At 46.1% G+C, this 1,127,835-nt stretch overlaps 17 protein-coding genes, 8 long non-coding RNA genes, 7 other non-coding genes and 9 pseudogenes across 150 annotated transcripts in view, besides 91 other annotated features; 21 read left to right on the top strand and 20 right to left on the bottom strand.

Moving 5' to 3' along the window:
• The window catches only part of MTSS2 (MTSS I-BAR domain containing 2), a 24,850-nt gene extending 14,427 nt beyond the window's left edge, over positions 1 to 10,423 (top strand). For 6 of the 16 annotated variants that reach the window (XM_047434891.1, XM_011523454.4, XM_017023879.3 and 3 more), the window contains 5 exons: positions 5,231 to 5,287; positions 6,087 to 6,161; positions 6,531 to 6,707; positions 6,864 to 7,029; positions 7,178 to 10,423. In XM_047434891.1, coding sequence (XP_047290847.1) covers positions 5,231 to 5,287; positions 6,087 to 6,161; positions 6,531 to 6,707; positions 6,864 to 7,029; positions 7,178 to 7,950 — 1,248 coding nt within the window. In that variant the 3' untranslated portion in view covers positions 7,951 to 10,423. Of the gene's footprint in view, positions 1 to 2,580; positions 4,349 to 5,014; positions 5,288 to 6,086; positions 6,162 to 6,530; positions 6,708 to 6,863; positions 7,030 to 7,177 lie in introns of those variants that run through there. The other 10 variants (XM_005256236.6, XM_047434890.1, XM_017023881.3 and 7 more) reach the window with 5 other exon arrangements.
• On the bottom strand, positions 10,945 to 91,728 carry IL34 (interleukin 34). Of its 13 annotated transcripts, none has more exons than XM_047433649.1 (8): positions 91,578 to 91,728; positions 74,575 to 74,660; positions 24,652 to 25,079; positions 16,956 to 17,089; positions 14,948 to 15,025; positions 14,506 to 14,667; positions 11,874 to 12,009; positions 10,945 to 11,630 (listed from the first exon to the last, which is right to left on the bottom strand). In XM_047433649.1, exons 3-8 carry the CDS (start codon positions 24,677 to 24,679, stop codon positions 11,440 to 11,442), a joined length of 729 nt encoding a protein of 242 aa, XP_047289605.1. In that variant the 5' UTR covers positions 24,680 to 25,079; positions 74,575 to 74,660; positions 91,578 to 91,728; the 3' UTR covers positions 10,945 to 11,439. The 13 variants fall into 13 exon arrangements, with proteins under 13 accessions (XP_047289605.1, XP_047289606.1, XP_047289604.1 ...); XM_047433650.1 differs by lacking the exon at positions 91,578 to 91,728 and adding an exon at positions 81,227 to 81,298; XM_047433648.1 differs by lacking the exons at positions 74,575 to 74,660; positions 91,578 to 91,728 and adding exons at positions 58,395 to 58,513; positions 81,227 to 81,298.
• Positions 21,336 to 21,836: an enhancer, noted in NCBI's record as "H3K4me1 hESC enhancer chr16:70683694-70684194 (GRCh37/hg19 assembly coordinates)". NCBI's record gives its function as "activates a minimal SCP1, AML or CMV promoter by ChIP-STARR-seq in naive H9 embryonic stem cells {active_cell/tissue: H9 hESC(naive)}" and the evidence as "EXISTENCE:reporter gene assay evidence [ECO:0000049][PMID:30033119]".
• Positions 49,052 to 49,599: an enhancer, noted in NCBI's record as "OCT4-NANOG-H3K27ac hESC enhancer chr16:70655931-70656478 (GRCh37/hg19 assembly coordinates)". NCBI's record gives its function as "activates a minimal SCP1, AML or CMV promoter by ChIP-STARR-seq in naive and primed H9 embryonic stem cells {active_cell/tissue: H9 hESC(naive and primed)}" and the evidence as "EXISTENCE:reporter gene assay evidence [ECO:0000049][PMID:30033119]".
• Positions 49,600 to 50,147: an enhancer, noted in NCBI's record as "OCT4-NANOG-H3K27ac-H3K4me1 hESC enhancer chr16:70655383-70655930 (GRCh37/hg19 assembly coordinates)". NCBI's record gives its function as "activates a minimal SCP1, AML or CMV promoter by ChIP-STARR-seq in naive and primed H9 embryonic stem cells {active_cell/tissue: H9 hESC(naive and primed)}" and the evidence as "EXISTENCE:reporter gene assay evidence [ECO:0000049][PMID:30033119]".
• Positions 91,214 to 91,719: an enhancer, noted in NCBI's record as "H3K4me1 hESC enhancer chr16:70613811-70614316 (GRCh37/hg19 assembly coordinates)". NCBI's record gives its function as "activates a minimal SCP1, AML or CMV promoter by ChIP-STARR-seq in primed H9 embryonic stem cells {active_cell/tissue: H9 hESC(primed)}" and the evidence as "EXISTENCE:reporter gene assay evidence [ECO:0000049][PMID:30033119]".
• Positions 91,720 to 92,225: an enhancer, noted in NCBI's record as "H3K4me1 hESC enhancer chr16:70613305-70613810 (GRCh37/hg19 assembly coordinates)". NCBI's record gives its function as "activates a minimal SCP1, AML or CMV promoter by ChIP-STARR-seq in primed H9 embryonic stem cells {active_cell/tissue: H9 hESC(primed)}" and the evidence as "EXISTENCE:reporter gene assay evidence [ECO:0000049][PMID:30033119]".
• On the bottom strand, positions 93,959 to 147,811 carry SF3B3 (splicing factor 3b subunit 3). The gene is made up of 26 exons (NM_012426.5): positions 147,699 to 147,811; positions 144,901 to 145,040; positions 142,428 to 142,754; positions 140,710 to 140,882; positions 139,007 to 139,148; positions 136,207 to 136,319; positions 133,167 to 133,304; positions 132,420 to 132,523; positions 129,793 to 129,958; positions 127,094 to 127,189; positions 123,185 to 123,257; positions 117,030 to 117,181; positions 116,421 to 116,576; positions 115,293 to 115,448; positions 114,598 to 114,741; positions 111,036 to 111,158; positions 109,843 to 109,997; positions 107,577 to 107,751; positions 106,357 to 106,562; positions 106,103 to 106,259; positions 104,091 to 104,216; positions 103,132 to 103,344; positions 102,486 to 102,584; positions 101,478 to 101,621; positions 100,428 to 100,532; positions 93,959 to 99,954 (listed from the first exon to the last, which is right to left on the bottom strand). Exons 2-26 carry the CDS (start codon positions 144,968 to 144,970, stop codon positions 99,814 to 99,816), a joined length of 3,654 nt encoding a protein of 1,217 aa, NP_036558.3. The 5' UTR covers positions 144,971 to 145,040; positions 147,699 to 147,811; the 3' UTR covers positions 93,959 to 99,813.
• Positions 95,886 to 95,955: an enhancer, noted in NCBI's record as "active region_11067". NCBI's record gives its function as "activates an Ori minimal core promoter by ATAC-STARR-seq in GM12878 lymphoblastoid cells {active_cell/tissue: GM12878}" and the evidence as "EXISTENCE:reporter gene assay evidence [ECO:0000049][PMID:35858748]".
• SNORD111 (small nucleolar RNA, C/D box 111) lies at positions 133,529 to 133,622 on the bottom strand. Its single transcript, NR_003079.1, has one exon. It is a non-coding gene; the product is annotated as a small nucleolar RNA, C/D box 111 (small nucleolar RNA).
• SNORD111B (small nucleolar RNA, C/D box 111B) lies at positions 142,028 to 142,128 on the bottom strand. The gene has a single exon (NR_037420.1). It is a non-coding gene; the product is annotated as a small nucleolar RNA, C/D box 111B (small nucleolar RNA).
• Positions 146,530 to 147,267: an enhancer, noted in NCBI's record as "H3K27ac hESC enhancer chr16:70558263-70559000 (GRCh37/hg19 assembly coordinates)". NCBI's record gives its function as "activates a minimal SCP1, AML or CMV promoter by ChIP-STARR-seq in naive H9 embryonic stem cells {active_cell/tissue: H9 hESC(naive)}" and the evidence as "EXISTENCE:reporter gene assay evidence [ECO:0000049][PMID:30033119]".
• COG4 (component of oligomeric golgi complex 4) lies at positions 148,073 to 191,060 on the top strand. 4 transcript variants are annotated; one of them, NM_001365426.1, is made up of 20 exons: positions 148,073 to 148,254; positions 151,896 to 151,978; positions 153,887 to 154,001; positions 155,587 to 155,759; positions 157,118 to 157,292; positions 159,195 to 159,388; positions 161,606 to 161,711; positions 162,239 to 162,396; positions 163,163 to 163,221; positions 170,536 to 170,669; positions 173,572 to 173,690; positions 174,240 to 174,406; positions 175,196 to 175,361; positions 181,235 to 181,297; positions 187,658 to 187,774; positions 188,806 to 188,898; positions 189,452 to 189,535; positions 189,762 to 189,863; positions 190,140 to 190,268; positions 190,483 to 191,060. In NM_001365426.1, the coding sequence occupies exons 5-20, from the start codon at positions 157,175 to 157,177 to the stop codon at positions 190,615 to 190,617; spliced, it is 1,944 nt and encodes a 647-aa protein (NP_001352355.1). In that variant the 5' UTR covers positions 148,073 to 148,254; positions 151,896 to 151,978; positions 153,887 to 154,001; positions 155,587 to 155,759; positions 157,118 to 157,174; the 3' UTR covers positions 190,618 to 191,060. The 4 variants fall into 4 exon arrangements, 3 of the variants coding, with proteins under 3 accessions (NP_001352355.1, NP_056201.2, NP_001182068.2); NR_158212.1 differs by lacking the exon at positions 155,587 to 155,759 and having other exon boundaries at positions 175,248 to 175,361; NM_015386.3 differs by lacking the exon at positions 155,587 to 155,759 and having other exon boundaries at positions 190,483 to 191,056.
• Positions 148,301 to 148,440: an enhancer, noted in NCBI's record as "active region_11066". NCBI's record gives its function as "activates an Ori minimal core promoter by ATAC-STARR-seq in GM12878 lymphoblastoid cells {active_cell/tissue: GM12878}" and the evidence as "EXISTENCE:reporter gene assay evidence [ECO:0000049][PMID:35858748]".
• Positions 191,353 to 217,032, bottom strand: FCSK (fucose kinase). The gene is made up of 24 exons (NM_145059.3): positions 216,997 to 217,032; positions 208,355 to 208,458; positions 207,853 to 208,004; positions 206,451 to 206,501; positions 205,370 to 205,495; positions 204,673 to 204,745; positions 204,156 to 204,253; positions 203,661 to 203,741; positions 202,659 to 202,778; positions 202,304 to 202,475; positions 201,201 to 201,313; positions 200,555 to 200,656; positions 200,275 to 200,445; positions 199,022 to 199,086; positions 198,274 to 198,644; positions 197,288 to 197,498; positions 196,933 to 197,099; positions 196,616 to 196,837; positions 196,134 to 196,277; positions 195,860 to 195,979; positions 193,168 to 193,355; positions 192,977 to 193,076; positions 192,224 to 192,447; positions 191,353 to 192,048 (listed from the first exon to the last, which is right to left on the bottom strand). Exons 2-24 carry the CDS (start codon positions 208,434 to 208,436, stop codon positions 191,947 to 191,949), a joined length of 3,255 nt encoding a protein of 1,084 aa, NP_659496.2. The 5' UTR covers positions 208,437 to 208,458; positions 216,997 to 217,032; the 3' UTR covers positions 191,353 to 191,946.
• Positions 192,427 to 192,721: a silencer, noted in NCBI's record as "tiled region #8991; K562 Repressive non-DNase unmatched - State 17:Gen3'". NCBI's record gives its function as "represses a minimal TATA promoter and a strong SV40 promoter by Sharpr-MPRA in K562 cells {active_cell/tissue: K562}" and the evidence as "EXISTENCE:reporter gene assay evidence [ECO:0000049][PMID:27701403]".
• Positions 194,353 to 194,522: an enhancer, noted in NCBI's record as "active region_11065". NCBI's record gives its function as "activates an Ori minimal core promoter by ATAC-STARR-seq in GM12878 lymphoblastoid cells {active_cell/tissue: GM12878}" and the evidence as "EXISTENCE:reporter gene assay evidence [ECO:0000049][PMID:35858748]".
• Positions 194,663 to 194,932: an enhancer, noted in NCBI's record as "active region_11064". NCBI's record gives its function as "activates an Ori minimal core promoter by ATAC-STARR-seq in GM12878 lymphoblastoid cells {active_cell/tissue: GM12878}" and the evidence as "EXISTENCE:reporter gene assay evidence [ECO:0000049][PMID:35858748]".
• Positions 199,862 to 200,797: an enhancer, noted in NCBI's record as "H3K4me1 hESC enhancer chr16:70504733-70505668 (GRCh37/hg19 assembly coordinates)". NCBI's record gives its function as "activates a minimal SCP1, AML or CMV promoter by ChIP-STARR-seq in naive H9 embryonic stem cells {active_cell/tissue: H9 hESC(naive)}" and the evidence as "EXISTENCE:reporter gene assay evidence [ECO:0000049][PMID:30033119]".
• Positions 204,210 to 204,709: an enhancer, noted in NCBI's record as "H3K27ac hESC enhancer chr16:70500821-70501320 (GRCh37/hg19 assembly coordinates)". NCBI's record gives its function as "activates a minimal SCP1, AML or CMV promoter by ChIP-STARR-seq in primed H9 embryonic stem cells {active_cell/tissue: H9 hESC(primed)}" and the evidence as "EXISTENCE:reporter gene assay evidence [ECO:0000049][PMID:30033119]".
• Positions 204,710 to 205,211: an enhancer, noted in NCBI's record as "H3K27ac hESC enhancer chr16:70500319-70500820 (GRCh37/hg19 assembly coordinates)". NCBI's record gives its function as "activates a minimal SCP1, AML or CMV promoter by ChIP-STARR-seq in primed H9 embryonic stem cells {active_cell/tissue: H9 hESC(primed)}" and the evidence as "EXISTENCE:reporter gene assay evidence [ECO:0000049][PMID:30033119]".
• A 58-nt stretch (positions 217,033 to 217,090) lies between the features above and the next one.
• On the top strand, positions 217,091 to 218,590 carry LOC124903708 (uncharacterized). Its single transcript, XR_007065104.1, has 2 exons — positions 217,091 to 217,309; positions 218,160 to 218,590. It is a non-coding gene; the product is annotated as an uncharacterized LOC124903708 (long non-coding RNA).
• On the top strand, positions 226,228 to 226,329 carry RNU6-23P (RNA, U6 small nuclear 23, pseudogene; annotated as a pseudogene).
• RPS27P26 (ribosomal protein S27 pseudogene 26) lies at positions 226,715 to 226,953 on the top strand (annotated as a pseudogene).
• Positions 232,376 to 232,555: a silencer, noted in NCBI's record as "silent region_7673". NCBI's record gives its function as "represses an Ori minimal core promoter by ATAC-STARR-seq in GM12878 lymphoblastoid cells {active_cell/tissue: GM12878}" and the evidence as "EXISTENCE:reporter gene assay evidence [ECO:0000049][PMID:35858748]".
• On the top strand, positions 232,527 to 295,650 carry ST3GAL2 (ST3 beta-galactoside alpha-2,3-sialyltransferase 2). The gene is made up of 7 exons (NM_006927.4): positions 232,527 to 232,678; positions 272,094 to 273,435; positions 276,452 to 276,645; positions 283,081 to 283,260; positions 288,392 to 288,437; positions 288,703 to 288,822; positions 289,765 to 295,650. The coding sequence occupies exons 2-7, from the start codon at positions 273,097 to 273,099 to the stop codon at positions 289,936 to 289,938; spliced, it is 1,053 nt and encodes a 350-aa protein (NP_008858.1). The 5' UTR covers positions 232,527 to 232,678; positions 272,094 to 273,096; the 3' UTR covers positions 289,939 to 295,650.
• Positions 232,656 to 232,855: a silencer, noted in NCBI's record as "silent region_7672". NCBI's record gives its function as "represses an Ori minimal core promoter by ATAC-STARR-seq in GM12878 lymphoblastoid cells {active_cell/tissue: GM12878}" and the evidence as "EXISTENCE:reporter gene assay evidence [ECO:0000049][PMID:35858748]".
• Positions 234,396 to 234,575: an enhancer, noted in NCBI's record as "active region_11063". NCBI's record gives its function as "activates an Ori minimal core promoter by ATAC-STARR-seq in GM12878 lymphoblastoid cells {active_cell/tissue: GM12878}" and the evidence as "EXISTENCE:reporter gene assay evidence [ECO:0000049][PMID:35858748]".
• Positions 237,537 to 238,097: an enhancer, noted in NCBI's record as "H3K27ac-H3K4me1 hESC enhancer chr16:70467433-70467993 (GRCh37/hg19 assembly coordinates)". NCBI's record gives its function as "activates a minimal SCP1, AML or CMV promoter by ChIP-STARR-seq in primed H9 embryonic stem cells {active_cell/tissue: H9 hESC(primed)}" and the evidence as "EXISTENCE:reporter gene assay evidence [ECO:0000049][PMID:30033119]".
• Positions 240,302 to 240,993: an enhancer, noted in NCBI's record as "NANOG-H3K27ac-H3K4me1 hESC enhancer chr16:70464537-70465228 (GRCh37/hg19 assembly coordinates)". NCBI's record gives its function as "activates a minimal SCP1, AML or CMV promoter by ChIP-STARR-seq in naive H9 embryonic stem cells {active_cell/tissue: H9 hESC(naive)}" and the evidence as "EXISTENCE:reporter gene assay evidence [ECO:0000049][PMID:30033119]".
• Positions 240,831 to 240,940: an enhancer, noted in NCBI's record as "active region_11062". NCBI's record gives its function as "activates an Ori minimal core promoter by ATAC-STARR-seq in GM12878 lymphoblastoid cells {active_cell/tissue: GM12878}" and the evidence as "EXISTENCE:reporter gene assay evidence [ECO:0000049][PMID:35858748]".
• Positions 242,171 to 242,260: an enhancer, noted in NCBI's record as "active region_11061". NCBI's record gives its function as "activates an Ori minimal core promoter by ATAC-STARR-seq in GM12878 lymphoblastoid cells {active_cell/tissue: GM12878}" and the evidence as "EXISTENCE:reporter gene assay evidence [ECO:0000049][PMID:35858748]".
• Positions 242,378 to 243,067: an enhancer, noted in NCBI's record as "NANOG-H3K27ac-H3K4me1 hESC enhancer chr16:70462463-70463152 (GRCh37/hg19 assembly coordinates)". NCBI's record gives its function as "activates a minimal SCP1, AML or CMV promoter by ChIP-STARR-seq in naive H9 embryonic stem cells {active_cell/tissue: H9 hESC(naive)}" and the evidence as "EXISTENCE:reporter gene assay evidence [ECO:0000049][PMID:30033119]".
• Positions 243,068 to 243,759: an enhancer, noted in NCBI's record as "H3K27ac-H3K4me1 hESC enhancer chr16:70461771-70462462 (GRCh37/hg19 assembly coordinates)". NCBI's record gives its function as "activates a minimal SCP1, AML or CMV promoter by ChIP-STARR-seq in naive H9 embryonic stem cells {active_cell/tissue: H9 hESC(naive)}" and the evidence as "EXISTENCE:reporter gene assay evidence [ECO:0000049][PMID:30033119]".
• Positions 243,231 to 243,490: an enhancer, noted in NCBI's record as "active region_11060". NCBI's record gives its function as "activates an Ori minimal core promoter by ATAC-STARR-seq in GM12878 lymphoblastoid cells {active_cell/tissue: GM12878}" and the evidence as "EXISTENCE:reporter gene assay evidence [ECO:0000049][PMID:35858748]".
• LOC124903707 (uncharacterized) lies at positions 244,717 to 254,214 on the bottom strand. Of its 4 annotated transcripts, none has more exons than XR_007065102.1 (3): positions 251,334 to 254,214; positions 250,762 to 250,891; positions 244,717 to 244,754 (listed from the first exon to the last, which is right to left on the bottom strand). It is a non-coding gene; the product is annotated as an uncharacterized LOC124903707 (long non-coding RNA). The 4 variants fall into 4 exon arrangements; XR_007065100.1 differs by having other exon boundaries at positions 251,704 to 254,214; XR_007065101.1 differs by having other exon boundaries at positions 250,762 to 251,855; positions 253,944 to 254,214.
• Positions 246,052 to 246,877: an enhancer, noted in NCBI's record as "H3K27ac hESC enhancer chr16:70458653-70459478 (GRCh37/hg19 assembly coordinates)". NCBI's record gives its function as "activates a minimal SCP1, AML or CMV promoter by ChIP-STARR-seq in primed H9 embryonic stem cells {active_cell/tissue: H9 hESC(primed)}" and the evidence as "EXISTENCE:reporter gene assay evidence [ECO:0000049][PMID:30033119]".
• Positions 250,005 to 250,054: an enhancer, noted in NCBI's record as "active region_11059". NCBI's record gives its function as "activates an Ori minimal core promoter by ATAC-STARR-seq in GM12878 lymphoblastoid cells {active_cell/tissue: GM12878}" and the evidence as "EXISTENCE:reporter gene assay evidence [ECO:0000049][PMID:35858748]".
• Positions 252,007 to 252,126: an enhancer, noted in NCBI's record as "active region_11058". NCBI's record gives its function as "activates an Ori minimal core promoter by ATAC-STARR-seq in GM12878 lymphoblastoid cells {active_cell/tissue: GM12878}" and the evidence as "EXISTENCE:reporter gene assay evidence [ECO:0000049][PMID:35858748]".
• Positions 254,468 to 254,657: an enhancer, noted in NCBI's record as "active region_11057". NCBI's record gives its function as "activates an Ori minimal core promoter by ATAC-STARR-seq in GM12878 lymphoblastoid cells {active_cell/tissue: GM12878}" and the evidence as "EXISTENCE:reporter gene assay evidence [ECO:0000049][PMID:35858748]".
• Positions 266,796 to 266,965: an enhancer, noted in NCBI's record as "active region_11056". NCBI's record gives its function as "activates an Ori minimal core promoter by ATAC-STARR-seq in GM12878 lymphoblastoid cells {active_cell/tissue: GM12878}" and the evidence as "EXISTENCE:reporter gene assay evidence [ECO:0000049][PMID:35858748]".
• Positions 283,705 to 284,389: an enhancer, noted in NCBI's record as "H3K27ac hESC enhancer chr16:70421141-70421825 (GRCh37/hg19 assembly coordinates)". NCBI's record gives its function as "activates a minimal SCP1, AML or CMV promoter by ChIP-STARR-seq in naive H9 embryonic stem cells {active_cell/tissue: H9 hESC(naive)}" and the evidence as "EXISTENCE:reporter gene assay evidence [ECO:0000049][PMID:30033119]".
• Positions 290,106 to 290,165: an enhancer, noted in NCBI's record as "active region_11055". NCBI's record gives its function as "activates an Ori minimal core promoter by ATAC-STARR-seq in GM12878 lymphoblastoid cells {active_cell/tissue: GM12878}" and the evidence as "EXISTENCE:reporter gene assay evidence [ECO:0000049][PMID:35858748]".
• Positions 290,196 to 290,365: an enhancer, noted in NCBI's record as "active region_11054". NCBI's record gives its function as "activates an Ori minimal core promoter by ATAC-STARR-seq in GM12878 lymphoblastoid cells {active_cell/tissue: GM12878}" and the evidence as "EXISTENCE:reporter gene assay evidence [ECO:0000049][PMID:35858748]".
• Positions 295,651 to 298,243: 2,593 nt separating the features above from the next.
• On the bottom strand, positions 298,244 to 324,724 carry DDX19A (DEAD-box helicase 19A). 6 transcript variants are annotated; one of them, NM_001320525.2, is made up of 13 exons: positions 324,579 to 324,724; positions 321,022 to 321,070; positions 316,092 to 316,142; positions 315,380 to 315,515; positions 314,721 to 314,781; positions 310,117 to 310,209; positions 306,982 to 307,084; positions 306,496 to 306,610; positions 305,365 to 305,542; positions 304,766 to 305,003; positions 301,242 to 301,404; positions 300,064 to 300,255; positions 298,244 to 299,702 (listed from the first exon to the last, which is right to left on the bottom strand). In NM_001320525.2, exons 5-13 carry the CDS (start codon positions 314,741 to 314,743, stop codon positions 299,641 to 299,643), a joined length of 1,167 nt encoding a protein of 388 aa, NP_001307454.1. In that variant the 5' UTR covers positions 314,744 to 314,781; positions 315,380 to 315,515; positions 316,092 to 316,142; positions 321,022 to 321,070; positions 324,579 to 324,724; the 3' UTR covers positions 298,244 to 299,640. The 6 variants fall into 6 exon arrangements, 5 of the variants coding, with proteins under 5 accessions (NP_001307454.1, NP_001307455.1, NP_060802.1 ...); NM_001320526.2 differs by lacking the exon at positions 314,721 to 314,781 and having other exon boundaries at positions 309,991 to 310,209; NM_018332.5 differs by lacking the exon at positions 314,721 to 314,781.
• Positions 324,480 to 324,969: an enhancer, noted in NCBI's record as "active region_11053". NCBI's record gives its function as "activates an Ori minimal core promoter by ATAC-STARR-seq in GM12878 lymphoblastoid cells {active_cell/tissue: GM12878}" and the evidence as "EXISTENCE:reporter gene assay evidence [ECO:0000049][PMID:35858748]".
• Positions 324,480 to 325,105: a biological region, named in NCBI's record as "H3K27ac hESC enhancer GRCh37_chr16:70380425-70381042".
• Positions 324,488 to 325,105: an enhancer, noted in NCBI's record as "H3K27ac hESC enhancer chr16:70380425-70381042 (GRCh37/hg19 assembly coordinates)". NCBI's record gives its function as "activates a minimal SCP1, AML or CMV promoter by ChIP-STARR-seq in primed H9 embryonic stem cells {active_cell/tissue: H9 hESC(primed)}" and the evidence as "EXISTENCE:reporter gene assay evidence [ECO:0000049][PMID:30033119]".
• On the top strand, positions 324,880 to 355,987 carry DDX19A-DT (DDX19A divergent transcript). Its single transcript, NR_039997.1, has 5 exons — positions 324,880 to 325,428; positions 329,528 to 329,687; positions 337,667 to 337,807; positions 354,254 to 354,371; positions 355,485 to 355,987. It is a non-coding gene; the product is annotated as a DDX19A divergent transcript (long non-coding RNA).
• Positions 325,106 to 325,724: an enhancer, noted in NCBI's record as "H3K27ac hESC enhancer chr16:70379806-70380424 (GRCh37/hg19 assembly coordinates)". NCBI's record gives its function as "activates a minimal SCP1, AML or CMV promoter by ChIP-STARR-seq in primed H9 embryonic stem cells {active_cell/tissue: H9 hESC(primed)}" and the evidence as "EXISTENCE:reporter gene assay evidence [ECO:0000049][PMID:30033119]".
• Positions 336,322 to 381,860, bottom strand: DDX19B (DEAD-box helicase 19B). 8 transcript variants are annotated; one of them, NM_007242.7, is made up of 12 exons: positions 372,273 to 372,441; positions 358,970 to 359,018; positions 356,672 to 356,725; positions 355,523 to 355,658; positions 354,039 to 354,131; positions 346,940 to 347,042; positions 345,939 to 346,053; positions 342,158 to 342,335; positions 341,559 to 341,796; positions 339,743 to 339,905; positions 338,468 to 338,659; positions 336,322 to 338,106 (listed from the first exon to the last, which is right to left on the bottom strand). In NM_007242.7, exons 1-12 carry the CDS (start codon positions 372,327 to 372,329, stop codon positions 338,045 to 338,047), a joined length of 1,440 nt encoding a protein of 479 aa, NP_009173.1. In that variant the 5' UTR covers positions 372,330 to 372,441; the 3' UTR covers positions 336,322 to 338,044. The 8 variants fall into 8 exon arrangements, with proteins under 8 accessions (NP_009173.1, NP_001350867.1, NP_001244102.1 ...); NM_001363938.1 differs by lacking the exon at positions 372,273 to 372,441 and adding an exon at positions 376,710 to 376,850 and having other exon boundaries at positions 336,347 to 338,106; NM_001257173.2 differs by lacking the exons at positions 358,970 to 359,018; positions 372,273 to 372,441 and adding an exon at positions 376,561 to 376,850 and having other exon boundaries at positions 336,347 to 338,106.
• Positions 337,848 to 339,047: an enhancer, noted in NCBI's record as "MED14-independent group 3 enhancer chr16:70366483-70367682 (GRCh37/hg19 assembly coordinates)". NCBI's record gives its function as "activates an origin of replication core promoter dependent on BRD2, BRD4, P300/CBP and CDK7 cofactors, and independent of MED14, by STARR-seq in HCT116 cells {active_cell/tissue: HCT116}" and the evidence as "EXISTENCE:reporter gene assay evidence [ECO:0000049][PMID:35650434]".
• Positions 372,327 to 372,621: an enhancer, noted in NCBI's record as "tiled region #7868; HepG2 Activating DNase unmatched - State 1:Tss, and K562 Activating non-DNase unmatched - State 1:Tss". NCBI's record gives its function as "activates a minimal TATA promoter and a strong SV40 promoter by Sharpr-MPRA in HepG2 and K562 cells {active_cell/tissue: HepG2 | K562}" and the evidence as "EXISTENCE:reporter gene assay evidence [ECO:0000049][PMID:27701403]".
• Positions 372,366 to 372,595: an enhancer, noted in NCBI's record as "active region_11052". NCBI's record gives its function as "activates an Ori minimal core promoter by ATAC-STARR-seq in GM12878 lymphoblastoid cells {active_cell/tissue: GM12878}" and the evidence as "EXISTENCE:reporter gene assay evidence [ECO:0000049][PMID:35858748]".
• AARS1 (alanyl-tRNA synthetase 1) lies at positions 382,121 to 419,329 on the top strand. 2 transcript variants are annotated; one of them, NM_001605.3, is made up of 21 exons: positions 382,121 to 382,206; positions 388,843 to 389,007; positions 394,473 to 394,661; positions 394,996 to 395,141; positions 399,655 to 399,846; positions 401,287 to 401,431; positions 401,864 to 402,009; positions 403,248 to 403,356; positions 403,818 to 403,968; positions 405,965 to 406,089; positions 406,525 to 406,669; positions 409,103 to 409,281; positions 410,470 to 410,583; positions 412,441 to 412,647; positions 413,410 to 413,594; positions 415,791 to 415,899; positions 416,893 to 417,006; positions 417,589 to 417,708; positions 417,827 to 417,913; positions 418,246 to 418,359; positions 418,721 to 419,329. In NM_001605.3, the coding sequence occupies exons 2-21, from the start codon at positions 388,864 to 388,866 to the stop codon at positions 418,904 to 418,906; spliced, it is 2,907 nt and encodes a 968-aa protein (NP_001596.2). In that variant the 5' UTR covers positions 382,121 to 382,206; positions 388,843 to 388,863; the 3' UTR covers positions 418,907 to 419,329. The 2 variants fall into 2 exon arrangements, with proteins under 2 accessions (NP_001596.2, XP_047289622.1); XM_047433666.1 differs by lacking the exons at positions 413,410 to 413,594; positions 417,589 to 417,708; positions 417,827 to 417,913; positions 418,246 to 418,359; positions 418,721 to 419,329.
• Positions 382,776 to 382,905: a silencer, noted in NCBI's record as "silent region_7671". NCBI's record gives its function as "represses an Ori minimal core promoter by ATAC-STARR-seq in GM12878 lymphoblastoid cells {active_cell/tissue: GM12878}" and the evidence as "EXISTENCE:reporter gene assay evidence [ECO:0000049][PMID:35858748]".
• Positions 387,508 to 387,706: a silencer, noted in NCBI's record as "fragment chr16:70317824-70318022 (GRCh37/hg19 assembly coordinates)". NCBI's record gives its function as "represses an EF-1alpha promoter that drives an FKBP-Casp9 reporter gene in an ReSE screen in K562 erythroleukemia cells {active_cell/tissue: K562}" and the evidence as "EXISTENCE:reporter gene assay evidence [ECO:0000049][PMID:32094911]".
• RN7SL279P (RNA, 7SL, cytoplasmic 279, pseudogene) lies at positions 395,275 to 395,558 on the bottom strand (annotated as a pseudogene).
• Positions 411,055 to 411,297: a silencer, noted in NCBI's record as "fragment chr16:70294233-70294475 (GRCh37/hg19 assembly coordinates)". NCBI's record gives its function as "represses an EF-1alpha promoter that drives an FKBP-Casp9 reporter gene in an ReSE screen in K562 erythroleukemia cells {active_cell/tissue: K562}" and the evidence as "EXISTENCE:reporter gene assay evidence [ECO:0000049][PMID:32094911]".
• Positions 418,146 to 418,646: an enhancer, noted in NCBI's record as "H3K4me1 hESC enhancer chr16:70286884-70287384 (GRCh37/hg19 assembly coordinates)". NCBI's record gives its function as "activates a minimal SCP1, AML or CMV promoter by ChIP-STARR-seq in primed H9 embryonic stem cells {active_cell/tissue: H9 hESC(primed)}" and the evidence as "EXISTENCE:reporter gene assay evidence [ECO:0000049][PMID:30033119]".
• Positions 419,281 to 419,470: an enhancer, noted in NCBI's record as "active region_11051". NCBI's record gives its function as "activates an Ori minimal core promoter by ATAC-STARR-seq in GM12878 lymphoblastoid cells {active_cell/tissue: GM12878}" and the evidence as "EXISTENCE:reporter gene assay evidence [ECO:0000049][PMID:35858748]".
• Positions 419,511 to 419,560: an enhancer, noted in NCBI's record as "active region_11050". NCBI's record gives its function as "activates an Ori minimal core promoter by ATAC-STARR-seq in GM12878 lymphoblastoid cells {active_cell/tissue: GM12878}" and the evidence as "EXISTENCE:reporter gene assay evidence [ECO:0000049][PMID:35858748]".
• Positions 419,687 to 424,849, top strand: EXOSC6 (exosome component 6). Its single transcript, NM_058219.3, has one exon. It carries the CDS (start codon positions 419,727 to 419,729, stop codon positions 420,543 to 420,545), a length of 819 nt encoding a protein of 272 aa, NP_478126.1. The 5' UTR covers positions 419,687 to 419,726; the 3' UTR covers positions 420,546 to 424,849.
• Positions 419,941 to 420,030: a silencer, noted in NCBI's record as "silent region_7670". NCBI's record gives its function as "represses an Ori minimal core promoter by ATAC-STARR-seq in GM12878 lymphoblastoid cells {active_cell/tissue: GM12878}" and the evidence as "EXISTENCE:reporter gene assay evidence [ECO:0000049][PMID:35858748]".
• Positions 420,161 to 420,480: a silencer, noted in NCBI's record as "silent region_7669". NCBI's record gives its function as "represses an Ori minimal core promoter by ATAC-STARR-seq in GM12878 lymphoblastoid cells {active_cell/tissue: GM12878}" and the evidence as "EXISTENCE:reporter gene assay evidence [ECO:0000049][PMID:35858748]".
• A 160-nt stretch (positions 424,850 to 425,009) lies between the features above and the next one.
• On the top strand, positions 425,010 to 452,046 carry SMG1P7 (SMG1 pseudogene 7; annotated as a pseudogene). Of its 2 annotated transcripts, NR_171688.1 has the most exons (21): positions 425,010 to 425,089; positions 426,011 to 426,108; positions 427,828 to 428,000; positions 430,367 to 430,591; positions 436,184 to 436,314; positions 436,469 to 436,630; positions 437,335 to 437,453; positions 437,925 to 438,012; positions 438,102 to 438,203; positions 438,823 to 438,963; positions 439,516 to 439,715; positions 440,104 to 440,190; positions 440,469 to 440,633; positions 441,735 to 441,889; positions 444,367 to 444,509; positions 444,654 to 444,857; positions 446,516 to 446,771; positions 449,147 to 449,256; positions 450,226 to 450,373; positions 450,747 to 450,906; positions 451,636 to 451,816. The product of NR_171688.1 is annotated as an SMG1 pseudogene 7, transcript variant 2 (transcript). The 2 variants fall into 2 exon arrangements; NR_033959.1 differs by lacking the exons at positions 425,010 to 425,089; positions 426,011 to 426,108; positions 427,828 to 428,000; ... (11 more) ...; positions 444,367 to 444,509; positions 444,654 to 444,857 and adding an exon at positions 451,832 to 452,046 and having other exon boundaries at positions 445,594 to 446,771; positions 451,636 to 451,715.
• LOC124903795 (small nucleolar RNA U13) lies at positions 438,545 to 438,648 on the top strand. Its single transcript, XR_007065240.1, has one exon. It is a non-coding gene; the product is annotated as a small nucleolar RNA U13 (small nucleolar RNA).
• Positions 467,250 to 467,415: a silencer, noted in NCBI's record as "fragment chr16:70238115-70238280 (GRCh37/hg19 assembly coordinates)". NCBI's record gives its function as "represses an EF-1alpha promoter that drives an FKBP-Casp9 reporter gene in an ReSE screen in K562 erythroleukemia cells {active_cell/tissue: K562}" and the evidence as "EXISTENCE:reporter gene assay evidence [ECO:0000049][PMID:32094911]".
• Positions 482,375 to 483,305, bottom strand: LOC105371328 (uncharacterized). Its single transcript, NR_135173.1, has 2 exons — positions 483,254 to 483,305; positions 482,375 to 482,785 (listed from the first exon to the last, which is right to left on the bottom strand). It is a non-coding gene; the product is annotated as an uncharacterized LOC105371328 (long non-coding RNA).
• Positions 483,340 to 484,269: an enhancer, noted in NCBI's record as "H3K27ac-H3K4me1 hESC enhancer chr16:70221261-70222190 (GRCh37/hg19 assembly coordinates)". NCBI's record gives its function as "activates a minimal SCP1, AML or CMV promoter by ChIP-STARR-seq in primed H9 embryonic stem cells {active_cell/tissue: H9 hESC(primed)}" and the evidence as "EXISTENCE:reporter gene assay evidence [ECO:0000049][PMID:30033119]".
• On the bottom strand, positions 484,732 to 497,840 carry CLEC18C (C-type lectin domain family 18 member C). Of its 3 annotated transcripts, NM_173619.4 has the most exons (13): positions 497,676 to 497,840; positions 497,225 to 497,454; positions 496,589 to 496,680; positions 494,147 to 494,386; positions 489,680 to 489,777; positions 489,138 to 489,259; positions 488,873 to 488,980; positions 488,254 to 488,346; positions 487,768 to 487,874; positions 487,004 to 487,133; positions 486,635 to 486,731; positions 485,651 to 485,742; positions 484,732 to 485,144 (listed from the first exon to the last, which is right to left on the bottom strand). In NM_173619.4, exons 2-13 carry the CDS (start codon positions 497,346 to 497,348, stop codon positions 485,107 to 485,109), a joined length of 1,341 nt encoding a protein of 446 aa, NP_775890.2. In that variant the 5' UTR covers positions 497,349 to 497,454; positions 497,676 to 497,840; the 3' UTR covers positions 484,732 to 485,106. The 3 variants fall into 3 exon arrangements, with proteins under 3 accessions (NP_775890.2, XP_047289947.1, XP_047289948.1); XM_047433991.1 differs by lacking the exons at positions 484,732 to 485,144; positions 487,004 to 487,133; positions 497,676 to 497,840 and adding an exon at positions 486,837 to 486,940 and having other exon boundaries at positions 485,654 to 485,742; positions 494,132 to 494,386; positions 497,225 to 497,634; XM_047433992.1 differs by lacking the exons at positions 484,732 to 485,144; positions 485,651 to 485,742; positions 487,768 to 487,874; positions 497,676 to 497,840 and having other exon boundaries at positions 486,639 to 486,731; positions 494,132 to 494,386; positions 497,225 to 497,636.
• A 338-nt stretch (positions 497,841 to 498,178) lies between these two features.
• On the top strand, positions 498,179 to 515,287 carry LOC400541 (uncharacterized). The gene is made up of 3 exons (NR_126007.1): positions 498,179 to 498,499; positions 512,738 to 512,822; positions 515,123 to 515,287. It is a non-coding gene; the product is annotated as an uncharacterized LOC400541 (long non-coding RNA).
• Positions 504,400 to 504,899: an enhancer, noted in NCBI's record as "H3K27ac hESC enhancer chr16:70200631-70201130 (GRCh37/hg19 assembly coordinates)". NCBI's record gives its function as "activates a minimal SCP1, AML or CMV promoter by ChIP-STARR-seq in naive and primed H9 embryonic stem cells {active_cell/tissue: H9 hESC(naive and primed)}" and the evidence as "EXISTENCE:reporter gene assay evidence [ECO:0000049][PMID:30033119]".
• On the bottom strand, positions 508,200 to 558,001 carry PDPR (pyruvate dehydrogenase phosphatase regulatory subunit). Of its 20 annotated transcripts, none has more exons than NM_001322117.1 (19): positions 557,187 to 558,001; positions 556,697 to 556,757; positions 550,908 to 551,166; positions 544,234 to 544,367; positions 542,762 to 542,843; positions 542,505 to 542,668; positions 541,083 to 541,204; positions 540,208 to 540,325; positions 539,327 to 539,476; positions 535,241 to 535,433; positions 532,604 to 532,728; positions 529,238 to 529,393; positions 528,941 to 529,074; positions 527,969 to 528,117; positions 527,094 to 527,206; positions 525,399 to 525,493; positions 523,074 to 523,163; positions 518,054 to 518,236; positions 509,090 to 515,152 (listed from the first exon to the last, which is right to left on the bottom strand). In NM_001322117.1, the coding sequence occupies exons 3-19, from the start codon at positions 551,132 to 551,134 to the stop codon at positions 514,748 to 514,750; spliced, it is 2,640 nt and encodes an 879-aa protein (NP_001309046.1). In that variant the 5' UTR covers positions 551,135 to 551,166; positions 556,697 to 556,757; positions 557,187 to 558,001; the 3' UTR covers positions 509,090 to 514,747. The 20 variants fall into 20 exon arrangements, 19 of the variants coding, with proteins under 19 accessions (XP_016878877.1, NP_001309046.1, XP_047290258.1 ...); XM_047434302.1 differs by having other exon boundaries at positions 554,552 to 556,806; positions 557,187 to 557,295; NM_017990.5 differs by having other exon boundaries at positions 556,697 to 556,806; positions 557,187 to 557,295.
• Positions 555,819 to 556,761: an enhancer, noted in NCBI's record as "H3K27ac-H3K4me1 hESC enhancer chr16:70148769-70149711 (GRCh37/hg19 assembly coordinates)". NCBI's record gives its function as "activates a minimal SCP1, AML or CMV promoter by ChIP-STARR-seq in naive H9 embryonic stem cells {active_cell/tissue: H9 hESC(naive)}" and the evidence as "EXISTENCE:reporter gene assay evidence [ECO:0000049][PMID:30033119]".
• Positions 557,282 to 557,331: an enhancer, noted in NCBI's record as "active region_11049". NCBI's record gives its function as "activates an Ori minimal core promoter by ATAC-STARR-seq in GM12878 lymphoblastoid cells {active_cell/tissue: GM12878}" and the evidence as "EXISTENCE:reporter gene assay evidence [ECO:0000049][PMID:35858748]".
• Positions 584,121 to 584,342: a silencer, noted in NCBI's record as "fragment chr16:70121188-70121409 (GRCh37/hg19 assembly coordinates)". NCBI's record gives its function as "represses an EF-1alpha promoter that drives an FKBP-Casp9 reporter gene in an ReSE screen in K562 erythroleukemia cells {active_cell/tissue: K562}" and the evidence as "EXISTENCE:reporter gene assay evidence [ECO:0000049][PMID:32094911]".
• Positions 591,966 to 592,544, top strand: RPS10P24 (ribosomal protein S10 pseudogene 24; annotated as a pseudogene).
• LOC124903706 (uncharacterized) lies at positions 601,699 to 605,355 on the bottom strand. The gene is made up of 2 exons (XR_007065099.1): positions 605,137 to 605,355; positions 601,699 to 602,572 (listed from the first exon to the last, which is right to left on the bottom strand). It is a non-coding gene; the product is annotated as an uncharacterized LOC124903706 (long non-coding RNA).
• Positions 605,192 to 605,805: an enhancer, noted in NCBI's record as "H3K27ac hESC enhancer chr16:70099725-70100338 (GRCh37/hg19 assembly coordinates)". NCBI's record gives its function as "activates a minimal SCP1, AML or CMV promoter by ChIP-STARR-seq in naive H9 embryonic stem cells {active_cell/tissue: H9 hESC(naive)}" and the evidence as "EXISTENCE:reporter gene assay evidence [ECO:0000049][PMID:30033119]".
• Positions 605,192 to 605,892: a biological region, named in NCBI's record as "H3K27ac hESC enhancer GRCh37_chr16:70099725-70100338".
• Positions 605,573 to 605,892: a silencer, noted in NCBI's record as "silent region_7668". NCBI's record gives its function as "represses an Ori minimal core promoter by ATAC-STARR-seq in GM12878 lymphoblastoid cells {active_cell/tissue: GM12878}" and the evidence as "EXISTENCE:reporter gene assay evidence [ECO:0000049][PMID:35858748]".
• On the top strand, positions 605,679 to 660,625 carry PDXDC2P (pyridoxal dependent decarboxylase domain containing 2, pseudogene; annotated as a pseudogene).
• PDXDC2P-NPIPB14P (PDXDC2P-NPIPB14P readthrough, transcribed pseudogene) lies at positions 605,679 to 695,330 on the top strand (annotated as a pseudogene). The gene is made up of 26 exons (NR_003610.1): positions 605,679 to 605,871; positions 628,624 to 628,697; positions 629,211 to 629,276; positions 632,642 to 632,722; positions 635,049 to 635,195; positions 637,267 to 637,456; positions 639,659 to 639,727; positions 640,561 to 640,639; positions 646,957 to 647,041; positions 647,949 to 647,997; positions 648,150 to 648,248; positions 649,678 to 649,803; positions 653,530 to 653,580; positions 657,460 to 657,523; positions 659,698 to 659,786; positions 660,771 to 660,876; positions 675,159 to 675,237; positions 675,401 to 675,558; positions 680,944 to 681,030; positions 681,419 to 681,671; positions 685,118 to 685,246; positions 688,870 to 688,969; positions 689,133 to 689,277; positions 693,515 to 693,550; positions 693,624 to 694,816; positions 694,895 to 695,330. The product of NR_003610.1 is annotated as a PDXDC2P-NPIPB14P readthrough, transcribed pseudogene (transcript).
• Positions 606,533 to 606,752: an enhancer, noted in NCBI's record as "active region_11048". NCBI's record gives its function as "activates an Ori minimal core promoter by ATAC-STARR-seq in GM12878 lymphoblastoid cells {active_cell/tissue: GM12878}" and the evidence as "EXISTENCE:reporter gene assay evidence [ECO:0000049][PMID:35858748]".
• Positions 618,774 to 619,727: an enhancer, noted in NCBI's record as "NANOG-H3K27ac-H3K4me1 hESC enhancer chr16:70085803-70086756 (GRCh37/hg19 assembly coordinates)". NCBI's record gives its function as "activates a minimal SCP1, AML or CMV promoter by ChIP-STARR-seq in naive H9 embryonic stem cells {active_cell/tissue: H9 hESC(naive)}" and the evidence as "EXISTENCE:reporter gene assay evidence [ECO:0000049][PMID:30033119]".
• MIR1972-2 (microRNA 1972-2) lies at positions 641,205 to 641,281 on the bottom strand. The gene has a single exon (NR_036265.1). It is a non-coding gene; the product is annotated as a microRNA 1972-2 (primary transcript).
• On the top strand, positions 675,439 to 695,239 carry NPIPB14P (nuclear pore complex interacting protein family member B14, pseudogene; annotated as a pseudogene).
• Positions 686,114 to 686,314: a silencer, noted in NCBI's record as "peak2633 fragment used in MPRA reporter construct". NCBI's record gives its function as "represses an SCP1 promoter by STARR-seq MPRAs in K562 erythroleukemia cells {active_cell/tissue: K562}" and the evidence as "EXISTENCE:reporter gene assay evidence [ECO:0000049][PMID:32103011]".
• Positions 698,661 to 699,161: an enhancer, noted in NCBI's record as "H3K27ac hESC enhancer chr16:70006369-70006869 (GRCh37/hg19 assembly coordinates)". NCBI's record gives its function as "activates a minimal SCP1, AML or CMV promoter by ChIP-STARR-seq in primed H9 embryonic stem cells {active_cell/tissue: H9 hESC(primed)}" and the evidence as "EXISTENCE:reporter gene assay evidence [ECO:0000049][PMID:30033119]".
• On the bottom strand, positions 705,004 to 728,108 carry CLEC18A (C-type lectin domain family 18 member A). 13 transcript variants are annotated; one of them, XM_047434062.1, is made up of 15 exons: positions 727,657 to 728,108; positions 724,229 to 724,364; positions 723,119 to 723,218; positions 720,137 to 720,366; positions 719,501 to 719,592; positions 717,054 to 717,293; positions 712,588 to 712,685; positions 712,046 to 712,167; positions 711,781 to 711,888; positions 711,162 to 711,254; positions 710,676 to 710,782; positions 709,912 to 710,041; positions 709,543 to 709,639; positions 708,560 to 708,651; positions 707,641 to 708,053 (listed from the first exon to the last, which is right to left on the bottom strand). In XM_047434062.1, exons 4-15 carry the CDS (start codon positions 720,258 to 720,260, stop codon positions 708,016 to 708,018), a joined length of 1,341 nt encoding a protein of 446 aa, XP_047290018.1. In that variant the 5' UTR covers positions 720,261 to 720,366; positions 723,119 to 723,218; positions 724,229 to 724,364; positions 727,657 to 728,108; the 3' UTR covers positions 707,641 to 708,015. The 13 variants fall into 13 exon arrangements, with proteins under 13 accessions (XP_047290015.1, XP_047290016.1, XP_047290014.1 ...); XM_047434059.1 differs by lacking the exons at positions 707,641 to 708,053; positions 727,657 to 728,108 and adding an exon at positions 705,004 to 705,698 and having other exon boundaries at positions 724,229 to 724,787; XM_047434060.1 differs by lacking the exons at positions 707,641 to 708,053; positions 724,229 to 724,364; positions 727,657 to 728,108 and adding an exon at positions 705,004 to 705,698 and having other exon boundaries at positions 723,119 to 723,397.
• Positions 718,520 to 719,133: an enhancer, noted in NCBI's record as "H3K27ac-H3K4me1 hESC enhancer chr16:69986397-69987010 (GRCh37/hg19 assembly coordinates)". NCBI's record gives its function as "activates a minimal SCP1, AML or CMV promoter by ChIP-STARR-seq in naive H9 embryonic stem cells {active_cell/tissue: H9 hESC(naive)}" and the evidence as "EXISTENCE:reporter gene assay evidence [ECO:0000049][PMID:30033119]".
• Positions 720,360 to 720,972: an enhancer, noted in NCBI's record as "H3K4me1 hESC enhancer chr16:69984558-69985170 (GRCh37/hg19 assembly coordinates)". NCBI's record gives its function as "activates a minimal SCP1, AML or CMV promoter by ChIP-STARR-seq in naive H9 embryonic stem cells {active_cell/tissue: H9 hESC(naive)}" and the evidence as "EXISTENCE:reporter gene assay evidence [ECO:0000049][PMID:30033119]".
• Positions 720,973 to 721,586: an enhancer, noted in NCBI's record as "H3K4me1 hESC enhancer chr16:69983944-69984557 (GRCh37/hg19 assembly coordinates)". NCBI's record gives its function as "activates a minimal SCP1, AML or CMV promoter by ChIP-STARR-seq in naive H9 embryonic stem cells {active_cell/tissue: H9 hESC(naive)}" and the evidence as "EXISTENCE:reporter gene assay evidence [ECO:0000049][PMID:30033119]".
• A 1,779-nt stretch (positions 728,109 to 729,887) lies between the features above and the next one.
• On the bottom strand, positions 729,888 to 909,295 carry WWP2 (WW domain containing E3 ubiquitin protein ligase 2). 16 transcript variants are annotated; one of them, XM_047433523.1, is made up of 27 exons: positions 896,839 to 896,933; positions 896,500 to 896,548; positions 895,386 to 895,438; positions 888,475 to 888,595; positions 884,547 to 884,631; positions 872,798 to 872,945; positions 872,332 to 872,453; positions 831,364 to 831,501; positions 829,507 to 829,603; positions 799,696 to 799,823; positions 783,378 to 783,588; positions 762,777 to 762,866; positions 753,744 to 753,918; positions 746,143 to 746,197; positions 742,098 to 742,179; positions 741,369 to 741,497; positions 740,400 to 740,475; positions 740,047 to 740,118; positions 739,737 to 739,825; positions 737,498 to 737,657; positions 735,641 to 735,774; positions 735,175 to 735,315; positions 734,389 to 734,509; positions 733,975 to 734,079; positions 732,504 to 732,600; positions 732,214 to 732,286; positions 729,888 to 731,786 (listed from the first exon to the last, which is right to left on the bottom strand). In XM_047433523.1, the coding sequence occupies exons 5-27, from the start codon at positions 884,614 to 884,616 to the stop codon at positions 731,687 to 731,689; spliced, it is 2,613 nt and encodes an 870-aa protein (XP_047289479.1). In that variant the 5' UTR covers positions 884,617 to 884,631; positions 888,475 to 888,595; positions 895,386 to 895,438; positions 896,500 to 896,548; positions 896,839 to 896,933; the 3' UTR covers positions 729,888 to 731,686. The 16 variants fall into 16 exon arrangements, with proteins under 16 accessions (XP_047289479.1, XP_016878368.1, XP_016878370.1 ...); XM_017022879.2 differs by lacking the exons at positions 896,500 to 896,548; positions 896,839 to 896,933 and adding an exon at positions 909,236 to 909,295; XM_017022881.2 differs by lacking the exons at positions 896,500 to 896,548; positions 896,839 to 896,933 and adding an exon at positions 909,236 to 909,295 and having other exon boundaries at positions 888,475 to 888,571.
• Positions 737,775 to 737,965: a silencer, noted in NCBI's record as "fragment chr16:69967565-69967755 (GRCh37/hg19 assembly coordinates)". NCBI's record gives its function as "represses an EF-1alpha promoter that drives an FKBP-Casp9 reporter gene in an ReSE screen in HepG2 liver carcinoma cells {active_cell/tissue: HepG2}" and the evidence as "EXISTENCE:reporter gene assay evidence [ECO:0000049][PMID:32094911]".
• MIR140 (microRNA 140) lies at positions 738,447 to 738,546 on the bottom strand. Its single transcript, NR_029681.1, has one exon. It is a non-coding gene; the product is annotated as a microRNA 140 (primary transcript).
• Positions 741,167 to 741,324: a silencer, noted in NCBI's record as "fragment chr16:69964206-69964363 (GRCh37/hg19 assembly coordinates)". NCBI's record gives its function as "represses an EF-1alpha promoter that drives an FKBP-Casp9 reporter gene in an ReSE screen in phorbol 12-myristate 13-acetate-treated (for megakaryocytic differentiation) K562 erythroleukemia cells {active_cell/tissue: K562(+PMA)}" and the evidence as "EXISTENCE:reporter gene assay evidence [ECO:0000049][PMID:32094911]".
• Positions 753,347 to 754,546: an enhancer, noted in NCBI's record as "MED14-independent group 3 enhancer chr16:69950984-69952183 (GRCh37/hg19 assembly coordinates)". NCBI's record gives its function as "activates an origin of replication core promoter dependent on BRD2, BRD4, P300/CBP and CDK7 cofactors, and independent of MED14, by STARR-seq in HCT116 cells {active_cell/tissue: HCT116}" and the evidence as "EXISTENCE:reporter gene assay evidence [ECO:0000049][PMID:35650434]".
• Positions 780,456 to 780,979: an enhancer, noted in NCBI's record as "NANOG-H3K27ac hESC enhancer chr16:69924551-69925074 (GRCh37/hg19 assembly coordinates)". NCBI's record gives its function as "activates a minimal SCP1, AML or CMV promoter by ChIP-STARR-seq in primed H9 embryonic stem cells {active_cell/tissue: H9 hESC(primed)}" and the evidence as "EXISTENCE:reporter gene assay evidence [ECO:0000049][PMID:30033119]".
• Positions 847,257 to 847,326: an enhancer, noted in NCBI's record as "active region_11047". NCBI's record gives its function as "activates an Ori minimal core promoter by ATAC-STARR-seq in GM12878 lymphoblastoid cells {active_cell/tissue: GM12878}" and the evidence as "EXISTENCE:reporter gene assay evidence [ECO:0000049][PMID:35858748]".
• Positions 847,337 to 847,436: an enhancer, noted in NCBI's record as "active region_11046". NCBI's record gives its function as "activates an Ori minimal core promoter by ATAC-STARR-seq in GM12878 lymphoblastoid cells {active_cell/tissue: GM12878}" and the evidence as "EXISTENCE:reporter gene assay evidence [ECO:0000049][PMID:35858748]".
• Positions 898,144 to 898,343: an enhancer, noted in NCBI's record as "active region_11045". NCBI's record gives its function as "activates an Ori minimal core promoter by ATAC-STARR-seq in GM12878 lymphoblastoid cells {active_cell/tissue: GM12878}" and the evidence as "EXISTENCE:reporter gene assay evidence [ECO:0000049][PMID:35858748]".
• Positions 908,819 to 908,868: a silencer, noted in NCBI's record as "silent region_7667". NCBI's record gives its function as "represses an Ori minimal core promoter by ATAC-STARR-seq in GM12878 lymphoblastoid cells {active_cell/tissue: GM12878}" and the evidence as "EXISTENCE:reporter gene assay evidence [ECO:0000049][PMID:35858748]".
• Positions 908,889 to 909,048: a silencer, noted in NCBI's record as "silent region_7666". NCBI's record gives its function as "represses an Ori minimal core promoter by ATAC-STARR-seq in GM12878 lymphoblastoid cells {active_cell/tissue: GM12878}" and the evidence as "EXISTENCE:reporter gene assay evidence [ECO:0000049][PMID:35858748]".
• Positions 908,889 to 909,490: a biological region, named in NCBI's record as "H3K27ac hESC enhancer GRCh37_chr16:69796040-69796618".
• Positions 908,912 to 909,490: an enhancer, noted in NCBI's record as "H3K27ac hESC enhancer chr16:69796040-69796618 (GRCh37/hg19 assembly coordinates)". NCBI's record gives its function as "activates a minimal SCP1, AML or CMV promoter by ChIP-STARR-seq in naive H9 embryonic stem cells {active_cell/tissue: H9 hESC(naive)}" and the evidence as "EXISTENCE:reporter gene assay evidence [ECO:0000049][PMID:30033119]".
• Positions 909,069 to 909,208: a silencer, noted in NCBI's record as "silent region_7665". NCBI's record gives its function as "represses an Ori minimal core promoter by ATAC-STARR-seq in GM12878 lymphoblastoid cells {active_cell/tissue: GM12878}" and the evidence as "EXISTENCE:reporter gene assay evidence [ECO:0000049][PMID:35858748]".
• NONOP1 (non-POU domain containing, octamer-binding pseudogene 1) lies at positions 913,557 to 916,211 on the top strand (annotated as a pseudogene).
• Positions 916,409 to 917,031: an enhancer, noted in NCBI's record as "H3K27ac hESC enhancer chr16:69788499-69789121 (GRCh37/hg19 assembly coordinates)". NCBI's record gives its function as "activates a minimal SCP1, AML or CMV promoter by ChIP-STARR-seq in primed H9 embryonic stem cells {active_cell/tissue: H9 hESC(primed)}" and the evidence as "EXISTENCE:reporter gene assay evidence [ECO:0000049][PMID:30033119]".
• NOB1 (NIN1 (RPN12) binding protein 1 homolog) lies at positions 916,701 to 929,756 on the top strand. Of its 2 annotated transcripts, NM_014062.3 has the most exons (9): positions 916,701 to 916,779; positions 916,901 to 917,033; positions 919,256 to 919,386; positions 921,997 to 922,068; positions 922,289 to 922,414; positions 922,509 to 922,709; positions 923,298 to 923,395; positions 926,610 to 926,754; positions 929,026 to 929,756. In NM_014062.3, the coding sequence occupies exons 1-9, from the start codon at positions 916,717 to 916,719 to the stop codon at positions 929,293 to 929,295; spliced, it is 1,239 nt and encodes a 412-aa protein (NP_054781.1). In that variant the 5' UTR covers positions 916,701 to 916,716; the 3' UTR covers positions 929,296 to 929,756. The 2 variants fall into 2 exon arrangements, 1 of the variants encoding a protein (NP_054781.1); NR_074074.2 differs by lacking the exon at positions 919,256 to 919,386.
• Positions 917,032 to 917,655: an enhancer, noted in NCBI's record as "H3K27ac hESC enhancer chr16:69787875-69788498 (GRCh37/hg19 assembly coordinates)". NCBI's record gives its function as "activates a minimal SCP1, AML or CMV promoter by ChIP-STARR-seq in primed H9 embryonic stem cells {active_cell/tissue: H9 hESC(primed)}" and the evidence as "EXISTENCE:reporter gene assay evidence [ECO:0000049][PMID:30033119]".
• Positions 927,709 to 944,900, bottom strand: NQO1-DT (NQO1 divergent transcript). Its single transcript, NR_186363.1, has 2 exons — positions 944,452 to 944,900; positions 927,709 to 929,492 (listed from the first exon to the last, which is right to left on the bottom strand). It is a non-coding gene; the product is annotated as an NQO1 divergent transcript (long non-coding RNA).
• Positions 943,598 to 944,591: an enhancer, noted in NCBI's record as "NANOG-H3K27ac-H3K4me1 hESC enhancer chr16:69760939-69761932 (GRCh37/hg19 assembly coordinates)". NCBI's record gives its function as "activates a minimal SCP1, AML or CMV promoter by ChIP-STARR-seq in naive and primed H9 embryonic stem cells {active_cell/tissue: H9 hESC(naive and primed)}" and the evidence as "EXISTENCE:reporter gene assay evidence [ECO:0000049][PMID:30033119]".
• Positions 943,598 to 945,584: a biological region, named in NCBI's record as "BRD4-independent group 4 enhancer GRCh37_chr16:69760025-69761224".
• Positions 944,306 to 945,505: an enhancer, noted in NCBI's record as "BRD4-independent group 4 enhancer chr16:69760025-69761224 (GRCh37/hg19 assembly coordinates)". NCBI's record gives its function as "activates an origin of replication core promoter dependent on BRD2, P300/CBP, MED14 and CDK7 cofactors, and independent of BRD4, by STARR-seq in HCT116 cells {active_cell/tissue: HCT116}" and the evidence as "EXISTENCE:reporter gene assay evidence [ECO:0000049][PMID:35650434]".
• Positions 944,592 to 945,584: an enhancer, noted in NCBI's record as "NANOG-H3K27ac-H3K4me1 hESC enhancer chr16:69759946-69760938 (GRCh37/hg19 assembly coordinates)". NCBI's record gives its function as "activates a minimal SCP1, AML or CMV promoter by ChIP-STARR-seq in naive and primed H9 embryonic stem cells {active_cell/tissue: H9 hESC(naive and primed)}" and the evidence as "EXISTENCE:reporter gene assay evidence [ECO:0000049][PMID:30033119]".
• Positions 944,800 to 945,059: an enhancer, noted in NCBI's record as "active region_11044". NCBI's record gives its function as "activates an Ori minimal core promoter by ATAC-STARR-seq in GM12878 lymphoblastoid cells {active_cell/tissue: GM12878}" and the evidence as "EXISTENCE:reporter gene assay evidence [ECO:0000049][PMID:35858748]".
• NQO1 (NAD(P)H quinone dehydrogenase 1) lies at positions 945,067 to 962,226 on the top strand. 4 transcript variants are annotated; one of them, NM_000903.3, is made up of 6 exons: positions 945,067 to 945,194; positions 953,093 to 953,257; positions 953,374 to 953,504; positions 956,550 to 956,663; positions 958,498 to 958,599; positions 960,346 to 962,226. In NM_000903.3, exons 1-6 carry the CDS (start codon positions 945,188 to 945,190, stop codon positions 960,649 to 960,651), a joined length of 825 nt encoding a protein of 274 aa, NP_000894.1. In that variant the 5' UTR covers positions 945,067 to 945,187; the 3' UTR covers positions 960,652 to 962,226. The 4 variants fall into 4 exon arrangements, with proteins under 4 accessions (NP_000894.1, NP_001020605.1, NP_001020604.1 ...); NM_001025434.2 differs by lacking the exon at positions 956,550 to 956,663; NM_001025433.2 differs by lacking the exon at positions 958,498 to 958,599.
• Positions 951,798 to 951,979: a silencer, noted in NCBI's record as "fragment chr16:69753551-69753732 (GRCh37/hg19 assembly coordinates)". NCBI's record gives its function as "represses an EF-1alpha promoter that drives an FKBP-Casp9 reporter gene in an ReSE screen in K562 erythroleukemia cells {active_cell/tissue: K562}" and the evidence as "EXISTENCE:reporter gene assay evidence [ECO:0000049][PMID:32094911]".
• Positions 961,044 to 961,753, bottom strand: NQO1-AS1 (NQO1 antisense RNA 1). Its single transcript, NR_198990.1, has 2 exons — positions 961,526 to 961,753; positions 961,044 to 961,390 (listed from the first exon to the last, which is right to left on the bottom strand). It is a non-coding gene; the product is annotated as an NQO1 antisense RNA 1 (long non-coding RNA).
• SNORD13H (small nucleolar RNA, C/D box 13H) lies at positions 962,952 to 963,055 on the top strand. The gene has a single exon (NR_145753.1). It is a non-coding gene; the product is annotated as a small nucleolar RNA, C/D box 13H (small nucleolar RNA).
• NFAT5 (nuclear factor of activated T cells 5) lies at positions 966,973 to 1,105,661 on the bottom strand. Of its 18 annotated transcripts, NM_138714.4 has the most exons (16): positions 1,105,253 to 1,105,661; positions 1,103,079 to 1,103,132; positions 1,045,099 to 1,045,224; positions 1,025,049 to 1,025,110; positions 1,024,041 to 1,024,599; positions 1,018,199 to 1,018,391; positions 1,015,828 to 1,016,018; positions 1,011,728 to 1,011,900; positions 1,001,516 to 1,001,650; positions 1,001,339 to 1,001,391; positions 994,292 to 994,424; positions 986,657 to 986,740; positions 980,539 to 980,687; positions 977,388 to 979,878; positions 976,248 to 976,491; positions 966,973 to 975,267 (listed from the first exon to the last, which is right to left on the bottom strand). In NM_138714.4, the coding sequence occupies exons 5-15, from the start codon at positions 1,024,568 to 1,024,570 to the stop codon at positions 976,256 to 976,258; spliced, it is 4,368 nt and encodes a 1,455-aa protein (NP_619728.2). In that variant the 5' UTR covers positions 1,024,571 to 1,024,599; positions 1,025,049 to 1,025,110; positions 1,045,099 to 1,045,224; positions 1,103,079 to 1,103,132; positions 1,105,253 to 1,105,661; the 3' UTR covers positions 966,973 to 975,267; positions 976,248 to 976,255. The 18 variants fall into 18 exon arrangements, 17 of the variants coding, with proteins under 17 accessions (NP_619728.2, NP_619727.2, NP_001106649.1 ...); XR_007064848.1 differs by lacking the exon at positions 1,025,049 to 1,025,110 and having other exon boundaries at positions 976,248 to 976,534; NM_138713.4 differs by lacking the exon at positions 1,025,049 to 1,025,110.
• Positions 984,374 to 984,574: a silencer, noted in NCBI's record as "peak2631 fragment used in MPRA reporter construct". NCBI's record gives its function as "represses an SCP1 promoter by STARR-seq MPRAs in K562 erythroleukemia cells {active_cell/tissue: K562}" and the evidence as "EXISTENCE:reporter gene assay evidence [ECO:0000049][PMID:32103011]".
• Positions 1,058,025 to 1,058,184: an enhancer, noted in NCBI's record as "active region_11043". NCBI's record gives its function as "activates an Ori minimal core promoter by ATAC-STARR-seq in GM12878 lymphoblastoid cells {active_cell/tissue: GM12878}" and the evidence as "EXISTENCE:reporter gene assay evidence [ECO:0000049][PMID:35858748]".
• Positions 1,104,866 to 1,105,175: a silencer, noted in NCBI's record as "silent region_7664". NCBI's record gives its function as "represses an Ori minimal core promoter by ATAC-STARR-seq in GM12878 lymphoblastoid cells {active_cell/tissue: GM12878}" and the evidence as "EXISTENCE:reporter gene assay evidence [ECO:0000049][PMID:35858748]".
• Positions 1,105,196 to 1,105,465: a silencer, noted in NCBI's record as "silent region_7663". NCBI's record gives its function as "represses an Ori minimal core promoter by ATAC-STARR-seq in GM12878 lymphoblastoid cells {active_cell/tissue: GM12878}" and the evidence as "EXISTENCE:reporter gene assay evidence [ECO:0000049][PMID:35858748]".
• Positions 1,105,656 to 1,106,035: a silencer, noted in NCBI's record as "silent region_7662". NCBI's record gives its function as "represses an Ori minimal core promoter by ATAC-STARR-seq in GM12878 lymphoblastoid cells {active_cell/tissue: GM12878}" and the evidence as "EXISTENCE:reporter gene assay evidence [ECO:0000049][PMID:35858748]".
• MIR1538 (microRNA 1538) lies at positions 1,105,759 to 1,105,819 on the top strand. Its single transcript, NR_031719.1, has one exon. It is a non-coding gene; the product is annotated as a microRNA 1538 (primary transcript).
• Positions 1,105,760 to 1,105,936: a silencer, noted in NCBI's record as "fragment chr16:69599594-69599770 (GRCh37/hg19 assembly coordinates)". NCBI's record gives its function as "represses an EF-1alpha promoter that drives an FKBP-Casp9 reporter gene in an ReSE screen in K562 erythroleukemia cells {active_cell/tissue: K562}" and the evidence as "EXISTENCE:reporter gene assay evidence [ECO:0000049][PMID:32094911]".
• Positions 1,106,697 to 1,107,593: an enhancer, noted in NCBI's record as "H3K27ac-H3K4me1 hESC enhancer chr16:69597937-69598833 (GRCh37/hg19 assembly coordinates)". NCBI's record gives its function as "activates a minimal SCP1, AML or CMV promoter by ChIP-STARR-seq in primed H9 embryonic stem cells {active_cell/tissue: H9 hESC(primed)}" and the evidence as "EXISTENCE:reporter gene assay evidence [ECO:0000049][PMID:30033119]".
• Positions 1,107,155 to 1,107,294: an enhancer, noted in NCBI's record as "active region_11042". NCBI's record gives its function as "activates an Ori minimal core promoter by ATAC-STARR-seq in GM12878 lymphoblastoid cells {active_cell/tissue: GM12878}" and the evidence as "EXISTENCE:reporter gene assay evidence [ECO:0000049][PMID:35858748]".

Here is a 1,127,835-nt window from a genome sequence, read left to right as displayed (position 1 = left end):
TCCACTGATGATTCTTGCTTGTTAAAATAGGTGACTTTCTATTTCTGTCATTTCTCCTACATTTATTAATTGAGATTCTACCATAAAAAGATCTGTCCCTTCTCCCCCATTTATTTATATATTCAATTTTTAATTTATATCAATATGGACTCATAAATATTTCTTTTATTCTATGGGTTATAACCCATCACCATTGAGTCTTTCAGGAACTTTTTTTTTTTTTTTGACACAGACTCTCGCTCCATTGCCCAGGCTGGAGTGCAATGGTGCGATCTTGGCTACTGCAACCTCTGCCTCCCAGGTTCAAGCCATTCCCCTGCCTCAGCCTCCTAAGTAGCTGGGATTACAGGCACACACCACCACACCCAGCTAATTTTTGTATTTTTAGCAGAGGCGGGGTTTTGCCATGTTGGATCACTCCTAATCTCAAGTGATCCGCCTGTGCCAGCCTCCCAAGTGCTGGGATTACAGGCATGACCTGCCACACCTGCCCAAGGAACTTTTTTATTGAGGTATTCTAAACACACCGAGAACAAGAACGTAAGCAGGATAACCACCACTCCTGAAGCCAGCAGTGCTCTGTTAAGTCACTACACACCCAAGGGTAACTGCTATCCTGACTACTTTTGACTTTTTTTTTTTTTTTTTTTTTTTTTTGAGACAGGGTCTCACTCTGTCACCCAGGCTGGAGTGCAGTGGCACAATCCTTGCTCAGTGCAGTCTCAAACTCCTGGGTTCAAGCAATCTTCCTGCCTCAGCCTCCCAATTAGCTGGGACTACGAGTGTGCAGTATCATGCCTGGCTAATTTTTATATTTTTTCTTTTATAGAGATGGGGGTCTCACTATGTTTCCTAGGCTGGTCTCGAACTCCTACCTTCAAGCAATCCTTCCTCTTCAGCTTCCCAAATCACTGGGATTTCAGGCATGGCCTAGTTTTGCCCTTTTTATCCTTTCTACATGTATATATGGAATCATATAGTATGTATCCTTTATGTCTGGCTTCTTTTTGCTCAGTTATGTTTATGAGATTCAGCCATGTTTTAGGTGGAAATATAGATCATGCTCATTGCTATATGGCATTCTATTGTGTGAATATGTAATTTAACCATTTTGATGGACATTTGCATAGTTTCCAGTTTTTTGGCTATGATGTTGCTAATAGTGCTGCTGTGAACATTCTAGTATGCAGTTCTGTGGGGCACATTCCTAGGAGCAGAATTGCAAAGTCATGGGATATGCACATCTTCAGATTTGATAGGTACTACCAGACAGTAAGCCAAGTGCTCATACCAATTTACCCTCCTGTTAGCAAGATTAGGACAGTGTTTTGTTTTGTGTCGTTTTGTTTTGTTTTTGAGACAGAGTCTCACTCTGTTGCCCAGGCTGGAGTGCAGTGGTGCAATTTCAGCTCACTGCAACCTCCATCCTTGGGATTCGAGTGATTGTCCTGCCTCAGACTCCCGAGTAGCTGGGATTACAGGCGCATGCCACCACACCTGGCTAATTTTTGTATTTTTAGTAGAGATGGGGTTTTGCCATGTTGGCCAGGCAGGTCTCAAACTCCTGACCTCAGGCAGTCCACCCCCCTCAGCCTCCCAAAGTACTGGGATTACAGGCATGAGCCACCACACCTGGCCAAGATTATGACAGTTCATTGCTGTTCCACATCCTCACCAGCGCTTGGCATTTTATATTGATTTCATTTTAGCCATTCTAGTGGGTGCAGAGTAATAGTAGTTCCCTGTATATTTTGTTTGCATTTCTCTAATGCTAATGAGATTGAACACCTTTTCATACTTTTTTTTTTATGAGACAGAGTCTCACTCTGTTGCCCAGGCTGGAGTGCAGTGGCATGATCTCAGCTCACTGCAACCTCCGCCTCCCGGGCTCAGGCAATTCTCCTGCCTCAGCCTCCCGAGTAGCTGGGATTACAGGCGTGTGCCACCACACCTGGGCTAATTTTTGTATTTTTAGTAGAGACGGGGTTTCACCATGTTGGCCAGGCTGGTCTTGAACTCATGACCTCAGGTAATCCGCCCGCCTTGGCCTCCCAAAGTGCTGGGATTACAGGCATGAGCCACCATGCCCAGCTTTCATACTTTTTTATAAGAGATAGGGTCTTGCTATGTTGCCCAGGCTGGCCTCATACTCTTGGGCTCAAGCAATCCTCCTACCTCAGCCTCCTGAATAGCTGAGACTACAGATGTGTGCCATTGAACCCAGCTACCTTTTCATACCTTTAAAGACCGTTAGAATATTCCCTTTCATGAAGGACCTTTTTAAATCGTTTGCCCATTTTTCTACTGGATTATCTGTCTTCTTCTTACCAATTTATAGAACTTTTTAGTATTGCAGATAAAGTTCCTCATCGGATATCTTCTCTCCTTCTATTGGGTACCTTTTTATTGTCTTAATGGGGGTCTTTTAATGACCAGAAGTTCTTAGTTTTAAAATAGTCCAGTTTATCCATTTTTAAATTGTTAGTGCTATTTGTGTCCTGCTTGAGAGATTTTTGCCTACTGCAAGGTCACAAAGATGTTTTCCTCTAAAAGCCTTTTGGTTTTGCCCTTTTGTTTTAGATCTGCAGCTCATCTGGAATTGAGTGTGTGGTGTGTGTGTGGTGTGAGGTAGGGGTCCTTTTTTTCATATGGATATCCAATTGACCCAGAACAGTGTATTGAAAAAAAAAATCTGTCTTAGTCAATTTGGACTGCCGTAACAAAATACCATAACCTGGGTGGCTTAGACTACAGAAATGTAGCGCTCACAGTTCTGGAGGCTGGAAGGCCAGGATCAAGACACCAGCAGATTCGGTGTCTGGTGAGGACCCACTTTGTGGTTCATAGATGTCACCTTCTTGCTGTGTCCTCAGTGGTGGAAGGGGCAAACTAGCTCCCTTAAACCTCTTTTTATAAGATCCCTAAAACCTTTAATGAGGGCTCCACCCTAATGATCTAATCACCTCTCAATACCTTATCTTGGGGGTTAAGATTTGAACAGAGGAATTTGGGGGAGACATAGACATTTGGAGCATAGCATCTTCTTTTCCTCAGTGCACAGCAGTGCTGCCTTCATCATCAGTCAGGTGTCTGTAGGTGTGTGGCTATTTCTGGACTTGGCACTCTGTCCTACTTGTTGATTTCTCTGCCTTATACCAATGCCACACCATCTTAATTATTGTAACCATCTTAATTATTTATAAAAAGTCTTTTTTTTTTTTGATACAGTCTCACTCTGTCCCCCAGGCTGGAGTGCAGAGGTACAGTATTGGCTCACTGCAACCTCTGTCCCCAGGCTTAAGCAATTCTCATGCCTCAGCCTCCTGAGTAGCTGGGATTACATGTGCACCACCACAGCCAGCTAATTTTTTGTATTTTTTGTATTGGGGTTTTGTCATGTTGGCCAGGCTGGTCTCAAACTCCTACTCTCAAGCAATCCACCCACCTCAGCCTCCCAAATTGCTGGGATTATAGGCATTAGCCACTGCACCCAGCCAGACTTTATAGAAAATCTTGATATCTGGTCATGGAAGTCCCCTAGCTTGGTTATTTTTTTTTGGTACCGCTTTGTCTATTTTCGGCCCTTTCCATTTCCATGTAACTTTTAGGATCAGCTTGTCAGTTCCTACCAAAAGGAAAAAAAAAAAAAACTCCTGGGATTTGAATGGAATTGCAGATATCCCTCTGTTTGTTTAGGCTTTACTGCCTCTCAGTAATGTTTTGTAGAGGTTTTTGGTTTTTTGGTTTTTTTTCTGAGGCAGAGTCTCACTCTGTCACCCAGGCTGGAGTGCAGTGGCGCGATCTCAGCTCATTGCAACCTCAGCCTCCTGGGTTCAAGCTATTCTCGTGCCTCAGCCTCCCGAGTAGCTGGAATTATAGACATGTACCACCACGCCGGGCTAATTTTTGTATTTTTAGTAGAGACAGTGTTTCACCATGTTGGCCAGGCTGGTCTCAAACTTGTGGCCTCATGTGATCCTCCCGTCTTGGCCTCCCAAAGTGCTGGGAGTATAGGTGTGAGCCACCATGCCCAGCTTGTTCTGTAGTTTTTGTGTAAAGATCTTGCATATCTGTCATTGGAATTTTTTCCCTAGGTATTTAGTGTTTATTGATGTTATCGTAAATTACACTGATGTTTTAGGGTGGTTTTGTTTTTTTGTTTTGTGTTGTTTTCCTGTTAGCTGCTGGTATTTAGAAATGTGATTGATCTTTTTCGGATTTTGTTCTAATAATCTTGTTAAAGGGTTAACCCCTTACTAATTCTAATAATTTGTAGATTCTTTCTTAATATTCTACATATACTATTATGTTACTTGTAAATAGTGATTTTTTTTTTTTTTTTTTTTTTGAGACAGAGTCTTGCTCTGTCACGCACACTGGAGTTCAGGAGTTCAGTGGTGTGATCACAGCTCACTGCAGCCTTGAATTCCTAGGCTCAAGATATCCTCCTGCCTCAGCTTCCTGTGTAGCTGGGACCACAGGCATGTGCCACCACACCTGGCTAACTTTAATTTTTTGTAGAGTCAGGGGTCTCACTATGTTAGGCTGGTCTTGAACTCCTGGGCTCAAGTGATCCTTATGCATCAGCCTCCCAAAGTGCTGGGATTACAGGTGTGAGCCACCACACTTGGCCTTCTTTCTTTTCTTTCCAATCCATTTGTTTTTTATTTCTTTTCCTTGCTTTATTGCACTGGCTAAGATTTCCAGTGCTGAATAGGAGTGATGACAGTGGGCATCCTTGTCTTTCTCCCAACCTCAGAGGGAAAAGTATCAATGCATTTGTAGATATTCTTTATCAGATTAGCTTCCTTTCTAGCAGCTTGTGTCTTTGTATTGTTTTTCATGAGCAAGTGTTGAACTTTTTCACTGAGTTTTCCAAATACTTTTTCCATTGAGTTTTTTTACTTTAACCGTCATATTGCCAAAAGTCTGCATTTGTTATTTCCTCCAAATCCTCACAGGTGGTGCCTGGTTTCCTTTTATTTTGGTGATCTTGGTTCATTCGAATCTGCAGGAAATCTGGGGATCTAAATCCAGAATGATTCAGAGAGCTGGAGGAAGGGGGCTGCCCTGGCTTAACTTGGCTCATTCCCAGGCCAACACCTCACCGTGATCCACGTCCCCACTGCTGTGCTGAAGCTGGCGTCTGCCCCAGGGAACCCTGCCGGTCACACATGCTCAGGATTTCATGGGCCTGTGTCTACCCTGCTTTTTTCTTTATTCTTTGTAGTTGTTTAGGAGTGGGGGGCCTCGCAGAACACCTAGTCCAGCCCACTGCCCAGAGCAGGTGTGTCCCTTTCATACTTCAGTCCACTTTAAAACAGCCTTCCCCCACCCCCTTCTATGGTAGCAGTTCTCCTCGGGGTCTCCATGGACACCCTGTGCCCCAAGCCGATGGCCCCACCCAGCAGCATCAGCACAGCTGCCCCCCTTCTCCGCAGAGCAGGCTCTCCTTTACGGGACTCTCCTCTTCCCTCCCACCTGATGCGCATCAGCAGCCACGGGCCTGGCCCTTGAATCTTGTCTAACTGCACTCGCTGCCTGGTGGCCTCATCCCACCCCAAGACCACTGCACTGATGGCTCCAACCCCAACTTCTCCCTGCACTCAGCTTATGAATACGACGGCCCTCATTGCATCCATGCAGAGACCTCAGAGGCAGCTCAGCTCAGTGCTCAGCGTGGCACTCGGGGCTTCACACTTCCCCCGTGTCCTGTCTGAGAAAACTGTGACACCATCAACCCAACTGCTCAGACCAAACACCCAGCTGCCGCCCTTAGTATCTCTTTTTCCCCTCGGTGGCCATATCCAGGCCGTCAGCAGTGAGTCCTGTGGTCAGTCTTCAAAATGCGCAGGGCTGGGCTGTCAGGTGGGTCAGCGTTCACCGTGTGCACTCTGGGCTGCTGTGTGCTGCTGCAGACACTCAGCGGCCGTGGCCCTGGGGTAGGGGGGGTGGGTGCTGGGCAAGGCGCTGAATTGAACCGCCCCCCTGCATGCCAGCTCTGTGACCAAAACTGTTCTCTCCTCTCCTCCTTGCTGCCTGCCGGCCCCTCTGTCTGCAACCGCCTGCTGGCCTCTGCATGGCAGAAGTCCTCCAGCTCTGCATCTTCCGAGGCCTCGGAAACCTGCCAGTCCGTTAGCGAGTGCAGCTCCCCCACCTCGGTCAGTGCTCCCAGCCCGGCCCCAGGACAGTCACCAGCTGCCCCTCCCATCCATGCCCTCCCCACCTGGTGCCATTACTGCACAAAGGGCCTGGGTTCAGCCAGGGGTGCGTGCACACAGCACCTGTCCCCAAGAGACAAGCCACCTGGCCATTTCCTACAGTCACTGCCCACACAGCCACATCTTACCCCTGGGCCTGGTGGGACTGAGGGGCCACAGTCACACTCCATGCTCTGCCCTTGGCTGTGATTGCGAACCAGAGACCCCCTGATAGCCCTGGACACCCTGAGCCTCAGCCACAGTGACGGGCCCCCGGGCCATAGGTGGTAGGGCCAGTGGTCCCCCTGACCTGCCACACCCTCCCTGCAGGACTGGTCCAAGGTCGGCTCCCATGAGCAGCCCTCAGGCGCCACTCTGCAGCGGAGGAAGGACCGAGTGGAGCTCCTGCGAGACACAGAGCCAGGCCCTGCCAGTGGGGGCACCCTGGGCCCCAGCGGGGAAGAGGCACCGCGACCCCGGATGTCCCCTGCCACCATCGCAGCCAAGGTAGGCTGGCCAGGGCCCCCCTTCACGCCCAGGTCAGTCCCAGGAGGCCCAGCCAGTGGCCTCAGGGCCGGCTCCAACCACCTGGCAGGGCTGCCTGGAATTTGGGCAGAGGGGATTGGGGGCGCAAGGCTTCAGCCTGCACTTTCCCACCCTCAGCACGGTGAGGAGGTGTCCCCCGCCGCCAGTGACCTGGCCATGGTGCTGACGCGGGGCCTGAGCCTGGAGCACCAGAAGAGCAGCCGGGACTCGCTGCAGTACTCCAGCGGCTACAGCACGCAGACCACCACGCCCTCCTGCTCTGAGGACACCATCCCCTCCCAAGGCAGGCCCGCGGGGCTGGGGTGGGACCAGGGACAGCTGGGACTTAGCCATCCAGGAGGGCCCCGTCCTTCCCCCTCTGTGCTCACCCTGGTGGGCTGGGGGCAAGGGGCCACCTGGGCCCTGGGCCTCACTGTGTCCCGTGCCCCCAGGCTCCGACTACGACTGCTACTCCGTGAATGGGGATGCGGACAGCGAGGGCCCGCCCGAGTTTGACAAGTCATCCACCATCCCGCGCAACAGCAACATCGCCCAGAACTACCGCCGCCTGATCCAGACCAAGCGCCCAGCCTCCACTGCTGGGCTGCCCACCGCGGGGCTGCCCACGGCCACTGGCCTGCCCTCGGGCGCACCCCCCGGCGTGGCCACCATCCGCCGCACACCCTCCACCAAGCCCACCGTGCGCCGCGCCCTGTCCAGCGCTGGCCCCATCCCCATCCGGCCGCCCATCGTCCCTGTGAAGACGCCCACGGTGCCTGACTCCCCCGGCTACATGGGGCCCACACGGGCGGGCAGTGAGGAGTGCGTCTTCTATACCGACGAGACCGCCTCACCCCTGGCACCGGACCTCGCCAAGGCCTCCCCAAAGAGGCTCAGCCTGCCCAACACAGCCTGGGGCAGCCCATCCCCAGAGGCAGCCGGGTACCCCGGGGCAGGGGCCGAGGACGAGCAGCAGCAGCTGGCGGCCAACCGGCACAGCCTGGTGGAGAAGCTGGGGGAGCTGGTGGCGGGTGCCCACGCACTGGGTGAGGGCCAGTTCCCCTTCCCCACTGCTCTGTCGGCCACCCCCACGGAGGAGACGCCCACCCCACCCCCAGCCGCCACCAGCGACCCCCCGGCCGAAGACATGCTGGTGGCCATCCGGCGTGGGGTCCGGCTCCGCAGGACCGTCACCAACGACAGGTCGGCGCCCCGCATCTTATGATGGCGCCACCCTCCCCATCCTCTCAGGCCCCAGTGCGAGCAGGTGGCCTGGTCTGTGAGCCGCAGGCACTCAGAGCAAAGGCCCAGCCAGGAGAGAGGACAGAGCCAGGGCAGAGGCCATGCCACTTTATGGAAAGACACCTCACTTGGATTCCAGCATTTAAACAGGAAGTGACTTCTTAGCAAGCCTGGCCAGGACGGAGCCTGCAGGCCTGGGCCTGGTTCGGGGTCTGTTTTATGCTCTTCGGTCCCTCCTCTTCCTCCTCTGGGGCCCTGCCTCTTCCCTACCCATAAGCACCAGAGCCAGGGCCGCTGCCCATGACAGAGGGGCCAGGCTGGCCTCCCTTTCACCATCCCGGCCTCTCCCAGGGCTGGTCCTGCCTCAGCTCCTCCTGGAATGCTGGCCCCCCTCTCCCCTGCCTGAGCCCCCTCCTCCCCTCTTGCCTTCTCTCTGCCTCTCCCAGGCCCCTCTCCCTCCAGGAGGCGGGGCGGCTGTGGAGGGGCCAGGTGCACGCTGGGCTGGATGTCTGCTGGGGGCTGGGGGCCAGGGCGGCAGGTTGGAGTTGGGCGGCCAGGCCCCCCGTGTGGGAAGGGAGTTCCAGGGCCCACGCCAAGTCTCAGGGAGGAAACCAGGGGCTGCTTGGGGGGGGGGGTCTTGGGGGCCCTGTGGTGGCTCCCACCCCTCGCCTCCCCCACCCCGTGAGGCTGGCTGGAGGGGGCCAGAGCAGCTCTTTGGAAACTAGGGCAGCAGGGTTAGGAGGCCGGAGGCCCTGGGGTCACCGGCCAGCCACACAGGCACCGTTTTCAGATGTCCACTTCTCATTGGGTACATCAATCTTTTAACTTTGGGGGTCACAGTTTTAGCCACCTTTCGGGGGGTGACTGGAGCAGTAGGAGGTGTGGGGTCATTTTATGAATATAATAAAATGGAGCTGACTGTGGACGAGGACTAAGTGTGGGGGAGAGGGGACGATACAGGGTGTGTGTCTGGGAGTGCCTGGGGGACAGGGACCCCCCGGTGGTCCTATGGCAGGATGAGAAGGGAGGGACTTGGCTCCCCCAGAGCCCGGTGGAAGCTACTGTTCTCTCCAGTGTCTCGAGCGTAGCCAAAATAAGGTTGGGAGGCTCCCGGCCTGTCTGCTGTGGTCTGAGCTGGCTGCAAGCCCAGGTGGGGGAGCGAGTCTGGGAAGATTGGCTTTGACTCTCTGTTGCCGGAGGAGATGCCATCCCAGCACGGCCCCCACTGTAGTCCAGGCTCGTGGTGGCAGCGGGGGCAAGGGGAGGGGCAAGGCTGCCCCCACCCCACGCACCAAGTCACGCCAAGTCTCAGCAGGTAAAAGCACGTGAGCCTAGGGCGAGCGGAGGGAGTCCTGGTGGCCCCGCAGGTCAGGAGGGAAAGCAGGGCTCAGAGGGCATCGTGGCCCCAGGGCAGGGTCCTACCTGGGGGTCAGGAGCACCTTGGTCTTGATGATTGATTGATTGATTGATAGAATGGAGCTGGGTCTGAGCCTCCCAGGCTTGAGCTCCTGGGAGTTCTTGTGCGGTGAGCTGGGCAGCTCCTGGGTAGGTCCGGGCACCAAGCAGGCCCTGATGTGGACAGAGTCCCATCAGAGGGAGCTGATGAAGAATGGTCCCTGTAAGTAAGTCACTAGGTTCAACAACTGCCTGGCCGAGCACTCAGCCCGTGGAGCTCAGGCCAACACCAGAGCCCCGGTTTTAGGGGCCAGGAGAGCAGGTGACCAATTATTTGGGGAGTCTTGGGTAGAATTTCCGCCACACATTCTCCCCAGGGCTGCAGGGGTCTTCCGAGGCAGGGCGGTGGAGCAGGATTCAGGATGTGGTGGGAATAGAGTGAGGGGCAGTGGGTGGGCAGACCTGGGCGTCAGAGGTCCTGATGGGAAAGGAGGCAGGGGCTACCCAGAGAGGGGGGCTCGTGTGGCACAGCCCCCACCGACTCCGCCGTCCCCCTCCCCTGTGAGCCCCGGGGGCTGTACATACTCTACTCCATCCCCTTGTCCATCCCTGAGACCACCCCCGCCGCCCTTGCGTCGACTTAGCAACCACCTCATAGGCCCACCCACCTCGGGATCCGAGCCAACCATCCCACATCACAAACTTTGGTTTGGGGGACTTTACGTTCGTTTAATTTCTCATTTTGTACGGAGAAATATTCTTTTCAAAAGCGTCTTTTGACTGAAGTAACTTTCCTGGTGCTGTTGTTAACTCGTTCCTTTTTTTAATTTATTCCCCCACCCCAGGCAGCCCTCCTGGTTCCTACTCACCCTCCCCCCCTCCCCCACCCTCCGTCCCATCTGAACCATTTGTTTCTTTTCTTTCCGTCAGATTTTGGAAAAATTCTCCTCTCCTCCCCGCCCCCTCCACACCATCCTCCCCGATTTAAATATAGTCACTGCTACAAGTAACAGATGCACTGTGAAGATTCCAGTATTAATAAAGGTGTACTGTAATTAACACCCCTGCCTCTGCCTGGCTGCTTCCTACCCCATCCCCACACCTCACCTTTCCCACCCCAGATCCCAGCTGCAGGGGGACAGGCTGGGGGTTCCCAGAGGATCTCAGATCTCAATGTAGGTGCCAGGGCCAGACCTGGGTCTCTGAAATGTCCCATATGTGTCCCTGCTAGGGGCTGCCTGGGGGCAGCCAGATGGAGGGAGGGAGGGAGAGAGGGAGGGAGGGAGAGAGGGAGGGAGGGAGGGAGGATGGCAAGGGTCAAAGCCAAGGTATCAGCCCAACACCGCCTCCCCCAACCCAGGCTTGCAGAGGCCCCTGGGCTGGGCTGGGCTGGGCTGGGCTGGGCTGGGCTGGGCTGGGCTGGGCCGGAACTCCATCCCTGGCATCCCTCTCATTCCACATCCCTTGGGCAGGCTCCATCCACTCCAAATCCGCATCCTCAGCCCTGCCCCCCTCCACTTCCTGCACTTGGCCACCTCCCATCCCCGCCAGGTTCACCCCTGAAGATGCAAAGCAAAGCAAACCAAAGGAAGTGGGGTGTTTAATAGAAAAAAGAAACTGGAAGAGCATCCACTATGGCAAGATGTGGCACTTGGCACCGCCCTCTGCCCCCAGCTCCCCAGTCTGCCAGGCTGGGGGGTCATAGAATGGCCACGCCGTGCTGGCTGTCTCCCCTGCAACCCACAGCTGTGCCCTCACTGCTGCGGGCCACAGGAGGCTCAGTACCCCCTTTAGGCGGGGGGACAGTGAGGGCAGCACCAGGAGAAGCCAGGAGCTGTGTCCCCATCCACCTTCAGGTCCCCAGGTCCCCTCCGCTCCAGGTGAGGCCATGACAGCTATGGAAGGCAGGAAGCTGAGCCCTGCTGTGGCACAGAATCCCCCTCAAAGGAAAAACACCCTTCCCAGGGGTCCTCTCCCAAGGGGGGCTCCCACCACCACCCCTTGAAGTCTCAGACCCAGTTGAACTCCTGTGGGAGCTGGTCTGGCTGCCCCTATCCGCAGTCACCATCCAGGGTGCTCAGGGCAAGAGGCCCTCGCCCTGTGCCCTGACCGGCCTCACCGAGCCCGTGGAGTGAGGCGGGGAGCTGGGGGACCACGGGGGCGGAGGGTACAGCTGGGTGGCCGCATACTGCAATGAGGGCTCTGGGCTGCAAGACTGAGGACTTGGCACCTCACAGTCCTGCCAGTTTAGGACGGAGCTTTGTTTACCTGCAAGAGATAGGGGAAAAAAAAAAAGACTGCAGCAGTGTTCAAGACCACCCTCCCCACTAAGCCAAGCCGCATGTGCTTGTCCCCCACTCTACCCAGGGCCCATCCTGGCTTCCAGAAATGGCTTGTAGCCCCGGGGAGCAGAGGATATGCCCGGGAGGACGCCAGCTCTGCCAGCTGGCCTGGGTGGGCCCAGATGCCTGGCCTCCCACCCCCAGGCGCCATCCCCTGAGAGCTCCTTACAGCAGGAGCAGTACAGCAGCTCCATGACCCGGAAGCAGTTGTCCAGCAGGGCTTTGGGCCGCACCAGCTTCAGGTTTGGCCCTGGGGCATTCAAGAGGGACAACACGGATTCCACCTTGGGGCTGACCTCCACATCCTGGAAAGGAGGAAACAGTCAGGAGCGGTGGCGAGATGGGGCCGCACCCCAGGAGAGCCGTGAGGGCTGTCCAGTCACCTGGAGCTGCCCAAACCCCGGAAGAAGGACCAGACTTCCTGTGACCATGAGCCTGGATAGCTATTTCTCACCATCTTCTTCCTGTGGGCATGGGGAGGGTCCCAGATGCCACCACTCACCCATGTACAACTCAGAGGCTTCGCTTTTCCATCCTTGAAAAATGAGTAAAGGGCGTAGACCAGGACAGTGAGGAAAGTGGGGCAAACTGCACCCAGGCACGGCCACCCACCACTGCGTGAGGACCCCCTGACCTGGGGAAAACTGTCCCTCAAGAAGCAGACATCTCCATCAACTCCAAGGAACAAGAGAAGGTCCTCACAGAGACACTGAGGCTTAAGTCACATACACAGGGCAGGGTGTCCAGCTTCAAGCTGGGGTGCTTTCTCTCCACGATATGCAACAACAGGGTCATGTGGGGTGCACCGTGGCACCAAGGGAATCAAGTCCCTGAACAGGAGGTCAGGGCCACTGTAGAAAGCATCATGGGAAACGTGGGGGGTGATCTTCTGGAAGGGGGTGACAACAAGGCAACATGTCCTGGGCCAAATTGTCCCTCTCCTCCCCCAAAAAGCTGTCTTGGTCCTACCCCTTGGTACCCGTGAATGTGACCCTATTTGGAAATAGGTTCTTTGCAGAGGTAATTAAGTTCAGGATCTTAGAAGGACATCATCCTGGATTTCAGGTAGGCCCTAAATCCAATGCCTGATGTCCTTGTAAGAGAAAGGTGACAGACATGGAAACAGGGCAGAAGGCCATGAAAAGACTGAGACGGCCAGGAATGGTGGTTCAACCTGTAATCCCAGCACTTTGGGAGGCTGAGGGAGGCATATCACTTGAGGCCAGGAGTTCAAGACCAGCCTAACCAACATGGCAGAACCCCGTCTCTACTAAAAATACAGGTGTGGTGGCAGGCATCTATAATCCCAGCTACTTGGGAGGCTGAGGCAGGAGAATTGCTTGAACCTGGGAGACGGAGGTTGCAGTGAGCCAAGATTGCCCCACTGCAATGCACCTGGGCGACACAGTGAGACTCCGCCTCAAAAAAACAAAAAAAGCCACCACAGAGGCCAGGCAGGATGTAATCCCAGTCCTGTAATCCCAGGACTTTGGGAGGCTGAGGCAGAAAGATCACTTGAGGCCAGGGGTTCAAGACCAGCCTGGGCAACATAGCGAGACCCCCATCTCTAAAACAATAAAAAAGAAATAAAATGAAATAAACAGGAAAAAGAGCCACCAAGCAGATCAAGGAGTCTCCTGACTTTGTAGGAATTGACAGCCTCCCCACCAGTCTGGTTCCAGGAAAGCTCCAGGCAGCTGCAAAACAGGTGCTAGTCCCTAAGCCCTTTCACCGTCGGAAGCTCACAGTTGGCCTGGGATGTTCTCCCGACAAGCTGGGCCTTGTCAGCAGCTGGCTGGGCAGGGCAGCAGGTGGATCCCAGGGACAGGTGTGCACCAGAGTCCTGAGGAGGTCTGGTGGAGACGGGGAGAGGTCCCACCGCACACACGGCCTGCATGGGTCATCTCGCCACCTTCCTTTTTTACTACAACTCAGGCATTTTAGAGGATAATATCCCTGAGGCCTCAGATCAATTTCTCTGAGCGGGTCAGGGATGGGGGACCTCTTTTTTTAATTAACTAAAGTCCATAATTTACATTAGGGCTCACACTCTCTGTTGTACAGTTCTGTGGGTTGTGACAAATGCATGATGTCATGTATACAACATGAATGCATTATACAGCATAGTTTTTTGTTTTTTGTTTTGAGATGGAGTTTTTCGTTCTTGTTGCCCAAGCTGGAGTGCAATGGTGCAATCTCAGCTCACTGCAACCTCTGCCTCCCAGGTTCAAGCGATTCTCCTGCCTCAGCCTCCTGAGTAGCTGGGATAACAGGTGCCCACCACCAGGACTGGCTTATTTTTGTATTTTTAGTAGAGACGGGGTTTCACCATTTGGCCAGGCTGGTCTCAAACTCCTGACCTCGGCCTCCCAAAGTGCTGGGATTACAGGCATGAGCCGCCGCGCCCGGCCTGCAGCATGTTTTACTGCCCTAAACATTCCCTGTGCTCCATCCATTCTTCCCCTCTCCCCCTACCCCACCTCCAGGACCCTCGTGTTGCAGAAACAAAGAGGGTACGATGACTTGCCCAGGATCCAGAGGGAGAGAGGCAGAGCCTAGAACAGAGTCTCAGAGGCATCGCCTGCACCCCGAGCCCGGCTCTCATGACCACCACGGCTGCCTCTTCCTTCCACAGGCCTCTTTTCCTGCACCCCTCCCCCACTTCTCCCACGTCCCTCTGCTTGTGCCCATCTTTCCGTGTATTCACCCTTTCCCTCACTAGCCTTTGGCCACACCTCACACACATGTACACACGTGTGCACACACACACACCCCACCTGCCACTCCTCCACACAACTCACCGTGAGGCCCTGCTGGACATTCAGCAGCAGCGTCTCCACCTCCTGCAGGTACTTCCAGGATGGGTGGCCCTCGAGCAGCACGTCCTGCACCGACTCAGTGGCACTGAGGCTCACCAAGACCCACAGATACCGCAGCTCCCGCTCGCTCACCTGGGCCCTCTGCTGCGGAAACAGGGAAGTCACTGCAACTCGGGAGACATGGGCCTCTGGGCTCTGACCACTCCCTCACCAGGGACTTGCCCCTGCATAGGGAGCAGACGCGGGCCGTCCGCTGTGGACAGTGGACAAACATGTGCCTGGGCCAAGGGCCAGCCTGCTCTCGGGGCTGAGGAGAGGCCCCAGGCCAGCAGCACCACCTGCCAGTCCCAGCGCGCCTCTGAGGCTGGGGCCCACCGGATGTCGCAGGAGGCAGGGTCCCCCCAGCCCAGGAAGGGATTCTCACCAGCCTGGTGACGTTGGCGATTCTGAACACCCCCTCGTAAGGCACACTGATCTTGTAGTTGATGGGGAAGTAGTGTTTCTGGAGAGGCACAAGAACAAACTATGAGGCCAGAAGTAGAAATGACCAGCAGGCTCCCCAACCTCCCAAATGATGTTTTTTTTAACAGTTAGTCTCACTCTGTCACCCAGTATGGAGTGCAGGGGCAGCATCATGGCTCACGGAAGCCTTGACCTCCCAGGCTCAAGCAATCCTTCCACCTCAGCCTCCCAAGTAGGTGGGACTACAGGTGTGTGCCACCACGCCCAGATGATTTTTTTATTTTTTGTAGAGATGGGGTTTCTTCTTGTTGCCCAGGCTGGTCTTGAATCCCGGGCTCAAGCCCCTCAAAGTGCTGGGGTTATAGGTATGAGCCACCATGCCCGGCCTCCAGATGAATTTTGATGTAGGAGGAGAGAACTCAGGGCCCAGACCTTTGACGGCAGAGGTGGTCCTGTGCAGAGAGGTGTGCCTGGCTCCCAGCTGGGATAAAAACACTTCACTTTCCTCTGGGACTCAGGGTGGGTGAAACAAAATACACAGTTCCTGTTAAGGCAGAAATTTCAGGCTCAAGAGTGAGGACACGTTACTTCAAGAAAAACATGTTATTTTGTGGGTGAGAATGTTCTAAAACCTATGATGGTGATGGTTGCACAACTCTGTGAACTAAAAACTCTTTGAGTTGTGCACTTTAAATGAGTAAATTATGTCTTTTATATATAAATATGTAAATTATATCTCAGTAAAGCTGTTAAAATAAAAAAGACACAAGCCAGGTGCAGTGGCTCACGCCTGTAATCCCAGCACCTTGGGAGGCTGAGGAGAGACAGTCACTTGAGCACAGGAGTTTAAGTTTACACTGAGCTATGATCCCGCCACTACACTTCAGCCTGGACAACAGAGTGACACCCTGTCTCTAAAAATTAAATTAATTAATTTAAAAAGATACATTGGTCAGGCATGGTGGCTCACACCTATAATCCCAGCACTTTGGGAGGCCAAGGTGGGCATATTGCTTGAGCCCAGGAGTTCAAGACCACCCTGGGCAACATGGTGAACCCCTGTCTCTACTCAAAAAAAAAGTTTTAATTAGCTGGGCATGGTGGTGCATGCCTGTAGTCCCAGCTACTTGGGAGGCTGAGGTGGGAGGATCATTTGAGCCTTGGAGGTGGAGGTTGCAGTGAGCTGAAATTATCCACTGCACTCCAGCCTGGGCAACAGAGCAAGACCCTGTCTCAAAAGAAAAGAAAAGGATTTTTAGGAAAAGTTAAAAAATTAAAAAGAAAAAAAAAGGGCCGGGCGCAGTGGCTCACGCCTGTAATCCCAGCACTTTGGGAGGCTGAGGCAGGCGGATCACGAGGTCAAGAGATGGAGACCATCCTGACTAACATGGTGAAACCCCGTCTCTACTAAAATTGCAAAAATTAGCTGGGCATGGTGGCGCGCACCTGTAGTCCCAGCTACTCGGGAGGCTGAGGCAGGAGAATCACTGGAACCGGGGAGGTGGAGGTTGCAGTGAGCCAAGATTGAGCCACTGCACTCCAGCCTGGTGACAGACCAAGACTCCGTCTCAAAAAAAAAAAAAGATACATAGAGCCACACAGACATCTCCACTCTGCAAAAAGAACCAAATATTCCGATTTCTAGGTCTTTAGCTCCCTGGCTAATAAGTGCCTGGGGTTTGTCAAAGAGCTCCAGGTGTCCATTCCTGAGTCATATGGTGACTGCCATCATGGAGGTGGGATTAAAGTGAGATCGAGGAGGAGGGGTGGAGGCCCCAGGAGATGGCAGGAGGAGGGTCAGTAAGTGCAGACCAGGTGCATGGGTAGGTTTCGGAGAAAGGCAGAGAAACAGGCCATGGTCGGCTCAGGGCTGACACAGGTCCTAAGAAGGGCTCTGAATGTCCAGAGGCCTATGCCAGGTGAACCCCGGGACGCGGGGACAGGGACACAGCTGGTGCCCACGTGGTTACCATGTACTGAAGTCGGCTCCTGTACTGCAGCTTGTCCCGCAGAAAACCCGTGACAGTGCACTCCTCATTCTGCGTCAAGGGCCACATCTCCAAAGGCTCATTCCCCAAGGCCACGCCAAGGAAGATCCCAAGATCTGTGGACCACACCCGACAAGAGCACATGAGCACCCTCCATCTCATCCACGCCGTCCACAACACGCAAAGCCGAGCACAACCATCATCCATTTGCATAGGAGACAAGCACCAATGGGAAAGGTGTGGTGGGGGGCACGGGATCTGGAATGCTTTCCCTGGGGTCTGGCTCCAGAACAGCAAGGTCAGGCAGGCACTAGCAGTGCAGAGAGTCCACACCCACCCCATGCCGGCCACTGGAGCCCCCCAGGAGGCACGCCTCAGGGTCGACGTCTGGTCTCCCCGCTTCTGTCGCTCCGTGGGGCAGGCACAACCTCCCGCCCAGAACAGCCTCTGCCCCTGGTGTCCGGGTGATATGTTTTCAAAGCTCGTTGCTGGGTTTTCCAGCCCGGCATTCAGGAGATCGAATCATCCTGGATTCTGGTTTCAACTTGATAAAATGACTCTTCAGTCACCCACGCCCCACACCACTTTCCTTCCTGCTCTATCTGATCTTAGTGTCCCTCCCAGCTAACTATGCCAGCGGGTCTGTAGCGCCTTCCAGTCTGGTCATTCTAGGACGTTAAGCAGATCTCATACTTGGCTGCCTCTCTTCCTGCAACAAACGAGCCGCTGAAACATTACCATCCTTTGCCACTGGGGGTCACTGTGACTCCAAAAACAGCCTATACGATTTCCATGTGACTGAACAGAAAAAAAGGAGAGAATTCGCAACAAATATGAATAAAGGTTAAGTCCATCAGAGCAGAAAGAATAAAACAGAAGTAGGCCAGCAACTACCCAAAATATCAGACTCACTAACTAGATAAATAAATTCACATTAAAACAATCAGATATAATTTTTCTTTTTCTTTTTTTTGGTCACCCTGGCTGGAGTGCAGTAGTGGGATCATGGCTCATTGCATCCTAGAACTCCCAGACTCAAGCGATCCTTCTGCCTCAGCCTCCAGAGTAGCTAGGACTACAGTTGCATGCTACTACGCCTGCTAATTTTTGTATTTTTTGTAGAGACCTGGTATCGCCATGTTGGCCAGACTTGCCTCGAACTCCTGAGCTCAAGCAATTCTCCTGCCTCAGCCTCCCAAAGTGCTGGGATTATAGGTGTGAGCCACTGTGCCTGGCCCATTTTATTCAAATGAAAAAGTTTTTGTGTTTGTGGTTTTGGGTTGTTGGGGCTTTTTTTTTTTTTTTTTGAGACAGGGTTTTGCTATGTTGCCCAGGCTTGTCTGAAACTCCTAGTGTCAAGCGGTCCTTCCATCGTGGCCTCCTGAGTAGCTGGGATGAGAGGCATGTGCCACTACACCCAGCTTCCCAGCTTTTTCTTTTTTAGACAGAATCTTTCTCTGTCACCCAGGCTAGAGTACAGTGGCACAATCTCAGCTCACCGTAACCTCCACCTCCCAGGCTCAAGCAATTCTCGTGCCTCAGGCCTCAGCCTCCCAAGTAGCTGGGATTACAAGCAGGGGCTACTACACCCGGCCAATATTTTGTATTTTTAGTAGAGATGGGGTTTCACCATGTTGGCCAGGCTGTTCTCAAACTCCTGACCTCAAGTTGATCTCCCTGCCTCTGCCTCCCAAAGTGCTGGATTTACAGGCACGAGCCACCATGCCCGGTCATACACCCAGCTCATTTCGTTTTAACAATTACTACTTGATGTTGGCCAAGTAGTGAGACAAGTGCTGTCCTGGAAAGCAATTTAGCAATTTCTGTTATTAATCGATTTAGTAGTATCCGCACCCTTCAAACCACTAAGCCTTAAAAATGTCTATACTCTTTCACCCAGTAAATACACTTCTAGGAATAAATTGGAAGAAAAGCAAAAAAGATATAACCAATAAATTATGAACAAAGATGTACAGAGCAGCATTTATTTTATAACAGTGAAAATCTGGAAATGGCCTAGACGTTCCATAATAATGCATGTAGCCAATAAAAATCACATTGTCAAAGATGTGGCTGTGCTATGAGAACAATTAGATATGCTTAGTGAAGCTTAAAAACAGCATGACTCAACACTATCTGTGTTCATAGCATGACTACCAAATCTCTATGGGAGATTTTTTCATGTTTTTCTTTTCAAATAGGGTCTTGCTCTGTCGCCCAGGCAGACAGGTGCAGTGGCACCATCATTGTTCACTGCAATCTCAAACTCCTGGGTTCAAGCAATCCTCCTGCCTCAGCCTCCCAGTAACTGGTACTACAGGTGCCACCACCACACCCAGCTAATTTTTTTTTTAATTTTTTGTAGAGAGGAGGTCTTGCTGTTTTGCCCAGGCTGGTTTTGAACTCCTATGCTCAAGTGATGCTCCCACCTTGGCCTCCAAAAGTGCTGGGATTACAGGCATGAGCCACCACACCTGGCCTTGGCCTTGCAGGACATTTATTTTTATTTTTATTTATTTTTTTTTTGAGACGGAGTCCCGCTCTGTCACCCAGGCTGGAGTGCCGTGGCGCAATCTTGGCTCACTGCAACCTCCGCTTCCTGGGCTCATGCCATTCTCCTGCCTCAGCCTCCCGAGTAGCTGGGATTACAAGGTGTGCGCCACCACATCCAGCTAAATTTTTTTGTATTTTTAGTACAGACGGGGTTTCACCAGGTTGGCCAGGCTGCTCTTGAACTGCTGACCTCGTGATCCACCCACCTCAGCCTCCCAAAGTGCTGGGATTACAGGCATAAGCCACCGCACCCACCCAGGACATTTTTTATGTTCTATAATCCATATGTATTATTGTTACAGACAAAAGCAATAACCATCCTCTTTTTTTTTTTTTTTACAAAAGCAGTCAGGCAGGCTGAGTCACCTCCCTGAGCCACCCCCAGCTATGAGCAGGAATTACTGATTGGATTTTCCCCACTCCCCAGCATCTTGGAAGACTTTGTCCTTGCAGCCCCTCTGGTCTGGGCCACACCACCCATTTGCTACCTCCCCACTGCCTTCTCCAAACCTGCCCTGCTCAGGCCTCCTGCCTCGCCTTTGTCCCTGCAGGACCTCCCACCAGGAGTGCCCTTGCTCAGCTCAGAGCCTCAGGTCTCCTCAAGCCCTGTACCCCATATAGCCCCACATTTTTTGCTAAGTTGCAAGTCTGCAATCTATCTTGCACTTCCTCTCTCCCTCTTCCCCTGTGCCTGATACAGTATTGGGTGAGAAGAACAGATAAACATGAACTGAACCAGTGTTTGGCCCTTTAACATCTGCTTACTTTCTGTCCTAAGTCCTGAACCCCTCAGCTTAGCATCTACTCTTGCAGGTCAAGATCATCCCTGCCTCCTGGGCTCATGCTTTGCCCTGCGCTAGGTACCCTCTCACAACACAGACCTCTTTCAAAGCCTCCCAGAGACTCTTCTCTCCCCCCCATCACCACGCCAGGGTCTCCCCTTTCTGCATCAGCCCCCATCGGTCTCTGTCTCCAGCACCACCTTCCCCATTCACTCATGACCTGGGATTACAGGTGCGCGCCACCACATCCGGCTAATTTTTTTTGTATTTTTAGTAGAGACGGCGTTTCACCAGGTTGGCCAGGCTGGTCTTGAACTCCTGACCTCGTGATCCACTCACCTCGGCTTCCCAAAGTGCTGGGATTACAGGCGTGAGCCTGTGTGTGAATCCATAACGCAGTTAAACACTGCACAGCCCAGCGTGCTGAGAACTTCACATGTGCATTTGGGGATTCGCCTCAAGCAGTAGAAATGGGAGCAGACATTGTCATCCCTTGCAGAGCTCGTTAAGGCACAGGTTGTCCTGCCTGCCCCAGAGTCTCTGCTCAACCAGTCTAGGATGCAGAGAGTCTACCTTTCTAACAAGGTCCCAGGTAAAGCTGTGGCTGGGGGTCTGGAACCACAGACCTAGAGCAACAGTTGCAAGCTGGTGTCCCGAGAGCCACCTCTGGTCCACAAGGATTTCACACAACAATTCAAAATTTCAGCTTTTCTTTAAAAAAATCAGTACCTCTGTCCACACTGGGTCTTTTTTCCTGTGTGGCCATCACCATTGGCCGTCTACTTCACCTCCCAACCCTACAGCACCTGCCCTTCTCTGTGTCCCGTTCTGGGGCCCTGGGGACCCGGCAGCTGTGGCCTCAAGGCAGGGACTGTGCCTTGGAGTGACACTGAGCCTCCCAGCCTGACACGGTGGGCACACAGCTGCCCTGGAAACCCTGTCCACAGATGATCTGCCTCTCCCCCAACTGGGCAGCCTTCCTCTGAGTGCAGCCCAAACATCATTGCTAAGGGCAAGTTTCTTTTTTTGCTGCCTCCACCCACCCAGAGAAACAGGTTAACAAACAGGGACCAGGCAGGGACAGCACAGCCCCAACCTCAAGGCCACTGTCCCCCACATGCTCTGCACACCAGGAACCCCACAGCCAGTGCCACCCCTGACCTTGGTCAGGAGACCCACCCTGCCCTTGTCTTAGCCCAGAGGTAAGAACCCACAACACAGGCTGGGCACGGAGGCTCACACCTGTAATCCCAGCACTTTGGAAGGCCGAGGTGGGCGGATCACCTGAGGTCAGGAGTTCAAGACCAGTCTGGCCAACATGGTGAAACCCCATCGCTACTAAAAATACAAAAATTAGCCAGGCGCAGTGGCAGGTGCCTGTAGTCCCAGCTACTCGGGAGGCTGAGACACAAGAATCATCTGAACCCAAGAGGCAGAGGATGCAGTGAGCTGAGATCGTGCCGCAGCACTCCAGCCTGGGTGACAGAGTGAGACTCCGTCTCAAAAAATAAAAATAAAAATAAAATAATAAAACAACCTGCAAGACAGAGAGGAGGCTTAAGAAAGATCTGTGTGAGTACGGTACTCCCTTCCTGGTTCCCTGGCCCTGGGTTGACCCTATGTGCAGTGACAAGTGAGGCTTGTCACCCCCAGCCCCGGGGACCAAATCTGAACCTGTGCAGTGGGTTAAATAGCATCTCCTCCAAATCCACATTCACCCGAACCCGAGTGTGACCTTGTTTGGAAATGGGGTCTTTGTGAAGTAGGAGGTAGGACCGACTCCAGAGGCAGAGCCCTGACACTGGACCAAACTGAGGACTAGTGAAAACAGGGGTGGACGGGGCAGAAGCAGCATTCCAAAAGACATGCTCAGCAGTGTGCCATGTCAGTTTACCATTGCCATGGCAACGCCTGGGAGTTACCACCGCTTTCCATAGCAATGACCCAATGTCCCAAAAGTTACTACCCCTTCCCTAGAAATGTCTGCATAAACTGCCCCTTAATCTGCATGCAATTAAAGGTGGGTATAAATATGACTGCAAAAGGCCCCGAGCTGCTCCTCAGTACGCTTCCTCTGGCACAGCCCTGCTCTGCAGGAGCTGGCACAGAGCTATAACATCTCTTCAGTAAAGCTGTTTTCTTCTACCACCAGCTTGCCTTGAATTCTCTCCTAGGGAAAGCCAAGAACCCTCGCAGGCTAAGCCCCCTTGGGGGCTCGCCTGTCCTGTGCCACTTACAGGCATTATTAAATGAAGGATGTCAAGATTAGGCCATCCTGGATTTAGGCAGTTCCCTAAATCCAGTGACTAGTGTCCTAGGAAGAAGAGGAGAGGACATAGAGACACACAAAGGGAAAGGCCACGCAAAGACAAAGGGAGATCTGAGTGACTAGGCCACAAGCCAAGGAAGCCAGGAGCCACCAGGAGCTGGAAGAGGCAAGGGAGGCTCCTTCTCGGCACCTTTAGAGGGAACGCAGCCCTGCAGGCACCCTGATCTCACACTTCCGGTCTCCAGAACTGTGAGACGACACATTCCTGTTGCTCTAAGCCACCCGAAGCTTTCTAATTGGTTATGGCAGCCCAACTTCCTCAGCACCCCAGCCCCTGGGCACCAGCCCCCACCTCAATCTGCTGCTCTCCCTCTCCCTCATCCCCCAGCCAGTCTTTGCCTGGTCCTAAGACCCACCCCTCCTGGAGCTTTTTCCCCTCTCCCTTGCTTTTCTTTCTCTCTTTTTCTTTTCTCCTTTTTTTTTTTTTTTTTTTTTTTAAAGACAGGGTCTCACCCTGTTGCCCAGGCTGCAGTGCAGTGATGCGATCCTTGCTACTGCAGCCTCAACCTCCTGGGCTCAAGTGATCCTCCCACCTCAGCCTCCTGAGTAGCTGGGATTACAGATGTATGCCACCACACCTGGCTAATTTTCCTTTTTTTAGAGATGGAGTCTCGCTATGCTGCCCAGCCTGGTTTCAAACTCCTGGCCTCAAGCCGTCCTCCTGCCTTGGCCTCCCACAGTGCTGGGATCACGGGCGTGAGCCACCAGCCCAGCATCCCTTGCCTTTCATTCGCACCTCCACCTCCAGAATGACCCTCATTCCCTCCTGCACAGACGGTGACAGCAGTAACTCCTACAAACACCACCAGACTGATCTTCAAGAGCAGAGGAACTCCCAATCACGATTCCACCCCCGCCGGGCTCTCAAATCCTCCAGGGCTGCCTGCTATGGGGAGGGAGGCACACTTTGCTTGGCTCTCAAGGCCTCAGCCAGCCGGGTCCAAACCAGCTCCCAGCCTGGCCTCACCATCCCACCGCCAAACCTTTGCTCACACTGGCCCCTCTTCCTGGAACATGGGCCTCATGACCCCAGGTCTACCTGTGTGACCACCACCCCACCTTCTAGACCATTTCCAGTAGCCCCTCCCCCATGCTGCACCCCTGCTTCTCATGACCTAGGGGTTTCCAGAACATTGGGTCCAGCTGGGTCCTTCCACCCATCCTTAATGTCCCAACCCTTTGTTGTATATTTCCACAAGGGCCAGGGTGGACCCAACTCTTCTTTCAATCCCTCGCAGGCTCATACCCCAAACCTCCAACAGTTCCTGAGCACTCAACCCTGTGCCAGGCGTTGGAGACAGAGGCACGAGACAGCAAGGTCCTTGTTGTCATGGCAGTGACTCTGCAGTGGGCACGTGGGAGGCACCGGAAAAATGTGTTGAATTTGAGTCAATTGAACTGGATCTTGGAGACTGAGGGGATCTTGGTCTGGCCTCCCAGCCAGCAGGCATAAGAGGCTTCCAGATCCTTTTTTTCCTTTCTGTCCTCATTTCAACTTATTTTTCTTTTTACCAACAGTGTTATCTTTCTGCTTTTTAATTCTGTTCTGTTATGGAGGGAGGGTTGGAGGGGAACAGGCTGCCTTCTCCAGGCATCTGGCTGCTCTTCTGCCGTGGGTCTTGGGTCCCTAGACACTTTCACCAGCCCCTGCCCCCCTCCACCGGCCATACCCAGGACTGGGCCGCTGCTGCCCGCCCGGGGCTCCCCAACACCCACAAGCCTGGAAAGGTGAGATGCTGCCACCTACCCCCAGTGCCTGCCCCGACCTAAGACCACCCTGAGGACCATGCCCACCCAGCCAGAACTGCCCACCCAGCTTGCCCGTCGGAGCCCGAAGTGAGCGGCAGACAGGGCAGACGGCGGCCGTGGGAATCTCAGAGGGTGTCTGCAGTCCGGCTGGGAAGCATCGCAACTTCTCACCAGCAAGAATGCCCTGGTTGCTATGGTTACGGCAGATCCTGGATCTAGGCCAAGGCCTCCCAATGCAGGTCCCTAGGGACCCCCCAGTACTCACAGCGCAGCCAGGTGAAGCCCCGGGGCATGGTGGTGTTCCTCGTCCCCCTGAGAGCTCAGGCGCCGTCCCCAGCAGTGTGTCCACAGAGGCCTAAGCACGGCCTACATGGCCTCGGGGCAGCAGAGGTGGTCACTCAGTCAGGGAAGGGCTGGCCCTGGAGGAGTGGCTGGGCTGCGGGAGTGAGCAGGTGCCCCAAGGGCAGCAGCTGCCCTTATCTGCCCGGCAGCGTGGAGGACAGCCGGGGGGCGGTGGCCGCAAGTCCCATGGCAGCCCAGAAGCAGGTCTGAGCCGGTGGCTTGGGGGTCTTTCGGGGTCTTCCTTTCCAAGGAGCAGGAGGAGAGAGTCCCTGGCAGGCCCCTCGGAATCTGGGGCTGGGTGACGCTTTCTCTGATTTCTCCGACTGCAGCTGCTCAGTGTGAAATCTGGCTCTAGGAAGAGAAAGGAGGAGAGAAACTGATTATGTAAGAGCAGCGCTGCCACTCAGCCATCAGCCACAGCGCACACCGCACCCACGGCCTGCACAGGACCACCCGGCCCTGGCAGCTGGACACGGCTCACGTGAGAAATGACTTCAGGATGTCCGAACGGCCCTGGCCCATGAGTGAGTTATGATGACACCAGCTGGCAGCCTGGGGCCTGAACAAAAGCAGGACCAAGGAATGAACAGGTGGTTTGAGTTCACACATCGAGAGCCATGGTAGAGTCCATGAATGACTCAGGCTAAAGGACAGGTTAAAAAAGCAGACGAGCTCCCACTCCGAAAACAAGCCGGACGCAATGGCTCATGCTTGTAATCCCAGCACTTTGGGAGGCCAAGGTGGGAGGATTGCGTGAGCCCAGGAGTTCGAGACCAGCCTGGTCAGCATAGTAAGACCTCAGTTCTATTAATAAAAAAAAAATTAAGAAAAAAAAAATTTTTTTGAGACGGAGTCTCAGACTCTGTCATCCAGGCTGTAGTGCAGTGGCGTGATTTTGGCTCACTGCAGCCTCCACCTCCAGGGTTCAAGCAATTCTCCTGCTTCAGCCTCCCAAGTAGCTGGGATTACAGATGTGCACTACCATGCCTGGCTAATTTTTGTATTTTTAGTAGAGATGGGGTTTCACCATGTTGGCCAGGCTAGTCTCAAACTCCTGGACTCAAGTGATCTGCTGTCTTGGCCTCCCAAAGTGCTGGGATTACAGGCGTGAGCCACCGCACCCGGCCAGGACTAAGGTCTTTACATTCACTGAATCTCTCACAACAATCTCATGGAAGTGCAAAATCTCAGTTTATCAATGAGGAAACTGAGGCCCAGAAAGGTTAAGACACTTGTCCAAGGTCATACGGCTTGTAAGAAGTGTGACAGGAATTCAAACCCTGTGGGCTGGTGGCTGCTCCCAAAATTCGACAACCACACAGGGCTCAGCGTGTGTGCGTGGTCCTCCCATCTGCCCCTCTGGACTCTGCAAGGTCTGGACCATTGTGTCTGCTCTGCAGATCAGGCTGGAATTCCGTCTCTGATTTAGTTCTCTTCCATCCCCTCGCCTCCTCCCTGTCTCCCCTCTGGTGGGGGAAAATGGCTACAGAGTGACACCATCGGGGGAGAGCAGGTATGACTTGGGCATCTTCTTCATTGTGTGATCCATGGTGTCACCAAAGAATGCTGGCCCTTACCCTAAGAGGTGCCCAGCAGGCAGGCAGGGCCTTATAGAGAGAACACGGGTTGTTCAAGTTAATCCCTTATGCAGTCACCCTGAATCTCAGCCCCAGTCGCTGCCTGCTGCTGCTCCTCTTTTCCTTGTCCTTCCTCCTTTTCCTCCTTCCTCTTCCTCCTTCTCTTCCTCCTCCTCCTTCCTCGTCTTCCTCCTTCCTCCCTCTTCTTCCTCCTCTTTCCCCCTCCTCCTTCCTACTCTTCCCTCTTCCTTTCTCCTTCCTTCTCTTCCTCCTTCCTCGTCCTCCTTCCTTTTTCCTTCTCCTCCTTCCTCCTCTTCCTCTTCTTCCTCCTTCCTCCTACTCCCTTTCTCTTCCTCCTTCCTCCTCCTCTTCCTCCTTCCTCCTCTTCCTCCTTCCTCCTCCTTCTCCTCCCTCCTCTTCCTCCTTCCTCTTCCACCTCCTTCCTCTTCCTACTTCCTCCTCTTCCTCCTCTTCCCTCCTTCCTCTTCCTCCTTCCTCCTCCCTTCCTCCTTTTCATTCCTCCTCCCTCCTCCTTTTCCTCCCTCCTCCCTCCTCCTTTTCCTCCCTCCTCCCTCCTCCTCTTCCTCTTCCCCCTCCCCCTCCTCCTCCCCCTCCTCCTCCTCCTCACCCTGGCAATTCCCCTGCTGTTACAGCATCACTACAAACACTAACGTATCTAGAACATTTAGTTGTCATTAGTTTGGGGATTTTTTTCAGGTTTATTGAGGGCTAATTTACATATACTACATTTTACCCTTTTCAGTATACATTTCTAAAAGTTTTTAGCACATTTATAGAGCTGTGTAATTACTATAATAATCAAGATACAAAACATTTCCATCTACCCAAAAAATTCATTCCTTTATAGTGGAAGTTGTCTAAACAAACTGAAACAAGGTAGAATAGTATAACAGACCCCCATATAGCAGTTACTCAGATTCAAAAATTGTCAATCTGGCTGGGTGCAGTGTCTCACACCTGTAATCCCAGCACTTTGGGAGGCCGAGGCGGGTGAATCAGTTGAGGCAGAATAAACTCCAAGGAGAAGGGGAAAAAACAACTTCAAATACCAATAGAAAAACAAAAAAGTTATTTCCACAGAGTTGTCCATAAAAGGTCAGGACTTTGAGACCAGCCTGGCCAACATGGTGAAACCCTGTCTCTACTAAAAATACAAAAATTAGCCAGGTGTGGTGGTGCATGCCTGTAATCCCAGCTACTCAGGAGGCTGAGGCAGCAGAATCACTGGAACCCAGGAGGCGGAGGTTGCAGTGAGCCAAGATTGCTCCACTGCCCTCCAGTCGGGGCAACAGAGCGAGATTCTGTCTCAAAACAAAAGAAAAAAATGATCACTCTTCTGTCATTCCAGCTTCACTCATCCCCCAATTTTTTTTTCCAGGAATATTTTAAAGCAAATCTCAAACATGCCATTTCACCAGCATGTAGGGATTTTTAAAATATATAATCACAATATTGTCATCACACAACCCTCAAATTAATAACTCTTTAATATGATTTCATATAGAATCCACGTTCAATTTTCCCTGGTTATTTTTTAAATCTCTGATGTGCATCTTAAGTCTTTTTTCTTTTTAAAAATCAATATATAATTTGCATGCCATAAAATTTACCATTTTAAAGTGTACAGGCTGCGTGTGATGGCTCACACTTGTAATCCCAGCACCTTGGGAGGCCAAGGCCGGGGGATCGCTTCAGCCCAGGGCTTTGAGACCAGCCCGGGCAACATAGTGAGAACCCGTATCTACCAACAAAAATTTTTTTAATTAGGTGGGTGTAGTGGCACGGGCCTGTGGTCCCAGCTACTTGGGAGGCTGAGATGGGAGGATCACTTGAGCCAGGGAGGTCAAGGCTGCAGTGAACCATGATCACGCCACTGCACTCCAGCATGGGTGACAAAGCAAGACCCTGTCTCAAAATAAATAAATAAAGTGTGCAACAGCCAGGTGCAGTGGCTCACTCCTGTCATCCCTGCAGTTTGGGAGGCCAAGGCAGGTGGATCACCTGAGGTCAGGGATTCGAGACCAGCCTGGCCAATATGGCAAAACCCTATCTCTACTAAACATACAAAAGATTAGCCAGGCACGGTGGTGCGCACCTGTAATCCCAGCTACTCAGGAGGCTGAGGCAGGAGAATCACTTGAACCCGGGAGGCAGAGGTTGCAGTGAGCCGAGGTAGTCCCACTGCACTCCAGCCTGGGTGACAGAGTGAGATCCGTCTCAAAAATAAATAAAAATAAATAAAAATAAATAATAAAGTGTACAACTTTGTGGGTTTTTAGTGTACTAAGTTGTGCAACAGTCACCATTATTTAATTACAGAACATTTTCATCACCCCCAAAATAAACTCTGAACTCATTAGCAGTCACCCCCTATTCCCTCTTCCTCCCAGCCCCTGGCAGCCACTAATATTCTTTCTGTCTCTATGGATTTGCCTATTCTGGACATTTCATATAAATGGGATTGATTATGCAATACGGGACCTTTCATGTCTGGCTTCTTTCACTTAGCATGTTTTCAGGGTTCATTCATTTTGTAGCATGTTATGAACTGAATGTTTGTGTCTCTCCAAAATACATGTGTTGAAGTTGTAACCCCTAATGTGGTGGTTCCTGGAGATGAGGCCTTGGGAGATAATTAGGTTTGGATGAGGTCACAAGGATGGGGTCCTTATGGTGGGATAATGCCTTTATAAGAAAAGAAATCAGGCCGGGCTCAGTGGCTCACGCCTGTAATCCCAGCACTTTGGGAGCCCAAGGCGGGAGGATCACAAGGTAAGGAGTTCAAGACAAGCCTGACCAACATGGTGAAACACCGTCTCCACTAAAAATACAAAAATTAGGCGGGCGCAGTGGCAGGTGCCTGTAATCCCAGCTACTCAGGAGGCTGAGGCAGGAGAATCGCTTGAACTCAGAGGGCAAAGTTTGCAGTGAGCCGAGATCATGCCACTGCACTCCAGCCTGGGTAACAGAGTGAGACTCCGTCTCAAAAAAAAAAAAAAAAAAAAAGACATCAGAGTACGCTCACTCTCTCTGTCTCTGTCTTTGTCTCTCTCTCTCTCTGTCTCTTCCCATACTCACACAAAGAACTGGTCATGTGAGTACATAGTGAGAAGGTGGCCATCTGCAACCCAAGGGAAGAGCCCTCACCGGAAATCAATCATGCTGGTGCCCTGATCTCAAAGTTCCAGCCCAGAGAATGGTGAGAAAACAGATTTCTGTTGTTTAAGCCACCCGGTCTATGGTATTTTTTTATGGAAGGCCAGGTAAACTAAGACACAGCATGTATCCGTACTTTACTCTTTTTATTGTCAAATAATGCTCCCTTGCATGAATATCCCACATTTTCTTTGTCCATTTCAGATTGTATTGTTTTCTGGCTTCCTCCAAAATAACTAATGAGGATTTTTAGTGTCATTTTGAAATTATTAATTTTGGCCAGGCGCAGTGGCTCATGCCTATAATTCCAACACTTTGGGAGGTTGCGGGGGGGTGGATTGCTTGAGCCCAGGAGTTCAAGACCAGCCTGGGCAACACAGCAAAACCCTGTCTCTACAAAAAATACAAAAATTAGCCGGACAAGGAGGCATGCACCTGTACTCCCAGCTGCTAGGGAGGCTAAGGTGGGAAGATCACTTGAATCTGGGGAGGTGGAGGCAGCAACAGGCCATGATCATGCCACTGCACTCCAGCCTTGGCAACAGAGTGAGATTCCATCTCAAAAAGTAAAAAAAAAAAGAAAGAAAGGCAGGAAGGAAGGAAGGAAGGGAGGGAGGGAGGAAGGGAGGGAGGGAGAGAGGGAGGGAAAGAATTTTTTTAATTTATGTATTTCAATCCATTGAAGTTACTTTAAAGTCAGGCTTATTGAGGTGTAATTGATGGACAGTGAAGCTCACCTTCTTTAAGTATACAGTGCCCTTGGTTGGTGAACTTTTGGGCTGTTTCCACCTTTTGGCCATTATGAATAATATGGCTATGAAAATCCATGTGCAAGTTTTTGTGTAGGCATAACATTTTCTTGTTGTTGTTTTGAGATGAAGTCTCGCTCTGTTGCCCAAGCTGGAGTGCAGTGGTGTGATCTCAGCTCACTGCAACCTCTGCCTCCCAGGTCCAAGTGATTCCCCTGCTTAGCCTCCCAAGCAGCTATGATTACAGGCGTGCACCACCACTTCCGGCTGATTTTTTTGTATGTTTAGTAGAGACAGGATTTCACCATGTTGGCCAGGCTGGTCTCAAATTTCTGACCTCAAGTGATCTGCCTGCCTCGGCCTCCCAACGTGCTGGGATTACAGGTGTGAGCCACCACGCCCAGGCAACACTTTCAATTCTCTTGAGTATATACCTAGGAGTATATACCTATATACCCTGTATGTACATTCAGCCTTTTCTGGAAAAAGCAAAACTCCAGGGACAGAAATTATATCGGTGACATCCCAAAATGGGGAGTGGGGAAGGGGATTGACTGAGAAGGGGCGCAGGGGAATTTTGGGAGGTGAAGGAAATGCTTTAAACCCTGAATGAAGCGTTGGTATATTATTTGTTGAAATTTATCCAACCGTATGCTTAAAGAGGATGAGCTTTACCATACATCAACTATACTGCAAAAGGCCTGACTTAAAAATAACTTTAATTGATTGAAATATATATATTTAAAAACTAACTTTTTTTTTTTTTTTTATTGAGACGGAGTCTTGCTCTGTCGCCCTGGCTGGAGTGCAGTGGCAAGATCTCGGCTCACTACAACCTCCACCTCCCGGGTTCAAGAGATTCTCCTGCCTCAGCGTCCCAAGTAGCTGGGATTACAGGCATGCACCACCACACCCGGCTAACTTTTGTATTTTTAGTAGAGACAGGGTTTCATCTTGTTGGCCAGGCTGCTCTTGATCTCCTGGCCTCATGTGATCCACCCACCTCGGCCTCCCAAAGTGCTGTGATTACAGTTGACACAAGGTAATATAGCAAGAGGCTGTCCCTACAAAAATAAAAAATACAAAATTAGCCGGGCATGGTGGTGTGCACCTGTAGTCCCAGGTACTCAGAAGGCTAAGGCAGGATGATTGCTTGAGCCCAGGAGGCCAAGGCTGCAGTGAGCCACGATGGCACCACTGCACTCCAGCCTGGGTGATAGAGTGAGACCCTGTCTCAAAGCAAAACAAAAGAAAACAAAACAAAAAGTCTAGCACATACAATTATGTACAGTACCTAATACTTGATCATGATAGTAAACTATTAAATTTATTCTTTCTAAAGTTTTTCTTTTAAAAAGTGTCCCTGGTCTACAGCCTAGAGTTTCCTGATTGCAGATCCATGGTCCACTTCAACATGTTCCTCTGTCTTTTTTTTTCGGAGACAGGGTCTCCCTTTGTCACCCAGGCTGGAGTGCAGAGGCGTAATCACAGGTCACTGAAGCCTCTACCTCTTGGGCTCAAGTGATCCTCTCACCTTAGCCTCCTGAGTAGCTCGGACTACAGGCATGCACCACCACACCTGGCTAATTTTTATTTTTAGTTTTTGTAGAGACAGGGTCTCACTATGTTGCTCAAGCTGCTCTCAAACTCCTGGGCTCAAGCAATCCTCGACCCCGGCCTCCCTAAGTGCTGGGATTAGAGGCGTGAGTCACCACGCCTGGACTCCTCTGTCTTGTCTTTCTGCATGTTTGCAGTGGGAACAGGGTCAAGCTCAAGCCCTTCGTCACGATACAAGCGGTGCTGTGTTCTTTCAACAGAAGGCACGTGACAACTGCACTCCACTCTTTGCTGATGTTGGCAGGCAATGCCACTTAATGCCTAGATCCATTAATTCACTGAGGGCTGCTAATTGTGATATTCTAATTCATCATCTCGCTTTCTGATCAAGCGTTTCCCCATGAGGCAAGCAGAGGCAGTAGCAGATCAACAGCTTTGCCAAGATGTCTGATATAAACGCAATATTGTGCTTTCCTCCTATTTCTGGCCTCTGCCTGAAATCAGACAGTCTCCAGGCCCGTGTAATTTGTTTTCAAATGCCTGCTTCTCAAACAAGATTGGCTGGGTTCTGGACGTGCATTTTCCCATTATGACCCAAAGACATCTGAATGAATTTGATCAAATACACTCCTGGATCCGGGCTGTACATTTCTGGTGGGTGCCACCTATCTGTGATCAATGTCACCACATCTGGAAAGCTCAGTGCCACACCATATCCCAAGGGCATCTCCCAAGCTGGAGTGTTCTCAGGTGAAATAAAACATGAAAATCCATGCCAGCTTTACAAGCCACAGAATCACCAAAACAGGGCAACGCCTTAGTCAGCATTTCCTAACTAAGAGCCAGGTGTCTACCACAACACCCCTGAACCAGATCTACCTACATGGAGATAGATTTCCCTGCATTCACTCACTTTTTTTACTTAAACCAGTTTATTTGTTTAAAAACAAACAAACTGGGCTGGTGCGGTGGCACACACCTGTAATTCCAGCATTTTCGGAGGCTGAGGCAAGAGGATCGCTTGAGCCCAGGAGTATGAGACCAGCCTGGGCAACATAGAGAGACCTAATCTCTACAAATAATTTTTTTTTAATTAGCTAGATGTGGTGGCATACCCACAGTCCCAGGTACTCAAGAGGCTTGACCCCGGGAGGTCCAAGCTGCAGTGAGCCGTGGCTGACACAGAAAGACCAGCCCGGGTGACAGAGAAAGGCCTTGTCTCAAAAAAATAATAAATAAGTATAAAATATCATGGGAAAGCATATGCAGATATTGGGAGGATAAGAAGCCACCAACCAGGGGACCAGAGAGAGAGTGGGGGGGTCAGAAGGCAGGAAAGTTTCCCCAGGGAAGGGGATGACTCCAGTTCTTTTCTTTTTTTCTTTTTTCTTTATTTTTTTTTTTGATAGGATCTTCACTCTGTTGCCTCAAACTCCTGGGCTCAAGATCCTTCTGCCTCGGTCTCCCAAGTTGCTGGGACTATAGGTGTGCACCACCATGCCTAGCTAAGTTTTACAGTTCTTTTGTAGAGACAAGGTCTTGCTAAGTTGCCCAGGCTGGTCTTGAACTCCCAGGCTCAAGTGGTCCTCCTACCTTGGCCTCCCAAAGTGCTGGGGTTACAGGCATGAGCCATCGCGCCCAGTCTGATTCCAGTTTTTAAACCTCCCAGAGAGCTCCCTCTGGTTGGAAGCAGGGCTAATTCAAAAGCAGCCCATGGCTTCTGGCAGAGTGCATGGGTCCACTTTTTACACTGATTTGTAGTATGGAGAAAGACCCAGAAATATACTCTAAAATAATTTTAAAGAAGACAACAAAGCTGAATGCCTGGGATATCCATTGCACTGCTGTTTACACTTGAAGCAAAAAACAAAACAAAACAAAACAAAAAAACCTGGAAACCACCTAAATGTCAAACCACAGAAAAGCAGTTAGCAAAATCTGAGAACTGGTATATACTGAGTGCTGACCATGTGCCGATTGCTTTAAATAGAGCATAGCAAAATAATTATACCTTTTTATCCTTGCAGCAACTATGAGAATCAAACCTCCCAGTCTCTGAAAAAAGTCAGATTCAAAGAAGACAGAGGAAAGAAGTCTCTTCAATCAACACTGGGGAAACTATCTGACATCCTTATATATGTATATAAAAAATTAAACTCAACCCTTATCTCATACCACATATAGAAATTAACTTGGCCAGGCGCGGTGGCTCACACCTGTGATCCCAGCATTTTGGGAGGTCGAGGGGGGGCAGATCATCTGAGGTCAGGAGTTTGAGACCTGCCTGGCCAACATGGTAAAACCCCGTCTCTACTAAAATATAAAATTAGCCGGGCCTGATGGTGTATGCCTGTAATCCCAGCTGGGGAGGCTGAGGCAGGAGAATTACTTGAACCCGAGAGGCAGAGGTTGCAGTGAGCTGAGATCACACCATTCCAGCCTGGGAAACAAGAAAATCATCTCAAAAAATAAATAATAAAAAGAAATTAACTTGACATGGACCATAGAATTAATTGTAAAACCTAAAACTTCTAGGACAAAATCTTGGTAACTTTGATTTGATTCTTATATATGACACCAAAAGCACAAACTGCTTTAAAAAATGGGGAAGGATCATCCATGCAAAGCTAGAGGCAAAAAGAAAAAATAAACTGAAAAAATTAAAAATGGGGAAGGGGCGGCCAGGCACGGCAGCTCACACCTGTAATCCCAGCACTTTGAGAGGCCGAGGCAGGCAGATCACGAGGTCAGGAGATCGAGACCATCCTGGCTAACACAGTAAAACCCCGTCTCTACTAAAAATACAAAAAATTAGCCTGTAGTCCCAGCTACTGGGGAGGCTGAGGCAGGAGAATGGCATGAACCTGGGAGGCGGAACTTGCAGTGAGCCGAGATTACGCCACTGTACTCCAACCTGGGCGACAGAACGAAACCCCGTCTCAAAAAAAAAATAAAATAAAATAGGGAAGGGGCAATAGGTGCTATTTAGAATCATGTTATGTTGTTATATTAGAGTATTCTTCTTCATTCTGTTTTGTTTTGTTTTTTGTTTTGTTTTGTTTTGTTTGTTTGAGACAGGGTTTCTCTCTGTTGCCAAGGCTGGAGTGCAGTGGCACAATCAGGCTCACTGCAGCCTCGAACTCCTGGGCTCAAGGCATCCTCCCACACTGCTAGGACCACAGGTACACTCAATCATGCCCAGCTAATTTTGTGTGTGTGTGTGTGTGTGTGTGTGTGTGTGTGTGTGTGTGTGACAGGGTTTGCTATGTTGTCCAGGCTGGTCTCAAGCTCCTGGTCTCAGCCTCCCCAAGTGCTGGGATTGTAGGCATGAGCCACGACACTATGTCAGAGTATTCATTTTTTACAGTTACTATCTATGTCAAGCAATGTGGATCTTCCATTTATGCTAGTGATACAAAGTTTCCTTTTTAAATAAATGTGGTTAAGTTTCTAGACTGTAAATGAACCAAAGGAAAACATGCAGGTATAAAATACAGACCCTGGGCCTGGCACAGTGGCTCACACCTGTAATCCCAGCACTTTGGGAGGCTGAGGCAGGGGGATCACTTGAGGCCAGGTGTTTGACACCAGCCTCAATATGGAGAAACTCTGTCTCTACTAAGAACACAAAAATTAGCTGGGCGTGGTGGCACACACCTGTAATCCCAGCTACTCAGGAGGCTGAGGCAAGAGAATTACTTGAACCTGGGAGGTGAAGGCTACATTGAGTTGAGATCATGCCACTGCACTCCAACCTGGGCAACAGAGCGAGACTGTCTCAAAAATAAAAATTAAAAAAAAAAAAAAAAGATACAGACCCTGAAGCTACACCTTTTGGGTTCAAACTCTGACTCCACCTTGCCTTGGGCAAGGTGAGGATCCTCTTTTGCCTCAGCCTCCCCATCTGTAAAATGGGCTTGATATGAGATTCTGACCTCAAAGGGCTATGTAAGGATTTACTGGATTTCTATATACAGAAAACTTAGAACATGAGCTGGCATACAGTACATGCTATCTTGGTATTTGCTATTGTTATAATTACTCACTCGTATTACTAATAGTAAAAAAATGGGTTTTGGAAAAACGTAGGCTTTTTCTTTTATATTTGAATCATTTCCCCTTTTGCTGTTGTTTTTGCACTATCAATAGAGGTCTGTGAGCAAAATACTTACTTGATTGTGAAAGAAGGCAAGAAAGAAACCCAGCGTGGGACCAGTCAATGGGACCCTTGAACACTGGAAACAGCTCCTGCTCAAGGAAGCTGCCGATGTTCTGCTGAAGGACTCCAGCTTCCGACCTCTGACCTCTGACCTCCAACCTCTGACCTGTGACTAGCAAGGGGACTCAAGAGCACAAGAACAGACTGTGGAGCATCCACACTGGTACTGGGACAGTAGACAAAGGGCCTCCAACAGGCCTTTGTGCTTCCTGAGAGCAGCAGGAGACAAAAGAAAACAAAGCAAAAACTAGCAGGGTAGGCTGCAGCAGCTGGAGGGTGTTTAGCTTGACAGCTCTGTGATGGAAACCTCTGCAGAGGGGTTATCCCCTCTATGGAGCAAAGAAAATATCTGTCGCCAAGAAAATCACTGTTTGAGTTCTCAGGATGCATGGTAATGGGGCCCTCCACGTTACCCTTGAGAGTATAAGCTGGGATTGTCATTTTGGAAGACTGGCGATTCTAACAAAGTTAAACACATACCTAGACTCTGACCCAGCAATCCCACTCCTAGAATTTAACCTAGAAAAATCAAACTCTATGGCCATAAGACGAATGACCAAGAATGCCTATTGCTGCTGTATTCATACTATGAATCATAGGCACTTCTAAAACTGAAAACCATCCAAATATCTGCCAACAGAAGACTGGACGTATGAACTGTGCCATAATCAGACAGTGGAATATTACTCTGAAATTAAAAGGAACTGCTGATCTGTGCAGCAACATGGATGAATCTCAAAAACATTATTTTGAGCAAAAGCAACCAGACACAAAAGCGTGCACACTACATAATTCCAGCTATTTGAATGCAAGAACAGGCCAATAAACTAATCTATGGTGATAGGTATCAGAACTGTGGCTATCCCAGGTGGCTGGTGGTGGTAAGGATCTGACTGGAAAGGGGCATTAGGGAACTTTGGAAATTTTTTTTTTTTTTTTTGATTCGGAATCTCGCTCTGTCGCCCAGGCTGGAGTTCAGTGACACGATCTCGGCTCACTGCAACCTCCGCCTCCTGGGTTCAAGGAATTCTCCTGCCTCAGCCTCCTGAGTACCTGGGATTATAGGCACGTGCCACCACACCCAGCTAATTTTTGTATTTTTAGTAGAGATGGGGTTTCACCTTGTTGGTCAGGCTGGTCTCGAACTCCTGACCTCAGGTGATCAGCCTGCCTTGGCCTCGCAAAGTGCTGGGATTACAGGCATGAGCCACTGCGCCCAGCCTGGAAATGTTCTATCTCTTCTTTGTTAGAGTGGTGGTCACATGGGTATATATAATTGTCAATAAAACATATCTGTACTGGGTTGAACAGTGCTGCCTGCCCCCAGTTCATATCTTACCTGGAATCTCAGAATATGACCTTGTTTGGAAACAGAGTATTTGCATACATCATTAGTCAAATTAGAGTGAGGTCATACCAGATTAGTAGGCCCAATACAATGACTGGTGTCCTGATAAGAAGAGAGAGATTGCAGGGCACGGTGGCTCACACCTGTAATCCCAGCATTTTGGGAGGCCGAGGCGGGCAGATCACTTGAGGTCAGGTGTTTGAGACTAGCCTGGCCAACATGGTGAAACCCCGTCTCTACTAAAAATACAAAAATTAGCTGGGCGTGGTGGTGCACGCCTGTAATTCCAGCTACTCCGGAGGCTGAGGCAGCAGAATCGCTTGAACCCAGGAGGCGGAGGTTGCAGTGAGCCAAGATCACGCCACCGCACTCCAGCCTGGGCGACAATGCGAGACTCTGTCTCAAAAAAAAAAAGAGAGAGACTCAGGGAGAAGACCACGTGATGATTGAGAAACTGCAGTGAGGTCCACAGGCCACACAGCACCAGGAATTGTACACCAGAACCTGGGAAGAGACAGGAAAAGATCCTCCCCTCAAGCCTTCACAGAGATCATGGGCTTGCCAACACCTTGATCTTGGATTTCTAGCCTCCAGATCTTTGACAGAATACATTTCTGTTGCTTTAAGCCACCAATTATGGTACTTTCTTACAGAAGCTCTGGGAAACTACTATACCACCCACCTGAACATTTAAGATTGTGTATTTTGGCCAGGCACAATGGTTCACACCTGGAATCCCAGCACTTTGGGAGGCCGAGGTTGGAGGATCATTTGAGGTCTGAAGTTTGAAACCAGACTGGGCAACATAGGGAGACCACGTCTCTAGAGAAAAAAATAATAATTTTTTTTAATTAGCCAGGCATGGTGGTGCTCACCTGTGGTCCCAGCTACTCAGGAGGCTGAGGCAGGTGGATCGCTTTAGCCTGGGAGGTCAAAGCTGCAGTGAGCCATGATCCTGTCACTGCACTCCAGCATGAGCAACAGAGTGAGACCCTGTCTTAAAAGAAAAAAAAAAATCAGTCTGGGCACTTGTAATCCCAGCACTTTGGGAAGCCAAGGAGGACAGATCACTTGAGCTCAGGAGTTTGAGACATGCCTGGGCAACATGGCGAAACCCTGTCTCTACTAAAAATACAAAAATTAGCCAGGCATGGTGGCATGCACCTGTGGTCTCAGCTGCTAAGGAGGCTAAGGTGGGAGGATCACTTGAGCCCAGGAGGTCGAGGCTGCAGTGAGCCATGGTTGTGCCTCTGCACCCCAGCATGGGTGACAGAGACGCTGTTTCAAAAAAAAATATGTCCTGATAAGACACATTTTAAGTAAGAATTTTATTTTAAGTAAGTTATACTCCAATTTTAACAATAGAAAATTGCTGGTTGGAAACAGCAAGCTGGTGACAAAGGCTCCAACCTGGCTCGTGCTTCATCAAATAAGACAAAACCCCCAAAAGAAGGCCAGCCCAATGCTACTCTGAATTCACCTTGAGAGGCAGTACTTGGCCACTGATCAGACAGATCCCTCCCCATAGCTCTCCCTTCTTGCTCATCTGTCACAAAAAAACTGTCCCTTCTGCCCACAGCAAAAATACCCCCTTCACTCTCTCAAACACAAACACCACATGGTCTCTGTGCAGCACCACCCCAGAGACCCACTTTGCAGATGCTCCATTGGAAAGCCACTGGCCCGCTTATAAGAGCACTCCCTTCCTTGGAGTTTAAGCCCTCAGGACCACCTGGTCAGGAGCCGAAAGCATTGGCCCAGCTCCTCTTCCCATTCATTCACAGATGTGTTCCCCAAAATGCCCACCTGAAGGAATCTTCAGCTCCATTCCTTTGGTTCCTATAGGCTAAACACCTACAAAAGGAGATTTTGTTTTTAACTTCATTATTTTGCTTCATGGTAGAAGCCTAGACCTTGAGAACAGGCCCGTCATTTGTCTAAGCACACCCTGCAGATATCTGCATGAGGATTAGGGTCAGCGAAGGTCAGAAATGGCCGCTGAATGCTAAGACCACCTGGCCCAATCCCTACAGCATGATCTCATCCCCACAGGCTCCTCCATATTCACTGGTGCTTACCATGTCCCAAGGAACTTTCAAGCATTAACTAATTGCCTCCCAACAAGGCTGGAGTTGGGAACTATTATCTTCTCTTTTTTTTTTTTTTTTTTGAGACAGGGTCTCACTCTATCACCCAGGCTGAAGTGCAGTGGCACGATCTCCACTCACTGCAGCCTTGACCTCCCCAGGCTCAGGTAATCCTCCTACCTCAGCCTCCCAAGTAGCTGGGATTACAGGTACACAACAGCACACTCAGCTAATTTTTTGTATTATAATTTTTTTTTTGTAGAGACAGGGTTTTGCCATGGTACCCAGGCTGGTCTTGAACTCCTGGGATCAATATTATTATCTTCTCTTACTGATGAGGAAATGAAGGACCAGAGGGATGAGGTAACTTGTCTGAGGTTACACACAACAGTAAGCTGCACAGCAGGGACCGTCTTAACCACTGGGCTATCCCGCCCAGTGTATACCTGCTTCTAGGGATTAAGTACCATATTCTCCAGTGACCAAGAACCTAAAGGTTTTTCTTTGTTACTGGCCAAAACTATTTTAACTTTTTTATTTTTCCACTCTTCTTGAGAAAAACTAGGGAAGTGAGTCCCAAGTTTAGTTTTATAACAGCCCAGAGACTCTAAAAGGTCATTGGGACATCCTCCAAAACATTATATAAACAAAGCTGAGTATAACAGGATAAAGATTCTTTGGTTTTGTTTTTAACATATTAAAAAAACATTTAATATGTTTTGTTTTGTTTTAAAAGTTAATAAAAACAAGAATAAATTGGAAAAGACTGTAGTTTTTTCTAACTCCATGGGAAAACCCAATTTCTATTCTCCCTGACAACAGAAAGGACTTTGAGCTGGGTTTCTCGAAGAGAATCAAACCAATAATTTACTGCAGGAAAGGAGACTTAGGCCTATGGGTACTGGCCCTGTCCATGTCCACAGACCATGTCCACAACAGTCCACAGTAGCTATTGGCTCAGTCAAAGGAGCTTCTCCAGCTGGGGGCACAAGACACTGGAAAAACCAAAGAGACTTTATTCCAAGAGTGCAAGGATGGTTCAATATAAGGAAACTTCTTAATATAACATAACACAGTCAGTCTTCTGCGTCCATGGATTTTGCATCTTCAGTTTCAACCAACCACAAATTGAAAATGTAGTTTAGGCTACCATATGATCCAGCAACTTCACTGCCAGGTATATACCCAAAAGAAAGGAAATCAGTATATTGAAGACATATCGGCACTCCCATGTTTATTGCAGCACTATTCACAATAGCCAAGATTTGGAAGCAAACTGAGTGCCCATCAGCAGATGAATAAAGAAAATGTGACCCGAGCTTGGTGGCTCACTCCTATAATCTCAACACTTTGGAAAACTGAGACCAGAGGATCACTTGAACCCAGGAGTTTGAGGCCAGCCTGGGCAACATGGCGAAACCCCGTCTCTACAAAAAAATATAAAAATTAGCCAGGCATGGTGGTGTGCCTGTAGTCACAGCTACTTGGGAAGCTGAGGTAGGAGGATCAATTGAGCCTGGGAGACTGAGGTTGCAGTGAGCCATGATTGCACTGATCATGCCTGGGTGACAGAATGAGACCCTACCTCAGAAAAAAAAAAGAAAAAAGAAAGAAGAGGAGAGGAGAGGGGAGGGGAGAGGAGGGGAAGGGAGGGGCCAGGCGCAGTGGTTCATTCCTGTAATCCCAGCACTTTGGGAGGCCGACGCTGGCAGATCACCTGAGGTCAGGAATTCGAGACCAGCCTGCCCAACATGGTGAAACCTCGTCTCTACTAAAAATACAAAACTTAGCCAGGCATGGTGGTGCACACCTGTAATCCCAGCTACTCGGGAGGTTGAGGCAGGAGAATCGCTGGGGAGGCAAATGTTGCAATAAGCAGAGATCACGTCAGTGCATTCCAGCCTGTGCGACAGAGAGACTCCATCTCCAAAAAAAATTAAAAAGAAAGAAGGAAAGAAAATGTAGAACATATACAGAATGGAGTACTATTCAGCCATTAAAAGAATGAGATCCTGTCATTTGTAACCACATGAGTTCATCATTATGTTAAGTGAAATAAGCCAGGCACAGAAAGATAAACATTACATATTTTCACTTGTATGTGGGTGCTAAAAATTAAAACAAACTCATGGAGATAGAGAGTAGAAGGACAGTTACCAGAGGCTGGAAGAATTGTTGCTGGGTGGGAGGAAGTGGAAATGATGGTTGGTTGGTACAAAAACATAGACAGAATGAATAAGAGCTAGTATTTGATAACACAACAGGGTGACTAGAGTCAATAATGTAATTGTACATTTTTTAATTACTGAAACAGTATAACTGAATCATAACACAAAAGATAAAAATGCTTGAGAAAATGGAGACCCCATGTACACTCATGTGATTATTAAGCATTGAATTCCCGTATCAAAATATCTCATGTACCCCATAAATATATATATCTACTATGTACGCACAAACATTTCAAATTAAAAAAAAAAAGAAAAAAATGTAGTGAGGTCTACAATGATTGTTTCTGTACTGAACATGTACAGACATTTTTCTTGTCATTACTCCCCAAACAATATAGTATAACAACTATTTATACAGTATCTACATTGTATTCGTTATTATAAGTAATTTAGAGATAATTTTAATTACACAGGAGGGTGTAAGTAGGTTATATGCAAATACTATGCCATTTTACATAAGGGACCTGAGCGTCCATGGATTTTGGTATCTTTGGGGGGTTCTGGAACCGGTTCCGCAAGTATACAAAAGGACAACTGTAGTAGGTTCTGGAGATCTGTAAATGTTAGATAAAAATCAGGAAAAGAAGGAATTGATGGATAATTACCTAACATGATAAAATACCTCAACCTCAGATAAAGGCCAGCATTTTGCATAACTTAGAATCACTAGAGGCATTCCCACTAAAGAAAGAAGCAATACAAGTATGCTCACTACCATTACACAGAAGGTAATAGCCAATGCAATTACATCAGCAAACAAAATTAGAGATACAAGAGTTAAATAGGAGGAGGTGAAGTTATTTCCACTTGTACATGAGATGATTATAAATCTAGAACATCCAAGAGAATCAACAAACTACTATAAACAATAGCCAGGGGCCAGGTACAGTGACTCATGCCTATAATCTCAGTGCTTTGGGAGGATCACTTGAGGCCAGGAGTTTGAGACCAGCCTGGGCAACATACCAAGACCCTGTCTATACATTAAAAATACAAAAGTTAGTTGGACACAATGGTACATGCTTGCTGTCCCAGCTCCTCGGGAGGCCGAGGTGGAAGGATCATTTGAACCCAGGAGTTCGAAGCTATAGTGAGCTGTGATTGAGCCACTGCACTTCAGCCTGGGCATACAGTAAGACCCTGTCTCAAAAAAAAAAAAAAAAAAAAGACCAGGTGTGATGGCTCATGCCTGTAATCCCAGGACTTTGGGAGGCCAAGGCGGGTGGATCAATTAAGGTCAGGAGTTCAAGACCAGCTTGGTCAACATGGTGAGACCCCATCTCTACTAAAAATACAAAAATTAGCCAGGCATGGTGGCGGGTGCCTGTAATCCCAGCTGCTTGGGAGGCTGAGGTAGGAGAATCGCTTGAACCCGCGAGCCGGAGATTGCAGTGAGCCAAGATCATACCATTGCATTCCAGCCTGGGCAACAGAGCAAGACTCTGTCTCAAAAAAAAAAATAAATAAATAAATAAATAAATAAAAACAAACCCACACACTAGCCAGTTAGAAAAGAGACCACTTACATAACAACAAAAAATGTAAAATACCTAGAAATAAACTTATCAAGAAATGTGCAAGATATATACTAAAAAACTGTAAACAATGCTAAAGGACACAGAAGAGTTAAACAAATGGAAAAAGATATACTGTGTTCTTGGATGGGAAGATTTAACATCATAAGTAGGTCCAATTCTCTGAAGTTAATGTATAAATTTAAAGCAATCCCAATGCATTTCACAAGACAGTATATTTAAATGGCCAATAAATATATAATAAGGTGCTCGACCACAATTAATTACCACTACACACACACCCTAGAGTGAATAAAATTAAAAAGACCAAAAAAATCCAAGTGTTGCAACAATGTAGAATAATTGGAATTCTCAGACATTTCTGGAAGGAAGGTAAATTGTCACATATCTACTTGGAGAACAGTTTGGCAGTATTTTCTGAAATTGAACGTGTGCATATCCCACAGCTTAGCAATTTCTTTCGTAAGTAAATATCCAACAGAAATCTGTATACATGGGCACCAAAAGCCATGTGTTACAATATTCATGGCATGTGGATAAATAAACCTCACAAATAAAATGTTGAGCAAAAGAAACCAGATACAAAAGAATACACGTGTTTAAAGTTTTTTAAAAAAACACAGCAAAACCAATCTGTGACAAGAAATAAGGGCCAGGCACACTGGCTCACACCTGCAACCCCACCACTTTGGGATCTGAAGTAGGCAGATCTCTTGAGCCCTGGAGCTCGAGACCAGCTTGGACAACATAGTGAGATCCCATCTCTACAAAAAAATAAAAAGATTAGCCAGGTATGGTGGCTTGTGCCTGTAGTCCCAGCTACTTGGGAGGACTGCTTGAGTCCAGGAGACAGAGGCTGCAGTGAGCCTAGATAGCACCACTGTGCTCTAGCCTGGGTAACAGAGAGAAAGCCTGTCTCAAAGAAAGAGAAAGAAAAAGAAGAGGGGAGGGAAGGGGGAGGAGGGGGAGGGGAGCGGAGGGGGAGGGGAGAGGAGGGATGCACCTTTGGAGGGAGGGAGGGATAGTGAGTGTTTGGGGATCTGGTGGGGGGCTTCTACACGCTGGTAATAGTTGCAAGGGTGTGTTCACTTTGTGATAGCTCATCAAGCTGTATACTTCCAATTTATTTACTTTGCTATATGTGTGTTATACTTCAGCTTTCCTGTGTGTTTGTGTAATTAGATATTAGATGTTAAAGTTCAAATGGAAAAAAATGAGCAAGAATAGCCTGAAAGAGCTCAACATATAAGGGGAAGAACATCCCTTTCATATATTAAAATATATTTTTTAGGGCCAGGCTTAGTGGCTCAGGCCTGTAATCCCAGCACTTTGGGAGGCTGAGGTGGAAGGATCCCCTGAGTCCAGAAGTTCAAGACCAGCCTGGGCAACATAGGGAGACCCTGTCTCTATAAGAAACATATATATTTTTAAATATTATCAACCTTAATAAACAAAACAGTGGGAACTTGAATGAACATGAACAGAAAGAGAAACTAATGGAAAAGAGTAGCAAGTTCTGAAATAGACTCAAATACATACAGAGAAAAGAGCTCATGATAAATGGCTTATGATAAAATAGCTTCTCAATTTAGCTGAAAAAAGTCATCTGGAAGAAAAAATAAAATTAGACCTACTCCTCAAAGCACACATCAGGATAAATTCCAAAAGGATCAAAATTTGAATATAAAATAATAGAAGAAAACATAGGAGACATCATGTTTTTGGCCGGGTGTGGTGGCTCACACCTGGAATCCCAGCACTTTGGGAGGCTGAGGTGGGCAGATCACCTGAGGTCAGGAGTTCCAGACCAGCCTGATCAACATGGTGAAACCCCATCTCCACTAAAAATACAAAATTAGCCGGGCGTGGTGGCGCATGCCTGTAATCCCAGCTACTCGGGAGGCTGAGGCAGGACAATCACTTGAACCTGGGAGGCAGAGGTTGCAGTGAGCCAGGATTGCACCATTCCATTCCAGCCTGGGCAACAAAAGCAAAACTCTGATTCAAAAAAACAAAAACAAAAACAAACAAACCCACACACATCGTGTTTTCTTAAAGTGGGAAGGTTTTGGTACCTATGATTAAACATTCAGAAACCATAAAAGACTGATAAATTTGACTCCATAGAAATAAAAACTTGTATATACTAAAACAAAAAATTAATAAAATAAAAGAGACACACTAAACTGAATGCAATTTATATCAAAGGCACAAAAGACTGATCTCACTAATATGTAAACAGCTCATAGAAATAAAAAAGAAAAAGCCAACAATGTAATTTTAAAAATAAGCAAAACAGGCTGACTCTCTTTTTGGACTCAGCCCACCTGCACCCAGGTGAAATAAACAGCCATGTTGGTCACACAAAGCCTGTGTGGTGGTCTCTTCTCATGGACGCGCATGAAATTCGGTGCCGTGACTCGGATCGGGGGACCTCCCTTGGGAGATCAATCCCCTGTCCTCCTGCTCTTTGCTCTGTGAGAAAGATCCACCTACCACCTCAGGTCCTTAGACAGACAAGCCCAAGAAACATCTCACCAATTTCAAATCCGGTAAGTGGCCACTTTTTACTCTCTTTTCCAATCTCCCTCACTATCCCTCAACCTCTTTCTCCTTTCAATCTTGGCGTCACACTTCAATCTCTCCCTTCTCTTAATTTCAATTCCTTTCATTTTCTGGGAGAGACAAAGCAGACACGTTTTATCGGTGGACCCAAAACTCCAGCGCCTGTCACGGACTGGGAAGGCAGCCTTCCCTTGGTGTTTAATCATTGCAGGGACACCTCTCTGATTATTCACCCACGTTTCAAAGGTGTCAGACCACGCAGGGATGCCTGCCTTGGTCCTTCACCCTTAGCAGCAAGTCCCGCTTTTCTGGGGGAGGGGCAAGTTCCCCAACTCCTTCTCTCCCTCTCTACCCCTTCTCTGCTTTTCTGGGGAAGGGGCAAGTACCCCTCAACCCCTTCTCCTTCGCCCTTAGCGGCAAGTCCCGCTTTTCTAGGGGGCAAGAACCCCCAATCCCTTATTTCCGCACCCCAACCTCTTATTTCTGTGCCCCAATCCCTTATTTCCATGCCCCGACCCCCCTTCCCACTTTTCTGGAGGGTAAGAACCCCCGAACCCCTTCCCTCCATATCTCTATGCTCTCTTTTCTCTGGGTTTGCCTCCTTCACTATGGGCAACCTTCCACCATCCATTCCTCCTTCTCCCTTAGCCTGACTTCTCACGAACTTAAAACCTCTTCAACTCACACCTGACCTAAAACCTAAACGCCTTATTTTCTTCTGCAATGCTGCTTGACCCCAATACAAACTCAACAGTAGTTCCAAATAGCCAAAAAATGGCACTTTGAATTTTTCCATCCTGCAAAATCTAAATAATTCTTGCTGTAAAATAGACAAATGGTCTGAGGTGCCTGATGTCCAGGCATTCTTTTACACATCAGTCCCTTCCTAGTCTCTGTGCCCAATGCAACTCGTACCAAATCTTCCTTCTTTCCCTCCCGCCTGTCCCCTCAGTCCCAACCCCAAGCGTCACTGAGTCTTTCTAATCTTCCTTTTCTACAGACCCATCTGACCTCTCCCCTCCTCTCCAGGCCAAGCTAGGTCCCAATTCTTCCTCAGCCTCCCCTCCTCCACCCTATAATCCTTTTATCACCTCCCCTCCTCACACCCTGTCTGGCTTATAGTTTCGTTCAGTGACTAGCCCTTCCCCACCTGTCCAGCAATTTATTCTTAAAAAGGTGGCTGAAGCTAAAGGCATAGTCAAGGTGAATGCTCCTTTTTCTTTATCCCAAATCAGATAGCGTTTAGGCTCTTTTTCATCAAATATAAAAATCCAGCCCAGTTCATGACTTGTTTGGCTGCAACCTTGAGACGCTTTACAGCCCTAGACCCTAAAAGGTCAAAAGGCCATCTTATTCTCAAAATACATTTTATTACCCAATGTGCTCCCGACATTAAATAAAATTCCAAAAATTGGAATCTGGCCCTCAAACCCCACAACAGGATTTAATTAACCTCACCTTCAAGGTGTACAGTAACAGAAAAAAAGTTGCAATTCCTTGCCTCCACTGTGAGACAAACCCCAGCCACATCTCCAGCACACAAGAACTTCCAAATGCCTGAACCACAGCAGCCAGGTATTCCTCCAGAACCTCCTTCCCCAGGAGCTTGCTACACGTGCCGGAAATCTGGCCACTGGGCCAAGGAATGCCGGCAGCCCGGGATTCCTCCTAAGCCGCGTCCCATCTGTGTGGGACCCCACTGAAAATCGGACTGTTCAACTCACCTGGCAGCCACTCCCAGAGCCCCTGGAACTCTGGCCCAAGGCTCTCTGACTGACTCCTTCTCGGCTTAGCGGCTGAAGACTGACGCTGCCTGATCACCTCGAAAGCCCCGTAGACCATCACAGACGCCGAGCTTCGAGTAACTCTCACAGTGGAAGGTAAGTCCGTCGCCTTAATCAATACGGAGGCTACCCACTCCACATTACCTTCTTTTCAAGGGCCTGTTTCCCTTGCCTCCATAACTGTTGTGAGTATTGACGGCCAGGCTTCTAAACCTCTTAGAACTCCCCAACTCTGGTGCCAACTTAGATGATACTCTTTTAAGCACTCCTTTTAGTTATCCCCACCTGCCCAGTTCCCTTATTAGGCCGAGACACTTTAACTAAATTATCTGCTTCCCTGACTATTCCTGGACTACAGCTACATCTCATTGCCACCCTTCTTCCCAATCCAAAGCCTCCTTTGCATCCTCCTCTTGTATTCCCCCACCTTAACCCACAAGTATAAGATACCTCTACTCCCTCCTTGGCGACTGATCATGCACCCCTTACCATCTCATTAAAACCTTATCACCCTTACCCTGTTCAATGCCAATATCCCATCCCACAGCATGCTTTGAAAGGATTAAAGCCTGTTATCACTCGCCTGCTACAGCATGGCCTTTTAAAGCCTATAAACTCTCCTTACAATTCCCCCATTTTGCCTGTCCTAAAACCAGACAAGCCTTACAAGTTAGTTCAGGATCTGTGCCTTATCAACCAAATTGTTTTGCCTATCCACCCTATGGTGTCAAACCCATATACTCTCCTATCCTCCATACCTCCCTCCACAATCCATTATTATGTTCTGGATCTCAAGCATGCTTTCTTTACTATTCCTTTGCTCCCATCATCCCAGCCTCTCTTCGCTTTCACTTGGACTGACCCTGACACCCATTAGGCTCAGCAAATTACCTGGGCTGTACTGCTGCAAGGCGTCACAGACAGCCCCCATTACTTCAATCAAGCCCAAATTTCATCCTCATCTGTTACCTATCTCAGCATAATTCTTCATAAAAACACAGGTGCTCCCCCTGCTGCTCGTGTCCGATTAATCCCCCAAACCTCAATCCCTTACAAAACAACTCCTTTTCTTCCTAGGTATGGTTAGTGTGGTCAGAATTCTTATACAAGAGCCAGGACCGCACCCTGTAGCCTTTCTGTCCAAACAATTTGACCTTAATGTTTTAGCCTAGCCCTCATGTCTGCATACAGCGGGTGCCGCTGCATTAATACTTTTAGAGGCCCTAAAAATCGCAAACTATGCTCAACTCACTCTCTACATTTCTCATAACTTCCAAAATCTATTTTCTTCCTCATACCTGAAGCATATACTTTCTGCTCCCCGGCTCCTTCAGCTGTACTCACTCTTTAAGTCCCACAATTACCATTGTTCCTGGCCCGGACTTCAATCTGGCCCCCCACATTATTCCTGATACCACACCTGACCCCCATGACTGTATCTCTCTGATCCACCTGACATTAACCCCATTTCCCCAAATTTCCTTCTTTCCTGTTCCTCACCCTGATCACGCTTGATTTATTGATGGCAGTTCCACCAGGCCTAATCGCCACACACCAGCAAAGGCAGGCTATGCTATAGTACAAGCCACTAGCCCGCCTCTCAGAACCTCTCATTTCCTTTCCATCGTGGAAATCTATCCTCAAGGAAATAACTTCTCGGTGTTCCATCTGCTGTTCTACTACTCCTCAGGGATTATTCAGGCCTCCTCCCTTCCCTACACATCAAGCTCAGGGATTTGCCCCCGCCCAGGACTGGCAAATTAGCTTTATTCAACATGCCCTGAGTCAGATAACTAAAATAACTTTTAGTCTAAATAGACACTTTCACTGAATAAGCAAAGACCTTTCCTACAGGGTCTGAGAAGGCCACCACAGTCATTTTTTCCCTTTTGTCAGACATAATTCCTCAGTTTAGCCTTCCCCCCTCTATACAGTCTGATAACAGACCAGCCTTTATTAGTCAAATCAGCCAAGCAGTTTTTCAGGCTCTTAGTATTCAGTGAAACCTGTCAGGCCTCTGAGCCCAAGCCAAGCCATCACATCCCCTGTGACTTGCACGTATATACGCCCAGATGGCCTGAAGTAACTGAAGAATCACAAAAGAAGTGAATATGCCCTGCCCCCCCTTAACTGATGACATTCCACCACAAAAGAAGTGTAAATGGCCGGTCCTTGCCTTAACTGATGACATTACCTTGTGAAAGTCCTTCTCCTGGCTCATCCTGGCTCAAAAACACCCCCACTGAGCACCTTGCGACCCCCACTCCTGCCCGCCAGAGAACAAACCCTCTTTGACTGTAATTTTCCTTTACCTACCCAAATCCTATAAAACGGCCCCACCCTTATCTCCCTTCACTGACTCTCTTTTCGGACTCAGCCTGCCTGCACCCAGGTGAAATAAACAGCCATGTTGCTCACACAAAGCCTGTTTGATGGTCTCTTCACACGGACGCGCATGAAATTTGGTGCCATGACTCGGATCGGGGGACCTCCCTTGGGAGATCAATCCCCTGTCCTCCTGTTCTTTGCTCCATGAGAAAGATCCACCTACGACCTCAGGTCCTCAGACCGACCAGCCCAAGGAATATCACCAATTTTAAATCAGGTAAGCGGCCCCTTCTTACTCTTCTCCAACCTCTCTCACTGTCCCTCAACCACTTTCTTCTTTCCACTCTTCAATCTCTCCCTTCTCTTAATTTCAATTCCTTTCATTTTCTGGGAGAGACGAAGGAGACATGTTTTATCCGTGGACCCAAAACTCCGGTGCCAGTCACGGACTGGGAAGGCAGCCTTCCCTTGGTGTTTAATCATTGCAGGGACGCCTCTCTGATTATACAGGCACGCTTCAAGGGTGTCAGACCATGCAGGGACGCCTGCCTTGGTCCTTCAACCTTAGCGGCAAGTCCTGCTTTCCTGGGGCAGGGGCAAGTACCCCTCAACCCCTTCTCCTTCACCCTTAGCGACAAGTCCCGCTTTCCTAGGGGGCAAGAACCCCCTAATTGCTTATTTCCACACCCAAACTCTTATCTCTGTGTCTCAATCCCTTATTTCCGTGCCCCAACCCCTTCTCTGCTTTTCTGGAGGGCAAGAACCCTCCACCCCTTCTCCGTGTCTCTACTCTTTTCTCTGGGCTTGCCTCCTTCACTATACGTAAGATTCCACATTCCATTCCTCCTTCTTCTCCCTTAGCCTGTGTTCTCAAAAACTTAAAACCTCTTCAACTCACACCTGACCTAAAACCTAAGTGCCTTTTCTTCTGCAATGCCCCTTGATCCCAATACAAACTCGACAGTAGTTCCAAATAGCCAGAAAATAGCACTTTGAATTTTTCCATCCTGCAAATCTAAATAATTCTTGTTGTAAAATACGCAGAAGGTCTGAGGTGCCTGACGTCCAGGCATTCTTTTACACATCAGTCCCTTCCTAGTCTCTGTGCCCAATGCAACTCGTACCAAATCTTCCTTCTTTCCCTCCCGCCTGTCCCCTCAGTCCCAACCCCAAGTGTCGCTGAGTCTTTCTAATCTTCCTTTTCTACAGACCCATCTGACCTCTCCCCTCCTCGCCAGGCTGAGCTAGGTCCCAATTCTTCCTCAGCCTCCGCTCCTCCACCCTATCTTTTTATCACCTCCCCTCCTCACACCTGGTGGGGCTTACAGTTTCGTTGCGTGACTAGCCCTCCCCCACCTGCCCAGCAATTCACTCTTAAAAAGGTGGCTGGAGCCAAAGGCATAGTCAAGGTGAATGCTCCTTTTTCTTTATCCCAAATCAGATAGCGTTTAGGCTCTTTTTCATCAAGTATAAAAATCCAGCCCAGTTCATGTCTTGTTTGGCTGCAACCTTGAGACGCTTTACAGCCCTAGACCCTAAAAGGTCAAAAGGCCATCTTATTCTCAAAATACATTTTATTACCCAATGTGCTCCCGACATTAAATAAAACTCCAAAAATTAAATTCCAGCCCTGAAACCCCACAACAGGATTTAATTAACCTCGCCTTCAAGGTGTACAATAATAGAAAAAAGTTGCAATTCCTTGCCTCCACTGTGAGACAAACCCCAGCCACATCTCCAGCACACAAGAACTTCCAAACTCCTGAACCGCAGCGGCCAGGCGTTCCTCCAGAACCTCCTCCCACAGGAGCTTGCTACATGTGCTGGAAATCTGGCCACTGGGCCAAGGAATGCCGGCAGCCCGGGATTCCTCCTAAGCCGCGTCCCATCTGTGTGGGACCCCACTGAAAATCGGACTGTTCAACTCACCTGGCAGCCACTCCCAGAGCCCCTGGAACTCTGGCCCAAGGCTCTCTGACTGACTCCTTCCCAGATCTTCTCGGCTTAGCGGCTGAAGACTGACACTGCCCGATCGCCTCGAAAGCCCTGTAGACCATCACAGACGCTGAGCTTCGAGTAACTCTCACAGTGGAAGGTAAGCCCTTTCCCTTCTTAATCAATACGGAGGCTACCCACTCCACATTACCTTCTTTTCAAGGGCCTGTTTCCCTTGCCTCCATAACTGTTGTGGGTATTGACGGCCAGGCTTCTAAACCTCTTAAAACTCCCCAACTCTGGTGCCAACTTAGGCAATACTCTTTTAAGCACTCCTTTTTAGTTATCCCCACCTGCCCAGTTCCCTTATTAGGCCGAGATACTCTAACTAAATTATCTGCTTCCCTGACTATTCCTGGACTACAGCTATATCTCATTGCCACCCTTCTTCCCAATCCAAAGCCTCCTTTGCGTCTCCTCTTGTATTCCCCCACCTTAACCCACAAGATACCTCTACTCCCTCCTTGGCGACCGATCATGCACCCCTTACCATCTCATTAAAACCTAATCACCCTTACCCCACTCAACGCCAATATCCCATCCCGCAGCACGCTTTAAAAAGATTAAAGCCTGTTATCACTCGTCTGCTACAGCATGGCCTTTTAAAGCCTATAAACTCCTTACAATTCCCCCATTTTACCTGTCCTAAAACCAGACAAGCCTTACAAGTTAGTTCAGGATCTATGCCTTATCAACCAAATTGTTTTGCCTATCCACCCCGTGGTGCCAAACCCATATACTCTCCTATCCTCAATACCTGCCTCTATAACCCATTATTCTGTTCTACATCTCAAACATGCTTTCTTTACTATTCCTTTGCACCGTTAATCCCAGCCTCTCTTCACTTTCACTTGGACTGACCCTGACCCCCATCAAGCTCAGCAAATTACCTAGGCTGTACTGCTGCAAAGCTTCACAGACAGCCCCCATTACTTCAATCAAGCCCAAATTTCTTCCTCATCTGTTACCTATCTCTGCATAATTCTCATAAAAACACACGTGATCTCCCTGTCCGACTGATCTCTCAAACCCCAGCACCTTCTACAAAACAATTCCTTTCCTCCCTAGGCATGGTTAGCGTGGTCAGAATTCTTACACAAGAGCCAGGACCACACCCTGTAACCTTTCTGTCCAAACAACTTGACCTTACTGTTTTAGCCTAGCCCTCATGTCTGCGTGCAGCGGCTGCCGCTGCATTAATACTTTTAGAGGCCCTCAAAATCACAAACTATGCTCAACTCACTCTCTACATTTCTCATAACTTCCAAAATCTATTTTCTTCCTCATACCTGACGCATATAATTTCTGCTTCCCGGCTCCTTCAGCTATACTCACTCTTTGTTGAGTCTCCCACAATTACCGTTGTTCCTGGCCCAGACTTCAATCCGGCCTCCCACATTATTCCTGATACCACACCTGACCCCCATGACTGTATCTCTCAGATCCACCTGACATTAACCCCATTTCCCCAAATTTCCTTCTTTCCTGTTCCTCACCCTGATCACGCTTGATTTATTGATGGAGGTTCCACCAGGCCTAATCACCACACACCAGCAAAGGCAGGCTATGCTATAGTACAAGCCACTAGCCCGCCTCCTAGAACCTCTCATTTCCTTTCCATTGTGGAAATCTATCCTCAAGGAAATAACTTCTCAGTGTTCCATCTGCTATTCTACTACTCCTCAGGGATTATTCAGGCCCCCTCCCTTCTCTACACATCAAGCTGGAGGATTTGCCCCACCCAGGACTGGCAAATTAGCTTTACTCAACATGCCCTGAGTCAGATAACTAAAATACCTCTTAGTCTAGGTAGATACTTTCACTGGATAGGTAGAGGCCTTTCCTACAGGGTCTGAGAAGGCCACCGCAGTCATTTCTTCCCTTCTGTCAGACATAATTCCTCAGTTTAGCCTTCCCACCTCTATACAGTCTGATAACAGACGAGCCTTTATTAGTCAAATCAGCCAAGCAGTTTTTCAGGCTCTTAGTATTCAGTGAAACCTTTATATCCCTTACGGTCCTCCGTCTTCAAGAAAAGTAGAATGGACTAAAGGTCTTTTAAAAACACACCTCACCAAGCTCAGCCACCAACTTAAAAAGGACTGGACAATACTTTTACCACTTTCCCTTCTCAGAATTCAGGCCTGTCTTCGGAATGCTACAGGGGGTACAGCCCATTTAAGCTCCTGTATAGACGCTCCTTTTTATTAGGCCCCAGTCTCATTCCAGACACCAGACCAACTTAGACTGTGCCCCAAAAAAACTTGTCATCCCTACTATCTTCTGTCTAGTCATACTCCTATTCTCCGTTCTCAACTACTCATACATGCCCTGCTCTTGTTTACACTGCCGGTTTACACAGTTTCTCCAAGCCATCACAGCTGATATCTCCTCGTGCTATCCCCAAACTGCCACTCTTAACTCTTGAAGTAAATAAATAATCTTTGCTGGCAGGACTATACTGAATCTCCTTAGGCACTCTCTAATCAGATGTCCTAGGTCTTCCCAATTCTTAGACCTTTTATACCGGTTTTTCTCCTTCTCTTATTCCATTTAGTTTTTCAATTCATACAAAATCATATCCAGGCCATCACCAATAATTCTACACAACAAATGTTTCTTCTAACAACCCCACAATATCACCCCTTACCACAAAATCTTCCTTCAGCTTAATCTCTCCCACTCTAGGTTCCCACGCCACCCCTAATCCTGCTTGAAGCAACCCTGAGAAACATCGCCCACTCTCTCTCCATACCACCCCCCAAAAATTTTCGCCGCCCCAGGACTTCAACACTATTTTGATTTTTCTTATTAATATAAGGCGGCAGGAATGTCAGGCCTCTGAGCCCAAGCCAAGCCATCGCATCCCCTGTGACTTGCACGTATACATCCAGATGGCCTGAAGTAACTGAAGATCCACAAAAGAAGTAAAAATAGCCTTAACTGATGACATTCCACCATTGTGATTTGTTCCTGCCCCACCTAACTGATCAATGTACTTTGTAATCTCCCCCACCCTTAAGCAGGTTGTTTGTAATTCTCCCCACCCTTGAGAATGTACTGTGTGAGATCCACCCCTGCCCGCAAAACATTGCTCTTAACTTCACCGCCTATCCCAAAACCTATAAGAACTAATGATAATCCAGCACGCTTTGCTGACTCTCTTTTCGGACTCAGCCCGCCTGCACCCAGGTGAAATAAACAGACATGTTGCTCACAAAAAAATAAATAAATAAAATAAGCAAAACAATATGAGTAAGACGGTCATAGAAAAATACATAGGCCTTAAACACATTATAAATTAAAATTTTTTCATAACAAATTTAAATTAAGACTACATTGAGTCACTGTTTTTCACCTATCAGATTGGTAAAAATCCAATGATATAAATCCAATTTAATGTGTTGGCAATGATGCGGGCAAACTAATTTTTCATCCAAAGCTGATGGAAGTGCAAATTGGTATTAACCTTATGGAGTGGAAATTGGCAATATCTCTCAAATCACAAATGCAGATACTTAGCAATGCCGTTTCTGGGAATTTATCCTGCATATACAGTATGCACCTGCAACAGGCCACGTGTATGAGATTTTTCATCTCATCAGCGTCTGTGATAGCAGATGGTATAACCTGCATGTTCACCACACAGTAGTATAGCATGATAGATTCAGTAAAACAAGCAAGACACTGAATGGTGTGTTTTCTATGTTGGAAGCTGTGTTCAGCAGAGGTGGCAAAGCTTTTATCTATAAATATCTGTGGAAGGAGTTTGAGGGGGGACGGATTTTTTTATTGAGACAGGATCTCAATCTGTCACCCACGCTGGAGTGCAGTGGTGCCATCTCAGCTTGCCACAACCTCCACTGCCTGGGCTCAAGAGATCCTCCCACCTCAGTCTTCCGAGTAGCTGAGACCACGGGTGTGCACCACCACACTCAGCTAATTTTTTGTATTTTTGGTAGAGATGGGATTTCACTGTGTTGCCCAGGCTGGTTTCAAACTCCTAAGCTCAAGTGATTTGCCCCACCTCAGACTCCCAAAGTGCTGAGATTACAGGCACGTGCCACTGCGCCTGGCACTTTCATCTACCTATATCTATATCTATATATTTGTATATGCTTGCATTTGCATAAAGTGAACATATTAGAATAATTCACACTAAAGCGTGAAAGATTGGCAACTCAGACACCTTTCAGAGACAGTGTATCTTTATTTTATTTATTTATTTATTTATTTATTTTGAGACGGAGTCTTGCTCTGTTGCCAGGCTGGAGTGCAGTGGCGCAATCTCGGCTTACTGCAACCTCCACCTCCCAGGTTCAAGCAATTCTCCTGCCTCAACCTCCTGAGTAGCTGGGACTACAGGTGAGCACCACCACGCCCAGCTAATTTTTGTACTTTTAGTAGAGACGGGGTTTCACCATGTTAGCCAGAATGGTTTCGATCTCTTGACCTCTTGATCCACCCACCTCGGCCTCCCAAAGTGCTGGGATTACAGGCGTGAGCCACCACACCTGGCCAGTGTATCTTTAAAAGAAGATGTTTGTTAACCCAAATAAGTCTAGAATTCGATGGACTTTTTGTCAGGGTAGTAAAATAAGTTGCAAAAATGCATACACCGTAAGTCCAGAGATTTGGGGGGTAACAGGGGAGCCATAGATCAGGAGTTTCTGTTTTCCTGAGGATCAGCTCTAATTAGATTAGACCCAATAAAATATAAACAGTTACCCGGTGAGGCCGGTTATGGGACAGGAGCAGGAAGAAAACTCTTTGCTATAGTTCTATTTTACATGATGTTGAAACCGTATGAGTTTATTCTCTAATCAAAATACTAAGCAGTAAAACAGAGGAGTTGCAGTTCATCAGCTCCTGAGCCTTGGGCAAGACCTACAAGATCTACCCCAGCTCCTGTTCCAACAGAGCCTCTGTCATTTATAATCAAGGAACAAATATTTACAAGAAGTTTTATCACCTGTAACAGCTCACTGACACTTGCCAGAAATGCTTTATGTGAATATTGCTATTGCAAGACACTGTGAGACACAAAGAGTGTAGGCAATTCACATAACTTCCCTTAAAACCCAGTTATCTCTTAGGCAGAGCAAAGATAAGGACAAACAACATCATGAAATTGCTGTGAAAGGCAAGTGTGTGCACATTTCTGAAAGCAGCACAAAAACAAAACAGGTTCCGTGTTCAGCAGCTGCACCACAGCTAAACCTCGGCTCCCATCACTGTTGAATCTGAGCTTCCATGCTTCTCAAACCTCAGCGGGCTTAAGAACCACCTGGAGAGGCTGTTAAAAAACACAGGCTCCAGGCCCCTCCCTCAGACATACAATTCAGTAGGTCAGGGGCCCATGAACTTGCATTTCCAGCATGCTTTGTCTCTCGGATGACACTGATGGGGTGGTGCAAGGACCACATTTGAGGAGTCTGCTCCAAAGAAGGGTTCCTCAAACTGTGCCATACAGACACATTACCTGGAATCTTGTTAAAATATAGACTCACTCAGAAAGTCTGGGGTAGGGCCTGGGATACTGCACTTCTTTTTTTTTTTTTTTGAGACAGGGTTTTGCTCCATTGCCCAGGCTGGAGTGCAGGGGCATGATCACAGCTCACAACAGCCTCAGACTCCTGGGTTCAAGCAGTCCTCCCACCTCAGCCTCCTGAGTAGCTGGGGCTACAGGCGTGCACCACCACGCCTGGATAATTTTTTTTTTTAAGAGACAAAGCCTTGTTGTATTGCCCAGGCTGGTCTCAAACTCCTGGCCTCAAGCAATCCTCCTGCCTCAGCCTCCCAGAGCACTGGGATTACAGGGGTGAGCCACCGTGCCTGGCTGGACTCTGCATTTCTTTCTTTTTTTTTTTCCTGAGACAGAGTCTCACTCTGTCACCCAGGCTGGAGTACAGTGGCGCAACCTCAGCTCACTGCAACCTCCACCTCCCAGGATCAAGCAATCCTCCTGCCTCAGCTTCCCAAGTAGCTGGGACTACAGGTGCACGCCACCATGCCTGGCTAATTTTTGTATTTTTAGTAGAGATAGGGTTTCACTGTGCTGGCCAGGCTGGTTTTGAGCTCCTGACCTCTGGTGATCCACCCACCGCAGCCTCCCAAAGTGTTGGGATTACAGGTGTGAGCCACCACTCCTGGCTGGACTCTGCATTTCTGACAAGCTCCCAGGTGCTGCAGATACCACTGGTCTGCAGACCACACTTTGAGTACCAAGGTTCCGGAATAGCCAACTCCAGTTGTTTCACAGATGAGGAAACTGCGCCTTGGAAAAGGTAAGTGACTTGCCAAGGGCACTTGTACAGTAAGGGTGGAGACCAGGTGAGGCCCCATCCAGTGTGGCCGCCATGCCTCAGGAAACCGCCCCGCTCCAACCCCATGTCCCCAGTCTACGCTACAAGCCTGCCTGAGCCAAGAAGGGATGCCAGCCCTTCAGAACATGGCATGGAAATTTACTAAATCATGCACAGTCCTTCACTCTCCGGAGAAATAAACCACTTACCAGGGAGATTAGTTCAAACCACCAGCCTCTGCAAAAATACACTTCTCACAAAATTATTTTTTCAGTTGCGTCACCTTCACTTCCAGTGACACCCCTTCGACCGGCCCTGCTGTGGGAACCTGAAGAAGACGACATGCATTTCTCAACAGATGTGGTCTGAGGCCGGGCACAGTGGCTCAGGCCTGTAATCCCAGCACTTTGGGAGGCCAAGGCAGGCAGATCATTTGAGGTCAGGAGTTCGAGACCAGCCTGGCCAACACAGTGAAGCCCCGCCTCTACTAAACATATAAAAATTAGCTGGGCGTGGTGATCCCAGCTACTTGGGAGGCTGAGGCAGGAGAATCGCTTTAACCGGGGAGGCAGAGGTTGCAGTGAGTTGAGATTGTACCACTGGACTCCACCCTGGGCAATAGAGTGAGACTCTGTCTCAAAACAAACAAAAAACATGTGTTCTAATTGGGAGAAGCAGAAATGGGGGTGGGGAAGCTGATCTTGGGGAAGCTGAGGAATCCCTCCTGAGCCCCAAAGGCTCCAGATTTACACTGTGTGCGTTTTTCCAACTCACTTTATACCTGTCAAAAAGTCCCTTCAATTAGAGATTGATGTGGGTTAACAAGCACTTTCTTTTCAGGATGCATTGCTTCTGGGAGGGTTCTGAGCTGACAATCTTTCACACTTTAGTGTGAATCATTCTAATACAGAGGTAAAGGGAGCAGAATTCAGGAAACTAAAGTCTCTGGAGTAATTACGGCAGAGTGGGCCTTACCTGAGATCCAGAGCTTCATCTGGGAGCACAGCCTTGGATGAACCACAGCTTGGGCCTTGGCCTCTGCACCGTATTCCAGCTTGGGCCTTGGCCTCTGCACCATACTCACCATTCACCAGCAGATCCCCCTAGCCCCCAGCCCCCAGCCCCCAGTGCTTTCAGGCTGTGAGTAGTTTGTGGGCCTGGCTCTGCCAATAACTTGCTATGTGACTTGAGGAAATCACACAGCTTTAGAGACTCTTAAAGCTGGAAGGAAAAGCCCCCAGGGGTCAGCTGGTTCCATGATCCCAGAACCCCGATTTCTAGACTACAGAACACACAGCCCCTATCGGCCTGTTGGAGGCTGGCTCTCCTGGAAGCAGAGCCTGAGACAGGCTTTGGGCTTCACATGATTAATGAAGGGAGGGAACCTCAAGACAGAAGGCTATCTTTTATTTTTACACAGGGTCTCACTGTATTGCCCAGGCTGGAGTGCAGAGGTGCAATCATGGCTCACTGCATCCTTGACCTCCTGGGCTCAGGCAATCCTCCAATCTCAAGCAATCCTCCTGCTCCTCCCGAAGAGCTGGGACCACAGGTGTTTGTCACCACATCCAGCTATTTATTTATTTATTTATTTATTTAAGACAGAGTCTTGCTCTGTCACCCAGGCTGCAGTGCAGTGGTGTGATCTCGGCTCACTGCAACCTCTGCCTCTTGGGTTCCAGCGATTCTCCTGTCTCAGCCTCCGGAGTAGCTGGGATTACAGGTGCCTGCCACCATGCCCAGCTAATTTTTGTATTTTTAGTAGAAACGGGGTTTCACCATGTTGGTCAGGCTGGTAACTTTTTTAAATTTTGTGTAGATATGGGGTCTTACCATGTTGCCCCAGGCTAGTCTCAAACCCCTGAGCTCAAGCGATCCACCTGCCTCAGCCTCCCAAAGAGCTGGGATTACAGGTGTGAGCCACTGCACCCAGCCCGAAGGCTGTTTTTAAATAGCACCACAGTGTTGTTCTATTTGAGGCAAAGAGGTCAGGCTTTTGCACCCCTAATTCAGTCAGTGGCCCCCCTGCAGGTGTAGAATGGTATAAACTCCCAGGTATCTCCAGCAAGGTGGCGGGGAGAAGGACACAAATCTGCCGTACCTGGCAGCCCCTCCCCCTTCACAGCAACTAGGAAGTGGATACAAGAGCGAGTTCAGGCAATCTGGGGGCACCAACCCTTCCTTCCAGTTCCAAGAGCCTCTCACATGTGTTTCAAAATACAAAGCCCCTGAGCACAGGAGTTCGAGACCAGCCTGGGCAACATGGAGAAACCCATCTCTACTAAAAACAGAAAAATTAGACAGGCGTGGTGGTGCGCACCTGTAGTCTCGGCTACTCAGGAGGCTGAGGCGGGAGGACTGCCTGAACCAGGGACATGGAGGTTGCAGTGAGCTGAGATTGTGCCAGGCCACTGTGCTCCGGCCTGGGCCACAGAGCAAGACCCTGTCTCAAACAACAACAAAAAGAAGAAAGAAAGAAGAAGCCCCCAAAATCACAAAGGATGGAAGGGGGGGAAAGAACGCAAGCAGTTTTTTCATTTCCAGAAGAATCTTGGAATCTGCCCTCAGAATCAACCCTAACTGCTCTCCGTGGCTTCCCGGCAGGCTTGAGGGGGCCCCTCCTTCCTCCTCACCCTAGCTTCACCCACTGTCCCGCACCGACGGCTACTCCCTGAGGACTTTGCCTTATCTCTTCCTGGAATATTCCACAAGAGATTTCTCCCCAGCTGGTTTCTTCTTGTCAGCTCAAACATCACCTCCGTAGAGATGCCTTCTCTGGCCACCAGGCCACCCCTGTCACTCCCTCTGCGGCACTTTCCACACAGCACTGGCCACTCGACATTATCCTAACTGCATTCAGTTGTGTGTTGTGTGTCGTTCTCCCCACAGGAATGACCACAGGGTCTGGGGACAGAGCCTGGTTCTGGTGTCATCATTGTGTCCTCAGGGCCTGGCACCTGCTTGACACATAGGAAACTCTATAACTTCTGGCAAATCATAGCTGAGTGAATGAACTGGACACATGGGCCAGATGCCAAAATTCCAGCAGAGAAGGAGAACTGGGTCAACTGAACACTCGGCACTCCCAGACGCTGGAGGAAAACAGGCACAAGACTAGGATGGGGATGAAGGAGAGAATCCACCAAGAGTTTTCTTGGCCCTTTGATTCCTCCCTCCTCTCCCAGATCCCTCTCTCAGCTCCTACCTTGGAAAAACGTTCACTTTTTTTTTTTTTTTTCTGAGATAGAGTCTCGCTCTTTCGCCCAGGCTGGAGTGGAGTGGCGCAATCTTGGCTCACTGCAACCTCCACCTCCCAGGTTCAAGTGATTCTCCTGCCTCAGCCTCCAGAGTGGCTGGGATTACAGGCGCCCGCCACCACACCTGGCTAATTTTTGTATTTTTAGTAGAGACGGTTTCGCCGTGTTGGCCAGGCTGGTCTCAAACTCCAGACCTCAGGTGATCCACCTGCCTTGGCCTCCCAAAGTGCTGGGATTACAGGCATGAGCCACCACGTCCAGCCTGACATTCACATTTTAAATGGTGCAAACCTCTCAAAACATCCAGAGGCATCTGGGTTCCAATTCTAGCTATAGATCTGAGTTTCTCTCTCCCCACTGGCACCTGCAAGAGGCACAGTGACCATGCCAGCCTCATGGGGTTGCTGAAAGCACTGGCCTCATGGGTAATATCACTCACTCAGGAACAGGCCTCTGCAAATTGAAACCAAGGCAGGATAAATCCCTACCCCTCAGAGCAGCCATACACCTCCAGGCTGTAGTCCCAGACAGTCTCTGCCTCAGTGCACCTGTCTCTGGGCACCTGTGAGATCCCCTAATATCCCCCAGCATTTCCCAGGTGCCAGGCGCTGTGCCATGCACTTGGTACGCACTTGCTTGTTGCTTGATCTGCACAGTGACATTAATTTATCCTGGAAGCCCCACACCTCCGGGTGTCATCATCTCCATTTTACAAACAGAAGACTAAGGCTGAGAGATTAAAAGCACTGGTCCCAGGACTTAACAGCTTGCGAGCTGTGGCATAAGATTCAAGAATCCCACTTTCAGGCCAAGCGTGGTGGCTCACACCTGTAATCCCAGCACTTTGGGAAGCAGAAGCGGGCAGATCACCTGAGGTCAGGAGTTCAAGACCATCCTGGCCAACATGGCGAAACCCCGTCTCTACTAAATATGCAAAAATTAGGTGGGCGTGGTGGCACACACCTGAAATCCCAGCTACATGGAAGGCTGAGGCAGGGAGAATTGCTTGAACCGGGGAGGCGGAGGTTGCAGTGAGCTGAGATCGCACCACTGCACTTCAGCCTGGGCGACGGAGCAAGATTCCATCTCAAAAAATAATAATAATAAATAAACATAATTTTTAAAAAATAAATAAAAATAAAAAATAAAAGAATTATGCTTTCCTCTCATGTATTTAAGTGGCTTGTCACCATCAGCTCATATCACATGGAAGGAAGGCATGATTACCCCCATTTTACAGAGAAGGGAAGCACAATTGGAACCAGGTCTGAGTGGCAACACCCGCCCCCACACCCCGCCTTCCTCGCTGCCTGAGCTTTCCCTGGGGCCAGCTCTGCTTCCCAGCTTCCCAGATGCAGAGACTGAGGCGTGAGGCTGAGGTGCAAGTCTGCACACTGAACCCATGATGAGCCCCAGGTGCCTCTCCAGGCAAGAGAGAGAGGCAGCAGAGCCTGCCCCACCTGAACCTGCTGTGGGAAGCAGTCGCCTGCACGGCCTTGGCCTAAGGCTCACCTGGGCTGACTCACCTGTGCTGCTCAGAGTTGGCGGCAGAGGCTATAGTGTCTGGAGGTCAGCCCTCTCCCCACCCTTGATCTGTGCCTCCTCCCTCCCTCTACCAGATGACCAGGCCCAAAACTGGGTTTTACTGGGGAACCAGACCCACCATGTGCTGGGGGCACCTAGATCCCTGTATCCTAATCTCCTAATCCCATATGCAATTTCAGGAACGAAAAATTAGTTTAATATTTGAAAATCAAGGCCGGTCGTGGTGGCTCAAGCCATAATCCCAGCACTTTGGGAGGCCAAGGCGGGTGGATCAGCTGAGGTCAGGAGTTCAAGACCAGCCTTGCCAACATGGTGAAACACTGACCCTACTAAAAATACAAAAATTAGCTGGGCATGGTGGTGCATGCCTGTAATCCCAGCTACAAATGAGGCTAAGGCAGGAGAATGGCTTAAACCCGGGAGTCAGAGGTTGCAGTGAGCCGAGAGCACACCACTGCCCTCCAGCCTGGGCAACAGAGCAAGACTCTATCTCAAAAAAAAAAAAAAAAAAAAGAAAAAAGAAAATCAATCATCATAATTCACCATGTTAACAAACTAAAAAAAGAAAAACCGGCCGGGCAAGGTGGCTCACGCCTGTAATCCCAGCACTTTGGGAAGCCGAGGCCGGCAGATCACCTAAGGTCAGGAGTTCGGGACCAGCCTGGCCAACATGGCAAAACCCCGTCTCTACTAAAAATACAAAAATTAGCCAGGCATGGTGACCCTCGCCTGTAATCCCAACAACTAGGGAGGCTGAGGCAGGAGGAAAATTGCTTGAACCCAGGAGGCAGAGGTTACAGTGAGCCGAGATCACGCCACTGCACTCCAGCCTAGGTAACAGAGCAAGACTCTGTCTCAAAAAATTAAAAATTAAAATTAAAAAAAAAAAGAAAAACCACATGGTCATCTCAGTGATGCAGAAAGCCTGTGACAAAATCCAACATTTATCCCCAATAAAAACACTCAGCCAATTATGCAGAGAAGGGAACTTCCTTAACCTGAAAAGGGGCATCTTCGAAAAATTATGGATACACAGTGAAAGACTTAGGCTTGCTCTCCAAGATCAAGATCAAGACAAGACAGTGATGTCCACTCTAATCCCTTCTATTCAGCTTTGTGCTGGAGATTCCAGCCAGTGCAATCAGGCCAGAAAAAGGGGGAGGGATGCATATTGGAAAGGAAGAAGTAAAACTATCTTTATTCCCAGATGATAGGATCATCTATATAGAAAATCCAGCCGGGTGCAGTGGCTCAATGCCTGTACTCCCAGCACTTTGGGAAGCCGAGGAGGGCGGATCACGAGGTCAGGACATCACGACCATCCTGGCTAACACAGTGAAACCCCGTCTCTACTAAAAAAATACAAAAAAATTAGCTGGGTGTGGTGGTGGGCACCTGTAGTCCCGGCTACTCGGGAGGCTGAGGCAGGAGAATAGCGTGAACCCAGGAGGTAGAGCTTGCAGTGAGCAGAGATCGAGCCACTGCACTCCAGCCTGGGCGACTGAGCGAGACTCTGTCTCAAAAAAAGAAAAGAAAAGAAAACAAAATCCTAAGGAATCCATAAAACTGTAAAGCTAGTAAATGAATTCAGCAAGGTTTCAGGACACCAGATCGACATAACAAAAATCAATTGTGTGTCTACAGACTAGCACCAAAAGCTGGAAACAACCTAAATGTCCATCAGCAGATGAATGGGTAAAAAAATTATAGTATGTCCATACAACAGAATACTACTCAGCAATAAAAAGAACTGTCTGGGCACGATGGCTTACACCTGTAACCCCACCACTTTAGGAGGCTGGGGCAGGAGGATCATCTGAGCCTAGGAGTTCAAAAACAGCCTGGGCAACATAGTGAGACCTTGCCTCTACAAAAAATACAAAAATTAGCCCGGCATGGTGGCACATACTTGTGGTTACAGCTACTCAGGAGGCTGAAGTGGAAGGATCAATTAAGCCCAGGAGGTTAAGGCTGCAGTGAGCCATGACTGAGCCACTGCAATCCAGCCTGGACAACAGAACGAGATCTTGTCTCAAAAAAAAAATCTAGAAAATCCAAACGAATCTAAAATGACAGAAGACAGATCAGTGGTTGTTTGGGGGTGGAGGGTGGTGGTTGGTTGAGGGTGGAGAGTCGGCAGGGAGGAACTGCATGAAGGTTTGAGGGAATTTGGGCAGTGATTAATAGGTTCACTATCTTGATTTATGATCTACATATTTATTTATTTTTATTTTTGTTTTTTGAGACAGAGTCTTGCTCTGTTGCCCAGGCTGGAGTGCAGTGGTGCGATCTCAGCTCACTGCAACCTCCACCTCCCAGGTTCAAGTGATTCTCGTGCCTCAGCCTCCCAAGTAGGTGGGACTACAGGCACCCACCACCACGCCTGGCTAATTTTTTGTATTTTTAGTAGAGACGGGGTTTCGCCATGTTGCCCAGGCTGGTCTCGAACTCCCAAGCTCAGGCAATCCATCTGTCTTGGCCTCCCAACGTGCTAGGATTACAGGCGTGAGCCACTGCGCCTGGCCAATATGCATATTTAAAAGTTATCAAGTATGCACTTTTGTGCAGTTTATTGCATGTAAATTTCTTCCTCTAAAACAGGACAAGATAGTGATGTCTGCCATCACTCCTTTTATTCAGCATTGTTAAAAAAAAAAAAAAAAAAAAAAACCAGGTGCGGTGGCTCACGCCTGTAATCCCAGCACTTTGGGATACCGAGGCAGGTGGATCACCTGAGGTCAGGAGGTTGAGACCAGCCTGGCCAACATGATGAAACCCCGTCTCTACTAAAAACACAAAAAATTAGGTGGGCGTGGTGACGGGCACCTGTAATCCCGGCTACTCAGGAGGCTGAGGCAGGAAAATCGCTTGAACCCGGGAGGCAGATGTTGCAGTGAGCCGAGATTGCGCTGCTGCACTCCGGTCTGGGCAACAAGAGTGAAACTCCATGAAAGAAAAAAAAGAAGAGAAGAGAAGAGAGAAGAGGTCTCATTGTAACAAATAATAATAATAAAAGAACTTCAATAAGCTGTTTTCTTAAATTGCTTATAAACTGAGGTATCTAGAAAAGGCTAATTCATAAAGGCAAAAAGCAGCATAGAGGTTACCAGGGCTGGGGAGAAGGGAAGAGGAGTTGTTTAATGGGTAGAGTTTCATTTGGGATGATGAAAAGTTCTGGAACTGGATAGCGATGATGATTACACAACACAGTGAATGCACTGATGTGACTGAATTGTACACTTAAAAATGGCTAAGCTAGTAAGTTTCATGTTTCATGTATGTATTTACCACAATAAAAAGTTATTTAAAAATTTGAATCACATAGAAGTGGACACTTGCATTTGATGAGAAGGAAGAGGGTCCTGGACTCTTCTCAACCTCCTGAGGGGCCTCTTGTCGTCAGAGACTCACAACAGCCTTTCTTCTCATAGGACAGACAGCCTTCCCCTCTCCCAGGTCAAGGCTCTCGGGATCCTTTGCTCCACAGACCCAGGATCTCCAGGGAGTCAGATCTCCACCTCTGCAGTCCCCACCTCTCTCCCTGATGACTGACTGGCCTCAGCCCCTTTGCACCTGCTGTTTCCAATAAGCAAAACACCCTTCTCCCTTCCCCCACCAGCCTAATCCTGGTTCTGAGAGGCCTTGCCTCCTCCCTCACCAGCAGCAGAACCACCCCTGACACACACAGACATGCACACACACAGACATGCACACACACACATGCACACACACATGCATGCACACAAACCCCCAGGCTCTCTGACTTTATCCCTTGAGCCACAGGAGGCTGCCAGCCTCTCCAAGGGGCTACCTTTCTGTGTCCCCAGGCCCTCGGTCCCCGCTCTTCCTTTAGCCTACTGGAAGTATCCTGCACGTCACTTTGTGCCTGGGCCCCAGGCCGGGAGCTCCTTATCGGACTTTGCCTAACTCCTTTCTGTCTCCTGACATTTTAAGTCCAATCTAGACCTGGCACGGCTGATCCACTGCCAGGGATTGGGCTGAACCAGTCCCTCTTTTGACTAACCCAGAAGTGTCCCTAGTGGAGAACAATGGGGAAAATGGAATTCTTGGTGAACAGAGCATCTTTGTTTCAAATGTGTTGGCAGACAGAGGATGGGCTGTGGGGACTTAGGCAGACACCCACAGGCTGCTGGATGCCTGGTTTTGGTTTCCCCTTCCTGACTTGGGACCTAGAGAGCAAATCATTTCCTTACTCCAGGCCTCACTTTACTCATCTGAAAAATGGAACTTGAGAAACTCCTCCTCAAATTCGATGGGGCCAGTGGTGTAGGGGAAATGGGTGTTTGCAGAGGTCCCCACTTGTGAGTACAGTCTTGGGCACACAAGCCCTGTTTGCAAAGGTTTGTTCCCAGGTTTGGCCTCACATTTTTTTATTTTGGGTTCAAGTCTTGCTCTTCAAAGGATGCTGGTGGAGGACATCCCTGCCCCTCCCAGGGCCTGGCTTACAGGCTTTGCTATTCTGGTTCATGGTTGGATTTGCTGTTATATCTTCCAAAGCGATGGGCAACTGTAATTAAATAATCAATCATTCATTCATAGTTTCACATATTTCTCCTTCACTGGAACAGCAGCCCCACTGAATTCCAGGCACCTCAGAGCTTCACTGCACTAATTAAAGCAATTAATGCAGGCAGGCACAGTCAAGGGCTGGCAAATCTTCTCTGCTAACATGTATCAACCAGGGAAAAAATTGTGGTATGTCCATACGATGGAATCTCCTCAGCAATAGAAAGAATCAGGCAGGTGCAGTGGTGCACACCTGCAATCACAGCCCTTTGGGAGGCTGAAGCAGGAGGACTGCTTGAGCCCAGGAGTTCAAGACCAGCCTGGGCAACATGATGAGAACCCGTCTCTACAGAAAAAATTTAAAAATTATCTGGGCACAGTGGTGCACACCTGTGTGTACTCCCAGTTGTTCAGGAGGCTGAGGTGGGAGAATCATCATCTGAGCCCAGGACATTGAGGCTACAGTGAGCCAAGATCATGCCACTGTATTCCAGCCTGGGTGACAGAGTGAGACCCTGACACTAAAAAATAAATAGGCCGGGCACGGTGACTCACACCTGTAACCCTAGCACTCTGGGAGGCTGAGGCGGGTGGATCACCTGAGGTCAGGAGTTCGAGACCAGCCTGACCAACGTGAGAAACCCCATCTCTACTAAAAATACAAAATTTACTGGGCGTGGTGGCCCATGGCTGTAGTCCCAGCTACTCAGGAGGCTGAGGCAGGAGAATCGCTTGAATCCGAGAGGTGGAGGTTGCGGTGAGCCGAGATCGCACCACTGCACTCTAGCCTGGGCAACAAGAGCGAAACTCCATTTCAAAAAAATAATAACAAATAAAAAATAAATAAATGGTATATTTATTATGTTGTATCTAAATTTGAACATGTTTTATAGTGTTTCTCTCCAAACTATCTAATCTTCCATCTGGCTGAGAAGAACTGTCTCTTACATTTCCTTGTTTTTGCATTGATTTTTTTGTCTTTTTTTTCTCCAGTGGAACTACAGCGCAGATGTCAGTCACGGGGCCCAGCTCCCTGGTGGCCACATAGGAGATGCTCACGGAAAAACTAATAGAATGAGAGAAAAACAGCCGGGGCTCCCACTCAGGGCTGGGGTTGGCGGGCCACAGAGATGGTGCTACCTCATTTCAGGGATGTTTGGGGGCCGTGAAACATGGACTCATGCTGGCGGTGGCCCCCAGGACAAAGCTAAGGCTACCTCCGCTGGAATAGAATAACTACAGGGAAAAAGATAAGAATAATAACAATAATAAAATCTGCTGGGCATGGTGCACACCTAGTGTCCTAGCCACATGGGAGACTGAAGCAGGAGGATCCCTTGAGCTCAGGAGTTCAAGATCAGCCTGGGCAACATAAGGAAATCTCATCTCTAAAAATTAAATAATTAGTTAATTAATAGTTAATGTTAGTCACTTTATGTCATTTAATCCTCCCTCCCTACTATGGCTACCACCCCTCGCCCAACACAAACACACACACACACACACACACACACACACACACACACACATCAATTCCAAAGCTAGGAATTCTCACTCTCATTTTAATTTATTTTATTTTTGAGGCAGGGTCTGGCTCTGTTGCCCAGGCCTGAGTGCAGTGGCATGATCGTGGCTCACTGCAGCCTCAACCTCCAGGGCTCAAGTGATCTTTCCACCTCAGCCTCCTGAGTAGCTGGGACCACAGGCATGAGCCACTGTTCCCGGCTCACCCTCATTTTAAAGATAAGGAAACCAAAGCTCAGAAAGTTTGGCAACTTTTCTTAAAGCCACGCAGCTGGCAAGTTGGGGAGCAAGTATGAAATCTAGATTGCTCTTGCTGTCACTCTACATCCCAGCAATGGTTTGAAAGCAAAGGAAGAGACCACATTCCCCCAGCCCAGCAATTCTGTGCAGCTCAAAAGCCTGATTGTGAGGCCAAAGGAGCCTGGCCTCCACGGCTCACTGCAACCATGAGGATCTGGCACTGGAGCAGGGAGACCTGAGTCCTGCAACTTCAGAGTCTCAACACAGGAGCTGCATGCCCTACCTTGAGCTTGTCAGGGCAGTCCACTCCAGCTGTAGCCCAGAGCTGCTGGGCCTGGAGAGGAGCAATTCAACTTCACCATGGATGGGTTTGCCATCTTTACCTCCTCAAAAGCTGGAAAGTGTGTGGCCCTTGCCCTTCGGTCTCCCTGAAGCCCTCTCTGTCTGGGCTCGGGCTGGGACTGGCAGCTCAGTGTCCTTGTCTCCGGCCAGGCAGCCAACTGGACAAAGGCATCCTTGGCTCTGCCAGGGCCATGAGAAGGCCCCTCCCAGGTAAGGGAAGATAGCCTTTCATTCCCTCTGTCCCCATCCCACCTGGGGCTGCTGGGAAACCCAGCAGGAGCTGGCTTCTGATTAAAAAGGGATTGGGGCCAGATGGCAGTGGCTCATGCCTATAATCTCAGTACTTGGGGAGGCCAAGACAGGCAAATCACTTGAGGTCAGGAGTTCAAGACCAGCCTGGGCAACATGGCAAAACCCCGTCTCTACTAAACATACAAAAAAATAGCCGGGCAGGGTGGTACCAGCTATTCATGAGGCTGAGGTGGGAGAATTGTTTGAGCCCAGGAGGCAGAGGTTGTACTGAGCTGAGATTGTGCCACTGAACTCCAGCCTGGGCAACAGAGCAAGACTTTGTCTCAAAAAAAGAAAAAGAAGGAATCAGGCTAGGCTTGGTGGGGCACACCTGTAATCCCAGCACTTTGGAAGGCCGAGGTGGGAGGATCCCTTGAGGCCAGGAGTTCAAGAACAGCCTGTGAAACATAGCAAGACCCTGTCTCTACAATTTTTTTTTATTATTTTTAAATAAATAAATAAAGAGTCAGTCTCTGAGGCAGCACATGCACAGAGGACAGGAGAATGGAGAGGAGGAATGCTGAATCCATGCAGAGTGATTCAGAAACTCTGGGCCCAGTAGGGCACCCTCACCTCCTTTCCCAGCACTCCCCCACTTCTCTCAGCATTCCTTATCTCTCCCAGTATTCTCCATCTCTGTCAGTATCCCTCACTTCTCCCAGCATCCCCTACTTCTCCCCTCATCCCCTACTTCTCCCAGCATCTCCCACGTCTCTTAGCATCCCCTACTTCTCCCAGCATCCCCTACTTCTCCCAGCATCCCCTACTCCTCCCAGCAGCCCTGCTTCTGCCAGCATCTTCTCATTTCTCCCAGCATCTCCTACTTCTCCCAGCATCCCCTACTTCTCCTAGCATCCCCTCATTTCTCCCGCATCCCCTGCTTCTCCTAGCATCTCCTCATTTCTCCCAGCATCCCCATCTCTCCCAGCATTCCCTGTTTCTCCCAAATACTTTTTTCCACGTCCAAGCCAGAAACAGCTACCAACATATTGTCATATCAACCAGTTACACCTCATTTCGTCAAGCCTAATGCACGACTGATTGTAAAATGCACATTATTTTATGCACCATTGAGAAAGATGTGGGGAAACTGCCAATTAAATTATGATACACCATTGATCCTAATTTCAGAGGGGATGCTAAGATAGGGGGAAGTTAGAATTAGTAGAATGTGGTAAGACTAAGAGCCCCACTGTGCATTTCATGTCTTGCTTGGGGCTTACAGAATAGTTCCATGTGCAGCGCTGTGTTCTGTCAATGTTTGGTAAGCAGGTGCCATGTGCCTAGCACCATCCTAGACATGGGATTCAGTTCTCTGCCTTTATGGAAATCATAGGGTAGTTGATGATCTTCAAGGCCAATCCAGAGAACATCTACAAAACAGTTCAAGGCTAATCTCTGTGGTGTGGACAATAAATGAAAGAGGTGATTGGAGAAGGGATGGATTAGAGTTGACCAAGGTGGTCAAGCAGGCTTTGTGGCAGGGGGTAGAGAGGGGTAGAGACTTACACTAGAGGCTGAAGGGTGGAAAATAGGAACGAGAGAAGACATGTGAAGAGAGAAGTGGGGATAAAGTGAACAAAGAATGGAGATGAAGCTCACATAGCAGACACTCAGGACATCAAGGAGAAAGTTGGGTTTGTCTGGGACAGAGAAGCCGTGTCAGGGTGTCAGGGGACTCTACATTGGACAGCCAGGACAAGGCCAGACTACAGAGGGACTTGGAAGCCAAGCAGGGTCAGGTGCCATGACTCATACCTGTAATCCCAGCACTTTGAGAAGCCGAGGTGGGAGCATCACTTGAGCCCAGGAACTTGAGACCAGCCTGGGCAACATAGGGAGACCCCATCTCTACAAAATTAAAAATTAAAAACCTGGCCAGGTGTAGTAGTGTGTGCTTATGGTTCTAGCTTCTTGGGAGGCTAAAGTAGGAGGATTGCTTGGGGCCAGGAGGTCGAAGCTTCAGTAAGCTGTGATCACACCACTATACTCTATCCTGGGCGACAAAGCAAGACCCTGTCTCCAAAAAAAAAAAAAAAGACCGGGTGCAGTGGTTCATTCCTGTAATCCCAGCACACTTTGGACTGCCGAGGCGGGCGATCACCTGAAGGTCAGGAGTTCGAGACCTGAGACCAACCTGGCCAACATGGCGAAACCCCGTCTCTACTAAAAAAAAAAAAAAAATACAAAAATTAACTGGGCGTGTTGGCACACGCCTGTAGTCACAGCTACTTTGGAGGATGAGGCAGGAGAATCGCTTGAACCCGGGAGGCAAAGGTTGCAGTGAGCCTAGATCTCACCATGAGAATTTGTTAAAGAAAGAAAGAGAGAGAGAAAGAAGAAAGAAAGAAAGAGAAAGAGAGAAAGAAAGAGAGAAAGAAAGAGAGAAAGAAAGAAAAGAAAGAAAGAAGGAAAGAAAGAAGAAAGAAAGAAAGAAAGAAAGAAAGAAACAGTTCTTGACATAACAGGTATAAGACAAAGTAATAAACCTAAGAAGGCCTATTTGCTCATTTCTGCTTGCCAGCAGAATTTCACAAAGCCCCTTGGCTCTCTGACAACGTGCGGCTCTCCAGAAAGATGCTTGAAGACAAAACAGGATAGAGCACTTGACCCCCACCATCTCTTGCCTGAGTCAGTATATTCCTTAAAACATGCATGACCCTAGCCTTGCCTTTTGCTGAACATGAGATAACATCTTACAAGGTTAGTGATAATGCCTCTAATCTATAACCGGATGGACTCTTACACTCAACCTTGATGTGATTCTACTTTAATGTAACTTCTGAGCAGGCCTGATGTGATTTTGCACCTTCTGAACCCCCACTGCCTATGCTTGAGCTATGAGCTGAAACACTGCCTTAGAGCAGTCTGACAGAACTGCTCCTGGACTGCAGGCATCCGTCTATCGTCCTCAGTAAAACTTCTGAATAAAACTAATTTTCATTCTTTAAAAGAATGATTTCTTTTTTTAATTTTATGGACAGAGTTTCACTCTGTCGCCCAGGCTGGAGTGCAGTGGTGCAATCTCGGCTCACTGGAGCCTCCGTGTCCTGGGTTCAAGCGATTCTCCTACATCAGCCTCCCAAGTAGCTGGGATTATAGGTATGCGCCACCATGCCTGGCTAATTTTTGTATTTTTAATAGAGTCGGGGTTTCACCATGTTGGCCAGGCTGGTCTCAAACTCTTGACCTCAGGTGATCCGCCAGCCTTGGCCTCCCAAAGTGCTGGGATTACAGGTGTGAGCCACTGCGCCCAGCCAAAAGATTGATTTTTTTTTTCTTTAGTTGACAGAAGCACCAGGAGCAGTGCAGGTTCTTGAGCAGGGGCGCGGCCTGAGGAAAACATTACTTTATGAAATACTAATATGCAAGGTGAACTGGAGGCAAAAGCTAGAGGCCAGGACACCAACCATTCCCTCAAGTCCTGTGATATAGGAAGGTGACCTCTAAGAGGTCGCTAATGGAGGATGGTGTGCCTGGAAGGGCCTGGCAGGAAGTTCTGGGGGGCAGACGGTTTGAGCCATGCCAAGATGGAGAAGCATCTCAGACCCTTTAAGGAACTGTCCCTTCAACCAGGCGCGGTGCCTTATGCCTGTAATACCAGCACTTTGGGAGGCTGAAGAGGGCAGATCACCTGAGGTCAGGAGTTTGAGATCAGCCTGGCCAACATGGCGAAACCCCGTCTCTACTAAAAATATAAAAAATTAGCTAGACATGGTGGCGGGCACCTGTAGTCCCAGCTACCAGCTACTTGGAGGGCTGAGGCAGGAGAATAGCTTGAACTCAGGAGGCAGAGGTTACAGTGAGCCAAGATCGCGCCATTGCACTCCAGCCTGGACGACAAGAGCAAAACTCCATCTCAAAAAAAAAGAACTGCATCTCCAGGGCCTGGGCCACCCAGGCATTTCCTGGCCTATTCTGGAGAGGGACAGCTATATAAAGAATCAGCTCCTTGACAACAAAATGGATACCATTTAATAGATGCAGGGGCTAAAAAACACACTGCTTACATTTGTATAGAGTGTACATCATCATGTAAGAAAACACATTCTGCCTTTAGGAATTAAACAGCTGCATTTTGTAAGAGATACATATGTTTGAAACATGTTCATTGACAAAATACTCCAGTCTTTCTGGATTAGTCCTTACTTGGCAATTTGTAACAAGAACTAAAAAACTGGGCTAGAGGCAGTGGCTCACACTTATAACCCCAGCACTTTTAACCCTAGCACTTTGGGAGACCAAGGCAGAAGGATCACTTGAGCCCAGGAGTTCGATAACAGCCTGGGCAACATGGAGAGACCCCATCTCTACGAAAAAATTAATACTTGGCCAGGCATGGTGGCATGTGCCAGTGGTCCCAGCTACATGGGAGGCTGAGGCAGGAGTATCGCTTAAGCCCAGGAGCTCAAGGCTACAGGGAGCCATGATCGTGCCACTGGACTACAGCCTGGACAACAGAGCAAGACACTGTCTCCAAAAAAAAAAAAAGCTAAAAAACTGGCTGAACTCTGTGAGGGGGTAACTTCACTTTAGGAGATGGGCCCCTAGGAAATAAGGAAGTCAGTAATGGCCCAAAGCAGTGTCACTTGGGAACTACCCCAGAGCACAACGGAGGAGAAGGGGCTCAGTTCACTAGGAGGGTTAAGCAGCAGGCACCCACCTGAGCTGCTCAAGTGATCCACATACAAACAGGTTGAGCTGGGGACGGCCTCTACTGAGCGTGCCTATACCCTGGGTGCTGGGACCCTGTGGAGGCAATGGAGTATTATGGGTACAAGTACAGGTCTGGCTTCAGAGTCCCATCCTCCTCTGTAAAATGGAAATGAGGCTGGTCGCGGTGGCTCATGCCTGTAATCCCAGCACTTTGGGAGGCCAAGGGAAATCACTTGAGACCAGAAGTTTGAGACCAGCATGGGCAACATAGCCAGACCTTGTCTCTACAAAAAACCAATTTTTTTAATAAAGAGGGAATGAAATTTGCAGTCAGTGGTAAGCTACCATTACTATAAGCATGACACACACAGGCAATAGTCGCTCTACCCCCACTGCAACTGGGCACAAATATTTTTGGCAGGGTGTGGGGGACGGGTACAGAGAGGCATATGCGTGGCTTCAGGGGCTCCAGTTTCTGAGGCAGTGGTGGGAAATGGGATGCCAGTGTGCCCAACGCCATGTGGAAGACAGTCACCTCCAGCCTGGGAGGAAGACGTGGGGAGAAGTTGATTTGGCCCAGATCTGCCACTCAGATGCCTGCTTTGCAGCAACTCACGCTCCCTGGCTCCATATCACAGCCTGTCATGACCACGGTCCTCTTTGTGCCTCTGGAGATGCCCTAGCCACCTTTCCGGGCAGTCTTAGTCTTGGCATAAATAAATGCTGCTATGGTCTGAATATCTGTGTCTCCCCCAAAATTCATCACCTCAAGGTGAAGGTATTAGAAGGTGAAGTCTTTGGAAGATGATGAGGTCGTGATGGTGGGCCTTTTGAATGGATTTAGTGCCCTTATAAAAGAGACCCCAGAGAGATCCCTCACCCCTCCTGCCTCTGAGGCTACAGGGAAAAGACAGCCGCCTAGGACAAGGGCCCACACCAGACACCAAATCTGTCAGCGCCTTGATCTTGGTCTTCCCAGGCTCTAGAACAATACACTTCTGTTGTTTACAAGCCTCCCAGTCTATACAACTTTCTTTTTTTTTTTTTTTGAGACGGGGTCTCGCTGTGTCGCCCATGCTGGAGTGCAGTGGCACAATCTCAGCTCACTACAACCTCTGCCTCCCAAGTTCCAGCAATTCTCCTGTCTCAGCCTCCTGAGTAGCTGAGACTACAGGTGCACACCACCACGCCCAGCTAATTTTTTATTTTTAGTAGAAATGGGGTTTCACCATGTTGGCCCAGCTGGTCTCGAACTCTTGACCTCAAGTAATCCATCTGTCTCGGCCTCCCAAAGTGCTGGGATTACAGGCATGAGCCACCACGCCCAGCCGGATTTTCTTATGGCAGCCCAAACAGACTAAGACAAATCCCATTTCTCCTGAGGTCAGCCAAACAAGGTTAGACTACTCCCCAGAAGAATGTTCCTACAAAATGAGAGAGGAGCCCTGGCGCAGTGGCTCATGTCTGTAATCCCAGCACTGTGGGAGGTTGAAGTGGGAGGATCACATGAGTCCAGGAGTTCAAGACCAGCCTGGGAAACAAAGTGAGAACCCATCACTATTAAAAATAAAAATTAGCAGGGCACAGTGGTGCACACCTGTGGTCCAGCTACACGAGAGGCTGAGGCAGGAGGATTAATTGAACCTAGGAGGTCAAGGCTGCAGTGAGTCATGTACTCCAGCCAGGGTGACAGAGTGAGATCCTGTCTCAGAAGAAGAAAAAGAAGGAGAAGGAATTAGAGGAGAAAGAAGAAGGAGAAGAAAACTAGAGAGGAAACAGAACTAAGAAATTGAAATGCAGGCCAGGCACGGTGGCTCACACCTGTAATCCCAGCACTTTGGGAGGCCGAGGTGGGCGGATCACCTGAGGTCAGGAGTTCCAGACCAGCCTGGCCAACATGGCAAAACCCCATCTCTACTAAAAATACCAGAAAAAAAATTAGTTGGGTGTGGTGGCGGGCGCCTGTTACCCCAGCTACTTGGGAGCCTGAGGCAGGAGAATTGCTTGAACCCTGGAGGCAGAGGTTGCAGTGAGCCGAGATCGCACCACTGCACTCCAGCCTGGGCGACAGAGGGAGACTCTGTCTCAGAAAAAAAAAAAAAAAGAGAGAGAGAGAGAGAGAGATAAATTGAAATGCAGCCACCTGGAAATATGAGGGTTTCCCAAGGCCTAGAATATTTGATATGAATCTGCCCAGAGTAGACTGGCAGCCTCCCAAAGCCTCCTCCTCACCTCCTCCTCATCTGTACCCACTGGCTTGGCAAGAAGCCCTCCCTTCCAAAACCTGTTTCCTCTGGCCTTGAGCAGTAGCAGCCCTGCCCCTAGATCTTGGCAGGACCAGTGTGTTCTGCTTGAGCTCTTGAAGAGGAAGAGAGTCCTCCCCAGAAAGTCCTCTTTGGGCCCTTGACCCTCCCTCAGAGATAATAAGACCTGCCAGGCAGAATTCTTGTGAGGATTAGATATTGAGCTTGAATTAGATTAGAGCTTGAATATACACATACAATCTTTGGAAGGACCCATAAGAACCAGGCATCAGTAACTGTCTTTGGATAGATGAATGGAGGCCTAGGGAATGAGAAGTAGAGGAAGCCACTTTTCACTATAAACCAATCTCTCTCTATTGAATGTTTTTACTGTATGCACATATTACCTATTTGAAATTGAAAGCACAATGCCATTTATATTAGCACCCTAAAAATAAAATTCTTCACTATAAATCTAACAAAATATGTACAAGATCTGTATGAGGAGTACTATACAACCCTGATGAAAGAAAGCAAAGATCTAAATAAATGGAGAGATATTCCATGTTCATGGATAGGATGATTCAATATTGTTAAGATGGTTGTTCTCCCCAACTTTGTAGATTCAATGCAACACAATAAAAATCCCAGAAAGTTATTTTGTAATATCTACAAGTTGATTCTAAAGTTTACACAGAGTAGCAAAAGACCTAGAAGGACAACACAAAAAAGAAGAATGGAATTAGAGAACTGACACTCCCTGACTTCAAGACTTACTTAAAGCTATAGCAATCAAGATAGTGTGGTATTGGTGAAAGAACAGACAAATAGATCAGTGGAACAATAGGGAACCAAGAATAGACTCACACAAATATAGTCAACTGATCTTTGACAAAGGAGCAAAGGCAATTCAATGGAAAAAGGATAGTCTTTCCAACAAATGGTGCTGGAATGATTGATCATCCACCTGCAAGAAAAAAATCTAGATATTGCCAGGTACACTAGCTCACACCTCTGATCCTAGTGCTCCAAGAAGCTAAAGCAGGAGGATTGCTTGAGGGCAGGAGTCTGAGATCAGGCTGGGCAACACAGCAAGACCCCATCACCACAAAAAAAGAAAAAATACAAAAAAAATAGCCCAGCATGGTGGCATGCACCTGTAGTCCCAGCTACTCGGGAGGCTGAGGTGGGAGGATCACTTGAGCCCAGAGTTCAAGACTGCTATGAGCCACAATCATGCCACTGCACTCCAGCCTTGACAACAGAGTGAGATCCTGTCTCAAAAAATAACAACAACAACAACAAACTAGGTACTAAGAAATCTTGATTCTAAGGTCTGACCTTAGACCTTAGACCTTTCACAAAAATTTATTCAAAATGAAACTTGAACCTAAACATAAAATGCAAAACTATAAAACTTCTAGAAGATAACATAGGAAGAAAATCTAGCTGATCTTGGGTTTGGTGATGTTTTTCTATATATCAAAAGCACGATCCTTGAAATAAAAAATTGACATTAGACTTTATTAAAATTAAAAGCTTCTGCTCTGCAAAAGACACTATTGCTAGGAAAAATGATAAAATATTTGCAAAAGACATATTGATAAAGACCTTGTATCTAAAATATACAAAGAACTCTTAAAACTCAACAATAAGAAAACAAACAACCCAGTTAAAAAATGGACAATAGGGCCAGGCGCAGTAGCTCATGCCTGTAATCCCAGCACTTTAGGGGGCTGACACAGGAGGATCGCCTGAGGCCAGCAGTTCGAGACCAGCCTGGCCAATATGGTGAAACCCCGTCTCTATTTATTAAAAAAAGAAAAAGAATAAAACTGTGTTTTTAAGAAAAATTTAAAAAATAGGGCCGGCACGGTGGCTCACGCCTGTAATCCCAGTACTTTGGGAGGCCGAGGCGGGCAGATCATTAAGTCAGGAGTTCAAGACCAGCCTGACCAACATGCTGAAACCCCGTCTCTACTAAAAATACAAAAATTAGCTGGGCATGGTGGCATGTGCCTGTAATCCCAGCTACTCAGGAGGCTGAGGCAGGAGAATCGCTTGCACCCAGGAGGCAGAGGCTGCAGTGAGCCCAGATCGCGCCACTGTACTCCAGCCTGGACGACAGAGTGAGACTCCATCTCAAAAAAAGAAAAAGAAAAAATAAACCAATAAATAAATAAATAAAACTGCTTTGTAAAAGTCTACTGATTTTTTTTAAGGAAGTTTAAAAGCTATTTTTAAAATAATTATTCAGCAACTGGTATAGGCTTTGCAGGCAGACAGCCCAGGATTCAAGTCTCAGAACCCTGAGCCTGCCAAGCTTCCTCCTCTGGGGATTACAGCCACACCTTCCAGGGTTGGGTTAAGGGTCCCAGAACCCACAGCAGCATGAGAGTCAAAAGTTATGTTGCTACCTGATTCTCATGGGCAGAGAGAGGAGGGGCCTTCTATTACACCTCAGGAGGCGGTCAGGGTGGGGTGCACTGGGGAGAAGAACGAGGGCGAGTAGAACAGGAGGCACCCGCTCCAGTGACATCATCCAACAAAGGTTTCCTGCCTGTGACAAGACACTGGAAAGTGCCTGGCCCCAGCCCAGCCTCAGCCGGGCCAGCAGGTCTGCTGGCCTTTATGCATTGTATGGCTTTAGTGGGGCCTGGGAAGCCAGGAGGAGGGCTATGGAGTGACCCAGTATGGTAGAGACAAGAATGAACCTGGAGCAGGTGGTGGGGGGAGTAGAAGGACCACCACCTCCCCGCCGCCCCCATGCCCCTTCCCACTGTGGAACCCTGGAGGAGACCCTAAGCAGCTTCTTCATCACTACCTAGTACTACCAGGGCCCCCACCCAGGACAGTGGTGAGAAGAGAAAGATCAAATGCACTTTGCTCCTCCAAGCAGCAAGGAGCACAAACACCACTGCCGTTGGCCCCAGCCTGGCCCCAGCCCAGCCCCAGCACCGAGCCTCAGGGCAACAGCAGGGGGAAGGGAGAAGCCAGGCTCCTAGGCATGACTTAACCTCTCTGATCCTCAGTTTCCTCATCTGCAGTATGGGAATATCAGCTGCACGTCACCAGCTGGGCCCTGTAAGAATCCGGGGAGATGGTGCCTGTATAGGGCTGAGCACCCTGCCTGGCACAGAGGTAAATGACAGCTCCCTGTGCCTCCATACAAGGTGACTGCCAGGCAAGCTAACAGGGGCAGGGTGGGAGGACGGTGAGGGCCATTCTTTTTTTTTTTTTTTTTTTAAGAGACAGGATCTCACTCCACTACTCAGGCTGGAGTACAATGGTGTGATCATGGCTAACTGAAGCCTCGACCTCCTGGGTTCATGCGATCCTCCCACCTCAGCCTCCTGAGTAGCTGGGACTACAGGTACGTGCCACCACGCCCGGCTAACTGGGTCATTCTGGATAAACTGCTGTCCCTGCCAGAGTCACCCTCTGTCCTAGCTATAAGCGTGGTGGTCATCCTGCCTCAGCTCTGGGGACAAAGGAGGGCACTGGATCACTGCCATCAGGAATGGTATTTATGGCCTATCAGGGGCCAGGTTGGAGTTGGACAGATTGAATCATGTGGACAAGGTCTTGGCACCCAGAGAGCTGAGTTGGAAAACACAGTTGCACAAAAGGCAAAATCAGCTCAACAGCTATGGGACAGACTTAGAGGCCTGCAAGAGAGTTATTAGGAGTGTCTCGTTGAATGGCAGGAGAAGGAAGGCACTGAGTGACACGGAGCCTGGCTCTCCCAGTCTCGCTTGGCATGGTCCCCACAGTGCTGTCCTGAGACCCCGGAGACCCGAGCAGGCTGGGGCCGGGGCCGGGTCTGACTGCACAGAGCAGCCAGCGCTGACAGTGTGAAGGCAGCCAGAGGGAGGGGCAGCGCACTGACGACGGGGAGGGCACAGCAGCTACATCTGTACTGTGGGGGTGGCAGGGCACCCCTGACCCCAGGAACTGACTGCCAGGGGCGGGGGCAGGGAGAGGCCAGCTTGCGGGGGGACGGGTTTGGGAGACTTCCACCCAGGATGGAGGGCTCAAGCCGGACTGCCTGGGTTCGAATCCCAGCAACGCCAGCTGCTGGCTAACCTTGGGCAGGTGACTTAACCTCTGAGCCTTGGTTCCCAGGTGTTGACAGCCCCTACCGCACAGGGCTATGGTGAGGATTTGAGATCAAGCCTGTTCAGCTTAACACAGCACCTGGCCCAGTGAAAACAGCACCAGCTACTTCCGCACTATTGGGCTAGACCTGGGACAAGCCTTCCCACCCGGCTGCCCCCTCCCTCTGACCCGAGCACCACCTTTACAAGGGTTTGTTATATACAATTTTTGTCTGGACTGGGTCCCATCAGAGAGGTGCACAGCGTCGGAGGTACACAGCCTTGGCTCCACCCCCACCTCGCACAGGCACCTCCTTACCTGCCTCCGCTAATGGGGAGCTCCCCAATCCACAAAGCAGCCTCTGTTCCTCATGCAGACATCTCTGATCATGAGTTCTCTAGCGTGAGCCCAAATCTCTTCCCTACAACTGCCCCTTAGTGGGAGTGATTTTTCTGCCAGGGACTTTCCAATGTCTGGAATCTGCCCATCCCACACATGCTAGGAATCCCCCAAGCAGGGCCCCATCACGGCTCCAGGAAGGATTCCCTGAACCCCAGCCCTCTCCCGCCGTGAGCAGCTTCTGCTGAATGGAGTAATGACTTCCACAGGGACACAGACGCCCCTCCCCTGGGTGGGTCTGTCCATCTCTCCAGCAACACCTCCCCGAAGGCAGAAAGCCTTGTATTCCCACAGACCTGAGGCTAATAACACAGTTCACATGCGTTGCCTCATCCTGTCCTCACGAACCCTGTAAAGGATCTACTATTTTTTCGTTTGTTTTTAAAAATCATGGTAAGGCCGGGTGCAGTGGCTCACGCCTGTAATCCCAACACTCTGGGAGGCCGAGGCAGGCGGATCATTTGAGGTCAGGAGTTCAAGACCAGCCTGGCCAACATGGTGAAACCCCATCTCTACTAAAAATACAAAAAATAGCTGGGCGTGGTGGCGGGCACCTGTAATCCCAGCTACTTGGGAGGCTGAGGCAAGAGAATCACTTGAACCCAGGAGGCTGAAGTTGCGGTGAACTGAGGTCATACCACTGGACTCCACCCTGGGTAACAAGAGCAAAACTCTGTCTCAAAAAAAAAAAAAAAAATCATGGTAAAAAAACACATAAGGTGAAATGTACCACATCTATAAAAAAGAATGAGATCATGTCTTTTATGGGAACATGGATGGAGCTGGAGGCCATTATCCTCAGCAAAGTAGCACAGAGCAGAAAACCAAATACTGCACTTTCTCACTTATAAGTGGGAGCTAAATGATGAGAACTCAGGGACACATAGAGGGGACAACAGACACTGGGGTCTATCTGAAGGTGGAGGGTGGGAGGAGGGAGAGGAACAGAAAAGATAACTATTGGGTACTGGGCTTAATTCCTGGGTGATGAAATACAACAAACCCCCATGAGTTTGCCTGTGTAACAAACCTGCACATGTACCCCCGAATCTAAAACAAAAGTTAAAAAAAAATTAACCATTTTAACCATTTTTTTCTTTTCTTATTATTATTTTTTGTGTGTGTGACAGAGTCTCACTATGTTCCCCAGACTGGAGTGCAATGGCGTGACCTTGGCTCACTGCAACCTCCACCTCCCGGGTTCAAGCGATTCTCCTGCCTCAGCCTCCTGAGTAGCTGGGATTACTGGTGCCCGCCACCACGCTCAGCTAGCATTTTTGCCACCGCTCTCAGCTAGCATTTTTTTCCCAGTGGCATTAAATACATTTATATTATTGTGTTACCATCACCACCATCCATTTCCAGAACTTTTCATCTTATAAAACCAAAACTTTATATCCATTCCTCCTTCCCCACCCCCAGCCCCTGGCAACCACCATAGAAACATTGTACTTTCTGTTTCTATGAACCTGGCTACTCTGGCTCCGTTACATAAGTAGAATCATACAGTATTTATCTTTTGTGCCTGGCTAATTTCACTTGATTTCCTCAAAGTTCATTCACGTTGTAGCATGTGTCAGAATTCCCTTCCTTTGTAAGGCTGAATCATACCACATTGTGTATATTTACGGCACATTTTGTTTTTCCATTCATCTGTTGATGAACACTTGAATTGCTTTTACCTTTTAGCTACGATTGATGCTGCTATGAACATGGGTGGGCAAATATCTCTTTGAGACTCTGCTTTTAGTTCTTTTTGGTATATATCCAGAAGTGGGATTGCTGGATTGTATGGTGATTCTATTTTTAATGTTTTTTTTTTTTGAAATGAAGTTTCACTCTTGTTGCCCAGGCTTGGAGTGAAATGGCGTGATCTCAGCTCAATGCAACCTCCACCTCCCAGGTTCAAGTGATTCTCCTGCCTCAGCCTCCCGAGTAACTGGGATTACAGACATGTGCCACCACGCCTGGCTAATTTTTGTATTTTTAGTAGATATGGGGTTTTGCCATGTTGGCCAGGCTGGTCTTGGGTCTTGAACTCCTGACCTTCAGGTGATCCACCCACCTCAGCCTCCCAAAGTGCTGGGATTACACGCATGAGCCACCGCACCCGGCCTCTACTTGTTAATTTTTTCAGGAACCACTAAACTAGTTTCCACAGCAGCTGCACCAGTTAAACTAGTTTCCACAGCAGCTGCACCAGTTAACATCCCCACCAACTGTGCTCAAGGTGCCAGTTCCTCCACATCCCACCAACACATATTGTTTTCTGTTTGTTTCTGAGACAGGGTCTCACTCTGTCACCCAGGCTAGAGTGCAGTGGCGCGACCTCTGCTCACTGAGACCTCCGCCTCCTGGGTTCAAGTGATTCTCATTCCTCAGCCTCCTGAGTAACTGGGACTACAGGCGTGTGCCACCACAGCCCGCTAATTTTTGTATTTTTAGTGGAGCCAGGATCTCACCCTGTTTGCCAGGCTGGTCTCAAACTCTTGGCCTCAAGTGATCTGCTCGCCTCGGCCTCCCAAAGTGCTGAGATTACAGGCATGAGCCGCTGCGCCCGGCTATTTTCTTTCTTTCTTTTTTTTTTTGATAGCAGCCATCCTGAAGGGTGTGGGGTAGTGTATTGTAGGCAGATTGTGTATTTTTCCCCATTTTAAGCTTAGGAAAGTAGGACTGGAGAGGCATGGTGACTCTGCCAAGGTCCTATAGGCGGCAGGTGGCAGAGCTGGGATTCAAACTCAGCACTGTCAGCGGGGCGCGGTGGCTCACACCTGTAATCCCAGCCCTTTGGGACGCCGAGGCGGGCGGATCATGAGGTCAGAAGATCAAGATCATCCTGGCTAAAACGGTGAAACCCCGTCTCTACTAAAAAAATATAAAAAATTAGCTGGGCGTGGTGGCGGGCGTCTGTAGTCCCAGCTACTCGGGAGGCTGAGGCAGGAGAATGGCGTGAACCCGGGAGGCGGAGCTTGCAGTGAGCTCAGATTGTGCCACTGCACTCCAGCCTGGGCAACAGAGTGAGACTCTGTCTCAAAAAAAAAAGCAAAACTCAGCGCTGTCTGCGGCTGTGTGGTGCTCTCAGCAGCCCCCATCCCCACAAATCCTCGCTGTGTCACTAGGGTGGCTCAGTGGCCACCCTAGGGCCTCCAGCATTGATCTCCACCCAGGGCCTGGCTAGGGAGGAGGCAGTGACTCCAAAGGAGACCACCCCTGAGAGTTGCAAGACTAACCCCAGCCCCTGGATCCCCCTGACCTACTTGACCCTGACACTAGCTAGCATTCTGGGAGGGGCCTCCATCTCACGCAGGCAGGAGCAGGGCCCCAGGGCTAGCTCGGCAGCCCCCAAATGAGCCCGCAACATCTTGGATTATCTTGCAGGAAAGCAGGGGGCCCTCCAGCAAGGTGACCAAACCAGGTGGCCGCCACAGGTGAATCAGGGCACAGCCCATCTGGGGTCACATCTCATCACTGCCACCTCCCGCCTGCGTGACCGTGGGCAAGCTGGGAGACTTCCCTGTACCTCGATTTCTTCATCTGTAAAATGGGGGAGACTCAGTTGCACCTTGCAAGGAGCTGTGAGCGTTCAGTGAGCAGCAGATGTGCAATGCCAGGCTGGAGGACAGGTCCAGGACGGTGCCTGCCATTTCTCTCTACCCCACATCTACCCCACGCCACTCTGCCCCTCACCACGGGAGGGGTTGGCAGAGCCTTAGGACTAAGGCTCCTCTGAGTGGTAACACATTTGTTTTTGTTTGGTTTGGTTTGAGGCTGGGTCTTGCTCTGTCACCCAGGCTGGAGTGCAGTGGCGCGAACACAGCTCACTGCAGCCTCAACCTCCAGGGCTCAAGCAATCCTCCCACCTCAGCCTCCCAAGTAGCTGGAACTACAGGCACACACACCACCAGTTATCTTTTGTATAGACGAAGTCTTTCCATGTTGCCCAGGCTGATCTCCAACTCCTGGACTCAAGTGATCCGTCTTGGCTTCCCAAAGTGCTGGATTACAGATGTGAGCCACCAGGCCAGGCCTTGAAGGGATTTTTGTACACCCATGTTTGTAGAAGCGTTATTCGCAATAGCTAAGAGATGGAAGCAACCCAAGTATCTGTTGACAGGTAAATAGATAAACAAAATATGGTGTATATACATACAATAGGGTTTCATTCAGTCTTAAAAACAAGGAGGCCAGGGCTGGGGGCGGTGGCTCATGCCTGTAATCCCAGCACTTTGGGAGGCCAAAGCAGGCAGATCACGAAGTCAGGAGATCGAGACCATCCTGGCTAACATGGTAAAACACTGTCTCTACTAAAAATACAAAAATTAGCCGGGCATGGTGGTGGGCGCCTGTAGTCCCAGCTACTTGGGAGGCTGAGGCAGGAGAATGGCGTGAACCTGGGAGGCGGAGCTTGCAGTGAGCCGAGATTGCGCCACTGCACTCCAGCCTGGGTGACAGAGTGAGACTCGGTCTCAAAAAAAAAAAAAACAAGGAGGCTGGATGCAGTGGCTCACGCCTGTAATCCCAGCACTTTGGGAGGCTGAAGTGGGAGGACTGCTTAAGCCCAGGAGTTCAAGACGAGCCTGTGCAACATAGGGAGACCCTGTCTCTAAAAAAAAAAAAATTTTTTTTTTTTTAAGACAGAGTCTCCCTCTGTCACCTAGGCTGGAGTACAGTGAGTGGCACAATCTCAGCTCACTGCAACATCTGCCTCCCGGATTCAAGCAATTTTCCTGCCTCAGCCTCCTGAGTAGCTGGGACTACAGGTGCGCACCACCAGGCCTGGCTAATTTTGTATTTTTAGTAGAGACAAGGTTTCATCATGTTGGCCAGGATGGTCTCAATCTCCTCGTAATCCATCTGCCTCGGCCTCCCAAAGTGCTGGGATTACAGGCGTGAGCCACCGCGCCCAGCCTCAAAAAAATTATTTTTTAATTGGCCAGGTATGGTAGCACTTGCCTGTGGTCTCAGCAACCTGAGAGGCTGAGGCGGGAGGATCGCTTGAGCCTGCAGTGAACCATGTTTGTGCCACTGCACTCAAGCCTGGATGACAGAGCAAGACTCCTTGAGGACATTATGCTAAGTGAAATGAGCCAGTCATAAAAAGACAAATATTGTATGATTATGATTCCACTTACATGAGGCACTTACAGCAGTGAAACTCATAGAGACAGACATCTGAAAGGTGGTGCCCAGAGGTTGGGGGTAGGGAAATGGGGAGTTTGGGGAGTCATTTAATAGAGAGTTTCTGTTTGGCAAGATGAAAAAAGTTCTGGAGATCTGTGGTACAACGTGGATTTTCTTAACCTTAAAAATAATTAAGATGGCCGGGCACAGTGGCTCACACCTGTAATCCCAGCACTTTGAGACACCAAAGCGGGCAGATTGCCTGAGGTCAGGAGTTCAAGACCAGCCTGGCCAACATGGTGAAACCCTGTCTCTACTAAAAATACAAAAATTAGCCGGGCGTGGTGGCAGGAGCCTGTAATCCCAGCCACTCCAGAGGCTGAGGCAGGAGAATCGCTTGAACCAAAGAGGCAGAGGTTGCAGTGAGCCAGGATCATGCCACTGGACTCTAGCTTCGCTGACAGACCAAGGCTCCATCTCAAAAAAAAAAAGAGAGAGAGAGAGAAAGCAGGAAGACAAGGAAACAGCAAAGTGCTGGCTCTTGGGAAAGAGGCAAGGGAATAATTGAGAAGATGCCTGGGTGACAAAGCCAAAGGGCAGCTGGGACTTGGTGGTGGAGTCCTGGCCAGAGTGTGGACTTTCTCATGCTGGGAAAGGCATGAGCACCCCAGAAAGCTCTGCAGCAGAGCGCTGACTTTTCCCAGTGGCTGCTGGGAAGTCCACATTGGAAGTCTTTGGCCTTTCCAATTCATCATTTTGACCTGAACCTTTCTAGCTATAGGCAAGTCTCGACCCATCCACATCCCCCAGTATGGAAAGGATGCCAAGGGGAAAGCCTGGCTGTTTTCCAGGCGTGCTGGGATGCACAGACGGAGCTGTCCAGGCAGCCCCTGGGAAGCTCAGGAAGCAGGTTCCCAGGCCAGTTGCAGCCCAGTTCCCAGGGGACACTGCCCCTTACTTATGAGACGTGGCCCTCACACGCAAGCATGCATGACAGCTGGAGCCCAGAACCACCCTAGGATCGTCCCACACCTGGAGGCCATAGTTCTCAGACTTCCATGGAGTCTCTCTCAAGGTCAAAGTGCCACACTGCCCATCTGGGACGAGATGTCTCTCCCTCCTACGGCTGGGTCAGGGAAGGCCACAGGACAGTATTGCCTTGGGGGCAGGGGAAGGGGAGCTGTGGCTTCCAGAAACATTGTACAGAACCCTGGAAGGAAAGAGCTGTAAGAAGCCTAATTGCCCTGGGCCAGGCACGGTGGTTCACGCTCGTAATCCCAGCACTTTGGGAGGTCGAGGTGGGTGGATCGCTTGAGATCAGGAGTTTGAGATCAGCCTGGCCAACATGGTGAAACCCCATCTCTACTAAAGATACAAAAATTAGCCAGGCGTGGTGGCGCACACCTGTAATTCCAGCTACTGGGGAGGCTGAGGCATGAAAATCATTGACCCCAAGAGGCAGAGGTTGCAGTGAGCCGAGATCACACCACTGCACTCCAGCCTGGGTGACAGAGTCCTCCTCTGAGGCAGGAGGAAAGATCTACATGCTCTGGTGGTGGGGCTGGGACCAGAACCCAGCACCCAGGGCCCCAACTCCCAGGCCAGGCTTCCCTGACCCAGGCCTGTCCTGAGAACCCCTCTCTTTGCAGTTATTTATTTTGAGCACAATTAGAGCCCCTGAGATGCAGGGGAAGGCTGGAGGCATACCAGGCCACCAACAACATCAGCTGCTAACACTCGCTTCGTCCCTCGAAGCCGCAAGAACAGGCATCTCAAAACCTGCTTAAATCTCATCATTGCCAGGTGCGGTGGCTCATGCCTGTAATCCCAGCACTTTGGAAGGCTGAGGCAGGTGAATCTGTTGAGGTCAGCAGCCTGGGCAACATGGAGAAGCCCCATCTCTACTAAAAATACAAAAGTTAGCCAGGCATGGTGGCGCGTGCCTGTAATCCCAGCTACTCAGGAGGCTGAGGCAGGAGAATCACTTGAACCCAGGAGGCAGAGTTTGCAGTGAGCTGAAATCGGGACACTGCACTTCAGCCTGGGTGACAGAGCAAGACTCCGTCTCAAAAAAGACAAACAACAACAACAAAAAACTCCTTGTCATTGAAATCAAATCCAAATTCTCACTTGATCTTCGAAGTTCTTCAAAATCGTATCCCTACCACCTCCCCTCATCTCATCTCCCACTCCGCCGCTCCCTACATCCAGCCCTGCAGGTCTCCCAAACATCTCTCCCTTCTCCAAACTCAACTCGGCTTCCAGGCCTGCTATGCCAGCTTCCTTCCAATCTCTGCCTAATCAATTGTTCCTCATCCTTAAGCATGGAGCCATTTCCCAAGCACCCAGGCTGACTGGGCCATTGTCTCTCCTGCTTCTGCAGCAGGGGGCAGTGTGCCTGTGTCAACAGCAGAGAGGCATCTTGTGCATGTCTCTCCCTGCTTCCCAGCACCAGGGCTGGCCAACCCAATCAGTGTTTGTTGTCTGAGAAAATGAACACATGGATTTTCTGCCTGTCCTTTATGGCTAATTCCAGTACCTTCCTGAAGGCTCTGGAGTGCAGCCTTGACTTCCACGGTAAGGGCTCCTTGGGGCCAACTGCTTTATCTGTGTGATCTCACGTAATTCTAGGCCACAGGTATTAACACATCCATTCTGCAAATGAGGAAACTGGGGGTCGGAGAGGTCCAGTCACTGCCCACATGTGGAAAGTGGTGTGGCCAGGACCGGAATCCAGCCCGACCAGCTCCAGAGCCTACGCTCCTTCTGCTGAGCCATGTGCGTAACCTACCCCGGTGACAGCGGGCTGGGGCTGGGCAGGTGAACCCACAGATGTTCCAGAAACTCTCCAGTCTGTCCAAGGATCCCTTAAACCTGCATGTCGAGGAGGGTGGCTGACAGATAAGAATGGTGGCATCCAGATGTGACAACAGAGGGGGATGAAAGCTTGGGGGTCCCCCAGAGGGAGGCCTGAGCCTGATGCTCCACCTGCCATCCTTGGGACAGACAGAGGCCTAGTCAAAATATCCTCAAACAGGCAATGAAGCCTTTCACTCTAGTTACGATGAAGCTGGGTAAGAATAGGCTCTGGGCCAAGAAGATGTACTTGACCTTATCAATTTTGCCTGGCTAGTTAAAGCCCCAGGCTTGGGGAAGAGGGGGCCTCCAGGGGTGCTTGTTAAGCACCAGACCTTATGCTAGATGCTTCACAAACAGGATCTCTGACTTCCAACATCCCTAAAAAGTTTTTGTTTGTTTTTGTTTTTGTTTTTTGTTTTTGTAGAGACAGGGTTTCACCATGTTTCCCAGGCTGGTCTCGAAATCCCAGGCTCAAGCAATCCACCCATCTCAGCCTCCCAAAGTGCTAGGCTTACAGACATGAGCCACCATGTCCGGCCCCTAACAAGTTTTATAACCTCTATTTTACACATGAACTAACTGAGGCACAATGAAGTTACGTGGTGGAAGTTCATGGTCAGGCAGCTACTGCATACAAACCCAGACTAGTCAGCCTTCTAAAGCCAAGCTCCTAACCACTGCGTTAGACTGTCTCTGTCCCCTTCCTGAGAAATCCCAGAGATCTCAAATCCCCTGCCCAGCCCATTCTGCCACCATGGCCCTGGAAATTAGTAAATTAGTCCCGTAATTCTCATGAGTGAGCTGACCCCACACATACCGTGAGCTGAGCTTCAAAAATGTTCTTGCCCTTGGCCCAGAGTATTCATTCTGGATGCAGAATACACTCCAAGGAAAAGGGGGGAAAAAACAATAACTTCAAATACCAAAAAAAAAAAAAAAGTTATTTCCACAGAGTTGTCCAGAAAAGTCGAATTATTCATTGCAAAACACCTAGAAGCAACTCAACTTCATCAGCGGACAGAGGCTGCCCGTCCAGGGATGGGTCTGTTAACTTGGTGAATACCACGTGGACCTTAAAACAACATCTAGTTAGTTGGTTTATGTGCATTTAAAAGTAAGTGCAAAGTTGGCCGGGCGTGGTGGCTCACGCCTGTAATCCCAGCACTTTGGGAGGCCGAGGTGGGTGGATCACTTGAGGTCAGGAGCTCGAGACCAGCCTGGCCAACATGGTGAAAGCCCGTCTCTACTAAAAATACAAAAATTAGCCAGGTGTGGTAGCGGGTGCCTGTAATCCCAGCTACTCAGGAGGCTGAGGCAGGAGAATCGCTTGAACCCAGGAGGCAGAGGATGCAGTGACCTGAGATGACGCCACTGCACTCCAGCCTGGTCGACACAGCAAGACTCCATCTCAAAAAAAAAAAAATGCAAAGTTTAAAAGCAGAACACTTCATTTTAATTTCAGAAATCCCACCTGCATGAGAAAGACTTACCTATGCTGTTGACTTTTTTGCCTCTTTCCTTTAAAGAACTTAAAATCAATTAATTTTTTTTTTTTTTTTGAGACATAGTCTCACTCTGTTACCCAGGCTGGAGTGCAGTGGTGTGATCTCGGCTCACTGCAACCTCCACCTCCTGGTTTCAAGTGTGTCTCCTGCCTCAGCCTCCCAAGTAGCTGGGATTACAGGCATGTACCACCACACCCGGCTAACTTTTGTATTTTTAGTAGAGACAGGGTTTCATCTTGTTGGCCAGGCTGGTCTCAAACTCCTGACCTCAAGTGATCCGCTCGCCTCCCAGAGTGCTGGGATTACAGATTACAGGCGTGAGCCACTGCGCCTGGCCAAGTCAATTAATTTTTGATAAAGTAATACATGCAAGTGATAATCCACACACACAGTACATTAAGGTCCAAAGACCTACGGCAATATATAGTGGAGCAGCGCCCCACGGCCCATGCCAACCATTTGAGAATGTAGGTTTGTCAATTGACTAAACTCTGAAGGGCACACACAGAGAAGTGACTTGCTTTATGGTTATGTGGATCGGCTTTTTCCTGCAAGGCTGATGAAGGCAAAGGTTAAAAATTGAAACCCAGAGCAGACAGTTCTGCTGAGATATACTTCTCTGAGGCATACTTCAGAGCATCTTGGCTGGGACTGTCTTTGTCAAGTCTAGCTCAGGTCCCTCTTCCTGGGATCAGTGAAGCAGCAGCAGAATCGGGGTGGGGAAGCCAGGCCGTCAGAGGCAGAGGAAAGCCAGGCATAGGAGAGAAAGCCTGCTGCCTTCTTACCTGTTCACGTGCCAAGACTCGGTCTCCTAGGATTTGCTGGTGGCCTTAAGGGGCTCCAGGACCCCAAGCAGGTGCCTAAGGGCCACGGGCAGTGGGTGCCAGGTTGGAGAGGCTGAGGCTGCCCCCAACCCACAGTCCAGGCTTCCCGTCTGATGAGAAGGGCGGGGAAAGCAGGCCACTGCAGCTCTGCTCAGGAACCGAAGCCAGCAGGGGCGGGGCAGGGCCACGTGGCCCCCGCCTGCCTTGGACTGTGAAGTAGGAGGGAGTCTTCAACCCAGAGGACCCGCCAGGGGACTGCTCTGACTGAGGGCGCCAGCCAGTTGACTACAAGAAGTCCCCCAAACCCAGGCCCTGGCTCCCAGGCAGCTTGGACTGTTCTAAGGGACTACCCCAGCTCCTCTCCAGAACACTCGGCCTAGACAAAAGCTTCGTCTCATAAAACTAAAAGCCAGGTGATGGGGAGTTGGGTGTAGTGTGTAGTGACATGAGCCTCAGGGGGCTGAGGCAGGAGACTCTCTTGAGGCCAAGAGTTCGAGGCTGCAGTGAGCTGCAACTGCACCTGTGAATAACCACTGTGCTCCAGCCTGGGCAATATAGCGAGATCCTGTCTCTAAAAAAACGAAACAAAACACAAAACTGAGTGATGTGGTGGTGACTGGAGTGTGTGTGTGTGTTTGTGTGTGTGTGTGGGACTGGGGGTCCATTAGGTGGAAGAAAAGGCCTTTCTCTGATACATCATCCCTGTTGAGCACCAATGAGTTACCCAGTCTACAGATGAAGAGACATGAGCTCCAAAAGGTGAATAATCTTTTTTTTAATTTTAATTATTTTTTGAGACGGAGTTTCACAGCAGGGACTACAGGCACGCTCCACCATGCCCAGCTAATTTTGCATTTTTAGTAGAGATGGGGTTTCACCATGTTGGCCAGGCTGGTCTTGAACTCCTGACCTCAGGTGATCCGCCCATGTCAGCCTCCCAAGTGCTGGGATTACAGGCATGACCCGGCATGCCTTGCCTTTTTTCTAGACAATGTCTCACTCTATTGCCCAGGCTAGAGAGCAGTGGCACAATCACAACCCACTGTGGTCTTGACCTCCTGGGCTCAATCGATCCTCCCACCTCAGCCTCCCAAGTAGCTGGGACCACTACACCCAGCTAATTATTTATTTATTTATTTATTTATTTTTTTGTAGATACAGACGTCTCCCTATGTTGCCCAGGCCGGTCTCAAACTGCTGGCCTCAAGGAATCCTCCTGCCTTAGCCTCCCAAAGTGCTGGGATTTCAGGCTTGAGCCACTGTGCCTGGCCTTGGGTAAGATTCCTCACCCCTTTTCTGGGGCTTGAGCCCAGGAGTTAGAGACCAGCCTGCGCAACATAGAAAGACCCCCATCTCTGCAAATAAATAAATAATTAAAAATTAGCCAGGCATCATGGTAGCTCATGCCTGTAGTTATAACTACTCGGGAGGCTGAGGCAGGAGGATCACTTGAGCCCTGGAGGTCGAGGCTGCACTAAGCTATGACCAAGCCACTGCACTCCAGCCTGGATGACAGAGCAAGACCCTGTCTCTTTTCTTAGAAAAAAAAAAAAAAAAAGAGAGATTGAGAGAGAGAGAGAGAGAATCTTACCTAAGATTCCCCAGCTGGTTACTGAGGTCTGACCCCAAAGCCAGGTTTTCCTGAGGGACACAGGACCTGTCCTGGTGTAACACGTGGCCTCAGACCCAGCACTTACGGGAGTTGAGGTCCTTTCCCTCAGCACCATCACCAAAGGTACAGCCATTCTCCCTTCACCTGGGTCAGAGTGGGCAACTGCAGGGGCATCTTCAATATCTCTGTCAAGTTTTCATAGCAGGCTTCCTGATTTTACTAGACTGCATTTGGATTCATTAGGGATGGGCCAGTGGGGGAGGATAGGAGAACGGCTGTGTTCAAAGCCTCAAACTATCCAAGAGGGGAGTCTGTAGTGTTTCACTGAATGTGAGCACAGAATCCTGGATTTAGGAACCCCTTATTAACACCCAGTCTTCCACAGCCAACCTAGTCTGGAGTGCTGACCTTGCTGGATGCGGTGGCTCACGCCTGTAATCCCAGCACTTTGGGAGGCCAAGGCAGGCGGATCACCTGAGATCAGGAGTTCGAGACCAGCCTGGCCAACATGGTGAAACCCCATCTCTACTAAAAATACAAAAATTAGCCGGGCGTGGTGGCAGGCGCCTGTAATCCCAGCTACTCGGGAGGCTGAGGCAGGAGAATTGCTTGAACCCAGCAGGCAGAGGTTGCAGTGAACCAAGATCACTGCACTCCACCCTGAGCGACAGAGTGAGACTCGGTCTCAAAAATAAAAAAACAAAAAAAAGAAGAAAAAGAAATGCCAACCTAGTGACAATAGTGCGCTTTATTCCGAGTGCCAATGCATGCCACAAGTAGTTGTTCATGAAATGTTTTCTCAATTGGATCGACAAAACTGGATTCCTGGTTTTGCCCTGAACTTGCAACAGGACAATAATGCCCACGCTGGAATGTTCCAGGCTAACTCCTCACCCGTCCCCAAGGCAGTGGCCACACAGGTCACACACACTCTCTGCAAGGCCCTGCTGGAAAACTCTGCCAAGGCGTTGATTCATCCGTTGGGCAGCTAGTGGGAGGGCAGAGTGGGTGGAGGTGATGGGGGCACAGCCACAGGATCTCACTGGGGCCTCACAGAAGCCTGAACACCGCACGGTGCCCTCTCTGGGGCCTCTTGGCTTGGAATGATGCCCCTTTCTTTCAAAGCATCACATATAGGACAGCAGGTCCCCCAGATCTCCCAGGGCCAGAGCCCCAGGTCAGCGGACAAGCCTCAGAACCCCTGAGCACTCAGTCATGTGCGTTTGTGCTACCATGACCCCAGGAGACCGGTTTTTGTTTTTTGGTGTTTTTGAGACAGGTTTCGTCCTGTCATCCAGGCTGGAGTGTAGTGGCGCAATCACAGCTCACTGCAGCCTCAAACTCATAGGCTGAAGTGATCCTCCTGTCTCAGCCCCCTAATTACTGGGACTACAAGTGTGCACCACCATGCCTGGCTAATTTTTGTATTTTTGGAGAGATGGGGTTTTGTCATGTTGCCCAGGCTGGTCTCAAACTCCTGGGCTCAAGGGATCCTCCTGCCTCAGCCTCTCAAAGTGCTGGGATTACAGGTGTGAGCCACCATGCCAGGCCCAGTAAATCAGTCTTATTCTACCAATTTACAGGCAGGAAACCAAGACTATGCTTAGAGGCTAGTGAGCCCAGGTCATCTGACTGTATACAGTGCTCTCTTCATGGACTTTGCTGCCTCTTGGCATTTGGCAGGTGGAATCTCGTTTCTGATTGCTTTATGAGGGCAGCATTGCCTTTCTCCAGTTACATCATCGACTCCCTAAAGCTGAGATTCCCCAGTGTGTCCTCATAACAGCTGGAGGCCCTAATAACCCACAGGAAATGGTAGTACTTCCCTTGACCATCACGTGTTACTAGCTTATACACATATACTCACGGCTCCAAATTAGTAACTTCTAAGCCTAAACGCTACCAAATGACCCAACTGAAAGCACCTCTCCTTTCATTATGAGACTGCAGTCAGAGAAGGGAGCAAGTTCTGCTGAGTGGACCTGGGAATTTAAAACTTGACTAGGCTCTGGAAGGCAGAGTGAGAGGTGGGAAACTGAAGGGGGCTTGCCTCTGGGCACCGCCAGAGATGCTGCATACGGGGGTGGGGTGGGGTAGGGTGGGGCTAACAGGGCCCCTCAGCTATTCCAGATGGGCTGGCCCAGCTCCTTTTCCAAATCTGAAACTTCCAAACCTGGTTTTCTTTGATATTTTTTTTCTTCATTTTGAACAAGCAGCAATGTTCATTGTCCATCACAGCTACTGATCATAACACTGGACTGTGAAGCAGACACATGCCCAGACATCACCAGCAGACTCTTTTTTTAAAAAAAAAAAAACAGGGCTTCACGCCCGGCTTTTTGAATTTTTTGTAGAGATGGGGTCTGTTTCCTAGGCTGGTCTTAAACTTCTGGGCTCAAGCAATCTGCCTGCCTCTGGCCGCCCAAAGTGCTGGGATTACCAGGCATGAACCACCGTGTGAATAATTGGGAGCAGACCCCAGGAATCTGTTCTGACAAATGAAGAGGGTTCTAATATCCCACTAGGATTATGAGCCACAACTACAGGTTTCCTACCATTTCCTGACCTAAAACCCCTGCTGCCCACTCCCCACCTCTTCATTTTTCAGACTTGGGACCTTCTGATTTTTCCTGAAGTCCCAAGGTTGTGGCTGAGGAAATCAGATGCAGGCTGCAGGCTCTTCTGAAACTGGTGGCAGGCCCTCTGGCAGACTCACCTCACCACCAACCTCACAGCGACAGAGACTGCCTGGTTATAAACTCTCCTCCAACCTCTGGGTGCAGAACAGAGCTGGGAGGTGGTGGTTCATGGTAGGTGCCCAGTAAACGTTTGTGGAAGAAATGAGCGTAGCAGCCTCTTCTAGTGGGTCAGCATGTCTCCTGATGGCTTAAACAGCTCCTGGCCAAGTGCAGTGGCTCACGCCTGTAATCCCAGCGCTTTGGGAGACCAAGGTGGGTGGATCACCTGAGGTCACGAGTTCGAAACCAGCCTGGCCAACATGGTGAAACCCCATCTCTACTAAAAATACAAAAATTAGCCAGGCATGGTGGTGCATGCCTGTAGTCCCAGCTACTTGGGAGGCTGAGGCAGGAGAATTGCTTGAACCCAGGAGGCGGAGGCTGTGGTGAGCCGAGATTGTGCCTCTGTACTCTAGCCTGGGCAACAGAGTAAGACTTCATCTCAAAAAAAAAAAAAAAAAAAAGAAAAAAAAGAAAAAGAAAAAGAAAAAAAAGAGAAACAACTCTTGGTTGTGCTGGTTCAGACTGGTGTGTAGCCTACACCTGCCCATTTCAGTTCACCTGAACTTCACAGGGTGTGTTGGGCTACCAGATCACTCAAATGTCAATCAACCATGGCCAAGCAGGTGTTTTAAGAGTCCCTATCTTGTCCTCGAGAGCCATCTATTCCTTTCCTCCGTTGTGACGTTTTTTGGACCAGGTTTGATTTCAGCAGCAGAGATGTTTCTTCTGAGCTCTACATATAGCCCTTGAAAATTAATTTTAAGGGTGTAATAAAATATTCACATACAATATTCCATATGCAAATGAGCAAGTGGATGACTCAAACACATGTCATTTTTACTTTGAATAGAAAACAGAATTTAGAGGCTGGGCATGGTGGCTCACGCCTGTAATCACAGCACTTTGGTAGGCTGAGCTAGGTGGACCACTTTAGGCCAGGAGTTCGAGACCACCCTGTCCAACATGGTAAAACCTTCTCTACTAAAAATACAAAAATTAGCTGGACGTGATGGCACATGCCTGTAGTTCCAGCTATTTGGGAAGCTAAGGAGGATCGCTTGAGCTCAGGAGATAGAGGTTGCAGTGGGCTGAGATCGCACCACAGCCCTCTAGCCTGGTCAAGAGAGAGAGATTCCATCTCTAATAAACAAACAAACAAAAAAACAAGAATTTATGACCAGGCGCAATGGCTCACACCTATAATCCCAGTGCTTTGGGAGGCCAAGGCAGGAAGATTTTTTGAGGTCAGGAGTTCGAGGCCAGCCTGGGCAACACAGGGAGACCCTGTCTCTACAAAAGTTTAAAAATTAGCTGAGTATGGTGGCACACATCTGTAGTCTCCCCTACTCTGGAGGCTGAGGTGGATTGCTCGAGCCCAGGAGTTCAAGCCTCAGTGAGCTATGATCACTCCACTGCACTCCCAGCTAGGCAAGAGAGAGAGACTGTCTCTAATAAAATTTTTTTTAAAAAATTAAAAAATAAAACAGAACTTAGGAATTAAAAAAAATTTGAAAGCCAGACTGATCCCATCTGAATGCCTTTCTGGCTTTCCTCTAACAAGCTCAAGAAAGGCAGCAGCGTGGGAACAGCACACATTCTGGGGACCAGCACTCTCCCTGTGAGACGAGCCTTTTCCAGCGCCGGCAGCTGTCTCACTAGCAATACATTTACACTAACCAAGAAAAGCAACATTCCAACTAGAACCCCCCTCCTCCAAAGGAATGCTATTCTTGGCAAGAGATCTTCCAAAGGAAACATCTGCAGAACCTCTGCCAGTAAGGTCAGGGGAAAGCTGAGGCAGCTAAAAACTTTTCAGTCCTAGGATCCAAGTCACAAGGGCTTAGCAATGGAACAGGATGGAAGCAAACCCAAGGGCAGATCCCTCTGTCTGAGTTCTGCAGCAGCCTCTGATGGGTTTTGCCAAAGCTGGAGAGAGGTCTCTATTTACCTGGTTGCTCAATCAAACCACAGGAGTCAATCAGGTCCCCTTAACAATTACACAGATGGGACTTGTCATTGAGTCACATCCAATCTAATTTTAAACTTTTGTAGGTCCTGCAGCAACAACTATGAAAATTCCTTTCCACATATTCAAGCCCAAATCCTTGTCCTAGCCCTTCCTCTTAACAGAGAACAAGCAAGCTGATGGGCAGACTTCCAGAGGAAGCTCGGTGGTGACAACTCCTGATTCCATAGATTAGGTTTTCCTTTCTTACATAACCCCCTACCTTCTGTACGGAGTGTATGTATTTTAGTCAAACTTGAGTTAGAAAAGAGGCGAGGAGCTGCTCAAGTATCTACGCTGAGTTCCTCAGATGACTGCATGTCAGTATCACACAATTTGATAGAATGGATTTAGGGCCACAGGAAAAAATGAGCCCTGAAATTAGGTTTTCAAAATCTAATTCAGAACTACTGTCTACTATGCAAATTCATGAGCTAAGTGAGAAAAAAACATGTTATTTAGGGATTCGATTCCTGGCAAAACCTGGGTCTCTCTTGACTGATCTAAAACCAAGTCATGATTCAAGAGATACTTAGTTCCAGGAGACAGTGTCACAGTGTCAGGAACCCTCTGTTCTGGGCTCTGAGAGGTTCAGATTGTATTCCACCATTCCTGATTCTAACCCAGTGCTCACCAGATCATTTGCTCAATTTAGATGGCTGAGCACATGCAGACGAAAGAAAGTTTTACATTTGTGAAGTATTGAGAACAGTGAGCTCACTTCTCCAGGTTCAAGGCGCAAGGACAGCCTGGAAGACGAGGGCTTCCCACACAACTAAACAGGAGGAATTCTCAGGGGTGGGCTGGAACATTTCTGGAACTGGGCCTCTTCCACCTAACAGGCTCTCATTATACCCTAAAGGCCCTCTGGAACCCACCTGAGATGGGTGCTGCAGACAGGCCCCACATATACACAGTTCTCAGGGGCAGGGCAGTATCTAGGTTCTTCTGTACTGACCCTTCCTATGGTCCTATGGAGCCAAAGATCGCTTTAGGTGCTGTATCAGTAAAAGGGGCATCTGTTAAGACTCCCCAGCTAGAATTCATGCTAAAATCCCCATACTAACATCCTCAGAGTAGAAGAGGAGGAAGAATCAGCCACCCTTCCTCAATACCCAGTGGGAAGAGGGGTGGGTATACACATGGTTATTGAGGTCATGTTTCATCAGCACAGCAAAAAGAACCAGGAAAAAACAAAGAAACCACCACAGACCTGGGGGTGGGGAGCCACAGAGTGCCGCAAGTCCAAGTCGGTATCTGGAAGGAAGGAGTCTACTCAGTTCTTCCTGCTCTAACTTGGGTTCAAACCTCCCACCTACATCCTCATCTCCAGAACAAGACACATGGATGCCAGTCACCTTAAAAACTAGGTTTCTATTTCTGGTTAGATTCTAGAGCAGTGGAACTCAGGAGTGATACTATACCCTACCCAGTCCCACCACAGCCTGCCTCCTTCCTCCCACAGAGATAACATTGTACAAAACTGTATTTACAAGAAAACCAATTAAAAATTAAGGGTGTGTGCAAAAGTAGACAGGAGAGTCAAGACATATCAATGCAGGGATGGCTTTGGGGAATGGGGGACTCAGGTTCTACACTGGAACCTGGGGTCATGTATCATGTACCAGGTGGGGAGAAGTGTAGCAAATCTCAGTGCCAATTTGAGGGGAAGCCAGTCATTCCAGGAGAAGAGCTGAGGGGAAAGAGCTGTTGACTTTCATAATGCAGTCTTAATTATCCAGTCACCCTCCTGCCACATGGCAGAAGCCAGGTGGCAGTGATGGTGGTGGGGGAAACAAAACACACAGTCTCTGGCAAGCCCCACCGGGAAAGGAGGGCTCAGAAGGCGTAGCGGGTCCGGATATCCTCGAGTTTCTTGGACACTTCGGGTGGGGTTCGGTCCAGTTCTTCAGAGACGTTCTTTTGTTTGTTGGGTTCCATGGAATTGAACTGCTCACAGAGGTCTCCATCAATCACATTCTAAGATATGGAGAAAGCAGAAAGAAAAAAAATGGTGAGATGCCCAAAGAAAATGGCACATGCTAAAGCAGCACTTGTAGGGAAAGCTGTTTTTATTTTTTAGTTTTTGAGACAGGGTCTCACCCTATCATCCGGGTTGCAGTGCAGTGGGATAATCTTAGCTCACTGCACTCTCAAAATCTGGGGCTCAGCCTCCCGATTGGCTGGGACCACAAATGTGTGCCACCACGCCCAGACCGGGAAAACTTTTTATTCTCCACTCGATACTTGAACCCCACTTGTAGATCCAGGAACACTATCTTAAGTTGACTCTTGGTACTCAGAGTTCAGATTGGCAGAAGCAGGTGAAGCCTTTGCTCTGGCTGTGGTCTGCCCTGAGGGGAGCACCCTCCCTGGTACTATTCCCATCAATCCACTCCCTGTGCTGCTCCTTTCTCAGATCTCCCTTTTCAGCTCAGATTCCCCCAACCTACCTTCACAGGGAAGTAGTAGGAGCGAAAGCTGAGGTGGTCCCGCCCACAGAGAGGGGGATGTTCAGACCGCAGGTGCATTTCCACATGCTGGAAGAAGTCATGGTCCTGGCAGAAGAAACAAAAAATCTGTCACTGAGAAGTGATTTCAACTAGTCTAGAGTTTCCACAAGCACAACGAACAGACAAGCCATTCATTTTTACTACACAAACACACGGGAAATATCTAATCACTTTCTGATAATCACAGGTTTTTCTGCTACAACACGATAGTTAAACCCCAAAAGGAGACCACATGTTGTCTGCAGTGCAAGAGAGAATGCCACACATAAAGAATGGTTTGTGAGGTCAGATTCCTGATCCCAGCTTCCTTGGCTGGAATAAAACATGCCAAACTCTGGCAAACCTAGAGTTGATTCCATATGGCAGTGTGTGCCCCAGGAGGGATCATCCCATCAATCCTGGCAATCCTAGTCTGTGGAGTCCAGTTCTAAAGCTCTGGGCTCAGGCTAACCTTGTAAACTCGCATCAGACTGAAGCAAACCCTGGGACACTATAAAAACAAACGGCCTGGCCGGGCGCGGGTGGCTCACGCCTGTAATCCCAGCACTTTGGGAGGCTGAGGCAGGCGGATCACAAGGTCAAGAGATCGAGACCACCCTGGCTAACACGGTGAAACCCCATCTCTATTAAAAATACAAAAAATTAGCCGGGCATGGTGGCGGGCGCCTGTATTCCCAGCTACTTGGGAGGCTGAGGCAGGAGAATGGCGTGAACCTGGGAGGTGGAGTTTGCAATGAGCTGAGATTGCGCCACTGCACTCCAGCCCGGGTAACAGTGAGACTCCGTCGCAAAAAAAAAAAAAAAAACCAAATGGCCTTCCCTGGGTGCGGGAGAATCAAGATTCCTATCTCCCCAAGTACTTCTGTCACTTTATAATTCCCAGAACATTATTAATTATATGTGGGGACAAATGAATTTGACCTCTTAGGTAGATCCAGCACCAAGAAACAACCTTAAAAGTCAAGGCCAGAGTAATGTGGGCGCTCTCACCTCATGGGACGTGAATGGCACAAGGATGCCAATTCCTCCAGACAAGGTGGTATAGACAAGTGATTCTGAGCCTCCAGGGATCAGCGTGGTCTTCTGCAAGGACAGCACCGTCTCCCCGACATGGTAGTTCATGATCACCTCTGCCTGTGAGTCACAAACAGACTAGTGACTGTGTGCACCCTCAGGAGCCTCCCTGGACTCCCAAGGGCAAGCAGTGCTCCCTAAGGCACATTTCATCATCTATTAACATCCAAAAATTATTATAGAGGCCAACGTGGGAGGATTGCTTGAGCCCAGGATTTCAAGACCAGCCTGGGCAACACAGTGAGGTCTCGTATACCCATACCCACAAAATCTGCCAGGTTTGGTGGCATGTACTATAGTCTCAGCTACTCAGGAGGCTGAGTGGGAAGGATCACTTGAGCCCAGGAGGTGGAAGCTGCAGTGATCTGTGATTGTACCACCACACTCCAGCCCGGGCGACTGAGTGAGACCTTGTCTCAAAAACAAACAATAAATCCAAAAATTATTAAACCCTACAAATATTTTAAAATTCTCACATTTACTTAAAGCTTAATGCCTCATAAAACATGCTAAAGTTACTGTTCATCATTTCTTACGATAAGAATCATTTTGTTAAATTTATCAAGCTTGCCATAAAAAAGGAAAACACAAAGAAAATTATAGAAAACAGCAATCACTAGGCTTGTCTTCTAAAATAGATTTGCCCGAAAGTCCAGAGATGCTCTATTAAAGCAGCACATGCCTACAGGAGAAAGTAAAGCCCAGGACACACCTCAGAGCAGAGGACTGGGAATGGACTCTCTCTAAGAAACTCGCTACTCTCCAAGGAGATTTTTTGCAGATTGGTAAGAAAGGACTGTGGACGGACAGCACTCAGCACAGTCGTGTGCACTATGAATAATTCACCAAAGGCAATTTCTTCAGTGAGGGCAACAGGAAAAGTGCTAAGCAGTGTTCTCCCTGGGGCCCATTCTGCAATCTTACCTTCTGGGAGGCCCCATTGAGCAAGCCACGGTCCCACAGGGCTTTGTTTCCTGTAGGATCCTCATCTACTTCATCATTGGTGTTAGGTGGGAGCCTCACCTACAAGGAAGTGACACAAGTCACACTGCTGGGGCCCGGACCTGCTCACCTGAGTCACCAAGCAACAGGTCTGGCCAGGTCTTTGCAAGTCAGCCACAGGGGCACTGCCTAGACAGAGGCCTGAGCCCACGTGTCCTGCACCTGCTCTGGTGGGCAGGAGCTGTGTCTGAGGAGCAAGAAACTCAAAAGAATCGACCCATGAGCAAGAGTTTAACACAGCTAAGGGTAAAACCAAAACCACACAACATAGATAACAGACATTCCAAAGTTCTTATAAAATGTAAAAAGAAATATTAGCCATTAGCTCAAACTAAACCTATCATTAAATCACGTTCAATAGGGAGGAGGGAGATAAACCACAGAGAAAAATCCAAAAGACTAGTAAGAAGGCTTAAAGAACAGATTGCTTGTAGAGTTAGCTTTAGTAGGATGGAATTTTATATCCATTTTTACTTCTCAGATTTGATTCCTCCTTGGCTTTACCCACAAGAAACTGAGCCAGCTTTCCTACACATCACTGTAACCCAAGTTAACAACATCAACTCACCACACATATGTTGCCAAACTTGTCTGCCCCAGCCACAGTGTCATAGTCCAGGAGGCTGGCTGTAGTGACCCATCGGGGGTAGGTATCATCAGCAAAGATGATAAGCTGGTTTTCATTACGCTTGTAGCGAACCCAGATGAAACTTTCTTGGACATCAGATACAATTACCCTATGTCCGATAGTCTGGATCCCAGAGATATAATTGGCAATATGCTGGGAAAAACAAAGACAATAGTGATGGTGGGTGTAATCTTGGGGTTCAGAACCCAAAGAAAGCCCAGCTTTCCGTATGACATACGTAGGGTCAGCAGAACAGCAAATACCAAAAACCAGCAGTTAGCAATGAATTCTAGGTGGGAAAAAAGAGCCAAATAGCTTTTAATATAGTGCAAATATATGCCTAACTCTCACATTTACTTTCCTTATAGAAGCTAGCAAGATAGAAAGCTGGTTCTTGTTTGGTAAGTCAAGAAATGAGATCCCTCTACTCCTGCTCCTCTCAAAACTCAAGGGCCGGTGCGGTGGCTCACGCCTGTAAACCCAGGACTTTGGGAGGCTAAGGCGGGTAGATCATGAGATCAGGAGTTAAGAGACTAGCCTGGCCAACATGGTAAAACCCTGTCTCTACTAAAGATACAAAAAATTTGCCAGGCGTGGTGGCGCGCATCTGTAATCCCAGCTACTTGGGAGGCTGAGGCAGGAGAATCGCTTGAACCCAGGAGGCGGAGGTTGCAGTGAGCCGAGATTGCGCCACTGCACTCCAGCCTGGGCAACAGGGCGAGACTCCGTCTCAAAAACCAAAAAACAAAAAAACAAGGGCATAATTCTGAAGCTGGAATTGGGGTAACACAACAAGTCCTAATAAAGATAAGATTTTAAAACTCAATGCCCACCACCCCACCAATGCCCCCACCCTTGACACATGAGCTAGATCTCAGCACCAATGCCAGCACACTTACCTTATTCTCACATTTTCGGAGTAACTTCTTCTTTCCCAGGTCATAGACACGCAACAGCTTCCCCACACCAATCAACACCCTCCCCTGGAATGGGGCAATAGCAGCAGGGACCTCTTCCACAGGAGTCTATAGAGGAAAAGCAGGTAATACAGCTATTATAAATGCCAGCCAGACACAGGCCTCACCTCTCTGCCCAGAAATGCCTACTTCCACAGGAGCCTATCATTAAGAAACACACCAGTGAGCTTATTTTGCTAATGAATCTGGGTGTTGGGGTGAACAAGTTCCGCATGCTGCATTCACTCAGTAGAGGGATCAATGCTGTAACTGACAAGAAGTTCTGGTACCAGACGACTGCTGTCCAGAGCTTGTGCTCTGTTTAACTGGTGTTATTTCAACAGTGAAGCCTTAGTAGCCAAGTGACTGTAATTTGTGGAGGGACAGGAAAGAAATGCTAGTGAAAAGTGACTTTTTTTTTTTTTTTTGAGACAGGGTCTCACTACTGCTCAGGCTGAAGGGCTGTGGCAGGCGCAATCATGGCTCACTATAGCCTGGACTTCCTGGGCTCAGGTGATCCTCCCACCTCAGACTCCCGAGTAGCTGGGACTACAGGCATGTGCCATCAAGCCTGACTAATTATCTGTATTTTTCGTAGAAACTGAGTTTCACCACATTGCCCAGGCTGGTCTCAAACTCTTGGGCTCAAGTGACCTGCTCGACTCAGACTCCCAAAATGCTGGGATTACAAGCGTGAGCCACTGCACCCAGCCTAGTGACATCTCAGTTGTAAAGGAGAGACAAATTTAATATGCAAAAGGGTCTATGAAGTATTTCTTAGAGGATACTCCCCTTATGGTAGGGTTGAAGGAATCCACATGCTGTCATTGTGGAGAAGAGAATATTCTTTTTATTTTAAAAATTATGGTAAAATAGTCATAACATAAAGTTTACCATCTTAATCCTTTTCTTTTTTTTGAGACAGAGTCTCGCTCTGTCACCCACGCTGGAGTGCAGTGGCGCAATCTCGGCTCACTGCAACCTCTGCCTCCTGGGTTCAAGTGATTCTCCTGCCTTAGCCTCTGGAATAGCTAGGGTTACAGGCGCCCACCACCATGCTTGGCTGATTTTTTATTTTTAATAGAGATGGGATTTCACCACGTTGACCAGACTGGTTTTGAACTCCTGAGCTCAGGTGACCCGCCCACCTCGGCCTTCCAAAGTGCTGGGATTACAGGCGTGAGACACCATGCCCAGCCAGTCATTTTTAAGTATACACTTCAGTGGCATTAAGCACATTTACTGTTGTGTAACTATCACCTCCAGAATTTTTTTCATCTTCCCAAACTGAAACTCTGTACCCATTAAACAGTAACTTCCCAGAGAATGCAGGTGGAAAAGAATATTAAATCTTTTTTTTTTTTTTGACAGTCTCACTCTTGTCACCCAGGCTAGAGTGCAATGGCGCAATCTCGGCTCACTGCAACCTCCGCCTCCCGGGTTCAAGCGATTCTCCTGTCTTAGCCTCCCGAGCAGCTGGGATTACAGGTGCGTGCCGCCATGCCTGGCTGATTTTTGTATTTTTAGTAGAGACAGGCTTTCACCATGTTGGCCGGGCTGGTCTCGAACTCCTGACCTCAGGTGATCTGCCTGCCTCGGCCTCCCAAAGTGCTGGGATTACAGGCATGAGCCACTGCGCCCAGCCAGAATATTAATTATTTAAACTGCTGAATTTTGGTCACAAATTGTTGCCTGCTTATTAAAACAGTAAGAAAGAGACCAATTGAATGTGCATCTATCTCCCCATTATGGATGGTTAGCACAAAGCCTTCCTGTGGAATGCACAGGCACAAGAACATCACTGCAGCTAGAAGGCCCCAGCATTTTCCATGTGCTGGTAAGAGAGAGATTGGAATCAAGGAGCTGGTCCCCAAAAGACCTGATCCATAACATAAGCAAAAGTGAGAGAATTCAATGGGACTTAAAATCTAGGAGAACCACTGGCAGATTCCTACCTTGTGCAAAAACTCCAGTTTTTCCCCATTGTTCACAAGCTTGTAAGTATAGACGAAGCCCCCTGCCACAGATCGGGGGTTTAGTATCAGGTCCTTGGCCACACCCACCAGCACATACCAGTCTTCACCAGTGTTGGAAAACCTGCACACAGCCACACTACACACAGAATAAGAAGCAAGAGTAAGGCCTTAGTCAAAACTCAGAGAGCTCCTGTTCCAGCCTGCCAAACCCTGGACTGTCCTGGGCTGCTTACCTAAAAGCTGCCTCATTCTGTTCCAGCTGGACAAGGTCCAGTGTGTTCCCTTGAATGGGATTCATCACTCGGATCACAGAGGCCCACTGCCCATTGCCAGCCTTGGGAGCTCCAAAGATGGATTCAGGGAGGTTTTCATTGAGGAATGCTGCTGCCATCTCTGCGGCCAGCTCCCGCTCATCCTCCCCTGCTGCTTCCACCATTTCCTAAACCCAAAAAAACGAGTAACTGAGTTGGCGTGCTCAGAGGTAGGGGCTGGCTGAGAAGAGGATAGGTAGCAAGAACACTCCAGGGGGTTCTCAATACATAAAGCAGCAAAGTCAGCCATCCCAGCCAGGATTTCCCGACATGACTATTAAAGGGAGAGGTGTACAGACTAGGGAAGACAGAAGATCAGAAAGGGAAATCCAGACATTGCTGGTTACATATTAGTAGAAAACACCAAAAATAACAATAGCTGTGACAAATATTGGACTAGTGGCTTGAGAAAAATGACAACGGAAACTCCACTTTTCTATCCAACCCATCTGATTTCCCTTACTAAAACTACTCTGTCTCCACTCTTTAAGGATGGATACAGTTCTACGTGGTTGTAGCTATTTGGTTTCTGCTAGGCAATGAGTTCTAGAAAGAGCTGGTGTTGTGGAGAACATGAAAGCTGTCTCTTTTGGGCCCAAATAAAGGAAATACAGTCTATTTTGGAAGCTCAAGGACGGGAGAATTCTGTTTCAGAGAGGGAACTTAATTGTGAATAAATGGAGGTCAGAGTATAGTCCTGGGTTACAAGAAAGGCTCTAAAATGAAGTACTTTGGGGCAAAGGCCTCTGCTTAAAAAAGCTGAAAAAAGCCTAGATCTTTAAAAACAAAGAATATACTAACAATTACAGGAGTTTAAACTTTTGATAGAGTCTCGTGTCCAGAGTGCCACTGGTATGCAGTGGCATGATCATGGCTCACTGCAGTCTTGAACTCCTGGGCTCAAGTGATCCTCCTGCCTCAGCCTCCCAAGTAGCTGGGACTACAGGAGTGCACCAACACACCAGGCTATCTTTTAAAATTTTTAATAGAGGTGCAGTTTTGCTATGTTGCCCAGGCTGGTCTCGAACTAGTGGCCTCAAGCAATCCTCCCACCTCAGCCTCCCAAAGTGCCGGGCAGTTTAAACTTTTCAACATAATTTCACACATCTTTTAATAGAACCCCTGAACGTTAGTCTCATTACCTCTGCCATCTGCTGCTTTCTCTGAGCTTTCGTGGCCTCAGTGTAGGCATTGTGGTCCGTTTCAATGATAATAAGGTTGTTACTCTCAGGGTGGATGACAAATTTCCTGGGTGTGTACTGCAGTGGGAAGGCTACTTGATTGAAGACAGCACCGAGCTTCTCTAATGCCAAAATCCTATGACAAAAAAGCAAGGCAGTTATTTAATACTCACTCGGACCCAGAAACTGGTGTTGAAATAGACTTTGAGCAGTCAGCAAACACGTCAATCCCTGGAGCTCTAACGTTGGCATTAGGCAACATTAAACAACAGCCTCCTACTCTAGAAAACTCTGCGATGCAGACACAGAGATCCAGGAAGGGCCTTCCCATTTGGCAACACCCTACCACAATTCACAGCAGTTCTAGTTCCTACCAATGAAACACAAACGATTGTCAAAAGTTTTTTTTTAATCACTCCAATGATAATAAAGAGCCCAATCCCAAATTTGTTGTGAAACACTGCAATTACCTAAACATATATGGTATTTGTAGTGACTGTGCTTCATAAAATAAAGTGGATACCTTTGTGAACAAAAATCACCTCAGTTCAGGAAAACTATGACAATGCAAGAGACAGCAAATAAGGGACCTACAAATTTCTGTCAAATGGGACAGAGATGTACACATAAGCCAAACTATGTGCAAAATGAGCAGAACCCAGGTACTCTGAAAAGTATAGTTACCCGATCTCTAATGATGGAGTTTTATTTGTAGTTTATTCTCTACATTAAAAAAGATAGGGGCTGCGTGTGGTGGCTCACGCCTGTAATCTCAGCACTTTGGGAGGCCAAAGCAGGCAGATCACCTAAGGCTAGGAGTTCAAGACAAGCCTGGGTAACATGGTGAAACACCAACTCTGTTGAAAATACCAAAAAAAAAGCCATGTATGGTGGCGCACGCCTGTAGTCCCAGCTACTTGGGAGGCTGAGGTGGGAGAATCTCTTGAGCCCAGGAGCTCAAGACCAGCCTGGGCACCAAGGTGAAATCCTGTCTCTATAAAATAGAACACAAAAATTAGCCAGGCATGATGGCATGCGCCTACAGTCCCACCAGGTACTTGGGAGGTTGAGGCAGAAATAGCTTGAGCCCAGGAAGTTGGGGCTGCAGTGAGCCATGATCACACCACTGCACTCCAACCTGTACAACAGAGTAAGACCTTGTCTCAAAAAAAAAACTTAAAAATAAAAATAATTAAATAAAAAAATAAACTGCCTGCCAAGAACTCTGCTTTTATGTCTCATAAGTCACCTTCCCTGATTTAGTTTTGGGGGGAAGTAAGTTCTGCTGCTAGGAAAGCCTAAAAATCTGTAGCGATTGTCTAAATCTATAGCAATTCAGGAGGTAGGGGCCACAGATGAGGCTACAACAAGGCTGGCTTAAAAGACAAGGGGAACACTGACAGGCAGGTATGTATGTGGGTGAAGCATTCTAGCACAGGTAGAGATTAAAAAAATATTAAGTGATGTAGAGCAGTGCAGGGAGATCAATTCTGCTGGAGCAGAAGATAAATACAAAGATGACGGAAAGAAAAAGGACAATGACCATGAAAAGACCCTGAAAGTTGTTGCAAAGAAATTTTGGGAGCTCATTTGATAAGCAATAGTGATTAATCTATCAAGAGGCCATAGTTTCATTATGAACAGCCAATAGTTATAACCAGGATGTGAACAACTTTGGTGGCTTAATTTTAAAAGCCCCCCAAAACCTGAGGAAGCCAAACTGACTGAATTATTTTAGGTTCTTTTCCATCTTGCAAAGAATATTACATACAGTGCTCAAACTTCACATCAATATTACCAGGAAGAACAGTTTTGTCAACTTGAAAAAGGTCTAAATAACTTATAGATAGGTTAACATTTAAGATTTAATACCGCAAATGACAAGACAGAGTAAGAAAGGTTATCAATGCAGTGATCCAATACTTGCTCTAAAACTAATCCAATGGCAATACCCTTTTGCTAGAAAACAAAAATCTGAAATCTCAGGAAGATTGGACTGTATTAAAGCTTGGCCTTGAAAATCTTAACAGAAGCTAAAACACCGAAACTTGGCTCTCAGGTACTAAAATGCTGAGCCAAATGAAGGTTTCAATTGCAACACACAAGCTTCATGGTGAAGTCGGCTCTCTGCCACCTCTTCACAGCCTCCTCCAACACTCTGGCAGAACCAGTCTGAGCCCTTGGCAGAAAGGCTTCCTGCTGAGCTTCAAACATGAGACTCACTCACCGTAGGGTGTTGGTGGAGATGGCCACAATGCCCTCGGGACACTGTTCCGAGGCAAAACCCGATGCAAATTCCAGTGTCTCGTAAGACAGTGGGGTGAGATGGAAGCGAGATTGGTAAGAATAGCTCAACCATGAGCGGCTTGACATGGCCAATACCTGAGGGGAAAAAAAAAACCCAGCTCCAATAAGGTTTGGGAAAAAATACAAATATGGTATAAGCTGACCAAAAGCCCTATCCCCAAATTTCAGTCTGCAGAGTATCCTAAGATATTCTAGAAATATAACAGGCTATCTTAAGAAAAAGAGGGCTAGAGAGAGGCACTATGGCTTAGCATATGTGAAAAGCATGGGCTACGAGCCATATGATCTAGACTCACCATTTCATCTCTCTAAGCCTGCTTCCACGTGTGTAAAATGAAAACAGTACCACAAGGCTGGACAGCTGCAAGAATTAAATGGAATGAAGGCCAGGTGCGGTGGCTCATGCCTGTAATCCCAGCACTTTGGGAGGCCACGGCAGGCGGATCACCTGAAGTCAGGAGTTCGAGGCCAACCTGGCCAACATAGTGAAACCTCATCTCTACTAAAAATACAAAAATTAGCTGGGCGTGGTGGCATGCGCCTGTAATCCCAGCTAATCGGGAGGCTGAGGAAAGACAATTGGTTGAACCCAGGAGGCGGAGGTTGCAGTGAGCCAAGCTTGCACCACTACATTCCAGCCTGGGCGACAGAGTGAGACTCCATCTCAAAAAAAAAAACAACAAAAAACAGAATTAAATGGAATCAATTAGCACAGTGCCCAGAAACACTAACATTCTTAACTACAAAGGACACAATGTTTCCCAGTCTCTTTCACATTAGGTAGTAAACGTGACACTGATCTAAGACTGGGATAAAACCTGAGAATTCTCATGGCTAGTGGTGTCCTAGAGGGGAGGTTTCCAGCCCTATTTGACCAGCCAGAGGGCTAAAGGGATCGATATCTCTACCCAGCTATAACCAAATCATGACATGGTGCGATGGAGCCCCAGTGAGGAAGCTCTAGGTTAGGAAAACTCAGGACTTCTCACATGAAGGAAACCAATCAAGATGGAGTGGCAAATTAGTGACAGTGAAGCTTACAGCAAAGATTGTTCTCAGATGGTGCCACTAAAATCCCAAAGATGTTGCCTGTCCCCAACCTTCATTACTTACTGCCTCCTGGCCTTGCATTCGGACTCGGAAGAGCTTCACAGGACGGGACCCCAGGTACCGAGTGCGAGTATCAGACAAATCCCCAGTGACAGGGTCCAAGACAGTCCTCAGCAGCACACCGTTCTAATCAAAAGGAGAGGAGCAGGTGAAGCCTGATGGAAGCTTATCAGCTATGATGGGAAAACCTCTCCCTTGGGTACTTCACATAAGAAATTAGAGCAGATAGAAAGAAATGACTTGGGTGTTTAAAAAAGATCCTAATAATCCGATAGCCATTCATTTCATTCTCTCAGTAAATCACTTAATCATCCAAAGTTATGGAGCATCTACTAAGTAAATACACACTTATTTTTCACTATATCTTCTTAATATTTCTTTTTACCAAGTATATTAAATCCTTCTTCACTACTGTATATTTCAAATAAATAATTAAATAACCACAAAGACCATGGTCCCTAAACAGCATTTCCTCTTAAAGGAACAAGGTTCCTAAAAGGAATGACTAGTTTGGGGCAGGGGCAAGAATGTTCCAGACACATGTGGGGATACTTTATTGTGCAACAAGGCAAGGAAACCCCTACAAATAGTGGGGTCATGTTAAAAGGACAAAAGAACTAACTTCAAATAGAAATTCCCACTTTTCTAGAATGAGTCAATTTACCACCCCCCCGCACCCCTCAAAAAAAAAGAAGCCAGGTGAGGTGGCTCACATCTGTAATCACAGCACTGTGGAAGCCAAGGAAGGACGACTGCTTGAGGCCAAGAGCTAAAGACCAACCTGGCCAACATAGCGAGACTCTGTCTCTGTTTAAAAAAAAAAAAAGGAGTTTTCAGCACAAATGTATAAAAATCCACAAGTTTATGATGTTACTCTATTTTTTTAAATTTTTATTTATTTATTTATTGAGACAGGTTCTCACTCTGTCACCCAGGCTGGAGTACAGTGCCACAATCTTGGCTCACTGCAGCCTCCACCTCCCAGGCTCAAGCAATCCTCCCACTTCAGCTTCCCAAGTAGCTGGGACTACAGGCATGAGCCACCATTCCCAACTATTTTTTGTATTTTTGGTGGAAATGAGGTTTCGCCATGTTGCCCAGGCTAGTCTCGAACTCCTGAGCTCAAGCAATCCACCCACCTCAGCCTCGCAAAGCGCTGGGATTACAGGTGTGAGCCACAGCACCTGACCAATGTTACTCTAAAAAACAGCAAAAAACCCACTTTACTGGGCCCCACTGAAAGGAGTGCTGTGGCCCTCACTCCTTACTCTGAAAACAGGTGAACAATGGGAAAAAAATTATTTATCCTTTTCCTGTATGAACCGTACTTATAGTAAGCAAAGAAATGATGCGAATTTTGTCTTTAGAATTCCAACTAATTAAATCCAAAAAGAAATAAATCATTTTCCAACCACTAATGAAAGAATGAACCTAGGCAATGTGTGTAATAGCTGTAAGTAAAGGGTTGACGGGAACTTTAACACAGATACAGACAAACATCCCAACATCACTGTGAGTGGGACAACCAGACACTACACTCCTCCTGACGTGATGCAACAGGAGTAAACAGCACCACCTATTAAGTATTCCTGTCCCCCTCCCCCAATAATTAAATCTGAATCTAACCAACTTCTTCTTCTGCAATATCCGATACTATAGCTACCCCAAGCCACATGTGGCTAGTCAGAACTGAGACAGGACCAGGCATGGTGTCTCACACCTGTAATCCCAGCCCTTTGGGAGGCCAAGGCGGGTGGATCGCTTGAGCTCAGGAGTTCAAGACCAGCCTGAGCAACATGGCAAAACCCCATCTCTACTAGAAACAAGAAAAATTAGCCGGGCGTAGTGGTGCACACCATAAACCCAGCTACTCAGGAGGCTGAGGCATGAGAATCGCTTGAACCCAGGAGGCAGAGGCTGCAGTGAGCTGAGATCACACCACTGCACTCCAGCCTGGGCAACAGAGCAAGACTCTGTGTCAAGGAAGAAATTTTTTTTAAATAAAGACAAATAAAATTTTAAAGAGAACTAAGACTGCTAAGTGTAAAGTGCCAATACCAGATTTCAGACTTGGTTTAAAAAAGAGAGAAAAAAAGGTGAAATAGCTCAGCAATTTTTATATTAACTACATGTTAGAATGATTTCAGATATACAGAGTTAATAAAACATTAAAACTGGCCAGGCACGGTGGTTCATGCCTGCATTCCCACCAGCACTTTTGGAGGCCAATGTAGGAGGACCACTTGAGGCCAGGAGTTCAAGACCAGTCTGAGCAACACAGCGAGACCCTATCTCTATTTTTTTTTAAAGAAAAAAAAAAAACATTAAAATTACTTTTTTCCTGTTCGTGGCTACTAGAAAATTTAAATTACACCTGTAGTTCACCTTACATTTCTAATGGATGGCATGGTCTAATTCTACCCACCAGCTTGATACAGAGGATACAGGAACTTGAACACATAAGGAATGACTTTATTAAGTCCAGAAGGTGGGAAATTCTACAAGACAAATGATCTGATCTTGTAATACTTCAAAATGGGGTAGAACAGTTTAAGAGACATAAAAAGAAAGATGAAGGAAATGGAAAAAGCGTAGACTGCTATGCTGAGGTCCTGAGCACAACCAACTATAAAGCCACATTGGGGGAAAGAAGAACAGGGAAAACTGGAACATGGTAATAAGGAACTATTGTTATATTTTGCTGAGCATGATAATACTAGTATCTTACAAAAACAGACATCTGTTGGAACTACATTATCAAGTATTTATAGATGAAATGATAGATCTTGGATTTGCTTTAAAATAGTCCAGGGAAAAGATAAAATAAGAACAGCAGAATGTTGCTGATAGCTGTTAAAACTAAAAAAGAAAAAAATAGACCGAAAACCCATGTGGCAGCCCATAAAAATCCAACAAAAGAAAAAAAACTAAAAAAATAACAACAACCCTCTCCCAAAAAAACTGGGTACATGGAAGTTCACTGTATTAGTCTCTCTAACTTCTGGCTATGTTTGAGATTTCTAAATTAGGAAGTAAAATTAAAAAGCAAAAAGTACCTGGGCTAGATTACTTAGATGTCTGAGTCAATAATCATTAAGGAAAATGAAAAGCATATGATCAAGAATCCTGACACTATCTTAGCGTTAAAGCACACCTTTTCTTCACGGCACAAAGAGCTCAGCAACTTTGACAACAGGGAACATTTAGGGGTCCTTTATTGCTAATGAAGCCAATTATGAACTGAGAGGTATTCATTGCTGCTTTTGAAACTAGTGAATAGTGGGAACTACAGTTGATCCTTCAGGAACCCATCCAGTTCTGACTTAGAGTAGCTATCAAACAGCATTTATCAGATGTGAAGACTCTTTATCAAAATATTTCTTTCTCAGCCTGATTTGTTCGAATTAAAGAGCTGAGAAAAGTGGAACCCAGAGTGACACTGTTCACTTTTCATAAGGTGAGGATCTGAAACCATGGGCAGAGAAAATCCCTGTTATCAAACAAAGGAGTGTGTGAAACGTACAGAAGGCCTAATGTCCACAATGTGGGCCTCTGGATCTCTTACCTGTAGCCCAATATTCAGGTATAGGAAGCCAATCGAGCCCCTCTCACCCAGCTCATCCTGCTTCTCAGTCCCACCCATTTCCACGATACACAAGGACTCAGGCTGGGCTGGGAGAGCCTGCATGCTTAGAGGTTGCAAACAGTCCTGAGAGGGAGAGAAAAATCATAAAAACACAGAAAATGACAATTTTAGGAAAAAAACATACCCAGAGAAATCTAATTCTAGGATTGAAAAAGTACTTCCTTATGCACAGAAAAAACCCGGGGAGTGAGTTCTAAGAGAGTACTGAGTTATTAGTTACACCCAATTTCAGAATAAGCTTCGGGAAGATCATGCTTTCCTCCTTTTGTCAAAGAAGATAATGGCAAAGGTAATTAAGCAAAGCACACCTCCTGAAAAGTCACCTAGGGTCCTGCAGCAAGTCAAATTTATGCAGTCTTGGTTGTTAACTTAAAAAAAGGAGTTGAGGCTTAAGCCAAAGAAACATTTCTGTAGTCTCAGATCATATCCTTAAACCACAGCAGGAAACTCCTGAAACACACTGCAATGACAAGAGAAGCAGCAGGTATGGATTCTGGGTTCTAACCCAGCTGATCTCAGAGATAGACATCAGGAGTGGATCTCAGAGATAGACATCAGGAGCCAGATGCTCAGGTTCCAACCAGATGATCCTTGAAGCTCAGAGTGTCACTCACTGAGGGATCCAGGGAGATGATTCTGACAGTGTTGTCCACAAGCCCCACAGCCAGGAAGCGAGACCGCTGCTCTCCAGGGGGTACATTGGCCAGACTCATGCACACCACATCTGCTGACATCTCCTTCCGTTCTGTGTACTCATTCAGCTGTCCTGACTACAGGAGGAAAGACACAGCAAGGTCAAAACTACAGAGGGATGGGTCTAGATGCTCCAATTCACCCCAAAACCCTGGATCCAGAGAATGAAGGAGGGCTGTTGTATTTTGTTCTGCTTCCTCTCACTCCTCTTACTATAGTAAATGACAAGAATTTATCTACCTGAGTTCTCAAGACTGAAGTTAACAGGCTCACAGCAAGCAAAATGAGTATCTTCCATCAATAAGAGAATGAACAGACCTTTGACAAGGTCAATGTGCCACAAATTTTCTGAGCCAACTTTGTTCTCAGGAAATGGAGACATATAAAACTGTCTGTGTTTTACAAGAATATTCTGGGTGAAGGGAATTCAAATATGGTTAAAGACAGAGAAATCTCAACCAAAGGTACAGGCAGGCTACAAATTTGGCCACACTAGAGACCTCCTGAGAGCAAGAGAATTAAGTGTACTGAACATCCTTCCATATAGAAGTTTTCTGAAATGGATTCAGACTGCAGAAATTAAATCTATGCCAAATATTTGTTGGAAAAGTAGAGAGTGAAATGCAGGAGGAGCAAGTGTTTCACTGCTAAGAGGGGATTTCATAACTCTACCTAGAATTAGACATCAAATTACCCCTTTTCCCCATCTCTGTAAGGGACCAAACTGGTTTGTGAACACTGTCACTCCAGCTCGCTTTTTTTTTTTTTTTTTTTTTTTGAGACGGAGTCTTGCTCTGTCGCCAGGCTGGAGTGCAGTGGTGCAATCTCAGCTCACCGCAACCTCTGCCTCCCGGGTTCAAGCAATTCTCCTGCCTCAGCCTCCTGAGTAGCTAGGACTACAAGGTGCATGCCAACACGCCCAGCTAATTTTTGTATTTTTAGTAGAGACAGGATTTCACCATACTATCATCTAAATGACTAGACTACAATGCCCATCTTTCCCTCTGGTCCCTACAATAAGTCCCACAGTGAATGATAAAATAACATACAGGATCCATCTCGAAATAGACCAGCTCTCCTCCTGTCAGGGCAATCACCACTTGTCGCTGGTTCACTGCACACTTCACAATTGTTTTCTTTCCAGGGGTCTTCCACTCATTGACTCTCTTGTCTGCTCGTATGTGCCGAATGCCATCTGGATAGACCTAGAGTCAGTAACAGAAAGAAACCTGACTTTAACAATTTGATTCATCACTCAGAATGACCCTCACATCTATCAGATCTGTCACTAAAATCAGACCTGGGGCCACTGCATTTGAGGCACCAGTTGAATCAAAGACAAAAGAGTTAGTAGGCCTCAGGCAAGGTCAACTTTTAAATAGTTCATGTTTTGCAGTGTCCACTTCAAAGAAGTTCAAAGCTTATTAACAAAACACTTATAAAGATCTTTATTAGAGATGAAAGCTGCAGTGATGTGGCTCTGTAACAGAAAAATGGCAAATACAGAGAGGGATATTATGTGCCCAAATCATATGTTCCCTACCCCTAAGGCTTGCTGGAAGGTGAGGGTGAAGAGACATGAACACAGCAGCCTGCATCACAATGAAGGCCAAGAAAGAACAAAGCAGGCCAAGTAGGTAAGCTCTGAGAACCCTCACCTGCACCAAGGCATCATCTCCTAATAAGGAGCAGGACAAGGTCGGGGTGGTCCCCAGGAACCCAGAGTCAGTCACTTCTTCTACAGTTTCTCCAATGGACAACACTAGGGTGGCATTCACGAAAGACACAATGATGTAGGCATCAAACTCATCTGAAAAAGAAAAGAAGGGAGTTGGTTAGATAAGAACTCATTAGAATTACAAAGCCAAATGAAACACTAAGAGTTCTCTTCAGAAACCTTCCAAGGCAGTTCTTCTATGTGTAGTTATTACACACATACACACATACACATGCACACAGAGCAAAATGATCCAGAAGAAAACTAGGGGTCAGAAGAGCCTACAGATATACTCTGCTTCCTCAATATTTTCTTGAGACATCTGCTAAAGAAGTGAGAGGACAAAGCAAGAGAATCGGAGACATGAGGACATTTTAAATACTACAATATTGATACATGAACATACTGAGCTAGAGCTTCATTTATTTGTGCCAGTTGTCAATCACACAACCCCTTCCTAAGAAGAGATACTCCTTCTAACTAGGAAAGACCCCTAACTTCTTCCAAAAGCAGCTTATGTAGAAATGAACACAAGCTCTAATGAATAAAATAGAGATTACTTAAGCCTCTGTGAGACTAACTCATTCTAGGGTTGGAAGCTGAGAATCCTAGTCCCAATGGGAATGATGTAAGAAAACTAGATAACCAGGAAATGGAGGGTGGGGGTTGTTTATATTGTTATTCTGTGACCTCTCTGGTTTTTCACTATTTAGAAACAGAACAATCCTGTGGTCATGAGCAATCCTATTAGAATTTGCTTTTTCTAATTAAATGTAGTTGAATAAACACTAATGAGTTTCTCAAGGAAGTCAGAGGACTTGAGGTATACCAGAAACCCTCAGTTTCTTCTACAGATCCCATAAAGGCCATCTATTTTCCATGTATCTCACCCTACAACATACAACAGCTTCTGCAAGTGTCCCCATCCAGTACGTTTGGCGTAAAGCTTGATAAATGTTGACTAAAGGCATGCTAATTTTTTAAAAGAGTTGAGATTTTCCTAGTTTACATTTGAATTTTTGTTTTAACACCCCCTTAACCAGAAATCAGGTTAAAAAAAAAGGACAGAACAAGACAAGGCACCACACAATGTAGTGGCTGACTCACTCCTAGCAGTAGCAGCTATAGGACCCGTCTGCCTAAGCACTTGTCAAGAGCTCAATGCCACAGGGCTGGTCCACCCACCCACCCACATGAAGGGCATACTTTTGGTTCTGATGACTTCAAATGAGGTTCAGCTAGATTAAGGTTACTAGATCAGTTCTGCAGAATCAGCATTCTTTACAGAAGCAGGGGTCAAATGAAGATGTATCATTCGACCAGGCATGATGGCTCATGCCTGTAATCCCAGCACTTTGGGAGGCCAAGGTGGGTAGATCACCTGAGATCAGGAGTTAGAAACCAGCCTGACCAACAGGGTGAAACCCCATCTCTACTAAAAAATAAATAAAATAAAATACAAAAATTAGCTGGGTGTGGTGGTGGGCGCCTGTAATTCCAACTACTCGGGAGGCTGAGCAGAATTGCCTGAACCCGGGAGGCGGAGGCCGCAGTGAGCCGAGATCGCCCCACTGCACTCCAATCTGGGTGACAGAATGAGACTGTCTCAAAACAAACAAAAAAGATGTATCATTGGCATGGCCTACAGTAGTGTTCTGCCCTATTAGCAGGACGTAAAATCAATTTAATGTGTTGCACAATAGGCACTTCATAACAGAAATAAATGTAATTTATGAAGTTGCTTCATATATAGTAGGATAATTACTGTTTTGTGAAACTTTTGTTTCAGTTAATATTGCATATATATGTACCTACTGTGGTGGCTGAAAAACAAGGATTAAAGATCTTTCCCAATGGGCATGCTCTAATGGTTAGACCAGGAATCCACAGAGTAAAGGTTCAATTTCCAAATCATAAGGAATAATACAGGACAAGAAGCTAGATACTTGGTTTTTGGTTATTTTGCTAGAACTGTCAACATATATCAAATGCTTTGGGAACGTCTTATAAGATGGCTTTGTAAGACTAAGCACTACTCACTATCATAAAACAAGTAAGGACATGGTTATCTCTGAAATGGATGTCTCAGTAGCTTTCAACAAAACCAAAATCCATCTCTACATAACACCAAGTTTGGAACCTTTACTCCAGTTCTCAGTTTTTGTACTGGAAATTTTTGTTGTGTAAAAATAACAGTTGTTTAATTTTAATATTATATGAATACAGTATCATTTCCCATGTTCTCATTACTGAAACCTAATAACCCTAAAAGCTGTGTCAAAGCAAATTAAAGCCAAACAACAAAAGGCTGTAACTGGCCAGGATTTCTGGTCTCAGATCTTCACCAAGGGGAAAAGGTGACCTTCCAAAAGACAGACCACACAACTTTTGACTTTCATGGGAGAGAATGGGGCAAAGAAGGGAGGAGGGGTGCCTTTCCTTCGACCAAGACTTCAGACTACTCAAACATAAGAGAATAAATGCTCAGTGAACTTAAATAGGGTCATACTTTTGCTAGACAATTCAACAAGTGGGAGAGCCAACGACATCTCAAAGCTGCTTTACATCACAGACTTCCTCAAAATAAACACTGCCCTGTGAATACCAAGCACATTGTAACTTCTACCCCTTCCTTCTACAGTGAAGAGGACTTGCAGCAGGTTAATTCTTATGTACTAGAGTGACTGCAGATTAAAAGTTGGAGTCCAAGCTGGGCACGGTGGTTCAAGCACTTTGGGAGGCTGGGGAGGGAGGATCATTTGAGTTCAGGAGCTCAAGACCAGCCTGGGCAACATAACAAGACCCCAATTCTATAAAAAATTTATTAGTTTTTTTTTGGAGAGAGTTTCGCTCTGGTTGCCCAGGCTGGAGTACAATGGCGCAATCTCAGCTCACTGCAACCTCCGCCTCCCAGGTTCAAGCGATTCTCCTGCCTCAGCCTCTCTAGTAGCTAGGATTACAGGCATGTGCCACCACACCCAGCTAATTTTACATTTTTAGTAGAGACAGGGTTTCTCCATATTGGTCAGGCTGGTCTCAAATTCCCAACCTCAGGTGATCCATCCACCTCAGCCTCCCAAAGTGTTGGCGTGAGCCACCGCGCCCAGCCCAAAACACTATTTTAAAAAAAACGCTGGAGTTCAGAACAAAGCCAAGCTTTAGTCAAGGTAAATGACTAGGAACTGTACCATCCACACTGCATTCTAAGGAATTCAAGTCTCATGTTAAAAAACAATAGTTCATACCTCAATGAAGAATCCATAAGGGTATGAGACTGTATCTTTAGGTCACAGTTCAACAGGGCTCCCATCTGTCTGAACACTGCTAAGGACCCCAGAGGAGGGAATGCTTTTTTCTTCTACTTGCCTTGCCTTAGGATTTAAGGCTCAACCAGCAGCTCACTCCAAAAGGTAAAGTGAGCGACCATCCAGATACCTGAAGCTCAAGTAACTCCCTCTCACTTCATAGACAAGGGTATCTGATACTTATCTTGCTTCAGCAAGTCCTGAATATACTCAAAAGCTTTCTCTCGGTCCTGATCTTTCAGTCAGTACACCTGGAATGTACAACTCTATGAGAGTATGAAGCTAAAGTTCTCTAGCTAGAGACTCTTTTAGCTTAGTAAAAGGCAAATTAACCATATATGACAAATTCTGTGGGAGGAAGTAGAGAGGCAGACTCCTGCCTCAGACCATCTGATGCACAGGCAGATGGTGTGCAGCACTATTATGCCCAGTGACATCCAACTGCAAAGTTACCCTCTGAAAGACACCATCAGGGCAGCCTCAATATTTTGTGCAGGTCCCTCTCCTTGGATAAACTATAAGACCCCACATCGACCCTAGCAGTTAGGTACACACCTGTGGTGATCAGCACCTTCACCAGCCACCTGTGGAAGAGAAAAAAAGGCTTGGTATTGGTAGTGTGCATCACCAAGTACCAGCCAAGGTTAGTATTTGCCTGGAAGACTGCTGCATGTGCAGGCAGAAGGAATGTTCACTCAATAGTAACTTCGGGTATCTGGAAAGTGAGTGAACCAACAGAACCCGACCTGTATTTATAGGTGACTCCCAAATTACAGTACCTAAAGAGTAAAATTTAGCAGGATATAGTCCTTTCCAAGACTTCTAACATTTAATAAAGGAGAAAAATGTTCAACTACAAGTTCCATAATGCAACAAACGGCCTATCACTAAGTTAGCAAATGCTGTCCCTCTAAAGAGCCTGCCCTGACCTTCAAACACATGCCCTCTCCTTTAACCCCTCCCAGCAATGTACCTGTGCCTTTCACCACATCACAACACACAACACTTTTGTATACTTGTCTTCTTTTTTTAGATGGCAAGTGCTCTGAGGCAGAGTCTATCTTAATCACTGAGTACATGGTGGGCACTCAAAAACTAAACTTATCCTGAAAGAAACCACCAAGACCCACAGAATCTCACTGCAGTTAATCAAAATGGGCATTCAACTGAGATTCAGAAGCCAGGATATTCTGTCCCCATTACCTAGACTGTGTCTTGAGACACTCAACCCCTATAACTTCCTGTCTTCTTCATAAAAGTGAGAGTTAACTTTTCTGTAAACCTAAATCTCTTTTCTTTTTCTTTTTTTGACATGGAGTCTCGCTCTGTCACCCAGGCTGGAGGGCAGTGGTGCAATCTCGGCTCACTGCAACCTCCGCCTCCCAGGTTCAAGTGATTCTCCTGCCTCAGCCCCTTAAGTAGCTGGGATTACAGGCCTGCACCACCACGCCCAGCTAATTTTTGTATTTTTAGTAGAGATGGGGTTTCACCATGTTGGCCAGACTGGTCTCAAACTCTGACCTCAGATGATCCGCCCACCTCGGCCTCCCAATATGCTGGGATTACAGGCATGAGCCACCGCACCTGGCCCTAAATCTGTTTTAAAATAAAAAGTTTATTTAAAAAGTTAAAAGAAAAAAAGAAAGAACACAATAGGTTATCTTAAAACGTGTTTCTAATTCAAACAGTCTAGGCAATGCTTTCAAGGGCCATGAATATCAACAAGCCACCAAGCCAAAGTAAAACACCAACACGGACCAACTTCTATGTAGATACTACACATAAAACCAGGTGCCTAATAATTATCTCTTCAGCTTATAAGCCTACCCATTTCCTATTCACAATTTTCCCTTTCTACTCAACTTGGATATGATTCAAATGCCTACAATGAAAATTAAATCCACAAAAATGAGTATTCTACTAATAGTAAGTTGTTTTCCTCCTACATGTCTCCCAACTCCTTCAATCTGTTTCATACAGGCAGAATATCTAAATATCAGGCAGAATTACAGCTGTTTTCTTGAAAAACCTGTCTGCTAGCAAGGATGATGTTACTCACCCATCCCACATTCCTGAGAGAACAAGAGAAAAACGTAGCTCCAATGTGAATCAAGGGAAAATGAGACTGAGCTTTCTTTCTATGAGGCTGCAATTCAATTGTCACAAGACTTTCCTGCTATTGCAGTAACTACTAGGCATTCTCCTATTACTTTCAAAGTTTTAGGATCAGGTGACCATTTATATCCAGGAGCTCAAACTCCCTTCTCCTTCCCCATCCCCGCTTTTCTACTCACACTAAAATTCGAATTCCACTCAATTCCACTCTGCTTTCCTTAAGCACTAGCAAGATTGACTAACAAGCTTTCCCAAATCTCTTAATTCCTAGAACACCACCTTCAATTTCACTGTGGTTTCAAAACAATTTAAAAGAATATAGTTGAAGAAGAATGAAAAAGCACAACTTTCCCTCATATCATACCTCTTACAGATGAAACCAGTACCTTTATGAATATAAAGTCAATACCACATTTGACAGCTCTATGATTCTGAAACCTTTATGTACTAAAATATAACAGCCAACCTATGTTCCCCCTTTCCCACCTGCACAAAAAGAAATGGTAGGTGAAGGCATCCTGAACGGAAGAGCCTCAAAAACAGTGTTGGGCCAGAAAGTTTCTGGTATATGGTGCTAAATGAAATGATACAGAAGTATTATGAACGCAGCCTTTCAAGCCTTCTATGTCAATGGCACCTAGATCCTCATTTTGACTATTGGGAAAAAGCTGCTTACCTTCAATGTGTCGACGCACTGTCCAGACAGCGTTGGGGTTACCAGGTAGCTCAGAAACAGCCATTTCTGACACCTGACAGGAGAAGAGGGAAGCCACAGATCCAGTGAGCATGCAACTCAGCTACCTGCTTACAATCACATCAAAAAATAAGGTCTCAAAGGCAGGGTTCACAACGTATGCTGTATTTAAAGGATGAAACCACCTAGTGAAAGAAGAATCTAAGAACCAAACAGGCTGGTTCTTAGTGGCAATCCCCATGACAGTCTTAAGCAAAAGTTACAGGATGTCTGAGAGGGTACAGTTGCTGCAGGCAAAACCATACCCCTTTCCTTCAAGTACAATATGCCTTGATCATCCTCAGAACAGCAGTAACCACTGGGAATCAATCAGGCCATCTAAATTAGCATCCCCTTTCTTTCCCCAGCTCCCATAAGGCCAAATCCCATGTGGACCAATTCAAATGCCACCTCCTTTAACAAAATTATTCCCTTATCCCCTTGGCTGGCAGTCACCTCTCCCTTCTATAAGCACTCATAGAAATCAGTCACCACCGGCTGGGCCCAGTGGCTCACACCTGAAATCCCAGCACTTTGGGATGCCGAGGCGGGTGGATTGCCTTAGGTCAGGAGTTCAAGACCAGCTGGCCAACACGGTGAAACCCGTCTCTGCAAAAATATAAAAATTAGCCAGGCATGATGGCGGGTGCCGTAATCCCAGCTACTCGGGAGGCTGAGGCGGGAGAATCGCTTGAACCCGGGAGGCGGAGGTTGCGGTGAGCTGAGATTGCATCATTGCACTCCAGCCTGGGTGACTGAGCGAGACTCCGTCTCCAAAAAAAAGAAAGAAATCAGTCACCACCTCTTAGGGTACTAACTGTTTTGTCTTTCTGATTAGATTTTTATGCTCCTTAAAGTCAAGAGTGAATGATTCTCTACATGTCCTATAGGTTCTCAAACATAAGAGTAAACAAAACATCTAAGCCAAATTCAAAATGATCTAGAGGGGAAAACTGGGTGTAGGTTATACAGGAACTCTCTGTACTGTCTTTGCAATTTTTTTATAAATTTAAAATCATTATAAAATTAAAATTATTGAATGTTTTTAAATGATCTAGAGACAATAAACTAGCCACTTATATATAACGTGTAACCCACATCTTATAGGAAGAATTCATGTATATTCACAGAAAGACTAGCCCTTTTCCTAGTTTACTGGTATAATTAGAAGGAAGACCTAAGAACTTCATCATCAATAAAATTCAACTGTCAACTATGCTATAGTCTATACCAAATGTAAAACTGTCAGTCACCCTGGCTCAATTGAGACCACAATCTAGTTAGACAACAAGGTGTAACAAATAGACATAAAGGAATAAAGCAACGTTCAACAATTTAAAAAAAAATTTTTTTTTTTTGAGACGGAGTCTCGCTCTGTCGCCCAGGCTCGAGTGCAATGGCGCGATCTTGGCTCACTGCAAGCTCCACCTCCCGGGTTCACGCCATTCTCCTGCCTCAGCCTCCTGAGTAGCTGGGACTACAGGCGCCCGCCACCACGCCTGGCTAATCTTTTTGTATTTTTAGTAGAGACGGGGTTTCACCGTGTTAGCCAAGATGGTCTCGATCTCCTGACCTCGTGATCTGCCCACCTCAGAAAATATTTTTATATATAACAAAGGTTTGTCTATAGATTTGAAGTGGGGAGAGAAGTAGCAGGAAACTAAAAAATGATTCTTGAGTCATTTATCTCTTACACTATACAAAAATTTTCTGTTAATGCACATATGCATTTTTTTAGAGACAGTATCACTCTTTTGCCCAAGCTGGAGTACAGTGGCGTGATCTCGGCTCACTGCAACCTCTACCTCCCAGTTCAAGCTATTCTCCTGCCTTAGTCTCCTGAGTAGCTGGGATTACAGACACCCACCACCACTCTCGGCTCATTTTTGTAGTTTTAGTAGAGAAGGGGTTTCACCATGTTGGCCAGGCTGGTCTCGAACTCCTGACCTTGGGTGATCCAGCTGCTTCAGCCTCCTAAAGTGCTGGAATTACAGGCGTGCGCCACCGTGCCCAGCCGCACATATGCATTTTTTGTGTAAAGCACTAGCTTTCATCATATGCTCACTAGGATCCAATGAGAAATAAGTAACTAACGAATCAAGAGCAATGGCTCTTGGCCAGGCGCGGTGGCTCACGCTTGTAATCACAACACTTTGGGAGGGTGAAGTGGGAGGCTCACTTGAGCCCAGGAGTTCAAGACCAGCCCTGGCAAAATAGCAAGACCCTGTCTCTACCAAAAATAAATAAATAAATTAGCCAAGCGTGATGGCGCACACCTGTAGTCCCAGCTACTCCAGAAGCTAAGGTGGGAGAATTGCTTGCTTGAGACTGGGCGTTGGAGGCTACAGTGAAGCAAAGTCTCACCACTGCACTCAAAAAAACAAAAACAAAAACAACAACAACAAAAAACCAAAAACCAGACCTATGGCTCTAAATTGGGTCTGAGTCATTGAAATTTTGGTGAACTGATGAATATATTTTGGCAGAGACAAAACATTTTCAAATTCCCTGAAACACCAATGTTAACAGCTAACATTTATCGAACACTTCATGCCATACCTTAAGCTAAGTGCTTTGTTTGTTATCAACTCATTTAATTCACATAATTCTTTATGGCAGGTACCATTATTAAGTCCATTTAACAGAAGAAACAAAAACTTAGTAATAGCTATTAAGTGGTAGAGCCAGAATTCAAAACCCAGATTATCTTGGGCGTGTTCCAATAAAAATTTACAGAAACAGGTAGCAGGCCTCTTGAGAGCTCAGATTGCCATTCCCAAGCGCTCAAAACAAACTGTTATAGGAAGCTTTTTATTTTATTCCTAACAAGTTCAAGTTCAGGGCCCTCACTAGAAAGCATTAACATTAGGACTACGATACACAGAGAATATGGGATTCAAGAAGATAACTTTTAGTGTCCACATTACCTAAAAAGTCCAGCAATAAAAGATTCACTAAATAAATTATGATCTACCCACTTTGGTGAAACATTGCAGAAACACTAAAAATTATGCTACTTGGCCAGGTGCGGTGGCTCACGGCTGTGATCCCAGCACTTTGGGAAGCCAAGGCAGGCAGATTGCTTGACCCCAGGAGGTCAAGACCAGCCAGGGAAACATGATAAGACTCTGTCTCTACAAAAAGTACAAAAATTAGCTGGGTGTTGTGGCACGTGCCTGCAGTCCCCAGTTATTCAGGAGGCTGAGGTGGGAGGATCACCTGATCCCAGGAAGGTCAAGGCTGCAGTGAGCCATGATGGAGCCACTGCACTCCAGCATGGGAGACAGAGTGGGACCCCATCTCAAAAATAAATGAATAAATAAATAAAAAGTATGCTATTTAGGAGTATATAGTAATAAGGAATAAATTTAATAAGATACAAAAATATATATAGCATTGATATAGTTGATTTAACTAAGACTAGATGTATACAGAGAGTGAAATGTTCCATATAGATTTCCTAGCCTCCATGTCATGACTAGTGACCATGTGGGCTATCATGCTAACAAGTTGAGGAATAGAAAAAAGCACAGGCTGGGCACAGTGGCTTACACCTGTAAGCAACACTTTGGGAGGCTGAGGCAGAATAATCACTTGAGCTCAAGAGGTCAAGGCTGCAGTGAGCCAAGATCATGTCATTGCACACCAGCCTGGGCAACACAGTGAGACCCTGTTTTGGAGACAAAAAGAAAGAAAATCTGAAGTATAAACTTCGGGGAAGTCAGGGAGAAAGAACATACTTTTTCACAGACACCTTAACTATGTCTTTGACAACATCAGAGTAAACCCATAAACTACTTTGTCAGTGCTTCCCTCCAAACCCTGCAGATTATCTAGAAATTGCAACCTTACCTCAAGTCCATGTCTTAGGACTCTCAGAGATGATCGGGGTCCCCTACCACAGGCCACATACAACTGTGGAGTATCTTCATTGGCCAGATCAGCTATCTGCACAGAGAAAAAGTTAGAGGAAAAAATGTCTCCAGTGCTGTTTTCAAACACAACTCTGATTCTCTAGTATCCCAGACATCCAGCTGCTTTCCAATACAATTATCTGCTGATCAATATGTGAAAAGAGGTGAATGATCTGTATTGTAGTTTTGACAAACTGGACAGTTCAAATGAAAATTCTTTACTCTCTCTGCAGAGCAATGGAGTCTACTGTAACACAGACGCACATGTGAGTACTGAGGGTATACAGCCATCACACCAGTCTCCTAAAAAAAATTAACACACCCATTTTAAGTGTATCATCTTATTATTTATAAAACCTCAGTAAAGCACATCTGTTTTCCACAACTTTAAAAAATATTTTGCTATTCTGATTCTATGCATATTTTCATATGCATTTAAAAATATCATTCATTAGCTGGGTATGGTGGCTTGTGTCTATAGTCCCAGCTACTGAGGAGGCGGAGGTGGGAAAATCGCTTCAGCCCAGGAGGCTGAGGCTACAGTGAGTCGTAACTGTGCCACTGCACTCTAGCCTGGGTAACAGAGTGAGACTCTTGTCTCAAAAAAAAATTAAAAAAAAAAACACAAAAAAACAGTAAAACATTATTCAGATCGGATCCAGATGCTTTGGCTAGCAAAAAGATCCATGGCAGAAAGAAATGTTAAGAAGCCCTGCTATACACACTTTAACTTCCCATTCATTTTATTTATTTTATTTTTTTTTAAGACAGAGTCTCACTCTGTCACCGAGGTTAGAGTACAGTGGCACTGTGTAAGCTCACTGCAACCTCCATCTCCTGGGTTCAAGCGATTCTCCTGCCTCGACCTCCCAAGTAGCTGGGATTACAAGCACCCACCACCATGCCCTGCTAGTTTTTTTATTTTTAGTAGAGACGGGGTTTCACCGTGTTGGCCAGGACAGTCTCAAATTCCTGACCTCAGGTCATCTACCCGCCTCGGCCTCCCAAAGTGCTGGGATTACAGGTGTAAGCCATCGTGACCGGCCTTTTTTTTTTCTTTTTTGAGACGGGGTTTCGCTCGTTACCCAGGCTGGAGTACAATGGTGTGATCTCAGCTCACCGCAACCTCTGCCTCCCAAGTTCAAGCGATTCTCTTGCCTCGGCCTCCTAAGTAGCTGCGATTACAGGCATGCGCCACCATGCCTGGCTAATTTTGTATTTCTTTTAGTAGAGACAGGGTTTCTCCATGTTGGTCAGGCTGGTCTCAAACTCCCAACCTCAGGTGATCTGCCCACCTCGGCCTCCCAAAGTGCTGGGATTACAAGCATGAGCCACCATGCCTGGCTAATTTTATTCTTGATGAATAAACTATTTACACACATTATTTATTCAAATTCCAATGAAGGTGAAAAAAATCACTAAAAATCAAATTAGAAATTAGTCACACTTGGCCGGGCGTGGTGGCTCACACCTATAATCCCAGCACTTTGGGAGACCAAGGCAGGCGGATCACGAGGTCAGAATATCGAGACCATCCTGGCTAGTTAACAGTGAAACCCTGTCTCTACTAAAAATACAAAAAATTAGCTGGGCATGGTGGCGGGCGCTTGTAGTCCCAGCTACTAGGGAGGCTAAGGCAGGAGAATGGCGTGAACCTGGGAGGCGGAACTTGCAGTGAGCCGAGATCACGCCACTGCACTCCAGCCTGGGCAACAGAGCGAGACTCCATCTCAAAAAAAAAAGAAAAAAAAAAGAAAAAAAAAGAAATTAGTCACATTTATTTTCTGTTGCCCTCAAGACTAATCGTTTCTCAGAAAGGAAGAACAAAGCAATTAATTTCAGATGGGTTTAATTAAACCTGTCTGAATGCTGACTTGTTTCCCCAGTACCCAGTGAACAAACTCCTCTCCCATCAGAAGTGTGATCAACTACACAGGTGGTCCCTAATGGTCACTCAAACCCTGACAATTGAGGATGCAGCAACATGATCAAATTCCTGGCTGTCACAACTGAGCACCAGCAATGAGAGACACAAACTCCATTCTGAGCCACTTCAGGTTCCTCCTTGAGAATGTGATTCAAAACTACCTGTTACCAACTGATCCCAATGTCTCAGAACTATTTTAAAGAGGAACTGTGGTAAAATTAAATAAATACAGCTATATGTAGACTGTTACATGACAAGAGGTCAACCACAGAATACTGTGGAGTATATGAATCCACTTATTTTAAAAAGAAAAAGATATAACACATAAACATATACATGATTGTAAATGCAGAGAAAACACCTAGAAGCAGTCACAAGAAGTTGTTAATACAAGCAATATGGCTCAATGGAGCGGACAGGTGAGAAGATTACGGGGAGGACTTTTACTTCTCACTTCTTGTATGGTCTGATTTTTTCCTCCCCTGCAAGCTGTACAGGAATATGATCTGCATTTTTACATTAAACGTGAGTTTTGTCATTATGGGAAAAAAAGCCCGAGGACTTATTAATGGTTTTTTGTGCTCAAACTTCTACCTCTAACTGCTTTACACACTGGCGAGTTCATGGAAATACTAATAAAGCTATTTCTTAGACTAGACCTCAGTTTAACTTTAGATCTATTGTGGAAGGGGCTGGAAAGGCCCACCAACCTGGCAAAACAGAATGGGAGAGAGGCTGTCCAACTCATCAACCAGCACAAGGTTTTTAAGTGGTCTTGGCTGAAAAAAGAATGTGTCTCCTTCTTCCAGAGGCATGGCTGATGAAAACTCAGGTTCTTCATCATCATCTCCAAGATGTGCAATTTGATATAAGTAACTGGGAAGAAGCAGAGGAGAGAAACTTTCGGTAACGAGTTCTCTGCCTGACGATAATGTCTGGCATCAACATAAAGCACAAGCTATTTGATTATATTAAGATACTATTGTTATTATTTTTAGGTGTTATCACTAAGTACGACAGCTAGGATTTGTTTCAAAACAATTCAGGGAAAAGATCTGGGAAGTGCAGTGAGTATTTTATTTATAGCACAAGCAACAAAGAAAATACAGATAAACTGGACTTTATCAAAATTTAAAACTTTTGTGCATCAAAGGAAGAAAGATGACAACCCACAAAATGAGAGAAAATATTTGCAAATCGTATTTCTGACAAGGGTCTAGTACCCAGAACACATAGAGAACTCAAAAATAAAAAGACAACTCTTAAAAAATGGGCAATGGGATTTGAATAGACATTTCTCCAAAGATACACAAATGGCCAATAAACACAAAAAGATGCTCAACATCACTCATCACCGGGGAAAGGCAAACCACAATGAGCTACCACTTCATACCACCACTGCATACTTAGCAGGATGGCTATAATCACAAACGTGGAAAACAAGTTGGCAAGGATGTGGAGAAACTGGAACCCTCATATACTGCTGTTGGGAATGTAAAATGGTGTGGCTGCTATGAGAAAGTTTGGTGGTTTCTCAAAAAGTTAAACACAGAATTACCATGACCCAGTAATTCCACTCCTACATATATACCCAAAAAAATTAAAAATGGGGAATCAAATAGGTATTAGCACAGCAACATCTACCACAGCATTGTTCCCAATAGTGAAAGGTAGAAACAATCCAAGTGTACATCAGCAGAATGGGTAAACAAAATGCAGTATGTACATACAATGAGTTATTCCGCCACAAAAAGGAACGAAGCTCTGATACAGGCTACCAAAACATGAATCTTTTTCTTTCTTTTTTTTTTTAAACATGAATTTTCTAAATATTATGCCAAGTAAAATGAGCTAGACACAAAGGGACAAATATCAGCCAGGCGCTATGGCTCAAGCCTGTAATCTCAGCACATTGGGAGACTGAGGCAGGTGGATTGCTTGGATTGCTTAAGTCCAGAAGTTTGAGACTTTACAAGAAATACATATATTAGCCAGGCATGCACCTTGCTAATAGTCCCAGCTACTTGGGAGGCTGAGATGGAAGGATCACCTTGAGCCTGGGAGGTCGAGGATGCAGTGAGCCGAGATTGCACCCCTGCACTCCAGCATCCTGGGAAACAGAGTAAGACTCTGTCTTAAACAAACAAACAACCAAAAAAAACCCCAAAAAGCTAAGAAGGCTCGGCTGGGCACGGTGGCACACGCCTGTAGTCCCAACACTTCGGGAAGGCCAAGGTGGATGGATCACTTGAGGTCAGGAGTTTGAGACCAGCTTGGCCAGCTGGTTTGAGACCAGCTCATTTTGTACTTTTAGTAGAGACAGGGTTTCTCCATGTTGGTCAGGCTGGTCTCGAACTCCCGACCTCAGGTGATCCGCCCGCCTCAACCTCCCAAAGTGCTTGGATTACAGGCGTGAGCCACCGCGCCTGGCCATTTCATCAAATAAATACTTATTGAAATATTTAAGTACTGCTGGGCGCAGTGGCTCACGCCTGTAATCCAACCACTTTGGGAGGTCGAGGCAGGCGATCACCTGAGGTCGGAAGTTCGAGACCAGCCTGACTAACATGGAGAAACCCTGTCTCTACTAAAAGTACAAAATGAGCTGGGCATAGTGACGCATGCCTGCAATCCCAGCAACTCAGGAGTCTGAGGCAGGAGAATTGCTTGAACCTGGGAGGCAGAGGTTGCGGTGAGCCGAGATCACACCATTGCACTCCAGTCTGGGCAACAAGGGCAAAACTCCACTTCAAAAAAAAAAAAAAATTTATTTGATGAAATATTCAGCAAAAAGCTCAGAAGAGACATCAAATCTAAAGATAGTTCTGGAGATACCTACAGAGGTACTGCCCGAAGCCACTAAAATAAAGGAAGGTAAGAAAAAGAAAGACTCTACAAGGATAGAACAAACTTCTTTTGAAAGAACTAACACATTCTTGTGAAAAGCTCCCTAAGCCTCAAAGCCGCACCTTCCTACTGCCAACTATTTTTTTTTTGAGAGAGAGTTTCGCTCTTGTTACCCAGGCTGGAGTGCAGTGGCGTGATCTCAGCTCACTGCAATCTCCACCTTCCAGATTCAAGTGATTCTCCTGCCTCAGCCTCCCCGGTAGCTGGGATTACAGGTGCCCGCCACCATGTCCAGCTAATTTTTGTATTTTAGGTAGAGATGGGGTTTCACCATGTTGGCCAGGCTGGTCTCCAACTCCTTACCTCAGGTGATTCACCCACCTCAGCCTCCCAAAGTGCTAGGATTATGGCCGTGAGCCACTGCACCCAGCTTCTGCTGCCAACTTTTATCCCAACCAGGGTGAACTAGGGTAACAGAAGGATTACTCACTGGTTTCCAAATTCTGATGCTACAAAAAGGAACCCTGTTTTAAGCACACACATGGCAGCAGCAACGGGTACAGTATCAAAATATTTGAGCCGGATCTCAGTAACCTGGTGAGAAAAGAAACATTCTGGTGTACAAACAAAGTGAAGTGAGCCCCGTATTATAAGACAGCACAGGCTGAGTAGCAAATAAAATACTGTATTTCATATCTGACCAGGGGTCAACAAACTCCGGCTCATGGGCCAGTCATGCCAATCATTACTGGCTGTGGCTGTCTTGTACTATAATGGCAGAGTTGAGTAATTGAGACGGAGACTACGTAGCTCACAAAAGCTGCAAGTATTTACTATGTGGCCTTTACAAAAAAATGTTTGCCAATTCCTGATCCAAACAGCTATCTAAGAAATTGCCCAACAACTCACAGAGCTCGTCCATAGGATAAAACAAGTAACAGATCATGTTTATTACCAGTTTTCAGCAGAAACAGAGACCTTTATCTTCTTCACACCAAAAATAATCACTATCTTCTTCACCTAAAAATAATCACTACAAGTGGCATTGCCGCTCTTATATTGTATGTAAGATTACTAGACCAAAAATCTGATAACCAGAGAGAAAATCTATACTCATATACCGGTTCCAAGGGCAACTACTTTCTAAGTTCTCATTTTTTTAACTTGTAAAGTATTACCTGTCTTGCCTATCTCATCTCATAGAGTAGCTATACTGGTCCATCCATGGTCTACTTACCATATCTTCATCTGTCTCCAAAGTGATCTTAAAGATATCTCCCTGCTCAGTTTGAGCCAAAAAGAAGAACATCGATTTGGTTTTATGGGTTGCAGAGCAGACAAAAATCATTCCTCTTTCAGGGTCATCCAGGTCATTCTAGCAAAGTCAAAAACACAATCAATGTCTTAGAAATGGGTACTTCTTAGTTCTGGAATTCAGCACTTTACCAATAGGGATTACAAATGACATTAAAGGCCTAAAGGCACAAGCTTTGATCCACAGTGTCCTGCCAGCCAGAGCACTGGAACCCCACAGCTCAAAATTCTAATATAAATATCTAATAAAATCTGGGTAACCAAAAGAGTCCCAATTCCACTCTACAGCCTGATCAGATTCATAAGGCAAAAACTGTGTCCAGAGAAAAATGTCAGAGAAGAGACATGAAATTTTTTAAAGAGTCATCATTTCAGGCTGTGAAACACTGCTCCATCCAAATTACCCTGTTCTACATCAAATGCCTGATTCCTAAAAGGCACCTCCTTAGGTATGACTTTGAATTTTTTTTCTTTTAAAGACAAGGTCTCACTATGTTGCCCAGACTGGTCTCTAACTCCTGGGCTCAAGGGATCCTCCCGCCTCAGCCTCTCAAGTAGCTGGGGATCAGAGGCACATCACTGCACCTGCCTTGCGTTTTTTAACGTTTCCAACAGTTTCTATTTCTCCCACCGAGTAAGCTCTGCTCTGCAAGAAGTTTTAGACTTTGTTATTGCAAAGCCAAATACAGTGCCTGGCACAGTTAGGTGCTCAATGTCTAATCAACTTAGTGACTTCCTATCCCTTAACAAGAAGAATTTAACTTGCCAAATTTCTTCTAAGGTTTTCTAAAATTGCTGGAATCTTACGTACTACATATTACATTAAATTAAATCCTAAAGTTCAACCCCAGAACAGATAAATATTTAACAGCAAATAAATAATCCAGGGGATTGAGGGGAGAGATGGCAGTAAATGATTCAAAGAATCCACACCAAAACCACCAGGTGAAAAGACGCCGGGGAAGAGGGATATTCACTAGTCTCAGGAAGAGGGATATTCATTAGTCTCAAAGATCACCATCAAATTCCATTATCAGTTACCAAAAAAGAAACAATACCGTTACAATGAAGACAATGGGCAGGCACCACCTTAACAAAGTGACCAATTTAATGTCTCAATCAGATAAACCAACATTATGTACACACAATGTGTGACATAGTGGAGAATATGTATCACTTATACATCACTCCCTATGTAGTAATTATATCAGAAATATTAAACTCAATATAATCATGAGGAAACAAACTATGGGACAGACTATAAGAGAATTAGCTGGCCAGGCGCAGTGGCTCACGCCTGTAATCCCAACACTTTGGGAGGCTGAGGCAGGCAGATCACAAGGTCACGAGTTCGATACCAGCCTGGCCAATATGGTGAGACCCCATCTCTACTAAAAATATAAAAATTAGCTGGGCATGGTAACAGGTGCCTGTAGTCCCAGCTACTTGGGAGGCTGAGATGGAAGGATCACTTGAGACTGGGAGGTCAAGGATGCAGTGAGCCAAGATTGCGCCACTGCACTCCAGCCTGGGCAACAGAGCAAGACACCATCTTAAAAAAAAAAAAAAAAAAAAAGAAAGAAAATTAGCCCAGACTGGCAGGGCACTTCATGCCTGTAACCCCAGCACCTTGGGAGGCCAAGGCAGGCAGATGACTTGAGGTCAGGAGTTTGGGACGAGAATGGCCAACATGGCAAACCCCGTCTCTATTAAAAATACAAAAAAGGCCGGGTGCGGTGGCTCACGCCTGTAATCCCAGCACTTTGGGAGGCCGAGGCGGGCAGATCACGAGGTCAGGAAATTGAGATCACGGTGAAACCCAATCTTTACTAAAAATACAAAAAAAAAAAAATTAGCCGGGCGTGGTGGTGGGCGCCTGTAGTCCCAGCTACCCGAGAGGCTGAGGCAGGAGAAATGGCGTGAACCCGGGAGGCGGAGCTTGCAGTGAGCCCAGATCGCACCACTACACTCTAGCCTGGGTGACAGAGCGAGACTCCGTCTCAAATAAATAAATAAATAAAATACAAAAAATAAAAATACAAAAAAAATTTAGCCAGGTGTGGCAGTGCATGCCTGTAATCCTGGCTACATGGGAGGCTGAGGTGGGAAAATCACTTGAACCCGGGGGGCAGAGGTTTCAGTGAGCCAAGATCACAACACTGCACTCCAGCATGGGCAACAGAGCAAGACTCCATCTCAAAAAAAAAAGAAAAAAAGGTGAGAGGGAAATATCCTGAACTAAGGGAGACTAAAGGCCAATTAATTACAAAGGAACTTTTTGGGATAATGAGAGAAATATGAATATAAACTATACATAAGGTAACTATACTACACAAAATGTTACAATTTCTTGGGTATGATATTGGCAATCTGGTAATGTAGGAAAATGTCCTTGTTCTCGGGAGCCATTATCTTAGAAGATTACTGGAGTGAGGCATCATAATGCCTGTAACTTCTTTTCAAATTGCTTAGCCTAGAAAGTATATGGATATATCATGAGAAAGAAAAAACAAATGTAGCAAAATATTAATAACGGATTAATCTAAAAGGCATGTGGGAATTCATTGTTCATTGTTTTTAAACTTTCTGTATGTTGGAATTTTCAAAATAAAAATGTTGGAAAAAAAAAAAAACCAAATAGAATAAAAGGCAACCTATCTCTAACAAATATGCCTGGTTTCTCCAAACTAGAAACATTCAGGAATTTCAAATTAATAATTGTCCACAGGTTCCTCTGAAATAGAAATTAGATTAGTTTTAATTCCCTTTCTAAGAGAATTTGTTTGGCTTTTACTAAAATATTTCACCAGCTTTATTAAAAACAACATTTACGTCCCTGCCCCAGGGTCACTGAATTTTTTTTTTAATTTACAAAAAAACTAAATTGGTAACAAACTAAGAGACTACACTGTAATCACAAAAATTAAACACAAATCTCTCTCTTCTTATATCAAAGATCTTACCCGCCTCCTGGGAATTGGACAGCGGATATCTGGCTGGTCACCAAAGTTCTTGTAAGTAATATAGTTTTCAGAGCAGATCAGTACTCCACTTGGACCATCTGACCCTCCTGGAACTGTGAGAGAAAATAAAACTTAGCAGTGACTTTGACTCAGACATGAATTTCTTCAGCTTTCAACTCCTCCTCTCTTTCAGCACAACTTGATGATGGTAATGTGCCTGATGCTAAGAAACATTTCATGTGTTTCTCCTCCCTTATGTTCATGGTAGATAAGGATGAAGCACAGTTTGTGTTTACATGGAAGGTTTGGTCTCAGCCTGGATAACGTATCCAAATGTTTACCTCCAAGCCCAAATGCAGTTCTCATCTTCAGACCCCATCTTCAGACCTATAATACATCAAATCACCTACTGGACATGGACCTTCCACCGGTATTTTTAAAATACAGTGTGTTCAGGCTGGGCATGGTGGCTCATGCCTGTAATCCCAGCACTTTGGGAGACCAAAGGCAGATCACCTGAGGTCAGGAGTTCGAGACCAGCCTGGCCAACACGGTGAAATCCCGTCTCTACTAAAACTACAAAAATTAGCCAGGCATGGTGGTGGGCGCCTGTAATCCCAGCTACTCGGGAGGCTGAGGCAGGAGAACTGCTTAAACCCAGGAGGTGGAGGTTGTAGTGAGCCAAGATCGTGCCACTGTGCTCTAGCCTGGGCAACAGTGCGAGATTCTGTCTCAAGAACGTAAATAAATAAAATAAAAATAAAATAAAGTAACAGCATGTTCATAAACAAACTCAAGTTCCTTCCCAACCCTGCTCCACCTCCTAGATTCTCCACCTTAGAGAATACTACCATCAACAGACCAAACCAGACACCTGAGTATAATCCTTCAATTCTCTCTCCTCCCAAAGCCCTATTGATTCTACCTCCTTAGCAGCTACCAGTATCTCTTAATGTCCTCATCAGTCTCCCCTCTTACAGTCTTAATATCCTCCATTTCATTAGCCAAAATGTAAGCAATTAATCTTTCTAAGGTTGTCAACCTATCAGATTATTTCCCTACTTAGAATCCTTCAGTAGCTTTCACCCCACCCCTACTCCTACCCCAGTCCCTTAATAATTAAATCATAATGAGCTTTTAATTATTTGAATGGACCATGTTATTTCTTGTATTTAGGCTTTTGTAAATGCTGTTCCCTTTGCCTACAACTGAAACTTCCTCTCCCACTCCAACTGCACCTAGCTAACTTCTAACTAGCCCTCAGATCTCAGCTTAGAGACTCCAGCAAGCTTTCTGTAACACATTCGTTTCCTTTCCCTGTTTAGGGAACCTCTTCTCTGTGCTGTCATGGCATTTGGCACAGTTTCTGGTAATTGTTTTGGTTATTTATCTGTATTCACCACCAGACTCAATCTTGCACAAAGGCGGCACCACGTCTAATTTTTCACCACTGAAGTCCCAAGATCCAGCAGACTGACTTAGCACATACTGACTGCAAAGGCTCAATAAAAATGTGTTGAAAGAATGAAAAAGCCCTTGTAAATGAAAGGTATGGTAATATGTTACAAGTAATGAGATGTGTGATCAAAAATTCATCTGCTTAACGTATTAACAAAGGTAAGTGCTGTCCTTTATTTTTATTCTCCAGTATCTTCCCCAAACAACATCTTATTTTAGACATCAGTTGAAGTGCAAATGATTCAAAATAGAACTAGATCAGTTTTCCCCAAGCCTGCTGAAATGCAGATGACCACAAATGTAGCTGTACTCATTTAGTCTTTTAATATAATCAATTAGTAACGTGTATTTTCCAATGGTGAACTGATTTCCAACCATGAAAATATTTTCCATTTTTTAGCTCCTCCAAAAACGTTACTTAGCTATGTGCATTTAAAACACTGAATCTGATTTGCTGGAATGTTAGCTTTTCCTATCTACAACCGTATGAACTAGCCTGCAAATTTTTTTTGTTACTGTCCATCCCTAGTTTTGATACTGTAGTCATACTAGACTCAGAGAGCGGCACAGTAGCATTTACTCTTTTTCTACTCTAGAGAAATCTGTTTTACTTTTTTTTTTAATATTTACTTTTTCATTGAGACAAGATCTCACCTTGTTTCCCAGGATGGTCTCAAACTCCTGAGATCAAGTGATGCTCCTGCCTCAGCCTCCTAAAGTGCTAGGGTTATAGGCGTGAGCCACCATGCCCAGCCGAGAAACTTGTTTTAAAACGGAATACATATATGTCCCTCAACAAGAAGATAAAAGCTTTCCTGAAAATCCTGGACCTCAATCTTTTGGGAGAGTGACTTTGGACTACTGCTTCAATTTCTCTAACGCTGGTCTATTGAAGTTCTTAATTTATTTTTGGATCAATCTGGTAATCGTCTTCAAAAATATTTCTATTTTGTTTAAGTTTTCAAATTCACAAGTTCCATCTTGTGGGGTCTGTCCATTTTGTTTGGCTTTTGAAAGAGTTAGGTTTGAATGAGAGGCAAAGACTGACTACAGCCAAACTGTCACAGCAACTAACAGTAATCAATATTCCAAGCTGACTGCTCCCTTCAACTTCTCTTCCCTGCCCTCAGTAGAATATGAGTTATTAAGGAGCTAGGCAGTCTTTATCCCCAACACTTTTTAAAATCACTCCACCACATGAACTTCTAACCTGTCCAAAAGATAAGGTATTCAGGTTCACAACAAATGGATTAATTCCCAAACCCTTTAAGTAAAACCTATTAGGTTTGGGCATAAAATGAACCAAGTAAAAGGGTACAAAGCAGCTCTGAAAGAAAAGTACCTGTAATAAGGAAGTTGCCGTGTTCCTCCAAAGGTTCACTGTATTTTCGGACCACATGATTTAAACCAAGGTCTAGCTCATAGAAAGTAAGTGTCTGCTGGGTATTAGCTGCTGCTTCCCCTGTTGGATCATTGTCTGCTTCCTACAGAGAATAGTGGCATAAAAACTAATCATCAGCATAAAATCGAAGATCTGGAAAGGACATCAGGACTCCAATTTACAAATGAGGAAACAGAAGTCCACAAATGTCTTCTTTTTTTTTTGGAGAGACAGGTTCTCACTATGTCACCCAGGCTGCAGTGCACAGAGGTATGATCTTTTTTTTTTTTTGAGACGGAGTTTTGCTCGTTGCCCAGGCTGGAGTGCAATGGCACGATCTCAGCTCACCACAACCTCCACCTCCCAGGTTCAAGTGATTCTCCTGCCTCAGCCTCCCGAGTTGCTGGGATTACAAGCATGTGCCACCACGCCTGGCTAATTTTGTATTTTTAGTAGAGATGGGGTTTCTCCATGTTGGTCAGGCTGGTCTCGAACTCCTGACCTCAGGTGATCTGCCCGCCTCGGCCTCCCAAACTTGGATTACAGGCGTGAGCCACTGTACACGACTGCAGTGGTACAATCTTATCTCACTGCAGCCTAGAATTCCTGGGCCTCAGGCTCCCAAGCAGCTAGGACTATAGGCACATGCCACCACACCTGGCTGACGCCAAATAGTTTGACAAAGTTTATGCTATAAGATAATGGCAGAGCTAGAACGAGAACTGCAATCTCCAAATTCTGGATCCAGGGAGCTCTCTACTAGAGGATACTGCCTTCCGTTAAAGGAAAACAATAGTATGTTCTGTGAAAAAATACCTTAAACATAGCTTCAAGTTTTTCATGAAGCTTTTCCCAATAAATATCTTGTTTCCATAGGGAGATTACTTAAATCAGAGAAAGACTATTAAATAGTTGCTTAACCTCTGAAGCATCCCAAAGAATTTCAGTAAGGCATTTGGAATATGAAGATCTGCTAGCAGGACAGAATTAAGATATGCATAAGGGGCTGGGCCTGGGTGAGGTGGCTCAGGCCTTATAATCCCAGCACTCTGGAAGGCTGAGGTGGGCCAATCACCTGGGGTCAGAAGACCAGCCTGGCCAACATAGTGAAACCCCATCTCTACTAAAAATACAAAAATTAGCTGGGCGTTGTGGCAGCACCTGTAGTCCCAGCTACTCAGGAGGCTGAGGCAGAGGTTGCAGCGAGCTGAGATTGTGCCACTGCACCCCAGCCTGGGCAACAGAGCAAGACTGTCTCAAAAAAAAGAAAAAAAGGTATGCACAAGGAAGAAAACGATCTTTTCGTTTTTTTTTGAGATGGAGTCTCACTCTGTCGCCCAGGCTGGAGTGCAGTGGCGAGATCTCGGCTCACTGCAAGCTCCACCTCCCGGGTTCACGCCATTCTCCTGCCTCAGCTTCCCGAGTAGCTGGACCACAGGCGCCCGCCACGATGCCCGGCTATTTTCTTTTTGTATTTTTAGTAGAGATGGGGTTTCACTGTGTTAGCCAGAATGGTCTCGATCTCCTGACCTCATGATCCGCCAGCCTTGCCTCCCAAAGTGCTGGGATTACAGGCGTGAGCCACCACGCCCGGCCGGAAAACAATCTTAAAAAAAAACACTGAGGTGACTGAAAGAAACGCAAAGAGACAGGGTCCCCATTACCTCATAATCCATTTCCAGACAAGCAAACATTGGATTTTCAAATCCGACATCTACTCCAACTACATGATACACTAAAGTGTTTGCTTTGTGGGCTTCCAGGGGAGATGAAATGGTAAGTCGGGCTGCAGCATCTCTGTTCAAAATATACACCAATTTCTGTTTCTCAATGGCACCTGTAGTTGAAGGAGATAAAACATACAAGATTCCCAGATAATGAGAAGAGAGACTTATAGAACAGCTAGAGTCACATCATGCTTTTCTTTTAATCATTATTAACAGCAGTAACTCTACAAGTATAAAAACTCAGGATTCTGTTTTCTATCATCAGAATAGCACTTTGGGAGGCTGAGGTGGGTGGATCACCTGAGGTCAGGAGTTCAAGACCAGCCTGACTAACACAGTAAAACCTTGTCTCTACTAAATACAAAAAATTAGCTAGGTGTGGTGGTGCATGCCTCTAATCCCAGCTACTTGGGAGGCTGGGGCAGGAGAATTGCTTGAACCTGAGACGCAAAGGTTGCAGTGAGCTGAGATCGCACCACTGCACTCCAGCCTGGGCAACAAGTGCGAAACTCTGCCTCATTTGAAAAAAAAAAAAAAAAAGAATAGACAATAGTGGAGCTGGGCACAGTGGCTCAAGTCTGTAATCCCAGCACTTTGGGAGGCCAAGACAGAAGGAAGGATTGCTTGAGCCCAGGAATTCAAGACCATCCTGGGCAGCATTGTGAGATCCCCATCTCTCTCTTATTTATTTATTTATTTATTTATTTATTTATTTATTTATTTATTTTTGAGATGCAGTCTCACTCTGTCGTCCGGGCTGGAGTGCAGTAGCGCTATCTCGGCTCACTGCAACCTTTGCCTCCCGGGTTCAAGCGATTCTCCTGCCCCAAGTAGCTGGGATTACAGGCACCCACCACCACACCCAGCTAATTTTTTGTATTTTTGGTAGAGACTGGGTTTCACCATGTTGGCCAGGCTGGTCTCAAACTCCTGACCTCAAGTGATCCTCCCACCTTGGCCTCCCAAAGTGCTGGGATTACAGGTGTGAGCCACCGCACCTGGCTGAGACCCCATCTCTTTTAAAGATAAATAGCCACCGTGCCCGGCTGAGACCCCCATCTCTTAAAAATAAATAAATAAATTTTTTTAAAGACAATGGCATCATTGTGGCCCCCTTCTTCCTAATACAGGTCTTAAATATCCCACTAACTAGTCAAAATTTTTTAATGAGTCCTACATTTAAGGATACTGAAAAACAGTAATTCATAAAATTATCATTAGCCTTATTCTCTGAAATAGATCTAACGATTTATGACTGCCCTCTAGAGGCCTGATCAGACACACAAAAATTTTCTTCAAGAATTTATCAGAGAAGAGACATGAATGTGAATCATCACTTCAGGCTGATGAAAGCAACGATATTCACTGTCTAATAACATAAGATCATTTCATTGTAGTCTTTTTGCCAAAGAAAAAGAAATTGAAAAACACCCATTTCCAACTAGATGGGAAGTAGAAAGGTGTGTTAAGATTTTTCCCATTGTTTTAAAAGAAAATGCAACTCTTTTAAAAAGGAAATGCAACTTTAAACCTAGAGTAAATCCAAACATGATGCCAAACCCACATAAGTAATTAATTGGCACTGGCACACCACCAAGAGCACAGCATTGTTATCCTAAACTAGGCATATACAGCAAGTAGAGTAAATCACTTACTAATCATAACGGCTCGCCCTTTGGGATCCACAGCTAAGAACTGGCCAGGAACGATGCGACGGCATCCACTCTTGCCAAAGGTTTCTTGGTGAATCTTCTCAAACATATTCTTAGATGGCTGGTATTCCAAAATAACAATTCGACCAGAGTCACTGCCAACTACAATGTAGTCTTTGGTGCCACCTGTCAGCCTAAAGGCCATGAGTGACCGGATAACACCGAATACTTCCACAGTGAGTAGGGTATGTACTTTGCCAGTGTTGGGGTCTGGGCGAAGCAGCTCCAAGATCTTCCCACGGGAAACAACAATTTCTTGTTGTTTGGTTCCTAGATCACCAAAAAATAAAGATCATAAACAACCAGAACCCAGCCTGGCCACCATGGTGAAACCCCGTCTCTACTAAAAATACAAAAATTAGCCAGGCGTGGTGGCACATGCCTGTAATCCCAGCTACTCGGGAGGCTAAGGCAGGAGAATCGCTTGAACCCAGGAGGTAGAGGTTGCTGTGAGCCAAGACTGTGCCACTGCACTCCGGCCTGGGCAACAGAGCAAAACTCCGTCTCAAAAAAAAATTAGTCAGGTGTGATGGCCTGTGCCTCTAGTCCCAGCTACGTGGGAGGACAGTTTGAACCCAGGAGTTCAGAGAATGTAGTGGGTTATAATCCTGCCATTGCACTCCATCCTGGGAAACGCAGCAAGATATCGTCTCTAAAAAAAAAAAAAAAAAAAAAAAAGGCCACGCACAGTGGCTCACACCTGTTATCCCAGCACTTTGGGAGGCTGAGGCAGGCAGATCACTTGAGGTCAGGAGTTTGAAACCAGCCTGGCCAACATGGTGGGATCCCATCTCTACTAAAAATACAAAAATTAGCCAGGTGTGGTGGCACGTGCCTATAATCCCAGCTACTCCAGAGGCTGACACAGGAGAATCGCTTGAACCTGGGAGACGGAGTTTGCAGTGAGCCGAGGTCGCACTACTGTACTCCAGCCTGGGCAACACAGCAAGACTACGTCTCAAAAAAAAAAAAAAAAAAAAGAAAACTTCTCCATCATTTTAGATAAAAAGGAAGACTGAATTGGAAAAGGAATTTGAAAGATAAAATTAGTATTAAAAATGTGCTTTCAGCAGGGCACAGTAGCTCATGCCTGTAATCCCAGCACTTTGGGAGGCTAAGGTGGGTGGATCACGAGGTCAGGAATTCGAGATCAGCCTGGCCAATATGGTGAAACCTCATCTCTACTAAAAATATGAAAAATTAGCCGGGCATGGTGGTGCACGCATGTAATCCCAGCTACTCAGGAGGCTGAGGCAGGAGAATCGCTTGAACCCAGGAGGCGGAGGTGGCAGTGAGCCAAGATCACACCACTGCGCTCCAGCCTGGGTGACAGAGCAGGACTCTGTTTCAAGGAAAAAACAAAAACAAAAACAAAACAAACAAAAAACAAAAACAAAACAAACAAAAAACAAAAACGTGCTTTCAAAAATTCTATCCAAACTCCAGCTGAGATTCATTGCATTACATAGTGAAGTCAGTCACAAATCTCCAAATTCCCATATACGTATTTCCTTAATCAAATGCAGCAAAGAATAACTAAATTACCCAAATGAAGACTCAAACCCGCAGGAAGAGCCATAATGAGGATCAGAGAAAATAACAACATGAAATATGAATGCTGTGTGGTCAGTTAGGCTGCCTCTCAGTACCACATTAAGTATTCAGTACCACATTAAGTATTCAGAGTTAAACCTCAACAAAATTATGTCTTACTCTACACAATCATGAACCTCCTGCATTACTTGGATTGACTCAAAAATGTTAAATCTGCAAATGGCAAGAAAAAGTTTTTATTTTATAAACATTAGTACCTCACTTTCAGTAACTTTGTATTTCCTAATCCAATATTTGAAATTTCACACAATTCAAACCTAGCCTTAATCCATCTTTACAAAAATATTCCCCACATGGTAAACGTAAGCAAATTATCTGTTTCTATGCAGACAGCACTCCCTACCTAAACTGCATTTTCCCTTTTCTCTCATACAAAAGTTCTATCTCTTCAAGCACCAAACCAAGGTCCAACCTTCCCTTTATTTAAATTACTCTCTGATAACCAGACAAACACCTTCAGACATTCTTTTTACCCAACCTGATGTCAAATTCAAGATCAAAGATCAGGTCTTACACATCTCAGTATGTCTTACAGCAATAGGCACACGACTTGGCACTAGGTAAGCAGCCAAGAAAAGTGTGCCCTGACAAGAATCATTACACAATTTGTGAACTAGGAAATGCATCTGAAATAGGTAACAGATAATGCACCAGAACTTAACACCTCATCTCATAATTTGAATTGTTTACATTTACCAACAACTGTTTTGTCATAAATGGAAAACATTTCCTGCACAAGAGACTAAGCAAGATATGTATTAATTCACTTAAAATTTCAAAAGATGGTAACGAGAGAACTTACCAGAAAAGTTTCCATGAATGGCAAAGCTGATGCCAGTGGCTCTCTGCAAGGTTAAGTTGTACAGAAACATGGCTGCAGGAAACCTGAGCCACCCAGACCTCCAGGCCTTGGTTACACCAACAGTACGGAGTCCAAGAAAGCTAAGAAAACAGAAAACAGAAAAATAGCTGGGAGACTATTACTTCAACAGACATTTCTGTATGGGAAATTCTGGATGAAGACAGCAGAACCAGCAGAGCAAGCCCTATTAAGAAACAACATATGTGACCGGGCGTGGTGGCTCACGAGGTCAGGAGTTCGAGACCAGCTTGGGCAACACAGTGAAACCCCGTCTCTACTAAAAATACAAAAATTAGCTGGGCATGGTGCTGTGCGCCTGTAGTCCCAGCTACTCGGGAGGCTGAGGCAGGAGAATCGCTTGAACCTGGGAGGCGGAGGTTGTGGTGAGCCAACATCATGCCACTGCACTCCAGGCTGGGCGACAGAATGAGACCTCATCTCAAAAAAAAAAATAAATAAATAAAAAGCACGGGACCTTGAGAAATCCAAGGTCATTAGTATAGAATTAACATACATATTTGATTTTATTGTTAAACGAGAAGAGAGAATTATGAGTAAACGTCCTCATAAATAACTTTCTGGGCTGAGCAAAAGCAGGGTGGCAAGATCAATGCTCCAGGCTAGAAATGGGTCCTGAGAGATATAAAATTTTCTACTTGAGACTAAGGTATATCTTTTTTTTTTCCTTTTTTTTTTTTTTTTTTTTTTTGAGGCGTCTCAATCTGTCGCCCAGGCTGGAGTGCAGTGGCGCCATCTTGGCTTACTGCAAGCTCCGCCTCCTGGGTTCACACCATTCTCCTGCCTCAGGCTCCCGAGTAGCTGGGACAACAGGCGCCCGCCACCACACCCGGCTAATTTTTTGTATTTTTAGTGGGGTTTCACCATGTTAGCCAGGATGGTCTCGATCTCCTGACTTCGTGATCCGCCCGCCTCCGCCTCCCAAAGTGCTAGGATTACAGGCGTTGAGCCACCGCGCCCAGCCCATAGACTAAGGTATATGTTTAACGTTCTAGGACCACAGTAAAACATGAACGAAAAGGACCGATGTTGAAAGACCAGGGAGTGGAGAAACAACAAAAAAAGCAAAAGAGAGGAAGCTAGGAGCTGCTTCTGAATCCCTGAACAGCTCCCCGCAAGTTACTTTTCATATTTTGTAGCTGATCAAAACAGTCTACTTTCCCCTTTCCTTATAACTGATACAATCCATTACAAACCTTTGGAATTCATTTTTTCCCAAATCTAGTTGGATTCAGGTTCTCCAGCGACACCTTAACTTTGGATCGTGGAGGAAGGTGCATTTCGGAGGATCAGTCCAGTACTAGAAAAACTATATACGAGGCCAGGCGCAGTGGTGGCTCACGCCTGTAATCCCAGCACTTTGGGAGGCCGAGGCAAATGGGTCACTTGAGGTCAGGAATTGAGACCAGCCTGGCCAACACAGTGAAAACCCCTCTACTAAAAATGCAAAAACTAGCCGGGCGCGGTGGCACACGCCTTTAATCTCAGCTACTCGGGAAGCTGAGGCGTGAGAATAGCTAGAACCAAGGAGGAGGAGGCTGCAGTAAGCCGAGATCAAGCCGCTGCGCTCCAGCCTGGGCGACAGCGAGACTTCGTCTCAAAAACAAAACAAACAAACAAAAAATACATACCAGATAAATTTGGTAAGCTTTAAAACTTCCCCCACGTCTGGGCCGGGCGCGGTGTCTCACACCTGTAATCCCAACACTTTGGGAGGCCAAGGCGGGTGGATCAAGGTCAGGAGATCGAGACCATCCTGGCTAACACAGTGAAACCCCGTCTCTACTAAAAATACAAAAAATTAGCTGGGCGCGGTGGCGGGCGCCTGTAGTTCCAGCTACTCGTGAGGCTGAGGCAGGAGAATGGCGTGAACCCGGAAAGCGGAGCTTGCAGTGAGCAGAGATCGCGCCACTGCACTCCAGCCTGGGCGACAAAGCGAGACACCGTCTCAAAAAAAGAAAAATTAGCCGGGCGTGGTGGCACGCGCCCGTAATCCCAGCTAGTCTACTCGGGAGGCTGAGGTAAGAGAATCGCTGGAACCCGGGAGGCAGAGATGGCAGTGAGCCGAGATCGCGCCACTGCTCTCCAGTCTGGGCGACAGACTGTGACTCCGTCACAAAAACAAAACAAAACAAAACAAAAAAAACTTCCCCCACGTCTGTTTACCATTATTACAAAAAGCTTGTATGATTGCTCACTGCATCTTCTCCATCCTCCAAGGAAACATCATCGCATTTAAACTCTGTCCTCCATTACGCAAACGAGAAAATAGAGGTTCAGAGGAGGAGACAAGTTGCCCAACTACCAAAATACAAATTCAAACCGGAGTCTTGGCTCTAAAGACTGTTTCCGTTATTTACGCTTTTAACACGCTCCATCTTTCTATCTTCCCCTCGGTGTACCATTTACTCTACCCAGAGGGAGACATCCATGCCTCCCGCTGCTTGTCACACCTCCCCCGTCTCAGAGTCCCCAGAAGTTAAAAGCAATCTCCACGAGCCCTATTTTGAGATAGAATATGTTCCCACACTGTGGATGGAAGCGAGAGATAACTGCAGGAAGCCGTTTTGGCGCCTCAACCATCCCTCGGTACCTCCTCCTGGTCCCCAGCCTCTCGGGCCTAGACTGCCCGTGACCCCCGCCAAAGTCTCGGGTCCCCCTTCCATATGGCCGGTCTCCGCCTCCCCGGGCCCGGGGAAGTCTCCAGGCTGTTTTTTTACCCTGCAGCGAGAAGGATGGTGTGGATATCCAACGGATGCTACCTCCCTTCAAAACTTAAGCCACCACCAACTCCAACATACTGGCGTCCGCCATTAGACCTCAAGACAGGGACATTCTGGTGGCGCGCGGCGGAAAAAGGCACCCAATCCGCGCCTGAAGAATATATATAATTTTTAAAAAATGCTTCCGTCTTGCTTCCACACGGCATTACAAATTATTTAAACATGCTTTATTGCTTTGCTTTTTCCAGGAGAATAGAAAATTAATACGTTTTTAGAAGTAGACTTTAAAAAAAAAAAACCATTAGAGTTCATTGGGCACTTCTGTGGGCAGCCCCAAATAGGCGCCAACGAAGAGGGGGCCTCGCGGGACCGGAAGTGCCGAATGGGGACCAAGATGGCGGACCTTGATTCGCCTCCGAAGCTGTCAGGGGTGCAGCAGCCGTCTGAGGGGGTGGGAGGTGGCCGCTGCTCCGAAATCTCCGCTGAGCTCATTCGCTCCCTGACAGAGCTGCAGGAGCTGGAGGCTGTATACGAACGGCTCTGCGGCGAGGAGGTGCGGGGTCGAGCCTCTTCTTTTTCATGGAGGATCTAGGGAGAGTGGGAGCCTTCAGTCGGGAAATCCGGGCTGTGGGAAACTCTCCTTGCTGGGGGATACAAAAAAGCGGGAAAACAAAGAAGCGGAAGCTAGTCGGGTATATGAGTAGTCCTGTCAACTCTTTTCACGCTGTCGGACGCGCCGAGCTTGTCTTCCCTGATACCTGGGCGATCTGCAGCCTCTCCTCCCTAGACCCCCGTTGATTTCCCTGATCCATGATCACCAGTTTCTCCACGGGAGTAAAGTTAGTCTGAGAGTATTTGCCAAATTGCTTGGTTCTCAAAATAATAAGCGCCCTTTTGCATTGGCTTAATTTACAAATTATGAAACGCTCTCATCCTGTTATTTAAGAGGGAAGCCTTTGCAGATTAACTTCTTGAAGCGTTTTAAGACTTCCTCTTGTGGGGAGTGATTTGGGGGTGTGATTTTAGCGTTTTGGTCAAATGCACATCTTTGTAGAGGTTTAGCTTTTAAGACTCAGACACAATTCTCTAATCTTGGACAAGTCACTTCATCTCTGGTACCCTTGATATTTTATCAAATGAGGGGTGTGGACTATTCTCCAATTCCTTTCAGTTCATAACGTTCTATTTCCTGCCTCCTTTAATTTTCAGTGGCAACTCGATGCTGTCAATTCACTTTCGAATGTCAGTTGGGTTCCTTGCTAGTCAAAAGAGATCTAAGCTCTAAGCTTGTCAGCTGTTTCCCAGACCAAACTTCTAGCAAAGTTGAGCACAAAAGGCAGTTTCAGCCTGAGGGAGAGGTGATCGTTGATATCTTTGAGTATTTTCAAGTATAAACTTGCACTAACTCTAGCAGTTTCTGATACGTTTTTCAGCAAGATGTGTGTGGTGTTTTTTGTTTTGTTTTGTTATTTTTAGAAACAGGGCCGCTCTCTGTTGCGCAGGCTGGAGTGCTGTTGTGCTGCAATCAGAATGGATGAAACCAGAGGCGCACACCACCGTGCCTGGCTAGTTTAGTGTGTGGGGCTTTTTTTGTCTGGCCTCAGCAAGATGTGTTTTAAAATTTAGTATCTTGCGGGGCGCGGTGGCTCACGCCTGCCATCCCAGCACTTTGGGAGGCCAAGACGGGAGGATCACCTGAGTCAGGAGTTCGAGACCAGCATGACCAAAATGGTGAAAACCATCACTACTAAAAATACAAAACTAGCCGGGTGTGGTGACGCATGCCTGTAATCCCAGCTACTCGGGAGGCTGAGGCAGGAGAATTGCTTGAACCTGGGAGGCGGAGGTTGCAGTGAACCAAGATAGCGCCATTACACTCTAGCCTGGGCAACAAGAGCAAAATTGTGTCTCTTAAAAAAAAAAAAAGCCTGGCGCGGTGGCTCACTCCTGTAACCCCAGCACTTTGGGAGGCTGAGGCAGATGGATCACGAGGTCAGGAAATCGAGACCATCCTGGCTAACACAGTGAAACCCCGTCTCTACTAAAAATACAAAAAATTAGCCGGGCGTGGTGGCGGGCGCCTGTAGTCCCAGCTACTCGGGAGGCTGAGGCAGGAGAATGGCGTGAACCAGGGAGAAGGAGCTTGCAGTGAGCCGAGATCGCACCACTGCACTCCAGCCTCGGCGACAGAGTGAGACTCTGTCTCAAAAAAAAAAAAAAAAAAAATTTAGTATCTTGACTTAACATTCCTAAGCTCGCATTCATTCAGTCATTTAATATGTTGGGTGGAAAATTATGGAAATCTTACAGACAAAATGATATAAGTACTGTATTTGTATTCCATGACTGTCAAGAGGACGTTTTCCTCTGGAACCTACAGAACGATTTTAATAAAAATGTATATGGCCGGGCTTGGTGTCTCATGCCTGTAATACCAGCAGTTTGGGAGGCCGAGGCGGGTGGATCACCCGAGGTCAGGAGTTCGAGACCAACCTGGCCAACGTGGCGAAACCATGTTAGTCTCTACTAAAAATGCAAAAGTTAGCCGGGTGTGATGGTGGGCGTCTATAATCCCAGCTAATTGGGAGGCAGAGGCATGAAAATCGCTTGAACCCCAGGGCAGGGAGGTTGCAGTGAGCCAAGATCAGGCCACTTCACTCCAGCCTGGGTGAAAGAGCGAAACTCGTCTCAAAAAAAAAAAAAAGTATAGCTGCCTGGGCACAAGTGGCTCATGCCTCTAATCGCAGTTCTTTGGGAGGCTGAGATGGGCAGATAGCTTGAGCTATAGTTGGAGACCAGCCTGGGCAATAGCAGATAGTTGGGGACCAGCCTGGGCAATATAGTGAGACCTCGTGGCTACAAAAAAATTAAACAGTGGACCAGGGTTGTGCACGCCTATAGTCACAGATATTTGGGGGGCTGGGGTAGGAAGAGCACTTGAGCCCCCGCAAAAAATAAAAATGTATGGTTAATTTTAATGGCTGTTGTTGAACTATATGCCACATACCATGTTAAGCACTTTGTGTGGTTTCCTGTTTGACTCATTCAACAGCCCAGTGAGATTGGTATTGCTATCCTAGTTTTACAGATGAAAAAACCGAAGCATAAAAATGTTACATAAATTGAGGTTGCACAATAAATGGCTTGAATGAGAGATAATTATATTTATAACCCCTGGCTACTGACTATGCACCAAGAAGAAAAATTTTGGTAACTGTCACTGGAAATTTCATTTCAGCAAGATGTGTGTGGTGTTTTTTGTTTAGGCATTGTATTTTCTTTTTTTTTTTTTTGAGACAGCGTTTCACTCTTGTTACCCAGGTTGGAGTGAAATGGCACGATCTCGGCTCACTGCAACCTCCACTTCCCGGGTTCAAGTGATTCTCCTACCTCAGCCTCCTGTGTAGCTGGGATTACAGGCCCCCGCCACCACACCCAGCTAATTTTGTTTTTTGTTTTTTGTTTTTGAGACGGAGTCTCACTTTGTTGCCCAAGCTGGAGTGCAGTGGCATGATCTCGGCTCACTGCAAGCTCCGCCCCCCCCCCCCCCCACCCCCCGGGTTCATGTCATTCTCCTGCCTCAGCCTCCTGAGCAGCTTGGGCTACAGGCGCCCGCCACCACACCCGGCTAATTTTTTGTATTTTTATATTTTTAGTAGAGACAGGGTTTCACCGTGTTATCCAGGATGGTTTCGATCTCCTGACCTCGTGATCCGCCTGCCTTGGCCTCCCAAAGTGCTGGGATTACCGACGTAAGCCGCCGCGCCCAGCCTAATTTTGTATTTTTAGTAGAGATGGGGTTTCACCATGTGGCCAGGCTGGTCATGAACTCCTGACCTCAGGTGATCCACCCACCTGGGCCTCCCAAAGAGCTGGGATTACTTTGGGATCCAGTGCTGGCCAGGCATTGTATTTTAAATGCCTTCCTGTATTAGGCACTATGCTAATGATACTGATTAAAAGTTTATTTCTTCCTATTATGGTGCTCATCTGCCAGGTGGAATAAGATATACGTAAGATAACAATCATGCAACATAAGTGCAAAATGAAGCATTGTTAAAGTCTAAGGAGAACATAGTGGAAGGAAAAAAGGACTTGGAAATGAGATTCACCCTTCAGCTAAGTGATTGGATTAGATAACTCTTAAGGTTCCTTCTGATCATTCTGCTGACAGGATGTTTCTCTGTGTTTCAGAAAGTGGTGGAGAGAGAGCTGGATGCTCTTTTGGAACAGCAAAACACCATTGAAAGTAAGATGGTCACTCTCCACCGAATGGGGTGAGTCTGTGCATCTCAGCAAGAGCTAATGTAAATTCCAACAGGGTCAATTGGACAAGTGACCATTTTTTAAACTTTCTGTTATAAACACCAGTTCAGCTTGAAATGTAAAGGGTATTATCTCAAGATAAAGTGAACACCTAAGGGTATTAGTTTGATGGTTTTCAAACAGTCCTTGGACCAGTTGTACCAGCATCACACCTTGTTAGAAATGCAAATCCTGGCCGGGCGCGGTGGCTCACGCCTGTAATCCCAGCACTTTGGGAGGCCGAGGCGGGCGGATCATGAGGTCAGGAGATCGAGACCATCCTGGCTAACAAGGTGAAACCCCGTCTCTACTAAAAATACAAAAAATTAGCCGGGCGCGGTGGCGGGCGCCTGTAGTCCCAGCTACTCGGGAGGCTGAGGCAGGAGAATGGCGTGAACCCGGGGAAGCGGAGCTTGCAATGAGCCGAGATTGCGCCACTGCAGTCCGCAGTCTGGCCTGGGCAACAGAGCGAGACTCCGTCTCAAAAAAAAAAAAAAAAAGAAATGCAAATCCTAGGGCCCCACTCCAAACTTACAAAATCAGAAAGTCTAGGGGTGGGGTCCAGGAAGATGTGTTTTGACAAGCCTACCAAGTGATTCTAATGCACAGCTCAAGTTTGAGAACCACCTTTTTTTTTTTTTTTGAGATGGAGCTTCGTTTTTGTCCCCCAGGCTGGAGTGCAGTGGCATGATCTCGGCTCACTGCAACCTCTGCCTCCCAGGTTCAAGCGATTCTCCTGCCTCAGCCTCTCGAGTAGCTGGGATTCCAGGCATGTGCCACCACGCCCAGCTAATTTTTGTATTTTTAGTAGAGACAGGGTTTCACCATGTTGGCCAGGCTGGTCTCAAACTCCTGACCTCAAGTGATCCGCCCGCCTGGCCTCCCAAAGTGTTAGTATTACAGGAGTAAGCCACCATGCCCGGCCGAGAACCACCATTTTTACAGACTGGGTATATTTGTTAGTCATAAAAATTGTTCCCTGGCTGCGTGTAGTGGCTCATGCTTGTAATTCCAGCACTGTGGGAGGCCTCATCTAGAGGATCACTTTTGACCCTGTCTCAAAAACAAAAAAATAAAAATAAATAAATAAATAAATTAGTTGGGCATGGTGGTGTGCGCCTGTAGTCTCAGCTACTCAGGAGGCTAAGACAGGAGGATCATTTGAGCCCAGAAGTTGGAAACTGCAGTGAGCTATGATCGTGCCACTGCATTCTAGCCTGAGTGGCAGAGTGAGAACCTGTCTCAAACAAAAACAAAAATTGTTCCTTGATCTCACCATCCTCTCACATGGTACTGGTTAGTGCATCTTATGCTCACTTAGCAATTGAGAGAATTTGTTCTCTAGTTCTTTGACTGTACCTATTTAGGTGTGTCTTTATTGGTTTTAGAAGTTAATTTTGGCCAGGCGCAGTAGCTCACGCCTATAATCCCAGCACTTTGGGAGGCTGAATCACAAGGTCAAGAGTTCAAGACCATCTCCTGGCCAACGTGGTGAAACCCCGTCTCTACTACAAATACAAAAATTATCTGGGCTTGGTGGCACGCGCCTGTAGTCCCAGCTACTCAGGAGGCTGAGGCAGGAGAATCGCTTGAACCCGGGAGGCGGAGGTTGCAGTGAGCTGAGATTGCGCCAGTGCACTCCAGCCTGGCGACAAAGCAAGACTCCGTCTCAAAAAAAAAAAAGAGTTAATTTTTTATCAGGTATAGGTCTGAGTTTACAGTCAAACGTTCTTGAGAAAAAGCTGAGTATAGAGCAAACTGAGCTAAGAGTTACAGGTAGGTATGAAAGAAGTAGAAGACATAGTGTCCATATGCAAAAAAAAGTTTCTGTCTCTTCTCTGCCCTATCGTTATGTGTATGCTAACAATGTATTTCTCCAGTCCTAATCTGCAGCTGATTGAGGGAGATGCAAAGCAGCTGGCTGGAATGATCACCTTTACCTGCAACCTGGCTGAGAATGTGTCCAGCAAAGTTCGTCAGCTTGACCTGGCCAAGGTAATACATCAAGCTTTTTTTTTTTTTTTTTTTTTTTTGAGACAGGGTCTTGCTCTGTCACCTAGGCTGGAGTACAGTGGTACAATGACAGCTCACTACAGCCCCAACTCCCTGGGCTCAAGCAATTCTCCCACCTCAGCCTCCTGAGGAGCTAGGACTACGGGCATCCACCACTATGCCCAGCTAGTTTTTGTATTTTTTGTAGAGATGGGGTTTTGCCATGTTCCCCGGGCTGGTCCTGAACTCCTGGGCTCAAGTTATCCTTCCACCTTTCGCCATGTTAGCCAGGCTGGCCTCAAACTCCTGACCTCAGGTGATCTGCCCGCCTCGGCCTCCCAACATGCTGGGATTACAGGTGTGAACCACCTTGCCTGGCCAATAGCTTCTTTACTGCCCTCTACTAACTACAACATCAAAATGTCTATGGGGCTTTGCGTGGTGACTAACACCTACAATCCCATCACTTTAGGAGGCCAGAACAGGAGGATTGCTTGAGCCCAGAAGTTCAAAACCAGCCTGGGCAACATGGGAAAACCCCATCTCTACAAAAAATACAAAAATTAGCTGGACATGGTGGTGCACACCTGTATCCCAGCACTTTGGGAGACTGAGGCAGGCTAATTGCTTGAGTCCAGGAGTTTGAGACCAGCCTAGGCAACATGGCGAAGCCGTGTCTCTACTAAAAAATACAAAAATTAGCCAGGTGTGGTAATGCACACCTGTAATTCCAGCTACTTGGGAGGCTAAGGCAGGAGGATCGCTTAACCCCAAGAGGCAGAGATTGCAGTGAGCCAAGGTCATGCCACTGTACTCCAGCCTGAGTTGCAGAGTGGAGTTGCAAATTAAAAATAAATAAATAAATAAGTTAATAAATACCAGCTTCTATTTAAAAAAAAAAGCTACCACATTAGAGATTAGAAGAGCACCATTCAATAGAAATCTAATGTGAGATAACAAAGCCAGACAAAAATATCACAGAAAACTTCAGACCAGTAGCTCTTATGAATATAGACATAAAGGTACTCAACAAGGCTGGGCGCGGTGGCTCACGCCTGTAGTCCCAGCACTTTGGGAGGCCAAGGCGGACAGATCACAAGGTCAGGAGATCGAGACCATCCTGGCTAACACCGTGAAACCCCATCTGTACTAAAAATACAAAAAATTAGCCAGTGGTGGTGACAGGCTCCTGTAGTCCCAGCTACTCAGGAGTCTGAGGCAGGAGAATAGCGTGAACCCAGAAGGCAGAGCTTACAGTGAGCCGAGATGGCGCCTCTGCACTCCAGCCTGGGCGACAGAGAGATTCTGTCTCAAAAAAAAAAAAAAATTTAACTCAACAAAACCCTAGTAAAGCAAGTCTAGCAATATATAAAGAGGATTATATACTATGACCAAGTGGAATTTATCCTAGGAACACAAGGTTGATTTAACATCTGAAAATCAATTAAAAGTAGTGGCCAAGACCGCAATTACTTTTGCACCATCCTAATAATACACCATATTAATAGAAAAAAGGACAAAAAACACATGATCACCTCATAGACTCAGAAGAAAACATTTAACAAAATTCAATATCCTTTCGTGGTAGAAACACTCAACAAATTTGGAATAGAGGGGAACTTCTCAGCCTGATAAAGAGCATCTGTGAAAAACCACAGCTGGCCAGGTGTGGTGGCTCATGCCTGCAATCCTAACACTTTGGGAGACCAAAGCAGTAGGATCTCTTGAGGCCAGAAGTTGGAGACCAAACCTTGGAACACAGTAAGACCCTGTCCTACAAAAATTTTTTAAAAAAACAACCCTCAGCTAATATCATACTTACTGGTGAAACGTGTGATTCTTTCCCCCTAAGATGAGGAACAAGACAAGGGTGTCTTCTCTTACTATGTCTCTAGAACAAGCAAGCATGTTTTATTTATTTATTGATTGATTGATTGATTGATTTTGAGACAGAGTCTCACTCTGTTGCCCAGGCTGGAGTGCAATGGCTTGATCTCAGCGTGTGCAACCTCCACCTCCTGGGTTCAAGCAATTCTCCTGTCTCAGCCTCCCGAGTAGCTGGGATTACAGGCATGCGCCACCAGGCCTGGCTAATTTTTGTATTTTTAGTAGAGATGGGGTTTCACCATGTTGGTCAGGCTGGTCTCAAACTCCTGACCTCGTGATCCACCCACCTCGGCTTCCGAAAGTGCTGGGATTACAGGCGTGAGCCACCACGCCTGGCGCAAGCATGTTCTAAAAAAACCTTAATAGTGAGTTGGTGGCTGTATGGTTCTATCCAGGGCAATTAGGTAAGAAAATGAAGTAGGCCAGGCGTGCTGGCTTACTCCTGTAATCTCAGCACTTTGGGAGGCCGAGGAGAATGAATTGCTTGAGCTCAAGAGTTCAGGGCCAGCCTGGGTTTGGGCAACATGGCAAAACCTTGTCTCTACAAAAATTACAAAAATTAGCAGGTTGTGGTTGTGTGCACATGTAATCCCAGGTATTTGGGAGGCTGAGGTGGGAGGATTGCTTGAACCCAGGAGGCAGAGGTTGCAGTGAGCCAAGATTGCACCACTGTACTCTAGCCTGGGCAACAGAGTGAGACTCTGTCTCAAGAAGAAAAAAAAAAAAAAAGTTGGGCTCTGTGACTCAGACCTGTAATCCCAGCACTTTGGGAAGCCAAGGCAGGCGGATAGCTTGAGCTCAGGAGTTTGAGACCAGCCTGGGAAACATTGATGAAACCCTGCCTCTACAAAAAATACAAAAACTAGCCAGGCATGGTGGCACATGCCTGTGATCCCAGCTAGTTGGGAGGCTGAGGTGGAGGATAGCTTAGGCCCAGGAGGCAGAGGTTACAGTGAGCCATGATTGCGCCACTGCACTCCAGCCTGGGTAACAGAGTGAGACTCTGTCTAAAAAAAAAGAGAGAATGATTTGATCACGTTATTAACATTGTATGATATCTGTCAATGGTCTTGATCATCATCAATAACAGTTGCGTTAACAGTAGTGGTGGTGTTTGTGAGATTGCTATTGACATATGGTTGATCAGATTCAGCTCCTGAATCTCCCTACCTTCTTGAGGGGTGTTTTTGAAAGAATAGGACATTGTTTGTAAGTACCAAATCTTTTTGCAGAACCGCCTCTATCAGGCCATTCAGAGAGCTGATGACATCTTGGACCTGAAGTTCTGCATGGATGGAGTTCAGACTGCTTTGAGGAGTGAAGATTATGAGCAGGCTGCAGCACATACTCATCGCTACTTGTGCCTGGACAAGTCGGTCATTGAGCTCAGCCGACAGGGCAAAGAGGGTCAGCATCCGAAACTGTTGGTTTTTAGTTTAGTTAAAATCATCTGTAATCTGAAGTAAGCAGACTCGACCAATAAAAACACATCAGTTTTTAGGAAGTTTTCTTTTTTCTTTTTCTTCTTTTTTTTTGAGACGGAGTCTTGCTCTTGTCAGGATAGGGTGCAGTGGTGCCATCTTGGCTTACTGCAACCTCCGCCTTCTGGGTTCAAGCGATTCTCCTGCCTCAGCCTCCTGAGTAGCTGGGACTACAGGTGCACACCACCACACCTCACTAATGTTTTTTGTATTTTTAGTAGAGATGGGGTTTCACCATGTGGACAGAGTGGTCTTGAACTCCTGATCTCTGGTGATCTGCCCGCCTTGGCCTCCCAAAGTGCTGGGATTACAGGTGTAAGCTACTGCGCCCAGCCAGGAAGTTTTCTTGTCTGGTAATAGGCCATACGTAGGTCCTGTACCATCCTGGGGCAGGCTTTGTTAAAGCAGTCTCCCCTATGTGTGGTTTCACTTTCTGCCATTTCAGTTACCTGCAGCTTCAGTTATTCATGGTCAACCTTAGTCCAAAAATATTAAGGAAAAATTCCAGAAATAAACATCTTACTAGTTTTAAATTGCTTGCTGTTCTAAGTAGTGTGATAAAATCTTGTACCACCCTGTCTGTCCCTTCATCACAAGAAGGGTAAGTACAGTACAGTAAGATATTTTAAGAGAGAGGCCACATTTGCATAACTTTATCATGGTATGTTGTTATATCTTATTATATATTATTGTTAATCTCTTACTATGTCTAATTTACAAATTAAACTTTATCGTAGGTATGTATGTATGGGAGAAAACATAGTATATTTAAGGTTCAGTACTGTCGATGGTTTCAGGCATCCATAACGGTCTTGGAATGGATCCCCTACAGATAAGAAGAGACTACTGTATTCCCATTTTATGGAAAAGGAAACTGAATCCAGATCTACTGATTCTCTGGCCAGCGGGTTCTTTGCACTTGGCCATATTGCCTACTCATAAAATGAAATTCTTAGCCTGATATTTTAGATCTTCCATGATCTTTACACACTCTGTTTTTCTAGACTTGTTTAATGTTATTCACTTATGCATCCACTCATTGTGCAAGTATTTCTCAAGCTCCTCCATATGCCAAGGAATATGCTACTTGGAATACTCTGCAAATATTCTTTTCATCTTTCTGCTTCTATTCATGTCTTTCATTCCCTTTGCCTGGAATGTTTGTTCTCCTGTGCAGGTATCAGAATCCTGCCCATCTTTGAGAGGTGGGATGTCACCTTCTCTAGGAAGCCTTTTCTGATTACTTTAACCAGAAATGTGACTTTTTGACACCTTTCTTTTTTTTGAGACGGAGTCTCACTCTTTTGCCGGCTGGAGTGCAGTGGCATGATCTTGGCTCACTGCAACCTCTGCCTCCCAGGTTCAAGGGATTCTTCTGCCTCAGCCTCCTGAGTAACTGGGACTACAGGCGCATGCCACCATGCCCAGCTAATTTTTCTATTTTTAGTAGAGGCAGGGTTTCACCATGTTGGCCAGGATGGTCTCAATCCCTTGACCTTGTGATTCAGCCATCTCGGCCTTCCAAAGTGCTGGGATTACAGGCATGAGCCACCGTGCCCGGACTTTGGCACCTTTCTTATGACACATCATGTACTGTATTTCATCATCTTGATTTGTGCACAAACTATCTCTTCTACCTGATCCTAACTTCTGTGATGGTAGGATCAGGGCTGATTCATCTTGTAATCATGCATATTACTAGCACAGCATCTTGCACATGGTAAGTGCTTAATACGTATTTGCTGGATGAATAGTATTACACAAAGTGGCATGGACCTGCCACAGTACTATTCTTTACTTGAATTTTCATTTTCTCCCTGTTGAGCAGGGAGCATGATTGATGCCAACCTGAAATTGCTGCAGGAAGCTGAGCAACGTCTCAAAGCCATTGTGGCAGAGAAGTTTGCCATTGCCACCAAGGAAGGTGATCTGCCCCAGGTGGAGCGCTTCTTCAAGATCTTCCCACTGCTGGGTTTGCATGAGGAGGGATTAAGAAAGTTCTCGGAGTACCTTTGCAAGCAGGTATGGACCCTGATTGCTTGGCAGGATAATTGTGTGGCTGTCTGCCTGCAGATTGGGGCACTGGATGGATCCAGTTTCTGTGGATACTTTCTCTCTTCTGGATATGACTCCCCTTCCTGCCCTTGCTGTGTAGCCATGCAGGACTGGATGCATGTGTTCATTCAACACACCTGTTGCCAGCCTACTGTGTACCAGGCATGGCCAAGACATCTGCCAGTGCACATTCATTTCCAACAGACCAGGCGAAAGCATGTGAAATTAAAATGCAAGTTCTCTGACAAGTTGAATCACTCTTTTTTTTTTTTTGAGATGGAGTTTCACTCTTGTTGCTCAGGCTGGAGTACAATGGCATGATGTCAGCTCACTGCAACCTCCACCTCCCTGGTTCAAGCTATTCTCCTGCCTCAGCCTCCCGAGTAGCTGGGATTACAGGCATATGCTACCACGCCCAGCTAATTTTGTATTTTTAGTAGAGACTGGGTTTCTCCATGTTGGTCAGGCTAGTCTCGAACTCCCAACGTCAGGTGATCCGCCCACCTCGGCCTCCCAAAGTGATGGGATTACAGGTGTGAGCCACCACGCCCAGTCTGAATCACTCTTAAAGCTCAAGCAATCCTCCTGCCTCAGCCTCCCAAGCAGTTGAGACTGCAGGCACATGCCACCATGCGTTGCAATTTTTTTTTTTTTTTATAGAAACGGTCTCACTGTGTTACCCAGGCTGGTCTCGAACTCCTGGCCTCAAGCAGTCCTCCCACCTCAGCCTCCCAAAGTCCTGGGACTACCACCCCACCTGGCCGTTTTTTAGCTATATGTCTGTGTGTGTCACTCCCCTCCCACAAAAAAATTATCAGACCATTATTATGCCGTTAAGAAAAATGATACCGTTCCCTAAGTGCTGACATATTTTATTCTGTAACATGTGGTTTGTTAAACGGCACAAAACAATATGTTGTCATTCCTGTTTAAAATGAGGGAGTTAGCAATCAAGATATATTTGTATAAGCAGAGGATTTCTTTTGGAAGGGTTAACAATGGTCACCTCTGAAGAAAATTGGGAAATTAAGAGACACAGGTTAGAAGAAGAACCACTTTTCACTGAATATTCCTTTGTTCCTTTGGAATGTTTAAGTGTGCATTTTACTCATTCTAAAAAGTTAATTAAAAACAAAATACAGGCCAGGCGCGGTGACTCACGCCTGTAATCCCAGCACTTTGGGAGGCTGAGGCGGGTGGATCACCTCAGATCAGAGGTTCAGGACCAGCCTGGCCAACATGGTGAAACCCTGTGTCTACTAAAAAATACAAAAATTAGCCGGGCATGTTGGCGGGTGCCTGTAAGCCCAACCACTCGGGAAGCTGAGACAGGAGAATCGCTTGAGCCGGGGAGGCAGAGGTTGCAGTGAGCCAAGATTGTGCCACTGCACTCCAGCCTGGGCGACCAGCGAAATTCCATTTCAAAAAAAAAAAAAAAGGAAACCTGCTCTATGGTACTTTTTTTATCAGTATACTTTGACATCTGGGACCTAGAAATGGCTTCTACCTTTAATCCAGTAAAAGTCCCTTCTGCAGTACCCAGGTTTTGTCGTGCTTGAGAAAGCACTGTTAATGATAACATGCCAGGCATAATGGCTCACGCCTGTAATTCCAACACTTTGGGATGCTGAGGCAAGAGGATTGCTTGAGGCCAGGAGTTCCAGACCAGTCTGGGCAACATAGCAGGACCCCATCTCTACAGAAATTTTTAAAAAATTAGCCGGGCATGGTGGCTCTCGCCTATAGTTCCAGCTACTCAGGAGGCTGAGGTGAGAGGATCACTTGAGTCCAGGAGTTCAAGGCCACAGTGAACTATGACTGTGGCTCCCTTGTACTCCAGCCTGAGCAACAGAGTGAGTTTCTGTCTTATTTTAAAAAATAATAGAAAGTTACCCTTTGAGAAGATTGTTGAAACTGGGGACTCTCTCCCTTGGCTAATGGCAGTCCATATTTTCCAAGAGAAGAAAATAATGGAAGAGGAGCTACACCATGCTCACTTTCCTTGTCCTGCCTGAGGCTCAGACTGTCCCTCAAGGGAGTTTCCTCTGTGCTGCCTGGGCTTCCAGACATCAAGGGAAATGTGAAAAAAAAGAAAGTCAATGGGAGGATTTTTGGAAAACTGAGATATACCTGGTATGAGGGTGACCTTTCTGAGGAATGTGTGTGGGTTTTCTCCTTTTTTAGGTGGCCAGTAAAGCTGAGGAGAATCTGCTCATGGTGCTGGGGACAGACATGAGTGATCGGAGAGCTGCAGTCATCTTTGCAGATACACTTACTCTTCTGTTTGAAGGTGAGCCTCTTTCTCCGCTCTAGAGAGACTGGAGACTGTATATGACACCTGCATCCTAGCCTTTCTTCTCACCCTTCTAGCCTGATGACTTTAATTTAATCATGTAGTTTATTGTGTATTAATTGATTGGAGAATTAAATAACTTCCAGATTCAGTGCCTGATTAGCAAAGATTAGAGTCTCTCCAGTGTTTTGATCCTACCTAACCCTCAAACCCCAAACTCTGTACGAATAAATTTAACCCTAAAATAAATTACTGGAAAGCGAGTGATGCTGATTTCCAAAGATGCTGCTGTAGAAAACAGTATCAATGTAACTTACCAAATGCCTGCTGGTGTACCAAGCACTGTACATATTTAACATATTTGCCTAGCAACCCCTAGCATTGACTAGGCCTATTTGTGTTCATTTTAGAAAGTGAAGCAGCCAAAAGGATTGAGCTAGACCTTCGGTTAGTCCTGGATGGGAGCAAGTTTATTTTGTAGGAAGAATACTTGGAATATAACCCTATTGCTTCCTCCCTTCTAGGGATTGCCCGCATTGTGGAGACCCACCAGCCAATAGTGGAGACCTATTATGGGCCAGGGAGACTCTATACCCTGATCAAATATCTGCAGGTGGAATGTGACAGACAGGTGGAGAAGGTGGTAGACAAGTTCATCAAGCAAAGGGACTACCACCAGCAGGTGAGCAGGGGAAGCTACAGGTAGGGTTTGGTAGCAGCTTTAGCGAGGAACACTGAGTAGAATAAATTGTAGGGTTTGAAAAAGTGAAAAAAAAGGTGCAGACAGGAGAAAAATAAATGCTAAGCGCACACTGGCCTGCATCTTGCCCATTGACAGCTTACTTTGGACTTGAGGTGTTGTCGAGATGATGATGGCCTCAGTTCAAGACCAAAACGGAAATAAAAAGAGCTTCCTGAAAAGAACACAGCAGAAGTAGTAAACCAGTTCTCTATCACAAAATGTGCAACAGTGCCCTCTAATGATATAATGACAATTCTATTTCTTGAGGTCCTATTAAGTGTCCAAGTAATTGTCTCCAATTTCCCCTTCATTCCTAAGATGTTAAAGATAACGTTTGCTTTTTCAGAACTTTGTTTTTTCCTTCTTTTGAGCAGAGAAAGTAAAAGTACGACATAGAAATAGGAGTGGCCTCATACAATTGTATTTCTAGAACTCCAGACTAGGAGACTATAAACAGTAGTCTATTGGAACACCATTAGCATGACTTTTAAGCACAGTAATAGAGGTGAGTATTATTAGCATCCAACCCAAAAACAAATCTTTGGCCTGTCATCCTGAAAGCCCACTGCTGGCTTGAAGGGAAGGTAAACCTGGTAAACAAACTAAATCTAAATGTTCTTGTATGCCAAAAGTTTGGAGTGACCAGCAAGAGGCCAATAGATGTGGGGGTGGGGAAGAATATTCTCATTCCTGTGGTATGTTGCAGTTCCGGCATGTTCAGAACAACCTGATGAGAAATTCTACAACAGAAAAAATCGAACCAAGGTAATAATCCTTCTCTCTTCTTCAGCCCACAGGAGTTTGAATTGGTAATCATGTAATATAATTCAGACTACTCTGTTACAATGTGGTCTATGTTTTTAAAATATTTTATCAATTACTCTTATTTTTCAGTGCAATGTATCATATGAACAAAAGTATATATAAATAAATTGTGTAATCAGTCATAATCAGCCGGGCGCGGTGGCTCACACCTGTAATCCCAGCACTTTGGGAGACCAAGGCAGGCGGATCACAAGGTCGGGAGTTCGAGACCAGCCTGGCCAATATGGTGAAACCCCGTCTCTACTAAAAATACAAAAATTAGCTGGGCATGGTGGTGCGTGCCTGTAGTCCCAGCTACTCGGGAGGCTGAGGCAGGAGAATCACTTCAACCCAGGAGGCGGAGGTTGCAGTGAGCCAAGATTGCACCACTGCACTCCAGCCTGGGTTACAGAGCGAGACTCTGTCTCAAAAAATAAATAAATAATAAATTATAATCAGTACAATCACGTGTCATTTAATGACTGGAATACTTTTTTTTTTTTTTGAGACAGAGTCTCACTCTGTCACCCACGCTGGAGTGCAGTAGCATTATCTTGGCTCACTACAGCCCCTGCCTCCCAGGTTCAAGCGATTCTCCTCCCTCAGCCTCCCAAGTAGCTGGAACTACAGGCGTGCACCACCATTCCCAGCTAATTTTTTATAATTTTAGTAGAGACAGGGTTTTGCCATGATGGCCAGGTTAGTCTCGAACTCCTGACCTTAAGTGATCCGCCCACCTCAGCCTCCCAAAATGCTGAGATTATAGGCATGAGCCACCATACCCTGCCAACAACTGGAGTACATTCTGAGAAATACATCATTAGACGATTTCCATTGTGTCAACATCGTAGGGTGTACTTAGCCTACTACACACCTAGGCTATATGATACAAACTATTACTCCTAGGGTATAAACCTGCATGGCATATTACTATACTGAATACCATAGACAATTATAACACGATGGTAAGTACTTGTATATCTAAACATATCTAAACATAGAAGAGGTACAGTATTATGTACTGTACCATAGAAACATAGAAAAGGTATAATATTATGGGAACCCTCTTGTGTATACCGATACAGTTTTTTTTTGTTGTTGTTTTGGGGTTTTTTTGCTTTTTTGAGATAGGGTCTTATTTTGTTGCCCAGGCCAGACTGCAGTACGGTGGTATGATCCTGGCTCACTGCAGCCTTGACCTTCTGGGCTCAAGCAATCCTCCCACCTCGGCCTCCCGAGTAGCTGGGACACATATCAGTAGCTGGTGTACACATATTGTACACCACCATGCTGGGCTAATTTTTGTATTTTTTGTAGAGACGAGGTTTTGCCATGTTGCCTAGGCTGGTCTCGAACTCCTGGGCTCAAGTGATCCTCTCACCTCCCAAAGTCTTCCCAAAGTGATGGGATTACAGGCATGAGCCACCATGCCCAGCCCAGCAGTTCATTTCTGACCAAAATATTCTTATGTAGCATGACTACACTTTTGAAGCCCCCAGAGTGACTCTCCTCTTCCCTTCCCACAAAGGTAACTACTATCCTAAAATTTTAAACTTTTACTTTTTTTTTTTAAATTAGAAACAGGGTCTCTGTTTCCCAGGCTGGAGTGAAGTGGTACAGTGACACAATCACAGCACACTGTAACCACCAACTCGTGGACTCAGGCGATCCTCCAGCCTCAGCCTCCCGAGTAGCTCCTGACTAGCTAGGATTACAGTCACCACTCCCAGCTAAATGTTTTTTTTTTTGTTTTTTTTTTTTTTTTTTTTTTTTGAGGCAGTCTCGCTCTGTTGCCCAGGCTGGAGTGCAGTGGCATGGTGTGATATCGACTCACCAAAACCTCCACCTGCTAGGTTTAGCGATTCTCCTGCCTCAGCCTCCCAAGTAGCTGGGACTGTAGGCAGGTGCCACCACGCTCGGTTAATTTTTTTGTATTTTTAGTAAAGATGAGGTTTTTTTTAATTTAGACGGAGTCTCGCTCTGTCACCCAGGCTGGAGTGCAGTGGCACGATCTCGGCTCCCTGCAAGCTCCGCCTCCTGGATTCACGCCATTCTCCTGCCTCAGCCTCCCGTGTAGCTGGGACTACAGTCGCCCACCACCATGCCCAGCTAATTTTTTTTTTTTGTATTTTTAGTAGAGACAGGGTTTTACTGTGTTAGCCAGGACGGACTCGATCTCCTGACCCTCATGATCCACCCACCTCAGCCTCCCAAAATGCTGGGATTACAGGCATGAGCCACCGCACCCGGCTGAGATGAGGTTTTGCCATTTTGGCCAGGCTGGTCTCAAACTCCTGACCTCAGGTGATCCACCCACCTCGGCCTCCCAAAGTGCTGGAATTACAGGCATGAGCCACCATACCCGGCCAATTTTTTAATTTTTGGTAGAGATGAGGGCTTGCTATGTTGCCCAGGATGGTCTTGAACCCCAGATCTCAAGTGATTCCCCCTGCCTCAGCCTCCCAAAGCACTGGAATTACAGGCATGAGCCCCTGTATCCAGCCAAACTTTTATTTATTTCATTTATTTTCTTTTTTTGAGACAGAGTCTCACTCTTTCGCCCAGGCTGAAGTGCAGTGGCGCTATCTCGGCTCACTGCAAGCTCCACCTCCCGGGTTCACGCCATTCTCCTGCCTCAGCCTCCTGAGTAGCTGGGACTACAGGCGTCTGCCACCACGCCCGGCTAATTTTTTGTATTTTTAGTAGAGACGGGGTTTCACCGTGTTAGCCAGGATGGTCTCGATCTCCTGACCTCATGATCTGCCCGCCTTCAGCCTCCCAAAGTGCTGGGATTACAGGTGTGAGCCACCGCACCCAGCCTACTTTTTTACAATAAAAATAACATGTGCTTCTTAGAAGAAAATCCAGTGGGTGCGGTGGCTCACGCCTGTAATCCTAGCACTTTGGGAGCCCAAGGCGGGTGGATCACGAGGTCAGGAAATCAAGACCATCCTGGCTAACACGGTGAAACCCTGTCTCTACTAAAAAAAAAATACAAAAAATTAGCTGGGTGTGTTGGCGGGTGCCTGTAGTCCCAGCTACTTGGGAGGCTGAGGCAGGAGAATGGCGTGAACCCGGGAGGTGGAGGTTGCAGTGAGCCAATATCGTGCCACTGCACTCCAGCCTGGGTGACAGAGCGAGACTCTGTCTCAAAAAAAAAAAAAAAAAAGAAAATCCAAACGTAAAATATATTCATTCAACCAAAGTTTTACTGAGTACACATGTGCCAGATACTAGTCCTTGATATGGCAACAAGCAAAGTGAGCAAGCAAACATAATTTTTTCTTCGTGGCATCTATGGTCTATAAAGTAGATAATAGCAATAGCTAATACATATGTAATGTCAACTGTATGCCAGACACTATTCTGAACACTTAACAAATATTAAATCATTTAATCCAAGGTTTCTTAACTTCTGCACTAACGGCATTTTGACTGGATTTTTTTTTTTTTTTTTTGAGACAGTCTTGCTCTGTCACCCAAGCTAGAGTACAGTGGCATGATCTCAGCTCACTGCAACCTACGCCTCCCGGGTTCAAGCAATTCTCCTGCCTCAACCTCCCAAGTAGCTGGGATTACAGGCGCCCCACCAGTGTGCCTGGCAAATTTTTGTATTTTTAGTAGAGATGGGGTTTCACCATCTTGGCCAGGCTGGTCTCAAACTCCTGACCTTGTGATCCACCCGCCTTGGCCTCCCAAGTGCTGGGATTACAGGAGTGAGCCACCATGCCCGGCCTCTTTTTTTTTTTTTTTTTTTAAATAGAATCTCACTCACTCCGTCACCCAGGCTGGAGTGCAGTGGCTCAATTTTGGCTCACTGCAATCTCCGCCTCCCAGGATCAAGCAGTTCTCGTGCCTCTGCCTCCTGAGTAGCTGAGCTTACAGGCACTCACCACTATGTCTGGCTAATTTTTATATTTTTAGTGGAGAGGGGGTTTCACCGTGTTGTCTAGGCAGGTCTTGAACTCCTAACCTCAGGTGATCTGCCCGCCTCAGCCTCCCAAAGTAGTGGGATTACAGTCGTGAACGACTGCACCCAGCCTTGACTGGATAATTTTTTGTTAGGTGGGGACTGTTCTACGCATTGTAAGATGGTTAGCAGCATCCCTGGCCTCTATCCACTAGATGCTAAAATACCCCAGGGGGGTATGGGTAGGGGAATGGGGGAGCTGGGAATAAAATCGCCCTCAGTAGAAAATCACTGATTTAATCCATAAACACTTTCCAGAGGAAGAAACTGAAGGCTGGAGAGGTCAGATGACTTGCCCAAGGTCATGCAGCTAGAAAATGGCGGTGAGAAATGGAATCCAAGCAGTCTGACTCTAGAGTGGATGCTGTCAGCCACTGTGATATACTGAGTGTAGGGTGCAGGACAGCATGTCATAAAGAGATGTAGCCTAGTATGGGAAAGTTGAAGAAATAATTCCTGAGGAAATGACCTTAGATCTGAGACCTTAAGAGTAAGTAGGAGTTGGCCGGGCGCGGTGGCTCACGCCTGTAATCCCAGCACTTTGGGAGGCCGAGGCGGGCGGATCACGAGGTCAGGAGATCGAGACCATCCTGGCTAACACGGTGAAACCCCGTCTCTACTAAAAATACAAAAAATTAGCCGGGCGTGGTGGTGGGCGCCTGTAGTCCCAGCTACTCGGGAGGCTGAGGCAGGAGAATGGCATGAACCCAAGAGGCGGAGCTTGCAGTGAGCCGGGATAGCGCCACTGCACTCCAGCCTGGGCGACAGAGTGAGACTCCGTCTCAAAAAAAAAAAAAAAAAGAGTAAGTAGGAGTTAAGATGTGAGGAGTATTCCAGATAGAGCAAGGAAAGCATGTGCAAAGGTCATGTGTATTTTAAAAACTGAAAGAAGGCCAGTGTAGCTGAAGTTCAAAGAGTAGAGGAGAGCCTGAAATGGTGGATATGGAGAGATCATTAGAGTCAGGCTGTTAAGAGTCTTGTATTCTGAGAGGTATGGAAACTATATGATATGACCAGATTTATGTTTGTAAAGATGTCTTGGGGTCAGGTGCCAAGGTGGCTCACACCTGTAGCCCCAGCACTTTGGGACGCAGAGGTGGGCAGATCACTTGAGCCCAGGAGTTTGAGACCAGCCTGGACAACATGGGGAAACCCCGTCTTTACCAAAAATACAAAAATTAGCCAGACATGGTGGCACATGTCTATAATCCCAGCTACTTGGGAGGCTGAGGTGGGAGGATTGCCTGATCCCAGGGAAGCTGAGCCTGCAGTGAGCTGTGATTGTGCCACTGTACTCCAGCCTGGGAGACAGACAGTGACCCTATCTCAAAACAAAAAAAGAAAGAAAGAAAAGACCTCTTGGACTTCAGTGTGCAAAGGAAGTTAATTTTTTTATATTATGTGAGGTAGGGGTTCAACTTGATTCTTTTTCATGTGGATCTCAGTTGTCCTAGCACAATTTGATGAAAAGACCCTTCGTTGTTTATTGAATTGTCCTAGCGCTCATTGAAAATCAGTCAACCATCTGGACTCACAGTTCTGTTCCATTAATCCATATATCTATTCATATGCCAGTACCACATAGTCTTGATTGCTGTGGCTTTGTAGTTAGTTTTGAAATTAGAAAGTGGGATTCCTCCAACTTTGTATTTTTCAAGATTATTTTGGCTATTCATCAGGATAAATGAATGGGTGTAGGGCAGTTTAATGGTATTTCCTAACATCCTGCCAGGGCTAAATTAGAGATTGGAGAGTTTTCTTTCACATGAGACACTGATAATTTTTTTTTTTTTTTAAGACGGAGTTTCACTCTTGTTGCCCAGGCTGGAGTGCAATGGCGTGATCTCAGCTCACTGCAACCTCCGCCTCTCGGGTTCAAGCGACTCTCCCGCCTCAGCCTCCCTAGTAGCTGGGATCACAGGCATGTGCCACCATGCCTGGCTAATTTTGTATTTTTAGTGGAGACGGGGTTTCTCCATGTTTTGGTTAGGTTAGGCTGGTCTCGAACTCCCGACCTCAGGTGATCCGCCCACCTCAGCCTCCCAAAGTGCTGGGATTACAGGCGTGAGCCACTGCGCCCGGCCTCTTTTTTTTTTTTTTTTTTTTTTTTTTTTTTGAGACGGAGTCTTGCTGTGTCTCCAGGCTGGAGTGCAGTGGCGCGATCTTGGCTCACTGCAACCTCCGCCTCCCGGGTTCAAGCGATTCTCCTGCCTTGGCCTCCCGAGTAGCTGGGACTACAGGCATGCGCCACCACACCCAGCTAATTTTTGTATTTTTAGTAGAAATGGGGTTTCACCATGTTGGCCGGGATGGTCTCAATCTCTTGACCTCATGATCCGCCCGCCTCAGCCTCCCAAAGTGTTGGGATTACAGGCGTGAGCCACCATGCCTGGTCATAGGTAATCTTTATTCAAACCACAAAAGAGGCCAGGCACTGTAGCTCATGCCTGTAATCCCAGCACTTCAAGAGGCCAAGGCAGGAGGATCACTTGAGGCCAGGAGTTCGAGACTGGCCTAGCCAACATGGCAAAATCCCAATTCTACTAAAGATACAAAAATCTGAAAAAAAAAAAAAAAATCTGCCAGGTGGGGTGGCACACTCCTGTAATCCCAGCTACTCATGTGGCCAAGGCATGAGACTCACTTCAACCTAGAGGCGGAGGTTGCAGTGAGCCAAGATTGCACCACTGCACTCCAGCCTGGGCAACAGAGCAAGACTCTGTCTCAAAAAGAAAAGAAAATAGGCCGGGCGCAGTGGCTCACACCTGTAATTCCAGCACTTTGGGAGGTTGAGGCGGGCGGATCACGAGGTCAGGAGATCGAGACCATCCTCGCTAATACAGTGAAACCCCGTCTCTACTAAAAATACAAAAAATTAGCCGGGCATGGTGGTGGGCACCTGTAGTCCCAGCTACTCAGGAGGCTGAGGCAGGAGAAATGGCGTGAACCCAGGAGGCGGAGCTTGCAGGGAGCTGAGATCGAGCCACTGCACTCCAGCCTGGGCAACAGAGCAAGACTCCATCTCAAAAAAAAAAGTAAAGAAAAGAAGACACATCTCCCAACCTTTTATTTAGGTCTGGCAGAATTTTAGGGAGTGAATGATTTAGGTGAAGCAGGTAAATGGAAAATGTGATTGACAGCTATCTCTGATTCTAATTGGGCCAGCAGAGCTAGGAGGGCCATCTGGCAGAGCTTTTCCTTATGGGCCCAGTGGGGAGGGGGAATTTGGGACTCTCTTTGCCCTGTAGCTCTTGTGTCTAAGGTAATCCATTGTCGTCCTATTCCTTCTGCTCCATGTGTCTCAGAGAACTGGACCCCATCCTGACTGAGGTCACCCTGATGAATGCCCGCAGTGAGCTATACTTACGCTTCCTCAAGAAGAGGATTAGCTCTGATTTTGAGGTGGGAGACTCCATGGCCTCAGAGGAAGTAAAGCAAGGTAAAAACGTTTCCCATATTTTTGGGGAGGGTTGAGGTATAATTGGCAGTGTTTCTTAATAGTTAAGCCACAAATCTCTTATTAAGGAAACAATTGGAACTTATTAGCCCCTGGTGGTCTGTAGGCAAATTGACTCCCAGGAAGAAATCTAAATTTACTGGATTTTAGAATTGGACTAGATCTTTGAGGCCATCTAATCACTTTACAGATGAGGACACTGGTGCCCTGTTTTAAATTTTATGGGATATAAATTATACTTCAATGAAGTGTTCTTTTTTTGTTTTTAAAGAGTACATAGGCCAGGTACGGTGGCTCACATCTGTAATCCCAGCACTTTGGGAGACTGAGGCGGGTGGATTACCGGAGGTCAGGAGTTCGAGACCAGCCTGACCAATATGGTGAAACCCCATCTCTATTAAAAATACAAAAATTAGCTGAGCGTGGTGCAATACACCTGCAGTCCCAGCTACTCGGGAGGTTGAGACGGGAGAATTGCTTGAACCCTGGGGGGCATAGGGCCAAGATCACGCCACTGCACTCCAGCCTGGGTGACAGAGCCAGACTCTGTCTCAAAAAAAAAAAAAAAAAAAAAGAGTATATAATGTACAGGAATCCTCTCATCCCTCTCAGTCTCCCAGTTCCCCCAGTCACAATTTTTCAAGGAATAATTGACATTGATAAGAAAGGGGGCTGGGTGCAGTGGCTCACACCTGTAATCCCAACACTTTGGGAGGCTGAGGCAGGAGAATCGCTTGAGCTCAAGAGTTCAAGACCAGTCTGGGCAACATGACAAGACCCTGTCACTATATTAAAAGATAAAAATTTTGACTGGGTATGGTGGCTCACGCATAATCCCAAAACTTTGGGAGGCCGAGGAGGAAGGATGCTTGAGCCCAGGAGTTTGAGACCAGCCTGGTCAACATAGTGAAACCCCATCTCTAAAAAATTAAATTAAATTAAATTAAATAATAAAAGATAAACATTTAAAAAAATTTTTAGGTCGGGCGCGGTGGCTCACGCCTGTAATCCCAGCACTTTGGGAGGCCGAGGCAGGCGGATCACAAGGTCAGGAGATCAAGACCGTCCTGGCTAACGTGGTGAAACTCCGTCTCTACTAAAAATACAAAAAAATTAGCCGGGCGTGGTGGCGGGTGTCTGCAGTCCCAGCTACTCTGGAGGCTGAGGCAGGAGAATGGCGTGAACCCGGGAGGCGGAGCTTGCAGTGAGCCAAGATCGCGCCACTGCACTCCAGCCTGGGCGACAAGCGAGACTCTGTCTCAAAAATAAATAAATTGTTTAAAAGGCATGCCAGAGTCCAATTTCATTTACAGATTGACTCGCTAGGTTTTTAAGATGACCATTTAATTCCTGCTGGCTACTAAAGTAAGAATTAAAGGAAAAAAATTTAAAAAAATAAAAATCCTGCTGGGCAAATATATGCAGGGTTCTTTGGGCTGGGACTTGAGACCCACCCAGCATCTGTGGCATTCTGCATGGCTTGTGCCAATAATATGTGGCAGGGGCATTACAGAATCAGTGTATAAAGGAAATTGTGTGCTCATTTGGAGTTCGCTTGTCAATGTCAGTGATGACTATCACTTGATCTTAGCCAAAAGACTGAAAAGCAATAATGATGACTATCACTATTCAGAGCTGTGCTGCCCAATACGTAGCCATTCATGAATTCAAATTCAAATTCAAATTTAATTACAATTAAATAAAATTTTAAATTCATCTTTCTCAGCTGGATTCTGAGAAAAAAAAATTTAATAAAAAAAAAAATATTCAGTTCCTAAGTTATGTTCATCACATTTCAAGTGCTCAATCGCTAACATGGCTAATGGCTACTATATCAGATAACAGATACGGAATATTTTCTCTTTTCTTGTTGTTTGTTTATTTTTTGTAGAGACAGAGTATTGCTGTGTTGCCCAGGCTGGTCTCAAAACTCCTGGACCCAAGCGATCCTCGCGCCTTGGCCTCCCAAAGTGCTGGGATTACAGGTGTGAGCCACCACACCTGACCAGAATATTTTCATTATCACAGAAATTCTACTGGACAGTACTGGTGTAGAGAATGAAATATTCTATATCCAATATATTTTTATCTTTGCCATGGAAACTTACATCTTTTGACTCCTATTAATTAATCCTAAGGGAATAATGGAAAAGGAGTAAAAAGTTTTTCATACAAAAGTATTCACTATAATCTCCAATTATTGTGATATTCTGTTATCTCCAGTAATGGCAAAACATTTGGAAATAACCAGGTGTCTAAAAATAGAGTGGTTATTTTCTCAATTTCACATGAAACAACATGAAAGTTAAAAATAAGGCCGGGCATGGTGGCTCACGCCTGTAATCCCAGCAATTTGGGAGGCTGAGGCAGGCGGATCACCTAAGGTCAGGAGTTCAAGACCAACCTCAACATGGAGAAACCCTGTCTCTACTAAAAATACAAAATTTGCCGGGCGTGGTGGTGCATGCCTGTAATCCCAGCTACTCGGGAGGCTGAGGCAGGAGAATTGTTTGAACCTGGGAGGCAGGGGTTGCGGTGAGCCAAGATCACGCCATTGCACTCCAGCCTGGGCAACAAGAGTGAAACTCCGTCTCAAAAAAAAAAAATAGTTAAAAATAAAAAAAGTAGTTTTTAAAATGTGGATTATGCACCTGATGAAATGCCACATAGTCATGAAAAATAAGGTAGGTGAAAACATGGAAAATATTTATGATATACTTTTTTAAAACAGAATTCAAAATTGCTATCTGTATCATGATTGTAACGATGTAAAATATGTACATATTTCAAAGAAAGACTATAAAGGAACCTGAAAAAATGAAAAAAGTTGCTCTGTTTCCCTTGGGGAAAAAAAATGAGTATTCCTTTCTTGGCTGTCCCCTAGAGCACCAGAAGTGTCTGGACAAACTCCTCAATAACTGCCTTTTGAGCTGTACCATGCAGGAGCTAATTGGCTTATATGTTACCATGGAGGAGTACTTCATGAGGGAGACTGTCAATAAGGTAGGACATAGGACGCATCTCTTGGAAATGGGGCTTCCGGTCCAAGAAGCCAGGCTGAGGGAAATGGCTGAGGCATGTCATATTTATTGGTCCTGCTTTGAGAATACTCTTGCATGCAGATTGAGTGGTACCACTTTGTATGTTTAGAGAGCATCTTTGGAGTCGTTGTGTTCTTTGTATACCCAGCTAGGACTTCCTTCCCAAGAATTAAAAAAGAACAGCTCAGCTCAGCTCTTCAGGGAGCCCACTTGTTCCCTACCTCCCTGAAGGTTTGTGGGTAAGGAGCCTCAGGGAAGTAGGGCCCCTGCAGATATCTTACACTCCCCAGGTAATGGATCTCTGCAGGGCTAAGGCCCGAAATATTTAATTTGTTCACCTAGTGATCAATAGGGAAGTAAGCTATTTTGACAAGGAGGATGCACGCCATGTTGGGAGAAACATGGACAAGGTACAGAAAAGGGAGCAGAGCTAGGGCCAGTGTACCCAGAATCATCTAGAACATGACATGCACAACTGGGACCCTCAGTGTTGGCTTTGCCTTTTGGGTAGGCTGTGGCTCTGGACACCTATGAGAAGGGCCAGCTGACATCCAGCATGGTGGATGATGTCTTCTACATTGTTAAGAAGTGCATTGGGCGGGCTCTGTCCAGCTCCAGCATTGACTGTCTCTGTGCCATGATCAACCTCGCCACCACAGAGCTGGAGTCTGACTTCAGGTACAGTTGACTCCCTTTCTCCTTTCTAGGCAGAAAGGCCCTTCCTGTTGATTCCTGAGGCCCATTTGTTTCTGCCCTTTGTCCTCATGATTCTAGTTAAGTTCTATACAGGACATCAGCTCCTATCCCTAAGATAGTATCCTTGGCTCCAGGAAGCTGTTGGTCAGCCATATATCTCATGGGCCAAATTTCTGTTCCCTGGACTAGACTGAAGGAGCTATGGGCCCTTAGACGTAGGAAAGAGAACAGGCAGTTCAGATGAATAATACCACCAATAGGTACCATTGCTACAGGCCCAGCACTATGCTAATCTCCTGCGCTTTTGAGGTCCTAATAACAACCCTATGAAGTAGGAACTGTTAGCTCTGTTTTATAGATGAAGAAACTGTGCTTTAGGGAGATTCCGTCCTCGTCAAAGATCCACCACTTAGGAGTCAGTGGTGGAATCCAGAACTGAGTGACTCAAAACCTGTTCTCAACTCCTACATGGTACTGCGTTCACTAAGCCGCACAGCTTTGTTGGGAGTGCAGTGGTGATGGCTAAAAGCCTCATGAACAGTAGAGATTGGCCAGTCTCCCCTGTATGTTCTTGTCACATCAGTGTCCTTGACGGGGTGCTGGTTACTTTCATACCCTGGCTCCTCAGGTCTCCTACAGTGGTCTTAAGGACTGGTTATTCCCCCTAAAAGAGCACCTTGTGCTGCTGGGTCAGAGTGGTGAAGACTGGCCCTTCTGTCCTGGTGGCCAAGTTGAGCACTGTCAATTCCTCTATGCAATCCTGCCCCCCAGGGATGTTCTGTGTAATAAGCTGCGGATGGGCTTTCCTGCCACCACCTTCCAGGACATCCAGCGCGGGGTGACAAGTGCCGTGAACATCATGCACAGCAGCCTCCAGCAAGGCAAATTTGACACAAAAGGCATCGAGAGTACTGACGAGGCGAAGATGTCCTTCCTGGTAGGTACCCCACAGCTCACGAGCTGGGTTGGTTTATCTCGAGAGGTTACGCTATCACTGCTAAGCCACAGTATAATTGGCCTCTAGCTAGAGACTTTTCCTCCAGTGTCTATATAGAAGGAAAATTCCTCCTTTAAGGGAATTTCCTCCCAGAAGGTTCTGAAACTATTTCTTACTCAGGGACATATTCTGAGTCACCTGAGCCACGATAGAGGCTGGGCTGTCCAGCTGTCACCTAGAATTCATTCCCCAGAGCACTGGCCAGCTGCTCAGGAGCCCACTGAGTGCCAAGCTTGGCTTGCATCTGCCACAGAACCAGCTCTACCATCTGTGCCAGACCACCAGACTGCTTCTCTGAGGAGAGGCCCGCAGCATGGGCAGGCGCCAGTCCTTCGGGCCTGCCATCACTGCTCTGCTAGTACATGTCTTAGGCTTTCAACTTCCTCTGGAAAGGAGGCTTTATTAAAGCCCTTTGCTACCCAGAATGACAGATGTGATAAAGCAGCAAGCCTTCCATTGTGTGACAGCTTGGAAAGGAGGAGCACAGAAGGATGAAAGGATTTGTACAAAGCAACAACCAGTTTGTGATGAGCCAGAAAGACCACAGATGAATCCTAAGCTCAAGATCAGGCCTCTCTGGCACACGCTGTCTTAGCACGCATGGGAGTAGCACAGTCCGAGGTCCATTCTGCTCCATCCCCCACATTGGCCGCACCCTGAGTCTTGACTCCTGAGGCTCAGAGCCTGAAAGAAACATCTAGTAGCATCTGTAGCCCACAAGTGGGGTTGGACGCAAAAATGTTCACATGCATTTTTGGGTCACAGGGTCCTTCCTTAGCTTTTATCAGATTCTTTTTTTTTTTTTTTTGAGATGGAGTCTTGCTCTTGTTCCCCAGGCTGGAGTGCAATGGCATGACCTTGGCTCACTGCAACCTCCGCCTCACAGGTTCAAGCGATTCTCCTGCTTTAGCCTCCCGAGTAGCTGGGATTACAGGCATGCGCCACCATACCTGGCTAATTTTTTTTTTTTTTTTTTTAGTAAAGACTGGGTTTTGCCATGTTGGCCAGGCTGGTCTCGAACTTCTGACCTCAAGTGATCCACCCGTCTTGGCCTCCCAAAGTGTTGGGATTACAGGCATGAGCTACCGTGCCTGGTTATCATATTCTTAAAAGGATCTGTGACCCCCAAAAGAGTTCAGAGCTGTTACTTGCAGAGAGAGAAGCCTAAACTTGCTAATATCTACCAAGCCCTGTGCAGAGGAACCCATAGTAACTAGTTATGAGACAGATCCAATGTGAAAGCTGTTTAGGCAGCCCCACTCTCTTCCTGTCATAGAAAATATTTGCCCTGTGTATGGTTTCTGTCAATCTAGGATATCATGGTTGCTGCCAAAAAAAGATCAGATCCAAAAAACTGTTGCCTGTGAAAGTTGTTACCTTTGGAGAACTTTGCCAAAATGCCCAGCAACCAGCATCACATCATGAACCAACTTAAATTTTTATTTTGTTTGTGATTTTTTTTACAGAACTTACTTTCATTTCTGTGCTCAGAAATAATCATTGGCTGCTTGCTGCCTACCACATCAAAGCTAGATGTCTTTGTTTAAGCCTCCTAACTCTAACCCATACCACCTTTCCAGTTCCGTTTTCCACCACTTGACTACATGTCTCCAAAACCGGCCAGTGCATATTCGCTCTGTGAGGACCTCCCATTAACACAGTTTCATTGTTTGAGGCCCCAGAAGATAAGACCAAAAAGAGAGGCGATGCTAAATGCTTGGTGACAGGTTTCTGGTTTTCCTGACACCAAGTATTTAAAATGTCATCACTCCCATTGCAGGGCCTATTTTTTATGTCACCTTGATTCATTTGGCTGTCTAGATGAATTCTCCAAATTTACTGACATCATGCACTGTGGGCAGGGAATAAACCCAGTGAATCCACGCTTACTAGGGCTGTCAGTACAGGGGAAACTTTGAAATCAATACCATTTGAACTCAAATCCAGAAGTCCTCATGACAGTTATTCTTGGTGCTCTTAAATGCCTTGGAAACACTTATGGCCTTCATCCTTCAGCTGTCAGGACAGGACAGTTATTTGGAAACTTGTGACATTAGAGGCCTCATGTTGTGGCATATTAAAGAAAGACCTTTAGGCTTATCTGTCCACAATCAGAGTGGCCTAAGCAGCACTGTCAGCATCATGACTTTCAGCACTGGCTGCAGGACACCGACAAGGGAAGCACTCTGGGCAAGATGAGAGGGACTTCCTAATCACAGCCCCTGGGGTTCTGAGATCCTCCTTTTACCCTGAAATCCTGAAGCTCCTGACTCATGTCTCGAAGACTGGCTCCTCCTTACCTCACCCCTGCCTTCCTCATCATGCCACCAGCAGACCAGTTTACAGGCAGTGGGATCCCCAGGCCCTCTATTTCCTCCCTCCCACGGCCTCTAGATGAGTATTCCTGAACCACAGCTGTGCTCATGTGGCATTCACCTGCTTTAAAAATCCTCAGTGCCAGCCCACTGTCCACAGGTCACAGGGCTAACTCTGCAGCAGAGCACCCAAGTCCCCGTCAGTCTCTGCCCCTCGCAGCTCTACCTCCTGCCACTTCCCTGCACGTGTCTGTGAACTGACTCTGCTATTTCTCAAATACCTTTTTGGGTTTTGTGCCATTCTGCACTTGCTTATATTATCCCCTTTCCAGAATATGTTCATTCACTCTCTTACTCATTGCACAAATATTTATTGAGAAACTTCTAAATATCAGGCACTGTTCTGGGTTCTAGAGCTACACTGCCCAACATGGTAGTCACCAGCCACAGGTGGCTATTGAAATTTACATTTAAATTAAAAATCCACTTCCTGAGTTGTACTAGCTATGCTTCAGGTGCTCAATAGCCACACATGGCTGAGGGCTACCATACCAGACAGTGCAGTTAGAATATTTCCATCAAGCAGAAAGGTAGACAGTGCTGTATAGAGACGCAGTGGTGAAGAAAACAGGCTAGATCCATGCAGACAAGAAATAGATAAACCAGAGAATGTCAGGAAATCCTAAGGACCATTAAGAAAATATCAAATAGGACAGTGAGCTGGAGAGAGGCTGCTGGGGGTGGAGAAATGTTCTCACCTTCATCTCCTGTCAGAATTATGTTCTACCCTTTTATGTTCAGCTCAGCTACCAACCCTGTCATGGAACCTTCCTTGAATGCCTTACACCGAAACAGTTTGTTCTTTCCTCTGAATGGCCAGAGCAATTAGTGCCTTAATAATTTTGCCCCATGCTACTTTTTTTTTTGGAGATGGAGTTTCGTTCTTGTTGCCCCAGCTGGGGTGCAATGGCGCGATCTTGGCTCACTGCAACCTCCGCCTCATAGGTTCAAGCGATTCTCCTGCCTCAGCCCCCCAAGTAGCTGGGATTACAGGCACCTGCCACCACACCCGACTAATTTTTGTATTTTTAGTAGAGACGGGGTTTTGCCATGTTGGCCAGGATGGTCTCGAACTCCTGACCTCAGGTGATCCACCCGTCTCAGCCTCCCAAAGTGCTGGGATTACAGGTGTGAGCCACCGTGCCCATGCTACCTTTTTTTTTTTTTTTGAGACGGAGTTTTGCTGTTGTTGCACAGGCTGGAGTGCAATGGCGCGATCTTGGCTCACTGCAACCTCTGCCCGCTGGGTTCAAGTGATTCTTCTGTCTCAGCCTCCCAAGTAGCTGGGATTACAGGCATGCACCACCACGCCCGGCTAATTTTGTATTTTTTTTAGTAGAGACGGGGTTTCTCCATGTTGGTCAGGCTAGTCCCGAACTCCCAACCTCAGGTGATCTGCCCGCATCGGCCTCCCAAACTGCTGTGATTACAGGCATGAGCCACTGCGCCTGGCCTCCATGCTACTTTTATCATTGGTATTTCTGCACCTAGTCTGTAAGACAGTCGTGTTATGAAAAAAGTCATCTTTGGACCAGAGTAGGGAGACCTGAATTCATTTTTTTAGTTTATTTGTTTATTATAAAGGATATTATATAGGATACAGATGAAGAGATGAATAGGGCAAATTATGGGGGAAGGGGTATGGAGCTTCCATGCCCTCCCCAGGTGGCCACTGTCCAGGAACCTCCACCTGTTTATCCATCTGGAAGCTCAGAGACCCGAATTCTAAGCCTGGCTCCAGCTTTGTGGCCTTGTCACTCTGAGTGTCTGTCCCTTTTCCTGCTTTATTATTCTTCCTGGCATTATATAATGCATTTGTTTACTATCTGGCTTCCCTTCTGGAATGTCAGCTCTGTGAGGAGTGGACCATGTCTTTTTTGTTAATTGCTTTCTCTCAGTGCCTAGAACTGTGCCTGGCACATCCAGGTGCTCAGTAAATATTTGCTGAATCAGTTGCTGTCAGACCTTCGTGAATCATTTTACTTTTTTTTTTTTTTTTTTTTTTTGAGACGTAGTTTTGTTCTTGTCACCGAGGCTAGAGTGCAGTGGCGTGATCTCAGCTCACTGCAACCTACGCCTCCCAAGTTCAAGCAATTCTCCTGCCTCAGCCTCCCGAGTAGCTGGGATTACAGGCACCCGCCACCACGCCTGGCTAATTTTTTGTATTTTTAGTAGAGACGGGGTTTCGCCATGTTGGGCAGGCTGGTCTCAAACTCCTGACCTCTTGATCCACCTGCTTCGGCCTCCCAAAGTGCTGGGATTACAGGCATGAGCTACCCTGCCCCAGCTTTTTTTTTTTTTTTTTTTTTTGAGACAGAGTCTTGCTCTGTCATACAGGCTGGAGTGCAGTGACACAATTTCAGCTCACTGCAACCTCTCATCTCCCAGGTTCAAGCGATTCTCCTGCCTCAGCCTCCTGGTAGCTGGGTCTACAGATGTGCACCACCACGCCTGGCTAATTTTTTTGTGTGTATTTTTATTAGAGACAGGGTTTCACCATGTTGGCCAGGCTGTTCTTGAACTCCTGACCTCAGGTGATCCACCCGCCTTGGCCTTCCAAAGTGCTGGGATTACAGGCGTGAGCCACCGTGCCTGGCCAAATCATTTTACCTTCTGAGGAGTCTCATTTCCTCCCGTGCACTGGGCTTGATAATACGTGTTCTATGGGGGTATTTAGCAGACTCCATGAGATAAAGAATGAGAAAATACCTCATAGGTGGCAGGCTCTCTGGAAGCTTTTCTTTAATGAATGTCAGGCTTTGTATCACTGACCTGGGGCTTGACCGTTTGGAGCCTCAGAACTTATCCTGGACCTGTATGCCTGAGTCATTTCTGCTCTGTAGGTAACACAGTACAAGAAGACCTGAAACCTCGCCGGGCGCAGTGGCTCACGCCTGTAATCCCAGCACTTTGGGAGGCCGAGGTGGGCAGATCATGAGGTCAGGAGATCAAGACCATCCTGGCTAACATGGTGAAACCCCGTCTCTACTAAAAATACAAAAAATTAGCCTGGCGTAGTGGCGGGCGCCTGTTGTCCCAGCTACTCGGGTGGCTGAGGCAGGAGAATGGCATGAACCCGGGAGGCAGAGCTTGCAGTCCAGCCTGGGTGACAGAGCCAGACTCCATCTCAAAAAAACAAAAAAACAAACAAAAAAAGAAGACCTGAAACCTGAGCTCACTACCTCTGAGGTCCTGATAGCTTTAGGCTCCCTGTCATCAGGCACAGAAGAAAGGGCGAGCCTGCTTCCCCATTCTGCCCAATCCAAGATCTGAGCGTCCTGCTCAGATGTAGCAGTGTGGGTTTTCATTAGCGCAAGTCTGAACTCCAGCCAGCCCTTCTCTGAGCTTCATGGAGCACAGCTGTCAGCCAGTCTGGCATTGGAGTGGGTGGCAGGCACAGTCAGCAGGAAGTCACGTTCTTCCTTCCTCATCTCCCAGGTGACTCTGAACAACGTGGAAGTCTGCAGTGAAAACATCTCCACTCTGAAGAAGACACTGGAGGTACGAGGGAAATTGCCTATCAGTGGTCAGCAGCCATCTTTTCCCATGTTGAGATAGAGCCCTATACAAACATCATGGTGAAGACACTTATCTTGGTGACATTGAGCCACACTTGAGGGGATTCTTTGGTGACTGACATGATAGCAAGGCATCCTTGGACCAGGGAGAAAAGCTCAGGAGTTGGAAGATCAGAATTCAAATTAGATCTTCCAGGCAAGGCACGGTGGCACATTCCTGTAATCCCAGCACTTTCGGAGGCCAAGGCGGGTGGATCACTTGAGGTCAGGAGTTCGAGACCAGCCTAGCCAACATGGCGAAACCCCATCTCTACTAAAAATACAAAAATTAGCTGGGCATGGTGGCAGACACCTGTAATCCCAGCTGCTTGGGAAACTGAGGCAGGAGAATCACTTGAACCCGGGAGGCAGAGGTTGCAGTGAGCTGAGATCGTGCCACTGCACTCCAGCCTGGGCGACAGAGCAGACTCTATCTCAAAATAACACACAAATTAGATCTTCCAGCACATAGTTGGCGTGTGACCTTGGACAAGTCCCTTAGCCCTCTGAGCCTCAGTCCTCTCATCTACGAAATGAGATGCATAGCTCCATCCAGCCCTAGCTTGTGTTTCTTGGGTAGCCTAATGAAAAAACAGGATTGAGGCCAAGTGGCTCATACCTGTAAGCTTAACATTTTGGGAGGCCAAGGCAGGAGGATTACTTGAGGCCAGGAGTTTGAGACCAGCCTGGGCAATGTGGTGAGACCTCATCTCTACAAAAAAAAAAAAAACTTTTTTTTTTTTTAAATCAGGATCAAGGCCAGGTGAGGTGGCTCATGCCTGTAATCCTAACACTTTGGGAGGCTGAGGCGGGTGGATCATGAGGTCAGGACTTCAAGACCAGCCTGGCCAAGATGGTGAAACCCCATCTCTACTAAAAATACAAAAAATGAGCCAGCCATGGTGGCAGGCGCCTGTAATCCCAGCTACTCGGGAGGCTGAGGCAGAGAACTGCTTGAACCTGGGAGGCAGAGGTTGCAGTGAGCCGAGATCACGCCACTGCACTCCAGCCTGGGCGACAGAGGGAGATTCTGTCTCAAAAAAAAAAAAAAAATCAGGATCAAAAGCACCTTATAAAAATGACAAATCCCTGTATAAATGTAGGAGATTAAGATAAGGTTTGCCTAATCCTATACAAAGCTAGTAGCTGTTATTTTTAGAGGAAGGAAGCAGAGTATAGTGGAAATTGCTTGGGCTTTGAAGCCAGATACCCCAAGTTCAAATCTTCACTTGACCACTGCCCAGCTGTGTGACCTTAGGCAAAAGTTCTGTAACCTCAGTCTTGTCATTCATAAAGCAGGGATAATGACCTCTGTGCCACATGACTGTTATGAGAGGAATGTGGTAATATGAACCACTTAGTACATGAGAGGCATGCAGTGGTACTTATTAGTTGTATTAACAGTTAAAAATAACAGTAGCTGGGCCGGGTGTGGTGGCTCATGCCTATAATCCCAGCACTTTGGGAGGCCGAGGCAGGTGGATCACCTGAGGTCAGGAATTCGAGACCGGTCTGGCCAACATGATGAAACCCTGTCTCTACTAAAAATACAAAAAAAATTAGCTGGGTGTGGTGGCATGTGCCCATAATCCCAGCTACTCGGGAGGCTGAGGCAGGAGAATTGTTTGAACCCCGGAGGTGGAGGTTGCAGTGAGCCGAGATTGCGTCACTGCACTCCAGCCTGGGCAACAAGAGCGAAACTCCATCTCAAAATAACAATAGCTGGGTGGCTCGTGCCTGTAGTCTCAGCTACTTGGGACCCTGAGTCAGGAGGATTGCTTGAGGCCAGGAGTTCGAGGCCAGCCTGGGCAACATAATGAGACCCCATCACTTAAAAAGCAATAATAGGCTGGGCGCAGTGGCTCACGCCTATAATCCCAGCACTTTGGGAGGCCAAGGCAGGTGGATCACAAGATCAGGCATTCAAGCCTGGCCAAGATGGTGAAGTCCTGTCTCTACTAAAAATACAAAAATTAGCTGGGCATGGTGGCGGGCGCCTGTAATACCAGCTACTCAGGAGGCTGAGGCAGGAGAATTGCTTGAACCCAGGAGGCGGAGGTTGCAGTGAGTCGAGATCACGCCACTTCACTCTAGCCTGGGCAACAGAGAAAGACTCCATCTCAAAAGAAAAAAAAAAGGTAAAAATAATAGCCAGGTGTGGTGGCTCACACCTATAACCCCAGCACTTTGGGATGCCAAGGCGGGAGGATTACCTGAGGTCAGGAGTTTGAGACCAGCCTGGCAAACATAGTGAAACCCCATCTCTACTAAAAATACAAAAATTAGCCGGTTGTGGTGGTGCACACCTGTAATCCTGGCTACTCAGGAAGCTGAGACAGGAGAATCGCTTGAACCTGGGAGGCAGAGGTTGCAGCAAGCCGAGATCGTGCACCTGCACTCCAGCCTAGGCAACAGAGTAAGACTCCGTCTCAAAAAAACATAAAAAAAAAAGTAAAAATAGTAAAAATAAATTTAAAATTAACAAAATAAAAATAACAGCATGGAGGGATCACTTTGTGAACTATTGGAAAATGAGGGGGGCCCAGTTCTTCCCCACTCCCAAACTCAGCCTCTGGGAAAGAAGTGAGGCCAGGGCCCTGCCTCCACAGTGAACACTTGTACAACATAACATAGTATCTGTCACATCGTATGTGTTCAACAAGTTGGCTGTCATCATTGTTGGTTTTTTTTTGAGACGGAGTCTCGCTCTGTCGCCCAGGCTAGAGTGCAATGGCGCGATCTCAGCTCACTGCAACTTCTGTGATTCTCCTGCCTCAGGCTCTGGAGTAGCTGGGATTATAAGCACCTGCCACCACGCCCAGCTAATTTTTGTATTTTTAGTAGGGATGGGGTTTTGCCATGTTGGCCAGGCTGGTCTCGAACTCCTGGCCTCAAGTGATCCACCCGCCTTGGCATCCCGAAGTGCTGGGATTACAGGCATGAACCACCTCGCCTGGCCTTGTCTTTTTTTTTTTTTATTTTTATTTTTTTATTTTTTGAGACCGATTCTCACTCTGTTGCCCAGGCTGTAGTGCAGTGGCATGATCTTGGCTCACTGCAACCTCTGCGATTCTCCTGCCTCAGCTTCCTAAGTTGCTGGGATTACAGGCACCTGACACCATGCCCAGCTGATTTTTGTATTTTTAGTAGAAACGAGGTTTCACCATGCTGTCTAGGCTGGTCTCAAATTCCCGACCTCAGGCGATCCGCCCACCTCAGCCTCCCATAGTGCTGGGATTACAGGTGTGAGCCACCATGCCTGACTTTTTTTTTTTTTTGAGATGAAGTTTCGCTCTTGTTGCCCAGGCTGGAGTGCAGTGGCGCAGTCTCGGCTTACTGCAACCTCCACCTCCCGGATTCAAGCGATTCTCCTGCCTCAGCTCCCAAGTAGCTGAGACTACAGGTGTGCGCCACCACACCTAGCTAATTTTTGTATTTTTTAGTAGAGACAGGGTTTCACCATTTTGGCCAGGATGGTCTTGATCTCTTCACCTCGTGATCTGCCCGCCTCGGCCTCCCAAAGTGCTGGGATTACAGGCGTGAGCCACGGCGCCCGGCCGACATCATTGTTTGTAAGTCATGGCACTTTAGACTATTTCTGACCTCATCCTTAACATGAGTCTGTTGGGTTTTGGAAGTAAAATTTGGGGAAATATTAGAAATTCATAAGTGAGCTGGTAGAATTAGCCAAGTAAAATAGCTGAAAAACCTATTCCCGTAAATCCCAGCTGCCCTTAGATTTGCATTTCACAGATGTTCTTTCTTAGCCCCATCAGCAGCCCTTTGAGATAGGCAGATCAGGTGGCATGACGTTCAGCTTACAGGGAAGGTTACAAGACTACTCAAAGACAGTAAGTGTCAGGAATACTGTGGGAGTGAAGGGCCTTTGTCTGCTAGGAGAGTCCCTCTTAGTTCTTCCACTCTGCTTCCCCTCTGGAGCCAAAACAGCATGAACTTTCTAAGAAGGCTACGAGCAATGCGGCAGCTCCTGGCAACCCAAAACATGAGTTTCAGGCAGTTCCCCCTGGAGAGGTCTCTACACCTACGCTGTAGTGTGGTGATTAGAAACAGGCATTCTGGGCTGGGCGCGGTGGCTCACGCCTGTAATCCTAGCACTTTGGGAGGCCAAGGCGGGCGGATCACAAGGTCAGGAGATCGAGACCATCCTGGCTAACACGGTGAAACCCCATCTCTACTAAAAATACAAAAAATTAGCAGAGCGTGGTGGTGGGCGCCTGTAGTCCCAGCTACTTGGGAGACTGAGGCAGGAGAATGGCGTGAACCCAGGAGGCGGAGCTTGCAGTGAACCGAGATCAAGCCACTGCACTCCAGCCTGGGTTATAGAGCAAGACTCCGTCTCAAAAGAAAAAAAAAAAGACAGGCATTCTGGGCCGTACACGGTGGTTCACGCCTGTAATCTCAGCACTTTGGGAGGCTCAGGCGGGCAGATCACCTGCAGTCAGGAGTTCAAGACCAGCCTGGCCAACATGGTGAAACCCCATCTCTACAAAAATACAATAATTAGCTGGGCATGATGGTGGGTGCCCGTAATCCCAGCTACTCCGGAGGCTGAGGTGGGAGAGTCACTTGAACCCGGGAGACAGAGGTTGCAGTCAGCCAAGATCATGTCGTTGCACTCCAGCCTGGGTGACACAGCAAGACTCTGTCTCAAAAAAAAAAAAAAAACAAAAAAAACAGGATTTTTGGAGTCAGAATACCTGGCCTAGAGTCCCAGCTCCATGATTTATCTATGTTAAAAGACAGGGTCTCTGCCAGGCGCGATGGCTCACACCTGTAAATCCAGCACTTTGGGAGGCTGAGGCGGGTGGATCACCTGAGGTCAGGAGTTCGAGACCAGCCTGGCCAACATGGTGAAACCCTGTCTCTACTAAAAATAGAAAAATTAGTTGGGTGTGGTGGCAGGCGCCTGTAGTCCCAGCTACTCGGGAGGCTGAGGCACGAGAATCGCTTGAACCCAGGAGGCGGAGGTTGCAGTGAGCCGAGATCATGCCACTGCACTCCAGCCAGGGCGACAGAGTGAGACTGTCTCAAAAAAAAAAAAAAAAAAGAGAGACAGGGTCTCACTTTGTTGCCCAGGCTGGTCTTGAACTCCTGGGCTCCAGCAATCCTCCTACCTTGGCCTCACAAAGTCCTAGGATTACAATAGTGAGCCACCATGCTCAGCCTTTCCTGACTTATTGCCATGGCTTTGAATAAATTATTAACTTCTGTGCCTCAGTTTTCTCATCTGTACAATGGGGATAATAATTTTACCTATTTCATAAAGGAGATACTTTTTTTTATGAAGGTCAAAGTAACTTACAATAGTTGTGGGGGTTTTTTGGTTTTCATTTTGTTTTGTTTTTAAGTAGAATAGGTACTTTGTTCTCACTCTGCTGCCCGGGCTGGAGTGCAGTGGCAGTCATAGCTCTCTGCAACCTTGAACCCTTGGGCTCAAGGGATCCTCTCGCCTCAGCCTCCTGAGTAGCTAGGGATGCAGGGGCGCACCACTACATCCAGCTAATTCTTTAATTTTCTGTGGAGACGGCTTCTCACTATGTTTCCCTGCTGTTCTTAAACTCTGGCCGCAAGTGGTCCTTGCACCTTGGCCTCCCAAAGTGCTAGAATTACCCGCATGAGCCACCTCGCCCAGCCTGGTACTTTAATAAAAGTGAAATGCTTAGAACAAAGCCAGGTATACAGTACGCCCTTAAACCTTAGCTATGATCTTGACCATCCCCTTTGGTAGCCATACCAAAATATTTAAGAAGCAGAAACTGACTTTTGTGGTTTTTTGGTAAATTTAAATAAAATTTAAGAAGAAGTAAATAAATATAAAAGGGGGGGAAAGGAGGAACTATAGCAATAATAGCTAGTGTCTCCTGTGCCAGGCATTGAGCTAGGCACGTTGTGCTTCATCTCATACATGAGGAGCAGGAATTGGTGTTCCCATTTTATAGACAGGAAAATTGAAGCTCAGAAACTTTAAATCATTTGCCCAAGGTCACTCAACTAATACATGACTGAGCCAGGACTTGAACCTAGGAATGTCTGACTCTAAAGACAGGAAAAACTTTCTGGTATTTCTGTTTCTTACTCACTTCCCCGACATTGGTACCCCCATATTACAGAGGGGGAAGTGGGAGCCAAGTGGATAACCACCAGGATAGAATCCAGGTTTTCTGAAACCCATCCGGGCTCTTGACAGGCCATAGCTGGCTGGAGGAGTAGAACTGGCTGGTGGCTCCTCACACTCCCATGGCCCACGCGTGCTCGGTGGTCTTACAGCAGTGTTCTCCCCTAGAGTGACTGCACCAAGCTCTTCAGCCAGGGCATTGGAGGGGAGCAGGCCCAGGCCAAGTTTGACAGCTGCCTTTCTGACTTGGCCGCCGTGTCCAACAAATTCCGAGACCTCTTGCAGGTAAGCCCCAGGTTCAACTGCTGACTGAATCCTGTGCCTGTGTGTTGCTCTGAGAAGATTGTTAGCTGGCTCATCGTGTGCAAGGAAGCCAGGAGGACGGGTGAGGGAGCAGCACGCAAGCCCTGGAGCCTGGAGTTGTGCAGGTCCCTTGAGACTAAAGGCCCTGTTGGTTTCTCAGCAGTGAAGTTGTCACACTGACAAGCCAACATCTGGTGCTCTAGACTTTGCACTTGGCCCCACAATGACAAGAGCTCTCAGAAGATGCTCAGAGGAAGTGGAGCCACATGGTTGTTCTGACCTAGCCGCAGGTGCTGCCTAACATTGAGCATTCTGAAATCTCTTGTGAGAGTTTATCAGAACAGTCTCAAGGCCTCATCGTTACCCTGGACCTGAATCAGCTGAGATCTGGAAAGGGGCATGTTCCTGGCTCCTCCTTTCATTAGCACTAGCTCTGTTATAACCTCCAACAGGGCCTGCAGAAAGCCTCAGGGCTGGAAGAACGCCCTGCAGTCAAGGGATGGGGAGAGGAGAGAGGGAAGGGATGGGGAGAGGAGAGGAGGATGGGGTGGGGAGAGGAGAGAAGGAAGGGATGGGGAGAGGAGAAGGGGATGCGGTGGGGAGAGGAGAGAGGGAAGGGGTGGGGAGATGAGAGGGATGGGGTGGGGAGAGGAGAGAGGGAAGGGGTGGGGAGAGGAGAGAGGGAAGGGGTGGGGAGACGAGAGAGGGATGTGGTGGGGAGAGGAGAGAGGGATGGGGTAGGGAGAAAAGAGGGATGGGGTGGGGAGAAGAGAGGGAAGGAGTGGGGAGAGGAGAGGGAAGGGGTGGGGAGAGGAGAGGGAAGGGGTAGGGAGAGGAGAGGGAAGGGGTGGGGAGAGGAGAGAAGGAAGAAATGGGGAGAGGAGAGAAGGAAGGGATGGGGAGAGGAGAGGAAAGGGATGGGGAGAGGATAGAGGGAAGGGATGGGGAGAAGAGAGAGGGAAGGGATGAGTCGTGCCTTCTGTGTCACATGTCTCCACCTTGTCCTTGTGCAGGAAGGGCTGACGGAGCTCAACAGCACAGCCATCAAGCCACAGGTGCAGCCTTGGATCAACAGCTTTTTCTCCGTCTCCCACAACATCGAGGAGGTTAGCCTGGCCACAGGCAGCCATCAAGCCCCGATGACCCCTCATCCCTAGCCCCAGCTAGAGGGAGCAGAGCCATCTGAACAGACTAGACCTTCCATGCTTCCCAGGCCCACTTCCCCCACCCTGACCCATGAAGACTAGGTTCCTCCCAGGAAACAGTTTGTCCCTAGTCAGAAGGGCTCAGAAAGACATGGAGTTTGCCTTGACCTAACTTATTCCCTTATTGGAGCTCTTTTTGCCCCGCCTATGATAGACTTAGAAGCGTTTTTTTCCTCCTGGCGTAGTGATTTCATTCCTGTAGAACAAGAGATCCAAGAAGGAATAAAATGCCAGGAACTTTACCATGTTATGTGGGCCACTGCTACAGCCCTGGGCTGTTTGCTGGTCAGTTTCTGCCAGCCTGGGTGTCTGAGCTGGTTTTAAACTAGATGAGTCAGAAGGCACAGGGAAGGAAGAATGTTTTACATTATTTTCTTAGAGGGATAGAGGTGGGTGGCAATGAATGGTACTTCTTATGAGGCCCATGGTGACCAGCCCTGCTTCCTGACAACAGGAAGAATTCAATGACTATGAGGCCAACGACCCTTGGGTACAACAGTTCATCCTTAACCTGGAGCAGCAAATGGCAGAGTTCAAGGTGAGCAGGGGCCCTAGGGATCCACTTAGGGAATTACCCACGTCAGCCCAAACCAGCAGCCTGCAGGGTCTCATCACATTCCTTCTGGGGACCCTGAAAGCCCTTCCAACCCTCACCTGTAGAAACTCCCCCGTGGCCTCACGCTACTATCCTCACCACCTAAGACTCCAGCATAGAGGCAGAGGAGTTAGGTGGGGCTCGGCTGATGTCAACCCTCTGTGTGCAGGCCAGCCTGTCCCCGGTCATCTACGACAGCCTAACCGGCCTCATGACTAGCCTTGTTGCCGTCGAGTTGGAGAAAGTGGTGCTGAAATCCACCTTTAACCGGGTAAGGTAAAGGGGTCATGGGTCTGCGGCTCTCGTTTCTCCTCTGAGGAAGACATGTCATGCCACCACCCCCAGGACTTGCATCCCCTCTGTCTGCTGCCCACAGGCCCTGCATGTCTGGGTCCAGTCCTGCTCTGGCTTCTGAAGCCGTAGAGCAAACAAACCACAGGGCACCACCTGAGGCCTGGCGGGCCTTGCCACCCAGCTCTGGGGGCAACTGGAGGCCAGTTCTGCTTGGCCAGGCCTAAGTAGTGACTGGGCTTGGGTTCTCCTGCAGCTGGGTGGTCTGCAGTTTGACAAGGAGCTGAGGTCGCTCATTGCCTACCTTACCACGGTGACCACCTGGACCATCCGAGACAAGTTTGCCCGGCTCTCCCAGATGGCCACCATCCTCAATCTGGAGCGGGTAGGTGGGGCACCCTTGGCCCAGCCAGGGAGGGGTGACTGAAAGAGGCAAAGATGGATCCCCGCCACTTCCCTCTAAACCATGTCTGCCAGCAGCCAGCTCTATAGGACACCTTCCCCTTCCCGGGTGCCCCTGCTCTGCCCCTGGTAGAGGCCAGAGCCCTCTTTCAGAATAACCCCACCTTGCTGACTGGTCTCTATGTCCTTCCCCACAGGTGACCGAGATCCTCGATTACTGGGGACCCAATTCCGGCCCATTGACGTGGCGCCTCACCCCTGCTGAAGTGCGCCAGGTGCTGGCCCTGCGGATAGACTTCCGCAGTGAAGATATCAAGAGGCTGCGCCTGTAGCTGCCTGGATGAGCACACCTGGCTCATCACACTTGCAGGCCTGTTCCCTAAGGGGCCCCAGCCAAGGAGCTGAGCGAGGCTGTCTGGCTTGGGGGAGATCTGACAGCCCAGACCTTTCTACGGCTGGCAGCAGAGAAACAAAGTCTGGACCCACTCCATGCTCTGCCCTCAGACCTGGCCAGGTGATGCTCTGGGGGCAGCATCTCCCCACCGAGAGAAGCGGGCTCCTAATGAGGTGGGAAAGCCACGGCAGGCAGCGAGCAGCCCAGGCCAGCTTTCTGCATGGATGGTCAGTCTCTTGCCCTCAAACACTACAGCAAACAAGCTACCCCTGCCAGTCCTAGACAACTTGGGTACATCTGGGGACCTAGCAGTTAGGCTTGACTTTGAGGAGAGGCTGTGATGTTTATGATCCCTGAATAAAGCTACTCCTTGGAGAGATGCCAGTGTGCTGTTACCAGGGAGGGCCAGATGCTATGGGGCAGGGCAGGTCTATCAGTTGCACTGAAATAGGAAGGTAAAACCCAAGACCTCAGCCTGCTCCCACACACAGTGCAGCACACAGCTGTGTCCGGGGCCCACATGATGGCAGGAGCCCCCATCCAGTCCCAGACCCTCGTGCCCCTCTTGGGCCCCCAGCACCACAAGCTGGATCACCCCAGGGCCAGTTCCCCATGGTGTAGAGAAGTGGGAACTGCTCCCAGCAGGAGCAAAAGTGACTTTACGAGGACCACCTGCAAGGACAGAGTGAATTTATTCCAAGAATGCCAGTCCTGAGAACCCACTTCCCACAGGCACCAGGTCACTTGGCACGCTCCGTAGTTTTGCTAGTTAAGGCCTGGGATGGCAGTGAATCACTGGGTCACTGCTACCAACTTGGCAAGGGACCGCCACCCTCACTCCCACGCTCACATGAGGGTTGAGTGTAAGTCTACAACTCTAAGCCATAGGGAATGCCTCAAAGGGCCTCTTCAGGGTTGGCCTTGCTAAGGGACTCCCAGCCATATGCCAAGGCTGGCTGTCAACCCTTTCCAGGGCCCTTGTGGAATGAGAAGGCCAGCCATAGGATTTGTAAAGGCCACGTGGGATACTAAGCTTGGGACCTTCCTATGTCCAGGAGGAACAGAGGCTACATCTAGGCCCCTGTCCACCAGGTCACAGTCCTGTCCCAGGCACTCTCTGCTTGCCCAGATCTTGCTCTGGTCAGCTTCCTTTGGGAGCAGATTCGCAGAGGTGGGTGGGGAGTAGGAGGTGGAGGTTCCCATGGGGCAAGGAAGGTGGGGGACACTGTAGCTCCAGGTTTTCTCCTGTTGCAGAGAGAAGCCAGCTTCATGGGAAAGGGCAACAGGTTGAGGCCTCGGTCCCCAGCAGCTTCAGGCTCAGGCCCTGAGTGTCCACTTCAACCAGGTGGATGCTGTAATTCCCAAGGCCCTGGACAAGACAGGAAGTATTTAGAAGGCTCTGGACAAATCTCAGGCCTTCTGGAGGCTGGACTGGGCCTGCAGGACCAGGGGGACTTACAGATATAGCCCCTGGTTAACTGGTGGGCCACAGTGAGGTCTCTTGCCCCCAGAGGTCTCTTTACCAACCCCAGCCCCATCAGTACCTCGGTCTTGGCCAGCACCGCCTCCAAGGCCTCCTTTTGCTGTGGCTCCTTGGTCAACAGATAGAGAAAGCCTCCACCGCCTGCCCCAGCCAGGCTCTGGCCATGCACGTGGGGGGCCAGGACATCCATCATACGCCGCACAGTCAGGGGCTCACAGCCTGGAGCCATGAGCTTCTTCTGCTCCCAGTACGAGGTCAGGCACTGGCCCAGCAGAGGCAGGCTTCCTGAGGTGGGGCAGAGGGGAGTGACGTGCCTGGGCCAAGATACTCAGCACCCATCTGGAGATTGCATGAAGTGCCAAGACGTGCTGCTGAGCCAGTGTCATGGTAAAGAAGCCGGATTCCAGTGCCGGCTGGAGCCAGGAGTAACCCACTTCCCAGGACTGCCTGAGGACCAATGTGCAGGAAGCAACCAACACCACACCCAGCATAGTCGGCATCTAGGGAGCTGTGAAGCCACACACTGGGGACCCTGCCCAGCTCAGACTTCCTTGGAACTCAGCCATGGGTTGAGTCCCTTCCCCTCTCTGCTTCCTGTTAGGGCTGGAGGGCCTTTCCCATGATGAAAATTTTGTCCTCAGATGTAGCTCTCCCCTAAATGTGAGACCCTGGAGAGGACAGACAGTAGGCTTCTGTTCCCAGAGGCCGAATATCTGGAGCTTGTGCCAAGCCTGCAGATGACCCTGGCCTCAAACCCACAAGTGACAGAATACTCGCTCCCAGTGCCCTGACCCCCCCAGAGGAAGCCCCTCACCTTGGCGGAAGCCTTCAGCACACTCCTCAGTTTGCCGTACCAGGCTGTGGGCATTCTGCACCACAGCAGGAAGTCGGGCATACCAGCTCCTCAGCACATCCTGCGGACGGGGCAGGAGAAGGGGTGGTGAGGACCCAGGCCCAGCTGGCAGGCCCCCTGCCTGCCTCCCTCATGCTGGGGCCAGAGCTCACCTGCAGCAGGTTCCGAGCCAGGCGGGTCTTGCCAGTGTACACCAAGAGCAGGTGGTCATTGAGCTTCTGGACAAAGCCCTCAGGCACCGTGACCTCTTCTACCTCCACCTTCAGTGGCAGCTGAGCCCGGGAGCGCCCCACCTTGATGCCAGGCATTAGGCCACCTACTTGGTCCTGCCAGCCACCTCCTGTGAGCCCAGGGACTGTCACTGTTGGAGTCTATCTGGCCCAGCTTCACTCTCCCAGCCTAGGCTCCCGGCCCTGCACCCCTTGCTGGGACCAGTGTGGAAAGATAGCTTCCCTCAACTCCACAGGACAGTGAGCTATGCAGCTTCTGTCCCCAGAACAATCCCAGCAAGGGAATGGGCTTCACTCTAGGGCAAAGCTTGGAATTCCCAAGGCCTGAGTTTTGTTTTAGACCTAATGTATAATTGGAATTGGGATAAACCACACTGAAGAATAAAGATTTTACACTATGGCCGGGCACGGTGGCACACGCCTGTAATCACAGCACTTTGGGAGGCTAAGGCGGGCAGATCATTTGAGGTCAGGAGTTTGAGACCAACCTGGCCAACATGGTGAAATCTAGTCTCTACCAAAAATACAAAAATTAGCCAGGCATGGTGGTGCATGCCCTGTAATCCCAGCTTCTAGGGAGGCTGAGGCAAAGGTTGCAGTGAGCTGAGATCGCACCACTGCACTCCAGCCTGGGTGACAATGTGAGACTCTGTCTCAAAAAATACATATTTTACACTGACCTCTGCCCCTCCTAGGGGAGTTTTAGTCAGAGGAGAGGCTGACAGATACCTTCCCTTTGGCCTGAGTCTCCCTGCACCGTCTTCTGACAGGTGGTTTATGTTGGAAGGAAGGTCATCAGGATCTGTTTTTCTCTTATCTAACTTACACATCTTTCCATCTTCAGTAATGAAAGGTATGTATCATTTTCCTCCTTGTAGCTGCATAAAAATAACAAAACTAGTCCGGGCATGGTGGCTCACGCTTGTAATCCCAGCACTTTGGGAGGCCAAGGCAGGCGGATCATGAGGTCAGGAGTTCAAGACGAGCCTGGCCAACACAGTGAAACCCCATCTCTACTAAAAATACAAAAAATTAGCTGGGCATGGTGGCAGGCACCTGTAATCCCAGCTACCTGGGAGGCTGAGGCAGGAGAATCTCTTGAACCCGGGAGGTAGAGGTTGCAGTGGGCTGAGATCGCACCACTGCACTCCAATCTGGGTGACAGAGCTAGACTCCATCTCAAAAATAAAAAAAAATTAAAAATAACAAAACTTGAGTTGCTTCTGGGACAGGCCCTTGATAGTTAGGGAAGGGCCTGCAAGGGTTTAAAGTATGAAATGCAAAAGACAGAAGCCATCTGGAACTTTGCAGCCAAAACCTGGTAGTTGCAAAGTGGCTAAGTCTTGAAATGTCAAGACTTAACTGTGCCCCTCTGCTTCAAAGCACTTGGCACAGTTTGTAATACACATGCACCTGAGTAGTTATTGATTAATGTCTGTCTCCAGGAGACCACAGGACTTTTGAGGGCAGGGACCCCATTTTTGCTCATTTTATCCCTGGGGCCCCACAGAGTGGGTTCTCAACAAATAGTTTTCCGTTGGCCAAATGTAGAACTTGAATGGTACACCTCAAAAGAAAACTGAAAATGCTTCCCCATCTGCTCCTTTTGCTAATGACTACCGATTATGGGATATGAGTCACTACAGTGAAATGTGAGGCTTGAGCTGCAGAGTGACAGAAAACACCACAGTCAGGCTTCAGTAGGCCTTTGCAGCAGTTTCTTTCCAGGGGTGTGCTGGAGACGGGACCTGACACCCTGAGGTGGACCTGAAACCAGACAAGCTGTAGCTGCTCTACACTGGCCATGGGTTCCAGGGGGCTCGGTGGCCAGGAGGAGTGAGAAGCCTGGCGCTGGTGACATTCATTAGATCATAGTCATTGTTGGGCTCTTGCTGTCCCACCATATGGCCAGGGGGTGGGGGCGGGGGCACAGGTGATCATATCTCAAGTAAGGGCACGATGCCAGGACAGGCGGAAGGTCCAAAGCAGCTCTGCCCAGCCCTACCCCAGCACAGCCCTGGAAAGGCACAGTCACGAAGCACAGCACCTGGTTCCAACAAGCATGAGAGGCACAGCACAGGCCGGGCGCGGTGGCTCACGCCTGTAATCCCAGCACTTTGGGAGGCCGAGGCGGGCGGATCACGAGGTCAGGAGATCGAGACCATCCTGGCTAACACGGTGAAACCCCGTCTCTACTAAAAATACAAAAAAATTAGCCGGGCGTGGTGGCAGGCGCCTGTAGTCCCAGCTACTCGGGAGGCTGAGGCAGGAGAATGGCGTGAACCCGGGAGGCAGAGCTTGCAGCGAGCTGAGATCGCACCACTGCACTCCAGCCTGGGCGACAGAGCAAGACTCCGTCTCAAAAAAAAAAAAAGGGCACAGCACAGAATCTGGCACTCAGTAGATGCTTGTGAAACGGCTCGTTGGGAGGTAGAACATTTCAGGTTGAAAACGACCAGAGAAGGTCAAAGTGACTAGAAGGAAAGTATTTCCAACAGCAGCACAGTCTTGTGGCTGTTGGCCAATCACATGCAAATCCAGGGGAGCCCCACTCCCCCCGCGGGCCCTTGGGAAAGTGTCAGTGACCTCCTCCAACTCCAGGGCAGTCACATACCAGTGGTGAGCACCTGCTCCAGGTGCAGCACTGCGTGGATCAGGGCTTCCGTGCCCACCACCCGGCCTGCGGCTCGCTGCAAGGCAGCCAGGGCAGTGCCTGCCAGGATGCTGCTGGTGCCTGCAGGGCGGAGAGGAGAGAGCAGACATGAAACACCTCCACCCTGCCCAGGCCTGCCTGACTCCGTCTAAGGGCAGAGGCCAGGAAGGGGGATCACAGGCAAGGCTGGAGGGCTGTAACAGTCGGTGGGTAGCAGGAGGCAGGGCCCGCTCACCCAGGCCAGAGCCGTGGGGCAGCTCAGACCAGGTGTGCAGCTCAAAGCCGCCCCCGAAGGTGCGGAGCAGCTGCTCACTCAGCTGGAGTTCCGAGTGGACATGCACGATCCCTGCACAGATGAAGGCCGCCTTCAGCAGGGCCCCTGCAGAAGGACAGGCATGAGAAAGGAATTCAGTCTCGATGGGCAGACGCAGGCACCCACCCACCCTGGACTTCCCAGCCCAGTGCGGGACTCATCCGGTGGGACAAAAGCCCAGCAGCAGTACTGGCCCCATCCCCAAGCCACAAAAGGGCCTCTGGGCTCCCAGACAGGGACACGTGTCATCTTTGCAGGTTGACTCCCAGCCCCTTCCTTCCCTTCAGGCTCCTCAGCCAGACTGGCTGGCCCTCAGGCCAGACCCCACTGGCCTGCAGTCTCTAGCTTCTGCCCCGAGCCCCCAGCTGGCCAGCCCCACCTGCAGAGGTCCCAGGGTGCCTGACCTGGGGCATGAGGCTGGCAGTAGTCCCGCAGGTCAGCCAGGCACCGGCACACTATCTTCACAGTCATCTCATCCTGCCGAGGCCCCACCGCCAGCCACAGCTCAGGCTCCGGGATGCGGCGTGCCCTGGCTCCGATGGGCCGGCGGCCGTCCACTCGCACAGCCAGGCCCAGCACAGCCCCGCCAAGCTCATAGGCAAGGGGTGGCGTGTCACTCCAGCCCCCTATGGCAGTGTGGCAAGACTCAAGCTGGTCACAGAAGCTGCCAGCCTGGCTCTGGGGCAGCTACCCTCAACCCCACCTGCCACAAGGGGCTCACCAGAGAAATCCACACGGGCCGGGCACTCAGCCACCACCCACTGCCCAGGTCCCGGCAGTTCCACCTGCTCTGTGGAGACAAAGTGCTGGGCTGACATCACAGCCTGGCGGATCAGGATCTGACCAGCCCCCTCATAGTGGCGGGCCGCTCGCACCAGCAAGGCTGGCCTGCCAAGAGAAGGGGGAGGGATGGTGGCATGCAGCCCCAAGCTGGGGGCAGATTGCCTGGCTTTGGGGACCTGACTGTCCCGGGGTACCCAAGGGAGCCCCACCTCTCTCTGGGTTTCCTCCATCAGGGTCCACTTCCCAGACAGCAAGGGGCTTATCCAAGGGATCTGACCTCCATTAGTACACACCTGCTTAGCCACTTGTCCCTCTCCTGGGCAAGCGCCTCCACGCCCGCTGCCAGGTCTCCACACTCCAGGTATGAGAAGGGCCGCATCCACTCAGGGTTGGCAGCTGGCCCGCTCCGCAAGCCCCCACGGCCCTCTGCCATGCAGCCCAGGACGTCCGCCACACAGGCCAGTGCCCGTGCCGCCACACCAGGGTCTCCTGCCCCAGCTGCAACTGAGGGACAAGGAGTTGGGGGTGGCAGGGGAGGAGGCCTGTCTTCAAAATCCTCTTTCACGAGAGGCTACTCAACAGTCCCTAAATGCGCCAGACCCCTCACACCTCCTGGCTTTTGCCCACAATGTATCTTTGACTGTAACTGCACTCCTGCTCTCTGCCTGGCAGAGATCATCTCGTCTTGCCAGTCCCAGCCCATAGGTGTCTCTTCACCCCCACCCAGGACACCCATAGTGGTGAAGAGCTCAGGCTCTGGGCTCAAACCACCTGGGCTCAGGTCTCAGCCTCACCACCAGCTAGCCGTGTGGCTCTGGGTGAGTGGCTTCAATACCATTCATGTCCACGGTCCCTGGGACCTTCCATGAGGTTCAGCCTAGGAGGCTAAGGCTGTGAGCCCCCGGAAGTGTGCTTGGGACCTCATGCAGAGATGACCATGTCCCCTGGGGGCTCTGTCCCCTCGCCACGCTCTGCACCCACATCCTGGCACCCAGTACAGAACACGCAGGGTTTGCCGATGTGCCTAGGACCTAGAGCTCAGCTGCCAGGCCTCAACCTCTGACCAAACCCCACTGACAAGGATGAACATGCCTCAACCTCAGACCAAACCCCATTGACAAGGATGAGGCCTTCCAGAATCCTAAAAGTAAACTCCAGCATGCCCCTTCCCTGCTTGAGCACCTCATGGTCCCCTAGTCCCCTCAGGGGATGGCCCAGAGGACAGGGAGGGCAGGTGCCCCTGGCCTGATTCTGCAGCACTACCAGCCTGCACACTCACCCTGGTCCAGCGTGGCCAGCAGGGGCCCGGGGCAGCCCTCGCGGACAGCAGCCCAGATCAGCGGGCGCAGGCTGAGGTCCTGCCGGGCCTCCAGCACGTGCCGCGCCTTATGCAGGGCCTGGCGGAAGAACAGGTCCCGGCGAGAGGCCAGCGTGGCAGCCCGATCCAGGCACGGCTGCAGCTGCTCCCAGGACAGGCGCCAGGAGGCCCGCCAGGCTCGCAGGGCCTCGCCCCCATCCTCCTGGTGGTCCAGCATCCACAGCAGGTCCTGGGGTCCCAGCTCCCTCGAGGGGTGGAGCACAGGAAAGAGGCGGGCGCTGGGAAGGCAGTACTCTGCGGGCAGCGTCTCAGGGTCCCACAGGTCCCAGGCTCTGATGTGGGGAGAAGGCACATTCCCAGGAGGGAAGCAAAAGCTCCAGTCTCTTCCCCAAGCCCTGAGCCGCCTGTCAGTTCATGGGGACAGGACAGACTCCTCCGAGGTAGCATAAGTGGGCAATTCAGGTCGGGGGCCAGGCTGCCTGGCATCCTTTCCCAGACCATTGAACAAGAAAGCCAAAGTCAGCACAGCCAGAGACTGGGAGCTGCCCGGGGGAAAGTACTGGAGAGAATCCGGCTGCCCAAAACCACCCAGGCCCCTGGATGGTAACACGGCCCGTGCTGCTCTGGGGCAGGGGAGGGACACACCTCAAAGAGCAGCAGCCACCCCAGCTGCCCAGGCCCACAGAGGCCCTAGGGGTGTCCACCTTACCGAACACCTGTCCTCTTGAAGAATTCACTCCAGGGCACGTTGAGATATGTGCCTGCCCCCTGTCTCTGGGGGAGAGGAAGAAGCAGTCAGGGCTGCAGGGGCCACAGGAAAGGGTTAGAGACACTCGGCCAGGGGGCCAGGAGCTGCTCAAGTGCTCACATGAGGGCAGGAAGACAGACAAAGAACATACTTGACCCACCCAGGCTGGAGTGCAGTGGTGTGGTCAGCTCACTGCAGGTATGAACTCCTGGCCTCCCACCTCGGCCTCCCAGAGTGTTGAGATTACAGGCATGAGCCACTACACCCAGCCATGGAGCAATTTCTGAAATTGTTTTCAGCCCTGCAGCCCCAACACTCCCGCCAAGGTGCCTGAAATCTGGAGCAGAACCCTGGGTTCCAGGCCCAGCCCACCACAACAGGCTGCAGCCCAAGGCGGGTTACCTCCCTCTCTGAATCCCAGTCTCTAGCCTGTCAAATAAGGATAAAAACCCCCACCCAGCCGTGCGCGGTGGCTCACACCTATAATCCCAGCACTTTGGGAGGCCGAGGCAGGCAGATCAGTTGAGGTCGGGAGATTGAGACCATCCTGGCTAACGCGGTGAAACCTCATCTCTACTAAAAAATACAAAAAAATTTGCCAGGCGTGGTGGTGGGCGCCTGTACTCCCAGCTACTCAGGAGGCTGAGGCAGGAAAATGGCGTGAACCCGGGAGGCAGAGCTTGCAGTGAGCCAAGATTGCGCCACTGCACTCCGGCCTGGGAGACAGAGTGAGTCTCAAAAAAAAAAAAAAAAACAACAACCCCACCCAACCAGACTAGCATGGCGAAACCCCATCTCTACTAAGCTGGGCGTGGTGGTGCACGCTGGTAGTCCCAGCTATTCGTGAGGCTGAGGCAGGAGAATCGCTTGAACCTGGGAGGCAGAGATTGCAGTGAGCTGAGATTGGGCCACTGCACTCCAGCCTTGGTGATAGAGCAAGACTCTATCTCCAGAAAAAAAACAAAATCCCCACCCAGCCCACCTGGCAGAGCAGATGCAAGGAGGGAGGTAAAGGCCTGTGGAGACTCTGCTGGTCTCACAGCCTATCTTCACCCTATCTCCTCCCTCATTCTCTCCTCCCTACATCCGACCCTCCTCACAGCCTGTCCCACGGGCCAGTGCTCAGAGAACCCCGCAGTGGGGTGGGGGCCAGGACTCCTTGGGCTCCCCAAAGCCTGAAGATGGGGGTGAGGGAATGCAGGGTGACTGCCTACCTCCCAGCTGTCCAGACGGCCAACGAGGGTGAAGGCGTGGCCCGGGGAGCCGTGTAGCCGCGTGTGGTGTCCCTGCAGGACAAGGTCACGCAGCTCCCGGCCATGCAGGGCCTTGGAGTGGGCTGTATCCAGGCCAGTCACCAAGCAGCCAGCGCCTATGTGAATGGGGCCCTGGTGGGGGACAGGGCAGGCATCCTGGGTGGGCAGGCACCCAACACCCCCCAACACATGCGGGATGCCAGCACCCTCGCCCCAATCTGCCCACACGCTCAGGCCTCACCTGCAGGTGGCAGTGCTGCAGGACGCTCCCAGGACCCAGCTGGACAGGGCCCTCCAGCAGGCAGCTGACCACAGAGCTCCCGGCCGCCAGAAGCTGCTGCTCCTGTGCAGCCAGGTAGGAGGAGCATGAGGGGGGTCGAGGCCCAGGGCTGCCCCAGCTCTCCTCCCAAGCCAAGCATCCAGGGGCAAAGCGTCCAGGCCTACTGCTCCCCTGCCCTGCAGCACCCTAGACTCCTCTCTGGACCTGCCTTGGCCCCAGCCTGAGACCTATTTCCATCCCACCTGTCCAACTACGCCCAACCTTGCCACCCTGGGGGCCACCTCTGAACCCTACCTGTCCCCTTCCTCAGCAGCACGGCACTGACCCAGGCCCACCACTGTCACCCCAGGCAGACCCCAAATAAAGGTCTCCTTTAGCTTCTCAATCAGGCAAGCTCAATGCAGAATCCTGAGTTGGCCACTTACTGGCTCTGTGGCCTTAGGCAAGTTACTTAGCCTCTCTGAGCCTCCAGCACTTCATGTGTAAACCAGGGTAACACCTGCACTCGGGTCATCTGTTCCAAGTGCCGGCTATTTTCTTCCCGGGAATCCACATCCCACCTGACCCCAGACAACCAGCAGGCACCGGAGGGGCAGGGAGGTCTCACCTCCACCTGGGAGTGCACAATCTGGGCCCCAGGAGCCCCGGGGAGTGTGAGGCTGAGCAGGAACTCACTGGCTGAGGAGGTCATGTAGCTGTAGCTGCCGCTGGAGACATAGGCTGTAAAGACATAAGTACTGAACCCAACCCCATGCCTGCTGCGACTCAGGGGCCAGGCTGCCTCCCAGCAGCAGAGACACATGGGGGCAGGTGTGGCCATGAGCCTGTTAGGGGAAGCTGAGTCAGGAACCTGCCCAAAGCCACACAACACAGCTAGAAAGTAGACAGGTTGGCCGGGCACAGTGGCTCACGCCTGTAATCCCAGCACTTTGGGAGGCCGAGGCAGGCAGATCACGAGGTCAGGAGTTCGAGACCAGCCTGACCAACATGGTGAAATCCCATCTTTACTAAAAATACAAAAATTAGCCAGGCATGGTGCCACGCACCTGTAATCCCAGCTACTCAGGCAGCTGAGGCAGGAGAATCGCTTGAACCTGAGACGCAGAGGTTGCAGTGAGCCGAAATTACGCCACTGCACTCCAGCCTGGGCAACAGAGCCATACTCTGTCTCAAAAAAAAAAAAAGAAAGCAGACAGGTTAGGGCCGGGCATGGTGGCTCATGCCTGTAAGCCCAGCACTTCGGGAGGCCAAGGCAGGCGGGTCACCTGAGGCCAGGAGTTCAAGACCAGCCTGACCAACTAAAAATAGAAAAATTAGCCAAGTGTGATGATGCATGGCTATTATCCCAGGTACGCAGGAGGCTGAGGCAGGAGAATTGCTTGAACCCAGGAGGCGGAGGTTGCAGTGAGCTGAGATCGCACCACCTCACTCTAGCCGGGGCGACAAAGAGAGAGTCCGTCTCAAAAAACAAAACAAACAAACAAAAAAAAACAGAAACAAAAGTGGACAGGCTGGGAGAGCCCAGGAATGAGACAAAAGGAAGACAAGAAGGGGAAGGAGGTAGCTCAGTGGGGGGCTCTGGCACAGGACAGGAGAACTGCCCAGTCCCTGTGCTGGGCTGCCTGGCCCAGCATGCAGTGAGCAGCTCCATTCTTGGGGTCCTCACTCCCATGGTCTCCCCACCCCAGGGAGCTGAGAGGCAGTACCCACCCATGGTAAGGGGCTGATCGCGAAGCTCCCTCCACAGCTGGGCCCGGGCGCTCTGCAGATAACCCGCTACATCTGCATCGCCTTGCCCCAACTCTGGGGGCCTCCCCACCAGGAAGTCCTCCCTGGTCACGTTCTCAGCCATGCAGTGGAGAATGTCAAAAAACAGAGACAGCTAGGGGAAGGGGAAGAAGCACAGCTATTGGCATGGCAGGGGTTCAGCCCCCAAGTTCTGAGGCTGAACCAGGGCAGTCCCGTCTGCGGAGACTCTGCCCCAGAGAGGGGAAGTGGCTGGCCTGAGGTCACACAGTGCCTCGCCCCCAAGCCAGGCCCCACCTAGCTGCCCTCCCCCAGTCACCTGGACAGGCCGGGCTCCGGAGTCCAAGCCTAGGTAGGTGCAGGCATCCAGGGGCGGGCTCACGTGGGTGGCTAGGAGGCGCTCGGCAGTCTCCACAGAGAAGAAGACAACCCCAGAGACCTGGAAGGGACCCCAAAAGGATCAGAGATGGAGGGCCCTGGACCAGGCCCTGGTACAAGTCAGGGAGGGCACATGCAGATGGGCCACATGAAGCTGAGTGCCATACCAGGCAGGGAGTGTCACCTTCTGACCACTCCAGCAGCCAGACTCCAGGCTTACTTGGGGTAGCTCCCACCAAGACACCTTCTGGGACACCCTCAACTGTCAGGCCTTCTCCTGAACCCAGTTCTCCACCCTCGCCATGGTCCACTCCCAGATCTCCATGCCTCTCCAATCCTTGCCCCTCATGATGGAAGCATTCCCGGAGTCTGGCTCTAGGCCTCCTCCCAACCGCACTCCCTAACTTGCTCACATTCTGGTTCTAGGCTTTCTTTTTTCGTTTGAGTTTTTGAGGTTTGCTTTGTTTTGTTTTACAGCGGGCAGGGGATTGATTCAGAGTCTCGCTCTGTCACCCTGGCTGAAGTGCAGTGGCACGATCTCTGCTCACCGCAACCTCCGCCTCCTGGGTTCAAGCGATTCTCGAGCCTCTACCTCTCAAGTAGTTGGGATTACAGGCACACACCACCATGCTCAGCTAATTGTTGTATTTAGTAGAGACAGGGTTTCACCACGTTGCCCAGACTGGTCTCGAACTCCTGACCTCAACTGATCCACCCGCCTCAGCCTCCTAAAGTGCTGGGATTACAGGCGTTAGCCACCGTGCCCGCCTGGTTCTAGGCTTTCTGGCTCAGGACAAGACCCTGAATTCCAAGGCTACCCTGTCCTCAGATTCTAGCTCTAGCTTGTCCTGGAGGCTTCTAGAAGGAATCGAAGGAAGTCAGACCCTCCCTCCCTGTCCCATAAGGTCCCCAAAGCCCCGCAACCTGGGCCCAGCAGCCATACCAGTGGCACCCGCCCATCAGGCCTGACACACCGCTGAATCTCTGCCTCAGTGCCCTGGTAGTAAATGTCCAAAACAAGGCCCTATGTGCAGGGAGAAACAGAATCAGCGGAGGGAGCAGGAAGGGATCTGGAAGGAGGCCACAGCCACAGGTGGCAGCAAGGGCATTCTCCAAAGGAAAGCTGAGGACGCAAGGCTGGCAGTTGCTGGCATTCTCAGGGGGGGCCTGAGATTTCTACTCCATGATGGCAGAGGGCAGGCTTTAAAGGTCTTTGCAGCCCTGAGCCTGGGCACAGAGACTGGACAGGCGGTCGGTGTGAAATGTATTTTTGGCGAGAGTAAGGGAGCACTGGTGCCACTGCCACGGAGGAAACTCCTTGGATTCAGGAACATGCGAGGAAATCCAGGATGAGAGGCTGCCCACTGACAGGGAGGAGGCTGCCCACTGACAGGAGGAAGGCTGCCCCAGCCGGCTCCACTGTCCCCAGGGGCACTACCTGGGGGTCAGTTAGGTAGACGCCATGATTCTGAGCGTAGGCCGGGCTCCCTGGGAGGGCGATCACTCTGGCTCCCCGGAAGCTGTCCCAGCTGATACCTGTGGGGTGGGGCAGTCAGGAGGCTCCCAGGGGCCTCCACCCAAGGCACGGATTTCCCCACCAGGTGGAAGCAAGAGCCCAGGGCTGCGGCACCTGGGCACCTCTAAAAGGGAAATACGGTTTCCAAGCCAAATGGACATTCGCCTGGGAGAATGACAACCCTCCTCTCCCAAAGTTCTTCCGCAGAGCCCTGTGGGACAGAAGGGGCAGGGCTGCTTCTGTCCATCCTATAGACAGACAGACTGAGGCACAGCAGGAGAAGCCCTGCCTCCACCAGGCTTCATTCTCCACACCCTCCAGCTTCCCGTCTAATAGGGCAGCGGGGCAGGCCCAGAGGCAGGGTGGGCAAGAAGGGCAGAGCTGGCTTCTTGCTGTGGCTGTGACGAAGGAAGGCAGTCCCAGGTAGTCTCAGGCTCACCAGGATTTGCAGGAACAGACAGCAGCATGTCGGTGCTGCAGACCCACACGCCTGGCGGGGAGCCCGGGCCCAGCTGTGGGGGGAAGGAGACAGAACACAGCTGGTGCCTGGCCCAGGCCTTCACCTGCCCCCTCCTTGCCCAAGGATACTGTGCTGTTGAAGTAACAAGGGCCTCCAAGACCTGGTCTGCCCCCACCCACTCTCTGACCTGGGTTTACAACTTTCCCCATGTGACCAAGACTAACTTATTTGTTGTTATTGCGACAGGGTCTCACTGTCACCCAGGCTGGAGTGCAGTAGTGCGATCGTAGCTCACTGCAGCCTCAAACTCCTGGGCTCAAGCGATCTTCCTGCCTCAGCCTCTTGAGTAGCTGGGACTACAAGTGCATGCCATCATGCCCAGGTAATTTTTTAAAAATTTTTTTGTAGAGATGGGGTCTTGCTGTGTTGCCCAGGCTGGTCATGAACTCTTGGCCTCAAGCGATCCTCCCACTTTGGCTTCTCAAAGTGCTGAAATTATAGGCATGAGCCACTGCCCCCAGACACAACTAACTTCTTGAAGCTCTTAACTAACATTAGGCACCCTCAAAACCATTCCTTCTCCCAGCTGAGCCAGCATAGATCATACCTGGGGGAACAGTGGGAGGGAAGTGGCTCTATCTGGGACGAGGCACCACGGGCCACCACCCAGCCTCACCCGATAGGTCATGATGTCCAGCAGGCAGTCCAGGTTGCAGACCAAGGCTTCCACGGGGGCCTCGGGGTTCTCCACGGGGAGGCAGGTGAAAGCCCTGCCACAGTCATCAAAGGGGAAGTCTCGACCCTGGAAGTCGGGGGACTGGTGAGGAAGCCTCAGTGCACAGAGCCCAAGGCCACCTCATCAGCTGTGCAGGCAGAAAGCCATCCAGTGGAGGGCTGATAAAAAATGTTCTCTTGATATTTTCTCCTACAATATATTTTTATATTATGCATTGCATTGCATTGCATTGCACTGCAATTTTTTAGACTAAGTCTTGCTCTGTTGCCCAGGCTGTAGTGCAGTAGTGCGATCTTGGCTCACTGCAACCTCCGCCTCCTGGGTTCAAGCAATTCTCATGCCTCAGCCTCCCAAGTAGCTGGGACTACAGGCATGCACCACCATGCCTGGCTAATTTTTTGTATTTTTAGTAAAGACAGAGTTTCACCATGCTGGCCAGGCTGATCTCAAACTCCTGACCTTGTGATCTGCCCGCCTCAACCTCCCAAAGCGCTGTGTGAGCCACTTTACAGATGTGAGCCACTGCGCCCAGCCTATAATTTTATTTTTTGAGAAAGGGTCACACAGGCTGGAGTGCAGTGGTGTAATCATAACTCACTGCAGCCTCAACCTCCCAGGCTCAAGTGATCCTCCCACCTCAGCCTCCTGAGTAGCTGGGACTACAGGTGTGCACCACCATGGCGGCTAATTTTTGTATTTCTTATAGAGATGAGGTTTCACCATGTTGCCCAGGCTGGTCTCGATCTCCTGGGCTCAAGCAATCCTCCCGCCTTGGCCTCCCAAAGTGCTGAGATTTACAGGCATGAGCCACTGCGCCCGGCCCTAGATGGACCTTTCAATCTAATATTCTGCTGGGAAAATATGTGGTATATATTTAGCCATTTCCCAATTTTTGGACATTTAGAATCTTTCAGATTTCATCTTGCACACACACAGTGGCAGAACACCCCTGAAGTCCTGCTCAACTCCACGAACTGGGATTCTGGCCTTCTGCTTGGCCCCTGCCCCAAAGTTCATTTACCATGTGCAGAATGAGGATCCAGGCCGAGTGCAGGACATCGGATGTGACCACCTGCAGGAGTGGGAAAGCCCTGTGAACAGAGGCCTCAGGCAGACGCCCTGGAGGATGGCACCCTCGAATCCAGAGAGAGACTCCAACACAAATCCACTCAGGTACCCAAGGGACAAAAGGCAAGGTCAAACCAATGGCCACAGGCAGACAAGGGGCAGCCCTGGTCCCTCCTGGATAAGGGATCCCAGGGCCCTCCACCTGGGCCACCTTCTTGCTGGCTGGTTTGTTGCTGTTGTTGTTGTTGTTTTGAGACAGGGTCTCACTCTGTCACCCAGTCTGGAGTGCAGTGGTATGATCCCAGCTCACTGCAGCCTTGGTCTCTTGGGCTCAAGCGAGCCTCCCACCTCAGCCTCTTAACTAGCTGGGACTACAGGTGTGCACTGCCACGCCTGGCTACCTCTTAAATTTTTTTTTTTTTTTTTTTTTGAGATGCAGTCTCGCTCTGTTGCCCAGAATGGAGTGCAATGGCATGATCTCAGCTCACTGCAATGGCATGATCTCAGCTCACTGCAATGGCATGATCTCAGCTCACTGCAACCTCCACCTCCTGGGTTCAAGCGACTCTCCTGCCTCAGCCTCCCGAGTAGCTGGGATTACAGGTGTGTGCAACCAGGCCCAGCTAATTTTTGTATTTTTAGTAGAGACGGGGTTTCATCACGTTGGTCAGGCTGGTCTCCAACTCCTGACCTCAGGTGATCCACCCACCTCGGCCTCCCAAAGTGCTGGGATTAAAGGCATGAGCCACCGCGCCCGGCCTCTGCTGTCTGTTTTGAAGGGGAGGTTACAGGCAACAAGAGTTGGGGGCTGGCTGGGTGACTTAGGGGAGTCAGCGCCATGGCAGCTACAGTGGTCCCCTCCCCTGCTGGTGCCATCTCCCTCTGCAGAGCATGTCCAAGTCTGTGCTCGCCCTCACTCTGCACACAAAGATGCTATGCAGACAAGGTGACCGGGTGAAGTGGCTGGTTGCATGGGAGACACGGGACCAGCAGGGATGCTGACTCACATGGCCTGCCCAAAGCAGGCAGCCGCAGCTCAGGTCCAGCGAACAGTTCGTTGCCATATGGGGATGACAGCCCAGGCTAGCAAGACCTTTGAATGTTTCAAGAGAAGCCAGAAAGCCTCACTTTGAGATATTGGCTACAACTCTCTAAAAACACTGCAAAAGCTGGCCCTGCCTTCTGCCCTCACTTGAACGGCAAGGCAGAGATGAGTCCGCCCAATTTACAGAAACAAAAACTGAGACCAATGCTGAGTTGGCCAAGGCGATGGAGCCAGAGGAGCTGGGGATCTCAGAAATGACCTGGTTCCAGCAGGGACACAGACCAGGGAGGTGGCCCTGGTGAGCACTCACAGTGAAGCCTGCCCGGGCACTCAGGTGTTCAGCAGCCACCAGCAGGGCGTTGAGGGTGGCTCCTCCGCTGCCCACACGCTTCTCTGGGTCCTCCACGGCCAGTAACAGCGTCCCAGCAGGGATCTGCTCCCGCTTCTGCCGCACTTCCAGTTCTAGGGTCAGAAGAGACACTGGGACCTGCCCCCCAGCTCTCTGCCCTGGCCCAAAGCACGTAAGCAAGCCTACTGATCATCAGTGTTTGATCTTCCTTGACTTAGCTTTCCATGTAGGAGGCCACTAGATCTTCACCCAACTTAGTGAGAGAAGTCATATTACTCCCATCTTACAGATGAGAAAACTAAGGCACAAGGAATGACATGCCACGTATGCTGTCACATGGCTAGGGAGAAGTGCAATCTGGGTTTGAACCCAGGTTGGCCTGGCACCTGGTGTTGGAGGGACATAGCCAGGAAGGGGAGGGAGGTTCTCCATTAGGGGCAAGGTGGGAAGGGGAGTCCCCTACCTCTCTGAAAGACCTGGACACTGTCCTTGTACTGGCAGGTCAGGATGATGACTGTCCAATCAACTCCCTTCGGCTGCTCCATTCTGGCCAAGCGGAGGGGCTTCCTGAGACAGCAATATGGGTAGATGTGACTATTTTTTAAACCATCATAACTAAAAGTAATTAATTTTATATACAATTCTATGATTTTAACATGTGTATAGATTCGTGTTGGTATCACCATCTACACTCAAAAAAACTTCCTCATGCAACCTCTCCTCCCCGCCTACGCCCTGACAACCACTGATTTGCTCTCTAAAGCTATAGTTTCATCAACTTAGAAAATGTCGGCCGGGTGCAGAGGCTCATGCCTGCAATCCTAGCACTTTGGGAGGCTGAGGTGGGGGGATCACCTGAGGTCAGGAGTTGGAGACCAGCCTGGCCAACATGGTGAAACCCCGTCTCTACTAAAAATACAAAAATTAGCCGGGTGTGGCGGGGCATGCCTGTAATCCCAGCTACTCGGGAGGCTGAAGCAGGAGAATCGCTTGAACCCAGGAGGCGGAGGCTGCAGTGGGCCAAGATCGCGCCACTGCACTCCAACCTGGGCGACAAAGGGAGACTCCGTCTCAAAAAAAATAAATAAATAAAAGAAAAAATGTCGAACAGGCCAGGTATAGTAGCTTACATCTGTAATTCCAGCACTTTGGGAGGCCGAGGTGGACAGATCACCTGAGGTCAGGAGTTCGAGACCAGCCTGGCCAACATGGCAAAACCTCTTCACTACTAAAAATACAAAAATTAGGCAGGCGTGGTGGCGTGTGCCTGTAGTTCCAGCTACTCAGGAAGCTAAGGTGGGAGGACTGCTTGAGCCTGGGAGATTATGGCTGTAGTGGGCTATGACTGTATCACTGCACTCCAGCCTGGGTCACAGAATAAGACCCTATCTCTAATTAATTAACTAAAATAAAATAAAGGCCAGGACAGGTGTAGTGGCTCACGTCTATAATCCCAGCACTTTGGAAGACCAAGGTGGGAGGACTGCTTGAGCCCAGGAGGTTAAGGCTGCAGTGAGCCATGATCACTCCACTGCACTCCAGCCTGGCTGACACAGCAAGACCCTCAAAACAAAACAAAACAAAAAAAAGTCAAATAAAATGGAATATAATCTTTTGAGATTAGCTTCTTTCATCCAACATGATGCCTCTGAGATGTATCCAAGTCATTGTACATATCTGTGGCCCAAGCCTTTTTTCGGAGGAGCAGTGATCCCTCGCATGGATGGGCCGCATCTGTTTCTCCATTTACCCACTGAAGAGCATCTGGGCCATCTCCAGTTTTTGGCAGATGTGAATAGTCCTGCTATGAACCTCCGGAGATAGGTTCGTGTGAACAGAAGATTTCATCTCCCCAGGTGGACACCAAGGCGGATGGCTGGGTCACGTGGTCAGCATGTCTGCTGACATTCCAAAATGTGGATGGGTGTGATTTCCCCAGGGAGTGTGCCCAGGAAGGAGGAAGGGAGGGCAGCAGGATGGGGTAAGAGTTGGGGCCACCCAAAGCAAGGGGGAAAGGAAGGCGAGAGCAAATGCCTAACCCCACCCCCCAGGCTCCTCAAGCTGATGGGGGTTCCCCGGAGAAGGGGGCAGCTGTGGGGAGCGCATATGCACTCAGAGCTGCAGGAGCAGGCACTTGGAGACCTCCCTTCCCAGGGGTCTCAGCCAGCCCAGCGGGGGCTGCAGCCCTACCTGCCCGCCATCTTCCTCCAGGGCACTCTCAGCAAGTAGGGGGAAAGCAAGGCCAAAGATTTGGCTTCACCCCCACCCCTGTCTCCCCCAACCTGCCAGCACTCCTGCCAGATGGAAAACCAATCTGACTCCTGAGCCCCTGGCCTCCCCGAGACCGAGTCCCCCAGGAGTACCCACACATTCACCTCTGGCAGGGCTCCCACTGCTGTCCCACAAAGCAGCACCCCCATTTCCTCCCTCCACCCCTCAAAACTCAGCATGGGAAAAGCCCATGCAAGTAAGCTGCTCACCACTGGCTGAGCTGCGCCCTGAGCACACATCTGGTGGTCAGCCCACACCCCAGCCAAAGTGACAGGAAACCTGAAGCTCAGCCACAGGCTATTCCAGTGCCAGGCTCTGCTGCCACCAGAAGAGAAGAGGCTGACAGGACACCACCACTCAGCAACACCCACGCCTTCAGGAAAAGCCTCTGTCAGAAATTGCTCCATTCCCTACTCAGCCCAGCAGGGAAATCCAGAGGGGAAATTCCAGCTAGAGATCCCAGCCAGGCACTTGAGGGTGAAGGCTCCTCCCAGGATGCCCACCAAGCCCTCCCTCCAACTTTGCCACCAATTTACTGTATGGCCGTAGGCACGTCTAACCCTCAGGTCAGCTGCAGCAGGGAGTGTAACTAACAGACGCCCCCAGCTGCTACGATCTGAATCTCCCACCTTGTTTACATGGAGGCCACGCTTTGAACGAACCTTCTCACAACCAGTGACTGAGCACAGCTGGGACACTGAAACAGACCTATTCCTGTGAAATTCCAGACTCCTCTGGCAGGCAGCTTAGAACTGCACTGCCACCTGGGCGCAGTGGCTCACATCTGTAATCCCAGCACTTTGGGAGGCCAAGGCGGGCAGATCACGAGGTCAGGAGTTTGAGACCAGCCTGGCCAATATGGTGAAACCCCGTCTCTAATAAAAATACAAAAATTAGCCAGATGTGGTGGCACGTGCCTGTAGTCCCAGCTACTCAGGAGGCTGAGTCAGAATAATCACTTGAACCCAGGAGGCAAAGGTTGCAGTGAGCCAAGATCACACCACTGCACTCCAGCCTGGGCGACAGAGCGAGATTCTGTCTCAAAAAAAAAGAAGTCCAGGCACGGTGGCTCACGCCTGTAATCCCAGCACTTTGGGAGGCCGAGGAGGGTGGATCACAAGGTCAGGAGATCGAGACCATCCTGGCTAATGCAGTGAAACCCCGTCTCTACTAAAAATACAAAAAATTAGCTGGGCGTGGTGGCGGGTGCCTGTAGTCCCAGCTACTCGGGAGGCTGAGGCAAGAGAATGGCATGAACCCGGGAGGCGGAGCTTGCAGTGAGCAGAGATCACGCCACTGCACTCCACTCCAGCCTGGGCGACAGAGCGAGACACCGTCTCAAAAAAAAAAAAAAAAAAAAGAGGCTAGACGTGGTTGGCGGCTCACGCCTATAATCCGAGCACTTTGGGAGACAGGGGCAGGACTGCCTGAGGTCAGGAGTTTGAGACCAGCCTGGCCAACATGGTGAAACCCCATCTCTACTAAAAATACAAAAATTAGCCAGATGTGGTGGTGGGCACCTGTAATTCCAGCTACTTGGGAGGCTGAGACAGGAGAATCACTTCAACCTGGGAGACAGAGATTGCAGTGAGCCGAGACCATACCATTGCACTCCAGCCTGGGCAAGAAGAGCAAAAATCTATCTCGAAAAAAAAAAAAGATGAAGAAACTGCTGGGTGTGGTGGCTCATGTCTATAATTCCAGCATTTTGGGAGGCCATGTCAGGAGGATCGCTTGAGCCCAAGAGTTAGAAACCAGCCTGGGCAACATACAGAGACCTGGACTCTACAAAAAAAAAAAAAAAAAAAGACGGAGAAATGAGGCACAGAGAGATGAAGTAACTTGCCAAAGCTAGCAAGTGGCAGAGTGAAGTTTGAAACTAAACTTTTTTTCCAGAGTATCTATTTTATTACCTTTTTTTCTTTCTGAGATGGAGTCTTACTGTATCCCCCAGGCTGGAGTGCAGTGGTACAATCTCAGCTCACTGTAATCTCCACCTCCTGGGTTCAAGCAATTCTCCCTGCCTCAGCCTCCCGAGTAGCTAGGATTACAGGCATGTGCCACCACGCCTGACTAATTTTTGTATTTTTAGTAAAGACAGGGTTTCACCATGTTGGCCAGGCTGGTCTCAAACTTTTGACCTCAGGTGATCCACCTGCCTCGGCTTCCCAAAATGCTGGGAATGAGCCACCATGCCCGGCCTCTTTTTTTATTGTCTTTTTTACTTTTTTTTTTTTTTTTAAAGACAGGGTCTCAATCTGTCACCCAGACTGGAGTGTAGTGGTGCAATCATAACTCACTGCAGCCTCGACCTCCCAGGCCCAAGCAATCCTGCTACCTCAGCCTCCTGTATAGCTGGGACCATAGGCACATGCCACCATGCCTAGCTAAGGTTTTCACTGTTTGTTTTCTTTTTAAGAGATTGGGTCTTGCCACATTGCCCAAGCTGGTCTCAAACTCCTGGACTCAAGCAATCCTCCTGCCTCAGCCTTTTTTTTTATTAATTTATTTTTAAATTTAATTAATTAATTTTTAAATTCATGCTCCCCACTACAGGGTCCACTTGCTTAACCACTACAATAAACCTACTTTGTAGAGCTGAAGTACAAAAGGAGGAAATATATGTAAAGCACTCAGTATGTATTATCTATTATAATTATGACAAAGCCTAAACAAATACAAGGGAGGGATGATTTTAGTAATAATAGCCACTAGGATGCCAGGCATGGTGGCTTATGCCTGTAATCCCAGCACTTTGGAAGGCCAAGGCAGGAAGATTACCTGAGGTCAGGAGTTCGAGACCAGCCTCGCCAACATGGTAAACCCTGTCTCTACTAAAAATACAAAAATTAGCCAGGCATGGTGGCAGGCACCTGTAATCCCAGTTACTCGGGAGGCTGAACCTGGGAGGTGGAGGTTGCAGTGAGCCAAGATCACGCCACTGCACTCCAGCCTGGGCGACAGAGTGAGATTCCGTCTCAAAAAAAATAAAATTAAAATTAATAGGCCGGGCATGGTGGCTCACGCCTATAATCTCAGCACTTTGGGAGGCCGAGGCGGGTGGATCACCTGAGGTCAGGAGTTTGAGACCAGCCTGGCCAGCATGGTGAAACCCCATCTCTACCAAAAATTCAAAAATTAGCCAGGCATGGTGGCGGGTGCCTGTAATCCCAGCTACTCAGGAGGCTGAGGCAGGAGAATCGCTTGAACCTGGGAAGCGGTGGTTGCAGTGAGCAGAGATTGTTCCACTGCACTCCAGCCTGGGTGACAGAGTGAGACTTTGTCTCAAAAAAAAAAAAAAGAAAGAAAGAAAGAAAAAAAATTAATAATAGCCACTAGGACTGAGCACTCTGGACCACAGTTAAGGTGCTGTGATTTTTTTTTTTTATCTTGACAACACCCTTAGACCCTGCAAGATAAGTATTATTATCTCCTATTATCTCCACTTCACAGAGGCCAGGAGACGCTATAGTCAAAGTTGCAACACACCTGGGTCTTTTGGATCCTTATTCAGGTGATAGTGATAATGATATCTGGTCCCAAGCAAAGGCACTGAAAGACAGCAAGAGGCCAGGTGCAGTGGTTCACACCTGTAATTCCAGCACTTTGGGAGGCCAAGACAGGCGGATGGCTTGAGCCCAGGAGTTTGAGACCAGCCTGAGCAACATGGCAAACCCCATCTCTACCAAAAAAAAAAAAACAAAAAACCACACACATACAAAAATTAGCCAGGCACAGTGAATGTGCCTATAGTCACAGCTACTCAGGAGGCTGAGGCGGAAGCATTGTTTCAGCCCTGGGGGCAGAGGTTGCAGTAAACTGGCACCAATACATTCCACCCTGGGTAACAAAGCCAGACCCTGTCTGAGGAAAAAAGAAAGAAAGAAAGAAAGAAAGAAACCCTTGAAATGGCCAGATGTGGTAGCTCACATCCGGAATCCCAGCACTTCGGGAGGCCAAAGTGGGCAGATCACTTGAGTTCAGGAGTTCAAGGCCAGCCTGGCCAACATGCCAAAACCCCATCTCTTTTAAAAGTACAAAAATTAGCCGGGTGTAGTGATGCGCGCTTGTAGTCCCAGCTACTCAGGAGGCTGAGGCAGGAGAATCACTTGAACCCAGGAGACGGAGGCTGCAGTGAGCCAAGATCACGCCACTGCACTCTAGCCTGGGCAACAGAGCGACTCTGTCTCAAGAAAAAAAAGAAATGCCCCAGAGAGTCCAATGGCCCAGAAGTTCTGAGCCCAGTCTTCATCTCAGCATAGTGATAGAGAGACATGGGCAGGTGACAGGTCATGGCCAGAGTGGGGAGAGTATCCCTTACTAATGACAGGGGCAGAGGAACAGTCCTGGGTTGCGTATCAGTCCCAAAAGGCTCTGTCCCCATCTCTACCTCTTCCTGCTTCCTGTAGGATCCTGAGCAAGTTACTTAATCTATTTTTTTTTTTAAGATGGAGTCTCGCTCTGTCACCCAGGCTGGAGTGCAGTGGCGCAATCTTGGCTCACTGCAACCTCCGCCTCCCAGGTTCAAGCCATTCTCCTGCCTCAGCCTCCCGAGTAACTGGGACTACAGGCGCGCACCACCATGCCTGGATAATTTTTTGTATTTTTAGTAGAGACGGGGTTTCACCATGCTGGCCAGGCTGGTCTCAAACTCCTGACCTTGGGATCCGCCTGCCTCGGCCTCCCAAAGTGCTGGGATTACAGGCGTGAGCCACCATGCCCAGCAGTTACTTAACCTCTCTAAGCCTCAGTTTCCTAATCTGAAATTTAAGGCCAAAGACATCAACCTCCCAGGACTGTTTTCAGCATGAAATACAATGTAAAGTATGTGGCACACACCAGTGGCTCAATGAATGATAATCCTTCCAGCCAGGCAAGGAAGCAGGAGAGTTTAACCTGTCCCTGAAGGAGGAAGGACTGGAAGCTCTCAAACATTCTCTGAGTTAAAGACTGTCCTGAAGAAGAAAAAAATCAGGGAAGGCCTCGGGAATCAAGCAAGGCTGAGGGACATCCCCTGAGAGATTAACAAAAAAGGTAAAATGATACAAGTAGCTAATACATATGGAGTGCTTTTTCAGGCACTATGGCAAAGGCACATCAGTGTCACTTCATATGACCCACCCAACAGTCCTAAGAATTGGTTCTTATCTCACTGAAGCTCTAGACAAGAAAACTGTAGTTTAAAAAGCAGAAACATAGCTATTAGGTTGGTGCAAAAGTAATTTTGGCTTTTGCCATTGCTTTAATAGCACAGGCAGGCTAGGCTTTTGTTTTGTTTTGTTTTGTTTTTGAGAAACAGGGTCCGGCTCTGTCACCAGAGGGCGGAACGCAGTGATGTGATCACAGCTCACTGCAGCCTCAAACTCCCGGGCTCCAGCGATCCTCCCATCCCAGCCTCCCAAGTAGCTGGGACTATGCATGAGTCCTGCTAGTTTTTTATTTTTTGTTGAGATGGGGCCTCCCTTTGTTGCCCAGGCTGACCTACAACTCCCGGACTCAAGTAATCCTCCCGCCTTGGCCTTCCTAAGTGTTGGGATTACAGGTGTAAGCCACCATGCCTGGCTTTTTTTTTTTTTGAGACAGTCTCCCTCTGTCGTCAGGCTGGAGTGCAATGGCGCGATCTCGGCTCACTGCAATCTCCGCCTCCCAGGTTAAAGTGATTCTCCTGCCTCAGCCTCCCAAGTAGCTGGGATTACAGACGTGCACCACCACGCCCAGCTAATTTTTGTATTATTAGTAGAGAGGGGGTTTTGCCATGTTGGCCACGCTGGTCTCAAACTCCTGACCATAGGTGATCTACCTGCTTCCGCCTCCCACAGTGCTGGGATTACAGGCGTGAGCCACCTCGCCCGGCCTTTTTTTTTTTTTTAATTAATAGTTTGCTGGAGTTACACAATCTCAAGAGGTCCTGAGAAAGTGTGCCCTAAGGCCCTAAGGTTCTTTTGTTGTTGTTGTTGTTGGTTTGTTTTGTTTTGTTTTTGAGACGTAGTCTCGCTCTGTCGCCCAGGGTGGAGTGCAGTGGCGTGATCTTGGCTCACTGCAACCTCCATCTCCTGAGTTCAAGCGATTCCCTCGCCTCAGCCTCCCAAGTAGCTGGGATTACAGGCATGAGCCTTGGCGCCCAGCCTCTACCCACTTTCAATACAGCCTCATCTGCTGAGATCAAGTTGAAATATTTTTTAGTGTCCTCAGCCCCACGCTGTCCAAGACTGGGATAGGGTTGGGGAGCCAGAGATAGAATAAAGTACTAAGAACTCTTCATATGAACCTTTTGAAGACAGGTGGGTCAGGGACTGCACATTTTAGAACTTTAAAGAGGAAAAAAAGGCTCACGGAGGACTCTGACTTGCTGCCTTCTAAATAACAGACCGAAAGAAGTTACTTGGGAGTAAAATCGTTTTGTAAATTACCCAAGAGCACATCATTGAGATTTGTGCATAATACTGAGCCCTGGCCGGGTAAACTGAGAGAGGAGAAGCGGCCTCAAAGTAAAATCAGAGCAGCGCCGGCATCCAGGGCCCCACCTGCCTCAGGGTGAGGATCCTCTGAGGCCCGCATCCCTCCCGGTCCCAGCTGCCAGCAGGTCCGGCCGCACCAGCCGGGTCGCGGGGCTCCCCTTGGAAGACCCAGGCCAAATGGACGCGGGAGCGTAGAAACACCTGTGGGCTCCCGGGGCACCGCAGAGCTCCCGGGGACTCTTCCCTGTCAGGACCCGGGCGGCCCGCGGGTCGACTCGGTGCTCCCAGTCAGGGAGGGTGCACCGGAAAGCTGAGGGGGCGCAAGGGGCGCAAGGGGCGCAAGGGGCGCTGCGGCGACCCTCGCGGACTGACGTACCTGCCGTCGCCCGGCGCTCGGCGGAGCGGGCTCTTTAACGCGAGGCTGCGCGACCCTCGCGGTGCACTCCGGGAAGTGTAGTTTCACCTCCGCGCCCCCCCAAGGCCGAGCCCCCGTCCGGCAAAAAACACGGTCGGAGCCACCGCATAGGCCAGCGTGGGTGGCCGGGGCAGCGCTTTCCTGAAGGGCAGCGGGGCTGCAATCCAGAAGGGAGATGGGAAGGGGGCCGCTCCAGGACCCACGAAACTACAACTCCCAGAGGACCGAAGCGCCTTAAAGACAGAGGCCCGTTTTCTGGGACTCCGGGATCCAGGTTAATAGGTTAATGTGTAGCTTTTTTGTTTGTTTTCTCGTTTGGGTTTTTTTTTTTTTTTTTTTTTAACACCTTCTGGACGGCACCAGGAGCTTCCGCTTTCCTCTGGAGAAAAATCCACTGATGGAGGAAAAAAAAAAATCACGCTTTGCCCAAGCGGAAGCAGCTGCCATTCGATTTGCAGTTGGAAAGGTTTGCGCTGGTTTCATCACGTGGATCCTTTGGGAAGAAACTTTCCAACTCCGTAATGGGGAGGGGATCTGCGGACCTTTTGGGAAAGTTGTGAATGGCAGCATTGATTGTCATAGATGACAATTGGAAATACTCTGAGTGTCTCTCTCTAGGTTACTATGTGAAAGGAAAATAAATCTCAGGACCCCAAAGTCACTAAGTCAAAGGGAAAAGTCAAGCTGAGAACTGCATCAGGGAAACCTACCTCCCATTTTATTCTTAAACAAGATAACTACAAAGATAAAAAAGCTAGATATGGCCTGGCCCTCACAACTTGCCCACTAGGAAATTCCTTGTGTGCCCCCAAATCTGTACCCTAAAACAGTTGTGTGGAATTTCAGTGACAATGTAAATTTATAGCTTATCTTCACAGGTGCTGGGCTTTGACAGCACTGAAAGTCATCTCTCAGCTCACCTGAGACAAATGCATATCTCATTGCTTCCTCTGCCCTATGTTTATTTTTTCTTATGTAAAAATGCATATTCACTGAGCTAGATGAATGCATAAGTGACTAGTCCTCTATCCCCCTCTAACATGTGAAAGGCTTATCAAAGACTCAGAAGAATGCAGCCATTTGCCTCTTACCTACCCATGCCTTTTAAAAATTTCCTCTTTCAGGCCAGGCACGGTGGCTCGCACCTGTAGTCCCAGCCCTTTGGTGAGGCCGAGGCGGGTGGATCATGAGGTCGGGAGTTGAAGACCAGCCTGGCCAATATGGTGAAACCCCGTCTACTAAAAATACAAAAATTAGCTGAGCGTGGTGGCGCGCACCTGTAGTCCCAGCAGCTTGGGAGGCTGAGGAAGGAGAATCGCTTGAACCCGGGAGGCAGAGGTTGCAGTGAGCTGAGATTGCACCACTGCACTCCAGCCTGGGCAACACAGTGAGGCCCTGTCTAAAAAAAAAAAAAAAATTCCTCTTTCCCCAATATCTGACCTTTCCCCTTTAAATATTGAAGCCCTCAAAATCATCTTTGGAGAAAGGTACAGACCTGTCTCCCAGGTGCACACATTCTTAACTTTGGCAAAATAAACTTGTAAATTGATTGAGACCAGTATCTGGTGCTTTTTGGTTTACAACTGGAAAACTAAACTAGGCACATCCATGCAAGACAGATGCTCTATATGTTCAGTAGGGAGTGATGTTCAGGACATCATGTTAAGGGAAAAGCAGCAAGTTGTAGAGCAATATGTATGGGAAGCCCCTCAAATAAAAAATAATGTTTATGGACAGATAGTGTGTGGATACACAGGAACAGGGCTGGAAGCGAACGCATGCTAGGGAGAGACTGCTAAGCATGGGGACAAGCGGGGAGAACTTGAGCTTTATCTGTATTGTTTGAATTTTTCTTACAAGAATGTACTTTCCAAATCTGTTGTTAATAAGGAGCCTAAAGCTGGGCACAGGTGCTCACGCCTGTAATCCCAACACTTTGGGAGGCCAAGGTGGGAGGATGGCTTGAGCTTGGGAGTTTGAGACCAGCCTGGGCAACATAGCAAGACCCCGTCTCTAAAATATATATAAATTAGGGCCGGACGAAGTGGCTCATGCCTGTAATCCCAGCACTCTGGGAGGCCAAGGCAGGCAGAAAACTCGGGGTCAGGAATTCAAGATGAGCCTGGCCAATTTTTTTGTTATTGTTGTTGTGAGACAGAGTCTCACTCTGTTGCCCAGGCTGGAGTACAGTGGTGTGATCTCGGCTCACTGCAACCTCCGCCTCCCAGGTTCAAGTGATTCTCTTGCCTCAGCCTCCTGAGTAGCTGGGATTACAAGCATGTGCCACCACGCCCAGCTAATTTTTGTATTTTTAGTAGAGACGGGGTTTCACCATGTTCAGGCTGGTCTCCAACTCCTGACCTCAGGTGATCCACCCACCTCGGCCTCCCAAAGCGTTGGGAGTACAAGCGTGAGCCACCGTGCCCAGTCAGTGGCCAATTTTTTTTTTTTTTTTTTTTTTGAGATGGAGTCTCACTCTGTCTCCCAGGCTGGAGTGCAGTAGCACCATTTCGGCTCACTGCAAGCTCTGCCTCCCAGGTTCATGACATTCTCCTGCCTCAGCCTCCTGAGTAGCTGGGACTACAGGCACCCGCCACCACGCCCAGCTAGTTTTTTGTACTTTTAGTGGAGACGGGGGTTTCACCGTGTTAGCCAGGATGGTCTTGATCTCCTGACCTCATGATGCACCCACCTCGGCCTCCCAAAGTGCTGGGATTACACGCATGAGCCACAGTGCCCGGCCGCCAATGGCCAATTTTTTAAATACAAAAATTAGCCAGGCGTGGTGGCAGGAGCCTGTAATTCAGTTATTCGGCAAGCTGAGTCAGGAGAGTCATTTGAAGCCAGGAGGCGGAAATTGCACTGAGCTGAGATCGTGCCACTGCACTCCAGCCTGGGTGACAGAGCGAGATTCTGTCTCAAAAAACAAATAAAATTTAAAAAAAAATAAATTTACAAAATAATGAGGCTGAGAGGCACTGAGGTCAGTCACAATGGAGATGGACCCTGCTCTAACTCTGTGTAACCATCTATAAAGTAAGTTAATAATAGTATCAAATATCTGAGATTGTTGTGAGGGTAGGATAAATGCTTGACTCCATAGTAAATACTCAAAAAGTATTAACCATTATGATTATCGTCATTATTCCCATCCTGCTCCATTAAAGCAGGATGTTTGGTTTGTTCACCATTGTATCCTCAGGCCTTAGAACAGTGCTGAGGACATGGTAGTGAGAGGTGACAGCGTGCTGGTAGTCCTCACAGCCCTCGTTCGCTCTCCGCGCCTCCTCTGCCTGGGCTCCCGCTTTGGCGGCACTTGAGGAGCCCTTCAGCCCACCGCTGCACTGCGGGAGCCCCTTTTTGGGCTGGCCAAGGCCGGAGCCGGCTCCCTCAGCTTGCAGGGAGGTGTGGAGGGAGAGGCGTGGGTGGGAACCGGGGCTGTGCGCGGTGCTTGCGGGCCAGTACGAGTTCCGGGTGGGTGTGGGCTTGGCGGGTCCGCACTCGGAGTAGCCGGCCGACCCTACCAGCCCCGGGCAATGAGGGGCTTAACACCCCGACCAGCGGCTGCAGAGGGTGTGCTGGGTCCCCCAGCAGTGCCGGCCCACTGGCGCTGCGCTCGATTTCTCGCCCGGCTTTAACTGCCTCCCCGCGGGGCAGGGCTCCGGACCTGCAGCCCGCCATGCCTGAGCCTCCCCAGCCACGCCGTGGGCTCCTGTGCCGCCAGAGCCTCCCCGACGAGCGCCGCTCCCTGCTCCACGGCGCCCAGTCCCATCGACCACCCAAGGGCTGAGGAGTGCGGGCGCAGGGCGCAGGACTGGCAAGCAGCTCCACCATGCAGCCCCAATGCGGGATCCACTGAGTGAAGCCAGCTGGGCTCCTGAGTCTGGTGGAGACGTGGAGAACCTTTATGTCCAGCTCAGGGATTGTAAATACACCAATGGGCACTCTGTATCTAGCTCAAGGTTTGTAAACACACCAATCAGCACCCTGTGTCTAGCTCAGCATTTGTGAGTGCACCAATCCACACTCTGTATCTAGCTACTCTGGTGGGGCCTTGGAGAACCTTTGTGTCGATACTCTGTATCTAACTAATCTGGTGGGGACGTGGAGAACCTTTGTGTCTAGCTCAGGGATTGTAAACACACCAATCAGCGCCCTGTCAAAACAGACCACTCAGCTCTACCAATCAACAGGATGTGGGTGGGGCCAGATAAGAGAATAAAAGCAGGTTGCGGAGCCAGCAGCGGCAACCTGCTAGGATCCCCTGTGGTATTGGGGAGGTCTTGTTATCTCGCTCTTGGCAATAAATCTTGCTGCTGCTTACTCTTTAGGTCCCCACTCCTTTTATGAGCTGTAACGCTCACCGCAAAGGTCTACAGCTTCTAGTCTTGACGCTAGCAAGACTAGGAGCCCACCGAGAGGAACCAACAACTCCCGACGCACTACCTTAAGAGCTGTAACTCTCACCGTGAAGGTCTGCAGCTTCACTCCTGAGCCAAGGAGACCACGAACCCACCAGAAGGAAGAAACTGAACACATCCGAACGTCAGAAGGAACAAACTCCAGACGCACCACCTTAAGAGCTGTAACACTCACGGCAAGGGTCCGTGGCTTCATTCTTGAAGTTAGTGAGACCAAGAACCCACCAATTCCGGACACAGTAGGTGGTTAAAAACAATTGATTGGCCAGGTGTGGTGGCCCACACCTATAATCCCAGCACTTTAGGAGGCCGAGGCAGGAAGATCACCTGAGGTCAGGAGTTCGAGACCAGCCTGGCCAACATGGTGAAATCCTCTCTCTACTAAAAATACAAAAATTAGTTGGGCATGGTGGTGGGTGCATGTAATCCCAGCTACTCAGGAGGCTGAGGCAGGAGAATCGCTGGAAGCCGGGAGGTGGAGGTTGCAGTGAGCTGGGATTGCACCACTGCACTCCAGCCTGAGCGACAGAGCGAGAGACTTTGTTTCAAAAAAAAAACCCAATTGGTTGAATGAATGAAGAGCAACCTTCTGCTCAGCTCTCGCCACCCACCTTCTCCTCACACTGTCTGCTTCCCTCAGTCTTCTCCCACTGGAGTCATTCTCCATCTACACTTGGCCCAGGTCTCATCCTCCTTCTCCCACTTCAATGCCTGCTGTTTCTTCTGTGAACCTAGGAGGCCTCCAGGGAGGTGATGAACTGCCTCTCACTGTTGCTGTTCTCAGCAATGCAGGTCCTGGGCTCTGCAGTGAAGTGGGAAGTAGGGATGCCTGCAACTGCGGGTTTGGTGGGGGCTCAAGAAAACAGTGTGCCCCCAAGGAGCTTAGAGGCCTTATGCTCCACCCTATACCTCCTAGGGCAGTATGGTTAGTAGAGGAGAGGTAGCTTCCAGGCTGCTCTGGCATCTCCTTGCCTGAGGAGCAAAGAAACTCAAGGAAGGTTTTTAGTAAAATGAAGCCCTCAGTGCAGCAGCAGACCCAAAAATCTGTACGTGGCCTCACCATCTGGGGTACACAGAGCCATTACACACACATACACACAAACTGTTATAAAATAAAGCACAGTCGGCCAGGCATGGTGGCTCATGCCTGTAATCCCAGCACTTTGAGAGGCTGAGGCGGTAGGATCACGAGGTCAGGAGTTCGAGACCAGCCTGGCCGACACGTAAAACCCATCTCTACTAAAAATACAAAAACTTAGCAGGGCATGGTGGTGGGCATCTATAATCCCAGCTACTCAGGAGGCTGAGGCAGGAGAATTGCTTGAAACCACGTGGTGGAGGTTGCAGTGAGCCGAGATCATGCCACTGCATTCCAGCTTTGGCAACAAGAGTGAAACTCCATCTCAAAAAAATAACAATAAAATAGAGCACAGTCGGACGGGCATGGTGGCTCATGCCTGTAATCCCAGTACTTTGGGAGGCCGAGGTGGGCATATCATTTGAGGTCAGGAGTTTGAGACCAGCCTGGCCAACATGGTGAAACCCTGTCTCTACTAAAAATACAAAAATTAGCTGGGCGTGCTGGCGCGTGCCTGTAATCCCAGCCACTCAGGAGGCTGAGGCAGGAGAATTGCTTGAATCCAGGAGGCAGGAGATGCAGTGAGTCAAGATCATGCCACTACACTCCAGCCTGGGTGACACAGCGAGACTCCATCTCAAAAAATAAAAAAGAACAGAGTCTAGTGATTAAATCCAAGGATTAAACTTAGACAAATCCGCTCAGCTGCCACGACTTTCTTTTTTTTTTCTTTTTCTTTTTTTCTCTCTTTTGAGACAGGGTCTCACTCTGTTGCCCAGTTTGGAGTGCAGTGGTGCAATCACGGCTCACAGCAGCCTCCAACCCCTGGGCTCAAGTGATCCTCCCAAGTAGCTGGGACTATAGGTGTGTGCAACCACACAGGGTCTTGCCATGTTGCCAAAGCTGGTCTCGAACAGCTGGGTTCAAGCAATCCTCCTGCCGTGGCTTCCCAAAGTACTGGGATTACAGGCATGAGCCACCACACTCAGCCCTTTAAAAACAATATTTTTTTTCTTATAGCATAGAGACTGGGTCTCACTACGTTGCTCAGGCTGGGTTTTTGTTTTTTTCTTGTTGTTGTTTTTTTATTTTATTTGAGATGGAGTCTCGCTCTGTCTCCCAGGCTGCAGTGCAGTGGCCCAATCTCGGCTCACTGCAGCCTCTGCCTCCCGGGTTCAAGTGATTCTCCTGCCTCAGCCTCCTGAGGATTACAGGCACATACCACCACACTTGGCTAATTTTTTTTTTTTTTGAGACAGAGTCTCACTCTGTCGCCCAGGCTGGAGTGCGGTGGCATGATCTTGGCTCACTGCAAGCTCCGCCTCCCGGGTTCATGCCATTCTCCTGCCTCAGCCTCCCGAGTAGCTGGGACTACAAGTGCCTGCCACCACGCCTGGCTAATTTTTTGTATTTTTAGTAGAGACGGGGTTTCACCGTGTTAGCCAGGATGGTCTCGATCTCCTGACCTCATGATCCGCCCGCCTCAGCCTCCCAAAGTGCTGGGATTACAGGCATGAGCCACCGCACCTGGCCAAACACATGGCTAATTTTTGTATTTTTAGTAGAGATGGGGTTTCATCATACTGGCCAGGCTGGCCTTGAACTCCTGAACTCAGGTGATTTGTCTGCTTCACCCTCCCAAAATTCTAGGATTATAGGCATGAGCCACCACTCTTGGCCTCCAGCCTGGTCTTGAACTCCTTGGCTCAAGCGATCCTCCCACCTTGGGCTCCAAAAGTGCTGGGATTACTGGTGTGAGCCACCACACCTGGCCTCTCATCACTTTCTAACCGTGCGAGCAAGCCACTCAACCTGTTTGAGCCCAACTTCCTTATCTGTGAGATTAAAATAGAATTTCCAAATTAGGTTGTTGGGAGGGTTTCATGAGCTAATGCACATAAAGGGTTTAGCGCAGTGCCTAATACAATGTAGGCATCCAAACTCCTTATTGTTAAACAAATGACCTACTGCCAGAATGTGAGGGTCCAGGTCTGGGAGGGAGGACTTTTTGGAGAAGGTGAAATCTTCAGGCCCCTGATGAGATGTGTGGCTGTTACTGGTAGCAGAAATTCCCTCTGGGAGCCAGAACTGCCCATAGGGATATTTTAGGTTGGGTGCCTAGATGCAGAGCCTGAGACAGGAATTCTTGTGTAAGCGACTTCCTAGGGGAGTGGGGAAAGCAGGATAGGGCAGGGAAAGAAACCAAGTAAAGATGTAAGTTCACCTAAATTTTGCCTCAATCTGATTGAACAGGGAGCTCTGGAGCATAAAATGCAATCCAGGCCAGGTGCAGTGGCTCACACCTGTAATCCCAGCATTTTGGGAGGCCGAGGCAGGCGGATCATCTGAGGGCAGGAGTTCCAGATCAGTCTGGCTGATATGGAGAAACCCCATCTCTACTTAAAATACAAAAAGTAGCCGAGCATGGTGGCATGTGCCTGTAATCCCAGCTACGTGGGAGGCTGAGGCAAAAGAATGGCTTGAACCTGGAGGGTGTACGATGCAGTGAGCTGAGATATCGCTACTGCACTTCAACCTGGGTGACAGAGCCAGACTCTGTATCCCCCCACCCCGCAAAAAAGCCAATTCCTTGGCACTGGAGGAAGAAAACTAAAAAAGAAAAAAAAAGGCCGGGCATGGTGTCTCCCATCTGTAATCCCAGAATTTTGGGATTAGGTGGCACAGATTTCCAGTTACACTAGCAGTGGATAAGAATGCCCCACACTCTTGCCAAGATAGTTATCAAGCTTTTTGATTGTTGCCAATCTGGTATGTGAAAAATGATATCTCAGTGTGGTGATTTTCATCTGCATTTGTTTTATTAAGAGTGATGTGGCTAGGTACAGTGGCTCACGCCTGTAATCCAAACACTTTGGGAGGCCAAGGCGGGCGGATCACGAGGTCAGGAGTTCGAGACCAGCTTGGCCAACATGGTGAAACCCCGTGTCTACTAAAAATACAAAAATTAGCTGGGCATGGTGGCAGGCACCTGTAATCCCAGCTACTCGGGAGGCTGAGGCAGGAGAATTGCTTGAACCTGGGAGGCGGAGGTTGCAGCGAGCCTAGATCACACCACTGCACTCCAGCCTGGGCAAAAGAGCAAGATTCTGTCCAAAAAAAAAAAAAAAAAAAGAAGGAGGAAGGACAACGAGAAGGAGAGGAAAGGGAAGGAGAAGGAGAAGGGTAAGGGGAAACTTGATGCTCCCTTTGCATCCCATTGAGGTACAGAGGGAAAAAAAAAAAAAAAGAAGAGTGATGCTCTGAGAAAATACCAAGTGTTAGGCTGGGTGCGGTGGCTCACGCCTGTAATCCCAGCACTTTGGGAGGCTGAGGCAGGGGGATCACCTGAGGTCAGGAGTTCAAGACCAGCCTGACCAACATGGAGAAACCCCGTCTCTACTAAAAATGCAAAAATTAGCAGAGCATGGTGGTGCATGCCTGTAATCCCAGCTACTCGGGAGGCTAAGGCAGGATAATCGCTTGAACCCAGGAGGTGGAGGTTGCGGTGAGCTGAGATCGTGCCATTGTACTCCAGCCGGGCAATAAGAGCGAAACTCTGTCTCAAATAAATAAATAAATAAGTGTTAGTGAAGGTGTGGAGAAATTGGAAGCCTGTCCACTGTTGGTGGGAGTGGAGAATGGTGCAGCAGATACGGGAAACAGTATGGTGCTCTTCAAAAAATTAACACTAGAGTGCTCGCTTCGGCAGCACATATTCTAAAATTGGAACGATACAGAGAAGATTAGTATGACCCCTGCGCAAGGATGACACGCAAATTCATGAAGCGTTCCATACTAAAAAAAAAAAAAAAAAATTGAAGGCCGGGCGCGGTGGCTCACACCTGTAATCCCAGCACTTTGGGAGGCCGAGGTAGGTGGACCACGAGGTCTGGAGTTCAAGACCAGCCTGACCAATATGGTGAAACCCCATCTCTACTAAAAATACAAAAATTAGCCGGGTGTGGTGGCATGTGCCTGTAATCCCAGCTACTCAGGAGGCTGAGGCAGGAGAATCGCTTGAACCCGGGAGATGGAAGTTGCAGTGAGCTGAGATTGCACCATTGCACTCCAGCCTGGGCAAAAGAGCAAGACTCCATCTCAAAAACAAAACAAAACAAAAAAAACACTAGAATTACTAGATCTGGACTGGACAGGCAGGGCTTGCGAAAGGATCAAGTCTTTGGCTACAGATTTATTACATCCGTCTTTGGAAGAGGAAAAGAAAAATCATAAAAGAAATGGCTAGTTCAAAGTCCAAATTCTTATTTTATGGTTGTAAAATGTTGAGATTGTCCCAAGATTACCATAGTTTTCAGCCATGCTCAGACAGTGGTTCTTTGTGTGGGTTGTTCAACAGTATCAGCCTACAGAAGGAAAGCCCAGACTCACAGAGGGTGTTCACTTAGAGGAAAGCAACACAAATGGAGTGATCCACACCACTTCCTGAATCTGTGTTATCTCACAGAAAGCCTTATCATAAGTCTAGCAATTCTAATTCATCTACCAAGATAATGTATTCATAATTATGTTTGATTTTGCAAAGTATACAATAGTGATCTATTTTGGTGTCCATTTTCCAATAAAGATTATGAGCAAAAAAAAAAATTACTATATGATCCAGCAATTTCACTTGATCTGTTGCCCAGGCTAGCGTGCAGTGGCACAATCATGGTTCACTGCAGCCTGGACCTCCCAGACTAAATTGATCCTCCTGCTTCAGCCTCACAAATAGCAGGGACTACAGGCATGCATCACCACGCCTGATTAGTTTTTACCCAGCCAAAAAATCATTTTATTATGGAAACTTCAAATATATTCAAAGATGAAAAATTGTTATAATTAATTAACCCAGAGAAACTACTCATCCCCTCTTTTTTTTTTTTTTTTTTTTGGAGATAGAGTCTCGTTCTGTTGCCCAGGCTGGAGTGCAGTGGTACGATCTCTGCTCACTGCAACCTCTGCCTCCTGGGTTCAAGCCATTCTCCTGCCTCAGCCTCCCAAGTAGCTGGGATTACAGCCATGTGACACTATGCCCGGCTAATTTTTGTATTTTTAGTAGAGACAGGGTTTCGCCTTGTTGGCCAGGCTGGTCTCAAACTCATGACCTCAAGTGATCTGCCTGCTTCGGCCTCCCAAAGTCCTGGGATTATGGGTGTGAGCCACCATGCGTGGCCTCATCTCTTCTATAATTATCAATTTAACCAACCTTGTTGTATCTATACCTATACCTCAAACCTGGATTATTTTGAAGCAAAAATTGAGAACAAGACCCTGTCTCGAAGAAAAAAAGAAAATAGACAACACAATTGAAAGCAGGAGCTCAAAGAGATATTTGTACACTCATGTTCATAGCAGTAGTATTTAAAGTAGCCAAGAGCTACAAACAACCCATCATTGACAGATGAATGAATAAAGAAAACGTGGTATGTACATATAATAGAGTATTATCCAGCTTTACAAAGGAAGGAAATTCTGACATATGCTACAATATGGATGAACCTTGTGGACATTATGCTAAGTAGAATATGCTGGTCACAAGAGGACAAGTACTGTATGATTGCACATTTCCTATTAGCTACTTGGTACATTTTCTTTTATTTTTTGAGAGACAAGGGTCTTGCTCTGTCATGCAGGCTGGAGTGCAGTGGCACAATCCAGCTACTCGGGAAGCTGAGGCAGGCTGTCGCACAAGCTGGGGTGCAGTGGTGCGATCTTGGCTCACGGCAACCTCTGCCCCCAGGGTTGAAGTGATTCTCCTGCCTCAGCCTCCCGAGTAGCTGGGATTACAGACACCCGCCACCATGTCCGGCTAACTTATGTATTTTTAGTAGGGAGAGGGTTTCACCATGTTGGCCAGGCTGGTCTCAAACTCCTGACCTTAAGTGATCTGCCTGCCTCAGCCTTCCAAAGTGCTAGGATTACAGGCATGAGCCTCCTTGCCCAGTCAAAAAAGACATTAAAAAAAAAAAAAAAAAAAGGCCCAGAGCAGTGGCTCATGCCTGTAATCCCAGCATTTTGGGAGGCTGAGGCTGGCGGATCACAAGGTCAACAGATAGAGACCATCCTGGTCAACGAGGTGAAACCCTGTCTCTACTAAAAATACAAAAATTAGCTGGGCATGGTGGTGCGTGCCAGTAGTTCCAGCTCGGGAGGCTGAGGTGGAAGGATCCCTTGAGCCCAGGAGTTCGAGGATGCAGTGAGCCATGATCACACCACTGCACTCCAGCCTGGGTGAGACAGCAAAACCTAGTCTCTAAAAAGAAAAAAAAAAGGTGGTAAGAACAGATTTTAATTTGTAATATACTATTGCAATAGGGAAGAGGGTCCAGCGTGAACTTGGCCCAACTTTGATTTGTACAGAAGTGACTGGGAATTTAAATTTATTTTTTAGAGATGGGGTCTTGTTACGCTGCCCAGGCTGGTCTCAAACTCCTGTCCTCATGTGATCCTGCCACTTCGGCCTCTAGAGTAGCTGGGATTACAGGCACAAGCCAGTGAGTCTGGCAAGATAACTTGTGTTTTTTGTTTGTTTTGTGACAGAGTCTTGCTCTGTTGCCCAGGCTGGAGTGCAGTGGTGCGATCTCAGCTCATTGCAACCTCAGCTCATTGCAACCTCTGCCTCCCAGGTTCAAGTGATTCTCCTGCGTCAGCCGCCCAAGCAGCTGGAACTACAGGCACCCACCACTGCACCTGGCTAATTTTTTGTATTTTTTGCATTTTTTTTTTTTTTGAGACGGAGTCTCGCTCTGTCGTCCAGGCTGGAGTGCAGTGGTGTGATCTCAGCTCACTGCAAGCTCCACCTCCCGAGTTCACACCATTCTCCTGCCTCAGCCTCCTGAGTAGCTGGGACTACAGGTGCCCGCCACCAGGCCCGACTAATTTTTTTTGTATTTTTAGTAGAGACAGGGTTTCACCGTGTTAGCCAGGATGGTCTCGATCTCCTGACCTCATGATCTGCCCGCCTTGGCCTCCCAAAGTGCTGGGATTACAGGCATGAGCCACTGCGCCCGGCCCTAATTTTTTGTATTTTTAGTAGAGATGGGCTTTCAACATGTTGGCCAGGCTGGTCTCGAACTCCTGACCTCAAGTGCTCCGCCTACCTCGGCCTTCCAAAATGCTGGGATTACACGTGTGAGCCACTGTTCCTGGCCTAGTTGTGTTTTAAAGTGGATGAAGGAGTAGGGAAGGTGGCAAGCAGGGGTTCGGTAGAGTCAGGGACATGAAAAATTGCAAAGGATTGGTCAATGTACAGCTCTGTCCACTAGCTGGCAATTATCAAAGTTAGGATTCTGTCCTCCCACAAAGAGGCCTTATCCTTCAGGATGACGACATTCAAGGAATGGCTTTCAGGTCCTTGAGAAAGACACTCTTGAGTTGTAGAAGATACTTACACATCTCAAAGGATCAGATAAGGAATTCACAATTGTGAGCCCTTTTTAGTAAATGCTCTGAGAAAGTGTAGTCAGAGCCTATGATTGGGTGTCGCCTGGAACAGTAAATTCTTTCGGCAGTGGTGCGCCTTCTCAGGCAGGCACTTTAAGGTGGGTTTGGGTCATCCCAGGATGTGACCTTGAGCTGTTAGAAACTATATTACTGTTTAAGTCTCTTTTTTTTTTTGAGACGGATTCTTGCTCTGTTGTCCAGGCTGGAGTGCAGTGGTGCAATCTCTGCTCACTGCAACCTCCACCTCCTGGGTTCAAGCAATTCTCTGCCTCAGCCTCCCCAGTAGCTAGGATTACAGGCGCCTGCCACCACGCCCCGCTAATTTTTTGTATTTTCAGTAGAGACGGAGTTTCACCATCTTGGCCAGGCTGGAAGAGTTCAGGCCACCCCTGAACTCCAGACCTTGTGATCCACCCGCCTCGGCCTCCCAAAGTGCTGGGATTACAGGCATGAGCCATGGCGCCCAGCCTTCTTTTCTTTTTTATAAAGAGAGACAGGGTTTTTCCACGTTGCCTAGGCTGGTCTCAAACTCCTAAGCTCAGACAATCTACATGCCTAGGCCTCCTAAAGTGCTGCGATTACAGGCGTGAGCCACTGTGACCCGCCTCTGTAGAAGCCTTTTAATGTGGAGGGAGGAGGGTGGGTAAAATCACTTGTGTTGAGAGTCTGCCGGTGTTTTGTTTGTTTGTTTGTTTGTTTGTTTGTTTTTGAGACGGAGTCTTGCTCTGCCGGCCAGGCTGGAGTGCAGTGGCGCGACGTTGGCTCACTGAAACCTCCATCCCCCCGGATTCAAGTGATTCTCCTGCCTCAGCCTCCTGAGTAGCTGGGATTACAGGCGCCTGCCACCATGCCCGGCTAATTTTTATATTTTTAGTAGAGACGGAGTTTCACCATCTTGGCCAGGCTGGTCTTGAACTCCTGACCTCATGATCCACCTGCCTCAGCCTCCCAAAGTGCTGGGATTACAGGTGTGAGCCACCACGCCTGGCCCTTTTTTGTTTAAGACAGAGTCTCACTCTGTTGCCCAGGCTGGAGTGCAATGGCATGATCTCAGCTCACTGTAACCTCCAACTCCCAGATTCAAGCAATTCTCGTGCCTCAGCCTCCCAAGTAGCTGGGATTACAGGCACGCACTACCACACCCAGCTAATTTTTGCATTTTTGGTAGAGACAGGGTTTTGCCATGTTGGTCAGGCTGGTCTTAACTCCTGGCCTCATGTGATCCACCTGCCTCAGCCTCCCAAAGTGCTGGGGTCGTGATGACATCACTGCACTCCAGCCTGGGCGACAGTGAGACCTTGAGCAAAAACAAAGAGCGTTCCTGTGCTAAAGGGGACTAGACTGGGACCCTGCCTTTCCGGGTTTGGCTCTTCAGGGCCATTATTAATTATCCCACACAAGGGCCATCCTTGAAAGAGGATACCGGTGTGTTAGCAGCAAACACCAACAGCAGAGGTTATCAGGTTATCAAGGTAGTAACCGGCAGCATGAGCAACACCTGGAGACGGGGTAGCAATGCCAATTCTGGGGCCTGCCCTAGAGCTAAAAGAACCAGAAGCTGAGGGTGGGGGCAGCAATCTGCGTTTAAACAAGCTGGCCAAGAGGATCCCATACACACCAAAAATTCAGAACCACTTCAGCCTCACTTCAGCCTGTTGGAGGGCGAAACTGCAGTCTACCTGGAGTTTCATAAAGGTTTTGAAATAGGTGCGGAAGTTAGGGAAAGGATGGGCTAATAAAAGACATGGCAAATATTTAAAATGCATTCACTTTACCCTCAACAGCAGGAAGCTACGGGCATCTAAGAGAGAGCCTGCAAGGGGGAGATGCCCCGGTGGATGAGGAACCAATAGACACTCTGCCCCCTTTTCCTCTTTTCCTAGGTGGGGAACACAAAGTCCAGCGAGGCCAAACCCCCGCTCGCACCGCTGATGGGGTCTCTCTCCCCTCAGGCCAGGGCGCAGCGGCCCCACCGCAGCTCGGGCTTTCAGAGCCCGGGCGTGAAGCCAAGCTGGCCTCAGGTCGCGGCTCTTTGAGAGCGCGAGTGGGAACAGTGCCCTCCGGCCGGGCTCGTCAGCAGCTGGCCACAGCAGCATCTGAGAGGCGTCCTCGGCTAGTGTGCACCTCCCTAGGAACCCACGTATCCAACCCGGCTCGGGGCCGTCTGCTCCAGCCGCTGGAGCCCGGCCTTCTGAGAATGAAGACTTCCCATCCCCCTCCGTCTCCCCTCCTGCACGGCGGACCCCCTGAGCCCTAGCGAAACTACAAAGCCCACAATCCCTGGGATGCGCGCGCTGTCTTCTGGGAGATGTAGTCCTGGATGCGGGGCGCCCCTAGCGACCCAGCGCCCGCTGGACTCCATATCCCAGCATGCCGGCGCGCGTGCGGGGGGCGGAGGGAGGGAGAGACGGGGAGGATGTGAATGGGGTGGGGGCAGTCGCCCCTGTCCCCCACCCTTCCCTTCAAGCCGGGCAGGGGTGGGGGGAGGGGCCGGGCTGAGGCGGCGGCGGCGGCGGCGCTCGGGGAGGGTTGGGCCAGGCAAGGGCGGGACTAGCCCACGGCGGGCGGACGAGAGAGCTGCGAGCTAACGGGTCCGGACGACGGCGGCGGCGGCGGCGGCGGCGGCGACGGCTTTCTGCGCGGGCGGCGGCGGCGGCCGGAGCGGCGAGCATGGCCCGCGCGGCGCCGGGCGCTGACTGAGGTGCGCGGGTGGGATGAGGGCGGGCGGGATGCAGAGCGCCCCGGGCCCCCGGCTGCCCAGACCTCCCCTGCGCGGGCAGCTGGCGCGGCCCAGCGGCCCAGACCGGCCCGTTCCAGCCCGGCAACTTCCCCCGGGTCGGGGCGCCGGGCTCCCTCGTGTGGGCGGGGGTCCGCGCGCGTTGGCCTCATTCCGGATCCCCGCCTTCTGCTTTGCACGTCCAGCCGCTCCCAGCCTCCCAGGGCTCCCGCTCCGCTCCTTTGCCGGCAGCCCCCAACCCCAACCCCAGCCCCAGCCCCAGCCCTCGGAAGAGCTCTCTGCCCTGGTCCCGACTTCCAGTCCACTCCCTAGTTCGTACCGCTAACCCTGGGTCTCCCGGCCTCTGCTCCACCTGGGAGACCCCGGCCCCACTCTTGGCCAGAGCCTGTCTGCCCCATCAGCTCCTCTTTCCTCTCTCCCCTGTGATCTTTCCCCTACCTGGCACTGCCCCCTAACCATCCTCAGTGGCCCAGTTCTCACGGCTCGACCTTCCTACTTTGGGGAAACTGAGGCACGGCTGAAGCCAGAAACTTGGCCAAAGCGCCAGTCCCGTGGAGGCTGGTCTGAACCTCGTCTCTCCTCTCTCCTGTTCCTTCTCTGCCTTGGAATGGAAGTCATTTCTTACCCCCAGTCATTCCCCTGTGACTGGACCAAACTTCCCACCCCCTGCTACAGCTCTGGGCTGAGCTCACTTGAGTCTCCCCTTAGCTTCCTGCCGCTCCTGTTGGCCTTCCCTCCTTCGCATAACCCACTCCGGGTTCCCTCTGCCTGTAGAGGAGTCAGCACCAATTGCTTGCTTGCTCAAGTTAGCCTTTCGATTTATCTTTTGCCAACTGCATCCATCTCCCGTCTCCCATCTTCCCTCTTGCTTTACAGCTGCGTAAAGGAGCGGAGGATTGAGTCAAAGGTGGTGTTGGAGAAAGGGGCTAGAGAGGTGCTGGGGGCAGGCAGGGACCTGGGGCCTCTTTTCAGTCAAAGCCTCCGGGGGAGTACAGGGCACTCTGGGACCTCTGGCCAGTAACACACTCCCGCCTCGTCTTTGGGACGGATGTTTGGAAGCTGGTTGGCCACCCCTTCCTTGCCTGGTGGGCTCTGAAGCCCTTCTCAGGTGGAAGGTATCGCTGGTTTTTAGAGAGATGGTGGCATAAGAGGAGTCTGGGAGACCACACCCCTAAGCTTCATCTTGCTTCTGCTGCTAACTTTGGAGGGGTTGCCCTTTCAGGGAGGGATGCCTGCTGGCTGCCCTGATCTCTCTGTGGAGGAAGGCACAGAGTATGTGGGCGGTGATCTCAAGTTTAGTCGTGGGACTCAGGATTTAGAGGGAACGAGGGCTCAGAGAGGTGGCACAGATTTGCCTGTATTATTCAGGTTTTTTGTTTTGTCCTCTTCAGATTTTTTTTTTTTTGCGGGGGGGGCAGAGGGGGATAGTCATCCATTCTACCCCAATCCCCAGTTTCCCAGTGGGTTGGGTGGAGGAAAGGAGGGACAGGAGGCTCTAGGAGTTATGTGGGTTCCTGAAGGAGCAATCTTGATCTGAACCAGATGGTTCACTGCTTCAGCAACCCCCTTCCCAGCCCTCCCCCTTGGCTGTGAATTGGATGCTTTTAACCTTGTAACTTGAGAATGGAGGAAGGGAGGCCAGGGGGCCAACTGTCTGTGTGGGTGTTTATGTCTGCCTCTGCACCCTTGCTTGCAAGTCTGGCAGGGGCCTGTGGGAGTGACCCTGCCTGGGAGCGCATTGTTGTGATGTGCTGTGGCACGCTGATGGCTCCTGGGAACTTTTGGAGTGCAAATCCCAGATAAAGCCAAGCTTCTGAGAGCCACTGGCTATGGCCTCAGGGGAGCATTTCTACTCCGGCCAAGCCTCAGGGTAAGGACCACTCTTCTCGAGAAGGCACCTGGGATTAAGGAGTCTGCAATACCAGGATTGGGGATTTGGGGAGGCTTGGTTTTTCCATGTCTTTTCATGGCAAAAGAAGACCTGAGGGGTAGGGCCTGGGGAGAGGGGTGGGAAATGGATTATTTTGCGTTGTCCTATACCACATCCTGCCTTATTTTGGCCATATTTGTATACTTCATTTTGGCTCTCATTAGACTGTGGATGCTCTTCAAATGTGTCCTCATTTTCTGAAATACCACCACCTGGCTTGGTCCTTAGCACCTAGTGGGTGTTCAGTAAATGAATTACAGCGGAAGGTCTCATGGTTACAGGTTTAGGGAAGGATTCTTCACATTTGACTGAGAGTCATAGTCTCCTGGAGAGCTGGTTAAGGCACAGATTGTGTGTGTGTGAGGGGACTCCAGAGTTTTATGGTTTAATCTTGGTGGAGCCTATATTTTGCATCTCTCTCCAGCTCCCTAGGGCTAACACTTTGAGAACCACTGGTTTGGGGTCATCACAATTTCTTGAGAGATTAATCCAAGCAGATGCGAAGTCTTTTTTTTTTTTTTTTTCTTTTTTTGAGACGAAGTCTCACTCTGTTGCCCAGGCTGGAGTGCAGTGGCATGATCTCGGCTCACTGCAGCCTCTGCCTCCAGGGTTCAAGCAATTCTCTTGTCTCGGCCTTGTTGGCCACCCCTTCCTGGGGTGACAGGAACCTAGGATTACAGGCATACGCCACGACACCCCGCTACTTTTTGTATTTTTAGTAGAGACGGGGTTTCACCATGTTTGCCAGACTGGTTTCGAACTCCTGACCTCAGGTGATCCGCCCGCCTTGGCCTCCCAAAGTGCTGGGATTACAGGCGTGAGTCACCGCTCCTGGCCAGATGTCTTTTTTTTTTTTTGAGATAGAGTCTTGCTCTGTCACCCAGGCTGGAGTGCAGTGGTGTGATCTCAGCTCACTGCAACCTCCGCCTCCCAGGTTCAGGCTATTCTCCTGCCTCAGCCTCCCAAGTAGCTGGGATTATAGGTATCTGCCACCATGCCCGGCTGATTTTTGTATTTGTAGTAGAGATGGGGTTTCTTCATGTTGGCCAGGCTGGTCTCGAACTCCTGACCTCAGGTGCTCCGCCCGCCTCAGCTTCCCACTGTTGGGATTAGAGGCGTGAGCTACTCCGCCCAGCTAGATGTAGTCTTTTTTATTTTATTTTATTTTATTTTATTTTATTTTATTTTGAGACGAGGTTTCCCTCTTGTTGCCCAGGCTGGAGTGCAATGGCGAGATCTCGGCTCACTGCAACCTCTGCCTCCCAGGTTCAAGCGATTCTCCTGTCTCAGCCTCTGGAATAGCTGGGATTACAGGCATGCACCACCATGCCCGGCTAATTTTTGTATTTTTTTAAAATTTATTTTATTTTTTATTTTATTTTTTGAGATAGAGTTTCACTCTTGTTGCCCAGGCTGGAATGCAATGGCACGATGTCGGCTCACCGCAACCTCCACCTCCCGGGTTCAAGTAATTCTCCTGACTCAGCCTCCCAAGTAGCTGGGATTACAGGCATGCGCCACCACGCCCATCTAATTTTTTTGTATTTTTAGTAGAGATGGAGTTTCTCCATGTTGGTCAGGCTGGTCTCAAACTCCTGACCTCAGGTGATCCGCCCGCTGGAGCCTCCGAAAGTGCTGGGATTACAGGCGTGAACCACTGCGCCCAGCCAGCTAGATGTAAAGTCTTAAGAGGGACTTTCTTCCACCTTACTTCCCCACCAGGCTGTTCTGGCAGCTGTACTGGTTTGGCTTTTCTTTCATTCTGATGTTGCCCAGGATTGGTAATGACTGGGGGGACACTGCCCCACGGTTATTTGAAGCAAGGCCCCACAACCAAGCAGGAAATTTAGGAGCCATGGCTTTGGAAAAGGGTGGCTGTGTGAAGATATCGAAGCAAATTGCTGAACCGGGCCCTCGTCTGGCCTGTGCCTGTTTCCCCAACCAAGTGGGTTGGGGTGCCTGCCAAGTAAAGTCCTGCCATGGCTGCACACTGGACAGGATACCTGGGAGTCTTTGAAATTTAGAAATGCAGGAGGCATCACTTACATTGTGCTTTGCAAAGCATTTTCCAACTGTTGTTTTACAGGTCAGTGGAACATTTATAAGGCAGATACAGACCCAGGTAGGGTTACTGAGGAACCCAGAGATACACTGTGGGTCACACAGTGGCCCTGGGACTCCTGATTCCAGTGCCAACGGAGTGGCTGCTAAACCAGTTGCTGCTAATAGCCTGAATTATGGCTGCTGTTCATTGAGTGCTTGCTGCCAGCCAGGCATGGTGCTAGATGCTCTCAGGTGTTAGTGAATCCTCACAGCAGCACTGCAAGGTGGGTGTTGTTGCCGCTGCTTTGTAGATGAAGAACTGAGACTTACAGAACTTACCAGATGTGCCCAAACAGACAGCAGGAGGATCTGGGGTTGAAACTCATGTCTTTCTGATGCACAGCCCCTGCTCTTAGTTCCTGCTCCTTGATGTGCTCAACAAACCTTAATTGTCCTTTGGGGTTGTCTGCCCCCAAAAGTCTGAATTTTTTTTTTTTTGTTTTTGAGATGGAGTCTCGTTCTGTTGCCAGGCTGGAGTACAGTGGTGTGATCTCGGCTCACTGCAACCTCTGACTCCTGGGTTCAAGCGACTCTCATGCCTCAGCCTCCCGAGTAGCTGGGATTACAGGCACGCACCACCACAGCCAGCTAATTTTTGTATTGTTACTAGAGACGGGGTTTTGCCATGTTGGCCAGGCTGGTCTCGAACTCCTGACCTCGTGATCCGCCTGCCTCGGCCTCCCAAACTGCTGGGACTATAGGTGTGAGACACTGTGCCTGGCCAAGTCTGAGTCTTTTTGAGCTGAGAACTGTGCTGAGTGTTGTGGAGGAGACAGTAATGTCCAAGTTGCTGTTCCTGGGAGGGGGATAAGACGAGTCCACCAATAGATCTACAGTGGAAATGTGGCCAGTTAAAGGAGGTCGAAGTCATCCCCATAGGGAGCTCAGAAAAGGCATTTGGGATGGGCCTCTAAGGGTAGGTTTCCAAGCAGTGCCTGTGGGCTGGAGGGGGTGTGCAGGCCAACAGGTACAAAGAAAGGCTATCACAAGGCACATTTAGGGAGTTGTCCCTTTTTTCTAGAGCATAGGGGATTTATTTAGAAAGTAGTAAGGAATCCTATTTGGTTGCAAGCAGCAACTTGGCTGCCTTTGGCAGGAAAGCATTTCCTTGGAAAGCTGTGGGAACTATAAAATCAGAGTGATGACTCAGGACCCAGGTCCCCTCCAGGGTCTTGGAGTGGGTGCAGCAGGAACCAAAGGCCAGTCTCTTCAGGGAACCGCTGTTGCCAGGATGCATCTGCTCCAGCTGTGCTCACTCATTTTGTCATCACTGCTTGGGATTCATATCTGAGGGAGGAAGTGTCTGGTTGGCCCAGCCTGGGCCGTGTTCCCTTGTTCCCTTCCTTGGCCAGGGAAGGGCTGGTGGCATGTTGGGCAGTTCCCTCGCAACCCTGCATCCAAAAGCAAAACTCTCCAGAAGGAGAGAAAATACACACTGCAAAAAATCTGTCCAGACAGGTGCTGGATAAGGACTTGAACTGACAGGTGGTGAAGCAGGGGGCTTTAGTCTGACTAGTTTCTGAGCAGACCGAGGGCAAACTGGCAGCAGGGTATGGCTGGGTCATAAGGGGACAGGGAGAGGAGGGAGGGAGGAGATGGAGAACTAGATAGAGTCCAATTGAGGTATGCAGGCCGGCACTTGGCAGTAGAAGTGGAAAAGAGGGGACGGAGTCTAGAGAGCTTGCAAAAGTAGCTGTCTTCAGAGCAGACACTGATGGGCTGGGGCTTGGAGTTTCAGTGCCTGGTGATGAGAGCTGGTTCCTTTACTGAAATGGGGCAGTCAGGAGGAGGAAGAGTTTAGGAGAAGGTGATGTGGCCTCGCTTTGGAGGAGCTGTGTGCTTATGCTGACCGCACACCCGGAATCCTGGTGAGCTTCCTGAGGTTGGGAGCCTTGCCCTGAGGCGGTGGGGCCGCCGAGCCCCAGAGGCTCTCTATGTGGTGGACACAGCTGGGGCTCTCTGCCAGCTGGGTGCTTTTGCATCTCTTCTGTTTCCACATGCAGCCCGGGATGGGCTTCTCCTCCTTCCCCTTCTGTGCTTTCAGTTCCTGTGTCCCAGCTTCCGTCCCACACACCTGAGTCCTTACCAACTAAAGGGCCTGGCCCTGCTTTCTGAGACCGAGTTTTCCTTCCTCTCTGCTCAGAGTGCTTGTTAATGATAAGTCCTCATTCAGCTATTAGGGTAGACATCTCCAAGTGACATGTCGCAAGAAGGGGGGTCTGAACTTTGCCTGCTATCTGGGGGAAATCAGGCTTTTTCCTCCAGTTATGCCATGCTCATCAGGGACCCCTGCCTATGTCCCTAACCAGCCATTTTAGCGTACTTCTTGTTGCTATTTATAAATCATTGTTGTAGTTACAACATATTGTCAGGCTTCCATGTTGCCGTTGTGGACCTTGTAGGGTTCCAGGGCACAGGCTGGGCTTTGGGCAATCCTAGCTTTCTAGCTGAGCCCTGGTGGTTTCCTGCTGCAGAAATGGGTGGGAGGGAGGGAACAGAGTTGTCTTGGGTGGAGGCAGGAGGAGCTATGCTGAAGGGTGCCTTATCCCTGCAGATTCTTAGAGCAGGTCATCTTCCTGGAGTGAAGAGGACTTTCCCTCAATTCAAATATGTTTGCTGTTTTACCAACTATTAATGCAGTGGATACTACCATGTACAATAAGGTGAACAAGGGCCAAGGTAAATCTAGAGGAAAAAATGTAATTTTTAAAAATTTTACCAATCATGCTAAATGGGGCCTCGCTGTGTCACCCAGGCTGGAATACAGTGGTGCTGTCATAGTTCACTGCAGCCTTGAACTCTTGGGCTCAAGTGGTCCTTCCACCTCAGCTTCCTGAGTAGCTGCAGCAACTACAGGTGTACACTACTTTGTGCCCAGCTAAGTTAAAAAAAAATATATATATATATATTTTTTTTAAGACGGAGTCTCGCTCTGTTGCCCAGGCTGGAGTGCAGTGGCGCCATCTCGGCTCACTGCAAGCTCTGCCTCCTGGGTTCATGCCATTCTCCTGCCTCAGCCTCCCGAGTAGCTGGGACTACAGGCACCCGCCACCACGCCTGGCTAATTTTCTTGTATTTTTAGTAGAGACGGGGTTTCACTGTATTAGCCAGGATGGTCTCGATCTCATGACCTCGTGATCTGCCCGCCTCGGCCTCCCAAAGTGCTGGGATTACAGAGGTGAGCCACTGCACCTGGCCAATTTTTTTTTTTTTTTTTAAAGAGATGGGAGTTTTGCTGTGTTTCCCAGGCTGGTCTTGAACTCCTGGCTTCAAGTGATCCTCCCACCTGGCTAAATTTTATTTGCATGTTGGTGATAATTAACACAACACACATAGTTCTGGTATCAGATGTTGAAAACAACCCAGCTTCTTCTTTCTGATGCTATTGGTTTCTAGGTGAAGGGGCCCGTCCTCCTGGGAGGTGGCATTGCGGGGCCCAGGGGCAGAGAGGGGACCCTGAGGTGTTGCGGCATGACCCAAGGACCTGCTCTGTCTTTTCTCTCTTGACTGAGCAGTCCTAGCCCTGCGGGCAGGCAGCAGCCCCCCAGCCTCAGCAGGTCAGCAGCCTTTGGAGGGAGAAAATTGGCAACAAATGTTAATAGCTAATTGGTCTACAGGGAACTACTTTGGTGTGGAAAAATCAACAAGATATTTGTGTGGCTAAAGGGAACTTAGAGGGACTAGGGCTGACAGTGAAGAGGGGAAGATGAGGAGAGGCACACGTCAGGAGATTGCCCCGCCCTGCCACCCCCACCTCTCCACCCCCTGCTGCCTGCCTCCCCCACGCCCCCTCCTTCCTGTCTTCTTTGCAGGCTTCCTTTTTGTTTGCAAGGGACATTAGTAGAATATGGAATCTCCCCTGCCCTGTAAGTCAGGTTTCCCCAACCTTTGTTCCTACCCAAGTTCAGTTAAACACAAAGCACCAGCGATTTGATGCAGGCAGTGAATTGGAACCTGAGTTTCAGGGGGAAGTGAAAGTTTCTGTGGGCCTGTGTGGAGTCCCTAGGCTACACAAGAAAAGATGGCAGCAACCAAAGGGAATGAGGCTGTGTGGGAAAGTAAAGGGAGAGGAGAGAACCCCGGCCTCCTCGGTTCCCACCTCTCTTGGGTGCTCTAGGGAGCAGTGTGAGTCCTGGGTTCGGGTTGCCAGACCACAAGGGAGTTTCTGGGGCCTGGCCCTCTCTCTGCTCCTTCCTGTCCCAAAGGGCTTAGTATTTCCCTGGATCCAGGCCTGTTTAGTGTTTGGCTGGTTTCTGGGGCCTCCAGCATGGCTCAGGGGAGACCCCAGGTCCATGGGTAGGAGGAGATGGTGAGGAGAGGAATGGGGATCCCATTCAGGCTCCCCTCGTGAAGGGGGCCAACACTGGTACTTCCTTAGACGGGAAGAGGCTGTGGCATGGGAAGCAGGTCAATAGTTTGTGTCAAGGAGGTGCAGCCCAAGATCACAGTGGTGGCTGTTTGATGAAGGATTTTCCTCAGTGCCTGAAAAGCAATTTACTCTTGTCCTTAAAGCAACAGTGGGTAGGCTTCTAGAATGAGTGTGAGTTTTCATCTCAAGTGGCAGTGCCCAGCTGTCTGCATACCTCAGCCCCTTCAGACCTGGCTGAGGTATTTTAGAGGGCATTGTCTTCCACCCATGCTGCCAGTCCTGGCAGTTCCTGCCCAGCCTGGATCCCTGGGCATACCCTGCCACTAATGCTGTGCAGACAAAGTGAGGCCTGCTGGCCCTCTGTTGGCAGCCCAGAGGCCCAGGTGGAGGCCTGGGCTGGCCGAGGGCCCAGGAGCATCAGGGCAGGTCTGTTTGGCTGTCCTCAAGGGAAAGCAGCTTGTTATTCTCAGGGGGCATGAGGGTGCAGCTGATTTTCACAGTCTAGGGCTTGGTCTGGTTGAATGCATATAGGATTCTTGCTGCCTTAGCTACCCACAGGGTTTTGGTGCTGTGTGACCCGGGGCAAGTCATTACCCCTCTCTAAGCCTGGGAGGCCAAGGCGGGCAGATCACCTGAGGTCAGGAGTTCAAGACCAGCCTGGCCAATATGGCAAAACCCTATCTCTACTAACAATACAAAAAATTAGCCGGGTGTGGTGGAGGGCGCCTGTAATCCCAGCTACTGGGGAGGCTGAGGCAGGAGAATCACTTGAACCTGGGAGGTGGAGGTTACAGTGAGCCGTGATCACCCCATTTCACTCCAGCCTGGGCAATAAGAGCGAAACTCTGTCTCAAAAAAAAAAAAAAAAAAAAGAATTTAAAGCCCTGCTCAGGGATTCACTCTTTTTTTTTTTTTTTTTTTTGAGACAGAGTCTTGCTCTGTTGCCCAGGCTGGAGTGCAGTGGCGCGATCTCGGCTCACTGCAAGCTCCGCCTCCCGGGTTCATGCCATTCTCCTGCCTCAGCCTGCTAGCTGGGACTACAGGCATCTGCCACTACGCCCGGCTAATTTTTTGTATTTTTAGTAGAGACGGTGTTTCACCGTGTTAGCCAGGATGGTCTCGATCTCCTGACCTCGTGATCTGCCCACCTCAGCCTCCCAAAGTGCTGGGATTACAGGCTTGAGCCACCTTACCCGGCCTCAGGGATTCATTCTTCAGCCATCTGGTCAACCTGATTGACAGAAGCCCGCCACAGCCTGAGTGGGGAGGTAGTACTGGGGGCCCAGGAGGCCATCATAAGGGCCAGATGTCTGTGGGAATTGGCTTGAACTTTCTCCTAACCTGTTTGGATGCGTTAAGCAGCAGCCAGCCTGCTCTGGCATCTCCCTGGACAACTCAGGCTCCTGCAGCTGAGGGGGCTGTGCTCAGTTCCCCTGCATCCAGTAGTTCCTCACCCCCACTTCCAACTCCTGCTCTGTCCTGGATTCAGGCAGAAAACTCCATCTGGTCTCTTTCCTCCCTTCTTACTCTGGCCACCATTTAGGCCCTGGGGTGACTGTTAATAGGATTCCCATTTTTTTATTTGCCAAGTTCTCCCCCACCCTTTTACATCCTGTGCTCTGCTCTAGCCAGGTTTTTCCCCAAAGCCAGGGTGGGAGGTGGAATCAGACTGATCTGGGAGGCGCTGGGTCAGCCGCACAGCCACGTGGCAGATCTGTGAGGAGTTGAGAACCCGCTTGGAAGGGGCTGGGTAGGATCTCACTGTAGAGAAGAGGAGGAAGGTAGTGAGGAAAAGGCCACACATACCAAGATACAAAGGCCTGAACTGAGAAGGCAGGGGACGTGTGGGGACCTTGAGAAGTCCAGTTTGAGCAGAGCATAAGGTTTCCTGGATTGTGTCCAAGAGGGAGGGATAGGATAGAGGGGTCTGGGGAGAGATGGGCCCCAAGCCCCACCCTAGCAGGGAGGAAGGGGCAGGCTTTCTGGCAGCCTCTGGCTGTCCTGGGCTGGTCACAAAGAATTGTGCTTACAGGAAGCGGGGGAGGGGTTGTTAATGGCAGTTTGTTCACAGGCTGCAAGGCTGCCAAAGGTCAGTCTGATAAGAGGGAAGAGATAGACTCCTTGAGTTTTGTAATCCCAGATAGCTGCCTTCTCTTAGCTGGCCCCACAGATACTGACAGTTGAGTTGGTGCTGCTGCCGCTCTGTCACCTCCTCCTGAAATACACAGCCCCTGGCTTCGGCCCAGCTGGGTTTCCCCTGCCTGGCCACCAGCTCCCTTTCCCATCTGCGGTCAGCTGTGCACTGGGGGAGGGGACAAACCTGGCAAGACTGAGCTCATTCTGAGCCTGACTCAGGAGTTTGAAGCCTCCCCAGGAGTGGTGCCAGGGCTGTGGACAGAGCAGTGACTTCCAGACCTTTCCGTTCCATTTTGGTGTCAGGGTTATCCTGCAGCCCAGCCAGCCAGACCTGGGGCCTTTGGGGAGTTCCGCCTTTACCCCAGAGCATTGGGAGGTCTGGCTGTTGTGATGAGAGGAATTAGAGATGGGGATCTAATGAGATTTGCTTATGTGAAGACCACTTTGGCTACCCTATGAAGAAGGAGTTGAAGGGGGTCCGTTTAGTAGATCTGGGGCTTAAGTGGTTAGGACTGCTGGAGGTGAAGAATGACATTTCCTTGGATGGAGTGATGGTTGTAGACAGAGCGAGAAATAGATCTGAGAGACATTTCAGTGGTAAAAATTAGTTGAGATTTGTAATAGATTGGCTGTGAGAGGTTGAGGAAGGAGGGCTCACATATGACTCTTACATTTCAGGCTTAGATGGATGGGGGTTCCTTTCCCAGAAATTGGGAATACAGAAAGAATACTGGGTTTGGCCAGGCGCAGTGGCTCACGCCTGTAATCCCAGCACTTTGGGAGGCTGAGGCGGGCGGATCACGAGGTCAGGAGATCGAGACCATCCTGGCTAACACGGTGAAACCCCATCTCTACTAAAAATACAAAAATTAGCCAGGCATGGTGGCGGGGGCCTGTAGTCCCAGCTACTTGGGAGGCTGAGGCAGGAGAATGGCTTGAACCCAGGAGGTGGAGGTTGCAGTGAGCCGAGATCGCACCACTGCACTCCAGCCTGGGCGACAGAGTGAGATTCAGTCTCAAAAAAAAAAAAAAAAAAGAAGACTGGGTTTGAGGGGCTTGAGGGGCTTGGATTATGCATGGGTTTGGTTTGGGGCAAGTTGAGTTTGAGATACTTTTTGGATACCTCTACTAAGGTATACTGTCTAAAGGATAGCATCCAGAAATTAGTGGGATAGATGGGTCTGGTGTTCAGGGGCGTGACTGTCACCATTTGAAAAGCCAGAGATGCTCAGGTATGGTGGCTTGTGTCTGTAATCTCAGCACTTTGGGATGCTGAGGTAAGAGGATTGCCTAAGCCCAGGAGTTCGAGACCAGCCTGGGAAACATAGGGAGACCATGTCGGTAAAAAGTATTTTAAAAAGTAGCTGGGAATGGTGGTACATACCTGTGGTCCCGGCTACTCGGGAGGCTGAGGTGGGAGGATTGCTGGAGCCTGGGAGGTCAAGACTGCAGTGAACCATTTTTGCGCCACTGCACTCCAGCCTGAGCGACAGAGCGAGACCCTTTGTCAAAAAAGAAAGAGAGAAAATCCAGAGATAATTCTTAAAGGTTGAAATACACTTTTGGGCCAGGCGCGGTGGCTCACGCCTATAATTCCAACACTTTGGGAGGCCGAGGTGGGTGGATCACCTGAGGTTGGGAGTTCAAGACCAGCCTGACCAACATGGAGAAACCCCGTCTCTACTAAAAATACAAAATTAGCCGGGATGGTGGTGCATGCCTGTAATCCCAGCTACTCAGGAGGCTGAGGCAGGAGAATCGCTTGAACCCGGGAGGCAGAGGTTGTGGTGAGCCGAGATTGCGCCATTGCACTCCAGTCTAGGCAACAAGAGTGAAACTCTGTCTCAAAAAAAAAAAAAGAAAAACACTTCTGAGGGCCGGGTGTGGTGGCTCACACCTGTAATCCCAGCACTTTGGGAGGCCGAGGCAGGCGGATTGCCTGAGGTCAGGAGTTCAAGACCAGCCTGGCCAATCTGGTGAAACCCCGTGTCTACGAAAAATATAAAGAATTAGCTGGGTGTGGTGGCATTCACCTCACCTGTGGTCCCAGCTACTCGGGAGGCTGAGGCAGGAGAATCGCTTGAACCTGGGAGGCGGAGGTTGCAGTGAGCCGAGATCGCGCCACTGCACTCCAGCCTGGGCGACAGAGTGAGATTCAGTCTCAAAAACAAAAAAAAAAAAAAAAAAAAAAAAGGCTTTGGCCCCCATAATGCATTGCAAGATGAGCAATGGAACGTAGGATCCTAACTTCCTGTTACGTTCTATATTGACGGTCATGTTCTTTTTTCCTGAGGACTTCAGCTGGTTCAAGGTATGGCTAGACAGCAAAAGGCATGGCACCCTCCCCTGCTGAGGCTTCCCTGTGGTTGGGGGACTCTGATGGTGGGCAGTGTTTACTCCAGGCCACCCCAGAAGGCCATGCAGTCAGGGCCTCCCTCACCATCCGCACGTCTGGGCAGTTCCCTGGCTGGAGAAGGACTTCAGTCCTGGCCAGAATTGAGCCACTGCCAGGAATCCCTGAACGTCAGTACCCGGACCACTTCTGCCCTTGTGGGCCTCTGAGCTGGGTCGATTTATCAAGGGTAGGGATTTTAGAGGCAGGTTCAGGGCAGCCCTTCTGCATCAGATGTCAAGTAAGTAGTTTTTTTTTTTGAGACAGAGTTTCGCTCTTGTTACCCACCCAGGCTGGAGTGAATGGAGCGGTCTCGGTTCACTGCAGCTTCCACCTCTCGGGTTCAAGCGATTCTCCTGTGTCAGCTTCCCGAGTAGCTGGATTACCATTTTACATTCTAACGTTCAATTTTTAACAAGGTAAATTAACAAATGGCAGTAGAACTATGGCAAAGCATGGTCTCCATGGGTCAAAATGGTACCTGGCACTACCTCAATATATCACTGTTTTTTTTTTGTCCTGAGACGGAGTCTCACTCTGTCACCCAGGCTGGAGTGCAGTGGCACGATCTCAGCTCACTGCAACCTCTGCCTCCTGGGTTCAAGCAATTCTCCTGCCTCAGCCTCCTGAGTAGCTGGAACTACAGGCGCACATCACCACGCCCAGCTAATTTTTGTATCTTTATCAGAGACAGGCTTTCACCATGGTGACCAGGCTGATCTTGAACTCCTGACCTCAGGTGATCTGTCCACCTCGGCCTCCTAAAGTGCTGGAATTACAGACGTGAGCTGCTGCGCCTGGCCTATCACTTTTTTTTTATGTTGCCCAGGCTGTACTTGAACTCTTGGGTTCAAGCAATCCTTCCACCTCAGCTTCCTAAGCAGTGGGGACTACAGGCGTGCATCACCATGCCCAGCTCAATACAAGACATCTTTATCATTAACAACAGGTCTTTGGGGAACCATCTCTCCCCAGCTGCCATCTCTGTGCCCTGTAACCCAGGCTTGGCCAATAAGGGCACCAAATGCACCCAGCCACAGTGCCTGGTCCAGGTTTGGACACAGACTCCATATCAGAGTGAACCCAGGACTCCAGCAGGCATCTTGAAAAGAGATGCTGAGACGAAGGAGGCCTGTGCCACGAGCAGGCACCTTCCATCATGTGGGAACCAAGAGTGGCATCATTTTCCCTGCATGTGGCCAGTCATACCCACAGGCATCTGAGTTAAAGGTTTCCCTTACATCAAAGGGCACTTCAAATTGGATTTTTAGCCACTGTAATTAAAGAAGTTCAAATGATACAGTCTTACACCATGTGCAACCATTTTCCATTTCATTGGCAAGAACTTTATTATTTATTTATTTATTTATTTAATTTTTTTGAGACAGAGTTTTGCTCTTATTGTCCAGGCTGGAGTGCCATGGCACAATCTCGGCTCACCGCGACCTCCACCTCCCGGGTTCAAGCAATTCTCCTGTCTCAGCCTCCCGAGTAGCTGGGATTACAGGCATGCACCACCACGCCTGGCTAATTTTGTATTTTTAGTAGAGACGGGGTTTCTCCATGTTGGTCAGGCTGGTCTCGAACTCCCAACCTCAGGTGATCCGCCTGCCTCGGCCTCCCAAAGTGCTGGGATTATAGGCATTAGCCATTGTGCCCAGCCAAGAACCTTATAAAGCTACTTACTTGGCAGGGCGCAGTGGCTCACACCTGTAATCCCAGCACTTTGGGAGGCCGAGGCAGGTGGATCACCTGAGGTCGGGAGTTCGAGACCAGTCTGACCAACATGGAGAAACCCCGTCTCTACTAAAAGTACAAAAAAAAAAAAATTAGCTGGGCGTCATGGCGCATGCCTGTGATCCCAGCTACTCAGGAGGCTGAGGCAGGAGAATGGCTTTTTTTGTTTTGTTTTGTTTTGTTTTTTTGAGACGAAGTCTCACTCTGTCACCCAGGCTGGAGTGCAGTGGCACGATCTTGGCTCACTGCCAGCTCTGCCTCCCGAGTTCATGCCATTTTCCCGCCTCAGCCTCCTGAGTAGCTGGGACTACAGGCGCTTGCCACCACGCCCGGCTAATTTTTTGTACTTTTAGTAGAGACGGGGTTTCACTGTGGTCTCTGTCTCCTGACCTCGTGATCTGCCCGCCTCAGCCTCCTAAAGTGCTGGGATTACAAGCGTGAGCCACTGCACCCGGCCAGGAGAATCGCTTTAACCCAGGAGGTGGAGGTTGTGGTGAGCCGAGATCACACCATTGCACTCCAGCCTGGGCAAAAAGAGCGAAACTCCATCTCAAAAAAAAAAAAAAAAAAATCATTGAGTCATTCCATTTACAGATCAGGAAGTGGAAGTTGAGAAATTTGCCCAAGATCCCCAAGCCAGGAGGTAGAAGAACTGAGGCAAGAACCCAGGTTGTCTGAATTGCAGGCAGGGGGCTTTTTCCAGTATGGAGTACTGACTTTTTTGTTTGTTTGTTTTGAGATGGAGTCTTTCTCTGTCACCCAGGTTGGAGTGCAGTAACTTGGTCTTGGCTCATTGCAGCCTCCGCCTCCCAGGTTCAAGCGATTCCCCTGCCTCAGCCTCCCCAGTAGCAGGGATGACAGGCATGTGCCACCACGCCCAGCTAATTTTTTGTATTTTTAGTAGAGACGGGATTTCACCATGTTGGCCAGGCTGGATTCAAACTCCTGACCTCAGGTGATCTTCCGGACGCAGCCTCCCAAAGTGCTGGGATTACAGGCGTGAGCCACCGCGCCCAGCCTAAAGTGTTGATTTTTATGGCAAATGGTCCCTTCCTCTTAATGGCCCGGGGGGAGATCTGTGTGATAGCTGGTGTTAGGAAAGGTCTGAGATGGAGACATTCAGTGACGTCAGCTTCCTGAATGCCCACCCTCCTGTGCTGTTTCTTGCTGGCACTGGGATGAGGACATGGCTCTGGTGTGGCTGTGTTTTCTCAATTCTGTTGAGGGATTTGGGGTGAGTCGTGCTCCCCCTCTGTCTCCTCCTTTGGAAGAGAATGCCCAGGACAGTGGTGCCAGTTTCAGGTACAGAAAAACAAAAATAGCGCTCTTTTGGACTCAGTTCTCTGTCACTTCCAGTTTGTGAGGGGACAGGTATTTGACTCAGCTTGGCAAAGCCAGGAATGGAGTGTTGTAGTAAGAGCTTAGCAGCGTGCTTTGGGCTTTGAGCCTCTGACTTAAGAGGAGACCTCAGTTCAGTCTTACACAGGCTTCTTACCTCAGGTGAGTCACTTTGCTGGGGTCTCTGGGCCAGAGGTCAAGGCTGCCCCTATGAGGGCTTTGGACTCTGAGGGTGTGGCGTTATGTGTGTATTAGCAAAATGCTGGTGTGCCTGGGAGCTTTGGGGCAATGCTCACCAGCTCCTGAGTTCTCGGGAGTGAAGTTTGGGACTGGATGCCTCTTGCATTCTGAGCCTCTCACTCCTGTGTCTTTCCTCTTGCCCTTCAGATGTTTGCTGACAGCCATTTCTCTCCCGAACTGTCTGCCAGCCCAGACTGACCTGTCTGCTTCTCCTGCTCAGCGCCCAGAGCACCCTGTCTGTTTATGCCTGGGGCCGGTTTTAACTGGTCCCCCAGTCCCATGTCACACACACCTGTTCCCTTTGGCTTAGCTGCAGTGTCACCTCTCGTCCCTGTTTCCTTCCTCTCTATGAGGCTGAAAGTCAATGTTACTTGGAGATACAGCACTCCACAGCCTACAGTCATTGCTCATTTAATCTTTGCAGGGAGTGCGTGAGGTCAGTAGGTAGGCATTATCGTGCTCATTTTACAAATGGAGGACCTGCAGCCCAGAGAGGTGTGATTTGCCCAAAGACACACAGCTGCTCTGCTATTGAGCACAGCCAGTCCTGGAATCAAGGTCCTCCAGCATTGGTCCATCATTCCCTGTGAAATGTTAGTGCAGGCTGGGCTTGGTGGCTCAGGCCCGTAATTCCAGCACTTTCGGGGGCTGAGACGGGAGGATTGGGGTCAGGAGTTCAAGACCAGCCTGGGCAGCATAGCAAGATCCTAGCTTTACAAAAACAAACAATAACAACAAACAAAATGGTAATTCATAGGCATGAGTTAACCACATATGGGGTGGGGATGCCCTAGCCTCACAATGGCCCTATGAGGGCTTTGGACTCTGAAAGCGAAGTCAGGTGCGGTGTTGTGTGTACCTGTGGTCCCAGCTGCTCAGGATGCTGAGGCTGAGGCAGGAGGCCAAGACTGCAGTGAGCCATGATCCTAGCACTGCACTCCAGCCTGGGCTGGAGTAAGACCTTGTCTCAAGGAGGGGTGGGGCTTGAAAGCGGGCCCTGGGCCCCACCTCCTCACATCCCCAGTCCCTGATAGCACCATCATGTGGGCGATGCCTGTGTAACCCCAAGCTGTATCATAAAGCTGGACAACAAAGACAGCTCCCTGGGGTCCACTGTAATGGACCAAGGTCTGTGCGTCCTTCCTTTCCACATCCCCCTAAAGTTGACAACAGTAGTACATGGCACGATGGATGTTGTCTTGGCAGGGAGCTTATAACTCAGCTTAGGCCAGATCCAGGAGGGCAGGTCAGTCCTTGAGGATGGGCAGCAGGGACCGAGGAGGGCCCTTGGCGTCCCCCAACCTTCGTTTTTCTCACCCCGGGGATAAGGCTCAGAGGCGGTGCCAGGGAAAGGCCCACTTTGGGCCTACTCACAGCAGCGATATTGCCACTTTCCAGAGGTGGTGAACTGATTCCCTAGCAACCAGGGGCCCTGCCTGAGTAGGTCACAGCATGTCATCGGCTCCTCAGGAAAGAGGAAGACTGCTCAGCTGGAGCTCGGGACCATGAAGGCAGGTGTGTGCTGGGCTCTCAGGCACTGTCCTCCCCAGCCCACCTCCCAGGGCTGAACCTTAGTGACAGGGAAAAGCAGGGTGCAGGACAGCGATGCTTCCCAAAGCCACCTGCAGGGTTGGTGCTGGAAGTTACCAGATGGCACCAGGCTGGCCGTGGGCTCACAATGACCTCTCTTCCTAGCTGGAACTTCCAGGGTCCCTGTTGGAAAGGAAGTGTCCAGAGGACACAGCAGCTGAGCAAGGGGCCCACCTCTGGTTCCCTCCATCTTTTACTCTGCATTTCTATACCTTCACTCTGGAGGGCTGGGTGGGAGGACATGGCTTCCTTTTAGTCTTCTGGTAGAAGCATGGATGCAAACACCTTCCTTGAGTTTCCATGAGCATAGCTGCCACAGGCTGACCTTTCCAAAAGACATTACTAAATATAAAAGGAGAACAAAAGAAAGCTAAAGATAGGGCGTGCAAAGAATAAAAACAGCCTGGCTCACAAAGAACAAGTTACTGGTTTGTTTCCAAAGCTTTCGGACCCTGCCCTGTTATTCCCCTTCCAGGAGATAACCACCTCCAAGGCCAGCAGACGTCTGCAGGCCCTTTCGCCAGGCTCTCTGGCCTCCTAGTGCTGGCTTGTCCACTGTCTAGGTTGTCTTGTAGGACCCATGCCACCAGGAATCCTCTCCAGACTACTTGACCACCCTGCAGTCAGATCTCTGTTCTGCCCTCTTCTCTACCCAGGGCTCTTGGCTGTGGTGGCGGAGGGAGGGATGCCTGTTTCCCTAGGTCTCCCAGGTGATTGGCACCTATGTGACTGGACCTTTTAGGAGTGCAGCCTTGTTCCATGTAGGCCTTGTAATATGACCTACCTCTTGCCATGCTGCTCAGGCCAGTTTAGCCCACGAACTGCCATACAAAAGGCTTTCTCCAACATTTGATCTTGGCAGAAACTATAGAAGTCTCCCCACCTGGTTCCATCCTCCCACTGGGCCACAAGAATAGAAACTGATAAGAAGTTGGCCTAGTTGATGGAAGTTTGAACCCGGGGACAGAGGTTGCAGTGAACCGAGATCATGCCATTTCACTCTAGCTTGGGTGAAAGAGCAAAACTTCATCTCAAAAAAAAAAAAAAAAAAAAGGGAAGGGGGGGGTCAAATGGTCAGTTGTGGTGTCCCTACCCCACTGATAACATAGGAGCCCTTTGGAGGGATTTGCCTGGTACAAAGTAGGCCTCCATACCTGCAGCCTGGACTGTTGCTGTCATCATATTGCCTGGCCCCAGTGGTTCTGGCGGACACCCCACCTTGGTAGCTTGGCTGGGCAGGAGGACTGAAAGATTACAGGCAGAGGTCATACCAGCCCGGTGGAGGAGGCGAGGTCCATGACTGGGGCTGATGATGAGAAAGAACCATGTTTTCACCTGTACCTTTGAGTGTGATGCCAGCACTAGCGAGGCGAGCGAGCTGCTCTGACCTCTGGCCGCCAGGCTGGGACAGGGAAGCCTCTGAGACCCGAGGCTGCTGCACCCAGGGCCTCATGTCCCAGAAGCTCTCACAGCATTCTCAGGGGCTTAGCTTGTCTTGTGTGTTGGAGCTTTGGGCTGAGCCTGTTTCAGTATGCCAGCCAGGTCACTGTGCCGCTGCCCTCTGGTTTGCAGAGGGCCTTTGTGCCTATGCAGTGACTCCACAGACTGTCTTGCAGCTTTCCTTTCCACTGAAGCAGTCACTTCCCCTGCTGCCGGGGCCCCTGTCTTATGGATTTGCAGTGCTCGTGGTTGGATTGTGACCTCTTTCCTGGTATTCTCTCCCCTATTCTCACATCCCTAACAGGATCTGGGGATAGATGGTGGATTTTTAAGTCCAGTCCTTCAACTCTGGGCCGCAAAGACTGTGGCCTGAAGTTCTGGAGCATATCTCCTCTTTCCTTTGGTATGCATGGGTGGGACTTGCAGGCACCCTAGCTTAGCCCCTTGCCATCAGCCCCTGCTGGGGTCTAGCAGGCCTGAGCCTTTTCCAGGGTGGCCAGCCTGCTGGAGCTTACAGTGGGGGAGGGTAGGACCCAGACCAGAGTCCCTCGCCATGGTCCAGCCTTGATGTTGACATCCAAGAGTTGGGAGAGGGGGAGGGAATGCCCTGCCCTCCCTGCCACTTTGTGCGACTCGCCCGGGTTGGGCCCTTTAGGAGAGCATTTGTGTCCCTGCCCTGGAGTCTCCTCTTCCTGCTGTGTGCCCTTGCTCGGGGTTGTTCCAGGAAGCCTCTGGTGTGGGGGGCTCTGTTGCCACCAGCTGATTTCCTGCCCCAGGTGCGTGGGTGGGGGAGGAGAGGGTTGAAGATTACCTGGAGAAATCGCCCGCTTTGCTTCCGTTTCACCCCTCTTCTAGGGAGGACAGCAGAGTGCACAGAGGTTCTCTTCTAATCCTCTCACCCCCAACCTGGTCCTCCACAACCAGGCTAGAGCGTATCTATGTATCTGGGGAAGCCAGGGCTTGGGGAGGAGTGGACTGACCCGTGTTCTGTGAAGGTCAAGGAGGGCCCACTTCGATGAGGATGAGTTTGGCAGGGAGCGTGGTCCTGCTCGCCGAGCGGGGCTGTAAGTGGAGGACTGCACCTGCCTTTTCCTCCTTGAAGCCCCAGCTCTGGCCTCAGCAGTAGTGCCCTGCTGGTGGTTAGTATTCCTGTCACCAGCTCCGCCTCCTTACAGAGGGAAAAGCCTCCAGTTGGGACCCTGGGATGCCAGTCTCTGAGGTCAGCTGCCCCTGATACCTTTGGAAGGGACAGCCCTCCTGGAGGAAGGATAGCTGTCAAAGCCAAGGAGCCCTGACTTTGTGGTAGGCTGGAGGGCTTGCAGGAAGTCCTCAAAACAGAGGAGCCCCATTGCTGTGCTCCTTGACAGAGCAGGAAGCTGGCCTGATTGTTTCCAGAGAGGACCCACCAGGCCGTAGGAAAAAGGGCTTGGCTAAGGGGTCAGTGAGGGCTCTTCCCAGTCTGGCTGCCACTGCCTGGTGTCGATCAATAACTGTGCAGAACACACGCATCTTGTGTTTTTCTCTTGTGATTCAAAGCATTCTCCAGACATGCAGACGAGTACAGAAGGAAAAAGAGGACCCTGACAGCTCCTCAGTGGCTCCTTATTATACATCTACGGTGTGACCAAGATCAGAATCATAAGCAGTGATGAGCAGCCAAGCTACCTGGCATTCTGAATCCTATCTTTAAAAGAAATCAGAGCGGACTGTCAGCACCTTAGTCCCTTCACCCCGGGAGGTAGTGTGGTCCAGTTTAATGGCCCCCTGGAGGCAGTCAGAGGGCAGCGTTGGGAGATGAACTTCTAACATTCCCCCCGCCCCCCCAGCCACGCCATGCCACCCCATACACTCCAGACCCTCTCTGGCTTCCCCTGGTCCACCGTTTATTCATCCCACTTCCCACTTCCTCCAGAAGTCTCCCCTGGAGACTTGGGTTCATCCCCCTCTCTCCTACCTTCAGGGTCTGCAACTCATCTTCTGCCTCTATTAATGTCTGAGGCTTTTGGCCTTGCAGAGAAACTCCTTATTATAATAGCTTTGTATTCTAGAATCTTGCTCCTGGCTTGTGGCTGTCTGGCCTCCAGCCTCAGGGAGCTGTTTAGAGCCAGCTCAGGTCAGGCCTCTGCTCTGCAGGGTGTGCTAAAGTGGGGGCTGGGGAAGGGGTTACGGCCGTGTCCCATAGGATGGACGCGCACCGTCCTCTGCTGGGTCTAGGGGCAAGGATCAACCAAGGTAGGGCTGGCCCTGAAACCGCAACCTTCCTGGAGGCCGGTGCCTGCTGGGAGTGGGGCCCCAGGGAGGAGAGTTCCTGTGGGAAGTGGGGGCTGGGAAGGTGGGGTGGGGCTGGGGCGCTGTGGAGCCAGAGTCAGTGCTGTGTGGGAGGGGTTTGTGCCTTCCTTGTGATGCCATGGGGCTCCTGCAGAGCTGTGACCCTCAATCTGCCCAACCCATGACCATAGCCATGGAGGTAGAGCTTTATGTGTGCCTTTATATAATCCTCATGGAACCCCTTCGAGATGGGTGCTATTCCCATTGCACAGATCAGGACCATGAGAGAAGTTACATGGTCAATAGCTGACAAGTGGCAAACCCACAATGTGAATCCAAGTTTTTCTACGCACTTTGTTCATCTGGAGATGCTTTGAGCCGAGGTGAACGGGTGAGTGATCTGGAAAGCCCCAGCTGGGAGGACTGCAGCTTGCGGTGCTTAGGGGAGTGAGCTGCAGGAGTTCCAGGTCAGCAGCCGTGCCAGGTGTTTGTTGCTGGGCCCTTAAGAGTAGCACACTCCCACTGTCCCTGCCGTCGTCCAGGCACCTGCTTCAGCTTTACACGCACACCCCTTTCCCACAGGCTCAGATTTGCTCAATTTGGTTTGTACCTGAGGTCTCATGTTTCTGGGTGGTCCAAGAGAAGTTAGAGAAAGCTCTCACTTCTAGAATGTCAGAGATGGAAAAGTGGGGGCAGAATATAATTATCACTTTCATATGCATACTTATATAATTCATAATAATGGTTTCAAAGCATTTTTTATAACCATCATTTCTTTTGATTTTTATAGCCCTGGGCTTATGTAGAGAGATGATACTCAGTTGGGCAAACATTTATTGATGCCTCCTATATGCAGGACAGTGCTAGGCGCTACAGTGGTACAGAGATGAGGAATTAAATAGCATTGTCTCTGTACCCTGAGAGTTCTTAGGGTTCTTTTAAGTGAGAGACACATACATGTCTTTTTAGTTTCAGTGTAGAATCTTAATAAATGTGGGCCAGTTCTGGCTTGGGATCCAAATTAGTTTGTAAACCTTAGAGAATAGGGTCTGATAAGAGATGAGGCTGGGGAGGCCTGGTTTGGGCATCTCTGAATGCTATTTATGTTAAGATCTTGACCTCGCTGCATGAATAAGGGCACCCCATCTCATGCTTTTGAAATACATTAGCAGCTGAAAGAAATAGGTAAAACTGGAAATCACAGTGGTGGTCAGCAGTAACCAACACTGCGATCATCCGGGAGGAAGAGAGTGGAGGTAGGATTGCTTCCTTTTGATTGTTAAAGAATCTTGGAAGCTGGGCTCGGTGGCTCACTCCTGTAATCACAGCACTTTGGGAGGCCGAGGTGGGTGGATCACTTGAAGTCAGGAATTGAAGACCAGCCTAGGCAACATGGTGAAACCCCATCTCTACTAAAAATACAAAAATTAGCTGGGCGTGGTGGCGCGTGCCTGTAGTCCCAGCTACTCAGGAGGCTGAGGCAGGAGAATCGCTTGAACCCGGGAGGCGGAGGTTGCGGTGAGCCAAGATCCCAAGATTGTGCCACTGCACTCCAGGCTGGGTGACTGAGACTCTGTTTCAGAAAAGAAAAAAAAAAAAAAAAAAAAGAATCTTGGAAGCTGGGCACGGTGGATCAACGCCTGTAATCCTAGCACTTTGGGAGGCCGAGGTGGGTAGATCACTTGAAGTCAGGAATTTGAGACCAGCCTAGCCAACATGGTGAAACCCCATCTCTACTAAAAATAGAAAAGTTAGCCAGGTGTGGTGGCACACTCCGGTAGTCCCAGCTACTCAGGAGGCTGAGGCAGGAGAATCGCTTGAACCCGGGAGATGGAGAGAGAGAGAAACACCCTGGGGTTGTTTGTCCGTTAACTTTACGAATATCTTCTCCTGACTGGCTTGCAATATATTATCTTGTGAAAATAGGAATTTACAAGAGGGTGTATCCCTCTTAGGTTTATCCGTTTCTTGTGACCTTCCCCGTGCCGCCCGGAGGGCTGTAATCTAGTAAGTTTGATGACTTGCTGTGGTGCCTAGATAAGGGTTCAGGAATGCAGCTGCAGAGTATTCACGGTAAGGGTCAGCTGCATTGTGGCGGGGGGGTGGTCCTGGGGCAGCTCATCCCTAACAGTCAGGAGTTTGAGACCAGCCTGACCAACATGGCGAAAGCCCATCTCTGCTAATAATAGAAAAATTGGCTGGGCGTGATGGCTCATGCCTGTAATCCCAGCACTTTGGGAGGCCGAGGCAGGTGGATCACGAGGTAAGGAGATCGAGACCATCCTGGCTAACACGGTGAAACCCCGTCTCTACTAAAAAATACAAAAAGTTAGCCAGGTTTGGTGGCGGACGCCTGTAGTCCCAGATACTCGGGAGGCTGACGCAGGAGAATGGCATGAACCCGGGAGGTGGAGCTTGCAGTGAGCCGAGATCGTGCCACTGCACTCCAGCCTGGGTGACAGAGTGAGACTCCGTCTCAAAAAAATAAATAAATAATAAATAAATAAATAAATAAATAATAATAGAAAAATTATCTGGGCGTGGTGGCAGGCGCCTGTAGTCCCAGCTACTTGGGAGGCTGAGTCAGGAGTATCACTTGAACCCAGGAGGCGGAGGTTGCAGTGAGCTGAGATCACACTACCGCACTACAGCCTGGATGACAGAGTGAGACTCTATCTCAAAAATAAACAAACAGAATCTTGGCCTGGAAATGAAAAGTAACCTGCTTGGCTGCTTGGTAACAGTCTAGACTAGAATTTGGCTCCTGAATCAATTGTTCCGATTTTCAGTGGAACTTCAGGCTGGGCCTGTGCTGGCAGACTGGGGACTTGAAGAGAGTCAGATGGGCCTTCCATCAGGGGTGTTTGTATGGCCAGTGTGCAGTTTTCACTAGTCAGGTGAAAGACTGAAATGGGCAAATGGTGTGGAAGAGACTGAAGGCCCGTGTTACCTGGGTCAGTGAAGGCCTGCCCAGGCCACATCTGAAAGATCCCGTTTGCATGTCTGCACGCCCTGCCCTATCCCTCTGTGGACTGGAATGAAGGTGGCAGTGGGAATGGGAGAGCAGTTTCAATTGGGCCTTTCTTCAGTTGACCCCAGGGTATCTCAGTCTCCTGCCCTCATTGTGTTGGCTAGAGTTCTATGAATCTTGTTAGAGATGGTTTGATACCTGTTCCCAAGAGATTAGTATTGGCAGGGATGCCCAGTTTCCTGGTATGAATAGTTAAATCCAATTCATCCAGTCAGGATGGCACTGTAAATTTATACTCTAAACACATAGCAGTAATACATAAAAAGATAAAATTCTAAAAATATATTCATGTACGCCTCCACTTTTCTACCCCCCACCACACTCAACATGATAAATATCCCTGTGGATGAGAAATAGACAAGAACACAAGGAAGAAAGCCAGGCTGAAGCTGCAGGCCTGCTGGTCTCTGAGTCTGGAAGCAGAAATTTGGGATAACAGAGCCATAAAGTGTTCCATTTGGAGCATGGAATTGAGCTAGGAAATTGCTTGAATCCACAGCTGGACAGTAGCCTGAGAAAAGTTGTTACCATTTCCTGGGGCTAAAGCTTTTATTTATTTATTTATTTATTTATTTATTTATTTATTTATTATTTTCTTTTTTGAGATGGAGTTTCGCTTTTGTTGCCCAGGCTGGAGTGCAATGGCATGATCTCTACTCACTGCAACCTCCGCTTCCTGGGCTCAAGCAATTCTCCTGCCTCAGCCTCCGGAGTAGCTGGGATCACAGGCATGCGCAACCACGCCTGGCTAATTTTTTTTTTTTTTTTTTTTTTTTTTGTATTTTTGATAGAGACGGGTTTCTCCATGTTGGTCAGGCTGGTCTCGAACTCCTGACCTCAGGTGATCTGGCTGCTTCGGCCTCCCAAAGTGCTGGGATTATAGGCGCGAGCCACCGCGCCCGGCCAGCTTTTTATTTTTTATAGAGACAGAGTCTCACTCTGTTGCCCAGGCTGGTGTGCAGTGGCATGATCATGGCTCAATGCAGCCTTGACTTCCCTGGTTCAAATGATCCTGCCCCCTCAGCTTCCCGAGTAGCTAGGGCTGTAGGCACTTGCCACCATGCCCAGCTAACTTTTTTTTTTTTTTTGAGACAGAGTTTCACTCTTGTTGCCCAGGCTGGAGTGCAGTGGCCCGATCTTAGCTCACTGCAACCTCCGCCTTCCAGGTTCAAGTGAGTCTCCTGTCTCAGCCTCCCGAGTAGCTAGGATTACAGGCATCCGCCACCATGCCCGGCTTATTTTTTGTATTATTAGTAGATACGGGGTTTCACCATGTTGGCCAGGCTGGTCGTGAACTCCTGACCTCAGCTGATCCACCTGCCTCCGCCTCCCAAAGTACTGGGATTACAGGTGTGTGCCACCGTGCCCAGCCTCAAGCCAACCTTTCGCCTTAGCGTCTTGACTTTCTGGGACCACAGGCATGCGCTACCACGCTTAATTTTTTTATTTTTTATTATAGAGACGCGGTTTTGCCATGTTGCCTAAGCTGGTCTCGAACTCCTGAGCTCAAGTGATCCGCCTGCTTAGGCCTCCAAAAATGCTGGGATTACAGGTATGAGCCACCATGCCCAGCCTAGAAATAATATTTAAAGAGATAATGGCTTGAAATTTCAGATTCGAAAAAACAGCATGAACATCAAACAGGATAAATAATATGTCACTAGATATAATACAGCCAAACTGCAGATAATAATATAACTTTATTTTGCTTTTTGAGGCCAGGTTGGGCGGCAGTGGCGTAATCACGGTTCACTGTGGCCTTGACCTGCCAGGCTCAGGTGATCCTCCCACCTCAGCCTCCTGAGTAGCTGGGCCTACAGAAACATGCCACCACGCCCGGCTAATTTTTGTATTTTTTGTAGAGATAGGGTGTTGTCGTGTTGCCCAGGTTGGTCTCAAACTCCTGGGCTCAAGCAACCTGCCCACCGTGGTCTCCCAAAGTGCTGGGATTACAGGCATGAGCTGCCATACCTGACCAGACCAAGAGAGTTAAAAACTACTGGAGGTAAGAAAGAATTCAAAGAATTGACAATTAGATCACAAATAATATCTTATCAACATTGGATGCCAGAAAACAACAGAAGAATGTCTTAGAGAAGCTCCTTGTCAACCTGGAATTCCATAGCCAGCTATCATTCAAGAATGAGGTAAAATAAAGGTATTTTTGGACAGGCTAAGACAGTTTTATCACCTACAGACCTTTGCTGAAAGAATGGTTACAGATGTACTTCAGTAAGAAGAAAAGTAAACCCCTGAAGAAAGAGCAGGTTGTTGGTGCCAACAGTGAGCACAGAAGTGGATGCATTATGTTGGTAAATTGAATTAACTATTTTTTTTTTTTTTTGAGACGGAGTTTCGCTCTTGTTGCCCAGGCTGGAGTGCAATGGGGTGATCTCGGCTCACCGCAACCTCTGCCTCCCGGGTTCAAGCGATTCTCCCACCTCACCCTCCTGAGTAGCTGGGATTACAGACATCCGCCACCACACCCAGCTAATTTTGTATTTTCAGTAGAGACGGGGTTTCTCCATGTTGGTCAGGCTGCTCTCGAACTCCCAACCTCAGGTGATCCGCCTGCCTCAGCCTCCTGAAGTGCTGGGATTACAGGTGTGAGCCACCGTGCCTGGCCTGAATTAACTATTAACAATATATTAGGATGCAAGTAGCAGAGTAACCCACAATGACTTAAACTGGAAAACACTGGATTAGTTTATAACAAGAAGTGTGGAGGTCAGTAGTTCCAGGGTTGGGGCAGTAGGTCACATAGGAACATGAAGGACCCTCGATCTTTCTACTCTGCCATACGAGGGTGCAAGATGTCTCTCATGGTCGTGAGATGGCTGCCATAGCTCCAGACATTATATCATCACCCTGTAACATCCCAGGCAGGAAGGCACAGAGATCCTAGGAGAAAGGAAGCTTTTTCTTCATGTGCTGCTGCTGCTTTTTTTTTTTTTATTTTTTATTGCAATCACTGTCATCCAGGCTGGAAGGTGTGATCTCCGCTCCGCCCACTTCAACTTCCACCTCGTGGGTTCAAGTGATTCTTGTGCCTTAGCCTCCTGAGTAGCTGGAAATACAAGCACTTGACCCCACGCCCAGCTAATTTTTGTATTTTTAGTAGAGATGGGGTTTCACCATGTTGCCCAGGCTGGTCTCGAACTCCTGACCTCAGGTGATCTGCCTGCCTCAGTCTCCCAAAGCGCTGGGATTACAGTTGTGAGCCACTGCGCCCGGCTGCTTATTTGGAAAGGAAAATCTTTCCAAGATGGCCCTAACACATACTCCCTTGGGTCTCATTGACCTGAGCTGGTCCATCCTCAAACCAATTCCTGGTGAAAAAGGGACAGGCTTGCTGTGGTTGGCGCTGGTTGGCTTTGGCCAGTCTTGCATCATCTGCCAGGACTGGGTCCTTAGCTGCCCAAACAAATCAGGATTCTGTTGGCAAGCGAAAAAGAGAGTGGCCGCTGGTAGACAGCCAACAGTGTCTGCTACAGACGGCAAAACACAGAGACAAAAAAAAAAAAAAAAAACAGGATCTAAATGGGCTTTTAATTTTTTTTTTTAAGAGAAAACTAGAATTGTTGACCACATTACCAAGGAAGAATAAGAATAGAGAATTTTATTGTTAAGCCACACCAAATTTCTGCCTTGTTAAGAGAATGGCATTACTGAAAAACTGAAGACTTCATCAAGAAAATGTACATAAGCTAACAATATAAGATTAATCACTAAAAAAAAAGTAATATAATTTCCAGACCAGGAGGGGGAAAAAAAGTGGTGAGGGTTGGCCGGGCGTGTTGGCTCTCGCCTGTAATCCCAGCACTTTGGGAGGCCGACGCAGGCAGATCACGAGGTCAGGAGATCAAGACCATCCTGGCTAACATGGTGAAGCCCTGTCTCTACTAAAAATACAAAAAAAAATTAGCCGGGCATGGTGGTGGGCACCTGTGGTCCCAGCTACGGGGGAGGCTGAGGCAGGAGAATGGCATAAACCTGGGAGGCAGAGCTTGCAGTGAGCCGAGATCAAGCCACTGCACTCCAGCCTGGGTGACAGGGTGAGACTCCGTCTCAAAAAAAAAAAAAAAAAAAAAAAAAAAAGGTGAGGGTGGAGATAATATGTCAACCCAAGTCAGGAAAAGAAAAAAAATACAGAAAAAATAGTAGACAAAATACTGAATAAGATAGTAACATAACTCCAAGTGAAATGGATTAAACTCATCTATTTGAAAACAACAACAGCATCAGGTGAAATAAAAAGCAAAGAAGTCTGAGGACTGAGCAAGGTGGCTCATATCTGCAATCTCAGCTCTTTGGGAGGCCACGTTGGGAGGATCATTTGAGAACAGGAGTTGGAGATCAGCCTGGGCAACATAGCAAGACATCATCTCTACAACAACAAAAAAAACAACAAAAGTAGTGCACACCTGTAGTCCCAGCTACTTGGGAGGCTGAGGCAGGAGTCTGAGAGTTCAAGTCCAGCCTGGGGAACATAGCAAGACCCTGTCTTTATGAAAAAAAAAAAAAAAAAAAAAATTTAGCCAGGTCTGGTGGCGTATGCCTATGGTCCTAGCTACTCGGGGGCCTGAGGTAGGATCATTTGAGCCCAGGTGGTCGAGTCTACAGTCAACTGTGATTGCGCCACCGGCATTCCAGTCTGGGCAGCAGAGTGAGATCCTGTCTCAAAAAGGGGGAAAAAGCCTGGGCGCAGTGGCTGACACCTGTAATCCCAACACTTTGGGAGGCGGAGGTGGGCGGAACACCTGAGGCTGGGAGTTCGAGACCAGCCTGGCCAACACGGTTAAACCCCATCTCGACTAAAAATACAAAATTAGCCAGGCATGGTGGCGCATGCCTGTAATCCCAGCTACTCAGGAGACCGAGGCAGGAAAATTGCTTGAACCTGGGAAGTGGAGGTTGCGGTGAGCCAAGATCACGCCATTGTACTCCAGTCTGGGCAATAAGAGCAAAACTCCGTCTCAAAAAAAAAAAGCCGCCAGAGGCGGGAAGCTAGCTAGAATGTGGAGAGACCTGGTCTTCCCCACACAGGTGGTTTGAACTTTTTTCATAAAATAGAGATGAGGTCTCACTCTGTTGCCCAGGCTCCAACCCCTGGACTGAAGCGATCATCCAGCCTCAGTCTCCCAAAGTGCTGGGATTATAGGTGTGAGCCACCACAACCAGCCGAGAACTGTTTTTCTAGACGTTACTTCATGCCTTAGTGTAGATAGGTACAGCAAGATACTGGATTTCCCCCTGCCCACTCCGACTCAAAACACAGTGGGGCTCCCTCCTGAGGTAGCAGGTGGTGGATCTGAAGGGACCCTTCACCCCAACTCCCCTGCCGCACCCTCTCCCCGTGCCTCAGGGCCCAGCTTCCTCCTCTTAGAGGCCGTTTCTTTATTTTTTCTTTCTTTTTTTTTTTTTTTTTTTTTTTTTTTTTTTTTTTTTGTTTCTTTGAGCTGTCTCCTACAGGAAGAGGCTGTTAGGGTGCAGCCTCGATCTTTGTCCAGAGAAGACTGACAGTTTATTTCTCTAGGACTTCATTGAAAGCCAAAGTTATGCTCTTGGTTTGAAGAAGTGTGTTAGCTCTTGCCTTCTGGGTTTCTGGCTACAAACTCTGGGCGGCATCAAGAGGTACCAGAGCTGAGATTTCAGATGGATATAAAGTCAAAGTTGGATGTCCTGCAGGAAGGGAGGGGCTGCCCGAGGGTTTGGTGCTGCGGAGTGGAAAGGGCCTGAGTCCCTAGGGTAGCACTGAGGGGTCTGTGCCAGAGGCTGATACCAGGGTGTTGCAGTGCGGGTGACTTCAGTTAACCAAGCAGGGTGGTGAAGCGGCCCATTCTCAGACAGGTCAAGGACAGGCCTCGCTGCTTTTGAGTTGTTGGGGAGGGAGGGGCTTTCGGTAACTGGCCACCTGCGCCCACCCCCACCCCTCCGCCCCAGCTCCTTCTGCCTGGTTTGGGTGCTGCCCCCCACCCAGGAGGCAGGGAGTGTTCTGGGTTGCTAGGCTGGCAGGGATCTGGGGCACAGCGAATGTTTTGATGGTTGTACCCCAGTTAGTGGAAGAGTGCTTTGGGAAGGCAGTGGGGGCTGTGGAAGGAGCTCTGGGCTTGAAGTCATCAGACCTGGCATGGCGTTAAAGCATCTTCACTTCCGCCTGGCTGACCTTGTTCAGCTGGTCCTGGGACTCCTGCGCATACTAAATGAGAGGCTATCCCCCGAAAATGCTCAGAGGTTCATAAAGCATCGGTCCATTGGAGCAGTAGGCTGTGGCTTCATGCCTTTAGAATGAGCTTTGGGACACGTCCTCAGGCTGTGTGTAAGTGGGTGGAGAGGGGCTTTATCTTTCGTCTTTCTCCTCTCCCTCCCAGAGGCAAGCAGCACCCATCCCCCCAGGCTCCGTGCCTTATTTTGACGTTTCTTTTCTCTGCATGCCAAGAAGGTTGTATTCAGCTGTGCTGGTCTGAGGTGGTGCTTATCCTGTGCTTCATTAGGTTAAGTCGTTGATGGCTGTCTCCTGGGATCTGACCGAGAATTGGCTCTAAAGCTGCTACAGCCTCCAAAACAGTCCCTGCTGTTCTCGTTTTGGGGCACTCTTTGCTTTGCTCCTCAATCAGGTGCTTTTGTTTTTTCCTTCCATTTACCTGCGTGCTGGTGAGGGTCTCCTTTGAGGTTCCTTGTACTGGGAGGTGGAAGTAGCCCTTCGGCTGCATCTCCTGAGGATGGAAGGCGGGGTCTTCAAGGCCCTTGCTGCCCCTGACCTCTGGATCCTGGCTGCCAGTTCCTCTGGACAGCCTCAGCAACTTGGACATGGACCAGCCATTCAGGGGACATTTATTGATAAATGGTCTCCCCAAATTTGCCAAATTTGTGACCACAAACTTCTTAGAAGACTGTAGTATTGGCACAGTGGCTCACACCTGTAATTCCAGCACCTGGGGAGGCCGAGGCAGGCGGATCACTTGAGGTCAGGAGTTTGAGACCAGCCTAGCCAACATGGCGAAACCTCATCTCTGTTGAAAATACAAAAATTAGCTGGGCGTGGTGGCACGGGCCTATAGTGCCAGCTGCTTGGGAGGCTGGGGCAGGAGAATTGCTTGAACCCAGGAGGTGGAGGTTGCAGTGAGCCAATATTGCGCCACTGCACTCCAGCCTGGGCAACCGAGTGAGACTCCATAAAAAAAAAAAAAAAGGCCATAGTGTTGTCTTGCCACCTCCTAAATTTCCCTAGTTACTCCCTTTCTCTTTTAGAAGACTATTTCACATCTGGTCTCTCTGTAAATCTCCAACCCCAACAATAAAGGGACACTCCTCACTGTCTGTGCCGCTTGCTCGGCTTTGCCACCTGTCCCACAGGTAGCCCCCCTCCAGGACGACACTCGATGCCATCATCTCGTGCTGCTCCCGGCCTTTGTTCCTCTGTTCACTTCTTTTTCCTGGATCATAAATTTCCCCTCTAATAATTCATTCCCATCAGTGTACACACATTCTAGACCATCTCTCAGCTGAATCCCATTCCACATTCCACTCTCTTACATCCCATTCCTTTTTTTTTTTTGAGACAGAGTCTCACTCTGTCACCCAGGCTGGAGTGCGGTGGCACGATCTTGGCTCACCGCAACCTCCACCTCCCAGGTTCAAGCGAGTCTCCTGCCTCAGCCTCCGAAGTAGCGGGATTACAGGCGCATGCCACCACACCCAGCTAATTTTTGTATTTTTAGTAGAGATGGGGTTTTGCCATGTTGGCCAAGCTGGTCTCAAACTCCTAACCTCAGGAGATCCGCCACCCTCGGCATCCCAAAGTGCTGGGATCACAGCTGTGAGCCACTGTGCCTGGCCCCCCACTCCAGCCCAGGCTGGAGTGCAGTGGCATAATCTCGGCTCATTGCAACCTCCACCTCCTGGGTTCAAGCATTTCTCCTGCCTCAGCCTCCCTAGTAGCTGGGACTACAGGTGCCTCTGCCACCACCCCCCGGCTAATTTTTGTTATTTTTAGTAGAGATGGGGTTTCACCATGTTGGCCCTGCCACCACCCACAGCTAAGTTTTGTTATTTTTAGTAGAGATGGGGTTTCACCATGTTGGCCAGGCCGATCTTGAACTCCTGACCCCAGGTGATCTGCCCACCTCGGCCTGCCAGAGTGCTGGGATTACAGGGGTGAGCCACCACGCCCAGCACCATTCTCTCTTTTTGTTGTAACACCTTTATTGAGCTATAATTCACACACCATGCAGTTCATCTCTTTGAAACATACAAGTCAGTGGCTTTTTTTTTTTTTGAGACGGAGTCCTGCTCTGTTGCCCAGGCCGGAGTGCAGTGGCATGATCTCGGCTCACTGCAAGCTCTGCCTCCCGGGTTCACGCCATTCTCCTGCCTCAGCCTCCTGAGTAGCTGGGACCACAGGCGCCCGCCACCATGCCTGGCTAATTTTTTTGTGTTTTTAGTAGAGACGGGGTTTCACCATGTTAGCCAGGATGGTCTTGATCTCCTGACCTCGTGATCCACCTGCCTCGGCCTCCCAAAGTGCTGGGATTACAGGCGTGAGCCACCGCGCCTGGCTGTCAGTGGCTTTTAACCTATTCACCACAAACAATTTTGGAACATCACCCCAGAAGAAAACTCCAACCCACTGGCAGTCATTCCCCATTCTTCTCTATCCTCCAGCCCCTGGCAACTGGTAATCTACTGTCTGTCTCTATGGATTTGCCTATTCTGTACATTTTACATAAATCATCTGGCATGGGGCCTTTTGTGCCTTATTCCTTTTTTTCCTTTTTTTTTTTTTTTTTTTTTTTTTTAAGACGGAGTCTCACTGTGTCACCCAGGCTGGAGTGCAGTGGCGCAATCTCGGCTCACTGCAAGCTCCGCCTCCCGGGTTCATGCCATTCTCCTGCCTCAGCCTTCCGAGTATCTGGTACTACAGGCTCCCGCCACCATGCCCGGCTAATTTTTTGTGTTTTTAGTAGAGATGGGGTTTCACCATGTTAACCAGGATGGTCTCGATCTCCTGACCTCGTGATCCGTCTGCCTCGGCCTCCCAAAGTGCTGGGATTACAGGCGTGAGCCACCGCACCAGGCTGTGCCTGGCTCCTTTCACTTAGCACAGGGTTTTCAAGTTCATCCATGCTGTAGCAGTGCCAGAACTTGATTCCTTTTTATATCTGAATAATACTCCCTTGTATGGATATACCACATTTTGTTTATTTATGTATTGGTTGATGGAACTTTGAGTTGTTTCCATGTTGGCACTCTTATGAATAATGCTGCTATAAATCATTTGTGTATGAGGTGTTTTTTTTTTTTTTTTGAGATGGAGTCTCACTCTGTCGCCAGGCTGGAGTGCAGTGGTGCGATCTCGGCTCACTGCAACCTCTGCCTCCCAAGTTCAAGCGATTCTCCTGCCTCAGCCTCCTGAGTAGCTGGGACTACAGGCGCACGCCAGCCATGCCCAGCTAATTTTTGTATTTTTAACAGAGATGGGGTTTCACCAAGTTGGCCAGATGGTCTTGATCTCTTGACCTCGTGATCTGCCCATCTTGGCCTCCCAAAGTGCTGGGATTACAGGTGTGAGCCACCGTGCCCGGCCATGTGTACAAGTTTTTATGTGAACCTAAGTTTTCATTTCTCTTGAGTATATACCTAGAAGTGGAATTGCTGAGTCATATATTATGGTGACTGTATATTTAATCTTTTGAGGAACTGCCAGACTGTTGCCCAAAGCGACTGCACCATTTCACATTCCCAATAGCAAAGTCTGAGGGTTCCAATGTCTCTGCGTCCTCACTAACACTGGTTATTATCTGTCTTGTTGGTTACAGCCACCCTGATGGGCAGGAAGTGGTATCTGATTGTGGTTTTGATTTGCATTTCCCTGATGATTAATGACGTTGAGCATCTTTTCCTGTGCTTGAGCCTCGCAATACCCCTGGATCAGTCATTGTGAAGGTCACCACTGCCCTCCATCCAGTGGTCAGTTCTCAGTCCTCGCCTTACTTTTTCAAACACTTGACACTGTTAATTCCTCCTTCATTCTCGAAACTTTCTTCTCTTGGCTTCCCAGATGCAGGGCTGTTTTTCCCCCTGCCTCATTGGCTGTTTCTTTCCTGGCTTCTCTTTCAGACAGCAGAGTACCCCAGGCTTTGTCCTGAGCCGCCTACTCTTGTCTGTGGTAGACCCTCCCTAGATCTTTTCTTCTGGTCCTGTAGTTTTAAGAATGAACTGTACTCTGATGACTCTCAGATATATCCCTCTAACTCTGACCTCACCCATGAGCTTCAAACAGGTGTGTTCAACTGCCTGTTTCCAACTGCATGTGGATGTCTAAAAAACTTTCTTTTTTTTTTCGAGTTGTGGTATCACTCTGTCACCCATCCTGGAGTGCCATGGCATGATCACGGCTCACTGCAACCTTGAACTCCTGGGCTCAAGTGATCCTTATGCCTAAGCCTCCTGAGTAGGTAGGACTGACTACAGGCACCTGCCACCATGCCCAGCTAATGTTTTTACTTTTTTGTTTGTTTGTTTGCTTGAGACAGTGTCTCACTCTGTCACCAGGCTGGAGTGCTGTGGTGCAATCTCAGCTCACACAACCTCTGACTCCCTGGTTCAAGCAATTCTCCTGCCTCAGCCTCCCGAGTAGCTGGGATTACAGGCACCCACCACCACGCCCAGCTAATATTTTGTATTTTTAGTAGAGATGGGGTTTCGCCATGTTGGCCAGGAAGGTCTCAATCTCCCGACCTCATGATCCGCCCGCCTCGGCCTCCCAAAGTGTTGGGATTACAGGCATGAGCCTTCATGCCCAACGTTTTTACTTTTTTGTGGAGATGGGGTCTTGCTGTGTTGCCCAGGCTGGTCTCAAACTCCTGACCTCAAGTGATCCTCCCGCCTTGGCCTCCCAAAATGTTGGGATTACAGACATGAGCCACCACAGCTGGCCTAAAAGACATCTTAAATTTAACCAGAACTTTTGTTTTTTCTCAGCCAAACCCATTAATTTTCTGTCTTTTCTGTATAGTGAATGACAGCCCCATCCACAAGGTTGCTCAGGCCACAGCCTCCATATCTCCCTGATTCCTGTCTTCCTCTTCCCACCCTGCTCCCCTCTTCCCTTCCCCATGGGCCCCCTCCTTGTACCCTCCAACTACCCTACTAGTTAAGCCCTTCAGAGTACATCCAGCCATTTCTCACCACCTCCACCACCTGGGATATTGCAACAGTTCCTTTCTGGTCTCCCTGCTAGTCTTACGCAACAGCCAGAGTAGTGCTTTAATAAAACATGTTTTAACCTAAAAGCATTTTAGATTTTACTACGAAATGCATCATAGACTCAAAGTAGTATATATCGTATTTGTGCTCTTTACAGAATAAACATAAGAAATACTCCATGGCTAGGCGCAGTGGCTCATGCCTGTAATCCCAGCACTTTGGGAGGCTGAGGCGGGTGGATCACCTGAGGTCAGGAGTTAAAGACCAGCCTGGCCAACATGGTGAAACCCCATCTCTACTAAAAATACAAAAAATTAGCTGGGTGTGGTGGCACATGCCTGTAATCCCAGCTACTCAGGAGGCTGAGACAGGAGAATCGTTTGAACCCAGGAGGCGGAGGCTGCAGTGAGCCAAGATCACGCCACTGCACTCCAGCCTGGTGACAGAGCAAGACTCCGTCTCAAAAGAAAAAAAAATACTTCTGTACCCACCACCTGGATTACAAGGTACCCAGTACTCCTGAAGCCTCTTCAGCCCTCCTTATTTCATCTACCTCTCTTCCCCCTCCAGAGGAATTCCCTGAATTTTGTGTTGTTTCCTTGATTTTCTCTATTATTATCTTTATAGAGAGGCATAGAAAATGTCTTGCTTAGCTTTGCGTATTTTTTAGCTTTTCATGGATTCATGCTGTGATCATTTATCCATGACTACTCTTTTTGCTCGATATAATGTTTTTTGGCCATATTCATCCCTGTTAATGTCTGAAACCGGAGTTCATTCATTTTACTATATGGTACAAAATGCACCACAATTTATCCATTCTTTTTTTTTTTTTTTTTTTTTTTTTGAGAAATAGTTTCGCTCTTGTTGCCCAGGCTAGAGTGCATTGGCACGATCTCCCACTCCTGGGTTCAAGCGATTCTCCTGCCTCAGCCTCCCAAGTAGGTGGGATTACAGGCATGTGCCACCATGCCCGGCTAATTTTGTATTTTTAGTAGAGATGGGGTTTCTTCACGTTGGTCAGGCTGGTCTCGAACTCCCAACCTCAGGTGATCCACCCGCCTCGGCCTCCGAAAGTGCTGGGATTACAGGTGTAAGCCACCATGCCTGGTCTTTTTTTTTTTTTTTTTTTTTTTGAGGCAGAGTTTTGCTCTTGTCGCCCAGGCTGGAGTACAATGGCGTGATCTTGGCGCACTGCAACCTCCGCCTCCTGGGTTCAAGTGATTCTCCTGCCTAAGCCTCCTGCATAGCTGGAATTATAGGTGGCCACCACAACGCCTGGCTGATTTTTTGTATTTTTAGTAGAGATGGGGTTTCACCATGTTGGCCAGGCTGGTCTTGAAATCCTGACCTCAGGTGATACACCCACCTCAGGCTCCCAAAGTGGTGGGATTATAGGCATGAGCCATTGGGCCTGCCTCCTCCGAGCTCTTTATATTGAGGTGTGCATGGGCTTAACAAAATGATCTGAGTAGCTGTGAAGGGGAGCAAGCCCATGACGTGGTGGGCAGCTGAGGGGCACAGGTAGAAATGAACTGTGAGAGGGTCATTGCCAGGTCATTTTTGGGATTTTTAGTGCATGTTTGGGGGCCTTTGATTTTTTTTTTAGCTCCTCCCCATGGCTCCATTTGCCCTCACCACAACAAGCTGAGCATCCTGTATTTGCAGTAACACCTGGACCTGGGGTTCCCAAAGCAAGGGCCTTTGCCAGATGCTCTACTTCTCTGCTCTTTCCTCTACTTCTCTGCTCTTTCCAGACATGTCAAAACCAGGGATTTTCCCCTCCCTAACAGGCAGTGCAGTTCCTTCGCGTGCCCCCTGCGTTGATCTAGAATCCCAAGGAGTTAATGACTTCCCTGATTGAGTTGCTTCCTTTGGAAGCCTCCTGTGCCAGCTCTGCCCAGCCCCCGCCTTCAGTGGCCACTGCGGGGCTGCCCAGCCAGAAACCAGGTCTCCCCAGGCAGGACCTCTCGCTCCCATCAGCTGCAAAGTCACTGTCTTCCAGGGCCACCTGCCTCATGACTGGCTCTCCTCAGGTCACAGGAAGCTGGGAGCGGGACCCTGAAAGAACTCGAGTTCTGTCCTTAGATGTTGGGCATGCAGCAGGCAAAGGGAGAATGAGAGGAGACAAGGACCTGGCTTCCCATCTACAGACTGTTCAGCCAAGGCCATGCCTAGAGTGGGATCTGCTAAATGGGCACAGCAGAACATTGGAAGAAGCACCTTTGAGCCAGTGCTGCTGGGGTCTCCGTGGATTAGAGCCAGGAGCCCTGATGAGGCCTGTGGGCGGGGCTTCACTTTCGACCCTGAGAAGCCAACTCCACATCTCCTTCCCTCTCACCCTTGAGCCGTGGGTAGTTCAGGGAGGCCACAGCCTTCTTTCTGTGCCATGGCCTATCCCAAAGTCACCTCCACTCACAACGTCGTGACCTTAGGTAAGTTCTTGTACTTTTGTGAACATCATTTCTCACCCAGAATAATGTCCTTACTGCAATATGCTCGTTCCATTCCCTGCTGGCTTTGTGGCCACAAATGGAGGGGCAGCTACGTTTCTTGAACACAGAGCCTGAGAGGCCTTGTATGCAGCTGCTGGAAGCAGCCAGGAGACCCCAAAAGTGGGCTGGAGACTTCAACAAGGACAGGGAACAGGGCTGCACTGAGAGGCCCAGGGGCTAGGTCAGCAGCACCGCTAGGCAGATTTGGAGGGGAGCTGGGGAGAGGCGAGGCAGCCAGCTTTGCAAGATTCCCACGGCACACAGCCAGTGCTCAGGGGTTCCCTTCTCAGCGTTCCTCTCACCTGGTGTGGCTCCCTCACGCTTGGCATGGATCTGAGCTCCTTTCCTTATGGCTGAGACCCAAACTGCCTACAAGTGGCCTTTTCTCCCTGTTCTTGCCTGCAAGGGCAGCATGGGGCCTCAGGCTGTCAGTGCTACCAGGGACGCTGGCATTCACTTTGTCCATAATGTACAGATGGATGTAGACAACTGCCCTCAGGGCTGTCCGGGGGCAGGACCAAGCCCAGCAACCACACCTCCTGACACAGCCAGGTTCTCCCCCAACGGCGGAGCTGACAGGACTGTTCATGGTTCATTGAGTGGACCCAGCAATACCTCATCGATAATCCACAGTCGAGAGAAGAGGGGCGGTCAGAGACCGGCCAGCCCTCCCTTCTGATTGGGAGAGGCCTCTGCAGGCACTGACAGGCTCCAGAGAGTGCTGTGGGGGGCAGTCAGTGTCCATAGTCCCCTGGAATCTTCTCTGGGCTGTTTTCTCTGACTTTTCACCTGAAATTAACTGTACATAGCTGGGCTAGGAACTCTCTAAATCTGAAAGCATGTGGCTTAGGGAAAATCACTTGACTCGTTTACCTTCTGGCTAAGAAGTGAAGACTCTGGGCTAATCTAGTCCTCCAGGCCCTGGAGTCCCACACAGTGATGCTATCTGTGCAGCTAGAGGGCAGAGCCCTTGGTCATGTCCACCCTCTGATTAAGTGGGCATCTCCTCTCCTGCTAGCTTTGGGGCTTGGGGTGGGGCTGGGACAAAGCCTGGTGCCCGTGTGATTCATCCGCACATTATTTCTCCTCTCTGCCATTCTAGGGTCGTGCTGCGGCAGCCTGGCGCCCGACATGTGAAGGGGAACCTGCCAGGGGATTACTGTGAGCTCACAGCAGGATAGGCTGGCCCCGGGGGAGTGGGGATGGGCAGAACCTGGGCCAGGAGTATTAGGAAGGAGACCTGGACCCTGGTAGGGAGCTCAGCACAAGCTCGCCTGACCCAGATGGTATTGGACACAGTGCCCCGCTGAACAGCAGCTGTTCCCAGCGCCAGAGGACCCCACAGCCACAGTAGGAGCTTTGCGACCCCTACGCAACTGCAGCTGGGGCTGGGGCCACCAGGAGAAGGGACCAGCACCTCAGATGGGAAGCAGAAGGGCAAGACCTACTGCGGAAAGGATCTCGATCTCTGCAGCGGAGTTTTCCCACACTCACAGAGCTTCCTGTTTTTGTCCTCTCAGGGTTGGGGTCTGGCTCCCCTCCTCTGGCAGAGGTTTTGGGCCAGGAGGTGGGACAACACTTGCATGGAACCCAAGTCCCCTGAAGCCCCTGTGCTCTCTGTTGTGATTGGAGTTCTAGGGCTTCCCCGCTGCCGGGAACGAGGGGCCGCCTCATTGTCTGCTCATGAACCACAAGGACCCCGACTGCTCCAGACTGGATTATTTCAAGCCGCCAAAGAGGGGGACCCCTAGAGCTGGCAGCCAGCAATCCCAAGGGACTAGAGGGCTGCAATGGACTGACCTCCCCCTCACCAGGGTGGCAGGAGAGGCAGAGCCTCTGTGGCCTAGCTAGTGACGGAGAGACCCGATGAAGCCCTAAGCAGGGGCCCCGCCTGACTCAGGGACAGGACAGCCACTCCTGCCAACGTGTGTTCTCCCTACATGAGGGAGGGCGTGGCAAGGGACCCCTGCCACTGTCCCCTGCTGCAGCACGTGCCCCTATGCCCTTTGCATGTGGTGCCAGAATAGGCAGGCTACGCCGTGGCTGGCCCCTCAGCGGGCTGGGAAAAGAGTGGCCACGGTGACCGTCACCCGCCTGCCGGCACCATGAAGTGCTCCCTGCGGGTGTGGTTCCTCTCCGTGGCCTTCCTGCTGGTGTTCATCATGTCCCTGCTCTTCACCTACTCGCACCACAGCATGGCCACGCTCCCCTACCTGGACTCAGGGGCCCTGGATGGGACGCACCGGGTGAAGCTGGTGCCCGGCTATGCCGGCCTGCAGCGCCTCAGCAAGGAGAGGCTCTCGGGCAAGAGCTGTGCCTGTCGCCGCTGCATGGGCGATGCCGGTGCCTCCGACTGGTTTGACAGCCACTTTGACGGTAACATTTCCCCCGTCTGGACCCGAGAGAACATGGATCTTCCACCGGACGTCCAGAGGTGGTGGATGGTAAGAGCTGCTGCTCCCTTCCAGGGATCTGTCCCCCAGTTTTAGAGCCACTCAGAGCCCCCTCTTGGATTTCTGGCCCCCAGAGCCTTGACAAAATGCCTGTTTGACCAAGCCATTTATAGGATCACAGATTACTGAAGGGCAGAGCAAGCACTGACCTGATGGAGGGGGCTAGTATTTTCTAGTGCCTGTAGGACCCGAGCATAGGCCAGAAATGCCTCCTGGACCAGGCAGGCAGCAGGGACACAGGGAGCAGGTGGCAGTGAGGAGTACAGCCATGGGGGGCCTGCCCCAGAGGAAGGAGGCAGCCGCCCCTCGGCCCCAGCAGTTGTTGCTGCACAAGGCTGGATCTGGGTTTTTTGTTTTTTTTTTAAGAAAACCTAGAAATCCAGATTTTAAAACTAAATATCCTAATTTATGAACATTGGCTCAAAATAATTGTTTTTTATTTGTTTGTTTGTTTTTTGAGATGGAGTCTCATTCTGTCGCCCAGGCTGGAGTGCAGTGGCACAGTGATGGCTCACTGTAACTTCTGCCTCCCAGGTTCAAGTGATTCTCCTGCCTCAGCCTCCCAAGTAGCTGGAATTATAGGCATGCACCACCCCTCTCAGCTAATTTTTTTGTATTTTTAGTACAGACGGGGTTTCACCATGTTGGCCAGGCTGATCTCAAACTCCTGACCTCAGATGATCTGCCCGCCTCAGCTTCCCAAAGTGCTGGGATTACAGGCGTGAGCCACCATGCCCAGCCAAAATAATTGTAAATACCATGAGAACAGAGCCCCTTTCTTGGTTCTTTACAACTGCTAGAAGACTTTTTACTGGGCTGGGATAAGAAAGCCTTGTAGGGAAGGCCGGTCATGGTGGCTCACGCCTGTAATCTCAGCACTTTGAGAGCACAGGGCGGACGGATCATGAGGTCAGGAGTTCGAGACCAGCCTGACCAACGTGGTGAAACCCCGTCTCTACTAAAAATGAAAAAAAATTAGCCAGGCATGGTGGTGCGTGCCTGTAATCCCAGCTACTCAGGAGGCTGAGGCAGGAGAATCGCTTGAACCTGGGAGGCGGAGGTTGCAGTGAGCCGAGATTGCACCATTGCACTCCAGCTGGGCAACAAAGTGAGACTCCGTCTCAAAAAAAAAAAAAAAAGAAAGAAAAGAAAGCCGTGCAGGGACTACTTAATCTATTTTATGAAATAATGTGTTGTCTGATTCTAGAGTTAAAAAAAAACAAGCAATGAAAAGAACCCTCAGGGGCTAAGGGAGGTGAAGGGGTGGGGCTGGGGGGGTCCTCCCTGTCTTTCCAGTCATCACTTTTCTGCTACTTTTAATTCCTTCTACCTTGCCCCAAGGCTCTGGAGTGTCACTCCCCAGGCTCTGCAGGCCATCTGGTTGCCACACATGTCATGGGTGGAGCCATGTCAGCACTGAGTCCCTGCAGGCTCCCAAGCTGCAAGGGATGAGCTCATGTGATCAGGCTTATCAGAATGATGTCACAGAACCTGCCTTCCAGCCTAGACTGTCAAGAGTGCCCGAGGACCAGGGTCTGCAGAGCTGGGGCCACTAGGAGCCCCGTGGGCTCTTACTGTGACAGCTTTTTTTTGATACAGGTTCTCACTGTCTTTGCAGTGGCACAGTCTTGGCTCACTGCATCCTTGATCCCCAAGGCTCGAGCGATCCTCCCACCTCAGCTTCAGAGTAGCTGGGACTACAGGCACGTGCCACCACGCCTGGCTAATTTTTATATAGGAATTCTCATCTTGGAGCCAAGCTCCCTCTACAGATCAATCTCCCATCCCCTGAGCAGGCCCTGCTCACCCACAAACCCATCAAGTTATGGCTCCATCCACATAATGTTTTATTTTATTTTTATGTGGGTTTTTTTTTTTTTTTTTGAGTAAAAATAATTCCAGCACTTTGAGTAAAAGTAATTTACTTTTGAGTAAAAGTAATCCCACCACCTTGGGAGGCCAAGGCGGTAGATCACCTGAGGTTGGGAGTTCGAGACCAGCCTGACCAACATGAAGAAACCCCATATCTACTAAAAATACAAAATTAGTAGGGTATGGTGAAGCATGCCTGTAATTGCAGCTACTCGGGAGGCTGAGGCAGGAGAATCCCTTGAACCCGGGAGGCGGAGGTTGCGGTGAGCCAAGATCGCGCCATTGCACTCCAGCCTGGGCGACAAGAGTGAAACTCTATCTCAAAAAAAAAAAAAAAAGAGTATTTCATTTTTCTTGTTTCATATGAAATCCTTATTTTCAGTGTGTCTTGAAAAATGGGAAACTTTGGCCCTTCTGGGCTCATGATCCCACGTGGCAGCAATTGGCTGAAGTTGCCTCTCTTTGCCGGGGCTCAGATCTGTTGGCTGTGGACCTTACCTGCCATGTCACTCCTGTGTGGCACTTGCTGGGCCTGTAAGCATCTGGTTGGTGCTGCCTCGTTTCATGGTCTTTGACCATTAGTTGGTTGGTACAGGTCTCGCTGGTAGGAGGGGACACCAGTTTTATTCCAGCCATTCTGGCTCTGAAAGAATTTATCAGCCTCTCTGCCCTTCCCTGGGGCTCAGGGAGTGGCTGGACTGTCACCCTGGACGTGGCTTCTGCAACCCCAGTCCTCAGCCTGAGTGCCAGGGGCGCCCCCTGTAGGCTGACCAGGAAGGATCCCCTGAAGGAGGCTGCTCTGCTCCGTGGCCCAGGCCTGCAGGTTCCCAGAGAATGTGTGAAAGGCACCTTGATCCCTGAGCCCCTTCTAGTGCATCAGAGCTAACTGTGACTAGCAGGGCACCCAATCTCTGGACATTGAGACTCACTCACAACCGGGGACTTTGCTGTTGTTGAGAGAGGGAGAGACCCTCACTGCCCAGAGGAAAGAACCCCTGTTCCCTGGCAGAGCCCTGGATAAAGAGGCCTGTGCCCAGACACAGGATAGTGAGGGCAGAGGAGGGGAGGCCGGGGCCCCTCCTTCTTCACACACCTCTCCCCTTCCTCGTTTCCCATCTTCCCCTCCCTTCCACAGATGCTGCAGCCCCAGTTCAAGTCACACAACACCAATGAGGTGCTGGAGAAGCTGTTCCAGATAGTGCCTGGCGAGAACCCCTACCGCTTCCGGGACCCCCACCAGTGCCGGCGCTGTGCCGTGGTGGGGAACTCGGGCAACCTGCGGGGCTCTGGCTATGGGCAGGACGTGGACGGGCACAACTTCATCATGAGGTGAGCCCCTGTGGAGCCCAAGGGTGGGCTCAGGATGGGCCTCCGGGAAGGGGACTGCCCTCCTCTGCCTTGTCTGGCAGGGTGCATGCTGCCAGCTACCGGTGTGCTGTGGGGCCCTGCCTCCCAGAGTCTTTCACAGCAGGCTTGGAGCTCTCTCCTTTACCTGTTTGGGGTGGATGGGGAGACAGAATCCCAAATCTAAGCTTTGCTTGAGGCCTGCACTCTGTTTCCAAGGCTCTGAATTCCTCTGGAAAGAGCTGACATTAGATTCCTGGCTGATTGTTTGGTGAAAAATCCCATCAGAGGCAGGGCATGGTGGTTCACACCTGTAATTCCAGCGCTTTGAGAGGCTGAGGTGGGAGGATCGCTTGAGCCCAGGAGTTAGAGACCAGCCTAGGTAACATGGCGAAACCCTGTGTCTACAAAAAATTTTTAAAGATTAGCTGGGCATTGTGGCGTGTCTGTATTTCCAGCTACTGGGGTGGCTGAGGCAGGAGGATTGCTTGAACCCAGGAGTTTGAGGCTACAGTGAGCTATGATTGCACCAGTTCACTCCAGCCTGGGCAATAGACTGAGACCCTGTCTCAAAAACAAAAATTCCCATCAGAAGCCGGCCCTGTCCTCCTCATCCCCTCAGCAGCTGGGCAAGGAGTGAGGGCCCCAAGCCCAGCTAGCATCCTGCTTCATAGCAGCAGGTGATTCTCGCTGGCAGATGCATAGAAGGCAGATGTTGTGGGTGCTGAAAGGAGCTGTTCGGTATTTGCTCTAGGGCTCATTCATTCCCAAGACCTCTATGCCCAGCCGTGAGGAAGGGAGAAGAGTTGGGAGGGCGTTCAGTCTTGACCGAGACTCTGCAATGAAGGCCTGGGCGTGAACAGGGAATAGGGGGCAGGCTCACGACCTGAACGTGGGCTGCTTGCTCTGCTCCAGAGCCTGCGTTTTCTGACATCCCCCCTTGACTTGGCTGGGGACAAGAAATGCCTCCTACCCGACTCCTTGGTAGAGGAAGAGCCTGAAGAACAGAGCTCCTGCCAATGCCCAGTTTTCACGCATCTCTTAGGATGAGCATTGCAGTTAAGACCAGGTTTCCCAGGAGGCAGAAGGAAGGGCTTTGTCTTAGAAACTGTTGCTGTCTCCATAGCAACACGAAGGCAGCAATATGTCTCGGAGGCATTCAGCATTCCATGTAAGACCTTCCTCATGTTGGGAAATGGTGCAAGTGGGAGGGTGAGCAGGTTGGAGTGGACCCTGTCCAGGACCCCGGAGCCACCTGAGGGTATCCATATCCTCCAACTGCTGATACCCCAATGGGAGGGAGATGGGATGGGAGCTGGTCTTAGAGGGGCCTCTCCCCTCCCCAGACACCATGGCCAGGTTGGGAATTGAGGCATCTGTCACTTCCATGCAGCTCTGCGCACTCGGGAAGCCCAGGACAATGCTCTTAGGTGCCCAAAGCACCTGCATCAAGTTTGAGCTTTCACTGGTCAGGCACCTCAGTGATGGTCAGGAAGCTCCTGGGTGGAAGCCCTGCAGGTCCAAAAGGACTGCCTCTAAGTCATCTGGCCGGTACTGTCAGGTGGGGCTGCAGAAAGAAATTTATAAGGCTGCACATGCTGTGGCTCATGCCTGTAATCCCAGCACTTTAGGAGGCTGAGGCAGGCAGATTACCTGAGGTCGGGAGTTCGAGACTAGCCTGGACAACATTGTGAAACCCTGTCTCTACTAAAAATACAAAAATTAGCTGGGCGTGGTGGTGGGTAACTATAATCCCAGCTACTCGGGAGGCTGAGGTTGCCTGAACCCAGGAGGCGGAGGTTGCAGTGAGCCAAGATCATGCCATTGCACTTCAGCCTGGGCAACAAGAGAGAAACTCTGTCTCAAAAAAAAAAAAAAAATTTATAGATGCTTCCTCACAGGGGCCAGGTAAGGAAGGGGGGTGGTATAGAGTGGACCCCAGAATCACTTTCTGGAAGGGGTGACCTGGGTAGTAATTGGCCGTCTGCTGGTCTGAGGAACTGGATGGCAGTGGATAAGCTGGGCTTGTTGGTGTGAGCCTGTAGTCCTAGCTAATTGGGAGGCTAAGGCAGGAGGATCGTTTGAGCCCAAGAGTTTGAGGCTGTGGTGAGCTATGATGGCACCACTGCACTCCAGCCTGGGCAACAGAGCAAGACCCTATCTCAAAAACAAAAACAACAGATGGCACTGGGGGTGACTCCAATTGTAGACATATCCAAGTTTGGAACCAATGGCCCTGGAAGCAAGACCCACTGGAGGGCTGAGCTGAGTTACAGCGAGATGATGGCCTGATCCACCTGTGCCCCACCCACCTCGCTGCCACTCACTCCTCCTATTTGTCCTCTGAGCCCTGTGGACCACTTCAAGTCCAGTTGAGCTGGTCTTGCCTCAGTTGGCCAGCAGATCCATCCACAACTCCAAGAACAGTGCCCGCTAGACAGTAGGCACGCCGCAGATACATGCAGGAGTGAAGGGGACTAGGCAGCCAACATCAGGTCCTAACCAGGGGGCACACACCCCACTTGCGCCCCTGTCCCTGAATACTTCTTTAGCTGCTGGAGGCAGCCAAGGACAGATAGATTTCTAGAATGCTGTGTTCCCGAGTGCCAGAGATGCAGCTCATCCTCCTCGTCCTGCTCTGGCCCCTTTCCAGGGCGTGGCTTCTCCAGGATGAATCAGAGCCTTGAAACAAAACCTTGTCCCTGTTAGAGTGCCATGTTCCTTCCCTTTCCCTTGGAGGCTGTGAAACATATTTTGGGACCTCTTGCTCCCTTCATTCCCAGATGTTTGGAAGCTGGTATCTGGCCAACCATGGGGAAATGAGGGAGGGCCAGGCTCTGCAGCATGGCCAGCCACAGGCGCTGGAGGCAGGGTGACCCTGGCTGACAGGTCCCATGGGGACTTCATGACAGCTCAGGCTGCCAAGTCAGTGCAGAAGACAGATGGTGGGTCTTCAGAAACCAGCCTGGGCTGGCTGCAGCCCTGTGCTCTGCAGGATCTCTTGGCCTCACCATCTCTGGTGAGATGAAGTTTGTTTCTTAGGTCAAGTGTACACCTTGGCTGGGCGCAGTGGCTCACGCCTGTAATCCCACTACATTGGGAGGCTGAGGCGAGAGAACTGATTGAGCCCAGGAGCTCGAAACCAGCTTGGGCAACATGGCAAAACCCCATCTCTATTTAAAAAAGGAGAAGAAAAAGAGCATACCTTGATCCTAGCTCCTGCCCCGCCCAGGCCCCGGCCAGCCTGTGTCACCAGCCCAATTCCTCTACCCCCTGCCTACCCCTGCCATACCCTGGGCAGCTGAGACACACTTCTGGCTCTGACATCCCCTGTTAAGGCTTCCTCTCCAACTGATCTGTTCCTCACAGGCCCCAGGGTGCTTGGCAGGAGGCAGATACAGACTGTGTCAGTGTGACCATAGGACACCAATACCTGCATGGGGAGTTTAGCAGCCCACAAGCTATTAAGAGTTATTCAGGGGTGGGAAGGATACTTCTTGGCTCTTCTAGGAGACAGGATCTCTAAACCCTAAAGACCGGGCTCAAAGGGGCAGTTCACTGAAGGACATGAATTTGGGAGAGGGAGGCTGGAAGTAGATCCCTGTTCTGGAGACAGAGCATGTTAGTTTCTCTGGAGGAAATTCTGGGCATCTGCTTGAAGCCAGCTAGAACGGAAGTGGTTAGGAACACAGAGGTTCTCTAGGTTTTGAGACCTCCCACCCCAAAGCACCCTCCAGACCCTCAAGGGAAGGGAAAATGAGAGGTAGGGGGCACAGTGATCCTGGACAGCACAGCCCATGGTCCTTCCCAGTCCCGTCCCTGAGGAAGACAGCTTGGGAGCCCCTGGAACACAGCAAGTCCTCACCCAGCCCAGCTAGCTGGTGCCAGCCACTCTAAGGACAGGGAATGTTTGTGCTGGTTTTACAGAACTGGCATAAAAAGCAAGGAGAGCCACCTAGAGACTGCGCTCCCTGCTTCCCTGGCTCCCTGTGTTCCTAGTGGAGGGCCAGGTTACGGTCACCCTGCTTTGGTAGTCATGATTCCACAAGGTGTGGTCCACGTGAGACAGGAATGTGCTTGTAAACAGTCATAACAGAAAAAAAAAGACCAACAGGTTTGTGTTTAAACCTGGTTCACCTGTTACGTAAGATGCATACTAAAAAGGGGAGCTTTGGTTTTTACTTGTCTTGTATTTTGCACAAATTGAAAGGAAGTGGAAGCCTTCTTGGCTTATTATAGCCACAGAGAAGGTTTCCAGACAGGAGCTACAGCAATGTCCCCTCTGTCCAGACAGCAGCAGGAGAGAGGGGACATTGCACATCACCAGAAAGATAGCAAGGGCAGACCGTCAGAACTTGGGGCATTTCTCTTGGCCTTGGAGTGGAAGGGCAGACAGGGTCTTAAAGCGGCAGACAGGAATAGGGTGGTAGTGGGTGGCAGGACAGAGGCTTCCATCCGGCCCAGGGCCTGAGGGAAGGCTTGAACTTCCTATCTTACTTTCACCATCTTATAGGAAGGAGGGCAGAACAGCCAAGTGAAGTGGAAGCTGCGGAAGGCTGTTCTTTATAAGTTGTTTCTTTAAAAAATTATAAAAGGCCAGGCCTGGTGTCATCTGCCTGTAGTTATGGCTACTCAGGAGGCTGAGGCAGGAGGGTTGCTTGAGTTCAGGAGATTGAGACCAGCCTGGACAACGCAGTGAGACCCCTATCTCTACAAAACAGAAAACAAAACAGGCGTGGTGATGCAGACCTGTGGTCCCAGCTACTCGGGAGGCTGAAGCTGGAGGATTGATTGAACCCAGGAGGTCGAGGCTGCAGTGAGCCATGATGGTGCCACTGCACTCCAGCCTGGGTGACAGAGTGAGACTTAAAAGACAAACAGGGCCGAGCGTGGTGGCTCACGCCTGTAATCCCAGCACTTTGGGAGACTGAGGTGGGCGGATCACGAGGTCAGGAGATCCAGACTATCCTGGCTAACACGGTGAAACCCTGTCTCTACTAAAAATGCAAACAATTAGCCGGGCGTGATGGCGGGCGCCTGTAGTCCCAGCTACTTGGGAGGCTGAGGCAGGAGAATGGCGTGAACCCAGGAGGCGGAGCTTCCAGTGAGCCGAGATTGTGACACTGCACTCCAGCCTGGGCGACAGAGCAAGACTCCGTCTCAAAAAACAAACAAACAAACAAAAAACCCAAACAAACAAAATGGCTGGGCTCGGTGGCTCACGCCTGTAATCCCAGCACTTTGGGAGGCCGAGGCCGGCGCATCACGAGGTCAGTAGATGGAGACCATCCTGGCTATCAGGGTGAAACCCCGTCTCTACTGAAAATACAAAAAATTAGCTGGACGTAGCGGCTAACGCCTGTAATCCCAGCTACTTGGGAGGCTGAGGCAGGAGAATCCCTTGAACCCAGGAGGTGGAGGTTGCAGTGAGGTGAGATTGCACCACTGGACTCCAGCCTGGGCGACAGGGCGATCCGTCTCAACCAAAAACTTAGCTGGGAATGCTGGCACATGTTGTAGTCCCGTCTACTGAGGAAGCTGAGGCAGGAGAATCGCTTGAACCTGGGAGGCGGAGGCGGGGATTGCAGTGAGCCGAGATAGCACCACTGCACTCCAGCCTGGGTGACAGAGTGAGACCTTGTCTCAAAACTAATAATAATTAAAAGTAAATAAATAAAAATGTATACAGTAAAAATGAGTTAAGCCCCCAATGTTAGTAACCTTTTTTTTTTTTTTTTTTTTTTTTTTTTTTTTTTTTTTTTTTGTAGAGATGGGGTTTCACCGTGGTCTCGATCTCCTGACCTCGTGATCCGCCCACCTCGGCCTCCCAAAGTGCTGGGATTACAGGTGTGAGCCACCGCGCCCGGCCAACCTTTTTTTTTTTTTTTTTTGGAGACAAGAGTCTTGTTCTGTCACCCAGGCTGGAGTGCGGTGGTGCGATGTCGGCTCACTGCAATCTCTGCCTCCAGGTTCAAACACATCACCTGCCTCAGTCTCCCAGGTTGCTGGGATTACAGGTACATGCCACCACGCCCAGCTAATTTTATATTTGTTTTTTTTTTTTTAGTAAAGATGGGGTTTTGCCATGTTGGCTAAGGCTGGTCTCGAACTCCTGACCTCAAAGCAGTCCATCCACCTTGGCCTCCCAAAGTGCCTGGATTACATGTGTGAGCCACCACACCTGGCCTGTTTGATTGATTCTGGTGTTACTATTGTAAATAATTCTGCAGTGAATATCCTCATACACATCTTTGCACACCTTTGTAACCATTTTTATAGGGCAGATTTCTAGCAATGGAATTGCTAGGTTGGAGTATACACCCGTTTGCATTTTTGATGGATGGCTTCGAACTGTCCTCTAAGAATCTTGTATCAGTTTCCATGGCAGTTGATTCTCATGTCACCCTCTTGTCCCTGCAGGATGAATCAGGCGCCAACCGTGGGCTTTGAGCAGGATGTTGGCAGCCGAACCACCCACCATTTCATGTACCCTGAGAGTGCCAAGAACCTGCCCGCCAACGTCAGCTTCGTGCTGGTGCCCTTCAAGGTCCTGGACCTTCTGTGGATCGCCAGCGCCTTGTCCACGGGGCAGATCCGATTGTGAGCTTCTTGCTGGCCTGGGTAGAATATGGGTGACAGGACCATCTTGGGCAGAGTCTTCTAGGGGCCAGATTGTAGGATTCCTTTCATTGAACATTTTGGCCAAGAGGGGCTGGTGAGAAGGGAGGGCCTAAGTTGGTGGGTGAGCTGAAGGCACAGCTTGCTCTGTGTCACCTCCTGTGTGGTGACACAGCATATTGATGGTGGAAAGATGAGGAAGGATCTGTTTTTTTGTTTGTTTTTTTTTTTTTTTGGAGACAGAATTTCGCTCTTGTTGCCCAGGCCGGGGTGCAATGGCGCGATCTTGGCTCACTGCAACATCCGCCTCCCGGGTTCAAGCGATTCTCTTGCCTCAGCCTCCTGAGTAGCTGGGATTATAGGGATGCACCACCACGCCCGGCTAATTTTGTATTTTAGTAGAGACAGGTTTCTTCATGTTGGTCAGGCTGATCTGGAACTCCTGACCTCAGATGATCCAGCTACCTCGGGCTCCCAAAGTGCTGGGATTATAGGTGTGAGCCACCGCACCCGGCCAGACCATCTGGTTTTGGTCTCCTTTCTGGGTGATGGCTCCTGACTGAGGGAGCTCTGCCTTCTGAGGACTTTCTTTGGGGGTAGTTGTCCCATCATAGCCGGGAACCATGGGAAATCTAGTTCACCAAGTATATTTTTTAACAGCTTTATCAAGATATGATTCATATCCCATACATCTCACCTATTTAATGTGTATAATCCAGTAACTTCTTATATATTCAGAGTTGTATAACCATGACTACAATTAATTTTAATTTTTTTTAATTTTATTTTTTTTTGAGATGGAGTCTCACTCTCTTACCCAGGTTGGAGTGCAGTGGCGCAATCTTGGCTCACTGAAACCTCTACCTCCCGAGTTTAAGAGATTCTCGTGCCTCAGCCTCCCGAGTAGCTGGGATTACAGGCACATGTCACCATGCCTGGCTAATTTTTGTATTTTTAGTAGAGACGGTGTTTTGCCATGCTGGCCAGGCTGGTCTCAAACTCCTGACATCAAGTGATCCACCTGCCTCAGGCTCCCATCGTGTTGAGATTACAGGCATGAGCCACCACATCCGGCCCACAATTAATTTCTTTTGAAACGGAGTCTCATTCCGTTGCCCAGACTGGAGTGCAGTGGCAGAATCTCAGCTCACTGTAACCTCCGCCTCCCAGGTTCAAGTGATTATCCTGCCTCGGCCTTCTGAGTAGCTGGGATCACAGGCATGTGTCACCACAGACCTGGCTAATTTTTGTATTTTTAGTAGAGATGGGGTTTCGCTATGTTGGCCAGGCTGGTCTCAAACTTCTGAGCTCAGATGATCTGCTCACCTTGGCCTCCCGAAGTGCTGGGATTATACGGCATGAGCCACCACACCCGGCCCCACAATTAATTTTAAAACATTTTCATGGCCGGGCACTGCGGCTCACGCATGTAATCCCAGCACCTTGGGAGGCCAAGGCGGGTGGATCACAAGGTCAGGAGTTAGAGACCAGCCTGGCCAACATGGTGAAACCTCATCTGTACTAAAAATAAAACAATTAGCTAGGCGTGGTGGCATGCGCCTGTAATCTCAGCTACTCAGGACGCTGAGACAGGAGAATCGCTTGAGCTCAGGAGGTGGAGGTTGCAGTGAGCCAAGACCACACCATTGCACTCTAGCCTGGGCAACAAGAGCAAAACTCTGTCTCAAAAAAAATAAAAAATAAAAATTTTTGGCCGGGCATGGTGGTTCATGCCTGTAATCCCAGCCCTTTGGGAGGCCGATGTGGGCGATCATGAGGTCAAGAGATCAAGACCATCCTGGCCAACATGGTGAAACCTTGTCTCTACTAAAAATACAAAAATTAGCTGGGTGTGGCCGGCCAGGCGTGGTGAGTCACGCCTGTAATCCTAGCACTTTGAGAGACCAGGCGGGCGGATCACAAGGTAAGGAGATGGAGACCATCCTGGCTAACACCGTGAAACCCCATCTCTACTAAAAAATAATAAAAAAAAATTAGCCGGCCGTGGTGGCAGGCACCTGTAGTCCCAGCTACTGGGGAGGCTGAGGCAGGAGAATGGCGTGAACCCGGGAGGCGGAGCTTGCAGTGAGCCGAGATCGCGCCACTGCACTCCAGCCTGGGTGACAGAGCGAGACTCCGTCTCAGGAAGAAAAAAAAAAAACTAGCTGGGTGTGGTGGCGCACGTCTGTAGTCCCAGCTACTTGGGAGGCTGAGGCAGGAGAATCGCTCGAACCTGGGAGGCAGAGGTTACAGTGAGACGAGATTGTGCCACTGCATTCAAGCCTGACGACAGAGATTCCGTCTCAAAAAAACAAAACAAAACAAAAAAAATTTTCATGTTCTGCCGGGTGCAGTGGCTCACACCTGTAATCCCAGCACTCTAGGAGGCCAAGGAGGGTAGATTGTTTGAGTCCAAGAGTTTGAGACCACCTTGGGCAACATGGCGAAACTCTGTCTCTGCAAAAAATACAAAAATTAGCCAGACATGGTGGCATGCTCCTGTAGTCCTAGCCACTCAAGGATGAGGTGGGAGGATCGGATCACTTGAACCCGGGAGGCAGAGGTTGCAGTGAGCTCAGATCGCGCCACTGCACTCCAGCCTGGGCAACAAAGCAGGGCTCTGCCTCAAAAAAAAAAAAAAAAAAAAAAAGAACCAAAAAAGGAACATTTTCATGTTCTAAGGGTCTTTAATCTAAAGATACCCCCGGATCCCTAAGCCATCACCCCCACTCCTCCCACCCCGAGCCCTAGGCAACCATTAATCTACTCTGTCTCACCATATATTTTTGTTGTGTGGTAAAATATACACAATATAACATTTGCCATTTTAACTATTTTTAAGTGTAAAGCTCAGTAACATTAAGTATATTCACATTATTGTATAGCCATCACCACTCTCCATTTCCAGAACGTTTTCATTATCCCAAATGGAAACTGTACACCTTAAACACTAACTCTCCATTCTCCCCTCAACCCCAGGTAACCTTATTCTACTTTCTGTCTCTATGATTTAACTATTCTTTTTTGTTTGTTTGTTTGTTTGTTTGTTTTTGGAGACAGAGTCTCACTCTGTCACCCAGGCTGGAGTGCAATGGCGCCTTCTCGGCTCACTGCAACCTGGGTTCAAGCGATTCTCCTGCCTCAGCCTCCCGAGTAGCTGAGACTACAGGCAAGCACCACCACGCCCAGCTGATTTTTTGTATTTTTAGTAGAGACGGGGTTTCACCGTGTTAGCTAGGATGGTCTCGATCTCCTGACCTTGTGATCTGCCCGCCTCAGCCTCCCAAAGTGCTGGGATTACAGGCAGGAGCCACCGCACCCGGCCTGTTTGTTTGTTTTTGAGCCTGAGTCTTGCTCTGTTGCCCAGCATGTAGTGCAATGGCATGATCTTGGCTCACTGCAACCTCTGCCTCCTGGGTTCAAGCGATTCTCGTGCCTCAGCCTCCCGAGTAGCTGGGACTACAGGCATGGGCCACCATACCCGGCTAATTTTTGTATTTTTAGTACAGATGGCCAGGCTGGTGTTGAACCCCTGACCTCAGGTGATCGGCCCAACTTGGCCTCTCAAAGTGCTGGGATTACAGGCATGAGCCACCACACCCAGCCTGATTTGACTATTGTGTTTTTTTTTTTTTTTTTTTTTGAGACAGAGTTTCGCTCTGTCGCCAGGCTGGAGTACAGTGTGGCACAATGTCGGCTCACTGCAACCTCAGACTCCCTGGTCCAAGCGATTCTCCTGCCTCAGTCTCCCAAGTAGCTGGGACTACAGGCGTGTGCCACCACACCCAGCTAATTTTTGTATTTTTAGTAGAGACAGGGTTTTACCATGTTGGCCAGGATGGTCTCCATCTCTTGACCTTGTGATCTGGCCCCCTCGGCCTCCCAAAGTGCTGGGATTACAGGCGTGAGCCACCGCACCCGGCCCTGATTTGACTATTCTTTATGCCTCATGTAAGTGGGATCATAACAGTATTTGTCCTTTTGTCTGACTTACTTTACTTAGCATAATGTCCTCATAGTTCATCCGTGTTGTAGCATGTGTCAGAATTTCCTGTGTTTTTTTTAAAGGCTGAATACTATGCCAATGTAGGGATATACCCATTTTGTTTATCCGTTTATCCTTCAAGGATGCTTGGTTTGTGTTCTACCTTTTGGGTATCATCACCATGTATTTTATAAACACAAAAGTAATGAGTTACAGTTTCCTGACTTAGGATGTTCATTATCTCATGTTTGGGAGACCTGAGGGCTAAAATGGATGCAGTAGAGTTGAAGTACCATAGACACTCAGAGAAGGGCATGTAGGTTACGGGGGCCGTGGCTGGCTACAGGGAGGTGTGGTCTGGGAAGCCTGAGGGGAGTGGATCGAGGGCAGGGGTGAGAGCAGAGACATGGTGGATTTGAGATGATTGCCACCTCTAATGGAGCAGAGAGCTAGGGGAGGAAGGTTGGGGCTGGTCTAGGGAAGGCCCCATCGCTTGCTGAAAACATTCCCATTTTATCTTGGATGCCATGGGGACCGTTGAAGGCTTTAGAGTAAGGCATGGCAATGATGAACAAGCCACGGGAGAGCAGTCCAGAAGCAGAGCAGTCTGGAAGTTGTGGGGCTGACATTGCTCAGGCCTGGCGTGGGGGGCATCCCTAGGTCCCATGGGGCCACCTGAAATGTTATCTTTTCTTCCTTTCCTTTCTCCTTTCCTTTCTCCTTTCCCTTCTTTTCCTTTCTCCTTTCCCTTCCTTCCCTTTCCCTTCCCCTCCCCACCCCTCTCCTTTCCTTTCCTTTCCTTTCCTTTTTTTTTTTGACAGTCTCACTCTGTCACCCAGGCTGGAGTGCAGTGGTGTGATCTCGGCGCACTGAAACCTCAGCCTCCCAAGTAGCTGGGATAACAGCTGTGCTCCACCACACCCAGCTAATTTTTGTTTTTTTAGTAGAGATGGGGTTTCACTATGTTGGTCAGGCTGGCCTCAAACTCCTGGCCTCAGGTGATCCGGCTGGCCTCGAACTCCTGGCCTCAGGTGATCCACCTGCCTCAGCCTCCCAAAGTGCTGGGATTACAGGTGTGAGCCACCGTGCCCAGCCTGAAATGTTATCTTTCTTTCTTTTTGCTTACAGCACCTACGCCCCAGTGAAGTCCTTCCTTCGAGTGGATAAAGAAAAGGTAAGCTCCCCACTTCTTCCCCACCTCAGTGGAAACAGTGCTGGCCCAGCCTGTGTGCCTGGTCCTGTAGCTCAGGTGTTCCATTTCCCCTGCAGAACCTCAGGGTCCCCATCTGCCGAGATGCCTGACCCTAGCAGGTGCCACACGATTCAGGAGACACAGACGCACAGGTCTCTGACAGGCATAGACAAGTAGAAGCTGCTCAGTCTAGCCTGAATCTCTGCCCCTAAACCCCTCATATACCTGTCATCCCTTCTCCTCCCAGGTCCAGATCTACAACCCAGCCTTCTTCAAGTATATCCACGACAGGTGGACAGAGCATCACGGGCGGTACCCTTCCACGGGGATGCTGGTGCTTTTCTTTGCCCTGCATGTGTGTGATGAGGTGGGTAGGCCCGTGGTGTGGGTGGTGGGAACCCATGGAACAGAGGAGTGCAGGCCTTCTCGGGTCTTAGCAGGCTAACAGAGGAATGTGCTTCTGTAGGCAGAATCCATGTGGCCTTGGTTTCCCCCATCTCTAGGCTGTAAAGTATAGATATGCCTTTCCCAAACGTTTCTGCTTTCATGATTCTACCAAATCCAAAATCTCTTCATTAAAAAGTTATTGGCCGTGCGCGGTGGCTGACGCCTGTAATCCCAGCACTTTGGGAAGCTGAGGCGGGCGGATTACTTGAGGTCAGGAGTTCAAGACCAGCCTGGCCAACATGGTGAAGCCCCATCTCTACTAAAAGTACAAAAAATTAGCCAGGCGTGTTGGGGCACGCCTGTAATCTTAGCTACTCGGGAGGCTGAGTCAGGAAAATCGCTTGAACCCAGGAGGCGTAGGTTGCAGTGAGCCGAGATAGCGGCATTGCACTCCAGCCTGGGCGACAGAATGAGACGCTGTCTTGAAAAAGAAAAGAAAAAAAAACATAAATAGAATGGAGAGTGTATGTAGTTGAATTTCAGCTGGACGACTGCCCCCACCAGCTCTGAGCCCCAGGCCTACTTCGTGTAAAAATGGAACTCAGTCGTTCAGAGAACCCGTTCCACCAGTGGCCAGGGCTGCCTTGCAATGAAGAGCAGGGCTGAGGCCCGGCAAGTGCTTCACTGAGTGGTGCTGATCAAAGTACTCCATTAAAAAAAAAAAAAAAAAAAAGGAGGAATTTGCAAGGGCTGCAAAGGGAAGGTGGTGTCCCCATGTGAGTCCATGTCCTTAGGCCAGGCCTGGGGGCTCCTGCATCTCCCCGGGGCCTCCCGTCCCCTCTCCTCCCTGTCATCCCGAGCCCGCCCCGCGCCATCCTCCAGGTCCCCGCCTGGGGTGACGCTCCGCTGCGCTTCCCCGCAGGTGAACGTGTACGGGTTCGGGGCCGACAGCCGGGGCAACTGGCACCACTACTGGGAGAACAACCGGTACGCGGGCGAGTTCCGGAAGACTGGCGTGCACGACGCGGACTTCGAGGCCCACATCATCGACATGCTGGCCAAGGCCAGCAAGATCGAAGTCTACCGGGGCAACTGAGCCGGGCCTCGCCGCGACCCTTCCGGCCCATCTATCGGGCACCGGGGCTCCGGCCCGGGACCCAGGACCAGCAACCCGCGACCAATCATGCTGCAGCCCAGGGGCGTCTGCTGTGCCCCGCCAATCACGAGACTGGGGGACCGGCCGGGCCTGGCACCAATCTGCGCTGCGGTCGGGCGGAGCTTCTGTTTCTCCCAGCCAATCATGTGACTCAAGGAAAACTTCCGGCGCTGTGTCCAGTCTCCTCCAATCAATGGCCTTCGGGGGCGGGCCAGCGGCCGCTCAATCCCCACTCCCTCATGCTTTGGGTTAGGGTTTTCTTTCACGCTTTCTGAGGAGGAGAGCATGGCGCGGGCCTCGGCGAAGCACTTCCGTCAGCCTCGGGCGGAGGATCGTCTTAGTAGCTGGCCAGACCTGGAGGAGAGCGGGCGGTCTTTGCGGGCCTCAGGAGATAGGTGGCCGCCCGGCCCCTTTCCCCGCCTGCCCGGATAGGTGCGTGCAGACCCACCAAAGAAAAGCGGTCGCTGCGGGACCCCCAGTCCCACCTCGGCCGCGCTGTGGGATGGCTGCGCCCCCAGGGCTTCCTGCGTCTCCAGGAAGCCGGGAGTGGCGCCCTCTGCGGGGTGGGGTGCTCCCGGGCCGAACTCCGGACAGGTGGAGGGGACAGGGCAGAGCTCGAGGAAGCCCTGTCCCCTTCAGTGCAAGGTGCTGTCACTCACGTGTGCCCTCGACCCTCCCGTTCACCCGCAGCCTTCTCAGCGCCTCTCCCTGGGCCGGAGGCCTCCTCACCAGCCTACCTGTTGCTCTGGAAAAAAATCCCGTCCCCCGACTCCGTCCCTACCCCCAGTCTTCGGCCGGCTCTGGCCCCTGGGGAGGGGGCTGCACGGCGGAAGGAGGCTGGCTATGGGCCCGGCTGCCCGCTGCATGTACCTCCTCCTCCACCCATCGCCTCTTGCCTGGGGGTAACTTTGCCTGGGGCTCATTCTTTGGTTAAGCTGAAGCTGCCGTGGGTGGCCAAACCGCAGATTCTTTGCAAATTCTGAGCTGGCAGAGCTCGCAGCCGGGAGCCGGCCGGGGAAGAGGAGACTTGCGCGCCGCAAGCCGCCTGCCTCCACCCTGCTCTCCATCTCCCGCTCTAGAAGGGCTGGGAAGCTCGCGGCCGGGGTTCCACCTGGAAGCTGCTTGCATGGCTGAACCCAGCTTAGGTCCCTGACGGGGCTGCTGGTGGAATTCTCCCCCTTCGAAGCTGGGGAGGTTTAGGAGGGGGAAGGCTTCTGTGAAGCTCTCAAACCACTAATAGAGCCCCCTCCCCAACAGTGACGGCGCAGATGCTCCCCCTTTTCTTAGTTGACACCACCAGGCAGCTTCCTGGCCGTTGGTAGGTTCCTGCAGCTGGCTGAGGGAACAGGGACCGGCAGGGGACTTTGTTAGGGGAGGGTTGGGATGGGCAGTGGGCCCCTGAAAGTTAATATATTGGAACCTAGCTCGAGTGTCGTTCTTTCCAATTCCGAAAGTAGAAAGAGTAAAAATAGGGGTGATTGGGGTGGGGTTAGTAGAATGCCTCTCTCAGGGCGCTCCCCCCTCCCCCACCGTTTTAGAGAGCTAGGCCTCAGCCAGTCTTGCCACTCCCATCTCAGTGCTTCCTGAAGAGGCTGTTTTGAGTGTTGATGAAAAGCAATGCAATTATGCCAAACAGTATTGAGCAGAATAATTTATTTCTTTTTTTTCTTTTGCTTTAAATCATGAATCCCGCCAGGTACGGTGGCTCACACCTGTCATCCCAGCACTTTGGGAGGCCAAGGCGGGCGGATTACTTAATACTTAAGGTCAGGAGTTCGAGACCAGCCTGGCCAATATGGTGAAACCTCGTCTCTACCAAAAAAAAAAAAAAATACAAAAATTAGCCAGGCGCAGTGGTGCGCACCTGTAATCCCAGCTACTTGGAAGGCTGAGGCAGGAGAATCCCTTGAACCGAGGAGGCGAAGGTTGCAGTGAGCCGAGATTGTGCCACTGCACTCCAGCCTGGGCGACAGAGCAAGACCCTGTCTCAAAAAAATTAAATCATGAATCCCCATCCTGGAAGAGGTAGGTCCCAGCATCCAGCCAGATTTTCTGCAATAGTAATTTAAACACACTTTTTTATTTCCTTCCCTTTCTGAATTAAAAGGAACAAAAAACTGTCTAGTCCTTCATTGTTCTGAAATGGGCATGATGGAAGAAGGCGGGTCTGGTAGGATAGCTGTGACTGATAATGGCTGAGAACGTTGGGGGATATGGGAGGGGCGAGATGACTCCCAGATACCCTCCCCCACCTATACAGGAGGCACCTCATTCCTGGACTCTGCGCTCCAAGACACTGAAATCTGAGCGGGTACAAGCATTTTGGTTAAAAATCAGCTCGTTGTCGCCTCTTGAGTTTCCTCCAGGAGAGGAGTTCATTGGAGAGGATTCCTGGTAGCAGCTCCTCGCAGTGGCTGTCCTGTAACCACTTTGGCCTCTGTCAACATGATGTCTCCAGGTATCCATCAGGCTCCGATACATTTGGGTGGCCACAGGCTGGGCTGTCCCCACCTCTCAGGGAAGTGCATCTAAGTCAGGTTTTCCCCTCTGGCACAGCCCTGCCTCCACAGCCCAATTTCCACCATGCCACAGGCAACCCGCATTTTTATTTATTTAATTTATTTATTTATTGAGACAGAGTCTTGTTCTGTTACCCAGGCTGGAGTGCAATGGCCCGATGTCGGCTCATCCCAACCTCCACCTCCTGGGTTCAAGCGATTCTTCTGCCTCAGGAGAGTAGGGAGTAGCTGGGATTACAGGCATGCACCACCACTCCCGGATAATTTTATATTTTTAGTAGAGACGGGTTTTCTCCATGTTGGTCAGGCTAGTCTTGAACTCCAGACCTCAGGTGATCTGCCCGCCTCGGCCTCCCAAAGTGCTGGGATTACAGGCGTGAGCCAGTGTGCCTGGCCGATTTTTTTTTTTTGAGACTGATTCTCACTCTCGCCCAGGCTGGAGTGCAGTGGTGGGATCTCGGCTCATTGCAAGCTCCGCCTCCCGGGTTCACGCCATTCTCCTGCCTCAGTCTCCCGAGTAGCTGAGACTACAGGTGACCGCCACGATGCCCGGCAGTTTTTTTGTATTTTTAGTAGAGACGGGGTTTCACTGTTAGCCAGGATGGTCTCCATCTCCTGACCTCGTGATCTCCCCGCCTCAGCCTCCCAAAGTGCTGGGATTACAGGCGTGAGCCACCGCGCCTGGCTTTTTTTTTTTTTTTTTTTTGAGATGGAGTCTTGCTCTGTCACCCAGGCTGGAGTGCAGTGGCGCGATCTTGGCTCACTGCAACCTCCGCCTCCCAAGTTCACCCACCTCAACCTCCCGAGTAGCTGGAATTACAGGGGTGTGCCACCACACCCAGCTAATTTTTGTATTTTTAGTAGAGACGGGGTTTCACCATGTTGGCCAGGCTGGTCTCGAACTCCTGACCACAGGTCATCCACCCCCTTTGGCCTCCCAATGTTTGACCACACCCAGCCCATAATAGATTTTTAAAACTCCTATAAATATCATTCTACTTCCCTTTATTGCTAAAATGGGAGCTTTTTCATCCAGTTTTTTGGGTGTGTTCCAAATATTTTGTTAAATTTCCCGTCTATTGCTGTTATTGTTTCCATTTATTTGCCCATGTGAGTTGATACCTTTTTCATTCCTTTCCCATAGCTTTAGTGACGTTGTGGGAAGGGAAGTTAGGTAAGTGATGTTTCATCTTGTACTTACTAGACACCTTTTTCTTCCTTGATTTCCTGAGTTCCCTGCCTCCACAGGTGTGTTTCACTCCTGGTTGCTTATATTTTTTTATTTTTGAGATGGAGTTTTGCTCTGTTGACCAGGCTGGAGTGCAGTGGCATGATCTCGGCTCACTGCAACCTGTGCCTCCTGGGTTCAAGCGATTCTCCTGCCTCAGCCACCCAAATAGCTGGGATTACAGATGCGCACCACCATGCCCAGCTAATTTTTGTATTTTTAGTAGAGACGGGGTTTCACCATGTTGGCCAGGCTGGTCTTGAACTCCTGACCTCGTGATCTGCCCACCTTGGCCTCCCAAGGTGCTGGCATTACAGGTGTGAGCCACCGTGCCCGGCCTCTGGTTGCTTATTTAACCCCTTTGTCACGATGGAGGCTTTTCTCTTTTTTTTTTTTTTTTTTCAGATGGAGTCTCTCTCCATTGCCCAGGCTGGAATGCAGTGGTGCTATGTCCGCTCACTGCAAGCTCCGCCTCCCGGGTTCACACCATTCTCCTGTCTCAGCCTCCTGAGTAGCTGGGATTACAGGCATGCACTACCACGCCCGGCTAATTTTGTATTTTTAGTAGAGACGGGGTTTCTCCATGTTGGTCAGGCTGGTCTTGAACTCCTGACGTCAGGTGATCCGCCTGCCTTGGCCTCCCAAATGGTAGGATTACAGGCGTGAGCCACCAGACCCTTTTTTTTTTTTTTTTTTTTTTTTTAAGAGACAGGGTCTCCTGTCGCCCAGACTGGTGCAGAGCTCACTGCAGCCTCAAAAACTCCTGGATTCAAGTGATCCTCCCACCTCAGCCTCCAGAGCAGCTAGAGCCTAGCTAAAAAATTTTTTAAAAACATTTTATGGCCAGGCACGGTGGCTCATGCCTATAATCCCAGCATTTTGGGAGGCTGAGGCAGGTGAATCACGAGGTCAGGAGTTCAAGACCAGCCTGGCCAAGATGGTGAAACCCCGTCTCTACTAAAAATACAAAAAATTGGCCAGGCTTAGTGGCAGACGGCTGTGATCCCAGCTACTCGGGAGACCGAGGCAGAGAATTGCTTGAACCTGGGAGGTGGAAGTTGTGGTGAGCCGAGATTGAGCCACTGCACTCCAGCCTGAGCGACAGAGTAAGACTCCGTCTCAAAAAAAAAAAAGTATTTTACCCATCCACAGGCAGCAGACAAGGAAGTACCTTCTGTGACTGTCTGGCAAGGTCAGAGGCATCAGGGAAGGTAAAATACTGAAACTATATTTTTAAAAATAAAAGTATTCCCTTTTGAGTGTGAATTAGGAATCAATGCCCCTTCTCACTACTTTTGTGAAAAAAATCACAGCTCCTGCAGCAAGTCTATGCCTGGGTAACAACCAACCCACAAAATCCAAGAGGAGGTCCCCCTCTCCCGCCTCTGTGAGGCTTGAGGAGCAGTATGTATCTGGGCCAGCCTGGTCCTCAGAGTGTGGAATTAACACCTTTCCTCTAGCAACTGTTTGTGCTGCTGAGAACAGCACAGACTCTCTGGCAGCCTGGTTCTCTCCAGAGGGAAGCCTGTGAAGCAGAAGAAACATATGGCATCTGCACTCAGGGCGCCCAGTTCCATCCGGCCTTGCTATAAAATGACTTTGCCTTTCCTTTTTTAAAATTACAAAAATAATTCAACCAATACATAAACATATGAAGTGAATCACGGAGGGCCTTCCTGCGATATCTTTTTTTGCCTACCATTTGTCATGGAATGGGTAAAGGGGACCACAGAGGGAAGAGACGCTGCCCCTTCGCAGGGCCATGGCAGTCCCCTGGGCTGCGTCTCCACGGTGCTTCCTGTGAAACGCTGTTACCACGGGCACCGCACTGGAGACCATGAAAGGGAAGAGTTTGACATCTCAGCTGTCTTTGCTATAAATAGAAATAAATAAACCTTAACTAAGGCTTGAGTACACTTAGGCCGGGCAAGGTGGCTCACACCTGTAACCCCAGCACTTTGGGAGGCCAAGGTGGGTGGGTCATGAGGTCAGGAGTTTGAGACCAGCCTGGTCAACATGGTGAAACCCTGTCTCCACTAAAAATACAAAAAATCAGCTGGGTGTGGTGGCAGGTGCCTGTAGTCCCAGCTACTCAAGAGGCTGAGGCAGGAGAATCACTTGAACTCAGGAGGCAGAGGTTGCAGTGAGTCGAGATCAAGCCACTGGAGTCCAGCCGGGGCAACAGAGCGAGACTCCATCTCAAAACAAAAAACAAAAAAAAATTTTTTTATCAGTCACCTTAACCAAATGATCAAGGTACATCACCAGTCTAATACTAATAAAAACTCTGTACATGATTGAATAAATTAATCAGTGGGGGAGAAGAGAGAATTCTCCCTTGCAGAGGAGTTGAATAATTAATGTAGGTAGCTACTCTGCCCTTAAGGAGAGCATGTAACTTCCTTGAGGTGTGGGCTGCATGTACATAATGACTTCCTTTCAAAGAGTAGGATACAGGCCAGGGCTCAGCACAGTGGCTCATGCCTGTAATCCCAGCACTTTGGGAGGCCAAGGTGGGCGGTTCGCTTGAGGTTGGGAGTTCAAGACCAGACTGACCAACATAGAGAAACCCCATCTCTACTAAAATACAAAATTAGCCCAGTGTGGTGGCAAATGCCTGTAATCCCACTTGGGAGGCTGACGCAGGAGAATCGCTTGAGCTGGAGAGGCAGAGGTTGCAGTAAGCCAAAACCGTACCATTGCACTCCAGCCCGGGCAACAAGAGCAAAATTCCATCTCAATAATAATAATAATAATGTAGTGAGACAAGAATGGGCAGCTCCCCAACAGAAAAGATTTTCTAAGAAACTTAATGTTTGCCAAGCCTCACTAAATCAAAATCAAACAATGACATAATCTGTTTTTGCCACTTAGACTGGCAAAGTTTTAAACATTGATAATACTGTTGGCAAGCACGTAATTTTTGTATCACAGTAACATAAATTGGTAAAAACCTTTGGCAAGTGTAAATGACAATGAATTAAAATTTTAAATGTCCCTACTCTTTGACCCAACAATTCTACTTCCAGGAATAATATCCTGAAGTGATTTTCACCAACGCTCAAAAATAAGAATAAGGTTGGGCATGATGGCTCATGCCTGTAATCCCAGCACTTTGGGAGGCCCAGGCGGGCAGATTACTTAAGCTCAGGAGTTCAAAACCAGCCTCGGTAACATGGTGAGACCCCATCTCTACAAAAAAAAATACAAAAATTAGCCGGGTGTGGTGGTGCAGGCCTGTAGTCCCATCTACTTGGAGGGGTGAGGCAGGAGGGTCACTTGAGACTGGGTCGAGGCTGCAGTGAACCGAGATCATCATGCCACTGTATTCCAGCCTGGGTGACAAAGTGAGAGCTGGTCTCAAAAAAAAAAAAAAGAGAACAAAGATGTTCAGTTTGGGTCAAGGGCTCATGCCTGTAATCCCAACTACTTAGGAGGTTGAGGTAGGAGGATCAATTTAGCCCAGGAGTTTGAGACTGGACTGGGCAACTTAGTGAGACCCCATCGCTACAAAAATAAATAAGCAATAAATCTTTTTTAAAAAGATGTTCAGGCCAGGCACAGTAGCTCACGCCTGTAATCCCAGCACTTTTGGAGACCGAGGTGGGCGGATCACGAGGTCAGGAGTTTGAGACTAGTCTGACCAACATGGTGAAACCCCGTCTCTACTAAAAATACGAAAATTAGCTGGGTGCGGTGGCATGTGCCTGTAATCCCAGCTACTCAGGAGGCTGAGGCAGGAGAATCGCTTGAACCCAGGAGGTGGAGGTTGCAGTGAGCTGAGATCACGCCACGGAATTCCAGCCTGGGCGACAGAGTGAGACTCCGTCTCAAAAAAAAAAAAAAAAAAATGTTCGGCCAGGCGTGATGGCACCCACCTATAATCCTAGCACTTTGGGAGGCCGACAGAGGTAGGCAGACCACTTGAGGTCAGTTCGAGACCAGCCTGGCCAACATGGCAAAACCCCATCTCTACAGAAAATATAAAGATTAGCTGGGCATGCTGGCATGTGCCTGTAATCCCAGCTACTTGGGAGGCTGAGGCAAGAGAACTGCTTGAAGCTGGGAGGCAGAGGTTGCAGTGGGCCGAGATCACGCCTCTGTACTCCGGGCCAGAGTGACACTCTGTCTCAAAAAAAGAAAAAAAAAATGTTCATTGTGGTACTGTGGATAACAGCCATGTACTAGAAATCCCCCATGCCTGTCACTAGAGGAACCAGGAGATAAATGCCGGGACAGCTACACGCAGAAAGGAAGGTGGATGGTGTTTCCAGGGCAAGGAAGATGTGTGTGTATTGGACATGTCAACATGTCTAACACATGCTGATCAGTGAAAGCAGGTTGCATAGTAGTGTGAACAGAATGTTCCTGTTTTTGTAAAAGAAAAATGGGTTTATGCAAATAAAAGGCAATATGGTAGAATATTCACCAAGCTGCCAGGAATCAGGATCCCAGAAGAGAAGGGATAGAGAGCACTCTCACTTTATATACACACACGCCTTTTTAAAATGAGTATATATTTGTCTAATAAGCAGAAAAATACAAATAAAAACAAATCATTAGTAGAGCGTTTCTCATAATTACTTTAAAATGTCTTAGCATAATGAATGGTGCATACGCTACAATTTATCCATCCTTATTTATTTATTGAGTCGGGGTCTCGCTCTGTTACCCAGGCTGGAGTGCAGTGGCGCCATTTCAGCTCACAGCAGCCTCTACCCAGGCTCAAGCGATCCTCCTACCTCAGCCTCCCGAGTAGCTGGGACTACAGGCGTGCGCCACCAGGCCCGGCTATATTTTTTTCTATTTTTGGTAGAGACGGGGTTTCATCATGTTGGCCAGGCTGGTCCCGAACGCCTGAGCTCAACCGATCCGCCCGCCTCAGCCTCCCAACGTGCTGGGATTATAGGCATGAGCCACCACGCCCGGCCTATCCATCCTTATTCATATTATGTAGGAATCAGAGCTCTCCATAATGTCCACTATTATAAATGAACAGCATAATTCCCTTGGTCATAACTTCCATTCCAAATTCTTGCTCAGCTCTCGGCCCCGTGTGACACCTGGGGGTAAGAACCAACTACGTATGCGCTCAGAAACTCACCTGGGGTCTCCTGGCTGCCGTGACTGAGTACCAGGGGCCTAGGCAGAGGGAGCAACCGAGAGAAGAGAAGGCAAGACCAGGCCCAGCCCCTTCATCGGCCCTCGCCAGATCACTCTCTCTCAAGGGGTCAGGATTCAGACTTTCGTGTTTCTCTCCAAATCTGAAGTTTACAAAAGTAGCCGAGCTGCTCATCAGGGATATGCAAGTCTGCTTTCTGCAGCAGAGAACAGAAGTGAAAGGGAGAAGGGATGAGCAAGAAAGTCTCTGGATTTCAGGAGAAGGAAGACAGCCCCAAGGGCAGGAGAAACACTTGTGAAGGGTCCATTGAAGAGACAGAGAGGGGGCAGCTCTGGCCTCTCTGCTGCCACTTCCCTCATTCGATGCACAGCGGTGGGGCTCACACCATTTTCCACTCAGCCTCTTCCGCACAACCTGCACATCTATCGTTTCTTCAGGGGCTGGAGCTGGTTCCACGATGCCTAGCCAAAATCAGGAGGGGGTCCTGGGGCCAGCGACTACCACTGTGACCAGATTATTATAAAGATGGGGGAATGTGGCTTTAAAAAAGTGGGGAAAGGACCCAATTTTCCAAAATGCAAATTTTTTCTTCTATTGCCCCCCATCATTTGCACCTATTTTTGTCAAGTCCAAACATAATTTGAAGTGAGGTAGGTAGTTTCTCTCTACTTCTGCCGTTGTCCTTGGGGTGATGTCGGGGCCTGTGCCCTAAATGCACTTGTCTCCTGTGCAGGGGCAGTGCCAGGGCTGGCATCAGTGGCTGGTGGAGCTTCTCAGTTGGCTATTTTCTCAATCTCGTCCAAATCATCTGTGTCCAATCTTTCTATCTTCTTATCTGGGGGAAAGATACACAAGTCTCTACCCTGCCCAGGAATGTGCCCCACCTCAGGCCACAGCAATCATTCATTCAGGCCCAAAGGCTCCGGGTGCCTAAGCAGGGGGCAGCAGGGCCCCTAGTCACTGACAGCAACAGTCAGAGCCCCACGCCCCGAAGCCCAGTCACAGGGGAGCTGTCCTTGGAGTCCCTGGGTCCTGAAGTCTCCAGGTGTGCTCCCTGAGAACTGCCATATGGTCAGAAAGGAGGGGAGTGTGCTAGGGACAGAGCCTCTCTTGGGGCTACAGAAGATCCTACCCCTTTCACCACCCCGCCCTACTTAGCAAAGGGCGCCAGGCACAGGACCCTCCCCGGGACTCACTAAAATGCTCCTGGATTCTGTTCAGGATGTTCATGCTGTGCTTGCTGTCCACCATGTTCACTGCCAGGCCCCTCTTGCCAAAGCGGCCCGTGCGCCCGATCCGGTGCAGGTAGGTCTCATTGTCAGGATTCCCGTCCTTGTCCACGGGAAGATCAAAGTTGATGACGACAGACACTTGTTCAACATCAATGCCTGCAGGAAGGAGAGTTGGAGGCTGAGAGGACTAAGGACAGGAGACAGAAATCACTGTCATCCATAGGTAGGTCAATGCGTACCAACTTTGGGATAGAGGGAAAGAATTTGGGACAGGCCAACTCTGGGTACAAGAGAGGGCACACATATAGGCAGGCAACAGAACCCAGAGGAAAAGAAGAGAACTTTGGCAAGTGCCAACAAAATCATGAGATCAGTCGGTAATCCTCTGGGAGACACAATGTTCTGGAGATGGGCGCCCCTGGAAGAGTAGGCTCCGTTCTCTACCAGTCAGATGCCTGTACATTTCCTTCCACCAAGTCAGGACTACTGGTTTCTGCGGGAGTTCCTTTTCTTTCTTTCTTTTTTTATTTTTGAGACGGAGTTTCGCTCTTGTTGCCCAGGCTGGAGTGCAATGGCGCGATCTCACTCACCGTAACCTCCACCTCCCGGGTTCAAGCGATTCTCCTGTCTCAGCCTCCTGAGTAGCTGGGATTACAGGCGCATGCCACCACGCCCGGCTAATTTTTGTATTTTTAGTAGAGATGGGGTTTCACCATATTGGTCAGGCTGGTCTCGAATTCCTGACCTCAGGTGATTCGCCCACCTCGGCCTCCCAAAGTGCTGGGATTACAGGCGTGAGCCACTGGGCCTGCCCTCTTCCTTTTTTTTTTTGGAGACAGAGTCTCACTCTGTCACCCAGGATGGAGTGCTATAGCACATTCTCGGCTCACTGCAACCTCTGTCTCCAGGGTTCAAGCAATTTTCCTGCCTTGGGATTGCAGGCATGAGCCACCGCACCTGGCATGTGTGAGTTCTTACCACCTCAGGGAAATCCAAACAGTCTCTCCTAGAAAGGAATAGTGTCACCAACCCCACCCATCTCCCTGAGACCATCCGACTTCCCTGTATACAAGGATTTCTGGCTCTAATTGGGCCTGGGACCCCGAGCCTGGCAGACCAGGTGGGACACGTCCTCTGCTCACCGCGGGCACACACGTTGGTGGTCACCAAAACCTTCTCTTTGCCCTCTCGGAAGCGCTCAATCACCGCAGCCCTCTGCTCCACCATCATCTCCCCACTCAGCAGAGCCACCTGGTGGCCTTCTTTTGAGAGCTCTGCTGCCAGCCAACTAGCTGTTTTGCGAGTCTGGAAGAAAAAAAACAATTGAGAAATGAAAGTATTTGAGTATATATTTTTTCTTTTTGAGACACAGTCTTGCTGTCACTCAGGGTGATCTAAAAAGTCCTGGGCTCAAGTCATTATCCTGCCTTGGCTTCCCAAAGGGCTGGGAGTACAGGTGTGAGGCACCACGCTCAGCTGAAGATATTTTTGATCTGGAAGACTGTACCTGAAACTTAGCAGCTAAAAGCTAAATTTCTTAAAATTGTAAACCCGATATAGTGCAACAGGAAGTAACAATGTCACCTGGCTTGTAATCTTACGAAAATATTTGTACCTGGCTGGGCATGGTGGCTCACACCTGTACTCCTAGCACTTTGGGAGGACGAGGCACGTGGATCGCTTGAACTCAGGAGTTCGAGACCAGCCTGGGGAACATGGCCAAACCTGTCTCTACAAAAAATTTAGCTAGGCATGGTGGTGTAGGCCTGTAAGTCCCAGCTACTTGAGGGAGCTGAGGCAGGAGAATCGCTTAAACCTGAGAGGTCGAGGCTGGTGAGCCAAGATTGCACCATTGCACTCCAGCCTGGGTGACGGAGCAAGACCTTGTCTCCAAAAAAAAAAAAAAAGAAGAAAAGAAAAAAAAAAGAAAATTTATACCACAAAAATATTTAACCTGGGGCAAGATACGGTGGCTCACGCCTATAACCACAGCAATTTGGGAGATCAAGTGAAGGATCACTTGAGCCTAGGAGTAAAAGACTACCCTGGGGGCCAGGCGCGGTGGCTCATGCCTGTAATCCCAGCACTTCGGGAGGCCGAGGTGGGCCGATCGCGAGGTCAGGAGTTCAACACAAGCCTGACCAACATGGTGAAACCCCGTCTCTGCTAAAAATACAAAAATTAGCTGGGCGTGGTGGCATGTGCATGTAATCTCAGCTACTCAGGAAGCCGAGGGAGGAGAATCGCTTGAACCCGGGAGGCAGAGGCTGCAGTGAGCCAAGATCATGCCATTGCACTCCAGCCTGGGCAAGAGGCGAGATTCCGTTTCAAAAAAAAAAAAAAAAAAAAAAAAACCAGATTGGCCGGGCACGGTGGTTCACGCCTGTAATCCCAGCACTTTGGGAGGCCGAGGCGGGCGGATCACCTGAGGTCAGAAGTTTGAGACTAGCCTGACTAATATGGAGAAACCCTGTCTCTACTAAAAATACAAAATTAGCCAGGTGTGGTGGCACATGCCTGTAATCCCAGCTACCCGGGAAGGCTGAGGCAGGAGAATTGCTAGAACCCGGGAGGCAGAGGTTGTGGTGAACCGAGATTGCACCACTGCACTCCAGCCTGGGCAACAAAAGCAAAACTACATCTCAAAAAGAAAAGACTACCCTGGATGCTTCAAGATGTCATTGTAATGAGAGGCAATAAAATAAAGGTGAGGAAATTCTTCTAGATTTAGGAGTCTTAAGAGACATGACAACTAAATGCAACAAGCAAAACTTGACTGGCTCTTGGATTTAACAAAACAAAAAGCAATAAAGATGAGCTGGGCACAGTGCCATGTGCCTGGAGTCCCACCTACTTGGGAGGTTGAGGTAGGAGAATTGCTTGAGCCCAGGAGTTTGAGTCCAGCCTGGGCAAGATAGTGAGACCGTCTAAAAAAAAAAAAAAAGAGTATTTTTTGGCGTCAGGCGCAGTGGCTCATGCCTGTAATCCCAGTACTTTGGGAGGCCATGGCAGTTGGATCACCTGTGGTCAGCAGTTCAAGACAAGCCTGGGCAACATGGTGAAACCCCCTGTACCAAAAATACAAAAATTAGCTGGGCATGATGGCGGGCGCTGGTAATCCCAGCTACTCTGGAGGCTGGGGCAGGAGAATTGCTTGAACCCAGGAGGCGGAGGTTGCAGTGAGCCTAGATCACACCATTGCACTCCAGCCTGGGTGACAGAGCTAGATAGACTCGGTCTCAAAAAAAAAAAGAATACTTTTGGCACAAGTGGAGATAGGAGAACGTGGATTATATTTGAGAGATATATTACTGTTATCACTGTATCATTGCATTGTATGTTTCCTTGTTTTGAGACAGAGTGTTGCTTTATGACCCATGCTAAGTGCAGTGGCGTGATCACAGCTGACTGCAGCCTCTAACTCCTGGGCTCAAGGGATCCTCCCACCTCAGTCTTCCGAGTAGCTGAGACTACAGGTGTGTGCCACCACATCCAGCTAATTTTTTTTAAGTGTTTTAGAAATGGGGTCTCCCGACGTTGCCCAGGCTGGTCTCAAACTCCTGGGCTGAAGCAATCCTTCTACCTTGGCCTCCAAAGGTGTTGGGATTACAGGCGTGAGCCACTAAGCCTGGCCTCTTTTTTTTTTTTTTTGAGACGGAGTCTCGCTCTCTCACCCAGGCTGGAGTGCAGGGGCACGATCTCAGCTCACTGCAATCTCCGCCTCCCAGCTTCAAGTGATTCTGTTGCCTCAGCCTCCCGAGTAGCTGGGATTACAGGCATGCACCACCACACCCAGTTAATTTTGTATTTTTAGTAGAGACGAGGTTTCTCCATGTTGGTCAGGCTGGTCTCCAACTCCCGACCTCAGGTGATCCGCCTGTCTCGGCCTGCCAAAGTGCTGGGATTACAGGCATGAGCCACCGTGCTCCGGTGTCTCTTTTATTCTAAAATCATTTTGACATTTTCTTCAGAGATCTTAAATATTTATTTTTTCTATTATCAATGAGATCTATGCTTCCATTTTCTAAGTATTTGTTGTTTGAGACTGGAAAACTATGTGTGTGAATGTTATGACTATCTTGTTGAACTTTTTTTTTTTTTGAGACGGAGTCTCTCTCTGTTGCCAGGCTGGAGTGCCGTGGTGTGATCTCGGCTCACTGCAAGCTCTGCCTCCCGGGTTCACACCATTCTCCTGCCTCAGCCTCCCGAGTAGCTGGGATTACAAGCGCCCGCCACCACGCCGCGCTAATTTTTTGTACTTTTAGTAGAGATGGGGTTTCACCGTGTTAGTCAGGATGGTCTCGATCTCCTGACCTCGTGATCCACCCATCTCGGCCTCCCAAAATGCTGGGATTACAGGCATGAGCCACCGTACCCGGCCATCTTGTTGAATTTTTTATTTTTCTTACAAATATGAGTTGATTCTCTTGGGTTGTGCAACAATACATCATCCACAAATAAGACATAAAGTTCAGGGGCTCTATCTTTAGGCTATGTATCCCTTGGGATACTACCATTACCCCCACTAAAGGAGAGCCTGTCTCTTACATCTTCAAAAAGCACTTCCCTTCTTTCCATGGCGCTCAGGGGCATCCAGTCCTCCTGAGCCCTGTGGGGAGCTGGCTGAGAGGGAGGGGCCAGGCCTGCCACTGCCGCTGCTACTCACATGGCAGAAGATCATGGCTTGAGCAATGGTGATGGCCCCGTAGAGGTTACACAAGGCCTGGAACTTCTCGTCTCTGCTGCTGCACAGGACATAGTACTGCTTGATGGTATCCAGGGTCTCTTCCTCACGCTTCAGTTTGATAACATTTGGGTCTGGGACCACTTTCTGGGCAAACTTCCACACAGAGTCTTCAAAGGTGGCGGAGAAAAGCAGCATCTGGCAGTTCCTGGGCAGCATCCTGCAAGGGAAGGCCCGGGTAGATGGCCCCAGGTGGCCCTGGGAAGCAACGGAAGCACAGCCTCCCCAGCTGGGAGGGTCTAGATGCCCAGGAAGGCTGATGGGGGAGGAGCATCTTGGGGAGGAGGAGCAGCAGGCCTGGGATGGGGACAAGGGTTGGGGAAGAGTCCCTAGGTCTCCTTTCTCAACCCAGGTTGGGAGGGACTGTGATCAGCGCTGACATGGAAATGGCCCGTCAAACAAATGCTGCTGAGAGTACGAGAGCCAAGACCCAGGCAGAAGCCAGAGGAGGCGTCTGAAGTGAAGGGAGAAGACACTGCAGATGGGGAGTCTGAGGAGTCCCCCACCCTCGAGATCCCTACCTCTGGATGCGGATGCTCTGATCTTGGTGGCCCTGAGTGGCTATCATGACATCAGCCTCATCCAGAACAAACACCTTGATTTTCTTGGGATCAATGAACTTGAGCTTGGAGCACCAGTCCAGCACGGTCCCAGGGGTGCCAATGACAATCTGCTCACTGATCTTCTGGCCTCTTTCCACTGTGGAGACCCAGGTGATTTTCATAGGTATTTCAAAGGCAAAGCCAGCTCTGGAAATCAAAGCCCTGCCCATCCTTCTAGGACTAGGAGAACAAGTTATTTCCAGATTTCAAAACACACATGAGTGTTCCCCTCAGTCTTGGTCTCTTCTGCTGTGAAGTGGGCAGAATGACACCTATCTCAGTGCACTGTGGTCAGGATCAAATCCCACACAGCAATCCTTCAATAAGCATCAGTTCCCTTCTTCTTCCTCCTATAATCCAACATCATCCAACTCTTTTTATGTTTATTTATTTATTTATTTTGAGACAGGGTCTCACTCTGTTGCCCAGACTAGAGTGCGGTGACACAGTCATGGCTCACTGCAGCTTTGACCACACAGGTTCAAGCGATCCTCCTGCCTCAGCCTCCCAAGTAGCTGGGACTACAAGCTGGCACTTCCACGCTTGGCTATTTTTTTTTTTTTATTTTTTGTCTTACTATGTTGCCCAGGCTGGTCTCGAACCATGTGCTCAAGCAGTCCTCCCACCCTGGCCTCCCAAAGGGCTGGGATTGCAGGTGTGAGCCACTGTACCTGGTTTTGCTTACTTTTAAAGAAAGGGAGCTGACCCCAACCTTCCATCCTCAGTCCTGTTAATCCCTCTTTGGTAGCAGGTCCCAGAACTCTGGACGCTAAATTCAAAACTCTACCTTCTGAGCGAAGAACTCTAGATATTAAGAACTCTGTGAGCCATGCGTGGATTTTTTTTTTTAATCAACCGAAAATCTTATTTTAAGACTGAAAAAGACTGTTAACAAATTAGCAGGTATTCAAATAGATTCAAATAGAGCAACACAGTTAGGCTCCAGGGTCAGACTGAATTAGAAAGTTGAATACGGTCATCGCATCTTCAAAATTCAAACGCCCAACCCCCTACCCTGCTCACTGTTCAGTTGTCGCCTGCCGTACTCACATTTATTGCCTCGAACGGCATAGGCAAGCTTCAGTTCTGGGTAAAATTTGCCCATCTGCTCAATCACTTTTCCTGTTTGAAGCGCCAGCTCATATGTTGGGGAGAGGCACAGACACTGACAGAAAAATCATAAAGGATGAGTTTAGGAGAGCCATTTGGTAACAGACCTGAAGGCACCCAGTATGCTGATGTTATTAGCACTTGAATAGCACAGGGAAGCATGTCCTCCCATCCAGGCCCACCTTTCAGCCATAGACTGAAGCCTGCAGCAGGTAGCCCTGGCTTGGCAGAGGCCTTTGCAAGCCATGGTCTAAGGCTGCTGCTTTCAAGCACATTCTCCCAGGTCAGGGCCTGGTGTAGGAACTTGCTCTGCCTGAGCCACAGCCTAAGGTGTCAGAAGCTTCAGACCTCTCGTTACTCCTCACCAGATGGCACTGCGCTCCCCAGGGCAGGCAACCTAGGACACCCAGCCCCGCAAGCCCTCACCTGGGGGTATCTGTCTGATGGCTCCACTCGGCTGAGCATGGCTAAGACAAAGGCAGCTGTTTTACCAGTGCCAGACTGAGACTGGGCAATCAGATTCTGTGGGCTGGATCAAGGAAGAACAGAAATGAAACTTAAATTGGTGAAACTCAGTAACATGTCAAAATGTTCTTTCTGAATGAAAGGCATATTTCCCCCTTCGTGCTTCTCTATATTACCCAGGTTTTCTCCATTGAGCACAAATTACTTTCATACATTTTTTTATACGCTGTTAAAAAGCTGCTTAAATTGTAAAATAAATGATTATTTTAAATGGGCTCACACCAAGAAATTCTCATTCTAGCCTCTAGCACAGCTAAAGGACCCCAGTTTTGCACCCCAAGGGGCACAGGGAAATCAAGTGTGCAGAGTAAGATCTGTGCCCAGACAAGACCCCAGCAATATTTTTGGCTGAGCCATGATGCATTCCCAGAATTTGGTTCCTTCTGTGTGTGCCTTTCCCCAGTTTTATGGACAAGATGCTAAGTCAGGTGGATGTTTTAGAGGGAACTTTTACATTCCATTTTATGGGACCCAGCATCATGGGAATAGGTGGCATGGTTGTCATTAAAAAAGATAAATATGGCTTACGCCTGTCATCCCAGCACTTTGGGAGGCCGAGGCAGGCGGATCACAAGATCAGGAGATCGAGACCACCCTGGCTAACACAATGAAACCCCGTCTCTACTAAAAATATAAAAAATTAGCCGGGCGTGGTGGCGGGTACCTGTAGTCTCAGCTACTGGGAAGGTTGAGGCAGGAGAATGGCATGAACCTGGGAGGCGGAGCTTGCAGTGAGCAGACGTTGCGCCACTGCATTCCAGCCTGGGCGACAGAGCGAGACTCCATCTCACAAAAAAATAAATAAATAAATAAATAAATAAACTAAGGTGGGCAGATCACTTGAGGTCAGGAGTTCGACACCAGCCTGGCCAACATGGTGAAACCCCACCTCCATTAAAAATACAAAAATTAGGCTGGGTGCGGTGGCTCACGCCTGTAATCCCAGCACTTTGGGAGGCTGAGCCAGGCAGATCACGAGGTCAGCAGTTCGAGACCAGCCTGGCCAACGTGGTAAAACCCCATCTCTACTAAAAATACAAAAATTAGCCAGGCATGGTGGCAGGCACCTGTAATCCCAGCTACTCGGGAAGCTGAGCCAGGAGAATCACTTGAACCCGGGAGGCGAAGGTTGCGGTGAGCTGAGACCGCGCCATTGCACTCCAGCCTGGGCAACAGAGCGAGACTTCATCCCAAAAACAAACGAACAGACAAAAAAATACAAAAATTAGCCAGGTGTGGTGGTGTGCGCCTGTAATCCTAGCTACTCAGGAGGCTGAGGCAGGAGAATCACTTGAACCTGGAAGGCAGAGGTTGAAATGAGCCAAGATTGCACCACTGCACTCCAGCCTGGGCGACAGAGGAGACTCCATCTCAAAAAAGAAAAAATGATAAATATGCCAGGTGCAGTAACACATGCCTATAATCCCAACACTTTGGGAGGCTGAGGCTGGAGAATCACTTGAGGCCAGGAGTTTGAGACCAGCCCTGGCAACATAGTGATACCCTGTCTCTACAAATTTTTTTTTTTTTTTTGAGACAGAGTCTTACTCTGTCGCCCAGGCTGGAGTGCAATGGTGTAATCTTGGCTCATTGCAACCTCTGTTTCCTGGGTTCAAGCGATCCTCCCACCTCAGCCTCCCTAGCAGCTGGGATTACAGGTGTGCGCCACCAAGCCCGGCTAATTTTTTTGTATTTTTTGTAGAGACGGGGTTTCACCATGTTGGCCAGGCTGGTCTCAAACTCCTGACCTCAAGTGATCCACCTGCCTCAGCTTCTCAAACTACAAAAAAGTTTTTTTAAAGTCAGCTGGGCATGGTGGCACATGCCTATAGTCCCAGCTACTCCGGAGGCTGAGGTGAGAGGATTAATTAAGCCCAGGAGGTCGAGGCTGCAGTGGGCTGTAATTGCACCACTGCACTCTAGATGGGGAAACAGAATGAGACCCTGTCTCAAAAGGAACTTAGTCTTGTCAGGGTGGGAGAAGGATGTGGAAGGAGGGGAATTCAGGGGCTTCAACTATCAACTGGACCTGCTTCCTTTCTTGGCAGGATAGGGCTACAGAGGTGTTCTTGGTATTGTTCTTTACACCTTTGTGTAGGTCTCAAAAATTTCCAAATAATATTTTGTTTGTTTTTGAATTTATTGCAACACCATTCACATCAAAATAATATTTTTTAAACCCAGTTTTTTTTTTTTTTTTTTTTTTGAGACAGAGTCTATGTTTCCCAGGCTAGAGTGCAGTGGCATGTCTCGGCTCACTGCAACCTCTGCCTCTGGGGTTCAAGCAATTCTCCTGCCTCAGCTACATGACCACAGGTACGTGCCACCATGCCAGGCTAATTGTTGTATTTTTAGTTTAGTTTTTTTTTTTTTTTGAGACAGGGTCTTGCTGTCACCAGGCTAGAGTACAGTGGCACCATCTCGGCTCACTGCAACCTCTGCCTCCCGGGTTCAAGCAATTCTCCTGCCTTAGCCTCCTGAGTAGCTGGGACTACAGGCACATGCCAACAGGCCTGGATATTTTTTTTTTTTTGATTTTAGTAAGACGGGGTTTCACCATGTTGCCCAGGCTGGTCTCGAATTACTGAGCTCAGGCAATCCGCCCACCTTGGCCTCCCAAAGTGCTAGGATTACAGGTTTGGGCCACCGTGCCCAGCTAATTTTGTATTTTTAGTAGAGACAGGGTTTTGCCATGTTGGCCAGGCTGGACTCAATCTCCTGACCTCAGGTGATCCGCCCGCCTCGGCCTCCCAAAGTGCTAGGATTACAGGAGTGAGCCACCATGCCCGGCCTTAAGCCCAGTTTTTAAGATAGCATGGAATAAAGCACTACCTTTCTCTATAAGTTTCTATTGTTAAGTGGGAAAGGCAGAAACTGTAGCTAACTCCATCCGATTCTCTCTGCACTTGCCTAAGCTGTATTCCTGAGGAAACACGTGGCCCCAAACAGCTCCTTCTGTTCTCAGGCACAAAAACGCAGTTTGGGGAAGATTGATCTAATCACACTGGGTGAGATGCGCTTCATCTGCATACTCACGGTTCAGCAAGCATCATGGGTAATGCGTTCTCTTGTATCTTGGAGGGTCGATTGAAGCCCATGGCATAGACTCCCTGGAGAAGCTGTGGTTTCCTAGGAAGCCAGGAAGACAGAGGATGGATGCCTAGAAGTTAGAATTGTTTTAGAGGCCTAGAATCTTATCTTTTTCTATAGAAAGGAATGATGCCTCCTACCTCTGTCAGACGTATTTTCCTATGCCTTAAAAAAACACTGTCAAAAACCAAACCAAATCAAACCAAGCTACCGCCCTTCCCTAAGGAATCTTAATCTGCAACTATTCTATAATTCATAAAATACAGAATGGTTTCTTTTCTTAGAGAAATTAATGCTTTCAGCAGACCCGCAAATCTGGCTGGCCTTGGAAGACAAGTGTTCCCTGGACACAGCAAGGGTGGTGGTTATTAATTCATAGCATTACATAAATTATAAAAGATATATCTAAAAACAGGTCAGGTACAGTGACTCATGCCTGTAATCTCAGCACTTTGGGAGGTCAAGGCAGGCCAACTGCTTGAGGCCAGAAGTTCGAGAACAGCCTGGGCAACATGGTGATACCTCGTCTCTACAAAAAAATACAAAAAATAGCTGGACACACCTGTAGTCCCAGTTACTCAAGAGGCTGAGGTGGGAGGCTCACTTGAGCTCAGGAGGTCAAGGCTGCAGTGATCTGTGACTGAGCCACTGCACTCCAACCAGGGTGACAGAGTGGGACTCTAAAGTAAATAATAAATGAAAATAAACACTATTTACTATACTGCTAAGATTTAGAAGTCCTTTTGTTCCATGTTCCTTCCAAAGCCAGCTATGCAAATACTCCAGACAATCAATAGGTAAGGAAATTGATGGGCTGGGCGTGGTAGCTCACGCCTGTAATCCCAGCACTTTGGGAGGCCTAGGTGGGACGACTGCTTGAGGAGTCCAGGCGTTCAAGACCGGCCTGGGCAACACAGTGAGACCCTGTCTCTAAAACAAAACAAAACAAAACAAAACAAAAAAGAAAAATGAGCTGGGCATGGTGGCATGCACCTGTAGTCCTAGCTACTTGGGAGATTGAGGCAGGAGGATTGCCTGAGGCTAAGAGTTAGAGACTATAGCGAGCCATGATTGCCCCGCTGCACTCTGGGCTGGGCAACAAGGCCAGGTCATCTCTTAAAAAAAAAAAAAAAAAGAAAGAAAGAAAGAAAAAAGAAAAAAAAAATTTTTTTTTTTGAGATGGAGTCTTGCTCTGTTGCTCAAGCTAGAGTGCAATAGCGTGATCTTGGCTCACTGCAACCTCTGCCTCCTGGGTTCAAGCGAGTCTCCTACCTCAGCCTTCTGAGGAGCTAGGATTACAGGCGCATACTGCCACACCTGGCTAATTTTTGTATTTTTAGTAGAAACAGGGTTTCGCCATGTTGGCCAGGCTGGTCTTGAACTCCTAATCTCAGGTGATCCACCTGCCTCGGCCTCCCAAAGTGCTAGGATTACAGGCGTGAGCTGTAGCGCCCGGCCATAAAAAAAGAAAATTGATGAAGCCAGTTTCTAGTAGCTGATATACAGTAAATAAAGGTGGTTCGATTAACCTACTAAACTTTACAAATGCTCAGATTCACTTAGGTCTAATCAAAATAAACAGACAAACACTAACTACTTCTTTCTGAGAGACGTTCTCACTCTGTCGCCCAGGCTGGAGTGCAGTTGTGTGAACTGGGCTCACTGCAACCGACACCTCCCAGGCCTCAAGAGATCCTCCCACCCTTGAGTAGCTGGGGCTGCAGGCACATGCCACCACACCCGGCTAATTTTTTTTTATTTTTTGTAGAGATAAGGTTTCACCATGTTGCCCAGGCTGGTCATGAACTTCTGAGCTCAAGAGATCCACTCACCTTAGCCTCCCAAACTGCTGGGATTACAGGCGTGAGCCACCGCACCTGGACACCAACTTCTTATGTAAACAGCTACACAAGAATTATCAATTTAAGTTGCTCTTACATTGCATTTACAATCAGCTCTCTGCTACCTCTAAATTGACAAGATGTTTAAGAAAAATCATACCAGATTGTTTCTAAAGAAAAGGCAACCCAACTGTTCTCTAAGCCTTCCTTGGAGTTTAGCAGGCTCTCTAAAAGGCAAATTCTCTGGCGTATGTTGGTTCTCAGACACAAAGAAATTTAAAAACATAATCTTTCATATCTTCCATTTGGGAGAAAATGCTGTGACACTCGGCAGCTTCTGACTTGGTTGCCAAGGAAACAAAGTCACTACCTTAATTGGGACTCAAATGATCCAACAGCTTCCACTGACTCAGTTTTCTTTGATTTTGCAGATTAACTCAAATATTTTAGGTACAAAGCAGACCAAGTACATTAGGTGATCTTGGTTTCATTCTTTGTTTCCTTTTCCTACCAACAACTAAATCAGAGAGAACCTGTCTTTTACAGAGGACAATTCATCAGTGGTTAAACTGAGAGCTCACGTCTTCTAAAGGGAAGAAATTTAAAAAGGCAGTTGATACTTGGAGGAGCAAACTGTCACTCTAAGGAAATCATACCACATGTCTAGCTGTCCTGATACAGCTTAAAAATAAAAGTGGAGATGACAGATTTGGTGAATAAAGTCCTTGACAGAGAAAACACATAGAAAAGCATAATTTCCGTTTGAGAAGGAGTTTCGCTTTTATCTCCCAGGCTGGAGTGCAACGAACGGCATGATCTCGGCTCACTGCAACCTCCGCCTCCTGGGTTCAAGCAATTCTCCTACCTCAGCCTCCTGAGTAGCCGGGACTACAAGCCATGTGCCATTACAGCCGGCTAATTTTTTTGTATTTTTAGTAGAGATGGGGTTTCATCATTTTGACCAGTCTGGTCTCGAACTCCTGACCTCAGACAATCCACCTGCCTTGACCTCCCAAAGTGCTGTGATTATAGGCGTGAGCCACCGTGCCCGACCTAAAGTATAACTGTTTAAAAATACATTTTTGGTCTGGCCTGGGCAACATGGTAAAACCTCATCCTATTAAAAAAAAAAAAAAAAAGTTATTGGGCCAGGTGCAGTGGCTCACACCTGTAATCCTAGCAATTTTGGAGGCTGAGGCAGGAGGACTCTTTGACCACAGGAGTTCAGGAGCAACCTGGCCAACACAGTGACACCACATCTCTATTTTTAAAAATAAAAAAATAAGGCTGGGTGCAGTGGCTCATGCCTGTAATCCCAGCAGCCTGGGAGGTTGAGGCGGGCAGATCGCTTGAGGCCAGGAGTTTGAGACCAGCCTGGCCAACATGATGAAACGCTGTCTCTACTAAAAATACCAAAATTAGCCAGGTGTGGTGGCTCAGGCCTGTAATCCCAGCTACGTGAGAGGCTGAGGAACGAGAATCGCTTGAACCCGGGAGGTAGAGGTTGCAGTGAGCCAAGATTGTGCCACTGCGCTCCAGCCTGGGCAACAGAGTGAGACAGTCTCAAAAGTAAATAAATAAATGAATAGAAATAAAAAATAAAAATAAAAAATTGTTCTTCAAGATTACTTAACAACTAGTTAGCTTTCTTGTTTTAAGTGTCTCTTTCTCAGTGGTAATAGCTGGAAGGAATGTGGCTTCAATTTGTCCATAGTGGCCATACTATAGATTTTGCTGAACTAAGGCAAAGAATCCATTGATTCCACCATATTCTTATTCATCAGCTACTTTCTATGATTGTGATCCTGGCAGGCAGCAAGAATAATAAGTAGGTCTTGTGTTCCTTGTAACATCCAGCACAGTGGCATGTATATAACACAATGATCCACACTTAATCCTCTATTAATTTACTGAAGTAAACCTAAAACGTAAGGCCGGGCACAGTGGGTCATGCCTGTAATCTCAGCACTTTGGGAGGCCGAGGCGGGCAGATCATGAGATCAGGAATTCGAGACCAGCCTGCCCAACATAGTGAAACCCTGTCTCTTCTAAAAATACAAAAATTAGCTGGGTGTTGTGGCACACGCCTGTAGTCCCAGCTAACTCGGGAGGCTAAGGCAGGAGAATCGCTTGGACCTGGGAGGTGGAGGTTGTGGTGAGCTGAGATCACGCCACTGCACTCTAGCCTGTGCAACAGAGCACGACTTGGTCTCAAAAAAAAAAAAAAAAAAAAAAAAAAAAAAAAAAAACAAACCAAAAACAGATTTGACAGATTTTTTAAAAAGCAGATAAACTGTAAGACTGTAAACCCTATAGTCTAAATATACATATATATATATATATATTTTTTTTTTTTTGAGAGAGAGTCTCGCTCTGTTGCCCAGGCTGGAGTGCAGTGGCACGAACTTGGCTTACTGCAACCTCCGCCTCACAGGTTCAAGTGATCTCCTGCCTCAGCCTCCGCCTCCTGAGTAGCTGAGATTACAGGCCTGTGATATCACACCTGGCTAAGTTTTGAGTTTTGTATTTTTAGTGGAGACAGGGTTTCACCATGTTGGTCAGGCTGGTCTTGAACTCCTGACCTTGTGATCTGCCTGCCTTGGCCTCCCAAAGTGCTGGGATTACAGGTGTGAGCCACTGTGCCTGGCCTTTTTTTTTTTTTTTTGTAAAAAAAAAACAAATAGCACATGTTCTCACTTAAGGGCTTACCTAATCAGAAATGTTCCTGACATCCAGAAATCACCTGTCAGCCAATATTTTATTGAAAGTTCTAAGAGTATAAGAGAAATAAGACTTTTAGCTATGATAAATCAATTTGAAGCATTAAAAAATTCCTACCAAGAGAACAGGATAGCCAAGGACACAAGGGTGGGAGATTAATACTGCAAATTTTTTCATACTTTTTGACTTTTGAATCATGTGACTTATTCATGTGACTTCTTTTCAAAGAAAAAAAATAGCCAGGCACGGTGGCTCACGCCTGTAATCCCAGCACCTTGAGAGGCCGAGGCAGGCAGATCACCTGAGGTCAGGAGTTCAAGACCAGCCTGGCCAACATGGTGAAACCCCGTCTCTACTAAAAATACAAAAAATTAGCTTGACATGGTGGTGGGCGCCTGTAATCCCAGCTACTTGGGAGGCTGAGGCAGGAGAATCGCTTGAACCCGGGAGGCAGAGGCTGCAGTGAGCTGAGATCACGCCATTGCACTCCAGGCTGGGCAACAGGAGCGAAACTCTGTCTCGAAAAAAAAAAGGAAAAAATACACTAAATTTTTAAAAGTAAAATTCTCACAAGAATCTCTCAGATGCTAAGTTTTATGTGGGGAGAGACTGGCAACGAAGAGCTGTTGAAAGGAGCGAATACTCACAGCCGAAGCTCTTCAAACGACTTCACCGAGTACAGAGGGGAGTTTGGATCCCGTTGCAGGACTTCCACTTGGTTTGTGTTATCAACAAGGTTGCTTCTGATCAGCTTGTTGAGTAAGGACTGGGCAGCTCTGTCCTCTGTCAGGAAGAAACCAGTAGATCTTCATACTCATCTGGCAAACCCCAGGCTTATGAAGCCACTCTTTCTCCCTCTCCACACTAGCACCTGGGCAGTCAAGCACGGCTGGAGAAAAACCATCACACTGATAGGTCTCTATTTATTTATTTTAGAGATGGGGTCTTGCTGTCACCCAGGCTGGAGTGCAGTGGAGCAATCAGAGCTCACTGTAGTCTAGAATTCCTGGGCTCTGGCAATCGTCCCACCTCAGCCTCCCAAGTAGCTGGGAGTACAGGTGTGTGCTACCACACCCAGCTCATTTTGAAATCTTTTGTAGAGATGGGGTCTCAGTATGTTGCCCAGGCTGGTCTTGAACTCCTGGCCCAAAGGAATCCTCCCACCTCGGCCTCCCAAAGTGCTGGGATTACAGGTGTGAGCTACCGCTTTCGGACTTGTTTTGTTCTCCTCCTCTCACTGACTATTCCTTCTCTGATTCCTCTCATCTCCTGGATCTTGTAGCTTGGAGTGCCCCTGGCTCCAGGAAGGCAAGCCCTGGGTCATACCGTCTCTTGCCAAGGGCATCCAAAAGTAGTTACCTTTCTCCTCTTCATCTGTTTTCTCGGCAGTGGTACTGGTTTTGATAATACCTACACAAGAAAACAATTGTCATAATTAGAAAGGCAAATATGAGAACCACCAAAAATGTGGGACAATATAAATAAATACACTGAAATTTATTTTATTTTTTTATTTTTCAGACGGAGTTTTCCTCTTGTAGCCCAAGGCTGGAGTGCAATGGCGCAACCTTGGCTCACTGCAACCTCCACCTCCTGGGTTCAAGCAATTCTCCCGCCTCAGCCGCCTGAGTAGCTGGGATTAGGCACGCACCACCATGCCTGGCTAATTTATGTAATTTTAGTAGAGACGGGGTTTCACCACGTTGGCCAGGATGGTCTTGAACTCCTGACCTCGATCAAGTGATCCGCCCACCTTGGCCTCCCAAAGTGCTGGGATTACAGGCGTGAGCCACAGCGTCCAGCCTGAAAAGTTATTTTAAGTAATCAAAATATAAATAGTTGGCATTTCTTTATGTTTAGTGAATTTTTATTTCTAGAAATTTTTTTTTTTTTGAGACAGGGTCTCCCTCTGTTGCCCAGGCTAAGGTGCAGTGGTGCAATCATAGCTCACTACAACCTCAACCTCCTGAGCTGAAGTGATCCTCCCACCCCAGGCTCCCACTTAGCTGGGACTACAGGTGCATGCCACCACATCCTCCTGCCTTAACCTCCTGAGTAGCTAGCACTACAGGCATGCACCACTATTCCCAGCTAATTTAAAACAAAAATATTTTCGTAGAGATGGAGTCTTGCCATGTTGCCCAGCCTGTTCTCAAATTCCTGGCCTCAAGTAATCCTCCTGCCTTGGCCTCCCAAAGCACTAGGATTACTGGCATGAACTACTATACCTGGTGAAAAATTTTAAATTTCTAGAAATTTTGACTAATTTCAGACAGATCAGAATATGTTACCTCTTACTAGCCCTACTTTAAAATACAGCCTTATTAGCAAACATAGTCTACCATTTTTTACCTATCAGATTGGCAAATTCTAAAAGTTTGACTATTAATTCTGTGATGAGATTGTAGGGAAACACTCTCATTCTTGCTGATGGAAATATTAATTGGTGGCTGGGCACAGCGGCTCATGCCTGTAATTCCAGCACTTTGGGAGGCTGAGGCGGGTGGATCACCTGAGGTCGGGAGTTTGAGACCAGCCTGACCAACATGGAGAAAACCTGTCTCTACTAAAAAATACAAAATTAGCTGGGTGTGGTGGCGCATGCCTGTAATCCCAGCTATTCGGGAAGGCTGAGGCAGGAGAATCGCTTGAACCTGGGAGGCGGAGGTTGCAGTGAGCTGAGATTACGCCATTGCACTCCAGCCTGGGCAACAAGAGCAAAGCTCCGTCTCAAAAAAAGAAAAAAAAAAACCCCAGAAATATTAATTGGTATAATACCTAAGGAAAAGACTTTGAAAATACTGACAAAAATTGCAAATGTCAGCCTGGGCAACATAGCAAGACCTAGTCTCTACTAAAAATTTAAAAAATTAGCCTATAATCCCAGCTATTCAGGAGGCTGAGGCAGGAGAACAGCTTGAGCCCAGGAGTTTGAGCCACTGCACTGCAGCCTGGGTGACAGAGCAAGAGCCTGTGTTTTTTTTTTTTTTTTTTGAGACAGAGTCTCACTCTGTTGCCCAGGATGAAGTGCAGTGGCACGATCTCGGCTCACTGCAACCTTTGCCCCCCAGGTTCAAGTGATTCCTCTGCCTCAGCCTCCCGAGTAGCTGGGACTACAGGCATGCACCACCATGCCCGGGCAATTTTTGTATTTTTAGTAGAGACAGGGTTTCACCATATTGGCCAGGCTGGTCTCAAACTCCCGACCTCAGGTGATCCACCCGCCTCAGCCTCCCAAAGTGCTGGAATTACAAGCATGAGCCGCTGTGCCCGGCCACCAATTAATATTTCCATCAGCAAGAATGAGAGTGTTTCCCTACAATCTCATCACAGAATTAATAGTCAAACTTTTAGAATTTGCCAATCTGATAGGGCTGACCTCATGATCTGCCCGCCTCGGCCTCCCAAAGTGCTGGGATTACAGGCATGAGCCACTGTGTCCAACCTACAAGATCACGTCTTAAAAAAAATTTTAAAAAAAGGCCAGGCGTGGTGGCTCGTGCCTGTAATCCTAGCACTTTGCGAGGCCAAGCGAGCGGATTGCCTGAGCTCAGAAGTTCAAGAGCAGTCTGGGTAATACGGTGAAACCCTGTCTCTACTAAATACAAAAAATTAGCTGGGCATGCAAGGCAGGCACCTGTAATCCCAGCTACTCGGGATGCAGAGACAGAAGAATTGCTTGAACCTGGCAGGCAGAGGTGGCAGTGAGCCCCCACTGTACTCCAGCCTGGGCAACAGAGAATCCATCTCAAAGAAAAAAAAAAAGAAAGAAAGAAAAAATCGCAAATGCATATACCTTTGACCTAGCAAATCCATTTTTGGGGAATTTATCCTACAGACACTTGCATACATGTAAAAAGAGCTAAGTTCATGGTTATTTCATGAAGCATTATTTATAATAGCAAAAGAATGGGACCACCCAAACATCTATGATTGCTTTAAAAATCATGGTATATCAGCCAGATGCGGTGGCTCAAGCCTGTAATCCCAGCACTTTGGGAGGCTGAGGTGGGCGGATCACCTGAGGTCAGGAGTTCGAGACCAGCCTGACCAAGATGGAGAAACCCCATCTCTACTAAAAAAACACAAAATTAGCCAGGCGTGGTGGCACATGCCTATAATCCCAGCTACTTGGAAGGCTGAAGCAGGAGAATCGCTTGAACCCCGGAGGTGGAGGTTGCGGTGAGCCGAGATCACATCATTGCACTCCAGCCTGGGCAACGAGTGAAACTTCATCTCAAAAAAAAAAAAAAAAAAAAATCGTGGTAGATCGACACAATGCAGTATCACATAATTATAAAACACAAGGAAGGGCCAGGCACAGTGGCTCACGCCTGTAATCCCAGCACTTTGGGAGGCCGAGGCGGGCAGATCATCAGGTCAGGAGTTCAAGACCAACCTGGCCAACATGGTGAAACCCCGTCTCCACTAAAAATACAAAAATTAGCTGGGCATGATGGCGGACACCTGTAATCCCAGCTATTCAGGAAGCCGAGGCAGGAGAATCGCTTGAACCCGGGAGGCGGAGGTTGGAGTGAGCCAAGATTGCACCACTGCACTCCAGCCTGGGTGACAGAGAAAGACTCTGCCTCAAAAAAAAAAAAAAAAAAAGACATGGATGAAACTGCATGTATTGATATGGAAAGTTTGCCAAGGGATACTGTTGAGTGAAAAAGTAAGTATACTGTATATATCACGCCACGTTTTGGTTGAGAGAGAGAATATGAGAATCTACACTTATATTTGCTTTGCATAAAGTCTTTGGAAGAATATTAAAAATCCATGAACAGTGGCTACTTATGGGATAGGATGGTGTTATGAGCTGAATTGTGTGTGGCCCGCTGACCTCAAACTCATATATTCAAGTCCTAACCAGTACCTCAGAATGTGACCTTATTTTGAAATAGGGTTGCTACAGCTGTAGTTAAGATGAGGTCACTAGGGTGGGCCCTAATCCTTGTACTTTATTATACTTTCTGAGTTTTGAACCCAGATTCACTTTTCAAAAAGTTAAAAAATTTACCTCATGCAGGATCTGGATTTTATTTAAAAAAATAAAATAAAATTGGCCGGGCGTGGTGGCTCACACCTGTAATCCCAGCACTTTGGGAGGCCAAGCGGGGTGGATCACGAGGTCAGGACATCGAGACCATCCTGGCTAACACGGTGAAACCCTATCTCTACTAAAAATACAAAAAAAAAATTAGCTGGGCATGGTGGCGGGCGCCTGTAGTCCCAGCTACTTGGGAGGCTGAGGCACAAGAATGGCGTGAACCTGGGAGGCGGAGCTTGCAGTAAGCCGAGATCACACCACTGCACTCCGGCCTGCGTGGCAGAGTGAGACTGTCTCAAAAAAAAATAAAAATAAATAAATAAATAATAAAATTAGGCCAAGTGCAGTGACTCATGCCTGTAATCCCAGCACTGTGGGAGGCTGAGGCAGGCAGATCGCTTGAGCTCAGGAGGTCAAGACCAGCCTGGGCAATATGACAAAGCCCCGCCTCTACTAAAAATATAAAAAATTAGCCAGGTGTGGTGGTGGATGCCTGTAGTCTCAGCTACCTGGGAGGCTGAGGTGGGAGGATCTCTTGAGCCTGGGTGGCAGAGGTTGCAGTGAGCCAAGATCACGCCACTCCACTCTAGCCTGCACGACAGAGTGAGACCCTGTCTCAAATAAAATTTTAAAAATCTAATATAAAAAATAAAAAATTTAGGCCGGGCACAGTGGCTCACACCTGTAATCCCAGCACTTTGGGAGGCTGAGGTGGGTGGATCACGAGGACAGGAGATCAAGACCATCCTGGCTAACACGGCGAAACCCTATCTCTACTAAAAATACAAAAAAAAAAAAACTAGCGCGTGGTGGCAAGCGCCTGTAGTCCCAGCTACTCGGGAGGCTGAGGCAGGAGAATGGTTATGAACCCAGGAGGCAGAGCTTGCAGTGAGCCAAGATTGTGCCACTGCACTCCAGCCTGGGCGACAGAGCGAGACTCCGTCTCAAAATAAATAAATAAATAAATAAATAAATAAATAAATAAATAAATAATTTGCCAAAATATTATCAAATGAACAGTAGCAGTACAATCCAATAGAGAGACTCTTAATTTTAAGAAGTCAAAGGATAAAATGTGGAAAATCGACATATCCCTTCAGTAACAAAATCTAATTCACTGGCTTGTAAACAGCTGAAGTTTACACGAAATGACAGCTCTTTGTACAATGCAGCTATGAGTGCAAAGCAGCGGCCCACATGGAACTCTTTTCTAGCTTGTAGTTACTAGTGACTCACCATTGGTATCTGCTTTGACTTTCTCTTCCTTGATCTGCAAATTGGTCATCTGAATAGAAATAAAAGAAAACAGAGTTAAGCAAAGGACCCAATAAAAGGAAGGTCCCTAAGAAAAGAAAAACTTTCTAGTAAAAGTCTAGTGTGAAACTTTCAGCACCAGTATTCAGGGAGTCGGTTTGTTCCCTCAAAGTAGAGTTGCTGAAAGTCTGTGTGAAACCATCATTTCAAATATCTTCAACAGCCTTAAAACAAGGGGAGGGGTGGACTAAATATAATGGTTGGGGGGAAAGTTTCAGAAAACCTCAACCTCTGCTCATCTCCCAACTCAAGTTCTTTCTATTTATTTATTTTCTGAGACAAGGTCTCACTCTGTCACCTAGGCTGGAGTACAGCAGCACGATCATGGCTCACTGCGGCCTCAACCTCCTGGGTTCTAGCGATCCTCCCACCTCAGCCTCCCTAGTAGCTGGGAACACAGGTGTGGACCACCATGCCTACTTGAACTCAAACTCGAACTCCTGGGCTCAAGCAATCCTCCCACCTTGGCCTCCCAAAGCACTGGGATTACAGGTGTGAGTCACTGCACCCAGCCTTCTGTCACTTTCATTGGTTATCTCTACACTAGAGAGCAGAACCACATGATAACCTAAGACCATGAATCATTTATTAAGTGAAGGTACACAAGTCTACATGGTGAAAAAAAAGGTCTTCTCCAACTATTAGGAAGCCTTTATTTATACCAGCCTTCTGATAAGCTGGATGCTTAGAACCAGATACCAAGTATGTTTAGGCCTATATTTGTGATATTCATGTCACAGCTAGGTTAGGATCACAGATTTCACAAGGTTTGAAACCAATTCTCAGTAACTCTTTCAGAGAAGATCTGATGCTAAACGCTAGATTTTAAACTCCAGAGTGCAAGGACCATGCCCTTGATAATGCTTTGTAATTTCTTTGTGGAAACTGCCAGTTTTATACCTCTGACCTGCTCCTTCTCCTGAACTCCAGTGCTGTATTTCCAAATGTCTGATGGCTACCGGGCAGAAGAGAACACAGCAGGCCTGACCGCTCTCCTTAGGAAAGCCTATTTGCAAGGCTGGCCCTTGGCTGTCACCTGCGAACTTGGACTTTGGGAAGGTTCCCATCATTCCTAGAACTGATAAGAGGGGGTCAGTCTGCCTCAACTCTTTTTAAAAACAGTTGCATGTAATTTATGCTAACCACCTGCATTCCTTCTGGAAGTCTGGAATTCTGGTACATGCTAGGCACAGGGTGACTATATGACAGCCCCCCAATAAAAGCCTCAAGTAGAGTCTCTAACAAGCTTCCCTGACACCACTTCATATGTGCTGTTACAATTTGCTACCGGAAGAATGAAGCACACTCTGTGGACTCCATTGGGAGATAACTTGGAAGTTTGCCTGGTTTCCTCTGGACTTAGCCCATGAGCCTTTTTCCTCCACTAATTTTGCTTTGTATCTTTTCACTATAATAAATCATAGTTGTGAGTACAACTACATACTGAGCCTGTGAGTTCTCCTAACAAATCGTCAAACCTGGCATCTCTTGGGGACTCCCACAACAGGTACTTACCAAGATGTTTCCTTATTTTAAATTCAGAACAGCCAAACCTGAACTCACCATTCCCTTTTTTCTTTTTTTGAAACAGGGTCTCACCGTCACCCATGCTGGAGTGCAGTGGTGTGATCACAGCTCACTGCAGCCTCAACCTCCCTAGGCTCAGGTGATCCTCCCACCTCAGCATCCTGAGTAACTGGGACTACAGGAGTGTACCACCACCCCGCCCAGCTAATTTTTTTTGTATTTTTGTAGAAATGGGGTTTCGCCATGTTGCCCACACTGGTCTTGAACTCCTGGGTTCAACTGATCTGCCTGTCTCAGTTTCCCAAAGTGCTAGGATTACAGGTGTGAGCCACTGTGCCCAGCCTTCACCTCTTTTTTTTTTTTTTTTTTTTTTTGAGACAGAGTCTCACTCAGTAGCCCAGGCTGGAGTGCAGTGGCGTAATTTTGGCTCACTGCAACCTCCACCTCCCAGGTTCAAGCAATTCTCATGCCTCAGCCTCCTGAGTAGCTGGTATTAACAGGGGACGACTACCACGCCTGGCTAACTTTTGTATTTTTAGTAGAGACAGGGTTTCACTATGTTGGCCAGGCTGGTATCAAACTCTTGACCTCGAGTGATCTGCCCGCCTCGGCCTCCCAAAGTGCTGGGATCACAGGTGGGTGCCATCATGCCCGGCTGCCTTCACCATTCTATCAAATCTGCCCTTCCTCCCACTTTCCTATTCCTGTTATTGGGACGTTAGTAGTACCAATAGGATCCAGGTTGAAAACAGAAACCTTTGGCTTTATCTCCCTTCTCTCCTTTATTATGTTAGCAAGTCCTACCCATTCTACCTTCATATCTTATACCCATCCCTTAATTTTCACTTCCACTGCCCAACATAGGCCCTCTATCTCGGGGCTATCAGAATAACTTCTACACTGATATTTCTATTAGCCATCACTTCTAACATATTCTGTTCTCTGTAGTTCAATAAATCCTTGCCAGCCTTGTCTAATTCTGTCAATAGCCCTCTCAAAAATCCCCATACCGGCTGGGCGCGGTGACTCACGGCTGTAATCCCAGCACTTTGGGAGGCCGAGGTGGGCGGATCACTTGAGGTCGGGAGTTCGAGACCAGCCTGACCAACATGGAGAAACCCCGTCTCTACAAAAAATACAAAATTAGCCGGGCGTGGTGGCGCATGCCTGTAATCCCAGCTACTCGGGAGACTGAGGCAGGAGAATCGCTTGAACCCGGGAGGCGGAGGTTGCGGTGAGCCGAGATGGCGCCATTGCACTCCAGCCTGGGCAACAAGAGCAAAACTCTGCCTCAAAAGAGAAACAACTACAACAAAAAAAAAGACAGTCCATTATCACTAAACAAACCTAAAGTTTAGGTCTTAGATATAAGAACAGAAAGCCACAGTGTATGCTGTAATTACATTCCAGTTGAATGAATATTCATTACTGAAAGAACAAGTACATGAAACCGTTACTTTACACATCAATGAAACAATTTGTAGTGCCTCCTTCCAACATCTGCAGTAGATTGAGGTATTAAATCCAAAAGTCAATCTGTTATTCTGCAAAGAGCTACAAACTACCAACCACGTTAAGCATGGATCTAAGAAATGTTAAATACAGAGTAGTACAGAAACATGCGAAGAACAGTCGCGTAATGAAAAAGAGAATCAGAATCTAAACTTGGCTTTCCTTATAATCGTCACCGAGGAGGTCAATAGAGGAATGACAGCATGCATAGTGGGGCGGATTTACCAAAGGATGAAGTCCTTAACCAGCCCAGATGGAGATAAAAAGCTCGACATTGGTCTCTTTAGCTCTAAGAGCAAATCAAGGGCAAGTGACTGCCCTAGCAAACTGCAGGAGCGCGTTGCCCAGGGGCCTCCCCAACCCGGGGAGCTCCCTGTGCTTTTGGGAGGTTTCGCTTGGGCCCCTGCTACGTCCTCCTCGCCAGGAGCTGAGCTACTGACCGACTTGACAGCCGCTTCCTGCTCGTCCACCGCCAGGGCCCACGAGTCGGTGGCCATAGTCCCGGACAAGGGAGACCCACTTGTGAAAATATGCGCTGCACCACGTCGCAACGCGGGCCCTAACCTCGCCACCGGCGCGAGAATGCACCTCACGCGGACCGGAAGCGGCGGTGAGCACAGGTGACGTCAGTTCCCACCCAGCGTGCGACATCATCATTCTGCGCGGCGCCAGGTCTCTCCTCGGGCCTCGCCTTTCCCTTCGTGCGCAAACCTCGCGCTTTTTGCTCACCCTTCCAGGACGCGGCCTCCTCGCTTCTTAAAATGTCTGAGCTCTACGAAGTGGAACTGTTAGCCCTCCGTTTATTGCCTTACTTCACACTGAAATAAGCCAACGTTTATTTTATTTTATTTATTTTATTATTTATTTTATTATTTTTTTTCGAGACGGAGTCTCGCTCTGTCCCAGGCTGGAGTGCCGTGGCGGGATCTCGACTCACTGCAACCTCCGCCTCCGTGTTCAAGCTATTCTACCTCAGCCTCCCGAGTAGCTGGGATTACAGGTGCCCGCCACCACGCCCGGCTAATTTTTGTATTTTTAGTAGAGATGGGGTTTCACCATGTTGGCCAGGCTGATCTCGAACTGCTGACCTTGTGATCCTCCCGCCTCAGCCTCCCAAAGTGTTGGGATTACAGGCGTGAGCCACCGCGCCCGGCCCCCAACGTTTCTTTTTAAGCCTGTCATATCTCACATTAAATGTGTAAGTCTCTGAACTGTAGGGCTTTGAACAAAGGAAAGTTCCATGAGAATACTATATGATGCCAATTTCTACTGTTAGGAACGCGATAACAGGTAAGAAAACAAAAACCAAAACGCAACAGAAGACCCGTAAACCCCATAATTCCACCATCCAATAAACACAACACACAATGCGTTTTTTCGTTTCTTTTTTGAGTCAGGGTCTCATTGTGTCGCCCAGGCTGGAATGCAGTGGTGTGATCTCGGCTCACTGCACCCTTGACCTCCCACCTCAGCCTCCCAGGTAGCTGGGCCCACAGGCCCGCACCACCACTCCTGGCTAGTTTTTAAACTTTTTGCAGAGACGGAAGTCTTCATTATATTGCTCAGGCTGCTTTTGATCTCCTGCTAACTCCAGAGATCCTCCTGCCTTGGCCTCTCAAAGTGTTGGGATTACAGGCATGAGCCACCACACCTGGCCATTATGTTGAAGGACCACCAAATACATAATGTATAATCTATTTATATGAGATTCAAGAATAGGACAAATAAAATCTATGCTGATAAAAACTAACAGAGCTTACCTGTGGAGAAGGATGTTTGGTCCAGACACAAGAGAACTTCCTGGGTGATAGAATTATTCTGTATCTTGATTGGGACCTGGTTACATAGATGTGTAAATTTGTTAAGTCATGCTACTTTGTATTTCTAAACTCATGGAACCATTATTTACAGATATCACCCAGGCTGGAGTGCAGTGGCCGGGTCTTGGCTCACTGCAACCTCTGCTTCCTGGATTCAAGCGGTTCTCCTGCCTCAGCCTCCCAAGTAGCTGGGATTACAGGCACACGCCACCACGCCCAGATAATGTTTGTATTTTTAGTAGAGATGGAGTTTCACCACGTTGGCTAGGCTGGCCTTGAACTCCTGAGCTCAAGGATCTGCCTGCCTGGGCCGCCCAAAGTGCTGGGATTACAGGTGTGAGCCACAGTGCTGACCTGCTTTTTCTTTTTTATAAGCAGTTCCCAAGGAAGAATAACTGTTTTTGTTTGTTTTTTGTGACAGGGTCTTGCTCTGTCACCTAGGCTGGAATGCAGTGGCACGTTCACAGCTCACTGCAGCCTTGATCTCCCAGACTCAAGTGATCCTCGCACCTCAGCTCCCCAGCAGCTGGGAATATAGCACTTCGCCACCACCCCTGGCTAATTTTTGTGTGAGAACTTGTGCATTTAAAATATCATGGTATATAAATTATACCTTTCAATAATGTTGATTAAAAATCAAAAAAAGGGCCGGGGGCGGTGGCTCACGCCTATAACCCTAGCACTTTGGGAGGCCAAGGCTGGTGGATCACCTGAGGTCAGGAGTTCGAGACCAGCCTGGCCAACATGGCGAAACCTCACCTCTACTAAAAATACAAAAATTAGGGCCGGGCGCAGTGGCTCATGCCTATAATCCCAGCACTTTGGGAGGCCAAGGCAGGTGGATCACCTGAGGTCAGGAGATCGAGACCAGCCTGGCTAACACAGTGAAACCCTGTCTCTACTAAAAATACAAAAACAAAATTAGCTGGGCGTGGTGGCGGGTGCCTATCGTCCCAGCTACTCGGGAGGCTGAGGCAGGAGAATGGTGTGAACCCAGGAGGCAGAGCTTGCAGTGAGCTGAGATCGCGCCACTGCACTCCAGCCTGGGCAACAGAGGGAGACCCGGTCTCAAAAAAAAAAAAAAAAAAAATTAGCCAGGTGTGGTGGGGTGCGCCTGTAATCCCAGCTACTCGGGAGAGGCTGAGGCAGGAGAATCGCTTGAACTCGGTAGGCGGAGGTTGCGGGAGCCAAGATTGCCCCACTGCACTCCAGCCTGGGTGACAGAGCAAGACTCTGTCTCAAAAAATAATAATAAAAAGGAATGAAATACATGCAATAACATGGATGAGAGATTTGACATCTCATCGCGTCTCGCTCTCTTGGCCAAGATCAAGTGGAGAGATTTGACATCTCATAGACATTATATTGCATGAAAGAACCCAGGTGCAAAAAGAGTACATATTGCATGATTCCATTCATATAAGCCCAAAACAGGTATATCTAATCTATAGAGATAGAAATCAGAACAGTGGTTGCCTGGGGATGAGATAGAGTGAGTAGGATTGACTGGGAAGGGGTACAAGGGAACTTCAGGGATGATGAAAATGCTCTGTATCTTTTTTTTTTTTTTTTTTTTTGAGACGGAGTCTTGCTCTATTTCCAAGGCTGGAGTGCAGTGGCGCAATCTCAGCTCATTGCAGCCTCCACCTCCCAAGTTCAAGCGATTCTCCTGTCTCAGCCTCCTGAGTAGCTGGGACTATAGGCGCCCGCTACCAGGCCTGGCTAATTTTTTGCATTTTTAGTAGACACAGGGTTTCACCACATTGGCCACATTGGTCTCAAACTCCTGACCTCAAGTGATCCGCCTGCCTCGGCCTCCCAAAGTGCTGGGATTACAGGCATGAGCCACCACACCAGCCAAAAATGCTCTATATCTTGATTGAAGCAGTGATTATACGTGTATACAATTATCAAAACTCATGAAATTTTATACCTACTATCTTTGCGTTGTACTCTATGTAAACTATAGGTAATAGACAAAGCCATGTAATGAAAAAAATCCAACTTAAAAAATACAAGTAGTAATAAATTTATTTGTACCATTAAAAAGGAGGGTGTGAGGATTTTGTTGTTGTTGTTGGGGGAGACAGGGTCTTGCTCTGTCACTCAAGCTGGAGTGCAGTGGCACAAACAGCTCACTGCAGCCTCAAATTCCCAGGCTCAAGCCATTCTCCCACCTTGGCCTCCCAAAGTGCTGGGATTACAGGTGTGAGCCACTGAGCCAGGCCCACTTCTGTTTTTTTTTTGTTGTTGTTGTTACAGAGACAGGGCCTTGCCCTGTCACCCAGGCTGGAGTACAATGATGTGATCATAGCTTACTGTAACTTCAAACTCCTGGCCTCAAGTGATCCTCCTGCCTTGGCCTCCCAAAAGCACTGGGATTATAGGTGTGAGCCACCACACCTGGTTCTTAACACACGTTAACAGGGCAGCTTTCTCTGCAGTACCCCCCTGCTGCCAGCTAGGAATTCAGTGGTGATTAAGTTAGATATACTCACTACCCTTACTGGACTTCAAATAGAAGTGAGGACATATGTTTAACCAAGAGTCCCAAAAGCAGCATGAGGCAAATACACCCTTGTGGTTAAGAGTGTGGGCCCTGGAGCCAGACTGGGCCAAATTACTAGACCTCTCTGTGCCTGCTTCTTTATCTGTAAAATAGGAATCAACACCTTTGTTGTAAGGAGTGAATGAGAGAATCTATGTAGACCTTCAGAGGTTGCCTAAGATAATGCTGATTCAGGAAGTACAGGGCACTATGGGAGATTGTGATGAAGGAACATGCCTGGCATGGTAGCTCACACCTGTAATCCTAGCACCTTGAGAGGCCAAGGTGGGGGCGGATCACCTGAGGTCAGGAGTTCGAGACCAGCCTGGCCAACATGGTGAAACCCCCGTCTCTACTAAAAATACATAAATTAGCCGGGTATGGTGGCAGGCGCCTGTAATCCCAGCTACTCGGGAGGCTGAGGCAGGAGAATCGTTTGAACCCAGGAGGCGGAGGTTGCAGTGAGTCGAGATCATGCTGCTACACTCTAGCCTGGGCGACAGCGAGACTCAGACTCAAAAAAAAAAAAAAAAAAAAACCCTTCCCGAAGAAGTGATTGTTACCTTGGGAACAGGAAGGATTAGGAAAAATGAGATGGAAGGGAAGGACTGAGTGAAGAGGAAAGAGTTCCGTTGAGAGCCCGGGACTCGCAGCCCAGTGATGGAAGAGCAGAGGCGGAACGAGGACTTTACTCACAAAGGGCGGGGGATGCTTCTGCTCACAAGTTGTTTGGGGGCAACTTGGTGGAGCAACAAGACTCCCCCTCCAGGCTCCTCTTCCCACACAGGGTGTCCAGGTCTCCAGAGCTCTTTGCGGGAGAAGGACTTAAGGGGACAAGACTGGCCACAGATGATTTGCCTCTGGGTGGAGGAGGGGAGTGTCCTCTGCAGCATCAGAGGACTCTATTTTTAGCCGCCTCTCTCTTCCCTCATGCCCATGTTAGCAGGACTCCTAGAGGTGAACACTTTTCACCTCACCCTTAAGTCCTGGCAGTTTCTTTGAATTTTTGTTTCTGCTTTAGAGTGCAGTGGGGGAGAAAATACCGTCCTCAAGATCTGAGAAACTGGAGAGGAAAAGTCACAGGACAACCAACTTCTCTATGACATAGCCCAGCATCTGAGGAAAGTCCTGCAATAGTGGAGGTGGAGCAGAGGGTATGAGCTGGGAAGCAAATGGAGCAGGTGAGTTAAGTAGGTGCCTGATCTGGAGGGCCTCACATGCCACTTAGGAAAAATGTAAATGAGTTGGGAGTCTTCAGCAGGAGTGGGGTAATCACACTCAAAGGTGGCAGAGATCTTACTGGCTGCTGTGAGACAAAGGAACTGCAGGAAAACCTCTGGGGGCATACGCACCTGCTAGGAAGCTAGTGTAGTAGACCAGATGACCACGGCAGTGCAGACCAGGGTGAATTCAGGAAGTATTAGATTGAGGCTACACAGGGTGGCTGACACGTGTAATCCCGGCACTTTGGGAGGCCAAGGCAGAAAGATCACTTGAGGCCAGGAGTTTGAGACCACCCTGGGCAACATAGTGAGACCCCTGTCTATAAAAAACTATAAAATTAAAAAACAAACTCCAAAGTATTAAATTTTTTTTTCAGACAGAGTCTTGCTCTGTCGCCCAGGCTGGAGTGCAGTGGTGCGATCTTGGCTCACTGCAACCTCCACCTCCCGGGTTCAAGCAATTCTTGTGCCTCAGCCCCCCGAGTAGCTGGGATTACAGGCATGCGCCATCATGCCCAGCTAATTTTTGTATTTTTCATAGAGATGGGGTTTCACTATGTTGGCCAGGCTGGTCTTGAGCCAGACTTCAGGTGATCCACCCGCCTTGGCCTTCCAAAGTGCTGGGATTATAGGCATGAGCCACTGCGCCCAGCCAAAATTATTAGATTGAGCCATATAAAAGTGCTGCTGCTTAGGCCAAAAATTGCCAAACTGTGGCAATTTCATTTGGTTTTACCAAATAGATGGTAGAATTATAGGCATGAAGGATGAAGGCTGGCCACAGATACTTCATAGCTTCCCCCACCAGGAGATGAGGTTTATTTCCCCACCAGTGGGATCTGGGCTGGCCCTGTAGTTAGCCTTCACCCAAAAATGTGAGAAAAGTGGCACTGGGAGAGTTCTGACCCCAGGCCTCAACAGACCTTGCAGCTTCTGCTCTTTCCTCTTAGAAAGAGCCCAGAGACCAGATCACAAGGTCAGGAGTTCAAGACCACCCTGACCAACATGATGAAACCCCGTCTCTACTAAAAATACAAAAAATAAAATAAAATAGCTGGGCATGGTGGTGGGCACCTGTAATCCCAGCTACTAGGGAGGCTGAGGCAGGAGAAACACTTGAACTGGGGAGGCGGAGGTTGCAGTGAGCCGAGATCGCGCCACTGCACTCCAGCCTGGGCGACAGAGCGAGACTCCGTCTGGAAAAAAAAAGAGAGAAGGAGCCCAGAGACCATCCACCATCCTGTGAAGACGAAAGTCACGTGGAGAGGCCTAGCAGCCATAGCTGAGTCCAGATACTAGCTGGGGGAAGACAGCTGCTTCAGCCAGCCTGGGAGAGACCAGCAGAGCTTTCCAGACAACTCAGAATTGTGAGAAAGGCTGTTGTCTTAAGCCATTGTTTTGGGGCAATTTGCAACACAGCAGTGGATAACTGATATAAAAGGACAGCAGGGCAGGGCAGGAAGATTCATGATGAACCCCAGGCTTCTGGCTTGAGTAACAGGCTATTGCAGTACCATCTTGTGAGGGGAAGTTAGAGGAAAAGCTGAGAGCAGAGCTTGGGTTTTTTGAGTGCTTGGTAGTGGCATATGTTCAATGTTGGACATGAGGACGGGACTCATAGAAGACACCCCAAGTGCAAGTGCCATGTGTGCTTTCGTTTTCATGACGCTGGAGCTCAAGGATCAGGTCTTGGTATAGATTTGGGTGTCACCAGCAGACAAATAAAGCCATAGGAATGAACAGTGTTGCCTCTGGCAGGGAAAGAGAACCCAGAATAGAGCCATGAGGAACAGGCCCATTTAGGAGGTGAATAAAGGAGAGGTCTGCCAAGAAGACTGAAGTGGTAGAGAGAAGACCAGGAAGCAAAGTGTGCGTCACTTTCCTCCCCAGAAGAGTGGCCAGAGAAAGAGACTGTTGATAGAGTTAAATGCTGCTGAGAAGGCAAATATAACAGGGATTAAAATGTAGCTTTTAAGCTGAGTGTGGTTGCATGCATCTGTAGCCACAGCTACTAGGGAGGCTGAGGCAGGAGGATCACTTGAGCTTGGAGTTCAAGGCTGCAGTAAGCTGTGACTATGCCACTGCACTCCAGCCTGGGCAACAAAGTGAGACCCCCCCCATCTAAAAAAAAAGTGGTTTTCAGATTTCGGACCTGTAAGTCATCAGTGTCTTTCATGAAGGCTATTTCAGGGGAGTGATGGAGCAAAAGTCAAGACTGCAGAGGGATGAGGAATGAGACTCTGCATACAAGCAACCTTACAAGACTTTCTGCCATTAGGAGACAGGCTGAAAGATGAGGAATAGAGGGTTGAATTGTAAAGAGCGGTCAAGTATGAACATGTTAAAATATCAATGAGAAAGAGCTGATGGGGTGGGAGAGGTAGCAAATATAAGGGGATAGTTGACAGAGCAAGTTCTTAAAAGCCAGGAGAGGGAAGTTGGTGGATTGGCAGAAAAATGTACATATTTACATATATATATATATATATATATATATATATATATTTTTTTTTTTTTTTTAAGGCAGGGTCTCATTTTGTTACCCAAGCTGGAGTGCAATGGTGCAGTCATGGCTTACTGCAGCCTCAAACTCCTGGGATCAAGTGATCCTCCTGCCTCAGCCTCCAAAGTAGCTGGGACTACAGGCATGAGCCACCATGCCTGGCTAATTTTTAATTTTTTTTTGTAAAGATGAGGTCTCCCTGTGTCGCCCAGGCTGGTGTCAGACTCCTGGGCTCAAGGGATCCTCCTGCCTTGGCCTCCCGAGGTTGCTGAGATTAGGTGTGAGTAATTTCACTCAGCTGAGAAATTTAGATAACAGGGATACATGTCTCATTGGAACAGGAGGGAGAGGGAAGGACCGGTGCTCATGGAGGAAGTTCTGGTGGCAGAAGGTTGAGGGAGTTTCTGTATGTTAGCCATTTTCTTAGAGTAAGGAGCTTATTTGCTGACACCTGAGGGGGATGATAGGGTTGGAATTATGAGGTGAGTGAAAGTCTTGAAATAGTCAGTGAAGTGTGGGGGAGTTAAGCAGAACGGTCCATGAGACTAGAGGTACTGCACCTTTTTCTGAAGTTGTCCCTTCCATTGATGTTAAATATAAAGTCAGAGTTTTTCGAAGGTAGGGAAAGTTAAAAAAAAATCAAATGAATAAAATATTTAATTTGTTCCTCTGGCATAATCCTACTTGCTATAGAAATTAACAAACCTGGCCAGGCATGGTGGCTCACACTTGTAATCCCAGCACTTTGGGAGGCCGAGGTGAGTTGCTCGCTTGAGGCCAGGAGTTCGAGACCGGTCTGGCCAACATGGTGAAACCCCGTCCCTACTAAAAATACAAAAATTAGCCGTGTATGGTGGCTCACGCCTATACACGGCAGGCGGATCACCTGAGGTCAGAAGTTCAAGACCTTGGCCAACATGGTGAAACCCCATCTCTACTAAAAATACAAAAATTACCCGGGCATGGTGGCACCTGTGGTCCAGTAACTCAGGAGGCTGAGGCACAAGAATTGCTTGAGCCTGGGAGGCAGAGGTTGCAGAGAGCTGAGATGGCGCCACTGCACTACAGCCTGGGCAACAGAGCAAGACTCCATCTCAACAACAAGAAAAATATAAAGTGCTTGACACCAAACTTGAGATATTTCAAGAAAACTTCAACCAGTATGACCATGAGCACCTCCACCACGCCGGTTCAGAATGACTGTAGAGCTCAGCCATGGGCAATCCCAATGCACAGAATGTTAAACTTTACAACATTAGTCTTGTTAAAACAAAAATACCCAAATACCAGCAATCAAAAACATGCTGCTGTTTCTCCTACCTTCTTTTTCAGGAGATGGGGTCTTGCTCTGTTGCCCAGGTTGGAGTGCAGTGGCATGGATCATGTCTCACTGCAGCCTCAACCCCCCAGGCTCAGGCGATCCTCCCACCTCAGTCTCCTGGGTAGCTGGGACTATAGGCATGCGTCAGCATACTTGGCTAATTTTTTTATAATTTTTTATTTTTTATAGATGGGGTCTCACTATGTTGCCCAGGCTGTTCTCAAACCCTTGGCCTCGAGCAGTCCATCTGCCCTAGCCTCTCAAAGTGCTGGGATTACAGGAGTGAGCCACTGTGCCTGGCTTAATTTTCTTTTTTAAACTTTTTAAGAAACAAGATATCGCTGTTTGCCCAGAATGATCTGGAACTCCTGGCTTCCAGTGATCCTCCTGCCTCAGCCTCCCAAGTAGCTGGGATTATAGGCGTGACACTCTGCACCCAGCTCTTTCCTTCTTATACTCATTAATGATTTCTTGGTAATATGAAAACTTCATAATTAAAGTTCAATTAACCTGAATTATTATTAATTAATCTTCATGTTAATCCTCAATTCAGGTTAATCTTCAATTAAAAGAATATATCAACAATTAGTTCTTATGCATACAGCCAATGAATGACACTCAAGAAAAATAATAAAATGCATTATTTATAGATAATGAATATATCCAGAATTTTCCATTGGGCCAAACATTCCTTTTCCCAAGTTTCTCTGTTCTAGAGCAGTTTATCATTTCTTTTTTCTTTTTTTTTTTTTGAGACGGAGTCTCACTCTGTCGCCCAGGCTGGAGTGCAGTGGCGAGATCTCGGCTCACTGCAACCTCTTGCCTCCCAGGTTCAAGCAACTCTCCTGCCTCAGCCTTCCTAGTAGCTGGGATTACAGGCATGCACCACCACACCCAGCTAATTTTTGTATTTTTAGTAGAGATAGAGTTTCACCATGTTGGCCAGGCTGGTCTCAAACTCCTGACCTCAGGTGATTCGCCCGCCTTGGCATCCCAAAGTGCTGGGATTACAGGCATGAGCCACTGCACCCAGTGTTTTTTTCTCTTTTTTTTGAGTCAGAGTCTTTCTTGCTCTGTCACCCAGGCTGGAGTGCAACGGCACAATCGTAACTCACTGCAGCCTTGAACTCCTGGGCTCAGGCAATCCGCCTGCCTCAGCCTCCCCAGTAGCTGGGACTCCAGGCATGAACTACTATGCCTGGCTAATTTAAAAAAAAATTATTTTGTGGAGACAAGGTCTCACTTTGTTACCTAGGCTGGTCTTGAACTCTTGGGCTCAAGCAGTCCTCCTGCCTCAGCCTCCCAAAGTGCTGGGATTACAGGCATGAGTCAACCCACCCAGCTATCATTTCATATATAGGTACTTACTAAAATCAGTAAAAGAATCCCTAGGGACCAAAGCTCACCAAGCTCAATGCAGATTTATATCACTGTTGGCTCTAGGCTACACAAGGTCACAGACGCAGCTATGGCCCTGGGAGCTAGGCACTGGCAGGAATGAATATGGAAGGAATAAGGAAGAAATATGAGCTGTAGTAACGCTGGGGTAACATTCCAGAACCATCCACAACAGTGGGACTTACCTTTTTAAAAGACATATAATCTTTTGGGAGTCTCCCCAGGAAAATATATTTTGTTGTTGTTGTTGTTGTTTGAGACGGAGTCTCGCTCTGTTGCCCAGGCTGGAGTGCAGTGGCGCGATCTCAGCTCACTGCAAGCTCCGCCTCCCGGGTTCTGGCCATTCTCCTGCCTGAGCCTCCCAAGTAGCTGGGAATACAGGCGCCTGCCACCACGCCCGGCTAATTTTTTGTATTTTTAGTAGAGACGGGGTTTCACTGTGTTAGCCAGGCTGGTCTTGATCTCCTGACCTCAGGTGATCTGCCCGCCTCAGCCTCCCAAAGTGCTGGGATTACAGGTGTGAGTCATTGAGCCGGGCCTTTTTGTTTTGTTTTGTTTTTTGAGACAGTTTTGCTCTCGTTGCCCAGGCTGGAGTGCAACAGCGCAATCTCAGCTCACCGCAACCTCCACCTCCCAGGTTCGGCCTTCCAAAGTAACTGGGATTATAGGCATGCACCACCAAGCCCAGCTAATTTTGTATTTTTAATAGAGATAGGGTTTCTTCATGTGGGTCAGGCTGGTCTCGAACTCCCGATCTCAGGTGATCCGCCCACCTAGGCCTACCAAAGTGCTGGTATTACAGGCATGAGCCACTGCACCCAGCCAGGAAAATACATTTAAACTCAAACTACTGTATATATACTTCGTAGACTCCATGAAACCCATCCAGTGAATTCTTAGAGGTCCAAGACCCCTGATTAATAACTGTTGGCTGGGCGCGGTGGCTCACGCCTGTAATCCTGGCACTTTGGGAGGCCAAGGTGGGTGGATCACTTGAGGTCAGGAGTTCAAGACCAGCCTGGCCAACATGGTGAAACCCCCATCTCTACTAAAAATACAAAAATTAGCTGGGTGCGGTGGCGTGCACCTGTAGTCCTAGGAGGCCGAGGCAGGAGAATCGCTTGAACCTGGGAGGCAGAGGTTACAGTGAGCCGAGGTCGTGCCACGGCACTCCAGCCTGGGCAACAGAGTGAGACTCCGTTTCCAAAAAAAAAAAAAAAGAACTGTTGACCTATACTTCTACCAGATTCCCATTCCTCCTGCTGTCAAAGAGTCTGCAGCACCCCGCTTCCCACTTTCCTTCTCACACTTGGGGCTACACCAGTAGAGAGGTTGTATGTGCTTGAGAAGGTGGGAGTCTGCTCTGCCTGTGGCCTACTAAAGAGTCTATACTTCTTTAATTATTGCCCTTGTTTTTAGTATTTCAGGGTTGGTCCACAGGACTCAGGGAAGGAGAAAAAAGTATAAAAATTTCTTTTCTTATTACAAGAATTCCAAGATGTGTCAGAGTTGACCAGAAGCATAGAGAAAACTACATAGTCGAGTACCCACCAGGGGAATGTGGTAGAATTGGCAGTCTGTTGGTCTCTTTGTAATGTCAGATTAAAGAAATCACCTGGAGGCTGACATTGGCCCCTTCCCTTCCCAGGAGGCAGATCTGGCCTAAATACGGAGATGCGTACAAAGAAGACCTAGGATCACAATCGTTCTTAGCCATCAAACTCTTCTTCCAGGTCCTAGAGAAAGTGGCCACTCTATACCAAAGCCAAAGAACTGCAGAGTACTCCTCTTGGTTGGGGTTTCATATTGCTCTTGCAATTCAGTTTCCTCTCATCTTTGCTGTCATTTCGTGGGTACCAACAGCCTTGGCCAGGTGTGAGAAGTGTCCATTACTATTGTTTGCTCTGACTATCTTGCGCAAAGATGCCAAGTAAGGCTGGAGCAAAGGCCTTGGTGATACTCTTGCCTTGGACAGATAAATGGTGGTAGTGTAGCTAGTCCCTCAGTTGCACCTGTTTGTATTCCAAAGGCAGTAAACACAGATGTTCAGAAGCCCTTTATAATCAAGATGTCAAATATCTGAAATTATTCCCCAGCTCTGACAAAACTTGCCTTCTGGGTGTGGAGACAAAACAAGAATTTGTGACTACTGCTGATCACATCTAGAACTGCCTTGAGGCTGGCCATGAAGACTTGAAACCACAATTTTCACTGAGGATCTAAACCTCAGATCACATTTGTTTGGGGCTACTGTGGGGTAAGGGGATATTAAGGATGTAAAAGGGATGTTGCAAATGCTCATGAGACCAGGTTTTGTGGCACGCTAGGGCCACCACTAATTCTCCATGATGACTTCTCCACAGGACTTGCTTAAGCACAGGCACAGGACCCACCAATAATCAGATGTGCACTCTACACAGACTGCACCCACCGAGAACAGGTCACAGTCCTGTGACACAAACCCATATACACAACCGAGAGGTTGGCATTTTGGTCCATGCTTATTTAACAAATTCCCTTCTGCTGTGGGCACTAGGACAGGGGGCTGGCAATACTCAGATGAGCTGTCCCACCCCCAAGTCCAAAGCAGCAGCTCTCAGGCCTCCTCTGCTGCCTCATGCCATTCCAAACATGATGGCTGGGCTTACACACCTATCTTACTGGAAGCCTCCCTCTCTGTGTTCCCTTTCCACCACTATTCCATTACTTCCACAGGAGCTGGAGGCTGCCCCATCCACTCCAAGCCAGAGAACAAGCAGAGGCTGCCACAGGAGATCCTGGGCAAGTAATCAGCCACAGCATCTAGATTAGCATGAAGGAAACACTGGCCAAATTAAAAGATGAAACTTCCAAAAGGTAAATCTCTGTGTATTCATGCCTAATCTTCCAAGGTTGTGTAAATAATTTTTTTCTACCATCCCCCATCATTTGCATACATTTTTGTCAAGTCCAAACATAATTTGAAGTGAGGTAGGTAGTTTCTCTCTACTTGTGCCGTTGTCCTTGGGGTGATGTCGGGGCCTGTGCCCTGAACGCACTTGTCTCCTGTGCAGGGGCAGTGCCAGGGCTGGCATCAGTGGCTGGTGGAGCTTCTCAGTTGGCTATTTTCTCAATCTCGTCCAAATCATCTGTGTCCAATCTTTCTATCTTCTTATCTGGGGGAAAGATACACAGGTCTCTACCCTGCCCAGGAATGTGCCCCATCTTGGGCCACAGCAATCATTCATTCAGCCCCAAAGGCTCCGGGTGCCTAAGCAGGGGGCAGCAGGGCCCCTAGTCACTGACAGCAACAGTCAGAGCCCCACGCCCCGAAGCCCAGTCACAGGGGAGCTGTTCTTGGAGTCCCTGGGTCCTGAAGTCTCCAGGTGTGCTCCCTGAGAACTGCCATATGGTCAGAAAGGAGGGGAGTGTGCTAGGGACAGAGCCTCTCTTGGGGCTACAGAAGATCCTACCCCTTTCACCACCCCGCCCTACTTAGCAAAGGGCGCCAGGCACAGGACCCTCCCCGGGACTCACTAAAATGCTCCTGGATTCTGTTCAGGATGTTCATGCTGTGCTTGCTGTCCACCATGTTCACTGCCAGGCCCCTCTTGCCAAAGCGGCCCGTGCGCCCGATCCGGTGCAGGTAGGTCTCATTGTCAGGATTCCCGTCCTTGTCCACGGGAAGATCAAAGTTGATGACGACAGACACTTGTTCAACATCAATGCCTGCAGGAAGGAGAGTTGGAGGCTGAGAGGACTAAGGACAGGAGGCAAATCAGTCATGTGGTCCATCCATACAATGGAGCATGACTCAGCATTAAGGGAACACGGCACTAAGAGACGTGCATGACATTGAGTGCAGGAAGCCAGATCTGAAAGGCCGTGCAGTATGAGATTCAGATGATGCCCCAAAGCAAAGCTACAGGCATAGATACCAAACTAGCACGGGTCAGGGGGTGGGGTGCAGGGAGAGGTGATGAATGAGTCCCTGAGAGTTGGAGACAGAGAGAAGTAAGGACAGGAGACAAAAATCACTGTTGTCCACAGGTAAGTCAATGCATACCAACTTCGGGTAAAGGGAAAGAATTTGGGGGGCCGAGTGCGGTGGCTCATACCGGTAATCCCAGCACTTTGGGAGGCCGAGGCAGGCAGATCATCTGAGGTCAAGAGTTCAAGACTAGCCTGGCCAACACTGCAAAACCCTATCTGTACTGAAAATACAAAAATTAGCTGGGCTTGGTGGCAGGCGCCTGTAATCCCAGCTACTCGGGAGGCTGAGGCGGGAGAATCACTTAAACCTGAGAGGCGGAGGTTACAGTGAGCTGAGATTGTGCCACTGCACTCCAGCCTGGGCCATTGAGCAAGACTCTGTCTCAAAAAAATAAATAAATACATTTGGGACAGGCCAACTCTGGGAATTGGGTACAAGAGAGGGCACATACAGGCATACAGCAGAACCTGGAGGAAAAGAACAAAACTTTGGCAGGTGCCAACAAAATTATGAAATCAGTCAGTAAGCCTCTGGGAGACACAATGTTCTGGAGATGGGCATCCCTGGAAGAGCAGGCTCTGTTCTCTACCAGTCAGATGCCTGTACATTTCCTTCCACCAAGTCAGGACTCCTGGCTTCTGTGGGAGTTCTTATCACCTGAGGGAAATCCAAACAGTCTCTCCTAGAAAGGAATAGTGTCACCAACCCCACCCATCTCCCTGAGACCATCCGACTTCCCTGTGTACAAGGATTTCTGGCTCTAACTGGGCCTGGGACCCCAAGCCTGGCAGACCAGGTGGGACACGTCCTCTGCTCACCGCGGGCACACACGTTGGTGGTCACCAAAACCTTCTCTTTGCCCTCTCGGAAGCGCTCAATCACTGCAGCCCTCTGTTCCACCATCATCTCCCCACTCAGCAGAGCCACCTGGTGGCCTTCTTTTGAGAGCTCTGCTGCCAGCCAACTAGCTGTTTTGCGAGTCTGTAGTGAAAAGAATTGTTTTTTATGAAGAGACCTGTTAAAAACAAAAGGAAGACAACTGCTAAAAAGTGGCTTGCCACGATTAAAATACATGAAGGCCCTGCTAAATCCAGTTAGGAGGTTAGGCTTAAAATTTCTCAATGAAGCATGGTAGTACACACCTGTAGTCCAAGCTACACACTTGAGCCCAAGTGTTCGAGGCTGGCCTGCACAACATGGCAAGAACCCATCTCAAAAAAAAATTTTTCTTTCAAATAGAATTTTAGTCATATGATTTTTTTCTTTTTAGATAAGTTATGTAACTGCTGTTACTTTTGTATCTAGGAAGAGTGTGGCTTTAGCCAAAGATCTTCATTCCTAAATAGTCTATGTTCTTGCCAGATATGGTGGCTCGTGCCTGTAGTCTTAGGCTTTGGGAGGCTGAGGCTGGAAGATTGCTTGAGGCCAGGAGTTTGAGACCAGCCTGGACAACATAGCAAGACCCCACCTCTACAAAAATAAAAATAAAAATTAGGCTGACATGCATGGGGCACATACCTGTAGCCCTAGTAACAAGAGCCAAGGCTGCAGTGAGCTATGACCATGCCACTGTATTCTGGCCTGAATGATAGAGCAAGACCTTATCTCAAAAACAAACAAACAACATATATATTTTAAAATTTTATTTTAAATTTAAATTTTTTGAGACAGGATCTCATTCTCTTGCCCACTCTGGAGTGCACAGTCACAGCTCACTGCAGTCTCAACCTCCTGGGCTCAATCAATCCTCCCATCTGAGCCTCCCAAGCAGCTGGGACCACAGGCATGCACCACCACGCCTGGCTAATTTTTAAAATTTTTGTAGAGATGGGGTCTTGCTATGTTGTGCAAGCTGGTCTTGAACTCCTGGGCTCAAGAAGATCCCCCCACCTCAGCCTCTCAAAAGGCTGGGATTACAGGCGTGAGCCACTGTGCCCAGCCATATATATATTTTTAATGATGAGGTCTCACTATGTTGCCCATGCTGGTCTGAACTCCTGGGCTCAAGCGATCCTCCAACCTCAGCCTCTTGAGTAGCTGGGACTACAGGTACTTGCCCAGCTTATACTCTTTTTTTGTTGTTGGTTTTTTGTTTGTTTGTTTGTTTTTGTATTGAGACAGAGTTTCGCTCTTGTTACCCAGGCTGGAGTGCAATGGAGCAATCACAGCTCACTGCAACCTCCACCTCCCGGGTTCAAGCGATTCTCCTGCTTCAGCCTCCTGAGTAGCTGGGATTACAGGTGCACACCACCACGCACGGCTAATTTTTTGTATTTTTAGTAGAGATGGGGTTTCACCATGTTGGCCAGGCTGGTCTTGGTCTCCTGACCTCAGGTGATCCACCCGCCTTGGCCTCCCAAAGTGCAGGGATTACAGGCATGAGCCACCGTGCCAGCCGCCCAGCTTATATTCTTAAAAATCTAAAAATTATTTCATTGGCTGTTACTTGGGGTTTTCTCCAAGTAATCACTAAGAAGTGGAATCAAAGTCTCCCTCTTACGACTCACTAAAACCTTAGGAGAACAAACCACTTCGTTTCTTCCCATGGCACCCAGGGGCATCCAGTCCTCCTGAGCCCTGTGGGGAGCTGGCTGAGAGGGAAGGGCCAGGCCTGCCACTGCCACTGCTACTCACATGGCAGAAGATCATGGCTTGAGCAATGGTGATGGCCCCGTAGAGGTTACACAAGGCCTGGAACTTCTCGTCTCTGCTGCTGCACAGGACATAGTACTGCTTGATGGTGTCCAGGGTCTCTTCCTCACGCTTCAGTTTGATAACGTTTGGGTCTGGGACCACTTTCTGGGCAAACTTCCACACAGAGTCTTCAAAGGTGGCGGAGAAAAGCAGCATCTGGCAGTTCCTGGGCAGCATCCTGCAAGGGAAGGCCCTGGTAGGTGGCCCCAGGTGGCCCCGGGAAGCGACAGAAGCACAGCCTTCCCAGCTGGGAGGGTCTAGATGCCCAGGAAGGCTGATGGGAGAGGAGCGTCTTGGGGAGGAGGAGCAGCAGGCCTGGGATGGGGACAGGGGTTGGGGGAGAGTCCCTAGGTCTCCTTTCTCAACCCAGGCTGGGAGGGACTGTGGCCAGCGCTGACACGGAAGTGGCCCGTCAAACAAATGCTGCTGAGAGTACGAGAGCCAAGACCCAGGCAGAAGCCAGAGGAGGCATCTGAAGTGAAGGGAGAAGACACTGCAGATGGGGAATCTGAGGAGTCCCCCACCCTCGAGATCCCTACCTCTGGATGCGGATGCTCTGATCTTGGTGGCCCTGAGTGGCTATCATGACATCAGCCTCATCCAGAACAAACACCTTGATTTTCTTGGGATCAATGAACTTGAGCTTGGAGCACCAGTCCAGCACAGTCCCAGGGGTGCCAATGACAATCTGCTCACTGATCTTCTGGCCTCTTTCCACTGTGGAGACCCCAAGATGTTTTCCATGTGTGGGTATTTCTTTCTTTCTTTTTTTTTTTTTTTTTTTTTGAGACAGAGTCTCACTCTGTTGCCCAGGCTGGAGTGCAATGGCATGATCTCGACTCACTGCAACCTCTGCCGCCCAGGTTCAAGCGATTCTCCTGCCTCAGCCTCCCAAGTATCTAGGATTACAGGCACCTGCCACTGCACCTGGCTAATTTTTTTTTTTTTTGTATTTTTAGTAGAGGTGGGTTTCACTCTCTTGGCCAGGCTGGTCTTGAACTCCTGACCTGGTGATCCACCTGCCTCGGCCTCCCAAAGTGCTGGGATTACAGGCATGAGCCACCGTGCCCGGCCTCCATGGGTATTTCAAAGGCAAAGCCAGCTCTTCTCTCTGAGAAATTCTAAACCTATTATATATTTTAATGCAAATGTTTTGCTGTTTGCATTAATATATTAAGGAAAGGTTAGGATATCACTATAGCATTTAATGGACATAAAAACAGACAAAAATGCTGAAAAGGTAATGGGTACAAAAATACAATTAAAATAAGTAAGATCTAGCATTTGATAGCACAATGTGGTGACTACAGTCAACAATATATTGTACATTTAAAAATAACTAAAAGGGCCGGGCACGGTGGCTCATGCCTGTAATCCCAGCATTTTGGAAGGCTGAGGCAGGCGGATCACCTGAGGTCAGGAGTTCGAGACCAGCCTGGCCAACATGGCGAAACCCCATCTCTACTAAAAATACAAAAATTAGCTGGGTGTGGTGGTGGGCTCATGTAATCTCAGCTATTTGGGAGGCTGGGGCAGGAGAATCGCTTGAACCCAGGAGGCGGAGGTTGCAGTGAGCCGAGATCGCGCCACTGCACTCCAGCCCGGAGACAGACTGAGACTCTGTCTCAAAAAAAAAAAAAAAAAAAAAATTCAGAATTCTCTACCCTTCTAATTCGAATACAAATTGCAAAATTTTAAATGATTATCTCCCAATAAGTTTCACTGTATTATTTACTTTTCAGAACTGGCCTCAAGTTGGCATTAGGACACTGTATGCAGACTTGATTTTCATAAGGTCACATTTGTTTCAGAGATCCATAAAACTCAACCAAACCTCTAACACTTTTTTTTTTTTGAGACAGAATCTCATTCTGTCGCCCAGGCTGGAGTACAGTGGTGCAATCTCGGCTCACTGCAACCTCCCCCTCCCGGGTTCAAGCAATTCTCCTGCCTCAGCCTCCTGAGTAGCTGGGATTACAGGTGTGCACCACCATGCCCAGCTAATATTTTTGTATTTTTAGTAGAGACTGGGTTTCATCATGTTGGTCAGGCTGGTCTCGAACTCCTAACCTTACAATGATCCACCCACCTTAGGCTCCCAAAGTGCTGAGATTACAGGTATGAGCCATCATGTCCGGCCAACAACACTTTTAAAATTACTTAAATAATATTAACTGTAAAACAAACTAGTGTAGAAAAAATTAGTAACAAAAAATAATTAACAGAATAAGCCCCAGAGTCAATAGCCATAAACATTCTGGGTTTTTATTCTGCTAATGAAGATAAATAAATTAGGCAATTAAACAAATTCAGTCCTGGCCTAGTGGCTCACACCTGTAATCCCATCACTTTGAGGGGACGAGGCAGGAGGATTGCTTGAGACTTGGAGTTCTAGACCAGCTTGGGCAACATAGCAAGACACTGTCTTTACAAAAAAAAAAAAAATTTGTTTGTTTTTTTTTGTTTGTTTTGTTTTGAGACAGAGTCTTGCTCTATCGCCCAGGCTGGAGTGCAGTGGCACGATCTTGGCTCACTGCAACCTCCACCTCCCGGGTTCAAGTGATTCTCCTGCCTCAGCCTCCTGAGTAGCTGGGACGACAGGCACATGCCACCACACCTGGCTAATTTTTCTATGTTTAGTAGAGATGGGGTTTCACCATGTTGGCCAGGATGGTCTCTATCTCCTGACCTCGTGATCCACCCACCTCGGCCTGCTAAAGTGCTGGGATTACAGGCATGAGCCACCATGTTTGGCCTACAAAAAAAATTTTTAGAAAATTAGCTGGGTGTGGCCAGGCACGGTGGCTCGTGCCTGGAGTCAGAACTCCAGCCTAGGTGACCTAGCGAAACTGTCTCAAAATAAAAAAAAGAAGGCGGCCAGGCGCAGTGGCTCACGCCTGTAATCCCAGCACTTTGGGAGGCCAAGGCGGGAGGATCACGAGGTCAGCAGATAGAGACCATCCTGGCTAACACAGTGAAACCCCGTCTCTACTAAAAATACAAAAAATTAGCTGGGCGTAGTGGTGGGCGCCTGTAGTCCCAGCTACTCAGGAGGCTGAGGCAGGAGAATGGTGTGAACCCCAGAGGCAGAGCTTGCAGTGAGCCAAGACTGTGCCACTGCTCTCCAGCCTGGGCGACAGGGCGAGACTCTCTCTCAAAAAAAAAAGAAAGAAGTCTGGGCACAGTGGCTCACACCTATAATCTCAGCACTTTGGGAGGCCGAGGCAGATGGATAACCTGAGGTCAAGAGTTTGAGACCAGCCTGGCCAACGTGGTGAAACCCCATCTGTACTAAAAATACAAAATTAGCCAGCCATGGTGGCAGGCACCTGTAATCCCAGCTACTTGGGAGTCTGAGGCAGGAGAATCACTTGAACCCGGAGGGCAGAGGTTGCAGTGAGCCAAGATCATGCCACTGTACTCCAGCCTGAGTGACAGAGCAAGACTCTGTTTCTAAAATAAATAAATAAAAATAAACAAATCTAGAATGTAGAATTTTTGTTTGTTTGTTTTTTGTTTGTTTGCTTGTTTTGAGACGGAGTCTCGCTCTGTCGCCCAGGCTCGAGTGCAGTGGCGCTATTTCAGCTCACTGCTAGCTCTGCCTCCCAGGTTCACACCATTCTCCTGCCTCAGCCTCGCAAGTAGCTGGGACTACAGGTGCCCGCCACCACGCCTGGCTAATTTTTTTGTATTTTTATTAGATACGGGGTTTCACCATGATAGCTAGGATGGTCTCAATCTCCTGATCTCGTGATCTGCTGCCCGCCTCGGCCTCCCAAAGGGCTGGGATTACAGGCGTGAGCCACCGCGCCCGGCCAGAATGTAGAATATTTGAAAAGCAACTAGTCTGGTCTGTGCAAAATGTTAAATATAATAGGGAGAGAAAAAGGTAGGGGTACAATTCTAGATTGAAAGAAACAAGTACAACAACCAAACGCAACGTATAAACGCTAACTTGATCTTGGTCGAAAAACCAAACAGCTATAAAGGAAGACTTTGGGAACAGCTGGGGAGGAATAAAAATGGACTGGTATTAGTTATTCTAGGAAATCTGTTAATTTTCCTGGTTGTGATAAAAGGGTATCCATAGGTATGGCAAAGAATGTCCTCATGAGGTGCATGTCTGCAGTTTACTTTCAAATGGTTTGACAAAAATGTATACATTTATGTAAAGCAAATATGGCAAAATGTTAAGTTTTTGAATCTAGCTGGAGAACATACATGTGTTTATTGTATTATTTCAACTATTGGGTGGGTTTTGAAATATTTCAAAATAAAAAGAATTAGGTTGATGATTTAGGACCAAATTCACATACTCACATTTATTGCCTCGAACAGCATAAGCTAGCTTCAGTTCAGGGTAAAATTTGCCCATTTGTTCAATCACTTTTCCTGTTTGGAGGGCGAGCTCATACGTTGGGGAGAGACATAGACACTGGCAGGAAAAGAATGCAGAGTGCAAATTCAAGACAATAGCTCTTTTGCAAAGGGGAATTACCATTAGTACTTAGCCACTCCTCCAGCTGAAGCTGAAGGAAAGAATATGTACATTAAAATGTACACCATTTGATTCTTTAAGCTACAGAGTCATAAGCTAGAATTCTTAGGGGTCAGAACTCTGGCTGGGTAAAGACACTTGAAAACAGATACTGGCCACTGCAATACAAAAACCCACCCATGAGCAAGGATCTAAAGTTCCAATTGGCATTAGCTTTCTTTTCGTTTACTCAGAAAGCTCTCAGAACTTTCTAATGGATGGCAGTTGCTGATGAAACAGGTTTTCCTGCAAGTAAAGGAGCCAAGCCTGTAAGAAGCATCCCAGAACTGGCACACCATGGAAAAAGGAAACAGGATTTTTATTGCCATTGGAAGATATCCCGTATTATTTGTGCTCAATTTAAGGAGTTTCAGTTTGTGTAAAAAGTAATGCATAGCTTGGCTTTTATTTTATTTTTTTGAGACAGAGTTTCGTTCTTTTTGCCCAGGCTGGAGTGCAATGGTGCGATCTCAGCTCACTGCAACCTCCGCCTCCCGGGTTCAAATGATTCTCTTGCCTCAGTTTCCCAAGTAGCTGGGATTACAGGCACATGCCACCAGGCCCAGCTAATTTTTTATTTTTAGTAGAGACAGGGTTTCACCATGTTGGCCAGGCTGGTCTAGAACTCCTGACCTCAGGTGATCCGCCCACCTCGGCCTCCCAAAGTGCTGGGATTACAGGCATGAGCCACTGCACCCAGCCCATAGCTTGTCTTTTAATCCATCAAATGGAAATCCCCTTCTATCTATGCATTAGTAGAAAACCTAAATTCATAAATCCTTACCTGGGGGTATTTGTTTGCAGGTTCTACTTGGCTAAGCATGGCCAGCACGAAGGCAGCTGTTTTACCAGTACCAGACTGAGATTGGGCAATTAAGTTCTGTGGGCTGCGCAAGAAACAAACTAGTTAGGAGCTTAAATCTCAACCTTTTAGTTAACAAAGTTTAAAAAAATGAGTATTAAAAATTCATTTATAGGAGACCTTGGATTATGTAGCAGAGTTACATATGCTAGCTTCACAAGAACAGGGCACTATAGAAATAAGATTTTCTGGTGGGATTTGAAGCACTCCACATCTTCTTCTTTTTTTTTTTTTTTTTTTTTTTTTTGAGATTAGGTCTCACTCTGTTGACCAGGCTGGAGTGCAGTGGCACAATCTTGGCTCACTGCAGCCTCAACCTCCTGGGCTCAAGTGATCCTCTTGCCTCAGCCTCCCAAAGTGCTGGGATTATAGGTGTGAGTCACTGCAGTTGGCCTACTGATTCTTAAAATGTGAGTCAGCTCACATTACTTCTCTGCCCAAAGACCTTCCAATAATTCCTCGTTTCATTCAGAGTACAAGTTGAAACCCTCATAATGGCATACAGGTCCTGCATGATCTGCTCCCCATTACACCTCAGCTCTCATTTCCTACTACTCTCTCTCCCTTACTTCGTTCCACCACAGGGCCCTAGTACTGCTCAGAGAACATGCCAGTCATGCTCTTGTCTTAGGGCTTCTGCCTTGGCTGTGCTCTGCTTGGGACAACTGTCCCCAGATAACATGCTAACTCCCTTCTCTCCTTCAAGTCTTTGCCCAGATATCTACTTCAGGAGATCCTACCTTAACCACTTGATTTAAAAGTGTAATCTACCTTGAAATGCCTAAAAAAAACAAGATGTAGGTTTTGGTAGCAGGGTAGGGGGTAAGAGTGGCAAGAACCAAGTCTTGCCTTGAAGGTGGCAAGAAGCAGCTCAAGAAGCAGGCAAGGCCAGGCGCGGTGGCTCATGCCTGCAATCCCAGAACTTTGGGAGGCCGAGGTGGGTGGATCATTCGAGGTCAGGAATTTGAGACCAGCCTGGCCAACATGGTAAAACCCTGACTCTACTAAAAATACAAAAATTAGCCAGGCATGGTGGTGGGCGCCTGTAGTCCCAGCTCCTTGGGAGGCTGAGGCAGGAGAATCGCTTGAACCCACGAGGCAGAGGTTGCAGTGAGCCGAGATCGCGCCACTGTACTCCAGCCTGGGTGATAGAGCGAGACTCAGTGTCAAAAAAAAAAAAAGAAAAAAGAAAAAAAGCAGGCAAGGTCAGGTGCAGTGGCTCATGCCTGCAATCTCAGCACTTCGGGAGGTTGAGGTGGGTGATTTCTTGAGCCTAGGAGTTTGAGACCAGCCTGGGCAAAATACCGAAACCCTTTCTCTACAAAAGATACAAACATTAGCTGGACATGGTGGTACATACCTGAAGTCCCAGCTACCTGGGAGGCTGACATGTGAGGATCTCTTGAGCCCAGGAGGTGGAGGGTGGAGGTTGCAGGCTGCAGTGAGCTGAGACTGCACCACTGTACTCCAGCCCTGGTGACAGAGCAAGACCCTGTCTCAAAAAAACAAAAAACAAAAAACGGAGCAGCCGCAGCAGGCCAAAGATATGGACGAGGAAAATGAGGTCTTCCGGCAGGGGAAAAAACAAACAAACAAACAGAAGAAACATGAACTAAAAGTGAAACCATGGGGAGGGCCCCCGGCCACAGGTGGAATTTTAAAATCTGGCAAAAGTAAGCTGTTCCTTATGGGGACTTTTTTTTTTTTTTTTTTTTTTTGCAACGGAGTTTCACTGTTGTCACCGAGCTGGAGTGCAAAGGCGCGATCTGAGCTCACTGCAGCCTCTGCCTCCCAGGTTCAAGCAATTCTTCTGCCCCAGCCTCCAGAGTAGCTGGGATTACAGATGCCTGCCACCACGTCTGGCTAATTTTTGTATTTTTAGTAGAGATGGGGTTTCACCATGTTGGCCAGGCTGGTGAACTGCTGACCTCAGGTGATCCACTTGCCTTGGGCCTCCCAAAGTGTTGGGATTACAGTCGTGAGCCACCACGCCCGGCCTTTTTTTTTTTTTTTTTTTTTTTGAGACAAGGTCTCACTTTGTCGCCCAGACTGGAGTGCAGTGGCACAATCTCAGTTCACTGCAACCGCCACTATGCGGATTCCAAGCAATTCCGGAGCCTCAGCCTCCTGAGTAGCTGGGACTGGTATGCACCACCATGCATGGCTATTTTTGTGTTTTTTTTGTAGAGATGGGTTTCGCCATGTTGGCCAGGCTGGTCTTGAACTCCTGACCTCAAGTGATCCGCCCACTTCAGCATTCCAGAGTCCTGGGATTACAGTTGTAAGCCACTGCGCCCAGCCGCCACACCGGTAACTCTTGATTCTATTTCTGTTTAAACATCTAGATTCCCTGTCAAAACATCTGTTGCCCCTTGTAGTTAGAATAAAGTGTTGTATATTTAATTTCTTTTTTAATTTTGCCCTTTAATACAGATGAGGTCTTACTGTGCTGCCCAGGCTGGTCTCAAACTCCTGGGCTCAAGCCATCTGCCTGCCTTGGCCTCCCAAATTGCTGGGATAACAGGCATGAGCCACTATGCCTGGCCAAAATTTATTATTAATTTTTTTTTTTTTTGAGACGGAATCTCACTCTGTCGCCCAGGCTGGAGTCCAATGGCGCGATCTCAGCTCACTGCAACCTCCGTCTCCCAGGTTCAAGCGATTCTTTTGCCTCAGCCTCCCGAGTAGCTGGGATTACAGGCACGTGCCACCATGCCCAGCTAATTTTTTGTATTTTTAGTAGAGATGGGGTTTCACCATGTTGGCCAGCCTGGTCTCGAACTCCTGACCTCAAATGATCTGCCTGCCTCGGCCTCCCAAAGGGCTGGGATTACAGGCGTGAGCCACCACGCCTGGCCAAAATTTATTTTTATTTGAAGTAAAAAATATATGTCATAAAATTTGCCCTTTTACCCACTTTTAAGTGTACTATTCAGTGGCATTAATGTTTGTAATTTATCACCTGTTATATTTTAATAAAAATGAATTAGCTATATTTCAAACTAGAACATAAGCTCCTTGTGGGCAGGAATTTTGGTCTGCGTTGTTGACTAATGTATCCAAGTGCCTAGCATAGTATCTGTTATATAACAGGCACTCAATAAATATTTGTTAATGATGAAAGGTAGTAGATAATTCTAGTAATAATGCTGGTCTCTTCTAATACTGTCAATCTAAAAATGAGCTTCTTGGCTAGGCCCAATGGCTCATGCCTGTAACCCTAGCACTTTGGGAAGGCAAGGTGGGAAGCGTGCTTGAGCGTAGGAGTTCAAGACAAGTCTGGGCAACAAAGTAAGACCCCATCTCCACCAAAAGAAAACCCCAAAACAAAACAAAAAAAAGCCTGAAGGCCGGGCGCAGTGGCTCACGCCTGTGATCCCAGCACTTTGGGAGGCTGAGGCAGGCGGATCACCTGAGGTTGGGAGTTCGAGACCAGCCTGATTAACATGGAGAAACCCCATCTCTACTAAAAATACAAAATTAGCCAGGCATGGTGGCACATGCCTGTAATCCCAGCTACTTGGGAGGTGGAGGCAGGAGAATCGCTTGAACCTGGAAGGCAGAGATTGCGGTGAACCGAGATCGCGCCATTGCACTCCAGCCTGGGCAACAAGAGCGAAACTCCGTCTCAAAAAAAAAAAAAAAAAAAGCCTAGTGTGGTGCCTCATACCTGTAATCCCAACACTTTGGGGGGTTTGAGACCAGCCTGGGCAACATAGCACAACTCTGTCTCTGATAAAAATATAAAAATTAGGCCGGGCACGATGGCTCACGCCTGTAATCTCAGCACTTTGGGAGGCCAAGGCGGCTGGATCACGAGGTCAGGAGTTCAAGACCAGCCTGGCCAACATGGTGAAACCCCATCTCTACTAAAAATACAAAAAAAAAATTAGCTGGGCATGGTGGAGCGTGCCTGTAATCCCAGCTACTCCGGAGGCTGAGGCAGGAGAATTACTTGATCCAGGACCTGGGAGGTGGTGGTTACAGTGAGCCAAGATCACGCCACTGCACTCCAGCCTGGGCTACAGAGCGAGACTCTGTCTCAAAAAAAAAAAAATTGTATAAAAATTAGCCAGGCATGGTGGCTTGCACCTGTGGCCCCCGCTACTTGGGTGGGAGGCCGAGGTGGGAGGATTGCTTACGCCCAGGAGGCAGAGGTTGCAGTGAGCCAAGATGGTGCCAGTGCACCTAGCCTGGATAACAGAGTGAGACCCTGTCTCAAAAAAAAAAAAAAAAAACTGGGGGAGGCCAAGGTGGGAGGATTGCTTGAGGCCACGAGATTAAGACCAGTCTGGGCAACATAGCAAGACCCCATCTCTATTAAATAAAGAAACTTAGCCAGGCATGGCAGCACGTGCCTGTAGTCCTAGCTACCTGGGAGGCTGAGGCAGGAGGATTGCTTATGTCCAGGTGCTCAGGGTGCAGTGAGCTATGACTACACTGCTGTACTCCTGCCTAGGTGACAGAGTGAGACCTTATCTCCCAGAAAAAAAAAAAGTTAGCATCTACAAAAATATTAGATCCACAAATATAAATGATCAATCAGTATGAAACCATGTAATAAATACTCCATTTATTTACCCTAAGCATGCTCAAAGTGCCAAGCTTAAAAAAAGACACTATCCATCTGGAGAAAATGTCACTGTTATGACACAGAACAAAAAACTTTGAGAAAGTACAGACCTAAAATATCTATTTTTATTTTTATTTATGATTTTTTGAGACAGGGTCTCACTCTTGCTCAGGCTGGAGGGCAGTGGCACAATCTTTGCTCACTGTAGCCTCAATCTTCTGGGCTCAGGTTATCCTCCTACTTCAGCCTCCCTAGTAGCTAGGACTACAGGCACATGCCACCATACTTGGCTACTTTTTTATATTTATAGTAGAGACAGGGTCTCACCATGTTGCCCAGGCTGGTCTCGAACTCCTGGGCTCAAGCGATCTGCCTGCCTCGGCCTCTCAAAGTATTGGGATTACAGGCATGAGCCACCACACTTGCCCTAAAATATCTATTTTTAGACAAAAAAAAAAAAGAGATTCAGAATTTAGCATTATATGCAGAATTGTATATAATCATATAAAATATAGGATCAATCTGTATTAAAATTCCATCATGCTCTAGAATCTTGTACTCAGAATGTGATCTGAAACCAGCAGCATCAGCATCACCTGCAAGCTTATTAGAAATGTTGACACTCAGTCCCCACTTAGACCTACTAAATTCAGACCCTGCATTTTAATAAATGTCTATGAGATTTGTATGCCTATGAAAGTGGGAGATGCCCTGCACCAGGAAACCACCTTAGTAACTGTATTATTCAGGTCTCCTAGAGCTGTTTGGCTTCTATTATATTTGACACAATAGCTTTTATATATCAATACAATGAAATCATGGTGCATATACGATATAAACTTATATTTACCAACATAGGAAGATGATCATATAATTAAAAAACACAGCATGTAAAACATTATTTATATGTCACCTTTTTTTGTTTGTTTGTTTGAGATGGAGTCTCGCTCTGTTGCCCAGGCTGGAGTGCAGTGGCGTGATCTCGGCTCACTGCAAGCTCCGCCTCCCAGGTTCATGCCATTCTCCTGCCTCAGCCTCCCATGTAGCTGGGACCACAGGCGCCCACCACCACGCCCAGCTAATTTTTTGTATTTTTAGTAGAGATGGGGTTTCACCGTGTTAGCCAGGATGGTCTCGATCTCCGGAGCTTGTGATCCACCTGGCTAGGCCTCCCAAAGTGCTGGGATTACAGGCATGAGCCACTGCTCCCGGCCATATGTCAACTTTTTTTTTTTTTTTTGAGATGGAGTTTTGCTTTTGTTGCCCAGGCTGGAGTGCAATGGCATGATCTCAGCTCACTGTAACCCCTGCCTCCCAGGTTCAACCGATTCTCCTGCCTCAGCCTCCCAAGTAGCTGGGTTTACAGGCGCCTGCCACCACACCAGCTAATTTTTTTTTTGTATTTTTAGTAGAGACAGGGTTTAGCCATGTTGGTCAGCCTGGTCTCAAACTCCTGACGTCAGGTGATCCACCTGCCTCGGCCTCCCAAAGTGCTGGGATTATAGGCATGAGCCACCACCCCGGTCATATATGTCAACTTTTTTAAAAGTTATATGTTTACATAGAGAAAAGTCTAGAAGTCTCCACTCCAAAATGTTAATAATGTGGGGAGAGGGAGATTACAGATGATTTTTTTTCTTTTCTTTTTTTTTTTTGCATTTTTGAGATGGAGTCTCACTCTGTTGCCCAGGCTGGAGTGCACTGGTGTGATCTCAGCTCCCTGTAGCCTCCACCTCCGGGGTTCAAGCGATTCTCGTGCCTCAGCTTCCCGAGTAGCTGGGACTACAGGAGCACACCATGACACCTGGCTAACTTTTGTATTTTTTTAGTAGAGTCGGGTTTCATCATGTTGGCCAGGCTGGTCTCGAACACTTGACCTCAAGAGATCCTCCTGCCTTGGCCTCCCAAAGTGTTGGGATTACAGGCATGAGCCACTGCACCTGGCCCCCTTGACTTTTTTTTTTTTTTTTTTGAGACAAAGTCTCGCTCTGTCACCCAGGCTGGAGTGCAGTGACATGATCTCGGCTCACTGCAACCTCTGCCTCCCGGGTTCAAGCAAATCTTGTGCCTCAGCCTCCTCTTTTTCTCTTTCGAGACAGGGTCTTTCTTTGTTGCCCAGAATGGAGTACAATGGTATGATCATGGTTCACTGCAACCTCAAACTCCTGGGCTCAAGTGATCCTCCTGCCTCAGCCTCCTGAGTAGCTGGGACTACAGCTGCATGCCACCATGCCTGGCCAAGTTTATAACGTTTTTTTTTTTGTTGAGACAGGGTCTTGCTACATCGCCCAGGCTGGTCTTGAACTCCTGGCCTGAAACGATCCTCCTGCCTTGCCTCTCAGGTTGCTGGGATTATAGGCATAAGCCACCTTGCTGGCCTGTGAAAATAATAATAGTTTTCAAAAATAGAAAATCTAAAATGAAATGGAGTTGTAATAGGACACATACGGCTCAGCAAGCATCAGTGGCAATGCGTTCTCTTGTATCTTGGATGGACGATTGAAACCCATGGCATAGACTCCTTGGAGAAGCTGTGGTTTCCTAGAAAAACAGTTAAAGATGAAAGTCACAGTCTCTTTGGTTGAGGAAAGCAGCAAAATATCTGGAGGATTTTTCTCTTTTACTGTTTACACATAGTTTTTTGTTTGTTTGTTTTTGAGCAGAGTCTCGATCTATTGCCCAGGCTGCAGTGCAAAGGTGCAGTCTCGGCTCACTGCAACATCCACCTTCCGGGTTCAAGCAATTCTCGTGCCTCAGCCTCGCGAATAGCTGGGATTACAGGTACATGGCACCATGCCCCGCTAATTTTTTTTTTTTTTTTTTTTTTTTGAGACAGAGTCTCGCTCTGTCACCCAGGCTGGAGTGCAGTGGCGCGATCTCGGCTCACTGCAACCTCCGTCTCCCAGGTTCACGCCATTCTCCTACCTCAACCTCCTGAGTACCTGGTACTACAGGCACCCGCCAACATGCCCTGCTAATTTTTTTTGTATTTTTAGTAGAGATGGGGTTTCACCATGTTAGCCAGGATGATCTCAATCTCTGGACCTCGTGATCTACCTGCCTCAGCCTCCCAAAGTCCTGGGATTACAGGCGTGAGCCACCGTGCCTGGACTAATTTTTGTATTTTCAGTAGAGACAGGGTTTCACCATGTTGGCCACGCTGGTCTTGAACTCCTGACCTCAAGTGGTCTGCCGGCCTTAGCCTCTCAAAGTGCTGGGATTACAGGCATGAGCCACTATGCCTGGCCTACACATAGTTTGTAATCAACAATAATTGAGCTGTGGTGAACTGAATACATGTTAGTACAGCTAAAGCTTTTATCCATCATCTGGAAATTTTACTAAATATCCCAAAGCATCTACAGTATTTATGTATATTTTTTAGATGGAGTCTGGTCTCGCTATGTTGCCCAGGCTGGTCTGCAACTCCTGGCCTCAAGTGATCCTCTCACCTTGGCCTCCAAAAGTGCTGGGATTACAGGTGTGCACTACGGCACCCAGCTAAATTCTTTTATAAAACTTGGTTAGCAGCTGGGTGCGGTGGCTCATGCCTGTAATCTCAGCGCTTTGGGAGGCCGAGGCAAGTGGATCATGAGTTCAGGAGATCAAGATCAGCCTGGCCAACATAGTGAAACCCCATCTCTACTACAAATACAAAAAGTAGCCAGGCGTGGTGGTGTGCACCTGTAATCTCAGCTACTTGGGAGGCTGAGGCAGGAGAATCACTCGAACCCAGGAGGCGGAGGTTGCAGTGAGCCGAGATCGCGCTACTGCACTCCAGCCTGGGCAACAGAGTGAGACTCTGTCTCGAAAAAAAAAAAAAAACTTGGTTAGCTAAAACTGCTCTGTTGTGGTCAAAAGATATCTATAACAGACCTAGGATCTCTATTTCAGTGCAAAGGGGAAGAGTCAGAAGGTGAATAAATACTCACAGCCGAAGCTCTTCAAAAGACTTCACCGAGTACAGAGGGGAGTTTGGATCCCGCTGCAGGACTTCCACTTGGTTTGTGTTATCAACAAGGTTGCTTCTGATCAGCTTGTTGAGTAAGGACTGGGCAGCTCTGTCCTCTGTCAGGAAAAAGAAAGCAAAGAATTTTAAAAAGTCCTTGAAACCTACCAGGCGTTTACTCTAATTCAACTGCCATTTGTATTTTAAATAATAATGTACTGAACATTCAAATTCAAGGTACGTCATAGTTTTGACTTATAAATTAAAATAGTTTTATTAAAGAAAAAAGTTATGATACATCACCCATTTAGGCCTCATATTCTTTTCCAGACTCTATTCTAACAGCCCTCTTTTCCTGCAGTTATCTATTCCTCCTATCCAGACCCACATATTTACTCCCCAATTTGTACTATATATAAACCTAAAGTAATTAATGTAGCAATCACAACAATAAAAAAAAAAACAGGAATTAACAAAGTCTGTACCTTAATATTGGACAAGTTGGTCTCGTCATCCATGTCAAATGTGTCAAAATAACATTAAGCTTAATTTTACTGGACAATAGAGATGCAACTGAAAATTTTTTATAATGCCCTATTCAACTGTTCAGTTGTTAAATGTAAAATTTCTCTAAACGTAAACCATTAGAACTCCTTCACCTACTGACTATTTATATTGAACTTTTTTTTTTTTTTTTTTTTGAGACAGAGTCTCGCTCTTTCGCCCAGGCTAGAGTGCAGTGGCTCGATCTCGGCTCATGGCAAGCTCTGCTTCCCGGGTTCATGCCATTCTTCTGCCTCAGCATCCCAAGTAGCTGGGACTACAGGCGTCTGCCACCATGCCCGGCTAATTTTTTTTTTTTTTTTTGTATTTTTAGTGGAGACGGGTTTTCACCGTGTTAGCCAGGATGGTCTCGATCTCCTGACCTCGTGATCTGCCCACCTCGGCCTCCCAAAGTGCTGGGATTACAGGTGTAAGCCACCGTGCCCGGCCCCTATATTGAACCTTTATGCTAGCACTGTATCGCCTATTAAAGTCAAGCCAAACTGGGTATAAAAATGAAGCCTCATAACAATCCACTTTCTTAGAATGTAGAAGCTTGTTATTATATAAAGCTCCACGGCTGTGTTACCTTTCTCTTCTTCATCTGTCTTCTCTGCATTGGCATTGGTCTTGACAACAGCACCTTTATAGACACAAAGTGGCCATCATTCAAAATCGCATCCCATACCCAACAGTTGAGACAATTCAAATTCTATGACACTAGAAGTTTTTGTAAAGGCCTGGGGAGCAAAAAATAAATGAGGAAACCGAGCCGCTGATAAAAACATTTTATTGTCCCTAAATAAACAAAGGTGTAAAACACTGTTGCTCACATATATATATATATAGATAGATATTTATTTTATTATTTATTTATTTTTGAGATGGAGTCTCGCTCTGTCGCCCAGGCTGGAGTGCAGTGGTGCGATCTCAACTCACTACAAGCTCTGCCTCCCAGGTTCACGCCATTCTCTTGCCTCAGCCTCCCGAGTAGCTGGGATTACAGGCACCCGCCACCACGCCCAGCTAATTTTTTTTGTATTTTTAGTAGAGACAGGGTTTCACCATGTTAGCCAGGCTGGTCTTGATCTCTTGACCTCGTGATCCGCCTGCCTTGGCCTCCCAAAGTGCTGGGATTACAGGCGTGAGCTACCGCGCCCGGCCTCTGTTGCTCATATTCTTTCCTATTCTAGGTCTCCTCTCCGTACCTCAAAACCTGTTATTTCCCTCATTGAATCAATACTTCTTAAATATTATAGAAAGATTAGAGCAATTAGTGATCAGAAACCACCTTGATGCTCAACAGAGGAATATCTATGCAAATCGTATTTTATCAATAGGTGAACACAATAATGCCATTAAAATTCATGTATATAACAAATGAGCAGTAAGACCAACAAAAAAAATTCATGCATATAAATTTTTTTTTTCTTTTTTTGAGATGCAGTCTCACTCTTACCCAGCCTGGAGTGCAGTGGTGCGATCTCAGCTCACTGCAACCTCTGCCTCCCAGGTTCAAGAGATTCCACTGTTTCAGTATCCTGAGTAGCTGGGATTACAGGGGTGCACCACCACACCTGGCAAATGTTTGTATTTTTAGTAGAGATGGGGTTTCACCATGTTAGTCAGGCTGGTTTCAAACTCCTGACCTCAGGTTATCCGCCAGCCTTGGCTTCCCAAAGTGCTGGGATTACAGGTGTGAGCCACCACACCCGGCCTATAAATTGATTAATATAAATTTATAGTCGAATGATACTGTGGTTATATAAAATCATACAAAAAAGATTTAAGTGAATTTTGAGAAAGGCAAATGTTACATTTCCTTCCTGTAATATTAAGTACATCAACAATAATTTAATGGAAATCTTAACTTTGGATAAATATGATTTCAGAATAATTAGGATAGGTAAACTGTCAGATTGCTCATACTTTGTCTATCTCATCCCAAATTGAGAACATTAAGAAAAAAATTAGTCTTTGTCAATGTAGTCCGATGGTTAGTAATTAGTCCCACTTAAGTAGCCTCATTCTTTGTTCCCCCCACACCCTTGCTATCAGTGTGCAATCCTCATTCTTGTATTAAAAACACTTTGAAACCAGGTGTAATATCTCACTCCTGTAATCCCAGCACTTTGGGAGGCTGAGGCGGGAGGACTGCTTGAGCCTAGGAGTTAGAAACCAACCTGGGCAACACAGGGAGTCCTCATCTCTATAAAAAAACAAAAATACCTGGGCACAGTGGCTCACACCTATAATCCCAGCACTTTGGGAGGCCAAGGCCGGTGGATCATGAGGTCAGGAGATTGAGACCATCCTGGCTAACACAGTGAAACCCCATCTCTACTAAAAATACAAAACATTAGCCAGGCGTGGTGGCAGGTGCCTGTAGTCCCAGCTACCCGGGAGGCTGAGGCAGGAGAATGGTGTGAAGCCGGGAGGTGGAGCTTACAGTGAGCCGAGATCGAGCCACTGCACTCCAGCCTGGGCAACAGAGCGAGACTCTGTCTCAAAAAAATAAAAAATAAAAAATAAAAATTAGTTGGGCGTAGTGGGTTGTGCCTGTAGTCCCAGCTACTCAGGAGGCTGAGGTGGAGGATCACTTGAGTCTGGGAGGTTGAGGCTCCAGTGAACCATGATTGAACCACTGCACTCCAGCCTGGGCAACAGAGCAAGACCCTGTCTCTTAAAAAGTAAACAGAAACAAAAAAATAAATAAAAACACTTTGGTCATACAATCCAGTTTGTTGATTTACAAATCAAATGGTACCAGTATCTGCCAATGCCCTGCCTGGTACAAATACAAATTTTTTTCCAGACAGTTGTTATGCCAAAACAAAAATACTGAAGGAAATCACATTTGTTTTCAAACTAGCTATTAGTTACTTACCATTGGTATCTGGTTTGATTTTCTCTTCCTTAAGATGCAAGTTGCTCAACTAAATGGAGAATATGGGGGAGGGGGAAAGTGTCAGGAAAAGCACTTAAAAAGATTTGGAATCAACAGAGCCTCCCTAATGAAGCTGGGGATAAAATAGCCATTCTCAAGGTATATTCATTAGGACCAATTCATTGGGTTGTTCCGTTTACTAAATGTCTGATGAGAATAAACAAAATTTCCCGTAAATACATCGGTGGAAAAAAATGCTCCAAATCTGTACCTTCTACTTAAAATTCTGTGAGAGAATTGTAATTTGTGAGTTTGCTTAATGCCCTGATTATAAACTTTCTCTCTTTGTAGAATATCATTAGAGTTGTCATTCTCTCATATTTCTTTTGTGTGTGGGGGGGAATCGCTGCATTCCAAATCATATTTCAAACAAGAGGAAATTTAAAGAGATTTTGAAAAATGCAGTCATACTTTGGAGAACACTGGGAAGGGAGGACTGTGATGAAAAGCATCTGTAAAGCCAGGTGCGGTGGCTCGCGCCTGTAATCCCAACACTTTGGGAGGCTCAGGCAGGCAGATCACGAGGTCAAGAGATCGAGACCATCCTGGCCAACATGGTGAAACCCCGTCTCTACCAAAAATACAAAAATTAGCTGGGCGTGGCGGTGCATGCCTGTAGTGCCAGCTACTTGGGAGGCTGAGGCAGGAGAATCGCTTGAACCCAGGAGGCGGAGGTTGCAGTGAGCCAAGATCACGCCACTACACCCCAGCCTGGCAACAGAGTGAAACTCCGTCTCACAAAAAAAAAAAGAAAAGAAAAGAAAAGAAAAGCATCTGTGGGTAGGAATCAGTCATACTGCAGGATACGTTAGAGCCGTAAGACCACAGTATGCTGATGTGCAGCCTCACATTCAAGTCACCTTTTGCTGGTGTCTGATACTGTAGTTGGGAACAGCCTGAAGCATTGTGGCACACTGTGTAATTAAAATACCCACTGGGCTGAAGTGGAAATAGAAAGGAAAGAGACATTTCAAAGAATAATTACTAAGACTTTGATCAAATACTGTATATTAGGGATATCCTAGCAGGTCTTATCTCCTCTATTAGAATGCAAATACCTTCCTGACAGGGCCTATTTCGTTTTCTACTGCTCCTTGAGGAGCAGGGCTACCCCACAGGAAATGTGCCCAGAGTAGCATATTTCTATTTTTGGCCTTTGGATGTAGTACAGAGCAAAGTAAGTGCTCTAGTCGTAAATTTTTTGTTTGTTTGTTTTTTGAGACAGAGTCTTGCTCTGTCACCTGGACTGGAGTGTAGGGGCGCGATCTCAGCTCACTGCAAGCTCTGCCTTCCGGGTTCACGCCATTCTACTGCCTCAGCCTCCCGAGCAGCTGAGACTACAGGCGCCCGCCACCACGCCCGGCTAATTTTTTGTATTTTCTTTTTTTTTAAGAGATGGGGTTTCACGGTGTTAGCCAGGATGGTCTTGATCTCCTGACCTCGTGATCCGCCTGCCTCAGCCTCCCAAAGTGCTGGGATTACAGATATGAGCTGCCACGCCCGGCCTTTCTAGTCGTACATTTTTATTAAAAACAAAACAAAACAAAAAAGCCTTTTTTTTTTTTTTGAGACAGAGTCTCGCTCTGTTGCCCAGGCTGGAGTGCAGTGGCCTGATCTCAGCTCACTGTAAGCTCCGCCTCCCGGGTTCATGCCATTCTCCTGCCTCAGCCTCCGGAGTAGCTGGGACTACAGGCGTCCGCTACCACCCCCAGCTAATTTTTTTGTATTTTTAGTAGAGGCAGGGTTTCATCATGTTAGCCAGGATGTTCTCAATCTCCTGACCTCGTGATCTCCCTGCCTCGGCCTCCCAAAGTGCTGGGATTACAGGCATGAGCCACCGCACCTGGCCAAAAAAGACTTTTTTAAAGGTCAGAAAGCATCTGTAAGTCTTGGACCCCAGCACAGGGATTAGATAGATGGAAAGTCTGGCGTGAGTAAGTAACCTTTCAAGCTAAAGCCAACCCTAATCATAAAATATCAAGCAGGGCCTAAGACATCATCTAGTAAAAAGAAAATGAAAATCACAACCTAATGGTTCTTTCTTTTTTTTCTGCAGACGAGGTCTCACTCTGTTGGCCAGGCTGGAGTGGTGCAGTGGCATGATCATGGCTCATTGAAGCCTCAACCTCCTAAGGCTCAGGCAATCCTCCTGCCTTAGCCTCCCAAGTAGCTGAGACTACAGGCACTCACCACCATGTCCAGCTAATTTTTTTTTTTTGAGGCGGAGTCTTGCTCTGTTGCCAGGATGGAGTGCAGTGGTGTTATCTCAGATCACTGCAACCTCCGCCTCCTGGGTTCAAACGATTCTCCTGCTTCAGCCTCCCAAGTAGCTGAGACTACAGGCATGCACCACCATGCCCAGCTAATTTTTGTATTTTTAATAGAGACAGGGTTTCACCACATTGGCCAGGATGGTCTCAATCTCTTGACCTCATGATCCGCCCACCTTGGCCTCCTAAAGTGCTGGGATTACAGGCATGAGCCACTGCGCCCAGCCTGCCCAGCTAATCTTTTATTGTAGAGTTGGGATCTTACTGTGTTGCTCAGGCTGGTCTTGAGCTCCTGGGCTCAAGCGATCCTCCTGCCTCAGCCTCCCAAAGTGCTAGAATTATAAGTGTGAACTACGCATTAGGCCGCATTTCTGTTGTCCCTCTAAGTCCAAGAACAGGCGAAAGGGGAAGGAGGGTAGAGAGGAGAGAACAAAAAAATGTTTTAATTGGTGGTTTGTTGAGAATGGAGGAGCCCCATTTCTATTTCTCTTTTTTTTTTTTTTTTTTTTTGAGACGGAGTCTTGCCCTGTCGCCCAGGCTAGAATGCAGTGGTACGATCTTGGCTCACTGCAACCTCCGCCTCCTGGGTTCAAGCAATTCTCCTACCCCAGCCTCCCAAGTAGCTGGGATTACAGGCGTGTGCAACTACGCACAGCTAATTTTTGAATTTTTAGTAGAGACGGGGTTTCACTATGTTGGTCAGGCTGGTCTCGAACTCTCGACCTCGTGATCCACCCGCCTCGGCCTCCCAAAGTGCTGGGATTACAGGCGTAAGCCACTGCACCCAGCCAGGAGCCCCATTTCTTTTTGTTTGTTTGTTTGTTTTGTTTTTTGAGATGGAGTCTCGCTCTGTCGCCCAGGCTGAAGTGCAGTGGCGTGATCTTGGCTCACTGCAAGCTCTGCCTCCCAGGTTCACGCCATTCTCCTGCCTCAGCCTCCGGAGTAGCTGGGACTACAGGCGCCTGCCACCATGCCCGACTAACTTTTTATATTTTTAGTAGAGACGGGGTTTCACCGTGTTAGCCAGGATGGTCTCGATCTCCTGACCTCGTGATCTGCCCGCCTCGGCCTCCCGAAGTGCTGGGATTACAGGCATAAGCCACCGCGCCCAGCCTCCCATTTCTATTCATGGAAATGGACAAGAAGTTTCTGGTCCCTTTCTGCTTTGGTGTTGGGAAAGAGGAAAAAGAAAGGGAACACATTAAAGAGATTAGAAAAAAGCAACTTAACAAAAAGGAAACCATTCAACTGGAGAAAGCCGACTGAAAAACAAACAAAAAAAAAAAGAAATCATTATAAAGCAGTAAAAATCCTTCACTAATTCTGAAGGATAAAGAATACACTAATGGGGGAGGGCAGTGGGGGACAGCATTAGGAAAAAGAGCTAATACATGTGGGGCTTAATACTTAGGTGATGGGTTGATAGGTGCAGCAAACCACCATGGTACATGTTTACCTATGTAACAAACATGCACATCCTGCACATGCACCCTAGAACTTTAAAAAAAAAAAAACAGCTGGGCACAGTGGCTCACACCTGTAATCCCAGCACTTTGGGAGGCTGAAATGGGAGGCTCCCTTGAGGCCAGGAGTTTGAGACAAGCCTGGGCAACATAGTGAGACTCCACCTCTATAAAGATTAAAAATAAAAATATTGACAGGGCATGGTGGCTTGTGACTTGAATCCCAGCACTTTTGGAGGCCGAGGAGGGAGGATCCTTGGAACTCATGGAGTTCGAGACAAGCCTGGGTAACATAGTGAGACCCCATCTCCTAAAAAATAAATAAATAGGCTGGGCATGGTGGCTCATTCCTGTAATCCCAGAGCTTTGGGAGGCTGAGGCAGGCTGATCACCTGAGGTCAGGAGTTCGAGACCAGCCTGACCAACATGGTAAAACCCTGTCTCTACTAAAAAAATATAAAAAAAATTAGCCAGGTGTGGTGGCGCAGGAGGCTGAGGCAGGAGAATCACTTGAACCTGGGAGTTGGAGGTTGCAGTGAGCCAAGATCACACCATTGCACTCCAGCTTGGGCAACAGAGTGAGACTCTGTCTTAAAAATAAATAAATAAATAGACCGGGTGTGGTGGCTCACGCCTGTAATCCCAGCACTTTGGGAGGCCGAGGCAGGTGGATCACCTGAGGTCAGGAGTTCGAGACCAGACTGGCCAACATGGTGAAAACCTGTCTCTACTAAAAATATAAAAACTAGCTGGGCATGGTGGTGGGTGCCTGTAATCCCAGCTACTCAGGAGGCTGAGGCAGGAGAATTACTTGAACCCAGGAGACAGAGGTTGCAGTGAGCCGACATGGTGCCACTGCACTCCAGCCTTGGCAGCAGAGTGAGACTCCGTCTCAAAATAAATAAATAAATAAAAATAAATACATAAATAAATAATAAATTTAAATAAATTTTAAAATAAAATAAATAAATATATTAGCTGGGCATGGTGGTATGTGCCCATAGTCCCAGCTACCAGGGAGGCTGAGGTGGGAGGATTGCTTGAGCCCAGGAGTTCCAGGTTACAGTGTGCTATGATCTTGCCACTGCATTCCAGCCTGGGTGACAGAATGAGACCCCATCTCTATTAAAAAAAATACACACATATATACACACACACACATATATACATACACACACACACACACACATATATATACATATGGCCAGATGTGATGGCTCACGCCTGTAATCCTAGTACTTTGGGAGGCCGAGATGGATGGATTGCCTGAGCTCAGGAGTTCGAGAGCACTGTGGGCAACATGATGAAACCCCATCTCTACTGAAATATGAAAAATTGGCTGGGCATGGTGGCACGTGCTTGTAATCCCACCTACTTAGGAAGCTGAGGCATGAGAATCGCTTAAACCCGGGAGGCAGAGGTTGCAGTGAGCCGAGATGGTGCCACTGCACTCCAGCCTGGGAGACAGTGCGAGACTCTTGTCTCCAAAAAATAAAAAATAAAAAAAGACATATTATTTCATAGACAATATTAATCTTAAAGATTAATGATGCAGCTGCTTTGGAAAACATCCTGGCACTTTCTCAAAAGTTAAATACAGAATTACTATATAATCCAGCAGTCCCACTTCTAGATATATACCCGAGTATTGAAACTATATGTCCACACAAAAACTTGTACATTAATCAAAAGCAGTATTATTCATAGTAGCTAAAAAGTAGAAATAATCCAAATGTCCAGAAATTGATAAGTGGATAAATAAAATGTGGTATATCCACACAATGGAATATTATTTGGCAACAATAAGGAATAAAGTACTGATACATGCTACAACTAATGAACCTTAGTTCATTATACTAAATAAAAGGAGCCAGTCACAAAGGATCACATACCGTATGTTCCCATTTATATGAAATGTTTAAAAGAGGCAAATCTAAAGAGACAGAAAGTAGATTAGTGATTGCCTAGAGCTGGGGAGTTTGTAGGGAAACAGGGAGTAACTGCTAATGTGTACAGAGTTTCCTTTTGGGGTGATGAAAATGTTCTAAAATTGACTGTGATATAAGCTACACACTTCTGAATACACCAACCATCAGTGAACTGTACACTTTAATCTCACCATAATGTCATAATAATAGGGTCTCAAGATTCTGTTTCATAAAATGCAGGAATTTGTTGTTGTAAGGTTAATAAAATGGCTAGTTTGGGCCTGCTAAAAACAGCAAGAGTTAATCATTTCATACCTGAGTTTTTATTATCACTGGATTCATTATTATGAGTTTCTGTTCTATCCAAAAGATAACTCTATGATGCAAACTCAAGCCAAAAAGAAAATGTCAAAGCTACCTACTCCTAACAAACCCTCTTAGGCACATTAATAGGTTAAAACAATGACAATTTAACCTGACCTGAATGGCCGGGTGCAGTGGCTCATGCCTATAATCCCAGCACTTTGGAAGGCCAAGGCAGGTGATAGCTTGAGCTCAGGAACTTGAGACTGCCCTGAGCAACATGGTGAAACCCTATGTCTACAAAACATACAAAAATTTGCCAGGTGTGGTGGTGCACACCTGTAGTCCCAGCTACTTGCAAGGCTGAGGTGGGAGGACTGCATGAGCCTGGGAGGTCAAGGGTGCAGTGAGCCATGTACACACCACTGCATTCCAGCCTGGGTGACAAAGTAAGACTCTATTTCAAAAACAACAACAACAACAAACAACAACAACAACAACAACAAAACTGACCTAACAAGAAGTTAGTTAAAATAGTCAAAACTCTCAGAACTAAAAAATAAAAAAAACAGGCCGGGTGCTGTGGGTCATGCCTGTAATCCCAGCACTTTGGGAGGCCGAGGCGGGCGGATCACGAGGTCAGAAGATCGAGACCATCCTGGCTAACACGGTGAAACCTCATCTCTACCAAAAAAATACAAAAAAATTAGCTGGGCATGGTGGTGGGCGCCTGTAGTCCCAGCTACTCGGGAAGCTGAGGCAGGAGAATGGCGTGAACCCAGGAGGTGGAGCTTGCAGTGAGCCGAGATTGCGCCACTGCACTCCAGCCTGGGCGACAGAGTGAGACTCTGTCTCAAAAAATAAATACATAAAAATTTAAAAAATAATAATTAAAAAAACAAAAAACCTCTCAGAACTACTTGAAACACATATTTATCTCTACGTTGACTAATGATGTGTTTTTTTTCTAAGTGTATATTGTGCCTTGAGATATTGGCTAATAAAAATATGAAGCCAGCACACACAAGCACAGGAAAGCATTATTTCATTTTTATCTCAGCCTTTATTACTTTTTTATTTGCTTTACAATGTACATAATATATTTAATAAAACAGTAAAGTATGCAATTTCTAAATAGATATTTACATATTGAGAGTGAATGATCAAAAGTTTCTTTGCAACAAATAACAAACTACACAGTTCATTTACTCAGTTAACAATGCCTGCCAGGTTAGGCATGAGAAATGCTCAAATGGATAAGGACCACAGTTAAGGGAGGGGATGCCATAATGAAAACAGAAGCATTAAGTGGAAGCAGGTATTCTGGGTCCTGAGACCTCCCTCACCCTTTCCTCCACCTAGATTCCAGAACACTGAGTCAGACCTCCACCATCTAGGCAGGAGTTTAGAGGATCCCTCTCTGCAAAATCTGGCCAGACCGGGAGGAAAGTTCTCAGGATGCTGACATAGACCACTAAAGATATATAGTTAAGGTCAGAATAGACAAGCCCCACTCATGTGTTTACAGCTTCCACTCAACTTTTTAGTCACTCACTCTTAAATATGAGTGGCCAAGCAAGGATTACAGACATCTGAGAAACAGTCATCACAAAAAAGTAGACACTGAAATATATGGATAAAACACGCCTCACATGAAACAGAGACTGAGCAGAGAGAAGAAGAAAAATATCCTCCAAATGATGAGGATATTATGACCATGAAAGCCGTACAGGGTATTGTCTGTAAAAAAGGAACAGTAAAGGAAGAAGAAAAAAGTTCCTGAAATTAAAAATAAGAAAGTAGAAGTGAAAATGAAATATACCAGACAGTACTTGAGAAAATCTCCCAGGAAATATAGAAAGAAAGAAAGAAAAAAAAAAGAGACAAAGATGAAAAACAGAAGAAAAAAGAAAACCAAAGGACTTTTAAACGAATGGTGCTGGAACAATTAAGACAGCTCTGGCCAGGAGTGGTGGTTCACGCCTGTAATCCCAGCACTTTGGGAGGCCAAGGCGGATGGATCACCTGAGGTCAGGGGTTTGAGACCAGCCTGGCCAACATGGTGAAACCCTGTCTCTACTAAAAATACCAAAAGTAGCCAGGCTTGGTGGCAGGCGCCTGTAATCCCAGCTACTCGGGGGACTAAGGCAGGAGAATCGCTTGAACCTGGGAGGTGGAGGTTGCAGTGAGCTGAGATCACGCCACTGCACTCCAACCTGGGGGACAAGAGCAAGACTTTGTCTCAAAAAAAAAAAAAAAAAGACATCTCTGTGAAAAAGATGAACAGATGAACCTCGGCCAGGCACGGTGGCTCACGCCTGTAATCAAGCACTTTGGGAGGCCGAGGCGGGCAGATCATGAGGTCAGCAGTTTGAGACCAGCCTGGCCAATATGGTGAAACCCTGTCTCTACTAAAAATACAAAAATTAGCTGGGCATAGTGGTGGGTGCCTGTAATCCCAGCTACTAGGGAAGCTGAGGCAGGAGAATTGCTTGAACCCCGGAGGCGAGGGGTTGCAGTGAGCTGAGATTGCGCCACTGCACTCCAGCCTGGGAGACAGAGCCAGACTCCGCCTCAAAAAAAAAAAGATGAACCTCAATGCATACCCCTTATTAGAAAAAATTTAACTCAAAATGGAAAATGGATTACAGACATAAATGTAAAATTTAAAACTATAAGACTTCTAGAGAACACAGGAGAAAATCTTTGTGGCCTTGGATAAGGTGTATATCTTGGAACACAAAAAGAACTAATCATCTAAAAATTGATAAATTAGGCCGGGCGCGGTGGCTCACGCCTGTAATCCCAGCACTTTGGGAGGCCGAGGTGGGCGGATCCCAAGATCGGGAGGTCGAGACCATCCTGGCTAACATGGTGAAACCCCATCTCTACTAAAAATACAAAAAAAAATTAGCCTGGCGTGGTGGTGGGCGCCTGTAGTCCCAGCTACTCGGGAGGCTGAGGCAGGAGAATGGCGTGAGCCTGAGAGGTGGAGCTTGCAGTGAGCCGAGATGGCACCACTGCACTCCAGCCCAGGCGACAGAGCAAGCCTCCGTCTCAAAAACAAACAAACAAACAAAAATTGATAAATTAGGTTAATCAAAGTTGAAAATGTCTATTATTTGAAAAGTACTGTTGAAAAAAGACAAGTTGTAGTTTGAGAGAATATATGCAAAACATATCCGATAAAGGACTTATCATGCCTGTAATCCATCTCAGCACTCTGGGAGGCCCAGGTGGGCGGATTGCTTGAACCCAGGTGTTCCAAGACCAGCCTGGGCAACATGGCAAAACCCTGTCTCTACAAAAAATACATACATTAGCCAGATGTGGTGGCGCATGCCTGTGGTCCCAGCTACTCTGGAGACAGGGTGGGAGAATCCCTTGAGCCCAGGAGGTGGAGGTTTCAGTGAGCCAAGATCATGCCACTGCACTCTAGCCTGACTCTAGTCTGGGTGACAGAGTGAGACCCTGTCTCAAAAAAAACAAAAACAAAAACAAAAAACAGAACTTCTATCCAGAATATATAAAGAAACTTCCCAACTAAAAACAAAAACAATCCTACTTTAAAAATGGGCAAAAGGTTTGAAAAGCCACTTCAAAGAAGTTACATACATGGCAAATAAGCACATGAAAAGATTGTCAACATCATTAGTCATTAGGGAGATATATAAGTTAAAACCACAATGAGACACCAGCATGTACCTATTAGAATGAAGGAAACTGACAATACTGTGCAGGGAAGGGTGTGGGGCAGTTGAAGCTCTCATCCATTGCTGTTGGAAAAGCAGAATGATACACTTTGGAAAATAGTTTGGCACATAACTTACAAAGTTAAACACATACGACATAACACAGTAAATCCTACTCTTTGATATTGACTTTACCCAAGAGAAATGCAAACATATGTCCATACAAAAATCTGTACCTTAATGTATAGAGTAGCTTTCTTCATATTGTCTCAGACTGAAAATTACTCAAGTGTCCATCAATAGAAGAATAAGCAAACTGTGTATATATATCCACAGTGGAATTCTACTCAGCAATAAAAAGGAATGAACTACTGATACATGCAACTTGGTTGAATTCTAAATGCATAATACTAAGTGGAAGAAGCCAGACTTTTCAAAAGGTTATATATTATATATATGATTCCATTTTATGACATGTTGGAAAAGGCAAAACTATAATGACAGAAAACATATCAGCAGCTGCCAGAGAAGGGTGAGGAGAGGGAGTGAACTACAAGAAGTTGTAGTTCTTTGTAGAGAGGGTTTATGTGTTGCCTGTGGTGGTAGTTACACAACTGTATGCTTTTGTCAAAATTCATAGAACTGTACACTAACAAAGTTTAATTTTACTCTGTGTAAATTATACCTCCATAAACCTGACTTTTAAAAAAATTAAAGGGCTGGCCAGGTGTGGTGGCTCACGCCTGTAATTCTAGGACTTTGGGAGGCTGAGGCATGCGGATCACTTGAGGTCAGGAGTTCAAGACCAGCCTGGCCAACATGGTGAAACCCCACCTCTACTAAAAATACAAAAAGTAGCCAGGCATGGTGGCACATGCCTGTAATCCCAGCTACTCGGGAGGCTGAGGCAGGAGAATCGCTTGAACTCAAGAAGCAGAGGTTGCAGTGAGCCAAGATCGTGCCATTGCACTCCAGCCTGGCGGACAAGAGCGAAACTTCATTTCAAAAAAAAAAAAAAAATTAAAGGGCCAGTCCAACAGATCCAACATTCATCTAATAAGAGTTCTGGGAAAAGCTATGCAGTGGTGCGCACCTGTAGTCCCAGCTACGAGGGAGGCTGAGGCAGGAGGATCACTTGAGCCCAGGAGTTCAAGGTTGTAGTACACTATGATTCTGCCTGTGAATAGCTACTGCACTCCAAATTGGGCAACATAGACAGACACTGTCTTAAAAAAAAAAAAAAAAGAGAGAGAGAGAAAGAAAGAGAGAAAGTGAGTTCTGGAAAAGAGGGAATTAAGAAAAAACAAAGAAGAAGAAATCAGCAATGAAATTATTCAGGAAAAGTTCTCATAACTGAAGAACAAGAGTTTTTCAGATTGAAAGTACCCACACCCAGGGGCCAGTAATATGGATGAAAATACACCCATACCAAGACATATTACCATAAATTTTCTGAATATTAAAGACAAACAGAAGATTCTCCAAGCTTAGAAAGGGGAAAACAAGTCACATCAAGAATCAGGATGGTCTCAAACATTTCAACAACAAATACAGAAATCTAGAAGGCAATGGAACAATACATTTAAAATTTGGCAGGAAAATAATTTTCAACCTACAATTCTATACCCAGCCAAACTATTATCCAAATTACAGGGCAAAGTTAGATTTTTTAAGACATGGAATATTCTTAAAGTAATTTACTTCCCGTACACCTCCAGAAAGCTGACAGATGGCTGCACTAAAATAAGGAATAAATCAAGAAAGATGGAAAAGTAGGGGTACAGAAAGGAAGGGATCCAAGAGATCCAAAAGACAAGAGAAAGGAGGAAGGAATCTGCAGAATGAGGCTGAAGGGAAATTTGCCCTGTTCCCTCTATTCCCCAATATGAACTGTGCTCTAAAGACAGGAGTAACTAGTCCAATTTGAAGCAGACTTAAAGGCCTAGGAGAAATGGAATTGATAGAATACTTGATGAGTCTAAGCATCCTGAGATAAACTTAGACAACTGGAAGACAGTTTGGGGTTGAATTGATAATTAAGAAAAAAAAATGAAGCATAAACATAAGGCAATTAAGAATTCCAAGTAAAATAAATTTTATAGAAAAGTAAAGGGCCAGGCAAAGTGGCTCAGGCCTATAATCCCAACACTTTGGGAGGCCGAGGTGGGAGGATGGCTTGAGCCCAGCAGGTCAAGACCAACCTGGGTAATATAGTGAGACCTCGTCTTCACAAAAAATTAAAAAGTTAGCTGCATATGTTGGCACATGCTTGTAGTCCCGGTTACTCAGGAAGCTGAGGTGGGAGGATCACTTGAGCCTGGGAAGGGGAGGTTGTAGTTGGCAAGAGATGGTGTCAATGCACTCCAGCCTGGGTGACAGGGCAAGACCCTCTCTCAAAAAATATATGTAAAGAAAGAAAGAAACAGAAAAAAGAGGCTGGATGCAGTGGCTCACACCTGTAATCCCAGCACTTTGGGAGGCTGAGGCAGGTGGATCACTTGCACGCTGGAGTTCGAGACCAGCCTGGGCAACATGGCAAGTCCCCATCTCTACAAAAAAAATACAAAAAGTAGTTGGGCATAGTGGCACATGACTACAGTCCCAGTTACTCAGGAGGCTGAGGTGGGAGGATGGCTTGAGCCTGGGAGGCAGAGACTGCAGTGAGCCAAGATCACTCCACTGCACCCTAGCCTGGGCAACAGAGTGTGACCCTGTCTCCAAAAAAAAAAAAGGAGTTGCCTCTGGGGAGGAAAAAAATTGGCGGGAACCGTTGTTTTTAAAATAACTTCACTCTTTAAACAATGTGTATATACAACTTATTTTTTATGAGCTATAAAAAATAAAAGACAAGGTTCTTATTCTTGAGGAAGTCATAGCAATAAGTACTAACAGAAGTAGGTTCAAAGCCTACTAGGATTTAAAGTGTTTCGGTGGGAGAAATTAATTCTACGCAGTAGTGTTTAACACATCTCTTGCTTACCATGTGTCAGGTCCAGAAAAAAAGAACAAAGTGAAGCCGATGAGGAAAGGATTTGCTGACTGCCACACCTACTGGGTCCATCATTTATCACTGAGGAAGCACACAAATATGAGCAAAGACATGGTCCCTGAGCCAAAGAAGCTCTGAATGTAGAGGTGGAGAATGACACCTAAAATAACTATTACAAACCGGGGCGGCCAGGAACAATGGCTCAGCCTGTAATCCTGGTGCTTTGAAAGGCCGAGGCAGGAAGATAGCTTGAGACCAGGAGTTCCAGACTAGCCTGGGCAACCTAGCAAGACCATGTCTCTATTTCAATTAAAAACAAACAAAACACAATCTAGGGTGATGGGTGCAATCTATGATTCTTCCTGGTTCCAGGAAGACAGACAGGCAGCTGAGCGCTTTACCGATAGGAGCACTCACCTGCGCTTACGTAACGCGGAGGCGGCTGCGTAAACAAAGCCAGCTCAGGGTCCAGGCTCCATCCCTATCCTCCCCGCCACCCCATCCAGCCTCTAATCAACCTGGGAAACATTCTTTCCCAGGGACCAAGTCTCCGACCAGAACTAGTCCCCTGACCCTTTTAGGGCTGAAGCCAACTCACCGACTCAGCCGCAGCTTCCTGCTCGTCCACCGCCAGGGCCCATGAGTCAGTGGCCATGGTCCCAGGCGCGGGTGGGACGCTCGTGCTGGTGGATTCGAGGGATGGCACGAGGGATCGTGGGCTCCGGGGGTTCGCGGCAGGCTCTGCTCCAGCCCCACTACAAGGCTGCAGACCGGAAGCGGCGCGCCACAGTGACGTCGGAGGCCACTCCTGTTTGGCCACCCTTTGCCCACTTGAGGCTGTCGATTCTGTTGCCCTCAGACCCGTACCCCTCAACCCCGGGCAGAGCAAGCTTTCCTATCAAGCTGAGGTAGTTATCTTAAAATGCCTAAGCTCTGGTTAACTTGGATCTCCAACCAAAGAACAAAATCAGATTCCCGCCCAACACAGTGGCAGAGTAGGCACTAATACAGATTGAACAGATTGAATATATCAAAACAGAAAACCATTACCAATAGTCACCAAAATGCAAAACAAGCACAGAGCTGTTTCCCTTTTCAGATTGGTAATTTAAAATGTCCAGATGTTGGCAATCAGCCCTGACAACCCATTTGGTTAAAAGTCCACTTGACCACTATGCAATCTTGTTAGGCATGTAACAAAACTGCACCTGCACTCATAAATTTGTACCCCAAGAGGAGGAATTGCAGCTCTCCTATGTAAGCGTTGTAGAATCAGGAGAATGTTAAAAAGGAAGAAAACAGACGGTGCGGTGGCTCATGCATGTAATCCCAGCACTTCTGGAGGCCGAGGCGGAAGGATCACTTGAGCCCAGGAGGTCTAGGCTGCAGTGAGCCATGACAGGGCCACTGCACTCCAGCCTGGGTGACAGAGCAAAACTCTGTCTAGGAAAAAAATAAATAAAATTAAAATAGTAAAATAATTAAATAGAGCTAGGTGTGGTGGCTCATGCCTGTAATCTCAGCACTTGGGTTTTTGTTTGTTTTTTGAGATTGAGTCTGGCTCTGTCGCCCAGGCTGGAGTGCAGTGGCACGATTTCGGCTCACTGCAACCTCCACCTCCTGGGTTCAAGAAATTCTCTTGCCTCAGCCTCCCAAGTAGCTGGGATTACAAGCATGCGCCACCATGCCCAGCTAGTTTTTCTATTTTTAATAGAGATGGTGTTTCACCATGTTGGCCAGGATGGTCTCAATCTCCTGACCTCGTGATCCGCCTGCCTTGGCCTCCCAAAGTGCTGGGATTACAGGCGTGAGCCACTGCACCCGGCCTTTTGTTTTTTTAAGATAGAGACAGATCTTGCTGTGTTGTCCTGGCTGGTCTCAAACTCCTGAGCTCAAGTGATCCTCCCACCTCCACCTCCCAAAGTGCCAGGATTGGCCAGGCACAGTAGCTCACATGTGTAATCCTAGCATTTTGGGAGGTGGAGGTGGGAGGATCGCTTGAATCCAGGAGTTTGAAAACAACAACATAGCGAGGCCTTATCCTTACACAAGAAAAATTTAAAAATTAGCCAGGTGTCGTCGCACATGCCTGCAGTTCCAGCTACTTGGGAGGCTGAGGTGGGAGGATCACTTGAGCCCAGGAGGTTGAGGCTGCAGTTAGCAGTGTTTGTGTCACTGCACTCTAGTCTGCGCAACAGAGTAAGACTCTGCCTCATAAACAAATAAATAAATAGGAAGAAATATCTTGGGCTTTTAGTAGTTGTAAAATAAGGATTAAATGAAAGAACTGCTTTCTCCTAACTAGAATCAAAGAAGCTTCTCTTCCCTTGTTACTTCCCTAGAAAGAAACTAGGCATTTTCCTACAATCTGAAAAAAATGAATCCCAACCTCTTTCATTTTGCCAATATTATACAACAATAAGTTAATTTCAAGCCATGAGGCCGGGCACAATGGCTCACACCTGTAATCCCAGCACTTTGGGAGGCCAAGGTGGGTGGATCACCTGAGGTCAGGATATCAAGACCAGCTTGGCCAACATGGTGAAACCCTATCTCTACTAAAAATACAAAAATTAGCCAAGCATGGTGGTGCACACCTGTAATCCCAGCTACTTGTAAGCCTGAGGCAGGAGAATCACTAGAACCCGGAAGGCAAAGGTTGCAGTGAGCCGAGATCATGCCATCACACTGCAGCCTGGGCGACGAGTGAAACTCTGTCTCAAAAAAAATAAATAAATAGACTGGGCACGGTGGCTTGCACCTGTAATCCCAGCACTTTGGGAGGCCAAAGCAGGTGGATCACGAGGTCAGGAGATTGAGACCATCCTGACCAACATGGTGAAACCCTGTCTCTACTAAAAATACAAAAATTAGCTGGGTGTGGTGGCATGCACCTGTAGTCCCAGCTACTTGGGAGGCTGAGGCAGGAGAATCGCTTGAACCCGGGAGGTGGAGGTTGCAGTGAGCCAAGATCATGCCACTGCACTCCAGCCTGGACGACAGAGCAAGACTCTGTCTCAAATAAATACATAAATAAAAACAAACAAACAAAAATCAAGCCATGGTGGGTTCTCTGTGGAATTTTACCAGTACTGTAAGAGTAAAAACGTTTTGAGAAAGGGTAAAGCAGTTCCAGAGAACATTCTACTTGCTATGATTATTTTTTCCTGCACTCTCACAGGGTTAACTGGAGAAGACGTTTTTGTTTTTTGTTTTTGACCTTACACATGAGGATGTGCTAAAAAGAAAAAGGCAAACACCACCTTGGTAGCCATGACCTACATCTCATCAATTCAGAAGCAACCCTGGGGATATTTTCCCAGATAAATTATATTGTTTCACAGGGCTAGAGGTTAATGAAATTTGCAAAACATTTTAATGAGGTTAAAAATTACATCGCCCAAGTTGCAGGACCGTATATAGTAGGTTCACTTGTACAAAACAAACAGGAACCCCCACCCCAAAAGCCCCCAAGCTCCCATATATGCTTTTATACACTATGGAAAATGCCTAAGAAGACCGGAGCAGTGGCCTGTGTCTGCAGTCCCAGCTACTCCTGAAGCTGAGGTTGGAGGATCGCCTGAGCTCAGAAGTTCGAAGCCAGCCTGGACAACATAGTGAAACCATCGCCTCTTAAAAAAAAAAAAAATGTGGCCAGGTGCGGTGGCTCACGCCTGTAATCCCAGCAGTTTGGGAGGCCAAGGTGGTGGATCACGAGGTCAGGAGTTCAAGATCAGCCTGGTCAAGATGGTGAAACTCTGTCTCTACTAAAAATACAAAAATCAGCTGAGCATGGTGGTGGGTGCCTGTAATCCCAGCTACTTGGGAGGCTGAGGCAGAGAATTGCTTGAACCCAGGAGGCAGAGGTTGCAGTGAGCTGAGATCATGCCACTGCACTCCAGCCTGGGCAACAGAGCGAGCCTCTGTCTCAAAAAAAAAAAAAAAAATGCTTAAGATACACACAAAACTGATAACCATGGCTGCCCCTGGTGAGGGCCTCTAGAAGGGTGGGGGTGGATTGAGTATGCTTTATCCTCTGAAATTATTTTCCATATGCATGGTTTTTTTTAAATTAGAGACAGGGTCTTGCTATGTTGCCCAGGCTGGAGTGCAGTGGCTATTCACAGGCACCATTACAGCACATACTATATCCTTGAACTCCTGAGTTCAAGAGGTTCACCTGCCTCTGCTTCCCAAGTAGCTGGGACTACAGGTGTGTGCAGCTGTGCTTGGCTCCATGTTTCCCTTTTAAAAATGTATTTCAGACAAACAAGAAAGGGTATAACAAATACTTAGATTCCCACCTCAAAACTTAATAAATAAAATTACTAAGGTCCAATTGATAATCTCCGTATACTCATCCCAGGAAGACAGCAGCTATGCCAAATTTGGTGTTTATCCTTCCCGTACACGATTTTAGCATGTGTTTTTTCTTCTACTAAATAAATATGCAAGCCTGGGCAACATAGGGAGACCCCGTCTCTACCAAAAAAAAAAAAAAATTTTTTTTAAGTAGCTGGGCGTGGTGGCGTGAGCCTGTAGTCCCAGCTACTCCTGAGGCTGAGGTGGGAGGATCACTTGATCCCAGGAGTTCAAGGCTGCAGTGAGTCGTGATCATGCCACTGCACTCCAGCCTGTCTCAAAACAAAACAAAAAACAAAAAAACTTAAAAATAGCATCGGGGTTTCAGACTCTCCTAAGTTCACCCCCAATACACCTGCGCTTTGTGAGACTCCGGCTAAGAAGGAACCTGGTTTCCAAAGCGGGCGTGGAAAGAAGAGTGTTCGGGGAATAAGAGCATCTGGATTGGAATTCAGCCTCCTGCATTTATTCCCACGTGAGCCTAGCCAGTCTCAGTTTCCCCTGAAATCACAGGAAGTACCCACCTCACAGATGGCGGATTCTAGATCACAAGGCTAAGACCTTGGGCCGAAGCCTCGAGAAATATTGTTATTCCTCTACCCAGGAGTAGGGGCGAGGAAGGCACCTAAACGTGGGAGGAAAGGGTCTGGCTTCTACCCTCGCAGATACTCACGTCGCCCACAGGCAGGGTGATGGGAAACCGCCGCAGGGCGCGATCTTGGACGCGCCCGGCAGCCCCAGCCATCGCGGCTGAGCATGGCAGTTACACTCCAACAACCGCTGCTCTTGGCACTGGCCAAGCCGGAGCCTCATTGGCTGAGGCCTGGAAATCCTGTCAGCCAATCAGCTGAGGGGACGGTACAGCGCTCGGGCACGCGCCCCAGGAACTCTGGGGGCCAAAGACAAGCGCAAGCCTCCCGCAGAGGGCTTTGTTTCCTGCTAAATGTCTGGCTTCCTGGTGAGACTGGGAACTCCATGAGGGCAGGGCAAGATCTTTAATCTTGATCCTCAGTGACTAACACATAGTGGTCACTCATTTGGTGAATCATGAGCCATTAGCATCTCCCCCCGTGGGTCAAACTTTTTAAAAATTTTGCATCTGAACAAATAGGTGCAGACGCACATCCTCTAATCTAGACCCTTGGTATTCCAAGTATAATCTCTCAGCAGCATAGATATCGCCTGAAGCCTGTTAAAAATGCAGGCTCTCGGCCGGGCACGGTGGCTCACGCCTGTAATCCCAGCACTTTGGGAGGCCGAGGCGGGTGGATCACGAGGTCAGGAGATCGAGGCCATTCTGGCTAACACTGTGAAACCCCGTCTCTACTAAAAATACAAAAAATTAGCTGGGCGTGGTAGCGGGCGCCTGTAGTCCCAGCTACTCGCAAGGCTGAGGCAGGAGAATGGCGTGAACCCGGGAGGCGGAGCTTGCAGTGTGCAGAGATCGCGCCACTGCACTCCAGCCTGGGCGACAGAGTGAGACTCCGTCTCAAAAAAAAAAAAAAAAAAAAAAAAAAATTCAGGCTCTCAGGCCCTACCCCAGACCTATTCAATTTAGCAATATTTTAAGATCCTAGGTGATTCCTTTAGCGTTTTATGGTCTGAAAAGTACATTAGACAAAAAAATTATAATATGCTCAATTGAAATATTCCTTTAGAGGTTCTTAAAAATTCAGCCTTGGCCGGGCGCGGTGGCTCACGCCTGTAATCCCAGCACTTTGGGAGGCCGAGGCGGGTGGATCATGAGGTCAGGAGATCGAGACCATCCTGGCTAACAAGGTGAAACCCCGTCTCTACTAAAAATACAAAAAATTAGCCGGGCACGGTGGCGGGCGCCTGTAGTCCCAGCTACTCGGGAGGCTGAGGCAGGAGAATGGCGTGAACCCAGGAAGCGGAGCTTGCAGTGAGCCGAGATTGCGCCACTGCAGTCCGCAGTCCGGCCTGGGCGACAGAGCGAGACTCCGTCTCAAAAAAAAAAAAAAAAAAAAAAAAATTCAGCCATCCCCATTTGACTTAGTACCAAATAAGCCAGCATTGTAAACCCATTTTATAGATGCTAAAAGTAGCTAAGATGCCATGGGAGAGTTAAGAGTCTAGCGCTACATCCTTCCAAAGCTATGTTAGTTTTTTTTTTTTTCCACTTGTTTCCATTTCTTTCTTTTTTTTTTCAATTGAGACACTGTCTCATTCTGCCACCCAGGCTGGAGTGCAGTGGCACGATCATGGCTTACTGCATCCTTTACTTCCCTGTCTCAAGCTATCCTCCCACCTCAGCCTCCTGAATAGCTGGGACTACAGATGCATGCCACCATGCCCAGCTAATTTTTGTATTTTTTTGTAGAGGTTGAGTTTTGTCATGTTGCTCAGGCTAGTCTCAAACTCCTGGGCTCAAGCCATCCACCCACCTCAGAATCCCAAAGTATGGTGATTAAAGGTATACGCCATCACGCCGGCCTGTTTCTGTTTGTTGTTTTTATTATTTTTTAAATTTAATTTAATTTAATTTTTTTGAGACAGAGTTTCCCTCTTGTCTCCCAGGCTGGAGTGCAGTGGCACAATCTTGAGTCACTGCAGCCTCTGCCTCAGCCTTCTGAGTAGCTGGGATTACAGGTGGCCGCCACCACACCCAGATAATTTTAGTATTTTTAGTAGAGATGGGGTTTCACCAGGTTGACCAGGCTGATTTTGAACTCCCAACCTCAGGTGATCTGCCCGCCTCGGCCTCCCAAAGTGTTGGGATTACAGGCATGAGCCACTGTGCCTGGCCTGTTGTTTCACTCTGCGGCCCAGGCTGGAGGGTAGTGGGGCAATCACAGCTGTTGTACTATTTCAGTTCTTTGGTTATCTTTCTCATGCCCCAAGATGGAGTTCAACAAATGTTCTACTGGAGAGCAAGCCATGTGCATATCGCTCACTCCCACCTACAGGCCTATTTGCTTAGCCTAGAGTAAATCAAGAACTTGCCAGTAGTTTCCTAAAATACATAATTTGCACATTGCATTAAGATAGCATTCTTTCTAGCATGTAGTTGACATCTACAAGAGAAAAATATCACAGAAAAATATCATTAGATAATTATATTAGAATGAGACTTTTGGGCCTCAATTACAATTTCTTTCTTTTTTTTGTTTTAAGAGACAAGGGGGCCGGACGCGATGGCTCACGCCTGAAATCCCAACACTTTGGGAGGCCAAGGCAGGCGAATCACCTGAGGTCGGGAGTTCAAGACCAGCCTGGCCAACATGGCGAAACCCTCATCTCTACTAGAAATAGAAGAAAAAAAAATAACTGGGCGTGGTGGTGGCGCCTGTAATCTCAGCTACTCGGGAGGCTGAGCCAGGAGGCAGATGTTGACATGAGCCGAGATCATGCCATTGCACTCCAGCCTGGGCAACAAGAGTGAAACTCTGCCTCAAAAAAAGGAAAAAAAAAGAGAGAGAGACAAGGGTCTTGCTTTGTTGCCCAGGCTGGAGTGCAGTCGCGAGATCTCAGCTCACTGAAGCCTTCAGCTTCTGGGCTCCAAGTGATTCTCCTTCCTCAGCCTCTTGAGCAGCTGGGACTACAGGCGAATGCCACCACGCCTAGCTAATTAAAAAGAATTTTTTTTTTTTAACAGAGTCTCACTATGTTGCCTAGGCTGGTTTCAAACACTTGGGCTCCATTGATCCTCCTGCCTTGGCCTCCCAAAGTGTTGGGATTACAGGTGTGAGTCTCTGTGCTGGCCTACAATCTCTCTTAATGGGTGAATAAAAAATTCTTATTTATTTATTTATTTATTTTGAGACAAAGTCTCGCTCTGCGGCCCAGGCTGGAGTGCAGTGGCCTGATCTCGGCTCACTGCTAGCTCCGCCTCCCGGGTTCACGCCATTCTCCTGCCTCAGCCTCCAGAGTAGCTGGGACTACAGGCGCCCGCCACCACGCCCGGCTACTTTTTTTGTATTTTTTAGTAGAGACGGGGTTTCGTCGTGTTAGCCAGGATGGTCTCAATCTCCTGACCTCATGATCTGCCTGCCTAGGCCTCCCAAAAGTGCTGGGATTACAGGCATGAGTCACCACGCTAGGCCAAAAAATTATTTTAATCTGTTTATAATTATTTTATTAATGAAGGTACTATCCTAGTAACAACTCTGGCAGCAGAACTAAATTATTGAGATTACAACCTGTATTATTTTATTCTGAAAGTACAATTCATACATACCTTTTGGCTTTCTATTTTAAGTGTGGTGGCTTAGAAGTCTGACTCATTTCCCAGATTGTTTAAGCTAAATATATGTTATTTAGGGCACTGTGGATCAGAATAAACACTTGTGTCTCCTGGTTTTGCCCTCAGCTGTGTTACTTAACCTCTCTCTCTGCCTTATTTTACTCTGTTAAAAGCAGATAGTAGTAGTAACTCATGATAAGGTTGTGAGGATTAAAAGCTTAGATTGGTGCCTGCTGTATACTAAGTGCTCAATAAATGGTAGGTTTGATGATTACTATTTGTGAGCAGCTATGAAGTGGGAAAGTAAATCAAATGATTTATGTTTTTACTGGCTTTTGGGCTTGACCTTCTTTTTGTGTAGGATGCTCTTTTTGCATAAAAAGTAGTATTTTTCTGTATTGTCTGTAACTTGAGTTATGACCAGCAGCACAATTTATTACCCGTGTATTTGGATATATCAGATGATGGAGGTAATAGTGCAGTGGTTAAGAGCATGGGCTTTGGAGTTAAATAGACACAGGTTTGGATCCTGTCTCCACAACTTACTATTGGGTGTGAACTTGTGCAAGGTAATTTCCTCATTTGTAAAAAGGGGACTCCAGCTGACCTCATACACAGTTTAAAAATCAAATGAAATAAGCATGTGAAATGTTTGATGCAATGCCTCACGTATAAATACATACATATTTTTCAGACAGGGCCTCGCTCTGTCGCCCAAGGAATGCAGTGTCACGATCAGGGCTCACTGCAGCCTCAACTTCCTAGGCTCAAGTGATCCTCCCACTTCAACCTCCCAAGTAGCTGGGACTACAAGCATGCGCCACTATGCCTGGCTAATTTTTATTTTTTATTTTTTTTTTTGAGACGGAGTCTTGCTCCGTAGCCAGGCTGGAGTGCAGTGGCGCCATCTCGGCTCACCGCAACTTCCGCCTCCCGAGGTCAAGGGATTCCCTTGCCTCAGCCTCCCGAGTGGCTGGGACTACAGATGCGCGCCCGGCTAATTTTGTGTTTTTAGTAGAGACGGGGTTTCACCATGTTGGCCAGGATGCTCTCGGTCTCCTGACCTCGTCATCCGTTGGCCTCAGCCTCCCAAAGTGCTAGGATTACAGGTGTGGGCCACCGCGCCCGGCCTTTTAAAAAATTTTTCGTAGAGACAGGGTCTAGTTATGTTGACCAGGCTGGTCTCCAACTCCTGGGTTCAGGTGATCTTCCCACCTTGGCCTCCCAAAGTGTTGCAATTATAGGCGTGAGCCACCGCACCTGGCATGTATATATGTATATGTATATATATATATTCACCCTCCTCCCCCAGGCCTATAAATATTAACTTTTTTTTTTCCAAAGGCAAATCGAGGACCAGATGCTGATCCAATCGTACCTGAACTACTGATGTTATTTCTTCCACACCAAATTCAAGGTCTCCCCCGGACAAGTGTAACCATGGGCACAATGTCAGACTCTTTGAGGGCTGTGTATCACTCAGCAACTAAAATAAACAACTATAGCAAGATATGTAACCTCTACCAAACACGTTACCGTCTCCCCTTTTTAACTATGTCAATTGTGGTGTTAGGACTTTGCCTATGGAAACCAAAATGTCGACCTCCGGGAGCCGGGGGCGGGGGGGGGCGGGGGGGGCGGGGGGGGGTCTAACTCGATCATGTGACGCACCCCATCCCACCTTTTCTCGCAGTTGCATCAGCCAAGTTAGAGCCGCCTTCCCAGGAATCCACTAATGAACGGATTCGTCCTCAGTTTGACTGGCATGTTGGTTGACCAATAATATCTCATGAGGTAAGGCGCGGCGGGGCACTTTCCGTCGGCGCGCTCTGATTGGACGGAGCGTGGCGGGTTGTGGTAGGTCGTGGTCTGAGGCCGGTACAGCTGCGCGTCTGCGGGAATAGGTGCAGCGGGCCCTTGGCGGGGGACTCTGAGGGAGGAGCTGGGGACGGCGACCCTAGGAGAGGTAGGCCGCCCTCGGAGAGCTCTGCGGTGCTAGGAGAGCGGCTGGGCCCGCAGACTGGGGGGAAAGCTCCGCAGCCGCAGTGGGCCCCAGGATCAGGCCCCGCGTGGCCTGGAGAAGCCCAGTCTGGGCTGGAGCGGGAGCTGGACAGTGTGGCCTTGCGTTCGCCCCCGGGAGCGCTGCGAGTGTCGCGGCCTCGGGTGGATTTGCTGAGCACCAATACCTCACGGTTGCCAACCTGGGGTTTTAGCTCCCTTGGTTTTAATCCCCTAGGGGCGGGTGGGGGCACGGGAGGAAGGATGGGCCAGCTGGGTGCAATCCTGCTGTAAGCCAGCCATTCCTTGATTTCTTAAAATTAACTAAACAGCTGATGCCGGTCCAGGCGCACCGAGACCGTCATCTTAAGCTGTTCTGTAAAACAGTTTGTATTTCTCGGTGTGCTTTGAAGCATGTGAGTTAATTCCGAACTTGGTGTTAAAGGATTAGTATACCTGATCACGAAATACGTATTTAGCAGCCACTGTACTAGATGCTGAGGATGTGCTGTAATAGCCCAGGGCCAGGCGCGGAGGCTCACGCCTGTAATCCCAGCGCTTTGGGAGGTCGAGGCGGGCGGATCACCTGAGGTCAGGGGTTCGAGACTAGCCTGGCCAACATGGTGAAACCCCGTCTTTACTAAAAATACAAAAATTAGCCGAGCGTGGCGGCGCGCGCCTGTACTCTCAGCCACTCCGGAGGCTGAGGCATGAGAATCGCTTGAACCCGGCAGGCGGAGGTTGCAGTGAGCTGAGATCACACCATTGCACTCCAGCCTGGGTGACAGAGGGAGACTCCGTTTCAAAAAAAAAAAAAAAAAAAGAGCCCAGAACAGTCGTTGCTGCTGGGATGGAACTGACAGCCTGATGGGGGAGGCGCACATTAAACAATCCATGAAGCGCGTATGGAAATTATGAAGGGAAACACTTGAGGCTGTGAGACAGTAAAAGAGGGGGAGCCTTATCAAGAAGGGGAAGGCGGCCGGGCGCGGTGGCTCACGCCTGTAATCCCAGCACTTGGGGAGGCCGAGGTGGGCAGATCACGAGGTCAGGAGATTGAGACCATCCTGGCTAACACGGTGAAACCCCATCTCTACCAAATATACAAAAATAGCCGGGCGTGGTGACTGGCGCCCGTAGTCCCAGTAGTCCCAGCTACTCGGGAGGCTGAGGCAGGAGAATGGCGTGAACCCGGGAGGCGGAGCTTGCAGTGAGCTGAGATCGCGCCACTGCACTCCAGCCTGCGCAACAGAGCGAGACTCCGTCTCAAAAAAAAAAAAAAAAAAAAAAGAAGAAGGGGAAGGCTGTCTTAAATAAGTGTCTTGGCCGGGCGCGGTAGCTCACCCCTGTAATCCCAGCACTTTGGGAGGCCGAGGCGGGCAGATCGCCTGAGGTCAGGAGGTCGAGACCAGCCTGACCAACATGGAGAAACCCCGTCTCTACTAAAAATACAAAATTAGCTAGGTGTGGTGGCACATGCCTGTATTCCCAGCTACTCAGGAGGCTGAGGCAGGAGAATCGCTTGAAGCCGGGAGGTGGAGATTGCGGTGAGCCGAGGTTGCGCACCATTGCACTCCAGCCTGGGCTACAAGAGCGAAACACCGTCTCAAAAAAAAGAAAAAGTGTCTTTACGTTTGTTGTTGTTTGAGTCAGGGTCTCACCCTGTTACCTAGGCTGGAATGTTTTGGTGTGACCATAGCTCACTGCAGCCTCAAACTTATGTGCTCAAGCGACCCTTTGGACTCAGCCTCCCGAGTAGCTGGGTCTGCAGGTGCACACCACCACACCTGGCCAATTAAAAAAAAAATTGACCTCCCAGGCTCAGGTGTTCCCATGTTGCCCAGGCTGGTCTTGAATTCCTGGCCTCAAGCAATCCTCCTGTTTCAGCCTCCCAAAGTGACAGAGCGAGACCTGTGTGTAAAGCCTGGGTGACAGAGCGAGACCTGCCTCAAAAAAAAAGTTGAAACAGGTCTCGCTTTGTCACCCAGGCTGGAGTGCAATGGCATGATCTCGGCTCGCTGCAGCCACCGCCTCCCAGGTTCAAGCAATTCTCCTGACTCAGCCTCCCAAGTAGCTGGGATTACAGGCGCCCGCTACCATGCCCAGCTAATTTTTTTTTTTTTTTTTTTTTTTTGAGACGGAGTCTCGCTCTGTCGCCCAGGCTGGAGTGCAGTGGCGCGATCTCGGCTCACTGCAAGCTCCGCCTCCCGGGTTCACGCCATTCTCCTGCCTCAGCCTCCCGAGTAGCTAGCTGGGACTACAGGCGCCCGCTACCACGCCCGGCTAATTTTTTGTATTTTTAGTAGAGACGGGGTTTCACCGTGTTAGCCAGGATGGTCTCGATCTCCTGACCTCGTGATCCGCCCGCCTCGGCCTCCCAAAGTGCTGGGATTACAGGCGTGAGCCACCGCGCCCGGCCTAATTTTTGTATTTTTAGTAGAGATGGGGTTTCACCATGTTGGCCAGGCTGTTCTCGAACTCCTGACCTCAGGTGATCCACCCGCCTCGGCCCCCCAAAGTGCTGGGATTACAGGCGTGAGCCACTGTACCCGGCTGAAAATTTTCTGTTGCCCAGGCTGGAGTGCAGTTGATCTTGGCTCATTGCAACCTCTGCCTCCCAGGTTCAAGCGATTCTCCTGCCTCAGCCTCCCAAGTAGCTGGGATTATAGGTGCGTGCCACCACACCCCGCTAATTTTTTGTTGTGTTGTATTTTTAGTAGAGACAGGGTTTCACCGTGTTAGCCAGGATGGTCTTGATCTCCTGACCTTGTGATCCACCCGCCTCGACCTCCCAAAGTACTGGGATTATAGGCGTGAGCCACCCTACCCGGCCTCAAAAATTTTTTTTAAATACAAAAAAATTAGTCGGGTTTGGTGGCACATGCCTGTAGTCCTAGCTACTCCGGAGGCTGAGGTGGGAGGAACACCTGAGCCTGGAAGGCCAAGTGATTGCACCATTGCCTGCGCTCCAGCCTGGGTGACAGAGAGGGAGACCCTGTCTCAAAAAAAAAAAAAAAAAAAAAAAATTCCTGTGGAGTGGCTGGAGCCACAGCGTGATTTAAGGCACCCAAGACCTTTACAGCTCCTGTTAGTAAGTGAAACCTGAGGTTCTGCCTTTGTGCTACCTCTGTATCCCATATAGCCCTCCAGTGAATAAATCAATGAGTTTATGTTGAATAAATATATTGAATTTATATCGAATAAATATAAATTTAGATTGAATAAATAAATGGGGGTAAACAAATGAATGTGGGGATACAGCTTTTAATAGTTTCAGCCTTCATAGACTCATAGTTAATATATTCAGTCCTTTTACACAATACTGCAGTTAATTCTGCATATGATAGTCTCCTCAGGAAGGACATAGGCTGTCATTCATTTTGATTCTTGGCACATAGTATGCATTCATTATGGTGAATTAGTAAGCAAAAATGGGAAATTCATGTGTCTTTTGGAAAGTAGCTGGAGTCAGGATCTCCTGTTCACTTTGTACATCTCTATTGTATTTTCCTCATAAGGAGAAAACTTTGGCTGGGCATGGTGGCTCATGCCATCCCAACACCTTGGGAGATTGAGGCCAGGAGTTCGAGACCAGCGTGGGCAGCATGGCAATACTCCATTTATAACAAAAACAGAAATTAGCTGGGCGCGGTGGCTCATGCCTGTAATCCTAGCACTTTGGGAGGCTGAGGCTGGCAGATCACCTGAGGTCAGGAGTTCGAGACCAGGCTGAGGAACATGGTGAAACCCTGTCTCTATTAAAAATACAAACATTAGCTGGGTGTGGTGGCACTTACCTGTAATCCAGGTTACCCAGGAGGCTGAGGCAGGAGAATTGCAGGAACTTGGGAGGTGGAAGCTGCAGTGAGCTGAGATTGCGCCACAGCGCTCCAGCCTGGGCGACAGAGTGAGACTCTGTCTCAAAAAAGAAAAAAAAAGAAATTAACTGGGCATGCTGGTGTGCAACTGTAGTCCCAGTTACTTGGGAGGCTGAGGCAGGAGGATTACTTGAGCCTCGGAGTTTAAGGCTGCTTAAGTGATTGTCCCACTGCACTCCAGTCTGGACAGAACCAGAAAAAAAGAAGAAAACTTTCAGCTAAACAACTTAAAAGTAATATTATCCATTCTGTTCCTTCAAGGTTTTCCTTTTTTTTTTTTTTTAGACGGAGTCTCCCTCAGCCACCCAGGCTGGAGTGCAGTGGCGCAATTTCGGCTTACTGCAACCACTATTTCCCAGGTTCAAGCGATTCTCCCATCTCAGCCTTCTGAGTAGCTGGGATTACAGGCACTCGCCATCATTCCCGGCTAATTTTTGTATTTTAGTAGAGATGGGGTTTCACCATATTGGCCAGGCTGGTCTTCAACTCCTGACCTCAGGTGATCCACCCACCTTGGCCTCCCAAAGTGCTGGGATTACAGGTGTGAGCCACCGCACGTGGCGTAACGTTTTCCATTTTATAGATTGCTTCCAAATACAGTATAGCTTTTGATCCTCACAACACCTCAGTTGAGTAGGCAGGGTAGATACTGCTTTTTTACAGAAAAGGAACTGAACTCAGGCAAAAGTGAATTAAGGTTACGGTTGGGTCTGGAATTCCAGAGACTTTTTGATAATAATGATAATATTGTGAATAAGATGGTTCTCATTTTTCTAGACACAGCAGTTTGTGGCACTACAGCACCATGCCAGTGATCAGCACTCTCACCAAAGCCTGTCACTTCTCCCCAGCCTACCTCTCAGGGAAATCGTAATATCTGTGAAAGAGCTGTTTTTGTTTTTGTTTGTTTGTTGACACAAGGTCTCTGTCGCCCAGGCTGGAGTGCAGTGGCATGATCTTGGCTCACTGCAAGCTCCGCCTCCTGGGTTCACGCCATTCTCCTGCCTCAGCTTTCCGAGTAACTGGGACTACAGGCGCCTGCCACCATGCCCGGATTATTTTTTGTATTTTTAGTAGAGACGGGGTTTCACCATGTTAGCCAAGATAGTCTTGATCTCCTGACCTCGTGATCCGCCTGCCTCGGCCTCTCAAAGTGCTGGGATTACAGGCGTGAGCCACCGCGCCCGGCCATTTTTGTTTTTTTTGAGACGGAGTCTTGCTCTGTCACCCAGGCTGGAGTGCAGTGGCGCGATCTCGGCTGACTGCAACCTCCACCTCCTGGGTTCGTGCCATTCTCCTGCCTCAGCCTTGTGAGTAGCTGGGACTACAGGCGCCTGCCACCACGCCCGGCTAATTTTTTGTATTTTTTTTCTAGTAGAGACAGAGTTTCACCATGTTAGCCAGGATGTTCTGGATCTCCTGACCTCGTGATCCACCCACCTGGCTAATTTTTTTACTATTTGTACTGACAAGATCTTGCTATGTTGCCCAGGGTGGTCTCAAACTCCAGGGCTCAAGCAATTCTGCCACCTCGGTCTCCCAAAGTGCTGGGATTACAGGCGTGAGCCACCGCGCCCAACTTGTGAAAGAGCTTTGAAGTCATAAAGTTTTTTCTCTCTCCACCAGTTCCCTTGTACTTTCACTTTCAGTAAGCTGTGCCTCCAAAGTGGGGCTACAGCATCCCCACTCCCTGGTAATCTAATGGCTGGAAGGCAGCCGTTTGCTGTTAGGGTTCTTGGGGGATGTAGGCTACATAGAGGTAGGTACATTCCTGCTACATACAGGTGGTCCCTTGTACAGATAGGCCCATCCCCAGGACTATTGCTGCTGACAGCCGCCTCACCATGACATCAGGCCAAACCTAGAGACCCTGACTTTGGGGCTAGTGGAACTTTGCAGTTCTAGGCGTGTACATTAACACAGAGCTGAAGGGATCTTTAGAGATAATCTCATATGGACCCCTCCTTTTTTTGGTGAAGTGACTCCCTCAGGACTTGAAGCTAGAACTCAAACCCCGGTCTCCTGAGCCTCTCTCCCTCTTCCCCAGTTGGACTAAACTGAGGGTTTTTCTCCCCCTTTTTTTCTTTTTTTTTTTCCTTCTTTTTTTGTTTTTTTGAGACGGAGTCTCTCTCTGTCGCCAGGCTGGAGTGCAGTGGTGTGGTCTTGGCTCACTGCAACCTCCACCTCCTGGGTTCAAGCGATTCTCCTGCCTCAGTCTCGCAAGTAGCTGGGATTACAGGCACGCACCACCATGCCCAGTTACTTTTTGTATTTTTAGTAGAGATGGGATTTCACCATGTTGGCCAGGCTGGTCTTGAACTCCTGACCTTGTGATCTGCCCACCTTGCCCTCCCAAAGTGTTGGGATTACAGGCGTGAGCCATCGTGCCTGGCTGTCCCTCTTTTTTTCTAATTCCTAGTCTCGGGCCTGACACAGAGCAGATGCTCGATACATATTTGTTTAATGAACAAACATCCAGCAGCAGTGTGCTTGGTGTGCTGGGGTGTTGAACCTCTTGAGGTTGGCATGGGAAGGAAGAACAGATGGGGCTGCTGTCTGCTGGTGATGATGATTTTAGCCTTGGACATTACAACATAGAGGTTTTAGGATCAAACAGCTCACCTGAGTCGTGCTTTGACTTGGCTTGAGAAGCCAGAAGTCTTGTGTAATGTGTACTTTGACTTTCAATTCCCTTAATTTTCCTTCATTTTTTTTTCTTTGATTAGTTCTTTGGGGTGACTTTCAAGATGGACTCTACTCTAACAGCAAGTGAAATCCGGCAGCGATTTATAGATTTCTTCAAGAGGAACGAGCATACGTATGTTCACTCGTCTGCCACCATCCCATTGGATGACCCCACTTTGCTCTTTGCCAATGCAGGCATGAACCAGGTAAGGGTTTTTCCTTTTTTCTTGGCTTTTGGTTCACATAAGAGGCAGCAGAGCCCAGATAAAAGCACAGCCCTGGGGTCAGACCGATTCTGGTTCTGTCACTCCCTGTGTGATCTTGTGAAACTTTATGTGATGGGCCTCAGTTTCTTTGCAAAATGAGGAATAATATTGCGGGCCTGTAGGTATTAGTGAGAAGCGAATAAGATAACACATACAAAATGTTTAGCACGGTATTTCGCACATAGTACGTAGGTACTCAAACATTAGCTTTTTTTTTTTTTTTTTTTTCCTGAGACGGAGTCTCGCTCTGTCATCCAGGCTGGAGTGCAGTGGTGCAATCTCGGCTCACTGCAAGTTCTGCCTTCTGGATTCACGCCATTCTCCTGCCCCAGCCTCCCGAGTAGCTGGGACTACAGGTGCCCGCCACCATGCCTGGCAAATTTTTTTGTATTATCATTATTTTTTTTTGAGACGGAGTCTTGCTCTGTCGCCCAGGCTGGAGTGCAGTGGCGTGATCTGTGCTCACTGCAAGCTCCGCCCCCCAGGTTCATGCCATTCTCCTGCCTCAGCCTCCCAAGTAGCTGGGACTACAGGTGCCCACCACCAAGTACAGCTAATTTTTTTGTATTTTTAGTAGAGATGGGGTTTCACCGTGTTAGCCAGGATGGTCTCAATCTCCTGACCTTGTGATCCATCCGCCTCGGCCTCTCAAAGCGCTGGGATTACAGGCATGAGCCACCACGCCCGGCCAGCTATTATTATTTTTTAGAGAGAGGGTCTCACTCTGTCACCCTTGCTGGAGTGCAGTGGCATGATCCTAGCATGCTGTAGCCTCAGACTCCTGGGCTTAAGTGATCCTCTTATGTCAGCCTTCCAAGTAGCTAGGACTACAGGCATGCTCTACCATGTCAGCTTTTAAAATTATTTTATTTATTTTTTAATTTATTTATTGTTTTGAGACAGAGTCTCGCTGTCGTCCAGACTGGAGTGCAGTGGCACGATCTTGGCTCACTGCAATCTCTGCCTCCCGAGTTCAAGCGATTCTCCTGCCTTGGCCTCCGAAGTAGCTGGAACTACAAGCGTGCGCCACCACACCTGGCTAATTGTTGTATTTTTAGTAGAGACGGGGTTTCACCATGTTGGCCAGGTTGTTCTCGAACTCCTGACCTCAGGTGATCCACCCACCTCAGCCTCCCAAAGTGCTGGGATTATAGACGTGAGCCACCTTGCCTGGCCTAAATTTATTTATTTATATGCAGAGATGGGGGTCTCACCAAGTTGTTCAGGCTGGTCTCGAGCTCATGGCCTCAAGTAATCCTCCTGCCTTAGCTGCCCAAAGTGGTGTGATTACAGGTGTGAGCTACCACGCCCAGCCCACCTAATGCCTTTCTTGAAATTATTGCCACCAGTGCCATTTTGGATCCATTGCTGAAGAAAATTTATTAGTTAGTACGGTTTATTTGGGGAAGTTGAATTAAAAATATATTTGAGGCTGGGCGCAGTGGCTCACACTTGTAATCCCAACACTCTGGGAGGCCGAGGCAGATAGGTCACTTGAATCCAGAAGTTCGAGACCAGCCTAGGCAACATGGTGAAACCCTGTCTCTTATTAAAAATACAAAAAATTAGCCAGGTGTGGTGGTGCATGCCTGTAGTCCCAGCTTCTGGGGAGGCTGAGGCGGGACGATTGCTTGAGCCTGGGAGGTCAAGGCTATGGTGATCCCTGATCATACCACTGCACTTCAGCCTGCACAACAGAGTGAGACCCTGTCTCAAAAAAGGAAAGAAAAGAAAAAGACATTTGAAAGGTTTATCGTGAGAGAAAAGGGTTAACTCTTAAAATGATGAAAGCATGACAAGTTTATAAAGGAGTTTAAGAGGAGTTTGTCAGCATGTCTGTGACACTAAACAGTACTTCCCAGGCTGGTCGTGGCTGAAGGGGGTTCAGGTTAGATGGTGCTCTCAGCGCTTTCCTGTGATGGTTCTCTTGGAGCCCTGCTCCCCCGGGGCATCTGCAGCCCTTAGGATGCTTCTCACTCTGGGATGAGTTGACATTTTCTTTTCTCTTAGGTGTCTTTTCTGGCATGGAAAGTTAGAAACAATGGGGACATATTCTGCCTCTTATAATATTAACTATAAAATTATGAAACATGGGGCACAGTGCGCCTGTAATTACATCTACTCAGGAGGCTGAGACGGGAGGATCACTTGATCCTGGAATTACAAACCAGCTTGGGCAACACAGTGAGACTGGTCTCCCAAAAAAATTATGCTACTTGGGAGGCTGAGGCAGGAGAATCGCTGGAACCTGGGAGGCAGAGGTTGCAGTGAGCCGAGATCACGCCACTGCACTCCAGCCTGGGCAACAGAGTGAGACTCCGTCTCAAAAAAGAGAAAATTATGGGCCAGGCACAGTGGTTCATGCCTGTAATTCCAGCATTTTGGGAGGCCAAAGTAAGAGGATTGCTTGAGCCCAAGAGTTGGAGAGGAGCCTGGGCAACATAGGAAGACCCTGTCTGAAAGGAAAAGAGAAAAATTAAAGAAAAATTAAAGCAAAAGAAAAATTGAAAAATTAGCTGGTGGTGGCTCACACCTGTAGTTCCAGCCTCTTGGGAGGCTGAGGTGGGAGTATTGCTTGAGCCCAGGAGTTGAGGTGAGCCGTGATCGTGCCACTGGACTCCAGGCAGGGTGACAGAGCAAGACCCTGTCTCAAAATGGAAAAAAAAGAAAAATATTTTCAGTTATGTGTGAGTCCTATGCATATACCTAGAATTGGAGGCATTAATTTTAGGTGGTCTCATTCAACGGGATAGGCTTTTGGAACACTGGAAAGCTACTGTTTCTATTCAGACATACCTGGGTGCAAGCTTTGTCACCTTCCACATGAGCCGCCTGAACAAGAACCAGGGAGTACAGTGTTTGTAAACTTTTCTTTTTTTTTTTTTTTTTGTTTTTTTTTGAGACAGAGTTTTGCTCTTGTTGCCCAGGCTGGAGTGCAATGGTGAAATCTCGGCTCACTGCAGCCTACGCCTCCTGGATTCAAGCGATTCTCCTGCTTCACCCTCCCGAGTGGCTAGGATTATAGGTGTCTGCCACCACACCTGGCTAATTTTTATATTTTTAGTAGAGACAGGGTTTCGCCACGTTGGCCAGGCTGGTCTGGAACTCCTGGCCTCAGGTGATCCGCACATCTCGGCCTCCCAAAGTGCTGGGATTACAGGTGTGAGCCACCGCACCTGGCCCTTTTTTTTTTTTTTTTTTTTTTTTTTGAGATGAAGTTTTGCCCTGTCACCCCAGCTGGAATTCAGTGACGCAATCTCAGCTCACTGCAACCTCTGCCTCCCAGGTTCAAGCAGTTCTCCTGCCTCAGCCTCCCAAGTAGCTGGGACTACAGGCACCCCCCCACCATGCCTGTCTAATTTTTATATTTTTAGTAGAGATGGGGTTTCACCATCTTAGCCAGGCTGGTCTCGAACTCCTGACCTTGTGATCTGCCTGGTTCGGCCCCACAAAGTGCTGGGATTACAGGCGTGAGCCACCACGCCCGGCCTTGTAAACATTTTCTTATTGACAGTAGCTGTCAGCCTGCATGCAGCACTTACTGTGTGCCAGGCGCTGCTCTGTGTCCTTCGCGTACAATAACTCATTTACGCCGAACTCTGTTGCCATCCCTACTGAGGCACTGAGATCTCAAGTCAGTTGTCCATGCTCACATAGTCGGTAAGTGCCAGTGTGGACTTGAACCCAGATAGTCACTTCCTTAACCTTTGTGCCATATTGCCTCTTGATCAGCAAATACCTTGCCTTTTTTTTTTCCCCCAATTTGAAATGATATTAGGCACCCAGCTAGGTGCCGAAGATACAGAGATGAGTGAGAGAGTGTTTGCTTTTAAGGAGTTTGTGATCTAATACGGGACTGTCCAGTAGAATTTTCTGCAGTGACAGAAATGTTCTCCTCAACATGGCAGCCGTCAGTCGTGTGATTATTGAGCTAGTGTGACTGAGGAACAGAATTTCTAATTTTTTTCTTTCTCTCTTGCTTTTTTTTTTTTTTGGAGACAGAGTCTCACTCTGTAGCCCAGGCTGGAGTAGAGTGGCACGATCTTGGCTCACTGCAACCTCTGCCTCCCGGGTTCAAGTGATTCTCTTGCCTCAGCCTCCTGAGTAGCTGGAATTACAGGCGTGCACCACCATGGCTGGCTAATTTTGCATTTTTAGTGGAGACAGGGTTTCTCCATGTTGGTCAGGCTGGTCTCGAACTCCCGACCTCAGGTGATCCGCCCACCTCAGCCTCCTGAAGTGCTGGGGATTACAGGCATGAGCCACTGCGCCCAGCTGAGAATTTCTAATTTTTAAAAATATTAATTACTAATTATTTAATTTTAGTTTTTTATTTTTATAAAAATAGAGAAGGGGTCTCCTTATGTTTCCCAGGCTGGTCTTGAACTCTGGGCTCGAAGGAATCCTCCCTTCTTGGCCTCCCAAAGTGGTGGGATTACAGGTGTGAGCCACCTTGCCCAGCCTAATTTTAATTCAGTTTTACATGGTCACAAGTGTCTAATGGTAAGACCTGGCGCAGTCATTCATGCCTGTAATCCCAGCACTTTAGGAGGCTGAGGCGGGCAAATCACTTGGGGTTAGGTGTTCGAGACCAGCCTGGCCAACATGACGAAACCCTGTCTCTACTAAAAATACAAAAATTAGCCAGGTGTACCTGTACGTGCCTGTAATCTCAGCTACTTGGGAGGCTGAGGCAAGAGAATCGCTTGAACCCGGGAGATGGAGGTTGCAGTGACCTGAGATTGTGCCACTGTACTCCAGCCTGGGCGACAGTGACCCATCTCAAAAAAAAAAAAAAAAAGTGTCTAGTGGCTACCAAATTGGATAGCAGTGAATTGAACAGATCTAGTGGGAAAAATAAAACAAAGTTAACAAATAACAATGATACATCAAAGCATGACCTGATACATCCTCAGAGCAAGGCCGTCCCAGCTAGACGACTGATACATCCAATCATTCATCAGTGTGCTGATATTATTCCCTTAATATGTGTCAGTTTTTTTTTCTTCTTCCTCACATTTACTGCCAAGTGAACATACCAATTTTCAGGATAAGTTCTTCCAGAAAGATGGTATAAGCCCTGAACTTCAGAGACTGGTGAAGAAGCCCACGTTTTACCACATCAACCTGTGGCTGTTAGATCTGGCAGGCCTTTCCCCTCTGCAGGTGGTGTCACTCGTGGTGGTGGGGACTGTTAGGGAGCTAGGTTCAAGGAGAAACTGCTCCATGAGAGGCTACCCTCTGCTTTGGCTCCACCAGGCCACCTGTTCTGACAAGTGTCTATATTCCAGGCATGTTAATCATGAACTGCACAGTTAGTGTGTGGTCGTCTCTTCCTGCTAGTGTGTGGCCACCTGACATCACTTGCACCCTTTAAAAGTTGAACTGCTGTCCTTCTCTTTTAGTTTAAACCCATTTTCCTGAACACAATTGACCCATCTCACCCCATGGCAAAGCTGAGCAGAGCTGCCAATACCCAGAAGTGCATCCGGGCTGGGGGCAAACATAATGACCTGGACGATGTGGGCAAGGATGTCTATCATCACACCTTCTTCGAGATGCTGGGCTCTTGGTCTTTTGGAGATTACTTTAAGGTAAGTTCAGAGCAGAAGAACCACTAGGGTTTTGAGGAAAATGGTCTTTTCCACACTGGGAACTGGGTTCTAATTTTGCATGTTTTAAAATATGAAATATCATCTAGGTGATTCAGGAATGAATGGCATTTATTAATTCTAAGACTTCCTGGAAGTAGTACCTATAATTTGGTGATTTCAGTATATATTTGGATTTCTTACATAAACTGATCTTGAATTTGAATTTAGAGTGAACATGTTGTGATTTTGTATCTGTGTTCCTAGCATCTGGTCTCATACTAAATAGATTTTGGTTTGGCAATGTTCCATATCTTTCTCTCTGTTCTTTTTGTAGGAATTGGCATGTAAGATGGCTCTGGAACTCCTCACCCAAGAGTTTGGCATTCCCATTGAAAGACTTTATGTTACTTACTTTGGCGGGGATGAAGCAGCTGGCTTAGAAGCAGATCTGGAATGCAAACAGATCTGGCAAAATTTGGGGTAAGAATGCACATCACTTCTTGAGAGTATGGAGGAGTGAAATGACACTCAGTGCCAGAGTGGGGTTTTATGACCTGGAATATGTGGTCATTTTGCATCTCAGGGTTCCTTTTGAGATGCACATGGGGAGGAGTGAGGCTAGAGAATCGCTTGAACCCAGGAGGTGGAGGTTGCAGTGACCTGAGATCACTCCACTGCACTCCAGCCTGGGCGACAGAGTAATTATCTTTAGATGCATTAATATCTTTATTTATTTATTTATTTATTTTTTTGAGACAGAGCTTGCTCTGTCAGCTAGGCTGGAGTGCAGTGGCACGACCTCGGCTCACTGCAACCTCTGTCTCCTGGGCTTAAGCAATTCTCCTGCCTCAGCCTCCCAAGTAGCTGGGATTACAGGCGTGTGCCACCATGCCCAGCTAACTTTTGTATTTTTTTTAGTAGAGACGGGGTTTCATCATGTTGGCCAGGCTGGTCTCGAACTCCTGACCTCAGGTAATCCACCGTGCCCGGCCGCATTCATATGGTTTTTTTTTTTTTTTTTTTTTTTTTGAGATGGAGTCTTGCTCTGTCTCCCAGACTGGAGTGCAGTGGCGTGATCTCAGTTCACTGCAAACTCTGCTTCCTGGGTTCATGCCATTCTCCTTCCTCAGCCTCCTGAGTAGCTGGGACTGCAGATGCCTGCCACCACACCCAGCTAATATATATATATTTTTGTTGTTGTTGTTGTTGGAGTCTCGCTCTGTCACCCAGGCTGGAGTGCAGTGGCGCGATCTCAGCTCACTGCAAGCTCCGCCTCCCAGGTTCACGCCATTCTCCTGCCTCAGCCTCCCGAGTAGCTGGGACTACAGGCGCCCACCACCACGCCCGGCTAATTTTTTGTATTTTTTAGTAGAGACGGGGTTTCACCGTGTTAGCCAGGGTGGTCTCGATCTCCTGACCTCGTGATCCGCCTGCCTCGGCCTCCCAAAGTGCTGGGATTACAGGCGTGAGGAACCATGCCCGGCCAATTGTTTTTTTATATATATATATTTTTTAGTAGAGACTGGGTTTCACCGTGTTAGCCAGGATGATCTCGATCTCCTGACCTCGTGATCTGCCCGCCGTGGCCTCCCAAAGTGCTGGGATTACAGGCATGAGTCACCACGCCTGGCCCATATCTTTAGATCCATTCGTTGCTTCTTAATATGTTCAATAATTCTGTTGTTTATGTTTGTTTGTTTGTTTTTGAGACAGAGTCTCAGTCTGTCACCTAGGCTGGAGTGCACTGGTGCGATCTTGGCTCACTGTAACCTCTGCCTCCCGGGTTAAGGCGATTCTTCTGCCTCAGCCTCCTGAGTAGCTGGGACTACAGGTGCGCGCCACCACACCTGGCTAATTTTTGTATTTTTAGTAGAGATGGGATTTCACCATGTTAGCCAGGCTAGTCTCAAACTCCTGACTTCAGGTGATCCACCCGCTTTGGCCTCCCAAAGTGCTAGGATTACAGATGTGAGCCACTGTGCCCAGCCAATCATTCTGTTGTTGAAAGCCAAAACAAGTCTTTTTTTTTTTACTTTATATAGTTTTAAAAGTTACACGTGTGTTGTAAAAATTCAAACCTTATAGAAATGTAGAAAATAGAAAGTGGAAGTTCCCTCAATCATCATTAATAGTTTAATATCCCATATCTAGTCTTCCTGGCCTTGTTCATAGTTCTGTAACCTTGTGTGTATGTGTGTATCTTTTCCTTCCCCACCCCCACTCCACTCCCCCACCCCCGCCGAGATGGAATCTCGCTCTGTCGCCCAGAGCTGGAGTGCAATGACGCGATCTCAGCTCACTGCAACCTCTGCCTCCTGGGTTCAAGCAATTCTCCTGCCTCAGCCTCCCGAGTACCTGGGATTATAGGCACACACTACCACGCCTGGCTAATTTTTGTATTTTTAGTAGAGATGGGGTTTCATCATGTTGGCCAGGCTGGTCTTGAACTCCTGACCTGGTGATCCACACGCCTCGGCCTCCCAAAGTGCTGGGATTACAGGTGTGAGCCACCGTGCCCAGCCATGTCTGTCTTTTTCAACAGAGTTGTATTCTTCATATGAAACAGTTTGTTTCTTATGGAAATGAAATAGACTAGGAGAAAGGAAATTTTTTTTTCTTTTTTTGAGATGGAGTTTCGCTCTTGTTGCCCAGGCTGGAGTGTGATGGTGCGATCTTGGCTCACCGCAACCTCCGTCTCCCGGATTCAAGCAATTCTCCTGTCTCAGCCTCCCGAGTAGCTGGGATTACAGGCACGTGCCACCACACCCAGCTAATTTTTTTTTTTTTTTTCTTAGTAGAGACGGGTTTCTCCATGTTGGTCAGGCTGGTCTCGAACTCCTGACCTCAGGTGATTCACCCACCTCGGCCTCCCAAAGTGCTGGGATTACAGGCATGAGCCACCACACCAAGCTGGAAAAAGGAATTTTTTTGTTTCGTTTTTTTGAGACAGGGTCTCACTCTCACCCAGGCTGGAGTGCAGTGGCATAATCATAGTTTACTGCCTGAGCTCAGGCGATCGTCCCACCTCAGCCTCCCGAGTAACTAGGACTAGAAGCATTCGCCACCTGCCTGGCTAATTTTTTTTTTTTTTTTTTTTTTTTTGGAGACGGAGTCCCGCTCTGTCGCCCATGCTGGAGTGCAGTGGCGCGATCTTGGCTCACTGCAAGCTCCGCCTCCCGGGTTCATGCCATTCTCCTGCCTCAGCCTCCTGAGTAGCTGGGACTACAGGCGCCCACCACCACGCCCGGCTAATTTTTTGTATTTTTTAGTAGAGACGGGGTTTCACCGTGTCAGCCAGGATGGTCTCGATCTCATGACCTCATGATCGGCCTGCCTTGGCCTCCCAAAGTGCTGGGATTACAGGCGTGAGCCACTGCGCCCGGCCCTGTCTGGCTAATTTTTGTATTTTTTGTAGGGACAGGGTTTTGCTATGTTGCCCAGGCTGATCTTGAACTCCTGAGCTCAAGCGATCTACCTGCCTTGACCTTTCAAATTGCTGGGATTACAGATATGAGCCACTGTGCCTAGCCAGTTTTTTTGGCATAATGTAATTCTAAAGTATAATCACATAGTATAAAAGCTAAGACAGTAGGTGAGCTATATGTGTTCTGTGCTGTGAACTTGGTCGAATTTGTGAAGTGCTGCATCAAGGAGAATCTGAACATGGGGTGTGTGCCCTCTGTAGACAGCTGGGCTGTCCATGATGTGTTTGCCTCATTTTCTTGTTCCTTTTACTTAATTCTTTCATCCTTTAGTGCATAGCTTTTTACTATACTTGGAAACAGGGCTGCTTCTCTTTTTTTAATTACTTTTACTCTAGATATATTATTCCAACCCAACTTCCCCTTTTACTTGATCTAAAACTCCTATTCGGTTGACTCTGTAGTCTAAGTGTAGTTGGAATTTTGGGTAGTGACACCTGTAAAAATTAAATATTAATCTTGACGCTGGTTTTTAAAATCCTCTTTTACCTTGACTTCATGTACTGTATATCTACACTTTAAAAGTGTAGCTTTTAAAAGATAAGCAAGCACAATCTTTTGTGTGTGTGTGTGTGTGTGTGTGTGTGTGTGTGTCACCCAGGCTGGAGTGCAGTGGCATGATCACAGCTCACTGCAGCCTCAACTTCCTGGGCTCAAGTGATCCTCTCCCGAGTAGCTGGGACTACAGGTATGCATCACCCCCCCAGCTAATTTTTTTTTGTATTTTTTAGAGAGTCGGGGTTTCGCAATGTTGCCCAGGCTGGTCTCGAACTCCTGAGCTCAAGCAATGCGCGTGGCCAGCGTTTTCATTATTATGTGTTCCTTTCTAGGCCTTACTCATGTCCTTGTGTATTTTCATTGAGTTTCGAGCATATCATGTGTATATTTTGTACTGTCTTCTATTGTAGGCACTCTTGAGAAGAGTCATGTGCTGTTTCTTTAGCGGGTTTTTTTTTTTTTTTTTTTTTTTTTTTTTTGAGATGGAGTTTTGCTCTCGTTGCCCAGGCTGGAGTGCAATGGCGCGATCCCGGCTCATCGCAGCCTCTGCCTCCTGGGTTCTAGTGATTCTCCTGCCTCAGCCTCCCGAGTAGCTGGGATTACAGGCATGCGCCACCACACCCAGCTAATTTTTTGTATTTTTAGTAGAGACAAGGTTTCTCCATGTTGATGAGGCTGGTCTCAAACTCCCAACCTCAGGTGATCCGCCCGCCTCGGCCTCCCAAAATGCTGGGATTACAGGCATGAGCCACCACGCCCAGCTTCTTTAGCAGGTTTAATGTGCAGGCTTAGCATTAGTACTTGCTGAAGGTTGGAACTTCTTCATTAAAAATTCTAAGAATTTTTTTTTTTTCTTTTTTGAGACAGAGTCTCGCTCTGTTGTCTAGGCTGGAGTGCAGTAACATGAGCCACTGTGCCCGGCCAATCCTAAGAATTTCTTTTGCGGTGGTTGCAAGTCTGGGCAGAACTCTTGTCAGGGGCTGTAACTGGACTTATCTTTACTCCTTTGTCAGGCTGGATGACACCAAAATCCTCCCAGGCAACATGAAGGATAACTTCTGGGAGATGGGTGACACGGGCCCCTGTGGTCCTTGCAGTGAGATCCACTACGACCGGATTGGTGGTCGGGACGCCGCACATCTTGTCAACCAGGACGACCCTAATGTGCTGGAGATCTGGAACCTTGTGTTCATCCAGTATAACAGGTAGCCTTGGGTTCCTACTCCATTCCTTTCCTTGAGCTGAGCAGGGGAGGAGGAACTCGGAGCTGTGTAGCTCTCTTCTCAGCTAAAAGCTCATTTCTTTATTTCTCAGATTACCTGTCTGATCTCTGGAACAAGGATGGGCCTATTCTTTCATGAACTAAACCTTATCGCACATAATAGCTTCTTGCGAGCTATTCCTATAATGTCATGCTTGCTGTACTTCGGGCTGCTGTTTTTTTTTTTTGTTTTTTTGAGACAGAGTTTTCCTCTTGTTACCCAGGCTGGAGTGCAATGGTGTGATCTTGGCTTACTGCAACATCTGTGCCCTGGGTTCAAGCGATTCTCCTGCCTCAGCCTTCCGAGTAGCTGGGATTACAGGCATGTGCCACCACGCCCGGCTAATTTTGTATTTTTAGTGGAGACGGGGTTTCTCCATGTTGGTCAGGCTGGTCTCGAACTCCCAACCTCAGGTGATCCGCCCGCCTCAGCCTCCCAAAGTGCTGGGATTATAGGTGTGAGCCACCGTGCCAGAACTGGACTGCTGTTTTAAAGCCTATTTCCTTGAAGCTTGCCTCAGTTTTGTTTTTGTTTTTGTTTTTGTTTTTGGAGATGGAGTCTTGCTCTGTCACCCAGGCTGGAGTGCAGTGGCAAGATCTCAGCCCACTGCAACCTTTGCCTGCTGGGTTCAAGCGATTCTCCTGCCTCAGCCTGCTGAGTTCTCCTGCCTCAGCCTCCTGAGTAGCTAGGGTTACAGGTGCATGCCACCATGCCAGGCTAATTTTTAAAATATTTTTGGCAGGGATGGGGTTTCATCATGTTGGCCAGGCTGGTCTCGAACTCCTGACCTCAAGTGATTCCCCCGCCTCGGCCTCCCAAAATGCTGGTATTACAGGCGTGAGCCACCATGCCCAGTCTTTTTCTTTTCTTTTTTTTTTTTTTTTTTGAGATGGAGTTTTGCTCTTGTTGCCCAGGCTGTAGTGCAATGGTGAAATCTCAGCTCACCACAACCTCCGCCTCCTGGGTTCAAGCGATTCTCCTGCTTCAGCCTCCCGAGTAGCTGGGATTACAGGCATGTGCCACCATGCTCGGCTAATTTTGTATTTTTAGTAGAGATGGGGTTTCTTCATGTTGAGCAGGCTGGTCTCGAGCTCCTGACCTCAGATGGTCCACCACCTCGGCCTCCCAAAGTGCTGGGATTACAGGCATGAGCCACTGCGCCTGGCCTTTCCTCACTCTTAAATGAACCCCAGAGTTCATTTAAGAATGAACTCTTCCTTTCTCCTTCCTTTCTCCCTCCACTTCCCTCTTCCCACCAAACCGGGCAAATGGCAGATGGTCACAGCCTGCAAACTGTTCTGTAAATGAATTTTAACCAGCAGGGACTGGAGAGGTGGCAGCTTGAGTCTCTGCTTCAACCTCCTCTTCTTCTGGATCATACAGGGAAGCTGATGGCATTCTGAAACCTCTTCCCAAGAAAAGCATTGACACAGGGATGGGCCTGGAACGACTGGTATCTGTGCTGCAGAATAAGATGTCCAACTATGACACTGACCTTTTTGTCCCTTACTTTGAAGCCATTCAGAAGGTACTGGTGCTATTGCAAACATTGTAAACTTCTGTGGAGTTTTCCAGGCTGTACTCTTAACAGTGCTGTCAAAGAAAAAATGACCATATGCTTTGCCAGCCAAGGGTACCCATTTCCATCTGCCTACTTCATTGTTAATAATGTGAGGCTCCACAAATTGGTGTTCTAAATGTCTTAAGAACCTAATTAAATAGCTGACTACAAAAAAAAAATAATAATGTGAGGCTCTAGACCTGAGACAGTATAATTTTTGAGTGTAGGGGCTGGCTGGAGTCTCTCTACTTCCCCAATGTCACGTTCTTGGGGTTATAGGATCTGGCAAGACCGGCATCCTTTCTGCTAATGCTCCTCAATCCTCCAGGAACCTCCTTGGGCAAGGTAGCGCCAGAAAGTCTGCTTCCTAAAGGGCTGCCTCCTGATTCTTATCTATAGGGCACAGGTGCCCGACCATACACTGGGAAAGTTGGTGCTGAGGATGCCGATGGGATTGACATGGCCTACCGGGTGCTGGCTGACCACGCTCGGACCATCACTGTGGCACTGGCTGATGGTGGCCGGCCTGACAACACAGGGCGTGGGTAAGTATGCTGCACACTGGGTGGTGTTTGGAGCGGCACCACGTGTGCTATGTGTGACTCTTTATGAAACTTTTCTTTGTGTGTGAGATTGAGTGTTGCTCTGTTGCCCAGGCTGGAGTACAATGGCGTGATCTTGCCTCACTGCAACCTCTGCCTGCTGGGTTCAAGTGATTCTGCCTCAGCCTCCCACGTAGCTGGGATTATAGGTGCACACCACCACGCCTGGCTAATTTTTGTACTTTTAGTAGAGACGGTTGTTTTTTTTTTTTTTTTTTTTTTTTTTTTTTTTTTTTTTCTGAGACAGAATTTTGCTTTTGTTGCCCGGGCTAGAGTGCAATGGCCCGATCTTGGCTCACCGCAACCTCCACCTCCTGAGTTCAAGCAATTCTTTTCCCTCAGCCTCCCGAATAGATGGGATTACAGGCATGAGCCACCATGCCTAGTTTTGTATTTTTAGTAAAGATGGGGTTCCTTCCATGTTGGTCAGGCTGGTCTCAAACTCCCAACCTCAGGTGATCCGCCCGCCTCGGCCTCCCACAGTGCTGGGATTACAGGCGTGAGCCACCGTGCCCGGCCAGAGGTGGGGTTTTGCCATGTTGGCCAGGCTGGTCTCGAACTCCTGACCTCAGATGATCCACCTGCTACGACCTCCCAAAGTGATGGGATTACAGGTGTGAGCCACCATGCCCGGCCTCTTTATGAAACTTAAAGCCATCTTTCGTTATTGTTTCCTTGTCTTGGGCAGGTGGAAGAATCCCCCACCCCTTTTTTAAGGGATGAAGGGAGTTTCAGCTAGTGTCACAGAGTTGCCACTATATTAAATCTCTGCTGCTGAGTACAGATGATAAGGATTGTATTCAAAGTTGCCTGATAGGAGATTGGCAGGGGCAGGGTGAGGGTAGGTATTGACCAGCCCTGGGAATCTCTCTTACTGACAGGCAGGACCTGGGATCACAGGCATCAAGTACACATCTGGTCTGTCCATCTTTCCTCCCTCTATGGGTAACTGAATGTGAAAGGAAAACAAACCAGCGTTTACCCTAGGGAAGCCTTGACGGGTATTTGTGGGTATGTTACTGAGTCTTGTGCTAAAATTAATGACCTTGGGGAATGCGAAAGAAGCAGGCTTAGGATAAAAGAAAGTTCCTGAAAGAGGTGTTGCTTTGGGTAGGATTCCAAGGGACTCAAGACAAAACCCTCAGCTGGGAACGTTGGGGACTAGTTTTTGCCTCTTACAGATATGTGTTGAGACGGATTCTCCGCCGAGCTGTCCGATACGCCCATGAAAAGCTCAATGCCAGCAGGGGCTTCTTTGCTACGTTAGTGGATGTTGTCGTCCAGTCCCTGGTAGGTTTATTTCTCTGCTTACCCTTCTGTGCTAAAGCAGTCCGTTAAGAGGGATGGAGTGGGAGAGGGCATACTGTTAAGCAGCTTTTTGTTGCTGTTTTTTGAGACGGAGTCTCACTCTGTCACCCACGCTGGAGTGCAATAGAGTGATCTTGGCTCACTGCAACCTCTGTCTCCTGGGTTCAAGCGATTCTCCTGTCTCAGCCTTCCGAATAGCTGGGATTACAGGTGCACACCGCCAAGCCTGGCTAATCTTTTCTGTTTTAGTAGAGACAGGGTTTCACCGTGTTGCCCAGGCTGGTCTTGAACTCCTGAGCTCAGGCAATCCACCTGCCTCGGCTTCCCAAAGTGGTAGGATTACAGGCGTGAGCCACTGCACCCAGCTAAGGAGCTTTTTTAAGACGGGGCAGGGAACAGTCTCTGGCTTCATCCAGCCCCTCATCTTGCTTCCCCTTTGTCAGGGAGATGCATTTCCTGAGCTGAAGAAGGACCCAGACATGGTGAAGGACATCATTAATGAAGAAGAGGTGCAGTTTCTCAAGACTCTCAGCAGAGGGCGTCGCATCCTGGACAGGAAAATTCAGAGCCTGGGAGACAGCAAGACCATTCCCGGTAGGTACCAGTTTTTGCCCTTCTCCATCCTGGCCGTTTGATCTTTCTGGGAAAGACAAGCCCTTTCTGACAGACTGACTGTGGGCTCTCATGTCTCTGAGGCTGAACATAGCTTGATTGAATTGCTTTTGGTGCAAACTGGAATTTATAGTAAAATGGTAAAAGTAATGCATCATTGTGGCCAAAGTATTCAAACAATACAGAATACAAAAGTGTTCAGAAAATGAAAATCCTCTTTTCCACACTCATTTCTCAGAGGGAACAACTCTTAATGGTTTGGTGTAGAACTCTTCAGGATTCTTCTCTGTTTGCATGCAAATACATGTAGATATTTGTGTGTGTGTATTTTTCAAGCAAAAGTGGGAATATTTGGTATGTACTGTTTTGCAATTTGGGGAAAATTAATTCCAAAGATTTTCTCCCCAGTTTCCAAAGATTCTTTATTGAAGTATAATGAACAAGGGAAAAGCTTGATGAATTTTCACAAATTGAACACACATTCAGATCAAGAAATAGATTTGTCAGCTGGGTGTGGTGGCTCACACCTGTAATCCTAGCACTTTGGGATGCCGAGGCGGGCGGATCACGAGGTCATGAGTTCAAGACCAGCCTGCCCAACATGGCAAAACCCCGTCTCTACTAAAAATACAAAAAATTAGCTGGGTGTGGTGGCATGCGCCTGTAATCCCAGCTACTTGGGAGGCTGAGACAGGAGAATTGCTTGAACCGGGGAGGCGGAGGTTGCATTGAGCCAAAATCATGCCACTGCACTCCAGCCTGGGCAACAAGAGCGAAACACCATCTCAAAAAGAAAAAGAAAAAGAAATAGATGTGTAAGGCTGGGCACAGTGGCTCACACCTTTAATCCCATCACTTTGGGAGGCTGAGGCAGGCAGATCACCTGAGGTCAGGAATTTGAGACCAGCCTGGCCAACATGGTAAAACCCCATCTCTACTAAAAATGCAAAAATTAGCCATGCATGATGGCGGGCACCCATAATCCCAGCTACTCGGGAGACTGAAGCAGGAGAATCGCTTGAATCCTGGAGCTGGAGAGTGCAATGAGCCGAGATCACACCAGTACACTCCAGCCTGGGCAACAGAGTGAGACTCTCAAAAAAAAAGAAATAGAAAATTGTCCAGGTGAGGTTGTTTTTGTTTTTGAGATGGAGTCTCACTCTGTTGCCCAGGCTGGAGTGCAGTGGTGTGATCTCAGCTCACTGCAAGCTCCGCCTCCCAGGGTCATGCCATTCTCCTGCCTCAGCCTCTCTAGTAGCTGGGACTACAGGTGTCCGCCACCGCGCCTGGCAATTTTTTTATTTATTTTTTTTTATTTTTTATTTTTGAGACAGAGTCTTGCTCTGTCGCCCAGGCTGGAGTGCAGTGGCGCTATCTCGGCTCACTGCAAGCTCCACCTCCCGGGTTCACGCCATTCTCCTGCCTCAGCCTCCCGAGTAGCTGGGACTACAGGCGCCCGCCACCATGCCCGGCTAATTTTTTTGTATTTTTAGTAGAGACAGGGTTTCACCGTATTGGCCAAGATGGTCTCGATCTCCTGACCTCCTGATCCGCCCGCCTCGGCCTCCCAAAGTGCTGGGATTACAGGCGTGAGCCACAGCGCCTGGCCAAATTTTTTGTATTTTTCCTAGAGACGGGGTTTCACCATGTTAGTCAGGATGGTCTCAATCTCCTGACCTCATGATCCGCCCGCCTCGGCCTCTCAAAGTGCTGGGATTACAGGCGCGAGCCACGGTGCCCAGCCCAGGTGAGGTTTAAAAAACAAAACAAAACAAAACAGAATTGTATCAGGACATCCATTGTGCTTCCCCCAGGTTAACTGAAAAAGATGTGCTGGATTTTCTGATGGGCACACAGGGCCGATACTGATAGCCTTGTGTCTTTAATTCCTTCTGCCAGTCCCAGCATCCTTTTGGAGGGCTTGGCATGGAAAAGGGGCTGTCTGTTTTTTTTGACACACCTCCTTTGTGCTGTGTAGGAGACACTGCTTGGCTCCTCTATGACACCTATGGGTTTCCAGTGGATCTGACTGGACTGATTGCTGAAGAGAAGGGCCTGGTGGTAGACATGGATGGCTTTGAAGAGGAGAGGAAACTGGCCCAGGTAAAGAACTTGGAGAGTGAACAGGAAACCCAACACCTTCCAACCCAGCACCACTTGGCTGCAGACTGAGCATGAGTTTCCTTCCATTAAAGTCTTTGAAGTGCTTTTTCCCCTAGATCAGTGGTTCTCAAGTGGGGGCGAGTCTGCCTTCCAGGGAGTAATTGGCGATAATGTCTGAAGACATTTTTGATTTTCACAACTAGGGGCAGATCCTGCTGTCACGTACTTGGTAGAGGCCAGGGTGCCCCTCAGCATCCCACACTGCAAGAGAAGTTTCCACAACAGAGAATGATCTGGCCCCAAATGTCAGTAGTGCCAGGATTGAAAAACCCTGTTCTGGCAGTTTATGCTGGGCATAGTTTAGCAAGTTCCAGTCCTTTGGAGTCCCTTTTCTCCTACTTTACGGTAACTTATGCTTGTTTCTCTTGCTGACAGCTGAAATCACAGGGCAAGGGAGCTGGTGGGGAAGACCTCATTATGCTGGACATTTACGCTATCGAAGAGCTCCGGGCACGGGGTCTGGAGGTCACAGATGATTCCCCAAAGTACAATTACCATTTGGACTCCAGTGGTAGCTATGGTATGTTGCTGTGCTCCTTCCACATCTGAGCATTCTGCCCCGTATCTGGGGGGTATTTGAAAGATTGTTTCTCAAGATTAGCTCTCCAGCAGACTGCTGACAGCCTCTCCTGGAGTGCCGTACAGTCACGCTATGCACTTTTATACACATAGGCACCCTTGGCTGGAGGTTTTCTTAACTCTATTTTGAAATAATTATTGTCACAGGAAGTTGTAAAAAAAAAAAATTTGTAGGAAGGGTCTCACACCCTTTTATCCAGTTTCCCCTAATTGTAACATCATGCAGGAAACTGGGCAATTGACATTGATACAATCCACAGTGACTATCAGAATGCTATTAGGGGCCTGGCGCTGTGCCTCACACCTGTAATCCCAACACTTTGGGAGGCCGGGGCAGGTGGATCACCTAAGGTCAGGAGTTTGAGACCAGCCTGACCAACATGATGAAACCCCATCTCTACTAAAAATACGGAAATTAGCCGGGCGTGGTGGCGTGCCCCTGTAATCCCAGCTACTCGGGAGGCTGAGGCAGGAGAATCGCCTGAACCTGGGAGGCAGAGGTTGCAGTGAGCCAAGATCATGCCATTGCACTCCAGCCTGGACAACAAGAGTGAAATTCCGTCTCGGGGAAAAAGAAAAAGAATGCTATTAGGATTCTATTATCCTAATGCTGTTAGAATGCTATTATCCTAATAGCATTCTTTTTTTTTTCTGAGATGGAATCTCCCTCTGTTGCCCAGGCTGGAGTGCAATAGTGTGATCTCGGCTCACTGCAACCTCCACCTCCTGGGTTCAAGCGATTCTCCGGCCTCAGCCTCCCAAGTAGCTGGGATTACAGCCACGCACCACCACACCCGGCTGATTTTTGTGTTTTTAGTAGAGACAGGGTTTCACCATGTTTGCCAGGCAGGTCTCAAACTCCTGACCTCATGATCTGCCTGCCTTGGCCTCCCAAAGTGCTGGGATTACAGGCGTAAGCCATCTCGCCCGACCGGATAATAGTATTCTAAAGTTAAGAAACAAAGCCAGTGCAATGACTCATGCCTGTAATCCCAGCACTTCGGGATGCCAGGGTGGGCTGATCAGTTGAGCTCTGGTGTTTGAGACCAGTCTGGGCAACATGGCGAAACCCTGTCTCTACCAGAAATACAAAAATTAGCTAGGTGTGGTGGCGCATGCCTGTAGTCCCAGCTATTTGTGGGGCTGAGGCAGGAGGATCACTTGAGCCTGGGAGATTGAGAGGCTGCAGTCAGCCATATTTGTGCCACTGCACTCCAGCCTGGGCTACAGAGTGAGACCCTGTCTCAAAAAAAACATAAAAATAAATTGGCAATACATGTTTTTGCAGCTTTTTTGCCCTGGTAGAGAACAATCTTTTTTTTTTTTTTGAGATGGAGTTTCGCTCTGTCACCCAGGCTGGAGTGCAGTGGCGCATTCTCGGCTCACTGCAACTTCTGCCTCCCAGCTTGAAGTGATTCTCCTGCCTCAGCCTCCCAATTAACTGGGATTACAGGCATGTGCCACCACACCTGGCTAATTTTTGTATTGTAGTGGACACGGGGTTTCACCGTGTTGGCCAGGCTGGTCTCAAACTGCTGAGCTCAGGTTATCCACCCGTCTCAGCCTCACAAAGTGCCAGGATGACAGGTGTGAGCCACCGTGCCCGGCTGAGAACAATCTTACACCTAAATCTATTCAAGCAAGCCTACAAAATGAGTACATTCTTTGTGAGTTGACCTTGGACTAGGGAATTTATTACTACTCTTAAAGATCTACTAATCTGATGCACCAAGTTTCTGTTCAGTAGCTCAGAGTTAGGGTAACCCATTGTCCCAGTTTTAACACTGAAGCCTGCATCCCAGGAAACCCCTCAGTCCTAAAAATTGGGACAGTTGGTCACCCGACAGAGTGTTGCATTCTTTGATGGAAAGCCAGCATGCGAAGCCCTTTGTTGTTGTTGTTTTTTTTTTTTTTTTTTTTTTTTTTTTTTTGAGACCGAGTCTTGCTTTGTCACCCAGGCTGGAGTGGAGTGGCACAATCTCGGCTCACTGCAAGCTCCGCCTCCTGGGTTCACGCCATTCTTCTGCCTCAGCCTCCTGAGTAGCTGGGACTACAGGTGCCCGCCACCACACCCGGCTAATGTTTTGTATTTTTGGTAGAGACAGGGTTTCAGCGTGTTAGCCAGGATGGTCTCGATCTCTTGACCCCGTGATCCGCCTGCCTCGACCTCCCAAAGTGCTGGGATTATAGGGGGAGCCACCGCGCCCGGCCGCGAAGCCCTTTCATATTGTCTAATGAGTTTGCTTCCAAAATACAATTGGACAATTAGGAGCTAAGAAGAGTTTGCGAAAGAGAATCCAGCAAAAGTCAGCCAAGAAGGAGTGAAAAGGTCATTGACCCCACTGTCCCCTTTCTATGCATTTCCCTTGAGCAGTATTTGAGAACACAGTGGCTACGGTGATGGCTCTGCGCAGGGAGAAGATGTTCGTGGAAGAGGTGTCCACAGGCCAGGAGTGTGGAGTGGTGCTGGACAAGACCTGTTTCTATGCTGAGCAAGGAGGCCAGATCTATGACGAAGGCTACCTGGTGAAGGTGGATGACAGCAGTGAAGATGTGAGCCAACAGTTCTTCCTTGTTAGCCGAGGAGGGCCAGGCGTGGAGCCGGGGAGCTGCTTTTGCCCCACAGTGCTCCAGGCCTTGGGAGCAGACCTGACACACCTTTGGGTTGGGTTCCATGGTATTTCTGAAGCCGAGGGAGCTGTTGCTTGTACCTGTTGCTTTCCTGGCCATCGGGTACCCTCGTAGGAGTATTTTTGCAGCCAGGGTACAAGTTTCCTACAAGCTTTGCACATTAAAAAGGAGAGGCAGCTCTCTGAAGGGGAGATGTCCTTGTAGAAAACTCAGCCTCGAGCTCTGCCGCTGCTGAATGAGTTACTTTGTCTCCCTAGGCTTCAGGTTCCTTATGGAGGCTTTTAGATACTCAAAGATGCGGCTGGGTGTGGTGGCTCATGACTATAATCCTAGCACTTTGGGAGGCCAAGGCGGGTGGATCGCCTGAGGTCAGGAGTTCAAGACCAGCCTGGCCAACATGGTGAAACCCTGTCTCTACTGACATACAAAAATTAGCCAGGTATGGTGGTGGATGCCTGTAATCCCACCTGCTCGGGAAGCTGAGAGGGGAGAATCGCTTGAACCCAGGAGAGGGTGGTTGCAGTGAGCCGAGATTGCGCCACTGCACTCCAGCTTGGGTGGCTGAGCGAGACTCTGTCTCAAAAAAAAAAAAAAAATTCTAAGATGCTCCTTAATATTGGTTATGTCTGTGTGTGTGCACAAATATATTTAATTTTTTTTTTTTTTTTTTGAGATGGAGTCTCGCTCTGTAGCCAAGGCTGGAGTGCAGTGGCATGATCTTGGCTCACTGTAACCTCTGCCTTCCGGGTTCAAGCGATTCTCCTGCCTCTGCCTCCTGAGTAGGTGGAATTATAGGCACTTGCCTTCACGCCTGGCTAATTTTTGTATTTTTTTAGTAGAGATGGGATTTCACCATGTTGGCCAAGCTGGTCTCGAACTCCTGGCCTCAGGTGATCTACTCACCTGAGCCTCCCAAAGTGCTGGGATTACAGTCATGAGCCACTGCACCTGGCCTATTTAATCATATTTAATGATATTAAGGGAGTATGTGTGTGTGTGCAATTTACATATGTAAAGAGAAGTTATATACACGAGTTTATATTGAAAATATAAGAAAATTTGTATGTTTTTAAGGATTTATTTATTGGTCTCTTCCTTGACCCCTCTTAGAAAACAGAGTTTACAGTGAAGAATGCTCAGGTCCGAGGAGGGTATGTGCTACACATTGGAACCATCTACGGTGACCTGAAAGTGGGGGATCAGGTCTGGCTGTTTATTGATGAGGTGAGTTGGGTTACTGTGGCCCCCATTGGATCTGGTTAGTAATTATCTTCTCCTCTGGCTTTAAATTGTCCTGTCACTGTTGGGCCGGGTGTGGTGGCTCACACTTGTAATCCCAGCACTTTGGGAGGCCGAGGCGGGTGGATCATGAGGTCAGGAGATCGAGACCATCCTGGCTAACACGGTGAAACCCCGTCTCTACTAAAAATATAAAAAATGAGCTGGGCGTGGTGGCAGGCGCCTATAGTCCCAGCTACTCGGGAGGCTGAGGCAGGAGAATGGCGTGAACCCGGGAGGGGGAGCTTGCAGTGAGCCAAGATCCCGCCACTGCACACCAGCCTGGGCAACAGAGCGAGACTCCGCCTCAAAAAAAAAATTGTCCTGTCACTGTTATCACTCCCTAGTGTAAGTAGACCGCAGGGGTTAATTTAGGTGCATTTGGTGGATTGTGAGGGATGCAACTAAGAGTTAATCTATATGTTCCCAAGTCAGTGATTTCACCAGTGATTTCAGTTAAGATCCCGTGGACTTGTTTTCACGGATTGCTTTTCTAACGTCACCTACTTCTTTGGGAGCCAAGGATGCTGAAGAATGAAGAGGTAGGCTCTGGCATGTGACAGAGCTCCAGAGTAAGAGTAGCTTAAAACCAGGATAGCAGTGTATGTTCTAAAAAGCTCAAGCTGATACGGAGGCTCTGCCCCACAGTCAGAGGGCCTGGTTTCTCCTCACCTGTCACTCCACCTTCTTTCCTGGGGCATTGCCTTTGATTTCCTGGTTCAGAGGATAGCTATCAGATCCATTGTCTAGGCCAGGGGTTGGCAAACTTTGTGTAAATAACTGGATACTAAATATTTTTGGCTTTGCTGACCACATGTTCCTGGTGATGAGTACTCAGCTCTATAGTTGGAGTGTTCAAGCAGCCATTGACCATATGTAAATGAACAGGTGTGGCTGTGTTCCAATAAACCTGTTTATGGCTGGGCACAGTGGCTCATGCCTGTAATCCCGGCACTTTGGGAGGCCGAGGCGAGCAGATCACCTGAGGTCGGGAGTTCGAGACCAGCCTGACCAACATGGAGAAACCCTGTCTCTACTAAAAATACAAAATTAGCCGGGTGTGGTGGTGCATGCCTGTAATCCCAGCTACTCAGGAGGCTGAGGCAGGAGAATCGCTTGAACTCGGGAGATGGAGGCTGCAGTGAGCCGAGATCATGCCATAGCACTCCAGACTGGGCAACAAGAGCGAAACTCCTTATAAAAAAAAAAAACTGTTTATAAAAATTTATAAACACATACATTTGGGGAGGCTGAGGTGGGAGGATTGCTTGAGGCCAAGAGTTTGAGACCCAGCCTGGGCAACAACATGAGACCCCATCTCTACAAAAAAATAAAAAATATTAGTTGGGGGTAGTGGTGTGTGCCTGTAGTCCCAGCTACTTGGGAGGCTGAGGCAAGAGGATCACTTGAGCCCAGGAGTTTGAGGTGGCACTGAGCTACAATCGCGCCGCTGTACTCTATCCTGGGTGACAGAGCAAGACCCTGTCTCTAAAAATGAAAAGACAGATGACAGGCTAGATTTAGCCATCGGCCGTCATTTGGCAATTCCTGTTCTAGGCGGTGGAAAAGAAATGGGAGGACCTGCCCCATCCCTTTAATGGTAGACATCACTTCTGTTCAAAACCTTTTGACCCGAACTTAGTCACATGGACACACTTAGCCATAGGGAAGCTGGGAAATGTAACCTTTATTCTGCACAGCCATATTTCCAACTAAAAATTGTAGCACTCGGGGGAGCAGATAACGAGGAGATAACTAGCAGTCTATTACAGACCTCTCCATGAGCCCCTCTGCCCTTTCCAGCCCCGACGAAGACCCATCATGAGCAACCACACAGCTACGCACATTCTGAACTTCGCCCTGCGCTCAGTGCTTGGGGAAGCTGACCAGAAAGGCTCATTGGTTGCTCCTGACCGCCTCAGATTTGACTTTACTGCCAAGGGAGCCATGTCCACCCAACAGATCAAGAAGGCTGAAGAGATTGCTAATGAGATGATTGAGGCAGCCAAGGTAGGATGGGCGACGGCTGAATGCCCCCCCTCCCCACACCGTCACTGTCTGTCCACAGTCTTAGCAGTGCGGTGCTCTCACTCTGTTGTATCAGATTCGTCCTGCACGTAGATTTGCTTAAAGCAGGCTGGGCACGGTAGCTCACGCCTGTAATCCCAGCACTTTGGGAGGCCGAGGCGGGCGGATCACGAGGTCAGGAGATTGAGACCATCCTGGCTAACCCTGTCTCTACTAAAAATAGAAAAAATTAGCCGGGCGTGGTGGCGGGCACCTGTAGTCCCAGCTACTCAGGAGGCTGAGGCAGGAGAATGGTGTGAACCCGGGAGGTGGAGCTTGCAGTGAGCCGAGATTGCGCCATTGCACTCTAGCCTGGGAAACAGAGCGAGACTCCGTCTCAAAAAAAAAAAAAGTTTGTTTAAAGCAGTGATTCTCCATCTGTGCTTTTGCCGGGGGCAGTGGTGGTGGTTGGTGGAGGGGAGAGGGAGAGGCATTTGTCCCACCCCACCTTGGGAGAACCAGAGCTGTTCTAGTTAAGTCTGTTCACATATGAGATTTGGTCCACAGTTTAACAAAATAGTTGGAAATTCCCATACTGATGCCCTTGACTTTGCACGTGGCGTGTGATTGAGGAAGCTCATGGCACGTGCTAGGCCAAGCCAGGTTGGAACCCGAGTCCTGCCTGCAGGACCATGCTTTCCTGCCTCGTCGTACCGCACCTCCAGGGATCTCTTCCAGCTCTTTTCTGTCTTCTTGGTCTGGCAGGCCGTCTATACCCAGGATTGCCCCCTGGCAGCAGCGAAAGCCATCCAGGGCCTACGGGCTGTGTTTGATGAGACCTATCCTGACCCTGTGCGAGTCGTCTCCATTGGGGTCCCGGTGTCCGAGTTGCTGGATGACCCCTCTGGGCCTGCTGGCTCCCTGACTTCTGTTGAGTTCTGTGGGGGAACGTGAGTACTGCAGAGGGGCAGAGTAGACAGGTCATCTACCTTCATCCTCTGAGGATGTAGGTCTTAGGCTGGACCAACTCTTGTCTGTCTAAGGTTGAAGTGAAGTCCTCAGAAATGCCGTTGCTAAATAGCGTTCCCAAGAATCTCAGCATCCTAGCATGCTCATTAGATCCCTGTATCTGAAGGTAACATTTCCTGACGAAACATTCCCAGGAGGAAAAGGGGGAAAACATTGTATTCACATTACCACACAGTTGCTTGCTGTTGTTTGCTGGGCTGAAACTAGCAAGAAGGCTTGTGTGAATTTGGGATTCAGCAAGGCCTGGAGTGCTTGTTGAGCTCTTGATGTGGGCCTAGCCCTTCCCATTCCTGGTATCTCACCTAATTTCCTTTGACAGCTTGGGCGGCATCTGGGGAATGTAGCTCCATTGTCTCAGAGCCCCCGAGCAGGCCACGTGGTTGACTCAGCTCAGTTTGGCTTGGGATAGCCACTTCTGCCAATTTGGATTCCTCTGTATCTCTCTGGGCCTTTTTGGGAAGGTCATGGTGGCCTGGAAAGTTTCTGCTTCCAAATGAAGCCTTGTGAAAAGAATTGTGGTTTTTTTTGTTTGTTTTTTTGAAGTGGAGTCTTGCTCTGTCCCGCAGGGTGGAGTGTAGTGGCACAGTCTCGGCTCATTGCAACCTCTACCTCCTGGCTTCGATTCTCATGCCTCAGCCTCCCAAGTAGCTGGGACTATAGGCATGTGCCCCCATGCCCAGCCATGAAGAGAACATTCTTTTTTTTTTTTTGAGACGGAGTTTCATTGCCCAGGCTGGAGTGCAATGGCGCAATCTTGGCTAACTGCAACCTCCACCTCCAGGGTTCAAGCGAGTCTCCTGCCTCAGCCTCCTGAGTAGCTGGGACTACAGGCACACACCACCACGCCCAGCTAATTTTTTGTATTTTTAGTAGAGATGGGGTTTCACCCTGTTAGCCAGGATGGTCTCCATCTTCTGACCTCGTGAGCCACCCACCTCAGCCTCCCAAAGTGCTGGGATTACAGGTGTGAGCCACCGTGCCTGGCCTAATTTTGTATTTTTAGTAGAGAGGGGGTTTCTCCACGTTGGTCAGGCTGGTCTTGAACTCCTGATCTCAGGTGACCCACCCGCCTCAGCCTCCCAAAGTGCTGAGATTACAGGTGTGAGCCACCACGCCCGGCTGAAAAGAACATTCTTAATGTCATGGTTGAGACCCTCCAGGGTCTCCTGCAGGCCTCTGGCAGGCAGGGAGCAAGTAGGATGTGCAGAGAGTAGGATAGGGGCCTGGGGGATTGAGTTCAAGGCTTTTCTGCCCAGCTGAATTGGGCCTTCAAACGAGTCCCACTTTGCCTGATTACCTGTTTGCTCATACCCTTTAGACTACAGGAAACAGCTTTCAAAAACTTTATACCAAGGGTTGGGTATGTTGCCTCATGCCTTTAATCCCAGCACTTAGGGAGGCTGAGGCAGGCAGATCACTTGAGGTCAGGAGTTCAAGACCAGCCTGTGCAACATGGTGAAAACCTGTCTGTACTAAAAATACAAAAATTAGGAGTGGTGGCGGGCACCTGTATCCAAGCTACTTGGGTGGCTGAGGCAAGAGAATCATTTGAAACTGGGAGGCAGAGGTTGTGGTGAGCCAAGATCACACCATTGCACTCCAGCCTGAACAACAGAACAGGACTCTGTCTCAAAACAAACAAACAAAAAAAACTATACTATCTTCAAAGAATGAGGATGAATTAATGAACATTTGAGGTTCTCTGAACTGAGAAATAAAGCCTGTTTAAGGGGTTGTGGTAAGATTTTAAAAGTAATCCTCCAAAATTGTCACCTAGTGAGCAGAATACAAAAATGGAGCTTAAGTTCCACTACAAGACCAAAACTGTCACGTAGAGCCTAAGGGTAAGACTGTATTGGATATTAGGGACCACAAAGCACTTTCATGTTTACCTCATTTGATTTTCACAGCAACTGTGTGGGGAGAATCATCCCCATTTGAGAACTGAGAACACTCAGGCTCAGCGAGCTGGTGTCCCGCTTGGTGTCAGAATACTCTCAAGCCCAGGCTTTCCCTGACTGTCAACCCATTCCTGCTTCTCTTGTCCGCTAGTGTGACCCCCCAGCCAAGGGCTGCCAGGGCCTCTTTCACTATGGACTTTGTGTTCTGCCATTCAGGCACCTGCGGAACTCGAGTCATGCAGGAGCTTTTGTGATCGTGACGGAAGAAGCCATTGCCAAGGGTATCCGGAGGATTGTGGCTGTCACAGGTGCCGAGGCCCAGAAGGTGAGCAGGTCAGGCTGGTTTGTGGCTTATCTGAAGAAGGCAAGAGGAGCCCAGTCTGCGAATCCATAGAGCAAACACTGCTCTGCGTGGCTGCTGCAGTCAGAGTGAAAGTACAGGCTGGGCCACTCCCCCTGCCCCAGTGTCCTACCCCTGAGTGGCAGAAGAAACCTGCCACCACACAAGATCTCCTAGCTTTCCTATGTTTAGTCTTTTAAAATATATGTGAATCAGGCCGGACGCAGTGGCTCACGCCTGTAATCCCAGCACTTTGGGAGGCCGAGGCGGGTGGATCACTAGGTCAAGAGTTCGAGACCAGCCTGACCAACATACTGAAACCCTGTCTCTACTAAAAATACAAAAATTAGCTGGGTGTAGTGGCGCGCGTCTGTAATCCCAGCTACTTGGGAGGCTGGGGCAGGAGAATCACTTGAACCTGGGAGGCAGAGGTTGCAGTGAGCCGAGATCGCACCACTGCGTTCCAGCTTGGGTGACGGGGCGAGACTCCGTCTCCAAAAAAAAAAAAAAAAAAAAAATGTGAATCTGGCCATCTACCCCCTCCTGTCTCCATGTGGAGGAGGGTAAGACATAGATTCGCTGTGGCATCGGGGCCCCCAGCGCTGATCCATGTACTCCTAGGGGCGTGCTTAGTCTGAGGCCGTGCAGTAGAGGATGGGTGCTCTTTCATGGGAACTGGTGTGTCTGACTTGTGCTAAAGCCCCAGGGGTGGCCACTTCCTGGGGGAAGGGGCTCCTGATTCTCGAGCTTGATCACCCCTGAGTCTGAGTTGGGTGCAGCCTTTGCCAATGGGCCTGTGAGCACTGTGCTCCTTGCTGGGGCCTGGGGCTGCCAGCACCTACTCCCCACAGACACTTTTGGGGTGTTGGGGTATGTTGCTGCAAGGCCTACCGCCGGGGCTTCCGCAGCTGCTCAGACACAGGATAGTGAGTCTGACTCAGACCTCCTGCTTGGGGTTGACCCGGTGTCCCCTCCCAGGCCCTCAGGAAAGCAGAGAGCTTGAAGAAATGTCTCTCTGTCATGGAAGCCAAAGTGAAGGCTCAGACTGCTCCAAACAAGGATGTGCAGAGGGAGATCGCTGACCTTGGAGAGGTAGGGGCGGCTTCCCTCCCTCCGTCCTCAGGGCCTGGTGCATGAAACATGCCCCGTCTTCAGGAAATCATCTGTAGTCAGTCAGGCCCTGGTTCTTGGTGGAATGGGCCTTTGGGCTGACTTCTGTTGTCCTGTAGCCTTGTAGCAGGGACCCCATGGATCCTGTCCTTGGACCCTGGACATTCCCTGCTGCTCCCAGTGCTGCTAGCAGGAGAGCTCTTCCCAAGCATGTATGGGCACTGGGGTGGAGGGATTTGGGGAATGGGCTAAGGCTGGCCCCTGCTTCCAAGCCTGCCTGGTATTTATTTGCATTTCAAGCTGCCAGGAAGCTTATCACAGGCTGTTCCCAGCCTGGTAAGGACCGGGCCTGATTTGGGAGCCCAGCTTTCTGCTGCTCCTTTCTCTCTAGCCCTGCTTGTTTCACCTGCCACAGCTGCTCCTAAAGGGACTGGTCTCAAAGCTTTCCTTGCTTTCCTTTCCAGGACACTAGTCAGGGAGGACTTGGGTTCGGGTGGGGTGGGCTGGACCCTGACATCCCAGCAAGTTGTGGCCCAGATTGAGATGGTCGTCTATTGGTTCCAGGCCCTGGCCACTGCAGTCATCCCCCAGTGGCAGAAGGATGAATTGCGGGAGACTCTCAAATCCCTAAAGAAGGTCATGGATGACTTGGACCGAGCCAGCAAAGCCGATGTCCAGAAACGAGTGAGTCCTGGCAGCACCAGTGGCCAGAGTGTTTCCTAGGCAAAGGCTGGCAGAACAGCCAGGGGTTCGGGGCCTGGGCTTTTGGTCTGAGCTGCTGTTCTGGACTTTTTTCTTGCAGGTGTTAGAGAAGACGAAGCAGTTCATCGACAGCAACCCCAACCAGCCTCTTGTCATCCTGGAGATGGAGAGCGGCGCCTCAGCCAAGGCAACCCAGGGGCCAGGGTCCCCTCCCCTAGGGCTCATCAGCTCTCTGGTGGCTGACATGTGGCCTCTGTGGCTCTGAGCGAAGTGGTTGCCTAAGGGCCCACGGTCTGGGATTGAGATTGGGAGGAGCAGCAGCTCCCTGCATGTGGGAGGCATACCTGGGCCAGGGTAGGGGCAGGGCCCGGCGCTGGGGTCCTCCCCACAGGCCCTGGGCACAGCCCCTGCTCTGGGAAGGGGTAGGGGTGGGTGGCAGGCCTTCTGAGGGCTGCAAATGCTCACACTAGTGAGGGTCCCTGCTCCAGCACCGTGGCCTGAGCCAGGTCCTCCCCACAGGCCCTGAATGAAGCCTTGAAGCTCTTCAAGATGCACTCCCCTCAGACTTCTGCCATGCTCTTCACGGTGGACAATGAGGCTGGCAAGATCACGTGCCTGTGTCAAGTTCCCCAGGTCAGCACCACCTCGCACCAGTGGGAAGTGTTAGGTCTTAAGGTTGTTGGCTGAGGCCTGTGTGTGTACAGCCTGCATTCGAAACAGCCTTTCTGCCCACCGGTTGGTTACCTTTGCCAGTACCCCTTACCCAGGCCTTCTTATTGGTGAAGACATCTGGTTGATACCTGGCTTTGCCACTCTGTCCTGTCCTGGCAGTGGCCATGGCCGCCCCCTGTACCAGCCGTAAAGTCTGTCTCGGCCTCCAGCAGTATCACCCAGGGCAAGGAGTGGGTGATGGCTCCTCCATCCTTTCTTTCCCTGCATTCCTCCCTCAATCCCATCTTCTGTGCTGACTCCCCCTTCCCTTCCTGTCTTCTAGAATGCAGCCAATCGGGGCTTAAAAGCCAGCGAGTGGGTGCAGCAGGTGTCAGGCTTGATGGACGGTAAAGGTGGTGGCAAGGATGTGTCTGCACAGGCCACAGGCAAGAACGTTGGCTGCCTGCAGGAGGCGCTGCAGCTGGCCACTTCCTTCGCCCAGCTGCGCCTCGGGGATGTAAAGAACTGAGTGGGGAAGGAGGAGGCTCCCACTGGATCCATCCGTCCAGCCAAGAGCTCTTCATCTGCTACAAGAACATTTGAATCTTGGGACCTTTAAAGAGCCCCTCCTAACCCAGCAGTAACTGGAACACACTTGGGAGCAGTCCTATGTCTCAGTGCCCCTTAAATTTCTGCCCTGAGCCCTCCACGTCAGTGCCATCGGTCTAGAACCACTAACCCCGCATTGCTGTTGATCGTCACGCTCGCATCTATAGATAACGGCTCTCCAGACCTGAGCTTTCCGCGTCAGCAAGTAGGAATCGTTTTTGCTGCAGAGAATAAAAGGACCACGTGCAATACTTAATGCCGCATGATCTCTATCCCTCTTCCCAATAGGGGCTGGCTCTTTTGACAGCCTTTGGCGTCTGTAGAATAAATGCTGTGGCTCCTGCTGGCTGCTGTGGTGTTCACCTAGTCCAGCCCCAGAACCCAAAATTTTGGGAACAGCCCCTAGGGCTGCCTCAAACGTCTGTGGAGGTGGAGGCCAAATAGGTGGGGTGACTTGGAGCAAGGCGTTCATAATTCAGTAGATGAGGGGTGGAGGTAGTTGGAAGCAGAGAAGCCTTTCTTGGAGCTGCTCTCCCCCCTCCCTTCCAGCAAGATGGATGGATCCGGCTACCCTGCACAACTGGGACCGGGCCGTTCTCCCTCCGGGCCTCCAGGGGCGCTGTAGTGCCTCCCGCCGCTCTCTCGACAGCCCATGCGCAGCCGCGCGTCTTTAAACAACGGAAGAACCAGTGGATGCGGCAGGGCGTTGGGCGGAAGGGGTTCGCACGCCAAGAACCGCCATGCCTGGGGATCACCGCCGCATCCGCGGCCCTGAAGAATCGCAGCCGCCGCAGCTGTACGCGGCCGACGAGGAGGAGGCGCCCGGCACCCGCGACCCAACGCGGCTACGGCCCGTGTACGCGCGCGCCGGGCTGCTGAGCCAGGCCAAGGGCTCGGCCTACCTGGAGGCGGGAGGCACCAAGGTGCTGTGTGCCGTGTCGGGCCCGCGACAGGCCGAGGGCGGCGAGCGCGGCGGCGGCCCGGCCGGAGCAGGCGGCGAGGCCCCGGCCGCGCTGCGCGGTCGCCTGCTCTGCGACTTCCGCCGCGCACCCTTCGCGGGCCGCCGGCGCCGCGCTCCCCCGGGCGGCTGCGAGGAGCGTGAGCTGGCGCTGGCGCTGCAGGAGGCGCTGGAGCCGGCTGTGCGCCTGGGCCGCTACCCGCGCGCGCAGCTCGAGGTGTCGGCGCTGCTGCTGGAGGACGGTGGCTCGGCCCTGGCCGCCGCGCTCACCGCCGCCGCGCTCGCCCTGGCCGACGCGGGCGTGGAGATGTACGACCTGGTGGTGGGCTGCGGCCTCAGCCTCGCGCCGGGGCCCGCGCCCACCTGGCTCCTGGACCCCACGCGGCTCGAGGAAGAGCGCGCCGCCGCCGGCCTCACCGTGGCGCTCATGCCTGTGCTGAATCAGGTGGCCGGGCTGCTGGGCAGCGGCGAGGGCGGCCTGACAGAGAGCTGGGCGGAGGCCGTACGCCTGGGCCTCGAGGGCTGCCAGCGCCTCTACCCCGTGCTGCAGCAGAGCCTGGTGCGGGCCGCCCGCCGCAGGGGCGCCGCCGCCCAGCCCTGAACCAGAAGCCTGAGCAACTACGGACGCAAGCCGAGGACCGTGCTGCCGCCGTCCACGAAAAGACCCGCGCCATCGGCCTCCAGTTTGCGTCGAGAATTCCTGGAAGGGCCCTGATATGACTGTGGTTGGACTGACCTGACTGCCAGATGGTGGGACTTGGTCTGGAGCAGGGACTACTTGGAATGATAAAGGCAAAACTCAACAGCCCCTGGAGCTGCGCTTGTGGTGGAGCTGGACCCTGAAATTACCTGGACCTTTTTTTTAGAGACAGGGTTTCTTTCTGCAGTCTCAAACTCCTAGCCTTGATTGATCCTCCTGCCTTGGCCTCCCAAAGTGCTGGGACTACAGGTGCATGCAACCACACCTGGCTAATTTTCTTTTCTTCTTTCTTTCTTTTTTTTTTTTTTTTTTTTTTGATGGAGTCTTGTTCTGTTGCCCAGGCTGGAGTGCAATGGTGCAATCTTGGCTCACTGCAACCTCTGCCTCCTGGGTTCAATCCATTCTCCTGCCTCAGCCTCCCAAGTAGCTGGGATTACAGGCACATGCCTCCATACCGGGCTAATTTTTGTATTTTTAGTAGAGATGGGGTTTCGCCATGTGGGCCAGGCTGTTCTCGAATGCCTGACCTCAGGTGATCCACCCGCCTTGGCCTCCCAAAGTGCTGGAATTACAGGTGTGAGCCACTGTGCCCAGCTGAGTAAATTTCTTGATTGCACAGAATGTACGGTGATATTGGCGGACTTAAGGACATCGAATTGTTTATCAGGAATAAAGTATTATGTGTGTTTTCTGCGGCCCTGGATAATGCTGTAGCATTCAGGGTCGATTGAGTAAAAAAAATGTAGAGATGGTTTCCTGTTTGTTTTTGCTTCTAGTTTTCATTCATTTGCTATTTATTCTCTTCTGGCTTTGCTTGTGTATGCATATATATAAAACCATTATTATTATTATTATTATTTTTAGTTTCTAGTGGAAGGCTTTTATTTGGTTCTGTGAATAGTCATTTTGTTTCCTAAGAACTTCCAGCAAGTTGTATTCATTCCATTCATCTAGAATTCCTAGGCTGCCTTTGTCGGGCCTGCAGGTATTAATGGAGAATAGCAGCTTTTTATTTTTTTATATTTATTTTTTGAGACAGAGTCTCACTCTGTTGCCCAGGCTGGAGTGCAATGGCGCGATCTCAGCTCACTGCAACCTCCGCCTCAGAGGTTCAAGTGATTCTCCTGCCTCAGCCTCTGGAATAGCTGGGACTACAGGCACCTGCCACCACACCCAGCTAACTTTTTGTATTTTTAGAGAAGATGGGGTTTCATCATGTTGGCCAAGCTGGTCTCAAACTCCTGATCTCAGTGATCCATCTGCCTCAGCCTCCCAAAGTTATAAGATTTTTTTCCTCTGGTTTTTAGTAAATGTTTTTTTTGAGATTGCTTAGCACCAGAATGATTTGCAAATTTGAAAATAGGAACTCCACTAGGAATGCCGGATAGAAGAGTGCTTCACATTTGTAGAGGGAGACAAGAACTAAATATCACGACGTCTTTCTGAGCCTTTTGGTTTGCTAACGTGCCCCAAATTCTTATTCCAAACGGTATAAGATAATTATGTGTAAATGAATACCAGCTCTACTTAGTTTTATTTCATATTTGTGTATCTGAATATATTAAAATATCTTTTTTTTTTTTTTGATGCGGAGTCTTGCTCTGTTGTCCAGCCTGGAGTGCAGTGGCATGATCTCGGCTCACTGCAACCTCTGCCTCCCAGGTTCAAGCGATTCTCCTGCCTCAGCCTCCTAAGTAGCTGGTATTACAGGAGTGTGCCATTAGCCTGGCTAATTTTTGTATTTTTAGTAGAGATGGATTTTCATTGTGTTGGCCATGCTGGTCTTGAACTCCTGACCTCAAGTGATCCTCCTGCCTTGGCCTCCCAAAGTACTGTGATTACTATCATGAGCCACCACACCTGGCCTAAAAGATCATTGATTTAGTTTTGAGTAAGATTTTAAGTGATTAAATTATGGTATTGTTGTGTCTGGAATATCTGATATTAGGGTTTTTTTTTTTTTTTTTTACAGTTTTTGATATGCTTTATTTTGGGTATGTAGTTTACAAAATATAAAGGAAATATAAGGAGTGTTCTCTTTTTTTTTTAAATAAAAAGTGTATTTTTAACTGGGCATGGTGGCTCACTCCTGTAACCCCAGCACTGTGGGAGGCTGAGGCTGGTGAATCGCCTGAGTCCAGGAGTTTGAGACCAGCCTGGGCAACAAGGTGAAACCCTGTTTCTATCAAAAAAAAAAAAAAAAAAAAAAAAGGAAAAAAAATAAGTCAGGCATGGTGGTATGCACCTGTAGTCCCAGCTACTTGAAGGCTGAGGCAGGAGGATCGCTTGTGCCTGGGAGGTTGAAGCTACAGTGAGCTATGGTCAAGCTACTGCACTCCATTATAGGCAACCCTATCTCAAAAAAGCAAAGCAAAACAAAACATTTTTCCCCTTGATTATAGAGGTTTGAGAAAAATTTGAGGGAAGATTCAGAAAATTACCTGTAACTGAACAGAATGCCACCAGCTTGGGCTTATTCTGCATGCATAATTATGAACATTTTCCCAGCTCTTGTGAAAATTCTCACATTCATAGAAAGATAGATGCACCAGTAAAATAAATACCTGTAAATACGATAATAATTTCATAATAATATGCTTCACCTAGATTTACCAGTTACTAATATTTTGCCAGTTTTATTTTCTCACACACTTTTGTTGAGCATCTGAAAACCATACACATGATGACAGTTCAACCCATAATGTTTTAGTTTGCATCTCCCAAGAATAAGGTTTTTCTTCTGTATAACAAGAATATTGTAATCATACCTAAGAAAATGAATTTTATTACATATGTGTTCTATATTCAAATTTCTGTAATTACCCCTAAGATGTCTTTTAAATGATTTTTAGCATTGATAGTCTGTGCCTGTGTAGATTATAACATTGGCTATTGCAAAATAATGGTTTTCTTTTTCTCTTTTTTTTTGAGACGAAATCTTGCTCTATTGTCCAAGCTGGAGGGCAGTGGCACAATCTCGGCTCACTGCAACCTCCGCCTCCCAGGTTCAAGCAGTTCTCATGCTTCACCCTCCTGAGTAGCTGGGATTACAGGCAGGTGCCACTGTGCTCTGCTAATTTTTATATTTTTAGTAGAGACGGAGTTTCATCGAGCTGGCCAGACTGGTCTTGAACTCCTGACCTCAAGTGATCCACCTGCCTCGTCCTCCCAAAGTGCTGGGGTTACAGGTGTGAGCCACTGCACCCAGCCTAAAATGATGGTTTTCTGATTCTAGCATTTCTTTTATAAGATTGCTATGTAAAGCACAGCTTTTCTTTTTTTAGGGAAAAATGTCTTTTAACAGCTGCAAAATAAATATTCTTTCAATGGAATGACAATTATTATTTTTGCCATATATTTATTTTAAAAATTTATGTATAATGGTAACCTGAGCCTGCATGTTATTCATGTGTGGTGCCATACTGATCTTTAATTTTAATGTGAAGCAAGTACTAATATAGTAAAGCATAAATTATATAAAATTTGCTTTATATTTTGGATTGCAAATTAATTGCTGTACTTTATAGAAAAGTTTCCCAAATCCGTTTTACTTTTTTGTATTTGAAATTTAATCACAGGTGGAATCTTAAAGAGAGCATTTAGGGATATTGTAAACAGATGTTATTAAGGACTAATGTTAACAAACATTGAAGAAGAGAAAACAGTATTTGTTTTTAGCTTAACATCTTAGTGGAGTGAAATATTTTCAGTATATTTATTTTATTTATTTATTAATTATTTTTTTTTTTGAGATGGAGTCTGGCTGTATTGTCCAGGCTGGAGTGCAGCGGTGCAATCTCAGCTCACTGCAACCTCTGCCTCCTGGGTTCAAGCGATTCTTGTGTCTCAGCCTCCCGAGTAGTTGGGATTTACAAGTCAATTTTTTTTTTAACTAAAACTACAGAATCTATTTTTCTTGGTCTCATACTCAGTTTTTTATGTAGTCACTTAGTAAATAACCTAATTTGCTTGTTTTCTCCACACTAATTTTAGGGTGAATTCCTCATTTCGCTTTTCAGATCATGGGGTGAGGGGGATGGTTGTGTGTGTGAGGAACTGAGGAATCAGATGGAAAACAATGCCTCTGCTCCTTTGAGTATAATCAGTGATATTTGAGGTTCCAGGGTTAAATGCTGCATTTTTATTTCTGACGTTCGTACCTTAAAATATTTGAAGAAAATAAACTATTTCATTGTTGTCAGAAATGTAGTTCTTTTATTTTCCTGCCCCTCTCCCCTTTCTAAGTTTCTAGAATGTTGAGTAGGTAGAACATAGATGCTCCTTTTAGGATCTTTTGCTGTGGAATGGTCCACAGGTGAATGGCAGTAATATCTTAAAATGATTGGCCCCCTCTCTCTTTGTTTCCATCAAGGATACAGTTGATATATTAGTTGGATGGCATATAGATCATACTCAGAAACCTTCGCTCACGCAGCAGGTATCTGGTAAGTCTTGCAGCCTATACCAGTTATTTAAATACTGTCGGGGAGGAGCAGTGGTCCCCCAGTGACCATCTATCAATAACATTTCTTTAATAATGCAAGAAAACTAATTCAGAGAAATGTTATATTGTAAATGAACATTACTTGTTAGCTAAATATATATTTTCAGAAGAAATTACTAGTAGGTGGGTAGAATAAGTACAGACAGGACTTACCCAAGTTATTTGTAGTTTGTACTGGTAGGAAAAAGTATATGGTAAGAATATATTGCAGTGGCAATACCCTGAAGTGGACAATGGAAGATCCAAGTTATTTGTAACATTTTATTGTTTTTCTGGTTATTTTTTTAAAAAAGGAAATAGGGTTAATTTGGAGAATTGTCATAAATGAGAAATGGTTTTGTTTCCCATTTTTTTGGAGTTAAGTGAATGACTAGCATGGCTCATTTGCACATTTCAGCTTGTTTCAAGTGTCATAGTTTCTCGTAACTTACTTGGTGTAATAAACTTTTGAAAATAGGATATTCAGGTGATAGTGGTCTGTTTCATTTTCACTGAGGAGATAAGTATACACCTTTAATGGTTAGATGTGGCCCTGGGATTAGCCAGGCCAATGGTAGATTGTGGCATTTTAGTGTTAAGTCATGTGTAGTGACAATATAGATAGGAAATTTACTGAAAAAGTAAGGAAATAACATTTACATGTTAATTTTTGCAGAAATTAAAGAGGTATTAATTAAAGAGGTATTGGTTAATCGTGATCAGCATGTTTAGCAGTCTTAATTTTATGATATAGGACATGTTTTAGGGTATGCTGCTTGAAAACCGGATACTTTTTAAAACAAGCCTCTTATATTTTTTTAATTTGGATTTTTTGGTGTTTTTTCTCCCCCCACCCTTTCACAATTTCTTATACGATTCCAAGGGTGGTTGCAGAGTTTGGAGCCATTTTGGGTAGCTGATCTTGCATTTTCTACGACTCTTCTTGGTCATTTTCTAGAAGACATGGAAGCATATGCTGAGGTGAGTATATAGAAAGCTGTTTCTTAAAATTTTGGTTAAGAAAAAATCTTAAATTGTGCTAGATTTATTTTAAAATGGCTCAGACCTCCTGACATTTAAGCAGAAATTACAAGCCCATTGCAATATTTTGAAAAAAAAATTTTTTTTTGAGACGGAGTCTCACTCTGTCACTCAGGCTGGAGTGCAATGGCACGATCTCAGCTCACTGCAACCTCCACCTCCTGGGTTCAAATGATTCTCCTGCCTCAGCCTCCTGAGTAGCTGGAATTACAGGTGCCCGCCACTATGCCCAGCTAATTTTTGTATTTTTAGTAGAGACGGGGTTTCACCATGTTGGCCAGGCTGGTCTCAAACTCCTGACCACTGGTGATCCACCCGCGTCGGCCTCCCAAATGCTGGGATTATAGGCATGAGCCCCCGTGCTCAGTCAGTATTTTAAACATTTATTTCAGATGTATTTAAGTTACCAGGAGAATTACTGGAGAGACTAAAAGAAACGTTGCAAGCTTCGTATTTCGCAAAGCTTTACATACTCTTGGTAGCTGGTATTTTTCTAAAGACATTTTTTGTTATTTATTTTTATTTTTTGTTCCCAGTCTTCAGAGTCTTAAAGCAAATTGATGTTGTGTTATAAAAAAACACAAAACACCAAAAGCTCCTAAAGATTTTCCTCTTACATATGTACGGGAGATCTGAATCGTACTTTGGAGGACAGGCCTTGGCTTCAGCCAGCTTTTGTGGCTGTACGAATATAGCATAGGAGCTTTAAGAGCACTGCTGAAGCCTCTGTTACTGGTACTTGGCTTTTCTGGCCCCACTGTCATGGCTTAACTCTGTGCTATCTCTTATCTGAATCTCTTTGTGTTTCTCCCCTATTCAGATCAACCAATCAAGGCTCCCATAAAGATTTTGGCCTCATCTTGTTTTTATCATCTTTGCTGCTTGTAGTCAACAGGAATTCAGTACCTTTAGCTGTACTGATGTGTTTACTCTTTCCTAGAAAAGCAAGGAAATGTTTTGCTTCTGTGTTGTTTTTTCTTTGCCCCCACACCTAGAATGTCTTTTTTCACAGCCCACGTTTAAAGCTGATCTACCTCTCATAAGCCACACATTCTAGTTTGTAGAGATGCTTCCCCTTGTTATCCTTAAGATCTCATTCTCTTCTGTTATTTTGGTGCTTAATTTTAGGTAAATGTATAGATTGGTTCTAGTATCCTAGTTTTTGCGAATCTTGTCCTTTTCATATATCGTACTTCTTCAGTTACACATCTGTAGACCAGGTCTTGTAATCTCCCTTTGCTCTTCATGTGCATGCTCTTGGTTTGGAGGACTTACTGTTGAGCTGAGTGGCTCAAAGAATACCTAGAATGAGATTTTTAGCCAAAAACTAATTCAGGAGTGGCAAAAGCTTCCGTCTTCATTTATACCTACATATAACTAGAGCATATGTGCTAGAATTTATTTTTCCCCAACAGCTTTCTGAGTTGATTTAAGAGATTATTTCCTTAATTTGTTGTCTATTGGGTTTAATGTTGGCTTTTTGAAATAATTAGGTAAAACCCATTTTTATATTCAGAGTCATGAATATTCTCATGGGCCACAGTTCTCTTTCTAAAAGCCTAAAAATCTATTCTAAAATGAATTGATTGAAATATTTTAGAGTTTTTTTTTTTTTAAACAATGTACTACTTATTAAGAATGCTGTGAATTCACATCTAGGACCTCAGCCATGTGGCCTCTGGGGAATCAGTGGATGAAGACGTCCCTCCTCCATCAGTGTCATTACCAAAGCTGACTGCGCTTCTCCGGGTATTTAGTACTGTGGTGAGGAGCATTGGGGAACGCTTCAGCCCAATTCGGGTCCTCCGATTACTGAGGCATACGTAACAGATGTAAGTGCTTTTGGGCATTTGAAGTGTCATTCAAAAATAAAATTGTTTTACATTGTAAATGCTTCTCTTTACCAGGTGAACTGTTATTAATCCTTCATTTGTTTAGCATGTATGTATGTATGTGTATATGTATATATTGTCTGACTGCTTTCTTAAATAACCAGAAAAGCAGGGAATCCTTTTATATCTCATCCTCCTTTCATCCAACTTCCCTACCCTCCCATGACAAAAGGCCACTCTGAATTTTTAAATCTTATTCTTTCATTTTTAAATAATATTTCTTATAATTTTACTTTTAAATTATTGGGTTTCCTTTTAGTTTTTCAACATATTACGAATAGCACACTATAGGAGAAGCCTCAGAAAGTAATCTTCTCTGAGCATAAGATGGAACTCATATGAAAACTTGTATATCTTTATATTCTTTGATAGCCTGATATCAAAGAACATAAACAAATTAAAAATGAGGTAGATAGATTGCCACACTTCAGCAGCCTCAAACATTAGCTGCACTGTATATAGCACATCCAATGAGGGTTCAGTGGAAAAGACACAAGAAATGAACCCCAGGCATTGTACTCGGCTGTGAATAAGGAGAAAGAAGCATGTGTGATACAGTCATAAAAAATTTAATCTAACTGATGAAAATTTTACCGTTAGGATAAAACTTGCTTTTAGGAGCATATACTTTTGCTGAACATGTTGCTAAATAAAATAGGATATTGATTATATAGTAAGTTGTGTACTTGAGCAGAAATGTCAGAACTTAAAGATAAATGAAACCAGCATATCGGTATTTTAAACCAATATGGTTTCAAAATGGTTTAATATCTTTGCTTCATTTTTAATGTCTAAAAGGTGGTTGTTTGAAGACTGTACAGAGTTGAAATAAAAAGCTGTTAATTCAGACATAAAATAAAAGGGACATAATTTATAGGATAGGTGTATATTGATTTATGAGGATCTTTTAGGCCTTTGAGAATGGTAGAATGGTGGGGTTTTTATTTTTTTATTTTATTTTTATTTATTTTTGGAGCTGGAGCCTCACTCTCTCACCCAGGCTGGAGTGTAGTAGTGCAATCATAGCTCACTGTAGTCTTGAACTCTTGGGCCCAGGTGAACTTCCCACCTCACTCAGCCCTACAAGCGGGTGTCACCATACCCAGCTCTTTTTTTTTTCTTTTTAAAGTGGGGTGGTGCCATCACGACTCAGTGCAGCCTCTATCTCTTGGGCTCAAGTGATCCTCCCACCATAGCTCCTGCTAATTTTTTATTTTTGTAGAGATGGCGTCTCAGTGTTTCCCAGGCTGGTCTTGAACTTTTGGCCTCAAGCAGTCTTCCCACCTCAGCCTCCCAAAGTGTTGGGATTATAGACATGAGCCACTGGTCTCTGTTGCCCAGGCTGGAGTGCAGTGGCACGATCTTGGCTCACTGCAGCCTTGACTTCCCAGGCTTAAGTGATCCTCCCACCTCAGCCTCTCAAGTAGTTGGTGGGACTACTGGTGTGAGCCACCACGCCCAACCAATTTAAAAACAAATTTGGTAGAGATGAGGTGTTGTTATGTTGACATGGCTGGTCTTAAACTCCTGGACTCAAGAGAACCTTCCAGCTAATCCTCTCAAAGTGCTAGGATGATAGATGTGAGTCACTATGCCCAACCTCCAAGGATACTTTTAATGAAAATTATGGGTAGACTAAATAAAATCCTGTATGTATTGGTTGTTAAATATTATAGAAGTATTTTTTAACATTTGCTCTGTTTTCTCCCCTATTTTATTAGAAATTTAGTACACAATTATTGGCCATTATAGTTAAGTGGGGGATTTTGTTTGTGTGTGTATTGGAAATCATATGATTTTTGAAGATACTATGTGGTAAGCATGAGAGTGCTTATCTTTCAAAAGAGACCATCAGTAGATAGAAAGTTTAATAAGCTTAAAGTGACTTGTATGTTCAGTTTTGAAAGATTGATTCCCAAAAGCCCAAGAGCTAGCTTGTAGTATGTGTGGGCAGGCTATTCCCATGCTGTCAATACCATTACTGTCGTGGTGTATTTCATGATAAAGATTCTGAGCTTCAGCCATTTAGTGACATTGGGAGAAACGAAGTTGGGTATATGGGAAATAGAGGATGGCAGATTCCATTTCCTGTCATAGTAGCACTTTAGGATTTTTTAGCCAAGATCATGTTTACATATTGTAGTAAAGGTATCATTATTCAGCTACTGAGAACTAGAATATTAAGAGACTGCTGGCAAGGCAAGCAGTTAATTTTCAGTTGAAATTGCATTAAATAAAAAGTATTTCCTTGCTTTGTGGAAGCACGTGAATTTTTTTAAAAAGCTGCTTGTTTTCCCCATTTACAGATTCTGTACAGAGTAATGAGATGTGTGACGGCTGCAAACCAGGTGTTTTTTTCTGAGGCTGTGTTGACAGCTGCTAATGAGTGTGTTGGTGTTTTGCTCGGCAGCTTGGATCCTAGCATGACTATACATTGTGACATGGTCATTACATATGGATTAGACCAACTGGAGAATTGCCAGACTTGTGGTACCGATTATATCATCTCAGTCTTGAATTTACTCATGCTGGTATGTGAATTATTCTTTTCCTTTTTAATGTGTTGGTTTATTCAGGCCCTTAAATCGATATGTAAGAAATTAAGGGCTTTGTCTGGGTATGGTGGCTTATGCTTGTAATCCCAGCACTTTGGGAGGCCAAAGCAGAAGGATTGCTGGCATCCAGGAATTCTGGCACAGCTTGGGCAATGTAGTGAGACCCCATCTGTACAAAAAGTCAAAAATTAGCTTGGTGTAGTGGTGTGCACCTGCAGTCCTAGCTACTCGGGAGGCTGAGGGAGGAGGATCGATTAAGCCCAGGAACTTGAGGTTGAAGTGAGCTCTGATTGTGCCACTGCACTCAGCCAAGGTGACAAAAAAGGCCCTGTCTCCAAAAAAGAAAAAACATAAGGGCTTTGCTTTATTATATTATTTTTTTAGAGTACATTCATCAGTCTTATAATCTATGCCTTCATTTTAGTGTCTATTTACTTTTATTTTTAATGCAATTTTTTTTTGAGACAGGGTCTCACTCTGTTGCACAAGATGAAGTGCAGTGGCATGATTTTGGCTCACTGTAGCCTTGACCTCTTGGGTTCAGGTGATCCTCCCACCTCAGCCCCCCAGGTAGCTAGGACTACAGGCGTGCACCACCACACCTGGCTAATTTTTTATATTATTTTGTAGAGATGGAGTTTTGCCATGTTGCCCAGGCTGGTCTTGAATTCTTGGGCTCAAGAAATCCACCTGCCTTGGCCTCCCAAAGTACTGGGATTATAGGCATGAGCCACTCTGCCAGGCCTCTATTTTTAGTGGTTGATAGCTAGTCTCAGTGTAGCTTTACTCGTTTTTTCTGAGGAAACATTGCTCTACGCACCAGATTCTTTGTTTTTTGCTTTTCTTTTCTTTCTTTTCTTTTTTTTTTTTTTTTGGTCACAGGATCTTGCTATATTCCCCTGGCTGGAGTGCAGCGGTACAATCAGAGCTCACTGCAGCCTCAAACTCCTGGGCTCAAGTGATCCTCCCACTCAGCCTCCCGACTATCTGGGACTACAGATGCATGCCACCATGCCTGGCTAACCTTTGTATTTTTTGGAGAGAAGGGGTCTCACTGCATTGTCTAGGCTGGACTTGAATTCTTGGTCTCAAGTAATCCTCCTGCCTTGCCCTCCCAAAGTGCTGGGATTACAGGTGTGAGCAGTCATGCCTGGTCTCCTTTAATTTCTTTTTTTTTTTTTTTTTTTTTGAGACGGAGTCTCACTCTTTCGCCCAGGCTGGAGTGCAGTGGCACAATTGTATTTTTAGTAGAGACGGGGTTTCACCATGTTAGCCAGGATGGTCTCGATCTCCTGACCTCGTGATCTGCCTGCCTTGGCCTCCCAAAGTGCTGGGATTACAGGCGTGAGCCACCGTGCCCGGCTGGCCTCCTTTAATTTCTTAACCATAAATATCCTCCCCCCACTTTTATTATGGACATTCTGAAGCACATAAAAATAGGGAGCATAGTATAATAAATTTGTACATATTTAACACTCAGCTTCTATAATTAGAAGCAAACGGCCCATCTGGTTTCATCTAGGCCTCTTTGCTATCCTTTCATCTCTAACTGGCTTATTTTAAAGCAAATTCTAGATGACATTCTGCTGAGCATTTCTGCCAGAATTACACCTCTCTTTGCTAATGTGAAAAAATGCCCATGATAACTGTAAAATAAGTGTGTCCTATTTAGGTGTCTAAACACTTTAATGTCACAGTATTAAGGCCTTAAAATATAGCTTAGATATATTTTTCTAAATTAAAAGACTTTATTTTTTAGATATACAGAAAATTGAGCAGAAAACAATGAGTTCCCATATACCTTCTTCATCCCAACAGTTTCCCCCTCATTAACATATTGTGTTAGTGTGGTACATTTATTACAAAGGAGTGAATATTGATATATTATTATTAACTAATTTCATAGTTTACTTTGTGTTATGTATTCTATGGACTTTAACATGTGTAATGACATGTATCCCCTATTACCAGTATCATACAGGATAGTTTCACTTCCCTAAAAATCTTTTATGTTCTACCCACTCCTTCCTCATTCCCTCTCCCCACTCCTCCCTCCCTCCATCTTAAGCCCATGGCAACCCCTGATCTTTTTACTGTCTCCATCATTTTGCTTTTTCCAGAATGCCATGTAGTTGGAGTCATATAGTATGTAGCCTTTTCAATTGGCTTCTTTCACTTACCAGTATGCATTTAAGGTTTCTCCATGTAACAAACAGCCATATTTAAGACATGCCTGGATAAATAAAATTGGTAGGAATGTTTTCTTGCCATTATATTTAACTTTTCTTCTTTTTCCTTGACAAATCTTGATAAGTTTTTTTATATTAGTTTTATTTTCTAGAAAATGTCTTATGAATTTCTCCTGTTTGCTCTAGCATGCTTATAGAAAATGTCAGTGTTTCTTACAGCTCAAATTTGTATAGTTGTTTTAAAATGCGGTCTCTTTCTTCTTCCCCTGGTACTTTTTTCTTTCTGTCTACTGAAGTTAGTTCTTATACATGGTCTTATATTTTGGCTGTCTCTTTTTCCCTAGAAACATTCATACAGGTTGAATATTCCTTATCTGAAATACTTGGGACTGGAAGTGTTTTTGATTTTGGATTTTGGAATACTTTTTTTTTTTTGGAGATAGTGTTTTACTCTTGTTGCCCAGGCTGAAGTGCAATGGTGCGATCTTGGCTCGCTGCAACCTCCGCCTCCCAGGTACAAGCGATTCTCCTGTTTCAGCCTCCCAAGTAGCTCGGATTACAGGCATGCGCCACCACGCCTGGCTAATTTTTTTGTATTTAATAGAGATGGGTTTTCACCATGTTAGCCAGGCTGGTTGTGAACTCCTGACCTCAGGTGATCCACCTGCCTTGGCCTCCAAAAATGCTGGGATTACAGGTGAGCACCACCATGCCCAGCCGGATTTTGGAATATTTTCATAACACTTACTGGTGAGCATCCCTAATCTGAAAATCCTAAATCTAAAATGCTCCAAAATTTGAAACTTTTTGAGCACCAGTATGATGCCCCAAGTGGAAAACCCCAAACCCGACCTCATGTGATGAGTCCAAACTGTTGTATGCACAAAATTATTTAAAATATTGCATAAAATGATCTTCAGGCTATGAATAGAAGGTGTCTATGAAACATAAGTGAATTTCGTGTTTAGACTTGGGTCCCATCCCCCACATATCTCATTTTATATATATGCAGGTATTCTCAAATCCAAACATATACAAAGTCTGAAAGACTTCTGGTCCCAAGCATTTTGAATAAGGGATACTCAACCTTTAGTCTTTCTTTTGGGGGGGGGGGAATTTTTTTTTTTTTTTTTGGAGACAGAGTCATGCTGTTGTCACCTGGGCTGGAGTGCAGTGGTGCAATCTCGGCTCACTGCCACCTCTGCCTCCCGGGTTCCAGCAATTCTCCTGCCTCAGCCTCCCGAGTAGCTGAGATACAGACACCTGCCACTATGACGGGCTAATTTTTGTATTTTTAGTAGAGACTTGATTTCACCATGTTGGCCAGGCTGGTCTCAAACTCCTGACCTCAGGTGATCCACCCGCTTCAGCCTCCCAAAGTGCTGGAATTACAGGCATGAGCCACCGCGCCCAGCCTGTGTGTGTTTTTTTTTTAAGTAATTTGACGTGGCCCTGCTCTTGATTTGTATTTATTGTTTATGGTTTGTGTATTTCTTCTTCCTATTGGACCACACAGAGTTGAAAAACATTATTTTTAATAGAAAATAATAGGTGTAGGCTGGGCATGGTTGCTGACACCTGTAAACCCAGCACTCTGGAAGGCCAAGTCGGGCTGATCACTTGTGGTCAGGAGTTTGAGACCAACCTGGCCAACATGGTGAAAGCTCACCTCTACTAAAAATAGAAAAATTAGCCAGGGGTGGTGGTGCACAGCTGTAATCCTAGCTACTTTGGAGGCTGAGGTAGGAGAATTGCTTGAACCCAGGAAGTGGAGGTTGCAGTGAGCTGAGATCACACCACCGCACTCCAGCCTGGGCTACAGAACCAGACTCTGTCTCAAAAGAAAAAAAAAAAAAAAGAAAGAAACAAAGAAAGAAAGTAATGGATGTAATTAGGGAATAAAGTTTTTAGGAGGAAGAAGGTAAAATTTGATGTTTGCGCTTCAATGTGCTCCGTGTTGTTTGATTGGATTGCCTTGTATAATTCCATAGCTGCTTCGCTTATTACCAGTTACAGCTTATGTTTGAAGTCACAATAAACTCTTCTTCAAACATGAAAGCTTGATTTTTGAGGAAAATTATTCACATTATTTACAGATTCAAAGATGTTTATGTCCTGTACTCTAGAAATAAGGAGAAAGTGGGTGGGGATGGGGCAGTCAGGTGGAATGGAGTGTCTTGGCAGTGTAAAGGAAAAAGATGGATGGAAAAGGTGTAGAGTGGCAGGGTGTGCCTTTGTTTCCTTATTGAACAGGGCACCTTGCCATTTGCAGTATATGGAAAATTGAGGAAATACAGTCTACTTCCACAAAAGGCACATACAAAGGGCTCTGTTTAGATCAGAGATCAGCAAACTATGGTCCGTGGGCCAAATACAGCCCAGCACCTGTTTTTTGTTTGTTATTTTAAGTGTATAATTCACTGATTTTTAGTATATTCACAGAAGTGTACAACCATCACAACACTAGTGCCTGTTTTTGTAAAGAAAGTTCTCGGGCTGGGCGCAGTGGTTCACGCCTGTAATCCCTCAGGAGACTGAGACAGGCAGATCACCCGAGCTCAGGAGTTCAAGACCAGCCTGGCCCACATGGTGAAACCCTATCTCTACTAAAAAAATACAAAAGTTAGCAGGGCGTGGTGATGGGCACCTGTAATCCCAGCTACTTGGGAGACTGAGGCAGGGAGAATTGCTTGAACCCCAGAGGTAGAGGTTGCAGTGAGCTGAGATCACCCCATTGCACTCCAGCCTGGGCAACAGAGCGAGAGACTCCGACTCAAGAAAGTTTTCTTGGAACACAGGTACTCTCATTCCTGTGTTTTGTATGTGGCTGGTGTTTTGTTTTGTTTTGAGAGAGAGAGTCTTAACTTTGTCATCTAGGCTGGAGTGCATTGGTATGATATCGGGTCACTGCAACCTCTGCCTCCCAAGTTCAAGCAATTCTCCTGCCTCAGCCTCCTGAGTAGCTGGGATTACAAGTGTGCGCCACCATGCCCAGCTAATTTTTGTAATTTTAGTAGAGATGCGGTCCCGCTGTGTTGCCCAGGCTGGTTTCAAACTCCTGGGCTCAAGTGATCTGCCCACCTTAGCCTCCCAAAGTGCTAGGATTACAGGTGTGAGCCACAACACCTGACCTGTGGCTGTTTTCTTACTGTAGCGATAGACGAGGAGTTGCTGCATTGCATAGAGATGCTATATTGCACGCAAAGGCTTTACTGACTTCACAAAAGAGTATTTGTCCCAGGTGTAGTGTACTAGATCCCTTCCAGTCTGTAATTTTAATTTAAAAATGTCCAAATACCCCTGTTTTGAAGGATAAACTCTGTATGCTTGTGCTTATTTTGGAGAAGCCATAAACTTACTTTGTTTTGTACATGATCAGATGTGGGCGCTATCTCCAACTGTCTTTGCACTTCTGAGTAAGAATCTGATGATTGTGCACAGTGACCTGGCTGTTCACTTCCCTACCATTCAGTATGCTGTGCTCTACACTTTGTATTCTCATTGTACCAGGTACTGTATTCACAAATTTTTCTTAACAAAAGAACCCCACAAAACATTTTATTTTTTTAATGGATAGATTTTAAAGATGTATGTTGATTTAACTTTGGGCTTGCTTGCTTTCTTTGATTAAAGATGAAAAGATAATCTATGCTTTGTCTTTCAGGCATGATCACTTTATCTCTAGTAGCCTCAGTTCTTCCTCTCCTCCTTTGTTTGATGGAGCTGTGATTAGCACTGTAACTACGGCCACAAAGAAACATTTCTCAATTATGTTAAATCTTCTGGGAATATTACTTAAGAAAGATAACCTTAACCAGGACACGAGGTAACAGATATTATATAGTATTAACTATTCCTAACTTTGTTAATTTGCCTTTATAATTTGAGAATAAGAAATGTGGATTACAAAACATTTAAAAAAATGTGGATTATAGAGGTGAGGTAGAGCAGCTTCTTTATTGTCAAACACCTTATAATTTGGTTTTATTATTTAATCTAGGCTTTCTTATTCTTTCTGAAAAGAAATACATGAAAAACCTCAATCCCTCACCCCCAGTGTTTCATAGAAGAATATATATAGATTTTTAATATTCTATGCTTTTTTTTTTTTTGAGACGGAGTTTTGCTCACTGCAACCTCTGCCTCCCAGGTTCAAGCAATTCTCCTGCCTCAGCCTCCCAAGTAGCCGTGATTACAGGTGACCGCCACCACACCCAGCTAATTTTTGTATTTTTAGTAGAGATGGTGTTTCACCATGTTGTTGGCCAGGCTGGTCTTGAACTCCTGACCTCAGGTAAGCCACCATGCCCGGCCTCTTTGCTATTATGCTGCGTTGGGAGGTTTTCTTAAAAGGCACACAACAATTTTGACAGTAATTTCTATAGTTTCATTTTTTATTTTTATTTTTTATTGTTTGAGATGTTTGAAAAACCAAGAGAAAACCAATGTAAGAAGACTAGGCTTTTAACGTTTTTTTGTTTTTGTTGTTGTTTTTTTTGTGTACAGTCAACTGTATATTTTGTGTTTCAGGAAACTGTTAATGACTTGGGCTTTGGAAGTAGCTGTTTTAATGAAGAAGTCCGAAACATATGCACCTTTATTCTGTCTTCCGTCTTTCCATAAATTTTGCAAAGGCCTTTTAGCCAACAGTAAGACTCTGTTTTTTTTTTTTCTATTTTGTTTATCAGTCCTTAAAAGGGTCTTTGGTAATGGGAGATGGTCATCAATCGAGCTCTTTTCCTGACCTGAAGATGTGTAATCCTCATTTTAATGACAGATACACAGTCTTGATTTTTTTCATTCTTAGTATTAGAAAAATGTTTTGAAGTGATTGTCACATTTTTAAGCTTATGTGAATGTTTATATTTTGCATATACTTTTACATTTTCTCTCAGAAAAAGGTTTGTGTGATGACCCATCAGTTACATTACATGGGTTTTGTTGAATGTGTCATTTTTCCAAATGTGACAGTCAATAAGGATTCTGGACAAGAACAGTGCCTAGTCTGTAGTAGGCACTCACTCTTTGTTGAATGAATGAATGGATTCAGATAATTATGACAAACTGGGATATAATTTCTTTTGGCCAGCTGAAAGTAACTGTCTTTTAATGTTTAATAGCTCTCGTTGAAGATGTGAATATCTGTCTGCAGGCATGCAGCAGTCTACACGCTCTGTCCTCTTCCTTGCCAGATGATCTTTTACAGAGGTATGAAATTAAGATCATGTCTTTTGACATTAACCCTAATAACCTGGAAATGTTAACACACCTGCTTTGTCTATTTCGTTCTTTCATAGATGTGTTGATGTTTGCCGTGTTCAACTAGTGCACCGTGGAACTCGTATTCGACAAGCATTTGGAAAACTGTTGAAATCAATTCCTTTAGATGTTGTCCTAAGGTATAACAGTTGTTTTGGAGCAAAGACATTCTGTTATATTTACAGCCTCTACTGGTTGTCTACTTTAGGAGAAGACAGATCACCTATTAGAGCATTAATGACACATCTTTTATGGCCCTGCTTGCCAGTGATTGAAGTGATGTCAAATAATCAAATTTTGCAGTTCTGCAAGAAAATTAAAAATTTTTAATGAGCTTTATAGGCTCACAATAATTAGTATAGAATAACTCATGTAGTGCCAAAATATGTTTCTTAGTAGCTCAGATATTTGAAAAACTAAACAGTAATCTTTCATTGTTTTTGATCAAGTTGATTTGGGAGCTTTTAAGAGCCTAAACTTGATCCTTTTGTAATACATAAGCATAATGATTGGGTTTTTATGTTCACATGTTTGATATGCCTCCCTCAAATCCTCTTATGATGTCGGCACATTACCCATCTGAGGTGAATAAAAAAAGGATCTAAAGTTGTAATCACATCTCTGTATCCATTTTAAAGTCTCTATTTTACTATATTTTTACCTCCAGTGAGTTAATAAGTAAATAATCCACTTACAGTAGGTGCTAACCTTTTAAGCTAAAATATTTTGCATAACAACAACTTTATTTTCTGTCTACAGCAATAACAATCACACAGAAATTCAAGAAATTTCTTTAGCATTAAGAAGTCACATGAGTAAAGCACCAAGTAATACATTCCACCCCCAAGATTTCTCTGATGTTATTAGTTTTATTTTGTATGGGAACTCTCATAGAACAGGGTAAGGCATTTCTTTGACTATTTTATCTGGGAAAGATAATTTTAAGATTCCCTTGACTTTACATGCAGTTTTGAAGAGAAAATATGTTTGGGGGTGGCAGAGTATCAAGTAACATTCTTCTCATATGGGTTATTTCAGTTTTCATCAATAGGAAAATTGCTTTGAAGATAGCATCTGTAGAAACAAAAATGGGCTTTGAAATTGAGTAATGAAATGTGGTTAACAATTAACTGATGTGATGTCATTAACACTTTGGGGAGTGGGGTGGGGGTGGAGATATTCTAGAGATGCTTAGTTGCATTGAATGAGTTTCATTCCTGACTGGCATGAGCCATTTACCCTAATCATCCTTCCACACTGTACCTCATCCTGTTAACTATAAAAGACCTCAAAATGAGAGGGGGGGACATAATGCTTCTCAATTTCATAGGTTTTGCCTTTTTTTGGAGTAGGGAAAATTACAGTTCCGTATTCCCATTCCCCTTGCATTTTTTTTTTCATTATTAAAATGAAGTTGTCATTGTCTTTTAAATATGAAACTACTTTTCCCAGGAAGGACAATTGGTTGGAAAGACTGTTCTATAGCTGCCAGAGACTGGATAAGTGTGACCAGTCAACAATTCCACGCAATCTCCTGAAGACAGATGCTATCTTTTGGCAGTGGGCCATATGGGAAGCTGCACAATTCACTGTTCTTTCTAAGCTGAGAACCCCACTGGGCAGAGCTCAAGACACCTTCCAGACAATTGAAGGTAACTCGCTCAAGCTTTGTGATGTGAATACTTTCAAAGCCTTATTAAGAAATAATGGATTTTTAAATCTTTGTTAAAGATTTGAGAGTATATGATTTTTTTTGAAAAAAAGTCAATAATTTTCAGGTATGTTTGTTAGAATAAGCTTTCATTGAATAATTGCATTGGAAATATGTTTGGTTTTTTTCCAAAACTTATGGGAGTTGTGTGGAAAATATATATATATTTTTTCCCCTAAAATGAAAGATCTTTCATGTTGGGATTTTTTATTTTTAAATGATGGGTAGACAGAGGATACTTGATAAATGTGAATTTGTCATAAAAAACTCACACTTATTCTAGGAACTTTAAGATTTTTAAAAATTCAGAATGTTGTCTTTGCTTTCAGGTATCATTCGAAGTCTCGCAGCTCACACATTAAACCCTGATCAGGATGTTAGTCAGTGGACAACTGCAGACAATGATGAAGGCCATGGTAACAACCAACTTAGACTTGTTCTTCTTCTGCAGTATCTGGAAAATCTGGAGAAATTAATGTATAATGTATATGAGGGATGTGCTAATGCATTAACTTCACCTCCCAAGGTTGGTTTCCGGGAGATAGTGTTGTTTTATAGCAGTTTAATGGTCACAGCTGGCAGTATGTGCAGAGCTGAAATCACAATAGACTTGTGTATTTGGTTTATATATAGGTGAGACATCCTTACCTACAAATTGAACCAGTCCTGAGCTTTTCTTTCTCTTATCGTAAAGGTCATTAGAGCTTTTTTCTATACCAGTTGCCAAACTTGTCAGGACTGGCTAACGCGGATTCGACTCTCCATCATGAGGGTAGGATTGTTGGCAGGCCAGCCTGCAGTGACAGTGAGACATGGCTTTGACTTGCTTACAGAGATGAAAACAACCAGCCTATCTCAGGTAAAGTGGTGTGTTTGAAATTCATTTTAAGTCTGTTAATAAGAAAAACATGGTTTAATTCCTTTGGTATGATTTAATCTATGGATAAAATAAGTTAAAGCTTGGATTCATTTTCAAAGGTTTTGATCCTGTATTTTGTAAAAGCAACAACTGCCAGAGTTACCTATTTTATTCATGTTAAAACAGTGTTAGAAGTTAAAATAATGTTCATGTTTTTGTTCATGTTAAAACAATATTCATGTTAGAACACGTTAAAACTATATTTCTTACGTGCAAAGTTTAGAACTTTAAAGGTAATTCTGAAAATTTGTTTATGGGGGAAATTATTTATTTATTTATTTATTTTTTTGAGACACAGTTTCACTCTGTCGCCCAGGCTGGAGTGCAGTTGTGCGATCTCGGCTCACTGTAAGCTCCGCCTCTCGGGTTCAAGCCTCTTCTTGCCTCAGTCCCTGGGATTACAGGCACCCACCACCATACCCGGCTAAGTTTTGTATTTTTAGTAGAGACAGGGTTTCACCATGTTGGCCAGGCTGGTCTCGAACTCCTGGCCACAAGTGATCCGCCCACCTCGGCCTTCCAAAGTGCTGGGATTACAGGCATGAGCCACTGCACCTGGCCAGGAGAAATTGTTTTTATAACGTATGACAAATGCTTGAGTAATTCCTGGCTTGCAAGTGGGCTCACAATAAATAACTGGAATCCAAAAATAACAAAATGTTTAGCAATTCAGGTAATGTCAAGCAGTATTCAAACACATGAAGTTAATCATTCCTTAATTCCTGTTTATTTATATTTAATTTTTGCTTTCTTTTTACTCCATGTGTTATTCCTACAGAGGTCACAGGTTAAATGTTTTTGGGTAACTTTGGGGTGGGGGTACAAACATCCATGTGCTGCTAAGGTTCTGTTAGTCACCCTTTGTGGCTATTTTATATGTAAAATTTTAAAGAATTCTGAGCTAAATAATGTGAAAATTGTGAAAATAATTGTTAAATACATTTGGCTTTAAGCAGGCACAGACTGTGATCAGTTGTAAATTTTATAGGGATTTATGTTTTAATGGTATTGGGTGACTAACTTTTCTGAATGCGTTTTCAGGGGAATGAATTGGAAATAACCATTATGATGGTGGTAGAAGCACTATGTGAACTTCATTGTCCTGAAGCTATACAGGGAATTGCTGTCTGGTCATCATCTATTGTTGGAAAAAATCTTCTGTGGATTAACTCAGTGGCTCAACAGGCTGAAGGGAGGTAGGTTGGAGGGAAGGAAATGGGTGACAGAATTACTTTATGTTTAAATTCTTTGTATTACTCACTGACATTGTAGCCAAATCTTAAAACAGCTTTGTTTGCTTTCAGCATTGAAGCTTGCTATAAATCACTTCACCAGGAGGCATCTTCAGTTTGTTCTTTAGTTAGCCGCAATACTGGAGTGCCTTTCTTATTTAAGAATTAGTGGCAAATCACACTGTAAAACAAGACCTGTCAGTTGTTTTATAAACGCTTTTGAACTTGATCCCTAGTTGAGCTCCTTCCCCCTCAGAGTCTGATACAAATTACCCTTTATTGTCAGAGTATTTGCTCATTAGTCCTGTGAACTCTACATTCAGACTCATTGCTTCCTCCAGGTAGAGGAGCTTGTACCATAATATTCTGTGTCCATTTATGTTAGTTTAATGAAATCTTGCAAATTTAGGAAGATAAAAGAACTGCTCATACTTCCATATCTTTGTAGTAACTTCTGTTGTGTGTCCTTTTGTAGTCCCATATTTCCATATCCATATGCTTTGTAATTCTTTTTTCTTTCATGTCGTTTTCTCCATTCTTCACCAAAACATCAGTGTACATAGGCACATGGTTTTATGATCTGTTTTTCCCACTCAATATTTAAAAAAAAAAAATTTTCCGTGTTAGGTAGGCTGGGTTCGGTGGCTTACATCTGTATTCCCAGCACTTTGGGAGGCCGAGGCAGGTGGATCACCTGAGGTCAGGAGTTTGAGACTAGCCTAACATGGTGAAACCCCGTCTCTACTAAAAATACAAAACATATTAGTGGGGTGTGGTGGCACATGCCTGTAATCCCAGCTACTTGGGAGGCTGAGGCAGGAGAATCAGTTGAACCTGGGAGGCGGAGGTTGCTGTGAGCCCGGGTTGTGCCACTGCCCTCTAGCCTGGGCAACAAAAGCAAAACTCTGTCTCAAAAAAAAAAAAATTGCCATGTTAAATATTCTACAGTGTTATTTTTAATAAAGGTTTGTATTTATGAGTGTACCATAATTTAATATTTCTTACTGTTGGGCATTAAGGTTGTTTCTGATTTTTTTTTTTACTAAATGTACCATAGCACTTAATATCTTTGCTTATATTTCTGATTACTTTCTTGGAATCCATTCTCATAAACTGATTTACTAGAAGAAAGGCTGCCAAACCATAAGTCTTATAATATATTCTATTGGTAAGTTACTCTACAGAAAAGATGGCTGCAATGTATACCCTTAATAATAGAGTACCCCCTTCCCTTCATCTTTGTGGATACTGAGAGTCACTGAGAAACAAGAATGCTGCCACCACCATCAGCGAAAATAGTTATTGTACTTTACATTTCTATATTTATTAATGACTAATAGTAGAAGTTGCCCCATATAGTGACCTTTTGTGATTTTTTAAAACATGGATCATGTCTTCATGGCCTCTCAATTTTTCCTGTGTTAATCTGTGAAATTTTATTAAATACTAAGATTGTTGATGCTATCCAATTTCTTGATTTATAATTTGTTTTTAATGTTTAGTGTTGTATTTCAGCATTATGCATCTAGATCTGTTACTTGTGCATCTTTTCTTGCATTTTATCCTTCTACAAAGCCTTTCCACACACTGACATCAGTTACTTATCAATATTTTCCACTAGTTCTTTTATACTCTTACATTTTTTTAAAAACATTTAACCACTTTTAAATTTAGTTTCACAGTTGTGAGGAAGACATCAAACCTCCCCCCACCATAGTCAACTCACTGTTTTAGCTCAGTTTATTCTTGCACCATTTTTTGTGGGGGGGGGAAATGAGATATGTGTGTTTAAAATAACAGCCTCCTTTGGGGCTGGGCGCGGTGGCTCATGCCTGAAATCCCAGTACTTGGGGAGACTGAGGTGAGCGGATCGCTTGAGTCCAGGAGTTTGAGACCACCCTGGCCAACAGAGCAAAACCTTGTTTTAGCCAGGTGTGTTGGTGGGTGCCTATAGTCCCAGCTACTTGGGAGGCTGAGGTTGGAGGATTGCATGAGCCTGGTAGGGCAAGGCTGCAGCGAGCCATGATCATGCCACTGCCCTCCAGCCTGGGTGACAGTAAGACTGTCTCAAAAAATAAGTAAGTAAGTAAGTAAAGGCCAGGCGCGGTGGCTCATGCCTGTAATCCCAGCACTTCGGGAGGCCGAGGCAGGCGGATCACCTGAGGTCAGGAGTTCAAGACCAGCCTGGCCAACATGGTGAAACCCCGTCTCTACTAAAAATACAAGAAAATTAGCCGGGCATGGTGGCGAGTGCCTGTAATCCCAGCTACTCAGGAGGCTGAGGCAGGAGAATCACTTGTACCCAGGAGGCAGAGGTTGCATTGAGCTGAGACAGTGCCATTGCATTCCAGCCTGGGCAAGAAGAGCAAAACTTCATCTCAAAAAAGAAAGTAAGTAAGTAGATAAATAAAGAAATAAGACTGCTTCAATTTGCTTTTCAGGTTTGAAAAGGCCTCTGTGGAGTACCAGGAGCACCTGTGTGCCATGACAGGTGTTGATTGCTGCATCTCCAGCTTTGACAAATTGGTGCTCACCTTAGCCAATGCTGGGTGTAACAGTGCCAGCCCGAAACATTGTCTGAATGGTGAGCGTTCAGTATTTTTAAATAAAGCAAAAGTTATAGTGATATATTTTGTACTGATGATCTTATCATGTTTTTAGGTTTCTGTGCTCTTTGAAATATTTCTAATTGATCTGAATCTCTTCTTATTTTATAAAATACTTTCAGGTGAATCCAGAAAAACTGTGCTGTCCAAACCGACTGACTCTTCCCCTGAGGTTATAAATTATTTAGGAAATAAAGCATGTGTGAGTGCTACATCTCAATTGCCGATTGCGCTGCTGTGCAGGAATGGCAGAATGCTATCCATGACTTGAAAAAGAGTACCAGTAGCACTTCCCTCAACCTGAAAGCTGAATTCAACTATATAAAGTAAGGCTTTCTGTTTCCAGTTATAAAACAAATTTCCAATAACTATGATGTTTTTCCTATGGCAAAAAAATATTAAAATTGGTCATATGTAGTAATACAAAATGGTTATATTTCTAACTTACTGCCATTATGAAAATGACAACAGGAAACTGACATCAGAGATGAGGGAAGGTATTTGTATAATGGGAAAACACTGCTGAGATAGTCATTTGGTATTAATTTTCAGAACCTGTCATTCTAAAACCTTAATAGAGTTTGAAGATTATGCCAGAGTGAATATAAGGAAAAATTTGTACTGATTTAGAAAGAATCACATTTGATGGCTTTGTTTCTAAATGAGGTCTGAATATATCAAAAACATTTATTCTAATGAGGACAGAGTTTGTGAACATCTGTAAATTAAACTTTCTTCTCATTCCTCTGTGCTTTTATTAATTCTGTAATTCAAAACTGAGCACTCACTCTGTTGCAGACACTTGGCTGGGAAGATAAAGGTCATTAGACTTTGTCTGATACCCTTGCTTTCTACTGCTAAATGGGTTAATGTGTAATTGCTTCACTGAGCATATACTATGACCCAGGCAGCACATAAAACAGACACAAATTCCAACCTTTTAAAGCAAAGATTAGATAAAGATTATTGATAGAAGGATTAATTGGACCTCACTCACCTTTTCTGTGCCATAAGGAAAGCAGTTAGGTAAAGCTGACCTTCTTTGGAGGGAAGACACAAGGTCAAGGCATGCCCATCAGGATGCCCTTTGGGCCTAGACCTGATGTGAGAATGATGGGCTTGGAGTGTTCTGGAAATAGCTGGGAGGCCTGTGTGTTTAGGAGCACCTTAAACAGTAGGATATAAGGGCAGAGAAGTAGCTGGGAACTGAGAAAAGAACTTTGGCTGTTATTCTAGTAAGACTGAAAATTTCAGGTGGGATTTGAACAGAGATGTGTTGTGATCTGACTTGGTGGTTCATTCTGCTATGGTGAAGAGACTGGAGGTGAGGGGCAAGTATGGAAGCATGGAGACCATTAATTTGTGGGGGCAATGGTAGAGGGAAGAGAAACAATGCTATTAACTGGAGTAGGAGCACACAGAGAACAAGCTATGTTTTAAGATTTCTAATGAAATGTGCAGATGAGATTGTTGGGTAAGCTGTTAAGAATTGGATTTTGGCTCTCCCTCTCCCTCTCCCTCCTCTCCCTCTCCCTCTCCCTCTCCCTCCTCTCCCTCTCCCTCTCCCTCCTCTCCCTCTCCCTCTCTTTCCACGGTCTCCCTCTCCCTCTCTTTCCACGGTTTCCACGGTCTCCCTCTCCCTCTCTTTCCACGGTCTCCCTCTCATGCCAAGCCGAAGCTGGACTGTGCTGCTGCCATCTCGGCTCACTGCAACCTCCCTGCCTGATTCTCCTGCCTCAGCCTGCCGAGTGCCTGCGATTGCAGGCGTGCGCCGCCACACCTGATGGGTTTTCGTACTTTTTTGGTGGAGACGGGGTTTCGCTGTGTTGGCCGGGCTGGTCTCCAGCTCCTAACCGTGAGTGATCCGCCAGCCTCGGCCTCCCGAGGTGCCGGGATTGCAGACGGAGTCTTGTTAACTCAGTGCTCAATGGTGCCCAGGCTGGAGTGCAGTGGCGTGATCTCGGCTACAACCTCCACTTCCCAGCCGCCTGTCTTGGCCCCCCAAAGTGCCGAGATTGCAGCCTCTGCCCGGCCGCTACCCCGTCTGGGAAGTGAGGAGCGTCTCTGCCTGGCCGCCCATCGTCTGGGATGTGAGGAGCCCCTCTGCCTGGCTGCCCAGTCTGGAAAGTGAGGAGTGTCTCTGCCCGGCCGCCATCCCATCTAGGAAGTGAGGAGCGTCTCTGCCCGGCCGCCCATCGTCTGAGATGGGAGCGCCTCTGCCCCGCCGCCCCGTCTGGGAGGTGAGGAGCCCCTCTGCCTGGCCAGCCGCCCTGTCTGGGAGGGAGGTAGGGGGGTCAGCCCCCCGCCCGGCCAGCCGCCCCGTCCAGGAGGTGAGGGGCGCCTCTGCCCGGCCGCCCCTACTGGGAAGTGAGGAGCCCCTCTGCCCGGCCACCACCCCGTCTGGGAGGTGTACCCAACAGCTCATTGAGAACGGGCCATGATGACAATGGCGGTTTTGTGGAATAGAAAAGGGGGAAAGGTGGGGAAAAGATTGAGAAATCGGATGGTTGCCGTGTCTGTGTAGAAAGAAGTAGACATGGGAGACTTTTCATTTTGTTCTGTACTAAGAAAAATTCTTCTGCCTTGGGATCCTGTTGATCTATGACCTTATCCCCAACCCTGTGCTCTCTGAAACATGTGCTGTGTCCACTCAGGGTTAAATGGATTAAGGGCGGTGCAAGATGTGCTTTGTTAAACAGATGCTTGAAGGCAGCATGCTCGTTAAGAGTCATCACCATTCCCTAATCTCAAGTACCCAGGGACACACACACTCTGCCTAGGAAAACCAGAGACCTTTGTTCACTTGTTTATCTGCTGACCTTCCCTCCACTATTGTCCTATGACCCTGCCAAATCCCCCTCTGCGAGAAACACCCAAGAATGATCAATTAAAAAAAAAAAATTGGATTTTGAACTAAGGAGAAAGTCTAAGCTTGAGAGATTTGCACATCATTAGTACACAGAAAAGGCCCTGTTTCCTTTTCAGTCTCTATACTCTAGAGCCTTTGTAAGCAACCAAACCAGAGAGAAGCCTCTGGAGAATAGTGAGTGAAGAGGAAGGAAGGCCTGGGTCAGAATCCTAGTTTAGCATTTTTGTGAAAGTATAGAAGAGGAAGCCATTCAAAAAAATACAGGGACATTGAGAAGGGAAGTGTCCTAGATATAGGACATCCAGATGGGAGTAGTCAGCCTTGTCAGATGCTCTAGGGATTATAAGGAAAAAGAGTTTTGTAGAGAGACAGAAGAAGCTAGATTGAATACTATTGAGTGGTAGAGACATTTGAAAATGAAAAGCTTGAGGTAAGTTATTTGGTCAGTGAGTTTTTCTTGAAGTCGAGGATAGGAAGCTATTGCTGGAGGGAGATATGAGATGTTTATTTTAAATGTTGGAGAGATTATGTTCTTTTGGCCAAGGGGAAGGAGCCACTAGAAAGCAGAGGTTGAAGAAACAGGAGAAAGAACATTGATAGATTAACTGGCCCTCACCTTTTCTCTGCCTCAAGGAAAGCAGTCAAAGTTGGTATAGACAGAATTTTGGCAGTGTATGGTGGATTGGGGGTAGGGGTAGAGGAAATTAAAGCCTGTGTTTTTTTATTTGTTTGTTTTTCTGAGGACTGAGTCATTAGCTGAAAGCATAGGGCATTATAGAGCATAGTGGGGACTTGAGGAACCTGTCACTGGAGAGGACTTAGGACCTTTTAATGGCAGAAATGACGAATGTGTTGGCAGCAGTTCATCAGTGCCCAGTACTCAAGGGTCCCCCTGAGAAGCCAGTGGTTGCACTGATCTAGGTAGAATCAGGCACAGAATAAGTCAGGTGATGTGCCTTTCTAGCACTGGCCTCAGGCTGAGTTATAAGGGAAGTTACACAGCGAGAGGGACAGGCAAAGATGGAAAAGAGAGAGAGTGAGAAACAGTGTCTTCTTCCTGGCTGGAGAGCCCGTGTCATGAAAATGGGGACAGGGTAAGGGATCTGAAAGGAGCAGCATAGAAGCTGGGAGGATGAGGCCTGTCTTCCTGGCATTGATGCTGCAGGACTACAGGAAAGAATTTCAGAGGTGTCATTATTTTTCATAAAAGCAGATGAAAGAGAAGAATTCTTTGAAAAAAGAAAAGTAGGTGAAAAAGGGAGAGATGGAGGGATGCCAGCAGTGAAAGAAGCCAGGACTGAGATACAAGATTATGATGCTGGGAGAGCTGCAAGGGCTCATGCTGTAGGTGAGGAGTGAGGCTGCACAAGGAGCTCACTGGCAGCTTGGAGAGAACTGGGTGTCAAAGTTGTCCTGCAGAGGTCTACTGTCAGTGTGTTAGGCTCTGAAGAGAACAGGCTGCAACACATGAAAACAGGAAGGAGACACAGGGGCGAGTCAGCTCTACTGAAAGTCTGTAGCTGTGACTTTCTGGTTTGCCACTCCAATTTGAGTACTAATTAAGTGGTAGTCACATCTTCAACATAAAAACCAAAATAATGACATCCTCGTGGAAGGAATTTTGTCAGAAAAATGCTGTGTACTTTGCTGTCTTCCTAGGATTTGTTCTGTTTTTGTTTGTTTGTTTTTTTTTAATGGTTCCACAGGCTGCGTAGGAATACAAGCTAACCAATATTTTAATTACAGATCATTAAGCAGCTTCGAGTCTGGAAAATTTGTTGAATGTACTGAGCAATTAGAATTGTTACCAGGAGAAAATATCAATCTACTTGCTGGAGGATCAAAAGAAAAAATAGGTAGGTATTTGAGAAAATAGTTTTAAAGTTATTTTAGTGGACAAGTTGCTCAAAATGTTTGGCTTAGTATATTTTACTGGAAAATCTGGAAGTCATTTTACATTTTTGGGGGGCAGAATCCCATGTGAAGCAACAAATTTAGGGCTGCCCTATTTAAGTTTGATTTGGGAAATGAAAAGCACTTAAAATTAAGTCAAATAAAAAAATGACCACCTTAATGCTTTGAGATTTATCTAGCCATTTTGTTTGATAAAGGACAAAGTAGTGTTTCAGCTAAATATTTTTCTTGATTTTCATCTTGATGTGGCTCATTAAGTTCTTTATCACAAATGGAACACTTTATAAAATGTTATTAAAAAGTTTAATGAGTATTCTGGATTGAGCAAGATTTGCTAATGCAGGTCTAGATTTGTTCCCTTAAATAGTAGATTGACTTACTGATTTTCTTTTTTGTTGAGACAGAGTCTCACTCTGTTGCCCAGGCTGGAGTGCAGTGGCGGGATTTTGGCTCACTGCAACCTCCGTCCTCTGAGTTCAAGCAATTCTCCTGCCTCAGCCTCCTGAGTAGCTGGGATTACAGGTGTCTGCCACTGTGCCCAGCTAATTTTTTGTATTTTTAGTAGAGACGGGGTTTCATCATCTTGGCCAGGCTGGTCTTGAACTCCTGACTTCGTGATCCACCCACCTTGGCCTCCCAAAGTGCTGGGATTACAGGCGTGAGCCACCACGCCTGGCCTCGACTTACTGATTTTTGAGCCTTTGAAGGCAACTGCTTTTTAGGGGTCTGAGGTACAGTAATTTTGTATGAAGTATGATTTTTATATAGCTCTCAGTAATGCTTATAGTGTTTAACTGCCTTAAATATTAAAGGAGCTGTTCATTGGTGATTAGTTTTTAATAATGCCAAACATAAATCAAAATTTATAATAAAAGCACATTAATTAATGACATTTCATTTAACTTCTGTAGACATGAAAAACCTGCTTCGTAACATGTTAAGTCCAGATCCAAGGGAACCTCAGAAATCCATTGAAGTTCAATTGTTAAGAAGTTCTGTTTGTTTGGCAACTGCTTTAAACCCGATAGAACAAGATCAGAAGTGGCAGTCTATAACTGAGTAAGTTACTCTTACGGAGATAAATGTACATTGTGTATATCATGTGATAAACATACATGGGGTGAAGAGGGCTGGAAGGAGAGTTACTAGATTACTAAATACTAGTGCTAATAGCTTCATTTTAGTTGTAGAAGTCATATGATATATGAATGCTGCTTGCCAACAAAAACTGAGGTTGAAATGAAATAAAATGTAAAAATCCCCAAAAGCAAATGTCTTGACTTGCTAATATCATTTTATTATAGAGCAGGCTGCTCCTCTTACTGCCCCCTAACTTTGGATGTCAGTTTGATAGCATCTTATCAATTGCTTTATTCTTTGAGTGGTTATGAATTGTAATTTTTATTAATTGACAGTAAATATTTTGTTTCAGAAATGTGGTAAAGTACTTGAAGCAAACATCCCGCATCGCTGTTGGACCTCTGAGACTTTCTACTTTAACAGTTTCACAGTCTTTGCCAGTTCTAAGTACCTTGCAGCTGTATTGCTCACCTGCTTTGGAGAACACAGTTTCTAACAGACTTTAAACAGAGGTCTGTATATTTTTACAAGCACATTCTTATGACTATTAATGGTCATTACTGTAGAACAAAGACCTTATTTTTTGAGTTTTTTGAAATAGGATTTGTAGTTGGGCAAGCTGGTAAATCCAGAAATCTAACATGCTGTTTTCAGGCAGTCTTTCATTTGGGAAGTACATGGGGCAGATGGAAGAACCTGAGATAATCGCAAGGATGGCAAATTGCTCAGTTTTTTCTTCTATTTTTGGAGTGGGAGGTGGTGTATGTAAAGACAGTTCCTTTAGGCAGATTACGTAAATTTTAGATTTGCTGCAAACAAAGATCTCTCCTCTTCATCCTAAATGGGGTAAAGTTCAACCAGAGATGGGGGCTTCTGAATGAATGATGATCTTCGAGAACTTCATTATAAAGCATTAGTTGTAATGTTTTTCTGCAGTCTGCTTTATAGTAAATGTGCTGTGACTTTTTTTTTGTAATGTGCTTTATTAAGTATATTGATAAATTAGACTTAATATTCTGAAGAAGATTTCCCTTCAAAACAAAAGGCTTTCTCTTACTGTGTGCTTGCCTCTTGTGAGTAGAAGATAAATGATGTAAGGGTATAGTGTAATAGATAAAACTACTGCAATCAATCTGAAGTAGCCAAACTATATTGCAGTCTTTGACTTAAGACTTGCTATATATCTGCAAACGTATCAACAGCCTGTTTTACGTTGAGTAATTTTGGTTTTTCTCTGGCAGGACTGTCTTATTCCACTCTTCGGTGAAGCTTTACGTTCATGTAAACAGCATGATGTGAGGCCATGGATGCAGGCAGTAAGGTATACTATGTACCAGAATCAGTTGTTGGAGAAAAATTAAAGTTAAGTGGTTTTCCTTTTTTTTTTTGTAAGAGAAAATTAAAGGTGTTTTTTTTTTTAAATTTTGCTTTATTGAGGTTTATATTACACATTCTAAGTGTATGGTTTGATGAGTTCTAACATGTCTTCACTTGTGTGACCACCAATACGATTGAGATACAGAACACCGTCTTACCCCAGAAGGTTCCCTTGGGATCATCTCCTCATTTGGCCCTGTCAGCAGTTACTCATTTGCTTTCTGTCACTATGGATTAGACTTGTCTTTACTAAAGTTTCATGTACGTGAAATCATAACAACATGTTCTCTTGTGTTTGGCTTCTCTTGCTCAGCATGATATTTTTAAGGTTCACCCATATTGCATGTATCAGGAATACAATCCTTTTTATTATTGAGTAGTGTTCTATTGTATGTATATACCACAGTTTATTTCTCCCTTCATTCTTTGCTAGATTTTGGGGTTTTTTCACATTGCACTATTCAGTATAAACCTGCTCTCAACATTCATGTGCAAGTCTTTGAGTGGACATATATTTGCGTTTCTCTTGAGTGAATGCACCTTATTGGGTCACGTGGCTTAACTTAAAAAAATTTTAATCACTGTGGTGCATATGTAGTGATTATTAGGATTATCTCATAATTTTATTTTCTTGATGATTAATGATGTTGAGTGTATTTCATTTGTATTTTAGTTTGCAAATGTTTGTTCAAATTCTTCACCCATTTTTAATGAAGACATAAGACTTATTTTTGTGTTCTGAACATAAGTTCTTTGTCACATAAAATGTGCTATGAATGTTGAGTTTTAAATACTCCAAATGAATGGCTAGAGAATTACTATTTGTAGAAATATTTATATGTCAAAGGGATGCTAACAATTTACTTTATTGCTCTAAAATAGAAAAGTTGCCAGAATGCTGTGGAGTTTTAGTGGAAAACATGATAGCTGGTGTTACTGAGTAAATTTGAGTGTTAAATGTCAATGTAAGCTAACGGCCAAGATAGGGACCACTGCAGGGTTGTTACTTGCAGCTATGACTCAACTGGTCCTTCACTGCCAAACATACCTGGGGTTGGATCATTGGCCTGATGTTTACAAATTGAGGAACCTTAGGGCAAATCAGTGAACTTCTGAACTGCCTTCCTCTTCAGTTATATGGGGATTTCCCCACTTTTGAGATACTTGTAAGGATTATATGAGATGAAGAGATGAGACAAGGTATATAAAAGTCCTAGCACAGAGCGTGTCATATAATATGGCTTCACAAGTACCCTCATCTCCTTTCCAGTCATTTTTTGTTTTTTTTTTTTTTGTTTTTTTTTTTTGAGACCATCTCACTCTGTTGCCCAGGCTGGAATGCCTCTTCATTTTTATTTCTTTATTCAGCAAGTATTGATCAAATGTGCTTTGTACCAGGTACTGAGCTCTGTGTTGGGATATAATGGTGATCAAGGAGATTGTAGATTCTGTCAGGGAAAACTGACATCAAACACGGTGACCCAACATAGTGAGACCCTGTCTCTACTAGAAGAATTTTAAAAATCACCCAGGTGTGGGCCAGGCACGGTGGCTAATGCCTGTAATCCCAGCACTTTGAGATGCTGAGGCGGGTGGATCACGAGGTCAGGAGATTGAGACCATCCTGGATAACATGGAGAAACCCCGTCTCTACTAAAAATACAAAAAAATTAGCCGGGCGTGGGGGCGGGCATCTGTAGTCCCAACTACTCAGGAGGCTGCAGCAGGAGAATGGCATGAACCCGGGAGGCGGATCTTGCATTGAGCCAAGATCACGCCACTGCACTCCAGCCTGGGCGACAGAGTGAGACTCCATCTCAAAAAAAAAAAAAAAGAAACCAAGGATATAGAATAAAACGAGTGTAGATTTGGGCATTGAGGCCTTCAAATTGGATTGTTCCCAATGTCCAGAAGAAAAAAAAAATTTAGAAGAGACCCAAATCAGAAAACAAAAGTTGGGCTGAATTCAATGCGAATTATTTTCTAGCTCAATATTAATACTGCTTATGTCAGCTGAATTTCAGCCTTTCAATAACAGCTAGTCAAGTATTTTTTTAGTTGGTTCCTATTGATCGTCATCTTATTTTAGTGGAATCTATTATATTGAAGATGTCAAGTTCCTCATTTCCCATACAAAGAATGTGAGATTCATCTTTCTTGAATCTTTGCTAAGTGTTTAAGGGGACTTTTGGCATCTTTTCAGGAGGACTATAATTGGGCCCTCTAACTAAAAAGTCTCCTATGCCCCTTAGATAGATGAGATTTTTTTTTTGACCTTGCACCCACCAACATTGGTGGGAGGCTCAGAAGGGACTGTGTTTGTAACTTTGTGGCACTTTCTAAACAGTGACCTGTTGTATGGGCATTATAGGACAGTCCGTGGGGTGGGGCGGGGGATGGGGGAGGTGGACAAATGAGGTCTGGTTTAAAGAATGAGAAGTGTGACCAGGCATGGTGACTCATGCCTGTAATCCAGCACTTTGGGATGCTGAGGTAGGAGGATCACTTGAGCCCAGGAGTTTGAGGTTACAGTAAGCTATGATTGTGCCACTGGGCTCCAGCCTGGGTGACAGAACTAGACCCTGTCTCTAAAAAAAGAAGAAGAGGTGTGTATCCTTCTAAATGATAAAACAGATCACTCCCCTGCTTACATAAAACTTTCCGGTGGCTGGCCAGGCACGGTGGCTCACGCCTGTTAATCCCAGCACTTTGGGAGGCCATGGTGGGCAGATCACGAGGTCAGGAAATCGAGACCATCCTGGCTAACGTGATGAAATCCTGTCTCTACTAAAAACACAAAAAATTAGCCAGGTATGGTGGCATGCACCTGTAGTCCCAGCTACTCAGGAGGCTGAGGCAGGAGAATTGCTTGAACCTGGGAGGTGGAGGTTGCAGTGAGCTGAGATTGTGCCACTGCACTCCAGCCTGGGTGACAGAGACTCTGTCTCAAAAAAAAAAAAAAAAATTAGATGGGTGTGGTGGCCTGTGCCTGTAATCCCAGCTACTGGGGAGCCTGAGGCAGGAGAATCGCTTGAACCTGGGAGGCAGAGGTTACAGTGAGCCAAGATTGCACCACTGCAGTCTGCCTGGGTGACAGAGCTAGACTCTGTCTCAAAAACAGAAAAACAAAAAACAACTTTCCAGTGGCTTCTCACTGCCCTGAGAATAAACTCCAGGCTCTTCCATTGCAACCAACAGGATCTGGTGATTTGACCCCAGCCCCTCTTTCCAGGCCCTCATCACCTTGATCCTCTCTTAACCTATCCTGCTCCAGCTGCACTGGCTGCCTTCCTATTCCTCCCGCATACCAAGATTGTTTCTGCCTCAGGGCCTTTGCATCTGCTGTTCTCTTCTCCTGGACTCCTCTTGGTTCTTTTTTTTTTCTTCTTTGAGATGGAGTCTCACTGTCACCCAGGCTGAAGTGCAGTGGCGCAATCTCGGCTCACTGCAAGCTCCGTCTCCCGGGTTCACGCCATTCTCCTGCCTCAGCCTCCCGAGTAGCTGGGACTACAGGCATCCACCACCACGCCCGGCTAATTTTTTTGTATTTTTAGTAGAGACAGGGTTTCACCGTCTTAGCCAGGATGGTCTCGATCTCCTGACCTCGTGATCCGCCCGCCTGGGCCTCCCAAAGTGCTGGGATTACAGGTGTGAGCCACCGTGCCTGGCCATAGAGCAGTCTCTTCCTTTTCCTGTTGGGTTTCTGCTCAAATGTCATGTCAGAGAGGCAGACCTCTGGGGCGGTCTATCTGAGGGAATGCACCCATCTCCCTTCCTCTGACCAGTTAGTTACCTTGCTTATTCTTTCAAAGCTCTTACCACCACCTGAAGTCATCTATCTGGTTTGGTTATTTTATTGTTTAGTAGCAGTCTTTATTTTATTATTACTATTTTTTGATGGAGTCTCACTCTGTTGCCCAGGCTGGAGTGCGGTAGCGTGATCTCGGCTCACCACAACATCTGCCTCCCAGGTTCAAGCGATTCTCCTGCCTTAGCCTCCTGAGTAGCTGGGACTACAGGCACGTGCCACCATGCCCAGCTGATTTTTGTACTTTTAGTAGAAACGGGGTTTCACTATGTTGGCTGGTCTTGAACTCCTGACATCAAGTGATCCGCCCACCTCGGCCTCCCAAAGTACTGGGATTACAGGCATGAGCCACCACGCCAGGCTGGTAGCAGTCTTTCCTAGAATGTGGATGCCTTGGAAAACAGGGGCTTTGCTTTGTTTCCCTAGAACCTAGAATGGCATCTGGCACACAGCAGATGCTACATCTATTGTAAATGAATGAATGAAAGAAGTGTCCTTGCAGCCACACTGGCAGCCGTAACATAGTGGTTATAAATCTAGACTCTGGAGTCTCAAGTGCAAATGTCATTGGCCTCTCCTCCAGCCTCCTCAAGGGGCACTCAATGAAAGAACCGGGAAGCGCCCTGATATGACTGTGGTTGGACTGACCTGACTGCCAGATGGTGGGACTTGGTCTGGAGCAGGGACTACTTGGAATGGTAGAGGCAAAACTCAACAGACCCTGGAGCTGCGCTTGTGGTGGAGCTGGACCCTGATTTTAGCTGGACCTTGTTTTTAGAGACAGGGTTTCCTTCTGCAGTCTCAAACTCCTAGCCTTGATTGATCCTCCTGCCTTGGCCTCCCAAAGTGCTGGGACTACAGGTGCATGCAACCACACCTGGCTAATTTTCTTTTCTTCTTTCTTTCTTTCTTTTTTTTTTTTTTTTTGATGGAGTCTTGTTCTGTTGCCCAGGCTGGAGTGCAGTGGTGCGATCTTGGCTCACTGCAACCTCTGCCTCCTGGGTTCAATCCATTCTCCTGCCTCAGCCTCCCAAGTAGCTGGGATTACAGGCACATGCCTCCATACCGGGCTAATTTTTGTATTTTTAGTAGAGATGGGGTTTCGCCATGTTGGCCAGGCTGGTCTCAACCTCCTGACCTCAGGTGATCCACCCACCTTGGCCTCCCAAAGTGCTGGGACTACAGGCACATGCAACCACATCTGGCTAATTTTCTTGAGTTTTAGTAGAGACTGGGTCTCATTATGTTGTCCAGGCTGGTCCCAAGCTCCTGAGTTCAATCGATCTTCCTGCCTTGGTCTCCCAAAGTGCTGGGCCTACAGGCATGAGCCACCATACCCAGCCCAATTTTTGTATATTTTATAGAGACACAGTCTTGCTATGTTGTCCAGGCTGGTCTCAAACTCCTGGGCTCAAGGGATCTTCTTGCCTTGGCCTCCCGGAGCACCTGATTACAGGAATGACTGCATGTGCTGTTGTGCCTATACTTTCTGGAGATACGTTGTTAGGAATTTATGTAGTTGGCTGGGCACAGTGGCTCATGCCTGTAATCCCAGCACTCTGGGATGCCGAGGCAGGTGGATCACCTGAGGTCAGGAGTTCGAGACCAGCCTGGTCAACATGATGAAACCCTGTCTCTACTAACAATACTAAAATTAGCTGAGCGTGGTGGCACATGCCTGTAGTCCCAGCTACTTGGGAAGCTGAGGCAGGAGAATGGTTTGAGCCCAGGAGCAGAGGTTGCTTGCAGTGAGCCAAGATCATACCATTGCACTCCAGCCTGGGCAACAGAGCGAGACTCTGTCTCAAAAAAAAAAAAAAAAAGGAATTTACATAGTTGAACAACTATTCTTTGGACATCTTTCAGTCCAGTAGACGGTGTTAAACTTGAAGACAAATAATGATTTGACCTGTGATATTTGTTTTTCCCTCTTCTAAGCCCATTCATCCAGGTCATTCATCACCTTTAAAGGCATCCCCAGAGGGAGGCAGGTCTGGACAGAGCTGAAGATTGCACACACCATTTGCAGGCTGGATTCGTTCTCTGGTGACCCACCTGTCTGACTCGAGTTATTTTTTTCCCATGTCTGGACAAGACTGACCTCTGCCCAGCAACTCAGGCCTGGATTTAGTCCAAGGGCCCTCAGTGGCTTTTTTTTGTTTGTTTTTTCAGGAAGTGAAGAATTTAGAGGGATAAAAGGCGGAAATAACTTTTCAGCCTCTGACCTTTGTAACAATCTGGTTTCCTTTTAAAGGAGGATTGTTTGGGCCTGGGGCCACCTAGACCTTCTGATGCTCTTTCCCCACCCTTGGAGGAGGAGGAAAGGAAGAAAATGGGCCCTGAGCGATCACCACATACCAGGCCCTGGGGGTCTAGTGGTGAAGGAGGTAGGTAGGATCTCTGCTTTCATGGAGCTTCTAGTCAAGTGAGACGCACTAAACAGTAAAGGGACAAATAGGATTACTGGAGGTAGCCCTAACTACTGGGACAGAAACAAGATGGTAAGATAGAGAAGGAAGAGTGGCCTGCTCAGATGGGTTGGTCCAGAGGCCTCTCAGGGGAGGTGACTCCTTTTTATTTTTTTTGAGATGGAATCTAGCTCTGTCGCCCAGCCTGAAGTGCAGTCGTGTGTTTCATGCACGTCCGTGTGAAGAGACCACCAAACAGGCTTTGTGTGAGCAACATGGCTGTTCATTTCACCTGGGTGCAGGCGGGCTGAGTCCGAAAAGAGAGTCAGCAAAGGGTGGTGGATTATCATTAGTTCTTACAGGTTTTGGGATAGGGGGTGAAGAGCCATGTTTTGTGGGCAGGGGTAGATCTCACAAAGTACATTCTGAAGGGTGGGGAGAATTACAAAGGACCTTCTTAAGGGTTGGGGAGATTACAAAGTACCTTCTTAAGGGTGGGGGAGATTACAAAGTATATTGAACAGTTAGGGTGGGGCAGAAACAAATCACAATGGTGGAATGTCATCAGTTAAGGCTATTTTTACTTCTTGTGTGGATCTTCAGTTACTTCAGGCCATCTGGATGTATACGTGCAAGTCACAGGGGATGCAATGGCTTGGCTTGGGCTCAGATGCCAGACAGTGTGATCTTGGCTCACTGCAAACTCTGCCTCCTGGGTTCAAGCAATTTTTGTGCCTCCGCTTCCCGAGTAGCTGGGATTACAGGTGCCCGCCACCATGCCCGGCTAATTTTTGTATTTTTAGTAGAGACAGAGTTTCACCAGATTGGCTAGGCTGGTCTCGAACTCCTGTCTCACGTGTCTGTGTGAAGAGACCACCAAACATGTTTTGTGTGAGCAACATGGCTGTTTATTTCACCTGGGTGCAGGTGGGCTGAGTCTGAAAAAGGAGTCAGCAAAGGGTGGTGTGATTATCATTGGTTCTTATAGGTTTTGGGATAGGCGGTGGAGTTAAGAGCAATGTTTTGGGGGCAGGAGGTGGATCTCATAAAGTACATTCTCAAGGGTGAGGAGAATTACAAAGAAACTTCTTAAGGGTGGGGGAGATTATAAAGAACCTTCTTAAGAGTGTGGCAGATTACAAAGTACATTGATCAGTTAGGGTGGGGCAGAAACAAATCACAATGGTGGAATGTCTTCAGTTGAGGCTGTTTTCACTTCTGTGGATCTTCAGTTGCTTCAGGCCTTCTGGATGTATACATGCAGGTCACTGGGATATGATGGCTTAATGGCTTAGCTTGGACTCAGAGGCCTGACATTCCTGTCTTCTTATGTTAATAAGAAAAATAAAACAAAATAGTGGTAAAGTGTTGGGGTGGCGAAAATTTTTGGGGGTGATATGGAGAGATAATGGGCGATGTTTCTCAGGGCTGCTTCGAGCGGGATTAGGGGCGGCATGGGAACCTACAGTGGGAGAGATTCAACTGAAGAAAGATTTTGGGGTAAGGGCTGATACTGTGGGGTTGTTAGAAGGAGCATTTGTCATATAGAATTATTGGTGATGGCCTGGATATGGTTTTGTATGAATTGAGAAACTAAACAGAAGACACACGGTCTGAATAAGAGAAGGAGAAAAACAGGTATTAAAGGACTAAGAAGTGGGAGGACCCAGGACATCCAATTAAGAGAGTGCCCAAGGGGGTTCAGCATAATTATTTGCTTGGTTGGCAAGTTTTTGGACTCTATCCTTGAGTTTTTTTATGTTGTCATATACCAGGCCAGATTGATTTAGGTAAAAACAACACTCTTCATTTAAAAATATACAGTCGTCCTTTTTCAGCAATGAGTAAATTGAGGCCTTGGTGATTTTGGAGGAAAGAGAATTGCAAAGCCAGCAATTGTTTCTTTTTTTATTTATTTACTTATTTTTTTAAATTATACTTTAAGTTATAGGGTGCATGTGCACAATGTGCAGGTTTGTTACATATGTACACATGTGCCATGTTGGTGTGCTGCACCCATTAACTCGTCATTTACATTAGGTGTATCTCCTACTGCTATCCCTTCCCCCTCCCCCACCACAAAAGAGGCCCCAGTGTGTGATGTTCCCCTTCCTGTGTCCAAGTGTTCTCATTGTTCAATTCCCATCTGTGAGTGAGAACATGCGGTGTTTGGTTTTTTGTCCTTGTGATAGTTTGCTGAGAGTGATCGTTTCCAGCTTCATCCATGTCTCTACAAAGGACATGAACTCATCCTTTTTTATGGCTGCATAGTATATATGTGCCACATTTTCTTAATCCAGTCTATCATTGATGGACATTTGTGTTGGTTCCAAGTCTTTGCTATCGTGAATAGTGCCGCGATAAACATATGTGTGCATGTGTCTTTATGGCAGCATGATTTATAATCCTTTGGGTATATATCCAGTAATGGGATGGCTGGGTCAAATGGTATTTCTAGTTCTGGATCCCTGAGGAATCGCCACACTGTCTTCCACAATGGTTGAACCAGTTTACAGTCCCACCAACAGTGTAAAAGTGTTCCTATTTCTCCACATCCTCTCCAGCACCTGTTGTTTCCTGACTTTTTAATGATCGCCATTCTAACTGGTGTGAGATGATATCTCATTGTGGTTTTGATTTGCATTTCTCTGATGGCCAGTGATGATGAGCATTTTTTCATGTGTCTGTTGGCTGCATAAATGTCTTCTTTTGAGAAGTGTCTGTTCATATCCTTTGCCCACTTTTTGATGGGGTTTGTTTTTTTCTTGTAAATTTGTTGGTGTTCTTTGTAGATTCTGGATATTAGCCTTTTGTCAGATAAGTAGATGGCAAAAATTTTCTCCCATTCTCTAGGTTGCCTGTTCACACTGATCCTAGTTTCTTTTGCTGTGCAGAAGCTCTTTAGTTTAATTAGATCCCATTTGTCAGTTTTGGCTTCTGTTGCCATTGCTTTTGGTGTTTTAGACATGAAGTCCTTGCCCATCCCTATGTCCTGAATGGTATTGCCTAGGTTTTCTTCTAGGGTTTTTACGGCTTTAGGTCTAACATTTAAGTCTTTAATCCATCTTGAATTAATTTTTGTATAAGGTGTAAGGAAGGGATCCAGTTTCAGCTTTCTACATAGGGCTAGCCAGTTTTCCAAGCACTATTTATTAAATCGGGAATCCTTTCCACATTTCTAGTTTTTGTCAGGTTTGTCAAAGATCAGATGGTTGTAGATGTGTGGTATTATTTCTGAGGGCTCTGTTCTGTTCCATTGGTCTATATGTCTGTTTTGGTACCAGTACCATGCTGTTTTGGTTACTGTAGCCTTGTAGTATAGTTTGAAGTCAGGTAGCATGAGGCCTCCAGCTTTGTTCATTGGGTTTAGGATTGTCTTGGCAATGCGGGCTCTTTTTTGGTTCCATATGAACATTAAAGTAGTCTTTTGCAACTCTCATCAGCCCAGTTTAATATTACCTATTTATTATAATGTAATGCTGCTCACACAACTGAGAAAACACTGTTGCTTTACCCCCTCCAGCTCTGTAGCAGCCAGGCACAAATCATAGAACTATAAACATATGCTAATTACACAACCTATGTAGGCAATCAATATTAAGAAAAATTTTTACTGCCCAATATTTCTGTGGTTGAAAATGTAGATACTAATTTTGATCTGCAGTAACATCTAGGTTAATGTTGATTCAGAAGGAAAACGTTTGTTGTTGCCGTGAGAAGAGGCATTGAAACGCTGAATCACCACCACAAATGTTACCACTATTAATATAAGGAGATACATAGGAAGATCGAATTAGACCATCTCGGACCACCAGGTTTACAATTCCACCTGTAGATACATGCAAGAAGTATTGTCACAATACTTATGTCACGTTATTCCGTTGAGGTCATCACCAACTAAGCTTATCATTAATGTGTGGTCAATTTGGTCAATGTCACCAGCGTAGCATACTGACAAAAACAAGGGTTGCAAACTGAGATGCCTATAAGGCAGAACGTAAGACGGTAGGAAGCAAAGTCTATAGGGAACTATATAATAGAGGCTGCAGATTCATGGCAGATTCTAAAGCACAGCAGTCCCCAACATTTTTGGCACCAGGGACCGGCTTTGTGGAAGACAATTTTTCCACAGGCGGCAAGGGATGGGGCGCAGGATGGTAATGGTCTTGGGATGAAACTGTTCCACCACAAATCATCAGGAATTAGATTCTCATAAGGAATATGCAACCTGGATCCCTCGTGTGTGCAATTCACAACAGGGTTCATGCTCCTGTAAGAATCTAATGATGCTGCTGATCTGACAGGAGGCAGAGCTCAGGCAGCAATGCAAGCAATGAGGAGCAGCCAGAAATACAGACGAAGCTTCAATTGTTACCCACCATTCACCTCCTGCTCTGTGGCCCAGTTCCTAACAGGCCACAGACCAGTACATGTCCATGGCCCAGGGGTCAGGGACCCCTGCTGTGGCACATTGCTTAATAGAGGACTGTAGCAGCCATGTGCCCTGACCTTTCCTTTTTTTTTTTTTTTTTTTGAGATGCCAGAAACCCAGAATTTTTTTTTTTTTTTTTTTTTTTTTAAGACAAGGTCTGGCTCTGTTGCCCAGGTTGGAGTGTAGGAGGGTGATCTCAGCTCACTGTAACCTCAACCTCCCAGGCTCAAGCAGTCCTCTCACTTCAGCCTCCCACGTTGCTGGGATTACAGGCACACTCCACTACACCCAGCTAATTTTTTTGTATTATTTGTAGACATGGGGTTTTGCCACGTTGCCCAGGCTAGTCTGGAATTCCTGAGCTCAAGCTGTCTGCCCATCTCAGCCTCCCAAAGTGCTGGGATTGCAGGAGTGCACCACCACACCTGGCCTGAAACCCAGATTTTATTTATTTATTCATTTTTTGAGATGGAGTCTTGCTCTATTGCCTAAGCTTGAGTGCAGTGGCGTGATCTTGGCTCACTGCAACCTCCACCTCCCTGGTTCAAGCGATTCTCCTGCCTCAGCCTTCCAAAGTGCTGGGATTACAGGCATGCAACATCACACCCAGCCTGAAACCCAGATTTTTAATATGAAATCAGAGTCTTCAAACCTTGTAGGTGTCATAAAAAGCACGCTGAGGACCACTAGTTTGCAACTGCCAATCTAAAATATCATAGACTTTATATCACTTTAACCATGAAAAAAAGGTATGTGAGGCAGAAAATGGAAGCAACCATGCCTAATTTATTGTTGAATACTTTTTCCGTATACCAAGAGCTTCCTTTGCACTAGCATCTGAAACTATATTCAGAATGACATTGGTTTTCATAAAAGTGTTGATCCTCACACCTCTTTATAGTCTTGCACCTAGCACAGCAGAGTGAAACACTTTAAATAGCACTTGTTCCTTGAGTATATATGGAAGAAAGTGAAGTATTGATAAGTGTTCAGCTAATATGAGCAGCATCTCAGGAGTCTCCAATTCTTGAATTACCAGGGAGTATTTTTACCATTTTCCCCCAGTGAAAGGCCTATTTTGAGAGACTTACCCTCCAAAATGAATGTATTAAGTCACGTTACTTTTTTTTTTTTTTTTTTTGAGAGACAGGGCCTTGCTCTGTTGCCCAGGCTGGAGTGCAGTGGCATGATAGTTACAGGAAAGGGGTCCCAATCCAGACCCCAAGAGAGGGTTCTTGGATTTTGTGCAAGAAAGAATTCAGGGTGATGCCACAGTGTGAAGTGAAAGCAAGTTTATTAAGAAAGTAAAGGAGGAGGGGCACGGGGTGGCTCACGCCTGTAATCCCAGCACTTTGGGGGGCCGAGACAGGTGGATCACGAGGTCAGGAGATCAAGACCATCCTGGTTAACATGGTGAAACCTCGTCTCTACTAAAAATGCAAAAAAATTAGCCAAGTGTGGTTGCGGGCGCCTGTAGTCCCAGCTACTCTGGAGGCTGAGGCAGGAGAATGGGATGAACCCGAGAGGCGAAGCTTGTAGAAAGCCGAGATCGCACCACTGCACTCCAGCCTGGGTGACAGAGGGAGACTCCATCTCAAAAGAAAAAGAGAAAGTAAAGGAATAAAAGAATGGCTACCCCATAGACAGAGCAGCCGTGAGGGCTGCTGGTTGCCCATTTTTATGGTTATTTCTTGATGATATGCTAAACAAGGGGTGGATTTTTCATGCCTCCTCTTTTTAGACCATATAGGGTAACTTCTTGATGTTGCCATGGCATTTGTAAACTGTCATGGTGCTTGTAGGAATGTAGCAGGGAGGATGATGGGAGGTCACTCTTGTCACTATTTTGGTTTTGGTGGGTTTTGGCCAGCTCCTTCACTGCAACCTGTTTTATCAGCAAGGTCTTTACGACTGGTATTTTGTGCTGACCTTCTATGTCATCCTGTGACTTAGAATGCCTTAACCATCAGGGAATGCAGCCCAGCAGTTTCAGCCTCATTTTTCCCAGCTCCTATTTAAGATGGAGTTGCTCTGGTTCACACACCTCTGACATGATCACTGCTCACTGCGGCCTCCACCTCCTGGGTTCAAGAGATCCTCCTGCCTCACCCTCCCAAGGTGCTGGGACTACAGGTGTGTGCCACTACACTCAGCTAATTTTTGTATTTTTTGTAGAGACGGTGTTTTTCCATGTTGCCCAGGCTGGTCTCAAACTCCTGGGCTCAAGCAATCCTTCTGTCTCAGCCTCCCAAAGTACTGGGATTACAGGCATGTCCCACCATGCCCAGACTAATATTTACTTTTAATCAGACTAAGATAGGGTTACTACTTGAGTTGCTATGGCTCCAGCTGAAAGAAAGCCTGTGCAGTCATATCATGGGTAAACATTTGCTTTATGCTAAAAATATGGTGGACCTGGCATTACAGCTATTACAAATCTCCTAAGGTGTCTCAGGTAGTGTATTAGTTACTTTTCATACTGCTATGAAGAAATACTCGAAACTGGGCAATTTATAAAGAAAAAGAGGTTTAATGTACTCACAGTTCCACAAGGCTGGGGAGGCCTCAGAATCATGGTGGAAGGCAAAGAAGGAGCAAAGGTATGTCTTACATGGCAGCAGGCAAGAGAGCACGTGCAGGGAAACTGCCCTTTATAAAACCATCAGATTTAGTGAGATGTATTCACTATCACGAGAACAGTATGGGAAAAACCTGCCCCCATGATTCGATTACCTCCTACCGGGTCCCTCCCATGACACATGGGGATTATGGGAACTACAATTCAAGATGAAATTTGGGTGGGGATGCAGCCAAACCATATCGGGTAGCAACAACCTAGGGTCAGTTTTGCAGGTGGTAAAGCCATTTACCAAGATAGTTGTAGGTAAAGAAGGGCAGATTTATTAGAGAAATTATGAAAATATGTTGCAATGGGCAGCTCAGCACAGAAGGGGCTACCTGCAAAGAGGCAAGGGCTGGAGGAGAGTTTTATAGGGTCCTGCTGAAGGGTGCTACGTGTGGAATGGGGTCATTGTGCCCGCAGGTTGTTTGTGATTAGCTGTCTCTAACAATTGTTCATACAATAATTGTTCATTATTGTTCTCAACTTGGGGTCTCCCCAACCTGGGGACCCTTCCTTATTGTTGCTTACTTATCAGAACTCCACATAAGGGTGTGGAAACTTCATTCATTCATATCTTCAACACAAATTGTAGGTAGCCTGTTTTTTTTTTTTTTTTTTTTTTAATTTTCTTTTTATTGATAATTCTTGGGTGTTTCTCACAGAGGGGGATTTGGCAGGGTCATGGGACAATAGTGGAGGGAAGGTCAGCAGATAAACAAGTGAACAAAGGTCTCTGGTTTTCCTAGGCAGAGGACCCTGCGGCCTTCCGCAGTGTTTGTGTCCCTGATTACTTGAGATTAGGGATTGGTGATGACTCTTAACGAGCATGCTGCCTTCAAGCATCTGTTTAACAAAGCACATCTTGCACCGCCCTTAATCCATTTAACCCTGAGTGGACACAGCACATGTTTCAGAGAGCACAGGGTTGGGGGTAAGGTCACAGATCAACAGGATCCCAAGGCAGAAGAATTTTTCTTAGTGCAGAACAAAATGAAAAGTCTCCCATGTCTACTTCTTTCTACACAGACACGGCAACCATCCGATTTCTCAATCTTTTCCCCACCTTTCCCGCCTTTCTATTCCACAAAGCCGCCATTGTCATCCTGGCCCGTTCTCAATGAGCTGTTGGGCACACCTCCCAGACGGGGTGGTGGCCAGGCAGGGGGGCTCCTCACTTCCCAGTAGGGGCGGCCGGGCAGAGGCACCCCTCACCTCCCGGACGGGGCGGCTGGCCGGGCGGGGGGGGCTGACCCCCCCCACCTCCCTCCTGGACGGGGCGGCTGGCCGGGCAGAGGGGCTCCTCACTTCCCAATAGGGGCGGCCGGGCAGAGGCACCCCTCACCTCCCAGACGGGGCAGCTGGCCGGGCAGGGGGCTGACCCCCCCACCTCCCTCCCAGACTGGGCAGCTGGCCGGGCAAAGGGGCTCCTCACTTCCCAGTAGGGGCAGCCGGGCAGAGGCGCCCCTCACCTCCCAGACGGGGCAGCTGGCCGGGCGGAGGGCTGACCCCCCCACCTCCCTCCCGGACGGGGCGGCTGGCCGGGCAGAGGGGCTCCTCACTTCCCAGTAGGGGCAGCCGGGCAGAGGCGCCCCTCACCTCCCAGACGGGGCAGCTGGCCGGGTGGAGGGCTGACCCCCCCACCTCCCTCCCGGACGGGGCGGCTGGCCAGGCTGAGGGGCTCCTCACTTCCCAGTAGGGGTGGCCGGGCAGAGGTGCCCCTCACCTCCCGGACGGGGCGGCTGGCCGGGCGGGGGGCTGACCCCCGACCTCCCTCCCGGATGGGGCAGCTGGCCAGGCAGGGGCTGACCACCCCCACCTCCCTCCCGGACGGGGTGGCTGCCGGGCAGAGACGCTCCTCACTTCCCAGATGGGGTGGCTGCCGGGCGGAGAGGCTCCTCACTTCTCAGACGGGGCAGCTGCCGGGCGGAGGGCCTCCTCACTTCTCAGACGGGGTGGTTGCCAGGCAGAGGGTCTCCTCACTTCTCAGACGGGGCGGCTGGGCAGAGACGCTCCTCACCTCCCAGACGGGGTCTCGGCCGGGCAGAGGCACTCCTCACATCCCAGATGGGGCGGCGGGGCAGAGGCGCTCCCCACATCTCAGACGATGGGCAGCCGGGCAGAGACGCTCCTCACTTCCTAGATGTGATGGCGGCTGGGAAGAGGCGCTCCTCACTTCCTAGATGGGATGGCTGCCGGGCGCAGACGCTCCTCACTTTCCAGACTGGGCAGCCAGGCAGAGAGGCTCCTCACATCCCAGACGATGGGCGGCCAGGCAGAGACGCTCCTCACTTCCCAGACGGGGTGGCGGCCGGGCAGAGGCTGCAATCTCGGCACCGTGGGAGGCCAAGGCAGGCGGCTGGGAGGTGTAGGTTGTAGCGAGCCGCGATCACGCCACTGCACTCCAGTCTGGGCACCATTGAGCACTGAGTGAACGAGACTCCGTCTGCAATCCTGGCACCTCGGGAGGCCAAGGCTGGCGGATCACTCGCGGTTAGGGGCTGGAGACCGGCCCGGCCAACACAGCGAAACCCCGTCTCCACCAAGACCAGTCAGGTGTGGCGGCGCGTGCCTGCAATCGCAGGCACTCGGCAGGCTGAGGCAGGAGAATCAGGCACGGAGGTTGCAGTGAGCCGAGATGGCAGCAGTACAGTCCAGCTTCGGCTCCGCATGAGAGGGAGACCGTGGGGAGAGTGAGAGGGAGAGTGAGAGGGAGAGGGAGAGGGAGAGGGAGAGGGAGAGGGAGACGGAGAGGGAGAGGGAGAGGGAGAGGGAGAGGGAGAGGGAGAGGGAGAGGGAGAGGGAGAGGGAGACGGAGAGGGAGAGGGAGAGGGAGACGGAGAGGGAGAGGGAGAGGCCCCCTTACATTTTTGCACGCAAGGCAAGTGCTTCACTGGAGTGTCTTCTTATTCCCCTTCCACCCTCTCCTCTTCCACCCTCCGTGGATGATAATCTCAAGACTCCTCCCTTAGCTACTCAGGAGGCCGAGGCAGAAAAATGACTGAAACCCAAGAGGCAGAGGTTGAGTAAGCTGAGAACAGGTCATTGCACTCAAGCCTGGGCAATAAGAAGAAATCTGTGGGTGGAACAAAAGAAAAAAATCAAAAAACAAAACAAAACCCACACTCCAAAAACAAACTAACAAAGAATAAATAAATAATATAAAAATAAAATAAATACTGCAGTCCTTATGTTATTGCTTTGTTTCAATATCTGGTATGATTGCCTGAGGGACCTGAGGTTTTTAATTGTAGGGTTTTTTTTTAGTCTTTAGAAGTGGTTGGTTATGTAAAATATTATTATTATTTTTTGAGACTGGGTTTTGCTCTGTCACCCAGGCTGGAGTGCAGTGGCTCGATCACAGCTCACTGCAGCCTCAGCCTCCTGGGCTTCAAGCAATCCTGCCTCAGCCTCCCAAGTAGCTGGGATCACAGATGTGTGCCACCATGCCTGGCCAATGTTAAAAAATCCTTTAACTTTTTTGTAGAGATGCACTCCTGGACTCAAGCGATCCTCCTACTGGTCCCAACCACCAGCCTCTTTCTGATAAACATTTACACTGTTTATTATCTGATGCCACTTCTATCTATCTTCTTCCTTGTCGTCCAGACATCAAAGAATTAGGTTTCTTCAGGGTTTTCTTTTTCAAGTCTTCATTGTTAAAGATCACTCACATTAGGGCCAGACACCACGACTCATGCCTGTAATCCCAGCACTTTGGGAGGCCGAGGCGGGCAGAGCACTTGAGGTGGGGAGTTTGAGACCAGCCCGGCCAACTTGGTGAAACCCCACCTCTACTGAAAAAAATACAAAAATTAGCTGGGCGTGATGGTGCATGCCTGTAGTCCCAGCCACTTGGGAGGCTGAGGCATGAGAATGGCTTGAACCCAGGAGGCAGAGGTTGTAGTGAGCCAAGATCACATCAGCACACTCTAGCCTGGGTGACAGAGCGAGACTCTGACTCAAAAAATAAATAAAATAAATATCACTTACATTAGATATACCCAAGGGGTGGTCTATAGAGAGTTGGAAGCAGTGGTTATTGCAACGGGCACGGAAGTCATCTGGCTATGCCAGGATGCCCAGGGGATACTCGGGGTGGGTGGCATGGTGGTGCTGGGGACTCACCGCACAGGACGCTCTGATTGACGCACTGCCAGGAGTAGCGCTCTGTCTTGGGGCTGCAGCCGGCCTCCTCAGCTCGAGTGTAACAACAGTCGTGGCCATGGCAGCACCTGCGGATGTCACATGGGCAGGACAGCAGGTGGGTGAAGCTCTCTCCTGGCCCTCCTCTGCTGCCAGGACCATGGGTGACTGAAGACCCCCAGGGAGGCACAGCATCCTCTAAGATTTTTTTTTTTTTTTTTTTTTTTTAAGAGACAGGGTCTTTCTCTGTCGCCCAGGCTGGAGTGCACAGGCACAATCATAGCTCACGGCAGCCTTGAACTCCTGGGCTCAAGCGATCCTCCCACTTCAGTGTCCCAAGTAGCTGAGACTACAGGCACACACCAGCATGCCCGGCTGGTTTTTTAATTTGTATTTCCTTTGAGACAGCGTATCTCTCTGTCACTCAGGCTGGAGTGCAATGGCTCAATCAGCTCACTTTAGCCTTGAACTCCCGGGCTCAAGTGATACTGCCACCTCAACCTCCCAAGTATGCTACTACAGGAACACAAACTCCTTTTTTAAATTTTTTGTGGATATGGGGTCTCACTATGTTGCCTAGGCTGGTCTCGAACTCCCAGGCGCAAGCAGTCCTCCTACCTCAGCCTCCCCAAATGCTGGGATTACAGGTGGGAGCTACTGTACGCCTGGCCTTATCTAAGCTGTTTCCCTGAAAATGCCCGTCTTGGGTAATGATTCCATTGGCCCCACCATGCCCTGTCCTGCCTTCCTGGCTGTGCCCAAGCTTGGTCCCTGCCTGCCTGCCTCACTCTCTCTCTGGGTCTCGAGCTCCTGTGACACGTGAGTCCTCTCTCTTCCTGGAGTGATCCAAGCCCTGCCACTTCCTGACTTTGCCCACACTGTACCCTCTGCCTGGGGCAACTTCATGTCTGCCCATTGTCCCTTAGGCCTCAGCCCAGGCACAAGCCCCTGCCTGCGGAGGTCATCCAGGCCTCACCAGGCTACACCCTCTCGTAAAATTGGATTCCCTCCCTTCAGGGCAGGTTTATAATGAAACCCTCCTCAGAGGCCAGCTGCGGTGACACCCATCTGTAATCCCAGCACTTTGGGAGGCTGAGGTGGGAGGATCACTTGAGGCCACGGGGTCGAGACCAGCCTGGGCAACATAAGAGAGACTCTTGTCTCTCTTGTCTCTATAACAAATTTAAAAATTAGCTCCCCAGGCCAGGCTCAGTGGCTCATGCCTGTAATCCCAACACTTTGAGAGGCCGAGGCAGGTGGATCATGAGGTCAGGAGTTCGAGAGCAGCCTGACCAACATGGCGAAACCCTGTCTCTACTAAAAATACAAAATTAGCCAGGCATGCTGGCACGCACCTGTAATCCCAGCTACTCGGGAGGCTGAGGCAGGAGAATCGCTTGAACCCAGGAGGTGGAGGTTGCGGTGAGCCAAGATCACGCCATTGCAGTCCAGCCTGAGCAACAGAGCAAGACTCTGTCTCGAGAAAATAAAAACACACAAAAAATTAACTCGCCATGATGGCACATGCCTATAGTCCTAGCTACTTGGGAGGCTGAGGTGGGAGGATTCCCTTCAGCCCAGGAGTTTGAGGCTGCAGTAAGCCACTATGATTGTGCCACTGCACTCTAACCTGGGCAAAAGCGAGACCCCAGGCCAGAGTGCATGATTTTGGGTCACTGCAACCTCCACCTCCCAGGTTCGAGTGATTCTCCTGCCTCAGCCTCTTGAGTAGCTGGGACTACAGGCATGTGCCACCACGCCTGGGTAATTTTTGTATTTTTAGTAGAGACAGGGTTTAGTAGAGACCATGGTGAAACCTCGTCTCTATTAAACAAATCTCTACTAACCCCATCTCTACAAAAAACAGCTGGGCATGGTAGTGCACACCTGTAATTCCAGCTACTTGGGAGGCTGAGGCACGAGAATCATTTGCATCTTGGAGGCAGAGTTTGCAGTGAGCTGAGATCGCACCACTGCACTCCAGCCGGGATGACAGAGCAAGACCCTGTCTCAAAAAAAAAAGAAAAAGGAACAAACAACAGCAACAACAACAAAAAAACCTCTGTGTCAATCACAGCCTTCGAGCTAGGGGAGAGGCGGCCGAATTCTGCCCTCTGCTGACGAGCTATAGCTTTGTGGAGATGGGTGAGTGGCATGCCCTTGTGAGCCTCAGGGTCCCATCTGTAAAATGGGCATAACTGTCATGCCCGTCTTTAAGAACAGCCTTGGGGGTAAATGAGTGGAAGTCATGGAAAGATCTCAGCCCACAACCTTCCACAGAACAGGCGCTTCTCACACAGGAAGTAGCAGGAGTGCAGAGGCTGCAGGCATGAATCCAGCCAGACTGCCTGGGTTCAAGTCCCAGCTCCCACGTCTTGGTAACTAAGTGGCCTCAGACAAGTTACTTAGTATTTCTTTTTTCTTTTTTTTTTTTCCAGACAGAGTTTTGCTCTGTCACCCAGGCTGGAGTGCAGTAGTGTGATCTCGGCTCACTGCAACCTCCGCCTCCCGGGTTCAAGCAGTTCTCCTGCCTCAGCTTCCTGAGTAGCTAGAATTACAGGCACCTGCCACCACACCCAGCTAATTTTTGTATTTTTAGTAGAGACGGGGTTTCACCATGTTGGCCAGGATGGTCTCGAACTCCTGACCTCGTGATCTGCCTGCCTCAGCCTCCCAAAATACTGGAATTACAGGCATGAGCCACCGCATCTGGACACGTTACTGAATATTTCTGTGCCTTGGTTTCTTTATCTGTGAAGTGGGATTGTTGTGAGAACGCAACGGGATTCCCAGGGCAGTTCCTAGTGCATAGTCTGGCTGCCTTTGTGTGTGTGTGTGTGTGTGTGTGTGTGTGTGTGTGTGTGTGTGTGTGTGTGTGTTTTTAATATAGAGACACCCTATCACCCTCCTGTCTCCACCACATCTTAGATGGGAAGGGAGAGTGTCCTGGATTAGCCGCAGGCGAAGCATGGGTCATCCCTTCATCTGCACAGGGCGCCAGTTCACATTAGCCTTTTATGAGCCACAGACCAAATCCTTCATCCAGATAAGGGGTAGCCAATAGAACCTCAAAAGCAGTACTTAAAACCCAGGAGGCTGGGTGCCATGGCTCGTGCCTGTAATCCCAGCACTTTGGGAGGCCGAGGTGGGCCGATTAACGAGGTCAGGAGTTCAAGACCAGCCTGTCCAACATGGTGAAACCCCATCTCTACAAAAAATATGAAAATTAGCCGGGCGTGGTGGGTACTTACCTGTAATCCCAGCTACTTGGGAGGCTGAGGCCAGAGAATCACTTGAACTCAGGAGGCGGAGATTGCAGTGAGCCAAGATCATGCCACTGCGCTCCAGCCTGGGTAAGAGACTTCTCAAAAATAATAATAATAAAAAAAATAAAATACAAAAACAAACTAACAAAACACCTAGGAAACTTTGTAACCAGGCTCTTGAGCCGCTTGCTTAGGCCCACTCCAGCCCTGCAGAGTGCTTTATCTGTTTCATAAATTCCTGCTTTCACTGCTTCCTTCCCATGTTTCATTGCTATGTTACTTTGTGGGTTTTGTTCAATTCTTTGTTCAAAATGCCAAGGTCCTGGACTGCTCACACTCACAGCCCTGCTTCCCGGAACAGGCCTGGCTGAGTTCCAGCTGTGCAGTGAAGCCCAACTGTGGGAGGCGGGGGACCCTGGACCCCCTCTCATGATCTGGACAGAGATGGGGTCTGGGGGTACACCTGGTCTCAGACCAGCCCCAGATTCTTTTGTGACCTGAAGGCAGCTGGCTGGTCATTGGAACTGGCAGAGTCCCTCCAACGATTCGGGGAGGGAGCCTCTGAAGCAATCTTTAGAGTGACATCTGGGACACAGTGAGGAACCCCCTGGCTGCTGAACGAGGGGTGTCCGTGAGCCAGGACCGCTGAGCACCAAGGGCCTGAATCCAGGCTCCTCTGCCCCAGGACTCGTGGTATGCTGTGACTGCAGGGACAGGCAGGACCCCATCCCCTTCTCCCCAAATGCAGTCACACCCAGACGGACCCACTTGCAAGGGTCCTGCGCTTCACTTATGCTCTGCTGTCCTCATCTTGAAATTTTTAGCACATGCCTGTAATCCTACCACTTTGGGAGGCCAAGGCAGGTAGATCGCCTGAGGTCAGGAGTTCGAGACCAGCCAGGTGGAGAAACCCTGTCTCTACTAAAAATACAAAAATTACCCAGACGTGGTGGCGGGCACCTGGAATCCCACCTACTCGGGAGGCTGAGGCAGGAGAATCACTTGAACCCGGGAGGCAGAGGTTGCAGTGAGCCAAGATCGTGCCACTGCACTCCCGCCGGGGTAACAGAGTGAGATTCCATCTAAAAAAAAAAAAATTCTTAGTAACTTCTGAATAAGGGCCCCACATTTTCATTCTGTACCAGGCCCCACAAATGATGTAGCCGGCCCTGCACACCCGCCTTGCTCACCAGTTGCCCAAAGTGGCTGACCTGGAAGGATCCTTCATACTCTGAAGCCCGCGGTGCTTATGTCTTGGGAACTGCATCCTTTACTCTGAACAAAGGGCAGCCAGGTAGAAGAGGCTGTAGACAGGCCCAGAAGAACCTCACAGCCTCTATCTTTCCCTTCCATCTGGTAGGTTGGGCTGCCCGAGCTTCCCCTGCACAGGGTGCCCCGCAGGAAACTTGTTTCAGACAGAGCTGTATATTCTCCCAGTGAGGTGACAAAGTCAGGAGGAAGGAAACCTCGGGTCGGGCTGGAGAACTCTTTGCTGAGCTTGTTCACTGCTCCTGGCATCCCCACTATGCAGAAGAAAAGGGGACTCCCCAAGCAGTGGGATCCCCCGCTTCCCAGCCCAGGCTCTGTCTGCCTTGGCAGAGGCTGGGCTGGCTGAGCACCTGTGGGCAGCCACGCACCTCAGGATGTTGCACTACAGCCTGACCCTATAGAAAGCCAAGTGCAAACGCTGCTCATTAACCTCCACTCCCAAGAATCAGGCTGCTTGGCCTTGTCTCCGCTGTGGCCCCACCACTCGAGCCCTTCCTGCCAGGCTTGGAACCTCGATGGCCATTTAGGGACAGCATCTAAGCCACCTTTGCAACCTTGGCCTTGGAATGGGCTGTTGCACAGGGAGCTCAGCAAATGTTCCTCCAAGTGCCTCAGGCCCTGATTCCCTCTCATCATCCCTAGAATAGCTTTTCCTTTTGAGATGCTCAGGACAGGCAGACACAGGCCTCCTGTTCCCAAGAAGCAGAGAAGGGGACATGGGGCTGCAGGGCCAACACAGGGAGAGTCTTCCTGAGTCCTCCACCTGCCAGCTGGTCTTTGCAGCTACGGCCAGCCCTGGAGGCAGGAGACACAGCTCCAGGGTTCTGCGGCAGCGCCTGCCCCCGTTCCTCCAAGACGGCGTTCTGGGTGCTCTGAGCAAAACTGGATGCTGGCAGGAAGCAGCTCAGCCCTGGCCTTCACGGGAAGGGCAGGCACCCTCTCCTGACCTGGGGCTTCCCAGGCCCTCCTTTGGCACGTACTGAACTGTTTGTGGAACCATCTATGCCACCTCCCTCTTCCCTCCCAGGCTGAGACAGGACAGAGCCGCTCTTTGGAGCTCCTTGTCCCTGTGCAAGGCCAGGGAAGCAGAGGGCAGGGGAGGAGCTGGGAGGAGCTGGCAGGACCAGCACTGCTTCGGCTTCGCAGCCTCCACCTCCAAAACCAGACAGAGCAGGAAAATCAGACTCCAGGCCTGGGAGGGCAATGAGTCCAAACGCCTTCCCCTTCCTGGCTCTCACCCAGAAGTCCTCCAAGATGCCAGAGCAAGGGCTTTTCATCTTTACTTTCCTCCTGAAACCTGAGACCCCATGAAATCAACAAGGAGCAAGTGAGTACTTCCCGGAGGAAGCTTTACCTCTCAGCTGCTTCTCAGGGAATATCTACCCCGACGCTGAACTCCTGAAGATTTCAGTTAAATGCGACCCTCAGCCTGATCCCACGGAGAGCCCCAGGGTGTGAACTGCACATCTGAGATTGTCTTTGTTTTTTTGAGATGGAGTTTCACTCTGTTGCTGAGGCTGGAGTGCAGCGGAGCAATCTTGGCTCACTGCAGCCTCCGCCTCCCGGGTTCAAGGATTCTCCTGCCTCACCTTCCTGAGTAGCTGGGACTCCGGGCACACACCACCCCAACCTGGCTAATTTTTGTATTTTTAGTAGAGATGGAGTTTAACCATGTTATCCAGGCTGGTCTCAAACTCCTGACCTCAAGTGATCCACCCACCTCAGCCTCCCAAAGTGCTGGGATTACAGGCATGAGCCACTGCTACCAGCCTGAGATTGTCCTGTCACCTACAACACCTGGCCCACCCTGAAAGTCACAAAAGTCACATCTCCCCCTTCTCATTCCAGTCTAAGGATAAACAGCCACAGCACTTCTCAGAGAAATTTGCACACCGGAGGATACTTTCCAAAGTCCTTTCACATCGTGTACAGGAGCCCTGTGACCTAAGAAGAGCAAATGTCTTTACCCCGTTTCTCAGATGAGTAAACAGAGGCCCAGGGAGACAAAGTTAACTTGCACAAGGCCATGAAGCATTTTGCCAGAAGTGGGGATGTAATCAATCCACGCACGATTCCCAGGCATGGAATCTTTCCAGTACCCTAGTGCTCACCCACACTCTCCGCCAGAACTTTTTTTTTTTTTTTTTTGAGACTGTCTCGCTCTGTCGCCCAGGCTGGAGTGTAGTGGTGCGATCTCGGCTCACTGCTAGCTCCACCTCCCAGATTCACGCCATTCTCCTGCCTCAGCCTCCCGAGTAGCTGGGACTACAGGCACCCGCCTCCACGTCCGGCTAATTTTTTGTATTTTTAGCAGAGACAGGGTTTCACCGTGTTAGCCAGGATGGTCTCGATCTCCTGACCTCATGATCTGCCTACCTCGGCCTCCCGAAATGCTGGGATTACAGGCATGAGCCACTGCACCCGGGTGACCTGTTTCATTCTGCTTTCTTCCCATCTGGCTACTGACCTCCCCTGTCCTGGTGTCATCTGCTGTCATTCATGATGACCCTGCTCATTAGCTGCCCTACCTGTGCTCCATGCACTCAGCTGTGGTGATGCAGGAGGAAGTCCACCTGGGGAGTCCACTCCTGAGCCAGGAGTCCAGAGCAAGCATCTCCAGCCCGCTTCCAGGTGCTTGGCCCCGTGATGGTTCATTCATTTATTCTCCAGACCCCTACTGAGCACCTGCCTCATGCCCAGCCCTGAGCAGACAGCAGTGAGCAGGTTCCCACCCTCACTCTCTGGTGTAGAGCTGTCCTCTCTGGTAGCAAGTGCTGAGAGAGGGGCCCAAAACCAACGGTACCTCCACCAGGTGATCTGGCTGCGGGAAGCACAAGGGTGGCGTCACCTGACTTCCCAGCCCTCCTTGAAGCTGACTCTTGCATTTAAACCCATGGAGCTTTCCTTCTCTTTTTCTTGTTCTCTTTCTCTTTCTCTTTTTTTTCTTTTTCTTTCTTTCTCTCTTTCTGTCTTTTTTCTTTGTCTTTCAAGAAATTGAGGCCAGGCATGGTGACTCACGCCTGTAATCCTAGCACTTTGGGAGGCCGAGGTGGGGGGTGGATCACCTGAGGTCAGGAGTTCAAGACCAGCCTCACCAACATGGAGAAACTCCATCTCTACTAAAGAAAAAACAACAACAACAAACACAACTAGCATGGTGGGAGATCACATCATTGCACTCCAGCTTGGATTTCAGAGTGCGACTCCTCAAAAAAAAAAAAAAGCCAGCCGGGCACAGTGGCTCACGCCTGTAATCCCAGCACTTTGGGAGGCCAAGGTGGGTGGATCACCTGAGGTCAGGAGGTCGAAACCAGCCCGACCAATGTGATGAAACCCCATCTCTACTAAAAATACAAAAACTAGCCAGGCATGGTGGCATGCACCTGTAGTCCCAGCTACCCGGGAGGCTGAGACAGGAGAATCACTTGAACAAGGAGGCGGAGGTTGCAGTGAGCTGAGACGGTGCTATTGCACTCCAGCCTGGGCAACACGAGTGAAACTCCATCTCCCAAAAACAAACAAACAAAACAAACAAGCCACGTGATCTGAGACTCAGCCTACAAGTGCTGGCTTTGTCAGTCCCATGTTCTGACCAGGGCCTCATTGACCATTGCATTCCATGCGGGGTGAAGCTAGTAGAGAGCGGCCTTGTGCGAAGGCAGTAAGGCCTGGAGCTGGGTGCCCTGAGTATCTGTGATGTCATCTAACTTCTTGAAACCGTGTATCGGTCATGAGGCAGGAGAGCGAGATCTCATTGCTCTCTCAAGGTGTTCTCCATGCGGCCCTGGACACATCTGTTAACCGTTCTGTAAGACGCGGGTATTAATAGCACCTGCTTTGTGAGATGATTTTGAGGATTAAATGAGAAGAGGAGGTTGGGCACCGTGGCTCACACCTGTAATCCCAGCGCTTTGGGGGGCCGAGGTGGGTGGATCACCTGAGGTCAGGAATTCAAGACCAGCCTGGCCAATATGATGAAAGCCAGTCTCTACTAAAAATAACTTCTTTGCCCAGTTACCTTCTTTTTTTGGGGGATGGGGGTGGGGAGACAGCTCCTCACTCTGTCACCCAAGTGGGAGTTTAATGACGTGATCACTGCACCCTCGAACTCCTGGGCTCAAGCAATCCTCCTACCTCATTCTTCCAAAGAGCTGGGATTACAGGCACGAGCCACTGTGCCTGGCCCAATGTCTCTATTTTTTATTTATTTATTTTTTGAGCCACAGTTCCGCTCTTGTTGCCCAGGCTAGAGTGCAATGGCACGATCTCGGCTCACCACAACCTCCGCCTCCCAGGTTTAAGTGATTCTCATGCCTCAGCCTCGCCAATAGCTGGGATTACAGGCATGCGCAACCATGCCTGGCTAATTTTTGTATCTTTAGTAGAGACAGGGTTTCTCCATGTTGGTCAGGCTGGTCTCGAACTCCCGACCTCAGGTGATCCGCCCACCTCGGACTCCCAAAGTGCTGGAATTACAGGCGTGAGCCACCATACCCGGCCTCAGTTTCTTTATTCTTGTCCTTCCATCGACGTGGCCCCTTTTTTTTTTTTGAGACTAGTCTTGCTCTGTCACCCAGCGGGGAGTGCAATGGTGAGATCTCAGCTCACTACAACCTCCACCTCCCGGGTTCAAGCGATTCTCCTACCTCAGTCTCCTGAGTAGCTGGGATTACAGGCGTGCGCCACCCAACCTGACTAATTTTTTGTATTTTTAGTAGAGACAGTGTTTCACCGTGTTGGCCAGGCTAATCTCAAACTTCTGACCTCAGGTGATCCACCCGCCTCGGCCTCCTGAAGTGCTGGGATTACAGGCATGAGCCATTTTCTTTCTGCCCAGCTCTTTTTTTTTGTATTTTTTGGCTAGACGGGGTCTCACCCTGTTGCCCAGGCTGATCTCAAACTCCCGTCCTCAAGCGATCCTCTTGCCTTGGCCTCCCAAAGTGCTGGCATTACAGGCATGAGCCACTGCACCTGGCCTTCGCTTTGAATTAAAGTGGCAGGCAGGAAGAAGCATCATCTCAAAAATTGATGGTGACAGCGGCAGCGACTACATCTAGCTTGCACAGGTGGCAGCTTCTGTCCCACTTCGGTGGTGCCAATTGTAGCTTCTGTGCCAGCAGAGGCTGTGGGGTCTTCACCTGGCCAGCTTTGCCCAATGTCCTCTTCCTGATTTGATTTTCTGACCCTTTTGAGCTCCTGGGAACTAGCCAGGACCTCTGACCAAGTCCCTTTCTGTTTAGAGTTGCCAGAATTAGTTTCTGTTGGTTAAAACTAAGAACCTTGATTCTCACAAAAATAGGACCAGGACTGGACAGAGCAAGAAGCCCCAAAGGAAACAGGAGCAATTGAAGGCTGGAAAGTGGTCAGAGGACAGTGAAAATCCAGCTGGTATTAAGGGACAGGACACCAGCAGCCCCATGGCACGCCCTGGCAAGACAGCTAATCCCATTGTCCCCGGGAACAAAGTACCCATCAAAGGCAAGGCTTTGGGGGACCTAATGGCTCCTGCCATAGAAGAGAATAAAGATTACACTGAAGTCAAGATCTGCTGGGCAGGGCGGTCATGCTAACAGCGCCACATAGCTTAAATGAAAAGACAAGCTCAGAATCCAAATTCTTGGCTCAAGGTATGGTTAGAAAACCCGAGTGTGCCTGGCCAAAATGGCAAAACCCCGTCTCTACTAAAAATACAGAAATTAGCCAGGTGTGGTGGCGGGTGCCTGTAATCCCAGGTACTTGGGAGGCTGAGGCAGGAGAATCGCTTATATCCAGGAGGCAGAGGTTACAGTGAGCTGAGATCACACCACTGCACTCCAGCCTGGGCGACAGAGTGAGACTTTGTCTCCAAAAAAAAAAAAACCAAAACTCGAATGTGTTATTTTGCAGCTGAGAGAGCAGAAAAAACTGAAAACTTGATCCAATGGTTACAGAATGACCAAGGGGACCCACACCTTAAAAGGTCTTTATTTGGGAAAGAGTGAAATGTGGAGACCAGAGGCTATGAAAATTAGGCTGTGTGGAAAGATAGGGAAGCCTTAGGTACCTAGCCCCTCCCCTCCCCACCACCCTTGCCAGCCAAAGCTTCCTCTTTGTCACTCTGAAGATCCTAGTAGCAGGAACTCCCTTGCGGGCAGTTAGGTGTTCTATGTAGCTGAGGTATGGCCTGCAGCGACGGCTGAGTCTGTTTCTACACTGCTATAAAGAAACATCCAAGGTTGGGTGCGGTGGCTCATGCCTGTAATCCCAGCACTTTGGGAGGCCGAGGTGGGCGGATCACCTGAGGCTTGGAGCACGAGACCAGCCTGACCAACATAATGAAACCCCCTCTCTACTAAAAATACAAAACTAGCTGGGTGTGGTGGTTCACGCCTGTAATCCCAGCTACTTGGGAGGCTGAGGCAGGAGAATAGCTTCAACCCGAGAGGCAGAGGTTGCAAAGAGCCGAGATCACGCCATTGCACTCCAACCTGGGCAACAAGAGCAAATCTCCATCTCAAAAAAGCAAACACCGAGACTGGGTAACTTATAAAGAAGTTTAATTGACTCACAGTTCCACACGGCTGGGGAGGCTTCAGGAAACTTACAACCATGGAGGTAGGGGAAAGCAGACACCTTCTCCACAGGATAGTTACGAGGATGTAAGCACGAGAAAGAGGAACTGCCACGCTTTAAAACCATCAGATCTCGTGAGAACTCACTCACTGTCACGAGCACAGCATGGGGGAAACTGCCCCCAGGATGCAAGTACCTCCACCTGGTCCATCCCTCAACCCGTGGGGATTGTAATTCGAGATGAGATCTGGGTGGGGACACAAAGCCTAACCATATGGGTGGGACGGATGGCAGTTATTTCCAGGGTGGGCTGTAGCCTCTTCCTCCAACCTACATCTCCTGTTTCCCAAGCTGGTAACCTGGATGCCCTGGGTGACCTAAGAAGCCATGTGCTAAAGATGTCAGGACCTCAGTCGGCCGGGGTTCCCCCTTCCCCATTTCAGTTGAGGGAGGAAGAGCCTTTCAAGAGCGAGAGCTAGCCAGCAGCTAGCATTTCCCTATGTAACACACCCTGTAATGACCCTGCCCCGAAGGAGTCTCCTTATAAGCCCTACCCCTCATTTTCTCCAGAATTAAATGACAAGTCACATCCCCGCAGGCCCCAGGGGCCAAATCTAGGAGGGTACTGAATCATCAAAAAACTCCAGGGGGAAGATACTGAATCACCAAAAGAAACTTAAAGATTTTGCTAATTGATATTGGCTTACTCACAGTACATGGTTGGCTAAAAAATTTTTTTAATTGATATTGGCAAAAATCTGGGAAGCTGATCTGAGAATGAATTCTGAGGGTGCAGGATGGGTGAGGGAGGAAGGGGATGCTAGATAGGGATGAATGTACCGATATTGAGGATTCCACAGGGACAGCTTGAGAAGCTGGGATTATAGGCGTGAGCCACAGCGATAATGTAGTACTTTCAGTGCTGAAATCAGGATAGTGCCAGGCAAACTCGGACAATTGGTCAACCTAGCTGTTAAGTAACTAACTTGCTCTAAATCACAGTTATTAAGTGGCAGGGCCTGTATTCAAATGCAGGTGGGCTGACTTCAGATTCAAATTGTTTGCTTTTGCCAGTGGTTCTCAATCTTGAGCATGCAAACCTGGAGGCCTTGTTAAAATTCAGATAGCCCCATCTTCAGGGTCTCCAATTCAGTAGGTTGGGGCCGCCGAGAATTTGCCTAACCAGCTCCCTGGTGATGCTGAGGCTGCTGGACTGGGAAGACTGGGAACCAACTGAGAAGACCTTTGTATTTGGCTTTCTCACCTCCAGATAAGGGCTTTTTAACTTTTATTTTGTGAGACAAGGTCTCAATCTCTCACTCACGCTGAAATACAGCTTATGATCATGGTTCACTGCAACCTCAAACTCTTGGGCTCAAGCAATCCCCTGCCTCAGCAATATGAATAAACATATTGGAGGCCAGGTGTGAGACTCCACCTCAAAAAAAAAAAGTAAAGGAATAGGGCTGGGCGCGGTGGCTCACGCATATAATCCCAGCACTTTGGGAGGCCAAGGCAGGCAGATCATCTGAGGACAGGAGTTCGAGACCACCCTGGCCATCGTGGTGAAACCCCGTCTCTATTAAAAGTACAAAAAAAAAAAAAGCCGGCATGGTGGTGGGCACCTGTAGTCCCAGCCACTCGAAAGCTGAGGCAGGAGAATCGCTTGAACCCAGGAGACGGAGATTGCAGTGAGCCGAGATCACGCCACTGCACTCCAGCCTGAGCAAGAGCAAGACTCCCTCTCAAAAAAAAAAAAAAAGTAAAGAAATAAAACAATGGCTACTCCATAGAGCAGCCCCGAGGGCTGCTGGTTGCTCATTTTTATGGTTATTTATTGATTATATGCTAAAGAAGGGGTGGATTATTCATGCCTCCCCTTTTTAGACCATATAGGGTAACATTCTGGCGTTGCCATGGCATTTGTAAGCTGTCTTGGCGCTGGTGGGAGTGTAGCAGTGAGGACGACCAGAGGTCATTCGCATCACCATCTTGGTTTTGGTGGGTTTTGGCCGCGGCTTCTTTACTGCTTGTGCCGGCCTCTCATCTCATCCTGTGACTTAGAATGCCTCCACCACCTGGGAACACAGCCCAGTAGGTCTCAGCCTCATTTTACCCAGCGCCTACTCAAGATGGAGTTGCTCTGGTTCAAAGGCCTCTAACAGAAGCTAAACACAGGTGGGGGCTTTCAAAGAAGCAGATCCAATGCCCACTGCCCTTCCTCACTCCCCTAATAGATGTAGGGCACCATGGACTTTTACAGACTGAGGGACATACTCTGGATGAGAATAGTTTACCCTATCAAGGAAAAGTAAGTTCCCCAGATGAAACGCCACAGATAACAGGCATATTGTAAGTCAGGCTTTGTACGTTTTCCAAAACTCACTACAGGGATCCCCTTTGAGGTGCAGAATCTTGTATCACAATAATCACGATTCCTTGGCCAAGGCCTTTTGATGTCATGGTCCGTGTTTTTCTCCGGATCGTTGGGCATGCGGAGGCAGAAGGAGAGCCTGGCAGAGTGAATGACAAACGCAAGGGAGGCTGCAGAGGGGAGGGAGTGAGGGCGGCCCAGGGCCCAGCCCGGCGGGAGCCGAGGAAGAGAAGGACCAGCCAGCCAAGGGCGGGCGGCTCCAGAGGAGGCCCGGGACTCCCAAGTTTCCCAGCCTCTTCCACCCCACGCGGATCCCTGCCCCGACGCTGATTCAGGGGGTCAAAGCCTCCGGCGGGGCGGACCGCGGCGGTGACTGGAGGCGCCCCAGTTTCTCTGGGTGTGGCCTGCGGACCCCCTCGGGAGCAGGTCGTCCCGCACCAGTGTCTGCCCCCGGCCCCCAGGGACACCTGCACCCGCCCCACTCACGACGGCGCGTCAGGTCCCCAACCAGGCGTGGGGCGGGGTGGGAAGGTCTCGGTTCGGCCGCCCCGCCTGTGCTGTCCCCACCGCCCCCCGGCCTCGGGCAGCGCGCTCCCGGGTCACCCACCTCCCGCGGGCATGCGCAGGGCGGCCCCTCCGGGCGCTGCGGCCGCGGCCCCGGCCAAGGGGCGGGTCCCGGGTCTGGGAGGAAGAGGCGCGGCTGCTGGCTGACCCGGGAACCAGACCGAGCCGGAGAGCGGGCCCTCCCGTCTCCCACCGGGCAGGAAGGCCTGGCGCTCGCAGGCGACCTTGCGCCAGTGCCCGGGCAGGGATCAGGGGGCTCAGCGCCTTCGCGGGAGGTAGAGAGAGCTGGGGGCATCTGTGTGACCACCCCGCGTAGGTCCGCGCTGAGCCAGGACACAGGACAACTGCCCGCGCCCGGTTAGACAGGCGAAGCCCTGGGAAGCAGTGGGAGAGGGAAAGACTGGGCCGGCGCCGGGCCGCATGCCTGTAACCCCAGCACTTTGGGAGGCCCAGGATGGCGGATCGCTTGAGCACGGGAGTTCGAGACCAGCCTGAGCAACATGGTGCAACCCCGTCCCTACAAAAAACACAAAAAATAGCGGGGCGTGGTGGTGCGGACCTGTGGTTCCAGCTACTTGGGTGGCTGAGGCAGGAGGATCGCTTGAGCCTGGGAGTTCGAGGCTGCAGTGAACCCCAATTGCACCCCTGCACTCCAGCCTGTACGACAAAGCGAGACTCTGTCTCAAAAAAGAAAAAAATAGGGCCGGGAGCGGTGGCTCACGCCTGTCATCCCAGCACTTTGGGAGGCCGAGGCGGGTGGATCACGAGGTCGGGAGATCGATACCATCCTGGGTAACACGGTGAAACCCCGTCTCTACTAAAAATACAAAAAACAAATTAGCCGGGCGTGGTGGCGGGCGTCTGTAGTCCCAGCTACTCGGGAGGCTGAGGCAGGACAATGGCGTGAACCTGGGAGGCGGAGTTTGCAGTGAGCGGAGATCGTGCCACTGCACTCCAGCCTGGGCGACAGAGCGAGACTCCGTCTCAAAAAAAAAAAAAAAAAAAAAAAAAAGAAAAGAAAAGAAAAAAAATAAATAAATGACAGCCAGACTCACTGGGTTTGACTCCCAGCTGTATGATCTTATGCAAGTTACTCAATCTCTCTGCCTTCATTTCTTCCGCTGTAAACTGGGACAGTGATAACCCCTTGTGGGTGATGTCTGAGGAGCTGGGTGAGGGAGCGGGACTGCACAGGCTCTGACTACCATTGGCCCTGGTGCGATGACACTCCGCCGGTGGGGGCAACACACACGCGTCGTCTCCCAGACATTCAGAGCAACTTCTATTAATACCCTGCCTGCCTGGGCCCCAGCCATGAGAACTGCCCCTCACTGAGGCAGAGTCTGGTCTTCCTCTTCTTGGGGAGACCCAGAACTTCCAGAGAGTGTCCTGGACCATGAAGGTGACCAGGAAAGGGAATAGGTGGGTGGAGGCCGCTGCAGTGAAGCCTCAGGCCCCCTCTGGTCTCTCCAGGGTCATCCTGGATCATCTGAATTTCCCTTTGAAATGAGCATGCACAGGTTCAGCTGATTCATAATTTAATACCCTGTGGGGTTCATGCCACAGGGAAGCTCCGCTGCCCCACAGGGTCTGGGCCAGGTGGAAGAGAGCAGCCTTTTTGGACCACTGGCGGTGTCCTCTCCTTTGCCATCTAATTGAAGCCCATCTTCCCAATCAAAAGCAGGCGAAGGGCCCCAGCTTCTTCTAACACTCACTCCCTGGCCCTCACTGGCCTCCCTGCCTCTCTCTGCCCAACTTCTGGCATTGTGCAAGGTCTGAGACCTCTTTGGACATGAGGCATGTGGTCTTAACCTGGCCCTTGTTCCAGACAGGTGGGCGGACAGGTAAGCAGAGCCGGTGCTCCCAGGGCAGGCGAGGGAGCCATGTGGTCAGGCCTCAGGACCCTGGGCCCCACCGGGAGATGTGCTCCTGGGCTGGAAGGAAGCAGAAGAGAGCAGGGCTCGATGGCAGCCCAGGCAGTCCCAAGATGGCAGCCCTGTTGCACTCGGTCTGGAAGTGCCCATGGCCGTGGTCCCTGTGGCGCTCCAGGCCTTCCTAGCAGAGGCTGCTGGGAGCTGGTGCCATGCTAGGTTTCACCTCCGCCTCCACCACAGTTCATGGGGCTCCCGGGAACACCAAGGAACCCAACAGGTTCCCAGGCAGCAGCTTTCATGACAGGAGAGGGTCCTTGGAGAAATCCCCTGCAGAGCTGTAGCTCTAGTCCTTCCTGCGTGGCCTTGCTGTATGAAGCTGGGCCCGTCGTTGCCCCTCTGGGCTCAGGAGCCCACAGGTACAAGGCCATCAACAGGGCATCCTCTATGGCCCCGTGTGCCCAGACCCACTCTGAACCTGCCACCTAGATACCCTTGCAGGCTGGACCGGGTCAGCAGCACCCCCAGGGTCAGAGATCAGAGAAGGGGAGCCTCAGGAAGTCCCTCACCAAACTGGCAGATGTAACGGTTTCGGGTTTTGCAGCGCTGGTTGTTCCAGTTGAAGGCAGCTGAAGCCTGCAGCTCCACGCAGTTGCCAAACCTGCAGGCCATGGTGTGGTGGTCAGGAGGCAAGAGTGAAGTCAGGGATCCGGGAGAGGCCTAAGCCCTCCACCCATCAGGACCCTGCATCTCAGGGGCTCCAGTGCCCCCACCTGCCGACGGGGCTGCCGGGAGCCAGGCCCGTCCCCAAGCCCCCAGCCCTGCTCCACTTCTCAGGGAAGCCCCTTCCTGGGGTAACAGCTCTGCCTACCCCATGGCAGCACTCAGCCACACCAGCCTGTGGGGATGGTGGGGACTGGAATAGACAGCCCACTTGAGAGGTACACCTGGGAACCCAACAAGGCCCAGACTTCCTCCAGGCAAGAGGCCAGGGGCACAGGCCGGCTGTTGGCAAGGAGGGCTGGCTGAAATCGCTGGAGCCCTTGGTGGCCTCGCAGCCGGACCACCTCCACCCTGGCCCTGGGCATTGCTGGGCTTTGAAGAGCAGGGTGGGGCCACGTGACCAGAGGGTTCTTGCTACAGGATGGCTGGTGGGTCTGCAGGTGCAGGGTTGTATTGTGAATGAGTGCAGGTGGGTGACAGCTAAGGAATGCTGGCATCAGTGTAACTGATGCAGGCAGAGGGCATGCAGACGGAGGGGTGAGTGGATGAGAATTGGAGGGATGGAGTCACACCAGGGGACACTGGGGATGGACAGATGGATGGAGGCTTCCTGGGTCCCTCTCTCCCCCACGTGACGTGCCTTCCGGCTTGCATCTCCCTCACCCCACCACCGGCCCACACCAGCTGTGCCCACAACTCTCTGGCACCTGGGCAGGCACCAGGGAAGGATCAGACCCTCAAAGGGCCCAGCCAGGCAGCGGGATGGGGGGCTCCACCAGGCAGGCCCAAGTGAGAAGGAGGCCCAGGGGAGGGAGGCACCCCACACTTACCCGTGGTTGTCAGGCTGCCCAAAGGCAAAACTGGTGAAGGCCTGGTGCTCCCCTGTGGCCCAGCGGAAGGAGTCCTTGGCGGTCTTGTAGGTGAGCCCTGGGCCGGGGTAGTCAAGGTTGGCCCACTCAGACCCTGGAGTCTGCTGCCAGCTGCCTTTCTGGCCCCTCTTCCCAGCGCTGGCAGCCCCCATGTGCTCCCTACCTGGGCCCTTCCCGGGAAAGGGGGTGAGCAGCTGGCCCCGCTCTGGGCTCCAGGCCCTCAACACACCCTTGCCATCTGCTGGCAGCCGCCATGGCCCAGGGTTCCTGCAGCAGGGTGGGGCATCACAACCCCTTACTCGCCATACCCCCAATCAGCTGGGCACTCACCGATCCAGAAGTTCCTGGTCTCGAAGTCACTGTCAATCACCTCGTTGGTGGTCTCCAGGCGGCCCAGATAGAAGGCGAGGATGTCCTGCACTTTCTGGCTCTTGATCTGGGCCAGCACCCCGCCTTTCCTCTGTAACCCCACCCTGGGTCACACAGGCAAGGCTCCCAGAGCCCAGGCTGCCCCTTCCTGCCACCCCTGCCCATGGCCTAAGATGCCACGTGTGTGTGCTGGCCGGGCTATCATCACCCCCAGCCCGCACAGCCTCCCTTCCAAGAGCAGGGGTCCCTTCTGCTCCCGTCTGCTTCTCTTCTCCCTGTGCACGGGGGCGCGACCAGCAGCCCACAAGCCCAGGCAAGGTCTGGCCCCTGAGGAGGTTCTGTTTCACCTGCACAGTGTCTTAAATATATCCAAGTTGATTGCCAACCCCAGTAATTAATTGTGGTTTCGAGAGTTGCCAGTGGAAGTCTGGGTTGCTGGTTTTCTTGAACAACCCCGAGCTCTGGCCACCCTGACCTTGCATTCCTGCAAGGCAACCAGTGGCTGGAACTCCCTTAGATGGAGGTTGGTCTTGACCTTGGCCCCTCAGGTCAATAAGTGACCTCCTGGCTTCTATGAGCCTTGGAGTCCACGACCCCTGCTTTATGCTGATGAATAGGGTGAGGTCAGAGACGTGGAAGGAACCACCTCTCACTCCAGGGTCCCTGCATTAAGACCCTCACTTGAGGCCCTAGGGGGTTCCTAGGAAGCTAGGGGTGACTGTCACCTGACATTTCATCCTGGCTCTGTAATAGGTGTCTGCCTCTGAAGACACCATGAAGCAGTCTCCGTCGATCCTCAGGTCACAGGTGTGGAAGGGAAAATGCACCTTGGCTGGGGTAGGGGAGCCTGAGTTTGTGTGTGGACTTCAGAATCCCTGCCCTTTCCTGCCCTGCCGGGGAGCTAAGCTCAGGGTGCCCCTTCCTCTGGCCACCTGCTCCAAAAGAGTGGGTGGTGAGGGTCAGGAGCGAGCTGGTAAGTTGGAATATTGAGCTTGCTCTCTCTCAAAAGAAAAAAAAAAATCCATGGTTTATAGCATTTGCCAATTTCTTTGGTGTAAATATCCATGCTGTGGCCAGTTTCAAGATCTCAACGTGTTGTCACTGAATGAGTTGGAAAGAGAGGCACACAGCGGGCTCCTGGGAGCTGATGCCCCATTGAAGGGGGGTCTTGAGAGGAGCTGGCTCTTTGGGGGCCCTGGGGCAGGACTCACTGGCACACTGGGCTCCCCCGTAGCCGATGTCACAGACGCACGAGCACTCCTCCTCCCGGAACCGGCCGTGCACACACTGCAGGCTGCACCTCACTGCCAGGGCAGGGCAGTGGGGCAGAGGCTCAGCCCCCAGCCTTCTGGACCCCACGCTGCCCCCCAGAGGCCTCGAACATCCAGGGAATGCCAACCACAGCAAGAATACCCCTCCCATAGACAGAACCCACCAAGGCTTCCGATTGCTGGCACGCCTGGTGTCTTTGGTTTGGTCCCCATTGCAGAGTGAGGCATATTGGAGTTTGGGAGGTGACCTGCCCATGGTCACAGAGTGGGTTAGGGTAGAGGGGCAGTAGGGCAAGAATCCACTTCTGGGTCCTAATTCTGTCCTCCTCCCAGAGCCTAAGGGGCTGAACCTGATTTCACTTTGAATCTCCTGCACAGCTCAGGGTCTGGCAAACAGCTAGTGCTCAGTGAATGCTTGTTGAAAGAATGTATGCAGTGGGCAGACTCAGGGAGTACACAGTCAGCACCTCTGACACCCTTGAGACTCTCAGGAAGTGTAGCAGCCCTAGGACCTGCCACGAGAGCAGGGCTGGGCACACCCAGGCTCCAGTGCCCTCACCTTGGCAGTATCTGCCCGTGTAGCCAGGGGGACAGTGGCAGTGGCAGGTGCTGATGTTGAGACGTCCATGGTTCTGGCAGCTCATGCGACAAGGATTCCTGGGGACCTCTGGTCAGAGGAGGAGGGGACTCTGAGAAAAGGGTCTCCTCCCAGCAGGCCGGGCAGGAGCCTCCCTGGGTGCTAAGGGCCAGGGCTTCTGGGACAGCCCAGTAGGATGCTACCACCCCCACCCCAGGGTCACCAGACTGAGCCCTCATGCACTCACCACAGAGCCCCCCTGCATGGTCCCAGGCTTTGAAGCAGCCTGAGACACTGGCTGTGCAGAGCGAACACCAGGCACCCTTCTTATAGGGGACGATTGTCTTCCCGTTGACCTCCCAGTTGCCTCTGTGAGGACGAGCAGGCACCACAGGGTGTGGGAGGGCCTGGCCTTGGGCAAGGCAGAGGCAGGGCCCTGCTGCCTGCCCCCCTGGCCCCTTCAGCTCCTGCGGCCAGGCCAGGGAGTCAGGGAGCTGGGTGAGATAGGGAGATTCCCTGGGAGAGAAGAGATGGCCTCCAAACCAATCCTGGACAAACTCCCTGATACCAGGACCAGTATCCAGGAAGGGACATCCGCAGAGCAGCACCTTCTGCGTGGCCAGAATCTTTAGCACCCTCTGCCTTTCCTCTCCTCCCCTCTCCCACCAAGGGTGCAGAGCAAGGCATCAGGGACTCTACTTTCGGGTGGATGTGTGGGAATCTCACCCTCGGTGAAAGCACCCCTCCCTGTCTCCCAGACATCCCAGCAGAGGGTGTAGCAGGGCTTACCTGGGGGAGTAGGCACAGACAAAGGCTTCTATCGCTGCCTGGCCTGCAGAGCACAGGTGCCGCCCACAGCCCAGCTGGCTTGAGGTGGCCCACACGAGCTACAGGAGACACAGGGGATCAGAAACCCTATTGTGAACCACCCCTGGGGAGGGGGACACAGCTTTCGCTATCATCCAGGTGAACAGAGGGCTCCCTTACCTCCTCGAGGGCTCAGGAGCAGCAGCTGTCCTGGGCAGGGGTAGAAGCATGGGTGGGAATAGTTCAGGAAGGCTTATTTATTTATTTATTTATTTATTTATTTATTTATTTTTGAGATGGAGTTTTGCTCTTGTTGCCCAGGCTGGAGTGCAATGGCCTGATCTTGGCTCACCACAACCTCTACCTCCTGGGTTCATGTGATTCTCCTGCCTCAGCCTCCCGAGTAGCTAGGATTACAGGCCCGGTTAATTTTTTTGTATTTTTAGTAGCGACAGGGCTTCTCCATGTTGGTCAGGCTGGTCTTGAACTCCCAACCTCAGGTGAACTGCTTGCCTCGGCCTCCCAAAGTGCTGGGATTATAGGTGTGAGCCACCGTGCCCGGCCTAGGAAGGCTTTCTTAGTTGAGAGGGGGATGGAGAGGGGAGGTACCTGAAATGAGGGGAGATTGTTGATGGGTGGAGGGGAGTAGCCAAAAAAAGACTGGAACATCAAGGGCCTTGTGACTGCATGGTGACCACAACCATTCATTTCTTGCACCAGGCCACTCCTTTAAATGTGACTCTGCAGCTTTTTGCAGCAAAGAGAGGTGTCTCTTTCCTTGCTCCTTGAATCTGGCTGGCTCTGTAACTGGTTTGGCCACCAGAATGCCACAGAAGTGATACTGAGCCGATTTTGAACCTAGGCCTTAAGAGACCTTGCCATTTCCACTCATTCTCATAGAACCATGCTCAGTCACCACATGAACAAACTCAGTATAGGAGTTTGGAAGGCCTCATGGAACAGAGATGAACCATTAGAGGCCTTTTTGCACAGCCAGCTCCCAGCCGGCCCCCTAGTTGATTGCAGGTGTATGAGTGGGCCCAGCCAAGACCAGAAAACCTCCCTGCTGAGCCCAACCCAAGTGGCTGACCTGCAGAATCGTAAGCTGCTAAATTTTGGGGTAGTATGTCATGCAATAAAACCTAATGGATACAGGTCTGCAAACCAGTTTAAAGTCTTAGAATCAGCAACAGCTTGGAAATAGCACAAATGGGCAATATATAAGAAGAGTGAAACAAACTCTCCAGTAGAGACTAAAAATGACATGTACAAGACTGGCTTGTAGCAGGCAGATGTGAACATGTGATCATATACATGTATCCAACACTTAAAGAATATGTATCGTTTTTAGGAATGCATGGGACTTTTGCAAACCAGAAAGGAGGACCATACATTAGACCACTAAGCAAGTTTCAACAAATAGCAAAGAATCAGCACATCCTACAGCCCACATTCTATGAATTCAATGCAATGAAATTTAAAGTAAATAATTTACAAGTAAATAGAGAAGATAACATAGTTTAGAAACTTAAAGATACACTTCAAAATCTAAAACAACATCATGGCCAGGTGTGGTGGTTCACATCTGTAATCCCAGCACTTTGGGAGGCTGAGTTGGGTGGATCATGTGAGTTCAGAAGTTCAAGATCAGCCTGGCCAACATGGCAAAACCCCATCTCTATTACAAATACAAAAAATTAGCCAGGCATGGTGGCACACACCTGTAGTCCCAGCTACTCCGGACCTGAGGTGAGAAGATCACCTGAGCCCAGGAAATTGAGGCTGCAGTGAGCTGAGATTGCACCACTGCACTCCAGCCTGGGCGACAGAGCCAGACCATGTCTCAAAACAAACAAAAACAACATCATGATTGGAAATAGAAAAAACATCAAAACTTATTGGATGCAGCTGAAATCGTTTAAAGGGAAATTTATAGCTTTAAATGTATATAGTAGAAACAAAAAATGATTTAAAATTAATGATCTAAACATTCACATCAAGAAAATTAGAAACAATAATAGAGGCTGGGCGTGGTGGCTCAAGCCTGTAATCCCAACAGTTTGGGAGGCCGAGGCAGGTGGATTACCTGACGTCAGGAGTACTAAAAATACAAAAATTAGCCAGGTGTGGTGGCAGGCGCCTGTAATCCCAGCTACTCAGGAGGCTGACGCAGGAGAATCTCTTGAACTGGGGAGGCGGAGGTTGTAGTGAGCTGTGATCGCACCACTGCACTCTGGCCTGGGCAACAGAGCAAGACTCTGAATCGAAAAAACAAAAACAAAAACAAAACAAACAAAAAACAACCACCAACAACAAAACAGAGTTAGGTTTTTCACACCTTTGAGTCTGACAAAACTTAAGGAGCCAAGGCTGGGCACAGTGGCTCACACCTGTAATCCCAGCACTCTGGGAGGCCGAGGCAGGCGGATCATGAGGTCAGGAGATCAAGACCACCCTGGCTAATACGGTGAAACCCTGTCTCTACTAAACAAAATACAAAAAAATAACCGGGTGTGGTGGCGTGTGCCTGCAGTCCCAGCTACTAGGGAGGCTGAGGCAGGAGAATGGTGTGAACCCAGGAGGCGGAGCTTGCAGTGAGCCGAGATCGCGCCACTGCACAGTAGCCTGCGCGACAGAGCAAGACTCCGTCTCAAAAAAAAAAAAAAAAATTAAGGAGCCAGAAGATCTTCGGGAAGTGGGAACTGGTTTGCTGGTCTGCACAGTTGGCGTAAGCACTTTGGCAGCACCTAGTTGTAGGGGCACATGTTCTTCTTTTTACTAAGCCAGGGTTTTACTCCTGCTGCCCAGGCTGGAGTGCAATGGCGCAGTCTCAGCTCACTGCAATCTTCACCTCCCAGGCTCCAGCAATTCTCCTACCTCAGCCTCCCAAGTAGCTGGAACTACAGGCGCACACCATCACACCTGGGTAATTTATGTATTTTTTTGTAGAGGCAGGTTTTTTCCATGTGGCCCAGGCTGGTCTCGAACTCCCGGGCTCAGGCAATCCTGCCACCTTGGCCTCCCAAAGTGCTGGGATTACGGGCGTGAGCCACCGCACCCAGCCTTGTGTAATATTTAAACATGCACAACCCACTTGCACAGGTAGTGGAGGTATTAAATATTTCCTGGGATTTTGCTTGTGTTTTTCAGTGCATCTGAAGAGCACCAGGTGTGTGTAGAAGACCCTCAACAAATATTTGTTGAATGAAGAGAAAAAATGGAAACTTGCTTGGCAGTGATGCTCCTGAACTTTGGGAAGATTCCCTCCAGGGAGGGACAGCGGGAAAAGGGGAGGAGCAGGGCTTTAGTTTAGTAGCATCTTCTAAACCTAGGTAGTGGGTAAGAGTGGGGCCGTTTTAAATTTACGTTTGAGGCTGGGTGCGGTGTCTCACACGTGTAATCCCAGCACTTTGGGAGGCCCACGCAGGTGGATCACTTGAGGTCAGGAGTTTGAGACCCAGCCTGGCCAACATGGTGAAACCCTATCTCTACTAAAAATACAAAAATTAGTGGGGTGTGGTGGCTCGTGCCTGTAGTCCTAGCTACTTGGGAGGCTGAGGCAGGACAGTCACCTGAATCTGGGAGGCAGAGGTTCTAGTGAACCGAGATCAAGCCATTGCACTCCATCCTGGGTGACAGAACAAGACTTCGTCTCAAATAAATAAATAAATACGTTTATGTTTGAAATTATTTATATTTCAGATTGAAAAAAAGTGGCTTAGGCCAGGCATGGTGGCTCACGCCTGTAACCCCAGCACTTTGGGAGGCTGAGGCAGGCAGATCATTTGAGGTCAGGAGTTCGAGACCAGCCTGGCCAACATGGTGAAACCCTGTCTCTACTAAAAATACAAAAAAATGAGCTGGGTGTAGAGGCGCACACCTGTAATCCCAGCTACTTGTGAGGCTGAGGCACAAGAATCGCTTGAATCTAGGAGACGGAGGTTGCAGTAAGCTGAGATCACGCCACTGCACTCCAGCCTGGGGTGACAGACTGAGACCATGTCTCCAAAAAAAGAAAAAATGTGGCGGGGCACAGTGGCTCACGCCTGTAATCCCAGCACTTTGGGAGGCTGAGGTGGGTGGATCACTTGAGGCCAGGAGTTCAAGACCAACCTGGCCAACATGGTAAAACCCTATCTCTACTAAAAGTATAAAGCCATTAGCCAGGCCTGGTGGCACATGCCTGTAGTCCCAGCTAGTCAGGAGGCTGAAGTACAAGAATCACTTGAGTCCAGGAGGCGGAGGTTGCAGTGAGCCGAGATCACGCCACTGCACTCTAGCCTGCGCAACACAGCAAGACTCCGTATCAAAAAAAAAAAAAGTAAAACTAAACCAATTGGAGGAAAAGGAATCCCAACATTTAGGACAAACTGTAGCCTCTTCTGAGATGGACCAGTGGAAGTCTGTATCTGGGAGCTGGCACGCTGGCCTCACCTGCAGCACACTCACCTGCGTGTAGTGGGTGCAGGTGGCGTTGCGAGCACACTCTCCTGCCGCGTGGCTGTACCGCTGCCCCTCTGCAAACCATAGGCTGACCACTTCAACAAAGGACGCCAAGCCCGCGGGCAGCAGCTGCATGTTCCAGCCCACTTGCAGGGTGCGCCACAGGCCGGACGCCAGGCTCGGGGTTGGGATTCCACAGAGGGCTGCCCTGGCTTGAGCCAGTTGGGCCAGGCTGTCACTCCAGTCCTGGGGGCAGCACAAACAGACATCTGTGGGAGGCCTTTGACTGCTGGGCCAGGCCTCAAAGATTCAACTCCCCTGCCATCTCTGAGCATCCACCGGGTGCCAGGTCAGGTGGCAAAGAGAGCACTGGATGAGGAGTCCTGCTGGAGGAAGCACTGGTGTTGTCTGATGTCCCTCCAGGAGGAGCCCAGCTCCTCTCACGACTGAGCCTCCATCTCCAAATCCTGTCGTGGGCATCCTTCGGCCCTGCCCAGGCAGTGGGACCCGCTCCTGCTGTCTTTCTCCCATCTGGTCATGTGAGCAGTGCCCACGCGTTGCAGACTGGTTCTGTGTTTGGGCCCTGGCCATTGTCAGAAAGGCTCCACTGCTCCCACCCGGCCATGCTGCCCTCCTGTGATGCAAAAAGCCCTACAGCCACGCCTCTCTGCCCTAGTCTCCTGCCCCCAGGAGCCTGGCCTCATATGCTCCCCACCACGCACAGCTGACCCCGCCCCCTCCCTCTTCTTTTTTTTTTTGAGACAGAGTCTCACCCTGTCGCCCAGGCTGGAGTGCAGTGGAGAAATCCCGGCTTACTGCAACCTCCGCCTCCCAGGTTCAAGCAATTCTCCTGCCTCAGCCTCCCAAGCAGCTGGGATTACAGCCATGTGACACCACACCTGGCTAATTTTTGTATTTTTAGTAGAGACGGGGTTTCACCATGTTGGCCATTGCTGGTCTCAAACTGCTGACCTTAGGTGATCTGCTTGTGTCAGCCTCCCAGAGTGCTGGGATTACAGGTGTGAGCCACCGTGCCCAGCCCCCTCCCTCTTCTTAAACAAGTGGGCCTGGCAATCACCACCCCTGGGTGACTTGGTGCAGTCCCCTGATCTCCCGAGACTCCCTGAGCTCATCTGTAAACGGAGCAGGGAGGTGCCTGCAGGATAGGACTCACAAGCACTGAGTGGATGCAGGGAGGGGGGCCCCTCGGGGCTGCACCCCAAGCCAACTTCATCCTGCACTAATGTCCATCGGGGTTTTACCTCTGATGAAGGCTGGGGCCAGGAGCTGGGGGCTCCCCGGGGTCCCTCAGCAGCCCTCCACCCCCACAAGACCTTCAGTCTCCACTGTGTCCAAAGAAGGGGTGCCCTGGAGCCCTAGAGGCCCGGAGGGTGCTCGGGGCCGGGCCACGAGGGAGGCTGAGCCATGGAGCTCCATTTGCACCTTTATGGAAATGAAGTTTTCTAAGACTTTGACAAAAGGGCCCTGGAAAGGGTGCCAGCTGCCAGCCAACGACCACCGCAGCCCCTCCTGGGGTCCCAGGCAGGAGTACCCAACCACGGAGGTCACAGCTGGGAGCACCCCTGGTTGCCCAGGGTCTGAGCCTGAGGAGAGGCAGAGCCACTCAGGGCTGGGAATGGGGGAGAAGCGACCCCCCGCATTTAGCCACCCCACCCCCACCTCCTGGGAAACTGACCCTAGAGTGCTCAAGGTCGCCACTGTGGCCACCTGCCTTGGAGGAGTTCATGGGAAGCAGCCATGGGGAACCCTCCCGCCCCCACCACCCTGCCCTGGCTCCCTGGCCTGCTAACATGGGCTGGGGCTGCTGGGGTCCCAGACAATGGAGGGCAGCGTTTCTGAGCCTCCAGATGACAGTCCCAACCCCGCAGCCCCAGCCGGGCTGGTGGGGAACTCTATACCCCCGACCCCCGGCCCCTGCTGAAAATGTGGAAAATGTGGACGAGTGAGTGAGCAGAGAACATGGGCAAGGCCCGTCCTCGTGGCTCAGATAAGCTCAGGAGGAGGCGCTGGGTCCTTGCCGCACAGAAGCCCCTCCCCAGCCCAGCACGACCTTCTCCCTCCCTGGCCCGGCCGCCCATCCTGCAGGGCTCCTCGTGAAGCTCCCCTTCCCTGGAGGAGGGGATCCGGCTCCTCCTGTGGCTCCTGGTCTCTGTGGCAACAAGATGCCAGGGAAGGCCCAAGGTCCTGCCCTTCAGGCGAGTGGGAGCCAAGGGGCCCGACCTCCTGAACTGAGGGTGGGGGGTTAAGAAACTGCAGAGACCCCCAGCAACCAGGGCCTCCGTCCCTCAGGGGCAAGGTGGCTGGCTGTGCCTGCCCACCCTGGTCAAGTGGAAGGGCACCTGGACAGGCGTGGCCTCCTGAGCCGCCCTCTGGGGTCCGCGCCTCCGGCCACCCCCCTGGCAGAGCCCAGCTGGGTCGGGTACTCACCAGCCTCCGCATGTCAGCCGCAGGGGGCTGGACCCAGCTGCGCAGGCGGTTGTGCAGGGAGAGGAGCAAGAAACTCTCCTTCCTGTTCAGGGCTGGGGTGGAGAGAGAAGGTCAGGCAGCCCGAGGATGGGGGGACCTGAACCCAACACACGGCAGAATAAGCATGTGTCCCTGCCCTTGGAAAACAAGATGGGAGAGGAGTGTGGTGGGTGCAGGGGACGTGGGGCATAGCAATGGAGCGAGGCTGAGAGAGAGACCAGGTACAGCAGGCGTGGGCTGAGTGCTGGGGTTGGGGTGGCGGGAGGGAACAGCGGTGCGGGCTGGGTGTAGGGGCCAGCCCTGGCTCCCGCAGGCCCCTGTCTGGGGCTCCTCCGGGCCACGGATTTCTCCAGGCCCCAGCCACAGCGCTCCTCGGCGTTCCTCCTTGACCCCAGCCCTGGTCCTCCTTCCTCCTCCTTCCTCCCCAGTCCAGCATCCACCCCTCACCGCCCCCGGGCTGTCCCAGGGCTTCCTCATTAAACCACCCGCACGGCCTGGGGCTCAGGCCTGGGACCGGGCTTCCAGAAGTCTCCTAGCACCCACTCCTCAGAGCTCATAATGGTGCCTCCACCTACCTCCTCACCAGGTGTCCCTTACCTCCGGCCATCGGAGCCTGCTCCTGCAGCTGGGGTGGCCACACCTCTGCCCAGGCGGTGCCAAGGAGGGCCAGGAGCACAGCCAGGAGATGCCCCCGGCCAGGGGAGGTCTCTGGATGCAGCATGGGTCTGTTGGGCCCGTCAGGCACTCCGTGCACAGCCTGGCTCAGCCACCCGGCTTGTTTCTCAGGCTGGATGGAGCTATTCACAATCTCCAGGAGTCAGGCTGGGCTGGTGGACAAAAGAGGGAGGCTGGTGAGTGAGTAATCAGTGTGTCCAGACAGCCTCCTGTTGGCGCTGGCATGAAAAGAGACAACTCCGGGGGATGCCTGCCTGCTCCGGCCTCGGCCTGGCCAGCCCGCCCCCGACAGCAGGCAGAGTGGCGTGCACTGACCCGCGGCCCCTGCTAATCATTGTGGGATTATTAGCACCCTTGGGGAGCCCCCAGAGACCCCGCTGATTGGCCTGCGGACATTCCAGTGCTGCAGATTAGTGACCGATGGCCGTGTCCTGGCTGGGACAGTGTCCTCCGAGCCCACTGATGGCTTCCGCTCCCCAGCCCCGGGCCCTGGGAGGAGGACCTCGGCTATGGTCCTTCTGGTGAGCAGAAACTGGGCAAGACCCCAGGGGAGTTCTTTCCTTTCTTGGGAAGCTCGTCCCAACCCCCCAGCCATGAATTAAACATAGGCAAGAGGTAACCGCACACCAGAGGGGTGCAATCTGTGGGCTCAAAGGGGGGTGGGCTGAGGCCGCACCTGCACGAGGAAAAGGGTGCCTTAGGAAAGTCTGTCTGGGCAGGGTCGGGGGCTGGGCCCAGCCCCGGTGCCCACCACCCTCACCAACGTGACTACAGGCCAGGGGGGGAGTGAGGCAGGAGGAGTCAAAGCAGGCGGGGACCAGAGCACGTGATGCCCTGGGCTGACTCCAGTCCTGCTGGGATCACGTCCGCCTCTAGAAAAACAGGTGGCGTAGCAGGTGGGCAGCACGTTGCCATGATGTGCCGTGGCCCGGCCGTGGCTGGCGTGATCCCACCAGAGTGAGCTGGAGCAGATCTGCACCATGGGCCAAGTTTCTCAGAAAATACATAGCTTCCTGTGGGCTGCAGCCTAATGCCCACGTTCCTCTCGGGGAAGACCAAAGGTTATTCAACCAGGGCAAAGGACAGCCTTGCAAACCAACTACGTCCTCCTTCTGGAGTTTGTGTGACCCCTGGCCCCTGAGCCCACACCCTCTCGGAGCGGGGTTCCAACTCCGTGGAAGCTCTGCTGAGATGCAGGTAGGGTTGGCTTTCCTGGGGAAACACCAGTGGAATGTGGCTATCGTCATGGGTGCCAGGGATGGGGATGAGGCCAGGCATACAGGCCATGAAGGCGGTCTGGAACTGCATGTCCCCCACAATACCTAGGGGCTCAGGAGTTTCTTCTCCCTCAAACAGAAACCCAGCACCCTCAGGGTCACTGCGTGTGGGTCCTAGCAATGCTTAATAGCTACCTGTTTTTTGATGTATTTTTATTTTTATTTTTTAGACAGTTTCACTCTGCCACTCAGGTTGGAGTGTTATAATCTCAGCTCACTGCAGCCTTGACCTCTTGGGCCCAAGTGATCCTCCCACCTCAGCCTCCCAAGGAGCTGGGACCAGGTGTGTGCCACCATGCCTGGCTAATTATTATTATTTTTTTTGGTAGAGACAGGATTTCATCGTCTTGCCCAGGCTGGTCTCCAACTCCTGGGCTCAAGGGATCTTCCCACCTTGGCCTCCCAAAGTGCTGGGGTTGCAGGCATGAGCCACCACACCTGGCCGAGCCACCTGTGTTTATGGAGCTCACAAAGCCTGTTTGCATGTGTGAGTTCAAGTTATTGCCACAAGAACCTGGTGCAGTAGCAGATGGGATGCCCGTCGTGTAGATGAGGAAACGGGCTTAGTGTGTCTAAGGGGCTTGTCCAAGGTCACTCAGCGAGTGCATGGAGCATCCCAGCTAATCCAAGGTCTCTGCCTTCCCATTCCCAACGCTTTAATTCACATCCTGATCTTTCCCAGTGCAGTTTCCACAGCTCTGCTATGCCGGGTGATAAAAGACCCACTTCCTACAATTGGGCTTCCATGGCAAACATGGCCAGTTGACCCATATAGTATGATGCCAGGCACTTGGGACAGGCGGGAGAAAAAGATATTTTGGGGATTAGGGTGGAGCAACTTTTGAAGGGTCCCATGGCCCTGGCTCACTGCAAGAAGAGTCCCAGGCCGGGTGTGATGGCTCACGCCTGTAATCCCAGAACTTTGGGAGGCCAAGGCAGGCGGATCACTTGAGGTCAGGAGCTCGAGACCAGCCTGGCCAACATGGTGAAATCCTGTCTCTACTAAAAATACAAAAATTATCTGGGCAGGGTGGTGGGTGCCTGTAGTCCCAGCTACTCGGTAGGCTGAGGCAGGAGAATTGCTTGAATCTGGGAGGCGGAGGTTGCAGTGAAGCAAGATGGCACCACTGCACTCCATCCTGGGCAACAGAGCGAGACTCTGTCCCACCCCCGACCCCTCAAAAAAAAAAAAAAGAGTCCCAGGAGAGCAAGGTTCATGGGCCAGAAGAGAAGCTGAGTGGATAAAAGATTAATGAGACACTGGAAGACCTAGGCTGGAACCGACACGCTGTGTGACCCTGAGGATGGCACTCCCACTCCTGAAACTCAGTATCCAATGGCGTAGAGCTGGGATGACCCCTCTGCTGGGCCCCTAACCAGGGCATTGCAACTTGGTTTCCATGGTACTCCCTCCTGGGTTCAGACTTTTTAGTGGAGCCTGCTCGGTGGCTGGGGTGGGTTTGGAGAATGGGCAGCCTCATTGTTGCAAGGCAGCTTTCCCCAGGTGAGGCTACTACAGGGTTTACATCCACCACCCAGATTGTAGGATTCACATTTTGCTATATTTTCTTTATCACCTGTGTCTCTATCTATCCCACCCCTCTCCAGCTCATGCATAGCTGATACCTCTTCTCCCAGTCTACATTTGAAGGTTATAGCGTTTGAGTCATTTTATCTCTTCCTGAAGCAGCTCCTTTCTTTAAAGCCTTGAAATCTTGTTGATGGTCTCAAAAAACAAACAAACAAACAAACAAAAAAAACATTTAACTCTAGGAGAGTTGTGGCCACATTTTCTTTTAAAAATTACATGTCCAGGCCAGGCGTAGTAGCTCACTCACACCTATAATCCCAGCACTTTGGGAGGCCAAGCTGGGTGGACTGCTTGATCTCAGGAGTTTGAGACCTGCCTGGGCAGCATGGTGAAACCCCGTCTCTAAAAAAAATACAAAAAATTAGCTGGGCGTGGTAGCACGTGTCCATAGTCCCACCTACCTGGGAGGCTGAGGTGGGAGGATAGCCTGAGCCAGGGAGGTCAAGGCTGCAGTGAGCTGTAATCGTGCCACTACACACCAGCCTGGGTAACAGACCAAGATTCTGTCTCAAGAAAAAAAAAAAAATTAGGCCAGGTGCAGTGGCTCATGCCTGTAGTACCAGCACTTTGGGAGGCTGAGGTGGGCGGATCACCTGAGGTCAGGAGTTTGAGACCAGCCTGGCCAACATGGCAAAATCCCGTCTCTACTAAAAATACAAAAATTAGCTGGGTATGGTGGCACACACCTGTAATCCCAGCTACTTGGGAGGCTGAGGCATGAGAATCACTTGAGCCCAGGAGACAGAGGTTGCAGTGAGCTGAGATCACACCACTGCACTCCAGGCTGGGCAACAGAATGAGACTCTGTCTAAAAAAAAATCATGTCTATTTGATTTTTAAATTTTTCTTGAGACGAAGTCTGGCTCTGTTGCCCAGCTGGAATGCAGTGGCACAATTTTGGTTCACTGTGACCTCTGCTCCTGGGGCTTTGACCTCCACATCCCAGGCTCAAGCCATCCTCCTACCTCAAGCTCCTGAGTAGCTGGACTGTGGGTGTGCGCCACCATGCCAGGTAATTTTTGTATTTTTAGTAGAGATGGGCCTTCCCCATGTTGCCCAGGCTGGTCTCAAAGCTCAAGTCATCTGCTGGGATTATAGGCGTGAGCCACCACAACCAGCCCCAAATTAGTATGTTGAAGTCCTACCTCCATTACCTCCGTGTCACTGTATTTAGAGATAGGGTCTTTAAAGAGGTAATTAAAGTTAAATGAGGTCACTGGGGTGGGTCCTGATCCAGTCTGACTGGCCTCATTATAAGAAGAGACACACAGAGGGAAGATCCTGTGAAGACATAGGGAGAAGGCGGCTGTAGACAAGCCAAGGAGAGAGGTCCTCAGAGGGAACCAACCCCCCGGCACCTTGATCCTGGCCTTTATGCCTCCAGAACTCTGAGAAAATACATTCTGTTTTTTAAGCCACCCAGTGTGTGGTACCTTGTATGGCAGTCCTAGCAAACGAATACAGCCCTTACGCAAAACGTACAGCTAATATCACACTTAACAGTGAGACCAAAGACTTTCCTCCCTAAGATCAAAACAAGGCAAGGATGTCTTTTCTCACCGGTCCCACTAAACATTGTACTATTGAATGCGCAATTTGTGCAATAAGTTAAGAAAAAGACATTAAAGGCATCCACACTGAAAAGAAAGAAGTAAAACTATCTTCATTTGCAGATGACATAATTCTACTGTAGAAAATCCAAAGGAATGTATAAAAAAAAAAAAACCCTACTAGAATAAAGGTCTCAGAATACAAAATTAACATACCAAAATCCACTGCATTTCTACACATTGGCAATAAACAATCTGAAAATGAAATTGAGGAAACAGTTCCACACATGGCCAGGCACAGTGGCTGACATCTGTAATCCCAGCACTTTCCGAGACCGAGGCAGATGGATTGCTTGAGGTCAGGAGTTCAAGACCAGCCTGGCCAACATGGTGAAACCTCATCTCTACTAAAAATACAAAAAATTAGCCAGGCGTGGTGGTGGGCAACTGTAATCCCAGCTACTCTACTCAGGAGGCTGAGGCAGGAGAATTGCTTGAACCCGGGAGGCGGAGGTTACAGTGAGCCGAGATTGAGCCACTGCACTCCAGACTAGGCGACAGAGTGACTCATTCTCAAAAAAAAAAAAAAAAAAAAGAAAATCCATACACATAAAACTGTAAAACAACATTGCTGAGAGAAACTAAAGATCTAAAAAAATGCATAGACATTTCACCTTCATGGAATAGAAGACTCAATATTGTTTTATTGTTTGTTTTTTGAGACTGAGTCTTGCTCTGTCGTCCAGGCTGGAGTGCAGTGGCGTGATCTCTTCCTACTGCAACCTCCGCCTCCTGGGTTCAAGTGATTCTCCTGCCTCAGCCTCCCATGTAGCTGAGATTACAAGCACCTGCCACCATGTCCAGCTAATTTCTTTTTTTTTCTTTTCTTTTTTTTTTTTTTTTTTTGAGACAGAGTCTCACTCTGTCACTGAGGCTGGAGTTCAGTGGCGCGATCTGGGCTCACTGCAACTTCCACCCCTTCGGTTTAAGTGATTCTCCTGCCTCAGCCTCCCAAGTAGCTTGGATCACAGGCGCCCGCCACCACACCCGGCTAATTTTTGTATTTTTAGTAGAGACATGGTTTCACCATGTTGGCCAGGCAGGTCTTGAACTCCTGACCTCAAGTGAGCCACCCACCTTGGCCTCCCAAAGTGCTGAAATTACAGGCATGAGCCACTGCACCTGGCCAGTTTTTGTATTTTTAGTAGAGACAGATTTCACCATGTTGGCCAGGGGAAGACTCAATATTGTTAAGATAGATGGTAATTCTCCCCAAATTTGTCTATTAATTCAATGCAATGCCCATCAAACTTCCAAAAGATTTTTGTTGTTGTTGTATTTTAAAGCAATTGAGAGGCCAGGTTTGGTGGCATGTGCCTGTAATCCCAGCTATTTGGGAGACTGAGGCAAGAGGATCCCTTGAGCCCTGGAGTTTGAGACCAGCCTGGGCAATATAGCAAGATCCATCTCAAAAAAAATTTGAAAACTGGATCTTAAAATTTGCATGGAAACGCAAAGGAATTAGAATAACCAAAACACATTTGAAAAAGAATAAAACTGGAGAATGTATACTACCTGATTTCAAAACTTGCTATGAAACTTCTAGTAATCACATCTATAAGATATGGAAAAAGGACAAGACATATAGATCAAGGAACAGAATGAACAATACAGGAAAAAACTCTTACATTTATGGCCAATTTATTTTGTTTTATTTGAGGGTCTCACTTTGTCACCCAGGCTGGAGTGCAGTGGTACCATAATTGCTGAGTAGCCTCGAATTCCTGGGCTCAAGCCATCCTCATGCCTCAGCCTCCTGAGCAGGTAGGACGATAGGCACGTGCCACCATACCCAGCTACTTTTTTTTTTTTTCCAGACAGGGTCTCACTCTGTCACCCAGGCTGGAGTACAGTGGTGTGCTCACGGCTCCGGGGTTCAGGTGATCCTCCCACCTCAGCGTCCCAGGTAGTTGGGACTATGGGCATGCACCACCATGCCCGGCTAATTTTTTGTATTTTTGGTAGAGACGGGGTCTTGCCATGTTGTCTAGGCTGGTCTAAAACTCCTGGGCTCAAGCGATCCTCCTGCCTTGGCCTCCCAAAGCGCTGGCATTACAGTTGTGAGCCACCGCGCCCGGCTCCGCCTCCCGGGTTTACACCATTCTCCTGCCTCAGCTTCCCGAGTAGCCGGGACTACAGGCGCCCACCACCACACCAGGCTAATTTTTTGTATCTTTAGTAGAGAAGGGGTTTCACTGTGTGAGCCAGGATGGTCTTGATCTGACCTTGTGATCCACCTGCCTTGGCCTCCCAAAGTGCTGGGATTACAATCATGAGCCACCGTGCCTGGCCCTTCTTTTTCTTTTTTTTTAGATAGGGGTCTCACTATGTTGCCCAGGCTGGAGTGCAGTGGCTATTCATAGGTGCAATCATAGTGCACTGCAATCTCCAACTCCTGGTCAGCCGCTACTTCTTAAAATGTTTCTCTGTCTGGTTCATGTTTCAAAGTCTGGTTCATGACTCTGCTACACTTCAGTTTCAAAAGCTGGTAGCAAAGGAAAGAACATGCCAAGAGCTGAGGTTCTGCTGTGATGAGACCACCCAAGCTCCCCGTATCTATACCAAGGGATCTGTTGCCCAGGCTGGAGTGCAGTGGTGTGGCCTTGGCTCACTGCAACCTCTGCCTCCCGGGTTCAAGAGATTCTCCTCCTTCAGCCTCTCAAGTAGCTGGGATTATAGATATGCACTACCACACCCGGCTAATTTTTGTATTTTTAGTAGAGATGGCGTTTCACCATGTTGGCCAGACTGGTTTTGAACTCCTGACCTCAAGTGATCTGCCCGCCTTGGCCTTCCAAAGTGCTGGGATTACAGGCATTAGCCACCGCACCCGGCCCGGATGTCTTACTTAGCTCTTCAAGGCTTACGGAAGTTGGTACCTTGTGGAACTAGGCTGGGGAGGTCTGGATGCCAGATGTTCTTCTGAGGTTGCTGTTCTTATAATTGCTGTATTCAAATATATCACCCAGTTGAGATGAAATGCCTAGAGCACAGCTGCGGAGTGGGACCAGCTGGGCTGAGGAGGGAATGAAGTACAAACATCCAGCGATGTTCAGGGCCCTGAAGCAGCTGGGAAGCGCAGGCGTTCAAATCACCAGAGGCATGGCTATATCAGCTCACATATCATGCACACAGATGCATGTCCTAGGCGTGGAAACAAAGCTCCCCAGACCATGGTTAACTCACCGCATGCACCTGGAGTTCCATCTGCACCAAGGCGCCAGTGGTTACTTTTAGAAATAAACAAGTCACAATGAACACAGTTAAAAGATGTCAGCACTAGTGGCACTTGGGGACTCCAGCCCAGCTCCTGTCACAAGCAACTGGCCACCAGGTCCGGACCCACATCCTTTGCTCTTGGCCTACTGAGGTCATTCAGTTTTGCTCATCTCCCACAACCTGGAAACCCAAGGGGGCAGGCTGTGCAGCTCATCCTGGAAGAATAATAGAAGAGCAGCTGTCGTGCATGGAAAGATCGTGCAATGGGTCAAGTATTTAATTAATTATTTTTTGAGACAGGGCCTTGATCTGTCACCCAGGCTGGAGTGCAGTGGCGCGATCAGGGCTCATTGCAGTCTTGAACTTCTGGGCTGAAGCGATCCTTTCACCTCAGCCTCCCGGGTAACTGGAACTATAGGCACGTACCACTCTACCTGGCTAATTTTTTTATTTTTGGTAGAGACGGGGTCTCCCTAAGTTGCCCAGGCTTGTCTTGAACTCCTGGGCTCAAGCGATCCTCCTGCCTCAGCCTCCCAAAGTGCTGGGATTACAGGCGTGAGCCACTGCGCCCGACCTGTTAATTTATTTTTTGAGACAGGGCCTTGATCTGTCACCCAGGCTGGAGTGCGGTGGCATGATCACGGCTCATTGCAGTCTTGAACTTCTGGGCTGAAGCGATCCTTTCACCTCTGCCTCCCGGGTAGCTAGTACTACAGGCACACACCACTATACCTGGCTAATTTTTTTATTTTTGGTAGAGACGGGGTCTCCCTAAGTTGCCCAGGCTGGTCTTGAACTCCTGGGCTCAAGAGATCCTCCCACCTTGGCCTCCCAGTGTTGGGATTACAGGCGTGAACCACCATGCCAGTCTGGGTCGAGTATTTTATATTCATTAGTTGAGTTTCATAACAACCCTATAAAGTAGGCATCACTGTCCATTTTAAAACAAGTAAACAGAGGCCTAGGAAAAGTAACCACCCAAGGTCCTATACACCAAGGAAGAGGCAATGCTGGCATTCAGACCCAGGCCAGTAAACCCAAAGCCCCATGCCCTTGACCCACCACAACAATCTGGGATTCTGAGCTGCTTGAGTCAGGTGACACCCCAGATCTAAGCATCTGAAGGTCCCTAACTGTGGAGCCTTTCATGAGAACAAGCCACTGGAGGGTAAGCACACGTCGCTCTTCTCAGGGGAGGGTGTACTAAAGGAGCCTCATCTCACTCCCCCTGTGCCATGAAGGCCACACCAGGTGAGCACCCTTGGGAGGGAGACGCATAGCCTGACTGGGGTGCTAATGGGTCCCGGCACTGGGTTCTCCACATGAACAGTTGTGTGAATCCAGGAGGCTCAGATCACGTGCCACAGCGCCACCTACTGGCCTGCGAACAACAACATCGTCCTGTTGTAAAGTCGGCAAACAATCATTTAAAAATTTTCAGGCCGGGCGCGGTGGCTCACGCCTGTAATCCCAGCACTTTGGGAGGCTGAGGTGGGCAGATCATAAGGTCAGGAGATCGAGACCATGCTGGTCAACATGGTGAAACCCGGTATCTACTAAAAATACAAAAAATTAGCTGGGCGTGGTGGCGTGTGCCTGTAATCCCAGCTACTCGGGAGGCTGAGGTGGGAGAATCCCTTGAACCAGGGAGTCAGAGGTTGCAGTGAGCCGAGATCACGCCACTACACTCCAGCCTGGCGACAAAGCAAGACTCTATCTCAACAAGAAAAAAAAATCAAACATTTAAAATCCTTAAATCTTTTTTTCTTTTTGAGACAGAGTTTCGCTCTTGTTGCCCAGGCTGGAGTGCAATGGCGTGATCTCGGCTCACTGCAACCTCCACCTCCTGAGTTCAAGCGATTGTCCTGCCTCAGCCTCCCGCGAAGCTGGGATTATAGGCATGCGCTACCACGCCTAATTTTGTATTTTTAGTAGAGACAAGGTTTCTCCATGTTGGTCAGGCTGGTCTCGAATTCCCAACCTCAGGTGATCCGCCCGCCTCGGCATTCCAAAGTGCTGGGATTACAGGTGTGAGCCACCGCACCTGGCCTAAAATCCTTAAATCTTAAAAGACATTTTAAAGATTTTGCCCTCCACTTTTTGCCCATTCATTTAATCATCTGTTAAACACCAAACACCATGTGAGGTGTTGGAGTTTGGGAGAATTCGAGTCTTTCTCCGAGGGACTTACAGAAGGAGCAGGGCAGATAACCAAATAAAGACACATCAGAAACGGGTGTGTGAGGACCCCAAAGGGGCCATTCTCTTGGGGAAGGAAAGGCTCCACTGTGGGATGATGGTGGTCTTGGGCAGAGCTTTTGAAAGACAGGAGGGGCCAGGCACTGTGGCTCACACCTGTAATCCCAGCACTTTGGGAGGCTGAGGTGGGTTGATCACCTGAGGTCAGGAGTTCGAGACCAGCCTGACCAATGACCACCATAGTGAAACCTCGTCTCTACTAAAAATACAAAATTAGCCAGGCATGGTGGCGCATGCCTGTTATCCCAGCTACTCAGGAGGCTGAGGCAGAATTGCTTGAACCTGGGAGGCGGAGGTTGTGGTGAGCCGAGATCTCGCCACTGCACTCCAGCAGCCTAAGCAAGAAGAACAAAACTCCGTCTCAATCAATCAATCAAATGAAAGACAGGAGGTCTCTGTCAGGACAACTTGGGGGAGTGGGGGTCCATGTGATCCTCAATTTGCGACTTTCCACAAGCACAGGGGAGGGCTGCCAGGAGGCATTTTAGTGAGCAAATATGGGAGTGGGAGACCTCTCAGTGTGACTGGAAAGCAGGATTCGAGGTGAGATCCAGCTGTGGATGGCGAGCACGCACTCGGCTGCAGGACCCACATCACACGCAGCGCAGGCCGGAGCCCTGGGGCAGCGTGGCCTGCCACACCCTGGAGACCCTGGCTGGCCAGGCTAAGGACTGAGAGCTTTGTCTCACGACAAAGGGGAGTCCCTTGAGGGTTTCAAGGCAGTGAGTAAATTGACCTCCCCTGTTTTACAAAGACAACCCTGCAGAGGGAGGGGGGATGACATGAGAAGCAGGAAAATCAGTAAGAGATTGTTCTCGAAGTCAGGGCTGACAACCCTCTCTGCCACAGCAGCAGTGGTGGGGACAGTGAGGTCCGAACAGAGGAGAGGCACTGAGGAGACAGCCCTGTGAGGCTGGGTAATGAGCGGGAGGTGTAGGGAGAGGCGAGTGGGGAGACCAGGTGAGTCCCAGGTTTCTGGCGTGGTTGACTATTCCTGGAACTGGAATAGAAGGGGCTGATTTAGAAGACAAGATGAAGAGATTGTTGTAAACATGTTAACCTATGAGATTCTCAAAAGTACAAATACTTAAAAAAAAAAAAACTACTCAAAAATTACTTTGGGCCAGGCACAGTGGCTCACGCCTGTAATCCCAGCACTTTGGGAGGCCAAGGTGGGTGGATCACTTGAGGTTGGGGGTTTGAGACCAGCCTGGCCAACCTGGCGAAACCCCGTCTCTACGAAAATACAAAAATTAGCTGGGCATGGTGGCGCGTGCCTGTAATCCCAGCTACTCTGGAGGCTAAGGCAGGAAATCACTTGAACCTGGGAGTGGAGGTTGCAGTAAGCCAAGATCACACCACTGTACTCCAGCCTGGGCAAAAGAGCAAGACTCTGCCTCAAAAAAAAAAATTAGTGAACAGGTCAAGTCCAGGGACCAACTTGTGGATGGAAGCTGGTGTAGAAAAAGAGCACTGGTTGTTTCTCTCAGGGTTGTTTCCACAGGGTGAGAACACGACCCCCCTTGCTTTCCACACAAACCTGAGTGCACACGTGCCCGTGTGGAACATCAGGTGGCAGGTTCCTCCTGAGGTCAGCTGTAGGCAGAAGGCCGGTCGGAATTTCAGGAGGCGGGAAGCTTTTACCCCCAGCCACTCCAGCGCTGCAGGGAGGGTAAGATAAACACCTACATCTTCTCTACCCCCGTCCCCAAATCCTCCCTCACACTGGTACACACAGGGAGGTACACACTCTCCTCTGCACGCTGTTTATGCTTTGTGGTGGCAAACACATTTAAGTCACTACAGATGAAGAACATTTCACAAGCAGCCGTGCAAGAGTAGTTAAAATGTGTTTATTCATTTACAAACCCAGTAACATGAGAAGAAACTCAGTGGAAACCTTGCTTGGTGGAGACAGTGCACAGTGTTAGTGCCACATTCACAGGGGCAGAAATGCTCGGTCACCCTGTGCACCCAAAGTCACCCAGGATCTCTAGAAAAGATCCCACTTACTGAAGTGCCTCGGATGTCTTCAGGGCCAGATTGTAACTACACAGGAACAGGGAAGGGCTAAGCTGAACTGCAAATTGACAAACACAAACGATGAGTCACAGGACTCTACAGTAGTTACAATGGCATTTTTATATGTCCCAAGTGTTGACTGGAGAGTAAAGTGTTAACTGAGCTGCTAGAACACCCTTCACTGAAAGAGCTTTCTACCCCACGCCCATTGTTCCGAAGAAGGAGAGGCTATGTGGGGCGGATGGGAACCCACACACCGAGATGAACTTTTCTCTTTCTTCCAATCTGCACCCACCATCTGACATTCTGGAGTGTAAGGCACTAGAACCTGGCTTAGAGAATAGTGGGGCTCTAAGCTCCAGTTCTTGGTGTGCAAAGGAAATTCTGACATACATCTTTTGAAAGAGATGCTAAAAAACCCTCCCTATCTCCTGTAATTTCTGTCTTTGACAGACAGGAAAATAAGAAGGCAGAAGATGGTCTGCAAAGGATAAAAACAGGTGCATCTAAGAATGAGAAAAATGGCTCATGAAGAAATGTGTAACTCTCCAAGAGATGCAGACACTCTGCTCAGAGAAGTCAAGAACCATAAACAACTCTTCATGTTTCATGGACAAAGGGAAGGCAAAGGCATACAAAAATACTCAGTTGTCTTGAAAAGTGTACTGGTAGTGATCAGGGCTACAAAGGCGAGCCCTGTACTGACAATGGAGGAGCCTTACAACTCAGCACCTTAAATTGTTGGCCTGAAGTGGTGGCGGGGAGGGAGGCGCTGACGGAGAGACCCATGGCTCACCACTTATTGCGTGTACACAAGGCCTGGGGCAAGCCTCACAAGTCTACCATTTCTTCCACTCAACTGTGCTTCTCCTGAATCCATGTGCCTGAAATGACATATGCAAGGTGAACATTCTTTATACTGTGTTAATACTGCTTATATCAATGTTCGTGAGGGGTGTGTGGGGGATGGGGTGCAGCAGGAAAATTAGAATGGCAGGAGGTTCTTATTTATTATTAAGCACTGTTGACCAAACCTCTATCTTAGATTTTTTTTTTTTTTTTTTTGAGACAAGAGTCTCACTCTGTTACCCAGGCTGGAGTGCAGTGGTGCAATCTCAGCTCACTGCAACCTCTGCCTCCTGGGTTCAAGCAATTCTCCCACCTCACTGGGCCTCCCAAAGTGCTGGGATTACAGGAGTAAGCGACCACGCCCGGCCAACCAAACCTCTATCTTAGATGTTAAAGAAGACCCTTATTGACTACACTGGCCAAGAAGCAACAGAGATATAAAGCTGAATCTTGTAGCTAACCCCTGAAAGCAAGCCAACGCAAATTCCTCCGCCAGGCCAGTCTTCTAGTGCCAATATGGAGACTGTGGGCCACAGAAGATTCCCTTCTATTTCAGGTTCTCAAAAAGTGGTGTAGACTCAGGCAAATGCCAGGAAATGTGTCCATATGCCAGAGGAGACACAGAGCCAGAAATGAAGGCTATGGGTCCTGTCTTCAGTGAAACACTGAACGCTCTCGGAAAGCTCCCATCATTCTTGCATCGCTACTGCCACCAAGACGGTGGCAAGGGAGGAGGCTAACTTTCAAATGCATGCAACGGCAGGTAATATACTGTGGAAGCTGGAGGTTTACTTTTCATGTTTTAGTTACTTTCTTGCAAACAGCAGTCCAGGAAAGCAAGCAAGCAGGTAAAACTCCGGGTGTGCATGAGGAGATGATCCAAGGCCAGTGGGCCTCCCAGTGAGAACCAAACAGGAGTGGCCAGGCTCCACTCCTGGGGCCAGAGTGAAACCGGGGTTTAATCACTGGGCTATGTGGTCTCTGTGTCTCTGGCCTGAATGAGATCTCTTCAATGTCGGGGGACAGGGATCCCTGGAAGAGCGTGAAAAATACAGTGGTCACTGTGCAGTTCTCTCTGCTGGAGCCTGTCCTGCCATCATACAAGGTGCTGTGACAGCAATGCAAGGTGAAAGGAGATCAAATGGCCCAGCTCAGCAGTTAGTGTTTGTCCCTTTTTGCTCTTCAGAGTTCCTGAATGAGAGCTTTTCTGGCTTCAGTACCAATGATCACAGAAGGAACATCTTCCTGATGCAAGCTTAGATGGAAGTCAATGACCCTGGCAGTGCTAAGAACAGAAGTCACACGTGGCCTGACGATGAAGGGGAGGTAATTAAAGACATTTCAAGGGAGGGGAAGGCCCACGGAAAACTGGCAACCCTGGGTCTCCGTTTGAGGCCAATATACTTTGTGTTCCTAGGTTCAGATGGCATACACCGACAAGAGAAGGCAGAGACCATCCTTCGTGGTGAGCACAAAATGCTATGACAGGTAATTGCAGAGAGAAAAAAGCACCCAACTCTGTAAAGCCAAGTCCAGTCACCCATTCACAAGAGTCCAAAATCCTTCAAATCTCTAGGGACAGAAGACAAACGTGCTGCCCAGAATGAGCTGAGACACAAGGCAAACCCTTGGAAATGACACATGGATGAGGAGGCTGTGGTTGTCCCTCCTTATTCCTGCTGGATTTGCAGCCACGGCTCTGGATCTGGGGCATCTACTGGCCTCCCCTGTTCACTCAAGAGGCCACTGCCTCTCAGGAGTCCAGAATGCTCTGATATCTGACACCGGTGGTCAGGAAGTTATGCTGCCCTCTCCTCTTGAACAGCTAAGATGCTTGGACACTAGACAGAGGCAAAGCAGTTATGCCAGAAGCAGGGGAGAGTCATTCACTGTCAGATCTGTCTGTTCAAAGAGCTCACATTAGACCAATCACAGAAAACCACCAGACTCACACAGCTTGTATTTGAATGAACCAGGAGAGACTTCAAGGATCAACTCTAAAGTGCTAGAAGAGAAATCTGTGTTTGGGGCACTGAATAAACAAGTGATGTCCTAGAAGATCAACACCCCATCAGTCTTAGGAGTATGACCCTATTCATGGACAAGGGGTTTCAATGGACAGCCTGAGTGCTCAGCCCCCCATCCTCCTCTCCTAGCAAGACAAGCAGTCTGTTGCTCAGAGGGGGAAACTGATGTCATTTAACAGGAGGTCAGGATTTCTGGTTCTACTTCAACAAACAGTGCATAATTTTGGACACAGCATCAGATTTCCTGACTTCTTACAAAGGACAGCTAATTAAAAACGTGTCAATCTGTAGTAATTAGTTGGAGATTAACAAGGGCAGAAGAGAATCCAAGTCTTAAAACTCTATGTGGGATACATTTCTGATGAAGCTTCTATTTGACTAATATACTGTGATGATGGCACTATTCGATTTTAAACTATGGAGACAGCTTTTATTATTTCGATTTGGATCCTGGTAAGTGGTGATACTGCTATGTAACAGTTAAAGCACAAATGTATTGCCATAGTTAAGGTTGAAGAGTTATGTCTATGTGTAACTAAATTCTTCTGGATTCAATTACAAATACGTTTTCCTTTACAAAGATGGCTTTGGAGGGGTGCAAATGCTACGTGTTTGGAAGAGCAGAGGAGGCCTGCAGCTCTCAGTCACCTGTCTCCATCTTCGGAGGTAAGTCTGCTCCCTGCTGGTAATGCCTGCATCTGCCCAAGGGCCTGTTCCTCCTCTCCCAAGGCCTTCACAGCTGGTGTTCACTGGTTGGCCCTCCAGCCGGCAACACCTCTCCTCCTCTCTGCCTAGAGGCAGCATCTCTCGGCTAGTTAAGTACATACTTGCTCCAAGACAACTAGACCCCCAAACAGAATTCTAATCATATGCTCCTCTAACAAGCCAACCAGAACCTTCCAAAAAGGTTTAGGCACTAAAGTCAGTAATCACTAGGAGTGGTCTAGTTGGGGAAGTGGCAAGAAATGTCTAGAAGGAGCCAGCGTAAGTGGGTAAACAGAGATCCCAAAGAAACACCAGAGAAGGCAGACACCTGAGCATTTTAAGCTGCTCTAATGAAATGGAAGGATGTCCCTTAATACACTTATAGACCTATCAGAGCTAATGCTTCCAAGATACCAACACGCCAAAGGCTAGAGTTTTACTAACCAAAATGTCTTATAGCAGTTTATTTGCACTTAAAAAAAGTCAGATTAGGGCAGTTGATATGCAAGGGGAAAATGAAGCATTGAGGCTGGACAACAGTCCATGATATCTAAGTTTCACCTTGGGAAAACAGAGACACTGCCTGAAAGCGCAGGGCACTTCTGGGCACCCACATTGTCTCCTGCTCCAGAGGATATGGAAGGGTGGGTGGAGGGAAACAAAGAGCCTGGGGGGAAAGGAGGAAAAGCGGTCTCTAGCCTTATGCAACGTACACCCTTTGGACTCAGAACTCTCAGTGGACTAACGTGGGTCACCTCTGTGTAGCTCTGCTCTGTGCTGGAGAGTCAAACCTGGAATTCCGGCAGCTCTCTGGAACTCAGCACAGCCCGCAAGGTTGAAAGGCCCAGGACAACACACCTGATCCCTTCCCCTCCCTATTCTAAAGGGAGAGAAACATGACTTTATGGGCCAACTGTGAAAGGGACAAGTGAGGCTGACCTGACAAAGTCAAACGCACTGGGAGAAGGGGAAGGAGGAACGGCTGAACTTTGGACAGCTGAGAGAAAAGCAGCATTGTTTCCATAGCAGAACACTCAGCATCACTGGTGGGGACTTTCTAAGGTCAGACCCTTTTGACTGGGAAAAGCAACACACAAGGCAATATGGTTTTTCCCTTTCAAACACTGTGGCTTACTTGTTTACTCAACTAAGAAAGAAAAAGCAACCTTATTATAGAGATTAGCAAGAGATGAAGAAAATTATAGGGAGGCTGCCCTGGCCCAAAGGTCTGCTAATGGCTTCTGCAGGGAGGATGAGGATGGTGCTAGGTTAACTGCTTGTCTCCACTACAGACCAGAGAACGTCCATGCGATGCCTCTTATCAGTGAGGTAGATAATCATCCTCTTGCCAGAGGTATCGAGTGCCAGCCCACAGCACAGCAGAACAGGAGAACGAGCTGCCGGGCTGCAGGCACGAGCTGCCCCTCAGGGCTGCATCCGACACACGGCAACCCCACCAGAACTAATAGGCTGCTCCAAGAAAATGGAACCCAAGGGAGAGGGACTCGTGCCCTGAGACCTGCACCACCCCGGCTTGCCCTGCCTTGAGATGCAGAATTTGAAAGCAGCTGTCACCATCACTCATGTCCACAGTGGAGCTTGCTTCTGTCCTGTCAGACATACCTCCTGCCACCACGAGAAGCTGAGTGAGGGGTGGGAAGGGAAGAAGAGCCCAGAGTGAATATTAGGAGGAGGAGGTGGAAGGGCAAGGAAGGCTGCAGAGCAAAAAAGTTTAAAGTAGGTCAAGTTCAAAATTATATCAAGGAGATAAGAGATGGGAGGCAAAGGCTCCAGAAGAGGAACAGAGGCGGAAGGAAGAGAAGCTCCAAGGTGACGCCCACTCTAGGACAAGATGATGGGGAGGAGGTGAGGCTGCCCTGGTGGCATCACTTCCCATGTAAGTCACTCAGCTCCATGTCATCCTTTCGGCGCTTCTGGGTGAAGAGGGAGGCGACAGGGTAGAGCTTGGCCTTGGCCTGGAAGCGGTATCCCGCGATGTCAATCTCATACTCTCCCCGGTTGATGAAATCTGCTGTCACCACTTGCTCTTCCCCCGTGTCCTCAGAAAAATTGTGCACAAAGCCCAGGCAAACGTGGCGCTCCAGGCTGTAGCTGTAGGCACTGCTGGTGGTCTTGCCAACATACTGCCCATTCCGGTAAATGGGCTCTCCCCACCAAGGCCAAAGGTCTAGGTCTGAATCATGGTCGTCCAGGATGAACATGGTGAGGCGTTTATACACTCCATTCTGCTTCTGCTGCAGGAGGGCGTCGCGACCAATGAAATCCATGCCCTAAGAAAGAAAGGAAACGCCGAGTCATCCAGCGACACTCAGACCCTCGGCACAGAGAGCAGCACCGTGGGAAGGGTCCCCTGGTGTCACTGCAATGGGGCACAGCCGCCTCCTCCCACAACCCTGCCAGCTTTTGGGAAACTGTGCGATTTCTACCATGTGAAAAACTGCATGTGAAATATAAAAGACGCCGCGGTAATTTTTGTAACAACAGAGGTACGCATTTTGTTTCCTATTTTATAAACATAAAGTCACAAGACCAGATAGAACAAAAACGTTTAGGAAGAAAACTCACTCACTTAATAAAATACCTTATCAGTCCAGTACTTTAGAAAAATGTTTTTATATTGGCCAGTCGTGGTGGCTCACGCCTTGAACAGAGATGAGGCAAACCTCATCTCTACTAAAAATACAAAAATAAGCTGGGTGTGGTGGAGTGTGCCTATAGTTCTAGCTACTTGGGAGGCTGAGACAGGAAAATCACTTGAACCTGGGAGGCAGAGGCTGCAGTGAGCCAAGATTCTGGTGGAGTGTGCCTATAATTCTAGGGAGACTGAGACAGGAAAATCGTTTGAACCTGGGTGGCAGAGGCTGCAGTGAGCCAAGATTGCACCACTGCAGTCCAGCCTCGGTTGACACAGCAAAACTCTGTCTCAAAAAAAAAAAAAAAAAGACTTTTTTATATAATCCCAACAAGACCATGCACATCTATATTCAATGCATACACACATATATACACATATGTACAACAAATAAGACTAGAATAAACTATTAACGGTGATTATGGCCAGGCACGGTGGCTCACGCCTGTAATCCCAGCACTTTGGGAGGCTAAGGCGGGGGGATCTCCTGAGGTCAGGAGTTCGAGACCAGCCTGACCAACCTGGAGAAACCCCATCTCTACTAAAAAAAGAAAAAATACAAAAATGCCTTCTCATGCTCAAGTGATTCTCCCACTTCAGCCTCCCAAGTAGCTGGGCCCACAGATGCGCCACCACACCCACCTAATTTTTTGTATTTTGGTAAAGACAAAAAATACAAAATTAGCTGGATGGCTTACAGCTACTCGGGAGACTGAGGCAGGAGAATCGCTTGAAGCCAGGAGGCAGAGATTGCAGTGAGCTGAGATCGCGCCACTGCACTCCAGCCTGGACAACAAGAACGAAACTCCGTCTCAAGAAAGAAAAAAAAAATAGTTACTACCATTAAATAGACAAAATATGGGTGATTTTAATTTCCTTCTTTATATTTTCCAAAATGGGTTATTACCTTTTTTTTTTTTGGAGATGGAGCCTTGCTCTGTCACCCAGGTGGGAGTACAATGGTATGATCTCGGCTCACTGCAACCTCTGCCTCCCAGGTTCAGGCAATTCTCCTGCCTCAGCCTACCGAGTAGCTGGGATTACAGGTGCCTGCCACCATGCCCAGCTAATTTTTATATTTTTAGCAGATACGGGGTTTCACCATGTTGGCCGGGCTGGTCTCGAACTTGTGAACTCAGGTGATCCGCCCAAAACAAAAAAACCAAAAAAATTAGGCCGGGTGTGCTGTCTCACGCCTGTAATCCCAGCACTCTGGGAGGCCGAGGAGGGCGGATCACCTGAGCTCAGGAGTTCGAGACCACCCTGGCCAATGTGGTGAAACTCTGTCTTTACCAAAATACAAAAAAATTAGCTGGGCATGGTTGTGCATCTGTGGTCCCAGCCACTTGGGAGGCTGAAGTGGGAGGATCACTTGAGCATGAGAGGGCATTGCAGTGAGCCAACATCGCGCCACTGCACTCCAACCTGGGTGACAGAATGAGACCCCACCTCAAAATCAAAAACAAAAGAAAAAAACCACAAAAATTAGGCAGCTGACTATAGGACGACTAGTTTGTACAAATATTCGTGGCATGTTAATGCATCACCATAATTAACTCAGAATAGCTTCCCAGAAAGCACTCAGTCTTTTAGACAGCAGAACACTAGAAATAAGTGGGTTTTTTTGTTTGTTTTTCAATTGTAATTCAGAGACAAGGTCTTGCTGTATTGCCCAGGCTGAGCTCAAGTGATCCTCCTGCCTTGGCCTCCCAAAGTGCTAGGATTACAGTTGTGAGCCACCGCACCTGACCAAGTGTCATCTATTTACTATGTTTTCTTTTTTCTGAGACGGAGTCTTGCCCTGTCACACAGGCTGGAGTGCAGTGGTGCGATTTTGGCTCACTGCAACCTCTGCCTGTTAGGTTCAAGTGATTCTCCTGCCTCAGCCTCCCGAGTAGCTGGAACTACAGGTGCTGGCCACCACGCCCAGCTACTTTTTGTAAATTTTTTTTTTTTTGAGACGGAGTCTCGCTCTGTCGCCCAGGCTGGAGTGCAGTGGCGTGATCTCGGCTCACTGCAACCTCTGCCTCCTGGGTTCACGCCATTCTCCTGACTATAGGCGCCCGCAACCACACCCGGCTAATTTTTTGTATTTTTAGTAGAGACGGGGTTTCACTGTGTTAGCTAGGATGATCTCGATCTCCTGAACTTGTGATCCGCCCGCCTTGGCCTCCCAAAGTGTTGGGATTACAGGTGTGAGCCACCGTGCCCGGCCTACTTTTTGTATTTTTAGTAGAGACGGGTTTTGCCATGTTGGCCAGGCTGGTCTCGAACTCCTGACCTCAGGTGATCCACCCGCCTCAGCCTCCCAAAGTGCTGGGATTCAGGCGTGAGCCACCATTATTATGTTTTCATTTGAAGATATTTTATCCTATAAAGTTTTCATTCTCAGGGCACTCTTGTCCTCATTTACCTGATGCTAACATCAAGGCCTCAATCTTTTCCCCCTTTTCCTGTCACATCAGTTCTTCTTCCTAGTCTAGTGCAGATTCACTACTCGGGATGCTGAGTGAAAGTGGAGTCTGGGTAAACACAGTACCTTCTCTAATTTCACCCGAGACTCTCGTCCACATTCCAGGGGCGTGGTGAGGTTATTTATATCCTGACCCCAGAAGGCAAAAAACTTCTCAATTCGGAGACTGCGAAGAGCGTAATACCCAGCATTCCGGATTCCGTATTTCTGGCCAACACTCATCACTTCATTGTATACATGCAGGGCGTACTATAGGAAGAGACAGAAAGTTCATAAGCAGCAGACCTTCAGAATTAAGCATGGAGCATGTCTGGAAGCGCTGATGGCTCACACTATTAACATGGACAAGAGAGGAGGCGTATAAAACTCCCAGGATGTCTCATCCTTGACACGCTCAGGGCACAGCCCAGGAGTGATGAGCTGGGGTCACCCCAGCCTGGACTTAAGCTCCATGACAACAGGATCCATGTCTTTTCACCTCTCTAAAATGTCTTGTGTGGTGATTCTAGCTTACAGCAATTCTTAAATAATAATTTATAGAAGCTCTCTCACCATTTGGTAAATGGCCAATCTCATCATCATTTCTAAAACAGCCCACCAACCCTCCATGGTCTTCATCTGATTCTGGCTTTGTTCTTTTGCTCCAATTTCCCAACCACTGTTACTCCCTCACGTACTGGCCCAAGCTGTGAGGCCCAGCTCTCACACGTTACTCGAGACGTGTGCACACATCGGATGACGGCGGGGGAGCCAGGAAGGCAGGGCTCGCCTGCTCATGTCCCACAGCATTCAGGCTCTCAAGCTGCTCTTTTCTTGGTTTCAGAAACATGTACGTTATCAGATCAGTGAACAGAAGGTTTTCCAAACTGAAAGCAAATATTCAATCCCTGTCTGAACATACGCTGTTAAGTTTAAAGTCCAACAAAAATGAGACTACACTGTTTGCTTTTAAAACTGTAAAATGAAATCCAAAGCAAGACGTAGCAAAGAACCAGCTTCAGTGGTACTGCAGTTCTTTATCCTAGCACAGTATGTTTCTATGAACTGCACCACTGTAGCTGAACAGGCATCTACCAAACAGACCACTATGATCAAGACAACTTTATTTACTTATTTATTTTTGAGACAGAGTTTTGCTCTTTTGCCCAGGCTAGAGTGAAGTGGCGCGATCTCGGCTCACTGCCATCTCCACTCCCGGGTTCAAGTGAATCTCCTGCCTCAGCCTCCCGAGTAGCTGGTACTATAGGTGGCTGCCGCCACACCCAGCTAATTTTTGTATTTTTAGTAGAGACGAGGTTTCGCCATGTTGACCAGGCTGCTCTCGAACTCCTGACCTCAGATGATTCACTCACCTTGGCCTCCCAAATTGCTGGGATTACAGACATGAGCCACCGTGCCGGGAAGACAACTTTAAATGTGGAAAAAAGGAATCCAAGCTATTGCATGCAACACTCGCCTGTGGTATGTGTGTAAGGGAAACACCTGAATCAGCCAAGGTGGGTGCAGGAGACCCACAGAATGCGGCAGGACGAGGAGAATACACAGCTGGCATCTCCAGGGAATGTGGTACTCTCCCACCTCAAGCTCAATGCCCGGTCCTTTAGGTAAGAGGATGACCAAGGAAGAACGATGTAACCAGGTGACTAGTGTTGGGCCAGATCCAACTACGTGACTAATGCTGGGAAAATCAAAGAGAAGAGTGGGTCCCCACCATTTACTCAAAGAGTAGTTCCCCACCATTTACTCGTTTTTCTCACAAAATACCAGAGATTTAGTGTGAACAAAACGAGAATCTGCCATCTGCCCCCATGTTTTGGAAGACCTCTTCTCAGAGAGACAAACATAAGCTTCCTGGACAAAAGCCAGCTTATAAAGAACCCAAGCGTGGCACAAATAATCTCTTAGACTCTTGAAAAATCATAAGAATGGGAACAGCCCAGGGAAATCAGAAAGCTGAAACCAAGGCCTCCAAGCAAGGATGAAGCTGCTAGAGCCACAGAGCCTCCCCTTCCTGATGAGGTTTGACCACAAGCACCCAGGTGACAACACCTGAACCACTGGGTGGCACTTCAGAATCAACCTGCCTGCACAGGCCAACCATGGCAGCTGCATCTGTTTAAATTCTTCCCAAGTCTTGAACAATCTCTTCATCTTCATATTGTTGTAATACTTCTGAGTGTGGAAAAGCAGATGAAATTTCATGCGCTGATATTATCTGTGCTTTAATCATTTAAAAAGGGTTGGGCACAGTGGCTCAAATAGTTAAAACAGGGCCAGACACAGTGGCTCACGCCGGTAATCCCAACACTTTGGGAGGCTGAGATGAGAGGATCATTTGAGGCTGGAGTTAGAGTCCAGCCTGGGCAACATATTGAGACTCTCAAAGCTACAAAAAATAAAAAAATAGGCCGGGTGCGGTGGCTCATGCCTGTAATCCCAGCACTTTGGGAGGCTGAGGCAGGCGGCTCACGAGGTCAGGCGATTGAGACCATCCTGGCCAACACGGTGAAACCCTGTCTCTATGAAAAATACAAAAAATTAGCCGAGTGTGGTGGCGTGTGCCTGTAGTCCCAGCTACTCAGGAGGCTGAGGCAGGAGAATCGCTTGAACCCAGGAGGTGGGGCTTGCAGTGAGCCGAGATCATGCCACTACACTCCAGCCTGGGCGACAGTGGGAGGCTCCGTCTAAAAACAAAAAAATAAAAGATAGCTGGGCATCTGTGGTCCTATCTACTCAGGAAGCTGAAGTGGGATGACTGCTTAAGCCCAGAAGTTCAAGGCTACAGTGAGCTATGATCATCCCACTGCACTAAAAAATAGTAATAAATAAGGTCGGGGTAGTGGCTCACACATGTAATCCCAATACTTTGGGAGGCTGACGTGAGAGGATCACTAGAGTCCAGGAGTCTGAGACCAGCCTAGGCAACATAGCAAGACCCTGCCTCTACAAAAATAAAATTAAAAAATTAGCTGGGGATGTTGGCACATGCTTGTAGTCCCAGCTATTCAGGAGGCTGAGGCAGGGGGATCACTTCAGCCTCGGAGGTCAAGCTGCAGTAAGCCAGCCTGGGTGACAGAGCAATGCCCTGTCTCACAAAAAAAAAAAAAATTAAGAGAAAACCTATCACTACAAGTAGTATGACTAACATCAAGAAGAAAACAAGCATGCCTACAATCATTGATTGCTACCTGTCACAATAGAACAAAGGAAGGAAATTATAGGAAGAAAGACTATGGGCCCGGGTGCGGTGGCTCACGCCTGTAATTCCAGCACTTTGGGAGGCCGAGGTGGGTGGATCACCTAAGGTCAGGAGTTCGAGACCAAGCTGGCCAACATGGTGAAATCCTGTCTCTACTAAAAATACAAAAATTAGTCGGGTGTGGTGGCAGGCGCCTGTAATCCCAGCTACTCGGGAGGCTGAGGCAGGAGAATCACTTGAACCCGGGAGGCAGAGGTTGCGGTGAGCCTAGATCATGTCATCGCACTCCAGCCTGGGGGACAAGTGTGAGACTTCATCTCAAAAAAAAAAAAGAAAAAAAAAAAAAAAAGCCGGCCGGGTGCGGTGGCTCACGCTTCTAATCCCAGCACTTTGGGAGGCCAAGGCTGGCAGATCACGAGGTAGGAGATCGAGACCATTCTGGTTAACCCGGTGAAACCCCGTCTCTATGAAAAATACAAAAAATTAGCCGGGCGTGGTGGCAGGCGCCTGTAGTCCCAGCTACTCAGGAGGCTGAGGCAGGAGAATGGCGTGAACCCGGGAGGCGGAGCTTGCAGTGAGCCGAGATTGCGCCACTGCACTCCAGCCTGGGCGACAGAGTGAGACTCCGTCTCAAAAAAAAGGTTCTGGAGAAGGAAGAAACTATTACTATTTGCATATGATTAGACTGAACTCAGCCTGCAGACCTTTTTATAACAGCAAAAGACTAGAAATAACATAAATGTCTATTAGTATCGGAATGATGTACCACAATGGAATGCTACGCCACTGTTAAAAAATAAAGAAAAAAAGAACAAGGAAGCTCTTTTGCTTTAGGTACCAACAAAGAAAGAGCTCTAAGAGAAATTGTGAAGTGAGGCCGGGCATGGTAGCTCATGCCTGTAATCCCAGCACTTTGGGAGGCTGAGGTGTGTGGACCACTTGAGGTCAGGAGTTGGAAACAAGCCTGGGCAACATGGTGAAGCCCCGTCTGTACTAAAAATACAAAAATTAGCCAGGCGTGGTGGCGTGCACCTGTAATCCCAGCTACTCGGGAGGCTGAAGCAGGACAATCACTTGAACCTGGGAGGCGAAGGTTGCAGTGAACTGAGATTATGCCACTACATTCCACCCTAGGTGACAGAGTGAGACTCTGCCTCAATTAAAAAAAAAATTGTGAAGTGAAAAAAAAAAAAACAGGATGAAGAATAGCAGTATGCTTCCATTTCTGTTTTTAAAAAGGGGGCTTGGCTGGGTATGGTGGCTCACACCTATAATCCCAGCACTTTGGGAGGACAAGGTGGGTGTATCACCTGAGGTCAGGAGTTTGAGACCAGCTTGAGCGACATGGCAAAACCTGTCTCTACAAAAAAATACAAAAATTAGCCAGGCATGGTGGCACATGCCTACAGTCCCAGCTACTCGGGAGGCGGAGGTGGGAGGGTGGCTTGAGCCCAAGAGGTCGAGGCTGCAGTGAGCCACGGTCATGCCATTGCACTCCACCCTGGGCAAAAGAGTGAGACCCTGTCTCAAAAAAAAAAAAAAATTAATTATGAATTTGCTTGCAATATGCATACAAATCTGAAATGACATATAAAAGTAATACTAATATTATTGGTGACAGTTGGTGAGAACAGATCAGACGGCGCCAAATACTTTTTAAATGTATCACCTATTCAAAAAAACTTATATAACTTAGTTAAAAATGGTCAAATCTCTTCAATGCAGCCTACCTCAGCTCCCAAGGCCCAATCAGATACAGCTCTCCAAACCTGCCAGTGCTGGTGAACGCGCTGCTGGGAGCACTGGCACCCCACAGTGGTTGTGGGAAGGGAAGGGAAGGGAAGGGAAGGGAAGTGAAGGGAAGGGAAGGGAAGGGTGCCCTCTCACCTCTATGGGGATGTAGAGCATGAATCCTGGCTCTCCTGTGTGCGTCATGCTCATCACCCGGATCCCATTTGCATAGCCCACACTCATCTCCTGCAGGGACAAAGGCAGCAGTCAGCCTGGGCACTCACATTACTTGTCAAGGGAGGGACGCCTGGGGAAACCTTTCATTAGTGCTGCACCCTCTGTTTACTGTTGAGGGAGACAGACGTCAAGGCAAGAATTTCATCCCGAAAGTGGTTAACTTCCAGGTCCTGAGGCACAGAGAATGGAGCACTGCCTATGTGACATCTCTGCTTGCTACTGTTACCATCTCAGGAGTTTTAGCCAAGCTGATGGTAGAGAGTGGAGGAAAGTCCTTGACAAGCACAAAATATTCCTCTTTGCCAGGTCCTTGTGTTAGTCGAGGGTAGCAGGCACAATGAGGACAAGGCGAGTGTCTTCTCTGGGGGAATCAGCAGACAAACCCTGGCCGCCTGCCATACAAAAGATGATGCCCGATGCCCACAGACATAATTAATCTGCTATCCTGGGGTCAAAGATGGGCTTCTGATTCTCAGAACACGTTACATAGCAGCTCAGTTCCCTAACAGCGGCCACTGACGCAATCACCGTTCCTATAAAGGAAAGTGGAAAGTCCTGGACAGCACCGAAGTGAACCGCTTCCACAGGAGGCTGACAGGATGCAGCACTCGCCAGGTGTTGAGCGTATGGGTCACTCCTCCAAGCAGCAGAGCAAACGCTGGGAGGGGTCCACTGATAGCTAACAGTGGAGAGTTTTCTGTTGCTTTCACTTTGCCTCGGAGAAGAAGGAAAACTGTGAAACAATTTGTAGGTGGATCCCACTTTGGGTGAACTTCAAAGAGTCTCCATCAGTAACCACCTGGAAGTTGCTCGTTACAGGTGGCCAAGATGTCTGTCCGTTTGGCCCTCTCTAATCAGCAGCTTCCTGGGGAGGATTCCGTTGTCATTGCTTTCATTCGGTTACAGTTTGTTTCACTCAGCTGTGGTTGCCACTTATAGGAAAGAAAATTATGTAGGAAGTTCAGAGATTCACCTACGCCATTTCTTCCCTGAAGATGCCACAGACACAGAAGTTACTCTGTGTACAGAAAAGAGGCCACACTGCATGGAGAGAAGGGACCTAACTTCGAAAGGCATTTTTGTGTGTGTCATAATCCTGTAACTTCAAATTTTAATCCAGTGCTACAGAAACCAAAAAGCATAAAGACTTTACATTTAGAGAAGCTAAATCCACTTCAAAGATATCCTAATGCTTATTAAATAAAGCAAGCTTGGAGTGTAAAAAATAAACAAATAAGGCCGGGCGCAGTGGCTCACACCTGTAATCCCAGCACTTTGGGAGGCTGAGGTGGGTGGTTCACCTGAGGTCAGGAGTTCAAGACCAGCCTGGCAAACATGGTGAAACCCTGTCTCTACTAAAAATACAAAAAGTTAGCTGGGCATGGTGGCGGGCGCTTGTAATCCCAGCTACTCGGGAGGCTGAAACAGGAGAATCGCCTGAACCCGGGAAGTGGAGGTTGCAGTGAGCCGAGATCGCACCATTGCACGCCAGCCTGTGCAACAAGAGTGAAACTCTGTCTCAAAATAAATAAATAAATAAATAAATAAATAAATATACTTAGTCACTTCTTTGCTAATGAAGGGCAGCACATTTTTTTTTTTTTTTTTGAGACAGTCTTGCTCTGTTGCCAGCCTGGAGTGCAATGGCGCAATCTCGGCTCACTGCAACATCTGCCTCCCAGGTTCAAGTCATTCTCCTGCCTCAGCCTCCCGAGTAGCTGGGACCACAGGCATGCGCCACCACACCCGGCTAATTTTTGTATTTTTATATTTATTTATAAATATAAGATGTAATCCCAAAGTGCTGGGATTATAGGCGTGAGCCACTGCACCTGGCCAGCACACTCTTTTATTTGAGACAGAGTCTCACTCTGTCACCCAGGTGGAGTGCAGTGGCGTGTTCTCGGCTCACTGCGACCTCTGCCTCCAGAGTTCAAGCGATTCCTGTGCCTCAGCCTCCCAAGTAGCTGGGATTATAGGTGCGTGAGACCATACCCAGCTAATTTTTGTATTTTTAACAGAGACAGGGTCTCACCATGTTGGCCAGGCTGGTCTCAAACTCCTGACTTTGGGTGATCCACCTGCCTCGGCCTCCCAAAGTGCTAGGATTACAGGCATGTGCCACCTCACCCAGCCAAGACACTCTTTGTGGGTGCTAACACCATAGTAAGAATATGTACCTGCCACCGCTATGAAAGACACATTCTCTGCCCATTTAAGAAACAGAACTTTATCAGCACTTACCTTGCAAAAGAGGCTTGGGAAGTGGTCTGGAGTCATAGGGGCATAGGACAACTCAGACAGCACATCCACAGCTCGAGGGCCAATCAGATTGAGGGCTAAATGGAAAAGAACAAGAGATGTCCAGCTCTCCTTCTGAACAGCTGAGCCAATGGGAAAGGTCTACTGTAGACTTGCTCAGCTATAGCCAGGCCTGGGTGCAGAGACCAGGAATATGTCCCTTTGCTTAGACACTCCAAGGATGGATGCTAAGCACCCCGATTCTGGCGAATACACCTCTGCCAACAGGGCCTGCTGAACGCAGCAGGGCTGGCCATAACCACCCCACACAATTCCCGTTCTCCTCCTTTTCCCAGCAAGGCTATGTGATGGAAGAAGCCCCAACCCCAAATCAGTACCCGGTGGAGATCTGCCCAACCAAAAAGTATACAGACTTTAAATTCAGAGAAGCTAAATCCACTTCAAACATATCCTAATGCTTACTAGATAAGGAAAGCATTATTCTGGACACCAGTGTTTGTGACATCAGCTTGTGCTAATTACATGTCATCCATCCTAAGACAGGCTAGAACATGACTTTTGTTCAGTAACATTCTGTAGTATCCCAATCCAGGAGCAGGACGTATATCATATTTGCTACTACAAGGAATTGAGAATGAGAGCCTGGGAGAGCAAACGCTGGTGGGGCCAAGGGGCAAGATCAGTTAGGTGGGAAGGTGGGAGGGGTTAAGCCGAGACTGCTGAGAGTGAGAAAATCAGGGAACCAAGTCATCCTTAAAAATTAGGTACTCTCTGGGACTGGGCGTGGTGGCTCATGCCTGTAATCCCAGCACTTTGGGAGGCCGAAGCAGGTGGATCACGAGGTCAAGAGTTCAAGACCAGCCTGGCCAACATGGTGAAACCCCATCTCTACTAAAAATACAGAAATTAGCCCGGCGTGGTGGCGGGCGCCTATAATCCCAGCTACTTGGGAGGCTGAGGCAGAAGAATCGCTTGAACCCGGGAGGTGGAGGTGCAATGGCATGATCTTGGCTCACTGCAACCTCTGCCTCCCAGATTCAAGCGATTCTCCTGCTTCAGCCTCATGAGTAGCTGGGACTACAGGCATGCACCACCATGTCCAGCTAATTTTTGTATTTTTAGTAGAGATGGGGTTTCACCATGTTGGCCAGGCTGGTCTCAAATTCCTGACCTCATGATCCGCCCGCCTCAGCCTCCCAAAGTGCTGGGATTACAGGTGTAAGCCACTGTGTCCAGCCCTCAATTTTCTTTTTTTTTTTGAGATGGAGTCTCACTCGCCTAGGCTGGAGTGCAGTGGTGCAATCTGGGGCTCACTGCAACCTCTGCCTCCTGGGTTCAAGTGATTCTCCTGCCTCAGCCTCCCAAGTAGCTGGGATTACAGGTGTGTGCCACCACGCCCAGCTAATTTTTGTATTTCTAGTAGAGACGGGGTTTCACCATATAGTCCAGGTTGGTCTCGAACTCCTGACCTAGTGATCCTCCAACCTCGGCCTCCAAAAGTGCTGGGATTACAGGTGTCAGCCACCGCATCCCCTAGAGATCAATTTTCTATGACCAGAGAGCCTCTTTTATGCTAACTCTAATGTTCATTTTTGAGAGTCAAATGTAAAGAAGGCAAACGTGGACACATCTGCATCTGCTGGCCTTTTCGACGTGGCAGAGCCCGAACCCCCGTACCTGTGTACTTCCAGGTGACGTCCTCCAGGAGCAGGTTGCTGTCTTTCGGCATGTGTTTCTTAAGCCAGGCCCAACAGTGGACCTGCTGGTCGGTTGGAGAGATCATGAAGAAACTGAAAAGTGAGACCCCAAAATAATCAAAACCAGGTAGCAGCAAAAGGATCAGGAAGCAATCAAATCTTATTTGGTTTCAAAGCAATGAGGCAAATACTAGGAAATGATTTCTTAGCTTTCACAGAAGGCCAGTAGCACCATTCTAGGATACACCACCTAACAACAAAACAAAATTCTGGCTTCCTGTTAATGCCAAGAAATTATACAGATTTACTAACGTTAAGACATCGGCTGGGCACAGTGGCTCACACCTGTAATCCCAGCACTTTGGAGGCCAAGGTGGGCAGATTGCTTGAGCTCAGGTGTTCAAGATCAGCCTGGGCAATGTGGCAAAACCCTATCTCTACAAAATATACAAAAACTGGCTGGGTGTGGTGGCGTGTACCTGTGGTCCCAGCTACCTGGAAAGCTGAGGTGGGAGGATCACTTGAGCCCAGGAGGTCCAGGCTGCAGGGATCCATGATCGCATCACTGCACTCCAGCCTGGGTAACAAAGTGAGACCCTGTCTCAAAAAAAAAAAAAAGAAAAAAGACAAGGCATCTTCTCCCAGTAGGGTACATAATCTGGTGGGCTTTTTTTTCTTTTCCTCCTGGTGATTTCTTTTGTTTAGGACTGCTAATAAACTGGCTTTGATTTCATGTAATGATTCTTAGACTCTGGGATTTATGGTTCCCGGAGAAGCGCCTGAGAGCCTCTGCTACAGCACCCCTAAGGAATCAACATGTTGGAGGGAGCAGAGCGGGACGGCAGCTCATCTCACCTGCGCTTGTTCAGTCGTGCTATGCTGCAGTCATTTTCATACCCTCCACCCTCGTTGAGCATGCCAGTATGCACAATGTGGCCCACAGGCACATCCAGGTCATTGGAGAAGAGGTACTGTAGAACTTCTAATGCCTGATCCCCAGTGGACTGCAGGGTTAGGGAATGAAACAGAGAGAGTGAGCGTGAGAGCACCTGGCTGGGCCACATGGCCCCACCAGCAATGAACCTCATTGAGAAAATTCAATCAGCCAATTCCCATGTGACAACATTTGCAGACCTACTCCACTGCAAGAAGCTCCAGGGAACGCTAGCTATTGATTCTTATGATAAACAGGCCTCTCTAGCAAATTAAAAACCTGAAACAAGGAGCTAAAATTTCAGAAAAATGTTACAATACAGATGAAACACTAAAATATACCAGAATTCTTAAGAAATCAGTGTTTTGTTTTTGTTTTTTGTTTTTTTTTTTGAGATGGAGTCTCACTCTGTTGCCCAGGCTGAGTGCAGTGGCGCAATCTCAGCTCACTGCAACCTCCACCTCATGAGTTCACGCGATTCTCCTGCCTCCCGAGTAGCTGGGATTACAAGTGCCCGCCACCATGCCTGGTTAATTTTTTGTATTTTTGGTAGAGACGGTTTCGCCATGTTGGCCAGGCTGGTCTTGAACTCCTGATCTCAGGTGATCCACCCGTCTCGGCCTCCCAAACTGCTGGGATTACAGGCATGAGCCACCACTCCTGGCCTTAATTTTTGTATTTTTAGTAGAAACGGGGTTTCACCATCTTGGCCAGGCTGGTCTGGAACTCTGACCTCAGGTGATCCACGCCCCCTTGGCCTCCCAAAGTGCTGGGAATACAGGCATGACCCACTGCACCCAGTCAGGAATCAGTTTTGAAGATGAAAAACAAAAGGCATTCAATAAATATGTAAAGTTTCCTAATCTATTACTTTTTGGTTCCCAAATACTTACTGTTATCTCAAACTTTGTGAAAGAGGACATGTCAATGACACACACAGCTTCCTTACAGCACTTGACTTCAGACTCCACGATGTCAAACCAATCTGGCTTATAGAAAGTCTTGCTCTGCTCCAATGCCAGGAGGTCTACGGAATGGAAAAATCACAAGGCCCTGTAGAGTTTAGTGTAGTCCACGTGGTTCTTTTTCTTCTGTGAACACATTCTAGCCTATGCATTTGAAAATATGTTTTATTAATTCCCAGGACAAAAAAAAAAAAAAGAAGCAAAAATGAGAATGTGACTTCTTACCCTTGTCGGGGGGAACAAAGTACTTTGGCCTCTCAAATCCATGTTTCTCCATCCACCTGGCTCCCTGTGCATCCAGCCGGTCGTAGAGAGGAGAGGTGCGTAACTGCCTACCGGTCTGGAAGTCCCAGCGGGGAACCTTCAGATCATACATCAAAGCTAGAAAAGACACGAGTAGTCTATCAAAGCCCAAGACACAGATTCTAGACCTGAGTAGCCCATGTCCACTAGACTCTGGAGTTGTTTCTATTCAAAAGAGCTTTCCAGGCTAACGTAGTTTTTTTTTTTTTTTAAGACGGAGTTTTGCTCTTGTTGTCCAGGCTGGAGTGCAGTGGCACAATCTCGGCTTACTGCAACCTCTGCCTCCTGGGTTTAAGCGATTCTCCTGCCTCAGCCTCCCGAGTAGCTGGGATTACAGGCACGTGTCACCGTGCCACACTAATTTTTGTATTTTTAGTAGAGACAGGGTTTCTCCATGTTGGTCAGGCTGGTCTCAAACTCCTGACCTCAGGTGATCTGCCCGCCCCAGCCTCCCGAAGTGCTGGGATTACAGGCGTGAGCCACTCTGCCCGGCCCAATTTCCAGGCTAATGTAGTCTAATTTTCAAAATTACCCAGTGTATCAGGCATGCTCCAGAAGGAAAAGACAATCCTGCCAAGCTGCTATCGTCCCTCCCTGGAGCTACGTGTCACGGCATGACTCGGCCTGTATTCACATTCAGCATTCCACATTAGTAGGTAGAAATGATGGCAGAAAGGTCAGGGTCCTAAACCTTACCAAGCTTCATAGCAGAGAAGAAGGTTACTAAGTGGGACACAGGTGGTAACAAAATGTGAAAAAATGGCATTCGATTCTTCATTGTGCCTGTGTTAGGATCTCAGACCTGTTACAGACATTTCCTCCCTGATAATTAACTCACTTCTGAAGTGAAAGGGTACATATTGCAGCTTGATTAGGTGGCTCTGAAATCTGAGAAGTTATATTGTATTGTACCAATGACATTATTCACACAACAAAGCTAGGGTCAGAATTCATTTCTCTTAGGCCGGGTGTGGTGGCTCACGTCTGTAAACCCAGCACTGAGAGGTCGAGGTGGGCGGATCACGAGGTCAGGAGTTCAAGATCAGCCTGACCAATGTGGTGAAACCCTGTCTCTACTAAAAATACATAAATTAGCCAGGCATGGTGGCAGGCGCCTGTAATCCCAGCTACTCGGGAGGCTGAGGCAGGAGAATTGTTTGAACCCAGGAGGCAGAGGTTGCAGTGAGCCGAAATCACGCCACGGCACTCCAGCCTGGGCAATAGAGCAAGACTGTCTCGGAAAAAAAAAAAATTCATTTCCCTTAAGGTCTAATCTTCAACAGCAATAAGTAAAAAAAGCCAGAAGAGTGTGATCTGTGGTCCCTGATCTCACACCATCCCAAACAAAAGGCACATCAAGGCTTGGGGAGGTTGGGAGACAGGAGAAGGAAGCCAGGTGGGGTTCTCTGCATGGTGACAATCTCTCCATCTCCTAGTACTTTCGGTTCTATCATCCCCTCCCCCATTTTCTTTTCTATTTTTTTTTTATTTTTTGTTGAGATGGAATCCCTCTCTATCACCCAGGCTAGAGTGCAGTGGTGAGATCTTGGCTCACTGCAACCTCCATCTCCCGGGTTCAAGTGATTGTCCTGCCTCAGCCTGCCAAGTAGCTGGGATCACAGGCACGTACCACCACATCTGGCTAAATTTTTGTATTTTTAGTAGAGACAGGGTTTCGCCATGTTGGTCAGGCCAGACCTCCTGACCTCAAGTGATCCGCCTGCCTCAGCCTCCCAACATGCTGGGATTACAGGCTTGAGCCACTGCGCCTGGCGCCTTCCCCATTTTCTATGTGCCTGCCACTTCTATTTCATGAGAATTGGCTACCAAAAGTGTCATATCACCAAGCAGAAGCTCAAGCTCAATTATGATTTGTACAGGTTCCAAAGTAACTATGGGTAGGGAAATTTAGGCTTATAATAGTTCAACTTTAAAACAAAAAACTTTGATTTTGTATTTTATTTTTTTGAGACAGGGTCTCAGTCCCACTGCCCAGGCTGGAGTACACAGTGGCACCATCATGGCTCACTGCAGCCTCAACTTCCCCAGCTCAGGTGATTCGCCTACCTCAGCCTCCCAAGTAGCTGGGACTTCAGGTGTGTGCCACTAGGCATGGCTAATTTTTTGGTTTTGGTTTTAGTAGAGACAGGGTTTCGCTACGTTGCCTAGGCTGGTCTCAAACTCCTGACCTCAAGTGACCTACCTCCCTCAACGTCCCAAAGTGCTGGGATTACAGGCATGAGCCACCACACCCAGCCAAGTTCAACATTTTAACCAAAATATTTGCTAAAATTAAAGAACCTTAGCAGTTAAACATATTGCTGTTAGGTCCTTCATCTCCATGGATGTACATCCTCTTCCCAGGCCAAAAGTGAGCACTCAGGCATTAAAGGCCATCCAGAGTCCTCACCAACAATGTTGTTCAACTACCAAACTAACAGTTTACTTGCAACCAAGAATGGTGGTCAGAGCCAACACAGAAACTTAGTCCTGAGCATAAGTATGCCCAAAATATTTAGATACCATTTGGCAAAGTCTGAGAACAGCTCCTCAGTACAGGAAAATGAAATTACAACTTGAACCCACGTGGTTTGGTTCAATTCCTGATACAAAAGCTTTCTAAGGGCTTCCTAGAAAATAAATCAGAGATCAAGGTAGAATAACAAATTAAGATGAAGTGGCCAATCCTTCAAAGTTGAAGCAGGGCGAGAACACGGGAGTGAGAGCAGGAATGTATGTTTTGTATTTATATGGGAAGTGGCTCCCAATCTTGCTGCTGTAGGGTGGATTAATGGTGAAAGTCACTCACGGAAGCCTGAAGCTCTGAGAATAACTCGGCAAATTCTCTGACTTGGAAAGAAAAAACTAAGTGGGGAGTGAGAAAGCATTTTCTCAAAAACTAAGTGGGAGTGAGAAAGCATTCACTTCGACACAGGGTCTCTCAAGGCAGACTGCAGAAAGCACGCACTTCGACATACGGTCTCTCAAGGCAGACCGGGAAGAAGGCATTGCTTAGAATATTTATGAAGCTGCTATGTACCAACTGTAACTCCTATTCTATTTTCTTGTTCTCAGAATGAAACAAGGTCCGATGCACTAAAGAAAATGTTACGTATATATCATGAGGAGCATAAAGCCCCTTAACTCAGGCCTGAAACAGTCAAATCAAATGCCCAACTCAAAGCACTTGTTAAAGAACTGAGGAAAACTTTGCTCCTTCTGAATGACAACACGGGCCACCGAGAAGATACCTGCAACTAGGAGCAACTGCGATAAAGCTTCACTTACGCATGACTTCCATGACCCGGTGGCGCAGAAAGGTGCGGCTGCTCTGGAGGGCTCCAAAACGTTTCAGGTCCAATTCCCAAACGTTTTCTGAGGGATAACCATGTACCATCCATTCGGCAAGGTACCTATATAGACAGAGGGCACGTGTTGGGGCTCAGGTGTGAGATTTGAGAAAATTAATATTCTACAAATCGAGAACAAACAGAATCAAAAGATCCTAAATTGCCATAGACCAGCTGAATAGTTTTGGGCACTTTCCTTAACTTTTCTGGAAGAAACGAACATGGGTCTGTGTACTGCTCTCAAAAGACTACTATGAGGATTTTACCCCAGATGATAAGATTCCCTAGGAGGTATTTAACATAGAAGCCAGCCAGACACATTGGCTGATGCCTGTAATCCCAGAACTTTGGGAGGCTGAGGCAGGAGATTGCTTGAAGTCAGGAGTTTGAGACCAGCCTGGGCAACATAGTAAGACCCCGTCTCTACAGAAAAAAAAAAGTTTCAAAGTGAGCCAGGTGGCTCACACCTGTAATCCCAGCACTTTGGGAGGCCGAGGCAGACGGATCACTTGAGGTCAGGAGTTCGAAACAAGCCTGACCAATGTGGAGAAACCCTGTCTCTATTAAAAATACAAAATTAGCCAGTGTGGTGGCACACGCCTGTAATCCCAGCTACTACGGAGGCTGAGGAAGGAGAATTGCTTGAACCTGGGAGGCAGAGGTTGCAGTAAGCCTAGATCACGCCATTGCACTCCAGCCTGGGCAACAAGAGCGAAACCCCAACTCAAAAAAAAAAAAAAAAAAAAAAAAAAAATTAGCCGGCGTGGTGGCACATGCCTGTAATCCCAGCTACTCGGGAGGCTGAGGCAGGAGAATCACCTGAACCCGGGAGGCAGAGGTTGTGGTGAGCCGAGATTGTGCCATTGCACTCCAGCCTGGGCAACAAGAGCAAAACTTCGTTTCAAAAAAAAAAAAAAAAAAAAGAGCTGGGTATGGTGGCACACGCCTGCAGTTAGTTCTAGCTCTTCTGGAGTCTGATGCGGGATGATCCCTTGAGCCCAGGAACTTGCGGCTGCAGTGAGCTATGATGGTGCCACTGCACTCCAGCCTGGGTGAGAGTAAGATCTTGTTTCAAAAAAGTTATAAGCCTCATCTATGAAGAAATAAGACTAAAACACATACAAATATACTCTAAATATCCAATGGGTTTTTTTCTGTCACCTAAAGATTATACAGTTACGTGACCACATCTCCTTTGCTCCAAACATTTTTCTAACTCCTCTTCTGTAACTGTTTTCAGAGCCATTCTACAAATCACTCAAGAGAACTGGTCTCATAAATTTAAAATAAACTTTTCATCGTGGCTACCATCTTACCCATTTGTAAGTATTCAGTTCAGTGGCAGTGGGTACATTCACACTGCGGTGTAACCTTCACCACCATCCATCCTAGAACTCTTTTCCTCTTGCATTTCTGGAACTCTGTGCTCATTCAAGAATAGCTCCCCTCCCCCGCCTCTGGCAACCACCATTGTACTTTCTGTCTCTATGATGTGACAACTCTAGCAACTTCATATAAGTGGAACCACACGGTATTTGTCCTTTTGTGACTGGCTTATTTAATGTTCATTAGTGTCTTATTTTATTTTATTATTATTATTTTTATTGAGATAGAGTCTCGCTCTGTTGCCCAGGCTGGAGTGCAGTGGCGCAATCTCGGCTCACTGCAAGCTCTGCCTCCTGGGTTCACGCCATTCTCCTGTCTCAGCCTCCCGAGTAGCTGGGACCACAAGCACCCGCCACAACGCCCGGCTAATTTTGTTTGTGTATTTTTAGTAGAGATGGGGTTTCACTGTGTTAGCCAGAGTGGTCTCGATCTCATGACCTTGTGATCCGCCCACCTCGGCCTCCCAAAGTGCTGGGATTACAAGCGTGAGCCACTGCGCCCGGCCTAGTGTCTAATTTTTAAATAAAAACTTGTGGCCGGGCACAGTGGCTCATCCTGTAATCCTAGCACTTTGGGAGGCCAAGGTGGGTGGATCACTTGAAGTCAGGAGTTCAAGACCAGCCTGGCTAACATGGTGAAACCCTGTCTCTACTAAAAATAGAAAAATTAGCCAGATGTCTTGGCACACACCTCTAATCCCAGCTACTCGGGAGGCTGAGGTAGGAGAATAGCCTGAACCCAGGAGGTGGAGGTTGCAGTGACCTGAGATCATGTCACTGCATTCCAGCCTGGGTGACAGAGCAAGACTGTCTAAAAAAACAAACAAACCGTGTATTACCTAGTTCAAATACCTACCTCAATCAACATACTTGGCTACCAAACTCAAATACACACTCAAATGACCAATATTTGTTATAACTGAAAAAATATAAAAGAATATCCCACAGGATCTGTGGCTAACTCCAAAAGATGAGTTGCAAAAACATTTTGCCCGATGACATTTCTGGAACATGGGGAGCCTCTCATACTTAGAAGGGGACAACTCCAAAATTACATGTATCTTCTTATTAGTCTTAACATACTAGATTAAATATACCACACGCCATGTTAATAACAAGTAATTCTAGAAGGGAAGAGACCCAGCAAGTTGACTTATGTTCACAGCTGACTTTGAGTGAGAAAGACTTACTTTCCGGCTCCTCCACCAAATGAAAGGCCAGCAGAGTTCATTCCTGCCAGGACAAAGTAGCCCTGCACTGCAGGAGACTCGCCCATGATGCACCTCATGTCTGGTGTGAAGGTCTCTGGGCAGTTCACCAACTTCATGATCTCCAGAGTCTCTAATTCTGGCATCCTCCTCAGAAGGGAACTCAACAGAGGCTCTGAGCAATGACAACAAAACCAAATAGAGTTCTCACCTTTAAGGAATTAAACCACTTTCAACCCCTCTACTTTTTTACACTCTCCCCTTTCAGAAAACCTCTTGATTTTTTTTTTTTTTTTTTTTGAGATGGAGTCTCACTCTGTCGCCCCGGCTGGAGTGTGGTGGCACGATCTCGGCTCACTGCAACCTCTGCCTCCCAGGTTCAAGCTACTCTCTCACCTCAGCCTGCCAATTAGCTCGGATTACAGGCGTGCACCACCATGCCCAGCTAATTTTTTGTATTTTTAGTAGAGATGGGGTTTCACCATGATGGCCACACTAGTTTCGAACTCTTGACCTCAAGTGATCTGCCTGCCTCGGCCTCCCAAAGTGCTAGGATTATAGGTGTGAACCACTGCGTCCGGCTGGAAGAGATTTTTTTAAAGACGAGCCAACTGGGCCATTTATCACAAAGCAGAAACCTTGGTAGAATTACAGGATATAGCTGCAAAATACTTGGTATAAAGACTGAGGAAAAAAGATATTGGTTAGAAAGGAAAGCAGCAGAGAACAGCAAGTAAAACGTATCTACAGATAATAATCTTGAAGGGACCAGTGTGAGTGGAAAAGCTCTTAAATGGCGGCCACAGAGATTTTAATAAAAGGTGATGTTCTGAGCTGGGCATGGTGGCTTGCATTTGTAACCCCGGCACTTTGGGAGGCCAAGGTGGGCGGATCACCTGAGGTCAGGAGTTCAAGAGCATTATGGCCAAAATGGCGAAGCCTCGTCTCTACTAAAAATACAAAAATTAGCCAGTCGTGATGGTGGAAGCCTGTAACCCCAGCTACTCGGGAGGCTGAGGCAGAAAAATCGCTTGAATCTGAGAGGCGGAGGTTGAAGTGAGCAGAGATCGTGACACTGCACTCCAGCCTGGGCAATAGAGTGAAACTCCATCTCAGGAAAAAAAAAAAAAAAGGCAATGTTCTGCATTGGAATAGCTGCAAAAGACAGACTTTCACCCTGCTTTAAAGGAAATCTACCATCAGGACATAATCCAGTGGACAGCAGAAAAAGATGAAACCAGACCAGAGCTGGATAATGGGTACATGGGGGCTCATCATACTACTCTCGCCAGGTTTGTTTAGTAGACACATAGTCTCCAGTCTCGCCATGTTGCCCAGGCTGGTCTTCACTTCCTGGGCTCCAGTGATCCTCCCATCTTGGCCTCCCAAAATGATGGAATTACAGGTGTAAGCCACTGTGCCCAGCTTCTATCCACTTTTAAAAGTTTGAAATTTTCCGTAAGAATTTATTAAAAAAAGAAAGCCCATCAAGGGTCAGAGGGAAATTCTTCATTAGAGACTCTTTCATCTTTTTAAATTTGGAACTAGGTAACTATATTATTATTATTATTTTTTTTTTTTTTGAGATGGAGTCTCGCTCTGTCACCCAGGCTGGAGTGCAGTGGTGCGATCTCAGCCCACTGCAGCCTCTGCCTCCCGGGTTCCAGCAATTCTCCTGCCTCAGCCTCCCACGTAGCTGGCGTTACAGGTGTGCGCCACCACATCCAGCTAATTTTTATATTTAGACGGGTTTTTGCCATGTTGGCCAGGCTGGTCTTGAACTCCTGACCTCAGGCGATCTGCCCGCCTTGGCCTCCCAAAGTGCTGGGATTACAGGCCTTAAAGGCCAGGTGCGGTGGCTCATACCGGTAATCCCAGCACTTTGGGAGGCCGAGGCGGGTGGATCGCTTGAGGTCAGGAGTTCAAGACCAGCCTGGCCAAATAGTGAAACCCCATCTCTACTAAAAACACAAAAACTGGCTCTGCGTTGTGGTGGGCGCCTGTAATTCCAGCTACCTGGGAGGCTGAGGCAGGAGAATTGCTTGAATCCAGGAGGCGGAGGATGCAGTGAGCTAAGATCGCACCACTGCACTCCAGCCTGGGCAACAGAGCAAGACTCCATCTCAAAATGAATGAATGGATACATAAATAAATAAAATTATTTTAAAATTTAATAAAATACTACACTAACAAAACAATTCTGAAAAACAAAACAAAACAAAACAATTCTGTTTTCTAAAGAACTCTTCAATTTTATATGAAGTCCTACTGAAAGAAGTCTCCTCCTAAAACCTAAAATCTGAGCAATAATTTTAGGTGAATAAAGAATAAGCAGGGGCCGGGCATGGTGGCTCACGTCTGTAATCCCAGCACTTTGGGAGGCCAAGGCGGGCAGATCTCCTGAGGTCAGGAGTTCGAAACCAGCCTGACCAACATGGAGAAACCCTGTCTCTACTAAAAATACAAAATTAGCCAGGCGTGGTGGCGCATGTCTGTAATCCCAGCTACTCAGGAGGCTGAGGCAGGAGAATCACTTGAACCCGGGAGGCAGACGTTGCGGTGAGCCGAGATCGCACCATTGCACTTGAGCCTGGGCAACAAGAGTGAAACTCCATCTCAAAAAAAAACAAAAAAACAAAAAAAAGAAGCAGAGCTGGGCACAGTGGCTCACACCTTTACTCCCAGCACTTTGGGAGACCAAGGCAGGCAGATCACTTGAGGCCAGGATTTCAAGACCAGCCTGGCCAACGTGGTAAAATCCTGTCTCTACTAAAAATACATAAACTAGCTGGACATGTTGATGCATGCCTGTAATCCCAGCTACTCAGGAGGCTGAGGCATGAGAATCACTTGAACCTAGGAGGTGGAGGTTGGAGTGAGCCGAGATTGTGCCACTGCACTCCAGTCTGGGCGACAGAGCAAGACTCTTATCTCAAAAAAAAAAAAAGGCCAGACGCAGTGGCTCATGCCTGTAATCCCAGCACTTTGGGAGGCTGAGGCAGGCGGATCACCTGAGGTCAGGAGTTCAAGACCAGCCTGATCAACATGGTGAAACCCTGTCTCTACTAAAAACACAAAAATTAGTCGGGAGTGGTGGCAGGCGCTTGTAATCCCACCTACCACCTACTCTGGAGGCTGAGGCAGGAGAATCACTTGAACCGGGGAGGCAGAGGTTGCAGTGAGCCGAGATCACACCACTGCACTCCAGCCTGGGCAACAGAGCGAGACTTCATCTCAAAAAAAAAAAAAAAAAAAAAGCAGCTGGGTATCATGGCTCATGCCCGTAATCACAGCACTTTGGGAAGCTGAGGCAGGATTGACTGAGCCCAAGAGTTCGAGACCAGCCTGGGCAACACAGCGAGACCCCATCTCAACAAAAAATTTAAACATTAGCTAGGCATGGTGGCAAGCACCTGTAATCCCAGCTACTTGGGAGGCTGATGTGGCAGGATTGCTTGAGCTCACGAATTTGAGGCTACAGTGAGCTATGATCATGCCACTGCACTCCAGCCTAGGTGACAGGGCAAGACGCCATCTCACACACACACAAAATGATAGAGATGACTAAACACACACAAAGGGCTAGGTACAGTGGCTCACATCTGTAATCTTAGCACTTTGGGAGGCCAAGGTGAAAGGGATCACTTGAGCCTTGGAGTTCGAGATCAACCTGGGCAACATGGCGAGACCATGTCTCTACCAAAAAGAAGAAAAAAAAAAAGCTATGAGACCAGGAGTTCGGGGCTGCAGTGAGCTATAATTGTGCAACTGCACTCCAGTCTGAGCACGGAGCAAGGCTCCGTCTCAAGAAATAAAAAAAAAAAAGTAAAACTAAGAATAAAATTAAAAAAGAATAAGGCAAATGTCTATTAACTAAGATTTTAGTCCCCTGAATCTGCTACCTAGTAACTCCATCCTCAGACCAGGCAAACTCACCCTCTGTAACCACTGTTGTACCTCATGGCGATGTTATAAACATTAAACAAGGAACTATTCTTCAAAATACTTTGAAAAATATAACATCTTAAACAAATATAAGGCACTACGGTTATAATGCAGTTCACATACCAAAGTGATCCCAGTCTTCCTGTAGATTCTGAATCTCCAGCTGGTTCTTGCCCTCAGTGAAAATTGGTTTCGGGTTCTTCTCAAAGCCCCCAGACAGGATGCCACCCTGCCAGTTCCGAATATAAATTCTTCCATCAGCATCCACAATAGCTGAGGTGGAGAAATGACATGGAGTGGGGAGTGGAAGAAAAAACAAGGGTTTAGAGGCAAGTCAGCTTTCTAAATGGACAGAACAACCAAACAAAAACACCCATTAATGGCTTTATTAATGAAAGAACATTCAATGAACACAGGCATTCATTAGCTTTAAAATACCTTTTGAGGTCACGGGGGAAGATCCTCCCATTTAGCCTTTCAGTGGAGACTGTTTCTCTGATTATCCCTTACCTAGAAGCTTTGACTAGTCCCCACAAGCAAACCACGTAACTCCCACTGTGCCAAGCGAAAGTTTAACAGAGAGGGGGGTTGCAGAGCCCATTCTAGGCATGAAGACCGTCAAAAGGATGTGAGAACCCTCTCCTACAGTGCTTGGAACCACGAACCCACCTAAGTCTATTGTTTACCTATGACATTTCTACTATCCATAGCATTCAAGTTAAAAAGTCAACAAGACAGTCCAAATATTCTCAATGACCTCTGTTTAGGACTAAAATTAGCTTGCAAAACAAACAAAAACAAAAAAATGTATTAATGGAAATTTTGGCCATCCTTTCATAAAGAGTTAATAAAGAAAAGTCAGAATTGGGTCCACCTCCCTGTAACATGCTCTAGAAATGAAAGACTCTTTCAGACACAGGCTGTCCTTAGCAGAAAGTTTTCCTTTTCAGAGGACAGGATACTGGCAAAGAAACAAGATTTTTTAAAAAAGTGCAAGTCCTCACTTGGTGTGCTGCTCTGCAGAGGGGTCTCCAAGGGGCGAGTCAGGAGGTAGAAGTGTTCGCAGGCATGTAGCGGGATACTAACCGGCTCCTCGTTGGACAGACCCAGCTCGTATGCCCACTACAAATGGACAGGTTGATTTGTGGGTGGGAAGAGGAACAGAAATAAAAATGAGCAAGTTCAGCCTCTTGAGATTAATTCCAAGTGGCTTATGTGTGCTCTTGCTACAGTGTCAGGTGTGGGAAGTCAGCCTGCTTTAGTTCAATTATTTGGATGGGGAGCAATACTACATTTTTTAAGACATAAAAATTACTTTGAGATCAAAGGAAGAGATATTTACCAGCTAGTCAAAGGAGCTCATGGGAACCAAAGGAGGTCCTTTTGATAAAACGCCTGGGCTCAGCTACAAACCCCAAATAGCAATCACTAAATGAACTTCACATGGCAAAAGTATTTCTTAGTTCACTTCGGGATCATAGCATGGAAGGCAAGAGCCAATCTGCTTTAAAAGAAGCAGTGTCCTGGAAATTAGTGTCCACATTCCTGACACAATAAAATAGCCTAATATGTTATTTGCTAGGTTATAGAATGAAATGTAACATCAAGACCCAGTGCCAAGGATTCACGTCAATGCCTGACCATTTGCTGGCCTTCCTGACCAGGATAGCACCCATCAACCCAGTGTGGAGGAAGGACAAGGTCACACAGGCTTCTATTTGCAGACTAAGTGTAGGTTTCTGATTTAGAATACCCTACAAGAAACAGCGTAGTTACTGATATCTGTATAACCAATCACAATACTAATCTTACTTCTCTACACCAAAAAAATCTTGGAGACAAACGTTAAATAAGAACAGCAGTGTTGGTGCTGACCTACCTGGCCAGCACAGTTGACAAAATACTGGCATTCAATCTGTCCTTTATCGGTCTCCACTCCAGTAACTTGACCTTTTTTGACCATTACATGAAGAACAGATGTCCGGTCATAGATCTGAACACCTGTTCCAAGGTAAAGAAAGAGTTGGTGTTTCATCTGATGTTCCAGAATGAAGGCATGTGCAGCAGGTTCTCCACCCAGAAGAAACACTGACAAAGTCAAGTCAATGCTTTAATTTATTTTTTTATTTTATTTTTGAGATGGAGTCTTGCTTTGTCGCCAAGGGTGGAGTGTAGTCGTGCGATCTTGGCTCGCTCTCTGCCTCCTGGGTTCAAGCAATTCTCCTGCCTCAGCCTCTCAAGTAGCTGGGATTACAGGCATGCACCACCATGCCCGGCTAATTTTAGTATTTTTAATAGAGATGGGGTTTTACCATGTTGGTCAGCCTGGTCTTGAACTCCTGGCCTCAGGTGATCCGCCTGCCTTGGCCTCCCAAAGTGCTGGGATTACAGGCATGAGACACCACGCCCGGCTCAATGCTTTCATTTAAAAAAAACACAAAACCCTAGAATCACATCCTGAGACTATGTAAATGGGCCTTGTTCAAGATTGAAAATAGCAACTCAGTTTAAAAACAGACTTTGGAACACAATAATTAAATTCCTGGAATCATAAACTATGGAGCAGAGAGGAGAGGATGTAAATAGTGCGCCTTAAGTGCTAACCTGCTCATACCATGGATATGATACCCTGGACGCTAGTTAAGTCTTCCCCTCATTCAATGCAACTGGGCTCATGATTTCAGGTGTGGATTAAACTTCCAAGGTGTGTTTTCACCTTGAGCTTCTCAAGTCCTGTGGCGGAAAATATTACCTTAAGTCCAAAGGGCATTAATTGGCAGGGCACAGTGGCTCACGCCTGTAATCCCAGCACTTAGGGAGGCCGAGGCAGGTGGATCATCTGAGGTCAGGAGTTCAAGACCAGCCTGGCCAATATGGCGAAACCCCGTCTCTACTAAAAATACACAAAAAAATTAGCCGGGTGTAGTGGGGCACGCCTGTAGTCCCACCTACTCGGGAGGCTGAAGCAGGAGGATCACATGAACCCAGGAGGCGAAGGTTGCAGTGAGCCAAGATTGTGCCATTGCACTCCAGCCTGGGCGAAAAGAGTGAAGCTCTGTCTCCAAAAAAGGGGCATTAATTAGCACTAAAAGCAGTTCTTTAGAACTTTAAAAATGTGGCCCTGAGGGAAAACACTCATTAACAGATAAATAAAATTATAAGTGTTCAAAATGGAGGCTGAGTACCCCAAAGAGGATAATCTTTCCAAACTTGAGTTGGTGTCACTTCCTATTGTGAGACACTTCCTTAGGTAATGTCTTCCCTGCTAACCTATCTTAAGAAAATGCAAAAACCTGCTCACCATTTTGGGAGGCAGCACTTGCCAGGGCAAGAGCCACGTCAGCGGAAGACACCACTGCATCCTCGGGAACATGCATGGCCCCCACCAGGTCGTGCACGTTGAGGAGATGGTGAAGCTCGGCCACTTTCTTGGGGGAGATGATCTCAGAAGGGATACCTATAACACTGCCACAGAACACAAGGGACAATGACATTCACAGGCTCTTTGGCAGAGGCCAGTGTGGTAAAGTCAGGACACGCTTCTAGACTCTTACGTACTTCAGCCCTGCGTTGATGCGCTTCAGGGAGATCAGTCGGTCCTGAGTTTGGGCCAGAAAGATTGAGCCTGTCCTTGTGTAACCTGTAAGAAAAATGAGCCCAAATGAGACAGATCAGACCAAATGTAGGACAGGAGAGTGGAAAATCCACTAGATTATAGGTTAGAAGACCTGTGATGAATCCTGGGACTGCCACTCAATATCCTTGGGCAGGTAAATCAGCTTCTCTGAGCTTCTATGCAAAATTTTAAGAACTTCAGATGCACTAAGGCTCCATGCCCTGACCAAACATTCTCAGCTCACAGTTTTGTGAGGTTGTGAGGATCAAATGAGATTCTAGGCCAGGTGTAGTGGCTCATGCTTGTAATCGCAGCACTTTGGGAGGCTGAGGGGGGCGGATCATCTGAGGTCAGTAGTTTGAGACCAGCCTGGCCAGCATGGTGAAACCCTGTCTCTACTAAAAATATAAAAATTAGCCAGGTGTGGTGGTGCACGCCTGTAATCCCAGCTACCGGGAAGGCTGAGGCAGGAGAATTGCTTGAACCCAGGAGGTGGAGGTTGCAGTGGGTCAAAATTGCACCACTGCACTCTAGCCTGGGTAACAGAGTGAGACTTTGTCTTTAAAAAAAAGAAAAAAAAAAAAGACAGTTTTGGGCAGGGATTCGACCATCCCTATTCTTCCCACCTTTTAGGCAGTTTCACCCTTTCTCCTCCTAGTCTTGGGGGAGTGTAATCCCTGGCAAAGGCCACTCACAATAACATCAGCTACCAAGGGTCGGATTCTCCCTTCTTCTTCCCCAGTATAGCCAAACAGTGGGCATGTGACCTAAGCTTATCCAATCAGACCCTCCTGGAAGAGTCAGTCTTGAGCACGTAGGTGAATGACTAGAGGTCACCATCTCAAGGGCAGCATCAGCCACGCCAGGCTGCTCCTGTTCTCGCTGAGGGACTGCCTGCGGTGCAGTCCCCACATCCTGGCTTCCAGGCTGCCTCCAGCTGGCAGCCTCCTGCCAACTCCACAGGCCCAAGCTCCTCCCAACAAGCTCCAAGTTGGCCAGAGCCAATTCCTGTTGTCTGTAATCAACACACCTGATATAGAACCATAATTACACTTGGGCCAATGACAATTCTCCTAAAATGCAATGACTCTTAATTCTTATGAAGAAAGAGTTGAAGCAATTTGGTATCTTATTTTCAAAAGAAGTACAGTAAGGATAATTTACATATTTTCTTAATTTCTTAGTAGAGACGGGGTTTCACCATGTTAGCCAGGATGGTCTCGATCTCCTGACCTCGTGATCCGCCTGCCTCGGCCTCCCAAAGTGCTGGGATTACAGGCGTGAGCCACCATGCCCGGCCAACCCAAGTTTTAATTACCAAAGCAGCAGGCACACCTGGCAGAGGACCAAATACAGAAATGAATATAACAATCTCAGGGACAGGCAAAGCAATAAATGGAAGACACTTGCTTACCTGTTTGGATCCCTGTTTCTTGCTCTAACTGATAGTAGAGTTTGTTTGAGTAGTCTGCCATCTTCTGCTCAATGGTCAAGTGCCTGGCAGTGCTCAGGATGCCAGCACAGAACCTGGTAGAGCCAGCAGCCAGCCTGCAGGATGGATGCAAAATGCTATTAGGTAGATTGACGTCATCTGTGAATACGAGGTCAGGGTTTCTCATTTAATACTGTTTCTAACACCAAAAGATGGAAACAAGCTGGGCACAGTGGCTCACACTTATAATCCCAGCACTTTAGGAGGCCAAGGTAGGAGGACTGAGGACTGCTTGAGGACAGGGGTTTACGACCAGCCTGGTCAACACAGGGAGAACCCATCTCTACCAACAACAACAACAAAATTAGCCAGGCATGGTAGCACATGCCTGCAGTCCCAGCTACTTGGGAGGCTAAGGCCAGAGGAGCGCTTGAGTTCAAAAGGTAGAGGTTGCAGTGAGCTGTGATCACATCTCTGCACTCCAGCTTGGGCAACAGGGTGAGAAAAATGTTCAATGACATGGGACAGATTTAAAATTCTGGATAGTTTAGGCCAGGCACAGTGGCTCATGCCTGTAATCCCAGCACTTTGACAGGCTGAGGTAGCAGGTTCACTGGAGGCCAGGAGTTCAAGACTGGCCTGGGCAACATAGCCAGACTGTGTCTCTACCAAAAAAAGATAAAAATAAAAATAAATAAACAAATAAAAATAAAGGCTGAGTGCGGTGGCTCACGCCTGTAATCCCAGCACTTTGGGAGGCTGAGGTGGGCGGATCACAAGGTCAGGAGATCGAAACCATCTTGGCTAACACAGTGAAACCCCGTCTCTACAAAAAATACAAAAAATTAGCCAGGCATTGTGGCAGGCGCCTGTAGTCCCAGCTACTCGGGAGGCTGAGGAAGGAGAATGGCATGAACCCGGGAGGTGGAGCTTGCAGTGAGTCAAGACTGTGCCACGGCGTTCCAGCCTGGGTGACAGAGCGAGACTCCGCCTCAAAAAAAAGTAAAAAAAATAAAGATAAAAGTTAGCCAGGCTACTTGGGAAGCTGAGGCAAGAAGATCCCTTGATCCCAAAAGTTTGCGGCTGCAGTGAGCTAGCATTGTGCCACTACACTTCAGACTAAGCAATAGAGCAAGACCCCATCTCTAAAATAAAATAAAATTTTGGAATTCATCTATACAATGGAATATTATGCAGCTATAAAAAAGAATGAAAAGGTCTTTATGTACCAAAATGGAACAATCATAATGAAAAAGCAAGGTGAAGAACAGTGTGTAAGGTATGCTCCCACTTATATAAAAAAGAGAAAAAATATAATAAATGAATATCCATACACATATACACAAACCTACCAACACATAATTGCTTATAGAAGTAGAGAATATAACTAGAACTTAACTTCCCTCCAGAGAGAAAGCTTTTTGTTAGAAGTGAAGATTGAGGGCTGGGTGCAGTGGTTCACATCTATAATCCCAGCACTTTGGGAGGCTGAGGCAGGCAGATCACTTGAGGTCAGGCGTTCGAGACCAGCCTGGCCAACATGGCGAAACCCCATCTCTACTAAAAATACAAAAATCAGCCGGGCATGGTGGCAGGCGTCTGTAATCCCAGCTATTCAGAAGGCTGAGGCAGGAGGATCGCCTGAACCCAGGAGGCAGAGGTTGCAGGAGCTGAGGCTGCACCACTGCACTACAGCCTGGGTGACAGAGCAAGACTCCATCTTAAAAAAAAAAAGAAAGAAAAGGAAAGAACATTGGGGAGTCTTTTTCCTGTATACTCTTTTACATATATATATATATACTTTTTTTTTTTTTTTTTTTTTTGAGACGCAGTTTCCCTTGTCACCCAGGCTGGAGTGCAATGGCACAATCTCGGCTTACTGCAACCTCTGCCTCCTGGGTTCAAGCTATTCTCCTGCCTCAGTCTCCCGAGTAGCAGGGATTACAGGTGTGTGTCACCATGCCCAGCTAATTTTTGTTTTTTTGTTTGTTTGTTTTTTTAGAGACGGAGTTTTGCTCGTCACTCAGATTGGAGTGCAATGGCACAATCTCGGCTCACCGCAACCTCCACCTCCCAGGTTCAAGCAATTCTCTTGCCTCAACCTCCCAAGTAGCTAGGATTACAGGTGTGCACCACCATGCCTGGCTAAATTTGTATTTTTAGTAGAGATGGGGTTTTGCCATGTTGGCCAGGCTGGTTTCGAATTCCTGACCTTAGATGATCCACCCGCCTCAGCCTCCCAAAGTGCTGGGATTACCGGCATAAGCCACTGCACCCAGCTTCTTTTACATATTTTCAATTTTGAATCATATAAATACATTGCCTATTCAAAAGTACATAAACTTTACATTGAAAAAAATGTTCTCTAATTTGTGGTAGCAACAGAATATAAAGGCTACAGTAATGCTAGGGCCCAAAGACCCAGTTTTGCAAGGGACCCATATGTCAAGAAAGCAGGTGGGGGGTTCTAAGGTCATTTTCCCCAAATTATTTATCACTCAGTAAATAAACTAACATCTGTGTCAGCATGCCTGTCACTTGAGTTTACTGTATTTACTCTAATAATTATATTTTCCACATAAGATTGTCAGCTCCCTAAAGAGATTTTTCTATCATCTTTGTAACTGTGTGGAGCTCCACCCCAGGTGGGAGTTCCATTAACTGGCTGGTGGTCAGCACCTATAGCTCTGGTGACGTCTCTGCTGGGATAGCACTCCTTGAGCAGCTTTGACAGTGGCTCTCGCCCTTGGAGGTACATTAGAGTCCCCGGGGAAGCTTTTAAAAATATTGATGCCTGGCCTCACCCCTAGAGATTCTGGTTTGTTCTGGGGAGAGGTCTGGGCACTGGTAATTGTTAAAAGCTCCCCAGCTGATTCTAATGTGCAGACAGATTTAAGACCCATTGATCTATGAGAACAATAGTGAAGATGGACAAGAGGAATAATTATACATAAAGGGCAGTATAAAACCATTTCACAAGCCACGGATAAGGCATAATAATAACTATTATTTTTTGAGACAGTCTCACTCTGTTGCCCAGGCTGGAGGGCAGTGGCACAAACTTGGCTCACTGCAATCTCTGCCTCCCAGGTTCAAGCAATTCTCCTGCCTCAGCCTCCTGAGTAGCTACAATTACAGGCTTATGCCACCACGCCCAGCTAATTTTTGCATTTTTAGTAGAGACGGGGTTTCCCCATGTTGGGCAGGCTGGTCTTGAACTCCCGACCTCAGGTGATCCACCCACCTTGGCCTCCCAAAGTCGTGGGATAACAGGCATGAGCCACTGCACTTGGCCGAGGCATAATTTTTTTTTTTTTTTTTGAGACTGAGTCTTGCTCTGTCGCCCAGGCTGGGGTGCAATGGTGCGATCTTGGCTCACTGCATCCTCCGCCTCCTGGATTCAAGTGATTTTCCTACCTCAGCCTCCCGAGTAGCTGAGATTAACAGACGCGAATAACCACTCCCAGTTAATTTCTGTATTTTTTAGTAGAGACGGCGTTTCACCATGTTGGCCAAGCTGGTCTCGAACTCCTGATCTCCGGTGATCCACTCACCTTGGCCTCCCAAAGTCCTGGGATTACAGGTGTGAGCGATCGTGCCTGGCTGGCGTAATTATTTTTAAGTGTGAGGTTTAAATAGTCTGCCTTATATCAATTCTAAGGTATTATATAATCTTGAAGCAACAAATTAAACCAAAAATGAACCTCCCTAGGGTCTCCCACTTAGAAACATTTACACTGCGATTAGTTTATCACTTTTTGTGGAAATACCTGATAATTAAATTTAAAAGGATTTCAAAAAATAGGAGAAAGACTTTGACATCAAGGAAGCATTATGAGGCCAAGTGTGGCGGCCCACACCTGTAACCCCAGTACTTTGGGAGGTTGAGGTGGGCGGATCACTTGAGCCCAGGAGTTTGAGGCCAGCCTGGACAACAAGGTGAAATCACGTCTCTACCAAAAAAACAAAAAATTAGCCAGGCATGGTAGTGCATGCCTGTAGTCCCAGCTACTCAGGAGGCTGTGGTGGGAGGATCACTTGAGCCCAGGAGGCAGAGGTTGTAGTGAGCTGAGATTGAACCACTGCACTCCAGCCTGAGTGACAGCGTGAGACTCTGTCTCAAAAACATTAACAAAAACAAAACCCACTTTTGCTCTTAAAAGTATCCACTGCGGGCCGGGCACGGTGGCTCATGCCTGTAATCCCAGCACTTTGGGAGGCTGAGGCGGGTGGATCAGCTGAGGTCAGGAGTTCAAGACCTGCCTGGCCAACATGGTGAAACCCCATCTATACTAAAAATACAAGAATTAGCCAGGTGTGGTGGCATGCAACTATTAATCCCAGCTACTTGGGAGCCTGGGGCAGGAGAATCACTGGAATCCGGGAGGCACAGGTTGCAGTGAGCCGAGATCACGTCACTGCACTCCAGCCTGGGTGACAAAGCAAGACTCTGTCTCAAAAAAAAAACTATCCACTGCATAAAATAGAAATCCATGAGTCTAAACTGGTGTGTGTGTGTGTATGTGTGTATACAGATATATAACTGAGTAAATAAATGGGGGAGAAGGAAATCTCTTCCTGACAGTAATATGCCAACTATAATAAATGTAGAAGTATGATCAAAAAATCACCATTTGTCAACCATCACGGTGGTGGCTGACTCAGGCAACAGTTGTCAATGGATGCTAAGCCCGGTAGGTGGAGGTCTCATATGAACAGGATATTGGCATAATCTCAGAATCCATCTCTCCTCAAAGGGCACTGGCCCATTACAAGGGGAGAAAACAGGGTCTCTGTGCTAGAGATGCTTGGAGGACACCAATGTAACTGAGTGACCAGGTTTATCACCACCAGAAGTGAGACAGGACAGCCATACACCTCCTGATGTGGTGCACTGCTGAGAGTCCAGCCTAATTTCTGTGGTCTTACTGCCAAAAATGTATGACCTGGTTATGATGATGGATGCACAACTCTGTAAACAGATTTCAGCACTTAACAAGGATGAGTGGCATGGTATGCAAATTGTATCTCAATACAGTGATGGTTATAAAAGTCTCTAACCCAAGTCTGATCACAAGACAACAGCCTAGGCCAGGTGTGGTGGCTCGCGCCTGTAATCCCAGTACTTTGGGAGGCCAAGGTGGGTAGATCACTGGAGGTCAGGAGTCCAAGACCAGCCTGGCTAACACGGTGAAATCCTGTCTCTACTAAAAAAACAGAAATTAGCCGGGCATGGTGGTGGGTGCCTGTAATCCCAGCAACTCGGGAGGCTGAGGCAGGAGAATTGCTTGAACCCAGGAGGCGGAGGTTGCAGTGAGCAGAAATTGCACCACTGCACTCCAGCCTGGGTGACAGAGCCAGACTCCATTTCAAAAAAAAAAGAAAGAAAAGAAAACAGCCTAGGCAACACAGGGAGATCCCATCTCTACAGAAAAATACAACAACCAGCCAGATGTGGTGGTGCATGTCAGTAGTCCCAGCTACTTGGAAGGCTATGGCAGAAGGACTGCTTGAATCCACGAGGTCAAGGCTACAGTCAGCTGTGATAGTGTGACTGCACTCCAGCTTGGGTGACACAGCAAGACCCCATCTTAAAAAAAAAAAAAAAAGGGAATAAGAAAACATTAGCTAAACACAGGTTGAGAATTATCAGAGTCAAAGGCCTGTATTCTTTTTTTTTTTTTTTGAGACAGTCTCGCTCTGTCACCCAGGCTAGCGTGCAGTGGCATGATCTCTGCTCACTGCCACCTCCGCCTCACGGATTCAAGCGATTCTCCTGCCTCAGCCTGCTGAGTAGCTGGGATTACAGGTGCACACCACCACGCCCAGCTAATTTTTGTATGTTTAGCAGAGACAGGTTTTCACCATGTTGGCCAGGCTGGTCTAGAACTCCTGACCTGAGGTGATCTGCCCACCTCAGCCTCCCAGAGTGCTGGGATTACAAGTGTGAGCCACCATGCCCGGCCAATATTGTTGTATGAATCTAACATTACTTGTATAGTGGTATAATATTAATTAATGATGGATTATAAGAATCCATTCTGTAATCTCTGTAACTATTACAAATTAATATAAAGGGACTTAGCTTACAAGCCAATAAAGCAGAAAATACTTGACCTAAAAGAAGGCGAGCACAGAGAAACTAAGCCTATAGAGCATATTTCTCTTGGGGAATGAGAACAATATTAAGAACCTAGCAATTAAGCAAACACAAGCAGTTGTCTACTTTGCTTAAATGCAATCCACATTATTTACAAACGCAAATTTTTGTCAAAGTCTAAAATGTTGCTGGGTACAGTGGGTCATGCCTGTAGTCCCAGCACTTTGGGAGGCCAAGGTGGGAGGACTGCTTGAGGCCAGGAATTCAAGCTCAGCCTGGGTAAGAAAGCGAGATCCTGTCTACCAAAACACCACCACCAAAAAAAAAAAAAAAAAAAAAAAAAAGGAAAACGAAATTTGCCAACTCTCTAAAAACCAGAGAACATGAGCATTATTAGTCATCCTTAAACAAAATTCAGGAGATTCCACCTTGCTTCTTCTCATGCTACTTAGCAACATTTAGATTAGCTACTGGTGGGGCAGTATCTCTGAAAGGAGAGGGAATCTTATACGATTAGTGCAGCACAGCCATGAGCCAAATGCAGTCTGATCCTTACCTGCCCTGCTCCAAAAGGACAATATCCTTCCACCCCATTTTGGAGAGGTGATAGGCCACAGAAGTGCCCGTGATTCCACCTCCACAGATGACCACCTGTGCCTGGGTGGGCAGGGCCATGGAACGCGCCTCGGCAGCTGACGTGCTGTTTCTTGCAGAGGACCAGTTCTGCCATCCTGGGCTGGCTCTTTGTCTTCCAACAATCGACAGCAACCGGTAGAACATCATGTCTCTCACCAACTAGATCTCAGGAACTCAAACTAGACAGAGAAACCAAACATATTTCATGCCATTCTACTCAGTGCATGGGATTAATGAGAAAGGGATTTGACAAAGAACGATAGCCATTCATTCAGCAAATATTTGAGGGTGGCTGGGCATGGTGCCTCACACCTGTAATCCCAGCACTCTGGGAGGCCAAGGCGGGCGGATCACGAGGTCAGGAGATCGAGACCATCCTGGCTAACACAGTGAAACCCCGTCTCTACTAAAAATTCAAAAACTTAGGCTGGGCGCAGTGGCTCACACCTGTAATCCCAGCACTTTGGGAGGCCGCGGCGAGTGGATAACGAGGTCAGGGGTTCGAGACCAGTCTTACCAACATGGTGAAACCCTGTCTCTACTAAAAACACAAAAATTAGCTGGGCATGGTGGCAGGTGCCTGTAATCCCAGCTACTCAGGAGGCTGAGGCAGGAGAATTGCTTGAACCCGGGAGGCGGAGGCTGCAGCGAGCAGAGATCGCGCCACCGCACTCCAGCCTGGGCGACAGAGCGAGACTCCGTCTCAAAAAAAAAACAAACAAACAAACAAAAAAAAAACAAAAAAAGAAATATTTGAGGGCATTCTGAGTTTCAGATATTCTGCTAGCAGTGAACAAGAATGGGGAAGTCCCTGTCTTTATGAAATTTACATTTGAGAGTTTGCGTGTGTGAATGAGGAGAACACCAATCAATATACAAATAAACATACAAATAAAACAGTAAATAAAGCTAACATGATAGAGTAACTAGGGGCATATTTAAAACAGGATGGTCAGAAACAGCCTCCAAGGAAGTGACATTTGGAAACAGACCTGAAGGATAAGGAACGAGCTATACATTTGGCAGACACTGAGACGAGCATGTGCAAAAGCCCTGAGGTAAGACAGACCAAGAACAAAAAGGAGGCCGGCATGTACACGACACGGGGAGTGTGGGGAGATGATCTAAGACAATGCTGGAGAGGCAGGCGGAAGCCAGTTACACACAGCCCTTGGGTGCCATCAGCAGGAGTTGGAATTTTATTCAAAGTACAAAGGAAAATCACTCATGCGGGAGTATCACTAGCAGGGGAATGAAATGATCTGGGATGTTTTTCTTTTCTTTGTTTTTTTTGGCGGTGGGGGGTTGGGGGATGTTTTCCAAAGGTCAGTCTGGCTCCATGGTGGAGAGCGGATGGTAGAATTATAAGAAAAACAGAGTTGACTTCCTAGGCTCAAGTGATCCTCCCACCTTGGTCTCCCAAAGTGTTGAGATTACAGGCATGAACCACTGCCCTTGGACAAGGCAGGGTTTTAACAAACTTAATCTATCAGCAAAACAGATGACTGTTCAAGTTTCAAGAAACTGAAGAAGAAAGCACCTACTGGCTGTCCATGCAGTCATGTGTACAGGAGGATGAGGACTTTGAGACGAGAGGCGGTAGACAAGGGGGCCTTAGGGTAGCTCACTGCTAGTCATCTCCTTACCGCCTCCACTGCCAGCCACAGGACCCACAGATGCTCCACAGTCAGCACAAATTGTCCAAGGCCAAGGTATCTATGTCCATCCATCAGAGATGACTCTCAGAATTGCAACCAATGCAAGCACAGACTGTGTCCAGGCAGACATCCCATCCAACTGGAGACAAATTGTCTTGGCCACCTTGTGGTTGCCACCATGCCTCTCATCCCTGGTCCCTGTTAAGCACCATCTCAAAACAGAAGCTTCTCTACCCGGCTAGTCTTTCCATAATCTCATCTCCACGTGACCAATTTATTTCCCGTGGCCCAAGCTCTCTTTGCTTTCCTCTCCTTCAAGCCCCTCTACTGCACCCTCCAGAATACCTTTCCCAAAGGTAAACACCCACCCCTTTGCTGACATTCTCTCTACCCTCTGTCCCAATGGCAACACAGCTCTCCTGGGGAACTGCTGCTGCCAAATGGCCAGCCCCGTCCCATTGACCTCACTGTCAACCTCCTGGCTTCTGACCCGTGACCACTCGGTTATACTTGAAAACTGTCCTGCTCCTTGGTGGCTTAGGCTAGCACATGTTAAGCCACAGGCAGACCTCTGTCTGTATTCAGGTTCAGAGCCCAGCTATTCCTCTCTCAACCTTCAATTTCACCTCCTTTCTTCCCTCATTCTAAGCAGATAACCTGGCTCATCTCATTCCCTGAAACCCTTCCTATAGACCCACTTGCATCTGCAACCATCTCTTCCTTCCTTCTTTTATCCACTGGAAAGTTAATCTCCCCCAAGGGCCCTGGATCCCACTTCCTCCTCTCTTCTCTTGACCCTAGCTCCATCAACTGCTATCTCTCTTTCATGTACCTGCAACGTTTCCCTCCCTTTTTGCTGCTTTTCCTCAGCAATTTTTTTTTTTTTTTTGAGACAGAGTCTCACTCTGTCGCCCAGCTGGGAGTGCAGCGGTGTGATCTCGGCTCACTGCAACCTCTGCATCCCAGGTTCAAGCAATTCTCCTGCCTCGGCCTCCTGAACAGCTGGAACTACAAGCACGCGCCACCACGCCCAGTTACTTTTTGTATTTTTAGTACAGACAGGGTTTCACCATGTTGATTAGGCTGGTCTTGAACTCCTGACCTCAGGTGATCCACTGGCCTTGGCCTCCCAAAGTGCTGGGATTATAGGCGTGAACCACCACACCCACCTTAATGACTTTCTGATGCCCTCAGGAAAAAGGCAAAACTCTTTTCATATCAAGTGCAAGATCCTTCACACTCTGGTTCTTATCTGTGGTCTCATTTCTCCTTTCCTCACACTCTGACCAAACCAGACTGAACAACCTGTAATTCGTCAAACATATCAGGTGAGGCGTGAGTGTTCTATTCGGCTCCAGGTTCTGTGCATGCTGTTCCCTCCTGGCATGGTTCCTGCCACCTCTCCCCCAAATACAGGTAATCTCCTCAGGTCACAGCCTCTTTGACATCTTATTTATTTTTTTTGAGATGGAGTCTCGCTCTGTCGCCCAGGCTGGAGTGCAGTGGTGCGATCTCAGCTCACTGCAAGCTCTGCCTCCTGGGTTGATGCCATTCTCCTGCCTCAGCCTCCTGAGTAGCTGGGACTACAGGCACCCACCACCATGCCTGGCTAATTTTTTTTTTTAATTTTTAGGAGAGACGGGGTTTCACCATGTTAGCCAGGATGGTCTCAATCTCCCGACCTCGTGATCCGCCTGCCTTGGCCTCCCAAAGTGCTGGGATTACAGGCATGAGCCACTGTGACCGGCAAATAATTTTTAAAGCTAATATTTTTATAAGTAGTTACAATGCACCAGATACTGCCTATATATATAACTAATTTAATCCTCACAACCTTATGAGGTAGATACTAGCATTTCTATTCTACACTTGAGGAAACAGGCACAGATAAGTGGAAGTGACTCACCCAAGGTCCTACCAAACTGTTGAGTAGCAGAACCCTGCCAATTTGGCATTAGTGGCCGGCTATTTAATCATGACTCCACGCTACCTTTCAAATAAAAGCAGATGGTAAGGAAAGGACAGCTGTGAGGACTGAACCATTAAGCACATTCCCCTAACAGAGAAAGGGAATTGCAAAGGTGGCAGAACAAACACAGTAACAGATGAGTTTTAAGGTGGAATTAAAAAAAAAACTTTAGGCCGGGCGCCATGTCTCACGCCTGTTATCTCAGCACTTTGGGAGGCCGAGGCGGGTAGATCATTTGAGGTCGGAAGTTGGAGACCAGCCTGGCAAACATGGTGAAACCCCGTCTCTACCAAAGATACAAAAAATTAGCTGGGTGTGGTGGCACGCACCTGTGGTCCCAGGTACTCATGGTGCGGCCACCATTGCATCTTGGGCCTCACTAACCAGTTCCCGTTTGTTGGATTCAATACTCTCTCACCACACAGGCCAATCTTGTGTTTTATTAATTTTTTTAATTTTTTTTTTTTTTTTGTAGAGAGGGGCTCACTATGTTGCCCAGGCTGGTCCTGAACTCCTGAGGTAGGAGGATCGCTTGAGCCTGGGAGACAGAGGTTGCAGTGAGCCGAGATTATGCTACTGCACTCCTGCCTGGGTGACACAGTGAGACTCTGTCTTAAACAAAACAAAACAAAGAAAGGCCAGGCGCAGGGGCTCACACCTGTAATCCTAGCACTTTGGGAGGCCAAGGTGGGTGGATTATTTGAGGTCAGGAGTTTGAGACCAGCCTGATCAGCATGGTGAAACCCCGTCTCTACTAAAAACAGAAAAATTAGCCAGGTGTCGTGGCTTGCACCTGTAGTCCCAGCTACTCAGGAGGCTGAGACAGGAAAATTGCTTCAACCAGGGAGATGGAGGCTGCAGTGGGCAGATTCGCGCCACTGCCTGGGTGACACAGTGAGACTCCATCTCAAAAAAGCCCAGGGTGCTTGGCGCCAAAAAAGGGATCTCTGACCTTGTGTTCATTATGACCTTCAAAAGAGTGAAGTGGTGAGGGCATGAGGGCAGAGGAAAAGAAGGGCTTAAGACAACGAAGGAAAAGAAGGCACCAGAGTCTAGTGCCTTTGCCGCCAAACCTAAACCTATAAGGTTGGCAGCAAAACCAAAGCACAAACTGATAACAAAGGAGGTAAAGCCAGGGGAGAAGAAACTGAAGACGTCAAAGACAGAAATGAAGCACATCATCTGGTTTAAAACAAATGATAGAGTTTTTACAGTTCTGGAAAATGACCGTATAATATTCTCTGCTAAGAAGAATAACTTCTGCTAAACAACCATAAGACTGCAGCTGGCTCTACTCAGATCTGCTTATTCCAACAAGACCAAGGTGCTAGTTCTAACTTCGAGTTGTCCCTCTGTATGGCTGCAGCGTTGCGCACAGTGGACTGCCGGTCACAAGGAAGACTGGATGAGCGTGGGTTCACACAACATTTCCCACACTTGCCTCAGCAAAAGAACCACCTGGGACACTTGTTTAAAAATGACAGATTCCCACGGTCCACCTCGGCAGATTCTGATCCTGCCACTCCAGGGAGCTGTATTTTTCAACAAGTACACCAGGTGATCACGCAAGTTTAAGAAATTAACACAAGTTGGCCGAGCGCAGTGGCTCACGCCTGTAATCCCAGCACTTTGGGAGGCTGAGGCGGGAGAATCACGAGGTCAGGAGTTCGAGACCAGCCTGGCCAACATAGTGAAACCCCGTCTCTACTAAAAACACAAAAATTAGCCGGGCGTGGTGGCGCACACCTGTATTCCCAGCTACTTGGGAGGCTGAGGCAGGAGAATTGCTTGAACCCAGGAGGCAGAGGTTGCAGTGAGCCGAGATCGCGCCACTGCACTCCCGCCTGGGCGACAGAGTGAAACTCTGTCTCGGAAAAAAGAAAAAAAAAGAAAAAAGAAATTAACACAAGTCCCTGCCACTGGAAAAGCTTATCCGTCAGGCTGGCTCCTCCTCCACCACCAGACCCCATCCCGGTACATCACGTTTACATGCATGCGGAAAATGGGCTTGGAGATTCTTGATTCAAATCCGAGGTATCACACATCGGCCCCCAAAGGTCAAACATTAAGAAGGAAGCTTACTGCCCTGTCCCAGATTTTTCTAGGTGACTTCTTCCTCCGGACTCTGCAGCAGTCTTTAGTTCTAAAAGCACAAGCGGACCGCACGTCTCAACGCGGGAAAACAGTTCCATCTGCAGGGATGGAGGACCGGGCTAGACAAGCTGGAGTTGGCTCTGCGCCGCAGGGGTGTGCAAGCCCGAGACGGGGGAGCCCGAGGTCACCCCGGCCGCCCTGGCATCGGGGCTGAAGTGCAGGCTCCTGGAGGAGCGGTGCGCACGCCCAGGGGTAGCCGAGAACACAAGCCAAGGCACGAGCGGACAACCTTACGGGGACGAGTACTGGCGCCCGGACGCGACTTCGCGAGAGGCCAGGCGGAACCCACTGGAAGCGTGAGCTAGCGGGGACCACCCCCGGGCGAAACCAAAGGAGAAAGAGGGGAACCCAGGGGTCCCGGGGCGCTTAGGCCCGCGCGGACGGGGAGGCCAGAGTTGCCCCGAAGCTATCTCCTTACCTCACCGGTCCCCACGGGCTCCGCGCTCAGCTACAGCCCGGCGGGAGCAATGCGGCAGCCACAACAGTTGCCTGGGGTCGCCGCGGGCCGGAAAGCGGGGTTCGGGGATGGGAAGGGGGCGGGGCGAAGCGAGCAAAAAGTTCCGGGGAAGCCGAGACCGCGACCTTCCGCGCTTTACGGCCCCCGGGCAAGGGTACTGCCGGCGCGTGACCTCAGCAGCGCACGAGCGCGCCGTGACGCCTTCGCGGAGCCCCGCCCCTGCCACGTGGGCTTGTTTGGGTCTCGCGAGGCACCGCCCCCGCGGCCTCTTTGCCACCCTCAGAGGCGAGCTGTGGAAGCCTTGACTCTTAGGGCCGTTTTAGAACCGGGGCCTCGGACCGGCGGGGTTTCTGCACGTGGAACCGGAACATCTGAGATGATCGCAGGCCCTGTGGAGTGTGGGGAGCGCGGGAGTTCTTTCTTCCCTCGAGGCCCGTGCCAGGGCTTACTCCAAAGCCAGTGGGTCCCCAGTCCTAAGCCAAGCAGTCCCGGGGGAAAACGCTTCTCATCGCCGTGGGAGCGCGGATCTTGGAAGTGGCTCTGGGCTTTCTTGGGCGAGGCTCTCACAGAGTAGATCGGAAATCCATTCTGCTGGCCCGCCCCACCTCGGAGGACGGACTAACGGACCTGAGTTCCCGGCCCTATCTTACTCTTCTCAGCTTCTCAGCTTGGCTCAGCTCAGAGGAAGAGGAATCACTGAAGTCTCAGAGAAGTCTCCACTCATCCCTTCCTCACTGTCACATCAGCCTTTTCTTTCCTTCTAGAACTCATCACTGACTCAAGGATATAAGTTTGATGACTGTCTTTTCCACTGGTGTGACACGATCTCTGTCGACAGAACCTTAGTCTTATGCATAGCTTTATTCTCAGCACCCAGAACAGTGCCTGGCACCTCTTCCACTGAATATTATATGCATAAGGGTCTCATGCTGCAGCCACCATTGCATCTTGGGCCACACTATCCAGTTCCCGTTTGTTGGATTCAATACTGTCTCACCACACAAACCAATCTTGTGTTTTATTAATTTAAAAAAAATTTTTTTTTTGTAGAGATAGGCTCACTATGTTGCCTAGGCTGGGCCTGAACTCCTGGCCTCAAGTGATCCTTCCATCTCAGCCTCCCAAAGTCCTGGGATTACAGGCGTGAGCCACTGTGCCTGCCCCAATCTTGTGTTTTATTGCTGGCCACCTGTAGCCAGGCACTGTGCAGGATGATGGGATCCAGCAATGTACAAGAAAGAGGCGGTTTCTGCTCTTAGGGAGTGGCAGTCAAGTTCCAGGGACCCCTCTGTCACAAGGCCAGGCCACAGCCTACATAGTTTATACCCCATTTACTGGCCAGTCAAATCACACAAAGACAGCCCAGATGAGGTCTGCCAGACAGTGGACTGAAACTATGCCATAGGCTCCTGTGCTAGATAAATACTTCCATATTTTAGCTAGGATTGAATGCTTGGGGACACCTACCTGTCTAAAAAAAGAGAAAACGGCTGACCAATTTGAGACATTCTCGGGGAAGGCTTTCCTGATGCCCAGATGTGGCGATTTCATGAAAAATATCACAGGTTTTCCTCATGAACCATTTGGTTCAAGCCATTTCCAGGCACATGAATTTGGGAGAAACCTGGTTGTCTGCAGGAGATGGTGGATGAAATCAAGTGAAATACTTAATGTGTTGATTTCATTCTGTTTACGTGCAGTAAATAGCAAACAAATGGTGTAGATCTGTCCCTGATTTCCTTCTCCATCACCATGATCGGCCTCCACTCCAAAATGCTAAGTCAGGCTGGGTGCGGTGGCTCATGCCTGTAATGCCAGCACTTTGGGAGGCCAAGGCAGTTGGATCACGTGAGGTCAGAAGTTCGAGACCAGCCTGATCAATATGGTGAAACCCCATCTCTACTAAAAAATACAAAAATTAGCTGGGCGTGGTGGCACATGCCTGTAATCCCAGCTACTTTGGGAGGCTGGGACAGGAGAATTGCTTAAACCCAGGAGGCGGAGGTTGCAGTGAGCCAAGATTGTGTCACTGCACTCTAGCCTAGGCGACAGAGCGAGACTGTCTCAAAAAAAAAAAAAAAAGGGAAGTAAGTCCTAAGGCCCCTTTCATTGTCAAAGATGGGTCTTGTCCTTAGTAGGTTCTCATAACCACTGATGCACTATTTTTTCTAGGGGATTGAGTGTTTTTATTTTATTATTATTTTTTAGATGGAGGCTCACTCTGTTGCCCAGGCTGGAGTGCAATGGTGTGGTCTCGGTTCACTGCAACCTCTGCCTCCCAGGTTCAGGGGATTCTCCTACCTCAGCCTCCCCAGTAGCTGGGACTGTACAGGCGTGCGCCACCACGCTGGGCTAATTTTTGTATTTTTATTAGAGACAGGGTTTCGCTATGTTGGCCAGGCTGGTCTCAAACTCCTGACCTCGTGATCTGCCCACCTAGGCCTCCCAAAGTGCTGGAATTACAGGCGTGAGCCACCGCGTCCAGCCTATTTTTATTTTTTGAGATTAGCTCTCACCCTGTCACCCAGGCTGGAGCACAGTGGTGCAATCACGGCTCACTGCAGTCTTAACTTCCTGGGCTCTAGCGATTCTCCCACCTCAGCCTCCCGAATAGCTGAGACCTCAGGCGCGTGCCACCGTCCCCAGCTAACTTTTGTATTTTTTGGTAGAGGTGGGGTTTCACTATGTTGCTGAGGCTGGCATTAAACTCCTGACCTCAAGAGATCCACCTGCCTTGGCCTCCCAATGTGCTGGGATTAGAGGCATGAGCCACCATGTCTTGCCCTAAACAGACGTTTTAATTACGCTTGTCAAGTCCTCTTGTGAAATCTTCATCTGCAGTGACTTGGTAAATGTATTTGCTACCACACAGGATAAACAGTGTACAGACAAACATTTGACATACCTATGTTACCACAGTGTAAGAATGAATTTGGATCTGAGGTCGCTAAGATGCAGGCGTTTATCTTACCTCCCTGCAGCACCGGCATGGCTGTGGGGAAGGCCTCCCTCCTCCCTCTGAAGTTCTTGTCCCCATCAGTAGACTGGACATCTGCCTACAACCGACTTCACAGAAAGGACCTGACACCTGGCATGCTTCTCGTGTGCTTGAGAGCCTGTGTTTGTGTGGAAAGCAGGGATGTTCTCATTCACACCATGGGAAGAGAAGAATGTTGCGAGTAGCAATCAGTACTCTTTTTTTTTTTTTTTTTTTTTTTTTTTTTGTGAGACGGAGTCTTGCTTTGTCACCCAGGCTGGAGTACAGTGGCGCGATCTCAGCTCACTGCAAGCTCTGCCTCCCGGGTTCACGCCATTCTCCTGCATCAGCCTCCTGAGCAGCTGGGACTACAGGCACATGCCACCATGCCCAGCTAATTTTTGTATTTTTAGTAGAGACGGGGTTTCACCATGTTGGCCAGGATGGTCTCGATCTCTTGATCCACTGCGCCCAGCCAGGAACTTCTTTTTTTTTTTTTTTTTTGAGACGGAGTCTTACTGTGTCGCCAGGCTAGACTGCTGTGGTGCGATCTCGGCTCACTGCAACCTCCAACTCCCTGGTTCAAGGGATTCTCCTGCCTCTGCCTCCTGAGCAGCTGGGATTACAGGCGTGTGCCACCACACCCAGCTAAATTTTGTATTTTTAATAGAGATGGGGTTTCACTATGTTGGCCAGGATGGTCTCGATCTCCTGACCTTGTGATCCGCTCGCCTCGGCCTCCCAGAGTGTTGGGATTACAGGCGTGAGCCACTACACCCGGCCTGGAACTTCTCTCTCTTTTTTTTTTTTTTGAGACGGAGTCTCGCTCAGTCACCCAGGCTGGAGTGCAGTGGCACCATCTCGGCTCGCTGCAAGCTCCGTCTCCTGGGTTCACGCCATTCTCCTGCCTCAGCCTCCCGAGTAGCTGGGGCTACAGGCGCCCACCACTATGCCCGGCTAATTTTTTTGTATTTTTAGTAGAGATGGGGTTTCACCATGTTGGCCAGGCTGGTCTTGAACTCCTGACCTCAAGTGATCCGCCTGCCTTGGCCTCCCAAAGTGCTGGGATTAGAGGCATAAGCCACCACACCCAGCCTCACTAGTTTTATTATCCACTGACTCGACTTGCTTGAGACGATTTTACTATGGTGGTTATCAAATGGTAACTTTCTAATTCTGTAATTCCTTCTGTGTTTATTAGCTCAAGGTCTATGGGATGCAGTGTTGATAGGGTTCTGTCTACTTCACTTGCCTCTGTTCCCAGGGCCTAGCTCTCCAAGTCTTTCAACTGAAATCCCGTAGTATACCCCAGGTTCCCTCCTTTTGAGAGATCTTGAAAACTGTCTACTCAGCTCATTGCAACCTCTGCCTCCCAGGCTCAAGCGATTCTCCTTCTTCAGCCTCCTGAGCTGGGATTACAGGCACACGCCACCATGCCTGGCTAATTTTTGTATTTTTAGCAGAGATGGGGTTTCTCCATGTTGGCCAGGTTGGTCTTGAACTCCTAACCTCAAGTGATCCACCCACCTTGGCCTCCCAAAGTGCTGGAATTACTGATTTCTTTCTTTCTTTTTTTTTTTTGAGACAGGGTTTCACTCTGCCGCCCAGGCTGGAATGCAGTGACGCAATCTCAGCTCACTGCAGTGACGCGATCTCAGCTCACTGCGGTGAAGCGATTTGAGCTCACTGCAGCCTCTGTCTCCTCAGTTCTAGCGATTCTCGTGCCGCAGCCTCTCGAGTAGCTGGGATTACAGGCACCCGCCACCATTCCTGGGTAATTTTTTTACTCAGCACTGTGACTCTGCAAAATTCCGCTCTGCTTTAGAGAGGTCTAAGCTTAGTGTTTCAGGTTTGCATCTTGTGTATTCAGATTTCACCAGATGGCTTGAGACCTAGCCATCTATTCGAGGCCATTCAAGCCTCCAAATTTTGTCACTCCGGCTGGTGAGACTATAAAAACATAAAAAACCTGGATCCTCAGCCTCTGGCCAGAGTTGGCAAATGCAAGTGGCTGCAGGCTGTCAGCTCTCCTCTCTACAATCCTGACCCTTTAGTTACTGTTGCCTCTGCAACTCACTTAAACCAAAACCTCACCTCTGGCTTTCATTTTCCTTTGTAAATCTCCATCTTAAGGACTTCACAGGCCGGGCGAGGTGGCTCACGCGTGTAATCTCAGCACTTTGGGAGGCCAAGGAGGGAGGATCACCTGAGGTCAATAGTTCAAGACCAGCCTGGCCAACATGGCAAAACCCCGTCTCTACTAAAAATATAAAAATTACCCAGGAATGGTGGCGGGTGCCTGTAATCCCAGCTACTCGAGAGGCTGAGGCAGGAGAATCGCTAGAAGAACCTCAGGAGGTTGCAGTGAGCTGAGATCGCATCACTGCACTCCACCCTGGGCGGCAGAGTGAAACCCTGTCTCAAAAAGAAACCAGTAATTCCAGCATTTTGGGAGGCCAAGGCGGGTGGATCACTTGAGGTTAGGAGTTCAAGACCAACCTGGCCAACATGGAGAAACCCCATCTCTACTAAAAATACAAAAATTAGCCGGGCATGGTGGCATGTGCCTGTAATCCCAGCTCAGGAGGCTGAAGGAGGAGAATCGCTTGAGCCTGGGAGGCAGAGGTTGCAATGAGCTAAGATTGCACCACTGTATTCCAGCCTGGGCGACAGAGTGAGACTGTCTCAAAAAAAAAGAAAAGAAAAAAAGAAAAACATCTGGGAAAGTATTAGACTCAGTCTCTGGTTCTGTCCCCAACTCTCTGGGGCCCCTTGGGTGAGTCTTTTACCTTCTCTGGGCCTCAGATCCACCCGCCTACCTATTACACCCAGTTCTGAGGCTACAGAGTGAACAGAAAAGAAAACCACTGCTGTCCTTACAGAACTGAAGCCTAACTTTTCCATCTATAAAATGGGTATACTACAACCTCCCTGAGAGTAAGTGAGCCAGAGAGCTTGCTCTTTGGGAGGTGGCAGTGGCAGACAGGAAAAGCCCATGGAAACACAATGTCAGAGGTCAGCCCAACCTTTCACCTGGGCCTGTGTGCCCTGCAGTGAAACTTGAACAGATCTTCACTGCTGTCACCTACTGCTACCTGGGGCTGTTGGGTGCAGCTCAGTTCTATGGCCTGATCCTGGTTGTTCTCTGAAGAAATCCCTGCTATTTGGCCCACCCTAAGGGGTCTCCCAGCCAAATGGGTCAAGGAGCAGTCCCTGGCTCCAAGACCCAGGCAGGAGAAAGGCATAGTCCTGCCAGGGCCCTGGAGTATGACAGCCAAGAACTAGCAACTGCCTAGTCCTCAGAAGAGCTGCCTGTGCTCCAGCCTCTACCTCCTCGTTTGAGCCAGCTTCCTCCTAGTCTGCTGCCCCTATTGCCCCTCTCCTCCTGGCTTTTCTCTTCCACATCGTCCAAATGTCTCCCCAAGTACAGAGTGTTTGAGAAGACACTGTTCTGCTGTGGGTTGTTGTGGGCAAGTGAGGTAGGGATTTAGGGCCGAGGCCGAGAGCTCCCAGGGAAGGCGTGTCTGGGGAGTCTGCAGCATCCTGCATTGGGGATGTTCCTATCTTCTCCTACAACCCGATGGAAGCTGGGGTTTTAGTTTGGTCATTCAGGTCCCCAAGCTAATCTGGCCAGTGAGAGGGACAGTGCCTGGTGGGGCAGGCATTCCTGGGCACTGCTGATCAGCTGTCTGAGAAGGGCCTCCCCTCTCTGCACCTCACTTTTTCATCAAGTGAGAATTGGGTGTCTAAGGTTCTCCTCATTTTGGCTAAAACTCTTTAATTCCTAGCCCCTTTTGAGGACAAATGCCAAATGCCTCTGAGGATTACGTTGGCCAAGGATTTTTTACCAGAAACATCTTCACACATAAAATGTGAGGGTGGGGGCGATACATTCAGACTATTAAGGCTTCAGCTGGGCAGCTGTCTCCATCACCGCCAGGGCCTCTGGGGCTGTGGCGTCCACTTATGGGGCAGGGTGGAGCTGGGGTAGGTGAACCAAAATCTCCCTTGTAGGGTGCACTGGTGACAAGGAGCCTGAACCATGGACCCCACCTTCCTAAGCTTAGATCAAAGCAGGCAGCCTCTCCAAGACGCTCACGGACAGGCTTCCCACATGCAGAGACTGATGGCTGCCTTGGGCTCCCTGGACAGAGCAAGATCTGCAGTGACGGCTCACAAGGACCCCAAGTCCCTCCTTCTTCTTCCTCCTCTACTCTTCACCTTCTCCCGGTCTCTCCTCTATGTCCGGGCCCACAGCCTCCTAGGTGACAACTGCCTATGATCATACCACCGTGCCTGGCTACATTTTTAAAATTCTTCTTTGCAGAGATAGGGGGTCTCCGTATGTTGCCCAGGTTGGTCTTGAACTCCTGGCCTCAAACTATCCTCCGGTATTAACTTTCCAAACTGCTGGGATTAAAGGTATGAGCCACCCCACCCAGCCCTGCATTTCCTTAATGACAATGATGTTGAGCATCTTTTCATGTGTAACTGGCTATCTGTATATTTTCTTCTGAGAAATGCCTATTCAAATCCATTGCCCGTTTTAAAATTTGCTTTTTATTCTAGAGTTGGAAGAGTTTTTGTATGATCTCAATACTAGACCCTTTATCAGGTATATGATTTGTAAGTATTTTCTCTCATTGTATAGGCTGCCATTCAACTTTCTTGATAGTGTCTGATGCACAAAAGTTTTTAATTGTGATGAAGTTCAAGTTATCTGGTCAGGCGCAGTGGCTCATGCTGTAATCCCAGCACTTTGGGAAGCTGAGGCAGGCAGATCACTTGAGGCCAGGAAATGGAGACCAGCCTGGGCCACAGAGCAAGACCCCCATCTCTACAAAATAGAGACAGAGCAAGACTCCATCTCAAAAATAAATAAATAAATAGAAGTTATTCAGGCTGGCCAGATACCCAAACAATTTTCCGAGAGAGAAGTATCAATTGAAAGATGAAAATAGTATATAAGTAACAAACAATTTTAAAGTAAAATATAACTTGTACATAAAATATAACATAATGGAAGGTCATTGTACTCTCCAAGGGAGAAAGAGAAGACTTGAGAGTTGGTGATGGTTGGTAAAGGCAGGGTATGAGGGAATCATTCTCTGGAAAGTAATGTAAAATCAGATGACTGACTATGAGGCAGGCATTCAGTATCAGTATGAAGACATATTTTATGGTAATTCTTTTCCTTAGAACTTTGGCACTTAGAAAAAACTGATGTGGAAAGATTCATGACATTACCTGTAGATGAATCTTTGAGATTTAAAAAATACACTTTGGGCCGGGTATAGCAGCTTACACCTGTAGTCCTAACACTTTGTGAGGCTGAGAAGGTTGGATTGCTTGAGCCCAGAAGTTAGAGGTCAGCCTGGGCAACAAAGTGAAACCCCATCTCTACAAAAAATACAAAAATTAGCAGGGCATGGTGGTGTGCATCTGTAGTCCCAGCTACTCAGGAGGCTGAGGTGGGAGGATCACTTGAGCCCGGGAGATTGAGGCTGGAGTGAGCCGTGATCACACAACTACACTCCAGCCTGCGTGACAGACCAAGACCTTGTCTCAAAAAGCAAAACAAAACCAACACCAAAAACCACTTTTTGACATGGAGAAATACTGTATGTGCAAGACACACTGAAGAGGAACAGAAGATGCTAATTGATCACTTCCTGCTATCACTCCTTTAGCACTCCTAACTATGAGGTAGAATTCAAATTTGTTCCATGTGATAGTCTGACTAGTGCTGAGTAAGTCGCTACACGCAAATTTGCTTAAAACAATAATGTCTCAGGGAATATTCTGTGTTTTGGGTAAAGTGCTATCAACTTGTAAGGGTCATGATGGCTAAATACCATTAACTGAACAATCATTATGTGAAACAAATCTGTATCCTGATTATACATCCTTAACTTGGTCACAGTCCAAATTGAATTGATATTATGCTACCTCATATACAATATAAGAATATTCCAAAGTAACATTATATTTTTATTCCTACCCACCCTTTGTGCTACTGTTGTCATATATTTTATTCTACATGTTATAATCTGAAAGTATACTGTTATTGTTTTGGCTTAAGTCAGTTCTTTATTTTTTTTTATTTATTTATTTTTTTTTTTTTGAGATGGAGTTTTGCTCTTTTTGCCCAGGCTGGAGTGCAATGGTGCTATCTCGGCTCACTGCAACCTCTACCTCCCAGATTCAAGTGATTCTCACGCCTTGGCCTCCTGAGTAGCTGGGATTACTGGTGTGCACCACCACACCCAGCTAATTTTTATATTTTTAGTGGAGATGGGGTTTCACCATGTTGGCCAGGCTGGTCTCGAACTCCTGACCTGAGGTGATCCACCCACCTCGGCCTCCCAAAGTGCTGGGATTACAGGCATGAGCCACCACGCCTGGCCAAGTCAGTTATCTTAAATAATGAAAGAATAATAGTCATATGTATCAATTATTTTTCTCTTCTAGTGCTCCTACTTCTCTGCTTCAATTTGTGATCCTTTTACCTTCAATAATTTAGGATTTCTCACAGTGTGCAAATGTGGGAGATGAATATTCTCAGCTTTTGCTTGTCTGATAACACCTATTTTATTTTTTTTGAGATAGAGTCTTGCTCTGTCGGCCAGGGGTGAGTGCCGTGGCAGGATCTCAGCTCACTGCAACCTCTTCCTCCCCAGTTCAAGTGATTCTTATGCCTCAGCCTCCCAAGTAGATGGGATTACAGGTGCGGTGGTTAATTTTTTTTTTTTTTTTGAGATGGAGTCTCGTTCTGTCACCCAGGCTGAAGTGCAGTGGTGCGGTCTTGGCTCACTGCCAGCTCCGCCTCCCAGGGTCACACCATTCTCCTGCCTCAGCCTCCCGAGCAGCTGGGACTACAGACGCCCACCACCACACCTGGCTAACTTTTTTGTATTTTTAGTAGAGACGGGGTTTCACCGTGTTAGCCAGGATGGTCTTGATCTCCTGACCTAGTGATCTGCCTGCTGGGTTTACAGGCGTGAGCCACCAAACCTGGCCATTTTTGTATTTTTAATAGAAACGGGATTTCACCATGTTGGCCAGGCTGGTCTTCAACTCCTAGCCTCAAGCGATCTGCCTGCCTCTACCTCCCAAAATGCTGGGATTACAGGGGTGAGCCATGGTGCCTGGCCTATTTTCATTTTTTAAAGGGGTATTTTTTGCTGGATATAGAATTCCATGTTGGCATTTTCTCTCAGCATTTTACATTTATTGTTTCATTTGTCTCTAGTTTCTACTGCTTGCTTTGTTGAGAAGCCAGCTGTCATTTTCCTTCCCTCAAGAGAATGTCTCTTTTTCTCTGCCTGCTTGTTGAATTTTCTTTTTACCTTTTCGTTTTGGCAGATTGTTAATAATGTGTCTAGGCTGGGCGTGGTGGCTCACACCTATAATCCCAGTACTTTGGCAAGTCGAGGCGGGTGGATCACCTGAGGTCAGGAGTTCGAGACCAGCCTGACCAACATGGTGAAACCCTGTCCCTACTAAAAATACAAAAGTTAGCTGGGCATGGTTGTGGGCACCTGTAATCCCAGCTACTCAGGAGGCTGAGGCAGGAGAATCACTTCAACCCCAGAGGTGGAAGTTTCAGTGAGCCGAGATCACACCATTGCACTGCAGCCTCAGTGACAGAGCGAGATTCTGTCTCAAAAAAAAAAAAAAAATTGTTAGGTGAGTATGGATTTCTCTTGAGGTTCACTAAGTTTGTTGAATTTGTGGGTTAAAGCCTCTCATTAGATTTGGAGAACATCTTGGCCATTATTTCTTAAAATACTGCTTCTATCCCATTCTGTCTGCCTTTTTTTTTTTTTTTTGAGACAGAATCTCACTCTGTTGCCCAGGCTGGAGTGCAGTGGTACGATATTGGTTCACTGCAACCTCCACCTCCCAGATTCAAGCAATTCTCCCGCCTCAGTCTCTTGAGTAGCTGGGATTACAGGCACCTGCCACCACACCCAGCTGATTTTGTAATTTTTAGTAGATATGGGGTTTTTTACCGTGTTGAACAGGCTGGTCTCGAACTCCTGACCTCAAGTAATCCGCCTGTCTCGATCTCCCAAGGTGCTGGGATTACAGGCGTGAACCACTGCACCTGGCCATGAATCTGTTATGTCCACTAAAGCTGTCTTTTAAAACTACCCATAAGTTCTTAATTTCTGAAATTATATTTAGTCCAAAAATGTCTAATTGATTTTCTTAATAAAGACTAATTCTCTGTTGAAATACTTCATATTTTCATCCATTTTAATTTTCCTTTATTTTATTTATAGGAAAATATTTTATTTTCCTCTATTTTATTTATAGGAAAATATTTTATTTTCCTCTGTTTTATTAGTTATTTGAAGTCCTTGTCTGCTATTAATAATTCCAATATATGAATTACCTCTTCTCTGGATCTCTCTCTGTTGGCTACTTTATCTCTTGATATCTTCCTGCTTCTTTTCATATCCAGCCATTTCTGATAGCATGCGGGACATTATGAATGCTATATTATAGAATTTCTGGGTTATATAATTGTTCTCTAAAGAGTCCTGACTGCTTCTTACATAGACCTTCCACCAAATCTCCTGTTTTTTGGATACTATTTGTCCCCCATTTTCAGCAGTATCGTATCCTTCCTATTCCTTGGCTCTTTGAGAATTTTTGTTTGTTTGTTTGTTTGTTTGTTTTTTGAGACGGAGTCTCACTCTGTCACCCAGACTGGAGGGCAGTGGCATGATCTCACTGCAACTTCTATCTCCCCGGTTCAAGTGATTTTCCTGTTTCAGACTCCCGAGTAGCCAGGATTACAGGGGTGTGCCACGACGCCTGGCTAATTTTTTTATTTTTAGTAGAGGGGTTTCACTATGTTGGCCAGGCTGGTCTCAAACTCCCGACCTCAGGTGATCCACCCAGCCTTCCAAAATTCTGGGATTACAGGTGTGGACCACTGCGCCCAGCTGGCTCTTTGAGAGTTCCAAGGCACACATCAACTTTTTTCTGGGTTTCTCTTCTGTCAGATTCAGTCTATTGATGGATTTTGAGGTTTTCCCCTAATCCTTTGCTTTATAAATAATGCCACAACAAATATCCTTTTATAGACACATCTCTATCCATTCTTTTAAATATAACTATCCATAAATTCATAGAAGTAGAAATGCTGGGTCAAAACATATGCGTTTTAGGTTGACTGTTTTATAGCTTGTTTTTATTCCCATACATAGGCTTGAACAGGGTTCAGCAAACTCCTTCTGCAGAGGGCCAGAAAGTAACAGTTCTCAGGGAACTGTGGTCACTGTTGCAGTTACTCAACTTTGCCATCCTAGTGTGAAAAGCAGCCACTGGCAATACATAAATAAATGGTGTGGCTGTTTCAATAAAATTTTATGTATAAAAACAGGTAGTAGACTGGATTTGGCCTAAGTGTTGTAGTTTTTTTATCTATAGGCTAGAGAATGCTTAAATACACACATCCTTATCAATACTGTGTATTTATCCTTTTTTTTTCTTGTTAAGAGATGGGGGTCTCACTTTGTTACCCAGGCTGCAGTGCAGTTTTGTGATCATAGGTCACTGCTACCTCGAACTCCTGGCTCAAGGGGTCCTCCAGCCTCAGCCTCCCGAGTAGTTGGGAGTACAGGTGCGTACCCGTTTATCAAATTTTTGATATTTGCTAATCAAATGGATGACAACAGTGCACTCATTTTTTGCTGAATGTTTATGTTGATTCTGAGGGAGAATAAACTTTTTACTGTTTATTGGACACCTTTTTCTTTTCCTGTGAACCTTCTATTCATGTCTGTTTATTAATAGCATTTTCTATTAACAAATATAGTCCTTTTCATCTGCATTGTGAATACTTTTTTACAAAACATTTTTTGGAGAGAAAGCTTTTAATGTAATCAGATATAGATGCAGATATATATTTTTAAAACATCTTTTGGGGTTGTGTCATATTTAGAAAAGCCTTCCCTCTAATCTTCTAGTACTCTTCTAGTTTTATTTTGTACTTGACTTACCTAGGTTTTCATAAGAGTAAGTAGTTAACCTAAATAGCCAATCTGTCTCTGCTTATACAGCCTCCGGTCCCATCTACCTTCTATAATGTGATAGAGTGACTTTTGCCACATATAGATGCCTCTTCTAAGACCCAGATCAAGTGTCACCTCTTTTATTTATTGATTTATTTAAGACAAAGTCTTGCTCTGTCGCCCAGGCTGGAGTGCAGTGGCACCATCTTGGCTCAGTGAAACCTCCGCCTCTTGGGTTCAAGCGATTCTCCTGCCTCAGCCTCCAGAGTAGCTGGGATTACAGGCATGCACCGCCATGCCCAGCTAATTTTTGTTTTTTGTTTTTTTTTATTGGATTCTCCATGTTGGTTGGGCTGGTCTCAAACTCCTGGTCTCAAGTGATCTACCTGCCTCAGCCTCCCAAACAGGTGGGATTACAGGCATGAACCACCATGCCCGGCCTCATCTCCATTATTAAGCCTTTCCTGACATCAACTCACCTGGACAAAATTCATTTTTGTATCTCCAATGTCTTCTGTATAGACTTCTACCAAAGCACCCAATACTTTTTGCACAGAGTTGATTTCACATCAGTCTCCTTTTAATGTGCTGCTATAGCATTTGGCAAAAAGAAGATGACTGTGTGATAAGTAAATGAGAGAACTTTAAAACAGGAAATTCTAAAGTTGTAAACTTGATAAGCAGAGAATTATTTTCACATGGTAGCTGTAACTGAAGAAAAATTTAAGTACGTAAATATTATTTGGGAGAACCTGCAGGCTTCTACAATGAAGGGTTATTTGTTCATTTTACCAGGGTCCTTAAAGTTTGTCATCCTTTTAAGATTAAGACTGTAAGAAAACATAGCACTTCCCAGAACAACAGGAAGAGCATCCCGAAATCTGTCATCGTATCTATAAAGCACATATGGCGCATCACAGAAAATCCATACTTACATGATTGCAATCTGAAGAAATTTCATTTTCAAGCTAGAAGAGAAAAAAAAGAAGAGATGATGTAAAAATATATATATATATATATATATATATATATATATATATATAGAACCTTTCAAGTTTTCAAACACCACCAAAATAAACTCAAAACAAGAAATCTGAATATTCAACCAAATATGCTTCTTCAACATAAGGAGTAAAATGGAGCTTGCATATCTTTTAGGCTGTTGGGGAGAAATGTACCAGAAAGGTACATGAGACTTAACCCCTTCCCGATGGTACAATGTGAAGATGGGGAGAATGGAGAATATGCTAAAGCAATAAATAAAGCAACAATGACATAAGGACTCCTACAGGACACTTTATAATTCACTTATTATAGAGTGCAGAGAAAGTCGCTCAATTTTTATTTATTTATTTTTTATTTTTTTTTTGAGACAGGGTCTCACTCTGTCACCCAGGCTGCCACGCAGTGGCACAATCATGGCTCATGGCAGCCTCAACCTCCCAGGCTCAGGTGATCCTCTGGCCTCAGCCTCCCGAGTAGCTGGGACTACAGGCGCAATGTCACCAAGCCCAGCTAATTTTTTTGGTATTATTTATAGAGATGGGGTTTCACTATGTTGCCCAGGCTGGTGTAGAACTCTTGGCTCAAGTGATCCACCCACCTGAGCTTCCCAAACAGCTGGGATTACAGGTGTGAGTTGCCGTTCCCAGCCCCCATCAATGATTTTTAAATTGGCCTAATGTTGCCATTGGGGGAAGCTACGTGATGGGTACATAAGATCTCTAGGTACTGTTTTTGAAACTTCCTGTGAGTCTATAATTCATAACAAAAAGTTTTTTTAAAAAAACATTTGGAAATATATTCCTATGGATACATTTGCTTTGTAAAGCCAGATACACATACCAGAGATAAAATGAACTTTCAGGCGGGGCACGGTGGCTCACGCCTGTAATCCCAGCACTTTGGGAGGCCGAGGTGGGCGGATCACAAGGTCAGGAGATCGAGACCATCCTGGCTAACACAGTGAAACCCTGTCTCTACTAAAAATACAAAAAAATTAGCCGGGCGTGGTGGCAGGCGCCTGTAGTCCCAGCTACTCTGGAGGCAGAGGCAGGAGAATCGCAGGAACCCGGGAGGCGGAGCTTGCAGTGAACCGAGATCGCACCACTGCACTCCGGCCTGGGCCACAGAGCGAGACTCCGTCTCAAAAAACAAAAAACAAAACAAAACAAAACTTTCAATTCCATGACAGAAAAAAAGTGTGGACTAGGTTTCACGTAATATTACATAGCTTTGCAATACATATCTCCTTTAGTTTCCTTGTTCGTGCCTTCAAAGGAGACACAACTGCAATAAAACACACCATAAGGTGGCACCATTTCCTGGGCGAGTGCAGTGGCTCACACCTGTAATCCCAGCACTTTGGGAGGCCGAGGCAGGCAGATCACTTGAGGTCAGGGGTTCAAGACTAGCCTGGCCAACATGATGAAACCCCGTCTCCAGTAAAAATACAAAAATTAGCCAGGCGTGGTGGCACGCGCCTATAGTCCCACCTACTCAGGAGGCTGAAGTGGAAGAATTGCTTGAACCCAGGAAACAGAGATTGCAGTGATCTGAGATTGTGTCATTGCACTCCAGCCTGGGCAACAGAGCGAGATTCCGTCTCAAAAAAAAAGCACAATTTATTTTGAGTTTCCATAGTATTCTAATCTGTTTATATAAAGTGAATTCTGTGTGCCTATAACTTAAATATTATCAATTTAGGTAGCAAAACATGCTAGTTTTAAAATAAACAGATGTTTTCTATTCAAGGATAAAGATAAGGCAATAAAGAAAATAGAACACATCAAGTAGCCACACCTAGCATTATTTCAAGAAGAAAAAGGTTTCCCTATGGAATTATTAATTCCACTGCAGAATTCAGTAGGCATTAGCAACATACAAACTCATTTTTATACTTACAACATATATTAAAATTGACTTTAATTAGGTTGCTAGGTAATCATAAGATTCTATTATATAGCACAGTACTTTTGAACTTTCTCCCTACTTGTCTAATAGCAGATACTTTAATGCCTTTTTAAGGTGCCTTTCTCAGTCTCAGAAATCAGCCTCCATGCTGAGTCAACCTAGCTTAACTCTGTTCCCACCACCTCAATCTGAAGTTTAACTTATATCTCTGAATAGTTTATTTACAAGAATGCTTTTTCTTAGGCAGTTTTCTACACTATCCTTTTAAAATCTATCCTTTAAGTTTTCCCAATCAATTAGCAATTCTAACTCTTTCTCAAACAAGGGATGGAAGGCAATTAATATCACAATCTTCTCTACTTATTTCTACTAAACAACAAATTTGGATTAAAGGTGCATTCTTGAAAGAAATTTAGAGCATTGGAGAATTTTCAAAATAATGTCAAATAAGATGTAAGCTCCCCATAGAAAGAAATGTATTGTCATGTTTAGAGTCCACAGGACTATATTAGCAAATTAATTACTGTTTTAATGACTTGCTTCCCTACAGCGGGAGACTGGATTATTTCTCCCAATTTTTCACTTGCATAGGATTTTACATCCAGATCCTCTGTTTTGTAAGTCTGTACCGCCTCCTGCTATAAACTGAGTATACACCCGGCTCCGCTGACGTTGAGCAAATCAAGATAGCAAAAGAGATGAAAAGCAAGCACTGCAGTCCACGTTTGCAGTTAATTGAGTCTCCACGGATGATGTCATTCCTTCCTAAGAGGTGCAGTACTGTGTGCTTAGTAATACTGTTTTTTTTTTGTTTGTTTGTTTGTTTTTTTGTTTTTTTTTTTGAGACGGAGTCTTGCTCTGTCGCCCAGGCTGGAGTGCAGTGGCGGGATCTCGGCTCACTGCAAGCTCCGCCTCCCGGGTTCACGCCATTCTCCTGCCTCAGCCTCCCAAGTAGCTGGGACTACAGGCGCCCGCCACTACGCCCGGCTAATTTTTTGTATTTTTAGTAGAGACGGGGTTTCACCGTTTTAGCCGGGATGGTCTCGATCTCCTGACCTCGTGATCCGCCCGCCTCGGCCTCCCAAAGTGCTGGGATTACAGGCGTGAGCCACCGCGCCCGGCCTGTAATACTGTTAATGTAACATAATATAATATAGGCCACTGACATGCTCAGGCCAATGGAGTTTTAGAAGATACAATATGAACAGAGGATTTAAATGTGCCTGGGTAGTTTGGCCTGTATTCCTGCACCCCTGCCATTCCCCATGAGAACATGGTAGTACAAAGAAAAGAGACATGTGGAGCAGACCTGAACTTAACCCTCAACCTGTAGCCTGAAGCAAAGCCATCTCTAATAACCCATGGGCAAGAAAAACAAGCCTCAAGTTAAGCCCATGAAAGTTTGAGGGTGTCTGTTATGAAGAAAAAATGACTAATATATCTATCAAACAAATAAAATAAAAATATCAAAGCCTTTAAATTAGAACCTGTAACAGCTATGATCTAAAATTAGTGAATTATATTGGAAAGCACAGAGCACTACTGTACCTTTCATGAAGAAATGACATAATCCATGGAGACACGAAAGTGCAAATCTGGACACCAGTGCTTGCTTTTCATCTCTTTTGCTATCTTGATTTGCAACTGACTATAAATGGGTCTTATTTTTGCATTCATTCATTCATTTAGTTTTGAGATAGAGTCTTGTTCTGTTGCCAGGCTGAAGGGCAGTGGCACCATTATGGCTCAATACAGCATCCACCTCTTGAGCTTAACTGATCCTCCTGCCTCAGCCTCCCTAGTAGCTGAGACTAAAGGTATGTGCCATGATAGCTGGTTAATTTTTTAAAATTTTATTGTACAGACCGGGTCTCGCTATGTTGCCTAGGCTGATCTCAACTTCTGGTCTCAAGTGATCTTCCTGCCTCACCTGCCCAAAGTGCTGGGACTGCAGGCATGAGCCAGTATGCCCAGCTTTTTCCTAGGTTTAGTTTCTCTACGCAGAAAGAAAAGATGACAGAATAGGAATGCCGTAAAAACAAGGTTATGATGTTAGGTCTTTGAGATTCGTGGAACCAAATCGCTATGAAGAATTGTTAAGCATAATTGTGACAACTAATTTCAGAAATTTAGAAGGGTGTTTAGAATCCAAGAACACAGTGGTGATTTAGAGGAAGAGAAGAGAGAGTACGAAATATAAAATACAAAGGAGTATTTTATACTACCCTGGGAATGGTGGGTGCATCAATAATGTCAGAATAAATGAACTCGAGATAGTAAATAAAAATAATAAATAAATAAAAAGAAAACACTATGCTTCAGCACTCAGTCATGTGATAAAGAACCAATGAACAGAAATCTCAAGGAACGAAAACAGATGCGGGTGCTGATTCGGGTTTGGTTCTCACACTGCACCATTCTCATTATGTCCCAATTAAACCACTTCATCAGATATAGTACATCTATTTCCACAAAACTTTAAGTGCAGACAGGCTCACTTGTCTCTAATCCTAGAAGATGAATAGCATGAGGAATAACACCCAGAATTACTAAAATAAGATAAAATTGAGGATTTTTTTTCTTCCTCTTTGGTAATAATTAGTGAAATAATGCTCTGAGATGATCCCAAGAAATTAGCCAACAAGTATATATTGAATAATGATGATGAACTCAAAATTGTGCTAGGCATTGTTGCAGGATACAAAGACAACATTCTATCTGGTCTCTAATCTCAAGTTGTTTACAATACAGTTATACAGTTAAAATAGCGAAATCAAACAAGCAAGAGGAGGGACTTGAGATAGGCCTAAAGAATTAGAAGAGTGGTCTCCAAAAAGGAGTGGAGTGATTCCTCAAGGAAGAAGTTACATGATCCCTTGGGGGTCAGGAAGAAAATAACAGAGCTTCTGTTTTTAAAAAAGCTTATCCTTTAATTTATGTTTTAACGTATTTTTATAATGCATATAACATGGGTGTAACTAATATTTTATGAGTATGTATCTACTGGGGGAATGGTTACTGATTTTTCAAATGATAGGAAGAACATGACCAAGATAGAGGAAAAAAACTTCTTATCATCATTAAGATTCCTACCTCTACCTGCATTCTTCAAACCAGGGGCAAAGTGCTGGCTCCTAGCCTGTGGAGGCATCAAATTAGAAGCTGAGCTATGTCACATTATCAGCTACTCCTTATTCTGGAGATAGAAGTCTGGGCTTCAAAAAGAAGGATCTCTTACATCAAGTGTTTACTCATTGGAAATAAAACTGTCCTCTTACTATGGAAAACTGTAAGAAAAAAAGTCATGAAAAGTATAATAAATAGCTGCTAATTTAATGACCAAATATGAGAGAAGTGATTCCTGACATTGCATATATTAGTATCAATAAGTAAACTATTATAAATGGAAGAATGAGAAAATGAAGAGATTTAGCACATCCCCATCCCAATGCATCAGTGACTAAAACAGAGAAGGAACTTGGGTAATGCTGTATAAATGATACAGCAAAGGCAGTAAAGGGAAAAGCACCAAGTACTTGGAGACACCTGCTTGACTTCAATAAAGAACATGATGAGTGTATCAGGAAATGGTTAAAAAACAAAACAAAACAAAACAAAAAACCTCACAAAAAACAGAAAACAAAAAAGAACCCTGCCACTTTTCTATAGTAGTTAGCAATAGAAGTGTGTGACTTTAGGTACATCACTTAACTTCTCTAAACCCCTAACAACAGGCTTTGAACTAGAGTGGGAATCCATGAACAGGCTTTGGGAGTCTGAGATGTCTTGAAATTGAATGCAAGCATTTGTGTGTATGTATATTTTTCTGAGAAGAATATCCACAACAGCTATCACCATCTCAAAAAGATCCACGAGACAAGAAAAAATTAAGAAATACTGGTCAAACATTGGTTGCGGTTCTTTCCAGCTTTATGAGTCCATAAAATCTGAGATGTGGAATTTAAAAATGTACTTATTGAATTTCAAGTTTTTTTAATGTAGATAATTTGTATATTATGATGGTTACTACTGTTTCACCTTAATCTCTCCTAGTCAAAGTCACAACAAACAGGTTTCAGAATAAACTACTGAAAAGCTTGAGTCTGAATGTTCTCAAATCAACTACCGCATTCACTTAGGAGGAAGGTTTTTACAGAAAGTCTTGGAACTATGATTTCCCCAAGGTGAATAGGCTGAGTTAATGAGTCTGGCAGGAGAAATTAAAGGATTCATAAAGCTATCTTGGAAGGTGTCCCAGTTTCTGAAACAGAAATGCTTGGGAGTTGGATGTTGTCTAAAATATGGAACATTCTACAGTTTCCACTGAAGCTGAACTACATCAGATCACATAAAGGAATAGGGTCCTTTTTCTAAGATACCTGGTACTAAATTAAGTGACAACCGACTTTGTTTTTGAATCCCTCAGGAGAAAACAAACAAAAGATGCCAACAGTATCAGTGCTTTTACAGCCTTAGAAAAATTTGAAGTCACGCGATAACCTAATGCCTCCTTTCAATTGGAGACACTCTGCTGCAGTATTAAGTCAAGTCTTCTGGGAGTTTATTCATTAAGAACCCAGTAACTTCCCATCACACGAACACTTCATTTATTAACCTTGTCCAAAGCCCCAGTGACAATGAAGATAATGTAGCTGGTCTCTAACAAAATAAACCCAATCTTTTACCCCCGGGAAACTCTCCTGAGCAAGTCTAAATGCAATCTCAATCCTCAGGTTTAGAACTGCTTTCCTCTTAGTGCCTTATTCTGGCTCTATCAGAATTTATTTTTCTTATTTTACCCAGGGATAGTGGTTGAGTATTGTTTTTCCAAAAGGACAGTGATCAGCACAGGCTTTACGCCTTCCAACAATGTTCTGATTCACTAAAGAGTTGTAGCTGCTTTTATTTAAGTCTTTAACATTCAACTACCTTTTCAAAAAGGAGTTACTGTACAGGTCCAACGGGAGATTTTGAGATTTTTTTTTTTTTTTTTTTTCTTAAAAAGACATGAGATACAGAAGCTGGCTCTCAAGTGCATATCTAATCATCATACAAGGCTGAATGTGGAGTTTTTAGGGGGAAAGGAGGACTTGATATTTTAAAGAAGGAAGAAAGCACCACTAACCCTATGAGATGAGTATGGCAATAAAGTCAGTCAGAGAAAGTTTCATGGAGGGTACATTTGAATTAAGTCTTATAGGCGGTTGTGGTTTGGTTAAGGATGCTGTGTGCAGGTTGAGGCAGATGAGAGGTAGGCTGTGAAAGGTGGAGCACTAGGCTGTGGGTGGCATTGAAAAGGCACATTCTGTGCCGATGGCTGAGAAAGTGAGGGACCCCATGACAATCACTCCTAGGCTTATTCATTTGGCATCTCCTAATACGTGCTAGGACAACTACAAGTCTTTAGTAAAAATCCAACATTGGTCCAATAATGGTTTCTCATAGTTCAAATTAAGATGTCATGCTAAACACAGTGTCATAATTTGATTTACTTTTATTACTTGTGTGCTTCCCAAGTGGACGGTGGGATAACAGTTGTCAAATATTATATAGTTACTCCTATAGGAACACGTTAAGTTTTAAAGATAGACGGGGCAAGACCCTCACAGACAAATTAGAGCCCATTTATCCCTGGTTCTTAAAAGGTCTCACATAAATATAGAACAGTGAGTGGGCTATGTTGACGTTAAAACTTGTCTTGTACCTTTAAAATGAAAAATCTCCTCAAAGCCCTTTAATTCTAATAAAATAAAAGGGTATACGTATTTTACAGTGGGAATTAGCAGAATGACTCAGAGAGCATACTTACGCATAGGTATAAATATACTGACAGGACTTTTAGCTTTGTCAAGTACTAATTATGTCATCTTCAGTGAGGTTATATCCCTATTCTGAAAATATGAAAACACACAGCAATCGCTAATTACTCAAAACCACTGCTTTGGACCTAATGGTTGACCTCCCTCCATCTCCCAAAAAAGACTGAGTAACTCCTGACTCCCTGACAGAAAGATCCATCTCTCTAGAGAAGATGCTCTGCCCCAAACTTTACTTTGAGAAGTCAAATTATATCTTAGTTTTAAGAAAACTCTAACACTAGTTAAACTGACCAAGTGGAAACACTCAAATTAGTATAATTTCTCATCTTCTATGCCCAAAGCAGGAAATAAAAAATAACAAATAAGAATATAGTTCATGGTTGACCTGTGAGTGAAAAAATAAACAAATACAAATATATATATATTTTATATATATATATTTTATATATATATATTTTATATATATATATTTTATATATATATATTATATATATATATTTTATATATATATATTATATATATATATTTTATATATATATATATTTTATATATATATATTTTATATATATATTTTATATATATATATTTTATATATATATATTTTATATATATATATTTTATATATATATATTTTATATATATATATATATATATAGCAATTTAGTTACTGAAGAAAAACTGAATCATTACATTATGGCAAATGTAATGACTTTTACATTGGATTATAATATTTATTAATCCATGAATATAAAATTAAATACATAAATTTTATAAAGTATTAAATGTAAATTTTGTAAGTATAAACTGTAAATTTTATAAAATGTAAATTACAAAAACATGTAATTTTTTTCTACCGTGTATAAAAAAATGTAAATTCTTTCCTTATATTTCCCATTTATTTTACTAACAGGAATTAGAAACAAGGTGCTCATAAACTATAGGAGATAGGCCATCCCTTCAGGGGAACATTTAGAGATATTTCTTTTCATATACAGAGCTCAACCAATCTTTTCATCAAATTCCCATCTGGGACTGCCTAACATTTAAGAAACGTAAGGATTGTCTTGCAATGACAAGAGTTTTTAAGTCTGCTGGGACTAAAAATCATCCCCATGACAGTCTACTATCTGAAAATTTTTTCCTCCCACCACTCATTTTTTCTCCCTAGGAGATGACTTAGAAATCTAGAATACAGTTTGGTGCTGGTGTTAACCATTTTTACCTAAATTATGGGGGAAGGAAACAGAGTCAGGCACTCTATCAAATGCTTGTTCAGATTCCACTTTGGCATCGAGGGGAAGAACCTTGGACAGGTTTATCCCTTTGGCTCCTAGCCATGGCAGGCACACAGCTATCAAGAGATAAAAGGCCTTGTTTTCACTGCTCGGCTGCCTGAATAAAGTCAGTTATGGTATCCACATGTAATGAAAGTGGCACTAATGTTTATAAACTGCTTTGTAGGAAATACATCAAAAAGGTCATATTTCTGAACTGTGAGGTTGTAACTACCACACTACTGCTACCGAAATACAGTATAAAAATTCTTCTGCCGGGTGTGGTGGCTCACATCTGTAATCCCTGCACTTTGGGAGGCTGAGGCGGGCAGATCACAAGGTCAGGTGTTCGAGACCAGCCTGGCCAATATGGTGAAACCCTGTCTCTACTAAAAATACAAAGATTAGCCAGGCGTGGTGGTGCGTGCCTGTAGTCCCAGCTACTCGGGAGGCTGAGGCAGAAGAATCACTTGAACCTGGGAGGCGGAGTTGCAGTGAGCCAAGATCACACCACCACACTCCAGGCTAGGTGGCAGAGCAAGGCTCTGTCTCAAAAAAAAAAAAAAAAAAAAAAAAGTCTAAAATTAGCTACTCATGGTATTTTTCACATCTCATAAAAGAAGATACAAGATAACGGATCCCCTCAAGCTATCATGTTTGAGAGGCAAAATGGAAACAAGAATTCTGGAATAACAGCCAAAGACTTGGGTTTTGATTCCAGTTCCACTGCACATTTATCGCATAACATTCTTTAAGCTTCAAATTTTGTGTAGATAAAAGAGGTAAATCCTGCTTTACCTACCTCATGGGGCTGTTATAAGCATCAGGAGAAAAGTTATGTAGAAGGCCTTCAAATATTATAGAAGGCTTTGCAAATATATGTGACTACTGGCCTTTCATCCTCTGTATAAAATCTAACCATTTTAAACAACAAAAACGTTCCTGCTCTCCAAGAGGCCATGCTTCATACAGGCAAAGAATAAGAATTCAAAATACATGACACACATGTTTTATTGTATGTGTATAGATTATTTCTGAAAGGATACCTAAAAAGGCTTATTTTTACTACATACTCTTTGCACTTTAAAATTTTTATACCATGTGTAAAAAAAGAAAAAAAAAGGTCATTCCAGTTTAGGATATACATAGACACCTCAGAAAATATTTAGAATACATCTTCATGACTGGGAAAGCAGGGGAGTTTAATGATACACTTTCCCAGTTCATATTTTCCTATTTTTCCCCCTTCCACTGTCTATTTCAAAGGGGTGGTGGCAGGGAGGAAATATATATTTACATCCTCTGGGACACAGCAGGTAGCAATCTGCCCTCTTAGAGTCCTAGACTGACAGTTCTACTCTAAGAAAAGCACATTAACCATCTGATGATCTGGTTTGAATAGTATAGCTAACTTTTACATGGGAGTTTTAGAATGCAGGGTGAAAAAAATTATCTGAAGGGCACTGTATGAATAATGAACAGAATTATCAACTTTGATATGGCATCCTTTTATATTCTTTCTTTGCCCTGTCACATGATTTGGAACAGCTGAACAAAGGTACAAATTTGTCAAATCAGTAGCTACTATAGCCAAATGCAAAGAAAACTAGACTAGGCCGGGCGCGGTGGCTCACGCCTGTAATTCCAGCACTTTGGGAGGCCGAGGCGGGCGGATCACCCTGAGGTCAGGAGTTCCAAGACCAGCGTGGCCAACATGGTGAAACCCCATCTCTACTAAAAATACAAAAAAATTAGCTGGGCATGGTAGCAGGTACCTGTAATCCCAGCTACTTTGGGAGGCTGAGGCAGGAGAATCGCTTGAACCCAGAAGGCGGAAGTTGCAGTGAGCCGAGATTGCATCATTGCACTCCAGCCTGGGTGACAAAAGCGAAACTCTGTCAAAAAAAAAAAAGGGAAGGGAAGGAGGGAAGGAGGGAGGGAGGAAGGGAAGAAGGGAAGGAAGGAAGGACGGAAGGAAGGAAGGAAAGAAGGAAGGAAGGAAGGAAAAACTAGACTAAAAGAAAAAATTTCCAGACATCTGACAATACCATTAATGTTTACAACCAGTAAATCTGGAATGATTCTGTCAATGCAGCTCATACCACCAATCCAACTATGTTACTTCTATAATTTTGAAAACAAAATACAAATGAGGGATGTAAGATTACATGATGCAAAAAAGTCCTGAAATTAAATATAATTTCTCACACCCCAGACCCGAGTACCTGCACATGCCACAACTCTTCCATACTGACCCGTGGTGAGTGCATTGTTTACTTGAACTGGCCTAAGCAAGAGCAAATAGGGCTGAGCTGCCAGAATGTGCTGAACTCTTTCTGTATAACCCAGTGCAAATTACTGGTGCTTCTGAAGAGTACAGCTTGGATTCAGGAAGTGGACTTCCATCTGAATTAAGACAGCACACTTCACTGCACAATTCTGAAAGACGCGTAGCTCAAAGAAAGAGACCAGGCTAAATTGGGAAAAAAATTTAATATATTTTAAAAACAGAATCAGGCCAGGCTCAGTGGCACATGCCTGCAGTCTCAGCTACTTGGGAGGCTGAGGTGGACAGCTTTCTTGAGACCAGGAGTTGGAGGCAGTATTGTGTTATGTTAGAGCCTGTGAATAGCTACTGCACTCCAGCCTGGACAACACAGTGAGAACTTACCTCCAAAAAAACAGACAAAAAACTGAAATCTTCTGGGTTTGCAAATGTTAGTAATGTGCATAAAAATCTGATAAAATCCTCAAAAAGTCCCTACATTTCTTCTTGCTTAGATAACATCATTCTACAGTTGGTAGAAAAAAGGTATACATCAATAATTACCACTATATCAAACTATATTATAGTTTGGGAAATACTGATAAACTAATGTAAATATTAACAAAGATGCAATCTAAAAATTACCCATAATCTCCAAATCACATCTGTGCCTTTTAAAGTGCTCATTTTCTGTTATGAAATTAACTGATTTTGAAAACAAAGTACAAAGTACAAAAGACCGGGAGAATCCTGCTGATGGTACTCCACCTGAGCCAGTGATCACCACACGACCTGAACAAATTCTAATTCCCTGTGCTTCAGTGAGAATAGGGGGGAGATGGGATAAAAAGCAAGACAGCTTGACTCCAGTTGATTGCAAATCTAATATGATTCCAGAAAAACAGATGACTACCTTTCCAAGGAAGGGAAAATATTGTTATAGAAATGGCTTGTAGAAGTGAAAGGAGATGGGCAGAACAGATGCAGATCCTTTTAGAATTACTGTTTTAAAACATCTCATAGGTATGTCAATGGTTGAAAATGTATTACCTCCCTAATAAGGAATGTTCATCTCCATTAATGGAAAAACAAAGACGACTCCTAAGTATTTCTAAGCATTCATTACTACACAATCTATAGGTTTGGCTATGCAGCATAAATTTTGGAAAGAGATCTGGGAACAAATTTGGGCTCTTCCAGGTACTAGCTGCAAGATCTTGGAAAAATTATTTAACACGTATTTGTTTTGTTTTGTTTTGTTGTTTTGAGACAGAGTTTCACTCTTGTTGCCCAGGCTGGACTGCAATGGCACAATCTCGGCTCACCACAACCTCCGCCTCCCAGGTTCACGCGATTCTCCTGCTTCAGGCATGCGCCACCACGCCTGGCTAATTTTGTTTTTTGTTGTTGTTTGGTTGGTTGGTTTTTTGAAATGGAGTCTCACTGTGTCGCCCAGGCTGGAGTGCAATAGCTTGATCACGGCTCACTGCAACCTCTGCCTCCCAGGTTTAAGCGACCCTCTTGCCTTACTTAGTCTTACGATTACAGGCACGTGCCACCACGCCCAGCTAATTTTTGTACTTTATAGTAGAGACAGGGTTTCGACATTTGGGCCAGGATGGTCTCAATCTCTTGAACTTGTGACCCTCCCACCTCGGCCTCCCAAAGTGCAGGGATTACAGGTGTGAGCCACAGCGCCCGGCCATTATTTAACATTTGTAAGCCTAAGTGGAGCAAAATACTTAAAGCACCTAGCACAATGCTAGTAGTAAGTATGTAATAAATATAATCTATAATTGTAATAATAATTATTGCATACTTCTAGAAGAGTGTTAATTCTGCATTGCCCCAATCCCAAAATAAATCAATCTCAAAAATAAGAAAAAAATACAAAAGAAGTGTTCTATTAAAGCCTCAACTTCAGGAATAAGTTTGCAGATATGTAGATTCTTGGCTACAGGAAGGCAACTTCAGTTTAAATTAGTTCATTCACATTAGGATAAACTAGAAAAAAGGAATAAATTCAGGAAATTCTGGTGGAAAGATCTAATCCTAATGGAAAAACAGGATTTAAATCACTCCACCAAGTATTCTTGTTTTTCTTGAGACAGGGTCTCGCTCTGTCACCCAGGCTAGAGTGCAGTGGTACAATCTCAGTTCACTGAAGCCTCAACCTCCCAGCCTCAAGTGACCCTCTCACCTCAGCCTCCCTAGTAGTTGGGACTACAGGTGCATGCCACTACACCTGGTTAATTTTTGTGTATTTTGTAGAGACGGGGTTTCACCATGTTGCCCAGGCTGGTCTCGCACTCCTAGGCTCAAGGGATCCACACACCTCAGCCTCCCAAAGTGCTGGGATTACCAGCATGAGCCACACCATGCCAGGCCCACTCCACCAAGTTTTCCAAGCCCAGAAAAGTATGTGTGGAATTTCTGTCTGTTCCAGACCCTAGTCTTTCAATCTAATGTTTATACACAAATCTAGATTCAGATATCTATTTTGAATTTCATTTAGGTTTTTGTTTCTAAGTAAACATCAGAGGATTAGTTTGGGTTTTGTTCACCCATGTCTTTTAAAGTTCTAAAGAACCTTTGTATCTAAGCTCAACTTTATATTTAAGTTCAACTGCTCAGATGCAGACATCTTTTAACATGCAAACAAACCAAGACGGTATTGGTTAACTAAGGTCTCTTTTCTAAGTTTTACTTAGGAAATGCTTCATGCCTACCACTTCCAGTCAATATAATTCTCTCATCACATCAAACTCATGTTGATTAATTTTGTAAAAGTAAATGTTTGTTACCAACCGGTCAACTTTAATAAAGCAATATCAATGACTTCAATAACTCAGTTTAAATGTCATGCATTTGTCTGAGTTTGTTACTGAAGTCACCTGACAGTCACCTGTGAACAGGTAGTACAAAGCAGTATAAAAGGAAGTCCTGGCCGGGCGCGGTGGCTCACGCCTGTAATCCCAGCACTTTGGGAGGCCGAGGCGGGTGGATCATGAGGTCAGGAGATCGAGACCATCCTGGCTAACAAGGTGAAACCCCGTCTCTACTAAAAATACAAAAAATTAGCCGGGCGCGGTGGCGGGCGCCTGTAGTCCCAGCTACTCGGGAGGCTGAGGCAGGAGAATGGCGTGAACCCGGGAAGCGGAGCTTGCAGTGAGCCGAGATTGCGCCACTGCAGTCCGCAGTCTGGCCTGGGCGACAGAGCGAGACTCCGTCTCAAAAAAAAAAAAAAAAAAAAAAAAAAAAAGGAAGTCCTGAGCTACATTACTGTAATTCTTTCAAAGACGATCAGATCTTACCATAGTATCTTTGAAATTTTCATAATCATAATTACTGTTCTTCAGAAGAGTACTGGGAAATCTAATGTCTAAAACACAAGGCTTTGTAGCTCACGCCTGTAATCTCAGCACTCTGGGAGGCTGAGGTGGGCAGACTGCTTGAGCCCAGGAATTCCAGACCATCCTGAGCAACATGGTGAAACCCTGTCTCTACAAAAAATACAAAAGTTAGCCAGGTGTGGTGGCATGTGCCTGTAGTCCCAGCTCCTTGGGCGGGGGGGTGCTGAGGTGGAAGGATCGCTTGAGCCCAGGAGATAGAGATTGCAGTAAGCAGAGATCGCACCACAGCACTGCAGCCTGGGTCACAAAGTAAGACTCTGTCTTAACAAATTAATTAATTAAATAAAATACAAGGCTTTGACTTAAGACTTCTGAAACTTTAGTGTAGGCCATAAACAAAGATAAGAATTTATGATTAGAAGGATCCCTGACTAGGCCGGGCGTGGTGGCTCACACCTGTAACCCCAGCACTTTGGGAGGCCAAGGCAGGCGGATCACCTCAGGTCAGGAGTTTGAGACCAGCTTGGCCAACATAGTGAAACCCCGTCTCTACTAAAAATACAAAAGTTAGCCAGGCGTGGTGGCAGGCACCTGTAATCCCCGCTACTTGGGAGGCTGAGGCAGGAGAATCACTTGAACCTGGGAGGCGGAGGTTGCAGTGAGCTGAGATCGTGCCACTGCACTCCATCCTGGGCGACAGAGTGAGACTCCATCTCAAAAAAAAAAAAAGGATCCCTGACTAGAAGTGAGTAACGTGATAATTTGGACCCACCATTTTAATGAAGTTTGAAAAGTGAGAGAAGCCTTCCTTCCCCAAAGGCTTATCACTGAGCAAAGGATCACAACACTAGACCTAGCAAAATAATTTACTCAACTGGTTGCTAGAACTGCCCCCGCTTCCAGAACAACGAAATGGTGCATAAGAATAGGAAGTTGACTTCGCTGGTTTAAGACAGTCTTTTATTATATCATTTTGGGGCCATAACAAATTCCTAAACTTTTCTGGTTTTGTTGTGTTCCCTTGCCTCCAAGGGGGATGTAGAGGTAGTGCCTCAATTAAACAAAAACAATTTCTATAAATGTAAATCACCTCATCGATCTTTTCCTTACTTTACCAATAACTTATTTAATACAATTATACATCCTGTCCTTAAAGCTCAGAAAAACAAAAACAGAAAAAATGAAGAGTAGATCCTTTTTCCAAAGATGACTAATCACATTTCGCTTTAGAATTTAAGATTAAGCAGATCTAGCTTACATAAGTAATTGCCTCCAAAATAGATCAGACACAACAAAAGTGTCTTGCATCTGTGTATTGGCTTAAGGCTCAGTTTCTATTTATGACAAAGTATATTTTTTTCACATTTAGCATTCTTTTGGAATAGTGAGGAAACAACTCACAGGGTAAGACTATGGAATTGTTCATTCTAATTCCTGTTCTACCAGTTAATTTGTGCTATGTTTTGGAAGAAGCCAATCATTAATTGCATGAAAATGCTTTGAATGAAAGTGATTTGAATTTGAGCTATGATGAAGAGAGAAAAAATACATTTTTTTCAACCTTTCTCCCATAAAAATTAGAGTCCTATCTTTCCAAACCCCTCTGACAAACTCTGATAGCGTAATCACCAACTCACAACGTTGACATCTGTGAAAAATTTCCACTTCCATAGAGGGATCATTTCAACTGTCTCTGATACCAAAAGCTGTATCCTTTTGATATAAAGTATTCATTTAATCCACTGATGATGGCTTAAAACAGTATTTTCAGAACAGAAGAATTCAGAAATAAAAAATCCAAAGTTGTTTGTTTGTTTTGAGATGGAGTCTCGCTCTGTCGCCCAGGCTGGAGCAGAGTGGCTCAATCGCGGCTCACTGCAACTTCCACCTCTGCGTTCAAACGATTCTCCTGCCTCAGCCTCCCGAGTAGCTGGGATAATAGGCGTGCGCCACCAAGCCCAGCTATTTTTTTTTTGTAAAGACAATAGTCAATAGTCAATATCTATTTCTGGGTAAGAACCTGACTCACAACGAGCACTTTAGCTGCTCTGCATTCTAAAAATATCTGCCATAGGACACCAGAAAATAAGTATTCTGAACCTGTGTTCCAATTCTTACTTGGTACAACCATAACATCACAAAGCAGGCAACGGCATAAATGATTTTGCTGGCATAAATCTGGCTCCAAATTATAGCTATCTTTAAATTCTTCCCAAAAATATCTGAATTCAAATGAAAAATCCTTGGTTGATCACAAAACCTCTGTAGCCTCTGGCAGAAGTTTTCTTCTTAAGATAACAGTCCAGACACTTATATTTAAGAAAGTTCTTTGAAGGCAGTAACCACAGCTTGGCCTACCACACAATTCTAGGCATTCACTGGCATTCCATATGTTATCTGGTTGACAGAAATCTGACATCTAGGCTTCCAAAGACAGCTTACTGGGGTCAAATTGACATCAACAGCTTCTCCCAAACAACTTCCTTCGTGGACAATTTTTCAGGACTTTTAGCCTCAATTTAAATCTCAATTCTCTAAAAATTCCCATAAGACTATTAGATGATCAATTCTTAGAAATAATACCAAACAGGGCCAGGTACAGTAGTTTAGGCCTGTAATCCCAGCATTTTGTGGGGCCGAGACAAGCGGATCACATGAGGTCAGGAGTTCAAGACCAGCCTGGCCAATATGGTGAAACCTCGTCTCTACTAAAAATAGAAAAATTAGCTGGGCGTGGTGGCAGGCACCTGTAATCCCAGCTATTCAGGAGGCTGAGGCAGGAGAATCACTTGAACCCAGGAGGTGGAGGTTGCAGTGAGCTGAGATCACCTCACTGCACTCCAGCCAGGGTGACAGAGACTCCATCACCAAAAAAAAAAATATTAATAATACCAAACAACACTTAATTTTTCAGTCATTTGCCAATTAGCAAATGAACCAATGTTGGTTCAATGAATCAATCTTATACATTCCTCTCTGAGCTTTAAGCATTTCTTGATGGATCAGGCAATAACACTAATAAGCACTTCTGCAAAAATTTAATATTTTCCTTTTGAGTCTTTGGAAAGTTTAATTTTATGAGTCACTTCAAGATATGACCATAGTATGCTTTCTATCTGTCTAATAAAGTAGTGTACTGTATTATAACCTGTTTACATGTTCCTTGCAGGTGGAATTTTGTCTTCTCCATCTTTTTTTTTGATATGGAGTCTTGCTCTGTTGCCCAGGCTGAAGTGCAGTGATGCAATCTCAGCTCACTGTAAGCTCCGCCTCCTGGGTTCACGCCATTCTCCTGCCTCAGCCTCCTGAGGACTACAGGCGCCCGCCACCACGCCCAGCTAACTTCTTGTATTTTTAGTAGAGACGAGGTTTCACTGTGTTAGCCAGGATGGTCTTGATCTCCTGACCTCGTGATCCGCCCCCCTCGGCTTCCCAAGGTGCCGAGATTACAGGCGTGAGCCGCCGCGCCTGGCCAGTCTTCTCCATCTTTTTATACATAGTGCCTAGCACAGCTAGCATAGCACGTTCAATATTTGCTCCAAGTATGACTAGACAAAGCTGGTGAACAAAATCTGTACACCTTTTATTTTCAGGAGAATTTGCTAATTTTATATTAAAAAGCCTTAATAGTAATTTTATAACCTTGAGAAAAGTTTGGATGAAGTCCACAATGAACTAAATGACTGTTCTATAAAATGGAAAATAAACAACAGGAAAAGGGGCTGAGCGTGGTGGCTCACGCCTGTAATCCCACCACTGTAGGAGGCTAAGGCAGGGGGATCACTCAAGCCCAGGTGTTCAAGACCAGCCTGGGCAACATAGCAAAATCCCATCTGTGCCAAAAAGAAAAAAAAAAGAAAAAAAAAGTTAGCCAGGCGTGGTGGTGAGCACCCGTATTCCCAGCTACTTGGGAGGTTGAGAGGAAAAGACTGCTTGAACTGGGGAAAGTTGAGGCTGCAATGAGCCATGATCACACCATTGCACTCCAGCCTGAGCAACAGAGCAAGATCTCTAAAATAAAAATAATATAAAAAGAAAGGGCACAGTGGTGGACGGGTGCTAGAACTTAAGGGGCACTAAAATACTTATTGATTGTGCTTTCCTTTCTTGCAGCTGTCATTCAAAAGCTTCTTCCTGAAGTTGAGTAAGAGAGTCCGTGATGTTCAGAACATGTGTTTTCATTATGTGGCCAAATGTTAAAGCTGTTGGAGAAAGAGCTCGAAGTCTCAATTGATAGAAGACCATGATGTACTGGAATCCTAATATATCCTGGTCAATATGTTGGCTTACAAAGATAAGCATATGAGAGCAGCGCCTCAGCTTCATGCCTGGCAATGTCTCCGCCGTGTGTGGGTTTCCTAAAGTAACAGCAGTCATACCATATGGTGTGGCTTTCATTGGCATGGGCAGGCGAGAAGATGCCAAAAACTCAATGTGCTATTTTGGGCCATGAAACGTGATAAGCTCTAAATTTGAAACATAATTTTTTAACTTAAAAAGAGTATTTTTTAATTGTAAGATGTTTTTATACTGGATTTTATAATCTTAAGACTCAATTAGGTAACTGTTCTCAGTGTGTGAAATAAGACAAAGACTCAAAAGTCAAGAGGGGGACAAGCTTGGCAGCAATCTTCTGAAAAAAAAAATTTAGAGATTTAAATGAAATCTTTTTTTAGTGATACTATAAATATAAAGGTGAACTATACAGAAACAGCTTTTGGAATACTACGTTTTGATAATGCCGAACAAGGGCAGTAGATATGAGAAGCTGAGAGACAGTATCAGTGGGATGGAATCTCTTATTCCTCTCGAGCCACCATTCCAAATTTTGTACAATAACACACCTCCAGCCTATCAAATAAGCTGATCTAATGTCTGAAGTTAGAGCAACCCTGGAAATATTCATGTTGAATCTAACGGACAACTTGTTTAACCCTTACAAACTCAGCCCTAGATGTGAGCAACTAGGTTCAAGAATTCTAATAACAATTTCAAATGCTATACTGGGGCTGGTAATAGTAATCTCAGGAGAGCAATTTTTGAGCTTCCTTGTCTCAGTGCTAGCCTTTCCCGTAAGTCTGCTTCTTTTTCCTAAATTAGGTTAATTATACGTAATAAAAATAGTTTTTCATTAGTCCTGAGCTGGCAAAATGGGTTTTATGAACTGCTTCATATAAAGCAAGTGCTATATCTTATTTTATTTATTTATTTTTTGAGACAAGTTCTCGTTCTGTCACCCAGGGTGGAGTGCAGTGGTGTGATTTCGGCTCACTGCAACCTTAGCCCCAACCCCCACCTCAGCTCAAGCAATCCTCCTCTCTCAGCCTCCTAAATAGCTGGGGACCACAGGCGCACACCACCATGTCTGGCTATTTTTTTTTTTTTTTAATTTTTAGTAGAGACGGGCGTCTTGCCATGTTGGCCATGCTGGTCTCGAACTCCTGAGCTCAAGCAATCTGTCCACCTCGGCCTCCCGAAGTGCTGGAATGAGCCACCATGCCCAGCCTTTTTTTTTTTTTTTTAAATAAAAGAAAATACAACTTTAAAGTGTCAGTTGGCTAATTTGGGAACAGGTGTGGGTGTCAGTGTATGGGGGGAGGGGGACCTGCCTTTAGGTGTCATTTCCAAAGGCTATGATGATGTTATACAGCCCATTTCAAATGTACAAGGAGAATTACTGGGGAGAAGAAAGAGAAGGGAAGTGGGGAAGCTATCTTTTTAGGATACTTTTTGCACCTGCAAATCCTTAAACATCTTCCCCATTAGTCCAAGTAGATACAACAGAAGGTAGTCTAGAATAGGGAGTTAATTATAAACGGAAGAAAACGGCAAATATCTTTCTAGTTTTCCTTTTCCTACCAGTCCTTCACCTTTCCTACCGAAGAGTTAAGTTTAATCTAAAAAGTTTGAAGTTTGCATACCCTTTAAGCCCCACTGCTATGATCTAGTTTGGGAGATGTGGAAAATAGGTTATATAAAAATTTTTCTGAGTAATCAAAAGCACATCCAACATTTACTAGAGACACAATATTGTCTTCTACGGGATGGATTAGCATCTCTTCCTTCAAATGTCTTGACTTGGAAGATGCGATCTCTGTTAAGTTGCAGGTCTCTCCAGCCCCGGAACTGGGCCCTGCAGCCACCAAGATGCTGATGCCTAAGAAGAACGGGATTGCCATCTATGAACTCCTTTTTAAGGAGGGAGTCATGGTGGCCAAGAAGGATGTCCACCTTCCTAAGTACCCAGACCTGGCAGAAGACAAGAATGTGCCCAACCTTTACATCATGAAGGCCATGCAGTCTCTCAAGTCTTAAGGCTACGTGAAGGAACGGTTTGTCTGGAGACATTTCTACTGGTACCTTACCAACGACGGTATCCAGTATCTCTGATTACCTCCATCTGCCCCGTGAGACTGTGCCTTCCACCCTATACCACAGGCATCCAGAGACTGGCAGGCTTTGGCCTAAAGGTCTGGAGGGTGAGCAACCCGCAAAGCTCACAAAAGGGGAAGCCAAAAGACACCCACAGACAGAGTGCTGTGTCCCCTGGTCCGATGAGAAAGCCGAGGCCGGGGTTGGGTCAGCAACCAAATTCCAGTTTAGAAGCAGATTTGGTTGTGGGTGTGGTCAGTGACCTCAGTAAAACTGGAGAGGATTATTTTGCATTGAATAAACTTATAGACAGAAAAAAAAATGCAGGTCCTTCTGCTTAAGCCGGTGTTTAACCTGTGGTTTGATTCTGAATGTCTTCCCTAGTTTTGGAAACAATTTATATTGAAGTTCAGTTGTGTCACAGGCCCTTATTTTACTTTTTTTTAAAAAAACTTGTTTTTGGCCAGGCGCAGTGGCTCACGCTTGTAATCCCTGCACTTTGGGAGGCAGAGGCGAGCAGATCACCTGAGGTCAGAAGTTTGAGACCAGCCTGGCCAACATGATGAAACCCTGCCTTTACTAAAAATACAAAAAATTAGTCGGGTGTGGCGGCAGGCGCCTGTAATCTCAGCTACTCGGGAGGCTGAGGCAGAAGAATCACTTGAACCTGGGAGGCGGAGGTTGCAGTGAGCTGAGATCACGCCACTGCACTCCAACCTGGGCAACAAGAGCTAACTCTGTCTCAAAAAAAAAAAAAAGTTTTTAAAGACAGGGTCTCGCTATGTTGCCCATGCTGGTCTTGAATTCCTGGGGTCAAGTGATGCTTCTGCTTTAACCTCCCAAGGAGCTGGAATCATGGGTGCCCACCACCATGCTCGGCTACTATTTTCTTCAAAATTCAACTATTCTGACAGATTCTAGCTTAACAGTACATATTAGATAAATAAATGGCAATTTTCTGGAACACTCTTTTTTTGGTTTTGTTTTGGTTTTTTTTTTTTTTTTTGAAACGGAGTCTCGCTCTGTCGCCCAGGCTGGAGTGCAGTGGCTCCATCTCGGCTCACTGCCAGCTCCGCTTCCCGGGTTCACGCCATTCTCCTGCCTCAGTCTGCCGAGTAGCTACCACTACAGGTGCCTGCCACCACGCCCGGCTAATTTTTCTGTACTTTTAGTAGAGACGGGGTTTCACCGTGTTAGCCAGGATGGTCTCGATCTCCTGACCTCGTGATCCACCCGCCTCGGCCTCCCAAAGTGCTGGGATTACAGGCTTGAGCCACCGCGCCAGGCCATGGAACATTCTTTAAAATAGTATAGACTTCATAGCAGTTGCAACTTCAGTTATTGTATTCTGCTATCATTTTGGTCTTCTTGTGGCTTCTAAAAGCTGAATTTTCACTGCATATCCAAACTCCATAACTTGGTAATCAGCTCTTTAATAGAAGTAGCTATCTGACAATAGCACAACTCACATATACAAAAATACAATTTGTCAATCTAGATTTATGAGATCATTTAAAATTCTCAACCAAAGCGTAAGCTTTCAACATTCTCAACCATGGCCTAAGTAAATCTCAGTGACTGAGTATTTAAGAACCAAGTACAACACAACATATAGTCATCTATGGGAGATAACTAGGGAATTACCTTTCGCACAAAATCAGTCAGGAAAAAAAAATACAATGTGTACAATTCCTCAGAATTATTTATTTAAACCCTACTTTGTTACAAAATGATTTAAGACAGGATTTCCTCAATAAATGGGAGGAGAGCCAGGCGCCGTGACTCACGCCTGTAATCTCAGAACTTTGGGGGGCCGAGGCGGACGGATCACTTGAAGTCAGGAGATCCAGACCAGCCTGGTCAACATAGTGAAACCCCATCTCTACTAAAAATACAAAAATTAGCTAGGCGCGGTAGTGGGCGCCTGTAACCCCAGGTACTCGGGAGGCTGAGGCAGGACAATCACTTCATCCCAGGAAGCAGAGGTTGCAGTGAGCAGATTGCACCACTGCACTCCAGCCTGGGTGACAGAAAAAGACTCCATCTCAAAAAAGAAAAATAAAAAAATGAGAGGGATTCCAGCACTTTTCTCAGTATATTCTGGCTAAATGTAAGATGGTCACTTAAATTGAGCAGATGGGACTTCATTAAATCACGATGAAAATGAACAGCCAAGAAAAGAACTATTGTATAGGAAGGAACTTTGGTAAAGTGCATGAATAAAATTACATTTTGGTGGATATATCTAATTAATATTCATTTCCTCAACTTGCAAAGCAAATGACATCATTGTTTGTCACTTTAACTAGTTCTCTGTTCAACAGTGGACCTACTGACAGATGCCCAAATAAAGATCACACACTAACATAAAAAGATGTAACTGCAGCCAAACATGGCGGCATGCACGTATAGTCCCAGTGCTTTAGGAGACTGAGGTGTGAGGATTGCCAGAACCCAGGAGTTTGAGGCTGCAATGAGCTATAATCTCACCACTGCCCTCCAGCCTGAGCGACTGAGCAAAACCCTGTGTCTAAAATAAATAAACAATAAAAACATATAATTGCCTTCAGTTTATAAGACTTTGTGATAAAACGGGAAAAAAGAAAAAACAGTTGTAACTGTGCTTGGAGATACCCACCAGATGGGCCATTCTCACAAACTGATCAAATGATCACTATGGTGGTGTTAAAAATAAGTTTACAAATTGTAACTTTTCCTTCACTGAAAACTGATCAAGAAAGCCAACTCCCCAAATTATAATCTTGTCTTATCTAGTGGTCTGTCCTAGATTGACAAAACATAAAATTGGGCAATTATTCATGTTGTGAAAGGATCCACTATACAAAAAACAAAATTTAAAAATTAACGCAAGTTTCCTTGACATTGTCAACTCCATCAGTACATTTAAAATGGGATTCCAGGCTGGGTGCGGTGGCTCACACCTATAATCCCAGCATTTTGGGAGGCTGAGGCAAGACGACTGCTTGAGCCCAGGAGTTCAAGACCAGCCTGGGCAACACAGAGAGACCTCATCTCTACAAAAAAAAATTAAAAGATTGGCCAGGTGTGGTGGTGTGTGCCTGTAGTCCTAGCTGCTTGGGAGGCTGGGGCAGGAGGATCACTTAAGCCAGGAGTTCAAGGCTACAGTGAGCTGTGACTCCTCCATTGTGCTCCAGCCTGGGCAACAGAGAGAGATCCCTGTCTCTAAAGAAAAGAAGAAAAAGGAAAGAAAGAAAAGAAACATGCTGGATTTCAGGAACAATTAGCCTAAGATTTAAAAGATTTCTGTGGAAAAATCAAGTCACTAAGTCATACAAAGACAATCATAGCTGGTGATAATTCATCTTTTTTTTTTTTTTCTTTTGAGACAGGGTCTTGGTCTCGCTGTATCACCCAGGCTGAAGTGCAGTGGCACGATCACGGCTCGCTGCAGCCTCACTCTTCTGGGCTCAAGCAATCCTCCCGCCTCAGCCTCCTGAATCCCTGGGACTACAGGCACATGCCATCGCACGAGGCCAATTTTTAATTTTTTTGTAGAGAAGGGTCTCACTATGTTGCCTGAGCTAGTCTCCAACTCCTGGGCTCAAGCAATGCTCCCACCTTAGCCTCTCAAAGTGCTGGGATTACAGGCATGAGCCACTGGTAAGAATAAATCACCTACTTTATATTACAGTTAACAGTTAATTACAAATTCCTAAATCACAAAATGTCCCTCTTACTCTTACTATAACAAAGTAAAATAGTCCTACAGGAAAAATCCATTACAATAAGATATAATAAGGCATGAGTCACCGGGCCCGGCCGAGAATACTTACTTCCATCTACACTAACACGGGATGTTATTTTATTTTATTTTATTTTATTTATGTTTTATTTTATTTGTTATTTTATTTATTTTATTTATTTATGTTATTTATTTTATTTTATTTTTTGAGACAAAGTCTCGCTCTGTCGCCCAGGCTGGAGTTCATTGGCACGATCTCCACTCACTGCAACCTCCGCCTCCCGGGTTCAAGCAATTCTCCTGCCTCAGCCTCCTGAGTAGCTGGGACTACAAGGCATGCGTCACCATGCCCGGCCAATTTTTGTATTTTTAGTAGAGATGGGGTTTCACTATGTTGGTCAGGCTGGTCTCGAACCCCTGACCTCACGTGATCCGCCTGCCTCGGCTTCCCAATGTGCTGGGAGTACAGGTGTGAGCCACCATGCCCAGCCGGATGTTATTATTTTTTTAAAAAACTTTGCTAATTATAGGCAAAAATGCTATTTGATCCATTTCTGCATTTTTTTGGTTACTAGTAATGTTGAACTTTTTGTCATGTTGACTATTTGCATGTTTTTCCTTTTTATATTGTCTGTTAATGTCTTTGCCCATTTGCCTTCTGGGCACACAGTTTTAGAGAAGCCTGTTCACTTTCATGAAATGTAAATAAATCTGAAACAAATTAAACATCAATTATAGTTTAAAATGCTAATAAAAATTCTTATTTTCAGCCAGGTGTGGTGGCTTATGCCTGTAATCCCAGCACTTTGGGAGGCCAAGGTGAACGGATGCTTGAGCTCAGGAGTTTGAGACCAGCCTGGACAACATGGTGAAACCCCATCTCTACCAAAAATACAAAAATTAGCCAGGGGTGGTTGTGTCCTAGCCACTGTGGAGGCTGAGGTGGGAGGATGGCTTGAGCCCATGAGGCAGAGGTTGCAGTTAGCTGAAACACCACTGCACTCCAGCGTGAGAGACAGGAGTGAGAGCCTAGCTCAAAAAAACAAAAACAAAAACAAAAACAAAAAGGTCCTTTGAGTACCAGAAAAATTGTCAATGGGAATACTTTCCTCAAGGTCTTGAAAATTAATAATAAATCAACAAATCATTGATGGTAGTGGCTGGTGTTGCTTTCTTCTATATCTAGCTAGTTATCACTGAGCAAACATTCTCTAAAACATTTTCGATGTTTCAGAGCAGAGATTTCAAATTGACGACCAAGGGATGGATTCATGCATAATTTACTCTCTTTTATTTTGCTTTATTTTTCTTATGGTATTTACAAGTAATTAACATACATTATATAGCTACTTATCTCTCTGTTACAATAGGATATAAGATCCACAAAAATAGCCAGGCACAATGGCTCACGCCTGTAATCCCAGCACTTTGGGAGGCCAGGGCAGGAGGATCACTTGAACCCAGGTGCTCAAAGACCAGCCAGAGCAACATAGGGAGACCCCACCTCTTCAAAAATTAAAAAATTAGCTGGGCGTGGTGGTGCATTCCTGTAGTCCCAGCAGTTTGGGAGGCTGAGGTAGAAGGATCACTTGAACACTGAAGGTTGAGGCTGCAGTGAGCCAGGATCATGCCACTGCATTCCAGCCTGGAGGACAAAGTGAGACCTACCTCAAGTTAAAAAAAAAAAATAATCCACAAAAGGCAAAGACTTAATCTCTTTTAATGATTATTGTATCTCCAATTTCTAAAATACTGTGTGGTATATAATGCACCTTCAGAAAATATTTGTTGAATTCATGTATTTAGTAATTATTTATTGAACTCCCACTGCATCCTAGGCACTGGATTAGCTAGACTTGGGAGGTAAATACCTCTGCCTCCATGTAGTGTCTTTAAAATATGATTCTCGGCCGGGCATGGTGGCTCACACCTGTAATCCCAGAGCTTTCAGAGGCTGAGGCGGGCAGATCACCTGAGGTCACAAGTTCAAGACCAGCCTGGCCAACATGGTCAAACCCGGTCTCTAATAAAACTCCAAAAATTAGCCAGGCATGGTGGTGGGCACCTGTAATCCCAGCTACTCAGGAGGCTGAGGCAGGAGAATTGCTCAAACCCAGGAGGCAGAGGTTGCAGTGAGCTGAAATCAAGCCACTGCACTCCAGCCTGGGTGACAGAACAAGACTCGGTATCAAAAAATAAATAAATAAAATAAAATATGATGCTCATTAAAACCAGATTGAAAACATTGGAAATGTTTTGGAAATAAAATATACACACTGTGCCAGTATGTGGATTCATTACTCATTAATTCTATGACTATTTTTTGAGAGCTTATTTGCAGTCACTTGGGGACACAATAATATTAAAGACAGATTCTGTCCCTGCAGATATGGCATTGATAATCTATCAAGGGAGGTAGACATTAAGCAACTAATTAATTGTGATTGTGCCAAGTACATAAAGGAGAAAGACAGGTGCCTATAAGCACTCATGAGATTTCCCTGAGAAAATGATACTTACACTTCTACCAAAGGGATTAGAAGTTACACAAGACAAAAGGGAAGGGGAAAAAAGAACAGTCTCATCGAAGAAAACGGCTTGTCAGGAAAGATCTTGCTGTACAGAAAGACCAAGGGGGGCACTGTGGCTCGCGCCTGTAATCCCAGCACTTTGGGAGGCCGAGGCAGGTGGATCATTTGCACTCAGGAGTTGGAGACCAGCCTGGGCAACATGGTGAAACACACAAAAATACAAAAAAATTCGCCAGGCATGATGGTGTACACCTGTGGTCCCAGCTACTCGGGAGGCTGAGGTGGGAGGATCACTTGAGCCTGGGAAGTCGAGGTTGCAGTGAGCTGTGTTCACGCCACTGCACTCCAGCCTGGGTAACCAAGTGAGACCCTGTCTCAAAACAAAAACAAAAAGAAACAACAACAACAACAACAAAAAGACCAAGAGAATAATCAAGGGAATAATGACAGCCAGAGACCAAAGAGGTAGGCAGGGGCCATATTATATACTCATGGGCCAAGTGAAGGATGCTCGCTTTATTCCATGGATAGCTGAAGGCCTGTAAGCAGATGATCTGATTTCTACATTTAACAGATGACTCTGGTTTCTGTATTGAGAATGGTTTGGCTACAGAGACTGCTTAGATATGGCAGTAGTCAAGGCGGTAGCAACGGAAATAGAGATGCAGACAGCTTTGAGAGATATTTAGGAGGTGGAAGTGGCAACACTGATTGGAAGGGGTTAGGGAAGGGAAAGTGTGAGAGAGAGGAAGACACCCTGGTTCCTGGCGTGAACAGCTGGGTGGATGATGGGGAGCTTTTATGGGATGTGGAGTGTGAGAATCCCTGGTTTAGGGTGGAAGAGGAGTCCAGTGCAATCAAGGCACAGCTATAAATGTGTACAACTGAGGCAGAAGTTTCAGAAGCAATGAGTACCCTTACTACCATAGAAGATGCTCTGATTTTTTTTCTTTTTTCTTTTTTTTTAAGAAATTTTTGGCTAGGCATGGTGGCTCACACCTGTAATCCCAGCACTCTGGGAGGCTGAGTTGGATCATTTGAGGTCAGGAGCTTGAGACCAGTCTGGCCAACATGGTGAAACCCTGTCTCTACTAAAAATACAAAAATTAGTTGGGCATAGTGGCTCACACCTGTAGTCCCAGCTACCTGGGAGGCTGAGGCATAAGAATCGCTTGAACCTGGGAGGCAGACGTTGCAGTGAGCTGAGATCACACCACTGCACTCCAGCCTGGGCAACAGAGTGAGACTCGGTCTCAAAAAAAAAAAAGAAAAGAATTTTTTTACCCAATAGTAAATAACCAACCAATGCTCTGATATTTTTTAATCAACTTTGTTGAAGTATGTTTTACATAATAGATTTTCATGTTTTACATAATATAATAAAATTCACCCGTATTACATGTACAGTTCAACAGGTTTTGACAAATGTATATACCTGTGTAACCACCACGATTAAAATACAGAGCTCTTCTGTCATTTCCAAAAATTCCCCAGCACCCCTTGGCAGTCAATTCCCCCTCCATCTCAGCCCCAGGCTTTCTGTCATTATAGTTTGCATTTTCTAGAATTCCATATAAATGAAACCATAGAGCATATATACAGTATACATATGAAATAGGTATTCACTTGTATCTGGCTTTTTTATTTCCTTGGAGACAGGGTCTTGCTGTGTCACCCAGGCTAGAGTGCAGTGGTGCAATCACAGCTCACTGCAGCCTCAACCTCCCAGGCTTGAGAAATCCTCCATTCCCAGCTAATTTTTTTTTTTTTGGTAGAGACTGGGTCTCTCTATGTTGCCTAGGCTGGCCTCAAATTCCTGGGCTCAAGCGAACCTCACACCTCGGCCTCCCAAAGTACTGGGATTACAGGCTCCAGGCCATGTATCTGGCTTCTTTCACTCGGCATAATGTTTTTAAGATTCATCTATGACAGGGACCAGCAAACTAGGGCCTGTGGGCCAAATCTGGCCCACTACCTGATTATGCAAAGGCCTAAGAGCTCAGTATGACTTTATACTTTTAAGTGATTGAAAAAAAACTCAAAGAAGAATATTTTGTGACACATGTAAATTAAATGAAATCCAAAATTCAATGTCTATAAATAAAGCTTTATTGGAACACAGCGACGCTCACTTGTTTACATACCATCTATGGCTGTTTCCATGCTACAGAATCAAATACTTGAGACCGAGATCGCAAGAACCTAAACTACAGCTTGCAAAGCCTGAAATATTTACAACCAGGCCCTTTACAGAAAAACTCTGCCAACTCCTAATCTGTGGTGTCCCATGGATCAATAATGTACTCCCTTTACTTGCAGTACAGTACTCCATTCCATTGTAGGGATAGGCCACAAGTTGTTTATCTGTTTGTCTGTTGATGGACATTTGGGTTACTGCCCAATTATCCTTAATCCACGTGATGTGCTCTGATGTTTTGCATCCTATTTCATTTTTTAAAAAATTGCCACTCATGACCCAATGGTTGATATCACAACCCACTGATGAAGTACTCTCAGTTTGATATAGATGTTAATTGAAATAATGGAGGATGAAATTATGTAGAAGAAGAAATCAAAAGGACTTTCCAGGCCGGGCACAGTGGCTCACGCCTGTAATCCCAGCACTTTGGGAGGCTGAGGTGGGTAGATCACCTAAGGTCAGGAGTTCCAGACCAGCCTGACCGATATGATGAAACCCCGTCTCTATTAAAAATACAAAAATTAGCTGGGCATGGTGGCACGTGCCTGTAATCCCAGCTACTCGGGAGTCTGAGGCAGGAAAATCGCTTGAACCTGGGAGGTGGAGGTTGCAGTGAGTCAAGATACACCACTGCCCTCCAGCATGGGCAACAGAGCGAGACTCTGTCTCAAAAAAAAAAAAAAAAGGCTTGCCAGCTGAGTGCTGAGGAAATCCAACAATTAAACATTGGGTGGAGAAGGAAGAAACTCCAAAAGACATTGAGAAGGAACAGGCAGAAAGGGAAGGTGACGATCCGGAGAATTTGATATTGTGGGAAGCATGGAAAGTCAGTTTCAAGAAGAAAGTGATCATCTGGTTCTAGGGCTGCTGAGAGGTCAGGTGTGATGGACTGAGATGGTTTTAGTGACACTGGTTTGGGTGGAGGGAACAAAGCCGAAGCTAGATTGAGATGAGTTGGTGGTGCTTGTGTGATGAGAAAATTGAGACCATTAGGTGTAACCAGAAGGGGATGTGGATGAAGATAAGGAGTTTTTATTTGCTTGTTTTTTGATCATAAGAATGTTTAACAAACACTAAAAGGCAAGCATAACCAGAATTTTACAGATGAGGAAACTAATATACCAAGAGGTTAAGTAACTTGCCCAAGTAGTTTTCACTTATACAGCTTAAAAAAAAAAAAAAGAAAGAATCCAGTTCTACTTGTAGCCTCAGTCTGAACTCTAACCAATGGGCTATACTATCGACAAGGGAAAAAACTGGCCCAGACATAATCCAATTTTTGTACCTTTGAGTTAAAAGTCTACAGTTGAGGCTGGGCCTGGTGTCTCACGCCTGTAATCCCAGCACTTTGGGAGGCCAAGGTGGGTGGATCACCTGAGGTCAGGAGTTGGAGACTAGCCTGTCCAACTAGTGAAACCCCGTCTCTACTAAAAACACAAAAATTAGCCAGGCTTGGTGGCACGCACCTGTAATCCCAGCTACTCAGGAGGCTGAGGCAGGAGAATTGCTTGAACCCGGGAGGCGGAGCTTGCAGTGAGCAGAGATGGTGCCACTGCACTCCAGCCTGGCGACAGAACGAGACTCCATCTCAAAAAAAAGAAAAAAAGAGAAGTGTTTGAGGCCAGGCTCGGTGGCTCAGGCCTGAAATCTAAACACTTTGGGAGGCCGAGGCAGGAGGATCACTTGAGGTTGGGAGTTTGAGACCAGCCTGGCCAACATGGTAAAACCCTGTCTCTACTAAAAATACAGTGTGTGCGATGGCGCACGCCTCTAGTCGAAGCTACTCAGGGAGGCTGAGGCAGGAGAATCGCTTGAACCGGGGAGGCAGAGGTTGCAGTGAGCCGAGACTGCACCATTACACTTCAGCCTGGACAACAGAGTGAGGCTCGTCTGGAAAAAGAAAAAGAAAGAAAAAGACAGGTCTGTTAGCAGCACATAAAGCCATGTCAGTAGAGATTAAACCTCCCCACAATTGATGGCTTCGTGCTCCAAACTGTACAATATTCTGCTTATCTCTCTTCACTAGTCCATAGAATGTTGCATTATAATGTATCAGTTTTCCTATCTGTGCATCCACAAGCCAAATGGTTTCAACATTTTTTTTTTCGGGGATGGGGGGAATCACAGACTTGAGTATATAATGAAGACAATGGATGTTTTCCCCAGAAAAATGCACCCACTCACACACAAAATGTTGAGTATAGTTTCAGAGACCTCCATCTGCATCCCAAAGTAAAAACTTCTACCCAAAATAGTGTTTTTCTTCAGGGCAGAGAGCTTGTCTTTGTTGTGTGTGTGTGTGTGTGTGTGTGTGTGTGTGTGTGTGTGTGTGTGGAGACGGAGTCTTGCTCTTGTCGTCCAAGCTGGAATGCAGTGGTGCAATCTTGGCTCACTGCAACCTCTGCCTCCCAGGTTGAAGCGATTCTGCTGCCTCAGCCTCCCGAGTAGCTGGGATTACAGGCGCACACCACCACACCCACTAATTTTTCTATTTTTAGTACCGACGAGGGTTTCACCTTGTTGGCCACGCTGTTCTCCAACTCCTGACCTCAGGTGATCCGCCCACCTCGGCCTCTCAAAGTGCTGGGATTACAGGCATGAGCCACCGCGCCCAGCCTTTTTAAAATTTTTAAATTTTTTTATTTTATTTTGCTTTTGAGACAGAGTCTCGCTTTGTCGCCCAGGCTGGAGTGCAGCGGTGCGATCTCTGCTCACTGCAAGCTCCGCCTCCCGGGTTCACGCCATTCTCCTGCCTCAGCCTCCAGAATAGCTGGGACTACAGGCGCCCGCCACCATGCCCGGCTAATTTCTTTTCGTATTTTTGGTAGAGACGGGGTTTCACCGTGTTAGCCAGGATGGTCTCGATCTCCTGACCTCGTGATCCGCCCGCCTCGGCCTCCCAAAGTGCTGGGATTACAGGCGTGAGCCACCGCGCCCAGCCCAGCCTCTTATTTGTATTTTTATTGTTTTTTGAGATGGAGTCTCGCCTTATTGCCCAGGCTGGAGTGCAGTGGCGCAATCTCGGCTCACTGCAACCTCTGCCCCCGGGGGTTCAAGTGATTCCCCTGCCTCAGCCTCCCAGGTAGCTGGGATTACAGGTGTTTGCCACCACGCCCAGCTAATTTTTTGTATTTTTAGTAGAGACGGAGTTTCACTATGTTGGCCAGGCTGGTCTTGAACCAGCCTCTTATTCTTTTACATACTATTTCCAGCACAACTGTCCGAGATGGCAGTCAATAAATGTTTGGCTAAATATAATAAATAATACGGTTGATTATTTCCACTTTTTCATGTTGGGTTTTCAAAGACTACTTTTAAAACAGTAAAGTTAACTTTTCTCTCTAGTATTTGTTTTGTAGAATCTATTATACTTTGTAATGTAATCCACAGAAACTTGGAGGTGACTTTAGTAAAATGTACTAGTTTTGAATGATACCCATACTGAGGTGCTCAGAGGTGAAATGTACTAACATATATCGATGGATGGATATATGGATGCATATGTGATTAAAGCAAATATAGGGAAAATTAACTGTAGAATCTAGGTAGTGGGTATATGGTTGTTCACTGTACAATTGTTTAAACTTTTCTACCTTTGAAAAATTTCAAAACACGTTGGAAAAGTGACTTGTTTTGCTCAAGCAGGGGTACATTCAATCTTCAATTCTTGAAAGACATAAATCTATCATTCCTTCTGTTTGGAAAGCTCTTTAGAGAGTCAGAATAATTCCCACAGTACAGTCTAAACCAGCACACAAGGGTTTTTTGGTAGAAAATAATTTTATTAACATAACCAGGCAATTTACCAAATACAACGTAGATAGCTCAAAACATGGAGTTACTGCGCTGAAAATGTGACCCTGTTTACACAGATTTCGGGACGAAGAGTATAAAACAGGAGAGAAAAGGAGTAAGATTGTGGTTGCAGCGTCCTCGCAGAGGTGAAGTGTTCCATTGATTGCCACTGTGGTAGTCTACATCAGTTTCCCACATTAAGGTGGGAGGAATCTACTAAGCAAATGTACGCCCTCCCCATTCGTTCGAAACACATTGCAGTAAAATTGCAAAAGTGGCCGGGCGTGGTAGCTCACGCCTGTAATCCCAGCACTTGGGGAAGCTGAGACGGGAAGATCGCCTGAGGCCAGGAGTTTGAAGCCAGCTTGGGTAACATAGTGAGACACCCCCACCTTCTCTATTAAAATGAGATTTTAATTTTTTTTCTCTTCAGTTCATCGGTTAACAAGATAAAAAAATTAATAAAAAATTAACTTTTTAAAACATTTAAAGTAACGTAGGAGTGGAAGCAGTATGTGGACTCATGGGGCTTGGGTCTGAATCCTACCTAGATCGGCACTGCGAAATGGGGATAATGATCTCCTAGAGCTGCTGAAATAGGAAAATGGAAGAACAGCAGCTGATGTATTAATATTATCATTATTACTACTACCCATTACCTGACAAGTCATAATTGTGACATGCAAGAGGCTGGACCAGTTGTTTCAACAATTTTTTCCGTCTAGAATTCGGCGGTAGGGTCTGAGACAACACCTCAGCTTAGATCAGTGCCTTCTCTGAACAGCGTTCACTAAGCAGCCCCCAACCCCAAAACCCCCAAGTCCCCGGGCGCCGAGGACGCTGCGAGTCCTGCGCATGCGCAAGGTTGCTCTCTCGCTCACCGCCTCCTTGGCGAATGGCCTGTTCCATTCTCGAGGGATGCCGGCGGGAGGTGAGGCGGGAGACTTGGAAGCCTGGGCCCGGAAGTGAGGTGCGTCACTAGTATTTCCAGCCTTTCACTCCATGAATAGTACTTTGTGATTATTATACTTCTACCTAGATGATTGCAACAGGCTGCTGGAAAGAGTTTGGTGAACAATCCACCGGGCATCCTCCCCCCTTCACCTGCGCACGTTAGGGAGGGCCGGCGTGGCGCCCAGGTACGGAATCCCAGAGGGCTCCGCCCACCATTACAGGGCCCCGCCCCGCCGCCCCGCCGCCCCTCAACCATCAGGTTCGGCAGCCGGCGGCGCCGCCTGGCAGCTCCTCCTCTTCTCCGCCCCGCTGGCCGCGGGCGCGGGGGACGTCAGCGCTGCCAGCGTGGAAAGAGCTGCGGGGCGCGGGAGGAGGAAGTAGAGCCCGGGACCGCCGGGCCACCACCGGCCGCCTCAGCCATGGACGCGTCCCTGGAGAAGGTGCGTGCCGGGAGGGGGCGATGGGGACGGTGCTGCGGCCCGGGGCTCCCGCTTCCGAGGCAACTATTTCCCAGTCGCGAGCTGCCATTGTGACCCGGACAGGGGGACGCGGGCTGACAGGCCTCGCCTGAGGAGGCCTCGCCGGGAGGGCGGCTGGGGCCCGGGCGCGTCACGGGGCCGGGTGTCTCTTGGGTCCCCGTGGGCCGAAGAGGCTGGGCGGGGTTCCGTGGGGGCCGCGAGGGGCCCGGAGCCCAGGACTGGGACCGCGGGGCCGACCTTGGGCCCTGCCGAGGTTCCGCGAGTGGCCGGCCTGAGCTCGGCTGGCCCTTTCGGAGGACCGGGAGCTCTCCGTTGGCGGCCCCAGATGCTCCCGGAAAGAAGCCGCAGTTATTTCAGAGCCAGCTGCAAACCTGTGGGTTTTTCTTGGTCTCCGAGTTAGGAATGAAAATTGCTAAAGCAGTGGTTTTCCAACTTCAGCCTGAGTGGGAATCACCTGGGGCCTTTGGTAAAATGCGGAGATTCAGTCCCGGGGTCAGAACCTCTGGGGGCGGGACCGGGAACTGCGTGTTTAACAGCCACCGCCCCCCTCCCACTCCGCCCCACGCAGGTGATTCTGATGCTGAGCCTGCGATCACTGGGCGAGAACCTCTGAGTTCCAGAAAGGGGTGGGTGTTGCGTAGATTGCGAATTGAGTTTCGGGGATCGCAGCTGCTCCACAACTTCCTGGTTCCCCCATTCCGGTGGCGAGGAGGGATCCCCGAGTCAACTCGAAATCCACTGGTAACAGAGCCTACCTCTGGTTTCCCCTTGGGGGAACAGCAGCGTGGTGTACCTGGCTGACTGCTCTACCATGTGAAACGGATTCTCATTGTCCCAGTGTTAGGGCTTGTAAATGGAAACCGGTTTGGGTTTCTTCACGGATTCCTGCTTTCGGTACCTGACATTCTGCCCTCCCTCAAAGCCCTTCTCTCTGTTCCAGCTTGGGAGTCTGCTTGTCCAATCCAGTGCATACCCGGTTTTTCATGCATGTGGCATTCAGGAGCAATGCTCGTGTTTTAAGACGGCTACATTTTAATTTTGAGCTGGTAGGAATAATATATTTTGTCTTTTTTCAAGGCAGCAGCTGCTGTAGATTTTGTTCACTTGTCACTGGAGAGTTGAAGGCAATAATTGTAAAGGTTGGGCCAGATGTCTTCATGTGCTCACAGTGGTATAGCCTGCTCCTGGGTTGCTTAGCATAAATTGGGTGGAAGACAAGAAAAAGATAATATGGTTTTCTTGTGCCATCTCTGGGGTGAATGTTACGTATTTTCCTGGCTGGGAATAAAGTCTTCCCGGTCGTCTGATTAGCAGGGTGTCTACCTTTTGGTACTTTGAGTTTGTCCAGATGAGTGGTTCTTAAAGCAGGGGGCAATTTATTTCCCCAGGGGACATTTGGCTATCTCTGGACATATTTTTGATTGTCACAATGGGGGCAGGGAGGTGCTGCCGGTACCTAGTGGGTAGAGGCCAGGGACGCCTCTAAACATCCTACGTTGCACAGGACAGCCCCCCACGCTGGAGAATTCTCTGGCCCAAAATGTCAGCAGTGTTGGGGCTGAGAAATCCTGGTCAAGATCATGTTTATAACACCAGCAGTTGAGTACAAAATGATGCAAAGTGGTGTTATCAATTTCCTAAGAAGGTGGGTGGGCTTCATGTGATTGTAATTGGAATCCTGAAGAACTGGGGTGATCTTTCCTCCAGGAATAATTAGCCTTTATAGGAAAATCTGCAGGGTGGGTCAGAATCCTGCTTTAAATATTACTTTTCTGGCATTTGATCAGTAGGTTACAGTGGTTGCTCCCTAAGTGTTAATTGATGATAAAAGATCTTAAACTCTCTCAATGAAGATCTCAAGAGGGACTGAAATTCCAGTGTGTTTAATATTGGAGCATTCACAAAAATTGTAGTGATCTTTTAAGAATTCAGAACATGTGGGCTGGAGGTTTCTGCCTTAGGTCAATATGAAAATTCTGAGTGTAAGTTTTTCAGAACTATGGGACTTACTTTTTTTTTTTTTTTGAGAGGGAGTCTCGGTCTCTTGCCCAGGCTGGAGTGCAGTGAGGCGATCTCGGATCACTGCAACCTCCGCCTCCCGGATTCAAGTGATTCTCCTGCCTCAGCCTCCCGAGCAGCTGTGACTATAGGCGTGTGACACCACACCCGACTAATTTTTGTATTCCCAGTAGAGATGGGGTTTCACCATGTTGGTCAGGATGGTCTCAAACGCCTGACCTTGTGATCCTTCAGCCTCAGCCTCCCACAGTGCTGGGATTACAGGCGTAAGCCACTGCATCTGGCCGGGACTTAGATTTATATTCCCTGAAGTAATACAGGGCCTTAGATGGAATGAACGATTTATATTGGTGCTAATTGGGCAGAAAAGAAAAAGCATTGCTGTAATATGAATGTTGATGACTTTATGTTCTGAAAAATAGTCTGGGTCAAAGTGAAACATTTAATTGTGTTCATTATTCCTGTTTCTTTGAGGAATAGACTATCCTGCGTTAAATTCTACATTGTTAATATAAACTCAAGAGCTATGTGAGCAGTTGTGAATGATCCCATTTAAACTGATTCTTGCGTAATTTATACTGATTACAGAAACCACAATGTTATTTGATGCTCACCCTCTAAAATTTAAAATAATATCTCTCACTTTAAAATGTATGTGAAAAAACAAAAACAAAATGTAGTATGCGATCATCATTTAGTAGAATCACTCAATGATTTGGATTTGGTCCAAATATAATTCTGTCCCTTGCTTTTTCTGTTATGTAAACGTGCAGACCTGTGATAACAGAGCCATTTTCTCGTCACGATTTGCTTTTCTTCCACAACAGTATCAGTTTTCTTGTATCTGAGATCAGTGATGTCCCAATAAATCAGATGGGTTAATTGAGGAGGCAAAGGAAATTCAAACTTAGGAGAGTAGGAGTAGGGGCTTTGCCCCTGTCCCCCACTGTATGTCCAAGGCATAAGGAACAAGGCCCTCTAGCAGAGTCTCACAGTGTGTACTTATGTTAATATTCAATAAAGAAAATGCCACAGGAAGTAATCACTATAATGATGAAGATTTTAAGTTATTAAACACACCTTCCAGTAAAAACCTGTTATATTATTATTATTTTTGAGACAGGATCTCTCTCTGTCACCCAGGCTGGAGAGCCGTGCTACAATCTCGGCTCACTGCAACGTCCGTCTCCAGGGCTCAAGTGAGCCTCGCGCCTCAGCCTCCTGAGTAGCTGGGACTACAGGCACTCACCCCCACACTGAGCTAATTAAAACAATTTTTTTTTTCTCGAGACAAGGTCTCACTATATTGCCCAGGCTGGTCCCAACCTCCTGGGCTCAAGCCATCCTCTTGCCTTAGCCTCCCAAAGTGCTGGGATTATAAGCGTGAGCCACCGTGCCAGGCCAAAACCTGCTACTCTAAACTTGTAGAATAGCCCAGACCTTTTTCTGTTGGTTAAAAGATCTCATTCTTCCTGGGTATTATGTTTAGGCAAGGTATACTGCAGTTTGTTTGCATTTACTTTAATTCTGTCCTTGAGCAAACTTTAAGCAGTTTCTCAGCGTCAGCACTACTGATATTTTGGGTCAGATAATTTGCTGTTATGGGGGCTGGCCTGTGCATGGCAGCATGCTTAGCGGTGTCCCTGACCTCTGCTCAGTAGATGCTAGTCGCACTCCCTACCCCCAGTTGTAACAATAGGAAATGTCTCAAGATGGGGGCAGTTGTCCCCCAAGGGGTAGAGGGAATTGCCTGTCGTTGAAAGTCCCTAATTTAGGGAATCTAGAGCTACAGTTCCGGTTTGGTCACCACTAGCCATATTTGGCAGTTTACATTGAGATTAAAATTAAACACAATTTAAAATTCGTTTCCTCAGTCATGCTAGCCACATTTCAAGTGCTCAGCAGCCACATGTGGCTGATGTCTGCTACACTGGGCAGCACAGATGTGGAACATTTCCATTGCAAAGAAGGTTCCACTGGACAGTGCTAAGAGCTGGCAATTCGTTTTTTTTTTTTTGAGATGGAGTCTCCCTCTGTCGCCCAGGCTAGAGTGCAGTGGCACAGTCTCGGCTCACTGCAACCTCTGCTTTCCGGGTTCAAGCGATTCTCCTGCCTCAGCCTTTCAAGTAGCTGGGATTACAGGCGCCCACCACCACACCTGGCTAATTTTTGTATTTTTAGTAGGGATGGGATTTCACCATATTGACCAGGCTGGTCTCAAGCTCCTGACCTCAAGTGATCCACCTGCCTCGGCCTCCCAAAGTGCTGGGGTTACAGGCGTGAGCTACTGTGCCCGGCCAATTACTTGTTATATCTAATTCTCATCTCTGAAAGAGGCAACTTTGACCCTGTTTCTGACCTAAATCAGCACAACTTAGCCCATTTTTGGTTCTTGAACTCATCCCGAGCTAAGTGTTTCTTTCCTGCTATTTGGGCCTGATTTTAGAAAATTCTTTGTCACCTTGCTGTTATGCTAGAGGTTTATAGCAGCATCAATGGAACATTCCTGATCATTACTTACTGATAAGGACTCCGAGAATTTCTATTCCTGCTCCTTCCTTAAAAAGCATGAGAAAAGAACCCCTGTTAGGCAAGGTTGAAAGAGTGAGAGGAGATGAGAGGCTGTAATTGTAGCTTTCATATAAAGCCAATTCCAATGTTATAATGTGAGGGTTTTGCATACAGATGCATGGTGGCTATGGCTGTAAATGATTATCTAATACTGGCTGTCAGGGAAAACTGATGGGACTCGGCCATAGTACAAAGTTCCTGATCCTAGATATTTATGGCTTTGTTCATTCTTGATTTATTCAAGATTGCAGGGGAAGTCAGTGGCAGAGCTATTGATGGTCCCATTTCCGTCTTTGCTCCACTATATCTAGGATTATATGAGTTATAGGTAGAAGTTGCTTGAGCTTGATTTCATCTGTTGTCACCTAAAGCAGAAACCTGTTTTGTTTTATAATTTTTTTTTGAGACGGACTCTTGCTCTGTCACCCAGGCTGGAGTGCAGTGCTGCGATCTCACCTCTGTGCGACCTCTGCCCCACTGCAACCTCTGCCCCCTGGGTTCAAGCAATTCTCCTGCCTCAGCTTCCCGAGTAGTTGGGATTATTTTTGTGCCACGCCCGGCTAATTTTTGTTTTTTTTATTTTTTATTTTTTTGAGGTGGAGTCTCGCCCTGTGGCCTAGGCTGCAGTGCAGTGGCACAGTCTCGGCTCACTGCAACCTCCACCTCCCAGGTTCATGCCATTCTTCTGCCTCAGCTGGGACTACAGGCGCCCACCACCACGCCCAGCTAATTTTTTGTATTTTTAGTAGAGATGTGGTTTCACCAAGTGTTAGCCAGGATGGTCTCGATCTCCTGACCTCCGCCTCAGCCTCCCAAAGTTCTGGGATTACAGGCGTGAGCCACCGCGCCCGGCCAATTTTTGTATTTTTAATAGAGACGGGGTTTCGCCATGTTGGCCAGGCTGGTCTCCAACTCCTGACCTCAAGTAATCTGCCCACCTTGGCCTCCCAAAGTGCTGGGATTACAGGTGTAAGCCACTGCACCCAGCCTTGATTTATAATTTTTATTAATCGAAGGTGAGCTGTGGTCAAAGCCCAGTGCTGAGTGCTGACAGAGACACAAGGTGAGTAAGATGTGGCCCCTGCAGGAGGTCGCGTTCTGGTAAGGGAGTATACTTTTTTTTGGACAAATCCTTGTATAGAAAGGGATAAAAAGCATAGGAATTAAGAAACAAATTGTGAGTGCAAGGAGCAAGAGACCAGGAAAGATTATGTGGAAGAGATTCTTTAGGCAGAATATTTAGCTCAGAATTATGCTTTTCTAGAGTTTAATTGTAAATGTAATGCAGACCTTTACGAGTGTGCCTCATATTATTGCTGGTAGATAAGAAACAGGAAAAGCATTTCATCTTTACCTTTCTGATTTGATCGCTCGCTAACAATCCCTGAACAAGGTAAATCCTGAATGGTGATAATCATTCAACCTTCATCTCTGCTAAAAGCATTTCTTTTCCTCCCAGGCAAAAACAAACAGTGCCTGCTGTCTAGCACTAGTTAAACTAGTTAAACACTGCCTATAAAGAAGCTTATCTTAAGGAAGAGTTATAACAGTATCTGCTTCTGTTTAGCAATTTTCTTTTTGTTCCGGAATAAAGGTGTGATTCCAGGTAAACAGCAAAGTTTTTAGAAATAGAGCTTCCCTATAGTATGCTATTTTTCCATCAGTTTCATTATCTGGAAGTGTTTACTCATGTTATAAGATCTGTGTGAACTGACACTGCAGTAGTGGTCTCTGGGAACACAGGTTTTTGGAACACGGAGTTGGATCTCTAGCATCTCCAACATATATCTGAGTCAAGTGATTAGAGGCTTTTTCCCTCCTTCACATACTGCTCTCTGACTGAGATGTGATCTGTGCAGTTAACTTTGCTGCCTCCTTTCCACTGTTGGGTATTTTTGTCCTTTTCTTTTGTTTCTTTTTTTTTTTTTTTTTTTGAGATGGAGTTTTGCTCTTGTTGCCCAGGCTGGAGTGCAGTGGTGCGATCTTGGTTCACTGTAACCTCTGCCTCTGGGTTCAAGCAATTCTCCTGTGTCAGCCTCCTGAGTAGCTGGGATTACAGGCGCCCACCACCACGCCCAGCTAATTTTTTGTATTTTTAGTAGAGACAGGGTTTCATCATGTTGGCCAGGCTGGTCTTGAACTCTGTACCTCAGGTGGGCCACTGCACCCGGCCTATTTTTGCCCTTTTCTTTCCGATTTTCTGCCTATCTTCTTGAGGAATTTGTAAGGTTAAATACTTATAGTTACACCTTATACAGTACTTGGCTAACCCTTTGCAACTAGGAAGGTTATGATGCTTAATCTTAATGAGCCAGTAATTACAGTATGTCTTCATATTCTCAGACACACTCAAGCGTAGAGACCATGATGGTTAAAAATAAGACTTTCAAATGACAATATCCAGTTCTTAGAAGATGAGAGGAGACGGCTGAGCATGGTGACTCATGCCTGTACTCCCAGCACTTTGGGAGGCCGAGGTGGGTGGATCACCTGAGGTCAGGAGTTCAAGACCAGCCTGGCCAACGTGGTGAAACCCCATCTCTACTAAAAATACAAAAATTAGCCAGGTGCGGTGGCTCACGCCTGTAGTCCCAGCTACTCAGGAGATTGTGCCACTGCAACAGAGTGAGACTCCATCTCAAAAAAAAAAAGAAGATGGGAGGAGACAAAAGTTCTGGTTCTTAATTAAATAACTATACTGTTGAATCAGGCAAAAATACTTACAAATGTAGAAACTGAGACTCCAATAAGATAAACCAGGTTTACAAGTCACTGTATCAGCTTGGAGGATTCCTGTCCTCTTCTTTCATCCTTGGCCCATAAGGAACATTATGTTCTTGCTGTGGCTTCTCAGTGGTATGTATTATAATAGACGTGTGTGGTGTTTGGGGAACTTGTTTAACTAGTGCTAGACAGCAGGCACTGTTTGTTTTCGCCTGGGAGGAAAAGAAATGCTTTTTGCAGAGATGAAGGTTGAATGATGATCACTATTCAGGATTTACCTTGTTCAGAAAGCTGTGGGAGGCAAGAGTAGTTAAGTTAGGAACAGCTGTCTGGAGCTTTACCTCTTGCTTTTTATCTCAGCCGAAAGTAGGTGGTGATTTTTTATATGTCTAATGCATATGGTATAAACTAGCATCTGATAACTCCAAGGTCTTCTAATATGAGCAGCTGGTTTCTCTTTAGTTAGCCCTAAGAGGCCTCCGAAATAAGTCCTAAAAGTCCCCCAAATAAGAACATTCCTCTCCTGAAAAAAAAACTTTGTTGAAACGAAAGTATTATATACTTCCAGCACTGATGAATGTTTCAATTAATATACTTTTAAAAATAAATTTTAGACTTTCTTTGTTATAGAGGCTGCTTCTCTTAAAAGCCTTCTCTTGGCCAGGTATGGTGGCTCATGCCTGTAATCTCATCACTTTGGGAGGCTGAGGCGGGCAGATCATGAGGTCAGGAGATCGGGGCCATCATGGCTAACATGGTGAAACCCCGTCTCTACTAAAAATACAAAAAACTAGCCGGGTGTCGTGGCATGTGCCTGTGGTCCCAGCTAATTGGGAGGCTGAGGCAGGAGAATCGCTTGAACCCGGGAGGCGGAGGTTGCAGTGAGCCGAGATCACGCCACTGTACTCCATCCTAGGCGACAGAGCAAGACTGCGTCTCAAAAAAAAAAAAGTCTTCTCTTTGAAGGCTTAGCTCTGTATCTCTTAAACAGCAGTTATTCATGTCAGTTATTCATGTACCATCTGTGAATTTGGCCACATCACTGTACCACCTATACTATTATTTGCTTAGTATTTTCTTTTAAATCTACTTTACATCAATTTACTTCCCCTTTATGAAAAATTGAGGGACAGTTTACGTACAACAAATATACCCATTTTAATTATATAGTTTGTGTTTTGGAAGTTGTATATAGTGATATTACCACCAGCATGATCAAGATACAAAGCATTGACCTGGTGCAGTGGCTCACACCTGTAATTTCAACACTTTGGGAGGCCAAGGAAGGAGGATCTCTTGAGCCCAGGAGTTTGAGGGCAGCCAGGGCAACACAGTGAGACCCCTATCTCTATAAAAAATAAAAACTTAGCCAGGCTTGTTGGCATGCACCTGTAGTCCCAGCTACTTGGGAGGCTGAGGTGAGAGGATCGCTTGAGCCCAGGAGGGTGAGGCTGCAGGGAGCCACGATAGTGCCGCTGCACTTGGCCTGGGTGACAGAGTGAGACCCTGTCTCAGAAAATAAGTCCCCTACCCACCCACCCCAAAAAAGGTACAGAGCATTTCTGTCTCCCTGAAAATGTCCCTATGTCCCTTTGCAGTGGATCCCTGCCCTGCTTTCTGTCACTCTAGCCCTCTTTACCCACCTATCCCATCCCTGCACCCCCGCCTTTTTTTTTTTTTTTTAACTTAGATTTGTGCTCAACTGTAATGTCTCTAAATTCTGGGATTTGAGGTGTGTGTTTGTGTGGGTTTTTTTTTTTCCCAAATCACATAAAAGTGAGAGAGAGAGAGAGAGAGAGAGAGAGTGTGTGTGTGTATGTATGTGCATATATACATATATATATATATATATATATATATATATTTTTTTTTTTTTTTTTTTTTTTCCTGAGACGGACTCTCACCCTGTCGCCCAGGCTGGAGTGCAATGGCGCCATCTCGGTTCACTGCAACCTCCGCCTCCCAGGTTCAAACGATTCTCCTGCCTCAGCCTCCTGAGTAGCTGGGGTTATAGGCACACCACCACGCCCAGGTGATTTTTTATATCTTTAGTAGAGATGGGATTTCACCATGTTGGACAGGCTGGTCTCAAACTCCTGTCATGATCCGCCCGCCTCTGCCTCCCAAAGTGCCGGAATTATAGGCATGAGCCACCGCTGCCGGCCAAATGTATAATTTTTTAAATTCACACTTTGGTGAACTGGTTTAACTGAGGAAAAGTGTTGATTAGTGTGTTTTCAAAAGATGAGATTTTTTTTTTTTCCCCTGAGACAGAGTCTTGCTCTGTCACCTAGGCTGGAGTGCAGTGGTGCATTCTTGGCTCACTGTAACCTCTACCTCCTGGGTTCAAGCGATTCTCCTGCCTCAGCTTCCTGAGTAGCTGGGATTACAGGTGCCCGCCATTGCACCCGATTAGTTTTTGTATTTTTAGTAGAGATGGGGTTTTACCATCTTGGCCAGGCTGGTCTCGAACTCCTGACCTCGTGATCTGCCCACCCCGGCCTCCCAAAGTGCTGGGATCACAGGTGTGAGCCACTGCTCCCAGCCTAAGATGAAAAAAATTTTAAAGTGACTAGTTCATTAATTCCCAAATCTTAGGCTCTAAAGACACCTTTTATTTCTATTGTAGTTACCGGTTTTGGAAGATATGATAAACAACTTTTTTTTTTTTTTTTTTTTTTTTTGAGACGGAGTCTTGGTCTGTCGCCCAGGCTGGAGTGCAGTGGCACAATCTCGGCTTACTGCAAGCTCCGCTTCCCGGGTTCATGCCATTCTCCTGCCTCAGCCTCCCTAGTAGCTGGGACTACAGGCGCCCGCCACCACACCTGGCTAATTTTTTGTATTTCTAGTAGAGATGGGGTTTCTACTGTGTTAGCCAGGATGGTCTCCATCCACCTGCCTCGGCCTCCCAAAGTGCTGGGATTACAGGTGTGAGCCACCGCACCCGGCCTTGCCAATTTATAATTTTCCATTAGCTTTTTTGAAAAATTGAGAGTTGCTCCTTGACCTCCTTTACCATCTTACTTTGCATTTGATTCTTGACTTTTCCTCCAACATTTAAATTGTCAGAACTTTTAAGCAATTTTAACATTACATATGTAATATTTCTTCTGGTAGTGAGGGAGTATTTTAATATCCCATACTGTCTGAAAGTGATAAAAATCACCTAGCATAAAAACGATTCTTGGCCAGGCACTGTGGCACACATTTCTAATCTCAGCACTTTGGGAGGCCAAGGCAGGAGAATTGCTCGTGAAGCCAGGAGTTTGAGATCAGCCTGGGTGACATAGTAGGACCATGTCTCTCCAAAAAATTTTTAAAAATTAGCTAAGTGTGGTGGCATGTGCCTGTAGCCATGTCTGCTCAGGGGGCTGAGGTTAGAGGATCACTTGAGCCCGGGAACTCAAGGCTGCAGCCAGCTATGATCACGCCACTGTGACAGCCTGGACGATAGAGCGAGGTCATGTCTCAAAAAAAAAAAAAAAGTTTGTAAAAAATGCTCATGAAGATATGAATAGTAGGGCTTGTTTTATAAAATGAGCTAACTATTAAAGTCTCAGTTCTGGCTGGGTGCAGAGGCTCACGCCTGTAATCCCAGCACTTTGGGATGCCAAGGCAGGCAGATTATCTGAGGGCGGGAGTTTGATCCGGCCAACATGGTAAGACCCCATCTCTACTAAAAATACAAAAAAATTACCTGGGTGTGATGGCGGGCGCCTGGAATCCCAGCTACTCAGGAGGCTGAGGCAGCAGAATCACTTGAACCCGGGAGGCGGAGGTTGCAGTGAGCTGAGATCAAGCCACTGCACTCCAGCCTGGGAGACAGAATGAGACTCCATCTCAAAAAAAGTCTCAGTTCTGTGACAGTGAGCATGCAATTGAATGGTTCTTCTTAGGAAAGGAGAATTAAATCATACCTATCATGCAACTGTGTTAGATAAAATTGTAGCAAAAATATTGAACCCACTTCATTTATACAACAGAATTAACTGTACTTGAAATATAATTTATGAATTTGTAGAGAGGTAAAACTGTGTCTAAATTCTCAGCAATTAGTATCTATCAGAAAATGTGCATGTAGGTATACCCACTCTGTAAATGCTTTGTTGCACCTTTTTTGGTTTTGGGATTTTTGTTTGAGACAGAGTCTTGCTCTGCTGCCCAGGCTAGAGTGCAGTGGCGCGTTCTTGGCTAACTGCAATCTCCACCTCCCAGGTTCAAGTGATTCTTGTGCCTCAGCCTCCTGAGTAGCTGGGACTACAGGCGCACACCGCCACGCCCAGCTAATATTTGTATTTTTAGTAGAGACGGGGTTTCACCATGTTGGCCAGGCTGGTCTCAAACTCTTGACATCGGGTGATCTGCCCTGCTTTGGCCTCCCAAAGTGCTGGTTTTACAGGTGTGAGCCACCATGCCTGGCCATGCTTTCACTCTTAAAAATGCTTGGGTTTAAGAGTTGGTGGAAAAAGGGAAAAAAAAAAAAATGCCCTGATCTGGATGATGAGTTTACGGCCATCTAGTTGAGACTGTTGTAAAGTAGAAATTTTCCCTGTAAAGAGTCAGTTTCTTCCCAGGTGAAAACATTAATCAAGCAAGGATAATCTTTAAAATTAAACCTTAGTTCTAAATATGATTTTTGAGTACAAGCTTTTTTAAAGTGTTGAGTTGCTTCATTTACTTACTTGATAAAATTGAGAAGCAGTATTGCCCAGTGGTTAAGAGCACTGGTCCTAGAATTTTACTTAGTTTTAAGTTCTGGCTCTAAAATGTACTATGATTTGGGGCTTGTGAGGAAGTAATGTGTGTAGAGGCGTTAATTATTAGCACAATGCCTGGAATATAGTAAGCAACCCAGTAAGTATTAGTAATTATAAGGATCATAAATCTGATTGAATACTTACTCTGTCTGACCCTGCACTCAGTGCGAAGGGATTCAGAAATTATTTGACATTCTTCCCAGGAACTTGACATAGAATACTGTTTTTCCTTTGTTTTTTTGTTTTTGTTTTTTGAGATGGAATTTTGCTGTCGCCTAGGCTGGAGTGCAGTGGCACCGTCTCTGCTCACTGCAGCCTCCGCCTCCCAGGTTCAAGCAGTTCTCCTGCCTCAGTCTCCCGAATAGCTGGGATTACAGGCACCCCCCACCACGCCTGGCTAATTTCTGTATTTTTAGTAGAGACGGGGTTTTGCTATGTTGGCCAGGCTGGTCTCAAGCACCTGGCCTCAGGTGATCCGCCAACCTTGGCCTCCCAAAGTGCTGGGATTACAGGTGTGAGCCACTGCGCCTGGCCTGTTTTTTTTTTCTGCCAACATTATCAAACAGTTTCCTATGTACTAACTAATAGACATCTTTATACATCTTTATACAATTTAATTCTTCATTTAGGTTTGTGTCTGGCTGTTGCCCTGGTGTTGTTTATTAATGTTGATCATACAGCTATTTTTTTTTTTTTTTTAATTGATCATTCTTGGGTGTTTCTCGCAGAAGGGGATTTGGCAGGGTCATAGGACAATAGTGGAGGGAAGGTCAGCAGATAAACAAGTGAACAAAGGTCTCTGGTTTTCCTAGGCAGAGGACCCTGCGGCCTTCCGCAGTGTTTGTGTCCCTGGGTACTTGCGATTAGGGAGTGGTGATGACTCTTAACGAGCACGCTGCCTTCAAGCATCTGTTTAACAAAGCACATCTTGCACCGCCCTTAATCCATTTAACCCTGAGTGGACACAGCACATGTTTCAGAGAGCACAGGGTTGGGGATAAGGTCACAGATCAACAGGATCCCAAGGCAGAAGAATTTTTCTTAGTACAGAACAAAATGAAAAGTCTCCCATGTCTACTTCTATCCACACAGACCCGGCAACCATCCGATTTCTCAATTTTTTCCCCACCCTTCCCGCCTTTCTATTCCACAAAACCGCCATTGTCATCATGGCCCATCCCCAATGAGCCGCTGGGCACACCTCCCAGACGGGGTCGTGGCCGGGCAGAGGGGCTCCTCACTTCCCAGTAGGGGCGGCCGGGCAGAAGCGCCCCTCACCTCCCGGATGGGGCGGCTGGCCGGGCGGGGGGCTGACCCCCCCACCACCCTCCCGGACGGGGCGGCTGGCCAGGCAGAGGGGCTCACTTCCCAGTAGGGGCGGCCGGGCAGAGGCGCCCCTCACCTCCTGGATAGGGCGGCTGGCCGGGCGGGGGGCTGACCCCCCCCACCTCCCTCCCGGACGGGGTGGCTGGCCGACCCCCCCCCCCGCCTCCCTCCCGGACGGGGCGGCTGGCCGGGCAGAGGGGCTCCTCACTTCCCAGTAGGGGCGGCCGGGCAGAGGCGCCCCTCACCTCCCGGACGGGGCGGCTGGCCAGGCGGGGGGCTGATCCCCCCACCTCCCTCCCGGACGGGGCGGCTGGCTGGGCGGGGGGCTGACCCCCCCACCTCCCTCCTGGACGGGGCGACTGGCCGGGCAGAGGGGCTCCTCACCTCCCAGTAGGGGCGGCCGGGCAGAGGCGCCCCTCACCTCCCGGACGGGGCGGCTGGCCAGGCGGGGGGCTGACCCCCCCACCTCCCTCCCGGACGGGGCGGCTGGCCGGGCAGAGGGGCTCCTCACCTCCCAGTAGGGGCGGCCGGGCAGAGGCGCCCCTCACCTCCCGGACGGGGCGGCTGGCCAGGCGGGGGGCTGATCCCCCCACCTCCCTCCCGGACAGGGCAGCTGGCCGGGCGGGGGGCTGACCCCCCACCTCCCTCCCGGACTGGGCGGCTGGCCGGGCGGGGGGCTGATCCCCCCACCTCCCTCCCGGACGGGGCGGCTGGCTGGGCAGAGGGGTCCTCACTTCCCAGTAGGGGCGGCCGGGCAGAGGCGCCCCTCACCTCCCGGACGGGGCGGCCGGCCGGGCGGGGGGCTGACCCCCCCACCTCCCTCCCGGACGGGGCGGCTGGCCGGGCAGAGGGGCTCCTCACTTCCCAGTAGGGGCGGCCGGGCAGAGGCGCCCCTCACCTCCCGGACGGGGCGGCTGGCCGGGCGGGGGGCTGATCCCCCCACCTCCCTCCCGGACGGGGCGGCTGGCCCGGCAGGGGGCTGACCCCCCCTCCCCCCTCCCGGACTGGGCGGCTGGCCGGGCGGGGGGCTGACCCCCCCACCTCCCTCCTGGACGGGGCGACTGGCCGGGCAGAGGGGCTCCTCACTTCCCAGTAGGGGCGGCCGGGTAGAGGAGCCCCTCACCTCCCGGACGGGGCGGCTGGCCGGGCGGGGGGCTGACCCCCCCCACCTCCCTCCCGGACGGGGTGGCTGCTGGGCGGAGACGCTCCTCACTTCCCAGACGGGGTGGCTGCTGGACGGAGGGGCTCCTCACTTCTCAGACGGGGCGGTTGCCAGGCAGAGGGTTTCCTCACTTCTCAGACGGGGCGGCCGGGCAGAGGCGCTCCTCACATCCCAGACAGGGCGGCGGGGCAGAGGTGCTCCCCACCTCTCAGACGATGGGCGGCCGGGCAGAGACGCTCCTCACTTCCTAGATGGGATGGCGGCGGGGAAGAGGCGCTCCTCGCTTCCTAGATGGGATGGCGGCCGGGCAGAGACGCTCCTCACTTTCCAGACTGGGCAGCCAGGCAGAGGGGCTCCTCACATCCCAGACGATGGGCGGCCAGGCAGAGATGCTCCTCACTTCCCAGACGGGGTGGCGGCCGGGCAGAGGCTGCAATCTCGGCTCTTTGGGAGGCCAAGGCAGGCGGCTGGGAGGTGGTTGTAGCGAGCCGAGATCACGCCACTGCACTCCAGCCTTGGCACCATTGAGCACTGAGTGAACGAGACTCCGTCTGCAATCCCGGCACCTCGAGAGGCCGAGGCTGGCGGATCACTCGCGGTTAGGAGCTGGAGACCAGCCCGGCCAACACAGCAAAACCCCGTCTCCACCAAAAAAAAACGAAAACCAGTCAGGCGTGGCGACGCGCGCCTGCAATCGCAGGCACTCGGCAGGCTGAGGCAGGAGAATCAGGCAGGGAGGTTGCAGTGAGCCAAGATCGCAGCAGTACAGTCCAGCTTCGGCTCGGCATCAGAGGGAGACCGTGGAAGGAGACCGTGGAGAGAGGGAGGGGGAGGGGGAGGGGGAGGGGGAGGGAGAGGGAGAGGGAGAGCCATACAGCTATTTTGGCATTGCCCACAGCTATTGAGGATAAGAAATGTGATGAAGAAAGTGGTAGCTGCCATCAGTAGAAGCTTATGAAGACGCTGTTTTTAGTTTTAAGGGATCAGTTAATCTACAACTTTTCATAGAGCATTCATTGGTTTAGATCTTAATATTATCCTGAAACTGGATAATACTTTATATTTTGAATTATCCAATTAATGCAACAAACACGTGAGGGTCTATGGCATTGGAGTCATTGTTCACATTTATTCACCCAAACTTAACTATCAGTGCTGCTTTTCCTACCCACCCACTCCCCCCTGGGCTTACTCCCTGAAGAGCAAGAACGATTTATTTATTTTTATTTAATTTTTTGAGACAGTCTTGCTCTGGCGCCAAGGCTGAAGTGCAGTGTCGCAATTTCAGCTCACTGCAGCCTCTACCTCCTGGGTTCAAGCGATTCTCCTGCCTCAGCCTTCCAAGTACCTAGGACTACAGGCATACGTGACCATGGCCAGCTAATTTTTGTATTTTTAGTAGACACGGGATTTTGCCATGTTGGCCAAGCTGGTCTCGAACTCCTGGGCCTCAGGTGATCCGTCCACCTCGGCCTCCCAACGTGCTGGGATTATAGGCGTGAGCCACTGCGCCCGGCCAGCAAGAACAATTTAAACATAAGCCAGTTTACATTTACGTAAACTGCATGTGCACTCCAGAGTCAGAGATTCACCTGGGGATTGTGAATCTGCATTTCCCTCCTGCCTTTCAGTTTAAGCAGCTTGTCATTACATGGGATTTTAGTGTTTATAAATGCATGTTCACACAATGCGGCTTCTAAACTATTTTGTGTGTATATATATGTATATAGATATGTATGTGTGTGTGTGTATTGTTGTCGAGACAGGTTCTCACTCTTTTGACCAGGCTGGAGTGCAGTGGTGTGATCATGGCTCACCACCAGAGCCTCAACCTCCCAGGCTCAAGTGATCATCCCACCTAAACCTCCCAAGTAGTTGGGACTACAGGCATGCACCACCACGCCTGGCTGATTTTTGTATTTTTTGCAGATATGGGGTTTTGTCATATTGCCTAAGCTGTATTTTGTCTATTTTTTTTTTGTTTTTTTTTTTGAGACAGGTTGTTGCTCTGTCACCCAGGCAGTGGTACAATCTTGTCTCACTGTAACCTTGACCTCCTGGGCTCAAGCAATCCTCTTGCCTCAGCCTCCTGAGTAGCTGAGACCACAGGCATGCACTACCATGCCCGGCTTAATTTTTTTGTATTTTTTGTAGAGATGAGGTTTTGCCATGTTGCCCAGGCTCATCTCAAACTCCCGGACTCAACTGATCCTCCTGGCTTGACCTCTCAAAGTGCTGGGATTACAGGCATGAGCCACCACACCTGGCATATTTTATCTATTCTTAACGGAAATATTCATTATAATTCTGTTGAAAGAAATAGCTGTGTTGCACTTAGAGAACAGTATGTTGATATCCACTCTGGCATGCCTTCCTAAGGGATTTTCAGGTTAATATGACAATTGGAGAATTGAGCTAACTTTAGACCCCTGGTCTAAAGAGAAGTCAAAATTAGTAGGAGTCTGAATCCTTGCCTTCAAGAAGCTTGTAATCTAATTGGAGAGCACATTTATACTGGAAAGCACATCTATAAAACAATTCACAGTAAAGGGTGTAAGGAATCATGAGGATAAATGGCAGCTGCAACAACTGCAAGCATTCTGTCCCATTGTCCCCATAAATACAACCAACATTGTTAAGCAACAAATCTAGATTTTTGGTTTAGGAAAAAAGGCATCAGTATTGTTAGAGGGGATGGGAAAGAGCAAAAGTGGCTTTATCTGTAAAGGCTTCCTGGAATTATTGACTTGTAATTGAATAGGTGCTAGGAGAGAGATAGATAAAAGTCATGAGGATGTTTCAGACAGGATGGTCGTTGGGAGCATGAAGGTGTGAATCAAGCCAAACTGTTTATCTTATCATTTGGCTAGGTGGTAGGGGACACATGGGAGTGTCACAGCAGTGAGGATCGTCAGGAGCATCACCAGCTGACTCAGGGGTGAAGATAAATTCTCTTGACCATCATATTCCTCATTCTCCTCACTGTCAGCACTGAGGCCTTTTTCGAGTGCTTTCTGAGCCTTCTCATAGTTAAAGTGGTGAATTTTATTGAAAACACTTGTTTTAAAATTTGTCTATTTTATCTAAAAATTTGGTCGTGGCTAAATGATTACCTTGTAAGCCCTTGTGGGAGCCAGTGTGATATAATAGAGGTCAGAAACAGGAGTCAGGGACCCCAGGTTTTGGCACCTCATTGTCATTTATTAGCTCCATGACCATAGGCAAGTCGCTTAACCTCTCTGCATCTTAGTTTCCTCACCTCCAAAATGTTAGACCAGAATCAGACGTTTTTATGCTATACTTTTTTTTTTTTTTTTGAGACAGGGTTTTACTCTGTTCCAGGCTGGAGTGCAGTGACACAATCATAGCTTACTGTAGCCTCAAACTCCCAGGCTCAAGTGATCCTCCTACCTCTGCCTCCCAAGTAGCTAGGACTACAGGTGTGCACCACCACACCCAGCTAATTTATTTCTCACTATGTTGCCCAAGCTGATCTGAAACTCCTGGCCTCAAGTGATTCTTCTGCCTTGGCCTCCCAAAGAATTTTTTTCTTCTTTTCAATGACACTTTTTTTTTTTTAATTTAAAAAAAAAATTTTTTTTAATTATACTTTTTAAGTTTTAGGGTACGTGTGCACAACGTGCAGGTTTGTTACATATGTATACATGTGCCATGTTGGTGTGCCACACCCATTAACTCTTCATTTAACGTTAGGTATATCTCCTAATGCTATCCCTCCTCCCTCCCCCCACCCCACAACAAGCAACAGTGTATGATGTTCCCCTTCCTGTGTCCATGTAGTCTCATTGTTCAATTCCCACCTATGAGTGAGAACATGTGGTGTTTGTTGTTTTGTCCTTGAGACAGTTTGCTGAAAATGATGGCTTCAAGCTTCATCCATGTCCCTACAAAGGACATGAACTCACCATTTTTTGTGGCTGCATAGTATTCCATGGTGTATATGTGCCACATTTTCTTAATCCAGTCTATCATTGATGGACATTTGGGTTGGTTCCAAGTCTTTGCTATTGTGAATAGTGCCACAATAAACATACGTGTGCATGTGTCTTTATAGCGGCATGATTTATAATCCTTTGGGTATATACCCAGTAATGGGATGGCTGCATCAAATGGTATTTCTAGTTCTAGATCCCTGAGGAATCGCCACACTGACTTCCACAATGGTTGAACTAGTTTAGCGTCCCAACAGTGTAAAAGTGTTCCTATTTCTCCACATCCTCTCCAGCACCTGTTGTTTCCTGACTTTTTAATGATTGCCATTCTAACTGGCGTGAGATGGTATCTCATTGTGGTTTTGATTTGCATTCTCTGATGGCCAGTGATGATGAGCATTTTTTCATGTGTCTTTTGGCTGCATAAATGTCTTCTTTTGAGAAGTGTCTGTTCATATCCTTCGCCCACTTTTTGATGGGGTTGTTTTTTTTCTTGTAAATTTGTTTGAGTTCATTGTAGATTCTGTCTATTAGCCCTTTGTCAGGTGAGTAGACTGCAAAAATTTTCTCCCATTCTGTAGGTTGCCTGTTCACTCTGATGGTGGTTTCTTTTGCTGTGCAGAAGCTCTTTAGTTTAATGAGATCCCATTTGTCAATTTTGGCTTTTGTTGCCATTGCTTTTGGTGTTTTAGACATGAAGTCCTTGCCCATGCCTGTGTCCTGAATAGTATTGCCTAGGTTTTCTTCTAGGGTTTTTATGGTTTTAGGTCTAACGTTTAAGTCTTTAATCCATCTTGAATTAATTTTTGTATAAGATGTAAGGAAGGGATCCAGTTTCAGCTTTCTACATATGGCTAGCCAGTTTTCCCAGCACCATTTATTAAATAGGGAATCCTTTCCCCATTTCTTGTTTTTGTCAGGTTTGTCAAAGATCAGATAGTTGTAGATATGCAGCATTATTTCTGAGGGCTCTATTCTGTTCCATTGGTCTATATCTCTGTATTGGTACCAGTACCATGCTGTTTTGGTTACTGTAGCCTTGTAGTATAGTTTGAAGCCAGGTAGCGTGATGCCTCCAGCTTTGTTTTTCTGGCTTAGGAGTGACTTGGCAATGTGGGCTCTTTTTTGGTTCCATATGAACTTTAAAGTAGTTTTTTCCAATTCTGTGAAGAAAGCCATTGGTAGCTTGATGGGGATGGCATTGAATCTATAAATTACCTTGGGCAGTGTGGCCGTTTTCACGATATTGATTCTTCCTACCCATGAGCATGGAAAGTTCTTCCATTTGTTTGTATCCTCTTTTATTTCATTGAGCAGTGGTTTGTAGTTTTCCTTGTAAGTTGGATTCCTAGGTATTTTATTCTCTTTGAAGCAATTGTGAATGGGAGTTCACTCATGATTTGGCTCTCTGTTTGTCTGTTATTGGTGTATAAGAATGCTTGTGATTTTTGTACATTGATTCTGTATCCTGAGACTTTGCTGAAGTTGCCTATCAGTTTAAGGAGATTTTGGGCTGAGACGATGGGGTTTTCTAGATATACAATCATGTCATCTGCAAACAGGGACAATTTGACTTCCTCTTTTCCTAATTGAATACCCTTTATTTCCTTCTCCTGCCTCATTGCCCTGGCCAGAACTTCCAACACTGTGTTGAATAGGAGTGGTGAGAGAGGGCATTCCTGTCTTGTGCCAGTTTTCAAAGGGAATGCTTCCAGTTTTTGCCCATTCAGTATGATATTGGCTGTGGGTTTGTCATAAATAGCTCTTATTATTTTGAGATACGGTCCATCAATACCCAATTTATTGAGAGTTTTTAGCATGAAGGGTTGTTGAATTTTGTCAAAGGGCTTTCTGCATCTATTGAGATAATCGTATGGTTTTTGTTGTTGGTTCTGTTTATATGCTGGATTACATTTATTGATTTGCGTATGTTGAACCAGCCTTGCATCCCAGGGATGAAGCCCACTTGATCATGGTGGATAAGCTTTTTCATGTGCTGCTGGATTCGGTTTGCCAGTGTTTTATTGAGGATTTTTGCATCGATGTTCATCACGGATATTGGTCTAAAATTCTCTTTTTTTGTTGTGTCTCTGCCGGGCTTTGGTATCAGAATAATGCTGGCCTCATAAAATGAGTTAGGGAGGATTCCCTCTTTTTCTATTGATTGGAATAGTTTCAGAAGGAATGGTACCAGCTCCTCCTTTTACCTCTGGTAGAATTCGGCTGTGAATCCATCTGGTCCCGGATTTTTTTTGGTTGGTAAGCTCTTAATTATTGCCACAATTTCAGAGCCTGTTATTGGTCTATTCAGAGATTCAACTTCTTTCTGGTTTAGTCTTGGGAGGGTGTATGTGTCGAGGAATTTATCCATTTCTTCTAGATTTTCTAGTTTATTTGCATAGAGGTGTTTATAGTATTCTGTGACGGTAGTTTGTATTTCTGTGGGATCGGTGGTGATATCCCCTTTATCATTCAGTGAAACTTTTTACAAATAAAAACTTTACTCAAAACCCTGTTATACAAAACAGAGCTGATCTGCTAGGGAGTTAGAAGCCCCAACTGCTTACCTAACCCTTCCTTCTCAGAGTCCTCCCAGGGACCTTAAGGCTCAGGAGAACACAGCTGGAAAATCCCTGGACTAGATCCCTTAGGTCCCTTCTAGAATGTAACAATTTCTGAATCTTATGTTGATAAATGGAGTGGAATTTCTTAAAAACAATTTTGAGGAGGCAATGCAGTTTTAAATATGTACGTATTGTATGCCATGCTGTAAGATATTGCTAGATACAGTGAGCAATAGGAAAAGGTAAACACAGCTCTTCCTTTAAGCAGCACACTTAGAAGAGTAAGAGGGGAACAAAAGAGCTATAACTTATATATGATATTATATGTATTATATGTAATATATATAATTTATTGTTATAACACAACTCATACTACATAGAGATTGAAGTCAACAAGAATTTTCTCCCTAAAAATAACTACAGAGATTAAGAATAGAGAAAGGAAAATGAATGTGTATGTTTTAATTCTGCAAAAAGTTCGGGCACAGTGGCTCAGCCTGTAATCCCAGCAGAAGGATAACTTGAGCTCAGGAGTTTGAGACCAGCCTATGCGGCATAATGAGACCCTTGTATCTACAAAAAAATTGTGAAAATTAGCAAGGCATGGTGGCGAGCACTTGTATTCCCAGGTACTCAGGAGGCTGAGGTGGGAGGATCACTTGATCCCTGGAGGTCAAGGCTGCAGTGAGCCACGATCAAACCACTGTACCCCAGTCTGTGTAACAGAGCGACTGTCTCAAAAATAATATTTGTCAAAATAGCATGTCTTTGTATCACTGCCACATTGCTTGTCTGAAGCGAAGCTGACTCACTTTGTTATCATAAGTGATCTTACCAAAGACCAAGTTGTCCAGTTGCCTTGGAGTGTAGGTCATGCGTTGCCGGTACCCTGGGGCTGTGTACAATGGCCAGGCTGAGGGGACCTTGTGGTTACCCCCATGGGACTTGTAACTTGTCAAGTGGGAAGGTGGTACCAAGTGAAGAAGGGTAGGGTCCTTGGTTTTGGCCTCACGTGGTTCTTCCCAGAATGAATGGTGAAAAAATTATAATTCTGCAGAAAAATTTAAATTCTATTTTGTTTACTTTTTGGATGGGAGATAGGTGTACACATGGCACTAAAATTCAAAAGGAACTTAAGGAGGCCAGGCACGGTGGCTCACACCTGCAATCCCAGCACTTTGGGAAGCTAAGGTGGCCAGATCACTTGAGGTCAAGAGTTCGAGACTAGCATGGCCAACATGGTGAAACCCCCCGTCTCTACTAAAAATATAAAAATTAGCTGGGCATGGTGGTGTGTGCCTGTAATCCCAGCTACTTGGGAGGCTGAGGCAAGAGAATCACTTGAACCCAGGAGGCAGAGGTTGCAGTGAACAAGGTCATGCCATTGCACTCTAGTCTGGGCAACAGAGTAAGACTCCATCTCAAAAAATAAAAATAAAAACAGCAGCTTCCTCTAGGAAGTGGGGCTGGAAGACTTTTACTTTTTCTGTTATACTTTTGTACTATTGCAGGTTTTAAAATCATGTACTTCACAGTAAATCCAGAAGAAATTATGCACTTAATTTTTCTGGGTGAATTGTGTTGTAGAGGTAATAGAGGATTATTAAAATTTCTTTCTTTTTTTTTTTTTTCCCCAGATAGCAGACCCCACGTTAGCTGAAATGGGAAAAAACTTGAAGGAGGCAGTGAAGATGCTGGAGGACAGTCAGAGGTGAGTAGGACAGAGGTGACCCTGTTCAACGAGTTCAGCCTGCTGTGAAGCCAGTGGCTCTGGGTTCTTTCTGTTAAAGGTGCCTCTTGGCTTCACAGTGTCACACACAGCTTCGGCTGACTTGAAAATTGGTGTTTGTCTTGGGTAAAAGGTGCCTTGTAATTAAAGGATTTTGAAATTGAGAGGAAAGACTTATACTATTTAATTCTGTCTATTAAGAGTTTCATTTACTTAATATATTGATTTGACTCTATAAATACTTATTATATATTCAGGTCATATAGAGCACCAAGTAAACAAGAAGTGGGTGGAACTTTTTTGTTGCATATTCTTGTCTTTTCCAGAAATTCAAACGATACCTGAAACTGGAGGCAGGGAGATGTGATAAATGTGTTTGAAATCCTGCCTCAGTCACTGGGAGGTTATAGGCAACATGGTCATGTTTGCATGTTCAGGCGTTAGAAATTTGGTATGATGAAACAAATGAACAGCTTTTTCTTTTCTTTAAATTAGAAGAACAGAAGAGGAAAATGGAAAGAAGCTCATATCCAGAGATATTCCAGGCCCACTCCAGGGCAGGTAGGTGGCACTGAGGATCCATACCTTTAGTTAAGGTGTAAATTTTTGTTTGTTTGTTTCTGAGACGGAGTCGTGCTCTGTTGCCCAGGATGGAGTGCAGTGGCGCAATCTGGGCTCACTGCAACCTCCGCCTCCCGGGTTCAAGCAGTTCTTTGTTGTGCCTCAGCCTCCCGAGTAGCTGGGATTACAGGCGTGCACCACCATATCTGGCTAATTTTTGTATTTTCAGTAGAGATGGGATTTTGCCATGTTGGCCAGGCTGGTTTCTAACTCCTGACCTTGACCTCAGGTGATCTGCCCACCTCAGCCTCCCAAAATGCTGGGATTACAGGTGTGAGCCACTGTGCCCGGCCTACATTTTTCTTAAACCAGTGTCTTATCATCATTGATTTATGGTTTTAGTTTTAATGAACACATAGCAAATTTAAATAGACTTATGTGCAGTATAACATTAGAAAACTGAAGTGTCGTTGGCTGGTTGGTGATATTGCCGCACCTGCTGGCTTCTCTCCCTCTCCCATTTGGAATTTAATAGAGGCTGAGTACAGTGGGTCACACCTTTAATCCCAGCACTTTGGGAGGCCAAGGACGGAGGATCACTTGAGCCCAGGAGTTCAAGGTTACAGCGATCTGTGATTGTACCACTGCATTCCAGCCTGAGTGATAGAGACACTCTCTAATTTTGAGACAGAGTCTCGCTCTGTCGCCAGGCTGGAGTGCAGTGGTGTGATCTCGGCTCACTGCAACCTCTGCCTCCCGGGTTCAAGTGATTCTCCTGCCTCAGCCTCCCGAGTGGCTGGGATTATAGGCACCCACCACCACGCCCAGCTAATTTTTGTATTTTTAGTAGAGATGGGGTTTCAACATGTTGGCCAGGACGGTCTCCATCTCCTGACCTCAGGTGATCCGCCTGCCTTAGCCTCTCAAAGTGCTGGGACTACAGGCATAAGCCACCGCACCTGGCCAAAAATTTTTTAGAAAACCAACAATTTAATACAACCTCATGACTCAAAAGTGATACATGGAGCTAGGCACCATGGTGCACACCTGTAGTCCCAGCTGCTTGGGAGCCTGAGGCAGGAGGATGGCTTGAGTCAAGGAGTTCGAGGCCACCCTGAACAACATGGCGAGACCCTGTCAAATAAAATAAAAGTGATATACAAATTCATCATTATAACTGGTGTGTCATACTTAGTTCACTCTTGAAACCTGTCATCTATTTGGTAGACTGAGTTTTATTCTAAGAGGTATTTTAATTTGATAAGATTTATTGTTTTCATAATGTAAATGAAAGGAAAATGTCAAATTACTTATTTTTTGGCAACTGAAGCAAATCTGTCATGTTTGAGTAGCAGGAAAAATAGCAAAAAAGTAAGTAGCTGACTAAAATTTTCACAAGACATTAGCAGTTAATCTGGGATTAGTATCCCAGCCCAGCTTCCCTGAGACAAACTTATTTTTTTTTCCTGTTATAACCAGGAAACTGCACATAAGTAAACAGTACAACTCCCTTAAATATCCTTTGACCTGAATATAGATTGAACCAGGTTGCAAAAGAAAAGTATGGAGGAAGGATCACAGTGTGCCAATAACACGCCGAGATACTAATACTTTAAAACAGTCACTCCTATTCGTAGCATGAATAATGCTGATGTGAAGCTAGGTGTGAAGTGCATTCTCAGCTCAGAACAGGAGGCGGGTCCTATAAAATCTCCTCATTCCAGCCCTACTGATGGAAACCAAAGGTTTTAAGGTTTAGTCTCCTAATTCCACGGAAGTTTTCCCAGGAGAGATACTCCCAGCAGCATCTGTAATTCTCAGCCTTAAGCCACTCACTAGGAGGATTCACACTTAGGAGTGCTACCACCCAGCATTCAAGACTAGTAACATGCCAGGCACAGCTAAGTGCCATACCTTCACTGTCTGAAGCCTCCCAAATCCATAACGTCCGGCTTGGCAAGTTGGAATAGCTTGCTCGAGGTCATGTGGCAGGCAGCCAGTGTGCCTCAAGGGCCCCTGCCTGCTCCGATCTCTACAGTGTCCAAGGCCCAGAGCCCCTCTCACTTGAAGGGCAGCACCTTGGGGACAATTGGTTTGGGGACACTGTTTTGATGGCGCTTCCTTTGTTGAAAGAGGAAACCTCTTTTTAGTCTATTCTCATTAACAGACGAATAGCCCTGCGTTATTCCTGTTGCAAGTTGCCTTGCCATTGCTTGCTACTTCAGCCGTTCGAATTCTTTTCATAACTTTCCATCTCCTCATGTAATGAGCATTTCATAGCAGCGTATCTTGGATAGAAGTAAAATGTTTTTATACTCTAAGCAGATCTCAAGGTTCCCAGCTTGGGGAAGAGCTGGTAATAAATGAAGCTTGCATTGTTAGAGGCTGTTAGTCCAAACGGACAAGATCCCTATGGAGGAAAATTAGATATACCAGTGGCATTGGAGTGTTCTGTGACTGTCTAGCATTATACTATACTAAGGATGATTATATATTGTATTTTATATAATATATTTTATATAATGTATAGTATATAATACACTTATATATTATAAGTACATATTATAAGGACTTTTGGCTCTTATTACATGCTTATTAAATATTCTCTGTCTTGTACTCCAAGATTCAAATGAAATGTGTAGAAATGTTGCTAGAGCAAGACTGGTGGCTGGGCAAGGTGGCTCAGGCCTGTAATCCCAGCACTTTTGGAGGCTGAGGCAGGAGGATTGCTTGAGCTTGGTGGTTTGAGACCAGGCTGGGCAACATGGCAAAACCCTGTTTCTACCAAAAATAAAAAAATGGCTGGGCGTGGTGGCTCATGCCTGTAATCCCAGCACTTTGGGAGGCCGAGGAGGGTGGATCACTTGAAGCCAGGAGTTGAAGACCAGTCTGGCCAACATGGTGAAACCCCATCTCTACTAAAAATACAAAAATTAGCCGAGCGTGGTGGCGCACGCTTGTAATCTCAGCTACTCAGGAGGCTGAGGCAGGAGGATCGCTTACACCCGGGAGGCAGAGGTTGCAGTGAGCCCAGATTATGCCACTTCCCTCCACCTTGGGTGACAAAGTGAGACCCTGTCTCAAAAAAATAAATAAAAATAAAAAGACTGGTGACATTTATTAAAATGAAACTCATAATTAGGTAGAAGATTTATTTAACCACAAGTAAGTTTATATCAGAATTCATTTTATAATTTGAGCTTTGTTTTTTAAAAAGCATAAACTATATACCACGTTCTTTCTCTTATAGTTGCTTAAGAAAAAAAAAAACTTGAAGCAACGCCAGTTGAATGAGGGAAGTAGCGGGAGAGTGGCGGGGGATGTGTGCTGTTCCCATCAGCCCATCAACTCTTTTCATTCTGCAGTGGACAAGATATGGTGAGCATCCTCCAGTTAGTTCAGAATCTGATGCATGGAGATGAAGATGAGGAGCCCCAGAGCCCCAGGTAATGAACCTGGCAGCTTCTCTTTTCAAGTGCATGTGTTCTTGATTTCAGTAGTGATTGCGCTCTGACAAGTTGCTCAAATAAGAAGCTATATTTCATTGAGTTACATATGATATTAAAGCAATCCTTTTTATTTTCAGAAAGACATTTATATTAATATATATTTTGTGAAATGAAGGCATTTATTGAAATTAGATCCCATAGTTTTTATGGTATCATGCCTTAGAGAGGCGCTGGCAGAAGGACTGAAGAGTGAGTGTCGCATGTCTTTCTGCTGCTGTGCTTCTGCTTCCTAAGAATTGCTGTACTTGTATTCATTAGGTATTTAGTTAGTTTTCTCTTTAATTATTTTAAATTTAATGTTTTGAAATAAGTAAAATTGTTCTCTTGGTTCAAAATTCAGACAATAAAAAACGATATACAAAGGGAATTTTCCTTCCTACCTCTATCTCCCTACCGTGTTTTCTTCTCTAGAGACAGACATTACCAGTTTCTTGTGTATTCTTCCAGAGAGATTTTATATGTATTATACACCAGCAAAATGTCTATGCCCACCCTCTCTAATACATAATTACTACGCATATGCTGTGCATCTTGCATTTTTTCACTTATGTCTTGGAGTTCACTGCATATTAATGCACAGGAACTTTCTCCTTTGTCAGAGCTATGTGTTTTACTTTGAACAGATGAACCATATTTTATTTTATTGGTCCCCTGTCATGCTGCACTGTTACAAACATTGCTGCAGCAAACAACTTTCGACATGTGTCACTTCTCATAGAAGCAGGTGTCTGGAGGACAAAGTCCTGAAAGTGGAGTTGCTGTCTCAGACAGTGTGTGCTTTTGTAATTTTGATAGATCCTGCCAAATTTCCCTCCATGGAGTTGCGGCATTTAGCAGTCCCACCAGCAATGTATGAGAGTACTTTATTTCCACACTTTTCACCTGCAAAGGCGTTATCAGACTGAAGGATCATTGATAAGTGATATTCTGATGAGAAATCTGATAAGTGAGAAATGGTGTTTCAGCATAATTCGAATTTGCAGGTTTTTTAAATTATGAACCAAGTGACGTGTCTTTTTGTATGTTTTAAGACCCATTTATATTTCTAGGAACTGTCTGTTGCCCATGATCCTATTAGGTTATTTGTCTTTTTCTTATTATTCACAGTTAACAATTTTAAACTTATTCCTTCTTTTTTACAGTTATTCTTTATAAGGGAAATTAGTTTTAATTCTATATAAAACATTTTATATAATCAATTTTAATTATATATAAAATAATACCTAGTCCCCCATGAATTTGCTGTATTATTGCAATAAATAATTCTTATTTGATGCATAGACCTGAGATTTAATTCTTTTTTTTTTTTTTTTTTTTTTGAGATGGAGTCTTACTCTGTTGCCCAGGCTGGAGTGCAGTGGTGCCATTTCGGCTCACTTCAAGCTCCGCCTCCCGGGTTCACTCCATTCTCCTGCCTCAGCCTCCTGAGTAGCTGGGATTACAGGTGCCCACCACCAGGCCCAGCTAATTTTTTGTATTTTTAGTAGAGATGGGGTTTCACCATGTTAGCCAGGATGGTCTCAATCTCCTGACCTCGTGATCCGCCCGCCTCGGCCTCCCAAAGTGCTGGGATTACAGGCATGAGCCACTGCGCCTGGCCAGGATTTCTTTAAAAAATGCTTTCAGCTCATTTTACCTTAGCTCTACCCTCCACAATTCTTAAGGCTGGTATTTAATTTTTAAAATACTTTAATAGGAAATTATTTTAAAACTGTAGGTACTCAATTTAAAAAGGGCTATTTATCTCCTGGAACTCAAATTATAAAAATATTTTTCTGGCCAGGAGTGGTGGCTCATGCCTGTAATCCCAGCACTTTGGGAGGCCGAGGCAGGTGAATCACCTGAAGTCAGGAGTTCAAGAGCAGCCTGGCCAACATGGTGAAACCCCGTCTCAACTAAAAATACAAAAAATTAGCCAGGCTTGGTGGTGGGCGCCTGTAATTCCAGCTACTCGGGAGGCTGAGACAGGAGAATCACGTGAACCCAGGAGGTGGAGGTTGTAGTGAGCTGAGATCACACCACTGCACCCCAGCCTGGGCATCAAGAGGGAGACTCCATCTCAGAAAAAATATATATATTTTTTCTCCGTCTCAAAAAATAGAAAAACTTCTCACCAAACTATCACTACTGTTTATGCATTGATTTGCCTTCTGGGCCATTAAGTAGATTTCGAGTCTGACAGATATTTCTGTGGAATTCTGTGTCTCTAAGTTCTATGTCCTTTTTTATGGTTTGACTCTAATACTTTAATTTTGCTTAACAGAATCCAAAATATTGGAGAACAAGGTCATGTGGCTGTGTTGGGACATAGTCTGGGAGCTTATATTTTGACTCTGGACGAAGAGAAGCTGAGAAAACTTACAACTAGGATACTTTCAGATACCACCTTATGGCTATGCAGAATTTTCAGGTAAAGACATGATGAGTTTCCAGTGAAGACTTTTATGAGTCGGGTATAGACTGAAAGATCTTTTTTCTGGAGCTGTACTACTTGGGTTCAGATTTCCTTCTCCTTGAAAGGGGTGTTTAACCTCTCAATGTCTGTTTCATCATCTGTTAGATGGGGATAGTATTAATACCTATTTCATAGAAGCGTTGTGAGGATTAAATGAGCTAATGGACTAACGCATGTGAAGGGTGGAGAATAGAAGCACATATGTGTTTGATAGGGTCAGCAGTTATTTATTTGTGGGGTATCTAATTGGCACATGTCAGTAGAAGATAGAGCAATGATCTAGATTCAAATACAGTTGTCCCTTATCCTTGGGTGTCCTTGGGGGATTGGTTCTTGACCTCCCATCCTCACCCTATGGATAAAAAAATTCATGGATGCTCAAATCCCTTATATAAAATAGCACAGTATTTTCATGTAACTGAGGCACATCTTCCCATATACTTTAATCTCTTGATTACATATAATACCTAATACGATGTAAATGCTGTGTAAATAGTTGTTACACTGTATTGTTTAGGGAATAATGACAAGCAAAAAAGTCTGTAGATATTCAGTACAGAGGCACCCATCTTTTTAAATTTCTGAAGATTTTTTACTCATGCTTGGTTTAATCCACAGATGCAGAACCCACAGGTTCAGAGGGCCAGCTGTGCTTTGAAAATATTAGCTTGCGTTTTATTAGAAAGAAAACTCTGAGGCCAGGCGCGGTGGCTCACGCCTGTAATCCCAGCACTTTGGGAGGCTGAGGTGGGCGGATCACAAGGTGAGGAGATCAAGACCATTCTGGCTAACATGGTGAAACCCTGTCTCTACTAAAAATACAAAAAGATTAGCCGGGCGTGGTAGTGAGCACCTGTAGTCCCAGCTCCTCTGGAGGCTGAGGCACTGCACTCTAGCCTGGGCAACAGAGCGAGACTCTGTCTCAAAAAAAAAAAAAGAAAGAAAAGAAAAGAAAACTCTGTCATAAGGAAGATGAATATGTGCTATGAAACTGAAATTTGTTTTATTCTGTGATAATCCTGGCAGTACTAAGGAATTACAACAGATGAAGGATTCAGTAGGAGACATAGGACTAGTGGCATTGGGTTTATGCTGTTACTTTTATGGAGAAGGAATGTTTGCCTAACTTGAGACATTTATCTTGAGAGACCCTCACTTTCAGTGTTGGGAAAGAACTTGGCCAAGCAGGAGTATAAGTTTGCCCAACTTTATTAAAGGAGCAGTGTTCTGTTGTTCTAGTAAAAATCTATTGCCTGTAATTGAAATTGTCCCTCCTCCTCTAGGAGATGGAGCCTCAGCAGATTATAGTAAAACCAAAAGCTAGCCTGACTAGCTTTTTTATTTTTTTGAGATGGAGTCTTACTCTGTCGCCCAGGCTGGAGTGCAGTGGCACAATCTCGGCTCACTGCACCCTCCACCTCCTGGGTTCAAGTGCTTCTCCTGCCTCAGTCTCCCGAGTAGCTGGGACTACAGGCACTCACCACCACACCTGGCAATTAGTAGAGACAGTTGTTTCACCATGTTAGCTAGGCTAGGCTCAAAACTCCTGACGTCAGGTGATCCACCCGCCTTGGCCTCCCAAAGTGCTGAGATTACAGGCGTGAGCCACCACACCCAGCCTCTGACTAGCATTTTTGACAGTTTTATTTACTTTGGATGTTTTAGGGCTGAAACTCTGCTATGAACTATGCCTGTGTTATCCAGTGCTGGCCTTAGTTCATAATAAGCTAGAACCATGATCTTCAGGCTTTTTATATCTGAGAATTCCTGGTCTCTACTTGTTTTCATAGTTTCTGCTCTTTATGGAATTGGGTATGGATGGAGGGTTATTGTCTCGCTGCTTGGTAACCTCAGCTGTAATGAGGTGTCAGCCATCTATGATGAGGATGTTTCACATTCCTGTCCTCTCTGCCTGATAAAAGTGACAATTCCTAGCTTGAGAAAAGAATTGTCTCCATGATTGTAAGGTTGACTTATACAATCCTTAACTAGAAATAAGAGCATATTAATATGTATCTCTTAACAGATATGAAAATGGGTGTGCTTATTTCCACGAAGAGGAAAGAGAAGGACTTGCAAAGATATGTAGGCTTGCCATTCATTCTCAATATGAAGACTTCGTAGTGGATGGCTTCAGTGGGTTATATAACAAGAAGCCTGTCATATATCTTAGTGCTGCTGCTAGACCTGGCCTGGGCCAATACCTTTGTAATCAGGTAATGTGGTATCAGGTGGCTATTTTAAAGAAATAATGTTTTATTTTGTTCTGAAAGTTTTAAAGTTGACCCGTTTGTCTAGTTGCTGTTCTTGTTGAGTGAAAAGAAAGATGGTCTTATATGCTTTTGTCATATTTGTAAAAATTACTGAATTTAGAAATAAGGAATATGTGATAGATTACCCAAGGGCATCCACAGTCAACATTTTCTCTTTTTTCCCAGACTTTAATCGAAGGGGGTGTGTTTGTGTTTATATGGTTGTATCTGGCTCTTTTCACTTACTGTTAAAACAGGAATATATCATTTTAATAATAATTTTTCAACGTATAGTTTATTTTTAATGCCTTCATGGTATTTCTTCAAGTGAATATATAGTAATTAACTGTTGCCTTTTTGGACAACTAAGAGTGTTTGCATTCTCTTGCTTTCTGTGACCATTTTCACGTAATGTTCTTTGTGTAGTGCTGTTAAGGACTTCTCTGTGCATAAAGCTCTTCCTGTATTTTATTTAGGGTTATGGTCCTCAGATGGATTTTCAGAGTCAGTCTAGAATTGCTGGATCAAAGAGCATGACTATTTTTTTTTTGTTTTTTGTTTGTTTTTTGTTTTTTTTGAGACAGAGTCTTGCTCTGTCGCCCAGGCTGGAGTGCAGTGGCGTGATCTCGGCTCACTGCAAGCCCTACCTCCCGGATTCATGCCATTCTCCTGCCTCAGCCTCCCAAGTAGCTAGGACTACAGGTGCCCGCCACCACGCGCAGCTAATTTTTTTGTATTTTTTTTAGTAGAGATGGGTTTCACCGTGTTAGCCAGGATGGTGTCGATCTCCTGACCTCGTGATCTGCCCACCTCAGCCTCCCAAAGTGCTGGGATTACAGGCGTGAGCCACCGCGCCCAGCCGAGCATGACTATTTTTAAAGTTCATGGTGCTTCTAGCCCAACTGGGAGGACTACATCGAGATAAGACACTGTTAACCGTCTTTGCCAAGAACGTTTAAAAGCAAAACCGTAGGGTTGGAGGATTCCTCTTTTGTAAGCTGTAGGAGTCCCAGGGGGATGTATGGGAGACACTTAGTGACTTTTAAATTGATTCTGAGCTGTGATCACTGGTGTTAAGAAATTATGTCCTCTTCTTGAGGGGTGTACAAAATGGGGAGTTTAATAATAATCCTCTGAAACGTGAAATGAATTACTTAGTGTCTACTGCATGCCAGGCTCTTGCGGACACAAGGCTGTTTGGGGACAACAGTCTAACCTTCAAAAGATGTGTAAGAGTGTTCTGTTGGGAATGGCAGCAGGCAGAGCAGCATATATAAGATGGTTATGTTCACATTTTTTAAAGTGTGTGTATCCTTTATACCTATGTTTTTGTACCTAGAAAAATACGTAAATTTATACCTAGAAAATATCTGAAAGGTTATGTATTAAACTGTTAACGGGGTGGATTGGTGGCTTATAGGGTAGGGGGCTAGGCATTTTCACTTCTAATACCTGTGTTTTTTTTTGAGGATTTGTTTTACTTGGGTGTCACGTTCATAATTTTTAATCCTTTAAGGAGAAAATGTGCTTATTAAATTTTTGGTCTCTGAATGCTACCGAGTCTTAGTCATACAGAACAATATGCTGCAACTGTTTACAATTCCTAAAACTGTAAACTCCTCAAGGACTTGGAGGCTAAACATGAAGAATATAAAATTAAGTTGACAATCACTGTCTCTGTGCATAACACTGACTTCACTTCTCTTGAGAAATGTGCATCTGCTAATCCATATTTATTACTTTTTAGGGGTGGGTGAACCCATAAATAAGATACTGTTCTTTGAATGCCTTTAGCTGGTGTTATTTACCAGTAATGCTTGGAGAAAGAATCCAAAATTACCCCCACTAAAATGCTCACGACCCAATTGTTTCTGTGTTTGTCAAAGTGTTTCTGGTATATTCTAGAATATACCAAAGATAATTACTTGAATCATTTAGAAAATTTTACATTATATCCTCTTATAAGGCACTTGGAAATTCACCCTTTTTTTTTTTCGGCTTGGCTTTCTAAATGTACTTTAACATCAATTTATAATATTAAGAGTTCCTAAGGAGAGAGATTTCTTAGAAGAATAATCGTGGCTTGTCTTAGAGCCACAGCCTTTCACAATCTGAAGTGAATGGTGCAGAGAGCTTTCTTGTCAAGTCGTATGTTTCTTCCTGCAGCTCGGCTTGCCCTTCCCCTGCTTGTGCCGTGTACCCTGTAACACTATGTTTGGATCCCAGCATCAGATGGTGAGTTCTACTTTTGGTTTGTAAAATCATGTGGGATTGTGTTTGGAAACTGCCTTTCAAGTGAAGTTCTTTTTGCTGGCCTCCAGATAATTAGTAACTTACTGATGTATTGCTTGGACCCTTGCATTGTGTAATATATGCTTCTGTTAATATGTGAATGTCCATGAAGGTTGGTTGGTATATAGGTCAGGAGCACCTGGCTTTTAAGGAGTCTTGTAATTACTGTATCGCCTGCTTTAAGTAGAAACATGGCAGCTCAATTAAGCACCAGAAATTTCTTCTGAAGCTCCTACTTTTAATGAGTTAGCACTGTTGCCTGGATTTATGAATGGGCAGATTTTGAAAATGAGGTTCTTCATTGTCATCGTGGAATTGAGTTCTGCTTAATTTCAGACATGCAGGTGATAAATCTCTCCTTAATGATTCCAGAAGGAAAAGGAAGGGATGGATTTTAGAGTTTTTTATTTCTTTTGTCAAGGTAGTTTTATTTTCTAGTTCAGGTACATCAGTGAGTAATAGTAGAGATACATTCATGGCTGTTTTAGGAGAGTTAAGAGAACATTTCATTTAAATGTAAATGTTTAAAATCAAAGAAATGTTCCTGCATATGTACAGTTTTTACCTTTAATCTTGTTTAACTGATTTTTCTAGTCTTCAAGGAAAACTATTTGATTTTCACATCTATGATGAGAGAAAACAGAAAAATTGTCAAGAGTAAGAATTGATTTGACATTACTTTTGAGAGTTATCTGCTTCTTTTGCAAGTCATAATTTTTCATTTTATAGCTTTTATACTAGGCACCTCATTTTTTAATGATTTGTTTTGGTTCCAGGATGTTGCCTTCCTGGAGAAACTGATTAAAGATGATATAGAGCGAGGAAGACTGCCCCTGTTGCTTGTCGCAAATGCAGGTAGGTAGCATGATGCTGAATCTACCATTTTGAATATATAGGAGCGAGGCTACATCCTCAGCCTATAAAAGATAAAGTCTTAAGAAATGTGTGTGTACCACATGTTTAATTAAGATAGTCCATGTCCACATTGTAGCAAAAACTGTAATAGTAAGGTTGGCTCGTTAGATTTTTCTTTAATCGTTGGTTTGTTTTGGAAGTTATTTTATGTGTGTGTATACTTTTTCATTTAGATTGTAAATGCTTCTCTATCTTCTCCTTCATGTACTTCTTTTCCCTGTTCTAAACTGAATTTTATTTTATTTTTTTGAGACAGAGTCTCACTCTGTTGCCCAGGCTGGAGTGCAGTAGCACAATCTCACCTCACTGCAATCTCTGCCTCCCGGGTTCAAGTGTTTCTCCTGCCTCAACCTCCTGAATTGCTGGGATTACAGCTGCGTGCCACCACATCTGGCTAATTTCTTGTATTTTTAGTAGAGACAGGGTTTCACTATGTTGGCCAGGCTGGTCTCGAACTCCTGACCTCAGGTGGTCCGCCTGCCTCAGCCTCCCAAATCGCTGGGATTACAGGCATGAGCCACTGTGCCTGGCCTGAATTTTTAAATGACACATTTAAGCCAGGTGTGGTGGCACATGCCTATAGTCGCCCTACTCAGGAGACAAGCAAGATGCTGGCTTAAGCCCAGAAGTTCAATACCAGCCTGGGTAACATAGCAAGACCCCATCTCAATAAATAAAAATAATTGTACTGACATTGTAAGATTGTTGTAAAAATTAAACAAGAAAATTCATAAAATGTCACACTTAAATATCTACCTTATAGGCGGCAGAGCAACTACCACTTGCTGCTCCACTTATCTCATTCAGCATCATACTTGAAATCTAAGACAGTGCAATAAGGTAAAAAAAAAACTGACAGATTAGAAAGGAAGAAATAAAACTTTGTTTGTAGGCATGATTGTATAGATAGAAAACTAAAGAAAAGCTACTGGAACTAATGATCAAATCTAAACCATTTTCTGGATTTTTATATACCAGCAAAGAAGAATTGGAAATTGAATTTTAAATGTCATTTATAATAGGATCAAAAAAGATGAAAAATTTATGGATAAATTTAACAAAATATATGCAAGATCTGTACATTGAAAACTAAGAATGATACTGAGAGAAATTCAAGAAGACCCAAGAACGATATGCCATACACATGGGTTGGAAGACTAAGTATTAAGTCAGTTCTTCCCAAACTAATCTGTAGATTCAACTCGATACCTCTTAAAATCTCAACAGGCTACAATTTCTTATAGAACTTGATGAGCTAATTCTAAAGTTTATATAGAAATACAAGGGACCTAGGAACAGCCCAAAGAATTTTGAAAAAGAACAAAATTGGAAGACTTACCTTGTCATACTTCAAGACTTCTGTAAAGCAGCAAGTAAGATTGTGTGAGATTAACCAAATAAAAAAGAGAATTCAGAAATAGACTCATGTGAAGTATATGGACATTTCAGGTTTTTACAGATGCCTGAGTAATTCGAGGGAGAAAGGACAATCTTTTTACATCAGTGGTCTTAGAGCTTGGATATCCATATGGAAAAAAAACTGAATCTTAACCCTTATCTTATTCTCTGTATATATAAATATTAACTATAAATGGTTCATCAACCTAAGCATAGATCTAAGACAATAAAATGTCTCGAAGAAAATACAGTAGATCTTTGTGACCTTAGGTTACGTTTCTTAGGATACAAAATATGTGAACCATAAATTGTACTTTATCAAAAATTAAAAGCATTAGCTGTTTGAAAGCCCCTATTAAGAAGGTGAAAGGCAAGTTGCAGACTGGGAGAAATATTTGCAAAACATTTTTTTCTTATTTCTTTTTTTTTTGTCTTTTTCTATTTTTATTTTTTATGTTTTTGAGATGGAGTTTTGCTGTGCTGCCCAGGCTGGAGTGCAGTGGTGCGACCTTGGCTCACTGCAACCTATGCCTCCCAGGTTCAAGCGATCCGCCTGCCTCAGCCTCCTGAGTAGCTGGGATTACAGGCGCATGCCACCATGCCAGGCTAATTTTTATATTTTTAGTAGAGACGAGATTTCGCCATGTTGGCCAGGCTGGTCTCAAACTCCTGACCTCAGGTGGTCCACCTGCCTTGGCCTCCCAAAGTGATGGGATTACAGGCGTGAGCCACCACACCCAGCCAGCCACTGTCCCAGGCCTGTCTTCTTTTAAAATTTCTTTTTCATTCTTTTCCCCAGAAGCTACAAAACATTTGACAAAGAACTTGTATCTAAAATATATAAAGAACTGTTACAACTCAATAAGGACACGAGCAATACAATTTTTTTTTTTTTTTTTGAGATGGAGTCTTATTCTGTTGCCCAGACTAGAGTGCAGTGGTGCGATCTTGGCTCACTGCAACCTCTGCCTCCCGGGTTCCAGTGATTCTTCTGCCTTAGCCTCCCGAGTATCTGGGATTACAGGCATGCGCCACCACACCTAGCTAGTTTTTTTGTATTTTTAGTAGAGATGGAGTTTCACCGTGTTGGCCAGGCTGGTCTTGAACTCCTGACCTTAGGTGATCTGCCTGCCTTGGCCTCCCAAAGTGCCGGGATTACAGGTGTGAGCCACTGTGCCCGGCCCACAATACAGTTTTTTAAATGAACAACAGATGTGAGCAGATACTTCATCAAAGAAAATGAAAATGTATAGCACTTGAAAAGATGTTTAACATCATTAGTCATTAGTGAAATGCAAATTAAGATCACCGTGAGACATTACTACCTGTCTGTTAGACTAGAGAAATTACAGGTGGCTCACACTTGTAATCCCAACACTTGAGAAGGCTGAGACGGCGAGATCAATTGCCCTCAGGTGTTCGAGACCAGCCTGGGCAACATGGCGAAAGCCCTAGGAAATCTCTACAAAAAATACTAAACATTAGCCAGGTGTGGTGATGTGTACCTGTAGTCCCAGCTACTCCAGAGGCTTTGGTGGGAGGTTGGCTTGAACCCAGGAGAGAGAGGTTGCAGTGAGCCAAGATTGTGCTACCATACCCCAGCCTGGGTGACAGAGCGAGGTCCTTTCTTAAAAAAAAAAAAAAAAAAAAAAAAAAATTCTTTAAAATATTATGTCAGGCCAGGCACTTTGGGAGGCCGAGGCGGGCAGATTCTGAGGTCAGGAGATCAAGACATCCTGGCTAACATGGTGAAATCCCATTTCCACTAAAAATACAAAAAAAATAGCTGGGTGTGGTGGTGGGCACCTGTAGTCCCAGCTACTTGGGAGGCTGAGGCAGGAGAATGGCGTGAACTCGGGAGGCAGAGGTTGCAGTGAGGTGAGATCGCACCACTGCACTCCAGCCTTGGTGACAGTGAGACTCTGTCTCTATAAAAAATAAATAAGTAAATAAATAAAATTTGCCAGGCGTGGTGGTGGGCACCTGTAGTCCCAGCTACTCGGGAGGCTGAGGCAGGAGAATGGCGTGAACCTGGGAGGCGGAGCTTGCAATGAGCCGAGATTGTGCCACTGCACTTCAGCCTGGGCGACAGAGTGAGACCCTATCTCAAAAAAAAAAAAAAAAAAAAAAAAAGGCAAAAAACTACAGTGACAGAAGCAGATCAGGATTTTCCAGGGCCAGTGAGGAGTCAGGGAAAGGGTAATTATATTGGGGTTGATGGGATTTGGGGGTTGATGGAAGTATTCTGAATCTTGATTGTGTTGATGGTTACATGCTCTATATATTTGTCAAAACTCATTGGACCGTATACTTACATGAGTGAGTTTTGTTGCATGTAAATCATACTACAATAGGCCGAGCATGGCAGCTCATGCCTGTAGTCCCAGCACTTTGGGAGGCTGAGGCAGGCAGATCACAAGGTCAGGAGTTCAAGACCAGCCTGACCAACGTGGTAAAACCCCATCTCTACTAAAAATGCAAAAATTAGCCAGGTGTGGTGGTGTGCACCTGTAGTCCTAGCTACTTGGGAGGCTGAGGCAGGAGAATTGCTTGAACCTGGGAGGTGGAGGTTGCAGTGAGCCAAGATCGCACTACTGCACTGTAGCCTGGGTGACAGAAAGGGACTCTGTCTCAAAAAAAAAAAAAAAAAAAAAAAATCATACTACAATAAAACTGCTTATTTAGGCTGGGTGTGGTGGCTCATGCCTGTAATTCCAGCACTTTGAGAGGCCAAGGCGGGAAGATCACCTGAGGTCAGGAGTTCAAGACCAGCCTGGCCAAAATGGCGAAACCCTGTCTGTACTAAAAATATAAAAATTAGCTGGTTGTGGTGGCAGGCACCTGTAATCCCAGCTACTTAGGAGGCCGAGGCGGGAGAATAGCTTGAATCCAGGAGGCTGAGATTGCAGTGAGCCTGGGCAACAGGGTGAGACTCTGTCTCAAAAAAAAAAAAGACAAAATAGAAAAACCACATAAATATTCACTTTATTGCCAACAGGAAAACCATCACTTCCTGCCTTATTGTTTAAAAACACAAATTCACCCATATTCAATCACATGATAAACTGGAGGGGCTGCAGTTTGCATGTGACTGAGTGACTTGCCAGTGTGATTATGTTGCAGATGTCAGAAGACACATGTCAAGGGTTAGTCACCAGACGTTGCCAAGAAATATGAAAAGAGAATCTGAATGCGGTCCGGGCACTAACACAGCAGTACGCTTTTATTTTGCTGGAAGAGCCTGTGGCACAGCCCATGCATTGACATTTGATCTTGTTTCAGCTAAACTAAATGTGTCTGTTAAGATTTTTTTTTTTTTTAATTTGAGGTAGATTTAGGTATGAGGGGAAAAGTTTTCAGCCCTTTTCCTGGCATAGACCTTACAAAAGAACTACTTTCTTTAGCTGTGTTTGTTGAGGCCGTTGGTGAGGGTTTGAAATCTTTTTAGTTGGCTTGCTGCTAACTGGAAATTGAGGACGGTTGGGGGATGCCTGACTCCACGTTTTAACTAAGCTCTCTCTGAAAAGGGATCTCCCCAGCAAAATCTGTAGTGCAATCAATTACCAAGGGAGCGGCTGAAAGTGCTTAATATGCTTAAGCTGGCTTCAGAATGCATGTTCTGTATTACAAAGAACCTGGGTGGAAACAAAACAAATTCATCTATATGTTTTGTTTGTTTTTTGAGCTGGAGTCTCGCTTTGTTGCCCAGGCTGGAGTGCAGTGGCACGATCTCAGCTCACTGCAAGCTCTGCCTCCCGGGTTCACGCCATTCTCCCGCCTCAGCCCCCCGAGTACCTGGGACTATAGGCACCCACCACTACACCCTGCTAATTTTGTTTTTGTATTTTTAGTAGAGACAGGATTTCACCGTGTTAGCCAGGATGGTCTCGATCTCCTGACCTTGTGATCCACCCGCCTGGGCCTCCCAGAGTGCTGGGATTACAGGTGTGAGCCACTGTGCCCAGCCCACCTATATGATTTTTATAAAGGGCATATCTAAATCAAAATAATCCAGGAAGTGACGATAAAATAAAAAGGTGGAAAAGTTTATCTTGGACAAATGCTGACAAAATGAAAGTACCATAGCCATATTAGTGTGGGATAAAATAGACTTCATATTGATGAAAGATGTAATCTCCTAAAAGAAATAACAGTTATACCTGCTGGGCACGGTGGCTCATGCTTATAATCCCAGCACTTTGGAAGGCCGAGGCAGGTGGATCACGAGGTCAGGAGTTCGAGACCAGCCTGGCCAACGTAGTGAAACCCCGTCTCTACTAAAAATACAAAAAAATTAGCCGGGCGTGGTGGCCGGTGCCTGTAATCCCACCTACTTGGGAGGCTGAGGCGAGGAGAATTGCTTGAACCTGGGAGGTGGAGGTTGCAGAGTTGAGATCATGCCACTGCACTCTAGCCTGGGCGACAGTGTGAGACTCCATCTCAAAAAAAAAAAAAAAAAAACAGTTATGAATGCTTGTGAACATAACTTTAAAATATATAAAGGAAAGCTAAAGGAAAAGTCTGATGTAACACAAGTATATATTGACAAACCACAATCTTGGTGGGAGATTTGAATATATTTCTCATGAGTCAGCAGATCAAGTAGATAGAAAATAAGTATATAAAAGATTTCAATGACATAATTAGATACATGTAATAGAGATTACATACTCTTCAAAGCTTGTAATAAGTCAACTCACAAACACTGATTTTAAGTCCTTCCACAAAGAAAATCTCAATAAAATAGGGATATAATAAGTCACTTCCCTCCTAGGGCGATAATGTGTATAAAAGTGTTTAAGGTATAAAGCCTTAGAAAACATTTGTTCCTTTTAATGCCCTGATTTGTTTTATCCTAGGAACGGCAGCAGTAGGACACACAGACAAGATTGGGAGATTGAAAGAACTCTGTGAGCAGTATGGCATATGGCTTCATGTGGAGGGGTAAGCCGGCGGTGAGGCTGGTGGCTCCATTCGGGCCTGCACAGAGTCCTCATGAGGACTGGACATCCAGGCTCTCACTTTGGTGACATTTATCACGAAGGGCTCTTCGGGTCACAGATCACAAAATAACCCAAATTGGCTTAAGCCCAAAGAGATCTTACTGGCTCACATAACTACAAAGAGCAGTGTTATGACTGCCTCAGGCACAACATCAACCAGGATCCAGTGTGTTACTCCCACCTCTGCTCCCCCAGTCACAGGCACTGGGCTTGGTTTCCTCTACCTGTGGACAGATCTTCCTGTTACAGTGCAAAGTAGCTGCAGAAACTCCATCCTTCTTTCCAGCTTCGTGGTCAGCTGGAAGTCCTAACAGAAGTCTCATATTGAACCAGCCACTGTGGCCAGGGAGAAGTAATCCTCTGATAGTTCAGGTTCTTTGCCCTCCTCTGGAGCAGATAGTGGTGTCTCCTCCCCACAAAGCTCATGTTCTGCTGGAAGAAATGGAGGTGGCGCCCCGGAAGGCTATTGTAGGGCCATTAAGAGAAGCAGGGGGAACGGACGTGGGCAGCCAGAGTAGCCCATATCCACCACATCATACAGGGAGGTTTCTTTTTGATCCCCAAGTAAAGAATGATAAAACTGGAAAATAAGATCCATGAAAGAGAATAATACTCCCATTATATTAAATGAGCGGGGATAGTTCCTGAGACACACTTTTATTAAAGTGCATTTTCAGGATTTTCCTTCATATGTATAAAGCACACCTTCTGTTGCTGTTATGAAAGCTAATAACATTAAAAATATACTTAAGTGTCAACTTGCAACAGCACAGCCTTTATTTTTTTAAGTACATGGTGAGTAAGCAACATTAAATAATTAGTTCTTAGACTGGTGTTTTTTCTTCCAGTGTGAATCTGGCAACATTGGCTCTGGGTTATGTCTCCTCATCAGTGCTGGTATGTTGTTGATTTACTGAATATTGGTGTTTTTAAGAATGAATTTAAAATCACTCAATCCCTCCTGGCTCTTCACAGTTTTTATGAATGGAGGAGGGTGTTAGGTTTGTGTATTCTGATAATCTAACAAAGAGTTGTTCTTGTTTTGGTAGGCTGCAGCCAAATGTGATAGCATGACGATGACTCCTGGCCCGTGGCTGGGTTTGCCAGCTGTTCCTGCGGTGACACTGTATAAACACGACCCTGCCTTGGTAAGTTTCCCCTCACTGCGGAGGGAGTGGGTGTGGCTAATACACATTATTGGCTTTGGGGGCAAAATCCAGAAAAATACAGGAAAAAGTGAAAAATACCCATAATTTCACTTCTATTTCATTTTTTTAAAGAGAAACTTGTAAGGTGAGACTTTTTTTAATGACATTTTATGATTGTATAATATTCTGTCACAATTTAATTATTCTCCATTTATGAACTTATAGGATGTTTTCAGTGTTTTGTTACTGAAATAATGAAGCAGTGAACGTCTTTCTGTGTTTCTAATTATTTCCTTAGAATAGGTTCCCAGATGTGGAATGACTGAGTGGGGGAGTTTTAAGCCTCCTGATCCACATTGTCCAATAGGTTGTAACTTTTTTTTTTTTTTTTTTTTTGATATGGAGTCTCGCTCTGTCACCCAGGCTGGAGTGCAATGGTGAGATGATCTTGGCTCACTGCAACCTCCACCTCCTGGGTTCAAGTGATTCTCTTGCCTCAGCCTCCCAAGTAGCTGGGATTACAGGCATGCGCCACCACGCCCGGCTTATTTTGTATTTTTAGTAGAGGCAGTGTTTCACCACGTTGGTCATATTGAACTCCTGATCTCAGGTGATCTGCCTGCCTCGGCCTCCCAAAGTGCTGGGATTACAGGCATGAGCCATCGCACCTGGCCACATTTTTTTTTTTTTTTTTAATCGTAGTTGTGGGCCAGGCGTGGTGGCTCATGCCTGTAATCCCAGCACTTTGGAAGGTTGAGGCAGGCAGATCGCTTGAGCCTAGGAGTTTGAGACCAGCCTGGGCAACATGGTGAAACCTCGTCTCTATAAAAAAAAACAACAACAAAGAATTGGCTAGGCATGGTGGTGTGAGCCTGTAGTCTCAGCTACTCATGAGGCTAATGTGGGAGGGCTGATTGAGCCCTGGAGATCAAGGCTGCATTGAGCTATGATCACACCACTGCACTGCAGCCTGGGTGACAGAATGAAAACGAAACCTGTCACACACAAAAAATAATAATAATGTGGTTCTTGATAATATAGGTCAGCGTGCAAAATAAGGTTTAAGTGATTTCTGCTAAAACAATGCTGTCTTGCTCAGTTAATAATGGCCAGGTGTTTGAGGATGCTCAGAGCTACCTTCGAAGTGGGGAGTCTCCTAGGTTCTGGGATGTGACCCATCTGGGTTTTCCACTGGCTTTTCCTGGCTTTGCCACTCCTGAGCTGTGAACCCTTGGACAAACCGAGGTCTCTGAGTGAAGTTACCTAGAATACTTAGCTCACAGAGTTGTTGGAAGATCACATGGATAATGCAAGCCTAGTGACTAGTATGGCATCTAGCCCACACTAAGTGGGTAGCAAATGGTAGCTGGTTAGTTCTATTATGAGATTGCAATGGCTTTGATTAATAAACCTCTTTTGGCTTTTTTAGACTTTAGTTGCTGGTCTTATATCAAATAAGCCCACAGACAAACTCCGTGCCCTGCCTCTGTGGTTATCTTTACAATACTTGGGACTTGATGGGTTTGTGGAGAGGATCAAGCATGCCTGTCAACTGGTGAGTAGAAGCCTGACATTTAAATGAAAGACTCCTTGGCCACAGCAGAGACAGAAAAACATCTCATTTCTGTACCTTCCATCAAGAGTGTTGTTGTCTGGATTGACTGTCTCATGAGCCAGAGACTAATCGCCCTGCATGTAAATATTTCTTGTTCAAAGTTCTGGGAGAAAGTGCTGGGTTGTCTGTCCCAGCATTTGTGTGCAGATGAAATCAGATGAAAAGGAACACCACTGTCAGCATGGGATCAGAAAAGAAGTCACAGATGACTTCCAAGGAGTGGAGAAGTGTGCAAAAGATGGAGGGGTGGGGAGCGAGTGTTCCCCTTGATTGACTGACTACGGTGAGGGAACAGGAAGGTCACAGGGTGGTTATGGAGGGCATGGATATTTTAAAAACCAGCTGGCTTGGGTTTCCAAATTGCAGGGCTCTTGGGGACAATTCTAATTCTCTCTCCATTTTAGGTGTGTTCTAATTGTGAAAAATATATAATTATGCTATATTTCAGTGTTTTAGAGCATTCAGCCTTCTATAACAAAATACCTTAGAGTGGGTAATTTATAAACAACAGACATTTATTGCTTACAGTTCTGGACGTGAGAAGTCTCAGATCAAGGTGCCAGGAGATTCCATGTCTGGTGAGGGCCCGTCCTCATAGATAGTACCTTGCATGTGGCCTCACATGGCAGAAGGGGTGAGCACAGTCCCTTGAGCCTCTTTCAGAAGGTCACTAATCCTGTTTGTGAGGGTTCCATCCTCATGCCCTAATCACCTCCCAAAGGCCTCAACTCATTTGGGATTAGGTTTCCACATAGGAGTTTTGCGGGGACATAAATATTCAGATCATAGCATTTAGAAAGCAAAAAAACAGGCTGGGCACGGTGGCTCACACTTGTAATTCCAGCACTTTGGGAGGCTGAAGCGGGCGGATGACGAGGTCGTGAGATCAAGACCATCCTGGCTAACACGGTGAAACCCCGTCTCTACTAAAAATACAAAAAATTAGCTGGGCGTGGTGGCGGGCGCCTGTAGTCCCAGCTGCTCAGGAGGCTGAGGCCGGAGAATGGTGCGAACCCGGGAGGCAGAGCTTGCAGTGAGCCGAGATCGCGCCACTGCACTCCAGCCTGGGTGACAGAGCGAGGCTCCGTCTCAAAAAAAAAAAAAAAAAAAAGCCAAAAAACAGGGTCATGTTTACTCAGGGTTAGAGCTGAGCCCTACCTAAGCTCAGAAGCACGTCACCTCCATTTTCTTACCTGTGAAATATAAATTATATGACAAGGATTGCCAGGATGGCTCGAGGAACGAATACAGGTAGAGCTCTTGCAGTAGTGTCTGTTCATATAGTAAGTTATGCACATGGGTTGAAATCTTTGTTTTAAATATATTCTTGGGGAGTTAGCACTTCCTCAAGTATCATTTCTATATTTAAGAAACATAGGTAGCCGGGTGCAATGGCTCACGCCTGTGATCCCAGCACTTTGGGAAGCCGAGGTGGGCAGATCATGAGGTCAGGAGATCAAGACCATCCTGGCTAACACGGTGAAACCCTGTCTCTAATAAAAATACAAAAATTAGCCGGGCATGGTGGCGGGTGCCTATAGTCCCAGCTACTTGGGAGGCTGAGGCAGGAGAATGGCGTGAACCCAGAAGGCGGAGCTTGCAGTGAGCCGAGATTGCGCCACTGCACTCCAGCCAGAGCGAAACTCAGTCTTTTAAAAAAAGAAAGAAAAATAGGCCGGGCGTGGTGTCTCATGCCTGTAATCCCAGCACTTTGGGAGGCTGAGGCGCGCGGATCACCTGAGGTCAGGAGTTTGAGACCTGCCTGGCCAACATGGTGAGACTCCGTCTCTACTAAATATACAAAAATTAGCCAGGTATGGTGGCAGGCGCCTGTAGTCCCAGCTACTCAGGAGGCTGAGGCAGGGAGAATTGCTTGAACTTGGGAGGCGGAGGTTGCAGTAAGCCAAGATCGTGCCACTGCACTCCAGCCTGGGTGACACCATCTAAAACACACACACACACACACAAGAAAAGTATTTGCATAGTGCTCTAGCAGTAGTCCCTTCGTTCATCATATGTTAGGATAGTTCAACAGTTTTAAGTATGCTCTGGGCTGGGTGCAGTGGCTCATGCCTATAATCCCAGCACTTTGGGAGGCCAAGGCAGGTGGATCACTTAAACCCCAGAGTTCAACACCAGCCTGGGCAATGTGGTGAAACCCTGTCTCTACAAAAAATACAAAAATTAGCCAGGTGTAGTGGCACACACCTGTGATCCCAGCTACTCAGGAGGCTGAGGTGGGAAGATCACTTGAGCCCAGGAGGTCAAGGTTGCCGTGAGCCCAAATAGCACTACTGCACTACTCCACTCCAGCCTGGGCGACAGAGTAGGACCCTGTCTCAAAAAAAAAAAAAAAAGTTTGATGCTCATTATGTTTACAAAAGCACTGCATTTTTTGAAAAGTGTCTCACTGTGCTATTAGCTCATTTCTTGAGATGTGGTTCTTAGGAAAGAGAAGCCTTAGTAACTTAGTTTAGAGATGGCTTGGGCACTCGGGAGATTTTTTCAATTTCCTGTGGCTATGGAGTGCAGGAGAATGATGCCATTAACTACCAGACCCTTGAGGTCAGCACAGCTCTGGCATCTTCCTGCAGGCAGAACCGTATACTCCTGAGGATTTGAATGCTGTCCTACTGCTGACTCAAAGGCTAATCAATGCATGTGTTAAACTGCATGGACATTTAGCAGACATGGTGATCTGTATATAGCCATGCCTTATAGTCCACAGTGGAGCATACATTTCCTGAGAGCGTAAATCAGCATTCGCCTCCTCCTCCTCCTCTTCCTTCTCTTCTCCCTCTCTCCTTTCTCGTCTTCAGTAGTTATTGAGCATTCACCTCAGTGTCAGGCACCATGAGTACTTTCATGCATCATCTCATTTGATCCCTGCAACTTCACTAGAATGTCAGTTCCACTGATGACAGTGTATTCAGAATTAATTTTCTTTAAGGAAAAAAAAAAGGAATTTCTTGAGGGGCTTTCTACTGTCCAGTACTCAGTGAATATCTGTTGAATTAATATACTCCAATCCCATGAGTTAGATATGATTAGTGATGAGGGACCTGGGATTGAGACATTAGTCTAATGACACTACATTCTAGACCCTGTTGCTAAGCACTTCTTGTATTGCATATCAACTCATTTACTCCTCACAGCAATGTGAGATACATACTGTCCTCCCTGTTTTATAATTGAGGGAACTGAAGCATAGACAGGTTACATAGCTGGTGACTGGCAGATGAAGTGACTTATCCGTGGTCCTGCAGGTGATGAGTGGCAGTACTGTGCTCTTATCACCAGCTCTTGAGCGTGCTGCATCCTCTCATTTGTCGTTGGTCTCCCCTAGTGTTCGGTACTGTGCCTTGCACGTGTTTATACTCAGTAGCTTTTGAATGAAAGACAGACTTACATTGCAAATACAACAGATTTCCGTGTCTTATTAGAAACTGCTTTTCTTGAATTACTACATGTAACTTTTAAATGAAAGATTGGTGAATATTTCCAGATGTTGAAATACAAAAACAGGTGGCTGAACTTAGAAACCACCAAGTGGCAGGTGACTTTGCCTGACATCCGTGTTCACAGACCTCCACAGCCCCTGGTGAAAACCACTTCTTCATATCCCATGTCCGTCTAATTACATGTGTTATTTTTTGTCATTTGCAGAGTCAATGGTTGCAGGAAAGTTTGAAGAAAGTGAATTACATCAAAATCTTGGTATGGTATATAATTTCATCTGTTTTCAAAATACAACTTTTTTTGAACTTCAGCAACTTAGAATGATTTTAGAACTTTAGAATGATTTTCTCCACATTTCAGTGGAATTGTGGCAGCTCCAGTAAAAAACAAAACAAAAAACAAAAACAAAAAAAAACTGCCTGTATTTATACAGTGAGCCTGAAGCGAAGAAATTTGAACCATACAATGTTTAATTCCTATGGTGCTTTTCATGTACTTCATTTATTGGGTTTAAGTTCAGAATTGCACAAAGATAAACACCATTGACTTCAGCTGCCCAAGGCCTTGGGCACACTCCTCTTCCCAAAATGAAAACTCACTTTGTGCCTCAGAATGCTTTGGGCTTCTCTTTCTGCAACCTTCTGCCATCAGTTTTCATTTGCGTGAAGTGGGAGAAAGAGAAAAGCAAATGGCTCTGCTCTTGTCTTCTCCTGATATCTTCCTGAAGTGAATCCAACAGATTGTTCCCTAGGCATAACTAGACAAGGAAATAAGGACTTAGGAGAGAATGAGGATCAGTTCAGGTTTGAAAGTTTTTGTGTTTTGCTTCATTGTATTTTAGAACCTCAGGAAATATACGTCAAATTCTGATTTAAATAGGTTCACTGAGTGTTTCTTTGACAATTCTGCAAGGTATGCTTAAGTTTAAAACTAACATTTGAGTGTATTTGGGGTTCAAGTCAGTAGGTTTATTTTTCTTTTAGAACATGGTTTGGTTTAAATACAAAAAGTAGCCGCGCGTGGTGGCACATGCCTGTAGTCCCAGCTACTGGGGCGGCTGAGGTGAAAGAATTGCTTGAACCCGGGAGGCGGAGGTTGCAGTGAGCCGAGATTGCGCCACTGCACTCCAGCCTGGGTGACAGAGACCCTGTCTCAAGGAAGAAAAAAAAATACATGGTTTGGTTGAAGGGGGTGTGGCTACTCTGCCTTCTAAGTGGGAGTCTGGAGCCAGTTGACCCGAGTTCTAGCTCAGTGGGGGTTCTATCCTTGGATGAGGAAGTGGACCACTGGAGAAGCGGAAGGGATGAATCTAAGTTCAGAGGCCTGGGCTCTGCTCTGAGCAGTGCCACAGGGTGGCCCTGTGACATTGAGTCATTTTCTTTCCAAGCCTGACTGTCAAATGAAAGTATGCTGGTTGGTCTCCTCTGATTGCAAACAGAGAAGCAAATTATGGCCTAGATTGAGCAAGCTGTTAAGAATCCAGGCGGTGCTGGGCCCGTCTGCTTTCCTGCCCCTGCCATGTTGAGCGCACTTGGCTTTTCCTCAGTCATTGCTGCTCCCTTATTCTCAAATTGGGGGACCCAGTGGTGCTAGTTAATCACCAGTTGTTTTGGAGCATCTCTGTAGGCCACACTGGCCCAGGCAGAAAGCCTGCTCTGTCCCTTCTTCCAATGGCTGTTTTTTCAGTAGAGGATACAATAATTGGCTAACACCATGAGGCATTATGGCCTGTGAGTCCTCATCATCACCATCACCATCACCATCACCACCATCCCAGCTGCTGCTTGTGAAATTCATGTGTGGTACTAAGTACCTTACATGAATTATTTCATTTAACCCTCCCAACAGTCTCCTTTGTACGTGCTGTTCTCTCTGCCTGGAAACACTGTTTCCCACCCCCAACCCCCAATTCTTCTGTTTATTTTTTTTGAGACAGAGTCTCACTGTGTAGCCCAGACTGGAGTGCAGTGGTGCGATCTCGGTTCACTCTAATCTCCGCCTCCTGGGTCCCTGTTCAAGCAGTTCTCCTGCCTCAGCCTCCTGAGTAGCTGGGATTACAGGCACATGCCACCATGTCCAGCTAATTTCTGTATTTTTAGTAGAGATGGGGTTTCGCCATGTTGGCCAGGCTGGTCTTGAACTCTTGACCTCGTGGTCCACCCGCCTCAGCCTCCCAAAGTGCTGGGATTACAGGCGTGAGCCAAAGCGCCCAGCCTCCCCAGTCCCAATTCTTCTCATGACTGGTTTCTTATCTTTCAGATCTTAATTCAAATCTCACTTCTTCAGAAAGGCCTTTCCTGGCCACCCTAAGATCATCTCCCACCGTCAGACATCACTCCATCCCCCTGGGTCGTCTTCATCACTCTTACTACTATCCGAAATCAAATCTGTTTGTTTTTTCCTATAGAAGCTTTGTAAAGGCCTTATACAGACTCACCACTGGGCATTAACACCCAAGACCCTAGCCCTGAAAGCCCAGTGCCAGGCCCCAGACATGCTCCCATCCCCTGCCATTCAGCTTACAGTCGTCTTTCTGTTTCCTCTTCTTTGTGGATTCACCTTTTTTTGGGTGTGAGCCCAGCCATGGTTTAACCTTTTTTTGGTTCTTGGTTATATTTAATCCAGTATTTCAGATATTCAGAATTGACAACTTCAGTGTTCACTCAGTCTATCACGTTACTAGAACCAGAAGTGTCTCTAACCCTGTATACTATTTCTTACACACTTTGACATTTGAGACCACTGAGTTCAAAGAAAGAAAAGATGATGATAATATTCATAGCAGTCTTGGCACTCACCTCATTCTGCCATCTCCTAGCTGAGGATGGGAGAGTGGGCGGATTATTTTGTTGCCTTTTTGTTCCTCCTTGCTTATTGGGCGTGCTCCCCTATTTAAATATTAAGCATCGCCCCCCTGCCGCCCGCCGCCATACCTTTAAAAGTATCACGTTTTATTTGTCTCTGTGAAAGTTAAAGATGATAGATGTGAAGGCACTTAGCACAGGACTGGCCCCGTGAATAATTGGCAGATTTGAATTCACATCCTGCTTGGTATGAATACTGTCCACACAGTCCTTTGAAAAGTTAGTAGAAAAGATCTTGGGCCACTGCTTCTTGTCTTTCCAAGTTAGCATTTCCTGTTGCGGCCCTACCAGTGAGTCATCACACTCAGAGCCTTGGAACATAAGTTTTATTACTAGAGCTATAGTACTGGGATTGTTAGATGCTTAGAGATCTTCCCCACCAGGGCCGCCCACACGCCCCTACAGTACCACAGAGCCTGCCAAGGACATGGATGCTTACGGTACCCTGACCCCATGGCTTGACCAAGTCAGGGTATACTATTTGATGCAAAACAGGAATTTGCTGCTGGATTATCGTAATACATAACGCAGTGGATATTTTCAACTGTTAGGAAACCCACTAATGAAGTTAGTCGTCTTCGGCCTGTCTTTAATAATAATTAAATATATTAGAAAATACACAGATCCAGTTCTCAGCTGTGCTTGTCTACATCACCAGCAGGACTTGCATCTTGTTCCGAAGGTTTTGCAAAGGGGAAGAAAGTAGTTGTTCCCCCCTCTTTTTTCCTATGAGTATGAAAAATTCTAGTTGGCCAGGCACGGTGTATCACGTCTGTAATCCCAACACTTGGAAAGCCAAAGTAGGAGGATTAATTGAGGCCAAGAGTTCAAGGCCAGCCTGGACAACATACCAAGACCCCATCTCTAAAAAAAAACAGTTTAAGTTTCAATAAATCCTGCATAATTTCTGGGATTCTTGAAAGCATGGGCTCTCTCCGCACTGAGTCTAGTTTCACTGCTTCTTACTGGTTTTAATCTTTAATGTTAGACCTATGTTTATCCCTTATTAAAATTTCCCCCTGCTTTAATTTCAATGTACCAGTGTCAAACATCTTATAATTCACAGTGTACTCTCAAGGCTGGCTCATAGTTATTTTTTAAAATTTTACTAAACATTTGATTTTTCTCTAGCAACTGAAATTAATCTCTGAACTTTTTAGTGTGTTTATTTACAAATAGAGCATCTCTAAGCGAGTTTTTGAACTCAGCATTTCATTTTGAAGGCGTCTGGAGTTTAATGTTACTTGGTGATATGAGACTTCCATTCTTCCAGGTGGAAGATGAGCTCAGCTCCCCAGTGGTGGTGTTCAGATTTTTCCAAGAATTACCAGGCTCAGGTGGGTGAATTTTAAAAGAGGGTTATTTTCATATCTGTGTTAAAGGCTTTGAATTTGATACCATTTCAATTTAAATATTTCAAAATATTTTTATTGCTGACAATCTTCAGTCAGCATTTCAGAAAAATGTAATAATTTTCATGAAAACTTCAGTCCGAAATGCCTTAGCAATTTGCTGATAGTTTGCGGTGATTAAACCAGGGGTTCCCAAATGCCAGTCCCTGGACCAGTGCTGGAATGGCTAAGAAAGAGTTGCTTGAACATAAAGATTTGTGGGTCTTACTTCCCACATATTTTGAGTCAATAGGTTGTGCCCAGGAATCTGTATCTTTAAAGAATGACCCAAGTGCCACCAGTCTAGTCCAGGGCACTACTTTTTTTACCTGGATGGCCATTGTCCCCTCTCAACTGACCTCTGACTTTCATACATTCTACACAGCCCATTCCAGACCATTCTCCACCTGGCAGAGTGAGGGTTATAAGTGGAAGTCACATGGTGTTGAAACTGGAAAGGTTCCCTTGTCCCCCTCGCAGGGCATGTGATGGGGGTGTGGCTCGCTTCTTCAGTGCCCCGCTGCTGCTCAAACCTCTAGGAGAGCATACAGACGGGCAGACTGTGGGGCTCCGACCCCATGGCAGCATCTAGGGGTGAATGTTTTACAGCTCCTAAGGCTCCAGCGGGCATGTGTTACAGTGTGCTCTTTTAATTTAGCCGTCTGTAGGCAGCTTGTTTTAGCTCACTTAGACCCCCTTCCTTATCACAAGGACAGAGGGATTAATGTATCCCAGGTTCTTGTCTTGGTGTACCGGAAGAATGGGATCACATGTGGGCTTGGAGAATGAGTGCAAGGTTTTATTGAATGAAAGTAGTTCTCCCCTGATGGGGGAGCCAGAAGGGAGATAGATTTCCCTTGGAGTTGGGCCGCTCAGCGGCCCTGGCCAAACTCCGCCTCGTCCCGGTGGTTGATGGCCTGCTGGCTTGCCGGTGCCTGTCGGGATGCTCTTCTGCCGGCCTGCTCTCCATGACCAGCCGCTTGTGTCTTTTTCCACCAATGTGTTCCTCTTGCCATCCAGCCACTTCTGTCTGCCCACTAGGGTCTCAGGTTTTTATAGGCCCAGGATGCTGGTGTGGTGGGCCAGCGTGGTCTTGGGAAATGCAACATTTGGGGGAAGGCAGGAGTGCTTGTCCTCACCTAGGTCCGTGGGGGTAGAGTCCTAGCCAGGGACCCGCCTTTCTCTCCCCAGCACTTCCCTTCCCTGCTTCTGTGTCATTTAAAGGGACCACGCTCTTCCCTTCCCAGCACTCCTGTATCAGTGTCACTTCCCTGCCCAGAGCCCCTGGGTATCTTACCATTTCGGTCGAACAAAGGCCAGGCTCTCCCATGCCCCATGAGGCCTGCGCACTCTGCCCCGAATTCACCTCTGCCTTCCCCTCTTCCACTCTCCCTCTTGTTCGTTGTGCCTCAGTCAGACCAGTCTTCTCCGCGCTGCAGAACACTCTGCCCTTTCCTACCGCAAGGGCTTAACACTCGGCGTTCCCTCTGTCTTACACACATTTCTCTCTTCTGGTGCCAGCTCCTCCTCACCATTTCGGTCTCCACTAAGTATCCACATCCTCAGCCTTCCCTGCCTATCCTGCCTGAGGGGACTCCATCATTTTCTATCAGAGCCCCCAGCTTCACTTGTGACACTAACAACCACATGGAGTGATTTTCTTTCTTTATGGTCTGTTTCCTCAACTAAAATGTAAGCTCCAAGATGACAGAAACCTTACCTGCCTTCTGTCCCAAGTGTCAGGCTCTGTGCCTGGCATGGGTGGGCACCCACTGTGAGGCCTAGTTGGATGATCGTGGCACTCACAGACCTCGCACGGTGCTTGGTAAACTAGTTAGTAACTTACAACAATTGCTGTTTCCTCTTGAAATCCCTTGAAAGCAAACCTTTTCAAAAATGAAATTAATAATTCTGTCTTATGTGAATGTATTCAAGTGTTACATAGATCACGAGGAGAAAGAAATGTAGCCCTTCTGTCAGATAATACATGAGAATTCAGTAATACGAGTCAGTGCCCTGGGGCTAATATTGGGATGGGAATGATGTGGGGTTTGGAGGGTGTTTTTTTTTTGGTCAGCCGTGTTTCTGGGAGTGACTCCCTTTCTGTGTTTTGGTGTCAGATCCAGTGTTTAAAGCCGTCCCAGTGCCCAACATGACACCTTCAGCAGTCGGCCGGGAGAGGCACTCGTGTGATGCGCTGAATCTCTGGGTGAGAATGGCAGTCGCCCGCCTTTCCTTTCAGGTCCCCGTCCATCACCATCCGACCTGCTGGTGAGGGTGACGCCTGCTTGTGTATGGGAACTGAGGCCCACAGGAGGAGCCGCCCTGCCAGTGCTGGGCCTGCTCTGGAGTTCTGTTCCCCGTTGCGTTACCACCTCACGAGCTGGGTCACCTCTGGCAAGTCCTTCCAGCATTGCTCCCTCACTTTCCTTGCTGCTGTATAAGGCTGTGAGACAACAGGCAAAAGGTGGGCTGCAGGGCAGCTGCAGTGGGTTCTGGTGAGCCTGGGCAGCACAGCCGGGAGCCCCAGGCAGAGTCTGCCGAGCATCTGCAGCTGGCAGTGTGGAGCCAGGCCTGCACTTTGATAGCGTTTTGGGCACTGAATAGCAGCTCTAGGATTTGAGTCTGAAGGGTCTTGTGAACAGTGTGGGACGGCGGCAGCAGCGGTTCTAGCCAATGCTGGACACGCCCAGCCTAGCAGGGTTGGCGGATAAGTCCTAGTACATCCGTGCTGGGGCTCAGCACAGCTGTGAGAGACCACAGAGCTGAGTGTCTCAAGCAGAAAGGAACTGGTCATAAACGAAATGAATCAATGCAGGTTACTAAGCAGTGTCAAGTAGCATGTTTTATGACAACAACTACAACTCCCTGCCTGCCACTAGGAGAAAAGACGCTGGGGGCAGACCACATGTCAGCAGTGGGTGTCGCTTAGTAATGTATTGTGGGTCATTGTTATTTTCTTCTTTTTGTTTACTTGTATTTCCTAAATTTTTCTACAATGAACTTGTATTAATAAGAAAAAACCATAAAATTTACTGTTTTTAAAAAGCTGCTCTAAGTAATCAGACAGTCAAAAGAGCATGAACCAGCTCTCCAGGAGGCTCTTTGGTCTGGGGCCGAGGGGATGAGGATGGGTCCTGAAGACGTCTGAGTCCCTTGTTACAGGAGGGTGTTCATTGTGTCCTCCTCACAGCTGGGAGAACAGCTGAAGCAGCTGGTGCCTGCGAGCGGCCTCACAGTCATGGATCTGGAAGCTGAGGGCACGTGTTTGCGGTTCAGCCCTTTGATGACCGCAGCAGGTAACCAGGCTCGGTGGACATCCCTTGCTTTTGTTCTGGGGCTGCTGGGTAGATTAGCTTGCCCTTATGATACTCCATTCTCCTAGAGTTATTAGCAGCTCTTTTTGGAGGGGCATTTTCTTTTCTTTTGGGCTAAATTTAGGTAGATTAGCATTCCCATGTAACTTACCAGAATCAGAATGAGAATTCAGAAGTCACCTGAATTGGCCGGGCATGGTGGCTCACACCTGTAATCCCAGCACTTTGGGAGGCCAAGGCAGGCAGATCATCTGAGGTCAGGAGTTCGAGACCAGCCTGGCCAACATAGTGAAACCCCGCCCCTACTAAAAATACAAAAAATTAGCCGGGCATGGTGGTACACACCTGCAGTCCCAGCTACTTGGGAGGCTGAGGCAGGAGAATCACTTGAACCTGGGAGGCCGAGGTTGCAGTGAGCTGAGATTACACCACTGCACTCCAGCCTTGGGGACAGAGGAGACTCCATCTCAAAAAAAAAAAAAAAAAAAAAAAAGTCATCACCTGAATTCCTTTTTTGTTGTTGTTGAGACAGGGTCTTGCTCTGTCACCCAGGCTGGAGTGCAGTGGTGCGATCATGGCTCACTGCAGCCTTGACCTCCTGGGCTCAAGTGATCTTCCCACCTCAGCCCCCGAGGAGTTGGGACCACAGGCATGAGCCACCACACTGGATTAATTTTTGCATTTTTTGTAGAAATGGGGTTTTGCCACGTTGGCCAGGCTGGAATTCCTATATTTTGATGTCTTGTGACTCTCGGTTTTCCACTACAAGGGTTCTCACTCCCCACTGCACATTAGAGTCATCCGGGAGCTTTACACACAACCAGTGGCCGCCCAGAGGCGGGCGGATCAAGAGGTCAGGAGATCCAGACCATCCTGGCTAACACGGTGAAATCCCGTCTCTACTGAAAATACAAAAAATTAGCCGGGCGTGGTGGCGGGCACCTGTAGTCCCAGCTACTCAGGAGGCTGAGGCAGGAGAGTGGCCTGAACCCAGGAGGTGGAGCTTGAAGTGAGCCAAGATCGCCCCACTGCACTCCACCCTGGCTGACAGAGGGAGACTCTTTCTCAAAAAAAGAAAAGAAAAGAAAAGAAATGCTAAGCAAAGTGTTCCGGTGTGTTTTGCCTGTTTTGGTAGTGGAAGGGAAGAAAATCAGTCTTTTTCTTTCTTCTCCCCCTTAAAACTATTTAAGAAGGGAACTGGGCACGGTGGCTCATGCCTGTAATCCCAACACTTTGGGAGGTCAAGGCGGGAGGATCACTTAGGTCCAGGAATTCAAGACCAGCCTGGGCCACATAGTAAGACCTCATCTCTACCAAAAAATAAAACATTAGGGCTGGGTGCGGTGGCTTACACCTGTAATCCCAGCACTGTGGCAGGCTGAGGGAGCTGGATCACCTGAGGTCAGGAGTTTAAGACCAGTCTGGCCAACATGGCAAAACCCTGTCTCTACTAAATATACAAAAATTAGCCGGGCATGGTGGTACGCACCTGTAATCCCAGCTACTCCGGAGGCTGAGGCAGGAGAATTGCTTGAACCGGGTAGGTAGAGGTTGCAGTGAGCCAAAATGGTGCCACTGCACTCCAGCTTGGGGGACAGAGCGAGACTCTGTCTCAAAATAAATAAATATTATTTTTAAAAAAAGATCCCCTGGGCATGCAATAAGTAATACCATACTACTTAGGCAAATAAAGCACAATTCTATCATTTGGGAATCTTAAGATCGGTTCTACCACTTTGTGGATCTTCAGACTCAATCTCTATTTTAGAGATACTAACATTGATTGATCCTACTATGTGCCAGGCACTGTCTTTCACAACTTCACATATATGATCTCATTCAATCCTCATTTAATTTTGGCAGAGAAAAGTTGAGCTCCTTACCCAGGATCGTATAGCTAGGAAATAAAGACCAAAGCACATGCCTCACTCTTCTTGTTATTAGAAAAGATTTCCTTCTGTAAACCTCAGGGACTTTACAAGGGAAATATTGGATTACTGTAATATGACTCATCAGCCCAATTTATTTATTTATTTATTTTTATTACACTTTAAGTTCTAGGGTACATGTGCACAACGTGCAGGTTTGTTACATATGTATACATGTGCCACGTTGGTGTGCTGCACCCATTAACTCGTCATTTACATCAGGTATATCTCCTAATGCTATCCCTCCCCGCTTCCCCCACCCCATGACAGGCCCCAGTGTGTGATGTTCCCCGCCCTGTGTCCAAGTGTTCTCATTGTTCAATTCCCACCTATGAGTGAGAACATGCGGTGTTTGATTTTCTGTCCTGGCGATAGTTTGCTCAGAATGATGGTTTCCAGCTTCATCTATGTTCCTACAAAGGACATGAACTCATCCGTTTTTATGGCTGCATAGTATTCCATGGTGTATAATTGCCACGTTTTCTTAACCCAGTCTATCATTGATGGACATTTGGGTTGGTTCCAAGTCTTTGCTATTGTGAATAGTGCCGCAATAAACATATGTGTGCATGTGTCTTTATAGCGGCATGATTTCTAATCCTTTGGGCATATACCCAGCAATAGGATGGCTGGGTCAAATGGTATTTCTAGTTCTAGATCCTTGAGGAATCGCCATACTGACTTCCACAATGGTTGAACTAGTTTACAGTCCCACCAACAGTGTAAAAGTGTTCCTATTTCTCCACATCCTCTCCAGCACCTGTTGTTTCCTGACTTTTTAATGATTGCCATTCTAACTGGCATGAGATGGTATCTCATTGTGGTTTTGATTTGCATTTCTCTGATGGCCAGTGATGATGAGCATTTTTTTCATGTGTCTGTTGGCTGCATAAATGTCTTCTTTTGAGAAGTGTCTGTTCATATCCTTTGCCCACTTTTTGATGGGGTGGTTTGATTTTTTTCTTGTAAATTTGTTTAAGTTATTTGTAGATTCTGGATATTAGCCCTTTGTCAGATGGGTAGATTATAAAAGTTTTCTCCCATTCTGTATGTTGCCTGTTCACTCTGATGGTAGTTTCTTTTGCTATGCAGAAGCTCTTTAGTTTAATCAGATCCCATTTGTCAGTTTGGGCTTTTGTTGCCATTGCTTTTGGTGTTTTAGACATGAAGTCCTTGCCCATGCCTATGTCCTGAGTGGTATTGCCTAGGTTTTCTTGTAGGGTTTTTATGGTTTTAGGTCTAACGTTTAAGTCTTTAATCCATCTTGAATTGATTTTTGTATAAGGTGTAAGGAAGGGATCCAGTTTCAGCTTTCTACATATGGCTAGCCAGTTTTCCCAGCACCATTTATTAAATAGGAAATCCTTTCCCCATTTCTTGTTTTTGTCAGGTTCGTCAAAGATCAGATAGTTGTAGATGTGTGGTATTATTTCTGAGGGCTCTGTTCTGTTCCATTGGTCTATATGTCTGTTTTGGTACCAGTACCATGCTGTTTTGGTTACTGTAGCCTTGTAGTATAGTTTGAAGTCAGGTAGCATGATGCCTCCAGCTTTGTTCTTTGGGCTTAGGATTGTCTTGGCAATGCGGGCTCTTTTTTGGTTGCATATGAACATTAAAGTAGTCTTTTGCAACTCTTATCAGCCCAGTTTAATATTACCTATTCATTATAATGTAATGCTGCTCGCACAACTGAGAAAACACTGTTGCTTTACCCCCTCCAGCTCTGTAGCAGCCACGCACAAATCATAGAACTATAAACATATGCTAATTACACAATGTATGTGGGCAATCAATATTAAGAAAAATTTTTACTGCCCAATATTTCTGTGGTTGAAAATGTAGAGTCTAATTCTGATCCGCAGTAACATCTAGGTTAATGTTGATTCAGAAGGAAAACGTTTGTTGTTGCCATGAGAAGAGGCACTGAAACGCTGAATCACCACCACAAATGTTATCACTATTAATATAAGGAGATACATAGCAAGATCGAGTTAGACCATCTCGGACCACCAGGTTTACAATTCCACCTGCAGATACATGCAAGAAGTATTGTCACAATACTTATGTCACGTTATTCCATTGAGGTCATCACCAACTAAGCTTATCATTAATGTGTGGTCAATTTGGTCAATGTCACCAGCGTAGCATACTGACAAAAACAAGGGTTGCAAACTCAGATGCCTATAAGGCAGAATGTAAGACGGTAGGAAGCAAAGTCTATAGGGAACTATATAATAGAGGCTGCAGATTAATGGCAGATTCTAAAGCACAGCAGTCCCCCACATTTTTGGCACCAGGGACCGGCTTTGCGGAAGACAGTTTTTCCACAGGCGGCAAGGGATGGGGCGCAGGATGGTAATGGTCTTGGGATGAAACTGTTCCACCACAAATCATCAGGAATTAGATTCTCATAAGGAATATGCAACCTGGATCCCTCGTGTGTGCAGTTCACAACAGGGTTCATGCTCCTGTAAGAATCTAATGATGCTGCTGATCTGACAGGAGGCAGAGCTCAGGCAGCAATGCAAGCAATGGGGAGCAGCCAGAAATACAGACGAAGCTTCAATTGTTACCCACCATTCACCTCCTGCTCTGTGGCCCAGTTCCTAACAGGCCACAGACCAGTACAGGTCCATGGCCCAGGGATTAGGGACCCCTGCTGTGGCACATTGCTTAATAGAGGACTGTAGCAGCCCTGACCTTTCCTTTTTTTTTTTTTTTTTTTTTGAGATGCCAGAAACCCAGAATTTTTTTTTTTTTTTTTAAGACAAGGTCTGGCTCTGTTGCCCAGGTTGGAGTGTAGGAGTGCGATCTCAGCTCACTGTAACCTCAACCTCCCAGGCTCAAGCAATCCTCTCACTTCAGCCTCCCAAGTTGCTGAGATTACAGGCACACTCCACTACACCCAGCTAATTTTTTTGTATTATTTGTAGACATGCGGTTTCGCCATGTTGCCCAGACTAGTCTGGAATTCCTGAGCTCAAGCTGTCTGCCCATCTCAGCCTCCCAAAGTGCTGGGATTGCAGGAGTGCACCACCACACCTGGCCTGAAACCCAGATTTTATTTATTTATTTATTCATTTTTTGAGATGGAGTCTTGCTCTATTGCCTAAGCTTGAGTGCAGTGGCGCGATCTTGGCTCACTGCAACCTCCACCTCCCTGGTTCAAGCAATTCTCCTGCCTCAGCCTCCCGAGTAGCTGGGATTAGAGGCACATGCCACCATGCCTGGTTAATTTTTGTATTTTTAGTAGAGACAGAGTTTCATCATGTTGGCCAGGCTGGTCTCGAACTCCTGACCTCAGGTGATCCACCCACCTTAGCCTCCCAAAGTGCTGGGATTACAGAAGTGCAACACCACACCCAGCCTGAAACCCAGATTTTTAATATGAAATCAAAGTCTTCAAACCTTGTAGGTGTCATAAAAAGCACGCTGAGGACCACTAGTTTGCAACTGCCAATCTAAAATATCATAGACATTGTATCACTTTAACCACGAAAAAAAAGTATGTGAGGCAGAAAATGGAAGCAACCATGCCTAATTTATTGTTGAATACTTCTTCCATATACCAAGAACTTCCTTTGCACTAGCATCTGAAACTATATTCAGAATGACATTGGTTTTCATAAAAGTGTTGATCCTCACACCTCTTTATAGTCTTGCACCTAGCACAGCAGAGTGAAACACTTTAAATAGCACTTGTTCCTTGAGTATATATGGAAGAAAGTGAAGTATTGGTAAGTGTTCAGCTGATATGAGCAGCATCTCAGGAGTCTGCAATTCTTGAATTACCAGGGAGTATTTTTACCATTTTCCCCCAGTGAAAGGCCTATTTTGAGAGACTTACCCTCCAAAATGAATGTATTAAGTCATATTACTTTTTTTTGTTTTGAGACAGGGCCTTGCTCTGTTGCCCAGGCTGGAGTGCAGTGGCATGATAGTTACAGGAAAGGGGTCCCAATCCAGACCCCAAGAGAGGGTTCTTGGATCTTGTGCAAGAAAGAATTCAGGGTGATCCCGCAGTGTGAAGTGAAAGCAAGTTTATTAAAAAAGTAAAGGAGGAGGGGCACGGTGGCTTACACCTGTAATCCCAGCACTTTGGGAGGCTGAGACAGGTGGATCAGGAGGTCAGGAGATCAAGACCATCCTGGTTAACACGGTGAAACCCCGTGTCTACTAAAAATACAAAAAGATTAGCCAGGTGTGGTGGCGGGCACCTGTAGTCCCAGCTACTCTGGAGGCTGAGGCAGGAGAATGGTGTGAACCCGGGAGGTGAAGCTTGCAGTAAGCCGAGATCACGCCACTGCATTCCAGCCTGGGTGACAGAGGGAGACTCCATCTCAAAAAAAAAAAAAGAAAAAGTAAAGGAATAAAAGAATGGTTACTCCACAGACAGAGCAGCCAGGAGGGCTGCTGGTTGCCCATTTTTATGGTTATTTCTTGATGATATGCTAAACAAGGGGTGGATTTTTCATGCCTCCTCTTTTTAGACCATATAGGGTAACTTGTTGATGTTGCCATGGCATTTGTAAACTGTCATGGTGCTGGTAGGAGTGTAGCAGTGAGGATGACGGGAGGTCACTCTTGTCACTATTTTGGTTTTGGTGGGTTTTGGCCAGCTCCTTCACTGCAACCTGTTTTATCAGCAAGGTCTTTATGACTGGTATTTTGTGCTGACCTTCTATGTCATCCTGTGACTTAGAATGCCTTAACCATCAGGGAATGCAGCCCAGTAGTTTCAGCCTCATTTTTCCCAGCTCCTATTTAAGATGGAGTTGCTCTGGTTCACATGCCTCTGACATGATCACTGCTCACTGCGGCCTCCACCTCCTGGGTTCAAGAGATCCTCCTGCCTCACCCTCCCAAGGTGCTGGGACTACAGGTGTGTGCCACCACGCTCAGCTAATTTTTGTATTTTTTGTAGAGATGGTGTTTTTCCATGTTGCCCAGGCTGATCTCAAACTCCTGGGCTCAAGCAATGCTTCTGTCTCAGCCTCCCAAAGTACTGGGATTACAGGCATGTCCCACCATGCCCAGACTAATATTTACTTTTAATCAGAGTAAGATATGGTTACTACTTGAGTTACTATGGCTCCAGCTGAAAGCCTATGCAGTCATATCATGGGTAAACATTTGCTTTATGCTAAAAATATGGTGGACCTGGCATTACAGCTATTACAAATCTCCTAAGGTGTCTCGGGTAGTATATTAGTTACTTTTCATACTGCTATGAAGAAATACTTGAGACTGGGTAATTTATAAAGAAAAAGAGGTTTAATGTACTCACAGTTCCACAAGGCTGGGGAGGCCTCAGAATCATGGTGGAAGGCAAAGAAGGAGCAAAGGTACGTCTTACATGGCAGCAGGCAAGAGAGCACGTGCAGGGAAACTGCCCTTTATTAAACCACCAGATTTAGTGAAATGTATTCACTATCATGAGAACAGTATGGGAAAAACCTGCCCCCATGATTCGATTACCTCCTACCGGGTCCCTCCCACGACACATGGGGATGATGGGAGCTACAATTCAAGATGAAATTTGGGTGGGGGCGCAGCCAAACCATATCAGGTAGCAACTACCTAGGGTTGGTTTTGCAGGTGGTAAAGCCATTTACCAAGATAGTTGTAGGTAAAGAAGGGCAGATTTATTAGAGAAATTATGAAAATATGTTGCAATGGGCAGCTCAGCAGAGAAGGGGCTACCTGCAAAGAGGCAAGGGCTGGAGGAAAGTTTTATAGGGTCCTGCTGAAGGGTGCTACGTGTGGAATGAGGTCATTGTGCCCGCAGGTTGTTTGTGATTAGCTGTCTCTAACAATTGTTCATACAATAATTGTTCATTATTCTCCTCAACTTGGGGCTCTCCCCAACCTGGGGACCCTTCCTTATTGTTGCTTACTTAGCAGGACTCCACATAAGGGTGTGGAAACTTCATTCACTCATATCTTCAACACAAATTGTAGGTAGCCTGTTTTTTAAAAAATTTATTCAACAAATATTTAGTCCAAGCCACTATTACTTATTACCTTCTCAACTTCTGTATGGACCTTTAACTATCTCTGACACTATTCACTATTCTTCCACATTCTCTATTATTTATACCTATGGTAAAATTTGCCAGTTTGACCATGCAACTAATACTGACGGGGAATATATAGAGTCTAGAAGAAAATAGACCGGTCCTTAAAGGCTGCCCTGCCAACAAAACCGTAATGCAGCAACAAACATCACAACTATGCCAAATAATCAATCCTACAATGTCCAAAATTTTACTTTAAAACTGGAATTTCCAGACTTCCTTTCCGCATTAACCAGTTTAACTAGACAGTAATGAAATATCCCTCCTACTTTATGCTGTGATAGTTTATGTATTTATTTATTTATTTATTTATTTGAGACAGAGTTTCGCTCTTGTTGCCCAGGCTGGAGTGCAATGGCGCGATCTCAGCTCACCACAACCTCCACCTCCCAGGTTCAAGCGATTCTCCTGCCTCAGCCTCCCGAGTAGCTGGGATTACAGGCACGTACCACCACGCCCAGCTAATTTTGTATTTTTAGTAGAGATGGGGGTTTCTCCATGTTGGTCAGGCTGGTCTAGAACTCCTGACCTCAGGTGATACCCCCTGACTCAGCCTCCGAATGTGCTGGGATTACAGGCATGAGCCACCGTGCCTGGCCAGAAAATTTTAAACACACACAAACTCTCGAGTGGCCTAATTCCCTCTCACCAAACCAGTCACAATACAGACAAAAGAGAATAACTTATATTAGTTTTTGTACAAACAAAAAAGACTGATAAATTGTGAATGATGCATGATTTTTAATTACAAGTAAACTGGGCAAATGCTTCTGCATTATTTAAAGCTAAAAGGTGATCAGTGGAAACTTTCCTCTGTTAGGACTCTAATACTTTTTAATCGGCTCACTACAACGTATGCCTCCCAGGTTCAAGCGATTCTCCTGTCTCAGCCACCTGAGTAGCCGAGACCACAGGCAACGCACTACCGTGTCCGGCTAATTTTGTATTTTTAATAGAGACACGGTTTCACCGTGTTGGCCATGCTGGTCTTAAACTCCTGACCTCAACCAATCCTCCTGCCTTGGCCTCCCAAAGTTCTGGGATTACAAGCGTGAGCCACCACGCCCAGCCTTATTATAATTGTTACTATTTAAATCTCTTTTTCTCTCTCCTTCAAGAGAAACCTCATCTCATTCAGTGGCATCCATTTATTTACTCATCTTCTGCCTCTTGGGCTCGAGAGATCCTCCTGCATGAGTCTCCCAAGTAGCTGGGACTACAGGCTCACACCACCATGCTTGGCTAATTTTCGTAGGTTTTGGAGAGACAGGCTCTTGCCATGTTGCCTAGGCTGGTCTCAAACTCCTGGGCTCAGATGATCCACCTGCCTTCGCCTCCCAAAGCACTGGGATTATAGACATGAGCCACCACGCCCAGCCCCAAGTACTTTTACACAAAATGCAAACACTATTTTTCTATCATAAAAGTGATACCACAGCTTCTGTAAAGTTTTGCCAGGTAGTATTCATAATTACCTTGGGTAAACTTTTTGATGTTAAAATGTATCTTCTTATTACGAGTTTTTCCATTGTATTAACTGCTTTTACAACAACACAAATAACAAGTTATTTTACAAACCATTTAGAAATTTCTGTACTATGGTCCCAATAATGTAAAATATATTAATGCCTATTACATTCAGATAAATTATACACTTGGAAACCACATACTTATGACTTACAGAAACTTACATAAACAAATTGTAGAAATTATATGCTCAATTTTTAGGTATATAGTCTTAAGCTCAAATATACATTCTCAAGATAAATTAACAGTTCAGGGCTTCACAACTTGAAATCTGTGGAAGATGACATTGGAGACAACAGAACTCTGGTGGAATTCTTAGATGGAATTTGCTGAAACTTTTTTTTTTTTTATCTTTTTGAGACGGAGTGTCGCTCTGTTGCCCAGGCTGGAGTGCAGTGGCACAATCTCAGCTCACTGCAAGCTCCACTTCCTGGGTTCACGCCATTCTTCTGCCTCAGCCTCCCGAGTAGCTGGAACTACAGGCGCCCACCACCACGCCTGGCTAATTTTTTGTATTTTTAGTAGAGATGGGGTTTTACCATGTTAGCCAGGATGGTCTCGATCTCCTGACCTTGTGATCCGCCCGCCTTGGCCTCCCAAAGTGAAACTTTTCTTTAAAATAGAGATGGGATCTTGCTGTACTGCCCAGGCTGGTCTCAAACTCCTTGCCTTAAGCAATCCTCCCACCTCAGCCTCCCAAAGTGCTGGGATTACAAGCGTGAACCATTACACCCAAGTGAAACTTCTTGAGATAGTTACATAATTTTTAAATCTGCTGGTGTAGAAGTTAATAAAGTGTAGAACTGAATAAATATTAAATATTAGATCAAGTTTCTCATGTTCACCTTAAAGTATAAAGATTTATCTTAAAGCACTGATTTTCACAAAATAACATCAGTGTGAAATTGGAAAAGAAGCCAAATATTTTATTTCATGTATCTGGGAAATGAGGTGCTTTAGTCAACTGAATCTGCCCAAAACTAAAAAGCATTAATTAAAAAGTACTTAACTCAGAAATCATAAAAATAGGAGACATCAATAAAATACATTCTACACAGAATACGCCAATCATACACTACTCTTTTTTGATAATAAAAAACGTACTTACTGAGCCAGTTGTGGTGGCTCACGCCTATAATCCCAGCACCTTGGAAGGCCAATGAGAGTGGATCAGTTGAGGCCAGGATATGACACCAGCCTGGCCAACATGATGAAACGCCGTCTCTACTAAAAATACAAAAATGAGCCGGGCACGGTGGGACTCACCTGTAATCCCAGGTACTCCGAAGGATGAGGCAGGATAATTGTTTGAACTCAGGAGGTGGAGGTTGCAGTGAGCCGAAATCATGCCACTGCACTCCAGTCTGGGTGACAGAGTGAGTCTCTGTCTCAAAAAAAAAAAAAAAAAAAAAAAAGTCAGTTGCAGTGGCTCACACCTATGATCCCAGCACTTTGAGAGGCCGAGGCAGGCGGATTACAAGGTCAGTAGATCGAGACCATCCTGGCCAACATGGTGAAACCTCCTATCTACTGAAAATGCAAAAATTAAGCCGGGCGCGGTGGCTCACATCTGTAATCCCAGCACTTTGGGAGGCTGAGGCGGGCAGATCACGAGGTCAGGAGATTGAGACCATCCTGGCTAACACAGTGAAACCCCGTCTCTACTAAAAATACAAAAACTTAGCTGGGCGTGGTGGCAGGCGCCTATAGTCCCAGCTACTTGGGAGGCTGAGGCAGGAGAATGGCGTGAACCCAGGAGGCAGAGCTTGCAGAGAGCCAAGATCCCACCACTGCACTCCAGCTTAGGCGACAGAGCCAGACTGTGTCTCAAAAACAGGAAAGAAAACAAAAGAAAATTTGGACTATTGCCAATTACAAATAGTTTTAGAGAAGAAATCAAAACAGTAACTGTGGATGATGGAAACAATAGTTATGATAAAAGTCTGATGAAACTTCCCAGTTCACAAGGAAATTTAATTACTTATCTGCAGCATTTTAAGACAGTAATCAGAATCATAACTGACAGCATCACATCAGGACCATCAGACTTTTATAAATTTCATATAATCTTCAGAAATAATAACTTTTTTTTTTAGATAGATTCTACCTCTGTCACCCAGGTGGGAGTGCAGTGGCATGATCTCGACTCACTGCATCCTCCACCTCCTGTGTTCAAGCAATTCTCCTGTCTCAGCCTCCCGAGTAGCTGAGACTACAGGCGTGTGCCACCAGGCATGGCGAATTTTTGTATTTTTAGTGGAGACAGGGTTTCACCCTATTAGTCAGGCTGGTCTCGAACTCCCAACCTCAGGTGATCCACCTGCCTTTGTCTCCCAAAGTGCTGGGATTACAGGCATGAGTGACGGTGCCCAGCCATTCATAACATGTTTATACAAATATAACTTTAACAAATATTTAGCATAACTATCAAAATTACAAATCATAACATATTAAATTTGTATAAATGTATGTGATTTTTGGAACGTGTATATCAACAACATACCCATAAATATAACTGAGATGAGATCTAATGTCACCTCACTTGACAGTGCCCTCCCATGCAGTATCACCACATTTGACAATGCCCGCCCATAAAATCTACCAAATAAATCGAATCACTTAATACCGCTACAAGATGAGAGATACATTCTTTAGACTCCCCAAGGGACGCAGCTGAAAAATCCCAAAGTTAATTTTAAGCCAAAAAGACCTGATTTAGGATTTTGACACTGGAGAAACCCATCAAAGATGTCAAGTTTGAAAACACTTGATCAAAACAGAATCACAGGTCACTATTAAAAGGGTATTCATTTAACCAGAGACTTCCAAAGCAATACAGAAACTTACATGGATATAAAAACCTTAACCCTTTTAAAGGTCAGATTTGCTAAGTGATCAAAAGGGGTACTTGAATTGAGTCGACACAGGAAGAGTGTGTACAGGGTTATGAGTGTAGGCAAATGGTTACTTTGGTCATATCTCCATTTGCCACCTGATTACACATGAGAATGGCATCTTTACTCATCAGAAAGCCAGTATTATGGGAGGTGTAGGAGGCATTCTTGGACTTGAGACGAGAACATTGTTGTGTAGAAATTTCATTGACTGTGTTAAAATTATTCTCCATGGGCTGGAGAACACATAACTTGGTGTTTAGAATGAGACGGGCATGGATTGGATGCAAGGTCTCCACACTTACTAGCTGTGTGACATTGGACAGAGTGCTTCATCATTCTGAGACTCAGTTTTTAAAGGAAAAACAACTAACTACCTTGCAAGCTTGCTAGCAGGTTTAAGTGTAATAATGTGTGGGAATGACTGCACCGTGACTAACACGTAGTGACAGCTTAATTAATGTTAACCCTTATCATTATCATATAAGAAAGTGAGTTACATAAGAGAGGAATCCTGTCAGTTCGTTCTCTGCTGTGTCCCCAAGACCATGAATCATGGCTGGCACGTAGTAGGCATTTAATAATATTTGTTCAACAAGTATTTGGCAGTCTTGGAGGGCAGAAAAGGAGGTGGGGAAGATTTTTAAATAACATTTTTTAAAAAGTCACATTGTCCTACAATACCGATTTTTCTTGCATATTTAGGAAATTGAGGGTTTTTTCCTAAAACATGCGGACATATGGGAAATAGGATGCAACATTTGCACTAATGTTTCAGACACAGTTAGAGGTTTCCAAGAGATTTTGCGCTGGGGAGGCTGCTTGCTACAAGCTCCCAAAGCTCTGGGAGGACATAGTATTCATTCCTCCCTCAGCAGAAGCGGTGAGGCAAGAAGCTCTGGGGAGCACCCAGCCTTGGACTTTTAGCATAGTGTGTCAGGTCTTCATAGTTTGGGCCCGGGGCACAGAGAAGTCACAGCTCTCCAGCATCCTGTGACCTTTACCCTCTTTGCCAAGGGAAAATGTGGCCCACCAAAGCAAGAAACTTGAGGGCATGGGTCACCCCAGCCCTGGCATCTGCCCAGAGCCCGAGAAGGAAGGAACAATGATCCTCCAGCTACCTCACGGGGCTGGCACAGGTGACCACTGCCCTGGCATCACCCAGCTGTGTCCGGCAGCCTGAACCCCATCTGTGGGGATGTGAGGAGGAAAATACAAAAGTCCTTAGGTGAACACTGAGAAGGCAGATGCAGCAGAAACCTCCAGGCCGGAACTACCCAGTCTTGGACCTATGGTGGAGATAGAGCATAGCTGGCGATCATGTGTACTTACACTCTAAGGTCACCTGGTTGCACTGTGGCCTCATCTGTGGCTCTGAAAATGAAGATTTGGAAGGAGATCATCACAGCTAATGTTAACAAGCCCCTCCTGTGTGCCAAATCATTCACCCCTCACCACAACCGAATGAGCTAAGGATTCTCATTATATATAGTTTATGGAGAGGGAAGTGCAGACATAAAGAGGTGAATTATCTTACCCAGATCACACAGCTGATAAGTGGTGGAGGCAGAATAGAATCTAAACAGTGTGGCTCCGGAGCCCACATGCATTGATTCGACAAGTGTTTATTGAGCACCTGCCACGGACAAGGCCTTGTGTGATTAAATAGGGTTATAATTAATAATATAAAAGTGAGAAATCACTAATGCTTTTTAGACTTAACATTTTCTTTTTTTGTAGGTTTCAGGCACAGAACTGTATATCCAATAATAGTGAAATGGATGCCACTAATTATGACAGAAATGATGATACATTTAAATGACTTGGATGTTTTGTAGGTATGATCTCGTGAAACCTTGAGAGAAACTGAATGAGGAATGAAACTATTGTTCCTGTTTCACACAGAAGAAAACTGAGGTGAAAAGGGGTAAAGTAATTTTGCATGGCATGAAGTAGAAATTCAAAGTACAGGAATTTGAACTTGGTTCTGTCCTTTTCTGAAGCCCTTGACCACTATAGACTCAAACATCACCTTGTTTTTCCACTCATTCAACACTTTTTTTTTTTAATTGTCTAATAGGTTGGCACTCATGATGAGCCCCTGTTCTCATTCTGCAAATGGTGAAGCTCTCTATCGTCCTGACCCCACAGTTCCTGTCCCATGACCAGGGCCCGCTCACCAAGGAGCTGCAGCAGCACGTAAAGTCAGTGACATGCCCATGCGAGTACCTGAGGAAGGTGAGTGAGTGCAGACAGATGGGGCCTGGTGCCCTTGAGCAGTTCCCAGGTCTCAGCTGCCACACATCTCACAGCGGGTGATGCTGGGGGAAGCTTACGCAGTCACAGTACTGGATTCTTCCTCTTTTTCTTTCCATACAAGTGGCTTAGGGATGGGGTAGAGTAGTTGACTTATTTGGATGAAAACCACTATCTTCTGTCAGAAACTCAAAAGGAATCATTGCTGGCATGGTAACCTAAAGAAAAACAACCAGACAAGTGCCCAACGACACTTAAAAAGGTTATTTATTATCTTGCCAAGTTTAGGCTGGGCATGGTGACTCATGCCTGTAATCCCAGCATTTTGGGAGGCTGAGGCTGGTGGATCACCTGAGGCCAGGACTTCGAGACCAGCCTGACCAATATGGCAAAACCTCGTCCCTACTAAAAATACAAAAATTAGCCGGGCATGGTGGTGTGAGCCTGTAGTCCCAGCTACTCAGGAGGCTGAGACAGGAGAATTGCTTAGATTCAGGAGGTGGAGGTTTTAGTGGGCCGAGATCACGCCATTGCACTCCACACTGTGCGACAGAGCGAGACTCTGTCAAAAAAAAAAAAAAAAAAATTATCCTGCAAAATTTGAAAAGGAAATTCAAATCAACAGCTTCTAAACTACTTTTTAACATGACTTATAATAAGAAATACATTCTATAGTACGTATATATGTTCTATAATTTTGAATAAAAGAATTAACCACATCACATTTATTTTACAACATGTAATACATATTTTTTATTCTCCTTCATTTGTTTTGAATGCTCTGTGCAGTCTACAAAAAGTCCAATAGTAATAATTAAATTAGTCATTAAGTTGAACATTATCTTGTCTTTTAAAATGATAATCTCAAAAATGATCTTTTATTTTTGAGATGTATATAGATACACACACACACACACACACACACACACACACACACACACATTTTGAGACAGAGTTTCACTCTGTCGCCCAGGCTGGAGTGCAATGGCACAATCTTGGCTCACTGCAACCTCCGTCTCCCGGGTTCAAGCGATTCCTCTGCCTCAGCCTCTGAGTAGCTGGGACTACAGGTGTGCGCCATCATGCCCAGCTAACTTTTGTATTCTTAGTAGAGATGGGGTTTCACCATATTGGCCAGGCTCGTGTCAACTCCTGACCTCGTGATCTGCCCACTGCGGCCTCCCAAAGTGCTGGGACTATAGGTGTGAGCCACTGCACCCGGTCCAAGATAAAATTATTTTAACAATATACTATGAAGGGAAAAACACTGGCTATGAAAGAATATGCATAGTTTTACCCTGTTTAAAAATAAAGATTGAAAGAATACATATGCAAATAAGTTTACTTTTATTTTTGGTAATACTTTACTGCATTGTCTGAATATTGACAATCAGTATGCATTATGAAGCTACATGGCTAACATTGTGTACTCACTGTGTGTGCCAGGCCCTGGGTTCAATGCTCTATATGCACTTATATTTCATTTAATTCTCTCTGCAACCTGAGATGGTATAGCCACCTCATTTTACAGAGTTGAAACTGAGGCTCAGAGACTGAAAGTTAAGCCTGAGGTTGCAGTCAATAAGAGGCAGAGCTGGAACTGAAACCTACGTGTGTCTGACCACCAGTTCATGTTCTGACGGCAGGCTAGTCTGCATCACAGAGTGTGGGGTAGATGGTGCATGCCTGCTAGGATGGGCTAGGTATCACTGTAGGTAAGAAACAGCCTCAAACGATGGAAATGTACACCACTGAAGGCTCTTTTCCTGCCCATGCTGCACATCCTCCATGGCTCTCCTGTGCCCTGTGCCCCACATGCCCTCATCCTGCCACGAGAATAAAGGAGCAGCCTCCATATGGGAGCTGTCAGCTGCTCTAAAAGATGAAGGAGAGGGTGGCCAGTCTCAATGGCTCCCAACTCTTTTGCCTCGAGGTGACACGCTTCACTTCCACTCACATCTCCTGGGTCAAAGCAAATCCCATGGGTACATCCACTTTCAAGTGGCCCAGGAGAGAACCTGAAATACTCGGTGGACTCCATTAAGGCCGTCAGATGGTGTCAGCCTGCATGGGAGACTGTGGAGGGGCAGAGGAGGAGAGTGGGGAACTGATGGGAAATGACAGGAGGACTAAGTCACCGCAGATTTGCTTTATCCTCAGCCAGGTGGAGTTTGTCCCAGAGCTGCACAAAATCATCACCAGCATGATGAAACAGAGTAGACTTCAGAAAAAGCAGTTTGGTCAGATGTAATCAGCAGTGAACTCAGAATCAACTGAGTGACATTGAGTCAGTAAATCTCTGACTGCCTCAGTTACCCTATATGATAGTTTTGAGGATGGGAACATTGAGAGAGTTGATTTGGAAGGATATCAAGAGTACAAATTCCAACAGTTTAGTTCCTTTAAGTGAAGTCCAGGCACTGTCTTTCCTGCAAGTCTCCTGTTCCTTTCAGATTGCACAGGTGAGAGTGCTCAGATTAGGGCTGGAGGTTGTAAACTATTGCTCCCACACTGACAGTGCCCCTGTGTCGTGCATGTATTCTGTGCATTTTCCTGTGCTAAACACTCTCCCAAAACATCGTGGGGCCTGATTCTTCCTCTTTGTTCCAATGGCCCTGGGTGACTCAAGTGCCCATTCAATGACCAGGACACAGAGGTCTTAGAGAGATGCTCCATGAGGCCCCAGGTGCGAGCCTGTACCCTGCCGGAGCATGAGGCAAGGGACAGGGCATCGTCTGTGGGGATAGTGGGGGTAGTGGGGGTAGTGGTCAGCCAGACTTGGTGACTCTACTTGCTCACCAGACGATCCTACACCTGCCACCTCCGATGGATCCACTGCCTCTGTGCCTGCCTGTACTGCCGATGCTCCAGTGGATAACTCAGCATCCCAGCCAAGGCCCAATGCCACTGAAGATGGACCTGCCCCCTGGGGACCCAGGAGTCCTACCACTCAGCTGTCCCCAGGAGTGCCCAGACCCTCATTCTTATCCAGGACCTAGGAGCCTTACCCCTGGCCTTCCCTCATCAGCCGTAAATGATGATTTACTGCTGTTACCATCATCACTGCCTTCAGTGACCAAGGGCCTTCCAAGGTGCCAGCTCTGGAACGAAGGATGCCCTTGGGAGGTGATGACACTCAGGTACACGGGTGCTCAACAGATTGCTTCCTCCTATCCTCAGACGGTCTTTGCATGCATGCAGCCGTTGGCTCTCCCATTGTATGGAAGGAAACCAGCCCAGGGTCACACAGCTGGTCAGCAGCAACGCAGCTGGTCTCAAATCTAAGGTGCCTGGCCATGCCTCCATGAGGGGGACCGCCTGCAAGGGAGGTTGATCCTGGCTTTGGGGAGCCTTTCCTGGGCTGCACGAATAACCTCCATTGTTTGAGGCCCCAAACTCTGCTCACATCTTCCTTTCTCTGTCTCTGCTTGGGCTATGATCGCGGTGACTCTAGCAACCCTTCATGGACATTATGGCACTCTCTGCCATTCACTTTTGGTCTAATCTGACTTCAACCCCCACTTAGTTGGTCTCTCCTTTTACAACCAATACAACCGAAATCTAGGGCTTCTTTTTTTTTTTTTTTTTGAGACAGAGTCTCATTCCATTCTGTCACCCAGGCTGGAGTGCAATGGTACGATCTCGGCTCACTGCAACCTCCGCCTCCCGGGTTCAAGGGATTGTCCTGCCTCAGCCTCCTGAGTAGCTGGGATTACAGGCGTGTGCCACCATGCCTGGCTAATTTTTGTATTTTTAGTAGAGACGGGGTTTCACCATGTTGGTCAGGCTGGTCTCGAACCCCTAACCTCGTGATCCGCCTGCCTCAGCCTCCCAAAGTGCTGGGATTACAGGCGTGAGCCACCATGCCCAGCCAAATCTAGGGCTGGAACATGGCTGCAGCATACAAATAGAATTGAATTCCATAGTTTTGTTCACCCCGTTTTTTGTTTGTTTGTTTGTAGTTGTTGCTGTTTTTGAGACAGAGTCTCACTCTGTCTCCTAGGCTGGAGTGCAGTGGTGCAATCTCAGCTCACTGCAAACTCTGCCTCCCAGGTTCAAACTATTCTCCTGCCTCAGCCTCCCAAGTAGGTGGGACTACAGGCGCCCACCACCACACCCACCTAATTTTTGTATTTTATTAGAGACAGGGTTTCACCATATTGGCCAGGCTGGTCTGGAACTCCCGACCTTGTGATCCACCCACCTCGGCCTCCCACAGTGGTGGGATTACAGGCGTGAGCCACCACACCCAGCCCGTTTTGTTTTTGTTTTGCTTGTTTCTTAGGGTTGTTTTTCTATTTATGGTAAAGGCATTGGCTTTCCATTTGTAGCATCAATAGAATATTTCTCATTTACAATAACCTTATGTGATAGTAAATGTAAAGGGATTTAAAGCAGTGGTTTTCAGCCGCCAGAGGCCTGAGTGAGTTTGGGCACACTCTGTGTGATCGGGCAGAAGGCCTGTGGGAAGTTTAGCTGAGGACAGGGCCAGGAAAGGTGATGGACAGTGGGGGTCCGTCCTGGTCACCAGGCCCCTGGGTCCTACCCACCTGCTTGGAGCTCCCCACCCATCACACATGATGCTGCCAAGCCCTCTGGGTATTGTGGGCGAATACCTTAGGAGAGAAGCTGATGAACTTTGTTTCTTGAAATGCACAGATTCCTTGGACGTCCCTGAGAGGTCAGTCATGAAAGTCAACTTGGTTTTCTCCCCCTCATTTGGGTTCAGAATTTAAAGTCCACACACACGGGCAGTAAGATGATATAGATAAGGACATCATCACTCGGTTTCGGATGTTAAGATGTCTAGGTGGGTTAGGGGTGATTTGAGATCACACAACCTTGTGCCACAAAGAGGAATTCCCAGGCCAGAGGGAGACATTTTATTGCCATGTTATGATCTTATCATTGAGTTTAAAGGCAATCTTGTTTCATTTTGGATTCTTTCTTATGTTTATATCTTATAAGGGCACTTTGAATTTCCAAGCAAATAATAATTTTGAATTAGCTTTTAATCATTGACTTCTAGCACAGTTATATGATCAGAAACATGCTGTGTGATTTGATTGCTCTCAAATATATTGAGATTTGCTGGAACAAAATAAGTCAGGTTAATTTTTGCAAATGTACCATGTATGCTTAAAATGAATGTATCTACATTTGTTCCTGAGATACAGGTTGATGGACGGATGGCTACATGGATGTGATGGAGATGGTTTACTATCGGGACCTTCCGCATCCTGCTGATGTTTTGTTGCTTAGGATATGAATGGCTGAGCGGAGGCTGTAAAACCTGGCACTCTGCTTGGGTATGAGGTTCTTCCTGCCATCCTGCCATCATTTGTTTTTTATGTTTTGTCGCCAAAGGTGACCTTGAGGAACCCTGGGAGCTCAGGAAGGAAGGAGCGCCCAGAAGCAGGGACAGGGAGCTGGTTGGGGAGGACCAGAAATCAGGTTTGTGAAGGTTCCAGAGAGGACCTGTCCTTGGGAGGAGCGTGGGGGACTGAGATGGGGGAGGGGTCATTGGAATGATGCGGGCGCTACTTGGCATTGTCCATTGTGAGGCACCACCGGGGTCATCAGGGATTGGTGGAGAGGGAGTATAAAGCCCCAGGGTTGCTAAGGGAGGGCCCAGACCGAAGAAGGTTTGGTGGAAAGGAGAACCTTTGTCTCCTTCTAATTGCTCCTAAGCCTCACGCTCCCTTGCCCTGCGTGTCCTGTTGCTTCCCTGATCTTCTACGTGACCTGTAGCTAAACCTTCCACCAGCGCTTGAGAACTTAATTTGAACTGGATCCTTTCCCAGACCGCTTTCTTCTCCTCCTCCTCCTCCTCCTCCTCCAGGTGCCCAACAGCCCCCTTCTCCTCCTTTCCCTTCCCTTACTTCCCCCCTTCCCCTCCCCTTCCCCTCCCCCTCCCCAACTCAGATCTGGCCCCGGTCCCATCCCCTTCCCTCCCCCCTGCCCTAAGCCACCTCCACCTCTGTCCTGGCTGCCTCAGGGCGCCCTGAAAGGACCAGGACATGCGGGTGCGGTGGCTGCGCTTTTGGCTCCTCTTCTGGCTCCTGCTGGGATTTATCAGCCATCAGCCCACCCCTGTGAGTAGACGCTGGACCCGCGGGGTTTCTTCCTTTTTACTGGGCTGTGTCAGGCGGCATGAAATTACACAGCTCAGGCCTGTAATCCCAGCACTTTAGGGGGCCGAGGTGGGCAGATCACTTGAGTCCAGGAGTTGAAGACTAGCCAGGGCATCATGGCGAAACCCCATCTCTACAAAAAATTCCAAAAAAGATTAGTCGGGCCTGGTGGTGCGTACCTGTTATCACAGTTACTGGAGAGGCTGAGGTGGGAGGATCGCTTGGGCCCAGGAGCTGGACGTTGCAGTGAGCCGAGATGGCCCCGCTGCACTCTTGTCTCTAACAAACAAAATGGACCAAAACAAAGTGAAATGTCATTTGATTTGTGTCATCTGGTTTGATGACTTTTTTTGTTTTTTTTTTTTAGACAGAGTCTCACTCTGTCGCCCAGGCTGGAGTGCAGTGGCAAGATCTCGGCTCACTGCAACCTCCGCTTCCAGGGTTCAAGCAATTGTCCTGCCTCAGCCTCCTGAGTAGCTCAGATTACAACGCCTGGCTAATTTTTGTATTTTTAGTAGAGACGGGGTTTCACCATGTTCGCCAGGATAGTCTCCATCTCTTGACCTCGTGATCCGCCTGCCTCGGCCTCCCAGTGCTGGGATTACAGGCGTGAACCATCGCGCCTGGCCAAAATATATAACCTTAAGTGTAAGTTTACTAACTTTGGAAAGTACATACACCAGCATAAACCGACCCCCTTTCAAGATCTACATTATTTTATTTATTTATTTATTTATTTGAGACAGTTTCTCCCTTGTTGTCCAGGCTGGAGTGCAATGGGGCAATATCAGCTCACCGCAACCGCTGCTTCCCAGGTTCGAGCGATTCTCCTGCCTCAGCCTCCCGAGTGGCTGGGATTACAGACATGTGCCACCACTCCCAGCTAATTTTGTATTTTTAGTAGAGATAGGGTTTCTCCATGTTGGTCAGGCTGGTATTGAACTCCCGACCTCAGATGATCCGCCCGCCTCGGCCTCCCAAAGTGTTGGGATTACAGGCGTGAACCACCGTGCCCAGCCAAGATCTACACTATTATGTCACCCCAGAAAGTGAACTCTCACTCTTCCCAGCCAGTCTCTTTCTTATCATAGGTTAGCTTGCTTATTCTGGAATTTCGCGTATACAGATGCATGCCATGCCATAGGTACTCTTTTGTGTCTGCTTTATTCTGCTCAACACCATGTTTCTGAAATCATTACCATTGTTGTATGGTTCTCTAACTCCATCATTTCCATTTCAGACTCACGAGTTCAACCAGTTGAAGGGCTATCTCTGTTTAATTCACCATCTTGAAAGAAACATTTAAAATTGAGATGTTTTCAAGAATATATAGTTAAATCCTGAGGAATCGATGTAGAAATGTTATCACAAGCTGTCTGAACTTACTCAGAGGAAGTCTTCGTCTTCACTCACATAAGAGTCTAATGGAATTAATATCAACAATCTTAGAGAAATCCCACACTATTCATGCCATTTTCATGATCTCCACCTTGGTAATTTTTTTTTTTTTGAGACAGAGTCTCGCTCTGTCACCCAGGCTGAAGTGCAGTGGTGCGATCTAAGCTCACTGCAACCTCTGCCTCCCGGGTTCAAGTGATTCTTCTGCCTCAGCCTCCCAAGTAGCTGGAACTATAGGTGCGTGCCACCATGCCCTGCTAATTTTTTGTAATTTTAGTAGAGATGGGTTTCACCGTGTTAGCTAGGATGGTCTCAGTCTCCTGATCTCGTGGTCCACCCACCTCGGCTTCCCAAAGTGCTGGGATTGCAGGCGTGAGCCACCACGCCTGGCCCAGCTTGTTAATTTTTAAGCACTAAAATTTGATACTTATTTGTGAATGAAGTAATCTCTTCATTGTATTTTTTTTTTTTTTTACTTATGCTGAGCTTTAAATGACAAAGATTCATATAATCCAAAAGAGAAGTATTATTTAGAGGGATTCTTTTACCATGTGATATATAATAAATGCATCCAATGTTATACATCAATTTAAAAAACAAGTAAATAACTTAAAAGATAACTACTGGCCAGGCGCAGTGGCTCACACCTGTATTCCCAGCACTTTGGGAGGCCGAGGCAGGTGGATCATGAGGTCAGGAGTTGGAGACCAGCCTGGCCAAGATGGTGAAACCCTGTTTCTACTAAAAATACAAAAATTAGCCGAGCGCGGTGGCAGGCGACTGTAATCCCAGTTACTCAGTAGCTGAGGCAGGAGAATCGCTTGAACCCGGGAGGCGGAGGTTGCAGTGAGCTGAAATCATGCCACTGCAATCTAGCCTGGGTGACAGAGCAAGATTTTGTCTCAAAACAAAAAGAAAAGAAAAGATAATTACATTATACTTAGCTTGTCTTACCCATGAGTGACGGGCTGCATGTGGCCCAGGACAGTTTTGAATGCAGTTCAACACAAATTTGTAAACTTTCTTAAAACATTAGGAGATTTTGGCCAGGTACAGTGGCTCATGCCTGTAATCCCAGCACTTTGGGAGGCTGAGGTGGGCAGATTACCTGAGGTCAGGAGTTTGAGACCACCCTGGCCAACATGGCAAAACCCCATCTCCACAAAAAATACAAAAATTTGCTGAGTGCATTGTCAGGCACCTGTACTCCCAGCTACTCAGGAGGCTGAGGCAGGAGAGTCACTTGAACCTGAGAGGCAGAGGTTGCAGTGAGCCGAGAGCGCACCACTGCACTCCAGCCTGGGTGACAGAGTGAGACCCCATCTCAAAAACAACAAACAAAAACAAAAAAATGGCTGGGCACGGTGGCTCACACCTGTAATCCCAGCACTTTGGGAGGCTGAGGCAGGCAGATCGCCTGTCAGGAGTTCAAGGCCAGACTGGCCAACATGGTGAAACCTCATCTCTACTAAAAATACAAAAATTAGTCGAGCCTGGTGGCAGAGACCTGTAATCTCAGCTACTCGGGAGGCTGAGGGAGGAGAATGGCTTGAGCCCAGGAGCTGGAGGTTGCAGTGAGCCGAGATTGCACCACTGCACTCCAGCCTGGGCGACTGAGTGGAGCGGAACTCTGTCTCCAAAAAAAAAAAAAAAAAAAGTTTTTTTTTTTAGATCATCAGCTATTGTTAGTGTTAGTGTATGTTATGTGTGGCTCAAGACAACTTTGCTTCTTTTACTATAGGCAGGGAAGTGAAAAGATTGGATATCCCTGCTTTATACCAAGAAAGACAACACCCCACATTTGCAATGCCTAAAAACACTACCAGCCATCTGAAAAACATGAGACTTCTAACTTCTGTTCTTTTTTGTAGCAGTGGAATCCCACGGTGATATCTGAGGGATGTGGTTACCTTTTGGAGGAGGTTGACGGTTTCTAAGGATGATTCTTTCTGAGTGAAATATTGTCGGTGTCATTGACCTTTTCATTATTTCAACTATTATTATTCCAGGTTATCAATACTCTGGCTGACCATCGTCATCGTGAGACTGACTTTGGTGGAAGTCCTTGGATAATTATCATTATTGTGTTTCTGGGACGTTACAAATTTACCATTCTCTTCTGCACAATTTACCTTTGTGTGAGTATACTAACTTTCTGTAGAGGTATACTTGTAATCACAAATAAGAATAAATTATATAAAACAATTCACGTTTCTGGACTTCATTATGAATATGTGGTTTTACCCAAAAAATCAGGGAAATGATTTATTAGCATAAGAATTATGAAAATATCTGCCATTTACATTATGAAAATTAAATAGGTCGGTGTTTGTTTAATAGAATGTCAACAGAGCTTTTGGTCAAAAATAAGTTTTTTTAACCTTTGTACTATTTATCACAAATGGAGTATGAGGTTTCGTCACTTAAATAGGAAATTCTTTCTAAACTCTTCTGCTTTATAGTTCTATCGTATGGGTGGAAGGAAAGCTTCCAATCTCCTTTCGGAAGATTCACTGCAGAAATGAGCTGACAACAGACAGCTTAACAGGAAAAGAAAAACATAGAACAGGCATAAACATGGGAACCAGCTGAAAAATGAGACTGCTAGAAGGGCCGGATGGTTGATGCTTAAAGAGCACCCTCTTCTGAGGGGAGAGGGAGATAGATGGAGATGTAGGCCATTTAGAGGGGTAGCAAATGATTTTTAGGGGAAATGAAAGAGCCCAAGGAACAAACAATTGGCCTGAGACAAAGTTCCTCTGAGGTCATAGGGACGAGGTGACAAACTGCCGGAAGGTGAAGGGCAGAACTGCACTGCATCTCACGATGCAGAGAAAGCCCCAGAGAATCTCTTAGAACTGCCCTCCAAGAGAATCAATGAAAAGTGTGTCTGGGCAGGGTAATTTTGAATGACATCATTCAAAGTGCATGTTCCCACTTGCAACTGGAGAGAGATCAGTATGTCAAAAGTCTGTACTTGGTAAGAATTTGGCTGCTAAGTTGTGCCATAATTTGTCTTTTGAGTCTTTTTTCCTTTGGGTAAGTTGAGCTCTACATTTTGTCTTGTCATTCATGACAGTAAAAATGTGGTTGTCTGGGGGCTGAACCTCCTTTTGAACAATGATCCAAGATAAAAGTACTAATACCACAATGCTTTTTTATATTCAAGGGAAGAGGAAGTATGTTTCAGTTTTACCACCTAGATAATTATACGTCATTTGGCACTGCCTTTCAAGATATGTAGAAAACAGAAAATATATGAGTTATGAAGATATCTAGGCAAATTTAACATTCTCTATGCCACTTAGTCCTGAACAGAGAATTTTCGGTATAAATTGGAGGAAGCTTTTTTTTTTTTTTTTTTTTCTTACCCCCGAGACAAGTCTCCCTCTGTTGCCCAGGCTGGAGTATAATGGTGTGATCTCGGCTCACTGCAACCTCCACCTCCTGGCTTCAAGCGATTCCCCTGCCTCAGCCTCTCAAGTAGCTGGGATTACAGGTGCCCACCACCATGCCCAGCAAATTTTTGTATTTTTAGTAGAGTCGGGGTTTTACCATGTTGGCCAGGCTAGTCTCAAAACCCGACCTCAAATGATCCACCCGCCTCAGCCTCCCAAAGTGCTGGGATTACAAGCGTGAGCCACCACGTGAGCCAGGGGAAGTTTTTAAATTTACCACTTTTTAACAATTCCATTTAGGAAAGTTCAGCTGAGCTGTTGGACTTGGACAACTTCGCACCTCTCTTCTTTGTCCTTGTCATCTAGTCATCTATACCATTACCTCCTAAGCAGGGACATCATGGGTGCCATGAAGCATTCATGCGTGATGGCATTTCTTTGCTTCTCATTTCTTCATGTGTTTGACATTTCTCCTATCTCCAAACTGGGCCAGCTACCTTTCCTATGAAATCTAGCAGTAGCTGTGGGATAGATGTGGTTGCCCTTTCATCTTTTTAGATTACCCATTGCTTCTCTCGAAATCCTAGTACATGATTTTTTTTTTTATCCTATGTGCAGAAATCAGGAAAAAAAAATTCTACAAAGATTTTGAAAGATATTATTTCAGGCCAGGTGTGGTGGCTCATGTCTGTAATCCCAGCACTTTGGGAGGCTGAGACAGGTGGATCACTTGAGGTCAGGAGTTCAAGACCAGGTGGGCCAACATGGTGAAACCCCATCTCTAATAAAAAGACAAAAATTAGCCAGGCATGGTAGCAGGCACCTGTAATCCCAGCTACTTGGGAGGCCGAGGCACAAGAATCGCTTGAATCTGGGAGGTGGAGGTTGCCATGAGCCAAGGTAGCGCCACTGCACTTCAGCATGGTTGAGAGTGACACTCTGTCTCAAGAAAAAAAAAAGTCATTTCAATGACTACCTCAGGAGATTCATAGGTATCTGACCCACATCTGAGATGGGATTTGCATTGCATTTTAGCTGTGATGAGAACAAATATTTAATATCTTAGAAGATTAAAAGCATACTGTGATAATATGGAAATCTTGGTGGGAATTCAGTCATTAGTGAGAATGTTTTGCGTTAAGTACAAACCAGCCTCAATGAAGCTGATGTGAGGGAAGGGAAAGTGAACTCTGAGTAGAGCAGGGACAGAAGGAAGATGCTCCAGTGTAGATCAGGAAGAAGCAGGGGGTGAAATGTTACAAATTCTAGAACTCAGAGAGCTGAAGGTAATTCCTTCCTTTTCAAGTTGTGAAACATGTTAACCTGTGGTAAAATACTTATGAGATGATAATTACCATCTAACCATGTTGAAGTGTACAGTTGAGTTGTGTGAAATATATTCGTGTCATTTTTTTCTTTTTTTGAGACGGAGTCTCACTCTGTCACCAGGCTGGAGTGCAGTGGTGGGATCTTGGCTCACTGCAACCTCTGCCTCCTGGGTTCAAGCAGTTCTCCTGCCTCAGCCTCCCGAGTAGCTGGGACTACAGGCGTGCATCACCATGCTCAGCTAATTTTTGTATTTTTAGTAGAGACGGGGTTTCACCATGTTGCCCAAAATGGTCTCCATCTCTTGACCTTGTGATTCTCCCGCCTCGGCCTCCCAAAGTGCTGGGATTACAGGCGTGAGCTACCGCACCTGGCCTTTTTTTTTTTTTTTTTTTTTTTTGAGACAGAGTTTCAATCTTGTTGCCCAGGTTGGAGTGCAATGGCACAATCTCAGCTCACCACAACCTTTTCCTGCTGGGTTCAAGTGATTCTCCTGCCTCAGCCTCCCAACTAGCTGGGATTACAGGCATGCACCACCATGCCTGGCTAATTTTGTATTTTTAGCAGAGACAGCGTTTCTCCATGTTGGTGAGGCTGGTCTCAAACTCCTGACCTCAGGTGATCCTCCTGCCTCGGCCTCCCAAAGTGCTGGGATTACAGGAGTGAGCCACCGTGCCAGCCTCATGTCATTCTTTTGTGTGTGTGTGTGTGTGTGTGTGTGTGTGTGTGTGTGAGACAGAGTCTCATTCTGTCGCTCAGGCTGGAGTGCAGTGGTGTGATCTCGGCTCACTGCAACCTCCGCCTCCCAGCTTCAAACGGTTCTCTGCCTCAGCCTCCCGAGTAGCTCGGATTACAGGCGCCCGCTGCCATGCCCAGCTAATTTTTGTATTTTTAGTAGAGACGGGGTTTCACCATCTTGGCCAGGCTGGTCTTGAACTCCTGACCCTGTGATCCACCTGCCTCGGCCTCCCAAATTAATGGGATTATACGCATGAGCCACCGTGCCCAGCCGTCATTCTTATATTATTATTTCCTAGGTGCCTTTCCTGAAGACTATCTTCTGGTCTCGAAATGGACATGATAGATCCAGGGATGTACAGCAGAGAGCTAGGAGGTCCAACCGCCGTAGACAGGAAGGTATGGCTCTGTTGGAGTCCCCATAGTGTGGAAATGAGTTTGCCCTGGAAAGGGAAAGAATAGCTTCTTGCCCTCAGGTTTCTCACCTTCTCCTCTCCTCACTCTCACCCAGGGCTGAGGTCCATTTGTATGCACACAAAGAAAAGAGTTTCTTCCTTTCCAGGAATTAAAATTGGCCTGGAAGACATCTGTACTTTATGGAAACAGGCGGAAACAAAAGTTCAAGCTAAAATCCGTAAGATGAAGGTCACAAAGAAAGTCAACCATCATTACAAAATCAATGGAAAGAGGAAGACCGCCAAAGAACAGTAAGATGTGCCTTGACACAAATACTGTTGTATGAACCATGTGCCAATCAAAGTAGACAACTGTAAAGTCCTTGAGAATATTTTCTACAATATTTGTGGCAAATTCAGTGGGTTCAAAATTGAGTTTGTCCTTTCTGCTTCATTAGTTTAAGCTGTATAATTCCTTTCCCTTCCTACATTCTTGTTTGTAATTTTTTTGGGGGAAGAGGAGTTGCTAGTACTGGCATTGGTTTTCCTTTCTCTCTCTCTTTTTTTTTTTTTTTTTTTTCCTGAGATGGAGCTTTGCTCTTGTTGCCCAGGCTGTAGTGCAATGGCACAATCTCAGCTCACTGCCTTTTGGGTTCAAGCAATTCTCCTGCTTCAGCCTCCCAAGTAGCTGGGATTACAGGTGCCCACCACCATGCCCAGCTAATTTTTGTATTTTTACTAGAGATGGGGTTTCACCATGTTGTCCAGGCTGGTCTCGAACTTCTGACCTCAGGTAATCCACCCGCCTCAGCCTCCCAAAGTGCTGGGATTAGAGGCGTGAGCCACCACACCCAGCCTTTTTTTTTTTTTTTAATTTTGAGATAGAGTCTCGCTCAGTCTCCCAGGCTGGAGTGCTATGGTGGAATCTTGGCTCGCTGCAACCTCTACCTCCCAGTTTGAAGCAATTCTGCCTCAGCTTCCTGAGTAGCTTGGATTACAGGTGTGTGCCACCATATTCGGCCAGTTTTTTTTTTTTTTTTTTGAGACAGAGTCTCTGTCACCCAGGCTAGAGTGCAGTGGCATGATCTTGGCTCACTGCAACCTCCGCCTCCCAGGTTCAAGCGATTCTTATCCCTCAGCCTCTTGAGTAGCTGGGACTACAGGCATATGCCACCATGCCCGGATAATTTTTGTATTTTTAGTAGAGGCGGGGTTTCACCATATTGGCCAAGCTGGTCTAGAACTCCTGACATCATGATCAGCACACCTCGGCCTCCCAATGTGCTGGGATTACAGGTGTGAGCCACTGTGCCCAGCCCAATTTTTGTATTTTTAGTAGAGACAGGGGTTCACCATGTTGGCCAGGCTAGTCTTGAACTCCTGACCTCAGGTGATCTGCCTACCTCATCCTCCCAGTGTGAGCCACCGCACCCAGCCTGGATTGTTGAATTCAATGCTTGGGTCACCTCCAGATTCATTTTCACAGTCTTTCATGTTTTGGTCATATTACATTGTTTTTTGCTGCCATATGACTGATCTCTTTTTGTTAAATGTGAGATACTTGTTAAAAAATATTTAGCAATGAATTGAGGCCTAGTAGCGTGTTATCTTGCTGCAGAAGAGATGGGAGTCTACTTCTGGGGGATGGTCAGGGGTCCTCCATACAGGCTGCAATTAAGGTCATCAGTGCAGGCTCAGTCCCTACAAAGGCCAGGGTATTTCCTGTCCACCTCTATTCTGATGTGTGACTCTTCTGGGTCTCAACCAGAGCCAGTGGACTTCAGTACGGGTCGCTTTCATTGGCAGACCCTCAGTCCACTTGTTTTCCATCTAATCCCACGCATGTGTGCAGAAGCTGCTCTGCTGCTTTGCATCTCAGTAGTTCCTTCTGGAATTCAGCAATGAAATCAGGGAAATGGGTTCCAAATGCAAGGCTGACTTTTGTCCTGGGTTGCCTTCTTCTCCATCTTCACCTCATGTCTGTTTACTGCCATGTTAGCAATTTGATGTATTCAATCATGGGTTTTATATTCTGTTTGGTGTCCCCCATTGTTCTCATCGGAGATCAGAAGCTTCAGATGCACTTATGTCAACTCAAGAGTAGAATGCTTCCTTAGCTTCCCTCCAGAGTCAGGTTTTGTGTTTCTAGTTTCCAAGTGCACAGCAGGAGTAGTGATGTCCTCACTGGCTTCTCATTTGCATTAAACTGTGAGCTTCTTTAGCGTGGGGACAGGACCCTGCTCCCATTGCATTCTCAGCACCTCACCACACACTCCTTGTTGGAGGCCACTCCAGACAGCATGTGCTGAAGGATGCTCTGTGGTCAGAAACAAGTTCATTAACTTTCCCTTTGAAGTGTTTTCGTCCCTGTTTCCTAGCGTTCTGGGAATTTTACACATCCTTCCTATAAAACCAAGTATCAGGTGAGATCCTTAGGATAAGGACCATGAATCAAGTGGTGTGAGGGCAACACAGCAAACTTACCCTTTTTAGGCCATTTCCTTTTTCTGCCCTCAATCTCTGTGAACTGAACCTTGTTAAAGTCAGTCAACACCAGGGTGGATGGTTTGCAGTTGTCACCTATTTTCAGGACATAACACCCTGACTTAGGAGCCATTCCGATCATTTCTAATTCAATAGATGTGCCCGGCATTCAGATTGCCTTTCCTCTCAACCAGGATCTTTCAAGTCGATGACAAGAGTTCCAGTCCTGAATCACGGCAAAGTGCAGTAGTGAACTGCGGGGTTAATGACACCATATTCTGGAAGGATCTCTCTATGGCTGATGGTCTCAGTTCCGGCATCAGCCTCTGACTGAGAATCAGGTCTCACACAGGAGGAGTCAGATGAGGAGCAATCCTCTGCTTCCGATGGAGTTAGTTGTGATGAGTTGGTGAGGTCTGGTTTTTCACACCGAACTAAAATGAACTTTCACTGTGTCAAGCACAAGACTGACCCCAGAGACACACATAGTTGCACCTCGTAGAAGCTTTTAATAGTCTTTATATTTACTAAAGAATAGGACTAACTATGGAACTATGAAGATGAGCTGGAAATGACAGGTGACTTGCCAGCAGGCCAGAGTGTGATTTTTTTTTTCTCCCTCAATGGGAGGTGTCCATTCTCCCTTCGGTTGTGAGAATCAGTTGGTTCATTTATGGGAAGGTTGCAGGGGGCATCTTTGAATCACAGCCTTCAGATGCCAGAAGGGCAGAGAGAATCCCACATGGGCTGGTGGATCATGTGTGTGCATTTCTCTCCCTTCTAACCTGAGGAAACTAAGCATGAAAGAATGTGAGCATGCAGAAAAGGAGAGGCAGGTATCAGAGGCAGAGGAAAATGGGAAATTGGATATGAAAGAAATACACACCTACAAGTGAGTTCAGAAACTGAACCCCACCCTCCTGGGAAACGCCCATTGGAGTGTTGTTTTTAACCTCTGTACAATGTTTAGACCCAGTAAATGCAGAAATAGAAACAAATGGTCAGAAGACATATCGTGAGAGAGAGAGAGAGAGTTCACAAAACAGAAAACAAAGTACCTTAATATTTACCAGTGACCAAAAGATGTGAAGCAGCAAAAGGTCTCCTGACCCCATTGCCAGCTAGACTGTGTAGAAACTCGGTTCATACCAGCCATTCTAGGGGTGGGGTGAGTTGTTGTCATCCTTAGGAAAGTGTGTTGTTGTAGGATCAACCACATCCTTCAAAAGGACTATGCCTGTTTATAAGCCCAGCTGTTTCTGCCCTGTGAAACACGGTAAGGATATTAATACAAAGAGAATACAGCTTTATGATAAAAGATGCTCAGTGAAGGATGAATTAGGGATATACTGAGAATGGGGAAGGAAACTATCATCTCAGAAGTCAGCAGGCAGTAAGCAAGAGGAGGAATCAATATAGCAACAGTTTGGATCAGACTGTACAGTTTTTTTTTGTTTTTCTGAGATGGAGTCTCGCTGTGTCACCCAGGCTGGAGTGCAATGACGTGATCCTGGCTCACTGCAACCTCCGCCTCCCAGGTTCAAGTGATTCCCCTGCCTCAGCCTCCCGAGTAGCTGGGATTACAGGTGCCTGCCACCACGCCCGGCTAATTTTTTGTATTTTTAGTAGAGACGGGGTTTCACCGTATTAGCCAGGATGGTCTCAATCTCCTGACCTCGTGATCCATCTGCCTCGCCCTCCCAGAGTGCTGGGACTACAGGCGTCAGCCACCGCGACCAGCTCAGACTGTACTCTTATAGCCCTCTGAAATACGTTTTCTAGGTAGAGATAGATTGTGTAAGGGTACAGTTATGAGGATAACAGAAACGTGGCAGATTATTTAAAATCATCCTGAAAGTGGTGCTTTATCTGATGAAAGTGATTGTAATCCATAGGAAAATGTTTCAACGTGCGCAAGAGTTGCGGTGGCGGGCAGAGGACTACCACAAATGCAAAGTAAGGAGCTTCCTCCCCGCAGTTGCAGGATAGTTCAGTGCTGATGCAGATGATGCCACCGCCCTTAGACTCTCTCAACATTCAATTTCTCATGTGTTGGCTTTTTCAGATCACCCCCTCTGCAAGAAAGCCTCTTTGCAACTGGGTAAGTTTGTTTGTTTTCCTTGCTTTTGGACAGTCTGCCAGGTCAGGACATGGATACATTTTTCTCCCTACAGCTCTGTGCTCAAGCCCTGCAGAGGGAGATGGCAGAGAGGAAGGCTGCCTACAAGCATCACAGTCCCATCCCTGTTGGTAACCGTGTTGTGCAAAAACACCTTCATCCCCACCCAGTGGGGCCCCTGATCTAATATTCAAAGTGTCAGAGGTTCCATATTTGTAATAGCAAATGGGCCCTGACTGTAAATTAGTGAAGAGTGAATGTAACTTATTACCCACAGGGACAATTCCAAATGAAGGCCTTAAATGATGCTCAGCTAAGCTGGTTCTTGTGTGGCCTCTGTACCTTCAAAAGCTGCCGAGTCCTATGATTACACGTGATGGGACTTGTACACTTGAAGTGAAACAGTTTTAAAACTTGCTTTGTTTAGAATTCCCACCTCATTTTTCCATGGACAAAAGTATTCTTTATGTCCTAGTGCACTTACAATTTGGTATTACCTGGGAGTGAAAAGAAATATTACAGCCATGCCTAACTGACTTCTTGAGGTAAGATTGTTCTGTCAGAAAACCCTCTCCCAGTTCCCCTGCAGCTCTTCAGGAATCCACATCTCTGCAGAGCTCTTTGTTCTCATGGGTGGCACCTCCAGAGTGAAGAAGATCCTTTATCAAGAAGGGAAACAGGGGAAATGAGAGGGTCCTGCAGGCAGAGCTGGAATCAACTTCCACTCTGCCTCTTGCAAGCTGTGTGACCCCGGGCACAATTTCTCCTTCCTCTGGAAACCTCTGTTTTCTTAGATTTGGAGCAGGGTGGTCACACTGACCTTGCAGAGTTCCGAGAATCAGAGACAGAACATAAAAGGCCTGGAAAACATTCTCCAAAAAGAAGCTGCAACATGTGTGGACAATGGGCTTTTCATGCCTCTCTTACTGTCTGTTGACCTGGTGCAAGAAACATGCTCTGGTGATGGCTGTGAGGGAGGAATGAGGATAGACATAGACACTCCTGTGTCTCAAACATGCCTCTTTATTACTCTGTTATGACTCTGTCTTCCCTGGGGCAGGACCCCAGCCTGCCTACATTTGCAGACAGACACAGTGGCATGTGGAGACAACAGTGTGTCCCAATGACTTTTCTTTACTCCCCAGCTGTCGGCAGTACTCAGTGGAAGGGTGATATTATGACACTGATACTGCTATTTTGAAACCTGGAGGATGGAAAGGTGCAAAAATCTATCACCAGCAACAGAAGGTGCAGACCGTGTTGGTGGCGGTAATTTTGTCCATCAAATGAATATGTGTGAAAACATTCCCTTCTTCGGCCCTACAGGTCAGAATGGCGGCAGCGGAGCATCGTCATTCTTCAGGATTGCCCTACTGGCCCTACCTCACAGCTGAAACTTTAAAAAACAGGATGGGCCGCCAGCCACCTCCTCCAACTCAACAACATTCTATAACTGATAACTCCCTGAGCCTCAAGACACCTCCCGAATGTCTTCTTATTCCCCTTCCACCCTCTCCTCTTCCACCCTCCGTGGATGATAATCTCAAGACTCCTCCCTTAGCTACTCAGGAGGCCGAGGCAGAAAAATCACTGAAACCCAAGAGGCAGAGGTTGAGTAAGCTGAGAACAGGTCATTGCACTCAAGCCTGGGCAATAAGAAGAAATCTGTGAGTGGAACAAAAGAAAAAAATCAAAAAACAAAACAAAACCCACACTCCAAAAACAAACTAACAAAGAATAAATAAATAATATAAAAATAAAATAAATACTGCAGTCCTTATGTTATTGCTTTGTTTCAATATCGGTATGATTGCCTGAGGGACCTGAGGTTTTTAATTGTAGGGGTTTTTTTTAGTCTTTAGAAGTGGTTGGTTATGTAAAATATTATTATTATTTTTTGAGACTGGGTTTTGCTCTGTCAGCCAGGCTGGAGTGCAGTGGCTCAATCACAGCTCACTGCATCCTCAACCTCCTGGGCTTCAAGCAATCCTGCCTCAGCCTCCCAAGTAGCTGGGATCACAGATGTGTGCCACCATGCCTGGCCAATGTTAAAAAATCCTTTAACTTTTTTGTAGAGATGCACTCCTGGACTCAAGCGATCCTCCTACTGGTCCCGACCACCAGCCTCTTTCTGATAAACATTTACACTGTTTATTATCTGATGCCATTTCTATCTTCTTCCTTGTCGTCCAGACATCAAAGAATTAGGTTTCTTCAGGGTTTTCTTTTTCAAGTCTTCATTGTTAAAGATCACTCACATTAGGGCCAGACACCACGACTCATGCCTGTAATCCCAGCACTTTGGGAGGCCGAGGCGGGCAGAGCACTTGAGGTGGGGAGTTTGAGACCAGCCCGGCCAACTTGGTGAAACCCCACCTCTACTGAAAAACATACAAAAATTAGCTGGGCGTGATGGTGCATGCCTGTAGTCCCAGCCACTTGGGAGGCTGAGGCATGAGAATCGCTTGAACCCAGGAGGCAGAGGTTGTAGTGAGCCAAGATCACATCAGCACACTCTAGCCTGGGTGACAGAGCGAGACTCTGACTCAAAAAATAAATAAAATAAATATCACTTACATTAGATATACCCAAGGGGTGGTCTATAGAGAGTTGGAAGCAGTGGTTATTGCAACAGGGGCACGGAAGTCATCTGGCTATGCCAGGATGCCCAGGGGATACTCGGGGTGGGTGGCATGGTGGTGCTGGGGACTCACCGCACAGGACGCTCTGATTGACGCACTGCCAGGAGTAGCGCTCTGTCTTGGGGCTGCAGCCGGCCTCCTCAGCTCCAGTGTAACAACAGTCGTGGCCATGGCAGCACCTGCGGATGTCACATGGGCAGGACAGCAGGTGGGTGAAGCTCTCTCCTGGCCCTCCTCTGCTGCCAGGACCATGGGTGACTGAAGACCCCCAGGGAGGCACAGCATCCTCTAAGATTTTTTTTTTTTTTTTTTTTTTTTTTAAGAGACAGACAGGGTCTTTCTCTGTCGCCCAGGCTGGAGTGCACAGGCACAATCATAGCTCACGGCAGCCTTGAACTCCTGGGCTCAAGCGATCCTCCCACTTCAGTGTCCCAAGTAGCTGAGACTACAGGCACACGCCAGCATGCCCGGCTGGTTTTTTAATTTGTATTTCCTTTGAGACAGCGTATCTCTCTGTCGCTCAGGCTGGAGTGCAATGGCTCAATCAATCAGCTCACTTTAGCCTTGAACTCCCGGGCTCAAGTGATACTGCCACCTCAACCTCCCAAGTATGCTACTACAGGAACACAAACTCCTTTTTTAAATTTTTTGTGGATATGGGGTCTCACTATGTTGCCTAGGCTTGTCTCGAACTCCCAGGCTCAAGCAGTCCTCCTACCTCAGCCTCCCCAAATGCTGGGATTACAGGTGGGAGCTACTGTACGCCTGGCCTTATCTAAGCTGTTTCCCTGAAAATGCCCGTCTTGGGTAATGATTCCATTGGCCCCACCATGCCCTGTCCTGCCTTCCTGGCTGTGCCCAAGCTTGGTCCCTGCCTGCCTGCCTGCCTGCCTCACTCTCTCTCTGGGTCTCGAGCTCCTGTGACACGTGACTCCTCTCTCTTCCTGGAGTGATCCAAGCCCTGCCACTTCCTGACTTTGCCCACACTGTACCCTCTGCCTGGGGCAACTTCATGTCTGCCCATTGTCCCTTAGGCCTCAGCCCAGGCACAAGCCCCTGCCTGCGGAGGTCATCCAGGCCTCACCAGGCTACACCCTCTCGTAAAATTGGATTCCCTCCCTTCAGGGCAGGTTTATAATGAAACCCTCCTCAGAGGCCAGCTGCGGTGACACCCATCTGTAATCCCAGCACTTTGGGAGGCTGAGGTGGGAGGATCACTTGAGGCCACGGGTTCGAGACCAGCCTGGGCAACATAAGAGAGACTCTTGTCTCTCTTGTCTCTATAACAAATTTAAAAATTAGCTCCCCAGGCCAGGCTCAGTGGCTCATGCCTGTAATCCCAACACTTTGAGAGGCCGAGGCAGGTGGATCACGAGGTCAGGAGTTCGAGAGCAGCCTGACCAACATGGCGAAACCCTGTCTCTACTAAAAATACAAAATTAGCCAGGCATGCTGGCACGCACCTGTAATCCCAGCTACTCGGGAGGCTGAGGCAGGAGAATCGCTTGAACCCAGGAGGTGGAGGTTGCGGTGAGCCAAGATCACGCCATTGCAGTCCAGCCTGAGCAACAGAGCAAGACTCTGTCTCGAGAAAATAAAAACACACAAAAAATTAACTCGCCATGATGGCACATGCCTATAGTCCTAGCTACTTGGGAGGCTGAGGTGGGAGGATTCCCTTCAGCCCAGGAGTTTGAGGCTGCAGTAAGCCACTATGATTGTGCCACTGCACTCTAACCTGGGCAAAAGCGAGACCCCAGGCCAGAGTGCATGATTTTGGGTCACTGCAACCTCCACCTCCCAGGTTCGAGTGATTCTCCTGCCTCAGCCTCTTGAGTAGCTGGGACTACAGGCATGTGCCACCACGCCTGGGTAATTTTTGTATTTTTAGTAGAGACAGGGTTTAGTAGAGACCATGGTGAAACCCCGTCTCTATTAAACAAATCTCTACTAACCCCATCTCTACAAAAAACAGCTGGGCATGGTAGTGCACACCTGTAATTCCAGCTACTTGGGAGGCTGAGGCACGAGAATCATTTGCATCTTGGAGGCAGAGTTTGCAGTGAGCTGAGATCGCACCACTGCACTCCAGCCGGGATGACAGAGCAAGACCCTGTCTCAAAAAAAAAAGAAAAAGGAACAAACAACAGCAACAACAACAACAAAACCTCTGTGTCAATCACAGCCTTCGAGCTAGGGGAGAGGCGGCCGAATTCTGCCCTCTGCTGACGAGCTATAGCTTTGTGGAGATGGGTGAGTGGCATGCCCTTGTGAGCCTCAGGGCCCCATCTGTAAAATGGGCCTAACTGTCATGCCCGTCTTTAAGAACAGCCTTGGGGGTAAATGAGTGGAAGTCATGGAAAGATCTCAGCCCACAACCTGCCACAGAACAGGCGCTTCTCACACAGTAAGTAGCAGGAGTGCAGAGGCTGCAGGCATGAATCCAGCCAGACTGCCTGGGTTCAAGTCCCAGCTCCCACGTCTTGGTAACTAAGTGGCCTCAGACAAGTTACTTAGTATTTCTTTTTTCTTTTTTTTTTTTTTTTTTTTCCAGACGGAGTTTTGCTCTGTCACCCAGGCTGGAGTGCAGTAGTGTGATCTCGGCTCACTGCAACCTCCGCCTCCTGGGTTCAAGCAATTCTCCTGCCTCAGCTTCCTGAGTAGCTGGAATTACAGGCACCTGCCACCACACCCAGCTAATTTTTGTATTTTTAGTAGAGACAGGGTTTCACCGTGTTAGCCAGGATGGTCTCGATCTCCTGACCTCGTGATCCGCCTACCTCGGCCTCCCGAAATGCTGGGATTACAGGCATGAGCCACTGCACCCGGGCGACCTGTTTCATTCTGCTTTCTTCCCATCTGGCTACTGACCTCCCCTGTCCTGGTGTCATCTGCTGTCATTCATGATGACCCTGCTCATTAGCTGCCCTACCTGTGCTCCATGCACTCAGCTGTGGCGATGCAGGAGGAAGTCCACCTGGGGAGTCCACTCCTGAGCCAGGAGTCCAGAGCAAGCATCTCCAGCCCGCTTCCAGGTGCTTGGCCCCGTGATGGTTCATTCATTTATTCTCCAGACCCCTACTGAGCACCTGCCTCATGCCCAGCCCTGAGCAGACAGCAGTGAGCAGGTTCCCACCCTCACTCTCTGGTGTAGAGCTGTCCTCTCTGGTAGCAAGTGCTGAGAGACGGGCCCAAAACCAACGGTACCTCCATCAGGTGATCTGGCCGCGGGAAGCACAGGGGTGGCATCACCTGACTTCCCAGCCCTCCTTGAAGCTGACTCTTGCCTTTAAACCCATGGAGCTTTCCTTCTCTTTTTCTTGTTCTCTTTCTCTTTCTTTTTCTTTTTTTTTCTTTTTCTTTCTTTCTCTTTTTCTTTTTGTCTTTTTTGTCTTTCAAGAAATTGAGGCCAGGCATGGTGACTCACGCCTGTAATCCTAGCACTTTGGGAGGCCGAGGTGGGTGGATCACCTGAGGTCAGGAGTTCAAGACCAGCCTCACCAACATGGAGAAACTCCATCTCTACTAAAGAAAAAACAACAACAACAAACACAGCTAGCATGGTGGGAGATCACATCATTGCACTCCAGCTTGGATTTCAGAGTGCGACTCCTCAAAAAAAAAAAAAAAAAAAAAAAAGCCAGCCGGGCACAGTGGCTCACGCCTGTAATCTCAGCACTTTGGGAGGCCAAGGTGGGTGGATCACCTGAGGTCAGGAGGTCGAAACCAGCCCGACCAATGTGATGAAACCCCATCTCTACTAAAAATACAAAAACTAGCCAGGCATGGTGGCGTGCACCTGTAGTCCCAGCTACTCAGGAGGCTGAGACAGGAGAATCGCTTGAACAAGGAGGCGGAGGTTGCAGTGAGCTGAGACGGTGCTATTGCACTCCAGCCTGGGCAACACGAGTGAAACTCCATCTCCCAAAAACAAACAAACAAAACAAACAAGCCACGTGATCTGAGACTCAGCCTACAAGTGCTGGCTTTGTCAGTCCCATGTTCTGACCAGGGCCTCATTGACCATTGCATTCCATGCGGGGTGAAGCTAGTAGAGAGCGGCCTTGTGCGAAGGCAGTAAGGCCTGGAGCTGGGTGCCCTGAGTATCTGTGATGTCATCTAACTTCTTGAAACCGTGTATCGGTCATGAGGCAGGAGAGCGAGATCTCATTGCTCTCTCAAGGTGTTCTCCATGCGGCCCTGGACACATCTGTTAACTGTTCTGTAAGACGCGGGTATTAATAGCACCTGCTTTGTGAGATGATTTTGAGGTTTAAATGAGAAGAGGAGGTTGGGCACCGTGGCTCACACCTGTAATCCCAGCGCTTTGGGAGGCCGAGGTGGGTGGATCACCTGAGGTCAGGAATTCAAGACCAGCCTGGCCAATATGATGAAAGCCAGTCTCTACTAAGAATAACTTCTTTGCCCAGTTACCTTCTTTTTTTGCGGGATGGGGGTGGGGAGACAGCTCCTCACTCTGTCACCCAGGTGGGAGTTTAATGACGTGATCACTGCACCCTCGGACTCCTGGGCTCAAGCAATCCTCCTACCTCATTCTTCCAAAGAGCTGGGATTACAGGCACGAGCCACTGTGCCTGGCCCAATGTCTCTATTTTTTATTTATTTATTTATTTATTTTTTGAGCCACAGTTCCGCTCTTGTTGCCCAGGCTAGAGTGCAATGGCGCGATCTCGGCTCACCACAACCTCCGCCTCCCAGGTTTAAGTGATTCTCATGCCTCAGCCTCGCCAATAGCTGGGATTACAGGCATGCGCAACCATGCCTGGCTAATTTTTGTATCTTTAGTAGAGACAGGGTTTCTCCGTGTTGGTCAGGCTGGTCTCGAACTCCCGACCTCAGGTGATCCACCCACCTCGGACTCTCAAAGTGCTGGAATTACAGGTGTGAGCCACCATACCCGGCCTCAGTTTCTTTATTCTTGTCCTTCCATCGACGTGGCCCCTTTTTTTTTTTTTTGAGACTAGTCTTGCTCTGTCACCCAGCGGGGAGTGCAATGGTGAGATCTCAGCTCACTACAACCTCCACCTCCCGGGTTCAAGCGATTCTCCTACCTCAGTCTCCTGAGTAGCTGGAATTACAGGCGTGTGCCACCACACCTGACTAATTTTTTGTATTTTTAGTAGAGAAAGTGTTTCACCGTGTTGGGCAGGCTAATCTCAAACTTCTGACCTCAGGTGATCCACCCGCCTCGGCCTCCTGAAGTGCTGGGATTACAGGCATGAGCCATTTTCTTTCTGCCCAGCTATTTTTTTTGTATTTTTTGGCTAGACGGGGTCTCACCCTGTTGCCCAGGCTGATCTCAAACTCCTGTCCTCAAGCGATCCTCTTGCCTTGGCCTCCCAAAGTGCTGGCATTACAGGCATGAGCCACTGCACCTGGCCTTCGCTTTGAATTAAAGTGGCAGGCAGGAAGAAGCATCATCTCAAAAATTGATGGTGACAGCGGCAGCGACTACATCTAGCTTGCACAGGTGGCAGCTTCTGTCCCACTTCGGTGGTGCCAATTGTAGCTTCTGTGCCAGCAGAGGCTGTGGGTTCTTCACCTGGCCAGCTTTGCCCAATGTCCTCTTCCTGATTTGATTTTCTGACCCTTTTGAGCTCCTGGGAACTAGCCAGGACCTCTGACCAAGTCCCTTTCTGCTTAGAGTTGCCAGAATTAGTTTCTGTTGGTTAAAACTAAGAACCTTGATTCTCACAAAAATAGGACCAGGACTGGACAGAGCAAGAAGCCCCAAAGGAAACAGGAGCAATTGAAGGCTGGAAAGTGGCCAGAGGACAGTGAAAATCCAGCTGGTATTAAGGGACAGGACACCAGCAGCCCCATGGCACGCCCTGGCAAGACAGCTAATCCCATTGTCCCCGGGAACAAAGTACCCATCAAAGGCAAGGCTTTGGGGGACCTAATGGCTCCTGCCATAGAAGAGAATAAAGATTACACTGAAGTCAAGATCTGCTGGGCAGGGCGGTCATGTTAACAGCGCCACATAGCTTAAATGAAAAGACAAGCTCAGAATCCAAATTCTTGGCTCAAGGTATGGTTAGAAAACCCGAGTGTGCCTGGCCAAAATGGCAAAACCCCGTCTCTACTAAAAATACAGAAATTAGCCAGGTGTGGTGGCGGGTGCCTGTAATCCCAGGTACTTGGGAGGCTGAGGCAGGAGAATCGCTTATATCCAGGAGGCAGAGGTTACAGTGAGCTGAGATCACACCACTGCACTCCAGCCTGGGCGACAGAGTGAGACTTTGTCTCCAAATAAAAAAAACCAAAACTCGAATGTGTTATTTTGCAGCTGAGAGAGCAGAAAAAACTGAAAACTTGATCCAATGGTTACAGAATGACCAAGGGGACCCACACCTTAAAAGGTCTTTATTTGGGAAAGAGTGAAATGTGGAGACCAGAGGCTATGAAAATTAGGCTGTGTGGAAAGATAGGGAAGCCTTAGGTACCTAGCCCCTCCCCTCCCCACCACCCTTGCCAGCCAAAGCTTCCTCTTTGTCACTCTGAAGATCCTAGTAGCAGGAACTCCCTTGCGGGCAGTTAGGTGTTCTATGTAGCTGAGGTATGGCCTGCAGCGACGGCTGAGTCTGTTTCTACACTGCTATAAAGAAACATCCAAGGTTGGGTGCGGTGGCTCATGCCTGTAATCCCAGCACTTTGGGAGGCCGAGGTGGGCGGATCACCTGAGGCTTGGAGCACGAGACCAGCCTGACCAACATAATGAAACCCCCTCTCTACTAAAAATACAAAACTAGCTGGGTGTGGTGGTTCACGCCTGTAATCCCAGCTACTTGGGAGGCTGAGGCAGGAGAATAGCTTCAACCCGAGAGGCAGAGGTTGCAAAGAGCCGAGATCACGCCATTGCACTCCAACCTGGGCAACAAGAGCAAATCTCCATCTCAAAAAAGCAAACACCGAGACTGGGTAACTTATAAAGAAGTTTAATTGACTCACAGTTCCACACGGCTGGGGAGGCTTCAGGAAACTTACAACCATGGAGGTAGGGGAAAGCAGACACCTTCTCCACAGGATAGTTACGAGGATGTAAGCACGAGAAAGAGGAACTGCCACGCTTTAAAACCATCAGATCTCGTGAGAACTCACTCACTGTCACGAGCACAGCATGGGGGAAACTGCCCCCAGGATGCAAGTACCTCCACCTGGTCCATCCCTCAACCCGTGGGGATTGTAATTCGAGATGAGATCTGGGTGGGGACACAAAGCCTAACCATATGGGTGGGACGGATGGCAGTTATTTCCAGGGTGGGCTGTAGCCTCTTCCTCCAACCTACATCTCCTGTTTCCCAAGCTGGTAACCTGGATGCCCTGGGTGACCTAAGAAGCCATGTGCTAAAGATGTCAGGACCTCAGTCGGCCGGGGTTCCCCCTTCCCCATTTCAGTTGAGGGAGGAAGAGCCTTTCAAGAGCGAGAGCTAGCCAGCAGCTAGCATTTCCCTATGTAACACACCCTGTAATGACCCTGCCCCGAAGGAGTCTCCTTATAAGCCCTACCCCTCATTTTCTCCAGAATTAAATGACAAGTCACATCCCCGCAGGCCCCAGGGGCCAAATCTAGGAGGGTACTGAATCATCAAAAAACTCCAGGGGGAAGATACTGAATCACCAAAAGAAACTTAAAGATTTTGCTAATTGATATTGGCTTACTCACAGTACATGGTTGGCTAAAAAATTTTTTTAATTGATATTGGCAAAAATCTGGGAAGGTGATCTGAGAATGAATTCTGAGGGTGCAGGATGGGTGAGGGAGGAAGGGGATGCTAGATAGGGATGAATGTACCGATATTGAGGATTCCACAGGGACAGCTTGAGAAGCTGGGATTATAGGCGTGAGCCACAGCGATAATGTAGTACTTTCAGTGCTGAAATCAGGACAGTGCCAGGCAAACTCGGACAATTGGTCAACCTAGCTGTTAAGTAACTAACTTGCTCTAAATCACAGTTATTAAGTGGCAGGGCCTGTATTCAAATGCAGGTGGGCTGACTTCAGATTCAAATTGTTTGCTTTTGCCAGTGGTTCTCAATCTTGAGCATGCAAACCTGGAGGCCTTGTTAAAATTCAGATAGCCCCATCTTCAGGGTCTCCAATTCAGTAGGTTGGGGCGGCCGAGAATTTGCCTAACCAGCTCCCTGGTGATGCTGAGGCTGCTGGACTGGGAAGACTGGGAACCAACTGAGAAGACCTTTGTATTTGGCTTTCTCACCTCCAGATAAGGGCTTTTTAACTTTTATTTTGTGAGACAAGGTCTCAATCTCTCACTCACGCTGAAATACAGCTTATGATCATGGTTCACTGCAACCTCAAACTCTTGGGCTCAAGCAATCCCCTGCCTCAGCAATATGAATAAACATATTGGAGGCCAGGTGTGAGACTCCACCTCAAAATAAAAAGTAAAGGAATAGGGCTGGGCGCGGTGGCTCACGCATATAATCCCAGCACTTTGGGAGGCCAAGGTGGGCAGATCATCTGAGGACAGGAGTTTGAGACCACCTTGGCCATCGTGGTGAAACCCCGTCTCTATTAAAAGTACAAAAAAAAAAAAAGCCGGCATGGTGGTGGGCACCTGTAGTCCCAGCCACTCGAAAGCTGAGGCAGGAGAATCACTTGAACCCAGGAGACGGAGATTGCAGTGAGCCGAGATCACGCCACTGCACTCCAGCCTGAGCAAGAGCAAGACTCCCTCTCAAAAAAAAAAAAAAGGTAAGGAAATAAAACAATGGCTACTCCATAGAGCAGCCCCGAGGGCTGCTGGTTGCTCATTTTTATGGTTATTTATTGATTATATGCTAAAGAAGGGGTGGATTATTCATGCCTCCCATTTTTAGACCATATAGGGTAACATTCTGGCGTTGCCATGGCATTTGTAAGCTGTCTTGGCGCTGGTGGGAGTGTAGCAGTGAGGACGACCAGAGGTCATTCGCATCACCATCTTGGTTTTGGTGGGTTTTGGCCGCGGCTTCTTTACTGCTTGTGCCGGCCTCTCATCTCATCCTGTGACTTAGAATGCCTCAACCGCCTGGGAACACAGCCCAGTAGGTCTCAGCCTCATTTTACCCAGCGCCTACTCAAGATGGAGTTGCTCTGGTTCAAAGGCCTCTAACAGAAGCTAAACACAAGTGGGGGCTTTCAAAGAAGCAGATCCAATGTCCACTGCCCTTCCTCACTCCCCTAATAGATGTAGGGCACCATGGACTTTTACAGACTGAGGGACATACTCTGGATGAGAATAGTTTACCCTATCAAGGAAAAGTAAGTTCCCCAGATGAAACGCCACAGATAACAGGCATACTGTAAGTCAGGCTTTGTACGTTTTCCAAAACTCACTACAGGGATCCCCTTTGAGGTGCAGAATCTTGTATCACAATAATCACGATTCCTTTGCCAAGGCCTTTTGATGTCATGGTCCGTGTTTTTCTCCGGATCGTTGGGCATGCGGAGGCAGAAGGAGAGCCTGGTAGAGTGAATGACAAACGCAAGGGAGGCTGCAGAGGGGAGGGAGTGAGGGCGGCCCAGGGCCCAGCCCGGCGGGAGCCGAGGAAGAGAAGGACCAGCCAGCCAAGGGCGGGCGGCTTCAGAGGAGGCCCGGGACTCCCCAGTTTCCCAGCCTCTTCCACCCCACGCGGATCCCTGCCCCGACGCTGATTCAGGGGGTCAAAGCCTCGGGCGGGGCGGACCGCGGCGGTGACTGGAGGCGCCCCAGTTTCTCTGGGTGTGGCCTGCGGACCCCCTCGGGAGCAGGTCGTCCCGCACCAGTGTCTGCCCCCGGCCCCCAGGGACACCTGCACCCGCCCCACTCACGACGGCGCGTCAGGTCCCCAACCAGGCGTGGGGCGGGGTGGGAAGGTCTCGGCTCGGCCGCCCCGCCTGTGCTGTCCCCACCGCCCCCCGGCCTCGGGCAGCGCGCGCCCGGGTCACCCACCTCCCGCGGGCATGCGCAGGGCGGCCCCTCCGGGCGCTGCGGCCGTGGCCCCGGACAAGGGGCGGGTCCCGGGTCCGGGAGGAAGAGGCGCGGCTGCTGGCTGACCCGGGAACCAGACCGAGCCGGAGAGCGGGCCCTCCCGTCTCCCACCGGGCAGGAAGGCCTGGCGCTCGCAGGCGACCTTGCGCCAGTGCCCGGGCAGGGATCAGGGGGCTCAGCGCCTTCGCGGGAGGTAGAGAGAGCTGGGGGCATCTGTGTGATCACCCCGCGTAGGTCCGCGCTGAGCCAGGACACAGGACAACTGCCCGCGCCCGGTTAGACAGGCGAAGCCATGGGAAGCAGTGGGAGAGGGAAAGACTGGGCCGGCGCCGGGCCTCATGCCTGTAACCCCAGCACTTTGGGAGGCCCAGGATGGCGGATCGCTTGAGCACGGGAGTTCGAGACCAGCCTGAGCAACATGGTGCAACCCCGTCCCTACAAAAAACACAAAAAATAGCGGGGCGTGGTGGTGCGGACCTGTGGTTGCAGCTACTTGGGTGGCTGAGGCAGGAGGATCGCTTGAGCCTGGGAGTTCGAGGCTGCAGTGAAGCCCGATTGCACCCCTGCACTCCAGCCTGTACGACAAAGCGAGACTCTGTCTCAAAAAAGAAAAAAATAGGGCCGGGCGCGGTGGCTCACGCCTGTCATCCCAGCACTTTGGGAGGCCGAGGCGGGTGGATCACGAGGTCGGGAGATCGATACCATCCTGGGTAACACGGTGAAACCCCGTCTCTACTAAAAATACAAAAAACAAATTAGCCGGGCGTGGTGGCGGGCGTCTGTAGTCCCAGCTACTCGGGAGGCTGAGGCAGGACAATGGCGTGAACCTGGGAGGCGGAGCTTGCAGTGAGCGGAGATCGTGCCACTGCACTCCAGCCTGGGCGACAGAGCGAGACTCCGTCTCAAAAAAAAAAAGAAAAGAAAAGAAAAGAAAAGAAAAAAAAATAAATAAATGACAGCCAGACTCACTGGGTTTGACTCCCAGCTGTATGATCTTATGCAAGTTACTCAATCTCTCTGCCTTCATTTCTTCTGCTGTAAACTGGGATAGTGATAACCCCTTGTGGGTGATGTCTGAGGAGCTGGGTGAGGGAGCGGGACTGCACAGGCTCTGACTACCATTGGCCCTGGTGCGATGACACTCCGCCGGTGGGGGCAACACACACGCGTCGTCTCCCAGACATTCAGAGCAACTTCTATTAATACCCTGCCTGCCTGGGCCCCAGCCATGAGAACAGCTCCTCACTGAGGCAGAGTCTGGTCTTCCTCTTCTTGGGGAGACCCAGAACTTCCAGAGAGTGTCCTGGACCATGAAGGTGACCAGGAAAGGGAATAGGTGGGTGGAGGCCGCTGCAGTGAAGCCTCAGGCCCCCTCTGGTCTCTCCAGGGTCATCCTGGATCATCTGAATTTCCCTTTGAAATGAGCATGCACAGGTTCAGCTGATTCATAATTTAATACCCTGTGGGGTTCATGCCACAGGGAAGCTCCGCTGCCCCACAGGGTCTGGGCCAGGTGGAAGAGAGCAGCCTTTTTGGACCACTGGCGGTGTCCTCTCCTTCGCCATCTAATTGAAGCCCATCTTCCCAATCAAAAGCAGGCGAAGGGCCCCAGCTTCTTCTAACACTCACTCCCTGGCCCTCACTGGCCTCCCTGCCTCTCTCTGCCCAACTTCTGGCATTGTGCAAGGTCTGAGACCTCTTTGGACATGAGGCATGTGATCTTAACCTGGCCCTTGTTCCAGACAGGTGGGCAGACAGGTAAGCAGAGCCGGTGCTCCCAGGGCAGGCGAGGGAGCCATGTGGTCAGGCCTCAGGACCCTGGGCCCCACCGGGAGATGTGCTCCTGGGCTGGAAGGAAGCAGAAGAGAGCAGGGCTCGATGGCAGCCCAGGCAGTCCCAAGATGGCAGCCCTGCTGCACTCGGTCTGGAAGTGCCCATGGCCGTGGTCCCTGTGGCGCTCCAGGCCTTCCTAGCAGAGGCTGCTGGGAGCTGGTGCCATGCTAGGTTTCACCTCCGCCTCCACCACAGTTCATGGGGCTCCCGGGAACACCAAGGAACCCAACAGGTTCCCAGGAAGCAGCTTTCATGACAGGAGAGGGTCCTTGGAGAAATCCCCTGCAGAGCTGTAGCTCTAGTCCTTCCTGCGTGGCCTTGCTGTATGAAGCTGGGCCCGTCGTTGCCCCTCTGGGCTCAGGAGCCCACAGGTACAAGGCCATCAACAGGGCATCCTCTATGGCCCCGTGTGCCCAGACCCACTCTGAACCTGCCACCTAGATACCCTTGCAGGCTGGACCGGGTCAGCAGCACCCCCAGGGTCAGGGATCAGAGAAGGGGAGCCTCAGGAAGTCCCTCACCAAACTGGCAGATGTAACGGTTTCGGGTTTTGCAGCGCTGGTCGTTCCAGTTGAAGGCAGCTGAAGCCTGCAGCTCCACGCAGTTGCCAAACCTGCAGGCCATGGTGTGGTGGTCAGGAGGCAAGAGTGAAGTCAGGGACCGGGAGAGGCCTAAGCCCTCCACCCATCAGGACCCTGCATCTCAGGGGCTCCAGTGCCCCCACCTGCCGACGGGGCTGCCGGGAGCCAGGCCCGTCCCCAAGCCCCCAGCCCTGCTCCACTTCTCAGGGAAGCCCCTTCCTGGGGTAACAGCTCTGCCTACCCCATGGCAGCACTCAGCCACACCAGCCTGTGGGGATGGTGGGGACTGGAATAGACAGCCCACTTGAGAGGTACACCTGGGAACCCAACAAGGCCCAGACTTCCTCCAGGCAAGAGGCCAGGGGCACAGGCCGGCTGTTGGCAAGGAGGGCTGGCTGAAATCGCTGGAGCCCTTGGTGGCCTCGCAGCCGGACCACCTCCACCCTGGCCCTGGGCATTGCTGGGCTTTGAAGAGCAGGGTGGGGCCACGTGACCAGAGGGTTCTTGCTACAGGATGGCTGGTGGGTCTGCAGGTGCAGGGTTGTATTGTGAATGAGTGCAGGTGGGTGACAGCTAAGGAATGCTGGCATCAGTGTAACTGATGCAGGCAGAGGGCATGCAGACGGAGGGGTGAGTGGATGAGAATTGGAGGGATGGAGTCACACCAGGGGACACTGGGGATGGACAGATGGATGGAGGCTTCCTGGGTCCCTCTCTCCCCCACGTGACGTGCCTTCCGGCTTGCATCTCCCTCACCCCACCACCGGCCCACACCAGCTGTGCCCACAACTCTCTGGCACCTGGGCAGGCACCAGGGAAGGATCAGACCCTCAAAGGGCCCAGCCAGGCAGCGGGATGGGGGGCTCCACCAGGCAGGCCCAAGTGAGAAGGAGGCCCAGGGGAGGGAGGCACCCCACACTTACCCGTGGTTGTCAGGCTGCCCAAAGGCAAAACTGGTGAAGGCCTGGTGCTCCCCTGTGGCCCAGCGGAAGGAGTCCTTGGCGGTCTTGTAGGTGAGCCCTGGGCCGGGGTAGTCAAGGTTGGCCCACTCAGACCCTGGAGTCTGCTGCCAGCTGCCTTTCTGGCCCCTCTTCCCAGCGCTGGCAGCCCCCATGTGCTCCCTACCTGGGCCCTTCCCGGGAAAGGGGGTGAGCAGCTGGCCCCGCTCTGGGCTCCAGGCCCTCAACACACCCTTGCCATCTGCTGGCAGCCGCCATGGCCCAGGGTTCCTGCAGCAGGGTGGGGCATCACAACCCCTTACTCGCCATACCCCCAATCAGCTGGGCACTCACCGATCCAGAAGTTCCTGGTCTCGAAGTCACTGTCAATCACCTCGTTGGTGGTCTCCAGGCGGCCCAGATAGAAGGCGAGGATGTCCTGCACTTTCTGGCTCTTGATCTGGGCCAGCACCCCGCCTTTCCTCTGTAACCCCACCCTGGGTCACACAGGCAAGGCTCCCAGAGCCCAGGCTGCCCCTTCCTGCCACCCCTGCCCATGGCCTAAGATGCCACGTGTGTGTGCTGGCCGGGCTATCATCACCCCCAGCCCGCACAGCCTCCCTTCCAAGAGCAGGGGTCCCTTCTGCTCCCGTCTGCTTCTCTTCTCCCTGTGCACGGGGGCGCGACCAGCAGCCCACAAGCCCAGGCAAGGTCTGGCCCCTGAGGAGGTTCTGTTTCACCTGCACAGTGTCTTAAATATATCCAAGTTGATTGCCAACCCCAGTAATTAATTGTGGTTTCGAGAGTTGCCAGTGGAAGTCTGGGTTGCTGGTTTTCTTGAACAACCCCGAGCTCTGGCCACCCTGACCTTGCATTCCTGCAAGGCAACCAGTGGCTGGAACTCCCTTAGATGGAGGTTGGTCTTGACCTTGGCCCCTCAGGTCAATAAGTGACCTCCTGGCTTCTATGAGCCTTGGAGTCCACGACCCCTGCTTTATGCTGATGAATAGGGTGAGGTCAGAGACGTGGAAGGAACCACCTCTCACTCCAGGGTCCCTGCATTAAGACCCTCACTTGAGGCCCTAGGGGGTTCCTAGGAAGCTAGGGGTGACTGTCACCTGACATTTCATCCTGGCTCTGTAATAGGTGTCTGCCTCTGAAGACACCATGAAGCAGTCTCCGTCGATCCTCAGGTCACAGGTGTGGAAGGGAAAATGCACCTTGGCTGGGGTAGGGGAGCCTGAGTTTGTGTGTGGACTTCAGAATCCCTGCCCTTTCCTGCCCTGCCGGGGAGCTAAGCTCAGGGTGCCCCTTCCTCTGGCCACCTGCTCCAAAAGAGTGGGTGGTGAGGGTCAGGAGCGAGCTGGTAAGTTGGAATATTGAGCTTGCTCTCTCTCAAAAGAAAAAAAAAAATCCATGGTTTATAGCATTTGCCAATTTCTTTGGTGTAAATATCCATGCTGTGGCCAGTTTCAAGATCTCAACGTGTTGTCACTGAATGAGTTGGAAAGAGAGGCACACAGCGGGCTCCTGGGAGCTGATGCCCCATTGAAGGGGGGTCTTGAGAGGAGCTGGCTCTTTGGGGGCCCTGGGGCAGGACTCACTGGCACACTGGGCTCCCCCGTAGCCGATGTCACAGACGCACGAGCACTCCTCCTCCCGGAACCGGCCGTGCACACACTGCAGGCTGCACCTCACTGCCAGGGCAGGGCAGTGGGGCAGAGGCTCAGCCCCCAGCCTTCTGGACCCCACGCTGCCCCCCAGAGGCCTCGAACATCCAGGGAATGCCAACCACAGCAAGAATACCCCTCCCATAGACAGAACCCACCAAGGCTTCCGATTGCTGGCACGCCTGGTGTCTTTGGTTTGGTCCCCATTGCAGAGTGAGGCATATTGGAGTTTGGGAGGTGACCTGCCCATGGTCACAGAGTGGGTTAGGGTAGAGGGGCAGTAGGGCAAGAATCCACTTCTGGGTCCTAATTCTGTCCTCCTCCCAGAGCCTAAGGGGCTGAACCTGATTTCACTTTGAATCTCCTGCACAGCTCAGGGTCTGGCAAACAGCTAGTGCTCAGTGAATGCTTGTTGAAAGAATGTATGCAGTGGGCAGACTCAGGGAGTACACAGTCAGCACCTCTGACACCCTTGAGACTCTCAGGAAGTGTAGCAGCCCTAGGACCTGCCACGAGAGCAGGGCTGGGCACACCCAGGCTCCAGTGCCCTCACCTTGGCAGTATCTGCCCGTGTAGCCAGGGGGACAGTGGCAGTGGCAGGTGCTGATGTTGAGACGTCCATGGTTCTGGCAGCTCATGCGACAAGGATTCCTGGGGACCTCTGGTCAGAGGAGGAGGGGACTCTGAGAAAAGGGTCTCCTCCCAGCAGGCCGGGCAGGAGCCTCCCTGGGTGCTAAGGGCCAGGGCTTCTGGGACAGCCCAGTAGGATGCTACCACCCCCACCCCAGGGTCACCAGACTGAGCCCTCATGCACTCACCACAGAGCCCCCCTGCATGGTCCCAGGCTTTGAAGCAGCCTGAGACACTGGCTGTGCAGAGCGAACACCAGGCACCCTTCTTATAGGGGACGATTGTCTTCCCGTTGACCTCCCAGTTGCCTCTGTGAGGACGAGCAGGCACCACAGGGTGTGGGAGGGCCTGGCCTTGGGCAAGGCAGAGGCAGGGCCCTGCTGCCTGCCCCCCTGGCCCCTTCAGCTCCTGCGGCCAGGCCAGGGAGTCAGGGAGCTGGGTGAGATAGGGAGATTCCCTGGGAGAGAAGAGATGGCCTCCAAACCAATCCTGGACAAACTCCCTGATACCAGGACCAGTATCCAGGAAGGGACATCCGCAGAGCAGCACCTTCTGCGTGGCCAGAATCTTTAGCACCCTCTGCCTTTCCTCTCCTCCCCTCTCCCACCAAGGGTGCAGAGCAAGGCATCAGGGACTCTACTTTCGGGTGGATGTGTGGGAATCTCACCCTCGGTGAAAGCACCCCTCCCTGTCTCCCAGACATCCCAGCAGAGGGTGTAGCAGGGCTTACCTGGGGGAGTAGGCACAGACAAAGGCTTCTATCGCTGCCTGGCCTGCAGAGCACAGGTGCCGCCCACAGCCCAGCTGGCTTGAGGTGGCCCACACGAGCTACAGGAGACACAGGGGATCAGAAACCCTATTGTGAACCACCCCTGGGGAGGGGGACACAGCTTTCGCTATCATCCAGGTGAACAGAGGGCTCCCTTACCTCCTCGAGGGCTCAGGAGCAGCAGCTGTCCTGGGCAGGGGTAGAAGCATGGGTGGGAATAGTTCAGGAAGGCTTATTTATTTATTTATTTATTTATTTATTTATTTTTGAGATGGAGTTTTGCTCTTGTTGCCCAGGCTGGAGTGCAATGGCCTGATCTTGGCTCACCACAACCTCTACCTCCTGGGTTCATGTGATTCTCCTGCCTCAGCCTCCCGAGTAGCTAGGATTACAGGCCCGGTTAATTTTTTTGTATTTTTAGTAGCGACAGGGCTTCTCCATGTTGGTCAGGCTGGTCTTGAACTCCCAACCTCAGGTGAACTGCTTGCCTCGGCCTCCCAAAGTGCTGGGATTATAGGTGTGAGCCACCGTGCCCGGCCTAGGAAGGCTTTCTTAGTTGAGAGGGGGATGGAGAGGGGAGGTACCTGAAATGAGGGGAGATTGTTGATGGGTGGAGGGGAGTAGCCAAAAAAAGACTGGAACATCAAGGGCCTTGTGACTGCATGGTGACCACAACCATTCATTTCTTGCACCAGGCCACTCCTTTAAATGTGACTCTGCAGCTTTTTGCAGCAAAGAGAGGTGTCTCTTTCCTTGCTCCTTGAATCTGGCTGGCTCTGTAACTGGTTTGGCCACCAGAATGCCACAGAAGTGATACTGAGCCGATTTTGAACCTAGGCCTTAAGAGACCTTGCCATTTCCACTCATTCTCATAGAACCATGCTCAGTCACCACATGAACAAACTCAGTATAGGAGTTTGGAAGGCCTCATGGAACAGAGATGAACCATTAGAGGCCTTTTTGCACAGCCAGCTCCCAGCCGGCCCCCTAGTTGATTGCAGGTGTATGAGTGGGCCCAGCCAAGACCAGAAAACCTCCCTGCTGAGCCCAACCCAAGTGGCTGACCTGCAGAATCGTAAGCTGCTAAATTTTGGGGTAGTATGTCATGCAATAAAACCTAATGGATACAGGTCTGCAAACCAGTTTAAAGTCTTAGAATCAGCAACAGCTTGGAAATAGCACAAATGGGCAATATATAAGAAGAGTGAAACAAACTCTCCAGTAGAGACTAAAAATGACATGTACAAGACTGGCTTGTAGCAGGCAGATGTGAACATGTGATCATATACATGTATCCAACACTTAAAGAATATGTATCGTTTTTAGGAATGCATGGGACTTTTGCAAACCAGAAAGGAGGACCATACATTAGACCACTAAGCAAGTTTCAACAAATAGCAAAGAATCAGCACATCCTACAGGCCACATTCTATGAATTCAATGCAATGAAATTTAAAGTAAATAATTTACAAGTAAATAGAGAAGATAACATAGTTTAGAAACTTAAAGATACACTTCAAAATCTAAAACAACATCATGGCCAGGTGTGGTGGTTCACATCTGTAATCCCAGCACTTTGGGAGGCTGAGTTGGGTGGCTCATGTGAGTTCAGAAGTTCAAGATCAGCCTGGCCAACATGGCAAAACCCCATCTCTATTACAAATACAAAAAATTAGCCAGGCATGGTGGCACACACCTGTAGTCCCAGCTACTCCGGACCTGAGGTGAGAAGATCACCTGAGCCCAGGAAAATGAGGCTGCAGTGAGCTGAGATTGCACCACTGCACTCCAGCCTGGGCGACAGAGCCAGACCATGTCTCAAAACAAACAAAAACAACATCATGATTGGAAATAGAAAAAACATCAAAACTTATTGGATGCAGCTGAAATCGTTTAAAGGGAAATTTATAGCTTTAAATGTATATAGTAGAAACAAAAAAAGATTTAAAATGAATGATCTAAACATTCACATCAAGAAAATTAGAAACAATAATAGAGGCTGGGCGTGGTGGCTCAAGCCTGTAATCCCAACAGTTTGGGAGGCCGAGGCAGGTGGATTACCTGACGTCCGGAGTACTAAAAATACAAAAATTAGCCAGGTGTGGTGGCAGGCGCCTGTAATCCCAGCTACTCAGGAGGCTGACGCAGGAGAATCTCTTGAACTGGGGAGGCGGAGGTTGTAGTGAGCTGTGATCGCACCACTGCACTCTGGCCTGGGCAACAGAGCAAGACTCTGAATCGAAAAAACAAAAACAAAAACAAAACAAACAAAAAACAACCACCAACAACAAAACAGAGTTAGGTTTTTCACACCTTTGAGTCTGACAAAACTTAAGGAGCCAAGGCTGGGCACAGTGGCTCACACCTGTAATCCCAGCACTCTGGGAGGCCAAGGCAGGCGGATCATGAGGTCAGGAGATCAAGACCACCCTGGCTAATACGGTGAAACCCTGTCTCTACTAAACAAAATACAAAAAAATAGCCGGGTGTGGTGGCGTGTGCCTGCAGTCCCAGCTACTAGGGAGGCTGAGGCAGGAGAATGGTGTGAACCCAGGAGGCGGAGCTTGCAGTGAGCCGAGATCGCGCCACTGCACAGTAGCCTGCGCGACAGAGCAAGACTCCGTCTCAAAAAAAAAAAAAAATTAAGGAGCCAGAAGATCTTCGGGAAGTGGGAACTGGTTTGCTGGTCTGCACAGTTGGCGTAAGCACTTTGGCAGCACCTAGTTGTAGGGGCACATGTTCTTCTTTTTACTGAGCCAGGGTTTTACTCCTGCTGCCCAGGCTGGAGTGCAATGGCGCAGTCTCAGCTCACTGCAATCTCCACCTCCCAGGCTCCAGCAATTCTCCTACCTCAGCCTCCCAAGTAGCTGGAACTACAGGCGCACACCATCACACCTGGGTAATTTATGTATTTTTTTGTAGAGGCAGGTTTTTGCCATGTGGCCCAGGCTGATCTCGAACTCCCGGGCTCAGGCAATCCTGCCACCTTGGCCTCCCAAAGTGCTGGGATTACGGGCGTGAGCCACCGCACCCAGCCTTGTGTAATATTTAAACATGCACAACCCACTTGCACAGGTAGTAGAGGTATTAAATATTTCCTGGGATTTTGCTTGTGTTTTTCAGTGCATCTGAAGAGCGCCAGGTGTGTGTAGAAGACCCTCAACAAATATTCGTTGAATGAAGAGAAAAAATGGAAACTTGCTTGGCAGTGATATCAGCTCCTGAACTTTGGGAAGATTCCCTCCAGGGAGGGACAGCGGGAAAAGGGGAGGAGCAGGGCTTTAGTTTAGTAGCATCTTCTAAACCTAGGTAGTGGGTAAGAGTGGGGCCGTTTTAAATTTACGTTTGAGGCTGGGTGCGGTGTCTCACACGCGTAATCCCAGCACTTTGGGAGGCCCAGGCAGGTGGATCACTTGAGGTCAGGAGTTTGAGACCCAGCCTGGCCAGCATGGTGAAACCCTATCTCTACTAAAAATACAAAAATTAGTGGGGTGTGGTGGCTCGTGCCTGTAGTCCCAGCTACTTGGGAGGCTGAGGCAGGACAGTCACTTGAATCTGGGAGGCAGAGGTTCTAGTGAACCGAGATCAAGCCATTGCACTCCATCCTGGGTGACAGAACAAGACTTTGTCTCAAATAAATAAATAAATACGTTTATGTTTGAAATTATTTATATTTCAGATTGAAAAAAAGTGGCTTAGGCCAGGCATGGTGGCTCACGCCTGTAATCCCAGCACTTTGGGAGGCTGAGGCAGGCAGATCATTTGAGGTCAGGAGTTCGAGACCAGCCTGACCAACATGGTGAAACCCTGTCTCTACTAAAAATACAAAAAAATGAGCTGGGTGTAGTGGCGCACACCTGTAATCCCAGCTACTTGTGAGGCTGAGGCACAAGAATCGCTTGAATCTAGGAGACGGAGGTTGCAGTGAGCTGAGATCACACCACTGCACTCCAGCCTGGGGTGACAGAGTGAGACCATGTCTCCAAAAAAAGAAAAAATGTGGCGGGGCACAGTGGCTCATGCCTGTAATCCCAGCACTTTGGGAGGCTGAGGTGGGTGGATCACTTGAGGCCAGGAGTTCAAGACCAACCTGGCCAACATGGTAAAACCCCATCTCTACTAAAAGTATAAAGCCATTAGCCAGGCCTGGTGGCACATGCCTGTAGTCCCAGCTAGTCAGGAGGCTGAAGTACAAGAATCACTTGAGCCCAGGAGGCGGAGGTTGCAGTGAGCCGAGATCACGCCACTGCACTCTAGCCTGGGCAACAGAGCAAGACTCCGTATCAAAAAAAAAAAAAAGTAAAACTAAACCAATTGGAGGAAAAGGAATCCCAACATTTAGGACAAACTGTAGCCTCTTCTGAGATGGCCCAGTGGAAGTCTGTATCTGGGAGCTGGCACACTGGCCTCACCTGCAGCACACTCACCTGCGTGTAGTGGGTGCAGGTGGCGTTGCGAGCACACTCTCCTGCCGCGTGGCTGTACCGCTGCCCCTCTGCAAACCATAGGCTGACCACTTCGACAAAGGACACCAAGCCCGCGGGTAGCAGCTGCATGTTCCAGCCCACTTGCAGGGTGCGCCACAGGCCGGACGCCAGGCTCGGGGTTGGGGTTCCACAGAGGGCTGCCCTGGCTTGAGCCAGCTGGGCCAGGCTGTCACTCCAGTCCTGGGGGCAGCACAAACAGACATCTGTGGGAGGCCTTTGACTGCTGGGCCAGGCCTCAAAGATTCAACTCCCCTGCCATCTCTGAGCATCCACCGGGTGCCAGGTCAGGTGGCAAAGAGAGCACTGGATGAGGAGTCCTGCTGGAGGAAGCACTGGTGTTGTCTGATGTCCCTCCAGGAGGAGCCCAGCTCCTCTCACGACTGAGCCTCCATCTCCAAATCCTGTCGTGGGCATCCTTCGGCCCTGCCCAGGCAATGGGACCCGCTCCTGCTGTCTTTCTCCCATCTGGTCATGTGAGCAGTGCCCACGCGTTGCAGACTGGTTCTGTGTTTGGGCCCTGGCCATTGTCAGAAAGGCTCCACTGCTCCCACCCGGCCATGCTGCCCTCCTGTGATGCAAAAAGCCCTACAGCCACGCCTCTCTGCCCTAGTCTCCTGCCCCCAGGAGCCCGGCCTCATATGCTCCCCACCACGCACAGCTGACCCCGCCCCCTCCCTCTTCTTTTTTTTTTTTTTTTTTTTGAGACAGTCTCACCCTGTCGCCCAGGCTGGAGTGCAGTGGAGAAATCCCGGCTTACTGCAACCTCCGCCTCCCAGGTTCAAGCAATTCTCCTGCCTCAGCCTCCCAAGCAGCTGGGATTACAGCCATGTGACACCACGCCTGGCTAATTTTTGTATTTTTAGTAGAGACGGGGTTTCACTGTTGGCCATTGCTGGTCTCAAACTGCTGACCTTAGGTGATCTGCTTGTGTCAGCCTCCCAGAGTGCTGGGATTACAGGTGTGAGCCACCGTGCCCAGCCCCCTCCCTCTTCTTAAACAAGTGGGCCTGGCAATCACCACCCCTGGGTGACTTGGTGCAGTCCCCTGATCTCCCGAGACTCCCTGAGCTCATCTGTAAACGGAGCAGGGAGGTGCCTGCAGGATAGGACTCACAAGCACTGAGTGGATGCAGGGAGGGGGGCCCCTCGGGGCTGCACCCCAAGCCAACTTCATCCTGCACTAATGTCCATCGGGGTTTTACCTCTGATGAAGGCTGGGGCCAGGAGCTGGGGGCTCCCCGGGGTCCCTCAGCAGCCCTCCACCCCCACAAGACCTTCAGTCTCCACTGTGTCCAAAGAGGGGGTGCCCTGGAGCCCTAGAGGCCCGGAGGGTGCTCGGGGCCGGGCCACGAGGGAGGCTGAGCCATGGAGCTCCATTTGCACCTTTACGGAAATGAAGTTTTCTAGGACTTTGACAAAAGGGCCCTGGAAAGGGTGCCAGCTGCCAGCCAACGACCACCGCAGCCCCTCCTGGGGTCCCAGGCAGGAGTACCCAACCACGGAGGTCACAGCTGGGAGCACCCCTGGTTGCCCAGGGTCTGAGCCTGAGGAGAGGCAGAGCCACTCAGGGCTGGGAATCGGGGAGAAGCGACCCCCCGCATTTAGCCACCCCACCCCCACCTCCTGGGAAACTGACCCTAGAGTGCTCAAGGTCGCCACTGTGGCCGCCTGCCTTGGAGGAGTTCATGGGAAGCAGCCATGGGGAACCCTCCCGCCCCCACCACCCTGCCCTGGCTCCCTGGCCTGCTAACATGGGCTGGGGCTGCTGGGGTCCCAGACAAGGGGGGGCAGCGTTTCTGAGCCTCCAGATGACAGTCCCAACCCCGCAGCCCCAGCCGGGCTGGTGGGGAATTCTATACCCCCGACCCCCGGCCCCTGCTGAAAATGTGGAAAATGTGGACGAGTGAGTGAGCAGAGAACATGGGCAAGGCCCGTCCTCGTGGCTCAGATAAGCTCAGGAGGAGGCGCTGGGTCCTTGCCGCACAGAAGCCCCTCCCCAGCCCAGCACGACCTTCTCCCTCCCTGGCCCGGCCGCCCATCCTGCAGGGCTCCTCGTGAAGCTCCCCTTCCCTGGAGGAGGGGATCCGGCTCCTCCTGTGGCTCCTGGTCTCTGTGACAACAAGATGCCAGGGAAGGCCCAAGGTCCTGCCCTTCAGGCGAGTGGGAGCCAAGGGGCCCGACCTCCTGAACTGAGGGTGGGGGGTTAAGAAATTGCAGAGACCCCCAGCAACCAGGGCCTCCGTCCCTCAGGGACAAGGTGGCTGGCTGTGCCTGCCCACCCTGGTCAAGTGGAAGGGCACCTGGACAGGCGTGGCCTCCTGAGCCGCCCTCTGGGGTCCGCGCCTCCGGCCACCCCCCTGGCAGAGCCCAGCTGGGTCGGGTACTCACCAGCCTCCGCATGTCAGCCGCAGGGGGCTGGACCCAGCTGCGCAGGCGGTTGTGCAGGGAGAGGAGCAAGAAACTCTCCTTCCTGTTCAGGGCTGGGGTGGGGAGAGAAGGTCAGGCAGCCCGAGGATGGGGGGACCTGAACCCAACACACGGCAGAATAAGCATGTGTCCCTGCCCTTGGAAAACAAGATGGGAGAGGAGTGTGGTGGGTGCAGGGGACGTGGGGCATAGCAATGGAGCGAGGCTGAGAGAGAGACCAGGTACAGCAGGCGTGGGCTGAGTGCTGGGGTTGGGGTGGCGGGAGGGAACAGCGGTGCGGGCTGGGTGTAGGGGCCAGCCCTGGCTCCCGCAGGCCCCTGTCTGGGGCTCCTCCGGGCCACGGATTTCTCCAGGCCCCAGCCACAGCGCCCCTCGGCGTTCCTCCTTGACCCCAGCCCTGGTCCTCCTTCCTCCTCCTTCCTCCCCAGTCCAGCATCCACCCCTCACCGCCCCCGGGCTGTCCCAGGGCTTCCTCATTAAACCACCCGCACGGCCTGGGGCTCAGGCCTGGGACCGGGCTTCCAGAAGTCTCCTAGCACCCACTCCTCAGAGCTCGTAATGGTGCCTCCACCTACCTCCTCACCAGGTGTCCCTTACCTCCGGCCATCGGAGCCTGCTCCTGCAGCTGGGGTGGCCACACCTCTGCCCAGGCGGTGCCAAGGAGGGCCAGGAGCACAGCCAGGAGATGCCCCCGGCCAGGGGAGGTCTCTGGATGCAGCATGGGTCTGTTGGGCCCGTCAGGCGCTCCGTGCACAGCCTGGCTCAGCCACCCGGCTTGTTTCTCAGGCTGGATGGAGCTATTCACAATCTCCAGGAGTCAGGCTGGGCTGGTGGACAAAAGAGGGAGGCTGGTGAGTGAGTAATCAGTGTGTCCAGACAGCCTCCTGTTGGCGCTGGCATGAAAAGAGACAACTCCGGGGGATGCCTGCCTGCTCCGGCCTCGGCCTGGCCAGCCCGCCCCCGACAGCAGGCAGAGTGGCGTGCACTGACCCGCGGCCCCTGCTAATCATTGTGGGATTATTAGCACCCTTGGGGAGCCCCCAGAGACCCCGCTGATTGGCCCGCGGACATTCCAGTGCTGCAGATTAGTGACCGATGGCCGTGTCCTGGCTGGGACAGTGTCCTCCGAGCCCACTGATGGCTTCCGCTCCCCAGCCCCGGGCCCTGGGAGGAGGACCTCGGCTATGGTCCTTCTGGTGAGCAGGAACTGGGCAAGACCCCAGGGGAGTTCTTTCCTTTCTTGGGAAGCTCGTCCCAACCCCCCAGCCATGAATTAAACATAGGCAAGAGGTAACCGCACACCAGAGGGGTGCAATCTGTGGGCTCAAAGGGGGGTGGGCTGAGGCCGCACCTGCACGAGGAAAAGGGTGCCTTAGGAAAGTCTGTCTGGGCAGGGTCGGGGGCTGGGCCCAGCCCCGGTGCCCACCACCCTCACCCACGTGACTACAGGCCAGGGGGGGAGTGAGGCAGGAGGAGTCAAAGCAGGCGGGGACCAGAGCACGTGATGCCCTGGGCTGACTCCAGTCCTGCTGGGATCACGTCCGCCTCTAGAAAAACAGGCGGCGTAGCAGGTGGGCAGCACGTTGCCATGATGTGCCGTGGCCCGGCCGTGGCTGGCGTGATCCCACCAGAGTGAGCTGGAGCAGATCTGCACCATGGGCCAAGTTTCTCAGAAAATACATGGCTTCCTGCGGGCTGCAACCTAATGCCCACGTTCCTCTCGGGGAAGACCAAAGGTTATTCAACCAGGGCAAAGGACAGCCTTGCAAACCAACTACGTCCTCCTTCTGGAGTTTGTGTGACCCCTGGCCCCTGAGCCCACACCCTCTCGGAGCGGGGTTCCAACTCTGTGGAAGCTCTGCTGAGATGCAGGTAGGGTTGGCTTTCCTGGGGAAACACCAGTGGAATGTGGCTATCGTCATGGATGCCAGGGATGGGGATGAGGCCAGGCATACAGGCCATGAAGGCGGTCTGGAACTGCATGTCCCCCACAATACCTAGGGGCTCAGGAGTTTCTTCTCCCTCAAACAGAAACCCAGCACCCTCAGGGTCACTGCGTGTGGGTCCTAGCAATGCTTAATAGCTACCTGTTTTTTGATGTATTTTTATTTTTATTTTTTAGACAGTTTCACTCTGCCACTCAGGTTGGAGTGTTATAATCTCAGCTCACTGCAGCCTTGACCTCTTGGGCCCAAGTGATCCTCCCACCTCAGCCTCCCAAGGAGCTGGGACCAGGTGTGTGCCACCATGCCTGGCTAATTATTATCATTTTTTTTGGTAGAGACAGGATTTCATCGTCTTGCCCAGGCTGGTCTCCAACTCCTGGGCTCAAGGGATCTTCCCACCTTGGCCTCCCAAAGTGCTGGGGTTGCAGGCATGAGCCACCACACCTGGCCAAGCCACCTGTGTTTATGGAGCTCACAAAGCCTGTTTGCATGTGTGAGTTCAAGTTATTGCCACAAGAACCTGGTGCAGTAGCAGATGGGATGCCCGTCGTGTAGATGAGGAAACGGGCTTAGTGTGTCTAAGGGGCTTGTCCAAGGTCACTCAGCGAGTGCATGGAGCATCCCAGCTAATCCAAGGTCTCTGCCTTCCCATTCCCAACGCTTTAATTCACATCCTGATCTTTCCCAGTGCAGTTTCCACAGCTCTGCTATGCCGGGTGATAAAAGACCCACTTCCTACAATTGGGCTTCCATGGCAAACACGGCCAGTTGACCCATATAGTATGATGCCAGGCACTTGGGACAGGCGGGAGAAAAAGATATTTTGGGGATTAGGGTGGAGCAACTTTTGAAGGGTCCCATGGCCCTGGCTCACTGCAAGAAGAGTCCCAGGCCGGGTGTGATGGCTCATGCCTGTAATCCCAGAACTTTGGGAGGCCAAGGCAGGCGGATCACTTGAGGTCAGGAGCTCGAGACCAGCCTGGCCAACATGGTGAAATCCTGTCTCTACTAAAAATACAAAAATTAGCTGGGCAGGGTGGTGGGTGCCTGTAGTCCCAGCTACTCGGTAGGCTGAGGCAGGAGAATTGCTTGAATCTGGGAGGCGGAGGTTGCAGTGAAGCAAGATGGCACCACTGCACTCCATCCTGGGCAACAGAGCAAGACTCTGTCCCACCCCCGACCCCTCAAAAAAAAAAAAAAAGAGTCCCAGGAGAGCAAGGTTCATGGGCCAGAAGAGAAGCTGAGTGGATAAAAGATTAATGAGACACTGGAAGACCTAGGCTGGAACCGACACGCTGTGTGACCCTGAGGATGGCACTCCCACTCCTGAAACTCAGTATCCAATGGCGTAGAGCTGGGATGACCCCTCTGCTGGGCCCCTAACCAGGGCATTGCAACTTGGTTTCCATGGTACTCCCTCCTGGGTTCAGACTTTTTAGTGGAGCCTGCTCGGTGGCTGGGGTGGGTTTGGAGAATGGGCAGCCTCATTGTTGCAAGGCAGCTTTCCCCAGGTGAGGCTACTACAGGGTTTACATCCACCACCCAGATTGTAGGGTTCACATTTTGCTGTATTTTCTTTATCACCTGTGTCTCTATCTATCCCACCCCTCTCCAGCTCATGCATAGCTGATACCTCTTCTCCCAGTCTGCATTTGAAGGTTATAGCGTTCGAGTCATTTTATCTCTTCCTGAAGCAGCTCCTTTCTTTAAAGCCTTGAAATCTTGTTGATGGTCTCAAAAAACAAACAAACAAACAAACAAAAAAAACATTTAACTCTAGGAGAGTTGTGGCCACATTTTCTTTTAAAAATTACATGTCCAGGCCAGGCGTAGTAGCTCACTCACACCTATAATCCCAGCACTTTGGGAGGCCAAGCTGGGTGGACTGCTTGATCTCAGGAGTTTGAGACCTGCCTGGGCAGCATGGTGAAACCCCGTCTCTAAAAAAAATACAAAAAATTAGCTGGGCGTGGTAGCACGTGTCCATAGTCCCACCTACCTGGGAGGCTGAGGTGGGAGGATAGCCTGAGCCAGGGAGGTCAAGGCTGCAGTGAGCTGTAATCGTGCCACTACACACCAGCCTGGGTAACAGACCAAGATTCTGTCTCAAGAAAAAAAAAAAAATTAGGCCAGGTGCAGTGGCTCATGCCTGTAGTACCAGCACTTTGGGAGGCTGAGGTGGGCGGATCGCCTGAGGTCAGGAGTTTGAGACCAGCCTGGCCAACATGGCAAAATCCCGTCTCTACTAAAAATACAAAAATTAGCTGGGTATGGTGGCACACACCTGTAATCCCAGCTACTTGGGAGGCTGAGGCATGAGAATCACTTGAGCCCAGGAGACAGAGGTTGCAGTGAGCTGAGATCACACCACTGCACTCCAGCCTGGGCAACAGAATGAGACTCTGTCTAAAAAAAAATCATGTCTATTTGATTTTTAAATTTTTCTTGAGACGAAGTCTGGCTCTGTTGCCCAGCTGGAATGCAGTGGCACAATTTTGGTTCACTGTGACCTCTGCTCCTGGGGCTTTGACCTCCACATCCCAGGCTCAAGCCATCCTCCTACCTCAAGCTCCTGAGTAGCTGGACTGTGGGTGTGCGCCACCATGCCAGGTAATTTTTGTATTTTTAGTAGAGATGGGCCTTCCCCATGTTGCCCAGGCTGGTCTCAAAGCTCAAGTCATCTGCTGGGATTATAGGCATGAGCCACCACAACCAGCCCCAAATTAGTATGTTGAAGTCCTACCTCCATTACCTCCGTGTCACTGTATTTAGAGATAGGGTCTTTAAAGAGGTAATTAAAGTTAAATGAGGTCACTGGGGTGGGTCCTGATCCAGTCTGACTGGCCTCGTTATAAGAAGAGACACACAGAGGGAAGATCCTGTGAAGACATAGGGAGAAGGCGGCTGTAGACAAGCCAAGGAAAGAGGTCCTCAGAGGGAACCAACCCCCCGGCACCTTGATCCTGGCCTTTATGCCTCCAGAACTCTGAGAAAATACATTCTGTTTTTTAAGCCACCCAGTGTGTGGTACCTTGTATGGCAGTCCTAGCAAACGAATACAGCCCTTACGCAAAACGTACAGCTAATATCACACTTAACAGTGAGACCAAAGACTTTCCTCCCTAAGATCAAAACAAGGCAAGGATGTCTTTTCTCACTGGTCCCACTAAACATTGTACTACTGAATGCGCAATTTGTGCAATAAGTTAAGAAAAAGACATTAAAGGCATCCACACTGAAAAGAAAGAAGTAAAACTATCTTCATTTGCAGATGACATAATTCTACTGTAGAAAATCCGAAGGAATGTATAAAAAAAAAAAAAACCCTACTAGAATAAAGGTCTCAGAATACAAAATTAACATACCAAAATCCACTGCATTTCTACACATTGGCAATAAACAATCTGAAAATGAAATTGAGGAAACAGTTCCACACATGGCCAGGCACAGTGGCTGACACCTGTAATCCCAGCACTTTCCGAGACCGAGGCAGATGGATTGCTTGAGGTCAGGAGTTCAAGACCAGCCTGGCCAACATGGTGAAACCTCATCTCTACTAAAAATACAAAAAATTAGCCAGGCGTGGTGGTGGGCAACTGTAATCCCAGCTACTCTACTCAGGAGGCTGAGGCAGGAGAATTGCTTGAACCCGGGAGGCGGAGGTTACAGTGAGCCGAGATTGCGCCACTGCACTCCAGACTAGGCGACAGAGTGACTCATTCTCAAAAAAAAAAAAAAAAAAAAAAAAATCCATACACATAAAACTGTAAAACAACATTGCTGAGAGAAACTAAAGATCTAAAAAAATGCATAGACATTTCACATTCATGGAATAGAAGACTCAATATTGTTTTATTGTTTGTTTTTTGAGACTGAGTCTTGCTCTGTCGTCCAGGCTGGAGTGCAGTGGCCTGATCTCTTCCTACTGCAACCTCCGCCTCCTGGGTTCACGTGATTCTCCTGCCTCAGCCTCCCATGTAGCTGAGATTACAAGCACCTGCCACCATGTCCAGCTAATTTCTTTTTTTTTCTTTTCTTTTTTTTTTTTTGAGACAGAGTCTCACTCTGTCACTGAGGCTGGAGTGCAGTGGCGCGATCTGGGCTCACTGCAACTTCCACCCCTTCGGTTTAAGTGATTCTCCTGCCTCAGCCTCCCAAGTAGCTTGGATCACAGGCGCCCGCCACCACACCCGGCTAATTTTTGTATTTTTAGTAGAGACATGGTTTCACCATGTTGGCCAGGCAGGTCTTGAACTCCTGACCTCAAGTGAGCCACCCACCTTGGCCTCCCAAAGTGCTGAAATTACAGGCATGAGCCACTGCACCTGGCCAATTTTTGTATTTTTAGTAGAGACAGATTTCACCATGTTGGCCAGGGGAAGACTCAATATTGTTAAGATAGATGGTAATTCTCCCCAAATTTGTCTATTAATTCAATGCAATGCCCATCAAACTTCCAAAAGATTTTTGTTGTTGTTGTGTTTATTTTAAAGCAATTGAGAGGCCAGGTTTGGTGGCATGTGCCTGTAATCCCAGCTATTTGGGAGACTGAGGCAAGAGGATCCCTTGAGCCCTGGAGTTTGAGACCAGCCTGGGCAATATAGCAAGATCCATCTCAAAAAAAATTTGAAAACTGGATCTCAAAATTTGCACGGAAAGGCAAAGGAATTAGAATAACCAAAACACATTTGAAAAAGAATAAAACTGGAGAATGTATACTACCTGATTTCAAAACTTGCTATGAAACTTCTAGTAATCACATCTATAAGATACGGAAAAAGGACAAGACATATAGATCAAGGGAACAGAATGAACAATACAGGAAAAAACTTACATTTATGGCCAATTTATTTTATTTGAGGGTCTCACTTTGTCACCCAGGCTGGAGTGCAGTGGTACCATAATTGCTGAGTAGCCTCGAATTCCTGGGCTCAAGCCATCCTCATGCCTCAGCCTCCTGAGCAGGTAGGACGATAGGCACGTGCCACCATACCCAGCTACTTTTTTTTTTTTTTTCCAGACAGGGTCTCACTCTGTCACCCAGGCTGGAGTACAGTGGTGTGCTCACGGCTCCGGGGTTCAGGTGATCCTCCCACCTCAGCGTCCCAGGTAGTTGGGACTATGGGCATGCACCACCATGCCCGGCTAATTTTTTGTATTTTTGGTAGAGACGGGGTCTTGCCATGTTGTCTAGGCTGGTCTAAAACTCCTGGGCTCAAGCGATCCTCCTGCCTTGGCCTCCCAAAGCGCTGGCATTACAGTTGTGAGCCACCGCGCCCGGCCCTATTCTTTTTTTTCTTTTTTTTGAGACGGAGTATCGCTCTGTCGCCCAGGCTGGAGTGCAGTGGCGCCATCTCAGCTCACTGCAAGCTCCGCCTCCCGGGTTTACACCATTCTCCTGCCTCAGCTTCCCGAGTAGCCGGGACTACAGGCACCCACCACCACACCCGGCTAACTTTTTGTATCTTTAGTAGAGATGGGGTTTCACTGTGTGAGCCAGGATGGTCTTGATCTGACCTTGTGATCCACCTGCCTTGGCCTCCCAAAGTGCTGGGATTACAATCATGAGCCACCGTGCCTGGCCCTTCTTTTTCTTTTTTTTAGATAGGGGTCTCACTCTGTTGCCCAGGCTGGAGTGCAGTGGCTATTCATAGGTGCAATCATAGTGCACTGCAATCTCCAACTCCTGGTCAGCCGCTACTTCTTAAAATGTTTCTCTGTCTGGTTCATGTTTCAAAGTCTGGTTCATGACTCTGCTACACTTCAGTTTCAAAAGCTGGTAGCAAAGGAAAAGAACATGCCAAGAGCTGACGTTCTGCTGTGATGAGACCACCCAAGCTCCCCGTATCTATACCAAGGGATCTGTTGCCCAGGCTGGAGTGCAGTGGTGCGGTTTTGGCTCACTGCAACCTCTGCCTCCCGGGTTCAAGCGATTCTCCTGCTTCAGCCTCTCAAGTAGCTGGGATTATAGATATGCACTACCACACCCGGCTAATTTTTGTATTTTTAGTAGAGATGGCGTTTCACCATGTTGGCCAGACTGGTTTTGAACTCCTGACCTCAAGTGATCTGCCCGCCTTGGCCTTCCAAAGTGCTGGGATTAGAGGCATGAGCCACCACACCCGGCCCGGATGACTTACTTAGCTCTTCAAGGCTTACGGAAGTTGGTACCTTGTGGAACTAGGCTGGGGAGGTCTGGATGCCAGATGTTCTTCTGAGGTTGCTGTTCTTATAATTGCTGTATTCAAATATATCACCCAGTTGAGATGAAATGCCTAGAGCACAGCTGCGGAGTGGGACCAGCTGGGCTGAGGAGGGAATGAAGTACAAACATCCAGCGATGTTCAGGGCCCTGAAGCAGCTGGGAAGCGCAGGCGTTCAAATCACCAGAGGCATGGCTATATCAGCTCACATATCATGCACACAGATGCATGTCCTAGGCGTGGAAACAAAGCTCCCCAGACCATGGTTAACTCACCGCATGCACCTGGAGTTCCATCTGCACCAAGGCGCCAGTGGTTACTTTTAGAAATAAACAAGTCACAACGAGGACATTATGTTAAGTGGAATAAACCAGTCACGAAACGACAAGTACTATATGATTCCACTCGTAAGGAGGTAGTTAAGAGGAGTCACAATCAAAGGGACAGAAAGGAGAATGGTGGTTGCCACGGGCTGCAGGGAAGAGGAATGCGGGGAAGAGGAATGCGGGGAAGAGGAATGCGGGGAAGAGGAATGCGGGGTCAGAGTTTCCATTCTGCAAGACGAAAAGAGTTCTGGAGATGGATGATGGTGATGGATACACAACGTTATGAATGTATTTAATACCACTGAATTGTGCACTTAAAAATGATTAAGATAGCAATTTGTGTATTTTACCACAATAAAAAACAAAACAAAAACAGCCAGGCATGCAGTGGCTCATGCCTGTGATCCCAGCACTTTGGGAAGCCGAGGCGGGAGGATCAACTGAGGTCAGTAGTTTGAGACCAGCCTGGCCAACATGGCGAAACCCTATGTCTACTAAAAATCCCCAAAGTGCTGGGATTACAGATGTGAGCCACCACACCTGTCCCCGCTGGGATTTTTAAAGTATATCTGGAAAGATCCAAAAGAAGCCAGCAGCGATGGTTGCCTCCTGGAAGGCATCAGGGTGGCCAAGGGACAGAAGAGTAAGGGAAGCCTTACACAGCAGCTCCTTTGCATCTTTCAACTGAACCTTCACCAAATTTTTAAAGAAAAATAAAGGTGCATGATCAACAATCAAACTTCTAGGACCGTCCCCTAGCAGGAGAGCAGCAGCAGCAGCAGCACACAGACCTGCCCGAGGGCGTTTCCCGGAGCTCCACAGCCACCAGCAAACTGTGGGACACAACTGCCACCTCCTTTAGGAAGGAGGTGAGCATATTACAGAACTGCAATCATACAGAATATCACACTGTGGCTAAAGAGTTAAGCAGTGTCTACTTCGATGAACATGGAAAGGGGTCCATAGCATCTCATTTAATGAAAAAAGTGAGTTGCGCAGTGTGTACAATATTCCATTTTTGGTATATTTAAAAATCGTATGTGTAAACGATTTGCCCACCCGCACAGAAGCGTCTGGAAATGCCACCGCCAACTGTGAATAGTAGGTCCCTCTGGGGACAAGGGTTGGGGGAACGATTTCCACTGGGGCATGTCTTATTGAATTTATCATGAGACATCTGGACCTTTTCCAGTAATTTTGTCCAAGTACAGCCTTGGCCTGTTGCCTGAAAATAAGGTTTTGGAGCTGGAGGCAGTGAGTCCAGCTGACGAACCCAGGAGGGAGCTCGCTCTGAACAGGTCTGCCCCGCTGAGCATCGGAGGCACAGTCGGGGCCCTGCTTGGTCCATGACAAAGTCACTTCCTTGTCAAATGCATCAAGACCCGCCAGCATGGTGATCTGTCAAAAACAAAAAAAAGTGGGTGGCAAGCCCTTACGTGACCCTGAGGTCAAGATCACAGAGTCCCTCGACCGTCGTGGAACTTGTGAAACCTGAGTATTTCCCAAATGAATGACTGCCTGGAACACTCTCCCTGCAAGCCAGTTTCGGAAGCCCACCCAGTCTGTAGCTGTTATTGTTCTGCACCCCACAGCAACTGCTTGGAGACCCCCGGGTCCAGCAGGCGGAGGCAGAGGGTGCCGAAAGGGTACGGTGAGGCAGCTGACCAAGGGCTGAAGCCGGTGACCCCTGGGCCAGGACTCAGCTGCCCAGCCCAGAAGTCGGGGGCTGCCTCGGTCCATGACACACATGCTTCTCAAAACCAGCGAGGTCAGGGAATTTCCACCCCTATCCAGGCCTGGAGGGTCTGTGAGGCCCGGAGTCCTCTTGACTGGAGGACTGTGGCTTTGTAAACATCCACAACAACACCACCCACAGCTGCTGATTGTTTATTGCACAAGAAACTGGCAATATCGAGGCAAGGGGCGGGCATTACAAAACAATCTGGTGACCAGCCCATGGCTAGCAAAGGGCATTCCGTACAGACACTTCAGTTATATACACGTACGCACACACACGCACGAACACACATGAACACCCGTGAGCCTGATGCTTCCAAACCTCACCAGCAGCTTGCACCCTGACCCACCCTGGAGCGGCTTCCATGGTAACGTGCCACAGGGAAGTACAGCAAATGACTGAAAGGGACAGAAGAGGCTGCGCTGTGGCAAGCTAAGCCACTCAAATCAGCACACACGACAGAGGCAGACGCAGGCTGCACCTCCCGGGCCGGGGGAAGGTCGAGAATCTGGGAGCATGGAGACTGTGCTTGGAAGGCACCCGGGACCAGTCCAAGGGGCTGCCTGGGGGTCCTAGAATCCTGGGGGCCCAGGCCGGGAGTCTGCCATGACTACTGCCCCAGCACCCCGGTGGGGCATGGTCACCTTGAAGATTTCAATATGACCTATGAAGATTCCAGTTACGGCAGAGTCCCCGTGTTGGAGGCTGGCGGGAACTGCAGAAATCAGATGGGGCTATGCAGCAGCTCAGGGCCTTTCTGCTGGTTTTCATGTCCTGTGTGCAGATAAAGCCTCACACCTATGCAGAATGAACACTTTCCGCTGGCGGGCTGCACTCCATTCTGAACAGGGGACCAACAGGCCCTCCTGGAGCTCCAGGGGCTGGCAGGGGAGCTCCACAGCCGGACCCCTGTGTCCCGCCACTGGGGACTGCCTGGGGGACCCTATCTAGCAAAGGGATTTCTTCTCTATTGAAGGCGGCAAGGCTAGGAGTGGCGCTCGGGACCTCAACCCCTCTCATTCTGCCAGGCTTGGGGACGAGGTCCCTGCCAGGCTGTGCCGCCGGGTCAGGCCTGCCTGAGCTCACGGAACCGCCAGGTGGGTTCCTGAGAGGCGTGGCTGTTTGGGAAACTCTTGGACCCAAAGGTCTGGGTCCCTCAAGGTCTCAGAACACCTGGGGTGCCAGCTCCTGGACAGAAAGTGACAGCAGCGTAACAAAAAACCTGCAACCCTACAACACAACCACTTCAAGTTTATACATGGACAAAGTCTGAGGGAGTTTGCTGTTTTTGTCCCGTGGATACCCAGGCAGCTTAGACAAACCTTCATTGGCTGAGAATGAATTAACTGGCCGGCATGTGTCCTGCGACTCAGCCTCCACCGCTGGCGCCTGCTAGGGAGGCAGGCAGAGATGGCCTCGCCCCAGGGCCCGCTCCCTCAGACCTTCACTTCATCTCCATCATCAGAGAGGCTCAATTACAGGCAGAACCTCCTTTGCTGGCAAAGACCCTTGGCGCTCTCAGTCCCGAACAGCCACCCCCAGTGGCCAGTCTCCTCGCCGAACTAGTCCAGGAGGTCTCCGGCCTCTGCGGCAGCCCCTGGGGATGCAACACCTTCCCTTGCACACTCACATACACCCAGGGTGGGGTCTAGAGGACAGGGGAGAGTTTTGCAGAGAGGGTCAGCCCTCTGGAACTTTGCAAAGGTGGGGCCAAAGGCAACTAGGGGGCTTTATTCCAGACTGCCATCCGCGGGTCGGGGGAACTGCAGGGCCTCCTGGGATCAGGCTTTTCTGCCAGCAGCGAGATGACAGTGTGGTCCCACACAGGGCCACATCCACGGGGGCCTCCCAAGGGCTGCGGGGCCAGTGGCCTCTCAGGCAGGGAGGACTCAGGACTACATGTGCGCTGGGGGGCGTGGGAGGGGCGGCCTCGGTTACTCCTGTCCAAAGCCCTCGGTCTCCTCAATGGCATACAGCAGCTTCTCTCTCAGCTGTTCGTAGCTCTTGTAGGGTGGAAGATCCAGACGGTTGAAGCTATTGAGAGTGGGGAAGCACGACAGTCAGCCCTAGGAGGCCAGGGCTCTGATAGCCCCACCATGCCTGCCTGCAGCAGGGCCACAGGGCTTGCACCACACTGGCTAGGGCTCAGGGGCTGCCAGTCAGGCCTTCACATTGCAGGTGCCTGGACCATGGGGTGTTAAGGGAGGGGCCAGGACAGCTGGAAATTGGTTGCGGGGGACACTTGGGGCAGTAGCTCTTGGACTACTGGAACAGAAGTGCTTCATATGTAAAACCCGGTAGATCAGATGCCCATCACAGCCCCATCTCTCCAACCCAACACCCCAGGGCCACGCAAAAGCTGCCAGACTCGAGGCTATGAAGCTGCTACACCCACTGGGCTGTCCCAGGAGCTCATCGGGTCTGAGGCCCCCCGACCTCCCACTAAAACCAGCAGGCTCACCAGGTGTGGCTTCTGGGCAGCCAGGTTTCCTTGCCAACTTTGTCAATGCAAAACTTCTGTGGTCCGTTGCTACCTGTGATCCAAGGTAAAACACGCCGACGTCAGCAGAGACGTCCCTTCCCAAAGCAGGATCCTCCGGCTCCACCCACAGATGGGCTCGGCCCCAGGATGCAGAGGCCACAGCTCTTCTCCATCCCACTGACGTGCTTCCAGGAAGAGACTAGGTTTCCCCCTCCCTCTGAGCTGTCCGCACTGCCAGCCAGGACGCCAGAGGGCGAGAGAAAACATACCGATGAGTTCGGCAAATCCCCCGACGGGCAGGCGGCAGGTACCGGTGACAAACTGCAGCAGCCGGATCCTCTTCTCGTTGTCCATCTCCTTCACCACCTGGAAGTCCGCAAGTCAAGGCACAGTCAGGCAACCCACGGGGCCCAGTACTTTGCCCGAACGTGGAGCTCTCTAGCTCAGCGGGGCCCCTCTTTGGGGCTGAGAACACAAAGCCAGGTTGGCCAGGGGATGACAGCCTCCAACCTGAGAAACCCCAGAAGTGCTTTTGCTAAGAGGCTGTGTGTGCATGAGATTCCCACCAGTCCATGGGACATCTCTGGGTCTCAGGGACACCTCAGGCTGGGTATTCTCTTCCCATCCACGTTCTGCTTTTAGAGATGACTAAATATGGGAGTGACTGCTTAATGGGTATAAGGTTTTTGGGGAGATGAAATGTTCCAGAATTAGATAGTGGTGCCAGGTGCACAACACTGTGAATGTACTGGAAGCCACTGCTCTGTCGCCCAGGCTGGAGTGCAGTGGCACGGTCCAGCTCACTGCAGAGCAGTGGCACGGTCCAGCTCACTGCAGTCTCCACCTCCCAGGTTCAAGTGATTCTCATGCATCAGCTTCCCGAGTAGCTGGGATTACAGGTGTCCACCACCATGCCTGGCTAATTTTTTATATTGTTAGTAGAAAGAGGGTTTCACTATTTTGGCCAGGCTGGTCTTGAACTCCTGACCTCAAGTGATCTGCCCACCTCGGCCTGGGTGGGAAGCCAAGGAACCCAAAGTGGAAAGCCACTGAATTGTGTATCTTAAAAAACTTAAATGGGTTGGGCACAGTGGCTCACGCCTGTAATCCCAGCACTTTGGGAGGGTGAGATGGAAGGACTGCTTGAGCCCAGGAGTTCAGGACCAGGCTGGGCACCATAGCAAGACCCTGTCTCTATTGAAAAAAAAAAAATTAATAGTTAATTGTATGTTATACAAATTTCACCTCCACAAAAAATTTGTATACGTACATATGCACACAGACATGTACTAAGAATACCTGTAATCGCTATTTTTTTTTGTATGCTGTATTTCATAACGACAACAACAAAACCCATACGTATAAAAGAATCAACACATTAATTATACATAGGATGACAGCTCTTTCTGGTTTCTGGAGCCAAGCCCCTGCCTTCCTGTCCCATCTGGCTGGCAGGGGACCTCTCAACCAGTGGCAGCTGCTGTCTGCCTGCAGGTCTGTCCCTGCACACCAGCTGGCCCAAGGCTGACCACTGACGACCTCCTGTCACATCCACTGGCCACCACTCAGCTGGAACTGTCCCCGTTCATCCCAAGGCTGGTCTATCGTCTCCTTTTGCAAGGTGTGGGAGGCAAGGACAGGGCCAAAGCTGAAGGTCCTTGCGCGTGAGGCCTCCTCAGGACCCGTTTCCTTTGGTTGATGGCCCAAATGTCCCTGCCAAGGCCTGGGCCCGGGACCCACCTGCCAGAACCACTGGATCTGCTTGCTGTTCTTGGTGTAGTGCCGGTAGATGGTGCTCTTCTGCCAGTCGCTCATGTCTATCTCCTGCATGCCGCACAGCATCAGCTGGGGAGAGGCGGCAGTCAGCATCCCCGGCAGGTCCCTCCCCGCGCATCGTCCACTCGCTAGCACTTGACATTACCCCAAACATATTCAACTAGCTATTTTTGGTGTCAGCGTTAATAATATGGGTAATGTAAGTCCCTGCTTTCTTGAAACAAGTGTCTGGGGAAGGGTGGGTCCCAAATCAAACCCATCTGCCCTGCCGAAGTGGGAGTTTTACGCTGAGTGTCTGTGGGTACACAGTGAGCGTATCACAGAGCAGGATCGCCCCAGAGGCAGGGGCTCAGGGTCCCAGCAACCTCAGACACTCACCTCCAGCTCTTTCTCGTCAAAGTAGCGCAGCCACTCCAGCGGGGCCACCTCGTTGAAGCCATCCAGGAAGGCTTTGGTCTGCTCTTCCACGCCTCGGGTGAAACGCCAGTCAGTCAGCAGCCTGAGACCAAAGAGCAGCCATGGGTGGAGTCTGAGACCCACTGCTCAGGGGTGGCTCCCGGCCAGGCCGCGTGGCCGTTACCGCGCAGGACCACCAGATCAGCAGAGCCCACTTCGCACACCCAGACCCAGCCTGCTGGAGGACCTAGAGTGAGGCCCTGAAAACCTCACAGTGACCTGCAGACACCGGAGTCTTTGAAATCATCCTCACCACCACCTCCTCCTGCTCCTGCCCCCAGCGCCGACTGAACCTCAGACGTATGGAAGCGTGGAGATAAAGACTAAAGCAAGAGGCCTGAGGAACAGGCACGGAGAACGGGCACACGTGAGACGGTGGGTCTAGGCACACAGGCCACAGAGATCCTTTCGGCCCGGAGAAAGATGCAGATGTCTCAGCTTGATGCCACTTCAAAGAAATTCCACGCTGCAGGCTTGAAGTCTCCCACATGGCGAAAAAGCACAGCTGGGAGTCGGTAACTAAGGACCTCGGCTTTGGTTCCCCCAGCTCGCGCCATCACATGACCGCCCACCAGCAGCCACCATCAAGGCAAATGCAAATGGCATCCACAGTGACCGATGGGCCACAGGTGGGGGCCCATCTTTCTCTGCAACCCACTAGATCTCCACGCCACCCCTGGAGCGGAGCCCCCGGCGCCTGAGACTCACATGATGTACTCTTCCTTGTTCTCCTCTGTGACCCGGATGCTCTCGCCGCCCTCCTTCAGCTCGTGGGTCGTCACCTTGCCCAGTATCTCCATGTCCTGGATGAAGTACAGCTCCAGGCCACATTCTTCCAGGTTGTTCTCTCTGGGGGCACAGGAGACCAAGTGGGGAGATGTCTACCGTGTCAGGGTCTTTCCTGGATCCTGCTCTGTTGCCCGTGGGACACCAAGGGCCCACAGGTGGCCTAGAATCCTGAACAGTGACAGGGGACAGCTCCTTGACTCAAGGAGAAGGTTCTAGAACTGTCCCCAGGGAACCCAGAGGACATTCCTCTCCACAAGCTCTTATAGAGGCTGGAAAAGAGCTCAGGGGCCACACTGGCAGACAAAATAAAGGCCATCAGTACCTGCTTCCCACCCAGAGACGTCCCTCCTATCAGCGCGGTGGGGCAAGGGGGCAGGGAACTCACTTGATCCAGACAATGGAGTTGTAGAACTCAGGGTCAATGGACTCCAGGTCTTTCAGGGTTGGTCTCTTATTGAGCATCCGCTTGTAGAAAGGGAGGGTGAAGCCCGTGTCGATGAACTTTCCATGGTACAGCGCCTGGGAAGGAAGAGGCACAGCACAGAGGTTTGGCCTTCCCTGGGCACTGCCAAGACCAGCTCTCAGATGCTCGGTATCAAACTCTGCTACCGCTACCCGCCTTCCTTCCCTGACAGAACTACAGCAGCAGCTGCCTCGGACGCAGCGGGAGGGCCTCAGGAGTAAACAACGCCTTTATCCTGACTTGTACCTACAGAGGGACTCCCACCCTGCCCTGCAGACCGCAAGGACTGGGCAGAGCCAGCTGGTGCGGGAACCCACGTCCGGGCCCGCATCTGCCCCGCACGCTGGCCGGCTGGCTCCTGGCCTAGCAAAGGTCTGCCCCACGCTCACAGAAAAGGCTTGCTCTGAACAGCTGCAGGTGGCAGCCCTGATTCACTGGCGCTCAGGGTGGGTGGCAAAGGCAGCCAAAAATAATGCAGACACCGCCGACAGCGAGAGCTGGCGGCCAATGGTGAGTAATAGTCTAGGGTTTTACCGGTCTGTCCTGCTGGCTGCTGGGCCAGGCGGGTCTCTAGACCTGGGAAGAATGTGCCCATTTCCAGAGCCCAGCACCTTGGCCAAGAACTCCTCGACGATGGGAAGGGCCGGCCATATTTAGTCACAGGCTCATGGGGCGCTTGGGTCCTCCTAAGAGGGGAGCCGGGTGGGACACTCAGGAAGGCAGGGGAAGAAGCGAAGGAAAGGAGAATTGAAACATCTCCAGCTATGCATGTGGCTCCCGCGCTGTGCCTCCCACGGGCTCCGCTTCTCAATCCGGGTTCTCCACGCTCCCAGGACCCTCAACGGGGCACGTGGCAGGACCTCCCTTTCCATATTCACATTGTGTCCCTCTTTCCAGTTAAATACAGACGCTGGGACGCCCCTCCCCAGAACTGGCTCACTTTCTGACAGATGTCCCTACACCCTGCACCAGCCAGTCTACTGTTCACCAGGAGGCAGCGTGGCGTGAACGGCAGCGCCCATGGACTGGCGCGCCCTCTCTGGGCTCTACCCTTCGCCCCCATAGAGCTGGTAACCTAAAAATGTAAAAAGCTGGAGATAGTTCTGGAGAAACCAGAGCTTTCTCAGTGGCTGCCCTGTAGGTACTGAAGAGTTTCCATGTTGCTTTGCATAGGACTTGTCAAGAGGGGGCCCAGGGTCTCTGGGCCACAGACTTTACGTTTTGTTCTACACTAGTGTTGATTCCAAATGCCCTTCCAGAAGGCTTAGTGTCTCAGTGGGACATTCCCAAATGCCGTGACAGTGTCACCTCCCAGAGACAGGCAGCAGGTGGGCAGCTATGGTTTCACCTGGCCCTGTCATCCCAAGGCCCTCAACAGAGCACATATTTAATGTTCAGTAAAGTCTGTGGCCCAGCGACCCTGGGCTCCCTCTTGACAAGTCCTGTACAAAGCAACATGGAAACTCTTCACTACCTACAGGGCAGCCACTGAGAAAGCTCTGGTTTCTCCAGAACTCTCTCTAGCTTCTTGCATTTTTAGGTTACGAGCTCTATGGGGGCAAAGGGTGGAGCCCCGAGAGGGTGAGCCAGTCCACGGGGGCTGCCGTTCACGCCACGCTGCCTCCTGGTGAACAGGCCCAGGGCCTCCTCCAATGCTGCCCCTTCCTGGAGGTCTCAGAGAAAGAGCAGATTCCCCTGGTGCCCCTGGCACACTTCACCAGGAGAGGGAAGAGGAGGGAGAGGAGGAGGGAACTAGGCAGACCCCTGGGGCCCCCTTACCATGGCGATGAATCTGCCTATAAAGCGAAAGTAGGTGAGGTGGTCCGGGTTGATGGAGGAGGCGGGGTTGATCTGCAGGCAGTAATTGTTCTTTCCGGCATATTCAAATAAACAATACATAGGGTTGAGCACCTCATGAGACAGGAGGAAAAACCACTCTCTGTGAGGGAAGAGACAGAAAAGACAAGAATAATGGGTCCCTTCGTGCACATCTGCACAGGAGCTGTGTCTCTTCACCATCGTGTCTCAGGTTAGTATGGGGACACGTGTCCCAGGGAGTCGAGCCCTGTGACAAGCACCCGGGCTAACCTATATGAACAGCTGGTCAGTGAACAGGGCAGGCTCAGACCTACAGTGAACCAGGGCGGCAACTGCATTTGAGGATGATATTTGGGAAAACGTGTGATTGTCGGCTCCCAGGTGATGTGTTCCAAGACTTTACATCACAATATCCAGAGCTTCTAATGGTAAAGGGGGTCCTTGTACCCTGGGTCACCATGCTCAGTTGCCTAGGCTGTGCACTGCACAAGGGCACGATGCATGTTTATTACAATAATTTTTCTGCAAAGGTTCTGTTTGAATAGTAACTACCCTGTTTCCACTCTACCTGGGCGGGCAACATAACGTAAATACACAGCAACACATTTCCAACCCCGATCCATGACAATGTAATCCATGCTGCCTTCAGATGAGAAACCTCATGCCCACCAGCTATGCAACACTCTTGCACTTTGCCCTCCCTTCACCCCCAGACCCCAACACCATCCCCGTTCCCACACTTCCACGCATTCATCTGAACCAACACCCGTGCCCTGGGTGCGAGCCTCAGGCATGAATTCAGAGTCCTTTTGGGCTTGAGCTAAACCAGCAAGGGGATGTCCCAAGGGGGCCAGTCCCCAGCTGCTGGGCTGTTTGTGGCTGGGCAGACGAGGAGTCCGTCGACGCAGAGGGTGCCCCGGTATCCTGTCCGTGGTTCTACCCTGTGGTAGAACAGCATGACGTAACCTACCATAGGGTAAAACCACTGGCAGGACACAGAGAGAGACACACACAGGGCGCGGCCACACCAGAAGCCCACCAAGCAGAGCCTGGAGAGGAGGTCACCACGGAAAAAAGGAACATCCATCCACGGGGCCAGCGCAGAAGGCAACGCCACCACCGAACAGAGGACCAGAAGCAAGTTAACCCAACACCAAGCGGGAAGACATGCCCACACCGGGAGAGGTCTCGAGCGGAGAGGTCGCTGCGGGCCACAGCGCTCTCTCTCTCTGCCGGGGCCCTTCTGCCCTGCTGTCCAAGGCAGCATTTCCCAGAGGGCCTGTTAACTTTTATGGGTGGACCAGGGTGAAGGCAAGACAATGCTTTGGACTCTTTTTAGGGTGACATAAGCCGTTACAGTTTTACTGACCCCAGGCATGTGACATGCAGTTGAGCCCTGCTCAAGGCCCTGTGGATCGTGACACAGCTTATCCACACGGGGACACCTGACTTCACCTGCCCTGGCTGCCTTAAGAGGAGGGGATCCCAGGGTCAACTCTAATGGATGACCACATGGCCCCTATATTCAACTGCCCAGATGCTGCTGGCCTGGTTGTTAAAGTACAGAAACATGACACATTGGTAGATAACAGAGCCATTGTACTGAGCTCTCGCCCCTCCCAGGAGTCCTCCGTCGCCTCATGACCCAGTAACTAAAGGCTTAATGTCCAGCCCAGTGGGGCACCCCAGGCCCCTGTTCCAGGCCCAATGGACTGGCCACATGGATTCACGTATTTTGTTTTTTTGTTTGTTTTGTTTTTGAGATGGAGTTTCGCTCTTGTTGCCCAGGATGGAGTGCAATGGCACGATCTCGGCTCACTGCAACCTCCTGCCTCCCAGGTTCAAGCGATTCTCCCGCCTCAGCCTCCCCAGGAGCTGGGATTACAGGCATGCACCACCACGCCCAGCTAATTGTGTATTTTTAATAGAGACGGGGTTTCTCCATGTTGGTCAGGCTGGTCTCGAACCCCCGACCTCAGGTGATCCACCTGCCTCAGCCTCCCAAAGTGCTGGGATTATAGGCGTGAGCCACCGCGCCTGGCGGGTTCACGTATTTTGAATGCCACACTGTGCCCATTCCTGAAGATGCATGAGAGCTTTGGGAGGGAATGTGAGCAGGGGGCAGGCAGCTTTCTGGCCATTGATGCTGTAGCCTGGGGAAGCGGGGTACAGGGCAGCCTTCCGGGGCACTCAAGCTCACCTGGCGATGCCCCCATAGTCCAGGCCCTCCTCGCCACGCATGATGATGTAGAGCCGGCGGCGCAGGTCATAGGGTTTCATGTTCATGATCTGGGAAGACAGAGCATCGGGCCAGCCTGCCACTCTCCCTTCCACAGCAGGCAGGGGCGGGAGGGACAGGGGACTCTAAGGCCCAATATCCAGCAGACACAGTCACCAAGACTCACGCCCTGGAAAGTCTGCAGTGTGGGTTTAACAGGCCACGCGATAGGAGATGGGGTGCTGGGAGGAGGGCGTCGGCCTGCCACTGGTTTCGGGCACCATGATCTAACCTGTTGGAAGGAATCTTCGAAAAGCGTCTGCCTGGAAACGCTGATCTTCACGTGGCTAGGTAGGGCATTTGACTGAAAAAAAAAAAAGAAAAGAACTTTAAATCGAGCCTCAAGTGGTCATCTGTTCTCCTGTCTGTATGAACAGGCATTCCCCAGCCTGCTGGGCCAGGAGGCAATAGCATGTGCCCTAGGAATGAAAACTAGCTTCCTAGAGACAGCCAGCTCCGGGTTAGACAAGTGTCTTGCGCCCGCCTAAGACACAAACATTCCGATACCTGCTGCTGTGCCGGGAACTCACACTGAAATAACTCAATAACCCCAACTGCCACGGGAGCCCCAGTACCAGAACTCACATGGCAGAGGAAACGGAACTGGTGATACTTCCACCGAAAACTGCGGTCATAAGCACCAGGGGAACCTTGCTTCGTCCTAGGAAGAGCAAAGATGTTCAGGGGTTCATGCGATTTCTCAGAAAATGAACAATTTGTCTTTGTCAGCCCTAAGGAAAGCTGGTGCTATGTTAATTTAAAGATTAGTAATGTAAGGTGAGGAAGTGACTGTCATTAAGATCCTTGAAGAATAAAAAAGAAAATCTAGAAATAAAGCCAGACTTCTTGCTTTTAGAGAAATAACTCTAGTGTCATTCGGAATAAACAGGATAGTCCCTTCCTCCCCATCCCATCTTATTTATTTGTTTGTTCGTTTTCTAGAGACGGGGTCTTGCTCTGTCACCCAGGCTGCAGTGCAGTGGTGTGATCATGGCTCACTGCGGCCTCGAATTCCTGGTCTTAAGCGATCCTCCCGCTTTAGCTTTCCAAGTAGCTAGGACTACAGGAGTGTGCTACCACACCGAGCTAATTTTAAATGTATTATTATTTTTTAGAAACAGGGACTCACTCTGTCACCTGAGCTGGAGTGCAGTGGTGCCATCATAGCTCACTGCAGCCTCAAACTCCTGAGCTCAAGGGATCCTCCCACCTCAGCCTCCTATGTAGCTGGGACTACAGGCATGCACCACCACATCCAGCTAATTTTTAATTTTTTTTTGTAGAGATGGGGTCTTGCCATTTTTCTCAGCCTGGTTAATCTTTTTTATTGTTGTGGAGACACGGTCTCGCTATGTTGTCCAGGCTGGTCTCAAACTCCTGGGCTCAAGCTATCCTCCCATCCCCTTTAATATGACATCAACATTGGCCACTAGAGGGCAGTAAGGGCAGTAGAACGCACCACAGGGGCCACCCAAAGTGGGCCTCCCAGAGCCAGAACAAGGACAGCCTGGGCCTCGGCTCCTGACACTGCTGCTACCTGCACAAAGTCCTTACCCCGACTCAAACCCCGGGCGAGGATCCTTAAAGGTGGTGGTGCGGGTATTGTGGTCCACAAAGTATCGCACCCCCTCGCTGGTGTATTTCATCTCCCATCCTGGGGGCAGAGCTGGTTCCTGGATCATCCTGGAAACACGGGAAGAAAAGGGTGAAGGGCTGGCCCCACCTTCTGGACCTTGGTGGTTGGAGGCTGGGTCCTCAAAGTGTGGCTTTGTCTCTGCAGAGCCCATGAGGGACTTTGAGGACATGCACCCAAGAAGCATGACCCAAGTCGTGAGAACAGTTCTGCAGCACGGAGAGGTCACTTATTATCTCATGGCCAAAAACCCAGCCCTGCATGGATGGCATTGGACTGAGCAGCCACCAGCAATCCTGAGGCACCCTGTGCCCCAGCACAGCTTCACTTGGGGGTGTTGGGAGACCAGGATGCCCTCAACCTTTTTGCAATCCAATTATCAGCAGCCAGCACAATCAGTATGGAGACCAGCAACACCCGCCAGCCGGGCCGCCCTCCATCCACCAGGAAGGTCTATTTAAGAAACCCCTTTTAAGCTCTCATCAGGCCAACAGTGTATCTGTACGGTGAGAGTCTCAAGACACTTGTGTGTGGCTAAAGGTCCCTGACATCAGCCCTCTGGGACGATGCAGTCCAAAGCCACCTGCCCAGTGCTGGAGCTGCACAGAGACCCAGCCCAGCCCGGCCCCCCTCTCAGCCCAAGTCCTTACCCCTGGGTCCGGGGATCCTCCCACTGGGTCGTGCGAGTGTTATGGTTCACGTAATACACCCGTCCATTGTCCTGTCTCTTCTCTGCCACATGAGAAGAAAGAAAGAACATCAGATTCAAACACGGAGAGCCGGTGTCCTTTCCCTGAGGTTCCCACCTCCTGGGTGCTGGGTCTGAGTTTATCTCCCTGTTGTCAGCCTGTTAGAGAAGAACCAGCCAAAGCCAAGCTCACTCACACTTGTCACTGGGAAAGGGACAAAGAGGGTCCTTCCTTGTTGGTGGTGGGGGGCGGGGGTGACATACTTCCAACTCGAGATGAAGCACTTCTTTGGTTGATTGGTCGGAGGGAGGGGGTGGTGTGGCCACCCAGAGGGAGCAGCACAGCTCAAACCAGAGGCATAATTGCTCCCAGCTGTGTGCAGCATGGAAGCCGGGCAGTCCCTAACCCGCCAGGCCCCCCACCCAAGTCCCTCACAGCTGATCCCTGGTCCTGGGACCCTCTGCACTGCATGCAGCTAACCTGGGCGCCTCTGTCCTACAGGGCGTGGTCCTTATGGAGTGGCTGCATTTCCCTCGCACCTCTCTGATCAGTGCTCTGCACCCTGCGCCCCTGTACCCTCCAAGTTCTCCCTCTTCTCCCACTTACAGGCTAAGTCTTGTTCTAAAACTCTCATACCCTGGCACGCCTCTTTCTTGCTTATAAGCAAATAAATGATATCTGGGGCTGAGGACACTTACACTGCCCAGCCTCTTCTTAGACTTGTATCTTTTTTTTCTTTTTTATATAAAGACAGGGTCTCGCTATGTTGTCCTGGCTGGTCTCGAACTCCTGGCCTCAAGTGATCCTCCCGCCTCAGCCTCCCAAAGTACTGGGATTACAGGCAATAAGCCACCGTGCCTGGCCTGCCTATCCTGTTCTTAGGCCTAAGTATGTGCTTTGAGACAGGGGAATGTTCATGGAGTGGGGCTGGGGAACAAATACACTTTTCCTCTGCTCTGAACAATCTCTGTTCTCTTGCCCTTTACTGATATACTGATAAGGGCTCTGGGGTCCCCAAGGGAGGAGTCTGTGCTCCAGGGGCAGACCCAACCCTAGCTGGTGATTCTGGACCTTGAGAGGGATTGAAAGGGATAACCTCTCAGCTCCAGGTAGACAGGAGAAAAAAAAAACAAAAAACTAGGGGGTAAAGCTCTTGGCTCAAAAGAGGTCACCTTTCCCAGGAAGTTCCTGAGCCTTCAAATCTGCTTCTCTCCTGAAAACAAATGATGCTAATGGCTCTCCTTTTACAAGACAGGGCAGCATTAAAGAAACAAAAATAATCAGTTCCAGAAGCTACAGGGAACCAGAAAGCTGAAAAAGGAGCAGAACAGGGAAGTGCAACAACCCCCTCCTGACTCCAAGACTCGAGCTGCAGTGCTCCCAACACCAGACCAAGGCCTCAGTCTCCCTCCCACTCTCTGCCTTACCTGGTATCTATGACTCGACTGAAATTTTACAAACAGACATTATTTGTCAATCATACCTCAGTAAAGCTGGAAAAACAAATAAATAAAATAAAAATAAAGACAGGCTGGGCACGGTGGATCACGCCTGTAATCCCAGCACTTTGGGAGGCTGAGGCAGGAGGATCGCTCGAGCCCAGGAGTTCGAGACCAGCCTGGGCAACACAGCGAGACTTCATCTCTATTTTGTAAATAAAAAATAAATAAAAGAAAGCCAAAGGAAAGAAAGAACAGGAGGTGCCCAGAGCTGTTACAGAGCTACCACCACCTCAGAACACACAGAAGGAAGGCTTCCCAAGAGGTTTCCAGGGGAGGGGCTGCTCCCAGCCCCGAAGCTACTGCTTTGAACTAGATCCTCCACGTCTGCCCTGTTAAGGGCCAAAGCCAAGGCTAACCACAGGGCCAGGGGGATCTGTCCAGCGGGCTTGAGGCCTGTGTCGTCATTTCTGGCACTGCTGCTGTGTGGAGGCCTCCCAAGGCCGGCTGGCTGCCTCGCGGCATTCAGTTTCAGTTGGGGGCTGGGAAAGACCCCAGGAACACCTGGCTCGACCTCATTTTAGGACAAAGGGACTCAGACATATTCAGCCACAGGCCCAGGGTCAGGGCTGCCGAGGGCAGATGTGGATCTGAACCCGAGGTGTCCTGAGTCCCACAGCAGTGTGTGGGGAAGATGCGGGGTCTCTCCTGGGGCAGCAGAGAGGGACACCAGCAGGCTGGGTTAGCAAGCTGCCGATCACTCTCACTTGGTCTGGCTGTTCTTCCTGTTCATTCTCGGTGAGCCCTGGGGAGCCGGCCCCAGCCACAGCCCTGGGGCAGCCAACACAGATCCCCAAGGATCTGAGATTCAGAAGGAGCCCTGGCCTTTAGCCAGAATGTTCTTCCTCTTAATTCTAGACTATGACAGTTTTGTGGGTTTTTTTCTGATCGTTCATTAACAGTATCGACTCTGACCACGGCTCCTCCATTTCTATCTCAAATATTTCCACACTTAGCATTCGAGAGCTGTTTTCAAGTCTCCATCAGCTGTGCTTACCTGGTGACCATCACTCAGCAGAACTGGCATGAAAACCCACTTGACTGGGCTACATCACCTGCCTCTACAGAGCCTGAAATACACTAGAAGTCCCCGGCTTCTATGCCACTGGCTACTAAACAGCAGTACAGATTCTTGTTTAATCTGACGCATTTTCCCCTGCCTACTGACGACGCAGGGTCTTCAGAGTTTTACTCTCTCGCATTGGAGTTGCTGCCAATCTCTGAGATACTAATGATCTTTCTTTGGTCCAGGGAGCCATGTGGGGCAGCTATCTGCGTAAGGGATCCCCAAGCTGAACATCAACAAATGTGTGGAAGCTTCACTAAATGATCTCTCCAATCAGAAGGACCAGAAGGCCCTTCTGGCACACTGGACTGCAGTGCTCATTGACTAAGTGGTACCCTGCAGGTATAACAGGGTTGACACAACCTCTTAAATAACTACCCGAGAGCAGAAGTGTCTGCATCGAGAAGATCCAGCTCCAAACCTGCATGTTTCCAGGCATCAGATGCCCATCCTATCACTGCCAACTTCCCAGGATGCACCTCTCCATCTTTGTTGTCGAGCGCACCCCCTCCCAGTTTCACACCATCTGTCAACACCACCAAACCAACGTTTACCGTCTTCTGCTGGCCTAACCAATAAATGAAACCCAACACATGCTGGTTCCCGCAAAAACTGCTTTCTTCTGCTCCCAGTGACTCTCACAAGATTAAATAAAACTCTGCCCCAGCTCTATCAAATGCGCTAAGTCTCATCATCTCTAATGACCCTTTTTGCATGGCTACTCTTTCCTAGAATAGCCATGAAGCCTATCATCTCTCCTAAGTCATGGATGTCCATCCCTTAACTCACTGTCAGCAAATCACATCAAGGACTTGGGATAGGTAAGAGGCGGCTACCAAGCGCGAGGAGAAATCTACACGGCGATAATAACTAGCAGCGATGCGTTTCCAGAGTCACCACCTGGCATTCAACTCTCGTATCTGCTTCCCTCTGGCCTCTTTCACAGCTATGTCAGAAATAAAAAGGTGGCTTCTATTAGTCAAAATTAGACCAAAGTCCTCCAACATCTCAGCTGCAAAGAAAGATTTGTTAGGGTGGATCATTCCAACCATACGGTCACAGATCTGAAACAAATCCATTTGGGAGTTAGGCAGTGTCAAAATATCTTAGTGGTAGCATGGACTCTTGAGTAGACACCTTGAAACTCAAGACCAAAAGCCAATAGCCCCCCAGCTGCTCAGGGACATCTTTTCTTAGGGTCACACTCCTTTAGCGATGGTGGGTGGATGCTACAGTGGTTCGGTGGAGCTTGGTTACTTTCCCAGCTGCCCAGCTCCATCACCTGTAATTGCTCTGGTGGGGCATGCCCAGAGAGTGTGCTGGAGAGGGGAGAGATGGAAAACAGAGGGACAGGAACAGGGAAGGAAGACACGCGGGAGGAGAGGACAGAGCACCGTGGCTGACGGAAGGCCAAGGGCCAGGAAGAGAACTCAGTACTTACCCCAGCCAGGAGGGAGGGGGCCCAGGGGATCATGGTCAGTCGAAGCACTCGAAGACTAAACACAAGAAACACAGCAGAACACAGAGGTTACAAAAAGCCACTGGTGAAAAAATCAATCAATCAATAAAAAATAAAAATGCCAATGACTGGCTTCCACATTTGAGCGCTTTGCAGGGAATGCAGTGGGACTTTAGGTGGCATCTGCTCCTCTCAAAAGTCTCTGTTTTTTGTTTTGATTTTTACAGAAAAACCAAAAAAGAACCCTGCGCACGGAGGGCCCAAGTGAGTTTTGGAAAAGGCAGAGCGACGGGGAGGAGGCGGTACGCGGGTGAAGGTGTGCCAGGGTGGCGGAGGCAGGGAGCAGCCCTGGCATGGTAGGAAGGCCCGGGAAGCAGGCTCGGCCCAGTGCCTCCGCTCAGCTCCGGCTCAAGGCGGCCAAGGCGACTGAAATCACCACCACCTCCAACTTTCTCCAAGAACCACACGCAGGAGGGGAAAAAATATCGCAGGCCTTTCCAATGAAATCATTCCCACAAGCCCTGCCCACGCCCAGAGCTTCCTGGCTGGGGCCCGGCCCTCCTCCCTCCACCTCGGCGTCCCCCCCAACCTCCCATCTGGGTGTGCAGCGTCCACCCAGACTGAGGGCACATTCATGCCCCAAGCCCTCACCTCCCCCAGGAATGTTTTCCTTCCCCTTTACAAAGCACCTTTATTCCTCCCCTGCCTGAACCTGAAGTTGCTCAGTGTTCTGTGTTTGTCTCGGGGTGGGGGTGGGGGGGGTGGGGGGTGTTGGGGCTGGGGGTGGGGCAGCAAGACAGAAGGGGAGACAGGGGAAAGAAGGGGGAACTGGCTCCAGGGCTTCAGGGTCACTGTTTACATTAGAATCCCCCCCACACCCCCTCCAGCCAAATTCTGCTTCGAGGTCCCTGGGGATGGACTGCAGTGGACCAGGCATTCTCATATCCTGCGGGGAAGGGGGGTGTTGTCAAAAAGTTCTGGTCGTTAAATAAAACAAGTATTGTTCCACTCTTTCTTCCTTTCTTTTTTTTCTTTCTGAAGCATTTTTATTTTACTTACTAAAATTTAATCGTTATAAGAGGGGATCAAGTTCTAAATGCGGACTTCAGGCTGCTGGGCTGGCCCCGTCTAGGGGTGCCGGAGCCACACATGGGCAGGAGGATGAATGGGGCTCAGTGTCGGCTTGAGAAAACATTGGTGGAACTCAACTGCCAGCAAGCCCCCTTCCACAGCCCTCCCTCCACCCCCAGCTGAAAGGACAGAGAAACTTTCTTTCCAAGGTGGCAACACAGGCCCCTCTTCCAAGCAAGTTCCAACAAAGATGTTTAAGTCTTGAAACCATAGGCTCTTGACAGGACGGAGCCCCCTTTCAGGGCAGGGCCTCCTGCCCACACAGAATGCAAGTGCACGGAGGTGGGGGAAGCTCACCTTGATTTAGGGCCCCTTATCATTGATCTCAAGCTGTGCCTAAAATTCTCCATCACAAATCACGTTGAATCATTACTGAAAAAAATCTCCCGAATTCCAAGTCATGGGGGCGTGTGTCTGTGTGTTGGGGGGTTGGGGGAGATAGGGTACAGCATCTCATAAAATCCAAGTTCCTCCAACTCTGTTTTGTAGTTAACACATTAAAAACATTCGGCAACAGAGGCAAAGGAACAAATGAGAAAACACACGTATTCTACATCATGGAGCCAGAGGCACTGGGTAAGTGCTGAGCTACAGCAGTGACCTTGCAAAAGGGAAGGACTATAGAAAAGGTTATTTTAAGACATTAAAAGAAGACGCATTTGGTGTAAAAGTGTTTGCTGCTTCAGGTCTTGTTTTGGAGTCAGTAGATCATCTGTAAAGCGTTCAGGGTTCTCCTGGGAAATCAGCTACCAGCTGGTACCAACCCAGCTTCCACAGGGGCATGGTCATCTTTTGCTTAATTCTACAAATCAACAGACCAAAAAGGTCTTTACTGACAGTCTCCCTGACTAGCACTGAACTAGGATCAGAAAATACTGATCAGCCCTTTTCTGAATCCTTGCCTTTTAAAAAAAATCTCAGCCTTCATGCAATGTTGGCTCTCTTTCGTTAAAGGGTTTTTAAAAAATTTCCTTGGTATCCTCTGTTTGTTATTCTATCAGAACGCACCCCCCCCACCCCCCCAACACACACACCTATAAGAAGCGAGGAGAAGAGGAGGCAGACAGGAAAGGGAGAGACACCAGAGACTGATAAACACAAACAACATTTATTAGGTTGGTGCAAAAGTAATTGTGGAGTCATGGCGGCCGGGTGCCGTGGCTCAGGCTGGTGATCCCAGCACTTTGGGAGTCTGAGGCGGATGGATCACTTGAGGTCAGGAGTTCGAGACCAGCCTGGCCAACATGGGGAAACCCTGTCTCTACTGAAAATACAAAAATTAGCCAGGCATAGTGGCAGGCACCTATAATCCCAGCTACTCAGTAGGCTGAGGCAGGATAATCGCTTAAACCCAGGAGGCAGAGGTTGCAGTGAGCCGAGATTGCGCCACTGCACTCTAACCTGGGCAACAGAGCGAGACTCCGTCTCAAAAAAAAAAAAGAGTCGTGGCAAAAACCACAATTACTTTTGCACCAACCTAATAAAATCAGAATCAATGGGAGCTGATCCTCACAACAATTTTACTTTTCATTGTTAAATAGAAGCACTTGACGATTTTGGATACTTCTTCCCTAAGGTACGCAGTACAACTTGAAAAATAAAGCCAGAAGGAAGGAACAAGAAGAAATGAAAAATAAAAACTATGCATCATGGCCAGAAAACCAAAAGCCAAAAACCCCACACCTCCAATGAGCCAACCGGCTGCCCCTCCTCTTCTACCACATTCCCCTAAAATGAGAGATGTCAAGGTGTTACGTGGAGCAGAAAAGGATGGAGATGGGGGAAAGCGGGACTCTGCAGCCAGAAGGGAGATCCTAGATGTTCTCTATCACTAGGAACAGAAAAGAACACTGTGGAATCCTCTTCCCGGGTAATGGTCCCTGGGTTGGGAGATCTGGGGTGCAGGCCATGAGCCAGAGAGCTCATGAGAGTTCAAGTCCCTTGGGAACTAAGCACAAAGTTCCAGTAATATTTTAAGATACAAACTCAGAAATAAAGAATGTCTAGCAAATACAGCTGAGGGTAAGAAAGGTCTGGGAAGGGCATAAAGGTTGCAGCGTGGAACGCAGGCATTTTTTTTTTTTTTTAAGGATGCACCAGACGGATGCAGAACAAAATCCAGGTGCTTGAGAATTCAATGCAAGGGGCTCATTGCAGAGTAAGAAACAAGTTGTCTGTTTCTCGATAATGCAATTTGGAGTCCACACCCTAAGAGCCACAAAATAATCTGTTTCTTTTACCTTTTTTTTTTTTTTTTTGAGATGGAGTCTCACTCTGTGTCTCTGGCTGGAGTGCAGTGGCATGATCTCAGCTCACCACAACCAACCTCTGCCTCCCGAGTTCAAGCGATTCTCCTGCCTCAGCCTCCCAAGTAGCTGGGACTAAAGGTGCCCGCCACCACGCCCAGCTAATTTTTGTATTTTTAGTAGAGACAGGGTTTCACCATGTTGGCCAGGATGGTCTTGAACTCCCGACCTCAAGTGATCCGCCTGCCTCAGCCTCCCAAAGTGCTGGGATTACAGGCGTGAGCCACCGCGCCCAGTCAAAATAATCTGTTTCAATACTGCAGAGAGAGATGCCCCAGAAATTGTCGGCCGTGTGATAGTCCCGTCACAACAGCACAATGTGCAAGGCTGTGCCAGGCATCTTCAGTGGGTCCCAGCAGGAACACGACACAAGACGGCAAAAAGAAACTGCAACGGTGAAGCAAGCAAACGAAAAGATACACGATGATCACGGGCAACATTAGCACACTAGGAGTTGGGAAAGGGAAACATGGCAGAAAAACTAAGAACCAGAATTTAGAGGAACTGGAGAAGGTGTGTGTTGAGGCAGACAGCAGGAAGGAATTACAGGAGACTGCAATCTGGGATTCCCTTGATTTCCATTTTGAACTGTATTTCATGTTCTCTGCAGTGCAGCAAAGAAGAACAAGGTCTCAGTTGAAGCCCAGCAAGAGGAGGAGGGGAGGCCGCTAGCTAGTCTAGTATTGGGTCTTAAGTCTTCCGAGTCAAACTCTGGGCCTAAGCCAAACCCCAAAATAACTATATGAAAGCAACCCTTCTTACTTGTAACCAGGACATGGCACCATAGCAAACAAGAGGAGAAAACCAATGCCAGAGGGGGAGGAAAATCAACAGAGAGACATTGAAAGCAGACCAAAGAAAGATTCCTGCCACATTTTTCAATATGAGTTTTGTTTCATGGAGAAAAGGTAACTATCACCTCCATGCAGAACCCTCCCACATCCCCAGCGAGCCTGAGAAAACCATTTTAGAGTACTCAGAAAGAAGAATTTTTTAGTGTTTAATTTTTACTTCTAGGGAACCCTCCAAGTCAAAGTTCTACCTCTATAAACCCAGAATAATGTTGCTAAGAGAGGCAGGCAGGAAGGAAGACTCCAAAAAGACCAGGCAGATGTGAGCTCCAGAATCTGGGAATCTTCCCTTTCACACACCAACATCTTGGTCAACCCACAGAACCTAACTAGTGGGGCTTTTAAGGGAAAAAAAAATTGCTTTAATGCATTTTATTTTATTTATTTATTTATTGAGACAGGATCTTACTGTCATCCAGACTGGAGTGCAGTGGCACTATTATAGGTCACTGCAGCCTCAAACTCCTGGGCTCAAGTGATCCTCCCACCCGCCAGTCTTCCAAGTTGCTGGAATTACAGGTGTGCACCACAACATTCGGTTCCATTTTTTTTTTTTAATGAGAAATTTTGGATAATCAGGTAGACAAAAACCATGTGAAACTCCTAAAATACGTCCTTGTCTCTAAGTCAAAGGACAGATAGGTCAAAGAAGAAAGATGCCCCAGACCTTCCCAGTTTTGCAGCCACAACCACCCAAGAAAATGGCAGGCAAAATCTTTTGGGCCCAGCTCAAAAGGAGCAATCTCTGAAATGTGGTGAAAGACCAGATTCCATCCAATTCTGAAACATGCCAGAATTGGATGTCAGGCATGTGTGGCAGGCATGGGTGGGAAGCCTAGCCCAAGAAAGTGTGCAGAGCGCACTGGGCTAGACAGCGGGGCCCTGGCTGGAGAGGGGCATGATCGTCGACCCTGGAGCAACTTACTAAGACAAACACCACACTTTCTGCTCACCTCTGCTAAGGAAACTGAGGTCCTCCATGGTTTCCTCCCTGTACAATGAGCAATCCATCCCCACAGACAGAACTAACCAAGGGAGATGCTACAGTGACTTATGGCTGATGATTAAAAGTCGGGGGTCCATCAGCTGGGTGTGGTGACTCACACCTGTAATCCCAGCACTTTGGGAGGCCAAGGCAGGTGGATTGCTTGAGCCCAGGAGTTCAAGACCAGCCTGGGCAACATGGCAAAACCCCATCTCTACTAAAAATACAAAAAATTAGCCAGGTGTGACTGTGCATGCCTGTAGTCCCAGCTACTTGAGGGGGCTGAGGTGGGAGGATCACTTCAGCCCAGGAGGTCAAGGCTGCAATAAGCCATGATCATGCCACTGCACTCCACCCTGGGTGACACAGAATGAGACCTTGTCTCAAAAAAAAAAAAAAAAAAAAAGTCAGGGACCCAGCTCAAAACATTTCCAGCCTGCAATGCACCATCATATCCTGTGTTAGTTCTGCTGTAGATCCCAACCTTCGCATCTAAAGTGCTCTGAGAAAATATAATCAGCCAACTTGGGAGTCCCACGTCTCCCTACCAAAGAGGCTTTGCAGCTGGGCTTCCCCACCTCCAGCTCACTGTGGACCCTCTAATGGGATGGAGACTCCAGCAGGTGGAACTGGGAGGGTTCCCACAGGGACACGGTATAGGAGACTGTTTAGGCAGTTAGTTTGAAACCAGAGCACCCACAATTCTGGACGAGAAAATTTAAATGTGGGCCAGGCATGGTGGTTCACACCTGCAATCCCAGCACTTTGGGAGGCCAAGGTGGGCGGATTACCTGAGGTCAGGAGTTCGAGACCAGCCTGACTAACATGGTGAAACCCCGTCTCTACTAAAAATACAAAAAATTAGCCAGGCACGGTGGCGTGTGCCTGTAATCCCAGGTACTTGGGAGGGTGAGGCAGGAGAATTGCTTGAACCCGGGCAGTGGAGGTTACAGTGAGCTGAGATCATGCCATTGCACTCCAGCTTGGGCAACAAGAGCAAAACTCCATCTTAAAAAAAAGAAATAAGAAAAGAAAAGAAAATTTAAATGTGGTCGGGGATGGTGGCTCATGCTTGTAATCCCAGCACTTTGGGAGGCCGAGGAGGGCAGGTCACTTGAGGTCAGGAGTTCAAGACCAGCCTGGCCAACATGGCAAAACCCCATCTCTACTAAAAATACAAAAATTAGCCGGGTGTGGTGGTGGGCACCTGTAATCCCAGCTACTTGGGAGGCTGGGGCAGGAGAATTGCTTGAACCTAGGAGACAGAGGTTGCAGTGAGCCGAGATTGTGCCACTGCACTCCAGCATGGGCAACAGAGCAAGACTCCATCTCAAAAAAAAAAAAAAAAGAAAGAAAAGGAAAAAGAAAATTTAAATGTTACTCTTTAGGTAAAGACCACAAAAGGTTTTGAGCCAGTAAATGGATGCAATGACAGTAACGTTTGAAGACTGCTCTGAGGGGAACAGGCCAGATGGATTGGAAGAGAGAGAAGGCCAATGGAGAGAACAATTTAGAGGCTGCTCTAGCAATTCAGATGGGAAGGGGCAGAAGATGATCAAGCATCAGAAAGAAGGAGGCTCAGCTAGACCAAAGATAACAAACTTTTTCAGCAAAGGGTCAGACAGTAGGCTTAGGCTACTTTAGGATTTCTGAGCTGTACAGTCTTTATTGTGATACTTAACTCTACCATTGTACCACGAAAGCAGCCACCATTAATATGTAAACTGCTGGGTGTTCTTATGTTTCAATGAAACTTTATTAACAAAATGAAGTGGCAGGCCAGCTTGGCCCATGGACTATTATTTGCCAATCCCTGATCTAGATGAGCCCAAGGATCCTTCATCCCTGAGAATGTGTCAGATAATAAAGATCTAACAAAAAACAGTAGCAGGTTTTTGTTTTTGTTTTTGTTTTTTTTTAGAGACAGGGTCTCACTATGTTGCCTGGTGATTGCTTTCATCTGGAAAGGTGAGGGATGGGAGAAGTCAAAGCAAGTCAGGGTGCAAGTCAGGGAAAATGGACTTGAATGAAGGGGGCAGAAATGAAAGCCGATCTCGGAAGAAAGACGGGGAATTCAGTTTTAGACACGTTGATTCCTTAAACACAGAGGCTAGATATGGAGCTGCTGAGTGAGGCACACTGGAATTTGAGGAATTTCACTGTGATGAGTAAAATCTCCAGGGGCAGAGCACTGACGTTGCCAGACGCTGTTTTCCCTGCTCACTAAGCAGGTCAACAGAGAACACGTGGCTGCACATTCGCAAGCGCAGGGAGGCGGCCCCACCTCGGGCCAAGCGCCTGCCCTCTCACCTGGTAGAGGAATCTTTGGCTGAAGTGCTGCATGGCCCCCTGGAGCTGATTCCGCTGCGACTGCCACTGCTCATAGTTGCGCACGTACTCCGCGGTCGGACGCTGCCAGGTGGTGGTCCGAGTATTGTGATCCACATAGTAAAACCTGCCTCGGGGATCTGTGCGTTTTTCCCAGCTGGAAATAGGAACCTCAGAATGAATATAATGACCACCCCACTCCCATCCCCCAATTCTAGAAAAGTCTCAGGATGCCTAGCACAGCCGGGCAGGCCCTGTCACAGAGGTTGCTGGGGCTTAGCTGATTATAGCAGACATCTGTGGTTGCCTCTGCAGCACCCAATCCCTCCTTGCCATTAGCTCTCAATTTCTAATTTGGGGATCCATGTGGTTCTGGGGAAGCTGACTCTGTTCCCAACCTCAGAGTTGCATGGTTGCCTGGACCAGAAGTGCACATGTGATGTATGTTGAGCCAGCCACAGCCAATCTCAGGACATCTGCTAGCAAATCTAGGAAAAATAATAGTTGCTCATCCTTTCTGAATATGACTGAGGAAGCATGTGGTCCTGGGGGCCACTGGCTATTATTTTGGACCCGAAGACAATAGGAAGTTGACCCAGTGGATGGCAGAGCAGAAAAATGGGAGAAAAGCCAATTCCTTGGTGATATTGTTGAGTAGCCCAAGCTTCGCTTGGAATCAGGATTGATATCTAGAATTTTCAGTTACATGAGCCAATACATTCCCTTCCTTATTTAAGCCAATGTTGCTAACAACTTTTGTTACTTGCAACTGAAACTCACCTGATATAAGGTGCCAGTGTAAACATGTTGCATGGTCTTTGGTTTTGTTTTGTTTTGAGACAGAGTCTCACTGTTTATATTTTTAGTAGAGATGGAGTTTCGCCATGTTGCCCAGACTGGTCTCGAACTCCTGGACTCAAACGATCCTCCCACCTCGGCCTCCCAAAGTGCTGAGATTACAGGCGTGAGCCACTGCACCCGGCCTCAATGATTTTTTTTTAAACTCAAGGCCTCCCTAAAAATGGTTTCCCCTCAAGTGGTTCCTAGGACCCACAGTCAGTTCCCAGATTTTGTCTGGATTCTGCCTGCTAGAGTGCCTCACCTTCATGACCAGCTGTCACCCTTCATTCAATTGAATGCCACAGCTCTCTCCCCACACCCAGGCCTTTCTTCAGTCTCCTCATGTCAATTCTCCTCCCAGGGATGAAACCAGGCCAACATCATTCCCGCTGCTATCAATCATTCAGCCTGACTGCTGCTTTTTCAGTCTCCCTGCCACTGACTTTCCATTTTCCATTCCTATGTCCAGATCTGTATCACCTCACCCCTGGACTACTGCTCCTACCCCAGAATTAACCTCCCCACTCCATCCAGCCTACAAATAGCCATCAGAGTAACCCACTAGACTGAGCCCTTCGGTCACACTCCTGCTCAAAAACTTCAATTGACCAGCCTAAGCAACAGAGGGAGACCCCCATCTCTACAAAAATATTTTTTAAAAATTAGCTGGGGGTGGTGGAGTGTGCGCCCTTGGTCCCAGCTACTTGGGCAGCTGAGGTGGGAGGACTGCTTGTGCCTGGGAGATCAAGGCTACAGTGAACTATGATTATGCTGCTACATTCCAGCCTGGGCGACAGAGTGAGATCCTGTCTCAAACAACAACAACAACAACAACAACACTTCCATTGACTCCCCATTGCCCTTGAGTCAAAATCCTTTAGTAAGTACACAAGGCTCACAAAAATCTGGAACCTTCCTAGCTTTCTCATAATTTGTCTAAACTAGTGATTTTTATTTATTTTTGTTACCAAAGATTTTTTTTTTTTTTTGACAGGGTCTCACTCTGTTAGTCCAGGCTAGAGTAGAGTAGCAGGATCATGGCTCACTGCAGCCTCACCTCCCAGGCTCAAGTGATCCTCCCACCTTAGCCTCCTGAATAGCTAGGACCACAGGAATGCACCATCACATTCAACTAATTTTTTAAAAAAATTTTTGTAGACATGGAAGCCTCCCCGTGTGGCTCAGGCTAGTCTCAAACTCCTGGGCTCAAGCAATCCTCTCGCCTCAGCCTCCCAAAGTGCTAGGATTACAGGTGTGAGCCCCTGCACCCGGCCCGAAGTCATATGTATATAGTTTTGAAACATAAACAGGACTGCAGGGAATATAATGAAAAACGATGGTCTCTTGCCCCATTGCTGACTCCTGTTCCCCGAAGGCAACCACTTTCAACTCTCAATTGCTTCTACTAGTATATGTGTACATCTGTGTCTCTAAATAACATGTCTATTTCATTGCTTTTTGTCTTTTCTTTAATACAGAGACAGGATCTCACTATGTTGCCCAAACTGGATTTGAACTGCTGGGCTCAAACTATCCTCCAGCCTCAGCCTCCTGAGTAGCTGAGTAGTCTCAGGTGTGCACCACCAAGCCTGGCTCATTATTTCTTGATTTTTGCCATATTTGCTATCGCTTATGGACTTTCCACTACCAAAGATGAGGGATGAGGATATAGGTATTGCATTCCATCCCTCAACTATCTCCTCCCCTCGTCCTCTCAATATGGAAACTCACCGTTAAATCAATATTCAGGGTTTGGATGACAATGTAGAATACTATAAGTACATTTCCTTACTTGTAACAACTTTTTTCTTTTTTCTGGAGGTGAGAACTTCCTTGTCGTCTTCTGTGTGGTTTTCAAGAACCTATCACTGATGCATCCCCAGATTCTCAGACGGGACAGGTGGCCTGGCAGTGGCCTTCCTCTCTCGGCCACATCTCTCCCTCATCTGACGGGGACAGTTGTGTGTCCATCTCACACCCGCTCTGTGTCCTTGACCTGACTTGCCTTCCCTTCTCCTCCTCCTGGGAGATTCCATGGCCTCGGGGTTAAGTTCCCTGTGTCTTGCATCCCATTCATTCTTCTTTCTTGGCTTCCTGGTGGGATTTGGTGCGATAAATCATGGAGTAGCTTCCAAGACAGGATGTATCAAGGTTAATTTTTTGAAGCCCAGAATGTCTGAAGATGCCTTGACTTCTACTCTCATATTCAAATGTTAAAATAACTCAAAGTTGATTTCTAGACAGGAAATCATTTTCTTTTTTGTTTCTTTGAGACAGGGTCTTGCTCTGTTGCCCAGGCTGGAGTGCAGTGGCATGATCATGGCTCACTGCAGCCTCGACCTCCCAGCTCAAGTGATCCTCCCACCTCAGCCTCCCAAGTAGCTAGGACTACAGGCACGCACCACCATGCGGGGCCAATTTTTTGTTTTTCTAAGAGATAGTGTCTCACTGTGTTGCCCAGGCTGGTCTTGAACTCCTGGACTCAAACGATCCTCCTGCCTTGGCCCCCCAAAGTGCTGGGATTAGACGTTTGAGCCACTGTGCCCGGCAGGAAATCATTTTCCATCGGAATTGTGAAGGTCCTGCTCTACAGCTGAGAAGAAGGATGGCACTCTTGGTTCCTGATCCTTTCTAGGTACTCTGTTTTTTCCCTCTGGAAGTTTCTGAGGCTGTCTCTTGGCACTCAGAAATTCAATCAGATGAGCCTTGGGGTGAGTCTTTTTTTATCCTCTGGGCTAGGCGTGTGGTGAGCTGTTTGAATCTGGATACTTGAGTTCTGGCAATTTTCTTTTCTAATGATTTCCTATTGCCTGTTTCTCTGTTCTTTCCTGCTATTCCGCAAGTTCTTGCTAAAGAACTATTCTTCAGATATTGAATGTCTTGGTCACATCTTCTCATCTTCTTATCTCCAAATTTATCACTTTCTTTTTTTTTTTTTTTTTTTTTTTTTTTTTGAGACAGAGTCTCGCTCTGTCGCCCAGGCTGGAGTGCAATGGTGTGATCTCAGTTCACTGCAACCTCTGCCTCCCAGGTTCAAGCGATTCTCCTTCCTCAGCCTCGCGAGTAGCTGGGATTATAGGCAAGCACCACCACGCCTGGCTAATTTTTTATATTTTTAGTAGAGACGGGGGTTTCACCATGTTGGCCAGGCTGGTCTCGAACTTCTGATCTCAGGTGATCCACCTGCCTCGCCCTCCCAAAGTGCTGGGATTACATGCGTGAGCCACCATGCTCAGCCCAAATTTACCTTTCAACCATTCTACTGAATTTTTCATTTCTGTTGTCATATATATTAATTTCTAAAAGCTCCTGTTTTCTGCCTGGTCCATTTCATGGCCTCCTGTTCTTGTTGCACAGATGCCATTATTTTCTCCCAAATCTTTGAGGATATCAATTATAATCTGGTTTTCCTTTCCAAAGCTGTTTTTCAGCTTCCTATATTGTTTTCACCAAGTCTCTTTTTTCTGTCTGCTCATCTTTGGCTGTTTGTTCACATTTATTTTTATTTATTATTATAATTTTTTGAGACAGGGTCTTGCTCTGTCACCCAGGCTGGAGCGCAGTGGCACAATCACGGCTCACTGCAGCCTCAACCTTCCAGGCCCAACTGATTCTCCCACCTCAGCCTCCCAAGTAGCTGGGAACACAGGCATACACCACCACACTCAGCTAATTTAAAAAAAACTTTTTTTTGGCTGGGCGTGGTGGCTCACGCCTGTAATCCCACCACTTTGGGAGGCCGAGGTGGGTGGCTCACCTGATGTCAGGAGTTCGAGACCAGCCTGGCCAACATGGTGAAACCCCATCTCTACTTTAAAAAAAAAATTACAAGAATTAGCTGGGCGTGGTGGCATGTGCCTGTAACCCCAACTACTTAGGAGGCTGAGGCAGGAGAATCGCTTGAACCTGGGAGGTGGAGGTTGCAGTGAGCCGAGATTGCGCCACTGCACTCCAGCCTGGGCAACGAGAGCAAAAATTCTGTCTCAAAAAAAAAAAAAAAAAAAAAAAAAAAAAAAAAAAAAAAAAAAAAATATATATATATATATATATATATATATATATATATATATTTTTTTTTTTTTTTTTTTTTTTTTTTTTTTTTGTTTTGTAGAGACTGGTTCTCCATATGTTGCCCAGGCTAGTCTCGAACTCCTGGACTCAAGCGATCCTCCCACCTTGGCCTCTGGAAGTTCTACTTCCAGATCCTCCTGCCTTGGCCTCTGGAAGTTCTACTATTACAGGTGTGAGCCACCGTGCCCAGCTGTGTTCATTCGCATTTAACAGTGAGCCACTAAAACACTGACTGAGTTCTGTATCCTCAGATGAGGGCTGCAGACTGTAGAGTGACCAGGAAGAGTCTCAGCTATTTCACTAGAAGGTTCCCAAATATCACAATCTATGTTTCTTTCTCTTAGACTATCACTTTCCCCAGCAAAAACAAACAAACAAACAAACAAAACTACCCTCCAATTTTCAGCCTGGGGAATGGAGATAGCATCCGCATTTAATCTCTTGTTTCTGAGTTCATCCTGGCCTTCAGCTATAGTTTGTGTCCCCCGACCTGGTCCTCCTACTCTCTCTGCAGCTTCTCAATGTCAGAGGCAGTCATGAGGCTGTGTGTGTGTGTGTGTGTGTGTGTGTGTGTGTGTGTGTGTGAATCTAACTCCCTGCACAAACTTCCAACTCATCTTCCAACTGATCTAAAACCAATGAGGTTTTGTTTTGTTTTTTTTTGAGATGGAGTCTCGCTCTGTCGTCCAGGCTAGAGTGGTGCAGTGGTGCAATCTCAGCTCACTGTAACCTCCGCCGCTGGGGTTCAAACAATTCTCCTGCCTCAGCCTCCCAAGCAGCTGGGACTACAGGTGTGTGCCACCATGCCTGGCTAATTTTTTGTATTTTTAGTACAGATGGGGTTTCACCGTGTTAGCCAGGATGGTCTCAATCTCCTGACTTCATGATCCACCTGCCTCGGCCTCCCAAAGTGCTGGGATTACAGGCGTGAGCAACCGAGCCCAGCCAAGGTTTTAATCTCATTCCACACCCATCCTTGGTGCCTCTAATCGCTGAGGCTTTCCAGAGCCCCATGGTGCACATCAGCCGGCTTCCTGGTGGATTCCTCATCCTGCAGGTGTGGGTTTCATTCTCTCGGCTCTGCCATTTATCTATCAGAAACTAAACTTTGATTAACATCTCCCATATGCTGTTTCTCCTCTTCCATCCCTTTATTGTTGAAGGTTTATGCCTTTTTAATACTTTTATTACTATTTTAGTGGGTTTTCAGGAAGAATAGAAATAAACACATGTTCAAGCCACATGTTTAACTAAAAGTACTCTGCTGTGGTGAATTTCCACTTCTAAGAAGCACGATTGCACTCTTTATTTCAGTTGAAATCTTGCACAGAACAGTGACTGGAGGCCCAGTCAGCCCTTCCACCCTCTTTGGCTCTGGTGGGCATCTCCCCCAAACCTGAGAGCCCCACCGGGCACACTTGGACTTCTTTACTTCATACAACCCTTCCACTCCAGCATAACCACCCCATGCATCCTTCCCCAAACACATCCTTTCCCTTCCCATATGCAGGCAGCCACCTCCACTGTCCCCCCAACCTGGATCATCTTCTTGCAAGAGTTGGAGCCACTTCCCTCTGTGAGGCCTCCTCAATCCTCTTGTTTCACAGTGATCACTCTTTGCTTACCTGTGGTCTGAACACTGCTTAAGAGTGACTGATGAGCAAATGGATGCATTCACCCTGAGCTACTAGGTCCAATACTTATTGCTCCCGGATAGAAGGACCCATTCTCATACAAGTTTCCTGTGGGTTTCCTATGCAGGGACGGCCATGATTAAGTGAATCGGTGGTTCAATCTTGCTCCCCAGGGACTAGGTCTGTTGAGATCATGGCTCCATCTGTAGTTTCAAAATTGTTTTCACCATGGTTAATACTTCCCTGGAGGCAGGACTTCTGCCATTAATGAGAAATGAAAGCTTAAGCATTCATTCTGTTCTCTCTGGATCCCCTGTGATTACAGAGCAGAAATGAGAGCTAGAGGCTCAAAGTTCTTGACCTAAAACTCAGGAAGGACTAGTAAGCTATGCAGGGCGTACAGGTGAGCCATCTCCCAGGAAAACATGAAAACTACCCTGAAATAAGACAGCTTGATTAGTAGTGTCCCACCTCAACACCTAGAGGAGAGCAAGTCCCCAGCGATCCTTAGAAGGTACCACTGAATATCTTTACTTAAATTCCATGCAAATGCTCACTGGGTCAAGGCCTACGTCCCTCCTAGACAAGAGAGGTTAAGAAGAAGCCACAGTAGGCTGGGCGCAGTGGCTCACATCTGTAATCCCAGCACTTTGGGAGGCAAAGGCAGGCGAATCACAAGGTCAAGAGTTCAAGACCAGCCTGGCCAAAATGGTGAAACCCTGTCTCTACTAAAAATACAAAAAATTAGTTGGGCATAGTGGCGGGCGCCTGTAATCCCAGCTACTTAGGAGGCTGAGACAGGAGAATCGCTTGAACCCAGGAGGTGGAGGTTGCAGTGAGCTGGAGATTGCACCACTGCACTCCAGCCTGGGCAACAGAGCGAGACTCCGTCTAAAAAAAAAAAAGCCACAGTACACAGAGCTCCTGCTGTTTTAAAGTGCACATGTTATAAAGTACACAAAGTACAAGTGTGTAATACATACTGTTAAAGTCAATGTTTAATTTGTGACACAATTATAGAAAGTCAAATATTGACTGGGTATTTGATAATATAAACAAAATACTGTTAATGATATTAGAGTTTTATTTTGAATAAAAGAATATGTTTTAGAAATACATAGTGAAATATGGATAGATGATGTGACATTTGGGATTTGCTTCAAAATTACCTAGATCAGGGTGCGGCGGATAGGTTGGGGGTTACAGATCGGGAGTTAGCAAATTTTTTCTATAAAGCGCTACACAAAGTAATTATTTTAGGTTTTGCAAGCCATAGAGTCTGCTGCAATTACTCAACTCTGCCAATGAAGTACAAAAACAGCCAAAAACAATAAGTCAACAAATATGTGTGGCTGTGTTCCAATAAAACCTTATTTACAAAAACAGTCAGAGGGCCGGATTTTGTCCACAGGCCATCATAGTGTGCCGACTAGTTTGTACAGATGAAACAAAACCCGCCATGAGTTGATAATTTTTGAAGCTAAATGTTGAGTATGTGGGGGTTTGTAACATTATTCTCTCTATATCTATTTGAAATTTTCCATAATAATAAGAACATTTTCATAATTTTCATAACAAAACACTTAACCTGTTTTTTTGTTGTTTGTTTTTTTCTAATTTGAGAAGTCCATGTTTAACTTTGGTAACTTCATTTGACTTCAAGTCAAAGTGGAAAACACAGTGAGTACTGATGATGACAGGTTATGAGTTTCATCCTCCAGGAGGTACGGAAAAAAGGAAAACTCAAGCATTCTACTGGAAAACTGGAGCTAAAAGCAGCCCATCCATGGAGAATTATGGGACCAGAAGATGAGGTGGGATGTGTGTGGCACACGCCTGACAGCTGAACCAAACAGGGCACACGGGCTCTCCTAAGAGTCCCTACTTCCGACAGCCTTTCCCTCCACAAACTCAGGGCAGGGGAAGTGTGCATATTTTATACAGGAGCCCTTCATGGCTACTTTACTGGGAGGTGATTCTTTCTTGGAGCAGAATACATCCCCTTTTGAAAGCTCTCGGGACCAGGAGACACATGTGGAAAGAACTTTCTGTCCCTGGCAGACAGGGAACCAAACCCCTTCTCCTTGAACTTGGACAGTCTTCCCTCTCTTGGAAGCCTCTCTCATCCTTTGGTTTTGGATAACTTGGCGGCATTCTCACGAAGCCCTGCCGAATAAGAAGCACTCTGCCTTTAGGGACAGGCTGGGCATAGGGTACGGCGGAATGCATCAACACTCTAAATCTTGGCCTCCCATGCGCCTTTTGTTTCCCAGAGATCTTCTAATAATTCTAATATGTCCTAAGACATGGGAGCAATATTAAGGTAAGTGGATAGGAAAAGCAATCAAGTGACCCGGAATAAACGTCACTGTGCTATGCTACCTCCGCAGAAAGGGACCGTTTCAAGAAGCCATTGGGTGACTCATGGTGTCAGTTCCAGAGTCTCAGGTCTTCTCAGTTGATGACCTACCCTGGAGGAAGGGGCCGCTCCCAGGTGGTGGTCTTGGTATTGTGGTCAACATAATAGACACGTCCGTTGGGCAGCTCTCGCTGTTCCCATCTGAAAAATAAAGTCAAGGGTAGCATGAGACACACAGTGGAAAGGCATAGGCCCCTGTTAGAAAGGAAGACCTTCATCACTCATGTGGCTAATTTACAGGAAGCATCAAAGATGACATGCGAGGCCGACCCAATGGCGAAGCCAGTTCCTGCTGTGGCTGAGGGTGCCAGCCAGGAGTGCTTCTTGAAGAAACTATAATAGCTCCCCTGTATGGAATCAATGGACCAGGATCCACTATAGATCACTCTAAATTTCCCTAAATGACTGACAGGAATATATATTCCATGGATTTTTTAAAAAAATTCAGCATTTCTCCACCATTTCACAAAGGTCCCTTTAGGAACATGATGAAAGCTGAGGACCCTTTCCCTTCAAAATGCACTTAGGACAAAAATTTGTATTGCAATTTCTGGGTTTCATAGACCCCTCCACAAGATCATCTATAGGCCCTCCAGGCTTTTTCGTCTACCCAACCTGTTAAAGTCACAGATTCTTTACTATTATTTATTTTTTAATGAAACAGGGTCTCACTCTGTTGCCCAGGCTGAAGTGCAGTGACACAATCTCAGCTCACTGCAGCCTCCACCTCCCAGGCTCAAGCAATCCTCCCACCTCAACCTCCCGAGTAGCTGGGACTACAGGCACACATTACGATGCCCAGCTATTTTTGTTTTTTAATTTTTGGTAGAGACGGGTTTCACCATGTTGCCCAGGCTGGTCTGGAACCCCTGAGCTCAAGCGACCCACCCACCTTGGCCTGCCAAAGTGCTGGGATTACAGGAGTGAGCCACCGCACCCGGCTTAAAGTCACAGGTTCTATGACTACCCCTCTCCTCCGAGCATCATATATATTCATGCTCACATTTATTTTTGTAATATAAGATTCATTTACAGAGTATCTTAAACGAGATCTGGGTGAATACAGAAACACAACATATGGTTATTTTATACTGCTCTACCTATGAAGTCAAATCTGTTTGTAAGCTAATATAAGATCAAGGTGCTGAGGATGGCTTATGTGCACTACTGAAAGAATGCCAAGGTAGCAGGTGATTCAGAGATAATACACAAGCCCGATCAGTACAAAATACAGCCAAGGACCACTTATCCCCACACTCCTGTTATTTGCATGCAGTCTGACAATAACTCTACTTACCCAGAATATAGTAACCTATATATAAAGGATGCAAAAATGTATTTATATAATGCTTACCACTTTCTCAAGGATATTAATGGTGCTGTGGGCCTTTATGTTTTACACTGAATTTATTTACTTCTACTTTTGGGTACTGTCTAGGAGAAGTTGACCTTTTCTGGGAAGCTACTACAGTCAGTTCTGCGGTAATGCTTGCTTTGAAAATGCAAATTTGTTCCAATGCTATTGATATAGAAGCGGACGATGTGAGCATAATGGGAATTCTATTTGCTTATGCGTGATTTTGTCTGTGAGAAACACTAGATGAACACAGAAGACTTCCCCCAGCTAAACCTAGTTACACAAGAATGCACAAAACCCACAGGCATCTAGCAACCTCCTCAGTTTACAATGTATTAATAGGCTACACCGTCAACATCTGGAGTTACAACTCCCATCTGATTTCAGATAGCCCTCCATGCACCAGTTCACAGTAATACTCACAAGCTCCAACTTCTGACACCTGCTTCCACAAGCAAACTTCAGGTCTTCTCAAGAGAAAATGCCATATTTACTGTAGTGTTATCTATTTCGTAATCATTTAACATGTGTAAAACTGCTATCATTATTAGGTTCCTTTTTAATGTGTCATTGACAAATATTTTTAGTATTACATTCCTACTCACTTTTCCCCACAAGCCCTGTGGTTTTTATCCTTTTAACATATTTTTCTTTTTATTTTTTTAAAGACAGAGTCTTGCTCTGTTGCCCGAGCTGGAGTGTGGTGGTGTGATCATAGCTCACTACAGCCTCTGATTCTTGGGTTCAAGTGATACCCCTGCCTCAGCCTCCCAAGTAGCTAGGAAAACAAGTGCATGCCACGAGGCCCAGCTAATCTTTTTATTTCGTAGAGACAGGGTCTTGCTTTGCCCAGGCTGGTCTCGAACTCTTGGGCTCAAATAATCCTCCCACTTCAGCCTCTCAAAGTGCTGGTATCACAAACCAACGTGCCTACCCTCTATGGTTTTTAACTGCATAATTTTGCATCACGTGCTGACTTTTAGGAGCACATATGTTATAGCAGAGCTAACTGTATATGAAGAAAAAAGTCCTAACTTCTACTATTAAGCCTGATGTATCTACACTGATAGATATTACCTGTACTCACTGCCACTTCTTATTTAAACTGGGATGTCTGGTTAGTGGACTGCATTGATCAGCCCCTCAGAAGCTAGTCCAGAAACAGATACGTAAGGCCGGGTGCGGTGGCTGACACCTGTAATCCCAGCACTGTGGGAGGCCAAGGCGGGCAGATCACAAGGTCAGGAGATCAAGATCATCCTGGCTAACACAGTAAAACCCTGTCTCTACTAAAAATATAAAAAAATAGCTGGGCATGGTGGCAGGCACCTGTAGTCCCAGCTACTTGGGAGGCTGAGGGAGGAGAATGGCGTGAACCCGGAAGGCGGAGCTTGCAGTGAGCTAAGATCGCACCACTGCACTCCAGTCTGGGCGACAGAGCAAGACTCCGTCTCAAAAAAAAAAAAGAAAGAAAAGAAAAGGAAAGAAAAAGAAACAGATACATAAGGTTTTCAAGGTAAGAAAGAAGCAGAGGAGACACCATTACCCACTGAGAATCTACCACGAGCTACAGGCTAACACCATGTATGCAATCCTTGCCTTCATCCTTTAAGGTGGAATCACCATCACCACTGAGGAAACTGAGGCTCAGAGAAACTATGTAACTCTTCAATGGGATTCAAACTCAGCTCTGCCCCCCAAGCCCATGAGTTTCACCATGCTTTGCTGAAAGGAAGAATGGGCAGAAAAGGAAGATGAACTGAAATTTATAAGGACTCTACTACATGGCCATGTGCCAGGTGGCTTCCCAATCCTGATCTCAAAGTGAGCAGCCTTCCCTAGCACTGGCATTGAGGTAGGATCAAGATGACTAGGGAGGAATTATACAGGTTGAGTAGCCCCTTCTCTAGATGCTTGGGACCAGAAGTGTTTCAGATTTTGGATTTTTTGTTTTCAGATTTTGGAATATCTGCAGAATACATACCAGCTGAACATCCCTAATCTGAAAACCTGAAATCCTAAATTCTCCAGTATTTCCTTTAAGCATCATGTCGGAACTCAAAAAGTTCTGGATTTGGGGGCATTTCAGAACAGGAACACTCAACCTGTAATGGGTCCACAGACATTTCTAGGCTCCATTTTAATCACAATCTTCTGCTCAGATCTGATCTCCTGGAAGAAGGTACACATTTTGCACCACTAGGAGGGCTGGCCCCAAGAACAGTGAGATCTGGAGGTTCTACACACCCCCCAAAGCGGACAACTCTTGGTTGAGGACCAGAGTGCTACTGTTTAAAGACAAACATTAGACAAAATAAATTTAACCAAGTTTATTTAAGAATGATCCAGGAACTGGGCAGCACTCAGAACCAGGAGAGGCTCAGAGAGCGCTGCCAAGCAGTGTGAGCGGCAAGTCTTTAGAGGCTGAACACGGAAGCAAGGTAGAGAAATCATCTAAACAGCTACAGCTGGGCGTCTGCCTTATTTGGGCGTGGTCTGATCAGCTGCCTGCCTGTGACTGGCTGGAACCCAGCTATTTGTTACAAAAAACATATACTCCTAATTTGGGTTTTGGTTGGTTTACGTACTAAGTTAGGTTGTAGTTTGCTATGTAAGAACTGGAAGTATGGAGACAGCTTCAGGCTAACGGCCTCTTGCTTACTTATTTAACATGACAAACACCATTAAATAGCATGTAGGGATGTTTTCTCTCCCGGGCATTCTTGCTCAAGGCTCTGACTGATGAGACTCCTGGGGATTTGACCCAGATGCCCTGGTTCCTCCCACTGCAAAAGGGAGATCTTCATATTTCATTTAGTATTTTACCAAAAGGGCAGGATCTGGCAAAAGTGGCCAGATGAAAATGCACACTAGGGCCAGGTACAGTGGCTCATGCCTACAGTACCAGAACTTTGGGAGGCTAAGGCAGGAGGATCACTTGAAACCAGGAGTTTGAGGCCAGCTTGGGCAACATAGCAAGATCCCATCTCTATAAAAAAATTTTTTTAAATAGTCAGATGTGCTGGCACATACCTGTAATCGTACCTACTCAGGAGACTGAGGCAGGAGGATCACTTGAGCCCAGGAGTTGGAGGCTGCAGTGAGCCGTGATCACACCTCTGCACTCCAGCCTAGGCAATAGACCCCAACTCAAAAAAAAAAAAAAAGAAAATGCGCACTGGGTATAGTTAAAGATCTTCTCCCTCTGAATGCCCTTCTGATTTAAAAGCAAAGGGGTAACAATATTGCCAGCTCAAGAGGCTGGTGTTTCGTCTGTGGGGATTTGGCAGGGCCTTCTAGCACAGAAGACAGCCGACATACTGTAGCTTCACAGCAATTCTCCAAATACCTTCTGTCTGCTCGGTAACAGAGGAGCAAATCTGATACCCTCTTTATTCATCTGAATTTGGAAATGAAGAAAGTCCTGAGAAAGATATTTGGCTTAAGGATAAGTATTAAAAAATGAAAGCGCTGAGCGCCAATGGCAGCAAGCCTCTCTTTTATAACATCTGCTCCTAATGCAATTTAAGTAGCTGAGAACTCTCCAGCACTCCCGAAGAATTTAGCTGCATCCTTCCCTTCCTTGAAAACAGTTCTTTGGGTAGTTTTGTGGCACAAAAGCCCTAATACTAGTACGCTCATTTTTCAGTCACTATTTGGAAAACTCTAATATTTGGGTGGGCTGCCCCTTTTATAAAGACAAAATATCTGTTGTAGCAATTGGAGCTTAAAAACAAAACTTAAACACATTTTTCTTTCTTTCTTTTTTTTTTTTTTTGAGACAGATTCTTGCTCTGTCGCCAGGCTGGAGGGCAGTGGCGCAATCTCGGCTCACTGCAACCTCCACCTCCTGGGTTCAACCGATTCCCCTGCCTCAGCCTCCTGAGTAGCTGGGACTACAGGTATGCGCCACCACACCTGGCTAATTTTTTTGTATTTTAGTAGAGATGGGGTTTCACCATGTTGGCCAGGATGGTCTCGATCTTCTGACCTTGTGATCCACCCTCCTCGGCCTCCCAAAGTGCTGGGATTGCAGGTGTGAGCCACTGCGCCCGGCCATTTTTCTTTTATTCCAAAAATTCTTTCAACTTTCATCTTATCAGCAGTCTCCACTTTTGACATCTTTTATGTTCATTTGAGACAAGGAGAGAAACACTGATTTTATTACACTTTGGCTAACGTTTTAATATGAAGGTAGGCTAATGCTTCAAATTCCATGAAATAAATGTCTGTAATTGACACAGTGGTATTCCCACACACTGCCAGAAATGAAATCAGTGCTGAGTCCTCTTCCCTTATATTCAACAGTTTCAGCAGGTCTTCAGAGGACACAGGCCCAGATAAGGCCCACCCTTCCATCTTTGATCACGGCTGATGCTGGAAATGAAAGTCTCTCTTTCAGGGACTATTATTGTCCCGCAAAGCTCAATGTCCTTCTATGAACCCCCTCAACTGGCTTAGCGAGAAGAATAGTTGCCAGAGGAACAAGACCTTTCTTCCATCACCTTTTTTGATATCATTTTTTCCTTTTGCAGTTGGACCCCTGCTCAGATTAAATGTCCCTGCGGGTCCTCCCTGATCCATGACCTGGCCTGCCTCCCTTTCTCACAGAACCTCACTCCTCCCTCACCTGCATGGCTATTCATAATTCACACAAATCTCTCCCCTTCATTCAGGCAGCACAGTCGGTGGATTCTATCACCAACCAGACGAGCCTCCTGATTCCTGTTCCTCCTCAGTGGCCGCTGACTCACATAGATGGAGCCTCCGACTGTCTTGGTTTGGTCCCCCCCATGCCAAGAAAGTGACACTGGTATCAATTTTTCATCAGCGCATCCCTGTCAGAGGTTATATTTCTGTCACTTATAAGCAACTCCTTCACACTGAGATTAAAAGGCTTTTCAATCAAACTACCCACGGGTCTCAACACTGCATCTTGGTCACATGGGTCATCTCCTGTCCCCCTCGATAGCTTCCGTTGATGCTCTCAGGAACAGTGTTCAAAGCACCAAGCTTGTTTTCAGTCCCTACCCAACACATTGCTCCTTGGCCTTCAATGAGTAACATTTGGTTGGATCATGGACTACACGAGGTCTTTGTACTTCAAAGTACTTTAAAAGCAGTCTCCGTCTGACTGCAATTAATCTTAGGTACTTTTTCCTTTCCCTAAATTACCTTTGCACTGATGGATTGTAGCTGCCCTTGGTTCAGTTGTATATGAACCATGTTCCAACCCTACGTCCCAATCCACTCACAATTGCCATCTTCACAGGTTAAAGGCTAAACATCTCCATCTCATTATTAGAATGACATCAGCATCTCTCTCATGTTATCAGACAGGAAATCATCTGGTCTCCTGAACCATGTTTTCTTGTCAAAGGTTTCCCAAAGGTCTTCAGGAAATTAATGCTCAATTACCCGTTGTTACAGTGTGTGTTCAACCATTCTGATCACCATATTTCTTGGTCAGATTCACCTGTTTGAACCAAATCAACATTTCACCAAGAATAGGATTAAGCTAAAAGGGATTAAAGCTGGGCAAAGAGTTCGAGTGAATTTTAGATAAATTCTCTATTTATATATTTATTTATTTAGAGACGAAGTCTCGTTCTGTCACCCAGGCTGGAGTGCAGTGGTGCAATCTCAACTCACTGTAACCTCCATCTCCCGAGTTCAAGTGATGCTCCTGCCTCAGCCTCCCGAGTAGCTGGGATTACAGGGACTCGCCACCACGCCTGGCTAACAGCAATTCTTTTCAAGTGGCCCTTATAAATTGATACACCAAAATGGTCAAAATTTCAGTCTTGGTAAGAGCATTATCAGCTTGTATTATTCATTAATTTGCTTACTTTTCACTGACACAAGCACTGGGCATTATTAGTAAAGCTAACTCAATCAAAATCCACTCTCTCCATTAGAAAATAAGACCATGTGAAACCCCGTCTCTACTCAAAATACAAAAAAATTAGCTGGGCGTGGTGGTACATGCCTGTAGTCCCAGCTACTCGGGAGGCTGAAGCAGGAGAATGGCATGAACCCGGGAGGCAGAGCTTGCAATGAGCTGAGATCGCGCCACTGCACCCCAGACTGGGCGACAGAGCAAGACTCCATCTCAGAGAAAAGGAAATAAGACCACACCTGAACCCTTTCACATCCTAAAGAAAAGATGTCTTGCTGGTTACTTAGACAAAAATTAAACTTAAGAAGAATACACTGGAAGTACTCAAGTATTCTTAAAGCTGCCTCTTCAGAAGTTCAATGCCCCACAGGCAAAAGCTACATAAAATCACATTTTTGTATTCTATGCTCCTATAATAAATGTTTCTGAGCCAAGTCCTATTCTTCCTCCAAGCTTTGGCCACTTCCGGGGAGAACCATAAGATTTATTTCTTCTGTAGGGATGTTTTCAGGCTGTTTTATGAGTCAGCAATCTGTCTGCAGTGGAATATAATTCCTGTGCACTGTGTTTAGTGCTTCAGTAGGTCCTTTGTAAACTGGGTAGGAAATGTGTTAAACTCAGTCCTTCCCCGAAGGACCCTTCCTGAAATAAGGAACTAGCCTTTAAATCTAAGCACACTAACCTTTTAATAACTCAACAACCAGCACTTTATGCCTCCAAACACAGGATGGCATGGGAGCAGCTACCAAAGCTCCTGAATTAAGTCTTTCTTCTTATCTTTTTTATCTTTACCAAAGCTCCTCAATAGAGGTTGGCAACACTAGCCAGGCACGGTGACTCACGCCTGTAATTCCAGCACTTTGGGAGGCCAAGGCGGGCAGATCACCTGAGGTCAAGAGTTCGAGACCACCCTGGCCAACATGGTGAAACCCCGTCTCTACTAAAAATACAAAAAATTAGGCAGACATGGTGGCACGCACCTGTAGTCCCAGCTACTCAGGAGGCTGAGGCAGGAGAATCGCTTGAGTCCAGGAGGCGGAGGATGCAGTGATCTGAGATCGCACCACTGCACTCCAGCCTGGGTGACAGAGCAAGACTCTGTCTCAAAGAAAAAAAAAAAAGTTGGCAACATTAAAATATATGCATCTATAAAAAATTCTTTTAATTATCTTTTTTAAAAATAGAGACAGAGTCTCGCCATATTACCCAGGGTGGTTTTGAACTCCTGGGCTCAAGCAATCTTCCTGCTTCGGCCTCCCAAAAGTGCTGGGATTACAGGCGTGAGCCACTGCACCCAGCCTCTAAAAAATTCTTTTTAACATTTTTGCAGATAAAAGGTTGGCAGTATAGGGACAGTTACTATCAAGAACGATCAATGGGAGCAAAAATGGGTACACTCTTTCCAAAGGGCAATTTGGCCAAAAAACCTTTATTATGTGAATACCGTTTAATTATTTTTCTTGTGAATGGCCCTTAACTCAGCTACTTTACTTCTAGGACATATCCCAAAGAAATAATTAGGTGTCAAAAATTTAGCTATAAGTGCATCTGTTACGTCATATTACAGCAGTTACAGAAAAACTGGAAGCAACCTAAACACCCCCAAATGGAGAGTTAATCAAATAAATCATGTTATTCCTATAATGGGTATTCATTCCTTAAAAATAACATTGTAGATAAATATTGACTTGTTCAGGTATTTACAATATATTGGGTAGAAAAGGCAAGTTTAAAGTAATATGACTAAGACAATCAAAATTTTGTTTAGAAATTATATATTGTTTTTCATCAAATCTAAAATGCCATCGATTGTAAGATTATTAAACATAACACTAAGAAAAAAAACACTGCCAATTAAATTATGCCACCCCAGTGCCTATAAACCACAACTTGATTTTTTTTTTTTTTTTTTTTTTTTTGAGACGGAGTCTCACTCTGTCACCCAGGCTGGAGTGCAGTGGTACAATCTTGGCTCTGCAACCTCCGCCTCCCGGGTTCAAGCAATTCCCTGCCTCAGCCTCCCGAGTAGCTGAGATTACAGGCATGCACCAATACACCTGGCTAATTTTTGTATTTTTAGTAGAGACAGGGTTTCACCATCTTGGCTAGGCTGGTCTTGAACTCCTGACCTCAGGTGATCCACCTGCCTCGGCCTCGCGAAGTGCTGGGATTATAGGCATGAGCCATTGCACCCGGCCCACATCTTGATTTTTTAAACAAGTTAAAATGTGAAATAACATGCATATCAGAATAAATAAAATGTGGAATGTGTATAAAATTTGTGTTGTTGTTGTTGTTGCTGAGATGGGTATCTCACTATGCTGTCCAGGCTGGTCTTGAACTCCTGGGCTCAAGCAATCTGCCTGCCTAAGCCTCCCAAAGTGCTAAAGTTACAGGCAAGAACCACCAAGTGTGGCCTGTAACATTTTTATGTAACTTAGGAGTAGGGAAGAATTTTAGACAAAACACAAAAGACACATGAAAAAGATTACAGATTTGGCTATTTAAAATTATTAACTCTTGTACAATAAAAGGCACCATAAGCAAATTGAAAAGACAAGCCACAGACTGGGAGCAAATATTTGCAATGCGTATAATTGAGAAGCAATTTGTACCTAGCATTATTAAGAATCCTGCAGATTGGCTGGGTGTGGTGGCTCATGCCTGTAATCCCAGCACTTTGGGAGGCCGAGGCAGGTGGATCACCTGAGGTCAGGAGTTCAAGACCAGCCTGACCAACATGGTGAATTCCCGTCTCTACTAAATACAGAAAAAGTATCTGGGAGTGGTGGCACATGCCTGTAATCCCAGCTACTCCAGAGGCTGAGGCAAGAGAACTGCTTGAACCTGGGAGGCAGAGGTTGCAGTGAGCCAAGATTGCGCCATTGCACTCCAGCATGGGCAACAAGAGTGAAACTCCGTCTCAAAAACAAACAAAAACAACAACAAAAAAGAATCCTGCAGATTAAAAATAAATATATATAAAGACAAATAAAAAATGGACAAAAATAAATAGGCAATTTATAAAAGAAGAAACCAAAGAACCTAATAAAGACATGTAAAAAGAGGTTCAATCTCAATAGTAATCAGGGAACTTCAAACTGAATCCTCAAAGATGTACCATTCATGCCCATTAGACTGGCCCACATGAAACGAACCTGACAACACTAAGTTTTAGCAGGAATGCTTATGCATGCTCACAGGAGTATGAATTGGTTAGGTGACTCAGGCAATTTGATAATACCTACTGAAGTTGAAGATCTTCATTTCCTATAATGCAGAAATTCCAGTTGCTGTACAAATCTTTAAGAAATAACTGGCTGGGAGTGGTGGCTCACACCTGTAATCCCAGCACTTTGGGAGGCCGAGGTGGGCAGATCACCTGAGGTTGGGAATTTGAGACCACCCTGGCTAACATGGCGAAACCCTGTCTCTACTAAAAAAACAAAAACTAGCCAAGCATGGTGGTAGATGCCTGTAATCCCAGCTACTTGGGAGGCTGAGGCAGGAGAATCACTTGAACTCAGGAGGCGGAGGTTGCAGTGAGCCGAGATTGTGCCACTGCACACTCCAGCCTGGGCAACAGAGCAAGACTCTGTCTCAAAAAAAAAAAAAAAAGAAAGAAAGAAAAGAAAAAGAAAAAACCACATACACAAAAAGGCATGCACAGGAAAACTTTACTGCAGCCATTGTTTCATTGTGTTTTTTTTGTTTTGTTTTGTTTTGTTTTGTTGTTTTGAGATGGAGTCTCACTCTGTCGCCCAGGCTAGAGTGCAGTGGTACGATCTCGGCTCACTGTAACCTCCGCCTCCCTGGTTCAAACCATTCTTCTGCCTCAGCCTCCTGAGTAGCTGGGACTACAGGCATGCGCCACCACACCCGGCTAATTTTTGTATTTTTAGTAGAGATGGGGTTTCACCACATTGGCCAGGCTGGTCTCGAACTCCTGACCTTGTGATCCACCCAGCTCGGCCTCCCAAAGTGCTGGGATTACAGGCGTGAGCCACTGCGCCTGGCCTACTGCAGCCATTCTTTCTAGCTGTCAAGAAACAAGTAAATGGATAAATTTTTATCTGTTCATGTAACAGAACACCGTATAGCAGTTTAAATGCATGTCCCAAGTTCCATGTATCACTGTATACAGGGAATGAGATCAGAGAGTTCATGGAAGCTTCAGCTGTACTGGTAACATCTTATACATCAAGGGGTTAAAAAGAGGTGGTTAAAAAAAGACCTCCTCAGGTGCCGGGCACAGTGACTCACACCTGTAACCCCAGCACTTTGGGAAGTTTAGGGGAGCAGATTGCTTGAGCCCAGGAGTTCAAGACCAGCCTGAGCAACACGGCAAAACCCCATCTCTACAAAAAATATAAAAATTAGCCTGGCATGGTAGGATGTGCCTGTGGTCTCAGGTACTCGAGAGGCTGAAGCGAGAGGATCACCTGAGCCTGGGAGGTCAAGGCTGCAGTGAGCTGAGACCACGCCACTGCACTCCAGCCTGGGTGACACAGATTCTGTCTCAAAAACAAAACACACAAACAAAAAAAAAAAGACGGGGAGAGACCTGTAGCAAATGCAGCACAGAGCCAAAGATGATGAGCCACAGGTATTTTTTACATTCTTCTCCATTTGTATCTGCATGCTTACAATATTTTACAATAAAAACGAATGGATTTTAAAAGCATATACTGGAAGATTATCAACTTTTGGTAGATGTGTGTTATACGTGTATCTGTATATGTGGTGCCAGGCAAATTGCTTAAGTTCTCCTCACTTGCAAGATGAGGATAAAAGTAGCTCTCTCACAGAGGGAAGACTGCATGAAATCATCCAGGTAGGAAACTGGGCAGTCCCCAGCACCTTAGAAACACTTAGAATACATGGTAGCTGTAGTTAGTGTTTAAAAAAAAAAAAAAAATACACACAAGCTGCAGAAGAAATACCAATGGTCAGCTCTGGGGGGGTGTTTGTTAACTGTTGTTATTATGTACTGTTCTTCTCCCACCTCCTATTTTTTTCTAATTTTCCATCAATGGGCTTTTATAATAAGATCAGAAAAAAACTTTAAAAAATTTTAAGGGCCACTGAGAATGTGATATCATTTTCCCACTCATGTAACACATCACTCCCTCTCTTTGGAAGCCAAGTTGTATGCTGGGTACAGGGAACACAAAGACGGACACAATATTCTTTACTCTTGAGGAGCTCTCAAGAAATTGCAGTAAGGATGGGCACGGTGGTTCACACCTGTAACCCCAGCACTTTGGTAGGCCAAGATAGGAGGATCGCTTGAGCCTCCAAGAGTTCAAGACCAGCCTGGGTAACATAGCAAGACCTTGTCTCTACAAAAAGTACAAAAATTAGCTGAGCATGGTGGCGCATGGTAGTCCCAGCTACTTGGGAGGCTGAGGCAGGAGAACTGCTTGAGCTAAGGAAGTTGAGGCTGCAGTGAGCTATGATCACGCCACTATACTCCAGCCTGGGTGACAAAATGAGACCCTGTCTCCAAAAAAAGGAAAGAAAGTGCAGTAGAAATGAAAATGAATAATTATGCATGAATACATACACATAAGGTGAAAACATCTCATGGCCCAGCCTCCGACAACAGTAGAATCTTTGGAAATAAGAGTTTAAGTTCTGAGATGGTGATGAGGAAGCCAGAAACACACACTATTCCATGTGACCTAAGCATGTAACAATCCCTGCAGAGTCACAAACTAACCATACTAAGCAAAGAAACAAACTGGAGGAAAGACACAGACGCTCAGTGTAATCCTTTAATCTGATGCTACTCAAAGAATGGTCCACAGCCCAAACTGTTACTGTTCTGTGACCAGAAAAGTACTGAAGTTTCTAAGCACTTAGAAACTTTTTTTTCTTTTAACTGAGACAGGGTCTCACTCAGTCATCCAGGCTGAAGGGCAGTGACTTGAACACAGCTCACTACAGGCTCGACTTCCGGGACTTATGCGATCCTCCTGCCTCAGCCTCCAGAATAGCTAGGATCACAGGTGCACACAGCTGATGTTTTTGTTTGTATTTTTTGTAGAGACGAAGTCTTGCTATGTTGCCCAGGCTGGTCTCGAACTCCTGGACTCAACCAATCCTCCTGACTCGGCCTCCCAAAGTGCTAGATTACAGGCATGAGCCTGGCCCACTTTAGGAACTTTTGTACCGATCTGACATTGCTGTAATATCCACATGTGTGCTCAATAGATTCGTCTCATTGAACAGAGTATAGAATTAAAGGATTCACAATAGACAGACTATTTTAAAATAAATTAAAACAAAACAACAACCAAAAAGGACTGTTTTCTCACAAATAGTTTTGAGCAGCTCAGTGTTAAAACTCCTTGGGTAAGACTCTTTGGCTAGTGCTGAAGTTGAGTTTGGAATGAAATTCAATGGCAGCGCCTGGTTTATAACTTAGCAGAGAAGCTCCAAATTCCAACATCTCTTAGAGTGTCCCCACAAACAAACATCCAAGAACTCTTACAAGGCTGTCGTCCTTGATAGTGTCTTAAGGGCCATCTCAAGAGAGTGCCTCTGGATATCCATAATTGGGCAGGGGGGTAGAGGAGATGGCAAATCCGAAAGATCCAGAAAACATCCCTCCTCAATTAATTCCACTCGGAGGCAGGAAACAGACGGGGCAGCCAATGGCTGCGGGAGAAAAAGCATGGTGTGAAATGGCAGAGCTGAAGTAAGTCGGCAGTCCAAACACAACGCCCTCCGTTATGTAAGAAACCACAGTGGCGTGCTGGCTGCCAGGGCAAAATAATGTGCCTCTGTGTGTGTGGGACCGAGGGAGCTGCAAAGACTGTAAGGGACACACTTGGAGTTTATCTAAGCCATGTACACACAGTTGGCTCATTGATAATGAGCACTGGGTCCCCAAAGTGGGCTGAGCGCTGAGAAAAAACAGATACAGGGCCTGCAGACCAAAGCAGCCTCGCTTCCCATTGCCCACGGCCTGAACCACTATCTCACTAGCCCCTTCAAACCTTCCTGGCACCCCTTCTTTCACAGACATTTGCAACCTGAAAACTTCATACCCTTCCAGTTGGCTTCTTTCACGCTAGTTAATTTAAAAGCTATGGAAAGCAGGAGGGTTTACAGATGGGGACAGAGAAAAGGGATGGGGAGTGCTGTATTTGGACATCTTCAGCCCAGGTTTCAGCAGCCTTCAGTTCTTAAAACGTGCAGACGTGTGTAACCACATATGGCCAAAGTCTCATCTGCTGCATATTTCAAAAAGACAATGCAGCCAGGTGCGGTGGCTCATGCCTGGAATCCCAGCACTTTGGGAGGCCAAGGCGGGAAGATCGCTTGAGCCCAGGAGTTTGAGATCCGCATGGGCAACAGAGTGAGACCCTCATCTCTACCAAAAAAAAAAAAAAAAATAGCCTGGGTATAGTGGCATGCGCCTGTAGTCCCAGCTACTCGGGAGGCCGAGGCAGGAGTATTACTTGAGCCTTGGAATTTGAGGCTGCCATGAGCCATGATCTTGCCACTGCACTCCAGCCTGGGTGACAGAGCGAGACTCCATCTCAGTTAAAAAAAAAAAAAATGCAGCAACCTGAAAAATACAGCCATGAGATCCCCAAGAGAACCTTGCTCCTGTCACTCAGTGAGGGAGACTGGATGAGTTGAGAAGATAAAGTTAGAAAGACAGAGTCCCCTGGAGGGCCCAGAAAGCAATCAAGCTTAGCTCAAATGCCTCAGTGAAGAGGAGCCGTGCTGCACAGTATCTGCCAGTGCAGGAAGAGCGATCCTTTATGAACAGAGAAGAGCATTCTGAGGGCTGGGTGCAGTGGCTCACTCCTGTAATCCCAGCATTTTGGGAGGCCGAGGCAGGTGGATCACTTGAGGTCAGGCGTTCGAGCACAGCCTGGCCAACATGGTGAAACCCTGGCTCTACTAAAAAATACAAAAAATTAGCTGGGCGTGGTGGCGCAAGCCTGTACTCCCAGCTACTTGGGAGGCTGAGGCAGGAGAATTGTTTGAACCTGGGAGACGGAGCCTGGACCAGCAGAGTGACATTCCATCTCAAAAAAACAAAAACAAAAACAAAAACAAACAAACAAAAAAAACAGCATTCTGAACTATGAGAGATGCATATTTGAACCCAAAGCCAGTCAAGCCAGTGAATGACAGCATTAGGCTCAACTTTCTTGCCCTTGGGAAGAAAATGCAATATTGCTGTCATAGCTGTTCTTTCTTTGAGGCATCAAAGAGGCAAAAAACATTCATCTAGGTGAAGGAAAGAAAAAAAAAGATGGCATTTAAAAGCACTCATCCATTCATTGCAAACATGTCTTGGGAGCCTACTCTGTGCCAGGCTCCCGGCCACCTTGGTGTGCAGAGCCAAGAATAGCAGAGAGGCAGAAAACAAGCAATGACAGGTGTGAGAAGAGTGACAGAGGAAGGACACACTTCTTCTTGTCCACCAGGGATCCGGGAGGGAGTCCCAGAGGATTTACTGATTAAGTTGACACTTGAAGATGTATAGGAATTAATGGACAAGATGGCAAGGAAGGTTTCAGAAAGAGTGACCAGCATGGGGGAGGATCCTAAGTCCGGAGAGAGGGTGATGCATTTGTCAAATTAAAGTTAAGTTATCGTGGCTTAGGCAGAGATGTGGAGTGGATCCCACCGAAGGCTTGAAGGGTAGGTGGGGTCATATTACACAGGCCTTTTTAGGCCTTATTAAGGATTTGGGAATTTATCCCCAAAGACAATATGAAGCCACTGGAGCATTCTAAATGGTGAAAGGTCATGCTCAGAGTTTTATTTTTAAAAGTTAAAACAGGGCCGGGCGCAGTGGCTCATGCCTGTAATCCCAGCACTTTGGAAGGCCAAGGCAGGAGGATTGCTTGAGCCTAGGAGTTTGAGACCAGCCTTGGAAACATAGGGAGACCTTGTCTCTGTGAAAATAAACAAAATTAGCTGGGTGTGGTGGCAGGCACCTGTAGTCCCAGCTACTCAGGAGGCTGAGGTGGGAGGATCACTTGAGCCCGTGAGGCTGAGGCTGCAGTGAGCCAAGATTGCACAACTGCACTCCAGCTTGGGTGACAGAGTAAGACAATGTCTCAAAAAAAGAAAAGTTAAAATAGATTGGGAAAGGGTAAGAACAGTCACTCGAGTGACAGATCATGGTAATTTGGTCTGGAATATTGCAAAAGCATGTAGCCAAGTGGGCAGATTTGAGAGTTGTTTAAGAGAATCATTGTTTCAATGAGAACATATGGACACAGGGAGGGGAACACCACACACCGGGGCCTGTCAGGGGTGGGTGGGGGGCTAGGGGAGGGATAGCATTAGGAGAAATACCTAATGTAGATGACAGGTTGATGGGTACAGCAAACCACCATGGCACGTGTATACCTATGTAACGAAACTGCACATTCTGCAAATATATACCCCAGAACTTAAAGTATAATTAAAAGAAAAATCATAAAATAAAATTTTAAATTAAAAAAAAGAGAGAATCATTGTTTCATTTAACTATTTCCTGGAGTCCCACTATGTGCCAGGCTAGGTGCATATGTGCTAGGTGCTGGGCATTCAGAGGCAAATAAGAAAGACACAATCCCTGCCCGTATGGCACCTAGAGTATGGTGGAGGAGATGGTCACTTAATAAATCGTATGCAAATTACACCTGTGATAAATGCAAAGCAGGATCAGTATGGGAAGCTGAGACAGCACAGTCTGGAGGCCCAGAGGCAGGGCTTGATGACTGAACGGATGTCAGGGTCAGGGGAAAGATGTATGACTTGAAGGTCACCTGGGCAAATGGTGGCACCATTCCCAGGAGGGGGACCAGGTTCTAGCCCGGATGGGATGGGTAAGATGATAAGTTCTGTTGGGTTGAGATAGCTACATGGAACTGTCCAGGTAGTGAGTCAGGAGAGAACTGGGCTCAAGAGGCAGATATGGACTTAGCATCAGATCCCAGAGGCAGCCAAGGGAATGGCTGAGTCGAGCCAGGGGGAGAACTGAGTGACCAGGGCACGCATCATGAAACAGTCTGGTAGCAAGAACCATTTCTTGTTTAGCACTGCATCTGCCATACCCAGTACCTGACCTGCTGTCTCTTAAATAGTAACAGATATTCTGTCTAATGAAAGAATCAACAGTGTAAAACCTCGAATATAGAACTTGGGCACTAGTAGATACTCAATTCAGCTGCTGCATTTATATATCCTCATAAAAGATAAAGGCATTCTGCAAACTCAAGAAGATGCAGTTCCTAAGAGATAGCACTCCAATCCCTTTGCCACAACACACCCTTTGTTGGTATTGGAATTAGAAATGACAGATTTCCTTCTCTCATTGGTCCCCTGACTCTGGAACACCAGGGGTAAATTAATAACCCGCCTTGCCTGGATCTCCTAAACTTTTAAGTAAACTGGGGTGGGGCTGGCAGGCCTATGAACTGGAAGGATCGCTGGCAGAAATAGTACTCTCTCTGGCTTCCATCAGCCAACCAAAAGCCTGCCATGCTCCCTCTTAGACACTCAGCAGTGCTAGTCAGTCTCCAGGTAGGTGGCTGACGATCTCCAGGCCCCGAGTCAGCCCACAGAGCCCTCCTAGCCATCTTAGAGAAGAGCACGTGGAAGCCATCTGGGTTGGAAAATTGGGTCTCCGACACCCTTCTCTGGACCATCGTACATGTTCAAGTGGGGAGCAGCCTCCCCAGGCCCACATGTGGCCCTCATCACGTTCTAAATGCCCCAAGGAAAAGATGCTGTTTAGGCTCTACCTCAGAAACGTGTTTCAGCCTCTGGCAGGATGAGGGAGGGGAATCGGCTTCCCTGGGCTGCTCGATCTGCCAGACTTAGAATAAAGAGCGTTTTCAGAGCCTGGAGTTTTCCAGCTGCCTGGAAACAGGAAGTGCCCAATCCCCGAGAACAGTAACCCTCACACACGCCCTACATAAAGACATGTTGAGCCATTAGCCCTAATTGCCTGTGACTGACACAGGAGTGAGGCCGGCCTTCCAGGCATTCGCTCAGCGGAAAGAAAACAAACAGCTCACTGGGGACACAGGCGGCCATTTTCTCTCCTTTCTGCCAACATGATTCTGCATTGTTCCCCCCAAATTATAACATACAGGCTTGAAATTACAAACCAAACAAAGGTCTTTCGAGTATTCCTTACCACATACAAAAGAGAAATATCTCTATAGGGAGTAGCTGGACACAAAGCAATTGATTAGTGAGCTTTTCACTTTAACCTTCACTAAAATCAAAAACCTCACAAAAAAACATCCCAGAGCTGCCTCTCAATCCTGCCAATTCTCTCCAGGTTTGAGGTACAAAGGTATGTGGAACAGGACTTTCTGAACAGACGGGAGTTAGGTAGCGTGGCGCATGCTAGGAAAACAATACGTACGTAGTAAAGGTCACATGTGCCTTCCGATAAAAGATTTTTGTTTTGACAACTGGGTTTTTGAAAGTGGCTTAAGCCAGCCTGGGCAACATGGCAAAACCCTGTCTCTACAAAAAAAAAAAAAAAAAATTATCCAGGCATGGTGGTGCACGCCTGTAGTCCCAGCTACTTGGGAAGCTGAGGTGGAAGAATCGCTTGAGCCCAGGAAGTCAAGGCTGCAGTGAGCCAAGACTGTACTACTGCACTCCAGCCTGGGCAACAGAGTGAGACCCTGTCTCAAACAACAACAACAACAATGAAAGTGGCTTAATAATAGAATAAAGAGATGGGATAAGGGAGTGAAAAAAAGAATAATACAGCACCTTGTAGTCAAGTAAGAGGCCTTACACCCTTCTTTTTTCCTTTATGAATCACAACGGTTCACAGGATACACACCACCAAGTCATCGTCAACCAGATCACCAGCAACTAGAGTGACACAGATGTGGGTTTCCTCCACACCAAACTGATAACCAGGAGAGGCAGTGAAAACTGGCCCCAACCATGATCAGAGCTGCGAAGAAGGGACTTCACCTCCCGGTTCAGAAGCATGCCCTTCCTTTAGGGCCCCTTCACAACCACTCGGAAAATATCACTTACCAGGTGTAACACCCACCAATCAGTGAGGGCTTCATGTTCACCATCTTATTTGAGTCCCTTAACTTCCTGGGGAGATATGTATGATGATTATCTCCACCTTATCAAGAGGCTAAGTCATTCGGCCAAGGTCACATGGTGGGGGGATTCAAACCCAGAGCTGTCTGATTCACAGGTCCATGCTTATAATCTCCACTCACCATATAACCAAACTTGAACTTCCCTTTGGCTTACAGGGGCTGTCTTCTTATCATCCAAGGTCTTTGCTGTCAGATTTAATTTTTATTTTTGAGACAGGGGTCTCGCTTCATAGTCCAGGCTGGGGTACAGTGGTGTGATCATAGCTCACTGCTGCCTCTAACTCCTGGCTCAAGCAATCCTCCCACCTTGGCCTCCCCAGTAGCTACGACTACAGGCACAGGTCACTGTGCCCACATTTGTGTGTGTGTGTGTGTGTGTGTGTGTGTGTAGGCAGGATATCACTATATTGCCCAGGCTGGTCTCAAACTCCTGGCCTCAAGTGATCCTCCCACCCCAGCCTCCCAAAGCAATGGAATTGATTGGCACGTGAGCCACCACGCCATCTGACTGAACTAAAGGATGGCAAGAGGGCCGGGTGTGGTGGCTCCTGCCTGTAATCCCAGCACTTTGGGAGGCCGAGGCAGGTGGATGATGTGAGGTCAGGAGTTCGAGACCAGCCTGGCCAACAGGGCGAAACCATATCTCTACTAAAAATACAAAAAAATTAGCCAGTGTGGTGGTGTGCACCTGTAGCCCCAGCTACTTGGGAGGCTGAGGCAGGAGAATCACTTGAACCCAGGAGGCAGAGGTTGCAGTGAGCTGAGATCGTGCCATTGCACTCCAGCCTGGGTGACAGATTAAGACTCCATCTCTAAAAAAAAAAAAGGATGGCAAGAAAACTTGTAGTTTATGTTAACTTAAGTCCCGATTATGAGAATAACATACAGCAATATTCACAGCCTAAAACCCAACTCCTCCGTGGGCTGATACGATAAAATTCAAGAGAGAAAAGCTGTTTTCTAGGCAGGATCTAGGCGAACATCCTCCAATGATTCAGGAAAGCAAAATGAGCTCCTTGTTCCGTAAAAGCCACACTCTTTGAGTCAAGCTGTTCATTTCAAGTCACAGTACAAGGTAGCATTGATTCTGCCCCAGGCGACTGAGATTCTTTTTAAGATTTATGTAGAACAAGCAGTTCTTCCACACCTCCCTTGCTTCAATGCACAGCAGCCTCCCCAGAGGCTACTAGCCACTAGGTAATAAATAACCACGTTGTTTCCACCCCCGTAAAGGAGCCTCAGTCTTTGAGGAGGAGAGATCTGTTATGGGACAGAAGACTACTCACCCAGCAGGCAGAGCGTCGGGGGCCTGGGCAGCCGCTGGGAGCTGCTGTGTACCCGAAGTGCTGGGTTCCTCTCCTTCAGCCGGTGTGGCTGGGGCAGGGAGAGAAGTCGTGTTGGGATTCGGGGTCACACTCAAGGGTGCAGCAGGTGGGGACGTCACACCAACAACGGAAGGTTCTTCGGGATCAGTGGCTGTTGTGGGTTCATCATTCACTGAAGATGCACAAATCATACTTTAAAGATCAACTAAGAATGAGAATTTTATTTATACTTGCTAGGTTTTTCACTTAATAGGCTAACATGGTATCTACAATGTTACACTACATGTATTGGGCGACAGCAAAAAGTTTTACAAAACATGACTTTGAAAAGTACAGCAAGTCATTAATGCCTGTCCAAAGGAAATCAGGATGAATCCGAAATAAATATATTAACACTACCTTTTTTACATAACTTTATCAAGTTTTTCTAACATACTGTGGTTACATTTACATTTATTGCAACAAAAGAGTAGCAGGAAAGATCAACATAACAGGAATGTGTTGGGGCCAGGCGCAGTGGCTCACAACTGTAATCCCAGCACTTTGGGAGGCTGAGGCAGGCGGATCACTTGAGGTCAGGAGTTCGAGATCCACCTGGCCAACATGGCAAAACCCCGTCTCTGCTAAAAATACAAAATTTAGCTGGGCATGGTGGCGCACACCTATAATCCCAGCTAGTTGGGAGGCTGAGGCAGGAGAATCGCTTGAACCCGGGAGGCAGAGTTTGCAGTCAGCCAAGACTATGCCACTGCACTCCAGCCTTGCAAAAAATTTGCCTGACAGCAAAATTGTGTCTCAAAAAAAAAAAGTGTTGGGGCTAAATGCAGCAAGGCCAAGTTTATAGGGTCACATCCTTTTCTTTAAATTTGTCATTTGTTTGCTAGACATGACTAGCACCTTCTTTCAAAAAGCTCATACACACTAAAGAGGCAGAAAACTTCCAGTAATGTGCTCATTCTTGTAAAGGCTCATGCTCAAAGTAGGAAGCAAGAAGGGCTCATAGCTAAGGGTCTTCTCTCTGAGATAATAGACAATGAGACAGAAGTGAAACACACTAGTCCCCAAGTCTCCCTATTTCACCATCTCTTCACCTCTTTGATGATCACTTACGTTCACAAGGACCCCAAGGTGCATTGCAATATCCTCTAACTCAAAAAAGGATCAAATAAGGTTTCAAAGAACTGTGGTTTTTTGGAAGTGATAAGCTATATGCAGAGAATTTTCCATATATATGATTGCATATGTGTACATGTATACTAGAAATTCATAGGAAAACACCTTAGTCATCATTTAGCCTCATCTTCCTAATGCAGAAATTCTTTTTGTTGTATCCCTAACAAGTGGCTATCCAGATTCTTCGTGAACGTTTCTTACAGGGAGCTCACTATAGAATCATCCCATCATTGAACAGATGTACTTGCCAGAAAGTTGGTGAGGGGTTGTTTTGTTTTGAGACACAGTCTCGCTCCGTCACCCAAGCTGGAGTGGAATGGCGCCATCTTGGCTCAATGCAACCTCTGCCTCCCAGGTTTAAGCAATTCTCATGCCTCAGTCTCCCAAGTAGCTAGGATTACAGGTGTGCGCCACCACACCCAGCTAATTTTTGTATTTTTAATAGAGACGGGGTTTCACCATGTTGGCCAGGTTGGTCTCGAACTCCTGGCCTCAAGTGATATGCCCACTGCAGCCTCCCAAAGTGCTGGGATTACAGGCATGAGCCAGGGCACCTGGCCCAGAAAGTTGTTTGGTTTTTTTTTTTCTTCATGTGAGGCTGATTCTATTACCTGGTCTGAGTCTCCCCATCTCTATCTCCAAAGCAATTCAAAGTATCTAGGCCGGATACCTAGATACTTTGCCTCTAATTCCAGCACTTTGGGAGCCTGAAGCAGGAGGATTGCTTGAGCCCAGGAATTCCAGACCTGGGCAACCTAGCGAGGACTCATCTCTACAAATAATTTAAAAGAGTAGTTGGGCATGGTGGTGCCCACCTGTGGTCCCAGCTACTCAGGAGACTGAGGGAGAATCACTGGAGCTGAGGAGGTGGAGGCTGAAGTGAGCCATGATTGCACCACTGCAACCCAGCCTAGGTGACAGGGTGAGACCCATCAATCAATCAACCAACCAATCAATGGCTACTGTTTCATGTTAGTATTCCCTCTTCTAGTAAAGAGGCCTACCATTTCTTCAGTGTTTCTAGGCAACCCCCCTTTCCCGATCATCTGGCTGCCCTCTTCGAGATATCATCTACTGCCTCTTCTAGCTAATCATATCAGGAACTAAACATAATAAATCAGATACCATGAGGCCAGCAGAGTCAGATTACCAACTTAAATACCAGGTAACATTTCCAGAACACCAGCATGTGCAGGAAAGGTGCAAAGCACTTTAGATTATCTCATTTAGGCCTCACACGCAACCCCACAAGTTAGTTACAATTGATATCCCCACTTAACACTTAAGGAAACTATAGCTCAAAGAGGCTACAACACCTCTCAAGGTCATATAGCACCTAATTCACACCCTGGTGTCTGCCTCCAGAGCCTAAACCACTTGTCACTATGCTCCACTTCTCCCTCTCTGCACATCCTCTAATTCAACCGAAGATTATAATAACTCTTAGCAACCATGTAAAAATTGGCACACATGGAACTGGTGGTCAGCTGAAAGTCAAATTTCTTCATATGATGTGATGGATACCAAGCTAGATCTTAACAAACAGGTAAGAGCCTGATGCTAGAAATTGGCTATGATTTATTTGCTTGTTTTCTCTGAAGTATATAAAATATTGCCTGGTACACAGGCTAAATTAGTTGTTTAATAAATGACTAAATCTTGTGCAATTAATGTTTCCCTAACAGAAATGCAAGGCTTGATATTTATATTCCTATTCTATCTCAGGCAAGCCAGTAAAACACAACAGATGGCAATTCACTTTATGCACAGCTATACATTTTACTCAATTTTAAAAAAAACACTATGACTTTTTTCAGAGCTAGATGAATTTATTCTAAAATTTATTAGGAAAACTAAATACACAAGAATAGCCATGAACATTCTAAAGAAGAAGAATGTGTGTGTGTGTGTGTGTGTGTGTGTGTGTGTGTGTGTAGGAGGAGTTTGTAAAAGAGTGGTGTGTGTGTGTAGGGGGAGTTTCTAAAGTATTAAAACATACTACAAAGCTACAGCAATTAAAACAATGTGGTACTGATGTATGAATAGGCAAGTGTCAATTAATAAGAAAGTTCAGAAATAGGCTTAAATAATTAAATAATTCACTGAAGCCTGCAAAATAGTAATATTCTAATTCTACCACACCTTCTTCATTTATTAGCTACAATACTTCTGTAAAGAGAAACCTCCCCATATCAACTATTTGGCTTCCTGGAGGTTCAGTTTGTAAAGAAAAGGCAGGAGAAATGCTTGCTTCTTTCCCTTTGTTTACCAGTCTTCAGAATGAGTTGATTTCCTTGCATCCTCTAAAAATGAACAATGAGGTTTCATTTTGTTTAAGAATCTTTATGAGGCACTGGATTCAAATATGTTTTAAAATATTTCAATCCATTGTTTTTTGTTTTTTGTTTTTAAGATAGGGTCTTGCTCTGTCACCCAGGCTGGAGTGCAGTGGCACAATTATGGCTCACTGCAGCCTTGACCTCCCAGGCTCAAGCAATCCCCTTGCCTCAGCCTCTCAAGCAGCTGGGACTACAGGCTCATGCTACCATGCCTGGCTAATTTTTAGTTTTATTTTTTGTAGAGATAGGGTCTCACTATTTTGCCCAGGCTGGTCTCAAACTCCTGAGCTCAAGCGATCCTCCCACCTCAGCCTCCCAAAGTGCTGGGATCACAGGCATGAGCCACTGCACCCAGCCTAATATTCTTTTTGATCCTAAAATTGTCCCCATCCTTGGCTGGAGTTAGTGGGGAAAGGGGAGGTGAACGAAGCTCTTCAAGTTAGCTTCAAATACTATGGGAACATTCTAAGATAACTACTAAACGAAAAAGTGCAGAACAATGTATAATTGTGCTATCATTTGTGAGTTTGTGTGCATACACATGTGTGTGTTTTTTCAAGGAATATATATACATACGCTTGTATATTCCAAGAATATCTTTGAAAGAACCGCAAGAAACACAACAGTGGGCCTTGGAGGAGGAAACTGAAGGTGAGCAGAATAGGAAAAAGACATTCTTTATACTGTCTAAGCTTTTATTTTTTTAAAGTTTTAGTAACATATAACTATTAAAAATAATTATTACGAAATAGCTGACCACGAAAAGAACAAAAGCAGAGCCCCCATGGCATGCCAGGGCAGAAGACCCTCCAATCAACACTACTCGGATCTGACTGTTTATGCAGCTGCAAATCTAGTTAGGAAGGTTCCCTCCAGGGCTGTACATGTCCACAGGCCTAACCAAGAGCCTCTGAGTCAACCTGGTTCACCCATAGTAGCTCTTCTGTTTAACAGTTTTTGCAGGGTGGGGTGCGGGGAGGGAGAGCATCAGAAAGAATGGCTAACCGATGCTGGGCTTAATACCTAGGTGATGGGTTGATCTGTGCAGTAAACCACCATGGCGCATGTTTAACCGATGTAACAAACCTGCACATCCTGTACACGTACCCCGGAACTTAAAGTTGAAAAAAAGAAAGTTTGTGCTATACCTTGAGTTCAGATTTGGAAACAGAAAAATATGAAGGCTAGATATCCTAGCATGGACAAGCCTTCTGTGCCCACGAATACTCACGAGTACCCTTCTTCTGCCCTCAAAAAGTAGGAGTAAATGAGTGTGTGTGTGTGTGTGTGTGTGTGTGCGCACATTCTTAGAACATGAAAGCTTGAAAGAACCTCAGGAGTCAATCCACCCCATCACAACTCATAGTCAGCAGAAATTAAGTTCTAACAATACATTACTGGCCCACGGTCACCCTGGTCAACCAGGGACAGGGCACCATACTCAAGTCTAATGAGGCTTCAAATAGAAAAACTGGATTGTCGAAGACAAGGAGTTACAAGTCCATCATGCCTTACAGAATTGCTGTATTAATTTTTTTTTTTTTTTGAGATGGAGTCTCACCCTGCCACCCAAACTGGAGTGCAGTGACATGATCTTGGCTCACTGCAACCTCCACCTCCTGGGTTCAAGCGATCCTCCTGCCTCAGCCTCCCAAGTAGCTGGGATTACAAGCGAGTGCCACCACGCCTGGCTAATTTTTGTATTTTTAGTAGAAATGGGGTTTTACTATGTTGGCCAGGCTGGTCTGGAACTCCTGACCTCAAGTGATCTGCCTGCCTCAGCCTCCCAAAGTTCTGGGAGTACAGGCATGAGCCACCGCACCCGGTCTGCTGTATTAACTTTTAACTGTATTCAATATAGCCAATGTTCTCTAACTTTTAATCCTAATTATTTGATGTACACCCATATCTCCCCAAAAGGACTGCACCCATCTTGAGAGCGAGGGCAGATTTGTTTCCCGCATTTTTCACTACTTCCACTCTCTGTCCCTTGTGTTCTTGCTGCATCTCTTTGCCCACATCGGCCTTCTTCCCTGGACGCCCTCCCGACCCCTGCGGCCCAGGGAAAGCACTCCACACTGTGAAGCCCACAGCACCCATGGTCTCAGCTACACAGTCGCACAGCCCCTGTGACATGCTGTTTTGACTTTGCTGATGTGTGGTTTCAACTTCTTTTCTGGAACAAGATCATAGGGCAGAGGCCTTATCTTATATGCTTTACATTGTCCGTAATGCTTAACATTTGATAAATATTTGTTCAAGAAATACTTATTCAATAAGCCCAATAATCTAGCAAAAGAAAGATATTTGATTGAATAGGTGAGTTTCAAAGGGAAAAGAAAAGAAATAAAAAAAATTAAAAACTAAAAAATAAAAGAAAGATATTTGAAATAAAACCACCTGACATTTGTATAACAATATCATTTACAAAACAGGTTCTTTAGGCTGGGCGCAGTGGTTCACACCTATAATCCCAGCACTTTGGGAGGCCGAGGCAAGTGAATCACCTGAGGTCAGGAGTTCAAGACCAGTGTGGTCAACATGGTGAAACCCCGTCTCTACTAAAAATACAAAACTTAGGCTGGGCGCGGTGGCTCATGCCTGTAATCCCAGTACTTTCGGAGGCCAAAGCAGGTGGATCATTTGAAGCCAGGAGTTCGAGACCAGCTTGGTCAACATGGCAAAACCCCATCTATACAAAAATTAGGCCGGGCGTAGTGGCTCACCCCTATAATCCCAGCACTTTGGGAGGCCAAGGCAGGTGGATCACTGGAGGTCAGGAGTTCAAGACCAGCCTGGCCAACATGGCAAAACTCTGTCTCTACTAAAAATAGAAAAAAATAGCTGGGTGTGGTGGCGTGTGCCTGTAGTCCCAGCTACTCGGGAGGCTAAGGCAGGAGAATCGCTTGAGCCCAGGAAGGGGAGGCTGCAGTGAGCTGAGAGCATGCCATTGCACTCCAGCCTGGGTGACAGAGTGAGGCTCTATCTAAAAAATAAAAAATTTAAAAAATTTAAAACCACAGGTTCTTTTTGTTTTATTTTGGAATAATTTTGGATATTACTTTCAGAAAATCTGAAAAGATAGTATGGTCTTCACCCAGTTTCCCTTAATAATACTATCTTATATAATCATGGCACATTTGCCAATGCTAAAATAATAATTAGTATACTACTATTAACTAAACTCCAGACTTTATTTGGATTTCACCAACTTTTGCACTAATGTTTTATTTCTGTTCCAAGATCCAACCCAGGATCCTGCATTGCCTTTAGCAAGTTTACTTTTATTAGCTCATTGATCCTCCCAATGCCCTTATGAGGAAGATATTATTATTCCCATTTCACTGCAGACAAAACTGAGGCTCACAGAGGGACCACTCAGAGAGGTGTTGTGCAGTCAGCAAGTAGCAGAACCAGTACTCAAACCAGAACACCACGAAGTAAAAACAGTGGGCGTGGGGAGCGAAGACAGCTTTGATGTTTCCCAAATGGGAGGAAAAGTAGGGTATCAAGGACCGGGAAAGTGGGGTACCAAGGAGGGAAAGTGGGGTACCAAATGGTAAGCAGTAAGATGGCAGTTGCATGGCCTCTGCTTTCTATAACCTTGGGTATTTCACAAGGTTCCCTCTGTGATGTTGGTGAAACATTCTAACTTTATGAATCACATATTCATTCAGGACTGGGACACACTCTAGTCACAGTTAGCCAAAAAAAAGATCAGGAATTGGAAATTCTTTTGCTTAATCCTAGAGACACTGCCAGTCCACTGTGTGTTCCAAGATGCTTAGGTGCGTGTGGTGTATCACAGACTCGTGGTGGACACTCAGGACTTCTCGGCCCTGCACTCAGGCACGTAGAAAGCCAGCACCAATAACAACAGAAGTTCTTTCTACTGAAGATCAGCTCGTAACATGTGGGCCACAGTAAAGCAGTTGGTGTCTTTCACCCGTGAAACACAAGCAACTGCACTGCCAAGGCAGCTGATCAGTCGGCTCTTCACGACAGCAACCAAAACTGGACAAAGATTTCGTAATTAGCACGGCATGGGATGAGTGAAGCTCATATAAAGAAAAACAGTTATATTACGTGAGGAAAAAAGGAGCAAAACTTAAAAATGGACGAAGCCATACTGTGTTACCTGATTGATGGGAAGGTAAAATCCTTCCCCGGTGTATATACAGATGAACACAGTTCCTACTTACATCCTACTGTGCTTCAAAGAATTCAAAGTCTGAAATTTGTTTTGAAAATGTATGAACGATCAAAGAATATCATGGAGGAAAAAAAGGCAAAACTAGCTCTTCCAGACATTAAAGAAAATACGATAACACATCAGTAATAAAAATCATATGGGACTTACTCAAAACAAGAAACAAATTCTCACTGTATGTAAGAATGTTAAAAGTGATCAACACTAAAAAAAAAATCACAGTAAAAAATGACACTGTTTACTTAATGTCTTTGTGACAATAGGATCCCAGCATAGAAAATAATTTAGACCCAGTCCTCATTTTATATACATGTCTATATAATATATATTATGTATAAATACATATTTATAGTTATATATTATAGTGACACATATAACACTATAAATTCTAATGGGATATTTATTTTGATAACGTAACATCATGAAGAAAGCAAGCGAAAACAGAAAAAAGTATTTATCTCTGCAGAACCAATGTGGCCATAAAGAAAAAAAAAAGTATCTCATTTTATAGATAAGAACTTTTACATTATTGACGCAAAAACCGAAATTATACACATTTTTTAAATGCACAGGCCTAATTATTTTTAAAATTCTTAAATCCTTTTCTGCAATACTCACAGAAGTAAGATAAAATGCAAAACAGTGATATGGGAAAACTTATAAATGTAACAGATAAAATTTGCAGCTACACACGTCATGCCCATTAGCATGGGCATGACATGTTAAATACAAAATCACCATAGTAATTCCACTCCTAGGTATACAACCAAAAGAACTGAAATCTTGGGCTCAGATACTTGTACAGCCAAGTTCTCACCCGCATTATTCCAACAGCCAAAAGGTGGAGACAACCCAAATGTCCATCTACAGATGAATGGAGAAACAAAATGTGGTATGTATATACAACGGAATATTATTCAGCCTTAAAAAGGAAGGAAATTCTGACACACGCTACAACATGGATGAATCAAAAATGCCACATTAAGTGAAATAAGCCAGACACAAAAGGACACGTTAATCCACTTATATGAGGTATCTAGAATAAGAAAATGCAGAAACAGGAGAATAGGGGTCACCATGGGCTGTGGGCGGGGGCCGGTCAGGTTGGGGGGAAATGTTATTGTTTAATGGATACAGAGAATCCGTTTGGGATGATGAAAAAGTTCTGGAAATGGACACTGGTGGTTATAGTTACCCAACATTGTGATTATAATTAATGCCACTGAATTACACACCTAAAAATGGTTTAAATGGTAAATTTCATGTTATGTGTTTTTCACTACAATTTTTAAAAATTGTACCTAGAATATACTAAGAACTTATATAAACCTCTAAAATAAACTTCTAAATCTCGGAAGGACAAATGATCAAATACTATGAAAAGAGACACAAGAAAAAAGAAATAGTTAAGCAACTAGTAAATGAGAAAACGCAACGAGGTTAAACTTTTTAACCAATGAGGTGGCACTTAATACTATTAGCAAAAAATTATAAACCGATATTTACAAGGCTGCAGAAAAAATAAACCTCATATACCACTTTATGAATATTTTATACTACTTTGGATATATGATTGATCCTCTTAGAAAGACGGTCTGCTAATACACACTAGAGCTCATTTTTAAAATTCACATCCTTTGTCTTAAGAATTTCACTCAAGAAACAAAGCTATATACAGGTATTTACAGCAGAATTTTGTAACAGGGAAATACACAAGAATTAAGGAATGGTTAGATGAATTATGGAACATTAACTGCAAAATAGTATGAGGTCACTTTTAAAAAGCAAAGAAGAGCACATAGATACATGAAACCATGTATAAAAACAGGCTGGGTGCAGTGGCTCACGTCTGCAATCCCAACACTTTGGAAGGCCGAGACAAGAGGATCGATCCAAGCCAGGAGTTGGAGACCGGCCTGGGCAACAAAATGAGACCCCCATTCTATAAGAAAATTTTAAAAAAGAAAAATGAAGTGAAAAATGTATATATTCATGCTGCATAATTAAAACTCCATGAAATTATTCATAAAGATAAAAGCTCTGTGCCAGGCACCCTGCCAAACACTCTGCATGTTTTATATACAGGCATACCTTGTTTTGTTGAGTTGCACTATGTGATTTTTTACAAACTGAAGGCTTGTGGCAACCTGACATCCAGCAGGTCTATTTCTCAATCATTTTTCCAACAGCATGAACTCACTTCATGTCTCTGTGTCACATTTTGGTAATTCTCAGAATATGTCAAACTTTTCCAACTTAAAATTTTTCGTTATTGTTATTTATATCCGTCATGGAGATCTGTGACCAGTGATCTTTGATATATTAATATTGCCATTGTTTTGCAGTGCCACAAACCCCATCCATATAAAATAGCAAATTTGGGCTGGGCACGGTGGCTCACACCTGTAATCCCAACACTTTGGGAGGCTGAGGCGGGTGGATCACCTGAGGTCAGGAGTTTGAGATCAGCCTGGCCAACATGGTAAAACCCCAGCTCTACTAAAAATACAAAAATTAGCTGGGCACGGTGGCACGCGCCTATAATCCCAGCTACTGGGGGGGCTGAGGCAGGAGAATCGCTTGAACCTGGGAGGCGGAGGTTGCAGTGAGCCAAGATCATGCCATTGCACTCCAGCGTGGGCAACAGCATGAGACTCCATCTCAATAAATAAATAAATAAATAAAAAGCAAATTTAATAATAAATATTGTGTGTGTTCTGACGGCTCCACCACCTGGCTGTTCTCTCTCTCTCTCTCTCCTTATACCCTACATTGGCCTCTAAGTGTTCAAGCAAAAGGAAGAGTCATATGTCTCTCACTTTAAATCAAATACTAGATATTATTAAGTTTAGTGATAAGGAAGGTGGGTTGAAAGCCAAGACAGGCCAAAGCTGGGACTCTTGTGACAGTTAGCCAAGTTGCGAATGCAAAGGAGAAGTTCTTGAAGGAAATTAAAAGTGCTACTCTGATGAACACTTGAGTGATAAGAAAGTAAAACAGCCTTACCAAGAAAAGTGATAGGGAGAAAGCGATAGGGAGTAGTCTGAAAAGAAGATCAAACCAGCCTCGACATTCTCTTAAGCCAAAGCCTAATCTGGAGCAAGACCCGAACCCTCTTCAATTCTATGAAGGCTGAGAGTGGTGAGGAAGTTGCAGAAGAAAAGTTGGAAGATAGCAAAGATTGGTTCATGAGGTTTAAGGAAAGATCCCTCAAACACAGCGTAAAAGTCCAAGTGAAGAAAATGCTGAGGAAGAAGCTGCAGCAAGCTATCCAGAAGATCTAGCTAAGATCATTGACGGGGTTGGCCACACGAAACAACAGCTTTTCAATGTTGACGAAAGAGCCTTCTATTGCAAGAAGATGCTATCTTGGACATTCATAGATAAAGAGAAGTTCATGCCTTCAAAGCTTCAAAGGACAGGTTGTCTCTCTTCTTAGCAGCTAATGTTGCTGGTGATTTTAAGTTGAAGCCAATGTTCACTTAACATTCTGAAAATCCTAGGGCCCTTATCAATTATGCTAAATCTACTCTGCTTGTGTTTTATAAATGGAGCAACAAAGCCTGGATCACAGCACATCTGTCTGCAGCATGGTTTACTGAATATTTTAAGCCCACTGTTGAGACCTACTGTTCAGGAAAAAAGATTCCTTTCAACATATTACTGCTCATGGATAATGCACCTGGTTACCCAAGAGCTCTGATGGAGATTTACAAGGAGATTAATGTTGTTTTCATGCCCGCTAACACAACATCCATGCTGTAGCCCATGGATCAAGGAGTCATCTTGCCTTTCAAGTCTTACTATTTAAGAAATACATTTTATGGCTGGGCACAGTGGCTCACGCCTATAATCTCAGCACTTTGGGAGGCCAAGGTAAGTGAATCACTTGAGGTCAGGAGTTTGAGACCAGCCTGCCCAACATGATGACACCCTGTCTCTACTAAAATACAAAAATTAGCCGGATGTGGTAGCAGATGCCTGTAATCCCAGCTACTTTGGAGGCTGAGGCACAAGAATCACTTGAACCCGGGAGGTGTAGGTTATAGTGAGCCAAGATCATGCCACGGCATTCCAGCCTAGGCAACAGAGTGAGACTGCATCTCAAAAACAAAAAACGAAAAAAAAAAAAAACCCCAAAAAACATGCCCCAAAAAAACCAAATACATTTTATAAGGCTATAACTGCCTTAGATCATGATTCCTCTGATGGATGTGGCCAAAACCCATTAAAAACCTCCTAAAGGCTTAAGCCTACAATCCCAGCACTTTGGGAGGCCAAGGCAGGCAGATCACCTGAGGTCAGGAGTTCAAGACCAGACTGGCCCACATGATGAAACCCCATCTCTACTGAAAATACAAAAATTAGCTGGGTGTGGTGGTGCATGCCTATAATCCCAGCTACTCCTGGGACTGAGGTATGAGAACTGCTTTAACCCAGGAGGCGGAGGTTGCAGCAGTGAGCTGAGATCATGCCACTGCATGCCAGCCTGGGCAACAAGAGCAAAACTCCATCTCAAAAAAATAAAAAAATAAAAAATAAATAAAAACTAAAAAGGACTCACCATTCTAGATGCCATTAAGAACATTTGTGATTCATGGGAGGAGGTCAACATATCAACACAACAGGAGTTTGGAAGAAGCTCAAACCCTGATAGATGGCTCTGAGGGGTTCAAGATTTCAGTGGAGGAAGGAAATGCAGGTGTGGTGGAAATAGCAAGAGAGCTAGAATAAGAAGTAGGCCTGAATATGTGACTAAACTGCTTCAATCTCATAAGAAGACTGGAATAGATTAGGAGTTGTGTCTTATGGATGAGCAAAGAAAGCAGTTTCTTGAGATGGAATCAACTTCTAGTGAAAATGCTGTGAACACTGTTGAAATGACAACAAGGATTTAGAATATTCCATATACTTAGTTGATAAAGCTGCAGCAAAGTTTGAGAGAATTGACTGCAAATTTGAAAGATTTTCTACTGTTGCTAAAATGCTGTCAAACAGCGTCGCATGCTACAGAGAAATCTTTGATGAAAGGGAGAGTCAACTGATGCTGTGAACTTCATGTTGTCTTATTAGAAATTGCCACAGCCACCCTGACCTTCAACAACTACCATCCTGATCAGTCAGCAGCCATCAACATCGAGGAGAGACCTTCCACCAGTGAAGAGATTTCCACTGGCTAAAGGCTCAGATAATTGTTAGCATTTTTAGCAATAAAGTATTTTTTAATTAAAGTGTATACATTTTTTAGACATAATGCTGTTGTACCTTTTATGGACCATAGTATAGTGTAAACATAACTTTTATATGCACTGGGAAACCAAAAAATTCATGTGACTTGCTTTTTTGTGATATTCACTTTATTGTGATAGTCTGGAAACAAACCCATAATATCTTGAAGGTGTGTCTGTAATTTATGCCTTATGACAACTTATGAGATATATACTTTTGCTGTAATTTTTTTTTTTTTGACACAAGGTCTCACTCTGTTGCCCAGGCTGGAGTGTAGTGGTGCCATCTCAGCTCACTGCAACATCTGCCTCCTAGGCTCAAACGATCCTCCTGGCTCAGCCTCCTGAGTAGCAGGGACTACAGATGCATGTCACCACGCCCAACTTTTGCCCTAATTTTATAAATGAGAAAACTAAGACCTAGCGAGTCACTGGGCCTTAAACGCATTAAAGATGAAGAATCGGAATCTGACCACGGCTGATGCAACTTCTGACTGATGTGTATGGAAATTACATTTAGGGAAGAAGTAAAATATGTAAAATTTGGGGGTAAAGTCTTCAATAAAGAATTAGCAAGTAAATCATCCCATACAAGTCTCAATGAAGGGCTATGCCATTCGTCTATTTCTTGATTCCACCACTTCTAAAACTTAGAAATATAATATTTATACAGACGGGCTGCCATTCACTCTTGTTTTATAAAAATGGATACTTTATGGTTGTGACAACATAAAAAAACCACCTGGAACCCAGCTCCGGTTTGGCCTCAAATTTCTTTTTCATGCATAACTGCAGTGCGCAGCCAAAAAAGGCTGCTAAATAAATCTCGCAAGTCTGTGGAAACTCTTCCAGGAGGCAGAGCTCCCCACCACCACCATCTTGGAACTGGTCCTCAGAATTCTCACAGCAGCAGCCCGAGGGATGAAGATGTCCTCATTCACACCCTCGACCCCCCTCTGGTCCTGCGCTGCTGAAGAGGGGAGCTTCTGCCTGCTCCCCACGGCAAAGGTGACACTGTTCTGTACCCTTGGGGCAGACGTTATATAAAGTACAGGCTGCCTGTGAGGTAAAGGTGAACCACCATCACAGCAGAAAGGGGAGAGATGGACATCAAGCCCTCAGCACTGGAGTGGGCAGAAATCCCTAAAATACAACTGCCCTTCAGAGATGGATCTTAGGAACAGGTTTGGGCACTGAGAGACACCACCATGAAACACTTCCAAGGCAGTCCAAGGTTAGAGACGCCTGGCTTTTGAAGACACGGCTGGCACCTGCCTTGTCTGCTAGAACATAAGGTTCCTAGAGATAAGGACAACAAGTAATGGTACCTAAAAATAAATGTAGGGGAAATATAGCTCTATTGAAATGTCCAAGAGTGACTCAAGGACCATCACCAAAGAAAATCAATTCACCAATAGTTTTTATAGGAAAAGCAGAGGTAGCTGCGGGAAACCATGATCTCAATAACACAGGCATCTGGCAGAACAAAGCTGCTAGTAGCTCTGCCATGGCACCTGGGAATCAGCTGGTTCCTAAAAGCCAGTCCCCCATCCCCATTTGTAAACACTGCCCTCCTCCACAAGCCACTGAGTTTTCTAAGAGAAAAATGCTCGCAGAGCTGCCTATGGTTCTCTATACTATGGCTCACGGCCATCACTTTGCTGTCTCCTTCACACAGACAGGAAGGCCAGGCTCAGCTACCACCGGATGTTCCAGCACAAGGATACAGTGGGTGGCACAGGGGCGCCAGGCAGCTGAGACGGCAGCCCTGGGACTCCCCACCTGCAGCTCCTCCTCTTCCCCAAGGCTCAGGGTGGGCTAGTCAGTTCACTCAAGTCCTTCAGGCAGCTCCCAAACTTCAGGGAGGAGGTCAGGCCACTGCACTCACAGTGCGCTTTGTAGGACACAGACCACTCCATCTTGTGGTCCACAGAAGATGACAGGGTACCCAGGCAACAGCAGCAGCCACGGGGACTCTGAAGCCCCCATATGGTGCTGCCACAGAACTGAAGGGTATTGCAAAGGAACCCAAATCAATTTCTTCCACTCAGTAAGTTTGTCACAGAGGTCACTTAACAATGCCACAACAACACTTCCGTGAAAAGCCATGCTGCTCTGGGTCTCCTGGCCTTTACGCCACACCTCTGCTGTCACGAGCACTAGAAAACTATCTCAGCGTCACTTACCAAATTTCAACACCTGCATTCCTCTACCTACAATTCATCCAAGCGAAACATCTACATCCCAGCCCAACTGCCCGAAATGAAGACAAACTACCAAACGACCAGCAGTCTCTAAAGATTTGACAATCTTTGAGAAGTTTATAGAAATGAATGGGTTTGTTTTTTCTTTTTCCTTTTTGACTCTGTCCTGATGAGAGAGAGGGAGAGCAGGACGGAAAATGAGTTGTTTTGAAATAGGTCCTTCCCGTCTCACTTACGGGGAAGCAGAGCCAAGTGTGGGGAAGTTCCATGCGCACGTGGACGGCACTGTCTCCTCTCAAATGGGGCCCCCATCGGGATGGCCCCTGCACACCCCCAAGTAGTTACCTGGCTCTGCCCCAGTCAGCATCTCAACCCATTCACCAGTGGTGCCATCATCTGACTCAGCTCTTAGCAACAATACTTAGTCCTACATTTCCTTAGTCTGATAATTCCCTTACGTGAAGGAAATAAAAAATATGCTATGTATAAATGAGATATCCTCCCCAACATGAAATCCAATGCAGATAAGAAATGAATAGAAAGGCTAGGCGCAGTGGCTCACGTCTGTAATCCCAGAACTTTGGGAGGCCAAGACGGGCGATCACAAGGTCAGGAGATCAAGACCATCCTGGCTAACACGGTGAAACCCTGTCTCCACTAAAAACACAAAAAATTAGCCGGGCGTGGCAGTGGGCGCCTGTAGTCCCAGCTACTCAGGAGGCTGAGGCAGAAGAATGGCATGAACCCGGGAGGCGGAGCTTGCAGTGAGCCGAGATCACGCCACTGCACTCCAGCCTGGGCGACAGGGTGAGACTCCGTCTCAAAAAAAAAAAAAGACATTTCTTTTTATTGTCTTTATAGAAAGACAAGACTTTTTATTTCTGTGCAAATGAGTATTTTAGAAGAGCGCAGTCATATGGAGAATAACCTTGGCTGTACAGAATATGCCAGAGAGAGAAGAAGATGGGTCAGTAGAAAGACTGATGGATTCAAATCCAGTTTAGTCCTAGAGCCTTCTGACGCCCACCCTCTATTCTGACACAGTGGGCAGGATCCCGTGTCCACGTTAGAACGGGTGAGAGCCCACAGCTTCAGTGCAGGCTGGCGTGCGGTGCCATCACTCACCTGTGCCATTGGCCAAGCCACTGTGGCCTGAGTTCTTGACGGGCTGGCGGTGCCGGCTCCGAGCACCGGGGCTTTGCTCGCCGGTTGCTGGGGTTGTTCTGGCTGAAGCACCCGAATGTCTGTGCGTCCTGGGGGTTCAAAGTAGAAAGCAGACAGACATAAGTCACTGTGAAAAGGACAGAAGTGTTTCCTACCTAAGTCATCATATTCCCTTCTCCTGCCATTTATTGGAAACAAGACCTTTAATAGCCCCTCTAGTTTTGGACTAAACAGAAGCTGGTTCCAAGCAGAGAGACCCAGGGAAGTTTCCTTTTTGGTAAAAGCTCAGAAGGTAACTTTGTGTAAACTTTTCCACTTCAAGTAAACAAATCCAGAGTGAATTGCCCCTACATCTGAAATAATTGGCAAAATATCCTGTGACCATCACATTATTTTTATTGGGCTCAAATGTTACAAATAAACAAGAATCACTGGACAGGCTCAGATGAAATATTTCCCCCATTAGGCAAGAAGAGCTCAAAACTTATCCAAAGCAATTTTCTCTATAGCTAGAAAGATGATTCCCTTGGCAATAAAAGTCAAGGGGCATTAAACAACTTTTAGTCAATGCATATGTTGACACTTTTTGTTGTTGTCATTCACTTGTTTGTTTAGAGACAGGGTCACACTCTGCTGCCCAGGCTGGAGTGGCACGATCATAGCTCATTGCAGCCTCAAACTCTTGGGCTCAAGTGATCCTTCCACCTCAGCCTCCCCAGTAGCTGGACTATAGGCACACAGCACCACGCCTGGCTCATTTTTTTATTTTTGGGGAGATGGGGTCTTGCTATGTTGCCAAGGCTGGTCTCAAACTCCTGAGCTCAAACGATCCTCCCACCTCAGCCTCCCAAAGTGCTGGGATTACAAGTATGAGCCACTATGCCTGGCCTAGACATGTTTTATCTAGAAAAGATGACTCAACAATCCATCCAAGTAAATGAGAAGCAATGCAGAAATCACAAAGAAAAGTGTGGAATTTAGCAGCAGAAAACCTATCAGACATCTTCAGAGAACACAAGGCAACAGGCAGCATGTGCTCTCAAGTTCTTTTTGCAGCTTGACTTTGCCCACTCAGTGAAAATGTCTAAGCCTCCCTGTCCTTCGGTTCATCTGTTTCACCAAACGAGGCTCTTCTACTACTTAGTAAGCATCTACTACTTTGCAACTGTGAGATGTTTCAAATACCATCCAGTGAAGAAAAGATCACCCCTCTCCAGACAGAGAAACAGAGACCCAGAGACAATTTGTACCATGCAACATGGGGCGATAAAACTACTCTCAACAATAAAGGTGGCTGGGCACAGTGGCTCACGCCTGTTATCCTAACACTTTGGGAGGCCAAGGCGGGAGGATCACTTGAGCCCAGGAGTTTGAGACCAGCCTGGGCAACATAATGAGACCCTGCCTCTACAAAAAATAAACAAAACTAGCTGCACTACCGGTGCATGCCTGTAGTCCCAGCTACTCAAGAGGCTGAAGTAGGAGGATCATTTGAGCCCAGAAGGTAGAGGTTTCAGGGAGCCAAGATCACGTCACTGTATTCCAGCCTGGGTGACAGAGTGAGTGAGAGTGTCTCCAAAAAAAAAAAAAAAAAGGATAAATAAATAAAGGTAATAATAATGGCTACAGAAGTATATAATATTCACTGAACTCTAACATTATGTTCCAGGCACTGTGTGTGCTATGCATTTACATATATGTTCTCATTTAACATGGGAACCCTAAAGGTAGATTAATATTATTATCCCCGCTTTACAGATAAGCAAACAGACACAGAGAAGCTCTACAGAAAGTAAGCCAAATGATGCAAAGATTCATGTACAGGCAGTTTAATGTCAAGAGCCTAGGCTCTTAGGTCAGAAGATGGGACAGGAAGCCTGAACTCAAGCTAAATTCCTCTTGGGCTATTTTTTTGTTGGTCATTTGGACAATGGTGAAATTAAGAGCTATAATAGAAAGTTCCCCATTGGGAGGATCCACCTCCAGCAGAACGACCCTGCTGGGAGTCTTTGGTCCAGTGTGTTGAGGCAGTCAACAGGAAGCTCCTTGAGGGATATGAACCACCCAGACCAGCTACCTTCTCTAAAGTAAGAAACAGAATTTGACAAGATGAACATAAACCAAAATCTTAACCGTCATTATCTTTGGATATTGGGAATAAAGAAGCCCTTTTGTGCTCTTCTAGATTTTTCCAGCTTCCTTCATTGAGCTTGTATACTTGTGAGTAAGGAAAAAAACATGACTTTTTGGCTGGGTGCAGTGGCTCACACCTGTAATCCCAACGCTTTGGGAGGCTGAGATGGGACGGCACTTGAGCTCAAGAGTTTGAGACCAGCCTGGGCAACACAGGGAGACCTCATCTCTAGCAAAAAATTTAAAAAATTAGCCAGGTGTGGTGGCGTGCCCCTGTGGTCCCAGGTACTTGGGAGGCCAAGGCAGGAGGATCACTTCAGCCTGAGAGCGTGGCAAAAGAGTGAGACCTTGTTTAACAAAAAAAAAAAATTAAGTTTTTCTTGCCCCCAATCCCCAACAAAAAAAAAAAAGGAGAAAAAGGGAGAAACGTAGCAAACTCTGGAGTCCCTCATACCTAAACACTGCATGGCAATGGAGACAGAGTACGACTGAACTGTGGAAATACTCAATGTGGACTCTCTTTTTCCACCTTAACTTTTTCCCTGAGCTAATTTCATAAATCAAAAGCTGTTGGCCGCACACAGTGGCTCATGCCTGTAATCCCAGCACTTTGGGAGGCTGAGGCAGGTGGATCACCTGAGGTCAGGAGTTCGAGACCAGCCTGGCCAACATGGCGAAACCCCATCTCTACTAAAAATACAAAATTAGCCAGGCATGGTGGTGAGCGCTTATAATCCCAGCTACTTCAGAGGCTGAGGCAGGAGAATCACTTAGAACCCGGGAGGTGGAGGTCGCAGTGAGCCGAGATTGTACCACTGCACTCCAGCCTGGACAACACAGAGAGAGACTCTGTCTCAACAACAACAACAAAAAGCTGTCAACCACACCTCAGTCAAAGATGAATATTTCAAAGTTCCCACTTCATGGGAAGAAATGTTCACCTTAAGCATTTCACCACAGCTCCTCCTCAAAAGTGGAATGAGCACAAATGAGTTCCAAAGGGAAAGGCAGGCAGCCCTCAGCAAGCTGGTGTGTGTGTATGTGTGTATATCTGTGTGTGTATGTCTGTGTGTGTGTGTGTGTGTGTGTGTGTGTGTGCACATGTGTATGTGTTGAGGGCAGAGAGCTTGAGGGAGAAAATTGGTTAATAGAAGGTTTGTTTCAGCCAAGGATCCCTTTACTAGGACAAAAAGCCTCTCTGATTTGGAACTTGCAGCCCCCAGGAGCAAGCTGGACCCCTCAGGGAGCTGCAGGACCTGCAAAACGTGCACTGTCAACCCCTCAGACAGACATGTCCATGATCAACTCCAGCCCCGGGTTCCCTGTCCCTCTGCAGAGCAGCTGGGCATGACAATAGGGTGGGTCCCATTACTCCCTGGCCCTGCCCTCCCTTCCCAGAAAGGGCATGTGGTCAGCATGGAGAGAGAATACTTTCAGAAACACTTAACCACTAATGATAGCGGCTTACCCTGAATGATGGGCTGGGCAGGGCGGGATCAGCCCTAAGCTAGGGGCAGCTGGGATCACTTTGCATGAACTGCCACCTCCCTGCCCGTGGCCAGCCACCACCCCCCAACACACACACAAACACCACATCCCCTCTCCCCAGATTCTCCCCTTGCCCTAAATCTGGAGTTTCCAGTTTTTGGCTCTTGTGTTACCTTTAAAATAAGATGCTTAAAGGAAGAAAAGGCCTCAACATCTGAGGCAACTCCTCTCTTTGGCAGTTTCCTCTCTTGGAGAACTCACTCAACCCATAAAAGATGGGATCATATTGTAATGAAAAGCTGGCCCAGATGCTGAAACCACACATCGTGGGCCAAAATAGCACCCAGACAAATGCAGGGTGATGGCTGAGACAGCCAGGCTCGGCTCTGCCCATGACTTCAACCTTGGCCCAAGCCCCCTCACCATTTAGGGGGAGGGGACGAGTTATACAGCCCCCAGGGCAGGCAGAAAGCAGTTAGAATGGCAGTGCCAGTCAGGCCAAACTCCACAAATGGTTTTAAGTCAACTCATTACAGAAATTCAGCTCTCTTTGTAGCTCGCCCTTCTCAGGATGCGGTGTGTCCTCACTCAAGGTCCTCTCTCAAGAACTGAGGCCTCCTGAAGGCAGGCCAGCCACGACCAGGACCCACGCTCCCCAAAGTGGTTCTGACACAGATGAGGTCCCCAGGACAGAGCTGCTCACTGACACTTGGCATTTAAGCTTTGATGGTCAAAGCCCTGGCCTCCATCCTCAGCTACACCCTGACAGCCAGAGCCTTGGGTGTCATGGGACACCTGGCCTCGCCCTTCATGAGGGCCGCTGAAATGTACTCAATCATCCTTTTCTGAGTGTTAGGCCCCATTCTAGAGATAAAACAGAGTCCCTGACCTCAAGGAGCTTCCACCTTAGTGGAAATGCTGTGATTTGTAATTCTGCTGAGACACAAATTTCTATCATAGCACACAATGCTGCTTTGGGGAAGCCACCTGCTGGTGAGTGAGCCTGGCTGACCACGTGACAGTGTTACCTCAGTGCAGCCTCGCTGACCATTGTCACCTTTGCAACAGATCATGTGGAGTAATTAAACAAAACAGGATTTTGTTTGTTTGGTTTAAAAAAAAAAAAAAAAAGCCTTGGCCAGGTGTAGTGGCTCATGCCTATAATCCCAGCACTTCAGGAGGCTGAGGCAGGTGGATCACCTGAGGTCAGGAGTTCGAGACCAGCCTGGCCAACATGGCAAAACCCCAACTCTACTAAAAACAAAAATTAGCCAGGCCTGGTGGCGCATGTCTGTAGTCCCAGCTACTCAGGAGCCTGAGGCAGAAGAATCACTCGAATCCAGGAGGCGGAGGTTTCAGTGAGCCAAGATCGCACCACTGCATTCCAGCCTGGGCGACAGAGCGAGACTCCGTCTCAAAAATAAATAAATAAATAAATAAATAAATAAATAAATAAATAAATAAATAAATACGGAACTGAAAGCAAGACCTCAGGAGAGATATTTGCACACGCAGGTAGACAACAGCATTATTCACAATAGCCAAGAGGTAGAAGCAACCCATCCTCGACAAATGGATAAAGTATGGTATATGCATACATATGAGTATTACTCAACCTTAAAAAGGAAGGAAATTTTGACACAGGCTACCACATGGATGAACCTCGAGGACATTCTGCTAAGTGAAAGAAGCCCGTGGCAAAAAGACAAATCCTGTGTGGTTCCATTTAAATGTTACCTGGAGTAGCCAAACTAATTGAGTGAGAAAGCGGGATGATGGTTGCAAGGAGCTAGGGAGAGGGGGAAATAGGGAAGAAATTTGTAGAAAGCAAAAATATCTAATAAAATGAGGCTAGGTGCAGTGGCTCATGCCTGTAATCCCAGCACTTTGGGAGGCTGAGGCAGGAGGATCAATTGAGACTGGCCCAGGCAATGTAGGAAGACTCCGTCTCCATAAATAAATAAATAAATAAATAAATAAATAAATAAATAAATAAATAAAATGTGAAACCTTTTTTTAAAAAGCATTTTGTGGCTTCATCAAAAATTTTAAACTCCTGCTCTTCTAAAGACACTGTCCAAAAAAATGACAGGACAGTCCACAATACTGAGAAATAATAATAAAATCCTAAGCTCCTCAACCAACTGAATGGACCCCCTCTTGGCCAAGAAGACGCCAGAGAAACCTTAAAAACCTTAATTCCCAGCCATGATGAGATGCGAGGTCAGAGACACCTCGTTACACCCCCTCCTTCCCTAGCCACCATAAGTCTTTCTTTCCTCAGTGTCGAACAAAAATCAACCCTCTCAAAAGACTTGTTCACTGCTGATTTCAACCAATGGCCTCACGCTGCCTTCCCTTTTGTGGTTTCCACACAGCAACTGACCGGCATTCCTTTCTGATAAGAGGCCACTGACTATGGTGTGGTTCTGGCCAGGCCACGGAGGCTGTGCACTCAGTATCTTTCTGTCCTCTGCTTCACCTTCTGATGGACAGGGTCTAACAGTAATACATTTAAATATTAAGTGTCCATCTCAAAGGGCAACAAGGGACACATGTAACAAACGTGTTAGTTTATGACACATGCATGTGTGTCCCCTTCATAAATATTTATAGCTTCTCCTATAACCTGATAAATATGTAAACTTAGCCAACCAGTTTAGCGTAAATTACTGTCTCATCTTTCCCTCCCTTGAAATGCCTGCTTTTTGGTTTCAGGTAGAGGCTCCACTTCCTGCCTGCAGGTTATGGTACCCCCCCTTTAGAAATGAAGCTCTCTTTTCTAAATTTATAGAGTTTGTGACTTTTATGGTTGACAATATATGTCTGATAAAGGAATTTTATCTAGAATTGATAGAGAACTCTTAAAATTCAGCAATCAGAAAACAACCCCAATATTTTTTAAATAATCAAAAGATTTGAGGCTGGGTGTGGTGGCTCATGCCTGTAATCCCAGCACTTTGGGAGGCTGAGGCAGGCGGATCACCTGAGGTCGGGAGTTCGAGACCAGCCTGGGCAACATGGCAAAACCCTGTCTCTACAAAAATAACAAAAATTTGCTAGTTATGGTGGCAAGCGCCTGTAGTCCCAGCTACTTGGAAGGCTGAGGCAGGAGGATGGCTTGAGCTTGGGAGGTGGAGGTTACAGTGAGCCGAGATCACGCCACTGCACTCCAGCCTACACGACAGAGCCAAACCCCGACTAAAAAAAAGATTTGAACAGACACATCACCAAAGAAGATCTACAGAGGGAAAATAAGCACAAAAAAAGATGCTCAACATCATAAGTTCTTCGGGAAGTGCAAATTAAAACTACAATGAGATATCATTACATATCTATCAGGATTGACAAAGTTTTTTAGGCTGGACGTGGTGGCTCACGCCTGTAACCCCAACACTTTGGGAGGCCGAGGCAGGCGGATTGCTTCAAGTCAGGAGTTTGAGACCAGCCTGGCCAACATGGTGAAACCCCTTCTCTATTAAAAATCGAGCCATTGCACTCCAGCCTGGGTGACAGAGCCAGACTCTGTCTCAAAAAAAAAAAAAAATGCAAAAATTCGTCAGGCATAGTGGCTGGCGCCTGTAATCTCAGCTACTCAGGAGGCTGAGGCAGGAGATCGCTTGAACCCCGAGAGGCCAAGGTGGCAGTGAGCCAAAATTGTGCCACTGCACTCCAGCCTGGGTGACAGAGCGAGACTCTGTCTCCCACAACAAAAAGAATGGACAGAGTTTTTATACAACTTACAGTAATAAGTCTGGATTAGGATGCAAAGTAATTGGAACTCTCATACATTGATGGCGGGAACACAGCCACTTTGTAAACTGTTTGGCAGTTTCTTATAAAGTTAAATATATGCTTGGCATGCAAACTGACAACCCTACTCCTAGGTATTTTTAAAAATTAATATTTTCAGACAGGGTCTCACTCTGTCACCCAGGCTGGAGTGCAATGGCGTGATCATGGCTCACTGCAGCCTCCTGGGCTCCTGCAATCCTCCCACCCCAACCTCCCAAGTAGCTGGGATCACAGGTGCGCACCACCATGTCCAGCTCATTTTTGCATTTTTGGTAGAGAAGGGGTTTTACCATGTTGCCCAGGCTGATATCGAACTCCTGAGATCAAGCAATCTACCCTCCTTGGCCTCCCAAACAAAGTGCTGGGATTACAGGCATGAGCCACCACACCTGGCCTCTCCTAGGTATTTACCCATGAGAAATGAAAACATGTTTGCATAAAAGCCTGTATGCAAAAGCTCATAGAGGCTTTGCTTGTAAGCGCCAAATACTGTAAGCAACTCCAAGTCCTTCAATTGGTGAATGAGTAGACCAACTGTGGTACATACACATAGTGGAATAAACTCAATGCATAAAAGGAATAAAGTGCTGGTACATGCAGCAACAGAGGTGAATCACAACCGCATTATGCTAAGTAAAAGACACCAAAGGCTATACGTGTACATTTCCATTTTTAAGATATTCAAGAAGAGGTCAAACTTAGAGAAAGAATACAGATCCATGCTTGCCAGCAGCGACGGGTACAAGGAGGAGCTGGCTACAAAGGGGCACTGGGGAACTTTCTGGGGTGATGAAACTTTCTGTATCTTTTGTTTGTTTGTTTCTTTGTTTGTTTTTGAGACGGAGTTTCACTCTTTCACCCAGGCTGGAGTGAAGTGGCGCAATCTCGGCTCACTACAACCTCTGCCCCCACCAGGTTCAAGCAATTCTCCTGCCTCGGCCTCCCTTGTAGCTGGGATTACAGGCGCCTGCCACCTCGCCCAGCTAATTTTTGTGTTTTTAGTAAAGACGGGGTTTCACCATGTTGGCCAGGCTGGTCTTGAAGTCCTGACCTCAGGACTTCACCCGCCTCGGCCTCTCAAAGTGCAAGGATTACAGGCATGAGCCATCACGCCCAGCCTTTCTGTATCTTGATTATGATAGTGACTACCTGGCTGTATGCTTTTGTCAAAACTTACAGAACTATACACTAGTAAGGGTAAATTTTACTGTTTGTAAATTATAGTAACTTAATAATTTAAAAAAGCCATTTGTGGAGAAAATGTAAAAGTGAGCAAAAGTTGTAGAAGGCAGGTATGGCGTGAGGGTATGGTCAAAAAAACAGCAAGAATGTGGATGGGAATGTGATTCAGGCAAAATTCAAGACCCTACAAACATTTCTAAATTAATACATGTAGGATTCTATAAAGACTAGGGACATATCTCTCCCAAATGCCGAGAATTCATGGCTAGGCCGGGGGTGGCGGCTCACACCTGTAATCCCAGCACTTTAGGAGGCCAAGGGCGGAGGACTGCTTGAGCCCAAGAGTGCAAACCCAGCCTGGCAGCACAGGGAGACCTCGTCTCCATAAAAAATTATTTTAAATTAGCCAGGTATAGTGGCAAGTGCCTGTGATCCCAGCTATGCGGGAGGCTGAGGTGGGAGAATCATTTGAGCTGGGGAGGTCGAGGCCGCAGTGAGCTGTGATCACACTCACACCACTACACTCTATCCTGGGCAATAGAGCAAGAGACCCTGTTTCCAAAAAAAAAAAAAAAAAAAAAAAAAAGAATTCATGGCTGGCTGGATACCAGGTTCCAAGCATACTTTTCTATCTTGGTAAAAGAGGCCCAGAATATGAAAGGGAGGTTCATTGACCCCAGATTCAGGCCCACTGGTATTCAAGTTCAGCAAAAGAGAAGTTTCAAGGTATAAAAACTGATTACTGGCCAGGCATGGTGGCTCATGCCTGTAATCCCAGCACTTTGGAAGGCCGAGGTGGTTGGATTGCCTGAGGTCAGGAGTTCGAGACCAGCCTGGGGAATGGAGGCTGCAGTGAGCTGAGAGAGATCCTGCTGCTGCGCTCCAGCCTAGGTGACACAGCGAGACTCCATCTCAAAAAAACAAAACAAGGGCCAGGCGCGGTAGCTCACGCCTGTAATCCCAGCACTTTGGGAGGCCGAGGTGAGTGGATCACCTGAGGTCGGGACTTCCAGACCTGTCTGACCAACATGGAGAAATCCCGTGTCTACTAAAAATACAAAATTAGCCGGGCATGGTGGCGAATGCCTGTAATCCCAGCTACTCAGGAGGCTGAGGCAAGAGAATCACTTGAACCCTGGAGGCTGAGGTTGCAGTGTGCCGAGATCACACCATTGCACTCCAGCCGGGGCAACAAGAGCGAAAGTCTGTCTCAAAACAAACAAACAAAACAAAACAACCTGATTATTGATTTTCCTCCTATAAAACAGGCACAAAAAGTAAAATTACCTAATAAAACTCCTCTCACATTCCAATCCGGGTAAGCGGTATTTGCCTAGGATTACTAGAACCAAGAGGGCTCCCCACCTCAAGTCTGTCCTTCCTCTGAGCACACTCTTAACTGGTCATTGTCTTTTAATAGCTGCATGGAAAAAAAAATTCAGTGGAGCTGGGCCAGTTTCCAGCAAGACAGAACCAGAAAGAAACAGGCACTTAAAATAGAAGCATGAAAAAATAAAAAAGGAAGCCGTAATGGGAAAAGAAACAGTGTCCACCACCCAGAGAAGCGCCAATAAATAAACCTACTCCCACCTGCACCCCCCTCAATTCTTCCTCCCCACTCAAATGTGGATTAGAAAAAAAAAAAAAAAGGAGAGGGCGGGTAAAAGGAGAAGTGAACCGGGAAAGGCACAATTAGAGTTAAAATGGGCCCCTTCTGGTCACTGCAAGCGCAATTTACGGCTCCATTCCACACCCTACCTCTGGACTGCCAGCCTCACAAATGACAGGGAAGGTAAAAATAAAATCGCTGCCAAGTCCATTCTAAATTACAGAAAGACTTCCGGAAGACAAACAATTTCCTTTTGCGCACCCTAGAGTACAGAGCAACCTTCTCAAAGGTGGCAATTTCATTAGACTAAAAAAACTCACCTTGAGAGAGAAGGTATAGTAAATGGTGACTTGTCCAATCTACTTCCAGGCCGTATGTTGGGCTTAGCTGAGAAGAGTGCTCAAATGCCCTCCCAAACTTCAAAGAGAGCTAGAGAGTTCAGAGGGGAAGTGTTCACCTGCTCAACGTGGCCATTGATGGCTTGAGGTACCCTGAACAGAGACAGCAGCCTGTGATTTGTCCTATGACCTGAGATCCCCTGACCCTGAATTATGAGTGCATAGGACACTGTTGCCGCTTAGGAGATGAGCATCCCCATCAACCTCCACTGTGCACAGGAGGAATCTCCATGGGGCTGGCCCCCAAGGAATGCAGAGCACAACCTGTACAGGTGCGCCAGAAAAGCCTCTTCACTTTCTCGCTACTGGCATCATTCCCTGTTTGAATCTGGCCCACTCACTGCCTCCTTTTACTATAGCTCCAGACCAGAAAGGACTACACAGGACCTTGAATGAATGGGGGACTACAGTATATTAGAGTGTTCTTTCTTTCCTTTTTTTTTTTTTAACTAGAGATCGAGTCTTGCTATGTTGTCCTGGCTGGTCTCAAACTCCTGGCCTCAAGCAATCCTCCAGCCTCGGCCTCCCAAAGTGTTGGGATTAGAGGCATGAGCTGGGTAGAGCATTATTTCTAAGTGTTCTGACACGACAAATCACAAGGCAGGAATTCAGCAGGACGGAGGCAGGCTCCAAAAAGAATATGTTCAATGGACATCCCTCAAAATACCTCTCTAGACCCCTACCAAGGGAGAGTCAGACCCTTTGCTGATCTACTTGCCCGGCATTCTCTTCCTGGACTTTCCACCCAGGTGGCCAAATTCCTAGGCCAAATCTCAGTCCAAATGTCCCTCATCTCCCAGGCTACAGTAAATTTCCTTTCATTCTCTCATAACATCCTAATTGTTCCCTTTATGGCACTGCTATGTGTCACTACACATTCATGAGGGCAGAGATCATGTCTTGTTTTGTGAACCTCTGGAGACTCAGCACCTAGTGTGTGCCTGGCCCACAGTAGGATTCAGGAAATATCTGTTGAATGAAGGAAAGATGCAAGCTGTCAGGTTCAAAATCACTCTTGGGCCTGTAACCTCCAGTACTTTGCATATTCTTTCCAATCCAGTCACTCATCACCTCCCCGACTCCTTTAAAGAATGGAATCGGACCACCACGCCTGGCTAATTTTTTTGATTTTTTTTTATAGCGATGGGGGTCTTGAACTCCTAAGGTGAAGTGATCCTCCCACCTCGGCCTCCCAAAGTGCTGGGATTACAGGTCTGAGCCACCATGGCTGGCCCATTAGAGAGAGTCTTTCTACTGTGGGGAGAATTTCTAAAATGACATCCCTCTCACTCTAGCCCCCCTCCAATGCCTAAAACCTGTGAATATGACAAGGTGCCACACCCTTGAGTATGTCGTCAAGTATGTCGTCGTGTACCACAGCAGACCTTAAGAAAGGGGATCATCGGGCGGGGCGGGGGTGGGGGGCGGTGCTCTCTCAGTCTAATTAGCATCACATCACCTCCTGGAAGCAGAGCGCCTTCTCCAGCAGGTGGCAGGAGAGAAAATCAGAGAGATTCAAATCACAGGGAGATCTGACACTCCTTTCCTGGCTCGAAGGTGGAGGGGGCACCGTGAGAAGGAATGCAGGGGTCGGGGCCAGGGGGAAGCTTAAGGAGTTGAGAGGGACCCCCGCTGATGGTCAGCAAGGAATGGGCACCTCAGTCCTACAACTGCAAATAACTAAATTCAGCTAAGGACCTGAATGACTTTTTTTTTCTTTTTCTTTTTTTTTGAGACAGGGTCTCCCTCTGTCGCCCAGGCTGGAGTGCAGTGGTGCAATCACAGCTCACTGCATCCTCGACCTCCCTGGGCTCAAGCGATCCTCCCGCCTCAGCCTCCTGAGTAACCGGGATGACAGGCATGCGCCACCATGCCTAGCTAATTTCTGTATTTTTTTTGTTGAGATGGGGTTTGGCTATGTTGCTTAGGCTGGTCTCAAACTCCTGTACTCAAGCCATCTGCCCACCTCAGCCTGCCAAAGTGCTGGAATTACAGGCGTGAGCCACTGTGCCCAGCCCTGAATGACCTTTGATATGAATTCTTCCCCAGTGTATGCAGATAAGAATGTTGTCCTGCCAGAGCCTTGATTTTGGCCTTGTGAGACCCTGAAGGGAAAAGTCAGCCGTGTGATCCTGGACTTATGACCTACAGAACTGTGAGCTAATAAATGGTGTTGTTTTAAGCCCTGAGTTTGTGGTGATTTGTTACAGAGCAATAGAAAATGAATGCAAATAAATGACAATTCAATTTCCACAGTAGAAGATGGAACTCTCAAATACATGCATGACTAGGGAACAGCCTTGACCCAGTTCTTGCTGGTCTAGTTCAGCAGCCCTCATACAGTTATGGCATCACTCTGTGGGATCCAGTGCCCATGTCGAAGGAGCAGCATTCCAGTGATCCTAATGTCCTCAAGGAGACACTCAATCCTAAGATTCAATAATCACTTGGGAATTTGAACACCTAGTATAAATGAGATATTACCTATTCTTAGAGGGTAAGTAACATTCTTTTCTGGCAGAGTTGAAGTACACGGACTTTACACCTTCTTTTCCCAAACAAGACTTATTTATGTGTCAATTCTTCTCTGATTCCAATACTAACCTTAAAAGCTGCAAGGATTTGAAAAGAACAGTCGGTGAAAAGCATTCAACACAGAAATATCAATCATGAAGAAAAAAACAGATGAAGCCACAGAGACTGTGCAGGCAGTGGGACCCCAGCACACTCTTGGTGGTTCACCTTGCAAGCACAAGGCGGCTGTGATAAAGGGCGCCCCCTCTTCTCTGTGGTCCTCAAATTATCGCATCTCAGGAGTCAAGGCGCCAGGGAACGTAAACCAGCAACATGACCCACCCAGAAGTTTTGGCGAATGAAGAGCAGGAACACGAGACTCTTTCAGCTCAGCAAATATTTATTGAGCTGCTACTACGTGCAGTGAGGCACTATTCTAGGTCCTGCTGGGGACACAAAGATGAATGAGGCACACAGAGCCGTGGCCTGGTGTTTGAGTGAAAGCTTCAGCACCACTTCCCCCAAGCCCCTTCCTCCCCAAAAAAACCACAAACCAGGTGGAAGAAATAACTCCTCGGAAGTCTCCAATTCATCATCCTTTTTCTAAGTGTAAAGAAAAATGTATAACTTTATTTAAAAGAAAACTTTTTTTTTTTACTGGTTCTAAAGGTAAAATTTCAAAGAAAAGGAACAAAACCAACCGGGCCCTAATCTCCCATTCTCCACTACAAAATAATGAGTATCTGCACCACATCCTACTCTAGGTTTTCACTAATTTCATTAAATTTTCTTTGTGTCATTTTGTCGTTATAGAGTTGTACTGTTAGGCCGGATGCGGTAGCTTACGCCTATAATCCCAACACTTTGGGAGGCTGAGGAAAGAGGATCCAAGACCAGACTAGGCAACACAGGAAGACACTGTCACTACAAAAAAAAATTTAAAAATTAGCCAGGCATGGTGGCGCACACCTGTAGTCTCAGCTACCTGGGAGACTGAGGTGGGAAGATCACTTGAGCCTGGGAGGTCGAGGCTGCAGTGAGCTGTGATTGTGCCACTGCACTCCAGCCTGGGTGACAGAGCGAAACCCTGTCTCAAAAAAAAAAAAAAAAAAAAAAAAGAGTTGACCTTCAAAGGCCATTTGAAAACACAAAACACACAAAGTAGACCCAAAATATAGACATGCTGTATATAAAACTCAGCATAAGGCCAAACAGAAAACCTTCAGGCCGGGAGCCAGTCAATGAGCTCTTGCTCTCTTCACACCACTGGATGCAGAATTTCACACTCCATTATCAAATAGTCAGGGAGCCAAAGATACCTTCAACCCATCAAGACTTTTCTTGAAAAGGCAGACCAAACACAGTGGAAAGTGGAAAGTTACGCCAGGCGTGGTGGCTCACACCTGTAATCCCAGCACTTTGGGAGGCCAAGGCAGGTGGATCACGAGGTCAGGAGTTCGAGACCAGCCTGGCCAACAGGTGAAACCCCATCTCTACTAAAAATACAAAAACTAGCTGAGCGTGGTGGAGCGCGCCCAGCTACTCGGGAGGCTGAGGCAGGAGAATCGCTTGAACCCCAGAGGCAGAGGTTGCAATGAGCCGAGATGGCGCCACTGCACTCCAGCCTGAGCGACAGAGTGAGACTCTGTCTCAAAAAAAGTAAAAAAAGTGGAAAGTTAGTCAAAGATGGGAAACAGAAACTGTAGGACAGACAGAAATTAACAAGAGGAAGAAAACAACTCTAAAGATATCAAGAATCACGAGAAACATAAATGAACTGTGACAGTTTAAAATCATATGGTTTTTTAAAACTCTAGTTAAATGCTGTTACAAAAAAACACTACCTAAAATATAAGTACCAAATAGGTTAAAATGAAATGAATAGGGAAAAAAATATGCCAAGTGGACACAAAACAAAAGGAAGCTGGGATAGTTAGGTTAACGTCACACCAAACGGGTTTTGTTGTTGTTGTTGTATTTTTTTTTTATTTTTTATTTTTGAGATAGAGTCTCCCTCTGTCACCCAGGCTGGAGTGCAGTGGCGTGATCTCAGCTCACTGCAACCTCCACCTCCCAAGTTCAAGCAATCCTCCTGCCTCAGCCTCCCGAGTAGCTGAGACTACAGGCACATGCCACCACACCCAGCTAATTTTTGTATTTTTAGTGAGATGTGGTTTCACCATGTTGGCCAGGATGGTCTCGATCTCCCGACCTCGTGATCCACCCACCTCAGTCTCCCACAGTGCTGGGATTACAGGCGTGAGCCACCGCACCTGGCCACCAAATGGGTCTTTTAATGATTTTTAAAATTAAGGTATAATTTACATAGAGTAAAATTTACCCTTTCTAAGGGTACAATTTGGCAAGTTTTACCAAATGTTTATAGTGGTGTTACCATCACCACAACTGAGACATAGAACATTCCCATTGCTCCCAAAATTTCCTTGTGCCCCTTTGCAGTCAATCCCTCCTCCAATGCCCCCACATCTTCAGATTGGATTTCTGTCCCTAGAATTTTGCCTTTTCCAGGATGTTATATAAATGGAATCATATAGAACATAAGCTTCTATGTCTGGCTTCTTAAGCTTAGCCTAATACTTTTAAGAGTCATTCACGTTGTTAAGTTACTTTTTATTTGTCAGACCAAATAAATATACATCTTTTTTAGAGATGGGAGTCTTGTTATGCTGCCCAGGCTAGACTCGAACTCCTGGACTCAAGCAATCCTCCCAGCTCAGCCTCCCCAGTGGCTGGGACTATAGGCACATACCACTGTGCCTGGCTTCAGACCAAATAAATTTTAAGAGAAAAAGCACTAAAAACAAGAATAACAAGATAAGGCCAAAACGTTCTATTCATCCATAAGACATATGTCAAATTGTACTCTAGATCCAATGAAATAACCTCGAAATACATAAAGCAGAAATTCATCAGAATGATCTGGCACCACCCTTTACCAGTGTCATCTCTTCCTATGACTCCACTTCCCCTTCCTCTCCAGTGGGACTGGCCTCTCCACTGTTCCTTCAACTCCAAAGGCACATTCCTAACTTAAGGCCTTTCCAACAGCCATTCTTCTGCCCAAACTCTCTTTCCCCAGATATCCTCATGGTTACATTCCTTGCCTCCTTCAAATCTTTGCTTAAAAGTCACCTTCTCAACAACACCTCTCTTGACTGCCCTATTTAATACTGCAACCGGCTCTTATATGATACATTTATACATATTTTTCGCATGAATCAAACTCATTTTTTAAGTAATAAAAATCAATAAAACCAAGGGAAAAAAGGAACACTCTGGGATTCTGCATTATTATAGAAACCAAGGCACAAAATGTTTCTAGAGAGGACTAGTCCATGATGTTAAACTGGCAGACAGGTCAGGGGGGCTTTGGTGACTGTCATTGCAGCAGAATGATAGAGGCAGAGGGCAGACTGAAGTGAACTAAAAAATACTTAAGAAATAAGGATGGCAGACCCCAAGAATATTGAGACAAATACCTCCACTATATTTTCAATAAGTTAAGGGTGAAGAAAAACTTCATGAAACCCAGTACATGTGAAGCAGAATATAAATTCTAGATTTTAGTTCTGTTACTATTTTTATCTAAAACAAAATGAAAAGCCGGCTGGGGCTCAGCGGCTCATGCCTGTAATCCCAGCACTTTGGAAGGCCAAGGCTGGTGGATCGCTTGAGTTCAGAGTTCAAGACCAGCCTGGGGAGACCTTATCTCTACAAAAAATTTTAAAAATTAGCCTACTGTGGTGGTGCACACCTGTAGTCCCAGCTATTTGGGAGGCTGAGGCAAGAGGATCACTTGAGCCTTGGAGGTTGAGGCTGCAGTGGGCCTTGATTGCACCACTGTACTCTAGCCTGGATGACAGAACAAGACCCTGTCTCAAAATTTTAAAAAACAAAAAAGAGGCTAGGCGCGGTGGCCCACACTTGTAATCCCAGCACTTTGGGAGGCCAAGGCAGGTGGATCACCTGAGGTCAGGAGTTCGAGACCAGCATGACCAACTTGGCGAAACCTCGCCTCTACTAAAAATACAAAAATTATCCAGGCGTGGTGGCAGGTGCCTGTAGTCACAGCTACTCAGGAGGCTGAGGCATGAGAACTGCTTGAACCCAGAAGGCAGAGTTTGCAGTGAGCCAAGATCGTGCCACTGCACTCCAGCCTGGGCGACAGAGCAAGATTCCATCTCAAAAATAAATAAACTTAAAAAAAAAAAGAAAAGCCTACATACAGAATTGATTCAACGTTTGAAAGGAGTCATTCTATTTAGGCTATTTAAATGCCACCAGAAAGGCAGTCACTAAACCAAACCCCAAATCACCACCTCCACAGACCTTGGCACTTTAAAAGGAGCCATCCAGTTCCAACAGAATCCGAAAGGAAAAGTCGAACCTCATCTCACCAAACCACAGCCACAAACACCATGGCTGAAGCACCCCTCTTTCCTCGCCATCCACATCTGTCTAAAGCATTTGCAGCCAGTTCTGTTCTGGTCTTCCATCAGCACATGGTCAAGCTACCAAGCTCTCAAGACTAGAAAGTCATTTCTCCAACACCCATACTCTTTTTATTGGCTTCTCTCTAAACTTGTCCCCTTTCGATCACAATTTTCTAGGACCAAGAAGTAGTAGAATCCAGATACAGATCTGGTTCAAGTAGAACTAGCACTCACGTGCCCTGAATTGTGCCCTTATTGTGGCCCTGTGGTTCACTGTCAGGAATACGATGTTTCTCTCTGTGTCTCTTCAGTTAGGTTCTCATTCCTCCTCCTATGGGTGCACTTTCAGAGAAATGACTCTGCCCCAGAGCCAGGCAGTACCAATGTTCCATAAACCCTGCTGAACACCAAAGCCGACCACCATGGGAGATGTGGTTTTAAAGTGACATCTTCATTAGCTCCCCGCCTCTTGCGTCTCTTGTCTCCATGAATGACAGCACAGTAGAGGAATCTGGGAGTACCCCCCTCCCTCCTTACCCTTCACCTTGTCTCATTAGCCAGCCATGCAGTCCTGCTTAATTACACCTCCTAGGTATTTCTCTTGTCTCCTCTCTATTCGCTACTGCCCAAGGCTAGTCATCAATTGTAACCTCACCAGTTCCTGCAACAGTCCTCTTCGTCAGTCCCTGAGTCTGGTCTCAGCCCCACTGTATCAGACATTCCCACCCTCTTCTATCCCATATGCCCGCCCTGACGCACTGCAGGGCCTAGAAGACTTCCAGACCCTCCTGCAGATAGGCTCTGGGTGTGATTTAGGTTGCACCAATGAGAAGTTCTTGCAGAAAGGTTGGAAAGCAGAAGGAAGGCAGAAGCCATTTGTCCTGTGGTGGTGGTGACTGGCAGGGGCTCCAGCAGACACCATGCCTCATCGCCTGCACACCCACTTCAAATACATAAAGCGGTTGCAAGGGCACAGTAGTTTCTTGGCATGTGAACTGGAGCTGCAAGCCTGTGAGCCTGTAACCAAAGACCTCAGGGAGACCCCTCACTCCTATTGCATCAGCCCATCCAGTGACTTTTATAAGCATCTAATTCCCCATATTAAATCCTTTTCTGCTCAAAATACCTAGAGTGTTTTCTGTTTCCTGCAATGAACCCCAACTGATATAGCTCCGAATTCATCCATTAGACTACTTTCCTGAATAATTTACCGCAGAAATAGCCTTACCATTGCCTTGCTCAAAATCCACTGGTTCCCTGTCTCCAAAGAATAAAATCTACAGTCCTCAGTAAAACACAAAAGACCCTTTGTGAACTGCTCTTGCCTTCAAACCATCTCCTACAGCCAGGGACTGGCAAACTTTCTGCAAAGAGCCAAATCGTAAATCTTTTAGGTTTTGCTGACCATAAGATCTCTGTTCTAACTACTTAACATACCATCGTAGCATGAAAGTAGCCACAGACAATATGAAAATAAATGAGTATGGCCATATAAAAATAAAACTGTATTTCCAAAAACAGGTGGTAAAGAGAATGAGAAGACAAGCCGCAGACTGGGAGAAAATATTGGCAAAACATATATCTGATAAAGAACTGCTATCCAAAATATACAAAAAATGCTTAAAACTCAACAATAAGAACATGAACAACCAGATTTTTAAAATGGGCAAAGGACCTGAACAGACACCCTGCCAAAGAAGATATACAGATGGAATATAAGCATATGAAAAGACTCTCCATATCATAGGCCGGGCAAGGCAGCTCATGCCTGTAATCCCAGCACTTTGGGAGGCCGAGGTGGGCGGATCACCTGAGGTCAGGAGTTCGAGACCAACCTGGCCAACATGGTGAAACCCAGTTTCTACTTAAAATACAAAAAAATTAGCTGGGCGTGGTGGCAGGTGCCACCCAGCTACTCAGGAGGCTGAGGCAGGAGAATCACTTGAACCTAGGAGGTGGAGGGTGCAGTAAGCCGAGATCACACCATTGCACTCCAGCCTGGACAACAGAGTGAGGCTCTTTCTCAAAAAAAAAAAGAGACTCTCCACATCATATATCATCCAGGAAATGCAAATTAAAGTGAGATATCACTAGATACCCATTAGAATAGCCAAAATCCAGAAAATGGACTACATCAAACCTGGTGAAGATGTGGAGCAACAGGAACTCTCACTCACTGCTGGTGGCAATGCAAACTGGTGCAGCCGTTTTGGAAAACAGTTTAGCAGTTTCTTACAAAACTAAGCATACTTTTACCATATGACCCAGCAATCATGTTCCTTTGTATTTACCCAAGCAAGTTAAAAACTTTGTTTTGTTTTGTTTTGTTTTGTTTTAGCTGGAATCTCGCTGCTCTGTCGCCAGGCTGGAGTGCAGTGGCGTGATCTCAGCTCACTGCAAACTCCACCCCCCAGATTTAAGCTATTCTCCTGCCTCAGCCTCCCGAGTAGCTGGGACTCCAGGAGCGCACTACCACGCCCAGCTAATTTTTTTTTGTATTTTTACTAGAGATGGGGTTTCACTATGTTGGCCAGGATGGTCTGGATCTCTTGACCTTGCGATATGCCTGCCTCGGCCTCCCACAGTGCTAGGATTACAGGCATGAGCCACCGTTCCCGACCGAGTTGAAAACTTTTATCTGCACAGAAACCTGCACACTAATGTTTATGGCAGCTTTATTATTCATCATTGCCAAAACTTGGAAGCAACCAGTAAATGAATGAATAAACTGTGGAGGAGGAATGTAAAAGTGAATGGATAAACTGTGGTACATGCAGACAATGAAATATTATTCAGTACCCAAAATATCAAGCCATGAGAAGACGTGAAAGAAACGTAAATCCCAATTACTAAGTGAAAGAAGCCAATCTGACAAGGCTATATACTCTATGATCCAGCTATACGACATTCTGGAAATGGCAAAACTATGCAGACAATAAAATATCAGTGGTTACAATGGGCTGGGGACGGGAGGGAGAGATGAATAGATGAAGCACAGGGCAGTGAAACTACTCTGTATGACAGAGTAATGGTGGATACATGTGAGGGCCAAGGCACGTGGATCACTTGAGTCCAGGAGTTCAAGACCAGCCTGGCCAACATGGGGAAACCTCATCTCTACTAAAAATACAAAAAAAAAAAATTAGCTGGGCATGGTGGTGAATGCTTGTAATCCCAGCTACTCAGGAGGCTGAGGCATGAGACTCACTTGAACCTGGGAGGCAGAGGTTGCAGTAAGCTGAGATTGAGCCACTGCACTCCAGCCAGTGGAATGACAGAGCGAGACTCTGTCCAAAAAAAAAAAAAAAAAATTAAAGAGTGAAACCTAATATACATTTTGGACTTTGAGTGACAATGATGTGTCAATGCAGGCTCATCATTCTAACAAATGTACCACTCTGGTGGGGGATGTTGATAGTGGGGAAGAGAGTATATATGTTTGGGGGAACCTAAAAGTGCTCTAAAAAAAACACGGCAGATTTCACCCAGCAAAAACAAACAAACAAACAAGAACACCAACAAAAAAGCAGATGGCAGGCTGGATTCAGCCTGCAAACCCTAGTTTGCTACGCTATCATCCCTAATATCTTACATGTCAACATTTCTAAATGACTTTTATTTCCTCAAATACATCAAGTTCTCTTACTCCTCCTTGCCTTCACTCATGCTGTACCCTCTGCCTGCAGTGACATCCCTGAACCCCACTTCGTCGGTCTGGCAAACTCCTTCAAAATACTGCTCAAATGTGGGAGGTCTTCCCCAAATCTCCCAGGCATATCTAGGTAATGTCCCACTACATTCCTCTTGCATGTGTACATACCATCACCATGGATCCATCACACTAGACTCTAACTCATCCATGCATCTGTCTCCTACTAGAGACACTCCCTGATGTCAGGGACCCTGACTTTTCATCATTTTTTTTTTTTTTTTGAGATGGAGTCTCAGTCTGTTGCCCAGGCTGGAGTGCAGTGGTGTGATCTCGGCTCACTGCAAGCTCCACCTCCTGGGTTCACACCATTCTCCTGCCTCAGCCTCCCGAGTAGCTGGGACTACAGGCGCACACCACCACGCCCGGCTAATTTTTTTGTATTTTTAGTAGGGACGGGGTTTCACCGTGTTAGCCAGGATGGTCTCAATCTCCTGACCTCATGATCTGCCCACCTTGGCCTCCCAAAGTGCTGGGATTACAGGCGTGAGCCACTGCGCCCGGCCGACTTTTCATCTTTTAATCACCACGACAGCTCAGAGCCTGGCATTCATGTATATCAAGTGAATATTGCCTTCAACGGCAGAGATTTGCCTTCCTTCCTCCTAGTTTATAACCAGCTTTCTGGCGCATGCCACATCTGGCATTATAAACATCTCTCTAGGCTCATACAGAGTAAATGCCAAATAAATATCTATGCAATAAATAAATGTATAATAAGGTACCATGTATCATTTTAATTGATGCAAAATAAACCAATGTATAAATGAGTGTGTAATTAATCTCCATGATTTTTTTTTTAAGAGACAGGGTCTCCCTATGTTGTCCAGGCTGGAGTGCAGTGGCACGATCATAACTCACTGCAGCCTCAAACTCCTGGCCTCAAGCGATCCTTCTGCCTCAGCCTCCCAAAGAGCTGGGACTCAGGCATACAGCCACCATGCCCAGCCATGATTACTTTTCAACGTCTGGCTTGGAGAATGCAGTGGGACCCTTGACCACTGTCTCAATCCTATTCCATATTTACCAACTGCTCAGAAGAAAGCCCTGCCTACAAGCAGGGACTTTGAGCAGGGACTATGTCTTAATTATAACTGAATGAATGAATGAATGAATGAATGAATGAATAAATAAATAAATAAATAACACTTATTCCATTGTCTTCCCCAGCAACAGAAATGAGGCAATACCCAGATTTTAAGCATAAGCTACTGCATGGGAGGACTTTCCTGCTGACAGGGCAACATCTCTAAATAACTGCAGTTCCCAATCAAGCAGCCTTTAGTCACCTCAGTGGAAGGAGGGGTGGCAACCGCCAGCCAACAATGACTGTGAGAATGGCCTAGTGCCCAAGGCTCAGCTCCTATCCACCCTCCACCCCTCCTCCCTGCTAGCTCTGCTTCCCAATTCTCCCCCGGCCCTCCCAGGACTTCCTGAAGTGTTCACAGTGGACTCACACCCGCCTGAGTTTATTTTTCTTTCCTTTCTGGGATAGGCTGTCTGCAGACACAGTTGATGATCTATTTAGAGCTCACCGGAGACGGTTAGGCTTTATAAGTCTCCGAGATTACAGATCTTTTAAATCTTCAGAGGCCGTTAATGCCAAGGCAAGGGAGCCAATAAATCTGATATGTTTTCATCAAAGCAGGACAAAAAAAGAAGAGTAAAGGAGTGAGAAAGAAAACTATCTAAGAGGCTCTGAAACTTTTCCATGTAAAAAAATCACTGGGAAAGACATCTTAAAATGCAGATTGTGACCAACACTGGCCACTACTGACAGCTGATGAGGGCCACAGGCAAATCCAAGGTCCCCAGGCCTACATGCACACACAAACACACACATACACACTCTCTCATGTGCGTTCACATGCATTCTTAAACAAAATAGCTTAAATACATATACACATAAGAAAGGAAAATAAATTGTTGAAGGCTCTATATATAGCTTCTTTTTTTTTTTTTTTTTTTTTTTTAGCAACAGCATCTAGCTCTGTTGCCCAGGCTGGATTGCAGGGTCTCCATCTTGGCTCACTATAGCCTCAAATTCCTGGGCTCAAGCAATCCTCCCAACTCAGCCTCCCAAAGTGCTGGGATTACAGGCATGAGCCACTGCACCTAGCTATTGACACTTCGCTTCTTGTTTGTTTGTTTTTTTTTTTTGAGATGGAGCTTTGCTCTTGTTGACCAGGCTGGAGTGCAATGGCACGATCTGGGCTCACCACAACCTCCACTTCCCAGATTCAAGTGATTCTCCTGCCTCAGCTCCCCACGTAGCCGGGATTACAGGCATGCGCCACCACGCCTGGCTAACTTTGTATTTTTAGAAGAGATGGGGTTTCTCCATGTTGGTCAGGCTGGTCTTGAACTTCCGACCTCAGGTGATCCACTCACCTCAGCCTCCCAAAGCGCTGGGATTACACCCAGCCTGCACGCTGAGCCACTGCGCCCAGCTGACAGCTTCTTAACTAAGATCCCTTATGTTAATCCCTATTAATGAAAAATTTTATGAATCAAAAAGCAAATTAAATGCATTCTTCTCATTTTGTTGTTGTTGTTCCATTTCCCTGTATGACTATGGAAATTTTACTGAGATTCTAGACAGAGGAGCCAGTTATTCAAGCCAGAGGAAGTCGTGAGGTGCTAGGAGGAGCAGCTCCACTCACAGACAGTCCTGTGGGCTTCATTCCAACTTGACTCCCTGCTATGGTTTGGATGCAGTTTGTCCCCACCAAAATTCATGTTGAAATTTGATTCCCAATGTGGCAGAGTTGGGAGGTGAGACCTAGTGGGAGGTGTTTAGGTCATGGGGGTGGATCCCTCATGAATAAATTAATGTCCTCTCATGGGGGTGAGTGAGTTCTCTCTGTTGGGAACCTGCAAGAATGGGTTATTAAAAAGAGCCTGGCCAGGCGCGGTGGCTCACAGCTGTAATCCCAGCACTTTAGGAGGCCGAGGCGGGCAGATCACCTGAGGTCGGGAGTTCGAGACCAGCCTGACCAACATGGAGAAACCCCATCTCTACTAAAAATACAAAATTAGTCAGGCATGGTGGCGCATGCCTGTAATCCCAGCTACTCAGGGGCTGAGGCAGGAGAATAGCTTGAACCTGGGAGAGAGAAGTTGCAGTGAGCTGAGTTTGCACCATTGCAGTCCACCCTGGGCAACAAGAGTGAAACTCCATCTCAAAAAAATTAAAAAAAAAAAAAATAAGAAAAATAAATAAAAAGGCAGGGCATGGTGGCTCATGCCTGTAATCCCAGCACTTTGGGAGGCCAAGGTGCGTGGATCGCCTGAAGTCAGGAGTTTGAGACCAGCCTGACCAATATGGTGAAACCCCGTCTCTACTAAAAATGCAAAAATTAGTCGGGCATGGTGGCATGTGCCTGTAGTCCCAGCTACTCTGGAGGATGAGACAGGAGAATTGCTTGAACCTGGGAGGCAGAGTTTATAGTGAGCCGAGATCGTGGCACTGCACTCCAGCCTGGGCGACAGAGCAAGACTCCATCTCAAATTTAAAAATAAATAAATAAATAATAAAAAGAGCCTGGCAGCAGGTGTAGGGCCTGGCACACACCTGTAGTCCCAGCTACTTGGGAGGCTAAAGCAAGAGGATCCCTGGAGCCCAGGATTTTGAGGCTGCAGTGAGCTGTGGGTGAGCCACTGCACTCTAGCCAGGGTGACAGAGCAAGACTCTAAATATATATTTCGTTTAAAGAAGAATAAAATAATGAACACTTGGGAGCCACCACCCAGGCAAAGAAACAACATGACCAGTATCTTAGAAACTTTCTCTGTACTCTTTTCTCATTACACCTGTCTGCCTCCTCCCAAGATAACCTCCTGAATTCAGGATTCATTATTCCCATTCTTTTTTCTTTTTTTTTTTTTCTTGAGACAGAGTCTCACTCCATCACTCAGCTGGAGTGCAGTGGCGCAATCTCGGCTCACTGCAACCTCCACCTCGGGGGTTCAAGTGATTCTCCTACCTCAGCCTCCCGAATAGCAGGGATTACAGGTGCACGCCACCATGCCAAGCTAATTTTTATATTTTTAGTAGAGAAGAAGTTTCGCCATGTTGGCCAGGCTGGTCTTGAACTCCTGACCTCAAGTGATCCATCCGCCTCGACCTCCCCAAAATGCTGGGATTACAGGCGTGAGCCACCACACCCAGCCCCATCCATTTTTTATAGTTTTACTGCCTCTGAAGGTATCCATACAACATGTATTGTTTGGCTTTGCATTTTTCAACTTTCTACGTATGACATCCTACTATGGTACTGTTTTCTATGACCTGCTTCTCTTGTTCAACATTATGTTTCTAAGATTCCACCATATGGATATAACCATTTTTCACCCATTTTTACTGTGAGACAGTATTCCATTATAAGAGTGTATGACAATTTATGATATAACTCTTTCTTTACATAATCAGACCTCTGATTCCATATTAACACAGTCTGTGGGCAAACAAATGTATGCCGCATGAATTGCTGGTGGCAGTCCCATGCTGGCTTCCATGTGCCAGACCAGATAAGTATTCTTTTTTTTTTTTTTTTTTTTTGAGATGGAGTCTGGCTCTGTCACCCAGGCTGGAGTGCAGTGGCTAGATCTCAGCTCACTGCAACCTCCGCCTCCCAGGTTCAGGCAATTCTCCTGCCTCAGCCTTCTGAGTAGCTGGGATTATAGGCACACACCACCATGCCTGGCTAATTTTTGTACTTTTAGTAGAGACAGGGTTTCACCATGTTGGCCAGCCTGGTCTCAAACTCCTGACCTCAAGTGATCTGCCCGCCTCAGCCTCCCAAAGTGCTGGGATTACAGGCATGAGCCACCACGCCCAGGCTTCATCTGATTATTCTTGAAGAAGAGGCAAGATCCCACTAAGAAATGGAGCTGTGAGACCTTGCTTAGCAAGCAAGTGGTGCTCTGCGGGATGAGCTTGGACGAATGAACCCCTCAGATAAAACCCTTTCACAGTTCCAGTTCTACAGCTTTACCAAGCAGAGGAAAGAAGGAGAGGAAAGGGTTGCTTTGACATCGCAGTCTTCACCTTCATGGGCAGGTCAGAGCACCTTTGTTTGATCACAGTGAATAGCACCCAAGTCCAAGAAAAACCTACCCTTCAGACAGCAAAAGCTAAATATTTAGTCTGGGAGACAGCAGGCAGAAGCCCATCATTCTCTCTGCCCCCAGAAAGCAAGGACAGCAAAGGACTGCCCTTGATCCCAAAGGTCTGATTCATCACCTCCCAACTACAGTCCTTGATGTAAACGCACCGGTAATGCCTCACTTCCCAGGCTTAGCAGGGAAGGGGGGTAGGCATGCACAAACGAGTCTCCAGATACAAAGAAAACCCACTGCCACTTCCACCGAGTGCTCCCGTTGTGTAAGGCCCTCTGACTGACATGCCTCATCTCAGTTCATTCCCACAATAACCCTGTGAGACAGGTGATACCCCCACTTTACACCTGAAAAAAACTGGGGATCCGAGAGGTTTTGTGACTTATCCAAAATCATATAGCAAGTAAATGACAGGCCAGGATTCGATCTGCATCTCCTGATTCCAAAGCCCTACACCTTTATCCAATAGACTCCTTGGCCACCGCCTACAGTCATAAGCATGTGTGCACAGTGACCTTCATACCTGCAACAGCAAAGTGGAAAGGGGGCTTTTAAGGAGGCAAAGAGACAGCCTTTGGATAATATTTGCAAAAATATTTCCTGCTGAATGGCAACAGGTTCCATGTGAGTGCAGAATGAATAGTTACTTAGATGGCAGAGGCCAGGGAAAACTCAGATGCTACACGTAGTAAAAGCCTGCAGCAGCTAACAGACTGCAGAGGACTCCGATAAGGCTTACACTATCGGAAGGTACCTTGCTCACCAGTAACTAACTAGCACTGAATGTCTACCACGTGTGATGGGCCAAAATGCATCCGATTTCCTGTTGCAGCCTGGCTGCTGCAACACCGATGACCTGGTGTCATTCTCAACACCAATGACAACAAACGAGGTTTAACAGGATCTCTGAATTTCAAGGTCGATCAACTAGAGGAATTCAGAGACCAGTAAATAGGTCAAGAATTTAGATCCAAACTTGTTAATAGCTGAATCTGACTTTGAGCCCCAAATTAAGTTATATGGGTGTGTTTGAGACAAACTTTCCAACTCAGCTAAAAGACTAAGATGTAGTTACTAGCACCAAAGCTGAGAAGGCATCACTCTCTAAAGAGTGAAATACTCAAGTATTCCTTCCTCTCTAAAAGAGTGAAATGCTCAAGTATTCCTCGCCCACCGCTGTTCTAGCTTAAGAAATTGTTTCCTCCAGTTCCAGGTGCCCATCATGGCTTTGTTGACACAAGATTTGCCAGTTACACTGTCATTCATCACCCCGTGAGACCCAACTATTGTAAGTCACCTACCGAGACACGGAAAACATGACTGGTCTTTGGGAGTGAGGCAACGCCTTTACAGTGACTTGGAGAAAAGAGAATGGGGAAATGGCATCTCTGCTTCTAATAAAGGTACGGAAAAAAGATCCAAACGTCCATCTTGTCTTGCTCCCGCCACTTGCCAGTCACCACAACCTCATAAGCCCACAAAACAACCAAATCTGGAGAAGCTGACAGCTGTCCTCAGAGGGATCTTTTAAGATGCTGCGGGTATTGGCTAAAATCATATTCCATTTTTCAAAGCATTATTCCCCCTCCCTAGGGTCTGTTTGGGAAGTTTTTTTGTTTTTTTGTTTTTTTTACAGACATAGTCTCACTCTGTTACCCAGTGCCCTGATGCTAGCTCAGTGCAGCCTCAAACTCTTGGGCTCAAGCAATCCTCCCACCTCAGCCTCCCAAGTAGCTGGGACTACAGGCACACACTACCATGCCCAGCTCATTTTTCTATCTTTTATAGAGACAGAGCCTCCCTAGGTTGCCCAGGCTGGTCTTGGAACTCCTGGCCTCAAGCGATCCTCCCACTTTGATCTTCCAAAAGAGCTGGAATTACAGGCATGAGCCACTGTGCCTGGCCTCGTTTGGGAAGATTTTACTGCCAGTTACTCACCTACTTTCCGCAAGTGATAAAGATTTACAAACTACATTCGTAGTTTGTACATTTAAGATTATTTTCCTCAAAATGTCCTCTAAATATCTGGGGATTTTGCACATTGCAATAAACAATAAACAAAGGTGCCAACCCTCTCCCCTCATCTCTTTATACTTAGAACTATTTTCCTGCCTAGACGTTCAGTTGCCATGGAAATGAGTTTGCACCACTAACACAGGTATAAAATGGGAATTTCAGTAAATAACATTACGTCATTTGTAATACGTATAACAAGTATAATATTTGGACTCTAAGCGTAGGAGGTCTTAACCAACATTACAAGGGAACCATGGGCCACCCCCAAAGCAGAATGCATGACAGAAAATTGCACAAAGAACCATTGCTCTAAGCATTTCTATGTGTATCCTGGAAGAATAACTGTGGCTGCAGCCCCGGACATACAAAAAAGCAGTCAAGTTTCCTGTTCAACAGTTCCTTTTATCCAATAACCTACTTAGCCAGTCCCAATCTTCATCAAGGAGCCTCTGACCCTTCTAAGAATCCTGAATTCTTTCACAACCATAAAAAAGAATAAAAAATAAGTCAGATACAGTGGCTTATGGCTGTAATCCCAACAGTTTGGGAGGCCAGGACAGGAGAATCGGTTGAGTCCAGGAGTTCGAGACCAGCCTGGGCAACATGGTAAAACCCTATCTCTACAAAAATAAAAAAATTAGCCAGGCATGGTGGCACATGCCTGCTGTCTCAGCTACTCAGGATGCTGAGGTGGGTGGATTGCTTGAGCCCAGGAGGTCAAGGCTGCTATGAGCTGTGATGGTGCCATAGCACTCCAGCGTAGGCAACAAAGCAAGACCCCATATCAAAAAACAAAACAAAAGAATGAAATCATGTCCTTTGCAGGGACATGAATATAGCCGGAGAGTGGAGGCCATTATCCTAAGCAAATCAATGCAGAAACAGAAAACCAAATACCATATGTTCTCATTTATAAGTGGGAGCTAAACATTGAGTACACATGAACACAAAGATAGAAATAATAAACACTGGGGACTCCAAAAACAAGGAGGGAGAGGAGCAAGAATTGAAAAACTACCAATCAGGTACTATGTTCACTATCTGGGCAATAGGATCATTAGAAGCCCAAACTTCAACATCATGCAATATACCCATGTAACAAACCTGTACATGTACCCCCTGAATCTAAAATAAAAACAAAAATTAAAAATCCAAATTCAATTAAAAAAAAAATAAATAAGGATCCTAAGCTCTGGACTCCTCTATTAGCTTTCTTAACTACTGAGTCAGTTACAAGATCTCTGGAAATCTCCAACAGTTTCTACCATAAAATGTTCCCCGCCATGTCCCAACATGTTTTCAATAGCTCTAAGCAACTTCTTAGCTCTTTGTCCTCACCAAGGGGGGTCTTACCGGGATCTTCCACCAAAGCAGTTTGTGCTGGGGGGCTGGTGCCGGTTCTCTGGAGCTACTGCTGTTCCACTGGAGTCTCTCGAAGGCAGCTGTGATCCTAGAAAGGAATCAATCACAAGAAAAGACAGAAGCATTGAGGAGCTCAACTCGTGTTTGAGATTTGACGGCCAGGAACAGAACTCCGTCTGTGTGTTAGAGTTGCCCACCACCACGGGATATGGACATCCGGCAAGCTGCAGCCACCAGGAGAAGAGGAACAGGGACGATCATATGGATCCGATCCATGCCATGGAGCAGTGGGGCTCAAACCTTGGAAACAGCTTCTCTTCTCCAAGACATTGAAGAACATCCAAGGCACTTACAAGCACATTGCCTTATCCATTAAATGAATCTGAGCCTCAAAAACGTGAGATAGAGAACAAAACCCTAACCATGCAAAGTAGGGGCCAGAAATCGGGGGCATTTCTCCATAATACACCCAGAGAGCTTTTACAAAGCCAAATCAGATCATCATAGTCTTCTGCGAGAAACCCTTCAATAGCTGTTTCTCAAGATGAGGTCCAAAATCCCTACCAAATGTTTCAAGGCTGCGTGATCTGAGTTGACCTGTTTCTCTGATCTCACCTCCTCCATTCTCTCTCCTTCTTGCTCCTAATAATCCAACCACGCTGACTGCCTCTGTTCCCACCACAGGCCAAGCCACCCCTTTACCCCACACTCCCACCTTGGCCTGTCTAAACTCCTCATCCTCCAAGTCTCAGCTTCCTCAGAGAAACCTTCCCTGACCCCGCAACTTAGATGAGATCTCCCCCAACAAAGTACAGGAATCTCATAGCACCCTGTGGTTTTCACTGATAGCTTTTGTTACAATCACAGCTATGTAATTATCTGTGTGTTTACTCATTTGATATCTAACTTCCCCTGCCCTCATCAAGGAGACTGTAAACCTGAAGCAGTGGAGACCATGTGAATTTGGCCCACTGCCATCTGGCTAGGGCCTGGTCTAAGACCTAGTGCATACCAGAATACAATTACATATATATGTGTTGAATGAGTGAATGACACATGTTTTTCTCCAAGCACCAAAGCACCCCAAACACCGATCAGTCCAGTTAAGGGATTTTTCTCCACAGTCAAGGCCCATCCGGCCACTGAGATTCCAACCAACTGCCCTTGAATTGCAATTCAAATTGCACCCCTTTGAAGCTACAGAAATCCTGCTTGGTGTCTGGAAAGTGCCATGGTTACATCACATCTAACAAAACATTTAATGAGAAAAATTATGGAGAAACCCAACCCATTTCAGACCTCGGACTTCATGAAATAATTTCCTGCTAGATCCAAAGGTGACTAATTTCAGACTAGATCAAAAGAAACAAACTACCAACATTCGGGACAGAGCAAGGGACACTCTCCAAATTCCCTGCTCTGTCTGTATTTTGCTAGTGTGTATCTCTAGAAGAACACAGCGTACCCTTCCCAACCAATGCCTCTCATAAAAACACCTTCAACCTCCCCAAAAAGTGTAACTGTATTGGGAAGGAAAATAATGGGCCAAAGTCACATTTGATAAAGATATTTCATTTTCCAAAGTCCACATGGGATGAAAGATGTTTTTCTCTGCTATCAAACCAAACAATTACATATTTACAAAGACTGGACATTTACTGTGACCCTTGAAAATTCATGTTGTGATACTGATCCACGGAGCTAAGAAGAGTCCGGGCTAGCTATGGGCCAGGCTGAGTGGGAATCAAACCAAGATGGCCTAGTAAGAACCAAGCTCTCAGCACCTCCTGGCCCCCGCCCAGCCCCACCCTGTCCCGGCACAGTCCTGAGGAGCAGGGCGGCACTCACCATCTGTCAGGGCACTGCCATTAGGCACATTTCCCAGATCAACAGTTGGCCCGTCCAGGAAAATTGTCAGCTCTCCGCCTGAGACAACGCTGCCTTTGTTCTCCGTCTGCAGGTTCAGGGTCAGCTGCATGTTCTCCACTGTGGGGTACAAAAGGCAACATGGATGGGCTAAAGAGAATGCACCCCAAGTTAAGATTCTCTAAATTAGAAGCTTTCATTTCACCTTTGCTGGCTTCTCTGGGAATGCTTTCTCCACATCTTCACATTTTGCCTCGTGGCATGGAAAAAAGAGTGGGAAGGAATATGTCTAATGAAATCACTGTTGTATCAGGCTGGAGGGGAAGCTGCACTCTTTCTAAACATTTCATATCACTGGGTCAGCACCATAATTTCCACATTACTGATGTATTAGTTTGTTTATACTTGCAGGACTGTGAGAAAAGCATAGGGATATTGATGGCGTACAGACGAAGAAATTAGTTGCAAGTAATATCCCCCTGCCCATAGAAACCGAGGAGACCCTAAGGAACTGTCAACAGGAGGCATCTCCATCTAGATGAGGGATTGCAGGGGCTTATTCTTTTCTTATTTGTGTTAAAACATGATGTTGTTTTTTAAAATTTTCAATCCTGAAAATGTATTGTCTTGAAATAAGGAAAAAAAAGTTAAAACAATGAAACTTCAATACAGGCTAATCAGCCCCATCAGTGACTTAAGGAGAGAGAATTGAGAAGTGGCCCAGAGCACCCCGTCCCCAAGGATACCAGGCAGATTCAGTCCTGTGGGTGACTGTAGCAGAAAAACAGAACAAGCTGACTGGAGGCAGAAGCACCAAGCCCTAGGCAGGCTAGAAACTGCTGCATACACACCCTCCACCCTGCTACTGAACTTGGCTGTGCTGAATAGCTTCTGTCTAGTTAAGTGTTTAGTCCACACTGAATATTTCAGTTCCCTTCAGTTCAGTCCAGCCAGGAGCTATGGCCTTCAGTTCAGGGCCGTTTAATAATTACCAAGAGGGAATCAGCCTTTATGAGGATTTCCACGGGGTCCGTCCACTCCACACCTTACAAAACCACATATCTGAACCTCCCTCCCCACCCGCCCCACCCAATCCAACACTTTGTTTTATTTCTTAGTTGCTACTGCATGATTATAAGCTATCTTACCTGTCTTCTAGAACAAGGTATAGTATATATAAATGTCTCCATAAGCACACTAAGGTAAATTTCAGCACTTTCTAGAGATAACCCCCCTTCCCCCACCCCCCCAAAAAAGACTGCTCTAAATCCCTCTACAGATACAACCCTTTAAGAACTTAGCAGAAAATTCTGGATCAAGTCAAAGATCTATTATAATAAGATAGAAACCAGTTACCCTTTGGGTTTTCAAGCTCTCCTAAGCGCTCTACCTTCCCTTAATCTCTCTTCCCTGCCATGGATCTCTCCAATTCTTTTCTGAGTGAGTCTGCTGCTATTTTCAGCCAGTTCCACTGAGGGCCTTGGTGAGTACTAAACGTTTCTATAAAATAACACTTGTAGTTTCCAAAGGAAACGAGTTCCTTCAAAAGCCAAGGAGTATGGGAAGGAACTGAGGCCTTTCAACCCCCAGCCACCTCTTGCCATCCCTGGGAGTGGCCACTTGGGAAGCAGCTGCTCCAGCCCCAGCAGAGCCTAACCCTACAGCTTAGTCCACATCCTGAATGCAGCCTCGGGAGAGATCCCTGGCCAGGCTGCCCAGCTAAGCTGCTGCCAAATCTAGCCCCCTGAAACTATGCAATCGTAAGTGTTGATTATTGTGGGCTTTTTTTTTTTTTTTTTTAAGTCAAGGAGGGTCTCCCTCCTCTATTACGCCAAGATCCAGTACCTAAGTCTCTGGCAATAGGGTTTTTAAGCACGTGGATTAAGAGGGGGTGTGGTCAGGCACTCCGAGTTTAATTCACAGTTCTAGTCCCTGAGAGCTGTGCACCGTGAAGCAAACTACCTAACCTGAGCATCAGTCTCCCTACCTGCAAAACAGGGGTAATCATGGCACCTTTTTCAGAGGACTCTTGCAAAGAAGTAAATGGCACCTACCGAGTTCCTAATAAGCTGTCATTTTTATCATCTCCCTGTTGACTTCCTGTGTTTAGGAAGAGTCCTAATTCCTCTTGGTCTAACTTCTCATTCACTGTATTTGTTTTTTGTTTTGCTTTTTAATTTTTTTTTTATAGAGACATGGTTCACTATGTTGCCCAGGCTGGTCTCGAACTCCTGGCCTCAAGCAATCCTCCCACCTTGGCCTCCCAAAGTGCTGGGATTACAGGAGTGAGCCACCGCGCCCTAGCCTTCATTCATTTTATAGTCATTCTTCTCTTGATCCTTCTGATCCTTCTGAGACTTTTTTGGGCTGTGACCACAGAATCTTCCAAGGTAAGCCACAGACCCATCACGCAGACAAACTGTCCTTTCATCTTGTTTCCAGGTCATCTCCTAAAGGCGCCCAGCCTTCTGGCTCCAGGACACACACCGCTATTGGAAGCGTGCTGAGGGATGAGCATTCCGGAAGGCTCCTTGATTCCTGTCCTGATACCTCAAAGGTCATCGTTTCATAAATGGAGTGTTGGCACTTTTTTTTCCTCCTTCCTGGAGGACTGATAATGTTCAACAGGAGAGTGGAGGAACCCAAGGCCTCTTGTTGCTAATTTCTACCCCCGTGACAGTCACACTGCCATGGGCCTTGGACAGAAGGCAGAGAGATAGCCTGAATTTTCCTCTCCATGGTCTCATCTCAGGGATCCAAGTTAGCTCTTCTATCTGGTTTATCTACTCATTGTCTCCAGTGGAATCATTATATATTTGAAGGCTCAGAAGCCATCATACAACACCTTGAGACACATTTTGTCTTCAAAAAGAGCCAATGGGCTGGGTGCAGTGGCTCATGCCTGTAATCCCAGCACTTTGGGAGGCTGAGGTAGGAGGATCACCTGAGGCCAGGAGTTCAAGACAAGCATGAGTAACACAGTGAGACTCTGTCACTAAAAAAAATTAATTAAAAGCAGCCAGCCAGGCTCAGTGGCTCATGCCTGTAATCCCAGCACTTTGGGAGACCAAGGAGGATGGATTGCTTGAGTCCAGGAGTTCAAGACCAGCCTGGGCAACATGGTAAAACCCCATCTCTAATAAAAATGCCAAAAATTAGCTGGATATGGTAGTAGGCAACTGTAGTCCCAGATACTGAGGAGGCAGAGGTGGGAGAATCACCTGAGCCCGGGAGGTCGAGGCTGCAGTGAGCCAAGATCATGCCAGGGCACTCCAACCTAAGCAACCAAAATGAGACTGCGTCTCAAAAAAGTAAAATAGGACTGGGCATGGTGGCTCATGCCTGTAATCCCAGCACTTTGGGAGGCTGAGATGGGCTGCGATGGGTGGGTCGCTTGAGCTCAGGAATTCGAGACCATCCTGGGCAACATGGTGAGACCCTGTCTCTATTAAAAATACAAAAAATCACCCAGGTCTGGCAGGGTGCACCTGTGGTCCCCACTACCTGGGAGGCTGAAGTGGGAGGATTACTTGAGCCTGGGTTGGGGGCATACATTGCAGTGAGCCAAGATTGCGCCACTGCACTCCAGCCTGTGTGACAGAGCGAGACCCTGTCTCAAAAAATAAATTAATTTAATTTAAATTTAAATAGCCAATGAGGAGAGAGAGGGCCTTTTTTCTTTAAACTAAACTTTTGAGAACATAACCCTCCTCTGTTCTATTTGAGACCTCTGGCTGTCACCATGATAACCAAGTGATCTAATTTACTGTCACTGAGAGCAAAGCAAGGCAACCTGATGCCACATGCTTCACATGAAAGAGGGGGATAGAGAAACATTAAATGATACCATGAGGAAGCAATCAGATGCCAGAATGTGAGACATCCATACAATAACTGTCCTGAACTCCTGAAAATGTTAATGTCATTAAATTCATTTAAACAAAAAAAAAAAAGGAGGCAGGATGGAGACTCTTCTAGATCTAAAGAAAACCAACAAATGCCATGCGTGAATTGTGACTAAACCTTGGTTTGAAAAAAATACTCTTGGGATAAATGGAGAAATTTGCATACAAACTGAATATTAGATGATGTTTGAAATTATTGTTAATGTTTTTAGGTTCAATAGTAGTACTATGGTTTTATGCACAGGCACGGTGGCTCACGTCTGTAATCCCAGCACTTTGGGAGGCCGAGGTGGGTGGATCACCTGAGCCCAGGAGTTCGAGATCAGCCTGGCCAACATGGTGAAACCCCATCTTTACTAAAAATACAAAAATTATCCAGGCATGGTGGCACACACCTGTAATCCCAACTACTTGGGAGGCTAAGGCAGGAGAATCACTTAAACACGGCAGGCGGAGATTGCAGGGAGCCAGGATCGTGCCACCACATTCCAGCCTGGGCAACAGAGCAAGACTCTGTCTCAAAAAAAAAAAAAAAATTTACTTTGGTTTTATATGAGCATGTCTTATTCTTGGGAGACGCAAGAGTAGATGAGAATGATATATGCAGTTATTTTCAAGTGACTTTTTAGAAGAATAGGGTGAAGTTTTGGGGATTAAAGTGTCATGATATCTGCAATTTACCTTCAAATGGCTCAGGAAAAAAAATACACCCAGCCATATACTATAATAACATATAGATAAAACAAATTTGGCAAAAAAATGTTAACAAGAGCCAGAAATAGGTGGATGGCATTTGGGTGTTCACTGTATCACTCTTTCAATTCTTCCATATGTTTGCAAATTTCATAATTAAACATTGGGGAAAGGTTTTTTTAAATTGGCAAGGTTATTTAAAAAATTAAACTTCAGAGAACAGAACACCTCATTATTTGCTTTTTAAAAAAATTGAGCCAGAGGAACCCTATAATACATAATGGGACTAAAGAAACCATTAGCTAATTGAGTGACAGATTCGAGCATACAGGGGAGGCTGAAAGGCGTAAGTGTGGCTGGAAAACATATACTAGAACCTTAGTTATAAATAGCAGTCTTAGCCACCTCACCTCTGGGGCCCTCTGTTTTCACTACAGCTGTGCAGACGGCTCTACAGAGGCCCTTTCTCTTCCAGTATGTCTTCCTGCTGCCTTTGGAGGCATTGCTCAAAATCAAGAAACCCATGAAAAAGTAGGTTTAGTGAGTCTATTTCCATAACTGGAATCTGAGTTAGCATATAGGAAGCTCACAAGCTCCCCTCAAGCTCATCAAGCCCTGCTCTATCTGCATCCGTGCTGTTCACATCCGTGCCTTGAGCACCTACTATTCTAGTGACTCAACAGGAACAAGATGGGCAAAAATCTGTGCTCCTAGAGCATTTACATTCTACTTGGCAGAAACAGACAATAAGCAATTTCTTTTCTTTTTTTCCTTAAAAAAAAAAGAAAATTGCATAATCTGTTAGAAGGTGGCAAGTGCAGGCTGGGCGCCATGGCTCACGTCTGTAATCCCAGCACTTTCAGAGGCCAAGGCAGGCGGATCATTTGAGGTCAGGAGTTTGAGACCAGCCTGGCCAACATGGTGAAACCCTGTCTCTACTAAAAATACAAAACATGAGCTGGGTGTGGTAGCGGGCACCTGTAATCCCAACAACTCGGGAGGCTGAGGCAGGAGAATCGCTTGAACCCGGAAAACAGAAGTTGCAGTGAGCCGAGATTGCACCATTGCACACAGCCTGGGCAACAAGAGCGAAACTCCGTCTCAAAAAAAAAAAAACTAAAAAAAAATTTTTTAATGAAATAAAAAAATTTAAAAAAGAAGGTGGCAAGTGCAATAGGAAAAAATAAAAGAAGGGGGATGAAGAATGTTAAGCTGGGAGAGGATGTGGGGTAGAGAAGAAAAACCTCCCTGGGAAGGTGACAATTGAGCAAAGACTAAAGGATGGGGGAAGTCACGTGGGTATCTGGAGGAAGAACATTCTAGGCAGAGGAAAAAGCAAGCCCAGAGGTGCTAGGTGAGAGAGCATGCCTAGCATGTCTGGGGAATGGCAGGGAGGCCAGGGCAGCTGGAGTGGAGCGAGGGAAGAGAGGAGCAGATGAGGGCAGGAGGTAGCCAGAGCCTCCCAGTCAGGCCTTGGGACAAGGTCCTTGGAAATTGCTCAACATGGGACGGGACTCCGTTACAGGGTTTTGAGCAAGGAAGTGACCTGATTCCTGCTGTAGCACAACCAGTCTGGCTACAGGAGAAGGGCTGAGGTACACAAGACCAGGTAGGAGGTCACTGTGGTAATCCAGGCAAGAGCAGATGGTGGTTTGGGCAAAGGTGATGGCAGTGTCTTTAAGAAACACAGTGTCTAAGAAGATTCTACCCTGGCCTCCTCCCTAGCATGAGTTAGAAAGCCCCAGGACTCCCCACCGAGCACATCAGCCAGGCCCCGCAGGGCCACTGATCTCTTGGAATCAAAGCTTTGGGCAAGTCACAGGCAGGGGCTGCAAACAGTGCCAATTTAGAGCATGGCTAGAGGAAGTCTGATTCAATTAGGACTAAATGGAACATATATAATGAAAATATTCAGCTGGCAAGAGGCTCAGGTTTCAGCAAGAAAGCCAAAGGCCTAAGCTCATGCTAACTTCAGTAATCAGCAAACATACTTCTTCAGCTATACGACTGCACCCTTCTGTTCTAAGTAATAACTGGTTACCAATACCTTCTAATGCTACTTTATGGAGGTCGACAGACAGCAGTAAGGCTGAATATGAGAATCTAGGGAAAAGACTCTGGGAAGTCCCCAGGGACTGTGCCCTTTGAAAGACAGCCCTTTAAAAGCCAGCATACCAAGAGAGACAATCAGACACCATGTGCCTCCTGATGGAAACACATATCACCACACCAGAGAAAAAAAAGAACCAAGGTCAGTCTCAGCCTCTAGATCTGCCCATGAGGGACAGAGAGACACACAGACCCACACTTTAGGGAGACACACAGCAAAATCCAAAGTGTGGGAAACTGTAAAGGACACGCTGTCCAGTTTCTTCAACAACACACTGCAAGGAGTAAAAAGAGGGAGGACTACCTCTAAGTTAAGAGAGACTGAAAAGATATATCAATCTTGTTTGGTTCCTGACTCAGACAAACCGATGGCTTAAAAAGGCTGAGCACAGTGGCTCACGCCTGTAATCCCAGCACTTTGGGAGGCCAAGGCAGGGGGCTCGCTTGAGTCCAAGAGTTTGAGACCAGCCTGGGCAACAAAGTGAGACCCCATCTGTATAAAAAATAAAATAAAATAATTAGTTGGACGTGGTGGCGTGCACCTGCGGTCCCACCTTCATGGGAGGCTAGGCAGGAGAATCACTTGAGCCCAGAAGGTCAAGGCTGCACTGAGCCATGTTTGCATCACTGCACTCCAGCCTAGGCAAGAGAGCAAGATCCCATCTCGAAAAATAAAAATAAAAAATAAAAAGGTTGGGCCAGGCACAGTGGTTCACACCTGTAATCCCAGCACTTTGGGAGGCCAAGGCAGGCAGATCACTTGAGTTCAGGAGTTCAAGCCAGCCTGGCCAACATGGCAAAACCCCATCTCTACTAAAAATACAAAAATTAGCCAGGTGTGGTGGCACACATCTGTAATCCCAGCTAACTTGGGAGGCTGAGGCACAAGAATCACTTGAACCCAGGAGGCAGAGGTTGCTGTGAGCTGAGATCCATGTCACTGCACTCCGGACTGAGTGATGGAGTGAGACTCTGTCTCAAAAAACATTAAAAATTTTTTAAAAATAAAATGAAAGGGTTACACTACAACTGGGGACATGTAAAAACTGACTAGATAGTTCAAAATATTAAATGATTACCATTGAGTTTTCTAGGTATGAAATTGGCATCATGGGTTGGGTTTTTAAGAGTTCTTATCTTTTAGAGAAATACACTAAAATATTAATATTTATAGTTGAAGTATGTCGGGATTTTCATAAAATTAATCCAGCAGGGGTGGGATGGGAAGTTAGATGAGACAGGAATGGCCCGTCATAGATGGCTACTGAACTGGGTAATGGCATGTGGGGATTCATCGACTGTTTTTCCACCTCTGTGTATGTTTCACATTTCCTATAACAGTTTTTGTTCTAGTAACTGGCCACTATCAAACAAAACAAAACAAAACAAAACAAACAAACAAACAAAGAAGGCAGGGCGCAGTGGCTCACACCTGTAATCCTAGCACTTTGGGAGGCCGAGGCAGATGGTTCGCTTGAGCTCAGGAGTTCGAGACCCGCCTGGGCAACATGGTGAAACCCTGCCTCTATTAAAAACACAAAAATTAGCTGGGCGTGGTGGTACCTGCCTATACTCCCAACTACTTGGGGGGCTGAGGCGGAATAATCGCTTGTGCCCAGGAGGTCAAGGCTGCAGTGAGCTGAGATCAGGGTACTGCACTCCAGCCTGGGTGACAGAGTGACACTGTCTCAAAAAAAAAAAAAAAAAAAAAGGTTTTGTTTTTTTCCATGCCAGCATGCCTAAGGTACTAACAGCAACTATAACAATAAAAACTTGCAAGAATTTGACAAAATATAGTTTAAAATATAAAAAGGTAGAAGACACATCAGTCAAGCTGTTTGGGGAATAACTCTCACTCTTATTTTTCCTCCCTTCAAAGCCTCAGATTTGCAAGTGGCTTCAAGTTAATAATTTCCTATTGAGAAGAGTTTGTACGTGCAGCAAGGATGAGTCATATTTTTCTAAGAGTTACTTTTTCCCTTTCTTGACCTGGATTTTTAAAAATATGTTGTTTGCATGTGGTACTAATAAATATAGATAAATAGGGCATGGAAATTGCCGTCCTTATTCCAACAAAAGAAAAAAAACTACATAAACTGTAACTGCCAGACCATGCTACTATAATGCAATTCCGTTACAAAATCCAGAACTCTTGCCTGGAGAGTTTCACAGCAAATGTACGAAAGAACTTTCTAGTTTGGGGTATTTTCTCATTATTGTCCCTCCCCACCCCATACCACCGAAATGTATGTGCATGTCAAAGGAAAAATAGTTCTGTTTTCTTTTGGTTCCTAATTCAGAATACAAATGATAGGATTTACCTGGAAATTTGAGAAACATGAAACAAGAAAGAAAGGAGAATTTTTTAAAGGGAGGCCAAGGACGCCAGGATTAAGAGTCTCTGAAGCCCGATGAAGATGTGACTGATTTGGCCATTAACATAAGACCTGCTTAGTGAAACAAGCCTCCTTCTTCCTGCCTCCCTCTGCCCTCAATCCCATAGGCCCATCAAAAGCGGGTGAGAGTAAGCAGCACTTCATTAACAGGCCCGTGTTCATTCTACACATAACTGCAAACACTGGTACACAGAGGAAGGGAACCGGGGGAAATTCCAGAAGGGCAGAGAGTAAACAGTCTCCTTTCCATTCCCCAGTTCCCTGAAACTCAGACACACACAGGCTGGAGTCCACCCCAGGTCTAGAGAGAAGGCTCTTTCACATTTCCTTTGCAGTAAAGGAAGCCAGATGATTCCAGGATTTACTGTTACGATGGCTCTTCGGCTTCCAACCTTAGCCAGAGCCTAACAACAGAAAGTCTCTTCTACCCAGCTAGGCCAACAGTGAACACTGGTATTCCTGTTGGGGCACCAATGCTGACTCTGCTTACTCCACCTCCCCGCGGCCCCCCAACACTCACACTCTGGCAGGGTCTTACCCAGAACCCAGAATGTAATGAGAACTCTGGCTTGGTCTTGCAGTCTCTTCTTTGGGCTACTACCGCTGGGAATCTACCCTTTATCATTGCTAAATTAAAGTTTTGGTCTCCTGAGGGTTGTATGAACTCTTCTAGAGAAAATAGCCTCATTTTTACAAAGCCAGTTTACAAACTTTTTCTCTGTTTCTTGTTCATTCATTCAGGAAACATTTCCTGGGCTGGGCACAGTGGCTCATCCCTGTAATCCCAACACTTTGGGAGGCCGAGGCAGGAGGATGGCTTGAGACCAGTTTGGGACCAGCCTGGGCAACAAAGTGAGACCCTCATCTCTATAAAACAGAAAAAAACTAGGCCGGGCATGGTGGTTGTCGCCTGTAATCCCAGCTCTTTGGGAGGCCAAGGCAGAGAGATCGCCTGAGCGCTGGAGTTCAAGACCCACCTAGGCAATGTGGTGAAACCCCATCTCTACTAAAAATACAAAAACTAGCCAGGCATGGTGGCATGTGCCTGTAATCCCAGCTACTTGGGTGGCTGAGGCAGGAGAATCACTTGAATCCAGGAGGCGAACGCTGCAATGACCCAACATCGCGCCACTGCATTCCAGCTTAGGTGAAAGAGTTAGACTCTATCTGAAAAAAAAAAAAAAATTAGCTGGGCGCAGTGGCGTGTGCCTATGGTCCCAGCTACTCAGGAGGCTGAGACAAGAGGATTACTTGAACCCAGGAGGTTCAAGTAACATTTGCTGGGTGCCCACTATCTTCCAGACAGTGCTTGAAGCTATGTTATCATGGAAAATGGAAACAGACGTTGTCCCTGCTTTTAGGAACGTTACAATTAATTCAGTGGGAGAAGTGGAAGTAACAAGGAAATGTAAAGTTGCAACTGTAAGAAAAGGTTTCATGCAAGAGATATTAACATATGGTCCCCTGAGCAGCCAGATGCTTGGCCTGGTCAGGACATCAGGAAAAGTTTCTTGAGAAACTGATAACTGTCATCTAAGTTTCAAGAAGACAGCTAGCAGGGTAGGGCAGGGCAGGGAGGAAGACCATCCAGGCAGGGGAAATGTTGTGTGCAAAGGTCCTGTGGCACAATGAGCTGGGTGCATTCAGGAAAGTGGGCAGAGATGAACGGGGCTGGACTGGAATGAGATCCAAATGGGTGGGAGGACTGAGTGGTCACTGGACATTGCAATGCCTTGTGACATGCTGTGTTAGAGAGTTTTTCTGTAACCTAAGAGCCACTGCACAGTGCTAAAGGGTTTTTTAACTGAGGTGTGACAAGATCAGCCTTGCTGGATTAATAATCATTCTGGCTTTGGTGTGGAAAACAAGCCGGAGGAAAGGAAGGACAGAAACAGGCAGAGCAGACAGGAGGCTGCAGATGAAAATTTTGGCAGCCAGGAAAGGACTAGAGCAGAAGTGGAGCTGAAGAAGTGGGCAGACTTGCAAAAGTAAAAATCAAGATAATCTGAAAAGAGATTAGAAAACGGGGTGGGCAAGAGGGGTCGGGTATCGAAGACGGCTCCTGGGATTCTAAAGCACTTAACTGGACAAATAGAGGCTCTATATGATGAAATACAGAATACGGGAACAGGACCAAGTCTGAGGAGGTGACTTGCACATGTTGAGGTGCTTCTGACAGGGAAACACCTGTCAGGGAACACCACAGGGAAACACCAAGAGAGTCGTCAGATACGTGGGAAGAGAGCTCAGAAGTGATTCAAATCTGTGGCTCACCTGCACACGGTGGTTTGCATAGAGAGGAAGGTGAAACAGAGATGAGATCATGGAAGAAGAGGATGGAATAATAGGAAACTCCCATATTTAACAGTTAAATAGATGATGACCTTGCCAAGACGGGTGGATCACCTGAGGTGAGGAGTTCAAGACCAGCCTTGCTAACATGGCAAAACCCTATTTCTACTAAAAATATAAAAATTAGGCCAGGCACGATGGCTCACATCTGTAATCCCAGCACTTTGACAGGCCAAGGCAGGCGGATCACCTGAGGTCAGGAGTTCAAGACCAGCCTGACCAACATGGAGAAACCCGTCTCTACGAAAAATACAAAATTAGCGGGGTGTGGTGGTGCATGCCTGTGATCCCAGCTACTCAGGAGGCTGAGGCAGGAGACTCGCTTGAACTAGGGAGGCAGAGGTTGTGGTGAGCTGAGATCGCGCTGTTGTACTCCAGCCTGGGCAACAAGAGCGAAACTATGTCTCAAAGAAAATTAATAAAAAATTAATAATAGATGATGACCTTGCAAGAAAGACAGAGAAGAACAGCTAGAGAGATGGGAGGAAGATCAAGAAGGGTTCCTGGGAAGGCAGGAAAGGGGAGCCTCTAAGCATGGATGGGGCATCTGCCCTTAGGAGGAGGGAAAGAAAGGAAGGTGGATTGGGCACTCATGTCCTCATTTCAGTACATAACGGACTCACCAACCAGGACCACCCTTATTTCTCTTGATTCAGGGTCCCAGTGCTCTATAGGCAAGGCCCATCCAGCTACACACATTTTCCTTTACTTAAAAAAAAAAGTACATATGCACACACAATTCAGCACCAGTTACCCATTACAGTCACCCACGTAACAAGGTACCCCAGAAGGAGTCTCGGGAACCAGCTGTGGATCCTCTTAAAACAAGATACAAAGATTTCATCCGTCTTGGTAAATCTCTCAAGCCGTAGCATATTTTAATTTTTTAAAAGGTACCTGGGGAAATAAATACAGATCTGGGAAGGTTAAGTCTTTAGAATAAATTATCAGTTCACATCATTACTGCTGCCTTGTCATTAGTGCTCCTCATCTCCGAGGGGAGGGAGAGTCCCTGCCACACCATTAATCCCCTGCCCAGGCCCTGCCTGGCTCCAACAGATCACCCATGCTCTGTGCCCTCAGGGAACCGCAGCGGCCACAACCGCCTCTCTCAGTTGCCTGGTATCAAAGCCATGTTTATAAACACCTTCCAAAGAACAAACCTCCTTTTAAATGTTCTTTGCAGAGCAAAATGTAGGAGTCCTCTTAGAAAATTATTTTTTAAGGTTACAATTCTGCTTTTAAAAAAATTCCCTTGTATACATTGGAGTTTTTTTACAAATTATAATTTCAGATGAGGGACCTATTATGCCCCAATTAAGATTTGGATTAGTGATTATAAAGCGTATACAACAACATGGAAAATTATTCATACCACAAAGTTAAGTTTTTATTTTTTTTGAGATGGAGTCTCTGTCGCCCAGGCTGGAGTGCAGTGGCGCGATCTTGGCTCACTGCAACCTCTGACATTATAGAATGCACCCTATTACTAAAATCATGTAAAAATAAGTATACAAAGGGGCAAAGAAATAAATGAACCAGGGAAAAATGATAAGTTGTGTTTGAGCAGTAAGATTATGAAACAAAGATTTTCTTTGTTCAATTTCCATTAATTCCACAGTAGTTTTTTTTTTTTCATAATTTCCATTTCAGTTAAACATTAGACATGTATGCAGGAGTGTCAACAAGTGAAATGACACAAGGCATGAGATTTTCTTGCAAATACTTCCCCAAAAGATGGGAGCTAAAGATGAAGGACAAGTAGATGTGTGCTGGTTATCATTTAAGCTGGGTAACTGGTGCTAGATGGTCCATTATTCTCTCCGCCCCCCCCCCTTTTTTTTTTTTTTTTGAGGTGGAGTCTCGCTCTGTCACCCAGGCTGGAGTGCAGTGGCACGATCTCGGCTTACTGCAAGCTCCGCCTACCGGGTTCACACCATTCTCCTGCCTCAGCCTCCTGAGGAGCTGGGACTACAGGCACCTGCCACCATGTCCGGCTAATTTTTTTTTGTATTTTTATTAGAGACGGGGTTTCACCGTGTTAGGCTAATTTTTTTTTTTTTTTTTGTATTTTTATTAGAGAGAGGGTTTCACCATGTTAGCCAGGATGGTCTCGATCTCCTGACCTCGTGATCCACCCGCCTCGGCCTCCCAAAGTGCTGGGATTACAGGCCTTAGCCACCGTGCCCGGCTCCACTTTTTTTTTTTTTTTTTTTTTTGAGACGGAGTCTCACTCTGTTGCCCAGCCTGGAGTGCAATGGCACTATTTCGGCTTACTGCAACCTCTGCCTCCTGGGTTCAGCCAATTCTCCTGTCTCAGCCTCCCAAGTAGCTGGGACTACAAGCACCCACCATCACGCCCGGCTAATTTTTTTGTGTGTATTTTTAGTAGAGACAGAGTTTCACTATGTTGGCCAAGCTGGTCTCGTACTCCTGGCCTTGTGATCTGCCTGCCTCGGCCTCCCAAAGTGCTGGGATTACAGGCATAAGCCACTGCGCCTGGTCTACTTTTTTTTTTTTTTTGAGACGGAGTTTCACTCTTGTCACCCAGGCTGGAGTGCAGTGGTGTGATCTCAGTTCACTGCAAGCTCTGCCTCCTCAGTCCAAGCGATTCTCCTGACTCAGCCTCCTGAGTAGCTAGGATTATAGGCACCCACCACCACACCCGGCTAATTTTTGTATTTTTAGTGCAGATGGGGTTTCATGATGTTGGCCAGGCTGGTCTCAAACTCCTGACCTCAGGTGATCTGCCCACCTCAGCCTCCCAAAGTGCTGGGATTACAGGCATGAGCCACCGCGCCTGGCTGCTTCTACTTTTATTTATGTTTGAAATTTTCCATAGTAAAAAGTTTAAAAAGTATTTTCCAGGCAGGGTGTGGTGGCTCACGTCTGTAATCCCAACACTTGGAGAGGCCAAGGTGAGAAAATCCCTTGAGCCCAGTTTGAGACCAGCCTGGGCAACATAGGGAGATCCTGTGTCTACAAAAAATGTAAAAACTTAGACAGGTGTAGTGGCATGCACCTGTGGTCCCATCTACTTGGGAGGCTGAGGTGGGAGGATCACTTGAGCCCAGGAGGTCAAGGCTGCAGTGAGCTGTGATCGCACCACTACACCTCAGCCTGGGCAACAGAACAAAACCCTGTATCCAAAAAAAAAAACCAAAAAAAAAAAACCCACTTCTGCTATATCATATCGTCTTTACAATAAATAATATTAGCTTTCAAAATAAAAAATAATGTGCTCATCAAAAAAATTCAAATACAGAAAGGTAAACTATGACACCTACTCCACAAATGCACACATTCCAAAGCCTTTCCCATGGTATCGCCACTTTAGTTTTTTGGTTTTTGGGGTTTTTTTTTTTTGGAGATGGAATCTCGCTCTGTTGCCCAGGCTGGAGTGCAGTGGCACCATCTCAACTCACTGCAACCTCTGCCTCCTGGGTTCAAGGGATTCTCCTGCCTCAGCCTCCTGAGTAGCTGGGACTACAGGTGCCTGCCACCATGCCCAGCTAATTTTGTATTTTTAGTAGAGACGGGGTTTCACCATGTTGGTCAGGCTGGTCTCGAACTCCTAGCCTCAAGTGATCCGCCCACCTCAGCCTCCCAAAGTGCTGGGATTACAGGTGTGAGCCACTGCACCCAGCCAGTATCGCCCACTTTGAAAAACTTTGTATGAAGTCATTGCAAACACAAGCACAAATATACACATAAAAGCTACAGATGCAAGGCCGAGCACAGTGGCTCATGCCTGTAATCCCAGAGCCTGAGGTGGGTGGATCACCTGAGCTCAGGAGTTCGAGACCAGCCTGGCCAACAAAGTGAAACCCCATCTCTACCAAAAATACAAAAATTAGTCAGGCATGGTTGTGCATGCCTGTAATCCCAGCTCCTTGGGAGGCTGAGGCAGGAGAATCACTTGAACCCGGGAGGTGGAGGCTGCAGTGAGCCAAGATCACACCACTGTACTGCAGTCTGGGTGACAGAGTAAAACTCTGTCTCAAAAAAAAAAAAAAAAAAAAAGCCACAGGTGCAAAGTTGAGGTCATTCTAGGCCCAAAGCTCTGCCCTTTGATTTTTCACTTGTAATCTATGAATCTTTTCAAATATATACAGATGCACTCTATCCACTCAAGAGGGTTTGGGGATTCCTCCCTCCAAGAGAATGAATTCATGCAATACATGTGTTATAAACATTAATTAATTGAGGGAGAGAGGAAAAGGGCAAGAGGAAGGAAAAAAGGAAGGAACAAAGGGAAGGGGGAGGGAGGGGGAGGGGGGAAGGGAGGGAGGGAGGGATATTATTTTCTGAGAAGTGTGTGCCTTACTGTCCTGGATGTAATAAACAGCACTCCCAGGCCAGGCCAGGCACTGAAGTCAGAGTCCCACTCTGTACCTAATAGTGGCACTAACTGCCCACTTATGTGACTGTGACACTCTTACTCTGGTCCAGGATTACCTTCCCTTTTGACGGACCACTCTCCCACAAAGAATAAGCCTCCTACACTAAGAAAAATACTCCAAGAATCCTGGTAGTCTGAAGGAAGAGGGAAAATTAAACACTGCAATGAGATAAATGAGGTCTGATGTTAACATGGCTATTCCGGCAGCCACAGCACCTCCCCTGGGAGAACCTGGGAGGCTGGAATGGACGGTCAGGCGGAAGCCGCCCGAATGACTGGTGCGGAGCAGAGGCCCAAACACCAGATGAAGTGTTTCAGTTTTGTTTTTGGCAAGGGGAAGGAAACAGCTCACATTCAGGCAACAATCTCATTTTCCTGTCACCAGGTCAAGGCCACCATTCCCGGCCTGCAGCAGGTGTTCATTTAGGGCCTGAATGCTACACGGCTGATGAGAAACAGCACAGGCCCTTGGAGAAGATGGCCCAACGCCCCTGTGCCACAGGCTCAAGAGGAATGGAAGAAGTTTCTAGAACTGTACAAATATAACCCTACACTAATGGTAACCTGATTTCGCAGAAAAGTTTCTTCTGAAGACAAGGTGATGTTTTAACAAAAATTTTTGGCTGGGCACGGTGGCTCAAGCCTGTAATCCCAGCACTTTGGGAGGCTGGGGCAGGCAGATCACTTGAGGTCAGGAGTTCGAGGCCAGCAGGGCCAACATGGCAAAACCCCTTTTCTACTAAAAATATAAAAATTAGCTAGGTGTGGTGGTACACACCTGTAATCCCAGCTACTTGGGAGGCTGAGGCAGGAGAATCGCTTGAACCCAGGAGCACAGGCTGCAGTGAACAAGACCGCACCACTGCACTCCAGCCTGGGCAAGAAAGCAAGGCTCCACCTCAAAAAAAAAAAACACAAGAAAAAGAGAAAATTTAAATCAAAAAATTTGTAAATACAAATAAATAAATAAAAGAAGAGAAGTTTCCCAGTCTTTCTCCAGGGACTCAACCTCTAGACCTGCACTGTCCAATATGGGGGCCACAGCTACCTGCAGCCATACTTAGAAGGTGGCTGGTATGGATTAAGATGTGCTGTGTGTCAGAAAGACACACCTGAGGCCAAAAAGTATGTAAAATATCTCATTAGTACTTTTCTTTATACTGATTACATGTTAAAATAGCATTTCAGATATGTGGAAATAAGCTACATTATTAAAATTAATTTCACCTGTGTTTTTGTTTTTACTTTTTTCTTTTTTGAGACACAGTCTCGCTCTGTTGCGCAGGCTGGAGTGCAGTGGCGCGATCTTGGCTCACTGCAATCTCTGCCTCCTGGGTTCAAGTGATTCTCCTGCCTTAGCCTCCCAAGTAGCTGAGATTACGTGCCACCATGCCTGGCTAATTTTTGTACTTTTAGTAAAGATGGAGCTTTGTCATGTTGGCCAGGCTGGTCTTGAATTCCTGGCCTCAAATGATCCACTGGCCTCAGCCTCCCAAAGTGCTGGGATTGCAGGCGTGAGCCACGGTGCCTGGCCTATGTTTTGACTTATTTTTAATATGGCTAGTAGCAAATTCTAAATTATACACACACCTCAAATTCTGTTTCTATTGGACAGCACTGATCTAGCACCTGCCTCCTCCCTGCCGTTGGCCTCCTGTGTGACTTGACAGCAACCAGCTTGTTCCTGCCTCAAAGCTTCCCACATGCTGTTCCCTCCACCTAAAATGATTTTCTCTTGTTCCTCTAGACGATTCCTTTTTCTCTTTCTGGTGTCCAGGTGTCACTTCCTCCAGGAAGCCTTCCTTGATAAACACACATGCATGAACACACACACACAAACACACACACACACACACCCCACCCAGGCCAGGCAAAGTCTCCCATGATGCATTCCCAGATCATCCTGTACTTTGCTCCATCGCATCTGTCACAACTGGAATAGTTTGCACCATTTGTTCGACTTTCTGTTTTCCTCTCTAGAGTCTAAATTCCAGGAGGACAGGGATGCTGTCTGCTGTTCACCACTTCAGCGCCAGCCTCTAGCTCGGAATTCAAAGGTGCTTACTGCACGAAAGCTGATAAATCAGCGTCAGGCCCTGCCCCTGCTACAAGCAAGGCTCATGATCCTAAGAAAATGCCCTACAGAGAAGAAAGAAACTCTCACACAAAACCCTGACCCAACACGAAGAAACTCTTAAGTCTAAGAAGGAAAGAAAAGCAGGGGTCAGGCATGATGGCTCATACCTGTAACTCCAGCATTATGGGAGGCTGAGGTGGAAGGATCGCTTGAGCCCACGAGTTTGAGACCAGCTCAGGCAACAAAGGGAGACCCTGTCTCTACAAAAAATACAAAAAAGCTGGGCATAGTGGTGTGCATTTCTGGTCTTAGCTACTCGGGAGGCTGGGGTGGGAGGATCGTTTAAAGCCAGAAGTTTGAGGCTACACTGAGCTATGATGGCACTGCACGCTAGCCAGGGTGACAGAGTAAGACCCTGTTTCTTATTTAAAAAAAAAACAAAACAAAGAAAAATAGCCGGGCATGGTGGCTCACGCCTATAATCCCAGCTCTTTGGGAGGCCGAGATGGGAGGATTGCTTGAGGCCAGGAGTTTGAGACCAGCCTGACACAGTGAGACTACATCTCTACAAAAAAAAAAAAAAAAAAGTAAGAAAGAAAAGAAAGGGGAGAAAAAATGTCTTGGCCACCTACTGCAGACTAAAATGCAAACAGTCACAATATACCTGTAGAAAAGGAGTAAGAGGAAAGGCCTTGGCCAGCATTCAGCATTTGGAGCAGAATCACCCTTTGCTCAAATATGTGTTCCCACGAGGCTGACCGACTTCCAAAGCCGACACCTCACAGAACACTCTGGAGGCAGCAGCCTGGACCAGGGGAAGGGAATCCTGACAGAGAGCTTTTCTTCTCTCTTCAGGTGAGGCTCCACAAGGCAGCCTCTCAGCCAGCACTCAGTGACACAGGGTGCAGGATTGTTGGAACATTCGTTGCAGGGCCTCCGTGTTTACTTTTTGAAACTTGTGGCTAAAAGGACCTTTTCTTTCCAACAGCTCTCAGCTGATACCAAAGCCAGGAAAAGGGCCCCGGCTGCAACTTTGAGAAGTTGAGGGTGTGGGGCTGAGGGAGGGGGTTGCTTTTGGCATCTTTGGGAATTCCTTGAGGTTCTGGCCTGGGCATATCTGCCTGAGGTGCAGGATGATAGAAAGCGACACACAGAGGGCTTTTCAGAGACCGCTAAAGACAGCCTGAAATCCCAAAGCCTGGCATCTGGTGCCAATCAAAAAAACAGTAGTCGCTGATGTAACTGCAACTCGATCAGGGCAAAATGAAACAACGGCTTGCATTTGGCGGCTGGAACTGGGCTCAGCCCATAGCCTCGCCGGAGTGGGCAGCACGCACCACACTGGTCCTGCTGTCAGCCTCCGAGGTGAGCCGGACACTGGCTGCAAAGACCTAAGTCACAGGAAAAGACGTTCATCCTCAGTAATTAGAGGAGAAAGTCACTCTTTCAACGTCGTGTGTGTGTGTGTGTGTGTGTGTGTGTGTGTATATGCATGTATTCATGGTTTTGTGTTGTAGGTACACAAAAGTGAACAAAATTCACAAAACGCCTGCCCCCATAGACCTTACATTCTATTTGTGGAGGACAATGAATGAGAAAAATAAACAAAATAAACAGTAGTATATGGGGAGAACCGCTTACAAGAAAATAAAGCAGAGAAGAGAAACAGGGAATGCTGGGGAGGAGTAGTCACAATTAAGACAGTTTTTTCAAGGCCACAATATACAATACGTGTGGTCCTATTTTTTTTTTTTTTTAAGAGACAGGGGGCCAAGAGCGGTGGCTCACGCCTGTAATCCCAACACTTTGGGAGGCTGAGGTGGGTGGATCACTTAAGATCAGGATTTCAAGACCAGCCTGGCCAACATGGTGAAATCCCATCTCTACTAAAAATACAAAAAAATTAGCCAAGCACAGTGGCACATGCCTTTAATCCCAGCTACTCAGGAGGCGGAGGCAGGAGAATCACTTGAACCCAGGAGGCGGAGGTTGCAGTGAGCTGAGATGCACCACTGCACTCCAGCCTGGGCAACAGAGTGAGACTCCATCTCAAAAAAATAATAATAACAAAAAATAAAGAGACAGGGGTCCCACTCTGTCACCCAGGCTGGAGTACAGTGGCATGATCACAGTTCACTGCATCCTCGACCACCAAAGCTCAGGTAATCCTCCTGCCTCACCCTCCTGAGTAGCTGGGACTACAGGTGTGGACAACCACACCTGGCTAATTTTCCTATTTTTTGTAGAGGGTCTCACTATGTTGCCCAGGCTAGTCTCGAACCCCATCCATCCCCTGCCCCCGCCTCAGCCTCTTAATGCACTGAGATCACAGGCATGAGCCACTGTGCCCAGCTGTATGATTCCATTTCTATAAAATGTCCAGGAAAGGTAAATCTACAGAGACACAAAGTAGATTCGTGGTTGCCAGGGGCTGGAGGTGGAAAGGGGAATTCACTATAAATGGGCACAAAGGATCTCACTGGGGCGATTGAAAAATTCATGGCAATGACTGCATGACTCAGTAATGTTTTTTTAAATCACTGAATTAATGATTTTTAAAAATCATTTTAAAATCCCTGAATTACATGCCTTTTTTAAAAGGCATGACCAGGTACAGTGGCTCACACCTGTAATCCCAGCATTTGGGAGGCCAAGGCAGGAAGATTGCTTGGGGCCAGGAGTTCAAGACCAGCCTAGTCAACATAGTGAGATCCCATCTCTAGAAAATTAAATTAAATTAAAATGAAGACAGTATTATCAAAGAAGGCCTCACTGAGGTGATATTTCAGTGGACTGGAAGGGGTCAGTTTCAGGAGAGATTTAAGGCCAGTGCCAAGGGTCAGTGGCAGGAGAGCAGCACCGGGCTGGAGAAACAGCAGGGAGACCTGTGGCCCGAGGGATCTGGAAAGCGGAGGAGCATGTTTGAGATGAGGTAACAAAGGAGTAGCAGACACACATAAAGGCATCACAGGGGGCCGGTGGGCTCATAGGGAATGACTTTGGTTTTTATGGAGTAGCAATACAATTTGACTTCTGGTTTGAATTATTCTGGCTGCTGCATTCAGAACCGTTCCATAGGAAGACAACAGCAGATGCAGGGAGACCCATTAAGAGGCCTTTGCAATAACAGTCAAGAAGTGACTTGGACATGGGTGACAGCAGCAGTCACAGTGACAGATGGTCGGATCCCAGAATATATCCTAAAGGCAATGCAGACAGGAGGTGCTGATGGGACAGAAAATGAAGTCAAGGAAGGCACGGAGGATTTTAGCCTGAGTGACACAGAATTGTCACTGCTTCAAGATGTAGAAAGCTGTGGGAAGCAGGTGACTCAGATTTCAACAGTTCACTTGAGGATGTTAATTAGACGTAAATACTGTCTTTGGTTGCCAGGGGAGAAGCCCTAGCTGTGAGTTTTGGGCATATAGGCCAAATTTAAAGCAAGGAGGCTGGATGTGCTTGTGAATGAAAGGGGGGTAAATTAACAAATGAACACAGGACAAAGCCACCATGGAGCACCCCCATGTTTGCAGACTGGGGAAGAGAAAAACGAGCAAGGGAGACTGAATGAGAGTGACCAGAGAGATGGACAGAAAACCCACAGATTGTGGCACCCTGAAACCAAGGCAGAACATATGTCAAGCAGGAAGGATCGATTCATTGTGTCCAATCTATAAGGCCAGTGATTACAGCTTGAGAAGTGACCATTGGGTTTAGCAACACGGAGGTCACTGGCGACCTTGGGACAAGCAAATGCAGCAGAGCAGCAGAACACCTCACTGGAGGTTCCTCAAGAAGAAAAGGAGGTCAGGCGCCGTGGCTCACACCTGTAATCCCAGAACTTTGGGAGGCTGAGGCAGGCAGATCACTTGAAGTCAGGTGTTTGAGACCAGCCTAGTCAACATGGTGAAACCCCATCTCTACTAAAAATAAAAAATTAGCTGGGCGTGGTGGCAGGTGCCTGTAATCCCAGCTACTTGGGAGGCTGAGGCAGGAGAATTGCTTGAACCCGGGAGGCAGAGGTTGCAGTGAGCCAAGATCACACCACTGCACTCCAGTCTGGGCAACAGAGCAAGACTCCATCTCATAAAAATAAAATAAATAAATTAAATAAATAAATAAAATAAAATCTAAAATATAAAACAAAATAAAATAAAATAACAAAGAGAAATCACTTTGCCTAACAGACTAAGGTAAGTTAAAAAGACTGACAACACCCAGTGCTGTTGGAGATACAGGGAAACAGGTATGTGGCACCCTTACAGTGTGTAAATTGGTCCAGACTCTGCCATGGACACAGGCAGCAGGCATCAAAAACTTGAAACACGCCCACCTTCTGACCCAGCGACTGCATGCCTGGGAATTTACTGTAGGGAAAAAAAAAGAGGAGCATAAAGGTATCTTTACAAGAATTTAGGCTGGGCACAATGGCTCACACCTGTAATCCCAACACTTTGGGAGGCTGAGGAGGGAGGAAATGCCAAAATTAGCCAAGCATGGTGACACAAGCCTGTAATCTCAGCTACTCGGAAGGCTGAGGTGGGAGGATCACTTGAGCCTGGGAGGTCAAGGCTGCAATGAGCTGTGATCACACCCCTGTGTGACGGAGCGAGACTCCATCTCTTTAAAAAAAAAAAAAAAAAAAAAAAAAAGAGTTTAACAAAAAGTGCTGCTAGTAATTGTAAAAAACAATAGAAAGGGCCAAGAATGAAAGACTGGTTAAACTGTGGGTACATTTATACAAAACAAAAACAAAGCATCTGGCTGGGCACAGTAGCTCACACCTGTAATCCCAGCACTTTGGGAGGCCAAGGTGGGTGGATCACTTGATGTCAGGAGTTCGAGACCAGCCTGGTCAACATAGCAAAAACCCTGTCTCTACTAAAAATACAAAAATTAGCTGAGCATGGTGGTGCACATCTGTAATCCCAACTATTCGGGAGGCTAAGATGGGAGAATCGCTTGAGCCTGGGAGGTTGAAGCTGCAGTGAGCCAACATCGCACCACTGCACTCCAGCTTGGGTGACAGCATGAGACTGTCTCAAAAAACAAAACAAAACAAAGCACACCCATTACTGTAGCCATTAAAACTGACCTAGTTTCACTGATGCGGAAAAAACTGGGTGAAAAAATCAAGTTACAAAGAAATATGTATAATGAGTTCCCATTTGGGGGGAAAAAGGCATACATACAAATATGATTATATGCCCCCCAAAACAGTGGCTATATTACAAAGTATTAACTGGATTAGGTCTGAATAACAGAATTCCAAATGATTTTAACCTTCTTCCTTGGAAGGCAGAATGTATAGAGGTTATGGGCAGAGACTCTAGGAACAAAAGAACTGGGTTAAATCCTAACTCTGAGAACTCCTTATAGGACAACTTTGGACAAGTTACATAGCATCTCTCCACCTCAATTTCTTCATCAAAGGGGATGGCACCACAATCTACCTTGAATGTACGGAGGAAGAATAAATGAGTTTACACATATATGTGTGTGCATGTGTGTATATATGTGTGTGTGTATATGTGTATGTGTGTATGTGTATATGTATACGTGTGTATATGTATACGTGTGCATGTGTGTATGTACATGTGTACATGTATACGTGTGTATATGTATATACATATGAGGGAATTCAGAAAAATGACTGATACATACGAAGCACTCAGAATATTGTCCTTTTTAGTAATAGGCATGAAATAATAATAATCAGAAAAATACTAATAATGTTTTTAATTTTATGAGCCTGTATTGCTTTTTTTACTTTTTATTTTATTAGCTTGCTCAAGAATGATTTAGTGTATATATGTTTATATATTACATATATAAAGTATATATATTTATATATATTATATAGATATAGTTATAGATATAGATTTTTTTTTAATAGAGCGGTGGGTCTCGTTATGTTGCCCACGCTGGTCTTGCACTCCTGGCTTCAAGTCATCCTCTCACCTCAGTCTCCAAAGTGCTGAAATTACAAGCGTGAGCCACTGCACTGGGCTAAGTAATTATTTTTAATTGTGGTAAAATATACATGATATGAAATTTTACACACCTTTTACAGTCATACAAAATATTAATAATAATGTTCAATTTAGGGAGCAAGAGAAAAACTCTCAGAATCTAGTATTATTGTAATCATTCCACAAGATTGAAATAGTGGTTTACCAGGTTGAAAAAACTAACTGGGTATGCAGGACTGGGTTAGCAGTTTCTACCATGAAGCCTGTTGAAGGCACCAGGGTCTGTAGCTGTCTTTTACTTTTGTCCCTTGCTGCCTCCTCAGCTGAAGAATGGTGAGTAATTTATCCAATTTAAGTTTAAAATTGCCAGCCTGGGCAACATAGTAAGACCCTGACTCTACAAGAAATTTAAAAATTAGCCTGGTATGGTGGCACACGCCTGTAGTCTTAGCTACTCAGAAAGAAAATAAAGCAGAGAAAGGAAATTGGGAACATGTGTTGAGGCCATAATATACAGTATGTATGATTCCATTGCCTTTTTTTTTTTTTTTTCGAGACGGAGTCTTGTTCTGTCGCCCAGGCTGGAGTGCAATGGGGCGATCTCGGCTCACTGCAACCTCCGCCTCTCAGGTTCAAGCAATTCTCCTGCCTCAGCCTCCCAAGCAGCTGGGACTACAGGGACCCGCCACCACACCCGGCTAATTTGTGTATTTTTAGTAGAGACGGGGGTTTCACCACATTGGCCACGCTGGTCTCAAACTCCTGACCTTGTGATCCACCCACCTCAGCCTCCCAAAGTGCTGAGATTACAGGCACCGTGCCCAGCCCCTGCCCCTCTCCTTTTTTTTTTTTTTTAAAGAGACAGGGTCTCACTCTGTCACCCAGGCTAGAATACAGTGCCATGATCATAGCTCAGTGAATGATCTATGGCCTAGGGCCAGGAGTTCAAGGTTACAGTGAGCTATGCTCGAGCCACTGTACCCTAGCCTGAGTGACAGAGTAGGTCCTTGCCTCTAAAAAACTAACAATAAAAATTAGGCCGGGTGAGGTGGCTCACGCCCGTAATCCCAGCACTTTGGGAGGCCAAGATGGCCTGATCACCTGAGATCAGGAGTTTGAGACTAGCCTGGCCAACATGGTGAAACCCTGTCTCTACTAAAAATACAAAAATTAGCCAGGCATGGTGGCTCATGCCTGTAATCTCAGCTACTCAGGAGTCTGAGGCAGGAGAATCGCTTGAACCCAGGAAGCGAAGGTTGCAGTGAGCCAAGATCGTCCCACTACACCCCAGCCTGAATGACAGAGGAGTGAGACTCCATCTCAAAAAAATAAAAATAAATAAATAAATATTTTTAAAAAACTAATAATAAAAATAAATTTAAAGTTGTTTTTAACTGAAGAGCAACTTTTTAAAAATTTCTTCTCTTCTCCCACTGACTCAAGTTCCAAGGTTCAGTAGTTTTATTTATCTTCCAGCTGAAAAACTGGAAAAACAGTGCTGTGTTTACTTTAAAATAAATGGGTACACTGTCTGTCAGGTACAGCTGCTCAAGACCCACGGCCCATCCACCAGAACACTCCATCCTCACGGAGCAATAAGGGAGGAGGCCCACCGCTCATGACTGGCCTGTCTGTTCTTGGAATGTAAAGTGCTGTAATAACCCTCTGCTTAAAAGATTTTTAAATAAATAGGAGGTTGTTTTCTTTTTCTTTCTCTTTTTGAATCTGGTAGACACACGAGGAAAGAGAAGAAACACACACAGAACATGGACAGCATAAAGTACGGAGCTTTTCAAAATCAACTTCACCTTTCATGGTGGTGTGGGTACAGGAATTCTCAAATCGCCTTCTGTGCATTACAGATGTGAAGGAATTTGTAAATATTTATAAATAGTGTTGAGTGCCAGGGTTCTCATGAGAGTGGAGGAAGGTTAGGAAGAGCCCTGTGGAGCTGAGTTGGAATTGGATTGGTGGCTTCAGTACAAATTCATAGTGTTTAATATACAGGTTCAGTAGCCAGGCACAGGACCGCATGCCTGTAGTTCCAGCAACTCTGGAGGCTGAGGCAAGAGGATCGCTTGAGCCCAGGAGTTCGAGGCTACAGTTACCTATGATCACACCACTGCACTGCAGCCTAGACGACAGAGCAAGACCTTGTCAAAAACAAACAAACAAACAAACGACCCCACATTTGGTATGCAAGGTACCTGACTTTATTTTCCCTCAAGTGGTTTAGCTTACTGGTTCTCAAACAAGTGTGTCCCCGAATCCCAAGGGCTTGTTGGCCTGAGAATTTAGGTGTCTGACATATTTCCTGGAGATGCTTGTGCCACTGGCCTCAGGATCACACTTCAAAAACCACTGGGTTAGCTGATGATCTTAATGCCACTTGTTTGCCTTTCTCTTCTGATTTTAAATGCCATCTTTATCACATAGTAAATTTTACCTATATTGGATTATGTTGGGACAAAAATATATGATGGGGACATGTGAAAAGATACAGCAGCAAGCTTGAAGAGGCAGCCACTGGCCAAGCCAGAGATCATTTTAGCATGAAATCAACACCAGAGGCCAGGCACAGTGGCTCACAGCTGTAATCCCACAGCACTTTGGGACGCCAACGTGGGAGGATCACTAGAGCCCAAAAGTTTAAGACCAGCCTTGGGCAACATGGTGAAACCCTGTCTCTACAAAAATACAAAAAATAAAAATAAAAAATTTAGCCAGCACACACCTGTAGTCCCAGCTACTCTGGAGGCTGAGGTGGGGGGATCGCTTGAACCCAGGAAGCTGAGATTGCGCTACTGCACTCCAGCCTGGGTGACAGAGCAAGACTCTATCTAAAATAAACAAACAATTTAAAAAACAACAAAAAAAAGGCTGGGCGCAGTGGCTCACGCCTGTAATCCCAGCACTTTGGGAGGCCGAGGCAGGTGGAACACCTGAGGTTGGGAGTTTGAGACCAGCCTGACCAACATGGAGAAACCCCATCTCCACTAAAAATATAAAATTAGCTGGGTGTGGTGGCACATGCCTGTAATCCCAGCTACTCAGGAAGATAAGGCAGGAGAATCGCTTGAACCCAGGAGGCGGAGGTTGCGGTGAGCGAAGATCGCGCCATTGCACTCCAGCCTAGGCAACAAGAGCAAAACTCCATCTCAAAAAAAAAAAAAAAAAATTACACCAGAAATAAGTTATAACCCATGGAATAAAATCTGAATCCATGAGTAGAAGCTGATAATACATACCTACACACACGCATACATGAAAACGGAAAGCCCTTCTTTGCAGTACTATGCCAATTAATAAATGCAGAAGGAAGGATGGAATTCAAAAATAAAAATCTATAGGCATCAGAGTAAAATCACCGGATGCAGAAACTAGCAGGTGAAGGTGTGATGAGGAATAGACATTTACACAGTCTCAAAGTACCTCCCCGTAAATTATAATACCTTTTCATTGACAAGGGGAAACAGTAATTTTGCAGTGGAAAAACCTGACACACAGCACCCTAAGTGATGAAAGTTAATGTCATCAATAATAAACAAGCTGAGTCATGAGCTCCCAGATATGCTGCACTGAGAAGGACACAAAGTCACTCCTGGGTGTTCCTGCCAAGAATGCACACTCTGAATCTAACCATGAGGAAAAGCAGACAGCCCCAAGTTGAGGGGAATCTGCCAAATAATTTTTAAAAATTAGCTGGGCAGGGTGGCACATATCTGTGGTCTCAACTAAGAGGCTGAAGTGGGAGGATTCCTCGAGCCCAGGAGATAGAGGCTGCAGTGAGCCGTGTTCACACCACTGCACTCCAGCCTGGGCCACAGAGCCAGACTCTGTCTCAATTAAAAAAAAAAAAAAAGGGGGGGGGTTGGGGGCAGGCGCGGTGTCTCATGCCTGTGATCTTAGCACTTTGGGAGGCCGAGGCGGGCAGGTTACCTGAGGTCAAGAGGTCAAGACCAGCCTGGCCAACATGATGAAACCCCATCTCTACAAAGACACAAAAATTAGCTGGGCATGATGGTGGGTGCCTGTAATCCCAGCTACTCAGGAGGCTAAGGTGGAAGAATTGCTTGAACCAGGAGGCAGAGGTTGCAGTTAGCCAAGATCATGTCATTGCACTCCAGCCTGGGTGCCAGAACGAGACTCCATCTCAAAAAAAAAAAAAAAAAAAAAAAGGTCTGTACTCTTCAACAACGCCGATGCCAATGTCATGAAAGACATAAATACCCTAAGGAACTGATGCAGATCCAGATTTAAAGACACAGGACAACTAAACACTGCATCTTGCATGAGGTCCTGGACTGTGACAGCTGGGAAATCTGAATTAGATTAACAACACTGCAAAAACGGGAAATTTCTTAGTTTTGTTAATTGTACTGTAGTATCCTTCTCCTTTAGGAACCAGACACATCAGTATTTAGGGATGAAAGAAACACGAGGTTTGTAATTTACTCTAAAATGGCTCAGAAGAACACAGTGAAAGCAAATGTAGCAAATTTTAACAGTTGGGTGAAGGACGACATTGAGGAGTTCTTTGTTCTATTCTTGTAACACTTCTCTGAATTTGAATCTTTTATTTTTTTGAGACTGGGTCTGGCTCTGTCATCCAGACTGGATTGCAGTGACACAATCAAAGCTCACTGCAGCCTCTAAGTCCTGTGCCCAAGTGATCCTCCCACCTCAGCCTCCCAAGTGGCTGGGACTACCGTTGCATGCCCACCATGCCCAGCTATTTCCTTTATTTTTATTTTTGTAGAGACTGTGTCTCACTACAATACTGAGTCTGGTCTCAAACTCCTAGGCTCAAGAGGGCCTCCCACCTCAGCCTCCCAAAGTGTGGGGAGGTATAAGCCACCAGACCCTGCTATTTTTTTATTTTTTGTAGGGATGGAGGGGTGGCATGGGTCTCACTATGTTGCCCAAGCTGGTCTTGAACTCCCACGCTCAAGCAAACCTCCTGCCTTAGCCTCCCAAAATGCTGGGATTACAGGTGTGAGCCACCACACCTAGCCTGAAATTATTTAAAAATACAAAAATTGGGGAGGGAAAAAACCTACTTCAAGCTACATTCACCTCCTTGAAAGTAGGAGATTCTGGGAAAGCCAAAGTCTGCAGTGCTCCTGGGAGAGCTGCAGGAGTGGGGAGCTACAAGAGGAAATGGAGTATTAGACCCTACCTGCTAACAATGTAGAAAGAAATTAAGAGCAGCCAGTGGGTGGGAACAGATGAAACATGCTGATAAGTCTTGAAGCTGCATCATGAAAATTATGTTTGAAAATTCCAGCCGGGCATGGTGGCTCATACCTATAATCCCAGCACTTTGGGAGGCCAAGGCGGGCAGATCACTTGAGGTCAGGAGTTCAAGACCAGCCTGGCCAACATGGTGAAACCCCATCTCTACTAAAAATAGAAAAATTAGCTGGGCGTGGTGGTGTGAACCTGTAATCCCACCTGCTCAGGAGACTGAGGCAGGAGAATTGCCTGAACCTGGGAGGCGGAGGTTGCAGTGAGCGGAGATTGTGCCACTGCACTCCAGTCTGGGCAACAGAGCGAGACTCCGTCTCAAAAAAAAAAAAAAAGAAAATTCCTCTAGTAAAAAGATGTTAAGGCTGGGCGCAGTGGCTCATGCCTGTAATCCTAGAACTTTGGGAGGCCAAGGCAGGCGGATCACAAGGTCAGGAGATTGAGACTATCTGGCTAACACAGTGAAACCCCATCTCTACTAAAAAAAAATACAAAAAATTAGCCAGGCGTGGTGGTGGGTGCCTATAGTCCCAGCTACTCGGGAGGCTGAGGCAGGAGAATGGCGTGAACCCAGGAGGCGGAGCTTGCAGTGAGCCGAGATTGTGCCACTGCCCTCATGTCCCTGGGGGACAGAGCGAAACTCCGTCTCAAAAAAAAAAAAAAAAGATGTTAAAAAACTGAACTGGCAACATCAAAAGCTGGGTTCTACCCAGAGATGACTAGAACTACCTTTAAGAGGCAAACCAGCACTTTTGGGCAAGTCTTTTTGCAGCCATGGCCAGGGCGAATGTCCCCTCAGAGAGAAGTCAGCCCAGGTTGACCATCCGCCACTGCGGGACGTGAGTGAAACCCTGCATTACAGCATCCCTCTGCCAAAGGCAGGCAGAAAACAGCCAGCTGAGTTTCCCAGCCAATGTCCAAGTCCACCCAGGGAAAACAAGGGAGCAAATGAAAGAACGAATTCTGTCCGTGGAAGAGGAGAATGTCAGTTAGGGCAACCATCGCCCATCAGGTCCTTCCCCAGGAAAAGATGCTGCGGGAAGACTAGGCCACGGTGAGAGGAGTTACCTAACCGCACTGTGACCCACTTACCCTACACAACTGTATGCACGATTTGACACCACTCTGCAAACATTGTTCCACACCAAGAGCAAGGGGCAAGCCCATGGGGCTGAAATGTCCCATGTTAACGACAGCTTCCCCACTCCACACCCTCAAAGCTTTTTCCTTTTCTTTCCTTCTTTCTTTTTTCTTTTTCTCTCTCTCCCCTTCCTTCCTTCCTATCTCTCTCTCTCTCTCTCTGTCTCTCTCTCTCTTTCTCTTTCTGACGGAGTTTCACTCTTGTCACCCAGGCTGGCATCCAATGGCGCAATCTCGGCTCACTGCAACCTCTGCCTCCTGGGTTCAAGTGATTCTCCTGCCTCAGCCTCCCGAGTAGCTGAGATTACAAATACACACCACCACGTCCAGCTAATTTTTTGTATTTTTAGTAGAGACAGGGTTCCACCATGTTGGTCAGGCTGGTCTCGAACTCCTGACCTCAGGTGATACACCCACCTTGGCCTCCCAAAGTGCTGGGATTACAGGCGTGAGCCACCGTACCTGGCCACCCTCAAAGCTTCTGCATTTGTCTCATCCTAGAATTCCCTCCTGAAACAACCTCAGGACTGCCTTCCCTTTAGGCAAGACAGTCTCGCATCCGGAAACAGGGTCTCTGTGGTCCATCTCTGAGATTCAAACCTCCCCATCTTTGGGAAGATTTGCAATTACCAGAAATAACCTGGCTCTAAATAGAAGACTTTATGAAACATGGCTGGAATGTTAGGTACATAGGCTACGTACGCCATTGTCATCCTAGAAGATTTGTTTTTCTAAGAAAAAGCCCACTGCCCTGTTGCAATCCACATTTTCCAACAGACTCTGATCTGATTTGCCTGCTACCCAACCCAGCCACATGCACAACGTGCTACGGCTGGTGCCAGCAACAGCAGCAATAGCTACAACCAATACCACAAACAATATAACCACTGGAAAACATCCACTTAAATAACTCTGGGTTTGAAGATAAAATCACAACAGTAATTACAAACGATCAGAGCACAGTAAAATTTATGGGATGGCAAATTGGTACAACACTAGAAAACTGATGGTGTCTACTAAAGGTAAGCATACATCCACCCTATGAACCAAAGCTCCTAGATCTGTACATACGCAATAGAAATGTATGTGTGTGTCCTTCAAAATACATGTCCTGAGAGTGTTTATGTCAGCGTTGTTCATGATGGCCAAAAACTGGAAACAACTCAAATGTCTACCAATAGGAGAATGGAGAAATAAATTATGGTGTATTCATAAAACAGAACACTACACCCAAATACAAAGACAGGCCATGGCCGGGCGCAGTGGCTCACGCCTGTAATCCCAACACTTTGGGAGGCCGAGGCAGGCAGACCACCTGAGGTCAGGAGTTCAAGACCAGCCTGGCCAACATGGCGAAACCCTGTCTCTGCTGAAAATACAAAAATTAGCCACGCATGGTGGCAGGTGCCTGTAATGTCAACTATTCAGGAGGCTGAAGCAGGAGAACTGCTTGAACCTGGGAGGTGGAGGTTGCAGTGAGCCAAGATTGCACCATTGCACCCCAGCCTGGGCGACAAGAGTGAAACTCCATCTCAAAAAAAATAAAAATAAAAATAAAAGACAGGCCAGGCATGGTGGCTCATGCCTGTAATCCCAGCATTTTTGGAGACCAAAGTGGGAGGATCACTTGAGACCAGCCTGGGCAATATAGCGAGATCCCATCTCTATTAAAAAAAAAAAAGACTATTGACACATGCAAAAAAAGGTCATATATCTTTAATCTCAAAGATATAAAATGAAAAGCCAGGCACAAGAAAACATACTGCATGTTCTCACTAATATGAAATTCAATACTAGGCAAAGCTGAACAATAGTGATAGAAGTCAGAATAGTGGTTATTTCAGGGAGGAGAAATTAACTAGAAGGGACAATGGGAAACTTCTGGGGATGCTAGAAATATGCTATGTCTTGATGTGGGTGATGATTACGCAGCTGTGGACACATGTACATATTCAAGTTGTAACACTAAGAATGTTTTTTGTTTTGTTTGTTTGTTTGAGATAGGGTTTTGCTCTGTCACCCAGGCTGGAGTGCAGCATGATTACAGCTTACTGCAGCCTCTATCTCCCAGACTGAAGCAATCCTCCCACCACTGCCTCTCAAGTAGCTGGGACTACAGGTGTGCAACACCACACCTGGCTAATTTTTTTAAATTTCTTTTTTGTAGAAACAGGGTCTCACTATGTTGCCCAGACTGGTCTCAAATTCCTGAGCTCAAGCAATCCTACCACCTCAGCCTCCCAAAGTGCTAGGATTACAGACATAAGCTACTGCACCTGGCTGCCCTTTCATTTTCCTTTTTCTTTTCTTTTTTTTTTTTTTTTTTTTTTTTTGGAGAAAGGGTCTTGCTCTGTCACCCAGGCAGGAGTGGAGTATCACAATAACAACTCGCTGCAGCCTCAGCCTCCTGGGCTCAAGCAATCCTCCCGACTCAGCCTCCCGAGTAGCTGGGACCAGAGGCACACACCACCACACCTAGCTAATTTTTTTAAATCTTTGTAGAGATGAGTTTTCAATGCTACATTGAAAGAAAAAAAATTCAATATCCAGGGGTGAAAATTCAAAGACAAGTACAAAGCAAACATGTTTTCATTATTAAACAAAAATAGACAAGGATAGGCCAGGCACGGTGGCTCACGCCTGTAATCCCGGCAGTATGGGAGACTGAGGCAGGTGGATCACCTGAGGTCAGGAGTTCAAGATTAGCCCAGCCAACATGGTGAAACCCCATCTCTACTAAAAATACAAAATTAGCCGGGCATGGTGACGTGTGCCTGTAACCCCAGCTACCAGCTATTTGGGAGGCTAAGGCAGGAGAATCACTTGAAACCAGGAGGCAGAGGTTGCAGTGAGCCAAGATCATGCCATTGCACTCCATCCTGGGCAAAAAGAGATAAACTCCATCTCAAAAAAAAAAAGACAAAGATAAATGCAGTAAGCTTTCAACCTGAAAAGCTATAAATGAATGAATGAATGAATGAATGAATGAATGAATGAATAAATAAATAAATAAATAAAACAGATCTAGGGCAAATAGTAGAAAAGTTAATAAAGCTAAAGACAGAAATTAATATTACAAAATATGGTATCTGACAAATCCAAGAAGTTGTTCTATGAAAAGTAAATTTAAAAGCAAAAATGAAAAACAAAAATGTTTAAGTTAGTCAAGAAAAAAACTGGGGAAACACACAAATAGCAAAAATTTAAAGTAAAAAATATTACAGACGTTTTTAAACTGAGAATGATATTTAAAACCCTTATTCTAATAAATTTGAAAATCTCATGAACCGATTTTCTCAGAAAAAAATGAGTTAACAAAATTGAGTCAAGACGAAACAAAGAAGCTGAACAAACCAGTAATTATGGGGGGGAAAACTGAAAAAAAAAGTCATCAAAGAATTATTTCAAAGCAAGATGCCAGACCCAGTTGGTTTTATGGGTGAGCTCTTTGCTGCACTCATGGAACAGATAATTCCCATGTTATAGAGACTGTTCCCAAAGTTGGAAAGCACATCAATTTACTTTATAAAATTAGCTTGGCCTTGATTCCAAAGCTGACAAAAATAGACCAAAGCTACAGACAAATTACCACTAACGAATATAGATGGAAAACCCCAATATAAAATATTAACAAACAATTCTAACAAAATTTTCAAGGAATAGTCTATCTTGAGCAACTAGGTATATTCTAGAAATTCTAAGATAATTACTATTAGGAAATTCATATAATAGATTTTTAAAAATCTTTTCTAGAGACAGGGTCTCACTCTGCTGTCCAGCCTAGAGTGCACTGGCACAATCATAGCTCACTGCAGCCTCAGAATCCTGGACTCAAGTGATCCTCCTGCCTCAGTCACCCAAGTAGGTGGGACTACAGGCGTACACCATCACACCTGGCTAATTTTTTTTTTAATTTTTAGTAGAGACAGGGTCTTGCTATGTTTCCCTGTCTGGTCTCAAACTACTGGCCTCAAGTGATCCTTCTGCTTCAGCCTCTCAAAGTGCTGAGATTACAGGTATGAGCCACTGTGCCCAGTTGTAGAAATTAATATAGTAATTTAAAGAAGAAAAATCATATAATCATTCCAATGGCTGCTTAATAGATATTTGATACAAAGTCAACACCCAACCTGGGCAACATAGTGAGATACCATCTCTAAAAAAAAAAAAAAAGAAAAAAAATTAAATTAGTAACACACCTATAGTCCCAGCTACTCCAGAGACTGAGATGGGAGGATTGCTTGAGCCTGGGAGGTAGAGGCCACAGTGAGTGGTAATCATGCCACTGCACTCCAGCCTGGGCAACAAAGCAAGATCCTGTCTCAAAAAAAAACTCAACATCCTTCCTGACTTTTTTTTTAACCTGCAATGATTAATAAATCAAAAAGATTCCCAGTCAGAAAGGTGCCAAAAAATAAAATAAAAAAAGAAGAAGAAAGCAAAAAGGTTACTAATACCCAGCCTTACACCTAGAAGTTATTTACTAGAGGGCATTTCTCTATCACCACTAAAACAGAAAGTTTTATGCAAAGCAACTAACACAAAATAGAAATATAATTATCTCTTAGGATTAACAAAATTATCAGTGTCACAACCCACATAAAAGTCTACCAAGCAGGCTGGGCGCAGTGACTCACGTCTGTAATCCCAGCACTTTGGGAGGCCGAGGCAGGCAAATCGCCTGAGGTCAGGAGTTTGAGACCAGCCTGGCCTTAATGATGAAACCCCGTCTCTACCAAAAATACAAAAATTAGGCATGGTGTTGGGCGCCTGTAATCCCAGCTACTCAGTAGTCTGAGGCACGAGAATCGCTTGAACCCAGGAGGTGGAGATTGCAGTGAGCCAAGATCATGCCACTGTACTCCAGCCTGGGTGACAGAGTGAGACTCCATCTCAAAAAAAAAAAAAGTCTACCAAGCAAACTCAAAAGAAACTACTGCAAACCTATACTAAAGGACTCAGTAAACTGACAGATTACAAAAGAAAATGCAGAAACAGCCATTTACCAACAATACTGAGTTAGAAGACAGAATAAGAAAAGATCCCACTGAAAATAATACCAAAGGTTTTTAAAATTTAAAGTGGAATCTATTTAAAGATAACTTCAAAATTATTTGAATTAATTTAGAAACATTCCATGTTCCTATGTGGGGAGTTCAGTATGAAAATTCCCCATTACGTTAACTTTACATATGACAGGACTCCATAAAATCTCAAGAGATTTTTTAGGGGGCATGGGGAGTAGGAAGAGGAGAGAATCTGATGAAACTGTTAAGGTTCATCTAGTGATGTGATATATGCAAAGAAAAGAAGCATGAAGACTTTGAAAAAAAAGAGAAACTTAACTGCCAGATATTAAAACATAATTTTACAATAGCATAGACAGAGTGATTTGGAAAGGCTAATAAAACGATGGATTCAATGGAAAGTCCCTAAGCAGGCCCAAATACACATATGTTTTTAATATAAGCTGAAGCAACTCAAGTCATTGGGGAAACAGATGGATTATTCAATAAGTAGTGCTAAACCAATCAGCTACATATTAGGGAAAAAAATGAATTAGATCCCTATTTGTACTGGGCACAAAAATAAACTCATGTGGATGCAGAATTAAATGTGAAAAAATAAAATCATAAACACCCAGGAAAAAATAAAATCATAAACACCTAGGAAAAAATAGAGGTGACCATTTACCTCATCTCAGAAGGGGGAATGCCTTCCAAAGCATGAAAGAAAATGCTGAAAACATAAAGGGTGACAGATTGGACTACAGAAAGTTAAAAACATACAAAGTTAGAATGCAAATGAAAAACTAGAAAAACATTTACAAATGGTAAGACGAAGAATAATAACCTTAACAAATAAAGAGTTCTTTCAATACCAAAAGAGAAAAATGCACACTTCAATATAAAAATGAGCAAAGGACATTAATAGGGCAATAAACACTTTTTTTTAATCCTTCAGTAGCCTTCAACAAATCACAGCTTTAAAAAGTAGGGTGGAGGCTGCTCTGCCATTCTTTATTCCTTTACTTTATTTTTTTTTGAGACGGAGTCTTGCTCTGTCATCCAGGCTGGACTGCAGTGGCACAATCTCAGCTCACTGCAACCTTCGCCTCCCAGGTTCAAGTGACTCCCCGGCCTCAGACTCCTGAGTAGCTGGGATTACAGGCGTGCGCCACTGTGCCCAGCTAATTTTTGCATTTTTAGTAGAGACAGGGTCTCACCATATTGGCTAGGCTGGTCTCGAACTCCTGGCCTCAGGTGATCAACCTGCCTCCGCCTCCCAGGTCTGGGATTACATGTGTAAGTCACTGCGCCCTGCCTTCCTTTACTTTCTTAACAAATTTGCTTTCACACACACACACAAAAAAGCAGGGTGGAAGTGGGGGGCCTCAGAGATAGAACAACCAATGAATGGACCTTCCCAAACCCAGGTTCAAGCAAACCAAATGTAAAACTGCAAAACGACATGTTGAGAAAAATGGTGAAACTATGAACAGGTTATTAGACATAAATAGGAATTCATGTCACTATTGCTAAATGTGATAACGATACAGTAATTGTGTAAGATAATGTTTTTTTTATGTAAATGTTCCAAAGTAAAAAAAAAATAGAAAAAAGTAGAAGAATTAAAATAAAGAAAATGTCCTGTTTTAACAAGATGCATGCTGAAGAATCTAGGATAAAATGTCAGGACGTCTAGAATATACTTTAAAATACTTCTTATTGAGAGGCCAGGAGATCAGAGCAAAAAAGTAAAAAATAAGAAAATAAAAATAATTCAGCCAAAAAGAAACAGGAAAAGCAAATCCATCATAATGTTAATAGTTATCAAATAGGAAAAAAAAAGGCTTTTTTTTTTTACAAGTAATATCCAATATATGCCAAGGTACAATACAAACCAGAAATTTCAGCCACTGCTGATGGGAAGGTAAATTGTACAGGTCTCATAAGTATTTATTTGAAATGCTTGGGACTGGAAGTGTTTTGGATTTCAGATTTTTTCAGATTTTGGTATATTTGCACATACATAATAAGATATCTTGGGCCAGATGCGGTGGTTTATGCCTGTAATCCCAGCACTTTGGAAGGCCAAGGTGGGCAGATCACTTGAGGTCAGGAGTTCGAGACCAGCCTGGCCAACATGGTGAAACTCCCGTCTCTACTAAAAATAAAAAAATTAGCTGGGCATGGTGGCAGGTACCTGTCATAATCCTAGCTACTTGGAAGCTTGAGGCAGGAGAATCACTTGAACCCAGGAGACAGGGGTTGCAGTGAGCCGAGATCGCGCCACTGCACTCCAGCCTGAGCGACAGTGCGAGACCCTGTCTCAAAAAAAAAAAAAACAAAAGGAAAGAAAAATCTTCTGACGCATGTTACAACATGAATAAGCCTTGAGGACATTATGCTGACTGAAATAAGCCAGTCATAAAAGGACAAATACTGTATGGTTCCACTAACATAAGCTACCTGGAAAAGCCAAATTCACAGAAGCAGAAAGTAGAGCGGTAGCTGCCAGGTGCTGGTGCGAGGGGAGGATGGGGGAGTCATGGTTTAATGGGACAGAATTTCAGTTTTGCAAGGTGAAAAGAGTTCTGGGGATAGATGGTGGTGATGGTTGTACAAGGTGAATGTACTTAACACCACTAACCTATACACCTAAAAATTATTAACGTGATTAATTTTACATCATGTGTATTTTATCACAACTAAAAATAAATATAGGCCAGGCACGGTGGCTCATGCCTGTAATCCAGCACTTTGGGAGGCCGAGGCGGGCAGATCACGAGGTCAGGAGATCGAGACCAGCCTGGCCAACATAGTGAAACCCTGTCTCTGTTAAAAATACAAAAATTAGCCGGGCATGGTGGTGGGTGCCTGTAGTCCCAGCTACTCGGGAGGCTGAGGCAGGAGAATCGCTTGAACCCAGAAGGCAAAGGTTGTGGTGAGCCAAGATCGCGCCACTGCACTCCAGCCTGGGCAACAGGGCAAGACTCCGTCTCAGAAAAAAAAATAAATAAATAAAAATAAATATATATTGATACATTTTTAAAGAGAAAAAGGCATATTGCAAAATAATATGTTCATGTATAATCTCAATTTAGTTTCATTGATGTCATAAACATCAATATACGTCTACAAATATAAAAAAAGATCAGAACAAGGATCTGAGGGGAAAAAATTATTTAAAAGATAAAATTTAAAAGCTCAAAAATGTATACATCAAAATGTTAACAGTAGTCAGGTATAGTGGTGCACGCCTGTGGTTCCAGCTATTCCGGAGGCTGAGGCAGGAGATGGCTTGAGGCTGGGAGTTTGAGGCTACAGTGAGCTGTGATCGTGCCTATAAATAGCCACTACACTCCAGCCTGAGCAATATAGGGAGATCCCATCTCAATCTAAAAATTAATTAATTGGCCAGACGCAGTGGCTCGCATCTGTAATCCCAGCACTTTGGAAGGCCAAGGCAGGCGGATCACTTGAGCTCAGGAGTTCCAGACCATCCTGGCAACATAGTGAGACCTACTCTCTACTAAAAATATGAAATACAGCCAGGCCATGGTGGCGTGTGCCTGTAGTCCCAGCTACTAGGGGTGGGGGCTGAGGTGGGAGGATCACTTGAGCCCAGGAGCAGAGGCTACGGTGAGCCGAGATTGCACCACTGCACTCCAGCCTGAGTGACAAAGTGAGAAACCTGTCTCAAAAAATATATATATATAAAAATAAAAATTAATTAATTAAAGTAAAATTGCTTTTTTTTTTTTTTTAAGACTTGCTCTGTCACCCAGGCTGGAGTGCAGTGGCGCAATCTCGGCTCACTGGAACCTCCACCTCCCGGGTTCAAGCGATTCTTCTGTCTCAGCGTCCTGAGTAGCCGGGATTACAGGCGCCCACCACCATCCCTGGGTAATTGTTGTATTTTTCTTAGTAGAAACAGGGTTTCGCCATATTGGCCAGGCTGGTCACGAACTCCTGACCTCAGGTGATCCACCCGCCTCAGCCTCCCAAAGTACTGGGATTACAGGCGTGAGCTACCACCCCCGGCCATAAAATTGCTTTTAAAAAAACATTAAGAATAACTATCAGGCTGGGTGCAGTGGCTCACGCCTGTAATCCCAACACTTTGGGAGGATGAGGCGGGCAGATCACCTGAGGTCAGGAGTTCAAGACCAGCCTGACCAACACAGTGAAACCTCATGTCTACTAAAAATACAAAAATTAGCTGGGAATGGTGGCACATGCCTGTAATCCCAGCTACTTGGGAGGCTGAGGTGGTAGGATCGCTTGAACCTGGGAGGCGGAGGTTGCAGTGAGCCGAGATTGCACCACTACACTCCAGCCTGGGCAACAGAGTAAGACTCCATCTCAAAAAAAAAAAAAAGAAAAAACAATAACTATTACTAGGTGCTGTGCTTAGGGGCAAATTTTGTTTTCTTTCTGTAATTTACAATTTCTACAAGGACTTTTGCTAACCAAAAGCAAAAGTATATTGGCTGGGCAAATGAAGAGGAAAAAAGGACCCTCATGCTGGTTGCTGCATCCTAATGTGAGGCTATCCACAAGTATATTTCCAAATATTGCAATAAATAGAATTCTCCCTGATGATCAAATTACAAAAGGCTGGCTAGGGTTTGGGAAAATAAACACCAATTCAGAAGACAAAGCAATCAGGGAGTTCTCTGCAGGATTAAAGTGGAGGCACATCTCTGGTTTTAAACAATTCCTCGGGCCAGTGTGGGTTCAGCACATCTCTATGTGCCCAGCCGAAAAGAAAAGACCAGAGGAGGCTCAAAGACCTTTCAAGTGGCCCATCGCTTAAAAGGACAGGCTTGGAGAGAAAAGAAAGACTCTTAAATCATGTAACACGCTCGCTGGGACGCAACTCTCCCCGCCCCCACCTCTCTCTTAAGCTACATCCACTTTCAGAAAATACTTTCCAGATATCAAGAGAAAAAGGAGCCTTTCTTTCCATGCCATTCATTCGCCACATATGGTACTGCTCTGAATAGAGGCCTTATGAAGGAGGGTCCAATACCACCGCCATGGGCCATGCCACTGACCACAAACAGCAATAAATAGATGAGGATTTATATGTCCGTGACGTAGAGGCACGTTGGCTAATTCAGATGGCGCGTCCATCACGTTCCAACATCCAGTAAATGTTTACTGAGTGCCGAGTAAGCACAGGGCACTATTTGTAATACTATCCCAGACACACACGTGCACACATGCACACAGGCATGCACACACACACATATACGTATACACACAGCTCCTTTGTTCTGTTTTAGGGCTGAGGCTAGAAAAGCAATGATTTAGGCTAGAGGTATTTGACAGTTTCATTCAACATATCACACATCTCCTGCAACGGGAAGAGGAGCAGAGGCAGACAGAAAGTTTCCAGTCCCTAAGGAAGGATAAAGGGCAACACACCACTGCATCACATTACTAGAGGCCCTGGACAAAGAGGGCTAAACTCTGTAGTGGAGGCAGAGAGGAGCCCTCAGCCTTCCCAAAACTCCAAAGACAGCATCCAAGGAGAACAGAGGTACTGCAGCCCCTAGTCCTGGGGGAAATTGCAATACCAGGTTGATCTGCCAGGTCCTCCCATCCCCACCCAAGAATCACGTCGGCACCCCCTTCATCATACGTACTTTTGCCCCCATTGTTCTTCAAGACGTTGGAGAGGTTGACAGATGCGGTGCCTAGCAGTTCATTTCTCAAGGTATGGCAGCTCCAGACCTTTAAATCTAAATGACTCTGTGCCGTGACATTCCTGAAAAACAAATACCTGATTCATTACATCCAAGCAGATCATTCCTATAACTTAGAAGAAAACATTTAAACTAAACTGCTGACATCTTGGGGAGGGGGAACCAAAACAGGCAGACACCCACATATATCCTTTCCCCTCTCAAAGCTGACCCTGTAACCCTCTAGATAATAATGAACGCTCTATGAGCTCAATGGTGTAGGAACACCTAAAAAGAGTCACCTTGGGTACCATAGGTAGAAAAAGTCGGAGGTGCCACAGGGAATCTGTACCTCCCACAACCCCCTCGGAGCACCCTCTCTCTTTCCCCATCTTGCTGCGTTCAAAAAGAAGGGGCTTTCTCTTACAAAATGATGATCTCATTCCAGAGAAGCTCAGAGCTCCCAATGCGCTTCCCAGTCTTCTTGGTCTCACTGGGGAGTCCATCCACCGCCACCTCCACGTAGGAGTTAATTCGAGGTTGACGATTATGCACCTTGGGCTTTGCGGACACCACTGGGAGAGAAAGAAAGAAAAAGTCAAAGATGAGTCCCAGGGCTCCCAGATGCCCCCCTGTGGCAGATGTTCCGGCTCTTTTTAGTTATTGCTTTAAAAAATAAATCAATACATTTTGTTTTGTCTTGATTCTAAAAACTTTTTAAAGAAATGTGAGTACACACACCAAAAAAAATATGAAGTGTAAAAAAAAAAAAAAAATCCCTAACCTGAAACCACTGGGATAACTGCCAGTGATCATCATCACCAATTTATCGTTGGTAAATTGCCTTCCAGATTTTCATCTTTTATTTATTCAATTCTTTAAAAATTCTTCACCCCCATAAGTCACTCTTAAATGACTGCAATACAAGCCCATAATAGGTATATGTTAACTATTCTTTCATTGTCGAATAGACTGCTTGCAATTGTTCGCTCTGGGGAAATTACCGTGAACATATACATCTGCATGCCTTTCTTGAGTATTCCTCCAAAGGATACGAACACTTTTTAAAGTTCTTAAAACTGCCCATTCCTTTCCAAGAAAGGTAAACCCATGTAGCCTCCCATCAGTGCTACAGGAGAATATTCATTTTACCAGACATCACAGAGTGCTAAGGGATATGCTTGTTCACTTTTTGCAAATCCATGGGTTAAAAACGCATGGTGTAAAGACAACAGCTAAGGCCGGGCGTGGCGGCTCATGCCTGGAATCCCAGCACTTTGGGAGGCCAAGGTGGGAGGGCTGCTTCAGCCCAGGAGTTCAAGACCAGCCTGGGAACATAACAAAATTTATAATTTTTTTTTTTTTTCTGAGATAGAGTTTGGCTCTTGTTGCCCAGGCTGGAGTGTAATGCCACAATCTCGGCTCACTGCAACCTCTGCCTCCCAGGTTAAGCAATTCTCCTGCCTTAGCCTCCTGAGTAGCTGGGATTACAGGCGCCCGCCACCGTGCCTGGCTAATTTTTGTATTTTTAGTAGAGACAGGGTTTCACCATGTTGGCCAGGCTGGTCTCAAACTCCTGACCTCAGATGATCTGCCTACCTTGGCCTCCCAAAGTGCTGGGATTACAGGCGTGAGCCACCGCACCTGGCCAATTTATAAATTTTAACTGAAATAAATAAAGATAATATTTAAGATTTTATGAGTACTTATTAAAGACCCTCTGCCATGTGCATACATTTTCTAACTGAATCCTCACAACAAACCCATGAGGCAGGGAATATATCATCACCCCATTTTACCCAGGAGAAAACAGGCTTGAGAGGCAAGGTCACTCTCCCACTCTACATAGCCAGGGAGCTACAAGCCAGACTGTGCACCCGGCCGGTCTGATTCCACATCATGCTGCATATTATTATTGAACTTTACTTATTTGTTCTATTGCTGTTCTTCGATTACCAGCAAGGTTGAATATTTTTGCCATGTGTCGTTAGTCATCTACATTTCTTCTTCCGCTCATAGCCTTCATGTGGCAACAATTCTGATGTTCGTTTGGGACCAGCAAGCCAAAGACTCATGGAGTACAAAGCTACACAAGCATCACACCGAGGAGCTAGACAGACATCCTAGTGTATATTACCCCTGGTGGAAACGCCAGGTCGCTAGGGTAAAACACATCTAGACGTCTCCCATCCTGCCCCAAATCAGAGATACAACTGATGCTCCCTTGCCTGTAATGGCAAGTCTATCCTAGCCTGAGCTTCCCTGTTTGAGTATAAGCAAATCCCTCCCTCCCAGACTCTTCTGAAAGGTGACAGTCCTACAATGGTGTCTACAACTTGGCAAAGGCCAAATTCACCTTCAGATTTTTTATAGCAGTAACTATCTTCCTCTGGCCCCAAAGGAACAGAAGGGAGGAAGACAACAGATAAAAAATCAGCTGTGGCTAAGATTCAGAAGCGACAAGGGAACAGTACTAGGGACAAAGGTTTGTGGTACTGAGGCATGGCCCAGGGTAGAAAAATGAGGTGCAGTGATTTACACACGGACCAAGGTTAACTGAGGCCACCTGGTGGTAAGAGCATGAATCTACATGCCTTTAAAAAATAGGGACTACAAATGGTGCATTACTTAGGACGTTTGACTTTACAGGGGTGCGAAAGCGATATGCATTCAGTAAAAACTGTATTTTAAATTTTGAATTTTGGTCTTTTCGCAGAATAGTCATATGCGGTACTACTGGGCAGCGGCAGTGAGCCGCAACACCAGTCAGCCACGTGATCACAGGGGCAAACAATTGATACTCTGCCGTGTACCCCTTCACCAGATGATCTTGCCTAGCTGCGGGATATCGAAGTGTCCTGAGCACATTTAAGGTAGGCTAGGCTAAGCTATGATGCTCGGCAGATTAGGAGTATCAGATGCATTTTCAACTTGCGATATGTTCAACTTATGATGGGTTTTTCAGGACGTAACCCCACTGTAAGTTGAGAAGTATCTGCGCTCATACACATACACACTTTTTCCTGAAACTCTGAGAGTAAGCTCTAGACATTGTGCCCCTTTACTCCTAAATATTTCTGGGTGTATTTCCCAACAAACACATTTTTTAACATAACCAATAGCACAATTATCAAAATCAGGACATTTAACTTTTTATAATACTAATATTTAATTTACAGACTTTATTCGTATTTTGCCAATTGTCCTATCGATGCCCATCATCGCAAAAAAAAAAAGAAAGAAAAAAAAATTTGTTCTGGTCCAGGCCCCAATCTAGGATCATACTGGCATTTAGTACTCTTATTTTGAAGCAGGGCATGGTGGCTCACGCCTGTAATCCCAGCTCTTTGGGAGGCCGAGGCAGGCAGATCACTTGAGGCCAGGAGTTTGAGACCAGCCTGGGCAACATGGCTAAACCCTGTCTCTACCAAAAATACAAAAACTAGCTGGGCGTGGTGGGGCACAACAGTAGTCCCAGCTACTCAGGAGGCTGAGGCATGAGAACTGTTTGAACCCAGGAGGCGGAGGCTACAGTGAGCTGAGACCACACTCCAGCCTGGGTGATGGAGAGAGACTCTCACAAAAAAAAAAAAAAAAAAAAAAAAAACCTCCTATTTTTAAGTTTCCAATCTATAGAAAAATTGAAATAGAACAATAAATACTGTATACTCTTCACCAATTGTTATCATTTTGCCACATTTGCTTTCTGTTCTATGTGTCTATAGCATCACTACCCAAGAGAACTTCCATGATGACGAAAATGTTCCACATCTGTGCTGCCCAATACATTGCCATGAGACACATGTGGCTATTGACACTTGAAATATGGCTAGTGCAAATAAGGATATGATTTTTAAATGTTATATAATTGTAATTTAAGTGTAAACAGTTCTATGTGGCTACAGTGACTATTCTATTGGACACCAAAGGTTATAGATAAATGCCATCTATGTCTCTGTGTATGTGTGTGTGTGTGTGTGTGTGTGTGTGTGTGTGTATCCGCATTTTTTTTCCTAGGTAAAACCATTAAAAAGTAAGTTGTAGACCGGCTGGAGTGCAGTGGCACGATCACGGCTCACTGCAGCCTCGACCTACCTGGCTGAAGCGATCCTCCCACCTCAGCTTCCTGAGTAGCTGGGACTACCAGTGCGCAACACCACGCCTGGCTAACTTTTTAATTTTTTTTGTAGAGACGGGATTTCACCCCATTGGCCAGGCTGATCTCGAACTCCTGGGCTCAAGGAATCCACCTGGACTCAAGCGATCTACCCGCCAGAGCTTTCCAAAATGCTGGGATTACAAACATGAGCTACTGCCCAGTCCCCAGACATATTTTTAAAGCCATTTTTCCCCCAATTCAGTACCTAATCAATATATACAAATTGCCTGTGGCTACTATCTCCTTAATCTTTTAAAATCTAGAACATCCTCCCTTCTTTTCCATGGCAATGATTTTTGTTTGTTTAACTTTTTGGTTTTTTTCTTTTATAATCCCAGCAGCTTTGCCAAGGCAACAATGATTTTTAAAGACTTCCACCAGCTGTTTTAAAGAATGCAGCAAATTCTACATTTTTCTAATTGTGAAACTGCCTTTGCAAAATTATGACAGAGAAATCGGACATAGTTGATTCCATCTTACTTCTGATTTCTAGGCTGTCCTTGGTCATTCCTGGGCATGGGCCAAGCTAATTTTGGGAGAAATTTAGTTTATAGTTTCTTTTTTTTTTTGAGACCGGGTCTCCCTCTGCTGCCCAGGCTGGAGTGCAGTGGTGCAATCTCATCTCGCTGCAGCCTCCACCTCTGGGGCTCAAGCGATCTTCCCACCTCAGCCTCTCAAGTAGCTGGGACTACAGGTGTGAGCCACCATGCCTGGCTCATATTTGTATTTTTTGTAGAGACAGGGTTTCCATGTTGCCCAGGCTGGTCTCAAACTTTAAGCCTGAGCTCAAAGTCATCCACCCGCCTCAGCCTCCTAAAGTACTGGGATTACAGGCATGAGCCACCACACCCAGCCTATAGTTTAATCTTAAAGCAAGGATAGCTGGGCATGGTGGCTTATGCCTGTAATCCCAGCACTTTGGGAGGCTAAGGGAGGTAGATCACTTGAGACCAGGAGTTTGAAACCAGCCTGGCCAACTTGGTGAAACCCCGTCTCTACTACAAGTACAAAACTTAGCCGGGCGTGGTGGCGCACGCCTGTAGTTCCAGCTATTCAGGAGGCTAAGACACGAGAATCGCTTGAACCCAGGAGGCAGAAAGTGCAGTAAGCTGAGATTGTCCAACGCACTCCAGCCTGGGTAACAGAGCAAGACCCTGTCTCAAAAAAAAAAAAAAAAAAAAAAAAAGCAAGGATAATAACAGCCCTTCCCAAAACGAAACCACCTTTGTAAAACTAATCAACAGCCACAAGGTTAGGATTATGGGAGGGGCTTGAATTCTAATAAGAGGTAGGTATAGTTTCTATAATCCCTTACTGCTCAGGAGTCATGAAGCCAGAGGTCACAAGATTTGTGACTTCCCCAATTGCTCCCATAGATAACATCGCTATTGCAGAACCTAAGGTTGGTCTTTTGAGATTTTTTCTTTCTGGCAATCTACTGACTTTGCCTGGGCCCGTGACTTGACTCGTGAAACAAATTATCCTGTGGCCCCACCCAGAAGTGGACTCAGCACAGGACCATTTTCCACACCTCTATAATCTCATCCCCAACCAATAAGCAGCACCCATTCCCTAGTCCCCTACCTGTCAAATTGTCTATAAAAACCCTAATCTCTGAGCCTCCAGGAAGACTGATCTGAGTGATAACTCTGTCTCCCATATGGCCTGTTTTGTGTCAATTAAACTCTTTCTCTAATGCAATGCTACAGTCCCAGTGAATTTATTTATTTATTATTATTATTTTTTTAGATGGAGTCTTGCTCTGTCACCCAGGCTGGAGTGCAGTGGTGCAATCTTGACTCACTGCAACCTCTGCCTCCCAGGTTCAAGCAATTCTCTGCCTCAGCCTCCCAAGTATCTGGGATTACAGGCGCCTGCCATCACACCCAGCTAATTTTTTTGTATTTTTAGTAGAGACAGGATTTCACCATCTTGGCGAGGCTGGTCTTGAACTCCTGACCTCATGATCCCACCTAGGCCTCCCAAAGTGCTCGGATTACAGGCATGAGCCACCGCGCCCAGCAGTGAATTTATTTTATCTGTGCAGTGGGCAAGAAGAACCCACTGGGTGATTACAATTGTTTCCTCATGATTAGATTCGGTTTAAAGGCCAGGCACAGTGGCTCACCCTGTAATTGCAACACTTTAGGAGGCCGAGGCAGAAGGGCCACCTGAGCCCAGGAGTTCGAGACAAGCCTGGGCACCACAGCAAGACCCCAAATCTACAAAAAATAAAATATTAGCCAGGTGTAGTGGCTCACACCTGTAGTTCCAGTTACTCGAGAGGCTGAGATAGGAGGATCCCTGGAGCCCAGGAGGTCGAGGCTGTAGTGAGCTGTAATTGTGCCACTGCACTCTAGCCTAGGTGACAGAGTGAGACCCTGACTCAAAAGAAAGAAGAATACTACATAAGTTATGTCGTGTACCTCTTACCACATACATTAGGTTGTCCTGCCATTGGGGATACTAAGTTTGAACATCTGCTTAATGTGGAGTTGGCCAGGTCTCTCCACTGACACATTTGTAACCTACAGTTAATCAGCAGGGTGATATTTTGAATATTTCTTGTTCTTAAAAGACAGGCTAAAATAAAGATATGAGCAAGTTTATCTAGAAAGTCTCTTTCATGAAATATATCTTTATACACAGAGTCACGACTTTATGTGAGATTTAGCTTTTAAAGTCAACAAATCAGGCAAAAATCATATAAAGACAAAATTATACACTGAAAAAGCTCTTAAGAAGGGACCACAATAGAGTCTGGCATCTGCTCTCTCAATAAGTTCCAAACAGCTTGTTTCTTGTTTTATTATACTATGCTTTTCAGAGATCAGTTTTTCAGTGTTTCTCTAGTAAAATATCAAATAAAATAGCTGTCCTACGTTTAAGGGCCTCGATGCATTTAAAAATATACCTTAAAACACCAGGATCACACTGTGGGCAGGCACAAGGGAACTGGAAACCGCGCAGTCACACCCCACAGGTTACACTATCAGCTTTCTTCATGAAATGCACGGGAAAAAGAACCACCTACGCTATTTAAATGGTTATTTCTCTCTTTCTCTTTCCCCCCACCATTTTCCTGAATGGTATTACCAAATCTGTGTAGGTTAAATATGTGTATAATGAGATACACCAGTATTATCAAGCTGGCTCTTTCCACCCTGGTAAGAAAATTCACCTTCAAGAAAGGCAACAAAAAAGCCTTTAGAAGTATGTGCTGGACAGGTGCAGAGGCTCACATCTATAATCCCAGCACCTTAAGAGGCCGAGGTGGGGGCCAGGCACGGTGGCTCACACCTGTAATCCCAGCACTTTAAGAGGCCAAGGTGGGAGAACTGCTTGAGTCCAGGAGTTTGAAACCAGCCTGGACAGCACAGCAAGACCTATCTCTATAAAAAAAATTTAAGAATTAGCTAAGTATGGTAGTGTATGCCTAAAGTCCTAGCTACTCAGGAGGCTGAGGCAGGAGGATTGCTTGAGCCTATTTTGAGGCTGCAGTGAGCTGTAATCATGCCACTACATTCCAGCCTGAGCAACAGAGAAAGACTGTCTCAAAAAAAGAAAAGAGGCCAGGTGCAGTGGCTTACGCCTGTAATCCCAGCACTTTGGCAGGCCGAGGTGGGTGGATCACCTGAGGTCAGGAGTTTGAGACCAGCCTGACCAATACGGTGAAACCCTGTCTCTACTAAAAATACGAAAATTAGCCGGGTGTGGTGGCAGGTGCCTGTAATCCCAGCTTCTTTGGAGGCTGAGGCAGGAGAATTGCTTGAACTTGGGAGGCAGAGGTTGCAGTGAACCAAGATCACGCCACTGCACTCCAGCCTCGGCGATAGAGCGAGACTCCGTCTCAAAAAAAAAAAAAGAAAGAAAAAAAGAAAAGAAGTAAGTGTGCGTGGCTGAATAACATGGCCCCAAAACAGAGACCTCAGGATGTTACCAGGTCCAATAGGCCAACTTCTGCTTTGACCTAGACTTGCTAATTATTAGCTAAGGTAATAAAGTCTGTAGCCCCCAGTTTAAAACCATATTAGTTCACTCTAACTCATCTCCCTACTCAAAAGGGCAGAAGCAAGGCAAAAGACTCCAAGAAATATAATTAAAATATTTCAAGACTACAAAAACAATCAATAATGTAATAAGAAACAGGCAAAGAACATGAACAGGCAATCCATAGGAAAGGAAATACAACCGCCCTTAAATATATAAGATGCTAAACACTGGCCGGGTGCAGTAGTTCACACCTGTAATCCCAGCACTTTGGGGGGCTGAGGCAGGCGGATCACTTGAGGTCAGAAGTTCGAGACCAGCCTGGCCAACATAGCAAAACCCCATCTCTACTAAAAATACAAAAATTAGCCAGGTGTGGTGGCACATGCCTGTAAACCCAGCTCCTTGGGAGGCTGAGGCATGAGAATCGCTTGAACCCAGGAGACAGAGGTCGCAGTGAGCCAAGATCACACCACTGCACCCCCGCCTGGGTGACAGAGTGAGACTCTGTCTCAAAAACAAACAAAAAAAAAGATGCTAAACATCATACAGTTGACCTTTAAACAAGAGAGGTTTGAACTACAAGGGTCCACTTTTACATGGATTTTCTCCTGCCTTTGCCACCCAAGAGATAGCAAAACCAATCCTTCCTCTTCCTCCTCCTCCTCAGCTACTCAACATGAAAATGATGAGGATGAAGACCTTTATGATGACCCACTTCCACTGAATAAATAGTAAAATTTTTTTCCTCCTTATGATTTTTTCTCTAGCTTATTTTATTGTAAAAATACAGTATATAATACATGTAACATACAAAATACGTGTTAATCAACTGTTTCTCTTTTTTTGTTGTTTTCTTTGAGATAGAATTTCGTTCTTGTTGCCCAGGCTGGAGTGCAATGGTGTGGTCTCGGCTCACAGCAACCTCGGCCTCCCGGGTTGAGGCGGTTCCCCTGCCTCAGCCTCCCAAGTAGCTGGGATTACATGCGCCTGCCACCACGCCTGGCTAATTTTTTTGTGTATTTTTAGTAGAGGCAGGGTTTTACCACATTGGCCAGGCTGGTCTCGAACTCCTGACCTCAGGGAATCTGTCTGCCTCAGCCTCTCAAAGTGCTGGGATTACAGGCGTGAGCCACCGCACCCAGCCAATCAACTGTTTCTGTTATTGGCAAGGCTTTCAGTCAACAGCAGGCTATTAGTAAAGTTTTGGGGGAGTCAAAAGTTACATGTGGATTTTTTTACTGAGCAGGGAATCAGCACCCCTGACCCTCATGCTGTTCAAGGATCAAATGCGTAAGTAAAGAAGTGGGAAATAAAACTACACTGAGAACACAAGCTTGCACCAATGAAACAGGCAAAAGTTAAAAGTCTGACAACATTGTGCTGGTAAAGATGTAGGGAAACAGGCACTCTCGCACATTGCTAGAAGGGTATTCCTTCCAAGGAAGGCAATCTGGCTCTCAAAATTACAAAAATGCATCCCTTTTGGTGTATCTTGGAAGAGACACACAAGAAACAATACTGGTTTTTTCCAAGGAGGAGCACTGAAGGACTGCAGGAAAGAATTTTGAACTATAGGAGGCTGGGCACGGTGGCTCACGCCCGTAATCCCAGCACTTTGGGAGGCCGAGGCGGGGAGATCATGAGGTCATGAGTTTGAAGCCAGCCTGCCCAATATGGTGAAACCCCATCTCTACTAAATATACAAAAAGTAGCCAGGCGCGGTGGCACACGCCTGTAGTCCCAGCTACTGAGGAGGCTGAGGCAGAAGAATTGCTTGAACCCGGGAGGCGGAGGTTACAGTGAGTCGAGATCGCACCACTGCACTCCAGCCTGAGCAACAGAGCGAGACTCCATCTCAAAAAAACAAACAAACAAAAAAGTTAGCCAGGCCTGGTGGCACACACTGGTAATCCCAGCTACTTGGAAGGCTGAGACAGGAGAACTGTTTTAACCTGGGAGGAAGAAATTGCAGTGAGCCGAGACAGCGCCACTGCAGTCCAGCCTGGGCGACAGAGCGAGACTCTGTCGCAAAATATAATAATAATAAAATTAAAAACTAAGATTTTTAAACTCCATGAGTATATTATATAAATAACATTTGCATTTCAAAAATACTCAAGAAAAATATTCCCAAGAGACACAATTTTGCCTCTGGAGGACCAGGCTGAGGGGTCTGAGCTCAGATACTGAGAGCCACTCTCCCATCTGTGATGGCTGCAGAGCTATGGAACCCGAAGCAATATTCTTTCGTTCAGGCACTATTTACTGAGGGCCCACTATGTGTCAGGCACTGTTCTACTGGCTGGGGTAGTTAACAGTGACCAAAGCGACAAAAATCTCTTACTGTGGATCTTACACTCTATTGAAGGAGACAGTCAACAAATGAAATAAATTAATTAAACAGGGACAAGGGCTGATAAGAAAAATATAAAGAAGAGAGGGAAATAGATGTGATGAAGTCAATGAGAAAGGTGGCGTTGGATCAGGGGATCAGGAAGAGGGTGGCTTTTGAGAAAACGCCTAAGGAAATAATGAAGCGAAAAGCATTTCACTCAGAGGGAACAGCAAGTGCAAAGGCCCAGAGGCAGACGCCTGCCCAGTGTATTCACTGAAGAGCAAGGAGGCTGGGGCACAGAGAATGTAGACCAGGAACAGGAGATGAGAAATGTGGGGTGGGGAAGGGTCACATCACATGGGAGCTTCGGCTTCTACTGTGAAATGGAGCACCCTTGAATGGTTTGAGCAGAGGAGTGACAAGACCCAGCTTACATTTTTTTTTCTGAGACATGGTCTCGCTCTGCTCTGTTGCCTGGGCTGGAGTGCAGTGGCACAATCACAGCTTACTGCAGCCTCGAACTCCTAGGCTCAAGTGATCCTCCTGTCTCAGCCTCTGATTTTTTTTTTTTAGAGACGGGGGTCTTGCTCTGTTGCTCAGGCTGGTCTCAAACTCCTGGGCTCAGGTGATCCTCCTGCCTTGGCCTCCCAAAGTGCTGATATTACAGGCATGAGTCACCACACCTGGCCCCAGTTTACCTTTTAACAAGATCACTGGCTGCTGTGTGACCAACAGACTGAAGGAGGGCAAAGTGCAGAAGCCGAGAGACAGGACAGGAGGCTACTGCCTTAACTCAGGGTGGAGACAATGGTGGCCTGGACTAGGCTGGGACCTAGGGGTGGTGAGAAGTGGCTGAATGTTGAGTGACACATTTTGAAGATCGAGTCAACCAGATACGCTGATGGGTTGATACAGACAATGAGGAAGAAAAACCAGGACCTCAGCTATAGACAGGCTAAATTTTAGATGTTTACTAAATATTCAAGTGAAGGTAACAAACTGGCTACTGGTTATAAATCAGGAGTTCAGAGGTAAAGCCCAGAGGAGTGATCTTCTATTGGTGGCATTTAAAGCCAGAGGTTGGAAGAAGCACCTAGGGAGCGAGTGCAGGTAGCAACGAGCCCTAGGGCATGAACAGGTCACCATTTTATTTTATTCAGTTTTTATTTTAATTTGTTTTTGGGACAGGGTCTCACCCTGTTGCCCAGGCTGAGTGCAGTGGTGTGATCACAGCTCACTGCAGCCTTGAACTCCCAGGCTCAAGCGATCCTCCCACTTCAGTGTCCTTAGTAGCTGGGACCAGCTAGCATGCACCACTATGCCTGGCTAATTATTTTATGTTCTGTAGAGACAGGGCTTCCCTATGTTTCCCAGGCTGGTCTTGAAACTCTGGGCTTAAGGGATCCTCCTGCCTCAGCCTCCCAAAGTGCTGAATTACAGGCGTGAGCCACTGCACCTGGCCTGAAATCACCATTTTAGACAATTTTAGCTAAAAGTTCCCTATTTTCCTGCTCCTTTATTTTCTTTCTTCTTCAAGAATTACAGCTACAAGATGACAATCCCATGAGAATAAATAATTAACACATGTAAACTATTTCACAAAATTTGGCTCCCCAGACCAAGGTGTGGTTAGATTCTCCCTCTTCCCTGGGCGTAGACAAGATGAAGACATTATACAGTGCCACTCACCTTTCAAAGTGAGCTGAGACTTCTCAAAAGGCAGGGCCACTCCTGCCCGGCTAGAGCTGGCAGATGCCATATCATCACCGTGAAGCTGTAAGACAAACAGAAAAAAGAATTCAGAGAATATCTGATAAGAAGACAGAGGAGTTTAACTCAATTTCAATATTTAAGCTTAAAGAAACAGGCAAGAAAATAGAAACGTCCAAGCAACTGCAACCAGGGTATAGTTTGTCTTATAATGACTTAATGAACCTGGACAGGTCTTAGGATAGACTAGAAAGGACACAGGACTGTTATAGCAAAGTCTAGAGGAGGCAGAGTCTACTAAGACACCTCTGCCAGGCATGGTCGCTCACGTCTGTAATTCCAGCACTTTGGGAGGCCGAGATGGCCAGATCACCTGAGGTCAGGAGTTTGAGACCAGCCTGACCAACATGGCAAAACCCCGTCTCTACTAAAAAATACAAAATTATCCAGGCATGGTGCTGCATGCCTGTAATCCCAGCAACTCTGGAGGCTGAGGCAGGAGAATCACTTGAGCCCAGGAGGCGGAGGTTGCAGTGAGCCAAGATCGGCCATTGCACTGCAGCCTGGGTGACAAGAGCGAAACTCCATCTCAAAAAAAAAAAAAAAAAAAAAAAAAAGATTGGCTGGGCGCAGTGGCTCATGCCTGTAATCCCCAGCACTTTGGGAGGCGGGTGGATTACAGGGTTGGGAGTTCAACACCAGTCTGGCCAAGATGATGAAATCCCATCTCTACTAAAAATACAAAAAAATTAGCCAAGCATAGTGGTGGGTGCCTGTAATCCCAGCTACTCAGGAGGGTGAGGCAGAGAATTGCTTGAACCCGGGAGGTGGAGGGTGCAGTGAGCCGAGATCGTGCCACTGCACTCCAGCCTGGGCAACAGAGCAAGATTCTGTCTCAAAAAAAGAAGAAAAAAAAAAAAAAGACATCTCCAAAAAGAACATCACAGATTCACAGCAGAAAGACAGCTAATCTAGTGTGCTAGCTGTAGAGCAAGTTTGCTGCAAACACCTCAAGGAGGGTCTCTGGCCAAATGAGTAGAATCTGACAGTAATCCTTGCTAAAAGTATAATGCAAGAAAAAAAAAAAGGAAAGAGAAAAAGAAGACAACTAATACAATTATTTAAATGGGTAGGCTGGGTGCAGTGGCTCATGGTCTGTAATCCCAGCACTTTGGGAGGCCAAGACAGGTAGATCATCTGAGGTCAGGAGTTCAAGACCAGCCTGGCCATAATGATGAAACCCCATCTATACTAAAAAACAACAAATTTGTCGGGCGTGGTAGTGGGTGCCTGTAATCCCAGCTACTCGGGAGGCTGAGGCAGGAGAATCGCTTGAACTCGGGAAGTGGAGGTTGCAGTGGGCCGAGACTGTGCCATGGCACTCCAGCCTGGGTGACAGAGCAAGACTCTGTCTCGAAAAAAAAAAAAAAAAGATGTGCAGCATCATTCGCCATGAGGTGTCCCTGTCATTCCGTCTTGGCTAGAAGCAAGTCTATCTTGTACTTTGAATGGATCTTTTACTTGTATGTGATTTTGGAATATCATCATTTGACATTTGAAAAATATTGGTTCATTGAGTTCTGCAGATTTTCCAAATGTTGACACATTTCATTATGCAATATCCAAAAATCACATTTGTGAATGTCACCACTGATCTCATCAGACAAGTCTTTAAGCATTGGGAAGCCATTGAGCTCTTGGTAGTAGATAAAAGCATTCCAAAAGTCTAACTTTCCCTTAAAACCTTTCACTTAAAAACTCATATCCGCTCCCCTTCCTCCCTCCTTCCATCATCTCTACTACCTTGTCTTTTGTCTTTTTTTTTTTTTTGAGACAGTCTCACACACCTAAGCTGGAGTGGTACAGTAGCACAATCTCGGCTCACTGCAGCCTCCACCTCCCAAGTTGAAGTGATTCTCGTGCCTCAGCCTCATGGGTAGCTGGAATTAGAGGCACCAGCACCACCTGGCTAATTTTTGTATTTTTAGTAGAGATGGGGTTTCGCCATGTTGGCCAAGCTGGTCTCGAACTCCTAACCTCAAGTGATCCGCCTGCCTCAACCTCCCAAAGTGCTGGGATTACAGGTGTGAACCACTGCACTCGACCACTCTTTCTTTTCTTTAAAAAAAAAAAAAACTCATATTTTATCATTGGTAACAAATACTGTGTTGTTTTCCTTGAAGTGTCGGGCTCACTTCATTCGTTTTCAAGAAAAGGCTTGCCAAATACCCAAATCTAGTAACACATTTGTCTGTTAGATGTTTAAGTAAAAATGGTACTTCACCCAAAAAGCAATTAATTCAGCTCTCAATTCAAACAACCGTGCTTTTTCCCAACACACCATTATACTTCAACAGGCGGCAGAAGAGCTTTTGGAGTACTGCCCATTTCAGCACACAGAATATTAAAAACACGTGCTCAGGAGTCAAGACTTCATAAAATTAATGAATTTTACCACTTCATCAAGGACATTCTCAGGCGAACCTGGCTTTTTCTTTTCTTTATACTGAGAGTATGTGTGGTGAAGGATACCATGACCACAGCAACAGCCCAATTGGTGCTAGCACCAACTGCTTTACTCACCTTTGCTTCTGGAACATTGGTGTGAATGGGATCACAGTGAAAAGGCAAAGTGTTAATGTCATTATGAAAATAATTTCGGCCAGGCACAGTGGCTCACGCCTGTATTCCCAGCGCTCTGGGAGGCCAAGGCGGGTGGATCACCTGAGGTCAGGAGTTCGAGACCAGCCTGACCAACATGGTGAAACCTCGTCTCTACTAAAAATACAAAAATTAACCGGGCATGGTGGTGGGCGCCTCTAATCTCAGCTACTTGGGAGGCTGAGGCAGGAGAATTGCTGGAACCTAGGAGTCAGAGGTTGCAGTGCGCCGAGATCATGCCACTGCACTCCAGCCCGGGCGATGACAGCAAGACTCCGTCTCAAAAAAAAAAAAAAAAAAAAAAAAAGAAAGAAAGAAAGAAAAAGAAAAGAGTTTTAACCTTGCAAAACCCTAAAAGAGTCTGGGAGACCTCCCAATGTCTGAGGACCACACTTGAGAACTGATGCTGTTAAATTCTTGTGCCTTTGTATCTTATGTTTTTTAGAGATGGTATCTCACTCTGTCGCCCATGCCGGGAGTGCAGTGGCATGAACATGCTCAGTGCAGCCTTGAACTCCTAGACTCGAGCAATCCTCTCACCTTGGCCTCCTGAGTAGCTGGGACTATAGATGTGCCACCACAACTCTAATATTTTGTTGTTGTTGTTGTTGTTGTTGTAGAAACAAGGTCTCACTACGTTGCCCAGACTAGTCTCAAACTCCTGGCTTCAAGCTATTCTTCTGCCGCAGCCTCCCAAAGTGCTGGGACTACAAGCATGAGCCACCAAGCCTGGCCAAAATTCCTGTTCTATTCAACATCATTAATACCTTCTGTCATTCTATTTGTATGTGACCTCTCTCCCTGCCTTCCCATTTTCTTTTTTTTCTTCAATATTATTATTATTACTATTTAGACACAGGGTCTGGCTGTATTGCCCAGGCTAGAGTACAGTGGCTACTCACAGGCATAATCATGGCTCACGGCAGCCTCGAACTTCTGCACTCAAAGTATCTCCCTGCCTCAGCCTCCTGAGTAGCTGGAAATACAGGATCGGACCACCAAGCCCGGTGCCTGACTTATCTTAAAGAGTTGTTCAGCTTTAAAACATGGTTATTAATTCACCATATTACTCTAAGAATGAAAGCCCTTGGCCAGGCGTAGTGGCTCACGCCTGTAATCCCAGCACTTTGGGAGGCCAACGCAGGCAGATCACTTGAGGTCAGGAGTTTGAGACCAACCCGGCCAATGTGATGAAACCCCATCTCTACTAAAAATACAAGAATTAGCCGGGCATGGTGGCACGCACCTGTAATCCCAGGTATCCGGAGGCTGAGGCAGAAGAATCGCTTGAACCTGGGAAGCAGAGGTTGGAGTGAGCTGAGATCACGCCGCTGCACCCCAGCCTGGGGGAGAGAGTGAGACTCCATCTCAAAAAAAAAAAAAAAAAAAGGACAAAAGCCCTTCATATGAGAATTAAATATAGTTACAGGAGAGGCACAGTGGCTCACATCTGTAATTCCAGCACACTGGGAGGCTGCGGCAAGAGGATCATGTGAGCGCAGGAATTCAAGACCAGCCTGGGCAACATAGTGAGACCTTGGCTCTATTTTATAATTTAAATTTCAATTTAAATAAATGTAGCTATGGCTAAGTGACAATGATGTTGACATTTTCCATAGCTAAAGTCAAACAATGTCACGCTCCAAGATTTTTAGCAAACTCGAACAGAATTTGTCTTATGTGATATATCTAGTTTCCAAAAAGATTTAAAGTGGCTAGTTTTTCTAGACTAGTCTGTAATAAGCATTTTACTTCCACTGGAAACCTCTGAAATGGTACTTAGCAAATGGAATACAACACCAAACTCTTCTTATCAAGAGCTCCAGAGAGACCTCCAGGTTACCAAATCCCATAGCAATTCTCCATCTCCTCTTACATGACTGACCTATTGGCAGCATCTGACACAACTGATCACCCTTTTGTTCTTTAACTGCTTTTTTCCCTCAGCTCTGGGGATACCAGTCCTGCCTCATCCTCCTCCTGCCCCACCTGAGCCTTCTTGGTTGGCTCCTGCCCCGTCCTCAACCTCAAGCAATCAATGTTCTACCTCTTCTCAGTTACCTCATTCTGTCTCAGGCTTTGAATGTCATCCCTCTGTTTGTCTGTTTGTTTGTTTGAGATGGAGTCTCGCTCTGTCACCCGGGCTGGAGTGCAGTGGCGCTATCTTGGCTCACTGCAACCTCTGCCTCCCGGGTTCAAGAGATTCTCCTGCCTCAGCCTCCCTGGTAGCTGGGATTACAGGCACCCGCTAACACGCCCAGCTAATTTCTGTATTTTTAGTAAAGACAGGGTTTCACCATGTTGGCCAAGCTGGTCTCGAACTCCTGACCTCAGGTGATCCGCCCGTCTCAGCCTCCCAAAGTGCTGGGATTACAGGCATGAGCCACCTCGCCCGGCTCCGAAAATTTAATCTTAACAGTATTGAGAGGTGGGGCCTTGAAGAGGTGATTGGATCATGAGGGCAGATTGATGTTACTTCAGGGCTGGGGCCACTATCTCAAGAGCAGGTTTGTTATAAAAGCAAGTTCAGCCCCTCACGTTTCTCTCTAGCTCTCCTGCCTTTCCTTCCACTTGGGATGTGGAGTACAAAGGCCCTTGCCAGGATGTGGGCCCTCCACCTTAGACTTCCCAGACTCAAATACAAAGAATAAATCTCTTTTCTTTATAAATTACCTAGTCTCTTTATAAATTATCCCGTTTCTATTATCCAGTTATAGAAACACAAAATGAACTAAGACACCGTCTAACTCAGAGTAAAAGCCAGCGGGCGCCTATAATCCCAGCACTTCGGGAGGCTGAGGCGGGCGGATCACCTTGTGCTCAGGAGTTCAAGACCAGCCTGGGCAACATGGTCAAACTCCATCTCTCCAAAAAAAATACAAAAATTAGCTGAGTGTGATGGCACATGCCTGTGGACCCAGCTAATCAGGACCACAGAGTTGGGAGGATCCCTTGAGCCCAGGAGGTCAAGGCTGCAGTGAGCCAAGATTGTGCCACCGCACTCCAGCCTGGGTGACACAGTGAGACCCTGTTTGAAAAACAAAAACAAAAAAAGAGTAAAAGCCAAAGACCTGCAAATGAACTTTGACGTCCTATGCAATACCTTCCCCCATTTCCACACCCCTCTCTGACCTCATGGCCCACTTCCTGCTCCCCAGTATCCCCCCACCCTCATCATGCTGTGATTACTGCCACACAGGCCTCCTCACTGTTCAACTATCCCTTGAACGTGCAGACAGACTCCCATCTCAGTTCTTTTTTTTTCCTTTTTTAAAGCCAAATTTAGCATTCAGGGGTTGTATACAAACTTTAGTGACACTAATGTTAATAAGTTCTGATAACCCACTACCACAGGACCAACCTGTTTTTTTGAGACAGGGTCTAGCCCTGTCACCCAGGATGGAGTGCAGTGACATGATCATAGCTCACTACAACCTTGACCTCCTGGGTTCCAGTGATCCTTCCGCCTCAGATTCCTGAGTAGCTGGGACTACAGGCATTTGCCACCACATCCAGCTGATTTTTTTCCTTTTTTATTAATTTATGTATTTATTTTTTGTAGAGATAGGATCTCACCATCTTGCCCAGGCCAGTCTTGAACTCCTGGCCTCAGGCAATCCTCCCAGCCCCACCTTCCAAAGTGCTGGGATTACAGGCATGAGCCATTTCACCAGGCCAAAAAGATGATGTTTTGACTCACTTAGACTAAATTTGTCTTGGCAAAGCAGTAAAAAGATCAACTCTCTTTGCTACTCATCAGATTAGAAAGAGATGAGAAGCCTGACAATTAGTGTTGGAGAGAAGTCTCACATGCCTGTGGAGGCAGCGCACATTAGATGGCAGCTGACAACCTCCGGCAGAGTTAAAGACGCGTAATTTTGGACCCACCAGGATTCTACTCCCAGGCATTTGCAGAGGGAGAAATTCTCCAACACACACAGAAGAGGCCATGTTCAAGGATGTTCATCATAGCAGTATTTGTAATAGTAAAAAATTATAAACAACTTAAATACCCATCAATGGGGGAATGGATAAATTGATATATTTCTAAAATGGAATGCTATATAGTACCTGAAATATATGAATTTAATCCACATGTACAAATCCCAAATGATAATGCCAAGAGGGGAAAAAAAAAAAAAAGGCAAGTGGCAGCCTTAGTACGATGTCTTTGGTGTACACTTGAACTTACACAAAACAACTGTATACGTTGTTGTTGTGGACACACAAACGTTTAAAAGTATAAAAGTACGACGGGAAGGAACCACACCAAGTTCAGAACAGAAGTTCCCTCTAGGGTAGGGGAGGAGGGAGCAGGGGAATTGGAGTGGGGAAGAGACCAAAGGAACCTCAACTGTATCTACAACATTTTATCTTTCAAAGAAAAAAGTTCTGGGGCAAATATGGCAAAATGTTCATATTCATTAAATCCAGATGGTGGTTTTTATGACTGTTTGTTATCTTCATCTCTAACCATTTTATATGTTTGATCTCTTTCATAATTGAACAATAATTTTAAGGGGAAGCAAAAGATCGTATCTTGAATAATGCAGGAAAGATTATAAATAATTATAAATTGAGCCTTGGGGCTTTTAGTTAACAGGGGTTAAAGCACTAAACGCTGGAAATCCATTATTTACAGACTTTAAAAATGAAAGAATATTTTAGAAATCTTTACTTCTATTGGGACTCTTTCTTTCCTAAGGCAACTCAACTAATGGTAGTTTTTAAACTATCTTGTTCTCCTGAACTGTAGCAGTTTTGAGCCTTTGGTCCTGACTCTTAGAGAATGGAACTTGAAGCCCATACATGGCCTGTTCAACAGAAGAAAGACCAAACTTTTTGATCTACACTTCAGGGCCGCAAAACTAAAACAATCAGATAAATTCTAAAGAAGGCTCAGAAGGAACAAAGGCAACTGGGAAGGCAGGAGAAACAGGGTAGATAAAACATCACCATGTTTTCTTTCTCCAGTGTCTTTTAAAATTGCAGTCCACTGCTTATATAACAGTAATCCATGTTATTCTATAGAGCTTTGTCTGGAGTTCCAGATCTAATGAGCAAGATACCACCCTGACATTATATAATGTAGGCATTTGGAATTGTAAAACCTTTCCAATTGATGCATAAAGAAAAATAACCGGCCGGGGCCACGCACAGTGGCTCACGCCTGTAATCCCAGCACTTCGGGAGGCCGAGGCAGGTGGATCACCTGAGGTCAGAAGTTTGAGACCAGCCTGGCCAACATGGTGAAACCCCATCTCTACTAAAAATATAACAAATTAGCCGGGTGTGGTGGCGGGCACCTGTAATCCCAGCTGCTTGGGAGGCTGAGGCAGGAGAATTTCTTGAACCTAGGAGGTGGAGGTTGCAGTGAGCCAAGATTGCACCATTGCACTCCAGCCTGGGCAACAGAGCGAGACTCCATCTCAAAAAATAAATAAATAAATAAATAACCGGCCAGGTGTGACAGCTCACACCTGTAATCCCAGCACTTTGGGAGGCTCAGGCATGCGGATCACTTGAGGGCAGGAGTTCAAGACCAGCCTGGCCAACATGGTGAGACCCCCGTCTCTATGAAAAATACAAAAATTAGCGAGGAGTGGTGGCGCAACTATAATCCCAGCTACTCGGGAGGCTGAGGCAGGAGAATTGCTTGAACCCGGGAGGTGGACGTTGCAGTGAGCCGAGATCGCACCACTGCACTCCAGCCTGGGCAACAGAGCGAGACTCTGTCTCAAGAGAAATAACCGTAACTATAGAAAGGAACAGATCCCATCCCCATCAAAGTACTTTCGACCTCTCAGCTTTTGCCTCCCATCTTAGACAAGGTTCCTAATGCGTATTAGGTCCAAATCCCCACTATCCACTACAAGAAGCTTAGGAAACCTGAGGCCCAGACTTCACACTCTGTCTCAGCAACACGAACAGATGACTCCGTACACGTACTCAAGTAATTTCTCCCCTGCTAATAGCCATGGAAAGTAATTGCATCCTAATCACTCCAAAACTCTGAGTGAGCATAAGCTTTGCTGGAAGAGGGAGAAGGGGGTCAATGTTTAAAATATAACTAAAGGTTACCAGATGAACAAAGTATTTCATTATTGAAGAAACTAATGGACTTATTGGGAGGGGGATGGGAAAGTCAAAATGTCCCCCTTTACTAAGTCTGGTAGATCTATTGAAATTTCTCAAAAAAAAAAAAATATATATATATATATATATTTATTTATAGTATGAGTGTGTATGTATATATGTGTGTGTGTGTGTATCTATGTGTATGTATATACATGTGTGTGTGTGTGTGTATATATATATATATATATTTGAGACAGGGTTTCACTCTGTCACCCCAAGCTGGAGTGCAGTGGCACAATCATGGCTCACTGCAGCCTCAACCTCCTGGGCTCAAGCAATCCTCTCACCTCAGCCTTCTAAAAGGCTGGGACTACAGGCACCAGCCACCAGACTCACCTAATTTTTTAAATTTTTTGTACAGATGAAGGGGGTCCCTATGTTGTTCAGGCTGATCTGGAACTCTTGAGCTCAGGCAATCCTCCCACCTCAGCCTCCCAAAGTGATGGGATTACAAGCATGAGCCACCACACTTGGTCTCAAAAATATAAATAACATATTTATATATAATATAAATACAAACAACATATTTCCTCTGAACTTATCCTCTACATAAATCTTGACAAGCATTTTAAAAATAAAATACAAACTAATAGGGTAGAAACTATAAAAGTTGTATACCAAACTATAATAAATAAAAAGATTTTTTTAAAAGAAAATATAGGCCGAGCACGGTGGCTCATGCCTGTAATCCCAACACTTTGGGAGGCTGAGGTGGGTGAATTGCTTGAGGTCAGGAGTTCGAGACCAGCCTCGCCAACAGGGTGAAACCCCATCTCTACTAAAAACACAAAAATTATCTGGTCGTGGTGGCAGGTGCCTGTAATCCCAGTTAATAAGGAGGCTGAGGCAGGAGAATTGCTTGAACCCAGGAGGCAGAGGTTGCAATAAGCCAAGACCGCACCACTGCACTCCAGCCTGGGTGACAGAATGAGACTCCGTTTCAAAAAAAAAGAAAATATAAAAGTATATCACACACAAAGGAAAGTATTATTTCACAAAAAGTTTTACCAAATAAATATACATGTATATATATTAATAGGTGCATATATGATATCTCCATATGTATATTGTATATACACATATGTGTATATCCATATGTGTATTGTATATACACATATGTGTATATATATCCATATGTGTATTGTATATACACATATGTGTATATATATATCCATATACTGTTTTAAAATAAATATACATACATATATATACACACACACACATATACTGTTTTAAGATATAAAATGTATGTCTTACTAAAGGTTGCAGTCAAAAAAGCTTGAGACTACTGGTCTACAACAATCCCATCTAAGGTAGGGTTTTAGATTAAACAAACACTACAGAACCTAATAAGCAAATACTACACTAGGGACTAATTTCATTCAGAGAAATGTCATCAGTTTATTATAATTTTTTTTATTTTTTTTTTTTCGAGATGGAATTTCGCTCTTGTTGCCCAGGCTGGAGTGCAATGGCACAATCTCGGCTCACCACAACCTCCGCCTCCCAGGTTCAAGCAATTCTCCTGCCTCAGCCTCCAGAGTAGCTGGGATTACAGGCATGCACCACCACGCCCAGCTAATGTTTTGTATTTTTAGTAGAGACGGGGTTTCTCCATGTTAAGGCTGGTCTCGAACACCTGACCTCAGGTGATCCGCCCACCTTGGCCTCCCAAAGTGCTGGGATTACAGGCGTAAGCCACTGCGCCCGGCCTATTATCATTATAAGTTAAGAAACTTCCCACATCTAGGTAACAATCTCTAGAGCTTAGATAAGAGGCATTCATTCATTTGACAAATATTTATTGAGCATCTATTATGTACTCTGCACTGGTTTTGGTGCTAGTGGTATACTGCTGAATAAAACAGAAGAAAAAATCCTTCTTTACAAGATTATCCTGGTAAAGAGTCAAGAAAGATTCCCTCCTAGCTCTAGTTGTGGGAAGTAACCATAGTGAAATAGGCCCAGAGCAATGGCCTACTCTCCAGGGAAGAAGACTTTACCAGAGCCTTATCCTACCTGGTGGAAGAGAAGTCCCCTGACTCCAGCCCTCTTTAGCCTTTCTGTTTCATCTAAGGGGAGAAAAACAGTTAAATATGAGTGACAGTCATAGCCTGGGACACAGGCCCACTAAAAGACTAGGATTTGACCATGAGGCTATAGAATGCTTCCCCTCCCCCATACTTTGCTGTCACACCAACAGGGCTCCAGTACAACAACAGGGAATTAGGGCTGAAAGGCATACACTCTATTTAAGAAGGAGTTTTTAGGGAAAACCAAAGATAACAGGGGAGACAGAAACAAGGACACTAGAGGAATTTGAAGCCTCAGATACCAACAGTTACAGCAATCATTAAACACAGACCAACTCTTAGCCAGATTAACATGAAACACCATACTAACAATACTAATGGACTATTTATCTCATTTCCTATTACCTAATACATCATGTCCAGCTTTCTTTTTTAAACAAGAACTAGGGAGGGGTAAGGAAGAGGAACTGATCAGCAGGAAGAAGGTCAATGTCTAGCTCTCAATGAAAAATTACAAAACACACTAAAAGGCAAGAAGAAACAGTGTGAAAAAGAAATAAAGCAAGCATCAGAACCTGACTCAGATAGGACAGATTTTAGAATAATCAAACAGGTAATGCAAAATAACTATGATTACTAGGTTCAGGGCTCTAATGGAAACAGCAGACAACACATGAGAATAGATGGGCAATGTAAGGAGAGATATAGCAACTATAAGAGTCAACAGAAAATGCTAGAAATCATAAACACTGTAATAGAAGTGAAGAATGCCTTGATGGGCTCATCAGTAGACAGGACATGGCTGATGGGGTTTAAGATACCTTACCCCAAAACATGACACCTTGGCATTTAAGAAAACAGGAAAAGCAGGAAGTCACTCTCAGCTTCCTCTCACCCTTCTCCCATAAAGCAGGTCATAAAGCCTATGAAAGATTTTCTGACCTTCCCCTGAAACGGGTCATATGACCCTCCTTTGAGAGATGCCCTCCTTATACCCCAAGGAAAGAAATATCCTTCTCTGAAAACAAAAGGACACAGAGAAGAATCTGAACAAATAGGACTTGTTAAATTTCCCCCAGTGTATTACCAGTCAATCATACCCCTTTTGTCCAATCGTATTTCTCCACGATTGTCCACTCTTCATCAAACCTAAACATAAATACACATTATCTGTTTCTCCAGGTCTTAGTCACGTAAATTTATATGATATAAATTTGCATGCTTTTCACTTTTTCTTTTCTTTTCTTTTTTTTTTTTTTTTGAGACAGTCTTGCTCTGTCACCCAGGCTGGAGTGCTGTGGCGTGATCTCAGCTCACTGCACCTCCACCTCCCAGATTCAAGTGATTCTCATGCCTCAGCCTCCTGAGTAGCTAGGGTTACAGGTACATGCCACCATGCCTGGCTAATTTTGGTATTTTTAGTAGAGATAGGATTTTACCAAGTTGTCCAGACTGGTCTTGAACTCCTAGGCTCAAGCCATCCTCCTGCCTTGGCCTCCCAAAGTGATGGGATTATAAACGTAAGCCACAGCACCTGGCCAAAATAGAAATTAAAAAGGCATGAACAGGAAGGTCTCACTGAGAAGGTGACATTTGAGCAAAGATCTGAAGAAGCTGAAGGAAGAAACTGAGAGTATCTGCAAAACATTCAGATAGATAAAAGGGTATGATGGCCAGCAGTGGTGGCTCATGCATGTAATCCCAGCACCTTAGGAGGCCAAGTCAGGTGGATCACTTGAATCCAGGAGTTCGAGACCAGCCTGAACAATAGGGCAAAACCTCGTCTCAACAAAAACCACAAAAATTAGCCATGGTGGCACATGCCTGTAGTCACAGTTACTCGGGAGGCTGAGGTGAGGTGGGAGGATCGCTTGAGCCTGGGAGGTCTAGGCTGCAGTGAGCTATGATCACGCCACTGCACTCCAGCTAGGTGACAGAGCAAGACCCTGTCTCAAAAAAAAAATGCTGTTGAGGTGACAGCATGTCTGGGGAATACAAGGAAGGAAAGAGGCCAATGTTGGGTGGAAATGTAAGATGGAAAGAATAACAATAAGATAACAGATGTAATTGAATGTGTAGAGTTAGGTTAAATTATCCTTAATGAAGGATCAAATGCCTTGGAGCAGTGGTTCTCCATCCTTTCTAGACATCTGAATTATCTGGGGAGCATTAAAAAAAAACAACACTGACCACCAAACCCTACCCTCAGAGATTCCCATTTAATTGGTCTGGGGTGGGCCAGGGACAGCTGTGTTATTTAAAAATTCCCCAAGTGATCCTAATATGAAGCTGGGTTGAGGACCACTGGTTTACTGTTAATGAATTTGTTGAAACCTCAACTAATGTGACTGCACTAAAAGGAGTGCTTTAGACCTCAGCTAATTTGGCTGAACTAAAAAAATGCAAAAAATTTGCATAGAAAATTATGCAAATGAAAAACTGGGGCAGCTGGGTGTAGTGGCTCATGCCTGTAATCCAAGCACTTTGGGAGGCTGATGTGGGCAGACTGCTTGAGCCCAGGAATTCGAGACCAGTCTAGGCAACATAGAGAAACCCCATTTCTACAAAAAATACAAAAAATTAGTCAGACATGGTGGTGCATGCCTGTAGTCCCAGCTACTCAGGAGGCTGAGGTGGGAAATCACCAGAACCCAGGAGGTCAAGGCTGCAGTGAGCTGTAATCACTCCACTGCACTCCAGCCTGAGCAACAGAGGAAGACCCTGTTTCAAAAGAAAAAAAAGAAAAGGTGGCTGGGCGTGGTGGCTCATGCCTGTAATTCTAGCACTTTGGGAGGCCGAGGTGGGTGGACCACATGAGGTCAAGAGTTCGAGATCAGCCCGGCCAACATAGTGAAACCCAATCTCTACTAAAAATAAAAAAATTATCTGGGTGTGGTAGTGAGTGCCTGTAATCTCAGCTACTTGGGAGGCTGAGGCAGGAGAATCACTTGAACCTGGGAGGCGAAGGTTGCAGTGAGCCAAGATTGTGCCATTGCACTCCAGCCTGAGCGACAGCATGAGAGTCATCTCAAAAAAAAAAAAGGAGCAACGTGTATCGGTAGGAACAGAATACAATGAAGGAGCTCCCCGTCAGGACTGTTGCTAAGGAAACAAAGTAGTAGCGACACTAGCGTCTTCCCAGAGGCCAGTTCTTCCCTTAGCCTTCCAGGAGCTCTCAATACACAGAGCAGACTACACATACATTTATCTCTGTTCCCTTCTCAAACTCCATCAAAATGACAGGAAGCAATACAAAAAGGTGAAAACCCACAGAAAGGGAAAAAAACACAACGGAAACAGCAGCAAAATTTTGGAAAATGGTTCCAGTGTGTCGAAACTGAAACTTAGCTGCCCACAAGAGAGGTCAACAGAAGGCAAGCAGACTGGCAATGAAGAATTCCAGAAAGGGTCAATCACTGGTGGTGAGGCAGGAGGGAGGACTCGACTCAGGACCAGACTGAAGACTGGCTGAAACAGGGAAGAGGCACCAAAAGCACCTCCCCACAAGACACACCCACCAGTGCCATGACAGTGTGCCAATGCCATGGTAATGCCCCAGAAGTTACCACTTTTCTAGAAATGTCTAATAGCCCACTCCTTAACTTGCATATAATTAAAACTGGGTATAAATATGACAGCAAAACTGCCCCTGAGCTGCTACTAGGGACACACTGCCTATAGCGTAGCCCTGCTCTGCAGGAGCAGTCACGGAGCTGTAACTCTGCTGCCTCAATAAAGCTGTTTTCTTCTACTACCAGCTTGCCCTTGAATTCTTTCCAGGGCAAAGCCAAGAACCTACCCAGACTAACCCCCAGTTTTGGGGCTCACGTGCCCTGCATCAGTAGTACAGGTACCTCCGAAAGTAAGGGCAGAAGTGGGGCTAAAAACAGGAGGACTGGCAAAAGCCTATCTTGGGAATGATTAGAGTCCCAGAGTCCCCTCCCCACCCAGTTCAACCAAGCAGTTGCCCCTTCCTAATCCCAAGCAGACTTTTAGTCCAGCACTTTGGGAGGCCGAGGCAGGCGGATCACCCAAGTTCGGGAGTTCGAGACCAGCCTGACCAACATGATGAAACCCTGTCTTTACTAAAAATACAAAATTAGCCAGGTGTAGTGGTGCGTGCCTGTAATCCCAGCTACTTGGGATAGGCCGAGGCAGGAGAATAGCTTGAACCTGGGAGACAGGTCATGGTGAGCTAAGATCACACCATTACACTCCAGCCTGGGCAACAAGAGCAAGACTCTGTCTCAAAAAAAAAAAAAAAAAAAAAAAAAAGACTAAAAAGACTTTTAGTTTCTCAACAGGTGAAACCAAACTCAAGACTTCAGGCATAGTTGACAATAGGGATAAGGCACCATATTGACCCAGCGAGACAGTGAAAGTCTACATTATAAACTGAAAAGGTCAATTTCCCCCACCCAACTCACCTTCCCGCACTTGGGTCCTAGCATACATGTGTACTTCACACCTAAATGTCAACAAACATTGCAGAAGTCCTTGGCCAAAAAGCCAGATATAAAAACAAACAGAGAGAAAAAGAGAATTGTTTTTCAGCAATTGACAAGCTGATCCTAAAGTAAGGAAATGCAAGGAACCCAGAATCGCCAAAACAATCTTGAAAAAGAACAAAGTTGGATGACTAACACTTTCCAATTTTAAAACTTACTACAAAGCTACAGTCCTTCAGGCTCTGTGCCTCATGCCTATAATCCCAGCACTTTAGGAGGCCCAGGCGGGTGGATCACTTGAGGTCAGGATTTCGAGACCAGCCTGGCCAACATGGGGAAACCCCGTCTCTACTAAAAATACAAAAATTAGCCGGGCATGGTGGCAGGCACCTGTAATCCCAGCTACTCAGGAGCTGAGGCAAGAGAATAGCTTGAACCCGGGAGGCGGAGGTTGCAGTGAGCCAAGATAGCACACTGCACTCCAGCCTGGGAGACACAGCAAGATTTCATCTCAAAAAGAAAAATAATAATTATTACAGAACTTTTGACAGGAGAAAACAACTACACATCAGATTAAGCTAGTGGCAGCTCCTGCAATACCTGAAGCACCTGATCACTTTTATCACCCTACCTCAGCAACAACCTTTCAGACCTGTCAATCTTCTGGAGGCTAATAAGCTGAACCACTCATTTGCCTTTGAGTGATCCAGAGCAAGTTACTTACTGAGAGGATGGAGAGGAAAAAGCAAACTCAGTTTCTTCCTGCTATACTCTCACAACACAGAATACTACCTTTTTTTTTTTTTTTTAATAGAGACAGGATTTCACTATGCTGCCCGGGTTGATCTCAAACTCCTGGGCTCAAGCGATCCTCCTACCTCTGCCTCCCAAAGTGCTGGGATTACAGGTGTGAGCCACCACGCCCAGCCCCACAGAATACTTCTGACACCAGATGTGTGGGAGCCCCACATACCAAGTAAGCAATCAATTCTGCAGCTGGCAGACACCAGCTGGGTGTCCTCTAATTCAGTTCCTACACTATCCACCTGGAAATAGCATCAGATCCCACAGGTTTAGTTCCCCAAGACTGCCCCTGACTTGCGACATCAATTGCAAGCTCCAGGTTGTTTTACCCGTGCTTCTGACCAACCGGCTATAAATCGAGGTTCTTAGGATTGATAAATTTGCTAGAGCAACTCACAGGACTCAAGGAAACACTTTATTTGCATTTACTGATTTATTATAAAGGATATTATGAAGGATACAAATGAAGAGACGTAGGGCGAGGCATGTGAGAAGGGGCACAGAGCCTCCAAGCCCTCTCTGAGGGTGCCATCCTCCAAGAACCTCCACGTGTGCAGCCATCCAGAAGCTCCCCAAACCCAGTCCTTCAGGGTTTTTATGGAAGCTTCATTACGCAGGCATGATCAATTAAGTCACTGCCACTGCAGATCAAGTCAACTTTCAGTCCCTCTCCCTGTCCCAGAGGCTGGGTGTGGGACTAAAAGTGCCAACCCTCTAACTACAAGGCTGGTTTCCCTGGCCACTGGCCCCCAAATCCTGAGACTATCCAGGAGTCCCCAACCAAAGGTCAATTATTAGCACACAAAAAGACACTGACCAGGTGTGGTGGCTCACACCTGTAATCTCAGCACTTTGGGAGGCCAAGGCAGACAGATCACCTGAGCTCAGGAGTTCGAGACCAGCCTGGCCAACACGGCGAAATCCCATCTCTACTAAAAATACAAAAATTAGCTGGGTATGACGGCATGTGCCTGTAGCCCCAGCTACTTGGGAGGCTGAGGCACGGGAATCGCTTAGAGGCTGCAGCGAGCCGAGATTATGCCATTGCACTCTAGCCTGGGCGACACAGCGAGATTCTATCTCAAAAAAAAAAAAAAAAAAGACACTGATCACTTGGGAGATTTCAATGATTTTAGGAGTTATAGGCCAGGAAATGGGAGGAAGACTAAATATATATTTCACAAAATCATACCTACCCTCTCTAAATCTCAGTTTTCTCATCTGTGAAATGAACCCAATAATAGTACTTACTTTATAAGATTACTGTACTGACTACATGAATTCAGGTAAAGCAGAGGACACACAGTAAGAGCTCTTCAAATATCAACTACAAACAAAACCACTTCTCGATACTGAAATTCTTGGCTCTGGCATTACAAGCACCTCAATTCCTAAAATTCTTGACCCAGCTCTGAGTCAAGAAACCAGTGAACACCGATCTTGAGATGAAAAGACCTGTGTAGAAGGAGCCAGGGAAAAGCAGAAATTACACACCAGTATCAATATTTTATTTCTTGTTTTAAAAAATTTTTTTCAATATAATCCATGGGTTCACAAAGATTTTATTTCTAATTAACCAGCTGTAGAAACAGGCAGAGCTTATTTCTAACTAGAGATAAACCTTGCACCCACTTCTATTTTTTTTTTTTTTTTTTTTTTGAGATGGAGTCTTGCTCTGTCACCCAGGCTGGAGTGAGTGGTGCAATCTCGGCTCACTGCAAACCTCCACCTCCCGGGTTCAAGCAATTCTCTTGCCTCAGCCTTCCGAGTAGCGGGGATTACAGGTGCCTGTCACCACGCCTGACTAGTTTTTTGTATTTTTAGTAGAGATGGGTTTCATCACGTTAGCCAGGATGGTCTCGATCTCCTGACCTCATGATCCACCCGCCTTGGCCTCCCAAAGTGCTGGGATTACAGGCGTGAGCCACTGCGCCCAGCCTGCACTCATTTCTTGAAAGATATGCAAGGAAAAGCTCTGTCCAAAAGATTCTCCTGTTCTTCACAGGCTCATGCTACTCCAACACTAATGCTTCTTTCTTGGCCTCCTTCCTCTGTCCAGCATTGAGTTACTACCTTCCATTCTCCAAAGGCCCATATTGAAAAACAATCAAACAGAATCAACTTTGCCAAATGACATCCTTACAAAGACTAAGCACGGAAAAAGAGAAAACGGGAGGGAGCAGGGAGGTACACTATTGGAAGCCCCGTGGAATTACAGGCTAAGAATAAAAGAGGCTGACTGGAAAGCAGATCTGAAGACAAAACAAGAAGCAAAAGGCATGGGTGACTTGAGGAAGAGGACGGGCCCTAGGTCAGGACTGCCATGTCTTGGTACTTGTTATTTTTTATTTATTTAATTATTTTTGAGAAGGAGTTTCGCTCTTGTTGCCCAGGCTAGAGGGCAGTGATGCAATCTCGGCTCACTGCAACCTCCGCCTCCTGGGTTCAAGCGATTCTCCTGCCTCAGGCTCCCAAGTAGCTGGGATTACAGGTGTCTGCCACCACGCCTAGCTAATTTTTTGTATTTTTAGTAGAGACGGGGTTTCTCCATGTTGGCCAGGCTGGTCTTAAACTCCTGACTTCAGGTGATCTACCCACCTCGGCCTCCTAAAGTGCTGGGATTATAGGTGTGAGCCACCATGCCTGGCTGGTATTTTCCTAATAGTTATTATTAGTAGTAATGATTTAAATCACTGAATATTTGCTATAAACTGCGGTGGGGTGAAAAACAGGGAACTGCAACCTTCTAAAAAGATTTTGGTTAGAATCTAACCTGTCCCATCATCCAGGGGAAACATCTTCCCTTTTGTTCCCATCTTTCAGAAATTCCAGAGCCCTAGCCAGTTGTGGTGGCTCACACCTGTAACCCCAAACACTTTGGGAGGCTGAGGCAGGAGGATCACTTGAGCCCGGAGTTCAAGACCAGTCTGAGTAACATAGTGGGACCCCATCTCTACAAAAAAGTTAAAAATTAGCTAGGCATGGTGGCACATGCCTATAGTCTCAGCTACTTGGAAGGCTAAGATGGGAGGATCACTTGAGCTCAAAAGGTTGAGGCTGCAGTGAGCCATGATCATGCCACTGTACTTCAGCCTGGGTGACAGAATGAGACCTTGTCTCAAAAGCAAAACAAATAAAGAAGAAAGAAAAGAAATTTCAGAGTCCATAATGTGGAGTCCTAATAAGATAAGTAAGCAACAACGAGGAAGGGGCCTCAGGTAGGGGAAAGCCATGGACAGTCGTTCTGAGAAATGATTAATCACAAACAGCCCTCAGATGCATCAATCCCCACATAGCCCCCTCCAGCACAACCCTGTAAAACTTCCCTCCATCTCCTGCCTCTTTGCAGACAGCCCCTTCTCTGCTGTGCTGCCCATTGCTTTCTTGCAACGTGTTTTCACTTTAATAAATCTGCCTTTCTTTACCTGGTAAATTCCCTTTCTGCCTGTGACACATAATAGTCCTAAGGGACTCAAAGTCGCTCAAAAGCAACTCACTGATTTGATTCCAAAGGGAGTTTATGTTTATATAGCCACTCCACCCATCTCACTAATGATAAGTGGTAGAAGGACCAGATGTGGACTCTGAAGACCAAGATTCAAATGGCCATCTCTTTCATTTCTTAGCTATCTGACCTCGTGAGGGTCACTTCACCTCAACAAGGTTAAATGTATAAAATGGTGGGATGCCTGACAAACAACATGCATTCAATACATGTTTGAAAAAACCAATACATATTTCAAACATAAAAAGCCCATTATCCATCCATCCTGGAGGCCTAAACTGGATGCCAACCCAGGAAGCCAGACTAATTCCAGAAATTGGCACTCAAATTGATTTCAGGGGTGCTATAAAGATGCACAGTTGGAAGAGTAGCCTCATTAAGAAAAAAGAAACCCATTAGCTTGTGGTTTTCAAAAAGATTAAAAAAAAAAAAAACAAAACCCCTATTCCAGTACTTTGGGAGGCCGAGGCAGGCAGATCACTTGAGGTCAGGATTTTGAGGCTAGCCTGACCAACCTGGTGAAACCCCATCTCTACTAAAAATACAAAAATTAGTTGGACATAGTGGCAGATGCCTGTAATCCCAGCTACTCAGGAGGCTGAGGCAGGAGAGTCACTTGAACCTGGGAGGTGAAGGTTGCAGTGAGCCAAGATCGTACCATTGCACTCCAGCCTGGGCAACAGAACAACACTCCAAAAATAATAAAGTAAAATATAGGATCCCTAGAAAAGCCTCTCTCTGAAGGTGATGGTTGAGTAAAGATCTGAGGAAGTGAGGGAAGGAAGGGGCCATGTGGCTGAATAGGGGCTTAAGGGTCCAGGCAGAGTTCAAAAGCCCCAAATAAGGAGTACCACTGGCAGGTTTTGGGACCAGTCAGGAGGCCAGTGTGGCTGGAGGGGATTGAGTAAGCAGGAGTGGAGAGAGGAGGTCAGGGTGGTGGTGGGTGTGGGAGGAGAGATCAGGTCATGGAAGGCTTGCAGGCCATTGTAGGGTATTGGTTTTCACTCCAGTTAAGCTGGGACAATTGGAGGGTTTGAGTTGGGCAGTGGAGTGGACAGGATCCACCCTGCCTTTTAACAGACTTGCCCTGGGTCCTGTGTGGAGAAAGTGAAGGCCAGCCAGGGTGGAAGAGGGAGACAAGTTAGGAGGCTGTTGCCATCATCCAGGGGAAAGATGCATCCAGGGTGTACTCTGAAGTACAGCCAGTAGGCTTTGTGGACGAGCTGAGTTGGATGTGGGGTGTGAGAGGAAGAGACGAGTCAAGGGTGACTCCAAGGTCTTTGGCTTGAACAACTGGAGGAATGGAGTTGTCATTAACTGAGATGGGGAAGGCTGTCTGAGGGGCAGGTGTAGGGCTCAATTTTGTTGATGTTGATTATAAAATGCCTGATAGGAATCCACGTGAAGATATTGTGGGCAATTAGATCTAGAAGTCTCGAGACAGGCCTAGGCTAGACACACATATGGAAGCTGTTAGCATGTGGATAGTATTTAGAGTTAAGAGACTGAGCCAGGTGCAATGGTTCATGCCTGTAATCTCAGCACTTTCGGAGGCTGAGGCAGGAGGATGTCTTGAGGCCAAGTGTTCAAGACCAGCCTGGGCAAAAGTGAGAACCCCCGCCCCCAACTCCCCATCTCTCCAAAAGCAAGACGGAGTCTCACTTCATCACCTAGGCTGGAGTGCAGTGGCGCGATCTTGGTTCACTGCAACCTCCATCTCCCGAGCTCAAGCAATTCTCGTGCCTCAGCCTCCCGAGTAGCTGGAATTAGACACATGTGCCAACAAGCCCAGCTAATTTTTGTATTTTGGGTAGAGATGGGGTTTCACCATGTTGGTCAGGCTGGTCTTGAAATCCTGACCTCAAGTGATCCGCCCGTCTCAGCCTCCAAAAGTTCTGGAATTACAGGCGTGAGCCACCGCACCTGGCCAGGATCCTATTTAAACTGCAACCTACATCCCTCTTCCCTGCTTTATTACAACATAATACATATTATACTTAGTTATCAATGTGCCCTTCTCTAATAAAATTGAAGATCCACAAGGGTGGGGATCCTTACCTTTCTTGTACTGCTATATTCCTGGCATTCAGAACAGGTTTGTCCAATAGAAATAAGATGGGAGCCACAAGTGCAAGCCACATTTATAATTTTTTATTTTTCTAGGAAATACATTTTAAAAAGAAAAAAGTGCTGGGTTTCAAGTCAAGGTTAAGTGGGAAAAAAAAAGACAAAAAGGTGAAACTTTTTTTCTTTTTCTTTTTCTTTTTTTTGAGACAGGGTCTCACTCTGTCACCTAGGCTAGAGTGCAATGAGTGGCACGATCACAACTCACTGCAGCCTCCACCTCCCCAGGCTTGGGTGATCCTCCCACCTCAGCCTCCTGAGTAGCCAGGCGGGCGCCACTGCACCTGGCTAATTTTTGTATTTTTTGTAGAGACAGGGTTTCACCATGTTGCCCAGGCTGGTCCCAAATTCCTGGGCTCAAGCAATCTATCCACCTTGACCTCCCAAAGTGCTGGAATTATAGGCATGAGCCACCATGTCTGACCAACTATTTATAATTACGTTGTATTTAACCCAATAAATCCAAAATGTTATCATACATGTTTATACATTATATGATCGTTTACTATAACATAAAAAGTATCAATGAGACATTTTACTTTTCTTCATGCTAAGTCTTCAAAATCCAGAATGTATTTTATGCTCACAGCATAGCTCCAGTGCTCAGCAGCCCCATGTGGCTAGTGTACACCATACTGGACTCTACAACAATGCCTGGCAAAGACAGAGTGGGTACTTATAAATATTCACTGAATGAAAGAATGTTTTCCCAGGAAGAGGAAGCTATGGTAGAGTACAGCGTTTTCTAAACTTCATTTACTCACATTCTACATTCACAACTTTTTCTGTGTGATCTTTTTCCTTAAAATGTTACACTTTTTATTCCTGAAAAATTATGTAAAAATAAAACTTTCAGTTGGGCATGGTGACTTACACCTGTAATTGCAACACTTTGAGAGGCCGAGGTGGGAGGATCGCTTGAGCCCCGGAGTTTGAAAACAGCCCGGGCAACATAGCAAAACCCCTGTCTCTACAAAAATTAGCCAGGCGAGGTGGCACCCACCTGTAGTCCCAGCTGTTTGGGAGGCAGACATGGGAGGATCACCCGAGCCCAGGCAGGTCAAGGTTACAGTGAGCCGTGATTGTGCCACTGCACTCCAGCCTGGGCAACAGAGTAAGATCCTGTCTCAAAATAAAATAAAAATAAAATTTTCTATTGTGTCAATAAATGAAAAAGAATGGATCTAAGGATTAAGGGTCTGGGCTTGAGTCCCTACTCATTTACTAGCTCTGAAATCTAAAGTAAGGACTTCATTAAGCCTCAGTCTCTTCATGTGATATAGGGACAATACTGACCATCCCAATTTCAAAGGGAAGGTTAAGTGAGATGTTGGTATACGCTCTTTGTAAATGGGAAAGTAATCATGAAGTGAAAGAGACTGAGAAGCCAATCCAAGCCTTTCTCTCGAGCCTGTTTTCATATGGACCAATGACACAGATAATCACAAGCTTCTCTGACAAGAAAAAGAGTAGAAGACTTGGGTTCAAATCCTTTGTCACCACTTACGCCGGTGTGACTTTTAGAAATGCATTTATTCACCAAATATTTATCAAGTGCTCACAACATGCCAGGCACTAGGCTAGCAGCCAAATAAAATATGAAACCTGCCCTTGAAGGATTTGCAATCTAGCAGGAAGAGGCCAGCAAACAAGAAAGAGCAATAAATTGTTTTAAAAAATCAAGTCGTCTCTCGTAAGTCTGTTTGTTCCCTGTGAAATGAGAATACATCTTCCCAACCTCACTCATAGGCGCTGCTGCAAAAACTAATTTTTAAATGTTTGTCAAATAACTCCAAAAACTTGAACTCATAATACATTAGGAAAGTACTTTTTCCTACTTGTAACCCAAAACGATGCTGGCTGCTGTGAATGTCCAGTTTGAACATTCGTTCCAGTTACACTGCACTCATGAAACTCCTTTTGCTTCTGCAAATTTTAGTAAACATGAGAAACAGGAAGATGAACAGGCTTTAACACAAGTATTCAATCTCAAAATCATGATCCAGGTCACAGTTCTAAGGAACATAACACAGACCTCTCAGGCACCCTACCTAGTTACAGTTCGTCAAGATAAGCAGTCACAAGATAAGCTAAGGGAAACTGAATAATTTAAACGGAAGAAAGAGAAAAGTCATAAAGCAGTCTAGGTAGACACTTCTCTGTCCAAGATTTCAGCAGTCACTATGTTGCTGAGGTAACGCTGGGCTAGGTCAACAGTGTAAGCTAAAAGCCATTTTACAGGCAAAGTGCCCACACTTATTTTTTTAATTTATTTTCTTTTTTTGTTTTTTAAAGCCTCGATGATGGCCCGTTCAGGGAAAATCTCAAAGAAAAATGAGCTGAAGGGCTAGGCTCCCAAGAAGTGGAAACCCTACCCACGCAGGACTAAGTGGGCGCGAGGGAAGCAAGACGATCAAGATTCTGTGATCCCTCCTGAAGTTTAAAAACTGAATGGGACCGTCATCAAAGTCTCGGGTAACAATCATTTCCAAACAGGAAGGAAGGGAGAGACTCTCAGAGGGGGTCCAGGCAGCATCTTTTTCCCTCTGGCTCCACGCCATAAACCCATTTTCAGGCACCCCCTTCCAGCTCAGTTCCAAGTCGCCCCTTCCCCTGGTCCCGATCCCTCCACAAAGATCGCTCCTCTCCATGCCTGGGAACCTAAGCTCCTCTCCCCTTCCGGGAGGACTCGCTCCAGCTGCACCCTTGGCGGCCGGGGCACCCATTTCGGAGCAACCCCCGCGCGGGCCGCGGCGCGCCCACCCCACTCGGGCGGGAGCCGGGACACCCCTCCTCGGAGGCCGGAACCGCCGCGCCAGGCCCCTCCCACAGGAAGCCGCCGCCCCCCGACGCCCGGGCCGCGCCGCCCCCGGCCCACCCCGCGCCGCCCGCCGCCCCCGGCCCGCCCCGTGCAGGCAGCCAGCCCACCGCGCCCCCCGCGCCAGCGCTCGCTACCTGCCGTGGCCACAGAAGCGGCGCCGAACTCCTCTCCTACTTCCGCCTTCCACCGCCCGCACTCGGGCCGGGTCACGTGACCGCGCGCGGTCACCTGACCCGGAAGAGGCTGGCCAGGCTCGCAGGTGCGGGCCACCTAGGCCTGGCCTGGGCACCTCTGGCCTCGAGGAGGCCTTTTTATCGTCTCTGTAGTTGAAAGTGGAAGGGTTTCTGCTCACCGGATGGTCCCAGGCAATCAAATAAATTGAGGGCTCACTGAATGCCACCTACTCTGCCCATCAACCTTATAGAGGCAGGGACAGGTACTAGCCCCATTTTACAGGTGAAACGAGACCTTCAGACTGTTAAGTCAGCAAATACTTAATTGAGCTCCTTTAGTAGGGTTGCCAGATAAAGTACAGGACACCCACTTAAATTTGAATTTCAGATAAACAACAGTGTAATATGTATGTCCCAAATACAGAATGGGACATATTTATACTAAAAAAAGTATTTTTTGATTATCTGAAGATCAAATTGAATTGAGTATCTGTATTTCTATTTCCTGGCAACCTTATGCCTATTATGTGCCAGGCACTGTTCTAAGATCCAGGACCACAAACATCTCAGCCTTTGTGGGGCATCTGTCCTTGTGACATGAAGCAAAAGTACAAAAGCTTAAAAACTCCTGCTTGGCTCCATAAAAAGCCCCTCCACACTAATCCAATCGCATTCCCTTAATCTACAACTACAGGGCACAGAGAACTTAATGAATTATAATCCAGGTAGGTAGGTAGGTAGGTAGGTGGATAGATAGATGATATTTTTTTTTTTTTTTTTGAGATGGAGCCTCGCTCTGTCGCCCAGGCTGGAGTGCAGTGGTGCAGTCTCAGCTGACTGCAACCTCCGTCTCGCCGGTTCATGCAATTCTCCTGCCTCAGCCTCCCGAGTAGCTGGGATTACAGGCGTGCACCACCACGCCTGGCTAATTTTTGCATTTTTAGTAGAGACAGGGTTCCTCCATGTTGACCAGTCTGGTCTCGAACACCTGACTTCAAATGATCCGCCCACCTTGGCCTCCCAAAGTGCTGGGATTACAGGCATGAACCACCGCACCTGGCAGAGAAATATTTTTTTTAAGAGATGGGTCTGGATAGGTTGCTTTGGCTGGGCTCGAACTCCCAGCTTCAAGCAGTCCTCTTGCTTCAGCCTCCCAAGTAGCTGAGACTACAGGCGAATGCCACTGTGCCTGCCCAATAACTTTATTTATTTATTTATTTATTTATTTATTTGCTTGCTTGAGACAGAGTTTCACTCTTGTAGCCCAGGCAGGAGTGCAGTGGCTCAATCTTGGCTCACTGCAACCTCTGCCTCCCAGGTTCAAGCAATTCTCCTTCCTCAGCCTCCTGAGTAGCTGGGACTACAGGCACCCACCACCATGCCTGGCTAATTTTTGTATTTTTAATAGAGATGGGGTTTCACCATGTTGGCCAGGCTGGTCTCAAACTCCTAACCTCAGATGATCCACCTGCCTTGGCCTCCCAAAGTGCTCAGATTATAGGCGTGAGCCAATGCGCCCGGCCTCCAAGAACATTTTAAATAGACATTCTTGACTGATGTTCTGGACAAGTTGAATGAAGGCTCAGTTTAATCACCATTGATTAAAATTAATACTAATGACGTAATTAGCCTCAAAGACTTGTACTAATCTGTTATTTTTGGGTCTTCGAATTGGGATGGATTCTATCATGCATACAAATTAAATTGGCTGGTGGGGCGTGGAGGCTCACGCCTGTAATCCCAGCACTTTGGGAGGCAGAGGCAGGTGGATTACCTGAGGTCGGGAGTTCGAAACCCACTTGGCCAACCTGGTGAAACCCCATCTCTACTAAAACTACAAAAAAAAAAAAAAAAAAGATTCGCCGGGCATGGTCCGGGTGCGGGTAATCCCAGGTACTCCAGAACCTGAGGCAGGAGAATTGCTTGAACCCGGGAGGCGGAGGTGGCAGTGAGCCATGATAACGCCTCTGCACTCCAGCCTGGGCGACAGAGTGAGACTCTGTATCTAAATAAATAAATAGGTTGAACACTTAGTCTCTACTTTTTGTAGTACCACTCCAAATCCAAGAGATTAACTTTCAAGGAGATACAGTCCTGTCTTTGTACATTAAACCCTATATTAGTCTCATTTATAAAACTACTATAACTAAAACTTCTCCAGTTCCATTGATGGCAGTTTTACTAATTCTGTTCTAGATAAATTAGAGACTATTTCCTTGACTTACTAGCATTTGTTGGTTTCGGTTTGTTTTCTTCTTTCATATTTCATTTTTTATCTTTTGTTGCTTTTTTTTAACAACCCTGCAGAAAAGATTTAGTGGCATCTGAGTAAGTGTTCACCAAAGGGGAGAAGGGACAAGCAAAGAGCACACACTGCACATTAAAAGAATAAAATCTGACAGGGTGCGGTGGCTGGCACCTGTAATCCCAGTACTTTGGGAGGCCAAGGCGGGCAGATCAGACTGTCAGGGGCTCGAGATCAGACTGGGCAACATGGTGAAAACCCATCTCTACAAAAAATACAAATATTAGCTGGGCATGGTGGCACACACCCGTAGTCCCAGCTAATCAGGAGCCTGAGGCTTGAGAATCGCTTGAACCTGGGAGGCGGAGGTTGCAGTGAGCCAAGATTGCACACTGGACTCCAGCCTGGATGACAGGGTGAGACTCTGTCTCAAAAAAAAAAAATTGATATGATAAACTAGAAAATGAGAAATAGCCTCCAGCCATACTCTGTTACGGCAGGTAGCACAGGCACGTTCTAGATAATGAAGAGACTGAGTGGTGAGAAAGGTTGAGCCAGGTGCAATGGCTCACGCCTGTAATTCTAGCACTTTGGGAGGCCAAGGCAGGTGGATCACCGTACATCAGGAGTTCGAGACCATCTGGCCAATATGGTGAAACCCCATCTGTACTAAAAATACAAAAATTAGCCAGGCGTGGTGGCGGGCACCCATAATCTCAGCTACACAGGAGGCTGAGGCAGGAGAATTGTTGAACCTGGGAGGCAGAGGTGGCAGTGAGCTGAGATCGCACCACTGTGCTCCAGCCTGGGCGACGAGAGCAAAACTCAGTCCCCTTCCCGCCACCCCAAAAAAAGAGAAAGACTGAATTTGGGTAATTGCTGAAAGGCAATATTCAGTAGCACTGAAGGATTTTTGGGGTAGGACAGATAAATGACAATTGAGGAATCCAGCTGGCGTGAAGACTTCATGAAGAAAGTTTGCATGAAGACCCAAGTCGACATTCAGCAAAATTCACCGGATCTTATAATCATAAAATTTCAGATTTGCAAGGAAACGTAGAAGTCACTAAATACACCTTCTGTTCAATTCAGCAAGGAATTATTTGCTACCAAATTATGTGTGTTGCTTAGGGAGGTGGGGTGAGACTATTAAGACAAATTAGACAGACTCTGGCCCCACGTTGCTCAAAATGAAGTGAAGGCACATAAGCAGCAGTCAGTATAACAGAATGGATAATTAGGTGGCTCAGGGACAGCACCGTGTCTCACACCTGTAATCCCAGCACTTTGGGAGGCCAAGGCTAAAGGACTGCTTGAACCTGGGAGTTTCAGACCAGCCTGGGCAACATGATGAGACTCTCATCTCTACAAAAGTAAAAATGAAAAAACTAGCTGGGCATGGTGGTGTGGGCCTGTGGTGCCAGCTACTCGAGAGGCTGAGGTAGGAGGCTCACTTGAGCCTGGGAGTTCAAGGTTGCAGTGAACTATGATCATGCCACTGCACACCAGCCTGGGCAACAGAGAGAGACCGTGTCTCAAAAAAAAAAAAAAGAAAGAAAGAAAGAAAGAGAGAGAGAGAAAAGGAAAGGAAAGAAAAAAGAAGAGAAGAGAGAAAAAAGTGGCTCTGAATCAGTTTGTCTGGGTGTTACGTTATTTTCACCACTTACTGACCATGTCAGCTACACCTAGTGGCTTTAGTTAGCTATCCCTTGTCTGTAAAACAGTACCTATCTTGGCCGGGCGCGGTGGCTCACGCCTGTAATCCCAGCACTTTGGGAGGCCGAGGCGGGTGGACCACGAGGTCAGGAGATCGAGACCATCCTGGCTAATACGGTGAAATCCTGTCTCTACTAAAAATACAAAAAAAGTCGGGCATGGTGGCGGGCGCCTGTAGTCCCAGCTACTTGGGTGGCCGAGGCAGGGGAATGGCGTGAACCCGGGAGGGGGAGCTTGCAGTGAGTTGAGATCGCGCCACTGCACTCCAGACTGGGCGACAGAGCAAGACTCCGTCTCAAAACAAAACAAAACAAAAAAAAGCTTTTCTCGGGACGGGAGAGGCCGTGTAGCGTCGCCGTTACTCCGAGGAGAGACCAGTCGGTAGAGGAGAAGTCCAGGTTAGAGGGAAGTGGGAGGCACTTTGCTGTCTTCAATCGAAGTTGAGGGTGCAAAAATGCAGAGTAATAAAACTTTTAACTTGGAGAAGCAAAACCATACTCCAAGAAAGCATCATCAACATCACCACCAGCAGCAACAGCTGCAGCCGCCACCACCGCCAATACCTGCAAATGGGCAACAGGCCAGCAGCCAAAATGAAGGCTTTGACTATTTGGCCTGAAGAATTTTAGAAAACCAGGAGAGAAGACCTTCACCCAACGAAGCCGTCTTTTTGTGGGAAATCTTCCTCCCGACATCACTGAGGAAGAAATGAGGAAACTATTTGAGAAATATGGAAAGGCAGGCGAAGTCTTCATTCATAAGGATTAAGGATTTGGCTTTATCCGCTTGGAAACACGAACCCTAGCGGAGATTGCGAAAGTGGAGCTGGACAATATGCCACTCTGTGGAAAGCAGCTGCGTGTGCGCTTTTCCTGCCATAGTGCATCCCTTACAGTTCGAAACCTTCCTCAGTATGTGTCCAACGAAGTGCTGGAAGAAGCCTTTTCTGTGTTTGGCCAGGTAGAGAGGGCTGTAGTCATTGTGGATGATCGAGGAAGGCCCTCAGGAAAAGGCATTGTTGAGTTCTCAGGGAAGCCAGCTGCTGGGAAAGCTCTGGACAGACGCAGTGAAGGCTCCTTCCTGCTAACCACATTTCCTCGTCCTGTGACTATGGAGCCCATGGACCAGTTAGATGATGAAGGGGGACTTCCAGAGAAGCTGGTTATAAAAAACCAGCAATTTCACAAGGAACGAGAGCAACCACCCAGATTTGCACAGCCTGGCTCCTTTGAGTATGAATATGCCATGCGCTGGAAGGCACTCATTGAGATGGAGAAGCAGCAGCAGGACCAAGTGGACCGCAACATCAAAGAGGCTCGTGAGAAGCCAGAGATGGAGATGGAGGCTGCACGCCATAAGCACCAGGTCATGCTAATGAGACAGAATTTGATGAGGCGCCAAGAAGAACTTCGGAGGATGGAAGAGCTGCACAACCAAGAGGTGCAAAAACGAAAGCAACTGGAGCTCAGGCAGGAGGAAGAGCGCAGGCGCCCTGAAGAAGAGATGCGGCGGCAGCAAGAAGAAATGATGCAGCCACAGCAGGAAGGATTCAAGGGAACCTTCCCTGATGTGAGAGAGCAGGAGATTTGGATGGGTCAGATGGCTATGGGAGGTGCTATGGGCATAAACAGCAGAGGTGCCTTGACCCCTGCTCCTGTGCCAGCTGGTACCCCAGCTCCTCCAGGACCTGCCACTATGATGCCGGATGGAACTTTGGGATTGACCCCACCAACAACTGAACGCTTTGGTCAGGCTGCTACAATGGAAGGAATTGGGGCAATTGGTGAAACTCCTCCTGCATTCAACCATGCAGCTCCTGGAGCTGAATTTGCTCCAAACAAACGTCGCCGATACTAATAAGTTGCAGTGTCTAGTTTCTCAAAACCCTTAAAAGAAGGACCCTTTTTGGACCAGCCAGAATTCTACCCTGGAAAAGTGTTAGGGATTCCTTCCAATAGTTAGATCTACCCTGCCTGTACTACTCTAGGGAGTATGCTGGAGGCAGAGGACAAGGGAGGGGTGGTATTAAACAAGTCAATTCTATGTAGTATATTATTTAATCAGTTCTGTGTGGTGCATTCCTGAAGTCTCAAATGTGATTGTTGAGGGCCTGGGGAAACCATGGCAAAGTAGATCCAGTTAGAGCCCATTAATCTTGATCATTCTGTTTTTTTGGTTTGTTTGTTGTTTTTTTTTTTTTTTTTTTTTGTCCATCTTGTTTCATTTGCTTGCCCTGCCCCCGAGATGGAGTCTTACTCTGTCGCCCAGGCTGGAGTGTAGTGGCACGATCTCGGCTCACTGCAATCTCTGCCTCTCGGGTTCAAGCTTGTCCAGGCTGATCTTGAACTCCTGACCTCGTGATCCCCTGCCTCAGCCTCCCAAAATGCTGGGATTACAGGGGTGAGCCACCGTGCCCAACCTCACTTGCTTTCTTATCCTTACACTCCCCCAGTCCCAGAGAAACTGCCACATACACCACAAAAACCAAACATCCCCCAATGACCTTAGCCGCATTGCTCCATTCACTCCCAGGTGAGAATTCAGGTAAACGTCCACAAAGGTCACAGGCAACGTACATACGGTTCTATTATATCCCATATATTACCCCTTCATGTCCTAAAGAAGACATTTTCTCTTAGAGATTTTCATTTTAGTATATCTTTAAAAAAAAATCTTGTGTTAACTTGCCTCCATCTTTTTCTTGGGTGAGGACACCCAGGAATGACCCTTTTGTGTCTATGATACTGCTGTTCACAGCTTTTCTTGATAGGCCTAGTACAATCTTGGGAACAGGGTTACTGTATACTGAAGGTCTGACAGTAGCTCTTAGACTCGCCTATCTTAGGTAGTCATGCTGTGCCTTTTTTTTCCATTGGTGTATTGTATTTGATTTGTCTCTGATATATTTGGAGTTTTTCTGAGAACTGGAGCAGTAATGCAGCATCGACCTATTAAAATACATTTTAAGCCTTTAAAAAAAAACAGTACCTATCTCATAGGGGTGCTGTGATAACGAAATTAGGTAATCTGTATTGATTGACTTTTAACCATAAGAATATATACAGGTTTTAAATTTATTTATTTATTGAAGAGATGGGGGTCTCTCTATGTTGCCCAGGCTGGTTTCACATTCCAGGGCTCAGGCAATCCTTTCGCCTCAGCCTCCTTAATAGCTGGGACTCTAGGCGCGCACCACTACACCTGGCAGGTTTTATCTTCAAAGGTGAAGAAGGCACTAAGGTCTAGATGCTGAAGCCGATTTCCCAGGTGTCCCCCAAGGTTTGACCCCGCCCACACTTCTCTGGCTATGCGGGCGGCGTCGCTGCGCATGCGCGCGAGTAGAGCAGGGAGGTGCTGGCGCGGCCGCCAGGAGGCGCAGCTAAGTCGCGGCTGCTCTTCCTGGTTCCCAGAGGCCCAGACTTGGACATAGGAGCCGGCGCAAGCTCCGTGCGCATGCGCGCTCCCCTCTCACGCAGCCAACATGGCTCCAGTGGAGCACGTTGTGGCGGATGCTGGGGCTTTCCTGCGGCATGCGGCTCTGCAGGTACGGGGAGCTCCCTCCGGGACGAGAGAGATCTGGGCTGGCCGCCCCTCCCGGAGTGCGTGGAGTCGCGCGGAGCGTTGCTTGGTGCGGGTGGGTCTGAGCTGGGGCGTTCTGTCCGCAGGACATCGGGAAGAACATTTACACCATCCGGGAGGTGGTCACTGAGATTCGGGACAAGGCCACACGCAGGCGGCTCGCTGTCCTGCCCTACGAGCTGCGGTTCAAGGAGCCCTTACCGGAATACGTGCGGCTGGGTGAGTGCCTCTGCCCTAGCGTTGACGGGAAGCTGGGGTCCAGGGCGCAGATGGCACCCAGTTGGGTGCGAGTTGGGGTCTAGCTGCCTTATCAGAGCAGTAGATTTAGAGCCAGCACTTTCTAGGAGATTGTGGTAGGAGAGAGGCTTCCTGGGTCTGGAGTCCTCCAGTAACTAGCTGTATGCTCTCGGGCATAGCATTCAAATTTGGGCCTCGTTTACCTCATCCGCAAAATGGGAATAATAATTGTATCTGTCTCCAAGGTTGCTGTGAGCATGAACTGAGGAATATGGCAGTCAGCTCAGTGTCAAGCACTTTGCAGACAAGCAATAAATTTATTTGGATTTAAAATAAGAGTTTGGATCTCTTGCTATTACTCTCGTCCATTTCTTTTCAGTAGATTGGGCTGATGACTGGATACAAAGATCTGCACCTGGCAGAGCTTTAAAAAGGGAATGCTTTGCATTGTATTAAATGTGAAAGAAAATTAAGCTGGGCGCGGTGGCTTACGGCCTGTAATCCCAGCACTGGGAGACCGAGGCGGGCGCATCACCTGAGGTCAGGAGTTTGAGACCAGCCTGACCAACATGGTGAAACCCTGCCTCTACTAAAAATACAAAATTAGCTGGGCGTGGTGGTGTGCTCCTGTAATCCCAGCTACTTGGGAGGCTGAGGCAGGAGAATTGCTTGAACCTGGAGGTGGAGGTTGCAGTGAGCCGAGATCGTACCACTGCACTCCAGCCTGGGCGACAGAGCGAGACTCTGTCTCAAAAAAAATAAGAAATAAAGAAAATTAAAGAATTGTCTCTTGGCTTAGGAGTCAGCGTTGTTCTCTTGTTGGGAATCAAGGTGATACCCAGGAAAGGCCCCTCAGTGGTTGGAAGTGTTTTAGAGGTTAGAGGCTGATAGTGGAGATGATGTTACCTCCTCTGTTTGTGATTTCTACGATTTTCTCCACCAACTTAGTAGCTCTGTGATCTTTGCCAACTTACTAAATCTTTCCGAGGAAATACTAATAGTACTTTTGAAGAATGGCAAAGGATGAAATGCATTAACACATAAAGCTTTTAATGCAGTGCCTAGTACACAGTAAGTGCACAGTAAATTTTCGTTGCTGCTAATGTCTGTTTTTTAGGAAATAAGAGCAATATACCTAGTGTTCCTTGTACCAGGGTAGCAGGAGACATCTTTCTGTTAATTTCAGGAAATTTTAAGTGTTTATTATGGATGACTCTGGAGAATAACAGCAGTCTGACATGTATTATGCATTAAGCACATGCTTTTTGTTTCCTCATAGACTACTACAATTACAAGTTGAGCATACTGAATCTGAAATCCAGAATGCTCCTAAATCTGAAACTTTTTTTTTTTTGAGATGGAGTCTGGCTGTGTTGCCTAGCCTGGAGTGCAGTGGCACGATCTTGGCTCACTGCAGCCTCCACCTCCTGGGTTCCAGCAATTCTTCTGCCTCAGCCTCCCCAGTAGCTGGGACTACAGGCACACGCCACCACACCTGGCTAACTTTTGTATTTTTAGGAGACAAGGGGTTTCACCATGTTGGCCAGGCTGGTCTGGAACTCCTGACCTCAAGTGATCTACCCACCTCAGCCTCCTGTAGTGAGGTGTGAGCCACCACGCCCCAACTTTCTTCTTTTTTTTGAGAAGGAGTCTCACTCTGTCGCCCAGGCTGGAGTGCAGTGGCGCAATCTTGACTCACTGCAACCTCCGCCTCCCAGGTTCAAACAATTCTCCTGCCTCCGCCTCCTGAGTAGCTGGGATTACAGGCCCCCCCGCTACCACACCGGGATAATTTTTGTATATTTATTAGAGACAGGTTTCACCACGTTGGCCAGGCTGGTCTCCTGACCTCAAGTGATCCGCCCACCTCTGCCTCCCAAAGTGTTGGGATTACAGGCGTGAGCCACCACGCCTGGCCCCAGCCAACTTTCTGCTCCTTCCTCTGTATTTGATAAGGGTGTTACAGTAAATCTAACTGGCATGAATCTTGGTGGTGGAGAATACAAATTTCTCAACTGCGAGTAGGAAAAGGTCAGAAAATGGATGAAAGTGTTAAGGTTTTTCATGACATAGTGATCCTTTCTAAATTGTTTTGATACTTCCATTATTTTGATCTGTTCTAAATTGTTTTGATACTTCCATTGGTTATCCAAGGTCATATGGCTTTTTACCTCTAACTGAAGATGTAAATCTGTTGTTTACAGTGACTGAGTTTTCAAAGAAAACAGGAGACTACCCCAGCCTCTCTGCCACGGACATCCAAGTGCTTGCACTCACATACCAGTTGGAAGCAGAGTTTGTTGGGGTGTCTCACCTAAAACAAGAACCACAGAAGGTAAATCAAGAGGATGGGTTTTTAAAAGCTTTGTATTATGGGAACTGTCAGGTATACAAAAGTAGAAGGACTAGTGTAATGGACCCAGGGTTCCCATCATCCCCCCCTCCAATTATCTCTTAGCTAGTCTGTATTCATCTACACTGATCCACAGCCCTGAGTACTTTTTTTTTTTTGAGATAGAGTCTTGCTCTGTCGCCCAGGCTGGAGTGCAACGGCGTGATCTCGGCTCACTGCAGCCTCCGCCTCCTGGGTTCAAGCGATTCTCTTGCCTCAGTCTCGAGAGTAGTTGGTAGGATTACAGGCGCCCACGACCACACCCGGCTAATTTTTGTATTTTTAGTAGAGACGGGGTTTCGCCATGTTGGTCAGGCTGGTCTCGAACTCCTGACTTCAGGTGATGCGCCCGCCTCGGCCTCCCAAAGTGCTGGGATTATAGGCGTGAGCCAGTGCGCCCGGCCTCAGCCCTGAGTATTTTAAACTCAGACATCGTATACTATTTCACTGATAGATATTTCTTGGTATGTCTCTAAAGATCAAGACTCTTAAAAACTTTAAAGCCATCATTACACCTACACAAAATTAATAGTAATGCCTGTTATCAAATATCCAGTCAACATTCACATTCCCCAGTTATTTTGTAAATGTTAAAGCGTTTGTTTGTTTGGATCAGGATCCCAATGAGGTTCATACATTGCAATTGGCAAGTGTGTCTCAGTCCCTTTTTTTTTTCCCTCTTTCATCCAGGGTCTAGCTGTGTTGCCCAGGCTGGTCTTAGAACTCCTGGGCTCAAGTGATCCTCCCACCTCAGCCTCCTGATTAGTCTCTTTTGATCTGTAGGTTTTTGGGAAAGGTTTAAATTTGGAAAATGCAAAAGAATAAAAATCTATATATCTGTATATAATAATTTTTTTAAAAAAAAGAACTATTTCTGGCCAGGTGCCGTGGCTTATGCCTATAATCCCAGGGCTTTGGGAGGCCAAGGCAGGAGCATTACTTGAACCTAGGCATTTGAGACCAGCCTGGGCAACCCCGTCTGAGGCAGGAGGATCACTTGGGCCCAGGAGATTGAGGTTGCAGTGAGTTGTGATCATACCACTGCACTTCAGCCTGAGTGACAGTGAGACCCTGTCTGAAAAAAAGAGAGCTTTCTGGAGGTAAAAAAGAATGAACACTAAGTACTTGCAAGTGTTTTTTCGAACCTTGCTTCCTTCAAAACTTTGACTTCCTATTGTGTTTTTAGGGTCTTACCCACTGTGGCTAGGTTGAAGAGACTGATACATTTGTGCCTGCACCCATTGTCTATTTCTAAGCCAGAGGATTTTAGAAGTCAAAAATTTTAACCTAATAATAATTCATTTTCAATAGTGTTGACAAATAATTGCTTAATCTTCTCTGCCTAAAGTCATCAAAACTATGGTGGACTCATATTTTTGCACTAGTTGAAACTACCCTCAAATTTTTTTAAGAAAGATGGGGTCTCTCTGTGTTGCCCAGGCTGGTCTCAAACTCCTGGGCTCAAGCCATCCTCCCACCTTGGCCTCCCAGAATGCTGAGATTACAGGCATGAACTACCACACTTGTTTTTTGTTTGTTTGTTTGTTTGTATTTTAATAAGACAGGATCCTGTCATCACCTGGGCTGGAGTACAGTGGCGCTGATCACAGCTCACTGCAGCATCAAACTCCTGAGCACAAGCAGTCCTCCTACCTCAGCCTCCCGAGTAGCTGGGACTGTAGGTGTACACCACCATGCCTGGCTAATTTTAAAATTTTTTTATAGAGACAGGGTGTCACTTTTGTCCAGGCTGGTCTCAAAATCCTGGCCCAAAACAATCCTCCTACCTCAGCCTTCCTAAGGGCTGGGAGTTAGTGAGCCACTGCACCCAGCTATTTTTTTATTTTTATTCTCTGATTTTTTTAAAACACTGGATGTCAGCCAGGCTCGGTGGCTCCTGTGTGTAATCCCAGCGCTTTGGGAGGCTGAGATGGGCAGATCACTTGAGGCTGGGAGTTTGAGACCAGCCTGGCCAACATGGCGAAACCCCATCTCTACTAAAAAATACAAAAATCAGTGGGGCATGGTGGCGCACACCTGTAATCCCAGCTACTTGGGAGGCTGAAGCATGAGAATCGCTTGAACCTGGGAGTCGGAGGTTAGGTTGCAGTGAGCCAAGGTTGTGCCACTCCCCTCCGGCCTGGGTGACAGAGCAAGACCCTATCTCAAAAAAAAAAAAAAAATTGGGTATCCTTTTTTTTTTTTGAGACAGAGTCTCATTTTTGTTCCCCAGGCTGGAGTGCAGTGGCGTGATCTCAGCCCACTGCAACCTCCGCCTCCCGGTTTCAAGGAATTCTCCTGCTTCAGCCTCCTGAGTAGCTGGGATTACAGGTGCCTGCCACCACGCCAGGCTAATTTTTGTATTTTTAGTAGAGACAGGGTTTCGCCACGTTGGCCAGGCTGGTCTCCAATTCCTGACCTTGGGTGATCCGCCCACCTCGGCCTCCTAAAGTGCTGGGATTACAGGCATGAGCCATCGTGCCCGGCCAAAAAAAAAAACTGGATATCTTTAATTTTGATAACAAGAGGTATATGTTTTTTGTTTTTTTAAAGGTTAAGGTGAGCTCATCGATTCAGCACCCAGAAACACCTCTGCACATTTCTGGTTTCCATCTGCCCTACAAGGTAATTTCTTAGACAAGCCAGGCCGTTCATGCTCTTTTCTGAAACATGTCACATCTCTCTAAGTCATCTCTTCACAGTGAACTAAATTTACGCGGACCAATAACATAGTTTGTCCAGCCCTGTCTGATCTGACTTGTATATCATATGTGATTTCATCTGTGACCTGAGAGGTGGCTACAGATGAATTTTCAGGTTTTAAAATTGTTTCTTTTAATTTCAGCCTAAACCCCCACAAGAAACAGAAAAAGGACACTCAGCTTGTGAGCCTGAGAACCTGGAATTTAGTTCCTTCATGTTCTGGAGAAACCCTTTGCCCAACATCGATCATGAACTGCAGGAGCTGCTGGTGAGGCCTTGACTTTTGGTCTTCTGACGACAGCTCAACTTCTCCTCCACTGCTCCTGTGGGTTGGGAGTTTGAAAGGTCTGTTGATGTTTCAGATTGACAGAGGTGAGGACGTTCCAAGTGAGGAGGAGGAGGAGGAAGAAAACGGGTTTGAAGACAGAAAAGATGACAGCGATGACGACGGGGGTGGCTGGATAACCCCCAGTAACATCAAGCAGATCCAGCAGGAGCTGGAGCAGTGTGACGTCCCCGAGGACGTGCGGGTTGGCTGCCTGACCACAGACTTCGCCATGCAGGTGGGTAGGGTGGGCCTGGGCCGTGTGTCACACACGTCATCGGCAGTGGTCCTACCGAGGTGTACAGATGTACACGGAACTGGTGCTGTGCAGCGCTTCTTTTCCTGGTTCTGGAAACCACCTGTGCCATTTGGTGATTTTTAATTTTGCTTAGAGGCTAGACAATCGTCATATAATGACAACATTTGTATAGTACATTAAATGTTTAACGTTTACTATTTATGATTTTTTTATGATTTTTTTTTCAGTATATATAATGCCATGTGGTCAGTCAGGTTCTTAACACAGGGAGAGAGGGTTTTCAGCCCAGCAATGAGTATATTTGGCCCAGACAAAATAAAATGTCTGTTGAGAGAGCTTGCTAATGACAGGTCATGGAAAATGACGAACACAGGCTCCAGGACGGTGTTAGAAAGACACCTGGGCCTTCGTCCTCGTTTACACATCTTGAGAGGCCTCCCCAGGCTGAGTTTCCTTCGCAAAAGCCAAGGAATATGGGCAAGGCAGGGTTTGTGAAGTTCCCTTAACTGTAATTACAAAATGAAATGTGAAAAGAAAATTGATTTCTTCTTTAACTTGTGGTTGTAGAATGTTCTGCTGCAGATGGGGCTGCACGTGCTGGCGGTGAACGGCATGCTGATTCGTGAGGCCCGGAGCTACATCTTGCGCTGCCATGGCTGTTTCAAGTATGTAGCTGGTGCCCTGGCCCTGGTGCCCTCTGTGGAACACTCTTCCTGTTTCTTTTTTTGTTTTGAGAAACAGTCTCGCTCTGTCACCTAGGCTGGAGTGCAGTGGTACAATCTCAGCTCACTGCAACCTCTGCCTCCTGGGTTCAAGCAATTCTCCTGCCTCAACCTCCCAAGTAGCTGGAACTAGAGGCACATACCACTGCACCCGACTAATTTAATTTCTGTATGTTTTTAGTAGAGGCGGGGTTTCACCATGTTGGTCAGGCTGGTCTCGAACTCCTGACTCCAAGTGATCCATCCACCTCAGCCTCCCAAAGAGCTGGGGTTACAGGTGTGAGCCACCACGCCTGGCCACTATTCCTGTTTCTTCTACAGACTTGTTTAAAGAGAACCCTACATTATGTGTGTTTCTTCCACCTCATCATTCCTCTGGGGCCTGGGTTCCGTCTCCACCTGGGCACTGAGAACTTGGGGACAGAGGTTGCCAGTGACCTCCCACCGTATCTCAGTGGCATGGGGTTAGGGACATGGGTTCTGGAACAGTGAGCCTCATTCTTTAGCGGTACATACCGAAATGTTTGTCCTTGGAATGTCTGGGATTTGCTTTGACAAAATCCACAAGTAGAAGGAGTGGGTGGGGGTGAAGATAAAATAAGACTGGCCATGAATTGATAGTTTTTGAAGCTGGGGGGTGATGGATACATGGAGGTTTGTTGTGTTTTGTCTGCTTTATACTTGAGAGATTTTCTGTTTACAAAAAGAAGAGTACATGGGTTCAAATCCAGATTCTGTGTCCTGCTGCTGCTGTGATTTTGCAAAAGCTGATTCACTTCTTTGTGCTTCAGATTCTTTTCTTTGAGACGAGGTCTCACGATGTTGCCCAGGCTGGTCTTTAACTCCTGGCCTCAAGCAATCCTCTTATCTTGTCCTCCTAAAGTGGTGCGATTACAGGCCTGAGCCATCTGCCTATCAGATTCTTTTTATCTTTTTTTTTTTTTTTTTTTTTGGAGACAGGGTTTCTCTCTTGTTGCCCAGGCTGGAGTGCAGTGGCACGATCACGACTCACTGCAACCTTCGCCTCCCGGGTTCAAGCGATTCTCCTGCCTCAGCCTCCGAGTAGCTGGGACTACAGGCACCCACCACCACACCTGGCTAATTTTTTGTATTTTTAGTAGAGACGGGGTTTCACCGTGTTAGCCAGGATAGTGTTGATCTCCTGACCTCTGATCCGCCGAACTCAGCCTCCCAAAGTGCTGAGATTACAGGCATGAGCCACCGCGCCTGGCCCAGATTCTTGTTTTTGGTTTTTGGGGTTTTTTGTTTTTTTCTGAGACAGAGTCTCTCTGTTGCCTGGAGAGCAGTGGCACAGTCTAGGCTCACTGCAATCTCTGCCTCCCGGGTTCAAGCAATTCTCCTGTCCCAGCCTCCTGAGTAGCTGGGACTACAGGCACCCGCCACCACATCTGGCTAACTTTTTGTATTTTTAGTAGTGACAGGGTTTCACTGTGTTGGCTAGGCTGATCTCAAATGCCTGAGCTCAAGTGATCTGCCTGCCTCGGCCTCCCAAAGAGCTGCGATTGCAGGCATGAGCCACCACACCCGGCCCTATGAGATGCTTAATAAGATTGAGAAGGTGGTTGTGAGGAACTAGGAAGACAGTTGTGTCAAGGACTCTGTGGTATCCAATACATAAGCAGCGTGCCTATCGGGTGAACTGTTAGTTTCTTGACCACTGACCTCTCATTGCTTTTCTGACTCTTGAGTTGGTTCCTGTGGTGGGTCAGGCTGGTGTTCTGTAGGGAGGCCTCTGGGACCTTGGAAACCGCCTGGTAGGCGTGGAAGAGCCTCTGCCGCAGCCTTGCTGGTGGAGTGTGGCCTGAGGACCTACTCTAGGGTGGCATCTGCCATTCTGCAGGCTCAGGCTGGGTCTGGGGGCATCACGTAGATCATCTGGTGGTGCCCCTTGTTGTAGAGGCCGATGAGGAACTTTCTGAATCATCAAAGGTGCCTCTCTGGGTCCCCAGCTCTTCCAGTGGGCGGGGCGTTGCCTGTGTGAAGCCTCATTCCCTGAAGTCCTGAGCATAACCCAGCACTCAGGCTTGGGGCCCCGCCCCGCCAGCCACTGTGGCTCTGCTGGTGGCCAGCCACTCCTCAGAGCGGCCCATACCTTCCTCTGAAGCTTTACGTCCCTTTGCTGCGTCAGGCTCATGATAGTAAAGCTCCTGGCTTCATAAAATTCCATTTTCTCCAACGTCCTTTGTTACAGAAGCACTAAATTCACCAGATTAACACTCAATTCTTAGAAACACTTGGAATGTTCTTCATGCTTGTCAGATTAGCCCCGTGACTGCACAGTTTGATGTACAAAATAATTAGGTCCCAACACTTGTTATGAGGTGCTTAGTTCACTCACAAGAGACTTCAGGTAAGGCATTTGGCTTCTCCAGCCATTCCACGCAGCTCTTTTGTCTTGACCATTGGGAATTGATGGAGAACTCCACAAGGACAGGGACCAGGGCCACTGCTTTGCCGCTGATAGCAGCAGCTTTCTCCTGTCGAGAGTCCACTGTCGGGGCTTGAGTGCATAGGTGGGGGAAGCCTTGGTTCTGCACTCAGTGCCCGGGCTTAGTTCAGCCACAGCAGCATGTTTCCTGTCTCTCTCATTAATATGCTCTGCCGCCTCCAGAGCTGCTCCCGAGTTAACACCCAGGCTGACATTTGGAGAAAAGGTAGCTCGTGGTGTGACGAGGTGCCCCTCGAGAAAGTGCCGTGATGTGAAGGGCATTGATTCTGGAGCCAGACTGCCTGGGTTTATCTGCCATGGACCAGCTGGGTGACCTTGAGCAAGCTGCCTTAACTTGCCTCAGTTTCCCCATCTGTAAAATGGAGACGGTGCCATCCTCCCAGGACTAGTGATGTGAACCCTACAGAACAGGGCCTGGCGGTGTGTAGGAAGGGTTCGGGATTCACCTAACTGCATCCTGCTCGCTTGCACACTTCCTTACCTGCCCCTCCTGTGGTTTATCTGTCCCTCAGAGGGATGCGGCAGCCCTTTGCTGACAGCTTCAGTGGCCTCCGTCTTTGTGACATGTGTGGTGCGGTTCAGCCCTTCCCTGTTTCTTCTCCTGAGGCCCGAGACCCACCTTGTGCTCTGGGGAGGCGTTTGCTGCCTGTGGCTTTGGTACAGATCATCTCCTTTTGTGTCTCCCAGGACAACGTCTGACATGAGCCGAGTGTTCTGCTCACACTGTGGGAACAAGACCCTGAAGAAAGTGTCCGTGACCGTCAGCGACGACGGCACCCTGCACATGCACTTCTCCCGCAACCCCAAGGTGCTGAACCCCCGCGGCCTCCGGGTGAGTGGCGCCTCTCCCAGTCCCCTCCCAACACCAGAGTGAAAAAGAACAGAAAGGACAAAAGAAAACCTAGTCTAGTCGTTTCTGCAAGATGGGCGATTGAAAGCCTGTGACCTAGGTACCAAGACGGAGTGGGGAGAGTGTGTGACAGATGCCATCTCATGAGAAGCGACCGGTTATTCAGGCAGTAGTTGTGAAAGGCTACAGTAGCGGCTCACGAAGTGGGAACTCATTTGGAGTAAGGCGGAGGTTAGATTTGTGCAGGAGTTGAAGGATGGGCAGGGTCTCGGGAAGCCCATGACGCAGAGAGGAACGGGTGTGGAAAGCACAGCACGGAAGAGAGGGCCGGACGGGCTAGATGAGCAGCAGCTGCCGACGCAGAGAATCGGGAGGGAAGGATTGGAGGACGAATGAGTGGCACTGGCTTCTCCCAGCAGTAAAATAGCCACATGTGCATGAGAAGAACCTTCACTTTCAATTTTGAAATAATTTTCAACTTATAGAAAAGTTGTAAAAACAGTACAAACAATTCCTGGGGTTTTTCTTGTTGTTTGAGACAGGGTCTCACTCTGTCACCCAGGCTGGAATGCAGTGGCGTGATCTTGGCTCACTGAAACTCCACCTCTGGGGTTCAAGCGATTCTCCTGCCTCAGCCTCCCAAGTAGCTGGGACTACAGGCACACGCCACCATGCTTGGCTAATTTATCTTTAGTAGAGATGGGGTTTTGCCATGTTGGCCAGGATGTTCTCAAACTCCTGACCTCAGGTGATTCGCCCACCTCAGCCTCCCAAAGTGCTGGGATTACAGGCGTGAGCCACTGCACCCGGCTAATAATTCCTGTTTACCCGTCACCTGGATTTCCCAGGGTTAATCATGTACCACGTCTGCTTTCTCTTTATACATGTACATATTTTTTTCCTGAACCATCTGAGTAGATTGTACACATAATGCCCTTTTGCCTTGAAACAAGGACTTTATCTTATGTAACCACAGTGTAATTATCAAAATCAAGAAATCAGCATCGCTGCGATACCAGTGTGTAATCTGCAGACCCAACTCCAGATTTTGCCAGTTGTTCCACAAATTTCCTTTCTGACAAAAGAAGGGGATTTTTTGGGTCCAGAATCCAGTCTAGGATGAAACGTTGCATTTTGTCATCTTGTCTTTTTTCGACTGGGGTCCTTTCAGTCTTTTGTCGTAGATGACCTTGACACTTTTGAAGAGTATGAGTCCGTTCCTTTGTAGAATGTCCTTTCCCTTGCGTGTGTCTGGTATTTCCTCGGGATTGGATTAGATTGGGGCTATGCAGTTTTGGCAGGAACACGCCAGAGGTGATCCTGATGTGTCCTTCTCAGGACTTCGTTTCAGTGGGTAAATGCTAATTGTCTAATTTACTGGTGATACTAACTTCAATCACTTGGTTCAGTGGCTTCTGCCACCTTAATCCCCTGTAAAGTTATTTATAATACTTAATTTGTAGAAAGAGACTGAGACTTTGTATATATTATTTCTCGTTGAACTTACCTAAAGTTGCCTGAAACAGTTATTATAGTGATTATTGCCAAATGGTGATTTTCTGTCATTCCTTCCATGTTTATGACCTGGTATTATACTGTAAAGAAGAACTTTCCTTTTAGTCTCATTTATTGATTTCTATGAGTGTGGTCTTGTGGATTTCTGTCATAGTCTACAGGTTGTGATCTATCACTGTCATTTTGAGCCTCGCGTTGTGCCATGTGTGGCCAGTGGGAGCCTGTGTTCTTTTGACAGATCCTGGTCTGTCAAACTTTATGGCACAACAAGAAGTTCCCAGAGACTCAGCCATCTCCTGCCTGTGCCCCAGAATCCGCCATTTCTCTCAGGAGCTCTGGTTTTTTATGCAGGATGGTTTTTAGAAGTAAAGATCTGGGGACTGGGTGTGTCTGTTGTCCTGCAGTGTCATTGCGTCTTGGCTACAATGGACAGAGCTAGGAAATACATACATGTGTGTGTAAATACACACTGGAATGTTTTGTATTTCTATTTCTGTATTGTCTTTAGCTGAAGGTATGTAGTCAAAATACCGTGTTCGGTTTTTCGTGTGTGAATTGAGGTGGGAATCAGGTGGGAGGCGGCGGCATGTCACACGTAGCACATGGTAGGCAGTCAATTACCACCCGCTGTCATCTGCCTGCACCAGGATCTGCAAGGTCGGCTGCACCTTACCAGCCATGGCCTTGTGTGACTGTGGCTCCCCTTCTTCTAATGGCCCTTCCTTGTCTTATTTCCAGTACTCGCTTCCCACTCCCAAAGGGGGCAAATACGCCATCAACCCCCATCTCACCGAGGATCAGCGCTTCCCTCAGCTGCGACTCTCCCAAAAGGCCAGGCAGAAAACCAACGTGTTCGCCCCTGACTACATCGCCGGGGTGTCACCCTTTGTCGAGAATGACATCTCCAGCCGCTCAGCTACCCTGCAGGTCCGGGACAGCACCTTGGGAGCTGGGCGGAGACGCTTAAATCCCAACGCTTCCAGAAAGAAGTTTGTGAAGAAAAGGTGAAGAGCGAGTTCCCGCAGGCAAATTGGATGGGCGTCTGGCCGCCGTGGAGTTCCGGTGACCCATTTCCCCAGCCGTGTCGTCTCCAGGACCACCCGATGGAAATAACAGGCGGGCTTCACGGTGCGGCTCTGTCCGCCCATGCCCCGCTGGGTCTGCAGGGAACTGGACTGTCCCATGGCCTGTGAGCACCGGAGCGCCTGGCTGCCTGCCAAGGAAGTGCAATTGCATAAAAACAGAAAGAACAACGCCCTGGAGCCAATCTTCAAGAAAGGAATTTCCAAAGGATAATATTTTTCTAATAAATGCGGCTGCAACCTCCTGTGCATTTAATTAAATAGGCCAAATTTTTGCTGCTTAGGTCATCTCAAGGCTGATACTTGAGCTGTGTGCCCAGAGATCATGCATTTAGATTTATATTTTTGCCAGAAAATACAAGGTTATAATAAAACTAAGAACTACCATTTCTTTCTTTTCTTTTAACCTGTTCTTTTTTTGAGAATAGTTTCTATTCGTCTGGAAAGTGCAACGTGGTGAGCTCCCTGATGGCCTTTCACCTGGATTCCCCACGGTTCCGCCTCATGTTTCTCTGCACACACAGTCACAAAGTATGAGTCGTCTAGGAAAAGGATATTCTTTTGCATAACCACGGTAGAGTTAGCAAATTCAAGAAATATCACATTGGTACATTACTATTATGTAACATGACAGCACTGGAAGTCACCCTGTATCAGTTCGTTCTTCAGCTGCCTAATGTTCCATTGCGAAGAGCTATGAAACAAACTCTGTTAAGTACTTACTCTACATTAGCCCATTTAATCCATAGAACGTTAATACAGGGTACGGCTGCTGTTATTTCGAGCAGTCCTGAGCTACAAGAGGTAAGTGACACAGCATGTGAGTGGCTGGGCCAAGATTTCAGCTTAGTCCATCTGTACTTTTTTTTTTTTGAGGCAGTCTCGCTCTGTCGCCAGGCTGGAGTACTATGGCTCAGTCTCGGCTCACTGCAACCTCTGCCTCCCAGGCTCAAGAGATTCTTCTGCCTCAGCCTCCCGAGTAGCTGGGATTACAGGCAAGTGCTGCTGTGCCCAACTAATTTCTGTATTATTATTATTTTTTTAAATAGAGACTGGTTTTCACCATGCTGCCCAGGCTGGTCTTGAACTCCTGACCTCAGGTGATCCACCCACCTTGGCCTCCCAAAGTGCGGGGATTACAGGTGTGAGCCACCACGCCCAGCCCCATCTGTGCTTTTTTTTTTTTTTTTTTTTTTTTTTTTTTTGAGACGGAGTCTTGCTCTGTCGCCCAGGCTGGAGTGCAGTGGCGTGATCTCGGCTCACTGCAAGCTCCGCTTCCTGGGTTCATGCCATTCTCCTGCCTCAGCCTCCCAAGTAGCTGGGACTACAGGCACCCGCCACCACGCCTGGCTAATTTTTTGTATTTTTAGCAGAGACGGGGTTTCACCATGTTAGCCAGGATGGTCTCCATCTCCCAACCTCGTGATCCGCCCACCTCGGCCTCCCAAAGTGCTGGGATTACAGGCGTGAGCTACCACGCCCGGCCTCCATCTGTGCTTTTAAGCCACAAATGTACCAGTGGAGATGGTAGGAAGGAGGGTGAACACTGCCCGCTTTCTGTCCCCATCTTTGTGAAACTCCTGCTCTTGGGAGGATTGATGGATTGACAACCACCTGGAGCACAGGGTACCAGAGGAGAGGTGAGTAGTGGTTACAGCCTGGGTGACTCCAACGTGCCCTTTCCATTTCTCCCCATACTCTGTTCTGTCAGACATAGAGAAAGTAGGCCGAGCACGGTGACTCATGCCTATAACTCCAACATTTTGAGAAGCCGAGGCAGGATCGCTTGAGCCCAGGACATGGAGAACAGCCTAGGTCAAAAGAATGTCTACAGAGAACACAAGAGGGTAAGGCTTTTAGCTTAATTGCACCCCTGTTTCTCACCGTCATCTTGGAATTCCTTCCCTTTCTCCTCAGTCCCACCCATTTCATTCTGTATTTAGTAGCCATAAGACTACTAAATAAGACTGGTCAGGATTTGGCCAACAGTCTATATGTAATTTTTTTTTTCTTTTTGAGACTGTCACCCAGGCTGGAGTGCAGTGGTGCAATCTTGGCTCACTGCAGCCTCCGCCTCCCAGGTTCAAGTAATTCTCCTGCCTCAGCCTCTGGAGTGGCTGGGACTATAGGTGTGCGCCACCATGCCCATCAAATTTTATTTGGTAGAGATGGGGTTTTGCCGTGTTGGCCAGGCTGTTCTCAAATACCTGACCTTAGGTGATCTGCCTGCCTTGGCCTCACAAAGTGATGGGATTACAGGCATGAGCTACCATGCCGGGCCTCACATGTAATTTTAAAAAGTCTTGGACCAGAGCCAGGCATGGTGGCTCACTCCTGTAATCCCAGCACTTTGGGAGGCCAAGGCAGGCGGATCACCTGAGGTCGGGAGTTCGAGATTAACCTGAGCAACATGGAGAAACCCTGTATCTGCTAAAAATACAAAATTAGCCTGGCATGGTGGCAGGCACCTGTAATCCTAGCTACTTGGGAGGCTGAGGCAGGAGCATGGCTTGAACCCGGGAGGCGGAGATTGTGGTGAGCTGAGATCGTGCCATTGCACTTCAGCCTGGGCAACAAGAGCAAGACTCCCGTCTCAAAAAAAAAAAAAAAAAGTGATGGGCCAGTTGCTGTGGTTCACGCCTATGATCCCAACACTTTGGGAGGCCAAAGTGGGAGGATTGCTCAAGTTCAGGAACTTGAGACCAGCTTGGGCAACATAGTGAGACCCCATCTCTAAAAAATATACAAAAATTAACATGTATGGTGATACACACCTACAGTCCCAGCTACTTGGGAGGCTGAGGTGGGAGGATTGCTTAAGCCCGAGAGGGTGAGGTTGCAATGAGTTGAGATCATGCCACTGCACTCCAGCCTGGGTGACGGAGAGAGACCGTGTCTCAAAAGAAGAAAAACTTACTGCCTGGACGCAGTGATCCAGACCAGTAATCCCAACGTTTTGAGAGGCTGAAGCCCGCAGATCACTTTAGCTCAGGAGTCCAATACCAGCCTGGCCAACATAGTGAAACCCTGCAAACAAATAAAAATCAGTGAAACAAATTAGTTGCACATGGTGCTGCCTGTAGTCCCAGCTACCTGGGAGGCTGAGGTAGGAGGATCACTTGGGCTCGGGAGGAGGAGAGGGTTGCAGCTGAGATCCTGCCACCAAACTCCAGCCTAGGTGACAGAGCAAGACCCTGCCTGTCACAAAAAAAAAAAAAAAAAAGGCATGGCACAGTGGCTTACACCTGTAATCCTAGCACTTTGGGAGGCCAAGGTGGGCGGATCACTTGAGGTCAGGAGTTTGAGACCAGCCTGGCCAACATGGCGAAACCCCATCTCTACTAAAAATACAAAAAAAAAGCCAGGCATGGTGGCGCACACCTGTAGTCCTAGCTACATGGTTGGCCAACATGGCGAAACCCTGTCTCTACTAAAAATACAAAAATTGGCTGGGTGTGGTGGTGGGCACCTGTAATCCCAGCTACTCGTGAGGCTGAGGCAGGAGAATTGCTTGAACCTGGGAGGCGGAGGTTGCAGTGAGCCGAGATGGTGCCAATGCACTCTAGCCTGGGCAACACAGCGAGACTCTTACATACATACATACATACATACATACATACATACATAACATAACATACATACATAGACATAAAAATAAGAATAACCAAATAACCAGGCCGGGCATGGTGGCTCACACCTGTAATCTCAGCACTTTAGGAGGCCAAGGCCAGTGGATAACTTGAGGTCAGGAGTTCGAAAGCAGCCTGGCCAACATACTGAAATCCCGTCTGTACTAAAAATACAAAAATTAGCTGGGCCTGGTGGTATGTGCCTGTAATCCCAGCTAGCCTCCGTCAAAAAAAAACACGACTCAATTTGCTACCTTGAATCAAGTCTCTTCAGAACAAATGAATGTCCTTTTTGAGAGAAATGAGCATTTTGTTGTTGTTTTTGTTTTGTTTTTTTGAGATGGAGTCTTGCTCTGTCACCCAGGCTGGAGTGCAGTGGCACAATCTCGGCTCACTGCAACCTCCATCTCCCAGGTTCAAGTGATTCTCCTGCCTCAGCCTCCCGAGTAGCTGGGATTACAGGCGCATACCGCCACATGTGGCTAATATTTGTATTTTTAGTAAAGATGGGGTTTTACCATGTTGGCCAGGCTGGTCTTAAACTCCTCACCTCAGGTGATCCACCTGCCTCGGCCTCCCAAAGTGCTGGGATTACAGGAGTGAGTCACTGTGCCTGGCAGAAATTTCAGTTTAATCAGAGTGTTCTAAGCCCAGTAAAGGATGGCCTAATTCCGGCAATACATAACTTAAATTAGAGCAGGACACACCAAAACACAGGAAGCCCAACACAATGGTGTGAGTGCTGTGTAATAGCCATAGTGGTGGCGGGTAGGAGGACAGGAAGGGATGGATGGGGTTTCTAGTAGAAGAATCTCTTCTACCCTAATACCAAGAACATTTTCTCCCCCAGAAATACTTGGCTGGAATCCACAGGAACCACTGAGGATAACCCAGGTCCCCAGACAGGCTCAACAATGGCTCTGAGCTAATATACAAAGTCCATCATCCGCAGCACAGAGAAAAGGAAGGGGTCTTTGGGGACTTCTCCTTGTGCAGAAAAGCAGCCACCCAGGTGGACACCATGCATTAGCAGGTGGCTCATGAGGATGCTTGTGTTCTTTCATCAGAAGGAGAGGGCTCCTGAGAATTCTCCAACTCCCGGCTTTTAATTTCTAGATAATGAAGACAACAAAGCTTCCTATAGCTCTGAGGTCCTCGCCTGCTCCAACGTGGGCGACAGAGTGAGACTCTGTCTTAAAAAAAAAAAAAAAAAAAAAAAAAACAGGGCAGGGAGCAGGTGCGGTGGCTCATGCTTGTCATCCCAGCAGTTTCGGAGGCTGAGGCGGACGGATCACTTGAGGTCAGGAATTCCAGACCAGCCTGGCCAACAGGATAAAACCCCATCTGAACTAAAAATACAAAAAATTAGCTGGGCGTGGTAGCACATGCCTGTAATCCCAGCTACTTGGGAGGCTGAGGCAGGAGAATCACTTCAACCCAGGAGGCAGAGGCTGCAGTGAGCTGAGATTGCACCACTGTACTCCAGCCTTAACAACAGAAAGAGACTCCATCTCAAAAAAAAAAGGAGAAGATTGATAAGCTAGAACAGACGGAATACAAAGACCTCAGGTGCTTACGGAGAGAAAAAGCAGATCACATCCAAATGGTCAGGAAGCAAGTGATAAATTCTCCCTGAAAACTGGAGAACATAGATCAATGCCTTCAAAATTCCAAGAGGCAACAATTTTCAACCTAGAATTCTACACACAGCCAAACAGGCACAGAATGTATCTGAAAACTTATTTCCATTTATCCTTTTTTTCTTTTCTCTTTTGAGACAGTCTCGCTCTGTCACCCAGGCTGGAGTACAGTGGCGCGATCTCGGCTCACTGCAACCTCCTCCTCCCGGGTTCAAGCGATTCTCCTGCCTCAGCCTTCCGAGTAGCTGGGATTACAGGCATGTACCACTACACCCAGATAATTTCTGTAGTTTTAGTAGAGACAGGTTTCACCATGTTGGCCAGGCTGGTTTCAAACTCCTGACCTCAAGTGATCCAACTGCCTTAGCCTCCCAATGTGCTGGGATTACAGGCATGAGCCACTGTACCTGGCCTCACTTATCCTTTCTTAGGAACTACTGGAGAATATAATCCAGAAAAAAAAAAAGAGAGAGAAAAGAAAAAGTGGGGGAGGAGTAAACCAAAGAGGAAATATGAGATCCAATATAAAAGAAAGGCAAAAAGAACCCCAGAAAGACAGCAGTGCGGCAAACCTAGAGAATGACGAGCCTGCATTGGGAGAGAAGGCTTCCAGGAAGACTTTTTCTAGAAGAATAAAACTGATAAGAAACCTGATGAGTTTGGCCAAATGAAAAGTAGGCCAGGCACAGTGGTGCATACCTGTAATCCCAGCACGTGGGGAGGCTGAAGTGGGCAGATTGTTTGAGCTCGGTAGCTCGAGACCAGCCTGAGCAACATAGGGAGATAACTTCTCTACAAAAAAAAATTTTTTAAATCAGGCTGGGGCTGGGCGTGGTGGCTCACACTTGTAATCCCAGCACTTTGGGAGGCCAAGGTGGGCGGATCACCTGAGGTCGGGAGTTTGAGACCAGCCTGACCAACATGGAGAAACCCCACCTCTACTACAAATACAAAATTAGCTGGTTGTGGTGGCACCTGTAATCCCAGCTACTCGGGAGGCTGAGGCAGGAGAATCGCTTAAACCCGGGAGGCGAAAGTTGCAGTGAGCCGAGATCGTGCCACTGCACTCTAGCCTAGACAACAAGAACAAAACTCTGTCTCAAAAAAAAAAAAAAAAAAATCAGGCTGGGTGCGGTGGCTTACATCTTTAATCCCAGCACTTTGGGAGGCCAAGGCAGGCTGATCACCTGAGGTCAGGAGTTCCAGACCAGCCTGGCCAACATGGCGAAACCCTGTCTCTACTAAAAATACAAAAAAGTTAGCCAGGCATGGTGGTATGTGCCTGTAATCACAGCTACTCAGGAGGCTGAGGCAGGAGAATCACTTGAACCCGGGAGTCATAGGTTGCAGTGAGCCAAGATAGTACCACTGCACTCCAGCCTGGGTGACAGGGTGGGATTCCGTCCCCTCCCCACCAAAAAAAAAAAAAAAAAAAATTTAAAAATCAGCCAGGCATGGTGGTGAGTGCCTGTAGTCCCAGCTACTCAGGAGGCTAACGCGACAGTATTACTTGAGTGTGGGAGTTCCAGGCTGCAGTGAGCTAGGATCACATCACTGCACTCCAGCTTGGGGTACACGGTGTGCTTATTTGTTTTTTATAATTTAGATGGTTTGGGAACAATTAGTGCTGGTGGCATAGAAAACTAATGGGAAGGCCAGGCGCAATGGCTCATGCCTGTAATCCCAGCACTTTGGGAGGCTAAGGTGGGCAGATCACTTGCGGTCAGGAGTTCAAGACCAGCCCGGACAACATGGTGAAACCCTGTCTCTACTAAAAATACAAAAATTAGCTCGGCGTGGTGGCATGCGCCTGTAATCCCAGCTACTCTGGAGACTGAGGTAGGAGAAATGCTTGAGCCCAGGAGGCAGAGGTTGCAATGAGCTGAGAGAGCATAACTGCACTCCGGCCTGGTGACACAGCGAGACTCCATCTCAAAAGAAAAAGAAAAAAAAGTGGCAATTATTAACCCTAGGAAAACAAAAGGTTGTAGAAGGAAATGTAATTATAATTCACTGCATGGCTCATTGTTACAATAGCATAAATAAAACCTAAATATTGATTTAGCCAAAAATTTGGATATTGCCATATTGGGAAGAAAAGGAGAAAAGGTGAAGGTGAGGGGGAGTGTTAAAGTGCTTATTCTCATCTTTCATAGTAGATATGAATCAATAATGTCTAAAAATGATAAATAAAAACCAGCATATTACTTAGAAACGTGGAGGTAAATACCCCAAGGCACCACTAAAAAGAGTGTTGGGGCTGGGTGTGGTGGCTCACCCCTGTAATCCCAGCACTTTGGGAGGCCAAGGTGGGCAGATCACTTGAGGTCAGGAGTTTGAGACCATCCTGGTCAACATGATGAAACTCCATCTCTACTAAAACTACAAAAATTAGCTGGGCATGATGATGGGCACCTGTAATCCCAGCTTCTTGGGAGGCTGAGGCAGGAGAATCACTTGAACCCAAGATCGCACCACTGCACTCCAGCCTGGGTGACTGAGTGAGACTCTGTCTCAAAAAAAAAAAAAAAGTGTTGGGAAGGAGACAATTCAGGAAGGTTGGAGTGGGGGATGCTGTTTATCATAAGCTCAGGAAATTATGGACTCTTTTTTTTTTTTTTGAGGGGGACTCTTGCTCTGTCGCCCAGGCTGGAGTGCAGTGTCGCAGTCTCGGCTCACTGCAAGCTCCGCCTCCCAGGTTCACGCCATTCTCCTGCCTCAGCCTCCCAAGTAGCTGGGACTACAGGCACCCGCCACCACGCCCGGCTAATTTTTTTGTATTTTTAGTAGAGATGGGGTTTCACCACGTTAGCCAGGATGGTCTTGATCTCATGACCTCGTGATCTGCCCACCTCAGGCTCCCAAAGTGCTGGGATTACAGGGGTGAGCCACCGCACCCAGCCTGGAAATTATGTGACTCTTAAAATTTTGTACAAACTTTATATTAAATTAATATATATATTACAACAAAAATTTTTTTTTTTAGACGGAGTTTCGCTCTTGTTGCCCAGGCTGGAGTGCAATGGCACGATCTCAGCTCATTGCAACCTCCGCCTCCCAGGTTCAAGCAATTCTCCTGCCTCAGCCTCCCCAAGTAGCTGGGACTAACAGGCATGCGCCACCACGCCCAGCTAATTTTTGTATTTTTAGTAGAGACGGGGTTTCACCATCTGGGCCAGGCCGGTCTCGAACTCCTGACTTCATGATCCACCCATCTCGGCCTCCCAAAGTGCTGGGATTACAGGTGTGAGCCACTGCACCTGGCCAAAAATATTTTTTAAAAGATAGTTTATCTGCGTATTACTTCAATAACTAAAATTTAAAAGTAAAAACAAAACTAATAGTCTCAATTCTCCTTCTACAGATGTGAGAATCAGGACTCAGTGAGCCTAAAATATTTAGTTTATTTCATAATTTTGATAAACGTACCACATTTCACATTTATGTAAATATTATATAAAATGTAAGCCTTGCAATTTTCCTCTAAATTTTGAAGTACTCAAAAATAAAATGTTTATTTAAAAACTTCAAACACATAGCCTAGTTTCTTTTTCTTTGTGTAAAATGTTTTGTTGTTGTTGTTTTTAAGAGACAGTGTCTCACTATGTTGCCCAGGCTGGCCTCGAACTCTTGGGCTAAAGAGATCTCTCACTTCACCCTCCCAGGTAGTTGGGAATACAAGAGCACACCACCACTGTAAAACTTTTTATACTGGAAAAATTTAAATATTCATGGAATTAAGAATAAAATAATGAATGCCCATGTACCATACATTTTGTTTCAATACTCAGAAACATTTTGCCAATCGGTTGTTTTTGAAATAGTTTAAGGCAAAGGCATGACATAATTTCATTTTACCTCTAGACACTTCAATATGCATGTTTAATTGATACCTGACTTCAAAAAAAAAAAAAAACTATCATACCTAACTAAATATCATCTAATATCTGTTCTCTGATTTTCTCAAAGATTTTTTTTTTTTTTTTTTTTTTGAGACAGAATCTTGTTCTGTCACCCAGGCTGGAGCGCAGCGGCACAATCTCGGCTCACTGCAACCTCCACCTCCCAGGTTCAAGGGATTCTTGTGTCTCTGCCTCCTCAGTAGCTGGGATTACAGGTGTGCACCACCACACCTGGCTAATTTTTGTACTTTTAGTAGAGACGGGGTTTCATCATGTTGTCTAGGCTGGTGTCAAACTCCTCACCTCAGGTGATCCGCCCATCTCTGCCTCGCAAAGTGCTGGGATGACAGGTGTGAGCCACTGCACCCGTCCAAAGATGTCTTTTTATAGATGTTTGTTTGAATCAAGATCCAAACAATGTCTGCATATGACATTTGCTTGTTTTATCTTGTTAAATCTCTTACATTCTTTAACACAATTAACTGATGGTTAATTTTACATGTCAGCTTGACTGGGCAAGGAATGCTCAGATAGCTGGTGGAACATTGTTTCTAGGTGTGTCTGGGAGGGCGTTTCTGGGAGAGAGATGAGCATTTGGATCGGCAGGCTGCATTAAGGAAAATTGCCCTCACCAAGGTGGGCAGGCATCATCCACGCCACCAAAGGCCCGAGTACAATAGAGAGGAGGAGGCCGGGTAGATTTGCTTACTCTTTTCTTGAGGTGGGACATCATCTTCTCTTGCTCTCGGGCACTGCTGTTCCTGGTTCTTGGGCCTTTGGACTGGGAGTGGCACTTGCAACGCTGGCTCCCCTGGTTCTCACTCTTGAGTTTGGACCAAAACCACACCACCAGCTTTCCCCAGCCTCCTGCTTACAGACAGCAGATTGTGTGACTTCCCAGCCTCCAGAATCAAATGAGCCAATCCCTCATAAAATACAGCTTTTTTTTTTTTTTTTGAGATGGAGTCTCCCTCTGTTGCCCAGGCTGGAGTGCAGTGGTGTGATCTCGGCTTGCTGCAACCTCTGTCTCCAGGGTTCAAGCAATTCTCCTCCTGCCGAGTAGCTGGGCCTATAGGCATGTACCATCACACCTGGCTAATTTTTGTATTTTTAATAGAGACGGGGTTTCACCATGTTGGCCAGGCTGGTCTTGAACTCCTGACCTCGTGATCTGCCCGCCTGGGCCTCCCAAAGTGCTGGGATCACAGGCACATGCCACCACGCCCAGCTAATTTTCATATTTTTAGTAGAGATGGAGTTTTGCCATATTGGCCAGGCTGGTCTCAAACTCCTGACCTCAAGTGATCTGCCCGCCCCAGCCTCCCAAAGTGTTGGAATTACAGGTGTGAGCCACCACACCTGTTTGTTTTTTTTTTTCTTTGAGGCAGGATCTCACTCTGCCACCCAAACTGGGGTGCGATGGTGAGATCTTTGGCTCACTGCAGCCTTCACTGTCTGGGCTCAAGCAATCCTCCCACCTCAGCCTCCCAAGTGAGGGGGACTACAGACGCATAATACCACACGGGCCTAATTTTATTTAAAATTATGTTTTGTAGAGATGGGGTCTTGCTGTGTTGCCCAGGCTGGTCTCAAATTTCTGGCCTCAAGGGATCCGCCTGCCTTGCCCTCCCAAAGTGCTGGGATTACAGGTGTGTATTAGTCAGGTTTCTGTAGAGGGACAGAAGTAATAAGATAGACATATGTAGTATTAACTCACACAATCACAAGGCCCCACAATAGGCCATCTGTAAGCTGAGGAGCAAGGAAGCCAGTCCGAGTCCCAAAGCTGAAGAACTTGGAGTCTGATGTTGGAGGGCAGGAAACATCCAGCACAGAAGAAAGATGTAGACTGGGAGGCTAGGCCAGTCTAGCCCCACTTATTTTTTTTTTTTTTTTTGGTGAGGTGAGTCTCTGTCACCCAGGTTGGAGTACAGCGGTGTGATCTCGGCTCACCGCAACCTCTGCTTCCTGGGTTCAAGCTATTCTCCTGCCTCAGCCTCCTGAGTAGCTGGCATTATAGGCATGCACCACAACACCCAGCTAAATTTTTTTGTATTTTTAGCAGAGATGAGTTTTGCCATATTGGCCAGGCTGGTCTTGAACTCCTGACTTCAAGTGATCCACCCGTCTCGGCCTCCCAAAGTGCTGGGATTACAGGCGTGAGCCACGGCACCAGGCCTAGTCTAGTCTTTTCACGTTTTTCTGCCTGCTTTATATTCTGGCCGCACTGGCAGCTGATTAGTTGGTGCCCACCCAGATTGAGGATGGGTCCGCCCTTCCCAGTCCCACTGACTCAAATGTTCACCTCCTTTGGTAACGCCCTCACAGACACACCCAGGATCAATACTTTGCATCCTTCAATCCAATCAAGTTGACACTCATTATTAACCATCACAAGGTGTGAGCCCTGCACCCAGCAATATATTGCTTTTTATATATTTATAGAAATTCAATTGGTTCTGTTTCTCTGGAAAATCCTGATCAATATACACTCCTTCATTTTTCTTATAGCACTGAATTATGGGATAAACCAGGTTGGTTGTCCTGTAGAATGTCCCACACTGTGATTTGACTGATGTTTCCCCATGATTTTAACTTCTATCTCCTGTGTTTCCCAATCAACCCACTTGGGTTTTTGTTTTTTCTTTTTGTTTTTAGATAGGGTGTCACTGTGCTGCCTAGGTTGGAGTGCAGTGGTACAGTCACAGCTCACTATAGCGTCGACTTCCCAGGCTCAGATGATCCACCCATCTCAGCCTCCTTAGTAGCTGGATCCACAGGTGCACACCACCACACCTAGCTAATTTTTAATTTTTTTAGAGATGGCAGAGGTGGGGGGGGTTGCGGGGGGGTCTCACTATGTTGCCCAGGCTGGTCTTGAACTCCTGGGCTCAAGCGATCCCCCTGCCTTGGCCTCCCAAAGTGCTGGGATTACAGGTATAAGCCACCGCACCTGGCCCCAAACAACCCACTTTTTTTATTCTCTCAGTTTTTGCCCTTATTTAATCCCCCACTCTTACTTCAGCCTCGTTAGGAACTTGAGTCTCTGGACCCCTCTACTTTTTCTCTGCCAATAAGCCCTTTCATAATGTTCGTCATCACTCCAACCACTCTACTTTTTAAAAATGGACTTTGTTGAGGAATAACATGCATACAATAAAATGCTTGTATTTAAAATGTACTTTTCAGCGGATTTTAATAAATACATACATCTGTGTAACTACCGCCACCATCAAGTCGCTCTCTTCTTCACAGCCCCCACTCTGTCTCCTCTCATCATGCTTTCCCAACCTACATCAATCCCTCAGACTCCCCCTCTCCTGGCACGCCTGGCTGCAGACCTGCAGGAGAGAACACACACGCCGACCTGCTGGAAACCTGTACATCAGTACTGCCCTCCCGAGGACCCTCGGTCTTTGTCCAGGCAGCAGTGCTCGCCCATGCTCCACAGCAGCTTTTTCTTTTTCTTTTTTTCTTGAGATGGAGTCTCGCTCTTGTTGCCCAGGCTGGAGTGCAGTGGCACAATCTCAGCTCACTGCAACCTCTGCCTCCTGAATTCAAGCGATTCTCGTGCCTCAGCCTCCCGAGTAGCTGGGACTGGAGGCGCCCACCACCACACCCAGCTCATGTTTTTGTATTTTTAGTGGAGACGGGGTTTCACCACATTGGCCAGGCTGGTCTCCAATTCCTGAGCTCAAGTGATCCACCCGCTTCAGTCTCCCAAAGTGCTGGGATTACAGGCCTGAGCCACTGTGCCCGGCCAGTAAGTTTCTTTTTTTCTTTTGAGACAGGATCTCCCTCTGTTGCCCAGGCTGGAGTGCAGTGGCATGATCTTGGTTCACTGCCACCTCAAATGTCTGTCTTTACCACTGTGTAGTAACAAATTTGGCCAGGAGTGGTGGCACATACCTGTAACTCCAGCACTTTGGGAGATCAAAGCGGGAGGATCACATGAGCCCAGGAGTTTGAGACCAGCTTGGGCAACATAGTGAGACCCTATCTCTACCAAAAAAATAAAAAAAAATTAGCCAGGCACGGTGGCATGCACCTGTCATCTCAGCTACTCAGGAGGCTGGGGCAGGAGGATTGCTTGACTCCAGAAGGTCGAGGCTGCAGTGAACTATCATCATGCCCCTGAGCCCCTAAATCCCAAATGATAGGAGTGTCCATCTTATTCATTGTGGGCTTCTCAGACCACTCCTGATGGTTTATGCTAATGAGATGACTTGGGATGGGCCCCTATATAGTTCATGTTAACAAGATGACTGAGGATGGGAACTGGCCATGCTGGAAACCAACGACCGAACACGACACTTGAGCTTTGTGGCTTTGAGCCCCACCTCTGGATGGGTCAGGGAGACTGGTGATTGAGAAAACAATCTCACTAGAAGAGTGAGAGATAGAATAGCCAGCACACTGCGGCCTCGATCTGAACCAGCTCAGGTCTTTCCAAACACTAGTGACATGTGGCTATCTAAATTTAATTAAAGCCAGGCGCAGTGGCACATGCCTGTAATCCTAGCACTTTGGGAGGCCGAGGTGGGCAGATCACCTGAGGTCAGGAGTTTGAGACCAGCCTGGCTAACATGGTGAAACTCATCTCTACGAATAATACAAAAAGTGGCTGACTGTGGTGGTGCATGCCCGTAGTCCTAGCTACTCAGGAAGCTGAGGCACAAGAATTGCTTAAACCCAGGAGATGGAGATTGCAGTGAGCCAAGATCCTGCCACTGCACTCCAGCCTGGGCGACACAGTGAAACCCCGCCTCAAAAAATAAATTTTTAAAAAATTAATTTAATTACAATTAAAACTTCACTTCCTCAGTCCACTGGCCACTTTTTTTTTTTTAATTTCCATTTTTTTTCTTTTATTGAGTCCACCACTGCGGCCTTGAATTCCTGGGCTCAAGCGATCTTTTTGCCTCAGATCCTGAGTAGCTGGGACACAGGCGCCTGCCACCACGCCTGGCTGCTGGCCACATTTCCAGTGCTCAATAGCTACTTGAAGCTTGTGGCTACCTTACTTGGGCAGCACAGATAGGGAAAGTTCTATTGGACAGGGCTGCCTACCTAGCCCTTTTTTAAAACGTCCTTTTATACTATTTTGTCAGATGGGGTCTCACTTTGTTGCTCAGGCTTTTCTCAAACTCTTGGGCTCAAGTGATCCTCCTGCCTCAGCCTCCCAAAGTAATTTGTAAATACGTGTAAATAATATAGTCCTCTCTTGTTGCATCAAAATGAATGCAAAAATGTCACGATGGGGCCGGGCGCGGTGGCTCATGCCTGTAATCCCAGCACTTCGGGAGGCCGAGGCGGTAGGATCACCTGAGGTCGGGAGTTGGAAACCAGTTTTCTGGTGCCTCCTTAACTTTTGCACTGGAGGGACAACGGAAGGGCCCTGTGTCATCCTCACCTCCCCCATCTGTGATTCTTCTGATGGTTAATTACCACTTTAAAGCTCTAGTTCTTTTTCCTTCACCTACTGAGAGTATATCTCCTTCTTTACAGTAACTTTTACTTTATAGAGTTTTTTTTGAGACGGAGTCTCACTTCGTCACCCAGGCGGGAGTGCAGTGGCACGATCTCGACCCACTGCAACCTCCGCCTTCCGGGTTCAAGCGATTCTCCTGCCTCAGCCTCCCGAGTAGCTGGGACTTACAGGCGCCCGCCATCACGCCCAGCTAATTTTTCAGTACAGACGGGGCTTCACCAGGTTGGCCAGGCTGGTCTCGAACTCCTGACCTCAGGTGATCCACCCACCTCGGCCTCCCATATTGCTGGGATTACAGGCGTGAGCCACCGCGCCTGGTCCCGTTTTGGCTATTCTTTAATATGCTTCCCTATAACTGCTATCTCCACACCAGCCTTGCCTTAGCTCATGGGAAACAAAACCAATTAGTTCCCCCATTACCTGCCTTGAGGAGCAGGGGTGGTGCAGTGGCATGCACCCAGGGAAGTGTGTTGTATGGGCCCCCAAGTGCAGAATCTGAATCTTGCAAAGGAAGAAACAAATTCGTCTCCACGGAGCATGTCTCCCCAGGACTCTCAGCCTTCCAAATCCGCAGTCACAGTGACTCAGCAGAATCTGAGCCTAGGGCACCACAGTAATCCGCATCCGGCTCTTTTTCTGCTCCATTTCGTGCCAAGGCTAAAAGGGCATGCCCACTTGATCCCTGGACTCTCTTGGGACGACTTCCACCCTGCATCCTCTTGCACCTCAGGGCACAGTGCGCAGATGGGCTTGCCTTAGCACCCCCAGCCAGATTTTTGAGGCCTCTGTCACACACACCCCTACAATCCCCTCCCCCAGCCCCGAGAGACTTTTCTTGACTTCCACCAGTTGCTCCGGCGGGTGAGAGTGGAGAGGCCCCTCCTTCATCCCCCAGGCTCCCTCCCTTCCTGGAGCTGCAGCCTCAGCATCCTCCGCCCAGCACCCCAGGATTCAGGCGTTGGGTCCCGCCCTTGTAGGCTGTCCACCTCAAACGGGCCGGACAGGATATATAAGAGAGAATGCACCGTGCACTACACACGCGACTCCCACAAGGTTGCAGCCGGAGCCGCCCAGCTCACCGAGAGCCTAGTTCCGGCCAGGGTCGCCCCGGCAACCACGAGCCCAGCCAATCAGCGCCCCGGACTGCACCAGAGCCATGGTCGGTGAGTGCTGCAAAGGGCGGGGTGCTTGGCGGTCGTCTCTCGAGCACTGGTGCCTGTGGAGGAGGTTGTAGGGGCTTGGCCCTGAATTTTGTTCCTTGACTCAAAACCCACAAAGGGAAGAGATTAGGGACCTGGGATGAGCCTTGATCGGACTCCGGGAGAAGGAGAGCTTCTGTTTGTATCCGGTGTCGCGGATCCTTCCTCACTCCACCCCACGAACTCTAGTGGGCATTTAGGAGAAACTTGACCTTGGAAGCAGAAATTCCCTCCAAAACTGTGGTCAGAAACTGGCCGTCAGAGGCCAAATCAGGCTTACGGTCACAGCCCATACCTCTTTTGGTCTATAGTATCTAAAACACTTTGAAATAAGTTGCTAACATTAAAATGGGTGATTTCACTTAAAAATGTGGATTCCGAGCTTCTGAAGAAAATGAGAATATCTGGCGATTGGTGGACAGGAGTGGAGGAAACTGATGCCTTTGGTTTGACGGAGACCAGAACCGGCTCCAGGCTGCCAGGCACAGGTTTTGTTTTGTTTTGTTTTGTTTTGTTTTGTTTGAGACGGAGTTTTGCTCTTGTCGCCCAGGCTGTAGTGCAATGGCGCTATCTCAGCTCAGCGAAACTTCCGCCTCCCGGGTTCAAGCGATTCTCCCATCTCAGCCTCCCGAGTAGCTGGGATTACAGGAGTGCGCCATCATGCGCGGCTAATTTTTATATTTTTAGTACAGACGGGTTTCGCCAAGTTGGCCAGCGCGGTCTTGAACTCCTGACCTCAGGTGATCCACCCACCTCAGCCTCCCCAAGTGCTGAGATTACTGACGTGAGCCACCGTGCCTGGCCTTGGGAGGCATTTTCCATTGAGGCCCTTGGATTAGGCAAACCTGATCAGATCGTACTGGATCCGTTTCTAGTATTGGGTCCACTTCAGTGATAGAGCCTTCCCACTCGGCCATCGACCCTAGGGGAACTCAGAGGTCACCCCAGCTCCACCCAAGGCATAAATAACCAGCTGAGACAACTGCAGGGATTGAGAGCTGTTTCCCAAATAATCTCACTCTGAGATTGGACAGTACTAAGATTTAGAAAGCTGTTGCCTCATCTGGGGCAGAATCCTGTGTTTTGTAATTTCCTTCCCTGTGGACCTGGTCCTGCCTCTAAAAATGCGCCTGTACACAAAGAAGCCCATCTTGGTCAAAGTGAGTGGAGGAACAGACTGCCCTTGCAGTTGACAAACTGAAATTATCAGGATCTCTGAGAAAGGGACTAAGCTGGGGATTGGTAGCCCAGCATGAGTTACTGGCAGAGACAGCAGGGAATAGATTCTGACAGCTGAGAGGCTTGCCGCATACACGGTGGTTGCTGTTTCCCTTGTATTTCATTCTTCAGCGTCGAGGCACTGGCACCCTCTCCTCCAATACTAGGGCAGGAACTATTTCCTGACTTTTCAATCTTACAGAATGTTCTGTATTTACGTGTAGCTTAAACACAAAAAAGGGCGGTGGTAATGAGGTGAAAAGGGAAGACTTGGATCTTGTATAATTAGTTTTAGCTGTACCCAGCTAACCAAATCTTGAGGTTAACTAAAGCATCCAGGTTTTTTGTTTGCAACTAATAGATGCATCTGATTTGCACTCATGTTCCCTGGAGCACTCAAGTGAGAAGAGAAGGCAGAAGGAGAATGCATGAAACTGATACAAAGGCTTATCTTTATCATACTTCTTTTTTTCTTTTTGAGACAGGGTCTTGCTTTGTTGCCCAGGCTGGAGTGCAGTGGCATGATCAGGGCTCACTTCAGCCTTGACCTCCTGGGCTCAAGTGATTGTCCCATCTTTGCCCCCGAGTAGCTGGGACTACAGGTGTGTGCCACCACACCCAGCTAATTTTTTTTGGTCAGAGCAGAAGAACTTGAAACCCAGCTAATTAAAAAAAAAAAAAATTTTGGCTGGGAGTGGTGGCTCATTCCTGTAATCCCAGCACTTTTGGGAGGCTGAGGCGGGAGGACTGCTTGAGGCCAGGAGTTCAAGACCAAGATTCAGCTCAAATGGCAAGCTCCTCTGAGGGCCTTTCCGAATGGGCCAGCCCTGAGGTCCTGAAGTTTTCCTCTGTTGAACTTTTTGAGATGGAGTCTCACTCACTCTGTTGCCCAGGCTGTAGTGCAGTGGCGTGATCTTGGCTCATTGCAATCTCCACTTCCCAGGTTCAAACGATTCTTGTGCTGCAGCCTCCCAAGTAGCTGGGATTACAGGCGCCCACCACCACGCCCAGCTAATTGTGTATTTTTAGTAGAGACGGGGTTTCACCATGTTGGCCAGGCTGGTCTCTAGCTCCTGACCTCAAGTAATCCACCCGCCTCGGTCTCCCAAAGTGCTACGATTACAGGCATGAGCCACCACACCCAGCCTTCTGTTGAACTTTGTCCCTTACCTCTCCTAACACACTAATGCCATTGTACCCTGAAGAGGTTATCCGTGTGTGCATCTTGTGGCCTCTCTCAGGGTAAACTCTAATAGTCTAACTCCTCCCAGGTCATGTTGCTCAGCTAGTTAAGTGGCAGGAAGGGAAAATGAACCCTCCAGGGCCCAGAAAACTTTTAAATTGCCTATTCACAAGCATCTTTTTGTTTGTTTGTTTGAGACAGAGGCTTGCTCTGTTGCGCAGGCTGGAGTGCAATGGTGCGATCTCGGCTCATTGCAACCTCCGCCTCCTGGATTCAAGCAATTCTCCTGCCTCAGCCTCCCGATTAGCTGGGATTACAGGCACCTGCCACTACACCTGGTTAATTTTTTTTTGTATTTTTAGTAGAGACGGGGTTTCACCATGTTAACCAGGCTGGTCTCTAACTCCTGACATGAGGTGATCTGCCCGCCTCAGCCTCCCAAAGTGCTGAGATTACAGGTGTGAGCCACCGCGACCCACCCACAACCTTCTTTTGATCATTTTTCTTTTGAGTTGTTTTGGGGATCTACCTATTCCAGGTACTGCACTTTGATGGTTATATTTGTTGCAAATATATTATTCCTGCTTGTGTGTTGCCTTACATGAAAAATTGTAAAGTCACAGGCCTGCTTATAGCTATTAGAGTCTGAGCTCCTTGAAAGAGCAAGAGATGGATATCCTGATTTGCTCATTTTCTGAGAAGTGCCTTGACTGTCTTACTACTTAGAAAATGCTTGTTAACATTGATGAGAAGTCAATAAAATAAAAACTGTTGGCTGGGCGCTGTGGCTCACGCCTGTAATCCCAGCAGTTTGGGAGGCCGAGACAGGCGGATCACGAGGTCAGGAAATCGAGACCATCCTGGCTAACACGGTGAAACCCCGTCTCTACTAAAAATACAATTAGCCGGGCGTGGCGGCGAGCGCCTGTAATCCCAGCTACTCTGGAGGCTGAGGCAGGAGAATGGCGTGAACCTGGGAGGCGGAGCTTGCAGTGAGCCGAGATCGCGCCACTGCACTCCAGCCTGGGCGACAGAGCGAAACTCTGTCTCAAAAAAACAAACAAACAAAAACTGTCAGAGCGGCGATCAGTAAACATTGATAAGACTAATGGCAAGGTAAGTTACAAAGAAAATGCCTGTTAGAGCTGAATATGCTCACTTCCCTCCCAATCATGTTAAATCCATGGGTTAAAGAGGTAGGAATTTGTTGAGGCAGCCTCAGAGCTTCCTTTTCCTTTTTCCAAGCTATCCCAAGCAAGTCAATCACTTCCAGCGCATTGAAATCATCACCAGACACCTATTCCACTGAGTCTTAGTTTTAAGAGTCCAAAACCCTAGGACCAAGTTTGGAAATCCCCTGGTTTGGCATATTGGGCCCTGAAAGTTACACTTCGCTGAATTTAGCCCAAGAGGCACTTGCCTTGCTAGATGTGGTCAATAATAAAAGCAGGAAGAGAGCTTAAGGTTTAAATGTGCCTTTCTAGTTATTTTAGTTATTTCTAGTTATTCAGATGGTGCAAAAAAGTTGCAGATGCCGGCTGGGCGCGGTGGCTCACGCCTGTAATCCCAGCACTTTGGGAGGCCAAGGCAGGTGGGTCATGAGGTTAGGACATCGAGACCATCCTGGCTAACATGGTGTCTCTACTAAAACAAAAAATACAAAAAATTAGCCGGGCGTGGTGGCACGCGCCTGTAATCCCAGCTATTCGGAGGCTGAGGAAGGAGAATCGCTTGAACCCGGGAGGCAGAAGTTGCTGTAAGCCGAGATGGCGCCACTGCACTCCAGCCTGGGTGACAGAGCAAGACTCCATCTCCCCCGCCCCCACCCCCACCCTGCCAAAAAAGTTGCAGATGCCTTCTCTCCCAGCTCCACCCACTGTTCATGGTAGGGTATGAAGTAGCAGCGCACATTATCAGGAGCAACTGTGGGGGTAAGCGTCCTTTCTCTGGCAATTCGCTCTATGCCCTTGTACGCTGTTGTTTGTATTTCTCACTGTTTGTAAGTCTCACTGTCGCCCAGGCTGGAGTACAGTGGTGTGATCACGGCTCACTGCAACCTCCACCTCCCTGGCTCAAATGATCTTCCCACCTCAGCTTCCTAAGTAGCTGGGACTACAGGCACACACCACTACGCTCAGCTAATTTTTTTTTTTTTTTTTTTTTTGGTAGAAACGGGGTTTCTCCATGTTAGCCAGGCTGGTCTCAAACTCCTGGGCTCAAGCAAGCTGCCTGCCTCGGCTTCCCAAAGTGCTGGGATTACAGGTGTGAGCCACCACGCCCAGCCACTCTCTGTGTTTTTAAATTATTCCAGCTTCACCACTTAATGACTACACACTTGGGTAACTTGCTTCTCTCCTGTGCCTCAGTTTTCTCATCTGTAACATGGGGCTACTCATGGTATTGACCTCATAGGGTGTGTCTCAGTCTATTTTGTGCTGCCATACATAATACTTGGGACTAGGTAGTTAATAAAAAAGAGAAATTGATTTCTCACAGTTCTGGAAGCTGGGAAGTCGAAGATCAAGGTGCTGGCAGGTTTGGCTGTCTGGTGAGAGCTGCATTTGGAGGAATGCTGCGTCCTTACATAGACGGTGGGAGGTAGAAGGTGGAAGGGCAGGTGAGCCCCGTGCTGGGCGAAGCCTCTTTTATGAGGGCCTTAATCCCACTCATGAGGAAGGAGACCCCCTCGCCTAATCACCTATCACAGGCCCCATCTGTTAATCCTCTCACATTGGCAGCACCTGAATTTTGGAGGGGGACACGTTTAAAACATAGCAGGTTGTCCTGACAAAGGAAGAAAGTGCAGGCCGGGCGTGGTTGCTCACACCTATAATCCCAACATTGTAGGAGGCTGAGGCAGGCAAAATTGCCCCAGCCTGGGCAACACGGCTCCAAATTTGACCAGCCTGGGCAACATGGCAAATCCCTGTCTCTACAAAAAAAAAAAAAAAATTAGGTGTGGTGGTGCACACCTGTAGTATCAGCTACTCAGGAGGCTGAGGTGGGAGGATAGCTTGAGCCTGAGAGGTCAAGGCTGCAGTGACCTGAGATCATGCCACTGCATTCCAGCCTGGGCAACAGATCGAGACCCTGTCTCAGAAAGAGAAAAAGAAAAAAAAGGAATGCAAAGCACTTAGGGCAGTGCCTAGCACTAAGGATCCACTAAATACTGTTCTTGCAAATTGAAGCATGCTGCCTCTGACAACCTTGTTAATATAAAAGAGGCCCATTTCCCTTCTACCTGTACCTCTTTGCCATTTCTTATAAAGGAAGCTGAGCTGTTAATAGTTCAATGTGATTGGCCTGGCACGGTGGCTCACACCTGTAATCCTAGCTACTGGGGATGCTGAGGCAGGAGAATCGCTTGAACCTGAGAGGCGGAGGTTGCAGTGAGCCAAGTTCATGCCACTGCACTCCAGCCTGGGCAACAGAGTGAGACTGTCAAAAAAAAAAAAAAGTTTAATGTGATCACTGCACATTTTTCCCCCTCATACCAAGGTGCTGCAAGTCTACATACAAATATATGTCATTTCTTTTTTTCTTTTTTTTTTGTATTTTCTTTTTTCTTCCTTCCCTTCCCTCTCTCCCTTCCTCTCACTTCTTTCATTTTAAATAAAAATGGGTTCATATTCACTTGCTTTTTTATCAGTTAATAATATAGCATGGATATCTTTTTGAGTCACTACATATAGTTAATTCATTTTAATTTTTTTAATTTTTAAAATTTGTTTATTTGAGACAGGGTCTCCCTCTGTCACCCAGGCTGGAGTGCAGTGCGGCGATCACGGATCACTGCAGCCTCAACCTCCTGGGTTCAAGTGATCCTTCCATCTCTCAGCCTCCTGAGTAGTTGGGACTACAGGCATACACCACCATGCCCAGCTAATTTTTGTACGTTTTGTAGAGAAGGGATTTCGCTTTTGTCATGTTGCCCAGGCTGGTCTTGAACTCCTGGGCTCAAGCAATGTTCCCGCCTTGGCCTCCCAAAGTGCTGGAATTAGAAGCGTGAGCAACCGTACCTGGTCAACAGTCTCTAAAAATTTTTTTTTATGACAAGGTGTCACTATGCTGCCCATGCTGGTCTCCATCTCCTGGCCTCAAGGGATCTTGCCGCCTCAGCCTTCCAAGTAGCTGGATTACAGGCTCCAGCCACTGTGCCCAGCCAGTTTAACTCATTCTTTTTTATATATTTTTTACTTTTATCTTAATTTATTTATTTTTCTGAGACAGGGTCTTACTCTGTCACCCAGGCTGGAGTGCAGTGGCAAGATCTCAGCTCACTGCAACCTCTGCTTCCTGGGTTCAAGCGATTCTCCTGCCTCAGGCTCCCGAATAGCTGGGATTACAGGTGCCCGCTACCACACCCAGCTAATTTTTGTATTTTTGTAGAGACAGGGTTTCACCATGTTGGCCAGGATGGTCTTGATCTCTTGACCTCGTGACCTGCCCGCCTCAGCCTCCCAAAGTGCTGGGATTACAGGCTCGAACCACCGTGCCTGGCCAACTCATTCTTGTTAACAGCAAAATATCCTGTAGTGTGGATGTACCCATAATTTCTTAAAATGTTCCCCATAGACAATCAGGTTATATCTAATTTTTGCCAGTGAAAAGCATGGTGTAATACACATCTTTGCTCTTATAGCCTGAAGCTTTTAGTCTGTAGAACAGATTCCCCCAAATTGGAGAGCGAGATAAAAGATTTATGTGTCTTTAAAGTTTCAAGAGATTCTGCCTCATTACTTTCCCTAAAGGTTGAGGCAGTTCTTATCCCCACCAGTAAGGTGCCAATTTTTCTGTTGGTACAATCTTAATAACCCTGGGTGTTATTTGTTTTACATTTTGTGGGTAAATGTAAACTCACGGTAAATGTAAACACAGTACCCATGTAAACGAATGGGTAAATGTCTCATTTTAATTTTGCTTTTCCTGACAGGTCACGCAGAGCATCTTTTTTTTTTTTTGAGACGGAGTCTCCCATTGTCACCCAGGCTGGAGTGCAATGGTGCAATCTTGGCTCACTGCAACCTCCCCCTCCCGAGTTCAAGTGATTCTCCTGCCTCAGCCTCCCAAGTAGCTGGGATTACAGGTGCCTGCCACCACACCCAGCTAATTTTTGTATTTTTAGTAGAGACAGGGTTTCACCATGTTGGCCAGGCTGGTCTCAAACTCCTGACCTCAGGTGATCTGCCCACCTTGGCCTCCCAAAGTGCTGGGATTACAGTTATGAGCCACAGAGCCCAGTTGTCAACATTATTTATTAAATCAGCCACTGATTTAAATGCTTCCTTTAATCTTCAGTGCTTTTAAGGGGAAAATACATTTCTGGCTACAGGAGATGGAATGCAATAACCTAATGTCAAACAAAGCCGCCCCCTCCTTTACAGACTGCAACTCCCCTGTAGCTGAAGGTTTGCTGGTTGGTAATGGGTTTTCCGTGTGTGCTTTGTGTGTGTCTCTGTAGGCAGAAGAGCACTGATCGTACTGGCTCACTCAGAGAGGACGTCCTTCAACTATGCCATGAAGGAGGCTGCTGCAGCGGCTTTGAAGAAGAAAGGATGGGAGGTGGTGGAGTCGGACCTCTATGCCATGAACTTCAATCCCATCATTTCCAGAAAGGACATCACAGGTAGGAGGAGTTCCTCCTCCCCTCTTTAATTAGTTCTTTGCGGATCTCCTTGCCTGTGGGTCCTCTGGCCCAGCTTTGGCCCCTCTGGCCCCAGCCTCTCTTTTTCTTCTCTGCAGGTAAACTGAAGGACCCTGCGAACTTTCAGTATCCTGCCGAGTCTGTTCTGGCTTATAAAGAAGGCCATCTGAGCCCAGATATTGTGGCTGAACAAAAGAAGCTGGAAGCCGCAGACCTTGTGATATTCCAGGTATGGGGGGACATCGGAAGGGGTGTCAGGGACATTTGCGTGCTTATTGTCCTAGACATGTACCTAATTAGCTATGAGATCTTAAACAGTTACCCACTTTACTGCATTCTCTGCAAATAAGGGTGATTACTTTAAAGGTGCAGTATTACATGGATTTCACAGATATTGGGAATCTGGCTGTATTACTGTTGCATGTGTAAATGCAACTGCAAGGCCAGGCACGGTGGCTCACGCCTGTAATCCCAGCACTTTGGGAGGCCAAGGCAGGTGAATCACAAGGTCAAGAGACCAAGACCATCCTGACCAACATGGTGAAACCCTGTCTTTACTAAAAGTACAAAAATTAGCTGGGCGTGGTGGCATGTGCCTGTAGTCCCAGCTACTCTGGAGGCTGAGGCAGGAGAATCACTTGAACCCGGGAGGTGGAGGTTGAAGTGAACCAAGATTGCGCCACTGCACCCCATCCTGGTGACATGGCGACAGAGCGAGATTCTGTCTCAAAAAAAAAAAAAAAAGAAAGAAAGAAATGCAGCTGCAGAGATGATGTACAGTCCTTGAGCTTGCTTTCTTCCAGGTACTTAGTCTCCCCTTCAGTTAGCGATTCCTTCAGTTAGCGATTCCTTCAGTTAGCGAATCCTGCGGTTAGCGATTCCTGTTGGACTCTCTCAAAATTTGCAGTTCTCCTCCTTTCTCCATAAGAATCCCAAATACTTTGTAGAATAATCCATGAGACATTGACTTCTCTGCCATTGTAGCCTGCCAGCTGAAGGGGGCTTTGAAACCCTGCTGAATGTGTTCCTGCAGCAAACCACGGCCTTTCTTCTTCGGGAAGCTGCCTTACCGTTTAGCAGACAATGCTGGGATTGTGCGTGCATCTCGTCAGTGATCTTTCCTATAAATGTGACTGTACTCAATGACTTTGCTTTTACAATTCCAGCCAGTCTTTTGATATTGAACATAGAATGTATATGATCCTGGAAACCACGAGGAGGGTGGTACAGGCTGTGTTTTTTTTTTCTCTCTCTCTCTCTTTTTTTTTTTTAGTTATTCAATCAGCTACAAAACATCCAATCCTTGAAGTCCTTTATTTTACCCACAGGCCTGTTGCTAAGAATCAAAGCCACATGCCACTAGCCAGTACCCCAAAGGACGGCTTTAAAAAAAAATTAAATTGGAGACAAGGTCTCACGGTCACCCAGGATGGAGTGCAGTGGCATGATCTCTGCTCACTGCTGCCTCAACCTCCTGGGCTCAAATGATCCTCCCACCTCAGTCTCCCGAATAGCTGGGACTATCAGTGCACACCACCATGCCCTGCTAATTTTTTAATTTTTTTGTACAAATAGGGTCTCACCATGTTGCCCAGGCTGGTCTCAAACTCTTGGGCTCAAGTGATCTGCCTGCCTGGACCTCCCAAAAGGCTGGGATTATAGGCATGTGCCTTTCATATCTTTAAATCATGAATCAAGGATAAGAAAACCTCCTGGTATAGTCCTTACTCTGCTTTTATTAGGATAAGAGGTCAGACAAGACTTTCTCATGGGAAGTCCCTGATGAACCTTAGTCACCCTAATTATTATTTATTATAATTTTTATTTTTTAACATTTTATTTATTTATTTATTTGTTTTTGAGATGGAGTCTCGCTCTGTTGCCCAGGCTGGAGTGCAATGGTGCAATCTCGGCTCACTGCAACCTCCGCCTCCCGGGTTCAAGCCATTTTCCTGCCTCAGCCTCCCAAGTAGCTGGGACTACAGGCATGCACCACCACGCTTGACTTTTTGTATTTTTAGTAGAAACAGGGTTTCCCCATGTTGGCCAGGCTGGTCTCAAATTCCTGACCTCAAGTGATCCACCCACCTTGGCCTCCAAAAGTGCTAGAATTAAAGGCATGAGCAACTGCACCTAGCCACGTTGATGATGATGATGATTATTATTATTATTATTATTATTATTTAGAGATGGAGTCTTGCTCTGTCACCCAGGCTGGAATACAGTGGTGATCACAGCTCCCTGCAGCCTCCAACTCCTGGGCTCAAGCAATCCTCCTGCCTCAGCCTCTCATATAGCTGGGACTAGAGATGTGCACCATCACATCAGGCTAATTTTTAAATTTTTTTGTAGAGACAAAGTCTCACTTTGTTGCCCAGGCTGGTCTCAAACTCCTGGGCTCAAGTGGTCCTCCCACCTTGGCCTCCCAAAATACTGGGATTATAGGCATGAGCAACCACACTCAGCCATCACACTGATTATTAGTTTGCATTTTTGAGTGATTTTGTTTATTCTAAGTGATATGATTTTTCATCCACGATAACAAGGGACAGTCATAAAATGAAGAAGGCCTACATTTTTTTCCACGATGGGGTCTCACTCTGTCACCCAGGCTGGAGTGCAGTGGCACGATCTCGGCTCACTGTAACCTCCACCTCCCGGGTTCAAGTGATTCTCCTGCCTCAACAGCCCGAGTAGCTAGGACTACAGGCGTGCGCCACCACGCCCGGTTGATTTTGGTATTTTTAGTAGAGATGAGGTTTCACCATGTTGGCCAGGCTGGTCTCAAACTCATGCCCTCAAGTGATCCACCCGCCTTGGCCTCCCAAAGGGCTGGGATTACAGGCTTGAGCCACTGCGCCTGGCCAACAGTCATATTGTTGATACCACACCTACTAAAGCAAACTCTTGGGAAAATACTGATTGAAGCAACAGCATGAAGCAAACCTTGTTTGCAATCCTTGCTATTTAGACTTTGCTGCCAAATGTGATTTCATACAAACAAGTTTCATATCAACAAGTCTTCTGTGTATCTAGCTTTACTCGGACCCACTCAATATTTGCATTTTCAGGGAAAAAGAAGACTGTCAAGTTGGCTGACCAAGGACAATAATGATCTCTTTCCTTAAAGTGCTAACTCCCCAGGAGGAATGGGAAAGGTGTGAAGAGGGGCTTCCCACACAGTGCCATCATGGGGAGCGGCTCAGCACTCCGAGCCACCTTCTGGGCTTGGGGAGCCCCTGGTCTTACCTCAATGATGTCTTCTGTCCCACAGTTCCCCCTGCAGTGGTTTGGAGTCCCTGCCATTCTGAAAGGCTGGTTTGAGCGAGTGTTCATAGGAGAGTTTGCTTACACTTACGCTGCCATGTATGACAAAGGACCCTTCCGGGTAGGTGGATGGTTCTGAATGCTCTGACAGCCAGCTTCTGGGTGGTCTGTCCTGATGCAGGGGTGTTTGTTTGTTTGTTTGTTTGAGATGGAGCTTCCCTCTTGTTGCCCAGGCTGGAGTGCAGTGGCGGGATCTCGGCTCACTGCAACCTCCACCTCCTGAGTTCAAGCGATTCTCCTGCCTCAGCCTCCCGAGTAGCTGGGATTACAGGCATATGCCACCATGCCCGGCTAATTTTGTATTTCTAGTAGAGACGGGGTTTCTCCATGTTGGTCAGGCTGGTCTTGAACTCCTGACCTCAGGTGATCTACCCGCCTCAGCCTCCCAAAGTGCTGTGATTACCGGTGTGAGCCACTGTGCCCGGCTCTGATGCAGGGTTTTGAGCACAATTAGATCCTAAGCCTAGGCTCCAGGTCCTTCGGGAGAGACGCATGATCAAGTTTTTACAGATGGAATGACATGATGTTTGGGATTTGTTTTAAAATGCTCCAGAGGCCGGGCGCAGTGGCTCACGCCTGTAATTTCAGCACTTTGGGAGGCCGAGGCAGGCAGATCACCTGAGGTCAGGAGTTTGAGACCAGTCTGGCCAACATGGCGAAACCCCGTCTCTACCAAAAATACAAAAATTAGCTGGGTGTGGTGGCGGGCATCTACAATCCCAGCTACTCAGGAGGCTGAGCCAGGAGAATTGCTTGAAACCCAGGAGGTGGAGGTTACAGTGAGCCAAGATCGCGCCACTGCACTCCAGCCTGGGCAACAAAGCAAGACTCCATCTTAAAAAATAAAAGGCCAAGCACGGTGGCTCATACCTGTAATCCCAGCACTTTGGGAGGCCGAGGCAGGCGGATCACAAGGTCAGGAGATCAAGACTATCCTGCCTAACACGGCGAAACCCCGTCTCTACTAAAAATACAAAAAAACTTAGCCGGGTGCGGTGGCACGTGCCTGTAGTCCCAGGTACTCGGGAGGCTGAGGCAAGATAGTTGCTTGAACCCGGGAGGCAGAGGTTGCAGTGAGCCGAGATCGCACCACTGCACTCCAGGCTGGGTGACAGAGCGAGCCTCCATATCAAAAACAAAAACAAAAAAAAAATTAGCCGGATGTGGTGGTGGGCACCTGTAATCCCAACTATTTGGGAGGCTGAGGCAGGAGAATCACTTGAACCCGGGAGACAGTTTGCAGTTGGTTGAGATGGTGCTACTGCACCCCAGCCTGGGCAACAGAGCCAGACTCTGTCTCACAGGAAAAAAAAAATGAAATAATAAAATAAAATAAAACGCTCCAGAGAAAAAGGGGGTCATGGGTCGAGCTAAAACTAGAATAGCAGAATACTGAGAGGTGAAGGTGAGTGATAGATGCAGCACTATTTTCTCATTTACATGTGTTAAAAATTTCCATAATAAAAACAAAAGAAGGCCTGTCTTCATTTTTTGGAGGCCCAAATCCTGCACAGGGAACCCTTCGAGACCTTCCAGATGAAAGAGCTTGTCCTACGCCATGCCTAGCCCGTGGGAGGATGGATAAGAACAACCAATAACTCCACCTAGGCAGCCAGCAGCCAGCACTGATTTTGGATATGGTGACAGCCTCGTCCTAAGCCACATGTGGGGGTTTGGAATCCTTCATTTGCCCCAGGCCACCGGTCTGTAGACCATCTAGGCTGGCACTCCTGCAGAGTCATATTATGTAGCTCAGGGGAGCCAAAGTATGAAGTAATATAAACAGCAAATAGGACAGACTTGTGTGTTCTTTTCCCTGGAGCTGTTTCATTAACTTCTTGTCACCAAGGGGATGTGGAGGGAAGTGAAGTTTGTTATTGCTTTTTCTTTTGCAGAGTAAGAAGGCAGTGCTTTCCATCACCACTGGTGGCAGTGGCTCCATGTACTCTCTGCAAGGGATCCACGGGGACATGAATGTCATTCTCTGGCCAATTCAGGTACCTCATTTTCTTTTCTTTTCTTTTTTTTCTTTGAGACGGAGTCTCACTCTGTCATCTAGGCTGGAGTGCAGTGACACCATCTTAGTTCACTACAAGCTCCGCCCGCTGGGTTCGAGCAATTCTCCTGCCTCAGCCTACTGACAGGCACCCGCCACCACACTCGGCTAATTTTTGTATTTTTTAGTAGAGACGGGGTCTTGCCATGTTAGCCAGGCTGGTTTCAAACACTTGACCTCAAATGATTCTCCTGCCTCAGCCTCCCAAAGTGCTGTGATTACAGGCGTGAGCCACTGCACCTGGCCAGGTACCTCATTTTCAACGAACCTTCAGGGGAATTCATTCATTGAGCCTTCGTGGGGTTCAAAACCTCAAGATAGCATCTGAAAATAGATCTTGAGTTGTGAAGATGAAAGCATGGTCATAATTCAGAATGATGGGAGCCTCCTTTAAGAACCTGCCTGCCTTCCCAGGTGCCTGTGTGTGAACACACCTGCGTGTGCATGTGTTCAAACAGCATTCTGTCCCAGCCAAGGACTAGTGTGAATCACTACTCTTGATTTGTATAGCCGTGGGCCCTGGTCTCACCAGATGACTGACATCTCTCTCCAGCCTTCCTGTCCTTCTCCAGGTTGCTGATACAGTCCCATAGACTATTAGAGCCCAAGACAATTTAAGAAATGATTTACTGGGAGGCTGAGGCAGAAGGATCGCTTGAGCCCAGGACTTTGAGACCAGCCTGGGCAACATATAAGACCTCATCTCTACAAAAAAAAAAAACAAAATTAGCTGGGTGTAGTCATACACCTGTGGTCCCAGCTACTTGGGAGTCTAAAGTGAGAGACCCAGGAGTTCGAGGCTGCAATGAGCTATGATCACACCACTGCATGCCAGCCTGGGATACAGGGCGAGACCCTGTTTCGAAGAAAAAGGAAATAATTTAGTCCAGCCAGTTTATACATGGATAAAACTGAAGCCTGGGGTGGGCTTATTGGTGTTACCAAACCCTCAAGATAATTTCTATAAAGAGGGAGGTTGGAGAGAAGAGCCAGTGAGTGGCCACTTATGAAAATCATTTATCAAGACTCATCTGGGCCTGTAATCCCAGCACTTTGGGAGACTGAGGCAGGCGGATCACTTGAGGTCAGGAGTTCGAGACCAGCCTGGTCAACACAGTGAAACCCTGTCTCTACTAAAGATACAAAAATTATCTGGGCATGGTGGCGCATGCCTGTAATCCCAGCTACTCGGGAGGCTGAGGCAGGAGAACCGCTTGAACCCAGGAAGTGGAAGCCGCAATGAGCCGAGATCGTGCCATGGCACTCCAGCCTGGACGACCGAGCGAGACTCTGCCTCAAAAAAAAAAAAAAAAAGAAAAAGAAAAAAAGGACTCATCTAGTTATATGGAGAGGCAGAGAAATGCACCCACGCAGGTCTTGGTGAGTCACCTGCCAAGAAACTGAGACTCCCTAAAGTAACAGAACTTCCAGCCTTCTTGGCAAAGGATCCAGGTTGGCACAGTTTCAAGGTTTATGCATTTAAAGAAGAACACACCTGAGAAGGCTAAAATTGGTAACGGCTAGGTAGAGGGTAAGAGAGAGACGCTAGCTCTGAACTGATTCTCTAGTGTGCCTGAGGCCTCCTTATCAGAGTGTCTTACTGAGAAGCCCAGACCAACTTCTGTTGTTTATAGTACAACTGCATGGAATTGGTTGACTTACCTCTCTGTGCTTTCTGTATCCTCAGAGTGGCATTCTGCATTTCTGTGGCTTCCAAGTCTTAGAACCTCAACTGACATATAGCATTGGGCACACTCCAGCAGACGCCCGAATTCAAATCCTGGAAGGATGGAAGAAACGCCTGGAGAATATTTGGGATGAGACACCACTGTATTTTGCTCCAAGCAGCCTCTTTGACCTAAACTTCCAGGCAGGATTCTTAATGAAAAAAGAGGTACAGGATGAGGAGAAAAACAAGAAATTTGGCCTTTCTGTGGGCCATCACTTGGGCAAGTCCATCCCAACTGACAACCAGATCAAAGCTAGAAAATGAGATTCCTTAGCCTGGATTTCCTTCTAACATGTTATCAAATCTGGGTATCTTTCCAGGCTTCCCTGACTTGCTTTAGTTTTTAAGATTTGTGTTTTTCTTTTTCCACAAGGAATAAATGAGAGGGAATCGACTGTATTCGTGCATTTTTGGATCATTTTTAACTGATTCTTATGATTACTATCATGGCATATAACCAAAATCCGACTGGGCTCAAGAGGCCACTTAGGGAAAGATGTAGAAAGATGCTAGAAAAATGTTCTTTAAAGGCATCTACACAATTTAATTCCTCTTTTTAGGGCTAAAGTTTTAGGGTACAGTTTGGCTAGGTATCATTCAACTCTCCAATGTTCTATTAATCACCTCTCTGTAGTTTATGGCAGAAGGGAATTGCTCAGAGAAGGAAAAGACTGAATCTACCTGCCCTAAGGGACTTAACTTGTTTGGTAGTTAGCCATCTAATGCTTGTTTATGATATTTCTTGCTTTCAATTACAAAGCAGTTACTAATATGCCTAGCACAAGTACCACTCTTGGTCAGCTTTTGTTGTTTATATACAGTACACAGATACCTTGAAAGGAAGAGCTAATAAATCTCTTCTTTGCTGCAGTCATCTACTTTTTTTTTAATTAAAAAAAATTTTTTTTTGAAGCAGTCTTGCTCTGTTACCCAGGCTGGAGTGCAGTGGTGTGATCTCGGCTCACTGCAACCTCTGCCTCCCAGGTTCCAGCAATTCTCCTGCCTCAGCCTCCCTAGTAGCTGGGATGACAGGCGCCTGCCATCATGCCTGACTAATTTTTGTATTTTTAGTAGAGACGGCGTTTCACCATGTTGGCCAGGCTGGTCTCAAACTCCTGACCTCAGGTGATCCGCCTACCTCAGCCTCCCAAAGTGCTGGGATTACAGGCGTGATCCACCACACCTGGCCCTTGCAATCTTCTACTTTAAGGTTTGCAGAGATAAACCAATAAATCCACACCGTACATCTGCAATATGAATTCAAGAAAGGAAATAGTACCTTCAATACTTAAAAATAGTCTTCCACAAAAAATACTTTATTTCTGATCTATACAAATTTTCAGAAGGTTATTTTCTTTATCATTGCTAAACTGATGACTTACTATGGGATGGGGTCCAGTCCCATGACCTTGGGGTACAATTGTAAACCTAGAGTTTTATCAACTTTGGTGAACAGTTTTGGCATAATAGTCAATTTCTACTTCTGGAAGTCATCTCATTCCACTGTTGGTATTATATAATTCAAGGAGAATATGATAAAACACTGCCCTCTTGTGGTGCATTGAAAGAAGAGATGAGAAATGATGAAAAGGTTGCCTGAAAAATGGGAGACAGCCTCTTACTTGCCAAGAAAATGAAGGGATTGGACCGAGCTGGAAAACCTCCTTTACCAGATGCTGACTGGCACTGGTGGTTTTTGCTCTCGACAGTATCCACAATAGCTGACGGCTGGGTGTTTCAGTTTGAAAATATTTTGTTGCCTTCATCTTCACTGCAATTTTGTGTAAATTTCTCAAAGATCTGAATTAAATAAATAAAATTCATTTCTACAGACCCACACTCATTGGTATCAGTGAAGCTAATGATAGTGGAATCTAGTGGGAGGCAGATCAGAGGATTCAATCACAAACTGCAGCTGGAAGCCCCTTGGTGACTGGCTTGACAACTCACCCAGCAGGGCTGCTTCCTACTAAATGGTAATAGAACAACCTATTCAGTCCTCTCAGGGAATTCAAAGGAAAGAGAGTGGTATAGAAATCAAGAAAAACAGGCTGCGTGCAATGGCTCACGCCTGTAGTAATCCCAGCATTTTGGGAGGCAAAGGCGGGTGGATCACCTGAGGTCAGGAAACCCAGTCTCTACTAAAAACTTAAAAAATTAGCTGGGCGTGGTGGTGCGGGCCTGTAATCCCAGCTACTCAGGAGGCTGAGGCAGGAGAATTGCTTGAACCCGGGAGGCGGAGGTTTCAGTGAGCCAAGATCGTGCCACTGCACTCCAGCCTGGGTGATAAGAGCGAGACTCTGTCTCCAAAAAAATAAGAGACATCTATTAAGACTGCCAGGTGAGGCTGACAAGTAGGCAGTTGGATAGGAGAAACCTGGAGTTAAGGCAGAAGTTATGGCTGGAGATGCACATTTGGGAATCTTCAACATATAGATGGTGTTTAAAGCAATGAGATTGGCTGGGATCAATCTCTTTGAGTTTTGAGAGAAGAGATTTGATGATTTACCTCTGGGGCTCGACAATGTTAGGAGATGAAGATGAGAGTGAAAAGCAGTGGTCAGATCCTTTTGTAGTTCCTAAGTGTGTTGATTGGGTGTTCACGTGCATGTGTGAGATGTGGCACCCTTGAATCTTGTTATGACATCAGTACATTTCCCGTCTGACATGAAAAAAAAAAACAAAACTGGTGTTCAGAGATGCAGGAGAGCTGAGTGTGGTGTCCCGAAAGCCAAGCGAAGAAAGTGTTTGAAGATGGCCGGGCGCAGTGGCTAACACCTGTAATCCCAGCATTTTGGGAGGCTGAAGAGGGTGGATCACCTGAGGTCAGGAGCTCGAGATCAGCCTGGCTAACATGGTGAAACCCTGTTTCTACTAAAAATACAAAAAATTAGCTGGGCATGGTGGTGCGTGCTTGTAATCCCAGCTACTAGAGAGGTTGAAGCAGGAGAATTGCTTGAACCCAAGAGGTGGAGGTTGCAGTGAGCTGAGATCACACCATTGCACTACAGCTTGGGCAACAAGAGTGAAACTCTGTCTTGAAGGAAAAAAAAAGTGTTTGAAGGAGGGAATGATCAGGTGTGTCAAATACTGCTGACAAGCCAAGCAAGACGAGGCCTGGGAAGTGACCACTGGACTTGGTCATGTGGAACCCATTTGTTGGTGACATTGACAAGCACCATTTCAGTAGAGTGGCGTGATGAAAGCCTGATTTGAATGGGTTTGAGAATGGAAGGAGAGGAATAGAAATAGTGTGGAGGAGGCTGTGTGATCAAAGAACAATTTTTTTTAAGAGATCAGGGACATTACAACAAATTTCTATGTCAATGGAAATGACTCAGAGAAAGGAAAAGTTTTGATGCTGATGACAAAGGGACATCTTTGAAAAAGCCAAAATGCTATATTTGTATATTTATCCCCTCCAAAACTCAAGTTGAAATTTCATCCCCACTGTGGCAGAATTGAGAGGTGGGGACTTTTAAGAGGTGACTGAGGGCCAGCATGGTGGCTCACACCTGTAATCCTACCTAGCACTTTGGGAGGTAAGGCAGACAGATCACTGGAGCCCTGGACTTCAAGACCCAGCCTGGGCAACATGGTGAAACTCTATCTCTACAAAAAATGCAAAACTTAGCCAGGTGTAGTGGGGGGTATACCTGTAGTCCCAGCTACTCGGGGTAGGGACTGAGATGGGAGGATTGCTTAAGCCCAGAAGAGGCTGCAGTGAGCTGTGATTGTGCCACTGCACTCCAACCTGGGTGACGGAGTGAAACCATCTCAAAAAAAAAAAAAAAAAAATCATGAGGGAGGGCTCTGTCCTCATGAATAGATTAACCCACTACTCATGAATTAATGAGTTATCATAAGCGGGCAACTGGTGGCTTTAAAATAGGGAGACCTGAGTCCTTTGCATGCTCAGCCAGTTGCCTAATTATGATAACTCATTAATCCATGAGTAGTGGGTTAATCTATTCATGAGGACAGAGCCCTCCCTCATGATTTTTTTTTTTTTTTTTTTTTTTTTTGAGACAGTTTCACTCCGTCACCCAGGTTGGAGTGCATGCTCAGCCCCCTTGCCGTGATAGCTTGCAACACCTTGGGATTCTTGGGAGTCCTCACCAGCAAGAAGGCTCTCACCAGACACAGCCCCTCCACCTGGACTTCTCAGCCTCCATGGCTGTAAGAAATTCTTTTTCTTTATACATTGCCCAGCTTCAGGTATTCTGTTAAAATCAAGAGAAAACAGACTAATACATAGAAGGATGTGAGAAGTAGTGCACAAGAGCTAGAAGAGCAGAGTAGTATCAGGACTAGTAATACTAATACAAGGTAACACTTAGGAGGCACTTACTGTGCCAGGAACTAGGTAATTTTACATGGACTAACTTGCTTAACTCGTTCAACAACTCTGCAAGGAAGGTTCTGTTATTGTTTTCACTTTATAGCAAAGGAAATTGAGGAATGGAGGTTATATTATAGGCAAACTCAAGAGCCTATGCTTTTAAACACTATGTTATATTGCCTCAGTAGAATAGAAGCAGAGATGGCACCATGAAATAGAGCATGAGAGTAGCAACCAATATCTCTTTTTCTGAGAATAAGACCATTAGTGTTGCTGTTGAGAAGGTATAGCTATTTTTTGATTTCTAGAGTCCCTACTGTGTTCTCAGCAGGGATAAATGATATTTTGGTTCTCTTCTAGGCTTAGATGGCTGCAGAGAATTTGTTTCTTGTAAGTTAATAGAGTAAGGCTCTTACCAGCTTAGAGTAGAGCAGGACAATTACCTCCCTTATTCTGGACACTGTACTTAAATTATGTAACTGAGATTGCATCATATTTTCTGGCAGCCCCATCCTATTGTAGTCCCATCTTCAGATCAGTATTTTGCCCACATAAGCTTTTTTTGAACCAAAATATATAATTTGATATACTTATTACATTTCATTTGGTTATTGCTCATTTTCAGTGCCATTGAAGTCAATAAACACCAAAAGACAACTTTTATTCTTTTTTTCCTTTTTTTTTTTTTTTAGACAGTGTCAGTATCTGTTATCCAGGCTGGAGTGCAGTGGCATGATGATAGCTCACTGCAGCCTCAAACTCCTGGACTTAAGTGATCCTCTCACCTTAGCCGCCTGAATAGCTGGGACTATGGGCGCATGCCAACATGCCTGGCTAATTATTTTATGTTTTGTAGATACGAAGTCTCACTTTGTTGCCCAGGCTGGTCTTGAACTCCCGGGCTGGCTCAAGTGGTCCTCCTGCCTCGACCTCCCAAAGTGTTGGGATTACAGGCATGAGCCACCATGCTTGGCAAGGCATACTGTATTTAGAACAGAAGGATTGTTTAAAAAATAATAATAAATTTTATATATATGTATATATATATATAAAATCTCCTAACAACTCATTTAGATATATATATATAGATTTGGATGTATTAAGAATTGTTACTCCTTTACAGAATCAACAGATACTGTCTATATTTGATAGGAAGGTATAAGTATGCTGTCTAAAGCAATGTCTTTTACGATTCAATTAGATACCATATTCATGACACCCATGTATCTGTATTAGCATTTTTTTAAAAAATATTTTTCTTCCTTTTTCCTTTCATTTAAACATCAAAAAAAAAAAAATAGAGACAGGGTCTTGCTATGTTGCTCAGGCTGGTCTCCAACTCCTGGCCTCAAGTGATCCTCCTGTCTTAGCCTCCCGAGTAGCTGGGATTACAGAGGCATGAGCCACTGAGCCCAGTGATTTAATATTTTTCTTTAATTTGACTCACTTTTTCCCTCACTCTGGTAGGTAGACACATTATTATTTTTTTATTTTTTAGACAGAGTCTCGCCCCGTTGCCCAGGCTGGAGTGCAATGGTGCGATCTCTGCTCACTGCAACCTCCGTCTCCCGGGTTCAAACGATTCTCCTGCCTCTGTCTGCCAAGTAGCTGGGATTACAGGTGCCCGCCACTATGCCCAGCTATTTTTTGTATTTTTAGTAGAGATGGGGTTTCACTATGTTGGCCAGGCTGGTCTCGAACTCCTGACCTCAGGTGATCTGCCTGCCTCAGCCTCCCAAAGTGCTGGGATTACAGGCGTGAGCCGCTGAGCCCAGCCTATATTTTTTTCTATTACGCATCAAAACACTTATACATGTAAGTTTAAAAATAGTGTTTATCCACGTACCACGGGTAGTTGTGTACCACACTCTGATATGCGCTAATTTAGAGATGTAGAAATAACACCAAAAGAATAAACAGAGATTGTCTCTGGGCATGGGACTAAGGGATGGGGAGACTTGGTTTTCATCAAAAGCACCTCCGTGTATATGTATTGCTTTACTAAACATGAAACATTTAAATTATACGTAAAACAAAAATTCTGTCACACTGAGTCACTTATACTCTACCTGGCAAAATGGTAGGCACAAAATAACTACTCAGAAATATGTCTATATTTCACACCTCCTCCCTAATGATTTTATAATTTCAGCCATATACTCATGCTGCTCAAAACTGTCGTTCATGCACACAATTCCATTCACAAAGTTTGAGGAAAAAAAAGACAGCTATCCACTGCAAAATGAAAACTTTCAGTGTTTTATTTTTGACTGCAGCTGTTTACAGAAATATAGTTGCGAGTATACAAATGTTCCAATAGAAGCAAAATATCTTTTTAATATTTAACAAGTTATCACAGATAGCTAAAAACATAGATGCAAATGAAATTCCCCCAGAGAACAAACTGAAAATATCTGGTATCAGTGCTCTGAAATCCCAACTATGAAAGCCATATACACAAAAATGTAACCCTTATATCATTGCAGGACAATGGAAGAAGGCAGTTCAGTGGTTGATCAGTGTGCTCAAGCAAATAAAATTAAATAAAAATTAAAAATGGCAGAATGGTAGCTAAACCACTTGAGAACAGGTTAATGAAATTATTGGTACTATACTTAAAACATTAAGTAAAAGAAGTGAATGAAACTCATTTAAAGTTGTCAAAAAATTAGCAACTACTTGGAGCTTATCAATTAAAAGGAAACAAGGTAAGCAGACACATTCATTAGATCAAAAGAAATTAGATCAAGTTCACTGGAATCAGTCTGTAACTACTCAAGTCACAATGACTTCAGTGCAGGAGTTTTTTACTGGACACAGAAGTCTGATTCCAAGCCCACTCTTCAACAGCTGAGATTTTGTGTGCGTGTATGTATGTGTGTGTGTGTAGACGTTGTCCTGAGGTTCATCAGCTAAAATAATATAATAAGCAATCCCTACAAAATATTTCAAACCAGGCAAATGACTTCTGGAAGAGAGAGAAAGGAAGGGGAGAGGGAGGGAGAATATGAGTAAGCAAGCAGGGTCATATGGTTAAACATGGAATTTTTTAAAGGAGTTATTACAAGTGGGAGTCAAATAGAACTGTGGTAGAATGCTTTGGGTACAGGAATATGTTATGCAATAAAGTGAGGAAGAGAAAAAGGGAATAAGAAGGGAGGAATGTAACTAGAGCAGCTCCCAACAGTTTGCCTATGTATTTGCCAGCACCAAAATTTGTAGAGTAAGCCACTTACATTTCCACTGCTAGTATTAAGGAAAGACAGCAGTGGTGATTTTTATAAAGTGAGTATACATTTATTTTTATTCTGATATGTGAATTTTTCTTTCACGAGTTAATTAACTGGTAATTTGTAAACAGTGGGAAGAAGATTAGAACAATTATGGAGGTACTGAATTACACAAGGAGATTAAAATGAAATGAATCAATCTACCTATCTTGTGGTTAGTTTATATTTACCATGATGCATACACTTGAGAAACGAGAAATGCCCAAATTGTATAATGCATTATCTTGTTTATTATTTATTTTAGTAAATAATTCTTGTCTGAAACATAAGCTCCAAGGATAGCTATATCTATACTGATAGCTTAGTTCTTATACAAAGCAAGCTACTTTTGAAGAAGTTTTACCTATTAAAAAAATAAGTTAAGGTGCCATGTTGACCTGGCCAGCCATCTTGTTTACTATCTCAGATACAAATATAAATACAAGGAATGATGATTTTGTTCTGAGGGTTGGTCTAGCCAGGGCAAAACTGTGGTCTGCTGGTAAAGTACTAGGCAATGAAAAGAAAGCTTGTATTACACTGCCCATAATGTACCCATTTTATGGATAAACAGGAGACTTTAGCACCGGTCAATTATATTAGCTACTTAAATGTCATAACAATTAAAATAAACATAGAACATTGCACCTATATATTTAAATCAGTCATTTAATGTAAACCTTTTAGTAAGTGGTAGGAAAATGCCAAACTAAATTAACTGAATTATCAAGAATTAGACTAATTGTGTATGTACATAAAATACACTGTATCTCTATAGGCAGTACTGAGAATTAACTTTTGCCAATAAAAGATTATAGATAACCAGGTTAAGCTGAATTTACATGAAGAACAATGTATAACTATATCAGTCTGAGTGGAAGAAAAACTCTATATCTCAACAGAGTCTTAGCCCAGTGGTTCCTAAACTTTAAAGTGTGCATCAGAATCACCTGGAGGGCTTGTGAAAACAGATTGCGGGGGCCCTATTCCAGAGTTTCTGACTCAGTATGTCTGGGATGGGGCCAAAGAATTTACATTTCTAACTAGTTCCCAGGTGATACTGATACTAGCTGGTGGGCTGAGAACCATACTCTGAGAACCACTGGTTGCACATACTACATATGTAGAAAAAGATATATTGTAATGTTCTTATATACATGGCACAAAATATATAGACAACTGGTTTTAATGAATTCCCAAACATGTAGGTTAGCAAGCTGAATGTTTCTAAAATGTGACGTTTCTAAAATGATGTGCTAAAGCATAATTATTTCCCCTTATAAGTAAATTACATTTCAAAGTCTTAAGTCCTATATAGTCATTTTAGAAAAATCCATATAACATTTATACCAAGTTGGCTATCCAAAAGAAAAGGGACATAACATTCTAAATAGTTAAGATGAATTCATTAGGAAGGAATCATCACTATACAGCATTCTTGGCTTCTTTGGAATGATTAAAGTGCATAATATCAATAGGGTATTAAGAATATTGCATAAAAGTTTGCAGTCCTCAGTGCCACTAACAGTCACAGAAATACTAGCACGGGGAAAGCAGCCCTATCCCAAAGGTAGAACTATCCTGACCTGTTGCTGATGATCCTTTCTTTAAGCACCACCGCTGTGGTAAGGAGCTGGAATAGAGGCAAAATTAACAAAAACCAAGGCACTCCATCTGACTGTATCTGATCAAAAGGAATTATCTTAGGTCTGGAGGGAGTCAGATATAACCTTTTTCTCATTTCCTTTGACACTTTTTGTCTAGGTAAATTAACTGAGGATAGACAAGAAGTACACTAACATAAACAACTTTGCCCTGTCTAGTTAAAAAAAAGTGGCATAATCAGGCTTTACCTAAACTATGTTTTAGTGATTTATTTCCATCTAATTAACATCAGAGAAAATGCTTTCAACACTTTCTTCCTGAAATTTACACACATCTGGTGCATGGAGTTTCACAGATGCTAAAATTCTCATGAGTATTCAGATAAGACCTACCATTAGCTGGTTGAGATGAAGACAAATTTAGTTTATATAAAGGCTGAACAGTCTAATTCTGTAATCTTTTACCCTCTCCCAAAGAAACAATTCTAGCAATGTACCTTTTCTTTTATTCTTAAGCCAAAGGGAAGAAATGGAGAAAAGAAGGTTTAAATGGAAAAAGTAAAAGCTGGGACCTACTGAAACTATTTGTTTATGTGTTTTTGGAAATAGTGAAAAATGAAATTATAAATGATAAAAAGGCACTTTTCCATAGCATTAGATCTAGATATAAAATATTAATTTAAAAAATTTCCTGAAAGAGAAAGTAAAAACATAATTTTATTAATAAATGAGGCTAGAATGGCATAAAAATAAATGGGGATTAAAGAAGTAATTAGGCCGGATGTGGTGGCTCATGCCTGTAATCCTAGCACTTTGGGACGCCGAGGCAGGTGGATCACTGGAGGTTAGGAGTTCGAAACCAGCCTGGCCAACATGGCAAAACCCCATCTCTACTAAAAAAATACAAAAAAAATTAGCCGGGCCTAGTGGAGGGTGCCTGTAATCCTGGCTACTTGGGAGGCTGAGGCAGGAGAATCGCTTGAACCTGGGAGGTGGAGGCTGCAGTGAGCTGAGATCGCACACTGCTCTAGCCTGAGAGACAGAGCAAGACTCCATCTCAAAAAAAAAAAAAGAAGTAAAGTAACTAGAGCACTGGGACCTGGGACCATCCACAAATGATATTGTAGATATTATTCTGATATTTACTGCATTATGAGCATTATCTCTACAATTTTGCTCTAGTGACACAAACAAGCAGAGAAGAAAACCTCTTTTTAATACATGTTATGAGATTCTACTAACCCACTTACTAGGGTATATACTATGAGTTATTTTTCTAACCTATGGTCTTTCTTCATGGAGTCCCTCCACACAGTCTAAGGCATGCAGATATAAGACAGCTGTCTCGGTTAGGGATAAAACCTGTGGTCATAAAGCAGAGGAAAGCTAATTAATTTAAAAAATCTATTAGGAAACAGATATTGGAACAGAAATCTTCATCAGAAAAATGAAAAATTGTAAGATTACTATTTCTGGTGAAAATGTATAACCATGGTGATTTGAGACTTTAATTATTAAATCGTTTTGTCCTGGTCATTATTTGTTGATGCATCTAACAGATTCACTTTCCTAAAACAAGCATTTATAAAGGCTTAAATGGTCAAAACGCATTTATAAAGGCTTAAATGGTCAAAAAGAATTATCTTAGTTCTGGAGGGACTCAGATACAACTTTCTCATTTCCTTTGATACTATTTTTCCTAGGTAGATTAGCTGAGGTTCTGATGAGCAAGAAATGCACTAGAATAAAATTCCAAACTACAGCACATGTGATATTACAAAAAATAAAAATAAAAGGCAAGGAAGGATGAATGGAAGAAAGGAAGGAAGGGAGAAAGGAGGGAGGGAGGAATAAGGGAAGGAGAAACAAAGAAGGCAGGGAGGAGGGGGAGATGGAAGGGAAGAAGGGAGGCAGGGAGGGGAGGAAAGGGAGGGAGGAAGGAAAGTCCTTCATTAATACTTCTTCTATAATAAAGCCCTTAAAAACTTGTTCTTTTTTTAAACTATTTGTTTTAAAACAGATTTGCATTGGCTAAATAACATGATACTTTAATCATAAAGGTAACATGATCAAGCTTAGAGGCAAAATATGACTTTGAATTATCGTCACCCATGTTGGTGTGGATATATAATGGAATGACAATAAGGAAACACACACACACACACACACACATACACACACACACACAGAGAGAGAGAGAGAGAGAGAGAAAGAGATAAGCTCCAAGCATTAATGTGAGTTGCTGAAAGCAAGAACACTTAAATGTAACAATATAAAGAAGAAAAGGTGGCTCACAGTTTATTTAGGTCCTTCTGCCATAAATACATTTAATAAATTGTTGTTTCTATGGCCTTTGCTGGCTCACTGAGTCTCTCCCATATGTAGCTATAACTTGTAACAGTAATCAGGAAATTGCATTATTAGCACAAATATCAACCACTGAGCTTCAAAGAAGATGAATACTCTTCGTAGCCAAATTGTATTTTCAGAATGTTGTACTTAACATTGACCTTTAGGGGTAAGGAACATTTAACAATGTAAAAAAAACAACAAACCTATTATTATTGAACAAGAATATGGTAGCATAGCACAGCCCTTGTATAAATAACCACAAAATTTATGAGAATAAAAATCGGGTTTTCTGTCTCCATCCGATCAAACCACTACAGTTCAGGTATATATTCTGTTCTAAACTTAGATATTATAAAACAGAAAATTGGTCCCAGTGACTTGGCATTGCCAATTAGCATTTGATAACAATAAACCTCTTGCTAAACCACAGAAGTCAGCACACAAGCCAGTCGCCACTTCATCCACAGTGCAGTATTAACAATCATCCTAATTAGAACTTGAACAGATAGATTTCTTTAGTCTCCTATGTAATCTCTTAGAAAAAAGTTCAGAAAATTCAAAAATAACTTACAGATTTGTATTTATACTACTTTTTATACCTGCTGGGTTTGCTTTGTCTGAAATTTCAACCAACCCTACTTTAGGGTTAGAATTTTACATTTTCAAACTGAAGCACTGGATTGTGTGGCTGATCCTCCTCATAACCTGAACTATACTGGGTAATTTTTCCCAATAGGGGCTGGGGGAGAAGAGATACACTGAGGAAAATACTTTTGGTTCAGAGAATTTATAAAGTAGCTCTGGATATTACAAGATGGGAAAAATGTTATTAAAATTACAAACATGGGTTTTCTTAGTGTCTTTATAAATAAAAGGCATAGAATACAGAAAGCCAATTAATAATAACAATAACAACAATAATAAAATATTAAATATATAGTGAGCAAAGACTGAATGGCTCATTCTTGTGAAACACCATTTGACGCCATTGCCTCAATGGGTTTCCTGACTCTAACACTTGGCTGAGTGAAAGCTCCAGCAAACACACAGTAAGCTGCCTTTAGCCCACTACTGACATCAAGGAACTAACTGCCTGATGGAATGGCCACAGATGAACAGGTCATTTGTTTCAAAAGATACTTAAATACTCAATAAAGACATAACAAACCCCACCCCCCCTCACTGTTATCAGACGCCACGTTGTGGTAGAACATCAGACAAACTCACAAATTTACCACAAAAATGTGTGGCAAAAAAGAATAGTTTATATATATGTATATATATAAATTTCTATATTTATGCCAATGTACTCACTCAGTACAAATAGCAAAATAGTATACCATTTCCTAAATACAAAATATAGCTTTCCAAAAAAATGAAACACACATTAGATATAAACCATCCAAAACTTGAACGATTGAAAACTGTATTCAAAATTAAATGACCCAGAGTAGGTCTCTTTCTGAAAAGTTCCCTTCATATCGGCAAGAAGCCTGTACTACTGAAAACGTAATTCAATGCCTCTCAATCAGAGAGAGAAAGAAAGAAAGGGGTGGAGGTGGAGGGAAGAAAACATGAGAAAAAAGAGAAAAAGACAAAAGAGCACATTCAAAGAACAAAGGAAGATCATCACAAAACAAAAAGAAGGAAAAATCTGGCTGTGTAAACAAAACCAACACCACAATTCCGCACAGTTCAACTAAATGTACAGGATAGAAAAAAAAAAAAAAAAAGAACAGAAAAGTAGCCTTCAACAATTAACAGGTTATTTTTTGTACACTTAAAAAATAAATGAAACGGACAAGGATACCAAAACATTATCTCAACACATAGAAGCCACACACACGTTGGCCTTACACTGCATTGACAGCTTTCCACATGCCAAAAGGAAAATGAGACATAAGCATGTGTCCAGACACAGGTGGTAGTGAGAAGCAGGCATCCCACGGGTGGCAAGAACACCCAAAACTGTATAACTAATGCTACAACTGCCAAGTTCTGGAGTGTGTTATTTTGCTCTTTATAGATGTAACACAAGTTAATTCTTCATTTTAAGTCAATGATACAACCCTGTAAAGCCTAAGGCTTGTGGGAACCATCAGGTAAGTGACCACTTCAAACTGTAAAGCACTGAGGTGACAAGTGAATTTATACTCACTGCAGATCAGGGAGAAGTGATATTTCAAGAAATTTTAGTTTGCCTTTTTTTTTTAATTAAAATTTATACTGTTTCCTATTAGAGGGAAAAATTTGAAGACTTCAGAACAGCACCGTTCATGGGGAAAAATGTGTTGTTTCTCAGGAATCAACTCCTAATAATTCCTAAGACAGTACTCTCTGCCCTGTGCTGCAGGATTGCTAGGTCACCCTAGATTAAAGTGGCCAAAGATGCTACAGGGTCATGAAGCCAGTAGTATATTAATAGTTCTCTAAAGTAAAGTGAAAAAGAGGTGAAAAGTAATATAGATATATATAAAAAGGGAATACCAGCCTAAGACTGGGTTAAGAAGAAAACATTCAAATTTTTCTGTCAATTTAAACTACTGTAGGAGGATATCAGAACATAATTTATCATATATTATCCCCTTCATTTTTTACAGATAATTATTTTTCTATGCACAGTTATGGCTAAACCCCTTAGTAGAAACCCAGAGAACTAACAACTCTCTGAAAAAATAAAATCAAGAAGCATTCCAGCTGTTCCCAGTTTTATAAGTGTATCATCTGCCTTTGTGTTAAATCAAGAGTACTTTTATCTGCACATACAGTTTACTTGTTAGAATGTTACCCTTCAGTTTCTCCAATAAAACTGAAAAAAGATTCCTTCACTTTGGCCAACAGCTGTGCCTTTTATATTGAAAAAAATCACAGCCTTAGTTATTATTGAACTTTACTTTTTCAAAAGCCATTACTTGACTAAAACAATGCAGGAAAGAAAATAATGAAGAACAAAAGTAAACATGATATATTATTTTCTAATAGCAATAATAACTGAGTGGTCCAGCCTTGAATTTAAACTGTACGTTTAAGGAAATTGCGCCTAGGAAAATAATAACAATTAATTCTGCCAGCTGGAAACTCAAATAGATTCTCAGTCATCACTGTTATTAGGAATATAAAATATGAAGATGTTAACATTGGTGGTTAGTTACTGCAACAAGCAGCATAGGTGTGCTCTTTTGCAGTCAGAGTAAAATCTATCAGTTTACTCAAACACAGTTTTTTATATTTTGTTTTGTTTTTAAAGTAATAATTCTCATGGAACCACAAGATCTCAGGACATCTTGGAATCAGGATTTTCTTCGTGGAATTTCTAAAAAAGAGAAAAAGTTTAATTTAACTTACTAGGGAGGGAAGCATTTATAAAGTTTCTGACACCCTGAATGATCCTAAAGTATATTATGGTACTGTAAGTAAAACTTTATCATATTTGATCTTCCACAGACTTTTCTGACTCAATATTTATTTCTGGAGGAAGGGATAAGTGAGGCATGGTTATATCCAATATATAGTACAAAGGAAACACATTTTGCATACTCATCAGATGTTTTGTTATTCCAAGGCAAAGAAGCTCAGAGGCAGAAGGAATGTCCAATATAGGTTGAGTATCCCTTATCTAAAATGTTTGGGATCAGAAGTGTTTCTGATTTCTTTTTTGGATTTTGGAATATGCACATATACACAATGAGATATCTTGGGGATAAGACACAAGTCCAAACATGAAATTCACTTCTGTTTCACATACACCTAAAAAAATCTATCACAGCTGAAGGGAGCTGGAAGGATCTTTTTTACCCTTGGGGACACCAAATAAACTGCATGTTGTGAGCCTGACTTTTGACTATGACCCTATCATATGAGGTTAGGTGTGGAATTTTCCACTTGAGATGTCATGTCAGCACTCAAAAAGATTCGGATTTCAGAGCATTTTGGATTTTGGATTTTTGGACTAGGGATGTTTGGTCTGTATTTTTTTTTTTTTTTGTATTTTTTAGTAGAGACGGGGTTTCACCATGTTAGCCAGGATGGTCTCGATCGCCTGACCTCGTGATCCGCCCACCTTGGTCTCTCAAAGTGCTGGGATTACAGGCATGAGCCACCACGCCCGGCCTGGTCTGTATTAACTATATGACCATAAGCTATCATTCAGAATAATTTTATTCAGAGTAAAAAAGTATCATCTTGTGAGAAAGCCACATTTTAAAAGATTAGAACTACTATTACTTAACCTAAATCTGTTAAGAAGAATAAAATCTGATGCTTTTCAATAAGAAGCCAAAATGCAATACTTACATATCCAGTTAAAAGGAGCCAGTCAAGTTGTTCCCTTGGTTTTGCAATGAAACAAGCAAATCAATCTTTTCGATGTTCTGGTTGGTGTTTATAGAGGATGCCAGTGGAGAATTCTCTGGCATTTGCTGAGAAAGAAGTGTTGTCACAGGTGGCTGGCCCTCGTTTTGTGGTTGGCCTGGCTGACTTATGGCCATCAACTGATCAGGCAATGTAGCTGGTCCAGAGGTTAAAAGCTGACTACAGTCTGCAGAGACATTGAAAACAGAAGCTTAAAAGCTGACTACAGTCTGCAGAAACATTAAAAATAGAAGCTATCTGATTAGTAAAGATTCATGAAAAGATATTTATTAGTTGTTGGGGAAAATTCATTACTGCATTCTCCTTGTATATTACTAAAAGTTAGGCACCTGATAGTCCAAGAAAAAGGTTTTCACAGACTGGCACTGGAATTCATCTTAGGTTTCCTTTAAGCAGTCTAAAAATACAACTTTGCTTAAATATCAAAAGTCCTATATAAATTCCTTGGTATATAAACATTAAAGATGAGTTTCTACCTCCTTAGAAACTACTTACTTCAACTGGGTAAGGTATTATCTGTCATTCTGACTTCATTTTCCTTTTAAGTTTATAGCTTAAAATGGCAAACACACATTTTTATACATTGCCATATTTAATCCTCCCCAAATCCATGTAAAGTATGTAATATTATCACCATTTTAAATGAGAGAATTGAGACCCATAAAAGCCAAATAACTTGTACAAGATCTTATAGTCTATAGGTGATAGAGTTCTAACTACAATCTGTACTCTTAAAACAACTATACAGGACAGGTGTGGTGGCTCACGCCTGTAATCCCAGCACTTTGGGAGGCCGAGGCCAGCGGATCACTTGAGGTCAAAAATTCAACACCAGCCTGGCCAACATGGTGAAACCCCGCCTCTAACAAAAATACAAAAATTAGCTGGGCGTGGTTGTGCACACCTGTAATCCCAGCTGCTTGGGAGGCTGAGGCAGGAGAATCACCTGAACCTGGGAGGCAGAGGGTGCAGGTGCAGTGAGCTGAGATCGCACCACTGCACTCTGCTTCCTTCTAATAATAATAATGACCAATTAAGTAATGAAAAATTAGAGTTTCTTACTATTTTGAATGCCAAATAAGAACATTCCTGATGTCTGCTGAGATGAGCCAGGAGAATTCTGCAGTTGGTTCATTGTGCCTCCTGCTGTGTTGTGAAATAAAGTAGCCTGTGGTTGAGGCGAAGATGTGGCTCCTTGAATTCCAGGCATGTTGTTCTGAGGGGAATAAAGAGGAGACTGTTGCATATCTTGTTGATTTATACTGGTCTGCAAGGCAGACATGGATGCTGGAGATAAGAAGAGAGTTACTTGCTGCTCTTGAGAACTAGGTGACCCTTGTACCAACTGAATCTGAGGAGAGCTATGGAACAAGGGGGTCTGTGATGATTCCGACTGGGTAGGACCTGGGTTCTGAAGTGAGGAAACTGTGGACTGACTCTGAAATTGCATGGGCTGTTGCTCTTGATTCATTGGGGCCATGTTACTTTGTTGGTGAAAAATTGACTGGTTCTGTTGCTCCTGATTAGCCATTGGATTTTGATTTGGGTTGAATATCATGTTTGGTGGTGGTTGCTTTGGAGACGCCATTGTAGCCATGGTATTCTGATTACTGAATAAAATGCTCTGTTGTTGTTGCTGCTGCTGTTGCTGCTGCTGTTGCTGCTGCTGCTGCTGTTCCTGGGATGGAGAGTTACTCTGCATGGCAACTATTGAGTGCTGTGACTGGAACATGGTTCCTTGTTGGCTTTGAGGCATTGGATTAGGTGGAAGGGAGCCCAGGGCCACCTGAGGCTGAAATAAACCCTGCTGCGGGGGTTGTGCCTGTTCTTGGGAAAGCATAGGAGTCTGGATGTGTGATATTGGAGCTTGCTGTTGGAAAGCAGCTTGTTGTTCACTGTTTGATGTTGACTGAAGTGGAGAAATTGAGTTCGGTGCTGCAAAAAATGCTTCTTGGGCTACTGTGTTAGTCTGAAGATTATTCATGGGACTCTGGGAAAGAAATATGTTGGTTGACTGCTGGTCTTGAGGAACTGAAGAGCCCTGTAACACAGCAATGGTACTTTGAGAGTGAAACATTGGAGGCTGCATTTGTTCAGAGGAGGTTGTAGAAGTCTGACTGTGGACAATAGGATTTGGACTATGAAAGAGAGAACCTTGAGTTTCCTGGGAAAGGTTCTGAGCATCGGCAATAGGATTTTGAGGATGAAAAAGTTGGGCCTGTGAATGAGAAGACTGCTGCAAAAAATTTCCAGATTGAAGTGACATCATCTCATTCCCTTGCTGGAATAAACCATTACCTTGTTGTTGGGTACCACTATTCTGAACACTCATCATACTTTTTGTGGATGAAAAAAGGTTAACTTGAGGTTGATTGTCCCCACTATGTTGCATTTGGACCATGGTCTGAAAGACACTGTTCTGAATCTGTTTTGCTTGTGTTCCAGTTTCTTCTCCATCTCCTGAACTTGATGTCTGAAACATGGTAGTGCCAGGGGTTGCAACCTGCTGTGTGGTAGTTGTAGAAGTTTCATTTCCAGAAACTGCAGGAGGAGAAGAAAACAATTCACACTGCATTTGCATATCCTCATTGGTAGACAATGCACTCATCATGTGAGAAGTCTGCTGGTAAACTGGCGATTGCTGAAGGTTTCCATTTGCTGAAGCAGTTGAAGGGAATAACTCTGACTGAATCTGGGCAGCTGCCTGGCAGATACTCTGTTGCATCTCCATCACCATTGCGGCTGAAGATTCCATCACTTGCTGTTGCTGCTGCTGCTGCTGCTGTTGATTAGATAACGTGTTTTCAGACTGTGGATGAACACTTTCAGCTCTTCCAGGTAATAAATTATCTGGTCTGGTATGGACTGTTGGCTCTGTTGAGGAAAACATTCCAGGGCTTACACCACTCTGAATTTGACTGACTTGTTGAAAAATATCTGCACTAAGCTGCTCTTGAACATTCTCATTACCATCTGGAGCAGAAAATAAAACTGAAGATAACTGCTGCTGTGCCTCTAAAACTTGTTGGACCAAGTCAACACTTCCACTGCTGCCACTAGCAGTACTGCCTGTGAAACTCCCTGCTTGCAGCTGCTGAATAGTATTCTGAAGCTGACTCACACTATTTGGTGATGGAAAAATATTTGATGAAATCTGCTGCTGTAAAGTCTGTGCTTGTTCTTGTAGTGGTGACTGCTGCTGTTGTTGTGATGCCTCAGTCAGTTGTGACAAATTAACCACTGTACCATCTGACTGTAATATCTCTCTAGACTGAGTTTCTCTTGTCTGAAACTGTGTAGCCTGCTGCAATAGTGCATCGCTGTTGGGCAGCTGACTAGAAGCAGAAACTGCTGGAAAAGTACCAGGCTGTGAGATGTCCTGGGTTTGAATAGTTGTCAGGGTCTCTGGGTTGTATGCCTTGGGCTGAATCTGCTGCTGTTTTTCATTTTCAGAAGGTAGGTGGGAAGATGATGGTGATGAAAAAGAGCCATTTCCTGCTATGTTTGAGATGTTTTCTAATGTTTGCTGAGTTGATCCAACAGACTTTGTAGTCTAAAAAATAAAAATCCCCAAATATTATGAATATATAAACATTAAACAAGTTTGTAACATACATCAAAAATCACTATTGCTCTAAAAATATATGCAGGACCAGCTTTCCACTCTATATTATTATCATTTAGAAAACAGGTACAGGACTACAATTCTCCATAACATGATGTCTCATTTTCCTTGAGATATATTTTTTAAAAGTACGACAAGCAAAGATAGTCAAACAAGGAAGTAGAATAATCGGCTATTGATATGCTTAGGTGAATTAAGGGTAATCAGAACACAGTAATTTTATGGTTCATGAAGAGCAGGTATCAAAATATCTCAATTTTGTGGCTCCTCAGTAACATTACAGGGGATAAGACAAGTAAAAAAAAGAAACAGAAAGTTATGGGAAAAGACTGGGAAAAAAATAAAAACATCTCTAATTCTGAAAATGCTAAAATTAGTACTTTCATCAATATCTCATACAACATATTAATTCCTCCCTTGTATATTGGAAGTCACTATGTGGGCAATTTTGCTGAAGTATAAAGCATTCCCTCTTTACAGCAAAATTCATTAAGTGCATCCAAAGTAAAAATAATGTTAAAAAAATAGGAAAAGTAAAAGACAGCAATTTTTATATAGGAGGTTTGTGCACTAGTCAATACAGCTTACCTTAAAAATAGTGGAAGATCTTTTTTCTGCTGTTACTTCCATTGGAGTAACATCTTCACTCTTAATCATACTGCTTGGTATGAGTGGAGTCATCAGGGCATTAGGGATAATATTTACCTTATCTAAATTACATCCAGTAGTTTTCATTGCTGCATATACACACACACAAAAAGAAAAGTTTAAAATCACAAAATTTACCAACTATTTCATTCTAAAATTTGTTATTAGCCATGATTTAAATGTCTATTTTTTTGATGCTACAATGGTAGCATGAGATACAAACCTGGTATATTAAGATATATCTTCCCTTTTATGAAGTGCATTGGCTGGGGGACCTCTGGAATGGGCCTGGAACTATAGCTTAAATATTAATAATAAGCTTAAGCAGTTCAATTACCAAGCTATATTCCCCAAGACGGTTCCAAGTGCCTTGAATCATACTACCCAACCTGACCAAGAGTATATTATAGGATACAGCTTAAAAATCTCCAGGAGGATAAAGCTACTCAATTACAAACTACACTCTCCTCTTAGCATTTAGCTATCTGACAATATAGTCTCAGAACTTCTTAAGGACTATGAGATTGTCAGAGCACTTCTTTCTTAAACTAAGTTCAAGCTTCTCATTAGAAAATACCACCCAGTGATTAATAAATTTTGCTTTTCTAAATTAAAAGAAAACTAAATTAATTAGAAAACTTGAATATGACAAGTTGACACATGGACACAATTCTCTTTTAGACTGGACTTTAAACATCTTTTTTTTTTTCCCCAGAAATAAGGGCTATTTTAGGTTTACAAACCAAATTTCCCAAGCAAAATGAAAAATTATTTCCCACCTCCTACTACCTCCATTTTCAGGAGTAGTTAGTTCTAGATTTATACCTAGAGGCAACATATAGCAAGATTCTACCACTTCACTATATCTACCTTTCCCCCTTGATTGCTTTTCTTTCTTCTTTTTTGTCTACTTGAGTCCGCAGTGGCACTCAGTGGTACCTACTGCTATTGCTAATGACAGTCTTCTGAGTTGAGCACATAGCCAAATCCTGATTTAAAAGTTTACTACCACTTGGAAGCTCTATGGAAACAGTCTTCAGAAAGCATAGCTGTTAAATTTCTTAATTTGATATCGAGAAGAAATCTTGGCTATAAAGAAGCTTTTAAAATGGCACATGGTCTATAAGTTGGATCGCTCCCTTCATAAATTTTTGTTGTTGTTGTCAGTCAATATGCTGCTGAAAGGCCAAGTGTGGTGGCTCATGCCTGCAATCCCAGCACTTTGGGAGGCCGAGGCAGGTGGCTCACTTGAGGCCAGCAGTTCGAGACCAGCCTGGCCAACATGGTGAAACTCTGTCTCTACTAAAAATACAAAAATTAGCAGGGCATGGTGGCACATGCCTGTAAATCCCAGCTACTTGGGAGGCTGAGGCACAAGAATTGCTTGAATCCAGGAGGAGGTGGTTGCAATGAGCTGAGATCGCTCTACTGTACTGCAGGCTGGGCAACGGAGCAAGACTGTCTCAAAATCTGCTGAAAGTAAATATTTTCATCTAAAAATATTTGCAATTTTCTTGTCTTACTTCAACTTGCCTCACAGCCATTTGGCTAAAAACCTAATTCCTATGAAAACTGATTATTTTGACAGAGGGGAAAGTGCTCATTTAACTTTTGACATTCCATGTTTTATTATTCTACCTAAGTAGTTTGAGAAATGAATCATTTATTCATGAGTTCTTTGGACCTATTTTCACCTAAATTCTAATACCAATACAATTCCCCTAACAACCAGATTTTTATTTTATTTTATCTTATTTGAGACAGGGTCTCTCTCTGTTGGTGGGAGTGCAGTGGTACAATCAGGCCTCACTGCAACCTCCACCTCCTGGGCTCAGGCAATCCTCCCACCTCAGCCCCATAAGTAGCTGGGACTACAGGCACACACCACCATGCCTGACTAATTTTTAAAATTTTTTTGTAGAGACAAGAGTCTCGTTACTTTGCCTAGGCTGGTCTTGAACTCCTGAGCTCAAGTGATCCTCCCTACTAGGCTGCCCAAAGTGCTGGGATTATAGGCGTGAGCCACCACACTCGGCCTACAACCTAATTTTGACTGAGACAAAACTTCAGATCATGCACAGGGCAGGCATTTAAAAGTAATCTAAGAATATCCCATAGAACATTTTGAAAAACCATTAGTGTTATCTTAAGTTGATCCTGTAATAGTCAACTACTATTCTTGCTTTTGAATTCCATTAGATCATGAGCTCTGTGAAGGCAGATGTTGTTATCACCTGTTGCACAGTAGGTAATCAACAAATGTTTGCTGAATGAATGAAGAAAATAATCTTACTTTAGCTTTATCACTGTCAATTTAGTTTGTTGTGGATTGTTTGGTTAATCCTATAAAAATAAAAATATGGGCCAGGCGCATTGGCTCATGCCTGTAATCCCAGCAATTTGGGAGGCAGAGGTGGGTGGACCACGAGGTCAGGAGTTCGCCAGCCTGACCAACATGGTGAAACCCCGTCTCTACTAAAAATACAAAAAAAGTAAAAATAAAAAAAAGCCAGGTGTGGTAGAGGGCACCTGTTACCTCAGCCTCTGGAACCCAGGAGGCAGAGGTCAGAGGTTGCAGTAAGCCGAGACCACGCCACTGCATTCCAGCCTGGGCAACAAAGCAAGACTCCATCTCAAATAATAATAATAATAAATAAAAATAAAAATATACAGTCTGTATTTTTCTTTTTAAAAATATTCATTCATTCATTCATTCATTTACTCACTCATTCATTCAATTAGAGACAGGGTCTCACTCTGTTACCCAGGCTGGAGTGAGTACCTGCAGCCTCAAACTCCTGGTTTTTTTTTTTTTTTTTTTTTTTTGAGACGGAGTCTCGCTCTGTCGCCCAGGCGGGACTGCGGACTGCAGTGGCGCAATCTCGGCTCACTGCAAGCTCCGCTTCCCGGGTTCACGCCATTCTCCTGCCTCAGCCTCCCGAGTAGCTGGGACTACAGGCGCCCGCCACCGCGCCCGGCTAATTTTTTTTGTATTTTTAGTAGAGACGGGGTTTCACCTTGTTAGCCAGGATGGTCTCGATCTCCTGACCTCATGATCCACCCGCCTCGGCCTCCCAAAGTGCTGGGATTACAGGCGTGAGCCACCGCGCCCGGCCAAACTCCTGGGTTTAAGTGATCCTCCCACCTCAGTCTCCTGAGTAGTTGGGATTATAGGCACTAGCCACTGTACCTGGCTTATATTTTTATTAATAGTATTTTTGATCTAAAAATGTCCATGTTTACAGATAAGATTATATTATAATTCAATTAGAAATTACATATAAATAAATATATCACCTATACACTTACTGCTTAACAGATCTACAATTTTTCTTAAAATGTATTTAGATAGTAATGCTTATTATCTTCTCCCCCTTTCTGGAAAGTGAGACTAGGTAGAGAAAGTTGAGCAAGAGTCTTTTACCTATCCTCAGTTGACCACTGACAAGTATGTCTACTGGTAAAGACAAACAGTAAAAGGACATTTAGTCTAATGCTCATGCAAAGACACAAGTCCTTCTACGGCCATATGCACAAAGGTCACAAAGGTTAATTTTATTTATGTTCCAATCCTTTTTTTTTTTTTTTTTTTCAGAGTCTTGCTCTATTGCCCAAGCTGGAGTGCAGTGGCTCAATCTGGGCTCACTACAACCTTCGCCTCCTGGATTCAAGCGATTCTCCTGTCTCAGCCTCCCAACTAGCTAGGATTACAAGCACACACCACCACGCCCAGCTAATTTTTTTATTTTTAGTAGAGACAGGGTTTTGCCATGTTGGCCAGGTAGGTCTCAAACTCCTGACCTCAGGTGATCCACTGGCTTGGCCTCCCAAAGTGCTGGGATTACAGGTGTGAGTCACCACATCTGGCCTTGTTCCAATTTTATTTAAGTCTAGTCCCACCAAAAACAGTCCAAAATGTCTCCAGGCCAGACATTAAGTTTGTCAGATATGTTCCATCTTGTTAATTCAATAATAATCTTCTAGTCAACTTCAATTTAGTAGTACATTATAAATGAAAATATCAGATTAATCTTTTTCTCCTCCTAAGAATTAATTTGCTCTAAGAACATCAAGCTGGTGTCAATGCATTACAATCCAACACTTGCATTTTTTCTCAAGTAATCTCTACCAAACAATTTCTCATATGTGATTTATATATATTTTTTGAGGTGGAGTTTTACTGTGTCGCCCAGGCTGAAGTGCAGTGGCATGATCTCGGCTCACTGCAATCCCCGCCTCCCGGGTTCAAGCAATTCTTCTGCCCAATCTCCCAAGCAGCTGGGATTACAGGCACGCACCACCATGCCCAGCTAAATTTTGTATTTTTAGTAGAGATGAGGTTTCACCATGTTGGCCAGGCTGGTCTCAAACTCCTGACCTCAGGTGATCCAATCACCTCAGCCCCACAAAGTGCTGGAATTATAGGTGTGAGCCACCGTGCCCAGCCTGATTTAAATTTTTTATCAAAAAAGTATATAAACCAACCAAATTTCTGCTTTGTTTTGTTTTTGAGAACCTTGTTCCTTTGCCCATGCTGGAGTGCAGTGGTACGATCACAGCTCAATGCACCTTCGACCTCTTCAGATCAAGCAATCCTCCTACCTCAGTCTCATGAATAGCTAGGATGATAAGTGCATGCCACCATGCCCGGTTAATGTTTTTAATTTTTTTTTTTTGAGACCGAGTCCCGCTCTGTTGCCCAGGCTGGAGAGCAGTGGCACAATCTTGGCTCACTGTAGCCTCCACCTCCCAGGTTCAAGTGATTCTCTTGCCTCAGCCTCCAGAGTAGCTGGGATTACAGGCACACATCACCATGCCAGGCTAATTTTTTTTTGTATTTTTAGTAGAGATGGGGTTTCGCTATGTTGACCAGGCTGGTCTCCAACTCCTGACCTCCGATGATCTGCCAAGCTCAGCCTCCCAAAGTGTTGATATTAAAGGCATGAGCCACCGCGCCTGGCCTATTTTTCTTTCTTTCTTTTTTGGAGATAGTTTTGCTCTTGTTGCCCAGACTGGAGTGCGGTGGCACGATCTCGGCTCACCGCAACCTCTGCTTCCTGAGTTCAAGCGATTCTTCTGCCTCAGCTTCCCAAGTAGCTGGGATTACAGGCATGCACCACCATGCCTGGCTAATTTTGTATTTTTAGTAGAGAATGGGTTTCTCCATGTTGGTCACTCTGGTCTTAAATGCCTGACCTCAGGTTATCTGCCCACCTTGGCCTCCTAAAGTGCTGGGATTACAGGCGTGAGCCACTGCGCCTGGCCTGTTTTAATTTTTTTGTAGAGACAAGAAATCTTCTCACTGTGCTGCCCATATCTGTTCAGCAATAACTATAGATGATGCATTTAATTATTAGCCAATGGATATTTATCATCTCAAATTTCTGGACTCAAGTAATCTTCCTACCTTGGCCTCTGAAAGTGCTGGGACTATAGGTGTGACCCACCGTGCCTGGCCTTATTTCACTTTTTTTTTTTTTTTAAGACAGGGTCTCGCTCTGTCGCCCAGGCTGGAGTACAGTGGCATGACCTTGGCTCACTGCAACCCCTGCCTCCCAGATTAAAGAGATTCTCCTGACTCAGCCTCCCGAGCAGCTGGGACTACGGGCACCTGCCACCACCCCTGGCTAATTTTTGTATTTTCAGTAGAGACAGGGTTTCACCATGTTGGCCAGGCAGGTCTTGAAGTCCTGACCTCAAATGATCTACCTGACTCGGCCTCCCAAAGTGCTGGCATTACAGGCATGAACCACTGTGCCCAGCCTCATATACTTTTAATATTGGGTAATTAAAAAAAAAAACAAAACTCCTCCACTCCAATATACTTAAAAAAAAAAATATATATATATATATATATAAAAACATATTCAGCAAGAAAAATATCAAATTGGAAAACAAGTCTCTACATTTAGTAAAGTTAAACACATATTTATTTTACAATATGAAGATACCCTGCAAAGTATTATAAGTACCTAAGAGAAAACAAAATAGTAAGGTGTGCTAGAGAAAACATACAGGAGCACCCAATTACGATTTTTGAGAAGAATTTACTTGGTACCTTTCATGGCCTCTTCAAAAGAGCAAGGTCTTGCTGGACTAGATATTTCCTTCTTCACATTTACATTCAAAGCACCAGCTGCTGCTATTAAAAAAAAGATTAATGTATTTATCTACATTTACTCATCCTAAAAACCTCGTATCTTAAATTCTTTAATTAGAATATCTTGTCACAAAGTATCATTTAATTATTTATTTAGCAGAAATTCTAGTTGAGGTAAATTTCTATCCTCTAAATTCTCCAATCTCCAAGTGGGCGGAGCATGTGATCACTTAGCAAAACAATACCAGGCCATGTGTAGTGGCTCACGTCTGTAATCCCAGCACTTTGGGAAGCCAAGGCGGGTGATCACTTGAGGTCAGGAGTTCAAGACCACCCTGACCAACATGGTGAAACCCCATCTTTTTTTTTGCGACAGAGTCTCGCTCTGTTGCCCAGGCTGGAGTGCAGTGGCGTGATCTCGGCTCACTGCAACCTCCACCTCCTGGGTTCAAGCAATTCTCTGCCTCAGCCTCCCGAGTAGCTGGGATTACAGGCGCCTGCCACCACTCCCAGCTAATTTTTTTGTATTTTTAGTAGAGACAAGGTTTCACCATCTTGGCCAGGCTGGTCTTGAACTCCTGACCTCGTGATTCACCCGCCTCGGCCTCCCAAATTGCTGGGATTACAGGTGTGAGCCACCGTGCCCAGCCAATTTTTTTTTTTTTTTTTTTTTGAGGCAGTCTCGCTAGGTCGCCCAGGAGGAGTGCAGTGGTATGATCCTGGCTCACTGCAACCTCCACCTCCCAGGTTCAAGTGATTCTCCTGCCTCAGCCTCTTGAGTAGCTGGGATTTCAGGTGCACGCCACCATGCCAGGCTATTTATTTATTTGAGACGGAGTTTCGCTCTTGTTACCCAGGCTGGAGTGCAATGGCGCAGTCTTGACTCACTGCAACCTCCACCTCCCGGGTTTAAGGGATTCTCGTGCCTCAGCCTCCCAAGTAGCTGGGACTACAGGCGCACACCATCATACCTGGGTAATTTTTGTATTTTCAGTACAGATGGGGTTTCACCATGTTGGCCAGGCTGGTCTCAAACTCCTGACCTCAGGTAATCTGCCCACCTTGGCTTCCCAAAGTGCTGGGATTATAGGCGTGAGCCACCGCACTGGCTGCCAGGCTAATTTTTGTATTTTTAGTAGAGATGGGGTTTCACCGTGCTGGCCAAGCTGGGTCTCAAACTTTTGACTTTAAGTGATCTGCCCGCCTTGGCCTCCCAAAGTGCTGGGATTACAGGCTTGAGTGCCCAGCCTACTGTAACAAATTTAAACTATAAATTTAATGGGCCTAAATATAAATCAGTTCTAAAAAATAAAGTTTAATAAATTACAAATAAATTCGTTCTTGCTTCAAATGATTATATATTTTATTTGAATATACATATATATTTTCTTCCTTTGAGACAGGGTCTGGGGCTCTGTCACCCAGGCTGAAGTGCAGTGGCGTGATAACGGCTCACTGCAACTTCCACCTCCCAAGCTCAAGCCATCACCCACCTCAGCCTCCTGAGTAGCTGGAACTACAGGCACACGCCACCACGCCAGTCTAATTTTTATATTTTTGGTAGAAATGGTGTTTCGCCATGTTGCCCAGGTTGGTCTCAAACTGCTGAGCACAAGCAATCTGCCCACCTCAGACACCCTAACTGCTGGGATTACAGGCATGAACCACCGTGCTTGGCCTTAATTTCTACTTTTCTTTTTTCTTCTTTTTTTCTTTTGAGACGGAGTTTCGCTCTTGTTGCCCAGGCTGGAGTGCAGTGGCGCGATCTCAGCTCACTGCAACCTCCGCCTCCTGGGTTCAAGCGATTCTCCTGCCTTAGCCTCCCCAGTAGCTGGGATTACAGGCATGCCCCACCGCACCCTGTTAATTTTGTATTTTTAGTAGAGATGGGGTTTCTCCATGTTGGTCAGGCTGGTCTCTAACTTCTGACCTCAGGTGATCTGCCCACCTCGGTCTCCCAAAGTGCTGGGATTCTATGCGTGAGCCACCACGCCCAGCCAATTTCTATTTTTCAATATATTTATTTTATATTTTCTAACATGTCAAATGATAGTTATAACAAAAATAAAGAGGGAAATCTGTACACATCTCCTGAGAATGAAGTTAAATAATTTATCTTAGTATGCTTCACAGTAGGTCCAACAAATGATTTATAGGCAACTGAATGGAAAAAAAACACACATATTTATGCATGACATTAATTCTAGTAATAAAAGATTTAAAAATATAAGCTAATCCTTGAAAAAAATTTAAATTTCTACTTATAAATCATGTTATGAGTTATTTTTAAATTCTTCTTATTATTTTTTTGAGACAGGGTCTTGCTCTGTTGTCCAGGCTGGAGTACATTGGCATGATCACGGCTTACTGGAGCCTCAATCTCTCAGGCTCAAGCGATCTCTCACCTCAGCCTCCCAAGTAGCTGGGACTACAGGTGCATGCCACCAAGCTCAGCTTAGTATTATTTTTTCTTTGTAGGGATGGCGGGGGGGGGGGTCTCACTATATCGCCCAGGCTGGTCTCAAACTCCTGGGCTCAAGTGATCCTCTTGCCTTGGCCTCCTGAAGTGTCAGGACCACATATGTGAGCCACCTCACCCAGCCAGTAATTTCTTTTTTAGAAAAAAAAAAAAAATGTTAAATATTACATTCCCATTTCTTATAGAAATCACCACTGTGGAGTTACAGCAAATAATGTGTGATTTTTGTGTCTGAATAGGCTGAAGTAAAAAAAAAAAAAAAATTAAAATGTTTTAATGGCTAAGCAAAGCTTCAGAGACTATCAATAATACAAAGGTTTTATGACTCTGAAAAGTATCTAAGTGCCTGAGAGAATACACATTTTGATTTGGGGCAGTATGGCCCCATGGGATGTTAGAAGGTCTGTACCTGGAAGAATGTGTGGAACCAGGACATGTTCACTTGAGCCTTTGCCTTGACCCTACCTTTAGACCATGTAACAGGCACCCAGGATCCCTAGATTTTCTTTTCTTTCTTTTTTTTTTTTTTTTTCAGATGGAGTCTTGCTCTGTTGCCCAGGCTGGAGTACAGTGGCGCGATCTCAGCTTACTGCAAGCTCTGCCTCCCGGGTTCATGCCATTCTCCTGCCTCAGCCTCCTGGGTAGCTGGGACTACAGGCACTTGCCACCACACCTGGCTAATTTTTTGTATTTTTTAGTAGAGACGGGGTTTCACTGTGTTAGCCAGGATGGTCTCGATCTCCTGACCTCATGATCCGCCCACCTCGGCCTCCCAAAGTGCTGGGATTACAGGCGTGAGCCACCGTGCCCGGCCAATCCCTAGATTTTCTGTACAACTATCCTAGATTTTGTGAGCACTCTTAGGCATATTAGGTGGAAACACTGATTAAGGTATCAAAGGCTTCCAAGTATAGGATGGAGCCAAAAAGTGGCAAAAGAAGGGTGGCAGGCAGGGATGCTCTCTCCTCATGCTACCATAGCCCAGCTTAGAACTCAAAGCAGTTTGAAAATTCTAAATTCAAATTTAGCCTTTCAGGTTGTTATGAGGGTATTTTGGTCAAAGTAAGATAGGAGGTATTTCACTTAATGATTTGTTAGTTTTATTTATAACTTTTAAGTATTTCAACTAATAGTATTAACAGTCACCACTTCTACTCCAACCCGTAAATATTAGGATGGACCTTGTTTTGGCTGCTATAATAATACACTATCGAGTAATCAAATATTTAACAACAGTCCCTAAATGAATCACAACAGCTATTAGTTTGTCATACTGAGATAGGCCAAATTCTCTGTGCCCAAGTTTTCCTGAAATCATATTCTCTCTCATGGCTTCCAAGACACTTCTCATGGACACTTGAAAAGATTATTACATTTCATAAAATACAAAAAAGTACAACTGTGGCTCATGCCTGTAATCCCAACACTTTGGGAGGCTGAGGCGGGCGGATCACTTGAGGTCAGGAGTTAGAGACCAGCCTGGCCAACATGGTGAAACCCCGTCTCTACTAAAAATACAAAAATTAGCCAGGTGTGGTGGTGGGCACCTGTAGTCCCAGCTACTTCGGAGGCTGTGGCAGGAGAATTGCCTGAACCTGGGAGGTGGAGGTTGCAGTGAGCCGAGATCACGCCACTGTACTCCAGCCTGGGTGACAGAGCAAGAATTCATCTCAAAAAAACAAAACAAAATAAAAACAAAAAAACAAAAAAATGAAAATTGCAGGAAGACTAATTAGCTGTATCATAGAGGCAGAAGCTAAGACATTAGATTGTATTACAAAGTTTGCATACCTTATATTTATTCAAACAAGGTTTTCTAAGAGTGATTGCTATCTGTAACATACAAAATATGCTGGGGGAAAACTTGAAAGAGCAAACATACAGTAATGATTGCCTAAGAATGGCCAAAATTAGGCAATTAGTATAGCCTTTGAAGTAGAATACTTAAAAGTTGTTTGTTCAGCAATTTATCAAAGGCCAATTTCTAATAATTAGCATTTATCACTAAGAAATGATGATTCTTAGTGTTGATGCTAAGTACTTCAAAGTCCTGAAGTCTCATATCAATAAAAACAAAGAAACAAGTGAAGACAAGAAAATCTCAGTGTTTTCAGGATAGCAAAACCTTTAAGGCTATTTCCTGACATAAATTCCTTTCCCTTCCAACACAACTGATGCAGAAGCTCATCAGGAAACAAATCCTATGTATTAATTATACCATCTTTCTTCTCATGTTTGTGCAAGCTCCTGCCAAACATTAAATGTCAATATTTAGTAACTATCAGTTACTAAAATGCTTTAACTATCATTAATTTTCTTTCCTTTTTCTTTTGAGATGGAGTCTTGCTCTGTCGCCCAGGCTGGAGTACACTGGCGCAATCTCAGCTCACTGCAAGCTCTGCCTCCCAGGTTCATGCCATTCTCCTGCCTCAGCCTCCTGAGTAGCTGGGACTACAGGTGCCCACCACCGCGCCCGGCTAATTTTTTTGTATTTTTAGTAGAGATGGGTTTCACCGTGTTAGCCAGGATGGTCCTGATCTCCTGACCTTGTAATCCACCTGCCTTGGCCTCCCGAAGTGCTGGCGGGGATTACAGGCGTGAGCCACCATGCCCAGCCAACTATTATTAATTTTATATCAAATTTCCTTAGATGTTTTAAGCCTTCCTAGAAAGGAAACAATAAAATATTTGGTCTTTGAGAATAAGCCAATCTTCTTTCTCCTATTTTTGTTGAAGCCAGGATGTTATTTCTAAACTTTGCCTTTTTGGTCCAATGTTTTCACACATGATCTTTAATTCTGAGACAAATATCAAGGTTATTTATTTATTTATTTATTGACAAAGTCTCACTCTGTTTCCCAGGCTAGAGTATAGTGGTGTGATCTTGGCTCACTGCAACCTCCACCTCCCGGGTTCAAGAGATTCTCCTGTCTCAGCCTCCCACGTAGCTGGGTAAACAGGTGCCCACCACCACGCCTGGCTAATTTTTGTATTTTTAGTAGAGAGGGGTTTCACCATGTTGGCCAGGCTGGTTTTGAATTCCTGGCCTTAAGTGATTCGCCCACCTCGGCCTCCCAATGTGCTAGGATTACAGGTGTGAGCCACCATGCCAGGCCTTCAAGGGGTATTTTAACAGTGCTGTACTGTGGCATACCTTTTGTAACAAATTAGTAGAAAATAATGTTGCAAAATTCAGATACGATTAAGAATAAAATATGAGGCTGGGAGTGGTGGCTCACGCCTGTAATCCCAGCACTTTGGGAGGCCGAGGCGGGCAGATCACCTGAGGTCAGGAGTTTGAGACCAGCCTGGCCAACATGGCAAAACCCTGTCTCTACTAACAAAAATTAGCCATGTATGGTGGTGCATGCCTGTAGTGCCAGCTACTCATGAGAGGCTGAGGTAGGAAAATCGCTTGAACCTGGGAGGCAGAGGTTGCAATGACCCAGGATCACGCTACTGCACCCCAGCCTGGGCAACACAAGACTCCATCTCAAAAAGAAAAGAAAAGAAAAGAGAATAGTGAATAGAAAAATTAAGTGACAGAAAGCAATTAACTTAAATTAGTTGTTATTCTGTCCTAGCTACTGTTTTCTTCACTTTTTGATGCCAGGGCTTTCTTTCTTTGCCCCATTCTTTACCTTCTACCTCACTGGATCTTGAACTATATGGAAATAACATACTAATAAACTACAGATAGAGAAGAACTGCTAATTCTGAAGTATGCTTGAGACTGGACTGAACTGAACCAATGGTAAACATGGCAGAAGCCAAGCCTAGGTCAATGGAGCATGCAAAGAGTTTCCATTTCCAAAATGTTCTCCCCATTTCTGCCAAAAGGAGGCTTTTTGCTTTTTTCAGGCATCTAAATGAATGCAGGCAAATAACTTGTGAGACACTTCATAAATAGGTATCTTCTAAACTTTGAACATTTTAGGGTCGGACGTGGTGGCTCATGCCTGTAATCCCAGCACTTTGGGAGGCCGAGGCAGGTGGATCACAAGGTCAGGAATTTGAGACCAGCCTGGCTAACATGGTGAAACCTCGTCTCTACTGAAAAAACAAAAATTAGCTGGGCGTGGTGGTGTACACCCGTAGTCCCAGCTACTCGGGAGGCTGAGGCAGGAGAATAGCTTGAACCCAGGAGGTGGAGGTTGCAGTGAGCCAAGATCGCGCCATTGCACTCCAGCCTGGGCGACACAGCGAGACTCCGTCTCCCACTCACATGCAAAAAAAAAAAATTTAGTTCCTCTCATTTCTAAAATATCAGGTTTTTGTTTTGTTTTCTGTCTTTGAGACAGTCTCGCTCTATCGCCCAGGCTGGAGTGCAATGGCACAATCTCAGCTCACTGCAACCTGTACCTCCCAGGTTCAGGCAATTCTCCTTCCTCAGCCTCCCCAGTAGCTGGGATTACAAGCACCCATCACCACACCCAGCTAATTTTTTTTTTGTATTTTTAGTAGAGACAAGGTTTCAACATGTTGGCCAGCCTCATCTCAAACCCCTGACCTCAGGTGATCCACCCGCCTCGGCCTCCCAAAGTGCTGAGATTACAGGTGTGCATCACCGCACCCAGCCTAAAATATCGTTTTAACCCAACCAAAGTTTTATTTAAAATATTTATCAGGTATTATGGGGCAATATAGAAAGAAAAAAATATTTATTCACCATCAGTCTTTGGGATTTTTTATTTTATCACCTGTCACTCTAGTTTATCTCTTCTCTCTCTCAAAATGTACCCTATAAACCAGCCAAACTAAACTATTAGCAATTTCCCAAAGTTGTCACTTTCAGGTTTCTGCACATAAGCGGTAGTCAATGCATGGAAATTCTTATGGAGGAGTAACCTGTCAGATAGCTTCAGAGAATCTGACTTCAGAGCATTGCTGCCTTTTATTATTATAGCATAAGGTAGAAATGATTCCTTAATATAAGAGTAAAAGCAGTATCTGGCGGCTGTCCTCTTAGAAAATAATGTCATTTCCAAAAGAAACTAACATCAATTCATCTTAGTGAGCAACTTTCTTTTTGGTTGGCTAGTCATCTTCATATTCTTTCAAAAAACTGGAAATTAATTATTTGTTTTAGTTCTGAATTTTTCATTTTGACATACCTGGGTCTGGAGTGTAAGTGAATGGTTGAACATCATGAGATCTTCCAGCATTTGTCACTACATATATTCCCACTGACACAGGCAAAGTTATATGTTGGTCATGATAGGGAGGAACCTTCACAATAAGATGATTCTAATGTAAAGAAAAGCACAAGAGTTGGAAAAGAAGCAATACTTAAATTTAAAAATTTTAAATGAAGTATATTTCCTGTTAGCTGTAAAGTTTAAAAAGTGATTAAAAAAAAAAGAATGCATTTTAAAGCTCAGGTTCACAGGCATCAGGATATTAATCTTAACACTGCTTTTAAGGTAAAATCCAAGTGTTTTATAATGGCTTACAAGGTCAAGATCCCTGCCCTGTCAACTTCATCTCATTCCTGCTCTTCTAGCTCACTACACTGTAGCCACACTGACCTCGGTCCCTTCTTTTAACATACTAAACTCAGTTTTACCTCAGATTCTCTATACTTGTTATTCTCTTCAATTGCAATATTATTCCTTCACCTCCTCAAATGGTGAGTTCCTAACCCATTATCAGGTCAGATACAAATGTCACCTCAAAGAAGCCTTCCCTGATCATCCTATTTAAAGCAAAACCCTTCCCCAACCTTATAACATAATCTTGTTTATTTCCATAACAGCACTTATCCTCACCCCTGCAAATTACCCTATTTGCTTGTTTTTTGGTCTTTCTCCAAACATAAGAATGTAAGCTCCATGAGGATCTAGGCTGTTTTGTTCTTCACTCTGTCTCACTTGTAAAGAATAGTACCTTACATAAGGTACATATTGAATAAAAGAATGAATAAATTATTAGAAAAAAAATATGCCCACCAAGGGCAAAGTCAGTTACCATACATTCTGTACAACCTCAATGTGAGATGTATTTCACAATGCAGTTCGCTACTCCTAACAACATAATTCTCATTTTAAGTCAAATTGGGTTCAGTTTATCCACATCTCAGTAAACCAAAGATGTTTTTAGTTGGAACAGTGGCAGAAGCATCCTTATAAGAGAAAGGCAGAGTTCATAAAAGTTTCACCAGTACTTACTCAAGGGTACTATATCTTCTTAGAGGGTAATATGAGCCATATTTGACTTTTTTTTCTTCTTCCCTAGTAGATTATTATAATGGTAGGGGATATCACAGGGTAGTGATTATGCTTTTTCACTAATGATCTGATTTGCAGGAGGCCGAAGCTGACAGCTGAGGGTGACGTGAGTTTGATGACATTTAAAATTTAGTTAGACTACATAGTTCGTTGACTCAGTTGAATAGAAAATATGGGACAAATGAGATCAAGGTCAAGGTTTCCATTTCTGAGAATTTAATTTGTTTCTGAGCCATCTTAAAACACTCTCTGAAATACAGTCACATTATAAATAAAGAACTAGGCCAGGCATGGTGGCTTACGCCTGTAATCCCAACACTTTGGGAGGCCGAGGTGGGCAGATCACCTGAGGTCAGGAGCTTGAGAACAGCCTGGTTAACATGGTGAAACCCTGTTTCTACTAAAAATACAAAAAATTAGCCAGCCCTGGTGGCACATGCCTGTAATCCCAGCTACTCAGGAGGCTGAGGCAGAAGAATCGCTTGAACCCGGGGGGCGGAGGTTGAGGTGAGCCAAGAGCGCGTCATTGCACTCCAGCCTGGGCAACAAGAGCGTAACTCTGTCTCCAAAACAAAAAAAACAAAAAAACAAAAAACTAGCTTCTAATTTACGGCATTAACAGAATGCCTCCTAAGTTGGCCATCTCAAAAAAACCACATTCTTTTCAACTAGGTGGAAAAACATGTACAAATATGCATACATCCACAGTTATAAGGCAGGAGCTAAATCTGAACACATACAAGGTCATAAAAAACGCACTGGTATTGATCTAACTTCTAAGAAACAGAGTTACTGAATCTTGTCTACCTCATTTTTACTCTGTTGTTTAAACACTACAACTATGTCACAGAAACAGTCTATCTAGAGTTAAGGAGATGGTTGAATGAACAGCTTGTGAGAGCTCTCACTCTTAAAATTGTTTGGCAAACTCCATAATTCAAACTATTCTTTTGAATAAAAACTTGTTTCTTGGCAATTAGTAACAGGACTAGTGTCTACAAATCAGATGCATATTTTATCAAAATACTTTTACTCTACTTGCTTTGGAGAGCACATTTAAGTAAAACTAATTTTGAAACCTTTTAAAAACCAAATGAACCTATTTTGCTACTAATTCTTCAAACTTCCTCAATCTGAATCTAGAAATTCTACAACTGATCTGAATTAAAAATTAGGTAAACTGTCACTAGTGATCAAAAGCTATTTTTAATACCCTCTCATAAATTAGAAACAATTAACTATCACTGAGCTAGGGATACAGTACATACAAAACATACAAAGGGTTGGGAGGCTTTGGGAGCAGGTATAATGCTCTTTGGGATAAAAAGAGGAAAACAATTGAATTTTAACTTCTTAGAAAAATCTGCTTAGATTCAAATAACTTTTTCCCTAGCAGATAATCTTTTTCAGAGTGTACCAGCAATGGTGCTAGATATCTTTCACTCTTCTATGAGATACTTTTTATTTTGTCACATTAATTTTACAGTTGGGAATATATATAATCAGAATACCTACATAATTAGAATATCTACAATTAGACTTGACCAAAGACCCATTACAAAATTACTCTTAGAACTGATTTGAAAAACATAACTCTAAGCTTTCAAGTCTTTGTTTAGTCTAGTTCTTCCCACAAATTCTTCTGAGGATCTTTTTTTTGTACTTCTTTCAAGAATTTTCTTTCCACATTTATACCATCTTCCCCTGAGCTATCCTTTTATGTATATTTGTATATATAGATTGAATATCCCTTTATATATATTTTTAATAGGTAATTAATGTTATATATAACTCATCTACAGTTGTTAAAAGGGAATAGACATAATGAATGATCATGTACCCATCATATTTGGTATACATGAGCATGAGGTATACTATGGACCAGAAGACCAGAAAACAATTGAACAAAGAATTGTTTTTCCAGACTTCATTAGTCTCAATATTTATAATACCGTATTACTTTTTTTTTTTTTTTTTTTTTGAGACAGTTTCACTCTTGTTGCCCAGGCTGGAGTGCAATGGCGTGATCTCAGCTCACTGCAACCTCCGCCTCCTGGGTTCAAGTGATTTTCTTGCCTCAGCCTCCTAAGTAGCTGGGATTACAGGCATATGCCACCACACCCAGCAAATTTTTGTATTTTTAGTAGAGATGGGGTTTTGCCATATTGTCTAGGCTGGTCGCGAACTCCTGACCTCAGGTGATTCACCTGCCTCGGCCTCCCAAACTGCTGGGATTATAGGCATGAGCCACACGCCTGGCAATATTTATAATATGATAGAAAAAGTGTAATACCTGATGAATTGATTTTGGGTTTGCAACTGAACAGCTATTACAATCTTTCACAACTGCAATTTGTGAAATTATCTTTAAATGGTCTTTTCTACTATACCATCTGCTGGGTATTTTTAAATATTGTAGAGATTCCCTTTCAACTTTTTTTGTGTAGGCCTAATATTTCTTTACTGATCACATCCAAAGTGTGTTGTCTTTTTTTTTTGTTTGAGACAGGGTCTCACTGTCACCCACGTGGAAGTGCAGTGGCGGAATCAGGGCTCACTGCAGCCTCAACTTCCTGGGCTCAAGTGATTCTCTGACCTCAGCCTCCCAAGTAGCTGGAACTATATGCATGTGCCACCATGACTGGCTATATTTTAAATTTTTTGTAGAGATGGGATCTCACTATGTTGCCCAGGCTGGTCTTAAACTCCCAGCTTCAAGCAATCCTCCTGCCTCTACCTCCCAAAGTGCTGGGATTATAGGTATGAGTCACTATGCCCAGTCTCAACACATTTTCTTCCCCCTAAAGGTTTGCTTTGTGGGTTTTCTTCCTTTATATAATCTCTAGAATCAATTCTCTAGGATCTCAGCTCTGATTCCACTCAAAGAAAAGGCTTCCAAGAAAACCCCTTTAGAAAAAAAATAAAATAAAACCTCTCTCTGAAAAAGATAAAAATGAACAAAACCACAGAATTAATGACAGATTATATTATGATTTAGTTTGTTTACATACTTGCTTGCAAAAACCCCAGGACCTCTAGATATAGTCACCAAATAAGGATATAATTCCTTTCCATTCCACCACGTGTCTTATTTTTATGATTATTATTCTTTAACCTACTGTAGCTGGCATAACTGCCCTGAAAAAAAGTGTTTTAAAAATATAACTACCCCATGCCTCAAAAGGCAAGAGAGAGAGAGAGAAAGAAAAATGGAGGTAGGGAGGGAGGATAACTTATGAATATAAAGTTCTATACAAAATAGCAAGTTAATACTACAATTTGTTGGGGCTATGTCATTGATATTTTGTATAATTTATAAGGCAAGTCTCTCAATCTCCAGAAATAGTCTCCTTATCTATCAATCTTTATCATAAGAATAACAATCATAATAGAGCATTACAAGCAAGGGAGTCTACATTAATCTAACTAATTTGTCAAGAAACAAAACATGTTCATAGCATACAAAAGTACTGCATGAATAAATTAAGTTTCAGTTAGGATTACAACTCTAGGTATTTAAAGACCTGGCTGAAATTAGGGTTTGAAGTATCCTCGGAAAGAACAAATGAACCTTACTTAGACCACACAGTCACCCATTTTTTTCTTCAAGGTGAATAAAATGAACTAATAAGTTTTTCTTGTGTATCTATTAAGTGTTTGGTATTACAAGGAACACAGAAGAATTATAATACATTGCCTCTAACCTCCAGGAGTACTCCAGAGGAAGCTATTGTTGGTTCATGGGAGTGGAGATGGTCTGATCAAATAATATAAGAAATAATAAAATGTTAGAGTCAGAGGAGTCTCAAATAATCTAATGAAAGCGCTTATCTTACAGATCAGAAAACTGGAGCACAAAAGTCATTTGTCTTACTTAGTTAACACAGATTGCTAATGACAAAGCAGGTATTAAAACTTCAATTAAGACTAGTCTGACTATAAACCCTAGGAGATATTGCCCAATGGTCTGTGTGACAAAGGAATGTTTGTTAAGTCCCATTATCTCTTTTCCACAACATGTAGTTGCATAAGGCCAGAGGAAAACTTGCCACATAGCATTTGTCTAGATATATAGGAATCTCCACACTATACGATATTGTCTAGGAAATAATTAACTTTACCCAGAGAGAGTTCTGGTCTTTACCTCTGGCTGCTAGGAGGTAATCTCTAGGTTCCTGCAATGTCTTGTGTGACAGTGATATTTACTTGAGAGCTTTGGTCGCTGGATAGTCTAACAATGTGATTTATAACAGAGGCTTTGGAACACACCATATCAATTCTAACCTTGTGGAAGTGAAGACCAAAGGTAGCTGCATGGGCAGTATATAATCAGGTCTGAAATAATAACTCTGGACACCAAAGGCTTGGGTGAGCTTCCCTGCTTGGTAATTCTCTGCATATTGTTATCATCACACATTGCTATGCCAAGATGGTAATGTCTTCCTGAGGATGACAGAAGGTTAGTGCCTGGGACACTCCGAGACCTTGTGTTATGCATCTCTCCCTTTAGCTGATTCTGATTTCTGTCCTTTTGTTGTAAAACTATAGGCACTAGGCCAGGCACAGTGGTTCACACCTGTAATCCCAGCACTTTGGGAGGCCAAGGCGGGCAGATCATGAGGTCAGGAGATGGAGGCCATCCTGGCCAACATGGTGAAACCCCGTCTCTTCTAAAAATACAAAAATTAGCTGGACATGGTGGCACATGCCTGTAGTCCCAGTTACTCAGGAGGCTGAGACAGGAGAATTGCTTGAACCAGGGAGTCAGAGGTTGCAGTGAGCTGAAATCGCGCCACTGTATGCCAGCCTGGCGACAGAGCAAGACTGTCTTAAAAGAACAACAACAACAAAACAAAAACAAACAAACAAAAAAACTACAGGCACTAAGTATAGCACTTCCCAGAGTTCTGTGAATTTTTCTAGGAAGTTATCAAATCCAAGGGGACAGTAGGAAAAATACTGTTTGAGCCACTCGTTCAAAAAAAGAGGGTGGCCTGGGGACCTTTGAACTTGTGTCTGGTGTATGAAGTGGCAACAGTCTTGGCTGTGCCCTGAGCCTTGAGTGTGGCAATATATTGGATATATGTTTTAAATTTTATTAGGTTTTTAAAAATACACAAAGGAATAAAAAATAAATTTTAAAACAACAAGGAAATTATAAACTTTTTGGATAAAGTGGCTATAGATTGTCTAATTTTTGCATCTTCTATTTCTCTACCTTCTGTCATGTGCTCTTTTCTTTCCCCATCAGCTTACACTAAATTTTAGGCTTTGGGTAATTTACACATTAGCTTGTTCCTGTTTCTCTCTTCTCTCTCTGTCTCAGTTCTACACCTGTACATACTACCTCTTCTCCATGTGCCTTCTAACTTGCTTATAAATTTGGCCTTCTGTTAGTCTCAATTTCTAGGGGTTTGGTCCTGTCTGCTCTAAATACGAATTCCTAAGTCAGGTCTTGATCCTTGTTTTCAAGTTTTCATTGTTATTTGGGAAACAATACATGGTGAGGTCCTGCAAATACAGACTAATATCAGTGTGATGAGTGCTTCTAAACACAAGAAGGTTTAACAAATATAAAGTACCTGAAACATAACAGATTCTCAATAAATATTGGTTTCCCTTTTATTTAACTATATAGTGGATTAAGATTATGCAAATCCTCAGAGAAAATAAGTATCAGGAAAGAAAGATTTTGTTTATTAACAATGGAAACATTTGTTAATGATCCTAACTTTTTAAAATAGAGGTGGTCATGTTTACCATTAGGAAAATAATTCTATTTCAGTTAAAGAAACTCAAGAAAGAAACTTTAAATAATTCATATCAATCCCATAGGAAGAAGAAATTTAATCTATTGATTCAGGAAAATTTCAAAACAAAACTGAATTGCTCAGAGAGTAAATAACCAAATTATAAAAAAAGCTTAAATTTTACCTGATGAAATAGTTCCATATCAATTTCAGCTTCTGACTTCCAAGAGTTTTCATCTGATTGAAATAAAAAGTGATTTATTAAATTTTTGAACTATTTTTTTTACTCTGTAGCTATGACTATATCCATATAACAAAGTGAAAACATACAAATATCTGTACCACAAATATGCGTACTTACCAGAAACATTTTCTTGGAAAATAACTTTAGTTCCTTTCAGAAAGTTCTTGCCGATTAAAAACACTTCTTCTTCTCCTTTCACTGAACAGCTATGCAAGCTTTTCTTTAAGATTTCTGGCACTCCTGCTGGCTGAGCTGTGGAGATACATAAGCATTCTATAAGAAGAACCACCAAAACTTATTTCTTACCTAAAATCAACTTGCAATCATCCGGTTCTATGAGTTGTCTTTATTGAAGGAGGAGTAATAAATATTTTTATAGTTACACAATTATCTGGAAAGGCTATAATTCTTGCTCTACTGACAGGCTTGGTCATGTGACTGGTTTGGATAATCAAATATGAACTGAAGTAATGTGCCAAGTCCAAGTGAAAGTTTTGAGAGCCATCACATGGTTTTACCAACTCAGTTGTTGTAAGCCACTGAGTTTTGTTTTGTTGTCTTCTTTTAAATTGTGTGTTATTGCAGTATCATTTAGCCTTCAGCTATTGATACAAACAAGTATCCTGTCTTTGTTAAATACAGGTTGAGCATCCCTAATCCAAAAATCTAAAATCTTTTTTTTTTGAGACTGAGTCTCACTCTGTCGCCCAGGCTAGAATGCAGAGGTGTGATCTCAGCTCACCGCAACCTCTGCCTCCTGGGCTCAAGTGATTCTCCTGCCTCAGCCTCCTCAGTAGCTGAGATTACAGATGCACACTACCACGCCCAGCTAATTTTTGTATTTTTAGTAGAGACGGGGTTTCACCATGTTGGTCAGGCTGGTCTCGAACCTTGTGATCCACCCACCTTGGCCTCCCAAAATGCTGGGATTCAGGCATGAGCCACCATGCCCAGCCAAAAATCTAAAATCTTAAATGCTCCAAAATCCAAAACTTTTTGAGTGCCAATACAATGCTCAAAAATTTACACACCTGGGCTGGGTGCAGTGGTTCACACCTGTAATCCCAGCACTTTGGGAGGCTAAGGTTGAAGGATCACTTGAGCCCAGGAGTTCAAGACCAGCCTGGGCAATAGTGAGACCTTGTCTCTACAAAAAAATCAAAAAAATTAGCTGGGCGTGGTAGTATGCACATGCAATTCCCAGCTACTTAGGAGGCTGGAGTGGGAGGATCACTTAAACCCCAGAGGTTGAGGCTGCAGTGAGTCATGACTGCACCGGTGTTAAGTACTTACGTGTGAAGAAATATAAGAAAAGGATTGCTTATTGGTAGCATATAAATTCAGAGTCGGGTGAAACCCTGTTTCTACTAAAAATACAAAAAATTAGCTGGGCGTGGTGGTGGGTGCTTGTAATCCCAGCTACTTGGGAGGCTGAGGCAGGAGAATCTCTTGAACCTGGGAGGTGGAGGTTGCTGTGAGCCAAGATCGTGCCACTGCACTCCAGCCTGGGTGACACAGCAAGACTTCGTCTCAAAAAAAAATAAAAATAAAAATAAATTCAGAGTCAGGAATGATGGTGATGCCCAACAGGTTATTTACAAAGATTATTTACAAAGGTGGCTGAAACAGTGACACCTTTGCTTTTTGAAACTCTGATGCACAAAATTATTTAAAATATTATGTAAAATTACCTTCAAGCTATGTGTATAGCTGTACATGAAACACAAATGAATTCTGTGTTTACACTTGGGTACCATTCCCATGAAACCTCATTATGTATATGCAAAGAAATTCAAAGTCCAAAGAAATTCAAAACCTGAAACACTTCGGGTCCTAAGCATTTAAGATAAGAGATATTTAACCTGTTTGTATATGATAAATGACATTTTCAACAATGCTGGGGAGTTTAATAGAAATTGTTAATGTATAAACAAATACACTGGCCGGGTGAGGTGGCTCACGCCTGTAATCCCAATACTTTGGGAGACCGAGAGGGGCAGATCACCTGAGGTCAGGAGTTCGAGGAGGTCAGGAGTTCAAGTTGGTCAGCCTGGCCAACATGGTGAAACCCCATCTTTACTAAAAATACAAAAAATTAGCTGGGTGTGCTGGCACATGCTTGTAATCCCAGCTACTCGGGAGGCTGAGGCAGGAGAATCGGTTGAACCCAGGAGGCAGAGGTTGCAGTGACCCGAGATCACGCCACTGCACCCCAGCCTGGTAAACAAAAGTGAAACCTTGTCTAAAAAAAGAAACAAACAAAAAACAAAAAAACAAAAAATAAGTATTGTCTAGAACCTATAGGGTAAATGTGTGAACAGAATGGAAAGGGTTATTGGTCATACACTGACAATGATATACCCTTTTAAATGAAGAATTAACTAAATCAGTTTATTCAAAGGTAACTTTTTGGAGTAACAGGAAATAGATACTTGTTTTTAAAAACATTCCAGAAACATATGGTATATCTTGTTAAAATTACATTAATATATTGTATTACCAAAATGAAACGTAAAGCATATAACCTTTCCCTCCATTTTCAAATACTGTGTGGAAATTCCACTTCACTGATTACTGATAAAACTTTTTCCCATATCTCATTTTTTAAATTTATTTGTTAAAGGCATAAGACAGCCAAATGAGGCCCCAAGGTTTAGAATATATTTATCTTCTACATATTCGTATTTACATTACAGAAAGAACTAGTCGGTTACTTTCTTTTTTTTTTTTTTTTAGTTTCTGCAAAAATGACCTGCTTTATTCACAAGTTATACAGTACAAGTCAGAAAAGAAGTATATTGAATCTTGACATTATACAATTATGCAAAAGAGATCCCACATATTATACAGTTTTGTTACTTAAAATTTACTATTCTTGTAAAGTTTTTTTTTTAAATGTATTATTATTATACTTTTAAGTTTTAGGGTACATGTGCACAATGTGCAGGTTAGTTACATATGTATACATGTGCCATGCTGGTGTGCTGCACCCACTAACTCGTCATCTAGCATTAGGTATATCTCCCAGTGCTATCCCTCCCCCCTCCCCCCACCCCACAACCGTCCCCAGAGTGTGATGTTCCCCTTCCTGTGTCCATGTGTTCTCATTGTTCAATTCCCACCTATGAGTGAGAATATGCAGTGTTTGGTTTTTTGTTCTTGCGATAGTTTACTGAGAGTGATGATTTCCAGTTTCATCCATGTCCCTACAAAGGACATGAACTCATCATTTTTTATGGCTGCATAGTATTCCATGGTGTATATGTGCCACATTTTCTTAATCCAGTCTATCATTGTTGGACATCTGGGTTGGTTCCAAGTCTTTGCTATTGTGAATAGTGCTGCAATAAACATATGTGTGCATGTATCTTTATAGCAGCATGATTTATAGTCCTTTGGGTATATACCCAGTAATGGGATGGCTGGGTCAAATGGTATTTCTAGTTCTAGATCCCTGAGGAATCGCCACACTGACTTCCACAATGGTTGAACTAGTTTACAGTCCCACCAACAGTGTAAAAGTGTTCCTATTTCTCCACATCCTCTCCAGCACCTGCTGTTTCCTGACTTTTTAATGATTGCCATTCTAACTGGTGTGAGATGGTATCTCATTGTGGTTTTGATTTGTATTTCTCTGATGGCCAGTGATGGTGAGCATTTTTTCATGTGTTTTTTTTCCTGCATAAATGTCTTCTTTTGAGAAGTGTCTGTTCATGTCCTTCGCCCACTTGTTGATGGGGTTGTTTGTTTTTTTCTTGTAAATCTGTTTGAGTTCATTGTAGATTCTGGATATTAGCCCTTTGTCAGATGAGTAGGTTGCGAAAATTTTCTCCCATTTTGTAGGTTGCCTGTTCACTCTGATGGTAGTTTCTTTTGCTGTGCAGAAGCTCTTCCGTTTAATTAGATCCCATTTGTCAATTTTGGCTTTGGTTGCCATTGCTTTTGGTGTTTTAGACATGAAGTCCTTGCCCATGCCTATGTCCTGAATGGTAATGCCTAGGTTTTCTTCTAGGGTTTTTATGGTTTTAGGTCTAACGTTTAAGTCTTTAATCCATCTTGAATTGATTTTTGTATAAGGTGTAAGGAAGGGATCCAGTTTCAGCTTTCTACATATGGCTAGCCAGTTTTCCCAGCACCATTTATTAAATAGGGAATCCTTTCCCCATTGCTTGTTTTTCTCAGGTTTGTCAAAGATCAGATAGTTGTAGATATGCGGCATTATTTCTGAGGGCTCTGTTCTGTTCCATTGATCTATATCTCTGTTTTGGTACCAGTACCATGCTGTTTTGGTTACTGTAGCCTTGTAGTATAGTTTGAAGTCAGGTAGTGTGATGCCTCCAGCTTTGTTCTTTTGGCTTAGGATTGACTTGGCGATGCAGGCTCTTTTTTGGTTCCATATGAACTTTAAAGTAGTTTTTTCCAATTCTGTGAAGAAAGTCATTGGTAGCTTGATGGGGATGGCATTGAATCTGTAAATTACCTTGGGCAGTATGGCCATTTTCACGATATTGATTCTTCCTACCCATGAGCATGGAATGTTCTTCCATTTGTTTGTATCCTCTTTTATTTCATTGAGCAGTGGCTTGTAGTTCTCCTTGAAGAGGTCCTTCACATCCCTTGTAAGTTGGATTCCTAGGTATTTTATTCTCTTTGAAGCAATTGTGAATGGGAGTTCACTCATGATTTGGCTCTCTGTTTGTCTGTTGTTGGTGTATAAGAATGCTTGTGATTTTTGTACATTGATTTTGTATCCTGAGACTTTGCTGAAGTTGCTTATCAGCTTAAGGAGATTTTGGGCTGAGACAATGGGGTTTTCTAGATATACAATCATGTCGTCTGCAAACAGGGACAATTTGACTTCCTCTTTTCCTAATTGAATACCCTTTATTTCCTTCTCCTGCCTAATTGCCCTGGCCAGAACTTCCAACACTATGTTGAATAGGAGTGGTGAGAGAGGGCATCCCTGTCTTGTGCCAGTTTTCAAAGGGAATGCTTCCAGTTTTTGCCCATTCAGTATGATATTGGCTGTGGGTTTGTCATAGATTCAAGATAATTTAACTTCTGGCCTTTTAAAAGGTCCTTTCTTTAAAGTTTACGAGATGAGTCCCCAACAGACGCCATACTAAACACAACTAAAGTCAAGATTACTTAAGCATTAACTGTTTTATTTTTAAGTTATTTACTTATTTATCTATTTATTTGAGACGGAGTTTTGTTCTTGTTGCCCAGGCTGGAGTGCAGTGGCGCAGTCTTGGCTAACCGCAACCTCCACCTCCCAGGTTCAAGCAATTCTCTTGCCTCATCCTCCCGAGTAGCTGGGATTACAGGTATGCACCACCAAGCCCGGCTAACTTTGTATTTTTAGCAGAGATGGGTTTTCTCCATGTTGCTCAGGCTGGTCTCAATCTCCTGACCTCAGGTAATGGGCCCACCTTGGCCTCCCAAAGTGCTGGGATTACAGGCGTGAGCCACTGCGCCCGACCAAGTTATTTATAAGCTGACTCTTGAAAGGAATAATGCTTAAAAATTACTTGAAAGGAATAATGCTTAAAAATTAGAACACACAAAAAATCACCTTTTTGGTATTGTAAAAACTGTGTGCTTTTAGATGCTTTTCAACTAGCAGTCTGAAAAATAAAGTTGAGGCCGGGTGCGGTGGCTCACACCTGTAATCCCAGCACCCTGAGAGGCCGAGGCAGGCGGATCACGAGGTCAGGAGATTGAGACCATCCTGGCTAACACGGTGAAACCCCGTCTCTACTAAAAAATACCAAAAATTAGCCAGGCGTGGTAATGGGCACCTGTAGTCCCAGCTACTCGGGAGGCTGAGGCAGGAGAATGGTGTGAACCCCGGAGGTGGAGCTTGCAGTGAGCCGGGATCGCCACTGCACTCCAGCCTGGGTGACAGAGTGAGACTCCGTCTCAAAAAATAAATAAATAAATAAAGTTGAAAAAAATAATGAATATCTGAATACTGAAAAATAAGTAAGCAAATATTTCAACCTGTCAAGAGAATAAAGCTTTGTAATAATGTCTAGTAGAACAACATAGTTAACAGAATATTTTAGAGTATAAAGCCTACATCTGACTATGTAAATTACTAATCCTATCCAAAATTTTAAGAGAGGGATAGTTTGCTTAACAATACCATCCTTTCCCCATAGCTGTGGGATAGGTAGAAATAGGGGAAGTAGAAAATTCTTAAATTCAGAGTCATATTTAATTGAGTAACCATAAGATAAAATCTAATATATATTACATGTAAGAAAGCCATGATTAATTTTGTCCTATTAAAAACTACTACAGAAGGGTAGATATGAAAATTTTTTCTTTTTTCTTTTTTAAGGACAGATCAATAAGACCTCACTCTGTTGCCCAGGCTGGAGTGCAGTGGTGCCACCATAGCTCACTGTATCCTTGAACTCTTGGGCTCAAATAATCCTCCCATCATAGTCTCTCAAGTAGCTGGGTCTACAGGGACATGCCACCACGCCCAGCTAACTTAAAACATTTTTTTTGTGTGTGGAGATGGACTCTTGCTATGTTGTCCAGGCTGGTTTCCAACTCCTGGCTTCAAGCAATCTTCCTACCTCGCCCTCCCAAAGTGCTGGTATTACAGGCGTGTACAACTGCACCTGGCCTTTTTTTTTTTTTTTTTTTTTTTAAAGAGATGGGTTTGAATCCCAGGCTGGATTCAAACTCCTGGGCTCAAGTGATTCTCCTTCCTCAGCCTCCCAAGTAGCTGGGACTACAGGTGCGTGCCACTGCACCTAGCTGAAAATTAATATTCTTAATTTGATATAACATAACAAAATAATATAAACATACATACCAAAACAAAAAACATATACACCTATATTGTCTGGAGAACATGAAAGATGTTAAGAATGTAAAAAGGGATGATCTTCTATCCCCTTAAAAACAAAAAGACAAAGGATCCAATGGCCATTGTTAAACCAATAATTAGAAGTAATTTTTTTAAAGCCACAAGGCACTGCATGAATCCTGATATTAGAAATTCTTTCCACTGAGTATCTATAGAAGGAAGATCAAGTATCTGTTTCCTCTTCTCCCTTCCAACTCTGTCACCTTTTGGCCCCTTTCCTTTTCTACCTCTCTCTCTTCCTGTTTCCTTCTATCTCCCATTCCAATCCCAACTCTTTGCACTAACCAATTTCCTTTTTACCTCTCATTTTACTGCAACTGCTTAAAGCTGCCAAAAAGTTTATATTCACGGAAAGAAATACAAGCCAGAAACTTATAATGGAACAAACATTTTAATTTTTTTAAATAAAAAGATTTTTTGGGTCCTGTGTTTTACTGTAGATCATTTTTATGTTTATTCTTCTTTTCCTCCCATATCCAGCCCTCAAAGTCGCAAGTTCAAGCATCAAGCTTCCTAAGTGGTCAGGATAAAATTCAAATTATTTTGCTGAATACACAAGTCTCTTTATGAAAGAGGTGTTGTCGGCCGGGCGCAGTGGCTCACGCCTGTAACCCCAGCACTTTGGGAGGCCGAGGCAGGCAGATCACGAGCTCAGGAGATCGAGACCATCCTGGCTAACACGGTGAAACCCCGTCTCTACTAAAAAATACAAAAAATTAGCCGGGCGTGGTGGCGGGTGCCTGTAGTCCCAGCTACTCGGGAGGCTGAGGCAGGAGAATGGCGGGAACCCGGGAGGTGGAGCTTGCAGTGAGCAGAGATCATGATGCCACTGCACTTCAGCCTGGGCAACAGAGCGAGACTCCGTCTCAAAAAAAAAAAAAAAAAAAAAAAAGAAAGAGGTGTTGTCTACCTCTGTAACCTCAAATCTTACCACTTCATAATGTATATCTTTTTATTCCAATCACATAAAACTCTTTTTATTTCCCCCAAAAGAATCATATCCTTCCAGGGAGCATATTTATACATGAATCCCTCTGCCCAGAATTACTACAGAAGGGTAGATATGAAAATTTTTCAAGTAAATCCCATTTTACTTGTTTTACTTCTATTTGTGTTTTAAGACAAGACAGAACAAGTTCTACCATCTCTGAGCAGTCTGAATTAGATGCTCTTACTATGTTTCCACTGTACTTTATTCACACAGCTACTGTGCAGTATAGTATCTTTATATAACTTTATAATACAATTGGAAGCTTATATAATTTTTATATGCAATTAAAAAAATAGAGACAGGGTCTTGCTTTGTTGCCCAAGCTAATCTGAAACTCCTGGGCTCAAGCAATCCCCCTGCCTTGGCCTCCCAAAGTGCTCCGATTATAGGTGTGAGCTCCCACGCCTGGCCTATATACAATTTTATATACACATATATGGAAGTTAATATAATTTTACTATAAAATTAGACATTTACTTGCCTGTTTTTTCCCCAGCCTGCTAAACTGTAAGCTCCTTAAACTATAATCTTTAATTTCAGAGTTAGGCACACTGTAACTATCCATTGAATTAACTATGAAGTTTTCCAAAAACAAATCATCAATTGGCATGCCTTTTTGTTTGTTTTAAAGCACTACAGGTGACTCGAACCTACACCCAGGATTGAGAACAACTGCATTTAATTTATGTTGACTAAATGAGTGACTGAATGAGCAATGAGGCATATTTTGTTATCAGAACACAATAAAAATTAAAAACAAAAAGCACTCATCTGAACAATTTCCTTTTTTTTTTTTTTTTTTTTTTTTTTTTAAGAGACTGGGTCTCTTATACAGGCTGGAGTGCAGTGGTGTGATCATAGCTCACTGCTATCTCAAAACTCCTGGGCTCAAGTGATCCTTCTGCCTCAGCCTCCTGAGTAGCTGGGACTACAGGCACATGCCACCATGCCTGGCTTTTTTTTTTTTTTTTAATTTTTGTAAAGACAGGTTCTCTCATTATGTTGTTCAATACACTTCCATTATAAGTTTCTGGCTTATGTTAGTTTCCATGAATACAAACTTTTTGGCAGGTTTAAACAGCTGGAGTAAAATGAGAGGTGAAAACAAAGTTGGTTAGTAAGAAGAGCTGGGATTGGAATGGGAGACAGAAGGAAACAGGAAGAGAGACCAGCCTCGGCTGGTCTCAAACTCCTGTCCTCCTGCCTTGGCCTCTCAAAGTGCTGGTATTACAGGCATGAGCCACAATCTAACAAAAAAAAAAAAAAAAAGGGTGGTGGGGGGTGCTGGGAGGAGTGGGCAGATCATTTGAGGTCAGGAGTTCAAGACCAGCCTGGCCAACAGGGTGAAACCCCACCTCTACTAAAAATACAAAAATTAGCCAGGTGCTAGTGGCACACACCTGTAATCCCAGCTACTCGGGAGGCTGAGGCAGGAGAATCGCTTGAGCCTGGGAGGTGGAGGTTGCTGTAAGCAGAGATCACACCATTGCACTCCAGCCTGGGCAACAAGCGAAACTCCATCTCAAAAAAGAAAAAAAAAAGAGAGAGAGAGACGTGAAAAGGAAAATTTTTCCTATTTATTACCTATAACAATAATCATTAGAGAGAAACTACAATTATGGTGAGACATATATAACAACATAATTGAATTTACACACACAAACACGCACACATCATTTTCTATCCATGTCAAGGTTAGTGATAAGAATTGAATTTCCCACTCCCAACACTATACTATAATATTATAATTAATAATTGAAACTTCTGACATGTTGTTATTTGCAAAGTTCTGCTTACCTTACTCATGTTCTAACACAAAACAGTTAGAACCACAGTAATTTACCACACAGTGAAGATGCTTAGAAAATGCTTTCGCTTTGTAATTTACTTCTGATAACCAGCTCAAATTACTTTCTTTTTTTTTGAGACAGTCGCAGTCTGCTGCCCAGGCTGGCGTGCAGTGGCACGCTCAAGGCTCACTGCAGCCTTGACCTCCTAGGGCTCAAGTGATCCTCTTGCCTCACCTTCCTGAGTAGCTGAAACTACAGGCACAAGCCATCACACCCAACTTATTATATATATTTTTTTATTTTGTAGAGACAGGATTTTCACTACATTGCCCAGGCTGGTCTTAAACTCCTGGGCTGAAGTGATCCTCCCACCTTGGCCTCCCAAAGTGCTGGGAGCCACCCTGTCTGGTCCAAATTACTTTTTAAATCAGCATATTATGATAATAGGAAACTACAAAATGTTCCACATCTTTTGAATTGTATCCCAAGTATTCACCTCTAGTTTGGTCTAGAAAATCTGACTACTGCTTTTAAAATATTTCAAATTTTGCATGATCACAAGCCGGAGCATATGAAATATCTAAAATTTAGAGATGTCTAAAAGATTAACAGAAAATGAAAGAAACTCCATATGTTTAGTATCTCCGTATCTTCTTACTTACTACACAAAATTGGAGAAGAGGGTGTTTGCAGTGTCAAAGTGGAGCCATCTTTCCTCATGATATTAACTCGAAAAACCAATCTGGCACGAGTGCTTTTCTTCTTGGAACCAGCAATTCCTATTCTGGCTTCGACATCAGCATTCCTCAATTTCAATATCCCTACGCAGTCCACCCTAATACAGAAAAAAAATATATAAAGGGACATTTTGTTGTATAAATAGTATAATGTTCTTAATCAACAAGTTTGTTTTTAAAATTTTGCTTATCTATTAATTCTGTGAATATGTAATAAAGTTACAAAGTTCCAAGTTCAAAAAGTACAAAAGGGTAAATTCTAAACATTCACCACTGTTCCTAATCCTGTCAATCTTTTGTTTATAATAATAAAAAGTAAAAAAAATAAAATCACTATTTTAAAATCTGAACATAAATAATGGCTTATAAGAGATCTTTTTTTTTGAGATGGAGTCTCACTGTCACCCAGGCTGGAGTGCAGTGGCGTGATCTCGGCTCACTGCAACCTCTGTCTCCTGGGGTTCAAGGGATTCTCCTGCCTCAGCCTCCTGAGTAGCTGGGATTACAGGTGGCCGCCACCATGCCCAACTATTTTTTGTATTTTTAGTAAAGATGGGGTTACACCATGTTGGCCAGGCCGGTCTTGAACTCCTGTCCTCAAGTGATCCACCCACCCTGGCCTCCCAAAGTGCTGGGATTACAGGCATGAGCAACCATACCTGGCCAGAGACCTTTTTTTTAAAAAAAAAAAAAAAATAAAAAAATACATTTAGTCTCTTTCTTTACAGAGCTAATTCAGAAAACAGATAAAATGGATTTTACTTTTAAAAAATTAGTAGCTGCCTCCAGAAGGATAGAATAATAGCCACTAAAAAGTATGTTACCACATTGAATGATATGTGAAAAATGCTCATGATATGTTAAGTAAAAAGCAGATTACAAAACAGTGGGTACAGTATTTTCTCAATTTTGTCCAAAAAAGACTGGGAAGATACACATTAAAATAGCGGTTATTTCCAGGAAGTTGTTTTTTATTTATATTTTTATTTTATTTTTTTGAGACAGAGTCTCGCTCTGTCACCCAGGCCTGAGCGCAATGGCGCTACCTCAGCTCACTACAACCTCTCCCTCCTGGGTTCAGGTAATTCTCATGCCTCAGCCTCCTGAGTAGCTGGGATTACAGGCACGCACCACCACTCCAGCTCACTTTTGTATTTTTAGTACAGTCGGAGTCTTACTATGTTGCCTAGGTTGGTCTCGAACTCCTGGCTCAAGAGATCTGTCCACCTCAGCCTCCCAGTGTTGGGATTACAAGCCACTGTGCCAGGCCACAAGTTAGTTTTTAAAGGGCATGTTTTTAGCTTTTTTTACCCTGTGTTTTCAACTTTTTTTTTTTTTTTTGAGACAGAGTTTCGCTCTTGTTGCCCAGGCTGGAGCACAATGTTGCAATCTCAGCTCACTGCAGCCTCTGCCTCCAGGGTTCCAGAGATTCTCCTGCCTCAACCTCTCAAGTAGCTGGGACTACAGGCATGCACCACCACTCCTGGCTAATTTCTATATTTTTAGTAGAGATGGGGTTTCGCCATGTTGGCCAGGCTGGTCTCAAAGTCCTGGCCTCAGATGATCTGCATGCCTCAGCTTTCCAAAGCATTGGGATTACAGGCATGAGCCAGCACGCCTGGCCTGTTTTCAACTTTCTTATATTGAATAAGTACTATTTTTATAATCAGTAAATTCCTTCCTTTCCTCCTCTACTATATGTATTTATTTATTTATTTTACTTTATTTATTTTTTTTTTTTTGAGACAAGTCTCGCCCTGTCGCCCAGGCTGGAGTGCAGTGGAGCGATCTTGGCTCGCTGCAAGTCTGCCTCCCGGGTTCACGCCATTCTCCTGCCTCAGCCTCTGGAGTAGCTGGGACTACAGGCGCCCGCCACCACGCCTGGCTAATTTTTTGTATTTTTAGTAGAGACGGGGTTTCACCATGACAGCCAGGATGGTCTCGATCTCCTGACCTCGTGATCCGCCTGCCTCGGCCTCCCAAAGTGCTGGGATTACAGGCGTGAGCCACTGCGCCCGGCCTATATGTATTTATTTTTATAATTGTCTTTTTTTTTTTTTTTTTTTGAGATGGAGTCTTGCTCTGTTGCCCAGGCTGGAGTGCAGTGGCATGATCTCAGCTCACTGCAACCTCCACCTCCCGGCTTCAAGCAATTCTCTGCTTTGGCCTCCCAAGTAGCTTGGATTACAGGCGCCCACCACCACGCCTGGCTAATTTTTTGTATTTTTAGTAGAGACAGGGTTTCTCCATCTTGGCCAGGCTGGTCTTGAACTCCTGACTTAGTGATCCACCTGCCTCGGCCTCCCAAAGTGCTGGGATTACAGGTGTGAGCCACTGCGTGCCCAGCCCCTTTTTTAGTAATTTTCAAAAGTTACAAGTTAAAAAATATTTATGAGGCCAGGCACGGTGGCTCACGCCTGTAATCCCAGCACTTTGGGAGCCTGAGGTGGGCGGATCATTTGAGGTCAGGAGTTCAAGACCAGCTTGACCTACACAGTGAAACCCCGTCTCTACTAAAATACAAAAATTAGCCAGGTACGGTGGTGGGCGCCTGTAATCCAAGCTACTCGGGAGGCTGAGGGAGGAGAATCGCTTGAACCCAGGAGGTGGAGGTTGCAGTGAGCCGAGATCGTGCCACTCCACTGCAGCTTGGGCAACAAAGCAAGACTCCCTCTCCAAAAAAAAAAAATTTACAAAATATTTCTCAAAATGTCTTTTCCAACTAACCTTTTACCAATCTATTTAAAATGGCTTTCAAAAGAAAACTGAAAACCAAGTAAAGTCTTTAGCAACTATCCAATATACAAATAATTACAACATAGATCTACCCCATACCAATATATTTCCTGCTGTTACGGTTCAATTTTAGGATTAAAGGTCCTTTACAAAAGGCTTAAGGAAAAATAATTTTTAAAATTTAAATGCACAAGATGAAAAACACATAATCTAAATCTAAAGATATATATTTTTTAAACAGAGGAAAATAACAACAGACGGTGAATTTAAACCAGCAATATGTGTTTCACATCAAGATGGAATAAGGCACTTCATAGTCTCTGCTGAACAGTTTTTCGGCTGGGTGCAGCGGCTCATGCCTGTAATCCCAGCACTTTGGGAGGCCAAGGTGTGTGGATTACCTGAGGTCAGGAGTTGGAGACCAGCCTGGCCAAGATGGTGAAACCCCGACTCTACTAAAAATACAAAATTAGCCGGGTGTGGTGGCAGATGCCTGTAATCTCAGCTACTTGGGAGGCTGAGGCAGGGAGAATCACTTGAACCTGGGAGGCAGAGGTTGTAGTAAGCAGAGATAGCACCACTGCACTCCAGCCTGGGCGACAGACGGAGACTCTGTCTCAAAAAAAAAAAAAAAGTTTTTAAAGCAAACATTAAGAAAGTGGAATTCAGGAAAGCAAATCAAATTGAAGTTTTTATTTTCAATGTTACTATTATAAACCCAAAAAAGTAAGTCTTTGGCCAGCTTTCCACTTGGCTTTGATTTCCCTGCCTTTACCACGGGAATTCTTTTTTTTTTTTTTTTTTTTGTGAGACAGAGTCTCGCTTTGTTGCCCAGCTTGGAGGGCAGTGGCACAATCTCGGCTCACTGCAAACTCCGCCTCCTGGGTTCAAGTGATTCTCCTGCCTCAGCCTCCCAAGTAGCTGGGATTACAGGCACGTGCCACCACACCCAGCTAATTTTTGTACTTTCAGTAGAGACAGGGTTTCACCATGTTGGCCAGGCTGGTCTCTAACTCCTGACCTCAGGTGATCCACCAGCCTCAGACTCCAAAAGCACTGGGATTATAGGCATGAGCCACTGCGCCTGGCCCAACCATGGGAATTCTTTAGCAAATGGTAAAAGAGTTAATTTTAACCCATTACCATTCTGAAGTAATGTCTTTTTTTATTCATAATATTTAAAACATTTTAATAAAATACGCAAAAAATCTTCTATACATTAGAAACTGAACAATTCTGCCTAACACAAGAGTGTAATGTATAATGAAAAATTCTTACTAAGTACTTACGCCAGTGTCATGTTGTTGCTAGGATCAAGGCCGACTTCTATAACAGTAGTGCCTTCAATGTCCACTTCTTTGCAAGGAGTTGTATTTCGTCCAGTTACTCTGCAGGCCTGATAAAATCCATGTGGTTTCACTCGTCCAGAGTCGTTGCCCACAAACACTTGCAACACTACAGGTTCATTATGGCCTTCCAGCTGAAACCAGAAAACATGCAACAGAAACACTAATTAGTATTTCAAATAATCTAATTATAAAATCAAATATTTAAGACCAAATCCTATACTTGTAACTGAATTACATTTAAAAAAATTTAAATCTTCAAGAAAAATAGAGATAAAACATTTTCATAAAAGAGTTGGCTAAATTCCTGAAGTAAGTCATAGTTTTAATTCTGTAATAACTATACTTAAATTATAAATTTAGATGTTAGATGATAAATTATCATTTATAATTTATTTGTACAAGCAGATGAGAATGAATGCACAGTACTTCAGGCAGCATTTGGGTTGCTCAGGACCTACCACCATAACTAATGGGAAAACTCACAAAACTGTTAGTGGCATCATCATCATCATCAAATGAGAGCACATATACCAAATTTTTATTCTACTAAAGCTACTTGAATAGAAAAGTATGAGTGCAGCTATATGAATAAGAAGGAAATGAAGCTCATTTTCACGGACTAGATACATACATATAACATCATTAAATCCTGAGACAAAACATTATGGTCTGAGAGACTGCTAGTTCAAACGGGGATCTATGGATCATTACAGGTCTCTAGCAAGCCTTCATAAATTAAATTATAATTTGTATGCTGAAAAATAAATAAATATTTAAAACAGCATTTGGGAACAAATGTTTCCAATCCTGATTCTTGATGAGGCTTATAGTTAAACATTGAAGCTCCTAATATAGAATGCAGAAAATCACAAAGTAAATTGTACAATGCATGCCAAACAAAGTACTTAAAAAATTCACACATCTTTTCTATTCCAGTACAGCTACATCTCTATAAAATGGTATCATAATGAGGAAAATAAGCAAACTAGTCAAATTGCTGGTCAGCAGAATCTAGAACAGTGCCTGGCACATGGAGGAGTGTAGTATTTGTTGAATGAATGACTAAACAAACTTTTAAGGTCAATTCATTCCCTATCATAGTTAAGCAATTAATCTAACAATACTTCTAACTAGACAAAACATAACTTAAAGTCAGGGCAATTAGGTTAAACGTAATGACCAAACTACCAAAATATCTAGCTAGACAAATATTTACACAAAGCATAACATAGATTTCTCACTTGCCTGTTACCTGTCCTGGGATTGAAGGACTGGGTGTGGGTTAAGGTAGTATGTAGTGAAGAAGGGTAGACTTGATATTGTACACGTGACTATTAACAACCTTATAAATGGTGGCAGACACGTTTCCTGATTGATCCAGAGTTTCAATCATAATTTCATTCAAGTATAAAATGAAAGGCAGTCCACCTCTACTCCTAACTTAAAATACTGTTCAACTAACATATTTATACAAACTGTATTTAATAAGAATCTACCATATGACTAGCCAAAATTCCTCCCTATTTAGTATTTAGCAAGGGGTAGGGACACTTGTTAAGTCCTCTCCCCATTCCCCCATTTTTTTGAGGTTTGTCTTCAAAGACAAATATTCTTTATACCAAGATATCCTAGGTGCTAAAATTTAAGTCCCTTTTAACTTTTAGTCTCAACTGTAAAAAAAATTAAGACTCAATTGATACCTCATTTCTTTTTTTTTCCTCATTTCCTTCTTTCCTCCTGTACTTGAGTGGATGCAAATGATATCCCATTTCTTAAACCGTAAGCCTTAAGTATTAATCAAGTCTTTTCTCAGTCCAATAGTCTTGATTACTATAACCATCTCAAAAACCTTATTTTCAAAGTTCTTAATAATTTCTACTGTATTTCTCTGAATTCACTTTAATATTTCTTCCTCCAAGGCGGGAGGATCACTTGAGATCAGGAGTTCCAGACCAGTCTCGCCAACATGGTGAAACTGCGACACTACTAAAATACAAAAATTAGCTGGGCCTGGTGGCACACACCTGTAGTCCCAGCTACTCAGGTGGCTGAGGCATGATTACTTGCACCCCGGAGGCAGAGGCTGCAGTGAGCTGAGATCACACCACTGCACTCCAGCCTGGGTGACAGAGTGAGACTCTGTCTCAAAAAAAAAAAAAAAAAATTCTTTCTAAAGTTTGGGATGAATCTAATTCAAATATCAAATATGAGGGAAGAAAATTCATGATTTGAAAATATTTTACTTTTCAGGACATATTCTCATTCCCCTTTACATTTTAACTAAAATTCAAATGATAAATAAAGTAAATACCTTTACTGTAGGAAAGCCTTGCTGTGTTCTATCTTTCACTGAGCCACGGCTGCCCTCAGTCAGGTACCGAGCTCGGTGCTGTGTCTCAGGTTGTACAACTATCTTCAGCTCCTTTCCCTCACTTTTAACAGGATATTGTCCACACAACATAGGGCTCTTCTTTACTCCAGTTCCTTTTTGGTTTTCCAATGTTCTGAGAAATCAAAGCACAACATGGAGAAAGTATCAAAAAGAGTTTTTTGATAAAAAAAAAAAGCCATTAAGACAAAGGAAGAAACAGAACTGGCAATAATAGTAAAAACAACTATTCAGCTTGCTGGCAAAATAAAATATTGCCTAAAGGAAGATACATGAGCAAAGTATCTTTAAAAAGGTTTTGTAAAAAAGTTTACTATATGATGCAAAAATAAAACAAAGTATGTTTGACAGAAAAGAAAATGAACGTATGTGAGTGGTAGGAGGAAGGGAGGAAGATTGAGCGCAATAAACTGAGACTAACAGGAAAGAATAGCTAATGTCACTATAACCTTTAACATTGTACTTCAGTCAAAATAAGATTTAAAAATTCCATGTATGCATTCCACATATAAATTCCAAAATTTATATAAAGCTATAAGATTAACTACTGTTATTTTTTAACTGCACAGTAAAAGAAGTGAGGGTAGCGAAAACAAAAAACAAACCCCCAAAAACCCTACATACCCCCATACAAAATGGCCTACAAACCAAATGAAGGTATATGTAGCTTATTCTTTTGAGTATCCTTCTCAGTAAACCAAACTGAAGAAATTAGATAAAAAATTAGCGATTCAATTTTTATTGGGAAATTAGCTTTACTCTAAACAATCTTTTCTAGGAGTGTGATTTTTCAGATTATTTTTATCTGTGATTAGTTAAGTAATTAAAGCCCTCAATAAAAATTTTTACAATCTGGGCTTTACAGCACCAGCATTCTACCTTTTTTTTTTTTTTTTTCTGAGATGGAGTTTTACTCTGTCATCCAGGCTGGAGTGCAGTGGCACAATCTCAGCTCACTGTAACCTCTGTTTCCTGGGTTCAAGTGATTCTCCTGCCTCAGCCTCCCAAGTAGCTGGGATTACAGGCGTGTGCCACCAAGCCCAGCTAATTTTTATATTTTTGTTAGAGATGGGGTTTCACCATGTTGTCCAGGCTGGTCTCGAACTCCTGACCTCAGGTGATCCTCCCGCCTCAGTCTCCCAAAGTGCTGGGATTACAAGCATGAGCCACTGCACCTGGCCCTTATTTTTTTTAGTTATGCTTTTTAACATTTATTTATAATGCATTTGCTATGTGGAATGCATGTTCAAAGAAAAACAGTATCCCAAATGGTGGTTATGACTTCAGGCAAACACATTTAATCTGTAAAATAGTTGAAGCACTGCAAATACATAATAAAAACAAGTAAAAACAATATTGTTAGTTATCTTTCCTTTTGAGCAATGGTGTGGTGTCCCACACCTGTAATTCCAGCACTTTGGGAGGCCAAGCGGGGTGGATCACCTGAGGTCAGGAGTTTGAGACCATCCTGGCCAACATGGTGAAACCCCGTCTCTACTAAAACTACAAAAAATTAGCCAGGAGTGGTGGCAGGCACCTGTAATCCCATCTACTCGGGAGGCTGAGGCAGGAGAATCACTTGAACCCAGGAGGTGCAGGTTGCAGTGAGCCCAGATCGTGCCATTGCACTCCAGCCTGGTCAACAAGAGCAAAACTCCGTCTCAAAAAAAAAAAAAAAATTCACGTATGTTTTTAAATAAAGTCAGGGTCATAGCTTTCTCTGTGACCCTCCTAGTCCTAAGTTTTGACTCACATCAAAGATCCAGGAGCCAGATGACTGTGAAGAAAAATCTCCTCTAAAAGCAACCAGATTCCAGTAGGAATATTACGACTTCAAACACAGAGAAGCTAAGCAGGCTTAAACCTGGCTCTAATGTTTACCCCTCCAGCTGTAACCAAGTTGTTGCCTTAATCATCAAGAACAAAGTGAGGAAAGGCACTATCTTCAATGGAAATGGGGAGTAGGTTGAATCCTTGGCTAGGAAAGAGGCAAAAGAATGGAGCAAAGAAGGAATGAAACTAGCATAGGAATTCAGTAAGACTGATAGATGAGAGGAAAAGTTCTCAAGGCGCAATACTGTGCTTAATCATCTTTATATTCCCTGAACCTGGCACACTTCCTGAAACATAACAGGTGCTGAAGAAATGTTTGTTGATGAAGGCAAAGAAGAAGAAAGGGACAAAGAAAGGAAAGCAGAGGGATAAAGAAGCTTCTGTAATATTAAGATGAGAAAGATCCTAACTGGACAAGGAATGCCATTCGTGTAAATTTGACATAAGTAAATCAAAGATTACTTGTGCAAGTCATTTAAAAGGCCCTGGAAGAATAAATTCTATGAACATAAGTATCAAGTTGAAGCTGGAACAATGGGCAGTAAACCCTGTTTTTCTTTTCATCATTCTGGGTACAGATTCAAACATTTGGTCTAACTAGTGTGCAGTTCCTCACACATGAAAGTCTATGATATTCTGTTTTATACTAATCTTAAAGTAAAAATATTCATTTATTGAAACTATGTAGAAATATCCCCCAAATATACATACAAAGAGATGAAAGAAAATACTGCAAAATGATAATAGCAGATTTACTGAGTGACTAGATTATGAGGTTTTCTTGTATTTTTCAAATATTTGTAATTCATATGTATCAATTTTATAATAGAAAAGGGAAAATTTTAGTTTGAAATACAAGGAAAATTCATAGAGCATATCGATTAACTTGGCAAGACATGTTTTTATACTCACTTATGCTAGTCAAGCTAATATTTATAAGGGCAAATAAATGAAAGTGAGTTTTACTAGTCTAGCAAAACAAATGATCTCACTTGGGATGAAGTATTGAGTGAGTATACACATTATGGCTTAAAGAAGAATATCATGTAATTAAGCAATTTCTAAAATGGTACTTTAGAAGTTCTTAAAACTATCTTTTTTTTCTAAAATGTAAAAATGGAATACATACATATTGAGATGTATAGACATGTAAAACCATGAAAACATCCACTAATGCTTAGAAACGTAGTCAAGTTACTAATTTTTAAGGCATGATGGCTTAAGAAAAAATAAAGTAGCAGTCAGTTACATGGGATTTTACTTCTAAATGACAACCAAAAAGGAAAATCCACCATCATGGCATATTCTATTCAGAAGTCTTAAAATGACATTCTAATTTATTCGTGCCGCATAATCCTTCTGGTGACCTATGTCAAAAAAATAATTTTCATTACAAAAAGCCTAAAGTAGGTTTCACATCCAGATGACATCCTATCTTAACTTATAGAAATATCTAGAAGAGACATGGGGCAACTGATTCTCAGGACATTTAGTTGAGAAATTTAAGAATGATATGGCTAGGAATATTCAAATACTAAGCTTTTTTTTTTAATGGTTTTATTCTCTTATTAGACTCTAACATCTTAGTCATATAAAAATGCTATTTTCATCTACAAGCTATCAGATTTCTATGTGGTATCTTGAAGATCAATAAACTGCTGTATACATTTTAAAGTACATTTTCTAAATACTTAGTATGATATAAATTGTAGATTTATGGCACATTAGATCTAAGGCTATATCCTTATCTCTCAAAACATTTTAAGATTTTTTTCACTGTTGAAGAATACAGGCTTTTAGCTTGACATGCTCTGAAAAATTATTTTTAAGGCCGATTTTTCTATATATTTAGGTATGGTTTCATCCTTTCCTCAATATAGTTGTTATAAATTCCAATTTTAAAATTCTTCCATCATTTCCATATACTAGTTTCAAATATTTTTTTCATTACCTAAGAAGCTGGACATTTCTTCTGCTTGATGGAATTTCTGCTCCATGAATTATTTCATGAAAGAGTCTGTCTTGACCAATGTCATTATACTTTCCCTGGGTAACCTCAAATCATTTCTAAGATATAGCTATCATACAAAAGTAGAAGCAGAAAAATGAAGGTCAAGATATTTAATTAGCAACTGCAAATCACTGTTTACTAGCCATAAGTAAAAATTCTATTTGCTCTAAATTTGAACCTTCAACATTCATTTTGATATAAAAATGAAAATTTATCTTCTGGAACTTTATATTAAAGACTTTCTCCACTAAAGCACAAATAAACACACATATGTAATTAAATGATATTCATGAGACTTTTAGATCTGTGTTACTATCACAGTTACTTAAGTATTTACCTGCTGTATTCATTACATTTCAGAGCCTTATTTTATAAGTAATAGTTCTACAAATATTATGTTCTGAAATTCTTGATTTTATTAAATGGCAACATTTTAGGAAAGAGTATATCTTATTTTCTTTTAGGTAATTTACTAAACTGGACTTTCTAAAACTGAAAAGCATTTAAATATTCATTTTCATTTAACTACATCACCCTTAAGGAGGTAAAGAAGCGGTGTAGAGTAATTATTGCTTAAAGGGTAGATATTACTTTTTAAAATGTACTGAGGGAGTGCTTAAGGGCAAGTTAAATATATATTAAGAATATTCTCTATAATATTCAACTGAATTTTTAACCAAAAAAAGATCAGTGATGTCATCAAGTAGTAAATCAATCTAAAGCTTCTTGACCACTTTTTGTGTAAAACTGAAATTGTAGGAGATCCTGGGTCCTAGAGAGTTAAATTTTAACAAATTATTTTGAATGTACTATACAAAAATCTAATTTAAAAGTCTAGCAATTAAATATTACAATAAAATTACTAAAGGAATTAAAAGTCATACTAGTCTGCATTATAGCAGTGAATATTCTGTAACATAGCTATTGAACTATATTAGTGGGTAGTGTGACTGGCAGAGATGAAAGAAAACTCAAACATGTACCATGATCCTGTTTCATCACCCTCTAAATAAGTAACCCAGAATCACAGAAAAAAAATGAGTGATTTAAAAAAAATATCGACTCTGTACAATCAATGTATTAGTATCAAAGGAAAAAAGCTTATGATACATGAATCTAAATGATGAGAATCAAACTCTCAATTTAGTTTTTTCTTGTTTTCATCAATTAAAGAGAAAAAAATTAAGTCTAAAATCCTCTAAAAAATGTAAACCATATGAGGACACAATTGGAAAGAGAACATAGCTCTTAGTGACTGTTTGAGTTGTTTTGGATGGAGTCATTACATTGCTAGTTCTTTCGGTTTTTTTTTTGGTGTTTTTTTTTTTTTGAGATGGAGTTTCGCTCTTGTCGCCCAGGCTGGAGTACAGTGGCGTGATGTCGGCTCACTGCAACCTCTGCCTCCTGGGTTCAAGCGATTCCCCTGCCTCAGTTCTCCCAAGTAGCTGGGATTACAGGCACATGCCACAATGCCCGGCTAATTTTTTTTGTATTTTTAGTAGAGATGGGGTTTCACCATGTTGGTCAGGCTGGTCTCGAACTCCTGACCTCAGGTGATCCGCCCGCCTCGGCCTCCCAAAGTGCTGGGATTACAGGTGTGAGCCACCGCACCTGGCTGAGTAAAAGTCCTTTTAAAATATAAATTCATTTGAAATTTATTTCAGAACAGATTATTTTCATTTTCTACTACCTAACTATACTGATAATAAGATATCTATTGCTAGAATCTATGATTATTTTATTTTCTATCTAGTAAAAGTTGGTAATTTTAAGTTAAAATTTTCATGTATTTCAATGATAAAATTAGCACTGTTGCTTTATATGCAAACTTGAGCTCAGCAATTAGGAAAAATTGGGAATTTTTTTTGTTTGTTTGTTTTGCATAATGATGATAGAATTTTAAAAAATGTGAATACCAACCCATTTCCCGCTTTTGAGTTGCCTTTGTTGTCCGTGGTAAGCTGAGAAAGCACATAGTGAGGTGCTTTGGCACTGTCGGCATCAAATATATCCATATTAGATTCTTCACAATCTCGTCGTTTGACCCCCGGCCTCTGCTTTGGATTTCGTTTTCGTGATTTACGAGGTACCTCAGTGTTATCATTGTAGGAACTGGTGCTCATGTTACTGAAGTTGGAGGGGGAATCCTCCATCCACATACTGCAGCTCTGCTCAGATTCCAATCCACACCCCTCATCCTGGCAGGACATCCGACTGTTATCCAGCAAGTCCTCAGGTGGTGGTGAGATGTACAAGACTGTGTGCCTCTTCGGTGTTGATGGATGCTGCTGAACTGTGTTACTGGTTAACTGCTTTTCACTTACCCCTCTGTTACTTACCCCCACGGCTGAGGAGCAGCTCTCCACTTGCATAGCCTTGCTGTCGGTGACTGAGGTAGAATAAATGGTAGGGCTGGAAGAGGTGGTAAAGGAGCTGCAAGCACCGCCCATGGAGGAAGAGGAGGGAGCTGAAGAAGCATCTGCAGTGTACAATTCAAGAGTAAATACACTATACATGTTTTCACCTATGCTGGCTAGCAGTCCCATTGAAAATGTGATTTGTGAACTGATTGTTTTTCCCCAAAATGAATAGTCAGAATTTGGTTATGTTTTAGAATATAAATGCTTCAAGCAATATAAGGCCTAAGAAATGGAATTTTTAAAAATGCCCAAATAGCATTATTTTACTTATGTTACAATCCATAGATTTTTAAAATCTCATTTAACGTTTTAAGCTGTAAAGCAAAAATAAAGCTTTTATTGCCTCAGCTGGACATTCTATTGAATTTTAATCATTTAAAGTAATAAAGAAAACCCCAATATGAAATATATGCTGGTGGTCCACATTCAATGCCAATTAAATAATTCATTATAGAATTTGAAAAGTGGGACTGTGCTTAGCCACAAAATATTAAAATAAGTTTCTAACCTATGAAGCAGAGAACTACAGGTCATTTTTAATGCAGACACTCCCTGCTTCAGAGGCAAATCCTGGAATAAAAATATGAGAAAATAAATGAGAAAAGAGCTGCTGATTATTCCAGATATCAATTATAAAATGAGAAATAAATAGAAAAAATATATAATCAACTGAATTGGAGGCAAAATGGAACTGGTATTGTCACTATGATTTGTTGTAAAATCTAGGAGAATCAAGATGAAAAAGGTATGATTTGGAACATTCTGGGTTGTAGAAGCAAGTTAATCATTGGGTCTCCAGAAGCTGGAAGTGGTAGTTCAAAACCATAAGCTCTAAAATAAATCCATCCTTTATGACATAATGAAAAGCAAAGGAAGAACTGATTAATGGATGGATTTCTCTTAATAAAGTACTTGATTACATGCTTGACAATTGGTTAGAGCTGTCCATTTTCTCTTTTTAAAGGACCTGGTTGATTGTGACTAGTAAGGGAATTTTCCAATGTAAGAACAATGGTAAATTTTACTGGCTGAAATCTAACAGAAAATAGTTAAGCATAAAAATCTCTGGAGAGCATCAGAATTAATATTTTTTATAAAACTATTTATCTGTTATGCCTAGCAAGAAAGATTTAAGTAGATCTTTTCAGCATGTGTGGCAACTGGCAGAATAGCGCACTGAAAATACTATTACTTTAGCCCTTAACAGCATAAACTCAGAGGCGCGTTGATCGCTAAGGTTGGAAGTTGTCATGACTAACATTTTAGATATCATTTTATCTTGTTCACAATATGGAAAGGTTGTCATTACATACACACACAAAAATAAAAATAGGTAATGTGACAAAGATATATTTCAATCTAAAATTAATTTGTATCTATGACCAAGTATGCCACTGTTTTAAAGTGTATGATAAAACTGTATGTGCAGTTATTGGAATTGCAACATACACATCAATTATAATATAAAGAGCAAAATGTAAGAATGTCAATGTTTACATAATTAAAAGCCAAGTGCCAAAGATCTGTTTTTTTCAATTGAAAACATGTATTTAAAATACACCTAAATTATTTGAATGAACTATATCCACCCAGAATTCTTCATTACTGTCAAGGCTAAAAAGCACAGTAATTAATATTAGTCATCAAGAATATGATCTATATAATGCCACATGGAAAGATTTTTCCCAACTACCATAAGTGAAGGAGTCTAAAGAAATTAGATGATACCAGTTCCATTTTCCAGTATGTATCCTTCTCAAATGCAGTAGCTGAAATTGGAAAATTCAGTCACTTTAAACTGCATTCCAATTTAAAGGAAAACTTATCAATTTTGTATCATGCATTAATGCAATGTTTTCTTAGTAAATAAATATTTTTAAAAGTTTGTAAAAACTACGAAATCTATATGCTACTGTCAGTGACAGTTTAGGAGCTGATTTGTAGCCACTTTGAGTTTAAATATAATTTTTTTCCTTGTCTTTTGAAAAATACTACAGAATTCATTTTAGAAAAAATAGAAAAGGTATTACATCTAACATTCCTTCATCTGTTCCAACTATTGGCAAAAACGAAACTAATTTTTTGTGTACTTATGAGCCTATGTTCTTCATTTTCAGAGAAATACAAGTATGCAGCATACAAGTATGCAGCATGCAATATTTGCAGTGGAACACACAAAACATGAATGCTGTGAACTTATATTTCTATAAAGCAACTTTCTCCCACTCACCCTTTTTAAATCTAAGGATCATGCACATGAGAATGCAGAGTATGAACATCTCAGGGATCCCTGTTCATGACAGATGGAAAGTACAGGTGAAAAGCAATCATGAACCCAAAAGCAAGTTATATGGTATTATGAATTTAATATGCACGATATAACCTTGTCTTGTTCTCTGAGGTAAAAAATTTTATCTTGCAAATCTTATCAAATATCAAAACCGTAATGATTATAAAACCCAACTGATTTAACAGTCAGACATAAGTGTGTGTTCTAGGGTAAGTATGCCAAACTGTGATATCATATCCTACATAAATTTAAATATTCTATACATTTTCCATGGACAGCTAACACACGATTGTGTGTGCACAACTGCAGGATTGATCCTGGGCATACTTATTAAAGAAAAAGTTAGCACAAAACTATGACACTGAAAATATTAACTCTGTCAGAAAAGAACAGTAACCATCTTTTAATAGAAAAATATTACTTTTTAAAGTCTACCTCAATTGCAAAGATTCTACTCATTTTAAGACAAATGAAATAATTTTTTTTAAACTGTAAAATTCTTTTTTTTTTTTGAGGCAGGGTCTCACTCTGTTGCCCAGGCTACAGTGCAGTGGCACGATCATGGCTCACTGCAGCCTTGATCTCCTGGGCTCAAGCAATCCTCCTGCCTCAGCTTCCCGAGTAACTGAGACTACAGGCACACAACACCATGCCTGGCTACTTTTTAAATTATTTGTAGAGGCAAAGTTTTGTCATGCTGCCCAGGTGGTCTCAAATTCTTGGGCTCAAGCAATCCTCCAGCTTTGGCCTCCCAAAGTACTGGGATTATAAGCGTGAGCCACCACACCCAGCCTAAAATTCTTTACCATGGTACTATTGATCCTCTGATGATGATAATGATGTATAAAATCTTTCACATCAAAACATTACATTCTGGTTAGCAAGAGATCTGAGTGCATTAATTAATAATGCCATGTGAGGTAGTAAAATGGAGGGTAAGAACTGTGAGCACTTCGAAAGCACTGACAATATCTTTCTCATCTTAGATCCTCCCAACACCTATCACAGTGCCTACATTGTAATAAAATTCAAATTATTAAATTGATTTCTGGGAAGCCAAAAATTTGGTATGTATTTGGAGTTACATTAAAGATAAGCTGGCAAATAAATGTAGGTTGAAGAATAAAAGAATTTTTATTCTTTTATATTCAAATATAATTCAAATATAATTCAAAGTACTTAGAATATATATTACTACGATAGCATTATTTGATACAGAGAAAATACTAAGAGTCTAGAGGTAACGATTTGCTATCTCTACCGAGAGTACTCTAGTAATTTTATTTCCTTAAATTATAAGTAAGCCAAATTACCTACTTATATATCCATAAATTTACCATGAAAAAAATCCTTAATATCCTATTAAAATATAAATACATAAAATAATGATATCAGAACATTTTAAATTTCTAATGCTAATTAGTCATTTCCAAGCATTCCCAGAAAAGTGCTGACAAATCCTCCTGGGAATACCACTGTATCACTAAATAAAGTATCAAAAAACAGCTTGATATTCTATAGAACCAAAGTGTGAATGCAGTTCTGACCCGTCTATATATTCTTTTTTTTTTTTTTTTTTGAGAGGGACTCTCGCTCTGTTGCCCAGGCTGGAGTGCAGTGGCGCGATCTCGGCTCACTGGAACCTCTGCCTCCCAGGTTTCAAGTGATTCTCCCGCCTTAGCCTCCTGAGTAGCTGGGATTACAGGTGCCTACCACCACGCCCAGCTAATTTCTGTATTTTAGTAGAGATGGGATTTCATCATGTTGGCCAGGGTGGTCTCGAACTCCTGACTTCAAGTGATCCACCCACCTCGGCCTCCTGACGTGCTGAGATTACAGGCGTGAGCCATGGTGCATGGCCATGTGAATAAATTTTATTGATTTTTTTTCTTTTATGAAGGAATTATCTTTGAACCTATAGTCTAACTTATATAGAATACTTTTTTTTTCCTTTTTCTTTTCTTTTCTTTTCTTTTTTTTGAGACACAGTCTTGCTCTGTTGCCAAGGCTAGAGTACAGTGGCACAATCTTGGCTCTCTGCAACCTCCACCTCCCGGGTTCAAACGATTCTCCTGCCTTAGCCTCCCGAGTAGCTGGGACTACAGGCACCCGCCACCACGTCCGGCTAATTTTTGTATTTTTAGTAGAGATAGTTTCACCATACTGGCCAGGCTGGTCTTGAACTCCTGACCTTGTGTTCTGCCCACCTCAGCCTCCCAAAGTGCTGGGATTACAGGTATGAGCCACTGTGCCTGGGCTAGAATAATTTTATTTTTTCTAAAGCATTTTCTGTGACCACAGAAAGCACAACAAACTAAAGGAAAAATTAATAGACCATTCTATAATTTACTCATAGAAATTTATAATGTCAGATTATTTTAAATAGAATAATTTTAAAATTTAAAAGAGGCAGGTAAAGTGTCATATGTAAAGTATCCTGTATTTAAGTCTGTTTGCCACTATTAACAGTAGCCAGTTATCAGACCAAATGCCAGTAACGATGGTGAACTTGAATTGTACATACAGCTTCTTTTAAGAATTGATGGAAACTATAAATACTCAAAAATAGTTGAGATTCAAAGACTGGCAGATATTAAATAATGTCTACATGGAATATGAATATCCCAGAATCTGCAATTTAATAAAAGATGAAACAGGATTTTATTTACTTTCTTTACTTTCTTTTTTGTTTTCTTTGTTGAGACAGTCTTGCTCTGTTGCCCAGGCTGGAGTGTAGGGGCACGATCACAACCCACTGCAGCCTCGACCTCCTGGGCTCAAGCGATCATCCCACCTCAGCCTCCTGAATAGCTAGGACTACAGGTATGCACCACCATACCTGGCTAATTTTTGTATTTTTTTGTAGAGATAGGGTTTCACCATGTTGCCCAGGCTGGTTTTGAACTCCTAGGCTCAAGGGATTCTCCCACCTCAGCCTCCCAAAGTGCTAGGATTACAGGCATGAGGCACCATGCCCAGACTGAAATAAGATTTTAAACGATACCATTTATAGAAACCCATGTAGATTTTATATACTCCTTGCTTAAACTGTATTTTAAACTTAAGAACTATCAGCTCTAGATTTGTCAACTAGAAATTATTTTAACTACCATAATATATTAGTGCTTAAAATATCATAAAAAAGATATACTTTATATGGAACTAAAAACTTTTAATAGAAAGCTTTGAAATTAGAAATATTTGCTGAAGTCCTCAAAAGAAAGAAATACCTTTCACTGCTTTAAAATATATGACAGAAATGATATTTAATTTCCAAGCTTCCAAGATTAAAATTTGATCCCTAACATTTGAATATGTACATATTTTATAATTTTTCAACATCTGTGCAAAATTGAGTTTTCTAAAAAAGCTAGTTTAAAAAAAGCCATAAAATTTTGCAAGAGTGCTAAGTGAACAAATAGTGGAACAAAGAAGGAATAAATTATTGACTATTCAAAAATAATCATTAAAAAAAAGATATTTGGAAACAATTTCCTTTTTTTTTTTTTTTTTTTTTTTGAGACGGAGTCTCACTCTGTTGCCCAGGCTGGAATGCAGTGGCACAATCTTGGCTCACTGCAACCTCTGCCTCCCAGGTAAAAGCGATTCTCCTGCCTCAGCCTCCCGAGTAGCTGGGACTACAGGTGCCCGCCACCACACCTGGCTAATTTTTGTATTTTTAGTAGAGACGGGGTTTCACCGTATTGGCCAGGCTGGTCTCAAATTCCTGACCTTGTGTTCTGCCCACTTTGGCCTCTCAAAGTGCTGGGATTACAGGTGTGAGCCACCGTGCCCGGCCTTTTTTTTTTTCTTTTGAGATGGAGTTTCGCTCCTGTTGCCCCCGCTGGAGTACAATGGCACGATTTTGGCTCACTGCAACCTCTACCTCCCAGAGTCAAGCGATTCTTCTGCCTCAGCCACCCAAGTAGCTGGGATTACAGGCATGCACCACCACGCCCGGCTAATTCTGTATTTTTAGTAGAGACAGGGTTTCACCATGTTGGTCAGGCTGGTCTCGAACTCCTGACCTCAGCTGATCCGCCTGCCTCAGCCTCCCATAGTGCTGGGATTACAGGCGTGAACCACTGTGCCTGGCCAGAAACTATTTCTGATCTAAAACACATAATGTTCAACCTTCGTTATTTCTTCTTAAGCATTATATTTTTCTTACTGGTAACAATGACCAACTCTGAAGTTCTCATCTGATAAAAGTCACCAGATACAAGGACATATTTTCAGATTAAAGAAGAAAGATATTCAGAGAAAAAAGCTGTAAGGCCAACACTCATGTTGCCAAGAGATTGAAATATCTAGAACACACAAAGTGGCTGCAAACCTGCTTTGTCGACACCTTACATGCCAACCTTCATTTTCTACTTTTCTTCTTTTTCTTATAATATTAATGCAAAGTTTAAAACTTTACAAAAAGTTTTAGTTTCAATCAGTATCAATCCACTATTTAGAAACAAACAAACAAAAAGTAAGAAAGGAAGAGAGAAAGAAAGAAGGACTTATGAAGAAGTCTGAAAACGAGACCGACCTATACCCTGGGTGAGATTGGATGGGTTAAGTGTCTCTGGCACTATTTGTCTTCACTATTGACAGACACTGTCACACAACCCACCACACGATGCCTGTCTCTGAATGGCGAAGCTAGAATGCAAGTTAAGTGTATTAATAGAAAAAACAACTAGCATCCCAGCATATAAAATAAGCATTCCAGATTATTAAAAAAACAAAAATTGTAGGGCTGATCATTTACATGATTAAAACAGTTTCAATCTCCCATTTGTACTTTTCCCACCCAACATACGTTTACATGTTAAAATAAGCAATGTTTTAAAATGAACTTCAAAAAATTTAATTATTAACCTCTGAATGCATGTGGGGAAATTTCTTAGACAAAATTTTTGTGAACTCTTATTCACCAATTTGTTCTGTTTATAGATGCTCTCTAATCCATAAGCCAGAATTCTCTCTTTCAGGTGTTTTTCAGGCTGTTCCCTTACCCAAACTCTTTTGAAGCGTGGAAGAAGATATGTTCTGAGCAATGCACTTACACTGTAAAAAAACCTATATTTTAGCAGCAAAATAACCTTTCCATTTTTCAGACCACACTGACTCCTACATACTTCTTTATACTCCCCTTAAAAAGGATACCAATTTATACTTTTAATGATACATGCTACTTTGTATAATATGTTTGATCCTAGAGGCTCTATTTTTTTAAAAAAAATAATGAGCACTACTGCTGAAGCTGAAGGGTTTGTTTCTGATTTATTGCAGACATCTTTTTCTTCTCCAGTTCATCAAATTGCCATTCAGGGTTCTAATGTTATAAAACAATTACTCTCCAGTTTTTAATCTGAATTCTCCTTAAATAATTATTTCTACCTTATCAGAGTACCATTAATACACTCATATAATATTTACTAAAGAGTGCTCCCTGAAAAATAAAATGCTTATCCTGAAACTTAGAGCAATGTTTTAAATGTATTTTTTGTTCTATCCAAACAAAATTTTTTTCTATTCAAACAAAAATTCAACCCAAAGGATCTAAGCACAGTGTATAAAACATGTACTAGATATACACATTAAATACTTTGATTTTTAAGTCCATGTAAAATTCTTTCCTAATGGAAGAAAAAGATGTTTTCCATCATCCAATGATTTAAGTACCACTGGATACCATCACTTGTCAATACTGAATGAAGAGACTAATATCCAGATGTAATCTTCTATCTCCAATAATTTAAACACAAAAGGGAATAATTATACTAGCTGACAGCTACATTTATTACACTGCCAAATATACCAGGAAGTATAGGCTAAAAAGAGAGAGAGACAGAGACAAACACTGAACTACTGAAAGATAATGTCACTTTAAGATAAAAACAGAGTATCACTAAACTTCAAAATTAGAGAAAAAAAAAGTTCCAAGGGATATTATCTGAAGGACACTTCAATACGCTACAATACATTTTAAATATTTTAGATTAAAAAATAAAGGCATTCCTGCCAATTCTACTTCAATGTTTTTACTTTTTTTTTTTTTTTTTTTGAGACCGAGTCTCTCTCTGTTGCCCAAACTGGAGTGCAGTGGTGCAATCTCAGCTTACTGCAATCTCTGCCTCCTGGGTTCAAGTGATTCTCCTGCCTCAGCCTCCCGAGTCGCTGGGATTACAGGCGCCCACCACCACCTCTGGCTAATTTTTTGTATTTTTTAGTAGAGATGGGGTTTCACCATGTTGGCCAGGCTGGTCTTGAACTCCTGACCTCAGGTGATCCACGCACCACAACCTTCCAAAGTGCTGGGATTACAGGCGTGAGCCACCGTGCCCAGCCCTACGTTTGTTTTTTTTAAGATATGATTAAACAATAATAAAAAATCATTTACAGCATCATTAAAAACTTCTGATTTAATCAATCAGGTTTTAGACCTGGGTCTGGAGTAAAGTGTACGTTAGATCCAATCGTAGACAAAATAAACTGCCTAGACAAAAAACCAGAAGTCATAAATTGCTCTACCAGAAGTTTTTTTGTTTTTTGTTTTTGTTGTTGCTTGTTTGTTTGTTTTTGAGACACAGTCTCACTCTGTCGCCCAGGCTGGAGTGCAATGGCGTGATCTCGGCTCGCTGCAACCTCCGCCTCCCGGGTTCAAACGATTATCCTGCCTCAGACTCCAGAGTAGCTGGAATTATAGGTGCCTGCCACCATGCCCAGATAATTTTTGTATTTTTAGTAGAGCCAGGGTTTCATCATGTTGGCCAGACTAGCCTCAAACTCTTGACCTTGTGATCCGCCAGCCTCAGCCTCCCAAAATGCTGGGATTACAGGCGTGAGCCACCGTGCCCAGCCTCTACCAGAAGTTTTGATCATTAACCATGCAACTTAAATCACTTCATTAAAAAAATACTATTAAGAACTCTTAAACAGCAGACTTTATAGAATTAGTCCTTCAGAAACTGTCGGTCTTTCCTATGATTTCATCATCCTCTATCAATGTTCCTTTTATATACAAAGGTTCTGATATGGTTTAGCTATGTATCCCCACCCAAATCTCAACTTGAATTTTATCTCCCAGAATTCCATGTGTCACAGGATGGACCCAGGAGGTGGTATTTGAGTCATGGCGGCTGGTCTTTCCTGTGCTATTCTTCTGACAGATAATAAGTCTCACAAGATCTGATGAGTTTATCAGGGGTTTCCACTTTTGCTTCTTCCTCATTTTCTCTTGCTGCCACCATGTAAGAAGTGCCTTTTGCCTCCCACCATGATTCTGAGGCCTCCCCAGCCATGTGGAACTGTAAGTCCAAATGAACATTTTTTCTTCCCAATCTGGGGTATGTCTTTATCAGCAGCATGAAAATGGACTAACACAGTAAACTGGTACCAGGAGTGGGGTGTTGCTGAAAAAATACCAGAAAATGTAGAAGTGACTTTGGAACTGGGTAACAGGCAGAGTTTGGAACAGTTTGGAGGGCTCAGAAGAAGACAGGAAAATGTGGGAAAGTGTGGAACTTCCTAGAGACTTGTTGAGTGGCTTTGCCCAAAATGCTGATAGCGATATGGACAATAAGGTCCAGGTCTCTGATGGAGATAAAGAACTTGTTGGAAACTGGAGTAAAGGTGACTCTTGTTATGTTTTAGCAAAGAGACCGGCATTTTACCCCTGCCCTAGAGATCTGTGGAACTTTGAACTTGAGAGGGATGATTTAGGGTATCTAGTGGAAGATATTTCTAAGCAGCAAAGTATTCATTAGGTGACTTGGGTTCTGTTAAAGGCATTCAGTTTTATAAGGGAAGCAAAGCATACAAGTATGGAAAATGTGCAGCCTGACTATGCGACAGAAAAGAAAAACCCATTTTCTAGGGAGAAATTCAAGCTGGCTGCAGAAAACTGCATAAGTAGCAAGAAGCCTAATGTTAATAATCCCCAAGACCATGAGGAAAATGTCTCCAGGCCATGTCAGAGACCTTTGTGGCAGCCCCTCCCATCATAGGCCCAGAGGCCCAGGAGGAAAAAGCGGTTTTGTGTGCTGGGCCCAGGGTCCCCATGCTGTGTGTGGCCTAGGGACTTGGTGCCCTGTGTCCCAGATGCTCCAGCCATAGCTGAAAGGGGCCAATGTACACAGCTCAAGCTGTGGCATCAGAGGGTGGAAGCCCCAAACCTTGGCAGCTTCCATGTAGTGTTGAGCCTGTGGGTGCACAGAAGTCAAGAATTGAGATTTGGGAACCTCCGCCTAGATTTCAGAGGATGTATGGAAACCCCTGGATGCCCTGGCAAGTTTTCTGCAGGGGTGGGGCCCTCACGGAGAACCTCTGCTAGGGCAAAGCAGATGGAAAATGTGGGGTTGGAGACCCCACACAGAGTCCGTACTGGGTACTATGTAATGGAGCTGTGAGGAGAGGGCCAATGTCTTCCAGACCCCAGAATGGTAGATCCACTGACAACCTGCATCATGCACCTAGAAAAGCTGCAGCCACTCAATGCCAGCCCATGAAAGCAGCTGGAAGGGAGGCTATACTCTACAAAGCCACAGGTGCAGAGCTGCCCAAGACCATGGGAACCCACCTCTTGCATCAGCGTGACCTGGTTATGAGACCTGGATTCAAAGGAGATCATTTTGGAGCTTTAAAATTTGACTGTCCCACTGGATTTCGGACTTGCATGGGCCCTGTAACCCCTTTGTTTTGGCCAATTTCTCCCATTTGGAACAGCTGTATTTACCCAATACCTGTACTCTCATTGTATCTAGGAAGTAATCAGCTTGCTTTTTATTTTACAGGCTCATAGGCAAAAGGAGCTTGCCTTGTCTCAGATGAGACTTTGGACTGGTAGACTTTTGGGTTAATGCTGAAATGAGTTAATGAGTTTGGGGGACTGTTGGGAAGGCATGACTGGGTTTGAAATGTGAGGACATGAGATTTGGAGGGGCCAGGGGCAGAATGATGTGGTTTGGCTGTGTCCCCACCCAAATCTCAACTTGAATTGTATCTCCCAGAATTCCCATGTGTTGTGAATCATGGGGGCTGGTCTTTCCCGTGCTATTCTTGTGATAGTTAATATGTCTCAGGAGATCTGATGGGTTTATCAGGGGTTTCTGCTTTTGCTTCTTCCTCATTTTCTCTTGCTGCTGCCATGTAAGAAGTGCCTTTTGCCTCCTGCCATGATTCTGAGGCCTCCCTAGCCATGTGGAACTGTAAGTCCAATTAAACCTTTTTTTCTTTCTAGTCTCGGGTATGTCTTTATCAGCAGTGTGAAAACAGACCAATGCAGATTCCCACTGAGAGAGTGTCAACATGACAGAATAACAAAGTCAGAAAGTATATCCCATGGCCCACATATATATACATCTTGACTGGTGTGCGAAACTTCAAAATAAGACCAAAAATAGACTGGGTGAGAATGCAAAGAAAAAAAGTAAAAATAAAGTTCAAAACTAATTTTTACAAAGAGAACCTATTTTTTAACACCTTACTAATGGCCAGGCATGGTGGCTCACGCCTGTAATACCAGCACTTTGGGAGGCTGAGGTGGGCGGATCACCTGAGGTCCGGAGTTCAAGACCAGCCTGGCCAACGTGGTGAAACCCTGTCTCTACTAAAAATACAAGAATTAGCCAGGCATGGTGACAGGTGCCTGTAATCCCAGCTACTTGGGAGGCTGAGGCAGGAGAATCGCTTGAACCCAGGAGGTGGAGGTTTCAGTGAGCTGAGATCGCACCATTGCACTCCAGCCTGGATGACAAAAAAAAAAAAAAAAAAAAAAACTTTACTAACAAAGGAGGTTAGAAACACATGGGGAAGGAGGTCAATGTTTATTCAATAATTACTACTTGTCAGAAAATGTTCGGCTATTTTACAAATTTATCTTCATAAGAACCTTAAGAAGAAGTTGGTATTATTGTCTAACTACAAGGGTAATATTATTAGAAATTTATTTAACTTTCCCAAGAGTCCATCTATATAGGAGATATGATATGATAGCAATTAGATTCAAATTCAGTCTTTATGACTCCAAAGCCCATGTTAATCTCATCTGTGAGAAAAATAAACAAATAAATAAAACTATGTACATGTTGTGTGTGTGTTTGTAAGTAAGTTTGATCTAGAGAATGGCTGTATAGACCTGGTACTTTGAGGTGCTTTCTCATTCATTTTCTGATTTAATTTAGTTGATGATAATACCCTGTAATTATATGGGAAGAATAAATTCTACCTGAGTGGGCTAAATAAATACTGCCAGTACACACATACTTGATACATATATGCAATGATGGATGAAAAGTGAATATAACCTTACTTATGCCAAATATAAATCCATCAAGTATCTAATATATCCCATATATTTGTTAGTTTTTAAGAGTACAGTTTATTGGACACTTTTATTCATATAGTCATTTGCACCCAGTGATTTTAAAATTATGAAATATTTAAAACACTCATGTAGCTTCCACTCATATTCAAAAAATGCTACCATTTTACTATGTATGATTTTTTTTTTTTTTTTTTTTTTGTGAGTCGGAATCTCACTATCGCCAGGCTGGAGTGCAGTGGCATGATCTCGGCTCACTGTAACCTCTGCCTCCCAGGTTCGAGTGATTCTCCTGCCTCAGCCTCCTGAAGAGCTGGGGATTACAGGCACCCGCCGCCACACCCAGCTAATTTTTGTATTTTTAGTAGAGATGGGGTTTCACCATGATGGCTAGGCTGCTCTCAAACTCCTGACCTCAAGTGATCTGCCCGCCTCGGCCCCCCAAAGTGCTGGGATTACAAACATGAGCCACTATGCCTGGCCCATGTATGATTTTTTTAATTTTATTTTTTTAATTAACAAATAATAATCATACATATTCATGGGGTAGATAATGTTCTGATACATATAATGTACAGAAATCAAATCAAGGTAATTAACATATCCATTATCTAAATATTTATCATTTCTTTGTGTTAGGAATGTTCAGTATCTTCCTTCCAGCTATTTGAAACTATATAGTATTGTTAACTACAGTCATCCTACAGTGGTATAGAACACTAGAACTTATTTCTTCTATCTAGCTGAAATTTTGTATCCTTCAACAAATTTCTCCCTATCCCTTCCTTCCTCCTACCCTTCCCAGCCTCTATTATCTATCCTCTGTCTTACTTTTTACTTCTATGAGACCAACATTTTTTAGCTTTCACATATGAGTGAGAACATGCAGTGTTTAACTTTCTGTTCCTGGCTTATTTCACTTAATGTCCTCCAGTTCCATCCACATTGCCATAAATGACAAGATTACATTCTTTTTTATGGCTGAATTCCAGAGGAAAAAATATCCAGAAACAGGTGAAGTTCCTTTCTTATAAAACAATTAGTTATAAACACTTTTTGCTTATATTTTCAATCTTGTTGGTGATATAAAAAAGTCCACTTCTATGCATTAATTTCTTAGGCAAAATTGTACAGAATGCATAAAATCAGTAACTGTATCTATTTTCTATAAGTATTTAGCTTATGAATGAGAATCTGTGAACAGTTTCAAAATGCTGTTCTGTTGACTCAAGTAATATAAAAATATGCTTATTTATTAGAAACTGAATAAATCACAATATTTATAAAAGTGTTATTAAGAGGACAATAAAAAGAGAAATATTAAAGGAACAAAGCAATAATAGGCCAAGTTTGCTTTTTGGCAATGTCAATTTGTAACTGTCAAACAATTAGCAGTTGTTTCTGAATTAATGGCTATAGGCCCAAGTTTGCTCTCTAATAATGCAGACTTCAGCATAAATCCATACATACATACCATCCATATGTATAAGTGTATGTATTTAAATTTACTATGTAATTTCAGTATAATAAGATAGAAGGAGGAGTAGAGATTTTTAAATCTGCTTGCAACATGTTTGTAACTAGGATCTGACTTCCTTCTAGAAATGGTCTAGTTTTCTTGGAAAAAAGGGAATGGCCATAAAGAATAACCAAGATCAACTCACAACATTTTAGCTCACAGCATCTGTAGGTGAATTACCTTTCTCGTTAGTGGGTTTCTGGTTTAATTTCATGAAGAGTATACTACATTAGGTGGCAAAAATTCTGAAATATGTTAACCCAGGAAAGCAATCAAAGGCAAATTTCTTCCTCAAATTTAGTCAACTCAAGAAAATCCTCATTATATAACTGTAAATACTTTCTAACGTAAGTAAATTAAGTTATAATAAATTCAATGGGATAAAAAATTTTGTTGCTAGAAATCACTTTTATTAAATTATTATTATAGAAATCAAATTCCCATTCGAAGATCCTGACACTTGTAGAGAAGAGGTATGGCTTTTCAACTCAATATTCTATACATTGCCTAGTTAAGGATCTTGCGTTTCCCTAATCGAAGTGATAGCACACAATGCCAAATTCCCTCAAGCACAATGACAAGGAGTAAGAACTAGGTAAAAGAAAAAAGAGAGATACTTTATGGCTAGAAGGATTGTGATATGATGACATGCAAATTACCTAACACAATTCTTGTCACATAGTAGGAACTTAAAAGTGATAATATATTTTCATTTTTTAAAAGCTGTCTCCTACAGGAGGAGTAACATATTTTCTTCACCTCAGTTTTTGTACAGTGTATTATTATAGATGGTTTAGAAATTTCTGTGATTTTAATTCAGGTGATTAGGAGATATGAAATGAATTAGAATATAGCACTTATTTGATTATAGGACATTAATTTGCATCTCTAGTGCCCTCTCTTATAGTATAAATAGCACTCAATGAAATTTTGTAGAAAATACTTGTTACATACTTGAGATTTATTAAGTGACATGGCATAGAACTCAAAGCACTATATATCAAAGCTCTTCCAAAAGAAAAATTTATTATATGGATCACTTCACATCAAGTTATGAACTTAAAAACCGACAGTGGTCCAACAAGTGGAGATATTCAACCAAGATTTCCACTGTACACACTTTATGACTGTGTATTATCTTTATACATGTTAAAAACTGCTATGAAGTTAGCCGGGTGTGGTGGCACACACCTGTAGTCCCAGTTACTCGGGAGGCTGAGGCAGGAGAATCGCTGGAACCCGGGAGGTGGAGGTTGCAGTGAGCCAAGATCACGCCACTGCACTCCAGCCTGGCAAAAGAGCAAGACTCCATCTCAAAAAACAAAAACAAAAACAAAAGCACAATTGCTATGAAGTATTAGTGTACTGTTACTTCTAAAAAGAGTATTAATATATAATTACTGAAACCAAAATATGAATATTATGAAGCTATGCAAAAAAAGAATTATTAATGCATTATTAAGATTCTCTGGCTGAATTATAAAACCTATAGTTTAATTCATTTTTGTTTTGTTTTGTTTTGTTTCTTTGAGATGGAGTCTCACTCTATCGCCCAGGCTGGAGTGCAGTGGCGTGATCTTGGCTCACTGCAACCTCTGCCACCCGAGTTCAAGCAATTCTCCTGCTTCAGCCTCCCAAGTAGCTGGGATTACAGAAGCCTGCCACCATGCCCAGCTAATTTTTGTATTTTTAGTAGAGACGGGGTTTCACCATCTTGGCCAGGCTGGTCTTGAACTCCTGACCTCATGATCCACCCACCTCGGCCTCCCAAAGTGCTGGGATTACAGGCGTGAGCCAGTGTACCCGGCCTAGTTTAATTCATTGTTTAGTTCAAGAATTTGAATTAAAAATTTTAAAGAAACTTCAAACAGTCCACTTAGAAAAATATATTTTGAAATAAACTAATAAACACAATGTTATATTCCCAAATGAAGCCAAACAAAACAAGTGTAGAATAGAACAAGAAAGTAACTTGATTTCTTAAAATGAAGACTAAAGTCCATGACTTTCTATTTTAAATAAATTAAGTAAATTTAATGATTAAAACTGTAAGCACATAGATTAAAAATATTTGATTATACAGCAGGTGAATTATGTCTCAATAAAGCTGTTATTTTAAAAAACCCCAAACCTGCCATACATCTTTTCAAAAGCCCCAAATTCTGATATAACTCATTTAGTTCTCCTAATACCTATGTTTTAATTCTGTATAACTATACTATAGGATTATCCAAAAAATAAACAAAAGAATCTTTTCATGATTTGTACTTCTTCTTAATAAACTCCTTATTTTGCCAAAAAGTGTCATCAATTCATTTGGATAACTTTTATGTTTTAGGAACGTGGCCTCTCTTTTAATTACTGAGAACTTACAAAATGGTTCAGAAAGTTTATATTTTTAAAGCTTTCATTCATTGATATATTGAACATCTAAGGCTTAACTATCTTTCCACTGGGACAAAAACAGAATTCTTAAAAATGAGGAGGAGGGCCCAGTGTGGTGGCTTACACCTGGAATTCCAGTGCTTTGGGAGTCCAAGGTAGGAGAACTGCTTGAGGCCAGGGGTTTGAGACCAGCCTGGGCAACACAGCAAGACAACTCTACAAAAAATTAAAAAAACAATCCAGGGCCGAGCATAGTGGTTCACACCTGTAATCCCAGCACTTTAGGAGGCCAAGCCTCGAGGATCACCTGAGCCCAGGAGTTCGTTCGAGACCATCCCTGGAGAAGCAGCATAGTAAGACCCTGTCTCTACAAAAAACACAAAAATCAGCCAGGTCCATCACCTGAGGTCAGGAGTTTGAGATCAGCCTGGCCAACACAATGAAACCCCGTCTCTACTAAAAATACAAAAATTTGCTGGGCATGGTGGCGTGCACCTGCAATCCCAGCTACTCGGGAGGCTGAGGCAGGAGAACTGCTTGAACCTGGGAGGTGGAGGTTGCAGTGAGCTGAGATCACACTGCTGCACTCCAGCCTGGGCGACAGAGTGAGACTCTGTTTAAAAAAAAAAAAAAATTACCCAGGTCCATGTGGTGGCATATGCCTGTGGTTCCCAGCTACTCAGGAGACTGAAATGGGAGGATCACTTGAGCCCAGGGGGTTTAGGCTGCAGTGAGTCAAGGTCACACCAGTGCATTCAGCCTGGGTGACAGACCCTGTCTCTTAAAAAAAAAAAAAAAAAAAAAAATTAGCCCAGTGTGGTAGTGTGCACTTATTTCCCAGATGAGGTGGGAGGATCACTTGAGCCCAGTAGTTGAAGGTTGCAGTGAGCTATGATCGCACCTCGCACTCCAGCCTAGATGACAGAGCTAGAACATGTCTCTTAAAAAAAAAAATGGGATAACAAAATTGGTGACTCTGAACTCCACCTCCCAGATTCTGACACTTGGCCCCATGAAGAGGGGAGAAATTGTGTCTAAATAAGCCCCTTTCCCCGACACCTTGACCCTGGGATTAGAGGACTAAAATATATTATTGATGGGAGTGCATAAAAGTATGAATTGTGTAGAAGCAGATAAAGGCTTGATAGACGCTCTTTTACCCAATATTCTGGATTGTGGATTAGCAGCATCATATTTACTTATTCCCTTAGTAACAGGAAGAGGAAAAAAATCTAAATTGGTGAATCTGAGAAACACATTTTAAAAAATTAAACAACAAAAAAATGTCCATGAACACTCATATGCCCAGTCTTTAAATTTTAAAATTTAAATTAATTTAAAACTTGTCAAACACAAACCTTTATGGCAGAACTAGAAGTCTGTTCCCACCAGGCCCTCATACCTGAGAGCAGCCAATCCGGCTCCTTCAAAACTCTGAAGAATTAACTATATCAAGAGTCAATATTTTTACACATTTCATATTTTTTCTTTTTTCTTTTTGAGACGGAGTTTCACTCTTGTTGACCAGGCTGGAGTGCAATGGCACGATCTTGGTTCACTGCAGCCTCCGCCTCTCGGGTTCAAGCAATTCTCCTGCCTCAGCCTCCAGAGTAGCTGGGATTACAGGCGCCCGCCACCACGCCCGGCTGATTTTTTATATTTTTAGTAGAGACGCAGTTTCACCATGTTGATCAGGCTGGTCTTGAACTCCTGACCTCAGGTGATCTGCCGGCCTGGGCCTCTCAAAGTGCTGGTGTGAGCCACCATGCCTGGCCCATATTTTTTCAAAAATGCTAAAGATTTTTTAAAAACCCATACAAGTCTAAATTAATATGCCTTTCCCTAGACATCTATCTAGCCTTCTGGCTAGAAAAACATTGAGTAACTTGGTAATATACTCCAAGTAACTCTGACAGTTATATCACCAAGAATATTAGTATGTCAAATAAAAATATAATTCTAATGATATATACTGATTTCCTTAAAATAATTATTCTGTGATTTAAACTCTCTTGTTTATAATGGTAAGGTATGAAGTGCTCTTTCTAAGCTATTAGAATCCTAGAATAATCTACATTGGTTGCTAAATTTATATTTTGAAAAAGATTTTAAATGACTTGTTAATGATCATATAAACTTTCTGTGTGTGACTATAACAAAACTAGAAAGTTTACCTTCTTACTCTCTTTGCCATCTTTACAATGTCAATAATTTCAAGATAATAAGAATGCATTACTTCAAAATACTTCTTTTAATTAGATTTCTTATTTTCATGATTTTTCAACTCACAGCTTTCAATGTAATTTATCTTGAGAGATTTTTCTTAAATATACTGTGGTGGGGAGAAGGTTAATATTTCATTAGGGACCCAAATTCAAGAACTTTTAATATATTTTTATATATATAAGAATTTCTAAAATTCAATTTGGTATTATCTAAAAGGAAGAACTGTTCTTTTTCTAAACCTAACAATTTTTTCAGCTTTTAAAAGGAACTGGATCTACCGTCAACAGATGTTAAAAAGCACAGAAGAAACAGACTTTTAGTTCTATATAGATTCAACGTATCTTTAAAAAACAATCTCAAAAGATACAAAAGAAATCAGTTAGTCAATTTCTACTTGTGGATTTAAAGTGAAGTATCTCATAAAAAATATTTTATCTTTGTCATATTTTATTATTGGATGCAATTTTAAAACCAGATTTAAAACTTAAAATTCCAGAAAAATATCATCAGAGCCATTTTAGAACCCAGTGGATATAAAGCAAACCAGGTCATCTTATCAATTTGATTACTAAAAAGTTCACTAATTCACAATTAAATCCACAGAAACTGTTAGAAAGTGTCTGGCAACACATGAACAGTGAACAGGGCTGATCAGTTTCTTTGCCATATTTAAAGTTTTCCTGCCTTCAACCAGGAAGGCTTCAGCAATGCACTATGCAGCCTGAGAAAGATTGGTACATAAGGTTAATGGTACATAGGTTAATGCATATGAGAAATATATCTGAAGTTATACTATAGTACCAATATCCTCATTTAAACCACAACCTTACACTTTACTGTTCTCATTTTGAAACTAAAATAATTTACTGAAAACAATGCTCTGATAAACTTTAAATATCATTTTTAAAGATGAGAGGTGTCATATTAGGCAAGAAACCTCTAATTAGGACAGATAAAACTTCAAAATATATATATATATATATATATATATATATATATATATATATATATATATATATATATATGTTTCCTTTTTTTAAAACAAACACACTTAGCAGTCTATAAATCCAATATTAGGTGGGTAAACTAACATTACAGGAAGGACTGATACTAATTTGTCACTGATAACACTTTTTTCTATTAGCTTGTCTATCTTTTATTTTTATGTAAAATAAAAATTTGAGCCAATTGTATATCATTAAGTGTATGATTTGAGAGCTGAGTAAAAATAAGTCTAATAAATTTCAAACATTACTTTCTATACCTTTTCATCAATATAAGAAAATGTCTTTATATAAATATTATATTGACGTCCTCCATTACTTTCAATAAATTGAAAACTACGAAGTCACATATATTTTTAAATATAATAAAAAGGTTTCAGTAACATGCTATGAATATAAAAGACACTTGAGTGCTTCAGTCATTTTTCAGATCATATAAAATATTTTCCCTTGGTGCAAGTCTTTAAAATTAATTATTAAACAGAAACTCAAATATAATTTTCTATTCACAGCTTGGTATTTAACCTTTTTAAGCACAGTCAACCAAACAACTTTAAGCTGGTTCCCATATTTGAAGACAAGGTCCATTTTAGGAAATGGCATTTATAGATGAGACAATGTAAAATTTTAAGAAATAAGAATTACATTAAGAAAATAATATTGAAAAAGTTTAAGGTTAAAAGTACATATTTTAATGCCTCTTTTTAAAACCCTCAAATCACACTCTTTTTAGTATGAATTTTGCCAGCACTGTTCATGTTGGCCAGATTTATATTGGCCCTAGTTTTCTTTAATAAAGTAAAATGAAATGCATACCAGCAGCAACAACAGCTGGAGGAGGCGAGCCTGCCTCACCACCGCTTGTCTGACTCATTGATGCTACAGATGTTTCTCTAGATGGAGGTAACTGTAACTCCTTTGGGAGAAGATCATAGACAGATTCTGTGGGGAGGGGAAAGAGAGGAGAAAACAATTTTTAAAAGAGATTCAGTCAACAATCTAATATGCACAAAATGAGTATGTCTTTTCTCTCATGAGGAGAACTGTATTATTCACAAACAATCCCACAAAATTAATGTAAAGAGCTATTAGCAGCTGAGCACAGTGGCTCACACCTGTAATCCATGACTTTGGGAAGCCAAGGTGAGAGGATTGCTTGAGGCCAGGAATTAAAGACGAGTTTGGGCAACACAGTGACCCCCATCTCTACAAAAGGTTTTTTTTTTTTTTTTAATCAGCCAGGCGTGGTGATGCACACCTACAGTCCCAACTATTTGGGAGGCTCAGGTGGGTAAACTGCTTGAGGTCAAGGCTACAGTGAGCCATGATCATGCCACTGCACTCCAGCCTGGGTGAGACCCTGTTTCAAAAAAAAAAAAAAAATTTTTTTATTTTTTATTTTATTATATAATCTTATTGAACTGAAAAATGAATTTCCCATTAGTTCTGTCCCTGTTTTCTTCTTGGCTTTATTCCTTATGTTCAAGATAGTCTCTAGAAAAAGTTATTAACATTGAAAATTGGATAAAACTAGACAGAATGGAAGAAATGCCAAATAACCCAAGATGGTCCAGTATCTTCCTTTGCAATAGTATAAGTAAAACTTACCCTTTACATATGAAATGGCATATACTACTGTGGATCAGCTTTAAATTGGCTTCTCCAGTCAATTAGTATAGTCCTGCTCTTTTACCCAACACCCTTGAGAAAATATTTTAATTCAACACTATCATAATTCATTTTTCCCAATTATTAAAATAAATCAATCTAATCAAAGAAAAACTTTGTGGATTGAAGCTTAAAAAAAAAAAAGGAATGTTATGGCTCAAGCAAATACTTCTTACTCTCTGAGGCATCTCCAACCCTGGAAAGGCAAAGGTAAAGGAAACTCTTAAATCAGACTGCATAATGCATAAATACCTATATTAGATTACGATTACTTTTGTATTCCAAATTAAAGAACCCTGTATCTTTTAAAAATATTTTGTAATACTATAATTGCCCATAAAATTATATATATTAAAATATATTTTAACTTTTTAAAATATCCTTTATTGTATAGGTTTTTAACAGAAATAATTCCCAAAATATCCTCTAAAGGTAGTAGAATCCATGTTAGAAGGAACTTCAAAAAACCAATTAGAGCTAGGCACAATGGTCATGCCTGTAAATTCCAGCACTCCGGGAGACTGAAGGGGGTGGATCACCTGAAGTCAGGAGTTCGAGACCAGCCTGGCCAACATAGTGAAACCCCATCTCTACTAAAAAATACAAAAAATTAGCTGGGCATGGTGACGGGCACCTGTAATCCCAGCTACTCAGAAGGCTGAAGCAGGAGAATCACTTGAACCCAGGAGATGGAGGCTGCAGTGAGCCAAGATCGCGCCATTGCACTCCAGCCTGGGCAACAAGAGCGAAACTCCTTCTTTTTTTTTTTTTTTAAAAAAAAGAACAATTAGAGGCATATCGCGTATACTTATTTTCAAAATAACTGAGGCATGAAATTTAAGGGACTTGCCTAGTATGCCAAGAAATCCAAAATTCCAAAAATTGAAGAAGATTATTAATTATCTGCCTGAGTACTTTAAAATACAAAGGTAGCACCATAAGACATTTTATCCATGGTAAGAGACAATATTTCTAGTTAACTGCTTACTGGATTCATAAATACTTTGAGCTTCCTAGTTAATCACTAAAGTATATATCCTAACTTTGATGTGGATAGGGATAAGGAGGAAGGTCATGAAAGAAAGCTAAAATTAGAAGTTGTACTCTTAAACGATCTTCATTCACAGTAAAGAATAAACTTAAAAGTTTCTTTTGAAAAATGCTGTTACCTGGGCCAGGCGCGGTGGCTCACACCTGTAATCCCAACACTGGGAGGCCGAGGCGGGAGGATCACTTGAGGTCAGGAGTTCGAGACCAGCCTGGCCAAAATGGTGAAACCCTGTCTCTACTAAAAATACAAAAAGTTAGCCAGGCGTGGTGGTGGTCACCTGTAATCCCAGCTACTCGGGAGGCCGAGGCAGGAGAATCACTTCAGCCTAGGAGGCGGAGGTTGCAGTGAGCCGAGATCACGCCATTGCACTCCAGCCTGGGCAATAATAGTGAAACTCCATCTCAAAAACAAAAAAAGAATGAAAGAAATAAAAGAAAGAAGGAAAAATGTTGTTACCTAATGCTTGAAATGTTCATCTTCAAATCATGTGGCAAATTCAGCATCTGTCAGAATATAATATGCCCTGACTAAAAATTTTCAGTTTGTTAAAATGTTGTTAAAAGCCTTAAGTAGACGGCCGGTCACGGTGGTTCATGCCTGTAATCCCAGCACTTTGGGAAGCCGAGGCGGGTGGATCACCTGAGGTCAAGAGTTCGAGACTAGCCTGGCCAACATGGTGAGACCCTGTTTTTTTCCATCACATAAATCATAAATGCATTTCGGTAGATCTTCTTCTCTTTTTATTGAATCTGTTTCTTTTTTTTTTTTTTTTCAAATTTCCTTTTTGTTTGGGCAAAAAAAAGAAAAAAAAAGACTTGAGGCCAGGTGTGGTGGCTCATGCCTGTAATCCCAGCACCTTGGGAGGCCGAGGCAGGCAGATTACCTGAGGTAGGGAGTTCGAGACCAGCCTGACCAACATGGAGAAACCCTGTCTCTACTAAAAATACAAAATTAGCCGGACATGGTGGTGCATGCCTGTAATCACAGCTACTTGGGAGGCTGAGGCAGGAGAACCGCTTAAACCTGGGAGGCGGAGGCTGCAGTGAGCCAAGATCACACCATTGCACTCCAGCCTGGGCAATAAGAGTGAAACTCCATCTCAAAAAAAAATAACAATAATAATAATAATAATTAGCTGGGTGTGGTGACACACACCTGTAATCCCAGCTACTTGGAAGGCTGAGGCAGGAAAACTGCTTGAACCCAGGAGACGGAGGTTGCAGTGAGTCGAGATCGTGCCACTGCACTTCAGCCTGGCCAACAAAGCAAGACTGTTAAAAAAAAAAAAAAAGCCTTTAGCAAATTACTTCCATCTTTCAAACAATATGGAGGGAGTAGAGATAGGGAGAACCTAATTAAAACAGAAATGCCATTATCACCAAATATTCATTGTAATACAATTATCTTTCTCATTCCAGGTTGAAAATAAGAGTTCCTTAGACATAAGAGAGAAACACACTCAAGTCCATTTTTTTTCTTTGAGATGTAGTTTCTCTCTTGTTGCCCAGGCTGGAGTGCAATGGTGCAATCTTGGCTCACCACAACCTCCGCCTCACAGGTCCAAGTGATTCTCCTGCCTCAGCCTCCCAAGTTGCTGAGATTATAGGCATACACCACTATGCCTGGCTAATTTTGTATTCTTAATAGAGACGGGGTTTCTCCATGTTGGTCAGGCTGGTCTTGAACTCCCAGCCTCAGGTGATCCACCCACCTCGGCCTCCCAAAGTGCTGGGATTACAGGCGTGAGCCACCACACCCAGCCTCGAGTCTATTTTTTTCTTTTTTTTTTTTTTCCCAAACAAAAAGGAAATTTGAAAGAAACAGATTCGATAAAAAGAGAAAAAGATCTACCCAAATGCATTTATGATTTATGTGATGGAAAAAAATTTATCCTAGTAATAGCCCAATCACTAATAGCATGTTACTAATCAGGATTTTATCTCCATTTCTCCAATTATTAAAATAAATTAATCAAATCAAAGCAAAACTTTGTGGACTGAAACACTCTAACTTTCCCAAAGAAGGGTATAAAGTTGAGGTATCATACCTCTCCACTAGAGGTATGATAGTAATGTTACTAAAAAGTACATGGAAAGAAATTAAATGCAGAACTTGTTATATTCCACCCCTCTCCAAAGTCTGCCCCTCAAAACAAACAAGTAAAATGCAAGGTCAAGTGGAAGGTATAGGAAGCATGGATTCCTTCACCAAAGATGTTTTCTGATTAACTGACTCAAGTGTTTGGAAATAAAAGAAGTCAGCCTGCCAGAAGTTTATCATGCCTATCCAAGGGAAGCTACAGTTCATATAGTCATTACCAGCACAGGATTTTATTTCAGACATAACTGGTTTGGTTCTGCTACTTTAAATAACTTCTCTAAGACTTAAATCATCATTTAAACTCTTCTTTTACCCCAGTACCCCAAAGATATTCCCTCTAAACTATAACCATACAATCTGAACACAGCCACTGGCCTTTCTCCTAAATCTGCTTCCCATGGGATACCGAAAGATTAAAGGAATATAAATTATGCTATTAATACTGCTATTCAACCCTAAATTCAATCTAAATTAAATGCTTTTACAGTCTCCACTAGCCAATGAAAGAAATCCTGAATAAGAGCATATGCACTTTATTTATTTTATTTTATTTTATTTTATTTGAGTCAGGGTCTCACTGTGTCATCCAGGTTGGAGTATACAGACACAATCAAAGTTCACTGCAGCCTCCAACTCCTGAGCTCAAGAGATCCTCCTGCTGCAGCCTCCCGAGTGGCTGGGACCACAAATGTACACTGGCTAATTTTTTTAAAAAAACTTTTTGTAGAGACAGAGTCTCCCTCTGTTGCCCAGGCTGGTCTCAGACTCTTGGACTCAAGTGATCCTCCTGTCTCAGCCTCCCAAAGTGCCTGGATTACAGACATGAGCTGCACCTGGCCCATATGTACTTTAAATCTATGAAAATGACAGTCCTAAATAAGTGCCGGCTACTTCATGTTATGCCACAGTATCTATTTTTCTTATGTTATCTTTTAAATCAGTTCAGAAATATAAGAGAATAATGAAATTCCAGGTTTATAAACACAAGATACGAAGAAACAGAATGGGAAATCCCTAATGGAAAGGCAGCTTCTGAGGAAAGACTTCCTTAGAAAACAAAAGCAAAATCACTTAGATGAGAGAGAAAAGAGAGTGAGAGAAAGTGAGAGAGAAGGGATATGGGTATTAGATAAGGTTTCTTTTTGGAGTGATAAAAATGGCAATGGTTACACAACTCTGTATTTACATTAATAACCACTGAATTGTACCCTCTAAATGGGTAACCTTTATAGTATGTAAATTATATATCAATAAAGCTGTTTTTTTTTTTTTAAAGGAAGAGAGTAATAGAAGAAGCACAAGAAAGAATTAGACAAGAACAAGCAGGGTATCTAACAGTGCTCTAATAAACTTCATGGACAAAACCATCTCTCTTCACATAGCTTCTATATATAAAGAAGGCCAAGCTGCAAACTAATTTGTCTTTTAAGGCTCTTCTACTAGAGGATCAGGAAAATGCTGCAGGCAGTTATCCTAAATTCAGTAAAATATGTGATAAAAATCTTTATAAGTTATTGTAAACAAGAAGAAGAAATATAGACTTAATAAAATAGATGACTTCTAAACAACAGTACCCAAAAAATGTATAGGTTCAATCTGGAAGAAGGTGGTTATATCACAACTTGAACAAAGATATGACTTTTCAAATGACATAGGCTTAAAAGGGATTAAATCTTATGTCATAATTCATCACAGATCATGAAAGACTGGAATATCTGCCCAAAGGAAGGAGATGAAACTTAACAAGGATTAATGTAAGAGCTGGTAAAATCTGCTCTTGTGCAATAAACTTACATGTACTCACTCTATTTCTCTCTCTCTCTCTTTTTTAATCTAGAAGTGATTTTACTTTTGTGTTCTAAGGAACTCTTTCTTCAGTCGGCCAAGACTAGGGTGATTATTTTCTTTTTATTTATTTTTTCTCAGACATGCTCAGTTACCTTTTCAATTTTTTTGTAGAGACGCGGTCTTGCTATGTTGGCCAGGCTGGTCCTGAACTCCTGGGCTCAAGCAAGCCTCCTGCCTTGGCCTTCCAAAGTGCTAGAATTACAGGCGTGAGCCACCATGCCTGACCTGATTATTTTCTGATATATTTTTTCTATTAATGCTGCTAATAATTTGTGCGATAATGTGTAATCAACTCACCTAAATTTCATTAAAAATTTTAGTTGACCAAAATGCCACGGTAAGTGCACTGCTTAAGTATCCATGTAGTAGAATTAGGGCAAGTGCGATATAATAACTCCATTAACATAAATTATTAATATGTGTATAAGAAAAGTAGATAGGCAGAAAGGGAAGCAAGTTCAGAAGATCAAGAATCTGTCCCATGCTGGTGCATTCTCATAGAGCCCAGGGCAACTGGAAAAAGGAAATAGAAGAATGAAATCAACATTTTCAGATATTGAAAATAAATTAATGCTTCCCAATGTTGGGTGGAAAGGAAAACAATGTAAAAATGCACTGACTGGTTGGCTTGTTTAGTCATTCTGTAAACTATAATAGATCCATTTATGTCACTGATTATTTCTGGGTTAATTCAATCCTTTATTATTCAACACTGTCTACAAGAGGGTGGAAGAATTTCACTACAGTGGGTCAAATTTAAAGTAGGCAGAAATCCTATTCTGAGGCACAGGACAGTGAGAGAGAAGAAAAAAATTGGTAATTTAATAGGGCAACTTAATTTTTTATTTGTTTGTTTCTTCTCAGTTGGGCACTCTATGTCCAAAGAGCTGATCACCCAAATCCCCTTCTCTACTGCTTTACTGTTACTGGTCATTCCAGGAAGAGATGAAAAGACCTCAAGAGTGCAGGGAGATAAGCCACAGGAAACAGCTGGGAAAAGACATGCTTTTCATGCTGTACTCACTCAGCAAAATAACAACATTAATAACATAATTACAGCTACTATTTTTTGAGCACTTTGCAGGGCCAGGCTCAGTATATGTATTTTTCTCATTTAACCTCAAAACAATCAATCCTATGAGGTAGGTTTTATCAATAAAGAATGTGATATCTGTATTATAGTAAAAAAAGAAAAACACATGTGATAAGAGAAAGATGATAAAGTTTAGGACAGCGGCTTCCTTTGATGGGAGACAGGAGGAGTAGAAATAAGCTGAGCTACACAATGGGTTCACAGGTGTTCTTTTTACTGAAGTATATAATCAAATAAAATATATACAACAAAATTAGGGCTATACACGGATAGAGCACAGCCTCACAGAGATGCTACAAGGCTTAAATAAGTTGATCTCTTGAAAAGAAGTCTAAGTTCTTATTCTTTCTTAGAATTTTCATCCCTACCTCCCTACCTCACCCTTGTTGACCTAAGAGCTGGCATTTGGTGTTCAACTGCTTTCGGGTCAGAGAGTAAAAATCAAAATAGTCAGAGAGAGCCCATCTACTTTATGACTTTTCTCAAGACTGTCTTATTTACTTTCAAATAGTAAAATAAAGTTGTACAACTAATACTATGGACTTGCATCTATACAGAGGTGGATAATAAAAACGGGGAAAAAAGCTCCGTAAATAAGATGTTTCTGTTTCGTTGTCAAGTAAGCAGCTAAAGAGAAATAAATATCTGTGGTAAAAAAGAATGTTCCTTTGTGTTGGGAATGCTTTAAAAATCTAACAAGAAGTAAACTAATGCTCACAACAGATATTAGTTACTCAAACAATGAATGCTCTCTGATATGAAATGCAAACATTATAATCCTGAAAAATCCATTTCTAAACATTTTAATCTTTTTTTAAATATTAGATTTTACTTTAAAAAAAACCTCTAAATGTGAAGCTACTCTTGGAATCTGAAAGAGTTAGAAAAAACCTTCAGAAAATGGTTTGGGAATGAAATGCCTTACTCTTCCACCTCTCCATTAACTATCTCAATCAGCTGGTAAATTCCAAGGTTATAATTTCACATTAAATATTCTAAAACAAAATGCCTGGCATCTACAATGTGCCAACATCGTTCTGCATTGAAGAGAGACAGCATTCATTTTGTTAAAAACACTTCAAGCTTGACAGTCATCATACTTGGCATCTCTACTGGAAAAAATGTACTGGCTGCAGGTCCACTGGATATTCAGTTTCTAAAAGAGTATGCAGTCCAAGAATAACTGGTAGGTAATGCTCTGTCTTAACAAATTTTTCTCAATTTCTAAGTTTAAGCCAATTTACTAGTCTGCTGCCACATATTTACTTATTCATAGCACTTCTGCCAGGCTGTATTTAATTACTGTTTTCCTAAAACAATCTAGTGTTTTAAAGTAATTTTAAATAATATACAGCAGTATAAATTATATCAATTTGGGGAAGAAGAAAACTAACTTGAGTTCTACAGAGTTTTTTTTTTTTTTTTTGAGATGGAGTTTCGCTGTTGTTGCCCAGGCTGGAGTGCAATGGCACGATCTCAGCTCACCGCAACCTCCACCTCCCCGGTCCAAGCAATTCTCTTGCCTCAGCCTCCCAAATAGCTGGGATTACAGGCATTCGCCACCACGCCCAGCTAATTTTGTATTTTTAGTAGAGACAGGTTTTCTCCATGTGTTGGTCAGGGTGGTCTCGAACTCCCGACCTCAGGTGATCCGCCCACCTTGGCCTCCCAAAGTGCTGGGATTATAGGCATGAGCCACCGTGCCCGGCCTTCCACAGACAATTTAATATAGTATAACATATCTTTTTTCTACTAGGTATTATTTTTCACTCAAAAACTTTAAAATTATGTTCAGCCAGGCAAAGTGGCTCATGCCTGTAATCCAGGCATTTGGGAGGCCAAGTTGGGAGGATCACTTTAGCCCAGGAGTTTTGAGACCAGCCTAGGCAACACAGCAAGACCCTGTCTTTACAAAAAAATACAAAAATTAGCCAGGTGAGGTGGTGCAAGCCTGTAGTTCCAGCTACTCGGGAGGCTGAGGTAGGAGGACTGCTTGAGCCCAGGAGGTCAAGGCTGCAGTGAGCCATGATTGTGCCACTGCGTTCCAGCCTGGGTGACAGAGCAAGGCCCTGTCTCAAAAAAAAAAAAAGAAAAGAAAATTGTTCTCTAAATAACCTCTTAGCATGAAAGACAGAATGGAATATACCAGTCACCTAACTATTCTGATTATATTTTAAATTTCTTTGTTATTTTCTGAAGAAATTTCTTGAGTCTATCCTAGAAGGAACAAAACTCTCTAGTTATCAAGAATCCATACACCACTGAGTAAAACATTTATGGTTTATTTATAATTTTTAGATATCTTACAAGAGTACCTTTTCAATAGAGCTTTAAGAACTTTGAGGCTGGGCACGGTGGCTCACGCCTGTAATCCCAGCACTTTGGGAGGCCGAGGCGGGCGGATCACAAGGTCAGGAGATCGAGACCATCCTGGCTAACACGGTGAAACTCCATCTCTACTAAAAATAGAAAAATTAGCCGGGCGTGATGGTGGGCGCCTGTTGTCCCAGCTACTCGGGAGGCTGAGGCAGGAGAATGGCGTGAACCCGGGAGGCGGAGCTTGCAGTGAGCCGAGATCGCGCCACTTACTCCAGCCTGGGTGACAGAGCCAGACTCCATCTCAAAGAAAAAAAAAAAAAAAAAAGAACTTTGGACTCAGATGGAGTCCAAGAGGAATAAGAGGGCTCAAAGGAGGGTATCAGAAGCCTAGAGGGGAGGGGGAAGGATACCTATAGAGAATAGGGGGAGGCCTGGGAAGGGATTTCAGAGCTTAAGCAGGGTGAGGAGGACATAAATGAGTGGATGAGAGGGGCAAGAGATATTCTAGATGCAGAGTCTGAGCAACATGAAGAAAGTATCTATATAGGACAGCCTAGTGTGTGGTGTCAGAGCCTAAGCAGGGTGAAGAATATATGAATATCTGTGCAGGGGAGGATGGCTCAGGTTGGGATGTTAGTGCCCAAGAGGTGGGATGAGGACAGCATCCACGCAAGAAAGAAGGCTGATGCACAGGGGGTCTGCCTAGGGTGGGAGGTGGGAACCCAAACAGAACGCAAATCTCCATATGGATGGACAGCCTAGCCCAAGGAGTAAAAGCATGAATAGAATGAGAAGGATCTCTGTGGAGTGAGCAGGGAGAGCCCAGGATAAAATGCCAGAGCCAGAGAAGGGTGAGGAGGGTATCCATGCAAGGGGCAACCAACAGAGGGTATCATAACCTAAGTAGTAATGAGGATGTCCACATAGAAGGATTGCCTAAGGTTGGTTATCAGAGGTTACCCGGCAGGTATAAATAGTGTGTTCACTGGGCAAGAGAGGGGGAGCCCAGCACGGGGAGTTACAATCCAAGCAGGGTGAGGAGGGCATGTGAGGCCTTGGAGCCTGAGCTGAATAAGGAGGGCATCTGTGTAGAAGGGTTGCCTACGGTGGGAAAGTAGAAGACTGACTAAAGAGGGCATTTCCGTAGATAGGCAGCCTGGCATGGGGTGTTGGAGTTCAAATGGGGTAGGGAAGACATCTATCGGGGTTGAGGGAGCAGAAGCAAAGGGCAGTTTTAGGTAGGATTCAAAATCCTAGCAGGATGAGCAAGATAGGAGGCTATCTACCTAGTAGGGCTGCCCAAAGTGGGGAGTAAGAAACCAAGTAGACTGGAGGGTATTCACAGGAGAGCAGGAGGACAGCCCCAGGTGTCAAGAGCATCCATGTAGGAGGCAAGCTATGAGAGGCCAAGTTGGGTAATTAGGGTATTAATGTGTCAGAAAGCAGGAGGCAGTAGCAATGGGAGATTGGTTACAACAGGAGATTGATCAAATAAGTAAACATAGTAAGATGAAAGGAAATCAAGTTTCTCAATAAGATGAAAGGAAATCAAGTTTGTCAAACAGTGAGTTACAAACAGAGAGAGAAAAGAAGAAGGAACCCTACGGTATTGCATTGCAACGGGAGGTACTGATGTGAACTCATCAGTCAATATGTACAGATAGAAAAATATAGGTATAAATGTGTATATATACCTGTGTGTGTGTGTACAGACATATAAATATACATATATTCCCTAGCTTCTGTCCTCTGAAAGGTCCTAGGAGAAGCAGCACCCCAAAAGTAACCAGGGCTTTTCAGAGAAATAGTATCAGGGCTGGGACAGGCAAAATACAAGATGAACCTGGAATGTCTTGTTTTGCTAAAGGTAAGAAAGTACTCAAAGAATTACGGGGGCATATCAAAAGGACACAAAAGACAGCATGGGTTGGGTGCGGTGGCTCATGCCTGTAATTCCAGCACTTTGGAAGGCCAAGGCAGGCAGATCACCTGAGGTCACAAGTTCGAGAGCAGCCTGGCCAACATGGCAAAACGTCGTCTCTAGTAAAATACAAAAATTAGCCAGGCATGGTGGCACGTGCCTGTAATCCCAGCTACTTGGGAGGCTGAGGCAGAAGAATCTCTTGAACCCAGGAGGAGGAGGTTGCAGTGAGCCGAGGTCGCGCCACTGCACTCCAGCCTGAGCAACAGTGAGACTCCATCTCAAAAAAAAAAAAAAAAATTTAGCTGGGAGTGGTGGTGGGTGCCTATAGCCCTAGCTGCTCAGGAGGCTGAGGCACAAGAATTGCTTGAACCCAGGAGGAGGAGGCTGCAGTGAGCCAAGATCGTACCACTGTACTCCAGCCTGGGTAACAGAGCAAGATTCTGTCTCAAAAAAAAAAAAAAAAGGAAAAAGAAAACCATAAAAGTCCAGGAAACACCAAGGAATGATTTCAGATTCAAAGAAACTAAAGAGATATGACAACTAAATGGACATATAATTCTAAACTGGATCCTTTTGCTATACAGGAAATTACTGGGACAATTTGCAAAACCCAAATAGGATCTAAGGACAAGGTGAAAAAAATGTATTGATGTTAATTTTTATTTTGATAGCTATATTGTGGTTACATAAGGGAATATTCTTATTTGTTGGAAATACCAAAGTATTGGGAGGCAATGAGGAAACATGTCAGCAACTTATTCTCAAATGATTCAGAAAAAAAGCAATAAATTATTTGCACTATATTCACAACTCTTTTGTAGGTTCAAGATTGTTCCAAAAAGTGCATTCAGGCATACATTTCATTAGGAATTTATTAATTACTACGGATTCAAAAAATTCAGCTATGTAACTGTAGCTTCATATTATAAGATCTCAATTTGCAAAGAAATGAATCTATCAGAGTAAACAAACTTATTTCATGTCTTCATTTTTAGGTATCTGGCAATCAAAAACCAATCTAGGGCCGAGCGTGGTGGCTCGTGCCTGTAATCGCAGCATTTTGGGAGGCAGAGCTGAAGGACTGCTTGATCCCAGGATGTCAAGGCTGTAGTGAGCTGTGATTGTGCCACTACATCCTAGGCTAGGTGACAGAGCAAGACCTTGTCTCAAAAGAAAAAAAAAAAAGAGAGAAAGAGAAGAAAAGAAAGAAAAGAGAGAAAAGACCAATCTACCTTGTTCTCCCTCTCACTTTTGCTACACTTTCTGTTTAAAATCAAACAAAACCAAATATTTTAGTTGAAAAAGGCAACAGAATCTTGGTTACAACACATACCATGAGTCTTCTCTTGGTCATATAATTACTTGTTTGACATCTTATTTGCCACAGTCACAGGGGCTAAGTATTTTTGTCTATGCCAGCTCCTCTTCACTATCACCTTCAACCTGACAAAGCAGTAATTAAACATTCATTCAACATTTATTTAGCACCTGCACTGATCTAGGGACACAATACAAAAGAAAGTCACCCTTATTAAGCAGTTCACAGTCTAGAGATAATAAAATGAGTCAAGTTTAAAATAATGCAGTATGTGCTTTAATAAAGTATGAAGTGTTACACAACTGGAGAAGAGGGAACCTTTAATGTTATCTGTGGAGGATCTGAGAAGGCAGCACAGAGGATGTAACACCAGAAGTCAACCTTGAATATTGAAATGGCTATTTAGCAGACAGACTGGGGAAAAGGAAGGAGAAACTATAAAAGCAAACCTGAACAAAAAGAGTATTTTCATCTCAGGTTATTAGGTAACTCAGTTACTCAGAACACGGAAGTTACAAGCAGTAACATGAGATGAAACTACTAAAGGCAGGGTGAGGCCAGATTATGACAGGGCTTGTGTATCATGCTAAGCAGTAAGGGTTTTATCCCTCAGCACACAGGGAGCCTTTGAGGGTTTTAAGCAAAGAAATGATAAACTCAAACATATATTTGAGGAAGATCATCCTACCAGGAATACAGAGAATAGATTAGGTCCTAGAGATGGCGATGAGTAAGAAGGTTTTTACAATAATAGCCTAAGCAAGAAATAATGAAATCCTGAACCAAGGCAGTGGCAGTGAAATAGTCAATAGGCTACGAATTTAAAGCTGTTTAAATGGATGAACTAAATTGGATCACTGGCTACGGTGGGGAAGGGAGAGGGAAAAAAAGGAGAGTTCCAAGTAGCACATAGAACTCTGGCTTGGGAAAATTGATAAAAAGTGGTGCCATTTCCTGTGATAGAGAATATAGGAGTTAAGAATAAACCTGGAAAGAGAATTCAGTTTTAAATGATGAATTTGGATGCCTATGGGACTTCCAAGTGAATACATAAACAGGAGAGAGGTCTAGCAATTGATGTTACTAAACAAATAGCCTGCTTTACTTTTGTTTTTTATATCAAATCTGTCCTAGAACTACAGTTTTGCCTTTTTTTTTTTTGAGACAGGATTTCGCCCTGTCACCCAGTGACACGATCACAGCTCACTGCAGCCTCAAGCTCCCGGGCCTAAACTGATCCTCCTACCTCAGCCTCCCGAGTAGCTGGGACCACAGGTGTGTGCCACTATGCCTAGCTAGGTTTTTGGTGTGTGTGTGTGTGTGTCTCTGTGTATGTGCTTTATAGAGACAGGGTCTCCTTTTGTTGTCCAGTCTGGTCTCCAATTCTTGGGCTCAAGTGGTCCTCCTGCCTCAATCTCCCAAAGTGCTGGGATTATAGGCATGAACCACTGCACCTGGCCTAGATTAATTTATTTAGAGTTATTGCTTGCTTTTAAAAATACACGTAAGAAATAAAAATTCAACTTGCCCATGATCTCATCAAAGATAACCATTAAAACAATGGTATACTTATGCTTCCTTTCCATACTTTAATGCAAAGTTTTTAAAAGTTGAATAATATACATAAACAATATCAAATTTTCACTTGAATATAACATTAATTTCCTACATGTACCATCTTTTTGACACCCCTCAGGTTGTTACAAATCATCTTTGTATCTATTTCCTACTTCTCCAAATGGGTTGAAAACCCTTCATGGACCAAAACTATGTCATGTCTTCTCTGACTAAGGTTCGGCAGTACGCTACTTACAAGAGACACTCACTGTTTGTTGATGAGGTTATAAAAATATTAAGGAAAGCTACTGGATAATAATTCTAAGTTGTAAAACAAGCTTCAAGAAAACTTCTAATTTTAATATTATTTCAGAAACACTGCTAATAAATAAGAGGTAATAAATGAATATATCAGTGGTGAAGAAACAACATTGTACCTGCTATAAAATGAACGACAGCTCAGTAAATATTCTCATTCATTTATTCATGTACTCATTCACTCAATAAATATTTATGGACTGCCTGATGTACACCAGGCTGGGGATACATCAACAACAAAACAGACAAAAATATGTCTTTATGGACCTTCCATTCTAATGGGCTTAAATTACAGTGACTGCTTGCTTGTCTGGTGCTATAGTCTGAGTGTTAGTGTCCTGCCAAAATTCATGTTGGAACCTAACATCCAATGTAATAGTGTTAAGAGGTGGGGCCTTTTAGGAAGTAAGTCATGAGGGCTCTGCCCTCCCAAAATGGAATGAGTGCCCTTATAAAAGAGATTGAAGGACACTGCCTTGGCCCTTTCACCACATGGGTACACAATAAGAAAGCATCATCTTCAAAGCAGAGAGCAAACCCTCAGCAGACATATAATCTGTTGGTGCCTTTATCCTGGACTCCCCAGACTCCATACTGCAGACTATCAGCAATACATTTCTATTGTTTATAAATTACCTTGCCTAAGGCATTTTGTTATAGCTGACAAACAGACTAAGACATCTGCTAAAGAGAAAAGGAGACTCCAGTTTCCTCCAATTTTCTACCCTTACTAAACTCACATTTAATTGTTACCAGTAAAATAAGCTCATTTCTGGAATGTAAGCAATGAAAAATGTCAACATACATTCATTTTAAAATTTAGAACACATACTTAAAACAGAATTTTGCTGAGTGCTTATAAAACCAATACTGAATAGAGATCTGTTCCATGGCTATTAACAGCTAACCATATTATATAACCATATATTTAATAATCATTCCTTTCTAAACTAATCATGTCCTTGTAAACATACATAATAATCTATCAATGAAAAGAAACAAGCAGAATTACAATTTATATTATTTTACATATATTATTTTGTTGTTGATCTTGAAAGACAGTCTAATATTAAATTCACAAGATCAACAGCATTTTCAAAAATAAGAAAAAACTAATTTTGTCACCATTTGTTCATTTCGTGTGCATAGGTACACACACAGTAAATCACATGTTCACAGAAACCCGAGTCTGCTCCCAAAAAGCTTTCAGTCCAGTGAGGTTGACTGAAAGCACATAAATAGCCAATCAAAACTGTATCAAGACACCAGAGCTATGAGGGAAAAAAGGTAGTAGGAGAGAAGAAATATATAGAGGGCCATGCAAGAATGGTATGAATGTAATGAATGTAGTTTTAAGGGATTAATCTAATCTAAATTAATCTAAAATTCACATTAAAAGCAAGAATTTTAGAGGTAGAAGTGGTGAAAGTATTTGGTGTAACCCTCAGTTTTTACGGAGAAGAAATTATGTTCCAATTAGGTTACAACTTCCTTTGTAGAGCCAAGACTAGCTAAAGCTGGGTCCCAGGCAGGAGAATAGCTGGCTGAAAGATAAATTCTTTCCCCAGCATTCCTGTCTATGCAATTAGAGTAACACTGAGGTTAGGAATGCCATCTATTTTACTTACTATATTATTATGCCTGGCACATAATGGGCATTTCAATAATGTGCTTAATAAATAAACAAATGAATGAATAAGCAAATCATCTACCTTAAGTGATTCTACCCAAACAATTCTAAAACATAAATTCCTGTTTTTATACCATAATCTTAGAGATGAAAAACAAAAATATTAGACAAACAAAAACCAAAAAAAACCCATCTTGTTTTCCTTTCTGTCATTACCAGAATATCCTACTACCTGAACTAAAAATGTTATCTTTCTATGTTATATTTAATCCAAATACCCTGTCCCCTCACGTCCTATCTTCCAACTTCCACCCCATTATCACCTAAATCACCAATTTTCTGATTAACAAAAATCACTTTTCATATCTCAGGGTCTTCACTTTCAGTTATTTTTAAAGCCTTAAAAAGTTAGTTTTCTTTTTTTCTATTTATACGCACAATTTTTTTCCCTTCTTTGACCCAACACTGAAGAACTCAACAAGACACTCGCTCTATCTGTCTCTCTCTCTCTCTCTCTTCTTGTCTCACTCTGTTGTCCAGATTGGAGTGCGGTGGCACAATCATTGCTCATTGCAGCCTCAACCTCCCAGGCTCAAGTGATCCTCACACTTCAATGTCCCAAGTATGCTGGGCCTACAGGCTCATGCCACCATGTCCAGCTAATATTTTCTTTTTTCTTTTTTTTTTTTTTTTTTTTTTCAGTAGAGACAGGGTCTCACCATGTTGTCCAGGCTGGTCTTGAATTCCTGGGCTCAAGCAATTCTACCACCTTGGCCTCTCGAAGTGCCGGTATTACAGGTGTGAGCTACTGCACCTGGTCCTACTTTGTCTTTTCTATTCTACACAAAGATGATCACCCACAAGCAAGTATTCAGACCTCATACTTTGAGATATAAGCTGATGTTTACAGAGATCAAAAATAAGTGTCTACAATGAGTGGCAATGAACAAATGATCAAATTCATTACTTCTGCCTCTTAATTCAATTTTTTCCATTTTAACTTTGTTTCCCTTACTTTCCGTACAACTGCAGAATGCCTCTAACTTAAGACTGGTTTTCAACAGGGAATACCAGAATTTCATGTAGACATATGTATATTTTTTTTAACCTGAATGAAGATGCCTGGGATTTCATCACAGACCGACTACTGAATAGGGGTTTACAGGGAATAAGATCACAGAATGTATATGTGTATAAAGCTTCACAAGTGATTCTGGCTAACAGCCATTACTCTGAAGCATGAAATGCAGCTGGAATGAAAATGGATTGGCTTGTATTTACTACCTCTTTAAGCATTGCTAGTTAATTCATTTTTTTCTGAAGAGTCTAGGAAAGAACAGCAACCAAAGACCTGAACCACCTTCTTCTGCAGATTACCTAAATACTTTTTTTTTTTTTGAGGCGGAGTCTCACTCTGTTGCCCAGGCTGGAGTGCAGTGGCATGATCTTAGCTCACTGCAAGCTCTGCCTCCTGGGTTCACACTATTCTCCTGCCTCAGCCTCCCGAGTAGCTGCGACTACAGATGCCTGCCACCACGCCTGGCTAATTTTTTGTATTTTTAGTACAGACGGGTTTTCACCGTGTTAGCCAGGATGGTCTCGATCTCCTGACCTCGTGATCCGCCCGCCTTGGCCTCCTAAAGTGCTGGAATTACAGGCGTGAGCCACCACACCTGGCCAGATTACCTAAATTCTTCAACCTAGAGGAAAAAACAATTATATTTACATAACAAAAAATTAGCCGGGCGTGGTGGCAGGCACCTGTAGTCCCAGCTACTTGGGAGGCTGAGGCAGGAGAATGGCGTGAACCCAGGAGGCAGAGCTTGCAGTGAGCAGAAATTGTGCCATTGCACTGTACCACAGCCTGACTAAAATGACAACTACTATTTCACATGGTGGTAGATAATTTTCAATATACTTATTTTTAGTAGAGACAGGATTTCACCGTGTTAGCCAGGATGGACTCGATCTCCTGACCTCGTGATCCGCCCGCCTCGGCCTCCCAAAGTGCTGGGATTACAGGCGTGAGCCACCGCGCCTGGCCACCCAGCAGTCTTCTTAAGCTTCTTAAGTTGAAGTGGTAGAGCTAGGAGTCTGGGGAAGCCCAGATGGCCGGGGTTCTCAATGCAGAGTACTGGAAAGGAGAGACACACTCAGAGAGAACGCTGGAGATCTATAGAGGATCTCCTTAGAGTATCTAGTTGAGTAGTGATCATTGTATGTATGCATGTGGGGAACTACTCAAGGGATTCTCCTGCCTCAGCCTCTCTCGAGGAGTTGAGATTACAGGCACGCCACAACACCCGGCTAATTTTTTATATTTTTGGTAGAGACCGGGGTTTTGCCATCTTGGCCAGCCTGGTCTCGAACTCCTGACCTGAAGTGATCTGCCCACTTTGGCCTCCCAAAGTGCTGGGATTACAGGCGTGAGCCACCGTGACCGGCCAATAAAGTAGTTTTTCTAGTACACTGTTACATGATTATACTACCATAAGCATTTAGTTTTCTAATTTCTTTTTAAGCACCATGGCCCTTTTGAAATTATATCAAATGCAGAAGTACCTTTTCAGAAATCATAGTTAACAGCAGTTTGACTACTACTGGTGTGAGGAAAACAAACACATGAAAGGGAGTAATGAAAAGAGAGAGTGGAAAATAGAAAAAGTATGTCACAGAATCAAGTCAGGAAATTGAAAGTACCTTAGAAAAGAAATTGAGAATCTCTTCCACTGACATGAGAGAAAAAGAAAATAGAAAATGAGAAGACCAAAATAAATTTTTCAGAAGAAGTCACAAGTTGAGAAGCTTTAGTGAGATGGATTCAAATGTGCTCTAGAAGAGAATTCAGTTGTTTCCATTTGCCAGTGGCTATGCTCTAGAAGCAGATGCTTAAGAGGTATGTAAGAAATCCTTCTACACCTATTTATCTTTAAAGGGCCAATTACAAAATATGGAAGAATTAAGGGGTTAAGACTCAGGGGATAAAGGTTCTAGTATTAGAGGTTGTCAATATCATTGTTAAAAGCACATAAATTTTCATTTGGCTTGATCAGAAACTCACAATCATGACTATACGTAACAGATAATTAGGACGCATTTCAAGTATTTATTGTAATCTCTCTTTTTTTGCATTAAGGGGGATAAAGTAAAAAGAAGAAAGTCACAAGATTCCTTGGAAAAGTCTACAACCATTATACAAAGCATCTGATCCTTGTGTCAGTATACCAATATTGTTTATAATAAATAAGAGGTAGGCAGCATGTCATAATGAAAGAACAAAGGTAGTCAGAACTGAGGTTTCATCATAAATGTATCACTTATTTTTTGTGTGACCTTGGACAAGTTACTTATCACAGCAAGCCTTGGCTGTCTCATTTATAATACAGTGGTAATACCTATCTACCTTGTAGAGTTGTAAGCACTAGCAATAATGTGTAGAACACACCTAGAACTATTATTAATATATTAATTGGAGCTACTAACATAAATAAAAACTATAATTTCTGCCCTCAAAAGGGTTAGCAATGAGGAGGTGTTACTGAGATATTCCACGGACATTATTTCTTTTATTCCAAAGGCAATCTGATGAATACCTCATGCCCATTTCAAGGTGACTCTGATTTCACTTCACAATACACAGCTTTCCTTTTGTTGTTGTTGTTGTTCTGAGACAGTCTCCCTCTATCACCCAAGCTGGAGTGCAATGGCGCCATCTCAGCTCACTGCAACCTCTGCCTCCCCAGTTCAAGCAATTCTCATGCCTCAGCCTCCTGAGTAACTGGAATTACAGGCGTACCACCACGCCCAGCTAATTTTGTGTATTTTTAGTGGAGATGACGTTTCATTATGTTGGCCAGGCTGGTTTTGAACTCCTAGCATCAGGCGACCCACCTGCCTCGGCCTCCCAAAGTGCTGGGATTACACCCGTGAGCCACCATACCCAGCCACAGTTTTCCTTTCTACAGGTCTTGTACTTCCTATAGTAAGTACTTGGACTGCAGAAGTGTTCTGTTTCGCCTGCACAGTTTAAAAAAACATTTAAAATTAATTGCCAACATTTAAAAATCAGATTTTACATAAAAATCTCAGACCTTTGGCTTCTCTTGAATCACAGGATCCAGCAATACTAAATCCACAAGGAAAACTGGAGCTGCCTCCTTTAGTGTACTCTCAAGTTACCTAAAGTACCGTTCAGCCAATTTCTTTAATTGATATTATGCTGTCTGTGCCCTATAGGCACTTGAGTTCTTCAGTCTCTACACTAGGGTTTGCAAGATATGGAAGGGGAAGATGGGAGGATGGAAAATGAGTCTTTCCTGAAGAAACCTTGCAAGAGGTTAAAGACGAGAACAGTGAGTGGTCCCAACTTTCTTGATCATATAGCCCTTTCCAGAGGCAAATTTAATGAGAAAGAACTGCCTACAATAGCCAAGGGCTGGTAAGTACCTATCTTCCAGAGGGTAAAAGGATACAGTACCAAAACATTCCTATTAAAAGAAAAAAGGGGGCCGGGCGCGGTGGCTCATGCCTGTAATCCCAGCACTTTGGGAGGCCGAGGCGGGTGGATCATGAGGTCAGGAGATCGAGACCATCCTGGCTAACAAGGTGAAACCCCGTCTCTACTAAAAATACAAAAAATTAGCCAGGTGCAGTGGCGGGCGCCTGTAGTCCCAGCTACTTGGGAGGCTGAGGCAGGAGAATGGCGTGAACCCGGGAAGCGGAGCTTGCAGTGAGCCGAGATTGCGCCACTGCAGTCCGCAGTCCTGCCTGGGCGACAGAACGAGACTCCGTCTCAAAAAAAAAAAAGAAAAAAGGGAACAGACTTTCACAGAACTTAAAAGACTCTTAAAGAGTTTAGTCTATTTCTTTACAGAAATAAAAACTAGGGCACAGAAACTGAGGATTTCTCCAAAATCAGATAGTTGATAGCAAAATCAGAATTAGAAAGAAGTTTCTCAAAAACCAAAAGTTCAATTTAACAAACATTTGCCCAGCGCCAAGCCATGCTCCCTGTAAGATGCTATGATACAAATGTATACAGTAGTACTCTTTACTGTATACTACTTTTCTATTTTCTTTTTGAGACACTGTCGCTCTGTTGCCCTGGCTAGGGTGCAGTGGTACAATCTTGGCTCACTGCAACCTCCGCCTCCTGGGTTCAAGCGATTCTCCTACCTCAGCCTCCCAAGTAGCTAGAATTACAGGCGCCCACCACCATGCCTGGCTAATTTTTGTATTTTTAGTAGAGATGGGGTTTCACCATGTTGGCCAGGCAGATCTCGAACTCCTGAACTCAAGTGATCCACCTGCCTTGGCCTCCCAAAGTGCTGGGATTACAGGCGTGAGCCACCACACCCGGCCTCCACTTTCTTTTTTAATTAATATTTTTATAGAATTTTTAAACATCCAATAAAGGCCATTTTCCTTTAAAAAAGAAAACTTCTTATACTTAAAAGAATTAAAAATTGGTAGTCAAACAAATACATGTACACATATGCTATTATAGGATGTGAACAGCAACACTATTCACAATGGCCAGAAGGTGGAAATAACCTGAATGTCCATCAGTGGATGAATAGGTAACACAAATTGTGGTATCCATAGAATGGAACAGTATTCCCCCACAAGAATAAATGAAGTACATGCTACAAGGTGGATAAACCTCAAAAATATTATACTGAGGGAAAGAAGCCAAACATAAGAGGTCACATGTAAATCCAGAATAGGCAAATCCATAGCAATAGAACACAGATTGGTGGATGCCATAAGTTGGGCTCATGGCGGGCAGGGGAGATTGAAGATGGACACAGGATTTTCCTTCTGGGAATGATAAAAATGGCTTTGAACCAGACAGATAGATAGAGGTAGTGGTTGCACAACAGGGTTTTCTTTAAAATGATTGATTTATTGTGCAGTTCACCGCAATAAAAAATTTTTAAAAAAGAACTCCTACTCATGGACACAAAGAGAGGAACAGACACTGGGGCCTACTTGGAGGTCAAGGGTAGGAGGGAGAGGGTCAGGAAAAAATAACTATTGAATACTAGGTCTAGTACCTTGGTGATGAAATAATCTATCTGTACAACAAACCTCAAATCCGAGTTTACCTATATAAAAATTCCTTATTTGACTACCAGGTGGAATATGCCACCTAATTCAATGAGATCACTCTGCCCATTATAAAAGAAAATTCAATTGAGCACCTACAAGGTACCAAGAGCAGTGCTAGATCCTTTAAATATACATTATTTCAGCAAATCTCACCCAACCAAGAGAGAAATTTATCACAGTAGGAAGTACGGAGTGTGTGTGTGCACGTTGTCCTGGTACCAAATTGCCTCCATTTAAATCCCAGCTCTGCTGCTTGCTTCTATGTGCCCCTGGACAAGTTACTTTTAGTCTGTTTTCCTCTCTGTAAAATAGGAGTAATGATACTATCTAGACTTTATATGGTTGTTCTGAGGATTAAATGCAATAATCCAAGAATCCACTGACCTAGGCTATTAGAAAGAATTAAAACAAATATTAGCTACTAAAATTAATTATATAATTAAGTATAATATAGCTAAAAATTAATGTTGTTGGAAATTTTTAACTGTTAAGTCTCTCCACCATCAAAAGCTGCTGCATGTGATAATACTGGCAAGGAAATTGTTCAAATCTCAAGTTTTTCTATTTAGTATATCTACAAAGGAAATGATAATCCTAGAATTATACACACATCACAGAATCAGACCTTAATACAGAAATATGTTCTGTGTTTGTTTTGAGATAGGGTCTGACTTGTCACCCAGGCTAGAGTGCAGTGGTGTAATCTCAGCTCACTGCAACCTCTGCCTCCCAGGCTCAAGCCATCCTCCCACCTCAGCCTCCTGAGTAGCTGGGATCATAGGTACACATCACCATGCCCGGCTAATTTTTGTATTTTTTTTAGAGATGAGGTCTTACTTTATTGCCCAGGCTGGTCTCAAACTCTTGAGTTTAAGTGATCTGCCCACCTCCCAAAGTGCTGGGATTACAGGCATGAGCCACCGTGCCTGGCTGATATGTTCTATTTTAACTCCAACAATGCATCATATAAATGAAAAACTTGAAGAAGATTTAGAGGGCTGCCATAAATATAAACACTGCAAATTAAAATCCATGAGAAAAAATTAAGATAATCATAAAAGTTTCAGTTATAATGTTCTACTACATGAAGATTCCTATTTTAATATTTGCACACTTTAGGTTATAAAAGTGATAGACAAAAAGGATGTATAAAGGATTTAAGGGAGATATAAAGGTGATATATCATAAAAATTCAGAAATTTTTTAAAAGTGTAAGACGGAAAATAAAAAGTCACTTCAAATCCCAAGTCCCACAGATCACCATTCTAACATTTTAGTCTATTTTCTATAGGCCTGTTTTTTTAAAAAATAAAACTAGGATCATAATTTGATATGTTTCTTTAAAAAATGTAACATACAATCATGAATATTTTCTATCATTAAATATTCTTTGAATACATGTAACATGATTTATAATCATACATATTTAATACATAAACATGATTTATAATAGGAACATAGGATTTCATTTATGAAGGTTAAAAAAAAGATAACCAAGGCCAGGAGCAGTGGTGCATGCCTGTAATCCCAGCACTTTGTGAGGCTGAGGTGGGTGGATTGCTTGAGCTCAGGAGTTCGAGACTAACCTGGGCAATGTGGCAAAACCTTATCTCTACCAAAAAAAAAAACAAAAAAATTAGCTGAGCATGGTGTTGCACGCCTGTAGTCCCAACTACTTGGGAGGCTGAAGTAGGAGGATTGCTTGAGCCCAGAAGGTTGAGGCTGCAGTGAGCCAAGATTGTGCCACTGCACTCCAGCCTAGGCTGGAAAATCTTTTCTTATAGATTTTGAGAGTGAGAGTCTGTCTCAAAAAAAAAAAAAAAGAAAGAAAGAAAGAAAAAGTCTGGGCACGGTGGCTCATACCTGTAATCCCAGCACTTTGGGAGGCTGAGGTGGCGGATCACCTGAGGTCAGGAGTTCAAGACCAGCCTGAGCAATATGGAGAAACCTCATTTCTACTAAAAATACAAAAAATTAGCCAGGCGTGGTGGCACATGCCTGTAATCGCAGCTACTAGGGAGGCTGAGGCAGGAGAATCATTTGAACCCAGGAGGCAGTTGCAGTGAGCCGAGATCGCACCCTTGCACTCCAGCCTGGGCAACAAGAGTGAAACTCCATTTCAAAAAAAAAAAAAAAAGATAATAACCAAGATTTATCTACTTTCCCTTAATCTAGAAAAGGAAAATAACATTAAACTGTACCACAAAGGATTTTAATTAGCTAGAAAATTTTTAAATAATGATTATTTCATCTCAGTTATAGAGTTCTCCCAATGAAAAAAAAAGCCTTATGCTTTCAACGTTCTTTATTTAATAGACTGGAAAACTGAAGTTTAAAGCTATACAACTAAATGAAGAAGCAGAGCAAAGATGTGAATCCAAATCTGTTCTGACTTCAAAGCCTATGCACTTAACCTCAACACTGTAGATTACAAGATGGTTTGGGGGTGGTCTTATCTAATAATATGCAGGTAGCCTTATTCATTTGGATCCATTCTCAAGAGAAAGCTAAAAGAATGCAAGTCTGAAGGATTCACCTTGAAACATGACAGCAGAAGAAATTTAGAAATAAAAGACAAATTTAAGTACTTAGAACAGTACTCATACCAGTACAGGGGGAAATCATTTGTACTATGTTCATTACAATGACTTATAACAGTTAAAAAATAAAATGAAATAATAGTCCATCACCAAAGGATTGGCTAATTAACTAAATTTTGTTATTTAAACCACATTGATTGGCATGGTAGCTCATACTTGTAATCCTAGAACTTTGAGAGGCCAAGGCAGGAGGATCACTTGAACTCAGGAGTTTGAAACTGGCCTTGGCAACATAGCGAGATCCTGTCTCTACAAAAAAATTTTTAAAAAATATTAGCCGAGCATGGTGGTGCACACCTATAGTCCTAGCCACTTGAAAGGCCTAGGCTGGAGAATCACTTGAGCCCAGGAGGTCGAGGCTACAGTGAGCCGTGATTGCGCCACTGCACTCCAGCCTGGGCAACAGAGAGAGACTCTGTCTCAAAAATAAATAAATAAATTACCACGTAATACTTTGCAGCTATCACAAATTGTATCTATATTTAATAACATCAGTAGGCAAATAAAACAGATGTATAATCCCTCTTATGCAGAAATGTATAAATAAGTAGATATGTATACATATATAGAGACGCCTGAAAGAATAAGCACCAACATATTAACAGTGGTCATATCTAGATATGGCAGGACTGCATGTGATTTGTTCTTGTTTTGTCGTTTTCCATATTTAAAAAAAAATGTTTAAGTGCTTAAGGGTGTGTGTGTATGTGTGTGTGCGTAAATTCTAATGGACTAAACATAAGGCAGCAATAGCAGAGAAAAGTACAAAATTAAAAGAGAAAAGACCAATGGGGGCCATTTCAAGGAAAAGACGAAGCCTGAGCTTGTGTCTTGAAGAATTCCTTTACCCCATCCCCATTATTTTTTGATCATATTCATCCTGTTAATCATACCCAATCCTGAATGATCCTAAGCACTCATCTTCAACATTCCTGAACCACAGCTTCTAAGTTTTGATAGAGAAAAATCAAAATTGTGGACCAGTACCACTATGAATTCAAGATCTTCCTCAAAGTAGCTCAGGAGCCTTTTTTTTTTTTTTTTTTTCAAAGTATTCCTTATCAGCTTTACTCCCCAGTTCCTCATGATGATTCTCTTAAGGCTACTATCCTGTATCTATCATTCTTGGCAAATGACTGTTTATTTCTCCACAGCAAATGTATAGGACATAAATTTCCCATACTTCCTTTCCCAGGTAAAAATTATCCTTACCTCTTTGGGCTCAAGAAAAGAAGCAACCATGTGCACTAGATCCCTTTTTCTTCACTGCTCCTCCAAAACTTTCCTCTATTAATAATTCCTGTCCTTTCAACTCCCTCATTCCACAAGATTCCTATTCTTATATATGCCTTTCTAGTTTCCACTCTCTCCTTCCCCTCACAACCATCCTTACTTAGTACTACAGTTGTCTTCCTAGCTGCCTCCACTTCCTCTATTCACATTTATTACTCAACCAACTACTACTTGGCTTCTGTTCCAACCACTCCCCATTCAAATTGCTTGGTTATCAATAAACTCCTAATTGATTTATTTCCAATTTCTGACACAATTGAATACTCCTGCTTTCAGGAATTCCTGTTTATTTTCTTCCTTTGTTGCCTTCTCTTTAGTCTACTCCTCTCTTCATGTCCCTGAAATATCTTGTTTTTTTTTTTTTCCCAGAGAAATGAATCCTGTCTTTTTCTTTCTCACTTTTCTAATCGAGAATTCCACCACTTCTTAACAACCTCCAATACTACAATCCTGATCTAATCATCTCACCTGAACTACTTCAATTACCTCCTAATTGATTTTCTCTTTTACTCTTACACTTTATTATCTACACTGTAGCCAGAATAATTCATTAAAAACCTAATTCAGATGACATCACTCCTCAGCACCCATCTCAGCATAAAACCCAAAGTCCTTACATGATCTAGCACCTTAATATCTCTCTCCCTTTCTCTCCTACAATTCTCCTGCTTTTCCACTCTGCTCCAGGTATACTGCCTTTATTGCTACTTCTTGAACATGCCAAGCACTTTCACAGCCTTGATGTCTTTGTACTTGCCTTTCCTCCACCTGGAAAACTCCACATTTATCTCCATTGCTTACTCCTTCGATTCCTTTAGATGTCTGTTCAAATGAGGCTCAAAAATCACTATGATCATGCTCTACAAAATAGTGCCCCCACCATTTTCTTATCCCTCCTAACCCTGCTTTATTTTTTTCACTCCCAACATTATTTTATTCTTTTTGAGACTGACTCTCGCTCTGTCACCCAGGCTGGAGTGCAGTGGCACAATCTTGGCTCACTGCAACATTCGCCTCCTGGGTTCAAGCAATTCTCCTGCCTCCCGAGCAGCTGGGATTACAGGCACGCGCCACCATGCCCAGCTAATTATTGTATTTTTAGGAGAGACAGGGTTTCACCATATTGGCCAGGCTGGTCTCAAACTCCTGACCTCAGGTGATCCTCCCTCCTCAGCCTCCCGAAGTGCTGGGATTGCAGGTGTGAGCCACTGAGCCTGGCCAACTCCCAACATTTTTTGAGATATAATTCACACAACATAAAGTTCCACCCTTTTAAAGTGCATGATTCAGTGTTTTTAGTATAGGCCCAAAGTTATGTAGTCATTACTACTACCTAATTCCAGAACATTTTCATCACCTCAAAAAAGAAAAGCCATCCCCATTAGCAGTCATTCTCCAACCTCCATTCCTTGAATCCCTGGCAACCACTAATTTACTTTCTGTTTCTATGGACTTGTCAATCCCATACCCTGACTTTTTTTTTTTTTTTTTTTTGAGACAGAGTCTCACTCTGTCGCCCAGAGCCCAGACTGGAGTACAGTGGCGCCATTTCAGCTCACTGCAACCTCCACCTCCCAGGTTCAAGTGATTTTCCTGCCTCACCCTCCTGAGTAGCTGGAATTACAGGCACGCACCATCGCGCCCGGCTAATTTTTGTATTTTTAGTTTCATCATGTTGGCCAGGCTGATCTCGAAATCCTGACTTCAGGTGACCCACCCACCTCAGCCTCCCAAAGTGCTGGGATTACAGGCGTGAGCCATCGTGCCCGGCCTACGCTGACATTTTTATAATCATTTCTTTAATGTCTGTTTCCAACCACCAGAATATGAACTGGTGAGGAAAAGGACTTTATTTTCTTTACTTTTTGTAGCCCCAGCATATAGCTTAGTGCTTGTTGCATAGCAGGTGTTCAATATCCCATAAGCATCTCAATTTCAACATATCCCAAACTGAACTTATTATCTTCTACTGTTTATTTTTATCATGAAACAATTATTTTACTATGTTGATATTGTGTGCCCGTCTTCCCTATTAACAATGGTGAGTCTTTTTATACTTCAAGCACTGGGCACAAAATGTATATTGAATAAATGGCCACTTTCCCAAATATCTTTTTTTTTTTTTTTTTTTTTTAAAGAGACAGGGTCTCGCTCTGTCACCCAGGCTGGCGTGCAGTGGTGCAATCATGGCTCACTGCAGCCTCAACCTCCTGGCCTCAAGTGATCCACCTACTTCAGGCTCCTGAGTAGCTGTGACTGCAGGCACACACCACCATGCCAGGCTAATTTTTTATTTATAGACAGGGTCTCGTTATGTTGCATAAGGCTGTTCTCAATCTCCTGGGCTCAAGCTATCCTCCCGCCTCGGGCTTCCAAAGTGCTGGAATTACAGGTGTGAGCCACCACACCCAAATATTTTAATATTCAGTATATCAATGACAAGCTTACATGTAAAAATTAAACCAATAACTAAATATCATAGCAACAAGTCATAATTTACACTCCTTCATACCCACTTTATCCCTTGCTTTTCCCTAACATCTTCTTCTCTAGACAACAGTTACTAAGGCCTAGCAAGGGTAATCCTCACTTAGTTATCTACCCTCTATTCACACTAGGTCCGGCTGGGCGTGGTGGCTCACGCCTGTAATCCCAGCACTTTGGGAGGCTGAGGCAGGTGGATCACGAGGTCAGGAGACCGAGACCATCCTGGCTAACATGGTGAAACCCTGTCTCTACTAAAAAAATACAAAAAATTAGTCAGGCGCGGTGGTGGGCGCCTGTAGTCCCAGCTACTCAGGAGGCTGAGGAAGGAGAATGGTGTGAACCCAGGAGGCAGAGCTTGCGGTGAGCTGAGATCGCGCCACTGCACTCCAGCCTGGGTGACAGAACGAGACTCTGTCTCAAAAAAAAAAAAAAAGAAAACATTAGGTCCAAGACCCACCTTAGAATTCTTTAGAGCAAAATTAACCTCAACAAGCGAGAGTAAAGAAATCATGCTAGGAATGATAGCAAAAGAATCTGATAGCCAAAACTGATCTCCAGAGTTCACCATGATGAACAGTGCACTGTTAACCTATTTTCAACTTTTAGGATAATGTGCCCTTTACCGTGCAAGGAAATCGCAAGAGATATATATATATGTAAAATAACTGTATAAAATATCACTTGTTGGCTAAAATATTTCTAACACATTTATTTAGCCTGTGATACCTGCAGTACTCTTTTTCTCTTCCTAGTTGTCACTAATTTAGGACCTTATCATATCCAGCTTTTGGTTTACCGAATCTTTCATAGCTACCTCCTTTCCCTCTCCTTCCCTCTTCTCTAGCTCTATAATCCAGCCATACTGAATTTCTTTCAATTCTTCAATACACCAAGCTCTCATTTACCTCCAAAACTTCTAACATGGTATTCTCCCCTCTGCCTGGAACATTCTTCCTCCAACATAGCCCTTTAATCTTTACATGACTAATTTTTATGACTTCAGGACTGATTTTGATAGCAAGTTCACCTCCCATCAAAAGCCCTTCCTGATCCCCTGGCACACAGGGACTCCTCTTTGTTTCCCACCTCATCAAACTATACTTTCCCTTTCAGAGCACCTAACATACTCTTTTTAATTAATTATTTACTAGTCTGACTCTCAAACTATGAAGTAAGCTCAATTAGGGAAGAAATCACATTTATGTCTTTTATCATAATAGCTGAAAATACTCAGTAAATAAATTATCTTGGTTGCAGTTAGAGAAAAAAAATGGATTGAAGTCAGAATACTTTTTTTTTTTTTTTTTTTTAAGATAGAGTCTTGCTCTGTCGCCCAGGCTAGAGTGCAATGGCGCGATCTCGGCTCACTGCAACCTCTGCCTCCCGGGTTCAAGCGATTCTCCTGCGTCAGCCTCCTGAGTAGCTGCAATTACAGGCACGTGCCACCACGCCCGGCTAATTTTTGTATTTTTAGTAGAGATGGGGTTTCACCATGTTGGCCAGCATAGTCTTGAACTCCTGACCTCGTGATCTGCCCGCCTCAGCCTCCCAAAGTGCTGGGATTACAGGCGTGAGCCACTGCACCCGGCCTTCTTTTCTTTTTTTAAGACTAGCTCTTCTAATGACTAACAGTGTCAAATTGAGCAAGTCTCTTAATCATCTGGGACGTTTGGGTTTTATTATCTATGAGAATATATACCTCTCAGATGTCAAAAACATTAAATGAAATAAATATACATCAAAGTGCTCTATAAAATTATGAGCAAAGTACAAGACTAGTGTAATATCTGCCTGCCCAGTCTCTTATAATCTAAATAATCCTGTTATCATAACATGTTAAGTCAGCCTACTAAAGTTACAAGTAACTTTTCTCAAAATGAAATCAACTCATCTGGTAAATACAGTAGTCCTCCCTTATCCATGGTTTTGCTTTCCATGGTTTCAGTTACCCATGGTCAACCAAGTTCAGAAAATATTAAATGAAAAATTCCAATTTAAATAACTTATATATTTTAAATACAACACCATTCTAAGTAGCATGATGAAATTTTCTGTTGACCTGCGAGTCCAGCTCCATCCCATCCAGGACATGAATCATCCCTTTACCCAGTGTATCCATGCTATACACACTATCTACCCTTTAGTCACTTAGTAACCATATGGATTATCAGATTAACTGTCAAAGTATCACAGTGTTTGTGTTCAAGTAACCCTTATTTTACTTAACAATGGCCCCAAAGTGGAAGAGTAGTGACATTTGGCAATTTGGATATGCCAAAGTGAAGTTTTAATGTGCTTCATTTAAGTGAAAAAGTGAAACTTCTTAATAAGGAAAGAAAAAATCGTATGCTGAGGCTGCTAAGATCTACGGTAAGAATGAGTCTTCTATCTGTAAAACTGCGAAAGAATGAAAAAGAAATTATTCATGCTAGTTTTGCTGCCACACCTCAAACAGCAAAAGTTACAGCCAGAGCAAGATAAGTGCTTAGTTAAGATTTAAAAGGCATTAAATTTGTAGGTGAAAGACATGAACAGAAAACATGGTTTACCGAATCTTTCATAGCTACCCCCTTTCCCTCCACTGACAGCAATATGTTGCACCAGAAACCCATGAGCAACAAGGGATCCCCTAAAATGACTGACACAGATTCGGGAATACAGAAGGTCAACAGTAGCCTAATGCTGTGTCACAATGCCTACGTGATGCACCTCACTTAATATCATCACATCGGCACTGTATCATCTTACATCATTATAAGAAGGGTGAATACAGAACAGTAAGCTATTTTGAGAGACCACATTCACATAACTTTTATTATAGTATGTTGCTGTATTGTTCTATTTATTAATAGTTGTGATGGTTAATACTGAGTGTCAACTTGATTGAAGGATGCAAAGTATTGTTCCTGGGTGTATCTGTGAGGATGTTGCCAAAGGAGATTAACATTTGAGTCAGTGGACTGGGAAAGGCAGACCTACCCTCAATCTGAGTGGGTACAATCTAATCAGCTGCCAGCACAACCATAATAAAAGCAGGCAGAAGAACGTGAAAAGACTAAACTGGCTTAGTCTCTCAGCCTACATCTCTCTCCCTTGCTCGATGTTTCCTGCCCTCGAATGTCAGACTCCAAGTTCTTCAGCTTTGGGACTTGGACTGGCTTCCCTGCTCCTCAGCTTGCAGATGACCTATTGTGGGACCTCACCTTGTGATTGTGTGAGTCAATACTCCTTAATAAGCTCCCCTGTAGATATATACATCTATCCTATTAGTTCTGTCCCTCTAGAGAACCCTGACAATACAATAGTTATTATTATTAATCTCCTACTGTGCCTTATTTATAAATTAAACTTTATCACAGGTATGTATGTATAGGAAAAAACATAGTACAGTCATGTGCCACATATGTTTCAGTCAAGGATGGATCACATATATGACAGTGGTGCCATAAGATCATAATACAGAATATACAGAAACCTGCTATATGCCACTTAATACTGACATTGTAGATCAAGTAGGGAAAATGGATAATATTCAGCAATGGTGCTGGGACATTTGGGTTTCCATATAAAAGATACATAAAGACTTATAAATTATAATTAATATACAACACTGGTCCCATAAAATTATAATGCAGACTAAAAATTCCTATCTCCTAGTGATGTCATGCCACGTGTTACCTCGTCTGTTCAGATACACAAATACTTACTATTGTGTTACAATTGTCTACAGTATTTAGTTCAGTAACATGTCGTACAGATTTGTAGCCTAGGAGCAACAGGCTAAATCATACAGCCTAGATATGTAGCAGGCTATACCACATAGGTTTGTGTAAGTACACCCTATGATGTATGCATGATCGAACTACCTAATGACGCATTTCTCAGAACATACCCCATCATAAAGTTACACACGACTGTATATATAGTGTTTGGTACTATGCTCAGTTTTGGGCATCCACTAGAGGGTCTTAGGACATATTCCCCACAGACAAGGAAGGACTGCAGAAAAGTTCCAATTCCAGCTATGAGCAGTTTCAACTAACAAGCACATTTTCCTGAACCTATTAAAGTAGTCAAGCCCTACTAGGTTAATGAACAACCAGGGAGCCTGGAGTAAATTCACCCCATTAATAGATACAGCTGAAAACAGGATCTGGAAAAAAATGGCTCTAATATGAAAATGGGTTAAAATACAAACCTTAATATTTAAAAATTCTGATAAGCTTATATTCTTATACTGCACAAAATGGCGTGTTTTCTTCCAATAATAAACTCAAAAATTAAATTTACCATATTTCCTCCTTCAATTTAATTTGCTTCCTTTTTTCTCTCCCCATTCTACACACCAAACAGTTTTCAGATCACATCCCTTTTACCTGTGTTCTCAAAATTACTTTGTTAGAAATGTAACTAGGCCGGGCATGGTGGCTCCTGCCTATAATCCCAGCATTTTGGGAGGCTGAGGCAGGAGGATCACTTGAGCCCAGAAGTTTGAGACACGCCTGGGCAACCTAGGGAGACACTGTCTCTAGTTAAAAAAAAAAAAAAAATTAGCTGGGCCTGGTGGTGCACACCTGTGGTCCCAGCAACTTGGAAGGCTGAGGTGGGAGCACTGCTTGAGCCCAGGAGGTGGAGGCTACAGCCTGGGTGACAGAGTGAGACCCTGTCTTAAAATTAAAAAAATTTTTTTTTAAAAAAGAAGTAACTGTGCTGCAATACCACAAGTAAAGTTATTCATTTGGCAGACACCACTTCATTTCAGTTTCCCTCCTTAGACATTTCACTATAACATCTAGAAAGATAAAGACAGAAACTCAGTAAAAGTCACAGTTTTAAAAGTTGACCAATCAAAATAAAATTCTGACTAACATTTGTTGGCTAATTTATGTATTCATAGTTAGTAAGAGTATGTATATACATAAAATATTCAAAACACGTAGGAAACCTAAAACTAGTTTATTCATTTTTGACACTAACGCAACTAATCTAATTAGAAAAATATGTACTTAAACATGGGATTTTCATGATTCCTCACACAAAAAAAATAAAATTCCCAATAGTTCCAGTTTTAAAAAGGATTAAATTCCTAAAGCACCCAGACAGGAAATAGATGTGAATCCATTCTTATATCCATGCCTCTGTGCTCAACTTCAAACTCCCAAGAATAAACCCTACTCTACTCTGAAAGCAATTTATTCCATTTAATGATCAAATGTATTATTTGCCTTTAAAGGATATATCTAAATCCCTTAGTTCTACACTAAACAAGTACCAATATATTTTATGATTAATAAGCATTCTTATATTTTTAGCTAGAATGCATTTTTCAGAAGCATGAATTGAGGGGAGTAATCAAAAGATGAGAAAACTATCAATTTCATAAGTATTAATGCCCCTTAAAAATTTAAGTTAGAAACATTATGAGGGAAAAAAACAGCTTCACTTTAATCTTAATCCCTGTAAAGCACACATTTTAGTCAAGACTTGAGATCATAAGAATTTGAAATAATCACAAGCTTTTATTTATTTTTCTCCTCACAATCTGTTCCCATGTTCACAAGATTTTAGATACTATAATAATTTTTGAACAACAACAAAAAAAAATCAGTGACAACTAAGTACCATGTATCATCCCTAAAAAGTAGTTACCATTGAGCATGGTGCTCACGCCTGTAATCCCAGCACTCTGGGAGGCCAAGGTGGGTGGATCACTTGAGGTCATGAGTTCGAGACCAGCCTGGCCAACATGGTGAAACCCCGTCTCTACTAAAAATACAAAAATTATCCAGGCGTGGTGGTGGGTGCCCGTAATCTCAGCTACTTGGGAGGTTGAGGCAGGAAAATTGCTTGAACTCAGGAGGCAGAGGTTGCAGTGAGCCGAGATCACACCACTGCACTCCAGCCTGGGTGACAGAGTGAGATTCCTTCTCAAAAAAAAAAAAAAAAAGAAAAAGTAATTATCATTTTCCTTTTAAGAATTATTGGTAGGAGTTACCACTAAACCTAAAAGAGCCAATAAGTATCATGGAAAAAGAGAAAGAATAAAGCTTAAAGTTTTTATAGCTTTGGAAAGACTTTTTGTAATTTTTTTTTAAATCAAGACAGGGTCTCATTCTGTCACCCAGGCTGAAATGCAGTGGCACAATCACAGGTCACTGCAGCCTCAAACTCCTGGGCTGTGTAGGAAGGGGTCTTGCTATGTTGCCCATGCTGGTCTTGAACTCCTGGCCTTAAGTCATCTGCCTTGGCCCCATGAAGTGCTGAAATTACAGGTGTGAGCTACTGTGCCAAGCCAACTTTCAATTTCTGAAAAATTTTTTGTTAAAAATATCTTGAACACCCAAAAAGAATTACTTATCCTGAAAAATCAACTTTTTTTCTCAACATATTCAGAGCAAGTTAGAGATTCATATTCAAACACTGTTTAAAGGCACTAGCATAATGTAGAAAATTATTCATAGAAGCTTCACGATAATCTTGCTAGATAAAAAGGAAATGAGGATAAAAAGAGGAAAAGAAATAAAACTAGCAAAGTTTAAAACAGATACTTGATTATGTTTCCTAACTAGAAATCCTGTCCTTTTCCCCTTACTAAACAGCTTCCTCCAAATTAACTGAATTGCATGTTTCATAAAACAGTAAATAATTTTTCCATGGTGGCCAGGCTGAAAAACCAACTATCTAAAGCTTTCCACTTCATCTTCATCCTCGGAGTAAGAAAACTGGGGCGGGGTGGGGAGGGGACTCTTTAATACTTTTTTCATACCAACTAGAAGTTAGAGAAAATACAATTTGTGGCCAGGCACAGTGGCTCATGCCTGTAATCCCAGCACTTTGGGAGGCCAAAGCAGGCATATCACCTGAGGTCAGGCGTTTGAGACCAGCCTGGTCAACATGGCAAAACCCCATCTCTACTAAAAATAGAAAAATTAGCCAGGCATGGTGGCATGTACCTGTAATCTCAGCTACTAGGGAGGCTGAGGCAGGAGAATTGCTTGAACCCAGGAGACGAAGGTTGCAGTGAGCCGAGATTACGCCACTGCACTCCAACCTGGGCGACAGAGTGAGACTCAGTCTCAAGAAAAAAGAAAATACAATTTGGGAAATAAAATGATACAGCCTCTCACACATTAAGGTCCAGATCGTGCCTAAATTTCTAGTGATTTGAGTTAGAAGACCTGAAAGATTCTCCTTTGTCTCTTATCTCACTCTAATCCCACAACACTCTACCCCAGATGGGGCGGGGAATCCCATGACACTGTACCCAAGAAAGGTAGCCATTTTAAAAATATGTTCAGCAAAACTGAAAAATAATTACATGGGACAAATCTCCCTATCCTGAACAACTAAACTGTTAGGCTGAGGGAGGGGAAAGCCAAAAAAAGATATAGAACACAACCTGAAATTTATATAACACTAAATTTAAAACATGATTTGGTTTAAACCACTTTAGAATTAATTTTCTCCTTATAATCATCTAGCCTGAGACAAAGTAGCTATGAATAACAATTTTCCAGTATTTTCAAACTGAAATTCAACTGAGTCTTATTTTAACAATACAAATACAAAGAAAGAACTAGAACTGCCTTATACTTTAAATCACATTTACGCAAAAAATCCTGAACTTTGACTAATACAGTTTTTTAAATAGCACTTTAAATATCCAAACCTAAAAGTATTTGGAAATAACTTTGTTGCATACCATAGCAAAATTGTCTAAAACAAGATTTGTCAATTTACAAATCTATTTACAATACTAGAGTTTTTAGTCACCTGATACTCAGGACTCAACGTCTGTACTCAGACGACCCACAACTGCCAAAATGCAGAGCTTTATTTATTTTTTTATTATTTGAGACAGGGTCTCATTCTGTCGCCCAAGCTGGAGTGCAGTCGTGCGATCATAGTTCACTGTAACCTTGAACTCCTGGGGTCATGCAATTCTCCTTTATCAGTCTCCTAAGTAGCTAAGACTACAGGCATGTGCCACCAGACTTGGCTAGTTTTTTTAAAGTTTTTGTAGAGACAGTTGGGGAGGGGGGTTGGTCTTGCTATGTTGCCCAAACTGGTCTCAAACTCCTGGACTCAAGCAATCCTCCCACCCTGGCCTCCCAAAGTGCTGGGATCACAGATGTCAGCCACTGTGGCCAGCTTAAGAACTTTTTAGATGCGTGGGGTGTCAATGAGTCATCTATGATGGAAGAAAAAAGATACAGAGAAGAAATAATGAGAAACAAAATTATAAATAACTTATATTTCAAGAAAAATAACTTCCTGTTTCTTAGCAAAAAAATGAGGATTTCTCTTTTTTTAAAATTCTTGGGTTGAGAATTCAAGAGCCATATCTTAAAGACTCAAAGTGATTTGAATCATCCTGAGGTAGACACTGCAACCTGAAGTTTCTATTCAACCTTAGTCAAATATAAAACTTAGGGCTACTGCTTTCTACTCTGTCTATTCCCAGCTGTTTTAACTGCTAAAATTTTTTTTGCCCTCTTATTTTTATCAAATTTTATCCTTTGAGTTTCTGAGTTGAGGTTTTATTGTCATTTAAAGATTATCTGTCTTATTATATAGCACATCCACATTTCGATTGCTAAAACGGTATTTTTCTCATAGGACACACCATCCAGTTCTGTTACAAAGAGCTATGTTTACTGAAATCCATGATCTCTGAAACATCCAACTGATAGACAAGTTAGACAAACAACGGGCTACTAAAAAAGAAGTAGGAGGCTGGGCGTGGTGGCTCACGCCTGTAATCCCAGCACTTTGGGAGGCTGCAGTGGGTGGATCACCTGAGGTTGGGAGTTCAAGACCAGCCTGACCAACATGGAGAAACCCTGTCTCTACTAAAAATACAAAATTAGCCGGGCGTGGTGGCACATGCCTGTAATCCCAGCTACTCGGGAGGCTGAGGCAGGAGAATCACTTGTACCCAGGACGTGGAGGTTGTGGTGAGCCAAGATTGTGCCATTGCACTCCAGCCTGGGCAACAAAAGCAAAACTCCATCTCAAAAAAAAAAAAAAAAAAAAAAAAAAAAAAAGAAGTAGGAAAAGAGGAGGGAGGGTCCAACACCAAGAAGGACCCTGCATGTAATGCCCTGGTCTTTCTTTCCAAAACTAGACAGTGGTAAACATTCAAATCATTCTACATGGTCTTTTCTTCATAAACTTCCCTCTAATCTGGCATTTCAACATGGATGGGTTCTCTCTTCTAGGCAATATTATAGGTTCCAACCTAAAATGATTTTTCCAAAGGAGTCTACCCCTCATAGTTCACTTTTTCTGTTTCATTTTACTCATAAAATAAATGATTGCTAAATTTCACTTCTAAATATATTTGATATGGGAGATCCCAAAACACAGTTTGTTTCTTTACTAGTTAGTAGTTGATGATTCTGGTAAGTAGCCTAGCAATCTGAAGAAGTACTTTCTAGTACAGAAAAATAGCAGAACAAGACATATCTAAATTTGAGAGGAAATGCACTTTTAAATTTACACACAAATAAGTGTGGTGAGAACACAATTACTCAGTAGCTATCTTTCTGGCTCTAGGTTACCTTTATATTTTAGGATTAGCAATCATCTCTCTTTTGAAGCTTGGCACCCCAAACAGCCCATTAATTTCACCAAATACAGGCAACCCTGATTACAGACCTTGTCTTAAGTATTCTCAGGAGTTAGTTGGTTTTTATAATTAGAAAAGATATTAAGCTAATATGCTAGTCAGGTTATCTATCAGGAAATTATTACTTGGTGAAAGCACTAATCATGCGGCCAGGTGCAGAGGCTCAGGCCTGTAATTCCAGCACTTTGGGAGGCCGAGGCAGGTGGATCACGAGGTCAGCAACTGGAGACCAGCCTGGCCAACATGGTGAAACCTGTGTCTACTAAAAACACAAAAACGGGCCAGGCATAGTGGTGTGCACCTGTAATTCCAGCTACCCAGGGGGCTGAGGCAGGAGAATCGCTTGAACCTGGGAGGCAGAGGTTGCAGTAAGCCGGAATCATACCACTGCACTCCAGCCTGGGCAATAGAGTGAGACTCTGTCCCAAAAAAAAAAAAAAAAAAAAAAAAAAGAAAGCACTATAAATTACCAAAGTGCCTAATTTATACCTAAAATAATTTATTCATAAAATCTACTTGTGCACAGCTAATATGCATTTTACCAGTAAACAAATGTACTGGTTAAGATTAATTTAACTTTAATAAACAGAGTCATATTCCTATTCTCTCATTTATTCTCAAATAAATTGTCAGCTGTGGCAATAATCTAATATTATTCTTTCAAATAGAAAATGCTTTAGTAGTTGAGGACCATAAGAAGTGAAATTAGGCTGGGCACAGTGGCTCATGCCTATAATCCCAACACTTTAGGAGCCGGAGGTGGGCAGATCACTTAAGGTCAGGAGTTCAAGACCAGCCTGGCCAACATGACAAAACCCTATCTCTACTAAAAATATAAAAATTAGCCCGGCATAGTGGCGGCGCCTGTAGTCCCAGCTACTTAGGAGGCTAAGGTAGGAGAACTGATTGAACACAGGGGGGCGGAGGTTACAGTAAGCCGAGATCACACCACTGCACTACAGCCTGGGCGACAGAGCCAGACTCCATCTCAAAAAAAAAGAAGAGAAATTGAAGAAAAATAGGCCGGGCATGGTGGCTCACACCTGTAATCCTAGCACCTTGGGAGGCCGAAGTGGGTGGATTACCTGAGGGTTGGGAGTTCAAGACCAGCCTGGCCAACATGGTGAAACTCCGTCTCTACTAAAAAAAAAAAATACAAAAAATTAGCCAGGCGGTAATTCCAGCTACTCAGGAGGCTGAGGCAGAAGAATCAATTGAACCTGGAGGCAGAGGTTGCAGTGAGCCGAGATCGCGCCACTGCACTCTAGCCTGGGCTACAGAGCGAGACTTTGTCTCAAAAAAAAAGAAAAAAAAGCACTTTAATATTCACACAAAACAAATACTAAACTACCTAACAGTGCCTTTTAACCAGGCCTTTTGATGAATACAATCATACCTAGATTTAATATAGCAGTTATCTTGGGTTTTCATGAACCCCTACCAATGTCTAATAATACAAATACAAAGAGAATACCTTTATCAGACTTAGTAGGGTTTACAGTTTCCATAGCTATAGAAGTATGTCTTATTTCACTAATACAGCTTTTCTTCTTCTTGGCTCACTGCCATAATTCTGTGATATTTATTAGAAAACTGCAATCCTATTGCTACTATTAAATACAAACATTTGCTTTCCAGAAATCAACAAAATGAATCAACCAAGCATATTAAAAGTCAAAAAATTTTCCAGTCGAGGCCGGGCATGGTGGCTCATGCCTGTAATCTCAGCACTTCGGGAGGCTGAGGTGGGCAGATCACCTGAGGTCAGGAGTTCAAGACCAGCCTGGCAAACACAGCAAAACCTCGTCTCTACTAAAACTACAAAAATTAGCCAGGCATGGTGGTGGGCACCTGTAATCCCAGCTACTCGGGAGGCTGAGGCAGGAGAATTGCTTGAACCTGGGAGGTGGAGGTTACAGTGAGCCAAGATTGCACCACTGCATTCCAGCCTGGGTGACAGAGTGAGATTCCGTCTAAAAAGAAAAAAAAAAATTCCAATCTAAACAAGGTTAATATGTCTACGCCTCATGAATTTTTCACAAAGTCATCTGTAGTCTAGTCTGGCTTATCAAAATTTAGTTTTTGATTATCAAAGATGTAACATAGTCAGTGGTATTTAGGTCATCTCACTTACATCTAAAGCTAAAGATTTTGGGTCCCACATAGAAAGTCAGAAATTCACACTCTCTGAAAACAGAAGGAAGAAAACCATAAATGACAGACAACTAAAACACTATATTCTTTTAAATGCAAAAATGAAAATATTCTCCTTTCCACATACCACACAATTATGTCTCACAAACTTTACAAAAAAAAGTAGTGCATCTTACTCTTAAAAATTTCTTGTTTTTTGAAAGCATTTTTAATTGCAGTAAATTATACATAAAATTTACCATTTTAACTATTTTTAAGTGCACAATTCAGTGGCATTAAATCTATGCACGACATTGTGCAACCATTACCATTATTCATTTCCAGAACTTTTTCATTACTCCAAACAAACTCTGTACCCATTTAACTATAGTTTCCCATTCCTCCCCAACCCCCAGCTCCTGGTAACCAATATTCTACTTTCTAGACAATATTCTACTTTCTTTCTCTGCCTATTTTAAGTATCTCATGTGTCTGGTTACCTGATGTAAATGGAATCATACAATATTTGTCCTTTTCTGTCTGGCTTATTTCACTTTGCGTATGTTTTCAAGGGTCATTCATACTGTGGCATGTAACAGAACTTCATTCCTTCTTAAGGGTGAATAATATTCCCTTGTACTTATATACCACATTTTGGAATTTATCCATTCATCTGTTGAAAGACACCTGGGTTGTCTCCATCTTCTTTTGGCTATTGTAAATAATGCTGCTAGGAACATTAGTGCATTAGTATCTGTTTGAGTCCCTGCTTTCAATTATTGGGGGTATATACCTATAAGTGAAATTGCTGGATCATATAATTCTATGTTTAACTTTTTTGGGGGAACCACCTGTTTTTCACAACAGCTGCACCATTTTACATTACCACCAGCAATGCATGAAGAAAACTACTTTTATGAGAGACAGCCCCACACAATTAAAAAAAAAAAAATTGGGCTGGGCGCCGTGGCTCACACCAGTAATCCCAGCACTTTGGGAGGCCGAGGCAGGTGGATCATGAGGTCAGGGGATCAAGACCATCCTGGCCAACATGGTGAAACCCCATCTCTACTAAAAATACAAAAAAAAATAATAATAATTAGCTGGGCGTGGTGGCATCTGCCTGTAGTCCCAGCTACTAGGGAGGCTGAGGCAGGAGAATCGCTTCAACCCGGGAGGCAGAGGTTGCAGTGAACTGAGATCATGCCACTGCACTCCAGCATGGCGACAGAGCGAGACTCCACCTCAAAAAATAAAAAATAAAAACATAAATTCTACTCTGTTTTGACAGCACTTGCCATCTGTTTAAACCCTTCCAATACATTTATATTTGTGAATATATATACATGTATATATATACATATTTTATTGAGATATAATTCACATATCATACAATTTACCTACTTAAAGCACACAATTCAGTGGCTTTCAGCAGAGTCACAGCTGTGCATCCACCACCAAAATAAATTTTATTTTTGAGACAGGGTCTTACTCTGTCACCCAGACTGGAGTGCAGTGGTACAATCATAGCTCACTCAGCCTCGACATCCTGGCCTCAGGGGATCCTCCGCCTGAGGCTCCTGAGTAATTGGGACAACAGGCACATGCCACCATGCCCAGCTAATTTTTTTATTTTTTGTAGAGATGGTGTCTTGCTATATATAGCAAGACCGAGGGAGGCCGAGGCAGGTGGATTACTTAAGGTCAGGAATTCGAGACCAGCCTGGCCAACATGGTGAAACCCTGTCTCTACTAAAAAATCAAAAAATTAGCCAGGTGTGGTGCCATGCACCTGTAGTCCCAGCTGCTCAGGAGGCTGAGGCATGAAAATCATTTGAACCTGGGAGGCGGAGGCTGCAGTGAGCCGAGATGGCACCACTGCACCCTACTCACTGCATTGCAGTCCAGATGACAGAGTAACACTCTGTCAAAAAAAAAAAAAAGAGACACAGAACAAATACACCTCAATTTTCATCTTATTTATCTAAATTCTTATCTTTACAGATTAAATAGTTCCAATTATTATTATTTTGTTTTTGAGACAGAGTCTTGCTGTATCTCCCAGGCTGGAGTGCAGTGGCACGATCTCAGCTCCCTGCAACTTCCACCTCCAGGGTTCAAACGATTCCCCTGCCTCAACCTCCCGAGTAGCTGGCATTAAAGGTGCGCACCACCATGCCCAGCTAATTTTTTGTATTTTTAGTAGAGATGAGGTTTCATCATGTTGGCCAGGCTGGTCTTAAGCTCCTGACCTCAAGTGATCTGCCCACCTCAGCCTTCCAAAGTGCTAGGATTACAGGTGTGAGCCACCGCAACTGGCCCCAACTCTTTAAAGGCCTAGTTCCCCATTTGCAGTTATTTTAATGCAATTATTATTATTCCAACTGAAACTTGCTACTTGTAGGTTACATATAACTAGAGCACAATCCTCAAACTTCCAAAACCCTTCCTTCCTTCTTTTCTGGATGTAGGATTCATTCATTTACTCTTTCATTCAATAAATATCAAGAACCTTTCAAATACAAAGCATTTGTGCCAGGTGTTACAAAAATGCAAGGTATAGTCAATGCCCTTAAGAAGCTTACCATCCAGTATAACTATTTAAGCAAAACTGGACTTCACTAGATGTTCTTTATTGTTTACTGCAGCTTTAGATCTATGACTGATTCTAATATTTTACAGATTTTATCATATGCTAGGTTTCTTTCCCTTAACACATGCATAATCTTGTGTTTAAATACAAAAGCTCAGCTAGGCCTTGAGGCTCATACCTGTATTCCCAGCATTTTGGAAGAATGAGATGGGAGGATCACTTGAGGCCAAGAGTTCAAGATCAGCCTGGGCAACAGAGAAGAATCCATCCCTACAATTTTTTTTTTTTTTTAATTAGCTGGGCATGGTGTTATACACCTGTAAACACTGAGTAGTCCCAGCTACTCAGGAGGCTGAGGCAGGAGGATTGCTTTAGCCCAGGAGTTCAAGACTACAGTGATTCATGCTCATGCCACTGCACTCCAGCAGCCAGGGTGACAGAATGAGACCCCATCCCTTAAAAACAGAAATTTAATAAATAAATTTAAATAAATAAAACAGAAATTTAATAAATAAGAGCTTTCCTAAATTTTGACAAACCTTTCTTCAAATTATTTCCATAATTTTATTAACACTTAAAAAACAATGATTAAAAAAGAATGGAATACTTATAAATAAATTTTTAAAATAATTGTTGAAATAAAGATCTAAAAAAAATAAAAAGACATCCCATGTTCATGGACAAAAATATTTAATATTATTAAGATGGTAATACTCCTCAGATTAGCCTACAGATTCAACATAATTCTTACTAAAATCACAGCTGACTTCTTTGTAGAAATTGAGAAGCTGTTCCTAAAATTTATATAAAAATTCAAGAGACATTAAATAGCCGAAACAATCCTACAAAAGAAGAAAAAAAGTTGGAAGGCTCACGCTTCCTAATTTCAAAACTTCTACAAAGCTACAGTAATAACACAATATGGTATTGACACAGGATAGACATACAGATAAATGGAATAGAACTGAGAGTCCAGAAGAAAAAAAAAAAAAGCCATACATCTATGCCCAATTAATTTTTGACAAGAGTGCCAAGACCATTCAATGGGGGAAACAAGTCTTTTCAACAAATAGTGCTCAGGCAACTAGATATGCACATGCAAAACAATGAAGCTGTTAGGCTCTTACCTCACACAATATACAAATTTAGCTCAAAATGGATCAAATACCTAAATGTAAGAGCTAAGATTATAAAGTTCTTAGAAAAAAACATAGGTATACCTCTGTGACCCTGGGCTAGGCAATAGTTTTTAAAATATGACACCAAAGCATGAGCAACAAAGAAAAAATAAATTGGCTTTTACCAAAATTAAAATATTTGTGCATCAAATGACACTACCCCCTTACAATTCAAGAATAAGACGACAACCCAATTTTATTTTATTTTATTTATTTACTTATTTATTTGAGACAGAGTCTCACTCTGTTGCTCAGGCTGGAGTACAGATGCACAATCTCGACTCACTGCAACATCCCCCTCCTAGGTTCAAACAATTCTCCTGCCTCAGCCTCCTGAGCAGCTGGGATTACAAGCATGCACCACCACACCTGGCTAATTTTTATATTTTTAGCAGAGACGGGGTTTCACCATGTTGCCCAGCCTGGTCCTGAACTCCTGACCTCAAATGATCCGCCCTCCTCGGCCTCACAAAGTGCTGGGATTACAGGCATGAGCCACTGCGCCCACCCGGCCTAATAACCCAATTTTAAAGTGAGAAAAATTAATAACAATGTATTACATTCTTGAAAATCACTAAGAAAATAGATTTTAAGCGTTCTCACCAAAAAAAGTTAATGCATATATTAATAAGCTCAAATTAGCCAATGTATACATATTTCAAAACAACATGTTGTACATGATAAATATATAATTTTTAAGATTTTTTCATCATAAAAAGTTCACAAAAGCCTTGAATAGGCATTTCTCCAAAGATATATTAATACTACTGTCTAGTAATCACATGAAAGGATGCTCAATGTCATTAGTCATCAGAGACATTTACTCAAAATCACAAGAAATACCAATTCATACCCACTAGGATGGCTTTATTAAAAAGACAGATAGGTACTGGCAAAAAAATTTGAAAAAATCTGAACCTTCATACACTGCTGGTAAAAATGAAAAAATGGTGCAGCCATCATGGAAAGCAGTTTGGCAGTTTCTTAGAAAGTTAAATATAGAGTTACCATATGACCCAATAATTCCACTCCTATGTATAGACAGACCCAAGAGAAATGAAAACATCTGTCTATACAAAAACTTGTACATGAATGTTCACAGCAGCATTGTTCATGACAGTCAAAATGTGGAAATGACACAAATATCCATCAACTAATGAATAGATAAACAAAATGTGATATATCCATAAAATGGAATACTATTCTGCAATAAAAAGGAACTCGGGAGTTCGAGACCACCCTGGCCAACATAACAAAACCCCACCTCTACTAAAAATACAAAAAATTAGCCTGGCGTGGTGGCACACTCCTGTAGTCCCAGCTACTCATGTGGTGAGGCATGAGAATCACTTGAACCCAGAAGGCGGAGGTTGCAGTGAGCCAGGATCGCACCACTGCATTCCAGCCTAGGTGATAGAGTGAGACCCTGTCTCAAAAACAAAACAAACAAACAAACAAAATGAACTTTGTTAACCGAATTTTTTCTCAATTTTTTTAAGAAATATAATGAGGACCCAGGTTTTAAGAATTTGGATTTCGGCCGGGTGCGGCAGCTCACGCCTGTAATCCCAGCTCTCCGGGAGGCCGAGGTGGGCGGATCAAGAGTTCAGGAGATCGAGACCATCCTGGCTAACATGGTGAAACCCTGTCTCTACTAAAAACACAGAAAATTAGCCAGGCGTGGTGGCGGGCACCTGTAGTCCCAGCTACTCGGGAGGCTGAGGCCGGAGAATGGCGTGAACCTGGGAGGCAGAGCTTGCAGCGAGCCGAGATCATGCCACTGCACACCAGCCTGGGTGACAGAGCGAGACACCATCTCAAAAATAAAAAGAATTTGGATTTCATCCTAAAACCCATGGATACTACTAAAGGATTATTTAAGCAAGTGATAAGTTTGGATTTGTATTTTAGGAAGATAAACCCTGCGCAACACAGTGCTATAAATGCCTAAACTTTTTTTTTTTTTTTAGTTTCGCTCTTGTCGCCCAGGCTAGAGTGCACTGGCAAGAGCCTGGCTCACCACAACCTCCACCTCCTGGGTTCAAGCATTTCTCCTTCCTCAGCCTCCTGAGTAGCTGGGACTACAGGCACACGCCACCAAGCCTGGCTAATTTTTTTGTATTTTTTAGTAGAGATGCAGTTTCACTGTATTGCCCAGGCTGGTCTTGAACTCCTGACCTCAGGTGATCCACCCACCTTGGCCTCCCAAAGTGCTGGGAATACAGGCAGGAGCCACCATGCCCAGCCCTAAACTTTTAATATGTAATGTAGTTACATTACATTACATATTAAAAGTAATTATATACATATTTAATATGTAATTACATTACATATTAAAATACATATTACATTAAAATAGTTATTACATTAATATGTAATGTAATGTAAATTTAGCAACACTTGAGTTGTTCTGAAGCTTATGCTAATAAAATCCTGGTTTCTTGCTACATTCTAAGTATGTTTGCCAAGTAATTTTCCTCTGGGTACATACTTTTATTTTGCTTATTTAAGAAGCACTCATATAGCACTTACTATGTGTCAAGCACTATTCCAAATGCTTTAGAAATATTAACTCATCCATTCCTCGTTACAGTTCTATAAGTCTATTATTCCTATTTTACAAGAACAAACAGTCACAGAAAGGTTAAGTAACTTGCCTAAAAATCACACAGCCAGTTAGTAATGCATGTTTTTGAACTGGGTTTTTATTTACAACCCTGATAAATATGTGGGACTTCTGATCTGCCTATTATCATCTTTACCATTTTTTAATTTCTAAAAATAGCACTTCTGTGCATCTGTTCTCAATTTAGTATGCACTATTTTTTTTCTGTGCAGAATTTATAGTGTTAATTCTATCCATCCTTGTGAAGTTTGGTTAAAAAATACTTTCAAGGAAGTGTTTTTTTAGTTTTTATTTACCATAGTTTACACTGTAAGTATGTTGTTTGTATTTACTGTAATACAGTGGTAATTTAGTTAACTTAATGACATTCTGTCTTTCAACTACCTAATTACCTAGTTTTAAAAAAAAGCAATAATTAGTTTTTTAAGGAATTAAGAAGTCATTTTATCCAAAGTATCTATAATTCAAATATTACATATAAATTCTCATCCTGTACCCAATATTATAGGCAAAAATTCACTAAGAAAATGAAAAGTTCTTTAAAAATAATTATAAAATTACATCTGTGTTTATTTTCCCATCCATTCACCCTACGTTAGCCCAATATTCCAGAGAATATAATTTAATAACAGACACAAAAAAGAATACAGAAAAATGTCTTGGAGTTCACAATATAATTTTATTAAAACTTATGGCCAGGCGCAGTGGCCGGCGCCTGTAATCCCAGTACTTTGGGAGGCTGAGACAGGCGGATCACAAGGTCAGGAGTTCCAGACCAGCCCGGCCAATATGGTGAAACCCCGTCTCTACTAAAAATATAAAAAGTTAGCCAGGTGTAGTGGTGCAGGCCTGTAGTCCCAGCTACTTGGGAGGCTGAAGCAGGAGAATCACTTGAGCCTGGGAGGAGGAGCTTGCAGTGAGCCGAGATTACGCCACTGCACTCCAGCCTGGGTGACAGAGCCAGACTCCGTCTCAAAAAAAAAAAAAAACTTATTCAGATGCAACTTTTATAGTGTTTCTAAAGTTCTTACAAATGTCAATTATCAAGGTGTTTATAAGTTGAATATTGACATTTGGGAAAATTAATTTATTATTCATTCCATTTTACCATAGTATTTTTTTTCAAGTAAAATCTTTGTTTCAGTGTTTCAGAATGACAATCCAACAAGTTGCTACTTATAAACTGGAGAAAAGAAAAACATTAACAAATTCACAACTCCATTGTAAAGGATAGCTATTTGTTGGCTTAAGTCTGTGTTTGGCTTATGGTCACTGTCATAAGACACACTTAAACACGAGTTTTATTGACTTAGATGACTGTAATGAAAACTTTAATTCAAACAAATAATTTGAGTTATGTAATCAGTCTTCTACCAACAAATTTTAAGTGTTCTATTGAATTGCTAATAAAAGCATTTTAATGCCTAATATCTCAAACTAGCTATCAGAATACAGTATATATATGACTATGGGCACATCTGAATTTTACTCAAAATTAGTATTTATGATACATAGTTAAGCACAAGATAGTACTCACTTGTAAGGGACCAAAAACTCATATTCTGTTTTCACCTTTATGCTTAACTATAGAAACTATATATCGGAGTACAGTCGTCCCTTGGTATCTGTTGGAGATGGGTTGCAGGACTTCCCGCAAAATTTCCAGATGCTCAAGTCCCTAATATAAAATGGTTTTGTATTTGCATATAACCTATGCACATCCTCCTATATACTTTAAATCATCTCTAGATTACTTATACCTAATACAATGTAAGTGCTACATAAATAGCTGTTACACTGCATCACTTAGGGAATAACAACAAGAAAAAGAAGTCTGTACATGTTCAGTACAGGTAAAAAAAAAAATTTTTTTTTTGACACAGGGTCTCACTGTCACCCAGGCTGGAGGGCAGTGGCACGATCTCTGCTCACTGCATCCTCTACCTCCTGGGTTCAAGTGATCCTCCCACCTCAGCTTCCCAAAATAGCAAAATATCACTATTCATATAGCTTACATTAATACTGTTTCTTCTGTTGCCCAGGCTGGAGTGCAGTGGCAGAATATATATAACCCGTGTCCTTTATAGAAGTATAGAAATGCACCCATTTTAAATGTTCTATGAGTTTTTTTAAAAAGTATGTATGTTTGTGTAATCACATGGTCAAGACAGAGAACATTTCAATCATTCCGTAAAGCTACTTTTGGTCCTTTGTAGTTAATCCTGCCCACTCCAGCCCCAGGCAACTACTGATCTGCTTTTTCTTACCATAGGTTTGTCTTTTAAAGAACTTCACATAAATGGGTCTATACAGTGCGTACTCTTTACCTTTTTGTTGTCGTTCAAGCACCACAACCTTCTAAAAGGGAACACAGTATTTTTAAAACTGGGTATAAAGGTAATAAATTTTTTGTTCTTTTATAGATTCCTATATTATTCCATAATATAGCCAACCATATATTTTTCATGTATATGTGCAAGTATAGGTTACTTAGCCATAATAGTGTTATTTATTCATTCACTCAAGATGAATTTACACATAGGTTCTGGCCCATGTTGCTTATAGCTTATTAGAAGAGACTAAACCACAGGGGGAGGGTTAACTTCTAAACTACAATTTACAATAGCAAACCTCCTTTATAGACGTTTGTTTTCAGAAGAAGGGAAATAGAGAAAGGATACAAGATGCCATAGCAGAACAACAAAATGTATAGACTACCGTGAGAAAACGGATACACGGGGTGAAAGGGGCAGATTAAAAAAGACAAAGCAGAAAGAACCAAAGTAAATTAATAAAGGCTCTATGCAAAATACCACTATTCACATAGCTCACATTAGTACTATTTCTTCTGTTGCTCATCTCTTCTTGAATTTACTTTGTCTCTGAAACATACTAGCAGAAATAGGGAACAATGGCATCCATGCTTCCATAAAACTACTGCCAAAGAAATCAAGAGCCCCACGGCACCTTCATTTCTAAAGTAATTCCCCTTAGGTGGTGGCTTCTGCTTAGCCTTCTCCTACTTTTCACTTCTGAGTCCCATCATCAGCCAGGAGAGAGGTATTTCTTGACCTCCTGGGCTCATGTGATCCTCTCACCTCAGCCTGCCTCCCAAGTAGCTGGGACTACAGGTGCGTAACACCATCCCTGGCTAATTTTGGTAGAGAGGGGGTTTTGCTACGTTGCCCAGGCTGATCTCGAACTCCTGAGTTCAAGCGATCCGCCCACCTCAGCCTCCCAAAGTGCTGGGATTACAGGCGTGAGCCACTGAGCTAGGCCAACATAGGTGTTTTGATCAGCCATCACTTCCTCTAAATGTTAAAGACACTCACCAAAGCCAGGCAATGATTTGCTAATTTTGAGTATTAAAATCTTCCCCAAAAGAGTCATAATCATATTCTTTATGAATTTTTGTATGTAGTTTATAAAATTTGTCTCATTACTTTATGGAAGCTGCTTAGTAAAGAATCCTACACAAACTATTCTTTTTATACCATCTGAACAATGGTGTAATCTTATTAGGGCCCAAAGTATAAATGCCAATTTCAAACGTTCTTTTTTTTTTTTTTTTTTTTGAGACCGAGTCTCACTCTGTCGCCCAGGCTGGAGTGCAGAGGCGCCATCTCCGCTCCCTGAAAGCTCCACCTTCCGGGTTCAAGCCATTCTCCTGCCTCAGGGGACTACAGGTGCCCGCCCACCACGCCCAGCTAATTTTTTTGTATTTTTTTAGTAGAGACGGGGTTTCACCATGTTGGCCAGGATGATCTTGATCTCCTGACCTCGTGATCCGCCCACCTCGGCCTCCCAAAGTGCTGGGATTACAGGCGTGAGCCACCGAGCCCGGCCTCAAATGTTCTTACTGACTGTTAAGACAGTCAATATAATCTCACAGCTCTGGGGTAAAACTGGTGAAGTTCAAATTCCAGCCTCATCCACGAGATATGTGCCCTTGGGAAAATTAGTAGATCCCTCTGTACCTCAGTTTGTTCATTTACGAAATAGGGATACTGGTACTACATCGCAGGATTTTTCTAAGAGTTAAATGTGAAAAATATATGTAAAATGGTGTTAAACATAAACTGCTTGACATATAAATTGCTCAAAAAAGGTTTTCAATTATTACTAACACTGAATTTATTCTTTTGACTAGCATGTCCTACAAAGATTGCCTCAGGTACAGTTTTTTTTATTAAAACTAAATTTTTTTCTTCTCTTGCTTTATTTATTTATTTTATTATTATTATTTTTTAAGACAGGGTCTTGCTCTGTTGCCCAGGCTGGAGTGCAGTGGCATGATCCCATGATCATGCAGGCTCAATGCAGCCTTGACGTCCTGGGCTCAGATGATCCTCCCACCTCAGCCTCCTGTAAAACTAATTTTATAAAGATAAGCATAATCAGCCAGGCCCAATGGCTCACACCTGTAATCCCAGCACTTTGGGAGGCTGAGGCGGGCGGATCACCTGAGGTCAGGAATTCAAGACCAGCCTGACCAATAAGGTGAAACCCTGTCTCTACTAAAAACACAAAAATTAGCTGGGCATGGTGGTGTGCACCTGTAGTCCCAGCTACTCATGAGGCTGAGGCAGGAGAATTGCTTGAACCCAAGAGACGGAGGTTGCACTGAGCCCAGATCGCACCACTGCACTCTAGCCTAAGCAACAGAGAGACTCCGTCTCTAAATAAATAAATAAATAAATAAGCATAATCAACAACTTAGCTCACTATTAGAAACTTTTCTGTTCTTCTCTCATCTTCAAAACTAAATACCAAATTCAGTAAAAGACTAATCACAGTGTTTCCTGAATGAAAAAGAAGTGATAAACATTCATGGGTGGGAAGCAATAATGATCATTACCTATTTACCACATAAATGTTAAAAATAAAAGAGAATGGGCTGGGCACGGTGGCTCATGCCTGTAATCCCAGCAGTTTGGGAGGCTGAGGGAGGCAGATCACCCGAGGTCAGGAGTTCGAGACCATCCTGGCCAACATGGTGAAACCCCATCTCTACTAAAAAAATACAAAAAATTAGCTGGACATGGTGGTGCGTGCCTGTAATCCCAGCTACTTGGGAGGCTCTGGTGGGAGAATTGCTTGAACCTGGGTGACAGAGGTTGCAATAAGCCAAGATTGTGCCACTGCACTCCAGCCTGGGTGACAGAGCACGACTCCGTTTCAAAAACCAAAAAAAAAAAAGAGAAAAGTATATATTTTTCAAAAGCTATTAAGAACAAATAAAAGTAACTGAACTCTCATGTAACAAATGTTTAGTTCAAATGATTAAATATATATATCCTTTATTACATCAAGTTTATTTATTCTGAAAGCTAGATCCATTATCTGTAGTTAACTCATAGAGGAAATCTCTACCTTTTCACTCAAGTACATAATTATCATTGGTCTTATACTCTGTTAGTTTATTTAAACTTGACTTTTATTAACACAAAAGCAAACAGAAGACACAGCAACCTTCTTTGCGTAACTTGAAATAAAATCTTAGCAACAGCAAGAAAAGACAATAATACAAATTAATAAGCAACATTTCTATTGAAAAATGTCTTTTACCTCTCTAAAGTTAAAAGGTCTATATCCTATGCCACTGAATAATCTTTATTTTTTTCTAGTTACCTGTTACTCTTAATATAAAATATACTCTGAGGAGTCAACTTTTTCATATAAAAAGTGTCTGTTTTGGCCGGGCGCAGTGGCTCACGCCTGTAATCCCAGCACTTTGGGGGGCCGAGGTGGGTGGATCACCTGAGGTCACGAGTTCGAGACCAACCTGACCAACATGGAGAAACCCTATCTCTAATAAAAATACAGTATTAGCCAGGTGTGGTGGTGCGCCCTTGTAATCCCAGCTACTTGGGAGGCTGAGGCAGGGAAATCGCTTGAACCTGGAGGTGAAGTTGCGGTGAGCTGAGATTGCACCATTGCACTCCAGCCTGGGCAACAAGAGCGAAACTCTATCTCAAAAAAAAAAAAAAAAAAAAAGTGGCTGTTTTTTATATATAATACTAATCACACTGGGAAATGTTTTTCTGTACTACCACTTTGAAATTTTAGGGGACTCCTGGAATAATCAGAGTCAAGAGTAAATTAAAATCAGGCCAAGAACCACTGGATTAGAATATGAATTTATATCCTTTTATTTTAAATAAGCAATAGAATTCCAGTATTGAGTGAAAATAATGAAAGCAGAGTTTAGGAAGGGACACAAAAACAGGTGGTAAGCAATCAGAAAGAGATGGATCTAAAGACAAGAAGCTGGGATGAACTAGGTATGACTTTTGACATGTTTGAACTTCATTATTTCCATAATACTTTTAGTTTACTAGACATGGATCCACAGAGATTATTAGATACTAAACAAGAAAAGAATTCAATAGATTATTTTTCATGTTAAATGTTTTCAAAAAATCCTTTCCAAAAAGGTATCTTTGTACATAAAATATTATAGGCATTTATGATCTATGATATAACAAGGGCCCTAGGAAGAAATATAAATCAGAAATATTCTATAAAGTCAATAAAACATTGCTACTATGTTTAGGATTTTCCATTTTTGCACTATGAAGTATAATTCTGGATGGTACCATATCAAATAGATTAGCAGTAGTAAAAAAAAAATCATAGTTTATTTTCTCTTAACTCATTGTCATATTTCACATTTTCTTTTAAAAATCTTCCGGTCTTAAATGTTTAATTTAAACAAAGATTGTGGCCGGATGCGGTGGCACATGCCCGTAATCCTAGCACTTTTGGGAAGCCATGGAGGGTGGATCATGAGGTCAAGGGATCGAGGCCACCCTGGCCAACATGGTGAAACCCTGTCTCTACTAAAAATACAAAAATTAGCTGGGTGTGGTGGCACGCGCCTGTAGTCCCAGCTACTCAGGAGGCTGAGGCAGGACAATCACTTAAACCCAGGAGGCAGAGGTTGCAGTGAGCTGAGATCATGCCACTGCACTCCAGCCTGGCAACAGAGTGAGACTCTGTATCAAAAATAAATAAATAAATAAATAAATAACAAAGATTATATCAGATCAGCATTTAGCTCTTATTTAACCAGTTCTTTCATTTGATATATAATCTCTTAACTCATGCTTTTAAAATCATTAAAATTGTTAAATCTATTGTTTATATTTATCTATTTTTCCAATTTGTTTATACTCTTATTTTTCCTGTTTTATCTATGATTTTTCTATAATCTTATATTTCTCTATTTCTAGAATGATTCATTCAGTTTCATTTCTATCTTAGTTTTTCATTTGCCAAAATGAATAGTTTTCATTATAGAATGTACAACAAATGGTGCCTTTTCTCTGCAGCTGAATTTTTTTCCCAGGCACTTCAAAAAGGAATCCTAGCCTTCGAATTTGAACTTACTAATGGCAAACAATTTTATTTAAAAAAAATATATAAACCATGTTCTTTAAAGATGGAAAATACAAAAATAGAATTGAAAAATAGAAAATCAGTGATGTATACTTTTGTTCAGGATTTTTGTAACACAAGTTACTTTGAATATAATTGTAACAGCATAATTTTTATTTACTTATTTTATTAAGAGTGTCACATGTTAATTATGGGGTTACCAGAAACATCATTTAATGGCCATGTATTATAACATTAATTAATTAGCCAGGACCCTTTTCCCATTGTCAGGCAATCATCGTATTAAATTTAAAAAGAGGTTGCAAGAAAGACTAGCACTGTTTTGATAGGAAGGTTAAATGCAAACTCAGTTGAATAGTAGACATTTTGAATCTACTTCTAAAGTTTAATAATACCCAAGCGCAGGCCAGGTGCGGTGGCTCACGCCTGTAATCCCAGCACTTTGGGAGGCTGACGCAGGCGGATCACGAGATCAGGAGATCGAGACCATCCTGGCTAATATGGTGAAACCCTGTTTCTACTAAAAAATCCAAAAAAAATTAGCCGGGCGTGGTGGCAGTCGCCTGTAGTCCCAGCTACTCAGGAGGCTGAGGCAGGAGAATGGCGTGAACCCAGGAGGTGGAGCTTGCAGTGAGCCGAGATCGTGCCACTGCACTCCAACCTGGGCGACAGAGCAAAGACTCCATCTCAAAAAAATAATAATAATAAATAATAATAATAATACCCAAGTGCAGGTTTTCCAACCTTGTTTCCCCCCAAAAAAAAAATTTAAATTTGGAAAACGTACGTTCTATAAAAAAATTAAATTATATCACACCAATTACTTAAATTCCCCTCACTCTGGGCCAAGTTTTTAAATACTATTTATAGATGAAAATCTAGACTACTGATGTAAAACATGCATACATAAATATTACTAGACAGAACTTGATAGTATATACCATTGGGAGTTAGTACAGCACAGTAGTCAAGAGGCTAGGCTAAAGTGAGACTACCTGGGTTGGAATTCTGGTTCTACAATTTACTAGCTTGTGACTCTGGGTGAGTTATGCCTTCAATTGCTCATCTCTAAAGTAGGATAATAATAACCATCTCAAAGGGTAGTCAGGAGAATTCGCTGAGTTCTTATTTTGTTTGTTTGTTTGTTTGTTGTTGTTTTTTTGAGACAGAGTCTCACTCTGTCACCCAGGCTGGAGTTCAGTAGAGTGATCTTGGCTCACCACAACCTCTGTCTCCCAGATTCAAGGGATTCTCCTGCCTCAGCATCGCGAGTAGTTGGTATTACAGGTGTATGCCACCATGCCTGGCTTTTTTTTTTTTTTTTTTTTTTTTTTTTAGTAGAGATGGGGTTTCACCATGTTAGCCAGGCTGGTCTCAAACTCCTGACCTCAAGTGATATGCCCACCTCAGGAGTTCTTATTTGTAAAGTTCTTGGCACACAGTAAACACTCTACAGCTAGCATTTAGTTTTTAAAAATTTTTTAACTTTAGCTAACATTTACTGAGCACTTAGCATGTGCTAAATTAAATGCTTTACACGAATTTGCCTCAAATAATCTTCACAAAAACCTAGGATGAGGCACTATTATTGCTCCCGTTTAAAGATGAGAAAATTGAAGCAAAAAAGATTAAATTATTAGGCTAAGGCCATACAAGTAAATGTCAGAGCAACAATATGAACTCCAATCTAGCAGCATGGCCTACAATTTCAACATAGGTTATAGGATATACTATATACTAGAAGCGGTAGCCTCCTGCAGCACTCTGTCTTGAAAAGAGGGCAGGAGAGTCACAAGAGACTTTGCTGAAATAAACTAGAATATTCCAAGAAATAGTTTATAAACTATACAGAGTAATTAAAAATTAATACAATAATTATATTAACAATTAAATTATATCAATAATAATTAATATAAGAAAGTCACTGTAATACAGAAATACTTATGTATGAAGTGATCTGATGTTTGATATTTGTTTTAAAATAATCCAGCTTGAGAGAGAAGAAGGGATAAAAGAAGCAAGATTAGATACTGGTTAAACTGTGGTGATGGGTATATGGGGCTTATTTTATTCTCTCTACTTTTATGTATTCTTTAAAATGTCAATAATAAAAAAGAAATAGCAATGAGGTGGCACAGATTAGACACTTCATTACAGAAGCAAACAACTTTTTTAAGACACCCTGTCTCAAAACATTTTAAAGGGCATGACAGAATTGATACTTATACATGTTATATTTTATATATAATTTCTAAAAGGGTAGCCTTACTTTAAATGAGAATCCCCTTAACTAAAATGAAAAATTAACGAAAGTATTTAGGCATAAACATGTAAATAAACATGCTAAATGGTTGTCTGTATTTCCATCAGCTCACTAAAAATATTTGCTTAAATAATTAACACTCATTTTTTTCTTCATGTCTTTCTCCTCCCTGATCATCTCTATGATTATGACACTCTATGGTTTGTTGTCCAGGAAATGAGATGGGTTTGTACAGACAAATATGTCTCTACAACATGGTCACAAATTGAATATGAATAAAAACCAGAAATCTGCTTCACTAAGAAACACTGCTAAAAATTTCTCACTTCAAATTGTAGTTTTAAAAATATTTGATTTTCATACTAATGTATATCTATGGGCTTCTTACACGTACAAAACAAATTTAACCAATTATTTATTTGAGAACATTTTATATGCTCTAAATTATACTGTTAAAAAAATTTAGCTGATACTAAAGGAAAAAACTAACATTTATTAAGCTAGACGCTATGCTAGGCAATTTAATACACATTAGCTCACTAAATTTAAGAGACAGCTACATTTTAACAGGAAGAATATTAAAGTTTAGAGAGGTAAAATCACTTGCCCGAAGTCACAGAACTAATAAGGAGCTAAGTTGGTATTCAAATTTAAGCTCAACTACAAAACCCACTTGCCCCCCACTATCCCGGACTACCTCCAAGGGAGGCAAAAATCTTCTCAAGTCAAACTTAAATATTTAGGGCCTTTTTAAAGTAGACCATAAAATGTTTGTTACTGGTTACATGTGTATTTCACGGTGGCCGCTTTGCATAAAGAGCACTAACTGAAACGCAGAAAGTATTATTTCTTCTACTGTGGGACTTTTTTTTTTTTTTGGTTTCTTAATTTCAGCCTTAGTTTCTCTTCTCTACAATGGGGAAATTAGTACCTTTGCTGTCCAATTCCAAAATTATAAAGATTTAAAGATGATATATGTGAAATCACTTCAAAATCTACAAAAACACAAGACTATTTTATGTCTTAAAATGTTAAAACACACACACACACAAAGCCAAAAGTTTTCTAAAGTAAGTGTAAGCTGTTTAAACTAATCTACAGACTCTATTAACATTTCCAGAACTTTCTAAACCCCTTTCTTCTAAGCATAGCTCAATCATCATCGCTATTACTTGGCTTTCCTTACCCTTAAGTATAATGCAATAACAATGGCATCAATGCTTTTGCAATAAATAATTAACATATTTTGAAATGCTCAGCATATAAATGTTCTAAATTCTGAATTTTCAAACTAATTATGTGTTTGGTGTCACTCTTTTATATTCATGTTAATGTTTGGGCCTTTTCACATTCTATTTTGTGTATAAAAAGCTAAAATGAAGGTCTGGAATTCTAAAGTAGAACACTCAACACATAATTTAAAATGATTTTTTTTTCAATGTTTCTCAAAGCAGATAGAACAGCCAACAAGCACATCAAACGCAGCAACAAAACCCATTGAAACATTCAGCTGCTCTAAAAGAAGGATCAGACTCTTTAGGAGAAAACTACATTGTGTGAGTTTGCAAAGTTTCATACTTTCCCATTTAAACTCCATTTCAGAGAAAGCCTTTGCATACTAACACAATATGCTTTAAAATGGTACTTTGCTGACCTTCCAATAGTCCAGCTCTATGAAAATTCTGTGATGGGTGTAACTTCAGAGAATCTGAAAAACACAAAAAGCATTAGGTACTTTTTATGCTGAATGAGGAAAAAAATGCCAAGGATAGCATACATCTCTTATATAACTGCAATGTGTGTGTGTGTATATATATATATATATACACACACACACACACACACACACACACACATATATATATATACACACATACATTTTGAAACGGAGTTTCGTTCTTTTTGCCCAGGCTGGAGTGCAATGGTGCGATCTCGGCTCACCGCAACCTCCGCCTCCCGGATTCAAGTGGTTCTCGTGCCTCAGCCTCCCGAGTAGCTGGGATTACAGGCATGCACCACCACGCCCGGCTAATTTTGTATTTTTAGTAGTGACGGGGTGACGGGGTTTCTCCAAATTGGTCAGGCTGGTCTCAAACTCCCGACCTCAGGTGATCCAACTGCCTCGGCCTCCCACAGTACTGGGAATACAGGCGTGAGCCACTGCGCCCGGCCAACTGCAGTGTATTTTTAAGCGCTAAAGCCCATATTTGTGAATATATTCCCCGCAAAAGAGGCTGAATTGTCTCTACATTGGTCTCGAAGCTAAACTTAGATTTTCATAAAGTATATGTTTCATGGAAAATTATCTGATGATTACTCCCCAAATGGTGTTAATGTCTTGGCTATTTTTAGCACTCAATTCTAACACATTAGCCCTGCTCTAAGAATCATCTCTTGATATGTCTCTTTTTTTTTTGACATTCAAAACTACAATATTTCTAAAGTACCTCAGGTAATGTTGCCCGAAAAACATCCTACAGGATGGTGGCTGCCAACTAAAGTCATTGGAGCAACAGACAGTGGCTACAATTACTAAGTAGGACTCTGTGTACAAAATCAATGGTCAGTCTGTAAAGTCCAGCACCTTTCAGAGTAAACCATCTCACTCTGATTCACTTAAACAATTTAGATACACTAGTAGGAAGGTGAAGTCCCTTTTTTGGAGGGGGTGGAATAAGCAAATGGATGGATACATCAAACCAAAAGCAGAAGAAACACCTACATTTTTTTTTACACGGTGAAATGAATAGTTAACAACCCAGTTATGTCTTTTGCCCCCTCCCGGTGGTTTAAAAAGCGTAAAGAGCGCAGTGGGAATATTTTGGTTTTGAAGCCCCTTGCACAGGGAACCTGTTCTGACACATTCTTGTGGTGTCCAGTAAAGGAATTTCACCTGAGTAGGGATCAGCTCCAGTGCTAATATTTCAGATGCTGGGAATCCCCTGCAGGCCTTAGCCAAAAGAGTTCTTAAATGAAAAGTCTCTGCCTGAGCTCCCTCCCTGCAACCAGCCCTTGAACGGAAAAGCAGAGAAAATTCTCAAAGGACAGCGTCTGTGCCTGGGCTGGTCCTCCTGGGAGAGGAGAGGAATAAAACCAATCCAGAGAGGGCACCCCCATCTTTGTAAAGGAGAAGGGAGAAGTAATTAGAATGCCACGGAGGTGGGAAGAGAAAAAAAAAGAAAAGAAAATTCGGGCCCTTTCCATCGGGCCCTTTCCAGCAAGAAGATGACGAGGAAAGGAAGAACGCCTGGTCGAGGGGGGCTGTCCCAACATGGGGAGGGAGTGGACTAGGCCGGAGGGAGAGGGGGTGGAACGACGGCGCAAAAACAAGCTGGAAAGGGAGGAAAATGGTGACCCTGCACTCAGAACCGGCTCCAGGCCACGCCGCCCGCTTGGGGGCAACTTTGCTGGGGAGGAGGGTCCCGGTAAGAGAAGACGCGGCGCCCCGATCGCGGTGGCCCCAGCGCGGGGCCCAGTCTGGGGCCATCCCCGAGCCCGGGAGGCCGGGGCCGGCGGCTCGCGGAGCCTGGCGGGGCCGGACGGGCTGAGAGCGGCTAGAAGCGACCGGTGCCGCAGAGCCCCGGGGGCCGACGGAATCTGGGCCCCGAGCGGCCGGCGGCTCCGCGGGGGAGGGGCCGCCACTGCTCCGCCCGCCCCCTCCACCGTCACCCCGATCCCTTCGGCCTCTGCCCGCTCCGGCCAAAGAAGCCATGGGGGTCGCGGCTCAGCCGCCCCCGGCGGGACGGGGACCCCTCGCCTCCCCTGGCCCTGTCTCCCTGTCTCCCTGTCTCCCCGCCCCCACGCCCCACCCCCCACAGCCTGACTCACCTCGCGAGTAGAGGGACTTGGGCGATTCCAGGTCTAGGTCCGCGCTGAGCAATGAGATGAAGTCCGAGGGCATCGCAGCTCGACCCAGCCCGGCCCGAGGGCAGCGGGAGGGGGGGAGCGGCGGTGGCGGCGGCACCTCCTCTCCGGGACCGCGGGCACCGAACCGGGGGCGGCGACGCGAGGGCGGCTGCCGCTGCCTCCTCCTCGAGGGTAGTGACTTCCACTGGGCCGAGGACCGAGGAAACGATGGCGAGGTGGAGGGGGAACTCCACGGGGACTGATTCTCGGTGACCAGGAGAGGGGTTCAGGACGGGGAAGGGGAAGGGGGAGAGCCAAAGGGTCCGTTTCGTGTTTCTCCTCAGCGAAAACTGACGGTCGCCGCCACCGCCGCCGCCGCTGACAGGAATCTGAGCCCCGCCCCCGTGGGGCACAGCGCAGGCGCGGAGGGGGGTGCCCGGGAGCGCGGAAGAGCCGTGGCGGCCCCCGGAGGGCGGGGAGGCGCGCCAGGGAACAGCAGCAACATGGGCCTCGCTTCCTGCCGGCGCGGCCCGGGCTGCTGCTGTTCCTGAGCCGGGAAAGGGCCCCGCTGCCAGGGTGGGAGGGGGGGAGGCTGGGAGGTGGCCGCGCGCTGGGGCCCCGGGGAGGGAAAAGGTATTTGCAACGACCTGGTGGCGGCGAGCCTGAGGCGGCCGGCCCCGAGCAGAGCTGAGCGCAGGAGACAGAGCCGAGAGAAGCGAGAGGTCTGCGCGAGCCGGGGACGGACCCCAGAGGCCGGCGGCGGACGGGCCTGGCTGGCCCGGGGTCTCGCAGGGGACCGGAGTGTCATCGCCCGGACAGCCGCCAACCCTTTGGGGTTTGCATAGCAGTGTGTACAAAGGGACTGTCAAACCCATTTCTTAATTAGGAAATGGCAAACCGTATCCCAAAAACCTCGAGTTATTGATTTTTAATTAAAGTACTTTCTCCCCTAACACTCCCCTCCTACCTTTGGAGGCTGAAATTTTTTTTAAAAAAAACGATCTCTCTGATTGTGCTGGGGCATCCGGGTTATTCGGAGTGGGACATAGAAGACAATTAAAAAATTGGATCATGTGAATCCACCTGGCTGTTCTAGAGGAAAAACAGGTAAAAAGCAAACCTCAACGCTACTCTTCCAAACAGTTTTTCTTTTTTCTGTTTCTTTTTTTTTCCTTTTGGACTAGGCAAAGATGGAGGAAGAACGCATTTAACTGAGTTTTTGCTCTTGCTTTTCTGTTCGTGGAGCCAAAAGTTTCCGTTGCAAAAATTTAAAATCCTCACCCACACCGCAGAGCGTTTTCTGATTCTAATAGACTTCTGAGAAATTTTTAATCAAGTTATTGAAATATTACCTGGAGTGCAGGGTGTGCATCTTGGGAAGTAATTTTAATCTTGTGTGGAATATTGATGCCAGTAGCCACGTGGGCATGGTTTTTAAGCTATTCGAATGGTTTCGTTTTTTATCTACAAGGATAGTTACAACTCATGAAAATCAGTCTGTTGTAATATGTGTATGTGTATATATATGCACACATATATATACATACATATATACACACATATATACATATATATATAATTATAGAGACTTTTTCCCATGAAATTGAGCAGTTCTCGGGACTTGGAGTGCTAGGGTTGGGGTAAGAAGCTCTCAGCAAAGGAGGGCCCAGTACAGATGTCGCTGAGGCAAGGCCCTTTACAAAGTTTTACCTGTAGACCTAGAATTTAAACGTGTGTCATCAGAGCTCACCTATCTTTCATCTCAACATTTGATTCAGGTTGCCCAGTTGTCTTCACTGAATTGTGTGTAGTAATCAATCCTGTGAACATTTTTCTTTTGTCGGAGGTTCAGAAAGCTTTTCAGAGCCACCCCAAGATGGCAAAGCAGAACAAGAAACTGCCCTCAAATTGCCATCTCTGCTGTATGGTGTCGTGACAAGTCCCAAGGGAAGTCCCTTCATAACTGATAAGAGCCCCACTCATTTGAGAGAGAAAGATTGAAACCTCACATTGCCCAACAGGCCAAGGCCTACTGAAATCCTATAGCTTCTGAATTGGAGTAAACACACCTCTTGGAGACCCCCCATACGCCACCCATTAGTCAGTATACAGGGTAGCAGAGAGGAAATGCGATTCACCACCCGATACTAAGAAAGTTGACTGAATCACTCTGAGCAGATCCCTTTTCCCCAGACCGATGTAATCACTTAACAAACTTAGGGTATAGGAAATCCCCAGTACGGTTCTGACCCTAATTAACTAGTCAAGAACTGGCAAGGCCTCTTCCTTTTTCTGTGAATCCTTCTCTGCCCTTTTGTGACCTTTTTATTCCCCGTTGAGGCTTTGTTGTATATGTTAATCAGATTTCCCCTGATTAGGTAAGAGCAAAGTGAAGAGAGGCCCACCAAAGTGTGGCTTGACCTAAACTGCGAATTCCCTGAGAGGGATTCTGTGGGCTCAGGCCTCACTTACCTCATTAGGTCCTGCATTAAGCACGGATTATATCTAAATAGGTATTTGAAAAATCAGTGTCCACTCCCACCCCCTGCACCTGTCTTCTTACAGAGATATATTCTCTTTTTTGTTTGTTTTTTTAAGATGGAATTTCACTCTTGTTGTCCAGGCTGGAGTGCAGCAGTGCAATCTCGGCTCACTGCAACCTCTGCCTCCCTGGTTCAAGTGATTCTTCTGCTTCAGCCTCCTGAGTAGCTGGGGTTACAGGCGCCCACCACCATGCCCGGCTAATTTTTTGTATTTTTAGTAGAGATGGGGTTTCACCATGTTGGCCAGGCTGGTGTCGAACTCCTGACCTCAGGTGATCCACCCGCCTTGGCCTCCCAAAGTGCTGGGATTACAGGCATGAGCCACGGCACCTGGCCTATATTCTTTTCTTTTCTTTTTTTTCTTTTCTATTCTTTCGGGTTTTTTTGTTTGTTTATTTTTTTGAGACAGGGTCTTGTTCTGTTGCCCAGGCTGGAGTGTAGTGGCAGCTTCATAGCTCAGTGCAGCTGCAGACTGAAACTCCTCCCGGGCTCAAAGTGATCCTTCACCTCAGCCTCCCAAGTAGCTGGGACTACAGGCACATGCCACCACACTCGGCTAATTCATTTTATTATTTATTTTTATTTTTTATTTTTTTGTAGAGACATGGTCTTACTATATTACCCAGGCTAGTCTTGAACTCCTTTTTTGCAGAGACATGATTTTGCTATATTGCCTAGGCTGGTCTTGGACTCCTGGCTTCAAGTGATCCTCCTTCCTCGACCTCCCAAAATGCGGAGATTAGAGGCATGAGCCATTGAGCCTGGCCCAAGACACCTTCTTTGAAAAACTGCTTAGTTGGCTAGTTTTCTTGGCCATACTTTGCAACAGCATAGAGACCTAGATTTTCATTTTGTCTTTCAAATTTCAGTGACGGAAAACACAAATAAATTCATTAGTAAATAGTGTTTGCTCTGCTCTAATCACAAAATAAAATGTGACCTGCATGATATTCAAGGTTATCAGAAATAAGTACCTGATCACTGTGTCATTAGTAAATTATATGCCATTCTTAGTTCCAATGATATTTCCCTCTGTGATCATTTACATCTCAGTTGCATCCCCTTTTCTTTGATGTTTGAAATAGTCTAATGATATATTTTTAAAACTACCCCTTCAACTGTATACCTTTATGAAACTTCCTCTGGCCGGCCGCAGTGGCTCGCACCTGTAATCCCAGCACTTTGGGAGGCTGAGGCAGGCGGATCACTTGAGGTCAGGAGTTCGAGACCAGCCTGGCCAACAAGGTGAAACCCTGTATCTACTAAAAATACAAAAAAAAGAAAAAAAATTAGCTGGGCATGTTGGCACGCACCTGTAGTGTACTTGGGAGGCTGAGGCAGGAGAATTGCTGGAACCCAGGAGGCAGAGGTTGAGTGAGCCAAGATCACACCACTGACTCCAGCCTGGGCAGCAAGGGTGAGACCCTGTCTCAAAAAATATATATATAAATAAAATAAAACTTCCTCTGTACACAACAAAAGGTAAAATTTGGAAATTTCCTCTTATTGAAAATTATAATGGGACCATGGAGCAAAACATACAGCAGATTTAGTAGTTTATAGAATTCCTTTATATTACTTCCCAATCATATATTACCTTCCCTAGTCACTTGATTAAAATTTCACAAGAACCCAGATTCAACTACAAGACTGTAGATTATGCAATAGAATGGCACTTTTTATATTGGTGGTGTGTACTTTAACCCCTCCTGGACTTGTTTAGGCACTTTGTGAATTGTGTAGCTGGATTGACTCTAAATGAAAGAGGTTCAAATATCAGCCACTGAAAAGGAATTAAATAAACTCATACAGAACAGAGTTTATTTAATCTTGCTGTCACAAGATCTACAAATCTTTGTCATTGTAATACAATTAAGGCTGTTAAAATAATTTTAGTCACACATATATTGTAAGGAACCTACTAAACAAACACAAAATCTGAAAGGAAAATTTCCAGAGTAATTCAAGTCAAAGACCAAAAAAAAGTTTAGACCACAATTATTTTTGCCCCACCATGGGAGCACTCCTTAATAATAATGGAGAATTGATAGTGGTGGGATATAGTAGTGACAGCATTTGTGCTGGAATTGTAATCAAATTCCTATTTGAATATGTTTAAGTGTCAATTTCCACCCGTATAACATGTTCTAGCAAATATTTCCTTTTTTTTTTCTCTTTGAGACAGGGTCTCACTCTGTTGCCCAGGCTGCAGTGCTGTGGTGTGAACACAGCTCACTACAGCCTCAACCTCCTAGGCTCAAGTGATCCTCCTGCCTCAGCCTCCTGAGTAGCTGTGACCACAGGTGTGTGCTACCATGCCTGCCTAATTTTTTTTTTTTTTTTTGTAGAGACAGGGTCTCACCATGTTGCCCAGGCTGGTCTCAAACTCCTAGATTCAAGCAGTCCTCCCTCCTCGGCCTCCCAAAATGTTGGAATTACAAGTATGAGCCACGGTGCCTAGCCTCACAAATATTTGTGAAGGCAAAATTAGTTTATATGCTATTTAGCATCAGGTTTCAAACATTCTCACCCCTGGCATCTTCTAAAGTGCCCAAATCTTAGCATCAGACATCCAATTCACTTTGTTCACTTTGATGGCATACTTCTTTAGTTTATGAGTTGGTCTCAGAGTTTGCATCTAAAGTCTTATAGAGACCAATTAAGTCTCTCAAGATCTAGAGTAATTGCAAGTCCTGAGAAACAGCACAATCATTTTGAATCTGAAGGACTCAGTGAGCAGGGAGAAAGGAGGTAAATACCAGAGCTTTTTTTTTTTTTTTTTTTTTTTTTTTTTTTTTTTTTTTTTTTAAGTAGAGACAGAGTTTTGCCATGTTAGTGGCCAGGCTGGTCTCAAACTCCTGACATCAAGTGATCCGCCCTCCTCAGCCTCCCAAAGTGCTGGGATTACAGGTGTGAACCAGCCAGTGCCAGAGCAGTATGAAGGATAAATTAAGGAGGAGAAATTTTAATGGGAAAATAGAAATAGTTGATCCCATTTAACCCAAGAAAGGAAGGAAGATAATGTCTCCAGATCATCACTAGGCAGGTTACACATGAAAACTGCAAGCAAGTCCTTATTCACACTGGCCTACCACCATTGTGTAGACCACCACATTGCATTTGCTACAATGCTCTTTCCTCCATGTAATCATGGTATCTATTATGTATAGTAACCCCACCTCAGCTGTGATATTAGTTTGACCAAGAGTATGAATTAGTAAAGATTGTACAATTTCTCATTACCCTCTCTCTTAATTCAGGGAGTTTTAACTCTGAGGTCCATGGGTTTGCTTCAAGGCATCTGTAATCTTCCTAAACTTATATGGAAATTTTGACAAACATCTAGTTTCTTGGGACAAAGGTTAAAATTTTGGACTTCTTAAGCTTTCTGAAAGAAAGACTCATCACCCAAAAAAGATGAAAAAACTATTCCTCTATATGTAGCAGAATCATTCTTCTCTTGTTCCACAGTGGGTGCCGGGAGTTGTGCTAGGTATAAGATATACAAACATTTTACACGGCCAGGGGCTGTGGCTCATGCCTGTAATCCCAGCACTTTGAGAGGCCAAGGTTGGTGGATCACTTGAGGCCAGGAATTCGAGACCAGCCTGGCTAACATGGCAAAACCCCGTCTCTACTAAAAATACAAAAAAAAAAATTAGCCGGGCGTGGTGGTGCGCACCTGTCCCAGCTACTTGGGAGGTTGAGGCATGAAAATCGCTTGAACTGGGGAGGTGGAGGTTGCAGTGAGCCAAGATGGAGCCACTGCACTCCAGCCTGGGCGACAGAGGGAGACTCTGTCTCAAATAAATTTTAAAAAGGATATAAAGATGTTTAAAAGATGAATATAAGAAGTACACTTAGCATTGTGATAGGTGCTATGCTAGAATTCTGTACAGATATCTAGAAATAAATGATCAGCTTGCTTTCTTAGTGACCTGCGAGCAGGGAAGGCGAAGGAACGTCATCTCACACACCACACTCTTTTCTCCTCCCGCTACCACAGCTGGTATCTCTTCACTTCAACCGCAGTTTCTTACAGGGGTCAAAAGAGGCTAGACAGCCCGGGCACGGTGGTTCATGCCTGTAATCCCAGCAATTTGAGAGGCCGAGGCAGGCAGATCACGAGGTCAGGAGTTTGAGACCAGCCTGGCCAACATGGTAAAACCCTGTCTCTACTAAAAATACAAAAATTAGCCGGTTGTGATGGTGGGCACCTGTAATCCCAGCTACTCGGGAGGCTGACGCAGGAGAATTGCTTGAACCCGGGAGGCAGAGGGAGAGGCTGCAGTGAGCCGAGATTGCACCACTGCACTATAGCCAGGGCAACAGAGCAATAATCCATCTCAAAAAAAAAAAAAAAAAGAAAAAAAAGGCTAAACAGTTGCAGGAAAAAGTCCTGACATACAAATGTTTACAGTGTGATGCATCACAGGTATTACTTGTTGATGCAAAGAGTCCATGAAATACCTGGGCTTCACTGGACTTTGTCAGTGGATGGTCAAAGAAACATTGAGTGTCTTTTTTTCAGCTTTGTGGAGGATTATGGTTCAACACTTAAGTTAAGGATGCAATGATAAAATAATTGAATTGATCATCCACAACTAAGCACCAGAATTAAAGGGCTGAGCTGAAGTTACTGGATAAACTAGACTGATTTTAGAAATAACATGTTTCACCTGAGAAGCATTTGTTTTAGCTGCATAAGGAAATGTGGACTGCCCCAAACATGGGAAGAGACATACAAGGGATTGATCTGCCTGCAGGTGTTAGAATCTAATTACAAAATATGAACTTACAGAGAATATTTATTTATTCGTTCAGTTTCTCCACCTGCAAAAATCTTACTTTATTTTCAAAGTCCAGCTCAGATATTACTTCCTCTGTGAATTCATCCCAAACCTTTCCAAGCAATATTAATCATTCTCTCTTCTGTGTTCCTATAGCATTTTGTTCAAATTGCTGGCATAGCAATCATCACAGTGAATTAAAGTTTCTTGGTCCCCTCTCTGATATATTGTGAACACACTTGGTCATATAGTATCAGAGAAAGTAAAAATAAATAAAACACAATTCTTGCCTTAAATAGCTTATAATTGATTGCCAGCACACAGCTTTAGCACCCAGACAGAATGAAACAAATGTTACAATAGCCATCTGTTGACATTTTAATAAGAATTTGACATTGGGTGCAGAGATGAACAGAATGGAGGAAGAAGTAAGAAACTTGAAAGGTAAGAAAAGGGCAGAGGTGAAAGATCTTAAACATTATGCCAAGGATTTTGTTCTTTATCCTGAAGGCACTGAGGACCATTGAAGATTTTTTAAGAAGAAATGACCTGACCAGAGCTAGCATAAACTGGCGGCTGAGAGCCTAGAAAGAGAAACCAGCCAGGAGCCAATGAGGCCTGAAAGAGTAGAGCAGGAAACAAAATGTAAAGAAGGAATCGTATTTGTAAAACATAGAAGTAGAATCAGAAGAACTCAGTACTGCTCAAATGTTGAGAGTATGGAAGAGAGAAAAGTCTGAAAAAGGAGATGATGAGTCAAAGGTTTGAAACTTCTACCAACAGGTTCTTCATCGTTGGAGTCTGATATCGTTTGAATGTTTGTTCCCTCCAAATCTTAGGTTGAAATATAATCCTCAGACCAGGCATGGCGGCTCACACCTGTAATCCCAGCACTTTGGGAGACCGAGGCAGGAGGATTGCTTGAAGCCAAAAGAGTTCAAGACCAGCCTGGGCAACATAGCAAGACCCACCTCTATTAAAAAAAAAAATTAAAATATTAGCCAGGTGCGGTGGCCTGTGCCTGTAGTCTCAGCTTCTTGGGAGGCTGAGGAGGGAGAATCACTTAAGCCCAGGAGTTCAAGGCTGCAGTTGAGGTATGATCCCACCACTGCACTCCAGCCTGGGCAACAGAGTGAGACACTTGTCTCAAAAAAGTAAGAGAAATTGAATCTCCAAAGTTGGAAGTGAGGCCTGGTGGGAGGTGTTTGGGTCATGGGGGTGGATCCCTCATGAACGGCTAGGCTCCTTCTTCCTGGTAATGAGTGAGTCCTCGCTCTGAATTCATGCAAGCTCTGGTTGTTTAAAGAGCCTGGCACCTCCTCCTTCTCTCTCTTGCTCCCTCTTGCTATGTGACATGCCTGCTCCCACTTTACCTTCCTCCATGAGTAAAAGCTCCCTGAGGCCTCACCAGAAGCCGAGCAGATGCTAGCACCATGCTACTTGTACATCCTGCAGAATCGGAGCCAATTAAACCTCTTTTTCTTTATAAATCACTCGGTTTCAGATACTTCTTTATAGCAATGCAAAACTAGCAGAGTCCAATAGCTTAATCCACCAAAAGAAAATTTAACAGAGAAGCAAACACCACCAAATATAAATCACTTGAGAGACTTTATACTTTGTTTTTTTTGTTTGTTTTTTTGGTTTTTTGAGATGGAGTCTTGCTCTGTCGCCCAGGCTGGAGTGCAATGGCCCGATCTCGGTACACTGCAACCTCTATCTCCTGGGTTCAAGCTATTCTCCTGCCGCAGCCTCCTGAATAGCTGGATTACAGGCACCCGCCACCACGACCAGCTAATTTTTGTATTTTTAGTAGAGACAGGGTTTCGCCACTTTGGTCAGGCTGGTCTCAAACTCTGACCTCAGGTGATCCACCCGCCTTGGCCTCCCAAAGTGCTGGGATTACAGGCGTGAGCCACAGTGCCCAGCAAGACTTTATAATTTGTTACCTGGAACAGCAAAGACTCTACTCAGAAATGATCCTAGACTTACACTTTGCCAGTAGGAAATTTAAGTGAACATAACTTGCTGAAAGTCAGAGAAAGAGTAAACTGGTAAGAAACAAAAAGAAACAAATCTGCATGACCATGCATTCCCAGTTTTCGCTCCAAACATACTTGAGCACTAATATTTAAGCCTTTATATGCTCACTTTTATAACGAAGTGTGGAAGAAGTTCAAGAATCCTACAGGCCAACAATTCTGAGGAAAGAGAAAACAAGCTTGTAGAAAAAAAATAAAGCAGCCATATGGCTAATGTCTATAAAGAGGATCAATTTGCAAACCTTCCATTCATGGAAGACTTGGGTAATAATGGACCTAAAGGTTATTCTGTAAGGCCTGGACTAGGCACCAAAATATTTAAAAACTAGATACAGTACAGGCTGAGGGTAATCTGAACTCAGCTCTGACAGCCTGACCTGATCAGGAGGAATCAGTAGATCATCTGTGCTTCTGAGCTATTAAGCGAATACTTTTTTTGAGTGCAAACAGAATTTGAAAAAAAAAAAGAGAAATTCAGAAAGAAACGTTCAATAAGAGAAAAAGCCTGTAAAGAGTTGTGCCAGCAGGCTTTCCTCCAGAGCAAAGGAGAAGATGTAATCTGTGTTAGTACTCATGAGCAGGTCCACCGTAAACCTCAGATCAGACTTGGTCTTCACTGTTGGGGGCCATCTTAAGGTATGGTGCCCAGTGATTTCTAATTTATTCTAAATAGACTTGGTATTTTCTCCATGGTACTCACATACCTTAGTGGTGATAAGCTTCCAGAGGAACATGTGATCATCCATGTGATTGAAGGAAATATCTGATATTTCTCATGGATGCTACACATACCTATTTAGGATACATTTTTCAGAGGCTATTTGACAAAGTAGAAAGTGAACTGACTTGGGGCCAGGCACGGTGGTTCACACCTGTTATCCCAGTGCTTTGGGAGGCCAAGGCGAGAGGATCCCTTGAGCCCAGAAGTTTGAGACCAGACTGGGCAACATAGCAAGACCCTGTCACTTAAAAAAAAAAAAAAAAAGGAAAAGTTAGCCAGGTGTGGTGGTGCACACCTATAGTCCCAGCTACTCAGGAAGTTGAGGTGGGAGAACCCCTTGAGCCCAGGGGTTCAAGGCTGCAGTGAGCTATGATTGCACCACTGCACACTCCAGCCTGGGCAACACAGTGAGACTGTGTTTCTAAATAAATAACTAATAAAATGAAATTTAAAAAGAAAGTGAACTGACTTAGAGTGCAGAGTCCTAAATTCTAGTTGGTTTTGGCCCCTACTGTGCACAGGAAGTGAGGCTTCTCCTGAGTAGTGTGACTTTCCTCCAGAGAGGAGTTTTCACTTTCTGCAGGACTTCGTGCTGGGTGAGGTAAGGCTGGAGCTGCTGGCACCACCTAGCCACAAAGAGGAAAGAGCCAGAGGCAGACTAATTATGAGGAAGAAGAGCCAAGAGATGGGGAGAGAGAAAAACCAGAACCTGAAAGAAAACAAAACTGGAGTCTCTGGAGGAAGACATGCCTGACTTCAATTATCTGAATTAATAAATTCCTTTTTTCTTTTTTTTTTTTCTTTGCTTAAGAGGTTGTTTGTATTGGGTCTTCTGTCAGTTTAAAGTAACCCAGAAGGCACAACATAACCTGCCCAGCTTTATGGGACTTTCTTGGGCCTCCGTCCCCTCTCTGTGAAATAAGTGGGTTAGGTTATTTATCAGGGAAGGATTGTGTTTGGCTGCTAGTAACAAACACCAGTGGTGTAGAGGTTTTATTTTTCTCATGCAAGAAGTCTGGAGTTAGGCAATTGATATGGTTTGGCTGTATCCCCACCCAAATCTCATCTTGAATTGTAGCTCCCATAATTCCCACGTGTTGTGGGAGGGACCCGGTGGGAGATAATTGAATCATGGAGGTGATTTCCCCCATTCTGTTCTCCTAGAAGTGAATAAGTCTCACAAGATCTGATGGTTTTATAAGAGGAGACCCCTTTCGCTTGGTTGTCATTCTCACTTGTCTGCCACCATGTAAGACGTGCCTTTCGCCTTCCTCCCCAGCCATGTAGAAGTATGAGTCCATTAAACCTCTTTTTCTTTATAAATTACCCAGTCTCAGGTATGTCTTTATCAGCAGCATGAAAACGGACTAATACAGCAGTCTAGGGCTAGTCTCACAGCCCCACAATGCCATTAGGCACATAGGCATCCCTGTTAGCCAGCTTGAGAGGTGGCATTTGTTCTCATACTCAGAAGATGGCTGTCCCCTCTAGGCATCATGTCTGCATGCTAGGCAGGAGGAGGAAGGAAGAAGAAAGGGGCCAACCCACACAGTGGCTTTGACTTGCATCTCATTGGCCAGAACTGTGTCACATGGTCACTATCTGAAAGGGAGACTGGGAAATGTGTAAGTTGGGTACACTGTAAATGTGTTGTAAAAGTTGTAAATGTATAGATGGGTACATCGATACTCTGAACAAAATTGAGGGTCAGTTTGCAAGGAAGTGGGGGGAGAATAGATGTTGGGTAGACGATGACAGTATCTGCCACCGAATACATAATACCAAAAGTAACCTCTCTCTCAGAAACTCTGTAATTCTAGTCTTCTTTCCATTTTATTTTACTTAATCATTTCCTAATGGAAAAGAGCTAAGTATTTTATGGAAAGCACATTTTTAAAATCCAAATATTGGAGAAGTAGAGGTATGTCTCATATATTAAAAGACAATACATTTGTGTGAGATATCAGATTACAGTCAAAATTGCTTCACGTTTATTATATTTTTCCTGAAACGTTCTTAAACTTTTAAATTCCAAACTTGAGGAAACTTATTCTCACTAATCGCAGCTATTCAGATATCTTCTTTTGTTGAACTAAGTTACCTGAATTTTCCTTCTAATTTTCCAGTCCTGGCCAGGTGCAGTGGCTTACGCCTGTAGTCCTAACACTTTGGGATGCCAAGGCAGGCGGATCACTTGAGGTCAGGAGCTGGAGACCAGCCTGGCTAACATGGTGAAAACCCGTCTCTACTAAAAAAATACAAAAATTAGCTCGGTGTGGTGGCACACACCTGTAATCCCAGCTACTCGGGAGGCTGAGGCAGGAGAATCGCTTGAGCCTGGGAGGCAGAGGTTGCAGTGAGCCAAGATTGCGCCACTGTACTCCAGCCTGGGGAACAGAGCAAGACTCTGTCTCAATAAATAAATAAATAAAATAAGTGAACTAAGTTACCTGGGTTTTCCTTCTAATTTTCCAGTCCTTCTCAAATGATTTCATACCCTTGTGTTTCATCTCTCCAACTAAATTGTAAACTTGTCTAGAGCAGGACCCAACACTTAGCACAATGCTGGATTCGTAGTGAGCAATCGATAATGTTTCAGCAATGAACGAATGAATGAATAATTGAAATCTGAGTTTCTATGTCTTTTCTCTCCCCAGAACTCTGCCTTCCATGCATGCTTGTGAACTCACTGCCTCTAAGAGTCATTACCAAGGCAATTTGTATCCTAGGCAGCCAGCTTCAGAAAGCCTTTTATTTTCTGCCCTCAAATCCTCTCCACCATTATACATTCAGCTGGCCCCACAAGTGTGCCCTGACCACTTCCCTTTGCCTAATTGTATCACCTAGTCCCCTTCCCATTTTAACAGATTAAAGGTCTTACCTTCAGGAAATTCTCCTTATGTCTAAATTAAATTCGGTACACAGCTATTTCCTCTTCCTTTGCTCTCTAAGTTGACAGAACACAGCAGGTAATATGTTTATCAATGCTTTAGAAAGGCCCGAGTGGTTTTTTCTAATAAAAAATAAGGTGTGTGGGGGGTTATACTTCACAAACAATAGGTGTTAATTGTAAAAACAAAAAATAATCACTGAAAATATAAATAAGTAAGTAATAATGATTCAAAAACTCATAAACTATCACATAGAGAAGATCATTTAGTATATATCTTTCAGGAATTTTTCATGTATATTTTGCATTACATGTTATAAAAATTGGCTATGCTATGTATACTGTTATCCTGCTTTCCTGATTTAACTGTGAACATCAGTCCACATCAGTCCATATTCTTAATAATGTGTGATGGCAGAAGACTATTCCATTACAGGAAATACCTTATTTAGCTAATCTCCTACTTTTGGCATTTAGTTTATTTTCTTTTTCAGAAACCTTTGTAGGCTGGGCGTGGTGGTTCACACCTGTAATCCCAGCAATTTGGGAGGCCAAGGTGGGTGGATCACTTGAGGTCAGGAGTTTAAGACCAGCCTGGCCAACATGATGAAACCCCATCTCTACTAAAAATACAAGAATCACCCAGGCATGGTGGCGCACGCCTGTAATCCCAGCTACTCAGGAGGCTGAGGCAGGAGAATCACTTGAACCTGGGAGGCAGAGTTGGCAGTGAGCTGAGATCACACCACTGCACTCCAGCCTGGGCGACAGTGTGAGACTCTGTCTCACAAAAAAGGAAAAAAGAAGAAGAAGAAACCTTTGTAAATACCACTGAAATGAACATCCTTGTAGCTAAACCTATGCTTGTGGCCTTTCTTAATTATTCCCTTTAGATACGCTCCTAAGATTTATTTTGATGACCAATAAGGAGGAGCAATACACATTTCATGTGAAATGGGAGAGAGTGAAGCAAACCCACAGTAGTACTTTACCATTATTTTGGGACCTAAAATGTATTTGGCTTGCAGGCTCCAGGGCTTACTCAGCATAACCTAATGCAATGGTTTTAAAATTTATTATTGTGGCACCACACCTGGAAATCTGAGCTTTCTGCAGAACACTGAAGAAATTTGCATATGGAAACTTAAACATCTTAAAACATATAACATCATACTAAACCAGATACCATCCTATTGCAGCATCTAGTATAGACAAGCATGAGGTATCCATTTAAGAAAAACACGTTAGAGAAAAATTTACAATTAACCCATTTATGCCTGAGGTTTCTATTTTTTGAATTTTTGCAATCAGACCTTAGCGATGATCTTGAGCAGTAGGTAAATAACTCCCATATGCTTAGCGTTCCAATAATGGAACACTAGGCATAAATGGGCCTAAAGTATGGCCAGGCACGGTGGCTGAGGTCTATAATTCCAGCATTTTGAGAGGCCAAGGCAGGAGGATTATTTATGTCCAGGAGTTTGAGACTAGCCTGGGCAACATCGTGGGACCCCCATCACTACAAAAATAATAATAAAAAAAATTAGCTGGGCATGGTGGTGTGCACTTGTAGTCCCAGCTACACGGGAGGTTGAGGTGGGAGGATCACTTAAACCTGGGAGTTCAAGGCTATAGTAAGCTGTGATCACACCACTGCACTCCAGCCTGGGCAGCAGAGCAAAACCACATCTCTAAAGAAAAAAAAGAAAAAAAAAAGAAAAAAAGAAAGTATGGCCCATTAATTAATTATTTTTTTACTCTAAACTAGAAAAAGGCTGGTACAATCTGACATGGTGGAGCTCAAAAACCACTAGTGCAGGTGGTAAAAAGCAGAATATTTCATTTTTAGTCTCTATTCTGACACTTTTTTTTTTTTTTGAGACAGAGTTTCACTCTTGTTGCCCAGGCTGGAGTGCAATGGCATGATCTCGGCTTACTGCAACCTCCACCTCCCAGGTTCAAGCAATTCTTCTGCCTCAGCCTCCGAGTAGCTGGGATTACAGGCATGCGCCACCATGCCTAGCTAATTTTGTATTTTTAGTAGAGACAGGGTTTCTCCATGGTGGTCAGTCTGGTCTCGAACTCCCAACCTCAGGTGATCCGCCCAACTCGGCCTCCCAAAGTGCTGGGATTACAGGTGTGAGCCACCACACCCGGCCTCTGCCACTTATTTAATACATAAATCTCCTAATCACTCCGAAACCTCAGCCTTCCCTTGTGCAAAAGGATTTAATAACAATATCTGTGTCATAGGGGAAAAAATGAGCTGAAGTGTGAGAAAATGCTTTGTAAAGTGTAACACTGTGACACAAATGTTAACAGTAGTTCTTATTGTAGTTGATGAAGTATTGAAAACTTTAGGCTTGATTGACAGTAATCCTAGCACTTTGGGAGGATGAGGCAGGCTGACCCCACCTAGGAGTTCGAGACTAGCCTGGGCAACACGGCAAAACCCCATCTCTAGAAAAAATATAAAAATTAGCCTGGTGTGGTGGCAGGCACCTATATTCCTAGCTACTCAGGAGGCTGAGGTGGGAGAGTCACCTGAGCCCAGGAGATCGAGGCTGTGGTAAGCCATGATTGTGCCACTGTGCTCCAACCTGGGTGACAGAGTGATACCCTGTCTCCAAAAAGAAGGAAAGAAAGAAAAATTTAGGCTTTATTGGAACTGAGTTTCTAACAAAGATCTGACAGCATAAATAAAATCCTAAATATAAGAATGTAATGATTTGGCTGGGCGCCATGGCTCATGTGTGTAATCCCAGCACTTTGGGAGGCTGAGGCAGGCAGGTCACTTGAGGTCAGGAGTTCAAGACCAGCCTGGCCAACATGGTGAAACCCCTGTCTCTACTAAAAATACAAAAATTATCAGGGCATGGTGCCGGGCGCCTGCATCACAGCTACTCTGGAGGCTGAGGCAGGAGAATTGCTTGAACCTAGGAGGCGGAGGTTTCAGTGAGCCAAGATAGCGCCGCTGAACCCCAGCCTAGGCAACAGAGAGGCTCCGTCAAAAAAAAAAAAAAACTGGTTGGGGGAGGGTTATATGAACAGGGACTAAAAGGTAGCAGGCAAAAATAAAAGTTGTTTTTGTTTTGTTTTGTTTTTCTAAGACAGAGTCTCTCTGTCACCCAGGCTGGAGTGCAATGGCATGGTCTCAGCTCACTGCTACCTCCACCTTCGGTCGGGTTCAAGTGATTCTCCTGCCTCAGCCTCCCGAGTAGCTGGGATTACAGGCATGCACCACCACGCCCAGCTAATTTTTTTTTTGTATTTTTAGTAGAGACAGGGTTTCACCATGTTAGCCAGGCTGGTCTTGAACTCCTAACCTCAGGTGATACACCGCCTCAGCCTCCCAAAGTTCTGGGATTACACCGTGGTGTGAGCCACGGTGCCTGGCCAAAAGTATTTTTATATTTATTTATTTATTTATTTATTTATTTGAGACAGAGTTTCACTCTTGTCTCCCAGGCTGGAGTGCAGTGGTGCAATCTGGGTTCACTGCAACCTCCGCCTCCCAGGTTCAAGTGATTCTCCTGTCTCAGCCTCCCAAGTAGCTGGGATTACAGGCGCCCACCACCATGCCCGGCTAATTTTTGTATGTTTAGTAGAGATGGGGTTTCACCATGTTGGCCAAGCTGGTCTCAAGCTCCTGACGTCAGGTGATCCTCCCACCTCAGCCTCCCAAAGTGCTGGGATTACAGGCGTGAGCCACCGTGCCCAGCCAGAAGTATTTTCATATTTGTAAGACTTATGAATTGTTTTATTTTAGAATTTCCATTATTACTCATAATACATCATTTTAAATAAAAATTTAAATGTATAAAGAACAAATAGTTTCTCCTCTTTGTCTTATTTTTTCCTTCTGTTTCTTTAAAGTTTGAAATTACATGCGCAAATCAATTTAAAGAAATTGATCCCAGCTTGAGAGTACTTCGAATTCTGTGTCCTTTAATCAGCTTATTCCTGCTCAACTTCCAAAAATATTTGTAATTAGACAGGAAACATATTCTAATCTATGTTCTAGAATTAAGCGTTCTATCTTGGTTAGAAACAAACATCAGATAAATAAATGTTATAGGGGCCAGGCACAATGGTTTATGCCTGTAATCCCAGCACCTTAGGGCACCTATGTGGGAGGACCCCTTGAGACCAGCCTGAGCAACATAGCAAGATCCCATCTCTACAAAAAAAATTTCAAAATTTAGCTAGGCATAGTGGCATGCACCTGTAGTCCTAGTTACTTGGAAGAGTGATGCAGAAGGATCACTTGAGCCCAGGAGTTCGAGGATGCAGTGAGCTATGATCATGCCACTGCGCTCCAGCCTGGGTGACAGGGCAAGACCCTGACTCAGAAACAGAAAAAAATACAGAAGACAAAGATGTTTTCCTCTCAGTGCTACTATTATATATTGTCCTGGAGGTTCTAGTCAATGCAATAGAAAGGGTTGCAAAGTAAGGAAGAAAAATCTTTGTTATTTACAGTTGAAATGTTTATCTACATAGGAAGTCCAAGAAAAATATTAAAATAATACAGCAACTTGCTGGCAAAGACATTCAAAAATGTCGTTAATTATAAAAAATACAATTTCAAGAGCAACAAAACTATGAGACGCCCATGAAAATATAACAAAAGATGGGAAATCCTTTTTGTTGTTGTTGTTGTTGAGATGTCGCTCTAAACAGGCTGGAGTGCAGTGGCGCCATCTCGGCTCACTCCAACCTCCGCCTCCCAGGTTCAAGCGATTCTCCTGCCTCAGCCTCCCGTGTAGCTGGGACTACAGGCGCGTGCCACCACGCCCAGCTAATTTTTGTATTTTTAGTAGAGACAGGGTTTCACCATGTTGGCCCAGATGGTCTCAATCTCTTGACCTTGTGATCCGCCCACCTCAGCCTCCCAAAGTGCTGGGATTACAGGAGTGAGCCACCGTGCCCGACCGGGAAATACTTTTAAGGAGAAATTTACAAAATGTTTATTGAAGGACACAAAGGAAAACTTAAAAAAATAGAGCTGATACTATGTTCCTGAATAGAAGGACTCAATATTACAAAGTTGTCTATCAATACATTATAACACCAACCAAAACTCCCAAAGGACTTTTTATGGCTCTTGATAAACTGATCCTAAATTTCATATGAAAGAACAAATAGGCCAAAAATAGCCATGATAATTTGGGGGGAAAAAGTACATAGAGGAGGGAACTCGACCTGCCAGATAAGAAACATTTGTCATAAAGCCGTATTATTAAAAAAAAAAAATGCAACATTTGTTTAGGAATAGACAAACAGATTAAAGGAGCAGATAAGCCAGAAACAGCCTAAATACATATAGAAACTTGTCGTAAAATAGAAATGGCTTTATAAATCAATCAGTGGGAAAAAAATGAAAAACGCAATGGTGCTAGAACAATTATTTATACAAACCCCCCCACAAAACTAATTAGTTCCTTACGTAGATGAAAATAAGTTTTAAATGGATTAAAAATTTGAAAGGTAAAAAGCAACATGTAAAAATTTTTGGAAGAAAATGCAGAATGTCTTTATGGCATCAGAACAGGGAAAGATTTTGTAAAGACTCAAAAGTACAAAGCATAAAGAAAAATATTGGACTACATTAAATTCAAAATATCTGTATACAAAATATATTATAGAAAATATCAAAGGATAACATATAAACTGAAGTTATTTACAGCTCATTTACCCAACAAAAGATTATACACAAATATAAGTATACCTTGAAGATATTTCAGGTTCATTTCCAGACCAAAGCAATAAAGTGAGTCATATGAATTTTCTGGTTTTCTGGTGCATATAGAAGTTATGTTTACACTGCACTATAGCCTATTAAATGTGCAACAGCATCATGTCTAAAAAACTGTACATACTTTAATTCATTAATTAATTATCATTATTTTTTGAAACGGAGTTTTGCTCTTTTTGCCCAGGCTGGAGTGCAATGGCACGATCTCAGCTCACTGCAACCTCCGCCTCCTCGGTTCAAGTGATTCTGCTGCCTCAGCCTCCTGAGTAGCTGGAATTACATGTGCACACCACCGTGCCTGGCTAATTTTGTATTTTTAGTAGAGACAGGGTTTCGCCATGTTGGCCAGGCTAGTCTCAAATTCCTGACCTCAGATGATCCGCCTGCCTCAGCCTCCCAAAGTGCTGGGATTACAGGCGTGAGCCACCGCGCCTGGCCCGTACTTTAATTTAAAAATACTTTATTGCTGGCTGGGCACAGTGGCACATGCCTGTACTCCCAGCACTTTGGGAGGCCAAGGTGGGTGGATCACTTGAGGTCAGGAGTTCAAGACCAGCCTGGCCAACATGGCGCAACTCCGACTCTACTAAAAATACAAAAAAATCAGCCGGGTGTGGGTGGTGGGCGCCTGTAATCCCAGCTACTCAGGAGGCTGAGGCAGGAGAATCACTTGAACTCAGGAGGCGGAGGTTGCAGTGAGCCAAGATTGCACCACTGCACTCCACCCTGAGCAACAGAGCTAGACTCCGTTTCAGAAAAAAAAAAAAACTTTATTGCTAAAAAATGCTAACAATCATCCAAGCTTTCAGTGGGTTGAAATGTTTGTGCTGGGGAAGGGTCTTGCTGAGATGTTGATGGCTGCTGACTAATTAGGGTGGTGGTTGCTGAAGGCTGGGGTGGCTGAGGCAATTCTTAAAATAAGACCACAGTGAAGTTTGCCACATCAATCCTTTCTTTCAACAAAGATTTCTCTGGAGCATTTGACGCTGGGTTTTTTTGTTTGTTTGTTTGTTTTAGAGATGTGGGGGGGCGGGGGGTCTCTCTATCTTGCCCAGGCTGGCCTCGAACTCCTGGGCCCAAGCACTTCTTTCTCCTCAGCCTCCTGAATAGCTGGGATGATAGGTGGACACCACTGTACCCAGCTCGTGATGCTGTTTGATAGCATTTTACCCACAGTGCAACTTCTTTGAAAATTGGAGTCAATCCTCTCTAATTTTGCTGCTGCTTTATCACTGAAGTTTACATAATAGTCTAAATCCTTTTTTGCTGGCCAGGCACAGTGGCTCATGCCTGTAATCCCAGCACTTTGGGAGGCTGAGGCGGGCAGATCACCTGAGGTTAGGAGTTGGAGACCAGCATAACCAATACAAGGAAAGCCCGTCACTACTAAAAATACAAAAATTAGCTGGGCATGGTGGCGCATGCCTGTAATTCCAGCTATTCAGGAGGCTGAGCCAGGAGAATCGCTTGAACCTGGGAGGCAGAGTTTGCAGTGAACCAAGATTGCGCCACTGCACTCCAGCATAGGCGACTTTTCTGTCATTTGTAACCTCACTGAGTCCTGACTGACCCATCTAGAAATTATCAACAAGTTAATCTAAATCAACACTCAGTTTTTTATAAAAGGAAAAAGGCCATAACTATTAAGCAAAGCCAAAATGCCTAGACTTAAGGCCCCAGAGGCCAATCAAACCACAACAATCAACATTTCTGCTGTTTACAATGTACAAACTATTCCAGATAAGTCTGTTGATCAAAGAACAAAATCAACAAACGAAAGAAGTGAAATGAATGCAATGCTTAAAATAGAAGAAGATATTTTATGAAGCAATGTCTTACAAACTCTATATTCATATAAATCAGCTCAAGGTGAAGTTTTTTCCTTCTGTTTTATTTTATTTTAATTTATTTTATTTTTATTTTTTGAGATGGAATCTCACTCTGTCACCCAGGCTGGACTGCAGTGGCACAACCTCAGCTCACTGCAACCTCCATCTCCTGGGTTCAAGCCATTCTTCTGCCTCATCCTCTTGAGTAGCTGGGACTACAGGCGTGCACCACCACGCCCAGCTAATTTTTTGTATTTTTAGTAGAGATAGGGTTTTGCCAGGCTGGTCTCGAACTCCTGACCTTGTGATCCGCCCGCCTCAGCCTCCCAAAGTGCTGGGATTACAGGCATGAGCCACCGTGCCCAGCCTTCTGTTTCATTCTAAAATAGGAAATATCTCAGCTGGGCCCAGTGGCTCACACCTGTAATCCTTGTACTTTGGGAGGCAGAAGGATAGCTTGAGGCCTGAGTTCAAGACCAGCTGAGGCAACAGCAAGACCCTGTCCCTACCAAAAATAAAAAAATAAAAATTAGAGCTGGTTGTGGTGGCTCACGCCTGCAATCCCAGCACTTTGGGAGGCTGAGACAGGCGGATTACTTAAGGTCAGGAGTTCAAGATTAGCCTGGCCAACATGGTGAAACCACATCTCTACTAAAAATACAAAAAAAAAAAAAAAAGTAGCCGGGTGTGGCGGCACACGCCTGTAATCCCAGCTACTTTGGAAGCTAAAGCAGAAGAATTGCTCTAGGAAGCTAAAGCAGAAGAATTGCAGAGCGAAACTCCGTCTCAAATAAATAAACAAATAAATAAGAATAAAAAGTAGCTGGGTGTGGTGGTGTGCATCTGTAGTCCCAGCTACTCAGGAGGGTGAGACAGGAGGATCACTTGAGCCTAGGAGTTCAAGGTTACAGTGAGCTATGATGGTCACTGCTCTCCAGCCTGCAAGAAAGAGATAGACCCTGTATCAATAATAATAATAATAATAAATAAAATAGTAAGTATTTAAAATATACAGAAAATAGATGCCACATATCCCCAATCCAGAATTAACAGATGTCAACGTTCCGTATATTTCTTCATATTGTTTTCACATTTTTTAGAAAGAAAAAAGACATATACAGAACACTTAAGTCTCATTCCCTATTCTTTGTTCCTTTCTCCTTCCCCTTAGAAACTACTATGCTAGGCCAGGCACCGTGGCTCATGCCTGTAATCCCAGCACTTTGGGAGGCTGAGGCAGGTGGATCACCTGAGGTGAGGAGTTCAAGACCAGCCTGGCCAACATGGTGAAACCCCATCTCCACTAAAAATACAAAAATTAGCAGGCATCTGTAGTCCCAGCTACTTGGGGGGCTGAGGCACGAGAATCGCTTGAACCCAGGAGGTGGGGGTTGTGGTGAGCTGGCATCCCGCCACTGCACTCCAGCCTGGGCAATAGAGCAAGACTCCATCTCAAAAAAAAGAAAAAAGGAACTACTATTTTGAAGTTGGTATATGTCATCTGGTTGTTTTCATACTTTTACTACATATGTACATATCTCATTGTTGAAATTTGCATTTTCCTATGACTACTCTGGACATCTTTTCAGATGTTTATTGACCATTAAGTTTCCTCTTCTCTTTGTTTCCTTTGCTAATTTTTTCATTTAGGATATTTTTATCTTTTTTTCTTATTGATTTGAGCCTTTTCCTTTTTTTAAAATTTAATTTTTTTTTCTTTTTAAGGATAGGGTCTCACCTTTTCAACCAGACTGGAGTGCAGTTGCACTCTCGTAGCTCACTGCAGCCTCAAACTCCCAGGATCAAGTGGTCCTTCCACCTCAGCCTCCTGAGTAGCTGGGATTGCAGGCGCCTGCCACCACACCCAGCTAATTTTTGTATTTTTAGTAGAGACAGGGTTTCGCCATGTTGTCCAGGCTGGTCTTGAGCTCCTGACCTCAAGTCAGGTGTCTTCTAATTCAATTCAATTCTAACACTGCCTACCTAGAGATA

Source organism: Homo sapiens, chromosome 16 (assembly GCF_000001405.40).
Source record: "Homo sapiens chromosome 16, GRCh38.p14 Primary Assembly".
Classification (NCBI taxonomy): Eukaryota; Metazoa; Chordata; class Mammalia; order Primates; family Hominidae; genus Homo; species Homo sapiens.
The sequence above is the reverse complement of the archived record's forward strand: the minus strand, read 5'-3'. Positions and strand labels throughout refer to the sequence as shown.

Coding starts and splice junctions, on each gene's coding strand:
- FCSK (NM_145059.3), bottom strand. CDS start 208,436: ATGGAGCAGCCGAAGGGAGTTGATTGGACAGTCATCATCCTGACCTGC. Junction 204,746..205,369: donor TGGACATCATGACCTATCGG/GTGAGGCTGGGT, acceptor TTCCCCCCACAG/CTGGGCCCGGGCTCCCCGCC. Junction 202,779..203,660: donor CTGATGGGCGGGTGCCACTG/GTATGGCTGCTG, acceptor GGTCCCTTCCAG/GTCTCTGGGGTTGTCTTCTT.
- ST3GAL2 (NM_006927.4), top strand. CDS start 273,097: ATGAAGTGCTCCCTGCGGGTGTGGTTCCTCTCCGTGGCCTTCCTGCTG. Junction 283,261..288,391: donor TCCACGGGGCAGATCCGATT/GTGAGCTTCTTG, acceptor TTTTGCTTACAG/CACCTACGCCCCAGTGAAGT. Junction 288,823..289,764: donor CCCTGCATGTGTGTGATGAG/GTGGGTAGGCCC, acceptor GCTTCCCCGCAG/GTGAACGTGTACGGGTTCGG.
- CLEC18C (NM_173619.4), bottom strand. CDS start 497,348: ATGCTGCATCCAGAGACCTCCCCTGGCCGGGGGCATCTCCTGGCTGTG. Junction 489,778..494,146: donor CCTGCACCCACTACACGCAG/GTGAGTGTGCTG, acceptor TGTCTCCTGTAG/CTCGTGTGGGCCACCTCAAG. Junction 488,981..489,137: donor CCATGCAGGGGGGCTCTGTG/GTGAGTGCATGA, acceptor TCCTCTGACCAG/AGGTCCCCAGGAATCCTTGT.
- IL34 (XM_047433649.1), bottom strand. CDS start 24,679: ATGCCCCGGGGCTTCACCTGGCTGCGCT. Junction 17,090..24,651: donor GGGCTTCACCTGGCTGCGCT/GTGAGTACTGGG, acceptor TGTGGTCCACAG/ATCTTGGGATCTTCCTTGGC. Junction 12,010..14,505: donor ATGTCCAGCAGGGCCTCACG/GTGAGTTGTGTG, acceptor CCTCCTTTCCAG/GATGTGGAGGTCAGCCCCAA.
- PDPR (NM_001322117.1), bottom strand. CDS start 551,134: ATGATGTTCTACCGGTTGCTGTCGATTGTTGGAAGACAAAGAGCCAGC. Junction 528,118..528,940: donor TCACAAAGTTTGAGATAACA/GTAAGTATTTGG, acceptor CTAACCCTGCAG/TCCACTGGGGATCAGGCATT. Junction 527,207..527,968: donor GCACGACTGAACAAGCGCAG/GTGAGATGAGCT, acceptor CTCACTTTTCAG/TTTCTTCATGATCTCTCCAA.
- DDX19B (NM_001363938.1), bottom strand. CDS start 376,781: ATGGCTGGGGCTGCCGGGCGCGTCCAAGATCGCGCCCTGCGGCGGTTT. Junction 338,660..339,742: donor CACCAACGTGTGTGCCCGCG/GTGAGCAGAGGA, acceptor TCCTTCCTGCAG/GCATTGATGTTGAACAAGTG. Junction 338,107..338,467: donor CAGAATCCAGGAGCATTTTA/GTGAGTCCCGGG, acceptor TCTTTCCCCCAG/ATAAGAAGATAGAAAGATTG.
- SF3B3 (NM_012426.5), bottom strand. CDS start 144,970: ATGTTTCTGTACAACTTAACCTTGCAGAGAGCCACTGGCATCAGCTTT. Junction 116,577..117,029: donor GAGATGATGCCTTGGTGCAG/GTGAGGGTTCTC, acceptor TACTGACTCTAG/GTCTATCCAGATGGCATTCG. Junction 106,260..106,356: donor CAGAATGAGGCAGCTTTTAG/GTAAGCAGCCCA, acceptor TTCTGTGTGTAG/TGTGGCTGTGTGCAGGTTTT.
- NFAT5 (NM_138713.4), bottom strand. CDS start 1,105,325: ATGCCCTCGGACTTCATCTCATTGCTCAGCGCGGACCTAGACCTGGAA. Junction 986,741..994,291: donor CACTTACACTCCAGACCCAG/GTATGTCAAAAT, acceptor TTTTTTTAATAG/CAGCAGCTGGTGCTTTGAAT. Junction 979,879..980,538: donor GATCTTCCACTATTTTTAAG/GTAAGCTGTATT, acceptor TTTATTTTTTAG/ACTACAAAGTCTGTTGGATC.
- DDX19A (NM_018332.5), bottom strand. CDS start 324,635: ATGGCCACCGACTCGTGGGCCCTGGCGGTGGACGAGCAGGAAGCGGCT. Junction 321,071..324,578: donor AGGAAGCGGCTGTCAAGTCG/GTCAGTAGCTCA, acceptor ATTTCTATTCAG/ATGACCAATTTGCAGATCAA. Junction 310,210..315,379: donor TCGTTTGAAGAGCTTCGGCT/GTGAGTATTCGC, acceptor CTGGCTTCCTAG/GAAACCACAGCTTCTCCAGG.
- EXOSC6 (NM_058219.3), top strand. CDS start 419,727: ATGCCTGGGGATCACCGCCGCATCCGCGGCCCTGAAGAATCGCAGCCG.
- NQO1 (NM_000903.3), top strand. Junction 953,258..953,373: donor TTCCAGAAAGGACATCACAG/GTAGGAGGAGTT, acceptor TCTTCTCTGCAG/GTAAACTGAAGGACCCTGCG. Junction 953,505..956,549: donor CAGACCTTGTGATATTCCAG/GTATGGGGGGAC, acceptor TCTGTCCCACAG/TTCCCCCTGCAGTGGTTTGG.
- CLEC18A (XM_047434059.1), bottom strand. CDS start 720,260: ATGCTGCATCCAGAGACCTCCCCTGGCCGGGGGCATCTCCTGGCTGTG. Junction 709,640..709,911: donor GACCAGGAACTTCTGGATCG/GTGAGTGCCCAG, acceptor ACCCCGGCCCAG/GGCTCACCTACAAGACCGCC. Junction 708,652..709,542: donor GGGCAGCCTGACAACCACGG/GTAAGTGTGGGG, acceptor CATGGCCTGCAG/GTTTGGCAACTGCGTGGAGC.
- WWP2 (XM_017022879.2), bottom strand. CDS start 884,616: ATGGCATCTGCCAGCTCTAGCCGGGCAGGAGTGGCCCTGCCTTTTGAG. Junction 783,589..799,695: donor TGGCTTGGCCAATGGCACAG/GTGAGTGATGGC, acceptor GTGCATCTTCAG/TGAATGATGAACCCACAACA. Junction 734,510..735,174: donor AACAAGGAAGAGTACATCAT/GTGAGTCTCAGG, acceptor CTTTGGTCTCAG/GCTGCTGACTGACTGGCGTT.
- NOB1 (NM_014062.3), top strand. CDS start 916,717: ATGGCTCCAGTGGAGCACGTTGTGGCGGATGCTGGGGCTTTCCTGCGG. Junction 917,034..919,255: donor ACCGGAATACGTGCGGCTGG/GTGAGTGCCTCT, acceptor TGTTGTTTACAG/TGACTGAGTTTTCAAAGAAA. Junction 922,710..923,297: donor CCACAGACTTCGCCATGCAG/GTGGGTAGGGTG, acceptor TTGTGGTTGTAG/AATGTTCTGCTGCAGATGGG.
- AARS1 (NM_001605.3), top strand. CDS start 388,864: ATGGACTCTACTCTAACAGCAAGTGAAATCCGGCAGCGATTTATAGAT. Junction 401,432..401,863: donor ACTTTGAAGCCATTCAGAAG/GTACTGGTGCTA, acceptor TCTTATCTATAG/GGCACAGGTGCCCGACCATA. Junction 417,007..417,588: donor AGATCGCTGACCTTGGAGAG/GTAGGGGCGGCT, acceptor TATTGGTTCCAG/GCCCTGGCCACTGCAGTCAT.
- COG4 (NM_015386.3), top strand. CDS start 148,084: ATGGGGACCAAGATGGCGGACCTTGATTCGCCTCCGAAGCTGTCAGGG. Junction 151,979..153,886: donor GTCACTCTCCACCGAATGGG/GTGAGTCTGTGC, acceptor GTATTTCTCCAG/TCCTAATCTGCAGCTGATTG. Junction 181,298..187,657: donor CTCTGAAGAAGACACTGGAG/GTACGAGGGAAA, acceptor GTTCTCCCCTAG/AGTGACTGCACCAAGCTCTT.